Below are 1153433 nucleotides of genomic sequence, written 5' to 3' on the forward strand. Positions count from 1 at the left end.
TCTGTGCCAAGCTGTTTCCATAATTCATTCATTTTTTGCACATACAGTAAGTTATCTGAATTTTCGGCACGAAATTGAACAATTTATAGAATAACATTATAAGGAAACATTTTTGGATCCAAGCCTGGATTTTGGCTAGAAAACATAAAAATTTGCATTGTGTCTGCTCTGCATGGAACGGTCTCATACAGTTCCCCATTACTATGAATGGTAGCTTCAAGATAGAATCTTCCTTGGCAATTGTCCCCCATTTTCTTGTGAGGAGGGGTTTAACATAGCTGTACCCAAAGGCAGTGTCGTAACTTGAAGCTCGTGAACCCCTGTGCAAAATCTCCAATGGGGCCTCCATCTATCACAGGTCATTAACATTAATAGTCTTTTCATATGGTCAAAGGAACCTTTTGGGCCCCCCTAGGCTCCAGGGTCAGGGTGCAATTTTAACCACTACACCTAGTACAGTTGTGCCCCCGCTCAAAGGGTTTGGTCTTAAATGTCATGAATTTTGCTGTCTAAATGTTGATAAGTATGAAACATTAGACAATAAAGTTTAATCCTTCCAATGCTTAGTGCAATTAAAAAGGGTTACACTGTATTTTCATTTTTCATGGAAATGTATTACTGCTGTATAAGGCACTATATTCAGCCATGATGTGCAACAAGGGTGAGATATCTAGTGTATTGGAGTTAGATATAGTATTAGATTCTTATTGTTTTCCATTAACTGATCTAATCTAAGCTGGTGCTAGTTATTCTAAAGGATCTATCTAAACGATTAACATATATTTACAGAAATAGCAGCTGTGGAAAATCTGGGAGGTAAGAATTCATTATTGTAGCACAGTGGATAGGGTAAGAATATGCACAGTATTATTGTGTCCTGATATTCAATTTCTAAGCTATAACAGGGGTCCCCTACCTGTGGCTTGGGAGCCACATGTGGATCGTGGGCCCATGATGTCTAGATAGTTTACGAGTTTGGTGCAGTAGCACCAAGTCTAGCAAGCAGCTATGAAGAGAAGGTCTCCAGATGGTGACTTCTGTAAGTAGCCCTGCACAGAAGAAAAGATCTGGATGTGCTTAAGCTGGCCCTGAAGGGCAGATGAATATGGTGAGCGGGAGATAGGATGATACTGCCAGTTAAAGGGTGGATGAAGCTGGATACTATAGCGTGGTGGGAGTGCTTGATGCAAAAATAAAGCGGGAACACTTGAATACAAGTATACTGTTTATAACAGTGTGTGGCACAAGGTCTCGGTGTGGCTTCTGTGGGGGAAATTTTACTGTTATACCAGTAATCTGGGACTTGGGGCATCACCAATGGGGTGAAGAAGGGAGATGGCACTGGATGTGGCTCACGTCCATTTCTCAGAGATTAATGTGGCTCTCAATGTAAGAAAGGTTGGGGACCACCGAGTTTAATATTGTTTGAGGGCTAGGGGAAATCAATCACCTTGTTATTGACTTATCTACCAAAACATGTTATTTTCCTAATCTGTTTTTATTTTCTCATTGTATATGCTTGTATTTTTCATTTTTCTTTTCATGATTATGGACATTGATGTCTTGCCTAAACTGCTGCAAGTTGCGAAAGTCCTAGAGATTATATTTTACAGTATGAACCTAATAGTATCAAGGATAAGAAAGAAAATGACTTGTAGACCCATGAGTGTTGTGAGCATGCTGGACTTCGAAGAGATTTGTGGGCATGCTCTGTGATATATGCTGAGGTCACTGTGCAGGGAAGGAACGGAGAAGTATCACCTATTGTCATTTGGTTTGTCTGCCTCCAGCTTTACAATTGAGGTATAAAGTATGCCCTCATCTGATGAAATGACTAATTTTACACCAACTGTACAAAGCAAAAAATTATGTAAAACAAGAAGCGTTTACACCATGAATGAAATTATTTGCTTAAAATATTACTAGAACGGCTTCACTGGAAAACCACATCAGTGTTTCGCTGAAAAATGTAATCAAAGTTCAAACTTGTTTTTTATGGCATGAACTTTCCTTAAATTTAGACTACAAATGAGAAAAACCACATCAAGCCTGTAAGGATTAGGGAGTATTGCTGCTATAGTGTGTGAAGAGGAGTCGTTAAAATCTTACTCGCTATTATGTAACTTCTCATCATTACACAAAAATATTCCAACAGGCAAAAGTAGTAAAATACTATTAATAATTCAAAGTTAAATTGGGCTTACATATTGATGATCCTAAAAAGACTGTTCATATATTTTAATATATGAATGACATTTTCCCAGTTACTTTTAACACAATACAATAATTAATGGGATGAATCAAGAACATTATGTTTTAATAATTAAAGGGAACCTGTCACCCCGTTTTTTCAATATGAGGTAAAAATAGTGTTCAATAGGGCCTGAGCTGTGCTGTACAATAGTGTCTTTATTATCCCCTGATTCCCCACCTTTGCTGCCAAAATACCTTGGTAAAGTCGCCGTTTTCGGCTGTCAATCACGCATGTCCGGTCAAATGGGCGTGGTGAAATAGCTGTTTCTCCCCCACCTCTTGCTTTTCTTCCCGGCGTTGGCGTAGTGGTTCGCGCATGGGCAACAGCCGAATGCACTGCGCAGCGGCAGAAAAAGAGCTCGATCTGCACTATTTAATGGTTTATCAGTGGCGGCGGCCATCTTCCTGAGGCCGCACATGCGCAGATGGAGTGCTCTGCTTCCCGGAGCTTCAGGAAAATAGCCGCGGGATGCCGCGCGTGCGCAGATGGAGATCGCGGCGGCCATTTTCCTGAAGCCGAGTTTGCATCTCTGCTTCAGGAAAATGGCCGCCGCGATCTCCATCTGCGCACGCACGGCAACCCGCGGCCATTTTCCTGAAGCCCCAGAAAGCAGAGCACTCCATCTGCGCACACGCAGCCTCAGGAAGATGGCCGCCGCCAAGGAAAAGCCGGTGAATAGCGCAGATTGCGCTCTTTGTCTGCCGCTGCGCAGTGCATTCGGCAGTTGCGCATGCATGAACCACTATGCCAACGCCGGGAAGAAAAGCAAGAGGTGGGGGAGAAACAGCGATTTCACCACGCCCATTTGACCAGACCTGCGTGATTGACAGCCGAAAACGGCGACTTTACTAAGGTATTTTGTCAGCAAAGGTGGGGAATCAGGGGATAATAAAGACACTATTGTACAGCACAGCTCAGGCCCTATTGAACACTATTTTTACCTCATATTGAAAAAACGAGGCGACAGGTTCCCTTTAAACCCAGATGTGATTGCAATATGAGGATTTCAGTGCAAGAGCCAGGGGTGTGACGAGGACTGGGGCCGGACAGGTGAGTAATGAGGTGAGTATTAGAAATTTCTTTATTTTTACATATTATGTTCATTATGCTTTGGGATGTTGAAGATGCGATAGGGAACAGACGGGTGACAGTGAGGAGTGGAGCGGCCAGAGAGGTGAGCAGTAAGGTGAGTACAAGGATTTTTTAAAATTTTTGATGGCCTTCACTGTTCATTGGCTGCCATTTTGCTGACTCTGTGCTAAAAGGAATTACAGATTTGGAAAAAAAACATTTAAGTAAAATTCAATCCAACTCGAACTTGTATTCTCATCTCAAGTAGATATCTTAGATGAATATCCTAGAACCATCTAAGCCGTCAGTAGAGCAGTGAATATACATTTGTTCTCTAAACTATAAGTGTTGAAATAAATGTGCTACAGACTACAGTATATGGATATTGGGCCGGCTGCTGTGTGTCACATAGATTATTCCCCACTGCTGCTATGAGGCCTCTGACACCACTGAATTTGTGCTTTATATCAGTTCTCTAATCGGTGACCTTTACAACAGCTACAGCATTGTGTCTGCGGGACTCTTATTCATATGACACATACACAGAGTGAAATCTATGGTGCTGCGAATATGTCACTCTATTAATCCTCATCCTGTATTTCCTTTTACTGTCTAGTTTTAAGAATAAATCCATGAAAATCCTAAAATATGCCGAGTTTTTGTTTTTTTATGGTAAGGTGACAAGAGCACATCCCGAAGATCACTTAAGCCCTGCATTTACAAACAATTATAGATTTGGGGCCTTGGTCTACGCTACCATGTTGAGCTTTTGGTGAGTTTTTGGTGCACCATTTCTGCATCTATTATTAAAATTAGGTTACTTGTGTTTTTCCATTGTATTTGTTTTCTTAAACTTGCGTTTTTATCACGTTTTTGATGCTGCCTTATTTGTCTCTGTTGGGTGTGTCATGCTGTAAATAAAGTTTATTTGCAGTAACTTCTATAATGTTACCGCTCGACACTGATGCTGCGCTCAGATGCTCGGATCAGTGTCTCCTGGATGCTAGGCTGAACGGACACAACATGCCACCATTCAGCAAGGAATCCAGATGAAGCAGAGATGGATTACGGTGTGGGACAAATGGATTATCGTTGGACAGGTGACAAATATTTATTTTATTATTTTTAGTTTTACAGTAATAAATGGGAAAATGAGGGTGGGGTGTGTTTATTTCAATTAAAGGACTTTATTATTGCAGTGGTTCTTTTTACGATAGGATTATGGGGTTAGTAATGGTGGCGTCCTACAGATGCCTCTCCATTACTAATCCCTGGGTTTAAAGTCAGCTGACAATGCAAAGTTCAGATCAATCCCAAACTTATTACCCCACTTGCCACTGCACCATGGCAAGTGGGAAGGGCAAGGCTGAGCACCAGATTTGGCGCATCTTATGGATGCGCCATTTCTGGGGCTGCAGAGGGCTGGTATTAGTAACCTGGGAGGGGGCCAATATCCATGGCCCCTTCCCTGGCTATTAATATCAGCCCACAGTAGTCTGTTTAGCCTTTGCTGGTTAGAATTTATAGGGGGACTCTACGTCATTTTTTTCTGGGGTTCCCATAAACTAACCAGTAAAGACTAAGCAAACAGCTGTGATCAGTTATTAATAGCCTGGGAACCTTTCGGAAAATTGTCCCCTTTCCCAGATTAGTAACATCAGCCCCCAGTCATGGGCTTTCCTTCTGCTGGTTATAAAAATTACGTGAGATCACACACCAATTTTTTTATTTGATCCTTAATTTTACACACGATGTACACAGTGGGTGCTGAATACAACTCCCACTATTGTCATCTGGTCACGCTTAGCTCAAGGAGACAAAGCGACAATGGTCAGAGCTGTCTTCATTACCTGGCTCCTGGGAACTGCGCAAATTATACCAGTTTTTTGCAGGTGTGTCACGCTGATGACACATGGATGTCATCAATGTGCACATGTGCAGTACATTTTGAGGCTCAAGATCCTGATAAAAAATTGATATGCCTGCAGGTTTTTCACACGGACACAGTCCATGTGAAAACTTGACATGTGAGCACAACCATTGACTACAATGTGTGTGCGTGTGTCCGTATTTGTGGTCCTTATAAAACGGACTACATACGAACATGAAAAACTGAAGCTTGAAGAATAAAGCATGCATGCTTTTCTAATCCTGGAGAACCATAAAGTGACTTGGATTGAAAAGTAAGAACAATGTAAATTATTTCTGCAAAAGATTAGTTAAGATTTTTATGGCATTAATTTTCAATTATCCAAATTTTATTTATTTTTTTCATAAAATTAGCCAACCATTACTACATTACTACTACTAAAGTATTGATTGATGTAATGTAATACGATAATACAACATGTAATCAATTTATTTTTAATTGAATGTTTCATGAATATATAATTTTATTACCATTTTTGATACATACGATTATATATTATATTATGCACCATTACATTTTTGTATTATCACATTACATTTACGCTATTATTATTAGGACTATTAGTTACAATACCATGCACATAGTATAATATTTTATTTATTTTCTGGATTTTTCCTTTAATTATAGCAGATTTATTACAATTAGAGTACAATCATCAGAATTTAAAACAGCCTTGATTGTGTTTTAATGGGGTGCAGCGATAGCCCTGGTGCTAACATGCCCCTCTGCCATATAGAAATGACACTTAGTAGGTGCAGCCCCTTACAGATATTGCTATCTAGAACCACCCATTTTCTACTTCTTTTCATACTACAGTATGCTATATGCCACTTATTTTGGTAGGTATTTTTTTTAATTGTGTCTAATGGTGAAAAGAGCTGATGTTAATATATGCATAAAAATTGTGATTGTTTTCCATAGAAGCATTTCTAGCATATTTTACCCAATTAAAAAGAAAGAAACAATTTCAGCAAAATTACTACATGGAAAAGACAGTGAGGAGCGTTTTTCTGAGCGGTGTAAATCAGTAATAGTGTAAAGTTAGAAGGAAAGCTTCTCACTTGCTAGGTGACTGGCATTTCTAAAAATAAATAATTGGATAAATCACAGGGATTGATAGGAAAAAGTATTACAAACAAAACACGTTTCAGCTGTACCAAGCCTTCCTCAGGTGGCTCTCTTTTTTGACTCAGACACCTGAGGAAGGCTGCATACAGTCGAAACGTGTTGTGTTTTTCATAATTTATTTTTTTCATCAATCTCGGTGATCTATCCAGTTATTTCTTTTTGGGAGCGCTTGTTACCTGGATCATCTTATAGCAAAATGATAATAAAATGTTGTTTGCCGCATATGTTATATGTTTGGTCTTGTAGAGGCATTGTGCTGCACCAACTATAAAATGTTAGCTTTGCCTAAAATGGGTTGGATTTGTGTCTCTCCATGATCAATGTACATGCATTCCTTATGTCCTATTTGTGTGGAGGTTTACTGATGTGATTTTTTATGTTGACATCACAATCCAGGTTTCAGCACTGCATATGACTTGCAAATTGGTATTGAAGAATTAGTAACCGAAATTTGCAGCAGCGTACAGTACAGTGCATATGAAAAGGATCTTACAAAACCTCATTTAAATGCAGTTGACAAATTTACAATAGAAATAGTGAAGGTTATGGCGACACTCAAAGTAATGTCCATAGTTTTAGTTTTTGCTATGTGTTTTAATAGTAACGCATAACTGACTCATAATTTGTGCAAATAAGGGAAAAATTAGGCTGGGACAAAGGGTAGGCAAAATAGGCAATTGCCTAGGGAGCTATGGTAGAGAGCAAAATGACTAAATTATTTAAAAACTCCTCTACTATTTTTTTTTTCTTTTTTTACTCATAAATGTACTCTTTTATGCTGTGAAGTCAAAATATGTTTGATATGTGGCTTCTTGTATTAGATGACAATGTAGGTTTTGGGGTTCACATATATATTTTTCAGGTGCAGCAATCCAGGACAAGGCTGTAGGAATAATTCTAAACTGAATGTGGTACCAATTTATATAAGATCTATAAACAAAAGTAGAAAATTTGTGAAATCAGTCATTTACATTTACAATACCGGTATTGGGCAAAATATAGTCTTTAAAATAATGGTTCTACAAATTGAGCGATATTTATCGATGCAGAAACCTAACTTATGATACCAGGTCTGTTAAAACTGTAAAATCTTCAGTACAAGTACTGATGGCTTATACATTAGGTACATTTGTTCCTACTGTATAGCAAACACATTTATAATTTAAATGTGTCAATGACCCTGCAAAATATCGGCACCATGTACATATTAAAAAAATAACAAATAACTGTAACCCTAATGTCAGCTCAAATTTGCCTTTATGTCTTATTGATAAAAACAAATATATAAAAACGAATTTTCTCTTGACTATATTACATTTTTACATTATATATGTATGTGAAATGTGGCACTACTGATAAAATAAAGTCTACACACCTTTAGTAAAATTACAGGTTCTCCTGTAACAGCCAGAAAACAAAAACATATCTGCTCTAACCTTTTATCGATGTTGAAGTGACTTGACAAACAATAAAACCTATGAGTAAAACAAATGTATGGTGAGTTTTTTATTAGGGAAAATGTTAGATAAAATTAAAATTATCCCTCTATGGGTGCATACAGTATTTGTGCACAAGGCTCACTAAATTTCTTGGGGAAATACTTTGGCTGTAATTTTTTAATAACTCTTTGTGAACTTTTCATCCATGGACTTCAAAAAATAAATGACTCTAGAGGTCATTTTACGACATATCCATTGAGGTCGTCCATTATGTATTCCATGTCAGAGAGGTCTGGAATTTGAGTACAAACAAAAACCCAAACGATATAACAGGTTTGGTATAAATGTGTGAAAACCAAAACAACACAGACCTAAAAATTAGGATTTAGTTATGCATTAATCTAAAAAAGCTCAAATATTTAAAAATAAATTGGTGAGTGGATCAAACATAGGTGCAAAATAGTCATGGGTCAGGTCAAATATTACATTAAACAAGGAAAAGATAACTAGGGAATAGATAGCTGATACTCAGTTTCCCTACCTGGCAACGGAGGTTGGCATCCTAAGGGGAATCAAAGGGTGCCAACCTCCGCTGCCAGGTAGGGAAACGGAGTATCAGATTTCTATTCCCTAGTTATCTTTTCCTTGTTTAATGTAATATTTGACCTGACCTCTGACTATTTTGCACCTATGTTTGATCCACTCACCGATTTGTTTTTATATATTTTTTAGCTTTTTTAGATTAATACATAAAGCTAATTTTTAGTTCCATTTTGGTTTTAACTAGTACAACACAAGACTTTGGCTACACTTCTCTTAGCTACTTTTCTGTTCTGATTGGGACTTGCTTCTGGTTCATGTAAATTCTAAAGGTGACATTTATCTTCATTTTTGAGTTTCTAAGATTGACAAAAATTTGGCTATAATAAAAATCTTCAATCTACTTGAAGAATCCTATGTTTCCCCTGTGCTGCCTGATCTCTGGTTCCCTGCCGGTCTCCATTTATTTAATCGCATCAATCAAATGCCTTCTACCCATGTCATGTACCCATTCAACCCATGGGCCTCAGTGATCTCATGCCAGCCACCTCTAGACCAGGTTGGAGAACCCATACGAAGCATTGGTAGACAGGGAATTTACTAGGTCTGTAATGTTTTTCTTATTTCCTTTCATTTACCTTGTGTAGGCCTCATTCAGAAATCCGAGTTTCATCTGTATATTGGATCTGAGTTTCATCAGTGATTGGTCAGTGTGTAAGATTTTACCATCAGTGTGTCATCAGTGATTTTCTGGTATGAAAAAAAAATACGTTGCAAAGCTCGTCCTATACATTACAATGTTAATCAAGGACAGCACACGAACTGCAAACTGATGCCATTCATTTGCTTTCCGTGATCTTTTAAGGAAACGTCTGCGTGTTTTTTGCAGATACAAGGAATAGCACCATAGACATTACCGGATACATGTACTATCCATGAATAACATGAATAGAACACGTACATGAAAAAAGCACATCTGAATGAGGCCTTAGACAACCTTTTATCAACCCATAAAAATCCATCTAATAAAGGATAAAAATGTGAGTTATCACACAAATAGTGTCAAATCCACCAACAACTCAACAGAAAAAACAGCACTGTGAAAAATACAAGTTGGAGCAAGCCACTGGCATCTTGATCTTGACCAACCAGTCTCACCAACAATCCTTAAAGAAGAGAGGCAGCCATCCAAAATTTAAGTTTTTTTACATTCACCTGTTGTTGCAACATTTCAACTTCTGTTGAAATCTTTTTCAAGCCTGATATACTTGGCAAGAAAGTGAATAAACAGAGCTGCCTGACTTCTGTTTGGATATCCTGCACCCATTTCTAAAATGAAGAACATATTTTGTACGGACAACCGACAATAATACAATTACTGGATTGTGGCAATGAATAATCGGTTGTTGTGAAAACGTGTGTATACAAACATATATATATACTGTATATATATATATATATTTTTTTATATATAATACCCAAAATTGGAACAGCACAACTCCTATACTTAGCTTCAGGTGCAATGCCCATAGACCACCCGTCCACCGGTCGTCTCCAGTCAATATTCAAACAAAAGCAGGCAGCACTCTGTTTCCAAGTAAATATGCAGGACTTTAATGGACCCACATGTCTCAGCGACGTTTCGGCTTGACTGAGCCTTTCTCAAGCCTTGAGAAAGGCTCAGTCGAGCCGAAACGTCGCTGAGACATGTGGGTCCATTAAAGTCCTGCATATTTACTTGGAAACAGAGTGCTGCCTGCTTTTGTTTGAATATTTATATATATATATATATATATATATATATATATATATATTTAATCTGCATGGGAGAACATCAGTTACCAGAGTTTTTTCTTGCTTTATAGTGGGCTATTGTGGTAAGGAATGTAAATCTTCAGGAATTAATCCAGCCGTGGCTCCTATCAACTATTTTCTCCTTTCTTCACCTGACCACAACAAGCTTGGAAAATTTTGCTTTTTCCCATGGCTTGTCATTTTCATTTAAGGCTGTCAGAATGCACAATTAAAGCTCCACCACGGTTATGCTACAACACTGTAAGTACACCAATATATTGGATATATTTACGGGACAGACTCAAAAATGCATATTTTCCTTGGGTGCCAAAACTATTGATCCCACAACTCATTATTAACTCTGTTACTTGTTTTATCATTTTGAGTGCTCTTTGGGCTCTTTTGTAGTGTTCTGCGATGGCATTTCAGTCATTTAAACTGACTCTGTCAATCAAAGAGTTTAAAGGGGTTTTGGCAGTGAACATTCATTTTTTAGCATAGAATATATTCCCTTCTACGTTAGATAGTGATGAACCCATCTAAGATAAGTTTATACCCTTCGTATGCTTACCTGGTATATTGTATTGACCGTGACAATGATATGTCTTTGCATTTGATGTCTAGTTAGTGTTACCAAAAGTGTTGAAAAGTAGCTGTAAACCTCAACTTGACTTTAATGGCATTTTCTGTATTCGTAAAAAACAATGACTTGATGTGTAAAAAAGGCTTTTCAGATAAATCTATTGAAAGTATAAAATGTGTGCAGACTAGTGTCCTAATCTTTTCACTGCAACGTGTTGCTGAGATTTTCCTTTTTGCAGTCAAGAGGTTAGGACTGAAAGACAATGTTTAATATATGTATAAAGCTTTTTCTCACCATAATGTATTGGAGTCATTTCTGTCTTCCAGTTCAGAAGACAACAAATTATTTTCAGTAAAAGCTAAGATCTTGCTTTCTAAAGAACCTACCGGTTGAAAATTAAATGTAGTGTGCAAACACTAAAATCATTTTAATGGCTGAATATCTTACCTTGAATTTGCAGCACTATTGCTAATGCAGTCCCTTCAGGATCAGAAAAATAGAACTAATGTCTTCAAAAGGGTGATCTAACTGCATAAGTTAGTGTACATAATAGAGCCAATACACAACATTAAAGAAAGTAAATGCAACAGGGAATATCATTCTCGACCATCTGTCTATACCATTGACATCAGTCAAATCAGGAATTTTAATTTTCATTTGGGAGGCGCTTCTCCTTAAGCGCCCTTTTTTGTGAACTATGTGCCTATCCAGAGTGCTTCTGCTGTACATATCTCTATTGGCGATTGGCTTGCGATACTGGATGCTTGCACTGTCGTAGGAGAACATGGTGGCTCGTGGATCAATGGTACTAGTTAAGACTTCTGACCCGCTGACTTCATTTCGGATCTCAAGAGTTGTGAGCAGAATGTTTCCATGTGAATCAACCTGTGAACAAATAAACAATCAATATAGTAATCAATATAGAAAAGCATTTTATATATTAATGCATGCTATTCTATTCTTACTTTTACAAACATTTAGCTAACAATTCTTCATAAAGCTAATTACAAATTACATAGAAAAACATTCTTGTAATTTAAGTACACTAATTAACCTTATCTGTTCATAATATTCAACTGTACATGTAGAACAAAAAAAAATAATAAAATGAGTAATGCTCACCTTCACTGATCCTCCGTTGCTCGTATATTGACACTTAACATGACCCAAATGGACTCAATGTCCAAGACCTATTTCAGTATACCGGAAGTGATCTGAAATACTCACTGAGCCAGGCACTAGCTGAGCCGGATCCCCTCTCTGAACAGTGACTAGTTGAATGTAACAGTTCCTGTGTAGCAACATGAGACCAGCAGCAAGCAGCTAAATATTGAAATGGCAGCTTTAGGAGATCAGTAAGGGTGAATATTAGTGCTATTTTTAACAGCCTAAGCCCTGTTAAAAAAAAATAAATGTAATCTGCTGGACATTAGAGTTTGTTATCTTCCTGAAATACTGTATAAATTCCAAAATAATTGATACTTTTGCTTATCAAGGCACTGTTGAATTAAGGATAGGGAAATGAGCGGCTTATCCATCCACAATGAATAAAAATTAGTTCATATCTTATGACTAAAGGCAATTGGACGCCAGAAACACATCAAGTTTTTATAAATACTCAATCTTTAATAAAGCATGAACTAATTTTTATACATTGTGGACAGATGTGCAGCTCATTTCCCTATCCTTAAATCTTGGGCTGAACTTCACCAGCAGGACGGACAGCCGACACACAGATTCTAACCTCAAATATTCCCCCCTCTCTCCACTGTTGAATTACTGTATTTTTGTAATATAAGGTGCACTCTTTAGCAAGAAAAAATCTTGCTGAAAAGTGTGTATTCTTATAGACCGTAGGCAAATTCCAATGACTACACAGAAAACTGTCAGTGTCCTTCCCAAGCACTGAATGAAGTGTCATCTCACTCTACTTTGTCAAGACTGATCTATTTGATCAGTACAAGGCAAGGGAGAAAACTGAAATGGATCTGCACTTCACAGATGCTGCAGGTCCTGATTGGTTAAAGGACCTTTTAGGTCATGTAATCACTCACATGCTTAGAAGGAATTTGAAGATGTGTGTGTACATCCAGCAGAGCTGTGTGTGTATATAGATGCAGCAGAACTGTGTGTGTAATTAAATGCAGTAAAGCTATGAGTGTGGGTTTGCATCAGTGCAGATGAGGTGGGAGACTTACATATCCTGCTTTATGAAAGATCAAGTACCATACACTAAATTAGAATAGCTACAAAAGTTGAGGAACACCAAACATCTGCAAAGGCTTGAAGACTCAAAAAGAAGGATTATTTAACACATATTCAGTATGATGTACAGAAGACTTTATTAAAATAAATTACTAGTGGCTTTAGTTCCTTGGGAACAGAAACATTTTTTTTTTTGAGATTTCATGATGTACAATAACAAATTGTATTGTGGTACCGTGTTAGCCAAAAAAATCGATGTGAATACTCTTCTGCCCAATGATGACAGAAGTATTCTAAGAGTGAAACCTTTATTGGCTAACCAGAAAATGTTTGCAAGCTTTCAGAGCACAGTGGTTCCTTCTTCAGGCAGGATTACAAATAGATTAATAAGAAACAAGCACAACATTTAAAGAATACTACAGGAGGACATTTGATAGGGGGTGGGAAGTGTGATGAGTCCATAGATAAGCCAAGGTAATCAAATTAGGCATTTTCTTACAAATGGAGAGGCAGTGGGAATAATGTTCTTAGGGTACCGTCTCACTATACGATTTACCAACGATCACGACCTGCGATACGACCTGGCCGTGATCGTTGGTAAGTCGTTGTGTGGTCGCTGGGGAGCTGTCACACAGACCGCTCTCCAGCGACCAACGATGCCGAGGTTCGCTGGTAACTCTGACTGAGTGCAGCCGTACAGTGAGAGCAGAGCGCAGCAGTGACGTCACCGCTGTGATCTGCTCTCACTTTCCGGCCAGCAGACAGACAGAGCAGGAAGCAGACGGCAAGGGACCTGACGGACATCAGATGGTGAGTATGTACGGTTTTTTTTTTTTTACTTTTACGCTGGTAACCAGGGTAAACATCGGGTTACTAAGCGCGGCCCTGCGCTTAGTAACCCGATGTTTACCCTGGTTACCAGCGAACGCATCGCTGGATCGCTGTCACACACAACGATCCAGCGATGACAGCGGGAGATCCAGCGACGAAAGAAAGTTTCAAACGATGTGCTACGACGTACGATTCTCAGCAGGGTGTCTGATCGCAGTAGCGTGTCAGACACTGCGAGATCGTAACGATATCGCTAGAACGTCACGAATCGTGCCGTCGTAGCGATAAAAATGCCACTGTGTGACGGTACCCTTAGTTATCTGGAGTCCGTCTGGTGGAGGTGTGAATTGTATCCATGTAGTGACTCATAAATCCAGGTGTTAAATTGTTTACTTCGTTGACACTAGGACTCATTCATTAGTTTGTATTTCCAAATTTTTCTTTCCCTGTGGTCCTTAAAATTACCTTTAGTATTAAGACTTTTAAGTCTGGCATACTGTGTCCAGGTCCAGAGAAATGTTTTCCCACAGGTGTGTCCATTTCATTCCTGATTGTGTGCCTGTGTAAATTCATCCTAGTTTGTAGTCTTTGCATAGTTTCCCCAATATGGATACTTTCAGGGCACCTCGTACATTGTATCATGTACACCTCGTTGGAGGATGTACAAGAAAAGGAACCCATGACCTTATAGTCCTGATTTGTGTTTGGTACACGGACTATATCTGTTGGTAATATGTTAGGACACGTTTTGTACCCCACTTCTGCTTGTCAGAAGTGTCCTCTCATCACCATCAGTGACTGGCACATTCCCCTGTAACAATAAAAAATGCCAACAGAAGGTTTGTCACTTGCTGCATTTTTATTTTTATTTCATAGAATCTTGGTGCCTCAGACGCACGTTCAGTTAAAAATCTGTTGCTGTGCAGGAGATTCTTCCCACACGGCAACAGTTAACAGCCACCAGCCAATCACAGGCCGGCAGCTCACGTCAGCGTGCACGTCACCGGTGTATGATGTCACTATCATACGCCGGTCTGTGCCTCAGCTGAATCGAACAGAGGGCACTGCTGGATCTTGGCCAGTTAAGGAGAAACTTTTTTTGTAAAGCCACAGTATGGGGAGCATTATAATACTACGGCGCATTATACTGCTATGGGGGTGCATTATACTGCTATGGGGGTGCATTATACTACTATGGGGGTGCATTATACTGCTATGGGGGTGCATTATTCTGCTATGGGGGTGCATTATAATGCTATCTGAGTGCATTATACTGCTATGTGAGTGTATTATACTGCTATGGGGGAGCATTATACTGCTATGAGGCTGCATTATACCGCTATGGGGGTGAATTATACAGCTATGGGGGTGAATTATACAGCTATGGGTTTGCATTATACTACTATGGAGGTGCATTATACTGCTATGGGGTGCATTATACTGCTATGTGAGTGCATTATACTACTATGGGGAGTATTATACTGCTATGAGGCTGCATTATACGGCTATGGGGGTGAAATATATATAGCTATGGGGTTGCATTATACTGCTATGGGGTTGCATTATACTACTATGGGGGTGCATTATACTGCTATGGGGGTGCATTATACTGCTATGGGGCTGCATTACACTATATACTACTATGGGGGTGCATTATACTACTTTGGGGTGCATTATACTACTATGGGGGTGCATTATACTATATATGACTATTGGGTGCATTATACTACTATGGGGCTGCATTATACTGCTATATACTGTATGACTATGAGGTGCATGATACTATTATATATGACTATGGGGGTGCATTATACTTTATGTATGACTATGGGGGTGCATTATACTACTATATATGACTATGGATGCATTATACTATTATGGATAACTATGGGGCCAATGTGGATAGACATGAGGCAGAGTTGGAGGACACATGGGGACCAGAATGGGAGGACACTTGTGGTCCAGATTGTGGGACATTATTACTGTAAGGGCTAATTAACCCCTTTCTGCCAGCTTAAGGAATAGTACGTCAGCTGGCAGATCCCCTGCTTTGAGGTGGACATGTCAGCTGTTTTGTACAGCTGACATGTGCGCGCAATGAGCGCGAGCAGAATCACGATCCGCCCGTGCCCATTAACTAGTTAAATGCCGCCGTCAAGCGCTGACAGCGGCATTTAACTAGCGCTCCCGGCCGCGCGGCCGAAAACTGCTCGCACCGCTGACCCCCGTCACATGATCGGGGGTCATTGGTGCATTGCCATAACAACCAGAGGTCTCCTTGAGACCTCTATGGTTGTTGATGGCCGATTGCTTTGAGCGACACCCTGTGGTCGGTGTTCAAAGTACACCTGCATTTCTGCTACATAGAGGTGATCTGTACTTCACCTCTATGTAGCAGAGGCGATCGAGTTGTGCATGCTTCTAGCCTCCTATGGAGGCTATTAAATCATGCCAAAATTTTTTTAAAAAAGTGTTTAAAAATATAAAAAAATTAAAAAATATATAAAAGTTCAAATCACCCCCCTTTCGCCCCAATCAAAATAAAACAATTAAAAAAAATCAAACCTACACATATTTGGTATCGCCGCGTTCAGAATCGCCCGATCTATCAATAAAAACAAAGCATTAACCTGACCGCTAAATGGCGTAGCGAGAAAAAAAATCAAAACGCCAAAATTACATTTTTTTGGTCGCCGCAACATTGCATTAAGATGCAATAACGGGCGATCAAAATAACATATCTACACCAAAATGGTATCATTAAAAATGCCAGCTTGGTGTGCAAAAAATAAGCCCTCACCTGACCCCAGGTCACGAATATTGGAGACGCTACGGGTATCGGAAAATCACGCAATTTTTTTTTTTTTTAGCAAACTTTGGAATTTTTTTTCACCACTTAGATAAAAAATAACCTAGACATATTAGGTGTCTATGAACTCATAATGACCTGGAGAATCATAATGGCAGGTTAGTTTTAGCATTTGGTGAACTTAGCAAAAAAGCCAAACAAAAAACAATTGTGAGATTGCACTTTTTTGCAATTTCATAACACTTGGAATTTTTCTCCCGTTTTCTGTTACATAGCATGGTAAAACCATTGATATCGTTCAAAAGTACATCTCGTCACGCAAAAAATAAGCCCTCACATGGCCATATTGACGGAAAAATAAAAAAGTTATGGCTCTGGGAAGGAGGGGAGCGAAACACGAAAACGAAAAAACGGAAAAAGCTCCGGGGGTGAAGGGGTTAAAGAATATTATTTTTGAGGATACTCTTTTCATTGTGGTGGATGAAGAGGTTCTGTTATTGTGCAGGGCGACATGGTCGCTTTTTTCTTCATCTGGTATAGTGTAGAGGTTGGGGAAAAATTGGAGAATATGTGCAGCGCCCCAGAGTCCTGGCCGTTGCAGTAATGTCGTTCTTCCACCAGGGGCAGTGATATTACGTCTGAAGGCAATAAAGGAGATCTCTTTGCCAGGTATCACAAACCATACAACACACTTTACACTCCAGTCCACCAGTGGGAGCTATGCTCCTATCTATTAGGGCACTCCTCACAATTAGGTAAAACTGGTGGTCTGGATAGAAAGCTAGTCAGAACCAGCCAGGGTTTGGCAGAAGCTGGCTGGAGCGAGTTCCAGTCAGATCCAGACTGTAGTCTGAGGAGGACGAGGGTCCACGGAGCTGTGCCTGCCCCACGTGCAGCAGCATCCTAAGAAAGAGACATTAGAAGAGAAGTGTATTGCAGAGGGTGAGAAACGAAGTCATAGCAACAAGGAGAGGAAACCAGAAGGAGTTCTGCCCTGTGAAAGGCTGCCTCCTTCTGAGGCGCAAGAATCCGGTGGCCAGTATACCGAGGGAGTAAGGATCTCTACGCTTTACTTCAGAGACTGGCAGGACAGTTAATTCCACGTTAGCTGCCCGACCTTATACCCAGGAGGCACGGTGGCAACTTGTGGGGGCCGGGGCATGATAGAGTCCCTGTAAAAAGCCTCAGGCCATCAGTTATACGGGTTTGTCCTATCCTATCCATCAGGGGGACAGAGAGAAAGAGACTTAACATCCACAATAGTTGTGAGGACCTTACCGAGAAGCTCAGCAGGGAGGTACTACAACACCCAGGCGCTAGAGGAAGGCTATTGATTTCCACCTGGATAAGGGGACTCTGGATTTGCCTCCAGACTGGCCGGACTCTACCTACCCTGAGGTCCGTACCTTGGACTGTGGGTAAAGGTAAAGAGACTGCAACCTTGTGTCCTCGTTATTCACTGCGCCTCACACCATTCACCATCTACACTCTGGGAAGCCCTGGGGACATACTTCACTTGTGGGAAGGTATACCATCAAGCTGCCATAACATCACCCCAGTGGACCCCTAAGCAGCGTCGGTCACCCTGACCGAATACCACAGGTGACGTCACGAACATTATCCCTTTAAAGACCTTCCCCTCCACTTTTACAACGGACGTCCCTAGGGCCACGGACCGGGTCAGCCACCGTGACATCCCCACAGAATACCGAAGGACCTGGTACCGAGTACTCCACTGCCCTGCGGGGAGCGCTCCATATGCTCTAGATAACTGTGTTATTTTCTGTAGAGATGAGTCCTGGCTGGAAGAAGTGATGGTGGTGTGCACTGGATGAAAAGCGAAGATGAAAGACTTCAACTAGAGATGTCACCAGTGAGTCAGTGTGTTATCTGTACACTGACACTATACGTTGTATACTTTATACAGAACTAATGTGTTTAATGACACTGGCGATCATTGTATTATCCATACACTGACACTATATACAGAGCTCCTATGTATAATATCACTGGTTATCACTGTATTATCTGTACAGTATACACTATATACAGAGCTCCTGTGTATAATGTCACTGGTGATCACTGTATTACCTGGAAATTGACACTATATACAGAGCTCTTATGTATAATGTCACTGGTTATCACTGTATTACCTGTACAGTATACACTATATACAGAGCTCCTGTGTATAATGTCACTGGTGATCACTGTCTTACCTGTAAAGTGACACTATATACAGAGCTCCTATGTATAATGTCACTGGTGATCAGTGTATTGCCTGTACACTATAGACTATATACAGAGATCCTGTGTACAATGTCACTGCTGATCACTATATTACGTGTACACTGACACTATATGCTGTGTAATATATACAATTATATATTTATTAATGATTGGTATTGTAGTATTCGGTTGCTATGTGGTTGTAATATTTGGTCCGGCCATGGAGTGGCCGTATTTGTCCCTTGTATGTGGTATTATTCGGTAACTATGTTGTAATATGTGGTCCGGATATGGTGTGGTGGTATTTGTCCCTTGTATATAGTATTATAGGTCACCATGTGGTGGTAATATGTGGACCGGCCATGGTGTGGCCGTATATGTCCCTTGTATGTGGTATTATTCGGTCTCTATGTGGTGGTAATATGTGGTCTGGTCACGGTGTGACAGTATTTGTCCATTGTATGTGGTATTATTGTTCATTTTAAAAAATGTATGTGACACATTCCCATAAAGAAATATAAATAAAAATATACCAAAAAAGAGTATTGGATATTTTAACAAATACTGTATTTAGTAGGTTAGAGTAGAGTAGGGTCTGGCCAAAATAGTCAAACCTAGTCGTGGTGGCGGCTTAAAAAAATCTTTTAGCCAAAACAAAAGCTGCTGGCTATGTATGTGATCTGATGTTAGATGGGAACTGATAATGTGTGATTGGTGAGGATGTGGTGCAGGTGTGGAGTTTTCCTATGAGTGGGCGGTGGGACTGTGGAAGGTCGAGGGTTGAGGTGGAGCTGGCGTGAAGCATGGGCAAAGTCTCAAGGGGGGCCAAAAATTTTGCCAGTATGGGGCCCTGAAATTCCTGGTGGCGGCCCTGCATATATCAATAGGATTCTTTATATATTTTTAATTTCCAATTAAAGAATGTTACACAACTCTCCCGAATCTGGGCTTTGCTTCCCTCACCCCTTTCTGCTGAACTCTGTTGTACTCCATGTTGGGCTTTGTAGATGGCCCAGTATGTTACCATGTTATACCACATCTACCTGGGCCTATATAAGGCCTACTAAGACACACGAATAACTTTTAGTGTTCTTGAGTCCTGTCTACCTGCAGCCTCCAGTACCTTTGCTACCCTCTTCCCAGTCTCCTGTCTGCCTATGGCCTCCAATGCTTCTACTACATGTTTCCTAGGTGCCTGCTGCACTGAAGCTTGTGACTCATGTGCCCTCCTGGACATTGGGCTTGGAGGATCCACCTCACCAGGTAAGCCAAAGCACATTATTAGACAAAATAGGATTGAAGGGAGAAATGGAAGAGATTTTTTCAAGTTTAGATTTCCTTTAATTCATAACAGTCTGAGGTCAGTTTTTACTTTATAATTTCATTTAAAAATGTTCTTTTCGCACTTATGTTTTTATTGATTTGTTCACCATGGACATTTAGATTATAAGTCAGAGAAGTGAGCTATTACAAACCAGAGAAAAGTAGTGTGATATTTCGAGGTAAACCTGTTATTTTCTTGGAAGGAAGAATATCTCGAGAAGGTGAAGATGATATTTTGTCTAATAAATACTACATTGATTTATAAAGAGTCAGCAGAAACATAATAGAGATAAATAGACAATGAGTTGAAGACTGAATTTATAGTAGAGGGTCAGGTGTAGCACCCCTAAAGACTGAGAAATAACTTTGGCTACAAAAAGTACTGCATTGCAAGGATAATTGAGGAAGCCTACTACTGGTGGACCAAGAGCATGAGTTTAATTAACTTTATATTTTGATGTGTCATATTTTATATCATGTTAAGGCCTCGATCACACCTGCGTTTAAAAAATTACTTCGGTTTTCAACCAGAAAAGTTGGATGAGTGAAATCCATTTTGTATTCTACATGTCATGCGAGTGCTATGGGAGTGTACGATTTTTTTCTCACTTAGCATCCATATGACATCCGTATGACATGTATTCATTACATTTTTTTCTCTGCAACTATTATTCTACAATCATTTAAAGACCATTTACAGTATTCTATGCTACAGAATGTGAATATACAGTATGTGTAAAAATTGTCCGTCATACAGAAGGTCCATGTGCCATCCATTTTTTTTCTCACACCGATTGACTTGCATTGGCCAGTCTTGTCCGATATACGCGGCCACTCGTAGCATGCTGTGATTTTTTCTCATCCAGATTCCAGCTGACAAAAAGAAATGCAGAACAGCACTGACTCATTGAATAACATTGGTACAAGTGCAATCCGATTTTATCGGATTGCACTTGTCCGATTTATACACAGATGAGAGCGAGCTCTAAAGGTGTTTTCCATCCCTTTCTGCTATTTAACATGTAGCCCCTGTCAGATATAAAAGTAATAACATAATCATCCATCAATCCTCCATCACTCTCAACCACTGGCTAGGTCACTGTTGTCTTCCCTCCTTCTCTTCATGCATAGTCAGCATTTGACTGCTGCAGCCAATCAGTAGCTCGATTGGTGACCAACTCTCTGGTTGGGGTACTCTGACAGTCATGTGGAGAAGCACAAATTAGCAAGGAGAATATATGTTATTTATTATTTTTATAGCACACTTGGGTGGAAAATCCATTTAAGGTTGCATATTTCTATAGAAGTAAGAGCAAAACATTAGATTACACAAAGGATAATTTTAATTTTCAGGGTAATAATAATAATAATAATAATAATAATTTTATTTATATAGCGCCAACATATTCCGCAGCGCTTTACAACTTATAGAGGGGACTTATACAGACAACAGACATTACAGCATAACAGAAATCACAGTTCAAAACAGATACCAGGAGGAATGAGGGCCCTGCTCGCAAGCTTACAAACTATGAGGAAAAGGGGAGACACGAGAGGTGGATGGTAACAATTGCTTTAGTTATTTGGACCAGCCATAGTGTAAGGCTCGGGTGTTCATGTAAAGCTGCATGAACCAGTTAACTGCCTAAGTATGTAACAGTACAGACACAGAGGCTATTAACTGCATAAAGTGTATGAGAACATGATGGAGGAACGTGATTATGTTGTTGTTTTTTATTAATAGGCCACACAGGGATAATTAGGTTAATGCGTTGAGGCGGTAGGCCAATCTGAACAAATGAGTTTTTAGTGCACGCTTAAAACTGTGGGGATTGGGGATTAATTGTATTAACCTAGGTAGTGCATTCCAAAGAATCGGCGCCGCACGTGTAAAGTCTTGGAGACGGGAGTGGGAGGTTCTGATTATTGAGGATGCTAACCTGAGGTCATTAGCAGAGCGGAGGGCACGGGTAGGTTGGTAGACTGAGACCAGAGAGGAGATGTAGGGTGGTGCTGAGCCATGGAGTGCTTTGTGGATGAGGGTAGTAGTTTTGTACTGGATTCTGGATTGGATGGGTAGCCAGTGTAATGACTGGCACAAGGTTACAAGGGTTACAAGGGTAAGCTAAAGGACAATGTGCTATATCAAAATTCTAATTTCATAGCCAATATCATCTGTCTGTTTCTAAAAATGTCTCTGGACGGATCATTCAATGTGACTGATACTAAGACAAAGGGGCTGGCTTGACTTGTGAAGTGGCTGAGGCCAATAGCCGGGCTCCTTATTATGTGCCAACACACAAAGTGGTTGGGAGCTCTGTGAATATAGAAGTGGAACTACTGGGAGACAGATAGGAGATTCAAAATTGGGAAAATGGGACAAATTAATGTATATTAATTCAATTATTTTCAATTTGCAAAACATAACATTCTAGGTCCCCAAACAACCACTTTAATACAGCCAGAATTAGTTATGATGTACGGCAAATTTTTCTCAATTGCTTAGATGGGTATGCTCAAATTATCTAATTGCTTTAATTAGTTAGACAGCATGAAAATAAGCAAATTTGCAATTTACTTGTTTTTTTCTATCTGCTGTCATTCTCCTGCAATGAGAGCTTTCATCTCTTGTACTGTACAGCTTGTTTCCATGGAGATTGGATTCCAGACCCTTGCAAGAGTGCACAAAAGTTACATTCCTGATTTCTATATAGCAATTAGCAGCTCCCCCCTTCTTCTCAGCTCCTGACAAGTGCTACTATAAATCTTGCAAAACCACCAGCCCAGCAGCTTTCAAAAAGGTTTCCCAATCACTGCTTTCAGCTCTTGCTGTCTGAAGCTGAAAGCTTGTTCAAATGCCTTGTTATCTCTATGTGTAAGTAAAGTGATAGCAGTATAAACTTAGAACAAACCACTAATAGCTGACTGTGTTATGGCAGAACGTGTGCTGGGTTTTATAATTCTACTAATACTACAGTTCTTCTGTTCACCAGAGCTGCAATTAACAGAAGACTGCCCATTCTGCTAGAAACCAGTAAGTAAGGGGACTGTAAGGATTTGAACCCAGGACCTTAGTGTTACAAGGCTGCAGTGCTAACCACAGGGCCACTGTGCTGCCCTGCTTCTAATCCCAATAATATGAGCACCATGTTGCAGATAGTGCAGCAAGTATGCGTTCATGTTTCGGGTGCTTCCATGAGGTTCAAGGCCATGATGTGTTGGTAGCGAGGTAACACTCAAGCTTGCTTCCTCCGTTCCCTTCCACCAACCATGACAACAGATAGGCGATCATTATCCTCTGCATCTCCTGACTGTTGCACGCCCATCATCTCTTCCTCCTCATCCTCCTCCATATGTTCCTCAGTTCCTGCATGTTCACTAACAGTTTGTCTGGTACCATGAGCCCCCATCGCTCACTGTAATCCACCCTCCCATGGCATCCGCCTGTACGATGACAGTCCAAAACTTAGAGATACTGTTATCCTCCTCTGCTTCCTCCTCTTCCTCTGGGACCACTGCCTCCTCCAGCAGACTATTCAAAGTTTGCTCCACCATGTAGATGACCGGAATAGTGATGGTAATGAAGGCATTGTCAGCACTAACCATCTTAGTAGCCATGTTGAAACTGTGCAGAAGGGCGCAGAGGTCAGCAAGCATGATTTGCACCATATTTGTACTGTGTTGGCCCAGGCTATGCAAAATGACATACTGCATCAGGGCTCATTGCTGCTGCCACGGTTGCTGCAACATGTGCAGAGTGGAATTCCACTGTGTCGGCACATCATATATCAACTTGTTAACAAATAGGCCGAAAGACCTCTGTAGTGATGCAAGTTGATTATCTGCTAGGTGTTAATGGTGGAAGTGAGCACATAGTGACCATGTTTTCTGCAGCAGCACATCCAGGCTGGGACAGTGGCAGAGAAATTGCTGTATCACCAGGTTGAGGATGTGAGCCATGCAAGGCACGTGTGCGAGGTTGCCCCGGTGTAGGGCCACCACCAGGTTTGCACATTTATCACCCTTCCTTGGCTCCAGGTGGAAACAGCCATTGCTCTACTTTCACCTGGATATCTGTCCACAACTCTTGAGCTGTTTAACTGCAATCTCCAAGGCATATTAATTTAAACACTGCATGATTGTGGTGAGCCCTGTTTGCACAGTATGTAGGTGATGGGGATTTCCTCTGCATTTTTGGAATCAAAGAATCATAGAATGTTACAGTTTGATGGGTCCTCAAGAGTCATCGTGTCCAACCCCCTGCTTAATGCAGGATTCACTAAACCATCTCAGACAGATGTCTGTCCAGCCTCTGCTTGAAGACTTCCCTTGAAGGAGAACTCACAACCTCTCATGGCAGCCTGTTCCACTCATTGATCACCCTCAATGTTAAAAAGTTTTTTCTAATATCTAATCTGTATCTTCTCCCTTCCAGTTTGAATCCATTGCTTCTCATGTTTCCATGTTCAAATGAGAATAATGATGATCCTTCTACACTCTGACATCCCTTCAGATATTTGTAGACAGCTATTAAGTCTCCTCTTAGCCTTCTTTTGTTGCAAGCTAAACATTCCCAGATCCTTTAACCGTTCCTCATAGGACATACTTTGCAGTCCGCTTATCATCATGGTAGCTCTTCTCTGAGCTTGCTCCAGTTTTTCATTTTAAAATGTGGTGCCCAGAACTGGACACAGTATTCCTGATGAGTTGTGGTCAAGGAGGAGTAGAGGAGGATAATTAATTCACGTGATCTAGACACCATGCTTCTCTTAATACATCCTGGTTTTTTTTGCTGCTGCATCACACTGTTGACTCATGTGCAGTTTGTGATCTATTAGTATATCCAAGTCTTTTTCACATGTGCTGTTGCTTATGTCTATTCCTACAATTCTATAGATGTAAATTTCGTTTTTCTTGCCTAGATGTAGAATCTTGCATTTCTCCCTCTTAACCCCTTAATGACCAGAGGTCTTTTTGTTTTTGCATTTTCGTTTCTTGCTCCTCTTCTTCTCAGAGCCATAACTTTTTACTTTTTGGTCAAAATGGCCATGTGAGGGCTTATTCTTTGAGGAACAATTTGTACTTTTGAACAGCCATGTTCATTTTAACAAATCATGTACTGGAAAATGGGAAAAAAAATTCTAAGTGCGGTCAAATTGCAATCCCACAGTTGTTTTTTTTTTTACCATGTTCACTAAATGCTAAAACTGTCCAGTCATTATGATTCTCCATGACATTACGAATTCATAGACACTAAACATGTATAGGTTCTTTTTTATTTAAGTAAACGCCAACATTTTGAAATAACAAGAATTACATAACACATAAAATCAGTACATGTAAATGGGAATACAGATACAAAAAGCTGCAAACACAATTCATATATCAAATGCCAATAGAATGGAAGAAGCTACCGCGAAACGCGCATCGGGGCCCGGTCTGCTCTCACAGGTCATGTATCATGCTACTTCTCAGCCTTTTCCTTGTTCCCATTACATGTGTTAGTATGTCATGCAGCTAAACCTGCCCATTTGTGTAATTAAGCACTTGACACTTTAATCTTGCATCACTGTATACATTCATCTTTATTTACTGCAGTCCCAGGCTTGGATATTTTACCTAAATATAGCATTTATTTGCATTAGCTGGAGACTTTAAATTGATATATTGGTACAAAGTAAGCACACTAGTGCATGAGTATTACTATGGTTTGCAAACTGTGTATATATTGATTTTGAATAATACTACATGCACTTTGTTGAAATGTATTTCTAATGGGGCTACTATATATTGAACTAGGGATCTCAATTAACTTAGGATGGTGTATTAATTGAATATTGGGTCTTTTTAAAGTGATCTATTTATGGGTACACATAAATCCAGTGGAAATTGTTAATTTATTGACTTTATTAACTTTATAGGAGTATAGTTCCCATATTGACTAAAATTCTACCTCTGTCTTATTGACCCATTATATTGGCGTTTGATATATGAATTGTGTTTGCAGCTTTTTGTGTCTATATTCCCTTTTACATGTACTGATTTTATGTGTTATGTAATTTTTGTTAAATAAAACATATATCGTTATTTCAAAATGTTGGCGTTTACTTCCATGTGAAATAGTAGGATGCATTGATATTGGAAGTGCCAGCTATCTAGGCCTAGTATTTTTGACATTTGGTCTTTTTTATTTAAGTGGTGAAAAAAATCTCAAAGTTTGTAAAAAGCAAAATTGTGCCATTTTCTGATACCCATAGTGTCTCCATTTTTCGTGATCTGGGGTTGGGTGAGGGCTTATTTTTTTGCATGCTGAGCTGACTTTTTTAATGATACCATTTTGGTGCAGATACAATATTTTGATCTCTTGTTATTGCATTTTAATGCAATGTTGTGGTGACTAAAAAAACTTAATTCTGGTGTTTTGACTTTTTTCTCGTTACGCCATTTAACAATCGGGTTAATTTTTTTATCTTGATAGATCAGGCGATTTTGAATGCGGTGATACCAAATATGTGTATATTTGATTTTTTTATTGTTTTATTATGAATGGGGCGAAAGGGGGGTGATTTGAACTTTTATATATACAGGGTGGGCCATTTATATGGATACACCTAAGTAAGATGGGAATAGTTGGTGATATCAACTTCCTGTTTGTGGCACATTAGTATATGGGAGGGGGAAGCTTTTCATGATGGGAGGTGACCATGGTGGCCATTTTGAAGTTGGCCATTTTGGATCCAACTTTATTGTTTTCAATGGGAAGAGGGTCATGTGACACATCAAACGTATTGAGAATTTCACAAGAAAAACAATGGTGTGCTTGGATTTAATGTATTTTTATTCTTTCATGAGTTATTTACAAGTTTGTGACCACTTATAAAATGTGTTAAAAGTGCTGCCCATTGTGTTGGATTGTCAATGCAACCCTCTTCTCCCACTCTTGACACACTGTTAACAACACCGCAGCTGAAATGCTAGCACAGGCTTCAAGTATCCACTGTTTCAGATGCTGCAATCTCGTATCTTCACAGCCTAGACAATTGCCTTCAGATGACCCCAAAGATAAAAGTCTAAGGGGGTCAGATCGGGAGACCTTGGTGATCATTCAACTGGCCCACGATGACAAATCCACTTTCCAGGATACTGTTCATGTAGCAATGATCGGACCTGACACCCATAATGTTCCAGACCTCTGATTGTCATGCCGACCCATCGGTGAATCGCGATCAGGTGACGGCGTCACCAATGGGCAGGTTTAGTGATGCGCTTCCGGTAAGGGTGAGTTAATAGCCGCTGTCAGATCACGATTCCACCCACGGCTGTTGCAGGCACATGTCAGCTGTATATATGACATGTTATGTGACTGGATAGGTGTGGGCTTAGCACTGGAGCCCACACCAAAGAGGGGTAGTTCAACATCGGTGTACTATTACGCCCGATGTCGGAAAGGGGTTATATACCATTCAATTAGTTGCTGCCCATTGTTCAAGCTTATCTAGATCCTTCTGAATCCATTCTTTGTCTTCTCTAGTGTTAAGGTACCGTCACACTCAGCGATGCTGCAGCGATATAGACAACGAGCCGATCGCTGGAGCGTTGCTGTTTTGGTCGCTGTAGAGACGTCAAACACAGCAGCTCCAGAACAATGCAGGAGCGATCCAGTGACGTAACGGAGACTCACTTATCGTTCTCGCTGGTTGTTAGCTCCATGTAAAACATTGCTGACATCATTGCTTTTGATGTCAAACATGACGATACACGCCGACCTGACGACGAAATAAAGTTCTGTACTTCTAGCTCCGACCAGCGATATCACAGCGGGATCCAGATCACTGCTGCGTGTCAAACACAACGAGATCGCTATCCAGGACGCTGCAACATAATGGATCGTTGTCATTCTCATGCAAAGTTGCTGAGTGTGACGGTACCTTTAGCTATCCCTCCTAGCTTTTTGTTGCCTGTAAATGTGATTAGTTTACCTTCAATTCCCTTATCTAGATCATTCACAAAAATGTTGAATGACACTGGGGCCAGGACAGAGCCTTGTGGTACCTCACTTTAAACACTCTTCCAATTGGATGTGCAACTATTTATTACCACTCTTAGTACAATCACTGAGCCAATTATGAATCCACCTAATCGTAACCTTGTCAATTTCATACTTAGAATGCGTGTCTCATTAAGAGAGAGTTTGAAGGCGCACGTGGAGGCACTAGAGGAGGTGGAAGAGGCAGAAGCAGTGGATAAAGTGTAAGATACAGAAGTTTGTCCCACAAGCCTTGGGAATTTCAAGACTTCTGAATCAGCCCCTACGCTGCCTGCCTTTGCAGCCACCAGACACCCAGTGACCAGTCGGCGAGATGTAACTCCCCTTGCCATGCTTGCTCATCCACGTGTCAATGGTGTAATGCACCCTGTCAGACATAGATTTTTTCAAGGAACAGGTGATGTTGTCTGCAACATGCTGGTGTAGCGCAGGTGCAGGTTTCTTAGAGATGTAATGGTGACTGGCCAACTGGTACTGATAGACTACAATGGTCATCAGCTTTCTGAAACAGTCTGTATCCACCAGACAGAAAGGCAGCATTTCTATAGCCAACAGATTGGAGATGGTAAAGCTCAAGCTCTTAGTTCTGGCATGTGTAGGAGGAAAAAATCTTTTACGTGACCACAACTGTGGGACAGAGGGCTGGAGGGGTGGAGTACTGTGTACATGACAAACAGCTGGTGTCACTAATTCTTAAGGGATTTATGGCAACTCGGGGTCTGCTGAAATTTAAATGTTTTTTTTTCGGTCCAGCAAGAGTTAATGTCAGTCTCTTGCTGGCAGTCTCTTTTAGGTTTGTCAGCTGATGTTTGTTGGTAACCACTCCCACCTCCATTTAAATTGTGACATGACCCATCAGCTGATGGCTAGTTATAGAGTTTTCTTCTTTGCAGATCAGCTAGGTGTGTGGAGCCCACCAGTGACTGTAGTATTGTTGCTGCTGTAGTTCTGTTATCCTGTTGATGTTTAATCTGCTGTTGTGGAGCTTATCATCAGATTCTGAGCTGAGTAGAATCCTTTTTGTCTGTCCCTTGTTTGTCTCTTTACCTGTGTAATATCATCTGCAGCAGTGAAGCTAGCATCCTTGCCGACCAGTGCACTAGCCATGGTTAGTAGAGGTGACAGTCAGGGACTTGGCACGTGATGGCAGAGGGGAGGAAGGACCCACATTGGGCATTAGGAAAGCTTAGGGACAAGCACATGTTTGTGTCAGGAGGTGTCCCATCCCCCACTCCTGACCGTTAGGGTCTTCCTCTCCATTTTCCATCCCGTTGTACTCAAATGCTGTGTCGTTCGCCGTACATACTCCTGTCCCAGCCTGACAGCTAGACTGTGAGTGAGGTGCAGGCGGAGATGTTATGGTGAATTGAGAAAGATGTGTATTTGGTGTCTGCGTGCCTGTGGGTTCACACCAAGTGGGATGATGAGTGGGAACCTCATCATCATCCTCTCTGCTCTTTCCACTCCTCACCCTGTGGTCTCACTCTGAGTCTCATCAGAATCACCTCTGCCTCCGAGGGTTAAATTCTGGTGACGAGGATCTAGATTCTGCTGGGACTCGGATCTGCTTAAAATATTTTGGACATCGGTGCAGATACTTTTTTCCTCTTGAGTCTGTGAATCTTTGGAGCAGACCTCTGATGCCCATGTAAAAATCTCTGCAGATTTACCCATCTGTGGTTCCCCACAGTCAGTTAGGTGGTTGGAGAATTGTGATGACGGGGAAATCAAGAGTAATTGGGATGCCACCTCTGAGGACTGTTCTGTGTGTGAAGCAGTGCTTGCCATCTACTGGAGCACATGCTCTTTCTGCCCCTCATCTACAAGGTGTGCCATTGTGCAGCTTCCAAAGGAAAGGAGTTTAGTAGCCTATCCAGTAACTGAAGTTGTCAGTTGCCTTTGGATAGGAGAAACCAGTGTTTGTTCAGTAGAGCTTTAAGTAACATTACCACCTGCCCCACGTACACCTTGAATACCATGCCTATTCCCCCTCCACCACTTTTTACCACTCATGTTGGATTTACCCTTCCTTTCATTTAACCAGCTGTTTCAGAACCCTAGGCCCAGACCTGTCAGTCATCTGTCACTAAATTAACAATCAGTATTTATTTGCTGAGATAGTATGGCTGGACCATAGAGTTAGCACAAAGTATTTATATGCTGAAATGTGGACTGGTGGCTGGACCACACAATTAGCACAAAGTATTTAGATGCTAAAATCTGGACTGGTGGCTGAACCAGACAATTAGCACAAAAGATTGATATGCTGAAATGTGGACTGGTGGCTGGATCACATAATTAGCACAAAGGATTTATATGCAGGAGTGGTGATAGGTTGCTGTACCACAGAATCAGCACTCCAGATTTATATGCTGGAAGGTCGATATGACGTAGAATCCTATCTATCTGAACCAGCTGAGAATAAACTGCTTAGCTAACTATCTGACTACTTGCAGCAGTCTCACTATGCTGTTACACTCTCAAAATGGCACCAAAGTCACATGTCCACTTTTTATATGGAGAGGGACACGTGACTTCGACAGCCAATGACACAAGCCCTTGTGTTTGCACACTGTGGATGGTTTCTGCTCCCAGATTGGCTGCCAAAATCTCAACACATTAAGTTGATTAAAAAAAAAAAGAATAACAGTCTAAAGCTATTCTGTCCTCTTCCCACACACTCCCCTCATTAAACATGTCCTCCCCCGATCATCATACAGCGCCACTATCCTAGCAAAAGTCCTAACAAAAGTATTAGTGGAAACTTGATCATTTACTGAACTTGGCCTGAATTTTGCCTAATTTGAGGAAAATGTTCGGGAACACGAACATGAATCCGAATGTGCAATGTTCATGCCGTAGTTGAGATTGGCCAACATTTTCAGAACAACTTCGCTCATCTCTAATTGTGAGCTACAATAGGGACAGTGATGATGATATTTGTAAAGCGCTGAGGAAGCAATAGCGCTATATAAGTGAGTAAAATAATAACTAAACTTTACTGAAATTTTATGTGACTAGAACTAAAGCCTAACCTGTTAAAAGATTGTCTTATCAGATCAACACCTCATTCAAATCAAACTTTCCCAGGGATCAATGAACTACATGTGTCCGATGGATAAGAGCTATATGCTAGCCATTTAAATGACAGCTCAACTATTTAATTGATAACTAAAGGTGCATTTATATGGGCCAATTTCAGCCAATTATGAGTACCAATCAACTACATAAAAATTAATTGATGCTCATTTATTGGCCTGTTTACACAGGCCGACGAATATTGATGATGACAGACTAATCTTTAAGACTGCCAAAAGTGTAGATATTTATGTGGACAGAAAATATGGACCCCCTCTACTATGTCCCTTTGGTCTAAATTAGAATATGGGAAGGTGTTCTCTCATGTAGAAAACACCTATAATTATACTACAATGTACTCACAGGTTCCATTTTTTTGTTTATTATAGTTCACCAGGCTAATAAAATGTACTCATGGAAAAAGCTTATTGTCATAAGGACACACATGTTTTTATCTCAAAAGACCCTGCATCCAGTCTAAGAGCAGAAAAGAATAATGTAAGCCATAGATGCACCTGCAGAAAACACTCAGCAAAAATGAGTGCTCGAATGGAACAAATGTATGCATAAGCATCACTGATTACATCCTGAGCTAGGCATGAAGAGGTAAGATCAAAGGCAAACAATCATTAAAATATATAAAAACAATTAATTTGAGAATATATGCTCAAAAGAGGTGTTAGTGGGTTATGTTTCACCACAGCTAAAGCTAAACCCTATTATTTTCTGAGGCCATTCACCAGGAATGTAATATAAGATGGCTATGACTTTTTATTTATGACTCAATATACTGAATTTAGAGTATCACCGCAGTTCTTGACTAGGAAATACTATCTAATAATATTTCCACAGTTCTCTAGCTGACTTAGTTTTATGGTTTAGTAAATTAATTTTCAAATATATTAGGGCATACAAGAAGTAGAGGAGAGTCCCTCATTTAGCACCTCCAACATTTAGACAAAGTGTTGAGTACAGTACCAGCAGAGCTATTGTTAATATACAGACTAAGCCCAACATTAGGTTTCTTACTTGTACCTTTGTTTGTCTTTTTGTCTGCTTTTGCCCCTCTGTGCTTCCAGCTGCTCAGAGCAGATTGAACAAACATGCTGTTATATGCTATATATAGATAGAGCAAGTGAAATAAGTGTTGAACACGTCACCAATTTTCTAAGTAATATATTTCTGAAAGTGCTATTGACATGAAATTCTCACCAGATGTCGCTTACAACCCATCCAATCCACACAGTCAAAGCAATCAAACCATAGATGTCCATAAATTAAGCCATGTGTAATAATGAGAAATGATACAGGGAAGAAGTATTGAACACAAAAAGAAAGAGAGGTGCAAAAAGCCATGGAAAGTCAAGACACCAACTGAAATCTATCAGTAATTACAGTAATTATAACACAGTCCTGCCACTTAGTGAAAAATAAAATCAGCTGGTTTAACTGACGGCCTATACAAAGGTGTCTAATTACTAAGGTGCCACACAAGAAACATCTCCTGATGGGTAAAACAAGTGAGCTGCCTCAAGAAATTTGCAACCTTATTGTTGCAAAACATACTGATGACATTGTTTACAGAAGAATTTCTAAACTACTGTAGGTTCCAGTGAGCACTGTTGGGGTCATAATCCGAAAGTGGAAAGCTCATCAAGAGAATTCCAAGAGTGTGCAAAGCAGTCATCAAAGCAAAAGGTGGCTACTTTGAAGAACCTAGAATATAAGACATATTTTTCGTTGTTTCACAATTATTTTTTAAGTTTATAATTCCACATGTGTTAATTCATAGTTTTGATGCTTTCAGTGTGAATTTACAATTTTCATAGTCATGAAATTACAGAAAAATCTTTAAATGAGAATGCGTGTCCAAACTTTTGGCCTGGACTGTATATATATATATATATATATATATATATATATATATATATATATATATATATATATATATATATACAGTATATATACACTTCTCAAAAAAATAAAGGGAACACTAAAATCCCACATCCTTGATATCACTGAATCAAATATTCCAGTTGCAAATCTTTACTCATTACATAGAGGAATTTGTTGAGAACAATAAAACCTAAAAATGATCAACGTAAATCACAACTAATATCCCTCGGAGGTCTGGAGTTGTAATGATGCTCAAAATCAAAGTGGAAAATGAAGTTACAGGCTGATCCAACTTCAGTGGAAATGCTTCAAGACAAGGAAATGATGCTCAGTGGTGTGTGTGGCCTCCACGTGCCTGTATGATCTCCCTACAGTGTCTGGGCATGCTCCTGATGAGGCAGCGGATGTTCTCCTGAGGGATCTCCTCCCAGACCTGGACTAAAGCATCCACCAACTCCTGGACAGTCTGCGGTGCAACGTGACGTTGGTGGATGGTGCAATGTTATGACCCCAATGGCGAGGGTCTCAGAGATATCAGCAAGTCTGCGAAGTACAAAAATCCAGCTCATAGGGCAGTGGTAACTGGGTTGACCATATATCTACTCCTAACGCCAACACTAGAAGTAGCCGGGGAACATGCCTACGTTGGTCGCTAGATGTCTCGCGCCAGCCGGAGGACTAACTACCCCTAGAAGAGGAAAACAAAGACCTCTCTTGCCTCCAGAGAATAGACCCCAAAAGTTGGATACAAGCCCCCCACAAATAATAACGGTGAGGTAAGAGGAAATGACAAACACAGAGATGAACTAGGTTTAGCAAAGAGAGGCCCACTCACTAATAGCAGAATGTAGTAAGATAACTTATATGGTCAACAAAAACCCTACAAAAATCCACACTGGAGATTCAAGAACCCCCGAACCGTCTAACGGCCCGGGGGGAGAACTCCAGCCTCCCTAGAGCTTCCAGCAAGGATAGGATACAGATTATGTACAAGCTGGACAAAAATGCAAACAAAAACAATAGCAAAAAGCAAGAAAGCAGACTTAGCTTAATCAAGCAGGAACCAGGATCAGTAGACAAGAGCACTACAGATTAGCTCTGATATCAACGTTGCCAGGCATTGAACTGAAGGTCCAGGGAGCTAATATAGCAACACCCCTGACCTAACGACCCAGGTGAGCATACAAGGGATGATAGACATACCCAGAGTAAAAACACTAGTAGCCACTAGAGGGAGCCAAAAGGTAAATTCACAACAGTACCCCCCCCTTAGTGAGGGGTCACCGAACCCTCACCAAGACCACCAGGGCGATCAGGATGAGCGGCGTGAAAGGCGCGAACTAAATCGGCCGCATGCACATCAGAGGCGACCACCCAGGAATTATCCTCCTGACCATAGCCCTTCCACTTGACCAGGTACTGAAGCCTCCGCCTGGAGAGACGAGAATCTAAGATCTTCTCCACCACGTACTCCAACTCGCCCTCAACCAACACCGGAGCAGGAGGCTCAGCAGAAGGAACCACAGGCACAACGTACCGCCGCAACAAGGACCTATGAAATACGTTGTGAATGGCAAACGACACCGGAAGATCCAGGCGAAAGGATACAGGATTAAGGATCTCCAATATCTTGTAAGGACCAATGAATCGAGGCTTAAATTTGGGAGAGGAGACCTTCATAGGAACAAATCGAGAAGACAGCCACACCAAATCCCCAACACGAAGTCGGGGACCCACACCGCGGCGGCGATTGGCAAAACGCTGAGCCTTCTCCTGTGACAACTTCAAGTTGTCCACCACATGATTCCAGATCCGCTGCAACCTATCCACCACAGAATCCACTCCAGGACAGTCAGAAGGCTCCACATGTCCCGAGGAAAAACGAGGATGGAAACCGGAGTTGCAGAAAAATGGCGAAACCAAGGTGGCAGAACTAGCCCGATTATTAAGGGCAAATTCAGCCAACGGCAAGAAGGTCACCCAATCATCCTGATCAGAAGAGACAAAACACCTCAAATACGCCTCCAGAGTCTGATTAGTTCGTTCCGTTTGTCCGTTAGTCTGTGGATGAAAAGCGGACGAAAACGACAAATCAATGCCCATCCTACTACAAAAGGATCGCCAGAACCTGGAAACAAACTGGGATCCTCTGTCCGACACAATATTCTCAGGAATGCCGTGCAAACGAACCACGTTCTGGAAGAACACAGGAACCAGATCAGCAGAGGAAGGCAGCTTAGGCAAAGGAACCAGATGGACCATCTTGGAGAAACGATCACATATCACCCAGATGACAGACATGCCTTTAGACACCGGGAGATCCGAAATGAAATCCATAGAGATGTGTGTCCAAGGTCTCTTCGGGACAGGCAAGGGCAAGAGCAACCCGCTGGCACGAGAACAGCAAGGCTTAGCTCGAGCACAAGTACCGCAGGACTGCACAAATGACCGCACATCCCTTGACAAGGAAGGCCACCAAAAGGACCTGGCCACCAGATCTCTGGTGCCAAAAATTCCCGGGTGCCCTGCCAACACTGAGGAATGAACCTCGGAAATGACTCTGCTGGTCCATTTAGCAGGCACAAACAATCTGTCAGGTGGACAAGAGTCAGGCCTACCAGCCTGAAATCTCTGCAACACACGTCGCAGATCTGGAGAAATCGCTGACAAGATAACTCCTTCCTTAAGAATACCCTCAGGTTCAGCGACTCCAGGAGCATCAGGCACAAAGCTCCTAGACAGAGCATCGGCCTTCACATTCTTAGAACCTGGTAAATACGAGACCACAAAGTCAAAACGGGAGAAAAACAATGACCAGCGGGCCTGTCTAGGATTCAGGCGTTTAGCAGACTCGAGATACATCAAATTTTTGTGATCAGTCAAGACCACCACCCGATGCTTAGCACCCTCGAGCCAATGACGCCACTCCTCAAATGCCCACTTCATGGCCAATAACTCCCGATTGCCCACATCATAATTTCGCTCTGCCGGCGAAAACTTCCTAGAGAAAAAGGCACAAGGTCTCATAGTAGAGCAACCAGGGCCTCTCTGCGACAAAACGGCCCCTGCCCCAATCTCCGAAGCATCCACCTCAACCTGAAAGGGAAGTGAGACATCAGGCTGGCACAAAACAGGCGCCGAAGTAAACCGGCGTTTCAACTCCTGGAAAGCCTCCACGGCAGCAGGAGCCCAGTTAGCTACATCAGAGCCTTTCTTGGTCATATCCGTCAGCGGTTTAACAACGCTAGAGAAATTTGCGATAAAACGACGGTAGAAGTTAGCAAAACCCAAGAACTTCTGTAGACTCTTAACTGACGAGGGTTGAGTCCAATCATGAATAGCTCGGACCTTGACTGGATCCATCTCCACAGCAGAAGGGGAAAAAATGAACCCCAAAACGGGAACCTTCTGTACACCAAAGAGACACTTTGAGCCTTTTACAAACAAAGAATTTTCACGCAAAATCTCAAAAACCATCCTGACCTGCTCCACATGCGAGTCCCAATCATCAGAAAAAACCAGAATATCATCCAGATAAACAATCAAAAATTTATCCAGATACTTCCGGAAAATGTCATGCATGAAGGACTGAAAAACTGAAGGTGCATTAGAGAGCCCAAATGGCATCACCAAGTACTCAAAATGACCTTCGGGCGTATTGAATGCGGTTTTCCATTCATCGCCCTGCCTAATGCGCACAAGGTTGTACGCACCACGAAGGTCTATCTTGGTGAACCACTTGGCACCTTTAATCCGGGCAAACAAATCTGACAACAACGGCAAAGGATACTGAAATTTGACAGTGATCTTATTTAAAAGCCGATAGTCAATACAAGGCCTCAAAGATCCGTCCTTTTTGGCCACAAAAAAGAATCCCGCACCAAGAGGGGAAGAAGAAGGACGGATATGCCCCTTCTCAAGAGACTCCTTGATATATGAACGCATCGCGGTATGTTCAGGTACCGACAGATTAAACAGTCTCCCCTTAGGAAACTTACTGCCAGGGATCAAATCTATTGCACAGTCACATTCCCTATGAGGAGGCAGTGCACTGGACTTAGACTCGCTGAAGACATCCTGATAATCAGACAAATACGCCGGAACTTCCGAAGGCGTAGAAGAAGCAATAGACAAGGGCAGGGAATCTCCATGAATTCCATGGCAGCCCCAACTTGACACTGACATAGCCTTCCAGTCCAAGACTGGATTATGGGTCTGTAACCATGGCAAACCCAAAACAACCAAATCATGCATTTTATGCAGAACAAGAAAACGTATTACCTCCCGATGTTCGGGAGTCATGCACATGGTAACCTGTGTCCAAAACTGCGGTTTATTTTTTGCCAATGGCGTAGAATCAATACCCCTAAGAGGGATAGGATTTTCCAATGGCTCAAGAACAAATCCGCAGCACTTGGCAAATGACAGATCCATAAGGCTCAGGGCCGCACCTGAGTCCACAAACGCCATGACAGGATACGATGACAGTGAGCAAATCAAAGTTACAGATAGAATAAATTTAGGTTGCAAATTACCAATGACGACCAGACTAACAACCTTAGTAAGACGTTTAGAGCATGCTGAGATAACATGTGTAGAATCACCACAGTAGTAACACAAGCCATTCTGGCGTCTATGAATTTTCCGCTCATTTCTAGTCAGGATTCTATCACATTGCATTAATTCAGGTGCCTGTTCAGACAACACCATGAGGGAATTTGCGGTTTTGCGCTCCCGCAACCGCCGGTCTATTTGAATAGCCAGGGCCATAGAATCATTCAGACCTGTGGGAATGGGAAAACCCACCATCACATTCTTAATGGCTTCAGAAAGACCATTTCTAAAATTTGCAGCCAATGCACACTCGTTCCACTGGGTCAGCACGGACCATTTCCGAAATTTCTGGCAATACACTTCAGCCTCGTCCTGGCCCTGAGACATAGCCAGCAAGGCTTTTTCTGCCTGAATCTCAAGATTGGGTTCCTCATAAAGCAAACCGAGCGCCAGAAAAAACGCATCAATATCAGCCAATGCCGGATCTCCTGGCGTCAGCGAGAAAGCCCAATCCTGAGGGTCGCCCCGTAAAAAAGAAATAACAATTTTCACTTGCTGAGCGGAGTCTCCAGAGGAACAGGGTCTCAGGGACAAAAACAATTTACAATTATTCCTGAAATTTCTAAACTTAAATCGGTCTCCGGAAAACAGTTCAGGAATCGGTATCTTAGGTTCTGACATAGGATTTCTGGTAACATAATCTTGTATGCCCTGCACACGAGCAGCAAGCTGGTCCACACTTGTAATCAAGGTCTGGACATTCATGTCTGCAGCAATCACAAGCCACTCAGAGGTAAAGGGGAAAAGAAAAAAAAAATGAGAGAGAGAAAAAAAAAACTCAGAACTTTCTTTCTTATAATCCCGCTTCTGCAATGCATTTAACATTTAATACTGGCCTGGCAAACTGTTATGACCCCAATGGCGAGGGTCTCAGAGATATCAGCAAGTCTGCGAAGTACAAAAATCCAGCTCATAGGGCAGTGGTAACTGGGTTGACCATATATCTACTCCTAACGCCAACACTAGAAGTAGCCGGGGAACATGCCTACGTTGGTCGCTAGATGTCTCGCGCCAGCCGGAGGACTAACTACCCCTAGAAGAGGAAAACAAAGACCTCTCTTGCCTCCAGAGAATAGACCCCAAAAGTTGGATACAAGCCCCCCACAAATAATAACGGTGAGGTAAGAGGAAATGACAAACACAGAGATGAACTAGGTTTAGCAAAGAGAGGCCCACTCACTAATAGCAGAATGTAGTAAGATAACTTATATGGTCAACAAAAACCCTACAAAAATCCACACTGGAGATTCAAGAACCCCCGAACCGTCTAACGGCCCGGGGGGAGAACTCCAGCCTCCCTAGAGCTTCCAGCAAGGATAGGATACAGATTATGTACAAGCTGGACAAAAATGCAAACAAAAACAATAGCAAAAAGCAAGAAAGCAGACTTAGCTTAATCAAGCAGGAACCAGGATCAGTAGACAAGAGCACTACAGATTAGCTCTGATATCAACGTTGCCAGGCATTGAACTGAAGGTCCAGGGAGCTAATATAGCAACACCCCTGACCTAACGACCCAGGTGAGCATACAAGGGATGATAGACATACCCAGAGTAAAAACACTAGTAGCCACTAGAGGGAGCCAAAAGGTAAATTCACAACAGTGCAAGACATGATGTCCCAGATGTGTTCAATCGGATTCAGGTCTGGGGATCAGGCAGGCCAGTCCATAGCTTCAATGCCGTCATCTTTCAGGAACTGCTGACACACTCCAACCACATGAGATCTGGCATTGTCCTGCATTAGGAGGAATCCAGAGCCAACCGCACCAGCATATGGTCTCACAAGGGGTCTGAGGATCTCATCTCAGTACCTAATGGCAGTCAGGCTACCTCTGGCAAGCATATGGAGGGCTGTGCGGCCCTCCATGCTACCCCACACCATTACTGACCCACTGTCAAACCGGTCATGCTGAAGGATGTTGCAGGCAGCAGATCGCTCTCTACAGCATCTCCAAACTCTGTCACGTCTGTCACATGTGCTCAGTGTGAACCTGCTTTCATCTGTGAAGAGCACAGGGCGCCAGTGGCGAATTTGCCAATCCTGGTGTTCTGTGCATATGCCAAGCATTCTGCACAGTGTTGGGCTGTGAGCACAACCCGCATCTGTGGACGCCAGACACTCAGACCATCCTCATGGAGTTGGTTTCTAACCGTTTGTGCAGACACATGCACGTTTGTGGCCTGCTGGAGGTCATTTTGCAGGGCTCTGGCAGTGCTCCTCCTGTTCCTCCTTGCACAAAGGCTGCGGTAACAGTCCTGCTGCTGGGTTGTTGCCCTCCTATGGCCCTTTGCATGTCTCCTGGTGTACTGGCCTGTCTCCTGGTAGCATCTCCAGCCTCTGGACACTACGCTGACAGACACAGCAAACCTTCTTGCCACAGCTCGCAATGATGTGCCATCCTGGATGTGCTGTACTACCTGACCCACTTGTGTGGGTTGTAGAGTCTGTCTCATGCTACCATGAGTGTGAAAGCACAACCAACATTCAAAAGTGACCGAAACATCAGCCAGAAAGCTTTGGTATTGAGATGTGGTCTGTGGTCCCCACCTGCAGAACCACTCCTTTATTGAGTGTGTCTTGATAATTGCCTATAATTTCCATCTGCTGTCTATTCCATTTGCACAACAGCATGTGAAATTGATTGTCAATTAGTGTTGCTTCCTAAGTGGACAGTTTGATTTACTTGGAGTTATATTCTGTTAAGTGTTCCCTTTATTTTTTTGAGCGGTGTATATATCTATATCTATATATCTATCTCTCTCTCTCTCTCTCTCTATATATATATATATATATATATATATATAGATACCTGTATATATATATATATACTGCTAAAAAATAAAGGGAACAGTAAAATCCTACATCCTAGATATCACTGAATGAAATATTTCAGTTGCAAATCTTTATTCATTACATAGTGGAAAGCATTGAGAGCAATAAAACATAAGAATGATCAATGTAAATTAAAATTAATATCCCATAGAGGACTGAATTTGGAATGATACTCAAAATCAAAGTAGAAAATAAAATTGCAGGCTGATCCAACCTCAGTGGAAATTCTGCAAGACAAGGAAATGATGCTCAATAGTGTGTGTGTCCTACATGCCTGTATGACCCCCCTATAACTCTACAACCCTATAACTGGGCATACTCCTAATGAGGTGGCGGATGTTCTCTTGAGGGATCTCCTCCCAGACCTGGATTAAAGCATCAGTCAACTCCTGGACAGTCTGTGGTGCAACGAGACATGATGTCCCAGATGTGCTCTATTGGATTCAAGTCTGGGAAATGGGCAGGACAGTCCATAGCATCAATGCCTTGATCATGCAGGAACTGCTGACACACTTCAAACACATGAGGCCTATCATGTCATGCATCAGAAGGAACTCAGGGCAAACTGCACCTGCAAATGGTCTCACAATGGGTCTGAGGATCTCATCCCGGTACCTATTGGCAATCAGGGTACCTCTGTCTAGTACATGGAGGGCTGTGCGGCCCTCCAATTAAATGCCTCCCCACACCATTACTGCCCCACCGTCAAACCATTCATGGTTGGGGATGGATGTTGCAGGCAGAACATGTCCAGACTCTCACGTCTGTCACATGTGCTCAGTGTGAACCTGCTCTCATCCATGAAGAGCACATGATACCAATGTCGAATCTGCCAGTCTTGGTGTTCTCTGGCAAATGCTAATCACCCTGCACAGTATTGTGCTGTAAGCACAACCTCCACTTGTGGACGTTTGTCCCATATACCATCTTCATGGAGTCTGTTTCTGACAGTTTGAGCACACATATGGAGTTAATGGCATCCTGGAGGTCATTTTGCATGGCTCTGGCACTGCTTCTCATGTTCCTCCTTGTACAAAGGAGGAGATGGCGGTCCTGCTGCTAGGTTATGGCCCTCCTATGACCCCCTCCATGTCCCCTGGTGTATTGACCTGTTTCCTGGTATCTGCTCCATGCTCTGGATACTGTGCTGACAGGCACAGCTACCCATCTTTCCACAGCTCGCATTGATGTGCCATCGTAGATGAGCTGCACTACCTGAACAACTTCTGTGGGTTGTAGACACAAATATATAGTGTATGTAAACTTCTGGTTTCAACTGTACCTACTGTATATAGTCATATGTTTTAGATTTCTGGGAGCATAGTCACTACCATAAGCACTGCTGTCGAGTGTGAGCACAACACAGTTGATGTCAGCCCTACACGTGCAACATAGTCGCAACAGCATGCATGATTTTCTCTGTCAAGTGCAGGCGGCTCACCACAGCACAGTTAAACTGAGGTTTTAGCCGACTCAAAAATCACTTCAATCAACCTTGCATGCATAGTTCCATGAATCACTGAAAGAGAACACAGCTGTTAGCGCGCATGAGAATGAGAGCGTGCTCAGCTAAGGAAGACAGGATACCTGCACTGTCCAAGATAGACCTACCGAAGGATGGCTCCAATGGCAACAGATGGTAAATACAGCTTGGGGGGATTCATCTCTAGGCATTCAGTATACATTGCAGTTATACATGTTCATATTTTTAAATATCTATGTATGTACACATATGCTTTCGTCACCATTCATTGAGAACCATGAACTGTAAAAATTCAATTTAAAGTTTCTTATCACCTGAACTTTGTTCATTTCCAGTTTGTTTTTTTCATTAGTCGCTTTTTCCGCCTTTTCTGCTGCTTTCTTCTGAAGTTGTGGACCTTTTCCAAAGAAGATGTAGTTCACAAAAGCGTATTCCAGCAATGCCAAAAATACAAATACAAAACAACCCATCAAATAGATGTCAATAGCTTTGACGTAAGGGATCTTTGGTAGGGTCTCTCTGAGATGGGTGCTGATGGTTGTCATTGTGAGCACAGTGGTTATTCCTGGAAGACAAGTTTTACAATGTGTAATAAATTCATATATTTCTCTAGGTGAAGTTCTAGTTTAAAGCCAATTATCCCCCTATGTCCTCCTGATTGTGTTTTCTTAAATATGCAAAACCTGTAATATGTTTTCCATCATAGCTATGAGGCCATGTGCACACGTTGCGGATTAGGCTTAGGAATTTTTTGTGCGGATTGCATCTCTTGGCAGAAAACGCAGGTGCGGATTTGACGCATTTTTTGTGCAGAGTTTGTTTTAGATTTGCTGCAGATTTTTTGCGGATTTACTGCGTTTTTTACCCCTGCGGATTTCTGTAATGGAATGGGTACAAAAACGTTGCAGATCCTCAAAAAAGTGACATGCTACTTCTTTTAATCCGCAGTGTTTTTGCACTGAATTTTCCGCACCATTAGCACAGCATTTTTTTTTCTACCATTGATTTACATTGTACTGTAAATCACTTGCAGATCTGCAGCGTTTCTGCACCGCAAAAAACGCTGCGGATCCGCAGGAAATCCGCATCGTGAGCACATACCCTTAGTTAGTTAACAAGCATATGTAAATTCATACACATATAAGTGCTAAATTGGTACTTTGTGAAATGTTTCAAGTGAACATGTTAACTCGCCTAACATAGTTGTTTTATTAAACATTTTAATAAAATTTTCCTCAAACTATTTCTTTCTAATAACTCTGTTTTGTGAGTTTTCTCTGCTGTTCCTCCACCATACATGTATGAATATAATGACTAAAAGGCATTAATTAGGTGTGTCCTTGCACACCCCAGTCAGTAATGACATTATAGGAGAGGGCCATAGATTATTTATACATATTCAGAAAAGATAACAGAGGAATTGCACAATCCAGAGGTTTAAGAATATAAGCGTGAGTCCATTGCTATTTCAAGACAGAGTCATACTATAGCTCTATGCATGAATGGAGGCTACAAACAGCAGATATTTCTTGCCGAAAGCAGATCCCACTCAGGCTGGAGTCACACTTAACGTATAAAAATAAGGTCCGTTTAACACGGACGAGAATCGTAGAAATGTTCCCTGAACAGTGATCCGTATGTCATCCATGTGCAATGCGAGGATGTGATTTTCTCACATCTAAGCATCCATGTGACATCTGTATGGTATCCGTATGGTGAGATTTTCTCGCCGGCTTGCAAAATGGACATATAATGGATCCATGGCCTCAAATATTCGTGAAAACATGTACAGTAAATATATATATATATATATATATATATATATATATACTGTATATATATATATATATATATATATATAGTACAGACCAAAGGTTTGGACACACCTTCTCATTTAAAGATTTTTCAGTATTTTCATGACTATGAAAATTGTACATTCACACTGAAGGCATCAAAACTATGAATGAACACGTGGAATTATATACGTAACAAAAAAGTGTGAAACAACTGAAAATATTTCTTATATTCTAGATTCTTCAAAGTAGCCACCTTTTGCTTTCATGACTGCTTTGCACACTCTTGGCATTCTCTTGATGAGCTTCAAGAGGTAGTCACCGGGAATGGTTTTCACTTCACAGGTATGCCCTGTAAGTGGGATTTCTTGCCTTATAAATGGTGTTGGGATCATCAGTTGTGTTGTGCAGAAGTCTGGTGGATACACAGCTGATACTCCTACTGAATAGACTGTTAGAATTTGTATTATGGCAAGAAAATAGCACATAAGTGTCCCAAGTGCAGTTGCAAAAACCATGAAGCGCTACAAAGAAACTGGCTCACATGAGGACCGCCCCAGGAAAGGAAGACCAAGAGTCACCTCTGCTTCTGAGGATAAGTTTATCCGAGTCACCAGCCTCAGAAATTGCAGGTTAACAGCAGCTCAGATTAGAGACCAGGTCAATGCCACACAGAGTTTTAGCAGCAGACACATCTCTACAACAACTGTTAAGAGGAGACTTTGTGCAGCAGGCCTTCATGGTAAAATAGCTGCTAGGAAACCACTGCTAAGGACAGGCAACAAGCAGAAGAGACTTGTTTGGGCTAAAGAACACAAGGAATGAACATTACAACAGTGGAAATCTGTGCTTTGGTCTGATGAGTCCAAATTTGAGATCTTTGGTTCCAACCACCGTGTCTTTGTGCGATGCAGAAAAGGTGAACGGATGAACTCTACATGCCTGGTTCCCACCGTGAAGCATGGAAGAGGAGGTGTGATGGTGTGGGGGTGATTTGCTGGTGACACTGTTGGGGATTTATTGAAAATTGAAGGCATACTGAACTAGCATGGCTACCACAGCATCTTGCAGTGGCATGCTATTCCAGATGGTTTGCGTTTAGTTGGACCATCATTTATTTTTCAACAGGACAATGACCCCAAACACACCTCCAGGCTCCGTAAGGGTTATTTGACCAAGAAGGAGAGTAATGGGGTGCTACGCCAGATGGCCTGGCCTCCACAGTCACCAGACCTGAACCCAATCGAGATGGTTTGAGGTGAGCTGGACCACAGAGTGAAGGCAAAAGGGCCAACAAGTGCTAAGCATCTCTGGGAACTCCTTTAAGATTGATGGAAGACCATTCCCAGTGACTACCTCTTGAAGCTCATCAAGAGAATGCCAAGAGTATGCAAAGCAGTCATCAAAGCAAAAGGTGGCTACTTTGAAGACCTAGAATATAAGACATATTTTCAGTTGTTTCACACTTTTTTGTTAAGTATATAATTCCACATATGTTAATTTATAGTTTTGATGCCTTCAGTGTGAATGTACAATTTTCATAGTCATGAAAATACAGAAAAATCTTTAAAGGAGAAGGTGTGCAAAACTCTTGGTCTGTACTGTATATATATTTATATTTCATAGGGAGTTAGGTAGCAGGATAGCTGATAATTCAATTGCTGGGTTCTGTTAAATCATTACAGAACCCGACAGGATATGAGGCATGGTTTACATACAGTAAACCATTGCATATCCGTTAGATTTTTATATGTCCCTCACTAATAATGTTAGTAGTGTGTGTGTGTAAAATTTTGGAGCTGTAGGTGTTAAATTAAAGGATTAATTCACGGAAAAAACTGTTGTGGGCGCCCAAATGTCGTGGGCTGTTTTCTTCACTAGAGAGGGAAAGCCAGTGAGTGAGGGCCGATATTAATAGCCTAGAGAGGGACCATGGTTATTGCCTCCCCCTGTTAAAAACATCTGCCCCCAGCCACCCCAGAAAAGGTGCATCTGTAATATTCACCTATTCCAGCACTTAGCCTCTCTCTTCTCATTGCCCTGTATCCCTGGCATATGAGTAATAATGGGTTAATGTCACCTTGCTATTGTAAGGTGACATTAACCCTGGTTAATAATGCAGAGGTGTCAATAAGACACCTATCCATTATTAATCCAATAGTATGAAAGAGTTAAAAAAATACACACACATTAAGAATAAAGTCATTTAATGAAATAATTAAACACACAGGTTTTTCATCGCTATTACACTCTCAATCCAAGCGAAGACCTCATTCTCCTGTAAAAAATACAAAATAAAAAGCCGTACATATAGATAAGAAGAACCCGGCACTCAACTTAAGTATATGATGCACTTAAGTTATTCGTAGTACCAATAAAACGTTTCGGTCAAAAGGGACCTTCATCAGTTACGTACTGACGTAGTCGATAGAAATATGTGAGGGTGAGTAATAAATCAAGCCAACTTTTCCTGTTACCACCGCATCATTCTCTACTACCACAACTCAGCTCTACAACAGCTACTAGTGACACGCAGGGCTGATTACCTGTCCCACCCATGTCACTTCTGGTACATGGAATGCACCATACGGATCCTATGGAATGCATGACCAACTTCCGGTGACGTCACTTCCAGTCCGGACGCCGGGCGGCATTGCCAGCCACATAGCTCTATATAACACTGTCCTGAGATACGGACACACACACGCTATCCATTCTGACAAGCGGTTGGCTCCATGTTTTATGCTGGACACTCTCACCCTAAAGGTAGTACTTAGCGCACTACAATGCTCACTACTAGATCTGCTGCCAGTATTCACTCCTCTCTATGAGGTCTCTACCGCAACATGACTGTAATGCACTCCATTTGGCTTCCACAGTACGGATCTCCCTCTATCCGACTAGATGGAAATTTAACTCTGAGCATTCAGGTAAACTATGCCCCACTCTGTGCACACTATACACCGCTTCTAATTAGCTATGCAATGGCATATACGTTCATTGTATTTACAGATTACGCAGTTACAGATTTACTACTCACCCTCACATATTTCTATCGACTACGTCAGTACGGTATGAACCTTTTTCCAGTATTCCATCTTTCATTTTCCTCTAAACTAGTTACTCGGTGGCTCTGTCTAAATGTATGAATACTGTTATTTTGTTTCCATTATGACCATTTTCTACCTTTTTGTATAAACTTTGTTTATTAAATGTTATATCATTGTCTGTATGTTGTATTGTTGTGTTAATTTTCAATTATTTTAGTAACTGATGAAGGTCCCTTTGACCGAAAAGTTCTGACAAGCGGTGGACTCCGTGTCTTATACTGGACACTCTTAAGGCCCCGTCTCACATAGCGAGATCGCTAGCGAGATCGCTGCTGAGTCACTAGTTTTGTGACGCAACAGCGACCTCAGTAGCGATCTCGCTATGTGTGACACGTACCAGCGACCAGGCCCCTGCTGTGAGATCGCTGGTCGTGTCGGAATGGCCTGGACCTTTTTTTGGTCGTTGAGGTCCCGCTGACATCGCTGAATCGGTGTGTGTGACACCGATCCAGCGATGTCTTCACTGGTAACCAGGGTAAACATCGGGTTACTAAGCGCAGGGCCGCGCTTAGTAACCCGATGTTTACCCTGGTCACCAGCGTAAATGTAAAAAAAAAACAAACAGTACATACTCACCATCTGATGTCCGTCAGGTCCCTTGCCGTCTGCTTCCTGCTCTGACTGAGCGCCGCAAAGTGAAAGTGAAAGCAGATCACAGCGGTGACGTCACCGCTGCTCTCTGCTCTCACTGTACGGCGGCTCAGTCAGAGCAGGAAGCAGACGGCAAGGGACCTGACGGACATCAGATGGTGAGTATGTACTGTTTGTTTTTTTTGGTAACCAGGGTAAACATCGGGTTACTAAGCGCGGCCCTGCGCTTAGTAACCCGATGTTTACCCTGGTTACCCGGGTGCTGCAGAGGGACTTCGGCATCGTTGAAGACAGTTTCAACGATGCCGAAGTCGTTCCCCTGATCGTTGGTCGCTGGAGAGAGCTGTCTGTGTGACAGCTCCCCAGCGACCACACAGCGACTTACCAACGATCACGGCCAGGTCGTATCGCTGGTCGTGATCGTTGGTAAATCGCTATGTGAGACGGGGCCTTTACTCTAAAGTACAGATCTCCTTCTATCTGACTAGATGGACATTTAACTCTGAAAATTCAGATAACGCGGTTACAGATTTATTACTCACCCTCACCCTCTATCGACTACGTCAGTACGTAACTGATGAAGGTCCCTTTTGACCGAAAGGTTTTATTGGTACTACGAATAAATTAAGTGCATCATATACTTAAGTTGAGTGCCGGGTTCTTTTTATCTATATCCCTGCCTGACAGGACATGAACTCTGTAGCATGGGAAAGTTTCTGAATATTTTCCCATACTGTCAAGTTCACCGGGGGTGAAGCAGGGAGTCTGCGCAGCCTCAGTGACATCAGTGGAAGCCTGACCCGCGGTGAACTTGACAGCATGGGAAAATGTTCAGAAACTTTCCCATGCTAATGAGTTCATGTCCGGTCAGGCAGAGAGGCTGCACTGGCAGCTTTTCATTCATTACACAGTGGTTTACAGTCAGGGCAGTAGCATTAGCACTGCTCCTGGTTGTAAACTATTTAACCCCTTAAGATGGATTGCAGCGTGGGACTTGACTGTAAAGCGGTTAGGTATGGGATATTGTTGCTTTTTTTACTTTGGATTTTTTACAGGAGAACGAGGGCTGCGCTTCGATTCAGAGTGTAATAAAGATGGAAAACCTGTGTGTTTAATTATTTCATTAAAATACTTTATTCTTAATGTGTGTGTATTTTTTAACTCTTTTATACTATTGGGTTATTGACAACTCTCCATTACTAACCAGACTTAATGTCACCTTAGAATAGCAAGGTGACATTAACCCCTTATTACTCCATATTCCACCTCTACACGGCAATGGGAAGAGAGAGGCTAAGTACCGGAATATGCGCATCTTACAGATGCGCCTCTTCTGGGGTGGCTGGGGGCAGATGTTTTTAGCCAGGGGGGCCAATAACCATGGTCCCTCTCTAGGCTATTAATATCTGCCCTCAGTCACTGGCTTTACCACTCTGGCGGAGAAAATTGCGCGGGAGCCCATCCCAGTTTTTCCGTGAATTAATCCTTTAATTTAACACCTACAGCTCCAAAATTTTACACACACACTACTAATATTATTAGTGAGGGACATATAAAAATCTAACGGATATGCAATGGTTTACTGTATGTAAACCATGTCTCAAATCCTGTCAGGTTCGGTAATGATTTTACAGAACCCAACAATTGAATTATTGGCTATTCTGCTATCTCTCTATGAAATATAAATATATATACTGTATATGTGTGTCAATGACATATATATATATATATATATATATATATATATATATATATATATATATATATATACCTTTACTATGTGTATATATCTATTCTGTCTATTACATTTTAACCTGTCAGTGTTATTTTACATTACACCGCACTGAAATGCTGGGTTTTCTAAAGGACACCGGTGCGTATTTCTTGCAAGTCACACTGATGATCTATGTGGTGTGCGAGTTTTTCTCGCACCCACAGACTTTCATTGGCGAGTCTCGGCTGATATATGGTGCAAATCGCAGTATGCTGCGATTTCACTCACAGGAATAGTACGGCCGAGAAAAAATACAATGATGGGAGCTGCCCCAAAAATTAACATTGGTCCGAGTGCTATGCAATGTTTTATAGCATAGCACTCGTCCGTATTATACGATAGTGTGGCTCCGGCCTTAGACTCTTACTCATGGATATGAGTATGAGTAAGACCACGTTCACACGTTCAGTATTTGTAAGCTAAAATCAGGTGTACAACAATCAGAGTAAAAGTATAATAGAAACACGTCACCACTTCTGCATTTTTCAATCACTCCTGGTTTTGGCTTACAAATACTGTTGTTAAATACTGAACAAATGTTTGAATGTGGCCTAAGGCTGGGTTCACATTGCATTAACAGCCGCCCGCTTAACACATGCGTTAACGGGCTGCTGTTAACGCAAGTGCCGATATGTCAGCGATCTAGTGCAGATACAGCTAGCAGATGCTCTCTCTGCACTAGCAGTGACGGACCCGGAAATGCTGCAGCCCGCATCCCAGGGTCCGTCACTCAATGACGGCACATTGCTAGCGCACGCCCATTGTGGGCATGCGCTAGCGATGCATCCGACATAGGACTTAATGGCGGCGTTAACGGACTGCGTTACACCGCATTATGCCGCGGTATAACGTAGTCCGTCTAACGGACGCCAAAGACGCAATGTGAACCCAACCTAAGGGTTGAAGGGACTAAAAATGCATAAGATGAATATGCATGTAACACTTTTTTAATGGATTCACACTAAAAATATTAAAATAATAGATTTTTTAATTTGTGGTGGCGGTCCTGCAGGATTCCACTTTTGTCAACTAAAAAATTGCTTTGTTTGCTTGGAACCCTACAAGCCTAAGGCACTGGATTAATAAATGCCCACAAGCTGTGTCTGAGCACTGATGATGCATAACAGAGTGGAGAGGGCTTATCCAGAATTTTTTTTATCGTAGTAAATACAATGAACCAAGGATGTGATGAGAATTTTTCCGGTTAGATCAGGAATCCCTTTTTCAAACTAAACTTTGACAAAAGCTTCGCTGATTTTACAAGATGAGATTTTAGCCTGTTATTGGCAAATGATATATGGCGCTCTTTCTAGCCAAAAGCTATTCCTTCCAATTTCCCATACACGTGCATGCTTGTCAGTCACTTCTAACATGAGGATGTGGCATGTTCGAACCCAACAGCTCAATCCTTCCTTTTCTCAACAACTTAGGGCAAAGTTGGAACATCACTGTAAACATTAGTCATCTCGTCTTGCCACAATCACAGTTTTGGCTGACATTAATCTAATGTGTATGGCGCCCTTGTTCAGTCAGAAACTAAACATTTTCTTTGTAAGATAATGTTCAAGACTGTAAGCGAATATACCACATTAAATGACAATTTCACTTCGCACCTGTTGTCTTTACCACATTAGAGTCGTATTGTGCCTAAAGAAATGAGACTCCTCTGTATGGTGTATACCTATGCTAAATTATGGTGTTCTCAATATGTGCGCATACATATTAGTTTTTATATATCACAATCTGTGCTTCATTTTTAATGCATAGAAAATTACCTAAAGCGACTCTTGCAGCTGATGCATCATAGTTGATCCAGAAAGATACCCAGGATAGAATAGTAATCAGTGTAGAAGGCATGTATGTCTGCAGAATGAAGTAGCCAATGTTTCTTTTAAGACGAAAACTCAATGACAATCTAGGATAAGAACCTGAAAATAATAACAAGACATCAAGGGTGCATCCAAAATTATTAAATTCCCCCCAAAACAGCACAGTATTGCCATATTGCAGGTCTTCTGCGAGACGAAGGACCCACATTGTAGGTACTATGGTAGGTACTGTAAAGTCTTCCTCTACAGAAATAAACACATCTAATGTTGGTTTCCTCAACCTCCGGCTGCTGCCACTATGGTTACACCCATGTAACATATAGATGAGACTTGGTCTACCCCAGTATTACTTCCAATGTGGGGAAATCTTACCAGTGGAGAACACAACTTTCTTCGACACCATCTTGTAATCAACAATTGAAAATTGAGGCAGCTCAATCTTTTCCACCCCTGTGATTGCTTTATCTCCTCCATTCCAGTAGAACTCTATGTCGTCTGTTGTATAACCATCTGAAAAAAAAAGAAATATAAAATTATAAGTATTCATAAAATAATAATATTACTAATATATACAATCCTCAGCTTTATATATTCATTGTTAAAATTAGAGGTACATAGAAAACAAATAGATGCAGCTCAGAAATGTTTGCATTGTGCTCGAGTGGTTTCTGTCATGTGTGGTGATGTATGATGACATTTTGCACTACCAGGTTGAGGGAGACAGAAGTGCCCTGCAAGCTGTGGATGGCAATCTGTAACACTGGAGGCACAGATGGTCATCTTGCATTTCTCTGTCCTCTCTGCCTCATACCTTCCTTTGGGTCTAGCAGAACATACCATTTGTGCACTTGGAGCCACATGATAAATAAATGCCTTCTGTTGCTTGACTGTTTATTTGTTGATACAGGCAGTCATTTCGTTCTGCTTAAACTAGGGTTTGCTGCATTGCGCGGAACAATTAGATTTGCGGACAGCCTGGTCTAACTGCTGATAATATCCAGCTCAATGGTAGCAGAAGGTCCGTTTCGTCATCTTTTCCTTTATTGAAATTGCTCCATATTGTATGGGACTCTCCTTAAGATAGATTGTTGTTGGCCTAAATTTACTTGAACTATGACTTCTTGATGAAAAGTTTTATAATTTCAGTTGGTTCATTATAAAGAAAGGAAGTTGTATCCTTGCCCAGGTTCATTTATACTTGCTGCTGATCAGCCTTAATTTGTGGAAAGCGCTCGTTTTTTAGCTGATTGGATTATGTTAGTATCAATGCAATCGAAAATAGCAGCGCTACTACCCTCTCACTGTTTAGGACACTCTATGGCAGGAACCCTACCATCTTCTTGGTGCCTTATTATTTATTATTATTATTCATTTTTTATAGCGCCATTTATTCCATGGCACTTTACATGTGAAATAGGGGGCAAATATAGACAAATACATTAGACATGAGCAAAAAAAACAAGGCACACGGGTACATAAGGAGGGAGGACCCTGCCCGCGAGGGCTCACAATCTGCAGGGGATGGGTGATGATACACTAGGAGAGGGCAGAGCTGGTTGTGCGGCGGTTCAGTAGGTTCAGGATCACTGCAGGCTGTAGGCTTGTCGGAAGAGGTGAGTCTTCAGGTTCTTTTTGAAAGTTTCTATGGTAGGCGAGAGTCTGATGTGCTGGGGTAGAGAGTTCCAGAGTATGGGGGAAGCACGGGAGAAGTCTTAGATGCGGTTGTGGGAAGAAGAGATGAGAGGGGAGTAGAGAAGGAGGTCTTGAGAGGATCGGAGGTTGCGTGTTGGTAGGTACCGGTTGATCATGTCACAGATGTATGGAGGAGATAGGTTGTGGATGGCTTTGTAGGTCATTGTGAGGGTTTTGAACTGGAGTCTCTGGGCAACAGGAAGCCAGTGAAGGGCTTGGCATAGGGAGGGTGATGCCATGCCTGAAAGCGAGAAGGAATCCTCTTAGCAGGCAACACGAGCATGCAACACTTTCCTGACTCCAGGCCAGAAGGGGAGCTCTAAACTCGGTTTCAGGGTAGCTCCCTATAAGTTCTGGCCTGGAGGAGGAGTTAAGTCAGTCTGTGTGAGACAGTAAAGGGAAAGGAAGCACGAAAGGAGAGGAGCCTGGGAGTGGAGCTGCGATTGAGCTCAACCCCAGGACTGAGCGCAGGAAATCGGACACCGGAGGTTGTGTGGGAACTGTATGCCCCACAGCAGAAACCAGAGGACATGAGATTGCAGGTCTCCTGGCCCATCTAACACCCGAAGGCACAGCAGCAGATTAGAGCCCGAAGTCACCATGAGAAAGGGACACCTGTAAAAAGGCTCAAGCTGCCTGCCATGCGGGTAGTGTTCCACCTGAGGGACAGATTGAGAGAGGGACTTGAGGAGAACTACAAGCATCAAGAACCAAGAAATCAGCATTAAAAGGAAGGCTTCTAACCCCACCTGGCTAGGGGGATTCCAAACCGCTTCCAGGATGCCCGGATTTCAAAGATCACCTGTAACCTATGCCCTGGACTGCAATTTCACCAGTAAAAGGTAAAGAAACTGCAAATCCTGTGTCCTCCAATTATTTCCTGCACCCAACATCTACAACCCCTCATAGACTGTCCTGGTAGCCCTGGGGCCTCCGCTCCACCTGTGGGAAGCAACACCATCTAAGCTGCATTACCATCAGCCCCAGCAGATCCCTTTAAGCAGCGTCGGCCTTCCCTGGCCGAGAACCACTGGTGACATCACGAACATTACTACATTAGAATTTATTTCCACTTCCATACATCCCATTTAACTGGACTCCCAGGGCCACAGACGGGACCACTGCCACTGTGATCACCCCTTTAAGTACCGCCGGCCCCGACCAGGGTATCCCACGGCCCTAGCGGGTGCTCCATATATCTTATATATACTTAACATGAATCCTTATAAAAAGTACAGTGACTAATAGAACAGCTTTGGTGACCAAAATATTAACAAACATTTCATCGTCCAGAGATATCCTTCATTACTTACCAACCTTCATCCAATACAAATTGCACCATTCTTGTATAAAATACACTATTGAAACAAATTGTCCCATCCAACATATTTATTATGGTAGTCAACATATTTATTGTGCTAGGATATGCTATACATATATGATAGATGCAGGTCTCACTAGAGGGACTAAGATTTACTGTATCTCAAAATATGAAATGAATATGCGAGATGGCACTATCCCTTTAAATGGGTTCTTCCTCTTCCATAGAGAAATACTGGCAAAATCCAGCTAATTTACACATTAAGAAAAATGTGGATTTCTCTGGAATAAGACATTGGATTGCAGATGTAAAGATATAATTTTTTTTCTATTTTCTGTGAACCACATGCCCAACAAGGTCAATAAACGATGCGAGTCCCATGTACACTATGCGTTCACCAATGCCCGCGGTTTACCTGTGGTGACGGACATGGTCTTTCCATACTGCTGCATGTCAATTTATCTTGCGGAGACGCAAGTCTACGGAGGATAAATCTCACCCATAGAATGGATTGGACGTGGTGATTCCGCTCGATTCAAGGAACACATGCGGAATCACCTGTGTTCAAAAACAGGGCTACAAAACCATAAGTAAGATGATGGGTAAGAAGGAGACAACTGTTGGTGGAATAGTAAGAAAATGAAAGAAATACAAAATGACTGTCAATCGACATTGTTCTGGGACACCATGCAAAATATCAAGGCGTGGTGTACCCTTGATCATGAGGAAGGTGATAGATCAGCCTAAAACTACACGGGTGGAAGGTTTTAATGATCTCAAAGCAACTGGGACCACAATCACCAAGAAAACCATTGGTAGCACATTACGCCGTAAAGGTTTAAAATCCTGCAGTGCCCGCAAGGTCCCCCTGCTCTAGAAGGCACATGTGCAGGCCCATCTGAAGTTAGCCAATGGACACCTGGATGATTCTCTGAGTGACTGGGAGAAGGTGCCGTGGTCAGATGAGACAAAAATTGAGGGTTTTGGCATTAACTCAACTCGCTGTGTTTGGAGGAAGAGAAATGCTGCTTAAGACCCAAAGAACACCGTCCCCACTGTCAAGCATGGAGGTGGAAATATTATGTTTTGGGGTGTTTCTCTGCTAAGGGCACAGGACTACTTTACCGCATCAATGGGAGAATGGATGGAGCCATGTACCGTAAAATCCTGATTGACAACCTCCTTCCCTCCACCAGAACATTAAAAATGTGTTGTGGCTTGGTCTTCTAGCATGATAATGACCCAAAACATAAAGCCAAAGCAACAAAGGAGTGGCTCAAAAAGAAGCACATTAAGGTCACGGAGTGGCCTAGCCAGTCTCCAGACCTTAATCCCACAGAAAATGTATGGAGGGAGTTGATGATGAAGTCTTAATGATTTAGAGATCATCTGCAAAGAGGAGTGGACCAAAATTCCTCCTGACATGTGTGCAAACCTCATCATCAACTACAAGAAACGTCTAAATGCTGTCAGCTGTGCTTGCCAACAAGGGTTTTGCACCAAGCATTAAGTCTTGTTTGCCAGTGGAATCAAATGCTTATTTCTCACAGCAAAATGCAAATACATTTATATAATTTATTCAATGTGATTTTCAGCATTTTATTTTTGATGTTCTATCTCTCAATGTTAAAATTAACCTACCGTTAAAATTATAGACTGTTCATGTCTTTGTCATTGGGAAAACTTACAAAATCAGCAAAGGATCAAATACTTATTTCCCCCACTTTATGTGTGCATGTAGTAGAGCATCGTATAATGGGGTCCGGGTGGTCCGGTGGATGTTTCTGTGCGCACGAACCTATTTACCATCTGTATTTACGCCGTACCAGCAGCGCGCCACATCGTAACCTTGTGTGGGCTCAGAAGCTGTTTGAACAGCGATGGGTCTTGTTATACCTTAGCGCATGCGCCTACTGCATTCCTTTAGACTGAGCACTGTGTTCATTTAGGCTTTGTATGGGCCCTCCTTTCTTAACATCATGTCTGTTGGCACTTAAAACCCAAAAGAACCGTATATATTTGACTTATCCGTTGTTGGTTCTGAGAGTGGTGAACTGAGCAACAGGGACTTGCACAATCTGTGTATGTTTTTTGCGATCGTATAATGGGGTCCGGGTGGTCCACTGGATGTTCCTGTGCGCATGAACCTATTTACCATCTGTATTTACGCCGTACCGCCAGCGCGCCGCATCGTAACCTTGTGTGGGCTCAGAAGCTGTTTGAACAGCGATGGGTCTTGTTATACCTTAGTGCATGCGCCTACTGCGTTACTTTAGACTGAGCACTGTGTCCATTTAGGCTTTCTATGGGCTCAGAAGCTGTCTGAACAGCGATGGGTCCTGTCATACCCTAGCGCATGCGCATATTGCGATCTTCCAGACTTAGTACTTTGATCATTCAGGAGCTTGCGCAGTGGGATCCGGCTGATGCTGGATACCTCTGTGCGCAGGCACACATCTAACCTTTTCGCCTAACCGGATATTCAACCAGCCGAACACATGGGGAGATGATCTCACACGCCGCAGCACCCTCGCAGGTGACTATTATTGTATTCATTAGCTTTGTATATAAAGGGGCTTCGTTAGGACTGTTTCTTCACACTTCCCCTGATGAAGACGCTCTAGCAGCGTTGATACGCATGGGGCCCTGATCCCCTGAGGATTTTTGGTAACCCTTTATGGATTTAGCACTTCCAGTGCAGCACTAAGCAACTACCGGCTAAGGGATGATCTAGGGATTTGGTGATACCCTTTTATTTATCTGACCTAATACATTATAACCTTTTCTAGGCCCAGACTATTTGGTCGACCACTTTGTATTATATGTTTATTGGCTGTGGCAGGGCCTGGGTTAATGTGCACTATTATCCATGCATGTTACTAAGGGGTGACCTATTAGTGTATGGGCTGGTGGCATGGGATTGAGGTCAGCTGGCAGCACATGACATTAGTATGTATAATGCAACCTATTTATTTTGATGTGTGTTAGCCTGCTTATTGTATTCACTGCCAGATTTGCTTGTACTTAAATCTGTATATACCAATTTTTTCCTGGGGGATCCTAGTTGGTTCATTCGGCCGTTTTTTGGCCGTTTTAAATGGTTTTAAATTGTGTGTTCTTTTCTTAGCTCCTGTTTTTGTATTGTCATTCAAAATAAAGAATATTATGGTTGGTTGATCCCACTAGTGTGCATATCTTTCTTCTCTCTTGTATTTCATGTAGAAGAGCCCTCAATATTTATGCACTGCCCCCTATCTGACACTAAATGAGAGTTTTCTCCCTGTGCACAGTACTGCTGTTTTTTTTTTTCATCATTGTAATGTGTCATGTATGGACTCATTGTCAGACTGGGTTGCCAAAGGCCCACGAGTAACCAACTCCAGGGTCCTACTTTTCAACTACATGCAAATGTGATATTATCCTCATCTACAAATTATTTCTCACAGAAAATTATTGCAATTAGACATATTTTGTTATACACATGTTTATTTCCTTTATGTGCATTGGAACTACACAAAAAATTGAGAAAAAAAAGGCAAATTGGCCATAATTTCACACAAAACTCCAGGACAAAATTCTTGACACCTTTTCAAAATTGTAGTTAAATAGCTTTGTTACAAGCATGTGATGCTTGCTTAAACTCACCTGTTGCGAGTTGAGTAACAAATGTGGGAAATATGAAAATCTCACCTGAAAAAGGTGAGAAATTGACTCAGTCTTTGCATTGTGTGTCTGTGTGTGCGGAACTAAGCATGGAGAACAGAGAAGACACGACAAGAAGAAAATTGTTGAAAGTATCAAAATCTCAAGGTTATAAGTCCATCTCCAGAGATCTTGATGTTCCTTTTTACACAGCGTGCAACATAATCAGGAAGTTTACAACCCATGGCACTGTAGCTAATCTCCCTGGACAACATAGAAACATTAATAAAAGGTTGCAATATAGACTGGATGGTGGATAAACAGCCTCAGTCAAGTTCCATAGAAATTCAAGCTGTCTTGCAAGCTTAGGGTGCATCAGTGTCATGTCTTTGTCAGTGGGTAAACTTACAAAATCAGCAAGGGATCAAATAATTATTTCTTTCATGGTAATTCTATCATTTTCTGGGAGAAATACTTCATTTTCTGCAACGATTTTAAGGGTGCCAACACTTTCGGTCATGACTGTATAATGATGAACTGGCTAGATTGTTAAATTAATAAGATGCCGCCTTTGTGTGTATAGTACATAGTGATTTAAGTATATAGTGTCAAATACTGCTCATATAAGAAGATAGTGGCCCACTCTTGCACAGGGGCCCACCGGAGGATTCTTGAGTTCTCCTGAGGGCCAGTCCAAGCCGGTATGGTACTATACAATATTACTTATTTCCTGCATTACATTCCCATTGTAAATATCTCCTCTTAGACTGCAAAGGTATTACATATTCAGATGTATGGTGAACAACTCCACCTATTTTTTTATGTGAATTTGGAAATGGAAGATTTGAGAATTTTGTTCTTTGCCCCCTACTCTTTCTGTAAACTGTGTAAGAACCAATACAAGCCAAACAAAAGTATTTCACTACCCATTATATAATGGGATGCAGATGTAATTGTATAATCAGCTTTCATTTCATTTTAGCGGACGCCTATATTATTAATGACTGTAGGACAGGAATCTCGCCTTTCATGTGTCAGAAGTGAATTCTCCGGGCTCACAGCAGATTCTGCACCTATAATGTGTTTTCCAGTCTGCTGCCAAAGCAGAGAGGAACGCTCAGGGTGTCATTAAATGTGACGTCCTGCCGGACGTTTTGTTAGTAAACCAGAAAAGCAATACCCAATCCATTGACTCAGTGTGAATCTTTGACAGGACGGAATATAGATTGTTTCATTGAGGATCTGACACCATTTTGTCACATTGGGTATAAAACATACCAGGGAAATATGTTCATAGAGAATAGAACAAAAAAAGGAAAACATTATCATAAAAAATATATCTACATGAGGGGTAAATAAGAAAATATATAAGATCCATTATTATTAAAAGTGCCCTACAGTTGTGGCAAATCAATGTAATTACTTGTACATTGAAATATTATACTGTTCACCATTGTTATGCATCGATCCCTCACTGTTCTCAAGATCTGTCATTTAGTGGGAACCTTTATTGTTCAATCAAGGGGACAAAAATCAGTGAAGGTCATGGGATAGTTACATACTTGTAGGATTCGGTATGTGCAGTGATTAGAGGCAGGGGCACAACTTTAATAGGTACAGGGGTTTGTAACTGCACCCAGCCCTGGAGCCTAAGGGGGCCCAAAAGGCTGCTTTGTAAAGGTTTGCAGTAATTGGGGGCCCCGTTGGATATTTTCCATTGGGGCCCATGAGCTTCACGTTACGCAACTGAAGAGATGTCTGTCCTGCAACAAAGAGGTCTGTACTGCCACTCTGTTATCATCAAATAACCAGGACAGATACATCGCTTCTGGAAGTAAATAATGCAGTTTTATATAAACTGCAAGCAGAGATTTTGGTAATGAATTGATATGAAAAGTATAACTTTGTACACCCTAAATAAGTTTCAACTGCTCAAACTGTAATTTCTCATTGCTTCTTGCTAGCTGCGCTGAAGGGAACCTGACTTTGGGTATGACTGCATTCTGCAGATCAAAGGGCAGTGCGCCTCTCTTCTCTGGGCATGTGCCAGGTTCCCCGTGGGGTCATCTCCAGTAAGTTATAGGATCTTTTACGTCTGATTGTTTTGACATAGGCATGCTAAGAAAGCTAATCTTCGGTTGCATAATGATACACTAGTGGTTAATGTCACCCCAAATCTAGTGACAGGTTTCCATAAGAGCAGCATAAAACAGCACCCTGGACATAACAGCTCGTGCCACAACATTTTGGATAAGACCTTATGAATACTTTATCAGTGCAATAAACTATCAGGCTACTCAAAGTCTATCAAACTGAAATTTAAGAAAGCAGGTGGCACTCAGAAATAGGAAACTATCAAAAGTCCGGTGAAACTTTTAATAAGCCATATGTGCAACAGCCAGGCAACATTTTGGCTCCACAGAGCCTTTGTCAAGCCTTTCTGTGGAGCCGAAATGTTGCCTGTTGCACATGTGACTTATTAAAAGTGGACTTGTGATAGTTTCCCATTTTTGATTGCCACCTACTTTCTTTATTTTTATATTATCTGTTTTTTGGGTAGGCAGGCACCTATCCCTAAGGCCTCCTTCACATATCCGTGATTGAAGCATGTGACATCCATTTTTTTCACGGATACCACACGAACCCACTATAACCAATGCTGCAGTGCACATCCGTTTTTTTCTGGCAGCATGGATGACAAGAGACAATGAAAGTCTATAGGTGACAAACTGATGGAAAACACTGAGGGCAGTAGTAGGACAGTATCGGTTTTTCACAAATTTGTGAAGGAGGCCTAACTCTGTAGCTGGTGCTGCATTCTACCTGTCTATCTATCTATCTATCTATAGATATATCTATCTATCTATCTATGTCTACCAATCTATACCCCATCAAAATGGGACAATTAGAAGAGGAAAAAGAGGTAAGATGATCTCGTATCAGAGGTTTCTTCTGAAAATGGTCCTAGAGACTGTGGCCTCGTATACAACCCTTTCTTCTATCTCTAATGATTAATTCATGGGCATGCGTACATGTGCAACCTGTGCAGCCACACAAGAGCCCAGGGGTAAGCAGCCCACTTCCACCTTCAAAGCAGCAAACCGCTTCTGTCAAAAACACATTACTGACCGGCAAAGAGTCCATCTACTGAACTTGCACAGGAGCCCTCCTCTGTCCGTGTCCACTCCTGGACTGATTATATATTTATTGGATATAGGACTAGCCCACCAGCATACCAGGGAATCCTCCAGGGTCTTGGATATTTATTTTGTAACAGCCCAACATAACACAACCCAGTTTGAACCTGAGTTTGGAGCAAATGACCATCACTAGATTCTACTACTCAAATAGCCTATTAGATCCTACTGATCGGCATGTTCAGGGATAACGATGAAGATAACAGTGCAGATATAAGTGGATGTGCACATGCTATGTACAGATGGGCCCAATGATATTTAGTGATATTGGATTTTCTTGGTCCTGATTTGATTTACTTAAATTTATTTAGTTGTATAACGTGTTCTTTGTATTTTCTATATTTTTTTAGACTTAAATAGAGAAAAAAACCTCACATGGTAATCAACTCCCCAGGATGTCGAATCCCGGGAAATGTAGCAAAACTTGCTAAATACCAGACGATGCCAATCTGGGTAATCTCTAATTATACGTCCAGTGGACTTGTGAATGATAAAACCTATATTCTGTGTTGACTCAGAGGAAGCATTGCAGAGGGCTACGGTAAATGATTCCGCTCTTCCATGTCCTTAATATGCTAATGTTTAATTTCCTCTGACAGATTAATACAAGCCTCCGTATGCTTCACCGAGACTAATTGATGGGAATATTCCAGTTACCAAGAGAAGTGTTTTAAGTCTAGATCATTGATTTTAGAGATTAATTATTTAATAAAAAGCTAAATACATGTAGAAATTTGCTGTCCTGCATTATAGTTTTGTACAAAATGTAATAATTTTATTTTATTTTGCAGTTTAAAAACTAAAGGAAATTTTGTTTCCCCAAGGGGCAATTGGGATGGTTCCGGATATGAAATGTCTGTAATAGGGCCTTGATAAGTAGAATAGTTTGCTACCTGTTACATTACTTTTATTAAGGTAGATAGACTTTTGTTAATGTGATAATACTAATTATAGATACTTATATTTTGGGGTATTGTTTTAGTGCGCAGTGTTAATTTTTTGCATTGCAGATCAATTGCTGTACTGTTCATCTTCAGGAAAAAACAAGAATATGCCTAAAGGGTAATCTGTTTAACAATAATGTGTGTTATTGTAATTAATATCTTCATATAATACATATTTCTCTACTTTTAAAATATTCTTGTCATTTCAAATATATCTTCAGAATAAGCAGCCACATAAGGTATGATATTATTGTAAGCATTATGTCTTGTTTTTACCGACTGCAGGCTTTATATCTACCTTTATGTTCTCCCTGAACTAGTGGGAGAAGACTGGATGCTGTGATGTTTCCCATGTACAGTACCAAGAAACAGAGGGATTCCTGCTTTTCTTACCTGGGTTTAGGACTTTTTCAGAACTAACAGCAGCATAGAAGATAATATACATCTATCTGGAGGAATTCATACAGCAGTACTGAGCTGTGTGACTGTAATTCCAGCTCCTGGATTAGCTAATTAATTCACTAACTGCAGCATGGTTTACCTGTTTCTGTCTCTGCTTGTTTTGCCACCCTGCTCCTCACTCCTCCACCCTCTCCTCTCCTTAGGCTTTAATACTTAGTAGTAATATGACACTTCACTATGCTGGTTGTCTGTCTTTCTTTGACCAAGAAGGATTTTAGTAAATTTTTTTGGGTGAATGGTGAGTTCAGAACACATGGGGAGGGGAAGACATGTCTCATAAGAGGAGAAACAAGAACATTTCTCCGATAGGATATATGCAGAATATTTTTCAAAATTGCTTGAACTATTGATTTATGCAAATTGTGTTGAAATGACAGTGACCATTTAAATTAATATTGATGGCACATTATAAAGGTTGCTTTATCATGACAATTCCATTTCGAAAATTAAGCAGGCAATTAAGCAACTAGCTGAGCAACGCAGAACTTATGTAACCCCTGGTGATCAGCTGTTTTTGCAGAGGGAAACTGCAGCTCCGAGCACAAAGAAAATGTAAAAATAGAAAAAAAAAATCTAAATCAGTCTTTCCATTAAAATTTATTAAACTATCTCATTCTTTTTTAACATATCTAAGATATTACAGCCCAATTAACGTCAAGGACCCAGATATTTTTGTCTTTGAGCACCAAAAAAATACATTGTAATTTGCAGGTGAAATCGGTCTTAGCAGTGAAATTTGGTCACTCATTCTCTTATATGCAACCTAATAAACATTTAGAAAATTCAGGCTTCTTATATATGAAGAAATTAGCATTCTTACCTATTGGATCCCTGTGCAGGTGCATAAGCAAAACATATGATATTTTGCCTCGATGAATTAATTTTTGAAATAATTGAAATTACCCCAAATATATATCATAATTAAAATTAAAAAAATAAAATATATAATGGGTGTTGATCATAAAAACAATGATTGAATAATAATAATAAACTAGGTCTATTGACCACCGATACCTATAAAAAGATGCATGTATCGCCCACTTCCGAATAATAGTTTAGGCTTTTACTATTTAACATTATTAGTACGTGCCTCACCACTCTGCGTTTGCTAGAAGTTCATGTACCTGTTTATATTTAATAGACAGCAAGCATTTAACATGTAACCAGGACGATGTGTGCGCAGTGTACTGATATAAAGTCCAAAAATCAGCAAGCATGAAGAATAAATTAGACCTCTTCCCGGGAGAGGGTGTTCCCTTCCACTGAATTGGCTTTCAGATATGGTTAGAGAGCTCTGATTTTCAGCTGCCATGCTGTTTCTGACTTAAAGATAACTCAACCATTTCACGTAATGCAGCTGGCTGACAATTTTGGCTCTTACATTCAGTTACAACAACAGAAAAATGAATGACCTACTAAAATCAACCATTGTCAATCCCATATAGAACCGACTAAGAGAAATCAATAAAAGTATCTGTGCTGTAAAATGCTTTTGCAGAAGCTGCTCTCTTCTCCTTTTTTGCTCTATTTGTCACGTTAACTCATTTATTTAGAGCAGTGCTGTCTTGACATCTTGTAATATATTGTACTGGTTTATTTAATGTGACAGGCCTGGGTTTCACTTACTGGTCATAAGAGAGGTGTAGTTGTAATCTTTATCAAGGCAAGATAAAAGTTATTAGTCTTGTGCCTGCATATTTTATACGCGTGAATTACAATTATAGGGTGAGAGATAGTTGAACAATAATGAAAACAAGCTATTTTGCTGCAAACATTTGTAACGAGACTCAAGAAAGAGTTCCAGAGTTTTGTGTATACATGATGAAATTACAAAATGTGAATGTAAATAACGTGATAGAACTAGGAAACTTACACCCAAGTGTTCCCAAAGAGATTAGGCCGGGTTAACATTAGTGTATGTGTGCGCAGCGTATATGTAACACCCCAGGGTCCTGGTTGTTACAGTGGCGTTGCTTTCCTCACGGGGAGAGTGATGTCACGCTTGGAAGTGAAGGAAGATCTCTTTTATCAGGTAATTACAATGCACACAACATGTTCACACTCCAGGCCAGAAGGGGGAGCTCAGAACCTGGATTAAGTCTGGTCTGGAGGGAAAGTGAGTTAGTTAGTGCCTGACAGTAGACTAGAGCAGTCTGAGGCAGAGAGACGTGTTTGGGGCCGTGCAGTCAGAGTTGCTGCAGCTCCAGGATTAAGAGAAACCAAAGGAAGAACAGTGTTAGTGAGCGTGCAGGAGAGTGGAGCACAGGAGAGTGACACCAGGGGAGAGTAGCAGAATTTGGGCTACCTCCCTGGCTGAGCGCAGATTCCGGTAGCCGGAAGACCGAGGTTGTGTCGGACTCTAAGAGGCACAGCAGAAACTGGCAGGACAGCTGGATTATTATAAGTAACCTGTCCGCCCTAATACCCAGGAGGCACAGTGGCACATAGAGCCTGGGTCATGATAGAGACCCTGTAAAAAGGCTCGAGCCACCTGTTATACGGGTTTGTGTCTCAACCTTCATGGAGGAGAGAGAGAATTGTGAGGACCTTGCCAGAAGCCAAAGGCAGTAAGGGTCTACAAGATCACTGGGCTAATATGAAGGCTTCTATCTCCACCTAGTAAAGGGGACTCTGAATTCGCTTCTGAGCCGGACAGAATCTGCCTGTACCTGTGATCTGGTGCCCTGGACTGCAGTTGCCTGAAGCCTTCAGTAAACCAGGTAAAGAGACTGCAAACCTGTGCCCACCATTCTTTACTGCACCACTCACCATCCTCATCTACACACCGGGAGTCCTGGGGACCTACTTCATCTGTGGGAAGTTATACCATCTAGCTGCCATAACATCACCCCAGAGGACCCCTTTTAACAGCGTCGGTCCCCACTGACCAAACACCACAGGTGGCATCACGAACACAAACTTTATTCCAAATTCACTTTTAAAGACCTTCCCTTTTATTTGGGCGCCCAGGGCCATGGACCGGGTCGCAGCCACCATGACATCCCCTTAAAGTACCGGACCCGGTACCAAGTACCCCACAGCCCTGGTGGGCGACTCATATACCTGCATATGTCTTGCATACATATATTTTACATTGTGTATGCAGGGACATGCGCTTGCATATGCTCGCATGTGGATGCATACGCATGTGTTGTTTCGCGGTGGGCAGCGAACGTAACATGTTGCATTTTTTGAGGCGTCAATTTAGTGCAGACATACGCATGAGGATTAGTGCATCAAAACAACGCATTACTGTCTATGGGAACTTAGTGGTACGCAAGGACATGCGTTCTTCACAATAATCATGTCCAGGAAATAATGTCACCACCTGCAAAATCCCTGCTGCATTAAAGGGGGTTTGGAGACAGGAAGTCCATTACTCTCAAGACTCAGGATGCGAGCACAAGACTCTGGATGTAAGTATAGAAGCTTTGAAATGTCTATCTGTCTCTCACTGCATTCTTTACTCTGTACTTATGTTTTGTTTTCTGTTCCTTCTAGACTGTGCGGATTTCCTGTCCTGGACTCTTTGCCTAGATTTCTCATTCCTGTCCATGATTACCTGTCGTGGATTGCTCCTGTGGCCCTGAGTAAGTATGAGTGTGTGTACTTTTACTGCTCTGCCCAGTCTCACACTTCGCCCAGTTTCACACCCTTCATCACTTTGTGTCTTATGTTTTCCTATTTTTTCCTTGTAGACTGTGCGGTGCTGCTGTCCCCGTGCTGTGCTGCTGTTCTGGTGCTGTGCTGCTGTCATGGTGCTGTGTTGCTATCACGCTTCTGTGCTGCCTGCTGCGCTGTTGGACTTCTGCCTGGCCTTCTAATTTTTTTAGTTTTCGCCTTGGCTACATTGAGTTTGGCTCTTATAAACAAGTTAAATTTTTCTCATCTGTTTTTTTCTGTAGTGTTTCACTGACTGCTGCCTGCTCTTCAAACATGTCCTCCAGTGAAGAACTGACCGCTTCCCAGGGTGGACATGACAATGATTATGTAATCACATTTGATATACTGATTGGTATGTATTGGCTACATTGAGTTTGGCTCTTATAAACAAGTTCAATTTTTCTCATCTGTTTTTTTCTGTAGTGTTTCACTGACTGCTGCCTGCTCTTCAAACATGTCCTCCAGTGAAGAACTGACCGCTTCCCAGGGTGGACATGACAATGATTATGTAATCACATTTGATACACTGATTGGTATGTATTGGCTGGCAATACTACACATGTGGTAAATCATGTATTTTCTTTACAGCAATCTTCCAGTGTAGAAGAGCAGGAGCAGTCAAGTGGAAATGAATCTTCCCAGGGTCGTTGGGTTCAAATTCCTGAGGAGGAAAGACGGGGTGTAAGTATTCTTTTCATTGTCAGACCTGTAATTGTATTTTTTTTTCAGTTTTGTATCTTTAAAACTGTATACTTATTAATTTTTTTTTCTTATTTTATTTGATCTATAAGTTCGACAACGTGAGGAAGGTCAACATGTCATTGACAGTAACCTACTCAATTACACTGGTTTAAGAGTATGTATCATTGTGAGACCCCCGTGATCGTAATCATTCCGACTCAGTATTGATTCAACGACTCTGGGAAGGAGTTGCCAGATCACTGTTGGATGATTGAAACCATGCAAGGCCACAAGTCAGAAAGGATTTTCGTAAGTATTGCAATGTGGTCTTATGCATCTATTTAGCTGTAAATGTTGGTGTCTTTTTTTTACAATTTTTTTTTCCTTCCCCCTTCACAGTGAAGAGAGTAAAAGTTTGTTGGCGTTCAATGAAGGATCGCTTCAATAAGGATATCAGACAGGAGATTCTGGTTAAAAGTGGTGCTGCTCCAAAGCTCTCGAAATAAAAATACGACCATATGCTTTCTTTTCTGAGGTCTCAGTATCTTTTCTGTTGTCTTACTAAAAAATTTTTATAATTTATATAGTAATGTTTTTCTTTCATTTTTCACACAGAACCTGGAGCAGCACTATACAGCCCGGATCTTCCTCTGTTGGAGCGTTCCCTCATCGACTAGCCAACGAACTGTCCCAATCATCCACCAGAGATGGAGCAACCAGGCAGGCTTCACAGGCTGGGGAACAGGCAGCCGGTCCATCAGGTTTTCCCCTCTCTCAGCCCTCTGCCACTACTTTTGTTGGGATTTCTCATCAGCGGCAGAGGGCCTGGGAGAAGTCAGTCATGACCAAGTTTATTCACTTAAGCTCGATCTTTCAGGATGGGATGAAGGTGATTGGAGACAGACTGGACAGTGGGTTCACTCAGATGAACACACTTTTCTAGGATGTCCACAGACACCTTGACCACCTGGAAGCCGGCCTTAAGAGACCGGCAAGACATTTTTTTTCAGCAATAGAGGAAAATTGGAAAATCTTACGCCTGAACTCCAGCTGAATGTCATGCAGGCTTGCAAGGCTGCTTACAGGCAGGCATTACAGCAGCAGTTCAGAAGCTATCAGCCGCAGGCCAGATTTTACCAGCATCAACAAGCACAGCATCACTGGCCTGTTCCCCCAGTTCACAGTTACACCATGCTCCAGAGTGCAGCAGCCCTGCAGCAAGCAGCATCCACCATGCTCCAGAGTGCAGCACCCCTGCAGCAAGCAGCATCCACCATGCTCCAGAGTTCAGAACCCCAGCAGCAAGCAGCATCCACCATGCTCCAGAATGCAGCAACCCAGCAGCAACCAGCATCCACCACGATCCAGAGTGCAGCACCCCTGTAGCAAGAAGAAACCACCATGCTCCAGAGTGCAGCACCACGCCAGCACACTGATACAGAGGCCAAAACTCTCACTCATCCAACAAAGAAACACAGAAAGACTCCCACTATTGACTCAGCGCCGCACTGAAAAATGAAGACCCAGAGCAATACATCTTGCCTAAATATGGTCCTACCACTTCCACCCTCACCTCCCAATATGCCTCTGTCTAATATGTCACTACCTTCTCTTGGTTCTGTCCATTTCAATTTGTCTATCCCTTCCCACAGTTCAACTGCTAATGTGTTGTCTACTCCCAATGTGTCCAGTCCCATACAGGAGCCAATCCTTCAATTTATTGCCCCTTCCCCTGTAACCCCCTTCATCATTGAATGCTACCCATTCATCACAGCTCCACACCCCCAGGGTCCACAATATTTCACCGTCATACAGACATCTAACATAAAACTAATTGTTGTTTAATGCAAAGTAATCAGATGGTTATGGTTGTTGTTAAATAAAATTTTTATTTTGCTTGCACAATCCATGTGTTTTCTTTGTCTCTTTATGTGAAAACAAACATGTGTGAATTGTATTGTTGAGTCAAGTTGTAACGGGTGTTTAACTCGAGGTGTCTTATTAGTAGTAAAGTCAACAAACATATAACATTAACTTAAAGTGTATTAAACCATATCATCTTGCCATGCAAGATGTCCAATATCTGAAACAAAGTAAGCAGCAAACTTAACCCTCATCTGGGCAACTTCCACTGTAGTCCTCAGAGGGTGATCACAGTAATCCTGCAAAGTGCTGGAAACTGGTTTGTCAAGTTCTAATCATTGTAGCTCTTTTGCTAGGATGTAATTGTGCATAACAACAAACGCTTTGACTACATCATCAATTGTATGAGTTTTTAGATTAATTGCTGTTCCCAAAATGCACCATTTAGATGCCAGCAAACCAAAGGCACACTTCACAGTTCTTCGTGCCCTTGTCAGTCGGTAGTTGAAAATCCTTTTGGTGTGATTCAAGTCCCGACTCGAGTATGGTTTTATGAGGTTGGCACACATTTGAAATGTCTCATCCTCAACCACAACAAACGGCATTGGTGGTCATTCAGTGTTTGGAAGAGGATGTGGTGGTGGAAAATTAAAATTATTACCATACAAATATTGGCCCATGTCAGAGTTTTTGAAAGTCTGTGAGTCATTTCCTCATCCAAATGAGCCAACGTCAATGGCGACAAATCGACACTCATCATCTGCAGTCGCCATGAGAACAATCGAAATGTATTTTTTGTAATTGAAATACTCGGATCCACTTCCAGCAGGTTTCAGAATCTGAATGTGTTTGCCGTCCACAGCCCCCACACCGTTTGGAAAATTACAAATTTCCTTGAATTTTGCAGCATTTTCCAGCCAGAGTTCAGTTGTGGGTTGGGGGAGGAATTCTGCACGCAGAATGTCACATAAAGCACGGCAGGTGTCTCTAACAATCCCAGAAAGGGTGGACAGTCCAGAAAGGGAGGACAGTCCAATCCGGAATTGAAAATGTAGAGATCTTAAGGTCTCTCCGGTAGCCAGGAATCTGCTGAACAGAAAATGGAAAAAAAATCGGTACATGGCTGTTATAACAATAATACAAACGACATGTGTTTATTCTTCAAAATTACGCACCTCTGGGTCACCAACAGACGTTCCTCAGCAGAAATTGCTGGACGTAGTTGTGTGTCCTGCCTGGTGATGGATCCTCGTTGCAGCAATTCATTGAATTCTGCTCCGACATCCTTGTGAATTAGAAAAACTTCTCTGGGTTTTCACGCAGCTCCATGTACAACGTGTGTTAGAGTGGTAGGCTTCATGGCTCTCTTGGACTTCAACAATGGGGTGTTGCCAGTAGCGACGATGACGTCTTCTCTGTCTTGCTCTTCTTCTTTCCTCTTCACAAGCCACAGCAAAGGCAAAAGCCAATTTTAATTCCAAATCCAGATTACGATAGCTCTCCATGCCAAGATCCATCTTGCAGCTGGATAAAGCAGCAAAAGATGAGGATTTCATCTCTGTACGGTCTATATATACAGATTCCCAATGAGACACACCCATTGGGTGTTGCTTTTGTCAAGGAAATTTTCCTGGAACAGCATTTGCCGCATTACAAAATTCTTTGAAAATTCAAACGCATGCCCTGAAAAAATGCAAACGCATGCAAAAACGTATACAAACGCAAGCACACGCAGCTTTTTTTGGCATCATGCGCAAGCTGATGCGGATAAAAAACTGAGCATAACCATGTGTTTGAATGCGTTTTGGCATGCATTTGCGCATGCAGATGAGACGCTAATGTGAACTTAGACTTGATTTGGTTATATCTGCCTTCAGTGTAAAATAAATATACACACTATGATCACACTCTATAAGTGTTGCTAATATTAAAAAAGTTCCACTGTAGATTTTCTCCTAAAAATATTGCCCTCTTTGATCAGTTGTAACTTTGGGTTCAGAAGTGTATATTGAAAAATGGAACAATCGGGCCCACAAATTGCAGAGATGACTGGCTCAGTGTGCAGCTCTTTGTGCTCTTCCGCATTGCGGACGTGTGCTGGAGTTGACTTTGCATTGCATATATTAGTCTGGTCTGTAAACTGGATCAGAATAGTGCTTGCTGTGATTTTTTTTATCCTTGAAAACCATCTGTTCATGTGGAAAATCAACCATGCGCACTGGCAAATTGGCTTTAATGTGTCTTTGTGCTCTCTGTGTGTGGTCCGTTATATGCTCGTCTGAACAAGCCCTAAAGCAGGATAATAAAAGGAGCACTCCAAGAAAAAAAGTATTGCATTAACTGCCTGCAATGCAGAAAAAGTAGTTATGGATTATTCTAAAGTTATTACCCATCCACAAAACAGGTATTTACACATTAAAACTCAAATGGATGAGACCCCCACTAATTGAACAAGGTCCTGATATGCCCTGCATGAATGAGACTGCTCCAATTATTATCAATTATACTGGTGGAAAAAGCAGAGCGCTTGCACAGGCCCACCGAGAAAATTACTTATAGAGATGAGCGGATCAGGCAAAAATTAGAATTTACCTGCTCTTGTATTTTTTTGTTCCTGGGAAAGTTGATTTGTGGAGAAGTTTTTGTGTGTGAATTTAATATCCCTTATTACGATCTCAGACTCTTCAGTTCCCATAGCATCTTAAATATCATATGTTAAAAAAAATAAAAAAAATTGTTATACTTACTACTGGCCTCTTCAGCCCCTCTGCTACTTGCTGCCAGCCATCCATTCCTCATCACATCTTCAGATCGACATTGGCAGAGGTGAAATTCTTGTCCTCGGTGGCTAGGCTGAGGCTTACGGGTTTGCTAGGCCCAGGAGGGTCATGTGCCCACAAACACAGCAGCATCATATGTCTCGGCATGGGCCGCAACCTTTGTGGACGCGTGCGCAGAGGCCTAAGTATTTCACCACTGCCGACATCGATTCAAAGATGCGATGAGGAACCAATAAGTGGTGGTGAAGAGAGGAGGAGCTGAAGAGGTGAGTCTAAGAATTATTTTTTGGTTCAGAATTTTATGCTTCAGAAAAATGTTGGCTGTCCTTTTGCTGAATCCATGCAAATAAGAATTTTTGCAAAATTCAAGTACAATTTATTTTTTTACAATGGATGTATATGCATTATTTCTTTCTTTTCGCTCTCAATATTTTGTTTATGCAGAACCATATTCAGCTGACTTGACCAATTGTTTCTATTGGTGAACATTACCCACAATCAGACTTACTGAATTATTAGGTAACTTATGTGATTCGTTCTTATGAGAGCACTGATTTGAAGAATATATAGAGACTGTGACTTTTGACTCCACTTTGGCAAATCCTTACCTAGATCTCTCACTAGTCTCTATACATCATGCCTGGGAGCACAGGGAATGGTGGAAGACATAAACGTGTTGCCAATGAAAAACAATGGGTTGAGATAATGGTTTTCTTTATATACGAGACACTTGGATGCACAAAAAAATCTTTAACAAAAACTATACTACCGTATTTTTCGGACTATAAGACACACCGGACCATAAGACGCACCCTAAATTTTATGGTGAAAATAGAAAAAAAATGTTTTATAAGATGGGGGTCCATCTTATTGTCTGAATTTAAGGTATCTTACCTGAGGGCTGGCGGTGGTACAGCAGGGTCACAGGAGGCATGGTCCCTTCCTCAGGATGAGTCCAGTCCAGTGTCGGCGGTGCTGATGTTCAGTGTGGGCTGTGAGGAGTGCACCTTATCAGGGTCCCTTCCTGCTAAGGTGGGCGATGCCGCGACCTGGTGTCCAAAGGAGGTTGCGGCAGTGGTGTGGTGGTGGCAGAGGTGCGGTGATGCTGAGGAGTGGTGGGCAGTACGGCGTGCCCCTGAGCAGGGTCCCTTCCTCAGGTGTGGTGAAGCCGCAGCCCGGTATCCAAGGAGAGCAGCAGAGCCAGGTTTATCAAGGGTTTCTCGGTGGCGACAGTCATCTTCCTGAGGCCGTGAGTGCGCAGATTGAGCACTTTGCTTCCATTTTCCTGAAGCCGAGATCTCAATTTGCGAACTCGGCTTCAGAAAAATGGCCGCCGCGATCTCAATCTGCGCACACGCGTCCTCCCGTGGCCATTTTCCTGAAGCCCCGGTAAGCAGAGAACTCAATCTGCACATGCATGCCCTCAGGAAGATGGCCACCGCCATGGATAAACCCATGATTCTCCCGGCTCTGCTCACCGTGGACACCATGCTGCAGCGTCACCACACCTGAGGAAGGGACCCTGCTCAGGTGCACGCGCCGTACCGCCCACTGTGCCTCAGCATCACCGCACCTCTGCCACCGCACCACACCACTGCCGCAAGCAACCGGAAAGCCTGTGTTCGAACTATAAGACGCACACCCATTTTCCTCACAATTTTTCTGGGGAAAAAGTGAGTCTTATAGTACAAAAAATACGGTAACTGGATCAACTTTGTTATGGGAATGACTGTACATTGTGACTTTTTCCAGAATTTGCCCCAGCAAGTAAAATATGTGTGGAAGTATTATAAAGTACTGTTATTCAACAATAAGGTAACAGGATGAACTGGAGCTTATACAGCTTTTATTAATATAGGAACTTCTTGTCAATTGAGAAAAACACCTGCAATGACAAGCAGAAAAATGATTTCTCACCAGGCAATACAACATAGTAGGTAACTAAATGTTCTTACTTGATGAGCATATTCTAAATTTAAATTAAACTGGCAAATTCCAATATTTCATCTAATTTATTTCCTAAAATTAAGTCTTTTGCGCAAACTGTTTTTTTCCAGAAAAAAATCAATGAATTTCTGTGATCTCATTTCTCTAGTCTCCCCTGGACATGGCTGCCTGCTGACAACATGCCAAGAGAGAGCTGTTACTCACTGAGGAAACATGTTATCCGACAATTCTGCCTTTCTTTTTTCTCAATTGCTAAGCAAGGCACGATTATATAGACTAAAGTCTATTTATCCATTTAAAGTGAACCTGTCACCAGGTTTTTCCCATATGAGCTAAGGCCAGTACTTGTAAGCCCTCACATACATCATTCAGTATTCGGTCAGGTCCAATAGGCGTCGCTAGTTTTGATCCGGTTCCTCCTCTCTTTTTGCAGTCGCCAGCCTCCTTCTTGCTTTAAGTGGAAGACGCCTCCTACGTCACTCACACAGTGTCCAGCAACGTTCCCCTTTGCAGGCGCATTTCTTTCTGCCCTTTTTAGGGCAGAGCACAGCAGTGCTGTGCGCACAAGAAGGCCAAAGAGCACTCTCAACATGGCAGAGAGAAGTACGCCTGTGCAGGAGCGCGATGCTGGACACTGTATGGATGACATAAGATGCATCATCCACATGAAGCAGGGAAGGAAAACGGCGATCGCAAGAAGAGAGAAGGTGCCTGACCAATACCAGCAACGCCCATCGGACCCAACTTCCCAGTAGGTGAGTATAATCAAAGGTCTTTTTCTTTTCTTGCAGGCCAGGTAGGGGGCAGATATACAGCATATTAGAATGCTACACATGGGGGCTTACAGGTACTGACCTTTCCTCATATGGAAAAAACTGGTGACAGGTTCACTTTAAAGGGAACCTGTCACCTGAATTTGGCGGGACCAGTTTTGGGTCATATGGGCGGGGTTTTCGGGTGTTTGATTCACCCATTCCTTACCCACTGGCTGCATGCTGGCCGCAATATTGGATTGAAGTTCATTCTCTGTCCTCCGGAGTACACGCCTGCGCAAGACAATATTGCCTTGCGCAGGCGTGTACTCCGGAGGACAGAGAATGAACTTCAATCCAATATTGCTGCCAGCATGCAGCCAGCAGGTAAGGAAAGGGTGAATCAAACAGCCGAAAACCCCGCCCATATGACCCAAAACTGGTCCCCCCAAATTCAGGTGACAGGTTCCCTTTAAGGGCTTGCTTCCAGGTTTTATTATAGAACACATTTAAACCAGATTTAGCTTATGAACCATTTTTTTTAGAAAATATTATTAATGTCCTGTTTTGTCATTTTGTTTGTCCCAATTGATAAACATCAAAAATACACATAAAAGAAAAACAAGCCCTAGCCCATATCACATATGAGTCCAAGGCTACATTGTAGGAAAAATAGGGCTATCGGTCAATAAGTAAAAATATGATTGTAAAAGTGCTTGCACTGAAGTCATACTATAATCATGAGAAAGATGAAATACATATATGATGACCTAATGACCTAAATGTAATATAGTTTACATTTTTTATTATAATTTTGTTCATTATTTTTTTTATCATTATTTCTGTTTCCTTAACTTATTTAAGATTTACCGTATTAATTTTTCTAACATTTAAAAGAACATTTTAGGACAAATGTTATAAAACTTTTAGTAATAACAATTATTTAATTTGGTAAAAGGATTCCAGTATTGTTTCCGATGCCAAGGATGGGCCATCAGCATGTTATGGTATGGTGGGGAGCTCCTATATGGACCACCAAAGATCAGAATTCATTCATTTTCAGCTTTTTTATTATCCAAGTACTGTGTATGTGTTTGTTCCTGGTACTGTAGCTCCTGCACCCTTTCTTCCTTAGATCACCAAGATTACACATTAATGGTTTTTCCTATGTAGAAGTCATCAATGTTTTCTTCACGAGAAGATTTCAGCAAATTCATAACATTAAGAGACTATTATTCTTTTGATAAAAACTTCAATATCTTAGAATTTTTTTTTTTTACAATAGGTAAAGTTTTACTGGGCAAAGTAGCTTAGGCTCTGTTCTCATCTCATTCTAAGTCTATGGGGACATCTAGCACTGTTGGTGACTGTCGCGTGACAGATCCGACACTTCAATATTATAATTTTTCTACTTCTAAGATACAAAATAAAATCTGTAATTAACAACACAGATGTGAATTCATCCTTAGAGGTTAGTGCTGCTACTGTACAATATAAGAGCTTCATCAATTAAACCCAAGCATTTGTGTGCTCTTTGTGTTTGCATTGGCTTCCTTCCACACTACGAGAACATTATTATCATAACCTTAGAGATTTAATTAACCACGTCTTAAATATAAGATGGCTTTATTTCTACCGATATATTTGGTTTGTTTAAATTTTCAGGTGTTATGTAAAAAAAAATCTTCACGGGGTTGATCGCTTTGGTAAGCCCATTGTCAGTTTACCTATCAGGCAGTTCTGAATTAATAGAGGGAGCTATCTCTCTTTGGAGGCCCTAGTTCTTATGTAACTTAATTTCCCCAAAGGTGGCACTGCAGAGAAAGGGAAAACTTCCTATTAGGAATCTAGACATATTATGGCTTATTGCTTAGGTTCTTAACAATAGGACACCTGCGATTAGCCAATTCTTGAAGAACTGTTCTTACAAAGAATGAAGTTTGAGTACTTAATCTTTATAAATCCAGCATTAAAACAACATGGAGCATAATGTTCTCTGTATGTATTCCCATCACTCACTGCATCGGATTTTCTATATGTGTATGCTGCTCCACTCCTTAACTAATATATTTGTGTGTTTTTACTAAAGAATATTATATTAGAACTTCTCTCTGTATTCCTTATTATGATTATTTCCCTGGCCAAATTTCAGAACATGCACCCTGCTGAAATAATTATTATTTTACAACACATTTTAAATGAATGTCACCGCTGGATACACGTGCTTGCTGGCCAAACACTTGAAAAGATTTCATTCAAAGACTTCCGATGGTAAGCCTTCACATTGCTATAGGAATGTTATTCAACCTACACACTTACTCTGGATACTGCTGGGAAAATGTTTGAATTGGGACTAATTAATGGAATGATTCTATCTGAAACATACCAGTAATATTTTCTTGGCCATGGATACTGCCATTTATTTTTTGCATATCTTTGTCTACTTCTCTGAGAATTCTGTATACGGGGGTGGACTATTACTTTAAATGATGCCTCCTGCAAATGATCACATTTCTAGGTCTGTACTACTTCCAGTACCCATAGCATACTTTCCAACAATTTAAAGTAAAAATTTGGAACATTTAAGCCCTGCCTCAAGCACTATCCTCAAAACAAACCCCAAATGACCAGGAATGGTTTAGATTTACTAATCATTTCTCTTTTGCAGACTGGTTTTTGGCACTATCCCAGTACCATCCTTAAAATGCATTAGGAAAATAAGGGCCCCTACCATACTTCTTTATACCTCTGATATCAATGCGTTTTTTTTCTAGAATCTGCTTGGAAGAAAAAAAGCAAATTGTGCATTACATGTGGTATTACACAGGGATCCTGACTTGCTTTAAATGACAAATATATCTATCATAAGGCACTAAGGGCTCACTATGTTGCTGTATGTATCCAGGATTCTGACATGGTCTCCCTTGCTGCAATTTCCCATGGTGGCTTACAATTCTCCCATTCCACGAGACCCACAAACAGACCTGGTGGCTGAGTCGGCATACTCCTGTCCCTGCAATGCACTTTCCAGGTCATCCCCCCAGTTCCATCACTCTCATTTCCTTCTTTTGAGGTCCACAACATCAGGCTCTTCCGTCCCCTCTCCCTCAGAGTAGCGTTCATATATCGGCCCCCAGCTCACCCACTCAGTTCCTTGACCACTTCTCAGCCTAGCTGCTGCACTTCATGTCCTCAGAACTCCCAATCCTTATCCTGGGAGACTTCAACATCCCCATAAATAGTCCCACTTCCACATCTGCATCCCAGCTCCTATCACTAATCACTTCTCTCGGCCTCTCACAGCTCTCAACCTCTGAAACACACAAGGATGGAACACCCTTGACATGGTCTTTGTCCGCCTCTGTTCAATCTACTACCTAGATAACTCACCACTTCCCCTCTCTGACCACAACATTCTTTCCTTCACGCTCACAATTCCTCCCCCACCCCAGCACACTCCTACCTACCACACATTCAGAAATCTACAAGCCATTAACTCTCATACACTTTCAGACTCCCTACATTCATCACTGTCCCCAATCTCCTCTTTTTCTTGTCCTGATCTGGCTGTACACCACTACAATGACACTCTCAGAAGCACCCTGGACCAAGTAGCTCCCCTCAAACTCAGAACCTCCAAGCACAGAGTAAAAGAGCCCTGGCTCACATCGCCAACTCGACTTCTCCAGTGATGCTCTAGAAGTGCAGAACGCTTATGGAGGAAAACACGCACACCAGAAGACTTCATACACTTCAAATTTATGTTAAGGACCTATAACTCTGCCCTTCACCTCGCCAAACAGACCTACTTCACCACCCTGATCTCATCACTATCCAACAACCCCAAGAAACTTTTTGACACCTTTCACTCACTCCTCAGGCCAAAAGCACTAGCCCCTATCACAGACATTTGTGCTGCTCCACGAGCTTGCTTCATTCGATTACTCTGATAGTGGTGCAATCCTCTACTTTTATTCACATAGCTATAAAGTTAACTCTCTGGATATGCTTTATTGAGTACATAATTTGAACTTCCTCCAAGGTACAGTAGGTTTCACTACTATTCAAAGCAACAAACTATTTTGGCTATATATAATAATGAGGCATATGCTATTATTAAAGGGGTGGTTCAAAACCTAACAGTGAACTTAACATCTAACTATTTAATTTTGAAACCTAACTATTTTCGTAATGTTCACCAACTAACAATTCCCTATTGTGCCCACAGTGTTTTAATTTACTGTGGTTTTTTTCACTTACAATGTAGTTTCATTTGAGTCTTCCAGCATGCACTGGAGATTCTGAAACAGAATGTCATCAGTGGGGCAGGGCTACTGTCACTCACAACTGCTTTTGCCCTGAAACGGGTCATCATCAGGGGAATAGCGGTGCAGTCACTACTCACAGCTGCTATCATCGCCCTGAAAACGGACATCATCATTTATTGGGCTTAGTCAGCCTATTTTTCTACTGAGCATGCACTGGTTGTCAATTATGACACATGCTCAGTATGCTCTCCCAGCTTACAATGTTCTTTCCCTTTCAATGCACATATGCAATGTGTCGCAAAAATGCCTCTCTTTGGCTTTAAAAGTTGGTAGATATGCCTTTATGTGACTATCTCATGCACCATGACCTGACCTATTCCACCACATATTTTTTTCTTTTGAAGAGAGCGCTCAATTTATACTTCTGCCATGGGACCCAATTATTTCTGTGTGCAATGCTGATGTTGATTACATTTCACAAAATACACCAGCTTAGCAAAGGTGGACTAGCCTCATTAAATTGAACTGACTCTGCTCCACATCTTATCTAAGTGCAGCGAGTGAGGGATCACTAACGAAGAACTGCTGTGCACTCACACACACAGTCTCCCTTGCCTTCTGCTTGTGATAGGTTCCTCTTTGTTAGCTCTCAGTAGGAGCAGGCAGGGTAGAGTGATGTGAAACAACATTTTATAAGATACACTAGACTAGAGATACATACTGCAGTCAGCACTCACAGTGTATCAACTGGTGAGTTAGCACAATAAGTAAAAAAAAATTATTGTAGTGCAACTTGAAGTTTACCTAAATATAGTTGCTATTTCATTATATATGAATACTTTTTCTGTGTTCTGTTTAGCAATGATTCAGTTATATATATGCATTACTCTATTCAGCAATGTAAGAATCTTATATAAAAATCTTGTATAAAAACAATGGATTGAACTGCATTGGTTGGAATGATTCATACAATGTCCTAGAGTTTAATAAATGTAGACTTGAAGCTGAAACCCTTATAATTTTATTTCTGTTTATATAAAAGTCATGGTGCCCCTTGGTGATCTGTTTCAAGAAATTTCAAAGATATCTTTCAGGAACTTTACATTTAAAAGAGATGAATTTTTCTATAAAGAGCACCTGTAGAATCAGATAGCTGAGCAAAAGCTGAATAGCAGAGTTTTACTTGTTTGAAATGTTTCATATTTGATGATCGCTTTTGTCTAGTAGATGTGCCTTCATTTTCCTACATAGTTAACACAATATATTCAAAATTGATTCAGCCATTGGGTCAGAGCTGAGAGTTCTGGCTGTTAATTATTTCATTATTAAAGGGCTGTGTTGTGAAGACAATTTTTTCTAACTTCTGATGATCAGCGATTATTGCTTAAATAATCCATAGCCAGCCACTAAAGATGAGTGAGTGTGCTTGTTACTTGAGTTTTCCTGAGCATGCTCGGGTGTTCTCTGAGTATTTGGGTGTGCTCGTAAATTTAGTTTGTGTCGCCGCAGCTGCATGATTTGCGGCTGCTAGACAGCCTGAATACATGTGGGGATTTCCTAACAAACAAGCAATCCCTGCATGTGTTCAGGCTGTCTAGCAGCCACAAATCATGCAGCTGCAGCGACACAAACATAATCTACGAGCACGCCCAAATACTCGGAGAACACTCGAGCATGCTTGGGAAAACTCGAGTAACGAGCATACTTGCTCATCACTACCAACCACATATTTCACCTCCAGTGAACTTGCTCCAAAAAGGTAGCATTACATGCTGGTTAGTTAATGAATGGTCTACAACTAAGCATAAATATCCATGAGCGATAACTGTAGAAAAAAAGACATATCCAAAAATTTACCAAACTGAGGTTCTTAGGTTAACATTCTGATCAGACTGTATGAAGTGGGTCTCTAACCTAAAAGGTGTGGCGTCATATGCCGACCACTGTGAAAAGTGACAGCGCCAACCACTGTGAAAAGTGACAGCTCACCAGGAGGGGGAATGACCTGGTGGTCCACAGCACCTACAGTATGTTGCTATCCAAAGACCCAATGGCTCAATGCCACACCACACAACAGACACACCACCATAGCAGCATCAATATATGGTTTTAGGGTATGTGTTCCATGTATTTTTTCCTACAGGTATGACATATTGCTTGGATTAACACTCCACCCATTTGACCCATGTGTTTTTAAATTAGCAGGAGGCTGCCAGAATGGTTCAGCCTATTTTTGCTCTCAGCTCACAGTCTGAGAACATGTGGCAGGTGAGTTTTGTTTAGATTTATTCACTATTCACTTGTATTGTTGCTGCGTGGAGGCCATTGCTGCTTTGATAATGTGTCTGTGGTATGGTGTGGCTGGGAGCCAGGGCCACCATCATGGGACTACCACCCTTACTGGTGTATAGGACGTGGTGAGCAGAATCAAAGAGGGGAGTCCGGACTGTGTGAGACACGCTGGCACCCCTCTTTTGCTTCTGCTCACTGGACCCCGGATTATGAGTGCAGTGCCCCAAATCTCAGTTTAGATTTTTTTTTTTTAAACCTTTACTTGTGAGCAGGGGTGGGATTGTTGTTAAAATCATAGCCGGTTCTCAGAACTGGCAAGAACAAGTGCCCTGATCCAGTTCTAAAGTCAGCATCTGCGCTCTGAGCAGGGCCGGACTGGCCAGCCTCCGAGGTAACTCTCTGGATGGCACACTCCTCCTGCAGCAGGAGCACTGTAACAACCCTGGGAGATAGCACTCAGCGCTGCAGTGCAGGCTGGTCAGGAGCAGTCCTGGCATAGGGTATAATCACTTACCCCACTCTGCATTCAGTAGCGGAGCCTGGAGCTGAGCAGCTGATCCCTCCCTTCCAGCAGCATCACAGCTTTCATACTGAGGAGCGACATGGAGGGACAAGGCTAAATGGGGGAGGTTGAGCTACAGATAACCAGGGAGAAGGAAATACAAGGAAAGAAAGAAAAGAGCAGGAGATAGAAAAGATGGAAAAAGTGCCAAGAGACAGAGAGGCAGGGGTCACCAGAGTTAGAGACAGAAGACAAGAGAAAGGCAGGAAACACAAGAGAGACAGGTGAGGGGGATGTATAGAAGACACTTGCTGACTCTTACTTGACTTACCCCCTTTTTTGCTGCACTGTACGCCCTCTTGTCTGGCTGCAGTATATTGGCAATGCATGCCAGTACTGCTTGTCATTTATGATAAATTGAATGTATTATTGTGTGTCCTCTTCTTCAGCTTATGATGTTACAGGCTGTCATAATAGGACGTAACCAGGATATAGCCCCCTGAGGAAGCCCACGCAAATCGCGTGTTGGGGCTGTTGACTGCCTCATCCTAGTAGGACAACATAAGTAAAGATATGGATTAAGTGATATGTAATCTCCATATATGCACAGGTATGCTGCCTAGGATTTTGGTTTTCCCAGTATACTTTAACTCAGTTGTCTGATTGACTACGATGAATTACCTTTTAACCTGTAACACCTTTTTGTACATTTGGTGTTTTTGAAATGCTGAGGCACTGGCACTTTATGAATAGAATTGATTGCACTATTTTGAAAAACATTTTTCCATGATCCAGCCCCCATGTCTACTATACACTTTTTTGGATGAGCTGGTTATCCTGTTCCCACTGAGCCTTTCATTTTTTTCCTTGCCTTTATTTATATAATGTCCCTTTTTTTGTCAATATAAGTATTTTTTTTAATAAACTTTGTAATAGTTTTTGAAAGGATTGTTGCTCCTTGTTTTTGGTATTTAAATTGTTATGATGGAGTGTTCATAATACAGTTGGCCTATTTGAGACAGCAGGCCTCAACATTGATAATTTTATGCAACTGTTATATCTGCTCTAGTATTATTGCTTTTATAGGATGGGATTTGGCTGGTTCTATCCGGTTCAGGGGAACCGATTGTTCAAATTGCAGCCGGTTCCACGGTTCGGTTCTGTGTGCAACCTACTTTACACACATTCAGTTGAAATATATTGTGGTACAAAAAAAGCCACCAGCTTCAAGCACTGCAATAGTTAACATCCACCAGCCAATCAGAGGCCAGCAGCTGACGTTCTGACCCTCCATTGATTTACATTGTAAAAGTCACTTACCGGTCACAAAGCACAGCACAATGCAGAGAGTCTGAAGAGTGGTGAAGTCAGTGAGAAGAGGAGTGGAATGGTGCGGGACATTGGAGAAGATGATGGTAGATGTTTTTCATACAGAGGCACCACATGCACATACACACAGTTTAACCCCTTGTCACTAATTCCACCCATCGGCGCCCTTGTCACATGACTGCGGGTCGCCAATGGGTTGGCATGACAACCCGGGGTCTGCAGCAGACCCCTGTGGTTGTCATTGTCGGTTTGTTATGAGTGCCGCCCAGCAGACTTCGCTCATAGCAAGTGAGCATCTCTGCTACATAGAACAGGGCTGAAGCCCCACAATAGGTAGCACAGGCAATCAGATGATCGCAGCTTCTAGTCTCCCATAAAGACTATTGAAGCAAATGAAAAGTAAAAAAAAAAGTTTTTAAAAATAATAAAAAAGTAAAAAACATAAAAGTTTAAACCACCCTCCATTCGCCCGATTCAAAATAAAACAATTAAAAAAAAAATAAAATACACATACCTGGCATCGCCATGTTCAGAATCGCCTGATCTATCAATATACAAAAATAATTAATCCGATCGGTAAACGGCGTAGTGAGAAAAAAAGTCAAATTGTCAGAATTACGTTTTTTTGGTCCCTGCAAAATTGCAACAAAAAGGGGCGATAAAAAGATCGTATCTACACCAAAATGGTATCAATAAAAACGTCAGCTCGGAGCGCAAAAAATAAGCCCTCACCCAACCCCAGATTAGGAAAAATGGAGACACTATGAGTCTCAGAAAATCACGCATTTTTTTTTAACAAACTTTGGATTTTTTTGTCATCAATTAAATAAAAAAGAACATTCAGCTCTGGCAAAAATTAAGAGACCACTGCAAAATTTTGTCTGATTTTTCTCTTTACAGGTATATTTCTGAGTAAAAGGTAAATTGTTGTTTTATTCTATAAACTTCTGACAACATGTCTCCCAATTTCCAAGCAATACATTTTCGTTTTTTTTTCTGAAAAGGAGAAATGGTCCAAATAATAAAAAAAATAACAGTGCTTTTAGACCTCAAATAATGCAAAGAAAACAAGTTCACAATCATTTACAAACAACACTAATGTTTTACCTCAGGAAGAGTTCAGAAATCAATATTTTGGGTAATAACCATGATTTTTAATCACAGCTTTCATATGTCTTGGCATGCTTTCCACCAGTCTTTCACACTGCTTCTGGTGCAAAAATGTAAACTGTTCTTTGTTTGATGGCTTGTGACTATCCATCATCCTCTTGATTACATTCCAGAGGTTTTCAATGGGGTTCAGGTCTGGAGATTGGGCTGCCTGTGACAGGGTTTTGATGTGGTGGTCTCTTAAGTTTTTCCAGAGCTGTATACATGTTTCGTATCTCCAAACTTGTAATAACTTGAATAATAATAACAGCAGGTCAGTTTTAGCATTTGGTGAACATGGTAAAAAAAAAAAAAACAGTTGTGGAGATACACTTTTTTTTTGCAATTTCACCACATTTGGAATTTTTTCCCAATTTTCAGTACATGACATGGTAAAAACCAATGGTGTCTTTCAAAAGTAGAACTTGTCCCACAATAAAACAAGCCCTTATATGGCCACATTGATGGAAAAAGAAAAAAGATATGGCTGTGAGAAGCAGGGGAGCAAAAAACACTGTGAAATTTGGTGGAGGATCTGTGTTGATCTGGGAATGCTTCAGCAAGGCTGGAATTGGGCAGGTCGTTCTTTGCAAAGGATGTATGAATCAAGCTGCATATATGGTTATCCTGGAAAAACAGTTGATTCCTTCTGCTCAGGCAATGTTCCCCAACCTTGAGGACTGGTTTTTCCATCAGGAGAATGCACCATGCCACACAGCTAGGTCATTCAAGGTGTGGATAAAGGACCACCACATCAAATCCCAGTCTTGGCCAGCCCAATCTCCAGACCTGAACCCCAATGAAAACCTTTGGAATGTAATCAAGAGAAAGATGGATAGTCACAAGCCATCAAACAAAGAACTGCTTACATTTTTGTACCAGGAGTGGCATAAGGTCACCCAAAAGCAGTGTGAATGACGGGTGAAAAGCATGCCAAGACGCATGATGAAAGCTGTGATTAAAATAACGATTATTCCACAATATATTGATTTCTAAACTATTCCTAAGATAAAACATTAGTATTGTTGTTTCTAAATGATTAGGAACTTGTTTTTTTGCATTATTTGAGGTCTGCAAGCAATGCATTTTTTTGTTTTTTTGACCATTTCTCATTTTCAAAAAATAAATACAAAATTTATTGCTTGAAACTTTGGAAACATGTTGTCAGACGTTTATACAAGAAAAGACCAATTTACATTTTACTCAAAAATATACCTATAAAGAGAAAAATCAGACAAACTGAACATTTTGCAGTAGTCTCTTAATTTTTGCCAGAGCTCTATATATGGTAAACTTTATTATTGCATCTTATATATATGATAAACTTTATTATTGCACCTTATTTGGCATCGTTATATTTATTCCTTGATTCATAGTGTTAATTGCCACATCATTTGTGTTGATTACCATATTATTGCACTGCTTTATTTTTTCGTGCCTATTACAGACTCCATATGTTGTATTTCCGCATGTACACCCATATAACTATTTAGGGCTATACTTATATACCCCTTTTGTATTGTGGTGGGTGTTATACTAATAGCAGTACTCATTGTGTATGTCAGCTTTGTTTTTTCCTGTTTTTAATTGTTTTTAATAGTGCATGTTTTTGGTCTCAATAGCATATTATGTTTATATATAGGCATACTTATCCCTTTTTATGCTCTTTACCATATTGTATATCAGTTTTTGCTTATGGATTTAGCACCTGTTTTTCATACGTGCTGGGAGTCTTTGTGTTATACAATATTTTTCACTGATACATTGTAAAACCATAATAAAGCATTCTGATTATAAGTGATACATGTCTGCAGTCCATAATTCTGATATGAAGACATCAGCTGCATTCACAGTTAACTGTAACATGATGATAATTACAGTCAAAATAATCTGCTCAAGTTTCTTCAGTTTCAAACAAATTATGGCCGCCTTAAATTTTTTGTTACGTTCAGGTAAAAAAAGTGCCCTATTTTTATGGACTGTTTTGAAATTTCAGGACAGTTGTCAACCCTGCTTCTGTCCTTCCTGTCCATACCAGTTCATTCAGTAAATGGTGCTTGTGTAGTGACCCGGTCCAGACTGGGTATGCCCTTTTAAGTTAACCCTGGACCATGAGTAGCTTCTGTATACTGCAACTCATTCCTAAGTTATCCTCTTACTGTTCCTCAGGTATGTGTTTCAGTGTTCTATTAAGTGTACTTTTCATTTGTTGTGTTGCTTTATATATTAATCTCACAATGTGAAGTCTGACACAAGAATTGAGAGCTATCCTATTGGTCAATGACCCTGTTACCAAGGTTCAATAGGAGGAGCTACCTCCACTCTCTGTGGAGACAAGACAGAGATCTGGAAAGATGTGACCCAGAGCAGACCTTCGGTGAGGGTTCTCCTGACCCCTCCAGACTTGGAGTCTGGAGGGGTCAGGAGAACCCTCACCGAAGGTCTGCTGTTCATCCTCTTCATCTCAAGACTTATAGCCAGGCCTAATGCCTTGGATCGTCCCCTGACTTCTACAGCCAAGACGGCTAAAGGCTTTTAACCCTGTTAACCCTGAATCCCCGTTGTCCAGTTTAAGGCGTGTTTCTCCAGCACTAGGTCGCACTGAATGAGTACAGAAGAACCTATTGCTCTGCTTGTTGAGGAAATGAAGGGTCCTCTGCCTCACCACAAATTATCCGTTATTTACAGTACAGACCAAAAGTTTGGATACATCTTCTCATTTAAAGATTTTTCTATATTTTTATGACTATGAAAATTGTAAATCCACACTGAAGGCATCAAAACTATGAATTAACACATGTGGAATTATATACTTAACAAAAAAGTGTGAAACAACTGAAAATATGTCTTATATTCTAGGTTCTTCAAAGTAGCCACCTTTTGCTTTGATGACTGCTTTGCACACTCTTGGCATTCTCTTGATGAGCTTCAAGAGGTAGTCACCGGAAATTGTTTTCACTTCACAGGTGTGCCCTGTCAGGTTTAATAAGTCGGATTTCTTGCCTTATAAATGGGGTTGGGACCATCAGTTGTGTTGTGCAGAAGTCTGGTGGATACACAGCTGATAGTCCTACTGAATAGACTGTTAGAATTTGTATTATGGCAAGAAAAAAGCAGCTAAGTAAAGAAAAACGAGTGGCCATCATTACTTTAATAAATGAAGGTCAGTCAGTCTGAAAAATTGGGAAAACTTTGAAAGTGTCCCCAAGTGCAGTTGCAAAAACCATCAAGCGCTACAAAGAAACTGGCTCACATGAGGACCGCCCCAGGAAAGGAAGACCACCTCAGCTTCTGAGGAAAAGTTTATCCGAGTCACCAGCCTCAGAAATCGCAGGTTAACAGCAGCTCAGATTAGAGACCAGGTCAATGCCACACAGAGTTCTAGCAGCAGACACATCTCTACAACAACTGTTAAGAGGAGAGTTTGTGCAGAAGGCCTTCATGGTAAAATAGCTGCTAGGAAACCACTGCTAAGGACAGGCAACAAGCAGAACAGACTCGTTTGGGCTAAAGAACACAAGGAATGGACATTAGACCAGTGGAAATCTGTGCTTTGGTCTGATGAGTCCAAATTAGGTTCCAACCACCGTGTCTTTGTGCGATGCAGAAAAGGTGAATGGATGGACTCTACATGCCTGGTTCCCACCGTGAAGCATGGAGGAGGAGGTGTGATAGTGTGGGGGTGCTTTGCTGGTGACACTGTTGGGGATTTATTCAAAATTGAAGGCATACTGAACCATCATGGCTACCACAGCATCTTGCAGCGACATGCTATTCCATCCGGTTTGGTTTAGTTGGACCATCATTTATTTTTCAACAGGACAATGACCCCAAACACACCTCCAGGCTGTGTAAGGGCTATTTGACCAAGAAGGAGAGTGATGGGGTGCTACGCCAGATGACCTGGCCTCCACAGTCACCAGATCTGAACCCAATCGAGATGGTTTGGGGTGAGCTGGACCGCAGAGTGAAGGCAAAAGGGCCAACAAGTGCTAAGTATCTCTGGGAACTCCTTCAAGATTGTTGGAATACCATTTCCGGTGACCACCTCTTGATGCTCATCAAGAGAATGCCAAGAGTGTGCAAAGCAGTCATCAAAGCAAAAGGTGGCTACTTTGAAGAACCTAGAATATAAGACATATTTTCAGTTGTTTCACACTTTTTTGTTAAGTATATAATTCTACATGTGTTAATTTATAGTTTTGATGCCTTCAGTGTGAATTTACAATTTTCATAGACAGAAAAATCTTTAAATGAGATGGTGTGTCCAAACTTTTGGTCTGTACTGTACTTCAAGTATATTTCTGCACGTACTGTGACCAGCTGAGAAAATGAATACGGGATTTCAGGTCTGTACATCGCGCATCACCGCTACTCTGGAACTCTCTACCACAACACATCAGACTCTCGCCTACCATCGAAATCTTCAAAAAGAACCTGAAGACCCACCTCTTCCAACAAGCCTACAACCTGCAGTAACCACCGATCGACCAAACCTCTGCACGACCAGCTCTATCCTCACCTACTGTATCCTCACCCATCCCTTGTAGATTGTGAGCCATCGCGGGCAGGGTCCTCTCTCCTCCTGTACCAGTTGTGACTTATATTGTTCAAGATCATTTTACTTATTTTTATTATGTATACCCCTCCCCACATGTAAAGTGCCATGGAATAAATGGCGCTGTAATAATAAATAATAATAATATATTACCTCTTCTGCCTTTATGCTACCAAGAGACTTTGAACACTCTTATAATTACCTGCAAGTACTGCTTCTAACTAAAACAGGTTCTTAAAGCTCCAGAACTTCAATTCTGTGTCAGAATCCAACCCTGAACTGTATTGGCCATGGAATCCCCACGTGAACTGTAAACTACTATTTCCCTGTTATATCTCCCCATTCTGCTGAAGTAAAGCAGCTGTTATCCCCGAGACCTGTTGTCTGTGGTTATTCAATCGGCTGTGGACACTGCGTGGGGGTGGATAACAGGGAACGGAATAGCTCAATACCAGGCTATTGCACTTTTATGGGTAAGTCTCTTCTAGACCCCAAAGAAGCTGCTGAAGGCTCATACTATGAGGCCGGCCTCACACTAGCGAGTGTTACGGACGTATGAGCGCATAAACTATGTCCGTAAAATTCGCATTACACACGGCCCAATGAATCTCTATGGCCCAGCTCATATCTGCCGTATATTACGCATCTGTAATATACGGTCTTGTACGGCCGTAGAAAATCGCAGCATGCTGCGTTTGTCACCGTATTGCGCAAAAAAATCGCCAATGAAAGTCTATGGGGGCGAGAAAAATACGGATTCCACACGGACCAGCAGTGTGACTTGCGAGAAATACGCAGCGGTGTTAGTGAAAAGCCGGTAATTCAATTGCAGGCTTTTCATTTCTCCTTCCCAAACCCGACAGGATATGAGACATGGTTTACATACAGTAAACCATCTCATACCCCCTTTTTTTTGCATATTCCACACTACTAATGTTAGTAGTGTGTATGTGCAAAATTTGGGTTCTGTAGCTGCTAAAATAAAGGGTTAAATGGCGGAAAAAATTGGCGTGGGCTCCCGCACAATTTTCTCTGCCAGAGTGGATAAGCCAGTGACTGAGGGCAGATATTAATAGCCTAGAGAGGGTCCATGGTTATTGGCCCCCCCTGGCTACAAACATCTGCCCCCAGCCACCCCAGAAAAGGCACATCTGGAAGATGTGCCTATTCTGGCACTTGGCCACTCTCTTCCCACTCCCGTGTAGCGGTGGGATATGGGGTAATGAAGGGTTAATGTCACCTTGCTATTGTAAGGTGACATTAAGCCAGATTAATAATGGAGAGGTGTCAATTATGTCACCTATCCATTATTAATCCAATTGTATGAAAGGGTTAAAAAAACACACATACATTATTAAAAAGTATTTTAATGAATTAAACACACAGGTTGTTTTAATATTTTATTGCTCTCTCAATCCACCTGAAGACCCTCGCTCTGCAAAATAATAAACCAACAATATACATACCTTCTGTTGATCTGTCACGTCCCACGAAGTAAATCCATCTGAAGGGGTTAAATCATTTTACAGCCAGGAGCTGTGCTAAAGCACTCGCTCGTGCCTGTAAATCCCCGGGTACTGAAAGGAAAGCTGGGTGATCTGTACTTACATTGAGTCGCGGTGATGCACCCTCTGCTGGATGTCCTCATGAACTGGAGCCTTGGAAAAGTTCCCACGAGTTCATATGAGTTCATCCAGCAGAGAGCGCATCACCGCAACTCAATGTAAGTACAGATCACCCAGCTTTCCTTTCAGCACCCGGGGATTTACAGGCACGAGCGAGTGCATTAGCACAGCTCCTGCCTGTAAAATGATTTAACCCCTTCAGATGGATTTACCTCGTGGGACGTGACATATCAACAGAAGGTATGTATATTGTTGGTTTATTATTTTGCAGAGTGACGGTCTTCAGGTGGATTGAGAGAGCAATAAAATATTAAAACAACCTGTGTTTATTTCATTAAAATACTTTTTAATAATGTGTGTGTGTTTTTTTAACCCTTTCATACAATTGGATTAATAATGGATAGGTGACATAATTGACGCCTCTCCATTATTAATCTGGCTTAATGTCACCTTACAATAGCAAGGTGACATTAACCCTTCATTACCCCATATCCCACCGCTACACAGGAGTGGGAAGAGAGTGGCCAAGTGCCAGAATAGGCGCATCTACCAGATGTGCCTTTTCTGGGGTGGCTGGGGGCAGATGTTTGCAGCCAGGGGGGCCAATAACCATGGACCCTCTCTAGGCTATTAATATCTGCCCTCAGTCACTGGCTTTACCACTCTGCCGGAGAAAATTGCGCGGGAGCCCACGCCAATTTTTTCCGCCATTTAACCCTTTATTTTAGCAGCTACAGCGGCCAAATTTTGCACATACACACTACTAACATTAGTAGTGTGGAATATGCAAAAAAAAAGGGGATATGAGATGGTTTACTGTATGTAAACCATGTCTCATATCCTGTCGGGTTTGGGAAGGAGAAATGAGAAGCCGGCAATTGAATTACCGGCTTTTCACATATATCGCGCTAAATATAAATACAGAATATATATATATATGTGTCTCAATGACATATATATATATATATATATATATATATATATATACTGTATATATGTTTTAACAAACATTTGAGCACATAAATCCATTAGATGTCGGTTTTGCAAGCCTGCGAGAAAATATCGCAGTACGGATGCCATAAGGATTACATACGGAGGATGCCATGCGCAAAATACGCTGACACACCCTGCCTACGGATGACATACGGACCACTATTTTGGGGACTTTTCTGCGTATTACGGCCGTAAAAAACGGACCGTATTTACATACGCTGAGTGTGAGGCCGGCCTGAGCTGGTGTATTCTCAGTCCACACTGACACAATAATTGCTCCTATAGTCCCACAAAATCTCTTCCAGCTAAACAGCTTTGCTTCAGTGGAAACACTTAAGCTGAATTGTGAAGAAATGCTTGATCATTCTGCATCTCCTGGCCTTTGACTTTGGCTATACTCTTAAGACCGTTACCTTGCTCACTGACACACCTCACATTGTTTATATATGACCCTACTTGCAATGAGCAGGTCCTTATGACAGTATATGTGGTCCTTCTACCCTCCCCAAACTCTCTACGGCCAACCTCTCTATTTTAACCACCTGTCCTGTCCTGACCTCTCGTCCTACTATTGTACTGGTGCAATACTGCCACAATTCTTACCAGCAAGTTAGCATTGGGTTCCGTGTGGATGTGCACTGACCAACGGCAGTTCCTCCCTCTCAAAGCTGACAACCAAGAATTGGTGGGACTGACCTATTTGGTGTTTGCATCCACCTGAACTGGAGATATTAGTTGGATGCTCTGAGAAGCATAAAAATAATGCTGGGGTGTCAGAACTAGAGTAAAGCAGAGATATTCAGACAAAGGAGCTACAAATGTATTATATAGTTCAATTGAAAAATTACAACAATTTGCCTGTTTGGAATCGATTATGGCATTTGAGTAGTTGAGAAGCAGGGATTGTAGACATCTATGCTTCCTCAGAAGCACACTCCGAGATGTTCTTTCCCCATGCAGTCTTCCTGACGTTACTCTAGTCTACACCATAAAACCTTTAAACAAGACAATCTGTGAGGAATAGTTACCTTGCAATGCACTATAGGGTTAATGTATAGAAAATACTGCTTGCTTCATTGATTTAACACGGATAAGCTCAAAATTGTGCAAATTCAGCCAAAGCAAAAAATGCTGGGCTTTCTTGGACTAATTGTTTGAGCCCTTCACACAATTTACGAGTCATGATTTATGTGATTGAGCTATGTTTTTTGGACCAACTAGCAACTATATTCATCATAGGATTTTGATATTTTTGATATTTTTTCAGGAATATTTCATGGACAAATAATATTTGGTATGTGGCACTAGTCAGCAAATTCATTAAAATTCAAACTCTGCATACGCCATTGTTAAAGCATTATTCTGAATTCATTAACCTTCTCGGTGTCCTGATTTGTGATGTGGCGATGCATTATATCTTAGACATGAATGTTTATTTAGTCATTTACAGTACTCACTGTATAAGTTGCTGCTTTGTAATGCGGTGCTAAGGGCATGGTGCTGCTGGCCATGCGCTTTCTTGAAGGACATATCTAATGCACTGTGGTGCACATTATTTAGTGCTGAACAGGCTTCGCCTCTGTTGTTGTGTACAAGCTGGTGTGACCTGCAGCTAAATAAAGGAAGCACAAGATATTCGGTACCATTAGTTATTGTTTGTGGCATGCCTTTGTCACTGATAAAGGATGCAGGAGATGTTCAGAACCATTAGCTATTCTTCCTAGCATGCGTTTGTCACCAGGATAGAAAATGTGCCAACTGTGGAGTGTGAGTTCAATAACAATTTTCTTGCTTTTTATTTTTTATTTTTGACGGAGCAAACATTATATTAATCCTATTCTGCAATTATACAAAGCATATATATATATATTTTTTTTTTTTTTTCCTGATAGAGAAAAAATACAATTCTAGGTCTGACAGGGTTTTTGTGGATAAATGTATTGATTTGAAAACTTACGGTAATATTTCATATCATGCCATGATAAATGAAGCTCTTGGGCACATTCTATTGTGCTCTGATGCCATTGAAAACCAGAGGGCATTATATAATGAGAAACTATTGATGTGTCCTGTTGAGAGACCCTGACAAAGTGTCTAAAAAAATGTTTCTGCACCACAACGCATGGATTTGCCTATTATAATTTTTATATATTAAATAATAAGAAAAAGGGAGGGAATCGGCTCACCGAACCAGCAACGAATGTTAGGCGCAACAGGATTCCATCTTCTGTGTAGTGCATGGTATCTCGCCAACCAAACAGAGTATGAAAGACAATCCAGTACATAAATGGTAAAATCCAGCACCATGAGAGTTAAAAGTAAATGTCAGCACATTTCTGTATGGGTGTGTAGGCAATTGACCCTCAATACCAATGATATCTTTTCTTGTATAAATTAGAGAACTCTAGTGTAGAAGCCACATGCAGATTAGACTGGAGTGCATTGTGGGTGTGACAGTGCAATTCAGAGAGCCAGTCCAGGGAGTTGACACCCCCCCATTGCTCATCCAGCTAATTTGCATATGACTTCTAGAATAGATATCTTAGCGCTGGCACATCAGATTTCTAAAAAAAAAAAAAGGTATGATTTACTTTTGGTGACAAGCTATTATACATTCATACCAATAATTCCATATCTAAACATGTGCTCAAGGGTTCCCTGTAAATCTCACAAATTTGTATTAGTCCATATAAAAAAACATATGGAAATGTGCTGGAAGTTAGAAAAAAATGTTAGGTTTCATGTGTAACCAGTAACCAGGGTCGGACTGGCCCACCGGGAGATCGGAGAATCCTCCGGTGGGCCCGCCTCCCAGTGGGCCCTCCCCCTCACCAGCAACAGACTCTGAGTCCTGCCTCATTCATTAGTGCCTGCTCTGCCCTGTATTAGGATTGCCTGCACCCAGTGGTGAGTTCTTTATTCATACCAGGTGCCAGCCGTCTGCACTGCTCAGCAACAAGTGATGTGAGCGCTTTCTCATCATTTGCTGCGGCTTCTACTGATCTCGTGGCGCTCACCGCTCTATCAGCTGTGGCGTGCTGAATGAGATCAATAGAAGTGGCAGCAGCAGCAGGTGATGAGAAAGCGCTCACCTCACATCACTTGTTGCTGAGCAGTGCAGACGGCCGGCACTGGGTGTGGAATAGCACACCACGCACTTAGTTACATAGTTATTGAGGTTGAAGGAAGACTTTAAGTCCATCTAGTTCAACCCATAGCCTAACCTAACATGCCCTAACATGTTGATCCAGAGGAAGGCAAAAAAAACCCATGTGGCAAAGAGTAACTCCACCATGGGGAAAAAAATTCCTTCCCGACTCCACATACGGCAATCAGACTAGTTCCCTGGATCAACGCCTTATCAAGGAATCTAGTGTATATACCCTGTAATATTATACTTTTCCAGAAAGGTATGCAGTCCCCTCTTAAATTTAATTAATGAATCACTCATTACAACATCATACGGCAGAGAGTTCCATAGTCTCACTGCTCTTACAGTAAAGAATCCGCGTCTGTTATTATGCTTAAACCTTCTTTCCTCCAGACGTAGAGGATGCCCCCTTGTCCCTGTCTCAGGTCTATGATTAAAAAGATCATCAGAAAGGTCTTTGTACTGTCCCCTCATATATTTATACATTAAAATAAGATCACCCCTTAGTCTTCGTTTTTCCAAACTAAATAGCCCCAAGTGTAATAACCTATCTTGGTATTGCAGACCCCCCAGTCCTCTAATAACCTTGGTCGCTCTTCTCTGCACCCGCTCTAGTTCAGCTATGTCTTTCTTATACACTGGAGACCAGAACTGTACACAGTATTCTAAGTGTGGTCGAACTAGTGACTTGTATAGAGGTAAAATTATGTTCTCCTCATGAGCATCTATGCCTCTTTTAATACATCCCATTATTTTATTTGCCTTTGTAGCAGCTGCCTGACACTGGCCACTGAATATGAGTCTGTCATCCACCCATACACCCAGGTCTTTTTCATTGATGGTTTTGCCCAGAGTTTTAGAATTAAGCACATAGTTATACATCTTATTACTTCTACCCAAGTGCATGACCTTACATTTATCCCCATTAAAGCTCATTTGCCATTTATCAGCCCAAGCTTCTAGTTTACATAAATCATCCTGTAATATAAAATTGTCCTCCCCTGTATTGATTACCCTACAGAGTTTAGTGTCATCTGCAAATATTGAAATTCTACTCTGAATGCCCCCTACAAGGTCATTAATAAATATGTTAAAAAGAAGAGGGCCCAATACTGACCCCTGTGGTACCCCACTGCTAACTGCGACCCAGTCCGAGTGTGCTCCATTAATAACCACCCTTTGTTTCCTATCCCTGAGCCAGCTCTCAACCCACTTACACATATTTTCCCCTATCCCCATTACTCTCATTTTATGTAACAACCTTTTGTGTGGCACCATATCAAAAGCTTTGGAAAAGTCCATATACACTACGTCCACTGGGTTCCCTTGGTCCAGTCCGGAACTTACCTCTTCATAGAAGCTGATCAAATTAGTCTGACATGAGCGGTCCCTAGTAAACCCGTGCTGATACTGGGTCATGAGGTTATTCCTCTTCAGATACTCCAGTATAGCATCCCTTAGAATGCCCTCCAGGATTTTACCCACAGTAGAGGTTAAACTTACTGGCCTATAATTACCGAGTTCAGTTTTTGCCCCTTTTTTGAATATTGGCACCACATTTGCTATACGCCAGTCCTTCACAGAGCCTCTAGAGTGGAGTTGATTTTTTGAGCCTGAGGGCAATGGCATGATGTCACCAGAAGGGGCAGAGCCTCCATTAGACCAGTGACCAGGAAGAAGCGTTGTTCTGAGGCTGCTGGTGAGGATTGAAATGAGTGACTGCACCATGGAGCCCCGTGAGGAGAGGACCGAGGGGCTGCACAATGGAAGTGTGTGAGGAGAGGACTGAGGGGCTGCACAATGGACCCTTGAACAAATAGAAATGAAGACCCAGGATTCAGTGAAAGTGGTGAGAGGATGTATTTTGGAAAGGGTTGATGTAACTAGAGTGGGGCTTGTATAGGGAAGATGATGAGGGGCTGTGTGGAGAAGGGGAGATGATAATGACGGGCTGCATGGAAAAAGGGTCATGATGGGGGCTGTGTGAAAAGGGGGATGATGAGGGGGCTGTATGGAGAAGGAAGGATGATGAGGGGCTTTGTGGAAAGGGGGGGTGAGGAGGGGACTGTGTGGAGAAGGAGGGATGATGAGGAGCTGTGTGGAAAGGGGGGGGGTGATGAGGGGACTGTGTGGAGAAGGAGGGATGATGAGGAGCTGTGTGGAAAGGGGGGGGTGATGAGGGGACTGTGTGGAGAAGGAGGGATGATGAGGAGCTGTGCGGAGAAGGGGGGATGATGAGGGGTGGTGTGGAAAAGGGGGGGTGATGAGGGGACTGTGTGAAGAAGGGGGTGATGAGGGAACTGTGTGAAGAAGGGGGGATGATGAGGCTGTGTGGAGAAGGAGGGATGATGAGGCTGTGTGGAGAAGGAGGGATGATGAGGAGCTGTGTGAAGAAGGGGGTATGAAGAGGCTGTGTGGAGAAGGGGGGATGATGAGACTGTGTGGAGAAGGAGGGATGATGAGGAGCTGTGTGGAGAAGGGGGGATGATGAGGCTGTGTGGAGAAGGGGGGATGATGAGGCTGTGTGGAGAAGGAGGGATGATGAGGAGCTGTGTGGAGAAGGGGGGATGATGAGGCTGTGTAGAGAAGGGGAGTTGATGAGGCTGTGTGGAGAAGGAGGGATGATGAGGCTGTGTGGAGAAGGAGGGATGATGAGGAGCTGTGTGGAGAAGGGGGGATGATGAGGCAGTGTGGAGAAGGAGTGTAATAATTATAGGGGATAACTCAGGAGACTCTTTGCATGGAACAAGACAACTACAGGACACAGTTGTATAAGTGGTAAAGTCTATATTATCACACGGTGATTCAAACAGGTGCAGAGAGAAACTCAAGTCCACAACACTTGGTGCAAATATCAAATGCAGCTCAGCAGTCTATAGGAAACTTCAGAGGAAAATGCAATCACGCAGAAAGTCTATGAAGCACAATTATTCTTGAGGATACTTGACACGAATAAATCCTTGTCTTAGTCCAAACACAGATAGATAAGCTTATAAGGCAGTTCAAATAATATCTTAGTTCAACCAGGGAGGCCTGGTTAATAGTCTCAGGTTTTTGCAGAGCAGTAAACAGCTTACATGTCCAGCAAATGCAGATGGAAGTAAATATGAGCAGCAGATGAAGGAGGATTACTGGAACTGGTGTATGCAGCAGGAACTCAGAGCAGAGTAGCAGGATCACCACACAGGTTCACAGGAGCAGGTATATAGCCAGGGAGTAATCAGAGGTCAGGAGCTGGATGCAAGGCAGAATACTCTAGCACAGACTGAAGGCTGGGGTGGAGTTTTATAGCAGGAAGACACAGTGCACATGAGACCAAAGACGCCATCTTGGAAAAGGGCAGTAATGCACAAAAGGTAAAAAATGTTCAGAGTCCAGACAAGGAGGGATGATAAGGCTGTGTGGAGAAGGAGGGATGATGAGGGGCTGTGTGGAGAAGGGGGGATGATGAGGGTCACCGCAGTTCAGGGGCCCAGCTGGGAACACAGCCTCAGTGACCTGCCGTAACCTCGATGAGGTTAGCCGATGCCAGTGACTGGAGGTAAACTTTATAACTCCGATAACAGCTGCGGGCTCACATCATTTGACAGCGTGTGGACCTCAGCTGTCTGACTGACGGGGATGATTTTACCGCCGATCAGAAGCAGTGTTTGACACGCTGTCTTGCACCTCACAGAGTGGTAAACATTGGATGTTCGGGCCCCCCATTCACGTGAATGGGGTCCGGGTACTGTTCTGTACCCGAACCTGGACTTTTTTTTAACTGTTCGGCCGGACCCGAACATCCAAGGGTTTGCTCATCTCTAATCCTGTGTCTAGTGTGTGACTGGTGTTTGTATGCTGTGTGAGTGTCTCATGTGTCTAGCGTGTGACTGGTGTGTGTCATGTGTATGTATCCTGTGTCTAGTGTGTGACTGGTGTGTGTCACGTGTATGCATCCTGTGTCTAGTGTGTGACTGGTGTGTGTCATGTGTATGTACCCTGTGTTTAGTGCGTGACTGGTGTGTATCATGTGTATGTATCCTGTGTCTAGTGTGTGACTGGTGCGTATCACGTGTATGTATCCTGTGTCTAGTGTGTGACTGGTGTGTATCACTTGTATGTATCCTGTGTCTAGCGTGTGACTGGTGTGTGTCACGTGTATGTATCCTGTGTCTAGCGTGTGACTGGTACGTATGTGTCATGTCTAGTGTGTGTATGTGGCACATGTCTAATTAATAAAATCTTTGTTCTTATAGAATATCATTGTTCTCGGCAGCACTTGTCTTGTTTACCCATAATTATCTGCTGCAGATAAGGGTGCTTGACTAGATGGAAGCCAAGGGAAGACTCTGCAGCTAGTACCCCATAAGCATGGTGGGCCCTTGGAATGATGTTCTCTGGTGGGCCCAAGCTACTCCAGTCCGACGCTGCCAGTAACCACTTTTAGCTTTGGCCACAAGTGGCTACATCTGAAACGCATACTTTTTTAAAGACTTTGAACACATTTCTAAATGTGTTTTTTATTTAGAAAAAAATAAAATTTGAGAGTTTTAACTCTTTTAACCCTAGAAATTACCATTTATGTTTTTGATGGTCTGATATGATTTTGACTTTGATTGCTAAAATATTTGAACCAAAAGGTTCATCAAGGATGTCCACTACCACGATAAAATAATAAAGCCTATACTCACCTCCCGTATCGGCTGTTGGCACTCGCTCTCCCTGGGGCTCTCGTGCGGTGTTGTGACTTCCTCTTTGTGTTCATGTTAACGTACAGTGCTGATAATGAAAGCCTATTGCTTGGGTCATTTAAAGTGGAATTAGAGGATTCTCCAGTGGGGCCAAGTTATGCCACAATAATGGATATTACTATCATTATAAATTTCTACATATTCTCTAGGCTATAGTATGCTGCAATGGTTCTATGGGTAAATACCTTCATAATATGGAGACTGATGCTGCTTGCTATTATTATTGTAATTACCATGGTGAAAATCTGAGAGTAAACCTCTGTGTGCACACTAAAGTACAGTACACATCCATAACAGGCTATGGAGTCTGAGCTATATAATAGGCATATTAACCTCCTTACACCTCAAGCCAGTGTTCACCTTCTTGACCATGCCAAATTTTACAATTCTGACCAGTGTCAATTTATGTGATAATAACTCTGGAACGCTTCAACGGATCCCACTGAGTCTGACATATTGAACATCATGAAAGTGGTAAAATTTGTTCAATAAATGCAAAGACATTTGATATTGTACCACATAACAGCTTTAAGCCTACAACCTGCAGTGATCCTCAGTCTACTGAACCGCCGCAAGACCAGCTCTACCCTCTCCTAGTGTTTCCTCACCCATCCCCTGTAGACTGTGAGCCCTCGCGGGCAGGGTCCTCTCTCCTTCTGTACTTGTGTATGCCTTGTATTGCTCATGTTTATTGTACTTGTCTATTTTTTCCCCCTTTTTCACATGTAAAGCACCATGGAAGAATATGGCGCTATAAAAATGAATAATAATAATAATTATAATTATACTGAAGGTACAGAAGCAAGGACTGGGAGAAACTATATGCAGATGGGTAAGGAATTGGCTAAAAGGCAGAAAACAAAGAGTCGTCATAAATAGTACCTTATCTAAATGGGATATAGTCAGCAGTGGGGATCGCAGTTATCTGTACTAGGACCGATTCTTTTGTAACCTCTATTAATAACCTAGTGGATGACATTTAGGGTAACGTGTCAGTCTTTGCAGATGACACCAAACTTTGTAGGATACTAAAATCTGACCTTGACATTACAATGTAACAATATGATCTGGATAAGATGTCGGAATTGGAAAACACTTGGCAAATGAGGTTTAATTGTAGATAAATGTGGAGTAATGCACCTAGGATGGAGTAATCCTATTGCTGCATATACATTAAATGGGAATATACTCGAGACTACAGAACAGGAGAAGGACTTGGGTATTCTGGTTACAAGTAAGCTGAACAGAAGTACTCAATGTCAAGCAGCAGCTGCAAAAGCAAACAAGATTTTAGGATGTATAAAAAGAGAGATAAAATCCCGCAATCCTAACGTATTATTACTCCTCTATAAATCACTGGCGAGGCCACATCTAGAATATGGGATCCAGTTTTGGGCTCCACATTTTAAAAAGGATATTCAGAAGTTAGAGTCAGTTCAAAGGCGGGCAACTAGATTATTACAATGGATAGAAGGCCTCTCATATGATGAGAGAGTGGAAAGGTTGTGCTTGTTTAGCTTAGAAAAAAGACACCTCAGAGAAGATCTCATTTACATGTATAAATGTATGTGTGTGGTCAGTACAAAGGACTGGCACATGACTTAGGGTACTGTCACACTCTGCAACTTTCCAACGATCACGACCAGCTATACGACCTGGCCGTGATCGTTGGAAAGTCGTTGTGTGGTCGCTGGAGAGCTGTCACACAGACCGCTCTCCAGCGACCAACGATGCCGAGGGCCCCGGGTAACCAGGGTAAACATCGGGTTACTAAGCGCAGGGCCGCGCTTAGTAACCCGATGTTTACCCTGGTTACCAGCGTAAAAGTAAAAAAAACAAAAACGTACATACTCACATTCCGGTGTCCTTCAGGTCCCTTGCAGTCTGCTTCCGCTCTGACTGAGTGCCGCCGTAAAGTGAAAGCAGATCACAGCGGTGACGTCACCGCTGTGCTCTGCTCCGGCCGGCAGTCAGTCAGAGCGGGAAGCAGACGGCAAGGGACCTGAAGGACACCGGAATGTGAGTATGTACGGGTTTTTTTTTTACTTTTACGCTGGTAACCAGGGTAAACATCGGGTTACTAAGCGCGGCCCTGCGCTTAGTAACCCGATGTTTACCCTGGTTACAAGCGAACGCATCGCTGGATCGCTGTCACACACAACGATCCAGCGATGACAGCGGGAGATCCAGCGACGAAAGAAAGTTCCAAACGATCTGCTACGACGTACGATTCTCAGCAGGGTCCCTGATCGCTGCTGCGTGTCAGACACAGCGATATCGTATGGATCAGTGCAGTTTATTCTATATGATTACTGTATATCTGCTGCTGCAATACAAAAGAAAAAAATATATTGCATACTCACCACTCGTTGCTGCCCGCTGCTCCTCAGCGTAGCTGGGTCTCTGCATTGACTGTTCAGGCAGAGGGCGCACACTAACCACATCATCGCGCCCTCTGACCTGAACGTCACAGCCAGACCCGGAAGACACAGCGCAGCGGTGGAACGGGGTCATATGAATATTGCAAGTGCCGGTGTCCTGAGCAAGCGGAGGCAGAGGCACCTGGCCCCCATAGCGCGCTGGTGTCCCCGCTTGCTCAGGACATCGGCACTTGCCCTGGTGCCACCGCCAACAGCCGGCCCTGTCAGCAGCCACCGGAACACTTACCAAGGCTGCAGGGATGCGCGGACATGTTCTGGAGATGCCGGGGACCTAAGCACTGGGACCGTCATTCATGTATAAGCTGAGGGGGGTCTTTTTCAGCCAAAAAAGGGTCTGAAAAACTCAGCTCATGCACAAGTATATGGAAGGGGATGAGAGAACCACCACTTTAAGAATTGGTTATGTTACATGTGTTGACAAATTTATTATGCCACTGCTACATTATTATGTGTATTACCATTCCTCAGATGCGTGTTTATTGGTACTGCTACACTACTTTGTGTATTACCATGTCATACATATTGCTAATGTTCTTTTTCCCTTCTCTGTGTCTGTTGAATAGGGAAACCATAGTGATGGAGTTTGGCCACTAGATGAGGGCATCATGTAGTTAGTTACTAGTTAATGTAGGAGGAGTTGGCAGCAGGATAGAGAGGGGGAACTTCCTCATTTAATTCGTAGGGGGCCTGGGTGCCCAGCAGTCCTTACAGGCTTAATTGCCTTGGGACACTAGCTTCCACCATGCAATGTTGTGCAAGGAAGAGCCCAGCTATTGACGGCATCGTTAGAAAACCGCGAGGCAAGTAATACAGTGGGAAAGCACAAACGCAGAGCCAGAGACAGTACGGGAGGCACAGTTGGCTTCATCATGTGGCAGCTTATAGCCTGGGTGGATGTCCTCAGCATTGGGTAGAAATGGTTGCAAAGTAAATCACTCGATATAGCGGACACAGAGCTGAAGTGTGCTGAGTCTCCACAAAGTGTAGTACTGGAGGACAGATCACTCACTAAATGTCAGCTAGCTGCGGAGACAGTAACTCCTTTGTCTGGTGCAAAACAGTTCAAGGAGGGACTGACCGCTGTGGAGCTGGTTTGGGAGGACTTAGATGAGACCTGTGGTATGGTCCGTCCCGAGCACGTACAGAGTGAGAGGAAGGAGATGAAAGGGAAATAAGCTAATCGATCTAATGGCGTTCCCACTGATGATGCTGTAAGAATTTTAAATGTGCTGAAGAAAAGTAAAGTCATTTGTTTGAAAATTCAATCAGACTGTGTCTCCATTGTTATAAGACCCACTGATACAGGCTCACAAGAAGAAAGGAGTGATCCTGATGGTGAGGAAGAGAGAGATGCAGGTAAATGTGAAGAAGGACAGAGTGTGCATGTTTTGAGAGGCCAGGGCACCGAGTGTTTAGCCATGACTACAGCCCTGGCCCAACTCTCTACGTATATATGGTAAATAATATAATTTACCACATGTGTACTTTACATCTGCAGAATTTTTGAAACATTATTTTTTTCATTAGGGAGATAGGGGGATATTTTTTTAGGGACCAAATCACATTTGAAGTGACTTGGAGGGCCTATGTGACAGAAAATACCCAAAGTGACACCATTCTAAAAACTGCACCCCTCAAAGTCCTCAAAAGTACATTCAAGAAGTGTGTTAACCCTTCATGTGATTCACAAGAATTAATGCAATGTGGAAGGAAAAAATAAACATTTTACTTGTTTTCATAAAAAAGTATGATGAGTAGTGTTGAGCGATAACTTCCGATATGCAAAGGTATCGGTATCGGATTGGATCGGCCGATACCGGCAAAATATCGGATCTCGCCGATACCGATACCCGATACCAATGCATATCAATGGGACACAAAATATCGGAGTGGTTCCCAGGGTCTGAAGGAGAGGAAACTCTCCTTCAGGCCCTGGGATCCATATTCATGTATAAAATAAAGAATAAAAATAAAAAATATTGATATGCTCACCCCTCCGACGGCCCCGGCTCTCACCGGTCCAAGCGTCTGCCTCCGTTCCTAAGAATGCAGAGTGAAGGACCTTCGATGACGTCGCGGCTTGTGATTGGTCACATGACCGCTCATGTGACCGCTCACGCGACCAATCACAAGCCGCGACGTCATCGAAGGTCCTTCACTCCCTGCATTCTTAGGAACGGAGGCACCGCTAAGAGCCAGGGTCCGCCGGAGGGGTGAGTATATCAATATTTTTTATTTTTATTATTTATTTTTTACATGAATATGTATCCCAGGGCCTGAAGGAGAGTCTCCTCTCCTCCAGACCCTGGGAACCATACGCACCGCACACTTCCGATTCCGATTTCCGATATCGCAAAAATATCGGAACTCGGTATCGGAATTCCGATACAGCAAATATCGGCCGATACCCGATATTTGCAGTATCGGAATGCTCAACACTAATGATGAGACTTAACAGAGAAATCCCCCACAAGTGACCCCGTTTTGGAAACTAGACCCCTCAAGGAATGTATCTAGATGTAAGTTGAGCACCTTCTACCCTTGGGTGCTTCACAGAAGTTTATAACATAAAGCCATGAACATAAAAAAGTCATAATTTTCCCACAAAAATGTTCTTTTAGCCCTATTTTTTTTTATTTTCACAAGGGTAACAGGAGAAATTGCACCATAAAATTTGTTGTGCATTTTCTCCTGAGTACGCCGATACCCATATGTGGGAGAAATCTACTGTTTGGGCGCACGGCAGGGCTCGAAACAGAAGTAGGACTATTTGATTTTTTTTAACGCAAAATTGGCTAGAATAGTTAGCAGACGCTATGTTGGGTTTTGCAGAGCCCTGTTGTGCCTAAACAGTAGAAACACCCCACAAATGATGACATTTTTGAAATTAGACCCCTCAAGGAATTTATCTAGACATGTGGTGAGTACTTTGAACCTGCAGGTGCTTCACACAAGTTTATGATGTGGAACTGTGAATATGAAAAAATATGTTTTTCCCGGAAAAATGTTGGTTTTGCACCAAATTTTAAATTTTTCACAAGGGTAACAGGAACAAAATGTACAATTTGTTCAGCAATTTCTCCCGAGCACACCGATACCACATACTGTATGTGGTTGAAAACTACTTTTGAGGCACAGTGCAAAGCTCAGGAAGTAAAAAATATCATATTGGAGTTCAGATTTTGTTGGAATGGTTTGAGGGTGCCATGTTACATTGGCAGAGCCCCTGAGGTGCCAGAACAGTGGAAACCCCCCCATATGTGATGTAATTTTACAAGCTACATCTCTCAATGAATTCATCTAGGGGTGCAGTGAGCATGTTGACACCACATGTGTCTCACAGAAATTTTTACCAATGGGCAGTGAAGAAAGAATAATTACAGTTTTGCCACTAAAGTGTTGTTTAGCCCCAATTTTTTTATTTTATAAAGGCTAATAGAATAAAATTGAAGACTAAGTTTGTTGTGCAATTTCTCCTGAGTACACCAATAACATTCATGTAATCGGGAACTACTTTCAAGTCACAGTACAAAACTCAGAAGGGAAGGAGCACCATAATTTGGTGCAGATTTTACTGCTATGGTTTTCAGGTGCCATGCCCCAATCGGAGAGCCCCTGAGGTGCCAGAACAGCATAAACAACCCCCCATAAGTGACCACATTTTACAAACTACACCTCTAAATGAATTCATATAAGGGTTCAGTGATTATATAGACACCACGGTTGTGTCACAGAGTTTTATACCATTGGGTACTGAAGAAAAAATAATTACATTTTTGCCACAAACATTTTGTTGTAGCCTCAGATTTTACATTTGCACATGGGGAAATTGCAGCCAAATTTGTCACACAATTTCTGCTGAACATGGAAATATCCCATATATGGCTGTACCATACTGCTTAGCCACACGGTGAGACTCGGGAGGGACGGAACGCCATTTGCTTCCTGGAGCGCATATTTTCCCACAACAGACTTCATATGCAGAGGCCCTAAGTGCTAGAAGAACAGTATATCCCCTCAATGACCCCATTTTGGAAATAATACCCCTTTGGGAACTTATCTACATGTGTAGTGATGATTTGACTCCATGGGTCTTTTGCAGAAATAAGCAGCAGTAGTGCCTGTACATTGTAGTGTGCAGTACTTTGTAGTGCCCAGTACGCTATGCTATAGAAATGCCAAACATGTTGATGCTACACGTGGTTTAGTCACACTGTGGGCGGCTCAGAAGTAAGGGGGGAATTTGGATTTGGGAGTGCAGAATTCTCTGGATTTCTTTTGGGGTGGTGAAGAGCCATAGCACTTTTCCAGAGCCTTTGTACTACCAGTAACATGGAAACCCCCTTAATTTCCATTAACAAATGACAGACCTGAGTGAGGACTTCCTTTTTGGTGAGACTGAGTTGAACCTTCTTTTGGGAACATTTTACATAACATTTGGGTTCATATTTATCTGGCCCTCTACGCTGAGCAATTACTTCAGGGTTTCCATTTAAATCCCCGAATGACATGATTCAGGAGAAACTACTGAGGGAGCCATTCACTATAATGAGGCAGCAGAGTTTCTTTGTGTCTGTCTGGCCTCTGTTCAGCGGTGTCCTTCTTTTCAGAGGTGCACAAAACTGTGTCTGACAGCACTTTTATGAAAGCCTAAAAAGACGGACACCGCTGGATTATAGACCAGACAACATCCAAAGTACAGTAAGTCCATCTGCCTCATTATAGGGAATCTTCCATCGGTTTTTCTGTTTCAATAACTTAGTCAGAGATTCTCACAGAAACCCCGGTGTAAGAGCTCAGTGCGGAGTGCAGGATAAATGTGAGCTGAGCCTCACTGTGATCTTTGGGAAGTGGAACAAACCAATAGCAGGTCAAAACATGGTTTTATTTATCTTTATGCCATTCTTTGTATGGTATAAGTGGTTAGGTGACTTTATTCTTTGGGTCAGTGCGATTACAGGGATACCAGATTTATAGCTTTTTTATGTTTGTCTGCTGTGACACAATAAAAAACGTTTTTTTTTGCAAAAACTAGTTTTTGAATGGCCATGTTTTGAGAGCTACAATTTTTCGATATTTCTGTGAAGAAAGTCATGTGAGGGCTTGTTTTTTGTTGGACGAGATGAGGTTTGTATTGATACTATTTTTGGGGACATGACTTTTTGTTTTGTATTCTGATTTTTGGGAGTCAGAATGACAAAAAACAGCAATTTAGGAATTGCTTTTTCATTTTTTTATGCTGCTCTGCTTGTAGTAAAATTGATAAGGCAGCTCAATTCTTCGGGTCAGTACGATTACAGCAATACCACATTTATATAATTACTAGCTGTACTACCCGGCTTCGCCCGGGTTAATGACTGCTGTTAGCAAAATAGAATGTGTTAACAAAAATTTATTCTGCACACAAAAACCACAAAACAAATAGATAGAAATGTAATTATTAAAAGGCAAAAACTAAGCAAATAGAAGCATTTCACAACATATATTAGCTTTGTTATACTGAGAATGTCTTTGTTGCCTATATTAACCAATCAGAGCTCAGGTTAATTAACTGTAGCAAAATAGAAGCTGAGCTGTGATTGGTTGCTATTGGCAGCCTGATAAATCCCCAGCCAACAGGAAGCCCTCCCCCCTGGCAGTATATATTAGCTCACACATACACATAATAGACAGGTCATGTGACTGACAGCTGCCGTATTTCCTATATGGTACATTTGTTGCTCTTGTAGTTTGCTTATTAATCAGATTTTTATTTTTGAAGGACAATACCAGACTTGTGTGTGTTTTAGGGCGAGTTTTATGTGTCAAGTTGTGTGTGTTGAGTTGCGTGTGGCGACATGCATGTAGCGACTTTTGTGAGATGAGTTTTGTGTGGCGACATGCGTGTAGCAACATTTTGTGTGTTGAGTTGCATGTGACAGGTTAGTGTAGCAAGTTGTGTGCAGCAAGATTTGTGCATGGCGAGTTTTGCGCGTGGCGAGTTTTATGTGTGGTGCATTTTGAGTATGTGCAAGTTTTGTGTGAGGCAACTTTTGCATGTGGTGCAACTTTTGTACATGTGGCAATTTTTCTGTGTGTGCAAGTTTTGCATGAGGTGAGTTTTCCATGAGGTGAGTTTTGCACGTGTGGCGAGTTTTGCGTGAGCCTAGTTTTGCATATGGCGAGTTTTGCATGTAGCGAGTTTTGAGTGGTGACTTTTGTGTTTCGACTTTTATGTGGCGAGGTTGGTGTGTGTGTGTGGTGAAATGTGTGCTGAGGGTGGTATATGTGTTCAAGCACGTGGTAGTGTGTGGCGCATTTTGTGTTTGTGTTCATATCCCCGTGTGTGGTGAGTATCCCATGTCGGGGCCCCACCTTAGCAACTGTACGGTATATACTCTTTGTCGCCATCGCTCTCATTCTTTAAGTCCTCATTGTTCACATCTGGCAGCTGTCAATTTTCCTCCAACACTTTTCCCTTCACTTTTTCCCCATTATGTAGATAGGAGCAAAATTGTTTGGTGAATTGGAACGCGCGGGGTTAAAATTTCACCTCACAACATAGCCTATGACGCTCTCGGGGTCCAGACGTGTGACTGTGCAAAATTTTGTGGCTGTAGCTGCGACGGTACAGATGCCAATCCCGGACATACACACATACATACATACACACATTCAGCTTTATATATTAGATATACCTGTATGTAATCTCCTGTATATAGTATATACCTGTGTGTCATCTCACCTATATATAGTATATATCTGTGTGTCATCTCCTGTATATAGTATATACCTGTATGTCATCTCCTCCTATACATAGCATATACCTGTGTCATCTCCTCCTGTATATACTATATACCTGTAGGTAATCTGCTCCTGTATATAGTATATACCTGTGTGTCATCTCCTCCTGTATATAGTATATACCTGTATGTCATCTCCTCCTGTATGTAGTATGTACCTGTATGTCATCTCCTCCTCTATATAGTATATACCTGTGTGTCATCTCTCCTGTATATAGTATATATCTGTGTGTCATCTCCTCCTGTATATAGTATATACCTGTGTGTCATCTCCCCTGTAAATAGTATATACCTGTGTGTCATCTCCTGTATATAGTATATAGCTGTATGCCATCTCCTCCTGTATTAGCCCTCGTTCACACGTTATTTGGTCAGTATTTTTACCTCAGTATTTGTAAGCTAAAATGGCAGCCTGATAAATCCCCAGCCAACAGTAAGCCCACCCCCTGGCAGTATATATTAGCTCACACATACACATAATAGACTGGTCATGTGACTGACAGCTGCCGGATTCCTATATGGTACATTTGTTGCTCTTGTAGTTTGTCTGCTTATTAATCAGATTTTTATTTTTGAAGGATACCAGACTTGTGTGTGTTTTAGGGCGAGTTTCGTGTGTCAAGTTGTGTGTGTTGAGTTGCGTGTGGCGACATGCATGTAGGGACTTTTGTGAGATGAGTTTTGTGTGGCGACATGCGTGTAGCAACTTTTTGTGTGTCGAGTTGCATGTGACAGGTTAGTGTAGCAAGTTGTGTGCAGCAAGTTTTGCGCATGGCGAGTTTTGCGCGTGGCGAGTTTTATGTGTGGTGCCTTTTGAGTATGTGCAAGTTTTGTGTGAGGCAACTTTTGCATGTGTTGCAACTTTTGTGCATGTGGCAATTTTTCTGCGTGTGGCAATTTTTCTGCGTGTGCAAGTTTTGCGTGTGGCGAGTTTTGCACGTGTGGCGAGTTTTGCATGTGGAGAGTTTTGCGCGTGGCGAGTTTTGAGCGGCGACTTTTGTGTTTCTACTTTTATGTGGCGAGGTTGGTGTATGTGTGGTGAAATGTGCACTGAGGGTGGTATATGTGTTCGAGCACGTGGTAGTGTGTGGCGCATTTTGTGTGTGTGTTCATATCCCCGTGGTGGTGTGATTATCCCATGTTGGGGCCCCACCTTAGCAACTGTACAGTATATACTCTTTGGTGCCATCGCTGTCATTCTTTAAGTCCCCCTTGTTCACATCTGGCAGCTGTTAATTTGCCTCCAACACTTTTCCTTTCATTTTTTCCCCATTATGTAGATAGGGGCAAAATTGTTTGGTGACTTGGAAAGCGCGGGGTTAAAATTTCACCTCACAATATAGCTTTGACGCTCTCAGGGTCCAGACGTGTGACTGTGCAAAATTTTGTGCCTGTAGCTGCGACGCCTCCAACACTTTTCCTTTCACTTTTTCCCCATTATGTAGATAGGGGCAAAATTGTTTGGTGAATTGGAAAGCGCGGGGTTAAAATTTCACCTCACAACATAGCCTATGACGCTCTCGGGGTCCAGACGTGTGACTGTGCAAAATTTTGTGGCTGTAGCTGCTACGGTTCAGATGCCAATCCCGGACATACATACATACATACATACATACACACACACACACATTCAGCTTTATATATTAGATTTATGTTTTAGTGTTTTTACACAATAAAAACTTTTATAGAAAAAATTATTATTTTTGCATCACTTTAATCTACCTTTTTTTATTTTTCTGCTGATGGAGTTGTATGGTGGCTTGTTTTTTTTTTGCGGGACAAGATTTCATTTTTAGTTATACTATTTTTATTTAGACTCGTCTTTTTGATTGCGATTCATTCCACTTTTTGTTCGGTGGTATGATGACAAAGCATTTTTTTTGCCTTATTTTTATTTTTTTGTTTACTGTGCTCACAGAAGAGGTTAACTAGTGTGACAGTTTTATAGGTCAGATCGTTCTAGCTGTGGCAATACCAAATATATGTACTTTTTTTTCTTTCATTAAAATACTTATTTATAGTTATAATTTTTATTTAATTATTATTAGCATTTTGTAATTTGTTTTTTATTATTTTTACAATTTTTTTAAAAAAATTTCCTTAGTCACTCCTATGAGACTTTCACTTTTGCAGTCAGATCACAGTTGTAAAGCATCGCAATGCACGAGTATTACAATGCTTTATAAACTGTCAGTGCTGCGCTGACAAGCTCGTTAGACCAAGCTCTATGCATGGTATAACAAGCTTTTAAGTAAGAGGAACTGAGGGCACAACAAATGGATAATGGGATCACCAACTGCACATTTAAGGGCTCATACTCACTTGTGCGAAACTCGGATGAGTCTCGCATGTTAATACCCGGCGCTGCTGTCGGCACTCAGATTGGAGCGTGCTGCCGCATAGGAATACATGCGGCCCCACGCTCCGCTCCTGAGTGCCAGGTGCAGTGCCGGGTATTAACATGCGAGACTCATCCGAGTTTCGCGCAAGTGAGTATGAGCCCTAAGATAAATATGCAACTAAGAAATGTGTGGAAAACCATACAGATGGCACGACATAAGTCATATTTGGATCAAGAAGTGTTGTACAGAAACAGTATATATAAAAATCAACTCTTTATTATAACAATGTAAAACCAGACATTACATTAAAAAAGGTGCCTGAAGCCAAACAGAGGGAAAGCAGCTGCAGTGAACACATATTGCATCATTAATATTGCAATTCAATGATCATTACTCAAAGAGTAAAGCAACCAAAAAAATAAATACTAAATCAGTGATGTATAAGAGGAATCAGCAAAGCATGGGAACAGCTCCAATACAGTATTATGATATCCACATAAGAAACCATTTAATATGATATTCACAATCCCCTTTGAAATTGAAGACACAGTATCGAGGTGAATGTTAATTTATTCACATAGACCCTATTGTGTCACTGATAGCCTGTGAAACCATTGGCATTCAATATAAAAAATTGCCCACGACCTGCTGATTACTGGTGTTGCCCAGGATATAAATACAAAAGACAGATAAAGTGCATGTGCCAGCAGATGGTTATTGGAGGAAAATTCTTGTTCATACACTGTTTCTATCTGAGGAGTATTCTGATGCAACATCAAATAGAGGATTGCACACTCAGTGGAAACAATTTCATAATTTTTCAGCATTACGCAAGGTAGAAAAAATACGGTACATATTACCTGTGGATAGAAATCACAGCTGATATGTGGATGGTAGCTACACATTGTCTGCCCCAGGAAGAAGAATCAGCAAAACATGCGTCGGGGTGAGTGTGCAATCCAGGCACAACCCTGTGGTAAATGTGTGAATCAATAGGGCTGCTTCAACACCCACTGGAATCCCCAGAACATGTTGAAGGTCTTTTGTTGAGGTGATTTTACAGCGCCGCCCACGAACGTCCAGTACAGACCGAGAAAAGTAGGTTTTAAAAACTTTATTTGCTATGCGTTTCAGAGCAGGTCCTGTTCCTTCTTCAGGCAAGTACATATCATGTGTGATTATTACAACCATTACATACAATGCAGTGATTGTTGACTAGCAAATCAAATGCTAGACACAACAGGTGGAAATCCAATTATGCAAATGAACCTCATCTCCAATCTTGGTCACCAGCAAATACCATAAAGCTGTATAAATATTACCGAACCTCTGACGAGGTGTACAAATTTCAAAGATTTGTAAGCAAGAACCGCAAAAATTCCAATCACAACACTTAATGGATTCTTTCTAAAAAGTTGGCAACTAAAGCTTTCTTAAAGGGAGTATGTCAACCCAAGCTGTCAACCCAATCTAAACATGTAGACTCGTAGGGGATGTAGCCCCTATAATAATTGCACCTTTAGCATTCTAATCACCACTTCCATTCTACAGAAACTAAAGACTTACCAAGTATGGTGATTACGGTGCTTTGGTGCTTAGAGAATCAGTTTACTATTCCGTCTACTACTTTTGCGTGTCACGCCTACCTGGTTGGTGATTGACTTGCTGGAGAGAACACTTTCTGCAAAAACCGCTCCATTGCTTTAATACAGATACGGACTGGGACTAAAATTCAGCCCTGGCATTTGAAATCACACAGGCCCATGCCTTCACTGGCCCCAAGCACCAGGTGGGATATATTACTAATATTACCCTGAATGGAGGAAAGCAAGATTTACTGCAAGGTGTAAGTGATGGTGTCAGCGACTTTGTGCTTCATCACAACTTTTAACATTATGGGTGTCTTGAGAACACAGATTCTGTTAACAAGGTAGCAGACAAGGCAGCTCACGACCAGACAGGCCTTTCTGGCATTTGCCAGAATTGCCAGTTTGCCAGTCCGGCCTTGGCTCTTAATATGACCTTGGTTCTTCCAATCTCATTTATATTTTCACTACTAACAATATAAATGGCTGCGCTAAATATATACGTAAAGGCAAGATTATTTTTTTTCTCACAATCATTGGGTGACCTTGGTGAACTACAGAAAATCAGCCATTGTTGTGAGATGAAGGAATTTTAGTGCAATCACTCAGCTCATCTGTGCTACCAATTTCTCACTTGTCATTCACAGTTTATTTTGATGGAGCATTACATGTAATCTAGTTCCACTGTAGAACTGTAAATGGTGGCGGTAAAATAATAACATCTTTTTATTTATTGTGCCGGATTATGTTTCCTGTAAAATCACAATGCAGGGAATGTTCTTATCAATCTGATGCCGGCTACTTTTCAACAGAAATATATTACAGTTACACTTTACAAGCTTTTTTTTTTCGGCTCACAGATTTTTTGGCTCTTGATTTTCTTTTAGATTGTACATTATAACAAATTTGAAAAGTTTTCTGTTCATGCTTGTTTCAAGATTTATTTTTACATGCTTACATTTATTTCTGAAAGTTCAAGAGACCACATTAATATAATGACAAACTTCAAACAAGTACTTTTGAAGTACGGTATTAACATTAACAGGTCTCTATATGACAATCAAAGACTTCTCTCTATCATCCCAACGCCTTCCCTGAACAATAGGGCAAAAATAGGAAGTAGGTAATAGACAGCCATCAAAGGCATCAAAAGGAAAGATCCATCACCAGATTTTACAACACCAACTGTATACATCATTAATTAGAACTCAGACCTGATCAGGGCCGGACTGGCCATCGGGCACTTCTGGCAAATGCCAGAAGGGCCGGTGCCAGTAGTGGGCCGCTGCACTGTTTCTCCCCCTCCCCCCCGCCAGTGCCGCCGCCGCCGCATTTAACTATACCGACGTCACCTGACGCCCCCTCTCCCATCATTCCCCGCTCTGCCTCTGACACTGCGGTGATATGACGTCATCGCGCACCTGCTGTGTCCCGGGCAGACTGCAGCCGCCGAGACAGGAGACAGGAGCCAGGAGCAGCGCGCAGCGCGGGCAAAAGGAAAGGTGAGGAGAGTGTTTTTTTTTTTTTAACTGGACTGTGGGGCCATTATCGGGAAGGGGGTTGACGAGATGTGGACTCTGCTGTATATACCCCTGTGTGGGCTCTGCTATATACACCCCTGTGTGGGCTCTGCTGTATACACTCCTGTGTGGGCTCTGCTATATACACCCCTGTGTGGGCTCTGCTGTATACACCCCTGTGTGGGCTCTGCTGTATACTGTGTGGGCTCTGCTGTATACTGTGTGGGCTCTGCTGTATATACCCCTGTGTGGGCTCTGCTGTATACTGTGTGGGCTCTGCTGTATATACCCCTGTGTGGGCTCTGCTGTATACTGTGTGGGCTGTGCTGTATATACCCCTGTGTGGGTTCTGCTGTATACTGTGTGGGCTCTGCTGTATATACCCGTGTGTGGGCTCTGCTGTATACTGTGTGGGCTCTGCTGTATATACCCCTGTGTGGGCTCTGCTGTATATACCCCTGTGTGGGCTCTGCTGTATACTGTGTGGGCTCTGCTGTATACTGTGTGGGCTCTGCTGTATATACCCCTGTGTGGGCTCTGCTGTATACTGTGTGGGATCTGCTGTATATACCCCTGCGTGGGCTCTGCTGTATACTGTGTGGGTTCTGCTGTATATACCCCTGCGTGGGCTCTGCTGTATACTGTGTGGGCTCTGCTGTATATACCCCTGTGTAGGCTCTGCTGTATACTGTGTGGGCTCTGCTGTATATACCCCTGTGTGGGCTCTGCTGTATACTGTGTGGGCTCTGCTGTATATACCCCTGTGTGGGCTCTGCTGTATATACCCCTGTGTGGGCTCTGCTGTATACTGTGTGGGCTCTGCTGTATATACCCCTGTGTGGGCTCTGCTGTATACTGTGTGGGCTCTGCTGTATACTGTGTGGGCTCTGCTGTATATACCCCTGTGTGGGCTCTGCTGTATACTGTGTGGGCTCTGCTGTATATACCCCTGTGTGGGCTCTGCTGTATACTGTGTGGGCTCTGCTGTATATACCCCTGTGTGGGCTCTGCTGTATACTGTGTGGGCTCTGCTGTATATACTCCTGTGTGGGCTCTGCTGTATACTGTGTGGGCTCTGCTGTATATACCCCTGTGTGGGCTCTGCTGTATACTGTGTGGGCTCTGCTGTATATACCCCTGTGTGGGCTCTGCTGTATACTGTGTGGGCTCTGCTGTATATACCCCTGTGTGGGCTCTGCTGTATATACCCCTGTGTGGGCTCTGCTGTATATACCCCTGTGTGGTCTCTGCTGTATATACCCCTGTGTGGGCTCTGCTGTATATACCCCTGTGTGGGCTGGGCTGTATATACCCCTGTGCTGTGCTGTATATACCCCTGTGTGGGCTTGGCTGTATATACCCCTGTGTGGGCTGGGCTATATATACCCCTGTGTGGGCTGGGCTGTATATACCCCTGCGTGGGCTGGGCTGTATATACCCCTGTGCGGGCTGTGCTCTATATATCCCTGTGCGGGCTGTGCTCTATATACCCCTGTGCGGGCTGTGCTCTATATACCCCTGTGTGGGCTGTGCTCTATATACCCCTGTGCGGGCTGTGCTCTATATACCCCTGTGCGGGCTGTGCTCTATATACCCCTGTGCGGGCTGTGCTCTATATACCCCTGTGCGGGCTGTGCTCTATATACCCCTGTGCGGGCTGTGCTCTATATACCCCTGTGCGGGCTGTGCTCTATATACCCCTGTGCGGGCTGTGCTCTATATACCCCTGTGCGGGCTGTGCTCTATATACCCCTGTGCGGGCTGTGCTGTATACTACGCGGGCTGTGCTATATTATGCAGGCTGTGCTATATACTATGCAAGTTGTGCTATATACTATGCGGGCTTTGCTATATACTATAGGGGGTATATTATATTCTATGGGGGAGGCCATGTTATTTACTATGTGGCTGTGTTATATACTATTGCGGGGGTGTATTATATTCTGTAGGGGAGGCTGTGTTATACTATGGGGGTATATTATATTCTATGGGGGAGGCTGTCTTATACTATGGGGGGCTGCATTATATATTATGGGGAGGTGGGCTGTATTATATTCTATGGGGGGCTGTATTAGATTTTATGAGGGATGATTGCATCATACTCTGATGGGGCTGCATTATATTCTATGGGGAGGTGGGCTGTATTCTATTCTATTTGGGGCTACATTAAATTCTATGGGGGGGGCTGTATTATATATATATATTCTATGAGGGGTGATTTCATCATACTCTATTGGGGGGCTGCATTATATTCTATGGGGGGTTACATTATACTCTGTAGGGTGGTGGCTGCATTATACTGTATGTGGGCTGCATTATACTGTATCGAGGACTATGGGGAATACGTTATACTATATGAAGAACTATGGGGGGCATTATACTATGGGAAGTGAATTGTACTACATGGATGACTATGGCGGTGCATTATACTATATGGAGCACTATGAGGAGTGTATTATGCTCTGTGGAGGACTGAGCAGTGTATTTTAATATATGGAGGACTATGGTGCACATTATAATATATGGAGGACTATGGGGTATATTTTACTAAACAAGTAAAATGCTGCATATTCAGATTGTTTTTGCCGGAACAAAAATCATTGTTCTCAGCAGCACATCGCCAGCGTAAACTGTAGATGTGCTGCTGATAACATGATACTGTATGGTGATCTGTTAGTGATCTTTCTGTCCCATCATTCTGTCTCAGACGGTGGAAAGAGGCCGGGAAACAAGCGTTGAACAACTTCAGTATGGTCGATCAAACTCATTTAGCGGCCTGAGATCAGCGCATGTAAGTAAATACAACCGAAATGCTTTTGTGTGATGTGCAATATGTTAGCATTTGGGGCCCCATTTTAAACTTTGCCTAGGGCCCCACTTTGCCTAAAACCGGCCCTGCCTACAAGTGTACAAAGGTATTATACAGTCACCATGTGACAAGTGGGCCTGTGTAACTTCAAATGCCAGGGCTGAATTTTAGTCCCAGTCTGGCCCTGGACCTGATGATACTGTTGTGCTTACTTTGAAAATCAGAAAGTGTGTATAACTATATTTGAAGATTTCTTGCTAGATATTAAAATTAACATTTTGTAAGTATAAATTCAGGTCAAAGATTTATATATAAATGTATGCAGTTTATATTGTGAAATCTGTTGACAAATTTACTTTAACCCCTTAGTGACAGAGCCAATTTTGTACTTAATGACCAAGCCAATTTTTACAATTCTGACCACTGTCAATTTATTAGGTTATACCTCTAGAATGCTTCAACGTATCCCACTGATTCTGGGAATGTTTTTTCATGAGATATTGTACTTCATGTTAGTGGTAAAATTTCTTTGATATGACTTGCATTTATCTATGAAAAAAAATGGAAATTTGGCAAAACATTTTAAAATTTAGCAATTTTAAAATTTTAGTTTTTGTACACTTAAATCTTAAAGAGTGGTGTTACACAAAATAGTTAATAAATAACATTCCCCACATGTCTACTTTACATCAGCACAATTTGTGAAGCATATTTTTTTTTTGTTAAGACGTTATAAGGGTTAAAAGTTGACCAGCGATTTCTCACTTTTCCAACAAAATTTACAAAACCATTTTTTAGGGACCACCTCATATTTGAAGTGAGTTTGGGGAGTCAATATAAAAGAAAATACTCAAAAGAGACACCATTCTAAAAACTGTACCCCTCAAGGTGCGCAAAACCGCTTTCAAGAAGTTTATTAACCCTTCAGGTGCTTCACGAGGATGAAAGAAATGTGGAAGGAAAAAAATTAACATTTTAATTTTTTCACAAAAAAGTTTACTTTGGAACCATGCTTTTTTTATTTTCACAAGGGTATCAGGAAAAAATGAAAAACAAAATTTGTTGTGAAATTTCTCCAGAGTATGCCGATACCCAATATGTGGTGGAAATCCACTGTTTGGGCACATAGCAGGGCTCAGAAGGGAGGGAGCACCGCTTGACGTTTTGAACATAAAATTGGCTGGAATCAATGGCGTGCTCCATGTCGCGTTTGGAGAACCCTGATGTACCTAAACAGTGTAAACTCCCCAATTCTAACTTAAGCCCTAACACAGCCCTAATCCCAACCCTAACCCGAACACACCCCTAACCCTAACCATAACCCTAACCACAACCCTAACCCTAACCCCAACACAACTGTCAACCAAGACACAACCTTAACCTTAGCCCAACCCTAACCCTTGCTCTAACCCTAGCCCCAACCCTAACTGTAGCCCAATCCTAACCCTAGCTCTAACCCTAAACCAAGCACCAATCCTAACCCTAGCCCAACACTAATCCTAGCTCTAACCCTAGTCCAACCTTAACCCTAGCTCTAACCCTAGCCCAATACTAACCCTAGCCCAACCCTAACCCTAGCCCCAACTCTAACCCTAAATGAAAAATGGAAATATTTTTAAATTTTATTTTTACTTAACTAAGGGGGTAATAAAGGGGTTTGAGTTACTTTTTTTATTTTCATCACTGTGATAGGGTCTATCACAGTGATCAAAATAATCCAATAGGAGGAATCTCCTATTGCTGCCAGGTGCCAGCTGGCAGATCTCGGTGGGCGCACTGCGCATACAGCTGCCAATTTCTTCCCAGAAGATGCCGAGGGCTGGGGGACATCACCGAGAGATGCATAGGTGCCAGCGGGGCTTGGGGAACCCCATTTCTCTCTCCTCTGATGTGCTAGATCATATCAGAGGAGAGAGAAATAAATAGGAAATAATACTTTTTTTGCGGTCGCCGTTATTCCGTGAATAACGGTGATCGCAACATTGGGGACATAAAAACTGACCCCAATCATGTTCTCTGGGGTCTCAGATACCCCCGGTAGCCAAGATCCCGGAGAATTTCAAGCTGGGGGCGCTATAACCTTATATCTTAACACCATTTAAAAGCAGCGCTGAGGAATAAGGACCCTTAACTGCCGCCATTAAAAGACATATCGGCGGTCGTTAAGGGGTTAATTACATTTGAGCTGCCAATAGAAGAGAGAAGTCTAGGTGGTCCGCACTTTACTCTGCACTGATGCTCTAAAATGTCAATGCAGAGTAAAGAGCTTGCACAAGATTGTGCAGCTTTGGAGGTGGGGAGATGGCTGTGAGACACAGCCAGACTCCCCAGAGAGATGATAAATATGGTTTATTACCATCTTTATCTTTTTGATGGCTGAACTAGCACTTGTTTATACAGATTAGGAAGTACAGACAGTGCTTCCTCCTGCAGACCCAATGATCACATGATCACTGGGTGTGAAAAGGGAATAGGAGCTGTTGGTTTCTAGGAAAACCAGTCAGGTCTGCTATGCAGGTAGGAGGCTGATTTTCATCTGTAAATGGGTCTTATATACTAGCCCTAGTTATAGGTGAAATCAGCAATAACATTTTTTATTAATATGTTTCAACACCCCCGAAAGTTCTATTGAGACCTTATGAAGAACACAAGGCGTGAAATCAATGAAATATAAAAAATAAATAAAAGATAAAATAAAATAGAAAAAAAAGAATAAGTAAATATTAAAAAATGTTAAAAAAGATATACTGTCTGAATTGCTGTTTCTACGTCTGTCTCCATAGAAAAACATATGTCCAACAAAGAAAAATAGCTTTTACTGAAAGCAGAATGCAATATACAAAATGTTTTAGTGGTCCTTTGTTGTCATAAATATAATAAGCAATGAAAAAGTGCCAAAGAGAGACATATTTTCTATTTTTCTTTCCATTTTCATCTGATATCAGACAAAAAAGGAACATAGAAATCAAGTCCCTTGTATTACAAAAAAAAGAGGCAAAAATTATTTTAATATCTGAATGACAATATTTATTAACCCCTTTCTGACCTTGGACGGGATAGTACGTCTGAGGTCAGATCCCCTGCTTTGATGCGGGCTCCGGCGGTGAGCCCGCATCAAAGCCGGGACATGTCAGCTGTTCAAAACATGTGCCAGCAATAGCGGCAGATGAAATCGTGAAACTGCTCAGTTATGGAGCTGCACAGCACTGCTCCGTCTACTAAATAATATTCATGGCCATGTACTGGAGATCTTCCCAATATTGATTTGAATAGAGGGCGGATGTGGAGTACCCAGCGTTGGCCACTGTAGAGTTAACGGAGAAGTGCTGTGGAGCTCCGTAACTGAGCAGTTAGCCAACCGCCAACATTGGGAACAGATGATTAACCGGGGTGCCAGGTGTCGCATCCCCACATATCAGACATTGATGACTTATCATAAGGATGAGCCATCAGTGTAAAATCCCTGGTAACCCCTTTATACAATTTATTCTTTTATTCAGCTGAAATCATAGAATCATAATGTTGGAAGTGACCTCCAGGGTTATCGTGTCCAACCCCCTGCTCAATGCAGGATTCACTAACCCATCTCAGACAGATGTCTATCCAGCCTTTGTTTGAAGACTTCCATTGAAGGAGAAGTCACCACCTCTCATGGTAGCCTGTTCCACTTATTGATCACCCTCACTGTCAAAATGTTTTTTCTAATATCTAATCTGCATCTTCTCCCTTTCAGTTTCATTCCATTGTTTCTCGTGTTTCCATGTACAAATGAGAATAAGGCAGGTGTCACACTTGCAACTGCAATGCGAGAAACTCGCACGAGTCTCTCGCCTCAATACCCGGCACTGCCGCTGGCACTCGGACCGGAGTGTGGGGCTGCATGTATTTCTATGCAGCTGAACGCTCCGGTCCAGAGTGCATTGAAGCGAGAGACTTGCGTGAGTTTCTTGCACTGCAGTTGCAAGTGTGACACCGGCCTAAGGATGAACCCTCTACACCGTGACATCCCTTTAGATATTTGTAGACAGCTATTAAGTCTCCTCTAAGCCTTCTTTTTTGCAAGCTAAACATTCCCAGTTCTTTTTCAAATGGAGAACCCTTTTAACTAGTAACTTCAATATTAGACATAACTAGATATATGGTACTTGATATTTATGGTTTAATATATCAGAGCAACCCATTATCGACCATCTAAAATATTACCATGCCACAATGGGAGAAACCTAACAATAGAAAGCAATTCTAACCCTTCACATTAGGGTGAGCAAAGTGCTGAGTCGATTGTAATTTATGGTTCATAAAATAAGATTATTACCAGTTCTTCCCTTTCCTTTCGTCTCAGCAAACATAGATTTGTTAATGTCACCCCAAGGATAATGGTGGCTTAACGGTTATATCTGCAAACTTTAAAAGTCCAAAAATACTTTGGAAAAATTCAGGTAATGTGAAACTAATCATCTGAGTAGATTAGAGGATTTACTGGTACTTTAAACTTCCTATGAGGCTTTCTCTCCATATCCAGGTTTTATACAGTATCTTTACTGCTAAGCAGCATGGTATTGTAGAAACGGAATAAGGACTTAAATAAGATTCAGTACAGCTGTGTATCGGGGGAAATTCACATGTATTCACTATATTCACTGCAATAATATTGAGTTGTAATAGATATACTTGTCTCTTATTATATGTCACATGCCAAAATAAATTTTTCCAAAATTATGTCTCTTTTAAAACATTTATAGGTCTAAATAATTTACATAACATGCTAAGGATAGGTTGAAGCCAATGGATTTTTGTCTTTATTTTTGAAAAGCAGAGAAGAAATCCAGCTGCTGCGATCCAATAAAGGTAGAAAAGACGTTATTAAGTAATCCACAGATATGTGACAAAACACAAATACAAAATGCAACACCATGAACCATATGAATACACTTATCCAGGAGGTCACCAAAAGCCTTGACCAAGTGAAAGCCGACCTCCAGAGGCCAGCACATAATTTTTTCAATCAAATAGAGAAGGGTATGTCGGAACACCTTACTCCTGATCTCCAGCTTAGTGTCATGCAGGCCTGAAATGCTGCTTACGTGCTATGCAGCAGAATTGGTATTTTCAGCAGACAGTGGCGGCATATCCACCTGTGCCAACACTGTCACGCTTGACCTCAATGCCAAGCTCTGCTGCATACCACTGCACGGCCATCTCCATTCCAAGCACTGCCGGACACCACTACAGCACCACCACCATGCTGAGTGCTGTTGGACAGCCCACCGCCACCACCATGACAACTGCTGCTCCTGCTTGGACCTCCTCCACTGCCACCACCATGCAGCAGCAGGACCCTGGCAGCAGGAGCCTTCCGCTCCACCACCACCACGATGCAGCAGGACCCAGGCATGGCCTTCCCCACCACCATGCAGCAGCAGGACCCTGGCATGGCCTTCCGCTTCACCACCACCACCACGATGCAGCAGGACCCTGGCATGGCCTTCCGCTCCACCACCACCACCACGATGCAGCAGGACCCTGGCATGGCCTTCCGCTCTACAAGCACAATGGACCCTGGCATGGCTGTCCTCTCTATGAGCACAATGGACTCTGGCATGGCTGTCCGCTCTACGAGCACAATGCAGCAGCCATACCCTGACAGGTCACCCACCAAGACCAGGCAGCAACAAATGAACCCACCGAGGCTCCCAAGATGACGCAGATCCCAAAAAGGGCAAAAAAATAAAGAGCAGCATACTATCTGTATTCCTCCCCCATCACCTCCCAATGTGTCTGTAATGTCAGGTTTGTCTCACCCTTGCAGTGTGTCTCAGGCCTCTCATGTGTCAAGCCCCATCACCAAACCCCACTACTTTAATTGCCCCTTGTCCTGCCACCCCTGTGTCATCCACACTTAGCCAGGCCTCACAGCTACACACCCCCCAGTTCCGTCACTCTACCCCAAGCAGGCGCAGTTAAATTTTTTTTTGTTAAAAAATAAATAATAATGTTTTTTGCCCCCAGTAATGTCTGGTTATTTGTGTATTTCGCCACAGGCAACACACACCATACGCCTAATAAAACACTGCGCCGCACACTATATGTGTTTGCCAACTCATAGCTCCAGTAGTTATTAAGTACAACATTGCAGCTTTGTGTGTTTGGTATAGAGCTATGAGGTGGCAAAAAAATATATAACTCCATAATCTCTTCAGTCTGATTAATCTGTGTCACAGACTGAAGAGAAAATGGCGGTAATACAAAGCAGAACTATACTCAACAGGTCATGTGTCATAAATAGTGAGTTCATGATGCACAAAACTCTGCATCTTGAACTCATTATTAATGATACCTGACCTGGTGAGTAGAGAACTGCCTTGTATAACCTCCATTTTTTCTTCAGTGTACGTAATCTATTTCACACAAACTGAAGAGATGATGGAGGTCATACAAGGCATATCTATACTCACCTGGACATGTGTCAGAAATAGTGAATTCATGAGGCTGGTATTTGTGCATCATGAATTCATTATTTATGACACCTGACTTGATGAGTGTAGATCTGCTTTGTATTATACCGCCATCGTCTCTTCAGTCTGCGTCCAATAGATTCTGCAGAACAGAATCAGGACGTAATGACGTCAACTACCTTATCACTAGCAACCTAAGTGGTTTTTAGAGGAAATGCATAGGAGACTCGGTCAAGATATCAAAACATGAAGTTTATTAACAAAAAATATTAGTAACATTTAAAACATAACTGGTACAGACCCAAACCCAACAAGATTTTACACAATATTGTCTTGCCATGCCACACGTCCAATATCAGAATCAAAATAGGCAGCAAATTGGTCCCGCATGTGGCCAACTTCAACAGTTAACCGCAGCGGGTGATGCTGGTAATCTGGCAATGGATTTGCAACTGGTTCTTCCAGTTCAATGTTGGGTTGCTCCTTAGCCATTATGTAATTGTGGAGAACCATACAGGCTTTGACCACCTCATCGACTGTCTCCATTTTTAGATTAATGGCAGTCCCAAGAGTGCGCCGTTTTGAGACAAGAATCCCAAAGGTATACTCTACTGTTCTTTGGGCCCTGGTCAGTCAGTAGTTATAAATCCTTTTAGTGTGGTTCAAGTCCGGACTGTAATATGGCTTCAATAGGTTTTCACACATCTGAAAGGCCACATCCCCAACCATAACAAATGGCATTCGTGGGTCTTGAGTGTTGGGGAGAGGTCGAGGCAGTGGAAAATTAAAATTTTTGCCATACACATGTGAGCCCATATCAGACTTCTTGAAAGTCTGTGAGTCATTGCCACTGCCAAAAGCTCCATTCTCCACAGTCCGCAACTGCTATTGCCATGAGCACAACAGAAATTTCCATCCACATGTCCTCCGTGGGAAGGGGTATAAATTCATCCCAGAGAACGTTCCACAAAGCCCGGCAGGTGTCCGCAACTATTCCAGACAGAGTGGAAATTCCAAGCCGGTACTAAAAGTGGAGGGATGATAAGCTCTCTCCGGTTGCCAGAAATCTGAAATAAAATAAAAAAATAAAATTACAATCAATTCTATTTATGGTGGTGTTTAGCTAAAGACATAAAGGAAAATACAAATAATACATGGCAGACCAACAGTAATTATGACTGGCATTTGTTTAGAATTATTACGCACCTAATGTAACCAGGAGACGTTCCTCTGCTGGAATCGCTCTACAGAGCTGGGTGTCCTGTCTCCCGATGGCTCCTTGGACACGACCAAGCAAATCCCGAAAAGTCTTGAGACATCCTGGTATATTCCGGGAATTTGTCCAGGTTGGCATTAAGCTCGTCATATAGCGTGTGATAGGCTCCACGGCTCTCCCGGAGTTCAATAATGGGGTGTCTCCAAAACGACTATGCCATGTCCTTCTCTGTCGTTCTCTATTTCTTTGTTGCTCCCAAGCAAACGCACAGGCAAGAAACAGCTTGATACTTAAATCCAGGTAGAAATAAAAGCTCTCCATGTAAAGATCCATCATGACACAGGATACAGTAGCAAACTGTTAAGATTTCAGCAGTCCAAGGGTCTATATATAGATATCCCATAATACACGCCCTCTGTAGTCACATTGGTGATGTCTGTTTATCTAGATTTCTCTCCTGTTAAATTTTCCACCATGCGCACAGAAAACGCAAACGCATGCAAAACGCATAAAAAAGCGTGAAAACGCAGCGGTTTTTTTAACCGCATGCGTTACCTTATGCGTCTAAAAAACGCTGCGTTTGTACACGTTTGCATGCTTTTTTTTGTGCGTTTGAGGTTGCGGATTAAATTCTGCAGATTGTAACGCAAATTTGAAACTAGCCTAATTCAGCTCAATCTATTCAATGTGCTGAACTTGGCTTAGATTCCATGCTAAACCAGTCACACTTATATGAAGCACTGCTGGGTCCCCTTCAGTTTAGTGATCAGTGAGGGTACTTGTGGTGGACAAGGATCCATCATCACCTACCCTATTGATAGGCCTTCAAATGAAAGTCTTGGTATTCCCTTTTAAGGTGGCTCACATTTGCCAAATTCTAGGAGAGGTTCTGAGGGAGATTCTGACATTATTTTGAATGACCACTCCTTTTTTATCAAAGTCAGGCCTTTTCAAGCAAATTTCTCACCCATAAACGTGTATCTCAATGCTTGGACTTTATAATGGGACTTTCCAGCATTTCAAAGAGGAAACCTTCCCGGAGTCCATTCTTTCTGGGAGGTCTCAGGTGATTTTACAACTTCCCTGGGAGTCAATAATGAAGTAAGGTAATATTTGAGGGACCTTTTCATGCGTGAAATTACACACTATTGTAGTTATAGAACTGTTGTGGTGACTACTAGGGTTGAGCGAAACGGGTCGATCATTTTCAAAAGTCGCCGACTTTTGGCTAAGTCGGCGTCTCATGAAACCCGATCCGACCCCTGTGCTTGTCGGCCATGCGGTACGCGACTTTCGCGCCAAAGTCGCGTTTCAATGACGCGAAAAGCGCCATTTCTCAGCCAATGAAGGTGAACGCAGAGTGTGGGCAGCGTGATGACATAGATCCTGGTCCCCACCATCTTAGAGAAGGGCATTGCAGTGATTGGCTTGCTGTCTGCGGCGTCACAGGGGCTATAAAGGGGCGTTCCCGCCGACCGCCATCTTACTGCTGCTGATCTGAGCTTAGGGACAGGTTGCTGCCGCTTCGTCAGAAGCAGGGAGAGCGTTAGGCAGGGTCCACTAACCACCAAACCGCTTGTGCTGCAGCGATTTCCACTGTCCAACACCACCTTCGGTGTGCAGGGACTGTGGAAGCTATTTTTTTTTTTTTTCCCCTCAGCGCTGTAGCTCATTGGGCTGCCCTAGAAGGCTCCGTGATAGCTGTATTGCTGTGTGTACGCCACTGTGGAAACCAACTGCTTTTTTCAAAGCACATATCCTCTTGTTCCTTCCTTTCTGCACAGCTATCTTTTTTGTTTGTCCACACTTTTTATTTAATTTGTGCATCAGTCCACTCCTATTGCTGCCTGCCATACCTGGCTTACATTACTGCAGGGAGATAGTAATTGTAGGACAGTCCCTGTTTTTTTTTTGTTTTTTTTGTGGGAGATTAAGATTGGCATTTCTGCTACAGTGCCATCCCTGTGTGTGCCATCTCTCACTGAGTGGGCCATAGAAAGCCTATTTATTTTTTCCGTGATTTGTGTTCTAAATTCTACCTCAACACAAAAACACTACATCAATCAGTGGGAGAAAAATATTGGCCTCAGTCAGGGCTTGTGTGCCACTGCTGTGTGTGCTATCTCTCATTCAGTGGGCTATAGCAAGCCTATTTTTTTTTTTTTTTTTTTTTTTTTTATATTATTTGGTTTCTAAAGTCTCCCTGAAAAAAAAAAATACCTAAAAAAACAGTGGGAGAGTAATATTGCCCTTTCAGCTTGTGTGCCAGTCTTGACTCCTGGGTGTGCCACCTCTCTCCCTCTCATTCAGTGGGCCATAGAAAGCCTATTTATTTTTTTTTTAAAATATTATTGGGTTTCTAAAGTCTCCCTTAAAAAACAAAAAATACATAAAAAAACAGTGGGAGAGTAATATTGCCCTTTCAGCTTGTGTGCCAGGCTTGACTCCTGGGTGTGCCACCTCTCTCCCTCTCATTCAGTGGGCCATAGAAAGCCTATTTATTTTTTTTTTTAAATATTATTGGGTTTCTAAAGTCTCCCTGAAAAAAAAAAAAAACATAAAAAAACAGTGGGAGAGTAATATTGCCCTTTCAGCTTGTGTGCCAGTCTTGACTCCTGGGTGTGCCACCTCTCTCCCTCTCATTCAGTGGGCCATAGAAAGCCTATTTATTTTTTTTTTTAAATATTATTGGGTTTCTAAAGTCTCCCTTAAAAAACAAAAAATACATAAAAAAACAGTGGGAGAGTAATATTGCCCTCTCAGCTTGTGTGCCAGTCTTGACTCCTGGGTGTGCCACCTCTCTCCCTCTCATTCAGTGGGCCATAGAAAGCCTATTTATTTTTTTTTTTAAATATTATTGGGTTTCTAAAGTCTCCCTTAAAAAACAAAAAATACATAAAAAAACAGTGGGAGAGTAATATTGCCCTTTCAGCTTGTGTGCCAGTCTTGACTCCTGGGTGTGCCACCTCTCTCCCTCTCATTCAGTGGGCCATAGAAAGCCTATTTATTTTTTTTTTTAAATATTATTGGGTTTCTAAAGTCTCCCTTAAAAAACAAAAAATACATAAAAAAACAGTGGGAGAGTAATATTGCCCTTTCAGCTTGTGTGCCAGTCTTGACTCCTGGGTGTGCCACCTCTCTCCCTCTCATTCAGTGGGCCATAGAAAGCCTATTTATTTTTTTTTTTAAATATTATTGGGTTTCTAAAGTCTCCCTTAAAAAACAAAAAATACATAAAAAAACAGTGGGAGAGTAATATTGCCCTTTCAGCTTGTGTGCCAGTCTTGACTCCTGGGTGTGCCACCTCTCTCCCTCTCATTCAGTGGGCCATAGAAAGCCTATTTATTTTTTTTTTTAAATATTATTGGGTTTCTAAAGTCTCCCTTAAAAAACAAAAAATACATAAAAAAACAGTGGGAGAGTAATATTGCCCTTTCAGCTTGTGTGCCAGGCTTGACTCCTGGGTGTGCCACCTCTCTCCCTCTCATTCAGTGGGCCATAGAAAGCCTATTAATTTTTTTTTTTAAATATTATTGGGTTTCTAAAGTCTCCCTTAAAAAACAAAAAATACATAAAAAAACAGTGGGAGAGTAATATTGCCCTTTCAGCTTGTGTGCCAGTCTTGACTCCTGGGTGTGCCACCTCTCTCTCATTCAGTGGGCCATAGAAAGCATTTTTTTTTTTTTCCTTGATTTGTGTTCTAAAATCTACCTCAACACAAAAACACTACATCAATCAGTGGGAGAAAAATATTGGCCTCAGTCAGGGCTTGTGTGCCACTGCTGTGTGTGCTATCTCTCATTCAGTGGGCTATAGAAAGCCTATTTATTTATTTATTTTTTTTCTTATTATTTGGTTTCTAAAGTCTCCCTGAAAAAAAAAAAAAAAAACATAAAAAAACAGTGGGAGAGTAATATTGCCCTTTCAGCTTGTGTGCCAGTCTTGACTCCTGGGTGTGCCACCTCTCTCCCTCTCATTCAGTGGGCCATAGAAAGCCTATTTATTTTTTTTTTTAAATATTATTGGGTTTCTAAAGTCTCCCTGAAAAAAAAAAATACATAAAAAAACAGTGGGAGAGTAATATTGCCCTTTCAGCTTGTGTGCCAGTCTTGACTCCTGGGTGTGCCACCTCTCTCCCTCTCATTCAGTGGGCCATAGAAAGCCTATTTATTTTTTTAAAAAAATATTATTGGGTTTCTAAAGTCTCCCTGAAAAAAAAAAAAAACATAAAAAAACAGTGGGAGAGTAATATTGCCCTTTCAGCTTGTGTGCCAGTCTTGACTCCTGGGTGTGCCACCTCTCTCCCTCTCATTCAGTGGGCCATAGAAAGCCTATTTATTTTTTTTTTTAAATATTATTGGGTTTCTAAAGTCTCCCTTAAAAAACAAAAAATACATAAAAAAACAGTGGGAGAGTAATATTGCCCTTTCAGCTTGTGTGCCAGTCTTGACTCCTGGGTGTGCCACCTCTCTCTCATTCAGTGGGCCATAGAAAGCATTTTTTTTTTTTCCTTGATTTGTGTTCTAAAATCTACCTCAACACAAAAACACTACATCAATCAGTGGGAGAAAAATATTGGCCTCAGTCAGGGCTTGTGTGCCACTGCTGTGTGTGCTATCTCTCATTCAGTGGGCTATAGAAAGCCTATTTATTTATTTTTTTTTTTCTTATTATTTGGTTTCTAAAGTCTCCCTGAAAAAAAAAAAAAAAAACATAAAAAAACAGTGGGAGAGTAATATTGCCCTTTCAGCTTGTGTGCCAGTCTTGACTCCTGGGTGTGCCACCTCTCTCCCTCTCATTCAGTGGGCCATAGAAAGCCTATTTATTTATTTTTTTAAATATTATTGGGTTTCTAAAGTCTCCCTGAAAAAAAAAATACATAAAAAAACAGTGGGAGAGTAATATTGCCCTTTCAGCTTGTGTGCCAGTCTTGACTCCTGGGTGTGCCACCTCTCTCCCTCTCATTCAGTGGGCCATAGAAAGCCTATTTATTTTTTTTTTTAAATATTATTGGGTTTCTAAAGTCTCCCTGAAAAAAAAAAAATACATAAAAAAACAGTGGGAGAGTAATATTGCCCTTTCAGCTTGTGTGCCAGTCTTGACTCCTGGGTGTGCCACCTCTCTCCCTCTCATTCAGTGGGCCATAGAAAGCCTATTTATTTTTTTTAAAAAATATTATTGGGTTTCTAAAGTCTCCCTTAAAAAACAAAAAATACATAAAAAAACAGTGGGAGAGTAATATTGCCCTTTCAGCTTGTGTGCCAGTCTTGACTCCTGGGTGTGCCACCTCTCTCTCATTCAGTGGGCCATAGAAAGCATTTTTTTTTTTTCCTTGATTTGTGTTCTAAAATCTACCTCAACACAAAAACACTACATCAATCAGTGGGAGAAAAATATTGGCCTCAGTCAGGGCTTGTGTGCCACTGCTGTGTGTGCTATCTCTCATTCAGTGGGCTATAGAAAGCCTATTTATTTATTTATTTTTTTTCTTATTATTTGGTTTCTAAAGTCTCCCTGAAAAAAAAAAAAAAAAACATAAAAAAACAGTGGGAGAGTAATATTGCCCTTTCAGCTTGTGTGCCAGTCTTGACTCCTGGGTGTGCCACCTCTCTCCCTCTCATTCAGTGGGCCATAGAAAGCCTATTTATTTTTTTTTTAAATATTATTGGGTTTCTAAAGTCTCCCTTAAAAAACAAAAAATACATAAAAAACAGTGGGAGAGTAATATTGCCCTTTCAGCTTGTGTGCCAGGCTTGACTCCTGGGTGTGCCACCTCTCTCCCTCTCATTCAGTGGGCCATAGAAAGCCTATTTATTTTTTTTTTTAAATATTATTGGGTTTCTAAAGTCTCCCTGAAAAAAAAAAATACATAAAAAAACAGTGGGAGAGTAATATTGCCCTTTCAGCTTGTGTGCCAGTCTTGACTCCTGGGTGTGCCACCTCTCTCCCTCTCATTCAGTGGGCCATAGAAAGCCTATTTATTTATTTTTTTAAATATTATTGGGTTTCTAAAGTCTCCCTTAAAAAACAAAAAATACATAAAAAAACAGTGGGAGAGTAATATTGCCCTTTCAGCTTGTGTGCCAGTCTTGACTCCTGGGTGTGCCACCTCTCTCTCATTCAGTGGGCCATAGAAAGCATTTTTTTTTTTTCCTTGATTTGTGTTCTAAAATCTACCTCAACACAAAAACACTACATCAATCAGTGGGAGAAAAATATTGGCCTCAGTCAGGGCTTGTGTGCCACTGCTGTGTGTGCTATCTCTCATTCAGTGGGCTATAGAAAGCCTATTCATTTATTTATTTTTTTTTCTTATTATTTGGTTTCTAAAGTCTCCCTGAAAAAAAAAAAAAAAACATAAAAAAACAGTGGGAGAGTAATATTGCCCTTTCAGCTTGTGTGCCAGTCTTGACTCCTGGGTGTGCCACCTCTCTCTCTCATTCAGTGGGCTATAGAAAGCCTATTTTTTTTTTTTTTTTTTTTTTTTTTATATTATTTGGTTTCTAAAGTCTCCCTGAAATAAAAAAAAAACTTAAAAAAACAGTGGGAGAGCAATATTGCCCTTTCAGCTTGTGCGCCAGTCTTGACTCCTGGGTGTGCCACCTCTCTCTCTCTAATTGTGGGCCATAGAAAGCCTTTTTTTTTTTTTTTTTTTTAATATTATTTGGTTTCTAAAGTCTCCCTGAGAAAAAAAAAAAAATAAATTAGGTGGGAGATTAATATTGACATTAGTGCTTGAGTGACAGTCCTGCGTGTGTGTCATCTCTGTGATTTTGTGCCACAGAAAACAGAGTGTGTAACATTGTGCCTGATTTTCCTTGTGGTCTCACCAACCTGTTAAGGGATATTGAAATCATACCGAAGTTATAGCTCACCGTGTAAGTTGTTTGACAGCAACAAATAAAGTTACTTTGGTTAAGATTTTAAAACAATGAGGAAGTCTGGTGCAAGAGGTCGTCGTGGGCGTTCATTGTCAGCTGGTAATGATGGTAGTGGTAGTGGAGCATCAGGTGGTCGTGGGGATAAAAATATTCCACCTAAGTCTGGAGCTGTGGAGCCAGTTTCGTCGTCAGGCTACACAAGGCCTCGAACGCTCTCTTTTCTGGGAGTAGGAAAACCGCTTTTAAAGGTGGAGCAGCAACAGCAAGTTTTGGCTTACATTGCAGACTCAGCCTCTAGCTCTTTTGCCTCCTCTTCCGAAACTGGTAAATGTAAAAGCAGCGCGTCGCTTGTGGATGTTCACGGTCAGGGACAAGTCGCTTCCTTGTCCTCCTCAGCAAAAACTACAACAAGAGAGAAGGATGCAGCAGGCGACACAACGGGTCACTCCATGGAGCTCTTTACACATACCGTCCCTGGCTTAGAAAGTGAAACATTTAACAGGCCATGCCCATTACAAGTATATTCTGACATGGAGTACACTGATGCACAGCCACAGCCAGAGTACTATGCTGCTCCTTTGACTCAGACCACCACATTGCCCTCTCAGGGTACAGATCCACAATCAGACCCTGATGAGACTATGTTGCCCCGCCACGAACGCTATACCACCGACCGACACAGTGACACAGACGAAGTTGCACACGAGCTCGAAGAGGAGGTAATAGATGACCCAGTTATTGACCCCGATTGGCAGCCATTGGGGGAACAGGGTGCAGGCGGCAGTAGTTCAGAAGCGGAGGTGGAGGAGGGGCCGCAGCAGGCATCAACATCGCAACAGGTTCCATCTGCCGGGCCCGTATCTGGCCCAAAACGCGTGTCAAAGCCAAAACCTGTTGGAGCACAGCGTTGCCATCCGGTTAAAGCTCAGTCTGCAATCCCTGAAAAGGGATCCGAGTCTAGGAAGAGTGCAGTCTGGCATTTTTTTAAACAACATCCAACTGATCAGCGCAAAGTCATCTGTCAAAAATGTTCAACTAGCTTAAGCAGAGGTCAGAATCTGAAAAGTCTAAATACTAGTTGCATGCATAGACACTTAACCACCATGCATTTTCAAGCCTGGACTAACTACCAAACGTCCCTCAAGGTTGTAGCACCCTCGGCCAATGAAGCTAGTCAGCAACGCAACATCCCTTCCGTCACTGTAAGGCCACCATTTTCCGCACCACCGGCAGTATCTGTGCAGGTTTCTTTGCCAGCCAAAAGCAGTCAGGGTCAGGGAATCACCAGTTTTGTAGGAGGAAATATTGCATCTAGGGCACCGGCGGAAACAATACCGTCTCCAACCGTCTCTCAGTCTGCCATGTACACCGGCACACCCGAAAGTTCCACGATCTCCAGCTCTCCAGTCCAGCTCACCCTACATGAGACTCTGGTTAGAAAAAGGAAGTACTTATCCTCGCATCCGCGTACACAGTGTTTTAACGCCCACATAGCTAGACTAATCTCGTTAGAGATGATGCCCTACCGGTTAGTTGAAAGCGAAGCTTTCAAAGCCCTGATGGAGTACGCTGAACCACGATACGAGCTACCCAGTCGACACTTTTTTTCCAGAAAAGCCATCCCAGCCCTGCACCAGCATGTTAAACAGCGCATCGTCCATGCACTCAGGCAATCTGTGAGTACAAAGGTGCACCTGACTACAGATGCATGGACCAGTAGGCATGGCCAGGGACGTTATGTGTCCATCACGGCACACTGGGTGAATGTGGTGGATGCAGGGTCCACAGGCGACATCAATTTAGGGACAGTTGTGCCTAGCCCACGGTCTAGGAAACAGTTGGCTGTAGGCGTTCGCACCCCCTCCTCCTCATCCTCCTCGTCCTCCTGCAGAAGCTACAGCTCTTCCACAGAACGCAGTCTGCCAACCACTCCATCGGCAGATGACACTGTTGCACACCAGTTGTCCCATTATGGGCCAGCTACTGCCAAGCGTCAGCAGGCTGTATTGGCTATGAAGTGCTTGGGCGACAACAGACACACCGCGGAAGTTCTGTCCGAGTTCTTGCAACAAGAAACACAGTCGTGGCTGGGCACAGTAGATCTTGAGGCAGGCAAGGTAGTGAGTGATAACGGAAGGAATTTCATGGCTGCCATCTCCCTTTCCCAACTGAAACACATTCCTTGCCTAGCTCACACCTTAAACCTGGTGGTGCAGTGCTTATTGAAAACTTATCCTGGGTTCTCCGACCTGCTCCTCAAAGTGCGTGCACTTTGCTCACATATCCGACGTTCGCCTGTACACGCCAGCCGTATGCAGACCTATCAGCGGTCTTTGAACCTTCCCCAGCATCGCCTAATCATAGACGTTGCAACAAGGTGGAACTCAACACTGCACATGCTTCAGAGACTGTGCGAACAGAGGCGTGCTGTTATTTATTTGTGGGAGGATACACGGGCAGGCAGTAGGATGGCAGACATGGAGTTGTCAGGTGTGCAGTGGTCTAAGATACAAGACATGTGTCAAGTCCTTCAGTGTTTTGAGGAATGCACACGGCTGGTTAGTGCAGACAACGCCGTAATAAGCATGAGCATCCCCCTAATGCGTCTGCTGATGCAAAGTTTGACGCACATAAAGGAGCAGGCGTCTGCACCAGAGGAAGAGGAAAGCCTTGATGACAGTCAGCCATTGTCTGGTCAGGGCAGTGTACAGGACGAGGTAGCGGGCGAAGAGGAGGTGGAGGACGAGGAGGATGATGGGGATGAGTATATTTTTAATGCCGAACCTTTCCCGGGGGCACAGGAAATTGGTTGCGTGTCACGGCCGGGTTCTGGTTTTTTGAGGGACACAAGTGACGTAGATTTGCCTGCAACTGCCCCTCAACCAATCACAACCGGAGATTTGACAACTGGAACTTTGGCCCACATGGCGGATTATGCCTTACGTATCCTAAAAAGGGACACACGCATTACGAAAATGATGAACGATGACGATTACTGGTTGGCCTGCCTCCTTGATCCACGCTATAAAGGCAAATTGCAAAATATTATGCCACATGAGAACTTGGAACTAATATTAGCAACCAAACAATCAACTCTTGTTGACCGTTTGCTTCAGGCATTCCCAGCACACAGCGCACGTGATCGTTCTCACACGAGCTCCAGGGGGCAGCAGACTAGGAGTGTTAGGGGTGCACACATCAGAAGTGGCGTTGGACAGAGGGGTTTTCTGACCAGGTTGTGGAGTGATTTTGCTATGACCGCAGACAGGACAGGTACTGCTGCATCAATTGAAAGTGACAGGAGACAACATTTGTCCAGTATGGTTACTAACTATTTTTCATCCCTTATCGATGTTCTCCCTCAACCGTCATTCCCATTTGATTACTGGGCCTCCAAATTAGACACCTGGCCAGAATTGGCAGAATATGCATTGCAGGAGCTTGCTTGCCCGGCAGCAAGTGTCCTATCAGAAAGAGTATTCAGTGCTGCAGGTTCAATATTAACCGAAAAAAGGACTCGTCTGGCTACCCAAAATGTTGACGATCTAACATTCATTAAAATGAACCACAACTGGATTTAGAAATCTTTTGCCCCACCTTGCCCGGCCGACACCTAGCTTTCCTATGAAAGGCTCTTGCCTGTGAATTACTTTTCTAATGTCTAATTTGCTGCAGCTGATTGTACAGCATACGACATGTTTACACCTCCCTAAATGGCCAAACTCCCCACACGGGGCCGTGGTATCGCGACTTGGCGCAAGCACCCGTGAGACTGCTGTTTGTCTGAAGAGGTGGGTGTGCTCGCTTTTGGTTGACGGCATTGCTACTGGGTCCCTCATAGTACAATGTAGTGTCTCTGGCGGTGGTGGTGCACACCCAACGTCAGACACACCGTTGTAACATGAGGGGCCCTGGGGCGGTCCCGCCGGCCTCTAGAGAGTTCCCCCCTACCCCAGCTCAAAATGTGCTCTACCACATGCAAAATTATGTCGCACAGCTCCACCAATCTTTAGTCTATTCGCTGACATCATTCAATGTCTGGCACTGACAATACAAATTTGTAGACATCTACGATGCAACTTAAAGTAGTCTGTGTCTGTGTCCTATATTGGCACCATTAAATAGTTACTGCCAAATTACTATGTCAGAAACTCAGCAGATGAGCCCACCCCTGTACCTAAGTATGCCACCTTTTTTTTTGTTTTGGTTGTTTTGCGAGACATTAACATCTATTTATATTTTGGGAGTACTGGGACAGACACTCCTTGCACTACTCCTCCACTCACCACCAAGCTGCCCGTGTATCCATGTAACCGCTGTAAAACTGCCATGAGCCTATTGTTTGTTATTTTAGGCCTTTGAAGCCTGTCTGCGGTCCCTCCTTCCACTAGTCCTCCACTGACCAGACCACTGCTGCCCGTGTACCCCTGGAACCAATTATAAAGTGCCTACAGCCAGCCCATTTTTTTATGTTAGGCCTTTGAAGCCTGTCTGCGGTCCCTCCTTCCACTAGTCCTCCACTGGCCAGACCACTGCTGCCCGTGTACCCCTGGAACCAATTATAAAGTGCCTACAGCCAGCCCATTTTTTTATGTTAGGCCTTTGAAGCCTGTCTGCGGTCCCTCCTTCCACTAGTCCTCCACTGACCAGACCACTGCTGCCCGTGTACCCCTGGAACCAATTATAAAGTGCCTACAGCCAGCCCATTTTTTTATGTTAGGCCTTTGAAGCCTGTCTGCGGTCCCTCCTTCCACTAGTCCTCCACTGGCCAGACCACTGCTGCCCGTGTACCCCTGGAACCAATTATAAAGTGCCTACAGCCAGCCCATTTTCTTATGTTAGGCCTTTGAAGCCTGTCTGCGGTCCCTACTTTAAATACTCCTCCACTGACCACCAAGCTGCCTGCCCGTGTATCCATGTAACCGCTGTAAAACTGCCATGAGCCTATTGTTTGTTATGTTAGGCCTTTGAAGCCTGTCTGCGGTCCCTACTTTAAATACTCCTCCACTGACCACCAAGCTGCCTGCCCGTGTATCCATGTAACCGCTGTAAAACTGCCATGAGCCTATTGTTTGTTATTTTAGGCCTTTGAAGCCTGTCTGCGGTCCCTCCTTCCACTAGTCCTCCACTGACCAGACCACTGCTGCCCGTGTACCCCTGGAACCAATTATAAAGTGCCTACAGCCAGCCCATTTTTTTATGTTAGGCCTTTGAAGCCTGTCTGCGGTCCCTCCTTCCACTAGTCCTCCACTGGCCAGACCACTGCTGCCCGTGTACCCCTGGAACCAATTATAAAGTGCCTACAGCCAGCCCATTTTCTTATGTTAGGCCTTTGAAGCCTGTCTGCGGTCCCTACTTTAAATACTCCTCCACTGACCACCAAGCTGCCTGCCCGTGTATCCATGTAACCGCTGTAAAACTGCCATGAGCCTATTGTTTGTTATTTTAGGCCTTTGAAGCCTGTCTGCGGTCCCTCCTTCCACTAGTCCTCCACTGACCAGACCACTGCTGCCCGTGTACCCCTGGAACCAATTATAAAGTGCCTACAGCCAGCCCATTTTTTTATGTTAGGCCTTTGAAGCCTGTCTGCGGTCCCTCCTTCCACTAGTCCTCCACTGACCAGACCACTGCTGCCCGTGTACCCCTGGAACCAATTATAAAGTGCCTACAGCCAGCCCATTTTTTTATGTTAGGCCTTTGAAGCCTGTCTGCGGTCCCTCCTTCCACTAGTCCTCCACTGACCAGACCACTGCTGCCCGTGTACCCCTGGAACCAATTATAAAGTGCCTACAGCCAGCCCATTTTCTTATGTTAGGCCTTTGAAGCCTGTCTGCGGTCCCTACTTTAAATACTCCTCCACTGACCACCAAGCTGCCTGCCCGTGTATCCATGTAACCGCTGTAAAACTGCCATGAGCCTATTGTTTGTTATTTTAGGCCTTTGAAGCCTGTCTGCGGTCCCTCCTTCCACTAGTCCTCCACTGGCCAGACCACTGCTGCCCGTGTACCCCTGGAACCAATTATAAAGTGCCTACAGCCAGCCCATTTTTTTATGTTAGGCCTTTGAAGCCTGTCTGCGGTCCCTCCTTCCACTAGTCCTCCACTGACCAGACCACTGCTGCCCGTGTACCCCTGGAACCAATTATAAAGTGCCTACAGCCAGCCCATTTTCTTATGTTAGGCCTTTGAAGCCTGTCTGCGGTCCCTCCTTCCACTAGTCCTCCACTGGCCAGACCACTGCTGCCCGTGTACCCCTGGAACCAATTATAAAGTGCCTACAGCCAGCCCATTTTCTTATGTTAGGCCTTTGAAGCCTGTCTGCGGTCCCTACTTTAAATACTCCTCCACTGACCACCAAGCTGCCTGCCCGTGTATCCATGTAACCGCTGTAAAACTGCCATGAGCCTATTGTTTGTTATGTTAGGCCTTTGATAGCCTGTCTGCGGTCCCTACTTTAAATACTCCTCCACTCACCACCAAGCTGCCTGCCCGTCTATCCATGTAACCGCTGTAAAACTGCAATGAGCCTATTGTTTGTTATTTTAGGCCTTTGATAGCCTGTCTGCGGCCCCTACTTGCAATACTCCTCCACTGACCACAATGCTGCCTGGAGTGCCTGCCTGTGTATCCATGTAACCGATGTAAAACTGCCATGACTGCCTACTGTTTGTTATTTTAGGCCTTTGATAGCCTGTCTGCAGCCCCTACTTGCAATACTCCTCCACTGACCACACCAATGCTGCCCGTGTACCCCTGGAACCTATTTAAAAGTTCATAGAGCCTAGTTATATATTTTATTTACTATTAATAAGGCCATGATGGACTACGCTGTACCACGCTACAAGCTAACCAGTCGACACTTCTTTTGCGAGAAAAGCCATCCCAACCCTCCACCAGCATGTAGAAGACCGCATTGTCCATGCACTCTGGCAATCTGTGAGTACAAAGGTGCACCTGACAACAGACGCATGGACCTGTAGGCATGGCCACGGAAGATTACGTGTCCAGTACGGCGCAATGGGTTAATGTGGTGGATGCATGGTCCACAGGGGACAGCCTACTAAGTCTGTCTGCAGTCCCTAATTCAAATTGTCCTCCACTGTCTAAATCGGAGCTTCCACCTTCTGGCTTTCGGCCTATAGTATCAGAAATTAAACTGCATTTGGCCTTCAACTTTGGTTAAGGCCTACTAACGGCTTCTGCCCCTCCCTGGTGTTGCCCTCAACTAAATAAAGCTGAGCTTCAACCTTCCGGCTCTCATTAAGTGGTTTTAAAAAAAAAAAAATGGTGGTTAGGGCCTACTAACGGCTTCTGCCCCTCCCTGGTGTTGCCCTCAACTAAATAAAGCTGAGCTTCAACCTTCTGCTCTAAATTACCATTTTAAAAAATGCAATAGGCTTTTCCGGCCTACTAAAGGTGTCTGTCTGTGTGCCCCTGCCTGGTGTTGTCCTCAACTAAATAAAGCTGAGCTTCAACCTTCCGGCTCTCATTAAGTGGTTTTAAAAAAATAAAAGGGTGGTTAGGGCCTACTAACGGCTTCTGCCCCTCCCTGGTGTTGACCTCAACTAAATAAAGCTGAGCTTCAACCTTCTGCTCCAAATTACCATTTTAAAAAATGCAATAGGCTTTTCCGGCCTACTAAAGGTGTCTGTCTGTGTGCCCCTGCCTGGTGTTGTCCTCAACTAAATAAAGCTGAGCTTCAACCTTCTGCTCCAAATTACCATTTTAAAAAATGCAATAGGCTTTTCCGGCCTACTAAAGGTGTCTGTCTGTGTGCCCCTGCCTGGTGTTGTCCTCAACTAAATAAAGCTGAGCTTCAACCTTCCGGCTCTCATTAAGTGGTTTTAAAAAAAAAAAAGGGTGGTTAGGGCCTACTAATGGCTTCTGCCCCTCCCTGGTGTTGCCCTCAACTAAATAAAGCTGAGCTTCAACCTTCTGCTCCAAATTACCATTTTAAAAAATGCAATAGGCTTTTCCGGCCTACTAAAGGTGTCTGTCTGTGTGCCCCTGCCTGGTGTTGTCCTCAACTAAATAAAGCTGAGCTTCAACCTTCTGCTCCAAATTACCATTTTAAAAAATGCAATAGGCTTTTCCGGCCTACTAAAGGTGTCTGTCTGTGTGCCCCTGCCTGGTGTTGTCCTCAACTAAATAAAGCTGAGCTTCAACCTTCTGCTCCAAATTACCATTTTAAAAAATGCAATAGGCTTTTCCGGCCTACTAAAGGTGTCTGTCTGTGTGCCCCTGCCTGGTGTTGTCCTCAACTAAATAAAGCTGAGCTTCAACCTTCTGCTCCAAATTACCATTTTAAAAAATGCAATAGGCTTTTCCGGCCTACTAAAGGTGTCTGTCTGTGTGCCCCTGCCTGGTGTTGTCCTCAACTAAATAAAGCTGAGCTTCAACCTTCTGCTCCAAATTACCATTTTAAAAAATGCAATAGGCTTTTCCGGCCTACTAAAGGTGTCTGTCTGTGTGCCCCTGCCTGGTGTTGTCCTCAACTAAATAAAGCTGAGCTTCAACCTTCTGCTCCAAATTACCATTTTAAAAAATGCAATAGGCTTTTCCGGCCTACTAAAGGTGTCTGTCTGTGTGCCCCTGCCTGGTGTTGTCCTCAACTAAATAAAGCTGAGCTTCAACCTTCCGGCTCTCATTAAGTGGTTTTAAAAAAAAAAAAGGGTGGTTAGGGCCTACTAACGGCTTCTGCCCCTCCCTGGTGTTGCCCTCAACTAAATAAAGCTGAGCTTCAACCTTCTGCTCCAAATTACCATTTTAAAAAATGCAATAGGCTTTTCCGGCCTACTAAAGGTGTCTGTCTGTGTGCCCCTGCCTGGTGTTGTCCTCAACTAAATAAAGCTGAGCTTCAACCTTCTGCTCCAAATTACCATTTTAAAAAATGCAATAGGCTTTTCCGGCCTACTAAAGGTGTCTGTCTGTGTGCCCCTGCCTGGTGTTGTCCTCAACTAAATAAAGCTGAGCTTCAACCTTCTGCTCCAAATTACCATTTTAAAAAATGCAATAGGCTTTTCCGGCCTACTAAAGGTGTCTGTCTGTGTGCCCCTGCCTGGTGTTGTCCTCAACTAAATAAAGCTGAGCTTCAACCTTCTGCTCCAAATTACCATTTTAAAAAATGCAATAGGCTTTTCCGGCCTACTAAAGGTGTCTGTCTGTGTGCCCCTGCCTGGTGTTGTCCTCAACTAAATAAAGCTGAGCTTCAACCTTCTGCTCCAAATTACCATTTTAAAAAATGCAATAGGCTTTTCCGGCCTACTAAAGGTGTCTGTCTGTATGCCCCTGCCTGGTGTTGTCCTCAACTAAATAAAGCTGAGCTTCAACCTTCTGCTCCAAATTACCATTTTAAAAAATGCAATAGGCTTTTCCGGCCTACTAAAGGTGTCTGTCTGTGTGCCCCTGCCTGGTGTTGTCCTCAACTAAATAAAGCTGAGCTTCAACCTTCTGCTCCAAATTACCATTTTAAAAAATGCAATAGGCTTTTCCGGCCTACTAAAGGTGTCTGTCTGTGTGCCCCTGCCTGGTGTTGTCCTCAACTAAATAAAGCTGAGCTTCAACCTTCCGGCTCTCATTAAGTGGTTTTAAAAAAAAAAAAGGGTGGTTAGGGCCTACTAACGGCTTCTGCCCCTCCCTGGTGTTGCCCTCAACTAAATAAAGCTGAGCTTCAACCTTCTGCTCCAAATTACCATTTTAAAAAATGCAATAGGCTTTTCCGGCCTACTAAAGGTGTCTGTCTGTGTGCCCCTGCCTGGTGTTGTCCTCAACTAAATAAAGCTGAGCTTCAACCTTCTGCTCCAAATTACCATTTTAAAAAATGCAATAGGCTTTTCCGGCCTACTAAAGGTGTCTGTCTGTGTGCCCCTGCCTGGTGTTGTCCTCAACTAAATAAAGCTGAGCTTCAACCTTCTGCTCCAAATTACCATTTTAAAAAATGCAATAGGCTTTTCCGGCCTACTAAAGGTGTCTGTCTGTGTGCCCCTGCCTGGTGTTGTCCTCAACTAAATAAAGCTGAGCTTCAACCTTCTGCTCCAAATTACCATTTTAAAAAATGCAATAGGCTTTTCCGGCCTACTAAAGGTGTCTGTCTGTGTGCCCCTGCCTGGTGTTGTCCTCAACTAAATAAAGCTGAGCTTCAACCTTCTGCTCCAAATTACCATTTTAAAAAATGCAATAGGCTTTTCCGGCCTACTAAAGGTGTCTGTCTGTGTGCCCCTGCCTGGTGTTGTCCTCAACTAAATGAAGCTGAGCTTCAACCTTCTGCTCCAAATTACCATTTTAAAAAATGCAATAGGCTTTTCCGGCCTACTAAAGGTGTCTGTCTGTGTGCCCCTGCCTGGTGTTGTCCTCAACTAAATAAAGCTGAGCTTCAACCTTCTGCTCCAAATTACCATTTTAAAAAATGCAATAGGCTTTTCCGGCCTACTAAAGGTGTCTGTCTGTGTGCCCCTGCCTGGTGTTGTCCTCAACTAAATAAAGCTGAGCTTCAACCTTCCGGCTCTCATTAAGTGGTTTAAAAAAAAAAAAATGGTGGTTAGGGCCTACTAACGGCTTCTGCCCCTCCCTGGTGTTGCCCTCAACTAAATAAAGCTGAGCTTCAACCTTCTGCTCCAAATTACCATTTTAAAAAATGCAATAGGCTTTTCCGGCCTACTAAAGGTGTCTGTCTGTGTGCCCCTGCCTGGTGTTGTCCTCAACTAAATAAAGCTGAGCTTCAACCTTCCGGCTCTCATTAAGTGGTTTTAAAAAAAAAAAAGGGTGGTTAGGGCCTACTAACGGCTTCTGCCCCTCCCTGGTGTTGCCCTCAACTAAATAAAGCTGAGCTTCAACCTTCTGCTCCAAATTACCATTTTAAAAAATGCAATAGGCTTTTCCGGCCTACTAAAGGTGTCTGTCTGTGTGCCCCTGCCTGGTGTTGTCCTCAACTAAATAAAGCTGAGCTTCAACCTTCTGCTCCAAATTACCATTTTAAAAAATGCAATAGGCTTTTCCGGCCTACTAAAGGTGTCTGTCTGTGTGCCCCTGCCTGGTGTTGCCCTCAACTAAATAAAGCTGAGCTTCAACCTTCTGCTCCAAATTACCATTTTAAAAAATGCAATAGGCTTTTCCGGCTGTTGTGAATTTGGATTCTGGGCTCCCCCGGTGGCCGCTTGTGGAATTGGACTTGTCATCCTCTTTCCTGTTTCACCTGGTTCCATCAGTAGTGGGTGTCGCTATTTAAGCTCATTTCTCTGGTGGTTTCTTGCCGGTCAACAATGTTATCTGATGCCTCTCAGTGCTTGTTCCTGCTTCTAGACAACTACTAGATAAGTTGGACTTTTGTCCATGTTTTGTTTTGCCTATTTGTTCCAGTTCACAGCTGAAGTTTTGTTACTGTGTCTGGAAAGCTCTCGTTGATCAGGGATTGCTACTCTGGCGTTATGAGTTAATGCCAGAGTTTAAGGTAATCTCTGGATGGTGTTTTGTTAGTGTTTTTCTGCTGACCATGAAAGTATACTATCTGTCTTCTGCTATCTAGTAAGCGGACCTCAAATTTGCTAAGACTATTTTCCTGCGGCGTTTGTTGTTTCATCTGGACTCACCGTCATTATATGTGGGGGGCTACTGTCTTCTTTGGAATATTTCTCTAGAGGTGAGCCAGGTCTTATATTTCCCTCTGCTAGCTATTTAGGTCTTAGGCCAGAGCTGGGCATCTAGCGATAAATAGGAAATGCTACCTGGCTATTTCTAGTTGCGCGGCAGGCTTAGTTCATGGTCAGTATAGTTCCATCTTCCGAGAGCTTGTCCCTCTATAGGCTTGCTATGATCTCTGCCTGCAGAGATCATGACAGTTTGACCGGCCCCTAAAGTGTTAAAGACCCAGGTTGAGAAAGGAGAGTTATAAGAAGTCTGCTGGAATTTTTTTTTTTTTTTTTTTTTTTTCCTCCAGTCTGCCTTGCTGCAGTCTTTTTTCTCTCTCTCCTCCTAATCTCTGTATGCTCTGTGTGCACCTGACAATAATGGATCTCCAGAGTGTAACTGCGGGTTTGAATAATCTCATCACGAAAGTACAAAATTTACAAGATTTTGTGGTACATGCTCCGGTATCTGAGCCGAGAATTCCTTTGCCGGAGTTCTTCACAGGGAGTAGAGCTAGCTTCCAGAATTTCCGAAATAATTGTAAGCTTTATTTGTCCCTGAAGTCTCGTTCAGCTGGAGACCCTGCTCAGCAGGTTAGGATTGTGATTTCCTTGCTCAGGGGTGACCCTCAAGATTGGGCCTTCTCATTGCCAGCAGGGGATCCTGCGTTACGCGATGTGGATGCGTTTTTTCTGGCCTTGGGCTTGCTTTATGAGGAACCTCATTTGGAACTTCAGGCAGAAAAAACTTTGATGGCACTATCTCAGGGGCAAGACGAAGCTGAAGTTTTCTGCCAAAAATTCCGTAAATGGTCTGTGCTTACTCAGTGGAATGAGTGCGCCTTGGCGGCAACTTTCAGAGAAGGTCTCTCTGATGCCGTTAAGGATGTTATGGTGGGGTTCCCTTTGCCTGCAGGTCTGAATGAGTCCATGACAATGGCTATTCAGATTGATAGGCGTCTGCGGGAGCGCAAACCGGTGCACCATCTGGCGGTGTCTATGGAAAAGACGCCAGAAAGTATGCAGTGTGATAGAATTCTGTCCAGGAGCGAGCGACAGAATTTTAGACGGAAGAATGGATTGTGTTTCTATTGTGGGGATTCTACTCATGTTATATCAGCATGCTCTAGGCGTACAAAGAAGCTTGATAAGTCTGTTTCCATTGGCACCATTCAGTCTAAGTTTATTTTGTCTGTAACCCTGATTTGCTCTTTGTCATCCATTGCCACGGACGCCTATGTTGACTCTGGCGCCGCTCTGAGTCTTATGGATTGGTCCTTTGCCAATCGTTGTGGTTTTGATTTAGAGCCTTTGGAGACTCTTATTCCTCTGAAGGGGATTGACTCCACCCCATTGGCTAATAATAAACCACAATACTGGACACAAGTAACCATGCGTATCAATCCGGATCACCAGGAGATTATTCGTTTCCTGGTGCTGTATAATTTACATGACGATTTGGTACTGGGATTGCCATGGTTGCAGTCTCACAACCCAGTCTTGGACTGGAGAGCAATGTCTGTGTTGAGCTGGGGATGTAAGGGTATTCATGGGGACGTACCTTTGGTTTCTATTTCGTCGTCCATTCCCTCTGAAGTCCCTGAGTTCCTCTCTGATTATCAAGACGTCTTTGACGAACCCAAGCTTGGGTCGTTACCTCCGCACCGTGAGTGCGATTGTGCCATAGATTTGATACCGGGTTGTAAATATCCAAAGGGTCGTTTGTTTAATTTGTCTGTGCCGGAACATGCTGCTATGCGGGAATATATAAAGGAGTCTTTGGAAAAGGGACATATTCGTCCATCTTCTTCTCCCTTGGGAGCTGGGTTTTTCTTTGTCTCAAAAAAAGACGGCTCTTTGAGACCATGTATTGATTATCGGCTTCTGAATAAGATCACTGTTAAGTATCAATACCCATTGCCATTGCTTACTGATTTGTTTGCTCGTATAGAGGGTGCTAAGTGGTTCTCTAAAATTGATCTTCGTGGGGCGTATAATTTGGTGCGGATCAGGCAGGGGGATGAGTGGAAGACCGCATTTAATACGCCCGAGGGCCACTTTGAGTATTTGGTCATGCCTTTTGGTCTTTCTAATGCCCCTTCAGTTTTCCAGTCTTTTATGCATGATATTTTCCGCGATTTTCTGGATAAATTTATGATAATATATCTGGATGATATTCTGATTTTTTCTGATGACTGGGACTCTCATGTCCAGCAGGTCAGGAGAGTTTTTCAGGTTCTGCGGTCTAATTCTTTATGTGTGAAGGGGTCTAAGTGCGTTTTTGGGGTCCAGAAAATTTCCTTTTTGGGGTATATTTTTTCTCCCTCTTCCATTGAGATGGATCCCGTCAAGGTGCAAGCTATTTGTGACTGGACTCAGCCCTCCTCTCTTAAGGGTCTACAGAGATTTTTGGGCTTTGCCAACTTTTACCGCCGATTTATTGCTGGTTTTTCGGATGTCGTTAAACCACTGACTGATTTGACCAGACAAGGCGCTGATGTTGCTAATTGGTCCCCTCATGCTGTAGAGGCCTTTCAGGAGCTTAAGCGCCGTTTTGCCTCTGCCCCTGTGTTGCGTCAGCCTGATGTGAATCTGCCTTTTCAGGTTGAGGTTGACGCTTCGGAGATCGGAGCTGGGGCAGTGTTGTCGCAGAAAGGTTCCGACTGCTCCGTCATTAGGCCTTGTGCCTTCTTTTCTCGCAAATTTTCGCCCGCAGAGCGGAATTATGATGTTGGGAATCGGGAGCTTTTGGCCATGAAGTGGGCGTTTGAGGAGTGGCGCCATTGGCTCGAGGGGGCTAGGCATCAGGTGGTGGTATTGACTGACCACAAAAATTTGATTTATCTTGAGACTGCCAGACGCCTGAATCCTAGACAGGCGCGCTGGTCTTTATTTTTTTCTCGCTTTAATTTTGTGGTGTCATACCTACCGGGTTCTAAGAATGTTAAGGCAGATGCCCTTTCTAGGAGTTTTGACCCGGACTCTCCTGGTAATTCTGAACCCACAGGTATCCTTAGGGAGGGAGTAATTTTGTCGGCCGTTTCTCCTGATCTGCGGCGGTCCTTGCAAGAGTTTCAGGCGGATAGACCGGATCGTTGTCCGCCTGATAGACTGTTTGTTCCGGATGATTGGACCAGCAGAGTCATCTCTGAGGTACATTCTTCTGCATTGGCAGGTCATCCCGGAATTTTTGGTACCAGGGATTTGGTGGCAAGATCCTTCTGGTGGCCTTTCCTGTCACGAGATGTGCGAGTCTTTGTGCAGTCATGTGACGTTTGTGCTCGGGCCAAGTCTTGTAGTTCTCGGGCTAGCGGACTGCTGTTGCCCTTGCCTATTCCTAAGAGGCCTTGGACACACATCTCGATGGATTTTATTTCAGATCTGCCTGTTTCCCAGAAGATGTCTGTCATCTGGGTGGTCTGTGACCGTTTCTCTAAAATGGTCCATTTGGTTCCTCTGCCCAAGTTGCCTTCTTCTTCTGAGTTGGTTCCTCTGTTTTTTCAGAATGTTGTCCGATTGCACGGTATTCCTGAGAATATTGTTTCTGACAGAGGTACCCAATTTGTGTCTAGATTTTGGCGGGCATTCTGTGCTAGGATGGGCATAGATTTGTCTTTTTCATCTGCTTTTCACCCTCAGACTAATGGCCAGACCGAGCGGACTAATCAGACCCTTGAGACATATCTGAGGTGTTTTGTCTCTGCTGACCAGGATGATTGGGTTGCTTTTTTGCCATTGGCAGAGTTCGCCCTCAATAATCGGGCCAGTTCTTCCACCTTGGTGTCCCCGTTTTTCTGTAATTCGGGGTTTCACCCTCGATTTTCCTCCGGTCAGGTGGAATCCTCGGATTGTCCTGGAGTGGATGCGGTGGTGGAGAGATTGCATCACATCTGGGGGCAGGTTATGGACAATTTGAAGTTGTCCCAGGAGAAGACTCAGCGTTTTGCCAACCGTCATCGTCGTGTTGGTTCTCGGCTTTGTGTTGGAGATTTAGTGTGGTTGTCTTCTCGTTTTGTCCCTATGAGGGTCTCTTCTCCTAAGTTTAAACCTCGGTTCATCGGCCCTTATAGAATATTGGAGATTCTTAATCCTGTTTCTTTCCGTTTGGACCTCCCTGCGTCCTTTTCCATTCATAACGTTTTTCATCGGTCGTTATTGCGCAGGTATGAGGTACCTGTTGTACCTTCAGTTGAGCCTCCTGCTCCGGTGTTGGTTGAGGGTGAGTTGGAGTACGTTGTGGAGAAAATTTTGGACTCTCGTGTTTCCAGACGGAAACTCCAGTATCTGGTCAACTGGAAGGGTTACGGCCAGGAGGATAATTCTTGGGTCAATGCATCTGATGTTCATGCTTCTGATCTTGTTCGTGCCTTCCATAGGGCTCATCCTGGTCGCCCTGGTGGATCTGGTGAGGGTTCGGTGCCCCCTCCTTGAGGGGGGGGTACTGTTGTGAATTTGGATTCTGGGCTCCCCCGGTGGCCGCTTGTGGAATTGGACTTGTCATCCTCTTTCCTGTTTCACCTGGTTCCATCAGTAGTGGGTGTCGCTATTTAAGCTCATTTCTCTGGTGGTTTCTTGCCGGTCAACAATGTTATCTGATGCCTCTCAGTGCTTGTTCCTGCTTCTAGACAACTACTAGATAAGTTGGACTTTTGTCCATGTTTTGTTTTGCCTATTTGTTCCAGTTCACAGCTGAAGTTTTGTTACTGTGTCTGGAAAGCTCTCGTTGATCAGGGATTGCTACTCTGGCGTTATGAGTTAATGCCAGAGTTTAAGGTAATCTCTGGATGGTGTTTTGTTAGTGTTTTTCTGCTGACCATGAAAGTATACTATCTGTCTTCTGCTATCTAGTAAGCGGACCTCAAATTTGCTAAGACTATTTTCCTGCTGCGTTTGTTGTTTCATCTGGACTCACCGTCATTATATGTGGGGGGCTACTGTCTTCTTTGGAATATTTCTCTAGAGGTGAGCCAGGTCTTATATTTCCCTCTGCTAGCTATTTAGGTCTTAGGCCAGAGCTGGGCATCTAGCGATAAATAGGAAATGCTACCTGGCTATTTCTAGTTGCGCGGCAGGCTTAGTTCATGGTCAGTATAGTTCCATCTTCCGAGAGCTTGTCCCTCTATAGGCTTGCTATGATCTCTGCCTGCAGAGATCATGACATCCGGCCTACTAAAGGTGTCTGTCTGTGTGCCCCTGCCTGGTGTTGTCCTCAACTAAATAAAGCTGAGCTTCAACCTTCCGGCTCTCACTAAGTGGTTTTAAGAAAAAAAAAAGGGTGGTTAGGGCCTACTAACGGCTTCTGCCCCTCCCTGGTGTTGCCCTCAACTAAATAAAGCTGAGCTTCAACCTTCTGCTCCAAATTACCATTTTAAAAAATGCAATAGGCTTTTCCGGCCTACTAAAGGTGTCTGTCTGTGTGCCCCTGCCTGGTGTTGTCCTCAACTAAATAAAGCTGAGCTTCAACCTTCCGGCTCTCATTAAGTGGTTTAAAAAAAAAAAAATGGTGGTTAGGGCCTACTAACGGCTTCTGCCCCTCCCTGGTGTTGCCCTCAACTAAATAAAGCTGAGCTTCAACCTTCTGCTCCAAATTACCATTTTAAAAAATGCAATAGGCTTTTCCGGCCTACTAAAGGTGTCTGTCTGTGTGCCCCTGCCTGGTGTTGTCCTCAACTAAATAAAGCTGAGCTTCAACCTTCCGGCTCTCATTAAGTGGTTTTAAAAAAAAAAAATGGTGGTTAGGGCCTACTAACGGCTTCTGCCCCTCCCTGGTGTTGCCCTCAACTAAATAAAGCTGAGCTTCAACCTTCTGCTCCAAATTACCATTTTAAAAAATGCAATAGGCTTTTCCGGCCTACTAAAGGTGTCTGTCTGTGTGCCCCTGCCTGGTGTTGTCCTCAACTAAATAAAGCTGAGCTTCAACCTTCCGGCTCTCATTAAGTGGTTTTAAAAAAAAAAAATGGTGGTTAGGGCCTACTAACGGCTTCTGCCCCTCCCTGGTGTTGCCCTCAACTAAATAAAGCTGAGCTTCAACCTTCTGCTCCAAATTACCATTTTAAAAAATGCAATAGGCTTTTCCGGCCTACTAAAGGTGTCTGTCTGTGTGCCCCTGCCTGGTGTTGTCCTCAACTAAATAAAGCTGAGCTTCAACCTTCCGGCTCTCATTAAGTGGTTTTAAAAAAAAAAAATGGTGGTTAGGGCCTACTAACGGCTTCTGCCCCTCCCTGATGTTGCCCTCAACTAAATAAAGCTGAGCTTCAACCTTCTGCTCCAAATTACCATTTTAAAAAATGCAATAGGCTTTTCCGGCCTACTAAAGGTGTCTGCCCCTCCCTGGTGTTGTCCTCAACTGAACAAAGCTGAGCTTCCACATTCTGGCTTTCGCCCTATACTATCAGATATTAAACTGCATTTGGCCTACTAGTGTGGTTAGGCCCTTGAAACAGTGTCTGCTGCTCTTGGGTTTGCTACTCCACTGAACAAAGCAATGCCGCCTGTTTAGTCCTGTTACCAATTTTGAACTGCATGTAGCCTACTTTATTCTTTGGCCCTATATCTGTTTCCTCCTCATCCTGCCCATTGCCCAGCCACTGCTAAATGAGTCTGCTGGTACATTGACCTAGACCACTACATTCCCCTTGTACTCTACACAGCCAGAATCTGACCCTGCTGAAAGTAAGGTTCCCCTTCCCGCATGTTATACCACCTTACACAGGGACAAAGAGGAAGGTGCAGATGAAAGTGCAGGTTCCTTCATCAGGTTGGGGGGCATACTCGTTGGCGACGTCACTGGCACAGGGCCCCTCAGAGTACGCAAAAGTGTCGCTGCTGGTGGGAGGCGCCCCCGCCATGCAAACACACCGCCGTACTTTGAGGGGCCCTGTGCCAGTGGCAATGTGAACGAGTGGGCCCCCCCCTGCTTGCTCAGGATCACAGCACTTGCAACTTTTAAATACTTACCTTTCCCTGCAACACCGCCGTGACGTAGTCCGCATTTCCTGGGCCCACGAAAAACTTGAGCCAGCCCTACTCCCCCCACAACTTTCCCCCAATTCCCTATGCCCAACTATTATTATACAGTTAATTAAGATTGGCAAGCTTCAGAAACAAGAATGGATGTTTTTGGCATTAAAATGGGCACTGTAGGTGTTTTCCTGGCCTCCACTCACTGCCGACTATGCTTCCCCATTGACTTGCATTGGGTTTCGTGTTTCGGTCGATCCCCGACTTTTAGCGATAATCGGCCGACTGCACTCGACTCGACTCTGGACAAAATCGGGTTTCCCAAAACACTACTCGATCTTAAAAAAATGAAAGTCGCTCAACCCTAGTGACTACTTATGTAAATAGCTCAAAATTAGCCTTATTTTAAGAAATTTGGATTTTCCTGAGCAATATGAGCCAATAAGAATATTATTATCCAGGAAAACAGTATTTAGAAAAAGTATGAACCAGGTCCTAAATAAACCTGTTTTACCCAACAAGAAAACATCAGAAAACATAAATTATTCCTAACGTCACTGTCAAATGATTCATTTATTCTTTTTCTCCGAAAAAGCCTTTTTGGAAAGCTACATAATAATCAAAGGTGTATATTTTATGTGCTCCCAGTTAAATTGTTGAATGCCTCATATATTCTACCTGCAGTGCCTCCTGTTTATATTGGCACAATCTGTCATGAATGTTGAGTTGGAAAAGAAAGATAGTTATCTTAAAGGTTACATTACGTGTCTGGAAAACTAAATGATGCACAGGCTGAGATCATTACTAGATATTCTCCTCCAAAGACTAAAATGTAGCGAGCAACGTCATGAAAAGATAATGTTTGAAAAGTCTGCATAGGTTCATCCACAATGCGCTGCCTGGCATTAGATCCCTCTCTGTGCCTGTGGACGTGCTAGGAATAATGCCAACATTATGCCAACGTAAACCACACGGCCTAATGTAAGAACAGGGAAGATGCATTGTCTTACTTGATAAAGCATTTCCAAAGAATCATGTAATATGCTAGATTTAGATGCCTTGAAAGAATCAAAGTGTAACTGTAACAGTGGATCTGTAAATGGGAGCAATGGAAGATTTTAACACACACTTACCGGTCACAATCTATATGCTTTTAATAAAGTCCATACCAAATGCCTCCACAGTAATGGAAGGTTGACAGACCTCTTAAAAGGGTTGTTCCGGACTTGTCTATTGATAACCTGTACTTAGACTAACTCATCAATATCGGATTGCTGAGAGTCTGACACCTGTGACCCTAACTGATTAGCCATCAGCAGGCCCTGCAGCCGGCGGCGGTGCAGTGCATGGGCACATCTATGTACACCGCACAGAGGTGTTAATGAAACACTTCCATCAAAGTTTTTATCCCCATAATATATTGCAAACATCACATTATATAGCACTGTGTACTTACAATTGCTCACTTTGCTCTTCTACCAAGCTAATTATTCTCTCTTCTATTATATCTATGACATCACAAGATTAAAAACAGACTAGCTAAATCCTTTTAAACTCTATGTAGAAACAGGAAGTCAATTTTCCCTGCATGGCTCATGAGTCATCACCGCCAAAGTCCCTGGCAGGAAGGGGGACCAGCTAGGTCAGGGGTTGAAGAGGGGAATGATTAGTGCAAGGACAAGAGACTTCCTGTTTCTACATAGAGCAGAGAAAATAGAAGAATTTCCTGTGTACAAAGGCAAAATGAACAATCGTAAGTACACAGTGCTATATAATATGATTATTGCAATTTAGTAAGAAGATAACCACACTCAATGGACGTTTGTGTCACTAGACGAAGAGCGGCCTCGCTCCATACAAGTGTATGGAGCAAGGCCATGCCCATTAGTTGGGTTCTGGCCAGGAGTATATATAAAGCATATATACCTGAAGATCCTGGCTTAGAAATCGGCAAATCTCACACAGAGTGACTGCAGACTTATCAATTTAGATCTGACAACCCCTTGAAGTGTATACTGGACAATACTAAATCACTTACTGAACAGTAGCAAATTCGTGTCTAGATAGTGCCGTAAATTGCTAACACTCAGTGAATTGAATATACATAAGCTGAATCTCAGCCAATAGGATATACACAATTAGTCATGTAGGTTTTTGGAAGATAATATATTAGCAAAAATCTTTTTCTTGAAATATCTGATATACAGAAATATATTACTTTCTGACCCAATGTTTTAATATGTAAGGAAGTGGAGGAGTTGCCCACATTCCCCCTTGAAGATGGGTGATGTATGATGATTGTATGTTTAGAATCTGCATTGTTAGTGATAGAAATGAGATCTACCCAGCTACAGGTATTTAGTAGGGAGAGACAGAGTTAATGGTTGCGACTAGTCCAGAAAAAGGGTTATGTGGGAAGACAGTGGGGGTCCTCCTGATAGAATGTGAGATATGGATGAGCTTACAGTAGTGGCAGACCTTAGGCCATGTGCACACGTTCAGTATTTTTCGCGTTTTTTTCGCGTTTTTTCGCTATAAAAACGTGATAAAAACGCGAAAAAACCGCTAACATATGCCTCCCATTATTTTCAGTGTATTCCGCATTTTTTGTGCAAATGTAGCCTTTTTTTCCGCGAAAAAATCGCATCGCGGAAAAAAAAGCAACATGTTCATTAAAATGCGGAATTGCAGGGGATTCCGCACACCTAGGGGTCCATTGATCTGCTTACTTCCCGCACGGGGCTGTGCACACCATGCGGGAAGTAAGCAGATTATGTGCGGTTGGTACCCAGGGTGGAGGAGAGGAGACTCTCCTCCACGCACTGGGCACCATATAATTGGTAAAAAAATAAGAATTAAAATAAAAAATAGTCCTATACTCACCCTCTGATGGCCCCGGAGTGTTCCCGCCTCTGTGCTGCACGCTGGCTTCGGTTCCTGTAGCTGGTGTGCGGTGAAGGACCTTGCCGAATGACGTCACTGTCCTGTGATTGGCCGAGACCGCTCACGTGACCGTGACGTCATGGAAGGCCCTGCGCGCACACATCAGCTATAGGAACGGACGCCGGTGAGGAGATCTAATGTCTGCGGGTGAGTATAAGCATTTTTTTTATTATTTTTAAACGTTCTATCTTTTACTATAGATGCTGCAAAAGCAGCATCTATAGTAACAAGTTGGTCACACTTGTCAAACGCTATGTTTGACAAGTGTGACCAACCTGTCAGTCAGTTTTCCAAGCGATGCTACAGATCGCTTGGAAAACTTTAGCATTCTGCAAGCTAATTACGCTTGCAGAATGCTAAAAAAACGCAAAAAAAACGGAAAAAAAACGCAAAAAAAAAAAATGTGGATTTCTTGCAGAAAATTTCCGGTTTTCTTCAGGAAATTTCTGCAAGAAATCCGCAACGTGTGCACATACCCTTAGGTCTGACTGGGAAGCAGAACTGCATGCAGTGGGTGTCCTGTGGAAGGAGAAAGATGACTGAGTGGATAGTAAGTTCCTGCAGAGAAGTGAGTCACAGTCCAGACTCGCGATAGAGATAGCAAGAGAGAGAAGGAAGAAGTATCAGGGCCTGGGGCAAAAAGCCTAGCCAGCAAAGAGTTGTCAGTCAGTCACATAAGAGAATGGAGAAGGAAGGATAAATTAGACAAAGAGTAAACGCCTCGTGTGATGGTCCAGATGGGTCAATAAAGCGGAAAGCTAAGAAGTGGGCATATTGACATAGAAAATTCCCTTAAGGGGAGAAAGACATGGAAGTATAAGACTCTTGCTGGACTGCGCTAAGGCAGAAGAAAGCAAAGTGAAATGGAAAGCAAGAGTGACTCCAGTGAAGAAAGGAAGAAGTGTGTGATAATGTACCTCCATGTCATATCAGAGACGTCCATGAAAATGAAAGTCTACTCTCTGCTGTATATAGTCCCACAGAAGTTATTGTTCAGTTTCTCATCTCTCTCAACACATGTCCCCCTAAAAATACAATGAAATGTAGTCAAAATGAAATAAAGGCTGCAAAATTGTATTAGCAGCATGTAAATAAAATTCCGATCACTCTCCCACTGTTTTGATCTCCGCTAATTACTAAAACTGGGGCTGGGGTCCTAAGCTCCCCATTTTTCTTCACTGAAGACCTTGGTGAATAGGAGTTTTAATAAAATGGCAATTCAGGGTGTCAGTTACTGACTAACAGAAATAGTTAACTACTTAGGGGCTGACTTTGGCCTTGAAATCAGGGCACAAGCAAAATTAAGCAAGTAAACTACTTTATACACATCCCATGTAGTGGCAGCTTTGGCCTTAGTGAAGCAATTATTTATCATTTACATTTGCGAAGAGCACATTTGCTTTCGCTGTAGTAAAGGAACATTTATTTTTTGGGGTTAGATAGTTTCTTAAATATTCATGGGATTGAACAGTGAAAGAAGTGAAACGTACGTTGTAAAGTACGTCAAAAAAATGTGTGGCAACATAAAAGTGTGCAGATTCCTGGCATTTTTCCTAGAACTAAAATCACACAGGAGTAACAAGATGTCAGCCACTTTATCAGCATTCTGAGATCTTTTTTTTTTTTTTTTACACAAAAAGAGATTGAAACTCCTCATAATTGTTTATCTTAATTAAATCAAAACAGTCTCTGAGCAGCAATAGCCTTACAAGAAGCAAATAACTGTTTTAAATTGTTTTGGCTTTATAAGACGGGATGTTTAGCTGCTGATGAGCATAATTTGTCCAGAAGCCAATTAGTATGTGATTTATTGTATTGTATTCCAAATTTGACATTTTACATTTTTCCGAGTTTTTACATTTGACGGCTTCAATAGACCTGATTTGTGTAGTATTTAAGAATGTAAACACATATTGCTGTCCTGTGCTATCTGCGCTTTTCCGCAGCCACAGTTGGCCACATGAAAACCATCAGTGGGATGACTCATATGCAGCTTGTCATTAATTTCCACTGTGAACAAACTTACTGCAGTCATTATCACGCAGGATATGAGAATTGGTTTTCACTCCCAGGTAGCGAGGAGACAGAACACTTTCAGCCATCTGCAATTTACTTGCATTTAAGTAGAGGAAACAAGGTATAAAAGAAATACAGTTTGAGAAATTGGCTAAAAATACAATTTAGCTTTGCCGCTACATTTATATAAAAAAAATTGTTGATTTCAGTGAATAGGCCGCTCATAATATAATTGGAATTTGTAATATTATTCCAGATGGACCATTTTCTCATGTTTTTAGGATCTTTGCTTGTATTCATTAATATGAACCTTAAAGAGAACCTGGTGCAGTCAATTGCACTGCCGGTGCCGGGAATGGTGGTCATGTGACATTAAGTATGTGATAAGCATACTCCCGGCCACATTCTGAGTAGATGTGCTCAATGCAAGTATGCTGAGCGAGAAGGGTCATAGTCTAGGCGTGATGTGGCCGGGAGTATGCATATTACATACATATGGTAACAGGGGAATTCTTCTCACCGCATGCAGTGCGCGCAAGGTGAAGATTGACAAGTGTGTAGTGACATAGAGTGACTGCAGATTTGTAGTTTAAGACCTGAGACAACCCCTTAAAGAATCTGGTCAGAACTAGTGACAAAACTAGTCCAGTTCCGCCACCGGCCAGTTCTTTACAGTGTTGCTGCAGGTGATTGACAGTTCTGTCTTTTTAGTAAACAGCAGTGCTGGGAAGTGACGGCCAGAGGTGGAGCCAGACTAGAATAATTTCTGGCTATGATCCCTGGCCGGATCTTTAAAGTGTACAAGGTACAATTGCAAGCCGTGGACAGCATAAATCAGATGACAGGTTGCTATTAAAGGTTTTTCTGGTACCCCTCCCTTCCACATTGGTGTTATGACCCCAGTGGACAGGGTCTCAGAGGAACGTGTAAGTCTGCGAGATTCAAAAATCCAGCTCATAGGGCTGTGGTAACTGGGTTGACCAAATAGCTACCCCTAACGCCAACACTAGAAGTAGCCGGGGATCATGCCTACGGTGATCGCTAGATGACTCGCGCCAGCCGGAGAATCTAACTACCCCTAGGAGAAGAAAACAAAGACCTCTCTTGCCTCCAGAGAAAGGGACCCCAAAGCAAGATACAAGCCCCCCACAAATAATAACGGTGAGGTAAGAGGAAATGACAAACACAGTAATGAACCAGGTTCAGCAAAGAGAGGCCAGCTTACTAATAGCAGAATATAGCAAGATAACTTATCTGGTCAACAAAAACCCTATAAAAATCCACGCTGGAGATTCAAGAACCCCCGAACCGTCTAACGGTCCGGGGGGAGAACACCAGCCCCCTAGAGCTTCCAGCAAAGGTCAGGATACAGATTGGAACAAGCTGGACAAAAATACCAAACTAAACAAAAGCAAGGAAGCAGACTTAGCTTGAAATACAGGAACCAGGATCATAGGACAAGAGCACAACAGATTAGCTCTGATTTCCACGATGCCAGGCATAGAACTGAAGGTCCAGGGAGCTTATATAGCAACGCCCCTGAACTAACGGCCCAGGTGAGGATATAGGAAAAGACAGAAGCTCCAGAGTCAAATCACTAATGACCACTAGAGGGAGCAAAAAGCAAAATCACAACAGTACCCCCCCCCCCTTAGTGAGGGGTCACCGAACCCTCACCACGACCACCAGGGCGATCAGGACGAGCGGCGTGAAAGGCACGAACTAAATCGGCCGCATGAACATCAGAGGCGACCACCCAGGAATTATCTTCCTGACCATAGCCCTTCCACTTGACCAGGTACTGAAGCCTCCGCCTGGAGAGACGAGAATCCAAGATCTTCTCCACCACATACTCCAACTCGCCCTCAACCAACACCGGAGCAGGAGGCTCAGCAGAAGGAACCACAGGCACAACGTACCGCCGCAACAAGGACCTATGAAACACGTTGTGGATAGCAAACGACACAGGAAGATCCAGGCGAAAGGATACAGGATTAAGGATTTCCAATATCTTGTAAGGACCAATAAAACGAGGTTTAAATTTGGGAGAGGAAACCTTCATAGGAACAAAGCGGGAAGAAAGCCACACCAAATCCCCAACACGTAGTCGGGGACCCACACCGCGGCGGCGGTTGGCAAAGCGCTGAGCCCTCTCCTGTGACAACTTCAAGTTGTCCACCACAAGATTCCAGATCCGCTGCAACCTATCCACCACAGAATCCACAACAGGGCAGTCAGAAGGTTCCACATGACCCGAAGAAAAACGAGGGTGGAAACCAGAGTTGCAGAAAAACGGCGAAACCAAGGTGGCGGAACTAGCCCGATTATTAAGGGCAAACTCAGCCAACGGCAAGAAGGTCACCCAATCGTCCTGATCAGCAGAGACAAAACACCTCAAATAAGCCTCCAAAGTCTGATTAGTTCGCTCCGTCTGTCCATTAGTCTGAGGATGGAAAGCAGACGAAAACGACAAGTCAATGCCCATCCTACTACAAAAGGATCGCCAGAATCTGGAAACGAACTGGGATCCTCTGTCTGACACAATATTCTCAGGGATGCCGTGCAAACGAACCACGTTCTGGAATAACACAGGAACCAGATCGGAAGAGGAAGGCAGCTTAGGCAAAGGAACCAAATGGACCATCTTGGAGAAGCGATCACATATCACCCAGATAACAGACATGCCTTGAGACACCGGAAGATCAGAAATGAAATCCATGGAGATATGTGTCCAAGGTCTCTTAGGGACAGGCAAGGGCAAGAGCAACCCGCTGGCACGAGAACAGCAAGGCTTAGCTCGAGCACAAGTCCCACAGGACTGTACAAATGACCGCACATCCCTAGACAAGGAAGGCCACCAAAAGGATCTGGCCACCAGATCTCTGGTGCCAAAAATTCCTGGGTGACCTGCCAACACCGAGGAATGAACCTCGGAAATGACTCTGTTGGTCCACTTATCAGGCACAAACAGTCTGTCAGGAGGACAAGAATCAGGCCTATCAGCCTGAAATCTCTGTAACACACGTCGCAGATCTGGAGAAATAGCTGACAAGATAATACCATCCTTAAGAATACCAACAGGTTCAGCGACTCCAGGAGCATCAGGCACAAAGCTCCTGGAAAGAGCATCGGCCTTCACATTTTTTGAACCTGGTAAATACGAGACCACAAAGTCAAAACGGGAGAAAAACAATGACCAGCGGGCCTGTCTAGGATTCAGGCGTTTAGCAGACTCGAGATACATCAGATTTTTGTGATCAGTCAAGACCACCACACGATGCTTAGCACCCTCGAGCCAATGACGCCACTCCTCAAATGCCCATTTCATGGCCAACAACTCCCGATTGCCCACATCATAATTTCGCTCCGCAGGTGAAAACTTCCTAGAGAAAAAGGCGCAAGGTCTCATAACAGAGCAACCAGGGCCTCTCTGCGACAAAACGGCCCCTGCTCCAATCTCTGAAGCATCCACCTCAACCTGAAAGGGAAGCGAGACATCAGGCTGGCACAAAACAGGCGCCGAAGTAAACCGACGTTTCAACTCCTGGAAAGCCTCCACGGCAGCAGGAGCCCAATTAACCACATCGGAGCCCTTCTTGGTCATATCCGTCAAAGGTTTCACAATGCTAGAAAAGTTAGCAATAAAACGACGGTAGAAGTTAGCGAAACCCAAGAACTTCTGAAGACTCTTAACTGACGAGGGCTGAGTCCAATCAAGAATAGCTCGGACCTTGACTGGGTCCATCTCCACAGCAGAAGGGGAAAAAATGAACCCCAAAAAGGGAACCTTCTGTACACCAAAAAGACACTTTGAGCCCTTGACAAACAAAGAATTTTCACGCAAAATTTTAAAGACCATCCTGACCTGCTCCACATGCGAGTCCCAATTATCAGAAAAAACCAGAATATCATCCAGATAAACGATCAAAAATTTATCCAGATAGTTCCGGAAAATGTCATGCATAAAGGACTGAAAAACTGAAGGGGCATTAGAGAGCCCAAAAGGCATCACCAAGTACTCAAAATGACCTTCGGGCGTATTGAATGCGGTTTTCCATTCATCCCCTTGCTTAATGCGCACAAGGTTGTACGCACCACGAAGGTCTATCTTGGTAAACCACTTGGCACCCTTAATCCGGGCAAACAAGTCAGACAACAGCGGCAAAGGATACTGAAATTTGACAGTGATATTATTTAAAAGCCGATAGTCAATACAAGGCCTCAAAGATCCGTCCTTTTTAGCCACAAAAAAGAATCCCGCACCAAGAGGGGAAGAAGACGGACGGATGTGTCCTTTCTCCAGAGACTCCTTGATATATGAACGCATTGCGGTATGTTCAGGTACCGACAGATTAAACAGTCTTCCCTTAGGAAATTTACTGCCTGGAATCAAATCTATTGCACAGTCACATTCCCTATGAGGAGGCAATGCACTGGACCTGGACTCGCTAAAGACATCCTGATAATCAGACAAATATTCCGGAACTTCCGAAGGCGTAGAAGAAGCAATAGACACAGGCAGGGAATCCTCATGAATACCACGACAGCCCCAACTAGACACTGACATAGCCTTCCAGTCAAGGACTGGATTATGGGTCTGTAACCATGGCAGCCCCAAAACAACCAAATCATGCATTTTATGTAGAACGAGAAAACGTATCACCTCGCGGTGTTCAGGAGTCATGCACATGGTAACCTGTGTCCAATACTGCGGTTTATTTTCTGCTAATGGCGTAGCATCAATACCCCTAAGAGGGATAGGATTTTCTAATGGTTCAAGAATAAAACCACAGCGCTTAGCAAATGAGAGATCCATAAGACTCAGGGCAGCACCTGAATCTACAAACGCCATGACAGGATAAGATGACAGTGAGCAAATCAAAGTTACAGACAGAATAAACTTAGGATGCAAATTACCAACGGTGACAGGACTAACAACCTTAGATATACGTTTAGAGCATGCTGAGATAACATGTGTAGAATCACCACAGTAGTAGCACAAGCCATTCCGGCGTCTATGAATTTTCCTCTCATTTCTAGTCAGGATTCTATCACATTGCATCAAATCAGGTGTCCGTTCAGACAACACCATGAGGGAATTTGCGGTTTTTCTATCACATTGCATCACATCAGGTGTCTGTTCAGACAACAACATGAGGGAATTTGCGGTTTTGCGCTCCCGCAACCGCCGGTCAATTTGAATAGCCAGGGACATGGTATCATTCAGACCTGTGGGAATGGGAAAACCCACCATAACATTCTTAATGGCCTCAGAAAGGCCATTTCTAAAATTAGCGGCCAGTGCACACTCGTTCCAATGTGTCAGCACGGACCATTTCCGAAATTTTTGGCAATACACCTCAGCCTCGTCCTGGCCCTGAGACATAGCCAGCAAGGCTTTCTCTGCCTGAATCTCAAGATTGGGTTCCTCATAAAGTAAACCGAGCGCCAGAAAAAACGCATCAATATCAGCCAATGCCGGATCTCCTGGCGCCAACGAAAAAGCCCAATCTTGAGGGTCACCCCGTAAGAATGAAATAACAATTTTTACTTGTTGAGCAGAGTCTCCAGACGAACAAGGTTTCAGGGACAAAAACAATTTACAATTATTCCTGAAATTCCTAAACTTAAATCGGTCTCCTGAAAACAGTTCAGGAATCGGAATCTTGGGTTCAGACCTAGGATTTCTGGTAACATAATCTTGTATACCCTGCACACGAGCGGCAAGCTGGTCCACACTTGTAATCAAGGTCTGGACATTCATGTCTGCAGCAAGCTTAAGCCACTCTGAGGTAAAGGGGAAAAGAAAAAAAAAAATGAGAGAGGGAAAAAAAAACCTCAAAATTTTCTTTCTTATAATCCCACTTCTGCAATGCATTAAACATTTAACACTGGCCTGGCATACTGTTATGACCCCAGTGGACAGGGTCTCAGAGGAACGTGTAAGTCTGCGAGATTCAAAAATCCAGCTCATAGGGCTGTGGTAACTGGGTTGACCAAATAGCTACCCCTAACGCCAACACTAGAAGTAGCCGGGGATCATGCCTACGGTGATCGCTAGATGACTCGCGCCAGCCAGAGAATCTAACTACCCCTAGGAGAAGAAAACAAAGACCTCTCTTGCCTCCAGAGAAAGGGACCCCAAAGCAAGATACAAGCCCCCCACAAATAATAACGGTGAGGTAAGAGGAAATGACAAACACAGAAATGAACCAGGTTCAGCAAAGAGAGGCCAGCTTACTAATAGCAGAATATAGCAAGATAACTTATCTGGTCAACAAAAACCCTATAAAAATCCACGCTGGAGATTCAAGAACCCCCGAACCGTCTAACGGTCCGGGGGGAGAACACCAGCCCCCTAGAGCTTCCAGCAAAGGTCAGGATACAGATTGGAACAAGCTGGACAAAAATACCAAACTAAACAAAAGCAAAAAGCAAGGAAGCAGACTTAGCTTGAAATACAGGAACCAGGATCATAGGACAAGAGCACAACAGATTAGCTCTGATTTACACGATGCCAGGCATAGAACTGAAGGTCCAGGGAGCTTATATAGCAACGCCCCTGAACTAACGGCCCAGGTGAGGATATAGGAAAAGACAGAAGCTCCAGAGTCAAATCACTAATGACCACTAGAGGGAGCAAAAAGCAAAATCACAACACATTGGCTCCCCTTATCATCTGGCATGATGTCATCATTTCAGCGTGACACACATGTGACATCACGCCAGGCTACCTAATCGAAAGAAGAACAACACATGCGGAATGGTAGGAGGTGGTCCTCAGGGCTCCTACTCAGTAAACACAGATTAGTGATGTCACTGCCGGAAAAGGTCCTGCACCTGGATTTGTACTCTCTCTAGGCCTTAAATGTATATATCCGTACCAAAACCACAAATAAATGGTTACAATAAAATGGCTTTCTTAAAAAACATGTCAGCCAGTAATTGTTAGCAAAATAAAGGTTGTTCTGTACAAGATGTCCACGACTGTCTTCAAAAAAGAGGGAACCCCAGCTAAGGGTATAAAATAACAATATTTTTTGCAATAATAAAAAAAAAATGAACTGAATGGAAAAAAAGATACAGTATAACTGGCAAGAGTGTTGCAGTCACCGAAGTTCAGTTTGAAGACTTTATCACTAAATGTCAAATGTATTGAGGTATTGAACTCTACGAAGACAAGCTTTTCGGGAAAGAGAAAAAAAATCCTGCTCACTAGTCCGCCTTTTGAAAAGCCCTGCACAGGTTTTATTTCACATTATCTCAGAAGTTAGATTAACAAATGCAAATGGAGAATTCATTGATGAAAGTAAAGAGTAATACAGAATACTTTCTAGGCATAAAAATATGTTATGACATTTTTAATTAACTAACATGTGACTGGAGAAGTTCCTATTGGCATGGTTCCCAATATGCCCAAGTAATAATTTGGACTATGAAAAATGTAATAACAAATTAAGTTGCTCATCAATCCACATTGAAGATATGTGGAAAAGAATTATGTGCCATCACTTAAAGAATCAGTCTTATTAAAATGTTTATCCTCTTTAATATATTGCAATCATCTTATTCTATGGCACTGTGTACTTATAATTGCTCATTTCGTCTTTCTACCAAGAAAATTCTTCTTTTCCATTAGGTTTATGACATCACGTGACTAATAACTGACTAACTGAAATCTTCTAAGCACTATGTAGACAGAGGAAACCTCTTTTCCCTTCACGAGTCATCACTGCAAAAGTTGCTAGCAGGGGTAGGAGCAGTGCAGCTCGGTCAGGAGATAAAAAGGGGAATGATTAATGCAGGGAAAAGATAGTTCCTATTTCTACATAGAGCAGTGGAAAAAGAAAAATTAAATGGGTAGAAGGGTAAAACGAGTAGCTGTAAGTACACGGTGCCATATAATTGCAAGATATGAAAAGGATACAAACTTTGATGTGAATTAGTGATTCTTTAGCAGAAGTTGATCGGCAATATATTATGCAATGTATTCAATACAATGTATGCAATGTATTAAGAGGTGTAGTGCAGTGCTCACTGTATGTGTTGGGGGATACTCGCTTGGCAACGGGATTAAGGTACAAAGGAACGGTTTCTCATTTAAACAGACCATCCAGTTTATTTAGTCACATCATAAACCTGAAAAGAGTACAGTCCTTTTCGTTACACCCACGAACAGTAAGGTAAGGCACCAGTCTGTTCATGTAGCAGATACACCTCTCTGCCTCTCTTACAACCCCCCTTGTCTGAGGTTACCTTCCAGGAGCTCCGCTCCTCACATTGACTTCTTGTCAGTCCTGGCTTCCAGGCAAGCTGCCTTACTAGGATCACTGTCCCGTACAATGACTTGCTCAGCAAAGTCCCACCCGACAGTTTCAGACCCTCAGAAGGACGGTAGCTTCCCCAACACAGTTAGCCGTCACAGGCTCCGCAGTTACATGGCCTCACCATGTGCTATTCAGGAATCCAGTACTCTTGCAGGACCTTGCAACACAGAGACCATGTGATCACACCACAGTCTCACCATATCATCTGAGTCACACCCCTTGACGGGAGGTAGGTGGTTGGCCAGACCAAACCAGCTCTCCGGCCAACCCTGTAAGCCCAGCCCCTTATAAGCTAAACAAAGCTCGTGGAACTACAGGTCCCAGAGCAACATTTCAGGTTTACAGCACAGAGGACCTCCTCTGCGACACATACCGGCCATTCACAACAACGCCGGTCACTGTCTCATAGAGGATAAAAACTTTTATGGGAGTGCTTCTTTGATGAGACTAAAGGGACTGCTGCTAGTACTGATTTAACACTATATCCGCTTCACTTTACTTATAAATGTCACAGTTCCACCCCTCAGTGTGGGATGCAGTTACTGACAGCTCAGCTGCCCAATCTGGTACAGGGTCGTTGTAAAGCTGTTAGTACTTTGATTGACAATTCAGCCATCCAGTCTGGTGCAGAGGGGTGCTGAGCTGTCAATGTGTTGATTGACAGTTTGGTCACTCAATCTGAGACTGGGAGGTACTGACTGTCTTCAGGTGTTCATTGTCCCAGGTGATTGTAAGGCTACTTAACTGGGCTGTTAGGGTACTGTCACACAGTACCATTTTGATCGCTATGACAGTACGATTCGTGACGTTCTAGCGATATCGTTACGATATCGCAGTGTCTGACACGCAGCAGCGATCAGGGATCCTGCTGAGAATCGTACGTCGTAGCAGATCGTATGGAACTTTCTTTCGTCGCTTGATCACCTGCTGACATCGCTGGATCGTTGTGTGTGACAGCGATCCAGCGATGTGTTCGCTTGTAACCAGGGTAAACATCGGGTAACTAAGCGCAGGGCCGCGCTTAGTAACCCGATGTTTACCGTGGTTACCAGCGTAAACGTAAAAAAACCAAACAGTACATACTTACATTCCGGTCTGTCCCCGGCGTCTCAGCTTCTCTGCACTGTGTGAGCGCCTGCCAGCCGGAAAGCGAGCACAGCGGTGACGTCTGACGTCACCGCTGTGCTTTCCGGCTATGGCGCTTACACAGTGGAGAGAAGCAGAACGCCGGGGACAGACACCGGAATGTAAGTATGTACTGTTTGTTTTTTTTACGTTTACGCTGGTAACCAGGGTAAACATCGGGTTACTAAGCGCAGCCCTGCGCTTAGTTACCCGATGTTTAGCCTGGTTACCGGGGACTTCGGCATCGCTCCAGCGCCGTGATTGCAACGTGTGACCGCAGTCTACGACGCTGGAGCGATAATCATACGATCGCTGCGACGTCACGGATCGTGCCGTCGTAGCGATTAAAATGGTACTGTGTGACGGTACCCTTACTCCCAGACCTCTGCCAGATGTACATTAAGATACTGTGTGGTTTGTCTCTCTGTGCCTTGCATTCTGCTTGTAGATTTTTAGTTGACTGACCATGGACCTCGTTCTGACTATCTGTTTAACCCTTTCTGCTCTGATCCACTATCTTCCTGGTATTTTGAATTTGGAAGGTTATCTGACTACGCCTTTCTGATTATGCTGTGCTTTCCTGGCTTTTGACCTCGGACTCCTAACTATCCCGTCTCATGGCTTGGCCATGACACGTGACTCAGCGTAACTCTAAATAAGAGAAAAAGAGAAAATAGATTGGCCACACAAACTACATGGATGGAACCTTGGTTGGTCACATTAACTTGAATAAGACTTGCTGCTGGACCCTCCACAGCTGTGTATCTGGCAGTGCCACAATGCAAAGGAAACTTAGAAAAGGGTGCAGCACTATATCTCCACTGTAATCCCTTAAATCTCAAAATTGACTTTGGATTTCACACAAATACTTTTACATAACTTAAAGCAAACCTGACAGGTCCCCCATGCCCTCAAACTAATCAGCATTAGACTGTTGCTTTCTTCCTCACTTCTGGACATGCGCAGTGCGCCTCTGAAGCTGGGTAGCATACGCTGACACGTCAAAGGCCTAATTAGCAACGAAAACGCAAAGTTTATAAAGCCTTTTTTTTTACATGGGTCTAGGTGTTAAACACTATAGAGGCAATAAAAGCAAGAAAACATGCACTCACCATCTGTGCAAAAATCTTCCCCGTAGAAGCTCAGAGGAGTGAAACGATCGTCGTCATTAGGAACCACAGTTCTCCCTGCTATATCCTGCTTTTTTATATGAAGCCGCAATAAAGGAAGATTTTTGCACAGATGGTGAGTGCACATTTTCTTGCTTTTATTGCCATACAGACATTGTTTCCTATTTTCACGAGCACCCGATTCTGTTGTGGCAGCAACAACGCCTGGTTATTTGTAAGTGAAGCACAGGTGGGTCGATGCTGATAGTGCGTCAAACTTTTTTTCCTTTTTGTTTTCTTTGGCAAACACTTTAGAGGGCTGGTTAGGCAGGGTTTTTAGCAAGAAATAGTCTAATGCTGGTGGGCTGGAAGCAGAGGTGTATCTAGGCTTTCTGGCACCCGGGGAAAGAATTCAGTTTGGCGCCCCCCTTCAATGAAATATGCGATTTGCACAATTAGTCAAGTATCGATGAGCTGCTCTCCCTAATGCTCTCAATGATCAGTGAAAAACTGAGAGAAGCAGGAAGAGAAGCTCAATGTCAAAGGACCATAAGTATGAAAGTCGCATATGAGTGAAGTGTCCATGTGATGACTAATGAACCTGCAGAGCTGAATCCTGACATCGCAGGCTTCTGAATTCTCACAACTAATGCACTGCACAGTTTTAGGATTCTCCCTTGCTGGTGGACAATCATGTCAGCACAAGCATGCGATTTGTATACTTCTGACCACATTTTGATTAGAAGTGCCCGGCCTCACTCAGTTCATTGTCATTGACTGAGGCCACACATGTCTAGTCAGCACATGACCGCAGGTATGTAAAATCGCCAGCACGAGAGAATCCTGACAGCATGCAGTGCACACTGTGAGAAGTCAGAAGTCGGCAGTCACAAAGAATGACTGCAGACTCATTACAAACCTGGACATTCCCTTTAATGCTCCTAACATAAATAAAAACATGAGAGTTAGTTAGTATCACAAATAACATTTACATCCAAGTACTTTATGGATGACATAGTCTCTGGAGTCGTTCTCCTTCTTTTCTTCATCATGTCCAGACCCCATGACGAGTTTTCTCATCCACAACTCGTCTCTGAAGACTTCCATCTTCTCCGCTCTTTTGCAGAAAATCTCCACATGATGCCCTTAAAGATACAAGTGTCATTATAATGCTCCTGAATAAAAAACTGCCCCTCACTAGTTTGTCTGCACAAAATATGACCCCCACACTGTCACTCTTATGGTACATGCTCTTCACACTGACCTCTCCTTTCTATACCGGCCCCCTCTTCACACTGTCCTCTCACACTGTGTCCCCCTATAGGGCCCAGTATTTATACTGTACTCTCATCACACTCCCCCTCCTTGGTATACTGTCCCCTCCTGGATGTGCCCTTACACTGTCCCCCAATGCTACACATGCACACATCACATCATCCTCACTCCCCGTACTCTGTCCACATATATTTTTCATATCGCTATTCATACTGTGTCCGCATACATTTTCCCATTCGCTCCCCATACTGTCTGTACTCCTCACCCATACTGTTTCCTCATATATGCCCCCCATTCCCCCATACTGTTTCCTCATACATGTACCCATTCTCCAGTACTGTTTCCTCATACATGCCCCCCATTCCCCCATACTGTTTCCTCATACATGTACCCATTCTCCAGTACTGTTTCCTCATACATGCCCCCCATTCTCCTGTACTGTTTCCTCGTACATGCCCCCCAATCCCCATACTGTTTCCTCAAGCATGTTCCCATTCTCCAGTACTGTTTCCTCATACATGCCTCCCATTCCCCAACACTGTTTCCTCATACATACCCCCATTCCCCTGTACTGTTTCCTCATATATGCCCCCATTCCCCTGTATTGTTTCCTCAAACATTCCCCCATTCTCCTGTACAGTTTCCTCATACATGCCCCCTATTCCCCCGTACTGTTTCCGCATATATGCCCCCATTCTGTTTCCTCATATATGCCCCCCATTCCCCCATACTGTTTCCTCGTACATGCCTCCCATTCCCCCATACTGTTTCCTCATACATGCCTCCCATTCCCCCATACTGTTTCCTCATACATGCCTCCCATTCCCCCATACTGTTTCCTCGTACATGCCTCCCATTCCCCCATACTGTTTCCTCATACATGCCCCCCATTCCCCTGTAATGTTTCCTCATACATGCCCCCATTCCCCTGTACTGTTTCCTAATACATGCCCCCCATTCCCCCATACTGTTTCCTCATATATGCCCCCCATTCTGTTTCCTCATACATGCCCCCATTCCCCTGTAATGTTTCCTCATACATGCCCCCATTCCCCTGTACTGTTTCCTAATACATGCCCCCCATTCCCCTGTACTGTTTCCTCATATATGCCCCCATTCTGTTTCCTCATATATGTCCCCATTCCCCCATACTGTTTCCTCGTACATGCCCCCCATTCCCCAGTCCTGTTTCCTCATACCTGCCCCCCATTCCCCAGTCCTGTTTCCTCATACATGCCCCCATCTCCCCCTTTGCTATTCATTGTGTGTCCTCAAACCTTCCCCACACATTGAATCCCCCCATCCCCACTACAAATCTCCCCACACACACTAAATAACCCCATCTCCACTCCAAATCTCCCCCACACATTAAATCCCCCACCCTCACTCCAAATCTCCCCCCACACATTAAATCCACCATCCCCACTCCAAATCTCCCCCCACACATTAAACACCCCCATCCCCCTGACAAATCTCTCCCCACACACATTAAATCCCTCATCCCCACTCCAAATCTCCCCACACACAATAAATACCCCATCCCCACTCAAATTCTCCCCACACACATTGAACACACCCATCCCCACTCACATTCTCCCCCCAGACAATAAATCCCCCTATCCCCACTCACATTAAATCCCCCCTTGCACCTTCAGTGTCTTCAGCTCCACCCGAGCACTTAACACCAATCTGTGTCTCTGGCTCTGCAGTGCCGGCAAGTGACGTCAGCAGCCTGATCATATGACATGATCAAGCTGCTGGCGTCGTTTTGACCCGGTGGTCAGAGCCTCAATTGTACTTGCTTCTGTAAATGCGAGTACAATTGATCCCTGGGAGCCGGCGCGCTGCAGCTTCTCTGCGCTGGCTGTCAGCTTGACAGTCAGCACAGAGAAAAGCTGACTTCCAGTCCGGGGGGCAGCAGACTGTAGCCGCTGTGGAGACACTGCGGACCGCCGCATTAGGCAGTCCGACTGCACCCCCCTGCCAGCTCTGCCTGGGGCACATGCCCCGGGTGCCCCCCCTAGTTATGCCTCTGGCTGGAGGGCATGGGGGACCTATCAGGCTCCCTTTAAGGTAGTATTAATTTCTGATAAAGTTATGGCATACACTAGCAATATGCCATCACTGAAAGATATAAATATCTCTTTAAGGGGAATCTATCACCAAGTTTTTACCACATAAGGTAGGTATTAAAACCCTGATGACAGCAAAGTGTAACTTACTAGGCTACTTGCTTCCAGTAACTGATACATCACTGGAATAAGGGACTCTGCCTCTACATGATGCTGCTCTCTGATGGGGTAGTAAAACCTGTTGGTGACAGATATTCTCTTTAAGTCAACTGAGTGTTTTAACATTTTAAGAAAGTCATTGGTGAAATAGATCTGTTCTAGAACTATTGCTACAATAACATGTTCTGTTTTATGGTACTTGAATTGTATGTGCACTTAAAATTCCCTATTCTCATTATTACTTGGTCATTCACCACTAAGCAGCGCACCTCTGACAGCCGGCTCTGCAATTCATCAGTAAAGAGTCAGCTGTCAGTCAGGGCTGGTGGTGTGGTTCCAGCCGCCGCTCCCTATACTGATCAGTCAGTGAAGCCTCTATGACTGAAAGCTAGGGGCTACCAGGAGGAATAAAGTTTATTTCCTCCCTGCAACCAAGCTTTTAGTGTGGCAGCTGCATGGCTTTAGAATGCTATTAATCTACAGATTAAACCAATATTTACAGGTTAATATAATTTTTGACATGACAGGTTCAGTTTAAAGGTCCATATGCAGAATTCTATATTCTATCCAAAAATACATTTTTTGGAGTGTAGACATGAGCTTTTACCTTACAGTGTACAGACGGTGGGAGCTGCTATTTTTGTGCTTAGGTGACACTCTTAAAACTTGCTCACTTTAACTGTGCTGGAAGTTGAAGCCTTTGCCACCGTACAGGGCTGGTGCTGTGCAGTAACTACACAGAGTCTTTTTTTCTGGAAGGCCCCCAGGGTAGATATGAAGGTTGAAAGACTCGAGGACAAGTTCATATATCAAAGATCACTGAATTGAACAAAGAGAAATGTCACCTGGGGAAAGGAGACGCTGAGACACATTGAAAGATGCTTTACTTTTCTGATATTGATATTTATAGTGAAGTTTTATAGTACTACAAAGAATTATTAGATTTGTAAGGTTGACATGATATGAATAAACAAAGCTTGCAGGAATTATAAGTACTTGTTATAAGCCTTGATTTCAGAAAGTTGAAAAGAAATTGTGAATAATACTACATTTTAGAAAAAATGACCTAATTATATTCTTCACTTGGCACTCAAAAGTTCTTTTGCAAGATGAAAGTGAATAATTTGTTTATTTGTGCATCCAGTTCAAAAGTTTTTTTTAAACGTTTTCGGTCACAAGACCTTCATCAGAAACATCTCTTATGAAACTGGAAGCAAGACAGCGCGGACATATCAGCGCCAGTTCCTTTAGCGAGTTTTCGCCTTCTCTGTGCGCCTTACCTCTAGAATACCCTCCAGGACCCCCGAGGTGTATTTGCCCGGTTACATTTGTGCGCAGGCCCCCTGGGCCAATGCACCGCGCTGTCTTGCTTCCAGTTTCATAAGAGATGTTTCTGATGAAGGTCTAAGTTGTGACCGAAAACGTTTAAAAAAACTTTTGAACTGGATGCACAAATAAACGAATTATTCACTTTCATCTTGCAAAAGAACTTTTGAGTGCCAAGTGATTTATTATTTACTGACGGGCTGGAAACCTTACTTGTGCACCACCAAGGAACCTTGAGTGCCGTGGGCATCTCTTATATCTAATTATATTCTTCACTTAGCAATATATATATATATATATATATATATATATATATATATATATATATATATATACAGTGGGGGAAATAAGTATTTGATCCCTTGCTGATTTTGTAAGTTTGCCCACTGACAAAGACATAAACAGTCTATAATTTTAAGAGCAGGTTACATTTAACATTAAGAAGTGGAATATCAAAAATAAAATCCAGAAAATCACACTGTATAAATTATATAAATTTATTTGCATTTTGCAGTAACATAAGAATTTGATCCCCTACAAACCATTAAGAGTTCTGGTTCCTACAGACCAGTTAGATGCTCCTAATCAACCCATTACCTGCATTAAAGACAGCTGTCTTACATAGTCACCTTTATGAAAGACTCCTGTCCACAGACTCAATTATTCAGTCAGACTCTAACCTCTACAACATGGGCAATACCAAAGAGCTTTATGAGGATGTCAGGGACAAGATCATAGACCTACACAAAGCTGGAATGAGCTAAGTAAGACGCTGGGTGAGAAGTAGACAACTGTTGGTGCAATAGTAAGAAAATGGAAGAAATACAAAATGACTGTCAATCGACATCAATCTGGAGCACCATACAAAAGCTCACCGCGTGGGGTACCCTTGATTATGAGGAAGGTGATAGATCAGCCTAAAACTACACGGGGGAACTTGTTAATGATCTCAAGGCAGCTGGGACCACAGTCACCAAGAAAACCATTTGTAACACATTACACCGTAAAGGTTTAAAATCCTGCAGTGCCCACAAGGTCCCCCTGCTCAAGAAGGCACATGTGCAGGCCTGTCTGAAGTTTGCCAATGAACACCTGGATGATTCCATGAGTGATTGGGAGAAGGTGCTGTGGTCAGATGAGACAAAAATTGAGGTATTTGGCATTAACTCAATTCACTGTGTTTAGAGGAAGAGAAATGCTGCCTATGACCCAAATAACACCGTCCCCACTGTCAAGCATGGAGGTGGAAACCTTATGTTTTGGGGTGTTTCTCTGCTAAGGGCACAGGACTACTTCACTGCATCAATGGTAGAATGGATGGAGCCATGTACCTTAAAATCCTGAGAGACAACCTCCTTCCCACTGCCAGGACATTAAAAATGGATTGTGGCTGGATCTTCCAGTAAGACAATGACCCAAAACACACAGCCAAGGCAACAAAGGAGTGGCTCAAAAAGAAGCACATTAGGATCATGGAGTGACCTAGCCAGTCTCCAGTCCTTAATCCCATAGAAAACTTATGGAGGGCGTTGAAGCTCCAAGTTGCCAAGCGACAGCCTCAAAATCTTAATGATTTAGAGATGATCTGCAAAGGGAAGTGGACCAAAATTCCTCCTGACTGCTGTGCACGCCAACAAGGATTTTGCCACCAAGTATTAAGTCTTGCTTGCCAGAGGGATCAAATACTTATTTCTCACTGCGAAATGCAAATAAGTGTATATAATTTATACAATGTGATTTTCTGGATTTTATTTTTTATATTCTATCTCTCAATGTTAAAATTAATCTACTCTTAAAATTATAGACTGTTCATGTCTTTGCCAGTGGGCAAACATACAAAATCAGCAAGGGATCAAATACTTATTTCCCCCACTGTATATATATATATTTTTTTTTTACAGTGATGTACATTAAAGAATAGAGAGTTATTCATAAAGAACTCAGCCCAGGGCCAATTCTTCCAGGTGTATTTCCAGTGCCCATTTTAATCCAATCTTAGCTTCGAAATGGTATAGCATAGGTACATCGAATACTGAAGGTCATTAGAAAGCATTGATCGGAAGCCACAATGTTTCCTTGTAGATACATCCTTTACAGTAAAGTTGGATAGGCATATAGGATGAAGAGGTACATAGAGACTGTTCCACCTTTTCTTTAATCTGGGAAAGCCTGACTGGAAGACATTCTGTAGCTGTGCACTAAAGAAGGTAATAAAAGAAGATGGGAGAAGTATTTAGGCAAGGGGTTGATGGGTCAATTTGGGGAGTATTTGTGAAAAAGGATAAAAATGCAAGTGTGATATCAGTTGGGAATGAATTTAAAGCTAAATACAACACAATAGTCCTCTTTATATAAAATCTAAAAAGAAACCGTGAAAGAGAGCAATAGTAGTATGGTGGGAGGGATAGAAAATTCAATCTGCAGCATTAATTACATTTTTTTTGCTAGTTCAGTTTTGGAAGCCGCACAAGAGATAATTCTAATAGTCAAGGCAAAATCAATATGCAAAAGCCATCCATGTGATAGGTCCTAGTGCTGGCTGTTTTTTTCTCAAACAGCACACTGACCTATAGAGTTTCATTCATCAGTTTTAAAACCAGGTCTGTCTCACCGATCCTTTTCTTATCTGTTTTTGGGGTTCAGATTCGGCCATTAAAGTCTATTGGCATGTGAGAAGTATAAGAAATGAGGCGCATTTTGCTCAATGGAGGTGCAGGCTGTACTTGGGTGTCAGTATTGGCATGGGAGAGACACAAATGAAACTGAGAAGACTTACTTTGTACTCCAGAGACCCATCCAAGTTTTAATGGATGTTACCTGATACATTTTTAAGAGTCAATGAATGAAATAAGTTCAAAGAATCTACCTGCTTCAGTGGGAAAAAAAATTTGATGGGAAAAATTCTGAAGCAATGTGGATGCAACTAGGATGACACCGGAGAAAAAAATCGGTCTGCCGTTTGGATGGTAAGTTGGTAACACTAACATGGTATGTGTGAATTTAGCCTAAGAAAGAGACATAGGCACCAGAGAATCATATCCCAAACCTCCATTGATCCTAACCCAACCCTACCTCAGTACTATTGCAACTAGATAATCAAAAGTAGTATGTTTTACTTCATACCAGGAAAACCGCTAAGGACTAGTGACCATTATTCCTTTTTAGCCAATTCATACCTTACCAGCAGCCATTCTCCAACATAAAAATTGTCAACCTAGCCCAACTATGCCCAAATGATTAAGTAGAACATTTGTAGGATGACCGGCTGAATACTTCCAGCTAAACACATATTTTTTTGTTGCTGTTGTCATTTTGATGTTAAACTTGTTACTGTTTTCTAAAAACCGCATGAAAAACGCATCCCTTGATTGAAACATCACTTGATCACTTGGACAACCTAAAAGCTAAAGTTTGTAGCCAATAGACCAGCCCATGGTATCTGCTGTTAGACTGTTACTAGTGATGAGCGAATATACTCGTTACTCGAGATTTCCCGAGCATGCTTGGGTGACCTCCGAGTATTTATGACTGCTCGGAGATTTAGTTTTCATCGTGGCAGCTGAATGATTTACAGCTATTAGCCAGGCTGAATACATGTGGGGGTTGCCTGGTTGCTAGGGAATCCCCACATGTAATCAAGCTGGCTAGTAGCTGTAAATCATTCAGCTGCGGCGATGAAAATGAAATCTCCGAGCACTAACAAATACTCGGAGGTCACCCGAGCGTGCTCAGGGAAATCTCAAGTAATGAGTATATTCGCTCATCACTAACTGTTACGTCAACAAGACTGAAAAACCTGAGTCGTGAGGGGGTTAAACAACAAAAAAAATTATAACAACTTAGTTCACATGATCCATACAATGACTTTCATAAAAGGACGCCAGGTTACCTGGGGAATAAAATGTACTTGCGGCCAAAGGTAAATGTCTTTTTATACTCTAATATGACTCAGTGCAATTCAGTGCACAAGTTATATAACTGTTCTTGAGAAAAAAGCCTAAAGCAAAGTTAAAAGAGAATGGATTTTCAAAAACTTTTAATAACAGAGCCTTGAAACACATCCTGAATAAAAGAAAGGTTACAAAACAATCATTATTTTTAAAACGAGCTGGCGCTGCAATATGATCTCGGTGCGGCAGAGAAGCGCGACACGCTTTTTTGTATTTCTTTCTGTTAGTCTATCTGTTGTAAAATACATAAATAGAGAGGATTTGTCACAGCTTTGGCTGAACTTTATTATTCTAGAAAGCTTAAATTGTATGTGTACTGCACTATTTGTACGAAATCAATAAAAATAAGCCAAAAATAGTCCTAAAAAGACATCCAGAGAGTCGCAAACATTTACAAGTCAACAATCTTCGAGCTTGTGATGGCGGTAAATGCTATGTTCTTCCATAATAAGAAAAGAAAAATGCTTGGTTTGTTACCACTAGATGGCTTCATAGACCACAGGATAGTTAAAGATCTTGGGCAGTTTGTCAGAACCTCATATTGTGTGCCTTGGTGAGCAAGTTAAAGGCTCTCAAATCAGACCATGCTGGACTTGACTTACTATTGGGAAGCATGCCCTTGGCGGTTACAGATAATCTGTCAAGAAGTAATGGCTTTAACTCCTTCACGCCGCAGCACTTTTTTCGGTTTTGCGTTTCTGTTTTTCGCTCCCCTTCTTCCCAGAGCCATAACTCTTTATTTTTCTATCAATATGGCCATGTGAGGGCTTGTTTTTTGTGGGACGAGTTGTACTTTTGAATGACACCATTGGTTTTACCATATTTTGTACTGGAAAATAGGAAAAATTTCCAAGTGCGGTGAAATTGCAAAAAAAGTGCAATGATCCCTCAGTGATCTGCCCTCTACTTTACATAATGAATATATATGTACATACGGAAAAAAAAACCCTTCTGCAGGCAGTCACCGGCCGTGTCGCCTGCGCTGCAGCATAATCGCATGTTTACTGTGTTAATAATAAATGTTACGTAGTTACATAGTTATTAAGGTTGAAGGAAGACTTTAAGTCCATCTAGTTCAACCCATAGCCTAACCTAACATGCCCTAACATGTTGATCCAGGGGAAGGCAAAAAAAAACCATGTGGCAAAGAGTAAGCTCCACACTGGGGAAAAAATTCCTTCCCGACTCCACATACGGCAATCAGACTAGTTCCCAGCATCAACGCCCTATGAAGGAATCTAGTGTATATACCCTGTAACATTATACTTTTCCAGAAAGTCATCCAGTCCCCTCTTAAATTTAAGTAATGAATCACTCATTACAACATCATACGGCAGAGAGTTCCATAGTCTCACTGCTCTTACAGTAAAGAATCCGCATCTGTTATTATGCTTAAACCTTCTTTCCTCCAGACGTAGAGGATGCCCCCTTGTCCCTGTCTCAGGTCTATGATTAAAAAGATCATCCGAAAGGTCTTTGTACTGTCCCCTCATATATTTATACATTAACATAAGATCACCCCTTAGTCTTCGTTTTTCCAAACTAAACAGCCCCAAGTGTAATAACCTATCTTGGTATTGCAGACCCCCCAGTCCTCTAATAACCTTGGTCGCTCTTCTCTGCACCCGCTCCAGTTCAGCTATGTCTTTCTTATACACCGGAGACCAGAACTGTGCACAGTATTCTAAGTGTGGTCGAACTAGTGACTTGTATAGAGGTAAAATTATGTTCTCCTCATGAGCATCTATGCCTCTTTTAATGCATCCCATTATTTTATTTGCCTTTGTAGCAGCTGCCTGACACTGGACACTGAGTTTGTCATCCACCCATACACCCAGGTGTGCTTCACTGACGGTTTTGCCCAGAGTTTTAGAATTAAGCATATAGTTATACTGTACATCTTATTACTTCTTGAGCTTATCCTGATAGCATGAAAAAAATTCATTTGAAAATGGCGCCCGCCGTGCCTGCGCAGTAGCAGCTATCGGTGTATATAGAGGTGATACTAATACACAGATGCTGGCGGCGCCATCTTGCTAGAGAAGTAGCATCTATCCGATAACCTCTATATACTATCATAAATATATATACAGTATACACAGTATATACAGTTGAATGTGAGCCCGCAAGGACAGGGTCCTCTCCTCTCTGTACCAGTCTGTCATTGTAAATTTGTTTACTGTAAACCAGAGGTGTCAAACTGCATTCCTCAAGGGCTGCAAACAGGTCATGTTTTCAGGATTTCCTTGTATTGCACAGGTGATAATTTAATCACCTGCACAGAATGATTCCAGCACCTTGTGCAATGAGAAGGAAATCTTGAAAACACGCATGGTTTGAGGCCCTCGAGGAATGCAGTTTGACACCCCTGCTGTAAACGATATCTATAACTCTGTACGTAACCCCTTTTCTCATGTATAGCACCATGGAATTTATGGTGCTATATAAATATATACTAATAATATATATATATATATATATTTATACTATCAGGATAACCTCGAGCACATTTGTTATTAACACAGTAAACATGCGATTATGGTCCAGGCAGGTGCCACGGATGACACCTGCTTGCAGAAGGTCTTCTTTTTTTCAGTATGTAAATATTCATTATGTAAACTAAGGGGCAGGTCAGTGAGGGATCAGTAGTCTGAATTATGAATACCTAATCAGACAGAGCACCACATGAAGACCCCCACAGGCTGCCCTGGGGCACGAGCATATCATTAACTCAAAACTGAAAATAAAGATTAAACAACAACCACAAGACTGATTTCATCAACCCAGGTATCATATTAATCAGTATAACGGCGCCAACATGACACTATCTGTAGGTTACTGTGCACAATCCTGCTGACAGGTTCCCTTTAAAGTTTGTAAAAACATAATTATACTTTTAACACACTTTGCATGAATGCATTAATCAATACTACAGGCAATTTTAAGAAACTTTGCAATGTATCTTTTCAGAGTTCTCCGCTTATCAGACACTTCTTTCCTTCCCTCTGTCACCAAGGCTCATTATTCACTGTTAAAAAGCAGCTTAAGTTTGTCTTGCTCAGAGTAGACTGCAGGTGTCATGTGACAAAGTTCATTATCCTCTATGGAGAGTGTTGGGTGAGGAAGAGTGAAAATCAAGGAACATAACAGACAGAGGCAGACAGAAAAAAATTGTGCAGAGCTCTGTAACAAGTGTTTTACCTCACATCAGAGGTTGATTCAGATCAAACCAGCTCAGCTCAGCTGTATAATGTCCATGTTGCCGATGCTCATCTCTGTGAGCTAAATTGAGAATGAAGAGCAGGCATTCCCCTTTCTGTGCTGTATATGGGAGAAATCACTGCAGCTTGTATCTTCCTCAAACAAACAATAGATTCCAAGCTAAGATAGAGCACGTAGACAGGAAAGTGGTGAGAATGCAGGATAGGAGTCACATGATGGCCAGAAATGGTGTTATTACTCATGTACACACACAGGATACCTTATTCTATAAAGCTAGCTCTACAAAAATATGTATGAAAAAATTGCATGGAAATGTAAAAGACGAAAGCAGGTGAAATAAGTATTGAACTCGTCACCAATTTTCTAAGTAAACATATTTCTAAAGGTGTTATTGACATTAAATTCTCACCAGATGTCGGTAACAACCCATCCAAACAGCACAGACAAAGAAATCAAACCATTGATGTCCATAAATTAACTTATGTGTATTAATGAGAAATGGCACAGGGAAAAGTATTGAACACATGAAGAAAAAGAGGTGCAAAAAGCCATGGAAAATCAAGACACCAGCTGACATCTATCAGTAATTAGAAAGCAGTCCTGCCACTATAAGCTGGCTGAACTGATCGCCTATAAAAAGGAGCCACATTACCAAGGATCCACACAAGAAACAGCTCATGATAGGTAAAACCGGTGAGCTCCTGAAGCGATGGCCGGGGGACCACCACAGTGCAGGAAGACTACTGTACACAAGATGAGGTGCAAGCAACAAAGGGTAGATTTATTGGAAGGCAAGGAACGAAGTAAATGAGGAAGATGCAAACAGGGGTAAACAATGGCAAAAGACAATTTGCAAGAATTATAAACTTTATCTTTTCCATAAAATAGCACGGTGCTCCAACTATTACAGACTCAAAATATGTCTAACAACCCAAATGTAAACAATAAACAAGTGATGATGCTACTCTATGTATAACCTCCCTGGCCTCTCTAAGTAGGCCACACAGCTCCCGTGTACTGACTATTGAAGCCTACACTAGGCCCTAACAGGTGCACCAAACAGGAACAAACTCACGGTGATGTCTAATATGGTCTAATATGGTGGTACGCACGGCTTTCTGTCAGCTCTGTGAAACGTGGTCTTCTCCTTGCTTCTGGATCCTAGGGATGCTCCTGGAAACTGTAAATCCCTTCCTCTGTATCTTTGTGGCTCTCTTGCAGCTATATCAGGACAAAAAGTCCTTTCTGCAGCAGCCTCAGCTCACACACGCTGCTCCAGCTCCACACCTGCACTCTGCACCGACTAGTTCATCACACCGACTCTTGCAGGGGAGAAGCAGAACATTCCATCATGCTAGACAAGGGGGTGCAGTGTTGTGAATTTGGATTCTGGGCTCCCCCGGTGGCTACTGGTGGAATTGAACTGGTGTTTTCATCTTCTCTGTTCACCTGTTCCCATCAAGATGTGGGAGTCGCTATATAACCTTGCTGCTCTGTTAGTTGCTTGCCGGTCAACAATGTTATCAGAAGCCTCTCTGTGCTTGTTCCTGCTCCTAGACAACTACTAGATAAGTTGGACTCTTGTCCATGTTTGTTTTTGCATTTTTGTTCCAGTTCACAGCTGTAGTTTCGTTACTGTGTCTGGAAAGCTCTTGTGAACAGGAATTGCCACTCTGGTGTTATGAGTTAATGCCAGAGTTTTAAAGTAATTTCTGGATGGTGTTTTGATAGGGTTTTCAGCTGACCATGAAAGTGCCCTTTCTGTCTTCTGCTATGTAGTAAGTGGACCTCAAATTTGCTAAACCTATTTTCATACTACGTTTGTTATTTCATCTTGATTCACCGCCAATACATGTGGGGGGCCTCTGTCTCCTTTCGGGGTATTTCTCTAGAGGTGAGCTAGGACTAATATTTCCCTCTGCTAGCATTATTTAGTCCTCCGGCTGGTGCTGGGCATCTAGAATCAACGTAGGCATGCTACCCGGCCACTGCTAGTTGTGTGTTAGGTTTGTTCATGGTCAGCTCAGTTCCCATCTTCCAAGAGCTAGTTCCTATATATGCTGATGCTATGTTCTCTTGCCATTGAGAACATGATAGTTTGACCGGCCCACTAAAGGGTTAAAATCCTTGGCTGAGAAAGGAGAGAAATAAGAAGTCTGCTGAGAATTTTTTTTTTTTTTTTTTTCTCTCCTTCTAATCTTTGAATGGCTCTGTGTCCACCTGTTTGTAATGGATCTTCAGAGTGTAACTGCAGGTTTGAATAATCTCGCCACGAAGGTACAAAATTTGCAAGACTTGGTTTGTCATGCACCTATATCTGAGCCGAGAATTCCTTTGCCGGAATTTTTCTCGGGGAATAGATCTGGGTTTCAGAATTTTCGAAATAATTGCAAATTATTTTTGTCCCTGAAATTTCGCTCTGCCGGAGACCCTGCACAGCAGGTCAGGATTGTGATTTCCTTGCTCCGGGGCGACCCTCAAGACTGGGCTTTTTCATTGACACCAGGGGATCCTGCGTTGCTCAATGTGGATGCGTTTTTTCTGGCCTTGGGGTTGCTTTATGACGAACCTCATTTGGAGCTTCAGGCAGAAAAAACTTTGATGTCCCTATCTCAGGGGCAAGATGAAGCGGAAATTTACTGTCAAAGATTCCGTAAATGGTCTGTGCTTACTCAGTGGAATGAGTGCGCCCTGGCGGCGACTTTCAGAGAGGGTCTCTCTGATGCCATTAAGGATGTTATGGTGGGGTTCCCTGTGCCTGCGGGTCTGAATGAGTCCATGACAATGGCTATTCAGATCGATAGGCGTTTGCGGGAGAGCAAACCAGTGCACCATCTGGCGGTGTCCACTGAGAAGTCGCCAGAGAGTATGCAGTGTGATAGAATTCTGTCCCGAAGCGAGCGGCAGAATTTTAGACGGAAAAATGGGTTGTGTTTCTATTGTGGTGATTCTACTCATGTTATATCAGCATGCTCTAAGCGCACTAAAAAGCTTGATAAATCTGTTTCCATTTGCACCTTACCGTCTAAGTTTATTCTATCTGTGACCCTGATTTGCTCTTTGTCATCTATTACCACGGACGCATATGTCGACTCTGGCGCCGCTTTGAGTCTTATGGATTGGTCCTTTGCCAAACGTTGTGGGTATGATTTAGAGCCTTTGGAGACTCTTATTCCTCTGAAGGGGATTGACTCCACCCCATTGGCTAATAATAAACCACAATACTGGACACAAGTAACTATGCGTATTAATCCGGATCACCAGGAGATTATTCGCTTTCTGGTGCTGTATAATCTACATGATGATTTGGTGCTAGGATTGCCTTGGCTGCAATCTCACAACCCAGTCCTCGACTGGAGAGCTATGTCTGTGTTGAGCTGGGGATGTAAGGGGGCTCATGGGGATGTACCTGTGGTTTCCATTTCATCATCTATTCCCTCTGAAATTCCTGAGTTCCTGTCTGACTATCGTGACGTCTTTGAAGAATCCAAGCTTGGTTCATTACCTCCGCACCGAGAGTGCGATTGTGCCATAGATTTAATCCCGGGTAGTAAATACCCAAAGGGTCGTTTATTTAATCTGTCTGTGCCTGAACATGCTGCTATGCGAGAATATATAAAGGAGTCCTTGGAAAAGGGACATATTCGTCCATCGTCATCTCCCTTAGGAGCCGGTTTTTTCTTTGTGTCAAAAAAAGACGGCTCTTTGAGACCATGTATCGATTATCGACTTTTGAATAAAATCACTGTAAAATATCAATACCCATTGCCGTTGCTGACTGATTTGTTTGCTCGCATAAAGGGGGCCAAGTGGTTCTCTAAGATTGACCTTCGTGGGGCGTATAATTTGGTGCGAATCAGGCAGGGGGATGAGTGGAAAACCGCATTTAATACGCCCGAGGGCCACTTTGAGTATTTAGTGATGCCTTTTGGTCTTTCAAATGCTCCGTCAGTTTTCCAGTCCTTTATGCATGATATTTTTCGCGATTATTTGGATAAATTTATGATTGTGTATCTGGATGATATTCTGATTTTTTCGGATGACTGGGACTCTCATGTCCAGCAAGTCAGGAGGGTTTTCCAGGTTTTGCGGTCTAATTCTTTGTGTGTGAAGGGTTCTAAGTGTGTTTTTGGGGTACAGAGGATTTCCTTTTTGGGATATATTTTTTCTCCCTCTTCCATTGAAATGGATCCTGTCAAGGTTCAAGCTATTTGTGATTGGACGCAGCCCTCTTCTCTTAAGAGTCTTCAGAAATTTTTGGGCTTTGCTAACTTTTATCGTCGATTTATTGCTGGTTTTTCGGATATTGCTAAGCCATTGACCGATTTGACTAAGAAGGGTGCTGATGTTGCTGATTGGTCCCCTGACGCTGTGGAGGCCTTTCGGGAGCTTAAGCGCCGTTTTTCCTCTGCCCCTGTGTTGCGTCAGCCTGATGTTGCTCTACCTTTTCAGGTTGAGGTCGACGCTTCTGAGATCGGAGCTGGGGCAGTGTTGTCACAGAAAAGTTCTGACTGCTCCGTGATGAGGCCTTGTGCCTTCTTTTCCCGTAAATTTTCGCCCGCTGAGCGGAATTATGATGTTGGGAATCGGGAGCTTTTGGCCATGAAGTGGGCTTTTGAGGAGTGGCGCCATTGGCTTGAGGGGGCCAGACATCAGGTGGTGGTATTGACTGACCACAAAAACTTGATTTATCTTGAGACCGCCAGGCGCCTGAATCCTAGACAGGCGCGCTGGTCATTATTTTTCTCTCGGTTTAATTTTGTGGTGTCATACCTACCGGGTTCTAAGAATGTTAAGGCGGATGCCCTTTCTAGGAGTTTTGAGCCTGACTCGCCTGGTAACTCTGAGCCCACAGGTATCCTTAAGGATGGAGTGGTATTGTCAGCCGTTTCTCCAGACCTGCGGCGGGCCTTGCAGGAGTTTCAGGCGGATAGACCGGATCGTTGCCCACCTGATAAACTGTTTGTTCCTGATGATTGGACCAGTAGAGTCATCTCTGAGGTTCATTCTTCTGCGTTGGCAGGTCATCCTGGCATTTTTGGTACCAGGGATTTGGTGGCAAGGTCCTTCTGGTGGCCTTCCCTGTCACGAGATGTGCGAGGCTTTGTGCAGTCTTGTGACGTTTGTGCTCGGGCCAAGCCTTGTTGCTCTCGGGCTAGTGGATTATTGTTGCCCTTGCCTATTCCTAAGAGGCCTTGGACGCACATCTCGATGGATTTTATTTCAGATCTGCCTGTTTCTCAGAAGATGTCTGTCATCTGGGTGGTGTGTGACCGTTTCTCTAAGATGGTCCATTTGGTTCCTCTGCCCAAGTTGCCTTCTTCTTCCGAGTTGGTTCCTCTGTTTTTTCAAAATGTTGTTCGTTTGCATGGTATTCCTGAGAATATCATTTCTGACAGAGGGACCCAATTCGTGTCTAGATTTTGGCGGGCATTCTGTGCTAGGATGGGCATAGATTTGTCTTTTTCGTCCGCTTTCCATCCTCAGACGAATGGCCAGACCGAGCGGACTAATCAGACCCTGGAGACATATCTGAGGTGTTTTGTGTCTGCTGACCAGGATGATTGGGTTGCTTTTTTGCCATTGGCAGAGTTCGCTCTCAATAATCGGGCCAGCTCTGCCACTTTGGTGTCCCCATTTTTCTGTAATTCGGGGTTTCATCCTCGATTTTCCTCTGGTCAGGTGGAATCTTCGGATTGTCCTGGAGTGGATGCTGTGGTGGAGAGATTGCATCAGATCTGGGGGCAGGTGGTGGACAATTTGAGGTTGTCCCAGGAGAAGACTCAGCTTTTTGCCAACCGCCACCGTCGTGTTGGTCCTCGGCTTTGTGTTGGGGATTTGGTGTGGTTGTCTTCTCGTTTTGTCCCTATGAGGGTCTCTTCTCCTAAGTTTAAGCCTCGGTTCATCGGCCCGTATAAGATATTGGAGATTCTTAACCCTGTTTCCTTCCGTTTGGACCTCCCTGCATCCTTTTCTATTCATAACGTTTTTCATCGGTCATTATTGCGCAGGTATGAGGTACCGGTTGTGCCTTCCGTTGAGCCTCCTGCTCCGGTGTTGGTTGAGGGTGAGTTGGAGTACGTTGTGGAGAAAATCTTAGACTCTCGTGTTTCCAGACGGAGACTCCAGTATCTGGTCAAGTGGAAGGGATACGGCCAGGAGGATAATTCTTGGGTGAATGCATCTGATGTTCATGCCTCTGATCTGGTTCGTGCCTTTCATAGGGCCCATCCTGATCGCCCTGGTGGTTCTGGTGAGGGTTCGGTGCCCCCTCCTTGAGGGGGGGGTACTGTTGTGAATTTGGATTCTGGGCTCCCCCGGTGGCTACTGGTGGAATTGAACTGGTGTTTTCATCTTCTCTGTTCACCTGTTCCCATCAAGATGTGGGAGTCGCTATATAACCTTGCTGCTCTGTTAGTTGCTTGCCGGTCAACAATGTTATCAGAAGCCTCTCTGTGCTTGTTCCTGCTCCTAGACAACTACTAGATAAGTTGGACTCTTGTCCATGTTTGTTTTTGCATTTTTGTTCCAGTTCACAGCTGTAGTTTCGTTACTGTGTCTGGAAAGCTCTTGTGAACAGGAATTGCCACTCTGGTGTTATGAGTTAATGCCAGAGTTTTAAAGTAATTTCTGGATGGTGTTTTGATAGGGTTTTCAGCTGACCATGAAAGTGCCCTTTCTGTCTTCTGCTATGTAGTAAGTGGACCTCAAATTTGCTAAACCTATTTTCATACTACGTTTGTTATTTCATCTTGATTCACCGCCAATACATGTGGGGGGCCTCTGTCTCCTTTCGGGGTATTTCTCTAGAGGTGAGCTAGGACTAATATTTCCCTCTGCTAGCATTATTTAGTCCTCCGGCTGGTGCTGGGCATCTAGAATCAACGTAGGCATGCTACCCGGCCACTGCTAGTTGTGTGTTAGGTTTGTTCATGGTCAGCTCAGTTCCCATCTTCCAAGAGCTAGTTCCTATATATGCTGATGCTATGTTCTCTTGCCATTGAGAACATGATAGTGCAGCCTCTTAAAGTGACAGCATGTTCCTTACTGTCCATAACAGCACCACCCTCTTACATGCCTCCCTTCTTAATGATGGTCGTCCTCGGCCATCACAGCATCAGGGTCAAAGTGTGATGGAGTAACGTGCAATGCGGAAAAAGCACCTACAGAGGAGGCAACAAAGTTGTAAAAACAGACAGAGCACACTGTTCTACATATCGGACTGCTGGTGGAACCCCTGCATTAGACCTCTGGGATCTCCGAAGCTCTTGGCTGTCAGGCAAGGCTTGACTATCTTCCAGAGGAACACTTGTTGCAGGAGACATTGTGAGCTCTTGTCTGGTCTCGTCCTCGCATGGCGGTACTGGTACATCCATGGGATTACCGTCTCTGTGCGGCTGAGGACCCCCTGTGTCAGGGACGGTCCACCACTCATCATCAATTTCACCATCAGGCATGAGAGATTCAGGAAGTGGAGTAGCACCTTCAGTCGACAAGGGCATAGAACAGTCCTCAGACCGGCAAGGCCGTAGCATATTTCTGTGAAGTACTCTAGGGGCGTATGCCCCAGTCTCAATCTGTACCTTGTAGACAGGGCCGTTAGCATACACTCGCTCGATAACTTTGTACGGCTGTACTTCCCATCTCTCACTTAGCTTTCCCTTGGGCCATTTCTCTCTGGCTAATACTCGGTCTCCAGGTTGGAGCGGTAACTCTTGAGTCGGTTTGCGGCCCGTATGTTCTTTTTCTTGCAGCTGCTGACCCGCCAACCGCCGTATCATTTGCAATCGTTGCCGATGCTCTTTCACCCATGAGGTGACAGTTCGCTCCATCAGCCTCTCTGGCTGTTCCAAATTCAGCTCAATGATCTCTCGTCCAGCTCTTCCAAACAACAGTAGATAGGGGGTATAACCCGAGGTGGAGTTGACCCGATTGTTGTAGGTCCAGACCAATTCCGGCAGATAGTCAGGCCAACATGCCTTCTTATCCTCCTCCAACATTCTCAGTATTTGAAGTAAGGTTCGGTTGAACCGTTCACAAGCTCCGTTACTTTGGTATGCCATACATACGATACAATTCTTCCATCACCTTGCCTTGGAAACATGCGCCTTGGTCGGAGTGGATGCGCTTTGGGCACCCATACACCCGGATGAAGTCTTGACAGATGGCTCGCGCCACCGATTCCGCAGTCTGATCTCTAGTCGGAGTGACTACTGCGAACTTAGAGAAATGATCGGTCATCACCAAACAGTATTGCAGCCCCCGGGCCGAGTGTCCCACGAGGAGATAGTCGATCATCAAGACTTCTAGCGGTTCCTTAGTTTGTATGGTCTGGATGGGTGCCCTCTGTTCAGTACTCTTAATGAGGTCACATACTCGACATTGTCGGCAAGCGTCTTCCACCACAAACTCCTACCGGGGGCAATACACATACCGCTGTAACCATTGGTAGGTCTTTGTGGGGCCGAAGTGCGCTCCAAATTCGTGGGCTTCTTTAGCTACTTCTTGAGCCATTCTTCCTGGGATGACCACTTGCCACCTTACTTCCATATCTTTTGGCTGTTGCCTCTTACGATATAGCACTGACTCTCGCACTCCCAGTCTATCCCACTGGTGTAACACACTCCTCATTTCAGAGTCCAGATCATCTCTCTTTTGTTTGCCAGGCTTCCGCTTTTGAGTTACCCACCATTTCATCTGTCTCAGCCCTTCGTCTTCATCCTGAACGTGTCCCCATTCCTCACTGGTTCTCCCCAGGGCCCGGGGTAATGCGCAGGCCTCCCTTTTTGACTGGGCCGCAACCATTGAGGGCTTAAACTTACAAAAGTCTGGGGTTTCCTCCTCTTCGAGTTGCTCATCAAGATCCCCCACTGGAGTCTCCACAGTCACTCTTGACAGCCCATCAGCATTTGCGTTTTCGGTAGCAGAGCGATAACGGATGGTAAAGTCATACTTGGCTAGGCGAGCCACCCACGGTTGTTCTAAGGCCACCAATTTAGCATTCTCAAGGTGGGCCAGGGGATTATTGTCTGTTCAAACTTGAATCTTGGTACCTGTCAGGAAGCCTGCAAACTTTTCTGTCATGGCCCACACCAGGGCCAGGAGCTCTAACCGGAAGGAGCTGTAATTGTGAGGGTTTCTTTCGCTGTCTCGCAGGGACCTGCTGGCATATCCGATGACTCTCTCATGTCCATCCTGTATCTGAGAAAGAACTGCACCGAGTCCATGAAGGCTACCATCTGTGTACAACAGGAACGGTTGATCAAAGTCTGCGTAGGCCAAAATCGGGGCTGAGGTAAGTGCATTCTTTATAGCCTGGAATGCCTCGTTTTGTCCCTGTGCCCAGGGGATGCGCTGGGTCTTCGGCACTCCAGCGGTCCCCCTCAGCAACTCATTGAGAGGACCCGCCACATTTGCTAAGTCTTTAACAAACCAGCGGTAGTACCCAGCGAGTCCCAGGAAGGCCTGGAGTTCTCTCACTGTTCGAGGGACTGGACACTTCTGGATAGCAGCCACTTTTTCTGGCGAGGGTAGAACTCCATCTTGTGACACTATGTGGCCCAGGTACTCGATCTCTCTCTTGAAGAGGTGGCACTTCTTTGGCTTCACCTTCAGGTTATGGGCCCGCAGTCTTCCGAGTACCTGTCCAAGCCGGGCAAGGTGTTCTTCGAATGAGGCCGAAAACACAATGATGTCATCCAGATAGATCAGGGTAGCCTCAAAATTTAAGTCTCCCAAACACTTTTCCATCAGCCGTTGAAAGGAGCCTGGAGCATTGGAGAGCCCGAAGGGCATCCGGTTAAACTCAAACAGCCCCATAGGGAGGATGAAGGTGGTTTTCTCTCTGTCTTTCTCTGCCACGGCTACTTGCCAGTATCCGCTTGCTAGGTCCAGGGTGGAGAAGTACTTGGCTTTCCCCAGTGCTGTCAAGGATTCCTCGATGCGGGGCAATGGATATGAGTCTCGAACAGTGCAGGCATTGAGTTTCCTGTAATCTACACAGAACCGGATGGTCCCATCCTTTTTCTTGACGAGCACCACCGGGGCTGCCCAAGGGCTCTGACTACTCTGCACCACTCCTGAATCCAGCATCTGCCTCAGTAATGTTTTCACCTCTTGATACATCGTGGGCGGGATCTGCCGGTATCGTTCTTGAATTGGACGAGCTTCCCCAGTCAGTATCTCATGCGTGATGGCTTCAGTACAGCCGAAATCTTCGGCGTGACGGGCGAATGCGGCCTGATTTTCCCACAGCATAGTTTCTATTGCTTGCACACACTCAGGGCCCAGAGCCTTCACATCCACTTCCATTTGATCAAGGATGACCCGTCCACTCCACTCCGGAGATGGTGTCTCTTCGTCCCCCGCAGCAACTGCTAGGGTCCACCCCACACCTTCTTTCGGTGATAAAGACATCTCCTTCTGACTTGCCACTTCACCCTTATGTAGGTACACCAGGGTCAGATCTGTCCCTCGTGGCAAGGTGACCTCCCCGGGGCCCACATTCAAAGCTCTTATGGGGACATGTCCTCGCTGGACCACAGCTATCGTATGAGCTATCATGACTTCTTGGTCCACTCCTCCTCCTACCACAGGCTGAACAACCACTTCCAACCCATCAAGGTTGTGGTGAGTCCCCACTGGAAGGTATACTATAGTTTCTCGCTCGGGAGGTAGGATTACAGGTTCTTTACCAGGAGCCCTGATGACCCTTACCGTCTGATAAGATGGCACACTCTTTTGCGTCCCACAGACGTGGATCAGTCGTTGAAGGGCTTCTTGAGTAGGCTTATGTGTAGTAGCCTTCTTCCAATATCCAGGTCCCCGTTTGGTAAACATAATCTGATCGAGTTCATGTAGGATATTCATTCCCAGTACTACAGGCACATCTTCCTTGATAGGCTCAGGGACTAGCAGGATCCCTTTTCTCCCAACTTCTTGCCCACAGATTCGAATATTCATCCACACGACCCCTGTGACTGGGATCGGTTGTTGGTTGGCAGCAAACAACCGGATCAATGTCTCTTTTTCTGGTTTGGCCAGGTCCTGGAAATACCAATACCGAACCACCATGGAACAAGAAATCACCAGATAGTCTATGAGCACGGGAATAGTTAAAAATAGGCCTTTATTTGTAAAACTGGCAACAATTACATGAAAATATTTAAAAAAATAAATTCCGCAAGGACAGGATTACATAAGATAATACTTATACTCAGCAAAAAATAGCCCCCGATATTAAACAAATATTATATTTTCTTTTTTTTTTTCAAAAATTATAGAAAATAAAGCAATATATGTGTAAAAAATACATACAAAAAGCTCAGCAGCACTGTGCAAAAGGTGCCAGAAAGTGTATAATACAGAATAAAAAAACTCAAACACAATTGTTTAAAGTGCCCAAGTGCACAGACCTATATAGAGGCCAAACAACATGTAACCATGCACCAGAGGTGAGAGAGCACAACGCTATATCTTGTATATACCTGGGGGGTAGGCTGAGTCCTGAACCTGCGAGCGCCTGCTTGTGACATGTTCAATACTTATTTTACCTGCTGAATGTACTAAAGTTAACACGGTTAGTTTTAGTTTGGTTAAAACGTTTGATCAGGAGTTGATGCTTTGTGGTTGTTTTATGAAAAATATTGAAGGCACTACCTCTGCTTATCTTATGATGCCTTCATTGCTTGCTGTTATTTGCCATAGGATTTAAAGTATTCTATGATTTTTAGATGCTCAAATTACAAACCCAATAATGTAGAGAGGGGGTAGTGATTTAGCTAGATTATATTTAACCCTTTACCGACATATGATGTACAGGTACATCATGGTGATTATGGGGGTACAGCAACTACAGCATTTAGAAGGTTGCAGGCGCAAATGCAGGGCACTATTTTGGAGTGCTGAGAGCTACAGTGGCCTGTTAGGCCCTGCTATAAGCAGGATCAAGGTAGACTCTTGTCAATGTAGAACTGAGAGGTCTAAAGAATTTCTACATTTCAAGCTACGTGCCCACGTTGCAGAATGTCTGCAGAATTTTCCTTAGCAAAACCGGACTCCCTGCGCAGGAAATCCGCTTGTTTTTTTACGCTGTTTTTTTTGCATTTTTTCCGTGTTTTTTTCCGCAGCTTCCCAATGCAATAATATAGCGGCAAAACCACAAAAAATCCACAAAAACAATGAACATGCTGTGTTTTTTTCATGATGCAGAATGCATTAAAATGATGGGATGCTTAATGTACAGTGCCTACAAGTAGTATTCAACCCCCTGCAGATTTAGCAGGTTTACACATTTGGAATTAACTTGGCATTGTGACATTTGGACTGTAGATCAGCCTGGAAGTGTGAAATGCACTGCAGCAAAAAAGAATGTTATTTCTTTGTTTATTTTTTTTTTAAATTGTGAAAAGTCTTTTCAGAGGGTCATTTAGTAGTCAACCCCTCAACCCACCAGAATTCTGTTTGGTTCCCCTAAAGTATTAAGAAGTAGTTCAGGCACAAAGAACAATGAGCTTCACATGTTTGGATTAATTATCTCTTTTTCCAGCCTTTTCTGACTATTTAAGACCCTCCCCAAACTTGTGAACAGCACTCAAACATGGTCAACATGGGAAAGACAAAGGAGCATTCCAAGGCCATCAGAGACAAGATCGTGGAGGGTCACAAGGCTGGCAAGGGGTACAAAACCCTTTCAAAGGAGTTGGGCCTACCTGTCTCCACTGTTGGGAGCATCATCCGGAAGTGGAAGGCTTATGGAACTACTGTTAGCCTTCCACGGCCTGGACAGCCTTTGAAAGTTTCCTCCCGTGCCGAGGCCAGGCTTGTCCGAAGAGTCAAGGCTAACCCAAGGGCAACAAGGAAGGAGCTCCGGGAAGATCTCATGGCAGTGGGGACATTGGTTTCAGTCAATACCATAAGTAACGTACTCCACCGCAATGGTCTCCGTTCCAGACGAGCCCGTAAGGTACCTTTACTTTCAAAGCGTCATGTCAAGGCTCGTCTACAGTTTGCTCATGATCACTTGGAGGACTCTGAGACTGACAGGTTCAAGGTTCTCTGGTCTGATGAGACCAAGATTGAGATCTTTGGTGCCAACCACACACGTGACGTTTGGAGACTGGATGGCACTGCATACGACCCCAAGAATACCATCCCTACAGTCAAGCATGGTGGTGGCAGCATCATGCTGTGGGGCTGTTTCTCAGCCAAGGGGCCTGGCCATCTGCTCCGCATCCATGGGAAGATGGATAGCACGGCCTACCTGGAGATTTTGGCCAAGAACCTCCGTTCCTCCATCAAGGATCTTAAGATGGGTCGTCATTTCATCTTCCAACAAGACAACGACTCAAAGCACACAGCCAAGAAAACCAAGGCCTGGTTCAAGAGGCAAAAAAATCAAGGTGTTGCAGTGGCCTAGTCAGTCTCCTGACCTTAACCCAATTGAAAACTTGTGGAAGGAGCTCAAGATTAAAGTCCACATGAGACACCCAAAGAACCTAGATAACTTGGAGAAGATCTGCATGGAGGAGTGGGCCAAGATAACTCCAGAGACCTGTGCCGGCCTGATCAGGTCTTATAAAAGACGATTATTAGCTCTAATTGCAAACAAAGGTTATTCCACAAAATATTAAACCTAGGGGTTGAATAATAATTGACCCACACTTTTATGTTTAAAATTTATAAAAATTTAACTGAGCAACAAAACTTTTTGGTTTGTAAGATTTATGCATCTGTTAATAAATCCTGCTCTTGTTTGAAGTTTGAAGGCTATAACTTATTTGCATCTTATTAAACCTGCTAAATCTGCAGGGGGTTGAATACTACTTGTAGGCACTGTAAGCGTTTTTTAAGAGTTTTTCCAGCGGAAAAACCGCCACAAAAACGCGAAAAAGATGCTAAAAATTCTTAAGGTGGGCACATAAAATGAGTATTACAATGCATTACAATAAACCAGCGGCCAGACTACCGAGTTATCCCTTTAACCCTGGAGGTATTTGCGTTTTCGTTTTTTGCTCCTCTTCTTCTCAGAGCCATAACTTTTTTATTTTTCTGACAATATGGCCATGGGAGGGCTTGTTTTTTTGTGGGATGAGTGGTACTTTTGAACGACACTAATGGTTTTAACATATCATGTACTGGAAAAAGGGAAAAAAATCTAAATGAGGTGAAATTGCAAAAAAGCGCAATCACGCAGATGTTTTTTGTTTTGCTTTTTTTACCATGTTCACTAAATGCTAATAGTGACCTGCCATTATGATTCTCCAGGTCATTACAAGTTCTTGGACACCAAACATGTCTAGGTTCTTTTTTATCTAAGTGGTGAAAAATAATTCCAAAGTTTGTTAAAAAAAAAAAAAAAAAATTGCGACATTTTCCAATACCCATAGTGTCTCCATTTTTCGTGATCTCAGATTGAGTGACGGCTTATTTTTTGCACACCAAGCTGATGTTTTTAATGATACCATTTTGGTGCAGATACAATCTTTTGATTGATAGTGATGAGCGAGTGTACTCGTTGCTCAGGTTTTCCCGAGCACGCTCGGGTGACCTCTGAGTATTTATGACTGCTCGGAGATTTAGTTTTCTTCACGGCAGCTGAATGATTTACAGCTATTAGCCAGGTTGAGTACATGTGGGGGTTGCCTGGTTGCTAGGGAATCCCCACATGTAATCAAGCAGGCTAGTAGCTGTAAATCATTCGGCTGCCACGATGAAAACTAAATCTCCGAGCAGTCATAAATACTTGGAGGTCACCCGAGCGTGCTCAGGAAAACCCAAGCAACGAGTACACTCGCTCATCACTAATTGCTTGTTATTGCATTTTAATGCAAAATTGCGGTAAAAAAACCCAGCAATTCTGGCGTTTTGACTTATTTTCTCGTTACGCCGTTTAGCGATCAGGTTAATTTTTTTTACATTGATAGATCGGATGATTCAGAACGCAGCGATACAAAATATGTGTATGTTTAATTTTTTTATTGCTTTATTTTGAATGGAGCAAAAGGGGGATGATTTGAACTTTTATATTTTTTTTATTTTTTTTATGTTTTTTAAAACTTTATTTTACTTTTGGCATGCTTCAATAGTCTCCATGGGAGACAATAAGCTGCCATAACCTGATCGGCTCTGCTACATACAGGCGATGATCAGATCACCTGTATGCAGCAGAATTGCTCACTTGCTATGAGCGCTGATCACCGGGTGGTGCTCCTAACAATCTGGCACTGACAACCATAGAGGTCTGCTGGAGACCTCTGGTTGTCATGCCAACCCATCGAGGACCCGCGTCCATGTGACATGGGTGCCGATGGCTGGGACTTCCAGCGCGCTTGCCGAAAGTGCATGTTAAATGCCGCTGTCAAGAATTTCACAGCGGCATTAACTAGTTAACAGCCGCGGGTGGATTGCGATTCTACCTGCGGCTGTTAGAGGCACATGCCGGAAAAGATGTGGGCTCAGTGCCGGAGCGTACATCAAAGGGAGAAAGTCTGACATTGGCATACTATTACGCCCGATGTCGGAAAGGGGTTGAATCTCATATTGGGACCAAGTGACAAAAAATTGCAAAAAAAAATTGAAAATAGTGTAAAAATTATAGAAGTGTAAAAATAAAAAAATAGGTGCAAAAAAAAATGAAAAAATGTTTCATCTGTAAGTACATATTTTTTATGTGAAAAAAAATTACAAAACTACACATTTTCGGTATCGCCGCACCTAGAACAACCCAAACTATAAGAATGTCACCTTGTTCAACCCATATCGTGCAAAACACAGAAAATAAATAATTGATGGAAAAACTGTTGTTTTTTCCTTATACTGCTGTAGAAAAGTGGAATAAAACTCATTAAAAAAGTTCTATGGAAAGAACAATAGCATTACTAAAAACAATATCTCGACCCCAAAAAAACATTCCCTGTCTCAGCTCTGTTGACAGAAAAGTGTAAAACTTACAGCTCTCAAAATATACTGATGCAAATGGAAATAATTTTATATCAAAATTCTATTGAGTGTGCTAATGTACCAAGTCATAAAAAACTGTATAAATCTGGTAATGCTGTAATTGTACTGACCTGAAGAATAACCTTGTCTTATCTCATACAGTGGGGAAAAAAAGTATTTAGTCAGACACCAATTGTGCAAGTTCTCCCACTTAAAAATATGAAAGAGGCCTGTAATTGACATCGTAGGTAGACCACAACTATGAGAGTCAATATGAGAAAACAATCCAGAAAATCACCTTGTCTGATTTGGCAAGATTTATTTTGGAAATTATGGTTTAAAATAAGTATTTGGTCACCTAAAAACATCCAAGATTTCTGGCTCTCACAGACCTTTAACTTCTTCTTTAAGAGGCTCCTCTGTCCTCCACTCATTACCTGTGGTAATGGCACCTGTTTGAACTTGTTATCAGTATAAAAGCTGATAATCTCCCTCGATCTGGGGCTCCACTCATGATCTCACCCTGTGGGGTCAAAATGATCACAAGTACAGTGAGAAAAAATCCCAGAACAACACAGGGGGACCTAGTAAATGACCTGCATCGAGCTGGGACCACTGTAACAAAGGCTACCATCAGTAACACACTATGACGCCAGGGACTCAGATTCTGCAGTGCCAGACATGTCCCCCTGTTTAAGCCAGTACATGTACGGGCCCATCTGAAGTTGGCTAGAGAGCATTTGGATTATCCAGAAGAGTATTGGGAGAATGTCACATGATCTGATGAAACCAAAGTAGAACTGTTTTGTAGAAACAACACTCATCGAGGAGACAGAATGCTGAGTTGCATCCAAAGAAAACCATACCTACTGTGAAGCATGGGAGTGGCAATATCATGCTTTGGGGCTGTTTCTCTGCTAAGGGACCAGGACGACTGATCCGTGTACATGAAAGAATGAATGGGGACATGTATCATGAGATTTTGAGTGCAACCCTCCTTCAATCAGCAAGGGCATTGAAGATGAAACGTGGATGGGTCGTTCAGCACGATTATGATCCCAAGCACACCACCAGGGCAACAAAGGAGTGGCTGTTTAAGAAGCATGTGAAGGTCCTGGAGTGGCCTAGTCAGTGTCCAGATCTCAACCCCATAGAAAACCTTTGGAGAGAGTTGAAAGTCCATGTTGCCTAGCGACAGGCCCAAAACATCACTGCTCTAGAGGAGATCTGCATGGAGAAATGGGCCAACATACCACCAACAGTGTGTGCCAACCTTATGAAGACTTACAGAAAACGTTTGACCTCTGTCATTACCAAAAAAGGATATATAACAAAATATTGAGATGAACTTTTGTTAATGACCAAATACTTATTTTCCACCATAATTTGCAAAATAAATCTTGTCAAATCAGACAAGATGATTTTCTGGATTTGTTTTCTCATTTTGACTCTCATATGACTCTACCTATAATGTCAATTACAGGCGTCTCTCATCTTTTTAAGTGGGAGAACTTGCACAATTGGTGGCTGACTAAATACTTTTTTTCCCCACTGTATATCACATTGTGAATTAGTGAATAAAAATAATTCTTAAACTGACTTTTATTTTTTAATTTTCCCTCCCAAAAATTAGATTACGGCTAGTTTTACATTTATCTGATGTTCTACCCTGAGGTTCAGACTAACCCCCTGATGGAACCATTTACTATAGTGAGATAGACAGTCACTTTGGAATCTGTATGGCCTTTACTGATTCTGTGTGCCTCTGTTCTGGCAGTGTCCCATATTTTTAGGCATACACAATAGGAAAGTTAACTACAAGTTCAAAGTAACTCTGCCTGTCTCATTGCAATGAATGGTTCTGTTAGGGGTCCTTTTTCAATCCTGTAGACTAAAGCACTCAGACTAGAGAACAGAATAAATGTAAGCCTAACCATAAAGGCAATAAAAAGATTGTAATTTCTCTAAAATGGTACTAATAATAATTTTACTACATTCCACAAAAAGATATACCCCATTCAGGTCCACCATCGGTCAGTGAAAAATAGAGGGTTTTCACATTATTAGTATCTCAATGGCTCTGGAAAAGCGTTCCTTTATCCAACCCTCCCCCCCCAAAAAAAAAAAAATCTAACAAAATCTGCTCTCCCAAATAAAAGTAGCATCCCTCCCTTCTGAGCTTTTCAGTTTGCCAAAACCACAGTTATCATATTCTTACATGGCACTGCTAAACTGGTAAGAACCCACTTACTAATTTACAGGGTATATGTGTGTCCAGAAGCACATGCTTGGCACAGTGTATTGGTCATTAGGCAGTCATATTTGCAATTTTCACTCTGTAACATCAACTACGATCTTATTTATAGAAAACGCTAGTGGGATCAAAATAGTTGTTGCAGCCATTGACACTCGCAAACTATAAGACAAGAGAAAATACCAGCACCAGATCCCTTATTTCTTGCCACCACAATATATATATATAACCCTGTACGTAACCCCTTTTCTCATGTACAGCACTATGGAATTAATGGTGCTATATAAATAAATAATAATAATAATATTTCATCAGCCTGCACAAAAACACCGGTCAACAGCAGTAGTTTGGGTGCATATCAGAAAAAGTTTTTAAGCAATTGTCCATAAAGAGGAAAAAGGTGGCACTCACCCTCCAAATAAAACATTCCTTTATTTCATAGCATAGGACCCGTTGAAATGCAGACAGCACGAAACGGCCGTTGTCCCAAGAAGTGTTCCACTACTCTCCCGCTGCAACTTTTTTCAAGATGAAATAAAGGAATGTTTTATTTGGTGGGTGAGTGCCACTTTTTTCTCTTTCTCGACAATGGCACTCACAAACTATTCCAGGAAAATCTGTACTACAAAAGTGAAATAACACTGTTTCCCATCTAAGACTTTCATCTCTTCTGAACCATTTTTTCCTACTACATTTGTGGAATTGCCACATTCAGATGAAATTGCTTAACATATAGAGAGGTCCATTTATGTATATTAAACCTTTTTAAAATTAAGACTTTTGGACTAAAACAATATTTTCATGGAAAACATGCAATTTGTTTTTGGTCCAATGGTATAACTTTCCATGAAATACATATGGTGCCAACATGCTCACTTCACCCCTAGATGAATTTTTGGAGACATGTAGTTTGTATTAGGTACAATTGGAAGTGCTTTTCTGTTTTGGATTTTCCAACAACATATGAGGTATTGCCACGTTCATTAGAAATTGTGTAAAAAACTGTGCCGTCCATTTTCTCTTACCCCTTAGGAAAATGAAAAATGTAGGGATAAATCAACATTTTGGTGGATAAACATAATTTTTTGAATTCAAAGCCCAATGTTATAAAATTTTGAAAAGCACTGTGAGGCAGTGAGGGGGATCACATGCAATGGTCGATATGTGTCCCCCAGGATGTGAACGGAGTCTTATTAAAATCGCTGGAGTGCCTTGAAGTCACAGCACGACGCCTGTAACTCAGAAGGCAAAATAAAAGGAAGTGTGGATTAGGTCCAAGTAGTGACCCAGTCAGATTCTTAGGAAAACCTGTTACGGTCTTTTATTTCTGGAGTAAACTACAAGATGGTAGTGTGGCGGTTCACTCTCCCCAGCTGAGTTTTGGCCACGATTCCATTTAAATCTATCAGTTTTTGCCTTGGGTGTGTCAGATTGCAGTTTGCAAGCTGCAGAGCAGGTGTCTCTGTGCAACCCAAGACTGTGTGAAGCTAACACAGAGCCAGGAATTTCAATGCGACTGATGCACCCAAAAGACACAGTGATGCCAACATCCATGGCAACGGGTTTTGAGTTCTGGACTGTATATATATATATGGAAACCCGGCTGCGATCCACAGGATATCACTCTTGCATGTGAGTCTGCAAATAAAGACATTGTTTATGTTGACCATTTCTGTGGTCACTGCCTATCTGTCACAATCCACCAACCCCGCTGCACTACAGCACCCATGTGATCAAAATGCTTACAACAAATTTTTAGAGGCATGTAGTTACCAAAATGGGGTCATTTGTGAGTAATTTATGTTTTAGCACTTAAGGGTCTTTGAAAATGGAATATAACGCCTACATTCTATTCCACCCAAAAAGACAAATAGAATTCTTTCCCTTCCAAGGCCAGCCACATTAGCAAACAGTAGTTTCAGACCATTTAAGGGACATGGCTGCGTTTTGTCTAACAAACTGTGGGGTCCATAATTTCCTATTACCCTTTCCAAAAAAGGAAAAAGATTGAGTCTACAACATTTTACTAGAAAAAAAATTTAATTTTTCATATTTTATTCCATTTTGTATTAATTACTGTGAAGCACTGACAGGGTTAACAAACTCCCTGAAAGCAGTTGTTAATTCTTTGGGGGTGCTTTTTTTTTTTTTTTTTTTTAAATAAAAATTGTGTATTGTTTTCTGACATATAGGCATCACAAAGTCACTTCAAAAGTGAATTGATCCTTAAAAAATAGACAAAATAAAAGTTAATCCAGCTCCAACGAACAAGCAAACTTCGTTATTCTTATAGCGCTGCCATTTAGCTATGGTAGCGTTATCCTAACATGAAGCTTTACTCGTATATGTCCTTTGTATTCCATCCATGAGAATAAAAAAGATTGCATATTTGTTAGAGCCAGATTATCTCCCATATTTTCAACATTCACGTGCCAAGGCAGAGCCGTCAACTGAGCATCAAACAGAACAGAAATAGTAATGGCGAGCTGGAACACCCCTCATTCCTAAAAATAAATTTGCAAAAAAAAATGTAAAAAAATAAAAATGATGCTAGCATTAAGTAGACATTTGGTAAATATGCAATTTATTATCCTTTTGTATGCTGCAGTATGTCTGCTTTAGTCATATAAAAATCCAAATTTTAAACAGTTAATTTTTTTAAATGTTTATTAAAAATCATATATTTTTTTAAAGCTATTTGTAGAGCATATTGACTTAAATTTACCAATAACATAATACTTTGCAATATACAAAAACGTGGACACTCCAGCTCCAATAAAATGGTGAAATCTTTATTAGTCCAACTTCATAAAACGGTCATAGTGTTGAGCGATACCGTCCGATACTTGAAAGTATCGGTATCGGAAAGTATCGGCCGATACCGGCAAAGTATCGGATCCAATCCGATACCGATACCCGATACCAATACAAGTCAATGGGACTCAAGTATCGGACGGTATTCCTGATGGTTCCCAGGGTCTGAAGGAGAGGAAACTCTCCTTCAGGCCCTGGGAACCATATTAATGTGTAAAATAAAGAATTAAAATAAAAAATATCGCTATACTCACCTGTCCGACGCAGCCGGGACCTCAGCGAGGGAACCGGCAGCGTTGTTTGTTTAAAATTCGCGCTTTTACTTGGTTACGTGAAGTCCCGGCTTGTGATTGGTCAGGGCGGCCATGTTGCCGGGACGCGGACCAATCACAGCAAGCCGTGACGAAATTACGTCACGGCTTGCTGTGATTGGTCCGCGTCCCGGCAACATGGCCGCCATTAACCAATCACAAGCCGTGACGTCACGGGAGGCTGGACATGCGCGTATTTTGAAAAGCGCGCATGTCCAGCCTCCAGTGACGTCCCGGCTTATGATTGGTCACGGCGCCATGTTGCCGGGACGCGGACCAATCACAGCAAGCCGTGACGAAATTACGTCACGGCTTGCTGTGATTGGTCCGCGTCCCGGCAACATGGCCGCCATTAACCAATCACAAGCCGTGACGTCACGGGAGGCTGGACACGCGCGTATTTTAAAAAGCGCGCGTGTCCAGCCTCCAGTGACGTCCCGGCTTGTGATTGGTTAATGGCGGCCATGTTGCCGGGACGTCACTGGAGGCTGGACACGCGCGCTTTTCAAAATACGCGCATGTCCAGCCTCCCGTGACGTCCCGGCTTGTGATTGGTTATTGGCGGCCATGTTGCCGGGACGTCACTGGAGGCTGGACACGCGCGCTTTTCAAAATACGCGCATGTCCAGCCTCCCGTGACGTCCCGGCTTGTGATTGGTTAATGGCGGCCATGTTGCCGGGACGTCACTGGAGGCTGGACACGCGCGCTTTTCAAAATACGTGCATGTCCAGCCTCCCGTGACGTCCCGGCTTGTGATTGGTTAATGGCGGCCATGTTGCCGGGACGTCACTGGAGGCTGGACACGCGCGCTTTTCAAAATACGCGCATGTCCAGCCTCCCGTGACGTCACGGCTTGTGATTGGTTAATGGCGGCCATGTTGCCGGGACGCGGACCAATCACAGCAAGCCGTGACGTAATTTCGTCACGGCTTGCTGTGATTGGTCCGCGTCCCGGCAACATGGCCGCCCTGACCAATCACAAGCCGGGACTTCACGTAACCAAGTAAAAGCGCGAAATTTAAACAAACAACGCTGCCGGTTCCCTCGCTGAGGTCCCGGCTGCGTCGGACAGGTGAGTATAGCGATATTTTTTATTTTAATTCTCTTTTTTACACATTATTACATTAATGTTGTTGCGATACCCGATACCCGATACCACAAAAGTATCGGATCTCGGTATCGGAAATTCCGATACAGCAAGTATCGGCCGATACCCGATACTTGCAGTATCGGAATGCTCAACACTAAAAACGGACAATCCTTACATTAGTGGAATAACACAGGTGGTTATATGGATGTTGGCAACGCATTTCGATCACACAGGATCTTACTCATGCCCATATGATTCCTTCATTCAGTCTAATACATATATAGAGACCCTAGACCTATCACAAACATTCTCAAAGTCACATGACAAATTGAAAGGTCCTACAGGTCTCAAATGCATACATTTTAACAAAAGACTGAAAGAAAACATCACAATATAAAAACATACTTAAAATATCAACAATAATGATATAAAATCTCATTCCTTTTGTTCAAACCCGCAGGAAAACGAGTATTTAAATTATACATCCAAAAGGCTTCTCTGGTGAGTAAACGCCTCTTTATATCTCCCCCGCGGCTATGGGAGTAAACCCTCTCAATACCCTGAACTTTTAGGGCTGTGGTATCACCATTATGTACCGTACTAAAATGTTTGGAAACCATGGAAACATTCCTAGTTGTGAAATTATAGTTACTGGCATCTCTAATGTGTTCCGTAATTCGCGTTTTTAGTTTACGTGTTGTACAGCCTACATATGATAATTGGCAGGCTGTACATTCTACTTTGTATACTACGTTCTTTGTATGACAATTAATAAAATTATTAATGTTATAATTTTTATTCTTTTCTGAGTTTGTAAACGTATTCCCCAGATGAGAGTGTGCACACGTACTGCACGCTGTGGTGCCACATTTAAAGAAGCCTTTATATTGTAACCATGTATTTGTTTTGGGTTTAGTCATGATTGTATTTGGGGCAATAATGTCCCCAATGGTTTGTGCTCTCCTGGCTACCACATTAACCCCATCTTTCAGAATATCCATGAGAATATGATCTTCATATAAAATGGGTAATCTTTTTTTAATAATATTTTTAATCTGACCAAATTGAGAGCTAAATTGAAGACACACATGAGGCTTAATATTATAATTATTTCTTGCAGACTCCGTTCACATCCTGGGGGACACATATCGACCATTGCATGTGATCCCCCTCACTGCCTCACAGTGCTTTTCAGAATTTTATAACATTGGGCTTTGAATTCAAAAGATTATGTTTATCCACCAAAATGTTGATTTATCCCTACATTTTTCATTTTCCTAAGGGGTAAGAGAAAATGGACGGCACACTTTTTTTTACACAATTTCTCATGAACGTGGCAAATTGCAATACCTCATATGTTGTTGTGTTGAAAAATCCTAAGGTGCCAAAACAGAAAAGCACTTCAAAATGTACCTAATTTTACAAACTACATGTCTCCAAAAATTCATCTAGGGGTGAAGTGAGCATGTTGGCACCATATGTATTTCATGGAAAGTTATACCATTGGACCAAAAAAATTGCATGTTTTCCATGAAAATATTGTTTTAGTCCAAAAGTCTTAATTTTAAAAAGGTTTAATATACATAAGTGGACCTCTCTATATGTTACGCAATTTCACCTGAAAGTGGCAATTCCACAAATGTAGTAGGAAAAAATGGTTCAGAAGAGATGAAGGTCTCAGATGGGAAGTAGTGTTATTTCAGTTTTGTAGTACAGATTTCTCTGGAATAGTTTGCGAGTGCCATTGTCGAGAAAGAGAAAAAAGTGGCACTCACCCTCCAAAACAAACATTCCTTTATTTCATCTTGAAAAAAGTTGCAGCAGGAGAGTAGTGGAACACTTCTTGGGACGACGACCGTTTCATGCTGTCTGCATTTCAACGGGTCCTATGCTATGAAATAAAGGAATGTTTTATTTGGAGGGTGAGTGCCACCTTTTTCCTCTTTCCGGCACCGATCTATCTCCAGCACTGACGTTCAGCAGAGGGCGCGCACTGACCACGTCACCGTGCCCTCTGACCTCGGCGTCACTCCTAGAGACAGATCGGCGCCCGGAACGAAGAGCAGGTTACTATCGCGCAGCGCTGCGCTCCCCTCCCCGTATACTCACCTGGTCCTGCCGCTGTGTAGATCCTGCTTCCCCGACGCCACAGCGCTTCATCCTGTACTCAGCGGTCACATGGTCCCGCTGATTACAGTAATGAATATGCGGCTCCACCCCTATGGGAGGTGGAGCCGAATATTCATTTACTGTAATGAGCGGGACCATGTGACCGCTGAGTACAGGAAGAAGCTGAAGCTGCTGCTGCCGGCGCCGGGGAAGCAGGGACCGCGCCTGGACTAGGTGAGTATTTTTAGACAGCCTCCGCTCCCCCTCCCCTGCCGACCCCCAGTATGACTCGAGTATAAGCCGAGAGGTGCAATTTCAGCCCAAAAAAGTGGGCTGAAAATCTCGGCTTATACTCGAGTATATACGGTACATACGTTTGGGACCCATACAGTATCTCTTTTCTGGATCTTGATTTATTTGGTGTAGTTAATGAATTTATCGCCAGCAAAACGCATATTAAACCGGTCAGTGGGAATACCATCTTACATGCAACCAGTAATCATCCAGCCCACACAATAAAATCAATACCGGTTGGCGAATTCATTAGATCCAAACGTAACTGCAGCAAGGATGAGGACAAAATTAAGGAATTTAGGGAACTCAGGAAAAAATTTAGTGCCCGTCAATATCCAAATTGATCTCTAAATAGAGCCACAGAAATAGTGGATAGAAAATGCAGAGATGATCTACTAGTATCGAATAGCAATAATTATGCTGCAAGAAATAATTATAATATTAAGCCTCATGTGTGTCTTCAATTTAGCTCTCAATTTGGTCAGATTAAAAATATTATTAAAAAAACATTACCCATTTTATATGAAGATCATATTCTCATGGATAGTGTTGAGCATTCCGATACCGCAAGTATCGGGTATCGGCCGATACTTGCGGGTATCGGAATTCCGATACCGAGATCCGATACTTTTGTGGTATCGGGTATCGGTATCGAAACAACATTAATGTGTAAAAGAAAGTATTAAAATAAAAAATATTGCTATACTCACCTCTCCGACGCAGCCTTGACCTCACCGAGGGAACCGGCAGCGTTCTGTGCTTAAAATGCGCGCGTTTACTTCCTTCCGTTCTGCATTCAGGACCTGAAATTACGTCACGGCTTGCTGTGATTGGTCGCGTCGCGGTCACATGGGCGGCACGCAACCAATCACAAGCCGTGACGTAATTTTAAAATGCGCGCGTCTCCTGCCTCCCGTGACGTCACGGCTTGTGATTGGTCGCGTCGCCCATGTGACCACGACGCGACCAATCACAAGCCGGAACGTAATTTTAAAATCCTGAATGCCTAGAATTAGGCATCCAGGACCTGAAAATTACGTCACGGCTTGCTGTGATTGGTCGCGTCGCGGCCACATGGGCGGCACGCGACCAATCACAAGCCGTGACGTCACGGAAGGAAGTAAACGCGCGCATTTTAAGCACAGAACGCTGCTGGTTCCCTCGGTGAGGTCCAGGCTGCGTCGGAGAGGTGAGTATAGCAATATTTTTTATTTTAATTCTTTCTTTTACACATTAATATGGATCCCAGGGCCTGAAGGAGAGTTTCCTCTCCTTCAGACCCTGGGAACCATCAGGAATACCGTCCGATACTTGAGTCCCATTGACTTGTATTGGTATCGGGTATCGGTATCGGATTAGATCCGATACTTTGCCGGTATCGGCCGATACTTTCCGATACCGATACTTTCAAGTATCGGACGGTATCGCTCAACACTACTCATGGATATTCTGAAAGATGGGGTTAATGTGGTAGCCAGGAGAGCACAAACCATTGGGGACATTATTGCCCCAAATACAATCATGACTAAACCCAAAACAAATACATGGTTACAATATAAAAGCTTCTTTAAATGTGGCACCACAGCGTGCAGTACGTGTGCACACTCTCATCTGGGGAATACGTTTACAAACTCAGAAAAGAATAAAAATTATAACATTAATAATTTTATTAATTGTCATACAAAGAACGTAGTATACAAAGTAGAATGTACAGCCTGCCAATTATCATATGTAGGCTGTACAACACGTAAACTAAAAACGCGAATTACGGAACACATTAGAGATGCCAGTAACTATAATTTCACAACTAGGAATGTTTCCATGGTTTCCAAACATTTTAGTACGGTACATAATGGTGATACCACAGCCCTAAAAGTTCAGGGTATTGAGAGGGTTTACTCCCATAGCCGCGGGGGAGATATAAAGAGGCGTTTACTCACCAGAGAAGCCTTTTGGATGTATAATTTAAATACTCGTTTTCCTGCGGGTTTGAACAAAAGGAATGAGATTTTATATCATTATTGTTGATATTTTAAGTATGTTTTTATATTGTGATGTTTTCTTTCAGTCTTTTGTTAAAATTTATGCATTTGAGACCTGTAGGACCTTTCAATTTGTCATGTGACTTTGAGAATGTTTGTGATAGGTCTAGGGTCTCTATATATGTATTAGACTGAATGAAGGAATCATATGGGCATGAGTAAGATCCTGTGTGATCGAAACGCGTTGCCAACATCCATATAACCACCTGTGTTATTCCACTAATGTAAGGATTGTCCATTTTATGAAGTTGGACTAATAAAGATTTCACCATTTTATTGGAGCTGGAGTGTCCACATTTTCGTATATTGCAACTGCTTGGCATCCAGGTCAGGACGAATCTCCGTGCTCAATTCCTGATGGTCTGTTGGTGAGCTGGCTACGGCTTTCAGTCGACTTTTTTTCTGTTGAACATAATACTTTATTCAGTTAAAGTGCTACAGTCAAGGCAGAAAGTGTTGGCACCCTTGAAATTGTTCCAGCAGATGAGGTTTTTCTCCCAGAAAATGTTTGCAACTACACATCTTTTGTTGTATACATGTTTATTTTATTGTGTGTACTGGAACAACACAAAATAAACTGAGATAAAAAGGCAAATTGGACATAATTTCACAGGAAGCCCCAAAAATGGTCCGGACAAAATTGCTGGCACCCTCCACTTATTATTTGGTTGCACACCCTGGGGAATAAATAACTGCAATCAATCACTTGCACCATGAAAATACAATTGCAGAATCAGGAGGACATAAAGAAGCATTTCAGAGTCATTACTCATTAGCACATAAAGTGACACATGTCTGATTTTAACAGATTTGAAAAACATGACCTGGTCAAGCAGGTGAAAACTGGCTAAGTGGTAAGGGAATACATAGTCTCAGTCATGTCAATAACCTTAAGAGCCATACAGTCAAAAGCAATGTGTACTGAAAAAGGTCAACACCTTGTCTTTTGACATTCACTTATTAAAGTACAACCCCAGGTTTCTAAAAGTTGGGATGATGTATGAAATGTAGAGAAAACAAGAATGCAATGATTTGAAAATCTCTTATCGTCATATTTTATTCACCACAGAACATAGATCAGAAAGTGAAAGTTAGAAATTTTTCCATTTAGTTTGGAAACATTAACTCATTTAGAAATTGATGCGTCATCTTGATGAAATATGCAAGGCCTCCCCACAAACAGATGTTGTCTGGATTGATCTAAAACCTCTACACACATGGTCAAAATTGTTGATTGTAACGGGGTGTACGGCAGAGCAAGAAGGGACAACAGGCCAAGGGATGATTCCACAGATTTATTATCCAGAACGCTGGAATAACACATGCAGGTAGATCTACAGAGTCCACAATTAGTCCACCGGAACCGGTTCGGGGGCACTTCCCGATAATCCTTGTGCCAGCTAACAAAACAATAGTCCACACGAGTCCAAGGGATCCCAAAACAATCCCACGAACGACGAGATATGTCCTCAGCTCAAGTCTCGCCCCGTTCGCTTCCGCAGTCACAGATGGACATGAGGTCTTGCCTCCGCTAAGAATCCCCACTCCTCCTTCAAGGATCAACTCACATCTGATCTCAAAAATAAGAATGGATTGTCTGAGCTCCTGGGATCCGCTCATGAAGGGGGGTAGGGGTCACACCTTCTATTCAATGGTTGGGTTCACCAGAAGATTCTATTCTGGTCGGCTCCGCTTAGTCTACGTAGTATGTACATTTGACTAGCCACTTGCTGTGAGGAAGAATGGCTATTCCTTCACTAGTTGACAAAGCTTAATTACATTAAAGCTTAGGGCTGCAAGTATTGGGGGAAGGAGACATTGTTACAGGTGACTAACAGCACAAGAAAATACATAAATTACTGCTAATAGAAACCAGAGAACAGTTACATACATCAAATGGCATATTATTCAAATACAGGACAGGGCAAAAGTACATATCATGACAATCCCTTCCCCTCCCAATTTGTGTACGTACTAGGGACCTCTACAGGTCACTGGTTAAGTACACACAGGCAGAGCGTAACTTACATGTGGCTTCATGCAGCCACGAATTGGCATTGTAGCTCTCCCACATCATTGCCCAGGAGAACATCTGCAGGCAGACCACCCATCACCCCAACCACACATCGCCTGACCCCAAAACCAAAGTTCAGATCCACAGTGGCTGTGGGAATAGTCCTCCATTGCCCACCAGCCAGTTTAATGACAATCCCAGGTCCTCTATGAATTGCCTCAGGCCGAACCACTCGGGGATCAGCCACTGTGAGGAAAGCCCCTGAGTCACAAAATCCAATAAGTCTCTGTCCATCCAGCACGACCTCCTGCAAGTGCTTACCTCGATGAGCAGAAGTCGTCATATGTTATGGTTCTCAATGGCAAGAGAACATAGCCCAGCAAACATAAGTACTAGCTCTTGGAAGGATGGAAACTAAACTGACCATGAACTAAACCTGCCGCACAACTAACAGTAGCCGGGTAGCGTTGCCTACGTTTTTTATCCCTAGACGCCCAGCGCCGGCCGGAGGACTAACTAATCCTGGCAGAGGAAAATATAGTCCTGGCTCACCTCTAGAGAAATTTCCCCGATAGGCAGACAGAGGCCCCCACATATATTGGCGGTGATTTTAGATGAAATGACAAACGTAGTATGAAAATAGGTTTAGCAAAATTGAGGTCCGCTTACTAGATAGCAGGAAGACAGAAAGGGCACTTTCATGGTCAGCTGAAAACCCTATCAAAATACCATCCTGAAATTACTTTAAGACTCTAGTATTAACTCATAACATCAGAGTGGCAATTTCAGATCACAAGAGCTTTCCAGACACAGAAACGAAACTACAGCTGTGAACTGGAACAAAATGCAAAAACAAACGAGGACTAAAGTCCAACTTAGCTGGGAGTTGTCTAGCAGCAGGAACATGCACAGAAAGGCTTCTGATTACAATGTTGACCGGCATGGAAGTGACAGAGGAGCAAGGTTAAATAGCGACTCCCACATCCTGATGGAAACAGGTGAACTGAGGGGATGATGCACACCAGTTCAATTCCACCAGTGGCCACCGGGGGAGCCCAAAATCCAATTTCACAACAGTACCCCCCCCCTCAAGGAGGGGGCACCGAACCCTCACCAGAACCACCAGGGCGATCAGGATGAGCCCTATGAAAGGCACGGACCAGATCGGAGGCATGAACATCAGAGGCAGTCACCCAAGAATTATCCTCCTGACCGTATCCCTTCCATTTGACCAGATACTGGAGTTTCCGTCTGGAAACACGGGAGTCCAAGATTTTTTCCACAACGTACTCCAACTCGCCCTCAACCAACACCGGAGCAGGAGGCTCAACGGAAGGCACAACCGGTACCTCATACCTGCGCAACAATGACCGATGAAAAACATTATGAATAGAAAAAGATGCAGGGAGGTCCAAACGGAAGGACACAGGGTTAAGAATCTCCAATATCTTGTACGGGCCGATGAACCGAGGCTTAAACTTAGGAGAAGAAACCCTTATAGGGACAAAACGAGAAGACAACCACACCAAGTCCCCAACACAAAGCCGAGGACCAACCCGACGCCGGCGGTTGGCAAAAAGCTGAGTCTTCTCCTGGGACAACTTCAAATTGTCCACTACCTGCCCCCAAATCTGATGCAACCTCTCCACCACAGCATCCACTCCAGGACAATCCGAAGATTCCACCTGACCAGAAGAAAATCGAGGATGAAACCCCGAATTACAGAAAAAAGGAGACACCAAGGTGGCAGAGCTGGCCCGATTATTGAGGGCAAACTCCGCTAAAGGCAAAAAAGCAACCCAATCATCCTGATCTGCAGACACAAAACACCTCAAATATGTCTCCAAGGTCTGATTCGTCCGCTCGGTCTGGCCATTAGTCTGAGGATGGAAAGCAGACGAGAAAGACAAATCTATGCCCATCCTAGCACAGAATGCTCGCCAAAATCTAGACACGAATTGGGTTCCTCTGTCAGAAACGATATTCTCCGGAATACCATGCAAACGGACCACATTTTGAAAAAACAGAGGAACCAACTCGGAAGAAGAAGGCAACTTAGGCAGGGGAACCAAATGGACCATCTTAGAGAAACGGTCACACACCACCCAGATGACAGACATCTTCTGAGAAACAGGAAGATCCAAAATAAAATCCATCGAGATGTGCGTCCAGGGCCTCTTCGGGATAGGCAAGGGCAACAACAATCCACTAGCCCGAGAACAACAAGGCTTGGCCCGAGCACAAACGTCACAAGACTGCACAAAGCCTCGCACATCTCGAGACAGGGAAGGCCACCAGAAGGATCTTGCCACCAAATCCCTGGTACCAAAGATTCCAGGATGACCTGTCAACGCAGAAGAATGAACCTCAGAAATGACTTTACTGGTCCAATCATCAGGAACAAACAGTCTACCAGGTGGGCAACGATCAGGTCTATCCGCCTGAAACTCCTGCAAGGCCCGCCGCAGGTCTGGAGAAACGGCAGACAATATCACTCCATCCTTAAGGATACCTGTAGGTTCAGAGTTACCAGGGGAGTCAGGCTCAAAACTCCTAGAAAGGGCATCCGCCTTAACATTCTTAGAACCCGGCAGGTAGGACACCACAAAATTAAACCGAGAGAAAAACAACGACCAGCGCGCCTGTCTAGGATTCAGGCGTCTGGCGGACTCAAGATAAATTAGATTTTTGTGGTCAGTCAATACCACCACCTGATGTCTAGCCCCCTCAAGCCAATGACGCCACTCCTCAAAAGCCCACTTCATGGCCAAAAGCTCCCGATTCCCAACATCATAATTCCGCTCGGCGGGCGAAAATTTACGCGAGAAAAAGGCACAAGGTCTCATCACGGAACAATCGGAACTTCTCTGCGACAAAACTGCCCCAGCTCCGATTTCAGAAGCGTCGACCTCAACCTGAAAAGGAAGAGCAACATCAGGCTGACGCAACACAGGGGCGGAAGAAAAGCGGCGCTTAAGCTCCCGAAAGGCCTCCACAGCAGCAGGGGACCAATCAGCAACATCAGCACCCTTCTTAGTCAAGTCAGTCAATGGTTTAACAACATCAGAAAAACCAGCAATAAATCGACGATAAAAGTTAGCAAAGCCCAAAAATTTCTGAAGACTCTTAAGAGAAGAGGGTTGCGTCCAATCACAAATAGCCTGAACCTTGACAGGATCCATCTCGATGGAAGAGGGGGAAAAAATATATCCCAAAAAGGAAATCTTCTGAACCCCAAAAACGCACTTAGAACCCTTCACACACAAGGAATTAGACCGCAAAACCTGAAAAACCCTCCTGACCTGCTGGACATGAGAGTCCCAGTCATCCGAAAAAATCAAAATATCATCCAGATACACAATCATAAATTTATCCAAATAATCACGGAAAATGTCATGCATAAAGGACTGAAAGACTGAAGGGGCATTTGAAAGACCAAAAGGCATCACCAAATACTCAAAGTGGCCCTCGGGCGTATTAAATGCGGTCTTCCACTCATCCCCCTGCTTAATTCGCACCAAATTATACGCCCCACGGAGATCTATCTTAGAGAACCACTTGGCCCCCTTTATGCGAGCAAACAAATCAGTCAGCAGTGGCAACGGATATTGATATTTAACCGTGATTTTATTCAAAAGCCGATAATCAATACACGGTCTCAAAGAGCCATCTTTCTTAGCCACAAAGAAAAAACCGGCTCCTAAGGGAGATGACGAAGGACGAATATGTCCCTTTTCCAAGGACTCCTTTATATATTCTCGCATAGCAGCATGTTCAGGCACAGACAGATTAAATAAACGACCCTTAGGGTATTTACTACCCGGAATCAAATCTATGGCACAATCGCACTCCCGGTGCGGAGGTAATGAACCAAGCTTAGGTTCTTCAAAAACGTCACGATATTCAGTCAAGAATTCAGGAATCTCAGAGGGAATAGATGATGAAATGGAAACCACAGGTACGTCCCCATGCGTCCCCTTACATCCCCAGCTTAACACAGACATAGCTTTCCAGTCAAGGACTGGGTTATGAGATTGCAGCCATGGCAATCCAAGCACCAACACATCATGTAGGTTATACAGCACAAGAAAGCGAATAATCTCCTGATGATCCGGATTAATCCGCATAGTTACTTGTGTCCAGTATTGTGGTTTATTACTAGCCAATGGGGTGGAGTCAATCCCCTTCAGGGGTATAGGAGTTTCAAGAGGCTCCAAATCATACCCACAGCGTTTGGCAAAGGACCAATCCATAAGACTCAAAGCGGCGCCAGAGTCGACATAGGCATCCGCGGTAATAGATGATAAAGAACAAATCAGGGTCACAGATAGAATAAACTTAGACTGTAAAGTGCCAATTGAAACAGACTTATCAAGCTTCTTAGTACGCTTAGAGCATGCTGATATAACATGAGTTGAATCACCGCAATAGAAGCACAACCCATTTTTTCGTCTTAAATTCTGCCGTTCACTTCTGGACAGAATTCTATCACATTGCATATTCTCTGGCGTCTTCTCAGTAGACACCGCCAAATGGTGCACAGGTTTGCGCTCCCGCAGACGCCTATCGATCTGGATAGCCATTGTCATGGACTCATTCAGACCCGCAGGCACAGGGAACCCCACCATAACATCCTTAATGGCATCAGAGAGACCCTCTCTGAAATTCGCCGCCAGGGCGCACTCATTCCACTGAGTAAGCACAGCCCATTTACGGAATTTCTGGCAGTATATTTCAGCTTCGTCTTGCCCCTGAGATAGGGACATCAAGGCCTTTTCCGCCTGAAGCTCTAACTGAGGTTCCTCATAAAGCAACCCCAAGGCCAGAAAAAACGCATCCACATTGAGCAACGCAGGATCCCCTGGAGCCAATGCAAAAGCCCAATCCTGAGGGTCGCCCCGGAGCAAGGAAATCACAATCCTGACCTGCTGAGCAGGATCTCCAGCAGAGCGAGATTTCAGGGACAAAAACAACTTGCAATTATTTTTGAAATTTTGAAAGCAAGATCTATTCCCCGAGAAAAATTCAGGCAAAGGAATTCTAGGTTCAGATATAGGAACATGAACAACAAAATCTTGTAAATTTTGAACTTTCGTGGTGAGATTATTCAAACCTGCAGCTAAACTCTGAATATCCATTTTAAACAGGTGAACACAGAGCCATTCCAGGATTAGAAGGAGAGAGAGAGAGAGAAAGGCTGCAATATAGGCAGACTTGCAAGAGATTCAATTACAAGCACACTCAGAACTGAAGGGAAGGGAAAAAAAAAAAAAAAAAAAAATCTTCAGCAGACTTCTCTTTTCTCTCCTTTCTCTGTCAATTAATTTAACCCTTTTTGGGCCGGTCAAACTGTTATGGTTCTCAATGGCAAGAGAACATAGCCCAGCAAACATAAGTACTAGCTCTTGGAAGGATGGAAACTAAACTGACCATGAACTAAACCTGCCGCACAACTAACAGTAGCCGGGTAGCGTTGCCTACGTTTTTTATCCCTAGACGCCCAGCGCCGGCCGGAGGACTAACTAATCCTGGCAGAGGAAAATATAGTCCTGGCTCACCTCTAGAGAAATTTCCCCGATAGGCAGACAGAGGCCCCCACATATATTGGCGGTGATTTTAGATGAAATGACAAACGTAGTATGAAAATAGGTTTAGCAAAATTGAGGTCCGCTTACTAGATAGCAGGAAGACAGAAAGGGCACTTTCATGGTCAGCTGAAAACCCTATCAAAATACCATCCTGAAATTACTTTAAGACTCTAGTATTAACTCATAACATCAGAGTGGCAATTTCAGATCACAAGAGCTTTCCAGACACAGAAACGAAACTACAGCTGTGAACTGGAACAAAATGCAAAAACAAACGAGGACTAAAGTCCAACTTAGCTGGGAGTTGTCTAGCAGCAGGAACATGCACAGAAAGGCTTCTGATTACAATGTTGACCGGCATGGAAGTGACAGAGGAGCAAGGTTAAATAGCGACTCCCACATCCTGATGGAAACAGGTGAACTGAGGGGATGATGCACACCAGTTCAATTCCACCAGTGGCCACCGGGGGAGCCCAAAATCCAATTTCACAACAGTACCCCCCCCCTCAAGGAGGGGGCACCGAACCCTCACCAGAACCACCAGGGCGATCAGGATGAGCCCTATGAAAGGCACGGACCAGATCGGAGGCATGAACATCAGAGGCAGTCACCCAAGAATTATCCTCCTGACCGTATCCCTTCCATTTGACCAGATACTGGAGTTTCCGTCTGGAAACACGGGAGTCCAAGATTTTTTCCACAACGTACTCCAACTCGCCCTCAACCAACACCGGAGCAGGAGGCTCAACGGAAGGCACAACCGGTACCTCATACCTGCGCAACAATGACCGATGAAAAACATTATGAATAGAAAAAGATGCAGGGAGGTCCAAACGGAAGGACACAGGGTTAAGAATCTCCAATATCTTGTACGGGCCGATGAACCGAGGCTTAAACTTAGGAGAAGAAACCCTTATAGGGACAAAACGAGAAGACAACCACACCAAGTCCCCAACACAAAGCCGAGGACCAACCCGACGCCGGCGGTTGGCAAAAAGCTGAGTCTTCTCCTGGGACAACTTCAAATTGTCCACTACCTGCCCCCAAATCTGATGCAACCTCTCCACCACAGCATCCACTCCAGGACAATCCGAAGATTCCACCTGACCAGAAGAAAATCGAGGATGAAACCCCGAATTACAGAAAAAAGGAGACACCAAGGTGGCAGAGCTGGCCCGATTATTGAGGGCAAACTCCGCTAAAGGCAAAAAAGCAACCCAATCATCCTGATCTGCAGACACAAAACACCTCAAATATGTCTCCAAGGTCTGATTCGTCCGCTCGGTCTGGCCATTAGTCTGAGGATGGAAAGCAGACGAGAAAGACAAATCTATGCCCATCCTAGCACAGAATGCTCGCCAAAATCTAGACACGAATTGGGTTCCTCTGTCAGAAACGATATTCTCCGGAATACCATGCAAACGGACCACATTTTGAAAAAACAGAGGAACCAACTCGGAAGAAGAAGGCAACTTAGGCAGGGGAACCAAATGGACCATCTTAGAGAAACGGTCACACACCACCCAGATGACAGACATCTTCTGAGAAACAGGAAGATCCAAAATAAAATCCATCGAGATGTGCGTCCAGGGCCTCTTCGGGATAGGCAAGGGCAACAACAATCCACTAGCCCGAGAACAACAAGGCTTGGCCCGAGCACAAACGTCACAAGACTGCACAAAGCCTCGCACATCTCGAGACAGGGAAGGCCACCAGAAGGATCTTGCCACCAAATCCCTGGTACCAAAGATTCCAGGATGACCTGTCAACGCAGAAGAATGAACCTCAGAAATGACTTTACTGGTCCAATCATCAGGAACAAACAGTCTACCAGGTGGGCAACGATCAGGTCTATCCGCCTGAAACTCCTGCAAGGCCCGCCGCAGGTCTGGAGAAACGGCAGACAATATCACTCCATCCTTAAGGATACCTGTAGGTTCAGAGTTACCAGGGGAGTCAGGCTCAAAACTCCTAGAAAGGGCATCCGCCTTAACATTCTTAGAACCTGGCAGGTAGGACACCACAAAATTAAACCGAGAGAAAAACAACGACCAGCGCGCCTGTCTAGGATTCAGGCGTCTGGCGGACTCAAGATAAATTAGATTTTTGTGGTCAGTCAATACCACCACCTGATGTCTAGCCCCCTCAAGCCAATGACGCCACTCCTCAAAAGCCCACTTCATGGCCAAAAGCTCCCGATTCCCAACATCATAATTCCGCTCGGCGGGCGAAAATTTACGCGAGAAAAAGGCACAAGGTCTCATCACGGAACAATCGGAACTTCTCTGCGACAAAACTGCCCCAGCTCCGATTTCAGAAGCGTCGACCTCAACCTGAAAAGGAAGAGCAACATCAGGCTGACGCAACACAGGGGCGGAAGAAAAGCGGCGCTTAAGCTCCCGAAAGGCCTCCACAGCAGCAGGGGACCAATCAGCAACATCAGCACCCTTCTTAGTCAAATCAGTCAATGGTTTAACAACATCAGAAAAACCAGCAATAAATCGACGATAAAAGTTAGCAAAGCCCAAAAATTTCTGAAGACTCTTAAGAGAAGAGGGTTGCGTCCAATCACAAATAGCCTGAACCTTGACAGGATCCATCTCGATGGAAGAGGGGGAAAAAATATATCCCAAAAAGGAAATCTTCTGAACCCCAAAAACGCACTTAGAACCCTTCACACACAAGGAATTAGACCGCAAAACCTGAAAAACCCTCCTGACCTGCTGGACATGAGAGTCCCAGTCATCCGAAAAAATCAAAATATCATCCAGATACACAATCATAAATTTATCCAAATAATCACGGAAAATGTCATGCATAAAGGACTGAAAGACTGAAGGGGCATTTGAAAGACCAAAAGGCATCACCAAATACTCAAAGTGGCCCTCGGGCGTATTAAATGCGGTCTTCCACTCATCCCCCTGCTTAATTCGCACCAAATTATACGCCCCACGGAGATCTATCTTAGAGAACCACTTGGCCCCCTTTATGCGAGCAAACAAATCAGTCAGCAGTGGCAACGGATATTGATATTTAACCGTGATTTTATTCAAAAGCCGATAATCAATACACGGTCTCAAAGAGCCATCTTTCTTAGCCACAAAGAAAAAACCGGCTCCTAAGGGAGATGACGAAGGACGAATATGTCCCTTTTCCAAGGACTCCTTTATATATTCTCGCATAGCAGCATGTTCAGGCACAGACAGATTAAATAAACGACCCTTAGGGTATTTACTACCCGGAATCAAATCTATGGCACAATCGCACTCCCGGTGCGGAGGTAATGAACCAAGCTTAGGTTCTTCAAAAACGTCACGATATTCAGTCAAGAATTCAGGAATCTCAGAGGGAATAGATGATGAAATGGAAACCACAGGTACGTCCCCATGCGTCCCCTTACATCCCCAGCTTAACACAGACATAGCTTTCCAGTCAAGGACTGGGTTATGAGATTGCAGCCATGGCAATCCAAGCACCAACACATCATGTAGGTTATACAGCACAAGAAAGCGAATAATCTCCTGATGATCCGGATTAATCCGCATAGTTACTTGTGTCCAGTATTGTGGTTTATTACTAGCCAATGGGGTGGAGTCAATCCCCTTCAGGGGTATAGGAGTTTCAAGAGGCTCCAAATCATACCCACAGCGTTTGGCAAAGGACCAATCCATAAGACTCAAAGCGGCGCCAGAGTCGACATAGGCATCCGCGGTAATAGATGATAAAGAACAAATCAGGGTCACAGATAGAATAAACTTAGACTGTAAAGTGCCAATTGAAACAGACTTATCAAGCTTCTTAGTACGCTTAGAGCATGCTGATATAACATGAGTTGAATCACCGCAATAGAAGCACAACCCATTTTTTCGTCTTAAATTCTGCCGTTCACTTCTGGACAGAATTCTATCACATTGCATATTCTCTGGCGTCTTCTCAGTAGACACCGCCAAATGGTGCACAGGTTTGCGCTCCCGCAGACGCCTATCGATCTGGATAGCCATTGTCATGGACTCATTCAGACCCGCAGGCACAGGGAACCCCACCATAACATCCTTAATGGCATCAGAGAGACCCTCTCTGAAATTCGCCGCCAGGGCGCACTCATTCCACTGAGTAAGCACAGCCCATTTACGGAATTTCTGGCAGTATATTTCAGCTTCGTCTTGCCCCTGAGATAGGGACATCAAGGCCTTTTCCGCCTGAAGCTCTAACTGAGGTTCCTCATAAAGCAACCCCAAGGCCAGAAAAAACGCATCCACATTGAGCAACGCAGGATCCCCTGGAGCCAATGCAAAAGCCCAATCCTGAGGGTCGCCCCGGAGCAAGGAAATCACAATCCTGACCTGCTGAGCAGGATCTCCAGCAGAGCGAGATTTCAGGGACAAAAACAACTTGCAATTATTTTTGAAATTTTGAAAGCAAGATCTATTCCCCGAGAAAAATTCAGGCAAAGGAATTCTAGGTTCAGATATAGGAACATGAACAACAAAATCTTGTAAATTTTGAACTTTCGTGGTGAGATTATTCAAACCTGCAGCTAAACTCTGAATATCCATTTTAAACAGGTGAACACAGAGCCATTCCAGGATTAGAAGGAGAGAGAGAGAGAGAAAGGCTGCAATATAGGCAGACTTGCAAGAGATTCAATTACAAGCACACTCAGAACTGAAGGGAAGGGAAAAAAAAAAAAAAAAAAAAATCTTCAGCAGACTTCTCTTTTCTCTCCTTTCTCTGTCAATTAATTTAACCCTTTTTGGGCCGGTCAAACTGTTATGGTTCTCAATGGCAAGAGAACATAGCCCAGCAAACATAAGTACTAGCTCTTGGAAGGATGGAAACTAAACTGACCATGAACTAAACCTGCCGCACAACTAACAGTAGCCGGGTAGCGTTGCCTACGTTTTTTATCCCTAGACGCCCAGCGCCGGCCGGAGGACTAACTAATCCTGGCAGAGGAAAATATAGTCCTGGCTCACCTCTAGAGAAATTTCCCCGATAGGCAGACAGAGGCCCCCACATATATTGGCAGTGATTTTAGATGAAATGACAAACGTAGTATGAAAATAGGTTTAGCAAAATTGAGGTCCGCTTACTAGATAGCAGGAAGACAGAAAGGGCACTTTCATGGTCAGCTGAAAACCCTATCAAAATACCATCCTGAAATTACTTTAAGACTCTAGTATTAACTCATAACATCAGAGTGGCAATTTCAGATCACAAGAGCTTTCCAGACACAGAAACGAAACTACAGCTGTGAACTGGAACAAAATGCAAAAACAAACGAGGACTAAAGTCCAACTTAGCTGGGAGTTGTCTAGCAGCAGGAACATGCACAGAAAGGCTTCTGATTACAATGTTGACCGGCATGGAAGTGACAGAGGAGCAAGGTTAAATAGCGACTCCCACATCCTGATGGAAACAGGTGAACTGAGGGGATGATGCACACCAGTTCAATTCCACCAGTGGCCACCGGGGGAGCCCAAAATCCAATTTCACAACAGTCATAGCTGCAGGTCGCACACCATAAACTCCTAGTGGTGCAACATGGGTGGGTGAGGCACTAGGCCAGTCCTCACGTAGTGGTGACACGTCTTCCTCCATGGCACTTGGCTGTACGTAATTAATAATACGACTGGGTACAGGATCAATCCTCATTTGAACAGCTGGGCAGGAGGCTTGCAGATGCCCCAGCTGCCCACATCGATAGCATCTGTGCTGGGTCTCACTCCATCCAAGGCGTCCTCTTGGGCGAGGGGTAAGGGAACCTGGAGGCCGGCTCCCACCTGAAGGTGCTGTAGGGGTTTGAGGATGACTCCTCCATGGGCTGGCTGGGCATGAGGCCTGCAGATGCCCCGGATGCCCACAACCATAACACCTGCGCTCTGCTACTTCCTCTCCTCGTCGTATTCCAGAAAACGCAGTAGAAGCAACTGGAGGCACATTTACATGGGTATCAGCATGAGGTGGTGGCTTAGAGGAATGGGGAACAATGGGGACAGAAGAACTGGGGGCCACCGGTGTTGTGGAGCTGGTAGGCCTCTCTCCATCCTCCAACAGAACCCTCCACTGAGGCTTGATGGTGAGAGCCTCATCAGCGACTGATGCAGCTTCTTCCACTGTCGCTGGTCTCCTCTCACACACCCATTCCCGGATCTCAGCAGGGCACTTGAAGTAAAACTGCTCTTTTAGGATAACCTGGAGGAAGGTCTCCCAGGTTAAGGCCTCCTCTGCCTCCAGCCAGCGATGACATATTTGTTTGAGTCTATAAGCATATATCTTAAAAGACACTTCCCCATCACAGGCTAAAGTACGGAACTGAGTCCTGTAAGTGTCTGGCGTCACAGCATAATGTTCTAGAATAGTCTGTTTAATCTCCGCATACTCACAGTTCTCCCGAGGGCCCATAGCTCTATAGGCTTCGGCAGCTCCACCCTCTAAGAGCCCCACCAGATGTCGGACTCGCTCCCTTTCCGTGACTTCCATTAATCGACACTGATGCTCAAAGTCCTGGAAGAAGCCCTCAATGTTGCCTGCAGCCTCATTAAAGGGCTTGAAGTCTTTGCGGGACACTCTGGGGAGTTTGTTGTGAATTAGACTTTTTTGGCTCCCTCTAGTGGTTACTAGTGATATGACTCTGGGATTTCCTTCCCTCTGTTTGCACCCAGCTGGGTCGTTACTTCAGGGGTGTTGCTATATAAACCTCTTTTAACCTTAGTCCAGTGCCTGGCATCGGTGTTATCAGACACATTCTGTTTGCTCCTGTTTGCTGGTCCTGGTTCGTGCTAAATTAAGCTAAGTCTTGCTTCTTTGTTTTTTTGGGTTATTTGTTTGCTATCATTTTTGTCCAGCTTGTACTAAATGTGATTCCTGACCTTGCTGGAAGCTCTAGGGGGCTGGTGTTCTCCCCCCGGGCCGTTAGACGGTTCGGGGGTTCTTGAATTTCCAGTGTGGATATTTTTGATAGGATTTTTCTGTTTTCTGTTTTTGGGCTCCCTCTGGTGGTTACTGGTGGTACTGGTTGGCTGGTGTCTTGTTTTTTCCAGTGCACCTGTTTCCATTAGGAAATTGGGAGTCTCCTATTTAGTCTGGCTTCCCAGTCATTGCAGTGCCGGCAATCAATGTTATCAGAGCACCTTGTTGCTTGCTTCCTGCTCCAAGTCTGCAAGTCAGCTAAGTTGAATCTTTGGCTTTTGTGTTTGTTTTGTCCAGCATGCATTTTCATATCTCGTGCGGCTGGAAGCTCTAGTGATCTGGAATTGCTACTCCGGAGTCATGAGTTGACAACGGAGTTAAGGTAATTCCAGGATGGCTGTTCAGGGTTTTGAGGTGACCGCGAAGTCCTCTTTGGTATATTCCGCTATCTAGTCAGAGGGCCTCGCTTTGCTGAATCTATATTCATACTGCGTTTGTGTTTTCCTCTTACCTAACCGTTATTATTTGTGGGGGGCTACTATAACCTTTGGGGTTTCCCTGGAGGCAAGTCAGGTCTGTGTATTCCTCTATTAGGGGTAGTTAGTTCTCCGGCTGGCGCGAGGTGTCTAGAGACAACGTAGGCACACCCCCTGGCTATTTTTAGTTGCGTGTTAGGTTCAGTATCGCGGTTACCTAAGATACCATCCTTCCTAGAGCTTGTCCGTTTTTTGCCTAAGTCCCTGCCATTGGGAATCATGACAGTATTGCCGGCCATCAATGTTATCAGAGCACCTTGTTGCTTGCTTCCTGCTCCAAGTCTGCAAGTCAGCTAAGTTGAATCTTTGGCTTTTGTGTTTGTTTTGTCAAGCATGCATTTTCATATCCTCTGCGGCTGTGGGCAAACCTGTGCACCATTTGGCGGTGTCTTCTGAGCAGGTACCAGAGATTTGGTGGCCAGTTCCTTCTGTTGAGCCTCCTGCTCCTGTGCTGGTGGAGGGTGAATTGGAGTATGTTGTGGAGAAGATTTTGGACTCTCGCATTTCCAGACGGAGACTTCAGTATTTGGTTAAATGGAAGGGATACGGTCAGGAGGATAATTCTTGGGTGACTGCCTCTGATGTTCATGCTTCGGATTTGGTTCGCGCCTTTCATAGGGCGCATCCAGATCGCCCTGGTGGTTCTCATGAGGGTTCGGTGCCCCCTCCTTAAGGGGGGGGGTACTGTTGTGAATTCTGTTTTTGGGCTCCCTCTGGTGGTTACTGGTTGACTGGTGTCTTGTTTTTTCCAGTGCACCTGTTTCCATTAGGAAATTGGGAGTCTCCTATTTAGTCTGGCTTCCCAGTCATTGCAGTGCCGGCAATCAATGTTATCAGAGCACCTTGTTGCTTGCTTCCTGCTCCAAGTCTGCAAGTCAGCTAAGTTGAATCTTTGGCTTTTGTGTTTGTTTTGTCCAGCATGCATTTTCATATCTCGTGCGGCTGGAAGCTCTAGTGATCTGGAATTGCTACTCCGGTGTCATGAGTTGACAACGGAGTTAAGGTAATTCCAGGATGGCTGTTCAGGGTTTTGAGGTGACCGCGAAGTCCTCTTTGGTATATTCCGCTATCTAGTCAGAGGGCCTCGCTTTGCTGAATCTATATTCATACTGTGTTTGTGTTTTCCTCTTACCTAACCGTTATTATTTGTGGGGGGCTACTATAACCTTTGGGGTTTCCCTGGAGGCAAGTCAGGTCTGTGTATTCCTCTATTAGGGGTAGTTAGTTCTCCGGCTGGCGCGAGGTGTCTAGAGACAACGTAGGCACACCCCCTGGCTATTTTTAGTTGCGTGTTAGGTTCAGTATCGCGGTTACCTAAGATACCATCCTTCCTAGAGCTTGTCCGTTTTTTGCCTAAGTCCCTGCCATTGGGAATCATGACAGATTCCTGACCTTGCTGGAAGCTCTAGGGGGCTGGTGTTCTCCCCCCGGGCCGTTAGATGGTTTGGGGGTTCTTGAATTTCCAGTGTGGATATTTTTGATAGGATTTTTTGCTGACCATATAAGTTATCTTTCTATATTCTGCTATTAGCTAGTGGGCCTCTCTTTGCTAAATTCCTAGCTCATTCTTATGTTTGTCTTTTCCTCTTACCTCACCATTATTATTTGTGGGGGGGCTTCTATCCAACTTTTTGGGGTATTTCCTCTGGAGGCAAGAAAGGTCTTTCTTTTCCCTTCTAGGGGTAGTTAGCTCTCCGGCTGGCGCGAGACGTCTAGGATCAACGTAGGAACGTTCCCCGGCTGCTGGTATTTGTGGTGCTAGGATTAGTTATATGGTCAGCCCAGTTACCACTGTCCTATGAGCTGGTTTTCTGTATTTACTGACTTAGCATTATTCCTGAGACCCTCTGCCATTGGGGTCATAACAGTATGCCAGGCCCATATTGAATGTTTAAAGCATTGCAGAAGTGGGATAATAAGAAAGGAAATTCTGAGTTTTTTTTTTTCCTTCCTTCTCTTCCTCCCCTTTACCTTTGAGTGGCGTGTGCTTGCTGCAGACATGAATGTGCAGACCTTGATTACAAGTGTTGACCAGCTGGCTGCTCGTGTGCAGGGGATACAAGATTTTGTTACCAGTAGTCCTATGTCTGAACCTAAAATACCTATTCCGGAATTGTTTTCTGGAGATCGATTTAGGTTTAGGAATTTCAAGAATAATTGTAAATTGTTTCTTTCTCTGAGACCCCGTTCATCTGGAGATTCTGCTCAGCAAGTTAAAATTGTTATTTCTTTTTTGCGGGGCGACCCTCAGGATTGGGCTTTCTCGCTAGCGCCAGGAGATCCGGCATTGGCGAATATTGATGCGTTTTTTCTGGCGCTCGGATTGCTTTACGAGGAACCCAATCTTGAAATTCAGGCAGAAAAAGCCTTGCTGGCTATTTCTCAGGGTCAGGATGAAGCTGAAGTGTATTGCCAAAAATTTCGGAAATGGTCCGTGCTTACTCAGTGGAATGAGTGTGCTCTGGCCGCAAATTTCAGAAATGGCCTTTCTGAAGCCATCAAGAATGTGATGGTGGGTTTCCCCATTCCTACAAGTCTGAATGATTCTATGGCGCTTGCTATTCAAATTGACCGGCGTTTGCGGGAGCGCAAAACCGCTAATCCTCTGGTGGTGTTGTCTGAACACACACCTGATTTAATGCAATGTGATAGAATTCAGACTAGAAATGAACGGAAAAATCATAGACGTCAGAATGGGTTGTGTTTTTACTGTGGTGATTCTACACATGTTATATCAGCATGCTCTAAACGCCTAACAAGGGTTGTTAGTCCTGTCACCATTGGTAATTTGCAACCTAAATTTATTTTGTCTGTGACTTTAATTTGCTCTTTGTCTTCTTACCCTGTTATGGCGTTTGTGGATTCAGGTGCCGCCCTGAGTCTTATGGATCTGTCATTTGCCAAGCGCTGTGGTTTTGTTCTTGAACCGTTAATAAATCCTATTCCTCTTAGAGGTATTGATGCTACACCATTGGTGGAAAATAAACCTCAGTTTTGGACGCAGGTGACCATGTGCATGACTCCTGAACATCGGGAGGTGATTCGTTTTCTTGTTCTGCATAAAATGCATGATTTGGTCGTTTTGGGTCTGCCATGGTTACAGACCCACAATCCAGTCCTGGATTGGAAGGCAATGTCTGTGTCAAGTTGGGGCTGTCAGGGAATTCATGCTAATTCCCCGCCGGTGTCTATTGCTTTCTCTACTCCTTCGGAAGTTCCTGAGTATTTGTCTGATTATCAGGATGTATTCAGTGAGTCCAGATCCAGTGCTCTGCCTCCTCATAGGGACTGTGACTGCGCCATAGATTTGATTCCAGGTAGTAAATTTCCTAAGGGAAGATTATTTAATCTGTCAGTACCTGAGCATGCCGCAATGCGTTCATATATCAAGGAGTCTCTGGAGAAGGGGCATATCTGTCCATCCTCTTCCCCTCTTGGTGCGGGATTCTTTTTTGTGGCTAAGAAGGACGGATCTTTGAGACCTTGTATTGACTATCGGCTACTGAATAAAATCACTGTAAAATTTCAGTATCCTTTGCCTCTCTTGTCGGACTTGTTTGCCCGGATTAAGGGTGCCAAGTGGTTCACCAAGATAGATCTTCGTGGTGCATACAACCTTGTGCGCATTAAGCAAGGTGATGAATGGAAGACTGCATTTAATACGCCCGAAGGTCATTTTGAGTACTTGGTGATGCCTTTTGGGCTTTCGAATGCTCCCTCAGTATTTCAGTCCTTTATGCATGATATTTTCCAGAAGTATCTGGATAAATTTATGATTGTTTATCTGGACGATATTCTGGTTTTCTCTGATGATTGGGACTCGCATGTGGAGCAGGTCAGGATGGTTTTTGAGATTTTGCGTGAAAATTCTTTGTTTGTAAAAGGCTCAAAGTGTCTCTTTGGAGTACAGAAAGTTCCCTTTTTGGGGTTTATTTTTTCCCCTTCTGCTGTGGAGATGGACCCAGTCAAGGTCCGAGCTATTCATGAGTGGATTCAACCCACGTCAGTTAAGAGTCTTCAGAAGTTCTTGGGTTTTGCTAACTTCTACCGTCGTTTTATCGCTAATTTTTCTAGCGTTGTTAAACCTTTGACGGATATGACCAAGAAAGGTTCTGATGTTGCTAACTGGGCTCCTGCAGCCGTGGAGGCGTTCCAGGAGTTGAAGCGCCGGTTTACTTCGGCGCCTGTTTTGTGCCAGCCTGATGTCTCACTTCCCTTTCAGGTCGAGGTGGATGCTTCTGAGATTGGGGCAGGGGCCGTTTTGTCACAGAGAGGCCCTGGTTGCTCGGTAATGAGACCATGTGCTTTCTTCTCTAGGAAGTTTTCGCCTGCTGAGCGGAATTATGATGTGGGCAATCGGGAATTACTGGCCATGAAGTGGGCATTTGAGGAGTGGCGTCATTGGCTCGAGGGTGCTAAGCATCGTGTGGTGGTCTTGACTGATCACAAAAATTTGATGTATCTCGAGTCTGCTAAACGCTTGAATCCTAGACAGGCCCGCTGGTCATTGTTTTTCTCCCGTTTTGACTTTGTGGTCTCAAATTTACCAGGTTCAAAGAATGTGAAAGCTGATGCTCTTTCAAGGAGCTTTGTGCCTGACTCTCCTGGAGTCACAGAACCTGTTGGTATTCTTAAAGAAGGAGTTATTTTGTCAGCCATTTCTCCTGATTTGCGACGTGTGTTGCAGAGATTTCAAGCTGGTAGACCTGACTCTTGTCAACCTGACAGACTGTTTGTTCCTGATAAGTGGACCAGCAGAGTCATTTCCGAGGTTCATTCCTCGGTGTTGGCAGGTCATCCGGGAATTTTTGGCACCAGAGATCTGGTGGCTAGGTCATTTTGGTGGCCTTCCTTGTCACGGGATGTACGGTCATTTGTGCAGTCCTGTGGGACTTGTGCTCGAGCTAAGCCTTGCTGTTCCCGTGCCAGCGGGTTGCTCTTGCCCTTGCCTGTCCCGAAGAGGCCTTGGACACATATTTCCATGGATTTCATTTCTGATCTCCCGGTGTCTCGGGGTATGTCTGTCATCTGGGTGGTATGTGATCGCTTTTCAAAAATGGTCCATTTGGTGCCTTTGCCTAAGCTGCCTTCCTCTTCCGATCTGGTTCCTGTGTTCCTTCAGAATGTGGTTCGTTTACACGGCATTCCTGAGAATATTGTGTCTGACAGAGGATCCCAGTTTGTTTCCAGGTTCTGGCGATCCTTTTGTGCTAGGATGGGCATTGATTTATCGTTCTCGTCTGCCTTTCATCCTCAGACTAATGGACAAACTGAGCGAACTAATCAGACTCTGGAAGCTTACTTGAGGTGTTTTGTTTCGGCAGATCAGGATGATTGGGTGACCTTCTTGCCGTTGGCTGAGTTTGCCCTAAATAATCGGGCTAGTTCCGCTACTTTGGTTTCGCCATTTTTCTGCAACTCTGGTTTCCATCCTCGTTTTTCCTTGGGACATGTGGAGCCTTCTGACTGTCCTGGAGTAGATTCTGTGGTGGATAGGTTGCAGCAGATCTGGAATCATGTGGTGGACAACTTGAAGTTGTCACAGGAGAAGGCTCAGCGTTTTGCCAACCGCCGCCGCGGTGTGGGTCCCCGACTTCGTGTTGGGGATTTGGTATGGCTGTCTTCTCGATTTGTTCCTATGAAGGTCTCCTCTCCTAAATTTAAGCCTCGCTTCATCGGTCCTTAGAAGATATTGGAAATCCTTAATCCTGTGTCCTTTCGCTTGGATCTTCCGGTTTCGTTTGCCATTCACAACGTGTTCCATAGGTCTTTGTTACGACGCTACGTTGTGCCTGTGGTTCCTTCTGCTGAGCCTCCTGCTCCGGTGTTGGTTGAGGGCGAGTTGGAGTACGTGGTGGAGAAGATCTTGGATTCTCGTCTCTAAAGGCGGAGGCTTCAGTATTTGGTCAAGTGGAAGGGTTATGGTCAGGAGGATAATTCCTGGGTGGTTGCCTCTGATGTGCATGCGGCCGATTTGGTTCGTGCCTTTCACGCTGCTCATCCTGATCGCCCTGGTGGTCTTGGTGAGGGTTCGGTGACCCCTCCTTAAGGGGGGGGGGGTACTGTTGTGAATTAGACTTTTTTGGCTCCCTCTAGTGGTTAGTAGTGATATGACTCTGGGATTTCCTTCCCTCTGTTTGCACCCAGCTGGGTCGTTACTTCAGGGGTGTTGCTATATAAACCTCTTTTAACCTTAGTCCAGTGCCTGGCATCGGTGTTATCAGACACATTCTGTTTGCTCCTGTTTGCTGGTCCTGGTTCGTGCTAAATTAAGCTAAGTCTTGCTTCTTTGTTTTTTTGGGTTATTTGTTTGCTATCATTTTTGTCCAGCTTGTACTAAATGTGATTCCTGACCTTGCTGGAAGCTCTAGGGGGCTGGTGTTCTCCCCCCGGGCCGTTAGACGGTTCGGGGGTTCTTGAATTTCCAGTGTGGATATTTTTGATAGGATTTTTTGCTGACCATATAAGCTATCTTTTTATATTCTGCTATTAGCTAGTGGGCCTCTCTTTGCTAAATTCCTAGCTCATTCTTATGTTTGTCTTTTCCTCTTACCTCACCGTTATTATTTGTGGGGGGCTTCTATCCAACTTTTTGGGGTATTTCCTCTGGAGGCAAGAAAGGTCTTTCTTTTCCCTTCTAGGGGTAGTTAGCTCTCCGGCTGGCGCGAGACGTCTAGGATCAACGTAGGAACGTTCCCCGGCTGCTGGTATTTGTGGTGCTAGGATTAGTTATATGGTCAGCCCAGTTACCACTGCCCTATGAGCTGGTTTTCTGTATTTACTGACTTAGCATTATTCCTGAGACCCTCTGCCATTGGGGTCATAACAGGAGTTCCCTCATGGTGGGTGCTGGGGTTACAGTCTGTCTGGAGCTTCTAGCTGTTTCCAAAGCGATCTTCCTCTCCAGCAATGCCATCTCCTGAGCTCTGTGAATGGCCTCCCTCTCCTCGGCTCTGTGAATGGCCTCCCTCTCCTTAGCTCTGTGAATGGCCTCCCTCTTATCGTCTATGGTGGCCTCTTCTCCCAGCAATGCCAACTCCTCCTCGTACCACACAACCCACTGACTTTTTTGGGTATTTACCTCCGGCTGCAGTCTTTCCTCCATTTGCTGTGAGGATCCTTCCTCAGCGTCATCTTGCAGGCGAACTCCTTCCAAAGCCTCAATTAGCTGCTCCTTGAAGAGTCCTTTAAAACGGACTCCTACTTCACGGGCCTTTGATTGTAGGCTCCCCAAATTCCAGTTCTTGTACTCTGCAGTGCTGGTTCCCGATGTTGGGCCATTGTCCTCCATTCCTTCTGCTCTGATCCCGCTGCTTGCCACCAGTTTGTGACGGGGTGTACGTCAGAGCAAGAAGGGACAACAGGCCAAGGGATGATTCCACAGATTTATTATCCAGAATGCTGGAACAACACATGCAGGTAGATCTACAGAGTCCACAATTAGTCCACCGGAACCGGTTCGGGGGCACTTCCCGATAATCCTTGTGCCAGCTAACAAAACAATAGTCCACACGAGTCCAAGGGATCCCAAAACAATCCCATGAACAACGAGATATGTCCTCAGCTCAAGTCTCACCCCGTTCGCTTCCGCAGTCACAGATGGACATGGGGTCTTGCCTCCGCTAAGAATCCCCACTCCTCCTTCAAGGATCAACTCACATCTGATCTCAAAAATAAGAATGGATTGTCTGAGCTCCTGGGATCCGCCCATGAAGGGGGGTAGGGGTCACACCTTCTATTCAATGGTTGGGTTCACCAGAAGATTCTATTCTGGTTGGCTCCGCTTAGTCTACGTAGTATGTACATTTGACTAGCCACTTGCTGTGAGGAAGAATGGCTATTCCTTCACTAGTTGACAAAGCTTAATTACATTAAAGCTTAGGGCTGCAAGTATTGGTAGAAGGAGACATTGTTACAGGTGACTCCCAGCACAAGAAAATACATAAATTACTGCTAATAGAAACCAGAGAACAGTTACATACATCAAATGGCATATTATTCAAATACAGGACAGGGCAAAAGTACATATCATGACAATCGATAACCCTCGTTTAATGACAGAAACACCACAATGTTCGCAGAAATAACTTGAATCTGACAAAAGTAATAATAAATATAACATCTATGAAAATGAACAAATGAAAGTCAGACATTGATAAGCAATCACTAGATGGTGGCCTGATTCTAACGCATCGGATATTCTAGAATATGTATGTAGTTTATTTATGAAGTTTTCAGAATAAAGCAATTTATACACAGGATTCGGCTGGTCAGGAGCGACCAATTAACGAAGCGTGGTTCAAATTCTGCGCCAATTTGTGGGTGGACTGCAACTGTCGCTGATTGTTCACGGCCGGGCGTGACCAATCAGTGAAGCCAGGGCCGGCTCCAGGTTTTTGAGGGCCCCGGGTGAAAGAGTCTCAGTGGGCCCCTCTATTTAACACATACCATGATTCATGATGCACAGATACAGCAGAAAAATATAGCACAGCCAAGTAGCATATAACACAGCCCACGAAGTATATAACACAGCCCATGTAGTATATAACACAGCCACATAGTATATTGCCCAGCCACATAGTATATAGAACAGCCCACTTAGTAAATATCACAGAAACATAGTATATTGCCCAGCCACATAGTATATTGCCCAGCCACATAGTATATTGCCCAGCCACATAGTATTTTGCTCAGCCACGTAGTATATTGCCCAGCCACGTAGTACATTGCCCAGCCACGTAGTATATTGCTCAGACACGTAGTATATTGTCCAGCCACTTAGTATATAGCACAGACACGTAGTATATAGCACAGACACGTAGTATATAACACAGACACATAGTATATAGCACAGACACATAGTATATTGCCCAGCCACATAGTATATAGCACAGACACATAGTATATAGCACAGACACGTAGTATATAGCACAAGAGCTAGATAAACATGAGGCATATATATCCAGAAGATAAATTTTAATGACCAATCATACAGAACAAAAAACAGCGAAGTTTCGGCCGTATGGCCTTTGTCAAGGTAATTATCTATAAGCAAAGAAAATATATACAGAATCAGCAAAAATTATATTGACATCAAATATTATATGATTGATCATAACAGGAGAATGTATGACACTAAAAAAATAACAGACAGAATTGTGTCATATGATTATATATGCGAAGTCGAGTCTTCCTTGTATGCTGTGGATCTAAGAAAAGCGCATGGCCCATAGGCTACAAAACAAAGGAAGGTAGCACATATGAATAGAAGACCGCAAATATATGAGCATAAACATGCATATATGAGCCAAATCATGGAGGAAAAGGAAAGGAGCGTGCTAGTAAATCCCCACCAGGTGGCAGTGTAATTACCTGTATATTGGGCAGACTAAATGTGCTGCAAAAATAGAGGAAACAATAGCAATCAGAATTAATAAAGCACATGCCTAGTGAGTGTCAAGGGTGAGGAATCATACCTGTCGGTGTATAGAATCAGGGACGAACCGCTGGAGGAGTGGTGTGCCATGTGGATGGCCAGAACGGCATTAAATACAGGACAACAGGAAGTGTGGCATGAAGGTCCGAAACCGGAAGTGGGGTTGAATTTTTACATAAAGAGATTCCCATCATTGAGTCTGAGATTGAGAGCATTGAACAACAATTTCGTAATACTATGTCTCAAGAAGACTTTAGTAAGATTAAGACTCAGATGGATAAATCTATTAATGACTTTGAATCCCAGTTACAGGATCGCAAGAGGAACAAGTTCCTCAGTGACACGGAAGACTATCTACGGGATGAAGTATATAGGTGGAAAACTAAGGATTCCTTTTCCGGTGATCGATGGACTCAGAGACGTTGGAATTATTCCAACTCAAGCAATTCTGACAGCGATGTCTCCAGGTCTTCAAATCGTTCTTTCAACCAAAAGCGAGGTAGAGGCCAGAGGAACAGACGTAATAGACGTAATCCAAGTGGAGCAGATGGCTCGACAATGCGGATTCAGACACGCTCACAGGTACCTAAAAATGAACTGGTCTACAACATCTCATCTCATATTTTATCACCTATTGAACTGCAGGTATTACAAAAGGGTCTGTCATTCTGCCCAACTCCTCCTTTTAATGACTTTCTACTTGATCAGGAACTTAATCATTTCTTCCGATCTTTACGTCTTAAAGCACATTTTGCATCTAATATAACATCGACTCCAGTAGACAATGCCCAACAAGGATCCGGGGATGTTACACCTAGTGGTATACTTACCCTTAATAAATTAAATTTATTCATACGTAGTAATTTTTCTCCACCAAAAATATACCATCCGGTTGAGACATATATTTCATTAGTACGTAAGGACATTCAGTCACAACTTCATGATATCCAACATGGTAAACTCCACATCTCTAGAAACTTCTCTCAAGAAGAGCACAGGGCCATCCAGAACCTCCGTTCCAACAAACAGTTAGTGATTAAACCCGCTGATAAAGGCGGAGCAGTGGTGGTCATGGACAAGAAATATTATGTCGACGAGATCTATTCCCAACTGAATGACGTGGACACTTATCTTCCGATTGCCCACGATCCAACTCATTTGATTTCTAAAGAAATCCGTACAATGGTTCATCATTTTAGCACCCTGGGCATTATTGATCAAAAACTTGGTGAATTTTTGATTAACCCCTACCCCATTTGTCTGGTGTTTTATACACTACCCAAGGTGCACAAAAAGTTGACTAAACCACCAGGGCGATCTATCGTCGCATCAACTAACTCACTTCTTTCTCCTCTTGCTATGGTGTTGGAGAAAATCTTATCCCCCTTATTGTGTCAGATTCCATCATTTCTCCATGACACATCACAATTTTTGACACACATCCGGGACCTGGCATCGGTTCCCGAGGGTTGCTTATTAGTAACCCTCAATGTAAATAGTCTTTACACTAACATTGATCATGATAAGGGCATCAAAGCAGTTCAAGGGTTTTTGGACACCACAACCCAGTTTAGTACTGAAATCAAATCGTTTTGCATTGCTCTGTTGACTATGATACTAACTAAAAACATTTTGATGTTCGGTGATCAGTATTTTATGCAGTTAACCGGGACCGCAATGGGGAGCAACGTCGCGCCCCCATATGCGAATATCTTCATGGCGGACTTTGAAACCCGATTTTTCTACACTCACTCTCTTTTCCAGCAACATTTGTTGCTTTGGAAAAGATATATAGATGATGTCTTCATGATTTGGGAAGGGGATAGCGAGTCTCTTCTGTCTTTTTGTCAGGATATTAATCATTGTGTGGATAAGCTGACAATTTCCATGCAATATAACTTGTCATCTAATCCTTTTCTTGATACTAGGGTGATCATTGGTCATAATGGATCACTACAGACTGACCTCTATGTGAAGGAAACGGATAAAAACAGCCTACTACATTTTACTAGTTGACACACCAAATTATCTCTCCCAAAATCGCAATACTATAGGATTAATCGGATAGTATCCAATCCTTTACATCGGACCACATGTTTAAAGGAGATGGCTTCCAAATTTCATGATCCTGGCTATCCAGAATCGTCTCTCTCAATTTCACCCACCGTGCCCTCTATAGCCTGATCTCGTTCAAACACCAATAGAATTGTTTTTGTGAACACGTACCATCCATTTATGAAGGTGTTTCATAATATTTTGAACAAACATTGGTCCATCCTGGATAACTCGTACCCAGATGTTCCTGAATTTCAGACTCCTCCTCTGATCTGTCATAAGAGATCACCTAATTTAAGGAACTTTTTGGTGAAAGCCGATATTGGTAGCTCTATCATCAAAGGTACCCAAACTTTTTTATCCACACCACGTAGAGGTACTTTTCCGTGTTTACATTGTTTGCAATGCTCCAACATCACTAAGGGTGACTCCTTTTCCCATCCCAGATCAGGTAAACTCTTCCCGATTCATGGTTTCTATAGCTGTGAGTCATCATTTGTCATATACCTCATTAAGTGTCCCTGCGGTCTCGGATATGTGGGGGAGACCACCCAACATATCCGAGACCGCATATCCTAACACAAATCTTCAATTCGCTGTAAGAGAACAATGCTTCCGCTTCCTGCAAATTTTATTGCGCATAATCACAATGTTTCACAACCACGATACCAGGTTTTTGACAATATACCACTTATGAGAAGAGGGGGCAATAGAATCCAGAAACTAAAGGAAAGAGAAGCATACTGGATATACTCCTACAGACACTAGAACCTTATGGCCTCAACAGGGAATATGAAGTGTTTTACTAAACCATGATTTGATCTAATGTATCGAATGTGACCCCAGGTTATACACTGTGATAACCCTTGATTAGATAATAGCAGTTTTTGTATTAAATTTATGCATTATTTTTTTCCTTTTTTATACACGTTTTGATGTTTTATAACTTGTGTCTTTTTCTTACAGACCTAGACAGAGGGGACTTCACCCACTTCTATGGTGCAGGTTTGTCACTTTCTACTTGTCCGACACCGTTGTGGCTTTTCTATTTTCATTCTCACCTTCACTTCGTTTTCTCTGCCCCACTTTCGGTTTCGGACGTTTCTTCTTTGCCCCACTTCCGGTTTCAGACTTTTTTTCTCTGTCCCACTTCCGGTTTCGGACGTTTCTTCTTTGCCCTACTTCCGGTTTCAGACATTTTTTTCCTCTGCCCCACTTCCGGTTTCGAACCTTCATGCCACACTTCCTGTTTTCCTGTATTTAATGCCGTTCTGGCCATCCACATGGCACACCACTCCTCCAGCGGTTCGTCCCTGATTCTATACACCAACAGGTATGATTCCTCACCCTTGACACTCACTAGGCATGTGCTTTATTAATTCTGATTGCTATTGTTTCCTCTATTTTTGCAGCACATTTAGTCTGCCCAATATACAGGTAATTACACTGCCACCTGGTGGGGATTTACTAGCACGCTCCTTTCCTTTTTCTTCACTTATCACAGCTTTACTGGATATTCCCCTTTTTCTAGTATCTGTTAATACTTTATTTTTCCATGATTTGGCTCATATATGCATGTTTATGCTCATATATTTGCGGTCTTCTATTCATATGTGCTACCTTCCTTTATTTTGTAGCCTATGGGCCATGTGCCTTTCTTAGATACACAGCATACAAGGAAGACTCGACTTCGCATATATAATCATATGACACAATTATGTCTGTTATTATTTTAGTGTCATACATTCTCCTGTTATGATCAATCATATAATATTTGATGTCAATATAATTTTTGCTGATTCTGTATATATTTTCTTTGCTTATAGATAATTACCTTGACAAAGGCCATACGGCCGAAACGTCGCTGTTTTTTGATCTGTATGATTGGTCATTAAAATTTATCTTCTGGATATATATGCCTCAGGTTTATCTAGCTCTTGATGTAAATTATTTTTCCTGAAGGCACCTTTGACGGCCACTCCCTTGATTTATTCAGTATATAGCACAGACACATAGTATATTGCCCAGCCACGTAATATATAGCACAGCCACGTAGTATATAGCACAGAGACGTAGTATATAACACAGAGACGTAGTATATAACATAGGCCACGTAGTATATAGCACAGGCCACGTAGTATAGAGCACAGCAATGTAGTATATTGCCCAGCCACATAATACTGTATATACCACAGCCACATAGTATATAGCACAGCCCACATAGTATATAGCACAGCCTACATAGTATATAGCACAGAGATGTAGTATATAACACAGCCCATGCAGTATATACACAGCTCACATAGTATATAACACAGCCCACGTAGTATATAGCAATGTGGGCACCATATCCCTGTTAAAAAAAGAATTAAAATAAAAAATAGTTATATACTCACCCTCGGTCGGCCCCTTGGATCCAGCCGAGGCGTTTACCGATGCTCCTTGCGACGCTCCGGTCCCAAGAGTGCATTGCGGTCTCGCGAGATGATGACGTAGCAGTCTCGCGAGACCGCTACATCATCATCTCGCGAGACCGCAATGCATGGACTGGTCACCGGAGCGTCGCATGGAGCGGGAAAGGCCTCGGCTGGATCCGGGGGGGCCGACGGAGGGTGAGTATATAATGATTTTTTATTTTTTTTATTATTTTTAACATTAGATCTTTTTAGTATTGATGCTGCATAGGCAGCATCAATAGTAAAAAGTTGGTCACACAGGGTTAATAGCAGCCTTAACGAAGTGCGTTACACCACGGCATAACGCAGTCCGTTAACGCTGCCATTAACCCTGTGTGAGCACTGACTGGAGTATGGAGCAGGCACTGACTGCGAGGAGTAAGGAGCGGCCATTTTGCCACCGGACTGTGCCCATCACTGATTGGTCGTGGCTGTTTTGCTGACAGACAGAAAGAAAGACAGACAGACAGAAGGACAGACAGAAAGACGGAAGTGACCTTTAGACAATTATATAGTAGATGCTTCCACAGAATTAAAAAAAACATAAAACTCATTAAATAGGCATGGACAGAAATGATGGTACCCTTAACTTAATATTTTGTTGCACAACCTTTTGAGGCAATCACTGCAATCAAATGATTCCTGTAACTGTCAATGAGACTTCTGCACCTCTTGACAGGTATTTTGGCGCACTTCTCAAGAGCAAGACCGTGTGTGTATATTATGCTCAGCACTCATAATACCTTCCAAGATGTGTAAACTGCCTGTTCCAAATGCACAAATGCAGCAGCATACCATCAGAGATACAGGATATTGAATTATATGCTGATAACAAGCTGAATGTTACAACACAGCTGTCAGGTGACCTGGGACCAGGGGCTCCTTCTCTGTCCCTAACTCTAGGGGCACACCCTAGCTCTCCCTATTCCCCGAGATACTTCTGAAGGTGAAGATGTAATGGCCTCCACCCTTGCCTTATCTCCTGAATTAGCCCTCTGTCTGTTCTTTTTCCCCACCCAGGGAAGAGGGGCGCTGCCGTGCACCACAGTACACCAACCCGACGAACAAGGCAACATGAACATGTAACTGAAAATACCAGGCATACAAATATTCACTCACATATAATAGAGGAATGCAGCAGGGAGTGGAGGATGGGGAAAAGCAAAGTAGGAGGAGGGAAGGGAATTATCACTCTTACAAATCCACACAACAGTCACAGATAACTCCTCCAAACTCCTTCTCATATAACCACCAAAACACCTCTCCTCCAAGCCATGCAGCATAAGCTAACTCTGACGATGTGTCTCAATCAGGACCCAGATTATAAAGTGGATAGGAGTGGCTAACAGTGCACAGTTGATAGCTCAGACTCCCAGTGCTTCCAACATGGCTGATTAAGCCCTATTCTGCCAAAAGAAATTAACACAATTTAAAAACAAGGTGGATTGCTTCTTTTCAGTGTAGGAGTAGGAGCAATCAGACAATTCTGACTCCTCTCTGTTGTGATAACCCCATGAGACTGGATGGTCCCTCTCCTCTTGGGTCTGTAGGACACAGCATGCATGGTTTCCATAAAGAATCTAAAACTTTAATTAATATGACCACAAAACAGTTTTACATTTTTCCTCAGTCTATTATACATGATCTTTGGGTCAGAGAAGATGGCAGCATTTCTGGATTTGGATGACTCCTGAAATCTTCTTTTGTATGATACAGCTGTAACTTGCATTTGTTGATGCGTGGCAAACTGTGTTCACAGACAATACTTTCTGACACTATTCCTTAGCCCATACAATGATTTGCTTGCCAGAATCATGCCTGTTTTTAATGCATTGCCACCTGAAGGCCCATAGATCATGCACATGGATTCCTTCAGAATCTCGGATCTTTTGATGATATTATGTACTATACATTATGAAATATTTAAAGTCTTTGCAAGTTTTCATTGCAAAACATTTTGCTAAAATTGTTCCACAATTTTTAAATTGCAGTATTTCACAAATGAGTGAAACTCTTACTAGCTAAGCTTCTGAGCCTTTACCTCTCTAACGTGCTCTTTTTATGCACAGTCATGTAATTTCTTTGAAAATTTACCTTTTAGCTGTTTTTCATTAGTACCACTTACTAATTCAGGCTTTAGTTAACGATGTCCCAACATTTATGAGATATACTCTCTGTGTGTTTCTGCCTTCTCATTGTGGGCAAGTCGATTGAGTTCTGCCCTACCTTTAAAGATATATTAATGGGTACCCTGCCTTTGTTACTAGTATATAGTATGTGTATATATCTGTGTAAATATATATACATGTACCCTGCATGTGCTTAACCATACATAAACTGAATATATGTTTCTGTGTATTAATAATGTATACTTTATATACAGTACAGACCAATAGTTTGGACACACCTCATTTAAAGATTTTTCTGTATTTTCATGACTAGCATTGACCTGGTCTCTAATCTGAGCTGCTGTTAACCTGCGATTTCTGAGGCTGGTGACTCGCATAAACTTATCCTCAGAAGCAGAGGTGACTCTTGGTCTTCCTTTCCTGGGGTGGTCCTCATGTAAGCCAGTTTCTTTGTAGCGCTTGATGGTTTTTGCCACTGTACTTGGGGACACTTTCAAAGTTTTCTCAATTTTTCAGACTGACTGACCTTCATTTTTTAAAGTAATGATGGCCACTCGTTTTTCTTTACTTAGCTGCTTTTTTCTTGCCATAATACAAATTCTAACAGTCTATTCAGTAGGACTATCAGCTGTGCATCCACCAGACTTCTGCACAACACAACTGATGGTCCCAACCCCATTTATAAGGCAAGAAATCTCACTTATTAAACCTGACAGTGCACACCTGTGAAGTGAAAACTATTTCCGGTGACTACCTCTTGAATCTCATCAAGAGAATGCCAAGAGTGTGCAAAGCAGTCATCAAAGCAAAAGGTGGCTACTTTGGAGAACCTAGAATATAAGACATATTTTCAGTTGTTTCGCACTTTTTTGTTAAGTATATAATTCCACATGTGTTAATTCATAGATTTGATGCCTTCAGTGTGAATGTACAATTTTCATAGTCATGAAAATACAGAAAAATCTTTAAATGAGAAGGTGTGTCCAAACTTTTGGTCTGTACTGTATATATATATATATATATATATATATATATATATATATATATATATATATATATAAACTGTATATTTATACACAGGTGTTTCTCACAAAATTAGAATATCATCTAATTTAAAAATGTCCCTTAGTCTGTTTCAGTAGGCTCCATAATCATGGGGAAGACTGCTGACTTGACAGATGACACCCATACCGTAAAGATACGGCCTTCCCAATCCCTGTCTGAAGACGAATGCGCTAGCAGGATGCAGCAGGCCTCCACTAATAAAGGCAAGAGGCAGCACAGGTGCAAGCTACTGATAAAAAGACAACCCCACACCTACCAGATTATGGAGGGGTTGGCTGCCTAGTAGAAAAAAAGTTTCATAGGACGCCAGTTATGCAGATAAGTGTGATGCAAAGTGTCTGGCTTGCAGCCTATTAATGACGCCCATAGTATTATCAGGCGGGCTATCTAACACCATAATATGCACCACACAGGAACAGTCGCCCTAATGAACCAAGCCAACAAAAAGAGGCCTGGCTGCATCCTGCAAAAAATGATATGATAAAAAGTGCAAAAAATTAATGCATATGAAAAATACAATAAATTAGGTAGGTGAGGGGTTGTCTGTTTTTATCAGTAGCTTGCACCTGTGCTGCCCCTTGCCTTTATTAGTGGAGGTCTGCTGCATCCTGCTAGTGCATTTGTTATCAGACAGGGTTTGGTAAGGCCATACCTGTATAGTATGTGTTTCTTTCTATGTTAGCTGTTTTTGATATTAGTGTTAGGACTCGCAAGCATGAGGACCCTTGACGATGGGTTGCGAGCTTATCTATTTTGGCCGAAATATTAACCAATACCTCATTTAATGTATTTATCATATTAATTTTTTGGAGTGTGGAAGGAAACTGGAGAACCTAGTGGAAACCCACCCAAACACAGGGAGAACATATAAACTCCTTGCAATAGTACTGTCACCATTAGTCTAATTGGAAGCAAAGTTTATGACTAATGTGTGCATTTTAAATTAGGGCCTGTTCACACTGTGCTTCTGCCTGTGGGTTCTGCCTGAATCCCCTATGGAGCTATAGACTGCAATGACAGGAATGGAGTTTAAATGTGCTCCATGTGTGCTTTTATTTTTTATTTATAAAATTGTCCGTTTTATGGATACATTGCGATTTTGTAAGATAGGAAACTATAAAAGGTTCTGTAAGCGATTAATAGCTGCTGCTCAAAGACAAGTTCTTAGCTGCTAAACTTGAAATATGTGTATTAGAATTCTGTATATGAGGGATTACAGATGCTGGCCCTACTTCATATGGGAAAAACTTGGTGACCGGTTTAATGCTAAAGACAAAGCCTGGTCACACCAAATACTAATTGGATTTCAATTTCTCTTTTGATCATTCGCTTTGCATTTAATTGATTAGTAAAAAATTAAATAAATTAACACTTCTATCTTTGAAATTATTTTTACTTCGCAGTATTTTTTCCACGCCTGCCTAAAACTTTTGCAAAGTACTGTAGTTAGCAAGCTTATTTCCATTTACACAGTGCTGCACTTTAGATCACTCACTTTTTTACACTGCTGCTCTGCTTGTTCAAAATGGCCAAGAAAACATCCAATAGGAATTTTCCATCACAGAAAAAAGTAACACAAAAGCAACAGACACACCAAAATATCCAGGAAATCCCGACTGAACTGTGAAAAGAAAACAGAAATGTACTTACAGCTTTCAATTTCAAGTGTGCAGTTTTGTTCATCTAAGGGGTACCGGCGCAGATCCATCATGCATGCTGCTGTGGTTGTAATCCTAGAACAAAAATATAGAACATGTGAATGTGAATAGTTTTAATATTCATTACAAGTGTATGTGCTATAATTTGTCTAACATAGCATTGTCAAATGTCAAAATGTATCAGCATGCAATATGCATCAGGCAATAGATTGGGATTATTATTACCAATTCCTGAAAGGAAGGAGATCTGGAATTCAGCAACATAACTGAACTGTATAACAATGTAGTAAGAATTGTTTGGAAATTGAACATTTTTTTTGAGCATCAAAAATTGTACAGAAGATTGCAAATATTAGATTCAAACATTAAGTCTTGGTTGTCCCAGATTAAGGCCGGGGTCACAATTGCGCCGGCACTCGGGACCGGAGCGTTCAGCTGCATGTATTTCTATTAAGCTAAACGTTCCGGTCCAGAGTGCCGGCGGCAGTGCCGGATATTGATGCGAGTTTCTCGCATTGCACTCGCAAATGTGACCCCCGCTTAACAGTAAGAAAGGTTCATCGGGGTACCAAAGACAAGTAGCAAGTAGTTCACAAATCTCTACCATTCTCCACAGCATGCTCTAGATAAATATTATAAATACAGATGATACTTTATTTTGTAATTGCTTGAATAGATGTTTTTTATATGTTTTTGTCTATATTGTAGAATTTCCCTTGGGAATTCACAATCCCTGTCAGATTGGTTTATAATTTACTCATTGTCTAAAGACAACTGTGTAATCCAGTATACGAGTAGTAGTAAATTTACAGTGCAAAGGAGGATTTTGAAAAAAATAGTTAGAACACCCCTATAACTAAATTACAGAATCTGATAATAACACAATTGCCACATTGGGGAAAATAAGTATTTGATACACTGCTGATATTGAAAGTTTTCCCACCTACAAAAAATGGAAAGATCTGAAATTTTTATCATAGGTACACTTTAGATGTGAGTGACAGAATCTTTAAAAAAAAAAAAAAAAATCGAGAAAATCACAATGTATGATTTTTACATAATTAATATACATTTTATTGTATGAAATAAGTATTTGATAGAATAGAAAAACAGAACTTAATATTTGGCACAGAAACCTTTGTTTGCAGTTCCAGAGGTCAGATGTTTCCTGTAGTTCTTGACCAAGTTTGCACAGACTGCAGTAGAGAATTTGGCCCACTCCTCCATACAGATCTTCTCCAGATCTTACAGGTTTCGGAGCTGTTGCTGTTCAACATTTAGTTTCAGCTCCCTCCAAAGTATGATGTTTCCCATATATGCTTTAGGTGTAAGTGCAGAACTAACTATACATGGACATGCTTAGGTCAGTCCACAGCAAGTGTGTTCATGTGAAGGTGTTCATGCACTTATGGCCGATAGTTAACTCCAATTGCACATACGTCAATGATTTGCATGTGCTTTATGGATCAGTAGAACATATGCTATTATAGCTTGTCTCTATTTGCATTCAAACCAAAGGCTTATTTTGGAATGGAATTGTAACGTGTTTTATGTGAGTTTGGAGAAGGAGTGAGGTTCTCTAGGGACAGATCCCCTCACTTTCTAAGGTATTTGCCACATTAAACCTCGAAATGGTGAAGTTTGTAAGGGATAGATTGAATGTCAAATAGGATAAAAGGGTGTTCCTTCCGGAAGTCAACTTAGATATTGTGACATCACTCTCTCCTCAAGAAATTCTGACATGCCTAGTAAAGATCTGCGTATCTGGAAGAACTCCATCAACGATATTCAATCAAGATTGCAGGAGATTTGTGGAATGGAATTCATGCCTCTATTGAAAGAAAGTCATTCCACTATCCATTGATCATATCCCGAAAAGAAGGAGATTCTCAAAGAAAATCATGTGGAATGGCCCAACTATAGTTTGGGACACTGGTCAGTCCCATCACGCCAGATTTAATCTAAACTCTGTAGAAGTAAGCTGCGGTAGAGAAACGGAGAGACTGACAAGAGGAGGGGTGTACACAGGATAGTGACATGGGCCCATCTATGGACTGTCGGGGGGAAGCCATTCCAGAGTCTGAACAGTAAGATGACTTTGGGATAGATGGATAACTTAAAATGTGCAATGGAATGAAAAGAGAATCCTGGGCCAAGAAAGAACCAAGAAAGATCAAGAAAAAAACAAGAAAGATCCATAAAGAAGAAGATGGTGATTTCTGTGGATGGAGACGTTGGGTTGGGGTGAACAGCAGGGAAGAGATGATGGCTATGATTGGAGATGTCTAGATACCTAAGTGCAGAATTAGACTTCATTCCTTCCTGAACTGTTACCAGTTATGTTGGTGTTGAGTAGGCATATAAATCTCAGCATAACACTTCCCTCAAAGTTCATTGTCGTGTTCTCGACAACAAGGGGATTGTAGAAGGGAATATCACACCGGGTGAGGAAGGAGAAAAAGCACAACAAAGGGGAGAGTGTTATGATCCAGTGACTTTTGAGCCGCATGAACTTTCTCTGGAGTAGGTGGAAACTGTACTGAACGCAAAACCTGAACTAACACCGCAACTAGAAGTAGCCGTGGGGTGTGCCTAACAAACCCTAGACACCTCGACACAGCCGGAGGACTAAATACCCCTATAGATGGAAATAGGAATACTATCTTGCCTCAGAGCAGAACCCCAAAGGATAGGCAGCCCCCCATGAATATTGACTGTGAGTAGGAGAGGAAAGACACACGCAGGCAGAAAACAGGATTCAGCAAAAGAGGCCACTCTAGCTAAATAGGGAAAGATAGGACAGAATACTAAGCGATCAGTATTAAAACCCTTCCAAAAATATCCACAGCAGATAATACAAAAAGTTCCACAATCTAACTAAAGACATGGAATGTATATCTGCCACTCCAGAGAATCCAACAAGACTGAGAAAATACTGACACAATCTAAGCTGGACAAAAAAACACTGAATAGCACAGAATTATTAAGCACACAGCATGTGTGCCACAGAAACAAAACCAGACACTTATCTTTGCTGATTTGGCAGAAGGCAGAAGGAACCAAACCAGGACCAAAACCTCCCAACAACCATGGACAACTGGCAAGGACTAATGAATCCTGCACGCCTAAATACCCCAGTCAGAACTGCAATCAGCAGATACACCTGACCAGGACTGCAACTCAGGGACAACTGCATTACCACCTACAACCACCGGAGGGAGCCCAAAAGCAGAATTCACAACAGGAGAGAGAGGCGGGAGCCTATACACTAGGGAAGTGAGGAGTGGAGACCCCTAGGCAGATCTAAAATCACCCCATCTGCCCTAAAAGTTAGGTTCTGCACCTATCACCGAGCAGGAACCTCATCCCTGCCTGAACCTAGCGATAGGCCCTTGTTAAGGAGAGGATGTGTGAAAAAAGAGTCAGTGCCAACTACAACTAAAGACAGAAAGGGTAGATGAACAAGGGAACACTTAGGTTGAAGACCACCAATATGTCACACCAGCAATCCTCCAAGTCTTCTGAGAAGGTACAAACCGACTATTAGTGCTTCCAACTACACAGAGATAAGTAAGAGTTAACACCAGCAACACGCTGCAGAAACAGAATGAATATAAACCCTCAGCAAAGGTGTTTAATTAGTAGCAGAAGGTGTAGGTAACTGTTGGGTCCTAAAGACAAAGGGATAACCACTTCACATAAGAGATACAAAAATGAAGAAGGTGCTTGAGCTAATCGCAAAGACCTTCTACAGCTGGATCCAGGATGAGTGTCAGTCACCCATGACACACTTGTGACAGTACCCCCTCTTCTACGAGTGGCCTCCTGACATGCAAGACCCAGTTTCTCAGTATGAGAGGCATGGAATGAATGAACCCATCTAAGGGCATTCACCTCTGATGCTGAAACCCACATCCTGTCCTCTGGACCATAACCCTTCCAGTGCACAAAGTACTGCTAAAGACGAGAATCAACAATCCTCGAAATCTGGAACTCTAAATTGTCATCATCAATGATTGGGGAAGGCAGCAGGGGAGAGGATTCAAGAGATTCAACATACTTCTTGAGCAGAGACCTGTGGAACACATTGTGGATTTTATGAGCTGGGGTAACTCAACATGGAAAGCTGCAATGACGGCGGTTATTTTATAGGAGCCAATATACCTAGTTCCCTGTTTCCAGGAAGGGATTTTCAATTTCATATTCTTGGTAGATAACCACACAGTCATTCACACTTAGGTCTGGACCTGGCGAGCATTTTCTGTCAGCCATTCCTTTGTACCTGTCTCTCATGACCTTCAAATTACTCTTAACCCCCGCCACACTGAAGAGAGCGATGAAGCAAAATGTTCCTCTTCCGGAACTCCTGAAGCCCCTACCCCTCTAAAAGTACCAAATTGTGGATGGTAACTGTATGCGCCAAAGAACATTGACCTGCTTGTGGATCCTTTATGGTGATTATTAATAGCAAATTCTGCCAGCGGTTAGCTGCCCAATCAATCTGGTTTTCAGAGAAAAAACACCTGAGGTAAGTCTCCAAATTCTGATTAGTGTGCTCACTCTGTCCATTCGACTGAGGATGGAAAGCAAAGGAAAAGGACAGCTGCATCCCCAGTTGGGTACAGAATGCCTTCTAAAACTTGGAAAGTTCCCGTGAAACCCATGAAACTTCATGATCTCATTGACAAAAATCTGACCAAGAGTCCTGGCATTCGGAAGTACCGGTAAAACGATGAAATGCACCATTTTACTGAACCTATCCACAACCACCAAAACCACAGTCTTGCCTGCTGATACCAGTAGGTCAGTAATAAAATCCATGGACAAGTGTGACCATCGTCTGCTAGGAATGGGTAGTGAAAGAAGAGGACCAGACAGATGGGTATGTGATACTTTAAAATACATGCAAACACTGCAAGCCATCATCTGTTAAACCACATCCTGATGCAACCCCGGCCACCAAAAACAACGAGGTCAGGGTATAAAGCCGAGATGACTACCCCTTCTGCAAAATTGGGGCAGGGTCACTAGGACAGTCATATGCCCAATGGGGGGCAAATCCTGACACCCCTTCTCGGAAAATACAGCCTTAAAGCCAGACAAAAATGCTGGTGAGGTCCCCATAGATACTACAGAAAGTTAAATGTTTAGGCAGTTATCATGACAGTAATCTCCCCACTCCACAATTTCTCTGTATTGCCAATCCACAGATTTATTATGCTTCACCAACCAGGGTAAACCCAGAACAATTGGAGTGGCGAGACCCTCCAGGACAAAACAAGGAATTACCTCATAATGAAGAGACCTCACTATCAGTTTTATGTTATGTATAATCTGCATCAGTGCTCTTTGCGCAAGTGGTGATGAGCCGATGGCAAAAATAGGAATACGCTTAGCTAAACTAAAGCAAGCAAGCCCATGATTTCTAGCAAACTCAGCATCAACCATACTCCAGCTCTACTGTGTACAAACACAGAAATTTTCTCAGTCCTGCTCTCTATCACCACCTCTGCTGTCAGGACAAACTGAGAATTACAGGTTGAAGATGAACATATTCCACAATTATCAAACTCCTGTATCCCAATGATTAATCAAGTCTCTTTTTGTTTAGGAATCAATGGACAGGCTCCAATAAAATGTCCCTTCCTCCCACAAAAAAACACATGGCCATTTTCTTGCAAATGTCAGGAGAGACATATGACACCTAACTGCATGGGTTCCTCTAACTCCACAAGTATATTTCACCTTGGACCATCCCCACGACACAGGGGTATTGACCCTGAAAGAGGGCTCAAGAGAGGGTGGTCTTACCCATCTATCCTGCAAGCATAGCCAAGGACATGGCAGCTTCCAATGACTCAGGAGTTTCATACACTGCCAAAGCATCTTTTAACCTTTCAGTAAGAGCTTGAAAAAGTTGACTTCTAAGAGCCGGGTCATTCCATTTGGTATCGGTTGCCCACCTACGGAATTCAGAACTACTATATAAGTCTCCACTGAATGATTCCCTTGCTGAAGGTGACGGAGCCTGGATTCAGCCAAGAAAAACGGTCAGGATGCTCATAGATAAGGGCTAAAGCCCTGAAAAACCATTATAAGGACTGGAGACAAATAGAATCCTGTGGCAAAGAAAAACCCAGGATTGAGGATTCCCTTGCAACAGTGAAATCACAATTCCCACTCGATGCTCATCATCCCCAGAGGAGTAAGGATGAAGTTTGAAATACATTTTATATGTTTCTTTATATACAAAAACCTGTCCGTACCTCCTGAAAACCTGTCTGATAGGACAATTTTGGGCTCAAGATGGACCGGCCTACTCGCAGAGTCCCCCATATTAGGAGTCTGCAGTCGCTGCTATTGCTGCTGAACCTCAGAGCGAAGGTTGGTCACCTCCAGTGAAACTTCTGCAGCTGCTCTGCCAGCACAGAAATGGGATCCATGAAGGGGGTGTTCTCCATCAATGACATTCATTAGCCCTATTAGTAGTGTTGATCGATACCTTCCGATATTTGAAAGTATCGGATTGGATCGGCCGATATCGAAAAAATATCGGATATTGCCGGTACCGATACCCGATACCAATATAAGTCAAAGGGACACAAATATCGGAAGTGATCCTGGATGGTTCCCAGGGTCTGAAGGAGAGGAAACTCTCCTTCAGGCCCTGGGATCCATATTCATGTAAAAAATAAAGAATAAAAATAAAAGATATGGATATACTCACCCTCGGACGAGCCCTGGCTGTCACCGCTGCAAGCGTCTGCCTCCATTCCTAAGAATGCAGAGAGTGAAGGACCTTCGATGACATCGCGGTCACGTGAGCGGTCACATGAGCGGTCACGCGACCAATCACAAGACTGCGATGTCATCGCAGGTCCTACACTCACTGCATTCTTAGGAACGGAGGCTGCCGCTTGCACCGCTGCGAGCCAGGGGCCGTCGGTGGGTGAGTATATCCATATTTTTTTTTTTTTATTCTTTATTTTTTACATGATTATGGATCCCGATCCCGATTCCTCGGTATCGGAATTCCGATACAGCGAATAGCGGCCGATACCCGATATTTGCAGTATCGGAATGCTCAACACTACCTATTAGATAATATTTAGAGGGCTTATACCATTAGGAAAAACTCTTTAAAGACATAAAGGAATTAAAATAATAAAAAGGTATGGTGTAAGAAAAATAGCAAGAAAGCTCGGAGCATTTATATCCCAGACACAATACGCTATGCTTTTTGTTTAGCAGTAAGTAGTCATTTTCTGTTAACACAAGAATATCCAGTGTATGATGCACACATAGATTCAATACTTTCAAAGTTTGTAAAGTTTATCATGTGTCTGATGTTGGCCCTAAGGATGCAGTTCTATTATGAACGAGTAGAAGTGACTAGAACAAAAAGCTGTAGGCTATAAAGAAAGGCAACGCTTTCAAGTGCAGACTGCAAGAAAACAAAGCTGAAAAGGTTAGCAGGGGTTTGTGCAATGCAGATGCTGGAAAAAAAAACTTTTATCTTATGTAACATTCACGCTCTTATCTCAGGCTGAATAATCTTGTCTTTTTAACTAATTAGTTCTGAAACAAATATGTACAAAATATCTGGATTTTAGGTTGTGATAATGGAGAACGCAGAATATTTTCCTATGAAAGGCATGCTTTTATAAAATATAATGTTACAGACAAGGATATATTATAACAAGGGCATTTGGGTTACCGCCAAGGACCCAGAGCTCCTATAGGTCCATAGCCAGATTGCACCCGTTATGAAAATGTTTTCCCCCAGCTTCCATGCCTGACATTGAAAATGACAGGGGAGCATGGCACAAATGGAATTCTTTTCATTCTATAATTCATATTATTTGTATAATTTACATCAAGGTGATATTTTACGCTAAGCCTTGCCCAATTTTAAGGGTGACAACAAAGGTAAAAAACTATTTTTTTGCACAAGCGATACCTACATTGAAGTACACAACTTTTTTTAATTCCACAATAATGACGAAGAGCAACATGGACGATACATTATTAAAGATTGATGCTGAACATTTGTTCCATGATAAATTTAGGCTCATGTTAGGTGCATACTAAAAGGAAACTGAAAATTGGTAGCTAATAAAGACGACATATTCATAAAAAATGGTTTCCTCCTTAGACATCTTGACATGTTTCAATAATGCTGTAATCACGGTGGATTTACTTAGATATTGAAAACATCAATGACAAAATAAAAGCTGATCCCAAAGGTTCACATTTTTGTACTGTAGTCGTTAAGGTTGAAACAAGATACAAGTTCTTTGGGTTCCACCTCCATAAAAGTATGTACAGTATGCGCATCACAATTATTGACTTGCAAAGGTAGCTGTAAAGCAAGATTTATTTTATTACTCTTTATAAAACATGGGAAAACATAAAACATTTTATTTTTAGATTTTTTTTTCAATGGTCTAATTTTTTGTGCGTTTGCTTTGTTTCACATATATGAGAGATATGAGGGAAATACAAGATTGATTTAAAAAAACAAAAACAAAAAACAAATCTACCTCCTTTGTAGCACATGGAGGGAAGTCTTGGAAAGGACATATTTCAGGGGTTTTACTAGTAAGACAACCCCTTTGAAGGGAAACTATATTTTCAAAAACTTTTCAGAATAAGATGTCATGTCCATATACATGAGTAATAACCATATTTTAGACCATTTCATGACTTACATCCCGCATTTTCCACCCACTTTCCCCACTGTGGGCCCTCTCTAATTTACAGTTGACTTGGAGCTGGTGGGTGGAGATGAGCTGCTATTATCTCTTCCTTACTCAAGCCAGTGTTTCCCAAACTCCAGTCCTCACGGACCCCACGGGTCATGTTTTCAGGATTTCCTTAGTATTGCGCAAGTAGTGGAAGTATCATCAAGGCATCAGGAATTGTCTCACCTGGGCAACACTATGGAAATCCTGAAAACACGACCCGTGGGGTCCGTGAGGACTGGAGTTTGGGAAACACTGTTTTAGACAAACACAAAGAGTGATTCCTGATCTTTTTTTCTTTGGTAGCACACAGTCAGAAGCAGAAGAGGCATGGAGAAAATTATATAGAAGGACTGAGCAGTGTAGTGTGGATCCAGCACTCGGATAAGCCAGCTAGAATCTGTATGATCTGTTTCTCTGCTTCTCACTGTTTTTTATTCCACTCTTTTGTAACTTGACACCTCACTTTTCTGGCAGTTTACCTTCTTTTGAGTAAGGGATTGAGTTGAAATTTTTCAGACTGACTGTTGAGATAAAAAAACAGCTAACATAGAAAAACTCAAAAAACACATACCATAAGATAAGGCCTTCCCAAAACCAAAACCCTGTCTTGATGACAAATGTATATCTAGCAGGATGCAGCAGGCCTCCACTGATAAAGGCAAGGGGCAGCTAGATGTACATTTGTCATCAGACAGCGTTTTGGGAAGGCCGTATCTTGTAACTGTTGAGATCAACAGGTAGAGGGACACCGAAAAGCTGCTCATAAGTGGAGAAAGAAGCAGACCTCTCTGATAATGATATATTACAAAGTTTCTTATATTTGTCTGTACTACTGATTTATCTGATAGATACAGTAATATTAACAGAGGCAAAAAAGAAGGCAAAGGAGCATAAATTAACAATAAGGTAGCAATATATATATATATATATATATATCACAATATCATCGCTCAATGTGGATCATGTAGAAACATGTGTAAATATGGAGTTAAACAGCATATCCACATCAAATTATCGGACTCAGGGCTAAACAAGTAAAGAAAAAGTGGCTTAGGACCGTTCCCATTATGATTTTACTTAGATAAAACATGTATAGGAGAGACACTCATTCAATCCTTTTGGGGAGAGGGATTGTAATCTAAATATCCACACCGCCTCCTGTTTCAGGATTGTTTTATCCAGGTCTCCTCCCCTTATTTTTGGTCTAACCAATTCAATCATGGTGAAAGTGATGTCACCAGTGTGGTGGTCGACCACCGGATTGGTGACATCACTTTCACCATGACTGAATTGCCACTTTTTCTTTACTTGTTTGGTCCTGACTTCAATAATTTGATGTGAATAAGCTGTTTAACTCCATATTTACACATGTTTCTAAATGATCCACATTGATATTGTGATATATCTGTATTTTTGTATATATATATATTTTTTTGCTACCGTATTGTTAATTTATGCTCCGTTGTCTTCTTTTTTTGCCTCTATTAATATTACTGTATCTATGAGAGAGTAATAGAGTTTGAAATCTAGAATTACACTGATTTATGCAATGTTTGTTGATATTACAGTTCCAATATATATTGTGAAAGTACACAAAAAGTGCACATTATTCTGCAATAAACCTTCAAACCAACTTATTATGTATAGAAGTATCATAGTAATCCAGGATTATATTCTGGTCTCCCATGCAGCTGCCTAATATTTTTTTGGCCAATACCTTGTTTTTAAATTACAAAAAAAGAAAAAGTTGGAGAGATTTTCACTTGAGCCAAAGCAAAGGCCTATGATAGACCAATGATGGCTGACCGAGCAACAAGAGTGTATGGGAAGGAACAACTGTACAAAGTTGTTTGCACACAAATGCTGCTTATGAAATCAAATGATCACCGACCAACTTGAACTATCATTGATCATCTTTCATTACAGGCAGATTATTGTCATCTGTAAATGAGCCTTAAGGCATCAACAAATCTTTAAGCTTGGGATTTTCCATTTTTCCGGGTTCGTTTTTCGCTCCTCTCCTTCCCAGAGCCATAACTTTTTTATTTTTCCGTTAATATGGCCATGTGAGGGCTTATTTTTTGCAAGATGAGTTGTACTTTTGAACAACATCATTGGTTTTACCATGACGTGTACTAGAAAATGGGAAAAAATTCCAAGTGCGGTGAAATTGCAAAAAAAGTGCAATCCCACACTTGTTTTTTGTTTGTTTTTTTTGCTAGGTTTTGCTAAAACTTACCTACCATCATGATTCTTCAGGTCGGTACAAGTTCATTGACACCAAACATGTCTAGGTTATTTTTTATCTAAGTGGTGAAAAAAAATCCAAACTTTGCTAAAAAAAAAAAAAAAAATTGTGCCATTTTCCGATACCTGTAGCATCTCCATTTTTTGTGATCTGGGGTCAGGTGAGGGCTTATTTTTTGCGTGCCGAGATGACGCTTTTAGTGATACCATTTTGGTGCAGATACATTCTTTTGATCGCCCGTTATTGCATTTTAATGCAATGTTGCAGTGACCAAAAAAAACATAATTTTGGCGTTTTTAATTTTTTTCTCACTACGCCGTTTAGCAATCAGGTTAATCCTTTTTTTTTTTTAATTGATAGATCAGGCGATTCTGAACGCGGCGATACCAAATATGTGTATATTTTATTTTATTTTTATTGTTTTATTTTGAATGGGGCGAAAGGGGGGTGATTTAAACTTTTATTTTTTTTAATTTATTTCATATTTTTTAAAACTTTTTTTTTTTTACTTTTGCCATGCTTCAATAGCCTCCATGGGAGGCTAGAAGCTGGCATAGCCTGATCGGCTCAGCTACATAGCAGCGATCATCAGATCGCTCCTATGTAGCTTAAATACAGGCTTGCTATGAGCGCTGACCACAGGGTGGCACTCACAGCAAACCGACATCAGTAACCATAGAGGTCTCAATGACCTCTATGGTTACTATCCTGATGCATCGCTGACCCCCGATCATGTGACGGGGGTCGGCGATGCGCGCATTTTCGGCCACATGGCTGGAAGCGGAAGTTAAATGCCGCTGTCAGCATTTGACAGCAGCATTTAACTAGTTAATAGCAGGGGGTGGATCGAGATTCCACTCGCCGCTATTGCGCACACATGTCAGCTGTTCAAAACAGCTGACATGTCGCAGCTTTGATGTGGGCTCACCGCCGGAGCCCACAACAAAGCAGGGATCTGACCTCAGACGTACTATCCCGTCTGAGGTCAGAAAGGGGTTAAGCCTTGTCTATTGAGCCCGATATCCTGCATCTTGAATTCGGAAACTCAATTTTAATAATTTAACAATTAATTTAAAAAACCTACTCTCCTATGCTAAATTTTATCCACTTTGCTGTATATTTCAAATCTGATCGTAGTAAAATGTCTCTCCAAATGTGTATATTTCTAGAACGAAAACAATTTTTATTGTTTAGTTCTTTTTATTTCATTTGAAATCTTGTCATATAAATTATTATACTTTTATTACTAGACAGTAGACACTAAACATTATCAAAGTGGTTATGCTCAAAGGTTAATAAAATATAAATACCACCGCATCTTCCAGGATGGGATTAGGGTGCTTGGTGATAGACTGAAGAGTGGGTTCACCCATGTGAACACACTTTTACAGGATGTCAACAAACGCCTTGACTGTCTGGAAGCCGACCTTGAGAGACTGGCGAGACATTTCTTTTCATCAATAGAGCAGAGCGTGTCGGAAAACCTTTCGCCTCAACTCCATTTGAACGTCATGCAGGCCTGCCAGGCTGCTTACAGCCATGCATTGCAGCAGCAGCAGTCCCAAACCTACAATCCCCAGGCCGGAGGATATTACCAGCAGCCAAACATCTACTTGCAAACTCTCACAGCACCAAACTATCCTCTACCACCACCGCCTCCAGTTCAGAGATCCACCATGCTGCCCATCCCAGCACCCCTGCAGCCATCAGTATCCACGACGTTGCCCATTCCAGCAACCCTGCAGCCATCAGTATCCATGACACTGCCCATTCCAGCACCCTGCAGCCAGCAGTATCCATCACGCTGCCCATTCCATCACCCCTGCAGCCAGCAGTATCCACGACGCTGCCCATCCCAGCACCATGCCAGAACACTAGTACAGAGGCCACCACTCCCAGTCGGCCAAGAAAACAAAGAACAAAGAGTGAACCTCTTCCCGCCAGGGCAAAGACCTGGAGTCACAAAAAACTTCCAAGATTGGACCCACCACCTCCACCCTCACCTTCTGTGTCGGTGTCCGTCCATTCCAGTTCGTATATCTATTCCCATGATTCCACTGTGTCATCTATCACCGATGTGTCCACTCCCATCCATGATCCAATCCTTCAATTTGTTGCCCCTTCCACTGTAGCCCCTGCCTCATCAACTGCCACCCAATCCTCACATCTCCACACCCCAAAGGTCCACCCCATCTCACCCTCAGATAGACCCCGATCCTAAGCCCAATCACCACCGCAAACACACACAGGTGTGTATTGTATTTTTGAAGGAACTTGTAAGTTTAACTGGAGGTATTTTATTATTTGAGTAAGCAAAAATTACAGGTACATAGTAAAATTAAAGGTAGATTTCAACATTAAAGGTACATTGTAAAATTACAGGTAAATTTTAAAATTACATGTACATTTGAGCAGGTACATTTTAACATTACATGTACATTTTAACATTACATGGAAATTTTAACATTACAGAGATATTTTAACATTAACCCCTTCATGACCCAGCTTATTTTGGCCTTAATGACCTTGCCGTTTTTTGCAATTCTGACCAGTGTCCCTTTATGAGGTAATAACTCAGGAACGCTTCAACAGATCCTAGCGATTCTGAGATTGTTTTTTCGTGACATATTGGGCTTCATGTTGGTGGTAAATTTAGGTCGATAATTTCTGAGTTTATTTGTGAAAAAAATGGAAATTTGGCAAAAATTTTGAAAATTTCGCAATTTTCACATTTTGAATTTTTATTCTGCTAAACCAGAGTTATGTGACACAAAATAGTTAATAAATAACATTTCCCACATGTCTACTTTACATCAGCACAATTTTGGAAACAATTTTTTTTTTGCTAGGAAGTTATAAGGGTTAAAATTTGACCAGTGATTTCTCATTTTTACAACAAAATTTACAAAACCATTTTTTTGAGGGACCACCTCACATTTGAAGTCAGTTTGAGGGTTCTATATGGCTGAACATACCCAAAAGTGACACCATTCTAAAAACTGCACCCCTCAAGGTGCTCAAAACCACATTCAAGAAGTTTATTAACCCTTCAGGTGTTTCACAGCAGCAGAAGCAACATGGAAGTAAAAAATGAACATTTAACTTTTTAGTCACAAAAATGATTTTTAGCGAAAATTTTTTTATTTTCCCAAGGGTAAAAGGAGAAACTGGACCACGAACTTTGTTGTCCAATTTGTCCTGAGTACGCTGATACCTCATATGTGGGGGTAAACCACTGTTTGGGCGCACGGCAGGGCTCGGAAGGGAAGGAGCGCCATTTGACTTTTTCAATGAAAAATTGGCTCCAATCTTTAGCGGACACCATGTCGCGTTTGGAGAGCCCCCGTGTGCCTAAACATTGGAGCTCCCCCACAAGTGACCCCATTTTGGAAACTAGACCCCCCAAGGAACTTATCTAGAAGCATAGTGAGCACTTTAAACCCCCAGGTGCTTCACAAATTGATTCGTAAAAATGAAACAGTACTTTTTTTTCACAAAAAAATTATTTTAGCCTCAGTTTTTTCATTTTCACATGGGCAACAGGATAAAATGGATCCTAAAATTTGTTGGACAATTTCTCCTGAGTACACCGATACATCACATGTGGGGGTAAACCACTGTTTGGGCACATGGTAAGGCTCGGAAGGGAAGGAGCGCCATTTGACTTTTTGAATGAAAAATTATCTCCATCGCTAGCAGACACCATGTCACGTTTGGAGAGCCCCTGTGTGCCTAAACATTGGAGCTCCCACACAAGTGACCCCATTTTGGAAACTAGACCCCCCAAGGAACTTATCTAGATGCATAGTGAGCACTTATAACCCCCAGGTGCTTCACAGAAGTTTATAACGCAGAGCCGTCAAAATAAAAAATAATTTTTCTTTCCTCAAAAATGATTTTTAGCCCAGAATTTTTTATTTTCCCAAGGGTAATATCAGAAATTGGACCCCAAATGTTGTTGTCCAGATTGTCCTGAGTACGATGATACCCCATATGTGGGGGTAAACCACTGTTTGGGCGCACCACAGGGCTCAGAAGGGAAGGCACGCCATTTGACTTTTTGAATGGAAAATTAGCTGCAATCATTAGCGGACACCATGTCGCGTTTGGAGAGCCCCTGTGTGCCTAAACATTGGAGCTCCTGCACAAGTGACCCCATTTTGGAAACTAGACCTCCCAAGGAACTAATCTAGATGTGTGGTGAGCACTTTGAACCCCCAAGTGCTTCACAGAAGTTTATAACGCAGAGCCATGAAAATAAAAAATAATTTTTCTTTCTAAAAAAATGATTTTTTAGCCCACAATTTTTTATTTTCCCAAGGGTAACAGGAGAAATTGGACCCCAAAAGTTGTTGTCAAGTTTCTCCTGAGTACGCTGATACCCCATATGTGGGGGTAAACCACTGTTTTGGCACACGTCGGGGTTTGGAAGGGAAGTAGTGACGTTTTGAAATGCAGACTTTGATGGAATGCTCTGCGGGCGTCAGGTTGCGTTTGCAGAGCCCCTGATGTGCCTAAACAGTAGAAACACCCCACAAGTGACCCCATTTTGGAAACTAGACCCCCCAAGGAACTTATCTAGATGTGTGATGAGCACGTTCAACCCCCAAGTGCTTCACAGAAGTTTACAACGCAGAGCCGTGAAAATAAAAAAATCATTTTTCTTTCCTCAAAAAAGATGTTTTAGCAAGCAATTTTTTATTTTCACAAGGGTAACAGGAGAAATTGGGCCCTAATATTTGTTGCCCAGTTTGTTGTGAGTGTGCTGGTACCCCATATGTGGGGGTAAACCACTGTTTGGGCACACGTCAGGGCTCAGAAGGGAAGTAGTGACATTTGAAATGCAGACTTTGATGGAATGGTCTGCGGGCATCACGTTGCATTTGCAGAGCCCCTGATGTGCCTAAATAGTAGAAACACCCCCCAAGTGACCCCATTTTGGAAACTATACCCCCCAAGGAACTTATCTAGATGTGTGGTGAGCACTTTCAACCCCCAAGTGCTTCACAGAAGTTAATAACGCAGAGCCGTGAAAATAAAAAATAATTGTTCTTTCCTCAAAAATTATGTTTTAGCAAGTAATTTTTTATTTTTGCAAGGGTAACAGGAGAAATTGGACCCCAACAGTTGTTGCCCAGTTTGTCCTGAGTACGCTGGTACCCCAAATGTGGGGGTACACCACTGTTTGGGTGCATGTTGGGGCTTGGAAGGGAGGGAGCACCATTTGACTTTTTGAACGCAAGATTGGCTGGAATCAATGGTGGCGCCATGTTGCGTTTGGAGACCCCTGATGTGCCTAAACAGTGGAAACCCCTCAATTCTAACTTCAACACTAACCCCAACACACCCCTAATCCTAATCCCAACTGTAGCCATAACCCTAATCACAACCCTAACCCCAACACACCCCTAACCACAACCCTAACCCCAACACACCCGTAACCCTAAATCCAACCCTAACCCTAATCCTAACCCTAACCCTAATCCCAACCCTAACCACAACTGTAACCCCAACACACCCCTAACCCTATCCGTAACCCTAACCACAAGCCTAATCTTAACCCTATTTCCAACCCTAGCCCTAATTCCAACCCTAACTCTAATTCCAACCCTAACCCTAAGGCTATGTGCCCACGTTGCGGATTCGTGTGAGATTTTTCCGCACGATTTTTGAAAAATCTGCAGGTAAAAGGCACTGCGTTTTACCTGCGGATTTACAGCAGATTTCCAGTGTTTTTTTGTGCGGATTTCACCTGCGGATTCCTATTGAGGAACAGGTGTAAAACGCTGGGGAACCCTCACAAAGAATTGACATGCTGCGGATAATACAACGCAGCGTTTCTGCACGGAATTCTCCGCACCATGGGCACAGCGGATTTGGTTTTCCATAGGTGTACATGGTACTGTAAACCTGATGGAAAACTGCTACGAATTCGCAGCGGCCAATCCGCTGCGGATCCGCGGCCAATCCGCTGCGGATCTGCGGCCAATCCGCTGCGGATCCGCAGCCAATCCGCTGCGGATCCGCGGCCAAATTCGCACTGTGTGCACATGCACTAACCCTAACCCTACCCCTAACCCTAACCCTAGTTCTAACCCTAATTCTAACCCTAACCCTAGTGGAAAAAGAAAAAAAAAAATTTTCTTTATTTTATTATTGTCCCTACCTATGGGGGTGATAAAGGGGGGGGGGGTATTTATTATTTTTTTATTTTTATCGCTGTGATAGAACCTACCACAGCGATCAAAATGTACTTTGTAATGAATCTGCCGGCCGGCAGATTCGGCGGGCGCACTGCGCATGCGCCCGCCATTTTGGAAGATGGCGGCGCCCAGGGAGAAGACGGACCGACTTCGGGAGGTAAGTATGAGGGGGTGGTGGGGGGGTGGATCAGAGCACAGGGGGGGGGATCGGAGGACGGGGGGAGCGGACAGGAGCACGGGGGAGCGGACAGGGGGACGGAGGGGGTACCGGACAGAACGGAGGACTGGGGAGGAGATCGGGGGCGGTGGGGGGGTGCAGAACATGATTTCCAGCCATGGCAGATGCTATTGCAGCATCGGCCATGGCTGGATTGCAATATTTCATCATTTTCATAGGTGAAATATTGCAAATTGCTCTGATTGGCTGTTGCACTTTCAACAGCCAATCAGAGCGATCGTAGCCACGTGGGGGCAAAGCCACCCCCCCTGGGCTGAAGTACAACTCCCCCTCTCCCTGCAGATTGGGTGAAATAGGAGTTAACCCTTTCACCCGATCTGCAGGGACGCGATCATTCCATGACGCCACATAGGCGTCATGGGTCGGATTGGCACCGACTTTCATGACGCCTACGTGGCGTCAAAGGTCGGGAAGGGGTTAAAGGAAAATTTTACTTGAAGGCTTAAACCATTTGGTCTTGCCAACTAAGCAGCAAACTTATCCCTCATCTGAGTAACTTCCACTGTAGTCCTTAGCAGGTGATCTTGGTAAACATGCAATGAAACAGGTTCCTCAGGTTCTAAGTTTGGTCGCTTTTTTTACCAGGATGTAGTTGTGCAGAAGAACACAAGCTTTCACAACTTCATCAACAGCCTCAATTTTTAGTTTAATGGATTTTCACAAAATGCGTCATTTAGAAACCAGCAATCCAAAGGCACACTCAACAGTTCTTCTTGACTTTGTCAGCCCGTAGTTGTAAATCTTTTTTGTGTGATTTAAGTCCCGACTTGAGTATGGTTTGATGAGGTTGGCACACATTTGGAGCACTTCATCCCCAGCCACAACAAACGGCATTGGCGGTCCTTCAGTGTTGCGAAGAGGTTGTGGCTGTGGAAAATTAAAATCATTCACATATAAACGTTGGCCCATATCAGAGTTTTTGAAAGTCTGTGAGTCATTTCCTTGTCCATAACAGCCAATGTCCATGGCGACAAATGTACACTCAGCATCTGCAATCGCCATTAGAACAATGTTTTTGCATGCGTTTGTGCATGCGGATGATACGCTGCAGACTCAATCGCTAATGTGAACCCTAGCATAAGTGACTCTAGTTTGGCTCCATTGCTCACTATAGTATTTTGGAATCAGAAATATAGCTGTTGTCTAATTTTCTTCCATGTAGGAAACTCATTTGAAGATCTGCTTGTTCATATTCACATTTCTGTATTAGGACACATTCATTAAAATCTAACAAGCTCATCAGGGAGTGCATTAATCACTGATTTCCATTACATTAGAGATTAAATGACTGTGAACAGCAACAAAAAAGCAAAGTTTGTCAGTTAATTTAGATGAGCTTTAGGCTATATTCACACATTCGTGTGTCAAGGACTGTTATTTATGGACTGTCTGGGGTCTCCTGACCCGAACCCCAACTTGACAGCCTCATAGGCATATATGAGGATGTCAAGTTCGGGTCAGGAGATTTATTCTTGAACCGTGACACATTTTTGTGTGAATATAGCCTTAAAGGCATTGTCCAGACGTTTGCTGAAAGTCTGCAAGTCGACAGACACTCTATGTGTCTGCAGAAATCTGAATCATCACAGTGCATGCAATGCACACTGTCATGATTCTCCGTAATCACGTGACTGTAAGTATGTGATTTGTAATTGCTCAATATAAGTGAATTGAGTTAGGCCAAGCATATCTATTTGGAATATGGCAGGAAGTATGCAAATTGCATACTTGCGATCATGTCACTGCCCGGTCTTGCCGCAGATACAGGAGAATCCTGACAATGGGCATTGTGCACACAATGATGATTCAGAATTCTGCAGTCTCAAGGAGTGACTTCATATTTTTAGCAAAAGACTGGGCAAGCCCTTTAACTTGAATGACTAAAAGGTCTGTGCACAAGTGTTCATAGCCCGAATGAATAACTCCATGAACTTATATTCACTGTTATACGATCACATTGCAAAGTCTTGTTTTTCATTTGACCACATCTTTTAAGCAGATATCAAACTATAATAATAATTATCACTCTAATTATCATTGGTCAGAAGCACACCCCATCATGTAAACTGGGTATAATTGTAGACGTAAAGAGGAATGAACAATTTTACGAACCATCTCACAATCATTGTTAAAATTGTTAAAGTGTAACAACTTTTTTTAATTTAAAGAGAATCTGTAATGCCACTGTAATACCGATTTCAATGATACATTTGCTAAAAAAGTCGCTTTGTGGTTCTTCTTTAATTAGCATTTGACATTTTCTGCTAATTAGATTTCGGTGCACAGGGGCCGGACTGTACACGGGGGTCTTCTTCTCCCAGTCTGTGACTCCTTGGCCTCCTGCACCTGCCTCCAGTCTGTGAATAATTTGCCTCCTCTGTTTTAAATCTCAGCAGTGTTCTGTCATTCAAAGGCCGGTGGCAGACGAAGGGCGACGGGGAATCACAGACAGGGATAAAAAGACCCAGTGCACAGTCCGGCCCCTGTGCCCTGACATGTATTAAGCTGATAACTTCAAATGGTGATTAAAGAAGAACCACAAAGAAGATTTTTTAACCAATGGTATCAATCTGTATTACAGCCATGTCTTTACTTTACATTATAAAATCGTGCTGACAGGTTCTCTTCAATAATTGATCATCCATTGAAATGTTATGAATGTTTATTCTTTAATCCATCAACTTATTTTGTTTCCTCCTCGTTCTTCTATGCTCCTTATGCACAGACATGGAAAGTATAAATATCGTCTGAGCATGGCACTGGGGAGCAGAGATTGTCTTAAAGTTATAAGGAAGTGGAATATATTACAACGATTCATAACTTTATACAGGCTGATCAAAAAGATGAGTTACTCTTTAAATGTAACAGTGTAAGCATTGAAAACTGATTGACTTCCTATTGGCAGTTTATCTGTCCATGTTAATAGAACCTTAATGGTTCTCATTTATCTAGAAATCCTTTATTATCATTTTATCACTGACTGTATTCATTTGTAAGCAAAATAATATACAGTATTACAGTGATGAAAATAAGTATTTGATATACTGTCGATTTTGCAAGTTTTCCCACCTACAAAGAATGGAGAGATCTATATTTTTATCGTAGGTACACTTCAACTGTGAGAGACAGAATCTAAAAATAAAAAACAGAAAATCATATTATATGAATTCTAAATAATTAAATTGCATCATATTGCATGAAATATGTTTTTGATCACCTACAAACCAGCAAGAATTCTGGCTCACAGATCTGTTAGTTTTTCTTTAACCCCTTTCTGACCTCGGACGGGATAGTACGTCCGAGGTCAGAAGCCCCTCTTTGATGTGGGCTCCGGCGGTGAGCCCGCATCAAAGCTGGGACATGTCAGCTGTTTTGAACAGCTGACATGTGCCCACAATAGGCGCGGGCAGAATCGCAATCTGCCCACGCCTATTAAAAAGTTAAATGCCGCTGTCAAACGCAGACAGTGGCATTTAACTGCCGCATCCAGCCGGGCGGCCAGAAATGACGGCATCGCCGACCCCCGTCACATGATCGGAGGTCAGCGATGCTTCTCCTTTGTAACCATAGAGGTCCTTGAGACCTCTATGGTTACTGATGCACGGTAGCTGTGAGCGCCACAATGAGGTCGGCGCTCACAGCACATCTGATTTTCTACTACATAGCAGCGAACAGCAGATTGCTGCTATGTAGCAGAGCCGATCGTGCTATGCCTGCTTCTAGCCTCCCATGGAGGCTATTGAAGCATGGCAAAAGTAAAATAAAAAAGTTAAAAAAAATGTGAAAAAAATAAAAAAAATATAAAAGTTTAAATCATCCCCCTTTCGCCCCAATCAAAATAAATCAATAAAAAAAATCAAACGTACACATATTTGGTATCGCCGAGTTCAGAATCGCCCGATCTATCAATAAAAAAAAAGCATTAACCTGATCGCTAAACGGTGTAGCGGAAAAAAAATTCGAAACGCCAGAATTACTTTTTTTGGTCGCCGAGACATTGCATTAAAATGCAATAACGGGCGATCAAAAGTGCGTATCTGCACCAAAATACTATAATTAAAAACGTCAGCTTGGCACACAAAAAATAAGCCCTCAACTGACCCCAGATCAAGAAAAATGGAGACGCTACGAGTATCGGAAAATGGTGCAATTTTTTTTTTTTTTACCAAATTTGGAATTTTTTTTCACCACTTAAGTAAAAAATAACCTAGTCATGTTAGGTGTCTATGAACTCGTACTTACCTGGAGAATCATAATTGCAGGTCAGTTTTAGCATTTAGTGAACCTAGCAAAAAAAGCCAGCCACAAAACAAGTGTGGGACTGCACTTCTTTTGCAATTTCATTGCACTTGGAATTTTTTTCCCGTTTTCTAGTACATGACATGCTAAAACCAATGATGTCGTTCAAAAGTACAACTTGTCCCGCAAAAAATAAGCCCTCATATGGCCAAATTGACAGAAAAATAAAAACGTTATGGCTCTGGGAAGGAGGGGAGTGAAAAACGAACACGGAAAAACGAAAAATCCCAAGGTCATGAAGGGGTTAAGAAGCCCTCCTACTCTGCACTCATTACCTGTATTAATTGCACCTGTATAAATGACACCTGTCCACACAATCAAAATTGTAGACTTGCACAAGGCTGGGATGGGCTGCAGGACAATAGGAAAGCAGCTTGGAGAGAAGGCAACAACTGTTGGCTCAATTATTAGAAAATGGAAGAAACACAAGATGATTGTCAATCTTCCGCAGTCTGGGGCTCCTTTTAAGATCTTGCTTCATGGATTAAGGATGATTCTGAAAAAAAGTCAGAAACCAGCCCAGAACTACACAGGAGGACCTGGTTATTGACCTGAAGAAAGCTGGGACCACAGTATCAGACATTATCATTAGTAACACACTATCATGCAGGGCATGCAAGGTCCCCATGCTCATGTCAGCACATGTCCAGGCCCTTTTGAAGTTCACCAATTACCAATTGGATGATCCAGAGGAAGCATGGAAGAAGGTCATGTGATCAGATGAGACCAAAATAGAGTTTTTTGGCATCAACTCTACTCGCTGTGCTTGGAGGAGGAAGAAGGATGCGTATAACCCCAAGAACTCCATCTCAACCATGAAGCAACCACAATTCTTTGGGGGTGCTTTCTGCAAAGGGGACAGGACAACTGCACCATATTGAAGGGAGGAAAGATGGAGTCCTGTATCGCAAGATTTTGGCCAACAACTTCCTTCCATCAGTAAAAGTAATGAAAATGGGTCATGGCTGGGTTTTCCAACACGACAATGAACCAAAAACACACAGCCAAGGCAACTAAGGAGTGGCCCCGTAAGAAGCATTTCAAGGTCCTGGAGTGACGTAGCCCGTCTCCAGACCTGAACCCAATAAAAAATCCTTGGAGGGAGTTGAAACTCAATATTGCCCAGCAACAGCCCCAAAACCTGAAAAATCAGGAGAAGATCGGTATGGAGGAGCGGGCCAAAATTCCTGCTGCAGTGTGTGCAAACTTGGTCAAGAACTACAGGAAACATCTTACCTCGTTAATTGCAAACAAAGGTTTCTGTATAAAATATTAAGTTCTGTTTTTCTAAATGCTAATTTTATGCAATAAAAAGCAAATTAATTATGTAAAAATCATACAATATGATTTTTTTTAGATTCTGTCTCTCACAGTTGAAGTGTACCTATGATAAAAAATTACAGACCTCTCCATTCTTTTTAGGTGGGAAGACTTGCAAAATCAGCAGTGTATTAAATACTTATTTTCCTCATTGTATGAAGATGTGCATATACACAGATATAGATATATATTTATATATGCCGTATTTTTCGGACTATAAGATGCACTTTTTTCCCTAAATTTTTTTTGAGGAAATGGGGGTGAGTCTTATAGTTGGAACATGCTTACAAAATACTGTAGCGATGGTCCCGGTCCAACGCTGCAGGGCGATGCAGCCTACCTTCCCAGGCTGGTGCTGAGTTCGTGCTCTGTGGTGCGGCGGTGGTGCTCTGTCGCGTGTGGAGCTCCGCCGGCAATTTCTGAAAGCCCGGGGGTCCCTCCAGATCTATTGCTGCGATGCGATGGCCTCTGGGAAAATGGCCACCGCATCACAGCAGATTGAGATCTCGGCAACGAGATCTCGTTCCGAGATCTTGGGACGAGATCTCATTGCCGAGATCTCAAACTGAGCATGCACCACCACCTGTGGCCATTTTCCCAGAGGCCACCAAATTGCAGCAATCGATCTTTGGTGGCACCTGGGCTTTCACATAATGCCAGCGGAGCCCTGCTGCACCACAGAGCATCACCACCGCACCTGTCGCAAAATGCCAGCAGAGCTCCACTGCACCACTGCCGAACCTGTTGCAAAATACCGGAGGAACAACCAGGAACCCCAGAACACCACCGCCACAACAGCCTGGGATGGGATTTACCAGAGGCCACTGCACCAGCCTGGACCCCAGAAGAACCCTTGTGACCACGCTCCCTATTGACCACTCCTCCACCTTTGCCGATCCCCCCGGGTAAGCTGAATTCAGACTGTATGACGTACCCCCATTTGACACATTATTTTTTTTTCACCCATTTTCCTTCTGAAAATTTGGGGTGCATCTTATGGTCCGGTGCATCTTACAGTCTGAAAAATACGGTATATCTATATCTGTGTATATATCACATATTACATATATTATTTATTTTATGTTTTGTACCCCAGCCCCTGAAATGAGCCCCATTGATAATGCTTCATTGGAAGGGGGGAGGCAGAGGCTTCGACAGTGACTGCTGCCTCTGCCCCATGATGACGCTTTGATTGAGCATGCCAGCATACACTATGGTTCTCAAACAAAGCGTCAATAAAAAGGGAGTGAAAAATAAAAAAAAGATGATAGTGTAGTTGTGGAAGGATAGGAAATTTTTAATGCAAGTATATTCAAAATAGTTTACATTATGGCACTAAATAGATACAGATTTAAGAGGAAAATTACTTTCAACTTCGGACCACCCCTTTAAGCATACAGTCTTCCATTCCTCTATATTATCATATGTCCATTTAAATTGCTTGGAAACTGCACCACATTATTGCTTTTTCAAAAATGTATTCACAATCCTTGTATCCACAATCAGCAATTTAGAAAAACAGTGATTTGCAGACCATGGTAACATACAACATAGTGATCCAGTCATTTACATATTCACCTAGAGGATTTTGAATATAAGCATTTTATCAAAAAAGCAATAATGTGTTGTAGTTTCCTTGGGTATTGAATGAATAGTCAGCTATAACACGTAAGCAATGATAACAATGAGCATGGTGGGCTGAGAAGGTTAGCATGTTTCTGTATGCATTGAAAAATGATAACATCCACATGGAAAGTTTCAAAACTTGAAATGTAGTAAAATGAACCGTAATTGATTTACCCTGAATATGCCCTGAGGTTGGGGTCAACTAGTAATTGGAATGGGTAGATTGGGTGTGAACTAGAAGTGCCAGAGTCTCCAAACTAGACCAGTGCTGAAGATGTAAAAAGAAGACTTTGATAGATGCCAGGTCATAATAATATACAATAACCATAATATCCTCGTTCAACATACAATCCACAGTAAGTAAACATTGGACGATCCTTCGGGGGCAACACTCACAAGCGTTAATTCTGCAACAGGGAACGGATGTATTGTAGTTGTGTTATTTAAGGTTTAATTATTTTTTTACATCCTCAATTTATGCAAATCTTAGTTATGTCGCGGGGAGGTAGCCAAAAGACTGCGTGACAGCAACAAGCATCTGTTCTCACCTTCTTGAATAAAATAGTCTGTTATAACAATACTGGTAAAAATGTTTCCTATTCCTATGAGTTTAGTGTGGGAAGCAATATTTAACACAGCATGAATTGTTAATGCATGGCCTACACTGAATGATAGAAACCTTGTCATGAAATGTCCAATCCCTTGTGGCGAAAAAGGAAATTAAACTTTAATCTGTCTTCGCCTTTTCTTAACTGACATGATAGAATATAAATTCTAACCATGTACTAGGTTAGGAATTGGGAATAAGCCAACCTTTAAGAAATCTTAAATACACAGAAAGCGTAATGCTACCAAAGTGAGTTTTCGAAATGCCAAGGAAAGATTGCTTACTTAACTTTTTATAGACTTGCACGGATAATCCTATTTTTGTTATTTACGTCTGACGGGGCTCAGATGCACCCGTTTATGTCTGATATGTTCTTCAAGATTCCTATCTTTGTGAAAGGATTTAAAATGTGTCATGGAAAAGTATTCCTGTGCCAACGGGTTCTAAAAATTGTCATTGCAGACCTCACAGGAGTTAACTCCAGGAAATTTTCATGAAAGATGTTCACTACTAGAAGAATTATTTCTTGATTTTATATCTATAAGTAAAAGCAATAGTTTACTAAGTACCCTATATTTTTTTATATGAACTATTGCTTTTACTTATTTACTTACAACAGGGTATCTGCTCATTTTGTTTCTGTTAGGTGTCGAGCTCCTGCCTCAGCACAGGGGGAATCTCGAACCATCTCTGCTGCAGTCTCCCATTCTTCTCCAGCCACAGTGGAGTCTGCTCAGCAGAAACATCGGTCCCAGGATCTTGCTCAGTCGCTCTCTGTGCATAGGGTTACAGCTGCTTTTCCAGCTTCTGCCAGTGAAGCCGGTGCTGGGCAGCGGCGAGCAGACGCTTTCGTGACTAAGTCCTGCTTTTCCCCTTCTGAGCATGCCCAGGGTAAGATCTCCCATTGGAGATCGAGGGTCACATGCTCAGATACTGCAGCAGATTCCATTGGTCCTCCAGGAAGGTCCTGAAGGTGCTCAACTTCTGTGGCAGCTTCCCATTGGTCCTTCTGGGAAGGTCCTGTACATGCTGCAGCTATAAAGGGTTCGCATGACCGCACGGCCATGCGCTAGTGTACATTTGTATATGAGTGTGTGTTGATGAGTGTAAGTCGTCCTTAAATATCCCATCCCTATGGTATGACTGTTCACGTAAGGTGGATGTTTGCGTTCTAGCGCCCGACTTAGCCATCAGCACGTAACACACAAAACAGCGTCTATTGCTGTGACCGCCAGTGCGGCGCCGTGCGCTTTCACAGCGCTTTCCTGACCCAAGCCTGGGTGGTTAGTGGCGTCTGCCAGTGCGGCCCCGCATGCACTCTCATGCATCTTTATTAACTTTGTTTCCTTCACTCTGACACCTCAGTTGTGGTGTCGAGCGCCAGAGGTCTATATGAACTCAAATCCTGTGTCTTGGGATTGAGTTCGGAGACTCCTTGCTTGCGCTCAAGGTGCGGTACCGCAGCCCTGTGATGTAACAGGGATCGCTTCCTTCACACAGGGTGAGGTTAACCCGTGTGTGCATCCACATTGTACCGCCATATAGTCCATCATTACTTAGCAGCAGGTTCCATCTCTGCACGGTGGACCCCGGGCTGCGAACGCACCTTACTCTATCTATTCTAATTATTTGGTGCGTTCCGCTAGCCCTAACAGCTTGGGGATTTGTCAGTTTATTGGTCAGTGTGAACATGCTTCTATTTTGGATGCATACCAACTTATACTCCAGTTCATTTTTTTCGGTTATGTTTCAGGTTTCTGTAGTTAGTACAGGTAAGGTTTGGGCCCTGTTTCTTTGAGCTGGAAATAATGTTTATACGGCTTCCCATTTGCTAGAAATCCATCCTTCTCTGCCCTTATTCACACTGACGTCACTTTGATACATGGTAAGGTTTTAATTCTAAAGGTTAGGACTATCCTGATTGTGGTACACCTTTACGCTGGTGGGATGGCTTTTATGCTTTTTTTGACCAAAAACGGTGTTTACTAAGTATCCGACATTATTTATATGCAATATTGCTTCCATTTATTTACTTACAGCGGGGTATATGTTCATTTTGTTTCTGTTTGGGGATTCGTCAGTTTAATGGTCAGTGTGAACATGCTTCTATTTTGTATGCATACCAACTTATACTTCAGTTCGTTTTTTCGGTTATGTTTCAGGTTTCAGCATTTAGTACAGTTAAGGTTTGGGCCTCCCTTTCTTTGAGCTGGACATTATGTTTATATGGCTCCCCATTTGCTAGGTATCCATTCGGGACCCCGTCCTGCTCTGCCCTTATTCACCTTGACGTCACTTTGACACATGGTAAGGTTTTAATTCTAAAGGTTAGGACCATCCTGATTGTGGTACACCTTGACGCTGGTGGGATGGTTTTTACGTTTTTTTTTTACCAAAAACGGTGTATACTAAGTACCCTACATTATTTATATGCATATATATATATATATTGCTTCCACTTATTTACTTACAGCAGGGTATATGTTCATTTTGTTTTAGGTTTTGCCTGTTTAATGGCCACTGTGAACATGCTCCTATTTTGCATGCATACCAACTTATACTCCAGTTCATTTTTGTCTGTTGAGTTCCAGATCAGTGTGAAATAAAAAATGGTGATGTGCTCCATTTGAAGCTTTTATCCGCTAATATAATTTAGCAATACATCAGTATCACGGGACTACATTGTGCGATTATACAGAGGTGTCTATGCCCCAGGACCGAACTCTGATGTGTTTATAAAGGCATTAAAAAATGTTAGCCTTAAAAAAAGGTTCTGTTTTTTTGTTCTGTGATCTGTAACATTTTTGAATGAGGTTGTTACATGTAATTGATCTATAGTACAAAATATTTTGATTACCTTTACTCATAACATATTAATCTACTCACATTTCTTACCATATAATATAAAAAAATGAAAGCTTTTTACTTTTCCAGGTGAATTTTTTCCTCCCTCTTTAGTACAAAGAAATGAAACGCAAAATTACTGTAATTCACCTACAGTCACAAGAATGCTAACCAGAACTCTGTGCTAATTCAGCCCCTGTAAAAGTAGTCATGCACACAGCGCTTTAACTAATAAAAGAAAGTTCGTTCATTTCAAGCTCACAGCAAGCTATTCATGAACAGGAGCTGAACTCGCGGGACTGGACGACCATAAAAAGACCAAAGCAATACTACGATTATCTGCAATTTAGTAAAATGTAGAGCACTGGAATTTTACATTAATAGAGGTACCGAAAAGCTTACCAAATTCTATCAGGTTATCATCCATCCTGTAGTGTTTCAACTGTTTAGGCAACTGTACTATTACTGTACTATTAACCCCTTTGTGACCGAGCCAATTTTGACCTCAATGACCTGGTCAAATTTTTGAACTCTTGACCATTGTAACTTATGCAGTAATAACTCTGAATGCTTCAACGTATCCCAATGCTTCTTAGACTGTTTTTTTTTCGTGACACATTGTACTATATGTTAGAAATAAATTCAGGTTGATATGTTTTGTGTTTATTTGTGAAAATATTGGTGAAAATGTTGAAAAATTAGCAATTTTCAAACTTTCCATTTTTATATCCTTAAACCAGTTAGCCACACTGTATAAAATAAGTAATAAATAACATTTCCCACATGTCTACTTTTCATCTGCATCTTTTCTCAAACAGCATTTTATTTTGTTAAGATGTTAAATGGATTAAAACTTGAGAAGCAATTTCTCATTTTTTTAACACTTTTACAAAACCTGTATGCCATGTTAAATACCCCACCATTTTTGTGCAATTTCTCCCGAATATCTTCATGTCCTATATGTCATGAGAAATGCCTATTTAGCAACACATCAGCGCTGAGAAGGCAAGAGCGCTATTTGGCTTTTGGAACACAGATTTTGCTTGAATAGTTTGCGGGTGACATTTGCAGAGCCCCTAAGGTGCCAGAACAGCACAAAAAAAACAACAAAAGTGACCCCATTGTAGAAATTGCACCTCTCAATGAATTCATATACAGCTGCAGTGACTATTTTGTAACTTTCGCACTACGCTTTACTTTGCAAATCTGCCAGTTTAGTGCCCATACATTGCAGCCCCACACAGTGTAGCGTGTAGTGCCCCCATAGATTGTGCCTAACTTGTGCTTTTGGAGACATGCATCCTGTAAATTGGTTGTCCCCCACTCTAATGCCAAACATGTCGACGCTTACTGCATTTTAGGCACAGTGGGGCTCATAAAGAGGTAGGCATTTGGATTTGGGAGCACAGATTTCACTGGATTTTATCTGAGGGGGTGCCATGCCACTTTTCCTTTGTTCTACCAGTAACATGGGATATTTAAAATGATAGATGACTAGTGATGAGTGAATAGCGTTGTTGCTCGGGTCTCTCAGAGCATGCTCGGGTGATCTCCGAGTATTTGTTAGTGCTCCGAGATTTCGCTTTCATGGCCTCAGCTGCATGATTTATGGCTGCTAGCCAGGCTGAATACATGTGAGGATTGCCTGTTTGCTGGGGAATTCCCACATGTATTCAGGCTGTCCAGCAGCCATAAATCATGCAGCTGAGGCCTCGAAAACGAAATCTCCGAGCACTAACAAATACTCGGTGTGCTCGGGGAGACTCGAGCAACAATGCTATTCGCTCATCACTACAGATGATGGATCTGAGTGGAGGCTGGTTTCATGCAATTCAGATAAAACCCATGGCGGAACTTCTCACTGTCTTTTAAACAGGCAAGTAATATGCTCTCATCATCATATGCTCCTTTATCTACACTATACATTTTGCTAGTATAAGATATATATTGAGGTGTTTGTATTAGTGACTTGATATAAATTGAAGAAGAAGCTTTTATGCAGAACTATAAAGCACACAATTAAGAATACATTGGGATATTTCTGTTTCCAGTGGAACATTGTACGTGGAGTGCAGATGGTGCCGAGTTCATCTGCAGTGTTCAGTTTTGCATTTTCAAAGCTGTCAAGTTTTTTACACCTCTTGTCTACAAAAGTTCTCTTATCCAATAAAGGTCAAACACAGAGTATAGCAGTACCCAGTGGCGCTCGCTTTATTTACAAGCTTTTCAAAGGAACTAGTTTTATTTAACCTAAATAAAAATAAAACTTTCTTTGCTGGAGCACATAGAATCCACAGTTTTCTGATTAGGTGTGCAGCTAATTTAGTATAGTACCTCTTAACTCTATCTACGGTATAGGTTAGTATTGAAAAAAAAAAAGAACACAAAAACAAACCAATGAAAAAAATAGTATGACTATAACATTTTACAGATGCAATATAGCTGAGATTGTTATTTTGCATATATCATGGGTGTGAAAAATATTGAAATCGAATTTTGAGGTGGGACAGGTTTCTATTTAGCTGGAATTCCTGCACAGGTCTAAGAAAAAGCATCAATTATGAAAAAAATCCCTGAATGTAGCACCTTTGGGTTTCTGCAGCATTTTTTCTGCAACCAAAACCTTCACTCTTGGTAGTTAAAACACTGAATATAAAATGCAGCTATTTGCTACTTTTCTTGCTGCATTTTTTTTCAGGCAGATTACATATAGGAATTGTCTAAAGTACTTGTTAAAACACGATAAAGGGAAATGGCAAGCCTGTCTAAAATCATGATACACTTTTATTAACTACATACAGACAAATCTAAAATCACAGGTAATGAATGGGGTACACCTACCAAGGAAGTTATTTTATCTCATGGAGTAATAATAAATATGGGTAACTCAAATGGGAGATTAAGCAGAAATGTAATATATATATAATATGTGGTATGTCTAAGTAGACCCCCCCTTGCAGAAATCATCATAGATAAGTACAAAAAAGCTACATATTCAATGGTAATGTACCATTACCATTTGTCTGGACGAAGCATTCTCTGCGAAACGCGCATCGGGTGTGGTTGTGCTCTACCAATGCCTTGTAAAGTCCATTGGATTGTACTGGGTAACCTATGGCAGATATGGCTTTATATAGTCTTGCAGTGTTTTATTAACCTCTTCATGACATGAGCTGTACATGTATTGTGCATGTCGTGTCTCCTCCTTTAATGTGGGCTCCGGTGGTGAATCATGATCCACCCGTGGCTGTTAACCCATTAACCCCTTTCTGCCAGCTGACGGAATAGTACGTCAGCTGGCAGATCCCCTGCTTTAAGGTGGGCTCCGGCGGTGAGCCCACCTTAAAGCCGCGACATGTCAGCTGTTTTGTACAGCTGACATGTGCGCGCAATGAGCGCGAGCGGAATCGCGATCTGCCCGCGTCCATTAACTAGTTAAATGCTGCCGTCAAGCGCTGACAGCGGCATTCAACTAGCGCTCCCGGCCGCGCGGCCGGAGGTGCTCGCGCCGCAGACCCCCGTCACATGATCGGGGGTCAGCGGTGCATTGCCATAACAACCAGAGGTCTCCTTGAGACCTCTATGGTTGTTGATGGCCGTTTGCTTTGAGCGCCACCCAGTGGTCGGTGCTCAAAGTACACCTGGATTTCTGCTACATAGAGGTGATCTGTACTTCACCTCTATGTAGCAGAGCCGATCGAGTTGTGCATGCTTCTAGCCTCCTATGGAGGCTATTGAAGCATGCCAAAATAAAAAAAAAAGTGGTTAAAAATATAAAAAAAAAAAAAAATATATATAAAAGTTCAAATCACCCCCCTTTCGCCCCAATCAAAATAAAACAATTAAAAAAAAATTAAACATACACATATTTGGTATCGCCACATTCAGAATCGCCCGATCTATCAAAAAAACAAAGGATTAACCTGACCGCTAAATGGCGTAGTGAGAAAAAAATCAAACCGCCAAAATTACGTTTTTTTGGTCACCGCGACATTGCATTAAAATGCAATAACGGGCAATCAAAAGAATGTATCTATACCAAAATGGTATTGTTAAAAATGCCAGCTCGGCACGCAAAAAATAAGCCCTCATCTGACCCCAGATCATGAAAATTGGAGACGCTAACGGGTATCGGAAAATCGCACAATTTTTTTTTTCTTTTTTTTTAGCAAATTTTGGAATTTTTTTTCACCACTTAGATAAAAAATAACCTAGACATGTTAGGTGTCTAAGAACTCGTAATGACCTGGAGAATCATAGTGGCAGGCCAGTTTTAGCATTTAGTGAACCTAGCTAAAAAGCCAAACAAAAAACAAGTGTGAGATTGCACTTTTTTTGCAATTTCATCACACTTGGAATTTTTTTCCCGTTTTCTGTTACACGTCATGGTAAAACCAATGGAATCGTTCAAAAGTACATCTCGTCCCGCAAAAAATAAGCCCTCACATGGCCATATTGATGAAAAAATAAAAAAGTTATGGCTCTGGGAATGAGGGGAGCGAAAAACGAAAACGAAAAAACGGAAAAAGCTCCGGGGGTGATGGGGTTTTAAATGCCGCTGTCAAAATCTGAGAGTGGCATTTAACACTCGCTTCCAGCAATCGTGCTGGAAATCCCACCCATCGGTGACCCCATCACGTGATGGCGGGTCACCGATGGGTCAGCATGACAAAGGTCTGCAGCAGACCTCTATGGTTGTCAATGCCAGATTGCTATGAGCACCACCCAGTGGTCGGCACTCATAGCAAGTCAGCTATGATCATCGCCTGTAAGTAGCAAAGCCGATAGGGATTTGGCAGCTTCTAGTCTCCCATGTAAACTATTCAAGCATGCCAAAAGTGAAAAAAAATGTTTTTAAATATATATATATTTAATTTGCCATCAAAAACCATTCATCCTGGTGCCGTCATACTTTTTTCTTTCATATATATATATATATATATATATATATATATATATATATATATAAGTTCATATCACCCCCCTTTCGCCACATTCAAAATAAAACAATAAAAAAAATCAAACATGCACTTATTTGGTATCGCCGCGTTCAGAATCACTCGATCTATCAATTTAAAAAAAATAATTAAACTGATCGCTAAACGGCGTAATGAGAAAAAAATTAAAAACGCCAGAATTACGTTTTTTTGGCTGCCACAACATAGCATAATTATGCAATAATGAGAGATCAAAAGAACGTATCTGCACCAAAATGATATAATTAAAAACGTCAGCTCAGCACGCAAAAAATAAGCCCTCAACCAACCCGAGATCATGAATAAGGCCGGGGTCACACTAGACCGTAATACAGACGAGTGCTATGCGATAAAAAATCGCATAGCACTCGGCCCAATGTTAATCTATGGTGCAGCTCCCATCATCCGATATTTTCTCCACCGTATTTCGGATCCGAGGGAACTCGCAGCAGGCTGCGATTGTCAGCGTATCTCGGCCGAGACTCGCCAATGCAAGTCTATGGGTGCGAGAAAAAATCGGATTACACACGGACCATGCGTGTGCATTGCGAGAAATACGCAGCGGTGTTCTATAGAAAAGCCGGTAATTCAATTGCCGGCTTTGCATTTCTCCTTCACAAACCCGACAGGATATGAGACATGGTTTACATACAGTAAACCATCTCATATCCCCTTTTTTTTGCATATTCCACACTACTAATGTTAGTAGTGTGTATGTGCAAAATTTGGCAATGACCTACATTTCATTCAGTCGCGGTGATGCGCCCCCTGGTGGATGTCCTCATATGACCTGGAGCGTGGGAAAAAGTTCCCAGGCTGCAGTTCATGAGAACATCCAGCAGGGGCGCATCACCGCGACTGAATGTAAGTATAGATCACTGCTTTCCTTTCAGCACCCGGGGATTACAGGTACGAGCGAGTGGTTTATCGCAGCTCGTGCCTGTAGTATTAGTTAACCCCTCCAGATGAATTACCTCGTGGGACGTGATAGGACATCAGAGAGGGTATGTATATTGTGTGTTTATTGTTTTGCCAAGCGAGGGTCTGAAAATGGATTGAGAGAGCAATAAATTATTAAAACAACCGCTGTGTTTATTGCATTAAAATACTTTTAAATCATGTGTGTGTGTTTTTTTTAACCCTTTCATACAATTGGATTAATAATGGATAGGTGTCATAATTGACACCTCTCCATTATTAATCTGGCTTAATGTCACCTTCCAATAGCAAGGTGGCATTAACCCTTCATTACCCCATATCCCACCGCTACAGGGAGTGGGAAGAGAGTGGCCAAGTGCCAGAATAGGCGCATCTTCCAGATGTGCCTTTTCTGGGGTGGCTGGGGGCAGATGTTTGTAGCCACGGGGGGGCCAATAACCATGGACCCTCTCTAGGCTATTAATATCTGCCCTCAGTCACTGGCTTTACCATTCTGGCGGAGAAAATTGCGCGGGAGCCCACGCCAATTTTTTCCGCCATTTAACCCTTTATTTTAGCAGCTACAGCGGCCAAATTTTGCACATACACACTACTAACATTAGTAGTGTGGAATATGCAAAAAAAAGGGGGATATGAGATGGTTTACTGTATGTAAACCATGTCTCATATCATGTCGGGTTTGTGAAAGAGAAATGCAAAGCCGGCAATTGAATTACCGGCTTTTCAAAGATATCGCGCTGAATGAAATATAAATACAGAATATATATATATGTGTCTCAATGACATATATATATATATATACTGTATATATGTTTTCCCGAACATTTGAGCACATAAATCCATTAGATGTCGGTTTTGCAAGCTTGCGAGAAAATCTCGGCATACGGATGCCATACGGATGACACACGGATGTCACACGGATCATTTGATGCGAGGAAATCGCATCCTCGCACTGCACACGGATCACTGTTTTTGAAATATTTGTGCGATTCTCGGCCGTGAAAAACGGACCGTATTTTTATACGTTAAGTGTGTCCCCGGCCTAAAGGAGACGCTACGTGTCTTGGAAAATGACACCATTTTTTATTTTTCAACAAACTTTGGATTTTTTTTCACCATAATGGCAGGTCAGTTTTAGCATTTGGTGAGCTTGGTAAAAAAAAATTCCAAAAACAGTTGTGGAATTGCACTTTGTTTGCAATTTCACCGCACTTGGAATTTTTTTCCTGTTTTTGAGTACATAATATGGTAAAACCAATGGTGTTGTTCAAAAGTACAACTTGTCCTGCAAAAAACAAGCCCCCTCTTGGCCATATTGACAGAAAAAAAAAAAGTTATGACTCAGGGAAAAAGGGGAGCGACAAACAGAAACGTCAAAACAAAAATGGGCTCTGTCATGAAGGGGTTAATGTACATTACCATTGAATATTTTGCTTGAGAGTGAGACAGAGATTTTACTGCCCCCTCGCCCTTACTACGACCACTTTACAGCCACTTAACAGCATCAAAGTTCGGGTCACCATTGACTTATACTGGGTTTTAATTCAAGTTTGGGTAGAGTTTTGGTACCCTGAACCTAACTTTGGATTAACGTTCCATGGGTCAGCTCATCTCTACCCACAACACAAGCAGTTTTGCAGCTGTTCTGGCCAAGTATATTGTCTACATATCATGATTTGGCCATTGTTAAAATTGCTTGTACATTTTTGCTGCTTCCAACATATCAGACTCAAGAACTGATTAGTCATTGGCTGCCTAATATATCTCAAATATTGTAAATGCTTGTCCCTTTAAAGATAATTTACAGAAATAAAGACAACATAACTGGAAAAGGAAATAATTCTGAAAAGACCAAGGGACAAGGACTTGCGGTACAGTGAGAATCAGAATTCTGATTGTAGTTCATAACAACATTCACCACTTTTCTGTTCTCGTGCCCTTGAAAATTTCAAAAGAAAGAACAGAATGTTTCTGGCTGTGAAGCAGGTTCCAAGCGAGAAGCTGGTAGAGGATTAAATAGTAGATTATGGATAATGTTTTCTTGCAGCTAAAGTCCATTTTCATTTTATTTCTACATCAGTGAGCTTACCTTGGGTTAAATCGGTTACCAAACCCAGAAAAAAAACTAAAAAAATCCAGCAAAAATTTTATCATCCGATTCACAGTGCAGAAGCTCTTGTGGTGTTCCAGATGTTTGATTACAAGCAGCACCACTATATCCAATCAGTGTCCATAGTGTTTACGTTCCTAACTACTAGTGTCATGGCCCCCAATTACTGAGGGGTGATGCCAGTAGTGCGCACTTAGCTGCTGAGGTCACTTGCTGCTGTGGCCATGTGTAGGACCCAAGATGAGAACAAAGACCAGGAAGACCAATGAGGCTTCAGCACACTGATCGCTAATGTTAATCATTTAGATTCCACTGTCAATCACGGACAGTGGCATTAAATCTCTTCACAGCCAGGCGACTTTTCAATTTTTAGTTTTTTTCCTCCCCTTCCTCAATGAGCCATACCTTTTTTATTTTTCTATCCAGATAGCCATTCGAGGGCTTGTTTTTTACGGGATGAGCTGAATTTTTGAATGACATCATTCATTTAATCATGTGATACATTAGAAAGTGGGAAAAAAATCCCAAGTGCGTTGAAAGGGCAAAATAGAGCAATTTCACAATTGTATTCTTGTTTTTTTTATTTACCATGTTCATTATATGATAAAACTGACCTGACAATATGATTCTCCAGGTGATTATGAGTTCACAGACACTAAATATGTATAGCTTTTTTTATTTAAGTAATGAACAAAAATGTGGACATTTGTGAAAAAATTAAATCTGATTGTGTTACCGTTATTTGAGACCCGTAACGCTTTCAATTTTCAGACTATGGGGCGGGGAGAGGGCTTGTTTTTTGCGCCCTGAGCTGACACTTTTACTGATACCATTTTGAGGTAGATATGATGTTTTGAATGCCTCTTATTGAATTTTATTGCAATGTTATGGCGACCAATTGTGGAGTTTCGATTTTTTTATTCTTACGTTGTTTACTAATTGTTTTAATTAACTTTATATTTTGAAACATTGGAATTTTACAAAACGAATGCAGCGATACCAACTATGTGTATTTTTTTATTTGTTTAATTTTTAATGGGGGAAATAGAGAGGTGATTGGAACTTTCGTGTTTTCTATTTTTTTTTAAACTTTTTACTGTATTTAGTAGTTTCCTTAGGGGACTTGAAGCTGCATTGATCTGATCACTTGTGCTAAACAGAGCAGGGCATCAGCACTGCTACGTGTTGTGAAAATCATGATCTCCTGTGAATGTCTGATAGATGTTGGCTTTCACAAGAGTATCAAAATGACAGGCATGGGGGTCTTCAACAGACTCCTAGCTATCACAGCAACCCATTGGTGTCTTGCAGTCACATCAAGGGTGCACCGATGAGTGGTAGGAATGACGCGCAACCTGACGATGAATGTTAAATGCTGCTGTCAAAGATTGTAAGCAACATTTAGAAGGTTAAAGGCACATGATGGCTGATTAAATCAGCCATCATTTGCTGGGAAGGATGCAGGCTTGGTGCACGTGCCTGAATCAAAGGTAGGGACACGACCTTGATGTAACTACGTCAAATGTCTTGAAGGAGTTAAATGGATGGGTTGCTCTGCCATGATGCAACTACGGAGTGATAATTGGTTACTGTTCTAGTTTGTGGAGTAGCTAAAGACCCTGTTACATCCATCTTGGTCTTCATTCAGCCTTGGGCTGGGCTTAACAGGAGAACATAATTTTCTTTATATACGGCATTATTATGGTATTGTAAACTGTTGTGTTTTGCAATGTGGTGTTGCAAATTATAGAACATGGGATAAAGATGTTACATGTTCATGTCTTGTAACAAGACTAACAAATAAAGTAAAAATAAAAAAAGTTTAAAAAAATCACTCCGATTTTTAGAAATAAAAATTAGATATATTTGGTAATACCACATCCGTAACAGTCAGATCTATTAAAATATAAAATTAATTAACATTTATGATAAATATTGAAAAGAGAGTAAAAATGTCAGAATTGTCATTTTTTTCCGTCACTACACCTCTCTATACACCTGCAATAAATAGTAATCAAACTGTCATATGTACTTCAAAATGGTATCAATAAAAACATCAGCTCACCCTTAACAACAGCACTCATACGGCTCCATGGAAAGAAAAATAAACATGTTATGGATCCCAGAAGATAGCAACAAAAAGCAAATGTTATTTTCCAGATTTCTGATTTTTTTTCACCACTTAAAGGGAACATATCAGCAGGATTGTGCTGAGTAACCTACAGAAAGTGTGAGATTGGCAACATTATACTGATTAAAATGATATCTTAGTTGATCTGTCTTGTGGTTGTTGCTTAATCTTTGTTGTGACCGTCCCTTATTTTACATAATGAATATTATATATTGAAAAAAGTCCCCTTTTGAAGGCAGGTGCTGGCGGTGTCACCAGCACTGCATCGTGATCGAATCTATAATGTGTATTTAATTATTTTCTTTGATGGTATCCCTAAATTCATAAAAAATTAAATCAGTTTGAAAATGGTGCCGGCTGCTCCTGTGCAGTAGCAACTATTGGTGGCGCCATTTTGTTAGAGAAAAAAATTGCCTCCTCCAATTTTAAAAATTACAAAACGGAAAATGGTCTGATGCAAAGTTTGGACACTCTTGAGGATTTGTGTGCTCCACAAACAGCAGTCATGGGTTTTTCATAGCAGCTGCCTAGCACTCTGAAAATGAAAATGGTGGAGGCCCACAAAGCAGGAGAAAGAAGAAGATAGCAAAGCTTTTTGATGTTGCCCTTTCCTCAGTTTGAAATGTAATTAAGAAATTACAGTTAACAGGAAGAGTGGAGATTAAGAAAAGGGCTGGAAGACCAAGCAAAATTTCAGTAAGAGCTGCTTGTAGGATTGCTATAAAGGCAAATCAGAACCCTCTGCATGATTGCAAAAGACCTTCATAAAGATTTAGCAGACTCTGGAGTTATGATACATTGTTCTACTGCTCAGAGACATTTGACAAATATGGCCTTCATAGAAGAGTCATCAGAAGAAAACCTCTCCTGCGTCCTCATCATAAAAATCAGCTTCAGATGTATGAAAAAGAACATCTAAACAAGACTGATGCATTTTGGAAACAAGTCCTGTGGACCGATGAGGTTAAAATAGAACTGTTTGGCCACAATGATCAAAGCATGTGTGGAGATAAAAGGATACAGTATTTCAGGAAAAGAACATCTCACCAACCATTAAGCATGGGGGTGGACCAATCATACTTTGGGGTTGTGTTGCAGCCAGTGGCACAGAGGAACATTTCACGAGTCGATACAAAAATAGGTTCAATGAAATTTCAACAAATTCTTGATGCAAGCATAACATCACCTGTAAAATAGCTGAAATTAAAAAGAGGATGGCTTTCACAAATGTATAATGATCCTAAACACATGTCAAAATCCACAAAAGGCTACCTCAAAAAGCGCAACTAAAGGTTTTACAATGGACCTCACAGTCCCCTGATCTGAACATCTCTGGCTACACCTCAAAATAGCAATACCTTCAAGACGACCCAGAAATCTCACAGAACTGGAAGAATTTTCCAAGGAAGAATGGGAGATACCTTTTGCTATGATTCAAAATAAGTATTAACATCTCTGTATGTAATTATCTTCATTTACCGTATGAATGTCTTTTATGTGTTTTTCATGGTTTACAATATCTTCAGATTTTAGTCTATTTCTTATCATATTACAATCAATCTAACAAGATAATACATCGGATCAGATCACCATTAATTTATAAATGTAGTGGTATTACACATACACATAGCCCTATTCCTCTGAACTAAGCAGTAATGCAATTCCCACAGATGCTAAAGTCAGCAGTGAAATGTTACCGTCCTTAAATAATGCTGTAGTGAGGTTTCAGCAAAGCAGCGCTCATCATGAGACCCCTGACATAAGCTCTCCAGGGCAAACAAAAACTGCTGTACTAAAGCTGTGATAACATAAAACCAGCCATCAAAAACTAAATGAACTGATGAGTAGTTAAAGGGACAAATAGACCACTGATCTAAAAGTGTAAAAAGAAATAGCATAAGAGCAGGAATATATAATGTCTACCTATAATGTCTACACTGTAAGGTTCAGGTTAATTTCTTGATGGAATTTTCTTTAAATATTTGCTAATAAAATAATGCTTGCAGGGTAGAGTTCTAGAATTTAGATATTAAAGTTAAAAATACAAGTAAAAAATAAAATGTACACAAAAATAATTAATCAGAAAATCACCGCCAGTTGAAAAAATCTTTTACATGTTTTAATAATGTATATAGCCCACTATTGCTCAAGAGCTTTGCAGGCAAGATATTTAACACACAACATCAGGGTAGTTTTTTTCACTGCCGCGCTGGAGTGGTGCAACTAATCTAAGTTCCCTGCCCCTAGTCTCAGAGATGTATCTAGATTTTCTGGCACCTGGGGCAAGAATTCATTTTGGCGCCTCCCAAGCACATGCGTGATTTGCACACTTAAGCCGGGGTCAGACTAACGTATGGCATCCGATGTGAGAGCTTCGGATGCGATATGCTAATGACCCTTGTCTCCTGCTCTGCTGCGAGTGGGAGCCGAGTATCATGTGTCTGTACTCCGAGCCTCTTGCACAGAGAGGATCGGAGCACAGCTGCGGAGGAGGTGGAGAAACTAATTTCTCTATCTCCTCCATTGCCGGGGTCAGCGTATAACGCTCATCACTCGGATGATATCCGAGTGATGTGCGATGTCTCACTCACACCCATAGGCTTATATGGGTGCGAGTGAGCCAAGACTCGGTTGAGTTTCGATGACAATCACACCATGCTGCGATTTCACTCGCACGTTGAAAACGGCAGAGAAAAAAACGCCGATGTGAGCTACTCCATAGAAGAATACTGGTCTGAGTGCTATGCGATGTTTTATCGCATAGCACTCGCCCGTATTCATCGCTAGTGTGACCCTGGCCTTAGTCACTTGCCGACGAGCTGCTCTCCCTAATTCAAAGTTCAGTGAAAAACTGAGAGAAGCAGGAAGAAAAGCTAGTTGTCATGTGACCATGAGCATGAAAATTGCAGATGTGTTAAGTGGACATGTGATGACTGCTGGAACCTGCAAGCAGACCTGACTCTTTGCAGTGGTTATATTACATGCTGTTAGGATTGGAATGCTAAAGGGTTTCATTTAATAATTAAATGGCTTATCCAGGTTTGAGATGAAAGACTGTGGTCACTGCAAGTGACTGCAAGCTTCTGAATTCTCACAGCACATGCATTGCACACTTTTAGGATTCTCCATTGCCTAGTCAGCATGTGACCACATGTATGTAAATCACCGGCATCAGAGAATCCTGACAGTTTGCAGTGCGCACTGTGAGAATACAGAAGTATGCAGTCACATAGAATAACTTCAGCCTCATCACAAACTTGGACAACCACTTTAATGTTCCTAATATAAATAAAAAATATTAGAATTAGTCATTATCACAAAAAAAATTACATCTAGGTACCTGATAGATGACTTTGTCTCTTGAGTCATTATCTATCTTTTCTTCGTCTTGTCCAGACTCCATGATGACTTTTCTCATCCATAGTTCATCTCTGCATACTTCCAACTATCTAACACCACTCTTCACACTGTGTCATCCCTATAGGGTAGGGCCCAGTCTCTATACTGTGCCTTCTCATCACACTCCCCCTCCATGGCATACTATTTCCTCCTGGCTGTACCCTTACACTGTCCCACATGCTCCCCCCACACAACTCAGTCTGTATTCTGTGCCCACCCACACTTTTTCCCCCCATAGTGTCTCTTCACACTATGACTCTAAATAGTCTCCTCGCACATTTCTCCATCCCTCCTTATACTGCCTTCTCTCACATTCCCCTGCTAACCATACTACTCATATATTTACCCCCTCACTCTGCATAATTCCTCCTCACACATCTCCTTACTTCCCATACTGTCTGCACAAATCCCATCACCCTCGCTCCCCATACTGTGTCTGCAGACATCCCAGACATCCCATCACCCTTGTTCACATACCCCCACTCATCGCACTGTGTTGGCACCATACCCAACTCGTTCTCCATACTGTGTCCACATATATTCCCTGTTCCCTCCCCATACTGTGTTTGCACCAATCTGTGGAGATATGGGGGGTCAGTGAGCACCTCAGTCCGCTAGCCTAAACTGTATGAACCAGGGATCCTCCCACTGAACGCCCGCTCTCCCTTAAATGTGGGCATATCGCTACTCAGACAACACAGGGTGAGGGTAAACAGTGTGGTAATGCTTTATTGAACCACAAAACAGGCAGATAACTGTTGTGAACTCTATTTTTGGGCTCCCTCTAGTGGTCACAAGCGGTACTGTGTAGTGTTGTCTTTCTGCAGGTTGGCAGCATCAGCTGGTTCGTTATCCTTGGTTGGTTTCCTATTTAGCTCACCTGGAGACAGTTCCTTGCCTGCTATCAATGTATTCAGTGCTCTTCAGATTCCTTGTGACTACCTTGCTCCCAGTCTCTCCAAGACAAGCTAAGTTTTTGTTTGTTCATTTTTTGATTATCAGCATTCATTATGTTTCTTGTCCAGCTTGCTAAAATGTGATTTCCTCGCTTGCTGGTTGCTCTAGGGGACTGAGTTTCTCCCCCCACACCGTTAGTTGGTGTGGGGGTTCTTGAAATCTCAGAGTGGATATTTTGTAAGGGTTTTTTACTGACCGCATAGATTCCCTTTTCTATTTTCTGCTATCTAGTATTAGTGGGCCTCATTTGCTGAATCTGCTTTCACCCCTGTGTATGTGCCTTCCTCTTACCTCACCATTATTATTTGTTGGGGGCTTCTATATCTTTGGGGATTATTTCTCTGGAGGCAAGAGAGGTCTTTCTTTCTCTCTAGGGGTAGTTAGTTCCTCAGGCTGGCTCGAGACGTCTAGGATTTTTAGGCACGTTCACCGGCTACTTCTAGTGTGTTTGGATAGGTTCAGATTTGTGGTCAGTCCAGTTTGCCACCTCCCTAGAGCTTGTCCTATGTTTGTTACTTAGCTGGAGTAATTTGTGATCCGCAACCACTAAGGATCATAACAGTATAGCAGGCCAAAAAGTGTTTAATGCATCGCAGAAGTGGGATAAAAAGAAGACCTGAGTACATTTTTTTTTCCCTTCCGCTTTTCCTTTGCTGCAGTCTGTTTAGCTTCTTTCATCCCCTTGAACTCTGGGTGGTTTTGAGCTCAGCTGCAGACATGAATATTCAGACTCTGACTTCTAGTGTGGATCATCTTACTGCACGGGTGCAAAGTATTCAGAATTTTGTTATTCATAGCCCTATGTCAGAACCAAAGATACCCATTCCTGAGTTGTTTTCTGGAGATAGATCTAGGTTTCTAAATTTAAAAAATAATTGTAAGTTATTTCTATCTTTGAGACCTCGTTCCTCTGGTGATTCCGCTCAGCAAGTTAAAATTGTTATCTCCTTGTTGCGTGGCGACCCTCAAGATTGGGCCTTCTCTCTGGCGCCAGGAGATCCTGCATTGCTTAATGTAGATGCATTTTTTCTGGCTCTTGGACTGCTTTATGAGGAGCCTAATCTTGAGAATCAGGCAGAAAAAGCATTGCTGGCTATCTCTCAAGGTCAGGATGAAGCAGAGGTGTATTGTCAAAAATTTCGGAAATGGTCGGTGCTTACTCAATGGAATGAGTGTGCCCTGGCTGCAAATTTCAGAGAAGGTCTTTCTGAGGCCGTTAAGAATGTTTTGGTGGGGTTTCCCACCCCTACAAGTCTGAGTGATTCTATGGCTTTAGCCATTCAGGTTGATCGGCGTTTGCGGGAGCGCAAATCTGCTCATCCTTTGGCGGTGTTTTCTGAACAGAGACCTGAGTCTATGCAATGTGACCGAACTCTGATCAGAATTGAGCGACAAAGTCATAGACGTCAAAATGGGTTGTGCTTTTACTGTGGTGACTCTACTCATGTTATCTCAGCATGCTCTAAACGCTTAAAAAAATTTGCTAAACCTGTCACCATTGGTACTATACAGCCTAAATTTATTTTGTCTGTTACTTTGATTTGTTCTTTGACGTCCTACCCGGTTATGGCTTTTGTGGATTCGGGTGCTGCCCTGAATCTGATGGATTTGTCGTTTGCCAGGCGCTGTGGTTTTGTCCTGGAGCCTTTGGAATTTCCTATTCCTCTGAGGGGAATTGATGCTACGCCATTGGCTGAGAATAAGCCTCAGTATTGGACGCAAATGACCATGTGCATGACTCCCGTACATCAGGAGGTGATTCGCTTTCTTGTTCTGCATAATTTGCATGATGTTGTCGTTTTGGGTCTGCCATGGCTGCAGGCTCATAATCCAGTTTTAGATTGGAAAGCTATGTCTGTGTCAAGTTGGGGTTGTCAGGGAATTCATGGCGATACCCCGTTGGTGTCTATTGCTTCTTCCACTCCTTCTGAGGTCCCTGAGTTTTTGTCTGACTACCAGGATGTATTTGATGAGCCCAGGTCCAGTGCCCTGCCCCCTCATAGGGATTGTGACTGTGCTATAAATCTAATTCCTGGTAGTAAATTTCCTAAGGGACGACTTTTTAATTTGTCTATACCAAAGCATGCCGCGATGCGGAGTTATATAAAGGAGTCTTTGGAGAAGGGACATATTCGCCCATCCTCTTCCCCTCTTGGTGCAGGATTTTTTTTTGTGGCCAAGAAGGACGGTTCTTTGAGACCTTGTATAGATTATCGTCTTCTGAATAAAATCACAGTCAAATTTCAGTATCCTTTGCCACTATTGTCTGATTTGTTTGCTCGGATTAAGGGTGCCAGTTGGTTCACCAAGATAGATCTCCGTGGGGCGTATAACCTTGTGCGCATTAAGCAGGGAGATGAATGGAAAACAGCATTTAATACGCCCGAAGGCCATTTTGAGTACTTGGTGATGCCTTTTGGACTCTCTAATGCCCCTTCTGTGTTTCAGTCCTTCATGCATGACATCTTCCGAGAATATCTGGATAATTTTATGATTGTTTATCTGGATGACATTTTGGTCTTTTCTGATGATTGGGAGTCCCATGTGGAGCAGGTCAGGATGGTGTTTCAGGTCCTGCGTGCTAATGCTTTATTTGTGAAGGGCTCAAAATGTCTCTTCGGAGTACAGAAGGTCTCCTTTTTGGGTTTTATTTTTTCTCCTTCTACTGTGGAGATGGACCCAGTCAAGGTCCAGGCTATTCATGACTGGACTCAGCCCACATCTGTTAAGAGTCTTCAGAAGTTCTTGGGTTTTGCTAATTTTTACCGTCGTTTCATCGCTAATTTTTCTAGCGTGGTTAAACCTTTGACGGATTTGACCAAAAAGGGTTCTGATGTGACTAATTGGTCTCCTGCGGCCGTGGAGGCCTTTCGGGAGCTGAAGCACCGGTTTTCTTCAGCTCCAGTCTTATGTCAGCCAGATGTCTCTCTCCCCTTCCAGGTCGAGGTTGATGCTTCTGAGATTGGAGCAGGGGCTGTTTTGTCGCAGAGAAGCTCTGATGGCTCTGTGATGAAGCCATGTGCTTTCTTTTCAAGAAAGTTTTCGCCTGCCGAGCGGAATTATGATGTCGGTAATCGGGAGCTGTTGGCTATGAAGTGGGCATTTGAGGAGTGGCGACATTGGCTCGAAGGAGCTAAGCATCGTGTGGTGGTCTTGACTGATCACAAAAATCTGATTTATCTTGAATCTGCCAAGTGCCTGAATCCTAGACAGGCTCGTTGGTCGTTGTTTTTCTCCCGTTTCAACTTCGTGGTCTTATACCTGCCTGGTTCGAAGAACGTGAAAGCTGATGCACTTTCTAGGAGCTTTGTGCCTGACTCTCCAGGAGTTTCTGAGCCGGCTGGTATTCTCAGAGAGGGAGTGATTTTGTCTGCCATTTCCCCAGATTTGCGACGAGTGCTGCAGAAATTTCAGGCGGATTTACTTTACAGCCTAAGTTCATTTTGTCTGTTACCCTGATTTGTTCCCTGTCATCTTACCCGGTTAATGCTTTTGTAGATTCAGGTGCCGCCCTGAGTCTGATGGATTGGTCATTTGCCAGGCGCTGTGGTTTTGATTTGGAGCCTTTCAAATTCCCTATTCCACTAAGGGGAATTGATTCTACACCATTGGCTACGAATAGACCTCAGTACTGGACACAAGTGACCATGTGCATGAGTCCTGTTCATCAGGAGGTGATTCGCTTTCTTGCACTGCATAATTTGCATGATGTCGTCGTGTTGGGTCTACCATGGTTGCAGACTCATAATCCAGTCCTGGATTGGAAAGCTATGTCGGTGTCAAGTTGGGGTTGTCAGGGAATTCATGGTGACGCTCCTGTGGTGTCAATTGCTTCGTCCACTCCTTCTGAAGTCCCTAAGTTTTTGTCAGACTACCAGGATGTATTTGAGGAGCCCAAACTCAATTCTTTACCTCCTCATAGGGACTGTGATTGTGCTATAAATTTGATTCCTGGTAGTAAGTTTCCTAAGGGACAACTTTTCAATTTATCTGTGCCAGAGCATGCTGCCATGCGGAGTTATATAAAGGAGTCTTTAGAGAAGGGACATATTCGCCCGTCCTCATCCCCTCTTGGTGCAGGATTCTTTTTTGTGGCTAAAAAGGATGGTTCCCTGAGACCCTGTATTGATTATCGCCTTTTGAATAAAATCACGGTCAAATTTCAGTATACTTTGCCATTGTTAACTGATTTGTTTGCTCGCATTAGGGGGTCTAGTTGGTTTACCAAGATAGATCTTCGTGGTGCGTATAACCTTGTGCGTATAAAACAGGGTGATGAATGGAAAACTGCATTTAATACGCCTGAAGGCCATTTTGAGTACTTAGTGATGCCTTTTGGACTTTCTAATGCTCCTTCAGTCTTTCAGTCCTTTATGCATGACATCTTCCGTGAATATCTGGATAAGTTTATGATTGTGTATCTGGATGATATTCTGTTTTTTTCGGATGATTGGGAGTCTCATGTTAAGCAGGTCAGGATGGTCTTTCAGGTCCTGCGTGACAATGCTTTATTTGTGAAGGGCTCAAAATGTCTTTTTGGAGTCCAGAAGATTTCTTTTTTGGGTTTCATTTTTTCTCCTTCTACTATTGAGATGGACCCAGTCAAGATTCTGGCTATTCATGACTGGACGCAGCCTACATCTGTTAAGAGTCTTCAGAAGTTCTTGGGTTTTGCTAATTTTTACCGTCGCTTCATAGCTAATTTTTCTGGCGTTGTTAAGCCTTTGACGGATTTTACCAAGAAGGGTTCTGATGTGACTAATTGGTCTTCTGCGGCTGTGGAGGCTTTTCGGGAGCTGAAGCATCGGTTTTCTTCGGCTCTGGTCTTATGTCAGCCAGATGTCTCACTTCCCTTCCAGGTGGAGGTTGATGCTTCCGAGATTGGAGCAGGGGCTGTTTTGTCACAGAGAAGCCCCGATGGCTCTGTGATGAAGCCATGTGCTTTCTTTTCAAGAAAGTTTTCGCCTGCCGAGCGGAATTATGATGTCGGTAATCAGGAGCTGTTGGCTATGAAGTGGGCATTTGAGGAGTGGCGACATTGGCTCGAGGGAGCTAAACATCGTGTGGTGGTCTTGACTGATCACAAGAATTTGATTTATCTCGAGTCGGCCAAGCGGCTGAATCCCAGACAGGCTCGTTGGTCGTTGTTTTTCTCTCGTTTTGATTTCATGGTCTCGTACCTGCCGGGTTCGAAGAATGTGAAGGCTGATGCTCTTTCTAGGAGTTTTGTGCCTGACTCTTCTGGAGATTCAGAGCCGGCTGGTATCCTTAGAGAAGGGGTGATTTTGTCTGCCATCTCCCCAGATTTGCGACGTGTGCTGCAAGAGTTTCAGGCGGATAGACCTGACCGCTGTCCACAGGAGAGACTGTTTGTCCTGGATAGATGGACCAACAGAGTCATCTCCGAGGTTCATTCTTCGGTGTTGGCGGGCCATCCTGGAATATTTGGTACCAGAGACTTGGTGGCCAGGTCTTTTTGGTGGCCTTCCTTGTCGCGGGATGTGCGTTCCTTTGTGCAGTCTTGTGGAATTTGTGCTCGGGCGAAGCCTTGCTGTTCTCGTGCCAGTGGGTTGCTGTTACCTTTGCCTGTCCCGAAGAGGCCTTGGATGCACATTTCCATGGATTTTATTTCAGATCTCTCTGTCTCCCAGAGAATGTCTGTCATCTGGGTGGTGTGTGATCGTTTTTCTAAGATGGTCCATTTGGTGCCTTTGCCTAAGTTGCCTTCCTCCTCCGAGTTGGTTCCACTGTTTTTTCAGAATGTGGTTCGCTTGCACGGCATTTCTGAGAACATTGTTTCTGACAGAGGATCCCAGTTTGTGTCTAGATTTTGGCGGACCTTTTGTGCTAAGTTGGGCATTGAATTGTCTTTTTCGTCGGCCTTCCATCCTCAAACGAATGGCCAAACCGAGCGAACTAATCAGACCTTGGAGACTTATTTAAGATGTTTTGTTTCTGCTGACCAGGACGACTGGGTTACTTTTTTGCCATTGGCCGAGTTTGCCCTTAATAATCGGGCTAGTTCTGCTACTTTGGTTTCTCCTTTTTTTTGTAATTCGGGGTTTCATCCTCGTTTTTCCGCGGGTCAGGTTGAGCCTTCTGACTGTCCTGGGGTGGATTCTGTGGTGGATAGGTTGCATCAGATTTGGAATCATGTGGTGGACAATTTGAAGTTGTCACAAGAGAAGGCTCAGCTCTTTGCCAAGCGCCGTCGCTGTGTGGGTCCCCGACTTCGCGTTGGGGACTTGGTGTGGTTGTCTCCTCGCTTCGTTCCTATGAAGGTCTCCTCTCCTAAGTTCAAGCCTCGGTTTATCGGTCCTTATAAGATTCTGGAAGTCCTTGGCCCTGTGTCATTCCATCTGGACCTCCCGGCATCATTTGCTATTCTGTCATGGTTCCCAATGGCAAGGGAACGTCAGAGAACATAAATAACAGAACAGCTCTTGGGTGATGGAATCTCGAGCTGACCGTGAGCTAAACCTACCACACAACTAACAGTGGCCGGGTGGCGTACCTACGTTTTATCCCTAGACGCCTAGCGCCAGCCGGAGGACTAACTAACCCTAATAGAGGAAAAGACAGACCTGGCTTACCTCTAGGGAAATTCCCCCAAAAAGGAGACAGAAGCCCCCCACATATATTGACGGTGAGTTCAGAGGAAAAGACATACGCAGTATGAAGGTAGGTTCAGCAAAGCGAGGTCCGCTTACTAGATAGCAAGAAGATACAATAGGGAACTTCACGGTCAGCTGAAAACCCTATTAAAATACCATCCCGAAATTACTTTAAGACTCATGTGTCAACTCATGACACCGGAGTGGCAATTTCGGCCCACAAGAGCTTCCAGCTACAGAAAAATAACATAACTGTGAACTGGAACAAAAATGCAAAACAAACTTAGGACTAAGAGTCCAACTTAGCTGATAGTAGTCTAGAAGCAGGAACATGCAACAGAAAGGCTCTGGTTACATTGATGGCCGGCACTAGAATAACTGAGCAGCAAGGCTAAATAGGATACTCCCATATCCTGATGGAAACAGGTGAACAGAGAAAGTGAAGCACACAAGTCCAGCACCACCAGTGACCACCGGGGAAGCCCAAAAACCAAATTCACAACAGTACCCCCCCCTCAAGGAGGGGGCACCGAACCCTCACAAGAACCACCAGGGCGATCAGGATGAGCCCTATGAAAGGCACGGACCAAATCAGAGGCATGAACATCAGAGGCTGTCACCCAAGAATTATCCTCCTGACCGTAGCCCTTCCACTTGACCAGATACTGAAGTTTCCGTCTGGAAACACGGGAGTCCAAGATCTTCTCCACAACGTACTCCAATTCACCCTCAACCAACACCGGAGCGGGAGGCTCAACGGAAGGCACAACCGGTACCTCATACCTGCGCAATAATGACCGATGGAAGACATTATGGATAGAAAAAGATGCTGGGAGGTCCAATCGAAAGGACACGGGGTTAAGAATCTCCAAAATCTTATACGGGCCGATGAACCGAGGCTTAAACTTAGGAGAAGAAACCCTCATAGGGACAAAACGAGAAGACAACCACACCAAGTCCCCAACACGAAGACGAGGACCAACACGACGACGGCGGTTAGCAAAATGCCGAGTCTTTTCCTGGGACAACTCCAAATTGTCCACCACCTGTCCCCAAATCCGATGCAACCTATCCACCACAGTATCCACTCCAGGACAATCCGAAGACTCCACCTGACCGGAAGAAAAACGAGGATGAAACCCCGAATTGCAAAAGAAAGGAGAAACCAAAGTGGCAGAACTAGCCCGATTATTGAGGGCAAACTCCGCCAACGGCAAAAAGGCAACCCAGTCATCCTGATCCGCAGACACAAAACACCTCAAATAAGTCTCCAAGGTCTGATTAGTTCGCTCAGTCTGGCCATTAGTCTGAGGATGGAACGCAGACGAAAAAGACAAATCAATGCCCATCCTAGCACAGAACGCCCGCCAAAATCTAGACACGAACTGGGTCCCCCTGTCAGAAACGATATTCTCCGGAATACCATGCAAGCGAACCACATTTTGAAAAAACAGAGGAACCAACTCGGATGAGGAAGGCAACTTAGGCAAGGGCACCAAATGAACCATCTTTGAAAAACGGTCACACACCACCCAGATGACAGACATTTTCTGAGAAACAGGGAGATCAGAAATAAAATCCATAGAGATGTGAGTCCAAGGCCTCTTCGGAATAGGCAAAGATAACAACAATCCGCTAGCCCGAGAAGAACAAGGTTTGGCCCGAGCACAAACATCACAAGACTGCACAAAAACTCGTACATCTCGAGACAGGGAAGGCCACCAGAAGGACCTAGCCACCAAATCCCTGGTACCAAAGATCCCGGGATGACCTGCCAACACAGAAGAATGAACCTCCGAGATGACTCTACTGGTCCAATCATCAGGAACAAACAGTCTACCAGGCGGGCAACGATCAGGTCTATCCACCTGAAACTCCTGCAAAGCCCGTCGCAGGTCTGGGGAAACAGCAGATAATATCACCCCATCCTTAAGGATACCTGTAGGTTCAGAATCACCAGGGGAATCAGGCTCAAAACTCCTAGAAAGGGCATCCGCCTTCACATTTTTAGAACCTGGTAAGTATGAGACCACAAAATTAAACCGAGAGAAAAACAACGACCAGCGCGCCTGTCTAGGATTCAGGCGCCTGGCAGACTCAAGATAAATCAAATTCTTGTGATCGGTCAATACCACCACCTGATGTCTAGCCCCCTCAAGCCAATAACGCCACTCCTCAAAAGCCCACTTCATAGCCAAAAGCTCCCGATTACCAATATCATAATTTCGCTCGGCGGGCGAAAATTTTCGAGAAAAGAACGCACAAGGTCTCATCACGGAGCAGTCGGAACTTTTCTGCGACAAGACCGCCCCAGCTCCGATCTCGGAAGCATCGACCTCAACCTGAAAAGGAAGAGTAACATCAGGCTGACGCAACACAGGGGCGGAAGAAAAGCGGCGCTTAAGCTCCCGAAAGGCCTCCACAGCAGCAGGGGACCAATCAGCAACGTCAGCACCCTTTTTGGTCAAATCAGTCAAAGGTTTAGCAACATCAGAAAAACCAGTTATAAATCGACGATAAAAATTAGCAAAGCCCAAAAATTTCTGAAGGCTCTTAAGAGAAGAAGGTTGCGTCCAATCACAAATAGCCCGAACCTTGACAGGATCCATCTCAATGGAAGAGGGGGAAAAAATGTACCCCAAAAAATAAATCTTTTGAACCCCAAAAATACACTTAGAACCCTTCACACACAAGGAATTAGCCCGCAAAACCTGAAAAACCCTCCTGACCTGTTGGACATGAGAATCCCAGTCATCCGAAAAAATCAAAATATCATCCAGATACACGATCATAAATTTATCCAAATATTCACGGAAAATGTCATGCATAAAGGACTGAAAGACTGAAGGGCATTTGAAAGACCAAAAGGCATTACCAAATACTCAAAATGGCCCTCGGGCGTATTAAATGCGGTTTTCCACTCATCCCCCTGCTTAATTCGCACCAAATTATACACCCCACAGAGATCAATCTTAGAGAACCACTTAGCCCCTTTTATTCGAGCAAACAAATCAGTAAGCAGTGGCAGAGGATACTGATATTTGACTGTAATTTTATTCAAGAGTCGATAATCAATACACGGCCTCAAAGAGCCATCTTTTTTAGATACAAAGAAAAAACCGGCTCCTAAGGGAGATGAAGAAGGCCGAATATGTCCCTTTTCCAGGGACTCCTTAATATATTCTCGCATAGCAGCATGTTCAGGTACAGATAGATTAAATAAACGACCCTTTGGAAATGTACTGCCCGGAATCAGATCTATGGCACAATCGCAATCTCTGTGAGGAGGTAGTGAACCAAGCTTAGACTCCTCAAAAACATCACGATAATCAGATAAAAATTCCGGAATCTCAGAGGGAATAGATGACGAAATGGAAACCAAAGGTACGTCCCCATGAGCCCCCTGACATCCCCAGCTTAACACAGACACTGCTTTCCAGTCAAGGACTGGGTTATGAGATTGTAACCATGGTAATCCGAGCACCAAAACGTCATGTAGATTGTACAACACAAGGAAGCGAATCATCTCCTGATGGTCTGGATTCATACGCATAGTCACTTGTGTCCAGTATTGTGGTTTATTACTAGCCAATGGTGTAGAGTCAATACCCTTCAGAGGTATAGGAACTTCCAGAGGCTCTAGATCAAACCCACAGCGCCTGGCAAAGGACCAATCCATTAGACTCAAAGCGGCGCCAGAGTCGACATAGGCATCCGCGGTAATTGACTATAATGAACAAATCAAGGTCACAGACAGAATAAACTTAGACTGTAAAGTGCCAATTGAAATAGACTTATCAACCTTTTTTGTACGTTTAGAGCATGCTGATATAACATGAGTTGAATCACCACAATAGAAGCACAACCCATTTTTTCGCCTAAAATTCTGCCGTTCGCTTCTGGACAGAATTCTATCACATTGCATATTTTCTGGAGCCTTCTCAGAAGACACCGCCAAATGGTGCACAGGTTTGCGCTCCCGCAAACGCCGATCAATCTGAATAGCCATTGTCATGGACTCATTCAGACCTGTAGGTGCAGGGAACCCCACCATAACATCTTTAATGGCATCAGAGAGACCCTCTCTGAAATTCGCCGCCAGGGCGCACTCATTCCACTGAGTAAGCACAGACCATTTACGAAATTTTTGGCAGTATATTTCAGCTTCATCTTGCCCTTGAGATAGGGCCATCAAGGCTTTTTCAGCCTGAATCTCTAAGTTAGGTTCCTCATAAAGCAACCCCAAAGCCAGAAAAAACGCATCCACATTGAGCAACGCAGGATCCCCGGGTGCCAATGCAAATGCCCAGTCTTGAGGGTCACCCCGCAGCAAGGAAATTACTATCCTAACCTGCTGTGCGGGATCTCCAGCGGAGCGAGATCTCAGGGAAATAAATAATTTACAATTATTTTTGAAATTCAGGAAACGAGATCTATCCCCGGAGAAAAATTCTGGTATAGGAATTCTAGGTTCAGATATAGGAGCATGAATAACAAAATCCTGTAAATTTTGAACCTTCGTAGCAAGATTATTCAAACCTGTAGCCAAACTCTGAGGATCCATTTTAATCAGGTGAGATCAGAGCCATTCAAGGATTAGAAGGAGAGAGAGAGACAAAGGCTGCAATTAGAGCAGAAATGCAACTAAGTCAACTATAGAGCAAGCTCAGAGGAAAAAAAAAAAAAAAAATCTGCAGACTTCTTTTTCTCTCCTTTCTTCTGCCAACGGTTTTAACACTGGGCCGGCCATACTGTCATGGTTCCCAATGGCAAGGGAACGTCAGAGAACATAAATAACAGAACAGCTCTTGGGTGATGGAATCTCGAGCTGACCGTGAGCTAAACCTACCACACAACTAACAGTGGCCGGGTGGCGTACCTACGTTTTATCCCTAGACGCCTAGCGCCAGCCGGAGGACTAACTAACCCTAATAGAGGAAAAGACAGACCTGGCTTACCTCTAGGGAAATTCCCCCAAAAAGGAGACAGAAGCCCCCCACATATATTGACGGTGAGTTCAGAGGAAAAGACATACGCAGTATGAAGGTAGGTTCAGCAAAGCGAGGTCCGCTTACTAGATAGCAAGAAGATACAATAGGGAACTTCACGGTCAGCTGAAAACCCTATTAAAATACCATCCCGAAATTACTTTAAGACTCATGTGTCAACTCATGACACCGGAGTGGCAATTTCGGCCCACAAGAGCTTCCAGCTACAGAAAAATAACATAACTGTGAACTGGAACAAAAATGCAAAACAAACTTAGGACTAAGAGTCCAACTTAGCTGATAGTAGTCTAGAAGCAGGAACATGCAACAGAAAGGCTCTGGTTACATTGATGGCCGGCACTAGAATAACTGAGCAGCAAGGCTAAATAGGATACTCCCATATCCTGATGGAAACAGGTGAACAGAGAAAGTGAAGCACACAAGTCCAGCACCACCAGTGACCACCGGGGGAGCCCAAAAACCAAATTCACAACACTATTCATAATGTGTTCCATCGCTCGTTGTTGCGGAGGTATGTGGTACCTATGGTTCCTCCGGTTGAGCCTCCTGCCCCGGTGCTGGTTGAGGGAGAATTGGAATACGTGGTGGAGAAGATCTTGGATTCTCGTGTTTCTAGACGGAGGCTCCAGTATTTGGTCAAGTGGAAGGGCTATGGTCAGGAGGATAATTCTTGGGTTGTCGCCTCTGATGTTCATGCGGGCGATTTGATCGTGCCTTCCATATGGCTCATCCTGATCGCCCTGGGGGTTTTCATGAGGGTTCGGTGACCCCTCCTTAAGGGGGGGTACTGTTGTGAACTCTGTTTTCAGGCTCCCTCTTGTGGTCACTGGTGGTGTGGTGTGACTTTTGCTTTGGGCTCCCCCTGGTGGCTTTGTTTGTTGTCCTGCTGGTCTCTGGCTATCAGCTGGTTCATTATCCTCTGGGAGGTTCCTATATAGCTCTGTTTCACTTACACTTGTTGCCGGCTGTCGATGTAATCAGTGCTACTCAGATTCCTTCTGACTACCTGGCTCCCAGTCCATCCAGGACAAGCTAAGTTTTGTTTGTTCATTTTTTGATCAGCAGTGTTTATCATGTTGTCTTGTCCAGCTTGCTAAAATGTGATTCCCTCGCTTGCTGGATGCTCTAGTGGACTGAGTTTCTCCCCACACACCATTAGTTGGTGCGTGGGTCCTTGAATTCTCAGGATGGATATTTTGTAAGGGTTTTTTATTGATCGCATAGACCCCTGCTCTATTTTCTGCTTTCTAGTACTAGTGGGCCTCTTTTGCTGAATCTGATTTCATCCCTACGTATGTGCCTTCTTCTTACTTCACCGTTAATATTTGTTGGGGGCTTCTATATCTTTGGGGATTATTTCTCTGGAGGCAAGCGAGGTCTCTCTTTCTCTTTAGGGGTAGCTAGTTCCTCAGGCTGGCTCGAGACGTCTAGGAAATTTTTTAGGCACGTTCACCGGCTACCTCTAGTTGTGTTACATAGGTTCAGATTTGCGATCAGTCCAGTTACCATCTCCCTAGAGCTTGTCCTTAGTTTAATCACTTGCTGGTCTATTCGTGATCCTCAGCCACTAAGGATCATAACAGTAATCTCTCTGCACAGATTTTCCTCCTCTGCTTTAAAAGTCAACAAACTATCTGGTCTAGACAATGCATAATTAGCATATCAGTAAACATCAGTAGTCATTATAATAGCTGCATCCTCAAATCTTCCCCATCACACTAAAGGTACCTTCACATTAAGCGACGCTGCAGCGATAGCGACAACGATGCCGATCGCTGCAGCGTCGCTGTTTGATCGCTGGAGAGCTGTCACACAGACCGCTCTCCAGCGACCAACGATGCCGAGGCCCCCGGGTAACCAGGGTAAACATCGGGTTGCTAAGCGCAGGGCCGCGCTTAGTAACCCGATGTTTACCCGGGTTACCAGCGTAAAATGTAAAAAAAACAAACAGTACATACTTACATTCGCGTCCCCCGGCATCCGCTTCCTACACTGACTGAGCGCCGGCCCTAACAGCAGAGCGGTGACATCACCGCTGTGCTGTACTTTCACTTTCACTTTACGGCGCTCAGTCAGTGTGGGAAGCGGACGCCGGGGGATGCGAAGGTGAGTATGTACTGTTTGGTTTTTTTACATTTTACACTGGTAACCAGGGTAAACATCAGGTTACTAAGCGCGGCCCTGCGCTTAGTAACCCGATGTTTACCCTGGTTACCAGTGTAAAACATCGCTGGTATTGTTGCTTTTGGTGTCAAACACGACGATACACGGCGATCTGACGACCAAATAAAGTTCTGAACTTTGTTCAACGACCAGCGATATCACAGCAGGATCCTGATCGCTGCTGCGTGTCAAACTAAACGATATCGCTAGCCAGGATGCTGCAACGTCACGGATCGCTAGCGATATCGTTTAGTGTGAAGGTACCTTAAGTCTCCACCAGCCGTTACCCACAGACTAAATCACCCTCCACACACACTAAATCTCCCCCTACACACACTAAATCTCCCCCACACAATAAATTCACTCACCCTAATCTCCCCCACACACTAAATACCCCCACGTTACACTGAATCGTTGGTGTCTTCAGCTCTGGAGCAGTTACAATCCAATGTGCGCCTGTGCAGCAACATAGAGTGATGTCAGGAGCATGATCACATGCCCTGATCACAGTGCTGACATTGCATTGACCCAGCAATCAGAGCTTCAATTATACTTGCTTATGAAAGCCAGCTGGGAGTTCACTGGAAGCCGCCATGCTGCATCTTCTGTGAACCAGCTGTCAGCTTGACAGATGGCTCAGATAAAGGCTGACTCCCAGTCCGGGGGAGGCAGAATGCAGCTGCCGGAGGACACACTTTGGACCACCGCATTAGGCGGCTTGATGGCGCCCCCTGCTGGCTGTGCCCTGGTCAGATGCCCCCACTGTCCCACCCTGATATGACTCTGCCTAGTCTTATACTCACCAGCCGCCGCCTTCATCTGTTATCGGCACTGCTCAGGTCATGCTTGAGCAGGTGGTGACCTACCATGTTTGCTGAAGCAATATAGAAGTCACAATTCAATGTAAGTTTATGAAAGCAAAAACAAGGTCAGAACAAGACTCTTATAGACTTACACTGATAGCTTGTGACTGTTACCTCTGACTTCCTGTCAGTCAGAAGTTGTGGACGCAAGATGGCAGAATGGGACAAGAGCGATGACAGGGAACAGCAGAAGGTGATGGCTGGTAAGTATATTACTAGGGTCAGGGAACTTAAATTAGTAGCACCTATTCTAGTGCTGAAAAAAAAAACACTAGAGTGGTGCTTTAAAACTTTAAATATTTTCCAATATGATAGGCAATCCTCTTTTACACTGATACAATAAAACAAGGCACATAAAGTCAGTCTACAGGTTTATTCTGCATTGCAATACTCTTAGAGATACTGAGAATCAGAACACCACTGATCTATTATTGTAATCCTCAAAAATATGTAAAGAAAAATCCAAATCCATGGTCCCACAGTGGGATTTGAAGATAATTAGTCATAAAGAGTTTAACTCTTTCAGAATCTAGTTATTTTTCATTTTGTTCTTTTGTTTTTTTCCCTTTCCTTATCATAAGTGCAGTAGCTTTTTGTTTTTCCATTGTCATAGCCAATTGAGGATTTGTTCTTTGCAAAATGGATTGTAGTTGGTAAAAATAAAAACAATCCTCACATTATGATGTGTATTGTGAGGTAAAAATGAGCTGACAGAATGATTCCAGGTCAGTATGATTACAGCGATACCAAACTTTGCTTATATATACAGGGTGGGCCATGTATATGGATACACCTAAATAAAATGGGAATGGTTGGTGATATCAACTTCCTGTTTGTGGCACGTTAGTATATGGGAGGGGGAAAACTTTTCAAGATGGGTGGTGACCATGGCGGCCATTTTGAAGTTGGCCATTTTGGATCCCACTTTATTTTTTCCAATGGGAAGAGGGTCATGTGACACATCAAACTTATGGAGAATTTCACAAGAAAAACAATGGTGTGCTTGGTTTTAACGTAACTATATTCTTTCATGAGTTATTTACAAGTTTCTCTTTGTTTACAGCCATTGATATGTCGCAGAGTTTAACGTGAGGAGCGGATAGAAATTGTGTTGATGTCTGGTGAACGCAGCACTCGGGTCATTGCAGCAGATTTCAACGCAAGACACCCTACTCAAGAAAACTGTCACCATTCCCATTTTATTTAGGTGTATCCATTGTAAAGCTGCAGTAGCTTCATACGCAGTGAAGAAGCAGTGACCCACAAATTCAAACACAAAAGTCTCTTTTAATGTGTTTCTTCACAGCATTAAAGTCCAATTCATATAAATGCATATAGCTTCAGTGGATATTATCAGTGACCAGTTTACAGTGGTTCAAAGCAATACATATCACATGGCTTTAGATTTGCGGTCCCTAAACAGGCCAGACTTCCCTTGTCCAGTTTCCCTGGGTGACCGCACGCCATCTCACAGTCTCTATACGTCTCCAAACACACAGCCTCATATGTTGCAGACACTACACCCGCCAGTCCTCCTCTGACTAGTTCTCGTGGGTGTCCTGCATCACTGTATCACTGTCTCTTTACAGACTCTTTACTCACACAGTCGTACACAGTTCAGGATATCCTCTGGATAGCAGCCGGGCACCATATCCACCTGTTTGCAATCGTTGCACATGCTAGTCCTCTTTCGGGCACAGGACATCCACCTCCGGGCACAGTACTGTCCACATCCGACTCCTTCGGGCACAGGACATCCACCTCCAGGCAAAGGATTGTCCACATCCGAGACCAGTACCATGGATGACTTGCATCTCTGTGTACGCTGCGGGTGCCAGGCTATTCAGCTGCCATGGGTGCTGGCTCTACTGGCCAGTGCCTCCATGCACTCTGCAGACCAGTACACCCCAGACTGACACTGTAGTGCACCTCGTACACCTGACCTGACACCTGACACCTGACACACCCATACCTGTTGTGAATTCTGCTCTTGGGCTCCCTCCGGTGGTTGTCAATGGTAGTGCAGTTGTCTTGGGGTTGTAATCCAGGGCAGGTGTTTCTGCTGATTGCAGCTCTACCAGGTATTTAGGTGTGCAGGATCCATTACTCCTGGCCAGTTGTCCATTGTTCTTGGAGGGATTGCATATCTCTCTGGTTCCTCATGCTCTGCTGCCAATTCAGCTAAGATAAGTGTCTGGTTTTTTGTCTCTGTGCACACATGCAGTGTGCTTTGCAATTCAGTGCAATTCATTGTGTTTTTTGTCCAGCTTAGACTTTGTTTGGATTTTTCAGTCATGCTGGATTCTCAGGAGTTGCAGATATACTTGCTATGTCTTTAGTTAGATGTAGAATATTTGTATTTTCTGCTGTGGATATTTTTAGGATTTTAATACTGACCGCTTAGAATTCTGTCCTATCCTTTTCTATTTAGCTAGAAGTGCCTCTTTTGCTAAATTCTGTTTTTCTGCCTGCGTGTGTCTTTCCTCTTATACTCACAGTCAATATTTGTGGGGGGCTGCCTATCCTTTGGGGTTCTGCTCTGAGGCAAGATAGAATTCCCATTTCCATCTATAGGGGTATTTAGTCCTCCGGCTGTGTCGAGGTGTCTAGGAAGTGTTAGGCACACCCCACGGCTACTTCTAGTTGCGGTGTCAGTTTAGGGATTGCGGTCAGTACAGATACCACGTACTCCTGAGAAAGTCTCTCATGCTGCTCCAAGGTCACCGGATCATAACACATACCCCTTACTGCAGGGTTTTTAAACACACACAAACCTGTGGCCTTCAGCCACCTGGAAAACCCGGACCGGAAATCCGTGACTCTCATGCACACCTTTGGACTTCATCCGTCTGCATGCACATTCTGGGGAGAACAAACAGCACCCCCTAGCTGTATCAGAGGCCACAGCCTCACACCATATAAATGACCCAGCCAAAAATGTTTACCTCATCACTGAACATAATGTTCTGTGTAAACTGAGGGTCCTGTTCCAATTTTTGTTTTGCCCATTCTGCAAATTCAGTGCCATTACTACAGGTAATGAGTGGAGGACAGATGAGCCTCTTAAAGAAGATGTTACAGGTCTGTGAGAGCCAGAAATATTGCATGTTTTTAGGTGACCAAATACTTATTTTCCACCACAATTTGCAAAATAAATCTTGCCAAATCAGACAAGGTGATTTTCTGGATTTGTTTCTCATTTTGATTCTCATAGTTGTAAGGTCTACCTATGATGTCAATTACAGGCCTCTCTCATCTTTTTAAGTGGGAGAACATGCACAATTGGTGGCTGACTAAATACTTTTTTTCCCCACTGTATATTTATATATTCTAACAAGACTATGTACATCACATAAGGGACACTGAGACTGATGTACACTTTACACTGCAAATGCTGTAGGCATCACATAGCATACACTACGACTCCTGCTTATATCATTTAAAATATCGTGCACAAGCCTTTGTTTTTGATGACAGCTTAAAGGGAACCTGTCACCCCATTTTTTAAAGATGAGATAAAAATAGCGTTAAATAGGGGCAGAGCTGTGCTTTACATTAGTGTCTATTTTGTGCCTTTATTCCCCACCTATGCTGCCGAAATACCTTTGTAAAGTCGCCGTTTTGGGCTGTCACTCACGCTGGTCTGGTCAAATGGGCGTGGTGACATCGCTGTTTCTTCCCCCAGATCTTGCTTATCTTTCCATTGGTGGCGTAGTGGTTTGCGCATGTCCAACTGCCGAATCCACTGCGCAGGTAAAGAAAAAGAGCGTGATCTGCGCTATTCCCCTAGTCATCGGTGGGGGCGGCCATCTTCCTGAGGCCGCGCGTGCGCAGATGGAGTGCTCTGCTGCACGGGGCTTCAGGAAAATGGCCGCGGGATGCCGCGCGTGCGCAGATGGAGATCGCGGCGGCCATTTTCCTGAAGCCGAGATGCGAACTCGGCTTCAGGAAAATGGCTGCCGTGATCTCCATCTCCACAATCATGGGGAAGACTGCTGACTTGACAGATGTCCAGAAGGCAGTCATTAACACACAACAAGGAGGGAAAGCCACAAAATGTCATTGCTAAAAAAGCTGGCTGTTCACAGAGTGCTGTATTCAAGCATATTAATGGAGGGTTGAGTGGAAGGCAAAAGTGTGTTAGAAAAAGGTGCACAAGCAACCGGGATAACCACAGCCTTGAAAAGATTAAGAAAATGCTTTTCAAAAATTCAGAAGGAGTCTTTGCTTCAAGAGCCACCACACACAGACTTATCCAGGACATGGGCTACAAGTGTCACATTCCTTGTGTCAAGCCACTCATGACCAATAGACAATGCCAGAAGTGTCTTACCTGGGCCAAGGAGAAAAAGAAGTGCACTGTTGCTCAGTGGTCCAAGCCAAGGTGTTGTTTTCAGATGAAAGTAAATTTTGCATTTCATTTGGAAATCAAGGTCCCAGAGTCTGTAGGAAGAGTGGTGAGGCCACAATCCAAGCTGCTTGAGGTCTAGTGTGAAGTTTCCGCAATCAGTGATGGTTTGGAGAGCCATGTCATCTGCTGGTGTAGGTCCACTGTGCTTTATCAAGACAAAAGCCAGCGCAGCCGTCTGCCAGGAAACTTTAGAGCACTTCATGTTTCCATCTGCAGATAAGCTTTTTGGAGATAGAAATTTCATTCTCCAGCAGGATTTGGCACCTGTCCACACTGCCAAAAGTACCAATACCTGGTTTAAAAACAACAGTATCACTGTGCTTGATTGGCCAGCAAACTCGCCAGACCTTAACTCTATATAATATATGAGTTTCACTTTTTGTATTGAATAACTGAAATAAATTAACTTTTTGATGATATTCTAATTTTGTGTTACCAGTCTCTTAGAACCATAATTAATAATTATATCATGGATCCAAGCCAGAGAGTAGTTGTAGTAACAAGGACAAGTATGGCAGCAGGTTCAGCATTGGTGTATTAGCAGAATGGGGAATTTGTGTTGGCTGGAAATAGTTGGATACTGTGCTGGAAATGTGTGAAGTTAAATGTAATATTGGTCTTGCATTTTGTTCATTCATTTTATCTTTCAGTAACAGCATTGTCATCTGCTGAGTTTCTTCCCAACCCACAATGATTCTGGTGTACCACCGTACTTGTAAACATTGTTACTTATGTTGAGTACTGAAACCCTAGCATCAGCTCTGGCATCCAGCCCTTAAAAGCTACAATCTGCACAGATAATGCCTTTCCAGCATTATAAGTGCAGTTTACAAGGTTAGAAGTGCAGAAGAACTTTTCCTGACATGGTCATGTGATCAAAAGTTTTACACCCTGCAGGAGCATCAAGGATCTGACAGAGAATGAGAAACCCTAGTAAGTCCTCTACAAAGTGTTTGTCTTATATAATGACGTGTATTTGTATTGTATATTTTGATGCGTGTGTGTTATATACTGATGTGTATGAGTGTTATATACTGATGTGTATGAGTGTTACATACTGACGTGTGTGTCACTGAAGAAGAGGGCCCTTGTCCAAGAACAATATATTGGGCCCTTTGCAGCCCAATAGCTCATTATAACACATCTTGCTTTGGAGGTGGAAATGGGTCTCCTTACCTCTTGGGCATCTGTGCGGCCACACAGGTTACACCAATGATATATCCGCCCTGGTGTGTGTTATATACTAATGTGAGTGTTATATACTGATGTTTTTGTAGTATACTGATATGTGTGTTATATACTGATGTGTGTTATGTACTGACATTGTATGTGTGTGCTGTATACTGATATGTGTGTGTTATATACTATTACTAATGTGTGTTATATGTGTGTTATATACTGATGTGTGTGTTATATACTGATGTATGTGTTATATACTGATATGTGTGTGTTATATACTAATGTGTGTGTTATATACTGATATGGGCGTGTTATATACTGGTGTGTGTCGAAAAATTTCTTAAAGAGACAGATACATGCACATAGCAGGGATCACTTCACATCAAATCAGGATTTCAAAACAAGCTTTATTGCAGAACCAGAACACACATAAAAACATTTAAAAATCCTAAACGGATGCTAGACACAGATACAGATCCATAAATAAAGGGTAGAATACCCATGAGGGGGTTATCCCTAGGCTGGAGAGAATGTACAAAAGTTGCACAATAAACATATATATACATACAAGAAAATATTAAATAGCGAAAAAATGTGCATTAGAAGTAGGACCTTCACCTGAAGACCAAATCACAATAAGCTAAAGCCAGTAAATAAAAAGAGTGTAGCACCTACGATTATCAACCCATCAAAGGGTCCTAAGCCAGACCTGATTTGGTCCGAAATAAAAGGTACCAGCAAGTGACCTGGCCATGAATTCCCAACTGTGGGATTGGAGTAGGATAATACTTAGCCCTGGCCCTAATTCAGTCAGAAGGTCGCCCCAGCATACAGTCCAGCCTCCAGGAACCCCGGACCCACGCGTTCCGACACTCATGGTGTCTTTCTCAAGGTGGATATGATCTGGTCCCTCAAACAGCGCTTTAAATACTGATCAAATCAAAATTAAGAAATGTACAAGCTGTGTACTGGCGAATCATGGAGCGGCCGTGCATAGCGGTGTGCGAGGTGCGCAGTGAGCGGTGACCCGGCAGTGAATAAAAGTTCAATTGAGGACTGCGCATGTGTTAGTCCCCAGCAAAATGGAGGTAACACATGTGACCATAAGAGGGAACGAAAGAAGGCTCTGGCGCCTGCGTGTATTTTCAGGCACTAAGACCCTCAACTGCGCATGCGGCTGCAGATATATGTAGAAACTGACAGCCACATTCCGGCTAGATAGACAGAGCTTAAAATAAGCTCTTGCAATACAATGATACAGGACATTAGTTCATGTACCAAGTAAACAAGTCAAAAATTAAGAAATATGAAAAAATACCAAAGTAAACAGCAAAACAATAAAATAAATAAATGAACAACAAATAATATTAATGGAAAAATAATAAAAATGAAAAAATCAGAAAATAAATTAAATAAATAAATGAAAAAATATAAAGAAATGTAATATGTAAAAATTATTTATCGACCCAAATCAGCATTGAAAAAAATAAACAAAACAGCATTGAAGCAAAGGAATATGAAACAAAAATAGGAAAAAATAATAAAAAAATAATAATAATAATAAAAACAAAATAAAAAATAAATAAAAATAAAATAAGTAAAATAAAAAAGAATAAAAAAACAAAATATGAATAAGTAGGTGTGCGAGAGTGTATGCGCAACAAGCACTCTCAGTCCACATATTAAAGTGGCAGGTACAAGTAACAGCATAAATCTTCATTCGGCTTCTTGAGTAGTCCATCCGTTCCATTCGGCTTGAGCACCTAAAATGAGGTAGAAAATGTCAAGGGAACCAGACACAAACAAGGGCAGGAAACAAAGGCAAAGGATAAATAAATATTGTCAGGGGCAAGCCACTGAAAATGGACAAAAGGACAAAGATGGCCACACCTAGGGTGTCATTCACCCAAAATGGAGATGGGGGAAGAGGACGAAAATTCACCTCTTCCCATAAAACCCTGTGTAGAGAAGCTCCTCATTAAGGCCTCCAGGCGAAAGAGTACCCAGGTCAAAAATCCACCTGGCCTCTCGCCTGAGGAGTTCATCTGTAATCCTCCCACCCCTGATATTGGTGCGAACCCCCTCCAGGCCCATAACACGCAGAGTTCTTGAAGAACCCTGATGAGCATCAAGAATATGGGCTGCCACAGAAGTGATGGGTTTACCTTTAGATCTGTCTTTCTTGGCATTAGCTATGTTAGAAATGTGTTGTTGGGTCCTCCGACGCAACTCTTGGGTGGTCTGGCCCACATATAGTTTATCGCAACCACAGATCAGAGCGTAGACAAGATTGCGTGAACGGCAGTTGAAATACGCTTTCGACTGGACCTGTGTGGATAAATGGTTAAGTGAGATGCCAGACCTAGAGATCATTAGGGGGCAGATAGAGCAGTCTCCACATGGATAGGTACCCCTGTTCGGGTTCCCAACCATAAGTTTGGTCGTTGGCTGTTTAAAATGACTATTAGTTAGGTAGTCCTTAAGATTTCTAGCACGTCTGGCTACTAGTTGTGGACGTTCCCCAATATAGGGTTTGAGTCTGGTTTCACTCAAAAGGATGCCCCAATTTTTGTTTAAAATTTTATATACGTCCCCCCATTGATTATTGAACTTAGTTACCATGCGGATGATGTTAGATGTTTCTCTTGCTCTAGGTTGTAAAACCTCCTCTCTTGAGCTTTTGCGGGAATGTTCAAAAGCTCTAGATATGATCTTCCGTGGATAACCCCGTTCCAAGAATCTGTCAGTAAGGGCCCGTGATTCCATGCTGAAGTCTTCCGCACGGCTGCAATTCCTTCTGAGTCGCAGAAATTGCCCCTTGAGTATACCTCTGCGCAGATGGGACGGATGGAAGCTCTCATAGTGAAGTAAATTGTTGGTTGCAGTCTTCTTACGATACAGGGTGGTAGTAATCTGGTTCCCATGGAGCAGTAGTTTTAGATCCAGGAAATCAACTGAGCTGGTGGAAGAGGAAAAGGTGAGCTTAATATTCCAAAGATTCACATTCAGTTCTTTAATGAAATCATCAAATTGTTCAGCAGTTCCAGTCCATATAATAAAAATGTCGTCAATGAAGCGATGCCTTCGCAACACTTGGGAACGGAAAGCTGGATGACACTGTACCCACGTTTCCTCCCACCACCCCAAAAAAAGGTTAGCGTAAGATGGGGTACACCTGGCCCCCATCGCAGTTCCTGATACCTGTTTGAAAAAAGTCCTATCGAACACAAAGTAACTTTTTTCGAGAACCATCCTTAATAATTCCAAAATGAAGGAATCATGCTTCCTATCACCTGTAGACTGTTTATCCAAAAAATATGAAATAGCGGCAATACCTAGATCATGTTGGATATTGGTATATAATGCTTTCACATCTAGGGTAGCGAGTAGAGCATTGGTAGGAACGTCCAGGCCTTCAAGTTGTTGTATCAGATGCGATGAATCCCGTGTGTAGGAATCCAATGTAAGAACGATGGGCTGCAAAAAATAATCAAGGTAAATACATGGTCTTTCGTATAATCCCCCAATACCGGACATGATGGGTCTTCCCGGAGGTCTAGTTAAGGACTTATGGACTTTCGGCAACATGTAAAATGTTGGAACCACAGGATGTGGGGTAGATAGAAAGTTTAGACAATACCAGCCGGTCTTGTTCAATCAACATGTCAATTATTATGAGAGAGCATTTCTGTAAACCATTCTCCCAAGTAATACGAAAATCCTTGTCCACCTCCCAAGCTGGGAAAATCTGAATCCTCAAGCCCCGGGGAGTCATATTTAATCTCTTGTATTCCTCTAAGCTTTTTGTATTCCACCACGTTTTTGTCAAATTCTTATGTAAATTAATAATCTCATTTGTTAGAGACTGAAATCCGTACATAAGAATTTGACAAAAACGTGGTGGAAGATTGAGCAAGACCGGCTGGTATTGTCTAAACTGAGGGAGGATATCAGAGAGAGAGAAACGAGACTTGAGACCTTTGATAAAAAGGAACGGGTAGACCCATTTAAGGAACAATTAAAACAAATTATAGATCGTTTTGAAAGAGACATTATCAAGGGAAAGAAAACCAAGTTCCAACGAGGTAAAGCTGACTATGATAACCAGAAGGTGTATAAATGGACACATTCTGGTAATAGAAGGATCAATAGGCAGAACATGGATCATAAGAGGGATGTTGTTACTACAATTATGGACCCTGTTTCTAGTGATTTTTTATCCACCGATACCAGCGACTGGGAAAGCGGCACAGAAGGGGTCAAAGAAAATCTAAATCCAAGAAGCTATGGGAAGAAAAACAAAAACAACAGGACGTGGTCACCGAATGCGAGACGGTTCACAAGCTCCCGGAAGCGATACTAGCAATCTCGAATGAAATCACTGACCCCCCACCAAATCATGGTGAGTTACGTATTATCAATCTTTCTTCATATACTTTGTCGACTATTGAGATCAATCTGCTTTCCAAGGGTTTATCTTTCTCTCCAATGAATAGGGTAGATAAATTTGAATTAACAAAAGACCTTTATATGTTTTGTAGACAACTTACATTTAAACTGTTGTATCAACACCCATCCCTGATTGATAGTTTCCCAGAAAACGACAGAGGAGTTCTTCGTGACTTGATGGAGCTTTTGGAAGAAAATGAAATTCAGCCAGGTAGGAAAAAGTTCACTGGTAGACTATTATCAAAAGCTACCCCTCTATTCTCAATGTTCCCTGCTATACAGATCTTTTTTGAAACTACGAGTCGGGATATCCTTAGGTTGAAACTTGACAACAATTGTCAGAACAATCTATCAAGGGATGAGATACGAGCATTGGATAATTTGAAAAATTATGATTTATTTGAAATAAAAGAAGCTGATAAGGGTGGGAACATTATCCTTTGGCCTAAAGATATGTACTGTATGGAGGCCAGACGACAACTTAATAACACACAGTACTATCAGATCTTACCATCAGATCCCACCCTTACCTTTAAAACCCAACTGGATAGACTACTTTCTAGGGCTTGGACACTGGGCATCATCAATAAAAAGGACTTTGACTTTCTATCTACCCCACATCCTGTGGTTCCAACATTTTACATGTTGCCGAAAGTCCATAAGTCCTTAACTAGACCTCCGGGAAGACCCATCGTGTCCGGTATTGGGGGATTATACGAAAGACCATGTATTTACCTTGATTATTTTTTGCAGCCCATCGTTCTTACATTGGATTCCTACACACGGGATTCATCGCATCTGATACAACAACTTGAAGGCCTGGATGTTCCTACCAATGCTCTACTCGCTACCCTAGATGTGGAAGCATTATATACCAATATCCAACATGATCTAGGTATTGCCGCTATTTCATATTTTTTGGATAAACAGTCTACAGGTGATAGGAAGCATGATTCCTTCATTTTGGAATTATTAAGGATGGTTCTCGAAAAAAGTTACTTTGTGTTCGATAGGACTTTTTTCAAACAGGTATCAGGAACTGCGATGGGGGCCAGGTGTGCCCCATCTTACGCTAACCTTTTTTTGGGGTGGTGTGAGGAAACGTGGGTACAGTGTCATCCAGCTTTCCGTTCCCAAGTGTTGCGATGGCATAGCTTCATTGACGACATTTTTATTATATGGACTGGAACTGCTGAACAATTTGATGATTTCATTAAAGAACTGAATGTGAATCTTTGGAATATTAAGCTCACCTTTTCCTCTTCCACCAGCTCAGTTGATTTCCTGGATCTAAAACTACTGCTCCATGGGAACCAGATTACTACCACCCTGTATCGTAAGAAGACTGCAACCAACAATTTACTTCACTATGAGAGCTTCCATCCGTCCCATCTGCGCAGAGGTATACCCAAGGGGCAATTTCTGCGACTCAGGAGGAATTGCAGCCATGCGGAAGACTTCAGCATGGAATCACGGGCCCTTACTGACAGATTCTTGGAACGGGGTTATCCACGGAAGATCATATCTAGAGCTTTTGAACATTCCCGCAAAAGCTCAAGAGAGGAGGTTTTACAACCTAGAGCAAGAGAAACATCTAACATCATCCGCATGGTAACTAAGTTCAATAATCAATGGGGGGACGTATATAAAATTTTAAACAAAAATTGGGGCATCCTTTTGAGTGAAACCAGACTCAAACCCTATATTGGGGAACATCCACAAATAGTAGCCAGACGTGCTAGAAATCTTAAGGACTACCTAACTAATAGTCATTTTAAACAGCCAACGACCAAACTTAGGGTTGGGAACCCGAACAGGGGTACCTATCCATGTGGAGACTGCTCTATCTGCCCCCTAATGATCTCTAGGTCTGGCATCTCACTTAATCATTTATCCACACAGGTCCAGTCGAAAGCGTATTTCAACTGCCGTTCACGCAATCTTGTCTACGCTCTGATCTGTGGTTGCGATAAACTATATGTGGGCCAGACCACCCAAGAGTTGCGTCGGAGGACCCAACAACACATTTCCAACATAGCTAATGCCAAGAAAGACAGATCTAAAGGTAAACCCATCACTTCTGTGGCAGCCCATTTTCTTGATGCTCATCAGGGTTCTTCAAGAACTCTGCGTGTTATGGGCCTGGAGGGGGTTCGCACCAATATCAGGGGTGGGAGGATTACAGATGAACTCCTCAGGCGAGAGGCCAGGTGGATTTTTGACCTGGGTACTCTTTCGCCTGGAGGCCTTAATGAGGAGCTTATCTACACAGGGTTTTATGAGAAGAGGTGAATTTTCGTCCTCTTCCCCCATCTCCATTTTGGGTGAATGACACCCTAGGTGTGGCCATCTTTGTCCTTTTGTCCATTTTCAGTGGCTTGCCTCTGACTTTATTTATTTATCCTTTGCCTTTGTTTCCTGCCCTTGTTTGTGTCTGGTTCCCTTGACATTTTCTACCTCATTTTAGGTGCTCAATCCGAATGGAACGGATGGACTACTCAAGAAGCCGAATGAAGATTTATGCTGTTACTTGTACCTGCCACTTTAATATGTGGACTGAGAGTGCTTGTTGCGCGTACACTCTCGCACACCTACTTATTCATATTTAGTTTTTTTATTATTTTTTATTTTACTTATTTTATTTTAATTTTTTTTATTTATTTATTTATTTATTTATTTATTTTTATTATTATTATTTTTTTTAAATTATTTTTTCCTATTTTTGTTTCATATTCCTTTGCTTCAATGCTGTTTTGTTTATTTTTTTCAATGCTGATTTGGGTCGATGAATAATTTTTACATATTACATTTCTTTATATTTTTTCATTTATTTATTTAATTTATTTTCTGATTTTTTTCATTTTTATTATTTTTCCATTAATATTATTTGTTGTTTATTTATTTATTTTATTGTTTTGCTGTTTACTTTGGTATTTTTTCATACTGCTAAATTTTTGACTTGTTTACTTGGTACATGAACTAATGTCCTGTATAGTGTTGAGCATTCCGATACCGCAAGTATCGGGTATCGGCCGATACTTGCTGGTATCGGAATTCCGATACCGAGATCCGATACTTTTGTGGTATCGGGTATCGGTATCGAAACAACATTAATGTAAAAATGTGTAAAAGAGAGAATTAAAATAAAAAATATTGCTATACTCACCTCTCCGACGCAGCCTGGACCTCACCGAGGGAACCGGCAGCGTTGTTTGCTTAAAATTCGCGCGTTTACTTCCTTACGTGAAGTCCCGGCTTGTGATTGGTCGCGTGCCGCCCATGTGGCCGCGACGCGACCAATCACAGCAAGCCGTGACGTAATTTCAGGTCCTTCAGGATTTTAAAATTACGTTCTGGCTTATGATTGGTCGCGTCGCGGTCACATGGGCGACGCGACCAATCACAAGCCGTGACGTCACGGGAGTCTGGACACGCGCGCATTTTTGCGCACAGCAAATTACTTCACGTAAGGAAGTAAACGCGCGAATTTTAAGCAAACAACGCTGCCGGTTCCCTCGGTGAGGTCCAGGCTGCGTCGGAGAGGTGAGTATAGCAATATTTTTTATTCTAATTCTTTCTTTTACACATTAATATGGATCCCAGGGCCTGAAGGAGAGTTTCCTCTCCTTCAGACCCTGGGAACCATCAGGGATACCGTCCGATACTTGAGTCCCATTGACTTGTATTGGTATCGGGTATCGGTATCGGATTGGATCCGATACTTTGCCGGTATCGGCCGATACTTTCCGATACCGATACTTTCAAGTATCGGACGGTATCGCTCAACACTAGTCCTGTATCATTGTATTGCAAGAGCTTATTTTAAGCTCTGTCTATCTAGCCGGAATGTGGCTGTCAGTTTCTACATATATCTGCAGCCGCATGCGCAGTTGAGGGTCTTAGTGCCTGAAAATACACGCAGGCGCCAGAGCCTTCTTTCGTTCCCTCTTATGGTCACATGTGTTACCTCCATTTTGCTGGGGACTAACGCATGCGCAGTCCTCAATTGAACTTTTATTCACTGCCGGGTCACCGCTCACTGCGCACCTCGCACACCGCTATGCACGGCCGCTCCATGATTCGCCAGTACACAGCTGGTACGTTTCTTAATTTTGATTTGATCAGTATTTAAAGCGCTGTTTGAGGGACCAGATCATATCCACCTTGAGAAAGACACCACGAGTGTCGGAACGCGTGGGTCCGGGGTTCCTGGAGGCTGGACTGTATGCTGGGGCGACCTTCTGACTGAATTAGGGCCAGGGCTAAGTATTATTCTACTCCAATTCCACAGTTGGGAATTCATGGCCAGGTCACTTGCTGGTACCTTTTATTTCGGACCAAATCAGGTCTGGCTTAGGACCCTTTGATGGGTTGATAATCGTAGGTGCTACACTCTTTTTATTTACTGGCTTTAGCTTATTGTGATTTGGTCTTCAGGTGAAGGTCCTACTTCTAATGCACATTTTTTCGCTATTTAATATTTTCTTGTATGTATATATATGTTTATTGTGCAACTTTTGTACATTCTCTCCAGCCTAGGGATAACCCCCCATGGGTATTCTACCCTTTATTTATGGATCTGTATCTGTGTCTAGCATCCGTTTAGGATTTTTAAATGTTTTTATGTGTGTTCTGGTTCTGCAATAAAGCTTGTTCTGAAATCCTGATTTGATCTGAAGTGATCCCTGCTATGTGCATGTATCTGTCTCTTTAAGAAATTTTTCGTGTCTATATTTTGACATGCACTAGGAGATCCACACTACATAATAACTGTGGTTATATTAGGCATTGACAATAGTTGGTGCCCGCTCATTTGTTTGTTTATATACTGGTGTGTGTATTATATACTGATGTGTGTTATATACTGATGTGTGTTTTATATACTGATATGGGCGTGTTATATACTGGTGTGTGTATTATATAGTGATGTGTGTTATATACTGATATGTGTGTTATAGGTCTTCCACTACACCCAATCCAGCAGATGGACACCCAACCAGGAGTCCGTGTGAGACTCAGATATCTGAGTCTCATCAGGATCACCTCTCCCCGGGGGTTAATGTCTGATGACGAGGGTCAGATGCTGTTTGCACAATACTTGTCCTGCCCCAGATCCAAGGTAAAATTTGGGGCATCTGTGCAAATTTCATCCTCTTGACTCTGTGAAGCTTTGGAGTACACTTCTGATGACCATGGCATAGAATGTGTGAACAGCTCTTGAGAATCACCCATCTATGGTTCCATACAGTCAGTTGTATGGTTGCAGAAAGGGGGAAGCAAGGGGAATTTGGGTGCTACCTCTGCGGACAGTACTGGGTGTGATATTGAGGTGGAGGAAGAAGAGGCGAGGCCACTTGCAGCTGCGCTTGCCATCCACTTGAGCACATGCTCTTTCTGGGCCTCATCAACAAGGTGCACTGCTGTGCATCTGCCAAAGAAAGGTAGTGGAGTAGCCCGTCCAGTAACAGAAGTTGTCAGATGTAGGTGACATTGTTGGTTCACTAGTGCTTTCACTAACCTTACCACCTACCCCACGTACACCTTGAACACCGATTCACAGGTTTGGCTAATTACCCCCTTTAATAGTCAATGGAATGACTTCACTTGACATTATTAACCCCTTCATGACCTTGGGATTTTCCATTTTTCCGTGTTAGTTTTTTGCTCCCCTTCTCCCAGAGCCATAACTTTTTTATTTTTCCAACAATATGGCCATATGAGGGCTTATTTTTTGCGAAACAAGTTGTACTTTTGAATGACATCATTGGTTTTAGCATGTCGTGTAGTAGAAAACGGGAAAAAAATTCCAAGTGCGGTGAAATTGCAAAAAAAATGCAATCCCACACTTGTTTTTTGATTGGCTTTTTTACTAGGTTCACTAAATGCTAAAACTGATCTGATATTATGATTCTCCAGGTCATTACGAGTTCATAGACACCAAACATGTCTAGGTTCTCTTTTATGTAAGTGGTGAAAAAAAATTCCAAACTTTGCTAAAAAAAAAAAAAACAAATGCGCCATTTTCCGATACCCGTAGCGTCTCCATTTTTCATGATCTGGGGATGGGGGAGGGCTTATTTTTTGCGTGCTGAGCTGGCATTTTTAATGACAGCATTTTGGTGCAGATACGTTCCTTTGATCGCCCGTTATTGCATTTTAATGCAATGTCGCAGCGACCAAAAAAAGTAATTCTGGCGTTTTGAATTTTTTTCTCGCTACGCCATTTAGCGATCAGATTAATCCTTTCTTTTATTGATAGATCGGGCGATTCTGAACTCGGCGATACCAAATATGTGTAGGTTTGATTTTTTTTAATTGATTTATTTTGAATGGGGCGAAAGGGGGTTGATTTAAACTTTTCTTTTTTCTTTTTTTTTTCACTTTTTTTTACTTTTTTTTTACTTTCGCCATGCTTCAATAGCCTCCATGGGAGGCTGGAAGCTGGCACCACTCGATCAGCTCAGCTACATAGCAGCGATCATCAGATCGCTGCTATGCAGCAGAAATGCAGGTGTGCTATGAACGCTGACCACAGGGGGACGCTCACAGCAGGCCGACATCAGTAAGGTCTCAAGGACCTCTATGGTTACCATTCTGATGCATCGCTGACCCCCGATCATGTGACGGGGGTCGGCGATGCGCTCCTTTCCGGCTGCCCGGCCGGAAGCGCCGGTTAAATGCTGCTGTCAGCGTTTGACAGCGGCATTTAACTAGTTAATAGTGGCGGGTGAATTGCGATTTCACCCGCCGCTCTTGCGGGCACATGTCAGCTGTTCAAAACAACTGACATGTCCCGGCTTTGATGCAGGGTCACCGCCGGAGCCTGCATCAAAGCGCGGTATCTGACCTCGGACGTACTATCCCATCCAAGGTCAGAAAGAAGTTAACAAGCATTGGGGGATACTTTTGACTGGTACAGTACTAAAACATATTTTATCTACGAAGCCTCTGATTACTGCGAAACAATCTGAAAATCTTTGTGATCTACTTGTTAGAAGACACTACTCTCCTGAATCAAGGAATAGTCAATCGAGAAGTGAATCCTTACAAGGTTTTTTCCCTGTACATTTTGCAAAGCCTGTAAGAACCTTATCAAAAGTAAGGAATTTTACAGTTCGGATGGAAATCATACATATAAATTCTGCCACTTACTAACCTGTGCCTCCAGAGGTGTGATTTATTATGCACAATGCCCTTGCTCAAAAATTTATATCGGAATGACCACATGGGAATTGAAGATCAGAACAAGGTAGCATATTCGGGATATAGAGAAGGCCAAAACCATACAAGATCTGGACTCCTTAAAGACTCTAGCCAAACACTTCCGTTTAGTTCACAACTGTGAGGCAAGTAAGCTCAGAATAAAGGCTAATGATTAGGTCTCTCTTGGCCCAAGAGGTGGGGATTTGTCCACATCATTGGCCCATGTTGAGAGCCGCTGGATATATCATTTAAACACGATCGCTCCAGCGGGTCTCAATGAGAATTTTGCATTTAGTTCATTTCTTTAGGGTATCCCACACGTCTTTTAGGGGAGGGTTTTTCTTTAGTTTTCTCTTTTCTTTTCCTTTGGGTTGTGTTTTATTTTAAGCTATTGGGTGTTATACTCAAATTTTTTGTATTTTATATATTGATTACTGTACTGTTTCTTATTCCTAGATGTTATTCTTATGACTCATCCTGGATCTATGTTGATGCTGTCCTGCTGAATTCCTGATACTACCTTTGAAAATTATAAAGATCGGAAGTCAGCGTTTCCTGTCCTTTATTCCATTCCATATCATCTTGCAGCTAAATATATGCTTAAAGATCTTCAATTAAGTCTATTCCTTTAGCTGAGTGAACTGATATTTTTGCGTCCATAAATCTGTTTCTATTTTAAGAATGGACATATGCGGTCACTGCAGGTATCTCTTCGATCTATTCTGCTGACTAAAATGGAAATATTAATATTCTGTATTTATATTTATTGTATTCTTTTCTTCTTGAATCTTTCTTTTTTTCTTTCTGCTCTCACCTTTATGTCATTCCCATTTTATTTACTTTTACTTTCACATTTATATATTTCTTTAAAATAATACCTTTTTTTTATACTTTATCACAGTTATGTCCACATCATGTATTGGTCCTTTAAGTATTTTTTACTAAATCTGCATTTTCCTTTTCCCAATCCACTTACCGTTATAGATTGCCTTCATTTATCTTTAATTCTTTTCCCACACTTTCAACATCACTTGTTTTCACTTTATGCTTTGTTTTTCCTTATATTCATTTCATTATGGCTAATAGTGAATTTTTTGGCAGCTTCCTTGTGTCTCCGGTGCGCATGCGCCGCTTACCCAGTCTCGGATCTTTCGGCTTGAGGACCAGGGGGTGCATTGTGCATGTGCCTTCTCCATGACGGCAGCCGTGTGCTTTTGTTCCACAGAAGGTCCTCTCTGAGCGCCAGGACAGCTGTGCATGTGCCATACAAGTGGGGCACTTCCAGGCTAATAGCGGTCACATGACCCATATGATTACACGCCCATCTTCACTTTTTCTTCTCATTGGACGAGTCACATATAAATAACTTGGTTACTCCGTCCCAACACACGCCTCCTGAAGAACAAAACGTGCGTTGGGGTGATGGGGATGCCAGGGTTGCCTGCTCATTTTGCAGTAAGTGTACTGTCTGCTTACTTTAGCATTTTTTAAGCGGTTAGATTTTTCATATTACCGCTTCGGCTTGTATTTATTTTTATACAATCCTGTTCACATATTGATATGAAGTATACCACTTTGTTCACCAAACCTTGCTAGCGATACAAATGGATTATTTTTTCTCTCACTAATTCATATTTATGAATTTTTGCATTTTTTTTTGCCTTAATTTATCAGGCTTTATTTATTACAAAAAGGATCCGTCACATGTTTTTTATATGAGCATTCCTATATTTGCATTATTTGTTTTGGCACAGTGAACTTTAATCATATTTCAATGTCTTACTTTTTGCTCTTATAGATTGCTGTTTTACTTGGAATTTGGTTGAAATTATTAACTGCATGTTCAGGTTATCTTGGCCCCTGCTATTTGGTTTTGAGTAGACTTTTAATATTTTATGTATGTCTAATAAAATTTAGCATTATTTTTGGATTCTACTCATTTCATGGTGGTTCAATCTCTCCCGCAATTCTTGTGTTATACCTTGAACACCAAGCCTAAATTCCCTTCCACCACGGCCTCGCTTTTTCCCAGGCATGTTGTTCAGATACTGCGGTTGGAGTACAGCATTTGCAATAAAAGATTAGATTTTAAACTTTGCACCACCTCTGCAAACAGCGACAGTAATTTCAGCTACAGTAAATTCCAAGGTGAAATTTGCCAAGCTGTATCGCATTAGTCACAGAAGAAAGAATTGTTTGAGTGCGGATGAGGCCTGTATGACAAAGAATAAACGCTACAAACAATTTGAAAGTCAGATGCCTCCAACTGTATGACATTAGGAACAGAATAATTTTTTGTGGCCTCTGGATCAGGCCTCTATAACACACTAGATGCTACATATTATTTTACAGTCAGGTCCCCTTCTGTATGACACTAGGGACAGAAGAATTTTTGGTGGCCTCTGGATTAGGCCTCTATAACACACTAAATGCTGCAAACTATTTTAAAGTCTGATCCCCTACTGTATGACGTTTAGCAACATAAAAAAAGTTTTGGTTATGTGCGTGAAATCTGCAGACAGCTTAATTTCAACCCAACAAAATGACAAAGTGTGATATGGCGGGCTGTCTAACTTTTTGCAACTGAAAAATTATATATGTATTTTTAATGTGCCTTAGATCTGCAGACAGTTTCATATCACCACAGCACTAAATGACACGGTGGGATACAGCAGGCTGTTTCACATTTAGTTAGTGAAAAATATTATTTAGAATGCTATACTCATGCATGGATCACAATAGAAGCAGTGCACAATACACTTGTAGGACATGTGCCCTGCTGGGATTTTCTGTGGGCATCAGTAATGGCAAAAAAAATGCTTGAAGGTAAGTTTAATAGCCACACTGGACACTAGCTAGCTACACTATCTGACTGGTATACAAACACCTAGCTAACTAGCTAAAACTTTGTGGATTTTTCCTGTGCCCTGATTGGCTAGCCACAATGTGCACACATATTGTTAGGAAAATAAAAAAGTTTACAAGAACGCCGCACCTCTAAGCTTTGCAACCCCCCTCCCCTCATCAAACACATGCAAAACGCTCATGATACACCACCATTATCGTTGCAAAAGTGCTGAAAATACTTTTGTGGCAATGGAAATATTTTCTCGCACTTTTTACCGAATGTCACCGATTTTTACCAATTTTATAAAATTTTGCTGGTGTTTCCGATCACAAATCCGAATGTGCCATATTCGTGCCGAATTTATGTTTGCCGATCGTTTTCTGAACAAATTCACTCATCACTAGTTAATAGTTTTCTTCTTTGATCTCCCCCAAAATATGCATGATCGTCTGACCAACTATTGTGCCATTGCCAGACACCCCTGGACTATGGCTAGATACCAATTGGTGGGTGCAACCAGACTGGCACAATTAGTTCTTGACTAATGAAGTAGCTTAGCACAGCTTGGTTTGGTGTTTGCAATAGTGCAAAGTCTGGCAGGATATCTCTAAAAAATAACATACAGTATCTCTATAGAATATAACAAATTATATTAGCACTACATCACTCATTCATCAACAAGGTTGGAGTGCAACTCGTTCTGGTGCCAACCTGGCAGGGTAACTCTTTTGTGCTAATTAGATTTAATTAAAAAGCGAGTCTTGAATGCTATATTTGTAACCGTTACTCATTCAGCGTAATTATTGGCATACAGTACATACCAGTGTGGGCATAATGTCAGTTTCAAAGTATGCCACTCAAAGCTTTTTTACACTGTATATTGCTGGAATTTCTTTGTTGACACCAAGTTATTGCTTGGTAAATTCAGGAATAAAATGTACTACTTTATATCTATACAACATCTTACACTGTAACACTATCCCATAATATAGTACAATGTAGTACATTCAATTGATTTTACGAAATAAAATTCCATTGAATTTCTTCAAAATTCCAATCCAAATTTCATGAAATTTCAATCCATGTATTAGTTTCTTAAAAGTGTTTTCCCAAAATTTAAATTCTCCTCTATTAATAGGTTAGTGGGTAACTGGATGACCATTGGGGATTTGATCACTGGGATCCCAGTGACCCTGGCAAATAGGACTCTTAACACTGTGGGACTGTCAAAAATAGCCACAATCCCATAGACAATGAATTGAGCAGAGGTTGAGAATGTGCACCTCAGCTTCACTAAAGACAAGACTCAACAGAGACATGTTCATGGAATCAGTGGCTGTCGAATCCCCAGCGGCCAGCAAAACATCCTATTATTTAGTTGGGTGATTGGTTGATTTAAGGAAAACCCCTTTAAACCCTCTATAATAAAAAACTATTCATAACTACCAGGGTAACAGGCATACAGTAGCAGCTGGTATGACTACACCTAATAAGGGAGGCCATCTCTGACATGTAGTGAATGAAGAAAGATGAGAGTGGGAAAAATATTTCTAGACCACTACTAAACTAAGGAAAAGAAGAAATAATGCAAGAAACAAAGTGGAGAACAAAATACATTTTTTGCTATGGGGATCTATGATTACTTGCTATACCTCTACATGTATTACCTTAAATTTATGCTTTATGTAAGCTAGATCATTTCTTGTCTTAATTAGTTTCTGTATGACTTATTCTAAGCTTTAGTATACTTTTGGCTTTAATGGTCGTGCCTCAAGGGATTAGTCACATTCATCTCAGTACATTGTGATGCAAAACGTGAATGGAGAAAAATGGCTATGCAAAAAGCAAGCAAAAGAAAATGCTTTGCCTTTGGGCAACAAATAGCACAAAAATGTTTTATTTAAAAGTGCCTAGTCAAATCAAGACATCCGGAGGAAGTGACAGAGCAGCAGCAGCTGTCACTTCCTCCAAAAGTCATATACGAAAGTGGTGTTCATTAAAGATTTCCCTCGACCCATTTATCACAGGACGCTGAAACTGCACATGTGTAATGATACGAGTCTCTATAACTTACCTGCCAATTTTAAACTCAGAACTGATAACGGCCTTGATTTTACAGGTGCTGAAGTGATGTGAGTTTTGATAAGGGACCCAGTAGAATTCAGAGCAGAAATCAAGTTCCTTGAAAGGCCGCACACCAAAGGAGACGTTCGATGAGGTTTATGGTGATGATTCCTTATCATATGATAAAGTCAAGAACTGGCATCGTCAATTCAAATGTGGTCAGACTTTGGTGCAAACCGCTTCAATTCCAGGGCAACCCCTCTCTGCTATTGATGAAGACACCATCCAGCAAGTGGAGGTCGCCATTTTGGAAACAGCTGCGTAACCATTCGCCGCCTAACCCAAAATATCAAGATTAGTGTGTGGTCCGAGGAAAAAAGATCTAAGACTATCTTCACATGCATAAGGTATCCGCTCGCTGGGTTCCCCTCTGCTCACACCTTTCCAGAAGCAGGAATGAGTTGAATGCTCTCTGGCTCTATTCACAATGTGCCATGGAAACCAGGAGGACTTTTTCAACAGACTGATCACTCACGATGAAAGCTGGGGCCATCACTATGATCCTGAAACTAAAGTCCTGTCAATGCAATGGAAGCATCATGACTCACCGCCTCCAAAGAAGGCAAGTTCGACCACATTCAGACATACATTTTTTCTTGGATGTCTTTGGTCAGTGTGTCCATTTTTAACATAAGTGATTTTCTTGCATGGAATAAAAAAAAGAAAGAAAAATTGAAAAGTTTCTGTTTCCAATTACAACGCTAAAAACAGACCGCTCTCTACATCTGTGTCTTGTTCATGATTTTTACGTACCAATTCACTTGTATAGGGAAATCATGATCCATGACTTAGATCAAAAGTGAAATGTCTACAAGATTTTTTGACAAACACAATGTCTGCAAAAACAAGTGGACATATAAAGAGCGGCATAGTCTATAATGGTTACATGTTCTATCTTTTAAAAACACAGATAGAACATATACATGAAAAATGGATGTCTGAATGAAGCTTACCTGACATGGACAAATATCCCCTTATTGCGAATATGCTTGGTACAAAAATACAGCTTGTCTATCAATCAGACCTGAATCTTTTGAATCATAAAGACAATTTATCATTTTGGTTTCTTTTGTGGATGAGTCCTGAAATAAGTAACTTCTGAAGAAGAGTAGCATAATCTGACTTTTTAATATCAATACGCCAGTGTATTTTACATCAATTTAGACATATCAACCAATGGCTCAATACAGTTACATCGTAAAATATAATGTATATATGATATTTTGGTGAAAATAAAGTAAAGGTAACTTCATGGGATTATGTTCAGATTACAGCATAGTAAACAATTTATAGTAAAAATAAAATAAATTAAACTGCAAGATTATGACTCATCCACCAAATAGCACGGGGTGCACCTGAAAGTACTCCCATGGGAATTATTAAAATAGCATATAATTTAAATATAGCTAACCATCTGGTTCTCAATAACACACTATCCTTTCAGTTCAAAAGGGAAATAATTATTCTATCACTGACATAGCGTGAGTTGTCAGTGCCCAAAGCAACAAAATAATTTGCACCTCCTAACCTGTGGACCACTAGTACTCTGAGTCACTCCCTCCAGACCAATATTTGAGCCCCTTATTCGTCAAGTACATGTATTATATTTTAGAAAACACTGTAAGTCTAAGTTAACATGTTCATGTGCAAAAGTATCCATTTGCATTAGTGTCACCAATGTAAGTAGAGAGGACCCATGGATTATTTTGAGGCCCATTTACATTCTCTTTTGCCCCAGTATTTAGAATTGAAGAAAAAGTTTTGTATGTTTGATTTTTTTTGTGTGTTTTAAAAAATAACACAAAACTGAACTCATATGGGAACTGTTTTACTTGACCGCTTTATCACCTAGAGAGCAGCATCTGATGACAAAGTAATCTCTCTTGTTAGGTATTGAAGTTTGCAGTGAGCAGACTCAATTACTGTCAGGGGATGCACAGCAGAGATTACACAGATCCCACCGCTGGCACCTATTTGTCAGGAGAGCAATTCCTATTGTATAATTGACTGATGAATGATGGATGTGGTGCCGGCGGTTTTCACTTGTAGGCCAATTATTGGGAAACTCACAGTGAGCATATAGTATATACACTTTCGATTCCACTTTCGGTGTAGGTCTACTGTGTTTTATCAAGACTAAAGTCAGCACAACCGTCTACCAGGAAATTTTAGAGCACTTCATGCTTCCCTCTGCCATCAAGCTTTTTGGAGATGGAAATGTCATTCTCCAGCAGGACTAGGCACCTGTCCACACTATGAAAAGTACCAATACCTGGTTTAAAAACAACAGTATCACTGTGCTTGATTGGCCAGCAAACTCGCCTGACCGTGACCCCATAGAGAATCTATGGAGTATTGTCAAGAGGAAGATGAGAGACACCAGGCCCAACAATGCAGACGAGCTGAAGGCTGCTATCGAAGCAACCTGGGCTTCCATAACACCTCAGCAGTGCCACAGGCTGATCACCTCCATGCCACGCCACATTGATGCGGTAATTGATGCAAAAGGAGACCTGACCAAGTATTCAGTGCATTTACTGAACATACATTTCAGTAGGCCAACGTTTTGGATTTTAAAATCATTTTTCAAGCTAGTGCTATAAAGTATTCTAATTTACTGAGATAATGACTTTTGGGTTTTCATTGGCTGTAAGCCATAATCATCAACATTAACAGAAATAAACACTTGAAATAGATCACTCTGTTTGTAATGACTCTATCTAATGTACGAGTTTCACTTTTTTTTTATTGAAGAGCTGAAATAAATTAACTTTTTTATGATATTCTAATTTTGTGAGAAGCACCTGTAAATGCACCATTTTTTGGTCTCATGCACTTGACTCCGAATAAAACCAACAAGGATATGCTACATGAATGGTACAACTGCCTCTACTAATAAAAATTTCCTTTCGTAGCAAAATAATGTCATGGTGCTTTAATTTATGTATTAAAAACACTGAAAAATACCAAAATGGTATACGAAAAAGACATACTGTACAGTGGTTCAATGCATCCATTATTTCCAAGAAAAGCTGAGTACTATTAATTTTTGCAAGTTATTCAAAGGATACGGTTGTTATGCACATGCAAATGTAACAAATGAAAGATATATGAATGCAAGAGTATAACTTATATATTTCCTGTATAACTTGTACAACTATTGTAAGGGCATTCCACAAAATGGGATTTGGACGATGCACCAATGTGGTCATAGACTATAATGGTGCCGGCAGAATGAATATGCTCCGTCATGCATGATTTTTGGGCATATAGTAGATTGCGTCTAGGTGTCTGCCTCCAGTTGGACGTATATGCCAAAAAATAATCCGAACTATATACAATACTGTATATATGGGAGCTGTGGGGCCATCATACTTTATATAGTGAGATGTGGGGGCAATCCCACTGTGTATAAGTAAATTTCGGACATCATAATGTATAGAGGAAGCTGTAGCGGCATCATACTTTATCTATGATAGCTGCGGGGGTCATCATATTGCATATAGTGAGATGGGGCAATCAAATTGTATGTAAGGAGATTTTGGGAGCTGTGGGGGCCATCTTACTTTATATAGTGAGATGTGAGGTTAATCACACTGTGTATAAGGAAATTTAGGGGCATCATAATGTAGATAGAGAGCTGTAGAGGCCATCATACTGAAAATATGGGAGTGGTGGAGACCATCATATTGTATACTAGATGGTGGCCCGATTCTAACGCATTGGGTATTCTAGAATATGTATGTCCACGTAGTATATTGCCCAGCCACGTAGTATATTGCCCAGCCACGTAGTATATTGACCAGCTACGTAGTATATAGCACAGAGCCACGTAGTATATTGCCCAGCTACGTAGTATATTGCCCAGCCATGTAGTATATTGCCCAGCTACGTAGTATATTGCCCAGCCCACGTAGTATATAGCACAAAGCCACATAGTATATTGCCCAGTGACATAGTATATTGCCCAGTGACGTAGTATATTGCCCAGTGACGTAGTATATTGCCCAGTGACGTAGTATACAGCACAGAGGCATGTAGTATATTGCCCAGTGACATAGTATATTGCCCAGTGACGTAGTATATTGCCCAGTGACGTAGTATATTGCCCAGTGACGTAGTATACAGCACAGAGCCACATAGTATATTGCCCAGTGACTTAGTATATTGCCCAGTGATGTAGCATATTGCCCAGTGACGTAGTATATTGCCCAGTGACGTAGTATATTGCCCAGTTCCATTGTATATTGCCCAGTGACGTAGTATACAGCACAGAGCCACATAGTATATTGGACAACCCATGTACTATATTGCCCAGCTATGTAGTATATTGCCCAGCCACGTATGACAGGTTAAAAAAATAAAAAATAAACATACTCACCTTCCGCTGGCGCGTTGTAGCTGTGTCGCTTGTGTCGGGTGCAGCCGGCCGCTTCCGGTCCCAGGCTGTGATGACGTCGCGGTCACGTGACCGTGTCGCAGTCACATGACCGTAACGTCACTGCAGGTCCTTTCAGCGCAGGCACGCAGGACTTGTGATGACGTCGCGGTCACATGACCGTGACGTCATGGCAGGTCCTTTTGCCAGACCATCCGTGCACCGGAATGTGCCGGTTGCATCGCGAGGAGCAGGAAAGGCGGCGTAGGTGAGTATATAATCATTTTTTATTTTTTTTATTATTTTTAATATTAGATGTTTTTACTATTGGCGCTGCATAGGCAGCGTCAATAGTAAAAAACTTGGTCACACAGGGTTAATAGCGGCGGTAACGGAGTGCGTTACCCGCGGCATAACGCGGTCCATTACCGCCGGCATTAACCCTGTGTGAGCGTGTGAGCGGTGAGCGGAGGGGTGTATGCAGGCGCCGGGCAGTGAGTGCGGGGAGTAAGGAGCGGCCATTTTCTTCCGGACTGTGCGCGTCGCTGATTGGTCGCGGCAGCCATGACAGGTAGCTGCCGAGACCAATCAGCGAACGAATAACCATTACAGACAGACAGACAGACAGAAGGACAGACAGACGGAAATGACCCTTAGACAATTATATAGTAGATAGGAATGCTATATGCCAAGCCACAACATATACTCCTCTTCTCTGGGTGTTTATTTCTGTTATCCTTGCTTCAGGCTTTTTAGGGTACCAGCTATTTTCATTAACTAATTTGACTGCCTTATCATTTTTCGGGTGTGTGTTTATATACTTTCCACATGCTGGTGATAGTTTCAGTTGGATGTCCAGTCATACTGCTGTACTTTAAGCCAGTCAGTGAAAGACCAGCTAGGATTTATCTCTCAGCTGTTTCTGTTCTTTACCCTGCACCTATCTTCTGTTTCTTTATAGGAAGTAGACAACATATTCTCTAATAGTATGTACACTACCACGTAAAAGTTTAGGGTCACCTACAAATTTCCTTATTTTTTAAAGAAAAGCAGTTTTTTTCCAATTAAGCTAGCATTAAATGATTCAGATATACACTCTATACATTGTTAATGTGGTAAATGACTATTCCAGCTGCAAACATCTAGTTTATAATGCGATATCTTCGTAGGTGTATAGACGCCCATTTCCAACAACCATCACTCCAGTGTTCTTATGGTACTTTGTGTTTGCTAACTGTGTTAGAAGGATAATGGATGGTTAGAATACCCTTGTGAACACTTGTGCAAGTATGTTAGCACAGCTGAAAACAGTTTGGCTGATTAGAGAAACTATAAACCTGACCTTCCTTTGAGCTAGTTGAGAATCTGGAGCATTACATTTGTTGGTTCCATTAACCTTTCAAAATGGCCAGAAAAAAAGAACTTTCATGTGAAACTCGGCAGTCTATTCTTGTTCTTAGAAATTAAGGCTATTCCATGAGAGAAATTGCCAAGAAACCGAAGATTTCCTACAACGGTGTGTACTACTCCCTTCAGAGGAGAGCACAAACAGGCTCTATCCAGTGTAGAAAGAGAAGTGGGAGGCCCGGCTGTACAACTGAGCAACAAGACAGGTACATTAGAGTCTTTAGTTTGAGAAATCGACACCTCACAGGTCCTCAACTGGCAGCTTCATTAAATAGTACACACAAAACGCCAGTGTCAACGTCTACAGTGAAGAGGCGACTCCGGGATGCTGGCCTTCAGGGAAGAGTGTCAAAGAAAAAGCCATATCTGAGACTGGCTAATAAAAGGAAAATATTAATATGGGCAAAAGAACACAGACATTGGACAGAGGAAGATTGGAAAAAAGTGTTATGGACAGACTAATCCAAATTTGAGGTATTTGGATCACACAGAAGAACATTTGTGAGATGCAGAACAACTGAAAAGATGCTGGAAGAGTGTCTGATGCCATCTGTCAAGCATGGTGGAGGTAATGTGATAGTCTGGGGTTGCTTTGGTGCTAGTAAAGTGGAAGATTTGTACAAGGTAAAAGGGATATTGGATTAGGAAGGCTATCACTCCATTTTGCAATGCCATGTCATACCCTGTGGACAGCGCTTGGTTGGAGCCAATTTCATCCTACAACAGGACAATGACCCAAAGCACACCTCCAAATTATGCAAGAACTATTTAGGGAAGAAGCGGGCAGCTGGTATTCTATCTGTAATGGAGTGGCCAGCGCAGTCACCAGATCTCAAACCCATTGAGCTGTTGTGGGAGCAGCTTGACCGTATGGTACGCAAAAAGTGCCCATCAAGCCAAACCAACTTGTAGGAGGGGCTTCTGGAAGCATGGGGTGACATTTCTCCAGATTACCTCAGCAAAATAACTGCTAAAATGCCAAAGGTCTGCAATGCTGTAATTGCTGCCAAGGGAGCATTCTCTGATGAAAGCAAAGTTTGAAGGAGAAAATTATTATTTCAAATAAAAATCTTTTTTTCGAACCTTGTCAATGTCTGGACTAAATTTTAAATTCATTTGGCAACTCATTTGATTAATAAGAGTATGAGTTTTCATGGAAAACACAAAATTGTCTGGGTGACCCCAAAATTTGGAACGGTAGCGAACGTAATCCTTAATTTTGAATTTTATGGTTGGTTTTACTCACGCTGAGATTTCTTTCTATTTCAGCACACAACTCTGCCCTCTAGTTCTTTAGGAGGAACATGAAGTGCTCGACACAGCCTTTCAGGCAGCAAAGGTCCAAGTTGCCATTGTCTTGTCTGTGGTTAGTGCTTTTTTCTGCTCACACAGGAGCCACTAGTGACTATGAGGTCAAGATCTCCAGCCTGTACAGGAACTGGCAGGGTCAGTTGCAGTTTTTAGTGTGTAACTTTTTTTCCCAAGTAAGTTGCCACATAACACATACTGTTAATATGAGAGCCGTGGAAGCCGTCTTTATGTATATCAGAAGCTGTGAGACATCATACCGTATATAGGGAAGCTGTGGGTGCCATCACACTATATATAGGGGAGTTGTGGAACCATCATGCTATATAAAAGGAGCCGTGGGGCCTCATACTGTGTATAGGGAGCTGTGGGAGCCAACATACTATACATACATATGTATATATGTATTTATATATATTTATATATTGCAAAACAATATTTGATGCCAATCGTATTCAGAACCGAATCCGAACAAATTCTCTCAACTCTGTTCTTAAGATGCCCAGCAAAGTCATGTGGCGTCATTACTTTAGGACTTTTAAGGTCAACTCAGACAGTAGTATGTCTCTGAATATTAAGTAAGCTTTGTGTTCAGTTACCATGTGCTTTGGAGTTTGCCTCCCCATTCAGTTCTCTCACCAGACTCATCATCTCTTCAGAAAACTCATATTTGTTTCTCTACTGCCTACATGTTTTTCCTGCCTCAGACCTGCTGGTTAACTATTCATCTGCTGCAACTATAAAAAAAACTCTTCCTTAGTGTATCTTCTCTACAAGCAAGTATTCAGTTTGCCTCATCATCACAAGGACCATTTTTCTGCTGATAACGTACAACTCTATCTTTAACCATTTGTTTGCTGAAAGTCATGGACAGTGAATATTTAGAAAAAAATGCAAATTTTGAATGCTTACTTATGCATAAATCAGACAGCTATGGCAACATTTTGTGGCACATAACATTTTTTGATCACTTTCAGTATAAGACTAGGAACACATGTATCTTTTGCTGAGCACTTACATCAGTGTTTCCTTTTAAAACCCAACAAAATGTGATTGAGATGAAACCTCGGATGGAACTACTCACTATAATGAAGCTGGTGGAGTCACTTTGAACTCCGTTTGGTCTCAGTTCCAGTGGTGTCAATCTTTTTTAGGCATCCACACAACTGGCATCGACGATACTTTTGTGAGCTACAAAAAAAGTTGCACGCCATATACAACCGTCACCACTTAAATTTTCTCCGCTTGGGGGACATTATTCACTTATTCAAAGAAAATAAAGCTCTTTGATGACCTCTTTAACACCCAATTGCATATGGAAGTAGTGATTAAACTCTATAGTCATAAAAATGACACCTTTTTTGTAGAGATCCAATATGCAAGTCATGAGACTTCTCGCCTTGAAGCAATATTCAAACCAGACAGGAAGTGTGGTGAAGGCGTGTCTTGGACAGGTTTTCAGCACACATCCAGCCTACAGATGATATACTAGAATTTTCAACACTGCCACATCGGATGTCTAGAAAAAAATGTATAATATTTATTGGGTTCAAATGTCTATACATATATATATACCCATATACCATTACTTTCTTCTGTAATAACATTCTAACAGGTCCGTTTAAGATGTATTAAATCAGTAATTCAAATAGGGTGTGTAGACTTTAAAGTAGTTAGTTGTGTATTTGCTAGTTCTGCTTAAAGACAATCTGTCGCCTAATTTTGGCCCTATAAGCTTCGGCCACCGCCATCAGGAGCGTATCTATAGCATTCTGTAATGCTGTAGATAAGCCCTCGATGTAACCTGAAAGATAAGAAAAACAAGTTAGATTATACTCACCTGGGGGGGCGGTCCGGTCCGATGGGCTCGCAGGTCTGGGTCCGGCACCTCCCATTTTCATGTGAAGATGTCCTCTTCCTTGCTGCTGTCTCAGCTCCTACGCAGGCATAATTTTCTGCCCTGCAGAGCAAAGTACTGCAGTGTGCAGGCGCCGAGAAAGGTCAGAGAGGCCCAGCACCTGCACACTGCAGTACTTTGCTCTGCCCTCAATAGGGCCAAAATTTGGTGACAGATTCCCTTTAAGCTAAGAACAGAAGTTTATCCTGTCTTTAGTTTTAGCAACAACATTTTATTTTTACTGTTTGTCAAATATCACGGAATTCTTTATCATAGACACTTCAGATTTCCAAGTAATGTTCCCTTGCAGAGAAAGCTGTCTGACCTAGTGATCCATTGACAGTAAAATATAATTTATATGGCCACTTGCAAGGTCAAAAAATTTCACGTCCAGCTAATCCTTTGACATATGCCCCTAGTGCCAATGAGCAGCTCAAGGAAAGCAATTTTTGCTTTTTGCTTGTGGTTTGTGACACACAGAGAAATCATCTAGTTTTTTTGTAACACAAAATCAATTAGCTGTACATATGCACGTCTCTCATTTTTACCACCTTGAACACAAAACCATTTTGGCCATTAGAACCAATTTATTGAATCTAAGTAGTTTTATTTTTTGGTCAACATAGTAGTATGAGGCCTTTTTTTATATTAAAAGTTGTACTTTCTTCAGAGACATTCACTTAGGCTGGTTTCAATTTTTTCGTCTTTGTGCGCAGCGTTTGATCCGCATAGGTCTGCATAAGTCATGCATACATATATTTAACATGGTGTATGCATGGACATGCATTTGCGTATGCATGCATCATTTTGCGGTGTGCGGCGGGGCGGGGTGAACGCCACATGTTGCATTTTTGGAGGCATGAAATATTGCGCAATTGTCCACATGTGGACGATTGTGGATGATTGCGTCAAAAACCGCATGTCTATGGGAACGCATTGGTACGCAAGGACATATGCACACATGCGTTCAATACGCACACGTATTTCACACTAATTATGTCCAGGAAATGATGTTACCACCCCCAAAAACCAAAGCTGATAAAAGGAATTGTGGAAATTGCAAGGCCATTACTTTCAAAACTCTGGATCTGACAACAACACTGGCTATGTAAGTATAAAACCTTTGAAAATGTCTGTCTCTCACTGCTCTCTGTACTTTGTACTATTTTTTTTCTGTTCCTTTTAGACTGGTTGTCTCCTGGTGCTGCATTCTCTCCTGGTGCTGGTATCTCTCCTAGTGCTGCTGTTTCTGCTGGTGCTGGCGTCTGTCCTGGTGCTGGCATCTGTCCTGGTGCTGCCGTCCTGGTGAGGACAACACTGGCTATGTAAATATAGAACATTTGAAAATGTCTGTCTCTCAATTTTTTTTTTCTGTTCTGTCCTGGTGCTGCCATCTGTCCTGGAGCTGCCATCTGTTCCTGTCCTGTGCTGACTGCTGTGCCGTTGGACTACTGCCTGTAATGTAAGCATCGGGGTCCATTTTTTTTTGGGGGGGGGGCTACATTGTTTTTGGCTCTTAAAAAGTTAAAATTTTGTTTTCTTTTTTTTTCTGTAGTGTTTCACTTGACTGCTGCCTGCTCTTCAACCATGTCCTAAGGTGAAGAACTGACTGCCCAGGGTGGACATGACACCGATTATGTAATCACCTTTGCTATACTGATTGGTATGTATTGACTGGCAATGCTATTCCTGTGTTAAATCAAGTAATTTCTTTACATGTACCTTCCAGTGATGAAGAGCAGGAGCAGTCGAGTGGAAATTATTCTTCCCAGGGTCGTAGGGCTCATGTGTCTCAGGAGGAAAGACGTGGTGCAAGTATTCTTTTCATCAGAGTCGCAATTGTTTTTTTATCATTTTTACTTAAAATTATTTTGTTTTATTGTATCTATAGGTTCCACAACAGGAAGAAGCCAAACAGGACATTGACAACGAGCAACTAATTAACTTTGTACAAGAGTGAGTACCGTTGTTGGACACCCGTGATCGTCAGCACTCCGACATTGTTGTGATTCAATGACTCTCGGAAGAAGTGGCCAGATCACTGTTGCATGATTTGGACCGTGCCACGCCATTTTTGTAAGTATTGCAATATGGTGTGATGCGCCAGTGAAACTGTAAATGTAGGTGCATTGTTTTACAATTAATTTTTTTCCTTTTTTTTCCCTTCACAGTGAAGAGAATAAGAGTGCGTTGGCACTCGAAGAAGGATCGCTTCAACAATAACATGAGACAGGAGAACTAGGTTAAAAGTGGTGCTGCTCAAAGCATAATAATAAGAAAATAAAATACCACCGTAACCTTGCTTTTCTGAGACCTGCACTTGCTACGCGAATGTGAGTATCTTTTGTGTTGTTTTACTATTATTTAACCTTTTTTTGTTTTTTACTAATGTTTTTCTTTTATTTTCACCACAGAATCTGGTGCAGCACAAAACAACCTGGATCATCCTCTGTTGAAGTGGCCCATCATCGACCAGCCAATGAACAAACGCAGTCCCAATCATCCACCAGCGATGTAGCAACCTGTCAGGCCTCACAAGCTGAGGAAAAGGCAGCTGCCGATCCATCAGGTTTTCCCCTCTCCCAGTCCTCTGCCGCTGCTTTGGTTGGGTCTTCTCGTCACAGGCAGAGGGCCTGGGAGAGATCACTCATGCCCGCATTTACACTGTGTTCCAAATTATTATGCAAATTGGATTTAAGTGTCATAAAGATTTAATTGTTTTGTTTTTCAAATAAACTCGTGGATGGTATTGTGTCTCAGGGCTCAATGTATCACTGAAGTCTATCTTAAACACATGTGATAATTGGTTTTCCAGGTGATTCTAATTAAAGGAAAACTACTTAAAAATGATGTTCCACATTATTAAGCAGGTCACAGTTTTCAAGTAACATGGGAAAGAAAAAGGATCTCTCTGCTGCTGTAAAGCATCAAATAGTGCAATGCCTTGGTGAAGGGATGAAAACATTAGAAATTTTCCAAAAACATAAGCGTGATCATCGTACTGTTAAGAGATTTGTGGCTGTATCTGAGCACAAATGTGTTTGTGCTGATAAAGGCATAATGAGGAAGATTTCTGCCAGGCAAGTTCATTGGATTAAGAGAGCAGCTGCTAAAAAGCCATTACAAAGCAGCAAACAGATATTTGAAGCTGCTGGTGCCTCTGGAGTCCCTCGAAGCTCAAGGTGTAGGCTCCTTCAAAGGCTTGCTGTGGTGCATAAACCTACTATTCGGCCACCCTTAAACAGTGTTCACAAGCAGAAATGGTTGTATTGGGCCCACACATACATGAAGACTAATTTCCAAACAGTCTTGTTTACTGATAAGTGTTGAGTAACCCTGGATGGTCCAGATGGATGGAGTAGTGGATGGTTGGTGGATGGCCACCGTGTCCCAACAAGGCTGCAACATCAGTGAGGAGGTGGATGAGTCATGTTTTGGGCCAGAATCATGGGAAACAGCTGGTAAGGCCCTTTAAGGTTCCTGAAGGTGTGAAAATGACCTCTGCAAAGTATATAGAGTTTCTGACTGACAACTTTCTTCTAGTCTAAAAAGCAGAAATGTGCCTTCAGGAGCAAAATCATCTTCATGCTGACAATGCCCCATCTCATGCTGCAAAGAATACCTCTGAGTCATTGGCTGCTATGGGCATAAAAGGAGATGAAACTCATGGTGTGGCCACCATCTTCCCCTGACCTCAACCCTATAGAGAACCTTTAGAGGATCATCAAGCAAAAGATCTATGAGGGTGGGAGGCAGTTCACATCCAAACAGCAGCTCTGGGAGGCTATTCCAACTTCATGCAAAGAAATGCAAGCAGAAATTCTCCAAAAACTCACAAGTTCAATGGATGCAAGAATTGTGAAGGGGACATCAAAGAAGGGGTCCTACGTTAACATGTAACTTGGCCTGTTGGGATGTTTTGGCATTAAATATCTTTTTTGTTCAGTGAATGTGACCTCCTAATGCTGCAAATTCCACAAATGAGCATTTTCAGTTCTTTAAAACATATCAAATTTTTAGAAATTCTACTGTGCATAATAATTTGGAACAGTGCATTTTGAGTTTTTATTCATTTTGGAGATTATACTGTTATCATTGGGAGGTTTCTTCAATAAAATTCCATCTATAATCTAACGGGTGATGACTTTTATTAGACTGACTGTCATTTGCACCGACCATTTAGGAAAATCTGATAAAAATGTAATTGGCATAATAATTTGGAACATAGTGTATGCACTTCAACTCGGTCTTCCAGTATGGGATTAAGGTGCTTGGTGATTGACTGAACAGTGGGTTCACCCATGTGAACACACTTCTACAGGATGTCAACAAACGCCTTGACCACCAGGAAGCTGACCTTGAGAGACTGGAGTTACATTTTTTTTCTTCAATAGAGCGGGAAGTGTCAGAAAATCTTACGCCTCAATTCCAGCTCAGCATCATGCAGGCCTGCCAGGCTGCTTACAGCCATGCATTGCAGCAGCAGCAGAAGTCACAAACCTACAATCCACAGGTCGGGGGATATTACCAGAAGCTGAACATTTACTTTCAAACTCCCATAGTACCAAACTATCCTCCAGCACCACCACCTCCAGTTCACAGATCCACCACGATGCCGACTTCACCATCCCTGCAGCCAGCAGCATCCACCACGCTCCCAAGTTCAGCACCCCTGCGGCAAGCAGCATACACCACTCTGCCCAGTCCAGCACCACGCCAAAAGAATGCTACAGAGGCCACCACTCCCCCTTGGCCAAGAAAACACAGTTCCAAAACTAAACACATTAACACCAGGACGAAGACCCAGAGGCAAAAAACCCTGCCAAAATTTAACCCACCACCTCCACCCTCACCTACCAATGTGTCTCTGTTGTCAAATGTATCACTACCTTCCCTTGTTTCTGTCCCTCCCAGTTTATCTATCCATTCCCGTGATTCCATCCATGATCCAATCCTTCAATTTGTTGCCCCTTCCCCTGTAACCTTTTCCTCATCAACTACCACCCAATCCTCAGAGCTCCACACTCCCCAAGGTCCACACCATCTCACCCTCGGATAGACCCCGATCCTAAACCCAATTATTTTTTTGTTAAATAGATATTTATTTTCTTTGCACAATATCTGTGTTTTCTTTGTCTCCTTAAGCGCCGCCTCCGCTAACACACACATGTGTGTATTGTATTGTTGTGGGAACTTGTAACGGGTGTTTTACTACAGGTATTTTATTATTTAATTCAGCAAACATTACAGGTATATTTACACATTACAGGTACATAAATCATTCAGCTGCCGGGATGAAAACTAAATCTCCAAGCAGTTACAAATACTCGGAGGAGCGTGCTTCGGAAAACCCGAGCAACGAGTACACTCACTCATCACTAGTGCTAATGTATCACACACAAATTAGATTACAAAAATACTTAAACACAGATTGTAATGTTAAAAAATAGGTAACAATCCAAGAGGGCTGAATACTTTTGCAAGCCACATTAGTGGCACCACTCCAGCAGTGAAATAAAAAACATTGGAGTGGTGATTTAAAATGACGGTCATGCTTTGAATAAAGCTTATCATAGAGTTGATTTATAAATAACCTGTTAATAATGTGACCTGTGTGTCCAATGATAACAGTATTGCTTAGAGTACAGTTACAATGGAGTTTTTGCATTGATGATTATGAGCTCTCAATATAATTTTCTCTTGTGGGCCAAATGTTCCCCCAATACTAGTGTATACATGTGTCTTTATTACAATGCATTCTAAAATTTCACTCTTTAACCTCTTAAGGATTGGGATTGGGTAATATTTTCTGTCGACATAGTTGTATGTTGGCTTGTTTTTTTGAGGAACAAATTGTAGTTTTGAATGACACTATTCGCTTTACCATACATTGTACTTAAAAATAGGAAAAACATTCCAAGTGCTGTGAAATATAGGAAAAAAAGCAATTGTGCAATTTTTTGTGGGTATTTAATTGGTGAAAAATTATTTGTAAATGAAAAAAAACATAAAATTGCTTATTGTCACCAATTTCTGAGACTCTAGAGGGCTAGAATATTGCAAGTCATTTTTCCATTTACTTATTTTACTCACTTGTATAGTGTCATTAACCCCTTTCTGCCAGCTGACGGAATAGTACGTCAGCTGGCAGATCCCCTGCTTTAAGGTGGGCTCCGGCGGTGAGCCCACCTTAAAGCCGCGACATGTCAGCTGTTTTGTACAGCTGACATGTGCACGCAATGAGCGCAAGTGGAATCGCGATCCGCCCGCGCCCATTAACTAGTTAAATGCCGCCGTGAAACGCTGACAGCGGCATTTAACTAGCGCTCCCGGCCACGTGGCCGGAAGTGCTCGCACCGCTGACCCCCGTCACATGATCGGGGGTCAGCGGTGCATTGCGATAAAAACCAGAGGTCTCCTTGAGACCTCTATGGTTGTTGATGGCCGATTGCTTTGAGCGCCACCCTGTGGTCGGCGCTCAAAATACACCTGCCTTTCTGCTACATAGAGGTGATCTGTACTTCACCTCTATGTAGCAGAGCCGATTGTGTAGTGCATGCTTCTAGCCTCCTATGGAGGCTATTGAAGCATGCCAAAATTAAGAAAAAAAAGTGTTTAAAAATATAAAAAAATAAAAAATATATAAAAGTTCAAATCACCCCCCTTTCGCCCCAATCAAAATAAAACAATAAAAAAAATTAAACATACACATGTTTGGTATCGCCGTGTTCAGAATCGCCCGATCTATCAATGAAAACAAAGGATTAACCTGACCGCTAAATCGCGTAGCGAGAAAAAAAATCAAAACGCCAAAATTATGGTTTTTTTGGTAGCCACGACATTGCATTAAAAAGCAATAACGGGCGATCAAAAGAATGTATCTACACCAAAATAGTATCATTAAAAATGACAGCTTGGCACGCAAAAAAGAAGCCCTCAACCGACCCCAGATCATGAAAATTGGAGACGCTACGGGTATCGGAAAATCGCGAATTTTTTTTTATTACTTAGATAAAAAATAACCTAGACATGTTAGGTGTCTATGAACTCGTAATGACCTGGAGAATCATAATGGCAGGTTAGTTTTAGCATTTGGTGAACCTAGCAAAAAAGCCAAACAAAAAACAAGTGTGAGATTGCACTTTTTTTGCAATTTCATCACACTTGGAATTTTTTTTCACGCTTTCTGTTACATGGCATGGTAAAACCAATGGTATCATTCAAAAGTACATCTCGTCCTGCAAAAAATAAGCCCTCACATGGCCATATTGACAGAAAAATAAAAAAGTTATGGCTCTGGGAAGGAGGGGAGCGAAAAACGAAAAGGAAAAAACGGAAAAAGCTCCGGGGGTGAAGGGGTTAAATCCATAGTGCCTATACAAACATCATCACTGTCCCCATTGAGACTCACAATCTAAATTCCCTATCAGTCTTTGGAGTGTGGGAGGAAACCAGAGAACCCAGAGGAAACCCTCACAAACATGGAGAGAACATACAAACTTCTTCCAGATGTTGTACTTGGTGGTACAGTTGTAGAATTTCAATTGTTTTTTTAATGTGTCAACATCCACCATTTGGGTACATATCTTTATATTTTATTAGTTCAATCAATTATGAAAGCAGTAATACAAAATGTTATTTTTTATTTTTTACATTTTGCTATTTAAGTTTTTGAAAAAAGGTTCTGATTTAAACGTTTCTATATATTTTTATAAATATATCAAATTTTTATTTTATTTTATTTAGTTTGTCCCCTAGGGGATTGGAACCTGTAATCTTTTGATCGCCTGCTATATACTGCATTGTCATAGTATTGCACTCTATTATGAAATAGATTATCTCATATGAAGACCAACCAGTAACTGAGAGATTGGAGATGGAAGATTTTGGAAATTCCTTTGGAAATCAATCGGCAACCCATGATAACACCCTATGGGAGGTGGAGCCGCATATTCATCACTGTAATGAGCGGCACCACGTGACCGCTCATACAGGACAAGCTGCGACGCTGAGAGGAAGCATGGAGGCAGCTGGGTGAGTATTTTATTTCCATCGGGCGGGCACACAGGGGGTGGGAGGGGGTTGGTTACCGGGAACTTTATTTCAACCGAAAAAAAACCAATAAATTTTCATTCCTTCTCTCCAGAGAACGCTGCTGGAGAGAAGAAATGAATGGCGGCTTCAGCACCCAACGCAGGGAACAGCGCTTACTGTAGCGCTGTCTCCTGCACGGTCCGTGTGGTACCCAGTCGGCACACGGGCGGCACACAGCTGCCGCACGTGTGCCACACTGATGTGCCACGTGAGGACACGGACACGGATAACTCCGGTACCGATTTTTCCAGTACCGGAATTATCTGGACGTGTGAGACTGGCCTGAGGTGTTGGTGGCCCATGGAAGTGGTGGCTGCCATCTTGAAAACTTTTAAATGCAACATTTATGATTGACAGCAACATTTAAGAGGTTAAACTGCTGCAATCGGAGCAACTAAGCTCCCATCGCATCAGTTTTTGTGAAAAGTCGACTATGTAACACAGCCAGTACTAGTGCTGCCTGGAGCAGATACAACTCTTGAGCCCGCTCCATACAGTGATAGTGTGCTCTGTACAGGTAAACTGGTCATTCCTAAGAGTTTTAAAGAAAGTTACCCTTCTTTGGACAGCATGGTGGTTCAGTGGTTAGCAAAGATATCTTGCAGCAGGCATGCTTAGTTTTAATTTAAGCATTTTCGTTTTTTATTCTTCTTCCAAAAGCCATAACTCTTTTGTTTTTTTCATTGACATAAGTGTATGAGAGTTTGTTTGCTTTTTCTTACCCTTTTGGAGAGATATGGTGACAAAAAGGGCCAATTGTGTTGATTTGATTCCTTTTGCTTCACAGCTTTTACTGTTCGAGCTAAATCATTTCAAATTTAGATAGATCAGACTCTCACAGACTTTGCAAAAATATGTTTTTTTTATTTTATTTCTTCCCCTGATCGTTACTAGCGTATTGCCGAATATTGACAAAATGACAATTTCCTATTATGGTCTTATGTGAAGCCAGTGGCGGACACTGACAGCTTTGGGCCCCTGTGCAAGAAATGTGTCTGGGCCCCCCTCCCTGCCCAGCATCATACCTTCCAACTTTTGAAGATGGGAAAGAGGGACAAAGCTTGCGGCGCGCAACTCGCGCCGCGGCAAATTTTAAGCCATGCCTCTGGCCACACCCATTCATAACTAGTCACACCCATATCCACGTCCCAACCACACCCATTTAGCACTGCTGATCACACTTTCATAAAGAATAATTATAAACAAAAAAATATGGCCACACAGTGCTCCATTCTGTATAATGGCCCCATATGATGGTCAATACTGTATAATGGCCACACATGATGCTCCATACTGTATAATGACCGCAGATAATGCTCCATACTGTATAATGACCGCACATGATGCTCCATACTGTATAATGACCACACATGATGCTCCATGCTGTATACTGACCACACATGATGCTCCATACTGTATAATGACCGCACATGATGCTCCATGCTGTATAATGACCGCACATGATGCTCCATACTGTATAATGACCGCACATGATGCTCCATACTGTATATTGACCGCACATGATGCTCCATACTGTATAATGACTGCACATGATGCTCCATACTGTATAATGACTGCACATGATGCTCCATGCTGTATACTGACCGCACATGATGCTCCATACTGTATAATGACCGCACATGATGCTCCATGCTGTATACTGACCACACATGATGCTCCATACTGTATAATGACCGCACATGATGCTCCATACTGTATAATGACCGCACATGATGCTCCATACTGTATAATGACCGCACATGATGCTCCATACTGTATATTTCCCGCACACAATGCTCCATACTGTATAATGACCACACATGATGCTCCATACTGTATATACTGTGCACTGTACTATGTGCACATATATAGTGTTATATACACTGAGCACTGACCAGGCTGCAGGAACTCACATGATAATATATTATATTATGTGCACATAGTACAAATATATATCTGATATATAATGTGGGATGTCCTGGAGCCGGGCTCAGGGTCACACAGTGCAGGGTGAGGATCACTGTGACTTATTGCTGCAGCTTCAGCTTACATGCAGATCGGGTGACGCTGGAGCCGGGACCTTATCTGTATGTAAACTTAAGGTGGTGCAATAAATCTCACAGTACAGAGAGATCCTCTACAGAAAGCAGATAAGAAAGCAGGAGTGAGATGAAGCCCGTCACATACCTCCTGCCCGGGACCCCATGGCTTTCTACTAACTTCATCTCTCCTCTCCAGGCCTCCGGCAGAGTGAAACAGGCGCGCAGGTGACGTCAGATCAGCAGACACACAGCCTCCTGCTGTGTCTGCAATAGGGGGATGCCGGCCGGCACTTGTACACTGCTAATACAGTGCGGGGCCTGCACCGATCTACTGCAGCAGCAGAAAGCCAGGCCCCTGTATGTCCCTGCCTGCAAGGGCCCCCCTCCACCTCCGGGCCCCGGTGCGGCTGCACCGGTTGAACCGGCGGTAGGTCCGCCCCTGTGTGAAGCCCAGCTGCAGGTTGGGTGTTATAGGACAGCAAGGATGGCAGCCATAGCAATTGCAGCCCAGTGACACTCTGCGATCGCGTTGCACAGGATGTCTGGTGTATATCAAAAAGAGCTGAAAGGGGGTAGTCTCATGTTATTAAATTGCTTTAGTTAGTTACAAAACATAAAAATAAGCAAGTTTGTAGATGTTACCAACCATTTAATTTTTTTTATTTTTTTAGTATTTACTCTAAGGTAAAAAAAATAAATCAACAATATATAATTATAAATGGCAGTGTATAATCTTTGTTTCATAAGACCTTGTGTTGACTTGCTTTCTTATCTGCAATCATTTTCATGTTGTGAGTTCTTTTATCTTTAATAGTGTACAGCTGGCTTCCAGGGAGCACAGCCGCCAGACTCTGGCCGACTGTGCACGGTAGTTACATTCATGGAAAGAAGGTAAAGGGTTGGTCCGATTCCTAAAATGTATTTTCTAAATATCTATCTTTACACCCTAACCACTTTTGTAATTAGTTTTATTATAAAATACTGTACACTTTTCTCTATCTTATTTCAAAATGTGTTTTTCTTTTACTTTACTCTGTGATATTTTATTTTGGGAGGACGTCACAGTAGGCTTGACCTGCACTCACTTCTCTACAATGTCTATTGTCCCAGCTGGAACAGGACATCATCATGGGGCACAGCAGTAGTTACATACTACAGTTTCTTGCATTGCTGCCCTCTGGAGCTGTCCTGGATCCATGGTCATGGTGATAAAATCCATTTGATATGTAACACACGGCCAGCCCTCTGCTTCTGTCTCCAACTCTGCTGCTTCTAGAAGAAGACATATTTGGGGGGTGGAGATAGAAGCACTAAGTAACCCCAACACCACCCCACAGATTCAAGCACCACATTTAGATTCTAGCACCGCATTTAGCACTTCATTAATTTGTAGTAGCAGGATGAAGCTACGCAATAAAAGTGAACTCAAGGAAGAGCTCCCACCCGCCAAACAACCAGGAAGTAAAGAGACTGCATAACTCTGAGCTGCTCAAGAGAAAACTTGATAATACCCCCTTAAATCAGGTCAAGCTGTTGACACACAAAGCACTGACTCAGTGGTTATATATTTAGCCTCATTATATTTTTGTATATATTTTAAAAAAATAGCTTCAAATGAAGTTGACAGGATGTCTTATTGTGGACCCAACATATTTATGAACTCCCAATGTACTGTACTGCATGTAATATATTCTAAGTGAATACCAGGCAGACATTCCTTGAGGCATGCAATTACATAAGGAAATCTAATTTTAGATAAAAGAGGGTGTGCAGTGGAGTATTACACTGGATATAGGGGCTTTAGGGCAATTGTTCTGAGTGCTTCTTTTTGCTTGGATAACTTCTTACACAGCAACGAGAAGAAATTGTTAAGGAAAGCCTAAAATTGCTACAAAGAGTTCCATTAAAAATATTTCTACTGTGTGAGTCTCTTCTTCTTGTCTGTGTGCCATTTTGGGATGTCATCTTATAGAATGATAATAACCCTAGACATAAACTAGTAGGACAAGCTGCAGATGAGTGGTGGAAACAATAATCTGACATTCTGAATACTTCCAAGTATTCGTAAAAGAGGTAAGATTGACTCTGTGAGTTAACATGAGGGCTGCATGAAAACTACAATGGAAACTGCCCACAGAGAACGCGAAGAAATATAATTGCACTTGAGACTTATAATTTAAAAGCTTCAAATGAATCCAAAAATGTTCTGATCTTCTTTATGGTATACATTTTTCAGATCACTGTTTATAATAATACTAATTTGTCGTGTTTGAGATAACGTTCCTGGATAACACCCTCCTTTTCTACCTTAGGAAAGTTTCTATGTTCTGGAGTTCACAGAAAGTTCAACTACGAGTAATTCAGCAAAACTGACTTTTTTTTCAGCATTTCTGGGTGAATTTCATTTTCACAGTAAAATAATTTAAGTCTTTGCATATGAAATTTATATTTATCTGGACAAAGTGTAAAAGTCAAGGCTTAAAAGTAAGAGCAGAGCTGGGATTTTTTTTACTAGCTTCATTTTTTAAAACCTATGGTACAACTTTGTTACTAACCATTTAATTTTTTTTAGTATTTAATCTATCTTTAGGTAAAAAATAAATCAATATTAAAAATGGCAGTTTATAATCTTTGTTTCATAAGACTTTATGGTCACCATGGACAGTGACACTCTGAAGTTCCCAACATTGGAAAATTCCTCAACACTCATGGCCAATGTACTTATCCAAGACTTGGAAAATCCATTTATCCAAAGGTATAGAGTCAGACCCCGGGGAGGACACCTAGGCTGATTGGGGGGCTGTGCTAAGCGTCATCCCTTCAACCTCCTTAAAAAAACTACTTTTCAATGCATGTTTTAAAAAAGACAGCTAAAATAGTTTCTATTTTACCCATAACTTTAAACTGATTTAACCCCTCACCAACATCTGCTGTACATGTAAGGCACAAGTTGGTAACGCATGTATGGAGTGGGTTCGCAGGTGAACCCGACCCATATCCAGCAGATAATGACTGTGATACAGCCACGGGTGGAGAAGAGCTCTGCCCGTGACTGTTAACTTGTAAAATACCACTCTAAAACTCTGACAGTGGCAGTATCAGTGTTCTGGCATGTGGGCACGTCATTCTATTCGCCCATGATATGAACATGGGCATCGATGGGTTGCTATGACAGGCATGGTTCTGTCGAAGACCTCCGTGCCTGTCATTATGGAGCTTCTTTAGAAATCCAGCCTGTGGTTGGGCTTCAAAGGAGACCGTGATGTTTTACTATATTCAGCAATATTGTGCCATTGCTGTATGCAGCACTAGCGGTCAGATGATCGCAAGTTCAAGTCAATTAAGGGGACTAATAAATACAGCAAAAAAAAGGTTTAGGAAATAAGAAAAAAAACACTAATAGTTAAAATCCCCCCTTTAACCGCATTAAAAATAAAGATAACAAAAAATAAAAACCTGTTCATATGTGGTATCGCCGTATACATAAAAGTCTAATCTATTAACCCCTTCATGACCCAAGGTATTTTCGTTATTTTTTTCGTTTGCATTTTTCGCTCCCCTCCTTCCCAGAGCCATAACTTTTTTATTTAAATGTCAATATGGCCATGTGAGGGCTTATTTTTTGCGGGACAAGTTCTCCTTTTGAACAACATTGTTAGGTTTAGCATGTCATGTACTAGAAAATGGGAAAACAATTCCAAGTGTGGTGAAATTGCAAAAAAAGTGAAATCCCACACTGTTTTTTTGTTTGTTTTTTTTGCTAGGTTCACTAAATGCTAAAACTGACCTGCCATTATGATTCTCCAGGTCATTACGAGTTCATAGGTTCATAGGTTCTTTTTTATCTAAGTGGTAAAAAATAATTCCAAACTTTGCTTAAAAAAAAAAAAAATTGTGCAATTTTCCGATACCTGTAGTGTTTCCATTTTTCGTGATCTCGGGTTGGGTGAAGGCTTATTTTTTGCGTGCCAAGCTGGCGTTTTTAATGATACCACTTTGGTGCAGATACGTTCTTTTGATCGCCCGTTATTGCATTTTAATGCAATGTCGCGGCAACCAAAAAAACTTAATTCTTGTATGTCAAATTTTTTTCTCACTACGCCGTTTAGCGATCAGGTTAATCCTTCTTTTTATTGATAGATTGGGCGATTCTGAATGCGGCAATACCAAATATGGGTATATTTTTTTTTTAGTGTTTTATTTTGAATGGGGCGAAAGGAGGGTGATTTAAACTTTTATTTTTTTTTATTTTTTTCATACTTTTCAAAACATTTTTTTTTACTTTTGCCTTGCTTCAATAGCCTCCATGGGAGGCTAGAAGCTGGCGCAACTCGATTGCCTCTACTACATAGAGGCGATGCTCAGATCGCCTCTATGTAGGAGAATTACAGCATTGCTATGAGCGCCGTCCACAGGGTGGCGCTCACAGAAATTTGGCATCAACAACCATAGAGGTCTCAAGGAGACCTCTGGTTGTCATGCCGACGCATCGCTGACCCCCGATCACGTGACGGGGGTCAGCGATGCATGCATTTCTGGCCAGATAGCCAGAAGCGCTAGTTAAATGCTGCTGTCAGCGTTTGACAGCGGCATTTAACTAGTTAATAGCAGCGGGTGAATCACGATTCCACCTGCCGCTATTGCGGGCACATGTCAGCTGTTTAAAACAGCTGACATGTCCCGGCTTTGATGTGGGCTCACCGCCGGAGCCCACATCAAAGCAGGGGATCTGACCTCAGACGTACTATCCCATCCGAGGTCAGAAAGGGGTTAAAATATAAAAAGTTAGCCTGATCAGTAGTGTTGAGCATTCCGATACCGCAAGTATCGGGTATCGGCCGATATTTGCTGTATCGGAATTCCGATACCGAGATCCGATACTTTTGTGGTATCGGGTATCGGTATCGAAACAACATTAATGTAAAAATGTGTAAAAGAAAGAATTAAAATAAAAAATATTGCTATACTCACCTCTCCGACGCAGCCTGCACCTTACCGAGGGAAGCGGCAGCGTTCTTTGTTTAAAATTCGCGCTTTTCTTTCCTTACGTGAAGTCCCGGCTTTGTGATTGGTTGCGTCGCAGTCACATGGGCGACGCAACCAATCACAGCAAGCCGTGACGTAATTTCAGGTCCTTAAGGATTTTAAAATTACGTCCCGGCTTTGTGATTGGTTGCGTCGCAGTCACATGGGCGACGCAACCAATCACAAGCCGTGACGTCACGGGAGGCTGGACACGCGCGCATTTTAAAATGCGCACTTGTCCAGCCTCCCGTGACGTCCCGGCTTGTGATTGGTTGCGTCGCGATCAACCAATCACAAGCCGGGAGGCTGGACAAGCGCGCATTTTAAAATGCGCGCATGTCCAGCCTCCCGGCTTGTGATTGGTTGACCGCGAAGCAAAAAAAACACCATTGGAGGAAAACCTCCACTAAACTCAAAAAAAAACACCAGAACACAGGCATGCTTACCTGTTCAAGGCCTCCAACAATTGCACTACCCAGGGTGCACCAGGCCCAAGTAAAGATAGCAAACAACACAGGTGCAAATAATACCGATGCAGCCAACCTACAATCAGGAATTGGCTGCTTGGAGCACCCATGCAAAAAAATAGTCTGTATGTGGCATGTTCACACAGGACTGCAAAGTATATGGTGAAAAGCCTATTAATGACGCCATATATATAGCGGGCTAACCATGATGCATCCTGTGTGAACAGAGGCCACCAGTGTACCTGGTGCGCCTGGGCCCTAGATGGCTCTGTACACTGTGGCCTCTGTTCACACAGGATGCATCATGGTTAGCCCGCTATATATATGGCGTCATTAATAGGCTTTTCACCATATACTTTGCAGTCCTGTGTGAACATGCCACATACAGACTATTTTTTTGCATGGGTGCTCCAAGCAGCCAATTCCTGATTGTAGGTTGGCTGCATCGGTATTATTTGCACCTGTGTTGTTTGCTATCTTTACTTGGGCCTGGTGCACCCTGGGTAGTGCAATTGTTGGAGGCCTTGAACAGGTAAGCATGCCTGTGTTCTGGTGTTTTTTTTTTGAGTTTAGTGGAGGTTTTCCTCCAATGGTGTTTTTTTAGATTAGGACTGCCAAGATACGAGGACCCTTGACGTGGGTTGGCAGCTTCAATATTGTGGCCATAATATCAACCAATACCTTGCATACATTGTTATGTTTTTGGTGCACTGTACATTTTTCCAGGGTGCGCCTGGGCCCTAGATGGCTCTGTACACTGTGGCCTCTGTTCACACAGGATGCATCATGGTTAGCCCGCTATATATATGGCGTCATTAATAGGCTTTTCACCATATACTTTGCAGTCCTGTGTGAACATGCCACATACAGACTATTTTTTTGCATGGGTGCTCCAAGCAGCCAATTCCTGATTGTAGGTTGGCTGCATCGGTATTATTTGCACCTGTGTTGTTTGCTATCTTTACTTGGGCCTGGTGCACCCTGGGTAGTGCAATTGTTGGAGGCCTTGAACAGGTAAGCATGCCTGTGTTCTGGTGTTTTTTTTTGAGTTTAGTGGAGGTTTTCCTCCAATGGTGTTTTTTTAGATTAGGACTGCCAAGATACGAGGACCCTTGACGTGGGTTGGCAGCTTCAATATTGTGGCCATAATATCAACCAATACCTTGCATACATTGTTATGTTTTTGGTGCACTGTACATTTTTCCAGGGTGCGCCTGGGCCCTAGATGGCTCTGTACACTGTGGCCTCTGTTCACACAGGATGCATCATGGTTAGCCCGCTATATATATGGCGTCATTAATAGGCTTTTCACCATATACTTTGCAGTCCTGTGTGAACATGCCACATACAGACTATTTTTTTGCATGGGTGCTCCAAGCAGCCAATTCCTGATTGTAGGTTGGCTGCATCGGTATTATTTGCACCTGTGTTGTTTGCTATCTTTACTTGGGCCTGGTGCACCCTGGGTAGTGCAATTGTTGGAGGCCTTGAACAGGTAAGCATGCCTGTGTTCTGGTGTTTTTTTTTGAGTTTAGTGGAGGTTTTCCTCCAATGGTGTTTTTTTAGATTAGGACTGCCAAGATACGAGGACCCTTGACGTGGGTTGGCAGCTTCAATATTGTGGCCATAATATCAACCAATACCTTGCATACATTGTTATGTTTTTGGTGCACTGTACATTTTTCCAGGGTGCGCCTGGGCCCTAGATGGCTCTGTACACTGTGGCCTCTGTTCACACAGGATGCATCATGGTTAGCCCGCTATATATATGGCGTCATTAATAGGCTTTTCACCATATACTTTGCAGTCCTGTGTGAACATGCCACATACAGACTATTTTTTTGCATGGGTGCTCCAAGCAGCCAATTCCTGATTGTAGGTTGGCTGCATCGGTATTATTTGCACCTGTGTTGTTTGCTATCTTTACTTGGGCCTGGTGCACCCTGGGTAGTGCAATTGTTGGAGGCCTTGAACAGGTAAGCATGCCTGTGTTCTGGTGTTTTTTTTTGAGTTTAGTGGAGGTTTTCCTCCAATGGTGTTTTTTTAGATTAGGACTGCCAAGATACGAGGACCCTTGACGTGGGTTGGCAGCTTCAATATTGTGGCCATAATATCAACCAATACCTTGCATACATTGTTATGTTTTTGGTGCACTGTACATTTTTCCAGGGTGCGCCTGGGCCCTAGATGGCTCTGTACACTGTGGCCTCTGTTCACACAGGATGCATCATGGTTAGCCCGCTATATATATGGCGTCATTAATAGGCTTTTCACCATATACTTTGCAGTCCTGTGTGAACATGCCACATACAGACTATTTTTTTGCATGGGTGCTCCAAGCAGCCAATTCCTGATTGTAGGTTGGCTGCATCGGTATTATTTGCACCTGTGTTGTTTGCTATCTTTACTTGGGCCTGGTGCACCCTGGGTAGTGCAATTGTTGGAGGCCTTGAACAGGTAAGCATGCCTGTGTTCTGGTGTTTTTTTTGAGTTTAGTGGAGGTTTTCCTCCAATGGTGTTTTTTTAGATTAGGACTGCCAAGATACGAGGACCCTTGACGTGGGTTGGCAGCTTCAATATTGTGGCCATAATATCAACCAATACCTTGCATACATTGTTATGTTTTTGGTGCACTGTACATTTTTCCAGGGTGCGCCTGGGCCCTAGATGGCTCTGTACACTGTGGCCTCTGTTCACACAGGATGCATCATGGTTAGCCCGCTATATATATGGCGTCATTAATAGGCTTTTCACCATATACTTTGCAGTCCTGTGTGAACATGCCACATACAGACTATTTTTTTGCATGGGTGCTCCAAGCAGCCAATTCCTGATTGTAGGTTGGCTGCATCGGTATTATTTGCACCTGTGTTGTTTGCTATCTTTACTTGGGCCTGGTGCACCCTGGGTAGTGCAATTGTTGGAGGCCTTGAACAGGTAAGCATGCCTGTGTTCTGGTGTTTTTTTTTGAGTTTAGTGGAGGTTTTCCTCCAATGGTGTTTTTTTAGATTAGGACTGCCAAGATACGAGGACCCTTGACGTGGGTTGGCAGCTTCAATATTGTGGCCATAATATCAACCAATACCTTGCATACATTGTTATGTTTTTGGTGCACTGTACATTTTTCCAGGGTGCGCCTGGGCCCTAGATGGCTCTGTACACTGTGGCCTCTGTTCACACAGGATGCATCATGGTTAGCCCGCTATATATATGGCGTCATTAATAGGCTTTTCACCATATACTTTGCAGTCCTGTGTGAACATGCCACATACAGACTATTTTTTTGCATGGGTGCTCCAAGCAGCCAATTCCTGATTGTAGGTTGGCTGCATCGGTATTATTTGCACCTGTGTTGTTTGCTATCTTTACTTGGGCCTGGTGCACCCTGGGTAGTGCAATTGTTGGAGGCCTTGAACAGGTAAGCATGCCTGTGTTCTGGTGTTTTTTTTTTTTGAGTTTAGTGGAGGTTTTCCTCCAATGGTGTTTTTTTAGATTAGGACTGCCAAGATACGAGGACCCTTGACGTGGGTTGGCAGCTTCAATATTGTGGCCATAATATCAACCAATACCTTGCATACATTGTTATGTTTTTGGTGCACTGTACATTTTTCCAGGGTGCGCCTGGGCCCTAGATGGCTCTGTACACTGTGGCCTCTGTTCACACAGGATGCATCATGGTTAGCCCGCTATATATATGGCGTCATTAATAGGCTTTTCACCATATACTTTGCAGTCCTGTGTGAACATGCCACATACAGACTATTTTTTTGCATGGGTGCTCCAAGCAGCCAATTCCTGATTGTAGGTTGGCTGCATCGGTATTATTTGCACCTGTGTTGTTTGCTATCTTTACTTGGGCCTGGTGCACCCTGGGTAGTGCAATTGTTGGAGGCCTTGAACAGGTAAGCATGCCTGTGTTCTGGTGTTTTTTTTTTTGAGTTTAGTGGAGGTTTTCCTCCAATGGTGTTTTTTTAGATTAGGACTGCCAAGATACGAGGACCCTTGACGTGGGTTGGCAGCTTCAATATTGTGGCCATAATATCAACCAATACCTTGCATACATTGTTATGTTTTTGGTGCACTGTACATTTTTCCAGGGTGCGCCTGGGCCCTAGATGGCTCTGTACACTGTGGCCTCTGTTCACACAGGATGCATCATGGTTAGCCCGCTATATATATGGCGTCATTAATAGGCTTTTCACCATATACTTTGCAGTCCTGTGTGAACATGCCACATACAGACTATTTTTTTGCATGGGTGCTCCAAGCAGCCAATTCCTGATTGTAGGTTGGCTGCATCGGTATTATTTGCACCTGTGTTGTTTGCTATCTTTACTTGGGCCTGGTGCACCCTGGGTAGTGCAATTGTTGGAGGCCTTGAACAGGTAAGCATGCCTGTGTTCTGGTGTTTTTTTTTGAGTTTAGTGGAGGTTTTCCTCCAATGGTGTTTTTTTAGATTAGGACTGCCAAGATACGAGGACCCTTGACGTGGGTTGGCAGCTTCAATATTGTGGCCATAATATCAACCAATACCTTGCATACATTGTTATGTTTTTGGTGCACTGTACATTTTTCCAGGGTGCGCCTGGGCCCTAGATGGCTCTGTACACTGTGGCCTCTGTTCACACAGGATGCATCATGGTTAGCCCGCTATATATATGGCGTCATTAATAGGCTTTTCACCATATACTTTGCAGTCCTGTGTGAACATGCCACATACAGACTATTTTTTTGCATGGGTGCTCCAAGCAGCCAATTCCTGATTGTAGGTTGGCTGCATCGGTATTATTTGCACCTGTGTTGTTTGCTATCTTTACTTGGGCCTGGTGCACCCTGGGTAGTGCAATTGTTGGAGGCCTTGAACAGGTAAGCATGCCTGTGTTCTGGTGTTTTTTTTTTGAGTTTAGTGGAGGTTTTCCTCCAATGGTGTTTTTTTAGATTAGGACTGCCAAGATACGAGGACCCTTGACGTGGGTTGGCAGCTTCAATATTGTGGCCATAATATCAACCAATACCTTGCATACATTGTTATGTTTTTGGTGCACTGTACATTTTTCCAGGGTGCGCCTGGGCCCTAGATTGACCGCGAAGCAACCAATCACAAGCCGGGACGTCACGGGAGGTTGGACAAGCGCGCATTTTAAAATGCGCGCGTGTCCAGCCTCCCGGCTTGTGATTAGTTGACCGCGAAGCAACCAATCACAAGCCGGGACGTCACGGGAGGTTGGACAAGCGCGCATTTTAAAATGCGCGCGTGTCCAGCCTCCCGGCTTGTGATTGGTTGACCGCGAAGCAACCAATCACAAGCCGGGACGTAATTTTAAAATCCTGAAGGACCTGAAATTAAGTCACGGCTTGCTGTGATTGGTTGCGTCCCGGCCACATGGGCGGCACGCGACCAATCACAAGCCGGGACTTCACGTAAAGGAAAGAAAAGCGCAAATTTTAAACAAAGAACGCTGCCGCTTCCCTCGGTAAAATGCAGGCTGCGTCGGAGAGGTGAGTATATCAATATTTTTTATTTTAATTCTTTCTTTTACACATTAATATGGTTCCCAGGGCCTGAAGGAGAGTTTCCTCTCCTTCAGACCCTGGGAACCATCAGGGATACCGTCCGATACATGAGTCCCATTGACTTGTATTGGTATCGGGTATCGGTATCGGATTGGATCCGATACTTTGCCGGTATCGGCCGATACTTTCCGATACCGATACTTTCAAGTATCGGACGGTATCGCTCAACACTACTGATCAGTAAACAGGAAAAAATCGAAACATCAACTTTGAATTTTTTGATGGCTGCAATGCCACATAAAATGCTGTGAGAAGCAAAATGTCATATCTGTCCCCAAATGGCGTCAAGAAAAATTTAATCTCACCCCACAAAAAATAAGCCAGCACACGGTTCCATCACTGAAAAATAAAAATGCTATAGGTCTTAAAAAATGGCAATAGAATTTAAAAAAAATATGTTTTCCAAATTTCCAATAATTTTGCCACTTAAAAAAAAAAAATAAAATTGCTATGGCTGTAATCTCACTGATGAGGTGCATCATACTGCCAGGTCTGTTTTACCAATCAATGTACACTGGAAAAACAATTACCGGAAAACTATGTCAGGATTGCAGTATTTTTGCAATTTCTCCGTGCTTGGAATTTTCCACTATTAGGCCGGCGTCACACTAGCAAGTTTTACGGACGTATGAGAGGTGCAGAAAATACGGATTGCATACGGTACAATGATTCTCTATGTCCCAGCTCCTATCTGCCGTATTTTACTGATCCGTATTATACGGTCTTGTACGGCCGTAGAAAATCGCAGCATGCTGCGTTTGTCACCGTATTGCGCAAAAAAATCGCCAATGAAAGTCTATGGGGGCGAGAAAAATATGGATTACACACGGACCAGCAGTGTGACTTGCGAGAAATACGCACCGGTGTTATAGAGAAAAGCCGGTAATTCAATTGCCGGCTTTTTCTTTCTCCTTCACAAACCCGACAGGATATGAGACATGGTTTACATACAGTAAACCATCTCATATCCCTTTTTTTTTGCATATTCCACACTACTGTTAGTAGTGTGTATGTGCAAAATTTGGGCGCTGTAGCTTGTAAAATAAAGGGTTAAATCGTGGAAAAAATTGGCGTGGGCTCCCGCGAAATTTTCTCCGCCAGAGTGGTAAAGCCAGTGAAATCCATTTTTTTTACCATCATATGAAAAATTCCCACGCTCGAGTTCATATGAGGATATCCAGCAGGGGGCGCATCACCGCGACTCAAGGTAACTACAGGACATTCCCCTGCATTACATTCATTCATAACATTTTACAGACAGGAGCGACTTCATTAGCACAGCTCCTGGCTGTAAAATGATTTAACCCCTTCAGATGGATTTACATCGTGGGACTGACAGAATGACGGAAAGTATGGGATATTGTTGATTTTTTATTTTACCTTTTTTACAGGACGAGGGTCTTCAGGTGGATTACCAGTATAATAAAATATTACAACACCCTGTGTCTTTATTTCATTAAAGTACTTTTAAATAATGTGTGTGTGTTTTATTAACCATTTCGTACTATTGGATTAATAATGGATAGGTGTCATAATTGACGCCTCTCCATTATTAATCTGGCTTAATGTCACCTTACAATAGCAAGGTGACATTAACCCTTCATTACCCCATATCCCACCTCTACATGGGAGTGGGAAGAGAGTGGCCAAGTGCCAGAATGTGCCTTTTCTGGGGTGGCTGGGGGCAGATGTTTTTAGCCAGGGGGGGGGGGGGCAATAACCATGGACCCTCTCTAGGCTATTAATATCTGCCCTCAGTCACTGGCTTTATCACTCTGGCGGAGTGGAGCCCACGACAATTTTTTCCGGGATTTAACCCTTTAATTTAATAGATAGAGACCCAAATTTTACACAGAGACACTTGTTACATTAGTAAAGAGGAATATGTAATAAGAGAAGGCATATGAGATGGTTTACTGTATGTAAACCATGTCTCACATCTAGTCGGGTTTGTGAAGGAGAAAGAAAAAGCCGGCAATTGAATTACCGGCTTTTCACATATCTCGCGCTGAATTAAATATAAATACAGTATATAGTTGCGGAGCGCCCCCACACCGCCGCAGGGCCGAGGGGTACCCGGAGCCGGGCCTCTGGGATCTCAGTCCTGGGGTTGTCACGGTGGCTAGACCCGGTCCGTGGCCCTGTCTGTCAGTGGGGGACGTCCGTTGCTTATAGGTGTTGTAACGGTGCAGGTCGCGGTAAATAATGAGGACACCAGGTTGCAGTCTCTTTACCTCTTTACTGAAGATGTTGGAGACCTCAGTCCAGAGCGCTGTTAACTGGGTTTTCAGAGACCGGCTGGTCCAACTACACATCAGGAGTTCTCCTTACAGGTGGGAATCAGTATCTACCTTCTAGCGCTGTGTGTTGTAGTTCTTCCCTGCTGAGCTCCCGGGATAGTCCTCACAACTGTTTCTTTCTGTCTCTACTGTTCTTTCTCCGTCCTCCAGGTGATATGGTAGGACGCACCCGTATGGCGGGGTAGGCCTGGAGTTCTTCCGGGACCCTAGAGTCGCCCCTCTCCCACAGCTGCCTCCGTTGTCTGCTTAGGTGTTAAGTGAGACAGCCAACCTGTAACTGGCTGTCCTGCCGTGGTTTGCAATGTACTTAAAGTCTCTTACTTGCTCGGCGTTCCGGCCACCGACTGTTTGCGCCTCAGAAGGATGTTGCCTCGGTCTAACAGCAGGACCCCTTCTGGTATTTCTCCTTTTCTGTATTCCCGTTGTTTACTGGTTAGTTCTGCTCTGAGGAGTCTGCCAGGATCCCATCCCTGACAGGTCCTCTCACTAGCTCTTCCCAGCTACTTCTCCCTGTCTTCCTGTCCAACCCCCAGTTTTACCAGAGTTGTGAGGAGTGGCCTACTAGATAGGACCACCCCCCCTGGTGGCCGGAGTGTGAAGTGTGGTGTGAGTGTACCTGATCAGAGAAACTCCCTAGTGCAATCAGACGCACCATAGCTCCCCATAGTGGCGGAGCCACAGCACTGCAACAACCAGGACTCTGGGGTGCTGCACTCCCCCCCGGTTAAATCCAGTACTCCGGGACTGGGAAAACAAGAACAATAATACATGTTAAACAGGAAACACACAAATTTTTGAAATAACATAACAATTGAACATAACAATGCTTCCCTTTACGGGAGGTGAGGATTCTTGAACGTTGCGAAAGTTAGGTCATGCACAGTTTATGACTCTCAGTTCAGTGGTTGAAACAGCGGGGACCCCGGGTAAACAAAGGGGTCCCCCTGTGGAAGTTTTTGAGCAATTCACCGTCCATTACTCTAGTGTCCATTTAAAAACCTGTAACAAAAGGATATGCATACAAACATTTTCAATTGCGTAGCAGCCCTATCAATACCTCCAAGTTTTGTAGCGGAGGGGAGTTTGATTTTGAGTGCTGCGTGTGGACCTTCGCAGCGCAGGGGTTGCTATTGGTCTAACAGGGCCCGCTATGCTTGCTACCGCTGGTGTAGTGTGCTGTTTTCTAACTACACTTCTAGTGAGTCTGGGTAGCACTGGCAGGTTGGGGCTCTCAGAGCTGCTGCTATCAACAGTGGGTACGGCAGGCTCACTGATAACAGAGGGAGGATTTGCCGGTTCAACGGTTGGCATGGCTTCTTCAGGCAAGGCTTGTTGAGGTTGCGGGACCGGAGGATCTGGTACCACCATTGTTTCTGGTGGGTCCGGCTGTGGAAACGTTAGAACAGGTACCGCGATGGCCTGATTTATCTGAGTCCAGGACTGGGGAAAGTCACCAAGGACAGTATGGAACATCTTCTCCTTTTCCACCGGCGGGGAGATTTCTGGGGCCGGGCCCCTCTCTTTCAACTTATCGGGGCAGACCTTAGTGTTGTCGAAGTCGGATGGCAAGATGGTATACGGTTCCGCTTCCCATTGGTCATCAAGCTTGTGTAACCTCCTCTTTCGTTTAAGCACTTGCTCACCAGGTGACAGGGGAGTCGCAGGAGCGTGTTGATTGTAGTCCCTTTCTTGTTTCTGCCTAGCCTGGGCGAGACTTCTCTCCACACACTCCTGTACTTCGCGGTATCTTCGCTGCCTTTCTGTATCCCAATCTGCCTCCGGCGAGGTATCTTCGGGTACTAGGACCCCCATGTCCAGATCAACGGGTAACCGACTAGACCTTCCTCGCATCAGGTACGCTGGAGTACAGTTGGTGGAACTTACTGGGATGTGGTTGTACATATCCACCAAGTCAGGCAACTTTGTCGGCCACAGGTTCCGTTCCTCCACAGGCAAGGTCTTCAATAAATCGATTACTACCTGGTTCATCTTCTCGCACATCCCGTTGGTTTGGGGGTGGTACGGTGTAGTTCTGATCTTCTTACACCCGTACAACTGGCAGAATTCTTGGAACACTTCCGCTTCGAATGCAGGCCCCTGATCGGTCAGTACTTTCTCTGGGTAGCCATGGGGTCTACAAAAGTGCTGCTGGAAGGCCCTGGCGGCAGTCCTAGCTGTTAGATCCTTGACAGGCACAACCACCAAAAACCTGGAGTAGTGGTCCACGATGGTAAGGGCGTAGATATAGCCCGACCGGCTAGGCGTCAGCTTCACATGATCCAGCGCGACCAGTTCGAGCGGCCGTTTGGTGATGATAGGCCGCAGGGGAGCCCGTTGACTGTCACGGTCCTTCCTTCGCAGACTACACGGACCACACTCTCGACACCACTTCTCAATGGTTCTCTTCATGCCAATCCAATAGAACCTCCCTCGGAGCAGCTTCTCCAGCTTCCTCCATCCGAAGTGTCCGGCTCCATCATGGTAGGCTCCCAGAACCATGGGCGCATCTCGCCTTGGCACCACTATCTGCCACACCAATTCATGAGTACGTGGGTCGATGCTCCTCCTGCACAACTTGCCATCATGGATAAACAGTTTGCTTCTCCCCTTCCACAGCTGTTGAGTTTCTTGTGGATCATCTGGGCCAGGGTGCAACCCAGCCTGCGTCAAGAGTTCCTTCACCTGACGGACCGCGGGGTCACTATCCTGGGTTTCTGCCCATCCGTGGTGGGGCAGGGGATTCAGCGTGGCATCCGGTTGGTTCTTGTGCCTGTTCTTCACATGGTGAGAGTTCTGAGTGGCTTTGGGGCGATGGAAGGCAGGCAGCTCCACCTCTTCAAGTGCCTCCGGGTCTTCTCCCACTTCTGGTAGATTGGGCATTCGGGACAGAGCATCGGCATTGGCATTCTGGTGTCCTGCCCGATATTTGATGGTGAAATCATAGTTGGACAGCCGGGCCATCCACCGCTGTTCCAAAGCCCCGAGTTTGGCAGTACCCAGATGCGTTAGCGGATTGTTGTCCGTGAAGACGGTGAATTTCGCGGAGGCCAGGTAGTGCTTAAACCTCTCTGTCACTGCCCACATGCAGTTCCCGACACCAGTCTTTCGAGTGCTCTGCAGAACCTTTGTTCTCCGCCACGTTTGACGGGACCAAGGGTTCAGGTGTCTGTATTACACTATTATTGACAGTGAACAATTTGGCGAGCGTGGTATACTTGGTTAGGTGGACCTCTTCCTCCCCACAATTGAGGACACGTACGGGCACTCTCCCCTGTCGGACGTCAACCACCCCCCGGGCTGTCAGAACAGTAGGCCTATTGTCTGAATATACAGGTTCCACCAAGGCCTGGTAGTCCTTACCCCTGAGGCCTATGGCTGCTCGACACCATATTAACATTTCACTCTTGGGAGGTATCGCGATGGGGTTTGAATCACTTACAGTGACACGACCAATCTCACCACCAGTCAGCTCTACCTGCTGTCTCTGCATCAGAGCTCTGATTTCCTTCTGCAGGGCACGTTGCTCACTGTGGCCAGCGTTTTCTGCCACCTGTTGCAACAAAACAATCACTTCTGCAAGACAATTTTCTATAACATTAGTACCAAGAGTCATCATGGGATTACATTCTCGACGATCAATATCTACAATCACAATCCCTTGGGCTTTCAATTCCACCCGCCCCACTTTGATGGTGACCTCCTTATACCCCACTTGTGGCAACGGCTGACCATTACTGGCTATTATGGTGAAATCATCGTCAGGGCCACGAGTAATATCAGCGTCCTCCCAATACCGTTTGTAGAGCACGTAAGGTATAGTCGTCACCTGAGAACCGGTGTCCAGCAAAGCATTCAAGGGGATTCCATCAATCACTACAGGGAGAACTGGTCGTCCTCCAATATACTTGGTTCTCCAATGCTGCGGGCCTGACCGTCCTACTCCTGGGGGTTGGCCCTTTGCCCCAGGGGTTACTCGTTTAAAGGACAGTACCTTGCAAGATGGCCCACCTGATGACAGCGGCGGCAGATGGGTCGTCCATCCTGGTGGAAGCGATCGTCGGGCCGGCTCCTGGTCGGCGGAGTCCTCCTCCGTCGCATCCAAGGGACATCCTCCGGGCTGGAAGCCAACTGGATCTTCTCTTTGGGGGCCTCCTGTAGGGACTGCACCGTCCGGGCCAGGGCAGCAACGCTCTTGGTTAGCTCTTGCATCTGGAGACGGAGTCCTGCAGGGGAGTCGTCCTCGAAGCTCTGGGCGTCGGCCTCCGCGGCAACTGGGGTATCCGATGCCACCTCCTGGTGGTAGGTGAGAGCGGGGCGCCTGGGTGGCACTGCGCGGCTGGGCTGCCGCTCCTGCAATGCCTGGATAGCTTTATCTTTAAACTGCGCAAAAGTCAAGTCTGGATTTTGCATGGCCAGGAAGTGCAATTGGCCCCGCTGGTGACTGCACAGGAGCCCCTCGATGAACCGCTCCTTCAGGATTTTATCCTCATCCTGCATGCTGCCGGGGTCACTCTGCTTAATGGCCCGCATCGCTTCCTGGAGATTAAGGGCATAGTCCCGTAAGCTATCCTGCGACCTCTGTTTGCATCCATAGAAAGTCAGTTTAATCTCTGTGGCAGTGCGAGTATCAAAGGTGGCTTTAAGCTTGGCAAAAATCTGTTGTGCAGTTCCTTTATCCTCAGCGGGCCAGGATTTCACTTCTCTCAGAGCCGCCCCAAAGAGTTGACCGGTTATCATATGGACCTTCTGAGGCTCGGTTAGGGGATAGAACTCGAGTAGGCTGCAGAGCCCTTCTTTAAAGTCAGTGAATGTATGCGCCTCCCCAGAGTATCGTGGGAGCCAGGTCGCTCCGGGCAGGTAGGGCATGGAGAAGGGCATTATGGCTTTTGCGTTAGCGGCGGTGTCCGACTGGCTGATGGGTGCAGCGGGCTCTGCGGCAGCCAGTGGCGGTATTAGGGCCGCGGCTTCGCCCGCTGCGGGGACCGGAGCTGCCCCTGCATCCGTGGCTGCGACCGCCACCTCCTCTCCTCCCGACTCGGACATGGCCGTCCCTTCCTCCCACTAACCTGCTGGAGGTCGGAGTTCCTCTTCCGGGATTGGCGTCTCACCGCGCTTTCCGTTCCGCGCTTCTTTTGGCCGATCCCGCCCACGTAGCTAAGGCTCCTCCCTCCGCGCGCGGCAATGGCGAATTTTGGCGGTAACTTTCCGCGGCAAGCAGTAGCACACAGTTCTATCAATAAAGTACAGTTCAAGCACGACAAATCACAGTCTCTAGGCACACATGACCTGATTCTTCAGGCTTAAGTAGATCCTGTTCGTGACGCCAAGTTGCGGAGCGCCCCCACACCGCCGCAGGGCCGAGGGGTACCCGGAGCCGGGCCTCTGGGATCTCAGTCCTGGGGTTGTCACGGTGGCTAGACCCGGTCTGTGGCCCTGTCTGTCAGTGGGGGACGTCCGTTGCTTATAGGTGTTGTAACGGTGCAGGTCGCGGTAAATAATGAGGACACCAGGTTGCAGTCTCTTTACCTCTTTACTGAAGATGTTGGAGACCTCAGTCCAGAGCGCTGTTAACTGGGTTTTCAGAGACCGGCTGGTCCAACTACACATCAGGAGTTCTCCTTACAGGTGGGAATCAGTATCTACCTTCTAGCGCTGTGTGTTGTAGTTCTTCCCTGCTGAGCTCCCGGGATAGTCCTCACAACTGTTTCTTTCTGTCTCTACTGTTCTTTCTCCGTCCTCCAGGTGATATGGTAGGACGCACCCGTATGGCGGGGTAGGCCTGGAGTTCTTCCGGGACCCTAGAGTCGCCCCTCTCCCACAGCTGCCTCCGTTGTCTGCTTAGGTGTTAAGTGAGACAGCCAACCTGTAACTGGCTGTCCTGCCGTGGTTTGCAATGTACTTAAAGTCTCTTACTTGCTCGGCGTTCCGGCCACCGACTGTTTGCGCCTCAGAAGGATGTTGCCTCGGTCTAACAGCAGGACCCCTTCTGGTATTTCTCCTTTTCTGTATTCCCGTTGTTTACTGGTTAGTTCTGCTCTGAGGAGTCTGCCAGGATCCCATCCCTGACAGGTCCTCTCACTAGCTCTTCCCAGCTACTTCTCCCTGTCTTCCTGTCCAACCCCCAGTTTTACCAGAGTTGTGAGGAGTGGCCTACTAGATAGGACCACCCCCCCTGGTGGCCGGAGTGTGAAGTGTGGTGTGAGTGTACCTGATCAGAGAAACTCCCTAGTGCAATCAGACGCACCATAGCTCCCCGTAGTGGCGGAGCCACAGCACTGCAACAACCAGGACTCTGGGGTGCTGCATATATATATATATATATATATATATATATATATATATATATATATATATATATATGTATATATATATATATATGTATATATATATATATATGTATATATATATATATATGTATATATATATATATATATGTGTGTGTCTCAATGACATATATATGTATATATATATATATACTGTATATATGTTTTAACGAACATTTGAGCACATAAATCCATTAGATGTCGGTTTTGCAAGCCTGCAAGAAAATCTTGCAGTCCGGATGCCATACGGATTACATACGGAGGAAGCCATGCGCAAAATACGCTGACACACCCTGCCTACGGATGACATACGGATCACTAATTTGGGAACATTTCTGCGTATTACGGCCGTAAAAAATGGACCGTATTTTCATACGCTGAGTGTGACGCCGGCCTTATATGTGGTAAAATGAATGGTGTCATTCAGAAGTAGATATCGTCCTGCAATAAACAAGTCCTTACATGTCTATGTGAAAATAAAAAAAGTTATGGCTCTTGGATGGAGGGGAGGAAAAAACAAAAAAGCAAAAAAACAGAAATTAGCCATGTCTGGAAGAGGTTATATAAAGGCAGCTATAAATAGTTTCTGTTTTACCCATAACTTTACACTTATTTCATTAATTGCATATGATCGTGATTGCATTTTATTATTATACTTGACATAGTTGTATTTTGCAGTTGTGTGTTGTCAACATTCATGAAGGGTAGCTATGAAATCTTTCCCTCTGGTTGTATTTTATGAGTATAAAAAAGTGACTCAAAACACCCCATGACAAAAGCAAAAAAAGAATATAGAACACAAAACCATGGGAGACAGGAACATTTTATGCCTAATAAAAGTAACAACATTTACAGCTTCTGTAATCCAACTTCTGGAGCATGAGGCTCAAGGAGAACATTATTAACAAGGACAGACCTCAAGGGTAAAATAAAACTTCATAATGTGACTTAATAGCCTTATACTAGATCACAGTAACTTCTCTACTCTTGTTTTTAAGGCTTATACTGTAGTGAGGTTACTGAAATTTCTTTATAACTATTAATTCATGTCATATACAGTATCTGTATGAATGTTGCAGAATAAGTTCTTATGCGTGTGCCTGAGAAATAACACTGTTTATGGGATTCCTGCTCTCATGTCTTGCTCTCGCACTTGTCTACAATCATGAGTACCTTTGAGGCCATTATACAACACTACTGAGCACTGTAGCTGCGAATCCAGCGCTACAGTAAAATAAAACTCTTACTAAAGAGGCAACTTTGCTGTCTGTGTGTGTTTGGGCCTTCCTTTTGCTCTGTGCTCCTTCCTCCTCCTCCCATCTCCATAGATTAATAAGAAGTTGAATACTAATCTATCAGTAAGCTGCCAGTTTGATCTGCATTTGCATTATTCGAGAAGGTCAATGAGAAGCAATCATTAAAAGAGGTGTCAGAAAGTCAAAGGCTTAAGTCAGTAAGTTTATCTGGTGGTTAGTCAGGAGAATGGTCAGGAATCCAGTTAAGACATCCAAAACAGTATACATTGGCTGGCAGAAGTGACAGGACAATAGGAATTTAAATAGAACCTTGGGTAGAAATTGGCCACTAAATCCATTTACTTATTCGTTTACAGATCGGCTCTTGTAATTGGCTGGTTGACTAGACCCCCTAATTGGCATATAGCTCTTACAAAACAGCTGAGAGTGAAGCTGCTGAGTTTGAGACAAAAGCTTTGTTTGTGCTTCTGTTTCAGTGGCTCTCGTTGCCTCATCTCTGGGGGTGTGGTCTCAACAGAGCGTTACCTCACTGGACAGTAAGCCCATGATTAAATATGTTCTTGCTACTAGTCTTGTTGAGATGGGAGTGCTGGAGTCAAAGACGTCTGATTCATTGAGAGATGGGGACCTAAGTAACATTTGGGGCATAAGGTACATCACAGCTCATCCTGACTTTCATGAGTCCGCCACTGCAAATCCTGTATCAGCTTCACCAATTTTGGCAGAGCCGACTAAAAATGTCAATGAAATTCCAAAAGTCACATCTTTGAGGAAATACATTTTTGTACAGTACAGAGCTATGCAAAGTTTTGTCCTGATCACTTTCACAGCTGTATGGCTCATTTAAAAACAAAAAAAATAGCGCTAAGTGTTAGACGTACAATCAGCAGACAGGTACAGATGAAATGGCATTTTACATCAGGTACTTCAGGATCTATGGTATGGATCTGAATTCCTGACCTTTATGCTGGTGACAATTTTAACCACTTCATGAGCAGGCCTTTTTCCCCCCATTCCTGACCAGCCATGTTTCAAGGTTTTATCATACATGCGCTTTTTATAACTAAAACATTTTCTTGTTCAGATATTAAAATAATGTCTGCCTTTTTTTCATGATACATGGGGCTTAATGTTTACTTTATTTTTATATCTCCTTTTTTCTAATAATGGAGAAAAATATAAAGAAAAAACTGAATATATAAACCACTTCACGACATATGATGTGCAGATACGTCATATGCCATGTATCACCCTTTGATGCGGGCTCAGCCCATAGTCCACATCTTTCCCGACACATGACAGCTGATCTGATCAACTGACATGTGCCCCTAACAGAAACTGATGGAATCACGAAACATCCATGGATATTAATATGTTAAATGCTGCTGTCAATCTCTGACAGCAGCATTTAACATGTTCGCACCGGAAACAAGCCACTAACCATGCTCATTGGCACCCATGTCATATGAATGAGGGGCGCGGAGATGGCATGACAATTGGGGTCTGCAGAAGATCCCTGTGCTTGTCATTGCTGATCTGTTATGAGCGCTGTCCAGTGGCTGACGTTCATAGCAGATGAGCATTTCTACTACACATAGCAGGGTTGAATATTCCTGTGCGCAGATAATCTTATAAAGGTGCCCCTGCTGTGTACTGTGTAATGGCCGTGTCTGACCGTACAGGAACATGGTCTGATCATACCACAGCTCGTGGGCAAGGGAGGACGCAAAATAGAGTATTCTATTAAACCCATAAAAAATGTAAAAAACTGTAAAGCCAAGGTCGTGTTCACATGTAACGTACATGCTGCGTTCTTTCTGCTACTTTTTTCCTCTACATTTTCTGCAGGTTTCCGCGCCACACAACGCAGTAATAATCTTCTCTGATCATTGAGTGTTTGCTGTGTTTCTTTTCTGCATTTTCCCCTTATTTGATACAAATTTGGGGCAGATGAAGCACAGTTTTTAACGTTTTCTAATAGTACAGAAAGGCTTTGTGTCATGATCTGTACTTTTGCCCTGTCCTGTATTTGAGTAATATGCCATTAATGTATGTATTTTCTTGTGCTAGGAGTTTACCTGTAACAATGTCTCCTTCCCCCAATACTTGCAGCCCTAAGCTATAATGTAATTAAGCTTTGTAAACACCACTAGTGCAGAATAGCCATTCTTCCTCACAGCAGGTGGCTAGTCAAATGTACATACAACATAGACTAAGTGGAGCCGACCAGAATAGAATCTTCTGGTGGACTCAGCCATTGAATAGAAGGTGTGACCCCTACCCCCCTTCATGGGCGGATGCCAGGAGCACAGACAAGAGACCCATGTGTGATCTACCCAGTTGTGTGTTGGATGCTGGAAGGAGAAGGAGTGGGGATTCTTAGCTGAGGCAAGACCCCATGTCCATCTGTGACTGCGGAAGCGAACGGGGCGAGACTTGAGCTGAGGACATATCTCGTCGTTTGTGGGATTATTTTGGAATCCCTTGGACTCGTGTGGACTATTATTTTGTTAGCTGGCACAAGGATTATCGGGAGGTGCCCCCGAACCTGTTCCGTTGGACTAATTGTGGACTCTGTAGATCTACCTGCCTGTGTTGTTCCAGTGTTCTTGATAATAAATCTGTGGAATCATCCCTTGGCCTGTTGTCCCTTCTTGCTCTGCCATACACCCCGTCACACTTTGATTCTGCTCTTAGAAATGCAATAGTTTTTTTTTCATGCGTTTTTTTTGTCAGAAGAAGCCCATGGAGAAAAAACGCACCAAAACTGCAGAGTTCGGCTACTTTCACACTAGCGTCGGTACGGGGCTGTCGCCATGCGTCGGCCCAACGTACCGACACATGTTGTGAAATAAAAGCACAACGGGGGCAGCGGATGCAGTTTTTCAACGCATCTGCTGCCCCATTGTAATGTCCGGGGAGGAGGGGGCGGACACGACGCACAAAAAAACGTTACATGTAACTTTTTTTGTGCCAACGGTCCACCACAACACGACGCATCCGTCGCACGTGTGGCCATACGTCGCAATGCGTCGCTAATGCAAGTCTATGGAGAAAAAAACGCATCCTGCGGGCAACTTTGCAGGATGTGTTTTTTCTCCAAAACGACACATTGCGACATACAGCAAGCGACGCTAGTGTGAAAGTAGCCTTCAGTAGAGCAGCATCTTTAGACCACAGAGGGCGGAGATTTCTTGATATCACATTCAGTTTTCTTGGACATTCAGACCTTGTTTACATCTAGCATAAATGCTGTATATTTTTTGCTGCTTTTTTTGCACAAAAATTGCTGTGTTTAACTGGCCAAGCAAAGTGGAAGTGATTTCATGAAAACTGCGCCCCCCTGTGCACCCAAGGACACTGCTGAACTGTGCGGTTTCGGTGCTTTTTTTCTCTCTTGTCTTCTATGTGGAGTGTAAAAAAACGCATGTAAAAAACTGCATTTACTTTATGTGCAGAATCAAAAGTTTTCTGTACTAAAAAAAAACATTAAAAACGCGACTTCACATCTGCACCAAAAACTCATCAAATAAGAGGGTAAGTTTTTGAGTAGTTTAGTGAGAACATCTGCAGAAAACAAAATACACAGTATTCCTGCGACGTGTGAACACGGCCTAATAGACACAAAAAAGCCTGATGTCGTAAAGTGACACTACATAAAGATGAGAAAGTTCCGGAGATTCTGACTGTGAATGAAGAAACAAAAAAAAATCAATAGGTCCCAACTAGAGATGAGAAGAATGAACAGATGAGATCCCGCAAGCCTTGGCTAATAAAAAGCCACCCCAGAGACTCTGAAAGGTTAGAGATTTGCGACCACCTGTCAAGCTGCCAGATACCACTGACCTGGTTAATGGACCAGAGACCTGTGAATTGATCCGCTCATCTCATGCTGTACATATACACACACACAAATACACAGAAACATAAAAGTAAAAGTATATATCTCCATTACATGAACTGAGCCACTAAATCCCGTTAATGCAGACTCCTCCCATTTCCTTGTTTTAGTTTTGAAGCTGGTAGTGCTGAGCGATACAGTCCAAAGTGCTCCAGCTTCCTCAAATCAGCTCTCAGTAGTTATCTATCTTTCTCAGTGATAGAAAAGTGGTAACTCTGCTTTACTGACACGATGGAAATGTTTTTTTTTTGTTAGCAGCATATAGTCATTTCCTTTGTAATAATGATGTAATATATATTTCTTGTCTGCAGTGTGATTCCTAGAAGTGTGTCCTAAAAGTGTGTAGAAAACAGTAGAATTAAAACCTGAAAGATGTATACAGACTGTGCCCTGCTACCTGCCACCATCGCACTCTAACAAGCATCTCTATTCTTCCGACAGGTATGTTCATCCACCCAGCTCTCCTGCTGTCTGTCTATGAAGTGCACATAGTACATCACCCAGCTTTGCACACAGACTTTCCTCTGCTCCTAGCATTCTCATGGTATGTTCATCCACCCAGCTCTCCTGCTGTCTGTCTATGAAGTGCACATAGTACATCACCCAGCTTTGCACACAGACTTTCCTCTGCTCCTAGCATTCTCATGGTATGTTCATCCACCCAGCTCTCCTGCTGTCTGTCTATGAAGTGCACATAGTACATCACCCAGCTTTGCACACAGACTTTCCTCTGCTCCTAGCATTCTCATGGTATGTTCATCCACCCAGCTCTCCTGCTGTCTGTCTATGAAGTGCACATAGTACATCACCCAGCTTTGCACACAGACTTTCCTCTGCTCCTAGCATTCTCATGGTATGCCTTTCAGCTAACCCCAGCTTACTATGTTATTTATGACCTTGTTTACTCAGGCTTGATTGTATGCATCTGGTCCACCCTTAATTCTCTGACCAAGATGAGCAGAGACCACTCCTCTCTGCTTCACACCTGAACGCACTTAGTTTTACATATATTGCATAGCTAAAGTCTGCATGACTTTAGTCTGCAGTGTGATTCCTAGAAGTGTGTCCTAAAAGTGTGTAGATAACAGTAGAATTAAAACCTGAATTGAACCTGAAGGGAACTGAAGGTAACTGGCCAGTCAATGTAAACAATGTTTCTGTTTGTTTTCACTTTCATCCCTATAATCCTTCACTTTCTGCTAACTCCCCTAATCCCCACACCAAGTAAGGAATGGTTTATCTCTGCTTCAATCCTCCCCATCCATCTCACCTCCTCCTCAGAACTGTTCCTTAACATACAATCCTCTGCCTCCAAACACAGACAGCCACCTCATGCCCTCTCCTGCTCCCACCTGCTAACACTTTCTCTGCTCCTTCTCACTGCTGGTGATATCTCTCCAAATCCTGGTCCTCCTCACCACATTCCCACAGTCATTTCTACCTCCCATCCACGCTCTATCACAAACTTCCGTAACCTCTCTAACCTTATACCCATTCGCCCAGCCCCCGCTTCCCCAGTCCCACTAACAGGAGCTCTATGGAACGCTCGCTGTGTCTGCAACAAGCTTTCCTACATCCATGATCTTTTTGTTACTACCAAACTTTCATTCCTCGCCATCAACGAAACCTGGCTCACCCCTTCTGACACAGCCTCCCCTGCTGCACTCTCTTACGGTGGCTTCCACCTTTCTCACACACCCCGCCCCAGCAGCAAACATGGCGGAGGAGTTTGTTTTCTCCTGTCAGATAACTGCTCCTTCACCCCAATCCCACTGCCTCCCTCTGTTACCCTCCCTTCCTTTAAGGTGCACTCTATGAGCATCTACTCCCCCTCCAACCTCCAACTGGCTGTCATTTACCGCCCCCCAGAGCCAGCCACCACCTTCTTTGACCACTTCACCACCTGGCTACTTCATTTCCTTTCCACGGACATCCCCACTATCATCATGGGCGACTTCAACATCCCCATTGACACTTCCCTCTCAGCTGCCACTAAACTTCTATCTCTCACTTCCTCCTTCGGCCTCACTCAATGGTCTTCTGCAGCCACTCACAAATCTGGCTTCAGGTCACACCATTCCACTAAAACTGCCCTAATTAAGGTCACCAATGACCTCTTAACCGCCAAGAGCAAGCGACACTACTCTGTCCTCCTCCTCCTCGACCTGTCGGCTGCCTTTGACACAGTGGACCATTCCCTATTATTACAGACCCTCTCGTCCCTTGGCATCACAGACTTGGCCCTATCCTGGATCTCATCATACCTAACAGACCAGACATTCAGCGTCTCCCAGTCACACACCACCTCCTCACCTCGCCCCCTATCTGTCGGAGTCCCACAAGGTTCAGTCCTTGGGCCCCTGCTCTTCTCCATTTACACCTTTGGCCTGGGACAGCTCATAGAATCTCATGGCTTTCAGTATCACCTCTATGCTGATGACACACAGATCTACATCTCTGGACCAGATATCACCTCCCTACTAACCAGAATCCCTCAATGTCTGTCCGCTATTTCATCCTTCTCCGCTAGATTTCTGAAACTTAACATGGACAAAACAGAATTCATCATCTTTCCCCATCTCACGCGACCCCCCCAATGAACCTATCCATTACAGTAAACGGCTGCCCACTCTCCCCAGTCCCACAAGCTCGCTGCCTCAGGGTAATCCTTGATGCTGTTCTCTCCTTCAAACCACATATCCAAGCCCTTTCCACTTCCTGCCAACTTCAACTCAAAAATATTTCACGAATCCGTACATTCCTCAACCAAGAATCTGCAAAAACCCTAGTCTATGCCCTCATCATCTCTCGCCTTGACTACTGCAACCTCTTGCTCTGTGGCCTCCCCTCTAACACTCTCGCACCCCTCCAATCTATTCTAAACTCTGCTGCCCGACTAATCCACCTGTCCCCCCGCTATTTCCCGGCCTCTCCCCTTTGTCAATCCCTTCACTGGCTCCCCATTGCCCAGCGACTCCACTACAAAACCCTAACCATGACGTACAAAGCCATCCACAACCTGTCTCCTCCATACATCTGTGACCTCGTCTCCCGGTACTTACCTACACGCAACTTCCGATCCTCACAAGATCTCCTTCTCTACTCCCCTCTTATCTCCTCTTCCCACAATCGTATACAAGATTTCTCTCGCGTATCACCCCTACTCTGGAACCCTCTACCACAACACATCAGACTCTCGCCTACCATTTACCTTCAAAAAGAGCTTGAAGACCCACCTCTTCCGACAAGCCTACAACCTGCAGTAACCACCGATCAACCAAACCACTGCATGACCAGCTCTATCCTCACCTACTGTATTCTCACCCATCCCTTGTAGATTGTGAGCCTTCGCGGGCAGGGTCCTCTCTCCTCCTGTGCCAGTTATGACTTGTATTGTTTAAGATTATTGTACTTGTTTTTATTATCTATACCCCTCCTCCCATGTAAAGCGCCATGGAATAAATGGCGCTATAACAATAAATAATAATAATAATAATAATATGCATGCTGCCTCTGAATACATACAGCCATGTAATGAACATCAGGTTAGGTGTCAGCAGAATTTATTGCATCAGATAACACTATACTAATTATATCACTATATTTATAGTATAAGCTACATGCAAGCCTCCGGATGGTATTTAATTGAGTTATTGTACTTTTCTTGCAATTAGCCTGATGTCCTGAGAAAAAGCCAGCACCCCGGGCAAATGATCACACACAGGCATTCAATGCACAGTGGTATGTTAGCACCACAATCTGTCACAGCATCTCAGAATGTGCCCTAACCTAAGCGACATGAAACAGCAATGACTGCCCGCCTGGCATGTGATCATACTGCAGCTCAGTGTTAGTGGCAGCGCCAGAAGCGCTATCATGACTGATACTGTTAGCATTGTGTTTTTTCCTGCATTTATCTCTGTTGCTTCTTTTTTTTAAGCTTGCTGTTGTATTCATGCTTTTTGGTGAATTTTTTATTAAATACTCTAGTATTCCCCACTCTATCTACTGATTCTCCATTTGTGTTCTTTTAACGCCCTCTTTTTTTTGCAATTTTGTTTTCTCTTCCCTTTCTTCTAAGAGCTATAACTTTTTTTCACTTGTCTGTCAATATAACATAACAAAAGTTTTTTGTACGCAGGGCGAGTTGTAACTTTGAACAAATTCACCATGTTATGTACTGAAAAATGAGAAAAAATAATACTCCAAGTGGGTTGAAATAGTGAATAAAACGAAAAAACGCTACAGTTTTTTAATTTTGTTTTTATAGTGTTCATTGTGTGATAAAAATGACCTGGTAACATGGCTCTCCATAACGGTGATACAATAACTGATTAGTTTTAATTTTATTTGTATTGAACAAGGTATAAAAAAATTGAAAATTTGTAATAACAAAATTTGGTTTTGGTTTATGTTGCCATATTCTGAACCCCTTGACGACAATATATATGTCAAGGGGTTCAGAATATGGCAACAGAAACGAAATTTTGTTATTACAAATTTTCCGAACATATTCACTCATCTGTATTCCCATTGATTCCAAGGGCGTTCGGCTATGTTCAGTGAATATTGCAAATACTGCAATCGTAATCTGACCCGAATATTGAAATATTCGCTCATCTCTAAAGAATGTATTACTGGCCATCCAACCTTACAGAGGTGAAAAAAGAATACAATTAAATTAATTGGTGGTGCTCAGGGAAGTTAATAGAAAAAATAGCTTATGGTCAATGTAGAAATGTAACAGGCATTGAAATATACTTACCTGGAGATTACAGTGGTATCTAAAACTAAAAAAAGTTAAAAAAATTTTCTTGATTCAATTAGTCATCGATACAGCTTAACATGCTTTGTGAAAAATTACAGTTGGTTTAAAAAAAAAAAAAAACGCTTGGCCTGGTACAGTTTCCTATGTACTCTAGAACCAGCTTTGTGAGAAATTTTGTTGGTTTGAAATAAAAGCTAAAATTGATCTGCTACAGGTGTATAAATTTGGTTGTTCAGAAATTGACTATTGTAATATATACTATAGAACATGGTTTGTTCGAAATTTCATTAGTTTGTAATACAAAAAACAAAATTTGAATGCAACAGGTGTACAAATTTGGTTGTTCAAAATGTGACTATTGTCATATGTACTATAGATCCATCTTTGTGTGTAATTTTGTTGGTTTGAAATAAAAACCAAAATTGACCTGTTACTAGTGTTGAGCGATACCGTCCGATACTTGAAAGTATCGGTATCGGAAAGTATCGGCCGATACCGGCAAAGTATCGGATCCAATCCGATACCGATACCCGATACCAATACAAGTCAATGGGACTCATGTATCGGACGGTATCCCTGATGGTTCCCAGGGTCTGAAGGAGAGGAAACTCTCCTTCAGGCCCTGGGAACCATATTAATGTGTAAAATAAAGAATTAAAATAAAAAATATTGCTATACTCACCTCTCCGACGCAGCCTGCACCTTACCGAGGGAACCGGCAGCGTTGTTTGCTTAAAATTCGCGCTTTAACTTCCTTACGCGAAGTCCCGGCTTGTGATTGGTCGCGCGCCGCCCATGTGGCCGGGACGCAACCAATCACAGCAAGCCGTGACGTGATTTCAGGTCCTTCAGGATTTTAAAATTACGTTCCGGCGTTGTGATTGGTTGCGTCGCGGTCACATGGGCGACGCAACCAATCACAAGCCGTGACGTCACGGGAGGCAGGAGACGCGCGCATTTTAAAATGCGCGCGTGTCCAGCGCATAACCGGACATAACCGCATAACCGGACATAACCGCAAGAGAAGTATGCTGCCTTCCAGGTGCGATGATCAAGGATGTGACTGATAGGATACCAAAGCTCTTCAGCTCCAAGGACGTCCACCCATTTCTTCTGATACATGTTGGCACCAATGACACTGCAAGGAAGGACCTACCGACAATCTGCAAGGACTTTGAAGAGTTGGGGAAGAAAGTAAAGGAACTGGATGCACAGGTAGTTTTTTCTTCTATCCTTCCAGTAGACGGGCATGGCACCAGGAGATGGAACAGGATCCTTGATGCGAACAACTGGCTAAGACGAGGGTGCAGACAACAAGGATTCGGATTCCTGGACCACGGTGTGAATTACTTGTACGATGGACTCCTCGCCAGAGACGGACTACACCTCAACAAACCTGGGAAACACACATTCGCCAGAAGACTCGCTACACTCATCAGGAGGGCGCTAAACTAGAAGAAGAGGGGACGGGAAGAAAAACATTAGACTCGAACAAAGAAGACCCAGGAAAACATACTCAGAAGGGAGGTAAGAACATTTCTAAAACAATCCACAGCGAGGAGATTGGAACAAAACAAAATCCTCTAAACTGCATGCTCGCAAACGCCAGAAGCCTGACAAACAAGATGGAAGAACTAGAAGCAGAAATATCTACAGGTAACTTTGACATAGTGGGAATAACCGAGACATGGTTAGATGAAAGCTATGACTGGGCAGTTAACTTACAGGGTTACAGTCTGTTTAGAAAGGATCGTAAAAATCGGAGAGGAGGAGGGGTTTGTCTCTATGTAAAGTCTTGTCTAAAGTCCACTTTAAGGGAAGATATTAGCGAAGGGAATGAGGATGTCGAGTCCATATGGGTCGAAATTCATGGAGGGAAAAATGGTAACAAAATTCTCATTGGGGTCTGTTACAAACCCCCAAATATAACAGAAATCATGGAAAGTCTACTTCTAAAGCAGATAGATGAAGCTGCAACCCATAATGAGGTCCTGGTTATGGGGGACTTTAACTACCCGGATATTAACTGGGAAACAGAAACCTGTGAAACCCATAAAGGCAACAGGTTTCTGCTAATAACCAAGAAAAATTATCTTTCACAATTGGTGCAGAATCCAACCAGAGGAGCAGCACTTTTAGACCTAATACTATCTAATAGACCTGACAGAATAACAAATCTGCAGGTGGTCGGGCATCTAGGAAATAGCGACCACAATATTGTACAGTTTCACCTGTCTTTCACTAGGGGGACTTGTCAGGGAGTCACAAAAACACTGAACTTTAGGAAGGCAAAGTTTGACCAGCTTAGAGATGCCCTTAATCGGGTAGACTGGGACAATATCCTCAGAAATAAGAATACAGATAATAAATGGAAAATGTTTAAGAACATCCTAAATAGGCACTGTAAGCGGTTTATACCTTGTGGGAATAAAAGGACCAGAAATAGGAAAAACCCAATGTGGCTAAACAAAGAAGTAAGACAGGCAATTAACAGTAAAAAGAAAGCATTTGCACTACTAAAGCAGGATGGCACCATTGAAGCTCTAAAAAACTATAGGGAGAAAAATACTTTATCTAAAAAACTAATTAAAGCTGCCAAAAAGGAAACAGAGAAGCACATTGCTAAGGAGAGTAAAACTAATCCCAAACTGTTCTTCAACTATATCAATAGTAAAAGAATAAAAACTGAAAATGTAGGCCCCTTAAAAAATAGTGAGGAAAGAATGGTTGTAGATGACGAGGAAAAAGCTAACATATTAAACACCTTCTTCTCCACGGTATTCACGGTGGAAAATGAAATGCTAGGTGAAATCCCAAGAAACAATGAAAACCCTATATTAAGGGTCACCAATCTAACCCAAGAAGAGGTGCGAAACCGGCTAAATAAGATTAAAATAGATAAATCTCCGGGTCCGGATGGCATACACCCACGAGTACTAAGAGAACTAAGTAATGTAATAGATAAACCATTATTTCTTATTTTTAGGGACTCTATAGCGACGGGGTCTGTTCCGCAGGACTGGCGCATAGCAAATGTGGTGCCAATATTCAAAAAGGGCTCTAAAAGTGAACCTGGAAATTATAGGCCAGTAAGTCTAACCTCTATTGTTGGTAAAATATTTGAAGGGTTTCTGAAGGATGTTATTCTGGATTATCTCAATGAGAATAACTGTTTAACTCCATATCAGCATGGGTTTATGAGAAATCGCTCATGTCAAACCAATCTAATCAGTTTTTATGAAGAGGTAAGCTATAGGCTAGACCACGGTGAGTCATTGGACGTGGTATATCTCGATTTTTCCAAAGCGTTTGATACCGTGCCGCACAAGAGGTTGGTACACAAAATGAGAATGCTTGGTCTGGGGGAAAATGTGTGTAAATGGGTTAGTAACTGGCTTAGTGATAGAAAGCAGAGGGTGGTTATAAATGGTATAGTCTCTAACTGGGTCGCTGTGACCAGTGGGGTACCGCAGGGGTCGGTATTGGGACCTGTTCTCTTCAACATATTCATTAATGATCTGGTAGAAGGTTTACACAGTAAAATATTGATATTTGCAGATGATACAAAACTATGTAAAGCAGTTAATACAAGAGAAGATAGTATTCTGCTACAGATGGATCTGGATAAGTTGGAAACTTGGGCTGAAAGGTGGCAGATGAGGTTTAACAATGATAAATGTAAGGTTATACACATGGGAAGAAAAAATCAATATCACCATTACACACTGAACGGGAAACCACTGGGTAAATCTGACAGGGAGAAGGACTTGGGGATCCTAGTTAATGATAAACTTACCTGGAGCAGCCAGTGCCAGGCAGCAGCTGCCAAGGCAAACAGGATCATGGGGTGCATTAAAAGAGGTCTGGATACACATGATGAGAGCATTATACTGCCTCTGTACAAATCCCTAGTTAGACCGCACATGGAGTACTGTGTCCAGTTTTGGGCACCGGTGCTCAGGAAGGATATAATGGAACTAGAGAGAGTACAAAGGAGGGCAACAAAGTTAATAAAGGGGATGGGAGAACTACAATACCCAGATAGATTAGCGAAATTAGGATTATTTAGTTTAGAAAAAAGACGACTGAGGGGCGATCTAATAACCATGTATAAGTATGTAAGGGGACAATACAAATATCTCGCTGAGGATCTGTTTATACCAAGGAAGGTGACGGGCACAAGGGGGCATTCTTTGCGTCTGGAGGAGAGAAGGTTTTTCCACCAACATAGAAGAGGATTCTTTACTGTTAGGGCAGTGAGAATCTGGAATTGCTTGCCTGAGGAGGTGGTGATGGCGAACTCAGTCGAGGGGTTCAAGAGAGGCCTGGATGTCTTCCTGGAGCAGAACAATATTGTATCATACAATTATTAGGTTCTGTAGAAGGATGTAGATCTGGGGATTTATTATGATGGAATATAGGAATATAGGCTGAACTGGATGGACAAATGTCTTTTTTCGGCCTTACTAACTATGTTACTATGTTACTATGACCTGAAATTATATCACGGCTTGCTGTGATTGGTTGCGTCCCGGCCACATGGGCGGCGCGCGACCAATCACAAGCCGGGACTTCGCGTAAGGAAGTTAAAGCGCAAATTTTAAGCAAACAACGCTGCCGGTTCCCTCGGTAAGGTGCAGGCTGCGTCGGAGAGGTGAGTATAGCAATATTTTTTATTTTAATTCTTTATTTTACACATTAATGTTGTTTCGATACCGATACCCGATACCACAAAAGTATCGGAATACCGGTATCGGAATTCCGATACAGCAAATATCGGCCGATACCCGATACTTGCGGTATCGGAATGCTCAACACTACCTGTTACAGGTGTAAAAATTTGGTAGTTCAAAAATTGACTATTGTCATATATTCTGTAGAAGTTAGTTTGTGTGAAATTTCGTTGGTTTGAAAAAAAGCAAAACAAATTTGGCTTGCTGCAGCCAATTTGGTCCCTCAGTACTTGGTCCCCAACCATCACTATTTCTCCTGGTGTGGCGTTACCGCCTTGTACAAGCACATGTCCATTAACATCACCCATGTCCTTACCAATGTGATTATTGGGATTGTCTACTTAACGACCGACATGTGGACAAGCGCTTGTGTCCAGGGACGCTACATTTCTCTCATGGCATACTGGAGAACATTTCATCTATCCTTCCTGAGGTGGACGGGTCTACTAAAATGGTGCTATAGCAGAAGGTCATTGTGGAAAATATGTTGGAAAAATTTCCATCAGACAACGCTAGTGGCAGAGGGCAAGCTTCCTCCTTGCCTAATCAAGGAGGAGAGGTGAGGGAGACATGCACCAGGTACAGCTGAGTCTGGAGTACACTGTCAAAGGCCTGGGTTAATTTCATGACCACCCAAAGATTCAGGTGCCGCCCTGAATTTGATGGATTTGTCATTTGCCAGGCGCTGTGGTTTTATCTTGGAGCCTTTACAATTCCCTATTCCACTAAGGGGAATTGATGCTACGCCATTGGCCAAGAATAGACCTCAGTATTGGACTCAAGTGACCATGTGCATGGCTCCTGCACATCAGGAGGTGATTCGCTTTCTTGTGCTACATAATTTGCATGATGTTGTCGTGTTGGGTCTGCCATGGCTGCAGGCTCATAATCCAGTCCTGGATTGGAAAGAAATGTCTGTGTCAAGTTGGGGTTGCCAGGGAATTCATGGCGATGCCCCTTTGGTGTCAATTGCTTCTACTACTCCGTCTGGGGTCCCTGAATTTTTGTCGGACTACCAGGATGTATTTAATGAGCCCAAATCCAGTGCCCTACCTCCTCATAGGGATTGTGATTGTGCTATAAATTTGATTCCTGGTAGTAAGTTCCCTAAGGGACGACTTTTTAATTTATCTGTGCCAGAACATGCCGCTATGTGGAGTTATATAAAGGAGTCATTGGAGAAGGGGCATATTCGCCCGTCCTCGTCCCCTTTGGGTGCGGGGTTCTTTTTTGTGGCCAACAAGGATGGTTCTCTGAGACCCTGTTGTTGTGAATTTGGATTTTGGGCTCCCCCGGTGGCCACTGGTGGAATTGAACTTGTGTCATCATCTTTCCTGTTCACCTGTTCTCATCAGATCTGGGTGTCGCTATATAATCTGGCTTCTCTGTTAGTTGCTTGCCGGTCAACAATGTTATCAGAAGCCTCTCTGTGCTTGTTCCTGCTCCCAGACATCTACTAGATAAGTTGGACTTTCGTCCATGTTTGTTTTTGCTTTTTGGTTCCAGTTCACAGCTGCAGTTTCGTTACTGTGTCTGGAAAGCTCTTGTTGATCAGGAATTGCCACTCTGGTGTTATGAGTTAATGCCAGAGTCCTAAAGTAATTTCTGGATGGTGTTTTGTTAGGGTTTTCTGCTGACCATGAAAGTGTTCTTTCTGTCTTTTGCTATCTAGAAAGCGGACCTCAAATTTGCTAAAACTATTTTCCTGCTGTGTTTGTTATTTCATCTAAAATCACCGCCAATATATGTGGGGGGCCTCTGTCTCCTTTTTGGGCATTTCTCTAGAGGTGAGCCAGGTCTTATATTTCCCTCTGCTAGCATTATTTAGTTCTCCGGCCGGCGCTGGGCATATAGGGATAAAAAGTAGGACATGCTACCTGGCTACTTCTAGTTGTGCGGTAGGTTTAGTTCATGGTCAGTACAGTTCCCATCTTCCAAGAGCTTGTTCCAATATAGGCTTATGCTATGTTCTCTAGCCATGGAGATCATGACAGTTTGACCGGACCACTAAAGGGTTAATTCCTTGGCTTGAAAGGAGTGAAATAAGAAGTCTGCTGAGAGTTTTTTTTTTTTTTTTGTGCTCTTAATTGGATCATTTGCCAGTCTGTCTATGCTGCAGTCTTTCTTTTTTTTCTCTCTCCTTCTAATCTTTGAATGGCTCTGTGTTCACCTGTTTATTATGGATCTTCAGAGTGTAACTGCAGGTTTGAATAATCTCACCACGAAAGTACAAAATTTGCAAGATTTTGTTGTTCATGCTCCGGTATCTGAACCGAGAATTCCTTTGCCGGAATTTTTCTCGGGGAATAGATCTGGTTTTCAGAATTTTAGAAATAATTGCAAGTTATTTTTGTCCCTGAAATCTCGTTCTGCCGGGGACCCTGCACAGCAGGTTCGGATTGTGATTTCTCTGCTCCGTGGCGACCCTCAAGACTGGGCTTTTTCATTGGCACCAGGGGATCCTGCGTTGCGCAGTGTAGATGCGTTTTTTCTGGCCTTGGGGTTGCTTTATGACGAACCTCATTTGGAACTTCAGGCAGAAAAAACTTTGATGTCCCTATCTCAGGGGCAAGATGAAGCTGAAATTTACTGCCAGAGATTCCGTAAATGGTCTGTGCTTACTCAGTGGAATGAGTGTGCCTTGGCGGCTACTTTCAGAGAGGGTCTCTCTGATGCCATTAAGGATGTTATGGTGGGGTTCCCTGTGCCTGCGGGTCTGAATGAGTCCATGACAATAGCTATTCAGATCGATAGGCGTCTGCGGGAGCGCAAACCAGTGCACCATCTGGCGGTGTCCACTGAGAAGACGCCAGAAAGTATGCAGTGTGATAGAATTCTGTCCAGAAGCGAGCGGCAGAATTTTAGACGGAAAAATGGGTTGTGTTTCTATTGTGGGGATTCTACTCATGTTATATCAGCATGCTCTAAGCGTACTAAAAAGCTTGATAAGTCTGTTTCCATTGGCACTTTACAGTCTAAGTTTATTTTGTCTGTGACCCTGATTTGCTCTTTGTCATCTATTACCACGGACGCCTATATCGACTCTGGCGCCGCTTTGAGTCTTATGGATTGGTCCTTTGCCAATCGTTGTGGGTATGATTTAGAGCCTTTGGAGACTCTTATTCCTCTGAAGGGGATTGACTCCACCCCATTGGCTAATAATAAACCACAATACTGGACACAAGTAACTATGCGTATTAATCCGGATCACCAGGAGATTATTCGTTTTCTGGTGCTGTATAATCTACATGATGATTTGGTGCTAGGATTGCCATGGCTGCAGTCTCACAACCCAGTCCTTGACTGGAGAGCTATGTCTGTGTTGAGCTGGGGATGTAAGGGGACTCATGGGGACGTACCTTTGGTTTCCATTTCATCATCTATCCCCTCTGAAATCCCTGAGTTCCTGTCTGATTATCGTGACGTCTTTGAAGAACCCAAGCTGGGTTCACTACCTCCGCACCGTGAGTGCGATTGTGCTATAGATTTAATTCCGGGTAGTAAATACCCAAAGGGTCGTTTATTTAATCTGTCTGTGCCTGAACATGCTGCTATGCGAGAATATATAAAGGAGTCCTTGGAAAAGGGACATATTCGTCCATCGTCATCTCCCTTAGGAGCCGGCTTTTTCTTTGTGTCAAAAAAAGACGGCTCTTTGAGACCATGTATTGATTATCGGCTTTTGAATAAAATCACGGTTAAATATCAATACCCATTGCCGTTGCTGACTGATTTGTTTGCTCGCATAAAGGGGGCCAAGTGGTTCTCTAAGATTGATCTCCGTGGGGCGTATAATTTGGTGCGGATCAGGCAGGGGGATGAGTGGAAAACCGCATTTAATACGCCCGAGGGCCACTTTGAGTATTTGGTGATGCCTTTTGGTCTTTCTAATGCCCCTTCAGTCTTCCAGTCCTTTATGCATGATATTTTCCGCGATTTTTTGGATAAATTTATGATAGTGTATCTGGATGATATTCTGATTTTTTCGGATGACTGGGACTCTCATGTCCAGCAAGTCAAGAGGGTTTTTCAGGTTTTGCGGTCTAATTCTCTGTGTGTCAAGGGTTCTAAGTGCGTTTTTGGGGTTCAGAGAATTTCCTTTTTGGGATATATTTTTTCTCCCTCTTCCATTGAGATGGATCCTGTCAAGGTTCAAGCTATTTGTGATTGGACGCAGCCCTCTTCTCTTAAAAGTCTTCAGAAATTTTTGGGCTTTGCCAACTTTTATCGTCGATTTATTGCTGGTTTTTCGGATGTCGTTAAGCCATTGACCGATTTGACTAAGAAGGGTGCTGATGTTGCTAATTGGTCCCCTGATGCTGTGGAGGCTTTTCAGGAGCTTAAGCGCCGTTTTTCTTCTGCCCCTGTGTTGCGTCAGCCTGATGTGGCTCTTCCTTTTCAGGTTGAGGTCGACGCTTCTGAGATCGGAGCTGGGGCAGTGTTGTCGCAGAAAAGTTCTGACTGCTCCGTGATGAGGCCTTGTGCCTTCTTTTCCCGTAAATTTTCGCCCGCTGAGCGGAATTATGATGTTGGGAATCGGGAGCTTTTGGCCATGAAGTGGGCGTTTGAGGAGTGGCGCCATTGGCTTGAGGGGTCCAGACATCAGGTGGTGGTATTGACTGACCACAAAAATTTGATTTATCTTGAGACCGCCAGGCGCCTGAATCCTAGACAGGCGCGCTGGTCATTATTTTTTTCTCGGTTTAATTTTGTGGTGTCATACCTACCGGGTTCTAAGAATGTTAAGGCGGATGCCCTTTCTAGGAGTTTTGAGCCTGATTCACCCGGCAACTCTGAGCCCACAGGTATCCTTAAGGATGGAGTTATTTTGTCAGCCGTTTCTCCAGACCTGCGGCGGGCCTTGCAGGAGTTTCAGGCGGATAGACCGGATCGTTGTCCGCCTGATAGGCTGTTTGTTCCTGATGATTGGACCAGTAGAGTCATCTCTGAGGTGCATTCTTCTGCATTGGCAGGTCATCCTGGAATTTTTGGTACCAGGGATTTGGTGGCAAGATCCTTCTGGTGGCCTTCCCTGTCACGAGATGTGCGAGGCTTTGTGCAGTCTTGTGACGTTTGTGCTCGGGCCAAGCCTTGTTGTTCTCGGGCTAGTGGATTATTGTTGCCCTTGCCTATTCCTAAGAGGCCTTGGACGCACATCTCGATGGATTTTATTTCAGATCTGCCTGTTTCCCAGAAAATGTCTGTCATCTGGGTGGTGTGTGACCGTTTTTCTAAGATGGTCCATTTGGTTCCCCTGCCCAAATTGCCTTCTTCTTCCGAGTTGGTTCCCCTGTTTTTTCAAAATGTTGTTCGTTTGCATGGTATTCCTGAGAATATCGTTTCTGACAGAGGAACCCAATTTGTGTCTAGATTTTGGCGGGCATTCTGTGCTAGGATGGGCATAGATTTGTCTTTTTCGTCTCCTTTTCACCCTCAGACTAATGGCCAGACCGAGCGGACTAATCAGACCCTGGAGACATATCTGAGGTGTTTTGTGTCTGCTGACCAGGATGATTGGGTTGCTTTTTTGCCATTGGCGGAGTTCGCCCTCAATAATCGGGCCAGCTCTGCCACCTTGGTGTCCCCGTTTTTCTGTAATTCGGGGTTCCATCCTCGATTTTCCTCCGGTCAGGTGGAGTCCTCGGATTGTCCTGGAGTGGATGCGGTGGTGGAGAGATTGCATCATATTTGGGGGCAGGTGATGGACAATTTGAAGTTGTCCCAGGAGAAGACTCAGCTTTTTGCCAACCGCCACCGTCGTGTTGGTCCTCGGCTTTCTGTTGGAGATTTGGTGTGGTTGTCTTCTCGTTTTGTCCCTATGAGGGTCTCTTCTCCTAAGTTTAAGCCTCGGTTCATCGGTCCGTATAAAATATTGGAGATTCTTAACCCTGTTTCCTTCCGTTTAGACCTCCCTGCATCCTTTTCCATTCATAACGTTTTTCATCGGTCGTTATTGCGCAGGTATGAGGTACCTGTTGTGCCTTCCGTTGAGCCTCCTGCTCCGGTGTTGGTTGAGGGTGAGTTGGAGTACGTTGTGGAGAAAATCCTAGACTCTCGTGTTTCCAGACGGAGACTCCAGTATCTGGTCAAGTGGAAGGGATACGGCCAGGAGGATAATTCTTGGGTCACTGCATCTGATGTTCATGCCTCCGATCTGGTTCGTGCCTTTCATAGGGCCCATCCTGATCGCCCTGGTGGTTCTGGTGAGGGTTCGGTGCCCCCTCCTTGAGGGGGGGGTACTGTTGTGAATTTGGATTTTGGGCTCCCCCGGTGGCCACTGGTGGAATTGAACTTGTGTCATCATCTTTCCTGTTCACCTGTTCTCATCAGATCTGGGTGTCGCTATATAATCTGGCTTCTCTGTTAGTTGCTTGCCGGTCAACAATGTTATCAGAAGCCTCTCTGTGCTTGTTCCTGCTCCCAGACATCTACTAGATAAGTTGGACTTTCGTCCATGTTTGTTTTTGCTTTTTGGTTCCAGTTCACAGCTGCAGTTTCGTTACTGTGTCTGGAAAGCTCTTGTTGATCAGGAATTGCCACTCTGGTGTTATGAGTTAATGCCAGAGTCCTAAAGTAATTTCTGGATGGTGTTTTGTTAGGGTTTTCTGCTGACCATGAAAGTGTTCTTTCTGTCTTCTGCTATCTAGAAAGCGGACCTCAAATTTGCTAAAACTATTTTCCTGCTGTGTTTGTTATTTCATCTAAAATCACCGCCAATATATGTGGGGGGCCTCTGTCTCCTTTTTGGGCATTTCTCTAGAGGTGAGCCAGGTCTTATATTTCCCTCTGCTAGCATTATTTAGTTCTCCGGCCGGCGCTGGGCATATAGGGATAAAAAGTAGGACATGCTACCTGGCTACTTCTAGTTGTGCGGTAGGTTTAGTTCATGGTCAGTACAGTTCCCATCTTCCAAGAGCTTGTTCCAATATAGGCTTATGCTATGTTCTCTAGCCATGGAGATCATGACACCCTGTATAGATTATCGCCTTCTGAATAACATCACGGTCAAATTTCAGTATCCCTTGCCACTGTTGTCCGATCTGTTTGCCCGGATTAGGGGGGCCAGTTGGTTCACCAAGATAGATCTTCGAGGAGCGTATAATCTTGTGCGCATAAAGCAGGGCGATGAATGGAAAACAGCATTTAATATGCCCGAAGGCCATTTTGAGTACTTGGTGATGCCTTTTGGGCTTTCTAATGCCCCCTCTGTGTTTCAGTCCTTCATGCACGACATCTTCCGAGAGTATCTGGATAGATTTATGATTGTGTACCTGGATGATATTTTGGTCTTTTCTGATGATTGGGAGTCTCATGTGAAGCAGGTCAGGATGGTATTTCAGGTCCTGCGTGCTAATGCCTTGTTCCGGCAACGCTGGAAGGCGGGGGACCTGGGGAGCGTCTGACAAGCGCAGTGCGCATGCCCAGGAATCCCAGCCCCGCACTGTGCATAATGCATAACACAGTGCGGGCGGGGATTCAGTAACAGGGTGGCCGCACTGCCCGCACAGGCGCAGAACGGAACCCGGCACCAGCGCTAGGATGGCAAATGCTCTATGCGCCTGCGCAAGGCAGAAGAGCAGAGCGCAGGCGCAGGATTTCAGACAATAACAGCGCTGAGGAGGCGGCGAAAATCAACACAGAAGAGATGACTGACGGCGGTTGGGCGCTTCAAAGAGGAGGCTTCAGACCCGCCTCCAGGTACAAAGAGAGGTATTTGAGCTACTTTATAAATACCTTTATTGTGGGAATAACACCAACAAAAACTAAAAGAGTCACCTTGTTAGACTGCAGCATTACTGCTGCACAAGGTAGCTCTTTTAGTTTATAACGGCTGGAGGGGGTGACAGTGTCCCTTTAATCCTAACCCTAGTCCCAACAGTAAATTAAACCAAACCCTAACCCTAACTTTAGCCCCAACCTAACCCTTATTTTAGCCCCAACCCTAACTCTAACTTTAGCCCCAACCCTAACCCTAACTTTAGCCCCAACCCTAATACTAACTTTAGCCCCAACCCTAACTTTAGCCCCAACCCTAACTGTAGCCCTAACCCTAACTGTAGCCCCAACCCTAACCTTAACCCTAATGGGAAAATGGAAATAAATAATTTTTTTTATTTTAGTATTTTTCCCTAACTAAGGGGGTGATGAATAGGGGTTTGATTTACTATTTATAGCATTTTTTTGCGGATTTTTATGATTGGAAGCTGTCACACACTAAAAGACGCTTTTTATTGCAAAAAATAATTTTTGCGTCTCCATATTTTGAGAGCTACAATTTTTCCATATTTTGTTCCACAGAGTCATGTGAGGTCTTGTTTTGTTTTTTGCGGGACGAGTTGACGTTTTTATTGGTACCATTTTCGGACACGTGATATTTTTTGATCGCTTTTTATTCTGATTTTTGTGAGGCAGAATGACCAAAAACCATGAATTTATTTGGGGGGCGTTTATACCGTTCCACGTTTGGTAAAATTGACAAAGCAGTTTTATTCTTCAGGTCAGTACGATTACAGCGATACCTCATTTATATCATTTTTTTATGTTTTGGCGCTTTTATATTTTAAAAACTATTTTTGATAAAAAATAATTATTTTTGCAAGCTTTATTCTGAGGACTATAACTTTTTAATTTTTTTGTTGATGATGCTGTATGGCAGCTCGTTTTTTGTAGGACAAGATGACGTTTTCAGCGGTACCATGATTATTTATATCTGTCTTTTTGATCGCGTGTTATTCCACTTATTGTTCGGCGGTATGATAATAAAGCGTTGTTTTTTGCCTCGTTTTTTTTTTTTTTCAGTGTTCACTGAAGGGGTTAAATAGTGGGAAGTTTTATATAGGTCTGGTCTTTACGGACGCGGCGATACTAAATATGTGTACTTTTATTGCTTTTTTTATTTAGATAAAGAACTGTATTTATTGGAACAATATATATATATTTTTTTTTTCTTTATTTAGGAATTTTTTTTTACACGTGTAAATATTTTGTTTTTTACTTTTTTTACTTTGTCTCAGGGTGGAACATGGTTGTATAGTGTCAGATGGCTGATCTGACACTTTGCAAAGCACTGTGTCTGATCAGCGATCTGACAGGCAGTGCTGCAGGCTTGCAAGCCACCTCCCTAAAGGACCCGGCAGGGAGGAGACACTCAGAAGCAATGCTTCCCTATGCTGCCGGAACGCTGCAATCATGATTGATCACAGCGTTCCGGGGGTTAATGTGCCGGGAGCTGTCCGTGACCACTCCTGGCACATAGTGCCGGATGTCAGCTGCAATAATCAGCTGACACCAGGCGCCGATCGGCCGCTCTCCCCCCGTGAGCGCAGCTGATTGTTTGCATTTATTTTTACATCTTAGGCTGCTTTCACACATCAGTTTTTTGCCATCCGTCACAATCTGGCGAATTTTCAAAAAATGCATCCGGCGAATGTTGCCGCCGGATCCGTTTTTTCTCATAGACTTGTATTAGTGACAGATTGTGACGGATGGCCGCACGTTTCATCAGTCGTTCGCTGGATCTATAGAGAATTGTTTATCCCGCGGCCGGAGAAAACGGACATAGTAATGTTTTTTTGTGTTAGTTGAAAAAACAGACAGCGACGGCTCCGTCACCATCCGTCGTTTGCTAGAATGGAAGCCTCTGGCGCTGGATCATCAAATGATGGAATCCGGCGACGGATTCTGTTTTTTTAAATTGAGCATGCTCCGATTTTTTTAGGATCCAATTAGCTGGATCAGCAGGTCGGAAACGGTGAAAAAACGGATCCGTTGCATCAGTTTTTCATAATCTGCGACGGATCCGTTTTTTTTCAACATTCGACAGATTGTGACTAATGGCAAAAAACTGATGTGTGAAAGCAGTCTTAGTCTTGACCCTTGCTTTGCTCATCCTCTGTGCAGGATCTATTTCCAGATTTACAGCCAGAGTCTTCTTTGTAATGCTATGCTCACTCTGTATTTGTCTGCCAAGAGGATTGACATCTAAAAAATATGCATAGACTTCTGTAAATCCACTGATTGCAATGATTTCCTTGATGTAGGTGGAGTTAAGGATTTAAGGTAAAAGTGGAAAATAAGCATTATACAATTAGTACTTTTTATGCAGAGGCGTATCTAGGTTTTCTGGCACCCGGGGCAAGACTTCAGTTTGATGACCCAAGGACATATGCGATTTGCACACTTAGTCATGTACCCACGAGCTCCTCTACCTAATGCTCTCAATGATCAGTGAAAACTGAGAGAAGCAGGAAGAGAAGCTCGTTGTCACAGGACCATAAGTATGAAAGTCGCATATGAGTGAAGTGTCCATGTGACGGCTACTGGAACCTGCAGAGCTGCATCCTGACATTGCAGACTTCTGAATTCTCACAACTAATGCACTGCACACTTTAGGATTCTCCCTTGCCGGTGGACAGTCATGTCAGCACAAGCATGTGATTTGTATACCTCTGACCACATTCTGACTAGACGTGCCCGGCCTCACTCAGTTCATTTTCATTGAGTGAGGCCACACATGTCTAGTTAGCATGTGATCGCACGTATATAAAATCGCCAGAATCCTGACAGCGTGCAGTGCGCACTGTGAAAATTCAGAAGTATGCAGTCATATAGAATGACTGCAGACTCATTACAAACCTGGACATTCCCTTTAATGCTCCTAACATAAATAAAAACATGAGAATTAGTTGGTATCACAAATAACATTTACATCCAGTTACCTTATAGATCACGTCGTCCCTGGAGTCAATCTCCTTTTCTTCATCTTGTCCAGACCCCATGATGAGTTTTCTCATCCATAGCTCGTCTCTGCAGACTTCCATCTTCTCCGCTCATTTGCAAAAAATCTCCACATGATGCCCTTAAAGATAGAAGTGTCATTATAATGCTCCTGAATAAAAAAATTGCCCCTTACTATATTGTCTGCACAAAATATGACCCCCACACTGTCCCTCTTATGGTACATGCTCTTCATACTGACCTCTCCTTTTCATATCGGCCCCCTCTTCACATTGTCCTCTCACACTGTGTCCCCCTATAGGGCCCAGTATTTATACTGTACTCTCATCACACTCCCCCTCCTTGGTATACTGTCCACTCCTGGCTGTGCCCTTACACTGTCCCCCCATGCTACGCATGCACACATCCCATCACCCTTACACCCCGTACTCTGTCCACATACATTTTTCACATCGCTGCTCATAATGTGTCCCCATTAGTGTTGAGCGATACCGTCCGATACTTGAAAGTATCGGCCGATACCGGCAAAGTATCGGATCCAATCCGATACCGATACCCGATACCAATACAAGTCAATGGGGCTCAAGTATCGGACGGTATTCCTGATGGTTCCCAGGGTCTGAAGGAGAGGAAACTCTCCTTCAGACCCTGGGATCCATATAAATGTGTAAAATAAAGAATTAAAATAAAAAATATTGCTATACTCACCTCTCCGACGCAGCCTGGACCTCAGCGAGGGAACCGGCAGCGTTATTTGTTTAAAATTCGCGCTTTTACTTGGTTACGTGAAGTCCCGGCTTGTGATTGGTCAGGGCGGCCATGTTGCCGGGACGCGGACCAATCACAGCAAGCCGTGACGAAATTACGTCACGGCTTGCTGTGATTGGTCCGCGTCCCGGCAACATGGCCGCCATTAACCAATCACAAGCCGTGACGTCACGGGAGGCTGGACACGCGCGCTTTTTAAAATACGCGCATGTCCAGCCTCCAGGCTGCGTCGGAGAGGTGAGTATAGCAATATTTTTTATTTTAATTCTCTCTTTTACACATTATTACATTAATGTTGTTGCGATACCCGATACCCGATACCACATACCACAAAAGTATCGGATCTCGGTATCGGAAATTCCGATACAGCAAATATCGGCCGATACCCGATACTTGCAGTATCGGAATGCTCAACACTAGTCCCCATACATTCCCCTGTTCACTCCCCATATTTATATAATATGAAAATGGAGTCAAAGAGCTGCCAGTATGGTATAAAAAAGTAACATTTATTAGATAACAAGGTTTTAAAAATTCCAATAAACGGCTAATACAATACAACCAATAATTAAAGGGTTGCTAAGGAAACAGGTAACAAAACCCCACACATAAAACCTACATTAAACGACTTGAAGTCACAGATGCCAAACAGTAAGTATGCCAATGGTACAGCATAAATTACTCTGCATGGAGCTCCAAATAGTGCAAAGGTAATAGAGAAAATTAACTATACAATCTATGCCTGGACCTCACCCATGTTAGCCGTGGTAAATTTGTGGGGACAAGCCTACGCGAAATGCGCGTAGGGGCTGGTGTCCCCACAAATTTACCACGGCTGACATAGGTGAGGTCCAGGCATAGATTGTATAGTTAATTTTCTCTATTACCTTTGCACTATTTGGAGCTCCATGCAGAGTAATTTATGCTGTACCATTGGCATACTTACTGTTTGGCATCTGTGACCTCAAGTCGTTTAATGTAGGTTTTATGTGTGGGGTTTTGTTACCTGTTTCCTTAGCAACCCTTTAATTATTGGTTGTATTGTATTAGCCGTTAATTGGAATTTTTAAAACCTTGTTATCTAATAAATGTTACTTTTTTATACCATACTGGCAGCTCTTTGACTCCATTTTCATATTATATATATATTGCTGGGGAGTTTTTCCTGTCTTTTATTAAGACCCATATGCGGCTCTGTGCTAATTTATTATATCACTCCCCATATTGTCTGCAGCCATCCCCCATACTGTTTCCTCATATATGACCCCCATTTCCCAGTACTGTTTCCTTATACATGCCCCCATTCCCCTGTACTGTTTCCTCATACATGCCCCCATTCCCTCGTACTGTTTCCTCATGTATGCTCCCCATTCCCCCATACTGTTTCCTCATACATGCCCCTCATTCTCCTGTACTGTTTCCTTGTACATGCCCCCATTCCCCATACTATTTTCTCATATATGCCCCCCATTCCCCCATACTGTTTCCTCATATATGCCCCCATTCCCTCATACTGTTTCCCCGTACATGCCCCCCATTCCCCCATACTGTTTCCTCATACATGCCCCCATTCCCCAGTACTGTTTCCTCCTACATGCCCCCATTCCCCCTTACTGTTTCCTCATACATGCCTCCGATTCCCCTGTACTGTTTCCTTATACATGCCCCATCTCCCCCATTGCTATTCATTTTGTGTCCAAATCTTCCCCACACATTAAATCCCCCATCCCCACTACAAATCTCCCCCCACACAATAAATAACCCCATCTCTACGCCAAATCTTCCACACACAATAAATCCCCATCCTCACTCCAAAACTCCCCCCACACATTAAATCCACCATCCCAACTTCAAGTCTCCCCCCCACACATTAAATCCACCATCCCAACTTCAAGTCTCCCCCCCACACATTAAATCCACCATCCCCACTCCAAATCTCCCCCTCTCACATTAAACACCCCCATCCCCATGACAAATCTCCCTCCACACACATTAAATCCCCCCAGACATTAAATCCCTCATCCCAACTCCAATTCTCCCACATACAATAAATCCCCCCATCCCCAGTCAACTTCTCCCCACACACATTAAACACACCCATCCACACTCCAATTCTCCCCCACACACAATAAATCCCCTATCCCCACTCAAATTCTCCCCCACACAATAAATCCCCATCCCCACTCAAATTGTCCCCACACAATAAATTCCCCATCCCCACTACATATCTCCCCCCACATTAAAGATCAAGACCCGTGGAAGCGCTGCAGCACGAAACGGCCATCGTCTTGTGGAATCATGTTTGTTCCCTGATTCGTCCTGCCTTTTGACTACATGTCATAATAAAGATATGGATTTTAGCGGATGGTGAGTGCTCGCATTTTCTAATAGACTGTTATAAATCCCCATCCCCACTCAAATTCTCCCCCACACAATAAATTCCCCATCCCCACTACATATCTCACCCCACATTAAATCCACCAACCCCACTCCAAATCTCCCCCCACACATTAAAAACCCCAACCCCATGACAAATCTCCCCCCACACACATTATATTCCCCCACACAATAAATACCCCCATCCCCACTCAAATTCTCCCCCCACACAATAAATCCCCCCATCCCGACTCGAATTCTACCCCCACACAATAAATCCCCCTATCCCCTCTCACATTAAATCCCCCCTTGCACCTTCGGTGTCTTCAGCTCCACTGGAGCACTTACCACTGAACTACATCTCTGGCTCTGCAGCGCCGGCGAGTGACGCCAGCAGCCTGATCACATGACATGATCACGCTGCTGGCGTCGCTCTGACCCGGTGGTCAGAGCCTCAATTGTACTTGCTTCTGTAAGATATGAGTACAATTGATCCCTGGGAGCCGGCGCGCTGCAGCTTCTCTGTGCTGGCTGTCAGCTTGACAGTTGGCACAGAGAACAGCTGACTCCCAGTCCAGGGAGCGGTAGAATGCAGCCACCAGGGAGACACTGCGGACCGCCGCATTAGGCGGCCCGACAGCACCCCCCTGCCAGATGCTCCTGGGGCACATGCCCCAGCTGCCCCCCCCTGGATACGCCTCCGCTTTTATGAAGAATTTTATATTTTTTCAGCTGACTTATCCAACTGAGACACCATACAACAATATACAGTAAGGTCCAAGGTGGACATTGTACTGTACATACCCAAACTGATTCAGCAACAGATTGGTTAATACTAAAAGTAAAACCAGTTCTGTATGAATTCTTAATGCTAGTCATCTGTAAATAATTCTTCAGCTTACCAACTGTGAATAATTTCCAAACTCACCATGAAGTAGCAAAAAAATGAGAGAAAAGGAGATTAAATGAACAAAAGAGAAATTCACACGTGAGTTATGTTCCTCTTGCTCATGAAATGCGTACATAATTTTAATCAATTTAACCTTTTCTGTAGTAACTATATTTGGATGACATGTTTATTGATGTGATAACTCATTTAAATACCATGAATAATCTTTACATTTTTGCTAGAGAAGCAATAAGCTGGACCTGTTTGACATATCTGAAATGTTACCTTTCCATTTTGATGCAAATATTTTCATGGTCTATTTATACAGTGTGTTCCAAATTATTATGCAAATTGGATATAAGTGTCTGAAAGATTTAATTGTTTTGCTTTTCAAATAAACTCGTGGATGGCATTGTGTCTTAGGGCTCAATGGATCACTGAAATCAATCTTAAACACATGTGATAATTAGTTTTCTAGGTGATTCTAATTAAAGGAAAACTACTTAAAAATGATGTTCCACATTATTAAGCAGGCCACAGGTTTCAAGCAATATGGCAAATAAAAAGTATCTCTCTGCTGCTGAAAAGCATTAAATAGTTCAATGCCTTGGACAAGGTATGAAAACAGACATTTCACGAAAGCTTAAGGGTGATCATCATACTGTGAAGAGATTTGTGACTGAAACTGAGCACAGACAGAGTTCATGCAGATAAAGGCATAATGAGGAAGGTTTCTGCCAGACAAATCTATTGGATTAAGAGAACAGCTGCAAAAATTCCATTACAAAGCAGCAAACAGTTATTTGAAGCTGCTGGTGCGTCTGGAGTCCCTCGAACCTCAAGGTGTAGGATCCTTCAAAGGCTTGCTGTGGTGCATAAACCTACTATTTGGCCACCCCTAAACAGTGTTCACAAGCAGAAACGGTTGCAGTGGGCCCGTACATACATGAAGACTATATTTCAAACAGTATTGTTTACTGATGAATGTCGAGCAACCCTGGATGGTCCAGATGGATGGAGTAGTGGATGGTTGGTGGATGGCCACCATGTCCCAACAAGGCTGCAACGTCAGCAAGGAGGTGGAGGAGTCATGTTTTGGGCTGGAATCATGGGGAAACAGCTGGTAGGGCCCTTTAAGGTTCCTGAAGGTGTGAAAATGACCTCTGCAAAGCATATAGAGTTTCTGACTGACAACTTTTTTCCATGATATAAAAAGCAGAAACGTGCCTTCATGGGCAATATCATCTTCATGCATGACTGCACCATCTTATGCTGCAAAGAATACCTCTGAGTCATTGACTGCTATGGGCATAAAAGGAGATAAACTCATGGTGTGGCCACCATCTTCTCCTGACCTCAACCCTATAGAGAACCTTTGGAGTATCATCAAGCAAAATATTTATGAGGGTGGGAGGCAGTTTACATCAAAACAGCTGCTCTGGGAGGCTGACTTCATGCAAAGAAATACAAGCAGAAACTCTCCAAAACTCACAAGTTCAATGGATGCAAGGATTATGAAGGTGATATCAAAGAAGGGTTCCTATGTTAACATGTAACTTGGACGGTTAGGATGTTTTGGAGTTAAATAGCTTTTTTGTTCAGTGAATGTGACCTCCCAATGCTGCAAATTCCACAAATGAGCTATTTTAAGTTCTTTAAAACATATCACGTTTAGAAATTCTACTGTGCATAATAACTTGGAACAGTGTATTTTGAGTTTTTATTCTTTTTGGAGATTATACTGTTATCATTGGGAGGTTTTTTCAACAAAATTTGATGTATAGTCTAACGGGTGATGATGACTTTTATTAGACTGACTGTCATTTGCACCGACCATTTACGAAAATCAGAGAAAAATGTCATTTGCATAATTATTTGGAACATGGTGTAGGTCTAGTTATTATGCTGCTAATGAACCATGCTTCTATTAAAGTCGGGTTTAAAATAGTGAAACGCATTGCACCATTATCATTGTACCAAAACACCTGTTGTCTAATGCTATAGAGGATGTTTTTTGAGGCAAAATAGTATAGATACAAATCAACTTCTTTCCATACTATAATACACTTTGACGACCCATTAGGGTGTCCACAATGATGCCCTAATAGGTCCTAATTTGTGTCGAAAGGTCACAAACTGCTGGTGGAACTTAGCTGCAGCAAAACCAGATGAAAACGCCAGAAGGTAAATATCTGATAGGGGGCAGGGGACTTGGATTTTAAGCACCACTTCAGTGGAGTGGTGCTTAAAGCAGTGGTACAAGAAATTTCTGTATTTAAAAAAAAACAAAAACATGATTTTTTATCATGAAAATGCTTCATTGCATGCATCTAAGACTCCACTGTTTGGCTAGCCAGTAAAAGCATTAAAGATGATAAAAATATGACATGGCCCTTTCCTCATCTAACCTAAACCCTACTGAAAACTTGGGGGCCCTTCTTAAATCGGAGAATTATGATGACAGAAAGCAGTCACCTCTCGGAACAGTGTCTTGAAGGCTGTGGTTGATGATAACCAAAAAGTTGATTGTCAAAAAATTAAGAAACTATCACAAACATCATGGATGGAAGGGATATGTTGATGGGATTGACAAGGCTATGGTTAGGTGGATTCATAACTGGCTCAGTGATCATAGTCAAAGAGTGGTGATAAATGGTTGCACTTTCAGTTGGAAGAGTGTTTCAATTGGAGTACCACAAGGCTCTATACTGGCCTCATAATCGTTCATCATTTTTATAAATGATCTAGATAAGGGAACTGAAGGTAAACTAATCAAAATTTGCAGACGATGAAAGCTAGAAGGAATAGCTAACACTAGAGAAGACAGAGAAAGGATTCAGAAGGATCTAGATAAGCTTGACCAATGAGCAACAACTAACAGAATGGTATTTAACAGGTAGAAATGCAAGATTCTTCATCTGGGCAAGTAACATTACATCTACAGAATGGGAGGAATAGAACTAAGCAACATTACATGTGAAAAAAACCTGGCTATATTAATAGATCACAGACTGCACATGAGTCAACAGTGTGATGCAGCAGAAAGGCAAACAGAGTTCTAGGATGTATTAAGAGAAGCATAAAGTATGAATCACATGAATTAATTATTCCCCTCTACTCCTGCTTAGTCAGGCCTCATCTGGAATACTGTGTCCATTTGTAGGCACAAATAGTGTACCTTCTGTTCTCTCTTTGTATTCTTACCCAAATAGTTTCTGCAGAGCTACCATTCTATGAAGCTTGGATCTCCGAGGAGATACATGTTTTCTTAACATACAATGCAACACTTCCTCCTCCTCATGTTAATTCTGTTTCTAATAAATAAGTTGTAGCCTACAAGGTTTGTATTACAATCATGTGTATCATCCTGCCAAGTTTTAGTGATGCCTATGACATCATATCTCTCTTGCTGTGTTAGCAGCTTCAATTCTCATTGCTTGTTTCCCATGTTCTGTGCATTTGTATAGACACATTTTAGTTTGTAGTTGTTTTTTCTTGCTACTCTACCTTGAGTGAGAATTTGTTGTTTTTGTTCTCTATTTCCAATTCTAATAACAGGGATTTCAAAAGAATTCATTAGCTCATATTTTTTCCAAGCCGTATATATTTCCCATCCAAATTGCTTTAGTTTAAAGCTATGCTGATAAGTGTAGCAAGGCGTTGTCATGCCGGCTTCGGACTCTGTTCACACTGGGGAGTCTGTTGCTTAGCCTGAGTTTGGGTGTCGATGGTGGTTTGTTCTCTGATGTTTAGCTTTGCAGGAGTTAACTTTTGATTAGTGTCAATTGTAGGCTGAGGCTGCTGGGAACGCTTTCTCCCTTTAAGTATGGCTCAGAACATTCCTGGATGCCGACTATGGCATTTGCGTGCCTCTTGCTTACCGGTCCTGTGTTGGAGTAGCTGTTCATAGTTAAATCTTAGTTTGGAGAATGGTGAAGTATACTTTGTTGATTGTTCATTTTCCTATTTGTACTGTATTGTGTTCTCTCCACATAATTATTGTGTTGTCCTGATAGTTTGCATTGTAGTGTAGTTCACTTTATCCCTGCTGGTCTTTATCAGTGTTTTCCTTTACGGTTCACCTCCTGGGGTGGGGGTTGGGGGCTTAGCTCAGGGCTGAACAGGAGATAGGGATAGGTCGATGACTCAGGACTCCGTATCAAGGGTACTCCTGAGTTATGGAAAGGCAGTTCAGGGGCCCAGGTTCCTTATTTCCTGTTTTCCCATTGCTCCCCGTGACAGGCATCTACCAAAAATGTGTTTCCCTATTTTCATAAGATGCAACCTACCTATAGCAAGGAGTCCATCAAACAGGTAATCACTCCATGGTCAAGAAGCCCAAAAGGTTGCTCACAGCACCATTGATGTAGCCAGTTGTCCGCCTGCAGAATACTGTTTAATCTCCTTGGTCCATGTCCATCCACTGGGGGGATGAATGAGAAGATGACCTGAGCTCTTAGTTCCTTCACTCTCCGGCCTAGGTCTTCAAAGACTCTGCATATTGTTCCTATGTGTAGTAGTGGGCATGGTTAGCACTGAAAAGTCTTGATACCCTATAAGACACTGTTATTCCCGTTGCACAGGGAGAATCTCGAACCATGTCCACTGCGGTCCCCCATTCTCCTCCAACCGCAGTGGAACCTGCTCAGCAGAGATGCCGATCCCAGCGTCTGGCTCAAGCGGATACTGTGCGCTTTGGTACTGCTGCCTTTCCAGGCTCTGTCTTTGTAGCCAGCACTGTTCAGCAGCGAGCAGGCATTTCAGGGACTAAGTCCTGCTTTTCCCACACTGAGCATGCCCACGGGACAACCTCCCATTGGAGGTCGGGGGTCACATGCTCAGGTCCTGTTGCGGCTCCTATTGGACCATCAGGAAGGTTCCGGAGCACTACTGCTATAAAAGGTTTGCATGGCCGCTCGGCCATGCGCTAGTGTAAACTTATTAACTTGTGTGTGTGGATGAATGCCTGTCGATGGATATAAGCTCCGAATCATTCCCATCCCTAGTGTTGTTGCCTGCTCGTGAATGGTTTAGCAACCTAGTGCCCGACAGTGCTATCCTGCACAATTGCACAAGTTGCTGAATCCAGTTAGCAGCGACTGCCAGAGCGGCGCCGTGTGCAGATAGTGCGCTTTCCTATCCCTAGTTAAGGTGGTTAGTGGCGTCCTCCAGAGTGGCGTTGCACGCACTCCTGTGTGGAAAATATTTACTTTAGATTCCCTGGCACCGCAATAGCGGTGTCGAGCGCAAGAGATCTAGAGGGACTCTTACCTTGAGTCTTGGGGCAGAGTTCTGTGTCGCCTTGCTTGCGATCTCTGTGCGGTATCGCGGCCCTGTTATGCAACAGGGTTCGCTTCCTTCATACCGGGTGAAGCTAACCCATCTGTGTACTCATATTATACTGCCATATCATTACCAAGCAGCAGGTGTCTGAGCTAAATGGTGGACCCCGGACTGCGAACGCACCTTATATCATCTCCAATTATTGTTTGGTGCATTCCACCAGTCCTAACATTACACTAGCGCCAGGGTTTGGCTTGTAATGATGGACGAACAGCCTCTACAATGGTACATCCAGCAGCTGGAGGGTAGGTTGGCGCCTCTTGAGCGTACAACCTCAGCGGTGGATGTTACCACGGTTGCTGTTCAGGCTGCTAGCATAGCTGAAGCCAGTTTGTCCACTGCTACCCCTGCTCTGACTTTATCCCGTCTCCTGCTACCTGATAAGTTTACTGGTGACAGTAAGCTGTATCAGGGATTCGTGAGTCAGTGTGCCATACACCTTGAGCTCCTGGCTGCACGTTTTCCCACAGAGCGGGCGAAGGTGGGATTTCTTGTATCCCTGTTGTTGAGCAGGGCGTTGGAGTGGGCAACGCCACTGTGGGAGCGTGATGATCATGTGGTGCAGAGTGCTCCAAGGTTTCTGGACTCTCTGAGACAGGTCTTTTTGGGACCTCACCTCACCCATGATTCAGCGCACCAACTGCTGGCTTTGACACAGAGTTCATCCATGGTCAGTCATTTTTCTGTTCACTTCCGGACTTTGGCATCTGAGCTGGAGTGGCCTAATAAAGTCCTTATCCCTGTGCTCTGGACTGGCTGACCATGTGAAGGATGCCTTTGCCACTAGGGAGATTCCGGCCACACTGGAAGAGCTGATAGTCATATCCACTTGCATTGACCTCCGTTTTCACGAGCGGGGGTTGGAGCGAGCCCAGTGTAGGCACAGGTTTCGGCTGGCACCTACCTTTGCCAAGCCTCTGGAGTCCCCTGTTCAGGCATCCAAGCCCTATGAAGCCATGGAGGTTTCTTAAGTTGGTCCTAAGTCTCGGGCAGCTCGAATACCCATGGTCTGTAATGTCTGCCAGCAGTCAGGATATTTTACCAAGAAATGTCCACAGCGGCAGGAAAACGATCGCGTCTAGTAATTGTAGGAGGTTCACTAGACACAGCGGCGTTTTCCTCCAAATTGTCCTTCAAGGGGACAATTACCTTTGGACTTTCCAGATTTACGGTCGAGCTTTGTGTGGATTCCGGGGTGGAGGGAAATTTCAAGTCCTCAGCCTTCGCCAACGATATGCAATACCCCTGTTTATGCTAGCCAAACCAGTGACCGTAAGAGTGGTGAATGGGTCAACACTGCCCTCATAAATTACACACCAGACTATCCCGTTTACATTATCCATGTCTCCATCCCATCAGGAGATCATTTCCCTTCTTGTCATTCCTGAGGGAATAGACGAGATTCTGCTAGGGATACCTTGGTTGCATTATCACTCTCCATATATATAGTGGTTCTCTGGGATGGAGTAAATCTTCTGAGGGCAGATATCTGAGGGAGTGCATTCAGGTTGCCAGAACAGAGGTACCCGCAGATCTTACCTCTCTCCCCTAACACTATTGGTCTTATGCGGACATATTCTCCAAGAGAGCTGTAGAGACTCTTCCGCCTCACCACCCGTATGACTGTCCTATTGATCTCTTGCTTGTGTCAGAGCCTCCCCGGGATGAGTCTATCCCCTGTCTCTCCCGGAGACGGAGGCAATGTCACTATACAACCAGGAAAATATGGCAAGAGGATTTATTAGGAAGTCAGTGTCACCTGCGGGGGTGGGGTTCTTAGTGCAAAAGAAGAATGGAGAATTGCGTCCATGTATTGATTACCGGGGTCTTAACGCCATCACTGTTAAGAATTAGTACCCTCTGCCTTTGATATCTGAGCTCTTTGATAAACTACGAGGGGCAAAGGTATTTACTAAGTTTGATCTGTGGGGTGCTTACAACCTGAGTCGCATCCATGAAGGAGACGAATGGAAGATGGCTTTTAATACCAGGGATGGGCACTATGAGTATCTGGTGATGCCCTTTGGGCTCTGTAATGCCCCAGCCGTCTTCCAAGACTTTGTGAATGACATCATTCAGGATATGCTCTCCACCTCGGTGGTAGTCTATCTGGATGATATTCTCATCTATTCTCCAGATATAGATTCCCACCGGAGAGATGTTTGCAGAGTCTTCGACCTCCTACGTGCAAACTCCCTCTATGCCAAGTTGGAGAAGTGTCCGTTTGAGCAGGAGTCCTTGCATTTCCTGGGCTATATCATCTCAGCCCGGGGATTAGCTATGGATCCTGCCAAGCTACATGCAGTGATGGACTCACAGGAACCTCATTCTCTCAAAGCGGTGCAGCGCTTTTTGGGGTTCATTAATTATTATCGTCAGTTCATTCCCCACTTCTCCACTTTGGTAGCTCCCTTGGTAGCCCTCACCAAGAGGGGTGCAAATCCCAAATTGTGGTCGGAGGAGGTCTCCAAGGCCTTATCTGTTAAGTCCCATTTTGCTAGCGCTCCCATTCTGCATCGTCCCGATGTAGATAAGCCCTTCATTATTGAGGTGGATGCCTCATCCTTCGGTGCTGGAGCGGACCCCTTCCAAAAGGACACTCAAGGTCGGAAGCATCCTTGCTTCTTCTACTCCAAGACCTTTATTCCAGCGGAGTGGAATTATTCCATCAGGGACAGGGAGTTGTTAGTAATGAAGTTGGCCTTTTCAGAGTGGAGAGACCTCCTGGAGGGAGCTTACTTTCCCTTCCAAGTTTACACTGACCACAAGAATTTGGTGTATTTGCAAACAGCCCAGCGGCTAAATTCTCGCCAGGCTAGATGGTCCCTGTTCTTCTCCCAGTTCCACTTCCCCCTTCACTTCCTATCCGGGGAGAAGAACATTCACGCCGACGCTCTCTCCCGCTCCATTGTGTCATCATCATCATCATCAGAGGAGCCTCGGCTAATTGTCCCCTCCGAGAGTCTGAGAACTGTGGCTCCGGTGTCGCTAAAGTCTGTGCCCCCGGGCAAGACTTTCATGCCATCTAATTTGTGACTGGAGGTTCTCTCTTGGGCTCACTCGTCCAGGGTGGGTGGACATTTTGGGATGAAGAGGACATCAGAGCTTCTGGGGAGGACGTACTGGAGGCCACATATGGCCCGTGACGTCGAAGACTATATTTGGGCATGCGTCTGCTGCGCCAAGAATAGGTCTTCTCGACAACGGTCTGCTGGGCTACTTTACACGCTACTGGTGGCTGATAGGCCCTGGGAGATGGTCGGGATGGACTTTGTGGTTGGCTTACTCAAGTCCCGTAGCTGCTCCATTATTTGGTTAGTTACCGATCATTTCTCTAAAATGGAGCATTTGGTGCCTCTTCCACGGTTACCTAATGCACGGGCCTTGGCGGTGTTGTTTGTCAAACATGTCTTCCACTTACACGGTATGCCTGATAAGATTGTCAGTGACCGGGGTCCCCAGTTTGCATCTCAGTTCTGGAGAGAGCTTTGTTGCCTACTTATTATTGAGCTGAATCTATCTTCAGCGTACCATCCCGAGATGAATGGGTTGGTAGAGAGGGCCAACCTACGACATTTTGTCTCGGCCAGGCAGGATGACTGGGCATCCCTGCTACCATGGGCGTAGTTTGCCTTGAACAATGTTTATTAGCCGAACATTCTGGCTGCATGAAACATGCTTTATTTAAATGAAAGTACAATAATTATTTTATCTCTTTAATGATGCGGCCTACTTTGAATTAAAGGACTGACATGTGTCACTGTATGCAATAATTTTTTTCAGACAATTACACAAACTTTCAGTTTTTGAAATTTGAAAATTTTCCGCATCTAAAAAGGACCATAAAAGAGCCACATTCACACATTCAATATTTGTCAGTATTTTACATCAGTATTTATGTGCCAAAATGAGGAGTGGGTGAAAAATGCAGAAGTGGTGATGTGTTTCTAATACACTTTTCCTCTGATTAGGCCGGCGTCACACTAGCGAGTTTTACGGACGTAAGAGCGCAGAAAATATGTCCGTAAAACTCGCCAAACAAACGGCACAATTATTCTCAATGGGTCCGGTCCCATCAGCCGTATATTACGGATCCGTATTATACGGCTTTCTACGGCCGTACAAAATCGCAGCATGCTGCGTTTGTCAGTGTATTGCGCAAAAAATACGCCAATGAAAGTCTATGGGGGCGAGAAAAATACGGATTCCACACGGACCAGCAGTGTGACTTGCGAGAAATACGCAGCGGTGTTATTGAAAAGCCGGTAATTCAATTGCCGGCTTTTCATTTCTCCTTCCCAAACCCGACACTGGCTTTACCATTCTGGCGGAGAAAATTGCGCGGGAGCCCACGCCAATTTTTTCCGCCATATATCCCTTTATTTTAGCAGCTACAGCAACGAAATTTTGCACATACACACTACTAACATTAGTAGTGTGGAATATGCAAAAAAAAAGGGGATATGAGATGGTTTACTGTATGTAAACCATGTCTCATATCATGTCGGGTTTGGGAAGGAGAAATGAAAAGCCGGCAATTGAATTACCGGCTTTTCACATATATCGCGCTGAATTAAATATAAATACAGAATATATATATGTGTCTCAATGGCATATATATATATACTGTATATATGTTTTAACGGACATTTGAGCACATAAATCCATTAGATGTCGGTTTTGCAAGCCTGCGAGAAAATATCGCAGTACGGATGCCATACGGATTACATACAGAGGATGCCATGCGCAAAATGCGCTGACACACCTTGCCTACGGAGGACATACGGATCACTATTTTGGGAACATTTCTCCGTATTACGGCCGTATTACGGCCGTAAAAAACGGACCGTATTGTCTTACGCTGAGTGTGACGCCGGCCTTAGTCCACTCCTGACTTAGGCTTACAAATACTGATGTTAAATATTGACCAAATACTGATCGCGTGAATGTGACCTTACAGAGAAATATTATAATTGAAAGATTGACACCTCTTCTTTGTTTTGGAGACACTAATGGTTTTGTTATACAAATGCTGATTAAATACTGATCAAAAATACTGATGTGTGAATAAAGCCTAACACAGAGTTAATTAATAATTTAGATAAATCAATATTTAAAATGTCTTCTTTTTCAAGGCATTTATTTTAAAATAGTGTGTCCTACATTTTAGGACATTACTAGAGTAATACTACATTTTTAATTCTTACAAATTTCAAGAACATTTTAGGGGACCAATTTAGTTTGGAAATTATTTTTAAAAGAACTATGCTAGAAATCGTACAAAATATTACCCAGTTTTTAAAAACAACAATCTTTAAAGTGTTCAAAAAGGCATCTGGAAGGTTTCTGTTAATCTTTTAAGATGAAGTATTTTTTTCTGTAATAAAGCAGTTGTTAAGAAATACAACATAATATGCAGGTGCTTCTCACAAAATGAGAATATCACCAAAAAGTTCATTTATTTCAGTTCTTTAATACAAAAAAGTGAAACTCATATATTATATAGAGTCATTACTAGTGTTGAGCATTCCAATACCGCAAGTATCAGGTTTCGACTGGTATTTGCGGTATCGGAATTCCGATACAGAGTTCCGATACTTTCAGTATATCGGATACCGGAATCGGAAGTTCCCATAATTCAAAGAGCCAGAATTCAGCTATTGAGGAAGTGTGGGCACATCCTGTTCTGCATGGTAGGCATGTAACTACTGGCGTGGCTGTGATTGGCTGCTGAAATGATGTCATGATGCACTATAAAAGTCGCTGCCGCCATTTTGGGTTCACTCTGCTGTGAATTCAGTTAGGGACAGGACGCTGCTGTCCTGACTGAGGGATAATTTGAGATAGCGATATGCTTCATTGTGCTTTACCCAGGCTAATTTAGCAACCGCTGTGTGAGAACCTTGTTTTTGCCTTGCAGCGTTGTTCACGGCTGTCTGCAAGGTGTCTGTGTGAGTGCAGCTCACTCTGTAGTCTAGTCTGCAGCCACCGCTGGTTGTAGTCAGCTCAGGGTGCGTCACTGCCTTATACCGTTCTATTGTCCGTTTTTCTATTAGTGCAGCCTGCTGCACATTTTTTCAAATTTATCCTATTAGTGGCTTTCCATCCATATCCAGCTAGATTGTGGAAAAACACTATATAGGATACATATAGGAGCTTTTTTTGGCCTTGCAGCGCCGTTTATGGCTGTCTGCACGGTCTCTGTGTCTCTGTATGCCTTTAATGTCCCCTCCACCTCCCCCAATACATCCTACATTATTCTTAGTTGTTTTCCTTCATGTAAAATTAACCTACAAGGAAAGAAAGGGTTTATTTTAATTCTGATATTTTTGTCCCATTGACTCGCATTGGTATCGGGTATTGGTATCGGCGATATCCGATATTTTTTGAATATCGGCCGATCCAATCTGATACCGATACTTCTGGATATCGGAAGGTATCGCTCAACATTAGTCATTTCAAACAGAGTGATCTGTTTCAAGTGCTTATTTCTTTAAATGTTGATTATGGTTTACAGCCAATGAAAATTCAAAAGTCATTATCTCAGTAAATTAGAATTAACAAAAACAAAAAGTATATTAATGGAAAGTTGAGTGGAAGGAAAAAGTGTGGTAGAAAAAAGTGCACAAGCAATGGTGATAACCGCAGCCTTGAAAGGATTGTTAAGAAAAGGCCATTCAAAAATTTGGGGGAGATTCACAAGGAGTGGACTGCTGCTGGAGTCATTGCTTCAAGAGCCACCACACACGGATGAATCCAGGACATGGGCTACAAGTGTCGCATTCCTTGTGTCAAGCCACTCATGACCAGTAGACAATGCCAGAAGTGTTTTACTTGGACCAAGGAGAAACAGAACTGGACTGTTGCTCAGTGGTCCAAGTTGTTGTTTTCAGATGAAAGTACATTTTACATTTCATTTGGAAATTAAGGTCTCAGAGTTTGGAGGAAGAGTGAAGATGCACACAATCTAAGCTGCTTGAGGGCCAGTGTGAAGATTACACAGTGATGGTTTGGGGAGCCACGTCATCTGCTGGTGTAGGTCCACTGTGTTTTATCAAGACCAAAGTCAGCATAGCTGTCTACCAGCATATTTTAGAGCACTTAATGCTTCAATCTGCCGACAAGCTTTTTGGAAATGGAAATGTCATACTACAATAGGACTTGGCAACTGTCCACAATGCCAAAAGTACCAATACCTGGTTTAAAAACAAGAGTATCACTGTGCTTGATTGGCCAGCAAACTCGCCAGACCTTCGCCCCATAGAGAATCTATGGGGTATTATCAAGAAGAAGATGAGACACCAGAACCAACAATGCAGATGAGCTGAGGCTGCTATCAAAGCAACCTGGGCTTCCATAACATCTCAACAGTGCCACAGGTTCATCGCCTCCATGCTATGCCGTATTGATGCGGTAACTGATGCAAAAGGAGCCCTGACCAAGTATTAGGTACATTTACTGAACATACATTTTAGTAGGCCAACATTTAAGATTTTAAAATCATTTTTTAAGCTGTAAAGTATTCTATTTTACTGAGATAATGACTTTTGGGTTTTCATTGGCTGTAAGCCATAATCATCAACATTAACATAAATAAACACTTGAAATAGATCACCCTGTAATGACTATATACAGGTCCTTCTCAAAAAATTAGCATATAGTGTTAAATTTCATTATTTACCATAATGTAATGATTACAATTAAACTTTCATATATTATAGATTCATTATCCACCAACTGAAATTTGTCAGGTCTTTTATTGTTTTAATACTGATGATTTTGGCCTACAACTCCTGATAACCCAAAAAACCTGTCTCAATAAATTAGCATATTTCACCCGTCCAATCAAATAAAAGTGTTTTTTAATAACAAACAAAAAAACCATCAAATAATAATGTTCAGTTATGCACTCAATACTTGGTCGGGAATCCTTTGGCAGAAATGACTGCTTCAATGCGGCGTGGCATGGAGGCAATCAGCCTGTGACACTGCTGAGATGTTATGGAGGCCCAGGATGCTTCAATAGCGGCCTTAAGCTCATCCAGAGTGTTGGGTCTTGCGTCTCTCAACTTTCTCTTCACAATATCCCACAGATTCTCTATGGGGTTCAGGTCAGGAGAGTTGGCAGGCCAATTGAGCACAGTAATACCATGGTCAGTAAACCATTTACCAGTGGTTTTGGCACTGTGAGCAGGTGCCAGGAAGCATGAAGTGCTCCAAAATCTCCTGATAGCTAGCTGCATTGACCCTGCCCTTGATGAAACACAGTGGACCAACACCAGCAGCTGACATGGCACCCCACACCATCACTGACTGGGTACTTGACACTGGACTTCAGGCATTTTGGCATTTCCTTCTCCCCAGTCTTCCTCCAGACTCTGGCACCTTGATTTCCGAATGACATGCAAAATTTGCTTTCATCAGAAAAAAGTACTTGGGACCACTTAGCAACAGTCCAGTGCTGCTTCTCTGTAGCCCAGGTCAGGCGCTTCTGCCGCTGTTTATGGTTCAAAAGTGGCTTTACCTGGGGAATGCGGCACCTGTAGCCCATTTCCTGCACACGCCTGTGCACGGTGGCTCTGGATGTTTCCACACCAGACTCAGTCCACTGCTTCCTCAGGTTCCCCAAGGTCTGGAATCGGTCCTTCTCCACAATCTTCCTCAGGGTCCGGTCACCTCTTCTCGTTGTACAGCGTTTTCTGCCACATTGTTTCCTTCCAACAGACTTACCATTGAGGTGCCTTGATACAGCACTCTGGGAACAGCCTATTTGTTGAGAAATTTCTTTCTGGGTCTTACCCTCTTGCTTGAGGGTGTCAATGATGGCCTTCTTGACATCTGTCAGGTCGCTAGTCTTACCCATGATGGGGGTTTTGAGTAATGAACCAGGCAGGGAGTTTTTAAAAGCCTCAGGTATCTTTTGCATGTGTTTAGAGTTAATTAGTTGATTCAGAAGATTAGGGTAATAGGTCGTTTAGAGAACCTTTTCTTGATATGCTAATTTATTGAGACAGGTTTTTTGGGTTATCAGGAGTTGTATGCCAAAATCATCAGTATTAAAACAATAAAAGACCTGACAAATTTCAGTTGGTGGATAATGAATCTATAATATATGAAAGTTTAATTGTAATCATTACATTATGGTAAATAATGAAATTTAACACTATATGCTAATTTTTTGAGAAGGACCTGTATAATATATGAGTTTCACTATTTGTATTGAAGAACTGAGATAAATTAACTTTTTGATGATATTATAATTTTGTGAGAAGCACCTGTATATTACAACTGTTCTGTCATTTTTAGAAAAACTCCAAACATGGCCATTGGATCCATCTTAAAGCAGCATCCCCACTAACATTTTTATTGTTTAAATGTATGTGTACATGCATGTAATGTAGTGTGCTTGTATTAATATATTCACCTACCGCTGCTCTCTCCGGTGTCCAGCGCCGGTCTTCTCCTCATCTGAATGACATTACTGCTCTGCAGACTTCTCCAGTTCGACCCGGAAATGACTTCTACAATGTAAGCCTATGGAGCATCAGAACAAGGTTCCATAGGCTTTCATGGATGGATGTCCTCATATGAACTCGAGCGTGGGAACTTTTCGATTGATTTTTTTCTTCCCATTCTACACCCTCCTGCTGAAGATATTTTAAATCGTCACAATAAAGATTGGATTTTAGAAACAGTGAGTGCCATCCATTTTTCCCTTCAGTATATGGATACTGTATATGCTATTTCTTTGTGCAGTAGATTCTGCCCAGCTTTTGATACATAAATCCTATGAATGATTAAATGTGTTCCCCATGTTTGGACATGCCATATACCATAGATCAATATAAAATGCAGTCTGGGCTATCAGCTTTGGCTTGGAAAAAATTTTGTTGGGGGGTTTGCTGGCAGTCTAATATATTTTGTTGGGGTATATTAAAGCTATGTGTAGTTCATAAGGACATAATATTTTGTAAATCAATGAAAAATAATTCATAGATAGGCTGTACAAGGTAAAATAATTCGTTATGCATAAGCCAAGTTTTCTAGGGCAACTATGTAACTATGTTAGGCGTCGTGATTCTCCCGCTGTGCGGGATAGATCCCAAGCATTGTTTGGTGCTGAGGTCTCCCATTTGGGTCCGGCTGCTGCGGTTGCTGCTCAGCACAGACGTCAGTCCCAGCATCTTGTTCAGGCTCGTGGTATATGTTTGGTTACTGCTGGCTCTCCAGCCAAGTCTATGGTCTAGTGTCATTTATGTTTTGGTGTGTGGGTGGATACTCTACCACTCTGTCTGAACGTTTGTGTGTCTGCCTTTGCTTTTAGCCTGTACACTTTGGCAGCCAGGTTGCACACTTATGCAGTTTCGTACCCATCCACCTGAGTCTCTAATATGCCGCATGCTTTGGGTGCCGGTCAGGCACGGGTTCAGTAGTGTTAGGACTGGGGTAACTAGCCGCTTGGCTTAGCATCTGTTTCATTATTGTGTGCGTTTAGCACAGCCCAGTTACAGAGCAAGCTCAACCCTTACGCTATACTACTTAGTGATGGTGACAGGGTATTTATTGGACCTAGTGTCAAAAGAGTTCTTTCTAAACCACTGGGTAAATCTGACAGGGAGAAGGACTTGGGGATCCTAGTTAATGATAAACTTACCTGGAGCAGCCAGTGCCAGGCAGCAGCTGCCAAGGCAAACAGGATCATGGGGTGCATTAAAAGAGGTCTGGATACACATGATGAGAGCATTATACTGCCTCTGTACAAATCCCTAGTTAGACCGCACATGGAGTACTGTGTTCAGTTTTGGGCACCGGTGCTCAGGAAGGATATAATGGAACTAGAGAGAGTACAAAGGAGGGCAACAAAGTTAATAAGGGGGATGAGAGAACTACAATACCCAGATAGATTAGCGAAATTAGGATTATTTAGTCTAGAAAAAAGACGACTGAGGGGCGATCTAATAACCATGTATAAGTATATAAGGGGACAATACAAATATCTCGCTGAGGATCTGTTTATACTAAGGAAGGTGACGGGCACAAGGGGGCATTCTTTGCGTCTGGAGGAGAGAAGGTTTTTCCACCAACATAGAAGAGGATTCTTTACTGTTAGGGCAGTGAGAATCTGGAATTGCTTGCCTGAGGAGGTGGTGATGGCGAACTCAGTCGAGGGGTTCAAGAGAGGCCTGGATGTCTTCCTGGAGCAGAACAATATTGTATCATACAATTATTAGGTTCTGTAGAAGAATGTAGATCTGGGGATTTATTATGATGGAATATAGGAATATAGGCTGAACTGGATGGACAAATGTCTTTTTTCGGCCTTACTAACTATGTTACTATGTTACTATTGGCTCAGTATCAGCTTAATTCGTGTGTGCGGTTAGCACAGTTTAGTTGCAGAGCAAGCCTAATCTACGTGCTATCGTCCCTGTGATGTGAACTAGGTTTATCACTTAGCACACTAAGTGCAGTACCTCTCGGTGAAGTAACTGAGCTTGGTACTCGGTGTTCCGATCACACTGTGTGGCGTTAATACAGTGTGTTTAAGGTAACGCTCGCTGTTTTGTTCTATAATTATTCACACTAGCAGCAGGGTTCTACTCTGCATGGTGGACCCCGGGTTGCGATTGCACTTTATTTTTATATTTTATTTAGTGCAATCTGCCAACCCTAACAAAGTATCATAGTTTGTTTTCTTATCCTCAAGTTCTACAATTTTGAGGGTTTTGGTTGTATATTTTCTTGTACGGAATTCCCCGCACAGTATAAATGATATCTTAAATTAGTTTTCTGGCCCATGGCTGGTTATTGCTGTCTTTTTAGCAGGCTGAATACTAATAGCATTTAACACTCGCACTGTTAGGATTTTGCTTTGCTTGCCTGTTTGAGTGGCTGTCACATGATTGTTAATATGCGACTTGCGGCTACACTTAGACTAGCTTCTCTTCCTGCTTCTTGGAATGTATGTTGAATATTGAGAAGCAGAAAATTAAGCTAGTCGGCACTACAGCACACGTAAGCAAATCACATATGTGAGGTCAAGTGATGATCACTGGAACTTCCAGGCAGAGCGGATTACTAGCAGTATATTACTGTTAGAACTAGCTGGCTACAGTGCCTGATGAATATTTGCCATGGTCAGGAAAACCTGTTTAACTTTATTTCTGTGGTTTTTATTTTCATTGCAATTCAAACTTTCTGCACAATATAACCCTCTTAAGTAAAAAATAAAATATATATATTACGCCTAATACTGCAAACAAAAAAAATGGAGTATATATAATGTCCCGCAAAACATGGTAAAAAAATAGACAACTTTTATTTAGAAAAAAATCACATACAAATGTAAAATCCAAAGAACATTGTAATACAGACACAAAGAGGGAATATGGAGGACTGAAGGTAAGCTAGGGAAAGCGAGGGAGACAATATACACCCAAAAGGGGCAGAATCAGAGTAACATTCATTATATGCAGTGCCCAATAACATAGGGAAGTTGTAAGTAACAGGAAAATGCACCAGGACAATGCCCAATAGCAACTACCAACACTGCTGTAAATCACTTCTGCTTACCCATTATCAGAGGATGGCTCCCCCTGCTTGCCCAGCGGCCAATGATCTTTGGATTTTACATTTGTATGTGATATTTTCTAAATAAAAGTTGTCTATTTTTTACCATGTTTTGAGGGACATTATACACTGCTCAAAAAATAAAGGGAACACTTAAACAACAGAATATAATTCCAAGTAAATCAAACTTCTGTGAAATCAAACTGTCCACTTTGGAAGCACCACTGTTTGACAATCAATTTCACATGCTGTTGTGCAAATGGAATAGACAACAGATGGAAATTATTGGCAATTATCAAGACACACTCAATAAAGGAGTGGTTCTGCAGGTGGGGACCACAGACCACATCTCAGTACCAATGCTTTCTGGCTGATGTTTTGGTCACTTTTGAATGTTGGTTGTGCTTTCACACTCATGATAGCATGAGACGGACTCTACAACCCACACAAGTAACATAGCAACAAAGTAACATAGCAACATAGTTATTAAGGTTGAAGTCTTTAAGTCCACCTAGTTCAACCCATAGCCTAACCTAACATGCCCTAACATGTTGATCCAGAGGAAAGCAAAAAAAAACCCATGTGGCAAAGAGTAAGCTCCACATTGGGGAAAAAAATTCCTTCCCGACTCCACATACGGCAATCAGACTAGTTCCCTAGATCTACGCCCTTTCAAGGAGTCTAGTATATATAACCTGTAACATTATACTTTTCAAGAACGGCATCCAGTCCCCTCTTAAATTTTAGTAGCGAATCACTCATTACCACATCATACGGCAGAGAGTTCCATAGTCTCACTGCTCTTACAGTAAAGAATCCGCTTCTGTTATTATGCTTAAACCTTCTTTCCTCCAGACGTACAGGATGCCCCCTTGTCCCTGTCTCAGGTCTATGATTAAAAAGATCATTAGAAAATGTCTTTGTACTGTCCCCTCATATATTTATATATTAAAATAAGATCACCCCATAGCCGTTGTTTTTCCAAACTAAATAGCCCCAAGTGTAATAACCTATCTTGGTATGGCAGACCCCCCAGTCCTCTAATAACCTTGGTCGCTCTTCTCTGCACCCGCTCTAGTTCAGCTATGTCTTTCTTATACACCGGAGACCAGAACTGTACACAGTATTCTAAGTGTGGTCGCACTAGTGACTTGTATAGAGGTAAAATTATGTTCTCCTCATGAATCTATGCCTCTTTTAATGCATCCCATTATTTTATTTGCTTTTGTAGCAGCTGCCTGACACTGGCCATTAAATGTGAGATTGTCATCCACCCATACACCACGGTCTTTTTCATTGACGGTTTTGCCCAGTGTTTTACAATTAAGCACATAGTTATACATCTTATTCCTTCTGCCCAAGTGCATGACCTTACATTTATCCCCATTAAAGCTCATTTGCCATTTATCCGCCCAAGCTTCTAGTTTATATAAATTCTCCTGTAATATAAAATTGTCCTCCTCTGTATTGATTACTCTGCAGAGTTTAGTGCCATCTGCAAATATTGAAATTCTACTCTGTATGCCCCCTACAAGGTCATTAATAAATAGGTTAAAAAGAAGAGGGCCCAATACTGACTCCTGTGGTACCCCACTGCTAACCGCGACCCAGTCCGAGTGTGCTCCATTAATAACCACCCTTTGTTTCGTATCCCTGAGCCAGCTCTTAACCCCCTCACACATATTTTCCCCTATCCCCATTGTTCTCATTTTATGTATAAACCTTTTGTGTGGCACCGTATCAAAAGCTTTTGAAAAGTCCATATACACTACGTCCACTGCATTTCCTTGGTCCAGTCCGAAACTTACCTCTTCATAGAAACTGATCAGATTAGTCTGACAGGAACGGTCCCTAGTAAACCCATGTTGATATTGGGTCATGAGGTTATTCCTCTTCAGATACTCCAGTATAGCATCCCTTAGAATACCCTCCAGGATTTTACCCACAGTAGAGGTTAAGCTTACTGGCCTATAATTTCCGAGTTCAGTTTTTGTCCCCTTTTTGAATACAAGGACCACATTTGCTATACGCCAGTCCTGTGGTACAGACCCTGTTATTATGGAGTCTTTAAAGATTAAAAATAATGGTCTTTCAATGACTGTACTTAATTCCTGCAGTACTCGGGGGTGTATCCCATCCGGGCCCGGAGATTTGTCAATTTTTGAGATTTTTAGACGCTGCCGTACTTCCTGCTGGGTTAAGCAGGTGACACTTAATGGGGAATTTTTGTTATCACTGATTATATTGTCTGCCATGGGATTTTCTTGTGTAAATACTGATGAAAAAAGTCATTTAGCATATTGGCTTTTTCCTCATCCTCATCTACCACTTCAGCCAGACTATTTTTAAGGGGGCCAACACAATCATTTTTTAGTTTATTACTATTTATGTAGTTAAAGAATATTTTGGGATTAATTTTACTCTCTCTGGCAATGAGTCTCTCTGTCTCAATTTTTGCTGCCTTGATTTGCTTTTTACAGAATTTATTTAATGCCTCATCACTACCTACTTGCTTTAATTCTCTAAATGCTTTCTTTTTGTCCCTTATTGCGCCCCTTACAGCTCTATTTTGCCATATTGGTTTCCTCCTATTTATAGTATGTTTATTCCCGTACGGTATATACCGTGCACAGGTCCTATTCAGGATGCTAATAAACGTCTCCCATTTTCTTTTTGTATGTTTATGTCTCAGGATATCGTCCCAATTGCACTACGATCATCTCTCATCCGTTGGAAATTTGCCTTGTAACCCCTCTACTACACATCTTATTAAAGGATACATGAAAACTTATTTTTTTGTGATCACTATTCCCCAAGTGACCCCCAACCCTTATATTTGATATGCAGTCTGGCCTGTTGGTTAATATTAGGTCTAGCAGTGCCCCCCTTCTTGTTGGGTCCTGAACCAGTTGTGAAAGGTAGTTGTCTCTCATAGTTGTCAAAAACCTATTACCTTTGCTGGAAGTGCAGGTTTCTCCGTTGCTTCCATTATTTTTGGAGACTTATAACAAACCCCTATCAGTGATTTATTATTTTTTCCCCCTCCCCTTATCTCCACCCACAGGGACTCTGCATTTTCATTAGACTCACCTATATTATCATGCAGGATGGGTTTTAAGGATGATTTTACATATAGACACACACCTCCCCCTCGCTTATCTGTACGGTAATTTTTGAACAGACTATAGCCCTGTAAGTTAACAGCCCAGTCATGGCTCTCATCCAGCCATGTATCAGATATCCCCACCATGTCATAATTATGCTCCAACAAAATTAATTCTAATTTGTCCATTTTGTTGGCGAGGCTTCTGACATTAGTATACATGCACTTTATGTAACTTTCTGTTCCTCTATTCTTTCTTAATTATTACCTGTTCTAACCCCACCCCCATGCCACCCCCACCCCCAATTTCATTATTTGTGCCCAGGTATCTATCTTCACTATCTTCCCCTCATATAAAATGAATACCCTCCCCCCCAATCCCTAGTTTAAACACTCCTCCAACCTTCTAGCCATTTTCTCCCCCAGCACAGCTGCACCTTCCCCATTGAGGTGAGCCCATCCCTAGCGTAGAACCTGTAGCCAACTGAGAAGTCAGCCCAGTTCTCCAGGAACCCAAACCCCTCCTTCCTACACCAATTCTTGAGCCACTTATTAATCTCCTGTTGCCTCTCTGGTGTGGCACGTGGTACTGGCAGTATTTTGGAAAATACCACCTTGGAGGTCCTTGCTTTATGCTTGCAGCCTAATTCACTGAAATCATCTTTAAGGACCTTCCACCTACCTCTAACTTTGTCATTTGTGCCAATGTGCACCATGACCACTGGATCCTCACCAGCCCCTCCCAGTAATCGGTTAACACGATCAGCGATGTAACGGACTCGAGCGCCAGGTAGGCAGCACACCGTTCGACGATCCCTGTCTTTAATTGTCTAATAATTGAGTTCACCACTACCAGCACCTCTCTGGCCTGCCCTGCTCTCCTATTTCCCTCCTTACTGGAGCAGACACTCCTCTGGCTTTCAGAGGACATGCCTTGCTGCAGCAGTGCTACTCCTGTACTGGCACCCCCTCATCTGCCAACTTAGCAAACTTATTGGGGTGTGCCAGATCAGGACTAGCCTTTCTAGCACTCTTCCCTCTACCCTGCTTTCTAACTGTCACCCAGCTTGCTGCTTCACTGTCCTACAGCTCCATCCTACCATCCCCCCATCTATCCCATTGAGCGTCTGCTCAGTGAGCAGAAGACTCTATTTCCATATTGTCAATGGATCTCAGTGTTGTCAGTTGCACATTTAGATCCAGTATCTGGGCTTCCAAATGCACAATGTGCTCACATCTCGCACAGCAGTATGCACTCTCGACCGGCTGTTCAAGGATTGCATACATGTGGCAAGATGTACACTGGATGGCATTAACAATAGTGGAGCACATTTCTTAATGGGGATTGCACCAGACAGAAAAGTTAAATAAAAATAAATACAAAGTATTAATAAAATACAGATAGCAATTCAGTAATTCCTGCCTTGGAAACGCCCTGAATCCAAAGTCACTGAATCACAAGTCACACACTTACCGCTGTTCGCACTTACGCTCCTGTCACACTCAACTCGTTCACACTCGCTAAGCAGAAGATTTAAAGAGATTTTTTTTCTCCCCTCAGCAGCAATCCACCCTGCTGTTCAATGCACTTCCAGGTTCAGATTCAGGCTCAGGTAGTGTAGCTCATCCAGGATGGCACATCAATGCAAGCTGTGGCAAGAAGGTTTGCTGTGTTTGTCAGCATAGTGTCCAGAGGCTGGAGGTGCTACAAAGAAACAGGCCAGTACACCAGGAGATGCAGAGGGGGCCATAGGAGGGCAACAACCCAGTAGCAGGACCGCTACCTCAGCCTTTGTGCAAGGAGGAACAGGAGGAGCACTGCCAGAGCCCTGCAAAATGACCTCCAGCAGGCCACAAATGTGTATGTGTCTGCACAAACAGTTAGAAACCAACTCCATGAGGATGGTCTGAGTGCCTGACGTCCACAGATGGGGGTTGCCCTGACAAAGCCCTATTGGGAGGGTGATACGCATGGGGTCGCGTTTCTTGTTCTAGCCTGCCTGCACACGGGGTCTCTGTCCCCTGTCATCTCCATTTTCAGTAATGTTCCTACTATGCCCTCTGGCTCTATTATGGGCGTTCTAAATATTTCACAAAGACACATTGTTGTCAGTTTCTTTTCTGCTCATGTTGTGGGCATTGCAGTTAGGGTGCGTTCTGCCTCTTTTTGGTACATCCATTGCCTGTAGGATAAGGGCGGTTTATATGTAGATCCGTTTTAGTATTTTTTGCTTTAAGGTACCGTTACACTAAACGACTTACCAACGATCACGACCAGCGATGCGATCGTTGGTAAGTCATTGTGTGGTCGCTGGGGAGCTGTCACACAGACAGCTCTCTCCAGCGACCAATGATCAGGGGAACGACTTCAGCATCGTTGAAACTGTCTTCAACGATGCCAAAGTCCCCCTGCAGCACCCGGGTAACCAGGGTAAACATCGGGTTACTAAGCGAAGGGCCGCGCTTAGTAACCTGATATTTACCCTGGTTACCATTGTAAAAGTAAAAAAAAAAACACTACATACTCACCTTCTGATGTCTGTCACGTCCCCCGCCGGCGGCTTCCCTGCACTGAATGCGTCAGCGCCGGCCGGCCGTAAAGCAGAGCACAGCGGTGACGTCACCGCTGTGCTCTGCTTTACGGCCGGCCGGCACTGACACATTCAGTGCAGGTTAGCCGCCGGCGAGGGACATGACAGACATCACAAGGTGAGTATGTAGTGTCTTTTTTTACTTTTACAATGGTAACCAGGGTAAATATCGGGTTACTAAGCGCGGCCCTGCGCTTAGTAACCCGATATTTACCCTGGTTACAAGTGAACACATCGCTGGATCGGTGTCACACACACCGATCCAACAATGACAGCGGGTGATCAGCGATGAAATAAAGTTCTGGACTTCTAGCTCCGACCAACGATATCACAGCGGGATCCAGATCGCTGCTGCGTGTCAAACACAACGAGATCGCTATCCAGGACGCTGCAACGTCACGGATCATCGTCGTTCTCGCTGTAAAGTCGCTTAGTGTGAAGGTACCTTTAGCCCCATGAGCCGGGAGATAAGCTTATATGCATGTTTTTGTGCAGGCATGCGAGTGTAGTTTAAAATATTACATGTTATTGTATATGTATAGACCAGGTTTTCACATTGTACTGTTTTAATTATGTTTTAGATTTTTCTGTGTGGTGTGCCAATAAAATTCTTGTTTTTTATATGTGATTCATTTGTGTTTTATGCTCCTGTGGTGTGCATCTTCATGGTGGCTTCCTTTTCCCTTTGTTTTTTCTACAGATGGGGGCTGTGCTCACAGTCCAACACCATGCATGACGCTTGACATTTGCCACAGAACACCAGGATTGGCAAATTCGCCACTGTCGCCCTGTGCTCTTCACAGATGAAAGCAGGTTCACACTCAGTACATGTGATAGATGTGAGAGTCTAGAGACACTGTGGAGAGCGATCTGCTGCCTGCAACATCCTTCAACATGACCAGTTTGGCAGTGGGTCAGTAATATTGTGGGGTGGCATTTCTTAGCTCGCCAGAGGTAGCCTGACTGCCATTAGGTACCAAGATGAGATCTTCAGACCCCTTGTGAGACTATATGCTGGTGCGGTTGGCCCTGGGTTCCTCCTAATACAGGACAATGCTAGACCTCATATGGCTGGAGTGTGTCAGCAGTTTCTGCAAGATGAAGGCATTGAAGCTATGGACTGGCCCGCCCATTCCCCAGACCTGAATCCGATTGAACACATCTGGGACATCATGTCTCGCACCATACACCAACGTCACATTGCACCACAGACTGTCCAGGAGTTGGCGGATGCTTTAGTCCAGGTGTGGGAGTTGATCCCACAGGAGACCATCTGCTGCCTCATCAGGAGCACGGCCAGGTGTTGTAGGGAGGTCATGCAGGCACATGAGGGCCACACACACTACTGAGCATCATTTCCTTGTCTTGAGGCATTTCCACTGAAGTTTATCAGCCTGTAACTTCATTTTCCACTTTGATTTTGAGCATCATTCCAACTCCAGACCTTGATGGGATATTAGTTGTGATTTACGTTAATAATTTTTAGGATTTATTGTTCTCAACACATTCCACTATGTAATGAATAAAGATTTACAACTGGAATATTTCATTAAGTGATAACTAGGATGTGGGATTTTTGTGTTCCCTTTATTTTTTTTAGCAGTGTATATACTTCATTTGTTTGTTTGCATTATATTTGGGAGTTGTCCATTTAATCCACCATTATTGGATGTTTACTCTGGGAGAGTGATATTTTTCCACTCTTGACCACAGCGTCACAAAGTGCTTGAAGATTGTATTGGTAACGCCTAATACTGCCTAGACCTCCTTCACACCAACTAAACAACTCTGCCCTAAACATCTGAAGATGTTCTGTGCTATTTGAAAGCAGACCACCTAATTCCTATAACGGGATTACCCATCTTTGGGAAATATTTTACTTTACATACATGCATGAATTTTTGGCTAAAAACAGTTTATGCAATTTGGGTTTATTAAAAATATGTGCACTGTTTGCAATCTATAGCTTGTGTGTTGCATCTTTTGCTGGCTGCAGAATGACTTAAATGAGAATCTGTCAGCCAGCCGACAGACCACATCAAAGTTGAATGGGCAGGGAAACAAAGAGCCTCAAAAAAACAAATGGTGCAAAATTTTTATTGCAGCCCAACTGATAAAATGATTTTTAACCTTCAAATCATGCATTTAAAAATGTTGCCAAAAAGTAGACAAGCCCTTTATGCTGTGAAATGGGATGTCCACTGGTTAGGCATGACTGAAAGTCTTGTGTGCCCATGACCTGGAGAAAAGTCCACCAATTGCCCTACATTGGACCAATTTTGTTAGTTAACAACTGTGGTATATTGGGATACCCTAAATGTTCTGCTATTTTTGAAATGCTCAGTTGTCAAGCTTTCAGAGTTTAGCCTTTGTGAAAGTCACTCAGATCCTTACACTTTGTAATGAGGCTCTGCCAGTGGTTGCCTAGCAGCTCTAAAATGGTTACCACAGACAGGTTTAATGGAAGCCAATCCATTTACCAGATCCCAGGGGTTGCCCTGGCTTTCACTCTAACTCCTGTATGGGGATCAAGATTTACACAGGGACCACAGCTGTTAGCTGCTGTTTGATGGTGGCGACTGGCAGTATTGGTCAGATAGCTGGGTAAGAACCAAGTGAGCAGAGTAGGTACAATATGAGAAGATGCAAGGATAGTCAGTAAAATAAGCTGAGGTCAAAACAGGAAGCAAATAATCTAGACAGGAGCTGAACAAACAGGATTAAACCAGAGGAGCACAAGGCTACAACTGTCAACTTCCAGCAGTAAGCTGGAAGCTTTAGGGTGTGGTGCTTTCCATTTGGCTGGAACAGTGTGTTATAAATCCAGCTGAACAGCATACACACAGTAGCATAGCTATCGGGGGGGCAGAGGGTGCGGGCGCCCCGGGCCCGGTGCTCAGAGGGGGCCCACCCGGAGCTACACTACTGTAACTGTTACCTTTTGCGGCAGAGCAGGGAGAATCGATCTCCCTGCTCTGCTGCTATGGGGCCCCTGAGCAGGCGGGGGGCCTGGTGCCAGCAGTGGGCTCCTTTGTCTGTCATCGTAAGGTCAGCTGTACCGACCGCAATTATGAGGGAAGGAGCGCTGTGCTGCGCTCCATCCCCATCATCCCCCGTGTCAGGACTCTGAACATTTTTTATTACCTTTTTGTGCATTACTGCCCTTTTCCAAGATGGCATCTTTGGTCTCATGTGCACTGTGTCTTCCTGCTATAAAACTCCACCCCAGCCTTCAGTCTGTGCTAGAGTATTCTGCCTTGCATCCAGCTCCTGACCTCTGGTGACTACCTGGCTATATACCTGCTCCTGTGAACCTGTGTTGTGATCCTACTACTCTGCTCTGAGTTCCTGCTGCATACACCAGTTCCAGTAATCCTCCTTCATCTGCTGCTCGTGTTTACTTCCTTCTGCATTTGCTGGACATGTAAGCTGTTTCTGCTCTGCAAGAACCTGAGACTATTACCCAGACCTCCCTGGTTGAGCTAAGATATTATTTGAACTGCCTTATAAGCATATCTATCTGTGTGAAGTTTCCTATAGACTGCTGAGTTGCATTTGATATTTGCACCAAGTGTTGTGGACTTGAGTTTCTCTCTGCACCTGTTTGAATCACCGTGTGATAATATAGACTTTACCACTTATAAAAACTGTGTCCTGTAGTTGTCTTGTTCCACGTAAAGAGTCTCCTGAGTTATCCCCTATAATTATTACACCCTGTCAGCATCTGACATCAGCGTCTGACGTTGGCGATGCTGACAGCGGGCGTGATGAATCACTGCCCGGCACCCGCTGTCAGGAGACGAGCGGGAGCTCAAAGCAGCGCAGGAACCAGGAAGAAGAGAAGTGAGTATTTTTTTTAAGGGGGGCTGCCTTATACTACAGAATCTGCTTATGGGGGGGTGCTGTCTTATGCTACAGGATCTGCCTATGGGGGTCTGCCTAATACTACAGGGTCTGCCTATGTAGGGTCTGCCTAATACTACAGGGTCTGCCTATGGGGGTGTGTCTAGTACTACATGGTCTGCCTATGGGGGGTCTGCCTAATACTGCAGAGTCTGTGTCAGGACTCTGAACATGTTTTACCTTTTGTGCATTACTGCCCTCTTCCAAGATGGTGTCTTCGGTCTCATGTGCACTGTGTCTTCCTGCTATAAAACTCCACCCCAGCCTTCAGTCTGTGCTAGAGTGTTCTGCCTTGCATCCAGCTCCTGACCTCTGATTACTCCCTGGCTATACACCTGCTCCTGTGAACCTGTGTGGTGATCCTGCTACTCTGCTCTGAGTTCCTGCTGCATACACAAGTTTCCAGCAATCCTCCTTCATCTGCTGCTTGTGTTTACTTCATCTGCATTTGCTGGACATGTAAGCTGCTGCTGCTGCTTTGCTATAACCTGAGACTATTAACCAGGCCTCCCTGGTTGAGCTAAGATATGATTTGAACTGCCTAGAAGCATATCTATCTGTGTCTGGACTAAGACAAGGATTTATTCGTGTCAAGTATCCTCAAGAATAACTGTGCTTCATAGACTTTCTGCTTGATTTGCATTTTTCTCTGAAGACTGCTAAGCTGCGTTTATTATTTGCACCAAGTGTTGTGGACTTGAGTTTCTCTCTGCACCTGTTTGAATCATCATGCGATAATATAGACTTTACCACTTATAAAACTGTGTCCTGTAGTTGTCTTGTTCCACGCAAAGAGTCTCCTGAGTTATCCCCTATAATTATTACAGTCTGCCTGTGGGGGTCTGCCTTATACTACAGGGTCTGCCTATGGTGGGTCTGCCTAAAACTACAGGGTCTGCCTATGGGGGGTCAGAGCAGCGCAGGAACCAGGAAGAAGAGAGGTATTTTTTTTTAAGGGGGGCTGCCTTATACTACAGAATCTGCTTATGGGGGCTGCTGTCTTATACTACAGGGTCTGCCTATGGGGGTCTGCCTAATACTACATGGTCTGCCTAATACTACAGGGTCTGTCTATGGGGGTATGCCTAATACTACAGGGTCTGCCTGTGGGGGGTCTGCCTTATACTACAGGGTCTGCCTAATACTACAGGGTCTGCCTATTGGGGGGTCTGCCTAATACTACAGCATCTGCTTATGGGGGTCTGCCTAATACTACAGGGTCTGCCTATTGGGGGATCTGCCTAATATTACAGCATCTGCCCATGGAGGGGTCTGCCTTATACTACAGGGTCTGCCTATGGGGGGTCTACCTAATGCCACAGGGTCTGCCTATGGGGGGTCTGCCTAATACCACAGGGTCTGCCTATGGGTGTCTGCTAATGCTACAGTGTCTGCCTATGGGGGGAGTCTGCCTAATACTACAGGGTCTGCCTGTGGGAGTCTGCCTTATACTACAGGGTCTGCTTATGGTGGGTCTGCCTAATACTACAGGGTCTGCCTATGGGGGGTCAGAGCAGCGCAGGAACCAGGAAGAAGAGATGTGAGCTTTTTTTAAGGGGGGCTGCCTTATACTACAGAATCTGCTTATGGGGGTGCTGTCTTATACTACAGGGTCTGCCTATGGGGGGTCTGCCTAATACTACAGGGTCTGCCTATGGGGGGGGTCTGCCTAATACTACAGGGTCTGCCTATTGGGGGATCTGCCTAATATTACAGCGTCTGCCCATGGAGGGGTCTGCCTAATACTACAGCGTCTGCCTATGGGAGGTCTGCCTAATACTACAGGGTCTGACTGTGGGGGGTCTGCCTTATACTACAGGGTCTGCCTATGGGGGGTCTGCCTAATACTACAGGGTCTGCCTATTGGGGTCTGCCTAATACTACAGTGTGTGCCTATGGGGGGTTTGCCTAATACTACAGGGTCTGCCTATGGGGGTGCTGCCTTATAGTACAGGGTCTGCCTATGGGGTGCTGCCTTGTGCTATAGAGTCTGCCTATGGGGAGTGCATTATACTATATTGAGGACTATCTGGTTCATTATTCTATATTGAGGACTATCTGGTGCATTATACTATATGGGGGCCATCTAGAGGGGCATCATACAGTGTGGGGATTACAGTGTTGGAGCCATCAAACAGTTTGGAGGCTACTAAGGGGTCAGTATACTGTGTATAAGAGAGCATCATGCTGTATATAGGGGAGCTGTACAGGGGGCAGACTCGGGACATTATTAAATGTAAAGTGGACACTTATTGTTATAGGGGAACTCAGGTTACTGTGACTATCAAAGGGGCACACATGGCAATATTACTTTCTAGGGGGCAAAATATGGGCACTGTTTTCTAGTGCACTTGCACCTGGCATTGCTATATTAGAGAGGGGTGCCTTAGAATTTAGAGGGCACAGAGAATCACATAGCAGGTGCAGTAAAAGGGACACATATGGCAGCAGCGGCTCACTATTGGGGTATCAGGTGTAGTAATAGGGACACATACGGCTGCAGCGGCTCAGTATTAGGGTATCAGGTGCAGTAATAGGGACACATATGGCTGCAGTGGCTCAGTATTGGGGTATCAGGGGCAGTAATAGGGACACATACGGCAGCAGTGGCTCAGTATTAAGGGTATCAGGTGCAGTAATAGGGACACATACGGCGGCAGGGGCTCAGTATTGGGGTATCAGGGGCAGTAATAGGGACACATATGGCAGCAGCGGCTCAGTATTGGGGTATCAGGTGCAGTAATAGGGACACATACGGCAGCAGAGGCTCAGTATTGGGGTATCAGGTGAGGTAATAGGGACACATACGACAGCAGCAGCTCAGTATTGGGGTATCAGGGGCAGTAATAGGGACACATATGGCAGCGGTGGCTCAGTATTGGGGTATCAGCAGGATGAGGAGTTTGTGCAGGTTGGGAATAGATGGTGATGGGGCTGGAATGTGAGAAGTGAAATGTGACTTTGTTGTATTCTCTGCAGCCGAGTCATGCAGCCGTTGTCATGTCGGTCTGGGCCAGATGGAAAAGACGGGAAAAGTGACGACTCCATCAAAAAGAACGTCAGTGGTAAGTCATTATCTGTAACTGTACTGTGATCTATGTTCTGTAGGGCTGGTATCTACCACTGACCATATGGCAGTAATATCTATGTTGGTCTTTGTATGGAGATTATCTTCAGTAATAGCCCGGTCATCTGCTGAGGTCCTCCGCCACTATTAGAGCGCGTCACCGAATTTTAATGAAGGTTACCTGGTTAGGGGACCACTCAGAAGCTTCGCCCCCCCACCCCCCGAACCAAAACCCTAGCTACGCCTCTGCATACACGCATATTGTCAGACTGGATATCACTAGATGTACAAGCCACCGTAATCATAGTGGTTGGACAGTCCTTGCTTTATCCAGAGATTCTGGTTACGACTTCTCTGCCATCACCAGTGCTGCCCGCAGAATGAATATGGATATTCTTTCAGTAGCCAATTTCAAGAACTGAATTTTCACTTGTTGCTTAATATACATATCTCCCCATTGATATTTGTTCTTGCAATAACAATATCAGTTTTAGTGGTTTTAATGTTTTGGGTGATCAATGCCTCTATTTATCTATTGATCTATATCTTACTTACATATCTATACATTATTGAATATATCTTCATTTTTATTTTATATCACTGCCTTTCACTTCCTTTTGTTTTTCAAGTCTTTCCCAGTGCATATATACTTTTTGCTTTGAAATAACCGACATTAATTGCTTCACTGCTGCTTGCCATGGGGGCAGCTTATTATATACACATATAAAAATTAGTATTAGAGTGTTAGAAAAATACACCACTCCAGTATCTCACTGTAAATTGTCATACAGTAAAGGAATGGAAATGCGTCACATCTGTGTCCCTGCTTGTATTATGGCTTGTACCTTAAGGCAGGTTCCCAGCAGGGGGCTCCCAGAATACATGGAGAGATTTTACATTCATTGATAAATATTTAACAGCAACTTCATTATCTTCTCCCATTTGGGGATATATTTAAAACTTCATTGCATTTGCAGCATTGTACACTTGGCAGATCTTGAAAAATTAATTTTAGTTATATCTACTGGGAAGCGACTCATTCCATTTCAGAACATTTTGCAATGATTCGCTTTTCTCTTTAAAATGTCATTTTCTCATTCAGCCCTAACTCCATCAAGCGTTCTCCATTTTAACACTGGCCATCTATTTTATGCCTGCAGTACCCGGTAGTGTATCTTTTTGTACATGTACAGCATGTACCAAAGCTGAAAACACTTGACTAAATTTGAAGGCTATATTCACACCTGCTATCTTATTATATGTTTACTACATTTTTTCCAAAATCACACTTGCAAAAATAAAACGCTAAAACAGCTCAATATTATTACCTAAGTGGGATTTTTTTTGTAAAACATTATATTTTAAGAAAGCCTTTGATATACAGTATATGGACATTGCATAACATAAAGGTCCCTGCGTAACACATGTATCACAATTAGTAAAAAAAACAGTTGGAGTCCAGAACATCTGATTAAAATGTAAACATGTGATACCAGTTTTCTGCATTTAACGCCTTCCGTTTTTTTGTTTTTATTGTTTTCCTTACCTTCTTCCAAAAGCCATACATTTTTTATTTTTCCGTCAATATGGCTGTGTAAGGCTTGCTTTTTGTGGGAAGAGTTGTATTTTGGTAGAGCATTGAACAGCAAGGTGGATTGCTGCTGAGAGGAAGAAAAAAAAACATCTTTAAATCTTCAGCTTAGTGAGTATGAACGAGCTGAGTGTGACCTGAGCGTAAGTGTGAACGGCGGTAAGTGTGACTTGTGATTCAGTGACTTTGGATTCAGGGAGTTTCCAAGGGAGGAATTGCTGTCTGTATTTTATTAATACTTTGTATTTATTTTTATTTAACGCTTTGGTCTGGTGCAATCCCGATTAGGAAATGTGCTCCACTATTGTTAATTCCATCCAGTGTACATCTTGCCACATGTATGCAGTCCTTGATCAGCCGGTCGAGGGTGCATACTGCTGTGTGAGATGTGAGCACGTTGTGCATTTGGAAGCCCAGATTCTGGATCTAAATGTGCAGCTGGCAACACTGAGATCCATTGACAATATGGAAAGGAGTCTTCTGCTCACTGAGCAGACGCTCAATGGGATAGATGAGGGGGGGGGGTGGTAGGATGGAGCTGCAGGACAGTGAAGTAGCTAGCTGGGTGACAGTTAGAAGGTCGGGTAGAGGGAAGAGTTCCATGGAGGCTAGTACTGATCTGGCACACCCCAATAAGTTTGCTAAGTTGGCAGATGAGGGGGGTGCCAGTACAGGGGTAGCACTGCTGCAGCCAGGCATGCCCTCTGAAAGTTGGAGGAGTGACTGCTCCAGTAAGGAGGGAAATAGGAGAGCAGGGCAGACCAGACAGGTGCTGGTAGTGGGGGACTCAATTATTAGGGGAACAGATAGGGCAATCTGTCACAAAGACAGGGATCGTCGAACGGTGTGCTGCCTACCTAGCGCTCGAGTCCGACACATCGCTGATCAGGTGGACAGATTATTGGGAGGGGCTGGTGAGGACCCAGCGGTCATGGTGCATATTGGCACAAATGACAAAGTTAGAGGTAGGTGGAAGGTCCTTAAAGATGATTTCAGGGAATTAGGCTGCAAGCTGAAAGCAAGGGTGGTATTTTCCGAAATACTGCCTGTACCACGTGCCATGCCAGAGAGCCAATGGGAGATTAGGGAGGTTAATAAGTGGCTCAAGAATTGGTGTAGGAAGGAGGGGTTTGGGTTCCTGCAGAACTGGGATGACTTCTCAGTTGGCTACAGGGTCTATGCTAGGGACAGGCTGCACCTCAATGGGGAAGGTGCAGCTGTGCTGGGGGAGAAAATGGGGATTGGGGGGAAGGTATTCAATTTATAGGAGGGGAAGATAGTGCAGATAGAGACCTGGGCACAAATAAGGAAGTTGGTGGTGGCGGTGGTATGGGGGGTGGGGTTAGAACAGTTAATAATTTAAGAAAGAATAGAGGTACAGACAGATACATAAAATGTATGTATACTAATGACAGAAGCCTCTCCAACAAAATGGACAAATTAGAATTAATTTTGTTGGAGCATAATTATGACATAGTGGGGATATCTGAGACATGGCTGGATGAGAGCAATGACTGGGCTGTTAACTTGCAGGGCTATAGCCTGTTCAGAAATGACCGTACAGATAAGCGAGGGGGAGGGGTGTGTCTGTATGTAAAATCGTCCTTGAAACCCATCCTGCATGATAATATAGGTGAATTTAATGAAAATGTAGAGTCCCTGTGGGTGGAGATAAAGGGAGGGGGAAAAATAATAAATTACTGATAGGGGTTTGTTATAAGTCTCCAAAAATAATGGAAGCAATGAAGAATATCCTCTTAAAGCAAATAGATGAAGCTGCGACTCAAGGAGAAGTCATTATTATGGGGGACTTCAACTACCCTGAAATAGATTGGGGAACAGAAACCTGCAGTTCCAGCAAAGGTAATCGGTTTTTGACAACTATGAGAGACAATTACCTTTCACAATTGGTTCAGGACCCAACAAGAAGGGGAGCACTGCTAGACCTAATATTAACCAACAGGCCAGACCGCATATCAAATATAAGTTTTGGGGGTCACTTGGGGAATAGTGACCACAAAATAATACGTTTTCATGTATCCTTTAATAAGATGTGTAATAGAGGGGTTACAAGGACACTAAACTTCAGGAAGGCAAATTTCCAACGGATGAGAGAGGATCTTGGTGCAATTAACTGGGATGATATCCATTCCTGAGACACAAAAATGCACAAAGAAAATGGGAGACGTTTATTAGCATCCTGGATAGGACCTGTGCACAGTATATACCGTATGGGAATAAACATACTAGAAATAGGAGGAAACCAATATGGCTAAATAGAGCTGTAAGGGGCGCAATAAGGGACAAAAAGAAAGCATATAGAGAATTAAAGGAAGTAGGTAGTGATGAGGCAATAAATAAATACAGAAAATTAAATAAATTCTGTAAAAAGCAAATCAAGGCAGCAAAGATTGAGAGAGAGACTCATTGCCAGAGAGAGTAAAAATAATCCCAAAATATTCTTTAACTACATAAATAGTAAGAAACTAAAAAATGATAGTGTTGGCCCCCTTAAAAATAGTCTGGGTGAAATGGTGGATGAGGATGAGGAAAAAGCCAATATGTTAAATGACTTTTTTTCATCAGTATTTACACAAGAAAATCCCATGGCAGACAAAATGACTAGTGATAAAAATTCCCAATTAAAAGTCATCTGCTTAACCCAGCAGGAAGTACGGCGGCGTCTAAAAATCACTAAAATTGACAAATCTCCGGGCCCGGATGGGATACACCCTCGAGTACTGCAGGAATTAAGTACAGTCATTGATAGACCATTATTTTTAATCTGTAAAGACTCCATAATAACAGGGTCTGTACCACAGGACTGGCGTATAGCAAATGTGGTGCCAATATTCAAAAAGGGGACAAAAACTGAACTCGGTAATTATAGGCCAGTAAGCTTAACCTCTACTGTGGGTAAAATCCTGGAGGGTTTTCTAAGAGATGCTATACTGGAGTATCTGAAGAGGAATAACCTCATGACCCAGTATCAGCACTGGTTTACTAGGGACCGTTCATGTCAGACTAATTTGATCAGCTTCTATGAAGAGGTAAGTTCCGGACTAGACCAAGGGAACCCAGTGGACGTAGTGTATATGGACTTTTCAAAAGCTTTAGATATGGTGCCACACAAAAGGTTGATACATAAAATGAGAATAATGGGGATAGGGAAAAATATGTGTAAGTGGGTTGAGAGCTGGCTCAGGGATAGGAAACAAAGGGTGGTTATTAATGGAGCACACTCAGACTGGGTTGCGGTTAGCAGTGGGGTACCACAGGGGTCAGTATTGGGCCCTCTTCTTTTTAACATATTTATTAATGACCTTGTAGGGGGCATTCAGAGTAGAATTTCAATATTTGCAGATGACACTAAACTCTGCAGGGTAATCAATACGGGGAGGACAATTTTATATTACAGGAAGATTTTTGTAAACTAGAAGCTTGGGCTGATAAATGGCAAATGAGCTTTAATGGGGATAAATGTAAGGTCATGCACTTGGGTAGAAGTAATAAGATGTATAACTATGTGCTAATTCTGAAACTCTGGGCAAAACCGTCAATGAAAAAGACCTGGGTGTATGGGTGGATGACAAACTCATATTCAGTGGCCAGTGTCAGGCAGCTGCTACAAAGGCAAATAAAATAATGGGATGCATTAAAAGAGGCATAGATGCTCATGAGGAGAACATAATTTTACCTCTATACAAGTCACTAGTTCGACCACACTTAGAATACTGTGTACAGTTCTGGTCTCCGGTGTATTAGAAAGACATAGCTGAACTAGAGCGGGTGCAGAGAAGAGCGACCAAGATTATTAGAGGACTGGGGGGTCTGCAATACCAAGATAGGTTATTACACTTGGGGCTGTTTAGTTTGGAAAAACGAAGACTAAGGGGTGATCTTATTTTAATGTATAAATATATGAGGGGACAGTACAAAGACCTTTCTGATGATCTTTTTAATCATAGACCTGAGACAGGGACAAGGGGGCATCCTCTATGTCTGGAGGAAAAAAGGTTTAAGCATAATAACAGGCGCGGATTCTTTACTGTAAGAGCAGTGAGACTATGGAACTCTCTGCCGTATGATGTTGTAATGAGTGATTCATTACTTAAATTTAAGAGGGGACTGGATGCCTTTCTGGAAAAGTATAATGTTACAGGGTATATACACTAGATTCCTTAATAGGGTGTTGATCCAGGGAACTAGTCTGATTGCCGTATGTGGAGTCGGGAAGGAATTTTTTTCCCCAATATGGAGCTTACTCTTTGCCACATGGTTTTTTTTTGCCTTCCTCTGGATCAACATGTTAGGGAATGTTAGGTTAGGCTATGGGTTGAACTAGATGAACTTAAAGTCTTCCTTCAACCTTAATAACTATGTAACTATGTAACTATGTATTTTTGAATGACACCATTGATTTTACAATATAACAACATTTTTTTATTTTTATAGCGTCAACATATTCCGCAGCACTTTACATTTTAGAGGGGACGTGTACATAGAATAAAGACTTTACAGAACAACGCATAAAATCAACAGATATCAAAAGGAGTGAGGACCCTGCTCTCAAGCTTACAATCTATGGTGCTCATGATGATCTCATTAATGTCACCGCAGTTCATCATCACGGCTCACAGTGAAGTGTGTGGGATCGCAACCTTAGTGACCTGCGATAAGCTCGTTAACATCGCCGCTAGTTACTGAAGCTCATTCTTTTGTGCTTTTCAGTGTGGATGGTCTCATCATGGCACCGTCCAGGTTGTAAAACATATTGCAAACACATATTGCAGGCATTGATTACGACATGGGACATCTTCACTTCGAACAGGTGATGATATGGTTGTATATTATTTTCTTTTTTTACAGGAGACAAGGGTTTCTATGGAATTGGTGTAAGGGGAGTATTTTTGTTGTTTATTATTTTCTGTTTTTAACAGAGGACAAGGCCTTCAGTCTTATGGGTGTAAGGTGAGTATAAATGTGTTTGTTATTTTTAAATAAATTTGTAAAACAGGGTGAATATTTATTTCAAATAAAGAACTTTGTTCTGGGTATTTTTTATTTACAATATGACTTTGGGGTTAGTAATGGATAGGTGTCTTATAGACGCTTCTCCATTACTAACCTGTGGGCTTGATATCACCTGACAATACCAAGGTGACATCAACCCCATAAATATTACCCCACTTGCCACCACCAGAAGAGCCAGGCTAAGCACCAGAATTAGCACATCTAATAGATGTGCCTTTTCTGGGTCAGTTTCAGGCTGCTATTTTTAGGCTGGGGGCCAACATCCATTGCCCATTACCAGTCTAAGAATACCAGCCCCAACTGTCTGCTTTAGTTTGTTATTAATTTAAATAATTAAAATAACAGCATGGGGACCCCTCTATTCTCGATTACCAGCCATGATAAATCTGACAGCTGAGGGATTCAGCCTGTAGCTGTCAGTTTTGCCATACTGGTTATTAAAAATAAAACAGACCCTACATCATTCTTTTTATTTATTTATAGCGCAGGCGCTGGTTCATGAATACTCCCATCAGCAGAGCTTGTTCTCTGTTTTCAGTGACAGCAGGAATAGGCTGATGGGAGTAGTACTCTCTCATCAGCCTATGCCTGTGACCAGAGGTAAACTTTTTACCACTGGTCAAAGCTGTTGGTCACACTGTCATTAGCAAGGTAATCACAGATCTCTGACTGGCCGATCACAGGCAGTGTTTGCTGCTCTGTCATGCAGCTGACATTATGGCAACAACCGATGTTCAGGCCCCCATTCATTGGAATGGAGTCCATATTTGGAAGAACTCGACAAACCCAAACATCCATGGGTTCGTATATCACTAGTGGTGAAAAAAAATCAAACATTTGTATGAAGTAAAGTTTTTGCATTTGTCACCATTTTCCGAGACCCGTAACATTCTCATTTTTTACAGCAATTGACTGCGGGATTTAACATGTTAACAGTCACGGGTGGATTGCTCAGTGCTAGAGCCCACATCAAAGGGGGAGACCCGACATGAGTCATACTGTACGTGTATGGTGCATGTCATGAAGGGGTTAAAATCCACCAGTGGGAGCTGATGAGAGATGCTCGTCACCTACAAAGGCACTTCAAAAAGGCTACAACATTTTTCCATAGTCATCTCCTTCATATTTATCTTGGAAAGTACACTCACAAGGATGCAATAGGAAATGTTGGAAGAACAGAAATCTGTACGACATTCATCGCCAACATGGGACCATTGAGGCACCTCAATTTCAATGTTACATGCAGAAAGATATACACAAGGGGGATAATCAGCAGCAGGTGGATGTGGAGTAGGTCATTATCCCAGGTATAGGCAAGAAATGAGGCTGATAGAGTGAAATTCAAGTTGACAATGTTTATGCCCCTCCCAAAAAAAATAAACAAGCACTAATAGTGTTTGTAAAGGAAACCAAAAGGACATTCAATCACGGTGGAGAACATGGCATGCTTGCTTGATTGCTTATGAGTTGACAGATGTATTGTTAGCATCAAGTAAAGAGATGATTATTTATAATCATTCTTTCAGACCTTCTTTGTAAAAGGAAACTAGAGAAATGTTTTCTTACTCATAAAAGGAAGTCAACATTGACACATTACATTATTCTGCATTCCTTTCTCAATGAAGCCTTCACCAAGAAGATGTCTGCAAAATACACAACTGACCAAGAGACACCTCTTTTCACTCTTCCTTGGAGTCAACACTATGCCAGTGCTAGAGCTAGGACAATTATCCAAGGCTATTGCAGTGATTACAATATATATGACATGACAGACCAGATGTTTTTTCTTCCACTATGCTAACCTTACACAATTAGGCAAATAGATGCACTGCCTGAATAGCCAGGTTCAGTCCTACCTCTTCTGAGTCCTTCCTTTAGAAGATACCCTGCTCCCTGACCCCATAGATTGGGCAAGTGCAAGAACTGGTCAAGTTTGCTATGGGCATACTGTCATGTACAGCTTCCAGTACACTGTCAGAAAGGGTATTCTGCACAGCAGTTGGCAGCGGACCGGATTGTTCTCAGCAAGTGTGGAAAGCTGTCATGTGTCTGGGTTAAAACCCTGGAGACTGTACTCTGTGGTCCGGGTGCTTAGTTTCTGTTATCCTTGCTTCAGTATTTTTATGATAACAGGTGTTTTCATTTACTCCTTTGTCTTCCCTATTGTCATGCGTCTGGGTTCGAACCCTTGAGACTGTGCTTTGTTGTCAGCTTATTTTTCTGTCAAGCCACAGCAGATACACCTTTCCTCTGCATGTGTAGTTTAGTTTAGGGGTGTGGCTTTAAAATCTTTCCCTCTGCAGGTATTTCTTGTTCACTTGGATGTCCAGCCAAACTATTGTAGTTTAAGCCAGGCAGTAAAAAACCATCTAGAATTTATCTTTCTGCTGTTTATGTTCTTTACGTTGCACCTATCTTATGGCTGTTTTTTACAAAGTAAGCAGTATATTCTCTAACAGTACATACTTAATCCTTTATTTTGTATTTCATGGTTTGCTTTTGCTCACTCTGGGATCTCTTTCTATTTCAGCAAACTTTCCCTTCTGTAGGTAATTTGCACTCTGCTCTGCCCTCCGATTCTTTAGGGTAAACATGAAACACTCAACAGCCTTTCAGGCAGCAAAGGTCCAAGTTGCCATAGTCTGGCGTGTAGTAAGGGCTCTCAGCACATTAACTCTGAGGAGAGCGAGTGCCGACACCGCAGGAATGGCACCAACAAAGGAAGATGAGTATAAGCTTTTTAATCTTATTGGGGCCAAGCGTGCGTTATGAGAAGTGGTTGACTTAGTTATGGCTTGTTCATTATCATGATTAGGAAAGGCCAGGTGATGCAAATTTCCCTTCTTTATAAAAACCCAGCCCCCTCTAACCTTGTCAAAACAGCAGTCATGGGCTCTTCTAAGTAGCTGCCTAGAAATCTGAAACTGAAAGTGGTGGAGACTGTTGTGATTTTGCTTTTTGCTCCCTCTAGTGGTCATTAGTGATTTGACTCTGGAGCGTCTGTCTTTTCCTATATCCTCACCTGGGCCGTTAGTTCAGGGGCGTTGCTATATAAGCTCCCTGGACCTTCAGTTCAATGCCTGGCATCGTTGAAATCAGAGCTAATCTGTTGTGCTCTTGTCCTCTGATCCTGGTTCCTGTTTTTCAAGCTAAGTCTGCTTCTTTGCTTTTTGCTTTTGTTTTGTTTGGTATTTTTGTCCAGCTTGTTCCTATCTGTATCCTGACCTTTGCTGGAAGCTCTAGGGGGCTGGTGTTCTCCCCCCGGACCGTTAGACGGTTCGGGGGTTCTTGAATCTCCAGCGTGGATTTTTATAGGGTTTTTGTTGACCAGATAAGTTATCTTGCTATATTCTGCTATTAGTAAGCTGGCCTCTCTTTGCTGAACCTGGTTCATTTCTGTGTTTGTCATTTCCTCTTACCTCACCGTTATTATTTGTGGGGGGCTTGTATCTTGCTTTGGGGTCCCTTTCTCTGGAGGCAAGAGAGGTCTTTGTTTTCTTCTCCTAGGGGTAGTTAGATTCTCCGGCTGGCGCGAGTCATCTAGCGATCACCGTAGGCATGATCCCCGGCTACTTCTAGTGTTGGCGTTAGGAGTAGCTATTTGGTCAACCCAGTTACCACAGCCCTATGAGCTGGATTTTTGTATCTTGCAGACTTACACGTTCCTCTGAGACCCTGTCCACTGGGGTCATAACAGTATGCCAGGCCAGTAAAATGTTTAATGCATTGCAGAAGTGGGATTATAAGAAAGAAAATTTTGAGGTTTTTTTTTCCCTCTCTCATTTTTTTTTTTTCTTTTCCCCTTTACCTCAGAGTGGCTTAAGCTTGCTGCAGACATGAATGTCCAGACCCTGATTACAAGTGTGGACCAGCTTGCCGCTCGTGTGCAGGGTATACAAGATTATGTTACCAGAAATCCTAGGTCTGAACCCAAGATTCCGATTCCTGAACTGTTTTCAGGAGACCGATTTAAGTTTAGGAATTTCAGGAATAATTGTAAATTATTTTTGTCCCTGAAACCTTGTTCGTCTGGAGACTCTGCTCAACAAGTTAAAATTGTTATTTCATTCTTACGGGGTGACCCTCAGGATTGGGCTTTTTCGTTGGCGCCAGGAGATCCGGCATTGGCTGATATTGATGCGTTTTTTCTGGCGCTCGGTTTACTTTATGAGGAACCCAATCTTGAGATTCAGGCAGAGAAAGCCTTGCTGGCTATGTCTCAGGGCCAGGACGAGGCTGAGGTGTATTGCCAAAAATTTCGGAAATGGTCCGTGCTGACACATTGGAACGAGTGTGCACTGGCCGCTAATTTTAGAAATGGCCTTTCTGAGGCCATTAAGAATGTTATGGTGGGTTTTCCCATTCCCACAGGTCTGAATGATACCATGTCCCTGGCTATTCAAATTGACCGGCGGTTGCGGGAGCGCAAAACCGCAAATTCCCTCATGTTGTTGTCTGAACAGACACCTGATTTGATGCAATGTGATAGAATCCTGACTAGAAATGAGAGGAAAATTCATAGACGCCGGAATGGCTTGTGCTACTACTGTGGTGATTCTACACGTTATCTCAGCATGCTCTAAACGTATATCTAAGGTTGTTAGTCCTGTCACCGTTGGTAATTTGCATCCTAAGTTTATTCTGTCTGTAACTTTGATTTGCTCACTGTCATCTTATCCTGTCATGGCGTTTGTAGATTCAGGTGCTGCCCTGAGTCTTATGGATCTCTCATTTGCTAAGCGCTGTGGTTTTATTCTTGAACCATTAGAAAATCCTATCCCTCTTAGGGGTATTGATGCTACGCCATTGGCAGAAAATAAGCCGCAGTATTGGACACAGGTTACCATGTGCATGACTCCTGAACACCGCGAGGTGATACGTTTTCTCGTTCTACATAAAATGCATGATTTGGTTGTTTTGGGGCTGCCATGGTTACAGACCCATAATCCAGTCCTTGACTGGAAGGCTATGTCAGTGTCTAGTTGGGGCTGTCGTGGTATTCATGAGGATTCCCTGCCTGTGTCTATTGCTTCTTCTACGCCTTCGGAAGTTCCGGAGTACTTGTCTGATTATCAGGATGTCTTTAGCGAGTCCAGGTCCAGTGCATTGCCTCCTCATAGGGAATGTGACTGTGCAATAGATTTGATTCCAGGCAGTAAATTTCCTAAGGGAAGACTGTTTAACCTGTCGATACCTGAACATACCGCTATGCGTTCATATATCAAGGAGTCTCTGGAGAAAGGACACATCCGTCCGTCTTCTTCCCCTCTTGGTGCGGGATTCTTTTTTGTGGCTAAAAAGGACGGATCTTTGAGGCCTTGTATTGACTATCGGCTTTTAAATAAGATCACTGTCAAATTTCAGTATCCTTTGCCGCTGTTGTCTGACTTGTTTGCCCGGATTAAAGGTGCCAAGTGGTTTACCAAGATAGACCTTCGTGGTGCGTACAACCTTGTGCGCATTAAGCAAGGGGATGAATGGAAAACCGCATTCAATACGCCCGAAGGTCATTTTGAGTACTTGGTGATGCCTTTTGGGCTCTCTAATGCCCCTTCAGTTTTTCAGTCCTTTATGCATGACATTTTCCGGAACTATCTGGATAAATTTCTGATCGTTTATCTGGATGATATTCTGTTTTTTTCTGATAATTGGGACTCGCATGTGGAGCAGGTCAGGATGGTCTTTAAAATTTTGCGTGAAAATTCTTTGTTTGTCAAGGGCTCAAAGTGTCTTTTTGGTGTACAGAAGGTTCCCTTTTTGGGGTTCATTTTTTCCCCTTCTGCTGTGGAGATGGACCCAGTCAAGGTCCGAGCTATTCTTGATTGGACTCAGCCCTCGTCAGTTAAGAGTCTTCAGAAGTTCTTGGGTTTCGCTAACTTCTACCGTCGTTTTATCGCTAACTTTTCTAGCATTGTGAAACCTTTGACGGATATGACCAAGAAGGGCTCCGATGTGGTTAATTGGGCTCCTGCTGCCGTGGAGGCTTTCCAGGAGTTGAAACGTCAGTTTACTTCGGCGCCTGTTTTGTGCCAGCCTGATGTCTCGCTTCCCTTTCAAGTTGAGGTGGATGCTTCAGAGATTGGAGCAGGGGCCGTTTTGTCGCAGAGAGGCCCTGGTTGCTCTGTTATGAGACCTTGCGCCTTTTTTTCTAGGAAGTTTTCGCCTGCGGAGTGAAATTATGATGTGGGCAATCGGGAGTTGTTGGCCATGAAATGGGCATTTGAGGAGTGGCGTCATTGGCTCGAGGGTGCTAAGCATCGTGTGGTGGTCTTGACTGATCACAAAAATCTGATGTATCTCGAGTCTGCTAAACGCCTGAATCCTAGACAGGCCCGCTGGTCATTGTTTTTCTCCCGTTTTGACTTTGTTGTCTCGTATTTACCAGGTTCAAAGAATGTGAAGGCCGATGCTCTTTCCAGGAGCTTTGTGCCTGATGCTCCTGGAGTCGCTGAACCTGTTGGTATTCTTAAGGATGGTATTATCTTGTCAGCTATTTCTCCTGATCTGCGACGTGTGTTGCAGAGATTTCAGGCTGATAGGCCTGATTCTTGTCCACCTGACAGACTGTTTGTGCCTGATAAGTGGACCAGCAGAGTCATTTCCGAGGTTCATTCCTCGGTGTTGGCAGGTCACCCAGGAATTTTTGGCACCAGAGATCTGGTGGCCAGATCCTTTTGGTGGCCTTCCTTGTCTAGGGATGTGCGGTCATTTGTACAGTCCTGTGGGACTTGTGCTCGAGCTAAGCCTTGCTGTTCTCGTGCCAGCGGGTTGCTCTTGCCCTTGCCTGTCCCTAAGAGACCTTGGACACATATCTCCATGGATTTCATTTCTGATCTTCCGGTGTCTCAGGGCATGTCTGTTATCTGGGTGATATGTGATCGCTTCTCCAAGATGGTCCATTTGGTTCCTTTGCCTAAACTGCCTTCCTCTTCCGATCTGGTTCCTGTGTTTTTCCAGAACGTGGTTCGTTTGCACGGCATCCCTGAGAATATTGTGTCAGACAGAGGATCCCAGTTCGTTTCCAGATTCTGGCGATCCTTTTGTAGTAGGATGGGCATTGACTTGTCGTTTTCGTCTGCTTTCCATCCTCAGACTAATGGACAGACGGAGCGAACTAATCAGACTTTGGAGGCTTATTTGAGGTGTTTTGTCTCTGCTGATCAGGACGATTGGGTGACCTTCTTGCCGTTAGCTGAGTTTGCCCTTAATAATCGGGCTAGTTCCGCCACCTTGGTTTCGCCGTTTTTCTGCAACTCTGGTTTCCACCCTCGTTTTTCTTCGGGTCATGTGGAACCTTCTGACTGCCCTGGGGTGGATTCTGTGGTGGATAGGTTGCAGCGGATCTGGAATCTTGTGGTGGACAACTTGAAGTTGTCACAGGAGAGGGCTCAGCGCTTTGCCAACCGCCGCCGCGGTGTGGGTCCCCGACTACGTGTTGGGGATTTGGTGTGGCTTTCTTCCCGCTTTGTTCCTATGAAGGTTTCCTCTCCCAAATTTAAACCTCGTTTTATTGGTCCTTACAAGATATTGGAAATTCTTAATCCTGTATCCTTTCGCCTGGATCTACCTGTGTCGTTTGCTATCCACAACGTGTTTCATAGGTCCTTGTTGCGGCGGTACGTTGTGCCTGTGGTTCCTTCTGCTGAGCCTCCTGCTCCGGTGTTGGTTGAGGGCGAGTTGGAGTACGTGGTGGAGAAGATCTTGGATTCTCATCTCTCCAGGCGGAGGCTTCAGTACCTGGTCAAGTGGAAGGGCTATGGTCAGGAAGATAATTCCTGGGTGGTCGCCTCTGATGTTCATGCGGCCGATTTAGTTTGTGCCTTCCACGCCGCTCATCCTGATCGCCCTGGTGGTCGTGGTGAGGGTTCGGTGACCCCTCACTAAGGGGGGGTACTGTTGTGATTTTGCTTTTTGCTCCCTCTAGTGGTCATTAGTGATTTGACTCTGGAGCGTCTGTCTTTTCCTATATCCTCACCTGGGCCGTTAGTTCAGGGGCGTTGCTATATAAGCTCCCTGGACCTTCAGTTCAATGCCTGGCATCGTTGAAATCAGAGCTAATCTGTTGTGCTCTTGTCCTCTGATCCTGGTTCCTGTTTTTCAAGCTAAGTCTGCTTCTTTGCTTTTTGCTTTTGTTTTGTTTGGTATTTTTGTCCAGCTTGTTCCTATCTGTATCCTGACCTTTGCTGGAAGCTCTAGGGGGCTGGTGTTCTCCCCCCGGACCGTTAGACGGTTCGGGGGTTCTTGAATCTCCAGCGTGGATTTTTATAGGGTTTTTGTTGACCAGATAAGTTATCTTGCTATATTCTGCTATTAGTAAGCTGGCCTCTCTTTGCTGAACCTGGTTCATTTCTGTGTTTGTCATTTCCTCTTACCTCACCGTTATTATTTGTGGGGGGCTTGTATCTTGCTTTGGGGTCCCTTTCTCTGGAGGCAAGAGAGGTCTTTGTTTTCTTCTCCTAGGGGTAGTTAGATTCTCCGGCTGGCGCGAGTCATCTAGCGATCACCGTAGGCATGATCCCCGGCTACTTCTAGTGTTGGCGTTAGGAGTAGCTATTTGGTCAACCCAGTTACCACAGCCCTATGAGCTGGATTTGTGTATCTTGCAGACTTACACGTTCCTCTGAGACCCTGTCCACTGGGGTCATAACAGGAGACCCATAATAGCAGGTCCTGCGGACCATTGAGATTAAGATAGAAGTCTTTGGCCACAATGATCAAAGGTATGTGTGGAGAAAAAAGGGCACAGAACTTCAGGAAAAGAACATCTTGGCAACCATTAGGCATGGGGGTGGATCAATCATGCTTTGGGGTTGTGTTGCAGCCAATGGCACAGGGAATATTTCGCAGGGTAGAGTGAAGAATGTATTCAATGAAATTTCAACAAATTCTTGATGCATACATAACACCATCTGTAAAAAATCTGAAGCTGAAAAGAGGATGGTTTCTACAAATGGATAATGATCCTAAACACACTTCAAAATCCACAATAGACTACCTCAAAAAGAAAGTGCAAGCTAAAGGTGATGGCCCTCACAGTCCCTTGTTCTGAAAGTCTGTGGCTAGACCTCAAAATAGCAGCCCATGCAAAATGACCCAGGAATCTCACAGAACTGGAAGAATTTTCCAAGGAAGAATAGATGTCCTGGATACGTCTGTGTGTGGTGGCTCTTGAAGCAATGACTCCAGCTGTTGTCAACTCCTTGTGAATCTCCCCAAAAATGTTTAATTACCTTGTCTTAACAATCCTTTCAAGGCTACGGTTATCCAGGTTGCTTGTGCAACTTTTTCTACCACACTTTTTCCATCCACTCAACTTTCCATTAATATGCTTGGATATAGCACTCTGTGAACAGCCAGCTTCTTTAGCAATGACCTTTTGTGGCTTACCCACCTTGTGGAGTGTGTCATTGACTGCCTCCTGGACATCTGTCAAGACAGCAGTCTTCCTCATGATTGTGGAGCCTACTGAAACAAACTCAGTGACCTTTTTAAATGCTTAGGAAGCCTTTGCAGGTATTTTTGTTAATTATTCTAATTTACTGAGATAATGACTTTTGGATTTTCATTGGCTGTAAGCCATAATCATCAACATTAACAGAAATAAACACTTGAAATAGATCACTCTATTTGGGTACACCTTGTCATAGTGGGATGGCTTTAATGCGTTTTTGATCAAAATAATGTCAAATAAGTACCTTATGTTTTTTTAAATGTATTACTATTGTTTATTTACTGCAGGGTATCTACTCATTGTTTTTATTTTAGGTTATATTTGTCTGTTAATGGTCACAGTGTGAATGTGCACCTACACATTATACTTATACCAACAGCTATGCTGGCCCATGTTTTCAGTTTTGCTTTACCTCTCTGTTCTTTTCACATTTTGGGGGGTGTCCCCCACATCATTGGGCTGTGCACCAAGTCTACTTACTGTAGCTTTCCGCAAGAAGGTATAAAATACAGTCATTCTTCTATTTTGAGGCCTACTGGCACATAGCGAAGTGAGATACTAGAGTTAGGGACCATCCTGATTGGTTACACCGTGTTGCAGTGGGGTGGCTTCTACCCTTTTCTGATTAGCAATGTTTTTTACATGTATTGCTGCTATTTATTTACTTGTTGCAGGGTCTTTGGTTACACTAATATGTGCAGGTTCATAAAATAGTTTGCATTTTTAACAATTTTTATTTTTTATTTAGTTTGCTGTAAAAAAAATTAATTCCAAACACTAGTATTTGATATGTTTTGTTTCATTTTCAGTTAATTATAGACAAATTGTATTGAAAATAAAGCTGTAAAAGTTTCAGCTAACATGTGAAAACATAATACAATGAATGTCAGGTATGCAATTGTCCATGAAAGGAAATTAAAAGAATAATTGTTTCTACGTCTGTACACAGTCAGAGATGAAAGGTATTGCAATTTATCATATTATCTTTATTTTAAAGCAGATTAAAACACAACACCCCAATGTAAACTGCCAAGCATTCGACAGGTCATATTTAATTTATTTTCAGGGATGTAACTATAAAGTTTCCAAAAAGTTGCAGTCAAACCTGGTCCTGGTCATAGAGGTAGCCAAATGGCAATACTGATGTTCGATCTGCATTCATACAACTGTATATACAGTTAGGTCCATATATATTTGGACAGAGACAACATTTTTCTAATTTTGGTTATAGACATTACCACAATGAATTTTAAACAAAACAATTCAGATGCAGTTGAAGTTCAGACTTTCAGCTTTCATTTGAGGGTAGCCACAATAAAATTGGATGAAGGGTTTAGGCGTTTCAGCTCCTTAACATGTGCGACCCTGTTTTTAAAGGGACCAAAAGTAATTGGACAATTGACTCCAAGGCTATTTCATGGACAGGTGTGGGCAATCCCTTCGTTATGTCATTCTGAATTAAGCAGATAAAAGGCCTGGAGTTGATTTGAGGTGCGGTGCTGCATTTGGAAGGTTTTGCTGTGAAGTAAACATGCGGTCAAAGGAGCTCTCCATGCAGGTGAAGCAAACCATCCTTAAGCTGCGAAAACAGAAAAAAACAAGCCGAGAAATTGCTACAATATTAGGAGTGGCAAAATCTACAGTTTGGTACATCCTGAGAAAGAAAGAAAGCACTGGTGATCTCATCAATGCAAAAAGACCTGGGCGCCCACGGAAGACAACAGTGGTGGATGATCGCAGAATAATCTCCATGGTGAAGAGAAACCCCTTCACAACAGCCAACCAAGTGAACAACACTCTCCAGGAGGTCGGCGTATCAATATCCAAATCTACCATAAAGAGAAGACTGCATGAAAGTAAATACAGAGGGTTCACTGCACGGTGCAGCCACTCATAAGCATCAAGAAGAAAAGGCTAAAAACATCTAAAAAAGCCAGCACAGGTCTGGAAGAACATTCTTTGGACAGATGAAACCATGATCAACCTCTACCAGAATGATGGAAAGAGAAAAGTATGGTGAAGGCGTGGTACAGCTCATGATCCAAAGCATACCACATCATCTGTAACCACGGCGGAGGCAGTGTGATGGCTTGGGCATGCATGGCTGCCAGTGGTACTGGGTCACTAGTATTTATGGATGATGTGACACAGGAATGAATTCTGAGGTATTCAGAGCCGCCATACTGTGTGCTCAGATCCAGCCAAATGCAGCCAAACTGATTGGTCGTCGTTTCATCCTACAGATAGACAATGACCCAAAACATGAAGCCAAAGCAACCCAGGAGTTAATTAAATCAAAGAAGTGGAATATTCTTGAATGGCCAAGTCAGTCACCTGATCTCAACCCAATTGAGCATGCATTTCACTTGTTAAAGACTAAACTTCAGACAGAAAGGCCCACAAACAAACAGCAACTGAAAACCACCGCAGTGAAGGCCTGGGGAGCATCAAAAAGGAGGAAACACAGCGTCTGGTGATGTCCATGAGTTCAAGACTTCAGGCAGTCATTGCCAACAAAGGGTTTTCAACCAAGTACTAAAAATGAACATTTTATTTAAAATTATTGAATCTGTCCAATTACTTTTGGTCCTTTTAAAAACAGGGTGGCACATGTTAAGGAGCTGAAACTCTTAAACCCTTCATCCGATTTTAATGTGGATACCCTCAAATGAAAGCTGAAAGTCTGAACTTCAACTGCATCTGAATTGTTTTGTTTAAAATTCATTGTGGTATTGTCTATAACCAAAACTAGAAAAATGTTGTCTCTGTCCAAATATATATGGACCTAACTGTATGTACTGCAATGTCGGGGCTGATCTCAGGTCTGCTGAACCAAACTATCATATTATTTATCAAATTAAAATCTCATCAGATTGGCTCATCTTTTGTATAAAGTAAATGGTAAATAACTCTTTTCTGCGCTTTTCTTGGATAATATAAATAGATATGAATTGCCTTGCAACTTAGAACAGAATCTGTAAAATGATTCAATCTTATAAAATTACATTAATGGCAGGAGGCTTTGAACATAATACAGAGATCTAAATATCTAATTTCATAATCACACATTTTATTTTACACATATATGAATCTGTTCATTTCACAATAGAGCATTTCATCAAAGGTACCCAGAAGGCTGAGGCAGTACTTTGTAACTTACAGTATTACTCCAATGGAAGACTCTAATGTATGCCACTTTTTGGACATATAGTGGCACACGTCCTCCATAGGCTGCCATTGGAAGAAATACATTTTTTCCTTGCATGACTTTGTATGTAAAGTAATAGTGTACTCTTTTATACCACAACATACAATGACACAAAAGTATGCTGAGGTGTACTTCCCCAATAAATGCCGAAAAGTATTTCGCTGTGTTCCGGGACATAGTGCGCCGGCGCATGCGCACTAATGCTTTTCGGCTTAGCCCGCAGTTGGGCAAAGCATACTGTGCGTGCGCAAGGCAAGATTGCCTTGCGCAGGCGTGTACTACTTAGGACAGAGAATGAACTTCAATCCAATATTGCGGCCAGCATGCAGCCAGCGGGTAAGGAAAGGGTGAATCAAACACCCGAAAACCCCGCCCATATGACCCAAAACTGGTCCCGCCAAATTCCGGTGACAGGTTCCCTTTAATGAAATGTATGTAAACTTTTGACTTTGCAGTAAGTAGTAAAAATGCCTTAAAACATTCTATCTCTCTGATTATTCTGGCATGTGCAAATTATTAATAATTACGGTAATCCTAATTGACCTAAAACGGGAAAGGTTTATTCCGATTTTATTTCAGATATTAAGAATAATATGCATATGTGTCTTTTTATATAGTGTATGTAAACTTCTGGTTTCAACTGTATATACACACACACATACAGCAGGGAAAAAAAGTATTTAGACTGTCCTCTACTCATTACCTGTAGTAATGGCACCTGTTTGAACTTGTTATCTTCTATTTTTAAATGGGAGAACTTGCACAATTGATGGCTGCCTAAATACTTTTTTCCCCACTGTATGTGTGTGTATATACAGTTGAACCAGAAGTTTACATGCACTATATAAAAAGACTCCTATTCATGTTTTTCTCAATATCTAACATATTTGTATAAATATGTTACAATTCCTCCACTTAGTGTGATGAGTAGCATCTCAGCCATCCAATCTGGCATAGGGGCCTGCTGAGGTGTCAGAATTGTATATATTGTATAGATAGCTCAGCTGTCCTATCTGAGGCTAGGGCGGTTGTACTGAGTGGTCAGTGTTGTGAGTGACAGTCCAGTCACCTAATATGCCAATGGAAGCCATAGCTCAGTGGTGCATGTTTGCCTTGTTCAGTGTATTTGTTATTCAGTGTTCTGTCTCTGATCTATTGATTACTTACTTTCATGCTTGCCTCTTACCATTCATTTGCCTTGTCCCTTTGTCTTGATCCACTATCGTCCTGGAATTTTGTCTATGCCTTTGCCTTACCCTTTTGTTTATGATGAGCCCTCTTAGTATTTGGCCTCTGACCTCTTGACTACTGAGCTTCATGGTTTCAGCTAGGGTTGAGCGACTTTCATTTTTTTAAGATCGAGTAGGGTTTTGGGAAACCCGATTTTGTCCAGAGTCGAGTCGAGTGCAGTCGGCCGATTATCGCTAAAAGTCGGGGATCGACCGAAACACGAAACCCAATGCAAGTCAATGGGGAAGCATAGTCGGCAGTGAGTGGAGGCCAGGAAAACACCTACAGTGCCCATTTTAATGCCAAAAACATCCATTCTTGTTTCTGAAGCTTGTCAATCTTAATTAACTTTATAATAATAGTTGGGCATAGGGAATTGGGGGTCATTTGGCAAAAGTTGTGGGGGGAGTAGGGCCGGCTCAAGTTTTTCGTGGGCCCAGGAAATGCGGACTACGTCACGGCGGTGTTGCAGGGAAAGGTAATTATTTAAAAGTTGCAAGTGCTGTGATCCTGAGCAAGCAGGGGGGGGGCCCACTCGTTCGCATTGCCACTGGCACAGGGCCCCTCAAAGTACGGCGGTGTGTTTGCATGGCGGGGGCGCCTCCCACCAGCAGCGACACTTTTGTGTACTCTGAGGGGCCCTGTGCCAGTGACGTCGCCAACGAGTATGCCCCCCCACCTGATGAAGGAACCTGCACTTTCATCTGCACCTTCCTCTTTGTCCCTGTGTAAGGTGGTATAACATGCGGGAAGGGGAACCTTACTTTCAGCAGGGACAGATTCTGGCTGTGTAGAGTACAAGGGGAATGTAGTGGTCTCGGTCAATGTACCAGCAGACTCATTTAGCAGTGGCTGGGCAATGGGCAGGATGAGGAGGAAACAGATATAGGGCCAAAGAATAAAGTAGGCTACATGCAGTTCAAAATTGGTAACAGGACTAAACAGGCGGCATTGCTTTGTTCAGTGGAGTAGCAAACCCAAGAGCAGCAGACACTGTTTCAAGGGCCTAACCACACTAGTAGGCCAAATGCAGTTTAATATCTGATAGTATAGGGCGAAAGCCAGAATGTGGAAGCTCAGCTTTGTTCAGTTGAGGACAACACCAGGGAGGGGCAGACACCTTTAGTAGGCCGGAAAAGCCTATTGCATTTTTTAAAATGGTAATTTGGAGCAGAAGGTTGAAGCTCAGCTTTATTTAGTTGAGGGCAACACCAGGGAGGGGCAGAAGCCGTTAGTAGGCCCTAACCACCATTTTTTTTTTAAAACCACTTAATGAGAGCCGGAAGGTTGAAGCTCAGCTTTATTTAGTTGAGGACAACACCAGGGAGGGGCAGAAGCCGTTAGTAGGCCCTAACCACCATTTTTTTTTTTTAAAACCACATAATGAGAGCCGGAAGGTTGAAGCTCAGCTTTATTTAGTTGAGGACAACACCAGGGAGGGGCAGAAGCCGTTAGTAGGCCCTAACCACCTTTTTTTTTTTAAAACCACATAATGAGAGCCGGAAGGTTGAAGCTCAGCTTTATTTAGTTGAGGACAACACCAGGGAGGGGCAGAAGCCGTTAGTAGGCCCTAACCACCTTTTTTTTTTTTAAAACCACATAATGAGAGCCGGAAGGTTGAAGCTCAGCTTTATTTAGTTGAGGACAACACCAGGGAGGGGCAGAAGCCGTTAGTAGGCCCTAACCACCATTTTTTTTTTTAAAACCACATAATGAGAGCCGGAAGGTTGAAGCTCAGCTTTATTTAGTTGAGGACAACACCAGGGAGGGGCAGAAGCCGTTAGTAGGCCCTAACCACCTTTTTTTTTTTTAAAACCACATAATGAGAGCCGGAAGGTTGAAGCTCAGCTTTATTTAGTTGAGGACAACACCAGGGAGGGGCAGAAGCCGTTAGTAGGCCCTAACCACCTTTTTTTTTTTTAAAACCACATAATGAGAGCCGGAAGGTTGAAGCTCAGCTTTATTTAGTTGAGGACAACACCAGGGAGGGGCAGAAGCCGTTAGTAGGCCCTAACCACCATTTTTTTTTTTAAAACCACATAATGAGAGCCGGAAGGTTGAAGCTCAGCTTTATTTAGTTGAGGACAACACCAGGGAGGGGCAGAAGCCGTTAGTAGGCCCTAACCACCATTTTTTTTTTTAAAACCACATAATGAGAGCCGGAAGGTTGAAGCTCAGCTTTATTTAGTTGAGGACAACACCAGGGAGGGGCACACAGACAGACTCCTTTAGTAGGCCTGAAAAGCCTATTGCATTTTTCAAAATGGTAATTTGGAGCAGAAGGTTGAAGCTCAGCTTTATTTAGTTGAGGGCAACACCAGGGAGGGGCAGAAGCCGTTAGTAGGCCCTAACCAAAGTTGAAGGCCAAATGCAGTTTAATTTCTGATACTATAGGCCGAAAGCCAGAAGGTGGAAGTTCCGATTTAGACAGTGGAGCACAATTTGAATTAGGGACTGCAGACAGACTTAGTAGGCTGTCCCCTGTGGACCATGCATCCACCACATTAACCCATTGCGCCGTAATGGACACGTAATCTTCCGTGGCCATGCCTACAGGTCCATGCGTCTGTTGTCAGGTGCACCTTTGTACTCACAGATTGCCAGAGTGCATGGACAATGCGGTCTTCTACATGCTGGTGGAGGGTTGGGATGGCTTTTCTCGCAAAAGAAGTGTCGACTGGTTAGCTTGTAGCGTGGTACAGCGTAGTCCATCATGGCCTTATTAATAGTAAATAAAATATATAACTAGGCTCTATGAACTTTTAAATAGGTTCCAGGGGTACACGGGCAGCATTGGTGTGGTCAGTGGAGGAGTATTGCAAGTAGGGGCTGCAGACAGGCTATCAAAGGCCTAAAATAACAAACAGTAGGCAGTCATGGCAGTTTTACATCGGTTACATGGATACACAGGCAGGCACTCCAGGCAGCATTGTGGTCAGTGGAGGAGTATTGCAAGTAGGGGCCGCAGACAGGCTATCAAAGGCCTAAAATAACAAACAATAGGCTCATTGCAGTTTTACAGCGGTTACATGGATAGACGGGCAGGCAGCTTGGTGGTGGTGAGTGGAGGAGTATTTAAAGTAGGGACCGCAGACAGGCTTCAAAGGCCTAACATAAGAAAATGGGCTGGCTGTAGGCACTTTATAATTGGTTCCAGGGGTACACGGGCAGCAGTGGTCTGGTCAGTGGAGGAGTATTTAAAGTAGGGACCGCAGACAGGCTATCAAAGGCCTAACATAACAAACAATAGGCTCATGATGGCAGTTTCACAGCGGTTACATGGATACACGGGCAGGCAGCTTGGTGGTGAGTGGAGGAGTATTTAAAGTAGGGACCGCAGACAGGCTATCAAAGGCCTAACATAAGAAAATGGGCTGGCTGTAGGCACTTTATAATTGGTTCCAGGGGTACACGGGCAGCAGTGGTCTGGTCAGTGGAGGAGTATTTAAAGTAGGGACCGCAGACAGGCTATCAAAGGCCTAACATAACAAACAATAGGCTCATGATGGCAGTTTCACAGCGGTTACATGGATACACGGGCAGGCAGCTTGGTGGTGAGTGGAGGAGTATTTAAAGTAGGGACCGCAGACAGGCTATCAAAGGCCTAAAATAACAAACAATAGGCTCATGGCAGTTTCACAGCGGTTACATGGATACACGGGCAGGCAGCTTGGTGGTGGTGAGTGGAGGAGTATTTAAAGTAGGGACCGCAGACAGGCTTCAAAGGCCTAACATAAGAAAATGGGCTGGCTGTAGGCACTTTATAATTGGTTCCAGGGGTACACGGGCAGCAGTGGTCTGGTCAGTGGAGGAGTATTTAAAGTAGGGACCGCAGACAGGCTTCAAAGGCCTAACATAAGAAAATGGGCTGGCTGTAGGCACTTTATAATTGGTTCCAGGGGTACACGGGCAGCAGTGGTCTGGTCAGTGGAGGAGTATTTAAAGTAGGGACCGCAGACAGGCTATCAAAGGCCTAACATAACAAACAATAGGCTCATGGCAGTTTCACAGCGGTTACATGGATACACGGGCAGGCAGCTTGGTGGTGAGTGGAGGAGTATTTAAAGTAGGGACCGCACACAGGCTATCAAAGGCCTAAAATAACAAACAATAGGCTCATGGCAGTTTCACAGCGGTTACATGGATACACGGGCAGGCAGCTTGGTGGTGAGTGGAGGAGTATTTAAAGTAGGGACCGCACACAGGCTATCAAAGGCCTAAAATAACAAACAATAGGCTCATGGCAGTTTCACAGCGGTTACATGGATACACGGGCAGGCAGCTTGGTGGTGGTGAGTGGAGGAGTATTTAAAGTAGGGACCGCAGACAGGCTTCAAAGGCCTAACATAAGAAAATGGGCTGGCTGTAGGCACTTTATAATTGGTTCCAGGGGTACACGGGCAGCAGTGGTCTGGTCAGTGGAGGAGTATTTAAAGTAGGGACCGCAGACAGGCTATCAAAGGCCTAACATAACAAACAATAGGCTCATGATGGCAGTTTCACAGCGGTTACATGGATACACGGGCAGGCAGCTTGGTGGTGAGTGGAGGAGTATTTAAAGTAGGGACCGCAGACAGGCTATCAAAGGCCTAACATAAGAAAATGGGCTGGCTGTAGGCACTTTATAATTGGTTCCAGGGGTACACGGGCAGCAGTGGTCTGGTCAGTGGAGGAGTATTTAAAGTAGGGACCGCAGACAGGCTATCAAAGGCCTAACATAACAAACAATAGGCTCATGATGGCAGTTTCACAGCGGTTACATGGATACACGGGCAGGCAGCTTGGTGGTGAGTGGAGGAGTATTTAAAGTAGGGACCGCAGACAGGCTATCAAAGGCCTAAAATAACAAACAATAGGCTCATGGCAGTTTCACAGCGGTTACATGGATACACGGGCAGGCAGCTTGGTGGTGGTGAGTGGAGGAGTATTTAAAGTAGGGACCGCAGACAGGCTTCAAAGGCCTAACATAAGAAAATGGGCTGGCTGTAGGCACTTTATAATTGGTTCCAGGGGTACACGGGCAGCAGTGGTCTGGTCAGTGGAGGAGTATTTAAAGTAGGGACCGCAGACAGGCTTCAAAGGCCTAACATAAGAAAATGGGCTGGCTGTAGGCACTTTATAATTGGTTCCAGGGGTACACGGGCAGCAGTGGTCTGGTCAGTGGAGGAGTATTTAAAGTAGGGACCGCAGACAGGCTATCAAAGGCCTAACATAACAAACAATAGGCTCATGGCAGTTTCACAGCGGTTACATGGATACACGGGCAGGCAGCTTGGTGGTGAGTGGAGGAGTATTTAAAGTAGGGACCGCACACAGGCTATCAAAGGCCTAAAATAACAAACAATAGGCTCATGGCAGTTTCACAGCGGTTACATGGATACACGGGCAGGCAGCTTGGTGGTGAGTGGAGGAGTATTTAAAGTAGGGACCGCACACAGGCTATCAAAGGCCTAAAATAACAAACAATAGGCTCATGGCAGTTTCACAGCGGTTACATGGATACACGGGCAGGCAGCTTGGTGGTGGTGAGTGGAGGAGTATTTAAAGTAGGGACCGCAGACAGGCTTCAAAGGCCTAACATAAGAAAATGGGCTGGCTGTAGGCACTTTATAATTGGTTCCAGGGGTACACGGGCAGCAGTGGTCTGGTCAGTGGAGGAGTATTTAAAGTAGGGACCGCAGACAGGCTATCAAAGGCCTAACATAACAAACAATAGGCTCATGATGGCAGTTTCACAGCGGTTACATGGATACACGGGCAGGCAGCTTGGTGGTGAGTGGAGGAGTATTTAAAGTAGGGACCGCAGACAGGCTATCAAAGGCCTAACATAAGAAAATGGGCTGGCTGTAGGCACTTTATAATTGGTTCCAGGGGTACACGGGCAGCAGTGGTCTGGTCAGTGGAGGAGTATTTAAAGTAGGGACCGCAGACAGGCTATCAAAGGCCTAACATAACAAACAATAGGCTCATGATGGCAGTTTCACAGCGGTTACATGGATACACGGGCAGGCAGCTTGGTGGTGAGTGGAGGAGTATTTAAAGTAGGGACCGCAGACAGGCTATCAAAGGCCTAAAATAACAAACAATAGGCTCATGGCAGTTTCACAGCGGTTACATGGATACACGGGCAGGCAGCTTGGTGGTGGTGAGTGGAGGAGTATTTAAAGTAGGGACCGCAGACAGGCTTCAAAGGCCTAACATAAGAAAATGGGCTGGCTGTAGGCACTTTATAATTGGTTCCAGGGGTACACGGGCAGCAGTGGTCTGGTCAGTGGAGGAGCATTTAAAGTAGGGACCGCAGACAGGCTTCAAAGGCCTAACATAAGAAAATGGGCTGGCTGTAGGCACTTTATAATTGGTTCCAGGGGTACACGGGCAGCAGTGGTCTGGTCAGTGGAGGAGTATTTAAAGTAGGGACCGCAGACAGGCTATCAAAGGCCTAACATAACAAACAATAGGCTCATGGCAGTTTCACAGCGGTTACATGGATACACGGGCAGGCAGCTTGGTGGTGAGTGGAGGAGTATTTAAAGTAGGGACCGCACACAGGCTATCAAAGGCCTAAAATAACAAACAATAGGCTCATGGCAGTTTCACAGCGGTTACATGGATACACGGGCAGGCAGCTTGGTGGTGAGTGGAGGAGTATTTAAAGTAGGGACCGCACACAGGCTATCAAAGGCCTAAAATAACAAACAATAGGCTCATGGCAGTTTCACAGCGGTTACATGGATACACGGGCAGGCAGCTTGGTGGTGGTGAGTGGAGGAGTATTTAAAGTAGGGACCGCAGACAGGCTTCAAAGGCCTAACATAAGAAAATGGGCTGGCTGTAGGCACTTTATAATTGGTTCCAGGGGTACACGGGCAGCAGTGGTCTGGTCAGTGGAGGAGTATTTAAAGTAGGGACCGCAGACAGGCTATCAAAGGCCTAACATAACAAACAATAGGCTCATGGCAGTTTCACAGCGGTTACATGGATACACGGGCAGGCAGCTTGGTGGTCAGTGGAGGAGTATTTAAAGTAGGGACCGCAGACAGGCTATCAAAGGCCTAAAATAACAAACAATAGGCTCATGGCAGTTTTACAGCGGTTACATGGATACACAGGCAGCTTGGTGGTGAGTGGAGGAGTAGTGCAAGGAGTGTCTGTCCCAGTACTCCCAAAATATAAATAGATGTTAATGTCTCGCAAAACAACCAAAACAAAAAAAAAAGGTGGCATACTTAGGTACAGGGGTGGGCTCATCTACTGAGTTTCTGACATTGTAATTTGGCAGTAACTATTTAATGGTGCCAATATAGGACACAGACACAGACTACTTTAAGTTGCATCATAGATGTCTACAAATTTGTATTGTCAGTGCCAGACATTGAATGATGTCAGCGAATAGACTAAAGATTGGTGGAGCTGTGCGACATAATTTTGCACGTGGTAGAGCACATTTTGAGCTGGGGTAGGGGGGAACTCTCTTGAGGCCGGCGGGACCGCCCCAGGGCCCCTCATGTTACAACGGTGTGTCTGACGTTGGGTGCGCACCACCACCGCCAGAGACACTACATTGTACTATGAGGGACCCAGTAGCAATGCCGTCAACCAAAAGCGAGCACACCCACCTCTTCAGACAAACAGCAGTCTCACGGGTGCTTGCGCCAAGTCGCGATACCACGGCCCCGTGTGGGGAGTTTTGCCATTTAGGGAGGTGTAAACATGTCGTATGCTGTACAATCAGCTGCAGCAAATTAGACATTAGAAAAGTAATTCACAGGCAAGAGCTTTTCATAGGAAAGCTAGGTGTCGGCCGGGCAAGGTGGGGCAAAAGATTTCGAAATCCAGTTGTGGTTCATTTTAATGAATGTTAGATCGTCAACATTTTGGGTAGCCAGACGAGTCCTTTTTTCGGTTAATATTGAACCTGCAGCACTGAATACTCTTTCTGATAGGACACTTGCTGCCGGGCAAGCAAGCTCCTGCAATGCATATTCTGCCAATTCTGGCCAGGTGTCTAATTTGGAGGCCCAGTAATCAAATGGGAATGACGGTTGAGGGAGAACATCGATAAGGGATGAAAAATAGTTAGTAACCATACTGGACAAATGTTGTCTCCTGTCACTTTCAATTGATGCAGCAGTACCTGTCCTGTCTGCGGTCATAGCAAAATCACTCCACAACCTGGTCAGAAAACCCCTCTGTCCAACGCCACTTCTGATGTGTGCACCCCTAACACTCCTAGTCTGCTGCCCCCTGGAGCTTGTGTGAGAACGATCACGTGCGCTGTGTGCTGGGAATGCCTGAAGCAAACGGTCAACAAGAGTTGATTGTTTGGTTGCTAATATTAGTTCCAAGTTCTCATGTGGCATAATATTTTGCAATTTGCCTTTATAGCGTGGATCAAGGAGGCAGGCCAACCAGTAATCGTCATCGTTCATCATTTTCGTAATGCGTGTGTCCCTTTTTAGGATACGTAAGGCATAATCCGCCATGTGGGCCAAAGTTCCAGTTGTCAAATCTCCGGTTGTGATTGGTTGAGGGGCAGTTGCAGGCAAATCTACGTCACTTGTGTCCCTCAAAAAACCAGAACCCGGCCGTGACACGCAACCAATTTCCTGTGCCCCCGTGAAAGTTTCCGCATTAAAAATATACTCATCCCCATCATCCTCCTCGTCCTCCACCTCCTCTTCGCCCGCTACCTCGTCCTGTACACTGCCCTGACCAGACAATGGCTGACTGTCATCAAGGCTTCCCTCTTCCTCTGGTGCAGACGCCTGCTCCTTTATGTGCGTCAAACTTTGCATCAGCAGACGCATTAGGGGGATGCTCATGCTTATTACGGCGTTGTCTGCACTAACCAGCCGTGTGCATTCCTCAAAACACTGAAGGACTTGACACATGTCTTGTATCTTCGACCACTGCACACCTGACAACTCCATGTCTGCCATCCTACTGCCTGCCCGTGTATCCTCCCACAAATAAATAACAGCACGCCTCTGTTCGCACAGTCTCTGAAGCATGTGCAGTGTTGAGTTCCACCTTGTTGCAACGTCTATGATTAGGCGATGCTGGGGAAGGTTCAAAGACCGCTGATAGGTCTGCATACGGCTGGCGTGTACAGGCGAACGTCGGATATGTGAGCAAAGTGCACGCACTTTGAGGAGCAGGTCGGAGAACCCAGGATAAGTTTTCAATAAGCACTGCACCACCAGGTTTAAGGTGTGAGCCAGGCAAGGAATGTGTTTCAGTTGGGAAAGGGAGATGGCAGCCATGAAATTCCTTCCGTTATCACTCACTACCTTGCCTGCCTCAAGATCTACTGTGCCCAGCCACGACTGCGTTTCTTGTTGCAAGAACTCGGACAGAACTTCCGCGGTGTGTCTGTTGTCGCCCAAACACTTCATAGCCAATACAGCCTGCTGACGCTTGGCAGTAGCTGGCCCATAATGGGACAACTGGTGTGCAACAGTGTCATCTGCCGATGGAGTGGTTGGCCGACTGCGTTCTGTGGAAGAGCTGTAGCTTCTGCAGGAGGACGAGGAGGAGGAGGAGGGGGTGCGAACGCCTACAGCCAACTGTTTCCTAGACCGTGGGCTAGGCACAACTGTCCCTAAATTGATGTCGCCTGTGGACCCTGCATCCACCACATTCACCCAGTGTGCCGTGATGGACACATAACGTCCCTGGCCATGCCTACTGGTCCATGCATCTGTAGTCAGGTGCACCTTTGTACTCACAGATTGCCTAAGTGCATGGACGATGCGCTGTTTAACATGCTGGTGCAGGGCTGGGATGGCTTTTCTGGAAAAAAAGTGTCGACTAGGTAGCTCGTATCGTGGTTCAGCGTACTCCATCAGGGCTTTAAAAGCTTCGCTTTCAACTAAACGGTAGGGCATCATCTCTAACGAGATTAGTCTAGCTATGTGGGCGTTAAAACCCTGTGTACGCGGATGCGAGGATAAGTACTTCCTTTTTCTAACCAGAGTCTCATGTAGGGTGAGCTGGACTGGAGAGCAGGAGATCGTGGAACTTTCGGGTGTGCCGGTGTACATGGCAGACTGAGAGACGGTTGGAGACGGTATTGTTTCCGCCGGTGCCCTAGATGCAATATTTCCTCCTACTAAACTGGTGATTCCCTGACCCTGACTGCTTTTGGCTGGCAAAGAAACCTGCACAGATACTGCCGGTGGTGCGGAAAATGGTGGCCTTACAGTGACGGAAGGGATGTTGCGTTGCTGACTAGCTTCATTGGCCGAGGGTGCTACAACCTTAAGGGACGTTTGGTAGTTAGTCCAGGCTTGAAAATGCATGGTGGTTAAGTGTCTATGCATGCAACTAGTATTTAGACTTTTCAGATTCTGACCTCTGCTTAAGCTAGTTGAACATTTTTGACAGATGACTTTGCGCTGATCAGTTGGATGTTGTTTAAAAAAATGCCAGACTGCACTCTTCCTAGACTCGGATCCCTTTTCAGGGATTGCAGACTGAGCTTTAACCGGATGGCCACGCTGTCCTCCAACAGGTTTTGGCTTTGACACGCGTTTTGGGCCAGATACGGGCCCGGCAGATGGAACCTGTTGCGATGTTGATGCCTGCTGCGGCCCCTCCTCCACCTCCGCTTCTGAACTACTGCCGCCTGCACCCTGTTCCCCCAATGGCTGCCAATCGGGGTCAATAACTGGGTCATCTATTACCTCCTCTTCGAGCTCGTGTGCAACTTCGTCTGTGTCACTGTGTCGGTCGGTGGTATAGCGTTCGTGGCGGGGCAACATAGTCTCATCAGGGTCTGATTGTGGATCTGTACCCTGAGAGGGCAATGTGGTGGTCTGAGTCAAAGGAGCAGCATAGTACTCTGGCTGTGGCTGTGCATCAGTGCACTCCATGTCAGAATCTACTTGTAATGGGCATGGCCTGTTAAATGTTTCACTTTCTAAGCCAGGGACGGTATGTGTAAAGAGCTCCATGGAGTGACCCGTTGTGTCGCCTGCTGCATCCTTCTCTCTTGTTGTAGTTTTTGCTGAGGAGGACAAGGAAGCGACTTGTCCCTGACCGTGAACATCCACAAGCGACGCGCTGCTTTTACATTTACCAGTTTCGGAAGAGGAGGCAAAAGAGCTAGAGGCTGAGTCTGCAATGTAAGCCAAAACTTGCTGTTGCTGCTCAGCCTTTAAAAGCGGTTTTCCTACTCCCAGAAAAGAGAGCGTTCGAGGCCTTGTGTAGCCTGACGACGAAACTGGCTCCACAGCTCCAGACTTAGGTGGAATATTTTTATCCCCACGACCACCTGATGCTCCACTACCACTACCATCATTACCAGCTGACAATGAACGCCCACGACGACCTCTTGCACCAGACTTCCTCATTGTTTAAAAATCGTAACCAAACTAACTTTATTTGTTGCTGTCAAACAACTTACACGGTGAGCTATAACTTCAGTATGATTTCAATATCCCTTAACAGGTTGGTGAGACCACAAGGAAAATCAGGCACAATGTTACACACTCTGTTTTCTGTGACACCAAATCACAGAGATGACACACACGCAGGACTGTCACTCAAGCACTAATGTCAATATTAATCTCCCACCTAATTTATTTTTTTTTTTTTCTCTGTGAGACTTTAGAAACCAAATAATATTTAAAAAAAAAACAAAAAAACAAGGCTTTCTATGGCCCACTGAATGAGAGATGGCACGCACAGGAGTGGCACACAAGCCCTGACTGAGGCCAATATTTTTCTCCCACTGATTGATGTAGTGTTTTTGTGTTGAGGTTGATTTTAAAACACAAATGAAGGAAAAAAATAAAAAGGCTTTCTATGGCCCACAATTAGAGAGAGAGGTGGCACACCCAGGAGTCAAGACTGGCACACAAGCTGAAATGGCAATATTACTCTCCCACTGTTTTTTTATGTATTTTTTTTTTATTTTCAGGGAGACTTTAGAAACCAAATAATATTTAAAAAAAAAAAAAAAAACAAGGCTTTCTATGGCCCACTGAATGAGAGGGACAGAGGTGGCACACCCAGGAGTCAAGACTGGCACACAAGCTGAAATGGCAATATTACTCTCCCACTGTTTTTTTATGTATTTTTTTTTTTTATTTTCAGGGAGACTTTAGAAACCAAATAATATTAAAAAAACCAAAAAATAAATAGGCTTTCTATGGCCCACTGAATGAAAGGGAGAGAGGTGGCACACCCAGGAGTCAAGACTGGCACACAAGCTGAAAGGGCAATATTACTCTCCCACTGTTTTTTTATGTATTTTTTTTTTTTATTTTCAGGGAGACTTTAGAAACCAAATAATATTAAAAAAACCAAAAAATAAATAGGCTTTCTATGGCCCACAATTAGAGAGAGAGGTGGCACACCCAGGAGTCAAGACTGGCACACAAGCTGAAATGGCAATATTACTCTCCCACTGTTTTTTTATGTTTTTTTTTTTTATTTTCAGGGAGACTTTAGAAACCAAATAATATTAAAAAAAAAACAAAAAAACAAGGCTTTCTATGGCCCACTGAATGAGAGGGAGAGAGGTGGCACACCCAGGAGTCAAGACTGGCACACAAGCTGAAATGGCAATATTACTCTCCCACTGTTTTTTTATGTATTTTTTTTTTTTATTTTCAGGGAGACTTTAGAAACCAAATAATATTAAAAAAACCAAAAAATAAATAGGCTTTCTATGGCCCACTGAATGAAAGGGAGAGAGGTGGCACACCCAGGAGTCAAGACTGGCACACAAGCTGAAAGGGCAATATTACTCTCCCACTGTTTTTTTATGTATTTTTTTTTTTTATTTTCAGGGAGACTTTAGAAACCAAATAATATTAAAAAAACCAAAAAATAAATAGGCTTTCTATGGCCCACAATTAGAGAGAGAGGTGGCACACCCAGGAGTCAAGACTGGCACACAAGCTGAAATGGCAATATTACTCTCCCACTGTTTTTTTATGTTTTTTTTTTTTATTTTCAGGGAGACTTTAGAAACCAAATAATATTAAAAAAAAAACAAAAAAACAAGGCTTTCTATGGCCCACTGAATGAGAGGGAGAGAGGTGGCACACCCAGGAGTCAAGACTGGCACACAAGCTGAAATGGCAATATTACTCTCCCACTGTTTTTTTATGTATTTTTTTTTTTTATTTTCAGGGAGACTTTAGAAACCAAATAATATTAAAAAAACCAAAAAATAAATAGGCTTTCTATGGCCCACTGAATGAAAGGGAGAGAGGTGGCACACCCAGGAGTCAAGACTGGCACACAAGCTGAAAGGGCAATATTACTCTCCCACTGTTTTTTTATGTTTTTTTTTTTTTTTCAGGGAGACTTTAGAAACCAAATAATATTAAAAAAAAAAAAAAAAAAAAAAATAGGCTTGCTATAGCCCACTGAATGAGAGATAGCACACACAGCAGTGGCACACAAGCCCTGACTGAGGCCAATATTTTTCTCCCACTGATTGATGTAGTGTTTTTGTGTTGAGGTAGATTTTAGAACACAAATCACGGAAAAAATAAATAGGCTTTCTATGGCCCACTGAATGAAAGGGAGAGAGGTGGCACACCCAGGAGTCAAGACTGGCACACAAGCTGAAAGGGCAATATTACTCTCCCACTGTTTTTTTATGTATTTTTTGTTTTTTCAGGGAGACTTTAGAAACCCAATAATATTTAAAAAAAAAAATAAATAGGCTTTCTATGGCCCACTGAATGAGAGGGAGAGAGGTGGCACACCCAGGAGTCAAGACTGGCACACAAGCTGAAAGGGCAATATTATTCTCCCACTGTTTTTTTAGGTTTTTTTTTTTTTTTTCAGGGAGAATTAGAAACCAAATAATATTAAAAAAAAAAAAAAAAAATAGGCTTGCTATAGCCCACTGAATGAGAGATAGCACACACAGCAGTGGCACACAAGCCCTGACTGAGGCCAATATTTTTCTCCCACTGATTGATGTACTGTTTTTGTGTTGAGGTAGATTTTAGAACACAAATCACGGAAAAAATAAATAGGCTTTCTATGGCCCACTCAGTGAGAGATGGCACACACAGGGATGGCACTGTAGCAGAAATGCCAATCTTAATCTCCCACAAAAAAAAAAAAAAAAAAAAAAAAAAAAACTGTCCTACAATTACTATCTCCCTGCAGTAATGTAAGCCAGGTATGGCAGGCAGCAATAGGAGTGGACTGATGCACAAATTAAATAAAAAGTGTGGAAAAACAGAAAAGATAGCTGTGCAGAAAGGAAGGAACAAGAGGATATGTGCTTTGAAAAAAGCAGTTGGTTTCCACAGTGGCGTACACACAGCAATACAGCTATCACGGAGCCTTCTAGGGCAGCCCAATGAGCTACAGCGCTGAGGGGAAAAAAAAAAAAAAATAGCTTCCACAGTCCCTGCACACCGAAGGTGGTGTTGGACAGTGGAAATCGCTGCAGCACAAGCGGTTTGGTGGTTAGTGGACCCTGCCTAACGCTCTCCCTGCTTCTGATGAAGCGGCAGCAACCTGTCCCTAAGCTCAGATCAGCAGCAGTAAGATGGCGGTCGGCGGGAACGCCCCTTTATAGCCCCTGTGACGCCGCAGACAGCAAGCCAATCACTGCAATGCCCTTCTCTAAGATGGTGGGGACCAGGATCTATGTCATCACGCTGCCCACACTCTGCGTTCACCTTCATTGGCTGAGAAATGGCGCTTTTCGCGTCATTGAAACGCGACTTTGGCGCGAAAGTCGCGTACCGCATGGCCGACAAGCACAGGGGTCGGATCGGGTTTCATGAGACGCCGACTTAGCCAAAAGTCGGCGACTTTTGAAAATGATCGACCCGTTTCGCTCAACCCTAGTTTCAGCATCAAAGTATATATTCATATCTATCTATCTATTGATGTACAAAAATAAACAGTGGGGGAAATAAATAATTGATCCATTGCTGAGGCTGAAGGAGGTTGTCACTCAGGATTTTACTGTACATGGCTCCATCCATTCTACCATTGATGTGGTGAAGTAGTCCTGTGCCTTTAGCAGAGAAACACCCCCAAAATATATTGTTTCCACCTCCATGCTTGACAGTGGGGATGATGTTCTTTGGGTCATAGGCATTTCTCTTCCTCCAAACATGGCGAGTTGAGTTACTGCCAAAGACCTCAATTTTTGGTGTTTATTGGCAATCTCCAGATGGTCCTGCACATGTGCCTTCTTGAGCAGGAGGACTCTGCGGGCACTGCAGGATTTTAAACCTTTACGGCGTAATGTGTTACCAATGGTTTTCTTGGTGACTGTGGTCCCAGCTGCCTTAAGATCATTAACAAGTTCCCCCTGTGTAGTTATAGGTTAATCTCTCACCTTCCTCATGATCAAGGATACCCCACGAGGTGAGATTTTGCATGGTGCCCCAGATCGATGTCGATTGACAGTCATTTTGTATTTCTTTCATTTTCTTACTATTGCACCAACAGTTGCCTCCTTCTCACCCAGCATCTTACTTATGGTTTTGTAGCTCATTCCAGCTTTGTGCAGGTCTATGATCTTGTCCCTGACATCCTTAGTAAGCTCTTTGGTCTTGCCCATGTTGCAGAGGTTAGTCTGACTGATTGAGTCTGTGGACAGGAATCTTTTAAAAAAGTGACTATGTAAGACAGCTGTCTTTAATGCAGGTAACGAGTTGATTAGGAGCATCTAACTAGTCTGTAGGAGCCAGAACTCTTAATGGTTGGTGGGGGATCAAATACTTATTTCTCACTGCAAAATGCAAATAAATTTATATAATTTAATAAATGTGATTTTCTGGATTTTTTTATATTCTATCTCTCAATGTTAACCCCTTCACCCCCAAGGGTGGTTTGCACGTTAATGACCGGGCCAATTTTTACAATTCTGACCACTGTCCCTTTATGAGGCTATAACTCTGGAACGCTTTGACGGATCTTGGCGATTCTGACACTGTTTTCTCGTGACATATTGTACTTCATGTTAGTGGTAAAATGTATTCGATATAACTTGCGTTTATTTGTGAAAAAAATGGAAATTTAGCGAAAATTATGAAAATTTTGCAATTTTCCAACTTTGAATTTTTATGCCCTTAAATCACAGACATATGTCACGCAAAATACTTAATAAGTAACATTTCCCACATGTCTACTTTACATCAGTACAATTTTGGAACCAAAATTTTTTTTTGTGACGGAGTTATAAGGGTTAAAAGTTGACCAGCAATTTCTCATTTTTACAACACCATTTTTTTTTAGGGACCACATCTCATTTGAAGTCATTTTGAGGGGTCTATATGATAGAAAATACTCAAGTGTGACACCATTCTAAAAACTGCACCCCTCAAGGTGCTCAAAACCACATTCAAGAAGTTTATTAACCCTTCAGGTGTTTCACAGGAATTTTTTGGAATGTTTAAATAAAAATGAACATTTAACTTTTTTTCACACACAATTTATTTCAGCTCCAATTTGTTTTATTTTACCAAGGGTAACAGGAGAAAATGGACCCCCAAAGTTGTTGTACAATTTGTCCTGAGTACGCTGATACCCCATATGTGAGGGTAAACCACTGTTTGGGCGTATGGCAGAGCTCGGAAGGAAAGGAGCGCCATTTGACTTTTCAATGCAAAATTTACTGGAATTGAGATGGGACGCCATGTTGCGTTTGGAGAGCCCCTGATGTGCCTAAACACTGAAACCCCCTACAAGTGACACCATTTTGGAAAGTAGACCCCCTAAGGAACTTATCTTGATGTGTGGTGAGCACTTTGACCCACCAAGTGCTTCACAGAAGTTTATAATGCAGAGCCGTAAAAATAAAAAATCATATTTTTTCACAAAAATGATCTTTTCGCCCCCAATTTTTTATTTTCCCAAGGGTAAGAGAAGAAATTGGACCCCAAAAAATGTTGTGCAATTTGTCCTGAGTACGCTGATACCCCATATGTGGGTGTAAACCATTGTTTGGGCGCATGGCAGAGCTTGGAAGGGAAGGAGCGCCATTTGACTTTTCAATGCAAAATTGACTGGAATTGAGATGGGACGCCATGTTGCGTTTGGAGAGCCCCTGATGTGCCTAAACATTGAAACTCCCTACAAGTGACACCATTTTGGAAAGTAGACCCCCTAAGGAACTTATCTAGATGTGTGGTGAGCACTTTGACCCACCAAGTGCTTCACAGAAGTTTATAATGCAGAGCCGTAAAAATAAAAAATCATATTTTTTCACAAAAATGATCTTTTTGCCCCCAATTTTTTATTTTCCCAAGGGTAAGAGAAGAAATTGGACCCCAAAAAATGTTGTGCAATTTGTCCTGAGTACGATGATACCCCATATGTGGGTGTAAACCATTGTTTGGGCGCATGGCAGAGCTTGGAAGGGAAGGAGCGCCATTTGACTTTTCAATGCAAAATTGACTGGAATTGAGATGGGACGCCATGTTGCGTTTGGAGAGCCCCTGATGTGCCTAAACATTGAAACTCCCTACAAGTGACACCATTTTGGAAAGTAGACCCCCTAAGGAACTTATCTAGATGTGTGGTGAGCACTTTGACCCACCAAGTGCTTCACAGAAGTTTATAATGCAGAGCCGTAAAAATAAAAAATCATATTTTTTCACAAAAATGATCTTTTTGCCCCCAATTTTTTATTTTCCCAAGGGTAAGAGAAGAAATTGGACCCCAAAAAATGTTGTGCAATTTGTCCTGAGTACGATGATACCCCATATGTGGGTGTAAACCATTGTTTGGGCGCATGGCAGAGCTTGGAAGGGAAGGAGCGCCATTTGACTTTTCAATGCAAAATTGACTGGAATTGAGATGGGACGCCATGTTGCGTTTGGAGAGCCCCTGATGTGCCTAAACATTGAAACTCCCTACAAGTGACACCATTTTGGAAAGTAGACCCCCTAAGGAACTTATCTAGATGTGTTTTGAGAGCTTTGAACCCCCAAGTGTTTCACTACAGATTATAATGCAGAGCCGTGAAAATAATTTTTATTTTTTTTCTCAAAAATGATTTTTTAGCACCCAGCTTTGTATTTTTACAAGGGTAACAGAATAAATTGGACCCCAAAATTTGTTTTCCAATTTGTCCTGAGTATGCTGATACCCCATATGTGGGGGGGAACCACTGTTTGGGCGCATGACAGAGCTCGGAAGGGAAGGAGCGCCATTTGGAATGCAGACTTAAATGGATTGGTCAGCAGCCATCACGTTGCATTTGCAGAGCCCCTGATGTACCCAAACAGTACAAACCCCCCACAAGTGACCCCATATTGGAAACTAGACCTCCCAAGGAACTTATCTAGATGTGTTTTGAAAACTTTGAACCCCCAAGTGTTTCACTAAAGTTTATAGCGCAAAGCCGTGAAAATAAAAATTCTTTTTTTTTTCACAAAAATGATTTTTTAGCCCCCAGTTTTGTATTTTCACAAGGGTAACAGGATAAATTAGACCCCAAAAGTTGTTGTCCAATTTGTCCTGAGTACGCTGATACCTCATATGTGGGGGGGAACCACTGTTTGGGTGCATGACAGAGCTCGGAAGGGAAGGAGCGCCATTTGGAATGCAGCCTTAAATGGATTGGTCTGCAGGCGTCACGTTGCATTTGCAGAGCCCCTGATGTACCCAAACAGTACAAACCCCCCACAAGTGACCCCATATTGGAAACTAGACCTCCCAAGGAACTTATCTAGATGTGTTGTGAGAACTTTGAACCCCCAAGTGCTTCACTACAGTTTATAACGCAGAGCCGTGAAAATAAAACATCTTTTTTTTCCCACAAAAATGATTTTTAGCCCCCCAAATTTTTATTTTCCTAAGGATAACAAGAGAACTTGGACCCCAGAAGTTGTTGTTCAATTTGTCCCGAGTACGCTGATAACACATATGTTGGGGTAAACCCCTTTTTGGGCGCACGGGAGAGCTCGGAAGGGAAGGAGCACTGTTTTACTTTTTCAACGCAGAATTGGCTGGAATTGAGATTGGACGCCATGTCGCGCTTGGAGAGCCCCTGATGTGCCTGGACAGTGGAAACTCCCCAATTCTACCTGAAACCCTAACCCAAACACACCCCTAACCCTAATCCCAACGGTAACCCTAACCACACCCCTAGCCCTGACACACCCATAATTCTAATCCCAACCCTAATCCAAACGTAAATGTAATCCAAACCCTAACTTTAGCCCCAACCCTAACTTTAGCCCCAACCCTAACTTTACCTCCAACCCTAGCCCTAACCCTAACCCTACCCCTAACCCTAACCCTAAACGTGAGTGAAATACGTGGCACTGAAATACGTGGCACTGAAATACGTGGCACTGAAATACGTGGCACTGAAATACGTGGCACTGAAATACGTGATATGTGGCACTTAAATACGTGGCACTGAAACACGTGGCACTGAAATACGTGATACGTGGCACTGAAATACGTGGCACTGAAATACGTGGCACTGAAATACGTGGCACTTAAATACGTGGCACTGAAATATGTGATACGTGGCACTTAAATACGTGGCACTGAAATACGTGGCACTTAAATACGTGGCACTGAAATACGTGGCACTGAAATACGTGATACGTGGCACTGAAATACGTGGCACTGAAATACGTGGTACTGAAATACGTGGCACTGAAATACGTGGCACTGAAATACGTGGCACTGAAATACGTGGCACTGAAATATGTGATACGTGGCACTTAAATACATGGCACTGAAACACGTGGCACTGAAATACGTGATACGTGGCACTGAAATACGTGGCACTGAAATACGTGGCACTGAAATACGTGGCACTGAAATACGTGGTACTAAAATATGTGGCACTGAAATACGTGATATGTGGCACTGAAATACGTGATACGTGGCACTGAAATACGTGATACGTGGCACTGAAATACGTGGCACTGAAACACATGGCACTGAAACACGTGGCACTGAAATACGTGGCACTGAAATACGTGGCACTGAAATACGTGGCACTATGACTGTCAGAAAATGTTCATTAAACGGTTAGGGGTGAGGTTAGGGTTAGGGTTTGGATCCCTTTATCACCTTGATGGTGGTGGGTGGCTTTTCAGTGTGTTTTCTGTTTTTTTTCGATAAAAATGCATGCGTTTTTAATGCAAACAAACGCATGTGCTTAAAAACGCAAGAAAATACTGCAGGTTGTATTTCTGAAAATGAACGCATGCAGAAAAAAACCGCATGCATTTGAAAACGCGACCAAACGCGTACAAAAAAAACGCATGCGTTTCCAATGTTAAATATAGGGAAAAAACGCATGCGTTTTTTTGTGCAAAAAACGCTGCAGACAAAAACGCAAGTGTGAAACCAGCGACGCTTTTTATAGCAAAAAAGTTTTTGCGTCTCCACATTTTGAGACCTATAATTTTTCCACATTTTGCTCCACAGAGTCATGTGAGGTCTTGTTTTTTGCGGGACGAGTTGACGTTTTTATTGGTAACATTTTCGGACACGTGACCATTTTTGATCGCTTTTTATTCCGATTTTTGTGAGGCAGAATGACCAAAAACCAGCTATTCATGAATTTCTTTTGGGAGAGGCGTTTATACCGTTCCGCGTTTGGTAAAATTGATAAAGCATTTTTATTCGTCGGGTCAGTACGATTACAGCGATATCTCATTTATATCATTTTTTTATGTTTTGGCGCTTTTATACGATAAAAACTAAAATATAGAAAAAATAATTATTTTGGTATCGCTTTATTCTCAGGACTATAACTTTTTTATTTTTTTGCTGATGATGCTGTATGGCGGCTTGTTTTTTGCGGGACAAGATGACGTTTTCAGCGGTACCATGGATATTTATATCAGTCTTTTTGATCGCGTGTTATTCCACTTTTTGTTCAGCGGTATGGTAATAAAGCGTTGTTTTTTGCCTCGTTTTTTTTTTTTTTCTTACGGTGTTTACTGAAGGGGTTAACTAGTGGGGCAGTTTTATAGGTTGGGTCGTTACGGACGCGGCGATACTAAATATGTGTACTTTTATTGTTTTGGTTTTTTTATTTAGATAAAGAAATGTATTTATGGGAATAATATATATTTTTTTTTTATTATTTATTTAGGATTTTTTTTTTTTTTGCACATGTGGAAAAAATTTTTTTTAACTTTTTTACTTTGTCCCAGGGGGGGACATCACAGATCATTGATCTGGCAGTGTGCACAGCACTCTGCCAGATCGACGATCTGCTGTGCAGGGCTGCAGGCTTACCAAGTGTCTGCTCTGAGCAGACACTCGGTAAGCCACCTCCTTCCCTGCAGGACCCGGATGCTGCGGCCATCTTGGATCCGGGACCTGCAGCCAGGAAGGAGGTAGGAGACCCTCGCAGCAACGCGAGCCCCCTCCCTGCGCGATGCTTCCCTATACCGCCGGTACACTGCGATCATGTTTGATCGCGGTGTGCCGGGGGTTAATGTGCCGGGGGCGGTCCATGACCGCTCCTGGCACATAGTGCCGGATGTCAGCTGCGATATGCAGCTGACACCCGGCCGCGATCGGCTGCGCTCCCCCCGTGAGCGCCGCTGATCGGTGATGACGTACTATCCCGTCGGCGGTCATACGGGCCCACCCCACCTCGACGGGATAGTACGTCTGATGTCAGGAAGGGGTTAAAATTAACCTACCCTTAAAATTATAACTGTTCATGTCTTTGTCAGTGGGCAAACTTACAAAATCAGCAAGGGATCAAATAAATATTTCCTTCACTGTATCTATATGACTCTATATAGTTACAATTTATGTTATTTTTGGGCAGCTACTGTGGACTTACTTTAGCAAGATGAAGCAACATTTCAGCTCTAAACCTCTATTATTCTGACCTATAAGCCTTCCTACCATGTAGGACATCCAGTCGCTTTGACAAGTAAATCATCTTGTTTCCAATATTGTTTTTATTCTCTGTGTTACATTAGGTGTCAGACTGATGGTGCCATTAACAAGTTGTGCTTTGAAGAAGGAGGCTGATGGTGTCTGCAGTGAACTTGCATGAACTGAAATTCCTTGGCTCTTTGCAATGAATATATCAATGTTATGTCTGATGCTGTGCTCCATTACATCTACAGCATGTCTGATATGAATTATAGCATTTTATAGTCCTTAATATTATTTTGTCATAAGTATGCATATGGATAAACGTATTTATTTATTTGGACGGTGATCAATACATAGACTTCTAGAAGATTAGCATCATAATTTTCTCTGGATTACACTTTCCTTGCACGAGCTGTAACCTCCTGCTGCTTTTAATCATATTTGGAACCTAACACATAGGAACAGAATACAAACTGTATTGGGATCAGTGATACCCATGTTGCAACATCATATCTGTTCATATACTATTTTCCAATGTCTTCTGTGCGCAGAAACTTTTTGGTGTACTAGTGTGTCAATGAAAATTGAGCTCTATGTTGAGATTAATAATTTTTTTAGTTTTATGGAGTGCGATAGAAAATTTGCAGTTTAAGGTGACACATTATTATCACACTAGGACTAGTGATGAGCGAGTGTACTCGTTGCTCGGGTTTTCCCGAGCACGCTCGGTTGACCTCCGAGTATTTGTTAGTGTTCAGAGATTTAGTTTTCATCATGGCAGCTGAATGATTTAAAGCTATTAGCCACCCTGAGTACATGTGGGGATTGCCTGGTTGCTAGGGAATCCCCACATGTAATCAAGCTGGCTAATAGCTGTAAATCATGCTGCTGAGGCGATGAAAACTAAATCTCCGAGCAGTCATAAATACTTGGAGACCACCCAAGCGTGCTCGGGAAAACCCGAGCAACGAATACACTCGCTCATCACTAACTAGGACTGTAGCCATAATGCCGTCACATATTCATAGGCCTCTCTGGTGCTGCTGGACAGAACTACATGTGATTAACAAAAATGAGCAAGTCTTTTGAAATTCAAATTTGCATGCCGAACTTTAAAAAAAATTTTTTAATTGCAAATACTTTAATCTCCCTTAAAAGATACTGTATGTATAACAGTCTAAGGTTTCCCATAAAAGTATCCAATTAATTTAAAGATATGTAACACAATTACAGCCTTAGTAATATCAAAATAACTTCACTGTTGTGCTGTCGTATTTTTCTACCTATCTATATGGCTAAGCTGTGACATTCTCTTACTATCAGGATTCACCATGAAATGGTTGCTGCCTTCCCTGCCTCGGCTTTTATACAGGCTAAAGTAGTTCATTCTGATTGGCTGTGCTATACCATGTGAGCTTTACTTCACAACAGAATTAGTAGTGATAAAAATCTGGAAATGTTCACAATTTGTATTTCCTTTAAGTAAATGACCAAACCATAATTAATTTTAGTTAAGTGCTGTATTTTAGGATGATATGTGTTTACACCCCTTTTGACCCTTTTTCTAGATATAGTTCTTAAAGACGATGACAAGATTCGAAAAATGGTCTCCATTCATTGTTTGCCCCTTTGAATGTGCCACTCTTATATTTGCTGTACATTCTCAATAAGTTAATTCTGGTAGTAGTCTTTGAAAATGTAGGAACATTGTGGCCTTTATGTTTGTAACTGTAGTTTTTTACCAATGTTTTATTTGTACTTATCTTTTTCAGAAGTATGCTTAATAAGAGCCTTTTAATAACACGCCAACCTCTACTCCTCTATTATGTCATGATCTGTGGACCACGATCACTTCTATTATAGGCTGAATATTTATGCCTTGTGCATGTTATATGCCATTGCTTTGATCATCTACCTGCTTAATTTGTTCAAAGTCAATAAAATGAAGAAAAACTGTTTGCGAGTTGCGACATGTCAGATAGCCTAAATAAAATGCATTTTGAGCAACATTATGTTTTGTTAGAAAATAAACAGGATAACATTAAATGTTTTGAAAGTCAATTGAATAGTTGTACATTTAGAACTGCATAATTTGTAAATTTAGAAATATAGAACTGCAGCTCTGTCCATGATTTAATCCTAGTGAATTCTGTGTAAGTCACAGAACATACAACTCGTGAGTACTTAATAGCCACAAGGACAGGACATCATATTGGTTGTACTCAATACGATATTCATGGACAGAACTACTGTATATGTCAAATGTTACAGAAACCAATTGACCTAACTGCATAAAACACAATAACTGCAGAGTGGTACCTTAAAAACCTCTAGAAAATAGGACTGTACGAAGCAAAAATTCAATCCCTTCTGTAGGTCATCAATAGAAAGTACATAAAGAATTTATGACCAAAATAGAAATTGCATGTTTCAGCCAGTGTAAGTGATATATTTATTGTGCAATGCATGAAAGTACAGGACAAAACAATATCCACAATTTTTGAATTGAAAATAAAATCTGATTTTTATAGATATAGATATATGGTGGAGCAATTCACTGTAGACTAGAATAGAAGTTATCAAATGACACTTTTATTAAATGCTCTACCTGTAAAAGAAATCCATTTTTGATTCAATAAGAGTAAGAATAATATTGTACAGGTGCCCTGTTTTAATCAGTACTGAGTAATGGGGTGGGGGACATGAACACTATTTGGGATCCCACACAAGTTCTTCAATGCACATAGATTGTTAGCTCAATGGCAAGCCATCCTACACTATCATGTTGGCTAAACGCACAAACTATTATGTTGGGCTGCAAAGTCAATAAAGAGTTATGGCAGCTGTATAAGAAGTTAGGAAACATATTGGTTCAGCTTAGTACAGGTCCCAGTAGCGGAATTTTTGAGGTTATGGTTCAATCTGTAACTTAACTTCTAAGCTTTCAATTTTGTCTTTCTATATCTTGCTTTCTGAGACATTAAACGGAATTTGTCAGCAGGCTTTTGCTATTTAATCTGAGGACAACATGATGTAGTGCTTAAAATACTGAGGATAAAACACTGACTTCTGCAATGTGTCACTTATTAGGCTGTGTGCTGTTGCTTATTTACAATGAATGTTTTATCACCTGCAGATTATCAGTGCCCGGACTAGGTCTCACATGCCTGTTATAACGACCATGCCCTCTTCTCTGATAAGCACCTCACTCTCAATAGACAATGTTCATACAGAGCTTGGTGTCATAACTGTTGCACCCAGTAAACTAAGTGATACATCATTGGATTTAGGGTCTCTTTGCCTTCATTACGCTGCTTTCAGATGAAGTAGCAAAAACCTGCTGACGGATTCCTTTTAACTCACTGAGTTAGTCTTACCTTGTGGGTAGGCGAGCAATGCATGAACATGGGAGAACTTGGGTGGTGATATCCTCAGAAAAACTATGAGGGCATGATCACATTTTCTAGACTTGGTGCTGAAAGTTTTGCATGTATTTTATTGCTGATTTTACTGCTAATTTTCTTGTGGTGTATGTAACATATGAAAGAACTATCCGTCCCTCATACTTTTGTGACTTCTTTGTTTGATACCCTGTTGGTCTCTGTACACCAGGCCCTTTAGTGATGGAGACAAGGCACCGTAGGAGTCATGCAAGACAGATGTAATCAATTCAGGCGTACATGTATAAGGTCCAGTGGGGACCAGGAAAAGAAGCAGCAGGAGCCCCCAGTGAAGGTGGTTATTCTGTTTTTTTTATTCTGCCTAGAGGATTTTTTTTTACGGATTTCTGTTTTTCTCAACAGGTACATATTCAGGAGCAAAATATCCCTCAAAATAGTTACTTACGACTCCCTTACCAAACTCAATGGAGAAAATTCACCACGAGTCCACATCCATTCCAAGACTTGAAATGTCATGCAGAGAATTTACAATAATTTCAAATGTCCTGTGTGTGGATAGATGTTTTCAAATCTCATCCACTTTGCTGCTACTCTATTCCTCTGTGGATTTTCCATTTTAAAATCTAGCTATAAAATCTCTCGTAGTTCCATCCCATGTGAATACACTTCGAGTCACATGTGTGTCACAAATTTAAGCCATTGCCAATTAATCACGTTCAAAGGGTTTTTTTTTTACTTTTTTGGAAAAATGCTTTGATGTTCAGTTCCAATGTCTTTTGTGAAGGAGAGATGAACACAGTCCAGTAAACCAAAGGCTAAGTGTCTTTTTATTTCCTCCTTGCAATTAGTTTCTGCAAAATTGGGAATTTAGATTGAAGCTCTTAAAGGTCAATAAAGGAACTTCATAACCAAAATGAATAAAATAGTAGTTCATGCATCTCAATTTACTTTGAACAGCTTAAGAGTTATCAAGAAGTAAGTTTCATTTGTTGATGTTTTTACATTGGGTTTCTGTTATGACCTCATTTTTCATTGTTCTGGTCTATACACAGTATGTAAACAATATATCGAACATCCCTTTTTATAAAAATCGTTTTTTACATCCAAAAATTAAAAAAATAGTAGACAACTGGGTATTCCTGCATTCATTGCTACTTAAAATTATATGAGTTGGAAAATATGTTTTATAATATGCTGTGTGCACAATTAGTAGGGAAGTGAATATTTTGCTGATATCATCATTTTTATGCAGATTTTTCAATTCCAAGCTGTATAAACTTGAATGCTTATTGGATGAAGAAGATCAGGTGATGTTTATTGGTGTAATGTGGGAGGGTACGAACTAAAAATACAACACCCCTTATCAAGGTCTGCAGAATTGTTAGGCAGATTGTTTTCCTTGGGCAAAATGGGCCAAAAATAGGTTCAACTGATTGCTAAAATTATTAAAAGTCTCACAGAGAAGGTGACTCTCTTGACATTGTTAAAATATTAGGCCGTAATCACAGAACCATCAAAAAATGTCTTACAACTAGATAAATGTATTGAGAAAAAAGCACATTAAGTACCAAAGTTTTGAGAAGAATGAAACGTGAAGAAACCAGGAAGCCATTATCCTCAAGTGCTGTCATATTCCAGAATTGTAACCTCCTTTGAGTGCCCGAAGTACAAGATGTTCAATGCTCAGAAACATGGCTGAGGTAATGAAGGCTGAAACTCGATCACAACCGAACAAGACACCAAACTTGAAACGTTAAGACAGGGACAAGAGGTATCTGAAGAGAGGTTTTTAAAAGTTTTTAGGAACTGTTGAGATGAGAGCGTCACTTGAATGACCAGATGGATGGACCAGTGGCTGGATCAGTAACACCACACACCTCAACTTTAACTCAAACACCAACACTGTGGAGATGAAGGTACTGGTATGGGCTGGTATTATTAAAGATAAGCTAGTTGGATCATTTTTGTGTTGAATATGGACTCAAATCAACTCCCAAACCTACTGTCAGTTTTTATAAAACATTTATTCAAGCTGTGGTACATAAAAATGTCTGCACCTTTTTAGAAAACCATGACTTTTATGCACGACAATGCCTCATCACCGCATCAAAGTCTCCACTGTTTGGCTGACCAGTAAATGTCTTTAAGAGCATCTGTCAGTAAGATCATCCCTTATAATCTGACTATATGGGCATGTAGATTATAGGCAGTTGAATGAAATGATACCTTGGTATCTGTGCTCCGATGTCTTATTCCACAGAAATACACATGTTTCTTAAATATAAATGATCAGTTAAGATCTGTGGGCCGGATACTGATCTGCATGAGAATCTGCCTCTAGAGTTTATTTTAATGAAAGAGGTTCCTCTCAATGCTTCACCTTCCATCTCACTGGCAGCCATTTTTACAATAAAGCAGAGCTGTGAGAGCTGCAGCTGCTAATGTGTTTGCACAGAGACAAAGTTCAGTTCTACTGTTCTGTGTTAGTTACTTGTCTTACGCTGGTAATTCACCCTTTTATTTATTTATAAGCTCTGGAGGCAAATTCTCAGGGAGATCTGTGCCCAGTCCATAATTCTTAACAACTCATTTACATTTTAACAAAATGATGACTCTTTTGGAATAAGACATTGGCCATTCCTGCTCTGAGACCAGAGTCTGGAATTGGACGGCGAACTGGCTGACCATGGACAAACCCTGCATTATTGCCAACAATTGGAGCGTGGTATTGTGGGTGACACGAGATCCCAAAAAGACCTGTTTCAGAGCATCCAGGAAAAGAGGAGCACTCTGTACCACACGATCATTACGCTCCCATAGCGGCGTTGCCCACTCCAACGCCCTGCCCGACAAAAGGGAAAAAATAAATCCCACTTTTGCCCGTTCCGTAGGAAAACGTGAAGCCAGGAGCTCAAGATGTATGGAGCACTGACTCACAAATCCCCGACATAGCTTACTGTCACCAGCAAACTTGACTGGAAGCGGGAGACGGGATAAAGTCGGAGCAGGGGTGGCAGAGGACAAACTGGCTGCAGCTACACTGGCAGCCTGAGCAGCGACTGCGGTAACATCCACAGCTGAAGTTGTGCACTCAAGAGCCACCTACCTACCCTCCAGCTGCTGGATGTACCGCTGTAAACACTGATCGTCCGCCATTTACCAGCCAGACCCTGGCGCTAGTATACTGTTAGGGCTGGTGGAACGCACCAAGTAAATATAGAGATGTTATTTGGTGCGTTCACAGCCCGGGGTCCACCGTGCAGGAAAAGAACCTGCTGCTGGCAAATGGTGGCACTATATGGTGGTAGAAGCGAACTCTGTTGCTTCACAGAGTAGCTATAAAGAAAGGACTGTGTCCTGTTAAACTCCATAGGAATGCACAGTAACTGCTGAGCAGATAGCAGCTTGTGGTCACACAGTCAAAGAGGCAAACATACAATCTCCTCACTGGAGGAGCCGGTATTCTAAGTGGCTTATTTCAGCTGGGGCCCTGAAACCATACACACAATCTCCTCACCGGAGGTGCCGGTATTCTAAGTGGCTTATTTCAGCCGGGTCCCTGAATATACAGAAGCATGACCACATTGGCGCAAAACTCGTGACTTGCATTGATACTAGCACATGGCCGTGCGGCCATGCAAAGCTTTTATAGCTGCAGCAAGTACAAGACCTTCCTAAAAGGACCAATGAGAGGCTGCCACAGAGCTGAATGGGCTTTGCTGCAGTATCCAAGCATGTGACCCTCGATCTCCAATGAGAGATCTTACCCTTGGCATGCTCAGAAGCAGAAAAGCAGGACTTAGTCCCAAAAGCGTCTGCTTGCCACTGCCCAGCACTGGCTTCAATGGCAGAAGCTGGAAAAGCAGCAGTAACCCTTTGCACAGAGTCAGACTGAGCGAGACGCTGGGACCGACGTCTCCACTGGGCAGGCTCCACTGTGGCAGGAGAAGAATGGGAGACCGCAGCGGAGATGGCCTGAGATTCCCCCTGTGCAGAGGCGGGAACTCGACCCCTAACACAGTGCAAGTAAAAAGGAAGACGGCCGTTTCGTGTTAACCATGCTTCCACGGGTCCAGAAGCGTGGTTAACGCTAAACGGCTGCCGTCCTTTTTACTTGCACTGCCCTGTTTACCTTGTCCATGAATTTATATTGGAAATAAAGGACAAAGGATTCTTCGTCACAAAACGGAAGTGTTGCTGCTTTCCTCTTCATTTGGATTTATCTACATGTTTCTTCCTGGCAAGCACCCTCCACCAAGTGACTTTACTCCCATAATGTGCCAATGATTCAGAGTGTATCCCTCTATACCAGTAAATAACTCATTACATTTATCTCAGTGCCATTCATTTTTTTCTTCTATTTGCTTTATTATTTTTTTATTCATGCCTACCGTGCACTTCTCTGTCACTTCAATCTTTAAATTATTATTCACAAATTGAGACTACGACACCAATTTTTGAACTGCTTCAGCACTGCAGTAGTACACCACAATAAGATTCAGGCTTTTTTCTATCTCTATGTGGATTGAACTAAGCAAGACATGATAGAGAAGACAATTTGGCCATTTTTTATGTCATTAATCCATTAGCTGAGTCTTTAGTAGTGTATAAAATGTTGCCTTACATTCATTTTGTGATCCTTGTGAATTGAATGGCAAACTGTTCAAATTCATGGGAACCTGCGAATCTGACTAAATTTTACTAGTTGATCCTCAGTGACTCCATCCACTTATCTATAATACCTTCCCACAATGAGTTGAAAAAACAAGCCCACATATAACCATATCACCAAAAACATTTTAAATAAAGCAACGGGTCTTTGAAAATGACAATAAAAAAAACAAATACAATTGGTGTGTCATAAAGTCCAAAAAGCTGGCTGTGACACCAAGGGGTTAAAGTTTGAAATGTCCTTATACTGTCATTCATTTTATCATTTTTTCACAAACATATTAAATGCAACTGGAAACGATAACTCAGAAAAGACATCTGGACTTTTTACAGATGCCAAAAAACATGACATTCGGCTCTTGGCAGCTGAACACTGACTTGAAATGCCGCCACAACCAAATTAGCACTGGAGCTGTATTGAGCAGGAGTTTAAAAAAATAAACACATAGCGAGAAAAAGAGTAAAAGCATTTAATCAAAGATTTTAATTAAAATATATTCTAAAAATTGAGAGTTATACTGACATTTAATAGATGTACAGTGGGGAAAATAAGTATTTGATAGTTGTCGCTCGGCAACATTGAGTTTCAGCTCAATCCAAAGATTTTCCATTGGTTTCAGCTCTGGAGACTGGCAAGGCCACTCCAGGACCTTGAAATGCTGGCAAAAATCTCACAATATATGACCCCATCAATCCTTCCTTCAATACGGTGCAGTCATCTTGTCCTCTTTGCAGAAAAGAAACCCCAAAATTTTATGTCTCCCTAACCATGTTTCATGGTTGGGACGGTGTTCTTGGAGTTGTACTCATCCTACTTATTCCACCAAACATGGTGAGTGGAGTTGATATAAAAAAAATCTAATTTGGTCTTATCTGACCACATGACCTTCTCCCATGCCTCCTCTGGATCATCCAGGTGGTCATTGGTGAACTAAAAATGGCGACGTAGTGTTTCTACCAATTGTGCTAACAGTTGTTGCCTTCTCACAAAGCTGCTTGCCTATTGTCCTGTAGACCATCCGAGCCTTGTGCTAGTCTACAATTTTGTCCCTGGTGTCCTTAGACAGCTTTTTGGTCTTGGCCATGGTGCAGAGGTTGGAGTGTGATTGATTGTGTGGACGTGCCTTTTATACAGGTAATGAGTTCAAACAGGTGCCATTAATTCATGTGATGAGTGCAGAGTAGGAGGGCTTCTTAAAGTGAACCTGACAGTAGAATTTTGCTAAGTAAGCTACAGACACTGTCAGATTTGCAGTATTGTATTGATTAAAATAATACCTCAGGTGAAGAAATCTATCTTGTGGTTCTTGTGTAATCAGTTAGAAGTTTTCAGCTAATGAGATGCTTATGCTCCAGGGCGGGACTGTAGGCAGAGTCGTATATTCCTGCTCTAAGCCGGAGAAACCAAGGAAAGACCTGCCCATAGGCCTCCCCGAAGCAAAAACATGCTGTCTCTATGATGAGGAATATGCAAAAATGGGATTTATATTAATAAAATGAGTCTGTTGACTCCCATACAGCACTCACAAATCAGTGATTTTCAAGAGTAACACCTGAGCTTGAACACAAGTAATATGCATATATTCTGGTTTATATCTTCCTGGACATGGAACAGGTTTGTAGGACATTTAAGAAGTTTTAGGGTTCTCTTTATATAAATACTTTTACGCCCAAAAAGGTAAAAGGATTCTAGAAGTGATACCTTTATTGGCTAGCGAGAAAATTTTTTTTGCAGCTTTCAGAGCGCAGAGATCCTTCATAAGGCAGGTTTACATATGAGTTACTAAAACAAGAGCACAATATTTAAGACATTTGTGCATGATGTGGATGGGATGATGTCTCATAAATAGTGTTGAGCGATACCGTCCGATACTTGAAAGTATCGGTATTGGAAAGTATCGGCCGATACCGGCAAAGTATCGGATCCAATCCGATACCGATACCCGATACCAATACAAGTCAATGGGACTCAAGTATCGGACGGTATTCCTGATGGTTCCCAGGGTCTGAAGGAGAGGAAACTCTCCTTCAGGCCCTGGGAACCATATTAATGTGTAAAAGAAAGAATTAAAATAAAAAATATTGCTATACTCACCTCTCCGAGGGAACCGGCACCTTACCGAGGGAACCGGCAGCGTTCTTTGTTTAAAATTCGCGCGTTTACTTGGTTATGTGAAGTCCCGGCTTGTGATTGGTCGCGGCGGCCATGTTGCCGGGACGCGGACCAATCACAGCAAGCCGTGACGTAATTTCAGGTCCTGCAGGATTTTAAAATTACGTCCCGGCGTTGTGATTGGTTGCGCCGCAGTCACATGGGCGATGCAACCAATCACAAGCCGTGACGTCACGGGAGGCTGGACACGCGCGTATTTTAAAATGCGCGCTTGTCCAGCCTCCCGTGACGTCCCGGCTTGTGATTGGTTGCATCGCGGTCAACAATCACAAGCCGGGAGGCTGGACGCGCGCATTTTAAAATGTGCGCGTGTCCAGCCTCCCGTGACGTCACGGCTTGTGATTGGTCGCGGCGGCCATGTTGCCGGGACGCGGACCAATCACAGCAAGCCGTGACGTAATTTCAGGTCCTGCAGGATTTTAAAATTACGTTCCGGCGTTGTGATTGGTTCGCGTCCCGGCAACATGGCCGCCGCGACCAATCACAAGCCGGGACGTCACGGGAGGCTGGACACGCGCGCATTTTAAAATGTGCGCGTGTCCAGCCTCCCGTGACGTCCCGGCTTGTGATTGGTTACGTCGCCCATGTGACCACGACGCGCCCAATCACAACGCCGGAACGTAATTTTAAAATCCTGCAAGGACCTGAAATTACGTCACGGCTTGCTGTGATTGGTCCGCGTCCCGGCAACATGGCCGCCGCGACCAATCACAAGCCGGGACTTCACGTAACCAAGTAAACGCGCGAATTTTAAACAAACAACGCTGCCGGTTCCCTCGCTGAGGTCCGGGCTGCGTCGGAGAGGTGAATATAGCAATATTTTTTATTTTAATTCTCTCTTTTACACATTATTACATTAATGTTGTTTCGATACCCGATACCCGATACCACAAAAGTATCGGATCTCGGTATCGGAATTCCGATACAGCAAGTATCGGCCGATACCCGATACTTGCAGTATCGGAATGCTCAACACTACTCATAAAGATAAGTCAAGGTAATCAAATGAAGGATTTTGTTACAAATGCAGAGGTGATGGGGGTGATGGCTCAGTGATCTGAAGTCAGTCTAGTGGATGTGTGAAGTGTGTCTACAGGTGCTTTTCACAAAATTAGAATATCATCAAAAAGTTAATTTATTTCAGTTCTACAATACAAAAAGTGAAACTCATATATTATATAGAGTCATTACAAACAGTGATCTTTTTCAAGTGTTTATTTCTGTTAATGTTGATGATTATGGCTTACAGCCAATGAAAACCCTAAAGTCATTATCTCAGTTAATTCACAAGGATATCGGAAGGAGATATAAAAGGGGAGACAAGGGGCGCAGAGTCTAAGTGTAGGTGTATATTCACAGCAAGAAATATATATTGTTGCACTCACCCTTTGGATGTCTTGTATGTACATTCAATTGATCCGTATGATGGATCCACGCCTTATAATATTCCGGTATGCAGCACTATTGCAGGAACTATGCCAGCCTTGATCCAAGGATTGCATGTGAATACAATGGTTAGAAAAAAAAATTCCTTTCTTGGCGCTTCCGGAAGACAAGGATAGTTTGGAGTTTGAGATAATTTGTTCAGTACCAAATTTATTAGGACACTTTAATAAGAACAAAACAACGCGTTTCAGCCCACAACTGCCTTCATTAGGTATTATATGTGCTTTTAAAAATGTTTTAAAAGAAAGTTGTCTTTATAGACTGGTGACTCCCAACACATAGCAGGGGTGTACACAGTAAATCCTTTCGAAAAGTATTTAAAAAACAAATAAATTACAGATCGTCTTAGCAAAATTTAAAATTTAAAAGTTCGGAAAGGAGAAAAAAAAATGGATAAAAATAAAAAATTAAAAGAAAAAGAAAAAAAGAAAAAAAAATGAAAAATAAAAAAAGAAAAATAAAATAAACGAATAAATAAATGAATGAATATGCAAAACATATTATAAGCTGCAAAATTATACAGTGGATCCTGTAATCCTTTCCAGAAATATTTATAAAACAATTAAATTACATAACATTTTAGCAAAATTCAAAAGGGAGAAAAAAAAAATATATATATATATATATATATATATATATATATATATATATATATATATATGTATTGTGGCGCCCCTAGGGGTATTTGCCACAAAAATAGTTATCGACACCAAATACAAATATTAAAACAGCAAGACTGCACTACCATCTCCGGCCAGAAGGGGGAGCTCCAGAGACTCCCCTTGATCTATTCTGGTCTGAGAAAAGGACTGGCAGTTGGGTTGAGGAGCTGAAAGTGAGAGGTCGTATAACTGAACTCCTAACAGCCCTATGACGGATTATAGGCCCGTAATACCCATAGTAGGAAAAGAGGAATAGAGAAAAAGGACATTGTGAGAACCGGGTAGCAATAATTTCTACCCAAAATAGGCGCAGAGACGGATACCGGATCCGTGGCTATATTCGTTATATATAATACAGCAACCGGAAGAATGTGAGGTGATATCAGCTTCACCAGGGTAAGACGCAGCAACAGACACAGAGTTCAGCGGTACTCCCAAAGGGGGTAAGCCAACAAAAAGGACTCGGGTTGTCCGTCGAACCAGAGCACAGAAGAGACAGATTGGTTCGGCAGCCAGTTCACATACAGCAGCAGGGCCATACAGAAACTGCGCATAATAAGAGGTGGAAATCCTGACAGGGTCAAAGTAATTCAGAGTTCTTATACAGACTCCGGTGACAGTATTGGTTGCAAATCCCTTTTTGTTGAAGTAAACTGGTTAAACGTTTACAATAGCCATCGATCCAGGATCGGGGTCATCACAGCTGAGAGGACCTGCTGCTGATCAAGTGTCTGTTCCTTCATGATATCCCTTGCACTGTGCATCGCCTGAGGCCACAGCACCGGGTCAAGCCACTAGTGACATCCCCCTCAAGAGACGGACCTCTTTGATCTGGTGCTGGGTACCTCGGTCTCCCGGGCGTCACAACTGGCGTCACGAACAGGATTGGGCCAGCCCGTACACCGGGTATTGTGTGCCGTAATTGGAGTCTGATACTGTGAAAATTTGGATGAAAAATCTTTGAAATTGACTTTGTTAAAGAAAATCCCGTTCCCTATTGAAAACTATTGAAAGTGACTTTTCTCCATTGGTTATAATGGGGTAAAAATGTCTGCCATCCCCTCATGTGATCATCTCATAACCGTTAGGCACAAAACTGTTAATCGAGCTACGTCATTACCCAAGCCCCAGTCTAACTGAAAAACTTCAAAATCCATCATCACAGAGCGTGCGGCAGTTAGAGGCAGCAGGGGGCATGTCATTGTCATCCTGCTGCACAGAGGAACGAATCTACATTATCTAGACGGAAGCTGGGACCGGAGGGGTCTGGATTAACTAAGGGGGTACAGTATGTCGCAGCACGAAGACGCCGCAGCACCCGGCGACGCTAATGCAGCTGAAAGACAGAGTGTCGATAGAGAGCCTGGCAGCGCAGCAGTGCAAGGAGTGGCGCCCATCATGCCGGTATTGATGCCATATACCCCGGGTGGCCCGTGGCTTCCAATGTATGAAGGTGAACCTAATACCCTTGACGGTTTCAGGGAAAAGATGCTGGCTCATTTTGATATGTTCCCCGTGGGTGAAGCTCAGCGTGTTAGTCTCCTGATGATGCAGTTAAGTGGCCATGCTAAGCGAGAAGTCACGGCATGGGCAACTGATCTAAAAGGTACTGTTGAATGCATATTTGCTGGATTAAAAGCTACATTTGAAACCACTGCCAGCAGCAAAGCTAAAGTACGATTCTTTAATTGCAAACAAAAAGCTAATGAGGGCGTGAGAGATTTTGCCTTAAACCTGCAGGAAGCCCTTAAATCACTTACACTGGCTGAACCCATTTTTAACACAGGAGCCGATAAACTGCTAAGAGATCAATTTATTGAGGGACTCTACACCCCTTCTCACCGGGGGCATATGAGCATGCTTGTTTTTAAGAACCCTGAATTGACATTTGCCCAATTAAAGGAGAGCGCTATACGACTCCAGCTGGCAGAGGCACCTCGGGATCAGGATCTCACACAACCCATGGCAGATGCACTTCAGCAACGGGGAATGCCAGTGACATCAGCTACGTCCGGTGCCAGTGCTAAGTCCCTGGGGCCCATTACTAATGAGACTCTTCAGCAAAAGCTTGACTCTTTAACTGATGTTCTTGCTTCAATGGCTAAAACCATGCAAGAGATGAGAGAACCCAAGATGGAGTTGGTAAACCGTAGAGACGATGTTCCATGGATGAGGTCCCGGAGATACCCGACATGGAGAGGACGGCCCCATGACCACTACTAACCGGATGGACAGCCCATTTGCCGCCGTTGCCAGCAGCCAGGCCACTTTGCACGAAATTGTGATTTAAACGGGAATCCCCTGGGAATGCGGGCCGCTTCGCAGGAATGAATTTTTAAGGCCCAATACCCTGGCACGAGAGATACATCGGAGGACGACCCATCATCCCTATCATGCTGGACGGAATTCCCCTCAACGCTTTGCTGGATACAGGTTCCCAGATTTCATCTATACCATATATCCTTTATAAGAGGTACTGGGCTGAGGTAGATATTGATAAAGGACCCTCTGATGTTGAACTAGATATATGGGCCAGTAATGGTAAGTTGGTACCGAAACTAGGATTCAGGGAGATGACCATAAAGATTGGTAAAGCAGAATTGAAGAAACAGGGTATAATTGTCGTTGATGTTGATCGGCAGAACTGTGAAGCAACTGTATTGATAGGGATGAATGTGTTAGATAATTGCTTTTCCGAAGTTATTTCTGTCTTACAACAAATTGCTGAAACTGCCCGATCCTGCCAGCAGAGAGTTCTCTGGAGGGAAATAAAAGTATTAATGTTAAGGCAACAGATAGAAGTTGCAGGTGGAGAAATCGGCAGTGTGAGGGTGTGTGATCCAACGTCTATTGTAATCCCACCAAAAACAGAAATGCTGGTATGGTGTAGAGCGGCCATTGGTACTAAAGGACGAGACTATCAAGCCTTAATAGAACCAGCGTACACCGACAGCAGGCCCACTATACTCACGGCACGAGGGGTGGTCGAGGTACACCGGGGACGGGTGCCGGTACGACTTTTGAACTGTGGAGAGGAAGAGGTCACTTTGCCAAGGTATGCTACAGTGGCAAAGTTATATACTGTTGACAACAATGCCATCACAACCGTTGAGCCTTTAGAATCGACCTGTCAGGTGGAAAATAACGGCTCAGATGGAGAATCGGAGGATTGGTGCCAACAGCTAGACGTGGGTGTAGATTCAACACCTATCCATCAAAGACAAGGGGTGTATAGATTAGTGACGGAATATGAACAGGTCTTCAGTAAACACCCATTGGACTTCGGACGGATAGAAGGGGTGGAACATACAATCCCCACCAGTGACCATCCCCCAATAAAAGAAAGATATAGACCCATAAAGCCCGCTCACTATCAATGCGCGAAAGACATGCTGAGAGAGATGAAACAGTCTGGGGTAACAAGAGATAGTTGTAGCCCTTGGGCGGTCCCTCTGGTGATTGTCAAAAAGAAGGACGGAACCATGAGAATGTGCGTAGACTACCGGCGGATTAATAATATCACCCATAAAGACGCCTATCCCTTGCCTAGGATAGAAGAGTCCTTGACTGCTTTGAAATCTGCTAATTATTTTTCCACCTTAGACTTAACAAGCGGGTATTGGCAAGTCCCTCTGGCTGAGAGAGATAAAGAAAAAACGGCATTCACCACACCAATGGGTCTAAGCGAATTTAATCGCATGCCGTTCGGACTCTGCAACGCATCTGGTACATTCCAGCGACTGATGGAATGTTGCCTCGGACACAAGAACTTCGAGACCGTCCTCCTGTACCTAGATGATGTGATCGTCTACTCAAAGACTTACGAACAGCACTTAACAGACCTGGCAGAGGTGTTCGAAGCCTTATCCAAGTATGGTATGAAAATCAAACCATCCAAATGTCACCTTCTCAAGCCAAAGGTACAATACTTAGGGCACATCGTGAGTTCGGAGGGAGTAGCACCGGATCCCGAGAAAATAACTGCCATAAGGGATTGGCCAAGACCTACCAACGCAAAAGAAGTGAGGCAATTCTTGGGATTAGTGGGTTACTATCGTAGATTTATAAAAGGATTTACCAAATTGGCAGCACCCTTGCAAGATGCTTTGATAGGTCAGACGAAGAAACCTTCAAACCGAAACCCTCCTTTTCAGTGGAACGACGAAAGAGAAGACTCCTTTGAACAACTAAAGAAAGCACTAACCGGAGAAGAAGTTCTGGTGTACCCGGATTACCATCAACCTTTCATCCTCTACACCGATGCCAGCAATGTGGGATTGGGAGCGGTGCTGTCACAAAAGCAAGAAGGTCGGGAGAAAGTCATCGCCTTTGCAAGTAGAAAACTCCGGCCTACTGAAAGAAATTCAGAAAATTATAGTTCCTTCAAATTGGAGCTACTGGCAGTAGTTTGGGCTGTTACTGAACGTTTCAAACACTATTTGACTGGTGCAGAATTTATTGTCTATTACTGACAACAATCCATTGACCCACCTAGACACAGCTAAATTAGGTGTGTTAGAACAGCGATGGATAGCCCGGTTATCTAATTACAACTTCGTGATCAAGTATCGAGCAGGTCGCAAGAATGGAAATGTCAATGCCCTATCCCGGATGCCACACTTGAGAGATGTAGAAGAAGAAACGGGGGAGCTTGAAGAAATTGAACTACCAGCCTTTCATCAGCCCAAGGCAAAACATCGTCAGTCAAATACCTATCAGAGACAACAAGAAGTGAATTTTAATCCGTTAGCACACCATAGATGGGCTGACACCCAAGATAGCAATCCGGCTGTGAAGCTAGTGAAGGAACTATTGACTGAGCAAAGTGCATATCCCGATGAGGATGCCCCAGAAGAGACGCATCAACTCTGGAAAGAGAGAGGCAAAATGTTCCTGTATCAAGGGAAACTCTGTAGAAGATACACCAATCCGAAAACACATGAATTGGTTTGGCAGATTATCGTGCCTAAACAAGATGTGAAGATGGTCCTCGAGGCTTACCACAATGGTGCTGGTCACTTTGGTTGGAAAAATCTAGAAGTACTTCTGAGAGAAAGATTTTATTGGGTCGGGATGAGAAAATCAATCGAACAGTGGTGTAGAAACTGTGGCCCGTGCAACCTCAGAAGGAACGATCAAAAGAGCCAAAGAGCACCACTGCAGCCCATGATCACCAAATAACCACTTGAACTGGTAGCCATGGACCACGTGAAGTTGACACCGAGCCGGTCCGGTTACGTCTATGCCTTGACCATCATGGACCATTATTCACGCTTCTTGGTAGTAGTACCTGTAAAAGATCTAACTGCAAAAACAGCAGCCAAAGCGTTCCAAACGTACTTTTGTAGACCCCATGGATATCCGGAACAAGTTCTCACTGACCAGGGTACAGCCTTTGAATCAGAGATCTTCAGAGAATTCTGTAATATGTATGGTTGCAAAAAGATCCGGACGACGGCCTATCATCCGCAAACAAACGGCTTATGTGAGAAGATGAACCATATTGTGATAGACCTACTAAAGACTTTACCTGAAACGGAAAGGAATCAATGGCCAGAGAAATTGCCTGACTTGGTGGATCTGTATAATCATGTCCCGGTGAGCTCTACCAACTGCACCCCAGCTTATCTTATGCGTGCAAGACCCGGCCAATTGCCAATCGATCTAGAAATGGGAATTCTGAAACCAGACGCAGAAGTTCAAGACTCCAATTGGGATGTCGTACGGCAAAAGCAGTATCACCAAGTGCAAGAGAGTGTGGAAAAAAGCCTCCAGCAAACCAGAGAAAGACAAGAGCGAACTTTCAACCAGAATGCTCTAGCAACTCCATTAAGACCGGGTGACCAAGTACTCAAGAGGAATCGTCGAACCAATAAACTGGATAATCACGGTACGGGAAGCCGTACCCTACACAGTTTTACCAACAAGAATGGATAATCCTAAAATGTGTCTCATTAGCAAAAACGGAGGTTTAACATCTGTACTAGTGTCAAGAGACAATCTTAAATTATGTCCGGAAACGTTGAAAGAGCCAGAAGTTGTCCAGCCAGAATCAGAAGTTATTCAACCTATACAGATTCAACTAGTAAAGGAAAAAGAGGAGGAAATGTATCACACCTGTATAGGAGACTTTCCCAAAACCCTACTAACATACCATGGTGCAGTAGTGGTTCCCATGGTGGCCTTTTATCCAACACCGAACCCAATATTAGAAGTCCCAAGACAGGGAGAGGCTGACCCCGTACTACAAGAGGTTCCAGGTCAGGAAGAACAGATTCCTGATCAGAGTGATCCCATTCACGGTGGACTTGCCAACCCCATAGTGGTGGAATTATCTATAGCAGAGAGGGCAGATACTATATCCGCAGTAGACAGTAGTACACCACATAAAGAGACAACCGCTATTACGTAGATCCCAGCGTAGTACCCAGGGTCAATTACCGGCCAGGTATGCGGATTACAAACTATAAGACTATAGTCATTGTTATCGTTCTGTAACGTTTAAGCCCAGTACCTACAGAGACTTACCTGTATGAACTTCTTGCATATTCTTGAACTTTTATAAGCCCGGAAACACTAAATCAAAGCTCCGGAAAGACTGCTTTGTGAACTTTGCTTCCTAGTACCTTCAAGGATAAAACTGTATTAATGGATGCTATTTGAAGTGACTTTTTACAGAATTCCATTTTTTTTTGTTTCTTTGAGTGGTTTTTGTAACTTTTCATTTTTAAGACTCTGTACATATCAATTGTTATTTCAAAATGTTATCGTCCCACAGTCCCGGAGTACTGTTCTTAACTAAGGGGGAATGTGGTGCCCCTAGGGGTATTTGCCACAAAAATAGTTATTGACACCAAATACAAATATTAAAATAGCAAGACTGCACTACCATCTCCGGCCAGAAGGGGGAGCTCCAGAGACTCCCCTTGATCTATTCTGGTCTGAGAAAAGGACTGGCAGTTGGGTTGAGGAGCTGAAAGTGAGAGGTCGTATAACTGAACTCCTAACAGCCCTATGACGGATTATAGGCCCGTAATACCCATAGTAGGAAAAGAGGAATAGAGAAAAAGGACATTGTGAGAACCGGGTAGCAATAATTTCTACCCAAAATAGGCGCAGAGACGGATACCGGATCCGTGGCTATATTCGTTATATAGAATACAGCAACCGGAAGAAAGTGAGGTGATATCAGCTTCACCAGGGTAAGACGCAGCAACAGACACAGAGTTCAGCGGTACTCCCAAAGGGGGTAAGCCGACAAAAAGGACTCGGGTTGTCCGTCGAACCAGAGCACAGAAGAGACAGATTGGTTCGGCAGCCAGTTCACATACAGCAGCAGGGCCATACAGAAACTGCGCATAATAAGAGGTGGAAATCCTGACAGGGTCAAAGTAATTCAGAGTTCTTATACAGACTCCGGTGACAGTATTGGTTGCAAATCCCTTTTTGTTGAAGTAAACTGGTTAAACGTTTCAGCGCCTCAGTCTTTCATTTGGACAATAGCCATCGATCCAGGATCGGGGTCATCACAGCTGAGAGGACCTGCTGCTGATCAAGTAAGTGTCTGTTCCTTCATGATATCCCTTGCACTGTGCATCGCCTGAGGCCACAGCACCGGGTCAAGCCACTAGTGATATCCCCCTCAAGAGACGGACCTCTTTGATCTGGTGCTGGGTACCTCGGTCTCCCGGGCGTCACAATATATATATATATATATCTACTATATAATTGTCTAAGGGTCACTTCCATCTGTCCTTCTGTCTGTCTGTCTGTCATGGATATTCATTGGTCACGGCCTCTGTCTGTCATGTAATCCAAGTCGCTGATTGGTCGTGGCATAACAGCCACGACCAATCAGCGACGGGCACAGTCCGGCGGAAAATGGCCGCTTGTTCCTCCCCGCAGTCAGTGCCCGTAATTTTACAATGTATAATATGTCTTGTATATTTATTTACATATATATAATTTTTTTTATATACCATTATAACATTTTGATACACCAGGATTGGGTTAAGATCACACTGACTCACTTGGGGTGGAGTGTTAATCCCAATTAATTCAGGCACACCCCTGCTATGTGTTAGGAGTCACCAGTCTATAAAGACAACTTTCTTTTAAAGCATTTTTAAAAGCACATATAAACCTGTTGAAGGCCGTTGTGGGCTGAAACGCGTTGTTTTGTTCTTATGAAAGTGTCCTAAAAAATTTGGTACTGAGCAAATTATCTCAACCTCCAAGCTATCCTTGTCTTCCGGAAGCGCCAAGAAAGGTTTTGTTTTCTAACCATTGTATCTCAGTTAATTAGAATACTTTATAACACCAGCTTGAAAAATTATTTTAAAATCTGAAATGTTTGCCTACTGAAATGTATGTTCAGTAAATGCACCCAATACTTGGTCGGGGCTCCTTTTGAATTAATTACTGCATGAATGCGGCTTGGCACGGAGGCGATCAGCCTGTGGCACTGCTGAGGTGTTATGGAAGCCCAGGTTGCTTTGATAGCAGCCTTCAGCTCGTCTGCATTGCTGGGTCTGGCGTCTCTCATCTCCCTCTTGACAATACTCTATAGATTCTCTAAGGGGTTAAGGTCAGGCGAGTTTCAATCAAGCACAGTGATACTGTTGCTTTTAAACCAGGTATTGGTACTTTTGGCAGTGTGGACAGGTGCCAAGTCATGGGCACCAACAGAGAAACATGAAGAGACTGGATTACATATTAAAAGCAAATATATTTATTGTAAACAACATTATAAAACCAACATTAAACACACAATATTGCGGTGAGATATAGTGCAAGTACGAAATCTAAGCAGAGCCGAAGACTAGAGAGTCCCCCCACTGACTGATACTGCGTAGGACACAAATGTGTAACTACATGCTCCTATTATAACCATAGACCATGCCACAGAGTAAGGCTCTTATACGAAATATGGTGCAAATATCTAATGGAGAGACAGACGTGCCATATAAACAAGGCAATCTAGTTAATATTTAGCATTAGGCCGGCACGGGCATCATAACCAGTAATAGTACACAATACTTATTTATTTACCTGCGGTCATATTGTCAGAATCAGGAAAGAGGGGGGATCACTCAGCCAGAGCGCACCTCCAGGTGCCAAGTCATGCTGGGGAATCAAATTTCCATCTCCAAAAAGCTTGTTGGCAGAGGGAAGCATGAAGTGCTCTAAAATTTCTTAGTAGATGGCTGTGCTGACTTTGGTGTTGATAAAACACAGTGGACCTACACCAGCTCTAATGGCTCTATATAATATTTGAGTTTCACTTTTTGTATTGAAGAACTGAAATAGATTAACTGTTTGCTGATATTCTAATTTTGTGAGAAGCACCTGTATATAGCGAGTCATAAATCCAGGTATTAGATTTAAGTCTTTTTGAATTTTGTGAATTCCCAGCTTGTTCTTTTTTGTTCTTAAAATTAACTTTAATTATTAAGACTTATAAATCTGTTATACTGTGTCTAGGTCCAGAGAAATGTTTCCCACAGGTGTGTCATGCTCATTCCTTATATATAGTGTGTCTGTGTAAACTCATCTTTGTTTGCAGTTTTTGCTTAGTTTCCTCATTATAGGTTTCTTCAGGGCACCTCGTACACTGCATCATGTACACATCATTGGAGGATGTATATGTGAAGAAACCCGTGATTTTCTAACCCTGTTATGTTGGGTATGCAGAGACTGTTTGTTGGTAAAATGTGGGTAGAAATCCTGCATTTTTTACAGTTACAGGGGATTGTGCCAGACTCAATGGTGATACTGTGCATGTGGTCAGGGGCAAATTTATGTAGGAGGTTTATAGCTAATATCTATCACCATTCTATTGTTTTTTTCAATGTTTACAGCTTTAAATATATAACTGGGACTCTCCATATGATGCTGCTTTAATAGCTTTAAAATAGATTGTCCACTTTATAGACAAAAATGTTCCGATGCCTAAACTGAAGTTGGGATAGACACAGAACCAATCACATAGCATAGTGATGGTCTACCACAATCTTTATAATATAGGAGCAGAGATCTTACTGGCGCAAATATGGACAGCCTTTAGTTACATGGCAGGATTGCAGTATGACACTAAGGTTTTTTTCAGCAAAACAATTAATGCGCTTTTCAATATTTGTTCATTAAGTGCACAAACTCTTTTGTATCTTTGTTCTGTATAATCAATAATTTGGCATGAGAATTCCTAAACCATAACTAGAGATAAGCAAATTTCTGAGTGCAATAGAATTTCACTTAAATATAAAAAAAAATAAGCTGACCACCAGACAGTTTGCGCCATTTTGCTGAATCATAGTTGGCCGGCAAAAGTTTAAATTAGATTATTAGGCTAAGACGTTGCATGACTTGATTATTCCGCCCATCACTTATGAATTCAAATTCATCAGTCTGTAAAGCCTACAGATTCAAACTGTGTGGGAAAGTAATCAATTAGTGATGAGCGAATATGCTCGTTACTCGAGATTTCCCGAGCACGCTCGGGTGTCCTCCAAGTATTTTTAGTGCTCGGAGATTTAGTTTTCATCACCGCAGCTGAATGATTTACAGCTACTAGCCAGCTTGATTACATGTGGGGATTCCCTAGCAACCAGGCAACCACCACATGTACTTATGCTGCCCAGCGGTTGTGCCACATTTAGTGATTATTTTAAACAAGCACCCCAATTAAAGTTTTTATCCTTTTTATTTTATTGCAGTCATATTATATAGCACTGTGTAATTACAATTGCTCATTTTGTTTGTCTACCTAGTTATTTCTACTTTATTCCATTAGGTCTATGAAATCACATGTTTGAAAATAAACTACCGTATTTTTCGCTTTGTAAGACGCACCCCAAATTTTGAGGAGAAAAATAGGAAAAAACTTTTTTTAATAAATTGAGGGGGCTTCTTATAATCCATGCGTCTTATTGCTTACCAGGGGTTGTGGCTGCGGTGGATCAGGGTCCCAGGGTCGTTGCTGGAGGCAGGAGTGGAGCACTGCTGCAGGCTGGGATGATGGGGTCTGCAGGGGGGCTTCGGTGCTGCATGGGGTCTGCTGTGCTGCAGGCTGGGATGAGGGGTGCTGCAGGGGGCTCTGGTGCTGCAGGGGGCTCTGGTGCTGCAGGGGGCTCTGGTGCTGCAGGGGGCTCTGGTGCTGCAGGGGGCTCTGGTACTACAGGGGGCTGTGGTGCTGCAGGGCTGTCTCCAGGGCTGTCTCCGGTGCTGCGGGGGGCTCTGGCAACATTTTGTGAAAGACCAGAGCCCCCAGCAGTTCGTCCATGCGTTCCTGTATGACTGACTCCGGGAAAATGGCCACCGGAATCTTGAGAGATGAGATCTCAGTGCTGAAATCTCATCTCCCGAGATTCCGGCGGCCATTTTCCAGGAGTTAGTCATACTAGAACGCATGGACGAACTGCCGGGGGGCTCTGGTCTTTCACAAAATGTCGCCAGAGCCCCCCGCAGCACCGGAGCCTCCAGCATCACCCGGGGCAGCAGCGGACAACCCCGGCAGTGGCGGCGGGTGACAGCGGCGGCGGGCGACAGCGGCGGCGGGCGGTAGCAGCGGCGGACACCCCCTCATCCCAGCCTGTAATGGTAAGCGGTATATCCGCTTTGTTAGACGCACCCACATTTCCCCCCAAAATTTGGGGGAAATAAAGTGCGTCTTACAAAGCGTAAAATACGGTAGCTTATTCCTTCTAAGCTCTATGTAGAAATAGGAAGTCTCTTTTACCTGCATAAGTCATCCACCTCTTCAATTCCAGACTCAGCTCCTTCCCTCCTTCCTGCTGCCAGGGACTTTGCGTTGAGGTAGAATTGAAGTTCTAATTATGACTCATGCAGGGAGAAGAGATTTGACATGCAGAGAAAAGAACTAACAGGGTAGAAAGGCAAAATGAGCAATTGTAAGTACACAGTGCTATATAATATGATGACTGCAATATATTAAAAGGATACAAATTTTGATGAGAGTGGGTGCTTCTTTAACTCCAGAAAACAGATGGAGATGAAATGATAGATGTTTCCTATTTTCTTTAATGTAGTCAATCCTTTTATGTACCAATCTGGGTGAACCACCATCCTATGTCTTCAGATTTCAACAAATACATCTTTCAATTTTTTTTTAGATTAACAAAGTGGTGCTATGTACCCACTGTAATCCATAACATCTATTTTCTTAGAAGGGCATCTCTTTTCTTCCTAGGAATCATTTTCAGCTTCTAATGTTCAAGATTCAATCTTCTCTATGAAGGAGATCTAATCATATCACAATAACCAATCATGATATTTCCTAAGTGAACAAGACTTTCGTTAGGTTGCAAAAATGGCTCAACATGATGCACAATTTTTGCCTGATGGCAAAAAAAAGACAGACTTATTTGTGTCCATCGTTTGACATTTCTGTGTCCATTATATAAATTCTATATACGTATTCCAGTAAAGTTCTACATATCTGAACCTTGCCTTATTGTACAATGCAGTTTATTTTATTTTATTGGTAAATTTGATTGTTATGTATGACTTACTATTTCATGATGCATTAATGGGGTTATCCAAGACTATATAATTTTTTTTCCTGTGGTCTTAAGAACTAACAGGCAGTAGTTGCTAATTAATAAATCTCTGCCAGCACCGAGTGGTCACTTACTGCTCCTGCTGGTGATGCAGCTGCCTTCACTAATGTCACTATAGAAGAACAACGCTCCTTTTGTTTCTAGGTGCACAGATAGGGTCTCAGCCAGTTACATATAAAAAGTCCAAGAATCCATCAGTCTATTTTGTACGTTTATTTATAGTCTGAAGTAAGTGTACAAAATGTTTTGGTCGTCAGACCTTCATCAGCCTAGTGGGCTAATTTCCTCAGCGATGGAAGTCGCCACCCTACAGACTGCCACAGGCTCAGCTTTTCCAGGCACAAGCTAATGCTTGAAATAAAAAGAGCTGGACATGCGTATGCTTTATGTTTGAATCTCTCTGAACCTGTTGAATCACTTAGTGCATAACTGATGAAGGTCTGACTACTGAAACGTTTTGTACACTTGCTTCGTACTATAAAAAAACTTACCAAATAGAGTGCTGGATTCTTGGACTTTCACTGATGTCACGTCAGAGCAACGGCTTCTCTTCCACTCTGCTCTGTCAACGGTGCATGACTGCTGATGTCATGCTGATGCCGGCTAAACGGTTCCTAATTGCAGAAAACCGGCTGTCAATCAACATGACATCAGAAATCATGCCTTGTCAACAGAGCAGAGTGGAAGAAGAAGACATGCATTTACATGCAGAACCAAATCCCTGCCCTAGACCTACGTTTTTTTCTTCGTGCCAATTATCAATATGCTGCATTTTAATTTCTCCAGTAAGATAAATATTTACTGTAGTTAATGAGCTGAAACAGAACCCTTGAGTGCAAAAGTTGTCTGAATACTGGCTTTTGCCATAAGGTATTATTTCACTCTGCTGCCTTCCTTGGGTCTAACCAGCTTTGTTATTTAATAGATGTACATTAAGCTTTTGTTCCCGAGATGAAGAAAAATTGAGAAGAGTCCCAAAAAAGACTGGAGTAATTGCCTGACATATCTTGGTTCACTAGATAAATATGTGAAAACATATGGCATTGAGTAAAATCATTTACTGGGCTATTGATATACTTTATTTGCAGACCTTTTACACTTTTGGCTTGAAATGTATTATTCGTGTAACATTTCCTGTTGTTTCCATATCGAAGAGTATGGGTCCAGAGATGTCTTAGCTAATTTAATATTAAAGAAGTGACTCAATCATATATAAAGTGGTAAATTAATTTAAAAAAAATAAACATTTTTATATACAGTTATGCTGGCACTCTTGAAATTGTTCAAGAAAATAAAGTATTTCTATCATGAAATTACAGCAATTGCACATGGTTGGTTAAACACATGTCTATGTCTTTTGTGAGTATTGGAACAACACAAAAAACAACAAAGAAAAAGGCAAATTGGACATAATTTCACAGAAACGCCCCAAATTTGTCTGGACAAAATTGTTGGCAATTTTCCAAATATGTCGGTAAAGAACTTTGTTTCAAGAATTCAATGCTCAAACAAACTCACCCCTGGCAAGTAACAGGTGTGGGCAATATGAAAATCACACCTGAAACCAGATAACTCAATCTTTGCATTGTTAAATACAAAGAGGAGATTATAACTGTCTAAGGACTTGAGAACGAAAATTATTGAAAAATAACAATAATCTCAAGTTTATTAGTCCATTTCCAGAGACCTTGATGTTCCTTTGCCCACATTGCACAACATAATCAAGAGGTTTACTACCCTTGGCACTCTATCTACTCTGCCTGGACGTGGACAGCAGAGAAAAATTGATAAAAGGTTGCAACGCGGGATTGGTTTTGTGTAAAATATTGTCCAACTTTCCTTTTTTCTCCATTTTTTTCTGTTGCTCCAGTACATGCCAAGGAAATGAATGTGTAATTGCAATAATTTTAGGGTAGAAATTCTTCATTTTACGGAACAATTTCAAGGGTGTCAATACTTTTGATCATTACTGTATATATTATGCAAAATGTTAAAAAATTACCAGCTCATCCTAACAAAATAAAGTAAGTGTGAACAGTTCCAAGCTACTATGACTGCATAATATACAAGCAAAAGAAAAAACAGCACCCTTTATATGCTAAGATATATGCAAACACTAAATAAAGTGGCAGAAAATGTGAATAAAACATATTTTGTATGTTTCCTCTTTGTTTTGGAGACATTAGCTAGTGAAGTGTACATGATAATTACCATTTTAACATGGATTCATCTCTGGGAGTGTTTACTTTTTCCTTTGCATGATGTAGCCCAAGCATAATCAGGTAGTTTCATGCAGAGAAAAAAATATGTGCAGCTCTCATCTCACAGCAATTACAGTATGGAGGAGAAGGAAAAGAGCATCTCTACATCTGTCCCAGACACACAGCTCTGCTCTCCTCCCAGCCTTTGTAATTACAGATTTTCCTAGAATAGTTTGAGTAGACTCCATATACAGAGCCCCTAAGTGCTAGAAGAAAAAAATTCCCCCTCAAGTGACCCCATTTTGGAAATGAATGATACCTCTTGGGGATTTATCTACAGGAGTAGTGGCGATTTTACTTTATGGGTGTTTTCAAAAAACAAGCAGCAGTGGATGTTGTCTTTTAAAAATTGCAAATCTTCCATTGTAGTGCCCGTATATTGTAGTGCCAGTACATTATGCCTAGCTCATGATTCTAGAGTCATGAACCTGTAAATTAAGAGTGCTCTCATTGCGATGGCAATGCCAAACATGTGAACACTAAATGTGGTGCACATTTAAGCTCAGAAGGCGGATCAATTTGGATTTGGAAATGCAGAATTCACAGAATTTTTTTTTGGGGGGCCATTCACTTTTCCAGAGCCTGTGTGTTACCAGTAACGTGGAAGCCTCCCATATTTCCATTAATAGATGACGGACCTGAGTGGGGACTTGCTTTTTTGGTTGACTGAGTTAAAGGTTTTGTTGAGAATATTTTACTTAAAATTTTGGATCATGTTTTTCCTGTGCTTTATGCTCAGCACTTACATCGGGGTTTCCATCTAAATCTACAAATGATGTGATTTAGATGAAACCCCTGACAGATCGGATCCATTCACTATAATGATGCAGTCAGTGTTACTCTGGATTCTGTTTGGCCTTTGTTCAGCGGTGTCCTTGTTTTCAGAAGTGCACAAAGCTGTGGCCCAACCGCGCTTTTATGCATGCCTAAAAAGATGGACACCTCCGGATCATAGGCTAGACAGCATCCACACTGCCTCCATCTGCCTCAATATAGGAAATCTTCTGCCATGGGTTTCATCTGAATCGCATATTTCAGCGATTTGCACAGAGACCCAGGTGTAAGCGCTCAGCGTAGTGCACAGGATAGATGTGAACCGAGCCTTACTGAGATCTTTGGGAGGCAGAATGAGAAAATTAATTTGTTGTATTTATCTTTTACGCCATATCTTGTGCGGCGTAATGGATTATACAACTTCATTCTTTGGGTCAGTGTGTTAGGGTCAGCGGATTGCACTGAATAAATTTAATTGAGAAGTGCAATCGCAACCCGGGGTCCACCGTGCAGAGATGTGAAACTGCAGCTAATCTGAACAATGGCGGAGCGCACAGTGAGCGATTCCTGGCATGCACTGAGTTAAATGTCACTCAGTGAACTACACACAAAGCTGTGTCATTCACACACAGAAACAGAGTAGATGCTCTGCAATACAGCTGTATCACTCGCACACAGTACCGGAATAGATGCTCAGCTATAGAGATGTGTCACTGGCACACAGTAATGGAATAGAAATTATGCTAGATACGATCCCTGTTAAGCTCACAGGGGATCAAAACCCGCACATGGGGTAAATAGCAAACAGTGGTCACATAGTCAGCAAAAACACAGACAGGACCTTGCTTGCGGACCAATCTGGTGCTGCCACATCACCAGAGCAGCTGACGACTGACCACCAATGAGACATCACCACATCATGAGCATGCTCAGTAGAGTGATTTCTGGACTTAGCCTCCAGAGCGTTCGCTTGTCGCTGCCTACCACTGGTTACCATATGCTTGGCTGAAGAGACAGCAGTAACCAGACAAACAGTATGAGCCTGAGCAAGACGCTGAGACCGACGTCTATGCTCAGCAGCAGTGACCAAAGATGAATAGGAGACCACAGATGCAGGCGAGGCTTGGGATCCACCCTGGGCAGCGGGCGAATCCTGGTGCCTGACACGGTGCCATTACGATGATACCAGATTCATATCTTTTTTATGTTTGTCAACTATCACACATTAAAAGTCACTTTCTTTTTAAAGCAAGGTTTTGCATCACCATAATTATTCTATATTTCTGCTGACAGATTCATGTGAGGACTTGCTTTTTGTGGGACAAGTTTAACGTTTTTATTGGTACCATTTGTGAGCAAATTATATTTTTTATTTATTTCTATTCCAATTATATAATTGTTTCATGCTTTGCTGCTTTTACACAATGAAAACTATTTTATGGAAAATAAAATTGTTTTGGCATCACCGTATTCTTTGAAGTATAGTAGCTTTTATAATTTTCCACTGATGGAACTGTATTGTAGCTTGTTCTCAGCGGGACAAGATTATGTTTTCAGTAATCCCATTTTTATTTACATTAATGTTTTTGAAAGCGTTTAATTTCTTTTTTTTCGATGGTGACAAAGTATCGTTTTTGGCCAAGCTATTTATTACATCTTTTTAACGATGTTCACTAACATAGTTAACTTGTGTGACAATTTCACAGATTAAGTTGTTATGGATGCGGTGATACCAAATATTTGTACTTTTTTCATTTCATTTTACATATTTTGTATTGATGAGTATGATGTTTTTCTTTTTTTTATTATTTGGGGATTTTAAAAAAAATATTTTTACAAATTGTTTTTACTTTTTTACTTTGCCCCTCTGTGAGACTTTAACGTTTATCACTCTGATCGCTGGACTACTGCATTGCATTGCAAGTGTTTCACTGACAGAAGCCTCTATGCCATGCTTTCAGCAGGCCTGCCATAGCTGGCAGAACCTGGGGTCATCATGATGACCGCAGGTTGCCATGACCATGATCTGGCCTGTGCAATGATCATGCCTGAGAGGAAGATCCCTCCACCTCTCAGCCTCCTAAATGTTGTGATCGATATCCACTGCGGCATTTTGAGGGTTCAACAGCTCGTGGCAGTGCAGGCACCATTCCTGGCTGTCAACTATCACATAAGCTGAGCTCCCGGCGGCCATCACACATGCATATAAGTTATCGGTCGGAAACCCCTATTAAGCAAAAATTACACTTAAATGAGAAATATAGACATGTTTCTACGTGATCTCCATTTTTATATCGTATTATAAGTAGGGCAGCTATAAGAAAAACATCTTGAGTTTGCATGCAGAAATATGTTATTCTTGCCATACTCCTTAGGTTCATTCTTACATTAGTTGGTGTGCTGTGCAGTAGCTTTGGTGGCATCACTCCCTCAACCTATATGGGGAGCTATCTTAGAGTAGACAAATAAATATACCCAAAAGTGACTAAGCTATAGTACGTTACAGTATAAAATACTTTAAAGCAGTTCACTACAGAAATACCGTAAAACTGTTCAAGTATTACAACTGCTATACAATATGGTTGTGAGTATTCATTCTAGAATTTCTCATGGAGCTACGTTTATAATTTTTTACTTTCCTACCATAGCTGAATGCAGTTTGGTACATGATACATTTCAAACAATATTTAAGTCAAAGAAAGAGGTCTGCAAATGACATTAGAGTCTCATGAATGATATACACAGGTAAAATTCTAGAGAAATATAGAGAAATATTCTGATGAACATCATTAGTGGTGGAGGGCACACATAACCTCAACAAAGTGGGCATGTACCTAAAGTTCAAATAGTACTGACCAACCACCACCAGGCGCCCCTTGAGGAAGGTACCACACTGAAACGCGCGTCGGGGTGTACGGGTATCCCTGTGGCCATTGCTATCATCTGAGGTAATGTGCAGCTATGTATTGCTTGTGTAATTTGAGTTGCTGGTATGATAGTCCTTTTTGATGTAGGTGCTGTAGGCTTTATATGTTGGTACTAACCACGAATTCTTGATGCATTTTGCACCTTGCCACTTGTGGACTTGTGTGATAGGCCATTACCTCTGCCCAGGGTTACACCTGTCTTTGGGCTTATCGTTATGCTGATGGCATCCAGTGTCATCTTTTTAGCCCTACTGTGTCTGTCTGTCTGTTAGTATTTCACTATTGTATTTAAATAAAGCATTTGTAATTTTTGGATTCTGTGACTGCAGTGTGGTTCTTTAAGGTTTTACGGGTAAAATTCTGCTGCAAGCAAAGAATTGACTGAATATTCATTATTAAAGCAGATCTGTCAACAGACATTACCCCTGAAGAAGCCACATCTAGTGGTGATACATTTGGGGTCTATGCTCCCTGTGCCACGGCTGCTATATACAGGTCCCTGTTTGTATTATTGTGTGCTAGTAATTTTTTTTTTTGCTTTTTCCCCTGGATTCTTATAGTGCACTTGGATTTATTGATGCTACATACTGTATGTACTACTAATAAGGTTTCATTAAGGTCATGTTTTGATTTAAAAAAAATGTGTTATTTATTTATACTTGGAAACATCACATGGTATCTCTTTTATTGCATTAGTTCATTGTCATCTCTTTCCAGACTTCTCACATTAATAAATCATTTTTTGGGTTACCTAAAATGTGTACATTGGAGGGTGTTTTTTTTCTCCTTACATGGATACACTCATGGTTGTATTCAAGTCTTTTTGGCTTTTTAAATGTTTTTATCATGTATGTATTTATCTATTTTGTGAATAAAACAGACTTCTGTGAATAAAACAGACTTCTATTGGTGTGCATGATCCGATTTGTGGCGCCATTCGTGGCATGCGCTGCTTGTATTCTCATTCCGAGTCGGCATAAGAAAAAAATCGCTGATCTGCACTGCCCCATAGAATACAGTCATATGAAAAAGTTTGGGCACCCCTATTAATCTTAAGCTTAATGTTTTATAAAAATTGTTTTTTTTGCAACAGCTATTTCAGTTTCATATATCTAATAACTGTTGGACACAGTAATGTTTCTGCCTTGAAATGAGGTTTATTGTACTAACAGAAAATGTGCAATCTGCATTCAAACAAAATTTGACAGGTGCATAAGTATGGGCACCCTTATCATTTTCTTGTTTTAAATACTCCTAAATACTTTTTACTGACTTACTAAAGCACTTTTTTTGGTTTTGTAACCTCATTGAGTTTTGAACTTCATAGCCAGGTGTATGCAATCATGAGAAAAGCTACTTCAAGTGGCCACTTGCAAGTTGTTCTCCTGTTTGAATCTCCTCTGAAGAGTGGCATCATGGGCTCCTCAAAACAAATGTCAAATGATCTGAAAACAAAGATTATTCAACATAGTTGTTCAGGGGAAGGATACAAAAAGCTGTCTCAGAGGTTTAACCTGTCAATTTCCACTGTGAGGAACATAGTAAGGAAATGGAAGAACACAGGTACAGTTCTTGTTAAGGCCAGAAGTGGCAGGCCAAGAAAAACATCAGAAAGGCAGAGAAGAAGAATGGTGAGATCAGTCAAGGACAATCCTCAGACCATCTCCAGAGAGCTGCAGCATCAACTTGCTGCAGATGGTGTCACTGTGCATCGGTCAACTATACAACGCACTGTGTTTTTTTGCCGCCATGCATAACGCCTTTTTGTATTACCAAACAACTCAATATTGGTTTCATGAGTCCACAGGACCTTCTTCCAAAAATAAATTGGCTTCTCCAAATGTGCTTTTGCATACCTCAGCTGACTCTGTTTGTGGCGTGCTTGCAGAAACGGCTTCTTTCGCATCACTCTCCCATACAGCTTCTCCTTGTGCAAAGTGCATTGTATAGTTGACCGATGCACAGTGACACCATCTGCAGCAAGTTGATGCTGCAGCTCTCTGGAGGTGGCCTGAGGATTGTACTTGACTGATCTCACCATTCTTCTTCTCTGCCTTTCTGATGTTTTTCTTGGCCTGCCACTTCTGACCTTAACAAGAACTGTACCTGTGTTCTTCTATTTCCTTACTATGTTCCTCACAGTGGAAATTGACAGGTTAAACCTCTGAGACAGCTTTTTGTATCCTTCCCCTGAACAACTATGTTGAATAATCTTTGTTTTCAGATCATTTGACAGTTGTTTTGAGGAGCCCATGATGCCACTCTTCGGAGGAGATTCAAACAGGAGAACACCTGGCTATAAAGTTCAAAGCTCAATGAGGTTACAAAACCCAAAAAGTGCTTTAGTAAGTCAGTAAAAAGTAGGTAGGAGTATTTAAAGCAAGAAAATGATAAGGGTGCCCATACTTATGCACCTGTCAAATTTTGTTTGAATGCAGATTGCACATTTTCTGTTAGTACAATAAACCTCATTTCAAGGCAGAAACATTACTATGTCCAACAGTTATTAGATATATGAAACTGAAATAGCTGTTGCAAAAAAAACAATTTTTATAAAACATTAAGCTTAAGATTAATAGGGGTGCCCAAACTTTTTCATATGACTGTAATATTGGATCACGTGCTCTGCGATAAAACATCTCATAGCACTCGTCCGAGTTATAAGCTAATGTGAGTGAGCCCTATTAGTGACTTTTTTTAATTTGCATCTTATTATTTAATTCGAGCCATTTTAAAGTAACATTTTTTCACAATTGTACTCCAGTACCTATTGGAGTACAACATCCTAATCCTACTTTTATTTTTGTGCAGTCAAAGACTAAAGTGTGATACTTTAATAATAAATACAAGAAAAAGAGCAACTTTAATTTTGCACAAACCATTAAAAATTACTTTGAAAAACCGCAAATGATCAATCCAGGCTTTAGTATTTAAGACAGTACTGTTTATTATATAACTACCTACAAAATAAAAAAAAAAGACTTGAGGAAATGGCAATAGCAAATTATGCTTCATGCAACCAAACTTCACTTCCATTCTATTTATATTTCCAGTGATTAATAAAAGGATCAGCCAACAGCAGTGGTATAGTGCCCATTATGCAATTATTTCTAAGTTTTTCCTTTGTTTATTAGGATAATGTGCTGTAGGCTTTTTCTATTTATATTCTCACAGGGAACCTTAGAATTTAAATATTAATTCTGCTATTTTTTTTAAAAAAAAGCTTGTTTAGTGGCCCAGTTCCTATCTACCATTCTAGTTCAATGTCAATAAGACATTAGAGGAGATTTATTAGGCTAAACGTGCCAACATTTTGTTGCAATTTGTGCCCAAAAACTGATATTACTTGAACCACAATGATTATGTGATCTCGGCATTTTTTGCACTTAGTCCAACGAACTGGTGTCCCTTGAGACTAAGGACAACCAAGACATTTTATTCAAATTTGCGGCACAAAGTAAACCAACTAATAGGTGGTATAAATTTAGATTAGACAGTCTGAAGATACACCAGATTTATGAAACAACATAAACCTCTTAGGTAAATTTGATGCATTTTAAGAATGTCTAATCTAAGTTTACACAGTCTAAAAATTAGACAATATTGATAAATATGCCCAAATGTGTTAACCTAAGTATGCAGGCCATCATTCGTAACTGTAATAGAATAAAATAAAAATTACATTTATAATATTACATATGTCTCCACACTCTGGCAGCAAACCACCCTGCTATATGGCTGCTACTGGCAAAGTTACTGGGTGGCTCATGCATAATGTGCCTGGCTGCTGTTACGAGAAGTTCAAGGGGCTTACTAGGTGAGGTGGATCCTATAAGCCCAAGGTTCAGGTAGGCACATGGGCCACGGCATCAGTGCAGCAGGTTGGACAGCTGGAACATAGAAACCACAGACAAATGGAGGTTGTCAGGAAACCACAGGCAATTAGGTGAAGTGGAGAAAACTGCAGGCAGGCAGATGATGTCAGGAAACCACAGGCAACCAAGTGGAGAGGAGGAAACTGCAGTCAGGTGGAGGATATCAGGAAACCACAGGTAAGCAGGGGGAGTGAAGGAAACCGCAAGCAGGTAGCAGGTAACACTCTCTAATAAATGGAGAGATGTCAACCAAGGAAGCCACACACATCCAGTAAGAAGTCCTGAAAACCACAGGTGGTCACAGAAAAGACAAAGATATCCAGGGACAGGTAGCCAACAGAATTCTGGATTCACTATAAGTCACAGACAGGTAGGAAGAAGCACTAGAAGCCACTGGTCTACTTGCACACCCTACTGCAAGTCTAGTCTCAGATTCAATACCAAAACCGAGGTGTGTGTCTTTAAGCCCTTAAATATGCCCAGGTAATTCATTACAAGGAAGCACATCTGCAAAGCCCAACATGGAGCGCCAGAAAGATAAACAGACATGGGCAGATGAAGAAGAGCCCAAACCAGGGATGTGTGTAACAGCTGCCCAGCTAGGATTACTGGTGGAGCTGTGGGTCAGTCAGGATATTTGTCTGACCAGCAAGGTATGGCCATTCTCCTGGTTCCTTCACTGGTTTGACCCATGGACTGGCTGATCATTTTGTGGTTTTCATTTCTGTCTGACTACTTGGATTCTGACCTTGCTTATTCTGATTATATTTTTCATTTTTATGCCGTCACAGTTATAAATTCTTCATGATTCAGACCATGATTTTTTCAGCTCACTCCACTGATCATTATTTTCTCTGTAGAGATAAACTGGGAGCTTCTGCAGTGAGCACCAGATCCTTGTTTCGGGATACTAGTGTCCAGTGGCAAGTTTGTCCATGGAAAATCTGAGCTGAAGGACTGTTAAACATAGTTTTTTACTATATTTGATACAGTTACTATCTTATTATATCTGCATGTGCTTTTTTTTTCTCTGAGAAGTATATTTAGTACACAAGAGGTCTAAGAAAAGATTTTCAATACTGAAAACGGTTTCCTTGGTAACATGTCAAAGAAAAGTAGCAATGACATTGCGCAAAAAAGTGAAACAAATGGAAGCAATAATAAAAGTGAAGCTGATTTTTTAATAGTACTGGAGATGTTTGATACATTTTAATTTATAGTAATCTTTATAAATGTTTAACATCGATGTTAATATTTTTTCTCATATTCGTCCTGCTTGTATGAATTGTGTAAGTAAAAGCTGTTTAAGAAATGGAAAATACCAAATGTAGATACCTGTTATACTTTTATATTTGATTTATTATTCTTTCATTACAGCATCTAAATATTTCACAATGCTCTTCAGCTCTACAAAAAACTTTTTTTTGCCATTACTACCTGTAGTCACAACATGATAATAGTATCATAACCTTAGAAAAATCTTGCAATTTGCAATACATTTTTTTAGATTTTAAACAAGAAAAAACAAAAATCATTAACAATCATATGAGTAGAAAGGTAAAAATTCAAGCGCACATCATCTGGGCATTAAACAATACAAAATATACCAATTCTAAACAATGTGGAAGGGTGGAAGTAGAGGGGTCCCTTTAACAAGCCATCTGAGGGGTTGGGGCTAAAGGTCCCCTTATATATAGCGGAAAACGAATGGATATCTTTCTACAGAGCAGTACATCAAACAATCATTCCAACTGTTTGATTAATAATGAGAGGTGCGAGGCGGCCAATCGAATCACCACCAGCTGCCCATATGGGCATTAGTGACTAAGGTAATGAACCTAATGGGAACAAATCTGTGAATCATTATAATTACATTTTATAATGTTAATTTAAAACATAGAGAAAACACTTCATTTGGGATTACATAGTAATAGACAAAAACAGTGGAAACAGTGGTTATTATTTAGAATAGGTATACAGTAGTGACTGTAAGTGTTGGCACCCTTAAAATTGTGCAATAAAATGAAGTACTTTTCCAAGAAAATGATTGCAATTACAAGTTTTGTTATACACATGTTTATTTCCTTCCTGTGCATTTTAACAACACAAAAAAACCTGAGAAACAAAGGCAAATTGATTATAATTTTACACATAACCCCCAAAATTTGGTCAACTTAATATTTGGTTGCAAACCCTTTCAAGTAAATAACTGCAATCAATTTTTTTTATAACCATCAACAAGTTTCTTACACCTCTCAACTGGAATTTTGGACCACTCTCCTTTTGCTGCCTGTCCATCCAGTCTTCTTCTATATACAGTGCAGAGCAAAAGTTTGGACAGACCATCTCATTTAAAGATTTTTCTGTATTTTCATGACTATGAAAATTGTACATTCACACTGAAGGCATCAAAACTATGAATTAACACGTGGAATTATATACTTAACAAAAAAGTGTGAAACAACTGAAATTATGTCTTATATTCTAGGTTCTTCAAAACAGCCACCTTTTGCTTTGATGACTGCTTTGCCCACTCTTGGCATTCTCTTGATGAGCTTCAAGAGGTAGTCACCGGGAATGGTCTTCCAACAATCTTGAAGGAGTTCCCAGAGATGTTTAGCACCTGTTGGCCCTTTTGCCTTCACTCTGTGGTCCAGCTCACCCCAAACCATCTCGATTGTGTTCAAGTCTGTTGACAGTGGAGGCCAGGTCATCTGGCGTAGCACCCCATCTCTCTCCTTCTTGGTCAAATAGCCCTTACACAACCTGGAGGCTATCTATTGCACACCCCAATATACCGGAGTTCAAGGAACCCTTCTTATCTTGCTTCAAAAGACCATCTAATTTGAGGGATAATCTAGGTAAAGCTGACTGACTCTATAGGCTCACGTAAACAACTCTTTCTGTCCAGAACAAAAACTGGCACATTTCCATGGTTACATTACACTCAGTGTCACAAAGTCCATAAAGGTAGCACCTTCCAACTTTCAAGATCAGGCAAAAGCTTCCACATCAAAGATTTTTTCACCTGTGAATCATCCTTTGTTGTATATCTGTTTAAATGTCCCTGTGTTTTATATTATATTGCCGAAACGACTCAGTCAGTACGAGATAGGATTTCTAAACATACACTCACTGGCCACTTTATTAGGTACACCTGTCCAACTTCTTGTTAACACTTAATTTCTAATCAGCCAATCACATGGCGGCAACTCAGTGCATTTAGGCATGTAGACATGGTCAAGACAATCTCCTGCAGTTCAAACCGAGCATCAGTATGGGGAAGAAAGGTGATTTGAGTGCCTTTGAACGTGGCATGGTTGTTGGTGCCAGAAGGGCTGGTCTGAGTATTTCAGAAACTGCTGATCTACTGGGATTTTCACGCACAACCATCTCTAGGGTTTACAGAGAATGGTCCGAAAAAGAAAAAAAATCCAGTGAGCGGCAGTTCTGTGGGCGGAAATGCCTTGTTGATGCCAGAGGTCAGAGGAGAATGGGCAGACTGGTTCGAGCTGATAGAAAGGCAACAGTGACTCAAATCGCCACCCGTTACAACCAAGGTAGGCCTAAGAGCATCTCTGAACGCACAGTGCGTCGAACTTTGAGGCAGATGGGCTACAGCAGCAGAAGACCACACCGGGTACCACTCCTTTCAGCTAAGAACAGGAAACTGAGGCTACAATTTGTACAAGCTCATCGAAATTGGACAGTAGAAGATTGGAAAAACGTTGCTTGGTCTGATGAGTCTCGATTTCTGCTGCGACATTCGGATGGTAGGGTCAGAATTTGGCGTAAACAACATGAAAGCATGGATCCATCCTGCCTTGTATGGAGAATCTTTGGGATGTGCAGCCGACAAATCTGCGGCAACTGTGTGATGCCATCATGTCAATATGGACCAAAATCTCTGAGGAATGCTTCCAGCACCTTGTTGAATCTATGCCATGAAGAATTGAGGCAGTTCTGAAGGCAAAAGGGGTCCAACCCGTTACTAGCATGGTGTACCTAATAAAGTGGCCGGTGAGTGTAAGTCCACTATTCGCTGTAAAAATCTACTCTTGCCAATCCCTAACCACTTTCATTCCCAGGGTCACTCCGTGTCACAACTTAAATATCAGATGATTGACTTTGTACCACCACCCAGATGAGGTGGTAATAGGATCTCTTTATTAAAAAAAAAAAGATGTATTGGATCCATACGTTGGAGACACTCGCTCCCAAAGGACTGAACAGAGATTATGAACATGGCATTTTTATGAATATATGCAAATGTTGGTATTCATTGTCACTAATACTATTGTTTATACTGTATTTTCCTGGAGTTGCCTGTATTGACCACAGGACACAGTCGGTCACGAGCACCTATATATCCTAACGAATAGTACATCACCACCCTGCTCTGGATAGTTCTATGTTCCTGTCTTAACTATTTTTGCACTACAATTATCATTTTCACCTTTTCCTGCAACTTCTCCTATATGACAATGTGTCCTCATAATTAAATTGCCCTTATCTTATGAGTACGTATACACATAATCGAGTCCGCACACAGTATATCCTGTCACCGCTATTTAATGTGTGGAACGCATAGAATACATTGGTGGAGCGCACGGCCATATTGATTATGTCACTTCCGCTTCCTGCCTATAGCGGTGGAACGCTAGTATTTTGCCTGACACTCAGCGCATATCCAACTTTTCAGCCAGCCTCATTATGCTGCTCTCACAACACCCGCCCTCCTAGCCTTATAAACGGGCACTCCCGACACTGCTCCAGACCAGCGGTGGACACCATATCTGCAGCAACAATCAATGTAAAAGTTAACCCCCATTCTCCTACACATTGCGGATGTTGTTTCTCTCATATTAGGCCCATATCTATATTAATATTTTTTTATCCAGGCTGCATCCACCCTGCGTGGATGGTATTTACCAGACTGCAATATAGCCTATTGGTAGGTTCTCACCTTCTCCACCCAGTCCACCTCTTATGACAGCTCACTAACTTTAAGAACTCGATTTTTGTTATAGGTATTTTTCGCTACTACACCGCTTGACTTCGGTATAACTGTTTATTATACCATATCCCTTAGTACAGTATGTCATCTTTATCCATATACTTTGATTGTGCCTCAATATATTTTCTTCTATACTAGCACCATCTTTGTTCACTGATTTGCTACAATGAAAATATAAATATATGTATGTTTTCTTATATATACTTTGCTTGCCTTATGTTCTGTTTTATTTTTATTTTTTCCCTTTTGTACTATTGATATGTTATATATCCATGTATATTTCTACAGTAACTGACGAAGGTCTCCTGTTGGGACCGAAACGTTTAGGCCATGTGCACACGTTCAGTATTTTTCGCATTTTTTTCGCGTTTTTTTGCTATAAAAACGTGATAAAAACGCAAAAAAACCGCTTACATATGCCTCCTATTATTTACAGTGTATTCCACATTTCGTGTGCAAATGTTGCATTTTTTTCCGCGAAAAAATCGCATCGCGGAAAAAAAAGCAACATGTTCATTAAAAATGCGGAATTGCGGGGATTCCGCACACCTAGGAGTGCATTGATCTGCTTACTTCCCGCACGGGGCTGTGCACACCATGCGGGAAGTAAGCAGATTATGTGCGGTTGGTACCCAGGGTGGAGGAGAGGAGACTCTCCTCCACGGACTGGGCACCATATAATTGGTAAAAAAAAAAAGAATTAAAATACAAAATAGTGATATACTCACCCTCTGATGGCCCCCGAAGTGTTCCCGCCTCTCAGCGCTGCATGCTCTCTCTTCCGTTCCTATAGATGCTCTGTGTGAAGGACCTGCGATGACGTCGCGGTCTTGTGATTGGTCGCGAGACTGCTCATGTGACCGCTCATGTGACCGTGACGTCACCGAAGGTCCTGCACGCACCATCTATAGGAACGGATGCCGCTGAGGAGATAGGCTGTCTGCAGGTGAGTATAACCATTTTTTTAATTTTTTTTATTATTTTTAAACATTCTATCTTTTACTATAGATGCTGCATAGGCAGCATCTATAGTAAAAAGTTGGTCACACTTGTCAAACACTATGTTTGACAAGTGTGACCAACCTGTCAGTTTTCCAAGCGATGCTACAGATCGCTTGGAAAACTTTAGCATTCTGCAAGCTAATTTCGCTTGCAAAATGCTAAAAAAATGCGAAAAAATCGGGAAAAAAAACGCAAAAAAAAAATGCGGATTTCTTGCAGAAAATTTCCGGTTTTCTTAAGGAAATTTCTGCAAGAAATCCAGACGTGTGAACATACCCTTAATGCTACTATTTGGGATTGAATAAAATCACCTAAACCTCACTGCAAAGTTGAGTGCCGGGTTCTGTTTAATATTTGTTTTAGAGTGAAGACACCGACATACAACTGTGGAAATGAGAGGCCCCATAGGCCAGATTGCACTAGAGGCAGTGGGATTGCCAGAACAAGATAGCAGTGAGGTGAGTGTTGTGTTTTTATTTATTTAACCTTTTGTTATCTGTCTACTGTTTAACAAATTGGTGGCTGCAGCTGGCCGCCATTTTGCTGAATTCACACAGAGCAGAATATGTATTTTTTTAGATGCAAATAAAATTCAATTCCACTTGAACACTTTCATCCATCTCTACTAATTAGCATACATTGTAAAATAAAACTTTTATTACACTTTGTGAAAGATTTGTGTTATACTAATGAAAAAAATCATTGCATTTATGCAAGATGTATGTACTAAATATCAGAAGACAGTTGGTTTCTGGAGTATATCACTTGAAAAAAGAATTCAGAAAAAGTTTCTTAGTGAATAACATAAGCCATCCTTCGGAAGAGCTCCTGTGTAACCCAACGTAGATAGTCTTTGTTTGGAAAACCGTTTACGATCTCATTAACCTTCACAGTATAATTGGATGGCATTTAAAAAGAAGCACCTTGCAGTATTTTGTACCATATTTGTAAAGACGCGACACCTGCTTTCCTATCTTTGTAGTGTAGTTGCTAAATACCCATAATACCTCCCAACGGAGTCACATCACATCTTGATTCTGGAAACTTTCCAGTAGCTATAGGATTGTTTATTACTGCTTACGTGGATTGAGCCTAATGAATTTTTCATTCCCACACTATTGAAGATGACTTTTATTGAATGTGTGCATTTTTCCATGGAAAATATAGGAGGTTGAATTAACTATCTAGGTAAACATACAATTTTGAAAGTTTTTGTTGAGTCATATACAATGCAGAATAAGTAAGGAGATTTAAGAGTCCAAACACAAAGAGGTTAGAAATGATAAAAAAGGTAGAAACATATAATTATCTTTTTGTAGAAGAGAACCACTAATTATATAACACGTATTTCACCGAGTTTCTTCTCAGTGACCAAAGAACGTGTATATTCTCACTTCTGGATTATACATTATCGATGCCAGATTTTCTTGTCGGAGACTATACTTTGGCAAATAAAGTATTGCACAATAGAGTCATATTGGTCATAGTCTTCCCTATATTCAGCCACTGCAAGGAAACCGTATGGCCTGCAACAAAAACAGTTCAGTGCCGGAAGCTGTCATTAGGGAATGAGTTGTCCCCATATTCTTGACACTTATTGTGGGCCATAGATGTACAGATGTAGAAAACTAGTAATACATAGAAAATAGAAACTTTCATATTTGCATCATTTAGTTAACTTTAAATGTCTGGGCAGTCTGACTCCTCTGCAATGATGTTTTAAAACATGATCGTGTAGGCATGGGAACAGGTATCCCCATAGAGAATCCCAGAAGGTTTATTACCATTTGTGCCTGCTCTATCGCTGAACACAATGTCTGCAGTAATAGGAACCACTGACAGCAATTCCTCTTCCATACACATTGGACATGTGAGTACTGTGTAAAGGGAGGGAGCAGGTGCTAATAGGTCATAGTAATCCCAGACAGGTCTGCTACATTGCCAGGATGCTGCAGTTCCACTGTAACTTGAGCTAATATAGCAGCCCCAGTTACAAGGGATGTAAGAAAAAAATGCATATATTGAAATGCTCCCTTCCCCCTGATCCAATGGGTGTCTTTTTTTTTCTCTGCATCTCCTCAATCCCTGCAACTGACCGTCCTCCTGGCTTCAGGGATGTGGATGACGGGTCCTACGTCATCCACAAATCACTGTGAATCTTGTACATTTGCAGTTGAAGTGCTCTATTCAGGGCAGAGCAAAGTCCTATAATGCACCAGCACCTAATAACCCAGAAGTGAAGTCAGTTCTGGCACATTTTCAATATGGGACTTTGCTCTGCTCTTAGTTGGATAGATTACCTGCGCATGCTTGAGCTAGTACAAGATTCACATTGATCTGTAGATGACCACATGGATTGAGGAGGTGCCTAGAAGAGAAAAAAGATGCATATCAGACTTAAGGTATGTTGGAAAGTATTTTTTGACATGTGCAGGCAGAGTTAGGGACTTAGATAAAGGTCAATGGACTGCGGTAATACAACAGCTAAGAGTGGTGGCTTTAGTTTAACTTGGGAAATCCTGATGACAGATCCACTGTAATAAGTGAAAGGATTGTCATTTAAGAGATTATTATTTTAAGTATTTGGATGGGGATCCTTTTCAGTCTTCATTCCTCAGTAGCTGCGCTTAAACTGACTTTAGTACCTTCTGTAGGATCACAAGGATAGACTGTGCCATGTTTTGTCCTGATTCTGTGTAACAAAATCATGTTACACTGGATGCAAATCGGTCTTGACCAAAATGTGTTATGTTGGAAAGAAAAAGAATCATGATTTGGTTATTTTCACTAGAAGCAGACTTTCCATTTCCAGGAGAGAAATCTCCAAGAATCTTAGAAGCATATGACTGCTTGTACAGAAATGATACTGCTTCAATTCTGCAATGGCTTGCAAAAATATTCACCCTCTTGGCTTTTTACCTATTTTGTTACATTACAATCTGTGTTTAAATATTTTTGCAAACCAATTTGTGTGTGATTCATCAGCACTAATCTAAATGAGTCACATACTTAAAGAAAGGAAGTCCACCTGTGTGCAATCTAAGTGTCACATGGTCCGTGTAACACTATTGCCGGTGGCCCTGAATGGTTCTCCTTCAACCTCCATGCAGGGACACCTGGTAGCTGCTTAGCTATGCCCTTCTTAGATAAGCCCAGGGCAGTGGAACAGTGAGTCCACAAATCACATGCACCACCTGCGTGTGTATCAGTCTGTCAGTATATACACACCTTTTCTGAAAGGTGTGCAACACCATTAAGCATGAGGCACCACTAACCAAACAATATCATGAAGATCAAGGAGATCTTCAAACAAGTCAGGGACATAATTGTTGAGAAGTACAAGTCAGGATTGGGTTATTAAAAAAATATCCCAACCTCTGATGATCCCCTGGAGTGACCAAAATTGAATGTTTTGGCCACCAAGGTAAATGCTATGTCTGGCGCCAAACCAACAAAGATCATTGCCCTAAGATCAACATTCCCACAGTGAAACATGGTGGTAGCAGTATCATGATTTGAAGTTTTTTAGCAATAGGGACAGGGACATTGGTCTTCTTCGAGGGGATGATGGATGGTGTGAAATACAGAGATATTCTTGAGCAAAACCTGTTTTAGTCTGTCAGTGATTTGAGACTGGGATGGAGGTTCACCTTCCAACAAGAAAATGACCCAAAGTATACTGCTAAAGCAACACTCGTGTAGTTTAAGTGGAAATGTGTAAATGTTTTGGAGTGGCCTAGACAAAGTTCAGACCTTAATGCAATTGAGAATCTGTGATCAGACTTGAAGTTTGCTGTTCACCAGCGGAAACCACCTAACTTGAAGGAAATGGGGCAGTTTTGCCCTGAGGAATAGGCAAAAATCCCAGTGGCAAGATGTGGAAAGCTCATTGAGACTTATCCAAAGCAGTTTTTATTACCTCAAAGGCAGCCTCTACAAATTTAGGGGGTTGATTAATTATGGAATTAATTAGGAAACCAAATGTTCATAGTTGTAGGCATGTTCTTTACATGTAAAATTTCAGGTTTTGTGGTAGCAAAACACAAAAAATGCCAAGGCTGTAAATACATTTGCAAGCCACTGTAAGTGCAAATGTCAAAAATAAAGCACATTTTAAAGTGTAACCCCTCCTTCTAGAAAAGTTTTTATATTTTATAGTCTCTGCACAGTGTTGCTAATTGGTGGATGTCTGCGTCCTAAGACCCTCACATATCGATCAAAACACGACTTTGAAGTGCACAGCTCCTTTATAAGCTTCATTCACAGAGTGTGTACAGGCTCAATCATAAGTCTGTGGATTTGTTCATTCCCTCTCTTAACTCACAGAGATATGTACAGACGTGTAGACTTACTATTGAGTCCTTACACTGGACAAAAACTGCACACCTCAGATCAGTGCTTTGATTGTTCTATAGCACATACCAAGGGCAGTCTGAGCACAGACACCAAGAAACATAAAAGAAGCCTTGAAAATTGAAGAAACCATAACTAAATATAAGGGGAGGAACTTATTATTAAACTGTTTGTTCCCAGACATGTCCTCTAAGTTCCTGTCTATCTGATTTAAAAGTAATCTGCCAGCAGATCTTTCCTATGTAATCAGAGGATACCATGAGGTAGGAGTTAAAACACATGTCAGACTGTGTGCTGTCGTTTACTTATACTGAAGGTTTTATCACCTGGTGATTATCATTGTCCGGACTATAGCAGCCATGCATGTTAGTCCGACTCTGCCCCTCCTGTGATAGGCAGCTCACTGTCAATAGACAATGTACATACAAAGCCTGGTGTGGGCCAGGTTTGCTTTCTCAGCTTTGCTGCATTGCTAAGTGTGCCACAAATAAAATATTAAATTACAAATTGAGCATAAAAATGCTTTAAAATAAATCTTGTAGTTTGTTTTAGAAAAGGCAAAAAAAGTTCCTCAATGTTTAAATGTTGATTCGGTTGAAAATGAGATAATGTCATGCATGGAAGAGAAACACATACAATGTGCATCTACCTCCATGTCCCACTAGACTGGAATAATGAGATATAAATTCCATCTCTTAAATCCATTCCCTTGATTAGAAAAGCAAAGATGAGCTGAAGGAGAGGATATGAGGACACGTTGCCTAGGATAAAAAGGACAAGCTTCGCCCCCCGCTCAGCACCATTACCCATAAGGGAAACCTAAAGAATGTTAAACTCCACTTCCAGCTGCCACAAGGGGAACGCAACACTCTTGCTCATTATGGCTTAGTGAATGCACTAGTTCTGTTCCGTGTCAATTTAATAAAAACTGAGTACAGTAAAGTTAAGGGAAATCTTACATAATCCCATTCCCTTCCAACATTTATGTGTCTCAAATTATTCTCAGTGCCCTGCTGGCAACTGTCTCTGTTTATAACATGCTGCACAGAAAAACAGAGCTTTTGTCTTCCCGTAATTAACTAATTTATTTATAGACCGGCAATTAATTTATGCATTCATGTTTGATTAATGCTTACTGAATAGTTTTAATAAAAGTTCAATTTCATCAGTAGGACAAGCAATCTAAATGGCAAATGTTTTGTTATTTTGCTGCTGTATAAACTTAACATGTTTATGTGGAACTGGGGAGAAAAAAGGAGCATAAGAAGAGCAAAAAAGTATTTATATAATCAGATGAAAAAAGACTTAAAGGGGTTTCCGATAATAGAAAAATTAAAGAAAGAAAGAAAAGGTCATTGTGAATAAATTCCTAAATATCTTTAATTTTATTTTACTCACTTATTTAGCACAATTAATTCCACAGCGCTTTACATACTGTACATCATCATCATTGTCCCCATTATTGCTCACAACCTAAATTCCCTTTCAGTATGTCTTTTGGAGTGTGGGAGAAAACAGGAGTATCCCAAAGAAGAAACACAAGGAGAACATACAAACTCCTTTTAGATGTTGTCCTTGGTAGGATTTGAACCAGGACCCCCAAAGCAACAATTCTAACCACTGAGCCACTGTGCTGCCCTTCGTCTCTGGCAGAAACCTATCCTAGAATGTTAGGACAGCTCAGGTACTTGTGATTAACTGCAGTAGAAAGCTCTTCTGCGGTGACCTGGAGGTAAGCGATAAGACAGGCCATCAAGCTGTCTCCAGGTCACAGCAGTGGAGCTTCTAACTGCACATGCTCAAAGACACGTGACCTGTCCTACCATTCTAGGATCGGTTTTTTTCAGTGTAATAAGATGGCATCCAATTTACTGTATAATGATTACCTCCATAGTCAAAATGAATGTGATCGCCAATTAAATGTATTCAGGAATTTATTTACAATGACATTTTCTTTCTTTAGATTTTTTTTATTCCCAGGGAAGCCCTTTAAAGGGAATCTGTAAATAAAATGAACTCTTCTGATCTGTCTATATGGGCAAGTAGGTCGTAGAAAGTTTAAAAAAAATGATACCTTGATATCTTCAATCCGATGACTTATTCCAGAGAAATCCAAGTTTTTCTTCATATGTAAATAAGCTGTTAAGATCTATGGGCAGGACAGAGACCTTCCCCAGAGTGTGCCTCTAGATCATGTTCTAAATGAAAAGGGGAGTTACCAGTGTGAGATATATAGTTTAGGAGAGCAAACTGTCATTCATGATGTGTCTCACAATGTAACCATTCTGGAGACAGATTCTCAGGAAAATATGATGTTTTCGGGGGCCCTGAGGACAGGGTTTGGGAAACACTGGTCTTAATATTCGGAGTGGAGACCTTGTTTTCCCTTCCCCTAGAAATCCCAGCTTGTCTATGTATGTATGGTCAGCAATTTATCTGACATGATGACATTTAATACTAAATTGAATATCCAGCAGTATTTTTCCTGAAGACAAGAGCTGAGCACACAGGGTTCAGGAATATAGACACATTGTTCAAAAATTGGTTTGCGTCATCATTTTCTGAAGCCAGTAACTGTTTTATGTTTCCATCAATCTTCCTGTGTAGGTGATTGCTTTTTTTGTGTGCTGAGCTGGTGTTTTATTGACATTATTTTTGGGGAATATAAGCAGTTTTGAGCACTTTTTATTCGCTTATTGGGGGTAAATGTGTGACCAAAAAAAAATGAAAGTCTATTTTTTTCTTTTTGACGTATAATTTAAAAATCATTATGTTTGAATTATACAGATCAGAGTTTCATTGAGATGATGATACCAAATATGTTCAAAACATTTTTCATTTCTTTATTTTTGAAGTGGGAAAAGGGGTTGATATTTGAACTTTTTTAATATTTGTAAAGCACTTTTTTTTTTAAATTCGTCCTTTTTTCATAGTCCCCCTATGGGATTTGTACCTGCGATCATTTGATTGCTTATTTCAAATACAGTAATACTACAATACTGTAATATAAAGAAGTGTTATTGACCTGTGAAGTCACAGACTCTGTGTTAGGGGTCGAGTTCCCGCCTCTGCACAGGGGAAATCTCGGGCCATCTCCGCTGCGGTCTCCCATTCTCCTCCTGCCGCAGTGGAGCCTGCTCAGCGGAGATGTCGGTCCCAGCGTCTCGCTCAGTCTGACTCTGTACAAAGTGTTACTGCTGCTTTTCCTGCTTCTGCCATTGAAGTCAGTGCTGGGCAGCGGCGAGCAGACGCTTCTGGGTCTAAGTCTTGCTTTTCTCGTTCTGAGCATACCCTGAGTAAGATCTCTCAGTGGAGAATGAGGGTCACATGATCAGATACTGCAGCTAAGGCCATTGGTCCTTCAGGAAGGTCCTGTAGGTGCTCACGCTCTGTGGCAGCCTCTCATTGGTCCTTCTAGGAAGGTCCTGTACGTGCTGCAACTATTTAAGGCTCGCATGGCCGCACGGCCATGCGCTAGTATTGTTCTATGTTATGTGCTTTGCGCCAGTGTGGTCATGTGAGTTTGTGTTCAGGGACCCGGCTGAAATAAGCCCCTAGAATGCTGGCACCTCCGGCGAGGAGATTTTGTGTGAATGTATTCAGGGACCTGGCTGAAATAAGCCCCTAGAATGCTGGCACCTCCGGTGAGCAGTTTGTGTGCATGCATGACCACTGACTGCTCTCAGTTGGGTAGTTAGCCTGTGCCACTGTGAAGTCAAACAGGGTGCAGTGCTTTGAGTTTCGGCTACTCTGTGAAGTAACAGGGTTAGCTCATACCGCCTTATAGTTCCGCCGTTTGCTAGCAGCAGGTTCTCCTGCATGGTGGACCCCGGGCTGCAAACGCATCAATTATAATAAAACCTCTATATTTACTCGGTGCGTTCCGCTAGCCCTAACACTCTGCTTCATAAGAGCACCAATATGGTATCTATACACACATCTGGAGGATTTCCCAACATATGTCACTATATAGTCTATTCAGAATAACAACAAAAAAATGCCAGAGTATCAGCCTTAAGGTGCACTTACACTGCAGGATTATCATGAACGATCATTCTTAGGAATACTCGTTTCATGATAATCGTGTAGTCTAAAAATGCTGTTGATCACCCAACAAACGGTTTGCACAAAAGATCATCTTTTTTGGCAGCGCATTGTCCTATACATTGTAAACCTATCACAGATCATTCAGTTCGCATCTGAAGAGTGTTCTTCCTGTTTAAGCTGACTAACAAATAACTAGTAATCAGAAAACAAGTCATGGATCGGCGGTTGTTTAGTGCCTCCAGATGGCTAGTGTAGACATACTATAACAGAGAAAGAAAACGAGTGGAAATGAGGCAGTGTGCTCATAGTAAATTAGAAAGGTTGCCCAGGAATTACTCAGTATCAAACATAATCTGTGGTAAGCCATGACACACATCATTGAATTTATACAAAGGATAAAGCCATGGGTGAAACTAGATGATGACTACAAGTGTTTTATCATTACCATCTGTCATGCCCGCAGGTGGCGCACATGTTTCGTGGCTCCAATGTGCCATGGGGCCAGACTTGCTTAGGAGTTGAATAGCTAATCAGCTTCCTGGTGTTCACTGGAGCTGCTGATGGTGGAGTCAGACTTGAGCTGCAGATAGCTGTCAGGTGCAAATCTTAGGCAGTACCCAGTAACACAGTCGCCGATCCCAAGGGTCAGGTTCGCTGGACAGGCATACGGTACTAGAGTCATTGAGAGGCAGTATTCGGAGACTGATAGATCATCTGGACAACATGTACTTCTTGGATATGTTCTCATTCAGACACACAGGTCTCGCTAAACGGTTTAGGTACGGCCAATGGGGCTTCAGGGTTACGTACATACTAAACTAGACTGCAGGGATGATACTGTATAAGGGAAACACTATAATAGACTAAGGACTATTAGACTAGGGCACTAATAGACTAAGGGACCTACCAACATACAGTTGCACACACAAACAACCACTAAATAACTATAAGGGCTGCTCAGCCACCTCCCTATTGGGGAGGGTGTGTTTTATGCAAGATGCCTCCCAGCTATTCGCTGGGGCATATTTGCAGGTGCACGCGTCGCTCCTTTAAGAGCAGAGGAGAGAGTACACGTACTAGGCGTGCTGCCTGAAGTCAATGCAGCATGCACAGGAGAAGGAGGGAGAGGAGCGTGAGGATGCTACCGCGGCACTATGTCAGCTTCCCCACTTGGAGAGAGCAGGGAAATTATGCGGAAGTGCTGCTAATGGATGTTACACCATCAAAACATTCAGAAACTCTATTGTCATCTTACATTTTATTAGCTTAGAAGTGAATTCACTCTTTTCCTTTTGAAATTATCCAGTGACATAAATGGGTTACTCTGTTCTTTAACCCCTTCCCAACCTGTGACGCCACGTAGGCGTCATGAAAGTCGGTGCCAATACGACCTGTGACGCCAATGTGGCGTCATGGAATTATCGCGTCCCTGCAGATCGGGTGAAAGGGTTAACTCCAATTTCACCCGATCTGCAGGGACAGGGGGAGTGGTGCTTCAGCCCAGGGGGGGTGGCTTCACCCTCTCATGGCTATGATCCCTCTGATTGGCTGTTGAAAGTGCAACAGCCAATCAGAGCAATTCGTAATATTTCACCTATAAAAAGTGGTGAAATATTACAATCCATGCTGCAATATCATCGGCCATGGCTGGAAACCCTGATGTCCCCCCCACATCCACCGATCGCCTCCCCAGCCCTCCGATCTGTCCCGTAGTCCCCTCCGTCCACCTGTCCGCTCCCCCCATGCTCTGATCCCCCCCCCCGTGCTCCAATCCCCCCCCCATGCTCCGATCCCCCCCTCATACTTACCGAGCCTCCCGGAGTCCGTCCGTCTTCTCCATGGGTGCCACCATCTTCCAAAATGGTGGGCGCATGCGCAGTGCGCCCACCGAATCTGCCGACTGGCAGATTCGTTCCAGGTATATTTTGATCACTGTGATAAACTTATCACAGTGATCAAAATAAAAAAAATAGTAAATGAACCCCACCTTTATCACCCCCATAGGTAGGGACAATAATAAAATAAAGAAAATATTTTTTATTTCTGCACTAGGGTTAGGGTTAGGGCTAGGTGTTGTGAATTCTGTTTGTGGGCTCCCCCGGTGGTGTTTTATGGTAGTGCCACTTATTTGCCTTCTTCTATCCTTGATCACCTGTTGACACCCATTAGGGGAGTTTCCTATTTAAGGCTGCTTGGCTGCTGGTCTGATGCCGGCCAACAAGGTATCAGTAGCATTCTGTTGCATTCTCCTGCCTCAAGATCCTGTTCAGCTAAGTTGAATTTTGTTTCTAGTTAATGCTATTTTTGTCCAGCTATTTGCAATGTGACTCTCTGTAGCTGGAAGCTCTCGTGGACTGGAATTGCCACTCCAGTGGCATGAGTTGTCACTGGAGTTTTAAAGTAATTTCAGGATGGTGTTTTTGAGTAGTGTTTTGAAGTTGACCGTGAAGTGACTCTTTCCTGTACTTCTGCTATCTAGTAAGCGGACCTCACTGTGCTAAATCTGCTGTTCATCCTACGTATGTCTTTTCCTCTTGACTCACCGTCAATATCTGTGGGGGGCTGCTATCTCCTTTTGGGGTTCATCTCTGGAGGTAAGGCAGGCCTGTATATTCCTCTGATAGGGGTAGTTAGATCTCCGGCTGGCGCGTGGTGTCTAGGGCATCGTAGGAAACACTCCCCGGCTACTTCCAGTGTCGTGTCAGGTTCAGGTCACGGTCACTTTAGTTCCCATCACCCGAGAGCTAGTCCGTTGTTATTTTGATTTCCCTGCCATTGGGAAAATCATAACAGTTTGGCCGGCCCACATGTGTTAAAACTATGCACTAAAGCAGGAAAGGATATGAAAAGGTTTTTTTTTTCCTTCTGTGTTTGGAAAGTGCACCTTAGTGCTTATTTGTACTCCTTGCTTAAACTGCAGTCTTCAGCCTTTTTTTTTTTCCTCTCCTCTTAATCTCTGAATTGCTTTGGTTACACCTGTTTGAATCATGGATCCGCAGAGTTTGGTTGCAGGTCTGAATAACCTGGCTACAAAGGTCCAGAACTTACAAGATTTTGTTATACGTGCTCCAATGTCTGAACCTAAGATCCCTATGCCTGAATTTTTTACCGGAGACAGATCCCGTTTTTTGAATTTCAGAGAGAATTGTAAATTGTTTTTGTCTCTGAAATCTCACTCTGCTGGTGATCCTGCGCAACAGGTTAAAATTGTTATTTCTCTATTGCGGGGTGACCCACAAAGTTGGGCATTTGCATTGTCGCCAGGGGATCCTGCGTTATTAAATGTAGATGCGTTTTTTCTGGCTTTGGGGTTGCTTTATGAAGAACCTAATTTAGAGATTTTGGCTGAGAAAGCCTTGATAGCTCTTTCTCAAGGGCAAGATGAAGCTGAGATATACTGCCAAAAATTTCGTAAATGGTCGGTGCTTACTAAATGGAATGAGTGCGCTCTAGCAGCTAATTTCAGAGAAGGTCTCTCTGATGCCGTGAAGGATGTCATGGTGGGGTTCCCTGTGCCTACAGGTCTGAATGATGCCATGAAATTGGCTATCCAGATTGATCGGCGTTTACGGGAGCGCAAATCTGTGCACCATATGGCGGTATCTTCTGAGCAAAAATCTGTGCACCATATGGCGGTATCTTTTGAGCAAAAACCTGTGCACCATATGGCGGTATCTTCTGAGCAAAAACCTGTGCACCATATGGCGGTATCTTCTGAGCAAAAACCTGTGCATCATTTGGCGGTGACCTCTGAAAAGGCACCAGAGCATATGCAATGCGATAGTGTATTGTCTAGAGGCGAACGACAGAATTACAGGCGCAAAAATGGGTTGTGCTTCTATTGTGGAGATCCAGCTCATGTTATATCAGCATGCTCTAAACGCATAAAGAAGGTTGATAAAAAGGTTGATAAATCTTTTTCTATGGGTACCTTGCAGTCTAAATTTCTTTTGTCCGTGACATTGATTTGTACTTTATCATCTGTTACTGTGGATGCTTATGTGGATTCTGGCGCCGCTCTGAGTCTCATGGATTGGTCCTTTGCCAAGCGTTGTGGGTTTGATTTAGAGCCTCTGGAGGTTTCTATTCCCTTAAAGGGTATTGATTCTACACCTTTGGCTAGCAATAAACCACAATATTGGACACAAGTGACTATGCATCTGTCCCCAGACCATCAGGAGATTATTCGTTTCCTTGTGTTATATAATCTACATGACGTATTAGTACTTGGATTACCATGGTTACAAATTCATAATCCAGTCTTGGACTGGAGATCAATGTCTGTGCTGAGCTGGGGATGTCAGGGGATTCATGGGGATGCACCTTTGGTTCCCATTTCTTCATCTACTCCCTCTGAGATCCCAGCATTTCTGTCAGATTTTTATGATGTCTTTCAGGAGCCTAAAACTGATTCTCTCCCTCCTCACAGAGAGTGTGACTGCGCTATTGAGTTGATTCCCGGTAGTAAATTTCCTAAGGGTCGCTTGTTTAATTTGTCTGTACCTGAACATACTGCTATGCGGGAGTATATCAGAGAATCTTTGGAAAAGGGTCATATTCGCCCCTCTTTGTCTCCACTGGGGGCAGGGTTTTTCTTTGTGGGTAAAAAGGATGGTTCATTGAGACCTTGTATCGACTATCGACTTCTGAATAAGATTACAGTTAAATACCAGTATCCGTTACCTTTACTGACTGATCTTTTTGCTCGCATAAAGGGGGCGAAGTGGTTCACTAAGATCGATCTACGTGGTGCGTATAATTTGGTGCGGATTAAGCAGGGGGATGAGTGGAAGACCGCATTTAATACGCCTGAAGGCCATTTTGAGTATTTGGTAATGCCTTTCGGTCTCGCGAATGCCCCTTCCGTTTTTCAGTCCTTTATGCACGATATTTTCCGTGAATATCTGGATAAATTTATGATTGTGTATTTGGATGATATTTTGATTTTTTCGGAGGACTGGGAATCTCATGTTCAACAGGTCAGGAGAGTTTTTCAGGTTTTACGAGCTAATTCTCTATTTGTGAAGGGCTCAAAGTGTATTTTTGGGGTTCAGAGAATTTCATTTTTGGGATATATTTTCTCCCCTTCATCTATGGAGATGGACCCTGTTAAGGTTCAGGCTATTTGTGATTGGGTACAACCTACTTCTCTAAAGAGTCTTCAGAAATTCTTGGGATTTGCTAATTTCTATCGCCGATTCATAGCGGGTTTTTCTGCCATTGCTAAACCTTTGACTGATTTGACCAAGAAGGGTGCTGATGTTGCTAATTGGTCCTCTGCGGCTGTGGAGGCCTTTCGGGAGCTTAAGCGCCGCTTTTCTTCTGCTCCTGTGTTGCGCCAGCCTGATGTTTCGCTCCCGTTCCAGGTTGAAGTAGATGCTTCCGAGATCGGAGCAGGTGCAGTTTTGTCGCAGAAAGGTCCTGACTGCTCAGTGATGAGACCATGTGCGTTTTTCTCTCGAAAGTTTTCGCCCGCTGAGCGAAATTATGATGTTGGAAATCGGGAGCTCTTGGCCATGAAGTGGGCATTTGAGGAGTGGCGTCATTGGCTTGAGGGTGCTAGACACCAGGTGGTGGTCTTGACTGACCACAAAAATCTAATTTATCTTGAGTCAGCCAGGCGTCTGAATCCTAGACAGGCGCGCTGGTCGTTGTTTTTCTCTCGATTTAACTTTGTGGTTTCATATCTGCCTGGGTCTAAGAATGTGAGGGCGGATGCCCTCTCTAGGAGTTTTGAGCCTGACTCGCCTGGTGATTCCGAACCTACTGGCATCCTGAAGGATGGGGTGATATTGTCAGCTGTCTCCCCAGACCTGCGGCGCTCTTTGCAGGAGTTTCAGGTGGATAGGCCTGATCGCTGTCCGCCTGGTAGATTGTTTGTCCCTGATGACTGGACCAGTAGAGTTATTTCGGAGGTTCACTCTTCCGCGTTGGCAGGTCATCCTGGAATTTTTGGCACCAGGGATCTGGTGTCTAGGTCCTTCTGGTGGCCTTCCTTGTCTCGAGATGTACGTATTTTTGTGCAGTCTTGTGATGTTTGTGCTCGGGCTAAGCCCTGCTGTTCCCGGGCCAGCGGGTTGTTGTTGCCCTTGCCTATTCCTAAGAGGCCTTGGACGCACATCTCTATGGACTTTATTTCTGACCTTCCTGTTTCTCGTAGGATGTCCGTCATCTGGGTGGTGTGTGACCGTTTTTCCAAGATGGTTCACTTGGTACCTTTGCCCAAATTGCCCTCCTCCTCTGAGCTGGTCCCTCTATTTTTTCAGAATGTTGTGTGTTTGCATGGTATTCCTGAGAATATAGTGTCTGACAGGGGTACTCAGTTTGTGTCTAGATTTTGGCGGGCGTTCTGTGCCAGGATGGGCATCGACTTGTCTTTTTCGTCTGCATTCCATCCTCAGACTAATGGCCAGACTGAGCGTACTAATCAGACCTTGGAGACTTACTTGAGGTGTTTTGTGTCCGCTGATCAGGACGATTGGCTTGATTTTTTGCCATTGGCAGAGTTTGCCCTTAACAATCGGGCCAGTTCTGCCACTTTGGTTTCTCCATTTTTTTGTAATTCAGGGTTTCACCCTCGCTTTTCGTCCGGTCAATTGGAGTCTTCGGATTGTCCTGGAGTAGATGCTGTGGTTGATAGAATGCATCAGATTTGGGGACAGGTTGTGGACAATCTGAAGTTGTCCCAGGAGAAGACTCAACAGTTCACTAATCGTCATCGGCGTGTCGGTCCTCGTCTTTGTGTTGGGGACCTGGTTTGGTTGTCTTCTCGATTTGTTCCTATGAAGGTCTCGTCTCCTAAGTTTAAGCCTCGGTTTATCGGCCCTTATAGGATTCTGGAGGTTCTCAATCCTGTGTCCTTTCGTTTGGACCTCCCAGCATCTTTTACTATTCATAATGTTTTTCATCGGTCATTGTTGCGGAGGTATGAGGTGCCGGTTGTTCCGTCTGCTGATCCTCCTGCTCCTGTGCTGGTTGAGGGTGAGTTGGAGTATGTGGTGGAAAAGATCTTGGACTCCCGTGTTTCCAGACGGAAACTTCAGTATCTGGTTAAGTGGAAAGGCTATGGTCAGGAGGATAATTCTTGGGTGACAGCATCTGATGTTCATGCTCCTGATTTGGTTCGTGCATTTCATAGTGCTCATCCAGATCGCCCTGGTGGTTCTGGTGAGGGTTCGGTGCCCCCTCCTTAAGGGGGGGGTACTGTTGTGAATTCTGTTTGTGGGCTCCCCCGGTGGTGTTTTATGGTAGTGCCACTTATTTGCCTTCTTCTATCCTTGATCACCTGTTGACACCCATTAGGGGAGTTTCCTATTTAAGGCTGCTTGGCTGCTGGTCTGATGCCGGCCAACAATGTATCAGTAGCATTCTGTTGCATTCTCCTGCCTCAAGATCCTGTTCAGCTAAGTTGAATTTTGTTTCTAGTTTATTCTATTTTTGTCCAGCTATTTGCAATGTGACTCTCTGTAGCTGGAAGCTCTCGTGGACTGGAATTGCCACTCCAGTGGCATGAGTTGTCACTGGAGTTTTAAAGTAATTTCAGGATGGTGTTTTTGAGTAGTGTTTTGAAGTTGACCGTGAAGTGACTCTTTCCTGTACTTCTGCTATCTAGTAAGCGGACCTCACTGTGCTAAATCTGCTGTTCATCCTACGTATGTCTTTTCCTCTTGACTCACCGTCAATATCTGTGGGGGGCTGCTATCTCCTTTTGGGGTTCATCTCTGGAGGTAAGGCAGGCCTGTATATTCCTCTGATAGGGGTAGTTAGATCTCCGGCTGGCGCGTGGTGTCTAGGGCATCGTAGGAAACACTCCCCGGCTACTTCCAGTGTCGTGTCAGGTTCAGGTCACGGTCACTTTAGTTCCCATCACCCGAGAGCTAGTCCGTTGTTATTTTGATTTCCCTGCCATTGGGAAAATCATAACAGCTAGGGTTAGCATTAGGGTTAGGGCTAGGGTTAGGGCTAGGGTTAGGGCTAGGGTTAGGGCTAGGGTTAGGGCTAGGGTTAGGGTTAGAACTAGGGTTAGGGTTAGAAATAGGCTATGTGCACACGGTGCGAAGTTGGCTGTGGATCCGCAGCGGATTGGCCGCTGCGGATTCGTAGGAGTTTTCCATCAGGTTTACAGTACCATGTAAACCTATGGATAACCAAATCCGCTGTGCCCATGGTGCGGAAAATACTGCGCGGAAACTCTGTGTTGTATTTTCCGCAGCATGTCAATTCTTTGTGCGGCTTCCGCAGCGTTTTACACCTGTTCTTCAATAGGAATCCGCAGCTGAAATCCGCACAAAAAACACTGGAAATCCGCGGTAAATCCGCAGGTAAAATTTCAAAAATAATGCAGAAAAATCTCACACGAATCCGCAACGTGGGCACATAGACTTAGGGTTAGGGTTGGAATTAGAGTTAGGGTTGGAATTAGGGCTAGGATTGGAAATAGGGTTAAGATTAGGCCTGTGGTTAGGGTTATGGTTAGGGTTAGGGGTGTGTTGGGGTTAGGGTTGTGGTTAGGGTTGGGATTAGGGTTAGGGTTGGGATTAGGGTTAGGATTAGGGTTAGGGTTGGGATTAGGGTTATGGGTGTGTCGGGGTTAGGGTTGTGATTAGGGTCATGGCTAGATTTGGGATTAGGGTTAGGGGTGTGATGGGGTGAGTGTTGGAGTTAGAATTGAGGGGCTTCCACTTTTTAGGCACATCAGGGGTCTCCAAACGTAACATGGCGCCACCATTGATTCCACCCAATCTTGCGTTCAAAAAGTCAAATGTGCTCCCTCCCTTCCGAGCCCCGACATGCGCCCAATCAGTGGTTTACCCCCACATATGGGGTAACAGCATACTCAGGACAAACTGGACAACAACTTTTGGGGTCCAATTTTTCCTGTCACCCTTGTGAAAATAAAAAATTGCGGGCTAAAAAAATCATTTTTGAGGAAAGAAAAATTATTTTTTATTTTCACGGCTCTGCGTCATAAACTTCTGTGAATCACTTGGGGGTTCAAAGTGCTCACCACACATCTAGATAAGTTCCTTGGGCGGTCTAGTTTCCAAAATGGGGTCACTTGTGGGGAGTTTCTACTGTTTAGGCACATCAGGGGCTCTGCAAATGCAATGTGACGCCCACAGACCATTCCATCAAAGTCTGCATTTCAAAAGTCACTACTTCCCTTCTGAGCCCCAACATGTGCCCAAACAGTAGTTTACTCCCACATATGAGGTATCAGCGTACTCAGGACAAGCTGGGCAACAACTATTGGGGTCAAATTTCTCCTGTAACCCTTGTGAAAATAAAAAATTGCTTGCTAAAACATCATTTTTGAGGAAAGAAAAATATTTTTTTATTTTCACGGCTCTGCGTTGTAAACTTCAGTGAAACACTTGGGGGTTCAAAGTGCTCACCACATATCTAGATAAGTTCCGTGGAGGGTCTAGTTTCCAAAATGGGGTCCCTTGTGGGGAGTTTCTACTGTTTAGGCACATCAGGGGCTCTGCAAACACAACGTGACGCCCGCAGACCATTCCATCAAAGTCTGCATTTCAAAAGTCACTACTTCCCTTCCGAGCCCCAACGTGTGCCCAAACAGTGGTTTACCCCCCCCTTTGGGGTATCAGTGTACTCAGGACAAACTGGGCAACAACTTTTGGGGTCCAATTTCTCCTGCTACCCTTGTGAAAATATAAAATTGCTTGCTAAACATCATTTTTGAGGAAAGAAAAATGATTTTTTATTTTCACGGCTCTGCGTTGTAAACTTCTGTGAAGCACTTGGGGGTTCAAAGTGCTCACCACATATCTAGATAAGTTCCTTGGGGGGTCTAGTTTCCAAAAGAGGGTCAATTGTGGGGGGTTTCTACTGTTTAGGCACATCAGGGGCTCTGCAAACGCAACGTGACGCCCGCAGACCAATCCATCAAAGTCTGCATTCCAAAACGTCACTACTTCCCTTCTGAGCCCTGACGTGTGCTCAAACAGTGGTTCCCCCCCACATATGGGGTATCAGTGTACTCACGACAAACTGGAAAACAACTTTTGGGGTCCAATTTCTCCTGCTACCCTTGTGAAACTAAAAAATTGCTTGCTAAAACATAATTTTAGAGGAAAGAAAAATGATTTTTTATTTTCACGGCTCTGCGTTGTAAACTTTTGCGAAGCACTTTGGGGGTCAAAGTGCTCACCACATATTTAGATAAGTTCCTTGGGGGATCTAGTTTCCAAAATGGGGTCACTTGTGGGGGGTTTCTACTGTTTAGGCTCATCAGGGGCTCTGCAAACGCAACGTGACGCCCGCGGACCATTCCATCAAAGTCTGCATTTCAAAAGTCACTACTTCCCTTCCGAGCCTCGACGTGTGCCCAAGCAGTGGTTTACCCCCACATATGAGGTATCAGCGTACTCAGGACAAGCTGGGCAACAACTATTGGGGTCAAATTTCTCCTGTAACCCTTGTGAAAATAAAAAATTGCTTGCTAAAACATCATTTTTGAGGAAAGAAAAATATTTTTTTATTTTCACGGCTCTGCGTTGTAAACTTCAGTGAAACACTTGGGGGTTCAAAGTGCTCACCACATATCTAGATAAGTTCCGTGGAGGGTCTAGTTTCCAAAATGGGGTCCCTTGTGGGGAGTTTCCACTGTTTAGGCACATCAGGAGCTCTGCAAACACAACGTGACGCCCGCAGACCATTCCATCAAAGTCTGCATTTCAAAAGTCACTACTTCCCTTCCGAGCCCCAACGTGTGCCCAAACAGTGGTTTACCCCCCCTTTGCGGTATCAGTGTACTCAGAACAAACTGGGCAACAACTTTTGGGGTCCAATTTCTCCTGCTACCCTTGTGAAAATATAAAATTGCTTGCTAAACATCATTTTTGAGGAAAGAAAAATGATTTTTTATTTTCACGGCTCTGCGTTGTAAACTTCTGTGAAGCACTTGGGGGTTCAAAGTGCTCACCACATATCTAGATAAGTTCCTTGGGGGGTCTAGTTTCCAAAAGAGGGTCAATTGTGGGGGGTTTCTACTGTTTAGGCACATCAGGGGCTCTGCAAACGCAACGTGACGCCCGCAGACCAATCCATCAAAGTCTGCATTCCAAAACGTCACTACTTCCCTTCTGAGCCCTGACGTGTGCTCAAACAGTGGTTCCCCCCCACATATGGGGTATCAGTGTACTCACGACAAACTGGAAAACAACTTTTGGGGTCCAATTTCTCCTGCTACCCTTGTGAAACTAAAAAATTGCTTGCTAAAACATAATTTTAGAGGAAAGAAAAATGATTTTTTATTTTCACGGCTCTGCGTTGTAAACTTTTGCGAAGCACTTTGGGGGTCAAAGTGCTCACCACATATTTAGATAAGTTCCTTGGGGGATCTAGTTTCCAAAATGGGGTCACTTGTGGGGGGTTTCTACTGTTTAGGCTCATCAGGGGCTCTGCAAACGCAACGTGACGCCCGCGGACCATTCCATCAAAGTCTGCATTTCAAAAGTCACTACTTCCCTTCCGAGCCTCGACGTGTGCCCAAGCAGTGGTTTACCCCCACATATGGGGTATTAGTGTACTCAGGACAAACTGGACAACAACTTTTGGGGTCCAATTTCTCCTGTTACTCTTGTGAAAATAAAAAATTGAGGGCTAAAAAATAATTTTTGAGGAAAGAAAAATGATTTTTTATTTTCACAGCTCTGCGTTATAAACTTCTGTGAAGCACTTGGGGGATTAAAGTGGTCACTGCACATCTAGATTAGTTCCATGGGAGGTCTAGTTTCAAAAATGGGGTCACATGTGGGGGAGCTCCAATGTTTAGGCACACAGGGGCTCTCCAAACGCGACATGGTGTCCGATAACGATTGGAGCTAATTTTACATTCAAAAAGTCAAATGGCGCTCCTTCCCTTCTGAGCCCTGCCGTGTGCCCAAACAGTGGTTTACCCCCACAGGTGAGGTATCAGTGTAGTCAGGAGAAATTGCCCAATAAATTTTAGGATCCATTTTATCCTGTTGCCCATGTGGAAATGAACAAATTGAGGCTAAAAGAAATTTTTTGTGAAAAAAAAGTACTTTTTAATTTTTACGGATCAATTTGTGAAGCCCCTGGGGGTTCAAAGTGCTCACTATGCATCTAGATAAGTTCCTTGGGGGGTCTAGTTTCCAAAATAGGGTAACATGTGGAGGAGCTCCAATGTTTAGGCACACAGGGGCTCTCCAAACGCGACATTGTGTCCGCTAGCGATTGGAGCTAATTTTTCAATCAAAAGTAAAATGGCGCTTCTTCCCTTCCGAGCCTTGCCGTGTGCACAAACAGTGGTTTGTGACCACATATAAGGTATCAGCGTACTCAGGAGCAATTGCCCAACACATTTTAGGATCCATTTTATCCTGTTGCCCATGTGAAAATGAAAAAATTGAGGATAAAATAAATTTTTAGTGAAAAAAAAGTACTTTTTCAATTTTACAGATCAATTTGTGAAGCACCTGGGGGTTCAAAGTGCTCACTATGCATCTAGATGTGCTCCTTGGGGGGTCTAGTTTCCAAAATGGGGTCAGTTGTGGGGGAGTTCCAATGTTTAGGCACACAGGGGCTCTCCAAACGCGACATGGTGTCCGCTAAAGATTGGAGCCAATTTTTCATTCAAAAAGTCAAATGGCGCTCCTTCCCTTCCGAGCCCTGTCGTGCGCCCAAACAGTGGTTCCCTCCCACATATCGGGTATCGGCGTACTCAGGTCAAATTGTGCAATAACTTTTGGCGTCCAGTTTCTCTTTTTACCCTTGGGAAAATAAAAGAATTGTTGCTAAAAGATCTTTTTTGTGACTAAAAAGTTAAATGTTCATTTTTTCGTTCCATGTTGCTTCTGCTGATGTGAAGCCCCTGAAGGGTTAATAAACTTCTTGAATGTGGTTTTGAGTACCTTGAGGGGTGCAGTTTTTAGAATGGTGTCACTTTTGGGTATTTTCAGCCATATAGATCCCTCAAACTGACTTCAAATGTGAGGTGGTCCCTAAAAAATGGTTTTGTAAATTTCGTTGTAAAAATGAGAAATTGCTGGTCAAATTTTAACCCTTATAACTTCCTAGCAAAAAAAAATTTTGTTTCCAAAATTGTGCTGATGTAAAGTAGACATGTGGGTAATGTTATTTATTAACTATTTTGTGTCACATAAGTCTCTTGTTTAACAGAATAAAAATTCAAAATTTGAAAATTTGAAAATTTTCAAAATTTTAGCCAAATTTGCATTTTTTTCATAAATAAACGCAAAAATTATCGACCTAAATATACCACTAACATGAAGCCCAATATGTCACGAAAAAACATTCTCAGAACCGCTAGGATCCGTTGAAGTGTACCTGAGTTATTACCTCATAAAGGGACACTGGTCAGAATTGCAAAAAACGGCCAGGTCATTAAGGTCAAAATAGGTTGGGTCATGAAGGGGTTAAAACTGACAGTCTATCTCTAGAATAGTATAAGCAAAGGAGATGGGGCACTATTAAAAATGGCACCATCTCTTTGAACAGCAGTAGGGTAGTGCCGAGCGTTAGACCCCATTCCTAATGACCTAAGACTAACATCCTTAATAATTCGAACCTACCACTCCAAGACTTCACTCGTGCTGCACAAGTTCTTTTGCATTACACCAGACAATTCGATTACTTCCCATTAGTCACAGTTTTAGGAGTGCCCTAAAAATGCATTTCTTTAGCCTGGCCCAACACCTCACTTCAAAAATCCCTTTTTGCCCTTTCCAAATCTTCCTCAAAATATGGTCCCTTGTAATATCTAATAATGTAACTTTTGACTTGACTGTAGTTTATAACCTCATAGCTATACATAAAATGCAAACAAAAAAAGTTTCTGGATGTTTGGATTCCTGCCACATAAAATTTCTTCAGCGGTCATCAAAAGATCCTGATACTGAGGAAGATCAGTGTTCATTCACTTTAACAAATCATATTTCTCTTAAGACACCGCAAAGATGAAACAATTTTTCTAAAGTACCACATGCAATCTTCCCAGTAAATGGAATTCTACCTTCTGTAAATTTGAGAGACTGCAAAGAATAGCCATTAGTGACTGTTATGTTATATGCATTCCCTGAAATGTAAGAGATGATAACCTCACACGAGATAATTCTAAGTTGCAGCTTCCCTTTGAAGAGATGATTGCTTCTTTTTTCATATCGGCTATGACATCGCTGATATTTTTCCTATTATTCATTCTTATCTCTTTAACCCATATAGAACCATTTGTGGCTTTAGGACTGCAATTTTTTTTTTCCATATATTATGGATCAGACTTTTTTTTCAATTCTTGCTCTAAATTATTAGTTGTATTTTCAATTTATCATATTAAATGTACAACTAAAAAAAAAACAAAACAAAACAATTCCTTCAAGTTCTATTTTTACACTCTTCATGACCTTTACAAGGGATTCCCTCAATTTTATGATGCTGAGATTAGGCTTCATCATAGCATTGAAGAGGCTAACTGCCGACATCAGTTTTCTCCAATTCTGACAGTTGCATCTTGACTACCGTCTGCTGCATTACCACCCAACTCCAGCAACTGATACTGATATCTTCAATAATGAGAGAAGAGTCAATCAATGATTATGGGGATGATAATGGAACTGAGAAAAAATATGTTGGTGATGTTTGTCTCAAGCTAATATTTGATGAATATAGTAATGTAGACAGTGATGAAATATTGACAACACGTGACTGATAATTGTGAACAAATATTAGCTATATAATGCTACACTGACTACATTCTATTGAGACTACTCAAAAACATGGAGGTAAAGGTAGAAAGAAATGTTGGTGAAATAATTCAGCGCTTAGACATTTTTTGGAAAAATAACTGTTTTGCTTGGGACATGCAACCACCATTAATGTCATAATAACATGGAGGATTATATGAAAGAACGGACATAACGAATCCAAAGAGGTCACATAGTACAGTATTGTCAAACTAATAATAAACAAAGAGACCTCTATTGTTTGCTCAACACAGTCCCTCTTCAGCATAAGCCTGCAGCTGTTGCATATTCCAACACATATGATTTCTTATCAAAATATAAAATGGCATGCTGATCAAATAACCAATCATACAAAACTACACATCATTATCAATTCAGTCTTTTAAGGACAAATTTTTCTTTGTGTTTGCTTCCAAATGTGCCGTAACTAGGTTTTCACATTTCCAGCTTCTAAAAAAAATGCCAGAATAGGTCATCTTCTAAATAGCGCTTTCCAGATTTATTGCTCTGTGCAACTACACATATACAAACATACAAAATTAGTTTACATATCTACAAAATAGGTGATAAATGTTGGGTCAATGGGGGAACCTGTGCGAGTTTGAATAGAGATGCATTCGATAATGTTCCATTCTGATCCATTCAGGGTCTATTCGACTGACAAAATGCAGATCTTATCTGGTTTCTGCCAGCCCTAGAAATTTGGAATAGGCTGTCACACCATCCAAACAACCCATCACTGCAAGGCATCAGTTTTTACTACTGAGCCACTTCATCATCTTTCATCTTCCAATGTACAGTATAGAACTTTCCATGTACAGTATGTGGTACATGAACATCACCAAGTTGCACATACTAGATTGGAAAATGTTCATAAAACTTAGTCCCTTCCTTTTTGAATGAACATTGTTTAAAGTATAAGAAACTTGAAGTTGATAAGTTACTAAAGAACTTGTGTTTAAACTTTGGGTCTGAGTTACAATGACATTACACTTTACATATTTGCTCTCTTTCATGCCAATTTTCATTATTTTGGTAAATATCAAGTGCTCGACTTTGTGATAATTAAACTTGGATACTTATCCCCTCTTAAGCTCAGCACATCCATCTTAAAAAAATAAGAAAATAATGATAAATCACTTATACGATGCACCATGCTGACAATTTTGACGCTAGAAGAATCTGACTGATTAAGAGGACAAATTCATTGGTCTCACAGCAGACAGAAATATTTTCTTTTTTTAGCTGAAGCACCTCTTGAAATTGCCAGTGAAAATTATGCTTAATGCCTTTTACATTTGATTTCCTCTTTACTTTCCTATGCAAATTATAATGATTTGCATTGCATTTATCTCCTGCAACCTTAGCTGGCATATAACTGAAATTATCATTTACATTTTGTAGTGATGTCACATGATTGCTCCCAGCTAGAACATTGTTATTTTGCTTTATTTTTCTTTCAGTTACTTTTCTATAACATTACATGCACAATTTTACCAGTTCTACTACTGATGAGAAAAGTTTCAAGCCTGATAGTAAAGGGGGTAGCCACAACTTTTTTACTAATGGCCTATCCAAGTAAAGGCCATCAATATAGGATTGTTCAACTTGTGACACCCGGCATGTTGACCAATCAGCTGTTACTGGTGGCAGCCGGAAATTCTGGGATGCTGCCAGCAACTTTGTCATTTCTATAGTGGCCAAGGTTTGGTACTGCAGATCCACCCCCTATTTGAAAGAACTGGGGATGAATCTGTAATACCCGATCGTAGCCACTATAGTATTGACAAAGCTGCTGTGTTGGCTAAATCCAGCAACTTCCGATTTCCGCCAGTAACAGCTGATCAACATGAAAAACCGTACTGCACTTTTGGATATGAAGAAGCACAAGTAAAATCCTGAACCACTAGTGGTATGAAAAATATACTTGCCACTCAATAAATACATTCAACAGGAGTGTCTTATTAAATGTGGAATATCCAGAAAAGAATAAGATGTTTTGGTCAACAAGAGCTTCATCAGTCCTCTGGATCATAAGAAACTGCAAATGGCAGCGCTCAAGGAAAGTCTGCGGCATCCACCTCTTAGACATGAAGCACTTCATATCTAAGCGGTGGATGCTGTAGACGTTCCTTCAGCTCTGCATTTGCAGTTTCTTATGATTCAGAGGACTGATGAAGGTCTTGTTGACCGAAGAGTCTTAATCTTTTCTGGATATTGTACATTTAATAAAAAACTCCAATCAGATAAAAATATCCAATCAGATATTGTTGGACTATCCTAAAGTAGGCCATCTATAAAAAAGAAGATATTAATCTCTGTAACATACAATTTTATTTTTACAATTTTTAACATTAATACAGAACACGAATTTGACCTCCCCTCAACCAAATATAAAAAATATACAGTATTAAGTATTCACTTTCTCATAACCCTTCAATACACCTAGCACTCAAAAGTCTGTACTGTAGATATAGTCCAACCAAGGTCCAGTGGCCTCTATATGTTCATCATATATATCAGACCAAAAACGTGATGATTTATGACGAGAAATGTATCCTACCTTAGTCCATAAAGAACAGTTCCATCTGGATGAAGACGTATCATTCTATTCTTCACAGTAACTCCATGGACAAATGATCTTTTATCATTGAGAAAGTATGTATCGGGAACCCAGAGCTGATCAGCGACCCTGTTATCCAATGTAAGGTTAAGTGGAATTCCTGAATAAGAAAGTCTTTTGTCTCTCCACGACTGCTGAAAATACATAGTGAGCGTATAGTCCTAAAAAAAGGAAAAAAGAAAACACATTCAAATTTTAATGTTTATCACAATGCAATTAACACTGTATGTTAAAGGAGTCTGTCACCCACAAAACACTAACTAAACCACTTACATAGGTATGCAGGATATTGAAACTCTATAAAAAAATCATACATGTAGTATAGATTTCAGTAGTTTAATTGGCATAAATAAACTATTTATTTAGAATGCAAATGATGGGGCTACGATGTACTCTTGGTATGGCCAAGGAACTCCCTATCAATTTACATACTGAACATTACCATGTCTCTATTGACATCACACTTTACAGCCATGTTGACTTAGTATTATTGTGGGCTCTCATCATTCGATCCTGTCTGCAGTGGTGGACAGGGGCTAACAATAAGAGCTGGCAATGGTATTTTGTGAGTCCACCTGCAGTAGGCACTGCATTAATGAAAATACGACAGTCTTCAGTATGCAAATTCAAGGGCTGTGACGGTGCACTGGAGCCCTTTTATTTGCATATGAAATAAATCTTTTTTTTTACCAACGAAACCACTAAAATCTATGTTACAGGTATGATTCTTATATGGATTGACTCCCCTAGATACCTGTATAACTTATTTAAAGGGAATCTGCAAGTAGGATTGTTATGGAAATTTGGTTTGGATAAATCTATCCCTGTGTGTGCTGTGGCCATTCTCAAATTAGTCTGAGTATTTGAGCGCTCAAGAATGACACTGTACACCCACGGTGACAAAATAGCATTCCATCAATACTGATGCTTTATTGTACATACCTGTTTTTATAATTGCTTATAGAAAGGGTGGTTAATTAATTACCATATGGTCAAGCTCCTCTTTTATTGGCTATCTAAATATATGAAATATTGTGATTAATGCATGGCAACAGGCTGATTAAGCATTTAAAGTATAACTGTATTTTTTTCTGAAACTAAGCTAAAAATTGAGACATTGAATGACTCAGCATTTGGCACATCTGGTATTGTTCCTCTTTTTTGCCTTGAAAGTACCAAACAGTCTGTCTGGTTTATGTCAGCCATTTTAAGCAATTGATTATAGTGTATATATTAGCTGTGAGTATATATGATTATATATCCAAGTAAGATCTATATGAAATATACTGTATATACTGTATATATTTCCATCACAGGATGGGAATGTAGGAAGCTGAATAAAATGATATGTAGATACATCTTATGTCTTATTCCAGGGAAATCCATGTTTTTATATGCAAATTAGCTGTTAAGATCTATGGGCTGGAAACTGATCTGCATGAAAATCTGCTTACAAAGATTATTATAAATAGCAGGTGATGTTACCAATATGAGACATCTAACTAACACAATACAGCAGAACTGAACTTTGTCTTCTTACAAGCACATTTGCTGCAGCTCTCACAGCTCTGCTGTATTGAAAAAATATTGCAAGCCTGTCTGCATGTGAGATGGAAGCTAAAGTAGAGAGGAACCTGCAGATGTGTCAGTTATAATCACACACAGCTCTGCAGTGAGATCAGGAGAGCAGAGAGTGACAATTACATATCACACTGGTAACTCCCCTTTTATTTAAAATAATCCCTGGAGGCAGATTCTAATGCAGATGATTGTCTGCCCCATAGTTCTGAACAGATCATTTTCATATTAGAAAAGCATGGATCTCTTGAGAATATGACATCAGGCCGCAGATTGTCATGAATCCCAATGGCTAGGGATAGCAAGGGACAAGCAAAGTAATACAAAATATCGGACGAGCTCTAGGGTGATGGAACCTGGGCTGACCACTGCCCTACGCCTGACAAACGCAACTAGAGATAGCCAGGGAGCGTGCCTACGTTGGTTCTAGACGCCACGCACCAGCCTAAGAGCTAACTAGTACTGCAGAGAAAATAAGACCTCACTTGCCTCCAGAGGAATGAACCCCAAAAGGTATAGTTGCCCCCCACATGTATTGACGGTGAAATGAGAGGAAGGCACACACATAGAGATGATATATATAGGTTCAGCAAATTGAGGCCCGCTGTAAACTAGAAAGCAGAACGATACAAAAGGGGTCTGAGCGGTCAGCAAAAAACCCTAATCAAAAAACCATCCTGAGATTACAAGAACCCATGTGCCAACTCATGGCACATGGGGAGAACCTCAGTCCACTAGAGCTACCAGCTAGCATAGAGACATAATAAGCAAGCTGGACAAAAAACCAAACAACTGAAAATCAGCACTTAGCTTATCCTGAAAGATCTGGGAGCAGGTAGGCAGGAACCAAACAGAGCACATCTGAATACATTGATAGCCGGCAAGGGAATGACAGAAAGGCCAGGTAAAATAGGAAACACCCAGCCTCTGATGGACAGGTGGAAACCAAAGGCCGCAACCCACCAAAGTCACCCAGTACCAGCAGTAACCACCAGAGGGAGCCCACAAACAGAATCCACAACAGTACCCCCCCCCTTGAGGAGGGGTCACCGAACCCTCACGAGAACCCCCAGGGCGATCAGGGTGAGCTCTATGGAAGGCGCGGACCAAATCAGTCGCATGAACATCGGAGGCGACCACCCAGGAATTATCCTCCTGACCATAACCCTTCCACTTAACCAAATACTGGAGTTTGCGTCTGGAAACACGAGAATCCAAGATCTTCTCAACAACATACTCCAATTCTCCCTCCACCAGAACCGGAGCAAGAGGCTCAACCGAAGGAACAACGGGCACCTCATACCTCCGCAACAACGACCGATGGAACACATTATGAATAGCAAACGATGCTGGGAGATCCAAACGAAAAGATACAGGGTTAAGAATCTCCGAGATCCTATAAGGACCGATGAACCGAGGCTTGAACTTAGGAGAAGAGACCTTCATAGGGACAAAACGAGAAGACAACCACACCAAATCCCCAACAAGAAGTCGGGGACCCACGCGGCGACGGCGATTAGCAAACTGCTGAGTCTTCTCCTGAGATAACTTCAAATTGTCCACCACCTGATTCCAAATCTGATGTAGCCTGTCCACCACCACGTCCACTCCAGGACAATCCGAAGACTCCACCTGACCAGAGGAAAAACGAGGATGAAACCCCGAATTACAAAAAAAAGGAGAGACCAACGTGGCAGAACTAGCCCGATTATTAAGAGCAAATTCGGCCAGCGGCAAAAAAGCAACCCAGTCATCTTGATCAGCAGAAACAAAACACCTCAAATAAGTTTCCAAGGTCTGATTAGTTCGCTCCGTCTGGCCATTCATCTGAGGATGGAATGCAGACGAGAAAGACAAATCAATGCCCATCTTGGCACAAAACGTCCGCCAAAATCTAGACACAAACTGGGATCCCCTGTCAGAAACGATATTCTCCGGAATCCCATGCAAACGAACCACGTTCTGAAAAAATAAAGGGACCAACTCAGAGGAGGAAGGCAACTTAGGCAAGGGCACCAAATGAACCATCTTAGAAAAGCGGTCACACACCACCCAGATAACGGACATTTTCTGTGAAACCGGGAGATCAGAAATAAAATCCATGGAAATGTGCGTCCAAGGCCTCTTCGGGATGGGCAAGGATAACAACAACCCACTGGCCCGAGAACAGCAAGGCTTAGCTCGAGCACACACTTCACAAGACTGCACAAAGGTACGCACATCCCTAGACAAGGAAGGCCACCAAAAAGACCTGGCCACCAAGTCTCTAGTACCAAATATTCCAGGATGACCAGCCAACACAGAAGAATGGACCTCGGAGATGACTCTACTGGTCCAATCATCCGGAACAAACAGTCTTTCTGGTGGACAACGATCCGGTTTATCCACCTGAAACTCCTGCAATGCACGTCGCAAGTCTGGGGATACGGCGGACAATATTACCCCATCCCTAAGGATACCAGTAGGCCCAGAGTCTCCAGGAGAGTCAGGCACAAAACTCCTGGAAAGAGCATCTGCCTTCACATTCTTTGAACCTGGCAGGTATGAAACCACGAAATTGAAACGAGAAAAAAACAACGACCAACGAGCCTGTCTAGGATTCAAACGCCTGGCAGACTCAAGGTAAATGAGATTCTTGTGATCAGTCAAGACCACCACACGATGTTTAGCACCCTCAAGCCAATGACGCCACTCCTCAAATGCCCACTTCATGGCCAAAAGCTCCCGATTACCCACATCATAATTGCGCTCGGCGGGTGAGAATTTTCTAGAGAAGAATGCACATGGCTTCATCACCGAGCCATTAGAACTTCTCTGTGACAAAACCGCCCCCGCTCCAATCTCGGAAGCATCAACCTCAACCTGAAAAGGAAGTGAAACATCTGGTTGACACAACACAGGAGCAGAAGAAAATCGGCGCTTAAGTTCCTGAAAGGCCTCCACGGCCGCAGGAGACCAATCAGCAACATCAGCACCCTTTTTAGTCAAATCAGTCAAAGGTTTAACAATACTGGAAAAATTAGCAATGAACCGACGATAAAAATTAGCAAACCCCAAGAACTTCTGAAGGCTCTTAACAGATGTAGGTTGTGTCCAGTCACAAATCGCCTGAACCTTGACGGGATCCATCTCAATAGTAGAAGGAGAAAAAATGTACCCCAAAAAAGAAATCTTCTGGACTCCGAAGAGACACTTTGAGCCCTTCACAAACAGAGAATTGGCCCGCAGAACCTGAAACACCTTCCTGACCTGTAAAACATGAGACTCCCAGTCATCAGAAAACACCAAAATATCATCCAAATACACAATCATAAACTTATCCAGATATTCACGGAAAATATTGTGCATAAAGGACTGAAAGACTGACGGAGCATTGGAGAGTCCAAAAGGCATTACCAAATACTCAAAATGGCCCTCAGGCGTATTAAATGCGGTTTTCCACTCGTCACCCTGTTTTATCCGCACCAGATTATACGCACCGCGAAGATCTATCTTAGTGAACCACCTAGCCCCCTTAATGCGAGCAAACAAATCAGTCAATAATGGCAGTGGATACTGATATTTGACTGTAATCTTATTCAGAAGGCGATAATCTATACAAGGCCTCAGGGAACCATCTTTTTTTGCCACGAAAAAAAAACCTGCTCCCAGAGGGGACGAAGATGGACGAATATGTCCCTTTTCCAAGGACTCCTTAATATAATTCCGCATAGCAGTATGCTCTGGCAGTGACAGATTAAATAAACGACCCTTAGGGAACTTACTGCCAGGAATCAATTCTATAGCACAGTCACAATCTCTATGAGGAGGGAGCGAATTGAGCTTAGGCTCCTCAAAAACATCCCTATAGTCAGACAAAAACGCAGGGATCTCAGAAGGAGTAGATGAAGCGATTGAAATCGGGGGTGCATAATCATGAACCCCCTGACATCCCCAGCTTAACACAGACATTGTTTTCCAGTCCAGGACAGGATTATGAGTTTGTAACCATGGCAGACCAAGCACTAGTACATCATGTAAATTATACAGTACAAGGAAGCAAATCACCTCCTGATGAACGGGAGTCATGCGCATGGTCACTTGTGTCCAATACTGCGGCTTATTCATAGCCAATGGTGTAGAGTCAATTCCCTTCAGAGGGATAGGAACTTCCAGAGGCTCCAGACTAAAACCGCAGCGTTTAGCAAATGACCAATCCATAAGACTCAGGGCAGCGCCTGAATCCACATAGGCATCGACGGAAATGGAAGACAGTGAAAAAATCAGAGTCACAGACAAAATGAACTTAGGCTGCAGAGTACCAATGGCAAAAGATTTATCAACCCTTTTAGTGCGTTTAGAGCATGCTGATATAACATGAGCTGAATCACCACAATAAAAACACAATCCATTTTTCCGCCTATAATTTTGCCGTTCACTTCTGGACTGAATTCTATCACATTGCATAGTCTCAGGTGCCTGTTCAGAAGACACCGCCAACTGGTGCACGGGTTTGCGCTCCCGTAAACGCCGATCAATCTGAATGGCCATAGCCATCGACTCATTCAGACCTGTAGGCGTAGGGAACCCCACCATAATATCCTTAATGGCCTCGGAAAGACCATTTCTGAAGTTAGCAGCCAGGGCGCACTCATTCCACTGAGTAAGCACCGACCATTTCCGAAATTTTTGACAATATATTTCCGCTTCATCATGCCCCTGAGAGAGGGCTAATAAAGCCTTTTCAGCCTGAATCTCCAGGTTGGGTTCCTCATAGAGCAATCCCAATGCCAGAAAAAACGCATCCACATTGAGCAATGCAGGATCCCCTGGTGCCAATGCAAATGCCCAATTCTGAGGGTCGCCCCGCAGGAAAGATATTACAATCTTGACCTGTTGAGCAGGGTCTCCAGAGGAGCGAGATTTTAAAGAAAGAAACAATTTACAATTGTTCCTGAAATTCAGGAAGGTAGATCTATCTCCAGAAAAGAACTCTGGAATAGGAATTCTAGGTTCAGACATGGGAGTGTGAACAACAAAATCCTGTATGTTTTTAACTTTTGCCGCGAGATTACTCAGGCTGGAAGCCAAACTCTGGACATCCATGTTAAACAGCTAATATCAGAGCCATTCAAGGGTTAAGAGGAGGTAAGAAGCAGCTAGACAGCAATTAAGGGCTAGGCAGCAAAACTCTGAAGGAAAAAAAAAAAAATTTCCCTTAAACACTTCTTTTTCTCCTGCTTCAGCCCAAACAATTAACACTTTGTGGGCCGGCTATACTGTCATGAATCCCAATGGCTAGGGATAGCAAGGGACAAGCAAAGTAATACAAAATATCGGACGAGCTCTAGGGTGATGGAACCTGGGCTGACCGCTGCCCTACGCCTGACAAACGCAACTAGAGATAGCCAGGGAGCGTGCCTACGTTGGTTCTAGATGCCATGCACCAGCCTAAGAGCTAACTAGTACTGCAGAGAAAATAAGACCTCACTTGCCTCCAGAGGAATGAACCCCAAAAGGTATAGTTGCCCCCCACATGTATTGACGGTGAAATGAGAGGAAGGCACACACATAGAGATGATATATATAGGTTCAGCAAATTGAGGCCCGCTGTAAACTAGAAAGCAGAACGATACAAAAGGGGTCTGAGCGGTCAGCAAAAAACCCTAATCAAAAAACCATCCTGAGATTACAAGAACCCATGTGCCAACTCATGGCACATGGGGAGAACCTCAGTCCACTAGAGCTACCAGCTAGCATAGAGACATAATAAGCAAGCTGGACAAAAAACCAAACAACTGAAAATCAGCACTTAGCTTATCCTGAAAGATCTGGGAGCAGGTAGGCAGGAACCAAACAGAGCACATCTGAATACATTGATAGCCGGCAAGGGAATGACAGAAAGGCCAGGTAAAATAGGAAACACCCAGCCTCTGATGGACAGGTGGAAACCAAAGGCCGCAACCCACCAAAGTCACCCAGTACCAGCAGTAACCACCAGAGGGAGCCCACAAACAGAATCCACAACAGCAGATATCAAGGTATCATTTTATTCAGCTTTCTATAACCTGCATGTCCATGTAGACTGCTTAGAAGGGTTGATCCTACTGATAGATTCCGTTTAATTTATATTTGGGAAGGAAACAGATGCCATTGGAAGTATATACTGTATACTGGTAAGTTTACAGTTAACAAAAATTTAATTTGCTCACAATTTTTCAGGAGACCGGATGTCTTTCTTGAAAAATATACCGGTAATATTAGAGGTTACAGATAGTAAATTCTATGATGGAACGTTGGTTCAGGATTTTTGTCCGATTGCCATATGTGGACCTGCGAAGAAATATTCACCCCTCATATGGGATAATTGGCATCCACCGTATAAGGTTTTTGCCTTCATTGGGGTCAACAAAATAACATCACATCTAGGTTCAAGATCAACACAGAAATATATCACCAAGTGTCAAAACTAACTTTACCTAGAGTATTGTTAGCTGAACAATGATCAGTTGCTATGCGTTTGATTAGTCAGTTGCACTGAAATAATATGGAGCCCACCTGAATAATATACTTGAACTTTTCCTAAAGGAGGCCAAAAGACAGAAGATATGTGTTAGGTGTCGTGTTCCTGCAGCTGCAAAGGAGGAATCTCGACTCATTCTCCTCCAGCCACAGTGGAGCCTGCTCAGCGGAGACGTCGGTCCTAGCGCCTGGCTCGGACAGATGCTGAGCATTTGGTTACTGCAGCCCTTCCAGGCTCAGCCATTATAACCAATACTGTTCAGCGGCGAGCAGGCATCTCTGGGACTAAGTCCTGCTTTTCTCCTTCTGAGCATGCCCAAGGGAAGATCTCTCATTGGAGGTCGGAGGTCACACACTCAGGTCATGTAGCAGTTCCTATTGGTCCACCAGGACAGTCCTGAAGAGCTGCAGCCATGAAAGGTTCGCATGGCCGCTCGGCCATGCGCTAGTATAAATTAGTATTTTGTGTGTGTGTGTGGATGTATGCCTGTTCTGGTGAAAGCTCCAAATCATTCCCATTCCTAAAGTTGTTGAATGTTCGCGAGTGTTGTAGCTGTCTAGTGCCAGATAGTGCCATCCAGCACCAGGCACAAAATATACTGCGTCTATCCTGCAGTGACCGCCGCTGCGGTACTGTAAGCACTCTGTGTGGCTATCTTTAGCATCTCCTGACAATCCGTCAGTGTAGGGTGGGAACTCCCATTTGATCCCAACATCTGACTCAGGGCGTCCTCAGGCGCGGGCTCAAAAGCCACCGAGGGTCAGTGCGGGATCAACCACCAGTATAGTGAGGGTGAGTTGTAGGGAACCCACTAGTATCCATTTGCTACGCCCTGTGAATGCTAACAGGGCACAGTGTTATCTTTAATCTTGGCGACACTGTGAAGCAATAGAGTTCGCTCCTATACAGTATCCGCTGGACACGCATGCAAGGATAGGGGGAAGCGGGCATGACACTGGAAGAGAGTGAGTGGTTAGAAAAGAAAAGCAGGGAGGTGAAAGGGGGGGGATTGGGAGAAGGGACAGCAGGGAGGAAATGACATAGGACAAAGGGAGGTGGGGTCCCAAGGAAGGGTTAAAAAAGGACTGGGCGGGACGTAAGGGCTCTCTTTGACCACAGACGGATGGGACGGGCCCACGTCAGAGAAGGAAGGGCAGGCCCCAGGGGGAGAGGGAACTGAGCCCACAGGAAAGGGCTTTTCCATGTCGGGAGGAGAGTCCCGACAATGAAGATGGAAGTTCGGTCCTCCACGCCATGGGAACCAGGGAGAGGATATCGCTAGCTCAGCCCCACGTCGACATGACCCTGGCCCAGTCCGGAGAAGAAGACGTCTCTGAGAACTATGAAACGACCAGAGGGACTTCGGCTCCCTGGGAGCATGGTAATTATCAATCTATGTTGGGTTTGTCTCCCATCGCTGGCCCGTATACAGGAAACAGTGATAGTCGGGGGTCTAAGGTTTATAACGTAATGGTTGACAAGTCACCCCCTGATCCAGTCATCAGCGAGCTGATAGCATTAGTAGCCAGGTTAGAGAAGAGGTTAGATCGGCTAGAGGAACCGGGGCCAACTCACCTATCAGCCTGGACCACCCCTTACACCCATCATAGAGGGGGCACGAGTGTGAGTAACAGCACTGTCGAAGTGTCCGATGCGAGTTCAGCAGGGGATGGGGAAAATTTTCCCTTAGATGATAGGGCACGGGGGGAGGTGTACATTTGTTTCTCAGGCCCCCTAGGTGCCCATCTTAAAAAAGAGGTGAGGGAAAAAATTTGGAGGAATGAGTACGTTGACATATTTTCGTTGCTGCCCATTGATAAAGTGAGTGCTGAGAAGATTGTGAAGGAGGGGAATAAAAAGGAGGAAGACGAAAGGCGACGGAGTCAGATGGTACCGCAGACGTTCTCGAATTGGTGGCAGGCCTTTGCAATTCTAGCCAGCATTATAGGGGAGAGAGCGCCAGAGAACTGTTCACAATTGTTCTGCTACATGGATTCCATAGGGGAAGCTTACAGAACTTATGGAGGGCATGCATGGTTGTGGTATGATGAATAGTTCCGCCAGCGGAAGGCCATTCGCCCCTCCATCAGATGGGACCAAAAAGATATTGGGCTTTGGTTAAAGATTATGGCCCCTAGTAACAGATTTGGGAACTCCTTTCAGGGGTGGGCCGGGAGAACCGGCCAAGCGGGTTATGGATCAGGGGCTCAAGCTTCAGGAGGTTTTCAAGCCCGGGGTGGGGTACAGAAGCACGGTATATGTTGGCAGTTTAACAAGAGCCAATGTAAGTTCGGGCCCAGCTGTAGATTCAGACATCAATGCTCAGTGTGCAATGGGTTGTCACACGGAGCCAGTAAATGTGTCAGGAAGAACAACGCTAGCGCCAGAGGAAACAACCATGGTCAAGGGCCAAACCCCAATCAAACTGCACGCAATGCTCCCCTTTCTAGATAGGTATCCCGATAGACTCAAGGCGGACCTGTTAATCAGAGGCTTTAGGGATGGTTTCATAATTCCTGTCTCGAATCTCAGTTTACAAACAAAATAAAAAAAATCTAAAATCTACCTATCCGCACTCTGAAGTTGTGAAGGAAAAATTAAGAAAAGAGGTGCTACTAGGCCGAATGGCAGGTCCATTCAAGTCTCCGCCTTTTTCGGGCCTGGTGGTTTCCCCTTTGGGCATTGTGCCTAAGAAGGAACCAAATAAGTTCCGAATGATTCACCATTTGTCATATCCCCGTGGCAAGTCCATTAATGACGGCATTGATCCTGAGTTATGCTCGGTTGTATACGCCTCGTTTGATGAGGCTGTGCAGTGGGTGAGGAAGTGTGGTAAAGGGGCTTTAATGGCGAAGACTGACGTGGAATCTGCCTTTCGGTTACTGCCCGTACATCCGGTTAGTCAACGCCTTCTTGGGTGCTATTGGGAGGGAGAGTACTTTGTGGACAGGTGCCTAACCATGGGATGCTCGCTGTCATGTTCCTTGTTCGAGGCCTTTAACAGTTTTCTGGAATGGGTAGTCAGGGACATTTCTGGTTTTAAATCTGTGATACATTACTTGGATGATTTTTGGTGCGTTGGCCCCCCGGATTCGGATGTGTGCGAGGTGATTTTGAGGAGTTTAGAATGGGTGGCAAAGGAATTCGGTGTACCATTGGCTCCTGAAAAACGGTTCGTCCAATGACATGTATTTCCTTCCTGGGTATTGTGATTGATGCAGTCAAATGGGAATGTCGGCTCCCGGAGGATAAGGTGTCATCCCTCAAAGGAGAAATACGCAGGGCTTTGAAACTAAAAAAATTGGGGTAACGGGAAGTGCAGTCCTTACTGGGCAGTTTAAACTTCGCATGTCGGGTGTTGCCTATGGGGAGAGTTTTTTCAAGGAGGTTGGCGGGAGCTACGGCAGGTGTGAAGCTGCCTCATCATTATGTTCGATGATCGGCTGACAACAGAGCTGATCTGGGTGTTTGGAACACATTTTTGGAAGATTACAACGGTCGATCATTGATGATGGAAGGGGTGTGTTGAAATTCCGACATTGATCTATACATGGATGCAGCAGGGAGTTGCGGTTTTGGAGCTTATTTTCAGCGGCAATGGTGTGCGGCCAAGTGGCCTGATGAATGGGTCCATTTGGGTCTTGTCAAGAATGTAGCGTTACTAGAGATTTTTCATATTTTGGTAGCTGTTAATTTGTGGAAAGGGCGGCTGGCAAACAGGAGGATTCGTTTCAAATGTGACAACATGGGTGTGGTGTTGGCTATAAATAACATAACCGCTTCTTCCCCTCCAGTTATCAGGGTTTTGCGGCAGCTAGTATTGGACTGCCTATCTATTAATGCTCAGTTTACCACATCACGTGTACCGGGGGAATTTAACTCAATAGCTGACGCACTTTCTCATTTCCAGTCGGAGCTGTTCCAGGCTCTGGCACCGGAGGCGGAAGAAGAGGGCATACCCTGCCCTCCCGGACTCTGGAATGTGGTATCAGGGCGGTCGGACCATTAATTAGGTCATCATTGGCAAGCAGCACATGGGCAGCCTATCATCGGTCATGGAAAACATGGGAACACTGGCTAGGAACACCTAACAGATGAGGAGAAAGTGGGGGTGTTATTGATGGGAATCAGGCAGGCAGCCGATGATAAGTGGTCTGCAGCGAGGGTTAATCAGTTAATTTCCGGGTTGGCTTTTGGTTTTAAACTTAGGAATAGGACGGATTTAACAAAAAAGTTTATAGTCAGACAGGCGCTTAGAGGTTTTCATAGGAAAAGAAGCCAAAAGGATAATAGGCGGCCAATTTCATTTGAATTACTAGAGAAGTTGGGCCTGCGAATAAAGGCAGTTTGCAGATCCCCTTTGAGGTACGATTATTCAGGCTTGCATTTTCTTTGGCCTTTTTTTCGGTGCAATGAGATTGGGAGAATTAGTTGCGCCAAGTAAGAATAAGGTTGGGGGCATTTTAGTCGAGGACGTAATGATTACCAAAAGGGAGTGGAATTCTGGATTAGGAAATCAAAGATAGACCAGTGTTATGATCCTAATGGCAGAGGATCTACGAGATTACAGCAAAGTCTGCAAACATAAATACCAGTTCATAGGGAAGTGGTAACTAGGCTGACCATATACCTGATCCTAGCACAACCAACTAACAGTAGCCGGGGAACGTACCTACGTTGATCCTAGACATCTCGCGCCAGCCGGAGAACTAACTAACCCTATCAGGGAAAATAAGACCTCTCTTGCCTCAAGAAGAAAGACCCCAAAGTTATAGTACAAGCCCCCAACATATAATAACGGTGAGGTAAGAAGAAAAGACAAACGTAAGAATGAACTAGATTTTAGCAAAGAGAGGCCCACTTACTAATAGCAGAAGATAGTAAGATGACTTATATGGTCAGCAAAAAACCCTGCAAAATATCCACGCTGAATATCCAAGAACCCCCGAACCGACTAACGGTGAGGGGGGAGAATATCAGCCCCCTAGAGCTTCCAGCGATATCAGGAATAACATTTTGTACAAGCTGGACAAAAATATGAACAATGCAAATAAACAAAAATAAGAAAGCAGGACTTAGCTTATCTTGCAAAGAACCAGGACCTGAAGACAGGAGCAAACAGAAATGAACTGATTACAACGATGCCAGGCACTGGACTGAGAATCCAGGAAGTTTAAATAGCAACACCCCAGGCCTAACGAACCAGGTGAGAACCAACCTGGGAAAAGACAATCCAAGTGCCAAACCACTAGTGACCACAAGAGGGAGCCAAGAAGTATAGTTCACAACAGACCAGTTAGGAAAAGGACAGAGAGTTCTGTTGGGCAGGGTGAAGGATTCCTTTATGTGTCCGTCCCGATGCTTAGAGCAATTTATGTCCGTTAGGCCACCTCAGGGAGGATCGTTGTTATGTCACGAAGAGGGGACATTCCTATCCAAATATCAGTTTGTTAAAATATTTCACAGGTGTTTGAGGGAATCGGGAATAGAGCCACGCAGTTATGGGGGGCATTCATTTTGCATTGGAGCTGCAACTGCAATGGAGGTGGCTGTGGAGGCTTGAGCACCGAAGTTTTAAAGAGAATTGGATGCTGGGAATCAAAGCGTTACCGGTCCTACGTGCGACCTTATGGAAATGGAGGATCCAAGCTGGCTGGTATTTAACATGTCACTAACATATGTTTGCTTTGTTGCAGGGCATGTTCCACTGTTAATTTGGATCTTAGGCCACTCTTACTTTCACTGGGGAGCGCTGCAAGCGGACAGACAGACTGACGGCAGACAGTTGGGTTACACAAAAAAGGTGGCGTTCATTAGGTGGTTGGGCTTTAGGGGGTTGGTCTGGAAGCGGGTTCTTCATGAGTTTCACCCAGCAGTTTACTGCCACAGAGCCCCAGATATTCTAGTTCTACATGTAGGGGGAAATGATGTGGCAGCTCGCTCTGGGAAAGGATTAGTTGATGACATTAAAAAAGATCTGAGGCAGCTATGGTCATCCTTCCAGAGGGATAAGAGTAGTGTGGTCCGACATTGTAGCTAGGAAATTCTGGCGAGGAGCACGGTCGGTGCTGAGGGTTAACAAAGCATGCATGAAGGTTTATAAAGCAATATCCAAATTCGTAGTGCAGAGAGGGGGAGTGGCGGTGCGCCATGTGGGCCTGGAGGATGTACATGGGGCATTTTGGCGAGCTGACGGGGTACACTTGAATGCAACAGGGATGGATATGTGGATCGCTGGGCTGCAAGGAGGGATAGGGAGGGCCACAGCATTGCTAGTTGGTGGGGTCTCGAGCTCCTGAGGCGAGGTGCTCTCGGTGTGGCGTTGGTGGGTCCTCGAAGTCAGTAAAAAATTTGAAGTGGGGATTATTGAAAAGGCCACAAACCCCCTTCATTGGTAGGTTACCTGGTGGTGGTCTGGTGGTAAGGGGGTGATACCCAGCGGTGGTAATGTCGGGGTCACACTAACAACACAAAAATGGGTGGCACCCGGCGATGGTATGTCGGGGTCACATGGTCGTTAGTTTTGGGGTGATACCTGGCGATGGAACGTCGTGGTGCTCTTGAGCTAAAATTAAAATGCGGCTAGGAGTAAAAGCGAGGGGGGAAGGGGCAATGCCATGGAAAAAATAGACCACCAGACTTTAGAGTTTTTTGCGACTTCGAGGACCCTACCAAGAGTCTTTTTAATTATTAATAAATTGGCTGCTGTGGCCGTTTAATATCCAAAAGAAATGTGTCTATCATTTGTTTATAGGAGTGAGGTCAAAAAGGGGGGGTTGGAACCACGGATAATCGATCTGTCCAGGGTCAAGTATCCGCTGGACACGCACGCAAGGATAGGGGGAAGCAGGCATGACACTGGAAGAGAGTGAGTGGTTAGAAAAGAAAAGCAGGGAGGTGAAAGGGGAGGTTGGGAGAAGGGAAAGCAGGGAGGAAATGACATAGGACAAAGGGAGGTGGGGTCCCAAGGAAGGGTTAAATAAGGACTGGGCAGGACGTAAGGGCTCTCTTTGACCACAGAAGGATGACTGGACAACAAGTCCCACCCACCTGCCCGAGAAGAAGAAAGTATTCCGGGTCACAGCGGCGATGGTCGGCAGTGACAACTTGGAAATAATATGATACTGTTATGTTAATTTGGCATGTTTCCTTCTAGGCCCAAGGGAAGGGCAATCCATCGGCCATGGTTCCCCGGAGGTTTTCCCCCACAGGGGGTTTGTTTTCCTCTCCTGAGTGCTGGCGGATGACTCCTTGTGAGTCGAAGGGTCTTGCTATAAAGAATTCGGCAATATCTTGAAGCGTTGGTGGGTCCACGAAGTCGGTAAAAATTTGAAGTGGGGATTATTGAAAAGGCCACGAACCACCTTCATTGGTTGGTTACCTGGTGGTGGTCTGGTGGTAAGGGGGTGATACTCGGCGGTGGTAATGTCGGGGTCACACTAACAACACAAAAATGGGTGGCACCCGGCGATGGTATGTCGGGGTCACATGGTCATTAGTTTTGGGGTGATACCTGGCGATGGAACATCGGGTTCACGTTAACAGAATGGAGGTAACCTCTTCCCCTGGACTCGCGGTGCTCTTGAGCTAAAATTAAAATGCGGCTAGGCGTAAAAGCGGGAGGGGGGAAGGGGCAATGCCATGGAAAAAATAGACCACCAGACTTTAGATCTTTTTGCGACTTCGAGGACCCTACCAAGAGTCTTTTTAATTATTAATAAATTGGCTGCTGTGGCCGTTTAATATCCAAAAGAAATGTGTCTGTCATTTGTTTATAGGAGTGAGGTCAAAAAGGGGTGGGTGGGTGGGTGGAACCACGGATAATCGATCTGTCCAGGGTCAAGACCGGGTGACAGTACCCGTGTCTATTCAGGCGTAGTACCACCATATAGTGCCGCCATTTACTAGCAGCAGGTTCTACTCCTGCACGGTGGACCCCGGGCTGTGAACGCACCTATACTATCTCTATATTTACTCGGTGCGTTCTGCCAGCCCTAACAATATGTGTGTTGCATATATTGGTATTTGTGTGTCTTGGGGTAATGCAGAGTGGTGTAAGTCTTCCCAAACTAATATGTTGGGACTTATTCTAGAACTAGTCATGTCATGCAACATTTGGGTAAATAATGAATCATAGAGGAAAATGTTATATAACTGTGGGAATCATCATCAATTTTTTTTCTACATGTGCCATATTAACAAAATATATTTCACTGATATAAAAGCAAATAAAATAAATGCAAATTTTGTCAGTATGATAAAAGATAAAATCTAGAATTTCAATTACATTCTATCAGGGCCAGACTGGCCATCTGGCAATTCTGGCAAATGCCAGAAGGGCCTGTCTGGTCGTGGGCTGCCTTGCCTGCTACGTTGTTAACAGAATTGGTGTTCTCAAGACACCCATACTGTTAAGAGTTGTGATGGAGCACAAAGTCGCTGACTCCGTCACTTACCCCAGCATGCCACCGGTAACATTACAAATATTGGTCTTGTAGTAAATCGTCCCTTCCTCAATCCAGGGTAATATTAGTAATATATCCCATCTGGTGCTTGGGGGCGTGGACAGCATGGGCCTGTGTGATTTCAAATGCCAGTTTTGACTATCAGCCCCAGTCCGTACCTGCATTCGATTTGTGTTTTGATCTATTTGCTTTTAAATACAGTATATGGGTTTACATAGTACAAATGCAACTTCATGAATTTTATTCCACAAATTTTCTCCACAGAATTTATTAATGGCTGAAGCTGATGGACTGTATTTTTTTCAAACACATTATTTTATTACTTTTCTGAATTATTGTATTTCAGTTTTATCACTTCAGTTTTCCAATACTCTGATGTTTGGATGTTCATGTTTTATTTTTTGCTGCCGCATTAATTCTGTAATTCAAACTATACTCATGAAATAAAAGTGTAAATCTTTGAACCTCTGTTAAGATAAGGAAGGGTTGTTTGAAGGGCACCAAATATATAAAAGGCAGCAAATGCGCTGTGAACTTTTAATAATGAGCGCTTGATTTAGATTAGCATAATAAATGCCATTGACGAAACATCATAAATATTTGCTACATGCACAAATCTGAATGACAGAACACACTTCAAATATCTGAATTTCACATAATTACTGAGTTAAAAGTCGCTCATACATACTTTTATACACTGTCAAAATCTAGGGCAATGACAAAAGTCATTAAGAAAACATAGATTCCAAATTTTATGTATGAAGAATAAAAGATCTGAAATATTATTCAATATCAATCTCAAGGTCCAACATTTCAGTTTAAAGCAAAAATTTATATTTTTCACATTTTATAGCACTGTCTTATCTGAGTTCTTATTGATTCTCACTTCATTTCTCAAGGATTAAATAACTTTACTTTCAAGATAGAAGCCTCCCCATTAAACATCTACCGTATATACTCGAGTATAAGCCGACCCGAGTATAAGCCGACCCCCCTAATTTTGCCACGAAAAACTGGGAAAACTTATTGACTCGAGTATAAGCCTAGGGTGGAAAATGCAGCAGCTACCGGTGAATTTCAAAAATAAAAATAGATGCTCCATACCGTTCATTATGGCCCCATAGATGCTCCATATAAAGCTGTGCCACATATAATGCTCTGCACCATTCATTATGGCCCCATAGATGCTCCACATAAAGCTGTGCCATATATAATGCTCTGCACCGTTCATTATGGCCCCATAGATGCTCCATAGAAAGCTGTGCCATATATAATGCTCTGCAGTCTGCACCGTTCATTATGGCCCGATAGATGCTCCACATAAAGCTGTGCTATATATAATGCTCTGCACCTTTCATTATGGCCCCATAGATGCTCCACAGAAAGCTGTGCCCCATATAGAATGCTCTGCACCGTTCATTATGGTCCCATAGATGATCCATATATAGCTGTGCCATATATAATGCTCTGCACTGTTCATTATGGTCCCATAGATGCTCCACATAAAGCTGTGCCATATAGAATGCTCTGCACCGTTCATTATGGCCCCATAGATGCTCCATATAAAGCTGTGCCATATAGAATGCTCTGCACCGTTCATTATGGTCCCATAGATGCTCCACATAAAGCTGTGCCACATATAATGCTCTGCACCGTTCATTATGGTCCCATAGATGCTCCACATAAAGCTGTGCCATATAGAATGCTCTGCACCGTTCAGTATGGCCCCATAGATGCTCCATAGAAATCTGTGCAATATATAATGCTGCTGCTGCAGCAATAAAAGAAAAAATGACATACTCACCTCTCTTGCTGCCCGCAGCTCCTCAGCGTCCTGTCTCGGCGTCTCTCCGCACTGACTGTTCAGGCAGAGGGTGGCACGCAGATTAGTACGTCATCGCGCCCTCTGACCTGAACAGTCAGAGCAAGAGGACGGGAAGACGGAGCAGCGCCCGGCGGGTGGAACATGGACAGGTAACTATGACATACTTACCTGCTCCCGGCATCCCTGGCTCCTTATCCCGGACAGCTGGTCTCCGGGTGCCGCAGCCTCTTCCTCTGTCAGTGGTCGCCGTTACCGCTGATTAGAGAAATGAATATGCGGCTCCACCCGTATGGCAGTGGAGTCCATATTCATAACTTTAATGAGCGGTCCCATGTTACCGCTGAACAGGGGAAGAGCTGCGGCACCGAAGACCGTGGGATGGGCAGGGGGAGCGCTGTTATGACCCCAATGGCGAGGGTCTCAGAGAAACAAGTAAGTCTGCGACGTACAAAAATCCAGCTCATAGGGCAGTGGTAACTGGGTTGACCATATATCTACTCCTAACGCCAACACTAGCAGTAGCCGGGGAACATGCCTACGTTGGTCGCTAGATGTCTCGCGCCAGCCGGAGGACTAACTACCCCTAGAAGAGGAAAACAAAGACCTCTCTTGCCTCCAGAGAATAGACCCCAAAAGTAGGATAGTAGCCCCCCACAAATAATAACGGTGAGGTAAGAGGAAATGACAAACACAGAGATGAACTAGATTTTAGCAAAGAGAGGCCCACTCACTAATAGCAGAATGTAGTAAGATAACTTATATGGTCAACAAAAACCCTATCAAAATCCACACTGGAGATTCAAGAACCCCCGAACCGTCTAACGGCCCGGGGGGAGAACACCAGCCACCCTAGAGCTTCCAGCAAGGTCAGGAAACAGATTATATACAAGCTGGACAAAAATGCAAACAAAAACAAATAGCAAAAAGCAAGAAAGCAGACTTAGCTTAATCAAACAGGAACCAGGATCAGTAGACAAGAGCACTACAGATTAGCTCTGATATCAACGTTGCCAGGCATTGAACTGAAGGTCCAGGGAGCTAATATAGCAACACCCCTGACCTAACGACCCAGGTGAGCATACAAGGGATGAATGACATACCCAGAGTCAAATCACTAGTAGCCACTAGAGGGAGCCAAAAGGTAAATTCACAACAGAGCGCCAGGAGCGCCGGGACTAGGTGAGTATGCGACAGTCCTCTCTCCCCCTCACCCGCCGACCCCACCAAAAATTTGGGCTGAAAATCTTGGCTTATACTCGAGTATATACGGTAAGTGACTGAAATGATATCTCATGAACATTCATCCCCGAACCTAATTTACTGGAGACATTTGGACCATACCATTTCTAAACTGAGGAACCAAGGTGGTGAAGAGTTAAAAAATATTGTAAATACATCCTCATTAAAGCAGTTTGCCATTGACCCCACTGGAACCATTCTTGATAGCTAAGGGTCACTTGTTTACAATCAGAAAAGTGTACAGTAGCTCCTTTTTCTAAACGTACCGTACAAATGAGAACTCTAGAATTTAGGCAAATTTGAGGAATATCATTCTCGCTATAGAAGTAGAACATTGGTTCTACCCAGTCTATAAGAAACCAATTTGCTTAATCTGAGTTTGAAAAATGTCACAAAAAGAAGCAGCCATGATCTTGGGCTATCCTACCTGTTTACTCTTTTGTTTCCTCCCCTGCCTAGGAGCTGTGGTATGATCAGACCATGTTCCTGTACGGTCAGCTATACATCAATCTACTCAGCTCCTCTTGCTCTATAATATGACGCCTGCAGACTGTACTGCATTTTCATGCTGACTGATTTCCTATAAGACTGGTGCTTCATATGGCAGTGTTAATAAGGGACCTGCAGCATTAAAATGCACCAAATTAATTAAGAAGCGCATGCCACCTAATGAATTTTGGTGGATCTTACCAATGGCGTGTGCATGCATGTACCAGAAATGTTACTCTAGTCAGGGACTTGAAAAACATCTCTGGCATAAGAAATGCTGCCACTATTGATTAACACCTTGTCCTGTCTCAGCTCCTTCACAGCTCCTCCCATTTTGGCAGAAATACACTAAACTTACTTAAAAAAATAAAATTTAAAAAATATTTGTTGCACATTAATTTAGCGACTTTTTAAAGTATTTTACACCATTTTTCTAGTTTAGAGAGGATAAAATGGAGGATGGATCTTTTTCTCCTCTGTCGAAGGCACCAATATTGGTTTCCGAAATTGATGAAGAATGAAATCCAGGAGTTGACCTGTAGAGAATTTTGTTTTTTAATTGTCAACGCTGTTCACAGACTTTGGTTTTGGTTTACAAAATTGATGAAGAAAGGAATTCAAAAGGCGATGTGTAGAGAATTGCGTTTTTTTAATTGTCACCACATTTCAAAGTTCACAGACTTCTGCATCAGGACAAACCGCATATACATGTGGTTTGTCCTGATGAAGAAGTCTGTGAACTCTGAAACCTGGTGTCAATTAAAAAATGCAATTTTCAACACATCGCCTCTTGGATTCCTTTCATCGTGAATTTTGGAAACCAATATCCAATATCAATCCTGCATTTTATCTTTCCCTCCGAATGGTTCCTTGGATCTGCACCAGATGGCTTTCTGAGCTTTTTATGGTATTGTGGTCCCATAAACTTAAAAGATGAGCACATCCCTGCATCTACTGCTGTCCCATCCTATATTCGGGTAAGAACCTATTTTGCACTATTGTATTTCAGTTTTCCCATTGAATATTTCTAGTTTAAAGACTTTTATGAATAGGGACGTCAGTGTGTTGGTGAGGTACAAGGACCAGCACCCTATGGAGTGAGTCTTTTTTTATCTCCTTCCATCTCCAAAACCACCACATGTTTTCAAAATGTACAAATCTATTAACAAAGCCATGTTGCAATTAATTTTCCATTTTGATGTCAGGTCATATCAATGCAACAGTCGGAATCATTGAACTAGTGAATGGTCATCCGTTTACTACATTGATGATTGGTGTCTGCAGAGCTGTGTGTCACTGTTTGTGTCACTCTAGATTCTAGACTCTAGATTTGTGTCCCCAACCTGTAGCTCGGGAACCACATGTGGCTCACGATCCCATGAATTGTGGCTCGCGGCTGTCTGCCAGCTTGATGCATTAGCTCCAGATTTAGTAAACTGGTATGAAGAGCAAATCTCAAATTGTGAACTTTGTGAGTAGCCCTGCAGAGAAGAGAAGATTTGGGTACACTTGTACTGGTCTTGGGGGTTTAGAGATAATTTAAGTATGGTATGCTGGAGACATGATACTACCGGTCAGAGGAGGTGCTTGAAGATGGATGTAACGGTGTTAAGCGTGCATGATGGGAGAATGCTGAATGTGGTGGGTTGTGGTGGGAACCCCTGGATCTTGGTATACTGCTTCGGGGTGATTTGTGTGGAAAAGCTTTGGTTATCATTATACCCGCAGTGGGGGCTTTGGTTGCCACTACTGTGAGGGAGGCAGTAGCTGGATGTGGCTCGCGACCCTCTTGCAGAGCTGAATGTGGCTCTCAAGGTCAGAAAGGTTGGGGAACACTGCTCTAGAACATTATTAGTGATTTATTTAAAGGAGTTTTCCTGGATTTTACAGAATTGACCATGAATAAAGGATTATAGAATTAAAAAATAATTACCTACTGACTTTAGCGGTGACATTTGCATGCATGAATTGTGAGGTTGTTTATTAGCTGCAGTAATCAACTGAACAATGAACAGGATACCATCATTGATGGACCGCTAGAGCAGCGACATTAGAGTAATTAAAGAAGCACTCCTATCAAAATTTTTATCCTAGAAATATATTGTACTCATGTTATGTAGCACTGTGTACTTCCACTTGCTCATTTTACCTTTTAACCCAGCTAATTCTTCTGTTTTCTATTACCGTACATACTCGTCTATAAGTCGAGTTTTTCAGTACTTTCTTTGTGCTGAAAACGCCCCCACCCCCCGGCTTATATTCGAGTCATTTTCCCAGAAGATGGCGGGGGAGCAGCGGGTCACCTGAGGCAGGAGGCAGCTGCTGTGGCTAAAGGCTGTGCCCACTGCTAAAGAGAAAAAGAATATTCCCTGCACTGGCAGTGAATATTCATTTCTCTTATATCGCGCACAGTGTAAGCCGCAGCCACAGGCTTCCAGAAGCTGCCGGGTTATCACCGGTGTGCGCTACTTAAGAGTTATGAATATTCACCTCTCTCCACTACTGTAGGCATAGAGTGGAGTCAATATTCATTACCTTAATGAGCAGGGACATGTGATCGCTTGGCCAGAAGAGCTGCTAGCACCAGAACAAGATGCAGCGATAGCGCGCAGGGAAGGAAAGTAGGATGTTTTTTTTTCTTTTTGTACGCTTTTATCATGGGGGCCATGCATACAAGGATAGGGAAGAGGAACCATGCATACCAGGATAGGAATGAGCAGCCATACATACCAGGATAGGGATAAGGAGCCATGCAGACAAGGATGGGGATAAGGAGCCATGCAGACAAGGATGGGGATGAGGAGCCATGCAGACAAGGATGGGGATGAGGAACCATGCATACCAGGATGGGGATGAGGAACCATGCATACCAGGATGGGGATGAGGAACCATGCATACCAGGATGGGGATGAGGAACCATGCATACCAGGATGGGGATGAGGAACCATGCATACCAGGAAGGGGATGAGGAGCCATGCATACCAGGATAGGGATAAGGAGCCATGCAGACAAGGATGGGGATAAGGAGCCATGCAGACAAGGATGGAGACAATTTTGTGATATCCTGGACATGTTCTTCAATGCTTAAACATCTGGATGGCTGTGAATATTTCAGTATTGTAAATGAAATTCCTTCTCAGAGCAGGCATAAACTTCTACAACTGTAAAGAAGACAAGAAATCCATAATATCATCCTTGGTATAAAATGTTAAACAAGCACATAAGGATATAATGTTTGGTGTCTGTTTGCTCCTGGCCATGAATTATCAGTGCTAGAGGCCATGCAGTATGACCAGATATTGAAGGATTAAATGAGGTGCTTTCATTTAAAATTTCATCAATAAAATGCAAGACTTTAACCTACAGGTCCAATGTCCTGATTTATTCAAGAGAACAATGACTTGAAAAGAAACTAGGACATCTTGTACTTTGTAAATACAGTTCATTGTACAAGTAACTTGCACTGTAATGCATGAATTAATGGAAAAAAAATCTATACCAAAGTTAGATATTTATGTGGTACCCTTTTATATTTATGTGCATTAATCTGCATCGGAAATTGGAATTTCATTGGAATGTTCACATTGTAGATATAAACAAAATGCAGCAACAACACAAAACACATATAGAAAAGGAGTAAATAAAAATATAAAACAGAGAAGAATCTGCATTAAACTTTAGATTCTGCAAGATTTTTACTATACTGACTGCATTACACTCCCTAGTCATTTTCTCAAGCAGCTTTATCAGGTAGTCATGTAGAGTGGCATTCCTATAGTCTTGAAGGAGTTATGTAGTTGCCTGCTTTGCCTTGACTCTGGTCTAACTCATCCCAAACCATGTCAATTGAGTTGAGGTCAAGTGATTATGAAGGTCATGCCACCATTTGATGAAACAATACATCCCTCTCTTTCTTGGTTAGATAGCCCTAATATAGCTTGGAGATGTATTTTAAGTCATTTTTCTTTTGCAACTAAAATGGTGATTACACTAAGCGCAAACCAAATGGTATACCATGTGGTTGCAGAATGCTGTGGTAGCCATGCTGGGTATGAGTGTCTGGAACGTGGAATACATTCCGAAAAGTATCATAAGCAAATCACCCTGACACTATCACACCTCCTCTTTAGTGCGGCATACCGTGCACTATTCCCCTTAAGACCAACAGCTCATCTTTTCGGTGTCGAGCAATAACATGGTTGTTGGTACCAAAGAACTTCAAATTTTGACTTATTTGACTACGGTACAGAGATCCACTGACCTAAGGTCCATTACTTGTGCAGCTTGGTCCAAATAAATCTATTTCTTGTTTGCAGTCCAACTGGCTTCTCTGCAGAAATTCAACCATAAAGACTCCTCACAGTCTTCCGCTGATAGTTGAGGTTGAAATGTGTTTGCTACTTGATGTCTCTGCATTGTTTATGAGGGCTGTTATTTCAAAGGGATGTCATTTTGCAGTTTCTAAGGTTGGTAACTTTGATGAGCTTATCCTCTGCGGCAGATGTAATTCTTGGTCTTTATTTCCTGTGGCTGTCCTTATGACAGCCAGTCTCATCATGGCAATTAATGGCTTTCATTATTGTACTTGAAGAAAAGCACATCCAGCCCATGAATGGCAGCGCTTCCCAGGACTCACATTCAAAGATGATATTTCATATTTTTTTATTTCATAACTTAAAATAGAAGAGATACAACGCGTTTCGGATACAGTATATATCCTTCTTCAGGTATCATAAAAACACAGTACAAATCCTACTAGTATAAAATTCAATTACACTTATATATAGTATCAAACCTTTTATCCCAGCCTCAGAAACTTGATTTGGGGTGTGGACCAAGTTCAGGAAAACACCCACTAATTGATACAGCCTTGTTAACATTGATGCAAGAAAGAGAGGAAGGAAAAAAAAAAAAAAAAAAACTAAGAAAAAAAAAACCAAAGGGGGGGGAAAAAAAAAAACCAAAAAAAAAAAAAAAAAAAGCAACCTTTACACACTCTCTATAATATCATTCAATCCATTTGGAAATAATGTTCCCAAACGATATATCCAAAACGTTTCTTTCCTGTTTAAAAGAGAATTCCTGTTTGCAACCCCAGAGGGTATCTGCTCCACTGGAGTTACTTTTATGTTAAAAATTTTATTATGTTTAAGTAGCAGATGTCTTGAGAGACTATGTTTTAAAAAGCCGTTTTTTGCTCTATTTCTGTGGCCATTAATGCGGGAGCGCAGTGTCTGTACAGTGCGTCCCACATATTGCAAACCACAGCTGCATGTGATGACATATACAACATGATCACTACTACAGGTGAGTCTTTGTGGGATTTCAAAGACATCACCAGTATTATTGCATTTGATATTTTTAGCTCCATGATCTAGGATCCCACAGGTACAACATTTTTTGGAGTTACATTTGAAAACTCCGGTGCCTTGAAGAACTCCACATAAAGTTTGATCCTTATTTTTATAAATGTTTTTTCTTTTTGAATCCAACTGTTTTTTTAATTTACTGGGGGCCACCAAATTTTTCAAAGTTTTCCCCCTTCTATATGTAATCCCTGGTTTATCAGGGAGATGTTTTCCCAAGACAGGGTCACGCTTCAAGATATACCAATATTTAGAAAGCACAGTTCTTATGACTTTATTTCCCCTATTGAATGTTGTCACAAAATTCAATTTCCAGCGATCATCACTTTTTTCCTTACCAGTAGTCAAAGTATCCCCCTTCCTGGTTTTTCCTTTTAAACATTCCTCCTGTGTTTTTATTTTGTTGTCCCTATATGCACCATTTATCAAATTTTTCGGGTATCTTTTTTCCTTAAATTTTCTTTTTAAAATTTTAGACTGAGCTACATAATCAGATTCTCTCGTACAATTCTTTCTGATGCGATAAAATTGGCTGTGGGGTATATTAACCTTCCACTTCTTGTAATGTGCACTATTGAAATCTAAAAAGCCATTTGAATCCACTTTTTTGAAGTGGGATTTCGTGATGATTTTTTTCCCACTATGGCTGATCTCTAAATCAAGAAATACCATTTTTTCTTTATTAATTTGTGATGTAAACGTAATCCCCCAGGTGTTATTATTGAGCTCCTTTATTAATTGTGCCGCTTCCTCCTCTGTCCCCTTCCATATGATAATCAGATCATCTATGAAGCGCTTATAAAGCTTTATTTTGTCATAGAAAACAGGCTTAGAAAGTGGCGATGAGGACTCGAATCGCCCCATGAATAAGTTTGCGAAACTTGGCGCGACCCGAGTCCCCATCGCGGTGCCGAGCAACTGTAAGTACAGTACGCCTTCAAAAATGAACACATTGTGTTCAAGAATGAATTTCAGACCCTTTAGCAGAAAATCTCTTTGTTCGGGGAGCATATCTGTCTTTGCTAAATAAAAACTCACCGCATTTACCCCTATTTCGTGATCTATGTTGGAATATAATGAATTTACATCCAATGAGATAAAGGAATAGTTATCTTCCCATTCAATATCCCTCAGTTCCTCGATTAATTGTGTGGAATCTCTCAAATATGAAGGAAGAGACTTTACTAGATCTTGTAGAAACAAGTCAATATAATGAGAGAGATGACAAGTTAAAGACCCTATTCCTGATATTATTGGTCTGCCAGGTGGTTTTTCACAGTTCTTATGCACTTTTGGTAAATGATAAAATAACGCCATGGTTGGCGCAGGATTTGATAAAAACCTTTTTTCTGTTTTATTGAGAATGTTCCTCTCATAGGCTTCCTTAATCATATGGTGATAGTCCCGAACAAAGGATTGTGTAGGATCTTCTTTTAGAATTTTGTAATATCTCATGTCAGACAATATGTTCAAAGCTTCCTCAATATAGTCAGATCTGTTTTGCACAACTACTCCCCCCCCTTTATCAGCCTGCCTTATTACTATGTCTGTATTTTGTCTCAAATCCTCCAATGCTATTTTTTCTCTTTTAGAGATATTGTTCTCCTTTTTTATCTTATTTTTTCCAATTCCATGCTTTTGGATTGTATGTTTATTATTATTATTTTCCCATTTCCTAAATTCTTCAGATACTAATGAAAAAAAAGTGTCTATATTTGGTCCTCTGTGTTGATGAGGATTAAATAGAGATTTTGGGTGTACCTCCTTGTGGATATATTCCCTTTCTTTGTTTGTCTCTATTGGGATCAATATTTCTTTTGCATCCCCAATGTCCCCATTTTTTTCGTTCAACAAGAAATGCCTTTTAAGAGTGAGTTTGCGAGTGTACGCATTTAAATCGAGAAAAAGATCAAATGCATTCATATCTTGAGCAGGGCAGAAGTTTAGTCCCCTACTTAAAATTTCCATTTCTGAGGAGGATAAAATATGGGATGATAAATTAAATATTTTAACCAGAGGCGGATTTAGTTGTTTATTAGTTTCAGGGTTGCTTGTTTTTTTACATATTCTCAGATTTCTATTAGATCCCTTTCCTCTTTTTCCTCTTCCTCTACTTTTCTTTTTTTGGATCTTGATATTACCGTTGGTGCGAAGTAATTTGTAATAGGATTCTTTTGTATTGGACTTAAAATTTGAGCTGTTTGTGAAGAACTGATTAGTGGTGGTAAAATTATTTCTGAAGCGCTTGGACGTGTGGGACCTATCTCTAAAAAAGAGATGTTGGATATTACTGAGGATGGTGATGGAGTGGGCGCTTGTAATACTGTGGTAAATGTAGATGAGGATTCCGTGTGATCATGGATAGTTAGTTCATTTATATCAAATTCAACATTGGAAATTTCCAACCTGTGGGAAGCAGTAGGAATTTCCAATGGGGGAAGTCCAGGATTAGGGAGAGGTAATGTTGGAGCATTTTTCATTATAATGATCCTGGGCTCTAATGGAATGTTTTTTTCAATGGGTGGAGGTTTTTTCTTCTTTGCATTTTTATTAAATATGGTGTGAATGTTCTCGGGGGTAGACGTATTTAGAGGTAATTTAATTTGAGATATAGTTGTTTCAATATCATGTATATTTTTTATATTTGAATTAATTATAGTCCTTGTTTGTTTTAAACCTAATTCCTGTGGGACCCGGACTTCTGTTCTTAAATTACCAGGATTGTTCTTTGTTGGTTCATTGATACCTATCAGGTTTTTATTCCTGATTGGTTCCTTTGACATTGGTTTGGTTTTAACAGTATCCCTACGAAATTTTTTTATTTTTACATCTACCAGATCATTTTCAAATACTTTGAGTTTCCTAGTAATGTCATCGTTCACCAAATTAAAAAAATGTAAACTTTTAAAATTTTCAAGTTCAAGTAATTTCCTTTCACAAATCATTGCAGCTTTACTGGCTAGCTCAGAACGTTTTTCCACTAACAAACTCATAAGACTATAAGAACAATCATTTAAAATATTATTCCAATTATTGGTAAAATTACTGTCATCTGGAAAAGTACTATTAAAATGTATCTTCAAACCATTTGGAACAATTTTTTGATGAATACAAATACCTAGAAATTCTGCATCAATCTGATGTCTTATTTCCATCTTCATATGTTTTTCAAAGTCCAAAAAAAGACCAGTGATGGTCCTTTTTGTCTCAATATCAATCACAGGTTCAGTACAAGAATTATCCAACCTTGTATTAGTCATGTTCTTAATGGATGATAACAGCTCCTTTCTCCTCTCAATTCTGTTATTATAATACTCCAATTTCACTCCAGGCTGCTCGCTCCCCTCTGTTGTCTGAGGTGTCGATCTTCAACCGATTAGGAAGAACTCCTTTCGATAACAATATACAAAAAAACCCTGTTTGGGAAAGAAGAACAGACAAATCGCGGCGCCCTAAGTGCGTAAACACAATATTATAGTCTTTAAAGGGTGCACAATTTTATGCACTCACCTGATAAAAGACTGAAATGGCTTTAAATTATGTATCCTCAGAATTCCCTCTGAGATACTTTTCAATATACAGGGCTTGCAGCTTGCCTCGGGTGGATCCAAGTGAAAGAGCCAGAGTAAGGCTCACACAGGATGAGTAATTCAAGAAAAGCACATCCAGCCCATGAATGGCAGCGCTTCCCAGGACTCACATTCAAAGATGATATTTCATATTTTTTTATTTCATAACTTAAAATAGAAGAGATACAACGCGTTTCGGATACAGTATATATCCTTCTTCAGGTATCATAAAAACACAGTACAAATCCTACTAGTATAAAATTCAATTACACTTATATATAGTATCAAACCTTTTATCCCAGCCTCAGAAACTTGATTTGGGGTGTGGACCAAGTTCAGGAAAACACCCACTAATTGATACAGCCTTGTTAACATTGATGCAAGAAAGAGAGGAAGGAAAAAAAAAAAAAAAAACTAAGAAAAAAAAAACCAAAGGGGGGGGGAAAAAAAAAAAAAAAAAAAAAAAAAAGCAACCTTTACACACTCTCTATAATATCATTCAATCCATTTGGAAATAATGTTCCCAAACGATATATCCAAAACGTTTCTTTCCTGTTTAAAAGAGAATTCCTGTTTGCAACCCCAGAGGGTATCTGCTCCACTGGAGTTACTTTTATGTTAAAAATTTTATTATGTTTAAGTAGCAGATGTCTTGAGAGACTATGTTTTAAAAAGCCGTTTTTTGCTCTATTTCTGTGGCCATTAATGCGGGAGCGCAGTGTCTGTACAGTGCGTCCCACATATTGCAAACCACAGCTGCATGTGATGACATATACAACATGATCACTACTACAGGTGAGTCTTTGTGGGATTTCAAAGACATCACCAGTATTATTGCATTTGATATTTTTAGCTCCATGATCTAGGATCCCACAGGTACAACATTTTTTGGAGTTACATTTGAAAACTCCGGTGCCTTGAAGAACTCCACATAAAGTTTGATCCTTATTTTTATAAATGTTTTTTCTTTTTGAATCCAACTGTTTTTTTAATTTACTGGGGGCCACCAAATTTTTCAAAGTTTTCCCCCTTCTATATGTAATCCCTGGTTTATCAGGGAGATGTTTTCCCAAGACAGGGTCACGCTTCAAGATATACCAATATTTAGAAAGCACAGTTCTTATGACTTTATTTCCCCTATTGAATGTTGTCACAAAATTCAATTTCCAGCGATCATCACTTTTTTCCTTACCAGTAGTCAAAGTATCCCCCTTCCTGGTTTTTCCTTTTAAACATTCCTCCTGTGTTTTTATTTTGTTGTCCCTATATGCACCATTTATCAAATTTTTCGGGTATCTTTTTTCCTTAAATTTTCTTTTTAAAATTTTAGACTGAGCTACATAATCAGATTCTCTCGTACAATTCTTTCTGATGCGATAAAATTGGCTGTGGGGTATATTAACCTTCCACTTCTTGTAATGTGCACTATTGAAATCTAAAAAGCCATTTGAATCCACTTTTTTGAAGTGGGATTTCGTGATGATTTTTTTCCCACTATGGCTGATCTCTAAATCAAGAAATACCATTTTTTCTTTATTAATTTGTGATGTAAACGTAATCCCCCAGGTGTTATTATTGAGCTCCTTTATTAATTGTGCCGCTTCCTCCTCTGTCCCCTTCCATATGATAATCAGATCATCTATGAAGCGCTTATAAAGCTTTATTTTGTCATAGAAAACAGGCTTAGAAAGTGGCGATGAGGACTCGAATCGCCCCATGAATAAGTTTGCGAAACTTGGCGCGACCCGAGTCCCCATCGCGGTGCCGAGCAACTGTAAGTACAGTACGCCTTCAAAAATGAACACATTGTGTTCAAGAATGAATTTCAGACCCTTTAGCAGAAAATCTCTTTGTTCGGGGAGCATATCTGTCTTTGCTAAATAAAAACTCACCGCATTTACCCCTATTTCGTGATCTATGTTGGAATATAATGAATTTACATCCAATGAGATAAAGGAATAGTTATCTTCCCATTCAATATCCCTCAGTTCCTCGATTAATTGTGTGGAATCTCTCAAATATGAAGGAAGAGACTTTACTAGATCTTGTAGAAACAAGTCAATATAATGAGAGAGATGACAAGTTAAAGACCCTATTCCTGATATTATTGGTCTGCCAGGTGGTTTTTCACAGTTCTTATGCACTTTTGGTAAATGATAAAATAAAAAAAGAAAAGTAGAGGAAGAGGAAAAAGAGGAAAGGGATCTAATAGAAATCTGAGAATATGTAAAAAAACAAGCAACCCTGAAACTAATAAACAACTAAATCCGCCTCTGGTTAAAATATTTAATTTATCATCCCATATTTTATCCTCCTCAGAAATGGAAATTTTAAGTAGGGGACTAAACTTCTGCCCTGCTCAAGATATGAATGCATTTGATCTTTTTCTCGATTTAAATGCGTACACTCGCAAACTCACTCTTAAAAGGCATTTCTTGTTGAACGAAAAAAATGGGGACATTGGGGATGCAAAAGAAATATTGATCCCAATAGAGACAAACAAAGAAAGGGAATATATCCACAAGGAGGTACACCCAAAATCTCTATTTAATCCTCATCAACACAGAGGACCAAATATAGACACTTTTTTTTCATTAGTATCTGAAGAATTTAGGAAATGGGAAAATAATAATAATAAACATACAATCCAAAAGCATGGAATTGGAAAAAATAAGATAAAAAAGGAGAACAATATCTCTAAAAGAGAAAAAATAGCATTGGAGGATTTGAGACAAAATACAGACATAGTAATAAGGCAGGCTGATAAAGGGGGGGGAGTAGTTGTGCAAAACAGATCTGACTATATTGAGGAAGCTTTGAACATATTGTCTGACATGAGATATTACAAAATTCTAAAAGAAGATCCTACACAATCCTTTGTTCGGGACTATCACCATATGATTAAGGAAGCCTATGAGAGGAACATTCTCAATAAAACAGAAAAAAGGTTTTTATCAAATCCTGCGCCAACCATGGCGTTATTTTATCATTTACCAAAAGTGCATAAGAACTGTGAAAAACCACCTGGCAGACCAATAATATCAGGAATAGGGTCTTTAACTTGTCATCTCTCTCATTATATTGACTTGTTTCTACAAGATCTAGTAAAGTCTCTTCCTTCATATTTGAGAGATTCCACACAATTAATCGAGGAACTGAGGGATATTGAATGGGAAGATAACTATTCCTTTATCTCATTGGATGTAAATTCATTATATTCCAACATAGATCACGAAATAGGGGTAAATGCGGTGAGTTTTTATTTAGCAAAGACAGATATGCTCCCCGAACAAAGAGATTTTCTGCTAAAGGGTCTGAAATTCATTCTTGAACACAATGTGTTCATTTTTGAAGGCGTACTGTACTTACAGTTGCTCGGCACCGCGATGGGGACTCGGGTCGCGCCAAGTTTCGCAAACTTATTCATGGGGCGATTCGAGTCCTCATCGCCACTTTCTAAGCCTGTTTTCTATGACAAAATAAAGCTTTATAAGCGCTTCATAGATGATCTGATTATCATATGGAAGGGGACAGAGGAGGAAGCGGCACAATTAATAAAGGAGCTCAATAATAACACCTGGGGGATTACGTTTACATCACAAATTAATAAAGAAAAAATGGTATTTCTTGATTTAGAGATCAGCCATAGTGGGAAAAAAATCATCACGAAATCCCACTTCAAAAAAGTGGATTCAAATGGCTTTTTAGATTTCAATAGTGCACATTACAAGAAGTGGAAGGTTAATATACCCCACAGCCAATTTTATCGCATCAGAAAGAATTGTACGAGAGAATCTGATTATGTAGCTCAGTCTAAAATTTTAAAAAGAAAATTTAAGGAAAAAAGATACCCGAAAAATTTGATAAATGGTGCATATAGGGACAACAAAATAAAAACACAGGAGGAATGTTTAAAAGGAAAAACCAGGAAGGGGGATACTTTGACTACTGGTAAGGAAAAAAGTGATGATCGCTGGAAATTGAATTTTGTGACAACATTCAATAGGGGAAATAAAGTCATAAGAACTGTGCTTTCTAAATATTGGTATATCTTGAAGCGTGACCCTGTCTTGGGAAAACATCTCCCTGATAAACCAGGGATTACATATAGAAGGGGGAAAACTTTGAAAAATTTGGTGGCCCCCAGTAAATTAAAAAAACAGTTGGATTCAAAAAGAAAAAACATTTATAAAAATAAGGATCAAACTTTATGTGGAGTTCTTCAAGGCACCGGAGTTTTCAAATGTAACTCCAAAAAATGTTGTACCTGTGGGATCCTAGATCATGGAGCTAAAAATATCAAATGCAATAATACTGGTGATGTCTTTGAAATCCCACAAAGACTCACCTGTAGTAGTGATCATGTTGTATATGTCATCACATGCAGCTGTGGTTTGCAATATGTGGGACGCACTGTACAGACACTGCGCTCCCGCATTAATGGCCACAGAAATAGAGCAAAAAACGGCTTTTTAAAACATAGTCTCTCAAGACATCTGCTACTTAAACATAATAAAATTTTTAACATAAAAGTAACTCCAGTGGAGCAGATACCCTCTGGGGTTGCAAACAGGAATTCTCTTTTAAACAGGAAAGAAACGTTTTGGATATATCGTTTGGGAACATTATTTCCAAATGGATTGAATGATATTATAGAGAGTATGTAAAGGTTGCTTTTTTTTTTTTTTTTTTTTTTTTTCCCCTTTGGTTTTTTTTTTGGTTTTTTTTTTTTTCCCCCCCCTTTGGTTTTTTTTTTCTTAGTTTTTTTTTTTTTTTTTTCCTTCCTCTCTTTCTTGCAACAATGTTAACAAGGCTGTATCAATTAGTGGGTGTTTTCCTGAACTTGGTCCACACCCCAAATCAAGTTTCTGAGGCTGGGATAAAAGGTTTGATACTATATATAAGTGTAATTGAATTTTATACTAGTAGGATTTGTACTGTGTTTTTATGATACCTGAAGAAGGATATATACTGTATCCGAAACGCGTTGTATCTCTTCTATTTTAAGTTATGAAATAAAAAAATATGAAATATCATCTTTGAATGTGAGTCCTGGGAAGCGCTGCCATTCATGGGCTGGATGTGCTTTTCTTGAATTACTCATCCTGTGTGAGCCTTACTCTGGCTCTTTCACTTGGATCCACCCGAGGCAAGCTGCAAGCCCTGTATATTGAAAAGTATCTCAGAGGGAATTCTGAGGATACATAATTTAAAGCCATTTCAGTCTTTTATCAGGTGAGTGCATAAAATTGTGCACCCTTTAAAGACTATAATATTGTGTTTACGCACTTAGGGCGCCGCGATTTGTCTGTTCTTCTTTCCCAAACAGGGTTTTTTTGTATATTGTTACCGAAAGGAGTTCTTCCTAATCGGTTGAAGATCGACACCTCAGACAACAGAGGGGAGCGAGCAGCCTGGAGTGAAAATGGAGTATTATAATAACAGAATTGAGAGGAGAAAGGAGCTGTTGTCATCCATTAAGAACATGACTAATACAAGGTTGGATAATTCTTGTACTGAACCTGTGATTGATATTGAGACAAAAAGGACCATCACTGGTCTTTTTTTGGACTTTGAAAAACATATGAAGATGGAAATAAGACATCAGATTGATGCAGAATTTCTAGGTATTTGTATTCATCAAAAAATTGTTCCAAATGGTTTGAAGATACATTTTAATAGTACTTTTCCAGATGACAGTAATTTTACCAATAATTGGAATAATATTTTAAATGATTGTTCTTATAGTCTTATGAGTTTGTTAGTGGAAAAACGTTCTGAGCTAGCCAGTAAAGCTGCAATGATTTGTGAAAGGAAATTACTTGAACTTGAAAATTTTAAAAGTTTACATTTTTTTAATTTGGTGAACGATGACATTACTAGGAAACTCAAAGTATTTGAAAATGATCTGGTAGATGTAAAAATAAAAAAATTTCGTAGGGATACTGTTAAAACCAAACCAATGTCAAAGGAACCAATCAGGAATAAAAACCTGATAGGTATCAATGAACCAACAAAGAACAATCCTGGTAATTTAAGAACAGAAGTCCGGGTCCCACAGGAATTAGGTTTAAAACAAACAAGGACTATAATTAATTCAAATATAAAAAATATACATGATATTGAAACAACTATATCTCAAATTAAATTACCTCTAAATACGTCTACCCCCGAGAACATTCACACCATATTTAATAAAAATGCAAAGAAGAAAAAACCTCCACCCATTGAAAAAAACATTCCATTAGAGCCCAGGATCATTATAATGAAAAATGCTCCAACATTACCTCTCCCTAATCCTGGACTTCCCCCATTGGAAATTCCTACTGCTTCCCACAGGTTGGAAATTTCCAATGTTGAATTTGATATAAATGAACTAACTATCCATGATCACACGGAATCCTCATCTACATTTACCACAGTATTACAAGCGCCCACTCCATCACCATCCTCAGTAATATCCAACATCTCTTTTTTAGAGATAGGTCCCACACGTCCAAGCGCTTCAGAAATAATTTTACCACCACTAATCAGTTCTTCACAAACAGCTCAAATTTTAAGTCCAATACAAAAGAATCCTATTACAAATTACTTCGCACCAACGGTAATATCAAGATCCAAAAAAAGAAAAGTAGAGGAAGAGGAAAAAGAGGAAAGGGATCTAATAGAAATCTGAGAATATGTAAAAAAACAAGCAACCCTGAAACTAATAAACAACTAAATCCGCCTCTGGTTAAAATATTTAATTTATCATCCCATATTTTATCCTCCTCAGAAATGGAAATTTTAAGTAGGGGACTAAACTTCTGCCCTGCTCAAGATATGAATGCATTTGATCTTTTTCTCGATTTAAATGCGTACACTCGCAAACTCACTCTTAAAAGGCATTTCTTGTTGAACGAAAAAAATGGGGACATTGGGGATGCAAAAGAAATATTGATCCCAATAGAGACAAACAAAGAAAGGGAATATATCCACAAGGAGGTACACCCAAAATCTCTATTTAATCCTCATCAACACAGAGGACCAAATATAGACACTTTTTTTTCATTAGTATCTGAAGAATTTAGGAAATGGGAAAATAATAATAATAAACATACAATCCAAAAGCATGGAATTGGAAAAAATAAAATAAAAAAGGAGAACAATATCTCTAAAAGAGAAAAAATAGCATTGGAGGATTTGAGACAAAATACAGACATAGTAATAAGGCAGGCTGATAAAGGGGGGGGAGTAGTTGTGCAAAACAGATCTGACTATATTGAGGAAGCTTTGAACATATTGTCTGACATGAGATATTACAAAATTCTAAAAGAAGATCCTACACAATCCTTTGTTCGGGACTATCACCATATGATTAAGGAAGCCTATGAGAGGAACATTCTCAATAAAACAGAAAAAAGGTTTTTATCAAATCCTGCGCCAACCATGGCGTTATTTTATCATTTACCAAAAGTGCATAAGAACTGTGAAAAACCACCTGGCAGACCAATAATATCAGGAATAGGGTCTTTAACTTGTCATCTCTCTCATTATATTGACTTGTTTCTACAAGATCTAGTAAAGTCTCTTCCTTCATATTTGAGAGATTCCACACAATTAATCGAGGAACTGAGGGATATTGAATGGGAAGATAACTATTCCTTTATCTCATTGGATGTAAATTCATTATATTCCAACATAGATCACGAAATAGGGGTAAATGCGGTGAGTTTTTATTTAGCAAAGACAGATATGCTCCCCGAACAAAGAGATTTTCTGCTAAAGGGTCTGAAATTCATTCTTGAACACAATGTGTTCATTTTTGAAGGCGTACTGTACTTACAGTTGCTCGGCACCGCGATGGGGACTCGGGTCGCGCCAAGTTTCGCAAACTTATTCATGGGGCGATTCGAGTCCTCATCGCCACTTTCTAAGCCTGTTTTCTATGACAAAATAAAGCTTTATAAGCGCTTCATAGATGATCTGATTATCATATGGAAGGGGACAGAGGAGGAAGCGGCACAATTAATAAAGGAGCTCAATAATAACACCTGGGGGATTATGTTTACATCACAAATTAATAAAGAAAAAATGGTATTTCTTGATTTAGAGATCAGCCATAGTGGGAAAAAAATCATCACGAAATCCCACTTCAAAAAAGTGGATTCAAATGGCTTTTTAGATTTCAATAGTGCACATTACAAGAAGTGGAAGGTTAATATACCCCACAGCCAATTTTATCGCATCAGAAAGAATTGTACGAGAGAATCTGATTATGTAGCTCAGTCTAAAATTTTAAAAAGAAAATTTAAGGAAAAAAGATACCCGAAAAATTTGATAAATGGTGCATATAGGGACAACAAAATAAAAACACAGGAGGAATGTTTAAAAGGAAAAACCAGGAAGGGGGATACTTTGACTACTGGTAAGGAAAAAAGTGATGATCGCTGGAAATTGAATTTTGTGACAACATTCAATAGGGGAAATAAAGTCATAAGAACTGTGCTTTCTAAATATTGGTATATCTTGAAGCGTGACCCTGTCTTGGGAAAACATCTCCCTGATAAACCAGGGATTACATATAGAAGGGGGAAAACTTTGAAAAATTTGGTGGCCCCCAGTAAATTAAAAAAACAGTTGGATTCAAAAAGAAAAAACATTTATAAAAATAAGGATCAAACTTTATGTGGAGTTCTTCAAGGCACCGGAGTTTTCAAATGTAACTCCAAAAAATGTTGTACCTGTGGGATCCTAGATCATGGAGCTAAAAATATCAAATGCAATAATACTGGTGATGTCTTTGAAATCCCACAAAGACTCACCTGTAGTAGTGATCATGTTGTATATGTCATCACATGCAGCTGTGGTTTGCAATATGTGGGACGCACTGTACAGACACTGCGCTCCCGCATTAATGGCCACAGAAATAGAGCAAAAAACGGCTTTTTAAAACATAGTCTCTCAAGACATCTGCTACTTAAACATAATAAAATTTTTAACATAAAAGTAACTCCAGTGGAGCAGATACCCTCTGGGGTTGCAAACAGGAATTCTCTTTTAAACAGGAAAGAAACGTTTTGGATATATCGTTTGGGAACATTATTTCCAAATGGATTGAATGATATTATAGAGAGTGTGTAAAGGTTGCTTTTTTTTTTTTTTTTTTTTTTTTTCCCCTTTGGTTTTTTTTTTTGGTTTTTTTTTTTTTCCCCCCCTTTGGTTTTTTTTTTCTTAGTTTTTTTTTTTTTTTTTTTCCTTCCTCTCTTTCTTGCATCAATGTTAACAAGGCTGTATCAATTAGTGGGTGTTTTCCTGAACTTGGTCCACACCCCAAATCAAGTTTCTGAGGCTGGGATAAAAGGTTTGATACTATATATAAGTGTAATTGAATTTTATACTAGTAGGATTTGTACTGTGTTTTTATGATACCTGAAGAAGGATATATACTGTATCCGAAACGCGTTGTATCTCTTCTATTTTAAGTTATGAAATAAAAAAATATGAAATATCATCTTTGAATGTGAGTCCTGGGAAGCGCTGCCATTCATGGGCTGGATGTGCTTTTCTTGAATTACTCATCCTGTGTGAGCCTTACTCTGGCTCTTTCACTTGGATCCACCCGAGGCAAGCTGCAAGCCCTGTATATTGAAAAGTATCTCAGAGGGAATTCTGAGGATACATAATTTAAAGCCATTTCAGTCTTTTATCAGGTGAGTGCATAAAATTGTGCACCCTTTAAAGACTATAATATTGTGTTTACGCACTTAGGGCGCCGCGATTTGTCTGTTCTTCTTTCCCAAACAGGGTTTTTTTGTATATTGTTACCGAAAGGAGTTCTTCCTAATCGGTTGAAGATCGACACCTCAGACAACAGAGGGGAGCGAGCAGCCTGGAGTGAAAATGGAGTATTATAATAACAGAATTGAGAGGAGAAAGGAGCTGTTATCATCCATTAAGAACATGACTAATACAAGGTTGGATAATTCTTGTACTGAACCTGTGATTGATATTGAGACAAAAAGGACCATCACTGGTCTTTTTTTGGACTTTGAAAAACATATGAAGATGGAAATAAGACATCAGATTGATGCAGAATTTCTAGGTATTTGTATTCATCAAAAAATTGTTCCAAATGGTTTGAAGATACATTTTAATAGTACTTTTCCAGATGACAGTAATTTTACCAATAATTGGAATAATATTTTAAATGATTGTTCTTATAGTCTTATGAGTTTGTTAGTGGAAAAACGTTCTGAGCTAGCCAGTAAAGCTGCAATGATTTGTGAAAGGAAATTACTTGAACTTGAAAATTTTAAAAGTTTACATTTTTTTAATTTGGTGAACGATGACATTACTAGGAAACTCAAAGTATTTGAAAATGATCTGGTAGATGTAAAAATAAAAAAATTTCGTAGGGATACTGTTAAAACCAAACCAATGTCAAAGGAACCAATCAGGAATAAAAACCTGATAGGTATCAATGAACCAACAAAGAACAATCCTGGTAATTTAAGAACAGAAGTCCGGGTCCCACAGGAATTAGGTTTAAAACAAACAAGGACTATAATTAATTCAAATATAAAAAATATACATGATATTGAAACAACTATATCTCAAATTAAATTACCTCTAAATACGTCTACCCCCGAGAACATTCACACCATATTTAATAAAAATGCAAAGAAGAAAAAACCTCCACCCATTGAAAAAAACATTCCATTAGAGCCCAGGATCATTATAATGAAAAATGCTCCAACATTACCTCTCCCTAATCCTGGACTTCCCCCATTGGAAATTCCTACTGCTTCCCACAGGTTGGAAATTTCCAATGTTGAATTTGATATAAATGAACTAACTATCCATGATCACACGGAATCCTCATCTACATTTACCACAGTATTACAAGCGCCCACTCCATCACCATCCTCAGTAATATCCAACATCTCTTTTTTAGAGATAGGTCCCACACGTCCAAGCGCTTCAGAAATAATTTTACCACCACTAATCAGTTCTTCACAAACAGCTCAAATTTTAAGTCCAATACAAAAGAATCCTATTACAAATTACTTCGCACCAACGGTAATATCAAGATCCAAAAAAAGAAAAGTAGAGGAAGAGGAAAAAGAGGAAAGGGATCTAATAGAAATCTGAGAATATGTAAAAAAACAAGCAACCCTGAAACTAATAAACAACTAAATCCGCCTCTGGTTAAAATATTTAATTTATCATCCCATATTTTATCCTCCTCAGAAATGGAAATTTTAAGTAGGGGACTAAACTTCTGCCCTGCTCAAGATATGAATGCATTTGATCTTTTTCTCGATTTAAATGCGTACACTCGCAAACTCACTCTTAAAAGGCATTTCTTGTTGAACGAAAAAAATGGGGACATTGGGGATGCAAAAGAAATATTGATCCCAATAGAGACAAACAAAGAAAGGGAATATATCCACAAGGAGGTACACCCAAAATCTCTATTTAATCCTCATCAACACAGAGGACCAAATATAGACACTTTTTTTTCATTAGTATCTGAAGAATTTAGGAAATGGGAAAATAATAATAATAAACATACAATCCAAAAGCATGGAATTGGAAAAAATAAGATAAAAAAGGAGAACAATATCTCTAAAAGAGAAAAAATAGCATTGGAGGATTTGAGACAAAATACAGACATAGTAATAAGGCAGGCTGATAAAGGGGGGGGAGTAGTTGTGCAAAACAGATCTGACTATATTGAGGAAGCTTTGAACATATTGTCTGACATGAGATATTACAAAATTCTAAAAGAAGATCCTACACAATCCTTTGTTCGGGACTATCACCATATGATTAAGGAAGCCTATGAGAGGAACATTCTCAATAAAACAGAAAAAAGGTTTTTATCAAATCCTGCGCCAACCATGGCGTTATTTTATCATTTACCAAAAGTGCATAAGAACTGTGAAAAAACACCTGGCAGACCAATAATATCAGGAATAGGGTCTTTAACTTGTCATCTCTCTCATTATATTGACTTGTTTCTACAAGATCTAGTAAAGTCTCTTCCTTCATATTTGAGAGATTCCACACAATTAATCGAGGAACTGAGGGATATTGAATGGGAAGATAACTATTCCTTTATCTCATTGGATGTAAATTCATTATATTCCAACATAGATCACGAAATAGGGGTAAATGCGGTGAGTTTTTATTTAGCAAAGACAGATATGCTCCCCGAACAAAGAGATTTTCTGCTAAAGGGTCTGAAATTCATTCTTGAACACAATGTGTTCATTTTTGAAGGCGTACTGTACTTACAGTTGCTCAGCACCGCGATGGGGACTCGGGTCGCGCCAAGTTTCGCAAACTTATTCATGGGGCGATTCGAGTCCTCATCGCCACTTTCTAAGCCTGTTTTCTATGACAAAATAAAGCTTTATAAGCGCTTCATAGATGATCTGATTATCATATGGAAGGGGACAGAGGAGGAAGCGGCACAATTAATAAAGGAGCTCAATAATAACACCTGGGGGATTACGTTTACATCACAAATTAATAAAGAAAAAATGGTATTTCTTGATTTAGAGATCAGCCATAGTGGGAAAAAAATCATCACGAAATCCCACTTCAAAAAAGTGGATTCAAATGGCTTTTTAGATTTCAATAGTGCACATTACAAGAAGTGGAAGGTTAATATACCCCACAGCCAATTTTATCGCATCAGAAAGAATTGTACGAGAGAATCTGATTATGTAGCTCAGTCTAAAATTTTAAAAAGAAAATTTAAGGAAAAAAGATACCCGAAAAATTTGATAAATGGTGCATATAGGGACAACAAAATAAAAACACAGGAGGAATGTTTAAAAGGAAAAACCAGGAAGGGGGATACTTTGACTACTGGTAAGGAAAAAAGTGATGATCGCTGGAAATTGAATTTTGTGACAACATTCAATAGGGGAAATAAAGTCATAAGAACTGTGCTTTCTAAATATTGGTATATCTTGAAGCGTGACCCTGTCTTGGGAAAACATCTCCCTGATAAACCAGGGATTACATATAGAAGGGGGAAAACTTTGAAAAATTTGGTGGCCCCCAGTAAATTAAAAAAACAGTTGGATTCAAAAAGAAAAAACATTTATAAAAATAAGGATCAAACTTTATGTGGAGTTCTTCAAGGCACCGGAGTTTTCAAATGTAACTCCAAAAAATGTTGTACCTGTGGGATCCTAGATCATGGAGCTAAAAATATCAAATGCAATAATACTGGTGATGTCTTTGAAATCCCACAAAGACTCACCTGTAGTAGTGATCATGTTGTATATGTCATCACATGCAGCTGTGGTTTGCAATATGTGGGACGCACTGTACAGACACTGCGCTCCCGCATTAATGGCCACAGAAATAGAGCAAAAAACGGCTTTTTAAAACATAGTCTCTCAAGACATCTGCTACTTAAACATAATAAAATTTTTAACATAAAAGTAACTCCAGTGGAGCAGATACCCTCTGGGGTTGCAAACAGGAATTCTCTTTTAAACAGGAAAGAAACGTTTTGGATATATCGTTTGGGAACATTATTTCCAAATGGATTGAATGATATTATAGAGAGTGTGTAAAGGTTGCTTTTTTTTTTTTTTTTTTTTCCCCTTTGGTTTTTTTTTGGTTTTTTTTTTTTCCCCCCCCCTTTGGTTTTTTTTTTCTTAGTTTTTTTTTTTTTTTTTTCCTTCCTCTCTTTCTTGCATCAATGTTAACAAGGCTGTATCAATTAGTGGGTGTTTTCCTGAACTTGGTCCACACCCCAAATCAAGTTTCTGAGGCTGGGATAAAAGGTTTGATACTATATATAAGTGTAATTGAATTTTATACTAGTAGGATTTGTACTGTGTTTTTATGATACCTGAAGAAGGATATATACTGTATCCGAAACGCGTTGTATCTCTTCTATTTTAAGTTATGAAATAAAAAAATATGAAATATCATCTTTGAATGTGAGTCCTGGGAAGCGCTGCCATTCATGGGCTGGATGTGCTTTTCTTGAATTACTCATCCTGTGTGAGCCTTACTCTGGCTCTTTCACTTGGATCCACCCGAGGCAAGCTGCAAGCCCTGTATATTGAAAAGTATCTCAGAGGGAATCCTGAGGATACATAATTTAAAGCCATTTCAGTCTTTTATCAGGTGAGTGCATAAAATTGTGCACCCTTTAAAGACTATAATATTGTGTTTACGCACTTAGGGCGCCGCGATTTGTCTGTTCTTCTTTCCCAAACAGGGTTTTTTTGTATTATTGTACTTGAGGATGCCTTCAAGGTTCAAGCAATTTTCTGGATTAACTCACTTACATGTCTCAAAGGAATGATCACCTGTCATTTCTCTTTACCGAGTTAGGTTGCTTCTGCCATATTCTGGCTTTGAAAATTTATTATGACATAGGGGTCAGCATTGTGTGGAACAATGAACCAACACTGCCTCTATAAAAGACACTTAATGGACGCCAGCTTTCTGAAAAGGCTAGTAGTTCCACAATGAACTTTTACGAAGACATGCTTGATCATTGAAAGCCTTTCCAGGTGACTATTTGATGAAGTTGCTTGAACGTATATAAAGCTGTAATTAGTAAACGGAGGGTACTTTGAGGAATCTAAAGTTGAACTTATTTACTCCTTCGTGCTCCTTCGTGGTTTTTCTTCCTGCAGTCTGAATCTACAATATTCACACTTCAATAAGTACAGGACAAACCATTGAATGAACACATATGTGCAAACTTTTGATAGGTACTGTATATGCCTGACTGGACTGGCCCACTAGCGCTCAATGGGATCCTCTAGTTTTCCCATGTTTTGATGATGTCATTTGGAATAGTCTTTTAAGTCATTGCTTATCATTGCTGAGGTAAAATGAAAGCTGTGCTCTGATTGGTTGTTATGGACACCCCCGCACACTTTGGAAGCTGGGTTAAGAAAATCTTTTCTGCACACAGCAGTCAATAGCAGCACAGAGTCCATTAATGTCTAACCAATCTAATAGCACCAAAATCATCCACCAAAGGTCACACAAAGGGGTCAAAGTATGGTGAAAGAAAAAGTCTGTGGTGTCACTGTTTGTGAAAAAACTGTACGTGATAGATTTTTTTTCAATATTTTTGTTCAGTGATCGAATGTATATAAAAATCACCTTTTACTTTTCTACCATTTTTACCCTTGCCGACCTGTGTAATACAATAACAGTAAAAACTAAATATTAGGAGGCTGATAAAACAACCCTAACACATCATAGGGATAAAGCCTGCTGTCAGGATCCCTTTAAATAAATGGTACAGTGCTTGCACAGACCTCAGTAGCTAATTTTTCCAAGTAATTATATATCAAGTCAATATAAAATCAAAGTGTATGCCCCCTGTAAGTTTGCTAATAGGAAAATGCTTTCTATAATGGGCTCATTAAACTGTATGTCACCAGGAGGAACTGTACCCTTTAAAAGTAATTATAGGTACTATTAACATTTCAATTTATATTTGGAAGTATATCTGAAACTCTTTAACACACCATAATATGGATCCAGTAACGTATTTTAGTATAAAGCTGTTTTGTCACATAATACACTCACCGGCCACTTTATTAGGTACACCATGCTAGTAACGGGTTGGACCCCCTTTTGCCTTCAGAACTGCCTCAATTCTTCGTGGCATAGATTCAACAAGGTGCTGGAAGCATTCCTCAGAGATTTTGGTCCATATTGACATGATGGCATCACACAGTTGCCGCAGATTTGTCGGCTGCACATCCCAAAGATGCTCCATACAAGGCAGGATGGATCCATGCTTTCATGTTGTTTACGCCAAATTCTGACCCTACCATCCGAATGTCGCAGCAGAAATCGAGACTCATCAGACCAAGCAACGTTTTTCCAATCTTCTACTGTCCAATTTCGATGAGCTTGTACAAATTGTAGCCTCAGTTTCCTGTTCTTAGCTGAAAGGAGTGGTACCCGGTGTGGTCTTCTGCTGCTGTAGCCCATCTGCCTCAAAGTTCGACGCACTGTGCGTTCAGAGATGCTCTTAGGCCTACCTTGGTTGTAACGGGTGGCGATTTGAGTCACTGTTGCCTTTCTATCAGCTCGAACCAGTCTGCCCATTCTCCTCTGACCTCTGGCATCAACAAGGCATTTCCGCCCACAGAACTGCCGCTCACTGGATTTTTTTTCTTTTTCGGACCATTCTCTGTAAACCCTAGAGATGGTTGTGCGTGAAAATCCCAGTAGATCAGCAGTTTCTGAAATACTCAGACCAGCTCTTCTGGCACCAACAACCATGCCACGTTCAAAGGCACTCAAATCACCTTTCTTCCCCATACTGATGCTCGGTTTGAACTGCAGGAGATTGTCTTGACCATGTCTACGTGCCTAAATGCACTGAGTTGCCGCCATGTGATTGGCTGATTAGAAATTAAGTGTTAACAAGAAGTTGGACAGGTGTACCTAATAAAGTGGCCAGTGAGTGTATATTCATAATTCCAAAATGCTTTAAAACTTTATAGTCCAGATTCTTTAAGACCAGCAACACCAGTCTTGATGGAGAGACATGTTGGCATAAGATACTCCTGATTCGTTAAGAATGACATATGTACCTTCAAGCACCTTGCCACAAGTGTTACTCTAGTAATTGACTGGAGTAATATTTCTGTCGTAAACTGCACCACAGCTTGCCATGAATTAGATAAGCTGTTGTGTCACGCCCCGGTGGAGCCGGGTAAAAATTGGCATGAAAACTCAGTGTTCAGAATTATGGTGTAATTGCTTTGATTAATCAAGACTTATGTCTTTACTTCAATAAGAAAAATAGGTTCAATAGGTTTTTGTATATTGTTTAATTTTTTAATTTGGCTTTTTAATAACATGTCACATCAGTGATCACAACTCTACAGTACTACTTACTCTACATACAGTATCTACCTTAAGATCCTATTTTCCAGGCCCTATGCAGTTTTACAGTACTTAAAGGGGTTATCCACTACCTTTTTTTAGTCTCCTAGTTCTCTCAGCCCATAGTGGCTGCTGCCAATTAGTGGATGTTGATTGACATCAGTGGTTACAGGATGTTCTCTCCCACAGCCAGAAAAAAGCAAGGAGCCTCACTGTAACATTGGCAGCTGTACTGAACAAGACTGAAGAGCAATGGAGGTCCAGTTGGGGGAAATACGCTTTTTAATTTTAAGATAATCATAATTGTAGTTCAAAGTAAACAATGTTTGGCAGAATTTGAAAATAAATCTTTAAAAATGTTATTAAAAGGCATGACTCTTCAGATTAAAATTGAAAATAATAAAATTCTGTGAAGCATTTAGGACCTCATCTATAAAACATTTACAAAGAGATATGACAGATATAGAAAATCCTACTTTGTGAAACGAACGCTGAATTACTACTATACAAAGAAGCCTACAATCATCTAGGAAATAAAAGCTTATTCCTCATGTTGAATATCTCTGAATGGCATCATCTTGACTTTTTCAGTTTTTATGAAAATTACTAAACCTTAAGGGTATGTGCACACGTTGCGGATTTCTTGCAGAAATTTCCTGAAGAAAACCGGAAATTTTCTGCAAGAAATCCGCATTTTTTTTTTTTGCGTTTTTTTTCCGTTTTTTTCGCGTTTTTTTAGCATTCTGCAAGCGTAATTAGCTTGCAGAATGCTAAAGTTTTCCAAGCGATCTGTAGCATCGCTTGGAAAACTGACTGACAAGTTGGTCACACTTGTCAAACATACTGTTTGACAAGTGTGACCAACTTTTTACTATAGATGCAGCTTATGCAGCATCTATAGTAAAAGATAGAATGTTTAAAAATAATAAAAAAAATAAAAAAATGGTTATACTCACCCAGACATCTCCTCAGCGGCGTCCGTTCGTCTTCCTATAGCTGGTCTGTGCGCACAGGACCTAGCGTGACGTCACGGTCACGTGAGCGGTCACATGACCGCTCACGACCAATCACAGGACAGTGACGTCATCGGCAAGGTCCTTCGCCGCACATCAGCTACAGGAACCGAAGCGGCAGCATGCAGTGGAGGCGGGAAGACATCGAGGGTGAGTATATCGCTATTTTTTATTTTAATTCTTATTTTTTGACCACTTATATGGTGCCCAGTCCGTGGAGGAGAGTCTCCTCTCCTCCACCCTGGGTACCAACCGCACATAATCTGCTTACTTCCCGCATGGTGTGCACAGCCCCGTGCGGGAAGTAAGCAGATCAATGGACCCCTAGGTGTGCGGAATCCCCTGCAATTCCGCATTTTAATGAACATGTTGCTTTTTTTTCCGCGATGCGATTTTTTTGCGGAAAAAAAGGCTACATTTGCACAAAAAATGCGGAATACACTTAAAATAATGGGAGGCATATGTAAGCGTTTTTTTCGCGTTTTTATCACGTTTTTATAGCGAAAAAACGCGAAAAAAACGCGAAAAATACTTAACGTGTGCACATGGCCTAACACAAAGGGAAAAAGTAATAATCTATCAACTTGGTCCTTTCAAGCCTTTTTGCTGATCCTGGAAATTGTCACCTAATGCAATGCAAATATGACTTGTTCTTCTTTGTGTCTACAAAGTAGATTGTATTTACAGTAGCTATCTGAAATCAAGAAGATTTAGAAGCTATGGGATAAGTAGTGACCTGGGATGCCAACTTGATGTCACGCACAGTGTAGGAAAGCCTAAGTGCAACACAAAGTGAAAAAAGGAAAGGGAACCAAACACTAGGGAAGGGGGGAATGGAGACCCCTAAACAGATCTAACATCACCCTGTCTGCCCTATCGCCACTATACTGGTTCCGTACCTATTGCTGAGCAGGATACCTAATCCCTGCCTGAACCTGGCAATAAGCCCTGCACCGGTAAGGACAGGATGGTTGCTAGTCAAGCCCCACTACCACTAAAGACAGCTAGGATACACAAAAACAGTGAACACTTAGCTTGAGTAGACTCAGAGAGAAACACCAAAGTCTTCCAAACTCCAAAGAAAATGCTAGCCGAGTGCTGCAGCTCCAAATCTCAACAGGGAAGTGCAAATAGAAAATATCACCCGTGCTTGCCAGCAGCAAGCAGGAAGTACATCAACAATAAGGTCCAGGTGTGGCCATTAGCATCGGGGGAGGTGGACACTCATCTGCAACACATCCATCTCTGACACATCCATGACACTCGACTTTTTATTTTATGTTTTTTTGGACAGCTTTTGAAAAAAATGAATATCAATATATCAAAAACTAAACAAAAAAATAATTTAATCTCAGGACACATTGGAAAACCATAAGAAATCATTAAGAATATAAAAAAGATATGCCATAAAGGTATAGTATAGTATAGTATAGTATATGCAAGTCCCAGTAATGTGATCCACATCTCTCTCGAGAACTGGGCCCATTTGTGTGCCACTTTCAACCAAGAGGTGCTTAGAATTTCTGTAAAAATGTAATGGAACTCAAACTAATTTCAAAGACGGCTGGCCCCTTCAGGGACCTGTTGTCAAGACAGATGCAGGTCCCATTGATGGGATTTGCATCTAATATGCAATTAAGGACATAAATATATGGTATGGTAAGACCACTTTAAATTTTAATATATTATTTGAGATAGCAAAATAAAATAAAAGTGCTGGCTCATAAGCTGATATACGTGCAATTCGTAAGAGCATGTTCACAATGTGACCAATTCATAAACAAAGCCCAAGAAAAATAAAAACAAAATGAGCATATACCATACAGTAAGTAAATAAATAGTAATAGTACATGTAAATAACTTATGGTACTTACTTAAAACTATTTTGATAAAAAAATGTAAAAGCCACCCCACCGCGACAAGGTGACTCAATCATGATGGTCCTAACCTGTCTCTGGTATTAAAGCCAACCTCAATGTGAATAAAGGCAGAGCAGGACAGGGGCCTATTCAGCCACCCGTCCATGGGAAGCTGTATATATATCATATATTATATATATATATATATATATATATACACACACATTATTATTTAATATAAAAACTTCACTTAAACGTTCCCAATGTTTTTACTTTTCCAAATGAACCATGACTATGAAAACAATTTACAACCTTATACATTGTGCTCCATTATTCAGTAATGCTCTACATGTTGCTTCTGTAGAAACAAGGACAACATACATATAACCTCTGCAAAGAGACAGAACGAACAAATGTTAACCTTGTTGCAAAATGTTTTCCTCTCAGCATGTATCTGAAAATGATTAAACGTGAAGATAACCAGTCTTAACTTTTAAAAAATATTACAGAAAATACAGTAAAAGTGGCTGTGACAATTTCTGTGTGTGTCATTTCATTTATAAAGATTTGTCAAGAACACAGCCACCTTCCTGCTGGTGCAGCCAAGATGTTTTTCATTTGCCTGAGGAGTATTTTACACTTGATCTGGGATGGCATGCCTGGGTTAACTACATCTTTTTATGCCGCTTGCTTGATATACTGTAATTTACGCGAGAAGACAGAAAAACAGGCTGGCTTTTTCTTATTTTGTTGGTATGAAAGAAAAAACATTAGCAAAAACAAGGCCGAAAACTAGAAAGAATAATGATTTGTGTAAGCAAGTGAAAAGTGGGCTCACCAAATGATACTGTCTTTCTTCTCTTACTAAAACCGTTATACTTTATTAGACTTTCTTATTGCCTTCAGACTACAATGTGCTCATATGCATAAAAGAAAGAATAAAACAAATAGCTTTCCAGTTATTTCCTCCATTCGATTAGCAACCTGGATGTATACAGAGGAGACAAGAGGCCCCTCTTCTTGACTCGAGAAGGTCCCAGGTCTCTGATCTCCATCGAACTAAGATTGCTAATGGCTGTAATATTTAAGTTGTGAGAATCTACTCTACATTAACCCCTTCCCGACCTTTGACGCATACGCTGCGTCATGAAAGTCTGTGCCAATCCGACCTATGACGCAGCGTATGCGTCATGGAATGATCGCGTCCCTGCAGATCGGGTGAAAGGGTTAACTCCAATCTCACCCGATCTGCAGAGACAGGGGGAGTGGTACTTTAGCCCAGGGGGGGTGGCTTCACCCCCCCGTGGCTACGATCGCTCTGATTGGCTGTTGAAAGTGAAACTGCCAATCAGAGCGATTTGTAATATTTCACCTAAAAAACTGGTGAAATATTACAATCCAGCCATGGCCGATGCTGCAATATCATCGGCCAAGGCTGGAAATACTGAAGTGACCCCCCCCCACACCCACCGATCGCCCCCCCCAGTCCTCCGTTATGGGGTCCGGTCCCCTCCGTCCACCTGCCGGCTCCCCCGTCCTCCTGTCCGCTCCCTCCTTGTTTGGATTCACCCCCCCTGTGGTCCGATTACCCCCCCTGTGCTCCGATCCACCCCCCCACCACCCCTTCATACTTACCGATCCTCCCGGTGTCCGTACGTCTCCTTGCTGGGCGCCGCCATCTTCCAAAATGGCGGGCGCATGCTCAGTGCGCCCGCTGAATCTGCCAGCCGGCAGATTCCTTACAAGTACATTTTGATCGCTGTGGTAGGTTCTATCACAGCGATCAAAATAAAAAAAATAATAAATAAACCCCCCCCTTTATCACCCCCATAGGTAGGGACAATAATAAAATAAAGAAAATATATATATATTTTTTTTTTTTCGTTTTCAACTAGGGTTAGGGTTAGAACTAGGGGTAGGGTTAGGGTTAGGGGTAGGGTTAGGGTTAGGGGTAGGGTTAGGGTTATGGCATGTGCACACAGTGCGGATTTGGCTGCGGATCCGCAGCGGATTGCCGCGGATCCGCAGCGGATTGGCCGCGGATCCGCAGCGGATTGGCCGCGGATCCGCAGCGGATTGGCAGCTGCGAATTCGTAGCAGTTTTCCATCAGGTTTACAGTACCATGTACACCTATGGAAAACCAAATCCACTGTGCCCATGGTGCGGAAAATTCCGTGCAGAAACGCTGCGTTGTATTTTCCGCAGCATGTCAATTCTTTGTGCGGATTCCGCAGCGTTTTACACCTGTTCCTCAATAGGAATCCGCAGGTGAAATCCGCACAAAAAAACACTGGAAATCTGCTGTAAATCTGCAGGTAAAACGCAGTGCCTTTTACCTGCAGATTTTTCAAAAATCGTGCGGAAAAATCTCACACGAATCCGCAACGTGGGCACATAGCCTTAGGGTTAGGGTTGGAATTAGAGTTAGGGTTGGAAATAGGGCTAGGGTTGGAAATAGGGTTAAGATTAGGCTTGTGGTTAGGGTTACGGATAGGGTTAGGGGTGTGTTGGGGTTCCAGTTGTGGTTAGGGTTGGGATTAGGGTTAGGGTTGGGATTAGGGTTAGGATTAGGGTTAGGGTTGGAATTAGGGTTACAAGTGTGTTGCGGTTAGGGTTGTGGTTAGGGGTGTGCTGGGGTTAGGGTTGTGATTAGGGTTATGGCTACAGTTGGGATTAGGATTAGGGGTGTGTTGGGGTTAGTGTTGAAGTTAGAATTGAGGGGTTTCCACTGTTTAGGCACATCAGGGTCTCCAAACGCAACATGGCGCCATCATTGATTCCAGCCAATCTTGCGTTCAAAAAGTCAAATGGTGCTCCCTCCCTTCCAAGCCCCAACGTGCGCCCAAACGGTGGTTTACCCCCACATTTGGGGTACCAGCGTACTCAGGACAAACTGGGCAACAACTGTTGGGGTCCAATTTCTCCTGTTACCCTTGCAAAAATAAAAAATTACTTGCTAAAACATAATTTTTGAGGAAAGAACAATTATTTTTTATTTTCACGGCTCTGCGTTATAAACTTCTGTGAAGCACTTGGGGGTTGAAAGTGCTCACCACACATCTAGATAAGTTCCTTGGGGGGTCTAGTTTCCAAAATGGGGTCACTTGTGGGGTGTTTCTACTGTTTAGGCACATCAGGGGCTCTGCAAATGCAATGTGACGCCCGCAGACCATTCCATCAAAGTCTGCATTTCAAATGCCACTACTTCCCTTCCGAGCCCCGGCATATGCCCAAACAGTGGTCTACCCCCACATATGGGGTATCAGCGTACTCACAACAAACTGGGCAACAAATATTGGGGTCCAATTTCTCCTGTTACCCTTGTGAAAATAAAAAATTGCTTGCTAAAACATCTTTTTTGAGGAAAGAAAAATGATTTTTTATTTTCACGGCTCTGCGTTGTAAACTTCTGTGAAGCACTTGGGGGTTGAACGTGCTCATCACACATCTAGATAAGTTCCTTGGGGGGTCTAGTTTCCAAAATGGGGTCACTTGTGGGGTGTTTCTACTGTTTAGGCACATCAGGGGCTCTGCAAATGCAATGTGACGCCCGCAGACCATTCCATCAAAGTCTGCATTTCAAATGCCACTACTTCCCTTCCGAGCCCCGGCATATGCCCAAACAGTGGTCTACCCCCACATATGGGGTATCAGCGTACTCAAAACAAACTGGGCAACAAATATTGGGGTCCAATTTCTCCTGTTACCCTTGTGAAAATAAAAAATTGCTTGCTAAAACATCTTTTTTGAGGAAAGAAAAATGATTTTTTATTTTCACGGCTCTGCGTTGTAAACTTCTGTGAAGCACTTGGGGGTTGAACGTGCTCATCACACATCTAGATAAGTTCCTTGGGGGGTCTAGTTTCCAAAATGGGGTCACTTGTGGGGTGTTTCTACTGTTTAGGCACATCAGGGGCTCTGCAAATGCAATGTGACGCCCGCAGACCATTCCATCAAAGTCTGCATTTCAAATGCCACTACTTCCCTTCCGAGCCCTGGCATATGCCCAAACAGTGGTCTACCCCCACATATGGGGTATCAGCATACTCACAACAAACTTGGCAACAAATATTGGGGTCCAATTTCTCCTGTTACCCTTGTGAAAATAAAAAATTGCTTGCTAAAACATCTTTTTTGAGGAAAGAAAAATGATTTTTTATTTTCACGGCTCTGCGTTGTAAACTTCTGTGAAGCACTTGGGGGTTGAACGTGCTCACCACACATCTAGATAAGTTCCTTGGGGGGTCTAGTTTCCAAAATGGGGTCAATTGTGGGGGGTTTCTACTGTTTAGGCATATCAGGGGCTCTGCAAACGTAACATGATGCCCGCAGACCATTCCATCAAAGTCTGCATTCCAAAACGTCACTACTTCCCTTCCGAGCCCCGGCATATGCCCAAACAGTGGTTTACCCCCACATATGGGGTATCAGCGTACTCAGGAGAAACTGGACAACAACTTTTGGGGTCCAATTTCTTCTGTTACTCTTGCAAAAATAAAAAATTCTGGGCTAAAAAATATTTTTGAGGAAAGGAAACACATTTATTATTTTCATGGCTCTGCGTTATAAACTTCTGTGAAGCACTTGGGGGTTCAAAGTGCTCACCACACATCTAGATTAGTTCCTTGGGAGGTCTAGTTTCCAAAATGGGGTCACTTGTGTGGGAGCTCCAATGTTTAGGCACACAGGGGCTCTCCAAACGCAACATGGTGTCCGCTAATGATTGGAGCTAATTTTCCATTCAAAAAGCCAAATGGCGTGCCTTCCCTTCCGAGCCCTGCCGTGCGCCCAAACAGTGGTTTACCCCCACATATGGGGTATCATCGTACTCAGGACAAACTGGACAACAACATTTGGGGTCCAATTTCTGCTATTACCCTTGGGAAAATAAAAAATTCTGGGCTAAAAATCATTTTTGAGGAAAGAAAAATTATTTTTTATTTTCACGGCTCTGCGTTATAAACTTCTGTGAAGCACCTGGGGGTTATAAGTGCTCACTATGCATCTAGATAAGTTCCTTGGGGGGTCTAGTTTCCAAAATGGGGTCACTTGTAGGGGAGCTCCAATGTTTAGGCACACAGGGGCTCTCCAAACGCGACATGGTGTCCGCTAACGATTGGAGCTAATTTTCCATTCAAAAAGTCAAATGGCACGCATCCCCTTCCGAGCCTTGCCGTGCACCCAAACAGTGGTTTACCCCTACATGTGAGGTATTGGTGTACTCAGGAGAAATTGTCCAACAAATTTTAGGATCCATTTTATCCTGTTGCCCATGTGAAAATGAAAAAATTGAGGCTAAAATAATTTTTTTGTGAAAAAAAAGTACTTTTTCATTTTTACGGAACAATTTGTGAAGCACCTGGGGGTTTAAAGTGCTCACTATGCTTCTAGATAAGTTCCTTTGGGGGTCTAGTTTCCAAAATGGGGTCACTTGTGGGGGAGCTCCAATGTTTAGGCACACGGGGGCTCTCCAAACGCGACATGGTGTCCGCTAAAGATTGGAGCCAATTTTTCATTCAAAAAGTCAAATGGCGCTCCTTCCCTTCCAAGCCCTGCCATGCGCCCAAACAGTGGTTTACCCCCACATATGAGGTATCAGCGTACTCAGGACAAAAACAGTTTTGAGCACCTTGAGGGGTGCAGTTTTTAGAATGGTGTCACTTTTGGGTATTTTCAGCCATATAGAACCCTCAAACTGACTTCAAATGTGAGGTGGTCCCTAAAAAAAATGTTTTTGTAAATTTTGTTGTAAAAATGAGAAATCACTGGTCAAATTTTAACCCTTATAACTTCCTAGCAAAAAAAAAATTTGTTTCCAAAATTGTGCTGATGTAAAGTAGACATGTGGGAAATTTTATTTATTAACTATTTTGTGTCACATAACTCTCTGGTTTAACAGAATAAAAATTCAAAATGTGAAAATTGCGAAATTTTCAAAATTTTCGCCAAATTTCAGTTTTTTTCACAAATAAACTCAGAAATTATCGACCTAAATTTACCACTAACATGAAGCCCAATATGTCATGAAAAAACAATCTCAGAAACGCTAGGATCCGTTGAAGCGTTCCGGAGTTATTACCTCATAAAGGGACACTGGTCAGAATTGCAAAAAACGGCAAGGTCATTAAGGCCAAAATAGGCTGGGTCATGAAGGGGTTAAAAATTAACATCAAGTATAATGGTAGTAAGAATTAATACCATCCGTGAGTCAGGATGTGAAGCTCTTCACTTCTTTCTTATATATCTAATTTAAAGAGTGGCATGGCAGCAAAAAGACTTAAAGAACCACTCCAGCAGGTTTTCTTTTATTGCAGCACTAAAGTGGTGGCATTCACCTAAGTTCAGCGCCCTTAGTATTATACTCACCAGCCGTTGTCTTCAGCTGAGCTCGGTGCTGCTCTGCTCGTCTTCTGCAACTTGTGACCTGAATGATCAGTGTTCGATGGACAAGCCGGTGGTCACTACTCAATGTAAGTGTATGAAAGCCAGAATGAGGCAAGAACAAGGTTCTCACAGACTTACAGTGAGAGCTTGTGACCGCTACCTCTAGCTTCTGGTCAGTAAGAAGCTGCAGTCACATGGGGACTGGAGCGGTGCCAAGAAGAGCAGAAGACAGTGGCTGGTAAGTATATTACTACAGTTAAGGAACTTATATTAGTGGCAGCTGTTATGACCCCAGTGGACAGGGTCTCAGAGGAACGTGTAAGTCTGCAAGATACAAAAATCCAGCTCATAGGGCTGTGGTAACTGGGTTGACCAAATAGCTACTCCTAACGCCAACACTAGAAGTAGCCGGGGATCATGCCTACGGTGATCGCTAGATGACTCGCGCCAGCCGGAGAATCTAACTACCCCTAGGAGAAGAAAACAAAGACCTCTCTTGCCTCCAGAGAAAGGGACCCCAATGCAAGATACAAGCCCCCCACAAATAATAACGGTGAGGTAAGAGGAAATGACAAACACAGAAATGAACTAGGTTCAGCAAAGAGAGGCCAGCTTACTAATAGCAGAATATAGCAAGATAACTTATCTGGTCAACAAAAACCCTATAAAAATCCACGCTGGAGATTCAAGAACCCCCGAACCGTCTAACGGTCCGGGGGGAGAACACCAGCCCCCTAGAGCTTCCAGCAAAGGTCAGGATACAGATAGGAACAAGCTGGACAAAAATACCAAACAAAACAAAAGCAAAAAGCAAAGAAGCAGACTTAGCTTGAAAAACAGGAACCAGGATCAGAGGACAAGAGCACAACAGATTAGCTCTGATTTCAATGATGCCAGGCATTGAACTGAAGGTCCAGGGAGCTTATATAGCAACGCCCCTGAACTAACGGCCCAGGTGAGGATATAGAAAAAGACAGACGCTCCAGAGTCAAATCACTAATGACCACTAGAGGGAGCAAAAAGCAAAATCACAACAGTACCCCCCCCTTAGTGAGGGGTCACCGAACCCTCACCACGACCACCAGGGCGATCAGGATGAGCGGCGTGAAAGGCACGAACTAAATCGGCCGCATGAACATCAGAGGCGACCACCCAGGAATTATCTTCCTGACCATAGCCCTTCCACTTGACTAGGTACTGAAGCCTCCGCCTGGAGAGACGAGAATCCAAGATCTTCTCCACCACGTACTCCAACTCGCCCTCAACCAACACCGGAGCAGGAGGCTCAGCAGAAGGAACCACAGGCACAACGTACCGCCGCAACAAGGACCTATGAAACACGTTGTGGATAGCAAACGACACAGGAAGATCCAGGCGAAAGGATACAGGATTAAGAATTTCCAATATCTTGTAAGGACCAATAAAACGAGGTTTAAATTTGGGAGAGGAAACCTTCATAGGAACAAAGCGGGAAGAAAGCCACACCAAATCCCCAACACGTAGTCGGGGACCCACACCGCGGCGGCGGTTGGCAAAGCGCTGAGCCCTCTCCTGTGACAACTTCAAGTTGTCCACCACAAGATTCCAGATCCGCTGCAACCTATCCACCACAGAATCCACCCCAGGGCAGTCAGAAGGTTCCACATGACCCGAAGAAAAATGAGGGTGGAAACCAGAGTTGCAGAAAAACGGCGAAACCAAGGTGGCGGAACTAGCCCGATTATTAAGGGCAAACTCAGCTAACGGCAAGAAGGTCACCCAATCGTCCTGATCAGCAGAGACAAAACACCTCAAATAAGCCTCCAAAGTCTGATTAGTTCGCTCCGTCTGTCCATTAGTCTGAGGATGGAAAGCAGACGAAAACGACAAGTCAATGCCCATCCTACTACAAAAGGATCGCCAGAATCTGGAAACGAACTGGGATCCTCTGTCTGACACAATATTCTCAGGGATGCCGTGCAAACGAACCACGTTCTGGAAAAACACAGGAACCAGATCGGAAGAGGAAGGCAGCTTAGGCAAAGGAACCAAATGGACCATCTTGGAGAAGCGATCACATATCACCCAGATAACAGACATGCCCTGAGACACCGGAAGATCAGAAATGAAATCCATGGAGATATGTGTCCAAGGTCTCTTAGGGACAGGCAAGGGCAAGAGCAACCCGCTGGCACGAGAACAGCAAGGCTTAGCTCGAGCACAAGTCCCACAGGACTGTACAAATGACCGCACATCCCTAGACAAGGAAGGCCACCAAAAGGATCTGGCCACCAGATCTCTGGTGCCAAAATTCCTGGGTGACCTGCCAACACCGAGGAATGAACCTCGGAAATGACTCTGCTGGTCCACTTATCAGGCACAAACAGTCTGTCAGGTGGACAAGAATCAGGCCTATCAGCCTGAAATCTCTGCAACACACGTCGCAGATCTGGAGAAATAGCTGACAAGATAATACCATCCTTAAGAATACCAACAGGTTCAGCGACTCCAGGAGCATCAGGCACAAAGCTCCTGGAAAGAGCATCGGCCTTCACATTCTTTGAACCTGGTAAATACGAGACAACAAAGTCAAAACGGGAGAAAAACAATGACCAGCGGGCCTGTCTAGGATTCAGGCGTTTAGCAGACTCGAGATACATCAGATTTTTGTGATCAGTCAAGACCACCACACGATGCTTAGCACCCTCGAGCCAATGACGCCACTCCTCAAATGCCCATTTCATGGCCAACAACTCCCGATTGCCCACATCATAATTTCGCTCCGCAGGCGAAAACTTCCTAGAGAAAAAGGCGCAAGGTCTCATAACAGAGCAACCAGGGCCTCTCTGCGACAAAACGGCCCCTGCTCCAATCTCTGAAGCATCCACCTCAACTTGAAAGGGAAGCGAGACATCAGGCTGGCACAAAACAGGCGCCGAAGTAAACCGACGTTTCAACTCCTGGAAAGCCTCCACGGCAGCAGGAGCCCAATTAACCACATCGGAGCCCTTCTTGGTCATATCCGTCAAAGGTTTCACAATGCTAGAAAAGTTAGCGATAAAACGACGGTAGAAGTTAGCGAAACCCAAGAACTTCTGAAGACTCTTAACTGACGAGGGCTGAGTCCAATCAAGAATAGCTCGGACCTTGACTGGGTCCATCTCCACAGCAGAAGGGGAAAAAATGAACCCCAAAAAGGGAACCTTCTGTACACCAAAAAGACACTTTGAGCCCTTGACAAACAAAGAATTTTCACGCAAAATTTTAAAGACCATCCTGACCTGCTCCACATGCGAGTCCCAATTATCAGAAAAAACCAGAATATCATCCAGATAAACGATCAGAAATTTATCCAGATAGTTCCGGAAAATGTCATGCATAAAGGACTGAAAAACTGAAGGTGCATTAGAGAGCCCAAAAGGCATCACCAAGTACTCAAAATGACCTTCGGGCGTATTGAATGCGGTTTTCCATTCATCCCCTTGCTTAATGCGCACAAGGTTGTACGCACCACGAAGGTCTATCTTGGTAAACCACTTGGCACCTTTAATCCGGGCAAACAAGTCAGACAACAGCGGCAAAGGATACTGAAATTTGACAGTGATCTTATTTAAAAGCCGATAGTCAATACAAGGCCTCAAAGATCCGTCCTTTTTAGCCACAAAAAAGAATCCCGCACCAAGAGGGGAAGAAGACGGACGGATGTGTCCTTTCTCCAGAGACTCCTTGATATATGAACGCATAGCGGTATGTTCAGGTATCGACAGATTAAACAGTCTTCCATTAGGAAACTTACTGCCTGGAATCAAATCTATTGCACAGTCACAGTCCCTATGAGGAGGCAATGCACTGGACCTGGACTCGCTAAAGACATCCTGATAATCAGACAAGTACTCCGGAACTTCCGAAGGCGTAGAAGAAGCAATAGACACAGGCAGGGAATCCTCATGAATACCACGACAGCCCCAACTAGACACTGACATAGCCTTCCAGTCAAGGACTGGATTATGGGTCTGTAACCATGGCAGCCCCAAAACAACCAAATCATGCATTTTATGTAGAACGAGAAAACGTATCACCTCGCGGTGTTCAGGAGTCATGCACATGGTAACCTGTGTCCAATACTGCGGCTTATTTTCTGCCAATGGCGTAGCATCAATACCCCTAAGAGGGATAGGATTTTCTAATGGTTCAAGAATAAAACCACAGCGCTTAGCAAATGAGAGATCCATAAGACTCAGGGCAGCACCTGAATCTACAAACGCCATGACAGGATAAGATGACAGTGAGCAAATCAAAGTTACAGACAGAATAAACTTAGGATGCAAATTACCAACGGTGACAGGACTAACAACCTTAGATATACGTTTAGAGCATGCTGAGATAACATGTGTAGAATCACCACAGTAGTAGCACAAGCCATTCCGGCGTCTATGAATTTTCCTCTCATTTCTAGTCAGGATTCTATCACATTGCATCAAATCAGGTGTCCGTTCAGACAACACCATGAGGGAATTTGCGGTTTTTCTATCACATTGCATCACATCAGGTGTCTGTTCAGACAACAACATGAGGAAATTTGCGGTTTTGCGCTCCCGCAACCGCCGGTCAATTTGAATAGCCAGGGACATGGTATCATTCAGACCTGTGGGAATGGGAAAACCCACCATAACATTCTTAATGGCCTCAGAAAGGCCATTTCTAAAATTAGCGGCCAGTGCACACTCGTTCCAATATGTCAGCACGGACCATTTCCGAAATTTTTGGCAATACACCTCAGCCTCGTCCTGGCCCTGAGACATAGCCAGCAAGGCTTTCTCTGCCTGAATTTCAAGATTGGGTTCCTCATAAAGTAAACCGAGCGCCAGAAAAAACGCATCAATATCAGCCAATGCCGGATCTCCTGGCGCCAACGAAAAAGCCCAATCCTGAGGGTCACCCCGTAAGAATGAAATAACAATTTTTACTTGTTGAGCAGAGTCTCCAGACGAACAAGGTTTCAGGGACAAAAATAATTTACAATTATTCCTGAAATTCCTAAACTTAAATCGGTCTCCTGAAAACAGTTCAGGAATCGGAATCTTGGGTTCAGACCTAGGATTTCTGGTAACATAATCTTGTATACCCTGCACACGAGCGGCAAGCTGGTCCACACTTGTAATCAAGGTCTGGACATTCATGTCTGCAGCAAGCTTAAGCCACTCTGAGGTAAAGGGGAAAAGAAAAAAAAAATGAGAGAGGGAAAAAAAAAAAAAAAAAAAACCTCAAAATTTTCTTTCTTATAATCCCACTTCTGCAATGCATTAAACATTTAATACTGGCCTGGCATACTGTTATGACCCCAGTGGACAGGGTCTCAGAGGAACGTGTAAGTCTGCAAGATACAAAAATCCAGCTCATAGGGCTGTGGTAACTGGGTTGACCAAATAGCTACTCCTAACGCCAACACTAGAAGTAGCCGGGGATCATGCCTACGGTGATCGCTAGATGACTCGCGCCAGCCGGAGAATCTAACTACCCCTAGGAGAAGAAAACAAAGACCTCTCTTGCCTCCAGAGAAAGGGACCCCAATGCAAGATACAAGCCCCCCACAAATAATAACGGTGAGGTAAGAGGAAATGACAAACACAGAAATGAACTAGGTTCAGCAAAGAGAGGCCAGCTTACTAATAGCAGAATATAGCAAGATAACTTATCTGGTCAACAAAAACCCTATAAAAATCCACGCTGGAGATTCAAGAACCCCCGAACCGTCTAACGGTCCGGGGGGAGAACACCAGCCCCCTAGAGCTTCCAGCAAAGGTCAGGATACAGATAGGAACAAGCTGGACAAAAATACCAAACAAAACAAAAGCAAAAAGCAAAGAAGCAGACTTAGCTTGAAAAACAGGAACCAGGATCAGAGGACAAGAGCACAACAGATTAGCTCTGATTTCAACGATGCCAGGCATTGAACTGAAGGTCCAGGGAGCTTATATAGCAACGCCCCTGAACTAACGGCCCAGGTGAGGATATAGAAAAAGACAGACGCTCCAGAGTCAAATCACTAATGACCACTAGAGGGAGCAAAAAGCAAAATCACAACAGGCAGCACTCCAACACTGAAATAAAAAAAATGCTGGAGTGGTGCTTTAAAAATGAATGATGACATTTATATGAGAAGTGCCAAGTGCTACCTTGTAAGAAATATGATGGCTAGTGAAGGTTATTGTGATAATTAAATATTAGATTTAAGATGTGGCAAAAAAAACCAACACAGCCTGTGTACAATAAATACAGCTCTGGTAAAAATTAAGAGACCACCACATCAAATCCCTGTCATGGGCAGCCCAATCTCCAGACCTGAACCCCATTGAAAACCTCTGGAATGTAATCAAGAGGAAGATGGTAGTCACAAGCCATCAAACAAAGAAGAACTGCTTACATTTTTGCGCCAGAAGCAGTGTGAAAGACTGGTGGAAAGCATGCCAAGACGCATGAAAGCTGTGATGAAAAATCATGGTTATTCCACAAAATATTGATTTCTGAACTCTTCCTGAGTTAAAACATTAGTATTGTTGTTTCTAAATGATTATGAACTTGTTTGCTTTGCATTATTTGAGGTCTGAAAGCACTGGTTTTTTTTTCATTTTGACCATTTCTCCTTTTCAGAAAATAAATACAAAATGTATTGCTTGGAAATTCGGAGACATGTTGTCAGAAATTTATAGACTAAAAGAACAATTTACCTTTTACTCAAAAATATACCTATAAAGAGAAAAATCAGATAAACTGAACATTTTGCAGTGGTCTCTTAATTTTTGCCAGAGATGTATATCACCAAGTTGTCAATTCACATTCTTCTAGGAAGAATAACTGAGGCACTGCATGATGCAAGCTACTAACAAGTGTTTGTATTAGAACAGACAGGTTAAGTGAAATTATAGATCCTTCTAATTAAACAGGTTTCACACATACTGACACATGACCACAAAGAAGTGCCTAGCATGGTGATGTGTCATTGTAAAGACTCATTCACACAACCTTATTTTCGTTCCAAGTGCTGACAATAAACGGACAGCACTGTGACCAACATTCAATGGTGCAATGCAGATGAGCGATTTTTTCCACAGACCGAATCTGCATGTGAAAAAATTCACAGCATGCACTATTTTCTTCTATAAATCAGATGAGACTTACCCATTAAAGTCTGTGGGTGTGAAAAAAAAAATTAATGCCACAGTACAGCATTAGACATTGAACAGGTTACATTACAATTCTGTGAGATAGTAAACTGTAAATGGTCCTGTAAATGATTAATAGCTATTGCGGCAAAAGAACAACAGATTGATTACGAACTGCACAAGGATGAAAAGTGAGAAAAATATCATCTGAGTTTTCTGGATGAAACTCTGAATGATTTTTTTTGCACGTTCATATGAAGCTTGCCTTTGTATCATGAGGTAGACCTGTTCCCTTTTTAATTGTAATAATTCCCGTATTCAATATCTTACTCAAGCTATGGAGAAGATTGTGATGGTTAAACATGTGATCAAGTTAATGACACCTAAGGATGTCCTATATCCACATATATATTGTATGTATTGTAGGAAAGGCAGGTAGGCTAGGGTTATATCCAAGCAGTACAGGTCCTGATTAGGTGCACCTGGAAAGCTATGGCTAGAACCAGGCCATGTGTTCACTGGTCAGTCAGCTGGGGGAAGCTGAGCAGAGTGGGTTGTGTTGGAGCTGGAGAAAGACAAGCCAGAATCTCTCTGAAAATAGACTGCACAGGCCGTGTGCCCCATCTGCAAGTATCACTGGCTGCTATGGACGAGAGCTATTGTGTGTGACTGAACTGAGACTAGCTCAGCTGTGTATGAGTAGCCATGGTTTTGTTTTTGGTATTGTACAAGAAGAGGAAATAAACATTATTCTGTTTTCAATACAAAAAACAGTGGCTTCATGTTCCAAACAGCTACCTGAGAGTGTGAATCCTTACAATACGTATATACATAATAGCATAGTACTGAGCAACAGCATTAACCTGGTGTGGGGTTGTCATCCATTGCGTTCAGCATAACATCAATTCTTCTAAGTAAATTTGTACACAGTTTTTGAAGGAATTTGGTAGGGGAGGTTCTTCCAGGCATCTAGGAGAACTAACCACAGATCTTCTGTGGCTAGTTATGAAAATCACGCTGTTTCTTCTCGTAATCCCACATATATTTTATATATAGAGTTGCGTGAAAAAATGTTTGCCCCCTTCTTAAATTCCTATTCTTTTGCATGTACTAGACATGCAATATTAGAAAAACATAATACAAGTAAACACAAAATGCAGTTTTTAAATGAAGGTCTTTATTATTAAGGGAAAAAGAAATCCAAACCTACAGGGCTCTGAGTGAAAAAGTGATTGCCCCTAAATCTAATAACTGGTTGGGCCACCCTTAGCAGCAACATCTGCAATCAAGTATTTGCAATAACTGGCAATGAGTCTTTTACAATGCTCTGGAGGAATTTTGGCCACTCATCTATACAGAATTGTTGTAATTCAGCCACATTGGAGGGTTTCAGAGCATGGATCATCTTTTTAAGGTCATGTCACAGCATCTTAATTGGATTAAGGTCAGGAGTTTGACTAGGCAACCCCAAAGTCTTAATTTTGTTTTTCTCAAGCCATTCAGAGGTAGAATTGCTGGCGTGTTTTGGATCATTGTCCTGCTGCATAACCCAAGTGCGCTTCAGTTTGAGGTCACGAACAGATGGCCGGACATTACCCTTCAAGATTTTTTGGTAGATAGCAGAATTCATGGTTCAATTTACTACAGCAAATGTTCTAGGTCCTGAAGCTGCAACACAGCCCCAGACCATCACACTATCACCACCATATTTTACTGTTGGAATGATGTTTCTTTTCTGAAATGCTGTGTTACTTCTACGCCAGATGTAATGGGACAAACACCTTCCAAAAATTTCAACGTTTTTCTTATCAGTCCACAGAGTACTCTTCCAAAAGTCTTGAGGATCATCAAGATGTTTTTTGGCAAACTGATCGTTTATGTTTTATTGCTCAGCAGTCGTTTTCATCTTGGAACTCTGCCATGCAGTCCATTTTTGCCCAGTCTCTTTCTTATGGTGGAGTTACAAACACTGACCTTAACCGAGGCAATTGAGGCCTGCAGTTCTTTGGATTTTTTGGGGGGTCTTTTGTGACCTCTTGGATGAGTCACCCTTCCCTCAGTTCGAAAGCTAGTTAAGAAATAGCAGTTAACAGGAACAGTGGAGTTCAAAAGAAGGTCTGGAAGACAAAGCAAAATTTCAGTGAGAGCTGCTCGTAGGATTGCTAGAGAGGCAAAACAGAACTCCTGCTTGACTGCAAAAGACCTTCAGAAAGATTTAACAGACTCTGGAGTTGTGGTACATTGCTCTCCTTTTCAGAGACACCTGCACAAATATGGCCTTCATTGAAAAGTCATCCAAAGAAATCCTCTCCTGCGTCCTCACCATAAAATTCAGAGCCAGAAGGATGAAAAAGAACATCTAAACAAGCCTGATGCATTTTGGAAACAAGTCCTGTGGACAGATGAGTGTAAAATAGTACTCTTTGGCCCCACGGATCAAAGGTATATATGGAGAATACAAGGGCACAGAATTTCAGGAAAAGAACAATTCACCAACCATTAAGCATGGGGGTGGATCAATCATGCTTTGGGGTTATGTTACTGCCAATGTCACGGGGAACATTTCACGGGTAAGGAGAAGAATGGATTCAATTAACCCCTTCATGACCCAGCCTATTTTGGCCTTAATGACCTTGCCGTTTTTTGCAATTCTGACCAGTGTCCCTTTATGAGGTAATAACTCAGGAACGCTTCAACGGATCCTAGCGATTCTGAGATTGTTTTTTCGTGACATATTGGGCTTCATGTTAGTGGTAAATTTAGGTCGATAATTTCTGAGTTTATTTGTGAAAAAAACGGAAATTTGGCAAAAATTTTGAAAATTTTGCAATTTTCACATTTTGAATTTTTATTCTGTTAAACCAGAGAGTTATGTGACACAAAATAGTTAATAAATAACATTTCCCACATGTCTACTTTACATCAGCTCAATTTTGGAAACAATTATTTTTTTTGCTAGGAAGTTATAAGGGTTAAAATTTGACCAGTGATTTCTCATTTTTACAACAAAATTTACAAAACCATTTTTTTTAGGGACCACCTCACATTTGAAGTCAGTTTGAGGGTTCTATATGGCTGAAAATACCCAAAAGTGACACCATTCTAAAAACTGCACCCCTCAAGGTGCTCAAAACCACATTCAAGAAGTTTATTAACCCTTCGGGTGTTTCACAGCAGCAGAAGCAACATGGAAGGAAAAAATGAACATTTAACTTTTTAGTCACAAAAATGATCTTTTAGCGAATTTTTTTTTATTTTCCCAAGGGTAAAAGGAGAAACTGGACCACGGACGTTGTTGTCCAATTTGTCCTGAGTACGCTGATACCTCATATGTGGGGGTAAACCACTGTTTGGGCGCACGGCAGGGCTCGGAAGGGAAGGAGCGCCATTTGACTTTTTCAATGAAAAATTGGCTCCAATCTTTAGCGGACACCATGTCGCGTTTGGAGAGCCCCCGTGTGCCTAAACATTGGAGCTCCCCCACAAGTGACCCCATTTTGGAAACTAGACCCCCCAAGGAACTTATCTAGAAGCATAGTGAGCACTTTAAACCCCCAGGTGCTTCACAAATTAATCCGTAAAAATGAAACAGTACTTTTTTTTCACAAAAAAATTATTTTAGCCTCAATTTTTTCATTTTCACATAGGCAACAGGATAAAATGGATCCTAAAATTTGTTGGACAATTTCTCCTGAGTACACCGATACCTCACATGTGGGGGTAAACCACTGTTTGGGCACATGGTAAGGCTCGGAAGGGAAGGAGCGCCATTTGACTTTTTGAATGAAAAATTATCTCCATCGCTAGCAGACACCATGTCACGTTTGGAGAGCCCCTGTGTGCCTAAACATTGGAGCGCTCCCACAAGTGACCCCATTTTGGAAACTAGACCCCCCAAGGAACTTATCTAGAAGCATAGTGAGCACTTTAAACTCTCAGGTGCTTCACAAATTGATCCGTAAAAATGGAAAAGTACTTTTTTTTCACACAAAATTTCTTTTAGCCTTAATTTTTTCATTTTCACATGGGCAACAGGATAAAATGGATCCTAAAATTTGTTGGGCAATTTCTCCTGAGTACGTTGATACCTCATATGTGGGGGTAAACCACTGTTTGGGTGCACGGCAAGGCTCGGAAGGGGAGGCGTGCTATTTGACTTTTTGAATGGAAAATTAGCTCCAATCGTTAGCGGACACCATGTCGCGTTTGGAGAGCCCCTGTGTGCCTAAACATTGGAGCTCCCCTACAAGTTACCCCATTTTGGAAACTAGACCCCCAAAGGAACTTATCTAGATGCATAGTGAGCACTTATAACCCCCAGGTGCTTCACAGAAGTTTATAACGCAGAGCCGTGAAAATAAAAAATAATTTTTCTTTCCTCAAAAATGATTTTTAGCCCAGAATTTTTTATTTTCCCAAGGGTAATAGGAGAAATTGGACCCCAAATGTTGTTGTCCAGTTTGTCCTGAGTACGATGATACCCCATATGTGGGGGTAAACCACTGTTTGGGCGCACGGCAGGGCTCGGAAGGGAAGGCACGCCATTTGGCTTTTTGAATGGAAAATTAGCTCCAATCATTAGCGGACACCATGTCGCGTTTGGAGAGCCCCTGTGTGCCTAAACATTGGAGCTCCCGCACAAGTGACCCCATTTTGGAAACTAGACCTCCCAAGGAACTAATCTAGATGTGTGGTGAGCACTTTGAACCCCCAAGTGCTTCACAGAAGTTTATAACGCAGAGCCGTGAAAATAAAAAATAATTTTTCTTTTCTCAAAAATGATTTTTTAGCCCACAATTTTTTATTTTCCCAAAGGTAACAGGAGAAATTGGACCCCAAAAGTTGTTGTCCAGTTTCTCCTGAGTACTCTGATACCCCATATGTGGGGGTAAACCACTGTTTTGGCACACGTCGGGGTTCGGAAGGGAAGTAGTGACGTTTTGAAATGCAGACTTTGATGGAATGCTCTGCGGGCGTCAGGTTGCGTTTGCAGAGCCCCTGATGTGCCTAAACAGTAGGAACTCCCCACAAGTGACTCCATTTTGGAAACTAGACCCCCAAGGGAACTTATCTAGATGTGTGGTGAGCACTTTGAACCCCCAAGTGCTTCACAGAAGTTTATAATGCAGAGCCGTGAAAATAATAAATGTGTTTCCTTTCCTCAAAAATATTTTTTTAGCCCAGAATTTTTTATTTTTGCAAGGGTAACAGGAGAAATTGGACCCCAAAAGTTGTTGTCCAGTTTCTCCTGAGTACGCTGATACCCCATATGTGGGGGTAAACCACTGTTTGGGCACATGCCGGGGCTCGGAAGGGAAGTAGTGACGTTTTGGAATGCAGACTTTGATGGAATGGTCTGCAGGCATCATGTTACGTTTGCAGAGCCCCTGATATGCCTAAACAGTAGAAACCCCCCACAAGTGACCCCATTTTGGAAACTAGACCCCCAAGGAACTTATCTAAATGTGTGGTGAGCACGTTCAGCCCCCAAGTGCTTCACAGAAGTTTACAACGCAGAGCCGTGAAAATAAAAAATCATTTTTCTTTCCTCAAAAAAGATGTTTTAGCAAGCAATTATTTATTTTCTCAAGGGTAACAGGAGAAATTGGACCCCAATATTTGTTGCCCAGTTTGTTGTGAGTACGCTGATACCCCATATGTGGGGGTAAACCACTGTTTGGGCACACGTCAGGGCTCGGAAGGGAAGTAGTGACATTTGAAATGCAGACTTTGATGGAATGGTCTGCGTGCGTCACATTGCATTTGCAGAGCCCCTGATGTGCCTAAACAGTAGAAACACCCCACAAGTGACCCCATTTTGGAAACTAGACCCCCCAAGGAACTTATCTAGATGTGTGATGAGCACGTTCAACCCCAAAGTGCTTCACAGAAGTTTACAACGCAGAGCCGTGAAAATAAAAAATCATTTTTCTTTCCTCAAAAAAGATGTTTTAGCAAGCAATTTTTTATTTTCACAAGGGTAACAGGAGAAATTGGGCCCCAATGTTTGTTGCCCAGTTTGTTGTGAGTACAGTGATACCCCATATGTGGGGGTAAACCACTGTTTGGGCGCACGTCAGGGCTCGGAAGGGAAGTAGTGACATTTGAAATGCAGACTTTGATGGAATGGTCTGCGGGCATCACGTTGCATTTGCAGAGCCCCTGATGTGCCTAAACAGTAGAAACTCCCCACAAGTGACCCCATTTTGGAAACTAGACCCCCGAAGGAACTTATCTAGATGTGTGGTGAGCACTTTCAACCCCCAAGTGCTTCACAGAAGTTTATAACGCAGAGCCATGAAAATAAAAAATAATTGTTCTTTCCTCAAAAATTATGTCTTAGCAAGTAATTTTTTATTTTTGCAAGGGTAACAGGAGAAATTGGACCCCAACAGTTGTTGCCCAGTTTGTCCTGAGTACGCTGGTACCCCAAATGTGGGGGTAAACCACTGTTTGGGCGCATGTCGGGGCTTGGAAGGGAGGGAGCACCATTTGACTTTTTGAATGCAAGATTGGCTGGAATCAATGGTGGCGCCATGTTGCGTTTGCAGAGCCCCTGATGTGCCTAAACAGTGGAAACCCCTCAATTCTAACTTCAACACTAACCCCAACACACCCCTAATCCTAATCCCAACTGTAGCCATAACCCTAATCCCAACCCTAACCCCAACACACCCGTAACCCTAATTCCAACCCTAATCCTAACCCTAATCCCAACCCTAACCACAACTGTAACCCCAACACACCCCTAACCCTATCCGTAACCCTAACCACAAGCCTATTCTTAACCCTATTTCCAACCCTAGCCCTAATTCCAACCCTAACCCTAAGGGTATGTGCCCACGTTGCGGATTCGTGTAAGATTTTTCCGCACAATTTTTGAAAAATCTGCAGGTAAAAGGCACTGCGTTTTACCTGCGGATTTACAGCAGATTTCCAGTGTTTTTTTGTGCGGATTTCACCTGCGGATTCCTATTGAGGAACAGGTGTAAAACGCTGCGGAATCCGCACAAAGAATTGACATGCTGCGGAAAATACAACGCAGCGTTTCTGCACGGAATTTTCCGCACCATGGGCACAGCGGATTTGGTTTTCCATAGGTGTACATGGTACTGTAAACCTGATGGAAAACTGGATAATGGTCAGAAGGAGCAAAAAGATCATGTCCATATATGTGGGAGCACCACAATTAAATATCAAGAGAGATATACATACATATGTATCAAAAAAACTTCATTTTTTATTAAATAGCACAGAAAACACATTTCTTACAGAAACCAGGATTAAAAACATCTAAAAGTGCAAAAACACAGCACAACGTTGCAAGAATGGTCATTTCCTAGTATAGGGAAAAATGACAAACCACAACCCCACCCCTATCAAGGAGGGAAACTAGATGCTTGTTAAGTGCAGTAGCCTGTAATAGAATAATATGGCTAAAGACACCTAATAGTGAGTATACCAAAGTTAATAAGCAATGAGTATATGCCCCTCAAAAAGTAACTTACAAGATGCTAAATGCAAGTAAATACCAAGAGTGCCTAAATATCATAGTACCACATGGCCTAGAAAAATACATGTACAAAGAAAAAATGCAAGCGGACATGTGATAAATAAATACTATATGGCCACGGGTATATGCCAGAGCCCACCAAAAAATGCACTGCAATCAAAACCTAAATAGGTGTATACATACGCCCTGTGAGTCCCAAGGGGAGCAAATGAAATACCAGGCAAATGCAGGCTGCTGGGAAAGTAGGCAAACGGAAGGGGGGAAAAAAGGGGGATGTGGGATGCAAACCCACGCGTATCGCCGCTACTATGGCGGCTTCCTCAGGGAAAAGTGGCATCCTGAAAGAAATGTTAGACGGTGCTATATACAAGTTCATGATGAGACAAACAACGATCACCTGTCTGGAGCAGCAGCAGGGGAGCACGAGGAGTGAACTGGCCACGGCCATGTTGTTCAATGTTGATCCCACCAAGTTACTAATAAAGTTGCATTGATCGCCGGGACTACGCATGCGCAATAGGCACCGGCAAGCTGCAGAAATACTACTGCAGAGCGAACGAGTGAAGCCGTGATTATTCCTAGATGCGCCTGCGCACCTCAGTCACCCAGCATACTATAGTGCTCTTGTTAGACGCCAATGTCAGCAAAGGGATGCATTGATAGCTGAAGTTGCGCAAACGCGGTGGGCACAGAAGGATTATTGCCGAATGGTCAAATAAGACCAAAAACATATCCAAATACACCGGCGCGCCCCAGTCACACAGCAAAAAGCCGTCAATACATTATACAGACAGAGCCGGTATATTTACTGCACGTGTCGCCCACGATACAAGCTTGACATGCGCAACAGAATAACAAAATGTATATATACACAAGGCAGTTTGAAATTGTCTCTGTGTATATTGAAGAACAAGAGTACAAAGTATACACACAATACCAATGTGCATATATGGCCACAAGGGGAAACCATATCAAAAATGAATAAAGTGTGATCTTTGATAGACTAGAGATGTGCGATGTGCAGACGCCACCGAATTGGATCTAATATGCTTGCCAGACGACATTAAAGTACAATCCCCAAGCATGAATAGATGTGCGAGGGAAACATAGACACATGTGAAAAATGTAGACACATATGAAAAATGAAAGAAGAGAGCACTGAGAAGCATAATTAATAAAGGAGACAATATGTGCAAGCCACATGCGCTTTTTAATGAACCGGTAGATGGTAAGGCGGTAATGAGAAACCCAAACCGGGGTCCCCATGAAGGTGTTTTTCAAATGGAATACATAAAATGAAAAAATGATGATAAGTATTGCAGACTAAGGAAGGATGAAGTTTGAGCTGTGTGGCCAACAGCCAAAACATGCAGGGTCCTTGCCAGTTATACAGGTTTGAATAATAGGCTAATACGCCATATAAAAAATCTCTACCATGTGGTACTATGATGAACTCAGTAAAAAATGTATTGTAACATTGTGTGGACCACATGGATACATATATTGACATATCAAGGACTACCCGATGACAAAATCAAGAACCCCCACACAAAATCACATTCCACCTCGGTAAAACCAGAAGTGACTGGTCAGGCATAAAAGCCAGTGAATAAGAGCTCTTCATTGAGTCCATTTGGAGACATACTTTTCAGGTCAAAAATCCAGCGTGACTCTCGTCGTAAAAGTTCTTTGGTTAAGTCACCACCACGAATATTACTCAGAACCTGGTCGATAACCATGATCCGCATATGCTGGTGCCTACTATTGTGGTATGCCAGAAAATGGGATGCGACAGACGAGATGGATTTCCCTTTTTCCATGTCCGTCTTGGCATTAGCAATGTTCGACATGTGTTGTTGAGCCCTCCGCCTAACTTCTTGGGATGTTTGTCCGACGTATAACTTGGGACACGTGCAGACCAATACATAGATTACATTCCTTGACCTGCAGTTAAAATACCTCCTTGTTTTCAGTTCTCCTGGAAAAATCGTCAAAGATAAAGAGTCAGTGGCAGTCATATACGGGCAAACATTACAATTTCCACATGGAAAAGTACCCTTCAGTCTATGTCCTGTCCCCAGACTCCTAGTGGGCCTTTTAAAATGACTGTTGGTAAGAACATCTTTCAGGTTCTTGGCCCTCCTGGCGGTAATTCTGGGTCTATCTGATAGGAAAGGCCGCAGTCTGGGCTCATTCAGCAATATCCCCCAGTGTCTACCCAAGATGCTATGCACATCCCCCCATTGGTTATTATATGCCGTAATCAGATTGATAGTTGGCATATTCCTTTGGGCTTGGGGTTCCAACAGACTAAGTCTATCACTGTGTCGAGAGTGCTCAAAAGCACGTGCTATGATCTTTTTGGGATAGCCACGCTTTGACAAGCGGGTAGTAAGATCACGTGCCCCCTCTCGAAAATCTGAGTCTGAGCTGCAATTGCGCCTTACCCTCAAAAATTGGCCTTTTGGAAGATTATTCCGTAGATGTTGAGGATGGAAGCTAGAAAAATGAAGCAGATTGTTTGTAGCTGTCATCTTGCGGAAGATCTTGGTTTGAATTTGATTGCCAACCTTCATAACTTTTAGATCCAGAAAGTCCACCGATGTTGTAGATAAAGAGGCTGTGAGAGAAATGTTGAGCACATTGTTATTCAGTGTAGAGATGAAATTCCTACAATCAATCTCAGAGCCCATCCACAAACACAACAAATCATCGATGTAGCGAAACCATCGAAATACGTTGGCCTCAAACTCCCGCAAAGGGCGCACCTGTGTCTCCTCCCACCAACCCAAGAATAGGTTGGCATAGGAGGGTGCACAGCGAGCGCCCATTGCTGTGCCGGCAATTTGCTTGTAAAAAACTTTGTCAAAAACAAAATAGCTGTTGGACAGAACAAAGTACAAAAGATCCAAAATAAAGGACTGATGTCTGCGGTCACCTGTAATCTGTTGATTCAGAAAAAATGCGACCGCCTCAAGGCCCAATGCATGTCCAATACAGGTGTACAAAGATGTAACATCCATCGTAACAAGGATGGTATTCTCCGGAACTATCAAATCTTGTAGCTGTCGAATCAGATGAGAGGTGTCTTGGATGTAGGACTCTAAATGGATAACAAACGGTTGCAGGAAGTGATCTAAATAAATACACGGTCTCTCATACAAACCGCCAATACCAGCCACAATCGGCCTACCAGGTGGCTCTTGAATCGATTTATGAATCTTCGGGAGAAGATATAAGGTAGGTACGATCGGGGATGCTGTTGTCAAAAACTTGAATTCTCTGTTGTCCAGGATGTTATTGTGCTTGGCGGAGATTAAAAGGTGATCCAGCTTCTTTTTAAAGGTACCTGTGGGGTCAGAGGGTAAGACTTGATAACATAGAGTATCACTAAGCTGACGCCGGGCTTCCCTTAGGTACATGTCAATGGGCCAAAGAACAATGTTCCCGCCCTTGTCCGCCTCTTTTATGATAAAGGACGGATTTTCTTTAAGTTTGGTCAGAATTTTTCTCTCTCTAAACCCCAAATTTTCACCTTGATGCTTGTTAAGCTGGAGTTTAGCCACATCCTGACTAACCATATCAAAAAATATTTGAATGGTTGGAGATATTGTAAATGATGGAGTCGCTTGTGAGGGCAAATGCCAAGATCTCTGACCATACCTGGGGCACTCGTTTTCTTCCAGAAGTTGTACAAGGTCACTGAAGACCTCTCTTTCGTCCTGTGGTAGCGAGTCCATGATAGAGGGCTGATGATGTATGAGTTTGAAGACCAATTTCCTGCAAAATAAATACACGTCCTTTATAAGGGTAAATTTATCCAACCTGTTCATGGGGGAGAAAGAAAGCCCCAAAGCCAAGACACGCCTTTCTTCATCTGTAAGGACATAATCTGATAAGTTGACAATTTGCAGGTTACCTGTGTCGTTGGTGTCTATCCTGGAGATTACTTCCTCCTGTTCTGCCTCTGTGGTCTCTTGTATGATGGAGACCAAGCTGGGTACCTCCGTCCCTTTTTCCTCATGTTGGGTTGGTTTTCGGCGACCTCTTCTATTGCGCTTCCTTGATCGCTTGCGCTTGAGGATAAAAAATCATCGCTGGTGGAGGAATTACCAACACCCCCAGGGATGGAGGCCTTATTTTGATGATGGTCTGAGGTAGTAAATTTCCTGAATCAGCCATTGCCTTGATGTGTCCACCTAAAAATCTGCTGATTGTCAAAGTCACTTTTATCCCGAAGGAACTTTCTCTTTTTCTTTGAAATAATATCCTTTTCCAAAGTCTCAATTGTCTCTTTTTTTTGAGCTGAAACGGTAATACCACACTTTGTGTGTCTAAGGTACTCAACTGTGCCTCTTTCTCTTTAATAGTTTCCTTTAGTTTGCCCATGAGCTTACGGTCATGATCGATCAACAAGTTGATCAGAATAAAAGAACATTTTAGAAGGCCAGCTTCCCAGGTGCTCTTAAAATCCTTATCTGCCTCCTGATGGAAAACTGCTACGAATTCACAGCGGCCAATCCGCTGCGGATCCGCGGCCAATCCGCTGCGGATCCGCGGCCAATCCGCTGCGGATCCGCGGCCAATCCGCGGCCAATCCGCTGCGGATCCGCGGCCAATCCGCTGCGGATCCGCAGCCAAATCCGCACATGCCATAACCCTAACCCTACCCCTAACCCTAACCCTACCTGTAACCCTAACCCTACCCCTACCCCTAACCCTACCCGTAACCCTAACCCTAGTTCTAACCCTAACCCTAGTGGAAAAAGAAAAAAAAAAAAATATTTTCTTTATTTTATAATTGTCCCTACCTATGGGGTGATAAAGAGGGGGGGGTTTATTTATTATTTTTTTTATTTTGATCGCTGTGATAGAACCTGTCACAGCGATCAAAATGTACTTTTAACGAATCTGCCGACTGGCAGATTCGGCGGGCGCACTGAGCATGCGCCCGCCATTTTGGAAGATGGCGGCGCCCAGCGTGGAGGCGGACGGACACCGGGAGCCTCGGTGAGTATAAGGGGGAGAGATCGGGGCACGGGGGGGGCGTCGGAGCACAGGGGGGGGGGCACAGCAGCATGGGGGGAGCGGGCAGGAGCACGGGGCAGCGGAGCACAGCACCGAGGGGACCGGACCCCATAACAGAGCGGTGGGGGGGCGATCGGTGGGGTGGGGGGGCGATCGGTGGGGTGGGGGGGGTAACATTAGTGTTTCCAGCCATGGCCGATGATATTGCAGCATCGGCCATGGCTGGATTGTAATATTTCACCAGTTTTTCAGGTGAAATATTACAAATCGCTCTGATTGGCAGTTTCACTTTCAACAGCCAATCAGAGCGATCGTAGCCACGGGGGGGGTGAAGCCACCCCCCCTGGGCTGAAGCACCACTCCCCCTGTCTCTGCAGATCGGGTGAAATCGGAGTTAACCCTTTCACCCGATCTGCAGGGACGCGATCATTCCATGACGCCACATAGGCGTCATGGGTCGGATTGGCACGGGTTTTCATGACGCCTATGTGGCGTCATGGGTCGGGAAGGGGTTAAATTTCTACAAATTCCTGGAGCAAACATCACACCATCTGTAAAAAAGCTGAAGTTAAAATGAGCAGGGCTTCTACAAATGGATAATGATCCTAAACACACTTCAAAATCCACAATAGACCACCTCAAAAGGCGCAAGCTGAAGGTTTTACAATGACCCTCACAGTCCCCTGATCTGAACATCATTGAAAATCTGTGGCTAGACCTCAAAATAGCAGCACTTAACTGTTCAAAATAACAGAAATTTTGACCAGGGGTGCCCAAACTTTTACATGCCACTGTACGTAGATTTATACATATATTTATACAGTGTATCAGGAACACTTGCACACAATTTTTTTAAGAAATTTGACACGGAAGTTATTTCAAACATTTTGGAAAAATTAATCACAGGTCTGTGGAGGCTTGCACACAGATCTGTGGAGGTTTCATGTTATCTCAGATAGACTTGATGATCAGGGCTCTGTGGGGGTCAAATAATCACTTCCAGGACTTCTTGTTATTCTTTATGCTGAAGATAGTTCTTACTGACATTGGCTGAATATTTAAAGTCATTGTCCTGCTGAAGAATAAACTTGGAGCCAATCAGAAACCTCTTTGAAGATATTGCATTATGGATAAGTATTCCTCAGCTTTGAGGACAATATCAATCCTGGCCAACTCAACAACAACTCCATTTACTGTAATGCATACCCAACATGCAAAGAAGCTCCAGCATGTTTCACTGTTGCCTGCAGACAGTCATTATTAGGCCGGGATCACACTACCGTAGAATACGGACAAATGCTATGCAAGAAAACATCGCATAGCATTCAGACCAGAGTTAATCTATGGGGCAGCTCATGACGCACCGCCTTGTGAGATGCAGGGCCTAGTATCTTGGAGGATGGTTCAGTCACGGTGACTCTGATGACTCTAGAAATCTCTAGGTTCGGTGGCAATTATAAAGGGGAAGACGACGGATATATGAGACTGTAAGTTATGTTGATGCTCGCAAGGGATGAGGCTGTGAACGAAAGAAGCATACACCGGGGTCTAGTGCAAACTTGAAAGATGAACTTTACTAAAGACTTGTAGCAAACCTTATATTTTTCAATATAACAGTCATGGGTAGCCGATAAATTTTTTTTACAATTGCGACGGTCAAAGCCTTTAAGCCTTTTCTGGGTCCCGGTCTTGGGAGGATGGTGGTAACTTTTCATTTGACTAACTGTGCTGCATGAAAGGGGAGGATCAAACTGACCTTAATCAGATTGGAGTATCCAGGGAATCTGCTGCGCAGTTCTGCAGTTCCTTCTCTTGTCTCAGCACTCTGTTGCTGTAAGACGTGGGGCACTCCGAATAGGGTGCTATTTGTACACCCCTCTTGTCCCAATCCAGGAGCCCCAATTTTCTACATCCTCTCCCCACCAAAACCGTCCATAAAGTGCTTTTCCTCCTGCACGCACCACCTCCACTGCCACTTATCTTCAAATCAGAAAAACATGTTGCAATGCCAAACTATGGCAGAAGAGGGCAGCATAGTGCTACAAGTTGTAATACCAAAACAAGGCTGGAGAGGGCAGCAGAGAATTAAATAGTTTACCTCCTCCCAAGGCAAGACAAGGAGCCGATGTAGCAAGTGTAATCATGTAAGGAATAGAGAACACACCATATGATATATAACATACATTAGTAATGGCTTTCCTGGTCATTACACTCACATCACCATATTTTTTCTCAGGCGTATTCGATGTGAGTGTAAAATCGCAGCATGCTGTGATTTTAAGCATATATCGTCCGAGACTCGCCAATGCAAGCCTATGGGTGCGAGAAAAACTCGGACACCACACGGACCATTCTTCTAGCTTGCAACACATTTTCCTTATTTTAGCCCACCATTCAATGGTGAAAAGCAGTGAGAAATGTAAAGCCATATGGATGTCATACAGATGCATAGGTGGGAGAAAATTGCATCATCGCATTGCAACGCATTACACACGGATGACCATTTGGAGAACACTCATGCGACTCTCAGCAGGGAGGCGCGGACCGATTTTTCATACGTTAAGTGTGACCCCAGCCTTATACTGTGTTCCAGCTCTTCTGCAATCAAACTGCATTGTTTCAGACAAATATTTTAAATTTTGCCCCATCAGTCCAGATTATGTGTTGCTGTTTGTATGCACCCCAGTTCCTATGCTTTCATACACTGATGAGTAGCTTGGCCTTGTTTCCAAGCTGAAGATATGACCGAACAGTAGATGAGTGCAGCTGGATCCCACTGGCTGCTGTCAGTTTTGAGCTGATAGCATTTCTGGACATTTTCCCATTTTGAAGTGTATTAAGCATTATGTGTCATTCATCAACTGCACAAAGTTTCCTTGGCTGAGCACTTTATTTATAGTTCTCAATGTTCCAATTTCTTGGTGTCTTCAATGCTTGGAAATGCACACAGATACTTATCCATCATGTAATACCCTCAGGAAAGCATCTGATTGGCTCCAAATTTATTCTGCAGTAGGACAATGGCCCCCATACATACAGCCAATGTTATTAAAAACCATGTTCAGTGTTAAAAAAGTCATGGAAGTGATGGTATCGCCCCCAAAGAGCCATGATCTCCACATACTTGAGCATGCCTAGGGTTACATGAAGAGACATTACCTGATACCTGAAGAAGGATTTAACACAAGCCTACAAAGATGTTTGGAACATGGTCACACAGAGTATTACATTTATGAATTTTATTTACATTTCTCTTTTGTTTATTTATTTTGCATTTTGTTAATTGATAATTGGTGAAAAATAAACTTTTAACTCTTCCCTATACACATATATTTATGCAGCTTACCATGTACACTTGCCTGCAGTGTTTGAAGCAAATCAGCATGGAAGTTGTGACAAACATTTTAGAAAATGAACCACAGATCTGTGGAGGCTTGTGCAAATTCTTCTTGTAATCTCAGATACCTGATGTTGTTGAGATCCGGGCTCTGTCAGGGTCTTATAATCACTTCCAGGACTCCTTGTTCTTCTTTACACTGAAGATAGTTTTTTTTTTGTTTTGTTTTGTTTTTCAAGAAACTTTATTGAATTTTGTTTTTAACCGGGAAGGGTAAACGAGGGAGGGAAGGAAGGGAGGGAAGGGATACGAGAATAGGGAAAGACCCCTATACAATAGGGGAGACAAGCAGTCACATAGTTTAGTAGAATTTAACAGAGTAGAAGTAGCATAAAAGAAATGCTTGAACGTGAGTTAAGTAACGTAAGCAAAGACAATGATAGTGATATATGTAGCTTTCCTATACTATATAATATCAGACGAATTTGTTAACTTTGAAGATGCAGTAGGCTATAAATTAATTAAATTAGTTTAGGCCAGCAGCTGAGGTTATATATAATACTGCATATTAAAAATAGGTAGCATCACGTAATAAACCCTGTAAAAATTTAGCAACCAAAATTTTACGTATCTGAAAGGAATATATGACAGCCTGTCAAGGCAGGACCATCATTAGTGATGGTCCACAAACATATTGGGCAAAAAGTTCGGTTCAGTCACATGTTGTGACGTGGACTATACAAAGAGGAGAAGAGAAATATTCAAGAGTTTAGTTTGGGTTTGGAAGTGTGGCCAGAAGAAGATCCGGGAGGACCTATACCCGCGCGGTTTAGAAAGTCCACCGCCTCTGCTGGAGAAGTAAAAGTGCGCCATTTTGCCGCGAAGAAGAATCTCAGACTGGAGAACTGGTGCCAGTTGTATTGTATTTCAGCCTGTTGTAGTCTATTGGTGGCGAACTGAAACATTTTCCGTTTTTGCATGGTATCCTTACACAGATCCCTGTATAGGGTCAAGTGACCGTATGGAGACGAGAGGAACTTTGGTTCTCTTGCGGTGACAAGCAATGAGTCTCTTAGCCAGTTAGGGTAGAGTGAGACGATGACGTCCGCGGCAGTATTAGGCGGGAGAAAAGGTGGTCTCCGTATCCTAAATGCTTTCACAATTAGGTTTTTCCCCTTAGCTTCGGGGAGCATGTAAGATATCATAGAAGAGATGTAGTTTCCCAGCTGAGATTTCCCCACCGATTCCGGGATACCACGGACTTTAAGGTTATTTTTTCTTTTATGATTTTCGAAGTCTGTTAATTTATTCTTGAGAGCATCTATGTCGTTCTTTAGATTGATCAGAGGATCTGAACGCACACACTCTGTATTATTAAAAGACGCCAACTCGTGATGTTTGCTTGGAGGGTTGGACATTTTCGGAGTGTTGGGAGGTTTGTCCGAGGTCATGTTAAGGACATGGAATGGGACAGCATTTATTTGTGAGAGGGTGTCCTGAAATAATTTTTTGAGGGTTTTCTCAGATGTTACAGTTCCTTTTTGGTCTATAGATGTTAGGAGAGCCATACATAAGTTAACCATGAATTTTGCTGAGGGGTATTCATCAGAGGCTGAGACTCTATCCAATAGGGAATAATCAGGGACCTCAGGGCATGACTGCTGCTGATCCATGTCGCTAGTGTTTGATGATTTAGACATATCATCTGAGCCGCTTAGATCCTCACTGTCACTGAACCCCTCTGAGTGTTCATCAGGACCCTCATAATCAAAGTCATTGTCAGATGAATCATTGTAGTCACAGTCAGAAGAGACTGAAGAGTCCTTATTATTACCTGAGTCTGCACATTTCTCCTCCGAGGGTGACATAGGAGGGTCAAGGGTCAAATAAAAATTGTCAGCGTTGGACTGATCTTTAATTGTCCCTTTAGTAATGGTCTCAAATTTCTCCTCAAACCGCGAGGTGAGCGACTTAATAAATGACTGGGGCGTCAGTGCAGCATATTCTGTTGTTTCCTTAAAGGGGATTTTTTCCCATGCAGGTTTGGCATGCTTTTAGAGGGTGAACAGTCATTGGTGGTATTATTGAGCTGTATCCCCAACTCCAGAGAAATCATCTCTTCCTCATTATAATCCTGCGACAGTGGAGATAGGGAGTTGTACCTAAGGCAGTGCCCCTGTTGTTGGTTCGAGTCTCCCTCTTTCTGAAAGAGACTGATCCCATCTGGTGATTTATGTTTATATTTAATTGCTTTTAATAGTTCCCCCCTCCTGTTCTGGGGAGATGTATGGCTCACAAAATGTTTCTCCTCTGTGTGGAGTGCGGCAGGCAAGCCTCGCCGCTGCTCCCTGGCTTCACTGTCTCTCACCGCCGCTCCCGGCATCTGATATTTACTACCTCCTCCACTTCCGGGTATGAACTCCCTTGCGTCATACCTTAATGTGCTTCGGCACGTCGGGGAGATCATACCGCATCTGGACTGCTGTGCTGCCAGTGAAACCTTCATTGGCTCTCTCAGCGTCGCTGTATCTTGCGGTGCCTGGGTGATCCTCCGGCGCTCCTCAGCTTCTTCCCCGCCTGGCTTCCATGACTTGATGGGGGCCGGGATTCTCATTGCGGGGGCCGGGATTCTCGTTGCTGGAGCCGCTGGGTTGTTTGCAGTATCCCTCCGCCGCGTCTTTGCAGAGTAGATGTCCGCGGTCACTCTGCATCTTGCCGGATCTCCCGCAGTCTTCACCAGGGATGAGGCGGGGGCAGGTGTCCTCCATGCAGCAGCCCGGGCAGTGGTCAGTTTTCTTAGGGGCTGCAGGTCCGCAAGTTCTCGGCCGACAGTTCCACTGCTTACACTCACGGAACTACTTCCCTCAGCAGAGGGAAGCCTGCCGCCATTGGATCTCTCCCGGAAAGTTCTCTGCCAAAATGCGGACGTTTTTGTCGGTGTGCCCGCTTCTTTCCAATCTCCTCTTGTTCCAGGCATATTCTTGAGTGTTGTGGAGTTAAATAATCCACGATTAAGTAGGCTTAATTAGTAGCAAGTAAGGGGTTAGCAGGAGCCCTGCAGATGCACGTCCACTCCTGTCCCCTGGCAAACCACGCCCCCACACTGAAGATAGTTTTTAATGACAATGACACACCTAAGAAACCGCTGTAAAATCTTTCTTCAGAGAAAAAGTACAGTGTAGATCACATAAATAAAAGCTGTAAATATTTTATAGATATAGATTACAAAACCAATATTGGCAGCATTTCCTTGGTGTTCTGAGAGCGATTGTCTTTTGAACTTTTAACTAAATCACGATAGCTCCTCAGCTCTTAGGTGATAAATGCTAATAAAGATATTGTTCAGTGGGGTTTTGTTTTGCAGAACAGATAAGGGGTTTATGAAAAAATCCACTATGTATTGTTGACACATATTTTATCATTTACAATGAGTAATTTGAAAAAAATGTGATAAGATGCCAATTTTGAAAAATATAATGGCAGTAACAATATGGAACTAACAGACTATACTAGCTATACTGACAATGTATTTCAGCATGATAATATTCTTAGTTAATTCTTCTTAGTCTATCATGTCCTATATTAATGTACGAAGGATTCCCATACAGAATCACTCAAAATACCAGGTTACTGGGTTGTCCATTACTCCGACAACCCCTTCTGAATCTGTATGTTTCCCCAAGTAAAATAATAACAACTATACCACCTGCAGTGCTGACATCGTTCTAGCTGTGTCGGCACTGACTCCCAGGGGCTCCCCTGACATAACAATTTCACGGGAGTCCGTGGGGGTCAGTGCCGACACAGCCAATCAGCGCTGGCTTCATTTTCCCTTACTTTAGACAAATCAGATATCTGGATGAAGTCAGAGCTGCGACTGATATCTCACTTCCCTTGAATGTCAATTACTACCATAGGAGAGAAGTGTGAAGCCAGCGCTGATAGGCCACAGGGATCCTTTGACATTACAATGTCCCATGAGCCCCAGAAGACCAGTGCCGACATCTATGGAACAGCTATAACACTGAAGGTGAGCATAGCGAATGAGAACGGGATGTCTAAGTAGTGGACATCCCCTTTAATAACAGCACCACATTAAGGGAAATTCAAATTGTTTTAAACCTGTTTACTTGCATTGAAAAGTTCAAAGTTAGTACAACCCACAGATGCACACAAAATTACATATTTTTGCAGTTTGCACTGGCGTTGACACTGTCAAAAAGTGGTCTAAGCAAGAGGGTTATGGCCTTGACTGATTTACTAGATTTTATGACAGAAATTGTTCTATACTATAGTAGAATCCTGAACTATAAACAAGTCTACAAGCTGTAGTAGCTCACAGACACACAAAGAGGACTTAAAAATCCTCCAGAAAATTGACAAAAAAAATCACAGAGAAAAAAGCAGAGATGGTTACCTGCTGAAGCCTCCAAACAAATGCACTAGCAGGGCGCATCAGACCCGATTAATGATGGCAACAACACAGGTGCAAAAAATACCGATGAAACAACCACTTTCAATCCAGTATTGGTTGTTTGCCATTAGTGCACAAAAAGATAAGCGCCGATGCGCCCTGCTAGTGCATTTGTTTGGAGGCTTCAGCAGGTAACCATCTCTGCTTTTCTCTCTGTGATTTTTTTTGTCAATCTTCTGGAGGATTTTTAAGTCCTCTTTGTGCGTCTGTGAGCTTTTACTCAATGTTTAGCGTTAGGACCGGCAAAAATGTAAGAACCCTTGATGCGGGTTGCCGGCTTACGTATTGAGGCCCCAATATAAACTAATACCTTACATACATTGATATGTGTTTTTTTTGCACTTTATCTTGCAGGACGCAGTCGGACAAAGATGGCTCTGTAAACTATAGGCCTCTATTCACACAGCATGCATTTTGTAGCACTGGGCAGCCCGCCTGTATGTGCATTAGTAATAGGCTGTAGACCAGATGCTCTGCATTGCCTGTGTGAACAATGCCACATACAGACTATTATCGTTTATCTTTTTCTGCACTAATGCCAAACAACCAATACTGGATTGAAAGTGGTTGTTTCATCAGTATTTTTTGCACCTGTGTTGTTGCCATCATTAATCGGGTCCGATGCGCCCTGCTAGTGCATTTGTTTGGAGGCTTCAGCAGGTAATCATCTCTGCTTTTTTCTCTGTGATTTTTTTTTTCTACAAGCTGTAGTGCGGCGATGTTCACACCGTGTGGTAATGAGGCAGTGACCCAGCAACGTTTAAAGCAAAAATGTCTTTTAATGTCCAAAAAGCAACAAATGAAAAGCAAATGGTGTACTCCGGATCGGAACCGATGTGTCAAAAACAGTCCGTATCCAAGACTGGTTGCTGTGGGCGACTGCACCACCATGTCACGCTGAGGGGGCATCAGGCGTTTGCTTCCCTTGGCTCTGTGTTGACTGCACACATAAGACGAATGTTGCAGAGCCACCCGTTCTGCACCTTGCAAACCAATACTGACACACCCAAACCTTTGCTGCAGCATTTTTAAATGGAATCTATGGCCATGAGCCACTTGCAAGACCTGGCTGGAGAGTGAACTGCCCCACTACCATCCTGAAGTTCACTTAAAAAATGACAACTTCATGTACTTACAATTCATTACCAAGAAAATGGCATAACAACCAGACAGACGTAATCACAATTTTAAAAAAGATACAAAACTTTTGGTCGCCACTGCAGCTACAGTAAAGCATTGAACAAATACACCAGACAGTAATGTGTGGACCAACTACAGCAGTAAAAAAGATATTTGTACTGTAATAGTCTGCGAATAATACGAAGATTCAATTGATAAGGGGAGAGAAATAGAAGATCTAGCAACAACAGTGCCAGACTCAGTGTGATTGATCAGTGATATGATATAGCTGCTATCTGTCATGTTGGTTTTGAATTTCAATTACCCATATTTTCTGCATTCTTAGTACACTATAAAGCAGAAGCATGCCAGCACAATATCTTATACAGAGAATAATCTGAAATCAATGTTAGTCAGAGACGATGTTTAAGAACAGGCAAGGAAATGTTTTACATCACAGAAAGAATCAGCTGTGATACCATGCTGTGCTGTCTATATACTCTTTTGCTTCCTCTTCTAACCATAAGCTGTGCTATGTGCCGACCTTGTTCTTACATTGTCAGATATGCCCATTACACAGTACACGGCAGGGGCACATTTATAAGATTATTTCAGCACAGAAACATTTTTTTTACACATCCATTTGTTATTTTAAGATCTATTAAATGAAATGTACCCCTTTAATTGTGCAATTCTGTGTTTGAAAACCTGCTTTACTAATGCAATTTGTCAACTGTATATAGTATGTCACACATCTACTGTGGTCTGCTGCTGAATTTTGTACATACCTATGTAGCATTTCTTATTACAAGCTTTTTTGGAGAGTTTAATTGGGGTTGAAAAGATTGTCAAAACTTAATTATAGTTGTGAAGAGCATTGGAGATATAATTTCATGTCAATCATTTGTATCCTATTTGGCATGGGATTATAAAACCCCCTTGCTTTGTGCAACTGTAACAGGACTTCTGGCTCAGCAGTGGGGCCCAGTCATCTCAGCTTCAAAAAAGAAATTCCCACTCCCCACCTACTAGCAAGTATCAAATTCCTATAGGAAGACACCCTGTAGATATCATGCAGTCTAACTGCTTTGTTGCGTCAACTATGACGAGGAGAATATGAACTTATCGTATACTCTGGTCAAATACCGGTCACATTTTCAAGATCTCTGGAATGGACTGAAAGCATTCCAGGGTCTCTATCCAGTCAAGCACCACAGGGTGGGGAGATGCATAAAATGGCTAGTAGGAGCCAGGTAGAAAAGCTATGATTGGTCTCAATGCATAGCAGGCTAGATCCGATGGCACCAAAACTGCCTCCCTAGGACTCTCCATTAAGGAGTTGTGGACCATCTTAGGTTTTTGGACTTTTTAGCTGCTAGAGACGAGGGGAGGAGATTTAGGTCAAGCCCAGAGGGCAGGAGGGGAGTGATCCAAAGGGGATAAAGGCTAGTGTAAGGCCTCTCGCTCTCTGTCATGCTTGCGGTTCACTTCAGAAGAGGGGGCAATGTCAAGTAACCTGCTGTGAAGGAACTAGAAACCGGTTTTATATTAAAGTGGTAAAAAAATCCAAAAGTTTGTTTAAAAAAAATCCCCATTTTCCACGTCCCATAGCGTCTTCATTTTTCCTGATCTGGGGCTGGATGGGTGGTTATTTTTGGTGTGCCGAGCTGACGTTTTTATTGCTACCAATTTATGTAGAAACGATCCTTTTATCTCCCGTTATTGTATTTTAATGCAATGTTGCGGCAACAAATAAAACATAATTCAGGCATTTTGAGTTTTTTTCTCCCTATGTCGTTTACTGACCAGATTAATTCTTTTTATATATTGATAGATCAGGTGATTGTGAACACGGTGATACCACATATGTGTATTTTTTTTATGTAAAATTAAATATTTTATTATTTTAACCCCTTCATGACCCAACCTATTTTGGCCTTAATGACCTTGCCGTTTTTTGCAATTCTGACCAGTGTCCCTTTATGAGGTAATAACTCAGGAACACTTCAACGGATCCTAGCGATTCTGAGACATTTTTTTCGTGACATATTGGGCTTCATGTTAGTGGTAAATTTAGGTCGATAATTTCTGAGTTTATTTGTGAAAAAAACGGAAATTTGCCAAAAATTTTGAAAATTTCGCAATTTTCACATTTTGAATTTTTATTCTGTTAAACCAGAGAGTTATGTGACACAAAATAGTTAATAAATAACATTTCCCACATGTCTACTTTACATCAGCACAATTTTGGAATCAAATTTTTTTTTTGCTAGGAAGTTATAAGGGTTAAAATTTGACCAGTGATTTCTCATTTTTACAACAAAATTTACAAAACCATTTTTTTTAGGGACCACCTCACATTTGAAGTCAGTTTGAGGGTTCTATATGGCTGAAAATACCCAAAAGTGACACCATTCTAAAAACTGCACCCCTCAAGGTGCTCAAAACCACATTCAAGAAGTTTATTAACCTTTCAGGTGTTTCACAGCAGCAGAAGCAACATGGAAGTAAAAAATGAACATTTAACTTTTTAGTCACAAAAATGATCTTTTAGCGAAAATTTTTTTATTTTCCCAAGGGTAAAAGGAGAAACTGGACCACGAACGTTGTTGTCCAATTTGTCCTGAGTACGCTGATACCTCACATGTGGGGGTAAACCACTGTTTGGGCGCACGGCAGGGCTCGGAAGGGAAGGAGCGCCATTTGACTTTTTCAATGAAAAATTGGCTCCAATCTTTAGCGGACACCATGTCGCGTTTGGAGAGCCCCCATGTGCCTAAACATTGGAGCTCGCCCACAAGTGACCCCATTTTGGAAACTAGACCCCCCATGGAACTTATCTAGAAGCATAGTGAGCACTTTAAACCCCCAGGTGCTTCACAAATTGATCCGTAAAAATGAAACAGTACTTTTTTTTCACAAAAAAATAATTTTAGCCTCAGTTTTTTCATTTTCACATGGGCAACAGGATAAAATGGATCCTGAAATTTGTTGGACAATTTCTCCTGAGTACACCGATACCTCACATGTGGGGGTAAAACACTGTTTGGGCACATGGTAAGGCTCGGAAGGGAAGGAGCGCCATTTGACTTTTTGAATGAAAAATTATCTCCATCGCTAGCAGACACCATGTCACGTTTGGAGAGCCCCCGTGTGCCTAAACATTGGAGCTCCCCCACAAGTGACCCCATTTTGGAAACTAGACCCCCCAAGGAACTTACCTAGAATCATAGTGAGCACTTTAAACTCTCAGGTGCTTCACAAATTGATCCGTAAAAATGAAAAAGTACTTTTTTTTCACACAAAATTTATTTTAGCCTCGATTTTTTCATTTTCACATGGGCAACAGGATAAAATGGATCCTAAAATTTGTTGGGCAATTTCTCCTGAGTACGCCAATACCTCATATGTGGGGGTAAACCACTGTTTGGGTGCACGGCAAGGCTCGGAAGGGGAGGCGTGCCATTTGACTTTTTGAATGGAAAATTAGCTCCAATCGTTAGCGGACACCATGTCGCGTTTGGAGAGCCCCTGTGTGCCTAAACATTGGAGCTCCCCTACAAGTGACCCCATTTTGGAAACTAGACCCCCCAGGGAACTTATCTAGATGCATAGTGAGCACTTATAACCCCCAGGTGCTTCACAGAAGTTTATAACGCAGAGCCATCAAAATAAAAAATAATTTTTCTTTCCTCAAAAATGATTTTTAGCCCAGAATTTTTTATTTTCCCAAGGGTAATAGGAGAAATTGGACCCCAAATGTTGTTGTCCAGTTTTTCCTGAGTACGATGATACCCCATATGTGGGGGTAAACCACTGTTTGGGCGCACCGCAGGGCTCGGAAGGGAAGGCACGCCATTTGGCTTTTTGAATGGAAAATTAGCTCCAATCGTTAGCGGACACCATGTCGCGTTTGGAGAGCCCCTGTGTGCCTAAACATTGGAGCTCCCGCACAAGTGACCCCATTTTGGAAGCTAGACCTCCCAAGGAACTAATCCAGATGTGTGGTGAGCACTTTGAACCCCCATGTGCTTCACAGAAGTTTATAATGCAGAGCCATGAAAATAAAAAATAATTTTTCTTTTCTCAAAAATGATTTTTTAGCCCACAATTTTTTATTTTCCCAAGGGTAACAGGAGAAATTGGACCACAAAAGTTGTTGTCCAGTTTATCCTGAGTACGCTGATACCCCATATGTGGGGGTAAACCACTGTTTTGGCACACGTCGGGGTTTGGAAGGGAAGTAGTGATGTTTTGAAATGCAGACTTTGATGGAATGCTCTGCGGGCGTCAGGTTGCGTTTGCAGAGCCCCTGATGTGCCTAAACAGTAGGAACTCCCCAAAAGTGACTCCATTTTGGAAACTAGACCCCCAAGGGAACTTATCTAGATGTGTGGTGAGCACTTTGAACCCCCAAGTGCTTCACAGAAGTTTATAACGCAGAGCCGTGAAAATAATAAATGTGTTTCCTTTCCTCAAAAATATTTTTTTAGCCCAGAATTTTTTATGTTTGCAAGGGTAACAGGAGAAATTTGACCCCAAAAGTTGTTGTCCAGTTTCTCCTGAGTACGCTGATACCCCACATGTGGGGATAAACCACTGTTTGGGCACATGCCGTGGCTCGGAAGGGAAGTAGTGTTGTTTTGGAATGCAGACTTTGATGGAATGGTCTGCGGGCATCATGTTACGTTTGCAGAGCCCCTGATATGCCTAAACAGTAGAAACCCCCCACAAGTGACCCCATTTTGGAAACTAGACCCCCCAAGAAACTTATCTAGATGTGTGGTGAGCACGTTCAACCCCCAAGAGCTTCACATAAGTTTACAACGCAGAGCCGTGAAAATAAAAAATCATTTTTCTTTCCTCAAAAAAGATGTTTTAGCAAGCAATTTTTTATTTTCACAAGGGTAACAGGAGAAATTGGACACCAATATTTGTTGCCCAGTTTGTTGTGAGTACGCTGATACCCCATATGTAGGGGTAAACCACTGTTTGGGCACACGTCAGGGCTCGGAAGGGAAGTAGTGACATTTGAAATGAAGACTTTGATGGAATGGTCTGCGGGCATCACGTTGCATTTGCAGAGCCCCTGATGTGCCTAAACAGTAGAAACACCCCACAAGTGACCCCATTTTGGAAACTAGACCCTCCAAGGAACTTATCTAGATGTGTGATGAGCACGTTCAACCCCCAAGTGCTTCACAGAAGTTTACAACGCAGAGCCGTGAAAATAAAAAATCATTTTTCTTTCCTCAAAAAATATATTTTAGCAAGCAATTTTTTATTTTCACAAGGGTAACAGGAGAAATTGGACCCCAATATTTGTTGCCCAGTTTGTTTTGAGTACGCTGATACCCCATATGTGGGGGTAAACCACTGTTTGGGCACACGTCAGGGCTCGGAAGGGAAGTAGTGACATTTGAAATGCAGACTTTGATGGAATGGTCTGCGGGCATCACGTTGCATTTGCAGAGCCCCTGATGTGCCTAAATAGTAGAAACACCCCACAAGTGACCCCATTTTGGAAACTAGACCCCCGAAGGAACTTATCTAGATGTGTGGTGAGCACTTTCAACCCCCAAGTGCTTCACAGAAGTTAATAACGCAGAGCCGTGAAAATAAAAAATAATTGTTCTTTCCTCAAAAATTATGTTTTAGCAAGTAATTTTTTATTTTTGCAACGGTAACAGGAGAAACTGGACCCCAACAGTTGTTGCCCAGTTTGTCCTGAGTACGCTGGTACCCCAAATGTGGGGGTAAACCACTGTTTGGGCGCACGTCGGGGCTTGGAAGGGAGGGAGCACCATTTGACTTTTTGAACGCAAGATTGGCTGGAATCAATGGTGGCGCCATGTTGCGTTTGGAGACCCCTGATGTGCCTAAACAGTGGAAACCCCTCAATTCTAACTTCAACACTAACCCCAACACACCCCTAATCCTAATCCCAACTGTAGCCATAACCCTAATCAAAACCCTAACCCCAACACACCCCTAACCACAACCCTAACCCCAACACACCCGTAACCCTAATTCCAACCCTAACCCTAATCCTAACCCTAATCCCAACCCTAACCCTAATCCCAACCCTAACCACAACTGTAACCCCAACACATCCCTAACCCTATCCGTAACCCTAACCACAAGCCTAATCTTAACCCTATTTCCAACCCTAGCCCTAATTCCAACCCTAACCCTAAGGCTATGTGCCCACGTTGCGGATTCGTGTGAGATTTTTCCGCATGATTTTTGAAAAATCTGCAGGTAAAAGGCACTGCGTTTTACCTGCGGATTTACAGCGGATTTCCAGTGTTTTTTTGTGCGGATTTCACCTGCGGATTCCTATTGAGGAACAGTTGTAAAACGCTGCGGAATCCTCACAAAGAATTGACATGCTGCGGAAAATACAACGCAGCGTTTCTGCACGGAATTTTCCGCACCATGGGCACAGCGGATTTGGTTTTCTATAGGTGTACATGGTACTGTAAACCTGATGGAAAACTGCTACGAATTCGCAGCGGCCAATCCGGTGCGGATCCGCGGCCAATCCGCTGCAGATCCGCGGCCAATCCGCTGCGGATCCGCGGCCAATCCGCTGCGGATCCGCGGCCAATCCGCACTGTGTGCACATGCCATAACCCTAACCCTACCCCTAACCCTACCCCTAACCCTACCCCTAACCCTACCCCTAGTTCTAACCCTAGTTCTAACCCTAACCCTAGTGGAAAAAGAAAAAAAATATATTTTCTTTATTTTATTATTGTCCCTACCTATAGGGGTGATAAAGGGGGGGGGTTATTTATTATTTTTTTATTTTGATCGCTGTGATAGAACCTACCACAGCGATCAAAATGTACTTGTAACTCATCTGCCGGCCGGCAGATGCGGCGGGCGCACTGCGCATGCGCCCGCCATTTTGGAAGATGGCGGCGCCCAGGGAGAAGACGGACCGACTTCGGGAGGCTCGGTAAGTATGAGGGGGTGGTGGGGGGGTGGATCGGAGCACAGGGGGGGGATCGGAGGACGGGGGGAGCGGACAGGAGCACGGGGGAGCGGACAGGGGGACGGAGGGGGGTACCGGACAGAACAGAGGACTGGGGAGGAGATCGGGGGCGGTGGGGGGGGGCAGAACATGATTTCCAGCCATGGCAGATGCTATTGCAGCATCGGCCATGGCTGGATTGCAATATTTCACCATTTTCATAGGTGAAATATTGCAAATTGCTCTGATTGGCTGTTGCACTTTCAACAGCCAATCAGAGCGATCGTAGCCACGTGGGGGCAAAGCCACCCCCCCTGGGCTGAAGTACAACTCCCCCTCTCCCTGCAGATCGGGTGAAATAGGAGTTAACCCTTTCACCCGATCTGCAGGGACGCGATCATTCCATGACGCCACATAGGCGTCATGGGTCGGATTGGCACCGACTTTCATGACGCCTACGTGGCGTCAAAGGTCGGGAAGGGGTTAATATTTTTAAAAACATTTTTTTCTTACTTTTCACCTGCTTCAATTGTCTCCATAGGAGACTAGAAGCTGCAATCATCCGATCGCTTGTGCAACACAGAGCAGGGCTGAGGCCCTGCTCTATGAAGCTAAAATGCTCGCTTGCTATGAGCGCCGACTGCTGGGCAGCGCTCATCGCAATCCGCTAATGACAACCACAGGGGTCTGCTGCATTCCCTGCATTGTCATGCCAACCCATCGGTGACCCGCGGTCATGTGAACCGGGTGCTGATAGGCAGGATTGGTGACGCACTTCCGGTGCAATCACATTAAATGCCGTCGTGAGAGATTGACAGCGACATTTAACAGGTTAACAGCCACGGGTGGATCATAATTCCACCCACGGCTGTTAGGGGCACATGTCAGCTGATGAAATCAACTGACATGTGTCAGTAATGATGTGGGCTCAGTGCCAGAGCCCACATCGAAGGCAGAGACCCGACATGCATTGTACAGGTATGGCGCATATCGTGAATGGGTTAAGGAGTTAGATACAGTCCTAGGAGACCTAATAGTGTTATCCTACTCTTTATAGGGCATTTAGAGGCTTTGCAGTATTACTATTTGTGCTATTTCTATTAAATTTTGACTCAATTAGAATTTATAAAGAATGGTTAATTTGTAATTCAGTGCTCTCATATACATAAACCTATGAATACATCTAAGAAAGCATTTTACAGCAAAACAATTCTACAATTAGAAAGGATAAAGTACTGCTAGAATCATAGGTATAACAAATACAGTATATTAATTTGTAAAAAATTGGACCTGCTTTTAAGCCAATATTATTACTATTTATTAGAGTTCAGCTGAATTAATTTGGAGTAGAATTTCCTAAATTTAGATCCCGCTAATTTGAGCAATTTGAGATTCAATTTGTGTGGATCACAAAAAAAATGCCTGGCTCCTTTTCATACACTGCTGAACATTACAGCAACCAGAGATAATTGTTTTATCAACTGCTGTACTCTGCATAGGCAGGAAAAAAGATAAAAAAGATCCTAGCATGATGAAGTGAACTTTGTTATATCAGTCCCTGCCTAATCAGGGTACAGTAGCTGATGACAAGCTACTAACAAAACGACTAAATTGTGACACAAGCAATATTGTATTTGTTTTTAAAAAATTTCTACATTTTTTTATATTACGTAAATAAAAAAAATAAATTATGCAAGCTAGGGATCTCCATAATCACAGTGTAATGGAGAATCATGCTGCCAGTGTCATTCAAAACTACATCTTGTTCAACAAAAAATAAGATAACAAATTTTGGCTCTTAGAAGAAGGAGAGGAAAAAAAGTGCAAAAAATTGCCAGTTTGTTAAGGTGCTAAAGACCCTTAAAATATAGTCATTATGAAAAGTGACTACATTATTAAATATCTCTCAGTGAAGAGAACTTTGCACCTCTAAGCACTATCTGGGCATTTCTAAAGATTTTTAGTGTTAAAAATAATTTCCTATAAATTGGAAAAAAATCCAATTAATTAGAAATGTTAGGTTTCTATTGCTCATTGAATTCTAGCTAAATATCACATACAGCGTATTATAAGTGTCCAACCTTGTATTACAATTGCCTGCTGTACAGAGTATATTGCCTCAGCAGCTTGAAGTCTTAGACTTAGAGAAAACACACTGTGAAAAACAAATCCAGAAGGAATTTGAAAAGTCTAACACTATGACCTTCACCAGTAAAAACTAGACATTTCAAAATGACCCAAGGCATCTACTGTGGCATTCTTCTGTAAAGCAGCAGAGAAATTGGTAAGACACAGTAATTGAAAATAGTATAAGTCAATCCGCTATTGATTTCTCATAACAGCGCTTATTTGATAAGTTTTGTACAGCAGCATTTCCTTACTGAACAAGAATTAAAATTAGTAATTAAGTGAAAAGATTTAAACTGTTGCTAAAGTTTCAGTGTGATCTTTTAGAATTAAAGGGAAACCCTGCCAAAATATATAAATTCTTCACTTAGTTTTTATATTACCCTTGTAACCAATTAAAGGATATCACATTTGATGGTAATGGCAGGGATTGACAGGCTCCATAACACAGTGGGAATTGCAGCATTAACTCCAAAGTCAAAGCATCACATGAGACTTCATGCATTTAGATAGAAGTTACTGCACCAACAGGTTCCTTAGAGTGAACAAGTACTTAAAGAGAACCTGTCAGGTCCCCTATGCCCCCCAACCCAGAAGCATTCACCTACAGTTGTGCTCAAAACTTTACATACCCCGGCAAAATTTTTACTTTCTTAGCCTTTTTTCAGAGTATATGAATGATAGCACCAAAACATATTCTCCACTCATGGTTAGTGGTTGGTTGAAGCCATTTATTGTCAAACTACTGTGTTTTCTCATTTTAAAATCATAATGACAACCCAAAACATTCAAATCACCCTGATCAAAAGTTAACATACCTCATTTCTTAATACCGTGCATTGCTCCCTCTAACATCAATGACAGCTTGTAGTCTTTTGTGGTAGATGTGGATGAGGTTCTTTATTTTCTCAGATGCTAAAGCTGCCCACTCTTCTTGGCAAAAAAAACTCCAGTTCCTGTAAATTCCTGGGCTGTCTAGCATGAACTGCGTGCTTGAGATCTCCCCAGAGTGGCTTAATGATATTGAGGTCAGGAGACTGAGATGGCCACTAATGAACCTACACTTTGTTCTGATGTAGCCAATGACAGGTCGACTTGGCCTTGTGTTTTGGATTGTTGTCATGTTGGAATGTCCAAGTACGTCCCATGCGCAGCTTCCGGGCTGATGAATCCAAATTTGCCTCCAGTATTTGCTGATAACGTGCTGCATTCATCTTTCCTTCAACTTTAACTAAGTTTCCTGTGCTTTTGTAGCTCACACATCCCGAAAACATCAGCGATCCACCTCTGTGCTTAACAGTAGGAATGGTGTTCCTTTCATCATAGGCCTTGTTGACCTCTCTCCAAATGTAAAGTTTATGGTTGTGACCAAAAAGTTCAATTTTTGTTTCATCACTCCAAATTACTTAGTTCAAGAAATTCTAGTAGTATAATGAACCCCCATAGTCATATATAGTATAATGCAGCACAATAGTGGTATAATGCAGCCTCATGGTGGTATATTGGACTCCAATACCAGTGTAATGCACCCCCTATACCAGTATAATGCACCCCCATAATGCGGCTCAACAAAAAATAAAAATAAGTTTCTCCTTACCTGGCTGAGGTCCAGCGGTGTCCTCCACTACGATTCATAATAGGAGTGCAGCATCGTTCCGGCGTATGACAATGACGTCATACGTCGGGGACATGCGTGTTGATGTCAGCTGCCGATCTGTGATTAGCTGGCGGCTATAAACTGTTGCCGTATGGGAAGAATCTACTGCATGGCAACATATTTTAACTGATCGTGCGTCTAAGGGCAGTTTTGGGACTTCAGGGACTCTGACAATGTGACATGGAACCTTCAAACCATTCCAGTAAAATCTGAACTCCAATATGGCACTTCTTCCCTTCTGATCTTTGTGCCATGTCTCAAAAGTAGTTTTTTGACCACATATGGGGTATCAGCATCAGGGCCGCCATCAGGGTATTACTGCCCTTACTGGTGTATGGGGCACGATAAGCACAGGGGGTCCACTGTGGGAAAATATGTGTAGAACACTGTGAATTCCCCTTGGAGTCAAATCAACTCGTTTTGAGATTTGGAATGCAAATACAGCCTTTTGTAATATTTAAAATGACTTATTTTGGTAAAATAAAATGCAAGCATGAAAGTCAAGAATTTAGTTTTAATAATTTTAAATAATTTAACCCTTTCTGTCCTATCATGTATATGGGTCACACACAGGGTAGTGTTAATTCAGCTGGAAATGGATACTAGTCACTTGGTCATATATGTGGTTAGCAATCATTCACTTTGCAAAAGCATCAATGATTGGTAAACACAGATTCTTCCTGGTAATATGCCAATTCCCCAATTTGAAAAAAAGTATTAACAATTCTGTAGAAAATTGATAGTTTTTGTAAAAGAAAATTTTGGATTGATGATCATAAAAAGTGATGATTGAGCACAAAAATGCTCTGGTCCTCGTTACTGGAATTGAGCAAATCTTTATGCTCTGGTGCTCATTTCGAGTAATGAGCACAATGGAAGTCAATGTCAGAATATCACTGAAATGGAATGGGAAGAGCATAGGGATGACCCCTGGGCACAACTCTGACTCCTAGGTTGCTGCTGGGAACAATGTTGTGAGAGTATTGTGCCATTTTTACAGACTGATATATATATATATATATATATATATATATATATATATATATATATATATATATATATATATATATATATACATTTGAAGAGAAAATGGATTTTGCAGGAAGAAAGGTTAGAAGCATTCTTTCCTGTATAATGACTTGTATATAAGGCAACATTAAAGAGAGAAGGAAAAAACCTGCCATCTCTCACCATATTTCCCTGTCGATTTTAGCAATAAATAAATTAACAATTGAAAAAAATGACGTTGAGTTCCCTCTAGTTTTAATAACCAGCTAAGGCAAAGCAGACAGCTGTGGGCTGATATTACCAGGCTGGTAAGGTATATGTTTATTGGACCTTCAGCCTAAAAATACCAGCCTGCAACCACCACAGAACTTGCATATCACATTATATGTGCCAATTCTGGCAACTTTTCTCAGCTCTTCCCGATTGCCTTGATGCCATGGCATTTGGGATAATGGGATTTGGGTTTGATGACATCTGGAATTTGTCAAAAATTACAACTCACCTCAACTCTGACATCAACTTCTGAGGTTAATATTGGAGAGGTGTCTGTCAGAGACCCCCCATTACTAACCCAGTAAGAAAAATGAAAAAAACAGACACAACAATTCTTTATTCACAAAAGCATACATTCATCCAGGGATTTTTGTCCTCGTTCTCCCATATATTACAAAAAAAAAATCCCAAGCAGTTCTGATCTAGTCCAATGACCCCACGATTTCCCATGTCATTTGAAGAGCATAAAGCGCCATAATGATGCTCCATAGGCTTTCACAGCCAAAACTGCCATGCACGCTACTCGGCGAGATCGACCAGCTATGAATTGATATAATCTCAGTGATGTCAGTGAGGTTACATTAGTTCAATGCTGCCTGGGTCTCATGGAGCACCGTGACTGGCAGTTTGGCTATCCGCATGTTCTGACGGAATTGCTGTAGTACGTCGGATTGCCACACTGTCTGGAAACCTTAAGGCTATGTGCCCACGTTCAAGAATCGAAGCAAAATTCTCCTCATCAAAATTGGACACCCTTGCCGGGAAATCCGCTGGCGTTTTTTTTTTGCTTTTTTTCGCGGTTTTGTAATGGTTTTCTCTTGTATTTGTTGCGTTTTTCTTATGTTTTTCGTGTTTTTTTTTTTCATGCGTCCCAATACAATTCTATAGCGGCGAAAGGTTACTAGAGTTTCTAGCTGCTGGGAATCTTGGAGGCTATGTAACCTTACTTCACATTCTCCAGGTGTCCCAGCAGCTGTGAACTCCAGTAACCTTAAAGTCTCCCTTAAGGTTTCTGGGTCTCATAGCTGCTATTAGACCCAGTGACTGTGAACTCTGATAACTTTAAGGTTAACAGAGTTCACAGCCTCTATCTCCTATTCTTACAAAGTCCAGGTATAAAGTGGCGACCCATGGCCGGCCAGTATGTTTCTTACTGCCTGTGAAAGCCCCCTTGATTGACTGTGCAACAATATATGATAAGATTGTTGTAAGGCATTAAGAGAAAACCTGCGCTATCATGTATGACACCATGACTGTAAGTGTGCAGTATATGTAAAATGGCAATGGGGATTCTTTTGTTGTTGCTGCTGATCCTCACAAATCAAATCTCAGATTGTTTGAATTCAGGTTTAACCATAAATCATGCTGTCGTTTGTAGGTTTCTGAATTATTGTTCAGTGCATTTTGCTTTTGTCATTTTATTTCCTCTAGATTAGTTAATTTTTCTGGCTGATTATGTAAAACGATAGCCAACCACTCTGCCCTGCTCCTCCATACAATGGACTACAGTGCACAATGGTAAAGATGCAAATGCAGTGCAGTCTTCAGCGCTGACGGTATCCCCCATTGGTAATCTTATTCTTGAAGCTCGACTATCTCCTACTCCAGTTGCTCATTGATAGTTTTCTTTCTAAAAAGTAGCAAAACACTGTAAATCAACAGCAGGAGTTATTTTAGCTGGATCTCAAAGATATTGAGGACTACATATCAGCAGCTCACTACTGAGAGGACTAGCAGCACTGCAGCAGATAAAACAATCAAAACTACTGCAGGAAGCCCAGTAAGTAATGCAGCATTAGAATCAGAGTCTGTGGCTCTATTTTATGCTGCTCTCAGATGCGGCAGTTAAAGCCTGGTGACAAACTGCAGCCTTGAAAGGATTGTTAAAAAAGGCTATTCAAAAATTTGGGGGAGATTCAGAAGGAGTGGACTGCTGCTGGAGTCATTGCTTCAAGAGCCACCACACACAGATGTATCCATGACATGGGCTACAAGTTTCACATTCCTTGTGTCAAGCCACTCATGACCAATAGACAACGCCAGAACCTGGGCCAAGGAGTAAAAGAACTGGACTGTTGCCCAGTGGTTCAAGGTATTGTTTTCAGATGAAAGTCATTTTTGCATTTCATTTGGAAATCAAGGTCCCAGAGTCTGGAGGAAGAGTGGACAGGCCACAATCCAAGCTGCTTGAGGTCTACTGTGCTTGATTGGCAGCAAACTCGCCTGACCTTAACCACATAGAGAATCTATGGAGTATTGTCAAGAGGAAGTTGAGAGACACCAGACCCAACAATGCAGACGAGCTAAAGGCTGCTATCAAGGCAACCTGGGCTTCCATAACGCCTCAGCAGTGCCACAGTCTGATCGCCTTCATGCCACGCCGCATTGATGCAGTAATTGATGCAAAAGGAGCCCCGACCAAGTACCGAGTGCATTTACTGAACATACATTTCAGTAGGCCAACATTTCAGATTTTAAAATCATTTTAAGTATAAAGTATTCTAATTTACTGAGATAATGACTTTTGGGTTTTCATTGGCTGTAAGCCATAATCATCAACATTAACAGAAATAAACATTTGAACTAGATCACTCTGTTTGTAATGACTCTATATAATATATGAGTTTCACATTTTGTATTGAAGAGCTGAAAAAAAATGAACTTTTTGATGATATTCTAATTTAGTGAGAAGCACCTGTATGCTAAATGTCATTGTATGCAAAAAGATACAAAATGTTGCGGTTGCTCTCGAGATTGAATGACTGTTCAAAGAAGTGCATCGTCTAAAGCCGAGGACTGATAATCCGCTAACATTTCATCTTTATCTGGAACTAATAGCTATATAACTACAAGAATGCGCAGCATTTGGTCATGAAATGTTCATTCTCTTCAGGTATAAGTATAGGATAATATAGTTCTAATCCAAAATGGCAAGTCGGATTGGACAGGAGTTTATCTGGCATCTGGTTATAACACTAGATCAGAATCAATGCAGTAGTTTCGGAGTCCCATAATCCACGTACACAGCTATTGATAGCGCTGGACCACAGCCAAGAACAAATGTAAGGGATGAATGGAATTGTTATGGCACAAGTTTCATAACTAAAACTCCTATACTGAATACAGAAATCCCTTAGGTTCGTATTTAACATCTCTGCTAGATATTATGGATGCGGCCTGAGCCACTGTTGCAAAGCTGTTTTGGTTCATAGACAGAGATTGCAGCGAGAGGACCCCTCTAAGAGGTCCATATGCTTCACCAGAGCTCATGAACAATGGTTGCTCACCTTATATTAATATGATCACTTTTTTAACCATCAGCAGATTTTATGGAAGCAGACTTCTACCTGACTACCATAAGCAGGACGTCAAATGCATTTCAGCACAGTAATGCGGCAGCCACATTTATATATTGATCTAAAAACCAATGATGTTATTTCATGTTGCATAATGCAATTTACATGGAGAAATTTACTGTCATCTCTGAACATCCTTTGTATCACTGCTATTCACTTGTTATTGGTTGCTATGGTTACCAGCATAACGTTATTTCGGTGACGTGAGAGATTGGCTGTCATGGTTACATTAATAATAACTTAGCGCTGATGTTTGTTAATTCAATCCGGAAATGATGTTGATTTTGTAGGGTTTTATGTATTAAATCGTTTTTTCTATTTAACCATTCACAGTTCATTTCTGTATGAAGACTGAAAAACCCCTAATCCTGGCAAACATTATTACATCTATCTATCTATCTATCTATCTATCTATCTATCTATCTATCTATCTATCTATCTATCTATCTATCTATCCACCCAACCATCCATTCATTTAGAAATCTTTCTGTCTATTTATCTATCTGAATAATTTACTATCTATATCGTCTAAAGAAATGGGAGCACAAGATAAATGTTATATATGATTATTGATATGAGGCGCTCTGGGGTAAGCTACTCAGTATAGGCCATGGGTATTTGCAACCTTTTAACCTAGGAGCATACACTCTATGGACAAAAATATTGTGACATCTCCACATTACAACTACACTAGTGTTCAAAATATTAGCAGTCCAATATGACTAACCAGATTAATCACTGTTTTTGGTATAAATTATATCACCACATGTCAAACAATTTAACAGTTGGTGCAGTAGATTCTAAGAAAACCAACAGACTCCGCATTCATGATCTGCATGTTTTTGAGTCTGTGTATTAGAATAATTAATTGAAAGGGGGGGTGTTTAAAATAATAGCAGTGTGGCGTTCAATAAGTGAGGTCAATCATTCTGTGAAGAAACAGGTGTGAATTAGGTGGCCCTAATTTAAGGGTGAACCCAGGACATGTTGTACATGCATTTCTCCTTGAAAGCCTGAGAAATATGGGTCATTCAAGACATTGTTCAGAAGAACAAAATACTTTGATTAAAAAGTTGATTGGAGAGGGTAAAACTTATAAAGAAGTGCAGACAATGATCGGCTGTTCAGCTAAAATGATCTCCAATGCTTTAAAATGGAAAGCCAAACCAGAGAGATGTGGAAGAAAATAGAAGACTACTATTGGAATGGATGGAAGAATAGCCAGAATGGCAAAGGCTCAGCCAATGATCAGCTCCAGGATGATCAAAGACAGTGTCAAGATACCTGTGAGTAATGTGACAGAAGACACCTGTGTGAAGTGTTGTGAATTTGGATTCTGGGCTCCCCCGGTGGCCGCTTGTGGAATTGGACTTGTCATCCTCTTTCCTGTTTCACCTGGTTCCATCAGTAGTGGGTGTCGCTATTTAAGCTCATTTCTCTGGTGGTTTCTTGCCGGTCAACAATGTTATCTGATGCCTCTCAGTGCTTGTTCCTGCTTCTGACAACTACTAGATAAGTTGGACTTTTGTCCATGTTTCGTTTGCCTATTTGTTCCAGTTCACAGCTGAAGTTTTGTTACTGTGTCTGGAAAGCTCTCGTTGATCAGGGATTGCTACTCTGGTGTTATGAGTTAATGCCAGAGTTTAAGGTAATCTCTGGATGGTGTTTTGTTAGTGTTTTTCTGCTGACCATGAAAGTATACTATCTGTCTTCTGCTATCTAGTAAGCGGACCTCAAATTTGCTAAGACTATTTTCCTGCTGCGTTTGTTGTTTCATCTGAACTCACCGTCATTATATGTGGGGGGCTACTGTCTTCTTTGGAATATTTCTCTAGAGGTGAGCCAGGTCTTATATTTCCCTCTGCTAGCTATTTAGGTCTTAGGCCAGAGCTGGGCATCTAGCAATAAATAGGAAATGCTACCTGGCTATTTCTAGTTGCGCGGCAGGCTTAGTTCATGGTCAGTATAGTTCCATCTTCCGAGAGCTTGTCCCTCTATAGGCTTGCTATGATCTCTGCTTGCAGAGATCATGACAGTTTGACCGGCCAATAAAGTGTTAAAGACCCAGGTTGAGAAAGGAGAGTTATAAGAAGTCTGCTGGAATTTTTTTTTTTTTTTTTCTTTTTTTTTTTCCCTCCAGTTTGCCTTGCTGCAGTCTTTTTTCTCTCTCTCCTCCTCATCTCTGTATGGCTCTGTGTGCACCTGACAATAATGGATCTTCAGAGTGTAACTGCGGGTTTGAATAATCTCATCACGAAAGTACAAAATTTACAAGATTTTGTGGTACATGCTCCAGTATCTGAGCCGAGAATTCCTTTGCCGGAGTTCTTCACAGGGAATAGAGCTAGCTTCCAGAATTTCCGAAATAATTGTAAGCTTTATTTGTCCCTGAAGTCTCGTTCAGCTGGAGATCCTGCTCAGCAGGTTAGGATTGTGATTTCCTTGCTCAGGGGTGACCCTCAAGATTGGGCCTTCTCATTGCCAGCAGGGGATCCTGCGTTGCGCGATGTGGATGCGTTTTTTCTGGCCTTGGGCTTGCTTTATGAGGAACCTCATTTGGAACTTCAGGCAGAAAAAACTTTGATGGCACTATCTCAGGGGCAAGACGAAGCTGAGGTTTACTGCCAAAAATTCCGTAAATGGTCTGTGCTTACTCAGTGGGATGAGTGGAAGACCGCATTTAATACGCCCGAGGGCCACTTTGAGTATTTGGTCATGCCTTTTGGTCTTTCTAATGCCCCTTCAGTTTTCCAGTCTTTTATGCATGATATTTTCCGCGATTTTCTGGATAAATTTATGATAATATATCTGGATGATATTCTGATTTTTTCTGATGACTGGGACTCTCATGTCCAGCAGGTCAGGAGAGTTTTTCAGGTTCTGCGGTCTAATTCTTTATGTGTGAAGGGGTCTAAGTGCGTTTTTGGGGTCCAGAAAATTTCCTTTTTGGGGTATATTTTTTCTCCCTCTTCCATTGAGATGGATCCCGTCAAGGTGCAAGCTATTTGTGACTGGACTCAGCCCTCCTCTCTTAAGGGTCTTCAGAGATTTTTGGGCTTTGCCAACTTTTACCGCCGATTTATTGCTGGTTTTTCGGATGTCGTTAAACCACTGACTGATTTGACCAGACATGGCGCTGATGTTGCTAATTGGTCCCCTCATGCTGTAGAGGCCTTTCAGGAGCTTAAGCACCGTTTTGCCTCTGCCCCTGTGTTACGTCAGCCTGATGTGAATCTGCCTTTTCAGGTTGAGGTTGACGCTTCGGAGATCGGAGCTGGGGCAGTGTTGTCGCAGAAAGGTTCCGACTGCTCCGTCATTAGACCTTGTGCCTTCTTTTCTCGCAAATTTTCGCCCGCAGAGCGGAATTATGATGTTGGGAATAGGGAGCTTTTGGCCATGAAGTGGGCGTTTGAGGAGTGGCGCCATTGGCTAGAGGGGGCTAAGCATCAGGTGGTGGTATTGACTGACCACAAAAATTTGATTTATCTTGAGACTGCCAGGCGCCTGAATCCTAGACAGGCGCGCTGGTCTTTATTTTTTTCTCGCTTTAATTTTGTGGTGTCATACCTACCGGGTTCTAAGAATGTTAAGGCAGATGCCCTTTCTAGGAGTTTTGACCCGGACTCTCCTGGTAATACTGAACCCACAGGTATCCTTAGGGAGGGAGTAATTTTGTCGGCCGTTTCTCCTGATCTTCGGCGGTCCTTGCAAGAGTTTCAGGCGGATAGACCGGATCGTTGTCCGCCTGATAGACTGTTTGTTCCGGATGATTGGACCAGTAGAGTCATCTCTGAGGTACATTCTTCTGCGTTGGCAGGTCATCCCGGAATTTTTGGTACCAGGGATTTGGTGGCAAGATCCTTCTGGTGGCCTTCTCTGTCACGAGATGTGCGAGTCTTTGTGCAGTCATGTGACATTTGTGCTCGGGCCAAGTCTTGTAGTTCTCGGGCTAGCGGACTGCTGTTGCCCTTGCCTATTCCTAAGAGGCCTTGGACACACATCTCGATGGATTTTATTTCAGATCTGCCTGTTTCCCAGAAGATGTCTGTCATCTGGGTGGTCTGTGACCGTTTCTCTAAAATGGTCCATTTGGTTCCTCTGCCCAAGTTGCCTTCTTCTTCTGAGTTGGTTCCTCTGTTTTTTCAGAATGTTGTCCGATTGCACGGTATTCCTGAGAATATTGTTTCTGACAGAGGTACCCAATTTGTGTCTAGATTTTGGCGGGCATTCTGTGCTAGGATGGGCATAGATTTGTCTTTTTCATCTGCTTTTCACCCTCAGACTAATGGCCAGACCGAGCGGACTAATCAGACCCTGGAGACATATCTGAGGTGTTTTGTCTCTGCTGACCAGGATGATTGGGTTGCTTTTTTGCCATTGGCAGAGTTCGCCCTCAATAATCGGGCCAGCTCTTCCACCTTGGTGTCCCCGTTTTTCTGTAATTCGGGGTTTCACCCTCGATTTTCCTCCGGTCAGGTGGAATCCTCGGATTGTCCTGGAGTGGATGCGGTGGTGGAGAGATTGCATCACATCTGGGGGCAGGTTATGGACAATTTGAAGTTGTCCCAGGAGAAGACTCAGCGTTTTGCCAACCGTCATCGTCGTGTTGGTTCTCGGCTTTGTGTTGGAGATTTGGTCTGGTTGTCTTCTCGTTTTGTCCCTATGAGGGTCTCTTCTCCTAAGTTTAAACCCCGGTTCATCGGCCCTTATAGAATATTGGAGATTCTTAATCCTGTTTCTTTCCGTTTGGACCTCCCTGCGTCCTTTTCCATTCATAACGTTTTTCATCGGTCGTTATTGCGCAGGTATGAGGTGCCTGTTGTACCTTCAGTTGAGCCTCCTGCTCCGGTGTTGGTTGAGGGTGAGTTGGAGTACGTTGTGGAGAAAATTTTGGACTCTCGTGTTTCCAGACGGAGACTCCAGTATCTGGTCAACTGGAAGGGTTACGGCCAGGAGGATAATTCTTGGGTCAATGCATCTGATGTTCATGCTTCTGATCTTGTTCGTGCCTTCCATAGGGCTCATCCTGGTCGCCCTGGTGGATCTGGTGAGGGTTCGGTGCCCCCTCCTTGAGGGGGGGGTACTGTTGTGAATTTGGATTCTGGGCTCCCCCGGTGGCCGCTTGTGGAATTGGACTTGTCATCCTCTTTCCTGTTTCACCTGGTTCCATCAGTAGTGGGTGTCGCTATTTAAGCTCATTTCTCTGGTGGTTTCTTGCCGGTCAACAATGTTATCTGATGCCTCTCAGTGCTTGTTCCTGCTTCTGACAACTACTAGATAAGTTGGACTTTTGTCCATGTTTCGTTTGCCTATTTGTTCCAGTTCACAGCTGAAGTTTTGTTACTGTGTCTGGAAAGCTCTCGTTGATCAGGGATTGCTACTCTGGTGTTATGAGTTAATGCCAGAGTTTAAGGTAATCTCTGGATGGTGTTTTGTTAGTGTTTTTCTGCTGACCATGAAAGTATACTATCTGTCTTCTGCTATCTAGTAAGCGGACCTCAAATTTGCTAAGACTATTTTCCTGCTGCGTTTGTTGTTTCATCTGAACTCACCGTCATTATATGTGGGGGGCTACTGTCTTCTTTGGAATATTTCTCTAGAGGTGAGCCAGGTCTTATATTTCCCTCTGCTAGCTATTTAGGTCTTAGGCCAGAGCTGGGCATCTAGCAATAAATAGGAAATGCTACCTGGCTATTTCTAGTTGCGCGGCAGGCTTAGTTCATGGTCAGTATAGTTCCATCTTCCGAGAGCTTGTCCCTCTATAGGCTTGCTATGATCTCTGCTTGCAGAGATCATGACAGTGAAGCTAATGTCTTAGTAAGAAGTCCACGCAAAGTCCCACTGCTAAAAAAGAGACATGTACTGTAGCAGATACAATTTGCCAACGAACACATCAACTGGCCTAAAGAAAAATGGAGAAACATTTTGTGGACTAATGGTAGTAAAATTGTTCTTTTTGGGTCCAAGGGAAGGAGACAGTTTGTCAGATGACCCCCAAACTCTGCATTCAAGCCACAGTACACTCTGAAGACAGTGAAGCATGGTGGTGCAAGCATCATGATATGGACATGTTTCCCTTACTATGGTGCCGGACCTATGTACCGCATACCAGGGATCATGGACCAGTTTGCATATATTAAAATACTGGACATGGTCATGTTGCCTTACGCTGAAGATAATATGCCCTTGAAATGGGTGTTTCAAGAAGACAATGACCCTAAACACACCAGTAAACAAGCAAAATCTTGGTTCCAGTCCAACCAAATTGAGGTTATGGAGCAGCCAGCCCAATCCTTGGTCCTTAATCCGTCAAAACACTTGTGGGGTGACATTAAAAATGCCAATTCTGAGGCAAAGCCAACAAAATGCCCCAAAATTGTGGGTTGTAGTCCAAGCATCCTGGACTGGAAGAACAGTTGACAGGTGAAAGAAGTAGGTTGACTATATGCAACATAGATGTGAAGCAGTTCTAAAAAAAGGTGGGTATACAACTAAATATTAGGTTAGTGATTCACAGGAATGCTAAATCGTCATGAAAAAATAGTACATATTGTGAGTTTGTAAAGACAAATGCAGACACTGCTATTTTGTAGAACAGCCTAATGTTCATTTTTTTTTATTTTCCATAAAGTAGTTAAAAATGATATACATTCCTCTTCATGTTTTGAATTAGAAAACAGTGTGCAATGTCCCCAATGTATGGAAATAAAAACTACTACAAAGATTTTGTGAATAACTCTAGTTTTTTTTAACACACTGCTATTATTTTGAATACTACTGAATATTAACTTTTATGATATCCTTTTCTAAATTTAAAATCATTAATTTGGAGTCGGTCTTCACCTTGCAACTAGAAAAGTTTCCAATCTTCTGGGAAAACTTTCTACAAGGTTTTGGAGGTGTCTGGCGGAATTTATAAGCATTCATTCAGAACATTTATAAAATCAGGTGCTGTGGGCCAGAACCTCTATTAATATTCATCTCAAGGTAGTTTTATAGGGATTGATGTCAGTGCTTAGAGATGTTCTGCAATGCCAAACACACCAAACCATGCCTTTATGGACCTTGCTTTGTGCACTGGGGAGAGTCATGTAGTAACAGAAAAGGGCCTTCCCGAAACTGTCCCCAAAATCTGGAGCTACGATTGTCCCAAATGTTTCCTTTCACTGGAGCTAAGGGGCCTTAGCCGACCACAGATCAACCAGTCCCTCCTTCACAATAGTTTACATTTGGCACATTGCAATCAGGTAGGTAACTTTGGTCTGTGATTGCCATACCCATACCCAGTCCAGTAGACTGCCAAATAGTTTGATCTATCAAAGTATAAAGTATATTAATCCAATTGGTAAATGTAAACATTATGCCCTCCCCCTTTTTTTTCCATTGCGTCATTGGCGATACATATCCCCTGTTTTGTAACAACACGTCTATACATATGACAAACAGGATAAAATTACATAAACACTACGTTAAAATAATGTGATGTGTGCTGAGTTATTTTGGGCTTAAGGACACAAGTATTATCTGATACGTGAAAGATTCGTTTGATCATATCTCTGTGATGCCAACCTATAGAAACACCGACATGTCTATGCGTTCATTAAGGCCCATTGGACCTGTAGCGCCAGTGCGCATTATCCACCGAGCTTCGCATCTTAGGAGGAGCTGATTTAAATTACCCCCCTGTTTTGGTGAATACACCCTTGCTATGCCAGCGAAGCGGAGCGTCTGAACGTTGCCGGCATGCATTTGCCTCACGTGGTTTATCAAACGGGGGACACCTTTTCCTGTCCGGACTGAGTTGAAATGTTCTCTTATTTGGATATACATGGGACGGATGGTTTTTCCAATGTAATAAAAGCCGCATGGGCAATAGATGACATACACCACATAAGTGGTTTTACAGGAGATGAAGTCCCTAATTGTATGGTTGATTGGCCCTATTTTAACAGTATTAGCCGTTATATGGTGTGGGCACAAATTACATTGCCCACACTTAAAATTCCCCTTCGGGATATCCCTATTGAGCCAATTTGTGCGATCAGTAGTTATACGGTTCCGCACCAACATATCTCCTATATTTTTACTGCGTCGGCTTGCAAACAAAGGTCCCTTTTGGAATCTCTCGGTTAGCTCTATGTCTTTACCCAAGATGTGCCAGTTTTTTCTAATTATGGATCCCTTCTATACTAAACAGGCTCTTTCATATAGCCAATTCTTAAGAGTCAAAAGAATTAATAGTAGTCCAAGGGGTTTTGCAAAACAATCGCATGAGTTGTACAAGCGTTTTCAAAGTCGGGGGTACCCACGTCCCCTCCTCAATGCAGCCTTAGTTAAGGCAGAAAAAGAGGATCTCTCTTCCAAAAATTCTAATAATCACAAAAAAACAAGTGATGAGAAACAGTTTGTATTCAGTTTCAAATATGGTCCAATGGACACGTATATCAGATCCATAATTAGAAAAACCTGGCACATCTTGGGTAAAGACATAGAGCTAACCGAGAGATTCCAAAAGGGACCTTTGTTTGCAAGCCGACGCAGTAAAAATATAGGAGATATGTTGGTGCGAAACCGTATCACTACTGATCGCACAAATTGGCTCAATAGGGATATCCCGAAGGGGAATTTTAAGTGTGGGCAATGTAATTTGTGCCCACACCATATAACGGGCAATACTGTTAAAATAGGGCCAATCAACCATACAATTAGGGACTTCATCTCCTGTAAAACCACTTATGTGGTGTATGTCATCTATTGCCCATGCGGCTTTTATTACATTGGAAAAACCATCCGTCCCATGTATATCCGAATAAGAGAACATTTCAACTCAGTCCGGACAGGAAAAGGTGTCCCCCGTTTGATAAACCACGTGAGGCAAATGCATGCCGGCAACGTTCAGACGCTCCGCTTCGCTGGCATAGCAAGGGTGTATTCACCAAAACAGGGGGGTAATTTAAATCAGCTCCTCCTAAGATGCGAAGCTCGGTGGATAATGCGCACTGGCGCTACAGGTCCAATGGGCCTTAATGAACACATAGACATGTCGGTGTTTCTATAGGTTGGCATCACAGAGATATGATCAAACGAATCTTTCACGTATCAGATAATACTTGTGTCCTTAAGCCCAAAATAACTCAGCACACATCACATTATTTTAACGTAGTGTTTATGTAATTTTATCCTGTTTGTCATATGTATAGACGTGTTGTTACAAAACAGGGGATATGTATCGCCAATGACGCAACGGAAAAAAAAGGGGGAGGGCATAATGTTTGGGTTTAACTATATATCCCACCTCCCCATTTCCGTTCACCACTGGGACCTGTAGAAGCGCGGTCTGCGCGAAACAGCTGTAGTCCTTTTTTCCTTGAACGTTTTCTCCCGCCCGCCTGTCATTGTATAGATGTCCCAATAAAGAAAAGTTTTTTACCAGACCCAGGAGTGCGCATCACCTTCTTCTCTTGGTCTGACACAACAAAAACTCATACTCACCTGGAGAATCATTTTGCCAAATCAGCTTTTCCATGTAGTGAACAAAAAACAACTGTGGAATTGCACTTCTTTTCAATTTCAACATACTTGGAATTTTTTTCCCATTTTCCAGTACATTGTGTGGTAGTATATATGGTGTCATTCAAAAGTACAACTCGTCGTCACTCAAAAAACAAGCCCAAATATGGACAGAAAAATAAAAAACGTTATGGCTCTTGGAAAAAGGGAGGTAAAAACACAAAACTGAAAATTGCCATGTCATGAAGGGGTTAAGCTTCTGAACTATTTATTTACCATTTTATGGATCCAAATCAAAGTCAGGCTCTTTAAACCCTTAAGCCCCGAGGGTGGTTTGCATATTAATGACCGGGCCAATTTTTACAATTCTGACCAATGTCCTTTTATGAGGTTATAACTCTGGAACGCTTCAACGGATCCTGGTGATTCTGACATTGTTATTGATTGTAAACATAAGGGTGAATGACCTTGGGGAGATCAAAACATCCAACGCCGCAGAAACATCATCACGTGTTTCTCAACGCAGTGATCCAGAACACTGCCCCCAGTAGGAAACTGTCTGAGGATGGATACCATGTTTTGGCATAGGTGGTTTTCCTTTATTGGATGCTGCCCTTCCCATGGTTGTTCCTTCCCGGTGAAAGACCTGGCTATTCATTGCTTGTGTTGAGAAACACGTGATGGTGTCTCCGCAGCTTTTCTACATGCATTTGCATATTTCCCTTTAGGGATGGGGGCAGTGTTCTGGATCACTGCATTGAGAAACACGTGATGGTGTCTCTGCGGCGTTGGATGTTTTGATCTCCCCGAGGTCATTCACCCTTATGTTTATAGTCTTTTCACTAGGCACTGCTCCAAATAGCCAGTTTCCTACTTCACACTGATGAGGGGCAAATACCCTGAAACAGCTGTCTGTGAATGGATACCATGTTTTGGCATAGGTGGTTTTCCTTTATTGGATGCTGCCCTTCCCGTGGTTGTTCCTTCCTGGTGAAAGACCTGGCTATTCATTGCTTGCGTTGAGAAACACGTGATGGTGTCTCCGCAGCTTTTCTACATGCATTTGCATATTTCCCTTTAGGGATGGGGGCAGTGTTCTGGATCCCCTCGTTGAGAAATACGTGATGGTGTCTCCGCGGTGTTGGATGTTTTGATCTCCCCGAGGTCATTCACCCTTATGTTTATAGTCTTTTCACTAGGCACTGCTCCTAATATCCAGTTTCCTACTCCACACTGATGAGGGGCAAATACCCCGAAACATCTGTCTGTGGATGGATATCATGTTTTGGCATAGGTGGTTTTCCTTTATTGGATGCTGCCCTTCCCGTGGTTGTTCCTTCCCAGTGAAAGACCTAGCTATTCATTGCTTGCGTTGAGAAACACGTGATGGTGTCTCCGCAGCTTTTCTACATGCAATTGTTATTGATTGTGACATATTGGGCTTCATGATAGTGGTAAAATTTCTTTGATAAGACATGCGTTTATTTATGAAAAAAATGGAAATTTGGCAAAAATTTCTCAATTTTCCAACTTTGAATTATTATGCCCTTAAATCACAGAGATATGTCACACAAAATACTTAATAAGTAACATTTCCCACATGTCTACTTTACATCAGCACAATTTTGGAACAAAATTTTTTTTTGTTAGGGAGTTATAAGGGTTAAAAGTTGACCAGCAATTTCTCATTTTTACAACACCATTTTTTTTAGGGACCACGTCACATTAGAAGTCATTTTGAGGAGTCTATATGATAGAAAATACCCAAGTGTGACACCATTCTAAACACTGCACCCCTCAAGGTGCTCAAAACCACATTCAAGAAGTTTATTAACCCTTCAGGTGTTTCACATGAATTTTTAGATTGTTTTAAAAAAAAGAACATTTAATTTTTTTTCACAAAAAATTTATTTCAGCTCCAATTTGTTTTATTTTACCAAGGGTGACAGGAGAAAATGGACCATAAAAGTTGTACAATTTGTCCTGAGTACTTGGATACCCCATATGTGGGGGTAAACCACAGTTTGGGTGCATGGCAGAGCTCGGAAGGGAAGGAGCGCCGTTTTACTTTTCAATGCAAAATTGGCTGGATTTGAGATGGGACACCATGTTGCGTTGGGGAGCCCCTGATGTGCCTAAACATTGAAAACCCCCACAAGTGACATCATTTTGGAAAGTAGACCCCCTAAGGAACTTGTCTAGATGTGTGGTGAGCACTTTGACCCACCAAGTGCTTCACAGAAGTTTATAATGTACAGCCGTAAAAATAAAAAATAATGTTTTTTCACAAAAATGAATATTTCTCTCCCAATTTTTAATTTTCCCAAGGGTACCAGAAGAAATTGTACCCCAAATGTTGTTGGGCAATTTGTCTTGAGTACGCTGATACCCCATATGTGGGGATAAACCATTGTTTGGGTGCATGGCAGAGCTCGGAAGGGAAGGAGCGCCATTTGGAATGCAGACTTAGATGGATTGGTCTGCAGGTGTCACGTTGCCTTTGCAGAGTCCCTGATGTACCTAAACAGTAGAAACCCCCCACAGGTGACCCCATATTGGAAACTAGAACTAGACCCCCCCAAGGACCTTATCTAGATGTTTTGTGAGAACTTTGAACTCCCAAGTGTTTCACTACAGTTAATAATGCAGAGCCGTGAAAATAAAAAAATATTTTTTTTTCCACAAAAATTATCTTTAACATCCAGTTTTGTATTTTTCCAAGGGTAATAGGAGAAATTGGTCCCCAAAACTTGTTGTCCAACTTGTCCTGAGTACGCTGATATCACATATATGGGGGAGAACCACCGCTTGGGCGGATGGCAGAGCTCGGAAGGGAAGGAGCGCCATTTGGAATGCAGACATAGATGGATTGGTCTGCAGATGTCACGTTGCATTTGCAGAGCCCCTGATGAACCTAAACACTAGAAACCTCCCACAAGTGACCCCATATTGGAACATAGACCCCCCAAGGAACTTATCTAGATGTGTTGTGAGAACTTTGAACCCCAAGTATTTCACTACAGTTTATAACGCAGAGCCGTGAAAATAAAAAATCATTTTTTTTAGCCCCCCAAATTTATATTTTCCCAAGGGTAACAAGATAAATTGGACCCCAGAAGTTGTTGTCCAATTTGTCCTGAGTACGCTGATACCCCATATGTTGGGGTAAACCCCTGTTTGGGCACACGGGAGAGCTCGGAAGGGAAGGAGCACTGTTTTACTTTTTCAACGCAAAATTGGCTGGAATTGAGATCGGACACCATGTCACGTTTGGAGAGCCCTGATGTGCCTAAACAATGGAAACCCCATTTCTAACTGAAACCCTAACCCAAACACACCCCTAATCCCAACAACACCCCTAACCCCAACCCTAACCACACCCCTAACTCCAACACACCCCTAACCCTAATCCCAACCATAACCCTAACCAAACCCCTAACCCTGACACACCCCTAATCCTAATCCCAACTGTAAATGTAATCCAAACCCTAACCCTAGCCCCCACCCTAACCCTAGCCCTAACCCTAACCCCAACCCTAACCCTAGCCCTAACCCTAGCCCCAACCCTAGCCCCAACCCTAGCCCCAACCCTAACCCTAATCCTAACCCTAACCCTAGCCCTAACCCTAATGGGAAAATGGAAATAAATACATTTTTTAAATTTCTTTCTTGTTCCCTAACCAAGGGGGTGATGAAGGGGGGTTTGATTTACTTTTATAGTGAGTATTTTAGCGGATTTTTATGATTGGCAGCTGTCACACACTAAAAGACACTTTTTATTGCAAAAAATATTTTTTTTGCGTTACTACATTTTGAGAGCTATAATTTTTCCATATTTTGGTCCACAGAGTCATGTGAGGTCTTGTTTTTTGCGGGACGAATTGACATTTTTATTGGTAACATTTTCGGGCACGTGACATTTTTTGATCACTTTTTATTCCGATTTTTGTGAGGCAGTATGACCAAAAACCAGCTATTCATGAATTTCTTTTGGGGGGGGGGCGTTTATACTGTTCCACCTTTGGTAAAATGGATAAAGCAGTTTTATTCTTCGGGTCAGTGCGATTACAGCGATACCTCATTTCAATTTCTTTATGTTTTGGCGCTTTCATACGATAAAAACTATTTTATATAAAAAAGAATTATTTTTGCATCGCTTTATTCTGAGAACTATAACTTGTTTATTTTTTCACTGATGATGCTGTGTGGTGGCTTGTTTTTTGCGGGAGAAGATCATGTTTTCAGTGGTACCATGGTTATTTGTATCTGTCTTTTTGATCACGTGCTATTCCACTTTTTGTTTGGTGGTATGATAATAAAGGGTTGTTTTTTGCCTCGTTTTTTTATTTTGTTTACGGTGTTCACTGAAGGGTTTAACTAGTGGGACAGTTTTATAGGTCGGGTTGTTACGGACGCGGCGATACTAAATATGTGTACTTTTATTGTTTTTTTAATTTAGATAAAGGAATGTATTTATTGGAACAATATATGTATTTTTTATTTATTTAGGAATTATTTTATTTTTTTGGTTTTACACATGTAAATAATTTTTTTTTAACTTTTTTACTTTGCCCCAGGGGGACATCACAGTAAAGTGACAGATCGCTGAGGTCACTTCAGAGGTCAAGCATACAGACTGCAAAAACCCTATAGCTGACAAGAATAACAGGTTAGGAGCGAGTATAAATAACCCTCCCATCTTGAAAGAGAGGCTAACAACATTAACCCTGAGAGCACAGGACATTAACCTTGTCCTAACCATGGCACTATATAGCCAGATGAGATTACTATGCACTTCCACTGTTAATTGCATTTCTTTTCCATGGAAGAGAGACCATACTCAGTCACTTCCTTTTTGCAAATAAATGATCACTAGCTACATTAAGAAATTCATACACACATTATTTCTCTTCTAGATAACTACAGCTTGTTAATCGTGCTACAGTTATAGACACAAAAAAAACCTTTTGTTTCTATAAAAATCTTGCATATAAAACACCACTCCAATGTTTTTTTTATTTCACCGCTGGAGTGATGCCACTAATCTAAGCTCCCTGACCCTAGTATTATACCTACTAGCCACTGTCTTCAGCTCTTCTCGACGCTGCTCCGGTCCTGAGGAGCCATCTTGTGATCACAACTTCTGATTGATTGGAAGTCAGAGTTGATGGTCACAATCTCTCAGTATAAGTCTATAAGGGTCTCATTCTGGCTCTCAGAGACTTACATTCAGTTGTGACTTCTGGATCACCCAGAAAAACATTGAGCGATCTGGCAGGACACAAATTGCTGTAGATCATACGGAGTGGTGTCGAAAGCAGCTGAAGAAGGCAGCTGATAAGTATGAGAATAAGAGCAGGTAGTGTAAATTAGAAGCACCACTGCAATGCTGCAATGAAAAAATATGCTGAAGTGGTACTTTAATGAAGCACACCCATGAAAGTTTTTATTCTATTAATATATTGCTGATTAAGCCTTTCTACTCAGTTAATTCTTCTGTTGTCAATTAGCTATATGCTATCACATGATTAAAAATTGACTAGCTGAACACTTCTAAGTTCTATGTAGAAATAGTAACACAGTAACATAGTTATTAAGATTGAAGGAAGACTTTAAGTCCATCTAGTTCAATCCATAGCCTAACCTAACATGCCCTAACATGTTGATCCAGAGGAAGGCAAAAAAAACCCATGTGGCAAAGAGTAAGCTCCACATTGGGGAAAAAAATTCCTTCCCGACTCCACATACGGCAATCAGACTAGTTCACTGGATCAATGCCCTATCAAGGAATCTAAGATATATATCATGTAACATTATACTTTTCAAGAAAGGCATCCAGTTCCCTCTTAAATTTAAGTAATGAATCACTCATTACAACATCATACGGCAGAGAGTTCCATAGTCTCACTGCTCTTACAGTAAAGAACCCGCGTCTATTGTTATGCTTAAACCTTTTTTCCTCCAGACATAGAGGATGTCCCCTTGTCCCTGTCTCAGGTCTATGATTAAAAAGATCATCAGAAAGGTCTTTGTACTGTCCCCTCATATACTTATACATTAAAATAAGATCACTCCTTAGCCTTTGTTTTTCCAAACTAAATAGCCCCAAGTGTAATAACCTATCTTGGTATTGCAGACCCCCCAATCCTCTAATAACCTTGGTCGCTCCTCTCTGCACCCGCTCTAGTTCAGCTATGTCTTTCTTATACACCGGAGACCAGAACTGTACACAGTATTCTAAGTGTGGTCGAACTAGTGACTTGTATAGAGGTAAAATTATGTTCTCCTCATGAGCATCTATGCCTCTTTTAATGCATCCCATTATTTTATTTGCCTTCGTAGCAGCCGCCTGACACTGGCCACTAAATATGATTTTGTCATCCACCCATAAAACCAGGTCAGGTTTTCATTGACAGTTTTGCCCAGAGTTTTAGAATTAAGCACATAGTTATACATCTTATTACTTCTACCCAAGTGCATGACCTTACATTTCTCCCCATTAAAGCTCATTTGTCAGCTCAAGCTTCTAGTTTACATAAATCATCCTGTAATATAAAATTATCCTCCTCTGTATTGATTACCCTGCAGAGTTTAGTGTCATCTTCAAATATTGAAATTCTGCTCTGTATGCCCCCTACAAGGTCATTAATAAATATGTTAAAAAGAAGAGGGCCCAATACTGACCCCTGTGGTACCCCACTGCTAACCGTGACCCAGTCCGAGTGTGCTCCATTAATAACCACCCTTTGTTTCCTATCCCTGAGCCAGCTCTTAACCCACTTACACATATTTTCCCCTATCCCCATTATTCTCATTTTATGTATCAAACTTTTGTGTGGCACCGTATCAAAAGCTTTTGAAAAGTCCATATACACTACATCTACTGGGTTCCCTTTGTCCAGTCCGAAACTTACCTCTTCATAGAAATTGATCAGATTTGTCTGACAGGAACGGTCCCTAGTAAACCCATGTTGATATTAGGTCATGAGGTTATTCCTCTTCAGATACTCCAGTATAGCATCTCTTAGAATGCCCTCCAGGATTTTACCCACAGTAGAGGTTTTACTTACTGGCCTATAATTACCGAGTTCAGCTATTGTCCCCTTTTTGAATATTGGCACCACATTTGCTATACGCAGGTCCTGTGGTACAGACCCTGTTACTATGGAGTCTTTAAAGATTAAAAATAATGGTCTATCAATGACTGTACTTAATTCCTGCAGTACTCGGGAATTCAATTTTCCTTGCATGACTCATGAGTCCCTCCAAATGTCCTGCCAGAAGGATGGGGGAATAGCTGGGCCAGGAGTTGAAGAGGGGAATGTTAACTGCAGGGAAAAGAGACTTTCTGTTTCTACATAGAACAAAGAAAAGAGAAGAATAAGCTGGGTAAAAGGGCAAAATGAGCAATTGTAAGTACACATTGCTATATAATATGATGATTCCAATATATTAAGAGGATAAAAACTGATGGAAGTGCGTCTTTAATAAATTAAAACCTTTACATTTTACAATATTACATTTATTCTTTAAAGTGAACAAACCAATGTCCAACACATTTTGGAAAAACTGTGCAAATGTGAGCTAGTTTCATTATAGAAGCAGAAACGTAGTGAAGCTTAATATGTTACATTGCCAGAAGCAAAAGGTATGACTCAGTCTCTTTTAGAGCATAAAAGTGGATAGGTCAACCAAAAATGTGCAATGTGGATCACCTTTTTCTTTTATTAAACACTACATTGTGCATTATGCAGAAGAAGCAAAGCTAAGAATATCAAAGTACAGCTAGCAAATCTTACTACATTATCTTAACTCAAGGTGGTGGTATATACACTGTTCAAAAAATAAAGGGAACACTTAAACAACACAACATAACTCCAAGCCAATCACACTTTTGTGAAATCAACCTGTCCAGTTATGACACAGCACCGATTGTGAATCAATTTCTCCTGCAATTGTGCAAATGGAACAAACAACAGGTAGAAATTATAGGCAATTAGCAATGCACTAAAGGATTGGCTCTGCAGGTGGAGACCACACACTATTTCTCTGTCATCATCCTTATTGGCTGCTGTTTTGGTCACTTTTACATTTTGTCATTGCTCTCACCCATAGATGTACCGTAGAAACTGACAGAAGTTGCTTAGGTAGTGCAGCTCACCCAAGATGGCACATCAACGCAATCTGTGGCAAGAAGGGTAGCTGTGTCTGTCAGCACAGTGTCCAGAGCATGGACCAGATACCAGGAGACAGGCTAGTACACCAGGAGCCATAGAAGTGCAACAACCCAGCAGCAGGACCAATACCGCCTCCATTGTGCAAGGAGAAACAGTGCTAGAGACCTGCAAAATGACTTCCAGCAAGCCACTAACATCCATGTGTCTGCTAAAACTGATGAAAACAGACTCCCTGACTTCCAATAGGTACTGGGATGAGATATTCAGACCCACTGCGAGACCATATGCAGGTGCACTGGGCCCGGGGTTCTTTCTGATTCATGACAATGCTAGATCCTGTCTCATCATTGATACTATAAACTCCTCTGCTCATTCCCCAAACTTGAATCCAATCAAGCATATCTGGGGCATCATGTCTCGTTCCATCCACCAGCCATGTTGCACCACAGACTGTCCAGGAGTTGACTGATGCTTTAATCCAGGTCTGGGAGATCGCTCATGCCACAACTCTGTTGTTGGGTATCCTGGGCCAGGGACTCCTTCCCTGTCTGTAACGCTAGGGGCCTCTGGATTACTTCTGATGGTGAAGATGCTGGGGCCACGTACCTTGCCTTAGCTCCTGAATCCACTCTCAGTCTGTACCCTTCCCCCACCCAGTGTACCATAATACACCAACTAGGTAATATGAACAGGGATAAAGGAAAATACCAATCATACAAATATACTCACACATACAACAGAGGTATACACTGGGGAGTGGAGGATGGGGTAAAATCAAAGAAGGAGTAAAAGGTGAAATAGCACACACCCAAAACCTAGAAACAGTGACAGATAAATCCACTAAAAGCCTACTCAAATAACAATCATTAACCAACAACCTCCAGTAATGCAGCAAAAGAATGCTCTAACAATGAGTGCTTGCCAGGGTCCAGATTATATAGGAGATGGAAGTGGGTAACAGTGAACAGCTGAGCCTTAATGCAGGAAAGCTTCCAGGATCTCTCAACTGAGCAGATGAATCTCTGTATCGCTAAAAGAAACCTACACCATTTAATACAAAGGTGAAGTGCTTCTAATCTGTGCAGGAATAGGAGAAATCAGACACCGCGGTCTTCTGGTTCCTCTTTGTCTCTTGACAGCTCAGGAGCACATATGCAACCTTATCTGGACCATGCCCAGGCATTGTAAGGAGGCCATATGGCACATAGAGGCGACTTACACTACTGAGAAGTTTGATCAGCCTGTAGTTTGATTTTCCACTTTGAGTATCATTCAAAATCCAGACCTCCATGGGATATTAGTTTTGATTTACATTGATCATTTTGTGTTTTATTTTTCTCAACACATTCTACTATGTAATGAATAAAGATTTGCAACTGGAACATTTAATTGAGTGATATCTAGGATGTGGCATTTTAGTGCTTCCTTTATTTTTTGAGCAGTGTATGTCCAGTGGGGAAAATATGTTTTGATACACTGCTGATTTTACAAGTTTTCCCACCTACAAAGAATGAAGAGGTCTGTAGTTGTTATAGTAGGTACACTTCAACTGTGAGAGACAGAATTTAACACTAGAACTACCAATGGAGTCATTTTGATTCTTTGCAATTTTTATTTCTCTTCTGTGACTACATTTTTCCAAATTCCAGCTTGAGACTCGGCGAGTTTTACTCATTTAGGATGTGAAAAAAGATTTTGTGACAATAAATAATTATTGAAAAAAAATAGTACCTTTTTTCAAAATGTACCTTTAATTACCAAAGAGAGTCATTTTGACTCCCTACTGTCTTGCTAGTATTAGTCGCTAAATGTTATTATTTCTTTTAGTTTCATTTTCTTCTATGTTTAGAATAAATGTTGGCTTAGACTTACAATAATTAGCATTTTTGCAAATATACTAGACATACACAGGACATATACAGGACATCCGTCAGTGAACCAGTGAGCTCTCGAGTGGACTACATAATTTCTGTAGGATATGGCCTGCAGTTTTGCTAACTGCTAATATGGCTAAAAGAAGTGCGCTAAAGCCTGACGATATTCTTGCTATTTTGCATTCTATACATTATATATACATTCTATACATTCTATAAATTAAAGTTACAACAATACCAAGAGCAAGAAACTCTCAAAATAAACGAAAACAAGCCAGGAGTCAAAATGACTCCATTCGGTAGTTCTAGGGGGGGTGACCAGTCCGGTAGTCCTAGTGTTAAAAAATACATCCAGAAAATCACATTGTATGATTTTTACATAATTTGCATTTTATTGCATGACATAAGTATTTGATACAATAGAAAAACAGAACTTAATATTTGGTACAGAAACCTTTGTTTGCAAGTACAGAGGTCAAACGTTTCCTGTAGTTCTTGACCAAGTTTGCACACAATTTTGCCCCAATCATCCATACAGATCTTCTCCAGATCTTTCAGGTGTTGGAGCTGTCACCGCACATTGAGTTTCTGCTCCCTCCAAAGATTATCACTCCAGGACCTTGAAATGCTTCTTATGGAGTCATTCCTTAGTTGCACTGACTGTGTGTTTTGGGTCATTGTGATGCTGGAAGATCCAGTCACAACTCATCTTCAATGCTATTACTAAGGGAAGGAAGTTGTTGGCCAAAATCTTGTGATACATGACTTCATCTATTCTCCATTAAATACAGTGCAGTTATCTTGTCCCCTTAACAGAAATGCACCCCCAAAGTATGATGTTTCCACCACAATACTTCATGGTTGGGATGGTGTTCTTGGGGTTGGAATCATCCTTCTTCTTCCTACAAACATGATGAGTGGAGTTGATACAAAAAAGTTCTATTTTGGTTTCATCTGACCATATGAGTTCTCCCATGCCTTCTCTGGATCATCCAGATGGGCACTGGCAAACCCTTAAATAAGCCTGGACATGTGCTGGTGTGAACATGGTGACCTTGCATGCCCTAGAGGATTTTAATCCATGAAGGTGTAGTGTGTTACTAACTGTAATGTTTGAGACTGTGGTTCCAGCTCTCTTCAGTTCATTGATCAGGTCTTCCCTTGTAGTTCTGGGCTGATTCCTAACTTTTCTCAGAATGATCCTTAAACCATGAGGCGAGATCTTGCATGGAGCCCGAGACCGAGGAAGATTGACAGTCTTCTTGCGTTTCTTCAATTTTCTAATAATTGCACCAACAGTTGTTGCCTTCTGCCTATTGTCCTATAGACCATCCCAGCCTTGTGCAGGTCTACAATTTTGTCCCTGGTGTCCATAGATAGCTCTTTGATCTTGGCCATGGTGGAAGGGTTGGAGTACGATTGATTGAGTGTGTGGACAAGTGTCTTTTGTACAGGTAACAAGTTCAAACAGGTACAATTAATACAGGTAATGACTAATGAGTGCAGAGTAGGAGGGCTTCTTAAAGACAGACTGAACAGGTCTCTGAGAGCCAGAATTCTTACTGGTTGGTGGGCGATCAAATACTTATTTCATGCAATAAAATGCTAATTAATAATTTAAAAATCATACAATGTGATTTTCTGGTTTTTATTTTTAGATTCTGTCTCTCACAGTTGAAGTGTACCTATGATAAAAATTACAGACCTCTCCATTCTTTGTAGGTGGAAAAACATGCAAAATTACTTATTTTCCCTATTGTAGACCTCAAATGGAAATGACAGATTCAGCTCCACTAAATCTGTATGCATAAATATGTAAAGGCCAAGAAAATGTTTGCTCTTTCTAGTTATACCTTCATTCATCCATTAGCACAATTTATAGCTTCAATAAAAGGGAGATGTTTGAAATCATAAATTAAAAATGAAACAGCCCTAACACCCACTGAACTCACAGAGTTAAATGGGTTGTGTGATTTGGACAATTTTTTTTTGTTAGTAAAATCCAGCAATAACCTGATCAAAGGGTATCTGGCTACTTACAACACCACTGTGGTCAGCTGTAATCTGTGGGAGAATTGACATTGAGTGATTAATTCCCCCTACAGTGCCACGGCCCAAGAAATGAAGCATTATATTAAATTCAATTCAAATTAATGGATTGTTTTGCGCAAAGAAAATCTGTTCATAATGAGCGGCGATCGATGATATAGCAAATTCGATAATTTCTCGTAAATTTTCATTTATACGGAGCTATCATCGGCACTACATGCAAATAAACGATCATGTATAAGAATCCACTAACAGTGGAAAGGAAGATTTATGTTCACATGCATTTTAATAATAGTGGGTAGCACATCTTCTGTTTACCTGAGTGTACATGCTGCCTAATATAATGATTTTTATGTCCACCTAAAAGATGTGATTAAGATTCTAATAAGCTAATTTCTCATGTTTACAGGGGACAAACTTTTGTATGCATGTTCTTTCTGTTTATATGGACCTTAATTCACCTTGTATGTAGCCTCCATTTTGACTAATAAATTAAGGTCCTTAAAGGTGTTGTCCAGGACTTTCTGCACTGATGGCCTATCCTTAGTATACTGTAGGTCATCAATATCTGATCGGTGGGGGTGTGACAGTTTCAAAGCTGCTCCGCACATCTCTGTCAATAGTGGCCGCACAACTGTCCCCTATTGATTTAAGCACGATCCAGAAAGCCGGGTTCCCTCTGCAGTTTATTCGGCAAGCTGTATAGCTTGCTGAATAAGAAGGAACCCGGACAAATTCGCTCATCCCTATTAGTGACCAGATGGACTCTCCTACTGGGTCATTATATCTCACTGGATCACAGTCACCTTCCTTTGCATAACCAAGAATTCACTTAAAGGGAAACAGTCAGCAAGATTTCAACCCCCTTCTAAAAAACAATTCAGCTACTTATATGTGCATGCATCTCTTTCAAAAACAAGACCAGCAATACCTTTACATGACCAATCCAGTCCTCCGTTACTGAGAAATCTGTGTTTGAATTGATATGAGGCTGAAAGGCAATGGTAGTTCACTCCAGCTCTACTCATTCTCCTCCTACTTGACTGATAGCCTATATGTTGTGTGAATTGCGGCAAAGTAGCTGTCACTCAAGCAGAGTCTGTGCTGGGCAGGGAATGGAATTGTAGGGACAGAAGGTTTAGATCTACAATTGCTTTTCAGCCTCATTTGCATATTGATTCAAGCACTGACTTCTCAGTGACGGAGGAACAGACTGCCATGTAAAACTATTGCTGGACTTGTCTCTGAAAGAGCTACATACACATATAAACAGTTCAATCCTGCTAATAGATTCCCTTTAACCCCTTTCCGACATGGGGCGTAATAGTATGTCTATGACGGACTCCCCCTGTTTGGTGCGGGCTCCGGCACTGAGCCCACACCTTTCCCGGCACATGGCAGCTGATTTAAACAGTTGACACATGACCGTAACATCTGTGAGTGGAATCGAGATCCACTCGTGGCTGTTAACTAGTTAAATGCTGCTGTCAATCTAATTTGGCATTTAACTCGGGCATTCCAGAAGCGTGCCGGAAATCCCGCCCATCGTTGACCCTGTCACGTGATCGCGGGTCACCGATAGGTTGGAATGACAACCAGAGGTCTCCAGCAGACCTCTATGGTTGTCATAGCCAGATTGCTATGAGCACTGCTCGGTGGTCATCGCTCAAAGCAAGTGATCATTTCTGCTACATACAGGCGATCTGATCATCCCCTGTATGTAGCAGAACTGATCTAAGTACTGCAGCTTCTAGTCTACCATGGAGACTATTGAAGCATACCAAAAGTTAAAAAAAGTTTTTAAAAATATAAAAAAATTAAAAAAAAGTTCAAATCACCCCTCTTTCACCACATTCAAAATAAAACAATAAAAAAATCAAATATGCACATATTTGATGTAACCGCAGTCAGAATCGGCTAATCTATCAATATAAAAAAAATTAAGCCAATTGTTAAACGGTATAATGAGAAAAAAAAGTCAAAATGCCAGAATTACTTTTTTTGGCTGCTGCAACATTGCATTAAAATGCAATAACGGGCAATCAAAAGAACGTATCTGCATCAAAATGGTATAATTAAAAACGTCAGCTCGGCACGCAAAGAATAAGCTCTCACTTAACCTTAGATTATGAAAAATGGAAACACTAGGGGTATTGGAAAATGGCACATTTTTTTTAACAAACTTTTGAATTTTCACTACTTAAATAAAAAAGTACCTAGACATGTTTGGTGTCTATGAACTCGTAAAGACTGGGAGAATCATACTTGCAGGTCAGATTTAGCATTTAGTGAACATGGTAAAAAAAGACAAAAAACAACTGTGGGATTGCACTTTTTTGCATTTTCACCGCACTTGGAATTTTTTTCACGTTTTTGAGTACATGACATGGTAAAACCGTAAAACCAATAATGTCATTCAAAAGTACATCTCAGCTCGCAAAAAACAAGCCCTCACATGGCCATATTGACAACAAAATAAAAAAGTTATGACTCTGGGAAGAATGGGAGCAAAAAATGAAAATGCAAAAACAAAAATACTTCTGGACGTTAAGGGGTTAAACACCGTGAAAATATCTGTGGCCTTTTAAAAATAAAGCCTACAATGTTATTGGCTGCAAAAAGATGTCTCTATAGCACATTAGACTATAAAGTGGGCTGCATGCAGGTCGGTGGCAGAGACCATTGAAAGGTAGAAATTCCACGCATTGAGGAGAACTAAGAACTAGGCCACAAATATGATGAGGTTCTCCAAAAAAGAGTGCAACTAAGGGAAACTTTCAAGAAGGTCTGCAATAAAAGATGCAGCTGCAGAGATCATGATAAGAAGGGAGTAATTGCAGTGAACCTTATCAATCTTCTGTGAACCGCACCAGACATTCACCTGCTCGACCAGGAAGAGATATCAGGGATACAAGCAAAATACCCAGTCTTCAACCAAAGGCTGGGGTAAAGGGACTCTGCCAGCACAGAATGACTGTTCAAACTCACTAAAAGTGCTCGGTGCATCAGGGCGAAGCTAATCATTTATATACTCCTTCCCACCTGCCTGTTTTCCCTAAATCTCCACCCTTATGTCTTCTTTGATTGACAGTTCCAGCTTCATAGAGCCAGAGAAAGGTGGAGATGGATGGAAAACAAGTAGGTGGGAAGGTGTATTCAAATAATTGGCTGTGCCATGATGCACTTGGCTTAAAAAATCATTCAAAGTTTCTTTAAAGGGATTCTGTCACCAAGTTTTCTGCTCGATCTGAGAGCAGCATAATGTGGGGGCAGAGACCATGATTCCAATGATGAGTCATTTACTTTACTGAGCACTGAAGATTTGTTTAAAAATTATAATATATGCTGCAGACCTAGAAGTTCTCTGATTGTTGATCGCTGTATAATTCCACCTACACCACTGATTGGCAGCTGAGCATAAGTAGAACGTTGCCAATCAGCGGTGCGGGCGTAATAGGACTAATCCTCTAGTGATAATCTCCAGCTGATGAAACAATGACGAGATTATGAACTAGCTAATTTCATAAACAAACACACTTAGAGTTTCAGATTTTTGTCAGATCTCCGATTTTTACTTGGGATCTGGAAAGTGGTATAATGGGATGTACTGCAGTGATATCTTAATTTTTAGGATTTGAGTAAATCTAAAAATGAAGAAATTACAAATAGTGTTGAGCGATACCGTCCGATACTTGAAAGTATCGGTATCGGAAAGTATCGGCCGATACCGGCAAAGTATCGGATCTAATCCGATACCCGATACCAATACAAGTCAATGGGACTCAAGTATCGGACGGTATCCTGTATGGTTCCCAGGGTCTGAAGGAGAGGAAACTCTCCTTCAGGCCCTGGGATCCATATTAATGTGTAAAATAAAGAATTAAAATAAAAAATATTGATATACTCACCTCTCCGACGCAGCCTGCACCTTACCGAGGGAACCGGCAGCCTTCTTTGCTTAAAATGCGCGCGTTTACTGCCTTCCGTGACGTCACGGCTTGTGATTGGTCGCGTGCCGCCCATGTGACCGCGACGCGACCAATCACAACAAGCCGTGACGTAATTTTCAGGTCCTGAATGCCTAGAATTAGGCATTCAGGACCTGAAAATTACTTCACGGCTTGTGATTGGTCGCGTCGCGGTCACATGGGCGGCACGCGACCAATCACAAGCCGTGATGTAATTTTCAAATCCTGAATGCCTAGAATTAGGCATTCAGGACATGAAAATTACGTCACGGCTTGTTGTGATTGGTCGCGTCGCGGTCACATGGGCGGCACGCGACCAATCACAAGCCGTGACGTAATTTTCAAATCCTGAATGCCTAGAATTAGGCATTCAGGACCTGAAAATTACGTCACGGCTTGTTGTGATTGGTCGCGTCGCGGTCACATGGGCGGCACGCAACCAATCAGAAGCCGTGACGTCACGGAAGGCAGTAAATGCGCGCATTTTAAGAAAAGAAGGCTGCCGGTTCCCTCGGTAAGGTGCAGGCTGCGTCGGAGAGGTGAGTATATCCCTATTTTTTATTTTAATTCTTTCTTTTACACATTGATATTAATCCTGATACCGATTCCCGATATCACAAAAGTATCGGATCTCGGTATCGGAATTCCGATACTCGCAAGTATCGGCCGATACCCGATACTTGCGGTATCGGAATGCTCAACACTAATTACAAATAAAAATTCTTGGCAAAATAATTTCTTTTTAAGATGTTTTAGGATCCAAGAGCTTAAATCAAAACTCTCAAATATATGCAACTCGTTGTTCACACGGCAAAATGGCTTGGACAACATATCTTTTCTGCTTCATTGGTTCCATTAAAAGGGAAACACAATAGCAATAATATGGGAGCATATAAACGTATTGTGAAACACAAGAAGTATCACTGATTCAATTATGACTCTGAATATCTGCATTCTCTTGAAACCTACTTCTTTTAAATGCTGCAATCAGTTAAATTGTATTGTTTTGTCCCCGCATAAATGAGGATGCAGTAATGAATTTTTCCTACAAATTAAACTTGATCAATTTTCTTAGCTAATCAAATGACACAGAGTCTAGTTTTCATTTAAATGCTAATGAATGAATATTCAGCTTCGTTAAGAAGGTCTAACTAATACTTTATGTCTTGTTGTCTCATTTGGATTCCATCATTTACCTATTATATTTTATCTAAGGTGACAAAACAAACTCGAACAACATAGGACATGTGCTATACTAATCCTCCACCCCCCCAAAACAAAATTCAGGCCATCAAAAGTGCCCCCAAACACTGTATGATACACCCACAGTGAATTCCTTCCCAGTAACCTCCACATGCCAGTTTGATGACCCTACTGTACCCCACCTTAATTCCCCCAGCAAAATAAGGTGACTGCAATATAGTATGATCCCCACACAGCACTCCATGCAGTACTGTTTATTGGGCCTACATACAGTAAAATGGCCTCACACCTCACCACACTGTATAATGGCCCCCACTAGCCCTCCATACAGTATGATGGATGCCACACTTCACACTGTGCTTGCATACAGTTTAATGGCCCCCACATAGCCCTCCATAAACTATAAAGGCTCCCACATAGCCCTCAAAATATTATAATGGCCTTCCACGTAGTCATGTAAATATTATAATGCCCTCACATAGCCCTCCAAATATTACAAAAGTTCCCACATAGCTCTCCATGTAGTATAATGCTCTCCATAGTACTCCATATAGTATACTGCACCCTATAGTCCTCCATACAATACAATGCACTCCCCATATTCCTCCATACAGTATAACACATTCCCCATAGTCCTCAATACAGTATAATGCACTCCTCATAGTACTCCATAGACCATACAGTATAATGCACCTCCCATAGTCTTCCATACAGTATATTGCACTTTTCATAGTTCATCATATAGTATACTGCACTCCCCATAGTCCTCCATATAGTATAATGCACTTCCAATGGTCCTCCATATAGCATAATGCACCCCATAGAACTCCATACAGTATAATGCACTCCACATAGTCCTCAATACAGTATGCTTCACTCCCCATAGTCCTCCATGCAGTATAATGCACTCCTCATGGTTCTCCATATAGCATAATGCACCCCATAGTACTCCATACAGTATAATGCACTCCCCATAGCCTTGCATATAGTATAATGTGCTCCTCATATGTCTCCATACAGTATAATGCACTCCCCAAAGTCCCACATACAGTATAATGTGCTCTCCATAGTCCTCCATACAATATACTACGATACGATACGATACGATACGATACGATACACTTTATTGATCCCGTGGGAAATTATGGTATCACAGCAGCACAACTTAAATCATAAAAATCATAAATGAATTACTTAATTGACATGACAGTGGAGTTGACAGAAGAACATTATACATTATACATTAGAATAGGACATACACAACGAGTGAACTGAAATGTAGAGAAATAAAGTAGACATTCACCTTGATAATTTAACCCTAATGTTATTGTTGTACATTCCCATAGCAGTTGGCACAAACGATTTCCTATATTTTTCCTTCTTACACCTCAGAAGTATTAGCCGGTTACTGAAGGTGCTCAGTTACTACAGTCTCTATAGTCTTCCATACAGTTTACTGCAGCTTCAAATTCCTCCAGAGTACACTTTAGCCCCCATAGTCTTCCATACAATATAATGCACTACCATAGTCCATAGAGTATAATGCACTCCCCACAGTCCTTTACACAGTATACTGCACTCCCCATAAACCATATTGAATACTGCACTCCTCATAGTCCTGCATATAGTGTAATGCACTCCACATAGTCCTTTATACAGTATAATGCACTCCTCGTAGTCCTCCATAGTCCATGACTAGAAGACCTTACGCTCTACAGAAGACAAAAGCTTTGAACTATGGACTATTTATTTCAGCACACAGAAGGTGCATAAAGCATTAGACTGTTATACTAAACAAAATGAAAATCCTTGAGCTGAAATTTGACAATAGGTGTTCGGTTATGTTTATGGTGCATTTTTCTACCCTACCATTAAGATAAATATATTTCTTTCAATATATTCTGCACTATTAATAGGCTTACTACTGTAATAATGCTTTAATCTGCATTTAACCTCCTACACATTTAACCATGTTTAGACATTCAAATTACATAGTAAGCAAAAACAAACAAAAGGCAAAAGCCTACTCCAATTTAGATACTCTAAAACAGAGCAGAGTAGAAAAAACAGCTGTCACATCAGGTCAAACGATAACTGAGCCAATTAATATTGCTTAGAATATATTAAGATTTAGTATTGTCCAAAGTTTTCTAACTCACATGCTACATGTTCACCCTCAAACATTATGATTATAATTAGCAATGAGCGAATACATTCGGCACTATTTGTTACTTGCACGAATTGTACGGTATTCGGGCTATTTGTTACTCGGTGAGTAATTAGGTATTCGCTCGGTATATTCGATTGACCTGCCCAGCATGTTTGGCACTTTATTTGCTGCCAATGAACATGCTAGGCTGGTTTGTCAATCACCATAATGTCGGCGCCATCTTTGGTCTGGCATTACTGTGATTGGCAGGCCTTCCAGCATCATTGGGACTATTTAAAGGCTGCCGGCACCCATCTTGTGCACATTGCAGCCGAAAACAGAGTAGAGAGAGCGTAGTTTCAGCATAGGGAGAGTGAAAGTAGTGTAGGGAGAGTGATAGGAGGTTGTAGTGAGCATTATTTATTCCAAAAGCTCTTTTAAGAGCTGAAGATTGTGAAGCAATTACTTGATTGTTAGGTGGGGATTTAAGTAGGGAGAAATTTAATAGGAGGGATGGTGAAAGGCAGGCACCTGGGTATTTTCATCATTGCAAGTACATGCTGAAGCTCTCTGCTATTTTCCACTTTAAATGCCTAATATTTGTCTAGCAGTTGTGTGACTGGCGCAATCTGGGTACAGATAATCATGCGTGATAATTTAGCAGGTGCAATAATCTTCATTACTCCACATTTGGAGTGTGTCAGCAAGGTGAATGAAAAAAAAATCATAATTTTTTATTGGTTTAAAAAATAGCATATCTTTATCTAGCAGTTGTGCGACTGGTGCAATCCGGGTACAGATAATCCTACGTGACAATTTAGCATGGGCAATAATCTTCATTACTCCACATTTGGAGTATGTCAGCAAGGCGAATGAAAAAAAAAATCATAATTTTTTATTGGTTTAAAAAATAGCATATGTTTATCTAGCAGTTGTGCGACTGGGCAATCGGGGTAGAGATAATCTTACGTGACAATTTAGCATGGGCAATAATCTTTATTACCCCGCATTTGGAGTGTGTCAGCAAGGGAATTGAAAGGAAGTACAAGTTTCACCATTGTACAATGTGCCAAGATTTCACAAAGTACAAAACATTAGCCACGTGGGGTATACAGTTAGGTCCATATATATTTGGACAGAGACAACATTTTTCTAATTTTGGTTATAGACACTACCACAATGAATTTTATACAAAACAATTCAGATGCAGTTGAAGTTCAGACTTTCACCTTTCATTTGAGGGTATCCACATTAAGATTGGATAAAGGGTTTAGGAGTTTCAGCTCCTTAACATGTGCCACCCTGTTTTTAAAGGGACCAAAAGTAATTGGACAGATTCAATAATTTTAAATAAAATATTCATCTTTAGTACTTGGCTGAAAACCCTTAGTTGGCAATGACTGCCTGAAGTCTTGAACTCATGGACATCACCAGACGCGGTGTTTCCTCCTTTTTGATGCTCTGCCAGGCCTTCACTGCGGTGGTTTTCAGTTGCTGTTTGTTTTGGGCCTTTCTGTCTGAAGTTTAGTCTTTAACAAGTGAAATGCTGCCCAATTGGGTTGAGATCAGGTGACTGACTTGGCCATTCAAGAATATTCCACTTCTTTTCTTTAATAAACTCCTGGGTTGCTTTGGCTTTATGTTTTGGGTCATTGTCCATCTGTAGTATGAAACGACGACCAATCAGTTTGGCTGCATTTGGCTGGATCTGAGCACACAGTATGGCGGCTCTGAAGACCTCAGAATTCATTCCTGTGTCACATCATCCATAAACACTAGTGACCCAGTGCCACTGGCAGCCATGCATGCCCAAGCCATCACACTGCCTCCGCCGTGTTTTACAGATGATGTGGTATGCTTTGGATCATGAGCTGTACCACGCCTTCGCCATACTTTTCTCTTTCCATCATTCTGGTAGAGGTTGATCTTGGTTTCATCTGTCCAAAGAATGTTCTTCCAGAACTGTGCCGGCTTTTTTTGATGTTTTTTATCAAAGTCCAATCTAGCCTTTTTATTCTTGATGCTTATGAGTGGCTGCACCATGCAGTGAACCCTCTGTATTTACTTTCATGCAGTCTTCTCTTTATGGTAGGTTTGGATATTGATACGCCGACCTCCTGGAGAGTGTTGTTCACTTGGTTGGCTGTTGTGAAGGGGTTTCTCTTCACCATGGAGATTATTCTGCGATCATCCACCACTGTTGTCTTCCATGGGCGCCCAGGTCTTTTTGCATTGATGAGTTCACCAGTGCTTTCTTTCTTTCTTTCTCAGGATGTACCAAACTGTAGATTTTGCCACTCCTAATATTGTAGCAATTTCGCAGATGGTTTTTTTCTTTTTTTGCAGCTTAAGGATGGCTTGTTTCACCTGCATGGAGAGCTCATTTTACCGCATGTTTATTTCACAGCAAAACCCTCCAAATGCAAGCACCACACCTCAAATCAACTCCAGGCCTTTTATCTGCTTAATTGAGAATGACATAACAAAGGGATTGCCCACACCTGTCCATGAAATAGCCTTGGAGTCAATTGTCGAATTACTTTTGGTCCCTTGAAAAACAGGGTGGCACATGTTAAGGAGCTGAAACTCCTAAACCCTTCATCCAATTTTAATGTGGATACCCTCAAATGAAAGCTGAAAGTCTGAACTTCAACTGCATCTGAATTGTTTTGTTTAAAATTCATTGTGGTAATGTCTATAACCAAAATTAGAAAAATGTTGTCTCTGTCCAAATATATATGGACCTAACTGTACATATATGACCACTAAGTAATTGTTGCAGGAGGAGGAGGAGGTGATTTCATAAACAAAATGGGTTTGGAAGGTAAGGGATGGATGTGAAAACAACTTCCCAAACAAACCATTTGTGCTGCTTTTACATTGCATTGCTGTCATCAGTAGGGCTTACAAAGTCGCAGTAAATCCAGCCCTTGTTCAATCTTAGAATAGTCAGCCTGTCTGCATTTTCCGTTGACAGGCGTGGGCGCCTATCCATTATGATTGCATAAGCCAAACTAAAAACCCACTCAGAAAATACACTTGCAGCAGGGCATGGCAACACCTCCAAGGTGTAGGAGAGGTCGGGCCAAATGTGGAGCTTGGACAACTAATAGTTAAAATGCAGTGAAGAATAAGGAAGGACACTAATATGGTCACTTAAGTAGTCCTTCACCATCTTGGCCAACGTCTCTCTCCTCACCATAGTAACACCACAGATAGCCCTTGCTGATGTGACAGTCTCATGTAAATGTGTCAATTGGTGGACATTTCCTTCCCCAAGTCGCACCTGGTGTGCTTAGCCCTCCCCTGTAATCCTTGTAGGTGAAAAGAGCCGGTACCTCTGCCAGCAGCATTGTCTGGGGGTAATATTATTAGCAAGTCTTTCTCAATGGCCCTCTGGCATACATGCACTGAAAATGACATCTGCCTCCGACATGAGAGAAGCAAATTTCTCCTTGTACCGTGGGACAAGAAAAGTGCACAATCAGTATTTTGTGTTGGACAAAATGTGTTTCACTCAAGGGTCTTGGAAAAGGCATCTGGACATGAACTCTGCTAAGTGTGGCAGACTACAAAGAGTCAAACGTTCCGTGTCCTCACTAGAAAGAATAACCATCCTCACCTCCTCAAGACGCATAGCCTCCTCCTTCTCCTCTTCAGGCCATCCATGCTGGACAGGCATGAAGCTGGGATTGGGAGTCCGCTCTGTAGCGCAGACCAAAAACTCATGTTCCACCTCCTCCTCCTGTTCCTCGTTATCACCCAATGTGGCTTGAGAATATTGTGTGAGGCTGGGCTGTGTGGAATCAGCCATTGTAAAATCTTGCTCCATAGACACCAGCTTGACATTCAAAGCTTCCTCTTTGATATTCTGCAGTGGACATTTTAATAGACAGAGCAGCAGGATTGTTACACTGACAAAACATCGTCAGCGTTCACCATCATGGTGCAGTACATCAAATGTCATCGATCCACACCCACCTAGCAGTTTTTATGTGTGGGAGCTGAGTATTACTGTGACAGAAATTGAGAAGCTGGTATTCAGACACTGCTCTCTGCTGCTCACTAAGCCTTGCCAACATATGAACCACCTACCATCTCAACACATTTATCTAACTATCCCTGTGTTGCCCATTCCAAATTTTCTTCACATCCTTGTATATTGTTCTCACATGCTTTATGCATTTAATAGCCCTCTGTGTCTGTACTTTTACACATACTGGTTGGTAACCGGTTCATGCAGCATTACATGAACACCCAATTTCTTACATTATGGCTAGTAAGAACAATGAAAGCAATTGTTACCATCCATCTTTCGTGTCTCCCCTATTTCCTCACAGATTGTAAGCTTGCGAGCAGGGCCCTCATTCCTCTTGGTATCTGTTGTTTATGTGATTACTGTTATTCTGTAATGTCTTTTATGGTCTGTACACGACCCCTCTAAAATGTAAAGTGCAGTGAAATATATTGGCACTATTGAAATAAAATGATTATTATTATTATTAAAGGTCGAATTATAGCGTGTGGGCAGGTCACAAATCAGTCGGTGACAAGGCAAATTAAAGCGCTGGTGCAGCAAAGCTAGTCTGCGGAAAGCCTGAGATGACTTTTGGAAATGGGCGCTGACACGCCGTACCTTGGCAAGTAGGTCCAGCAAGTCATGGTATGTTTTTAAGAAATGCTGTACAACCAAGCACAGCACGCGGGCCACGCATGGAATGTATTTACCAGCTTGATGAGCTTTAAAGCTGCCACCAAGTTACACCCATTATCACACACAATCAGACCTGGTTGGAGGTTCAGCAGGGAGAGCCGCTGATTGGTCTGTTCTTTTATCACCTTCAACAGCTAATCTGCATTGTAAATTTTATCACCTAAACAGATGAGCTTCAGCAGAGCATGCTGCTGCTCTGCCAAGGCAGAGCTGCAGACCTCCCAGCTGGGGAGTGATGGGAAGGATACTTCCGGTGAGAATATAGGAACTGTAATACAAGGAGACTGAAACTTGATGGAAGTTGTGACCGCTATTCTTGATGTGGGTAATTAGTGTGATGTCCCAGCCTCCACCAGGGTCAGGGAGTGTGCCATAAGGGAAATGTAGCATCCCTGTCCACATGAACTTGATCATGTGTCTGTGGTAAAGTAGACCTTCCCTGTGACTGCGTTGGCCAGAGCACAGTTGATATTGTGTAACACGTGCTTATTAGTGACGAGCGAGTGTGCTTGACACTCGAGATTTCCGAGCATGTTCTGGTGTTCTCCGAGTACTTTGGGCGTGCTCGGAGATTATGTTTGAGTCACCACAGATGCATGACTTGCGGCTGCTGGACAGCCTGAATACATGTGGGGGTTGCCTGTTTGTTAGGGAAACAGGAAAAAATATTCGGCTTTCCTATCGACTTGTATTGGATTCGTTATTCGGTACGATTACATGGATATTACAAATTATTAGTGCCGATTTTCCAGAATCCAAATATTTCACTATTCGATCATCACTAATTATAATATTCAAGTTTTAAGTTCACTTCCTATGAGCTTAGAGAATTAATGTTCATTCCATGTACTGCAATACAGGAGTATCCTTTTTTACTTCACCTATTTGATCAACGTTTCCTTAGAGGAGTGTCATTGACCAGAATAGACAACTTGTTTCACCATACTCTGTCAAGAGATGTTTATGCCATATGTGTGGTCACCAAATTGTGAAAAGACTTTCAGCCTGTCAAAGTTTTGCATACATGGTGAGAAATGAAATGAAATTAATGAAATAAATTAATGAAATTTGCAGAAAGATAAGGGTGGACATATCAACAGATTCCACAGTACAGACAGCATAAATTATTCTGCAGATATCTTGGACCTGATGATTCTATTGTTTTTACTATGAAAGTTCATGTCAGAAAGACAGAATAAATGTGGCTTTAAGATGTGAATTATATGAGTTCAGCTATAAAATAAAAAAAAACTGATGAGTCTTCCGACCATCCGGCCTGAGTGACAATGGAAGCTTGTACTGAACAGTGGGAGATCTCAGCAGCAGGAGGAAGGGGAACACTGAGGAACTCTAATTTAGATTAGTGGGTGAAGTTTACAGTTTCTAAAGGATTATACAGCCATTCTGATATAGATTTTCAAAGGTCACACCTTTATCAGGTCTTGGAGGTTTATTAAGTAATGTGTTGGAAAATCTCGAGAAACATCCACTTGAAATATTATTTAAACCTAAAATTCTGTGCTTAAATTTTAAATCTTCAATTCCCCTGTTTTCAGCAATGGAATATAATATTAAAATGTGATCTGCTTTTAATAACCACTAGATTGTGATTTGATTGTGCGGCTGTGTGAAGGGAAACATAAGAAGAGAGTTGAGATTCAGATTATTCTATTTAGCAGCAAAAAAAACAATAATGAATGACTTTCAAAAAATTGTGATCAGTTGCAATAGCAAATTTGGATAGCTAACATAGAACATATTTACACCCTTAACTTTATTTATTAATATATTCACCAAAAATATCTATTTTTTACTGTATATTTTCAACAAGGGTTTTATGGTCAAATGGTAATGGCTGAATAGCATACATAAATATGAATCTATCCTTAACGTTCCACAAAGTTCCCCCAAATTCTCACAAAACATAATTATAAATTTATCTGTACATTCACGCATTTATTTTTTGAGGCATGGAGTCAAAACCTTCAACAGGCTGCAACTCAAATCCCAACCACAAGGTAGCCGTATCTGGCCACGTATAGCATAAACAACTCCCATTAGAGAAGCCATTTTCTTTGAAAGCTGGTCTTCTCATGCCATTCATCTTAATATATGTCAACACAAGAGAAAAGGTAAGAAAATACACATTTGTAGTAGGGATTTCTGGAAAATAACGTAGCAATAGGTAGACTATCTAATATATAATTGCCTAGAATACTACTTCCTGCAATTTGTGCCAACTTCCGTGGCTTTGTCCGGAGCTAATGTCCGGAGCTAATGTCCGGAGCTAATGTCCGGAGCTAATGTCCGGAGATAAGTGACGTCACCAGTGTCCTACACCCAGGCAGAGCACAGGGGCCCAAGGCAGCATATGGGGCCCCAGGCAGAGCACAGTGGTCCCAGGCAGAGCACAGGGGCCCCAGGCAGCCTATGGGGCCCCAGGCAGAGCACAGTGGCCCCAGGCAGAGCACAGGGGCCCCAGGCAGCATATGGGGCCCCAGGCAGAGCACAGTGGCCCCAGGCAGAGCACAGGAGCCCCAGGCAGCATATGGGGCCCAGGCAGAGCACAGGGGCCCCAGGCAGCCTATGGGGCCCCAGGCAGAGCACAGTGGCCCCAGGCAGAGCACAGGGGCCCCAGGCAGCATATGGGGCCCCAGGCAGAGCACAGTGGTCCCAGGCAGAGCACAGGGGCCCCAGGCAGCCTATGGGGCCCCAGGCAGAGCACAGTGGCCCCAGGCAGAGCACAGCAGCCCCAGGCAGCATATGGGGCCCAGGCAGAGCACAGGGGCCCCAGGCAGCATATGGGGCCCCAGGCAGAGCACAGGGGCCCCAGGCAGAGCACAGTGGCCCCAGGCAGAGCACAGGGGCCCCAGGCAGAACATGGGGCCCCAGGCAGAGCACAGGGGCCCCAGGCAGAGCACAGGGGCCCCAGGCAGCATATGGGGCCCCAGGCAGAGCACAGGGGCCCCAGGCAGAGCACAGGGGCCCCAGGCAGCATATGGGGCCCCAGGCAGAGCACAGGGGCCCCAGGCAGCATATGGGGCCCCAGGCAGAGCACAGTGGCCCCAAGCAGAGCACAGGGGCCCCAGGCAGCATATGGGGCCCCAGGCAGAGCACAGGGGCCCCAGGCAGAGCACAGGGGCCCCAGGCAGCATATGGGGCCCCAGGCAGAGCACAGGGGCCCCAGGCAGCATATGAGGCCCCAGGCAGAGCACAGTGGCCCCAGGCAGAGCACAGGGGCCCCAGGCAGAACATGGGGCCCCAGGCAGAGCACAGGGGCCCCAGGCAGAGCACAGGGGCCCCAGGCAGCATATGGGGCCCCAGGCAGAGCACAGGGGCCCCAGGCAGCATATGGGGCCCCAGGCAGAGCACAGTGGCCCCAGGCAGAGCACACACCAAATCGGAGGCCGAGGGGTCCCGCCAACAAAATCGGAGGCCGAGGGGCCCCGCCAACCAAATCGGAGGCCGAGGAGCCCCGCCCACCAAATCGAAGGCCGAGCGGCCCCGCCCACCAAAGCGGAGGCCGAGGGGCCCGGCCCCACCCACCAAAGCGGAGGCCGAGGGGCCCCGACCACCACATCGGAGGCCGAGGGGCCCCGCCCACCAAATCGGAGGCCGAGGGTCCCCGCCCACCAAATCGGAGGCCGAGGATCCCCGCCCACCAAATCGGAGGCCGAGGGTCCCCGCCCACCAAATCGGAGGCCGAGGGGCCCCGCCTACCAAATCGGAGGCCGAGGGTCCCCGCCCACCAAATCGGAGGCCGAGGGGCCCCTCCAACCAAATCGGAGGCCGAGGGGCTTCGCCAACCAAATCGGAGGTCGAGGGGCCCCGCCCACGAAAGCGGAGGCCGAGGGTCCCCGCACACCAAATCGGAGGCCGAGGGGCCCCACCCACCAAAGCGGAGGCCGAGGGTCCCGACCACCAAATCGGAGGCCGAGGGTCCCGACCACCAAATCGGAGGCCGAGGGTCCCTGCCCACCAAATCGGAGGCCGAGGGTCCCCGCCCACCAAATCGGAGGCCGAGGGTCCCCGCCCACCAAATCAGAGGCCGAGAGTCCCCGCCCACCAAATCGGAGGCCGAGGGGCCCCTCCAACCAAATCGGAGGCCGAGGGGCTTCGCCAACCAAATCGGAGGCCGAGGAGCCCCGCCCACCAAATCGAAGGCCGAGCGGCCCCGCCCACCAAAGCGGAGGCCGAGGGGCCTGGCCCCGCCCACCAAAGCGGAGGCCGAGGGGCCTGGCCCCGCCCACCAAAGCGGAGGCCGAAGGGCCCCGCCCACCACATCGGAGGCCGAGGGGCCCCGCCCACCAAATCGGAGGCCGAGGGTCCCCGCCCACTAAATCGGAGGCCGAGGGTCCCCGCCCACCAAATCGGAGGCCGAGGGGCCCCGCCCACCAAATCGGAGGCCGAGGGTCCCCGCCCACCAAATTGGAGGCCGAGGGTCCCCGCCCACCAAATCGGAGGCCGAGGGTCCCCGCCCACCAAATCGGAGGCCGAGGGGCCCCACCAACCAAATCGGAGGCCGAGGGGCCCCGCCCACCAAATCAGAGGCCGAGGGTCCCCGCCCACCAAATCGGAGGCCGAGGGGCCCCGCCAACCAAATCGGAGGCCGAGGGGCCCCGCCCACCAAATCGGAGGCCGAGGGTCCCCGCCCACCAAATCGGAGGCCGAGAGTCCCCGCCCACCAAATCGGAGGATAAGGGGCCCCGCCAACCAAATCGGAGGCCGAGGGGCCCCGCCAACCAAATCGGAGGCCGAGGAGCCCCGCCCAACAAATCGAAGGCCGAGCGGCCCCGCCCACCAAAGCGGAGGCCGAGGGGCCCGGCCCCGCCCACCAAAGCAGAGGCCGAGGGGCCCCGACCACCACATCGGAGGCCGAGGGGCCCCGCCCACCAAATCGGAGGCCGAGGGTCCACACCAACAAAATCGGAGGCCGAGGGGCCCCGCCCACCAAATCGAAGGCCGAGGGGCCCCACCCACCAAAGCGGAGGCCGAGGGTCCACACCAACAAAATCGGAGGCCGAGGGGCCCCGCCCACCAAATCGAAGGCCGAGGGGCCCCACCCACCAAAGCGGAGGCCGAGGGTCCCTGCACACCAAATTGGAGGCAGAGGGACCCCGCCCACCAAATTGGAGGCCGAGGGGCCCCGCCCACCAAAGCGGAGGCCGAGGGTCCCCGACCACCAAATCGGAGGCCGAGGGTCCCTGCCCACCAAATCAGAGGCCGAGGGTCCCCGCCCACCAAATCGGAGGCCGAGGGTCCCCGCCCACCAAATCGGAGGCCGAGAGTCCCCGCCCACCAAATCGGAGGCCGAGGGGCCCCGCCAACCAAATCGGAGGCCGAGGGGCCCCGCCCACCAAATCGGAGGCCGAGGGTCCACACCATCCAAATCGGAGGCCGAGGGGCCCCGCCCAACAAATCGGAGGCCGACGGGCCCCACCCACCAAAGCGGAGGCCGAGGGTCCCCGCCCACCAAATCGGAGGCCGAGGGTCCCCGCCCACCAAATCGGAGGCCGAGGGTCCCCGCCCACCAAATTGGAGGCCGAGGGGCCCCGCCAACCAAATCGGAGGCCGAGGAGCCCCGCCCACCAAATCGAAGGAAGAGGGGCCCCGCCCACGAAAGCGGAGGCCGAGGGGCCCCGCACACCAAATCGGAGGCAGAGGGACCCCGCCCACCAAAATGGGAGGCCGAGGGTCCCCGCCCACCAAATCGGAGGCCGAGGGTCCCCGCCCACCAAATCAGAGGCCGAGGGTCCCCGCCCACCAAATCGGAGGCCGAGGGTCCCCGCCTACCAAATCGGAGGCCGAGGGTCCCCGCCCACCAAATCGGAGGCCGAGGGTCCCCGCCCACCAAATCGGAGGCCGAGGGTCCCCGCCCACCAAATCAGAGGCCGAGGGGCCCCGCCCACCAAATCAGAGGCCGGGGGGCCCCGCCCTCCAAATCGGAGGCCAAGGGGCCCCGCCCACCACATCGGAGGCCGATGGGCCCCGCCCACCAAATCGGAGGCCGAGGGTCCCCGCCCACCAAATCGGAGGCCGAGGCTCCCCGCCCACCAAATCGGAGGCCGAGGGTCCCCGCCCACCAAATCGGAGGCCGAGGGTCCCCGCCCACCAAATCGGAGGCCGAGGGTCCCCGCCCACCAAATCGGAGGCCGAGGGTCCACACCAACCAAATCGGAGGCCGAGGGGCCCCTCCCACCAAATCGAAGGCCGAGGGGCCCCGCCCACCAAAGCGGAGGCCGAGGGTCCCTGCACACCAAATCGGAGGCAGAGGGACCCCGCCCACCAAATCAGAGGCCGAGGGGCACCACCCACCAAATCGGAGGCCGAGGGTCCCCGCCCACCAAATCGGAGGCCGAGAGTCCCCGCCCACCAAATCGGAGGCCGAGGGGCCCCTCCAACCAAATCGGAGGCCGAGGGGCTTCGCCAACCAAATCGGAGGCCGAGGAGCCCCGCCCACCAAATCGAAGGCCGAGCGGCCCCGCCCACCAAAGCGGAGGCCGAGGGGCCTGGCCCCGCCCACCAAAGCGGAGGCCGTGGGGCCCCGCCCACCACATCGGAGGCCGAGGGGCCCCGCCCACCAAATCGGAGGCCGAGGGTCCCCGCCCACCAAATCGGAGGCCGAGGGTCCCCGCCCACCAAATCGGAGGCCGAGGGTCCCCGCCCACCAAATCGTAGGCCGAGGGTCCCCGCCCACCAAATCGTAGGCCGAGGGTCCCCGCCCACCTAATCGGAGGCCGAGGGTCCCCGCCCACCAAATCGGAGGCCGAGGGGCCCCACCAACCAAATCGGAGGCCGAGGGGCCCCGCCCAACAAATCGGAGGCCGACGGGCCCCACCCACCAAAGCGGAGGCCGAGGGTCCCCGCCCACCAAATCGGAGGCCGAGGGTCCCCGCCCACCAAATCGGAGGCCGAGGGTCCCCGCCCACCAAATTGGAGGCCGAGGGGCCCCGCCAACCAAATCGGAGGCCGAGGAGCCCCGCCCACCAAATCGAAGGAAGAGGGGCCCCGCCCACGAAAGCGGAGGCCGAGGGGCCCCGCACACCAAATCGGAGGCAGAGGGACCCCGCCCACCAAAATGGGAGGTCGAGGGTCCCCACCCACCAAATCGGAGGCCGAGGGTCCCCGCCCACCAAATCGGAGGCAGAGGGTCCCCGCCCACCAAATCGGAGGCCGAGGGGCCCCGCCTACCAAATCGGAGGCCGAGGGTCCCCGCCCACCAAATCGGAGGCCGAGGGTCCCCGCCCACCAAATCGGAGGCCGAGGGTCCCCGCCCACCAAATCGGAGGCCGAGGGTCCCCGCCCACCAAATCGGAGGCCGAGGGTCCCCGCCCACCAAATCGGAGGCCGAGGGACCACACCAACCAAATCGGAGGCCGAGGGGCCCCGCCCACCACATCGGAGGCCGACGGGCCCCACCCACCAAAGCGGAGGCCGAGGGTCCCCACCCTCCAAATCGGAGGCCGAGGGGCCCCGCCCACCACATCGGAGGCCGAGGGACCACACCAACCAAATCGGAGGCCGAGGGGCCCCGCCCACCACATCGGAGGCCGACGGGCCCCGCCCACCAAATCGGAGGCCGGGGGTCCCCACCCTCCAAATCGGAGGCCGAGGGGCCCCGCCCACCACATCGGAGGCCGAGGGGCCTCGCCCACCAAATCGGAGGCCGAGGGGCCCCGCCCACCAAATCGGAGGCCGAGGGTCCTCGCCCACCAAATCGGAGGCCGAGGGTCCACACCATCCAAATCGGAGGCCGAGGGGCCCCGCCCACCAAATCGGAGGCCGACGGGCCCCACCCACCAAAGCGGAGGCCGAGGGTCCCCGCCCACCAAATCGGAGGCCGAGGGTCCCCGCCCACCAAATCGGAGGCCGAGGGTCCCCGCCCACCAAATAGGAGGCCGAGGGGCCCCGCCAACCAAATCAGAGGCCGGGGGGCCCCGCCCACCAAATCGGAGGCCGAGGGGCCCCGCCCACCACATCGGAGGCCGATGGGCCCCGCCCACCAAATCGGAGGCCGAGGGTCCCCGCCCACCAAATCGGAGGCCGAGGGTCCCCGCCCACCAAATCGGAGGCCGAGGGTCCCCGCCCACCAAATCGGAGGCCGGGGGTCCCCACCCTCCAAATCGGAGGCCGAGGGGCCCTGCCCACCACATCGGAGGCCGAGGGGCCCCGCCCACCAAATCGGAGGCCGAGGGGCCCCGCCCACCAAATCGGAGGCCGAGGGGCCCCGCCTACCAAATCGGAGGCCGAGGGTCCCAGCCCACCAAATCGGAGGCCGAGGGGCCCCGCCCACCAAATCGGAGGCCGGGGGTCCCCGCCCACCACATCGGAGGCCGAGGGGCCCCGCCCACCAAATCGGAGGCCGAGGGGCCCCGCCCACCAAATCGGAGGCCGAGGGTCCCCGCCCACCAAATCGGAGGCCGAGGGTCCACACCATCCAAATCGGAGGCCGAGGGGCCCCGCCCACCAAATCGGAGGCCGACGGGCCCCACCCACCAAAGCGGAGGCCGAGGGTCCCCGCCCACCAAATCGGAGGCCGAGGGTCCCCGCCCACCAAATCGGAGGCCGAGGGTCCCCGCCCACCAAATCGGAGGCCGAGGGTCCCCGCCCACCAAATTGGAGGCCGAGGGGCCCCGCCAACCAAATCGGAGGCCGAGGAGCCCCGCCCACCAAATCGAAGGTCGAGGGGCCCCGCCCACGAAAGCGGAGGCCGAGGGTCCCCGCACACCAAATCGGAGGCCGAGGGGCCCCACCCACCAAAGCGGAGGCCGAGGGTCCCCGACCACCAAATCGGAGGCCGAGGGTCCCCGCCCACCAAATCGGAGGCCGAGGGTCCCCGCCCACCAAATCGGAGGCCGAGGGTCCCCGCCCACCAAATCGGAGGCCGAGAGTCCCCGCCCACCAAATCGGAGGCCGAGGGGCCCCTCCAACCAAATCGGAGGCCGAGGGGCTTCGCCAACCAAATCGGAGGCCGAGGAGCCCCGCCCACCAAATCGAAGGCCGAGCGGCCCCGCCCACCAAAGCGGAGGCCGAGGGGCCTGGCCCCGCCCACCAAAGCGGAGGCCGAAGGGCCCCGCCCACCAAAGCGGAGGCCGATGGGCCCCGCCCACCACATCAGAGGCCGAGGGGCCCCGCCCACCAAATCGGAGGCTGAGGGTCCCCGCCCACCATATCGGAGGCCGAGGGTCCCCGCCCACCAACTCGGAGGCCGAGGGTCCCCGCCCACCAAATCGGAGGCCGAGGGTCCCCGCCCACCAAATCGGAGGCCGAGGGTCCCCGCCCACCAAATCGGAGGCCGAGGGGCCCCACCAACCAAATCGGAGGCCGAGGGGCCACGCCCACCAAATCAGAGGCCGAGGGTCCCCGCCCACCAAATCGGAGGCCGAGGGGCCCCGCCAACCAAATCGGAGGCCGAGGGGCCCCGCCCACCAAATCGGAGGCCGAGGGGCCCCGCCCACCAAATCGGAGGCCGAGGAGCCCCGCCCAACAAATCGGAGGATAAGGGGCCCCGCCAACCAAATCGGAGGCCGAGGGGCCCCGCCAACCAAATCGGAGGCCGAGGAGCCCCGCCCAACAAATCGAAGGCCGAGCGGCCCCGCCCACCAAAGCGGAGGCCGAGGGGCCCGGCCCCGCCCACCAAAGCGGAGGCCGAGGGGCCCCGACCACCACATCGGAGGCCGAGGGGCCCTGCCCACCAAATCGGAGGCCGAGGGTCCACACCAACCAAATCGGAGGCCGAGGGGCCCCGCCCACCAAATCGAAGGCCGAGGGGCCCCGCCCACCAAAGCGGAGGCCGAGGGTCCCTGCACACCAAATCGGAGGCAGAGGGACCCCGCCCACCAAATCAGAGGCCGAGGGGCCCCACCCACCAAATCGGAGGCCGAGGGTCCCCGCCCACCAAATCGGAGGCCGAGGGTCCCCGCCCACCAAATCGGAGGCCGAGGGGCCCCGCCAACCAAAGCGGAGGCCGAGGGTCCCCGCCCACCAAATCGGAGGCCGAGGGGCCCCGCCCACCAAAGCGGAGGCTGAGGGTCCCCGCCCACCAAATCGGAGGTCGAGGGTCCCCGCCCACCAAATCGGAGGCCGGTCCCCGCCCACCAAATCGGAGGCCGAGGGTCCCCACCCACCAAATCGGAGGACGAGGGGCCCCACCAACCAAATCGGAGGCCGAGGAGCCCCGCCCACCAAAAGTAAGTGCGGCCCCAAAAGTAAGTGCGCCCCCGGGTGCAAAAGTAAGTGCGCCCCCGGGTGCAAAAGTAAGTGCGCCCCCGGGTGCAAAAGTAAGTGCGCCCCCGGGTGCAAAAGTAAGTGCGCCCCCGGGTGCAAAAGTAAGTGCGCCCCCGGGTGCAAAAGTAAGTGCGCCCCTGGGTGCAAAAGTAAGTGCGCCTCCGGGTGCAAAAGTAAGTGCGCCCCCGGGTGCAAAAGTAAGCGCGCCCCCGGCCCCGGGTGCAAAAGTAAGCGCGCCCCCCAGTCCCGTGTGTGAAAAGTGCTGCTGTAAAGCTGGTAGCGCTGTTCAAGCACCATGTATTTCCTTCAGGAAATGCCCATCTAATATATAATTGCCTAGAATACTACTTCCTGCAATTTGTGCCAAGAAAGAACATACCAATATACATAGTTATTGATACATATTATTTACATTATTGTTCTTAAGCAAAGAACCGTTGTTGTGGCATTTGCCACAACACGCAAAGTTGTCGTCTGATGTCTTTCATCCCTCTCCTCATAAGCATGTTCATGGATCCTGTGTAACTGTACCTTAAATAACAAGAATTGTCAAGAGCTGGTGAGTGCAGCCATTTTTTGTTCTTTCTTACTATTATTTATTAATTGTATTATTCTTACATTTGAATAAATAAAGTATATATGGATTCTAGACTCCCGATTCTTTAGAATCGGGCTGCCATCTAGTCAGATTATAAAGAGCAACTTTAGATGGCAACACTTCCAAGCAAGACGGTAGAAAAAAGAAGGCACTTTGGACTACGGAGATTATTTAATTAGGAATACTGAGGACATGATGGAAAGACCAATATAGGAAAACCCAGTTGAAGTAGGTTTTAAAAAAATTAACACAAAAAAAAAGAAATTACCAGAGTCATAAAGACAAACAAAATGTATGCATTCAACTCCGCCATGCATCCTGATGCAAATGTACATCACAGTCAGGGTGAGTGTGCATGGAGCAAGATCAAGAGCTAAGTCTGCTCCATACTGGGAAGGTATGATGGATTTCATGTTCGTATGTTGGCTTTCATACATATACAAAGAATTTCGATTAATAAAATGAAAGTTTAACTAAAACTTTTCCCACAAAAGCGTCAACATCACAGGTTCCCTTTACAGTATGTGTTGTTCTCATTTTAAAACATAGATTTTTTATTAGATATGTTGATTAGGAAATATACAGCTCTGGCAAAAATTAAGAGACCACCACATCAAAACCTTGCCATGGCCAGCCCAATCTCCAGACCTGAACTCCATTGACAACCTCTGGAATGTAATCAAGAGGATGATGGATAATCACAAGCCATCAAACAAAGAAGAACGGCTTACATTTTTGCGCCAGAAGCATTGTGAAAGACTGGTGGAAAGCATGCCAAGACGCATGAAAGCTGTGATTAAAAATCATGGTTATTCCACAAAATATTGATTTCTGAACTCTTCCTGAGTTAACACATTAGTATTGTTGTTTCTAAATGATTGTGAACTTGTTTTCTTTGCATTATTTGAGGTCTGAAAGCACTGTTTGTTTGTTTTTTTTAATTTTGACCATTTTTCTTTGTCAGAAAAAAAATACAAAATTTATTGCTTGGACATGTTGTCAGTAGTGTTGAGCATTCCGATACCGCAAGTATCGGGTATCGGCCGATACTTGCGGTATCGGAATTCCGATACCGGGATTCCGATACTTGGCGCGTATCGGATACCGGAATCGGAAGTTCCATGATTCAAAATTCAGAAATTCAGCCAATGAGAAAGATTCCAAGTGTGGGCACATCCTGTTTAGCATGGAGGGCATGAAACTACTGGCAAGGCTGTGATTGGCTGCTTAAATGATGTCATGATGCAGTTTAAAAGTCGCTGGCGCCATTTTGCGATCACTCTGCTGTGAATTCAGTTAGTGACAGGACGCTGTTTGCTGACTGAGGGACAGTTTAGAGATAGCGATTTGCTTCTTTGTGCTTTCCAAAGGCTAATTTAGCAACCGCTGTGTTCACCTACTAATCACCTTCCTTTTGCCTTGTAGCGCTGTTTTCACAGCGATCTGCAAGGTCTCTCTGTGTGTGTGTGTGAGTGCAGCCCACTCTCTAGTCTGAGTGCAGCCACATAGGCCATCCATAGCTGGTTGTATTCAGTTCAGGGAGGGTGGTTCATTGCCTCATACTGTCCTTTTTTTTTTTTTTTTTGAAGTAGTGCAGGCTGCTGCACATTTTTTCCAAAAATTCCTATTAGTGTCTTTCCACCCGTCTCCAGCTAATTTGTGGAAAAACACTACATAGGATAAAGTAGAGGAGGGTTTTTGGGCCTTGCAGCGCCGTTTACGGCTGTCTGCACGGTCTCCGTGTGACTGCAGCTCGCCCTGTAGTCTGTGAGCAGCCGTAGCTTGGTTGTCTCCAGCTCAGGGTTGTTCACTGCGTCATACCGCCAAATCAATTTTCATTTTGTTTTCAAGTAGTGTAGTCTGCTGCTAATTAATTTAAAAAAATCCTATTAGTGTCTTTCCACCCGTCTCCAGCTAATTTGTGGAAAAACACTACATAGGATAAAGTAGAGGAGGGTTTTTGGGCCTTGCAGCGCCGTTTACGGCTGTCTGCACGGTCTCCGTGTGACTGCAGCTCGCCCTGTAGTCTGTGAGCAGCCGTAGCTTGGTTGTCTCCAGCTCAGGGTTGTTCACTGCGTCATACCGCCAAATCAATTTTCATTTTGTTTTCAAGTAGTGTAGTCTGCTGCTAATTAATTTAAAAAAATCCTATTAGTGTCTTTCCACCCGTCTCCAGCTAATTTGTGGAAAAACACTACATAGGATAAAGTAGAGGAGGGTTTTTGGGCCTTGCAGCGCCGTTTACGGCTGTCTGCACGGTCTCCGTGTGACTGCAGCTCGCCCTGTAGCCTGTGAGCAGCCGTAGCTTGGTTGTCTCCAGCTCAGGGTTGTTCACTGCGTCATACCGCCAAATCAATTTTCATTTTGTTTTCAAGTAGTGTAGTCTGCTGCTAATTAATTTAAAAAAATCCTATTAGTGTCTTTCCACCCGTCTCCAGCTAATTTGTGGAAAAACACTACATAGGATAAAGTAGAGGAGGGTTTTTGGGCCTTGCAGCGCCGTTTACGTCTGTCTGCACGGTCTCCGTGTGACTGCAGCTCTATCCGTTGTCAGTTCAGCCCCAAAAAAATAAATAAATAATAAAGTTCACCAAACACACCAGTTACACCACTTTACATTTGTGTAGGCCACATTAGCTCATATTCAAGTCTAGTCCACACTTTAGAAAATTAGTGTGTCTTATACCTGTTAGGAGGAGTTGCTCAGGAATAAGCACACAAAGCCGTTAGTACTTTTCTGCTTATCTTTATCAGTCAACCAAGATGAAGAAGGCAGTGAGTAAGGCACGTGGGCGTGGGCGTGGGCGCGGAGCAGGGAGGGGACGTGGGGATTCTGTGCCTGCTGCGGGCACCGGTGAGTCATCAGCACCCACTTTCACAAGGGAACAGTCGTTCATGCGCAGCTTTGTCGCCGAGCGCCGTACACCGCTGCTGCGTCAAGACCAAATTGAAGCCGTTGTGGGATGGATGGCAGCTAATGCATCAACTTCCATTAGTGCCACATCCTCTCAGACACAGAGCACTGGAGAGCAGCCATCTGTCTCTTCACCACCTGCAAAATTGCCCAGGCAGACAGAGATCCCAGGACAGGAGCAGTCTCTACTTCTGTTCTCTGAATCATCTCTTGGCTTGGAAACAGGGGGCCAGCCAAGCAGCATTGGAGAAATGGAAGAAGAGGCAGGGTGCAGTGATGCCCAACCGCTTTTTCTGTCTTCCTCTGAAGAGGCGGGTGGGCCAGTGGCTCCGGTCACCACCTCGCAGGCCGCATCAGCTGATGATGACACTCAGGTGCCACTTACTGGTGCGTGCTCTGCTGCTGAGACTACCCAGGAGGAGCAGTTGGGGGCAGAGGGTAGTGTAGATGATGAGGTCCTTGACCCATCTTGGCGTCAGGGACAGGAAGGTGGTGGGAGCAGCTCTGAGGAAGAGATTCCCCGTACGGCCCAAAGAGGGAGAGGGAGGGGGAAGACTGCGGATCCTGCAGCCTCCGCTTTGGCACCCGTAAGGAGCATGTCTCTTCCAAAAGTCAAAAGGGGGGCTCCCAAGACTTGCAGTGCCTGGTCCTTTTTTGACACAGTTGCAGATGACATTTGCTATGTCAGATGCAAGGTGTGTCATCAAAAAATCAAAAGAGGTCAAAAAGTCGCCAACCTCAATACCTCCAACATGTGGAAACATGTGCGCAACAGGCACCCGGCGGAGTTAGACAAACACACTGAAGAGCTAGGCCAACCAACAGCGGCAGCTACCACCTCTTCAGCTCGTGTTGCCTCTTCCTCTAGCTCACACGCAGCTGGTTCGGCTTCCTCCCAGGATCGCCGTGGAAGAACCTCTGGCCCTGTTGTCCAGAGACCCGCTGTCATTCCACCCGCAGCACCACTTTCCCAGTCAACCACACACTCCCAGCCCAGTCTACAGCCATCGGTAGTACAGGCATGGGAGAAAAGGCGGCCTTTCTCGTCAAACCACCCACGAGCACAGGCTCTGACTGCAGGCATTGCCAAACTTCTGTCACTGGAAATGCTGTCATTCAGGCTGGTGGAGACTGACAGCTTCCGTGACTTGATGTCATTGGCAGTCCCACAGTACAGTGTGCCCAGCCGCTTTTACTTCAGCAGGCAAGCCGTCCCTGCCCTGCACAAGCATGTTGAGGGACACATAAAACACGCGCTACTGAATGCCGTCAGTAGCAAGGTCCACCTCACCACCGATGCGTGGACCAGTCAACATGGACAGGGGCGATACCTTTCCCTCACTGCCCATTGGGTTAATGTAGTTGAGCCGGGTACAGACCGTGCGAGTGGCGCAGGACGTGTCCTGCCCACTCCAAGGATTGCAGGAATCCATTCTGTACGCATTGACTCCTCCTCTTACACCAGTTCCTCAGAATCATCGCTGCAGGAGCCGTCACAGTCCACCTCCACATGGACCCGTGATGAACGTGTACCTGTTACGACCGACATGAGCACAGCCGTGGCCAAACGTCAACAGGCCGTCTTGAAATTAATTTTTTGGGGGAATCGTAGCCACACAGCGCAGGAGCTCTGGAATGCCATCAAGCAGGAGAGCGATGTGTGGTTTGAGCCAGCGAATCTCCAGCCAGGCATGGTAGTGTGTGATAATGGCCGAAATCTGGTGGCAGCCCTGGGCCTTGGCAACCTCACTCACATCCCATGTCTGGCACATGTGCTCAATTTGGTCGTGCAGAGTTTTTTGAGGGACTATCCGGATCTTGATGCACTGCTGCACAAGGTCCGCCTAGAGTGTGCTCACTTGCGGCGTTCCAGCACGGCAAAAGCGCGCATTGCGGCTCTGCAGCGCCGACACCGCCTGCCGGAACATCGCATCATATGTGACCTACCTACCAGGTGGAATTCCACGTTACATATGTTGGAGCGGTTGTGTGAGCAGCAGCAAGCTGTAATGGAGTACCAGCTGTATCAGGCGCAAAAAAGTCGCAGTCAGCGCCGTACAGACTTCACAACCACAGAGTGGGCCACTATGAAGGATGTCTGCCAGGTTTTGCGTCCCTTTGATTATTCCACGCGGATGGCGAGTGCAGATGATGCACTAGTCAGCATGACTGTCCCCCTTATCTGCCTGCTTGAAAAATCACTGCAAGCGCTAAGGGATGATGTTGTGGAAGAGGTGGAGGATGAGGATTCACCACTTCCATCATCTTCTGGACAGTCAGCACCACGTGGTTCCTCACAAACGCGTAGGCAGGGGACAGTTTGTGAGGAGGATGAGGAGGAGTCAATGGAGGAGGAAGACATCCGTCCAGAGGAGGGAGTTCCCGAATTGTCCAGTACTCAGTGTGTACAGCGAGGGTGGGGTGATGACGAGCGGGCAGAGATCACGCCTCCAGCTGGGGACAGCGTTTCTTGGGCAGTTGGCAGTCTGCAGCACATGGTGGATTACATGCTGCAGTGCCTGAGAAACGACCGCCGCATCGACCACATTCTCAACATGTCTGATTATTGGGTGTTCACCCTCCTCGATCCTCGCTACCGGGACAACGTAGAAAGCCTCATCACACCGTTGAACCGGGAGCGAAAAATGCGGGAGTACCAAGACACACTGGTCAGTTCCATCATCTTCTCCATTCCAACTGAGAGAAGTGCTGCTACTGCATTCCAAAGCAGCTCAGTGCGTCCAGGCAGTGGTGGAGGCTCTGCACAAAGAGGGAGCAGAAGCAGTGCCTCTGCCCAAGGCAAGACCAGTATGGCCCAACTGTGGCACAGTTTTGTGTGCCCCCCACAAAAGTCTACACCATCACAGACGGCTCCAGTCAGCAGGAGGCAACGGTTCCGTCAGATGGTGACAGACTACATGTCTTGCCCTCTTGCTGTACTCCCAGACGGCTCTTCCCCTTTCAAGTTTTGGGTCTCAAAGCTGGATACATGGCCAGAGCTAAGCCAGTATGCATTGGAGGTGCTGTCTTGCCCTGCGGCCAGTGTATTATCGGAACGTGTCTTTAGTGCTGCAGGTGGTGTACTAACTGACCGTCGCATGCGACTATCCTCCGATAACGTTGACCGGCTTACTTTCCTGAAAATGAACAAGGCCTGGATCTCGCAGGAATTTGCCACTCCTCCTCCTGATTAAATAATTAGGTCACTGTATACGTTATCCAGGTCTCCTGTTGTGTTCATCTTTCTACCACCTGAACTTAAATTCCTGGGCTCCAACACCGCCAGTTGAGGCTCAGACGTGCCGTCTGCACAGTCAAAACATACGACCCAGTGTTATTGGGTTTCAGTAACGTCAGCTGATCCCCAGCTGTGTAGCCGGCAATGTGTCATGCGACCGCCACGCTGACACAACAACTGAAATGTAAGGGAATCTGTCCCCCCCCCCCCAAGGCGTTTGTTACTGAAAGAGCCACCTTGTGCAGCAGTAATGCTGCACAAGGAAAAAGGTAGCTATTTTGGTTTTGCTCCTTGCACACGCAAAACTTAACACTTATAAAATGTGTCCACTGATACCGTAAAACCGTCCCGGAGGTGGGACTTTCCTTCGTAATATGACGCAGCACAGCCGTCATTCCTACCCCCCCGGCGCCGCGCCCCGGCTCCTCAGCGTTGTTTGATTCCGTCCCGGAGCCTGCGCTGTTATGTTATCCCGTGGCCAGGCACACTTAGCGCTGCCCGTCTTCTGGCAACATTTGGTGTCAGGCTGGCTGCGCCTGTGCGGCCACGCTGGCCGAGAGCCCGCCTCGCAGTGTCTTCTGATTTAATCCCACTGGGGGCCTGGGATCTATGGACATGCGCAGTGCATATCTGAACCTCCACCTCTCACTCATCTCCCTATGGCTTCTTCAGACTGTTCGGTGTCAGCTGGTCCCTAATAGCATGCCACGGCCGTGACACCGCACAGTCTGGAAAAGAAGCCGTAGGGAGGGGAGTGAGAGGCGAGGATATGCACTGCGCATGGCCATGGATCCCAGGCCCCCAGTGGGATTACATCAGAAGACACTGCGAGGCGGGCTCTCGGCCAGCGCGGCCGCACAGGCGCAGCCAGCCTGACACCAAATGATGTCAGAAGATGGGCAGCGCTAAGTGTGCCTGGCCACGGGATAACATAACAGCGCAGGCTCCGGGACAGAATCAAACAACGCTGAGGAGCCGGGGCACGGCGGCGGGGGGGTAGTAATGATGGCTGTGCTGCGTCATATTACGAAGGAAAGTCCCACCTCCGGGACGGTTTCACGGCTTCAGGGGACACATTTTATAAGTGTTTAGTTCTGTGTTTGCAAGGAGCATGATGAAAAGAGCCACCTTTTCCTTTTGCATCTTTTGTGCTGCACAAGCTGGCTCTTTCAGCTACAAACGCCTTGGGGGGGGGGTTAAAGGTTCCCTTTCGACTTTCTCAGGCTTCGGCCTACATTGTGTTCCTCTGCTTTTCCACCTGCCCCTGGGCTCCAACACCGCTAGTTGCCGTCCAGAAGTGCTGTATGCACAGTCAACAGTCGCTCCTCTGTTATTGGGGTTCAGTAACGTCAGCTGTTCCCCTGCTGTGTGTGTGGCAATCCCTCCTACCTCCTCCAACCTCCTCCTCCTCCACCTGTCCCTGGGCTCCAACACCGCCAGTTGCCGTCCAGAAGTGCTGTACGCACAGTCAACAGTCCCTCCTCTGTTATTGGGGTTCAGTAACGTCAGCTGTTCCCCTGCTGTGTGTGTGGCAATCCCTCCTATCTCCTCCACCTCCTCCTCCACCTGTCCCTGGGCTCCAACACCGCTAGTTGTTGCCTGGTAGTGCTGTACGCACAGTCCCAACAGTCCCTCCTCTGTTATTGGGGTTCAGTAACGTCAGCTGTTCCCCTGCTGTGTGTGTGGCAATCCCTCCTACCTCCTCCAACCTCCTCCAACCTCCTCCTCCTCCACCTGTCCCTGGGCTCCAACACCGCCAGTTGCCGTCCAGAAGTGCTGTACGCACAGTCAACAGTCCCTCCTCTGTTATTGGGGTTCAGTAACGTCAGCTGTTCCCCTGCTGTGTGTGTGGCAATCCCTCCTACCTCCTCCAACCTCCTCCAACCTCCTCCTCCTCCACCTGTCCCTGGGCTCCAACACCGCCAGTTGCCGTCCAGAAGTGCTGTACGCACAGTCAACAGTCCCTCCTCTGTTATTGGGGTTCAGTAACGTCAGCTGTTCCCCTGCTGTGTGTGTGGCAATCCCTCCTACCTCCTCCAACCTCCTCCAACCTCCTCCTCCTCCACCTGTCCCTGGGCTCCAACACCGCCAGTTGCCGTCCAGAAGTGCTGTACGCACAGTCAACAGTCCCTCCTCTGTTATTGGGGTTCAGTAACGTCAGCTGTTCCCCTGCTGTGTGTGTGGCAATCCCTCCTACCTCCTCCAACCTCCTCCAACCTCCTCCTCCTCCACCTGTCCCTGGGCTCCAACACCGCCAGTTGCCGTCCAGAAGTGCTGTACGCACAGTCAACAGTCCCTCCTCTGTTATTGGGGTTCAGTAACGTCAGCTGTTCCCCTGCTGTGTGTGTGGCAATCCCTCCTACCTCCTCCAACCTCCTCCAACCTCCTCCTCCTCCACCTGTCCCTGGGCTCCAACACCGCCAGTTGCCGTCCAGAAGTGCTGTACGCACAGTCAACAGTCCCTCCTCTGTTATTGGGGTTCAGTAACGTCAGCTGTTCCCCTGCTGTGTGTGTGGCAATCCCTCCTACCTCCTCCAACCTCCTCCAACCTCCTCCTCCTCCACCTGTCCCTGGGCTCCAACACCGCCAGTTGCCGTCCAGAAGTGCTGTACGCACAGTCAACAGTCCCTCCTCTGTTATTGGGGTTCAGTAACGTCAGCTGTTCCCCTGCTGTGTGTGTGGCAATCCCTCCTACCTCCTCCAACCTCCTCCAACCTCCTCCTCCTCCACCTGTCCCTGGGCTCCAACACCGCCAGTTGCCGTCCAGAAGTGCTGTACGCACAGTCAACAGTCCCTCCTCTGTTATTGGGGTTCAGTAACGTCAGCTGTTCCCCTGCTGTGTGTGTGGCAATCCCTCCTACCTCCTCCAACCTCCTCCAACCTCCTCCTCCTCCACCTGTCCCTGGGCTCCAACACCGCCAGTTGCCGTCCAGAAGTGCTGTACGCACAGTCAACAGTCCCTCCTCTGTTATTGGGGTTCAGTAACGTCAGCTGTTCCCCTGCTGTGTGTGTGGCAATCCCTCCTACCTCCTCCAACCTCCTCCAACCTCCTCCTCCTCCACCTGTCCCTGGGCTCCAACACCGCCAGTTGCCGTCCAGAAGTGCTGTACGCACAGTCAACAGTCCCTCCTCTGTTATTGGGGTTCAGTAACGTCAGCTGTTCCCCTGCTGTGTGTGTGGCAATCCCTCCTACCTCCTCCAACCTCCTCCAACCTCCTCCTCCTCCACCTGTCCCTGGGCTCCAACACCGCCAGTTGCCGTCCAGAAGTGCTGTACGCACAGTCAACAGTCCCTCCTCTGTTATTGGGGTTCAGTAACGTCAGCTGTTCCCCTGCTGTGTGTGTGGCAATCCCTCCTACCTCCTCCAACCTCCTCCAACCTCCTCCTCCTCCACCTGTCCCTGGGCTCCAACACCGCTAGTTGCCGTCCAGAAGTGCTGTATGCACAGAGCCAAACACCTCGCCAATGTGTTAGTGGGGTTCAGCACCGCCAGCTGTTCCCCTGCTGTGTATACGGCAACGTGTACTGCGACCGCCACGCAGACACAACAAGTTAAATGTAAGGGAACCTGACCCCCCCCCCCCAGGCGTTTGTTACTGAAGGAGCCACCTTGTGCAGCAGTAATGATGCAAAGGGAAAAAGTGCCTCTTTTCGTGATGCTCCTTGCACATGCTGAACCTAACACTTATGAAATGTGTCCCCACACAGCGTTAAACCGTCCGGTAGGTGGAACTTTCCTTTGTCGTGTGACGCAGCACAGCCATCATTTTTACCCCCTTGGCGCCGTGCGCCCCCTCCTCAGCGTTGTTTGAATCTGTCCCGGAGCCTGCGCTGTTAGGTTAGCCCTTGGCCATGCACACATGTTGCGCTGCCCGTCTTCTGACCTCATTTGGTGTCAGGCTGGCTGCGCCTGTGCGGGTGCGCTGGCCGAGATCCCGCCTCGCAGTGTCGTCTAATGTAATCCCACCGCGGGCCTGTGATCCGTGCCCGTGCGCAGTGCATATCCTCTCCTCTCACTCCCCTCCCTACGGCTTCTTCAGACTGTGCGATGTCAGCTGGTCCCTAATAGCATGCCACGGCCGTGACACCGCACAGTCTGAAAAAGCCGTAGGGAGGGGAGTGAGAGGAGAGGATATGCACTGCGCACGGGCACGGATCACAGGCCCGCGGTGGGATTACATTAGACGACACTGCGAGGCGGGATCTCGGCCAGCGCACCCGCACAGGCGCAGCCAGCCTGACACCAAATGAGGTCAGAAGACGGGCAGCGCAACATGTGTGCATGGCCAAGGGCTAACCTAACAGCGCAGGCTCCGGGACAGATTCAAACAACGCTGAGGAGGCGGCGCACGGCGCCAAGGGGGTAAAAATGATGGCTGTGCTGCGTCACACGACAAAGGAAAGTTCCACCTACCGGACGGTTTAACGCTGTGAGGAGACACATTTCATAAATGTTAGGTTCCGCATGTACAAGGACCATAATTAAAAGAGCTAAGTTTACCTTTTCCAGCATTAGTGCTGTACACAATGGCTCTTTCAGCTACAAACGCCTGGGGGGGGGGGGGGGGGTTAAAGGTTTCCTTTCAACTTGCTCGAGTGCAGGCTTCGGCCTACACTCCGCTCCCCCTGCTCCTCCTGCTGACCCTGGGCTCTAACACCGCCAGTTTTTGCCCAGATGTGCTAGCTGCACAGAGAAAAACACCAGCCAATGTGTCAGTGGGGTTCAGCACCGCCAGCTGTTCCCCTGCTGTGTAGCCGGCAACGTGTCCTGCAAAAGCCACGCAGACACAACAGACCCAAAGCTGCCGCCAGTGCAGGCTTCGGCCTACACTCCCCTCCCCCTGCTCCTCCTCCTCCTGCTCCTCCTCCTGCTGTCCCTGGGCTCTAACACACCGCCAGTTGGGGCCCAGATGTGCTAGCTGCACAGAGAAAAACACCAGCCAATGTGTCAGTGGGGTCCAGCACCGCCAGCTGTTCCCCTGCTGTGCAGCCGGCAACGTGTCCTGCAAAAGCCACGCAGACACAAGAACTGAAATTGAAGGGAACCTGTCCCCCCTCCCCCAGGCGTTTTTACGTTATCCAGCCACCTTGTACAGCGGTAATGCTGCATGTGTGCAAGGTGGCTCAGAAACGTATTCTCCTCGCACATGTGGAACTGAAAACACGTCTGAAATGTGTCCTCTGTGTGACCATTTAACCGTCCCGGTGGTGTGACTTTCCTTTGTAATGACACGCTGCAACCCCCTTGGTAGCGCTGCCCGTCTTCTGGCATCATTGTTTGGCTGCCTGCGCCTCTGCGGCCGCCCTGACCCACACAACGCCCCTCGGTGTCTTATTTATTGGGACTGCGAGGGTGTGATTCATGGGCAGGATCAGTGCATCAGTTCGCCTGTCCCTCCTCTCCTTCCGCCTTCTTCGGACTGTGCGGCTTCATGGCCGTGGCATGCGATAAGGGATCAGATGACGCCGCACAGTCTGAAGCGGGTGTAAGGACCCGAGTGTGAGAGGCCAACATATGTGCTGCGCCAGGCCCTGAATCCCAGCCCCGCAGTGTTTTAACAATGTTAAGACACTGCGGGGCTGGGATTCATGGGCATCGCGAACCGCACCGGCCGACATTACATGATGCCAGAAGATGGGCAGCGCTAACGGCGCTAGGCCAGGGGATAACACGACAGCGCAGACTCCTGTACAGCAAATAACAACGCTCGGGAGGCTGCACCCAGCACCAAGGTGGGATTCTTGACATCTGTGCTGCGTCTCATTACAAAGGGAACTCGCGCCTCCAACACAGTTTGACTGTATAAAGGGCTAAATGTTATACGTGTTTCATTCAGCGTGTGCAAGGAGAAAAATTAAAAGAGCAACCTTTGACTTGTGCAGCACTACTGCTGCATAAGCTGTGGCTCTTCTACTTTGTAACCCCTGAGGGGGGGTTAAAGGTGACTTTTGAAATCGGTTCAATTAGGCTTCGGCCTACACTCTGCTCCCCCTGCAGAGCCCGGGCTCCAACAACGCTAGTTGCTGTCCGGAAGTGCTGGCTGCACAGAGCCAAACACCTCGCCAATGTGTCAGTGGGGTCCAGCACCGCCAGCTGTTCCCCTGCTGTGTAGCCGGCAACGTGTCCTGCAAAAGCCACGCAGACACAACAGACCCAAAGCTGCCGCCAGTGCAGGCTTCGGCCTACACTCCCCTCCCCCTGCTCCTCCTCCTCCTGCTCCTCCTCCTGCTGTCCCTGGGCTCTAACACACCGCCAGTTGGGGCCCAGATGTGCTAGCTGCACAGAGAAAAACACCAGCCAATGTGTCAGTGGGGTCCAGCACCGCCAGCTGTTCCCCTGCTGTGCAGCCGGCAACGTGTCCTGCAAAAGCCACGCAGACACAAGAACTGAAATTGAAGGGAACCTGTCCCCCCTCCCCCAGGCGTTTTTACGTTATCCAGCCACCTTGTACAGCGGTAATGCTGCATGTGTGCAAGGTGGCTCAGAAACGTATTCTCCTCGCACATGTGGAACTGAAAACACGTCTGAAATGTGTCCTCTGTGTGACCATTTAACCGTCCCGGTGGTGTGACTTTCCTTTGTAATGACACGCTGCAACCCCCTTGGTAGCGCTGCCCGTCTTCTGGCATCATTGTTTGGCTGCCTGCGCCTCTGCGGCCGCCCTGACCCACACAACGCCCCTCGGTGTCTTATTTATTGGGACTGCGAGGGTGTGATTCATGGGCAGGATCAGTGCATCAGTTCGCCTGTCCCTCCTCTCCTTCCGCCTTCTTCGGACTGTGCGGCTTCATGGCCATGGCATGCAATAAGGGATCAGATGACGCCGCACAGTCTGAAGCGGGTGTAAGGACCCGAGTGTGAGAGGCCAACATATGTGCTGCGCCAGGCCCTGAATCCCAGCCCCGCAGTGTTTTAACAATGTTAAGACACTGCGGGGCTGGGATTCATGGGCATCGCGAACCGCACCGGCCGACATTACATGATGCCAGAAGATGGGCAGCGCTAACGGCGCTAGGCCAGGGGATAACACGACAGCGCAGACTCCTGTACAGCAAATAACAACGCTCGGGAGGCTGCACCCAGCACCAAGGTGGGATTCTTGACATCTGTGCTGCGTCTCATTACAAAGGGAACTCGCGCCTCCAACACAGTTTGACTGTATAAAGGGCTAAATGTTATACGTGTTTCATTCAGCGTGTGCAAGGAGAAAAATTAAAAGAGCAACCTTTGACTTGTGCAGCACTACTGCTGCATAAGCTGTGGCTCTTCTACTTTGTAACCCCTGAGGGGGGGTTAAAGGTGACTTTTGAAATCGGTTCAATTAGGCTTCGGCCTACACTCTGCTCCACCTGCAGAGCCCGGGCTCCAACAACGCTAGTTGCTGTCCGGAAGTGCTGGCTGCACAGAGCCAAACACCTCGCCAATGTGTCAGTGGGGTCCAGCACCGCCAGCTGTTCCCCTGCTGTGTAGCCGGCAACGTGTCCTGCAAAAGCCACGCAGACACAACAGACCCAAAGCTGCCGCCAGTGCAGGCTTCGGCCTACACTCCCCTCCCCCTGCTCCTCCTCCTCCTGCTCCTCCTCCTGCTGTCCCTGGGCTCTAACACACCGCCAGTTGGGGCCCAGATGTGCTAGCTGCACAGAGAAAAACACCAGCCAATGTGTCAGTGGGGTCCAGCACCGCCAGCTGTTCCCCTGCTGTGCAGCCGGCAACGTGTCCTGCAAAAGCCACGCAGACACAAGAACTGAAATTGAAGGGAACCTGTCCCCCCTCCCCCAGGCGTTTTTACGTTATCCAGCCACCTTGTACAGCGGTAATGCTGCATGTGTGCAAGGTGGCTCAGAAACGTATTCTCCTCGCACATGTGGAACTGAAAACACGTCTGAAATGTGTCCTCTGTGTGACCATTTAACCGTCCCGGTGGTGTGACTTTCCTTTGTAATGACACGCTGCAACCCCCTTGGTAGCGCTGCCCGTCTTCTGGCATCATTGTTTGGCTGCCTGCGCCTCTGCGGCCGCCCTGACCCACACAACGCCCCTCGGTGTCTTATTTATTGGGACTGCGAGGGTGTGATTCATGGGCAGGATCAGTGCATCAGTTCGCCTGTCCCTCCTCTCCTTCCGCCTTCTTCGGACTGTGCGGCTTCATGGCCGTGGCATGCGATAAGGGATCAGATGACGCCGCACAGTCTGAAGCGGGTGTAAGGACCCGAGTGTGAGAGGCCAACATATGTGCTGCGCCAGGCCCTGAATCCCAGCCCCGCAGTGTTTTAACAATGTTAAGACACTGCGGGGCTGGGATTCATGGGCATCGCGAACCGCACCGGCCGACATTACATGATGCCAGAAGATGGGCAGCGCTAACGGCGCTAGGCCAGGGGATAACACGACAGCGCAGACTCCTGTACAGCAAATAACAACGCTCGGGAGGCTGCACCCAGCACCAAGGTGGGATTCTTGACATCTGTGCTGCGTCTCATTACAAAGGGAACTCGCGCCTCCAACACAGTTTGACTGTATAAAGGGCTAAATGTTATACGTGTTTCATTCAGCGTGTGCAAGGAGAAAAATTAAAAGAGCAACCTTTGACTTGTGCAGCACTACTGCTGCATAAGCTGTGGCTCTTCTACTTTCTAACCCCTGAGGGGGGGTTAAAGGTGACCTTTGAAATCGGTTCAAGTAGGCTTCGGCCTACACTCTGCTCCCCCTGCAGAGCCCGGGCTCCAACACCGATCGTTGCTGTCCGGAAGTGCTGGCTGCACAGAGCCAAACACCTCGCCAATGTGTCAGTGGGGTCCAGCACCGCCAGCTGTTCCCCTGCTGTGTAGCCGGCAACGTGTCCTGCAAAAGCCACGCAGACACAACAGACCCAAAGCTGCCGCCAGTGCAGGCTTCGGCCTACACTCCCCTCCCCCTGCTCCTCCTCCTCCTGCTCCTCCTCCTGCTGTCCCTGGGCTCTAACACACCGCCAGTTGGGGCCCAGATGTGCTAGCTGCACAGAGAAAAACACCAGCCAATGTGTCAGTGGGGTCCAGCACCGCCAGCTGTTCCCCTGCTGTGCAGCCGGCAACGTGTCCTGCAAAAGCCACGCAGACACAAGAACTGAAATTGAAGGGAACCTGTCCCCCCTCCCCCAGGCGTTTTTACGTTATCCAGCCACCTTGTACAGCGGTAATGCTGCATGTGTGCAAGGTGGCTCAGAAACGTATTCTCCTCGCACATGTGGAACTGAAAACACGTCTGAAATGTGTCCTCTGTGTGACCATTTAACCGTCCCGGTGGTGTGACTTTCCTTTGTAATGACACGCTGCAACCCCCTTGGTAGCGCTGCCCGTCTTCTGGCATCATTGTTTGGCTGCCTGCGCCTCTGCGGCCGCCCTGACCCACACAACGCCCCTCGGTGTCTTATTTATTGGGACTGCGAGGGTGTGATTCATGGGCAGGATCAGTGCATCAGTTCGCCTGTCCCTCCTCTCCTTCCGCCTTCTTCGGACTGTGCGGCTTCATGGCCGTGGCATGCGATAAGGGATCAGATGACGCCGCACAGTCTGAAGCGGGTGTAAGGACCCGAGTGTGAGAGGCCAACATATGTGCTGCGCCAGGCCCTGAATCCCAGCCCCGCAGTGTTTTAACAATGTTAAGACACTGCGGGGCTGGGATTCATGGGCATCGCGAACCGCACCGGCCGACATTACATGATGCCAGAAGATGGGCAGCGCTAACGGCGCTAGGCCAGGGGATAACACGACAGCGCAGACTCCTGTACAGCAAATAACAACGCTCGGGAGGCTGCACCCAGCACCAAGGTGGGATTCTTGACATCTGTGCTGCGTCTCATTACAAAGGGAACTCGCGCCTCCAACACAGTTTGACTGTATAAAGGGCTAAATGTTATACGTGTTTCATTCAGCGTGTGCAAGGAGAAAAATTAAAAGAGCAACCTTTGACTTGTGCAGCACTACTGCTGCATAAGCTGTGGCTCTTCTACTTTGTAACCCCTGAGGGGGGGTTAAAGGTGACTTTTGAAATCGGTTCAATTAGGCTTCGGCCTACACTCTGCTCCACCTGCAGAGCCCGGGCTCCAACAACGCTAGTTGCTGTCCGGAAGTGCTGGCTGCACAGAGCCAAACACCTCGCCAATGTGTCAGTGGGGTCCAGCACCGCCAGCTGTTCCCCTGCTGTGTAGCCGGCAACGTGTCCTGCAAAAGCCACGCAGACACAACAGACCCAAAGCTGCCGCCAGTGCAGGCTTCGGCCTACACTCCCCTCCCCCTGCTCCTCCTCCTCCTGCTCCTCCTCCTGCTGTCCCTGGGCTCTAACACACCGCCAGTTGGGGCCCAGATGTGCTAGCTGCACAGAGAAAAACACCAGCCAATGTGTCAGTGGGGTCCAGCACCGCCAGCTGTTCCCCTGCTGTGCAGCCGGCAACGTGTCCTGCAAAAGCCACGCAGACACAAGAACTGAAATTGAAGGGAACCTGTCCCCCCTCCCCCAGGCGTTTTTACGTTATCCAGCCACCTTGTACAGCGGTAATGCTGCATGTGTGCAAGGTGGCTCAGAAACGTATTCTCCTCGCACATGTGGAACTGAAAACACGTCTGAAATGTGTCCTCTGTGTGACCATTTAACCGTCCCGGTGGTGTGACTTTCCTTTGTAATGACACGCTGCAACCCCCTTGGTAGCGCTGCCCGTCTTCTGGCATCATTGTTTGGCTGCCTGCGCCTCTGCGGCCGCCCTGACCCACACAACGCCCCTCGGTGTCTTATTTATTGGGACTGCGAGGGTGTGATTCATGGGCAGGATCAGTGCATCAGTTCGCCTGTCCCTCCTCTCCTTCCGCCTTCTTCGGACTGTGCGGCTTCATGGCCGTGGCATGCGATAAGGGATCAGATGACGCCGCACAGTCTGAAGCGGGTGTAAGGACCCGAGTGTGAGAGGCCAACATATGTGCTGCGCCAGGCCCTGAATCCCAGCCCCGCAGTGTTTTAACAATGTTAAGACACTGCGGGGCTGGGATTCATGGGCATCGCGAACCGCACCGGCCGACATTACATGATGCCAGAAGATGGGCAGCGCTAACGGCGCTAGGCCAGGGGATAACACGACAGCGCAGACTCCTGTACAGCAAATAACAACGCTCGGGAGGCTGCACCCAGCACCAAGGTGGGATTCTTGACATCTGTGCTGCGTCTCATTACAAAGGGAACTCGCGCCTCCAACACAGTTTGACTGTATAAAGGGCTAAATGTTATACGTGTTTCATTCAGCGTGTGCAAGGAGAAAAATTAAAAGAGCAACCTTTGACTTGTGCAGCACTACTGCTGCATAAGCTGTGGCTCTTCTACTTTCTAACCCCTGAGGGGGGGTTAAAGGTGACCTTTGAAATCGGTTCAAGTAGGCTTCGGCCTACACTCTGCTCCCCCTGCAGAGCCCGGGCTCCAACACCGATCGTTGCTGTCCGGAAGTGCTGGCTGCACAGAGCCAAACACCTCGCCAATGTGTCAGTGGGGTCCAGCACCGCCAGCTGTTCCCCTGCTGTGTAGCCGGCAACGTGTCCTGCAAAAGCCACGCAGACACAACAGACCCAAAGCTGCCGCCAGTGCAGGCTTCGGCCTACACTCCCCTCCCCCTGCTCCTCCTCCTCCTGCTCCTCCTCCTGCTGTCCCTGGGCTCTAACACACCGCCAGTTGGGGCCCAGATGTGCTAGCTGCACAGAGAAAAACACCAGCCAATGTGTCAGTGGGGTCCAGCACCGCCAGCTGTTCCCCTGCTGTGCAGCCGGCAACGTGTCCTGCAAAAGCCACGCAGACACAATAACTGAAATTGAAGGGAACCTGTCCCCCCTCCCCCAGGCGTTTTTACGTTATCCAGCCACCTTGTACAGCGGTAATGCTGCATGTGTGCAAGGTGGCTCAGAAACGTATTCTCCTCGCACATGTGGAACTGAAAACACGTCTGAAATGTGTCCTCTGTGTGACCATTTAACCGTCCCGGTGGTGTGACTTTCCTTTGTAATGACACGCTGCAACCCCCTTGGTAGCGCTGCCCGTCTTCTGGCATCATTGTTTGGCTGCCTGCGCCTCTGCGGCCGCCCTGACCCACACAACGCCCCTCGGTGTCTTATTTATTGGGACTGCGAGGGTGTGATTCATGGGCAGGATCAGTGCATCAGTTCGCCTGTCCCTCCTCTCCTTCCGCCTTCTTCGGACTGTGCGGCTTCATGGCCGTGGCATGCGATAAGGGATCAGATGACGCCGCACAGTCTGAAGCGGGTGTAAGGACCCGAGTGTGAGAGGCCAACATATGTGCTGCGCCAGGCCCTGAATCCCAGCCCCGCAGTGTTTTAACAATGTTAAGACACTGCGGGGCTGGGATTCATGGGCATCGCGAACCGCACCGGCCGACATTACATGATGCCAGAAGATGGGCAGCGCTAACGGCGCTAGGCCAGGGGATAACACGACAGCGCAGACTCCTGTACAGCAAATAACAACGCTCGGGAGGCTGCACCCAGCACCAAGGTGGGATTCTTGACATCTGTGCTGCGTCTCATTACAAAGGGAACTCGCGCCTCCAACACAGTTTGACTGTATAAAGGGCTAAATGTTATACGTGTTTCATTCAGCGTGTGCAAGGAGAAAAATTAAAAGAGCAACCTTTGACTTGTGCAGCACTACTGCTGCATAAGCTGTGGCTCTTCTACTTTCTAACCCCTGAGGGGGGGTTAAAGGTGACCTTTGAAATCGGTTCAAGTAGGCTTCGGCCTACACTCTGCTCCCCCTGCAGAGCCCGGGCTCCAACACCGATCGTTGCTGTCCGGAAGTGCTGGCTGCACAGAGCCAAACACCTCGCCAATGTGTCAGTGGGGTCCAGCACCGCCAGCTGTTCCCCTGCTGTGTAGCCGGCAACGTGTCCTGCAAAAGCCACGCAGACACAACAGACCCAAAGCTGCCGCCAGTGCAGGCTTCGGCCTACACTCCCCTCCCCCTGCTCCTCCTCCTCCTGCTCCTCCTCCTGCTGACCCTGGGCTCTAACAAACCGCCAGTTGGGGCCCAGATGTGCTAGCTGCACAGAGAAAAACACCTCGCCAATGTGTCAGTGGGGTCCAGCACCGCCAGCTGTTCCCCTGCTGTGCAGCCGGCATCGTGTCCTGCAAAAGCCACGCAGACACTTGCTCTTGTACCTTCTGCTCCCCATCCTGGTTCCAGTACTGTCAGCTGGTTCCGGGCAGAGCCTTTGGCTTAGGTGCCTCCCTTTGGTATCCGAGTTCCACCAACGTCAGGTGGTCCTTGGTAGTGCTTTCAGGCACGGGTACCTCCTGCTTAGTAACCGGGTTCCAGTAACGTCAGCTGGTCCTCGGTAGTTCCATTGGCTCTTGGACCTTCGGCTACCCATCCGGGTTCCAGCACCGTCAGCTGGTTCTCGGCAGTGTCTTTTGCTCTTGTACCTTCTGCTCCCCATCCTGGTTCCAGTACCATCAGCTGGTTCCGGGCAGAGCCTTTGGCTTAGGTGCCTCCCTCTGGGTATCCGAGTTCCACCAACGTCAGGTGGTCCTTGGTAGTGCTTTCAGCACAGGTACCTCCTGCTTAGTAACCGGGTTCCAGTAACGTCAGCTGGTCCTCGGTAGTTCCATTGGCTCTTGGACCTTCGGGTAGCCATCCGAGTTCCAGTTCCATCAGCTGGTTCTCGGCATTTTCTCAGCCTTCTTGTACCTTCTGCTACATTTCCAAGTTCAAGAGACTAAACACAATGACCCAGAAGACCACCCCTAAGATGACGACGACACCAGAGACGACAACCACCGTGATGACGACGACCCTGGAGACGATGACCCCGAAGACCACCCCGATGACGACGACCCCGGAGACGACGACCCTGAAGACCACCCCGATGACGACGACCCCGGAGACGACGACCCTGGAGACGACGACGACCTGGAAGACCGAGAAGCAGAAGAACAAGAGGCTGCAGAACAAAGAGCAGAAGGACATTAAGCATAACACAAAATATCAGAGCAAAAAATATTATGTAAATTATAAGCAGAAGAAGACTAAGCAGTGTATGGGGGTGAGTCCGTTCCTCCTCGTGGTGCCCCTGGATAAAGCCTGATGCTGCAGGCCAAACTGAACGCGGACAAATGTAACTGTTTTGTGACAGGCAGAACGGAAGGTGTAATCTTCAAACTTTTATAGATAACAACTACGGGAATGCCTGTCACAAATAAGAATATGATGAAGAAGTTGAATATGATGAAGATAATAGTAAAATAAAAAGAATATGAACAATGTAACCCAAAAAATAATAGGTAGAAGATGAAGAAGAAGATGAATAAGGTGAAGAAGTTGATGTCAAAGAAGCTGATGATGAGGATAATTAAGAAGAAAGCGTGGGAGAAGTAAAAAAGAAGGTGAAGGGCGTGGAAGTAGTGAAACATCAATATCTGACATAAAAAAAAAAAAAAAAACATAGTCAAATTCTTTCTAACGCCGAACTTCATAAAAAAAAATAAAAAATCCTGCTATTCTATTACATTGGGCTAAACCTCTGTCCCTTTAATATCTCCGCCACGTCCCCCAATACATCCTACAATATTCTTAGTTGTTTTCCTTCATGTAGAATGAACCTACAAGTGTATAAAGGGTTTATTTTAATTCCGATATTTTCGTCCCATTGACTTGCATTGGGATCGGGTATCGGTATCGGATTGGATTCCGATACTGTGACGGTATCGGCCGATACTTTCCGATACCGATACTTTCCGATATCGGAAAGTATCGCTCAACACTAGTTGTCAGAAGTTTATAGAATTAACGAATAATTTATATTTTACTCCAAAATATACCTATAAAGAGAAAAATCAGACAAACTGAACATTTTGCAGTGGTCTCTTAATTTTTGCCAGAGCTGTATACTTGTTATTTTTACCCATGAAATTATAATGTTAAATAGGTTGCATGGGACTAAAATGCAAGGATTGACTGCTAGGGACAACGCTACCTCTTGTGGATTGTCTTTGTTTTATACAGTATATATGGCAACTCAGCCACATTTACTGAATGAGACAGAGCTGCAATACCAACCACGGCATGTGGACAAGAGTGGCGCTGTTCTGGGATAAAGCAACCATGTTTTTCCAATTATAAATAACCCCTAATAATTTTCATTTTATTTACACAGAGAATCCGATAACAATCAATGGTGTATATTTCCTTTAATACAAACTGTTTTAAGGATTAAAGACTAATCTCCCTTTGTAATATCCCCACGGACCCGATATATGGTATCTATAAGCCAAATAAACAGATGGAAAATCTTACTAATCAATTATTTTGAAACCATACATTGTTATTACTTTAATTTACATGCGAAAAATACAGCAGGTTAGTTTTCCTCCTTTCTGAAATTAGCTGGCAGAAATCATAAAATAGCAAAACGAAAAAATGTTCCGAAGGCATTAATGCAGGTGAATACTGATATCCACTCTCAATGTGTTATCTGCTGAACAATTCAATGAACCCTTCAACCCTTATGGAATTAGTTTTTGAGTGTTTGTGGAATTTCATCTGTAGAGAAGCTGATATGCAAGGCAGCAGTGTAAAGACATAAAAGATTGATCGCACTCTTTGAATATACAATTAGGCATCTTAGGCATGTTGGAAAGGAAGTCATTTGAACTGAAGGAAGGATAGTGATCTTGTATTAGACGAAGTAAAATAATTAGTTTCCAGGTCAAAGAATGCAGTCAAAGGATTAATTAATCTGTGACGCATCAAATTTCAGACACTGTCGTGCGTTTACCAATACAACCCCCCTATCCTCGGTGCACTGACCCCTCCCCCCCAATTAAAACGGCATGTCATTTCCATTTTTTATTTTTAAATTAAACTCCTAAATTGTCTCGGCTGCTTGGGATGCCATCGGAATGAAAAGAAAGCTGAAATGAATTGATATAGATTCTAATGTTCTGATCTTTTATCTAGTCGCTTTGTTGGTTCTCTTATGTATTTCCACCTTTGAAGTTCTTCTTGAAGAGTCCATGACTTGACTTGCAAAGTAGTCATAAAATCGGATGACAAAATTATACTAGAAGTTACTGTTTGAATGTAGTAAAAATGAAACCAGTATTATCTCTGTCGCTCTCAGAGCACCATTAGGAATACATTTATTGTCTGTTAGAGAAGTAATGCCCCTATGACATCAATACAATTACTTTGATGTATGTTTCTTCTAAAATGTTATTTGTATTTGAACTGAGTAGCACATAATGAGGGTATTTTCTTCCTTGCCTGGAAAATTACTTTAAGGGGTTGTCCAATTTATATTTATTTTAAGAAATGTATCGGGGACATGATTTTGTAGGACTTTGTAGGATTTTATACAGGTTTTACATCTTTGTGAAGAGCTGCCCACTTATTAACGCAGTCTTCCCCATAGACTGCACAGAACTTCTGTTCTCAGAAAATCAGTCGATAGAGGGACATATTTCCAGACGTGTCTATCAACTGTTTCTCATTGAAAAACAACTTTCTTATGACAGAGTCTGATGGACAGATCTTTTCACATGATCTTACATTAATAGCCATTTAAAATACCTCCACCGACCAATCAACATCCAGCGAAATGCACAGGTCAGCAGACAGGAGAGCACAGCTCAGCAGACACTGGAGTACAGCTCAGCAGACAGGAGAGGAGAGCTCAGCAGACAGGAGAGTACAGCTCAGCAGACAGGAGAGCAGAGCTCAGCAGACAGGAGAGTACAGCTCAGCAGATGGGAGAGCACAGCTCAGCAGACGGGAGAGCAGAGCTCAGCAGACAGGAGAGTACAACTCAGCAGACAGGAGAGCACAGCTCAGCAGACAGGAGAGCACAGCTCAGCAGACAGGAGAGCACAGCACAGCAGACAGGAGAGCACAGCTCAGCAGACAGGAGAGCACAGCTCAGCAGACAGAAGAGCACAGCTCAGCAGACAGGAGAGCACAGCTCAGCAGACAGGAGAGCACAGCTCAGCTGACAGGAGAGCACAGCTCAGCAGACAGGAGAGCACAGCTCAGCAGACAGGAGAGCACAGCACAGCAGACAGGAGAGCACAGCTCAGCAGACAGGAGAGCACAGCTCAGCAGACAGAAGAGCACAGCTCAGCAGACAGGAGAGCAGAGCTCAGCAGACAGGAGAGCACAGCTCAGCAGACAGTAGAGCAGAGCTCAGCAGAGAGTAGAGTATAGCTCAGCAGACAGGAGAGTACAGCTCAGCAGACAGGAGAGCAGAGCTCAGCAGACAGGAGAGTACAGCTCAGCAGATAGGAGAGTACAGCTCAGCAGACAGGAGAGCACAGCTCAGCAGACAGGAGAGGAGAGCTCAGCAGACAGGAGAGCACAGCTCAGCAGACAGGAGAGCACAGTTCAGCAGACAGGAGAGTACAGCTCAGCAGACAGGAGAGCACAGCTCAACAGACAGGAGAGCACAGCTCAGCAGACAGGAGAGCAGAGCTCAGCAGACAGAAGACTACATCTCCTGTCTGAGCATGCACACAGTCTTGAGTAGGGATTCAATAGAAAGCATAGGCTTCTTAGCCCATGCTTTCTATCCATACCCCGTGTTGTGCGTGCACTCAGACAAGAGTTGGGCGCTCTTTTCTGCTGATCACTGATGGTGGAGGTGTCTGTACCTGGACCAATCTGCAGACAATTCATCTGCATACTAAGTATGAAAAATCAGATATAAAGTTCAGTCACTCAACATTTTTTGGGAATACTGATCTATGGCAAAACTGGGTGTGAGAATAACGGTAAACTTTTATTTAATAATACATACATTCTTGACTGCAATATTTGAAACATTGTATAACCAAATTTTGAACAATTATTAAAAGTCCCAATTTGTGTTACATTACGAGAGTAATGTATTTTCAGCAACTTACTATTACACGGATTATGGTCACACAGGGAAATATATTTCAATATGAAGATTTTGATTAATGAACAAAAATTAATGTCACATGTAATGAAGGAATTTGGTTTAAGAAAGATTCAATTAGAATATATTCTCTAAGGCAATCTAATATATTTTCCATTATTTTGTAAAGCCATCTCTATCCAAAGACAATAGTCTACAGAGTTCTAAATGACCATTAAACTTTTGGAAATTACTTTAAATTATCTAGTCTCTTTAAGGACAGCCTGATATACAGAAATTAGTGCACATGAATGACATAGACCAATGGCCACACACTAACTAAGCAGTTAGCAACATTTTTAACACTGAGCCAACATGGTAACAAACTGGAGGCGACAAATTTAAAGTATGTCAAAATGTATGGATCTTTGTAACTGGTGGTTAGTATTGAAAGTAATGAGAAAAATAGACATGGTTTCTAGGAAGATCACATTAAAAGAGAAATAGATTTGATTTTACCTGTTTAAAATGTTTAAAAATGTAAAATATTTATCAGAAGGAGTGCAAATATTTTCTACTTTTACATTATCTCTTTAGTTTAAAAAATAATGCAAGATGTAATGATGTCCGGTGACTGTAAAATCAGAATTATAATTTTCTGGATTTTTAGGGGGAGAATTTGAAACTGTGTATATGTAGAACTGTCTTTGCTGGCTGCAGCAACCAATCACATTTTTCTCTTAATATTCTGCCTTGAATAAAGCATGGTCAGCTGTATTTAGAGCTTTCATAGCAGTAGTCGGCTATCCTACTGTCTCTATGGCTAGGCCACCAATCGGAATGGGCTATCAGGCACCCTCATTTTGGAGGAAGGGACCTGCATCTATTAGATATTAATGTCATATTTTGAGGATTACATACTTAAAAAAAGTTCATAATTTCAAAAAAGTCTAAAAAACAAATACTTTTTTTGATAAATTCAGCTCAATTCACTTTTTTATTAAAAATTCTGCTTTGCTCAACAGATGGCTGTTAGCTGAATAATCCAGCCATCATCCACTGAAAAAATATGGGTTTGGCGTGCAAGCCCACATCAAGGGTAGGGAGACGGCTTATGGCGAACATAGTATGTCATAAGTTGTTAAGGGGTTAAAGTATAGGTGGGCCATTTATATGGATACACCTAAATAAAATGGGAATGGTTGGTGACATCAACTTCCTGTTTGTAGCACGTTAGTATATGGGAGGGGGGAACTTTTGAAGATGGGGGGTGACCATGGCGGCCATTTTAAAGTCGGCCATTTTGGATCCAACTTTATTTTTTTCAAAGGGAAGAGGGTCATGTGACACATCAATCTAATTGAGAATTGCACAACACAATTGGTGTTCTTGGTTTTAACATTACTTTATTCTTTCATTAGTTATTTACAAGTTTATGATCACTTATAAAATGTGTTCATAGTGCTGCCTACTGTGTTGGATTGTCAATGCAACCCTCTTCTCCCACTCTTGAAACACTGATAGCAACACCACAGAAGAAATGTTAGTCTAAGGGGGTCAGATTCCTTGTAGGAATGCTCGGACCTGACACCCATAATGTGGTGGTACACCATCTTGCTGGAAAAACTCAGGGAATGTGCCATCTTCAGTGCATAAAGAGGGCAACACATCATCATGTAGCAATTTCAGATATCCAGTGGCATTTATGTTTCCACTGATGAAGAATGGCCCCACTATCTTTGTACCCCATATACCACACCATGCCATCAATTATGGGTGTCAGGACCGAGCATTCCTACATGAACAGTTTCCTGGAAAGAGGATTGGTCGTCGTGTGCCAGTTGAATGGCCACCAAGGTCTCCTGATCTGACCCCCTTAGACTTTTATCTTTGTGGTCATCTGAAGGCAATTGTCTATGCTGTAAAGATACGAGATGTGCAGCATCTGAAACAATGATACTGGAAGCCTGTGCTAGCATTACTTCTGCAGTGTTGCTATCAGTGTGTCAAGAGTGGGAGAAGAGGGTTGCATTGACAATCCAACACAATGGGCAGCACTTTGAACACATTTTATAAGTGGTCATAAACTTGTAATTAACTCATGAAAGAATAAAGTTACATTAAAACCATTATTCTTCTTGGGAAATTCTCAATAAGTTTGACGTGTTACATGACCCTCTTCCCATTGAAAAAAATAAAGTTAGATCCAAAATGGCCGCCATGGTCACCATCCATCTTGAAAAGTTTCCCCCTTCCCATATACTAATGTGCCACAAACAGGAAGTTGATATAACCAATCATTCCCATTTTATATAGTTGTATCCATATAAATGGCCCACCCTGTACATATAGGTAAAGAAGGGAGAGTAATATCACATGAATGTTCACATAATGATAGCAATGCAACAAATGCGCATTTCACATCAAGCTTCATCAGGGGTTATAAATGTATATATATATATATATATATATATATATATATATATATATATATATAAAGAACCTGAAAACCTACCTCTTCCGACAAGCCTACAACCTGCAGTAACTCCCGATCCACCAAACCACTGCATGTCCAGCTCTGACCTTGCCTAATGTATCCTCACCCATCCCTTGTAGATTGTGAACCCTCATGGGCAGGGTCCTCGCTCCTCCTGTACCAGTTGTGACTTGTATTGTTTAAGATTACTGCACTTGTTTTTATTATGTATATGTAGGATGCCAGCCGGTGCGTAGGATGCAGTGACACACAGGAGGCAGAGCAAGGGTTAACAGGGATTTTATGTAACACAATAATAAATCAAGCAGGGGGTATTATTATAAAGATAGCAACAGTTCAACTTATCAGTCTCTGGGCCTTGGTAAGAGGTGGTGGGAAGATCCCTCGGTAGCACTGCAGGCGGCGCAAGAAGTCTCCAATCTGGTCCCGTAGAAAGGCGATGCACTGGCTCCTTGTGGTGGTAAATCCTCCGGGTCCTTCAGCACGTGGTCTCCTGGTCCAGGCACGAGATGTTGTAGAGGTGTTGGTCCACAGTATGGCGGATGTTGCAAACAGTTCAGCAGACAAGGCAGCAGAAGTAGTATGCAGTCCAGCGGTCAAAGCCACAGGAACAATCCGGCACTCGGTAGGCACCACAGGGATAGGACTGAGCGGTGCCTTTGCGGTGGTCAGCGAAATGATGCTCTGCAGTCCATACTGGTCACTGTACGGTGCAGGTATCTCTCTGGGCCTTGGGTTGTCAAGTCGGGATGGCACTGCCAACCGGGTGAGAAGGCACGGATAGCTGGCATGGGTAAGTCGAGAGGGAGTCAACCATTACTGCGCTCTCATGCTGGTTCTCCGCCAAAAGTCTCGTCTTTCCATGCACACCGCTATTTAAGTTGGACCCGCCTCCATCAGTCAGGTGTCCTGAACTGCTCTGGTCAGAAATCTCTTCCTCCCGAAATAATGGTGACAGCCCCAACAGTTCCGGCCCAGACACACAAGAAGGATGGTTAGCCTGGCTCTCCTCACTACATATACCCCTCCTCACATGTAAAGCACCATGAAATAAATGGTTCTATAATAATAAATAATAATAATATATATTGTATGTAGACTAGTGCCCCCACCGTAAAAAACGTTTTCTAGAAGTTACATTTCAATTTTAGGTACTGAATTTAAAAGAGTTGTTCAAAACTACAATATTAATGATATATTCATTAGGTCATCAAAATTAGATCAGTGATGGTTTGATAATCGGTACCCATGCTCATCTGCTGTTAGCAAGTAACGCGGCCTCAAAAAGTGCACAATGTATGGAGCCAGAGCACCATAGCTCACACTTTGTAATGGCCTCTCTTGGATACCGACACTCAGCTGCCTTTTACATTCATGTGGACAAACAAATCCGCGTTGGCTTTACATGCTGTAATATTATATGATAAAAACATGGAATAATGTGTTTATATTCAATTCTGGATTCCACTTTCAGACCTGATGGGAATTTAATCGGGATTCATTATAAATTGCTAGGTGGAATAAATTCATACCACAACAGAAAGTGATGAAAAATAGCCTTTTTTTCTAGACATCATTATTATAATACGTCTAAAACCCATTACTGTGAAAGATTTCACCTGCCATTCTGGTCAATGGTGCTGATCTCCACCATGTAGCAAAACAGATACCTCTAATTACAACACTCTCATTAAAAGTAATTTCCAATCCTGAAACAAGTCTATTGCTTAATTTACTAACACTAGAAACTTAATCAAATACATGTTACCTGTCAGAAAGCTGGAGAATTTATGAGGCGAATCTGAGACATTAGCGCATAGTCACTGCTTCTTCTTTACTTTATGAATCCATAGAGCAAATAAAATACTTCTGTATGTGGGCGCTTTTCCTTGGAGAGCTAAATATACTGTGCATCTAATGTGATTTATATGGTAGATGTAAGCCATGTATATGGCAGGTGTATATGAGTATAAAGTAGTTCATTAAATGGCATTTTCAATAAGTACTTAAAAACTTAACATTTATCCAAAAGTGTCTTCCTGACAGCTGTTAATAATGGTGAAAATTCCCTATCAGGCTTTCACCAATACTGGAATAAAAAACAGCAATTTTCTGTAAGTTGATGTTCCACTGGTAGATTTTGAGTTTTATCTATAATATTTTTACAGTAGTTTTTTGTATTAAATTATGAATTAACTTTAATTTAAGGTGTATACAAAAATAGCTGCAGTTGGACTTGGCATTAAAGAGGTTGTCCACCACCATTGATGACCTATCCGTAGCCAACTTACAGCAACTGCTTGTTTCTACCATTAGAGATGACCGAACCTGAACTTAAAAGTTCAGTTTTGTACTGGACATTTAGTGTCCAGTGCTAAGCGCCGAACACGGACTTCTCCAGGTAATCCGTTGCAATGTTCAGAGTTCCGGGGAAAGTTCGCTGCAGAGACAGAGAGATTTTCCAGCTCAAAAGTTTGGGTCCTCTTTACTTTCAATGGGGTTCAGGTTTTAGTTCGGGTACAGTGTAGCCCCCCACCTTTGGAATAAAGTTTGGGTCAGCTACCAGAACATGAACTTCCACGAGTCCACTCATCCCTAGCAAACATTACTGCCAGAGATGATAACCATCAACAAATCGTCAGGAGCTCCAGCTCAACATAGGAAAAAAATATTTCTAATCCTTTGAGCTGAATATTTAAAGCTGACTATTTAAAGGGAATCTGTTAGCAGATTGTTGTTATGTAATCTGAGGACAGCATGGATTAGGGGTTAAAACACTGAATTCAACAATGTGTCACTTATCAGGCTGTGTGCTGTGTTTACTAACAGTGAATGTTTTATCACTAGGAGATTATCGTTCTCAGGTCTGATGTGCACATGACTGCTAGGTTGACTCCACCCCCTCCTGTGATAAGCAGCTCACTGTCAATAGACTATGAATATACAGAGCTATGCACTCTTATGCATTTCACTCAAAGCGACATATGCTGCGGCTCAATTTTTTTAGGTTTTTATGTACATATAGAGCCTGGTATGGGCGGGAGAAGCTTTCTCAGTTCTGCTGCCTTCTACATCTAAATTTTTTGTGTCACAACTGCTGCACCCAGTAAACTAAGTGATCTGTCTTTGGATTTGGGGTCTCTTTCCCTATATTATGCTGCATGTAGATGAGGAAGTAAAAACATGGGGACAGATTCCCTTTCACTAAAAGATGTCCTGCCACATAAGATGAAATGAGTATTTAAATGATACATGGTAGGTGGGTATGATTTTGCATTGGAGCCATAAAGTATAAAATCTCCGCTGACTCATACACTTTATGCAGTTAATAGCCCTCTGTGTCTGTACTGCTACATACTTAGGCAGTTAACTGGTTCATGCAGCTTTACATGAACACCCGAGCCTTACACTATGGCTGGTCCAAATAACTAAAGCAATTGTTACCATCCACCTCTCGTGTCTCCCCTTTTTCCTCATAGATTGTAAGCTTGCGAGCAGGGCCCTCATTCCTCCTGGTATCTGTTTTGAACTGTGATTTCTGTTATGCTGTAATGTCTATTGTCTGTACAAGTCCCCTCTATAAGTTGTAAAGCGCTGCGGAATATGTTGGCGCTATATAAATAAAATTATTATCATTATTATTATTATTATTGTTCAAACAACCATCAAAATGGGTACTTATCTACACAGTAGAGTATTAAGAATATGGAAAGCCTTGAGCTTTCATATTTGGGATTTTGGCTGTAAATTTGAACAATGGAGTTAGCACAGTGCCTTGTATTGTCTCCAAACACCAAGATGGTCACAGAGCTCCAGGAAAATGTACAATAAGCTTCTCAGCTGATTTGTACCTCTGTAACTTACTAACCGGTTATTGAAATGTGAAGGATGTACAGGAGTGACATCAGACTATGCACTGTTCACAGTATAATGAAAATGTACGCTACCATATGCCATGTTAAGCAGCACTGATGTATGTATCTAATAAAACCCGGCAAGGGTACATATTAATTGAACCAATATATAAAGAAAATGTGCATATTAAAACTAAAACGAGCTACTTGATTAATTACCCCTTCACTGAACCAGTCACAGTTATTAATTAATAATAATGATTTTTGACGAACCCATAGCCTGTGTGATGGAGCGCAATATTATAACAGGTAAATTATCTACTGTTGTTACGTGCCTATGCATTTGGCTTTGCACATGGGTTTCTATTATTATCATGAAATTTGTAGAATAAATTGCTACAAATTATATCTGCAGATATCTCTGGTATTGTTTTTTCTGGTACTGGAAATATCAGGACGTGTAAAACCGGCCTTATATAGAATGCTGCTGTGATTTCTTTTTGCATATAATGCAGTTATTGCAGATTGCACCTGTCCACACTTAGGAGGTGCTAGTCAGGATTTCTCTCTATATAGATGTCACTCTCCGCAAGGAGAAACAATACTACTTGGATCCCGGTCAGACGCCTCTCAATCAGCCAAACCAGATCTCCACTTTGCCCTGACGAGGGTCAGTACCCCGAAACACAGTGTCTGCAAATTGAGATTCTGGTTTGACTATTATCCTAAGTCATGTGACAAGGCTCGTTAAAGGGTCGACATTGACTGTTAGGATCGCTACTTCCAATAGGTGGCAATAGAGTTCTAGTCCTCTTTCTCTCTGAAGAGACAATTTGCATTTCTCTATATAGATACATAGATAGATAGATATAAATATGTCAGTGTGCTATATAATCAGTGCTTTGTGTGTGTTTTTTCTGTACTTGTTTTTTATTTACATTTTTTTTTTAAATAATGGCGTTGGCTCCCGTGTAATTTTAGTAACCAACAGAGGTAAAGTTGCCCTCTGGTGTCAGATGTTTACCACGACAGAAAGGAGCCAGTAGACCACAGTGTCTGATTTCTCCTACTCCTGCACTGATTAGAAGCACTTCACCTTCATATTAAAGGGTGCAAGTTTCTTTTAGCAGTGCAGGGGTTAATCTGCTCAGTTGAGAGCTCCTAGAAGCTTTTCTGCATTAAGGCTCTCATCTGTGCACTGTTAGCCACTCCCATCTCTTATATAATCTGGGCCCTGGCTAGCACAAATTGTCAGAGTAGCTTTTGCTGCATGGCTGAAGGTTACTGGTGGTTATTATTGGAGAAGGCGATTGGTGGATTTATCTGGGCCTTTTGCTAGGTTTTGAGTGTGTGATAATTCCCTTTCTTCTCCTACTTTGATTTAACCTTATTTTCCTCTTCCTGGCGCATTTCTCTGTTGTATGTGTGAGTATATTTATATGTTTGGTATTTTTCGTGGCCCATCGTCTTCACCATCAGAAGTAATCTGGGCAACAAGGCGAGCGATGGGGACAGGCACAGCCTGGGACTGATATAAATAATCTGGGAAAGGGGCCGTTAGCCCTAAATGTTCTGAGACTATTAATACCAGCTTACAGCTCTTTGCTTAGCTTTTACTGGTTAGTTTACAGGGGGATCTAAAAAAAATTACGTAGTAGGACCTCAGAAAAAAATTACGTAGGGTCTTCCTATAAATTCTAATCAGCAAAAGCTAAACAGACAGCTGTGGGCTGATATTAATAGCCAGGAAAGGGGCCATAGATATTTCCCTCCTCCCAGGCTAATAACATCAGATGCACCAACACTGGTGCTTAGCCTCACTCTTCCCTCTTGCCCTGGTGCGGAGGTAAGTGGGGTATTAGGGTTGGGGTTGGCGTCAGCTGTTTTATGGCAGCTTTAATCAAGCCCACTGGTTAGTAATGGAGAGGCGTCTAAAAGACACCCCCATTACTAAACCCATAGTCATATTTTTAAAAATACACAACCAAAATAAAGTCCTTTAATTGAAAGACATATACCTTTATTTTAAATTATTTGAAACACTCCCCATCCTCTTTAACCTATTTGTTAGTGTAAAATTAAAAATAAAAAACCCATATTCCTCACCTGTCAATAATCAATTTGCCCCACGTCATAATCCTTTTCTGCTTTATCTGGATGCCTTGCTGAACAGTGGCCTGGCATCCAAGGCAGGTCACTGAAGCTGTGGTTCCCACAGGCAGCTCATTGTGAGTGGCCAGGTAAACTGCGATTACCTAAATGAGTCCATCGCTAGCACCATGAGAAAATTCTCACAGTGCTAGCGCTGACGTCATGAAGGTTACCATAGTTCATTGGCCAGCTCACACTGAACTGAGCGTGGGTGGGAGCAGCTGAAAGTGACCGGTGGTAACCTCTATGACATTACCACTTGACACTAAAGCTGCGCCCCTAGTTCAGCTCAGTATATCCTAGATTCATGGCTGAGAAGTCCCATCATACCACTGCTCAGCCATGTAATTCAGATTTAGCAGAGCTGGACTTCTTCGTAGTACAAATGGATTGTCGTCGGACAGGTGAGGAATATGTTTTTGATTATTTTCATTTTTACAGTAATAAATTGTAAATGAGGGTGGGGTGTGTTTATTTCACTTAAAGCATTTTATTCTGGCTGTGTATTTTTTACAATATGACCATGGGGTTAGTAATGGGGGTGTCTTAAAAACATCACCCCGGTACTAACCCCTGGGCTTGATGTCAGCTGACAATACAAAACTGTAATTCAGATTTAGCAGAGCTGGACTTCTTCGTGGTACAAATGAATTGTCGTCGGACAGTTGAGGAATATGTTTTTGATTATTTTCATTTTTACAGTAATGAATTGTAAATGAGGGTGGGGTGTGTTTATTTCACATTAAAGGATTTTATTCTGGCTGTGTATTTTTTACAAAATGACCATGGGGTTAGTAAATGGGTGTCTTAAAAACATCACCCCGGTACTAACCCCTGGGCTTGATGTCAGCTGACAATACAAAACTGACATCAACCCCAACCCTGTTACCCCACTTGCCACCACACCTGGGCAAGTAGGAAGAGCAAGGCTAAGCACCAGATTAGGCTAATCTTATTGATGCACCATTTGGGGGCTGCTGAGGGCTGATGTTGGTAGCCTAGGAGGGGGTCAATATCCCTGGCCCCTTCCCAGGCTATTAATATCAACTCACAGCTGTCTGTTTAGACTTTGCTGATTTGAAGTTATAAGGGTACCTACATCATGCTTTTCTGGGGTTATCTGTAAACTAACCAGTAAAGGCTAAGCAACAGCTGTGAGCTGTTGTTAGTAGACTGGGAACCTTTTGGGATATTGTCCCTTTTCCAGATTAGTGACACCAGCCCCAGCAGTGGGCTTTCCCTCTGCTGTTTATCAACATTATGATGAAGCCCACACCATTTTTTTTTATTTTCACACGATGTACACAGCAGGTGCTAAATGCAAGTCTCATCATTGTTGCCTGGTTGTGATGAGCTCAGGGAGACCAGGTAACAATAATCAGAGCTGTCTTTAGCACCCAGTGACTAGGAAGAGCGCCAACTGTTTTGCTTTTCCATGGAACCGGTATGTGTAACACTGATGATAAATGGATGTCATCCATGTGTCATCTGTGTGGAAGTGTACGGCATGCATTTTGTCCATGGTCCTGGTAAAAAATGGACATGTCTGTGGGTTTTTCACATGAACACATGGTCCATGTGGAAAACCTAACGTGCAGACCACCACTGAATACAAAGGGTGTGCGTGTGTCTATATTTGCGGTCCTTAAAAAAATGGACAATATACGTACATGAAAAATGGACATGTGAAGGGGGCCTTACTGTTGGCATATCTGCATTGGACTCTGTGGCAAACTTAGCTCTAGTCTATTGCTGAATCATGCTGTTGTGCTGCTCTCCTCACTCATAAGTCTGTTATGCTTCATTGGATCCTGTGTTTCCTGTTTGAGTCTCCTGTTATGGCACTGAGCCAACTTTCATTGTTATATCCAAATCTACCTTGCTTCACCACCATCTGACCATGCTGTATAGAAGCTGAGCAACCAAACCAAGAGCTTTGAGGATCCACCCATCAGGTTTGACCTAGCAGATAATACCAGGTACTGAAGGTATAAACTCAAAGGGCCAATTTATCAAAGCTTTCAAGCCAGAATTCTGGAGTAAAAGCTTTGAAAAGTTGCAAATTTATGTGCAGCTTGCAACTGTGCATCCTATGTTTACTGTGGTCATTAATCACGGCTTGGTGTTATCCATGTTCTGACTATCTTTGCACAATATCTCTGACCATTGTCAGACTACTTGTGTCAGGATCAATCCCATTAATTTCTGTTTAGCACTATCCAATTTTGGACTGTGAACAAGACAGATTCTTTTTAATAACCTTGGAGTTTTATAAGATTAAATTCGGACTCCCTGGACCAGTCCACATCACACCCACCTAAAGGTACCGTCACACTCAGCAACTTTGCAAAGAGAACGACAACAATCCGTGACGTTGCAGCGTCCTGGATAGCGATCTCGTTCTGTTTGACACGCAGCAGCGATCTGGATCCCGCTGTGCCATCGCTGTTCGGAGCTAGAAGTTCAGAACTTTATTTCGTCGCCAGGTCGGCGTGTATCGTCATGTTTGACATCAAAAGCAACGACACTAACAATGGATGTAATGGAGCCAACAACCAGCGAGAACGAGAAGTGAGTCGCCGTTACGTCACTGGATCGCTCCTGCATCGGTCTGGAGTTGCTGTGTTTGACGTCTCTACAGCGACCTAAACAGCGACACTCCAGCTATCTAGTTTAGGTCGGCTCGTTGTCTATATCGCCGCAGCATCGCTGAGTGTGACGGTACCTTAATTGTGAATCAAATTTCTGATCCCACTGACTTGTTTAACTGTCCATCAGGAAGCGGGTCCCACTGACTATGTCAGTCTTTTAACCCCATACAAAGTTGGAGTTCCTACTTTTTTAAATAGCATTGACACATTGTGTTGTTTTTAATGGACTTAGAAAAAAAGTTATGTTTTAATGTTACCTCTCATTTTTTGATGTCATATACATTTATAGTGGGTTGTACTATTTAGGTGGTTCCATCCCACTTCAATGTTTTTTTTTCAAAACTTTTAAAACTTTGATGGGAGTTCTTTTTTAAGGTGAGGAATGAGTGGTCTTTTACACATGGTGGACCCTGTGCCATGAGTTCATCCTCCACACCTTTGGACATTTTGAACCATGTAAAAAATGGCAGAAGTTTGAAAGCATTTTTTCTTGTAAAAAATAATGACTAAAATATCAGTAAATTATTTCTCTTTTTGTCACACAGCCCAAAAAAAGGGCAACACACACAAATCACTGTGTTAGGGGTCAAGTTCCCGCTTCTGCACAGGGGGAATCTCGGGCCATCTCCCCTGCGGTCTCCCAGTCTTCTCCTGCCGCAGTAGAGTCTGCTCAGCGGAGACGTCGGTCCCAGCGTCTCGCTCAGTCTGACTCTGTGCAAAGGGTTACTGCTGCCTTTCCAGCTTATGCCATTGTAGCCAGTACTGGGCAGCAGCGAGCAGACATTTTTGGGACTAATGCCTACTCTTCCTCTTCTGAGCATGCCCTGGGTAAGGTCTCTCATTGGAGATCAAGGGTCACATGCTCAGATACTGCAGCAAATCCCTTTGGTCCTCTAGGAAGGTCCTGGAGGTGCTCAACTTCTGTGGCAGCCTCTCATTGGTCCTTCTGGGAAGGTCCTGTACTTGCTGCAGCTATAAAAGGTTTGCATGACTGCACAGCCATGCGTTAGTGTACATTTGAAAATGTGTGTGTGTTGATGAGTGCAAGTCATTCTTTAAACATCCCCTCCATTGTGTATGACTGCTCACAAAAGGTGAATGTCTGCTGTCTAGCGCCCGACTAAGCTATCAACATAAAGACACACAATACAGCGTCTATTGCTGTGACCGCCAGTGCGGCGCCGTGCACTAATAGAGCGCTTCTCTAACCCAAGTCTGGGTGGTTGGTGGCGTCCGCCAGTGCGGCACTGCTCGCACTCTTGTGCTTTAATTTACTATTATTTGTTATAGTCTGACACCTGATAGCGGTGTCAAGCGCAAGTGGTCTAGACGAACTCTATTCCCGAGTCTTGGGATTGAGTTCTGTGACTCCTTGCTTGCGCTCTTTGTGCAGTACCGGGACCCTGTGACATAACAGAGTTCGCTTCCACCTCCATATAGTGCCTCCATTTGCCAGCAGCAGGTTCTTTCCTGCACGGTGGACCCCGGGCTGCGAACGCACCAAATATCATCTCACTATTTACTCGGTGCATTCTGCCAGTCCTAACACACTGTCATCAGCCATTCTCTCTGCAATGTTACATGAGTTAATGAGTCTTGCAAGTTGAACATCCGTTAATGGGAACCTGTCACCAGTTTTTCATGTCTGAAGTAAACTAGAGTGATCACACTGAGGTCAACATTGACACATGGCAGGGTTTTTAATATCAGACAGTGTAGGACTGTCCTGATCAGAGTTACCTTGTCGTGGTCGTATGGCTTTTATGCTATTTTTGATCAAAAGCAGTATTACTAAAAACTATGTGTTATTTAGATGCACTTTTTGCTTTTTACTTAGTTACAACAGGGTATTTGCTCATTTTTTCTCTTGTATGTTATATATGAAGCTAGCTAGTATCTTAATCAGTGCCTCTGCTTCATTCCATAAACGGGTATATAAACCTCTGACTCCCCCTGTGTACCCCAAAAACCATTTTAAATTCTCCCATGCTATATCTAAATCCTGCCGGTCCGTTCTGATAGGCGTCCTTGCTGAGGCGTCTATCCCTCCTGGCTGCTGAACTCTGTCCTCCCTCTCTGATTGACGTGGATGATGCATTCTACATCATTCACATAGTTGGACAAAATGTCACACCTGCACAGAGACATCGCCAGTTCATATCTGTACACTTTTTCCTCTGCCTTGGGGCAGAATAAAGTGCCCAGGCACGAACCTGTGATGTCTCTGTGCCGGCGCAAGACATCTCCTGAATATGTGGATGACGCAGGAGAACTCATCCACGTAAATCAGACCAGGAGGACAATGGTCATAAGCCAGGATAACTATTGTACCAGATCATCAATATTTAGATAGAGCACGGGAGAATTAGAAAAGGTTTTGGGGGGTGCTATACATGGGGATTCCGGGGGTTATATACCCCTTTTTGGAACGGAGCACAGGCATTATTCTTAGTTCAGACATGAAAAAACTTGTGACAGGTTCCCTTTAATCACTTATATATCTCTGCTGGTGACTATAAGGCTACCTTGCCACAATGGGTTTTTGAAGCTGCATGGTTTTGCTGCGTCAAAAACACAATGTTTTACAGTCGTAGCAAAGAGGATTGGATTTATAGAAATCTCATGGCCACTGTGCTTCTTTTTAATGCAACGTAAACTCATCTGTGATTCATTTTTTAAAATCTGCAACACGTCAATTTCTCTTGCGGATATGCTGAGTTATCTGTGCATAATTTCCCAATAGACTTACATGAGATGCAGAAATTTCACAAGTAAAACAAACACATGTGGCTGTGGTACATTTTCAAAGAGCAATTGCATCAAAAACACAAGCACTTGGCACCTACCGTATTTTTCCGACTAAAAGACGCAATTTTTCCCCCAAAAAATTGTGAGGAAAATGGGGGTGCGTCTTATAGTTGGAATGCAGGCTTACCGGCAATGTGGCGGCGGCAGATGTGCGGGGATGATGAGGCGCGGTGAGCGGTATGGCGTGAGCAGGGTCCCTTCCACAGCTGAGGTGACGCCGCGGCCCGGTATCGAAGGAGAGCAGCAGAGCTGGGTGAGTCACGGCTTTCCCGGAGGCGGCGGCCATCTTCCTGAGGCCGCACGTGCGCACATTGAGTTTTCTGCTTCCTGGGACTTCAGGAAAAATGGCCACGGGAGGCAGTGAGTGCACAGATTGAGATCGCAGCGGCCATTTTCCTGAAGCCGAGTTCGCAGATTGAGATCTCGGCTTCAAGAAAATGGGTGCCGCGATCTCCATCTGCACACGCGCGGCCTCCTGCGACCATTTTCCTGAAGCCCTGGGAAGCAGAAAACTCAATCTGCGCATGCGCGGCCTCAGAAAGATGGCCGCCACCACTGAGAAACTGATGATTAACACAGCTCTGCTGCTCTCCTTGGATACCGGGCCGCAGCGTCACCTCATTGAGGAAGTGACCGCACATCTGCCACCCCCACAGCACTGCCGCAACCTCCCCATGGACACCATGCCATGGCGTCGCCCACCTAAGCAGGAAGGGACCCTGCTCAGGTGCACGCCATACCGCCCACCATGCTTCAGCATCACCGCACCTCTGTTGACACCATGCCTCCTTTGACCCTGCTCTGCCACTGCCTGCCCTCAGGTAAGAGATCTTAAATTCGGGCAATATGGTGGACCCCCATCTTATAAAAAATATTTTTTTCTGCAATTTTCACCCCAAATTTGGGGTGCGTCTTATGGTACGGTGCGTCTTATAGTCCAAAAAATACAGTAAGTATAGCAATAAAGTTTTGTCATAGGAAAAAAACAGAAAGTATGAAAACAAAGCAGCATTATTTAAAACATGACACAACAAACATATACAAAAAATACAGCATCAAAGATGCGATAAAAACGCATGTTATAGTAAGGCTGCCTTCACACCATCAGTATTTGGTCAGTATTTTACATCAGTATTTGTAAGCCAAAACCAGGAGTGGAACAAATAGAGGAAAAGTATAACAGAAACATCTGCACCACTTCTGCATTTATCACCCACTCCTGGTTTTGGCTTACAAATACTGATGTAAACTACTGACCAAATACTGCTAGTGTGACGGCAGCCTAACAGTTAGCAAGGCCGAAAAAAGACATTTGTCCATCTAGTTCAGCCTATATTCCGTCAGAATAAATCCCCAGATCTACGTCCTTCTAAAGAACCTAATAACTGTAAGATACAATACTGTTACGCTCCAGGAAGACATCCAGGCCTCTCTTGAACCCCTCAACTGAGTCCGCCATCACCACCTCCTCAGACAAGGAATTCCAGATTCTCACTGCCCTAACAGTAAAGAATCCTCTTCTATGCTGCTGGAAAAACCTTCTCTCCTCCAGACACAGAGAATGCCCCCTTGTGACCGTCACCTTCCTTGGTATAAACAGATCCTCGGAGAGATATTTGTATTGTCCCCTTATATACTTATGCATGGTTATAGTAGTTAAAAAATGCTAGTAGTTAAAATGCTAGTAGTTAAAAAAATGTAAAAAAAATGCACACAAAAATGCAATGAAAAAATGCAAATAAGCTAATTTAAATAGAAAATGCACCAAAAGCTCTCCATGGAAATGTAGCATAAGTAACAGTAATGCCGAACCCATAGAAAAACAATTAACTCTGTGCTATGTCTCTGAAATGCACAGTGAGATACAGATTCCACACAGTGTCAACAGCATAACAAGAAGGCTAGACTTCTAGGCAGTCTTCTTCATTAGTTTAAGGGTTGTCTCATTTTTTATTCTCATTTTATTTGACGTGCTTAATATAAGCTTGTATCTTTACTTTAAAATTGGAACTACCGTACTTTATAAGAGAATTCGGGGAACCCTCTTTAGTTGTCCCATTTTGCATTGTTCTAACGCTTCTATGGGACCTTTCCCGTAGAAGCGTTAGAACAACGCAAAATGGCCGTCGTCCACATCTTCCTCCTTGCACCCCCCTAAACTCCCTGCATACCCTGCCTATGTCCTGAAATATGAAATAAAAGGACTTAATTTTCATCAAAATAATGGGTGCTGCTTTCTTTATTCTTCTGCCCTCCGTGTCATGTGATTGTTTATAGCTGGGCACTATACACCTATCGATAAGCTTTCTGTAGGTTTCAGTTTTGAGATCTGGCTGTTTTACTAACAGAAAGCACTGCGAGTTCTAGTGTCGTGTTATCTTTTTTCATTTCATAGATCAGATGTGACGATTTTCGATGGACAGCACACTGACCCATGTTATTCAATAGAGCTGTTCAGATGAATGATTACTACCTTTTTCTGACAGTCCAGGAGAAACAAATTCGCAGCATGCACTAGTTTCTTATCTGTATCAAATGAGACTCAACCATCAAGTCTATGGGTACGCAAAAAATAAATTGGATCCCATACAGAACATCCAAGTGCCATCCAATTTTTGAGGATATATTTCTATTCTAAACACTGGAAATTGTATTCGATTATGTACATTTTTTAATGTAGATATATGAAAACAGATCATGAATGGATATCACACAAATGTCACAGCGATGTAAAAAACAAACACACAAGTGAAAACTGGATAAAAATTTGATAAAATCGTCCATTTTTCTGGATGAAATTTGAACAATTTTTCATATGCATGTCTACAGATGATGAATGCCAATTTATGGTCATTGACAATTTGACTTTAAATTTTTTTTCTTACATTTATAAGAGCAAATATTAATATAATTGATGCTTACAGATTACTACAAATGAAACAGTTGATGGAATAGTATTGAAGCACATAGTACAAGTCAATAAGGGTGAGCGAACGTGCTCGGTGATACTCGGATATCACTGAAGTATATGGGTGCTCAGATGTGTTCGGCACTCAGTGAGCAATAGCAGGCTTTCAATTTCTTACTTGAATCTCTGCCCCGTATGTTTGGAGCCTCTTACACAGCCAATCAGCATGCGGGGATTGTCTGCAAGTCACTGTAATGCTATAGCCATCTTGTGAGTGGCATTACCGTGATCGACTGGCTGTATTACATCATCAGGGGTTATAAAAGGACAAAAAAGGCAAAAAAGCATTTAAACATTTTTTTTGTATTCAGTTACTCATCCATATAAAGTTACGTGCTCTGTTGTACATTTTAGTACTATATAAGAGACCAAAAATGTGTTGAAAATTTTTTTGGTGTTCAGTTACTCATCCATAAAGTATTACATGCTCTGGGGTACATTTCTATGGTATACAAATCACCAAAAAAGCTTAAAAATTTTTTCAGTATTATATTACTCATCCATAGAGTATTATGTGATTTTGTTACATTTTAACATAGTAACATAGTTTTTAAGGTTGTAGACAACCAAGAAATTAGAGTACCAAGATCCAAAGAGTAAAATCATTTTTATTTTACTTCTAAATGTAAGGCACGGAAACAACATAAAATATGGTTGTATCATAAACAGAGTTTTTAGCAAGACAAAGACTCAGGTGCAGCAATTCACATGCAGGCAAACAACACAACAAAGCATGATAAAGTAAAAAGATATTCCATTGCCAATAAAGTGACAGTGCTTCAATATACCCAGAATTAAATGGTGATAACAGGGATAGCCATGTCAAGTATAATATAGTCCATGTAGCATATAATAAGGCATACTGCTGATCGTATTAACACATGGCATCCACTGAGATTCACATAAAGTTAATAATTCTTACCCATAGTTGTGATGCCCGTCGCATGTGTAACCCCTACATGCGTTTCGCGTGGGCTTCGTCGGGGGGCTGAGATTGATCCCATGTGGCAAACAGCTCAACATTGGGGAAAAAAATTCCTTCCTGACTCCACATACGGCAATCAGACTAGTTCCCTGGATCAACACCCTAACAAGGAATCTAGTGTATATACCCTGTAACATTATACTTTTCCAGAAAGGTATCCAGTCCCCTCTTAAATTTAAGTAATGAATCAGTCATTACAACATCATATGGCAGAGAGTTCCATAGTCTCACTGCAGTTACAGTAAAGAATCCGCGTCTGTTATTATGATTAATCCTTCTTTCCTCCAGACGTAGAGGATGCCCCCTTGTCCACGTCTCAAGTCTATGAGTAAAAAGATCATTAGAAAGGTCTTTGTACTGTCCCCTCATGTATTTATACATTGTAATAAGATCACCCCTTAACCTTTGTTTTTCCACTAAGTGTAATAACCTATCTTGGTATTGCAGACCCCCCAATCCTCTAATAACCTTGGATGCTCTTCTCTGCACCCGCTCTAGTTCAGTTATCTCTTTCTTATACACCGGAGACCAGAACTGTGCACAGTATTCTAAGTGTAGTCGAACTAGTGACTAGTGTTGAGCGATACCGTCCGATACTTGAAAGTATCGGTATTGGAAAGTATCGGCCGATACCGGCAAAGTATCGGATCTCGCCGATACAGATACCCGATACCAATACAAGTCAATGGGACTCAAGTATTGGAAGGTATCCCTGATGGTCCCAGGGTCTGAAGGAGAGGAAACTCTCCTTCAGGCCCTGGGATCCATATGAATGTGTAAAATAAAGAATTAAAATAAAAAATATTGATATACTCACCTCTCCGACGCAGCCTGGACCTTACCGCTGTGAACCGCCAGCGTTCTTTGCTTAAAATGAGCGCGTTCAGTACCTTCCATGACGTCACGGCTTCTGATTGGTCGCGTGCCGCTCATGTGACCGCCACGCGACCAATCAGAAGCCGTGACGTCATCCCTCAGGTCCTAAATTCCTAGAAGGGAATTTAGGACCTGAGGGATGACGTCGCGGCTTGTGATTGGTCGCGTGGTGGTCACATGAGCGGCATGTGACCAATCAGAAGCCGTGACGTCATGGAAGGTGCTGAACGCGCTCATTTTAAGCAAAGCAGGCTGCCGGTTACTACCAGGGCGCGTCAGAGGGTGAGTATATCCCTATTTTTTATTTTAATTCTTTATTTTTTACATGGATATGGATCCCAGAGCCTGAAGGAGAGTTTCCTCTCCTTCAGACCCTGGGAACCATATACTGGGAACTTCCGATTCCGATTCCCGATACCAGAAAAGTATCGGATCTCGGTATCGGAATTCCGATACCGCAAGTATCGGCCGATACCCGATACTTGCGGTATCGGAATGCTCAACACTACTAGTGACTTGTATAGAGGTAAAATTATGTTCTCCTCATGAGCATCTATGCCTCTTTTAATGCATCCCATTATTTTATTTGCCTTTGCAGCAGTTGCCTGACACTGGCCATTAAATGTGAGTTTGTCATCCACCCATACACCCAGGTCTTTTTCAGTGAGTTTTGACTAGTGATTTACAATTAAGCACATACAGTAATTATACATCGTATTTCTTCTGCCCAAGTGTATGACATAACATGTATACCTATTAAAGCTCATTTGCCATTTATCAGCCCAAGCTTCTAGTTTACATAAATCCTCCTGTAATATAAAATTGTCTTCCTCTGTATTGATTACCCTGCAGAGTTTAGTGTCATCTGCAAAAATTGAAATTCTACTCTGAGTGCCCCCTACAAGGTCATTAATAAATATGTTAAAAAGAAACGGGCCTAACACTGACCCCTGTGGTACCCCACTGATAACTGTGACCCAGTCTGAGTGTGCTCCATTAATAACCACCCTTCATTTCCTAACCCTGAGCCAGTTTTAACCCACTTACACATATTTTCCACTATTCCCATTGTTCTCATTTTATGTATCAACCTTTTGTGTGGTGCCATATCAAAAGCTTTTGAAAAGTCCATATACACTACGTCCACTGCGTGTCCTTGGTCCAGTCTGGAACTTACATCTTCATAGAAGCTGATCAGATTAGTTTGACAGGAATGGTCCCTAGTAAACCCGTGTTGATATTGTGTCATGAGGTTATTTCTCTTCAGATACTCCAGTATAGCATCCCTTAGAATGCCTGCCAGGATTTTACCCACAGTAGAGGTTAAGCTTACTGGCCTACAATTTCCTAGTTCAGTTTTTGTCCCCTTTTTGAATATTAGCACCACGTTTGCTATACGCCAGTCCTGTGGTACAGACCCCGTTATGGTGGTCTATAATACTCCTAAAAAGCATTTATAATTTTTTCTGTATTTAATTAGTAATTCAGTGTTACATGCTTAGTGGGCAACAAGATAACAAGGTTGGCAGCATCTCGTGGGACTCCTGAGGGAGTGACCAGAGGAATATTGGAACCAGACCAAGCTGCTGTAACAGCGAAGTTGGCAGTAGCCTGTGGTTCAGAAAGAGCGTACTCCCTAATTCCTCTGGGACCTTCAGCTATTTTGTTGCAAAATGGACACCTGGCATGAGCTGTTCCTCTATGCCTCGGAGGTGCTGTGCTGCTCTGCCACTAGAGACTTGCCTGAGCAGGTTTTAAGTGCCACCAAGGGGGTCATAATGTACAGGCTCTTTCGCCTTTGCTGAATTTTGGACAGGATTTACACTTTATGAGCCTTTATGAGTCTAGAAGTACCACTACATTACAATTTGAGCAAAATGTGTGTGAGACCCTCTTTTATATCTAATACAGGGTAAATCTGAGTCCCTATTTTTTGGGACTTCTTGCTTCCTTCATAAAGTATACTGAAATGTCAATTTTTTTTTTAAAAAATCAATTTTGGTTTAAAGTATATTTTTTAAAAAATTTTTTTTAAATGTTGCCTTATACACAAGTCATTACAGAGGAAAAAATGTGTCCTAACATTTTTTTCCTGTAAACTCCAATTTCTCAACAATGTTTTATTGTCAGTCCTTAAACTAGAGTAAAAAGTTTGACACCATTGTCCTCAGCAGCAATCTGGGAGTCAGAGATGCTTCCTGGGGTATTCCCCATGCTGTCCTCCTTCCATTCAGCACTTTTTCCATATATTTGAACATTGTCACTGCCCCTCAGACCTCCTTGTAGGGCCTGCCGGAAAAATGCTCTGCTTTCCCATTGACTCCCATTCTACTCGTTGCTCGAAAGGAGCTTCTGACGATTAGAATATGCTTGGTTCAAGTAACGAGCATCCGAGCATTTAAGTGCTTGCTCATCTCTAGAATTTAAACAATTGAAGGTTCAATTAACTAAAGGTGACAAAAAATGAAAGCAAAAGTACTAAAAAATGTTTTTTAAAAAATATGAACAAAATAGAAATACAGTATATACACGTTTACATGTTCTATCTTTTCACAATAATAAAAAAAAAGATAAAATGTAAAAATAAAATTATTTAACTTGCCCCCCCAAAAAACAAAAATATAGCATTACAAATACAGTTTCAATAAATTTATCTTTCTAATAAAACTATTATTTAGTATGGCGATATAAACCAATTTTTTGTTACAAAGTTCTAAACATCTATATTGGTTAGAATGATTCCAGTATCGTAATATTTTAATCCTTCTAACCTGAAGAATCATGTGGCCGCCAGGTAATTTTTACTGCTCATTAAACACCATAAAATTTCACAATAAATCTAAAAAACACCCTTTTTTGTTTAATGGCAAACTTAATGGTGTAATTTAAAACTATTCCTCGTCTCACAAGAAACAAACCCTACAGCTGTATCATTAGAAAAAAAAATATTATGGGCCTTGTAAAAGTGGACAAATGAAAGTGCAAAAAATTGCAGTCCTGAAAGAGTATCTCCTGTGTGTGTCTATGCACATTATTTTAGAGAACTGTAAGCAACTACTCATTAAAGTTTTCGATCCTAAGTAGTGTTGAGCATTCCGATACTGCAAGTATCGGGTATCGGCCGATATTTGCTGTATCGGAATTCCGATACCGAGTTCCGATATTTTTGCGATATCGGAAATCGGAATCGTAAGTGTGCGGTGCGTATGGTTCCCAGGGTCTGGAGGAGAGGAGACTCTCCTTCAGGGCCTGGGATCCATATTCATGTAAAAAATAAATAATAAAAATAAAAAATATTGATATACTCACCCCGCCGGCGGACCCTGGCGCTTAGCGGTGCCTCCGTTCCTAAGAATGCAGGGAGTGAATAACCTTCGATGACGTCGCGGCTTGTGATTGGTCGCGTGAGCGGTCACATGAGCGGTCATGCGAACAATCACAAGCCGCGACGTCATCGAAGGTCCTTCACTCTGCATTCTTAGGAACGGAGGCTGACACTTGGACCGGTGAGAGCCGGGGCCGTCAGAGGGGTGAGTATATCAATATTTTTTATTTTTATTCTTTATTTTATACATGAATATGGATCCCAGGGCCTGAAGGAGAGTTTCCTCTCCTTCAGACCCTGGGAACCATTCCAATATTTTGTGTCCCATTGATATGCATTGGTATCGGGTATCGGTATCGGCGATATCCGATACTTTTTGGATATCGGCCGATCCAATCCGATACCGATACCTTTGCATATCGGAAGGTATCACTCAACACTATTCCTAAGCAACTTCTAAAAAGAAAGGAGTTGTGTTCAGATTTCCGAGTTGTGGCATCCTGGGATGTTGAGCAAGTAAAGTTCAGGGTCTGTACAGTACACCAAGTATTCGTGCAAGGACCCTGAACACGGACTTCTCCAGGAAGCCCATGTTACTAATCGGGTTTGTCACCCTGAACATTCGGTGTTTATCACGCTGTCATCCGCATGACAGCACAAGAAACACCGGTGCCTCTATCATTACCGCTGGTCATAGAGCTGTGGTTCCCATGCTGTCAGATGACAGTGTGAGCCAGCAGCTATAACTGGTGGTAAAAATGTTACTGCCGGGCACAGGCATCGGCTAATGAGAGAGTACTACACTGATCAGCCTATACCTGCTGCCACTAATAACAGCGAGAGGAGGCACCGCTGATGAGAGTATTCATCACCCAGTGCCTGTGCTATAAATAATTTAAAAAAAATAATGTGGGTCTTTTCCAGTTTTGACAATAAGCGCAGGCAAAACTCACAGCTACGGGCTGCAACCCTCAGCTGTAAGGTTTATCATGACTGGTTATCAAGAATAGAGGGGTCCTGCTTTTTTAATTATTAACCCCTTTCTGCCAGCTGACGGAATAGTACGTCAGCTGGCAGATCCCCTGCTTTAAGGTGGGCTCCGGCGCTGAGCCCAGCTTAAAGCCGCGACATGTCAGCTGTTTTGTACCCTGTGGTCGGCGCTCAAAGTACACGACCATTTCTGCTACATAGAGGTGATCTGTATTTCACCTCGATGTAGCAGAGCCGATCGAGTTGTGCATGCTTCTAGCCTCCTATGGAGGCTATTGAAGCATGCCAAAATTAAGAAAAAAAAGTGTTTAAAAATATTAAAAAAATAAAAAAAATATAAAAGTTCAAATCACCCCCCTTTCGCCCCAATCAAAATAAAATAATTAAAAAAAAATCAAACCTACACATATTTGGTATCGCTGCGTTCAGAATCGCCCGATCTATCAATAAAAACAAAGGATTAACCTGACTGCTAAATGGCGTAGCGAGAAAAAAAATCAAAACGCCAAAATTACGTTTTTTGGTCGCCGCGACATTGCATTAAAATGTAATAACGGGCGATCAAAAGAACGTATCTACACCAAAATGCTATCATTAAAAACGCCAGCTCAGCACGCAAAAAATAAGCCCTCACCTGACCCCAGATCATGAAAATTGGAGACGCTACGGGTATCGGAAAATCGCACATTTTTTTTTTTTTTTTTTTTAGCAAACTTTGGAATTTTTTTTCACCACTTAGATAAAAAATAACCTAGACATGTTAGGTGTCTATGAACTCATAATGAGCTGGAGAATCATAATGGCAGGTCAGTTTTAGCATTTCGTGAACCTAGCAAAATAGGCAATCAAAAAACAAGTGTGAGATTGCACTTTTTTTGCAATTTCATCACACTTGGAATTTTTTTCCCGTTTTCTGTTACATGGCATGGAAAAACCAATGGTATCGTTCAAAAGTACATCTTGTGCCGCAAAAAATAAGCCCTCACATGGCCATATTGACGAAAAAATAAAAAAGTTATGGCTCTGGGAAGGAGGGGAGCGAAAAACGAAAACGAAAAAACAGAAAAAGCTCCGGGGGTGAAGGGGTTAAATAAAGAAGTTGAAAAAGTGACCTTGGGTCTCCCCCATATTTGACAACCAGCGAAACTAAAGCAAACAGTTGAGGTCTAGTATTCAGATTGGTAGAGGGCCATGGATATTGCCCTCATAGCCTAAAAATAGCAACCCACAGCAGCCCCAGAAAAGGAGCATCTATTATATTCATCAACTCTGGCTCTTTGCCCGGCTCTTCCCACTTTACCTGGTGCTGTGGCAAGTGGGGTGGGGTTGGGTTCATGTCAACTTTGTAATGTCAGCTAACATCAAGCCCAAAGGTTAGTATTGGATAGGCGTCTGTAAGACACCCCCACTACTAACTCCATAGTTAGATTGTAAAAAAGACACAACCAGAATAAAATCCTTTAATTTAAATAATGACAGACTCCTTTATTTGAAATAAAAAATCACAGTTATTCTCACCTTTATGCCTAATCTATTGAAGCCCATGTCACCTGTAAAAGACAGAAAATAGCAAACAACAATAATACTCATGTTTAAACCTACTCCACTGATGCCCATATCTCCTGGAAAAGAAGAAAAATAATAAACAACTATATCCCTCACCTGTTTGACGTGAAGATAATCCATATTGTCCCATGTGGATCCGTGTTCTCACTCAGCGAGCGGTGCCATATGTTAGGTCATCTGAGTTCCTCCACTTTGAACTCCAGGTAACTTTCTCACAGCAGCTCAGCACTACACACCGCAAGAGTGATTATGCTTCTCTGTCAGTGTGAGCGGTCGCATCACTGATGTGACCGCTATCCAAATCATCTGGATCCTCATGGAAAAGTATGGATTATCTTCACATTGGACAGGTGAGGGTTATGGTTGTTTATTATTTTCTTTTTTTCCAGGGGACATGGGCTACAATGCATTAGGCATAAAAGTGAGTATAACTGTGCTTTTTATTTTTATTTCAAATAAAGTAGTGTGTGTTATTATTTCAATTAAAGGATTTTATTCTGGCTGTGGTTTTTTTTACAATCTAACTATGGGGTTAGTGATGGGATCATATTTTAGATTCTTCTCCATTACTAACCCCTAGGCTATAAAACAGCTGATATCAACCCCACAACTATTACCCCACTTGCCAATGCACCAGGGCAAATGGAAAGAGCGAGGGTAAGCACCAGATTTGGTGCATGTTTTTGTCTGAGGGGGCAATGTTCATGATCCTTTACTAGGCTATTAAAATCGACCTACAGCTGTCTGCATAAATTTTGGATTTATTTATTTATAGCAAATGCGCTGGCTGATGAATACTCCCATCAGTGGTGTCTGCTCTCGCTGTTATCAGTGACAACAGGCGCAGGTTGATGAGCGTAATGCTCTCTCATTAACCAACGCCTGTGGTCGGCAGTAACTTTTTTACCACCAGTCACAGCTGGTGGCTAATGATTTTACTGCCAATCAGAGCCCATGTTTGCCACTTTGTCATACAGATGACAGCGTGGCAAACAGATGATCTGGCCCCCCATTTCTATGAATGGGGTCCAAGTACCCTTCTGGTACCCAAACTGAATTTTTGTTTAGATGCTCGGCTGAACCCGCAGGACCAAAACATCCTCAGGTTCACCCATCACTACTCTTGAGCCTCAACCTAAATTGCTGTTATTTGCCATGACATGCAAATATGCTCAATGGCATAAGGTCCTCAGTTGCAGGACTCGTGCAGTCTTGCAGACAACCGTAACTTCAGTCTGAGTACAATCCGATAAAACATTGGATCGCACTCGGACCGCTGTTATTCTTTGAGGCTGTGCACATGTCCAATTTTTTCCGCGGAGCGAGACTGTCCAAAGAAAAAATACAGCATGCATACAACTGAATGACATACATCCTAAAATATGATGCAGGGTTTTCTATTTTAACCTCATGCACAACGGCAGCCATATTGTTCATCGCTCAACTCCTGATCCATCTGAATAATAAAGAAATGCAAAAGCAATATCCAGCAACTACCTGTACTAGCAACTCATGCATGACAAATACCCATTAAAGTGACTGGTAAGTACTGAGGTCCTTTTCAATATAAGCAAAGTATTCTGCCTCTATTTTCTCCGAACCAGTAATAACATGTGATTCTTTATCTTTCAGACAGAGACAACCTAATAGGAAGAAACACTTGGCTACGTAAGCCTGTCTGATGAACACGTTCGGTGGACCTCGTAAGACTTCTGGGAAAAAAAAAATGTCACCGTAATTGAATACCAATTAATGACTTAACCACAGCAAGACACTTTATTGGCACCGACACTATAAATAAAGCTCGATCTATGCTGCTAAATATTACAGCTTGAAATACTCCCGTGTATCTCACATATACAGAGTGTGAATGTAATCCTGCGGCATGCGATGTGTGCCCACACTGATTATGCGTGGCTTTATGCAGGGCAAAAGGACAACTGCCAATCTGAATGACTGTGACCTTCAGACCTGAGATGCTGAATATTTATGCAAATGAAGCTCCATAGTCTATTAATCCTGAAAGTAGAGTCTGGAATCAAAGTCAAATATTATGACTTTAGTTTCAATGGAATGACGGAGAATTATTGAACAGTGTATGAATGTAATGATTTACAGCCAGACATTTCTCCAACAGGAATACATTCTAAATAGTGGAGGTAAAAATATTACACACCACGATGTATAAAAACAAACATAAATGTATAATGTACATATACAGTACATAATAAATCACATTTCTAAACTTGGTTATAAAGTCCCCAATGTCAGAGGTGTATGGAAAGTTGTGACTAAAGGGCCCAATTCATTTGCATTTTTTTTTAAAGTTGCTTTTCTTTTTAATGTTTTGCGGTAGACTTAACTGCTTTTTGCTCCAAATTCTTCAAATTTGAGCACGTGCGTTCAATAATTTTGCACAAAATAAAACAAATGCTGTTTTTTTCCGTCATTAAGTTGTTTATGCTTTTTTTAGTGCATGATCCTTTTAAAATGTTGCATGAAACTGTAACATTTGCGTAAAAATTTCAAAGAAAAAATACATTAGCTCAAAACTTTTTAAAAAGTCGCAAATAATCACCCCAAAACATCTGAATTATAAACACCACACACACCCAATGGTGAACATAAAAAATAGACAAATAAGTAGAACATAGACTACAAAATAGAATCAACTTAAAATAACAATTTGGCATAAAAGAAAAAACAGACTTAAAACAGAAAAAAATAGACAAAAAGTAGGTGGAAATGTGATATTGAACTGGGCTGATAGTGTATTCATTGAGACATTATGTTAAAAGCCCATTTATTTAAAAGGGAGCAACTGATATTAAAGTCACACAAGACAAAAGCAAAGGATCCTCTCTGATGGCACCACTTTTTACTCCACTTCCGTATTTGCATTCTCAGGTTAGAGCCAGGAGTCAACTGACCTTCTTTCTTGTTGGCTATCTCTATACTAACTGGATTGTCATGTTAAAGGGAATCTGTCGCCAGGTGTTTGATGCCCCATCTAAGAGCAGCGTAATGTAGGTGCGAAGACCCTGATTCCTATGATTTGTGACTTACTGGGCTGTTTGCAGTCATTTTGATAAAACCAGTGTTTTTCTTCTGCCCCACCCATAAGTTTCTGCCCATTCAGAGGGTACAAAAAAGCTGCCAAAGCTGCCAATCAGTGCTGGGTGTGGGGTTTTACAGAGCTCATAAACATGCTTAAGTACCTGGCAGCAGGTTTACTAGTCCTATAATAATAAACTATAAAAACTACACTAAACTGCCCAGTAAGTGACACATCACTGGAATGGGGATTTCTGACTCTATACATTATGCTGCTCTCAATTTAGGTGATAAAAACGTGGTGACATTCCCTTTAAGGGGTCATTATCTATCATGATCCATTATTATATAATATTGTATTATAACATATAATGTACTATTTAAGCCACTGTGTGGCACTATTATTTTTGCAGGAACTATAGTTATAAACTAATATTTCTGTTGCTGGATTTTTTTTATTTAGCACCAATATTCCGACGTATAATATTTGGGGGCATGATGATGCAGCAAGAACTATAACAGGAGCAAGTGGGGTAGCATTTAAGGAGGGTTACATATTAGTGACTGCCTATTAGTAATGAGCTAATGTGTTATCCGAGCATGCTCATGTGCTAACAGAGTGTCTTCGGTGTGCTCAGAAAATATGTTAACGTCCCCGCGGCTGCATGTCTATTTGTTAGACAATCCCTGCATGTGTAGCAGCTGTTGAACAGCCATGAGACATGCAGCCGCGAGGACTTGAATATATTATTATGGTCGGATACCACCTTATCCAAGCACGTTAGCTCATCACTACTGCCTACGTCTCCGATTGTTGAATGAAACAAAAACTTGGAAGGTTTTTAGTGTCAAGATATTGAACCAGAACTCACAAATCATGATGGAGAATCCTGTGGAATAATGTTGTGAGAATTTGCCATTTGTTGTCTAATCGGACCATTGAGCAGAAAGCAGTCCAGTTCTGTGCTACATGGCACCTGGTGAGGGGTGATTTAGCATTTTACCAGTAGTGTTCTGGGTCTGACAGAGTTATACCATTTAGTAGGTGGGCTGGCAAGTGCTCTGTGAGGGTTGCCCCCTCACAGATGATGGCTGAAGTGTCAGCCAAGAAACCAGTGTTAGGTAAGGGTGGTAGACCAGAGAGAGGCTATATTCAGTTCCAGTAGAGTGGTTGGGGGATTCCTTGTGGGCTAGTAGAGAATGCAGTGGGATCTGGCCTGGATAATCCCTTGGAGGTGTTGTCTTGTATTATTGTGGACAAGTAGACGGTACACATATTGGGACTGTATGTGAAGCAGGAAAGAAGTGGGCTTGTGTTGTAGAGTCTGTCTGCAATGTAACAATGGCGTTGGTGACGGAGACTTCGCTGGAGTACAAGATGGGTGCAAGCTATGACAAGGGAGAGTACAGGCGGTGGTCAATGTCAAAGACTACATTTCATTAGGGAAGAGCTCGATTTATCTACTAGCGAAGGAGTGTCCCATTTTTGGGACATCCACATTGGAGGACATTGTAAACACCTTTGAACTGTTTAAAGAGAATGTGTGGGCAGGGTATTGCTAATTAATCTGAGAACAGCTTGATGTAGGTGCAGAGACCCTTACTTTATTTATGTGTCACTTGCTGGTGCTGGACTGTTTGTTCTTGTGTCAATCAAATCAATGTTTTATCAGAGGGAGATGATCACTAGAGGACCATCTGTCTCATGTCATGTAGTCCTCCTGCTCTGTATAACCATGCCCTCCAACACTGATTGGCAGCTGTTTTGCCAATGTAAAGTGTACACGGAAGGCTGCCAATCAGTGGTGTGGGCGGGATTATACAGGGCTCAGCATTCAGAGAACTGCTAGATCTGCAGCACATAAAACAGAGAATTCATCAAAACTGCAGCAAGCAGACCAGTAAATGTCACGTCAAGTGTCTTGTTTGGAAGCCAGAAGCCCTCCGGCCACTAAGGGGTGCTAGACCTGTGGGACAGCCACTAAGTCATACATCACCACCACACATGTACTGACTCTGGTGTCTATTAGCTGGCAAAATAATCCCAATTGAAATAAATTGTCCGGGTTGAATTTTACTGCACTTTCTAACATTTTAATCCCACTACCCATATATTTTAAATGATCTCTTTGTTTTAAACAAGAACACTCCAAAAACTGCAAATAACACCCCTGTTGGAAGTTATACTCTATTTATTCACACCCCAAACATACGACATCCAAGTCCTAATGTACTGGCTTCACTAACGAACATCATTTTAAAGGAGAAAATATAATACATGTGTAATACAGAGTTATATACTTGAGTTTATGGATTTTTTTTGGAAAACGAATCAACACGCATGTTATAAATGTGCTAAGCGTGAAATTGACAGTCTCACACAAGCCACATGTTCCAATTTGAATGTAAGACAAGCTTAGTAGAAAATGCAGCACTTTTAATTCATGTCACATTGTTTTGGAGAACTGTGCTGTTTGTATTCATTGCACTCTGCTCCTCTGACTTCAAGGCATGTGGGAAAATCAATTGAAGTCACTGACAAATAGAGACTTTTGCATGTGTTTCCAATAGTCATCTGGCTAGAGAAATGTAAGAAAAACGACTTTGTCTTCACCTCCGCTTGAAAATGGATAAAATGAAATTTACATTTTGCGCTTATTATGAATCATTTTTCAAATTGCCAATTAAAGTGGTTCACTAGATTAGATATTGTGTTATGACAATAGATGGGAATTCTTTTAAACGCATTGGTCCAGATTCATCATTTGTATTGGAGGGATAGTTAATACTAGAGAAGACAGAGAGGATTCAAAAAGATATAACTAAACTGGAGCAGTGGGCAGCAACTTACAGAATGTTTTTTAACAGTGAAAATGCAAAGTACTACATCTGGGCAATAAAAATGAAAAAACATATATAGAATGGGAGGAATAGAACTAAGCAACAGCACATGTGAAAAAGACTTGGGTATACTAATAGATCACAGACTGAACACGAATCAACAGTGTGATGAAGCAACAAAAAAGGGCAAATACAATCCTGGGATGTATTAGCAGAAGCATACAGTCTAGATCACGTGAAGTCGTTATTGCCCTCTACTCCTCTTTGGTCAGACCTCATCTGGAATACTGTGTCTAGTTTTGGGCACCACATTTTAAAAAAGACATCAACAAACTGGAGCAAGTTCAGAGAAGAGTGACCAGAATGGTGACCGGCTGGGTTAAGCAGGTGACATTTAATGGGGAATTTTTGTGATGTGGCGCCCCTAGGGGTATTTGCCACAAAAATAGTTATTGACACCAAATACAAATACTAGAATAGCAAGACTGCACTACCATCTCCGGCCAGAAGAGGGAGCTCCAGAGACTCCCCTTGATCTATTCTGGTTTGAGAAAAGGACTGGCAGTTGGGCTGAGGAGCTGAAAGTGAGAGGTCGTATAACTGAACTCCTAACAGCCCTATGACGGATTATAGGCCCGTAATACCCATAGTAGGAAAAGAGGAGTAGAGAAAAAGGACATTGTGAGAACCGGGTAGTAATAATCACTACCCATAATAGGCGCAGAGACGGATACCGGATACGTGGCTATATTAATTATATATAATACAGCAACCGGAAGGACGTGAGGTGATATCAGCTTCACCAGGGTAAGACGCAGCAACAGACACAGAGTTCAGCGGTACTCCCAGAGGGGGTAAGCCGACAAAAAAAAGGACTCGGGTTGTCCGTCGAACCAGAGCATAGAAGAGACAGATTGGGCCGGCAGCCAGTTCACATACAGCAGCAGGGCCATACAGAAGCTGCGCATAATAAGAGGTGGAAATCCTGACAGGGTCAAAGTAATTTCAGAGTTCTTATACAGACTCCGGTGACAGTGTTGGTCACAAATCCCTTTATGTTGAAGTAAACTGGTTAAACGTTTCAGCGCCTCAGTCTTTCATTTGGACAATAGCCATCAATCCAGGATCGGGGTCATCACAGCTGAGAGGACCTGCTGCTGATCAAGTAAGTGTCTGTTCCTTCATGATATCCCTTACATTGTGCATCGCCTGAGGCCACAGCACCGGGTCAAGCCACTAGTGACATCCCCCTCAAGAGACGGACCTCATTGATCTGGTGCTGGGTACCTCGGTCTCCCGGGCGTCACAACTGGCATCACGAACAGGATTGGGCCAGCCCGTACACCGGGTATTGTGTGCCGTAATTGGAGTCTGAAACTGTGAAAATTTGGATGAAAAATCTTGGAAATTGACTTTGTTAAAGAAAATCCCGTTCCCCATTGAAAACTATTGAAAGTGACTTTTCTCCATTGGTTATAATGGGGTAAAAATGGCCGCCATCCCCTGATGTAATCATCTCATAACCGTTAAGCACAAAACTGTTAATCGAGCTACGTCATTACCCAAGCCCCAGTCTAACTGAAAAACTTCAAAATCCATCATCACAGAGCGTGCGGCAGTTAGAGGCAGCAGGGGGCGTGTCATTGTCATCCTGCTGCACAGAGGAACGAATCTACATTATCTAGACGGAAGCTGGGACCGGAGGGGTCTGGATTAGGGGGTACAGTATGTCGCAGCACGGAGACGCCGCAGCACCCGGCGACGCTAATGCAGCTGAGAGACAGAGTGTCGATAGAGAGCCTGGCAGCGCAGCAGTGCAAGGAGTGGCGCCCATCATGCCGGTGTTGATGCCATATACCCCGGGTGGCCCGTGGCTTCCAATGTATGAAGGTGAACCTAATACCCTTGACGGTTTCAGGGAAAAGATGCTGGCTCATTTTGATATGTTCCCCATGGGTGAAGCTCAGCGTGTTAGTCTCCTGATGATGCAGTTAAGTGGCCATGCTAAGCGAGAAGTCAAGGCATGGGCAACTGATCTAAAAGGTACTGTTGAACGCATATTTGCTGGATTAAAAGCTACATTTGAAACCACTACCAGCAGCAAAGCTAAAGTACGATTCTTTAATTGCAAACAAAAAGCTAATGAGGGCGTGAGAGATTTTGCCTTAAACCTGCAGGAAGCCCTTAAATCACTTACACTGGCTGAACCCATTTTTAACACAGGTGCCGATAAACTGCTAAGAGATCAATTTATTGAGGGACTCTACACCCCTTCTCACCGGGGGCATGTGAGCATGCTTGTTTTTAAGAACCCTGAATTGACATTTGCCCAATTAAAGGAGAGCGCTATACGTCTCCAGCTGGCAGAGGCACCTCGGGATCAGGATCTCACACAACCCATGGCAGATGCACTTCAGCAACAGGGAATGCCAGTGACATCAGCTACGTCCGGTGCCAGTGCTAAGTCCCTGGGGCCCATTACTAATGAGGCTCTTCAGCAAAAGCTTGACTCTTTAACTGATGTTGTTGCTTCAATGGCTAAAACCATGCAGGAGATGAGTGAACCCAAGATGGAGTTGGCAAACCGTAGAGAGGATGTTCCATGGATGAGGTCCCGGAGATACCCGACATGGAAAGGACGACCCCGTGACCGCTACCAACCAGATGGACAGCCCATTTGCCGCCGTTGCCAGCAGCCAGTGTTATGGTTCTCAATGGCAAGAGAACATAGCCCAGCAAACATACGAACTAGCTCTTGGAAGGATGGAAACTAAACTGACCATGAACTAAACCTGCCGCACAACTAACAGTAGCCGGGTAGCGTAGCCTGCGTTTTATCCCTAGACGCCCAGCGCCGGCCGGAGGACTAACTAATCCTGGCAGAGGAAAATATAGTCCTGGCTCACCTCTAGAGAAATTTCCCCGAAAGGCAGACAGAGGCCCCCACAAATATTGGCGGTGATTTTAGATGAAATGACAAACGTAGTATGAAAATAGGTTTAGCAAAATTGAGGTCCGCTTACTAGATAGCAGGAAGACAGAAAGGGCACTTTCATGGTCAGCTGAAAACCCTATCAAAATACCATCCTGAAATTACTTTAAGACTCTAGTATTAACTCATAACATCAGAGTGGCAATTTCAGATCACAAGAGCTTTCCAGACACAGAAACGAAACTACAGCTGTGAACTGGAACAAAATGCAAAAACAAACAAGGACTAAGTCCAACTTAGCTGGGAGTTGTCTAGCAGCAGGAACATGCACAGAAAGGCTTCTGATTACAATGTTGACCGGCATGGAAGTGACAGAGGAGCAAGGCTAAATAGCGACTCCCACATCCTGATGGAAACAGGTGAACAGAGAGGATGATGCACACCAGTTCAATTCCACCAGTGGCCACCGGGGGAGCCCAAAATCCAATTTCACAACAGTACCCCCCCCTCAAGGAGGGGGCACCGAACCCTCACCAGAACCACCAGGGCGATCAGGATGAGCCCTATGAAAGGCACGGACCAAATCGGAGGCATGAACATCAGAGGCAGTCACCCAAGAATTATCCTCCTGACCGTATCCCTTCCATTTGACCAGATACTGGAGTCTCCGTCTGGAAACACGGGAGTCCAAGATTTTTTCCACAACATACTCCAACTCGCCCTCAACCAACACCGGAGCAGGAGGCTCAACGGAAGGCACAACCGGTACCTCATACCTGCGCAATAATGACCGATGAAAAACATTATGAATAGAAAAAGATGCAGGGAGGTCCAAACGGAAGGACACAGGGTTAAGAATCTCCAATATCTTGTACGGGCCAATGAACCGAGGCTTAAACTTGGGAGAAGAAACCCTCATAGGGACAAAACGAGAAGACAACCACACCAAGTCCCCAACACAAAGCCGAGGACCAACCCGACGCCGGCGGTTGGCAAAAAGCTGAGTCTTCTCCTGGGACAACTTCAAATTGTCCACTACCTGCCCCCAAATCTGATGCAACCTCTCCACCACAGCATCCACTCCAGGACAATCCGAAGATTCCACCTGACCAGAAGAAAATCGAGGATGAAACCCCGAATTACAGAAAAAGGGAGACACCAAGGTGGCAGAGCTGGCCCGATTATTGAGGGCAAACTCCGCTAAAGGCAAAAAAGCAACCCAATCATCCTGATCTGCAGACACAAAACACCTCAAATATGTCTCCAAGGTCTGATTCGTCCGCTCGGTCTGGCCATTAGTCTGAGGATGGAAAGCAGATGAGAAAGACAAATCTATGCCCATCCTAGCACAGAATGCTCGCCAAAATCTAGACACGAATTGGGTACCTCTGTCAGAAACGATATTCTCCGGAATACCATGCAAACGGACCACATTTTGAAAAAACAGAGGAACCAACTCGGAAGAAGAAGGCAACTTAGGCAGGGGAACCAAATGGACCATCTTAGAGAAACGATCACACACCACCCAGATGACAGACATCTTCTGAGAAACAGGAAGATCCGAAATAAAATCCATCGAGATGTGCGTCCAGGGCCTCTTCGGGATAGGCAAGGGCAACAACAATCCACTAGCCCGAGAACAACAAGGCTTGGCCCGAGCACAAACGTCACAAGACTGCACGAAGCCTCGCACATCTCGAGACAGGGAAGGCCACCAGAAGGACCTTGCCACCAAATCCCTGGTACCAAAGATTCCAGGATGACCTGCCAACGCAGAAGAATGAACCTCAGAAATGACTTTACTGGTCCAATCATCAGGAACAAACTGTCTACCAGGTGGGCAACGATCAGGTCTATCCGCCTGAAACTCCTGCAAGGCCCACCGCAGGTCTGGAGAAACGGCAGACAATATCACTCCATCCTTAAGGATACCTGTAGGTTCAGAATTACCAGGGGAGTCAGGCTCAAAACTCCTAGAAAGGGCATCCGCCTTAACATTCTTAGAACCCGGCAGGTAGGACACCACAAAATTAAACCGAGAGAAAAACAACGACCAGCGCGCCTGTCTAGGATTCAGGCGTCTGGCGGACTCAAGATAAATTAGATTTTTGTGGTCAGTCAATACCACCACCTGATGTCTAGCCCCCTCAAGCCAATGACGCCACTCCTCAAAAGCCCACTTCATGGCCAAAAGCTCCCGATTCCCAACATCATAATTCCGCTCGGCGGGCGAAAATTTACGCGAGAAAAAAGCACAAGGTCTCATCACGGAGCAATCGGAACTTCTCTGCGACAAAACCGCCCCAGCACCGATTTCAGAAGCGTCGACCTCAACCTGAAAAGGAAGAGCAACATCAGGTTGACGCAACACAGGGGCGGAAGAAAAGCGGCGCTTAAGCTCCCGAAAGGCCTCCACAGCAGCAGGGGACCAATCAGCAACATCAGCACCCTTCTTAGTCAAATCAGTCAATGGTTTAACAACATCAGAAAAACCAGCAATAAATCGACGATAAAAGTTAGCAAAGCCCAAAAATTTCTGAAGACTCTTAAGAGAAGAGGGTTGCGTCCAATCACAAATAGCCTGAACCTTGACAGGATCCATCTCGATGGAAGAGGGGGAAAAAATATATCCCAAAAAGGAAATCTTTTGAACCCCAAAAACGCACTTAGAACCCTTCACACACAAGGAATTAGACCGCAAAACCTGAAAAACCCTCCTGACCTGCTGGACATGAGAGTCCCAGTCATCCGAAAAAATCAAATTATCATCCAGATACACAATCATAAATTTATCCAAATAATCACGGAAAATGTCATGCATAAAGGACTGAAAGACTGAAGGGGCATTTGAAAGACCAAAAGGCATCACCAAATACTCAAAGTGGCCCTCGGGCGTATTAAATGCGGTTTTCCACTCATCCCCCTGCTTAATTCGCACCAAATTATACGCCCCACGGAGATCTATCTTAGAGAACCACTTGGCCCCCTTTATGCGAGCAAACAAATCAGTCAGCAGTGGCAACGGATATTGATATTTAACCGTGATTTTATTCAAAAGCCGATAATCAATGCACGGCCTCAAAGAGCCATCTTTCTTAGCCACAAAGAAAAAACCGGCTCCTAAGGGAGATGACGAAGGACGAATATGTCCCTTTTCCAAGGACTCCTTTATATATTCTCGCATAGCCGCATGTTCAGGCACAGACAGATTAAATAAACGACCCTTAGGGTATTTACTACCCGGAATCAAATCTATGGCACAATCACACTCCCGGTGCGGAGGTAATGAACCAAGCTTAGGTTCTTCAAAAACGTCACGATATTCAGTCAAGAATTCAGGAATCTCAGAGGGAATAGATGATGAAATGGAAACCACAGGTACGTCCCCATGCGTCCCCTTACATCCCCAGCTTAACACAGACATAGCTTTCCAGTCAAGGACTGGGTTATGAGATTGCAGCCATGGCAATCCAAGCACCAACACATCATGTAGGTTATACAGCACAAGAAAGCGAATAATCTCCTGGTGATCCGGATTAATCCGCATAGTTACTTGTGTCCAGTATTGTGGTTTATTGCTAGCCAATGGGGTGGAGTCAATCCCCTTCAGGGGTATAGGAGTTTCAAGAGGCTCCAAATCATACCCACAGCGTTTGGCAAAGGACCAATCCATAAGACTCAAAGCGGCGCCAGAGTCGACATAGGCATCCGCGGTAATAGATGATAAAGAACAAATCAGGGTCACAGATAGAATAAACTTAGACTGTAAAGTGCCAATTGAAACAGACTTATCAAGCTTCTTAGTACGCTTAGAGCATGCTGATATAACATGAGTTGAATCACCACAATAGAAGCACAACCCATTTTTTCGTCTAAAATTCTGCCGTTCACTTCTGGACAGAATTCTATCACATTGCATATTCTCTGGCGTCTTCTCAGTAGACACCGCCAAATGGTGCACAGGTTTGCGCTCCCGCAGACGCCTATCGATCTGGATAGCCATTGTCATGGACTCATTCAGACCCGCAGGCACAGGGAACCCCACCATAACATCCTTAATGGCATCAGAGAGACCCTCTCTGAAATTCGCCGCCAGGGCGCACTCATTCCACTGAGTAAGCACAGCCCATTTACGGAATTTCTGGCAGTATATTTCAGCTTCGTCTTGCCCCTGAGATAGGGACATCAAGGCCTTTTCCGCCTGAAGTTCTAACTGAGGTTCCTCATAAAGCAACCCCAAGGCCAGAAAAAACGCATCCACATTGAGCAACGCAGGATCCCCTGGAGCCAATGCAAAAGCCCAATCCTGAGGGTCGCCCCGGAGCAAGGAAATCACAATCCTGACCTGCTGAGCAGGATCTCCAGCAGAGCGAGATTTCAGGGACAAAAACAACTTGCAATTATTTTTGAAATTTTGAAAGCAAGATCTATTCCCCGAGAAAAATTCAGGCAAAGGAATTCTAGGTTCACATATAGGAACATGAACAACAAAATCTTGTAAATTTTGAACTTTCGTGGTGAGATTATTCAAACCTGCAGCTAAACTCTGAATATCCATTTTAAACAGGTGAACACAGAGCCATTCCAGGATTAGAAGGAGAGAGAGAGAGAAAGGCTGCAATATAGGCAGACTTGCAAGAGATTCAATTACAAGCACACTCAGAACTGAAGGAAAAAAAAAAAAAAAAAATCTTCAGCAGACTTCTCTTTTCTCTCCTTTCTCTGTCAATTAATTTAACCCTTTGGGCCGGTCAAACTGTTATGGTTCTCAATGGCAAGAGAACATAGCCCAGCAAACATACGAACTAGCTCTTGGAAGGATGGAAACTAAACTGACCATGAACTAAACCTGCCGCACAACTAACAGTAGCCGGGTAGCGTAGCCTGCGTTTTATCCCTAGATGCCCAGCGCCGGCCGGAGGACTAACTAATCCTGGCAGAGGAAAATATAGTCCTGGCTCACCTCTAGAGAAATTTCCCCGAAAGGCAGACAGAGGCCCCCACAAATATTGGCGGTGATTTTAGATGAAATGACAAACGTAGTATGAAAATAGGTTTAGCAAAATTGAGGTCCGCTTACTAGATAGCAGGAAGACAGAAAGGGCACTTTCATGGTCAGCTGAAAACCCTATCAAAATACCATCCTGAAATTACTTTAAGACTCTAGTATTAACTCATAACATCAGAGTGGCAATTTCAGATCACAAGAGCTTTCCAGACACAGAAACGAAACTACAGCTGTGAACTGGAACAAAATGCAAAAACAAACAAGGACTAAGTCCAACTTAGCTGGGAGTTGTCTAGCAGCAGGAACATGCACAGAAAGGCTTCTGATTACAATGTTGACCGGCATGGAAGTGACAGAGGAGCAAGGCTAAATAGCGACTCCCACATCCTGATGGAAACAGGTGAACAGAGAGGATGATGCACACCAGTTCAATTCCACCAGTGGCCACCGGGGGAGCCCAAAATCCAATTTCACAACAAGCCAGGCCACTTTGCACGAAATTGTTATTTAAATGGGAATCCCCTGGGAATGCGGGCCGCTTCGCAGGAATGAATTTTCAAGGCCCAACACCCTGGCACGACAGGTACATCGGAGGACGACCCATCATCCCTATCGTGCTGGACGGAATTCCCCTCAACGCTTTGCTGGATACAGGTTCCCAGATTTCATCTATACCATATATCCTTTATAAGAGGTACTGGGCTGAGGTAGATATTGATAAAGGACCCTCTGATGTTGAACTAGATATATGGGCCAGTAATGGTAAGTTGGTACCGAAACTAGGATTCAGGGAGATGACCATAAAGATTGGTAAAGCAGAATTGAAGAAACAGGGTATAATTGTCGTTGATGTCGACCGACAGAACTGTGAACCAACTGTATTGATAGGAATGAATATGTTAGAGAACTGCTTTTCCGAAGTTATTTCTGTCTTACAACAAATTGCTGAAACTGCCCGATCCTGCCAGCAGAGAGTTCTCCGGAGGGAAATAAAAGTATTAATGTTAAGGCAACAGATAGAAGTTGCAGGTGGAGAAATCGGCAGTGTGAGGGTGAGTGATCCAACGTCTATTGTAATCCCACCAAAAACAGAAATGCTGGTATGGTGTAGAGCGGCCATTGGTACTAAAGGACGAGACTATCAAGCCTTAATAGAACCAGCGTACACCGACAGCAGGCCCACTATACTCACGGCACGAGGGGTGGTCGAGGTACACCGGGGACGGGTGCCGGTACGACTTTTGAACTGTGGAGAGGAAGAGGTCATTTTGCCAAGGTATGCTACAGTGGCAAAGTTATATACTGTTGACAACAATGCCATCACAACCGTTGAGCCCTTAGAATCGACCTGTCAGGTGGAAAATAACGGCTCAGATGGAGAATCGGAGGATTGGTGCCAACAGCTAGATGTGGGTGTAGATTCAACACCTACCCATCAAAGACAAGGGGTGTATAGATTAGTGATGGAATATGAACAGGTCTTCAGTAAACACCCATTAGACTTCGGACGGATAGAAGGGGTGGAACATACAATCCCCACCGGTGACCATCCCCCGATAAAAGAAAGATATAGACCCATACCGCCCGCTCACTATCAATGCGCGAAGGACATGCTGAGAGAGATGAAACAGGCTGGGGTAATAAGAGATAGTTGTAGCCCTTGGGCGGCCCCTCTGGTGATTGTCAAAAAAAAGGACGGAACCATGAGAATGTGCGTAGACTACTGGCGGATTAATAACATCACCCATAAAGACGCCTACCCCTTGCCTAGGAAAGAAGAGTCCTTGACTGCTTTGAAATCTGCTAATTATTTTTCCACCTTAGACTTAACAAGCGGGTATTGGCAAGTCCCTGTGGCTGAGAGAGATAAAGAAAAAACGGCATTCACTACACCAATGGGTTTAAGCGAATTTAATCGCATGCCGTTCGGACTCTGTAACGCATCCAGTACTTTCCAGCGACTGATGGAATGTTGCCTCGGACACAAGAACTTCGAGGCCGTCCTCCTGTGCATAGATGATGTGATCGTCTACTCAAAGACTTACGAACAGCACTTAACAGACCTGGCAGAGGTGTTCGAAGCCTTATCCAAGTATGGTATGAAAATCAAACCATCCAAATATCACCTTCTCAAGCCAAAGGTACAATACTTAGGGCACATCGTGAGTTCGGAGGGAGTAGCACCGGATCCCGAGAAAATAACTGCCATAAGGGATTGGCCAAGACCTACCAACGTAAAAGAAGTGAGGCAATTCTTGGGATTAGTGGGTTACTATCGTAGATTTATAAAAGGATTTACCAAATTGGCAGCGCCCTTGCAAGATGCTTTGATAGGGCAGACGAAGAAACCTTCAAACCGAAACCCTCCTTTTCAGTGGAATGATGAAAGAGAAGACTCCTTTGAACAACTAAAGAAGGCACTAACCGGAGAAGAAGTTCTGGCGTACCCGGATTACCATCAACCTTTCATCCTCTACACCGATGCCAGTAATGTGGGATTGGGAGCAGTGCTGTCACAAAAGCAAGAAGGTCGGGAGAAAGTCATCGCCTTTGCAAGTAGAAAACTCCGGCCTACTGAAAGAAATTCTGAAAATTATAGCTCTTTCAAATTGGAGTTACTGGCAGTAGTTTGGGCTGTGACTGAACGTTTCAAACACTATTTGACCGGTGCAGAATTTATCGTCTATACTGACAACAATCCATTGACCCACTTAGACACGGCTAAATTAGGTGCGTTAGAACAGCGATGGATAGCCCGGTTATCTAATTACAACTTCGTGATCAAGTATCGAGCAGGTCGCAAAAATGGAAATGCCGATGCCCTATCCCGGATGCCACACTTGAGAGATGTAGAAGAAGAAACGGGGGAGCTTGAAGAAATTGAACTACCAGCCTTTCATCAGCCCAAGGTAAAACATCGTCAGTCAAATACCTATCAGAAACAACAAGAAGTGAATTTTAATCCGTTAGCACACCATAGATGGGCTGACACCCAAGATAGCAATCCGGCTGTGAAGCTAGTGAAGGAACTATTGACTGAGCAAAGTGCATATCCCGATGAGGATGCCCCAGAAGAGACACATCAAGTCTGGAAAGAGAGAGGCAAAATGTTCCTGTATCAAGGGAAACTCTGTAGAAGATACACCAATCCGAAAACACATGAATTGGTTTGGCAGATTATCGTGCCTAAACAAGATGTGAGGATGGTCCTCGAGGCTTACCACAATGGTGCTGGTCACTTTGGTTGGAAAAAGCTGGAAGTACTTCTGAGAGAAAGATTTTATTGGGTCGGGATGAGAAAATCAATCGAACAGTGGTGTAGAAACTGTGGCCCGTGCAACCTCAGAAGGAACGATCAAAAGAGCCAAAGAGCACCACTGCAGCCCATAATCACCAAACAACCACTTGAACTGGTAGCCATGGACCACGTGAAGTTGACACCGAGCCGGTCCGGTTACGTCTATGCCTTGACCATCGTGGATCATTATTCGCGCTTCTTGGTAGTAGTACCTGTAAAAGATCTGACTGCAAAAACAGCAGCCAAAGCGTTCCAAACGTACTTTTGTAGACCCCATGGATATCCGGAACAGGTTCTCACTGACCAGGGTACAGCCTTTGAATCAGAGATCTTCAGAGAATTCTGTAATATGTATGGTTGCAAAAAGATCCAGACGACGGCCTATCATCCGCAAACAAACGGCTTATGTGAGAAGATGAACCATATTGTGATAGACCTACTAAAGACTTTACCTGAAACAGAAAGGAATCAATGGCCAGAGAAATTGCCTGACTTGGTGGATCTGTATAATCATGTCCCGGTAAGCTCTACCAACTGCACCCCAGCTTATCTTATGCGTGCAAGACCCGGCCAATTGCCAATCGATCTAGAAATGGGAATTCTGAAACCAGACGCAGAAGTTCAAGACTCCAATTGGGATGTCGTACGGCAAAAGCAGTATCGCCAAGTACAAGAGAGTAAGGAAAGAAGCCTCCAGCAAACCAGAGAAAGACAAGAGCGAACTTTCAACCAGAATGCTCTAGCAACTCCATTAAGACCGGGTGACCAAGTATTCAAGAGGAATCGTCGGACCAATAAACTGGATAATCAGTGGGAAGCCGTACCCTACACAGTTTTACCAACAAGAATGGATAATCCTAAAATGTGTCTCATTAGCAAAAATGGAGGTTTAACATTTGTACTAGTGTCAAGAGACAATCTTAAATTATGTCCAGAAACGTTGAAAGAGCCAGAGGTTGTCCAGCCAGAATCAGAAGTTATTCAACCTATACAGGTTCAACCAGTAAAGGAAAAAGAGGAGGAAATGTATCACACCTGTATAGGAGACTTTCCCCAAACCCTACTAACATACCATGATGCAGTAGTGGTTCCCATGGTGGCCTTTTATCCAACACCGAATCCAATATTAGAAGTCCCAAGACAGGAAGAGGCTGACCCGTACTACAAGAGGTTCCAGGTCAGGAAGAACAGATTCCTGATCAGAGTGATCCCATTCACGGTGGACTTGCCAACCCCATAGTGGTGGAATTATCTTTAGCAGAGAGGGCAGATACTATATCCGCAGTAGACAGTAGTACACCACATAAAGAGACACCGCTATTACGTAGATCCCAGCGTAGTACCCAGGGTCAATTACCGGCCAGGTATGCGGATTACCAACTATAAGACTATAGTCATTGTTATCGTTCTGTAACGTTTAAGCCCAGTACCTACAGAGACTTACCTGTATGAACTTCTTGCATATTCTTGAACTTTTTATCAGCCCGGAAACGCTAAATCAAAACTCCGGAAAGACTGCTTTGTGAACTTTACTTCCTAGTACCTTCAAGGATAGAACTGTATTAATGGACGCTATTTGAAGTGACTTTTTACAGAATTCCATTTTTTTTTTGTTTCTTTGAGTGGTTTTTGTAACTTTTCATTTTTAAGACTCTGTACATATCAATTGTTATTTCAAAATGTTATCATCCCACAGTCCCGGAGTACTGTTCTTAACTAAGGGGGGATGTGGCGCCCCTAGGGGTATTTGCCACAAAAATAGTTATTGACACCAAATACAAATACTAGAATAGCAAGACTGCACTACCATCTCCTGCCAGAAGGGGGAGCTCCAGAGACTCCCCTTGATCTATTCTGGTTTGAGAAAAGGACTGGCAGTTGGGCTGAGGAGCTGAAAGTGAGAGGTCGTATAACTGAACTCCTAACAGCCCTATGATGGATTATAGGCCCGTAATACCCATAGTAGGAAAAGAGGAGTAGAGAAAAAGGACATTGTGAGAACCGGGTAGTAATAATCACTACCCATAATAGGCACAGAGACGGATACCGGATACGTGGCTATATTAATTATATATAATACAGTGTCATGGTTCTCAATGGCAAGAGAACGTAATTAAGCATACAAAAGGACTAGCTCTTGGAAGATGGGAACTCGAGCTGACCATGAGCTAAACCTACCGCACAACTAACAGTGGCCGGGTAGCGTGCCTACGTTTTATCCCTAGACGCCCAGCGCCAGCCGGAGAACTGACTGACCCTAGCAGAGGAAAATACAGACCTGGCTTACCTCTAGAGAAATTTTCCCCAAAAGGCAGACAGTAGCCCCCACATATATTGGCGGTGATTTTAGAGGAAATTGACATACAAAGTATGAAGATAGGTTTAGCAAATTGAGGTCCACTTACTAGATAGTAGGAAGACAGAAAAGGAAACTTCACGGTCAGCTGAAAACCCTTTCAAAATACCATCCTGAAATTACTTTAAGACTCTAATATCAACTCATGACACCAGAGTGGCAATTTCAGCTCACAAGAGCTTCCAGCCTCAGAAATAATCAATCACAGAGAACTGGAACAAAAATGCAAAACAAACTAGGACAACAAGTCCAACTTAGCTGATAGTTGTCTAGGAGCAGGAACATGCAACAGAAAGGCTTCTGGTAACATTGTTGGCCGGCATAGAAATGACTGAGGAGCAAGGCTAAATAGAAAACTCCCACATCCAGATGGAAAACAGGTGAACAGAGGAGATGAAGCACACAAGTGCAGTACCACCAGAAACCACCGGGGGAGCCCAGAAACCAAAATCACAACAATACAGCAACCGGAAGGACGTGAGGTGATATCAGCTTCACCAGGGTAAGACGCAGCAACAGACACAGAGTTCAGCGGTACTCCCAGAGGGGGTAAGCCGACAAAAAAAAGGACTCGGGTTGTCCGTCGAACCAGTGCATAGAAGAGACAGATTAAGCCGGCAGCCAGTTCACATACAGCAGCAGGGCCATACAGAAGCTGCGCATAATAAGAGGTGGAAATCCTGACAGGGTCAAAGTAATTTCAGAGTTCTTATACAGACTCCGGTGACAGTGTTGGTCACAAATCCCTTTATGTTGAAGTAAACTGGTTAAACGTTTCAGCGCCTCAGTCTTTCATTTGGACAATAGCCATCAATCCAGGATCGGGGTCATCACAGCTGAGAGGACCTGCTGCTGATCAAGTAAGTGTCTGTTCCTTCATGATATCCCTTACACTGTGCATCGCCTGAGGCCACAGCACCGGGTCAAGCCACTAGTGACATCCCCCTCAAGAGACGGACCTCATTGATCTGGTGCTGGGTACCTCGGTCTCCCGGGCGTCACAGTTATCATTGATCATATTGTCTGTCATGGGATTTTCTTGTGTAAATACTGATGAAAAAAGTCATTTAGCATATTGGCTTTTTCCTCATCCTCATCTATCATTTCACCCAGACTATTTTAAGGGGGCCAACACTATCATTTTTCTTACTATTTATGTAGTTAAAGAATATTTTGGGATTATGTTTACTCTCTCTGGCAATGAGTCTCTCTGTCTCAATCTTTGCTGCCTTGATTTACTTTTTACAGAATTTATTTAATTTTATGTATTTATTTAATGCCTCATCACTACCTACTTCCTTTAATTCTCTGAATGCTTTCTTTTTGTCCCTTATTGCGCCCCTTACAGCTCTATTTAGCCATAATGGTTTCCTCCTATTTCTAGTATGTTTATTCCCATTCGGTATATACTGTGCACAGGTCCTATCCAGGATGCCAAGAAACGTCTCCCATTTTCTTTGTGTATTTTTATGTCTCAGGATATCTTCCCAGTTAATTGCACCAAGATCAACTCTCATCCGTTGGAAATTTGCCCTCCTGAAGTTTAGTGTCCTTGTAACCCCTCTACTACTATCTTATTAAAGGATACATGAAAACTTATTATTTTGTGATCACTATTCCCCAAGTGACCCCCAACCCTTATATTTGATTTGTAAATTTGTAAATTTGCTTGAAAAAAAATGAAAAATTGCTAATACATTTTAACCATTCTAACATCGTAACAAAATAAAACAACATTTGAAAAAGGGTGCTGAGTGCTGGCATAAAGTAGACATGTGGGAAATGTTTATTAACAGGAATTTGCAACGAGGATATTGCCACCCCATCTGACAGCAGCATAATAGAGGGTCAGAGACCCAGATTCAAGTGATGTATCACTTAGGCTTCTTTCACATTTCCGTCTTGAGACGGCTGTCATAATGCGTCGGCGCATTGCCAAATGGATGGAACGCATCCAGAAACCTGACGGATCCATCGAATGGTAGTACGTGAATTTTAATGCATAAAATTCTGGAGAGAGAGAGAATCCTTCCAGGCATGCCCAGAATGAAAAAACGGGATACGTCGCTGGATTCCTGTGTTTGACGGTCAGCGACGGATCCGGTGTCCATAGGCTTCCATCATAGCCAACGACGGACAGAGCAGGACCCGTCGCTGACCAATTTTCCGATGTGCAGGAAAAACGTTCCCCTGAACGTTTTCGCCACCCGACGGACCGCAGTTTTCCGACGGATCCAGTGCACAGAGGATGAAACGGATGGCCATCCGTCACAATCTATCGCTAATACAAGTCTATGGGAAGAAACAGGATCCTGCAGAAAAATTTGCAGGATCCTGTTTTTTCAAAACTCGACGGATTATGACGGGAGATAAAAGACAGAAGTGTGAAAGAGGCCTTACTGGGCTACATGCTGTTATTTTGATGAAGTCACTGTTTTGTCTACTGCAGATCTTTGAATGTTAAGCTCTGTGTACCCCCACCGACACCACTGATTTTCGCTATCATATTGGTGCTTTAAATCTCCTGCTTACTCCACATATGCATAGATATGTATATTTTTCAGATGTTATGAGAGCTATCTTTGAACCTGGAGTGCCATGTAGCCTTGATTCCTCCCATGATAGATGGCAGCAACGCCCCATGGATCTCGCTGACTACATTGGATTTTTTCAGTTCTCTGTCTATCATTTGATTTATACTTTTTTGTCCAGTAACTTTGTAACTGCAAATGAGGATTTAAATGTAAATATGGGCATTGCAGGTTAAGACAGAACTATATAAGACTATGGTTGAATATAATAAATGCATTCACACACTGACAGACTCTCTTCTACCTCTGTCCATAATATCATCAATCTGCGACACAAACACACCGACTGTTCACTAAAGCATCACACACTCTCATCATCTTTCCACTTTATCTCCTCTCTCGTGCTTAACAGAATGAGAATTAATAGACAACCCTAGAACACCATCTTCACAAAAAGTGGCGGCAAGTGTCCAGGGTTGCAGACCCGTGCTGGAAGAAGCTGTGCTCACCGGAAGACTTAGCACAGTCAAGTAAGCAGTTTTCAAATTCAAGTTGGCCCTCACCTCTGCTAAACAGAACAACACATTAGTCATATATTCACTATTGTACATCACCAAACAGGTATTAAAGGGAATCAGTCACTCCCTGGGACACTTTAAAGCTATTACTATGGGCATACAGGCAATGGAATTTTTTAAACTAGTCTTACCTGTATGGCTCATAGCTGAGGTCTAGGTGTTGAGGAATGCACTTTTAATATTTTATGTTAATGATTTCTTTCAGGCTTCGGGGTGTTTGGTGCCTGGAAAAAATCTCTGCCTCCTCTCTTCATTACAATACCACTCCCCTCCCATGCATGTCACACTACCCTGTGATCTTCTGCGCAGGCGCTGGCGAGTCACTGCTACTGTACAATGACTCACTAGCACCTGCACAGAAGCAGAATGAAGGCACTGCTCATAAAAGGGTGGATAAGGTACCCTTAACCACGCAAGTGCACGTGCGGGATTACGGCGCCACAACTGCACGTTGGAAGATGAGATCTCATTCTGCGCATGCGTCGCCTCCGGTGGCCATTTTCATGAAGATCAACTCATCATTACAGCAATGGAAGTGCCAGGGCTCCGGCCTTCCACAAAACGCCGGCGGAGCCCCCGTACCACCGACTAGGGTTGAGCGAAACGGGTCGATCATTTTCAAAAGTCGCCGACTTTTGGCTAAGTCGGCGTCTCATGAAACCCGATCCGACCCCTGTGCTTGTCGGCCATGCGGTACGCGACTTTCGCGCCAAAGTCGCGTTTCAATGACGCGAAAAGCGCCATTTCTCAGCCAATGAAGGTGAACGCAGAGTGTGGGCAGCGTGATGACATAGATCCTGGTCCCCACCATCTTAGAGAAGGGCATTGCAGTGATTGGCTTGCTGTCTGCGGCGTCACAGGGGCTATAAAGGGGCGTTCCCGCCGACCGCCATCTTACTGCTGCTGATCTGAGCTTAGGGAGAGGTTGCTGCCGCTTCGTCAGAAGCAGGGAGAGCGTTAGGCAGGGTCCACTAACCACCAAACCGCTTGTGCTGCAGCGATTTCCACTGTCCAACACCACCTTCGGTGTGCAGGGACTGTGGAAGCTATTTTTTTTTTTTTTTCCCCTCAGCGCTGTAGCTCATTGGGCTGCCCTAGAAGGCTCCGTGATAGCTGTATTGCTGTGTGTACGCCACTGTGGAAACCAACTGCTTTTTTCAAAGCACATATCCTCTTGTTCCTTCCTTTCTGCACAGCTATCTTTTTTGTTTGTCCACACTTTTTATTTAATTTGTGCATCAGTCCACTCCTATTGCTGCCTGCCATACCTGGCTTACATTACTGCAGGGAGATAGTAATTGTAGGACAGTTTTTTTTTTTTTTTTTTTTTTTTTTTGTGGGAGATTAAGATTGGCATTTCTGCTACAGTGCCATCCCTGTGTGTGCCATCTCTCACTGAGTGGGCCATAGAAAGCCTATTTATTTTTTCCGTGATTTGTGTTCTAAAATCTACCTCAACACAAAAACACTACATCAATCAGTGGGAGAAAAATATTGGCCTCAGTCAGGGCTTGTGTGCCACTGCTGTGTGTGCTATCTCTCATTCAGTGGGCTATAGCAAGCCTATTTTTTTTTTTTTTTTTTAATATTATTTGGTTTCTAAAGTCTCCCTGAAAAAAAAAAAAAACCTAAAAAAACAGTGGGAGAGTAATATTGCCCTTTCAGCTTGTGTGCCAGTCTTGACTCCTGGGTGTGCCACCTCTCTCCCTCTCATTCAGTGGGCCATAGAAAGCCTATTTATTTTTTTTAAAAAATATTATTGGGTTTCTAAAGTCTCCCTGAAAAAACAAAAAATACATAAAAAAACAGTGGGAGAGTAATATTGCCCTTTCAGCTTGTGTGCCAGTCTTGACTCCTGGGTGTGCCACCTCTCTCCCTTTCATTCAGTGGGCCATAGAAAGCCTATTTATTTTTTCCGTGATTTGTGTTCTAAATTCTACCTCAACACAAAAACACTACATCAATCAGTGGGAGAAAAATATTGGCCTCAGTCAGGGCTTGTGTGCCACTGCTGTGTGTGCTATCTCTCATTCAGTGGGCTATAGCAAGCCTATTTTTTTTTTTTTTTTTTTTTTTTTAATATTATTTGGTTTCTAAAGTCTCCCTGAAAAAAAAAAAAAAACCTAAAAAAACAGTGGGAGAGTAATATTGCCCTTTCAGCTTGTGTGCCAGTCTTGACTCCTGGGTGTGCCACCTCTCTCCCTCTCATTCAGTGGGCCATAGAAAGCCTATTTATTTTTTTTTTTTAATATTATTTGGTTTCTAATTCTCCCTGAAAAAAAAAAAAAAACCTAAAAAAACAGTGGGAGAATAATATTGCCCTTTCAGCTTGTGTGCCAGTCTTGACTCCTGGGTGTGCCACCTCTCTCCCTCTCATTCAGCGGGCCATAGAAAGCCTATTTATTTTTTTTTAAAAATATTATTGGGTTTCTAAAGTCTCCCTGAAAAAACAAAAAATACATAAAAAAACAGTGGGAGAGTAATATTGCCCTTTCAGCTTGTGTGCCAGTCTTGACTCCTGGGTGTGCCACCTCTCTCCCTCTCATTCAGTGGGCCATAGAAAGCCTATTTATTTTTTTTTTAAAATATTATTGGGTTTCTAAAGTCTCCCTGAAAAAACAAAAAATACATAAAAAAACAGTGGGAGAGTAATATTGCCCTCTCAGCTTGTGTGCCAGTCTTGACTCCTGGGTGTGCCACCTCTCTCTCTCTAATTGTGGGCCATAGAAAGCCTTTTTTTTTTTTTTTTTTAATATTATTTGGTTTCTAAAGTCTCCCTGAGAAAAAAAAATAAATAAATTAGGTGGGAGATTAATATTGACATTAGTGCTTGAGTGACAGTCCTGCGTGTGTGTCATCTCTGTGATTTTGTGCCACAGAAAACAGAGTGTGTAACATTGTGCCTGATTTTCCTTGTGGTCTCACCAACCTGTTAAGGGATATTGAAATCATACTGAAGTTATAGCTCACCGTGTAAGTTGTTTGACAGCAACAAATAAAGTTACTTTGGTTAAGATTTTAAAACAATGAGGAAGTCTGGTGCAAGAGGTCGTCGTGGGCGTTCATTGTCAGCTGGTAATGATGGTAGTGGTAGAGGAGCATCAGGTGGTCGTGGGGATAAAAATATTCCACCTAAGTCTGGAGCTGTGGAGCCAGTTTCGTCGTCAGGCTACACAAGGCCTCGAACGCTCTCTTTTCTGGGAGTAGGAAAACCGCTTTTAAAGGCGGAGCAGCAACAGCAAGTTTTGGCTTACATTGCAGACTCAGCCTCTAGCTCTTTTGCCTCCTCTTCCGAAACTGGTAAATGTAAAAGCAGCGCGTCGCTTGTGGATGTTCACGGTCAGGGACAAGTCGCTTCCTTGTCCTCCTCAGCAAAAACTACAACAAGAGAGAAGGATGCAGCAGGCGACACAACGGGTCACTCCATGGAGCTCTTTACACATACCGTCCCTGGCTTAGAAAGTGAAACATTTAACAGGCCATGCCCATTACAAGTATATTCTGACATGGAGTGCACTGATGCACAGCCACAGCCAGAGTACTATGCTGCTCCTTTGACTCAGACCACCACATTGCCCTCTCAGGGTACAGATCCACAATCAGACCCTGATGAGACTATGTTGCCCCGCCACGAACGCTATACCACCGACCGACACAGTGACACAGACGAAGTTGCACACGAGCTCGAAGAGGAGGTAATAGATGACCCAGTTATTGACCCCGATTGGCAGCCATTGGGGGAACAGGGTGCAGGCGGCAGTAGTTCAGAAGCGGAGGTGGAGGAGGGGCCGCAGCAGGCATCAACATCGCAACAGGTTACATCTGCCGGGCCCGTATCTGGCCCAAAACGCGTGTCAAAGCCAAAACCTGTTGGAGCACAGCGTTGCCATCCGGTTAAAGCTCAGTCTGCAATCCCTGAAAAGGGATCCGAGTCTAGGAAGAGTGCAGTCTGGCATTTTTTTAAACAACATCCAACTGATCAGCGCAAAGTCATCTGTCAAAAATGTTCAACTAGCTTAAGCAGAGGTCAGAATCTGAAAAGTCTAAATACTAGTTGCATGCATAGACACTTAACCACCATGCATTTTCAAGCCTGGACTAACTACCAAACGTCCCTCAAGGTTGTAGCACCCTCGGCCAATGAAGCTAGTCAGCAACGCAACATCCCTTCCGTCACTGTAAGGCCACCATTTTCCGCACCACAGGCAGTATCTGTGCAGGTTTCTTTGCCAGCCAAAAGCAGTCAGGGTCAGGGAATCACCAGTTTTGTAGGAGGAAATATTGCATCTAGGGCACCGGCGGAAACAATACCGTCTCCAACCGTCTCTCAGTCTGCCATGTACACCGGCACACCCGAAAGTTCCACGATCTCCAGCTCTCCAGTCCAGCTCACCCTACATGAGACTCTGGTTAGAAAAAGGAAGTACTTATCCTCGCATCCGCGTACACAGGGTTTTAACGCCCACATAGCTAGACTAATCTCGTTAGAGATGATGCCCTACCGGTTAGTTGAAAGCGAAGCTTTCAAAGCCCTGATGGAGTACGCTGAACCACGATACGAGCTACCCAGTCGACACTTTTTTTCCAGAAAAGCCATCCCAGCCCTGCACCAGCATGTTAAACAGCGCATCGTCCATGCACTCAGGCAATCTGTGAGTACAAAGGTGCACCTGACTACAGATGCATGGACCAGTAGGCATGGCCAGGGACGTTATGTGTCCATCACGGCACACTGGGTGAATGTGGTGGATGCAGGGTCCACAGGCGACATCAATTTAGGGACAGTTGTGCCTAGCCCACGGTCTAGGAAACAGTTGGCTGTAGGCGTTCGCACCCCCTCCTCCTCCTCCTCCTCGTCCTCCTGCAGAAGCTACAGCTCTTCCACAGAACGCAGTCTGCCAACCACTCCATCGGCAGATGACACTGTTGCACACCAGTTGTCCCATTATGGGCCAGCTACTGCCAAGCGTCAGCAGGCTGTATTGGCTATGAAGTGCTTGGGCGACAATAGACACACCGCGGAAGTTCTGTCCGAGTTCTTGCAACAAGAAACGCAGTCGTGGCTGGGCACAGTAGATCTTGAGGCAGGCAAGGTAGTGAGTGATAACGGAAGGAATTTCATGGCTGCCATCTCCCTTTCCCAACTGAAACACATTCCTTGCCTGGCTCACACCTTAAACCTGGTGGTGCAGTGCTTATTGAAAACTTATCCTGGGTTCTCCGACCTGCTCCTCAAAGTGCGTGCACTTTGCTCACATATCCGACGTTCGCCTGTACACGCCAGCCGTATGCAGACCTATCAGCGGTCTTTGAACCTTCCCCAGCATCGCCTAATCATAGACGTTGCAACAAGGTGGAACTCAACACTGCACATGCTTCAGAGACTGTGCGAACAGAGGCGTGCTGTTATTTATTTGTGGGAGGATACACGGGCAGGCAGTAGGATGGCAGACATGGAGTTGTCAGGTGTGCAGTGGTCTAAGATACAAGACATGTGTCAAGTCCTTCAGTGCTTTGAGGAATGCACACGGCTGGTTAGTGCAGACAACGCCGTAATAAGCATGAGCATCCCCCTAATGCGTCTGCTGATGCAAAGTTTGACGCACATAAAGGAGCAGGCGTCTGCACCAGAGGAAGAGGAAAGCCTTGATGACAGTCAGCCATTGTCTGGTCAGGGCAGTGTACAGGACGAGGTAGCGGGCGAAGAGGAGGTGGAGGACGAGGAGGATGATGGGGATGAGTATATTTTTAATGCCGAACCTTTCCCGGGGGCACAGGAATTTGGTTGCGTGTCACGGCCGGGTTCTGGTTTTTTGAGGGACACAAGTGACGTAGATTTGCCTGCAACTGCCCCTCAACCAATCACAACCGGAGATTTGACAACTGGAACTTTGGCCCACATGGCGGATTATGCCTTACGTATCCTAAAAAGGGACACACGCATTACGAAAATGATGAACGATGACGATTACTGGTTGGCCTGCCTCCTTGATCCACGCTATAAAGGCAAATTGCAAAATATTATGCCACATGAGAACTTGGAACTAATATTAGCAACCAAACAATCAACTCTTGTTGACCGTTTGCTTCAGGCATTCCCAGCACACAGCGCACGTGATCGTTCTCACACGAGCTCCAGGGGGCAGCAGACTAGGAGTGTTAGGGGTGCACACATCAGAAGTGGCATTGGACAGAGGGGTTTTCTGACCAGGTTGTGGAGTGATTTTGCTATGACCGCAGACAGGACAGGTACTGCTGCATCAATTGAAAGTGACAGGAGACAACATTTGTCCAGTATGGTTACTAACTATTTTTCATCCCTTATCGATGTTCTCCCTCAACCGTCATTCCCATTTGATTACTGGGCCTCCAAATTAGACACCTGGCCAGAATTGGCAGAATATGCATTGCAGGAGCTTGCTTGCCCGGCAGCAAGTGTCCTATCAGAAAGAGTATTCAGTGCTGCAGGTTCAATATTAACCGAAAAAAGGACTCGTCTGGCTACCCAAAATGTTGACGATCTAACATTCATTAAAATGAACCACAACTGGATTTCGAAATCTTTTGCCCCACCTTGCCCGGCCGACACCTAGCTTTCCTATGAAAAGCTCTTGCCTGTGAATTACTTTTCTAATGTCTAATTTGCTGCAGCTGATTGTACAGCATACGACATGTTTACACCTCCCTAAATGGCAAAACTCCCCACACGGGGCCGTGGTATCGCGACTTGGCGCAAGCACCCGTGAGACTGCTGTTTGTCTGAAGAGGTGGGTGTGCTCGCTTTTGGTTGACGGCATTGCTACTGGGTCCCTCATAGTACAATGTAGTGTCTCTGGCGGTGGTGGTGCGCACCCAACGTCAGACACACCGTTGTAACATGAGGGGCCCTGGGGCGGTCCCGCCGGCCTCAAGAGAGTTCCCCCCTACCCCAGCTCAAAATGTGCTCTACCACGTGCAAAATTATGTCGCACAGCTCCACCAATCTTTAGTCTATTCGCTGACATCATTCAATGTCTGGCACTGACAATACAAATTTGTAGACATCTATGATGCAACTTAAAGTAGTCTGTGTCTGTGTCCTATATTGGCACCATTAAATAGTTACTGCCAAATTACTATGTCAGAAACTCAGTAGATGAGCCCACCCCTGTACCTAAGTATGCCACCTTTTTTTTTTGTTTTGGTTGTTTTGCGAGACATTAACATCTATTTATATTTTGGGAGTACTGGGACAGACACTCCTTGCACTACTCCTCCACTCACCACCAAGCTGCCTGTGTATCCATGTAACCGCTGTAAAACTGCCATGAGCCTATTGTTTGTTATTTTAGGCCTTTGATAGCCTGTCTGCGGCCCCTACTTGCAATACTCCTCCACTGACCACCAAGCTGCCTGCCCGTGTATCCATGTAACCGCTGTGAAACTGCCATGAGCCTATTGTTTGTTATGTTAGGCCTTTGATAGCCTGTCTGCGGTCCCTACTTTAAATACTCCTCCACTGACCAGACCACTGCTGCCCGTGTACCCCTGGAACCAATTATAAAGTGCCTACAGCCAGCCCATTTTCTTATGTTAGGCCTTTGAAGCCTGTCTGCGGTCCCTACTTTAAATACTCCTCCACTGACCACCAAGCTGCCTGCCCGTGTATCCATGTAACCGCTGTAAAACTGCCATGAGCCTATTGTTTGTTATTTTAGGCCTTTGATAGCCTGTCTGCGGCCCCTACTTGCAATACTCCTCCACTGACCACAATGCTGCCTGGAGTGCCTGCCTGTGTATCCATGTAACCGATGTAAAACTGCCATGACTGCCTACTGTTTGTTATTTTAGGCCTTTGATAGCCTGTCTGCAGCCCCTACTTGCAATACTCCTCCACTGACCACCAAGCTGCCTGCCCGTGTATCCATGTAACCGCTGTGAAACTGCCATGAGCCTATTGTTTGTTATGTTAGGCCTTTGATAGCCTGTCTGCGGTCCCTACTTTAAATACTCCTCCACTGACCAGACCACTGCTGCCCGTGTACCCCTGGAACCAATTATAAAGTGCCTACAGCCAGCCCATTTTCTTATGTTAGGCCTTTGAAGCCTGTCTGCGGTCCCTACTTTAAATACTCCTCCACTGACCACCAAGCTGCCTGCCCGTGTATCCATGTAACCGCTGTAAAACTGCCATGAGCCTATTGTTTGTTATTTTAGGCCTTTGATAGCCTGTCTGCGGCCCCTACTTGCAATACTCCTCCACTGACCACAATGCTGCCTGGAGTGCCTGCCTGTGTATCCATGTAACCGATGTAAAACTGCCATGACTGCCTACTGTTTGTTATTTTAGGCCTTTGATAGCCTGTCTGCAGCCCCTACTTGCAATACTCCTCCACTGACCACACCAATGCTGCCCGTGTACCCCTGGAACCTATTTAAAAGTTCATAGAGCCTAGTTATATATTTTATTTACTATTAATAAGGCCATGATGGACTACGCTGTACCACGCTACAAGCTAACCAGTCGACACTTCTTTTGCGAGAAAAGCCATCCCAACCCTCCACCAGCATGTAGAAGACCGCATTGTCCATGCACTCTGGCAATCTGTGAGTACAAAGGTGCACCTGACAACAGACGCATGGACCTGTAGGCATGGCCACGGAAGATTACGTGTCCATTACGGCGCAATGGGTTAATGTGGTGGATGCATGGTCCACAGGGGACAGCCTACTAAGTCTGTCTGCAGTCCCTAATTCAAATTGTCCTCCACTGTCTAAATCGGAACTTCCACCTTCTGGCTTTCGGCCTATAGTATCAGAAATTAAACTGCATTTGGCCTTCAACTTTGGTTAGGGCCTACTAACGGCTTCTGCCCCTCCCTGGTGTTGCCCTCAACTAAATAAAGCTGAGCTTCAACCTTCCGGCTCTCATTATGTGGTTTAAAAAAAAAAAATGGTGGTTAGGGCCTACTAACGGCTTCTGCCCCTCCCTGGTGTTGCCCTCAACTAAATAAAGCTGAGCTTCAACCTTCTGCTCCAAATTACCATTTTAAAAAATGCAATAGGCTTTTCAGGCCTACTAAAGGTGTCTGTCTGTGTGCCCCTCCCTGGTGTTGTCCTCAACTAAATAAAGCTGAGCTTCAACCTTCCGGCTCTCATTATGTGGTTTAAAAAAAAAAAATGGTGGTTAGGGCCTACTAACGGCTTCTGCCCCTCCCTGGTGTTGCCCTCAAGTAAATAAAGCTGAGCTTCAACCTTCTGCTCCAAATTACCATTTTAAAAAATGCAATAGGCTTTTCCGGCCTACTAAAGGTGTCTGCCCCTCCCTGGTGTTGTCCTCAACTGAACAAAGCTGAGCTTCCACATTCTGGCTTTCGCCCTATACTATCAGATATTAAACTGCATTTGGCCTACTAGTGTGGTTAGGCCCTTGAAACAGTGTCTGCTGCTCTTGGGTTTGCTACTCCACTGAACAAAGCAATGCCGCCTGTTTAGTCCTGTTACCAATTTTGAACTGCATGTAGCCTACTTTATTCTTTGGCCCTATATCTGTTTCCTCCTCATCCTGCCCATTGCCCAGCCACTGCTAAATGAGTCTGCTGGTACATTGACCTAGACCACTACATTCCCCTTGTACTCTACACAGCCAGAATCTGTCCCTGCTGAAAGTAAGGTTCCCCTTCCCGCATGTTATACCACCTTACACAGGGACAAAGAGGAAGGTGCAGATGAAAGTGCAGGTTCCTTCATCAGGTGGGGGGGCATACTCGTTGGCGACGTCACTGGCACAGGGCCCCTCAGAGTACGCAAAAGTGTCGCTGCTGGTGGGAGGCGCCCCCGCCATGCAAACACACCGCCGTACTTTGAGGGGCCCTGTGCCAGTGGCAATGCGAACGAGTGGGCCCCCCCTGCTTGCTCAGGATCACAGCACTTGCAACTTTTAAATACTTACCTTTCCCTGCAACACCGCCGTGACGTAGTCCGCATTTCCTGGGCCCACGAAAAACTTGAGCCAGCCCTACTCCCCCCACAACTTTCCCCCAATTCCCTATGCCCAACTATTATTATACAGTTAATTAAGATTGGCAAGCTTCAGAAACAAGAATGGATGTTTTTGGCATTAAAATGGGCACTGTAGGTGTTTTCCTGGCCTCCACTCACTGCCGACTATGCTTCCCCATTGACTTGCATTGGGTTTCGTGTTTCGGTCGATCCCCGACTTTTAGCGATAATCGGCCGACTGCACTCGACTCGACTCTGGACAAAATCGGGTTTCCCAAAACCCTACTCGATCTTAAAAAAATGAAAGTCGCTCAACCCTACCACCGACCATCTGCAAAAGTGCCACGCACCAGCCAGGGATGGATGTGCTGGGGCTCTGGGATTTCCAAAAATGCCGGCGAGCCCCTCACCACTGATCATCTGCCAAACTGCCATGCATCAGCATGGGATGGGTGTGTGGGGGCTTTCACAAAATGGCGGAGCCCCTGCACCACCGAGCCTGCTGCACCAGCCTGGGATGAGCCAGAACACCAAACACCTCCTAAGATCCCGCTCCACCAGCGCTCCCTATCACACCCTACCCCCCGATAAGCTGATTAATTCAGACTGTAATATGGACCCTCATTTGACGCATTAATTTTTTTCCATATTTTTCTTCTGAAAATTTGGAGTGCGTCTTATGGTCCAGAGCATCTTATAGTCTGAAAAATAAGGGGAAATAATTATTTTGTGCTTTTTAAAATAAATCAAACTAATACTAAAACATACATATAGAAATGCTTACACATTGGTTTTCAATACACTGAGCTTCCAAAGAATGCAGTTTGCATTGGCGCACTACATTACTTTCATAGGAAGGTATATGGTTAGCGATTGATAGACCTGCAGTTCCATAAAGTGCATTATGTGCTAGATATATAGCTATATTTCTCTCCACATATGCAGGTACAGTGTCCTAACTAAAGATTTCAAGCTCATATGCTGGAAAACAAGATTTCAGTCCTGTGCATTTCAGCTTTTTTATAGCACCGTACTCTACTTCACTACATGTTAAAGCTTTTGCACTGTTTGTGTGCATTCCGCTCTGTGCCATTTTAAAATGTCATCATTTTCTCCCTTGGGCTATATAAAATAACAGAATGTCATCTAAATGTTCCCCACTATGAAGACTAGCTCTAGCACATACAAAATTGAAATCAAACGGAAGTCTGTTCTCTTACAGACCACCAGAAGATGTCTTGTACATTTACCATTCACATAGCTCTGCTCTTTTATTATTCACAAATGAAGCTTTAAAAATAGAATATTCTCTACATAGCAAGACAGACAGTGTAGCAGGTTCACCTTCTCAAGGCCAATATTTCCAGACTAAATCGAGAACACTGTGTAATAACATCAAATAATATTGAAATGCATCAAACACACCTGTCATACTTGATGAAATTTTGTATTTCATGCAGCGTAAGTTACTCCTGCCCCATATTTCAAGCTTCTATGTCAAATACCTTAAGGAGGTTGTCCACTACTTGACAACCTCGTCTCATTCCCAATATTCTTCCCTGTTAAATTAAAAACATCTATACTCACCTCTAGTGCCAGGGGCATTCCAGCGGTGTTGGCCCTCGCATTCCCGGAGCTCAAATGAGGTTGTTACGCCTTGCTAGCCCTGTGCCCAATCAGTGCTGGTGCCACTGTGCCCACCTTAGGATGCATTGAACATCAACAGGAGGTCAGGAAGCTGCAGCTGCACTCTCACTTCTTCTTGATGTTCAATCTATCTGAAGACGGCGACAGTGATGCAACCACTGATTGGGCACAGAGCTTGTGTGACATAACCACCGAGAATGCGACTGCTGACACCACTGGTGCATTGCCAGCACAGGAGGGGCGCATAGGAGTTTTTATTATAATGGGGCCAAACATGAGCAATGATAAGACGTTGTCTATGTAGTGGACCATGTATTTAACCCCTTAGTGACAGAGCCAATTTGCAGCTTAATGACCAGGCCAATTTTTACAATTCTGACCACTGTCACTCTATGAGGTTATAACTCTGGAACGCTTTAGCGGATCCCACTGATTCTGAGAATGTTTTTTTAGTAACATATTATACTTCATAGTAGTGGTAAAATTTCTTCGATATTACTTGCGTTTATTTATGAAAAAAATAAAAATATGGCAAAAATATTTAAAATTTTACAATTTTCAAACTTTGAATTTTTATGCCCTTAACCCCTTCATGACCTTGGGATTTTCCGTTTTTCTGTGTTGTTTTATTGCTCCCCTTCTTCCCAGAGCCATAACTTTTTTATTTTTCCGTTAAATGGCCATGTGAGGGCTTATTTTTTGCGATACAAGTTGTACTTTTTGAACAACATCATTGGTTTTAGCATGTCGTGTACTAGAAAACGGGAAAAAAATTCCAAGTGCGGTGAAATTGCAAAAAAAGTGCAATCCCACACTTGTTTTTTGATTGGATTTTTTATTAGGTTCACTAAATGCTAAAACTGACCTGCCATTATGATTCTCCAGGTCATTACGAGTTCATAGACACCAAACATGTCTAGGTTCTCCTTTATCTAAGTGGTGAAAAAAAAATTCCAAACTTTGCTAAAAAAAAAAAAATTGCGCCATTTTCCGATACCCGTAGCGTCTCCATTTTTCGTGATCTGGGGTCAGGTGAGGGCTTATTTTTTACGTGCTGGGCTGGCATTTTTAATGATAGCATTTTGGTGCAGATACGTTCTTTTGATCGCCCGTTATTGCATTTTAATGCAATGTCGCGGCGACCAAAAAAAAGTAATTCTGGCGATTCAATTATTTTTCTCGCTACGCCATTTAGCGATCAGGATAATCCTTTCTTTTATTGATAGATTGGGCAATTCTGAACTCGGCAACACCAAATATGTGTAGGTTTGATTTTTTTATTATTGATTTATTTTGAATGGGGCAAAAGGGGGGTGATTTAAACTTTAATTTTTTTTTTTTTTTTTTATTTTTTTTTAAACTTTTTTTTTTTAACTTTTGCCATGCTTCAATAGCCTCAAGCTGGCACAACGCGATCGGCTCTGCTCACAGGGGGGCGCTCACAGCAGGCCTGCATCAGTAACCATAGAGGTCTCAAGGACCTCTATGGTTACCGTTCTGATGCATCGCTGACCCCCGATCATGTGACAGAGGTCAGCGATGCACTCATTTCCGGCTGCCCGGCCGGAAGCGCCAGTTAAATGCCGCTGTCAACGTTTGATAGCGGCATTTAACTAGTTAATAGCAGCGGGTGAATTGCGATTTCACCCGCTGCTATTGCGGGCACATGTCAGCTGTTCAAAACAGCTGACATGTCCCGGCTTTGATGCGGGCTCACCGCCGGAGCTCTGCATCAAAGCGTGGTATCTGACCTCGGACGTACTATCCCGTCTGAGGTAAGAAAGTGGTTAAATCAGAGAGATATGTCACACAATATAGTTAATAAATAACATTTCCCGCATGTCTACTTTACATCAGCACAATTTTGGAAACTAATTTTTTTTTTGTTGTTGTTAGGAAGTTATAAGGGTTAAAAGTTGACCAGCGGTTTCTTATTTTTACAACTAAATTTACAAAACCATTTTTTTAAGGACACCTCACATTTAAAGTCACTTTGAGTACATGACGGAAAATACCCAAAAGTGACAACATTCTAAAAACTGCACCCCTCAAGGTGCTCAAAACCACATTCAAGAAATGTATTAATCCTTTACGTGCTTCACAAGAACTGAAGCAATGTGGAAGGAAAAAATTAACATTTAACTTTTTTTTATAAACATTTTACTTCAGAACCATTTTTTTTATTTTTACAATGTAAAAAGAGAAAATGAACAACAATTTTGTGCAATTTCTCCTGAATATATCGATACCCCATATTTGGGGGTAAACCACTGTTTGGGAGCATGGCAGAGCTTGGAAGAGAAGGAGTGCCGTATGACTTTTTCAATGCAGAATTGGCTGGAATTGAGATCAGATGCCATGTAGCATTTGGAGAGCCCCTGGTTTGCTTAAACCATGGAAATCCCTCATAAATGAAACCATTTTGGAAACTAGACCCCTGCATAAAGTTATCTAGATGTGTGGCGAGCACTTTTAACCCCCAAGTGCTTCACAGAAGGTTATAACGTAGAGCCGTGAAAATACAAAATCGTATTTTTTCCACAAAAATATTTTTGCTCCCAAATTTTTATTTTCACAAGGGTAACAAGACAAATTAAAGTTGTTTTGCAATTTGTCCTGAGTATGCCGATACCCTATGTGTGAGGGTAAACCACTGTTTGGGCGCACGACAGAGCTTGGAAGAGAAGGAGCGCCGTTTGACTTTTTCAATGCAGAATTGGCTGGAATTGAGATCGGTCGCCATGTCGCGTTTAGAGAGCCCCTGATGTGCCTAAACAGTGGAAAACTTCCACAAGTGACACCATTTTGGAAACTAGACACCTTAAGGAACTTATCTAGATGTGTGGTGAGCATTTTGAACCCCCAAGTGCTTCACAGAAGTTTATAACGCAGAGCCATGAACATAAAAAATCTTTTTTTCCCTCAAAAATGAATTTTTAGCCCGCAATTTTTTATTTTCACAAGGGTAGTGCAGCGCCCCAGAGTCCTGGTCGTTGCAGTACTGTGGCTCCGCCACTATGGGGAGCTATGGTGCGTCCGATGGCACTGAAGGAGTTCATCTGATCAGGTATCACAGACACCAATACATTTCACAGCCGGGCCTCCGGGGGGAGCTAAGGGTGCTATTCATTAGGCCACTCCCCACCATAGTGGGTAAACTGGGGGTCAGGCAGGAAGTTAGATCAGAAAGCTGACTGGGTTGGAACCAGGCAACACCTTGTGGCAGAGGGTGTTGTAGGGGAAGATACAGTAGGGTCTCTGTCAGGGGTGGGATCCTGACAGAGGCTTGGCAACGAGAACGAACGTAACGGGACCGTGCCTGCTCCGGGTAGCGGCGGTGCCCAAGAAAGGATTAGAAGAGAGATAGATTGTGCTGAGTGAGAAATGGGATCACGCAAAGGAGAAATACCAGTAGGAGTCGTGCTGTAAGACCGAAGCAACTTCCTACTGAGGCGCATTACCGGTGGCCGGAACGCCGAGGGAGTAGAATAACATTCAGCTTCAAGCAATACTCCAAACAGCGGCAGGACAGTCAGTCTCAGGTGGGCTGTCTAACTCAAATCACCTATGAAGTCTTGGGAGGCAATTGTGGGAGAGGGGCGTCTCTAGGGTCCCGGAAGAACTCCAGGCCTACCCGTCAAACGGGTGCCGTTCCTACCCGAACCTCAGGGAGGGACGGAGGATTAGCAGAACATCATCTAGTCGAGTTGTGAGGGAACATCAGAAACAGACACAACAGTTGTGGGGTACTTTCCGTAAGCACAGCAGGGAAGGACTACAACACATAGCGCTAGGGGAAGGCACAGATTTCCTCCTGTGAAGAGAACTCTGGAAGTGTCATTGGACCGGCCGGACTTGCGCTGCCTGGTGAGCCGTATTCTGGATTGAGGACCCAGAGATCTTCAGTAAAGAGGTAAAGAGACTGCAACCTGGTGTCCTCATTATTTACCGCGACCTGCACCCCACAACTGCACCGTTACAACACCCCTTATTGCACCGGACGTCCCCCACTGACAGACAGGGCCACGGACCGGGTCTAGCCACCGTGACAACCCCAGAACTGAGACTCAGAGGCCCGGCTCCGGGTACCCCTCGGCCCTGCGGCGGTGTGGGGGCGCTCCAACTTGGCGTCATGAACAGGATCTACTTAAGCCTGAAGAATCAGGTCATATGTGCCTTGGAACTGTGATTTATCGTGCTTGGACTGTGCTTTATTACAAGGATTGTGTGTTGCCACTTGCCGCCAGAAGTTCCCGCCAAAACCGCCGCCATTACAGCGCTAAGGAGAGCGCAGGAGAAGAAGAAGGGCGTGGAAGTGGGCGTAAACAAGCTGAAGAGCGCGAAAGACAATGGCCGCCCAGTCTAAATATCTCGGCCCCTTGAGGACGTGTCCGTCAGCAGCCGAGCTCCGCCTCCTGATCCTTAATGGTGGGCAGAGACAACGAAAACGAAACCGCCCACGAAGAAGAGAGCGGGAAAAGGACCAGGAAGAAGGAGCGAGCAACATGGAGGCCGCCATGGCCAGCCGCCCGGAGCCGGAGCGTGGGGTCGGAGCTGAGGACTCCCCCAGCTACCCGGAGAGGCACCGCAGCCAGACCTCCACAGTTGACGCTGACCTCCTGCAGACCGGAGCGGACGGGCTGATCCATCAACCCCGGCGGATGCAGCTGAGCACTGAGGCCGGGTGGAAGAAGACCATCATTGGGAGCCTCGCCAGACGTCTGTCGGCAGCCTCGTCTGGTCCGGAGCAAGAAAGAAGTTCCAGCGCTCCGAAGCCAGAAAGCAAGGCCCTGCCGGAAAGCGAGGTGCTGCAAGCAGAGATGACAGCGTCGCAGCACAAGGCCCCGCAGCCAGCGTTCCAGACCCCAGCGGAGACGGAGCAGACCGGCACCGGAAGAACCGCATCTGAAGCAGGTAGGAAGAGCCACCCTGCCCTGACGACCGACACCACTCCAGTGACTGCTAGTGCCACAGCTGCTGACTCCGTTCCAGTGACTGATCTTGCAGCAGCCGCTACCTTTGCTGCCGCAAATGCCCATACTCAAGCTGCGCAGACCTCCATCGCTGCGCATGATTTAACCATACATGAAAGACGGATTAACGGCGTGTGTCCAGCACTGGGTGTAGCCCTGGACCTCACTTTTCCCAGGCCAGGAAGGGTTAAGTGCCAGGTGCAGCCCTGGAAGCCGTCCAACTAAGCCTCGGAAACCTGAAACTGTAAATAGTTAACTGTTTATTTCCTTGCTATTTTGCTGCTAAAACCCGTCCTGGGTTAACTCTTAAAGGGATCCCTTTGTTTACCCGGGATCCCTATTGCTTTTTTTATTTTTGCTTTCACTTTCATTTTTGCTTTTTTGTTCCACAATGTTATAAGAACTGCCGTAATCATGAACAGTGCATGATACAAACTTCCTGTATATAGTTTGCACCTTCTTAAAGGCGCTTCCTACTGGTCTTACTTGGAAAGAGACTCTTTGCGAAGATACCATACCGGAGCCTTTGCTGAGTAAGGACTGGTAGCCTGAGGAGATACGCTATCTCATAAAGACTCGATCCTCTCTTAAAGGGGATGCTCAACTGTGTACTTATGAGTGATACTGTTTTAGAACAGTAATGTGATGATAATGCTTATATGTTGAAGTTACTTGTATTGAACTAGTTGGCTGTAAGACAAAGAAATGTTGATAATGTCCTTTAGAAGAAAGAATGAGAGCTAGAAGAAAGATGCAGTAGGCCCGTAGGGGTAGACATAGTGTCCTGCATAGTCGGTAGTAAGAAGAGTAAAGATGGAAGTTCGATATTTAATAATGTTGATAGAAAAGGGGGGATAGAAGGTAAACCCTGAGTCCTCCATAGTAAGTTAGTTATTGTAAAGAAAGAGTTAATAATGTGTTACAGAGGACAGAAAGTGAACCCGTAGGGGTTAGGTAGTGAGTCCTCCTAGGAGCCATACGTAGATGGCTCAGTGCTTCTAAAACTGAAAGTAATGTTATGATCTATACTGTGTATAGAAGTTGAAAAGGCAGTAGGCCCTGGCTGCACGGGGCGGTCCTGTAACAGAAAGGAGAGGCAGTAGGTCTGGTGCCGATAGGACAGGCGGTCCTGCAGATTCAAAGAAGGAGAATGAAAAAAGTTAATTTACCTTATAATGTGATTATAGGAAGGTCTTTGGTGGATACAGAGTGTATGTCCTTAAAGGCAATGTTAAAGTATTGTTCAGCAATTTTTGCACTTAGTAGAATACCCGGTTGGGTAACAGGAGTTATTTATAGCCTGTAATTTATAATGTTTAATGTTTAACCATGTTTTGTAACGTTCAAGTATTCTCACCTCCCATAAAGGGAAGCTTGTTCAAGTATATGTATTGTTATTTGCACTCAACAAAAATTGTATGTCTTTTTGCTAAACTTGTATTGTTGTTTTCTTCTCAGTCCCGGAGTACTGTGTTTAACCAGGGGGGAGTGCAGCGCCCCAGAGTCCTGGTCGTTGCAGTACTGTGGCTCCGCCACTATGGGGAGCTATGGTGCGTCCGATGGCACTGAAGGAGTTCATCTGATCAGGTATCACAGACACCAATACATTTCACAGCCGGGCCTCCGGGGGGAGCTAAGGGTGCTATTCATTAGGCCACTCCCCACCATAGTGGGTAAACTGGGGGTCAGGCAGGAAGTTAGATCAGAAAGCTGACTGGGTTGGAACCAGGCAACACCTTGTGGCAGAGGGTGTTGTAGGGGAAGATACAGTAGGGTCTCTGTCAGGGGTGGGATCCTGACAGAGGCTTGGCAACGAGAACGAACGTAACGGGACCGTGCCTGCTCCGGGTAGCGGCGGTGCCCAAGAAAGGATTAGAAGAGAGATAGATTGTGCTGAGTGAGAAACGGGATCACGCAAAGGAGAAATACCAGTAGGAGTCGTGCTGTAAGACCGAAGCAACATCCTACTGAGGCGCATTACCGGTGGCCGGAACGCCGAGGGAGTAGAATAACATTCAGCTTCAAGCAATACTCCAAACAGCGGCAGGACAGTCAGTCTCAGGCGGGCTGTCTAACTCAAATCACCTATGAAGTCTTGGGAGGCAATTGTGGGAGAGGGGCGTCTCTAGGGTCCCGGAAGAACTCCAGGCCTACCCGTCAAACGGGTGCCGTTCCTACCCGAACCTCAGGGAGGGACGGAGGATTAGCAGAACATCATCTAGTCGAGTTGTGAGGGAACATCAGAAACAGACACAACAGTTGTGGGGTACTTTCCGTAAGCACAGCAGGGAAGGACTACAACACATAGCGCTAGGGGAAGGCACAGATTTCCTCCTGTGAAGAGAACTCTGGAAGTGTCATTGGACCGGCCGGACTTGCGCAGCCTGGTGAGCCGTATTCTGGATTGAGGACCCAGAGATCTTCAGTAAAGAGGTAAAGAGACTGCAACCTGGTGTCCTCATTATTTACCGCGACCTGCACCCCACAACTGCACCGTTACAACACCCCTTATTGCACCGGACGTCCCCCACTGACAGACAGGGCCACGGACCGGGTCTAGCCACCGTGACAACCCTAGAACTGAGACTCAGAGGCCCGGCTCCGGGTACCCCTCGGCCCTGCGGCGGTGTGGGGGCGCTCCAGTAGCAGGAGGAATTGGACCCCCAAAGTTGAGCAATTTGTCCTGAGGACGCCGATACCCTATATGTGGGAGTAAACCACTGTTTGGCCACACGGCAGAGCTCGGAAGGGAAGGAGCGCCGTTTGACTTTTTCAATGCAGAATTGGCTGGAATTGAGATCTGACGCCATGTCGCATTTGGAGAGCCCCTGATGTGCCTAAACAGTGGAAACCCCCACTATTGACAACACTTTGGAAACTAGACACCTTAAAGAACTTATGTAGATGTGTGGTGAGCACTTTGAACCCCCAAGTGCTTCACAGAAGTTTATAACGCAGAGCTGTGAAAATAAAAAAATCCTTTTTTTCCCTTAAAAATGAATTTTTAGCTCGCAATTTTTTATTTTCACAAGGGTAACAGGAGAAATTGGACCCAAAAAGTTGTTGTACAGTTTGTCCTGAGAACGCCGATACCCCATATGTGGGGGGACCACTGTTTGGGCACACATCGGGGCACGGAAGGGAAGTAGTGATGTTTTAAAATGCAGACTTTGATGGAATAGTCTGCGGGAGTCATGTTGCATTTGCAGAGCCCCTGATGTGCCTAAACAGTAGAAAACTCCCACAAGTGACCCCATTTTGGAAACTAGACCCCACAAGGAGCTTATCTAGATGTGTGGTGAACACTATGAACCTCCAAGTGCTTCACAGAAGTTTATAACGTAGAGCCGTGAAAATAAAAAAAAAATATTTTTTTCCACAAAAATGATTTTTCACCTACAAATTATTACTTTCACAGGGGAAACAGGAGACATTGGACCACCAAACTTGTTGAGCAAATTGTCCTGAGTACTCTGATACCCCTATATGGGGGGGACCACTGTTTGGGTGCATGGCAGAGCTCGGAAGGGAAGGAGTGCCATTTTGGAATGCAGACTTTCATAAAATGGTCTGCGGGCGTCATGTTGCATTTGCAGAGTCCCCGATGTGCCTAAACAGTAGAAACCCCCCACAAGTGACCCCATTTTGGACACTAGACCCCCCAAGGAGCTTATCTAGATGTGTAGTGAGCAATTTGAATGCCCAAGTGCTTCACAGAAGTTTATAACACAGAGCTGTGAAAATAAAAAATCATTTTTTTCCACAAAAATAATTTTTAAGCCCCCAATATTTTCCCAAGGGTAACAGGAGAAACTGCACACCAAATTTTGTTATACAATTTGTCCTGAGTACGCTGATCCCCCACATGTGGGGCTAAACCACTGTTTGGGCGCAGGGTAGAGCTCAGAAGGGAGGGAGCACATTTTGATTTTTTGAATGCAAAATTAGCTGGAATCAATGGTGGCGTCATGTTGCGTTTGGAGACCCCTGATGTACCTAAACAGTGGAAACCCCCCAATTCTATCTCCAACCCTAACCCCAACACACCCTTAACCCTAATCCCAACCCTAACCATAACCCTAATCACAACCCTAACCCCAACACACCCCAACCCTCATCCCAACCCTTACCATACCCTAGTCACAACCCTAACCATAACCCTAATCACAACACTAACCCCAACACATCCCTTACCCTAATCCTAATCCCAGCCCTAACCATAATCCCAACCCTAACCCTAATCTCAACACACTCCTAACCCTAATTTTGTGAAGGGACAAATTAAGAAAGATTCTCCATTTTGTGCTTTTCGACTCCATTTTCTTGTTGTTAAAGATAAATTCTGTTATTTAATTAGGTAAAAGGTTATAGCTGCCATGAAGTAACGTTATCTTGTTGTTCACAAGCCTGTTATTCAACTAGGCTATGGTTCATAATTGGTATAAAGACCTTGAGTCTTCTGACTCGAGCCAGATAATAGATTCGGGGGTGTATTGCTATACAAGACTGAAACACCTGTTAGTATGTGTTTTTCTATGCCAAGAAGATATGACCATATATGTAGTTTCCGGTTTTTCTGTATTCTTATGGGTTAATTTTTTCCTGCATTCTTATAGGTTAAGAACTGTGAGCGTGTTCTTATGCTGATTGGTTGAAGTATAATTTCTATGATTATGAAAAGCGATACACAATAAAACGGGGGCCAGAGATCTGCTCGATCCCCCATACAGAGGCACACGTCTCCGTCTGGTCATTTTCAGTTTCCGGCAACGCCCTGTAGATTAATTTGGAAATCACTGAGTCAACCGTGAAGGATCAATTTAGATCCTCCCTCAACGGTTGGCGCCCGAAAACGTGGGGCCCCAAACAGGAACGCCTCTGCCCCCCGGAGGACAACAAGACAAAGGACCCTCGGACCGGACACAGGCACTGGAAAATTGGGACTGATCATCCCACACAACAACCACGGTAAGTTGGCAGTTATACTGTCCAGACTGACCGTTTGGTGTGGTTTTCCAGTGTTTGTTGCTGCAAAGAGGATCTGAGGTTTGTCCCCGATGGTGGGGTGATTTTTGGGTGGAATCATATAGAGGTGTAGTTCCGTTAGCAGCCCAGTGCTCGAACCGTATCTCATAAGGGACGGACACCCCGGATTGACCAGTGATGTAATTCTCTTTATAGTCAAAATATCCTGAATTCGTGATCACTGTTAGAATCAGGCGCGGTGAGGTGATCGAAGATTGGGTAGGATGCGTAACTCAGGAATTATCTATATATATAATTGTCTAAGGGTTTTTCTGTCTGTCTGTCTGTCCTGGAAATCCCGCATCTCTGATTGGTCGAGGCCGCCAGGCGACGGGCACAGTATCGACGTAGATGTCATAATGGTTGCCATGGCGACGATGATGTCATAAAGGTTGCCTCGACCAATCAGCGACGGGCACAGTCTGCGGCGAATTCTGGAATCATCACTGTCCATATACTACGGGGACATGCATATTCTAGAATACCCGATGCGTTAGAATCGGGCCACAATCTAGTATATTTATATATGTCCAGAGGTGTCCGGAGGGAAAGTCTAAGACGCCCTCCTCCTTTCACTGAGTACTGCATTTTTGGGTTGTCCCAGCGGGGGACAGAGAGACCCAGTGGAACAAAACCGTAAGGCCGTCGGTATTGTGCATGACAAAGTAAGGATATTTAGCTCTAAAGGAGAATCAGTTTCTGTGGAAGGAAAAGAAGACTTTCAATTTGTGTGATTAATCTGATATTGTAAGCCCAAAGACGGGGAAATAAATCTGTCAGGAACGTAGATAAAATATTCTCAATCATGGGTTTTTCTAAGGTGTTCTGGTATGTGAATTGTGTGATGAAGGTTTCGTAGAAATTAAGTCTGAGAACTGCTGTATTCCGTTTCTGTGCTTTATCTCTAAGATACCCGATGGGAGGGGGGAGTCAAACAGCTGCTTTGCTCTGTGTTGAGGAATGCTGTGATTTTCTTATCTCTGCTGTGCCTCTAGTATGGAGGGGGCACGTAGCTGCGTTCTAAGTTTCTCTATATTTTCTGTCGCGCTGGGAGATTTGTGTTTAAACAATAGTTGAAATATGGTACCTAGTTTTAGAAGGAAACTTGTAAGTGATTGTTTGATTATCAGTGTAATTGAAAGATTGGTAAAAGATTCACCTGCTTCAAGTTGAGTGGTTGATATATAGCAAATTGAGGATCAACAGAGGAAGTGAATTATGTTGAAAAAGGAAAGTTGTCTATTACTATGACAAAAAAAACTGTATGTTTTGTGGTGCAAGAAGGAACTGAGGAAGTGACTGAGATTAATGTGTCGGGAAAGCAAACAATCAAAAATTTGGGACAGGGGGTCTCCTTGCTAGATAATATGGTTCCTCCCCAGGAAATTAAGCCTCTACTCCCGACTGTAAGCCCTATGCCCCTTAACCCCAAGGCACCAATATATCCTGGACTGCCGAGAAGTTCTATGGGCGTCTTATGGTAGTATTTAAAGATCTGGGATTTTCATTGTAAAATAAAGCCCATTCACACATTTTTGTGGCAGCTTTAATGTTTGACCTTAAATCTGAATTGAAAGAGGCAATAATGTCAGTTAGACCTGATATCGAGACTTCCACTCCGGATGATGCATTAAAAGTAGTAAAAAAGCTTTTAAGAACTTAGCCCATTCTGCATCACCAGGGAAATTAAAGGTTAAATCAGTGGCCGCAGTGATTCCTGCTCCAATCTCAGCCCCCCCCCCACAGCTGCAAGGACGCAGCTCCATTCCTTATCAGTTCCTTATCAGTGGCCCATGTAACAGACTTCAGCTCCTGCCCTCCCCACCTTACACAAATCCAATATCCCTTTTAACCCTATGTCTGGGAATCTCCCTCCCAAGCCCTGTTATGTCAATTCTCAGATCAAGAGCTTGTTTTAATTAGAGTAGATGGCAGACCCAATAAATATACTCTTACAAAACCCATCCCATTGGGACCCTTCCCTGAAGTCACGGCTCAGTTCGTAATCTCTCCTATATGTCCGGTAAATTTACTGGGGGCAGATTTATTATCACAGTTCCACTCCAGAATACAATTCCAAGATGATGGTCAGATGGTCCTTACGTTATATAACCCCTATGCAGATAAACACAATGAGATCTGTATCCTACATGCCCTTCCCACAGTGATGATGGCCCTGATAGGCCCAGATCCACCCCCAATAATGCCTGTAGAACCAGTAAAAGTGTTTCTCAAACCTGGTGCCCCTTTTCCCAAAGTCCATCAATACCCTTTGAAACATGATCAGGAGCGGGGCCTCAAGGGGCAAATACAAACGTTACTCGATAATGGTGCCCTAGTACCCTGTGTTCCCCATGTAACACGCCCTTGTTTCCCGTTAAGAAAAAGACCCCACCTGGCCAACCCCGTGTACCGGCTGGTACAAGATCTATGGGCAGTTAATGCAGCTACTGTTCTGGAAACTCCAGTGCCTAATCCACATACTCTTTTGTCCCAGATATCTAAGGATGCTGCTTGGTTCACAGTCATCGACCTTGCCAATGCCTTCTTCAGCATTCCATTACACCCAAATTGCCAGTTTCTGTTTGCATTTATTTATCAGGGACGACAACAGAGCAGGAAGCCATTGCTGCCACTGTTAGCCTCCTCAAGTATCTGGCAGATCTGAACTGTCGGGTTTCGGCCTCGAAACTTCAGTTCTGCCTTGGTCAAGTGATATTTTTGGGTCACTGTCTCCTTCAGGGTGTCAGACACCTCACAAAAGAAAGAAAGAAAAATAGCCATCAGCTCCCTTCCTTTACCAAAAGATGAGACTGAACTCCAGCGTTTTCTTGGACTATGTACTTATTGTCGTCAGTGGATACCGGACGCATCCCGCATAATGCAACCTCTCTACAATGCCCTGGAAGATGGTTTAAGATATGCTGATGATTTTGGCAGATTCCACACCGGATACGCTGTTACTACGGAAGATACTGTAGTGCACGGTGCTGCACTCCCTCCATCACTGTTAGCACAAGAAGTAGAACTTCAGACTCTGTCTACTGCATGTGTTCTGGCCAAAGACAGGCGGGCTAATATACACACGGACTCACAGTATGCATTTGGTATTGCTCATGATTTTGGAACCCTATGGGCCAATCGAGGGTTTATTACCACTGCCGGGACTCCAGTGGAGACTGCTGAAGCTGTTAAAACCCTCACGGACTCAATCAAATTACCTACCCAGGTGGCCATTATCAAAATTAAGGCGCACGGTCCTAGGAAAAGTCTACACACTGTTGGTAATACCTTTGTGGATATGCAAACAAAAGCTGCTGCTCTCCTACCCGTTGAACCGACCATATCAACTATGGTGACCACACGCTCTCAGCGTAAACAGTTACAAGAAACACTGACTCTACAGGAACCTGATGATCGATGACAGACTGGGGTTTTCTGTCGGACCCCGTGAGACCACTTAATGACGATGCAGAGAATGTCCCAAAAAGGAAGAAGTGAAGCGGTGGAAGGCTGATGGAGCACGTATGGACATGGTCTCTGGAAAAAGGACCAACTTGTGTGTCTCCCTAAGCGGATGTACCCTGCTATTGCCACGTGGGCACATGGCCCACACATCGAGGAAAAAAATGTACAAAAATTCTACTGGGCTCCAGGTATTTCTACAGTCCTGACAGCACTCAACCGTCCATGTAATATCTGTCAGACCTGCTATCCCGGTCAACTTCATTGTGTACCCCCGAAGCATCTTGCTAAGCCCGACTATCCTTTCCAAAGGCTCCAAGTGGTCCATATCACGTTGCCTAAGTCTGGAAGGTATGAATATTGTCTGGTGGTTGTCGACATGTTTTCCAGTTGGCCTGAAGCATTCACCGTTACCAACATGACTGCAAAGACTACAGCGAAGAAACTGGTGATGGAAGTTACTGTATATGCAGATATGGTGTTCCAGAAGTCGTCAAAAGTGACCAAGGTCCGACCTTTTCTTCTCATGTGTATCAGGAGGTTCTGACTGCTTGGATCCACTGTAGCCCTCCATACTCTGTACTATCCACAATCCAGTGGGAAAGTTGAGAGGCTGAACGGCACACTGAAGGGACAATTGACCAAAATGATGCAGGAGACTACGGCTCCATGGCCAGAGCTCCTACCCATTGTACTGTACCACATTCGTACTACCCCTAAGGCAAAACATGGCCTGTCTCCATATGAGATATTATTTGGTGCTAGGCCCTCAGTTGCAAATTTCCAGCCTCAGTAGTTATCAGAGGAAACTGACCGTGCTCTTCAATATGTTATTCAGCTTACTAAAAATCTTGCTAACATCCATGTTTTAGTTTTTTCCTTCCCTTCCAGATTCAGCAGAAACCGACACTTGTCACAACTTTGAAGTCTGGTGGTTTCGTGGTCGTGAAAAGCCATGTCAGAAAACACGGACTAGAACCCTTGTATGACGGTCCCTACCAAGTCCTCCTTATCATTCCTATGTCAGTAAAGCTGGAAGGAAGGTCGACGTGGATCCACGTATCGCACTGCAAGCTGGTCAAACAGACTAGTAGCAAATAAGGGGACATAATGTTTTGGTTTGTCGTATTACCATATAATAATATTGGTAACTGCATGGGACAGCCTAAATTCCCCAATATCCTTGAATAATAAGTTTGTACAATATCATGAAAGATTAGTAGCACAGATGGGTATAGCCAATAAAATTGTCAGTTCTATTTTCATTTACCCTATGATTACACAAATGTGGGATAAATTGGTTAGGGCCACAGACCATCTAGATGATCAAATTTGGAATATATTGGATATACTTAATACTACTGTTGTTGTCCAAAACCAACTTATCATAGCCACTAATCAATATACTGTATTACTTAACAGCAGCACAGGATGGTATGTGTCAGGTTATTGGACCCGCATGCTGTCATTATATAGATCCCAATAGCACAATGAAGTTAAAGTTAGAGGATATTCAAAGACTAAGAGATTAATATGATAAAGACAATGACCGTAATAAGGACAGTTGGTGGGCAGACACCTTCTCCTTTCTTAATCCAGCCAATAGGTTTCAGGGACCTGGGGGCTGGATAGCTGAAATCTTTCAAAGTTTGTTATATATTGTTGCCTTTATCCTTGTTATATATGTAATACTAAAACTTGTTCTTTGGTGTATTTCTATATGTATTAGGAAATTCTGCACTAAGATAACTAATGATGATACCAAAAGCGTTGCCACCCCTGCTCTTCTCTACACCGATTTCACAAAGTTACCTGATGAAGATGTTGAAGCCAAGCGCATGGTTATCTTCAAATGATCCCCACTACTGTTATCAATAATTGTTATTCGTAAATTCTAGTATACAGGGGGGACGGGTACGCCGCAACAGCCATGGCTGGTAACATGGCACCAGTCATGTGAAGACCAGTGCCCCTCGAGCTTAGAGCTTGGGATAGTACCTCTGATGCTGGACATTAATTAACAAAATTTATCTAGGGGGGAATGTGAAGGGACAAATTAAGAAAGATTCTCCATTTTGTGCTTTTCGACTCCATTTTCTTGTTGTTAAAGATAAATTCTGTTATTTAATTAGGTAAAAGGTTATAGCTGCCATGAAGTAACATTATCTTGTTGTTCACAAGCCTGTTATTCAACTAGGCTATGGTTCATAATTGGTATAAAGACCTTGAGTCTTCTGACTCGAGCCAGATAATAGATTCGGGGGTGTATTGCTATACAAGACTGAAACACCTGTTAGTATGTGTTTTTCTATGCCAAGAAGATATGACCATATATGTAGTTTCCGGTTTTTCTGTATTCTTATGGGTTAAGTTTTTCCTGCATTCTTATAGGTTAAGAACTGTGAGCGTGTTCTTATGCTGATTGGTTGAAGTATAATTTCTATGATTATGAAAAGCGATACACAATAAAACGTGGGCCAGAGATCTGCTCGATCCCCCATACAGAGGCACACGTCTCCATCTGGTCATTTTCAGTTGCCGGCAATGCCCTGTAGATTAATTTGGAAATCATTGAGTCAACCGTGAAGGATCAATTTAGATCCTCCCTCAACAATTCCAACCCTAACCATAACCCTAACTCTAATCTCAACCCTAAAACTAATCCCAACCCTAACCCTGATCCCAACCCTAACCCTAATCTCAACTCTAACCCTATTCAAAACCCTAATCCCAACACTAACCTTAATACCAACCCTACCCCTAACACTAACCCTAATACTAACCATAATCCTAACCCTAATCCCAACTCTAACTCTGACTCTAATTTTAGCCCCAACCCTAACATTAAAACTAACTTTACCTCAACTCTAACCCTAATGGGAAAATAGAAATAAATACACTTTCTTTATTTTATTATTTTTCCCTAAGTGGATGATAAAGGGGAGTTTATTTACTTTTATTTTATTTTGATCACTGTGATAAGATCACAGTGACCAAAATGAACCAATAGGAAAAATCTTCCTATTGTTGTCAGGTGCCTCCTGGCAGATCTCTGCACTGAGCCCGCCATTTTATTACCAGAAGAAGATACCAGTGGCCGTGCGGGGAAGCAAGAGGACCCAGGGACATGGTAGAAACTAGTATCAAGGGGCAATCGGAGTCCCTATTTCAAAGTCCTCTGATGTGCGATCACATCAGAGGACAGAGAAATTAAATGGCAAATTGCGCTTTTTTTTGCAGTCGCCATTATACGGTTAATAACGGCGATCGCAACTCAGGGGTTGGTAAAAACCAACCTGATTCATGTTCTCTGAGGTCTCAGCTACCCCTGACAGCCAAGACCCCGACGAAAATCCGACTCTGGGGGGGCGCTATGCACTTTTTCCATAGCGACATTAATTAACAGCGCTGTGAGGGGTTAATTATTCATTTTTATAGGGTAATCCTGTTCTTTCTTACTAATGAGAAAATAATGACATCATTGTAACTTTCAAGACAATTCAAGACAATGTAAAATGTGTATAAGGTCATGCAAGACTAGATCGTGCACCAAATCTTGGCACTAAACTGGTAAAACAAAAACAGTGATGCCATCATGTTTGGATAAATAAGTAGAATGAATCTTTTTAAGTTTGAATTCACAAGCTTTGGTAGTTTTTTCCCCAAAACTAAATTTGATCACAGTGAACCACAAGTACCCCAATTGCCTTCAAATAAAATGTGTAACACTCTGAGGTCTCCGTGGACAATATCAAATCCCTTTCAAGCTTTTTAATGCAAACAAAATTTTAGTAATGTCAAAGTGACCTCAGCATGCAGTATATGGTTATGGTTAAGCACATTGTAAGACCGGTGTCACACTTGCGAGTGCAATGTGAAAAACTCGTGCGAGTCTCTACCATCAATACCCGGCACTGCCCCCGGCACTCGGGACCAGAGTGTGCGATTTCATGTATTTTTATGCAGCCGCACGCTCCGGTCCTGAGTGCCAGAGGCAGTGCCGGGTATTGATGTGAGTTTCTCGCATTGCACTCGCAAGTGTGACCCCGGCCTAACTGTTCATCACTTCTGTGCTGCCATATACTAACTGCAAAATTTGTCACCGTTTTATGGCTTTTTCTCTCAATCTCTGTTGCAAAGCTGAGAGCTGTCGCATCCTCTAACTATCCAGATTCATCATAAAATGGCTGCTGCATTTCTCGTTTCTGTTTTTATACATGCTATAATATTCATTCCTCATTTTCTGTGCTATACCTTGTAATGTGATAAACTGCAAAGCATTAAGGGAAGACTGCCTGGCGGAGCCCAAGGTCATGTAATCCTTTACTGGCTGGTGCAATCTTCTGTAATGAATCAAATGGAGGTGGCATTTTAAGTGATTCTCGCAAATCAAATAGCAAACTGTTCAAATTCTCTTGGCTTGCCTAATTCTTAAAAATTCAAAAATAATTTGAATTATGTTGAATAGATTTGTTCATCTTCAATAATGAACATTGTGAACTCATACGAATAAAGATATTGCACAATAGCATAGAATTGCAATAATGTTATGGGACAAGGGTTGCTAAAGTAGTGATGTCACCACATATATAGTAAATGTGTCATTTAATTACAAGGATTATGAATACAGTTAGTCCTCGGGTTACAACGGTCTCGAGTTACATCGTTTCGTGGTTACAACGCTTTATACAACGCCTCATTCCGACTTACACGGTTTTGCGTCTTAAGTCGAACTACTGCAACTACGTGCAGCGGCGGAAGAATAGAGTCCAGTACTGTACACTGTACCCGGTTACAAGAAGAAAACAAGTCTCCTGCACGCCATAACACCCTAATTATGTAGGGTACTGTGTTAGGATAGGTGTTTGGATAGGCTAAGTGTTTGCAGTACTGTACTGTTATTATGGTACAGTACTGTATGAACGTATGATCCGACTTACATCGAAATTCGGTTTACGACGCCGTGTAAGAACAGATCAACGTCGTAAGTTGAGGACTACCTGTATAGGGAAGTCACAGTACTACAATAATAAATATGGTAATATCACAGAGAATTACTAAAGACTAGTATTGATTTGAAATTTAAGGGAATCTGTCACAAGGTTTTTGCTACATCATCTGAAAGCCTTATTATGTAAGAAAAGATACCCTGATTCCAGCAATGTATCACTAAATTTACTTGGTGGCACAGTTGTGACTCAATCAGAGTTTTTAGATGCAGCATGTAGCAGACCTCAGAAAGCTAACCTTTCCTACACCTCAGCTCTCTGGGTATATTGTAAATTGACAGTAAGCTGCTTATCAGAGGACGGGGCGTGGTCAGACCAGGAGTCACATTGGCTGTAGTCCAGACAGTGATAATCTCCTGCTGATAAAATATTCATTATATGGAAACAAGAGCACACAGCCTAATAAGTGAGACATCCCGGTATATGTGTCTTAGATCCTACCTCATGCTGTCCTCAGATTAAATAGCAAAATCCTTCTGATGGATTCTGATGGATTCCCTTTAATTGAATTTGATTGAAATGTAAAAACAATTTTGGTTTTACCATAATTCGAATGTTCGGCTATTTGATTTGCTTGAATTCAGCAAACTAGCAGCTGCAGTTATTCAACATCATGATAAGACTTAAAGATGCACACAGTGATGTCTCATCGTGGGGTTAATAAAGAGTGTTCTTGCAGCATGTGGCAGAGTGGCTTTCGGCTCCCCTCAGGGTCTAGAGCCCAGATGTGACTGAGACCTCCACATTCCCTATAGTTACGCCCCTGGCCAAACCAGTTATATAAATTTTCCTCAAGTGTTCCATGAAATATATTCATATACTAAATAGAAAACACAAAGGTAATGTGTATTAATTTATGATGGATGCAACGTTCCCTTTTTAGATGGTCGTTTACCGCATGACATTTCAGGTGTCAGGAAGAATTAATTTTCTTGGCTGCTCAGTTTCTTGATGCTTCCTCTGCTGGGAGTTAAAGTTTATCTACTTGTTTATTTATGTGCTTTACAATGTCTGCGCCTAGGGCAAAAAAATATGTTTGTCAAGTCCTATGAAATGTGTCACATCCATTCAGGTATCAATGGTATTTCAGTGGAACATTAAAGTCACCAAAACCCAGGCCAATGAGTAGTATTACTTCCAAGCTCCTATAATGGGAACATGTATAGCTTTATTTTACAAATGTAGATCTCTTATTGAAGCTTCAATCGGACTGAAAGAGGGTTGGAAAAACTGCTCCTGTTAACGCTCTTAAAAGAGAGACTGCCCCTTTAACGTGTGTGTTTTTATCCCTCATCTGAACTTATGCTTAGTGTATTTGTCCATGTTCTATGATCTGTTCATTTTTTTCAAAGCATTCTGTATATGCTGTGTGTCTGTATAAAATGCTGATACATGACCACACTGAAGCAGTCAAGTTAGTTAGGGGTTAAGTATGGTGAGTACTTAATGCTTATGGTAAACTCGCCTAAGTTATTTAGGTGCTGTTTTCTCACAACTCGGGTCAGTTTCAGGGAGAATGTAGACTAGCTAGGTGATATGCTACCTGTTTTGGCTGACTTGTAAATAGATAGAGGTAACAATTGAATGTAATTGTTAGACCAGGTTTCAGAGGGGAGATTCATTTATGGAAGGTCATGGGGAAAAGAAACTGTGCCCACTTGTAAGGAAAGAAGAGGCCACCTGAGCTGAGAGTAGTCCCATATTGAGACAAGAACCAAGCAAGAGTAGAGATCTGGCATAGTGTCTTGGTGGAGAGATGAAGCCATGAGGTTGGGCAAGGAGGAACTAACACCAGAGAATACAGCGAGATGTAACCACCAGGAGAGTGGAAACATCTGATGGTACATCTGGGGGAGCTGACAGGTGAAAGGCCACAGATGAGCAGCATTGCAGCCGGTAGTGATCACACTATAAGTCAAGTGTAAGCAACTGCAGGAACAGGGTCCGAAATACAAGTATGTGAGAAAGTGAGAGAGAACCTGGCTATAATTAATAGATCCCCAATACCATCACAAAAACAACTCTGGCACCTAGTTCTTGTATGTGCATAAAAAAGTGGTAATTGAAAAGATCCACTGATATGCGATTGCCTAAATACTTAACCCTCCATCAGGGGCACCTCTGGAACTCCCGAGATCAGGAGCAGTGGGCCTGACAGGCACAGGTTGTAAAACCACCTTTAATTACCTAATTACCTCAATTTCTTGACTCTAAAAATAATAAGTGACCCTCAAAAGGGTGTATTAAATTGATTACACAAAATCAAATGTAAAAAAAAACACTTAATAAACATATTAAAACAAAAAGTACCACATTTCTCAACTACTACCAAATAGCCTTCGGTTTTGATGACATGGCTATTACTATCAAGACTATTACTAAACATAAAAATTTGGGAAAAAAACGTTATGGTAATGCACTTACATGCTACTTGGTTATTATTCACTCAGATGCAGAAGTGACATGTTCAGCAGAAGAAGCACAATTACACTTAGAGAAGCCAGACTTGCAGATCGTATTTGCATGGGACATTTTTTGCATTCATAATTTGACATCCTTCTGCCTCCAATTTCAGTGGTGCACTTGGTGCGTCTATGTCTTTTGGGAGGTGGGAGATGTGGTGATTTTTCTTGATCATCTTTGGGATGAAATATTTTCAGCCGGACTTGCAGGTTAGAGGGGATTCCTCTCGTCTTCAGACTTCTTCAGCATAAGCTCTCCACTCACCAGCTTATCAGCCAATGTTTTCAGGTAAATTCTGCAGTCGTTTCAAGGTAAATCACTTGTGAATTGACACCACCCACATTCAACATTGTGAACAAGATGACCGTTGGCCAGCGCTTTTAACGCTGAAAGTGGATTCTTGCTTCACTTGGTCTTTTTATTCTTGCCAGAATAATAGGTGTTATCTGTATGTTGTTCATCTGTACCAGTCTCATCACCATCCTGCTCTGTTTCTGAACCACTTTTACACTATTCTATCTCATCTGGAGATGAAATGTCACTCTCTTCCCTTCACTCATTGAGGGGTCACCTTGATCATCATTTAATGGCAGATTCTAAATTTCTTCAACATGAAGGGAGTTAGATAAAACATATATTTTACTGCCCATTTAAGCAGAGAATCTGAAGCAAGCGAGAGTACGCATTAGGGCGCAATGTGCTGTAGAGGCTCCACACCTGACTCTCCACTGCTTCCTTGTGCTTTTTGCTGAGAGGGTTGAGGCCAATCACTCAATCCAGTGGTCTTCTGACATCTACTTTGACATTAGTGCTAAACCCAGTGATTGGCTTCAGCAGTTAAGAGTTGTAGACAAGAAATCTTCACTGCAGCCCATTTAACAAAACGTCACTATACTGGTGGAGCCCAGCTGGAATCCAATGGCAGGAGGAGCACAGAGTGGTGCTAAAGTCCTTGGAAGTAGTAATGGGCATTGTAGGAACAATCCAGAGGAAGTGAAAACAGTCTGTGAAAGACAGTTCTCAGGAGCTGAAGACAGTAACTAGACTAAACACTATACTCAAGCAACGAATGTTCCATGTGGCTTTAAAGGGACTTTGTCAGCACAGAATGACTGTTCAAACTAAGTCCCGTTGCTTGGTGCTTCGTATCAGGGCCAATCATTTAAATACAACTTCCCACCTGCTTATTTTGCATCTATCTCCTCCCTTTTCTTACTTTATGAATTCAGAGCTGCCAATCATACAAGGTGGGAGGGTAGAGATAGAGGGATAACAAGTAAGTTTGATGGTGTGTTAAAATAATTGGCCCTTCCACGAAGCATCGAGCCGAGAGACTTAGTTTGAACAGTCTGTGCTGACAGAATCCCTTTAAGCCAGCCTAAACAGGAAGCAAGATGGCTCCTCCAGATACAACAGTGTCCATGTTACTAAAGAGCAATTGCAAAAACATAATGGCAACCTCTATTGGTAAGGAGTGGAAATGTATCACAATTTGTCAACATGAATAATGGCAGCCCCTAGTTGTCAATCGACAGAAACAACAGAATCCTTACACAAAGACTTGCAGGAAGCATTTGAAAGGTGGCTCTAAAATGGCTGGGGTGAGATTACCTTTAATGCTGTCTGTAGTTCAGGCAACATGAAATGGCTGATTGGTTCCAATTAATTGGTCTTGGCTGCAATACTGTACAGTGCATGGGTAAAAGTGAGTTTTTTTCTTGTGGAATTCAGACCTTTTAACCTTATAAATCTCTCTTTGCTTTAAAATCCCCACATTGTACTATGTATCATACATCATATGAAATGTGCAAAGCAAGGCCATAACTCTCTCTTCTAAATAGGCCATGGAGAGGAGACAGCAGCTATCTTCCTCATGGCCAGTGAATCTGCACAGGACTACCCCTTCTCTTAGAAACTTCAATAGGAAGTAATAGACTGGAAAGCATTACCATTTTTCCTTTTAATGACTGCATTAGGACATTGGTATAACTACTATTATTGTATGTCTGTATATTATGATGTGAAATCGTTCAGGAAGGAACAAAACTACAAAATTATAGAAACAGAAGCATAGTCACTTCCAAACTCACAGTTTGGAAAAAATTCAACGCAATGTTATACTGTATCGTAGGTTAAAGGAAAATATGATTTTAGGTTGCTGATTAATCATAGCCTCAAATATATTTATATATAGAACGGGATGACATTTGCTCATCTTGAACACAGAAACCTAGTTAAGATATACGCAATGGCACCGAATTTTGAGATAAATTCTTTTGACATGTTTACAGCTATGGCGGGTATTCTCTTATGAAATACTAGCTCTAAACAGTACTTTATCTGTCAAGCAATGAGCATTTCCAGAAGTTACAAACAGAAAAATCTACACCAAATATATCCCTCTGGCCACCAGAGCTAATCTTTCCTGACATTTTACAGTGGTTTTACAACTCATGGAAGAGCTACAAAGTGCGAGGTAACTCTAAATCTCAATTTTGTAGTTCCTATAACATCTAACAGTAACAAGGTTCTCCCAAGCAGTCATACGTTGACGTCACCTACACTACAAAGGTCATTGTACAGTTGGAACAATTTGGTAAATATATTGTATTATTTGCTTTTCACTGATCCTGATTAATAATAACCTTTTACATGGTACGGTGATGAAGAAAACGAACAATCATACATTTATTTTCTGATCGCTGGCTGATACATATCTGAGATCAATCAACAAGAGAGTGCATCACTTATGTGAGCAGCAGCACCGTTAACACTGTAAGTTCTTCCAAAAATGGTGCAGAGTATCATATTAGGAGTAGGTGAACAATAGCACCACAAATCTGTACAGTGTGGATTGGGACCAGACAAAAAGTCAAGAGAAACACCCATATGAGGCTTTACTTGCAGAACTAGCATAGTCTGAAGTCTATTATCATCTGGGGATGGTAGGATGGAGCTGCAGGACAGTGTGGCAGTTAGCTGGGTGACAGATAGAAGGCGGGGTAGAGGGAAGAGTGCCAGTGAGGCTAGTCCTGATCTGGCACACCCCAATAAGTTTGCTAAGTTGGCAGATGAGGGGGGTGCCAGTACAGGGGTAGCACTGCTGCAGCCAGGCATGTCCTCTGAAAGCCGGAGGAGTGACTGCTCCAGTAAGGAGGGAAAAAGGAGAGCAGGGCAGGCCAGACAGGTGCTGGTAGTGGGGGACTCAATTATTAGGGGAACAGATAGGGCAATCTGTCACAAAGACAGGGATCATCGGACGGTGTGCTGCCTACCTGGCGCTCGAGTCCGACACATCGCTGATCGGGTGGACAGATTACTGGGAGGGGCTGGTGAGGACCCAGCGGTCATGGTGCACATTGGCACAAATGACAAAGTTAGAGGTAGGTGGAAGGTCCTTAAAGATGATTTCAGGGAATTAGGCTGCAAGCTGAAAGCAAGGACCTCCAACGTGGTATTTTCCGAAATACTGCCTGTACCACGTGCCACGCCAGAGAGGCAACGGGAGATTAGGGAGGTTAATAAGTGGCTCAAGAATTGGTGTAGGAAGGAGGGATTTGGGTTCCTGCAGAACTGGGCCGACTTCTCAGTTGGCTACAGGCTCTACGCTAGGGACGGGCTGCACCTCAATGGGGAAGGTGCAGCTGTGCTGGGGGAGAAAATGGTTAGAAGGTTGGAGGGGTGTTTAAACTAGTGATTGGGGGGGAGGGTATTCATTTTATAGGAGGGGAAGATAGTGCAGATAGAGACCTGGGCACAAATAAGGAAGTTGGGGGTGGCGGTGGCATGGGGGGTGGGGTTAGAACAGTTAGTAATTTAAGAAAGAATAGAGGTGCAGAGAGCAACATCAAGTGCATGTATACTAATGCCAGAAGCCTCGCCAACAAAATGGACGAATTAGAACTAATGTTGTTGGAGCATAATTATGACATGGTGGGGATATCTGAGACGTGGCTGGATGAGAGCCATGACTGGGCTGTTAACTTGCAGGGCTATAGCCTGTTCAGAAATGACCGTACAGATAAGCGAGGGGGAGGGGTGTGTCTATATGTAAAATTTTCCTTAAAACCCATCCTGCATGATAATATAGGTGAATTTAATGAAAATGTAGAGTCCCTGTGGGTGGAGATAAGGGGAGGGGGAAAAAATAGTAAATTACTGATAGGGGTTTGTTATAAATCTCCAAAAATAATGGAAGCAATGGAGAATATCCTCGTAAAGCAAATAGATGAAGCTGCGACTCAAGGAGAAGTCATTATTATGGGGGACTTCAACTACCCTGAAATAGATTGGGGAACAGAAACCTGCAGTTCCAGCAAAGGTAATCGGTTTTTGACAACTATGAGAGACAATTACCTTTCACAACTGGTTCAGGACCCAACAAGGAGGGGGGCACTGCTAGACCTAATATTAACCAACAGTCCAGACCGCATATCAAATATAAGGGTTGGGGGTCACTTGGGGAATAGTGATCACAAAATAATAAGTTTTCATGTAACCTTTAATAAGATGGGTAGTAGGGGGGTGACAAGGACACTAAACTTCAGGAGGGCAAATTTCCAACGGATGAGAGAGGATCTTGGTGCAATTAACTGGGACGATATCCTGAGACACAAAAATACACAAAGAAAATGGGAGACATTTATTAGCATCCTGGATAGGACCTGTGCACAGTATATACCGTATGGGAATAAACATACTAGAAATAGGAGGAAACCAATATGGCTAAATAGAGCTGTAAGGGGCGCAATAAGTGACAAAAAGAAAGCATTTAGAGAATGAAAGGAAGTAGGTAGTGAGGAGGCATTAAATAAATACAGAAAATTAAATAAATTCTGTAAAAAGCAAATCAAGGCAGCAAAGATTGAGACAGAGAGACTCATTGCCAGAGAGAGTAAAAATAACCCCAAAATATTCTTTAACTATATAAATAGTAAGAAACTAAAAAATGACAGTGTTGGCCCCCTTAAAAATAGTCTGGGTGAAATGGTGGATGAGGATGAGGAAAAAGCCAATATGCTAAATGACTTTTTTTCATCAGTATTTACAAAAGAAAATCCCATGGCAGACAAAATGACTAGTGATAAAAATTCCCCATTAAATGTCACCTGCTTAACCCAGCAGGAAGTACAGCGGCGTCTAAAAATAACTAAAATTGACAAATCTCCGGGCCCGGATGGGATACACCCCCGAGTACTGCAGGAACTAAGTACAGTCATTGATAGACCATTATTTTTAATCTTTAAAGAATTCATAATAACAGGGTCTGTACTGTCATGTTCCCAATGGCAGGGAATTTAACAACAGAACACGGGCAAAAAACAGGATGAGCTCTAGGGTGATGGAACCTGAGCTGACCGCGATCCTGAACCTCAACACTCAACTAGCAGTAGCCGGGGAGCGTTCCTGGGGGGACTCTAGACGCCTCGCGCCAGCCGGAGATCTAGCTTCCCCTATCAGAAGAATCACAGACCTCGCTTGCCTCTAGAGAAATATTCCCACAGAAATAGCAGCCCCCCACATATAATGACGGTGAAATGAGAGGAAGGCACAAACGTAGTTATGAAAATAGATTCAGCAAAAATGAGGCCCGCTAAAAGCTAGATAGCAGAGGATACAAAAGGTGAACTGCGCGGTCAGCTTAAAACCCTTCAAAATACCATCCTGAAATTACTTGAACTCATGTGCCAACTCATGGTACATGAGTGGTAATTTCAGCCCACTAGAGCAACCAGCAGCAGAGGATTACATATCTGCAAGCTGGACTAAAAACATGAAAGCAAACAAGAAACAGGGAATTCCAGACTTAGCTTGTCTTGAAGACTTTAGGAGCAGGTAGCAAAGGTAACAGAGACACACTGATACATTGATAGCCGGCGAGGGAATGACAGGAAAGCCAGGTTAAATAGGAAACACCCAGCCACTGATGGACAGGTGGAAACCAGAAACCGCAACCCACCAAAGTCACCCAGTACCAGTTGTAACCACCAGAGGGAGCCCAAAAACAGAATCCACAACACTGTACCACAGGACTGGCGTATAGCAAATGTGGTGCCAATATTCAAAAAAGGGGCAAAAACTGAACTCAGTAATTATAGGCCAGTAAGCTTAACCTCTACTGTGGGTAAAATCCTGGAGGGCATTCTAAGGGATGCTATGCTGGAGTATCTGAAGAGGAATAACCTCATGACCCAGTATCAGCACGGGTTTACTAGGGACCGTTCATGTCAGACTAATTTGATCAGCTTCTATGAAGAGGTAAGTTCCAGACTGGACCAAGGGAACCCAGTGGACGTAGTATATATGGACTTTTCCAAAGCTTTTGATACGGTGCCACACAAAAGGTTGTTACATAAAATGAGAGTAATGGGGATAGGGGAAAATATGTGTAAGTGGGTTGAGAGCTGGCTCAGGGATAGGAAACAAAGGGTGGTTATTAATGGAGCACACTCGGACTGGGTCACGGTTAGCAGTGGGGTACCACAGGGGTCAGTATTGGGCCCTCTTCTTTTTAACATATTTATTAATGACCTTGTAGGGGGCATTCAGAGTAGAATTTCAATATTTGCAGATGACACTAAACTCTGCAGGGTAATCAATACAGGGGAGGACAATTTTATATTACAGGATGATTTATGTAAACTAGAAGCTTGGGCTGATAAATGGCAAATGAGCTTTAATGGGGATAAATGTAAGGTCATGCACTTGGGTAGAAGTAATAAGATGTATAACTATGTGCTTAATTCTAAAACTTTGGGCAAAACCGTCAATGAAAAAGACCTGGGTGTATGGGTGGATGACAAACTCATATTCAGTGGCCAGTGTCAGGCAGCTGCTACAAAGGCAAATAAAATAATGGGATGTATTAAAAGAGGCATAGATGCTCATGAGGAGAACATAATTTTACCTCTATACAAGTCACTAGTTCGACCACACTTAGAATACTGTGCACAGTTCTGGTCTCCGGTGTATAAGAAAGACATAGCTGAACTGGAGCAGGTGCAGAGAAGAGCGACCAAGGTTATTAGAGGACTGGGGGGTCTGCAATACCAAGATAGGTTATTACACTTGGGGCTATTTAGTTTGGAAAAACGAAGACTAAGGGGTGATCTTATTTTAATGTATAAATATATGAGGGGACAGTACAAAGACCTTTCTAATGATCTTTTTAATCATAGACCTGAGACAGGGACAAGGGGGCATCCTCTATGTCTCGAGGAAAGAAGGTTTAAGCATAATAACAGATGCAGATTCTTTACTGTAAGAGCAGTGAGACTATGGAACTCTCTGCCGTATGATGTTGTAATGAGTGATTCATTAATTAAATTTAAGAGGGGACTGGATACCTTTCTGGAAAAGTATAATGTTACAGGGTATATACACTAGATTCCTTGATAAGGCGTTGATCCAGGGAACTAGTCTGATTGCCGTATGTGGAGTCGGGAAGGAATTTTTTTCCCCATGGTGGAGTTACTCTTTACCACATGGGGTTTTTTTGCCTTCCCCTGGATCAACATGTTAAGGCATGTTAGGTTAGGCTATGGGTTGAACTAGATGGACTTACAGTCTTCCTTCAACCTTAATAACTATGTAACTATATTATCACTGAGGCTAATTTGGCCCAGTGTGGTCTCAATGTAGGGCAGTAGGGCTCGGTGTTTAGAACAGTTGCTTTGCACCACTTAAGTCCTGGGTTCTCATCTTCAAGGATTTTATATGTTCTCCCCATGTTTAGGAGGCTTTTCTCCACGTTTTGCCCCAATGGGGACAGTGATGATGATTTTTGTAAAGTGCTGTAGAAGTAATGGCGCTATATAAGTGAGTAAAATAAATAATTGATTTTAAGTTTTCTTTTTGAGACTGGTGATTTATCTGCTAATAGTTTACCATGATTGATATTAGTCTTACTGTAAAGAAAATCGGCTCTCTACACTGACTTCTTGCTGGAGAAGGGCTTGCGATTACAGAAAAAAACATTTACACCTGTCAGACCTACAGTAAAAAAAACACCAGAGCAGTACACTGTGCGAATGATGAGGCAGGAAGTGAATTTTAGAATTTCAGATGACGGCTTAACCCATACGTCTAAACGCCTGTTCTTTTCAAAGACTTCCATGTTAAAACACATACACATATATTTTTTTTTTACTTGACCGTGTGGGATAAAATAGCATTGTTCTATTCTATTGACAATATACAGTTACAGCACTATTACAAAACAGTAGCAAATTAAATCATGGCTTTGCCATCTTTTGGGTAAATTGGTTTGCCACAGAAGAACTTTCACAGTAACAGTTGATTAGGCTCAAAACCAGTTTTACTATCTTCATAATATTTTAGTCATTCCCATGGTGACTCTGTATATGGCGAAACATGTTGGCTGGACAATAATCGAGGAGCAATTTTAAGTGTCATAAGACCATGCTTACATTGCCACATATAGTGTCAGGTAATATACAGCTCTGGCAGAGACCACTGCAAAATGTTCAGTTTTTCTGATTTTTCTCTTTACAGGTATATTTTTGACTAAAATGTAAATTAATCTTTTAGTCTATAAACTTCTGACATGTCTCCGAATTTCCAAGCAATAAATGTTGTATTTTTTTTCTGAAAAAGAGAAATGGTCAAAATTACAAAAAAAACAGTGCTTTCAGACTTCAAATAATGCAAAGAAAACAAGCTAATAATCATTTAGAAACAATAATACTAATGTTTTAACTCAGGAAGAGTTCAGAAATCAATATTTTGTGGAATAACCATGATTTTTAATCACAGCTTTCATGCGTCTTGGCATGCTTTCCACCAGTCTTTCACACAGCTTTTGGGTGACCTTATGCCACTCCTGGTACAAACATTTAAGAATTTCTTCTTTGTTTGATGGCTTGTGACTATCCATCATCCTCTTGATTACATTCCATAGGTTTTCAATGGGGTTCAGGTCTGGAGAATGGGCTGCCCATGACAGGGTTTTGATGTGGTGGCCTCTTAATTTTTGCCAGAGATGTAGATACTTTTTAAGCTGCCAAAAAAGCAACCAAGCGGCAATTACTGGGAAAATTATTTGAATTTAACTACATGTAACTCTTACAGGACATTTTTAATTTTGTTTTAGCATCAATTTGAAATGTAAAAATTTTAAGAAAACCTTTTAATATATGCAATATTTCAGTACACTACTCTTCTGACACTGCCATCATTCCAAGTTTTACTAAAGTATGCTTTTTCAATTATGTTTACTGATGGAGAAGCTAGCAAGCGAAAACATGGCTGCTGGGCTAAGAAACTGAAAAATGAATATTTTAGAAAGTAGGTAGATTTTGAAATAAATGAGAAATGAATATTGAACAGAATCATGTAACTGTTCACTGGTGGAATTATGGCAGAGATTGGATATTTTTCTGTAACTAGAATCTGGTATACAGTATATTGCCATTCTTTACTAGACTGTATGGATTTGAATAACTGCTTCTCTACAGGTAAGAGGGTCAGATATACTGTTTATGATATGATTACACTCCATATTTTCCTAATTTGCAATTAGTGATTGTGACAACACCGCATTTATTCTTAATTATGCCAGATGTATTTTTCAGTAGGTCAAGAGTAGTGTTGAGTAGGGTTGAGCGACTTTCATTTTTTTAAGATCGAGTAGGGTTTTGGGAAACCCGATTTTGTCCAGAGTCGAGTCGAGTGCAGTCGGCCGATTATCGCTAAAAGTCGGGGATCGACCGAAACACGAAACCCAATGCAAGTCAATGGGGAAGCATAGTTGGCAGTGAGTGGAGGCCAGGAAAACACCTACAGTGCCCATTTTAATGCCAAAAACATCCATTCTTGTTTCTGAAGCTTGCCAATCTTAATTAACTGTATAATAATAGTTGGGCATAGGGAATTGGGGGAAAGTTGTGGGGGGAGTAGGGCTGGCTCAAGTTTTTCGTGGGCCCAGGAAATGCGGACTACGTCACGGCGGTGTTGCAGGGAAAGGTAAGTATTTAAACGTTGCAAGTGCTGTGATCCTGAGCAAGCAGGGGGGGGCCCACTCGTTCGCATTGGCACTGGCACAGGGCCCCTCAAAGTACGGCGGTGTGTTTGCATGGCGGGGGCGCCTCCCACCAGCAGCGACACTTTTGCGTACTCTGAGGGGCCCTGTGCCAGTGACGTCGCCAACGAGTATGCCCCCCCACCTGATGAAGGAACCTGCACTTTCATCTGCACCTTCCTCTTTGTCCCTGTGTAAGGTGGTATAACATGCGGGAAGGGGAACCTTACTTTCAGCAGGGTCAGATTCTGGCTGTGTAGAGTACAAGGGGAATGTAGTGGTCTAGGTCAATGTACCAGCAGACTCATCTAGCAGTGGCTGGGCAATGGGCAGGATGAGGAGGAAACAGATATAGGGCCAAAGAATAAAGTAGGCTAAATGCAGTTCAAAATTGGTAACAGGACTAAACAGGCGGCATTGCTTTGTTCAGTGGAGTAGCAAACCCAAGAGCAGCAGACACTGTTTCAAGGGCCTAACCACACTAGTAGGCCAAATGCAGTTTAATATCTGATAGTATAGGGCGAAAGCCAGAAGGTTGAAGCTCAGCTTTATTTAGTTGAGGACAACACCAGGCAGGGGCACACAGACAGACACCTTTAGTAGGCCGGAAAAGCCTATTGCATTTTTTAAAATGGTAATTTGGAGCAGAAGGTTGAAGCTCAGCTTTATTTAGTTGAGGGCAACACCAGGGAGGGGCAGAAGCCGTTAGTAGGCCCTAACCACCATTTTTTTTTTTAAAAAACCACTTAATGAGAGCCGGAAGGTTGAAGCTCAGCTTTATTTAGTTGAGGACAACACCAGGCAGGGGCACACAGACAGACACCTTTAGTAGGCCGGAAAAGCCTATTGCATTTTTTAAAATGGTAATTTGGAGCAGAAGGTTGAAGCTCAGCTTTATTTAGTTGAGGACAACACCAGGCAGGGGCACACAGACAGACACCTTTAGTAGGCCGGAAAAGCCTATTGCATTTTTTAAAATGGTAATTTGGAGCAGAAGGTTGAAGCTCAGCTTTATTTAGTTGAGGACAACACCAGGCAGGGGCACACAGACAGACACCTTTAGTAGGCCGGAAAAGCCTATTGCATTTTTTAAAATGGTAATTTGGAGCAGAAGGTTGAAGCTCAGCTTTATTTAGTTGAGGACAACACCAGGCAGGGGAACACAGACAGACACCTTTAGTAGGCCGGAAAAGCCTATTGCATTTTTTAAAATGGTAATTTGGAGCAGAAGGTTGAAGCTCAGCTTTATTTAGTTGAGGACAACACCAGGCAGGGGAACACAGACAGACACCTTTAGTAGGCCGGAAAAGCCTATTGCATTTTTTAAAATGGTAATTTGGAGCAGAAGGTTGAAGCTCAGCTTTATTTAGTTGAGGGCAACACCAGGGAGGGGCAGAAGCCGTTAGTAGGCCCTAACCACCATTTTTTTTTTTTAAAACCACTTAATGAGAGCCGGAAGGTTGAAGCTCAGCTTTATTTAGTTGAGGGCAACACCAGGGAGGGGCAGAAGCCGTTAGTAGGCCCTAACCAAAGTTGAAGGCCAAATGCAGTTTAATTTCTGATACTATAGGCCGAAAGCCAGAAGGTGGAAGCTCCAATTTAGACAGTGGAGGACAATTTGAATTAGGGACTGCAGACAGACTTAGTAGGCTGTCCCCTGTGGACCATGCATCCACCACATTAACCCATTGCGCCGTAATGGACACGTAATCTTCCGTGGCCATGCCTACAGGTCCATGCGTCTGTTGTCAGGTGCACCTTTGTACTCACAGATTGCCAGAGTGCATGGACAATGCGGTCTTCTACATGCTGGTGGAGGGTTGGGATGGCTTTTCTCGCAAAAGAAGTGTCGACTGGTTAGCTTGTAGCGTGGTACAGCGTAGTCCATCATGGCCTTATTAATAGTAAATAAAATATATAACTAGGCTCTATGAACTTTTAAATAGGTTCCAGGGGTACACGGGCAGCATTGGTGTGGTCAGTGGAGGAGTATTGCAAGTAGGGGCTGCAGACAGGCTATCAAAGGCCTAAAATACCAAACAGTAGGCACTCATGGCAGTTTTACATCGGTTACATGGATACACAGGCAGGCACTCCAGGCAGCATTGTGGTCAGTGGAGGAGTATTGCAAGTAGGGGCCGCAGACAGGCTATCAAAGGCCTAAAATAACAAACAGTAGGCAGTCATGGCAGTTTTACATCGGTTACATGGATACACAGGCAGGCACTCCAGGCAGCATTGTGGTCAGTGGAGGAGTATTGCAAGTAGGGGCCGCAGACAGGCTATCAAAGGCCTAAAATAACAAACAGTAGGCAGTCATGGCAGTTTTACATCGGTTACATGGATTCACAGGCAGCTAGGTGGTGAGTGGAGGAGTATTTAAAGTAAGGACCGCAGACAGGCTATCAAAGGCCTAACATAACAAACAATAGGCTCATGGCAGTTTTACAGCGGTTACATGGATAGACGGGCAGGCAGCTTGGTGGTGAGTGGAGGAGTATTTAAAGTAGGGACCGCAGACAGGCTATCAAAGGCCTAACATAACAAACAATAGGCTCATGGCAGTTTTACAGCGGTTACATGGATAGACGGGCAGGCAGCTTGGTGGTGAGTGGAGGAGTATTTAAAGTAGGGACCGCAGACAGGCTTCAAAGGCCTAACATAAGAAAATGGGCTGGCTGTAGGCACTTTATAATTGGTTCCAGGGGTACACGGGCAGCAGTGGTCTGGCCAGTGGAGGACTAGTGGAAGGAGGGACCGCAGACAGGCTTCAAAGGCCTAAAATAAAAAAATGGGCTGGCTGTAGGCACTTTATAATTGGTTCCAGGGGTACACGGGCAGCAGTGGTCTGGCCAGTGGAGGACTAGTGGAAGGAGGGACCGCAGACAGGCTTCAAAGGCCTAACATAAAAAAATGGGCTGGCTGTAGGCACTTTATAATTGGTTCCAGGGGTACACGGGCAGCAGTGGTCTGGCCAGTGGAGGACTAGTGGAAGGAGGGACCGCAGACAGGCTTCAAAGGCCTAACATAAAAAAATGGGCTGGCTGTAGGCACTTTATAATTGGTTCCAGGGGTACACGGGCAGCAGTGGTCTGGTCAGTGGAGGACTAGTGGAAGGAGGGACCGCAGACAGGCTTCAAAGGCCTAACATAAAAAAATGGGCTGGCTGTAGGCACTTTATAATTGGTTCCAGGGGTACACGGGCAGCAGTGGTCTGGCCAGTGGAGGACTAGTGGAAGGAGGGACCGCAGACAGGCTTCAAAGGCCTAACATAAAAAAATGGGCTGGCTGTAGGCACTTTATAATTGGTTCCAGGGGTACACGGGCAGCAGTGGTCTGGCCAGTGGAGGACTAGTGGAAGGAGGGACCGCAGACAGGCTTCAAAGGCCTAACATAAAAAAATGGGCTGGCTGTAGGCACTTTATAATTGGTTCCAGGGGTACACGGGCAGCAGTGGTCTGGCCAGTGGAGGACTAGTGGAAGGAGGGACCGCAGACAGGCTTCAAAGGCCTAAAATAACAAACAATAGGCTCATGGCAGTTTTACAGCGGTTACATGGATACACGGGCAGCTTGGTGGTGAGTGGAGGAGTAGTGCAAGGAGTGTCTGTCCCAGTACTCCCAAAATATAAATAGATGTTAATGTCTCGCAAAACAACCAAAACAAAAAAAAAGGTGGCATACTTAGGTACAGGGGTGGGCTCATCTGCTGAGTTTCTGACATAGTAATTTGGCAGTAACTATTTAATGGTGCCAATATAGGACACAGACACAGACTACTTTAAGTTGCATCATAGATGTCTACAAATTTGTATTGTCAGTGCCAGACATTGAATGATGTCAGCGAATAGACTAAAGATTGGTGGAGCTGTGCGACATAATTTTGCACGTGGTAGAGCACATTTTGAGCTGGGGTAGGGGGGAACTCTCTTGAGGCCGGCGGGACCGCCCCAGGGCCCCTCATGTTACAACGGTGTGTCTGACGTTGGGTGCGCACCACCACCGCCAGAGACACTACATTGTACTATGAGGGACCCAGTAGCAATGCCGTCAACCAAAAGCGAGCACACCCACCTCTTCAGACAAACAGCAGTCTCACGGGTGCTTGCGCCAAGTCGCGATACCACGGCCCCGTGTGGGGAGTTTTGCCATTTAGGGAGGTGTAAACATGTCGTATGCTGTACAATCAGCTGCAGCAAATTAGACATTAGAAAAGTAATTCACAGGCAAGAGCTTTTCATAGGAAAGCTAGGTGTCGGCCGGGCAAGGTGGGGCAAAAGATTTCGAAATCCAGTTGTGGTTCATTTTAATGAATGTTAGATCGTCAACATTTTGGGTAGCCAGACGAGTCCTTTTTTCGGTTAATATTGAACCTGCAGCACTGAATACTCTTTCTGATAGGACACTTGCTGCCGGGCAAGCAAGCTCCTGCAATGCATATTCTGCCAATTCTGGCCAGGTGTCTAATTTGGAGGCCCAGTAATCAAATGGGAATGACGGTTGAGGGAGAACATCGATAAGGGATGAAAAATAGTTAGTAACCATACTGGACAAATGTTGTCTCCTGTCACTTTCAATTGATGCAGCAGTACCTGTCCTGTCTGCGGTCATAGCAAAATCACTCCACAACCTGGTCAGAAAACCCCTCTGTCCAACGCCACTTCTGATGTGTGCACCCCTAACACTCCTAGTCTGCTGCCCCCTGGAGCTCGTGTGAGAACGATCACGTGCGCTGTGTGCTGGGAATGCCTGAAGCAAACGGTCAACAAGAGTTGATTGTTTGGTTGCTAATATTAGTTCCAAGTTCTCATGTGGCATAATATTTTGCAATTTGCCTTTATAGCGTGGATCAAGGAGGCAGGCCAACCAGTAATCGTCATCGTTCATCATTTTCGTAATGCGTGTGTCCCTTTTTAGGATACGTAAGGCATAATCCGCCATGTGGGCCAAAGTTCCAGTTGTCAAATCTCCGGTTGTGATTGGTTGAGGGGCAGTTGCAGGCAAATCTACGTCACTTGTGTCCCTCAAAAAAACAGAACCCGGCCGTGACACGCAACCAATTTCCTGTGCCCCCGGGAAAGGTTCGGCATTAAAAATATACTCATCCCCATCATCCTCCTCGTCCTCCACCTCCTCTTCGCCCGCTACCTCGTCCTGTACACTGCCCTGACCAGACAATGGCTGACTGTCATCAAGGCTTTCCTCTTCCTCTGGTGCAGACGCCTGCTCCTTTATGTGCGTCAAACTTTGCATCAGCAGACGCATTAGGGGGATGCTCATGCTTATTACGGCGTTGTCTGCACTAACCAGCCGTGTGCATTCCTCAAAACACTGAAGGACTTGACACATGTCTTGTATCTTAGACCACTGCACACCTGACAACTCCATGTCTGCCATCCTACTGCCTGCCCGTGTATCCTCCCACAAATAAATAACAGCACGCCTCTGTTCGCACAGTCTCTGAAGCATGTGCAGTGTTGAGTTCCACCTTGTTGCAACGTCTATGATTAGGCGATGCTGGGGAAGGTTCAAAGACCGCTGATAGGTCTGCATACGGCTGGCGTGTACAGGCGAACGTCGGATATGTGAGCAAAGTGCACGCACTTTGAGGAGCAGGTCGGAGAACCCAGGATAAGTTTTCAATAAGCACTGCACCACCAGGTTTAAGGTGTGAGCCAGGCAAGGAATGTGTTTCAGTTGGGAAAGGGAGATGGCAGCCATGAAATTCCTTCCGTTATCACTCACTACCTTGCCTGCCTCAAGATCTACTGTGCCCAGCCACGACTGCGTTTCTTGTTGCAAGAACTCGGACAGAACTTCCGCGGTGTGTCTGTTGTCGCCCAAGCACTTCATAGCCAATACAGCCTGCTGACGCTTGGCAGTAGCTGGCCCATAATGGGACAACTGGTGTGCAACAGTGTCATCTGCCGATGGAGTGGTTGGCAGACTGCGTTCTGTGGAAGAGCTGTAGCTTCTGCAGGAGGACGAGGAGGAGGAGGAGGAGGGGGTGCGAACGCCTACAGCCAACTGTTTCCTAGACCGTGGGCTGGGCACAACTGTCCCTAAATTGATGTCGCCTGTGGACCCTGCATCCACCACATTCACCCAGTGTGCCGTGATGGACACATAACGTCCCTGGCCATGCCTACTGGTCCATGCATCTGTAGTCAGGTGCACCTTTGTACTCACAGATTGCCTGAGTGCATGGACGATGCGCTGTTTAACATGCTGGTGCAGGGCTGGGATGGCTTTTCTGGAAAAAAAGTGTCGACTGGGTAGCTCGTATCGTGGTTCAGCGTACTCCATCAGGGCTTTGAAAGCTTCGCTTTCAACTAACCGGTAGGGCATCATCTCTAACGAGATTAGTCTAGCTATGTGGGCGTTAAAACACTGTGTACGCGGATGCGAGGATAAGTACTTCCTTTTTCTAACCAGAGTCTCATGTAGGGTGAGCTGGACTGGAGAGCTGGAGATCGTGGAACTTTCGGGTGTGCCGGTGTACATGGCAGACTGAGAGACGGTTGGAGACGGTATTGTTTCCACCGGTGCCCTAGATGCAATATTTCCTCCTACAAAACTGGTGATTCCCTGACCCTGACTGCTTTTGGCTGGCAAAGAAACCTGCACAGATACTGCCGGTGGTGCGGAAAATGGTGGCCTTACAGTGACGGAAGGGATGTTGCGTTGCTGACTAGCTTCATTGGCCGAGGGTGCTACAACCTTGAGGGACGTTTGGTAGTTAGTCCAGGCTTGAAAATGCATGGTGGTTAAGTGTCTATGCATGCAACTAGTATTTAGACTTTTCAGATTCTGACCTCTGCTTAAGCTAGTTGAACATTTTTGACAGATGACTTTGCGCTGATCAGTTGGATGTTGTTTAAAAAAATGCCAGACTGCACTCTTCCTAGACTCGGATCCCTTTTCAGGGATTGCAGACTGAGCTTTAACCGGATGGCAACGCTGTGCTCCAACAGGTTTTGGCTTTGACACGCGTTTTGGGCCAGATACGGGCCCGGCAGATGGAACCTGTTGCGATGTTGATGCCTGCTGCGGCCCCTCCTCCACCTCCGCTTCTGAACTACTGCCGCCTGCACCCTGTTCCCCCAATGGCTGCCAATCGGGGTCAATAACTGGGTCATCTATTACCTCCTCTTCGAGCTCGTGTGCAACTTCGTCTGTGTCACTGTGTCGGTCGGTGGTATAGCGTTCGTGGCGGGGCAACATAGTCTCATCAGGGTCTGATTGTGGATCTGTACCCTGAGAGGGCAATGTGGTGGTCTGAGTCAAAGGAGCAGCATAGTACTCTGGCTGTGGCTGTGCATCAGTGCACTCCATGTCAGAATATACTTGTAATGGGCATGGCCTGTTAAATGTTTCACTTTCTAAGCCAGGGACGGTATGTGTAAAGAGCTCCATGGAGTGACCCGTTGTGTCGCCTGCTGCATCCTTCTCTCTTGTTGTAGTTTTTGCTGAGGAGGACAAGGAAGCGACTTGTCCCTGACCGTGAACATCCACAAGCGACGCGCTGCTTTTACATTTACCAGTTTCGGAAGAGGAGGCAAAAGAGCTAGAGGCTGAGTCTGCAATGTAAGCCAAAACTTGCTGTTGCTGCTCCGCCTTTAAAAGCGGTTTTCCTACTCCCAGAAAAGAGAGCGTTCGAGGCCTTGTGTAGCCTGACGACGAAACTGGCTCCACAGCTCCAGACTTAGGTGGAATATTTTTATCCCCACGACCACCTGATGCTCCACTACCACTACCATCATTACCAGCTGACAATGAACGCCCACGACGACCTCTTGCACCAGACTTCCTCATTGTTTTAAAATCTTAACCAAAGTAACTTTATTTGTTGCTGTCAAACAACTTACACGGTGAACTATAACTTCAGTATGATTTCAATATCCCTTAACAGGTTGGTGAGACCACAAGGAAAATCAGGCACAATGTTACACACTCTGTTTTCTGTGGCACAAAATCACAGAGATGACACACACGCAGGACTGTCACTCAAGCGCTAATGTCAATATTAATCTCCCACCTAATTTATTTTTTTTTTTTTCTCAGGGAGACTTTAGAAACCAAATAATATTAAAAAAAAAAAAAAAAAAAAGGCTTTCTATGGCCCACAATTAGAGAGAGAGAGGTGGCACACCCAGGAGTCAAGACTGGCGCACAAGCTGAAAGGGCAATATTACTCTCCCACTGTTTTTTTAAGTTTTTTTTTTATTTCAGGGAGACTTTAGAAACCAAATAATATTAAAAAAACCAAAAAAAAAAATAGCCTTTCTATGGCCCACTGAATGAGAGAGAGAGGTGGCACACCCAGGAGTCAAGACTGGCACACAAGCTGAAAGGGCAATATTACTCTCCCACTGTTTTTTTATGTATTTTTTGTTTTTTAAGGGAGACTTTAGAAACCCAATAATATTTTTTTAAAAAAATAAATAGGCTTTCTATGGCCCACTGAATGAGAGGGAGAGAGGTGGCACACCCAGGAGTCAAGACTGGCACACAAGCTGAAAGGGCAATATTACTCTCCCACTGTTTTTTTATGTTTTTTTTTTTTTTTTCAGGGAGACTTTAGAAACCAAATAATATTAAAAAAACCAAAAAAAAAAATAGCCTTTCTATGGCCCACTGAATGAGAGAGAGAGGTGGCACACCCAGGAGTCAAGACTGGCACACAAGCTGAAAGGGCAATATTACTCTCCCACGGTTTTTTTATGTTTTTTTTTTTTTTTTCAGGGAGACTTTAGAAACCAAATAATAAGAAAAAAAATAAATAAATAAATAGGCTTTCTATAGCCCACTGAATGAGAGATAGCACACACAGCAGTGGCACACAAGCCCTGACTGAGGCCAATATTTTTCTCCCACTGATTGATGTAGTGTTTTTGTGTTGAGGTAGATTTTAGAACACAAATCAAGGAAAAAAAAAAAAAAATGCTTTCTATGGCCCACTGAATGAGAGAGAGGTGGCACACCCAGGAGTCAAGACTGGCACACAAGCTGAAAGGGCAATATTACTCTCCCACTGTTTTTTTATGTATTTTTTGTTTTTTAAGGGAGACTTTAGAAACCCAATAATATTTTTTTAAAAAAATAAATAGGCTTTCTATGGCCCACTGAATGAGAGGGAGAGAGGTGGCACACCCAGGAGTCAAGACTGGCACACAAGCTGAAAGGGCAATATTACTCTCCCACTGTTTTTTTATGTATTTTTTGTTTTTTAAGGGAGACTTTAGAAACCCAATAATATTTAAAAAAATAAATAAATAGGCTTTCTATGGCCCACTGAATGAGAGGGAGAGAGGTGGCACACCCAGGAGTCAAGACTGGCACACAAGCTGAAAGGGCAATATTACTCTCCCACTGTTTTTTTATGTTTGTTTTTTTTTTTCAGGGAGACTTTAGAAACCAAATACCGTATATACTCGAGTATAAGCCGAGATTTTCAGCCCAAATTTTTGGGCTGAAAGTGCCCCCTCGGCTTATACTCGAGTCACGGTCGGCGGTGGGGTCGGCGGGTGAGGGGGAGAGGGCGCTGAGGCATACTTACCTAGTCCCGGCGATCCTGTCACTCCCCCTGCCCGTCCCACGGTCTCCGGGTGCAGCAGCCTCTTCCCCTGAGCGGTCACGTGGGACCGCTCATTAGAGAAATGAATAGGCTGCTCCACCTCCCATAGGGGCGGAGCCGCCTATTCATTTCTCTAATGAAGCGGTGCCGGTGACCGCTGATAGAGGAAGAGGCTGCGGCACCGAAGACAGGCAGGGGGAAGGAGCGGGATGCCGGGAGCAGGTAAGTATGACATATTCACCTGTCCTCGTTCCTGTTCCACACGCCGGGCGCTGTCTCCATCTTCCCGGCGTCTCTCCGCACTGACTGCAGGCAGAGGGCGCGATGACGCATATAGTGTGCGCGCCGCCCTCTGCCTGATCAGTCAGTGCAGGGAGACGCCGGGAAGATGGCGCCGAGGAGCTGCAAGAGAGGTGAGTATGTGTTTTATTATTTTTATTGCAGCAGCAGCAGCACAGCTATGGGGCAATAATGGACGGTGCAGAGCACTATATGGCACAGCTATGGGGCAGTAATGGTGCAGAGCACTATATGGCACAGCTATGGGGCAGTAATGGTGCAGAGCACTATATGGCACAGCTATGGGGCAGTAATGGTGCAGAGCACTATATGGCACAGCTATGGGGCAATAATGGTGCAGAGCACTATATGGCAGAGCTATGGGGCAATAATGGTGCAGAGCACTATATGGCACAGCTATGGGGCAGTAATGGTGCAGAGCACTGTATGGCACAGCTATGGGGCAATAATGGTGCAGAGCACTATATGGCAGAGCTATGGGGCAATAATGGTGCAGAGCACTGTATGGCACAGCTATGGGGCAATAATGGTGCAGAGCACTATATGGCACAGCTATGGGGCAATAATGGTGCAGAGCACTATATGGCACAGCTATGGGGCAATAATGAACAGTGCAGAGCACTATATGGCACAGCTATGGGGCAATAATGGACGGTGCAGAGCACTGTATGGCACAGCTATGGGGCAATAATGGACGGTGCAGAGCACTGTATGGCACAGCTATGGGGCAATAATGGTGCAGAGCACTATGGCACAGCTATGGGGGAATAATGGTGCAGAGCACTATATGGCACAGCTATGGGGCAGTAATGGTGCAGAGCACTGTATGGCACAGCTATGGGGCAATAATGGTGCAGAGCACTATATGACACAGCTATGGGGCAATAATGGTGCAGAGCACTGTATGGCACAGCTATGGGGCAATAATGGACGGTGCAGAGCACTATATGGCACAGCTATGGGGCAATAATGGTGCAGAGCACTGTATGGCACAGCTATGGGGCAATAATGGTGCAGAGCACTATATGGCACAGCTATGGGGCAATAATGAACGGTGCAGAGCACTATATGGCACAGCTATGGGGCAATAATGGTGCAGAGCACTATATGGCACAGCTATGGGGCCATAATGAACAGTATGGAGCATCTATTTTTATTTTTGAAATTCACCGGTAGCTGCTGCATTTTCCACCCTAGGCTTATACTCGAGTCAATAAGTTTTCCCAGTTTTTTGTGGCAAAATTAGGGGGGTCGGCTTATACTCGGGTCGGCTTATACTCGAGTATATACGGTAATAAGAAAAAAAATAAATAAATAAATAGGCTTTCTATAGCCCACTGAATGAGAGATAGCACACACAGCAGTGGCACACAAGCCCTGACTGAGGCCAATATTTTTCTCCCACTGATTGATGTAGTGTTTTTGTGTTGAGGTAGATTTTAGAAAACAAATCAAGGAAAAAAAAAAATGCTTTCTATGGCCCACTGAATGAGAGAGAGGTGGCACACCCAGGAGTCAAGACTGGCACACAAGCTGAAAGGGCAATATTACTCTCCCACTGTTTTTTTATGTATTTTTTGTTTTTTAAGGGAGACTTTAGAAACCCAATAATATTTAAAAAAAAAAATAAATAGGCTTTCTATGGCCCACTGAATGAGAGGGAGAGAGGTGGCACACCCAGGAGTCAAGACTGGCACACAAGCTGAAAGGGCAATATTACTCTCCCACTGTTTTTTTATGTTTTTTTTTTTTTTTTAAGGGAGACTTTAGAAACCCAATAATATTTAAAAAAAATAATAAATAGGCTTTCTATGGCCCACTGAATGAGAGGGAGAGAGGTGGCACACCCAGGAGTCAAGACTGGCACACAAGCTGAAAGGGCAATATTACTCTCCCACTGTTTTTTTATGTTTTTTTTTTTTTTTTCAGGGAGACTTTAGAAACCAAATAATAAGAAAAAAAATAAATAAATAAATAGGCTTTCTATAGCCCACTGAATGAGAGATAGCACACACAGCAGTGGCACACAAGCCCTGACTGAGGCCAATATTTTTCTCCCACTGATTGATGTAGTGTTTTTGTGTTGAGGTAGATTTTAGAACACAAATCAAGGAAAAAAAAAAAAATGCTTTCTATGGCCCACTGAATGAGAGAGAGAGGTGGCACACCCAGGAGTCAAGACTGGCACACAAGCTGAAAGGGCAATATTACTCTCCCACTGTTTTTTTATGTATTTTTTGTTTTTTAAGGGAGACTTTAGAAACCCAATAATATTTAAAAAAATAAATAAATAGGCTTTCTATGGCCCACTGAATGAGAGGGAGAGAGGTGGCACACCCAGGAGTCAAGACTGGCACACAAGCTGAAAGGGCAATATTACTCTCCCACTGTTTTTTTAGGTATTTTTTTTTTTTTTCAGGGAGACTTTAGAAACCAAATAATATTAAAAAAAAATAAAAAATAAATAGGCTTTCTATAGCCCACTGAATGAGAGATAGCACACACAGCAGTGGCACACAAGCCCTGACTGAGGCCAATATTTTTCTCCCACTGATTGATGTAGTGTTTTTGTGTTGAGGTAGAATTTAGAACACAAATCACGGAAAAAATAAATAGGCTTTCTATGGCCCACAATTAGAGAGAGGTGGCACACCCAGGAGTCAAGACTGGCACACAAGCTGAAAGGGCAATATTACTCTCCCACTGTTTTTTTAGGTTTTTTTTTTTTTTTCAGGGAGACTTTAGAAACCAAATAATATTAAAAAAAAATAATAAATAAATAGGCTTTCTATAGCCCACTCAGTGAGAGATGGCACACACAGGGATGGCACTGTAGCAGAAATGCCAATCTTAATCTCCCACAAAAAAAACAAAAAAAAAACAGGGACTGTCCTACAATTACTATCTCCCTGCAGTAATCTAAGCCAGGTATGGCAGGCAGCAATAGGAGTGGACTGATGCACAAATTAAATAAAAAGTGTGGACAAACAAAAAAGATAGCTGTGCAGAAAGGAAGGAACAAGAGGATATGTGCTTTGAAAAAAGCAGTTGGTTTCCACAGTGGCGTACACACAGCAATACAGCTATCACGGAGCCTTCTAGGGCAGCCCAATGAGCTACAGCGCTGAGGGGAAAAAAAAAAAAAATAGCTTCCACAGTCCCTGCACACCGAAGGTGGTGTTGGACAGTGGAAATCGCTGCAGCACAAGCGGTTTGGTGGTTAGTGGACCCTGCCTAACTCTCTCCCTGCTTCTGACGAAGCGGCAGCAACCTGTCCCTAAGCTCAGATCAGCAGCAGTAAGATGGCGGTCGGCGGGAACGCCCCTTTATAGCCCCTGTGACGCCGCAGACAGCAAGCCAATCACTGCAATGCCCTTCTCTAAGATGGTGGGGACCAGGATCTATGTCATCACGCTGCCCACACTCTGCGTTCACCTTCATTGGCTGAGAAATGGCGCTTTTCGCGTCATTGAAACGCGACTTTGGCGCGAAAGTCGCGTACCGCATGGCCGACAAGCACAGGGGTCGGATCGGGTTTCATGAGACGCCGACTTAGCCAAAAGTCGGCGACTTTTGAAAATGATCGACCCGTTTCGCTCAACCCTAGTGTTGAGCGATACCGTCCGATACTTGAAAGTATCGGTATCGGAAAGTATCGGCCGATACCGGCAAAGTATCGGATCTAATCCGATACCGATACCCGATACCAATACAAGTCAATGGGACTCATGTATCGGACGATATTCCTGATGGTTCCCAGGGTCTGAAGGAGAGGAAACTCTCCTTCAGGCCCTGGGAACCATATTAATGTGTAAAAGAAAGAATTAAAATAAAAAATATTGCTATACTCACCTCTCCGACGCAGCCTGGACTTCAGCGAGGGAACCGGCAGCGTTGTTTGCTTAAAATTCGCGCTTTAACTTCCTTACTTGAAGTCCTGGCTTGTGATTGGTTGCGCGCCGCCCATGTGACCGCGACGCGACCAATCACAGCAAGCCGTGACGTAATTTTAGGTCCTTCAGGATTTTAAAATTACGTTCCGGCGTTGTGATTGGTTGCGTCGCGGTCACATGGGCGACGCGACCAATCACAAGCCGTGACGTCACGGGAGGCAGGAGACGCGCGCATTTTAAAATGCGCGCGTGTCCTGCTTCCCGTGACGTCACGGCTTGTGATTGGTCGCGTCGCCCATGTGACCGCGACGCAACCAATCACAACGCCGGAACGTAATTTTAAAATCCTGAAGGACCTAAAATTACGTCACGGCTTGCTGTGATTGGTCGCGTCGCGGTCACATGGGCGGCGCGCGACCAATCACAAGCCGGGACTTCAAGTAAGGAAGTTAAAGCGCGAATTTTAAGCAAACAACGCTGCCGGTTCCCTCGCTGAAGTCCAGGCTGCGTCGGAGAGGTGAGTATAGCAATATTTTTTATTTTAATTCTTTCTTTTACACATTAATGTTGTTTCGATACCGATACCCGATACCACAAAAGTATCGGATCTCGGTATCGGAATTCCGATACAGCAAATATCGGCCGATACCCGATACTTGCGGTATCAGAATGCTCAACACTAGTCAAGAGACATAAGCCATTGTTCATATAAGCCTGAACTTTGAATCTTGAACAGATATTTCTTGCAACTTATTGTGCTGATATCCTTGGAGGACAGGGACACAGGGTCATTGAATAATTGATGTTTGCTAATATGTTGATTGGCCATTGTATCAGTCCATGCAGCTTGTTGACCTGTAAATATTGAAGGATAAACTATGCAAATTAATTGAATAGTCGAACAATCAGAAATTACCTCATCCAAACTTCCCCCTGACCTGTGAATGATAGCCTGAAGGACAGTGGTGAGCTATAAAAGGGGATTAGCCTCTGTTTCCAGAGAGATTTTACAGGATGCCAGCTTAAGGGACCTGGACCCTAGTTGGAAGAATATACACCTGCTGCATTGACCATCACTGAACACTGAAATATGTTTAGAGAATCCAGATTGGGACAATCAGGTCTCCTGGCCATGTACCTCAATGGACTGTCAGCTTCCTAAGCTTGTTGTCACCTCTTCTCTGTGGATGCCCACCAAAAGCAGGGTGCTACTAGTGGGATAGTTGGCTCTGAAAGCCCCGAAGTTCCAACTGCTCTAATTCCAGAGATTCAGCGGAAGGGTGAGCGTAATTTGCACCATCTTGTGTTTTGCTGGGACTGTTCCAAATGTTATTGTCTGTTGGTGGTTCAATGAAGTATTGCTACACTGTTTTATCTGCTCCTTGTCTTGTCTGAGCAGTATTCTTCTCACGGTAAAGGAGAGCGAGTTTTCAGTGGGATGAGCACTGGTTCATGCAGTCTTTCTAAAGACAACCAGGCCAGCGGACGACAGCACCCAGTGACCCTTGTGTCTCCACAGTGAACATTTTAGTTCTATTGTTAGTGTTTTATGTTCAATAAAAGACAAATAATTAAAACTAAAACAAACTTGTCCAATGACAAATCATAAAGTATTTTTAACTACTTGTAACACTTTCACTGCAATTTGAGCATTAAGAATAAAAATAAAAGATCACCAATCCACTATATAGATCACTATGCAGTAGTACAGTAAAGGGGAAACAAAACATTTAGGCCGGCTTCACACATCAGTGTCTCAGGTACGTGTGGTGACAGTTTTCACACGTACCGGAGACTCTGACACACGTAGACCCATTCAAATGAATGGGTCTGTGCACATATCTGTGTTTTCTCACAGACCATGTGTCCGTGTGCTCCACATATCGACATGTCTGTTTTTGTGCAGCTGCACGGATCACACGGACCCATACAAGTCAATGGGTTCGTGTAAACACATACTGCACACAGATGCCGTCCGTGTGCGGCCATGTGCTGTCCGTGTACGTTTTTAAAGTTATAGGGTTAACATTGAAACAAATTGTTTCTTTACTAGCCAGGTGTCTAGAACTTGACAGATTTGTAACGCCAAAGGACTAGTAACACACAAGCCAAAGCTCAGATGTCATTGAGACAAATGTTTTTGACGTGCTTTAAATACATAATCACTAATAGATCACACCTTTGACACCTCTAGCCATTTAATTACCGCATTAACCCTTCATTTTCAAATACAAACCTTTGGCTCTGGTACGTATCCAAATGGACAGCACGTGGACCACACACGGATAGCACATGGATGTGACACACAGACACTGATATCTCCGGTACCGTTTTTTCTGGTACTGGAAATATCAGGACTTGTGAAACCGGCCTTAAAGGGAGGGTGCCGTGATTTTAGTTTTTGTATTAATAATTATTGATTATACAATCAATTATTTTTAATACAAAAGTAAATGTACCTCTTTCATACTTTTTTATTTATTCACTTTTACATTCACCACTGGAGGCCGCCATTTTCATTAGTGTGGGTGTAAGTGTCTGGGCACGACACTTGCACACCTCACTTACGGCAGCCATGTACATAGGAGACTGCAGTCGGGCCCCGACCGCATCTCCTGCCTCTCAGCTGTGACTTGGCCACGCCCACTGAGCTGCCACGTCACAGCTGTGAGAGGAGATCGCGGCCATTTTGTTTATTTCCCTCTGCCATCGCACACACAGCTCAGTGCGTGCGATGGCAGAAGCTGCTGCTGGGAGAAGCTGCTGCCGAGGGTCCAGGGTAAATATCTGCAGCGAGGAGCTGTGATTGCAGCCTGTACTTAGTATTACATTACAGGCTGCAATCACTGCCGACCTGTTCAGAGCAGAGCAGGGAGATCGTCCCACTGCTCTGCCCTGAACATGACTCGGCACTTCCTGGTAGAGGAAAGAAGGTAAGTACAGCGTTTTTATTTTCTTATCCATCTACCACTGCTACCAGCCCCTATATAGCACCTAGCACTGCTGCCTGCCTCTGTATACCACTGCCTGCCTCTGTATACCACTGCCTGCCTCTGTATACCACTGCCTGCCTCTGTATACCACTGCCTGCCTGCCTCTGTATACCACTGCCTGCCTCTGTATACCACTGCCTGCCTCTGTATACCACTGCCTGCCTCTGTATACCACTGCCTGCCTGCCTCTGTATACCACTGCCTGCCTCTGTATACCACTGCCTGCCTGCCTCTGTATACCACTACCTGCCTCTGTATACCACTGCCTGCCTCTGTATACCACTGCCTGCCTCTGTATACCACTGCCTGCCTCTGTATACCACTGCCTGCCTGCCTCTGTATACCAATACCTGCCTCTGTATACCACTGCCTGCCTCTGTATACCACTGCCTGCCTCTGTATACCACTGCCTGCCTCTGTATACCACTGCCTGCCTGCCTCTGTATACCACTACCTGCCTCTGTATACCACTGCCTGCCTCTGTATACCACTGCCTGCCTCTGTATACCACTGCCTGCCTCTGTATACTACTGCCTGCCTCTGTATACCACTGCCTGCCTGCCTCTGTATACCACTACCTGCCTCTGTATACCACTGCCTGCCTCTGTATACCACTGCCTGCCTGCCTCTGTATACCACTGCCTGCCTCTGTATACCACTGCCTGCCTCTGTATACCACTGCCTGCCTCTGTATACCACTGCCTGCCTCTGTATACTACTGCCTGCCTCTGTATACCACTGCCTGCCTGCCTCTGTATACCACTACCTGCCTCTGTATACCACTGCCTGCCTCTGTATACCACTGCCTGCCTGCCTCTGTATACCACTGCCTGCCTGCCTCTGTATACCACTGCCTGCCTCTGTATACCACTGCCTGCCTCTGTATACCACTGCCTGCCTCTTTATACCACTGCCTGCCTCTGTATACCACTGCCTGCCTGCCTCTGTATACCACTGCCTGCCTGCCTCTGTATACCACTGCCTGCCTGCCTCTGTATACCACTGCCTGCCTGCCTCTGTATACCACTGCCTGCCTCTGTATACCACTGCCTGCCTCTGTATACCACTGCCTGCCTCTGTATACCACTGTCTGCCTGCCTCTGTATACCACTGTCTGCCTGCCTCTGTATACCACTGTCTGCCTGCCTCTGTATACCACTGTCTGCCTGCCTCTGTATACCACTGTCTGCCTGCCTCTGTATACCACTGTCTGCCTGCCTCTGTATACCACTGTCTGCCTCTATATACACCTACCACTGCTACCTCTGTCCTGGGTAGCTAATCCTGTCCCGTGTACTGTGTCCTCAGCAGTCAGTATCACACAGGACAGGATTAGATACACGGCTCAGCAGTCGGTATCACACAGGACAGGATTAGATACACGGCTCAGCCGTCGGTATCACACAGGACAGGATTAGATACACGGCTCAGCAGTCAGTATCTAATCCTCTCCTATGCACTCCTCTCCCCCCCGCGTGTCTTTCCTCAATGTGGTTTATTATTTTTGTTGAGGGAGATGAGGGAGTCGAGGATTATGCATTCGGTATGGTTTAAAAAAGATTAATAAAGGACTTTATTCTGGCCGAGTCTTTATTTACAATACAACTATAGGATTAGTAATGAATGGGTGCCTTATAGACGCCTCTCCATTACTAAGCCGTGGGCTTGATGTCACCGGACAATATGAAGGTGACATTAACCCCACAAATATGAACCCCACTTGCTACCGCTACAGGGCAAGTGGAAATTGCCAGGCAAAGCGCCAGAAAAGGAGCATGTAAAAGGCAGCTGAGAGCTGATGTTTTTAGCCTGGGGGGGGACAGTATCCATGGCTCCTTCCTAGGCTATTAATGTCAGCCCGCAGCTGTCTGCATAATATTTGATGGTTATTAATTATAGGGGGCCCCACGTCTTTTTTTGGGGGGTGTCCCCCATTTTAATAGCCAGTAAAGGCTGCAAGTACAGTTGGGAGCGTGTGAGTGTGAGCACACCCTCCCACCCACAGACCAGTACACTGCTCTCCTGAAATACTGTGCTCCTGTCACCCTGCTCCTTCCACCATACGTCTCTCACCTCCCTAGAGCAGCACAATACCATATGGATCACGTATAATGCCGCTATATATATATATATATATATATATATATATATATATATATATATATATATATATATATATATATATATATATCACATAATACTCCCATAAAGACCACACATTATGCCAGGATATTATAATATATATATATAATATCACACATTATGCCGCCAAGTATTGTGTGATCTATGTGACGGTATTATATGAGATCTATATGGCAATATTATGTTTGATGAGTGTTGTGGAATGATGTAAAAACTATATCACGGTGGTATATGAGAACTATATTGTGGGATTATGTGTGATCTATGTGGAAGTACTAGGTGAGAATTATATGGCGGTATTTGTGATCTATATGGTGGTATGTGAGAACTGTATGACAGTATTGTGTGATCTATTTGATAGTATTGTGCGTGATGTATATGGCGGTATTATGTGTGATCTATATGGTGGCATTATGTGAGAACACTATGGCAGTATTATCTTCAGAAAGCGGACCCATTCTATGGTGGTTCTGGCTGAGCACCTGCACGTGGGTCTGGGGTAATAGAGGGGGCAGCATGACCTCCAGTTAGGTGCAGTCAGGGGAAGGCTGGTGAGGCAGCTGAAGAGAGGGGTCTCATTTTTATCATTACTTTATGGCTACATTTCCCCCAGCGTCACCCCGGACTGCGCCTGTCACCTCGCTTTCACACATCGCCAGGACAGGATGGAGAAGCCAGGATCTGAGGAGGGGAATGGGGTCTTTGCATGCAAAGTCTGGATCAGAACAGGCCATCAATCTGCAGAAATGTTTCCTGGATTTCTGTGGAGCAGACGGTCCATCCATGTGTATAAAAGACAGCGCTCTATGTGCATACAATCCCTGGCTGCTCCGCGCACTGAACATGGTGCCCCTCCATAGACCAACACACTGCTCTCCTGAAATACTCTGTGCTGCTGTCACCCTGCTCCCTCCACCACATGTCTCCCAGAATCCTTGCTGTCTGCCTTCCTCGGTGACTGTCTACTTGTCAGTATAAGGCTGCCGTCACACGATCAGTATTTGGTCAGTATTTTACCTCAGTATTTGTAAGCCAAAACCAGGATTGGGTGATAAATGCAGAAGTGGTGCATATGTTTCTATTATACTTTTCCTCTATTTGTTCCACTCCTGGTTTTGGCTACAAATACTGAGGTAAAATAGTGACCAAATACTGCTAGTGTGACGGCAGCCTTACTCTGCAGTCACCAACAAAATGGCTGCTCACTGGGTTCCTGAATATCATCCTCTCTTATCCCTTAGCAGACACCCTGAAGGGAAGGAGAGGAGACATCACACACGTCAGCAGACTCCGCCCATAATTACTGCAGTGCAGTAATGTGAGCTAGTTGTACACTAGGTTTTTCTGAAATTTCAGCAGCTGCTCCCCCTAGTGTTTAAAAGTGGAAATTCCAAAACTTTTCAAATTATTTTTCATATTTTACTAAATTATAAACAAATGAAAATATTTTTTAAGAAAATTTAAACATTAATTCTTTACATTTTTACAATTGCTGTAAAAAATTTTTTTTTTATGGCACCTTCCCTTTAATGTGTATTTGTCCTCAGTTTTCAGAGTAACAGATGCAATAGACATGTAATATTCCATCATTCTTCATTTAATTCACCCCCGAGTACTGCAGGAATTAAGTACAGTCATTGATAGACAATTATTTTTAATCTTTAAAGAGTCCATAATAACAGGGTCTGTACCACAGGACTGGCGTATAGCAAATGTGGTGCCAATATTCAAAAAGGGGACAAAAACTGAACTCGGAAATTATAGGCCAGTAAGTTTAACCTCTACTGTGGGTAAAATCCTGGAGGGCATTCTAAGGGATGCTATACTGGAGTATCTGAAGAGGAATAACCTCATGACCCAGTATCAGCACGGGTTTACTAGGGACCGATCATGTCAGACTAATTTGGTCAGCTTCTATGAAGAGGTAAGTTCCGGTCTGGACCAAGGGAACCCAGTAGATGTAGTGTATATGGACTTTTCAAAAGCTTTTGATACGGTGCCACACAAAAGGTTGTTACATAAAATGAGAATAATGGGGATAGGGGAAAATATGTGCAAGTGGGTTGAGAGTTGGCTCAGGGATAGGAAACAAAGGGTGGTTATTAATGGAGCACACTCGGACTGGGTCACGGTTAGCAGTGGGGTACCACAGGGGTCAGTATTGGGCCCTCTTCTTTTTAACATATTTATTAATGACCTTGTAGGGGGCATTCAGAGTACAATTTCAATATTTGCAGATGACACTAAACTCTGCAGGGTAATCAATACAGGGGAGGACAATTTTATATTACAGGCTGATTTATGTAAACTAGAAGCTTGGGCTGATAAATGGCAAATGAGCTTTAATGGGGATAAATGTAAGGTCATGCACTTGGGTAGAAGTAATAAGATGTATAACTATGTGCTTAATTCTAAAACTCTGGGCAAAACCGTCAATGAAAAAGACCTGGGTGTATGGGTGGATGACAAACTCATATTCAGTGGCCAGTGTCAGGCAGCTGCTACAAAAGCAAATAAAATAATGGGATGCATTAAAAGAGGCATAGATGCTCATGAGGAGAACATAATTTTACCTCTATACAAGTCACTAGTGCGACCACACTTAGAATACTGTGCACAGTTCTGGTCTCCGGTGTATAAGAAAGACATAGCTGAACTGCAGCGGGTGCAGAGAAGAGTGACCAAGGTTATTAGAGGACTGGGGGGTCTGCAATACCAAGATAGGTTATTACACTTGGGGCTATTTAGTTTGGAAAAACGAAGACTAAGGGGTGATCTTATTTTAATGTATAAATATATGAGGGGACAGTACAAAGACCTTTCTGCTGATCTTTTTAATCATAGACCGGTGACAGGGACAAGGGGGCATCCTCTACGTCTGGAGGAAAAAAGGTTTAAGCATAATAACAGACGCGGATTCTTTACTGTAAGAGCAGTGAGACTATGGAACTCTCTGCCGTATGATGTTGTAATGAGTGAGTCATTACTAAAATTTAAGAGGGGACTGGATACCTTTCTGGAAAAGTATAATATTACAGGGTATATATATTAGATTTCTTGATAAGGCGTTGATCCAGGGAACTAGTCTGATTGCCGTATGTGGGGTCGGGAAGGAATTTTTTTCCCCATGATGGAGCTTACTCTTACCACATGGGATTTTTTTGCCTTCCCCTGGATCAACATGTTAGGGCATGTTAGGCTATGGGTTGAACTAGATGGACTTAAAGTCTTCCTTCAACCTTAATAACTATGTAACTATGTAATAAGTTACAAAGTCTAATATTTAACTTATCTTATTTGGTTCTCTTTAACTACTTTTAGGACTTGTGTGAATATCTAATGTAGTTTTAGATTAAAATTATGCAGAAATATGGAAAATTTGGAAGGGTTCACAAACTTTCAAAAATTACCGTACATTATTAAATACATATTTTAGATCTAATGAGACTGGTGTATTTACTTTAAAAATCCATGTCAGGAAGTCTACACTGTATCACTCTAATATTAAAAATGAACATTTTATGGGATCCTCCCACACTGCAGGTGCAGCAGTGTGAGATATAAGCAGCAGGTGGGAGCAGGGGCACTGAGGAGATCTCTATCACAAGAGGTGGGCGTTCATTTATCCACAGGAAGGACACTAAGGAGCTGTGGGTGGAGATTGAGGTTAGTCAAAAAGAACTATACAGCTATTCTGACAAGGATTTTTAATGTAAGTACATATACACATCTCATATAGCATAAGTGGTTCATTTAATCCTTTTTGCAGCCTGTACTATGTAATCTGGTGACGGATTGGCTTTAATGAGGTTTTCCAGCATAACTACATTTGTGGAAATAATTTTAGAAAACCATAGTCACTGTAGGAGTAATACATAAAAGGATGCTTTTAAAAGTGCTTCTCTGCCACACCATTCCATTTCATGTGTTTTCTATAAAAAGCTGTTAAGGTAAATATTTTATATTTTGCTTTTATCATTTTATATTTAATATCTGTGTTTTTGTGTCCTCAGCATAGTTCTGCTTTCACTGTAGCAATAAACTGAAAAGTAGATTAAAATCATTTATAACCAGTTTAGACTAGATTTGAAGTTGTATATATTGGAACTTTTGCCTTTCTGCTGATACGCTGACCTTTTTTTGGTAATGTACCATCATTTCCACTTTTTTACTGTTTGTAATAAATGAGCAAACTTGTCTAGGGGTCAGGTAGACAGCCTTTGAACAAAGACACATGTGCACATTGTGGCTCTGTCTCCTTGGTCAATTGACACCCTGAAAAAGTGCTGAAAAAAACATGCCAAACTTTGCTTTAAAAAAAATTGCGCCATTTTCTGATACCTGCAGCGTCTCCATTTTTCATGATCTCGGGTCAGGTTAGAGCTGACATTTTTAACCCCTTAATAACAGCCAATACGTCTTTTAACTGACCTGAGATATAAGAGAATAGCCTCCCCATACAGGTGACAATCCAGCAGCTGTCTGCTGTCCACTATAGCTGACAACTTGCTGTATCAGCTACGATCAGGGTTTGCACCGTCCAAATCTGTTTAACCCCTTAGATGCTGCTGTCAATAGTGACTGCATCATTATTAATGGTTAACAGAGTGTGAGGGCTTCCTCTTTATCCAAATTGGTGCCCTCAGATCATCATTTTGTGGTCCTGATGTTTGCCATGGCAATTCACGACCAAATAGCTGCCTTAGAGTCTGACAGCTGTAGTAATGTGTTCAGGAGTTAGAGACATTTAGGTGGTAAAAATACACATTTTCATTTCTGTCATGCCACTTTGCATTAATTCCTGTAAAGCACCTGAAGATTTAATAACCTACCTGAATGCAGTTTCAATACGTCAGGGGGTGCTGTTTTTAAAATGGTATCACGTTTGGGGGTTTCCCAATATATGTGACCCCTTAAGTCACTTCAAACATGGATCTGTCCCTAAAAAAATAAATTTTGTAAATTTCCTTGAAAAAATGAAAAATTGCTGCTATATTTTTAACCCTCTTAAAATGCTAACAAAATAAAATAACATTTTACAAATGGGGCTGATGTAAAGCAGACATGTGGGAAATGTTATTTATTAATGGTTTGCTGTGGTATGACTATCTGGATTAAAGGGATAATCATTCAAATTTTGAAAATTGCTAATTTTTTAACATTTTTCTCAAATTTTTGATATTTTTTATAAATAAACACAAAACATATTGACCTAAGTTTACCATTATCATAAAGTATAATGTGTCATGAAAAAACATTCTCAAAATAACTGGGATATGTTGAAGAGTTGCAGAGTTATTACCACAGAAAGTGACACTGGTCAGATTTCAAAAATTTGGCTCCGTCACTAAGGGGTTAATGATACCATTTTGGTGCAGATACGTTCTTTTGATCACCCGTTATTGCATTTTAATGCAATGTTGCGACCACCAAAAAAAAAAGTAATTCTGGGGTTTTGACTTTTTTTTCTTGCTACGCCATTTAGCGATCAGGTTAGTCCTTTTCTTATTGATAGATCAAGTGATTTTGAATACGGCAATACCAAATATGTGTAGGCTTGATTTTTTTGTATTGTTTTTTTTCAATGAGACAAAAGGGGGGTGATTTGAACTTTTGAATTTTTTTTATTTTTTAAAAAAACTTTTATTTTTTTTACTTTTGCCATGCTTCAATAGGCTCCATGGGAGACTAGAAGCTGCCATAACCTGATCGGCTCTGCTACATACAGGCGATGATCAGATCACCTATATGTAGCTGAATTACTCACTTGCTATGAGCGCTGACCACTGGGCGGCACTCACAGCAAGCCAGCAGTGACAACCATAGAGGTCTCCAGGAGACCCCTGGTTGTCATGCCAATGCAGCGGTGACCCACGATCACGTGACAGGGTCACCGGTGGGCAGATTTCCGGCACGATTGCCGGAAGTGCATGTCAAATGCCGCTGTTAGAGTTTGACATCGGCATTTAATGGGTTAACAGCAGCGGGTGGATCGCAATTCCACCTATGGTGTTCCGGGCACATGTCAGCTGTTCAAAACAGTTGTTCAAAACACAGTTATGGATATTAGTTTGGAAGCAAGTTTCTTCAGATTACATTATAAATGAGATGGCTATATAAATGATCATAACATTCTTGGTAAAGAATGACAAAGCAAGAATGACCATTCAGGGGTCATGGCAGTGTCCAATGGCCCATAACTAAAGGGTATACAGAACTGATACAGGGCCTGCAAAATGTACAAGAGAAGCAAATGTGCCCACCCTTACCTTTTCTGCTAGCTTTACATTTAAAAAAATTAAAGCAGGCTTCATTTTGTGCTTTTTCTACTCCATCTTGCTGTTTTGAGATAAATTCTGTTACTGGGTAAAAGGTCATAGTTGTTATGAGACCTTGATTGTTTCAACCTGAACAAGGCATGAGATTGAGGGCGTATTATTCTACGAAGACCTTGACGTACAGGCTGTTCCTGCATTCTTATAGGTTAAGAACTGTGAGCGTGTTCTTATGTTGATTGGTTCAAGTATAACTTCTAAGATTATGAAAAGTGTGACACAATAAACGGGGCTTAGAGATCTGCTCGATCCCCCCAAAACAGAGACACACATCTCCGTCTGGTCATTTTCAGTTGCCGGCAACGGTCTGTGGATCAATTTGAAAATCACTGAGTTAACTGTGAAGGGTCACTTCAGATCCTCCCTCAACAGCTTGGTGCCCAAACGTGGGGCCCCCAAACAGGAATGCCTCTGCCCCCCGGAGGACAACAAGACAAAGGACCCTCGGACTGGACACAGGCACTGGAAAATTGGGACTGATCATCCCCCACAACAACCACGGTAAGTTGGCAGTTATACTGTTCAAACTGACCGTTTGGTGTGGTTTTCCTGTGTTGCTGCAAAGAGGATCTGAGGTTGTCCCCGATGGTGGGGTGAAGAAGCCGACACGAAACGCGCGTTGGGGCGTCCAGTGCGGTCCGGTCCTGGTGCCATTTGTGTGGGTAAGAATACAGGGTGGGGATTTATGCATCATTTTTTCGGCGTGACATGAGCCAGTGTACAGGGCTCTTGATACTTCTCCACATGGAGTTACTTATACCCCCCAGTTGAATACCTGCACTTTACTATGCTTAACGCAGATGATATATACATTTATTTATATTTTTTTGTATATGGCATCAGCCTGAGTGCTGTACTGTGTTTTATCTGTGCTACTTACCACTTTTCTATAACTTTGATACATATTGTAGTGTATTTTTACATGTTGTTGCTATGTATTAGTATGTTTTGTAATTTAATAAAATATTTTGTATTTTCTCTGGACATGAACTCCGTTTTCTGGTTTTTTGTGACCATCCACAATCCAGTGGGAAAGTTGAGAGGCTGAACGGCACACTGAAGGGACAATTGACCAAAATGATGCAGGAGACTACGGCTCCATGGCCAGAGCTCCTATTCATTGTACTGTACCACATTCGTACTACCCCTATTGCAAACCATGGCCTGCCCCATATGAGATATTGTTTGGTACCAGGCCCCCAGTTGCAAATTTCCAGCCTCTGCAGTTGTCAGGGGAAACTGAACGTGCTGTTCAATATGTTATTCAGCTTAGTAAAAATCTTGCTAACACCCATGCTCTAGTTTCTTCTTCCCTTCCAGATTCAGCAGAAACTGACACTTGTCACAACTTGAAGCCTGGTGATTTTGTGGTTGTGAAAAGCCATGTCAGAAAACACGGACTAGAACCCTTGTCACGGTCCCTACCAAGTCCTTCTCATTACTCCTATGTCAGTGAAACTGGAAGGAAGGCTGAAATGAATCCACGCATTGCACTGCAAGCTGGTCAAACAGACTAGTAGCAAATAAGGGGACATAATGTTTTGGTTTTTCCCTTCGGGGAGACCACATGTTGTACAGATGGGTATAGCCAATAAAATGGAAATTCTGCACTAGGACAGCTAATGATGATACCAAAAGCATTGCCACCCCTGCTTTTCTCTACACTGATTTCACAAAGTTACCTGATGAAGATGCTGAAGCCAAGCACATGGCTACCTTCAAAAGACCTCCTCCATCGTCATCAAAAATTGTTATCCATAAATTGTAGCATACAGGGCGGACGGGTGCACTGCAACAGCCATGGCTGGTAACATGGCACCAGTCATGTGAAGACCATATCCTTCGAGCTTATAGCTCGGGATAGTACCTCTGATGCTGTAAATTAGTTAACAAAATTTATCTAGGGGGGAATGTGAAGGGTTAAACTAAGAAAAATGAAAGCAGGCTGCATTTTGTGCTTTTCGACTCCATCTTGCTGTTTTGAGATAAATTCTGCTACTGGGTAAAAGTTCATAGTTGTTATGAGACCTTGTTTCAACCTGAACAAGGCATGAGACTGAGGGTGTATTGTTCTATGAAGACCCTGACTTACAGGCTGTTCCTGCATTCTTATAGGTTAAGAACTGTGTGTTCTTATGTTTATTGGTTGAAGTATATCTTCTAAGATTATGAAAAGTGTGACACAATAAACGGGGCTTAGAGATCTGCTTGATCCCCCCCAAACAGAGACACACGTCTTCGTCTGGTCATTTTCAGTTGCCGGCAATGCTCTGTGGATCAATTTGAAAATCACTGAGTCAACCATTAAGGGTCACTTCAGATCCTCCCTCAACATTACCTGTACACTTACACTATATATAGAGCTCCTGTGTATAATGTCACTGGTGATCACTGTAGTACCTGTACACTGGCACTATATACAGAAGTCTTGTGTATAATGTTACTGGTGATCACTGTATTACCTGTGCACTGACAATAAATACAGAGCTGCTGTATATTATGTAACTGGTGATCACTGTATTACCTGTACACTGACACTATATACAGAGATACTGTGTATAATGTTACTGGAGGTAATAACAGTGTTAGTATTGTGGTTTGTATTCATGATCAGTATTGTAGTATTCGGTCACTATGTGGTGAAAGTTTGTGGTCTAGCCACGGTGTGGCAGTATTTATCCTTGTATGTGGTATTATTTGGTCCCTATATGCTGGTAATATGTCATATTATTCAATCACTATGTGGTGGTAATATGTGGTCTGGTTATGGCGTGGCGGTATTTGTCCCTTATATGTAGTATTATTCGGTCACTATGTGGTCTGGTCATGTTGTGGTAGTATTTCTTCCCTGTATGTGGTAGTATTGGTCTTGGTGTAGGGGATTGTGGTGCGTATGATGGTCATTTGTTCTCTCTGATATTAATTAGGAGAAAATTCTTTATTTCCATTAGGGATTAGATACTTGGTACACAGCGGCAGAGATGCACTTAGAGGGGTTTCCTGTGGAAAAAAGTAATCACCTATCCACAGGATAAGCGATAACATATTGATTGATGGGGGTCCGACTACTTAGACCCATTAAGCAAAATATGGATCTTTTTATCCCCATTAGACTGGAGTGGAATGTCTGACTTGGCCACTAATCCATTCATTCCCTCAGTGGCTCCACTTGTTTTTTTCTAGAAGCCCCAAAGAGAATGAATGGAGCAGATATCCCACCTGCCGCTCCATTTTAAAATGAGGATAAGTGTCCTATCAACGATAAAACTTCTTCATTGTTCCGATTGGTGCAGTTTCTAATGATCAGACCTAAGTGATCACCTATCCTGTGGAGCCCATGGATTGGTGATTACTTGTTTTAACCAAAGAACCCCATTAATGTAAACTATCGTAATTATACATCCCAGCTATGGGGGCGCACAGTAGATGTGCAGGAGCCACCTGCGTTTTACAGTCGATGCTCCACTACAATGGGGATAATGACTGAGAGTTATTTGCATATACTGTAGCTGTAGGGTGAGCCCCTAGAGTCCGTTCCCCTGGTGGGCCCCAGACATCCCGTCCAACCCTGCCTGCAGCCACTCTGCAGCTACTTTACTTTTACTTCTGCCAGACAAAATTCTAATCTGGAAAAAGTGAGAACTGCTGTTCTCTGACTTCCTCCGGATGTCAGTTTTGTCAGAAGATCAAGAGCGAAGTGAACGCTGATTAGCTGAAGAGCTCGATGACATAAGGCCACATGAGCCCCGGGAGAGTAGGTGCTGTCATAATCGGAATGGTGTTGGCCCAAGAGGTGATGTTACGCTATTATTATTTTCCAAAGGGAAAATATAATAATTGAGAAACGGTTGTACATGTTGTGGACAGCCTCTATAAGCAATGACTCAACTGAATGACTGTCCATGTATGAATGGAGTCTGTCAGAGCAATAGTAACTGGGGTGGAATGGCGCTTGAAGAAATCCATTTGCTTACCAACAAAAAAAAACCTAAATCAGATGCATAGAACTGATTTTTAGCTGCAGATATTTCTGCAACAAATATGACACGTGTGGATTTTCCCTAAATAGTTCTGACAAGTAACTATCCACATGAAGCTGTGAAAATCTTGCAAACGTTAATTTTACACAATCACGAACTGTATAGGAAACATCTGGGACAAGATATAAATTCCTAAGACATTTAGTGCTTCTTATTGTACAGAATCCAGTATTAGATAATAGAAATGATGAAAAAAAAATCCTCCTGTGAGTACATGGATAGCTTTTTCTGCTTCGTTGTTTTTACAAGATGTCTACTTACGTAAATCCCTCCGGACTTAAACTTCTTTTTAAAATCAACATCTGAAGTACAATTACGTTGCGGCCCTTGTTGCTGAATTGAACATTTCTATTCAAGTCTATTTTTACTTTGACTATCCTAAAAGGAATAACACGCAAGAAGGTTATACTGAGGTTAGATGTGATGGACAATAATATCTATATAAGCACTGTGCTTATAGGGCAGCATGCTGCACACTAATTTACAGTTTATTCAGGGAAATATTACTGAATTTGTTTTTACATGAGTAACTAAAGTACTATTTGTATACGCACCGCACTTACAGTCTATGAGAATAGGTAAACGGTGTAGAAAACAAAAGAAGCACGTATCAGGAGTAATGAGGCTGAGAAATAGTGTGACCTAGTTTAACTCTTGATTTTTAGTATTAGAGATTCTAAATTCAAATTAGCCGACATCACCAAATTTCTTCCAAAAATTTGATTCACGTCAAACAATTTTGCGGAAATCACATACATAAAAGTCCCAAACGCCCAGGAAAATATGTGCAGAACACTGTGAGATACAATGGATTCACTTGAACATGGTTTGAGCTCTGAACTGCAAACACAGCCTTTTTAACCCCTTCACACCATGGCCAATTTCCATTTTTTCGCTTTTGTATTTTCCTTCCTTCCCAGAGCCATAACTTTTTCACAGGACGAGTTGAATGACACCATTCATTTTGCCACATAGTGTACTGAAAAGCAGGAAAAAAAAATCCAAGTATGTTGAAATTGAAAAAAAAGTGCAATTTCACAATTGTTTTGAAATTTTTTTTTACCATGTTCAGTATATGATAAAACTAACTTAGCAATATGATTCTCCAGGTCAGTGTGAGTACACAGATATCAAACATGTATACTTTTTTTTTATTTTAGAGGTGAAAAAAAAATGTTGTTTTTGATGCCATTATCAGACACCCGTTACATTTTTGTTTTTCGATATATGGGGCTGTGTGAGGGCTTATTTTTTGTGCCATGAGCTGACATTTTTAGTGACACCATTTTGGGGTAGATACCATTTTTTAATTGCCCCTTAACACATCTTACTGCAATGTTGCGGCAGCCAAAAATAAGCACTATTCTGGTGTTTTCATTTTTTTCATTTAGCCATTTATCGTTCTGATAAATTTATTTGATATTTTGATAGATTAGGCTTTTACAAACACAGTGATACAAAAAATGTGTATTTTGATTTTCATTTTTTTTCAATTGGACAAAAGGGGAGTGAATGATTTGAACTTTTGTGTTTCTTTTATTATTTTCCGATTTTCATATTTTTTGTAAAAAATGTTTTTACTTTTTGCTGTTCTTAATAGTCCCTTTAGGGGACTTGAAGTTGCCATCATCTGATCACTTGTGCTATACATAGCAGTGCATCAACATAAATTGTAACAAAAAGCCGGGAAATTGTGCTGACTGAAAAAAGGATCAGAAGATAAGAGGATAAAGTGGCTTATTGTCAACACGCTTCAAAGTAAAAACTGACTCCTTCCTCACCACGTTTTCACATCCTTTCCATCCATGTGGATTCATTTTGGAATCAGCAGCGGACATGATATCCACAATTTTCCAGATTCATGTACATGGCTGTGAAAACAGAGAGGTAACACCGCTTTCCTCGAGAAATAATGGAGGCTTGGTGTCTTCCAGCAAGCCTGAAAGTACGCCATTATTTCTCAAAAGGAAGAATAATTCACAAGCTGGTAAGGTAGTGACTGCACCACCATCAACTTTACAAGATGCAAGTTTTGTTGGCCAATCAGTAAATGATTGGATGTGTACGGGCTTCTCCTTGCCACACAATTGGTGATTGGCATTTTGATGGAGAAAGAGAAGGAGTTGTACTTGGAGTACCATACACATTAGAGAAGAATGACAGTGATAATGGTGGAGAGGATGAAAATGAACAGGTGCTACCTAAAAATGAGGCTTGGCTGACAGAAAGATTAGCATGGCAAGAAGTGGGAGAAGAACAACTTGAGGCTTGCTCTGATTGAGGGTTTTATCCAACACAGAATTTTCATAATTATCTTCATCATCATCAATGGTTCGGAGTGTGAAAAGGACAGGGCTCCTTGCCCCTTCCCTAATTCCCCCCCACCGAGGTTTGCCCTTTCTCTGAGGGCTACTGTCACAGTATCCCTACCACCTTGGCTCACAGAGCCTGCAGCAACAGATATTGGCATTTGAATCAAGTTAGTCCATGTCCTTAACCACCAAGACTGACTGTTCATGTCTTCCAAACTAGTTTTCCTGGTATAGTATGTTCTTTAGCCCATAGGGTGGTGTAGGTTAGGGCACTTTGGGTGGAATAGAAATAGATGTCATTGACAGACTGGAAATTTTGCTCTACACATTAACCATTATAACTGCGAAGGAGGTGGACTGATCAGAATACTGGCTTCAGATGATGATTTAATATTAAAGGCTACATCATACTGCTGTGATAGAGATGAGCGATGGAACATATACTCCATTACAACCTTTGCTTCCATCTTGCTAATGTGCTTGCCAGAGGTTAGAAAAAACAAAAACAAATATGACTTGCATTGGGTATGACGACTGTCGGAAAGGTTGCTGCCAGCACCACTAGTGGTATTAGAGCTGTTGCTAGCGGCAATCACATTCTTATCTATAATATTTTCTCATGTCTGTAGCACATACTGTGTTTGGGTTTAGCATACATATTGGACAAAAATATAACATTAAATTTATTTCTAAACTTTGTTCATAAACTTAACTGATTGTTGGTTTAAAATGCTCCCACACGTGAGAAAAAAGCTTAACCCTAAATAGATCGATATGTAATTACTGTATATACTCAAGTATAAGCCGAGATTTTCAACCCATTTTTTTAGGCTGAAAGTGCCCCTCTCGGCTTATACTCGAGTCTTTGTCCCAGGGGGTCGGCAGCTGTCAAATCATACTCACCTGCTTCTGGCATGTCTCTGCATGTCCCTGCTCCTCCGGCTCCCGCAGCTCTTCCTGAGTTCAGCGGTCATGTGGTACCACTCAATAAAGTAATGAATATGGACACGACTCCACTCCCATAGGGGTGGAGCGCATATTCATTACTTTAATGAGCGGTACCAGTGACCGCTGAACGCAGGAACAAGCTCCTGATGTCAGAGACCATCGCATCCGAGAAGCAGGGACCGAGCCGGGAGGGTGAGTATAACGGGGGAGGGTGAGCACTGCGATATTCACCTGTCTCCGTTCCACCGCCGCACGCCGCTGTCTTCTGCATCCTCTGTCTGTGACGTTCAGGTCAGAGGGCACGATGACGTGGTTAGTGTGCGTGCTGCCCTTTGCCTGAACTGTCATTGCAGAGAGACAGAAGACAGAGTGGTGTGCGGCAGTGGAACGGGGACAGGTGAATATAGCAAGTGCTGGTGTCCCACCTGCTCAGGACAAGTGGTGAGTATGTCATTTTTTTTTAATCGCAGCAGCAGCATATGGGGCAAATGTTTCTATGGAGCATCTTATGGGGCCATAATCAACCTTTATGCAGCATTATATGGGGAACATTTTCTATGGAGCATCTTATGGGGCCATAATCAACCTTTATGCAGCATTATATGGGGCATAATATTATATGGAGCATCTTATGGGGCCATAATCAACCTTTATGCAGGATTGTATGGGGCAAATATTTCCATGGAGCATTTTATGGGGCCATAATCAACCTTTGTGCAGAATTATATGGGGCATATTTTTGTATGAAGCAAATTTAACATTTCAGAAAGTCAAATGGCGCCCATCCCTTCCGAGCCTTGCAGTGCACCCAAACAGTAGATTCCCCCCACATATAAGGTATTGGCGTATTCAGGAGAAATTGCACAGCACGTTTTCTCCTGTTATCCTTGTAAAAATAAGAATGTTTGGGTCTAAATTAAAATTTTTGTGAAAAAAATTAAGTGTTCATTTTTTCCTTTCACATTGCTTCAGTTCCTGTTCCTGAAGGTTAGGGCACTTTGGGTGGAATAGAAATAGATGTCATTGACAGACTGGAAATTTTGCTCTACACATTAACCATTATAACTGCGAAGGAGGTGGACTGATCAGAATACTGGCTTCAGATGATGATTTAATATTAAAGGCTACATCATACTGCTGTGATAGAGATGAGCGATGGAACATATACTCCATTACAACCTTTGCTTCCATCTTGCTAATGTGCTTGCCAGAGGTTAGAAAAAACAAAAACAAATATGACTTGCATTGGGTATGACGACTGTCGGAAAGGTTGCTGCCAGCACCACTAGTGGCATTAGAGCTGTTGCTAGCGGCAATCACATTCTTATCTATAATATTTTCTCATGTCTGTAGCACATACTGTGTTTGGGTTTAGCATACATATTGGACAAAAATATAACATTAAATTTATTTCTAAACTTTGTTCATAAACTTAACTGATTGTTGGTTTAAAATGCTCCCACACGTGAGAAAAAAGCTTAACCCTAAATAGATCGATATGTAATTACTGTATATACTCAAGTATAAGCCGAGATTTTCAACCCATTTTTTTAGGCTGAAAGTGCCCCTCTCGGCTTATACTCGAGTCTTTGTCCCAGGGGGTCGGCAGCTGTCAAATCATACTCACCTGCTTCTGGCATGTCTCTGCATGTCCCTGCTCCTCCGGCTCCCGCAGCTCTTCCTGAGTTCAGCGGTCATGTGGTACCACTCAATAAAGTAATGAATATGGACACGACTCCACTCCCATAGGGGTGGAGCGCATATTCATTACTTTAATGAGCGGTACCAGTGACCGCTGAACGCAGGAACAAGCTCCTGATGTCAGAGACCATCGCATCCGAGAAGCAGGGACCGAGCCGGGAGGGTGAGTATAACGGGGGAGGGTGAGCACTGCGATATTCACCTGTCTCCGTTCCACCGCCGCACGCCGCTGTCTTCTGCATCCTCTGTCTGTGACGTTCAGGTCAGAGGGCACGATGACGTGGTTAGTGTGCGTGCTGCCCTTTGCCTGAACTGTCATTGCAGAGAGACAGAAGACAGAGTGGTGTGCGGCAGTGGAACGGGGACAGGTGAATATAGCAAGTGCTGGTGTCCCACCTGCTCAGGACAAGTGGTGAGTATGTCATTTTTTTTTAATCGCAGCAGCAGCATATGGGGCAAATGTTTCTATGGAGCATCTTATGGGGCCATAATCAACCTTTATGCAGCATTATATGGGGAACATTTTCTATGGAGCATCTTATGGGGCCATAATCAACCTTTATGCAGCATTATATGGGGCATAATATTATATGGAGCATCTTATGGGGCCATAATCAACCTTTATGCAGGATTGTATGGGGCAAATATTTCCATGGAGCATTTTATGGGGCCATAATCAACCTTTGTGCAGAATTATATGGGGCATATTTTTGTATGAAGCAAATTTAACATTTCAGAAAGTCAAATGGCGCCCATCCCTTCCGAGCCTTGCAGTGCACCCAAACAGTAGATTCCCCCCACATATAAGGTATTGGCGTATTCAGGAGAAATTGCACAGCACGTTTTCTCCTGTTATCCTTGTAAAAATAAGAATGTTTGGGTCTAAATTAAAATTTTTGTGAAAAAAATTAAGTGTTCATTTTTTCCTTTCACATTGCTTCAGTTCCTGTTCCTGAAGGTTAGGGCACTTTGGGTGGAATAGAAATAGATGTCATTGACAGACTGGAAATTTTGCTCTACACATTAACCATTATAACTGCGAAGGAGGTGGACTGATCAGAATACTGGCTTCAGATGATGATTTAATATTAAAGGCTACATCATACTGCTGTGATAGAGATGAGCGATGGAACATATACTCCATTACAACCTTTGCTTCCATCTTGCTAATGTGCTTGCCAGAGGTTAGAAAAAACAAAAACAAATATGACTTGCATTGGGTATGACGACTGTCGGAAAGGTTGCTGCCAGCACCACTAGTGGCATTAGAGCTGTTGCTAGCGGCAATCACATTCTTATCTATAATATTTTCTCATGTCTGTAGCACATACTGTGTTTGGGTTTAGCATACATATTGGACAAAAATATAACATTAAATTTATTTCTAAACTGTGTTCATAAACTTAACTGATTGTTGGTTTAAAATGCTCCCACACGTGAGAAAAAAGCTTAACCCTAAATAGATCGATATGTAATTACTGTATATACTCAAGTATAAGCCGAGATTTTCAACCCATTTTTTTAGGCTGAAAGTGCCCCTCTCGGCTTATACTCGAGTCTTTGTCCCAGGGGGTCGGCAGCTGTCAAATCATACTCACCTGCTTCTGGCATGTCTCTGCATGTCCCTGCTCCTCCGGCTCCCGCAGCTCTTCCTGAGTTCAGCGGTCATGTGGTACCACTCAATAAAGTAATGAATATGGACACGACTCCACTCCCTTAGGGGTGGAGCGCATATTCATTACTTTAATGAGCGGTACCAGTGACCGCTGAACGCAGGAACAAGCTCCTGATGTCAGAGACCATCGCATCCGAGAAGCAGGGACCGAGCCGGGAGGGTGAGTATAACGGGGGAGGGTGAGCACTGCGATATTCACCTGTCTCCGTTCCACCGCCGCACGCCGCTGTCTTCTGCATCCTCTGTCTGTGACGTTCAGGTCAGAGGGCACGATGACGTGGTTAGTGTGCGTGCTGCCCTTTGCCTGAACTGTCATTGCAGAGAGACAGAAGACAGAGTGGTGTGCGGCAGTGGAACGGGGACAGGTGAATATAGCAAGTGCTGGTGTCCCACCTGCTCAGGACAAGTGGTGAGTATGTCATTTTTTTTTAATCGCAGCAGCAGCATATGGGGCAAATGTTTCTATGGAGCATCTTATGGGGCCATAATCAACCTTTATGCAGCATTATATGGGGAACATTTTCTATGGAGCATCTTATGGGGCCATAATCAACCTTTATGCAGCATTATATGGGGCATAATATTATATGGAGCATCTTATGGGGCCTTAATCAACCTTTATGCAGGATTGTATGGGGCAAATATTTCCATGGAGGATTTTATGGGGCCATAATCAACCTTTGTGCAGAATTATATGGGGCATATTTTTGTATGAAGCAAATTTAACATTTCAGAAAGTCAAATGGCGCCCATCCCTTCCGAGCCTTGCAGTGCACCCAAACAGTAGATTCCCCCCACATATAAGGTATTGGCGTATTCAGGAGAAATTGCACAGCACGTTTTCTCCTGTTATCCTTGTAAAAATAAAAATGTTTGGGTCTAAATTAAAATTTTTGTGAAAAAAATTAAGTGTTCATTTTTTCCTTTCACATTGCTTCAGTTCCTGTTCCTGAAGGGTTAATAAACTTCTTGAATGTGATTTTGAGCACCCTGAGGGGTGCAGTTTTTAGAATGGTTTCACTTTTGGATATTTGCTGTCATATAGACTTTTCAAAGTCACTTCAAATGTGATGTGGTCCCTAAAAAAATGGTCTTGGATTTTTTTTTGTTGGAAAAATTAGAAATCACTGGACAACGTTTAACCCTTATAACTTTCTAACAAAAAAATATGTTACCTAAATTGTGCTGATGTAAAGTAGACATATGAGAAATATTATTTATTAAATATTTTGTGAGACATGTTTCTCTGATTTAAGGTCATAAGTTTGAAAATTGTGGAAATTTAAAAAATTTCACCAAATTTCCATTATTTTCACAAATAAATGCAAGTCATATCGAAGAAATTTTAGCAGTATCATGAAGTACAATATATCACAATCTTAGAATCAGTGGGATCCATTGAAGTGTTCCAGAGTTATAACCTCATACAGTAACAGTGGTCAGAATTGTAAAATTTGGCTTGGTCTTTATGTCAAAATTGGCTTGATCATTAAGGTGTTAAAGTGTAGTTGATGCAGTGTATCACAGATGTATTAATTCACAGTCACACACTGAGAGGTCATGATAAGACACTATAACAATTCACTGTATATCATTTGAATCTTGGATTTCTATTCACAGACTGAGGCTACCACTCCTTAATACTGTACATCTTCATTGAAGGAGTACACCACAATCGCATTAAGCCTCTTTCCAGCCCTATCCTCTGTGCTCTGAGGTCCTATCCCTGTACTGCCTGTGATAGCCCTCCTGACTGGCTGTGCTACACCATGTGGTTGGATTGCTGCGGGGCATTAAGGGGAAGACCCTGCTGTCATGCCAGCTGCCAGTAGCCTGCTCGCTGAGTGTGCAGCAAGTGAGAGATAGTGATAGCCATTTTTTCATAACTGCAAACAGCAAATCTCATCTCAGATTGTTCAAATTTGCATGATACTGTGGATTTCAGGAAATTCGACTCTGATCAGTCTACTCATTTCCAATTATTAGTACTCAATTTTACTATTTTTTTTTAAAGAAGTATATTAAATTACCTCTATTTGTACTGTACATTGTCATACATACTAGTGGAGAGTTTTAAGGAGAAACAAACTAAATTTCACAATACAAATGGCATACATTAGATCTCATAGACCTGTTGAGGCTTTTATATTTACTTTGAGAATCTATGTTAAAATGGCTGTATAATCCTTTCTAAAAGTTTAACTCAAACTCCTCCCACTTCCTCAGTGTTTCTCCTCCCAGGGGTTGCTGAGATCTCACACTGCTCAGTACAAGCTGCCACTGTCAGGCAGGCTTGGTAGGTGTGGATTAAATACATTTGTACTCATTGGCTCTCTCTATAGCAAGATCATAAAATGGTAATCCCAAAATCAGGATGATAAAGCTATTCTGGCATGGATTTTCAAATTAAATACACTAGAAATGAGTAAAACCATGGCCATTGGATTAGAACCCTGAGAACCTCCTCTGACCTGCGGGTATCACTGGTACCTTTTCTGATTAGTAGGTCCAGCGAAACATCATCATTATGGAGAGCATGTGTGACAAAAAGATGTGACTACTAATCAGGACAGGCACTGGGATGCCAAATTGTAAGATGAGGTTCGCAGGGCTCTGGTCAGTACTTACAGAGTAATAACATGACAACTAGATTTGGGTCCCATATTTTTGCTGAATTCTAAAATCTACCAGTCTCTTCAGATCTATTTAATAATGGTCAGTTTGTAGTGATGAGCGAATATACTCGTTACTCGAGATTTCTAGAGCACGCTCGGGGGTCCTCTGAGTATTTTTTAGTGCTCAGAGATTTCGTTTTTATTGCCGCAGCTGAATGATTTACATTTGTTAGCCAGCATAAGTACATGTGGGGGTTGCCTGGTTGCTAGGGAATCCCCACATGTACTTATGCTGGCTAACAGATGTAAATCATTCAGCTGCAGCAAGAAAAAATCTCTGAGCACTAAAAAATACTTGGAGGACCCCCGAGCATGCTCTAGAAATCTCGAGTAACAATAATACAATAATAATAATTTCACTCATCACTATCAGTTTGTACTTTGAAAGCTGGTGACAAATTCTCTTTAAATCGAGCTTCCTTCCTCCATATGAAGAATACTATAGTGTATGTATTGCAAGACACTTTTATGTGTTTTTACTATATTTAAGTTCCAAGTTTTTTTTTTATGGATGCTCTGAATTTGTCCAAAAAGTCAAACTTGTACAGAAATCACCCTCAAAACCTATCATCTATTAATGTCAAGTTTTTAGAATTCTGGGGTTTGGACACAATGATGGAAACCCTACAGTCCCAGTGAAAATAACGAGATTGATGCAGCACAGTTGTATCAGCTGATTATCTTTTCCTAAGACATGGTAGGTCAGAAAATTTACCTCTAGTAAATATTTCAATAAGATGTAGAATATCAATGATGAAGAAAGGGTTAAATTAATCAGATGAGCAACTAAATAAAATATGATTAATTTTTGTTAGCCTTAAGCCTTTATTTAGGTTTAGCTTAGAATACAAGGGAATTACAGTGCTTAGTATAAATGAGTACACCCCAACAGACTTATCAGAAAACCTTTAGTTTTGTTTAGAATCAATATTTCCTGTGTGATACCATACTGCAAAATACTCCCAAAAATATAGACCACTGATTGCAAAACAAAGATTTTTTATTTATCACACCCAAAAAAGTAATTTTCCTAACAAATTCATTCAAGACCATATTGCAAGAATGAGTGCTCCCCAAAGTGTTTGGAACAGAGCTAAAGTTTGCACTACAAAATTATAAGCAACAAGAATTCAACCAAAGAAAAAAATACCGGGAGGAAATGAACTTTATCCCCTCAGCAATGTTTGGCATTGAGTTTCAGTTACGGCTCAGTGTATAGAGAGCATCGGCTGTTACCGTGCCCCTGGCAGTGACTGACAGCAGGCTCATCATGAGGGCAGGCTGTCAGTTAGTGATCATGGAGCAGATACAGTTGCCCCACTCGATACACAGAGCAGTGATTAGAACATGATAAATGTTTTTGCAACTGATGGCTTCAAATCTGTATGGTGTCGCAAAGGTGAGGAGTACAAAGAAAAATGCCTGGTGCCGACAGTGGAGCATGGTGGTGTAAATGTCCGCATGTGGAGCTTCATGATCTCTACTGGTGTCCAGGAGCTTCATTTTATTAAGTGTATCATGAATTCAGAGATGTACTATTTCATAGGTAAAGAGAAGATAATACCCATCCCTCTGTGCTATTGGTAGTTGTGCCCTTTTCTGACATGCAATTATTTCTGAAGAAGAACAAGGGAAAGTGATTCAGTTGTCAAGTATGCGTCCAGATCTGGACTTAAATGAACATCTATGTGTAATTCTGAAGAGACAATTTGACCATTACTCTCCATCCAGTATCCAGGCTCTAATAGAGGTAGTTCTTGAAGAATGGAAAAAGACAGACGTTACAATGTGTCGACAACTTGCTAATTCCATGCCTAGAAGATTTGGTGCTGTCCTTAAAAATCATTGAGGTCATACAAAACATTAGATGTATTAGTTTTTATGTGAGGTGTACTAATTTTTGCATCAATTAATTTGAGTAAATCTGAAGATTTTGTAACGAAAGTTATATTACTAACCTTACTTTCATGTTATGGGTTAAAAAAATGTTCTATGAAACTCAGTCTTCTAAAATGTTGGAAATAGTTCATGTATTCAGTGACATATTGATTAAAATCTTACTTTTCAAAGGTGGATGCACTCATTTTTGCTGAGCACTGTATATAGGTCTTAATACAAAAATATTGGGATATAGATTCATTGTGCTTTGCCAGGTTTTACTTTGATTGCATTTGCCTTTTCAAATTCATTTTATTCATGTTTAAAGTTTATTTTCTTTATCTGTCATATATTTCATAAGGAACAGTTATTTCTATTGCAAAAGATGCTATGTTTCCTTCAGATTTATGATAACTTTCATGTAATTAGCCAGTGAACCTCGACTCAATCGTAAGACTTGTGAAACTTCCCTCTGGTTCTAAATATAGAAAGTGGGTTGATATCTCATCATTATTTCATAAAGGTAGCTCTTCAAACAAGTCCTTGTATATTTGGATCTTTGCAAAAAAAAAGGAGTTGGCATATTTCAGTTTATTATAAAGCAACAATAATAATACAGAGTTCTAGAAAATGATACAATAATACATTTATGTTTTACGAGTCTTTCCAATGAATAGAATATTGGGCAATTGGGGAAAAGATAGATAGATACATAGATAGATAGATACACAGATAGATAGATAGATAGACCAATATCGCTCCAATATTTACCAAAACAAGTGGTCTTTATTTAGTCCACATGAGCCTTTTTTTAAGAAAACAATGGAGTGCTGCCTGGTTTTTGTTTGAATCTATGGACTTTGGATAGCCGGTGGACGGGCTGCCTGGAGGCTCTGCACCCAGAAGATAAGTTTAAAAGTGTTGTGCTGTTCCATTTTTAACTATTATATATATATATGTATATATATATATATATATATATATATATATATATATATATATATATATATATATATATATATAAAGTATTTGATACACAGCCGATCTTGCAAGTTTTCTCACCTAGAGAGAGTGGAAAGGTCTGTAATTCTTATAGTAGGTACTCTTCAACTGTGAGAGACAGAATCTTAAAAAAAATCCAGAAAGTCACAATGTATGATTTTTATGTACTTAATTTGCATTTTATTGCATGAAATATGTATTTCTTACAATAGAAAAACAACATAATATTTGGTACAGAAACTTTTGTTTGCAATTACAGAGGTTAGACATTTCCTGTAGTTCTTGACCAAGTTTGCACACACTGCAGCAGGGATTTTGGCCCACTCCTCCATACAGATCTTCTCTAGATCTTTCAGATTTTGGGGTGGTCGCTGAGCAACACTGAGTTTCATCTCCCTCCAAAGATTTTCTATTGACTAGGCCACTCCAGGACCTTGAAATGCTTCTTACGGAGCCACTTTTTAGTTGCCCTGCCTGTGTGTTTTGGGTCATTGTCATGCTGGAAGACCCAGCCACGACCCATCTATCAATCATCTTTAATGCTCTTACTGAGGGAAGGAGGTTGATCGCCAAAATTTTCGATACATGACCCCATCCAATCTCCCTTCAATCCCAGGTAGTTCTGGGCTGATTCCTGACTTCTCTCATAATCATCCTTACCCTACGAGGGGAGATCTTGCTTGGAGCCTCAAACCGAGGAAAATTGACAGTCATCTTGTGTTTCTTCTATTTTCTAACAATTGAGCAAGCAGTTGTTGCCTTCTTACCAAGCTGCTTGCCTATTGTCCTTTAGCCCATCCCAGCCTTGTGCAGGTCTTCAATTTTGTCAATGGTGTCCGTAGACAGCTCTTTGGTATTGGCCATGGTAGAGAGATAAAAGTGTGATTGATTGAGTGTATGGGCAAGTGTATTTTATACTGATAATGAGTTCAAACAGGTTCAATTAATGCAGGTAATGAGTGCAGAGTAGGAGGGTTGCTTAAAGAAAAACTAACAGATTTGTGAGAGAATTCTTACTGGTTGGTAGGTGATCAAATACTTATTTCATGCAATAACATATAGTTTAATGATTTTAAAATCATACATCACATGGTGATTTTCTGTTTATTTTTAGATTCTGTCTCGCACAGTTGAAGTGTACCTCTAGGAGGGTGGTGCTGTTATGAACAGTAAGGAACATGCTGTTACTTTAAGAGACTGCACCTCCTTGTCTGGTGTGATGGAATGTTCTCCTCCTCCCCTGCAATAGATTGTATAATGGACTGGACTGTGCATATGGCAGGGGTGGAGCCTGAACTGTGTGTGTGAGCTGAGGCTGCTGGAGAGAGAACTTTGTGCTTATAGCTGCAAGAGAGAAGAACTGTGTCCTGATTTAGCTACAAGAGAGGACCCACAGCCTGTAACAGAGTGGATTTGTGAGATTGGACAGACTTTTCTGGGTGCAGGGTGGCTGTCCTGTGTTAGTTCGAGGAGCCACGAAGATACCGCGAAAGGGATTTACAGCGTCCAGGAGCACTTCCAGGACCCAGAAGCAAGGAGAAGACCACATTTCACGGAGCTGGCAGAAAGCCGTGCGCACCGTGCTAGATTGCTGGGGGCCCCCCGGGAGTGGATCTGAGTCCCCAACATCACCGTGAGTTTGTTCCTTTTTTGTGCACATGTCAGGGCCTAGTGTAGGCTTCAGTAGTCAGTACACGGCAGCCATGAGGCCTGCTTAGTAAAGGCCAGGGAGGTTAAACGTAGAGTAGCATCATTCTTTGTTTATTGTTTGCATTTACTTGTGTGACGTATGTTGATTCTGTAACAGTTGGAGCAGCGTGCTATTTTACGGACAAGCTAAAGAATATAACTCTTGCAAATTATCTTTTGCCATTGCATACCCCTGTTTGCATCTTCCTCACCCTCTTCATTCCTTGCCTTCCAATAAATCTACCCTTTGTTGTTTGCACCTCATCTTGTGTACGGCAGTCTTCCTGCACCGTCGTGGTCCCTGGCCATCGCTTCATACCTTTGATAAAAATTACAGACCTCTCCATTCTTTGTAGGTGGAAAAACATGGAAAATTGGAAATGTATCAAATACTTAATTTGCCAACTGTATATATATATCATATTAATGTAGGTACATTTTTACAAGTTGTGAATGTTTAACTTGCAAAAAGGAGCTTCAATCAGTGCGGTAGTTGTATGAATACACTAAAACAAGGTAAGAATAGACATATTAAAAGGGCACAACAGCTTCCAAGTTTGAAAAATAAAAAAGGGGAGATCCAAAATAGGGTCAATAAACTATTAGGTATATATATATCTAAAATATGCTGGCTATGTGGTCACATGCTGAAGTGCAAACTAAATGGCTAAATTACCAAAATACTGCAAATGCATATCACAATATGTGATTCAATTTCATTGGCTAAATAGGCTCAAGGAAGTAATATGAGAATTTATCTGAATAGGATTGAGTGAAAGTGTGGCACCCACCCCGACGCACGTTTCAGTAGATCCTTTGTACTGATGCACAATGCTGATTGACACCGGTACTATTTTTTACATATGTGTTTAAACATGGAAGTGTAAATGAGGCCTAAGTGTATCATTTCTATAAAACTATTTATGCAATTTTTCAAGAAAAGGAAGAAACGTTTTTCTCATAAAGGGCTTATCTTTACCTCATTTAATTTTCGCAACATTACAATAGCAAAATATAGTCTAAATTAAATGCAAAACTGCAGCCAACATGGTCACAAACTCTGCACAGCGCATACAGTATATACTATCAATCATGCAGCAAAAACAAAAGCAGTCCCATCCACTTCAATGGGACAATTGTGAAATACTTAACGCCACTGTTATTACCCTTCAATTAGTTACACCAAAATACTTCCACATTAGTCACAGCACCTCGCTGTGGCACATGTAGTCGACACAACTTCTCATGATACACTGAGGCGGTATGGGCTCCCAAGCTAGGAAACTTGCGGAAATATGATAAAAATAAATTAGCTTGGGGTCCAATGGATTTCACGTGACTAAATAAAGGTTAAAAGAATGAACCAGCCCAAAATATGACGGACAAAAAATGCGCCTCTGATATTGATGGCCATTCCTATGGTAAGGCCATCAATTTTTTATATGCTGGATTACACATCTTCCTATGTATTCCTGACATAACGTAAGAGCTGCTGATAACGCCATACTGTGCATAGACATACCATACTAGGCGAGTGTGGATTGCCAAGTTTTAAATTAACTCATATATTTCAGGGAGGTCTAATATTAAAAATGGCACAGCACATAAAAGATGCTACCCCGCTTTTATTTCATGGGAATTTAAAGTATTGACTAAAACTGATATGTGAGGAAGTCTTCTTTAATGCCAAAGTGAAACGAAAGGAGGGAACTCTATTGGACAGCATTATTTTCAAACATGTAAATGAAAAAACATATCAATAATCAATATTTTAATATAACAAACTGCAAAAAAAACAAAAAAGTGTACAACCAAAATTATAATAGTCATGTAAGGCCTGATTTGCCCACCCGTGCTTTATACTAGAACCTTTTTCCTGACGTACAAAGCTTGACTGCATCTAAATGACCTGTGTACTTCTGGCAAGCTAAATAATATATGCGGCCTGCCAAATACTGGAACTACAGGAATTACCTGGTGCATAGAAAGTTCTTTATGCTTGATTCAGCACTTCTGTAAATGTCCTAAAAAAACCTAAGATACTTTTTAATGGTGTAGGAAAAAAAAAATCCTGTTTGCACCAAGCTTTGTCTATATTCCTGCATTGACGTATTTTATTGAATTACCTATAAAAAGAATAAATGAAATAAAAAAGATACAAACGTATGAAACAATTATTTTTTTACTGAGAACACAACATTTGATATTTCAGAAGAAACGTTCAAAACTGTTCAGTAAGTGTGCAGTGTAAGATTAATATGGACAATTATCTTATACATTACAAAAAGTGAGCAAATATTTCTTCATAAACATTTGGAGATAAAAGCAGTATTAAAAAGTTGGGGTTTTTTTTTTACTTCCTTTCTCATTTTGCCCAAGGGGTGAAATATGATCAAATAAACAGCATATACTGTACATTTCCCAATCTTCCAGTCATACCAGTAGTATCTCTGGCGCTCCTCGTCAGACACTCTACATGTTGATGGGCACAAATCAATTGATTCTTTCAGCTGTTAGTCCAAGGATCACTTTGGTGGTAGGGAATGTTTTGTGACATCAGGTCAAAGGGGTTGTCCAGGACTATTTTATTTTACTATGGATCTAAAAATTAACATGCAAGTTGATGCGAATAGAGGCAACTACATGTCTGTTCTACTCGACGACCGCACTGAGCGGTCACCGACTGCTTGAGATTTAACTGCTTAATGTCAACAAAGCACCTGTTCCTCTTCTGGGCTGCTCTGTTGATGGGGTATGAATGTCGACGTCATGCTGATTGACAGTCTTCTCCCCACAGGTAGGCAGTTGGGAGCCTGCTGTCAACCAGCATGACAACAACAGTGACGCCCAGTCAACAGAGATGAGGGGAAGTGAAGCTATAGCTCTGTCAACATGAGGGCAGTAGAAGCTGCTAAATTTCCAGCAGGAGCAGTCAGTGACCTCTCTGTGCTGGCAGAAATCAGTGTCGGGTACAACAGGCATGTAGGTAACACCTTCCTGCCTGTTAGTTCTTAAAAAAATGTATAGTCTTGGATAATCCTTTTAAACTGAACATCATAACATTTCCACAGCTGACCTATTAGAATTTATTTTCAGCATAAAATTTTTATGTCATATATGTCAACCCTCCCAGCCAATGGTAGACATCTAGGAGGAGTTGGCAAAACTTCTGGGTGCCAACAAATCCTTCCAAGAATCCAGGTATAGGGAATATCAAAACAGACAGGGCATGGTGAGAGGTAAGGACAAGGCAAAGAGCAGGTAGTGACTGAGAATAGAAAGTATGGCTACACAGGAAAACATTTCATCCATGTGTTGGATGTGCGGTGATGTTTTTACTCCTGAAAACCTGACCCAAATGGTTGGCATGCATGTCTACTGCCCACGGTCTATTCATTTATTCAGAATTATTATCGAGCATATTCCAGTTTACAACAAATGACTATTTTGATTTATATTATGATGGGAAGCTTTCAGCCTGCTGAAAGGACAAAGTGGGATTATTACACAACCTCTATTTTACACAACTATTACAGATAGTTGATAGAAACATAGATAGATAGATTGAGGCCCACTATATGTAGGTATTACTTGCATGCAGTAATTCATTTGAAATGCTGATCCTTTAACATACTGTACAAGCTATTAAAACTCAATATAAAAATTAAAATGTATAGAAAAAATAGATCATCCATAACTATTCTTGACAGATGTAAAACAGCATGCTCAGTAAATATGCAAAATAAACTATCCAAATTGTTTATGAGGCAGTAAAACACTGGTGGAAGAATTCGCCGTCCGAGTATTGAAGTGTGCCCACAGATTGATTTATGTGCTTAGTTTACTTAATGAAAATGGAAAGTAAGATTGAATATTGTACGGCGTTTAAGGAGTGGGAGTCCAGCAGTATTAAATCAGCTGGGCTGGGAATTTAAATAGAAATGTATGTGAAATAGTAGAAGGATGAACAAAATAATCATGTTTTTGTCCCCGGCACTCATACATCTTCATTAGAACAGCTTGTCCCCAGAGCAAGTTCTCTTATAGGAAAAACTAGAACCCCATGTCCTGGGAATAAAATAATTTAGTAATTTTGCTTCAATTGCAAATGTCTTTATGGCTTATTGCAGGTCCATTTCCTGAACTTAGTACAACATCAAATTTATGGGCTGAACTCGAACGTGGAAATTGAATCTACTATGTTGCAGAGGAGGCACAAAAAGAGATGTTGTCCTCTCTGTGGTGTTATTCAAACTTAAAGGGGTTCTCTCAGAATAGAAAAAAAAAGAAACTATAAATAAATTCCTAATTTTAATTATCAAATCAACGTGCTTGCTGTGGATACTTGCTGATCTAAAATTAGTGTAACCAGGGGAACTGAGGAAAGAAGAGGCTGCTCACACTGATATCCACCATGTTTATGTGATCTAATACTAGAGCTACCAGGAATGCTGAGGGAAAAAGTGGCTGCTCACACTGCTATGCACCCTGTCTTTGTGAACTGGAGCTAAACTGAACTGAGTGAACTGAAGTGGAGCTAGCAAGGATGATTAGATAATAAAAGGCTGATCACAATGCTGTCCAACATGACTATCTTATCTAATTCAGGAGATATTGGGGTGCTGAGGTAAGAAGAGGCAGCTCACACTGCTGTCCACCCTTTTTTTCTAATCTAATACTGAAAATATCAAGGGCGTTAAGGTAAGAAGAGGCTCCTCGAAAAGCTGTCCACCCTGACTTTCTAATCAAATACTAGAGATACCAGGGATGGTGAGTTGAAAGAGGCCAATCACACTGCTGTCCATGTCTTCCTGCTGTAATATAGGAGATACCAGGGGTGCCCAGGAAAGGAAAGGCTGATCATACTGCTGCAAACCATGTCTTTATGATCTAATACAGGAGACACCAGGGATGCTAAGGTAAGAAGAGGTTGCTCACACTGCTGTCCACCCTGTGTTTCTGATCTAATACTGGAGATAGCAGGGGTCTTGAGTTAAGAATAAACTGCTCACACTGCTGTCTACCCTGTATTTCTGATCTAATATGGAAGAGTTCTGAGTGCTGCTAATACCGCTGTCCACCAAGTCTTTCTGATCTAATACTGGGAATACTAGGAGTGCTGAGGTAAGAAGAGGCTGCTCACACTGCTGTACACCTTGCCTTTCTGACTATAAATGGTACAGCTATCGCTAGGTTACTGGAGTTGAGCATGACACTTCACATATTCACAGGTCCATACTTTCAAAGTCTACGTTCACATTAGCGTTCGGCGCCGCAGCGTCGGGCGCCGCAGCGTCGCCGCATGCGTCATGCGCCCCTATATTTAACATGGGGGTGCATGGACATGCGTTGTGCTGCGTTTTGCGACGCATGGCCGCAAGCGTTGGGCGCAGAGAACGCAACAAGTTGCATTTTTTTTGCGTCCAACTTTCGGCAAAAAAGGACGCATGCGTCGCAAAACGCAGCGTTTTAGCGTGCGTTTTGTTGTGGTTTTGTTTGCGTTGTGCGTTGCGTCGCCGACGCAGCGGCGCACAACGCAAATGTGAACGTAGCCTTAGACAGGTTTGTGTCATTGTAACACACAGGTTTGTGTCATTGTAACATCAGTGTAACAGGATAGTTGCCATTTTGATTGTAATTTATATATTTTTATTAGTTATTTTTCTATTCCCATAGAACCCGTTTAAATGGTTCTAAACCCCAACATTACTATTTATATTAATGACATGGAACTAGTGTTCAAGTACCCGAATGTTGGTATGTTCAGCCCCCCATCCCCACCTGTTCCTTACTGTAACAAGGAGCTTGTCTTTCTGTTACATAATCTTGGGTTTGTACTATATTAGAAAAAAGATGCAAACTTGGCAAAGTAGGCTAGTTTGTTAAAATCTGATTCAGACCATGGCTAATGAAGCTGAAAGGTTCTTCAATTCTTCTCTCTCCAGGAGCACACTGCTCCTTAACTTCCCAACTTCTTTATTGCTGGAGGTGGGTGCACCCATTTGAGTGTCATTTCAGGCCTGGAGCATTACATGAGCCACTGGGCTGAAGTATAAAAGCCCTCATAAGAACTCAATGGGGAGTAAGAAGCTGTGAGGACAACTGCTCTACCTTGAAAGCGGCTTGGTGAGTTGGAATATGGGTGAGTTTCATCTAGATCTCGAACTGACAAAATGGGGTTTGGTTGAGATGAGCTGAACTCTAGAATTTCTCATAGTCTGTTGTACATGCCCACGAGCTGTTCTACAGAAATAAATGGAGCTCAATAGAGGTGGCCAGTTAGCCTAGATCAGGAGCTACCTTGCACTCTAGAGAACCGGCATGGCCTCATTGTAAACAGTACATGTTCAGCAACTTCTCCAAGATAGTGTTGGTGGTCTGTCCCCTTGGCAACGAAAAGTAAATAATGAGACAAGCAAAAAGACATCATTGAAGCACGGAGACAGATAGATAAAGCAGGTAAATTGTAAACTTGCTTATTTTCATACTACCTTAAAGGGAATCTGTTGCTATAATTGACCTATATAAACCTTTTTTTTTTATGGGAATACAGGTTATAGACTGATGAAAAAAGACCTACCTCTACGTCTCATAGCAGATGCCTTGTTGATAAATCATCTGTTATCACTTTATGTAAATGACATACAGGTAGGACTTTTTTCATCAGTCTAAAACCTGTATGCCATATTCATAATTTAGATAGGTCAAATGTGGTGACAGATTCCCAACAACATGGGAATGACCCTTTAAAGCATTTTGGTTGCCAACCCTGCACCAGAATTTATCTACAAACTACAGAACGATACAGAACTATGAATATGGGTTTTAATAAAAACTCTACACATAAAGGGTAGAATATAGTATGCAGGCGAGTTTGACAATTGATTTCATTTATTGCAATGCGATGCGTGATGCCCTTGGATATAACCACCAATATCCAGTCATAAAATTTGATAAAGGGCTCATTCATACATGTCAGTTTTTTTCAAGCATAAGAAATAATCACAGTTTACATTGTTGATTTCGGTCAGTTTCATCAGTTTTACCAGCGTTTGTTGCGAGTTTGATCAGTTTTTCTCTTATGTTTATTAAAACTTTCTCCCACTTCTATCAAAAAGTTCATGAAGATCGGACTACACTCAGATGGTATACAAGTGCTGTCCGATTGTTTCACAAACCCATAGACTTACATTGCCAAGTTTGATCCTACACATGGACCAATAATGAATGTCTCCGCGATTGTGCATGGACTGCTCGCTCCGCGAAAAATCGGGGACGTGAATAGCCCCATTCACTATTATATACGCGTGCTTTCTGTAAAGAACATGGATAGCGCTCGTATGCAAAATACTGACGTGAGTGAGCCCTTATGGTTTTGTTGAAGGGCATAACAACATAATGTTTGAACAAATATACTGGAAAGCAGCATATTGCAGATCTAGGTAAGGCATTGTAATAAATAACAATTTTATTTATAATACCATAATTGTATTTATATAGCACCAACATATTCCACAGCACTTTACAGTAAAGTGGGGACATGTACAGACAATAAAGATATCACAAAATAACACATAGTTCAACAGTGACAGGAGGAGGGAGGGCCCTGCTACTCGCAAGCTTACAATCTATAAGGAAATAGGGGGAACACAATAGGTGGAAAGTACTTGTCATGTATGGTCTATGGCCATCATTATAATAAACTAGACTGTGGCCCGATTCTAATGCATCGGGTATTCTAGAATATGCATGTCCCCGTAGTATATGGACAATAATGATTCCAGAATTTGCGGCAGACTGTGCCCGTCACTGATTGGTCGAGGCAACCTTTATGACATCATCGTCGCCATGGCAACCATTATGATATCTACGTCGATACTGTGCCCGTCGCTGATTGGTCGAGGCCTGGTGGCCTGGACCAATCAGAGACGCGGGATTTCCAGGACAGACAGACAGACAGACAGAAAAACCCTTAGACAATTATATATATAGATGGGGTATTTCAAATAATGCTGCATGATCCACACATCGGACAGTATATACCTAGGTACAGTTTCCAAGTGCTATTGGGTGCAGGGAGGATGTGAACACATATGAATAGGAAGGACCAGATTCTGAGTAAAATTTGGAAGGAGGGAATAGGGGAGAGTTAGAGAGTTAGGTTAATGAATTGAGTTGATAGACCTGTCTAGAGTCATGTGTTTTTAAAGAACACATAAAAACGTGGGGGCTATGTATTAATCGGATCATCCATGATAGTGCATTCCAGAAAAATGGTGCAGCATGAGACAAGTCATGGAAATGGAATTGGGAATTTCAGATTATGGAAGATGTTAGTCTTTAATCATTTTTAGAAAAGGGAGCCTGGGTGAGGTGATGGATAGAGATGAGGGAGGAGATATAAGATAGTGCAGAACTGTGGAGATTTTTTTGGGTGAGAGAGATACTGTATATTTGTACTGTATTCTGCATCAAATGGGTAACCAGTGCAATGAATGGCACAAAATGGAAGCATCGATGAAGTGCCTGGACTAGTGTTGAGCGATACCTTCCGATACTTGAAAGTATCGGTATCGGATAGTATCGGCCGATACCCGAAAAATATCAGATATCGCCGATACCGATACCCGATACCAATACAAGTCAATGGGACTCAAGTATCGGAAGGTATCCTGGATGGTTCCCAGGGTCTGAAGGAGAGGAAACTCTCCTTCAGGCCCTGGGATCCATATTCATGTAAAAAATAAAGAATTAAAACAAAAAATATGGATATACTCACCCGTCCGGCGGCCCCTGGACCTTACCGCTGTTAACCGGCAGCCTCCGTTCCTAAGAATGAGGAGTTTAGGACCTTAGATGACGTCGCGGCTGACGTCGCGGCTTGTGATTGGTCACGTGACCGCTCATGTGACCGCTCACGCGACCAATCACAAGCCGCGACGTCATCGCAGGTCCTAAACTCCTCATTCTTAGGAACGGAGGCTGCCGGTTAACAGCGGTAAGGTCCAGGGGCCGCCGGACGGGTGAGTATATCCATATTTTTTATTTTAATTCTTTATTTTTTACATGAATATGGATCCCAGGGCCTGAAGGAGAGTCTCCTCTCCTCCAGACCCTGGGAACCATACACTGGGAACTTCTGATTCCGATTTCCGATATCACAAAAATATCGGAACTCGGTATCGGAATTCCGATACCGCAAGTATCGGCCGATACCCGATACTTGCGGTATCGGAATGCTCAACACTAGCCTGGACAGAAATACAACTCTGGCTGCTGAATTCAAGATGGATTGGAGAGGAGAAAGTTTGGTTAGAGGGAGAATGATTAGTAGAAAATTGCAGTAATCTAGAAGAAAATGAATAAGATTGACAGTAAGAGTTTTTGTAGTTTCAAAGGTTAAAAAGGTCAACTTTTTTAAAAGGTAGGTAACATGAGCTAGTGAGTGATTGGATATAAGGAATAAAGGAAAGTTCTGCTTTAAAGTTATGGTTGAACAACCCAAAGCAATTGTAATTCCTGGTATAAGTAAGGTACTAGAGGGAGGAAACACAAGAAGTTCAGTTTTGGAGAGATTCTGTTTCAGATGGGAGGGCATGATGTTAGACACAGTGGATAGATAATCACTGCTAATTTGTATTAAGGTGTGGGTTAATGTCAAGAGAAGTGGTGTATAATTGGGTGTCATCAGCATAGAGATGACACTGGAAACCAAATCAGGTGATTGTTTGTCCAATAGGGGTTGTGCATAGAGATAAGAGGAGGGGGCCTACGACTAAAGGTACCGTCACACTTAGCGATGCTGCAGCGATACAGACAACGATCCCGATCGCTGCAGCGTCGCTGTTTGGTCGCTGGAGAGCTGTCACACAGACAGCTCTCCAGCGACCAACGATGCCGAGGTCCCCGGGTAACCAGGGTAAACATCGGGTTACTAAGCGCAGGGCCGCGCTTAGTAACCCGATGTTTACCCTGGTTACCAGCGTAAAAGTTAAAAAAACAAACACTACATACTTACCTTCCGCTGTCTGTCCCCCGGCGTTCTGCTTCTCTGCACTGTGTAAGCACAGCGGCCGGAAAGCAGAGCGGTGACGTCACCGCTGTGCCCTGCTTTCCGGCTGGCACTTACACAGTGCAGAGAAGCAGAACGCCGGGGGACAGACAGCGGAATATAAGTATGTAGTGTTTGTGTTTTTTTTACTTTTACGCTGGTAACCAGGGTAAATATCGGGTTACTAAGCGCGGCCCTGCGCTTAGTAACCCGATGTTTACCCTGGTTACCAGTGAAGACATCGATGGATCGGTGTCACACACACCGATCCAGCGATGTCTGCGGGAGATCCAGCGACGAAATAAGGTGCTGGCCTCCTAGCTCCGACCAACGACATCACAGCAGGATCCAGATCGCTTCTGCGTGTCAAACACAACGATATCGCTATCCAGGACGCTGCAACGTCACGGATTGCTAGCGATATCATTGTTAAGTTGTTCAGTGTGAAGGTACCTTAAGCCTTGAGGAACCCTGATAGTAAATGGAAGATTAGAGGAGTAATAGCTGGCATAAGATGCAGAGAAAGTCATTGTCTGATAGGTAGGAGGAGAACCAAGAGACAGCAATATCCTTGAGGCTGATAGAGAATAGTGAGGAGGAGCTGGTGATTCACATTGTCTAATTGTCAAATGAAGCAGAGAGATCCACGAGAATTAGCAGGAAGTAGTTACCATTAGATTTCGCTGTTAGCAGATCGTTAGAGCCTTTAGAGAAGGCAGCTACAGTAGAATGTAAAGAGCGGAAACCAGATTGTAAAGGGTCAAGAAGATCTGAGAGATAGCAGATTAGACGAGAGTGGACCAAGCAATCCAGGAGTTTAGAAAGGAATGAATGATTGAAGACATGACTGCAATTAGCAGTACATTTCTGGTCAATGGATTTTTTGTAATTAAAGGTGTTATGATCGCATGTGTGAATGAAGAGTTAAAGATCCCTGAAGAAAGAGAGATGTTAAATATTTTTATTAGATATGCCGTGACAACTTGTTAGGGTTGGCGGAACGCACCAAATATATTTATTAGAAGGGATAGGTGCGTTCGCAACCCGGGATCCACCGTGCAGGAAAGAACCTGCTGCTAAGTAAGGCGTTGAAGCAAATTAGAATAAACGAACTCTGCTACTTCACAGAGCCCGTAGTAAAGAGAACGCTGTGCCCTGTTTAGCTCACAGGGGACACAGCTATTGTGTAGAGCCGACAGTGGTCATGCAGTCCAACCAACACGCAGCTCCTCTCCGGTGGAGCCGGAATTCTATTGGCTATTAGCCAGCCCTGAATTCACACATAAACTCCTCGCCGGAGGTGCCAGCATTCTAGAGGCTTATTTCAGCCGGGTCCCTGACTGCATACACAAAACTCCTCGCCGGAGGTGCCAGCATTCTAGGGGCTTATTTCAGCCGGGTCCCTGACCACACACACGACCACACTGGTGCTGAGCTCGTACATATTTGACACTAGCGCATGGCCGTGCGGTCATGAGAACCTTATATAGCTGCAGCACCTACAGGACCTTCCAAGAAGGACCAATGGAAGGCTGCCACAGAACTTGATCAGGTACAGGACCTTCCTGGAGGACCAATGGAAGTTGCTGCAGTACCTGAGCATGTGACCCTTGATCTCCAATGAGAGATCTTACCCTGGGCATGCTCAGTGTGTGCAAAGCAGGACTTAGTCCCAGAAAAGCCTGCTCGCCGCAGATCAGTGCAGGGTACAATAGCAGAGCCTGGAGAGACAGCAGTAACCCTTTGCACAGTATCAGACTCAGAGAGACACTGGGACCGACGTCTCCGCTGAGCAGGCTCCACTGCGGCTGATGTAGAATGGGAGACTGCAGCAGACACGGCTTGAGTTTCCCCCTGTGCAGCAGCAGGAACTCGACTCCTAACATTACCCCCCCCCTCCTAGGGCCCCCCCTTGAGCCTCCCTACGCTCAAAAGCTGCAATGAGCAGCGGAGCCCGAATGTGCTCCACAGGTTCCCAGGTTCTTCTGGACCGTGACCCTTCCAGTCCACCAGATAAAATTTCTTGCCACGTACCACCTTGCACCCCACGATAGCATTCACCTCAAACTCATCCAAGGATGAACCCGATGTCCCGGCAGATGACTCAGAAAACCGGGACAAATGAACGGGCTTTAAGAGGGAAACGTGAAAAGTGTCGGTGATACCAAGGCGTGGAGGCACAGCCAAATGGTAGACCACAGGGTTGACCTGTTCCAGAACCTTGAACGGGCCAATGTAGGGAGGCGCAAACTTAGTGGACTCAACTCGCAGCCTGATGTTATGGGCGGAGAGCCACACTAAGTCGCCAGGAGCAAAAGTTGGAGCGGGGCGCCGATGTGTATCAGCAGAAACCCTCATTCTCTCCTTGGAGGCCCGGATGGCATCCTGTGTGCGGTCCCAGATGTCACGTGCCTCCACCACCCAGTCTGTCACCCTAGAATCGGTGGATGACACGGGCATGGGCACAGGGACACGCGGATGCTGGCCGTAATTAAGGAGAAAAGGAGTCTGCCCAGTGGAATCGGCTATGGCGTTGTTCAAGGCAAATTCCGCCCAAGGTAGCAAAGATGCCCAATCATCCTGCCCAGCAGAGACAAAATGTCGCAAGTATGTCACCAGAGTCTGGTTGGTCCTCTCTACCAACCCATTCGTCTCGGGATGGTATGCAGAGGAGAGATTCAACTCTATGCTGAGTAAACGGCAGAGCTCTCTCCAAAACCGAGACGCGAACTGGGGACCCCGGTCGCTGACAATTTTATCAGGCATTCCATGTAAATGGAAAATGTGCTTTATGAATAACGCCGCCAAGGCCCGTGCAGAAGGTAACCGTGGAAGCGGCACCAAGTGCACCATCTTAGAGAAATGATCGGTGACAACCCAGATAACGGTGCAGCTACGCGACTTGGGTAAGCCCACCATGAAGTCCATCCCGACCATTTCCCAAGGCCTGTCTGCCACCAGTAGGGGGTAAAGCAACCCAGCAGGCTTTTGCCGAGGAGACCGATTCTGGGCGCAGGAAACGCACGCCCGAATATAGTCCCCGACATCACGGGCCAAATGAGGCCACCAGTACGTTCTCGCCAAAAGCTCGGATGTCCTTTTGGTCCCAAAATGCCCACCCACTCTTGACGAGTGAGCCCAAGAGAGAACCTCTGGATGTAAATTCGCTGGCACGAAAGTCTTGCCCGGGGGCACAGACTTTAGCAAAACCGGAGCTACAGTTCTCAGGCTCTAAGAAGGGACAATAAGCCGAGGCTCCTCCTCCTCCTCAGATTACATTACGGAGCGGGAGAGAGCGTCGGCGCGAACGTTCTTCTCCCCGGAGAGAAAATAAAGAGTAAAATGAAACCGGGAGAAGAACAGGGACCTTCTAGCCTGGCGAGAATTCAGCCGCTGGGCCGTCTGTAGATATACCAAGTTTTTGTGGTCAGTGAAAACCTGGAAGGGAAAGCGAGCTCCCTCCAAGAGATGTCTCCACTCTGAGAAAGCCAACTTCATGGCTAGCAACTCCTGTCCCCGATGGAATAATTCCTCTCCGCCGGTGTGAAGGTCTTGGAGAAGAAGAAGCATGGATGCTTCCGACCTTGAGCATCCTTTTGGAAAAGGACTGCTCCAGCACCAACGGATGAGGCATGCACCTCCATGATAAATGGCGTATCTACATCGGGGCGATGTAGAATGGGAGCGCTAGTGAAGTGTGACTTAACCGAGAGGAAGGCCTTGGAGACATCCTCTGAACACAACTTGGGATTTGCTCCCTTCTTGGAGAGGGCAACCAAGGGAGCTACCAAAGTTGAGAAGTGTGGGATGAACTGACGATAGTAATTAATGGACCCCATAAAGCGCTGCACCGCTTTAAGTGAATGGGGTTTCTGCCAGTCCATCACAGCCTGTAGCCAAACCCTGGGCATAGATGATATAACCAAGGAAAGGCAAGGACTCCTGCTCAAACACACACTTCTCCAACTTGGCGTAGAGGGAGTTTGCCCGTAAGAGGTCGAAGACTTTGCGAACATCTCTCCGATGGGAGTCAATATCTGGAGAGTAGAGGAGAATATCATCCAGATAGACTACGACCGAGGTGGTGAGCATATCCCGGAAGATGTCGTTCACAAAGTCTTGGAAAACGGCTGGGGCATTACAGAGCCCGAAGGGCATCACCAGATATTCATAGTGCCCATCCCTGGTGTTAAAAGCCATCTTCCATTCGTCCCCCTCACGGATGCGAATCAGGTTGTAAGCACCCCGCAGATCTAATTTTATAAATACCCTTGCTCCCCATAGCCTATCAAAAAGCTCAGATATCAGTGGTAATGGGTACTTGTTCTTAACGGTGATGGCGTTAAGACCCCTGTAGTCTATGCATGGACGTAAGTCTCCAGTCTTCTTCTGTACGAAGAAGAACCCAGCCCCTGCAGGTGATACTGACTTCCTAATGAATCCTCTTGCCAGATTCTCTTGGATGTACTGAGACATTGCCTCCGTCTCCGGGAGAGATAACGCATAGACTCGACCCCGGGGAGGCTCAGCACCAGGCAAGAGGTCAATAGGACAGTCATAGGGGCGGTGAGTCGGAAGGGTCTCCGAAGCCCTTTTGGAGAACACGTCCGCATAGGGCCAATAGTTCTTGGGGAGAGAGATAAGATCTACGGGTACCTCTGTAGTAGCAACCTGAACGCACTCTGTTGTGAATTCTGCTCTTGGGGTCCCCCCGGTGGTTGCTGGTGGTAATGCAGTTGTCCCTGGGTTGCAATCCTGGGCAGGTGTTCCTGCTGATTGCAGCTCTGACTGGGGTATTTAGGTTTGCAGGATTCATTAGCCATTGCCAGTCGTCCATTGTTCTTGGAGGTTATGCATCTCTGTCTGGTTCCTCCTGCCCTGCTGCCAAATCAGCCAAGATAAGTGTCTGGTTTTGTTTCTGCTGCACACATGCGGTGTGCTTTACAATTCAGTACTATTCATTGTTTTTTCTTGTCCAGCTTAGACTGTGTTTGGATATTTTCAGTCAAGTTGGATACTCAGGAGATGCAGAGATACATTCTATGTCTTTAGTTAGATGTGGAATTTTTGTATTATCTGCTGTGGATATTTTTAGGGTTTTAATACTGACCGCTTAGTATTCTGTCCTATCCTTTCCTATTTAGCTAGCATGGCCTCTTTTGCTAAATCCTGATTTCTGCCTGCGTTTGTCTTTCCTCTTATACTCACAGTCAATATTTGTGGGGGGCTGCCTATCCTTTGGGGTTCTGCTCTGAGGCAAGATAGAATTCCCATTTCCATCTATAGGGGTATTTAGTCCTCCGGCTGTGTCGAGGTGTCTAGGATGGTTAGGTACACCCCACGGCTACTTCTAGTTGCGGTGTCAGTTTAGGGTTTGCGGTCAGTACAGGTTCCACCTTCTCCTGAGAAAGTCTCATGCGGCTCCAAGGTCACCGGATCATAACAGCACTCCCTCTGACATCTACCCTCACAGGATTTACTCCATCCCAAAATTCTCCCTGAGGACCACTCTATATGAGAAGAATGATAGCGTAGCCATGGTATCCCCAACAGGACCTCATCAATTCCCTCAGGAATGACTAATAGGGAGATAATCTCCTGATGTGATGGAGACACAGAAAGAGTGAAAGGAATGGTTTGGTGGGTAATCTGTGAGGGTAGTGTCGACCCATTTACCACTCGAACTGTTACTGGTTTGGCGAGCATCACCAGGGGTATTGCGTGACGCTGGGTGAAAGCGGATGACATAAAATTACCCTCCGCCCCAGAGTCCACGCATAGCTCTACCATAAGAGTGGATGGGCCTATGGTAATTGTCCCCTTGAAGGACAACTTAGAGGCAAACGTCGCTGTGTCTAGTGTACCTCCTCCAACTGCTACTAGAGGCTGACATTTCCCCGACCGCTGAGACCACTTGGAGGCAAGATGTCCTGACTGCTGGCAAACATGACAGACCTTAAGTGCACGAGCGGACTGGGACTTGGATCCCGCTCATGTCACCTCTACGGCCTCATGTGACTCGGACGCTTGGACTGGAGATTCCAAAGGTCTGGCGAAGGTGGGAGCCAGCCGAAACCTCTGCCTACACTGGGCTCGCTCCAACCTTCGCTCATGAAAAAGAAAGGCCTATGCGAGTTGATACAGCTATGAGCTCCTCCAGTGTGGCGGGAATCTCCCTAGTGGCCAAAGCGTCCTTCACATGGTGAGCCAGCCCCCTTCAAAATACGGGAATGAGGGTTTTATCTGGCCATTCCAACTCAGACGCTAATGTCCGGAAGTGAACGGCAAAATGGCTGATCATGGTTGAACCCTGAGTCAAAGCCAACAGTTGGAGCGCTGTATCATTTGTGACTTGAGGTCCTACAAAGAACTGTTTCAGAGTGTCCAGAAACCGAGGAACACTCTGCACCACATGATCGTTGTGCTCCCACAGCGGCGTAGCCCACTCCAACGCTCTGTCTGACAGGAGAGAGATTATGAATCCCACCTTTGCCCGCTCTGTGGGAAAACGTGCAGCCAGGAGCTCGAGGTGTATACCACACTGGCTCACAAAACCCCTACAGGACTTACTGTCCCCAGAGTATCTCTCAGGCAATGGGAGGTGAGATAAAGTTGGAACAGAGGTGGTAGTGGGTAAAGCTGCTGCAGCCACGCTAGCAGCCTGAACAGCTATTGTGGTAACATCCACCGCCAAGGTTGCACGCTCAAGAGACGCCAACCGGCCCTCCAGCAGCTGGATGTACCCCTGCAATCGCTGTTCATCCGCCATTACTTAGCCAGATCCTGGTGCTAGTGTACTGTTAGGGTTGGCGGAACGCACCGAATATATTTATTAGAAGGGATGGGTGCGTTCGCAACACAGGATCCACCGTGCAGGAAAGAACCTGCTGCTAAGTAAGGTGGCGAAGCAAATTAGAATAAACGAACTCTGTTACTTCACAGAGCCCGTAGTAAAGAGAACGCTGTGCCCTGTTTAACTCACAGGGGACACAGCTATTTTGTAGAGCCGACAGTGGTCATGCAGTCCAACCAACACGCAGCTCCTCTCCGGTGGAGCTGGAATTCTATCGGCTATTAGCCAGCCCTGAATTCACACATAAACACCTCGCCGGAGGTGCCAGCATTCTAGGGGCTTATTTCAGCCGGGTCCCTGACTGCATACACAAAACTCCTCGCCGGAGGTGCCAGCATTCTAGGGGCTTATTTCAGCCGGGTCCCTGACCACACACATGACCACACTGGCGCTGAGCTCATACATATTTGACACTAGCGCATGGCCGTGCGGTCATGAGAACCTTATATAGCTGCAGCACCTACAGGACCTTCCAAGAAGGACCAATGGAAGGCTGCCACAGAACTTGATCAGGTACAGGACCTTCCTGGAGGACCAATGGAAGTTGCTGCAGTACCTGAGCATGTGACCCTTGATCTCCACTGAGAGATCTTACCCTGGGCATGCTCAGTGTGTGCAAAGCAGGACTTAGTCCCAGAAAAGCCTGCTCGCCTCAGATCAGTGCAGGGTACAATAGCAGAGCCTGGAGAGACAGCAGTAACCCTTTGCACAGTATCAGACTCAGTGAGACGCTGGGACCGACGTCTCTGCTGAGCAGGCTCCACTGCGGCCGATGCAGAATGGGAGACCGCAGCAGACATGGCTCGAGATTCCCCCTGTGCAGCAGTGAGAACTCGACTCCTAACACAACTGTGAAGAAAGACTGAAGGAGATGTGAGGGAATAGGGTCACAGGTGCATTGTGATGCCTTTGCAGACGGATGCCCGGTGTGCGATGCAAAGGGATGGGATGAAGGAACTTTTAATGGAAAGTCCTGATGATAGGAAGAGGGGGAAGATGGTGACCCCTTAACTCTCATGTTACGCAGAATCCTGCACTTTCTATCACCCTAGATAGGTCCTTCCCACTTGCGCAGTTGCATGCCTAAGCCCTAACTGACCTTGCACCTTCCCCTGGCTAGTATGTGGGACAGCAAGATATTAGGATGTAATCCTCCACACACCCTGGGGTCAGAAGTTTTCTGTAGATTTTTTAGTTTAAGTGCAGAGGGACAAACCCCAATGAAGTGACCCCCTCTGACCACAAAAGAAACAAACCCCCATTCTAATGCGGACTGCAGAAGGCTTGGACTGAACAGAGGCCATCCCCAACTGCAGGTTCATCAGGACACACGAGAGGGCTTTCACCCCTAAAGAGTACTATAGGTGGATGAGTTATCACAGGTATATCTTTAAAGACATACTGTATGCAGGGTTGTGCTGAGTAACTTACAGTCAGTGTCAGGTTGCCGGCATTATACTGATTAAAATGATACCTTGGTTGATGACACGGCGCCAACCTGCAACTGCCTGAAGGTTACTCAGCATAATACTGCTGACAGGTTCCCATTAATGCATCTGTCAATCCGATTGGCTAAGGACATAGCAGTCTCTAATGATTTAGAAGTTTCATACAAGACTAGAGTGTTTTTTAGCCTTTCTCCCTGACAAAAATGGCTTCTAAAGGTCAGATCAGTCCACCTAGTGTCAGTGGCCCAGCTACAAACTCCGAACAGAACTCCCCCTGTTGAAGCTTACGTAATTTTAAATCAGCGAGGAAGACATGGTCAGGGTCATCATAGATGAGGCCAGGGCCACAAAAAAATCATCTTCCGACCGGAGAGACTGTGGGTCAGCAAAGAAAAGACCCGGGATTGGGAAGTAGGAAAACAACAATCTCCACCTGCTGTTCATCACTCCAACAGGAAGGAGAAAACAACCTGAAATAAAGTTACAGGCTTCCTTGGACATTACAAATTTATCCTATCCCCAAGAAAACTGGTCTGGCAGGGACACTTTGAGTTCAGGCTGAGTCTGCCTAACAGTCTAGACCACCAGACCTGCAGTCTGCTGATGCTGCTGCATCACCCACTAAAGACCGCAAAGCTATCATCATCAGAGACAGAGTCTCTACAATATGGTGGGGCACCAGCTATAATGTCACGCCAGGGCAGGGAGATGCCCGCTGTGCGACAGAAAGTGAGTGGCTGAGGGATCTGGTAACGGAAAGCTCTGATGATAGAGAGAGGGGGTAGATGGTGACCACTCACCACTCACCTTATGCTGAAACCTGCACTCCTTATCCCCTGGCTATTGTGCAGGACAGTAAGACACTAGTCTTACTTCTACAGTAAAGACAACACAGGGAATGAGACAGACAGGGGAAAACATACAAACAAGCTTCAAAAAAGCACAATATTTTCTCCAAGAACACCTTCTCCACAGTAGTCAGGCATAGGATAATAATACTATACTTGACATGGGAGAAAGCCAGAAGCAGGTGTAAGTAGGTGGCAGTGACCTTCGTGTGCTTCCTCTATCCTGAACACTGAGCACATGTGTCACGTGCGGCACCCTGACAGTTATTCATGTTCACTAATGCTAATGTAATGTGCGGTTCCCTAATGTTCATTAATGTGTGTCATGTATTGTAATGTGATGCATTTGTTATATACTGTGTGTAAGCTTAGGGAAAGTATAGGACCATAGGGGGATTAGAATAGAGGGGGCACATTAGAGATAGAGATAGAGAACAGAATAGATAAGAGTATTAGTTTAGGAACAGGCAGCAGGGAGTTAAGTAGATGGGAGGGGCACAGAGCAAAGCAGCAAAGAGCAGGGAGATATAGGACAGACACTTCCTTGTTCTGTCAAATACCCGGGCAGTCTGCCCAAGGGGCAGAACACATACAGTGAGACAGTTACAGGCTGTGGGGGTAAGTTTGCAGATGGCAGTAAGGAGCCCTCGGCTGAAGAATAGTGCAATTGGGCACCAGCTCAACATCCCCAAGAGGGACCCGGGGTCTATGGCCGGGACAGGAGCAGCCGAGATGGCGTTCCCGACACCTTTCCCTATTGGAACTGGACAAGGGGATGACAGGAAGCTGGTGATGCTGAAGATACAGATGGAACACAAACTGTCCAAAGATGCTGCCCGGATGGCAGAGGAAAGAAAAGTGCAGACAGGACAGAGTCTGGCTAGAGGTATGGCCATGAACGCCAAGAGAAAAGAGAGAGAAATGACAGAGATACTAGAGTCTGCCCGTATGGCAGAGGTAGGGAAAGTACAGGAAACAATGCCCTGTGTGAACTGTGCTGCTGATGTGAAGATAAGAAGATATCTCTGTGTTTGAACTGTGCTGTCTGTGAGATTAAGGGTATGTGCACAAGTCCGGATTTCTTGCAGAAATTTCCTGAAGAAAACCGGAAATTTTCTGCAAGAAATCCGCATTTTTTTTTTGCGGTTTTTTTGCGTTTTTTTCGCGTTTTTTTAGCATTCTGCAAGCGTAATTAGCTTGCAGAATGCTAAAGTTTTCCAAGCAATCTGTAGCATCGCTTGGAAAACTGACTGACAGGTTGGTCACACTTGTCAAACATACTGTTTGACAAGTGTGACCAACTTTTTACTATAGATGCAGCTTATGCAGCATCTATAGTAAAAGATAGAATGTTTAAAAATAATTAAAAAAATAAAAAAAATGGTTATACTCACCCAGACGATCTCCTCAGCGGCGTCCGTTCCTCTTCCTATAGCTGGTGTGTGCGCGCAGGACCTTCCATGACGTCGCGGTCATGTGAGCGGTCACGTGAGCGGTCACATGACCGCTCACGACCAATCACAAGACAGTGACGTCATCACAGGTCCTTCACCGCACACCAGCCATAGGAACCGAAGCGGCAGCATGCAGCGGTGAGGCGGGAACACTGCGGGGTACATCAAAGGTGAGTATAGGACTATTTTTTATTTTAATTCTTTTATTTTTCACCAATTATATGGTGCCCAGTGCGTGGAGGAGAGTCTCCTCTCCTCCACCCTGGGTACCAACCGCACATAATCTGCTTACTTCCCGCATGGTGTGCACAGCCCCGTGCGGGAAGTAAGCAGATCAATGGACTCCTAGGTGTGCGGAATCCCCGCAATTCCGCATTTTTAATGAACATGTTGCTTTTTTTTCCGCGATGCGATTTTTTTCGCGGAAAAAATCGCAACATTTGCACAAAAAATGCGGAATACACTGTAAATAATAGGAGGCATATGTTAGCGTTTTTTTTCGCATTTTTATCACGTTTTTATAGCGGAAAAAACACGAAAAAACCGCAAAAAATCCTGACGTGTGCACATACCCTAATACGCTGCTGTCTAGTAAAGTTAAGCTGTTGGAAAAATATCTTCTCTGAAGTGATTTGCGGAGCTCATGAATGCAGAGCCGCATGGCAGCAGCTAAGGGGAATCTGACAGAGCCTGTGAGTGTGCTGTTGTGCATGCTGCACATGCAGCACAAGGGACTTTATCTTCATGTGCAAGGTGCCAGGGTGCTCACTGTCTGTTGCTTAGTGAACTCTCCCATGACTACCACCCTGTGCAACCTTGTTACACAGGTTTAAATAATGAAAGGGGCATAGTTCCAACAAGAAGCAGCTGACAGGAGAGCCAATAGAAAAACTCAGCGGAGGTAGAACAAGGAATTCTTAACCCCTTCCATACCACAAAAAAATATAACCCTGTTTAACTGATGAATGGCTGTGTAGCTTTCAATGAGGACCTGTTCTCAGCTAATCGCTGAGATCTTCTAATCCCAGATGTACTACAGGGCCCAGCAGAGTGCAGCATATTCATGACATACAGGTTGTAGGGCAAAAAGAAGCAAGGAGCCTAGTAACTACTTCTTCTGTGATAGGTTCAAAGGTGGTAGTGAAGAACTTGAGGTGTGGGAGGGATGGAGATCCAGGCTCTGAGGGGATTGTGCAAAAATGTCCTGACGGATATGCTTGATTTTGTCTAGAAAATAAGTGGTCAGATTGTCAGTGGTGAGGTTGGTGATGGGGGCCTGTTCTTTAGGTTTCAGGAGGGAGTGGAATGTTTTGAAGACTCATTTTGGATTGTCAGCTGGTGATATGATAAGGGTGGTGAAGTAGACTTGCTTGGGTAGATAGAAGGCAGAGTTATAAGTTTTGAGCATGAACTAGTGGATGAAGTATTGTGCAAACAGCGATTTTCACCACTGACACTTGGCATTGCTGGAGAAAACATACTTGTAGTGTGTGCCAGTGTTTGCCATCATCTGTGAAGAATATTTCTGTGTTTAGAAGGTGTTATGTAATCCAGAGCACTCTGCACCTGTGTGTTATATCAGGATAGAACATCTACCCATTATAGTCTATGAGGCTGTTCACGTGTCCGTGAATTTTTGCGGACTGTGTTTCTGCTTTTTACTGACATCAGGCATGAAAAGTGCCAATTCAAGCCTATGGGTCTGTGAAAATAATGGTTGGCATCAGTGCTCTGTCTATGTGTGTACATTATAATTTATAGGGGTCGACATTGACTGTTAGGATTTCTACTTCCAATAGGTGGCACTAGAGTTCTAGTCCTCTTCCTCTCTGAAGAGACAATTTGCATATTTCCCAGAGGAGCATTGCGGCTTTAAGTCTCCTCATCTCGACATGCTTAACATGTCACTCTTCGCAAGGAGAAATGATACTTCTTCGATCCTGGATAGGGGAAACCTTGTAATTTATCCGTACACTAAAAACACTAATAAAACATTGATGGTAAAATCAAATAGATTGATCAAACACTGATGAAACACAAATCTAAAACACTGCCATTTTTTGCATATGTGAAAAAATCTGGAAGTCTGAATGTGCCCTGTGAAGTAAGAGAGGTAAAGTTCTAATTTGCTACAAGTGAAATCACTCATCAGCTCTGCTATTCACTTTAGGTTTTTAACAGATGAATGAATTGCATAAAATAAATCATCTGAAATAACAGGTATGCCATGTACAAAACCTTTTTTATGGAAACAGTTATGATAGCACAGGTGAAGACACAATGCGGTATGCTCGTTTTCTTTTTTTCTACCCCCTACCCACTGTCTTATTGATACGGTAAAACATACATGTGTTCTCACTGAGCATCTCTCCATCAGTCATGTCTCTGTGACTCATCTGTCAAACGATGGAAGAGGGGGTAGCTAGACAGCCATGTATTCGCGAGTGTTGCATTTATGACTTACCGTATTTAAAAAAAGGTGCAGATGAAGAGTGGTCTTACAAAGTAAAGTATTTTGATAAAACACCACCAGATCTTAGAAAATGATTCTCCTGAAATTTTTCACTTTATAAAAATATATTAGAACATTTTGGAAGTACATACTGTAAGTAGGGAGGCAGAGAAAAAGGTCTATCTGTAGGTGTTACAAAACATACCAGGAGCACATGGTGCCCCATACTATGGCCCCAAAAAGGGTGTTAACAACCAAATCTTTGATCCTCTCACAAGATACAGATGTGTTTAATTGAAATACCCTTACTAAGTCAAGCATTATGACTAAGGTTAGAAAAGACTTGTAACAATGGGGGAATAAACCTAAACCACAAGGTAGAAATATGGAAGCTCACTCTAATTGTACTTTAAGAGGCTCCACTTCCCTCAGATCACTTAGTTCTAAATCTTTTCGGCACTTTCAATATCATTTTGATGTAGATGACATAGATGTGGACTCTTCTAATAGGAACATGATAACAACAAAAGGAAAAAGGAAAGGATTGGGAAATGACACGAACTTAATTGTTAATAAATAGGACTGTGACTACGATCCAGATGAGGAATCAGATGATTTCTCACCAAACGTAACCAGAATAAAAAATAATTCCAGACTAGATAACGGCTTCTCTTACCTCCTATGACACAAATTGCAATAATAACTCATGTACTATTTTGGTCACATCAACCGCTAACGTGACAGTACATGAGAACTTTATTAGAGCATTATTTATGGCCTCTGCTAACCAAATGGAACTTAATCAAAGCAAGAAAATGGACACTCTGCAAAAATCCAAAGATAACATTAACATTAAGATGGGAGAAACTGTTGATGAGGTTTCATTTAAACAGGACGCCCTAGAAAAAGAAAATGCCGCTTTGAAAGAAGAGATTAACCCCTTAACCCTCGAAGCTTTTTTTAATTTTTTCATTTTGTTTTTCGCTCCCCGTCTCTCCAGAGCTATGACTTATTTTTCCACCAATATGGTCAAGTGAAGGCTTATTTTTTGTGGGACGAGTTGTGCTTTTGATTGACACCATTGGTTTTACCCTGTCGTGTAACAGAAAACAGGAAAAAAATTCCAAGTGTGATCAAATTGCAAAAAAAGTGCAATCCCACACTTGTTTTTTGTTTGTCTTTTTTGCTAGGTTCACTAAATACTAAAACTGACCTTCCACTATGATTCTCCAGGTCATTACGAGTTCAAAGACAACAAACGTGTCTAGGTTTTCTTTTATCTAAGTAGTAAAAAAAAAATTCCAAAATTTGCTAAAAAAAAAAAAAATTGAGCAATTTTTGATAGCCGTAGTGTTTCCATTTTTCATTGTCTCGGGTTGGCTGAGGGCTTATTTTTTGCATGCCGAGTAGTGTTGAGCATTCCGATACCGCAAGTATCGGGTATCGGCCGATACTTGCGGGTATCGGAATTCCGATACCGAGATCCGATACTTTTGTGATATCGGGAATCGGTATCGGGATTAATATCAATGTGTAAAATAAAGAATTAAAATAAAAAATATTGCTATACTCACCTCTCCGACGCAGCCTGCACCTTACCGAGGGAACCGGCAGCCTTCCGTGACGTCACGGCTTCTGATTGGTCACGTGCCGCCCATGTGACGGTGACGCGACCAATCACAACAAGCCGTGACGTAATTTCAGGTCCTGAATGCCTAATTCTAGGCATTCAGGATTTGAAAATTACGTCACGGCTTGTGATTAGTCGCGTGCCGCCCATGTGACGGCGACGCGACCAATCACAACAAGCCGTGACGTAATTTCAGGTCCTGAATGCCTAATTCTAGGCATTCAGGATTTGAAAATTACGTCACGGCTTGTGATTGGTCGCGTGCCGCCCATGTGACCGCAACGCGACCAATCACAAGCCGTGATGTAATTTTCAAATCCTGAATGCCTAGAATTAGGCATTCAGGACCTGAAATTACGTCACGGCTTGTTGTGATTGGTCGCGTCGCGGTCACATGGGCGGCACGCGACCAATCACAAGCCGTGACGTAATTTTCAAATCCTGAATGCCTAGAATTAGGCATTCAGGACCTGAAATTACGTCACGGCTTGTTGTGATTGGTCGCGTCGCCGTCACATGGGCGGCACGCGACCAATCAGAAGCCGTGATGTCACGGAAGGCAGTAAACGCGCGCATTTTAAGCAAAGAAGGCTGCCGGTTCCCTCGGTAAGGTGTAGGCTGCGTCGGAGAGGTGTGTATAGCAATATTTTTTATTTGAATTCTTTATTTTACACAGTAATATGGATCCCAGGGCCTGAAGGAGAGTTTCCTCTCCTTCAGACCCTGGGAACCATCAGGGATACCGTCCGATACTTGAGTCCCATTGACTTGTATTGGTATCGGGTATCGGTATCGGATTAGATCCGATACTTTGCCGGTATCGGCCGATACTTTCCGATACCGATAGTTTCAAGTATCGGACGGTATCGCTCAACACTAATGCCGAGCTGATGTTTAATTATACCTCTTTTGTGTAGATACGTTCTTATGATCGCCCATTATTGCATTTTAATGCAATGTCATGGCGACCAAAAAAACGTAATTTTGGCATTTTGATTTTTTTCTCTCTTCGCCGTTTAGCAAGCAGGTTACTCCTTTTTTTATTGATAGATGGGGTGATTCTGAAAGCGGCGATACCGAATATGTGTAGGTTTGATTTTTTTTAATTGTTTTATTTTGATTGGAGCGAAAGAGGAGTGATTTGAACTTTTATATTTTTTTAAATATTTTTAACACAAATTTTTTTTTTTAGAATTTGGCATGCTTCAATAGCCTCCATGGGAGGCTAGAAGCATCCACTACTCGAACGCCTCTGCTACACAGAGGTGATACACAGATCACCTCTATGCGGCAGAATTACAAGCTTGCTATGAGCACCGACCACAATATGGCGCTCATAGCAATCTGCCATCAGCAACCATAGAGGTCTCGAGGAGACCTCTGGTTGTGATGGCAACGCATCGATGACCCCCGATCACGTGATGGGGTCAGCGGTGCGCGTACTTGCGGCCGGCAGTGCTTGTTAAATGCCGCTGTCAGAGTTTGACAGCTGCATTTAACTAGTTAATGGGCATGGGCGGATCGCGATTCCACATGTCATGGCTTTGAGGTGGACTCACCGCCGGAGCCCACCTCAAAGTGGGGGATACTGCCAGCTGACATACCATTCCGTCGGCTGGCAGAAAAAGGGTTAAGTAACCAAAATTAAAAACACCAGACATAGAGGACAGAAACAGAAGAAATAAATTTAAAATTCAGGGCACTTTCTGAAAATGTCTCATCCTTCATCAAGGATGTAATACAAAAGAGCTAGCACCAACAACACCAGATAGTGACCACAGACTCCCGAAATCTACATTTCTTTCCAAAGAAACCCCTAGAGAAGTTATCTCAAAGGTTCACTTCTGTTACATTAAAGAACAACTATTGGACTATATGAGGAAGAATTCCAACCTATTGGCACCATTTGAAAACATCAGAATTTATACAGATCCTTATAAACAAACTCTGAAACTAAGGTAATCATTTGTGAACATAACAAACATCTTGAGAACTCGGAACATCTTATACCAATGGGGATTTCCCACTAAGCTTATCATATTCTAAAAACGGTCAACTCATACATTCTAAGACATGAGAGCAGGGGGGGATTCCTTGCACAACACAATCTGCAATCTCAGAGAATAGATCAAGAAAAGAGAGATGGTGACACTTGAACTTAATTTACCTTTTCACTTTTCGGTCTATGTTTTGTCAACCTTTCTTTAAGGGAAACTGTTAAAGGTATCTGGTCTAAATGTTTAGTTTACATTCTTTTTATAAATCAAGGTTAAAGTTATGGCTTTGAAAACCAAGGAACTCAACAGCCCTATGAAATGATATCTCGTTTGGAAGAACGTAAATTCATGCAGTTCTGATAGCACTCCAGGAAACAAAATTTTCATCTATCAAGCCCCCTAAATTTTCACATAAAAATTACCTTAGTAATTATTTGTAGTTCATACATAGAGAAAAAAGAACAGGAGTACTCATGGTTATTAAGGATACGGTTATGTTTGAATTTATTTCGGAAACCAAAGATAACAATGGTCACTTTCACATCCTTATTTGCAAAATAAACAATAATGAAAGCACAATAGTAATTTTAAATGCCCTCAATATGAGTCAGATTTTGTTTAAAAAAAATCATGAAAAAAGTTAATAAACACCAGACAGGAGAATTCATTGTGATAGGGACTAAACCAACTTGTAGACACTATAGCTACTGTCAGATACAAGATTTCTATGATTATTTCAGATGTTTGAATGCGTCCTCTAGAGAATATACATTTTATTCAGATAGACATCACACTGTCACCAGAATAGATTTAGTTTTAACAAATATTCATTCACTACTAGAAATGAAAGAGGTCGTCATAGGAATCATCACATGGTCAGACCATGTCCCAGTATTCTTTTCATTTTTAACTTCTAACAATTGTGAGGGAACCGGAATACAAAAATGCAATTCATTTCTATTAAAACATACACTTTATAAAAATAAAACCGAAAACTCTTTAAATAAATACTTCAACAAACATACTTCAGCAGAAATTAATGGCAGAAAAAATCAAACAACAAATTTTAAAAACAAATGTCACACATACCCAAAAATCTAAGAATCCTCTATCACACCCAAAATACATCTCTGAAGCCTTTGCTCTGTATTATTATGCATTATTTAATCTTAAACATAATATGGATGTACATCAACCCAAAGAAATAGAAATAAACAACTTTGTGTCTGGTATTCAACTCCCAGTACTGAAAGAATTACAATTAGCTTGTTTAAACGTCCCTTTTCAGACCCAGAAGTCGAGACTGCATTACATAAATTAAAAGAAAATTAGGCCCCAGGTCCTAATGGCTTCTCAAATGACTATTACTCAAATTTCAAAAATATCCTATCTATTCCCTTGACAATTTTTTTTAATTAAAGATGAAAAAAAATGCTATATGAGAACCCACAAACTAATACTATATTGATTTCAAAGCAACAAACAGATCTCACATAAATCTCGAATTACAGGCCTATATCCCTTCTTAATTCAGATATCAGAGTGTTAGCAAAAATTATATCAAATAGATTATCGGAATTTATACCTAGCCTGATAAATATCAATCAAGTTGAGTTTGTAAAGGACAGACAAACATCAGACGGTACCAGGAGTGCCTTAGACTTTATTGTACACATAGAAAAAGTAAAAATTCCTTTAACACTGAAAAAGCATTTGATAGCATTAACTGGAGCTATATGGTATTGTCAAATTTTTTATGCCATCTCAACCTTATACGCATGTCCATCAACTAATGATTTGATAAATAATCTCCCTTTTAAACTTTTTAACATGGCACAAAGCAAGCCTATTCACTACCCCCGATCCTCTTTACTCCGATCATGAAACATTTTGTGGAAGCTATCAGGATAAATAATTTAATCACAGGAATTCTGATAAAAGAAAATACAAGATAACCCTTTTTGCTGATGATATTTTAATGTTAACTTACCCACTGTACTCTATTCGGGAACTAACCAATTTAATTGGAGCATTCTCTAAAATTTCATATCATAAAATTAACCCAAGTAAATAAAAAATCTTACGTTTTAACCTAGATCCACAGACAAAAATATAATCAAGAATAAATTCCCTTACACATGGGAAAAAGCCAAGGGATCATTTTTACCAAACAAGATTGTATAAAGAACTCCATACAATATCAATAAGGAAATACAAGAAAGCATTTCTAAGATGGAAAAGATAGAAAGGTCTTGGTTCGGAAAAATAATTATATATAAAATGTGTCTGCTTCTAAACGGATTATTTATAAATCCAAATTAAATGAAGGCCTGAGTGTCCCCAATATAAACGCATACCACCTTACTAATTTAGTCTTGCAGAGAAACTCTTCTGGGTTGAATTAGAGAAAAATCAATAAGTACTTACCCTTTTTACCAATGGTTTTGTCATTTCTTTTTGACAAATTGTTAGATTTACCTTTACGTCCGGCCATCAAATCACATTAATTAGCATGGAAATTGCTATTTAATACAACAAATTCTTACATCTTACTAGTCAATCTAGAAAATACCACTATTTAGACTCTCAAAATGTCTCAAATTTTGACTATATATTATGGGAGAAAAAAGGGATCGAGGATCTTTCTGGCATACTGAAGGAAAATAAAGCAGATTCCTTTTATACTTTTCAGAAACTCAAAGAGAAATATAGGCTTCCAGATATAGAATTTTATACATATCTTGAGATAGGGAAATATATCAGGAAAAAATACAAATTCCCTTTTGGTTATGTCTAGAGAAATAACACTTTGTGAAACAAAAAACATGTATGCAAAGTTCAAGGAAGATCATTTATTTACAACATAAAGGTAAATGAATAACTGGGAAAAAGATGTAGGTACCCAATTCTCCACAAAAAGATGGCGAAAAACTTTGAAAATAATATAGTCAAACTTTAACGAGGTGGCATTTTACCCCGATAAGGATGCACAAGGCATTCTGAATCTTGCTGGAAAGATTGTGGACTCAAAGGAAGCCTATATCATATACTCTGGGAATGTTCATTAATAGTAAATTTATGGAAACAAGTATTTGAATTACTGAACAAAGTCATGTAGACATTTCTTAATCTCCTCATTTAGCAATTCTTTAATTGAAAGCCGAAGGCCTATTTCCCAAACATAGCTACCCATCTTTTTTAGGCTAAAAAGTTACTTAGAACAAATACCGTATATACTCGAGTATAAGCCGACCCGAGTATAAGCCGAGACCCCTAATTTTGCCACAAAAAACTGGGAAAATTATTGACTCGAGTATAAGCCTAGGGTGGAAAATGCAGCAGCTACCGGTGAATTTCAAAATTAAAAATAGATGCTCCATACCGTTCATTATGGCCCCATAGATGCTCGACATAAAGCTGTGCCACATATAATGCTCTGCACTGTTCATTATGGCCCCATAGATGCTCAACATAAAGCTGTGCCATATAGAATGCTCTGCACCGTTCATTATGGCCCCATAGATGCTCAACATAAAGCTGTGCCACATATAATGCTCTGCACCGTTCATTATGGCCCCATAGATGCTCCACATAAAGCTGTGCCATATATAATGCTCTGCACAGTTCATTATGGCCCCATAGATGCTCCATAGAAAGCTGTGCCATATACAATGCTCTGCACCTTTGAGTATGGCCCCATAGATAGCTGTGCTATATATTACCTCTGCACCTTTGACCTTTGATTATGGCCCCATAGATGCTCCACATAAAGCTGTGCCTTATATATAGTGCTCTGCACCGTTGTCCCATAGATGCTCCACATAAAGCTGTGCCTTATATATAGTGCTCTGCACCGTTGCCCCATAGATGCTCCACATAAAGCTGTGCCTTATATATTGTGCTCTGCACCGTTGCCCCATAGATGCTCCACATAAAGCTGTGCCATATATAGTGCTCTGCACCGTTGCCCCATAGATGCTCCACATAAAGCTGTGCCTTATATATAGTGCTCTGCACCGTTGCCCCATAGATGCTCCACATAAAGCTGTGCCTTATATATAGTGCTCTGCACCGTTGCCCCATAGATGCTCCACATAAAGCTGTGCCTTATATATAGTGCTCTGCACCGTTGCCCCATAGATACTCCACATAAAGCTGTGCCATTGCTGCTGCTGCAATAAAAAAAACAAAACACATACTCGCCTCTCTTGCTTGCAGCTCCTCAGCGTCCCGTCCCGGCGTCTCTCTGCACTGACTGATCAGGCAGAGGGCGGCGCGCACACTATATGCGTCATCGCGCCCTCTGACTTGCACAGTCAGAACAAGAGGACGCGAAGACAGCAGCGCCCGGCGTGTGGAACGAGGGAAGGTGAATATGAGATACTTACCTGCTCCCGGCGTCCCGCTCCTTCCCCCGGACAGCTGGTCTTCGGTGCCGCAGCCTCTTCCTCTGTCAGCGGTCACCGGCACCGCTGATTAGAGAAATGAATTATGCGGCTCCGCCCCTATGGGAGGCGGAGCCGCCTATTCATTTCTCTAATGAGCGGTCCCATGTGACCGCTGAACAGGGGAAGAGCTGCGGCACCGAAGACCATGGGACGGGCAGGGGGAGCGCCAGGAGCCCCGGAAGCAGGTAAGTATGCCTCAGTGCCCTCTCCCCCTCACCCGCCGACCGTGACTCGAGTATAAGCCGAGGGGGCACTTTCAGCCCAAAAATTTGGGCTGAAAATCTCGGCTTATACTCGAGTATATACGGTAAGTATCCATTTGCTGCACCCTGTGACTGCTAACAGGGCACAGCGTTACCTTTATTCCCTGCGACTCTGTGAAGCAACAGAGTTCACTCCTATACAGACCGGGTGACGGAACCTGTGTCTATTCTGGTGTAGTACTGTCATATAGTGCCGCCATTAACTAGCAGCAGGTTCCACTCCTGCACGGTGGACTCCGGGCTGCGAACACACCTATACTATCATTATAGTTACTCAGTGCGTTCCGCCAGACCTAACATAGTTAATGGTCAGAAGTAAAAAATGGTAGTAGATCGGGACAAAGGGACTAGGCAAATGAATAGAATCAAAAGGCACTCTCTGAGGTTAAGCAGCAAAAGATCAGAACATCAGAACACAAAAGCTCAAGCACGCACACCACCAAGCAAAGCTATGACTGATAATGGTCTGACTATTGACAGCCAGCTAAATATCCAATCACCCAGAAAGAGTGATATTTTGAGGAAGTCCAGCAGACCTGGCCAGATTGAGCTGCTGGTAATTCCTAAATTAGCATGGGGAGTCCTAAGTAAGCGGCTGGGCTATCCCATACACAATACTGACAGCCCAGCACACCCCTGCAATCTACTTGGCAGCAGAGCTGTCACTCACGGAGTCCCTAGAACACAGTAAAAGGTGGATTTGTGACACTTCTGGAAATAATTAAATGAAGCTAGCCAATTTGAGTTTCAAAGCATTCACTTATCTCTAGTGGGCACTTTAAGGGAATACTTACATGTGGAGGATTTGCTAAAGAAAGTTCCATAACTAAAAATCTGTTTTATTTATCGGAATAGTATTGTTTTGATGACCAGGCATATTGAATTCTGCAAGTCCAGTTCTGATGTATGGGAAAGTCAAGGACATTTTCTACAAAAATCTTCCCTGTAGAAATATGTGTCAAGGCATGATGAAGTTTTTTTGCATGGATTCAATTGAAGAAATATAGATAATTATGTAATATGTGTGCGCTCTGGTCAATAAACACATTATTATCACATCCCAGATAATGTATTGTACTTCTTACACTACATAACTCATAAAATTATAAAAACATTTCACTTTCAACCTAAATTTTATTCACTGGCTTGCAAATCGCACCCCAAATATTACATCCATATAATTATACATTTTCCACTTCACAGCTTTCAGAATAGCTTAAACTATCTCCTTACTTCTAATTGTGTTAATCTCTCTGCTAATTATGCTGATCTGATTCAGTAGAAAGCTACATTAAAGAAAATACGACTGCAGCCTGGAACACTGAGAGCACGGAGCTGAGTCTATTGTGACTAGTCCTGACAGAGAGTCTGACATGATTGTATGGGCAACATGAAAGAATTATCATATTTTCCTAAAACTCAAGATGGTAACATTACAGCAGAAGGCCATGTTAATTCAGTCTTGCCGTAGAAATACCCATATCAAAACACATGTGGAAAAATTAGCACAAAATATTTTTGTTACAATTTACAAGGTAAAATCAGATTGCTAAAAATGATGGGGCTGATTTTTTAACACTGGGGTCGTGCATGCAAGTTTTAGGCCAGTGTCCGACTTGCAACTGCAATGTGAGAAACTTGTGCAAGTCTCTTGCCTCAATACCCAGCACTGCCGCAGGAAATCGGGACCGGAGCGTGCGGCTGCATGTATTTCTATGCAGCTGAATGCTTCAGTCCAAGCCGCCGGTGGCAGTGCCGGGTGTTGAGGCGAGAGACTCGCACAAGTTTCTCACATTGCAGTTGCAAGTGGGACACCGGCCTTAATGAGCGGCTTGCGGGAGTACAATGCGCCAAATTCATTAAGCCACTCAATGAATTTGATGCATCATCTCAGTGCGGTGTGCCGCTCGCACCAGATATGCTACTGGAGTAAAAAAAAAAGCAGCATTTTTGCGGAATTGCTCTGCCAATTTTGACGGAGCTACAATAAACTCCATCTTGCACAAAAAATTGGTGACTTTTCACAGTGCTTCACCCCAGGTACACCTGAGGGAGGTGGATGCAGCCATAACACATAGTATTTTTTTAATCAAAAGTATTTTTTTATATAACACTTTTGTTTTATCCGCATTTATTGGATTGATTTGCTTTTTTTCATCTCAATGGAAGCGCCCTTTATATGGCTTGTTTCACTTTGATCGGCTTTATAGGAACACCCCATGGAGGAAATTTCCACAGTATACCAGATTAGCTGCACCCACTGGAGTCCGCTATAGTGAAAATCCACAATTGGTTCAGTATTTGGTCAGTATTTTAAATCAGAATTTGTAAGCCAAAACCAGGAGAGGAACAATCAGAGGAAAAGTATAAGGCTTGTTTCACAAGTCAGTGCGTCTGGTACGTGTGGTGGCAGTTTTCTCACGTACCGGAGACACTGACTCACGTAGACACATTAAAATCAATGTGTCTCTGCACATGTCAGCGTGTTTTCACGGACCGTGTGTCCGTGTAAAAAACACGGAGACATGTCAGTGTTCGTGGGAGCGCATGGATCACATGGACCCATTAATGTCAATGGGTCCATGTAAACACGTACCGCACACGGATGCTGTCCGTGTGCCGTCCGTGTGCCGTGCAGGAGACAGCGCTACAGTAAGCGCTGTCCCCCCAGCGTGTGGTGCTGAAGCCGCCATTCATTTCTTCTCCCCAGCAGCGTTCGCTGGAGAGAAGGAATGAAAAATCAATGTTTTTTTATTATTTTTGTGTTTAATATAAAGATCCTTGTCACCTGCCGCCTCCCACCCCCTGTGCGCCCGCCCGCTGGCATTAAAATACTCACCCAGCTCCATCGATGCTTCCTCTCAGCGTCGCAGCTTGTCCTGTATGAGCGGTCACGTGGTGCCGCTCATTACAGGGATGAATATGCGGCTCCACCTCCCATAGGGGCGGAGCCGCATATTCATCACTGTAATGAGCGGCACCACGTGACCGCTCATACAGGACAAGCTGCGATGCTGGGAGGAAGCATCGAGGGAGCTGGGTGAGTATTTTATTTCCAGCGGGCGGGCGCACAGGGGGTGGGAGGGGGGAGGTTACCGGGAACTTTATTTTAGCCACAAAAAAACAATGATTTTTCATTCCTTCTCTCCAGCGAACGCTGCTGGGAAGAAGGAATGAATAAAGGCTTCAGCACCACACGCTGGGGACAGCGCTTACTGTAGGGCTGTCTCCTGTACGGTCCGTCCGTGTGGTACTCAGTCGGCACACGGGCGGCACATGGCTGCCGCTCGTGTGCCACACTGATGTGCCACGTGAGCACACGGACACGGACAACTCCGGTACCGATTTTTCCGGTACCGGAATTATCTGGACATGTGAGACTGGCCTAATAGAAACACATCACCACTTCTGTATTTATCACCCACTTCTGGTTTTGGCTTTCAAATACTGACAAAATACTGACCAAATATTGAACATGGTCTAAACATGAAAAACAGGAAAGATTACTGATGCAACAGGTCCTGTTATCCTGAGGAGTTCCATTAAAGAAAGCTAAATTTATTTATTTGTTACTCAGCACCTTTGTCTCACTAAAGGTCCTCTCGACTGGATTTTTGGTCTGACAGTATATTGACCAATGTTATTCAATGGGACAGTGCAGATGAGTGATTTTAGTCACTGATCAAATTTGTGTGTAAAATTAAATTGCAGCATGCACTAGTTTTTCTGGTGTCATGAGACTCAGCCACTGAAGTCTATGGATGCACCAAAAAAAATTGGATGCCAAACAGAGCCACAGTATAGTATCTGTTTTTTAACAGATAAATTGAAATGCTATAACATAGAAAACAGTAAATGGTCTTGTAAATTATTGACTGCTACTGCAAAAAAAAAAAAACAGATTGCATATGGATTGTATATAGATTACATTTGGATGACACACGAGAAAAATATAGATGAAGCTATTCACTTTTTATTTGATCATGCAAACTTAGCCTAAGGCCTAAGGCTGCCGTCACACTAGCAGTATTTGGTCAGTATTTTACATCAGTATTTGTAAGCCAAAAGCAGGAGTGGAACAATTAGAGGAAAAGTATAATAGAAACATATGCACAACTTCTGCATTTATCACCCACTCCTAGTTTTGGCTTACAAATACTGATGTAAAATACTGACCAAATACTGCTAGTGTGATGGCAGCCGAACTGGGTAAAAGTTTCTGTAGGAGATTGCCTGCCCTTAGACTGATTTCCCACAATGAGCTTTTGGTGAATTTTTGATGTTGCAGATTTTCTACAGAATTTCTATATCTATTATCTAAATAAATTAGGTTACTTGTGTTTTTTCATTGCGCTTTTGAGTGACATTTTTTATGTGAGTTTTTATCGCATTTTTGATGATGCATTTTCTTTTCTCTTTTTGGTGCATCATGTTTTAAATAAAGCTGCATTGTTGTTGATACTTAATGGTCTTTGGGTTTGACAAAACATTATTGATACAGTCTTCTCCCTATAGCCACCCCCACTGCCTCTTACTGCGTGTAGCGGTGCAGCATATCCCTCCCTCTCTGCACTGATGTCCTCACTCTACATTGCACCTTCCCAGATTGGGTCAGTGATATCATCGTCCATCACCTCGTCTTCCACTTCTGGTCCTCCTGACTTGCTGACTTAATGTCGCTTGTTGGCTACTGTGTCTCATCATCATCTACCTCTTGAGACACTAAGGCTATGTGCACACGATCTGGATTTAGTGCGGATCCGCAGTGTTTTTTTCCACGCAGAAACGTTGCAGATCCGCAAAGTGATTTAAAGTACAATGTAAATAAATAGGAAAAAAAATGCTGTGCTAATGGTGTGGAAAATTCCGCATGAAAAACGCTGCAGATCAAAAGAAGTAGCATGTCACTTCTTTTGTGCGGATCTGCAGCGTTTCTGCACCCTTCCATTATAGAAATCCGCAATGGTAAAAAATGCATGAAATCCGCATCAAAAACGCACAAAATCTGCATAAAAAAACACGTCAAATCTGCACCTGAGGTTTTCTGCCAGGAGATGCGAATTTTGTGCAGAAAATTCTGCACCCCAATCCGCAATGTGTGCACATAGCCTAATTGCCATTCCCCATTGTCGTCTTCTTCTGACTGTGGCTGCTCAAATATTTGGGCATGACTATACACAATCTCCTCATGTCCCTCTTGAAATGAGGCCAGAATCAATAAATGGAAATGTAAAGAACTCATCTGAGTGTCTGCGTGTGGGATCACTTTTCTCCTGGGACTCAACATGGTGGGAGGAAGGAGGATCAGGGTGAGGATTATGTGGCCCAGACTCTTGGCTGGTGAGACTGGATCATGGGGAGGACAGAGTGGTGCTGGGATACAAACTGTAACCATTATCTGCCATGCAACTGACCACCTGTTTACACTGTCCTGGCTTCAAAAGGGGTGTCCCGCACCCCCCTGCAAAGAGTGGTACAGGAAGCTAGGTCTTGTGGATGACCAAGTTTGTTGTGCTCCCGCAGCAGGTGCAGTTTCATCTGACCCACGGCCTCAACCTCTGCGTGCACCTTCAGAATCACGTCCACTTGCTCGTGGACTTGCTACTTCCCATTGACCAGCTGTGACATCATCAAGGCTTCCAGCTGGGCTGAACTGCCATGACCTCAGTAGTGTGGGAAAATGCCAGTGATGAGTCACCGCTGGTTAATGATGCTGCACTCGCAGCAGCTCATTCACCAAAGATTCTCAGCCTGGACGGTCACATCTTGACACCGTCCAGGTAGAAAACTATTCATCTCTCAGATATGGATTACGGCGTGGGACAGAACGACATACATGTATGGTAGCGCTGGTACCACTGTATGGTAGCTCTGTAGCGCTTCTTCCCTGCCGGCTATCCATGTGGTACTGATGTGGCACGACACATGGACACACGGACATGGAAGTCTTCGGTACCGTTTTTTCAGGTACCGGAGATAAACGGACCTGTGAAACCGGCTTACTGTGTATGGCAGGCAATCCCCACATGTATATTGGCTGTCCAACAGCCGCAAAATATGCAAGTCAGAGACTCAAGCATGGCGCTCGAGCACCCACTTTACTCTCTCAAGCAGTGGAAAGCAAGCTCGCTTGTTGCCTAATGTATTTCATCCCTGGACTGTGATTTCAATATTATGGCATCTTAGACAAAATCTCCTTGCCCATTATACCGATGTCATCCACCAAGAATATCTTGGAATTTTCATTGGTATGTGATTAGCGTTGGACAGTCATCAAAATAAAGCATGCCTTGCTACTATGTTAATGTAGAGTAATCTAATCCAAAAGTTCTCAATTTACGATTTTTTTAACACATTATTCTAAAATAATTGACAGATTCCATTCTGGCTTCACAATTTCTAAAATAAATCAAACATACAAAAAACCTGCAAAAAAATATTGCATCTTAAAGAATAGTGTAGATGCAATGAGTAACATCACGACTATCGCCACCATGCAGAACAGTCTTAGAAAAACCCCTTTAGGAAACAATCTCTGGGACTCCCATGAAACTGTATCTGTTGCTAAGTGATCCTCGCCTGGTGGGTGCCCCAGAGCATTATATGAATGCCACATGTTACAGCACATTGCTGTCATAGAAAAGAGCATCGGAGTGTATTCAGCTGCAGAAAATAGCACTATCATTAGCATATAGAAGCTGTATTGATTTATCTCCACTGCTGTGCTGGTAAAATTTCCTGACCATTAATGTTCTTATTTATCGCAATCCTATATCCACTCCAATGCTGGCCAGATACATAATCATTTTAATAGATTTTTTTAGACCATGCAGAAAAAGCAAATTCTGATCTTCAGCAAACTGTTGGCATTTAGAATTTACAATGATCCATATAATGTTTATCCCTGATGATAATAATGGACGGCGTTGAACAATAGCACAGATGTAGAAGCCTCCAACATGACAGAGGGTGTATTTCTTTAATAGCATTGCAGCGCTCCATGCTATTTAGCATAAAGTTCTGCATCCATTTGATTGGCTGCTGCCAAATCAGTATATACAACTTAAATGAGGGGCCTTCTACATGGACAGCCCCTGTTTAATAAATCAGAAAATATCCACAATGTTTACAGTACTCAGCTCTTACAGCCCCATCATCATAACGATGTTCCCAGTTGAAGATGTGCCCTTGTTGTGTAACACTACTCGCTGCAGTCAATCAGCTGTTGGTGATCGGTTGCTACTCACCAATGTTCTATTTAAAGATAAGCAACATTTTCATTTCATCCCAATCTCAAAAATGTGTGTAATCAAGGATCTCTCAATCTTCTGTCATCAGTTTTGAATAAACGCGCTCTACAATAATTTCTTCATTGCATTGGAAAAAAATAATTAAGCTTTGTCTCCATTGCAATAATCTACATATAATATATAATACATCTTTTACCATAGTCACATTTTGTGCTCGAAGCTCGAGGAAGGGAGAACTTCACCGAAAGGTCACACAGCTGTGCTCATGCTTATTTCTCCTCAGTGTATTGAAGATATGAAGGTCTGCCATTTTACAAGCCCATTGAAAGCAATGTACTGATTTCAAAGTTTGTGCCTCACTCTATGGTCTGTTTGTGTTGTGAACGTAACACACACTCTCGATTAATGGAAAAAGGGAAGTCTTACTACAGGGAGACGTTGAACCCATAAACAACTGGTCCCTGTATAGACTAGAAAGACCGAAGACACACAACTCAAAAAACACCACCTTGGACCTTGCTCCCTAGAAGCCCACTGAGTAGTTTCTTGCACCACTTGAGAAAACAGGGGAGGCCACAACATGCTGCCAACAAGAGGAGAGGAAAATGTGCAGGAAGGTATGAAAACCCAGAACGCTCTGCAAGAACTCAACTGGTGTTTACCACGCAAGGTAAACCCTTAGCTGAAAGGCTAGATCTTCTATACTCAAGTCCACCTAGATGTATAGCCAGCAAGGAAGCACAGTGAAGGGTGAACATATAAAACCAAAACCAGAGTATAATAATGCAGACCAAAATGGGAAAATGGAAAACACCTGGAGAGGAATGAACGAAGAAGGGGGAACAAAGACAATTGGAACTATCAACATTTGGATAGGGAAAAAAAGCAATTACTCAGTAAACAGAGGAACTGACCATGGAGCCACAGGTCAGTGGATTGAATCCCCAATCTGAGCCATGACAGTGTGAGCCCAAAGTCTCTCTTACGATGAAAACCTAAGGTGCCTTGTTCTGACACTTCGTAGACTTTCATTGTAAAAGCCACTTCCAGGTCATGCAGAGTGTAATGTGACACCTAGAGTCTGCAGAGAAGTGACATCACTGAGGACAGAAGAACGGCGCTGGACACCAGAGAGATCAGCGGTAAGTGAATATATTAAAACACTCACACTACATTACATGCACATACTGTATACACAGATTTCATAAACCAAAATATAGATGAGAGTGACTCTTTCATGAAGGTTTTGAGAGCCCTGCATTGAAACCAAGGAAATTAGCTCTCAACTTATGATTGAATGCATGCAGAGCGATGTTCTGTATGTACATATAGAGTATTTAGTTCATACACCTCTCTGCATATGATTGAGCATAAGTTATATCTTGGTTTTATTGAAAGTTGGGGGGGTCTTAGGACCCAAACTCCCACTTATCAACAGTACTTAAGCTACGACACACCAAAAATATCTTGTTGTTTAGTTTAGTAATCTATTAAATAATGTGCAAAATTGAGATAAGAATAGAAGGATTAAGAACAGGATTGGTTGGAGGCTCCACCCATAAAGCCAGAAGAGTGGTCATCATTCTGCTCTGCATGGCTTTGCATTGCAATCCTTTTGGGATGGACCATTTTTGATACATTTCAAAGAAGAATAATTTCAAGAAAAATGACATTTACTCTGGTATATATACTGTTTCTGTTTTATGCCATGTCTTAAGAATTGCTCAAATTCGTAGCTTCTGCAGGCAGATTGTATTTTGTGGATCCCATCACTGCAATGGAAGAACTTTGATACACACATAGCAATTCTGGACAAACTTTCAGAAACAATAACATAAGAGAAAACCAGGTGAAATTGAAATGGATGCCGCAATCAGAGTATGTCCATTCCAAGCGAGCCACAGAATAAACAGTATCTGACTTATGACGGCCGAAGGGAAAAATACACTGAAGTTTATTTTTCAAATAGAGCTCACTTAAGCAAAGTCAAAGACGGCTTATAGGCTCCTCTTCAGTTGAAGTCAACAAGTTATTTCTAGACAAGAAATATTTAGTCTCTCAAGGTAACTTCGAGCAATGACTGGTAGACATTAACTGGCACAGAAATGTCACATATCACCAGCCTGGGATTGATGATGATGTATTCCAAATTCTACTGCATCCTTGTGGAAATGAGGTCTAGTTAGTGTATGTCGTTTCACATATATCCAAACAAAATGTAAATTATTGATGTAAAGCAAATACCAAGTGGGCTAAATAGTAGTGGCTCTTAGAGTAAAGTTTATCAAACTTTCGATATAATCCAGAGCCCTTAAAAATTTTCTTGACAGCTTAAAGGGGTTGTTTGTAGGCACAAAAACAGAATGAATTCGATGATCTCTCGAAGCCAGTATTCTCTTTCCTTTAGGCAGCCTTGAATATCATCCAGCCCCTTTCAACCACATGACTGCTTATGCTCAAAAATGCTAGCCTCTTTCCTCAAGTTGACCAGTAATCTGCCAATACATATGGGAAGACGCTCCATGTGTGGCTGTGATGACGCTTCACAGCTTTCTGGAAAATATAAAAATTTTGGAAACAGGTAACCACTCCCCACTCATTTTTCTACTTTTAGACACTCTTTTATCAATATTTTATCATTATTATATCTTGTGGCATAGTTGTCTTTTAGGTCCATGTTATAAGCAGATCAGTAGACAGACCTGTGTGTCTACTTTTTTTCTACTTACACAGCTAATCCCTTAAAGAAGCACTCCCATCAAAGTTGCTATCATCTTAATATATTGCAATCATCATGTTATACAGCACTGTGTACTTACAATTGCTCATTTTGCCTTTCTACTGAGCTAATTCTTTTCTTTTATCTGCTCTATATAGAAACAGGAAGTTTCTCGTCCCGGCACTTATCATTCCCCTCTTCAACTCCTGACCCAGCTGCTCCCTCCTCACTTCTGCCAGGTACTTTTACAGTGGCTCATGATTCATAAAGGGAAGTTTGACATTCTGTTTCTAGATAGAGCTTATAATGATTCAGCTAGTCAGTTTTAAATCATGTGATGTCATAAACCTAATAGAAAACAGAAGAATTAACTTGGTAGAAAGGCAAAATGAGCAATTGTAAATACACAGTGTTATGTAAAATGATGACTGCAATATATTAAGAGTATACAACTTTTGACTACTTCTTAAACCCCTTACTGACCTCTGCAGTACTATTATTGCGGAGGTCGGTACCCCCGCTTTGATGCGGGCTGCGGCGGTGAGCCAGCATCAAAGCCGGGACATGTCAGCTGTTTTGAACAGCTGACATGTGCCCGCAATAGCGATGGGTGGAATCGTGATCCACCCGCTGCTATTAACTAGTTAAATGCCGCTGTCAAACGCTGATAGAGGCATTTAATTGGCACTTCCGGCCATCGGGCCGAAAATGAGCGCATCGCCGACCCACGTCACATGATCGGGGGTCAGCGATGCATTGTCATAGCAACCAGAGGTCTCCTTGAGACCTCTATGGTTGCTGATGCCGGCTTGCTGTGAGTGGCACCTTGAGGTCGGCGCTCATAGCAAGCCTGTAATTCAGCTACATAGGAGCGATCTGATGATCTCTGCTATGTAGCAGAGCCGATCAGGCTATGCCAGCTTCTAGCCTTCCATGGAGGCTATTGAAATATGACAAAAGTAAAAAAAAAAGTTTAAAAAAATATGAAAAAAATAAAAAATATATAAAAGTTTAAATCACCCCCTTTCGTCCCATTCAAAATAAAACAATAAAAAAAATCAAACCTACACATATTTGGTATCGCCACGTTCAGAATCATCTGATTTATCAATTAAAAAAAAGCATTAACCTGATTGCTAAACAGCGTAGCGAGAAAAAAATTTGAAACTCCAGAATTACGTTTTTTTTGGTCGCCGTGACATTGCATTAAAATGCAATAACGGGTGATCAAAAGAACTTATCTGCACCAATATGGTATCATTAAAAACGCCAGCTCGGCACGCAAAAAATAAGCCCTCACCAGACCCCAGATCACGAAAAATGGAGATGCTACGGGTATTGCAAAATTGCGCAATTTTTTTATTTATTTATTTTTTTTTAGCAAGGTTTGGAATTTTTTTTTACCACTTAGAGAAAGCACAACCTAGACATGTTTGGTGTTTGATGTCAATTTTAGCATTTAGTGAACCTAGCAAAAAAGCCAAACAAAAGTGTGGGATTGCTCTTTTTTTTGCAATTTCACCGCACTTGGAATTTTTTTCCCATTTTCTAGTACACGACATGCTAAAATCAATGATGTCTTTCAAAAGTGCAACTTGTCCCGCTAAAAACAAGCCCTCACATGGCCATATTGACGGAAAAATAAAAAAGTTATGACTCTGGTAAGGAGGGGAACGAAAAACGAGAACGCAAAAACCGAAAAGGGCAAGGTCTTGAAGGGGTTAAAGCTAAACCACTAATGTAAAAGCCCTAAGTTTTATAATCTATCAGGGAACTGCCATTCATCCATTTTATTGTAAGTTTGTGCCCAATGCTGTTACGTCTTCTTCAAATACTGGTGTCTATTATTTCTTGTATATTCATTGGGGTGTTCCCAGAATCAAAAGTTATCCCTTAGTTTACTAATCATTGGGTATCTGACCACTGGTACTCTTTTGATCCTGAGGACTTTAAGAACTGGCTCCGCATAACCATTTCTTGAATGGAGTGGAACTGAGCATTTTGAATTTCTGCTCAACTTTTAGCCTATGTGAATGTCAGTGAAACCCATGTACAGAAGCTCGACTATTTCCAATGGTCGCAAAAACAATAAATGGGGCTTGGTTTTCAGGTTCACTGGGGTCCCACTCTTTATCCCAGCAATGAGTAGTTGAAATAAAATAAACTAAGATGTGTCTTTTGGTAAACCGGGTTCACAATTAGACAAAAACCGATGCAGAAAACAGAACCCTTCACACAACAGTACAATAAAAGTAGAAAACCTTAATTAAAGAATACCATATTTTTCGGACTAGAAGAAGCTTAGGTTTTAGAGGATGAAATTAGAATAAAAAATTGAAGCAAAAAATGTGGTCAATTCTGTGCTTAATATCCCTTATCCTGGTGTATATGGTCCACTCATCACCATCCTTGTATGCATGGCCCCCTCATCCCTACCCTGGTATGCACGGCCCCTCTCATTCCCATCCTGGTGTGCTTGGCCCCCTCATCCCTATCCTGGTATGCATGGCCCCAATCATTCCATCCTGGAGTGCATGGCCCTTTCAATCCCTATCATGGCATGCATCCTGGTATTCATGGCCCCATTATCCCCATCCTGGTGTGCATGGGCCCCCACATCTTATTCTTTTATGCATGGCCCCTCATTCCTATCCTGGTATGCATGGCCCTTCCCATCCCCATCCTGGTATACATGGTCCCATCCTTATCCTGGTATGCATGGCCCTATCAGTAAAAACATTTTACAAATCAAACCATTATATTTACCTTCCTGCGTTCCCTCTCAGCGTCCTGTTCCAGTGCCAGCAGCCGCTTTATGCTTGTACGCAGCACATGGCAGTGACATCATGTGCTGCCTACAAGCCAAAGCTGCCACTAACAGTGTACCACTACTAAAGGGAATGAATATGGGAGTTGAAAGCAGTAAATATTCATTCCCTTTGGTAGCAGGGACACGTGAAAGCATGGCAGCGGCACGAAGCCAGCATCTGCAGCTAACACTGTTCGCTCTAATTAACAGCAATGAATACTCACTGCCCTCCATGCACATAGTCCCGGCATAGAGATCAGTGAGTATTCTGACAGCTGTCCTCGGCTGGTAAGCAGCACGTGACATCACTGCCATGCGCTGCTTACAAGCATAAAGCAGATGTAGGCATCAGAACAAGATGCCGAGAGGGAGCGCAGGAAGGTAAGTGTATTTTTTTTTACGTTTTTCTGATGGAGCCCTGCATACCATGATGGGGATGGGGGCCAATCATACCAGAATAAGGATGGGGCCATGCATACGAGGATGGGGATGGGGGCCAATCATCCAGGATAATGATGGGGCCATGCATACTAGGATGGGGATGGGGCCAATCATACCAGGAAAAGGATGGTACCATGTATACCAGAAAAATTCACAATGAACAAATATTGGAGTGCAATTAATCAGCTAGCTCACAGAAAAAAAAAAACTGTTGCTCAATAAAATTATGTTAACTTTATTAATATAAAATACTGGTGCACACACAACTCAATACCATCACCAAGAAATAAAAAAATATTACAATAGAAAAGGCCGAGGATGGTGCCTGGCCCTACTCTAAGCCTCAACAAACCCTACCTGACTGCGGATGTTGGCACCCTTAAACCTGCACAATGCCCCCGCTCACCGTGGACTGGGACAGTTCTATCCCTTATTGCCCCTGTAGGGATAGGGTAAGAAAAATCCTTATTTATAATTATCAACTATGGGACCTCAGAGGAGGGAACAGGAATGGTCCAAATCAAGATAAGGGGCCAATTATTATACTGACCCTACTCTGACCCTACTCTGTCGCTACCTCACAGCATCGGTTGGCACCCTAATTTGGAAAATGACAAGAATGGCGCCCCCGCTCCTCGACGGCTGTTCCAAACAAAAAACCTAACATGATAACTAGTGGCAGGGATGTTGATGAACCTAAAGTGCTATACTGCTCTGATGTAGCCTGTTAGATAATATAAATTATGGGACAGCATATAAATAATGAAGGGAGATTAGGGGAATTTAATAATAAATAGCATCAAGGTCATGCTAGTGCATAAACATAGATATTCATGACAGAACCAACAATGTAAACCAGAGTAAAGCCCCCCTACAGGCTCCTCTTGATATCGCTCCCCCAAATAAATCCTCTACAGTTAGAGTTCAAATATACATTTCAAATCACCTCCATAGTTCCCACGATAACATTGACCCATAGAACATGCATATAACAAATTAACTCGACGCGTTTCCCCTCTCAACATGAGGTTCATCAGGAGTATACATATTAAAGAAAGCAACTTAGCTTAGCCATCATAATACATCCATAACGTTATAGTCATCAGGTCACAAGGTGAGTGCCCTCTCGATAAAGTGTCATGTATACCAGGATAAGGATGGGGCCAATCATACCAGGATAAGGATGGGGCCATGCGTACCAGGATGCTATTATAGAGAAATGAATATTCACTGCCCTCCACGCTTATGGGCATGGAACGCAGTGAATATTCATTTCTCTTTAGCAGGCACAGGAGTTAGCCGTAGCAGCCAGCTCCTGCCTCCTGTGACCCGCTACTCCGCTGCTGCCACTCCCCACCTCCCCACCACAGCAAGAGCAGGTACATCCAGACTATAAGGTGCACCCCCCATTTTCCTCCACATTTTTTGAGTAAAAAAGTGTGTCTTACAGTCCGAAAAATACAGTACATTAAATATAAACAATATAGGGAATTGAAGTCATGAAAGAATAAATAGACAATCTATTGCCAACTAATTAGAAAACCGGTTACAGCTCATTACCAAAAATAATGAAAAAATATGTACAGTTGTGTGAAGAAGTGTTTGCCCCCTTCCTGATTTCCTACTCTTTTGCATGTTTGTCACAGTCAAATGTTTCAGATCACCAAACAAATTTAATATTAGACAAAGATAACCCATGTTAAACACAAATTGCAGTTTTTAAAAGAAGGTCTTTATTATTAAGGAAAAAAGAAATCCAAATCTAGAAGGACCGTTGTGAAAATGTGAATGCCCGCCCCCCCCCCCCTTAAAACATACATTAACTGTGGTTTATCACATTTTTGGGAAGATGAGTTTAAATTACCTAGTCACAGCCTGATTACTGTCACACCTGTTCTCAATCAAGAATTCACTTAAATAGTACCTAACTGACAAGGAGAAGCATACCAAAAGCTCCTCAAAAACTAGACATCATGCCGCTATCCAAAGAAATTCTGGAACAAATAAGAAACAAAGTAATTGAGATCTATCAGTCTGGAAAAGGTTGTAAAGCCATTTCTAAAGCTTTGGGACAAAAGCAAACCACAATGAGAGTCATTATTCACAAATGGAGAAAACATGGAACAGTAGTGAACCTTCCCAGGAGCGTCCGGCCAACCAAAATTACCCCAAGAGCGCAGCGATGACTCATCCAAGAGGTCAGAAAAAACCTTACAACAACATCCAAAGAACTGCAGGCATCACTTGCTTCAGATAAAGTCAGTGTTCATGATTCCACCATAAGAAAGAAATTGGCAAAATGGCCTGCATGGCAGAGTTCCAAGACAAAAACCACTGTTGAGCAACAGGAACATAAAGGCTCATCTCCATTATGCCAGAAAACATGTTGATGATCCCAAGGCTTTAGGTAGAAAACTCTGTGGACTGACAAGACAAAAGTTGAACTTTTTGGAAGGTGTATGTCCCATTACATCTATTGTAGAAATAACACAGCATTTCAGAAAAGGAACATCATATTAACAGTAAAATATGGTGGTGGTAGTGTGATGGTCCGGGGCTGTTTTGCTGCTTCATGACCTGGAAGACTTGCTGTGGTAAATGGAATCATGAATTCTGCTGTCTACCAAAAAATCTTAAAACGCACTTGGGTTATGCAGCAGGACAAAGATCTAATACACACCAGCAAGTCCACCTCTGAATGGCTTAAGAAAAATAAAATTAAGACTTTGGAGTGGCCTAGTCTAAGTCCTGACCATAATCCAATTGAGTTGATGTGGCATGACCTTAAAAAGGCGGTTCAATGTGGCTGAATTACAGTTATTCAAAGAAGAATGGGCCAAACTTCCTCCAGAGTTTTGTAAAAGACTCATTGCCAGTTATCGCAAATGCTTGATTGCAGTTGTTAATGCTAAGGGTGGCCCAACCTGTTATTAGGTTTAGGGGGTAATCATTTTTTCACACAGGGCCCTGTAGGTTTGGAGGTCTTTTTCGCTTAATAATAAATACCTTCATTTTAAAACTGAATTTTGTGTTTACTTGTGTTATCTTTGTCTAACATTTAAATTAGTTTGGTGATGTGAAAATTTAAGTGGACAAATATGCAAAAGAATAGGAAATCAGGAAGGGTGCAAAACTTCCTCACGCAACTGTATGTACAGCTCATCAATATATATATATATATATATATATATATATATATATATATATATATATATATATATTATAACGCAATATAAGATTAAATCAGGTTGCATGGGATGGCATTAGATCTGGGGTGGGGAACTTCAGGTCTACAGGCCATTTACGGTACGCGATGACGTTTGCTCCGGCCCCAGGGGCAGATTCCTGATGACCACAGTCCTGGGGCCTTGCAGCTGTGTTTTGATGGCCAGCAGCCTTTAAATTTCTTCTTGTGCCGTGAATACGTGTATGCAGTGTTCACTACCTAATGCTGAGGAGCGTGCAATGAAGCATTATGTCCTGACTCCAACATACATTGTGCGTTGAGTTAGTACTAGTGTTGAGCAATACCTTCTGATACTTGAAAGTATCGGTATCGGATAGTATCGGCCGATATCTGAAAAATATCGGATATCGCCGATACCGATACCCGATACCAATACAAGTCAATGGGACACAAGTATCGGAAGGTATCCTGGATGGTTCCCAGGGTCTGAAGGAGAGGAAACTCTCCTTCAGGCCCTGGGATCCATATTCATGTGTAAAATAAAGAATAAAAATAAAAAATAGGGATATACTCACCCTCTGACGCGCCCTGGTAGTAACCGCTGTAACCGGCAGCCTCCGTTCCTAAGAATGAGCGCCTGAAGGACCTTCGATGACGTCGCGGCTTGTGATTGGTCGCGTGAGCGCTCATGTGACCGCTCACGCGCCCAATCATAAGCTGCGACGTCATCGAAGGTCTTTCACCCCTGCATTCTTAGGAACGGAGGCACCGCTAAGAGCAGGGGCTGCCAGATGGGTGAGTATATCAATATTTTTTATTTTTATTATTTATTTTATACATGAATATGGATCCCAGGGCCTGAAGGAGAGTCTCCTCTCCTCCAGACCCTGGGAACCATACGCACCGCACACTTCCGATTCCGATTTCCGATATCACAAAAGTATCGGAACTCGGTATCGGAATTCCGATACCGCAAGTATCGGCCGATACCCGATACTTGCGGTATCGGAATGCTCATCACTAGTTAGTACACAATTTGCACAGTCCCCGAAGGATGATATAAGTATCCATATGGCTTGACAAAAAAAGTTCCCCACACCTGCATTAGATAAACACATACTATGTAAATCACTGTATCTCAATAAGTAAAACCAACACTGAACCCATCATATAAATGTGTAGAAAAACAGCAAAAAATTGCAACATAGCAGTAAATCACTTCCATGTAAAGTACATAATGCTCGAATGAGAGTTCTCTCACACAGGTGAATGACCAATGGTCACAATAGAGAGAAGTTCAACTGTGGAATATGTAGATAATAGCTCCTAGTAGAGCCTATGATGGTGGAGGGGAATGGTAGAGGCTAAAAATATTACAAAGCGCACAGTGCTGAAAATAAATCTGCCATAAAAATATCACCCCACCATACATGGGCAAATTAAAGAGTATATGAGCTAAATGAATGGTATTGCCAGATACCTTGATGACTTCCGAAGACCTATGAATCATTAAGTATATGTATATATATATATATATATATATATATATATATATATATATATATATATATACCGTATATATATATATATAATTTTTTATTTTTTTATTTTTTTACTTATTTATTATTCAAGTGTTTTTTTTACAAATTTTTATGATGGGTTCAGTGATGGTTTTATTATTGAGACATAGTGATTTACATACTATGTGTTTATCTAATGCCATCGTTTGCAACCTGATTTAATCTAATATTGCACCATAATCATTTGATGCGCTGTATATACATATTTTTTCATTATTTTTGTTAATGAGGTGTAACCGGTTCACAGATTAGTTGGTGACAGATTTTTATTTTTTACTCTTTCAAGACTTCTCTTCCCTATATTGTTTATTTTATGTATTCTGTAGTACAGCTTTTCTGCTATCATTATACTATGGTGTGAAGGGTTCTGTTTTCTGCGTCGGTTTAAGTTATCTAAAAGTTTCCCTTCTTAGAAAACCTCTTTAAATATTCACGTTAAGAAATTTAGACTGAAAGTGTTTAGATTTTATGGATTAAGGATTTGAAACATTAACTTTGGTTGTGTAGCTATCAGGTTAACCACCGGCAATAGTAAATAACCATGAAAATGTAAAAGGAAGGCCCTTGAAAGGATTTGAGGTTTAACGGACATCCTATATTTCATTGACTGAAGGTTGATAATTATAAAAGAGCAAGGACAACATATGCAGGGAGAACATTCAAACTCCTTGCAGAAGTTGTCCTTGGTGGGATTTGAATCCTGGACTCCAGCAATGCAAAGAATCAGTGCTAACCACTCAGCCACCGTGCTGTTCAATATAAAATAGGTTCCAACTTCTGAAGAAAAGAGAATGGCTTCCACAACTTCCTATTATAACAAAGAAGAAAATAACAACAGATGCTTCTGATAAGAATGGAAACAATCCTCCCTGACTTGTTCTAATACAACTTGACTTTATAATACCTTAATATAAAGCTTTATTATCTGAGAGATTTTTTAAAATTTGAATGTTCCTCCTACTATCATATTCATCCTATCCTGACATAATTTTTATAATTAGGTCCAATTTTTTGTGTTGTGTTTGTAAAATGAATGTTTACAAAATAGGAAATCATGTCATTGTCATTTTTAATTGAATATTGGGAAGGAATATTGGTGACGTCACCGCGGTGCTCTGCTTTTACTTTCCGGCCGGCAGTCAGTCAGTGCGGGAAGCGGATGGCGAGGGACCTGACGGACACCGGAATGTGAGTATGTACTGTTTTTTTTTTTTTACATTTACAATGGTAACCAGGGTAAACATCGGGTTACTAAGCGCGGCCCTGCGCTTAGTAACCCAATGTTTACCCTGGTTACAAGCGAACGCATCGCTGGATCAGTGTCACACACACCGATCCAACGATGACAGCGGGAGATCCAGCGACAAAATAAAGTTCCAAACGATCTGCTACGACGTACGATTCTCAGCGGGGTCCCTGATCGCTGCTGCGTGTCAGACACAGCGATATCGTATGGATATCGCTGGAACGTCACGGATCGTGCCGCCGTAGCGACAAAAGTGCCACTGTGAGACGGTACCCTAACACTCTACTAGCCTGGTAATATTCACAATTAGGAATACATCTCTATGTTCCCCTCTGTGTTGGAAGTCCTCACTTTCTCTGTAATAGTGGCTCACTTATCCATATGGACTTATCTCTTCAATTTGATACAGACTATGGCCGGGGTCACACATGCGTGTTTTACGGACGTAAGAGCGCAAAAACTACGTACGTAAAACTCGCATTACATACGGCACAATGCTTCTCAATGGGGCTGCTCCTATTAGCCGTATATTACGGTTCAGTATTATACGGCTTTCTACGGCCGTACAAAATCGCAGCATGCTGCGTTTGTCAGCGTATTGCGCAAATAATACGCCAATGAAAGTCTATGGTGGCGAGAAAAATACGGATTCCACACGGACCTGCAGTGTGACTTGCGAGAAATACGCAGCGCTGTTAGTGAAAAGTCGGTAATTCAATTGCCGGCTTTTCATTTCTCCTGCACAAACCCGACAGGATATGAGACATGGTTTACATACAGTAAACCATCTCATATCCCCTTTTTTTTTGCATATTCCACACTACTAATGTTAGTAGTGTGTATGTGCAAAATTTCAGCGCTGTAGCTGCTGAAATAAAGGGTTAAATGGCGGAAAAAATTGGCGTGGGCTCCCGCGCAATTTTCTCCGCCAGAATGGTAAAGCCAGTGACTGAGGGCAGATATTAATAGCCAGGAGAGGGTCCATGGTTATTGGCCCCCCCTGGCTACAAACATCTGCCCCCAGCCACCCCAGAATAGGCACATCTGGAAGATGCGCCTATTCTGGCACTTGGCCACTCTCTTCCCACTCCCTGTAGCGGTGGGATATGGGGTAATGAAGGGTTAATGTCACCTTGCTATTGTAAGGTGACATTAAGCCAGATTAATAATGGAGAGGCGTCAATTATGACACCTATCCATTATTAATCCAATTGTTGGAAAGGGTTAAAAAACACACACACACATGATTTAAAAGTAGTTTAATGAAATAAACACAGCGGTTGTTGTAATAATTTATTGTTCTCTCAATCCATCAGGAACACCCTCGCTTGGAAAAATAATAAACGCACAAGATACATACCTTCTGGTGAACCGTCTCGTCCCACGAAGTAATCCATCTGAAGGGGTTAACTAATATTACAGGCACGAGCTGCGATAAACCACTCGCTCGTACCTGTAATCCCCGGGTGCTGAAAGGAAAGCAGGATCTGTACTTACATTGAGTCGCGGTGATGCGCCCCTGCTGGATGTTCTCATGAACTGCAGCCTGGGAACTTTTTCCCACGCTCCAGGTCATATGAGGACATCCACCAGGGGGCGCATCACCGCGACTGAAGGAAATGTAGGTCAATGACCGACATTTCATTCATTCGCCGGGGAATTACAAGCACGAGCACCGCTGCATTTAGCAGGGCTCCTGCCTGTAATATTAGTTAACCCCTTCAGATGGATTACTTCGTGGGACGAGACGGTTCACCAGAAGGTATGTATCTTGTGCGTTTATTATTTTTCCAAGCGAGGGTGTTCCTGATGGATTGAGAGAACAATAAATTATTACAACAACCGCTGTGTTTATTTCATTAAAATCCTTTTAAATCATGTGTGTGTGTGTTTTTTAACCCTTTCCAACAATTGGATTAATAATGGATAGGTGTCATAATTGACGCCTCTCCATTATTAATCTGGCTTAATGTCACCTTACAATAGCAAGGTGGCATTAACCCTTCATTACCCCATATCCCACCGCTACAGGGAGTGGGAAGAGAGTGGCCAAGTGCCAGAATAGGCGCATCTTCCAGATGTGCCTTTTCTGGGGTGGCTGGGGGCAGATGTTTTTAGCCACGTGGGGGCCAATAACCGTGGACCCTCTCTAGGCTATTAATATCTGCCCTCAGTCACTGGCTTTACCACTCTGGCGGAGAAAATTGCGCGGGAGCCCACGCCAATTTTTTCGCCATTTAACCCTTTATTTCAGCAGCTACAGCGCTGAAATTTTGCACATACACACACTACTAACATTAGTAGTGTGGAATATGCAAAAAAAAAGGGGATATGAGATGGTTTACTGTATGAAAACCATGTCTCATATCCTGTCGGGTTTGTGCAGGAGAAATGAAATGCCGGCAATTGAATTACCGGCTGTTCACAGATATCGCGCTGAATGAAATCTAAATACAGAATATATATATATGTGTCTCAATGACATATATATATATATATATATATATATATATATACTGTATATATGTTTTCCCTAACATTTGAGCACATAAATCCATTAGATGTCGGTTTTGCAAGCCTGCGCGAAAATCTCGCAGTACGGATGCCATACGGATTACATACGGAGGATGCCATGCGCAAAATACGCTGACACACCCTGACTACGGATCAATATTTTGGGAACATTTCTCCGTATTACGGCCGTAGTACGGACGTATAATACGTGGCGTATTGTCTTACGCCATGTGTGACTCCAGCCTAAGTCAAATGCAGTTCAAGTTAATATATGCTCCTCTGTGGCTCTAACTGTGTGGGGGAGAGCTGTATTAACCCCGTACAGACATGCGCCGTACATGTACTGTGCATGTCGTGTTTCTCCCTTTGATGTGAGCTCCGGTGCTGAGCCCACATCTTTCCCAGTACATGTCAGCTGTATTAAATAGCTTACATGTGCCTTAACAGCTGCAGGTGGAATCAAGATCCACCCACGACTGTTAACTTGTTAAATGCCGCTGTCAAACTCTGTAAGCGGCATTTAATGTGTTCGCGCTGAAAGCGTGTCATTAATCCCGTCCATCAGCGCCTGTGTCACATGACCGCGGTTCGCCGATGGGTTAGCATGACAACCTGGGGTCTGCAGCAGACCACAGTGGTTGTCATTGCTGGATTGCTATGAGCGCTGCACAGTGCTCACAGCAAGTGAGCATTACTGCTGCACACGGGCGATCTGATCATCGCCTGTGTGTAGGAAAGACGATCGGATTATCACAGCTTCTAGTCTCCCATGGAAAGTAAAAAAAATGTAAAAAAGTAAAAAATGTTTTTAAAAATATTTAAAAAATTGTAAGTTTAAATCACCCCCCATTTGCCCCATTCAAAATAAAACAATGTAAAAAAAAATACACATACTTGGTATCACCGCATTCAGAATCACCTGATCGATGGATATAAAAAAAGAATTAACCTGATTGGTAAATGGCGTAGCCAAAAAAATCAAAACGCCAGAATTACGTTTTTTGGGTCGCCGCAACATTGCATTAAAATGCAATAATTTGTAATCAAAAGATTATATCCTCACCCAAATGGTTTCATTAAAAATATTAGCTCGGCACGCAAAAAATAAGCCCTCACCCAACCCGAAATCACGAAAAATGGAGACGCTACAGGTGTTGGAAAATTACACAACTTGTTATTTTTATTTAACAAACTTTGTATTTTTTTTCACCATTACAAGGCCAGGACAGTTTTAGAATTTGGTGAACATGGAAAAAAAAATGTAGAAAAAATTGTGGAAATGCTTTTTTTTTTTTTTTTTTTTACAATTTCACCACACTTGGAATTTTTTTCCAGTTTTTCAGTACACGATACGGTAGAGCCTGTGGAGTCTTTCAAAAGCACAACTAGTTCCGTAAAAAAAAAGTCCTCGCATGGTCATTTTGGTGGAAAAAGAAAAAAAGTTATGGCTTTGGGAAGAAGGGGAGTGAAACGTAGAAACGCAAAAACGAAAAAGGGCTATGGCGTGAAGGGGTTAATCACTTTTACTAGTATTGTCACCAATATTGCAGCATGTCTGTTATCTCCCTCACTGCTTCTGCCTTGCAGGTTGTGTGTTCCCTCTCAAGGAAATATCATAGGGGAACTCTGTACCCACCTAAGGGGTATGGACAAGCAAGTTAATGGTAACTCCATACTCCCCATGACTTATCATTTCACACAGGAATGTCAGCGTGTTAGTTCACATGCCACCATCCTCACAGACAAGCGGTGGACATCGCGTCTATACTCGGATACTGTCTCCCACCAAGAAGCGGATTCCCACCTATCCGACTTGATGGCCATATATCTTTGATTAAACAGTGACTGATGAAGGTCTTTATCACCGAAACGTTTGTTGGTACTATGAATAAATTTGAGTGCATCATATATACTTAAGTTGAGTGCCGGGTTCTTTTTATCTATCTAGCGTGTTAATTCAAACTTTAATACTTCTACTAAATCCCATACTCTCTTAGAATTGTAGAGCCAGCTAGTTTCACCCACAAAATGTCTTGGTTCACACATCAATAATCCCTCATGTCATACAGAAACACTGGGACTTTACGATATCTGTCTCACTTTGCATTACATATAATAGGAAATATTAGCACAGTGAAATAGCAGCTCAGGTAACTAGGTGGTAGATCCTTTGCAACAGGATAATGGTAAACCATAATAACTAGTCATGGTTAGCACAGTAATGGACAATTCGCATATGGAAGTGAAGGTTCACATGGCAAGAGTCTGCAATACTTGTAAAAAAAAAAAAATGGAAAATCCATCTATAACCCTCTTGGATACTCATATTTTTTTCTGGCTCCTGGGATCCAAAATGTTTCCACCACTCTAGATGGGGGACACATAGAACGCTTGTATTCTAGCAAATTCGTGGAAACAAAGTTTATGAAACAGTAGATTTGAGAAATGTTCTTGAGGTTGTAGTGGCAGGAGGTTATAATGGCTTAGATGTGCAATTTTAAGGACATTCTGGAATCAAAGGTTATACCAAGTTAGTCAACTTGTGAAACTTTGGAATGTGTGGAGTCGTTAACTGTGGTCAATAGTTTTGATGGGGGTTGGTGAGATGAAAGAAAAATTATGATTTTCATGTTGAATTTTCAAAATAGGGATGAGAAAAAGTAGGATTTATCGGATAGTCACTTTGGCATTATGAATAGGTATCGAATTGGGGACATTTTTCTGTTTTATGCCTTTTATGATAATAGTTTTGATATTATCAGAGACAGGATTACAATGACAGGTAAAACCTCTATACATGGCTGATAACACAGGATCCACCAATCACAACAGGTGATGTCACAGCTAACCTGATGATTTCTGCCTTCACAATCACATTTGCACAAGCTCATAAGACACTTCAATACAGAGGTGTGATCTGATCATTGTGGCTATGTACATGTGTTGTTTCCTGACACAGCAGGAAGTTAGAACCTAAAACAATCAGTTGCCAATATGAAAATTGCAGGATTTCTAGTTTTTATTTTTAACACAGATTGTGATATGTAAAAAAGTGACAAAAAGATACATTTAACACAAAAACCTACTGTAAACAATTAGTTATATTTTTAAGATAGCTTCCCTTTAATAATAACCATATACCCTTATAAAGACCACATTCCCTAAGATGTCCAGAAAAAGAGCAGATACTGAAAATGACCCCCAGTATACATGACAGGAGAAGTGGTGCAGTGCAGTGTATATACTGTATACAGAATAATACAGATACTGAGAATTACAGCCAGCATACAGGACAGGAGAAGTGGTACTGTGCAGTGTGTATATACAGAATAATACAGATACTGAGAATTACACCCAGTAAACAGGACAGGAGAAGTAGTACTGTGCAGTGTGTATATACAGAATAATACAGATACTGAGAATTACACCCAGTAAACAGGACAGGAGAAGTAGTACTGTGCAGTGTGTATATACAGAATAATACAGATACTGAGAATTACACCCAGTAAACAGGAGAAGTGGTACTGTGCAGTGAATATATACAGAATAATACAGATACTGAGAATTACACCCAGTAAACAGGAGAAGTGGTACTGTGCAGTGAATATATACAGAATAATACAGAAACTGAGGATTAAACCCAGTAAACAGGAGAAGTGGTACTGTGCAGTGAATATATACAGAATAATACAGGTACTGAGGATTACACCCAGTAAACAGGACAGGAGAAGTGGTACTGTGCAGTGAATATACAGTATACTGAATAATACAGATACTGAGGATTACACCCAGTCAGCGCTGGACTGGCCAACTGGCAATTCTGGCAAATGCCAGAAGGGCCTGTCTGTTCATGGGCTGCCTTGTCTGCTACGCTGTTGACAGAATCAGTGTTCTCAAGACACCCATACTGTTAAGAGTTGTGATGGAGCATAAAGTGACTGACTCCATCATTTACCCCAGTAGGCCACGGGTATCATTAGAAATATTGGTCTTGTAGTAAATCTTTCTTTCCTCCATCCAGGGTAATATTAGTAATATATCCCATATGGTTCTTGGGGATGGGGACAACATGGGCCTGAGTGACTTCAAAGCCTGAGCTGAATTTCAGCCCCAGTCCGTACCTGCACCCAGTATACAGGACACGAGAAGTGGTACTGTGCAATTAATATATACAGAATCAGGGTCGGACTGGCCTGGTGGGGTAGCGGGTAAATGCCCGGTGGGCCCCGGGGTCCCTTTAAAAATGTGGGCCCTTTAAAAGCGTGTCCGAAGTTTTCTGCAGTGTCGCACGCACATACCATGATACCTCAGGCTCTGACCGTGGCAACGCTGGCTCCCTCACTGTCGCCACAGGACACGCACCGCGCTCTGCTTTCCTGCTCTGTTGGTGATGCTGCGGCTGCGCTCTGCTTTCCCGGCTCCTGCTGTGTATGTACTGCTGTGCTGGCTGCTGTGTGGTGAGTAGAAGTAGTCGGTCGGTGACTAACTTCACTCTGCTCTCCCGGCCCCGACTCCCGCTGTCCTGCCGCCCTGTGAGGGAGTCATGACTCTGTGAATGAGCCTGTGGCATAACGTTTTAAGAATGGGATTATAGCTTCTTTAAATTTGTTGACCTGGGGCGGAGCTTAGCAGCGTTGGGGCGGAGCTTACCATTTAGGGCCCACTACTCGAAGTGCAGGATGCATCTTGCTGGAATGGAGACAGGATCTGATGAGGTAAGTAATACTGTGACTTTACTGCCATGTTTAGAATGCGTGCTGTGCATATTCTGTACTGTATATTTGTGTACACTGCACTTGTTTCATGTGAGCTGCTGTACAAGCGTGCATGGTGCTTGTGTGACGAGCATGCATGGTGCTTGTGTGGCGAGCGTGCATGATGCTTGTGTGGCGAGCGTGCATGGTGCTTGTGTGGCGAGCGTGCATGGTGCTTGTGTGACGAGCATGCATGGTGCTTGTGTGGCGAGTGTGCATGGTGCTTGTGTGGCGAGCGTGCATGGTGCTTGTGTGACGAGCATGCATGGTGCTTGTGTGGCGAGTGTGCATGGTGCTTGTGTGGCGAGCGTGCATGGTGCTTGTGTGGCGAGCGTGCATGGTGCTTGTGTGGTGAGCGTGCATGGTGCTTGTGTGGCGAGCGTGCATGGTGCTTGTGTGGCGAGCGTGCATGGTGCTTGTGTGGCGAGCGTGCATGGTGCTTGTGTGGCGAGTGTGCATGGTGCTTGTGTGGCGAGCGTGCATGGTGCTTGTGTGGCGAGCGTGCATGGTGCTTGTGTGGCGAGCGTGCATGGTGCTTGTGTGGCGAGTGTGCATAGTGCTTGTGTGGTGAGTGTGCATGGTGCTTGTGTGACGAGCATGCATGGTGCTTGTGTGGCGAGCGTGCATGGTGCTTGTGTGGTGAGCGTGCATGGTGCTTGTGTGGCGAACGTGCATGGTGCTTGTGTGGTGAGTGTGCATGGTGCTTGTGTGGCGAGCGTGCATAGTGCTTGTGTGGTGAGTGTGCATGGTGCTTGTGTGATGAGCGTGCATGGTGCTTATGTGACGAGCGTGCATGGTGCTTGGGTGACGAGCGTGCATGGTGCTTGTGTGATGAGTGTGAGTGCTGCTTGTGTGACGTGTAAATCATGTGTGTATGGTGCTTATGTGTATACACCACCTTCTTATGGCATGACGTGTTATTTAGAGGTGGGGACCCGTACACAATTCTTGCACAAGGGCTTTTTGCTCTCAGTTTCTGTTCCTGACCTCTGTATAATATACATATTTAGAATTACTAATATTAATCCTCTGTCATATACTATAACCTCTAAGGGTACGTGCACACGGTCAGTAAATGCTGCGGGTTGGATGCTGTGTACTTGCACAGCGTCCAACCTGAAGCGTCCAGATGTTACAGCATAGTGGATGGGATTTCAAGAAATCCCATGTCCACTATGCGTACACTGATGCCCGCGGCTAACCCGCGGACATGAACATGCGGACCCCCCCCAGACAGCAGCATGTACAGTACATTTCTCTTTCTGATTTCTCCAGCCGTGTGAGCGAGGCCTTAGTAAGATGCTGTACATGAATTGCATTGCAGCGCTTATACTGCACTGAGGTAATATTTTGCTGGGGCTACTCAGCAAGTTTGGCCATAATTCAGCGTGCAGCCAATAATCTCATTATTCTGCAGCTAAAATGCACTATAATGTAAGGGACTGTGGCTGCATTGCATCCGGCAAGTTTTCTGGATCGCGGCACACAAGTGGAAAAAAATCATTTTGACCACCATGATCCTGAGAATCAGCGCTCTGTAGAGCACCAAGTAAGCAGCTGTGGTCAAACATACGCACTGCGCCACCATTCACATGTGACTCTTCAAACACCTCCTTTAAGAGAGTGGTGAGGGCAGAACCGTGTAAAGCAAAATCCACTATCGGGGGTGGGGAGTGTTGTGGTATGTGCGCTGGTGGGGTTTGTGTGGCAGGGTGGCTTTTTTGTCCCAGTCTGGCCCTGTATGTGGGCCTGCTGGGCATCCGGTGCCATTGACAGTGTGACCCTGGCCCCAGCCTCCTGACATGTACTTTCTCTGCTCCCTGCTTCTCGATCATGAAGCAGACAGTGAGGACCCTCGCAGCCCACCTCCAGTCTGCAGAGCGCCACGGCAGGCTTTCACTGTGTGTCATCCTGGCTGAGGAAAGAGGTACGTGCAGTTGTGTCTGCATATATAAATTCCCTGCCTAACAGTCCCTTTATTACATTACACACATAAGCAGACTTTAGAAAAGTATTTCTAAAGTCTGCTTATGATATGTAAATGATTGCTTTGACAAGTCAATGGGGCGTTAGTGTCCCCAAACTAATCAGCCCACTTGGATGTTATCACGCCCTGTGGATGTGATAACATGACTTACAAGCATCGGGGTCATCGCCAGCTCTATACCTACCTCGCTCATGCGCGGCTTCTTCCCCTCACTGTATTGATCCTCTCAAGTTGGGTGTATGTGTTCCCGCTTCAGAGAGACTCACCGAGCATGATTGGGAGTGCAGAAGACTGGTCAAAGCCCTCATTTACATATCATAAACTGACTTTACAAATACTTTTTCTAAAGCTCTGTTTATGTAAATAAAGTAATAAAGGGACTGTTAGGCCGGGGTCACACTTGCGAGTGCAATGTGAGAAACTTGCGTATCAATACCCGGCACTGCCGCCAGCAGTCTGGACCAGAGCGTGCGGTTGCACGTATTTCTATGCAGCCGCAGACTCCGGTCCCAAGTGCCGGCGGCAGTGCTGGGTATTGATGAGAGAGCCTCTCGCATTGCACTCGCAAGTGTGACCCCGGCCTTAGGCAGAGGATTTATATATGCAGACACAATTGTGGTGGTTCTGAGGGGACCTGTAAATTGGCTGAGGGACTGTGTAGGTTACCTAGGACAAGGAATGTCCATGTGTGCAAAAACTACTGATTGTAAATAACAGATTCCATTATCAAATACAATAAATAAGTTGCTTAACAAGAAACACTTTGATATAGTGCAGTGCACAATACAGTTCTCTTTTGCACACTATAGTTTGCTAAAAGGCTCGCGTTTTAGTGAGAGAGGTCAAAAAATGAACAAGTAGTAAAACCGTTTATGGTAGCCATAGGGTGGGTCCCTAGAGTCAATTCCACTGGTGGGCCCTAGGCACCCCAGTCCAACCCTGTACAGAATAATACAGGTACTGAGGATTACACCCAGTATACAGAACAGGAGAAGTGGTACTATGCAGGGTATATACAGTATATAGAATACAGATACTGATAATTACACCCAGTACAAATAACAGGACAAGTGGTACTGTGCGCAGTGTATATACAGTCGTGCTCAAAAGTTTACATACCCCTGCATAATGTTTGCTTTCTTGGCCTTTTTTCAGAGAATATGAATGATAACAGCATTCACTCATGGTTAGTGGTTGGGTAAAGTAATTTATTGTCAATCTATTGTGTTTTCTCTTTTTAAATCATAATGAGAACCCAAAACATCCAAATGACCCTGATCAAAAGTTCACAAACTCCATTTCTTAATACCGTGTATTGCCCCCTCTAACATCAATGACAGGTGGAAGTCTTTTGTGATAGTTATGGATGAGGTTTTTTATTTCAGATGGTAAAGCTGCCCACTCTTCTTGGCAAAAAGCCTCCAGTTCCTGTAAATTCCTGGGCTGTCTAGCATGAACTGCGTGCTTGAGGTCTCCCCTGAGTGGCTCAGTGATATTGAGGTCAGGAGACTGAGATGGCCACTTCTGAACCTACACTTTGTTCAGCTGTAGCCGATGACAGGTCGACTTGGCCTTGTGTTTTGGATAGTTGTCAAGTTGGAATGGCCCAAGTACGTCCCATGCGCAGCTTCCAGGCTGATGAGTGCACATTTGCCTCCAGTGTTTGCTAATAACATGCTACATTCATCTTTCCTTCAACTTTGACCAAGTTTTCCATGCCTTTGTAGCTCACACTTCCCCAAAACATCAGCAATTCACCTCCGTGCTTTACAGTAGGAATGGTGATCATTTCCTGATAGGCCTTGTTAACCTCTCTCCAAATGTAATGTTTATGGTTGTGGCCAAAAAGTTCAATTTTGGTCTCATCACTCCAAATGACCTTGTTCCAGAAGTTTTAGGCTTGTCTCTGTGCTGTTTTGCGTATTGTAGACGAGATACTTTCTGGCATTTGTGCAGTAATGGCTTTCTTCTGGCGACTCGACCATGCAGCCCATTTTTCTTCAAGTGCCTCCTTATTGTGCATCTTGAAACAACCACACCGCTAGTTTTCAGAGATTCCAGTATTTCAGCTGATGTTATTTGTGGGTATTTGTTTGCATCTTGAACACTTTTCCTGGTAGTTGGTGACAAAATTTTTGTTGGTCTACCTTTTACACAGCCCCTGATTTTTCATTTGTTAATCACAGTTTGAACACTGCTGACTCATTATCAATTCCTTGGATATCTTTTTGTATCTCTTTCCTGTTTTATACAGCTCAACTACCTTTTCCCGTAGTTCCATTGACAATTCTATTTGCTTTCCCCATGACTCCCAATCCAGAAACGTCAGTGGCTGGATGAAAGATGCAAGAGTCTTTCTGGATCCCAGAAACTCACTCAGCTTTTATGCACACACTGATTACAAGCAAATAGGTCACAGTTGAGGATGTTACCTTTAGTAGCCAAACCCATCTGTGTCAATTTCTGTGTATGTTATCAGGCCAGAATCACCAGGGTATGTGAACTTTTGATCAGGGTCATTTGGATGTTTTGGGTTGTCATTATGATTTATAAAGAGAAAACAGTAGTTTGACAATAAATGGCTTCACCCAACCAATAACCATGAGTGGAGAAAAAGTTTTGGTGTTATCATTCACATTTTCTGAAAAAAAGAAAGCAAACATTCTGCCAGGGTATGTAAACCTTTGAGCACAAATGTATTATACATAGTGATATATACTATATTCTTGTATATCCACAGCCCCAAGCTACATACTATTATATACACAGCTCCATGCTATGTACTTGAATATACACAATTCCACATTATATATTATGTATACACAGTTCACTTCCCATTAAATATTATATACACAGCTATACTCTACTATAAAAACAGTATAGAGCATGCCGTATGGAGTTGTGTATACAGCTGACAATGTGCAATTGTGCCTATGCATACAATATATATTGTGGAGCCCACACTATATATTGCATACACAGCACCACACTATATATTTTATAATTAGTGCTTTATCAGAGAGGGTCATGTAGTCTCTCTGAAAGATAAATCAGTGTTCAAATCAGATTCTTCAATACCGCCACAGGGAGCAGCGGGTGGTGGACTTGCATACACGTCGTCATATAGTGGCTAGATCTGCACGGCTTCGCTCATTGCACTTATATTGAGCGAGGCCGGAGAAATCTAGTCGGAATACGTTCAGAAGTAAGAACACCACATACTTGCGCTCACATGACCGTTTGTTCCCAATGCCAGGACCAGAGAATCCCCACAGTGCGCTGCAGACTTTTAAACCAAGACCGGACACCCCCTTTAAATTAACGGATGGCTGGCACCCCAGTTTGTACAGTAGGCGACAGGTTACTCTTAAAACACCTTTTCCTTTTCTTCTTCCCACATAAGATAAATAATTGCCTTGCCACAAAAATAAACTTTCAAAAATGATTAAAAAAAGTTACTCAACTAGTTATCTATAACCCCCCTAAAAAAAATACTATATAATCCAATCAGTTTAAAATAAAATGCATAGAATTCAGTCCAGTTTGGTCTCTTTCGGTAAAATTCTTGTTGCTCTATCACTGTGTATAGAGACATTTATCAGGTTATGGTCAATATTTTTAACAGACCGTTTGAGTGCCCCATAAATTCCAACCATTAAGTCATCAAGTGCCGCAATCATTTTTTAATGCTACCAATACATTTAATCCAGGACATCTGTCTCTTAGGAACATTATCTCTCCAAGAAAAGAGAACAAATCAATATTCAAAATATAGGTCTGTAAAACAAATGAAATGAGATGTTTACTTAACCTGACTTACATTTCCATTGCACTACATCAATCCAATCCAATAGCCCCCATGGTTAAGAAGCCGCATACGGCTGTGGGGTGTTTGTCTGTTTCCCTAGCTGTGAGCAGAAATGAATACCTTTGTGAGGGAAATACTGGGGTTATCATAGTATTATTCACACTATAAATGTGTAACTACACCATTAGCAGAAATCCGATAACATCTATGTGTGCCATTATTTCCTTGGTCATTTTCCACAAATTTTTGTCACACCATGAAATGCTGATCCCAGTGACGGGTAACGATAAGCATTTTGGTGGCCCGGGGTGTACAATTTCATTCATTCATACACTTTTGTCCAGTTCTTGACTGTCTAGTGCTGGAATTCTCCACTATGGGAATGAATTCTAAACTGATGCAACTTTTCTTGCTGTCTCTTGTAGTAATTGTAGGAATATATCACTGCTGCATCTTGGTTATAGTTGGCAATCAGCAGCAGTCAGACGTAGGATACCGAAAAGAATTTGCAAAAAAAATGAAAGAATGCATGATCATTGCATCTTCTGATAATATTTTAAACATTAAAGTGTGTTCATAAAATATGATGACATGTCAGAAGCATATAACATAAATAGGACCCCAACGGATCCCCCCAACAAAGCTCTTAGCCTCAAATACTTCTTTCACTCTACCGCTGAGTCTTTGCCGCTGCCCCCGGTGACTGGCTAGCTGCAGCACTGACATCATGTCCTCAGCATAGCAGCCAATCAGTGCTCAACACTTTATGCTAAACTGCTCTCCGGGATGAACATTAACCAAAAGTGGACAAACCCTTTGAAGAAGTTGTCCACTACTTGGACAACTTCTTGGCATACCCTTCGCTGGGCCCTGATAAAATAATAAATCTTATCCTAAAACTTTTTGTCCTATGAAAAAAATAAATCTCGTGGGGTTACACCAAATTTAAAAAATTATGGAAGTCTATTCATACTGAACTCCAAAATCTCTTTGGGATTATATTTCCACTCACGCATATTTTAGACACTACTCAATATAAATTCCGAAAGCAAATTAAGGCTATGTTGGTAATCTGGGCCTCAGCTACCAGAAAAAGTATCCTGCAACATTGGCTCAAGCCACTACCACCACCAAAATCACTCATACAATCCAAAATAATGTTTCTTTTTCGGATGGACTGGCTTGATACCCTAACCAGCAAGGAAAAATTAACTGGGAAATTTTTACGTACATGGTCACTGTTCATACCATCGCTCGGGGACCTCAAGACACCAGAGACAAACTCAGGACACAATTTGGTAACACTCAGTGGTACCTTCTTCAGACAGTCAGCGGATCCACTCCTATACCTTGAAACCTTGACTTAATAAATTAATGTGGAGAAGTTAGGGAAGAGGGTAAGGTTGGGGGAGGTTGGGAGGATAGTGGGGGTGTGTGTTTATGCTGCTCCTTCAAAGATATGTTCAACCTTTCCTATTATTATGCTCTTAAAGGGAACCTGTCACCCCCCCCCCCAGGATTTGAAACTAAAAGGGACACCTTGTGCAGCAGTAATGCTGCATTCTGACAAGGTGGCTCTTTTAGTTATTGGTGCTGTAACTGCAGAAATAATCTGTTTTGTAATTTGTCCTAAATACCTTTCTTCAGTCCTGGAGGCAGGCCTTTCCCCCCTGCTGCAGACGCCACACAGCCGTCACTCAAGTCTTCTTGGTGCTGGGTGCTGCCTCCTCAGCGCTGTTTTGAAATCAGCTGGCGCCTGCGCTCTTTTCTCCTGCCTTGGGCAGGCGCAGTGAGCGCTGCCCATCCTCATATGCAGTCTAGCTGCGGCCGCCCTGCCTGTGAATCCCAGCCCCGCAGTGTCTTCTTATTTATTCTCACTACGGGGCTGGGATTTACAGGCAGGGCGGCCGCACAGGCGCAGTCAGCTAGACTGCATATGAGGATGGGCAGCGCTCACTGCGCCTGCCCAAGGCAGGAGAAAAGAGCGCAGGCGCCGGCTGATTTCAAAACAGCGCTGAGGCGGCGCCCGGCACCAAGAAGACTTGAGTGACGGCTGTGTGGCGTCTGCAGCAGGGGGGAAAGGCCTGCCTCCAGGACTGAAGAAAGGTATTTAGGACAAATTACCAAATGGATTATTTCTGCAGTTACAGCACCCAGAACTAAAAGAGCCACCTTGTCAGAATGCAGCATTACTGCTACACAAGGTGGCTCTTTTAGTTTCAAATGCCTGGGGGGGGGGGGGTGACAGGTTCCCTTTAAACTCTGTTTCTTTAAGAATATGTACAACTTTCCTTTTTGATATGCTTTTAAACTCAATTAAAAGAAGTTGAAAAAAAAACAACTTAGCTTCTCTTACACATTATACAGTAAATTATGGACGGCACAATGATGATATCCATTTTTTTCACGGGGAAACTGAATTGCATTGGCGAGTTTGATAAGCTTCATGGATCAAAGTCGTACATGTCTCCATTGTTTTCCAGACAATCATTCTGCAGAAATAGGGACACTTGAAAAGATGCATGGATTGTAATTGGTCCGTGATCTACATCGAGCAATAACAGATAGCAAAATATGTACCAAATATGTACCAAAATATTGATATTATTATTATTATTATATTTGAATTAGAACTATTTAAGATAATAAATATACATGAAAAAAGAGATCTTTCACATGACAAACCATAAGCTTCAAGCTTTGAACATCAGAAGGTTATTATTTAGAAGATGGCGTGGGCATCAAAAAGTAGAAGTGTTTTTTTGAGTAATGGAGCTTTGCAGATAAGCACATCCTTAGCCTAAGCCATTTACAGCAAATATATCATGTATAACCAATTTCTTGAAAACAAACAAACATACAAAAGTAACATTTCTATAAAGAAGCAGCGTGATTATGACCCGCTAGCTGCATAGGAGGCCTCTTACTTTATTTTTTATGATGACCGATTGTGCTATCCAAAGAACCTAGCAAGTTCCACTCAATTTTATACCAGAGTGGAAAACTTGATATAGCTGTACGACATTGTAATCTGAATGGTTGCTTGGGTATCACCACCCATGTTCGTTGATATCATGTTGATTTTAAATTTGAGGCCCAAAATGGATGTGATCAAGGAGGGGAGAATGTATCTGTGACCATACTATATACTGTATACATGTAACAGACTATATATCTTATCACAGATGATGGCATCTGTCTCGGACTGAGGTGTCAGGGGCCCTCCAGTAACACTGACCCAAGGGGCCAGGTCCAGCTACTTAAAAATATTACATTACCCACATTTACAATTTACCTCTGCTTCTATATAATAATAAAATGGATAGTTTGTTACATGATTGATGAATGATGAGATGCTTTCTGTACAGTTATAGCCGAAAAGTGTTGGTATCCTTAAAATTGTTCCAGAAAGTTAAGTATTTCTCCCAGAAAATTTTTGCAATTATACACATGTTTCTTTCCTTTGTGTGTATTGTAATAACACAAAAAAAAATGAAAAAAAGGCAAAGTGGACATAATTTTACACAAAACTCCAAAAATGGACTGGACAAAATTGTTGTATCCAATCCGGGTGAAAAAACAAAAAATACCTCTTTATTTTGCGATAATGCAACGTTTCGACCAATTGTAGGTCTTTTTTAAGTATGGTATACATTTTTCCTATTGGGTCCTATGGATTCTGAATGTGCATTCTGATATCTGAAGTGCTGTCGGCTGTTGCTATTTTATTTTGTGGACAAAATTGTTGGTCTCTTTCCAAAATTGTGGGTAAACAACTTTGTTTAAGCACGTGATGCTTGTTCAAACTAACCTGTGGCAAGTAACAGGTGTGTGTAATATAAAAATCACACCTGAAACCAGATAAAAAGGGGAGAAGCTGACTGAAGTGACTAAAGTGGAAAAGTGTATTGTGCCAACTACTGCTCATTTAGGGCATGAGGGCTCACTCCTGCACAGGGGCCCACTGCAAGAGACACCTGTTCCTTTATGGGCCAGTCTGAGCCTGAATAGCAGTTAAATGTTTTTCATGAAAATTTCAAAGTGGTGACATTGGTGGCCTGGTAGAAGAAAGCATGAAAGGCTGAGCTCCTGACCACAGATCAAATACTGAATTTCTATCCATTTGCCTTAAGTTAGATATTATCTAAATCTTCAGAAGCAACTATAGACCCCCGTTCCTGAATAAAGTGCACAAACCTAGTTTTCTTAAAAGACAACTGTCATCTTTGACATTTGTCAGCTAATGGGGATCTTTAGGCGGTTGTGATGGTGTGATATGCTATGTGGGTATCATTTTTGTGTATATTTTCATTTCACTTATTTTCTTGGTGTTCTCTTGTAGAAGGAGTTATTTGCTAATTGATGAATTGCTGCTGCTGCCATCTGATATCAGCCCCCACAGCACTGTATTGTTTGCTAATATGCTAATGACATGTTGACCTAACTTGTTGAAACAATGAGCCCCTGCAACCTTCCCCCTCCTGACCTGTGAATGAGGAGGGAGACTTAAAATATCAAGGAGGTGAAACACAGATCAGTCCTGTGTGGAATGATGATGCGTTCACAGCATCTCAGAGAGAAAGAAGAGTATATGGACTATGCTATCCTCTGTCTGCTGGATTGTTGGACTTTTATCCTGTTACTGAACTGCATTCGTGTTCTGGACTATTTTATCCTTTGTGTGGTGGATCATATATGGACCTTTGGTATTTTTGCCTAAATAAAGGACTTGGAGTTGCTCACTATTCTCTTGCTCTGTTGATTGTGTGGTATCGGAGAAGGACCCCTGACACTATGTGCACACGTTGTGGGGTTTTTTGCGTTTTTTCTGCACTTTTTTCACTGTGAAAACGCTTAAAAAATGCTTACTGAAGGCATCCCATTATTTTTAATGGAATTCCGCATTGTTGTGCCTATGCTTCATTTTTTTCTACAAATATAATTGTATTGGGATGCTCCGGAAAAAACACGAAAAAAACGCGAAAGGATTTCCTGCGAAAGGAGTTTGGATTTGATCAGGAAAATTCTGCAAACATTCTGCAATGTGGGCACATAGCCTTAGGGTTCAAAATAATTCCCCTGATGTACAATTTCCCACAATATTAGAATACCACTCTTAAAAAAGTTAATTTTTATATAAAGTGTCTGATGGCAACACCAATTCTTGAAAAACTGACAAGAAATGTAGCCATGTTGTTTGTTAATTTTCCTCTGAGCAACTGGTGATAAACCGTTACTAATGTTAGTTCTAAAACCTGCTCATACTTATCGTCACTTTTGACAAGTTTGTCATTGCCATTACAACTGATTTGCTCATATATAGCCGTATACTGTATATACAGGGTGGGTCATGTATGTGGATACACCTAAATAAAATGGGAATGGTTGATGATATCAACTTCCTACTTGTGGCAGATTAGTATATGGGAGGGGGGACATTTTTCAAGATGGGTGGCGACCATGGCGGCCATTTTGAAGTCAGCCGTTTTGGATCCAACTTTATATTTTCCAATGGGAAGAGGGTCATGTGACACATCAAACTTATTGAGAATTTCACAAGAAAAACAATGGTGTGCTTGGTTTTAATGTAACTTTATTCTTTCATGAGTTATTTACAAGTTTCTCTTTGTTTACAGCCATTGACATATCGCAGAGATTAACACGTGAGGAGCGGATAGAAATTGTGTTGATCTCTGGTGAACGCAGTACCCGGGTCATTGCAGCAGATTTCAATGCAAGACACCCTGTGCAAGAAAGCTGTCACCATTCCCATGTTATTTAGGTGTATCCATATAAATGGGCCACCCATTTGCCTCATCACTGAACATAATGTTCTGTGTAAACTAAAGGTCCTGTTCCAATTTTTGTTTTGACAATTCTGCACATTCAGCGCGCCGATCTGGGTCATCCTCGTTGAGATGCTTAGACAAGAAATTTTGTTAGCACTTAGTGAATAAAAAATTCTATATATCATTCCATATATACGTACATGTGAAAAAACAATTTCCCAAAAGTGAACCCCAGTGCAAACAAATAAATTGAGTGGAGACCACTCACACAACTAGCAAATACCAACCACCAGAGCTCTAGACCAAATACCAAGAAAATAGTGGCACGGATATAGATTTTAAAATTACTTTATTTGAGCTGGTAATAGCATATTTCATGTGCACATGTTGGAAAGCATAAAAACAATATAATGGGTGACATATATATAAGTTGATCACCAATATATAAAAACCAAAATTGGCATAGGGTGCACCACATAAGGAAGGGTTAATCTCAGGGTAATCCTGAAGAAGGATTCTAAATCCGAAACGTGCGTTGGGGTGCGCATTGTTTGGATCCTGGTGACGCCATTAAAGGTACAGGTGTTCCCATATATTTTTGGACTTTTGGATTCTTGCACTCAGCACTTTACTTTGTTTAGCTTTTTGCTATTTGCTATTTTAATATTTTTTATCCCTACACTATTTATTTTAAATTTGCCTATCACTTGTGATACACAATTATTCATAGTCCTATATGAGAACCCTGAGATTAACCCTTCCTTATGTGGTGCACCCTATGCCAATTTTGCTTTTTATATATTGGTGATCAACTTTTATATATATGTCACCCATTATATTGTTTTTATGCTTTCCAACATGTGCACATGAAATATGCTATTACCAGCTCAAATAAAGTCATTTTAAAATCTATATCCGTGCCACTATTTTCTTGGTATTTGGTCTAGAGCTCTGGTGGTTGGTATTTGCTCGTTGAGATGCTGCAGCAGCTGGATTCTGTAAGGGTGCCATTTGTGAGCTAATATCCACCGAAGAGATGTTCGACTGATGCCAGATCAGTGCGCTGAATTTGCAGAATGGGCAAAACAAAAATTGGAACAGGACCCTGAGTTTACCAGAACATTATATTCAGTGATGAGGCAAACTTTTCTGGGTGGGCCATTTATATGGATACACCTAAATAACATGGTGACAGTTTTCTTGCACAGGGTGTCTTGCATTGAAATCTGCTGCAATGACCCGGGTGCTGCGTTCACCAGACATCAACACAATTTCTATCCGCTCCTCACATGTTAACCTCTGCAACATGTCAATGGTTGTAAACAAAGAGAAACTTGTACATAACTCATGAAAGAATAAAGTTACGTTAAAACCAAGCACACCATTGTTTTTCTTGTGACATTCTCAATAAGTTTGATGTTTCACATGACCCTCTTCCCATTGGAAAAAATAAAGTTGAATCCAAAATGGCCAACCTCAAAATGGCCGCCATGGTCACCACCCATCTTGAAAAGTTTTCCCTCTCCCATATACTAATGTGCCACAAACAGGAAGTTGATATCACCAAACATTCCCATTTTATTTAGGTGTATCCATAAATATGGCCCACCCTGTATATTAGATTACTGTATAACATTATATAGTATTGTATAACATACAGAACTTTTTTCAGAAAACATACCGTTTAACTATTAAAATGTTGTAGTATCAGGGACATATTGTAATATTATGCAAAACTCCTGTTGGAAGTGGAAAAATGTCAATGAGCTTCCTACTGAGGAATATGATACATTTTGAAGACTCAACCCGAGCCCATTTTCGACTCACATGGTATTGCTAAAGATAAATCAGCAGGGCCCAATAAATAATGCCATTCGTGCTCTTTTTACTTTACAACTAGATTATATTTTTTAAGTCATAATGCAGAGGATATAGAACTGATTCCCAAATCATCCGATACCCTATGCATTAGGTTGGGGTTACACAGTGACTTTGGCCGCAATACAGCAAAATAAGACATAGCACATACACACCTACCAACCCCTTGTCACTCTGCCCTGCTGGCTGGTTTCCCTGCAGGATGGGTCACCTGTCGGTCTCAACTCCTTTTCTTTCAGCACTGTCAGAGACAACCAATGTATAGTAGCTACAGGAGCTGATTATCTGAGCGGTTGTGTGCCAACGATGCCAGAAGAGTAGGAGAAGATAATGGTGGAGGACTCGGCCAATGGGACCGAGAAGCAATGGGCAATTGATTGGTGTCTCGGGCCACATGCAAAATAAAAGAATGGAATTGAAAGCTCATTTAACAATAAATGGAACTTATCCAACTAGTGCCCTGTAAAAGAAAAGATTCTAAGATCTGACATAAATCTCTAAGGAACATATTAATATCCATTTGGAATTTGTATCATGGTGTTCTCATAGTACACACAGGACATGGCACTATTAAATTCTAAAAAAAAAGTTTTTGCGAATCAAGTCAGTAGAAATGTCCCTGGTAACAATAAACAGGCCATAAAACAGTTTGTCTTTTTGGTGGGCCTATTATTGTGTCAAAACCTGATCCCACCACAGGATTCCATAGTGGTCTCCATGGGTCAGTGTAACCCTGTAAATCGTCATCAGAATCTCCCCTGCTCTCTGTATAAGTATACCCGTGAGTGCGAAATCAGTCAGTAGAGGAAATATATATTGTTATATAGAATAGGTTATAATGACACTACATTATATATATATATATATATATATATATATATATATATATATATACATGGACATCTAATGTCCTGATGATGGTGATAGAAGTAAATGCATCATCATTTTTGTACTCTCAACCACTGGTGGGTGGTTTCATGAAAGCAAAACTTCCTCCATACTGGACAAAACTCGGACAAGAAGAGTAAATAAGTCGTCTAAGAATGAGGTTCTGTTTCAACAGGTGCTAAAGAAAACATTGCAGGTAACAATAAAATGTAACAATATTGCTGTTCTCATTGCACACACAGGACATACCATTACTGAGTTCTAAAAAAATTTTTGCGAATCGAGTCCATTTAAATACTTTTATGGCCAAAAATGACAAAAGTACTCTCGTTGTGATACCTTTTGTAATTTTTGGCCATGAAAGTATTTACAGCGATTTTTCTGGCACAATACAATTTTTTATTGTGCATCATGTGAATCCGAGTCAGAAGAAATGTACTTAAAAGCAAATTATTAGTCACCAGATTGGACAAAGAATGAAAGATCTGTTTCAACAGGTGCTAAAGAAAACATCCTACAAGATAACAATAAAATGTAACACCATTGTATAACATTGTACTTTGTGCAAACAAAATGTGGACACCTATATTCAGGGGTTTTTGTACCTCTAGTTACATAATGAATGTAATAATAATGATGACCCAATTAAATAGCATTTTTTTTTAAGAAAACTGATATTTCGCATGGATCTAGTAAAATATTGACATCACAGAGCTTTACTCATATGACAGAGTTCCCTATACAGTAAGGCCCATTACATACTACAGGGCCGTAGAGATGTGACCCCAAATCACACTGCCAGTCAATGCATCACTCCAACATTGTTTTTTTTCTTTCAGCACTGGTGTGGTGCCAATAATCTAAGGTCCCTGACCTTAGTCTTAAACTGACCATCCGCCATCTTCACCTTCTATCGGTGCTGTTCTAGTCCCGGGCCGCCATCTTGTGACTGTCCGGAAGTCACAAGCTCCCAATGACAGTATATGAGAGCCAAAACAAGGCAATCATAGACTTCCATTGAAAAGTGACCCCCGCCTCGCTCCACCAAAGGCTGAAGCGATCCGGCAGGTCACAAACTGCTGGAGACCAACTGGAGCCGCGGCAATAGAAGGGAGATGACGGCAGCTGAAAAGGGGGCAGGAGATCTGGATTAGAAGCACCACTCCGACACTGCATTAAAAGTAACACTGGAGTGACACTTTAACTCTAGGATTATAGGTTTGTGACTTGGTCATATATTTATTAAACCTTTTTGCCTTTGGCTCAGTGCATTTTGAAGGCTTGTAGGGACTTAGTGAAACTTTTCCAAGCTCTGGACAAGAAATCTCAACATCTGGGATATAGATACAACGCAAAAACAAAATGAAGTAGTCCAATATATAGTAAAATGAGTGCTAATGCTAGCATATACAGTAATAATAATCTAAGGCATATTGCCTCCAAACTCGATGGTAATCTCTGAGCACTGTGAACACTCAACAAGTGTCAAACAACTTGCATCACGCTCACAATTCGACTATCTCACTAGGTAACTACCATAGGTGCTCGCTCTCACGAGTGGATACATCGGATGAGTGCTAGCTGATGATTTATCGGCCCAATGTTATAATATGGGACAGTGCAGATCTGCGTTTTTTTCTCTCAAGCTGATTCAGCATGCTGCGCAAATTGAATGGCAAGCACCCATTCAAGTTTATGGGTGCGCGGAAAACATCGGACTGCACTCGGACGACATCTTTCTTCAGAATCACACAATGGAGAAGATAGAGAAATTATGTTCTACATCTTCTCGGCACCTGTGCTGCAATTCTCTCATCTGAGCGAAACAAACCAAGCGCTAAGCTGACACTCCGATAACACGCGGATCAGAGTTTGAGCCGAGCCTCATTTACATAATCGGCCCAATTCTCTGGCGTGAGAGAATCATCGCTCGTGTGACCCCGGCCTAAGACCACGTTCACACGTTCAGTATTTGGTCAATATTTTAGATCAATATGTGTAAGCCAAAACCACAATCAGAGGAAAAGAGGAAAAGTATAAGACCGGGGTCACACGGCCCTATATTGTCTCATGCAAGAGAATCGGGCCGACTCTGCTAATGACATGAGTTTGAGCCGAGTGTCAGTTTACGGTGATCCAATTCTCTCGCATGAAAGAATCACAGCACAGGTGTGGAGAAGATGGAGAACTTAATTTCTCCACCTTCTCCATTGTTTGAGTCCGTAGATGTTTCACACGCACCCATAGAGTTCTATGGTTACGTGTTATCCAAATTCCCGAGCATGCTAGTTGGTCTGTAGATAAAATGCCCCATAGAACATTGGTCTGAGTGCGATCTGATAAAACATCAGATAGCACTCGGCCATATCATACGCCTATGTGAGCGTATAGAAACACATGCATCACTTTTTTGGCTTACAAGTTAAAATACTGAACGTGTGAATGTGGCCTTAATACTATAGACAATCACATTGTCTTCTGCACATGCTGTATGTCAGGCAAGCTGAGAAATCCTAGTGCTGTCCACGGTGCTGAAGTAGTAGACTACCCCCCAACTCTCCACACGTAGATGGAGACATTTCCATCCATCAGAATTAATGTCCAGAGATGTAATTAGCAATCACCATCTCCAGTGCAATTAGTCACAACACAGGCAGCTAAGTGAAGTCATCAAATCCTCTGGAGAGAGGAACCAAGTTGACACAAAGTTGCAGGCGAAGCAGCAGAGCTTCCTTCTCCAATCCTCTGTGTCATCCCAGGGATGTACTCACCATGTTGACTTCGGAGACCATATCTATGCTGGCTATAGTTATCCTCATCCCCACATCAACAGGAGGGCCTGGGGAGAAGAAGAGGCAGACGTGTCATCAGAGCAGCAATATGCAGAGTAATTCAGGATCCATCTTTTTTTCTTTTCTATGACATTTTGCCTTGTGGCTGTGATTATTGTGGGTGCATGAGATGGTCATACATTTATCACTAGTGGATTACAATGGGATGATGCTCTGGTGTCATTACCTCCAAAGTCTGGCCTCAGTCGGATGTCATATCCCTTCAGCAATCTATCCACCGTCTCCTTCACATATGACATGTTGCTTGGCTCATTAACACTAAGGAGAAGAAGAAGAAGTATGGACACTGGAGTCAGCCCCGACATGACAGGCATCAGACACAACTCCCCTCCATCATCCCCAACATTCTACATGGACAGGATAGCAATTAAGGATATGCAGATCTGCCTGCAGCACATCTCACCTCTGAGCACAGCACACCATGGCAATCAGCAGAGGGAACGACACAATCCGGAAATATCCTCCTCGGTTCTGCAGAGTCCACATTACTTAAGTTGATAGCAAAAATAAAAAAATAAAAAAAATGTTCCTTAATGAGAGAAGATTCAACGAATGCAACTAAAGTCTGAAGCCAGGCGATAATTCCTAATAGAGAGGAGCATGCGCAGTGCGGGCAGCATCCACACGGACTGGGGAAGATTGAAAGGAGGGGGCAGTGGGGAGGAGGGGGGGCACAGAAAAAAAAAAGATGGAAAAAAAATGTCCAAGTCTCCAAAGGGTTAAAAGTTGTGTCTTGCTCTCAGTCCATGCAGGCCGGTCAGAGGGTGGTCGCAGGGCTCCGGTGCCGGGTGCAGGCTCAGGGATGGGGGAGATGGGGGAGCATGGCTGGGACCGAGAGCTGCTGTGCTGGAGGACGTGCCGGGCGGCCGCTGCTGGGGACGAGCCGTCAGCGCCTCTCCTTCCCTGAGCACGGTGCAGCCATTCCCTGGGAAGCTGCAGTGGCGGCGGCGGCAGAGGAGACGGGCTCTACCTGATCACGATTTCTCCGATTCTGGGAGGGGGCTGGAGAGAAACCACACAAACCAATTACTTCTGCTCTGCTATGTGGATACAGGAAAGCTGGCCTAGAGACTGGGGCTCCTCACACGGAGAAGCAGAGGAAGGCATCTCCTCCTCATCCTCCTCAGCGTCGGTGTAGGCTGCTGTGCGGGACGCGGACACCTCTGCCCGTCCTACCGTCCACCTCTGCCCGTCCTACCGTCCACCTCTGCCCGTCCTACCGTCCACCTCTGCCCGTCCTACCGTCCACCTCTGCCTGTCCTACCGTCCACCTCTGCCTGTCCTACCGTCCACCTCTGCCTGTTCTACCGTCCACCTGCAGGATTAGGTCACCGGGAGCACCAGTGTCTGCACCCAGCAAGCAGGAGATAGGCAGGAGTTAGGCAGGAGATAGACAGACCCCTACAGGTACCGCAGAGAGTGGAGGCAGATTAGGGAGAGACACTCACTAGGAAGTGTTCAGCTAGGTATCTGGTGCACCAGGGGCTAATTTGGGGGAGATAGTAACATAATACCTACCCAGCCACCTCTGCCTGTCCTACCGTCCACCTGCAGGATTAGGTCACCGGGAGCACAAGTGTCTGCACCCAGCATACAGTGCATGTGATAGATTATAGATAGATATGGGGTAGATAGATAGATACATGGAGGGATAGATAGATACATGGAGGGATAGATAGATAGATAGATAAATAGATACATGGATGGATAGATGGATAGATAGATAGATAGATAGATAGATAGATAGATAGATAGATAGATAGATATGGAATAGATGGTAGATAAATGATAGACATGGGATATATAGATAGATATATAGATAGATAGATAGATAGATAGATAGATAGATAGATAGATAGATAGATAGATAGATAGATAAAGTATTAGAGCAGCACAAAAAACACAAAAGTGAAAATAGAAAAATAGAGTCGGGTGCAGAGCACCCCAGGCATAAACCAAACCTCAAATGCAGGAATCCAAAAAACGGAGGCAGCACACCATTAGTAGTGGAAAAAGCAGGAGCTACTTTTATTAGCCCATCTCAGCAACGTTCGGTTCTGGTAGATGTAAACCTTTTTCAAGCTTGATAAGGCTATGTGCACACGTTGCGGATTCGGCTTAGGAATTTCTGGTGCGGATTCTGTCTCTCCTGGCAGAAAACGCACCTGCGTTTTTTTGTGCGGTTCCGCAGCGTTTTTTGTGTGCGTTTTTGCTGCGTTTTTTACCCCTGTGGTTTTCTATAATGGAGTGGGTACAAAAACGCTGCAGATTCACAAAAAAGAATTGACATGCTAGTTCTTTTAAACCGCCGCGTTTCCGCAGCGGATTTTCCGCAACGTGTGCACAGCATTTTTTTTTTCTCATTGATTTACATTGTACTGTAAATCAATTGCGGATCTGCAGGGTTTCTGCACCGCAAAAACCGCTGCGGATCCGCAGAGAATCCGCAACGTGTGCACATACCCTTAAGGTTCACATCTACCAGAACCGAAACGTTGCTGAGATGGGCTTATAAAAGTAGCTCCTGCTTTTTCCACTACTAATGGTGTGCTGCCTCCGTTTTTTGGATTTATAGATAGATAGATAGATAGATAGATAGATAGATAGATAGATAGATAGATAGATATGGGATAGATAGATAGATAGATAGATATGGGATAGATAGATAGATAGATAGATAGATAGATAGATAGATAGATATGGAATAGATGGATAGATAAATAGATAGATATGGGATAGATAGATAGATAGATAGATAGATAGATAGATAGATAGATAGATAGATAGATAGATAGATGTGTAGATATGGAATAGATGGATGATAGATAGATTTGGAATAGATAGATTTGTTTAGATAGATAAATATGGGGTAGATAGATAGATAAATGATAGATAATACAAGTAGATAGATAGATATGAGATAGATACATCCATACATATATTGTGAATAAATGGAACAGCATAATACCAACTGGCGGATGCTCCGGCCTACTCAGCAATGTATCCAATACTTGCCCAAATCCAGACAAAGGTGAAAAAAAGGAGGCCAGCACTCCATAGGCTTGAGAAAAGCACAGTGTGAGCCAAAACGTCATCATGCTATGTGGCTCTGAATAAAATCCACCTTTTTGCACCTTGAAATCTATGGAGTGCTGCCTTCCTTTTTTACCTTTGTCTACAGTAGATAGATACATAGATAGAAGATAGATACTGTTGTGCTCAAAAGTTTGCATACCCTGGAAGAATTTTTGCTTTCTTGGCCTTTTTTCAGAGAATATGAATGATAACACAAAAACTTTTTCTCCACTCATGGCTAGTGGTTGGGTGAAGCCATTTATTGTCCAACTACTGTATTTTTTTTTTCATTTTAAATTGTAATGACAACCCAAAACATCCAAATGACCCTGATCAAAAGTTCACATATTCTGGTGATTTTGCCTGATAACATGCACAGAAGTTGACATAAATGGGTTTGAATGGCTACTAAAGGTAACATCCTCACATGACCTGTTTGCTTATAATCAGTGTGTGTGCATAAAAGCTGAGTGAGTTTCTGGGATCCAGACAGACTCTTGCATCTTTCATCCAGTCACTGACGTTTCTGGATTGTGAATCATGGGGAAAGCAAAAAAATTGTTAACGGATCTGCGGGAAAAGGTAGTTGAACTGTATAAAACAGGAAAGGGATACAAAAAGATATCCAAGGAATTGATAATGCCAGTCAGTAGAGTTCAAACTGTAATTAACAAAAGGAAAATCAGGGGCTCTGTAAAAAAATAAACATGGTCAGATAGACCAACAAAAATGTCATCCACAACTGCCAGCAAAATTGTTCGGGATGCAAAGAAAAACCCACAAATAACATCAGCTGAAATACAGGACTCTCTGAAAACTAGCGGTGTTGCTGTTTCAAGATGCACAGCAAGGAGGCACTTGAAGAAAAATGGGATGCATGGTCGAGTCGCCAGAAGAAAGCCATTACAGCACAAATGCAACAAAGTATCTCACCTACAATACATAAAGCAGCACAGAGACAAGTCTCAAAAATTCTGGAACAAGGTAATTTGGAGTGATGAGACCAAAATTGAACTTTTTAGCTACAACCATAAACATTACATTTGGAGAGAGGTCAACAGGCCTATGATGAAAGGAACACCATTCCTACTGTAAAGCACGGAGGTGGATCGCTGATGTTTTGGGGATGTGTGAGCTACAAAGGCATGGGAAACTTGGTCAAAGTTGAAGGAAAGATGATTGCCACACGTTATCAGCAAATACTGGAGACAAATTTGCACTCATCAGCCCGGAAGCTGCGCATGTGACATACTTGGATGTTTCAACATGACAACGATCCAAAACACAAGGCCAAGTTGACCTATCATTGGCTACAGCTGAACAAAGTGAAAGTTCTGGACTCTGGAGTGGCCATCTCAGTCTCCTGACTTCAATATCATTGAGCCAATCTGGGGAGATCTCAAGCGTGCAGTTCATAGTAGACAGCCCAGGAATTTACAGGAAATGGAGGTTTTTTGCCAAGAAGAGTAGCAAAAAGAATCTGAGAAAATAAAGAACCTAATCCTCAACTACCACAAAAGACTTCAAGCTGTCATTGATGTTAGAGGGGGCAATACACAGTAATAAGAAATGGGGTATGTGAACTTTTGATCAGGGTCATTTTGATGTTTTGGGTTGTCATTATGATTTAAAAAGAGAAAACACTGTAGTTGGACAATAAATGGCTTCACCCAACCACTAACCATGAGTGGAGAAAAAGTTTTGGTGTTATCATTCATATTCTCTAAAAAAAGGCCAAGAAAGCAAAAATTCTTCCAGGGTACGTAAACTTTTGAGCACAACTATAGGTAGATATGGAATAAGGACAGGCATCTGGGTGGGTGTTCTGATCATTGCAATTACATGCTGCAGATCTCTGCTATTTTCCACTGTGTTGTATAGTAGTTATTACTAGGAACAGACTGTGGGATTAAAATATACAAATCAGCTATTTGTAGAGGGAAATAAATATTAGGTAGTAAGTAACAACGTATACAGGATAATTTCATTTGGGAGCTACATAATATTCCTGTCTAGCAGCCTATTTTGTTTTACACAAAATAATAATTGTCAGTCTCAGCATATAGTAACAACTATTCTTTAATCTAATTGCTAAATAATATTCCTTGTCTATTGCTAAAATACTTAATATTTGTCTAGTAGTTGTGTGACTGGCACAAAACCTCTTGAGCTATGGAAACGTCACTATTACCCATAAATTTGCCTGAATCTGCTGTTGGCATGCCTCATAAAGGCGATTTAAAAAAAATCCCCCCCCCCAAAAAAAATATTTGTTTAAAAAAATAGCGTTTCTTTATTTAGCAGTTGTGCGACTGGCGCAATCCGGGTACAGATAATCTTATGTGACAACTTAGCAGGGACAATGATCTTCATTACTCAGCACTTAGAGTGTATTGGCAAGACGATTGAAAAAAAAATTCATAATTTCTATTGTTTTAAAAATCTGCTTTTATTTATCTAGCAGTTGTGCGACTAGCGTAATCCGGGTACAGATAATCTTACATGACAATTTAGCAGTAGTAATTATCTTCATTACTCCGCTGTCGGAGGGAATGGATAGAGAGTACAAATTTCATCATTGCACAATGTGCCAAGTTTTCACAAAGTACAAAACATTAGCCACATGGGGTATACATACATAACCACTAAGTACTTGCTGCAGAAGCAGGAGGAGGAGAAGGAGGAGGTGATTTCATGAACAAAATGGGTATGAATGGTATGGGATCAAAGATAAGACAACTTACCCCAAAAAAATATTTGGGCTGCTTTTGACATTAGATTGCTGCCATCCATAGGGCTTACAAAGTCGCAGTAAATCCAGCCCTTGTTCAGTTTTAGAATAGTCAGCCTATCTGCATTTTCCGTTGACAGGCGTGTGTGCCTATCGGTTATGATTGCGCCAGCCAAACTAAAAACCCACTCAGGCAACACACTTGCAGCAGGGCATAGCAGCACCTCCAAGGTGTAGAAGGAGAAGTCGGGCCAAATGTGGAGCTTGGACAACCAATAGATAAAGGGCACAGAAGAATAAGGAAGGACGCTGGTATGGCAACTTAAGTAGTCCTTCACCATCTTGGTCAACTTCTCCCTCCTCATCATAGTTACACCCACAAATAGCCCTTGCTGATGAGACAGTCTCCGGAAAATGGCCCAGTTGGTGGACATTTCCTCCCCCTGAATTGCACCTGCTGTGCGTTGCCCTCCCCTGTAATCCTTGTGGGTGAAAAGAGCCAGCACCTCTGTCAGCAGCGTTATCTGATTGTAATCTTTTTAGCAACTCTTCCACAATGACCCTCTGGCATACATGCACTGAAAATGTCCTGTCTGCCTCCGACATGAGAGAAGCAAATTTCTCCTTGTACCATGGGTCAAGAAAGGTGCACAGCCAATATTTCATGGTGGACAAAATGTCTTTCAAGCAAGGGTCTTGGGAAAGGCATCTGGACATCAACTCTGCCATGTGTGACAGACTGAAAAGAGTCAACTGTTCAGTGTCCTCCCTAGGAAGAACAATAAGCATCTCCTCATCACGACGCATAGCCTCCTCCTCCTCCTCTTCAGGCCATCCATGCTGGACAGGCATGAAGCTGGGTTTGAGAGTCCCCTCTGCAGTGCAGAGCCAAAACTCCCGTTCCTCCTAATCATCTAATGTGGCTTGAGAATATTGTGTAAGGCTGGGCTGTGTGGTATCAGCCACTGTAAAATCTTGCTCCATAGCCACCTGCTCGGCACTCAAAGTTTCCTCTTTGAGATTCTGCAATGAACATTTTAATAGACAGAGGAGTGGAATGGTTACGCTGACAATAGCGTCATCAGCGTTCACCATCTTGGTGCAGAACTCAAAGTTTTGAACAACCTTACAAATGTCATCGATCCGCACTCATCAGTTGTTATGTGTGGAGGCTGAGAGTAACTCTGGCATTGTGAAGCTGGAATTCAGACACTGCTCTCTGCTGCTCACAAAGCCTTGCCAACATATGAACTGCCTACCACATCAACGCATTTATCTAACTATCTCTCTGTTGCACATTCAAAATTTTCTTCATAACCAGGATCCATGTATCTTGTTCTCATATGCTTTATGCATTTAATAGCCCCCTGTGTCTGTACTTTTACACATACTGGTTGGTAAACAGTTCATGCAGCATTACAAGAACACCCACATTTTTACATTATGACTGGTCAGAACAATGAAAGCAATTGTTACCATCCACCTTTTGTGTCTCCCCTATTTCCTCATAGATTGTAAGCTTGCGAGCAGGGCCCTCATTACTCTTGGTATCTGTTGTTTTTGTGATTATTGTTATTCTGTAATGTATTTTATTGTTTGTTGGCACTATAGAAATACATTATTATGATTTATTATTAATATTATTGTTATGAGTAAAGGTCGAATTATAGCGTGTGGGCAGGTCACAAATCAGTCAGTGACGAAACAAATTAAAGCACTGCTGCAGCAAAGTTAATCCGGCAAAGGCCTGAGATGACTTTTGCAGATGTGCGCTGACACGCCGTACCTTAGCAAGTAGGCATGGCAAGTCAGGGAATGTTTTAAAAAAATGCTGTGCAACCAAGTTCAGCATGTGGGCCATTAATGGAATGTGTTTATCAGCTTGCCAAGCTTTAAAACTGCCACCAAGTTACACCCATTATTGCACACAACCAGACCTGGTTGGAGGTTCAGTGGGGAGAGCCGCTGATCTGTTCTGCTATCACCTTCAACAGCTTGGCGCATTAAAAACTTTATTACCTAAACAGATGAGCTTCAGCAGAGCGTGCTGCCGCTTTGCTAAGACAGTGCTGCAGACCTCCCAGCTGGAGAGTGGTGGGGAGGCTACATTAGGTGAGGAGAAAGAAGAGGGGAGACAGGAGCTGTAATACGAGGAGACTGAAACACTGATGGAAGTTGGGACTAGAGATAAGCGAATTTGCTTGGGTTCCCTTTTATTCGGCAAGCTATAGCGCTTGCCGAATAAGCTGCAGAGGAAACCTGGTTTCCTGGTTCGCAATGGCTGATCAGCTGATCGGCGCAGCATCTGCATATGTCTCGGCTGTGTGACAGTCACAACACATACATGGAGAGCCGAACAAACAGGCTCTCCTTGCATGTGTTGTGACTGTGACAGCCACGATGGCGATGGACATGGTGGTGGTGGTCGTGGTGGCGGGAAAAGCCCAAAATTCAAATGGGCATGTTTTAGCTGGCATTGGAAAGTGATGGGGAATATGTATTCCACTATCTTGCTAACTATTTTTCATGAAGGTCCTCCTAAATGGAGGAGTGAGCGCCCTCACAAATGCTAAAGTAAAAAATAAAGCCAAAACGCTTCATGTGAACATTTGCTAAAGGGGAGGTATATACACACACACACACACACACACACACACACACACACACACACACACACACACACACACACACACACACACACAAATATTTTTTTTTATTTTGCATTATGTACATGTAATTATGAAGGAAATAATGTTTCTTAGCATTTTTCCCTTTAAAAAACCATTTTTGGTTTGGTGGGTCTTTTAAAAAATACGTAAAACCGGCGCAATAGTCTGACATTATTCCCAGAAACCATATGTGAGTCATAAAGGCATGCAGGAATCTTCTCCATGCTGTTCCAATTTAGTTTTAGCTGTTTCCTATCCATTTCAGATTTTTCCCATGACCCCAGACCTGTTTGTTGGGTCCAGCAGAAAAAAATTTGGCATACCTATTGACTTGCATTCGATTCGTTATTCGGTATGAATACACGGATATTAGAAATTATTCGTGCCGATTTTCCCAAATCTGAATATTTCACTAATTGATTATCAGTAATAGATAGAAAGAAACTAGATAGATAGATATTAGACTGATATAGTGTAGATACATTATGTATATACACTCACTTTGTTGTGTTGAACTAGGTATCTTGTGCAGCAGGTGGCAAATTGGGCAAAGGTGGTGACATAGTACACAGCCACCTCTGATTGTCCTATATCTACTTGCAGGATTAGATCAGAGCAGGTAGCACATGTGTCTGCATGCAAAAACTGTGTGTGCATGTGATAGGTCTGAGATAGATAGCTAGACACATATGATATAGATGGATTATGCATATCCATTCTATGATGCATTGAACATAGTATCTTGTGAACCTGGTGAAGTTGAGGCACACTAACTTCAGGGATGGTAGTGACATAGGACATTGTCCTACCATCAACCTCAGAGGCAATAAGTAGAAGATGTGGCTGCATGCAACATATATGTGCATTAGATATACACTGTAGATAGATGATAGATTGATGATAGATAGATTATAGATTAGCTATGCATATACTCACACTCTCAGTTATTCAACTAGTTATTGTGTGCCCTAGCTGAGGACAAGGTGTGCTTACTTGGGTGTAGGTTACACCTTGATCAACTATAGAAAAGTAATATGGAAGAAGAGTCCAGATACATTTTTCAGTAGTTTACTATAAAACATATCTGCGCATAAAAGCAACTTTTTGGCACTCAGGCTTGTGTCAACCTGCATATGGTAAACTTACACCACTTAACAAACCCAAAAAACCTAGTGTTTTGATGCCAGCAACCTCCAATGCCCTGGAGACATCATAAGACACTATATATGAACAAGGTATGATGGATGTAGATTCAGGCAAGATGCAGAGCTTACATAGAAAACATAAGCGTGGTGCAACACAGTCATAAATGTATTTGAATTAAATGAATTGCAAATGTATATATGGGATCGGTCAGCAAAATGGATATCCCTGTAAAGAGAGTAAAACATAGGTAGATGACAGACAGATAGATAAAAGGACAGACACACAGTAGAAGGCATCTGTGCAAGAACCGTATATGGACCCATTATACAGACTAATTGTTCATCATAATTCACCTGTTTATGTGTCCGTGAAATAAGCCCCTTGGAGGTGGAATAGGGCCCTTTTAACAGCAGCTGCACCAATGGTTTGTCTGCCTGGATAAATAGACTTTACTAAGCCAAATTTGCAATAGGTAGACAGGCTGTGGGCCAACTAGAGGACATCAGCTTACATTGGCATGCCCTCCGCATGTGGCGCATAACTTAATCGCAATGCGTTGCCCATCACCCAATGCCGGCTATATTGGAGGAAGAGGACATTGCCCTTTTTGTAAGTCAGCAATATGGGGGACAATATTACAGGATGAAGAACATTATTACAGGATGAGGGCCAGGATGGGGGACATTATTACGGGATTAGGGCCAAAATGGGAGAAGTTATTACAGGCTAGGAGCCAGAATTGGGAACATTTTACAGGGAGGAGGCCATGATGGAGGACATTATTACAGGATGGATGCCAGGATGGGATTGGGTCCAGAATTAAGACAAACGTTATTATTTTTGGGGTCATATAGAAGCCATAATTACCGTTAGAGGATAATTAGGAGGACAATATTATTATAAAGGAGGACAAGAAAATTGTAGCAACTAAAAAGCATTCAAAATAAAATATGAAAAAAATAGGTGAAAGATATTTACTACGAAAAATGCTGTTCTGTGAAAAGTAAAGTACATAGAAAAATGACACATTTGACAAATCCTGATGTACTGGCCAAATACTCATCGTGTGAAAGTGGCCTAAGATAGGAACCAAGAGAGCATGTAAACGAACGCTTTTCCCGGGTCCTGTTACAATGTGTATGTGTACTCACGCATGCATGTGCAAGTGTGTGTATACTGGTGTATATGTGTGTACTTGTGTATTTGTGTCTACTCATGCATGCAATCGTGTGTGTGGATGTGTACTTGAATATATCTGTGTGTATATGTATGAGTGTGGAAAGCTATAAACCCCCCACACCTCAATTAGGATTTTCTAATTTCTTTTTTACTTTTACAAGAATGAGTCTGAGAAAAGTGACTCCATTTACAATCATTATTAAACACAAAGTAAATTAATGAAATCAATATTTAGCCCTCCTGTCAATATTTAGTAATTGAACCAGAAAGCCTCAGAGTATAGTCCCCTCTCTGTCTGTCCTACACTGATTTACCTGTAAGATACTGAAACACATTAACTTTGTTAGTTATTCTTCCCCTCTAGTGCTTTACATTGAATATCATTGTCATACATTTTTTTAATAGTGTTCTTCTTAATAAAGATTTTCTTTCCATAAAAATAACTAATGTATAATCACCCTGCCTGGTGCCCTCTCTTTGCCTCCTGTCGCCCCCAATGCTCTCATATAATCACCCTGCCCGGTGCCCTCTCTAGTCTTTACCTCCTATCGCCTCCAATATTCTCATGTATAATCACCCTGCCCAGTGCCTTCTCTAGTCTTTACCTCCTATCGCCTCCAATATTCTCATGTATAATCACCCTGCCCAGTGCCCTCTCTAGTCTTTACCTCCTATCACCTCCAATATTCTCATGTATAATTCCCCTGCCCGGTGCCCTCACTTTGCCTCCTGTTGCCTCTAATGCTCTCTTATATAATCACCCTGCCCGGTGCCCTCTCTAGTCTTTACCTCCTATCGCCTCCAATATTCTCATGTATAATCACCCTGCCCGGTGCCCTCTCTAGTCTTTACCTCCTATCGCCTCCAATATTCTCTTATATAATCACCCTGATCAGTGCCCTCTCTAGTCTTTACCTCCTATCGCCTCCAATATTCTCACGTATAATCACCCTGCCCGGTGCCCTCTCTAGTCTTTACCTCCTATCGCCTCCAATATTCTCTTATATAATCACCCTGATCGGTGCCCTCTCTAGTCTTTACCTCCTATCGCCTCCAATATTCTCTTATATAATCACCCTGCCCGGTGCCCTCTCTAGTCTTTACCTCCTCGCCTCCAATATTCTCACGTATAATCACCCTGCCCGGTGCCCTCTCTAGTCTTTACCTCCTATCGCCTCCAATATTCTCATGTATAATCACCCTGCCCGGTGCCCTCTCTTTGTGTCCCATTGCCTCTTCTGCTCAGATCACTTTCAGTTTCAGAGCCACTTTGATCTAAATCGGGCAATTTTTTGAGTTCTGAAAAAAATCTTTTTTTTTATTCCACTGATGTTTTACATGTCATAAAAAGGTTAAAAGCTTGTATTCGGTTATACAGTGAGTTATGATTGCTATAAATAGATTTTTTGAAGTGAGATGTTCTTACTTCCACATTGCGGAGTCACACTGGCTGTCATCTTGGCGGTAGATTTTAAAATAAAATGTTGCTTTACTTTACAATAAACAGAATCACACAAATGTGAATAATGAATATTGACAAAGTGGCATAATATAGTAAAGTAAAGCTCAAAACATGTTAATCAAAACTGGATCAATTTATTAGAATCCAGAGAATAGCAAAAACCCCATGAGGCTGATGCCAATAGCTCCATATTAGGGGAACTCTTTATTCCCCTTATTTCCTTGTAGATGCAAGCAGAACCCTCATGCCTAATGTAACTGTTTAATCTGTCCTACCTTGTATTGAATTTATTGTCTATATATGTCCTCACTTAAGTGTAAAGTGCTGCGGAATATGTTGGCGCTATATAAAATAAAATTAATATTATTAACTCTTTCCCGACTCCACATACAGAAATCAGACTAGTTACCTGGATCAATGTCCCATCAAAATCTAACACCCATAAACTGTAATATTACATTTTTCAACAGACCTCTTTGTGCTTGTGTAGTGCATCAACCATAATTATACACAGTATTCTGAGTGTGGTCGCACTAGTGACTTGTATAAAGGCAAACTATCTTCTCGTGCGAGCATCTCAGCCTCTTTTTGGTGGCACTGAGGGCACATGAAGAATGAATAGCTTTGAGTATATGTGTGTAGTTAAAGACGATGTCCACTACTCAGACAACCACTTCTGAACCCCTATGTTTTTTCCCGGTAAAATAATAACACCTGTACTCTCCTCCTGCGTCGGCACTGTTCCAGCGGTGTTGGCACTGACTCTCCCAGGTCTCGTGCGACATAACAATGCGTGATGAAAAAACAAGAAATGGAGTAATATACAAAATATAAAATATATCAAAAACTTTATTGAACAATTATAAATACATGTAGAAAAGCACTGTTCACAAAAAATAACACAAAAGGAACATATGAGCCTAGTAGAAAGCATGGGTCCAAGGCATATATAATGGTATATATGTAGTCATAATCAAAACATCATGGTAAAAATTATAAAGATAATTGGTCCCCAGATACATGCACACCAAGACAGTAATATGAAAAGCATGGCTCACTTGACCCAGGTGTCATGGCTGACAACTCTTAGAATTCTTCCAGAAGACCGCCTATGGTTCTGAGTTCCTGGAATACGAGTAGGTGGAGATTATGTCCTTTGTGTAGAGACAGATGTGGATGTATATTTTCCCTTACAGTACCCTATCCCCATTCAGATTTGCCCTTCTGTGTGGGACTACTCACAAAAGTCACAGTCTGAAGCTCTTCATAGCTGTTTGCTGAACTTGGTGCTAATGCATCAAGCTAACAAGCAGCAGTGAGCCACACATTACGAGTCCACGAGGCATATGTGGCTCCTCAGCCACAGGTTGGGGACCCCTACTCTAATACATGGTGCGTCAGATTGGACTGTAATCTCATGGTGAAAGGTTCCCTTTAAGTAATTTTATATCCTACAGTAGGAACTATTCCGCTCTTCTGAAGAGAGGAGTCTCAGAGCTGCTCCATGGGGAAATTGGGAAATCTTTGAAATGTAAATCTGAGCATATGTTGAATATGAACGAATAAATATAATAAAAACAAAATTCTATTGTTAAAATCTTTTATTAGCAGACCCTATGTAGGACAACATCCGTGCATACACTGCCACTTGCTTCACAGATTGTAAACATTTTATTCAATAATGATTCTCCAAACTTCATAAAAGCATCTAATTGGTTGTCAGCCTTGTACATGCAAATTAATTTTATAAACCATAATTGCAACCTGAAAATGAACTTTGAGGATTTAGCTCTAATGAACGTAAGAACAAAACCATAAAAAATATTCTTTATGTATCTAGTATATGCTAGGAAACTTTTGTAAGGTTGAAGTATTATATGGCCCTTTGGAAAATATAGTTGCAGCATTTTTTAAATACAGTCTTGCCAAGGGTCTTGGATACTGTGAAAATACCAAACCGTGCCATGCTTACCTGCTGTTACCAGCACAGGCAGCTCCATTTCCAGAAGTAATGTCATCTCCATTCTTTTCACAGTACTGCTGGGGTCTATGATTGGCTGCAGTGGTAAGGCGACTACAACAGCGTGTCATTGTATGTTTCTCTGGTGACTCGCTGTTCTACTTACCTAGACATCAAAACAAGACACTGTCCCTCATTGAGTCCTTTATTAGAAAAAAAGTTCCCACGCAGATCCACCGTGGTCCAGCAATTCACATGAAGTTCCCCATCCATAGGGATAAAATCACTGTGTTATCTGATACCGATCTAGCAGTTCTCTGAATGTTGAGCTCTGTAGAACCCCGCCTCCATCACTGATTGCCAGCTTCCTGTGTACACTGTGCATAGGCAGGAAGCTACCAATCAGTGGTGGGGTTGAAATTATACAGAGGTCATAAATATGGAGGACTAGATGGCAGCAGGATTTTACTAATCATTGTTTTATTGGCAGAAGATTATATCAAACAACACATCGCTGTAATAAGGGTCTCTATCTCTTCGTTATTCTTCTCTGAGATTAGGAGGCAAAAAACGGATGACAGATTCCCTTTTCTTAGTTATTTTGTGTGACATAACTCTTTGATTTAAGAGCATAAACGTTTAAAAATTGCAACATTTTCCTAATTTTCGACAAATTTCTGATATTTTCACAAATAAATGCAAGTCATATCGAACAAATTTTACCATTATCATGAAATACAATCTGTCACAATAAAACCGCAGGATCAGTGGGATCCGTTGAAGCGTTCCTGAGTTATTACCTCATAAAGTGAGAATGGTCAGAATTGTAAAAATTGGCCTGGTCAGGAAGGTGAAAACTGGCTTGGGGGTGAAGGGGTTAAAAGGACCTGTCAACAGATCTAAAGCATCCAGTTGTTTTATTCCCACTGGTTCCCTGAGTATTCTCTCTTTTTTGTTTTTCTTAAATCTGCCATATGGTTCCAGAATTGGCTTTTTACGTTTAGTGTTATTTTGTTTTTGTGTTATTTTGCAACAGGACGTGGTTCACAGGATTCCCTGAGGGCATGGTCTTTAGGCTGCTCGGCATTATTACCCAGGGAGCCATGCACCATTGGGAAGGGCCTCAAAAATTAGCACCAAATAAAAATGCCCATATCTGTGGTACCGTATGACAGATTTGTGAAAAACAAGAAACTGAACACTCAGTGGAACAACGGGAATGAAATAAGAGTAAAAACTGGACACGTGATCCCTGACAGCTCCTTAAGTGGCATATTCCTCTTGCCTTTTCCTCTTTGTTCCAAGAGCTATACCCTTTTTTATTTTTCCTTCAACATACGCATATGAGGGCTTGATTTTTGCTTGACAAATTGGAGTTGTGAATGACACCATTCAATTTACCATACAATATATTGGAAAGCAGGAAAAAAATTACAAGAATAGCGACGTTGCGCAGGGATTTCATATTGAGAGCTGGTGATAAGAATGCAGCACCCCAGGGTCCTGGTCTTTGCAGTAATATTGTTCTCCTCTAGGGGGGAGTGATGTTACGTTTGGAGGCAAAGAAGAACAACTGCATCCAGGTATCACAAACATGCAACAAATATCACAATTCCAGGCCACCAGGGGGAGCTCCTATTTATTAGGTCACTCCCCACACTTAGGTAAAACTGGTGACCTGTAGGGAAAGTGAGTTAGTTGCTGGCTGAGTTTCGCTCAGGTAGTTGGTCCCTGGCAGGGGTGGGATCCTGTCAGAGATCGAGAAGAAGGACACGGAGCTGTGCATGCCCTGAGAGCTGCAGCTTCCAGACAGAGACATTGACGAGAACTGTAGTGCAGAGAGGGTGAAAGAAGTCGTAGCAAAGGAGTGGATACCAGAAGGGGATCAGCCCTACACAGGCTGCCTCCTTCTGAGGCGCAGGATCCCGGTAGCCAGAACACTGGGGGAGCAAACATCCTTTATGCCTTGCTCCAGAGACTGGCAGGACAGCTAATTTCATGTTAACTGCACACCCTATTCCCAGGAGGCAAGGTGGCACCCCTTAGAAGCTGGGGCATGATAGAGTCCCTATAAACTGCCTCAAGCCACCGGTCATACGGGTTTGTCCTATCCTATCAGGGGGGCAGAGAGAGAGACATAACATCTGTAACATCTGTGAGGACCTTATGGGAAGCTTAGCAGTAAGGGACTACAACACCGCAGCACTAGAGGAAGTCTACTGATTTCTACCTGGACAAGGGAACTCTGGACTTGCCTCCAAACTGGCCGAACTCTGTCTGCCCTGTGATCTGCTGCTCTGGACTGTGGATTCTGGAATCTTCAGTAAAGGTAAATAGACTTTACCTGAGAGACTGCAACCTTGTGTTCTCGTTCTTCACTGCGCCTGTCGCCATCCACCATCTACACACTGGGAAGCCCTGGGGATACACTTCACCTGTGGGAAGGTATACCATCTAGCTGCCATAACATCACCCCAGTGGACCCCTTAAAGCAGCATCGGTCACCCTGACCGAATACCACAGGTGGCGTCACAAACATTTCCCCTTTAAAGACCTTTCCCTTTTAAATGGACATCCTAGGGCCGCGGACCGGGTCAGCTACCGTGACATCCCCTCGTGAACCGAAGGACCCGGTACCGAGTACCCCGCTGCCCTTGGGGGCGCTCCAAGAAGATGTGATAATGACTGGATGGGTGACAGTGAGGAGCGTAAGGGCTGGAGAGGTATCAGGTGTTTTTTATTTGTTATCCTTCTGATGACCCTTTCAGGTTTAGAAAAATGCTGGCCAGCAGCCGCCATCTTGCTGAATATGCGCCAAAGGTAGAGTTATGAACAATTTGCATCTTTGTGAAGACAGATTTTTGAAAAATTCTAATGCAATTCAATTCTTCTTGAATTTGTTTGCTCAAATCCTTGGTTCAAATCCTACCTGGGACAACATCTGCCTGGAGTTTGTATTTTCCTCTTTGCTTTCATATTGATAGTCATATAGACATTGTAGTGCAGCGGTATCCACGCTGTGCAGTGATGAGGCAGTTACCCAGGAAAGTTCCAAAACAAAAGTCTCTTTAATGCTCAACTCACAAAAAATACACAGCACACGATATCCTTCGTATTGCAGCCGGGAAATACATCCTCCAGATTACAGCCAAAAAACATACCAGTCCACCTCCTAGACTGGTTGCCGTGGGTGACTGCATGCCGTATATACTGTGGGTGCCAGTCCTTTCAGCTCTCTTGGCTGTTTGGCTCCGCTTGCCTGTGTTGCCTCACACAGGTGGAGCTCTGCAGAGCCTTCTGCAAAAACCAAACTGACACTGACACACCCAACCCTCTTCTTCAGGGTTTTTTACAAGCAACCTGTGGCCTTAATACTCCTCTGTGCGCATCCTGGGGGAACACACAGTGACCCTCACATGTGACACCAGTCACTGCCTCACATACCCCCCACGGTTCAAGCCTGAACACTTGTTGTCACCCCTCATGGGCGCGTGACTGGGCATCTGCAGGACCCTGTGACACCCTCGCCTGACACTGTACTGAGAAACCAAAGTAGGGACTGGAACCTTTGGTTGATGCAAGCATCTCTCCCCTTTGCATTTCTCCTCCATACTTTATTACCTGACCAACCACCTCCCCTTTCCTGATTGACAGTATACTTGGGCCAGTTTCGGGTGGCCTCGACCCAGTTTATTTAGGGTTCACTAAAACCACAGCTCATCCTATAACCTAAGTACCTGCCTTCGGCACTTGGTACCGTTTCCTCCGTACCCTTGCCTCGGTGACTATGTCCCGCCAAAATGCCGAGGTCCACCCTGGCTACTCCGAGCATACATCCATACCACGTCACACCTGAACTCGAGCCTCCTGACGCTGCTGTTTAGCAAGAGCTCTATCCATTTTACTCTGACCCCTGGCCACATCCTTGGCCGATGCCAGAACGTTCCTCTTTCATATGTCCCTAGTGGCCTCTGTGACCACTGTTGGAGCTATAATAATAATCAAATTTTGCAGAAGAAACTAACCTCCCAAAGCAGTATTGCTCATTTATTTATCTCACTAATATTGCACCATTAATTCCACAGCGCTTCACAAAAATCATCAGCGCTGTCCCCATTGGGGCTAACAATCTAAATTTCCTATCATTATGTCTTTGGAGTGCGGGAGGAAACCAGAGAACCCATTAGAAATCCATGCAAATGTAGGGAGAACATACAGACTCTTTGAAGATGTCCTTGGTGGGATTTGTACACAGCACCCTAGCGCTCTAAAGCTAACAACTGAGCTACCATGCTGTCCTGTACCAAAAGCTTTAGATGCTTTAGGTACATTTTGCAAAATGATAAGTTCAGAATTTTGCCTTTCTGTGTTTTTCCTAATACTGCTGGCTTGTGACATACAGTATGTATGGTTTTTATGAGTCATTATTACAGTAGTTTTATATATTTGCAATTTTCTATTTGAGTGCTTTAGCTCTTTTTCTGCCTGGGGTTTCAATAAAATGTTCATTTTTGTCAAACAGAAATAAAATCAAATATAGCGTAAAAAAAATTGAAAAATTATGATTTATCCCGATACAAAACTTTCTAAAAATAAACAGTTACTTTTAAAAATGCCACCTAGCACTTAAACCCCATTCTTGGCATACATGTATGTGACATATTGGATGCAAGTGTATGGATTAGGCTCTGCTTGTAACTTCCACAATCACAGATGACTCCAATCGGGGGATATAACTGCTTAACCCTGCGGTCAGTTGTAAACATGTAATCTAAACTGTTTAACAATGGGGGCCACCTTCTGTCACCCCTTCATCCCCTTGAACAATAGTGGGGTGTTAATTGGTTAAAATGGCAGCAATTGGCCAGCTGAAGATAAAAAGCAATGTTCCAGCTTCTTTGGTAAAATTATAAATCTTTTATTGGACAAAGATCAGTGAGGTGATCGAAACGCGCCACTTGTTACCTCCTGTCTTCTCATCCTTCCCGGAGCATCCACTTGTTTTTTAAAGGTTTCCAATAAAGGATTTAAAATTTAACCAAAGGAGCATTGCTTTATTTCTCCATTGATTGTCCACGTCTGACCAGGTCCAAGTTCCTCACACCTGTTTTTAATTTTCTGTGAGCTGGCTTTTTATTTTTCATTTCATCCAAATGAAGATAGGTAGAAAACAAGAAAGTGGAAAGTTGCACTTAACTGTCATGCCTAGTGTGCCCCGAGCACCTGCATTTGGTTTGAACAGTCATTTTGGGTTGAGAGACTCCCTTTAAAAGCCTTTGTTGGCAAGTGCTCGTGTTTTTATTTTATTTTGCAAAAGCTGCTGATATGCCCAATGGAACTGTGTAGATTACATATTAAGGTCAGCCTGTCTATGGAATTTAGTAGATGGACCTGTTATGTAGAGTATGCTTGTTATACTACCCCAGAAACATTTCCTATGGTATGTAGAAGGCAGTTCCTAGTTCTATCAATTCCTTTTCTAGTAATGTACAAAGCTGGAAGCAGTATATAAATAAAAGATTGATTACATTTAAAGAAATGGAAAAAAATTAACATGCAGCAGTCAGTCGGTAACTACATCAATACAATAAGACTAGCATAATTGAGTTTGAAAAGATCTGTTAATGACTGACTCTTGCTGCGCATTTATACATTTTAATACTGTTCCTAACTTTATTGTGACTTTATGAGTCCTTCAGGGATTTGTGTGGTTTGCATTATGTTTTCTCTTCATGGTTTTAATGCTCATCTTTCTGTTAATTGTCATACCTTGCATAACCAAGTTATGATTAATTCTGAAAGTAATTAACGATTTTATGCCCGGGAAGGACTCTTTCTACAATCTGACATTGCCTCCTGTGAATATTTCTTTCTCAGGAAGATTATGAATAAAAAGAAAGAAATGTATTATTTATTATTACAGTTTCTTCTTTGGCTATATGTTAAATATAAAATATGAAAAAGCTATATTTATTTTAGAGATTATGGGATATTTTGCAATTCAAATTCACGAGGTTCAGCAAATAATTTCCAAAAATTTGATTTGCAGAAAGTTACCATGAATCACCATTACTGTTATCCTTTTAATTGATCAGAAAAATGTGTAAGACTCTAAGGTCTCATAGGGCGGTTTTGAAGTTCTTTAGAGCTCTTAAAGAAGGCCTCCTATCCAAATGTTTATCCTCCTAATATATTGCAGCCATTATATTATATGACACTATGGACTTACAATTGCTCATTTTGTCTTTCTACTCAGCTAATTCTTCTGTTTTCCATTGGATCTATGACATCACATGATTAAAACCCGCCTAGTTGAATCCTTCTAAGCTCTATTAGAAACAGGAGGTCAATTTTCTATGCACAAGTCATTGCAGAAGCCTATGGCAGGGTCAGGGGCGGAACAGCTGTGTCAGGATATGAAGAAGGGAGTGATAAATGCAGGAACAAGATACTTCCTGTTTCCACATAGAGCAGAGAAAACAGAAGAATTAGCGGGGTAGAAAGACAAAATGAGCAATTGTAAGTACATAGTGATATATTATATGTTGACTGCAATATATTAAGAGGATACAAACCACGGGAAGGGCAGCATCCAATTTCTCAACGCAGTGATCCGGTGAGGGGCAAATACCCCGAAACAGCTGTCTGTGGATGGATACCATGTTTTGGTATAGGTGGTTTTCCTTTATTGGATGCTGCCCTTCCCGTGGTTGTTCCTTCCCGGTTAAAGACCTGGCTATTCATTGCTTGCATTGAGAAACACGTGATGGTGTCTCCACGGCTTTTCTACATGCATTTGCATATTTCCCTTAAGGGATAGGGGCAGTGTTCTGGATCACTGCGTTGAGAAACACGTGATGGTGTCTCCGTGGTGTTGGATGTTTTGATCTCCTCGAGGTCATTCATTCCTTATGTTTATAGTCCTTTCACTAGGCAGTAGGCACTACTCCTAATAGCCAGTTTCCTACTCCACACTGATGAGGGGCAAATACCACGAAACAGCTGTCTGTGGATGGATACCATGTTTTGGTATAGGTGGTTTTCCTTTATTGGATGCTGCCCTTCCCGTGGTTGTTCCTTCCTGGTGAAAGACCTGGCTATTCATTGCTTGCATTGAGAAACACGTGATGGTGTTTCTGCGGCTTTTCTACATGCACAGAAGAATGTATGGCTTTTTCAAAGTTATGGTTGAAAAATGTAACCCTGTTTGTATAATAGAAAAAGGTTTGTTCTTTGCTAAAGGAAGGTTCAATAGCTTTTTAACAACCCGTCTACAAATTATCTTTGCTTTGGGATGAGAAGACAGCAACCATAGCAAATAGATGAATGGCTGCACTCAATTGTACTAAAGCAAGGGAATGTGTGATACATGAAATGTGAATAGCATAATGGCTCGTGAAATCTATGAAAAACACATGAGATGCTTAGCACAAAATTTGCAAACATTCATTCATTAGAGTGCAAACATTCATCTATTTGCTATGTAAGTTGTTTTTTGGTTATGCACCAGTTCAGACTAGTTCGCTGTTCAGTCAGTTTACCATTACTTGTTATGTACTATTTTTTCTGACTTGAACACCCCGCCCTTCACCATGCTGTGATTTTAATTACATCCAAACACAGTTGGTTCCGACCTTCCTATAAATGCAGGCTTTACCATGATATTAGCCAGAGGTAAGTGTTCACACTAGGCAGTCAGGTCAGGGACCCATCCGATTCATGAGATTACCTTGTCGTTTGGTGGATGGGCTCACATTTTTTGGCCAAATTTTGCACAAATTTTGTGCTAAGCATCTCATGTGTTTTTTCATAGATTTCATGAGCCATTATGCTATTCACATTTCATGTATCACACATTCCCTTGCTTTAGTACAATTGAGTGCAGCCATTCATCTATTTGCTATGTAAGTTGTTTTTTGGTTATGCACCAGTTCAGACAAGTTCGCTGTTCAGACAGTTTACCATTACTTGCTACAGATAGCACCATGCCAGCAGCCCCCAACCCACAGAGGAAGCTCATACAAAATGGGTGTTGGTGCTGCTGGTATAGCTGGTCCACACAGGATAAAGATGGGTATGGTGGTCCCCTTCCAAAACAGTATTACTAAGAACTCTGTGTTGTTTAAATGCATTTTTGCTTGTTTAGTTACAATAGTGTTTGTATTGCTTCTTGTAGGTTTTGGATGCTTTATTGCCAAAGTGAAAATGAGTTTATGTGCTGCATGTGTACCAACTTAAATCAAGCTCAATTTTTGTGTTTTTTCTTTGTATTTTTGCATTCTGTGCAAGCAGGAAATAACATTTAAAGGCTTCCCTAGACTGGTGTCCACAGGTCATGACCAGGTCCTTTTGTCTGCCCTTATTCACACATTGAGGTCAACTCTGACACATGGTAAGGTTTTTAAAGGGAACCTGTCACCACGTTTTTGGAAGATGGGATAAAAATAGCGTTAAATAGGGGCAGAGGTGGGCGTTACATTAGTGTGTTTGTTATGCGTTTATTACCCACCTAAGTTGCCGAAATACCTTTGCAAAGTCTCCGTTTTCGCCTGTCAATCAGGCTGGTCTGGTCAAAAGGGCGTGTTGTCTTCCCCCAGATTTTGCGTAGTTTTCCGTTGGTGGCGTAGTGGTGTGCGCATGCCCAAGGTCCCGAATCCTCTGCCAGGGGATTTAAAAGAGTGCGCTGTTCGTTATTTCATTGGTGATCGGTGGGCGCGGCCATCTTCCTTTGGCCACGCGTGCGCAGAAGCGGCGCTCTGCTGGCCGCGGCTTCAGGAAAATGGCCGCCGCGATATCCATCTGCGCACGCGCGGCATCCCGCGGCCATTTTCCTGAAGCCGCGGCCAGCAGAGCGCCGCTTCTGCGCACGCGCGGCCAAAGGAAGATGGCCGCGCCCACCGATCACCAATGAAATAACGAACAGCGCGCTCTTTTAAATCCCCTGGCAGAGGATTCGGGACCTTGGGCATGCGCACACCACTACGCCACCAACGGAAAACTACGCAAAATCTGGGGGAAGACAACACGCCCTTTTGACCAGACCAGCCTGATTGACAGGCGAAAACGGAGACTTTGCAAAGGTATTTCGGCAACTTAGGTGGGTAATAAACGCATAACAAACACACTAATGTAACGCCCACCTCTGCCCCTATTTAACGCTATTTTTATCCCATCTTCCAAAAACGTGGTGACAGGTTCCCTTTAATATTAGCCAGCTTAGAACCGTCCCTATCAGGGTCACCTTGTCGACATGGGATGGCATTTATGCTATTTTTGATCAAAAACAGTACCGTATTTTCTGGCGTATAAGACGACTCCCAACTTTTCCATATAAAATATGGAATTTGGGATATACCCGCTGTATAAGACGGGGGTCATCTTATACGCCCAGTCATCTTATACGGCGTGTGGTTCCCAGGGTCTGGAGGAGAGGAGACTCTCCTTCAGGCCCTGGGATCCATATTCATGTAAAAAATAAAGAATAAAAATAAAAAATATGGATATACTCACCCCTCCGACGGACCCTGGACCTCAGCGGTGCAAGCGTCTGCCTCCGTTCCTAAGAATGCAGTGAGTGAAGGACCTTCGATGACGTCGCGGTCACATGAGCGCTCATGTGACCGCTCATGTGACCGCGACGTCATCGAAGGTCCTTCACTCACTGCATTCTTAGGAACGGAGGCAGACGCTTGCACCGCTGAGGTCCAGGGTCCGTCGGAGGGGTGAGTATATCCATATTTTTTATTTTTATTCTTTATTTTTTACATGAATATGGATCCCAGGGCCTGAAGGAGAGTCTCCTCTCCTTCAGACCCTGGGAACCATCCAGGATCGCTCTGTGCACCCGTACCCGGCGTATAAGATGACCCCCGACTTTTGGGACAATTTTTAGGGGTTAAAAAGTCATCTTATACCCCAGAAAATACGGTAATACTTCAGAACCCTGTGTTATTTAAATGTTTTTTTCTTTTTCTTTGTTTAGTTACAGTAGGGTTTATGTTTATATTTAGTGATGAGCGAAGATACTCGTTACTCGAGATTTCTCGAGCATGCTCGGGGGTCCTCCCAGTATTTTATAGTGCTCGGAGATTTAGTTTTTTCTTGCCGCAGCTGAATGATTTACATCTGATAGCCACCATAAGTACATGTGGGAGTTGCCTGGTTGCTAGTAAACATGCGTTTATTTGCTGCATGTATACCAACTTAAATCAAGCTCAATTTTTGTGTTTTTTTCTTTGTATTTTTGCATTATGTGCAAGCTGTGGTGTGGCCTCCCTCTCTCCTGATCTGGAAATAACATTTAAAGGCTTCCCTAGACTGGTGTCCACAGGTCAGGACCCGGTCCTTTTGTCTGCCCTTATTCACACACTGAGGTCATCTCTCACACATGGTAAGGTTTTTAATATTAGACAGCTTAGGACCATCCCGATCAATTTTTGTGTTTATTTTTGTTTTTTCAATATTAAAACAGGTCAAGTAGCAAAAAATACAGGTGTGTCTGGCTGCAAATACATACTTACGCTTGGACCGGTGTTGGTATTTGATCCCGCCCACATATCGCCTCATTCTACCTAAGAAGTTTGAAATGCAGCCGTGATCTAACCATTTGCCAATAATGTTACAGCAATATTGCTTGATGTGTATTAGACTGAGTGTTGTTGATATACGCTAGTCCATATAAATTGAAATGTTTTATGGAGAATATATAACAATATATAACAATAGGCACTGTGCATGTAATGTACTATATATATGAAATTGTTAATCTATTGTTAAAAGATGAGTATGTCAGCTACTATATGTTTAAGGGTTGTTGTCATTTATGGGCTAATAGTATTCCTGTAAGTTTAGCACAGGTATGGATAGGTTTATCTAGGCTTAGTATTTCCATTCATTCTTGTTTCATTTATTATTTTTTATTTTTTATTCTCTGTTAAGATTTGGCAGTATTCCTCACTTCTTCCCCAGAGTTTGGTTAGTAGCATTTAGTGCGATAATGGTAGGTGAAGGTAACGGTGATGCAACCTTGTACACGCTCGCACCTGGCCCCGACATGCTGTGCGGCCTTCAGCGTCTCTTGCGGGGTGATTGTCATGGTTTCCGTGGCGGCACCTCCGCTTGACGCCGACGCCGCTTGGCGTCTCGGGTAGTCATGGTAGCAGGCGCGTCAGTTCCGGTACGTGTCGCCGCTACTTCTGGTCTAGCGCCCTCTTTAACCTGGCACTTTGTATCACATACACACACACCCTGATGAAGGAGCAAGTCTCCGAAACGCGCGTCGGGGCTGACGTGCGGCTTTGGACCCCCACTTTCTCGGCAATTAAGGTAATTTCCCTGGAGATAATCTTCCCCCTTTTTATATGATGGTATGAGTGAAGGTTTCAACTATTAGGGACGCATAGTTAATGATAGGCTAATGGAGTTAGCTGCCTCATTACTGGCATGAACATAACTGTGACTTGATTAAGCTTTGGGCAGGTGTAATCTGAACGTTGATGCACTGCAATATATAACTAAATATCATACTGTTTCAATACATATTTTTTGCTGTGGGATATCCCACATTTCCTTCAATGCCTTTATGCCGAATAATAAATATGGGATATTGTTGTGTATCCGCTTTTTGGGCTCCCCTGGTGGTTGCTGGTGGTACTGGTGACTTGTTTGCACTTTGCTGCTTCTGTTCACCTGCTTCCATCAGTGTTTGGGAGTTTCCTATTTAGCCTTGCTCTCCAGTCTTTTCCTTGCCGGTCATCATTGTAACCAGAGCCTTCGGTTGCATGTTCCTGCTACTAGTCTGCTGATCAGCTAAGTGGACTTTGTCCTTTTGTTTTGTACCTTTTGTCCAGTTTGCAGTTTTGTTATTCTCTGTAGCTGGAAGCTCTTGCGGGCTGAAATTGCCACTCCTGTGTCATGAGTTGACACAGGAGTCTTAAAGTAATTTCAGGATGGTTTTTGAAAGGGTTTTCAGTTGACCGTGAAGTCCTCTTTTGTATCCTTCTGCTATCTAGTAAGTGGACCTCTCTTTGCTAAATCTACTTTCATACTGTGTATGTCTTTTCCTCTTAATTCACCGTTATTACATGTGGGGGGCTGCTATCATCTTTTGGGGTATTTCCCTAGAGGTAAGCCAGGTCTGTTTCTTCCTCTACCAGGCGTAGTTAGTCCTCCGGCTGGCGCGTGGCATATAGGAAGCCGTAGGTATGCTCCCTGGCTACTGTTAGTTGTGTGGTAGATTTAGCTCACGGTCAACTCGAGTTTCCATCACCCGAGAGCTCGTTCGTTACTTATATGTTTCTTACGTTCCCTTGCCATTGGGAACCATGACAGTATGACCGGCCAGTGTTAAACTTATTGGCAGAAGAAAGGAGAGAAAAAAGAAGTCTGTAGATTTTTTTTTTTTTTTTCCTATGTTTGCTCCAGTTGGATCAGTTATATTTCAGCTCTAATTACAGCCTTTGCCTTTCTCTCCTTCTAATCCTTGAATGGCTCTGAGCTCACCTGTTTAAAGATGGATCCTCAGAGTTTGGCTGCAGGTTTAAATAATCTTGCTACGAAGGTTCAAAATTTACAAGATTTTGTTATGCATACTCCTATTTCTGAACCTAAAATTCCTACACCAGAGGTGTTTTCCGGAGATAGATCTCGGTTTTTGAATTTCAAATATAATTGTAAATTATTCCTTTCTCTCAGACCTCACTCCTCAGGAGATCCTGTCCAGCAGGTTAAGATTGTAATCTCTTTGCTGCGAGGTGACTCTCAAAATTGGGCATTTTCATTGGCACCAGGGGATCCTGCGTTGCTCAATGTGGATGCGTTTTTCCTGGCTTTAGGGTATGTGCACACGTTGTGGATTTCTTGCAGAAAATTCCTGAAGAAAACCGGAAATTTTCTGCAAGAAATCCGGATTTTTTTTTTGCGTTTTTTTTCCGTTTTTTTCGCGTTTTTTTAGCATTCTGCAAGCGTAATTAGCTTGCAGAATGCTAAAGTTTTCCCTGCGATCTGTAGCATCGCTTGGAAAACTGACTGACAGGTTGGTCACACTTGTCAAACATAGCGTTTGACAAGTGTGACCAACTTTTTACTATAGATGCTGCCTATGCAGCATCTATAGTAAAAGATAGAATGTTTAAAAATAATAAAAAAAATAAAAAAATGCTTATACTCACCCAGACATCTCACCGGCGTCCGTTCCGCATAGCTGGTCTGTGCGCACAGGACCTCCCGTGACGTCACGGTCACGTGAGCGGTCACATGACCGCTCACGACCAATCACAGGACAGTGACGTCATTCGGCGAGGTCCTTCAGCGCACACCAGGTACAGAAACCGAACGGCAGCGTGCGAGGAGGCGGCAAGACATCGAGGGTGAGTATAGGACTGTTTATTATTTTATTTCTTATTTTTTGACCACTTATATGGTGCCCAGTGCGTGGAGGAGAGTCTCCTCTCCTCCACCCTGGGTACCAACCGCATATAATCTGCTTACTTCCCGCATGGTGTGCACAGCCCCGTGCGGGAAGTAAGCAGATCAATGGACCCCTAGGTGTGCGGAATCCCTGCAATTCCGCATTTTTAATGAACATGTTGCTTTTTTTTCCGCTATGCGATTTTTTCGCGGAAAAAATCGCAACATTTGCACCAAAAATGCGGAATACCCTGTAAATAATAGGAGGCTTATGTAAGCGTTTTTTTTCGCGTTTTTATCACGTTTTTATAGCGAAAAAACGCGAAAAAAACGCTAACAATCCTGAACGTGTGCACATGGCCTTAGGGTTGCTTTATGAGGAACCTAATTTGGAGATTCAAGCTGAAAAAGCTTTGATAGCCCTATCTCAAGGGCAAGATGAAGCGGAGATATACTGCCAAAAATTTCGTAGGTGGTCTGTGCTTACTCAGTGGAATGAGTGTGCCTTAGCGGCAAATTTCAGAGAGGGCCTTTCTGATGCCGTTAAAGATGTTATGGTCGGGTTCCCTGCGCCTACAGGTCTGAATGAGTCCATGACAATGGCAATTCAGATTGATCGGCGTTTGCGGGAGCGCAAACCCGTGCACCATTTGGCGGTATCTTCTGAAGAGACGCCAGAGAAAATGCAATGTGACAGAGTTATGTCCAGAAGCGAGCGGCAGAATTATAGGCGTAAAAATGGGTTATGCTTCTATTGTGGTGATTCTGCTCATGTTATATCAGCATGCTCTAAGCGTACTAGGAAGGTTGACAAGTCCATTTCAATTGGCACTTTACAGTCCAAATTTATTTTGTCTGTAACCTTGATTTGTTCATTATCAGTTATTACCGTGGATGCCTATGTGGACTCTGGCGCCGCTCTGAGTCTTATGGACTGGTCCTTTGCCAGGCGCTGTGGGTTTGATTTAGAGCCTCTGGAAGTCCCTATACCTCTGAAGGGTATTGATTCTACACCTTTGGCTTGTAATAAACCACAGTTCTGGACGCAAGTGACTATGCGTATGACTCCAGACCATCAGGAGGTGATTCGCTTCCTTGTGTTGTACAATTTACATGATGTTTTGGTGCTTGGATTACCATGGTTACAGTCTCATAACCCAGTCCTTGACTGGAAGACTATGTCTGTGTTAAGCTGGGGATGTCGGGGGGCTCATGGGGACACTCCTATGGTGTCCATTTCGTCATCTATTCCATCTGAGATTCCGGCATTTTTGTCTGATTATCGTGATATTTTTGAAGAGCCTAAGATTGGTTCACTCCCTCCTCACAGGGATTGTGATTGCGCCATAGATCTGATTCCTGGCAGTAAATTTCCAAAGGGTCGTTTGTTTAACCTATCTGTACCTGAACATGCTGCTATGCGCGAGTATATTAAGGAGTCCCTGGAAAAGGGACACATTCGTCCTTCTTCATCTCCTTTAGGAGCTGGTTTTTTCTTTGTCTCTAAAAAGGATGGCTCTCTGAGGCCTTGTATTGATTATCGTCTCCTGAATAAAATTACAGTCAAATATCAGTATCCGTTGCCTTTGCTGACTGATTTGTTTGCTCGCATAAGGGGGGCTAAGTGGTTCTCTAAGATTGATCTTCGTGGGGCGTATAATTTGGTGCAAATTAAGAAGGGGGATGAGTGGAAGACCGCATTTAATACGCCTGAGGGCCATTTTGAGTATTTGGTAATGCCTTTCGGCCTTTCTAATGCACCTTCTGTTTTTCAGTCCTTAATGCATGATATTTTCCGTGAATATTTGGATAAATTTATGATTGTGTACTTGGATGATATTTTGATTTTTTCTGATGACTGGGAGTCTCATGTTCAGCAGGTCAGGAGGGTTTTTCAGGTTTTGTGGGAGAATTCTTTGTGTGTAAAGTGTTCAAAGTCTGTTTTTGGGGTTCAAAAAATTTCATTTTTGGGGTATATTTTTTCCCCTTCTTCTATTGAGATGGACCCTGTCAAGGTTCGGGTAATTTACGACTGGACGCAGCCTACTTCTCTGAAGAATCTCCAGAAATTCTTGGGCTTTGCTAATTTTTATCGTCGATTTATAGCTGGTTTTTCTGGCGTTGCTAAACCTCTGACGGATTTGACTAAAAAGGGTGCTGATGTTGCCAATTGGTCCCCTGCTGCCGTGGAGGCCTTTCGGGAGCTTAAGCGCCCCTTTTTGTCTGCCCCTGTGTTGCGCCAGCCTGATGTTTCTCTTCCCTTTCAGGTTGAGGTCGATGCTTCCGAGATCGGAGCGGGGGCGGTTTTGTCGCAGAAAAGTTCCGACTGCTCAGTGATGAGACCTTGTGCGTTCTTTTCGTGAAAATTTTCGGCCGCCGAGCGAAACTATGATGTTGGTAATTGGGAGCTTTTGGCCATGAAGTGGGCATTTGAGGAGTGGCGTCATTGGCTTGAGGGTGCCAGACATCAGGTGGTAGTTTTGACTGATCACAAGAATTTAATTTATTTGGAGTCTGCCAGGCGCCTGAATCCTAGACAGGCACGTTGGTCGTTGTTCTTTTCCCGGTTTAATTTTGTGGTCTCGTACTTACCGGGTTCTAGGAATGTGAAAGCAGATGCTCTTTCTAGGAGTTTTGAGCCTGACTCTCCTGGGAATTCTGAACCTGCTGGTGCCCTTAAGGATGGAGTGGTTTTGTCTGCTGTCTCTCCAGATTTGCGACGTGCTTTGCAAGAATTTCAGGCGGATAGACCTGATTGTTGTCCGTCTGGTAGACTGTTTGTTCCTGACGAGTGGACCACTAGAGTCATCTCGGAAGTTCATTCTTTTTCTCTGGCAGGTCATCCGGGAATTTTTGGCACCAGAGATTTGGTGGCTAGATCCTTCTGGTGGCCTTCCCTGTCTCGAGATGTGCGTGCTTTTGTGCAGTCTTGCAATGTGTGTGCTCGGGCCAAGCCTTGTTGTTCTAGGGCTAGTGGGTTGTTGTTGCCCTTGCCTATTCCGAAGAGGCCTTGGACGCACATCTCTATGGACTTTATCTCGGATCTCCCTGTTTCTCAGAAGATGTCTGTCATCTGGGTGGTGTGTGACCGTTTTTCTAAAATGGTTCATTTGGTGCCATTGCCTAAGTTGCCTTCCTCATCTGAGTTGGTCCCTCTGTTTTTTCAAAATGTGGTTCGCTTGCATGGTATTCCGGAAAACATCGTTTCTGACAGGGGTACCCAGTTCGTGTCTAGATTTTGGCGGGCAGTCTGTGCCAGGTTGGGCATTGATTTGTCCTTTTCGTCTGCATTACATCCTCAGACCAATGGCCAGACGGAGCGAACTAATCAAACTTTGGAGACTTATTTGAGGTGTTTTGTGTATGCGGATCAGGATGATTGGGTTGCCTTTCTGCCGTTGGCGGAGTTTGCTCTTAATAATCGGGCTAGTTCTGCCACTTTGGTTTCTCCTTTCTTTTGCAATTCAGGGTTTCATCCGCGTTTTTCATCTGGTCAGGTTGAATCTTCGGATTGTCCTGGAGTGGATGCGGTGGTGGATCGGTTGCATCGGATTTGGGGACAAGTGGTGGATAATTTGGAATTGTCCCAGGAGAGGACTCAGCAGTTTGCTAACCGTCGTCGTCGTGTTGGTCCCCACCTTCGCGTTGGGGACTTGGTGTGGTTGTCTTCCCGTTTTGTCCCTATGAGAGTTTCTTCTCCCAAATTTAAGCCTCGGTTCATCGGTCCTTATAGGATTTTGGAGATTCTTGACCCTGTTTCCTTTCGTTTGGACCTCCCGGCATCTTTCGCTATCCATAATGTGTTCCATCGGTCGTTGTTGCGGAGATATGAGGTACCGGTGGTTCCTTCTACTGAACCTCCTGCTCCTGTGCTGGTGGAGGGTGAATTGGAGTACGTCGTAGAGAAGATCTTGGACTCCCGTATTTCCAGACGGAGACTTCAATATCTGGTTAAATGGAAAGGCTATGGTCAGGAAGATAATTCCTGGGTAACTGCCTCTGATGTTCATGCCTCGGATTTGGTTCGTGCCTTTCATAGGGCTCATCCAGATCGCCCTGGCGGTTCTTGTGAGGGTTCGGTGCCCCCTCCTTAAGGGGAGGGTACTGTTGTGTATCCGCTTTTTGGGCTCCCCTGGTGGTTGCTGGTGGTACTGGTGACTTGTTTGCACTTTGCTGCTTCTGTTCACCTGCTTCCATCAGTGTTTGGGAGTTTCCTATTTAGCCTTGCTCTCCAGTCTTTTCCTTGCCGGTCATCATTGTAACCAGAGCCTTCGGTTGCATGTTCCTGCTACTAGTCTGCTGATCAGCTAAGTGGACTTTGTCCTTTTGTTTTGTACCTTTTGTCCAGTTTGCAGTTTTGTTATTCTCTGTAGCTGGAAGCTCTTGCGGGCTGAAATTGCCACTCCTGTGTCATGAGTTGACACAGGAGTCTTAAAGTACTTTCAGGATGGTTTTTGAAAGGGTTTTCAGTTGACCGTGAAGTCCTCTTTTGTATCCTTCTGCTATCTAGTAAGTGGACCTCTCTTTGCTAAATCTACTTTCATACTGTGTATGTCTTTTCCTCTTAATTCACCGTTATTACATGTGGGGGGCTGCTATCATCTTTTGGGGTATTTCCCTAGAGGTAAGCCAGGTCTGTTTCTTCCTCTACCAGGCGTAGTTAGTCCTCCGGCTGGCGCGTGGCATATAGGAAGCCGTAGGTATGCTCCCTGGCTACTGTTAGTTGTGTGGTAGATTTAGCTCACGGTCAACTCGAGTTTCCATCACCCGAGAGCTCGTTCGTTACTTATATGTTTCTTACGTTCCCTTGCCATTGGGAACCATGACAGGATATATGTTGAAAAGCAATATTGAATGTGGTGGGTTCTGATCCAAACGTCGTTTTTTTGCACGATTGCACTTTCTGCTTGTACTTTGCACATGTCCCCCAGTAGTCCCAATTTATGTCCTATGTAATAAAGATTTTTGCATTTACCCATTTGATCGTTGTGTCACATTTTTGTGGTCGCCACAATCCTCTCCCTTCTAACAAGTTACATGCTATGGTAAACTAAAATCCTCAAAAAATCAGCAAAGAAGTCATATATGATGTCACTGTCCCCCACTCAAATAGTCCTTATTATTTAAACCATCAATAAATCATGGCATACATAAAGTGCCAGTGGATATTTTCAATATATGTTCCCACTATAAGGATAATCCCTGATATGACAATCAATAAATATACGGCAACATGCCCACTAAGTCTATTATAGATAAGGATATACAGACTATGAGTGAAATGGACTCTTAAAGATCATATTGAAAATGTTTGAAGAGAATCATCTTACCCATATTTGACCTATGTCGATCAGCTATGCCAGCAGCCCCAATGCGCGTTTTGCATGAGCTTCCTCGGGGGGCTGTAATTTTCTCTGTGTACTGTCCCCTATAAATATATCTTGTCACAGCTGTTTGGTGTTTAGTATCTAAACTTGCAAAATGTATCCCTGTTTGTGTAATAGAAATTGTGTAACATCCCCTGAGGAAGCCCACGCAAAATGGGCGTTAGGATTGCTGACATAGCTGGTCCACACAGGTTGAAGATGGGTAAGGTGATCCCCTTTATTTACCAAAGAGTAAATAAGAATTTCTGTTGCGCTAACAACACTCACCATAAATTGCACTTAATAAAGATTGAAACATCATATATAACATCTGATGATTATCAATATATGAAGTATTGGGTACAATGAATAGATGTTTTTTCGTGTTGTTTGTTATCCAACATATGCTAATAATGATAACAATGTAACAGTTATATAATGAAAGAAAAGCCTTGGAGCAAATATGATCAGTCTTTCCATTTTTAGTTACAGTTTAAAATTGTTTTGACAAGAAAAAGTTTACAGATATCAATCAAATACTTTTAATATAAATGAGGACTTTCCCCTTGATTGGTGATGCAGCATGTTGGTAGCAGTATCTCAGTAAGTTCGGTGTCACACTTGCGAGTGCAATGTGGGAAACTCGCATGAGTCTCTCACATAAATACCTGCTACTGCCGCCAGCACTCAGGACCGGAGCATTCAGCTGCATAGAAATACATGCAGTCACTCACTCTGGTCCCGAATGCCGGCGGCAGTGCCAGGTATTGATGTGGGAGACTCGCGCGAGTTTCCCACATTGCACTCGCAAGTGTGACACCGGCCTTAATGCGAGCATACCTTTAGAAGAGTCTTGCCTGTAGATCTTATGTTAACAGATGCTATGGAGTGAATGGGTGTGTCCGTGAGTACGCAGAACCGAAGACCCTGGAGGAGGATGCTGTTGCAGCCTGGCAATGGAACAGTGAGAACCAGAAGGATGAGAAAGGCTGCGCATGTTGAGTCAAGAGTGCTCCGTCAGGTAGCATCCCTGAGACCCGTAGAAGCGCTGTGCTTAGCGCGAAACGGTTGCCGTCGTCGTTCCCTGCTCACCTCTTCCTTTATGCACATACCCCCGTTGCCGTAAAGATGTTGTCTTCAAGTTTTGACTGCTGAATAAAGGATCGTCTCTTCACCGCAGTGGTGAGTGCTGCCGCATTTTTTTCTTTTTTAAACAGAAGGATGAGAAAGGCTGCGCATGTTGAGTCAAGAGTGCTCCGTCAGGTAGCATCCCTGGATACCAGAATCCAAGATGGATGGCGGCACTGAGATGGTGTGGCGTGACGTCACAAGGTACAGATGCCTGGAAATGCCAAAATTGAAACCAAAGCGTTTCGGGGAAGCTTGGTTCCCCTTCTTCAGGGTATGTGTTCCTGTGTATGCAGGAGGGCATTTTTATGTTCAGGAAAAAACGCACTCCTGAAAGGAACTCTGATCCCTCGGAAATATGCCAGTTGCAGAGAATCCTATAGTAATCATTTGATCCATATTTAGCATTAAGTCAATATACAGCTCTGGCAAAAATTAACAGACCACTGCAAAATTTTCAGTTTGTCTGATTTTTCTCTGTATATGTATAATTTTGAGTAAAATGTAAATTGTTCTTTTATTCTCTAAACTACTGACAACAGGTCTCAAGTTCCAAACAATAAATTTTGTATTTATTTTCTGAAAATGAGAAATGGTCAAATTAGCCAAAAAAATGCATTGCTTGTAGACCTCAAAAAATGCAAAAAAAACAAGTTCATAATCATTTAGAAACAACAATACTAATGTTTTAACTCAGGAAGAGTTCAGAAATCAATATTTTGTGGATTTTTAATCACAGCTTTCACGTGTCTTGACATGCTTTTCACCAGTCTTTCACAATGTTTTTGGGTGCCCTTATGCCACTCCTGGTGCAAAAATGTAAGCAGTACTTCTTTGTTTGATGGCTTTTGAACTATCCATCATCCTCTTGATTACATTCAAGAGGTTTTCAATGAGGTTCAGGTCTGGAGATTGGGCTGACCATGACAGGGATTTGATGTGGTCCTTTATCCACACCTTGATTGACCTAGCTGTGTGGCATAGTGCATTGTCCTGCTGGAAAAAATAGTCCTCAGAGTTGGGGAACATTGACTGAGCAGAAGGAATCAACTGTTTTTCCAGTATAACCTTGTGTGCGGCTTGATTCATTCGCAAAGAACAACCTGCCCAATTCCAGCCTTGCTGAAGCATCCCCAGATCATCACTGATTCTCCACTAAATCTCACAATGGGTGCAAGACACTGTGGCTTGTACGCCTCTCCAGGTCTCCTTCTAACCATTAGATGACCAGGTGTTGGGCAAAGCTGAAAATTAGACTCATCAGAGACCTTATGGTCTTGTCACGATGGGTACTGGGTAGACTACAGCTGATTACCTGGGCCCCTGCGATATCCCTCAGACTAGGGAATACCCTGTCTGTCCCTCTCCCAGAATTAAAACTGATGGTGTGCTTGTCTGGGCCACCAGGCCTGACCCTGACTCCTGTTTCAGTCCTATGCTGAAACCTCCACCCAGTGATAAGACCACACACCAACAGAAAGCACAGACAGGGTAAACTAAAAATGCACCACGCCGCAGACACACAGGAAAACACTATAATGTGCACAGGGCAAAACAAATACAAATATAGGAAGGAGAAATATGACAAAGGATAATACACCACCAGCTTCTCCTAGACCACCATTCCAGACCGAGATCACCAGGCACAAGACAAAAGCTATAATCGGTGACGCCCAAAGTCCAGAATGACTATTTAAAGGCCATGGGCGTGACCCAGCCTCCAACCCGATTACCAGCTAGATTAACCCCGGACAACCTGGATAAAGTCTAGCCGGCGCCACTGAGCGAATAATGGATGAATGTGGAATTACTGCTGTCTGTCGGACGCCCTAGTGTGAATAGCGTCCGACATGACACGTCTTTGGCAAACTTCAACCTGGCCCTCCTTTGCTTCTCATTGATGAAAGGCTTTTTTCCTGCTTTATATGACGTAAATCTTGCCTATGAACTGTTCTTGCTGTGCATTTTACCCCAGCTGCCATTTGCCATTCCTTTTGTAGGTCAATTGATGTCATCCTGCAGTTGCCGAGTGACATTCGAAAAAGATGACTGTCATCCCTGTCAGTGGAGAGTCATTTTTGCCCTCTGGCGGTCTGTAGCTTTGTTGTCCCCAATGTCTGCTGCTTGACCTGGTTGTAATGGACCGCCCTCTTAGAAATTTTAAGGCAATATGATGCTCACTGTGTCCCTCTGCTAGTAAAGCCAAAATTGAGCCCTTCTTTTCCTCACTCAAGACGTTTCTTCCTTTGGCATGGTTAAAAATATTTTTTTTCATTCCTATTACTTTATGGATATTACTAGCACTTGTTTTGCCACCCAGCTTGTCCTATTGCAAGAGGATTGTGAACACCACAGCAGTGTTTTTTATATTTTCCTTCTTTAAATAAGATTTGGTTCAGGTGATCACCTAATCAGAAGCACATTAAGTAGAATGAGGTGTACTCTGGTTGGAATTCAACTGACACTGGAATGGAATGGCTGTCAGACATGTAGAGAAGCTGATTTTTATAAAATTATGCAGTGGTCTCTTAATTTTTGCCAGAGCTGTAAGTCAAAGTGTGAATATGTAGAGGGTCTATAAAAGCAAAGAGTTCAATATCAAAGCTGAGACCTTTTGGTGCTAAACTTTCCAAGAAGAAAATCCATTTTGATTCCGCTCTAGACATGCAGCTAATGTAATTGCCCCTCTTCAATGACTATGAATTATCTGGATACCAAAAAACTCAAGACCCCTTGTGGACTGATTGTGTAACTCCTTGAAATGTCTAGACAGAGGATGCCCTTCAAAACCCTTTTTGATGTTATTTAGATTTTCTTTAATCCTCTGGGTTAATTTTCATTTGGTTTGTCCCACATACATTTTATTACATGGGAATTTTATGATATATATTACTCCCATGGTGGAGCATGTGATTTTTTCTTTAATGGAATATGTCTCCTTGCCTTCAGAATTTTGGAAGCTATCCCTACTAAGGTTTCCTACACGGCATTGTCTACATGTGCAAAAGCCGCATGGAAATAAGCCACCTAAGGTTCATGATTCAACCGTTGTTTCTTCTGCAATCATATTAGAGCCTTTGTTGTTGGGAGCAATTTTTAAGCCCAATGTTGATGCTCTTCTATATACGAATCCTGGATGTGTTAGTAATAGATTCCAAATAGTTTTGTCTCCCTTGAGGATATACCAGTATTTTTTAATATTTTTCTTAAAGATTCCACCATTAGTGTGATATTTGGTGATAATGTGAACCTTTTCTACTTGTTCCTTTATATTTAAGGTTTTCTGTATCATCTTATTATTATGGATTGGTTTAGATCTTGACATCTCTTGTACCTCTTTAATCGTGACCTCCAGGGCTTCTGTTGAATATCCTTTTTCCATAAATTGTTTCTTCAAAAATTGGGCCACTTCCATATAGTTTGTTACACGACTACAGTTTTGCCGAATTTGGGTGAATTGGCTTTTTGGTATATTACGTAAGTAGCCATGATAGAAGGTGACAGCTTGCAGTTGGTATATATCTGTTAGAGTCAACCTCTTTTCGGAAGCTCTTAGAGAAGCCTTAGATAATTTTTTAAACAAACTAAACCATGACTATGGGTTGGTGTTTACTACTACTACCAGCTCAACATGCATACATTTTCTCGATCTCACAATATTTGTGGATCAGAATAGATTAATCACTAAGAGCTTCCGAAAAGAAGTTGACTCTAACAGCTATATAGCAACTACAAGCTGTCACCTTCCATCATGGCTACTTAATTTGGCTACTGGTTTTTAAAATGCTTGTCACCTGATGACTAGTGTTTTCCTCCTGCATTGCGGAGACAAATGGATCTACTAGTGCTGTGGATGCAATTCTACACAGAACTCAATATTTGGGGTACGAATGTGTTTGTCTGTCTAAATAGTGACTACATTGTTTTTATGCAAATTTGAGTAAAGGTTAAGTATCAGAGTGCTCATACATGTTTTTTTTAGCTTCATGCTGAGAACACAGTTTATCCTAGTAATACACCAATTTAGAGTCCGTTTCGTAAATCATAGAATTTCCACCATTTTCCTTTTATAGTATGGCTTTCCAATTGCTCAATGGTAAAATATGCTTGTCATCCAAAAGCATTCCAACATACAAATTGACATGCTTGCTAGCATAACTAAGGCCCAGTTGGTTCATTTTCCTCACACAAGTTGCAGTGCTTGATCACTCTGAACTTGTACATGTTGCTGCTCTTCCACTGTTGCATCCTGGTGAGTGTTTTTTCCAAGATCAATATGAAGGGGAAGGTCCCATTCATACAAATGTTGTCTCCCGTTAAAACTTTAGTTTATCATGAGTCATCCAGTGGGAGATTTGCTTCTTGATACACAGCAGCAACTCATTCTCTGTATGGTGGCTTTGTCCTTTATGTGTTCAAGCTGTAAAACCGCTTGGTAATGCTTTAAATCACATGAATGTTAAAATGAGGGGTGTGTGTGGAATCAATGCTGTCTCATGTGGCGGTTGGGATGGTGCCATGTCTGATAAATAAGATGCAGAGGAAGTGTCACGGAGTCTTCACTACATTTCAAGGTAGTCATGTTGCATGACTGTCACTCAAATCATTCACCAAGTGGGCTTTCATACTAATGTGTTATCCATAGTTGATGATCCCCGTGTGTACAGTGCAGTGTAATTTTGAGCTAAAAAACAAGTTGAAATACTGGCCAATGTACCCCTGTATGGAAGGTCACAGAGTGGAATTCTCTTTCTGGTGAGAACTAATGAAGGTTGAGTATCTTCCAAAAGGCCTGAGTTCTTGCCCTAATTTTTTGAAAGGCACCAATTACTTGACCAGCAACAGAGGAGGATGAGTGCTATAGGGACTACATGTAGATGACAATGACATTGATGATAATACCAACCAGATACTATTGAGGATGTATAGCTCACGCTAGGACCGTGGGGTACTCAGAACGGGGACGGTTCTTAAAGGGTCACAGTGACAGTGACCCGGTTCATGGCCCAATAAAAAGGGGGTTAAAGTGTAATGGGAATAAAGTCTAATGTAGTAGTGTTTGTGACTTGTGACTGCTCCTGGCACCTAGGTGCCAGGTGCCAGCTGTCAGAATCAGCTGACACGCGGTGGCGATCGGCCGTGATCTCCCCATGATCGCTGAGACATACTATTTCGTCCATGGTCAGATTGGCCCAGGTCACATGGATGGAATAGTATGCCTGATGTCAGAGAGGGGTTAAACTTTAACAAATTGTTTAATCACACTTTTTCAAACCAGGTAAAATATGAATAGCATTTATAGAAATGCTATGTAGAGTGCACAGGATGGCCCACAAGCCTAATGCAATAACAGCATGCCAGTAGTATCGGTGTGGTTTGTACGTGTCTCCAGTTGAAAAATTTAATTAGGGATGCCAAAACAAACATTTACAGTAAAATGTTTCAGTTTAAAATAATTGATTTCTAAATATTTTATTATGCAAACTAAATCCCACTGGCCAAAAAGATGGAGTAACAGCAACTGCTAGGTAGGTTCAAAATGTGGCAACAGCCCTCATTATAGTTGTGGGGTGTATGGTTGCAAAGCTGGACTAATAAAGCAAGTATGTAAATTTAAAAGTTTTATTTCTTTTTTTTGTTTTGTTTTCAATCTTTACACTGTTCTCCTCTTCGCTATAACCAATAATGCTATGTTGGTAGCTAGGTACATACATTGAAAGGAAGATTATTTTCAACAGACCCCAGACATTTTTAATTTATTTATTTTTTACTTTTTTTTTCTATTCCCTCCATCGTGACAAAAATCTGTAACAACAAAAAGCACACACCCAGAAAAGAATAGGCATCAACAGCATACATTATTTTATACAGTTGCTAAATTGGCTTGATAAAAAGTGTCTAGACGCTAGCTGCCTGCCTGAGTGTACAGCCCCAAAGCTAAACAGACTCACACCACATATATACTGAGAGGTAGAGTATCCACTGGCAACAGCCAAACACAAATGATACTAGCGCATGGCCATGTGGCCATGCGAACCTTTTATAGTTATAATAACAATGCAAGAACACATATTGAATCAAATGGGGACTTAAGCCCCCGTCTCACTAAGCGAGATCGCTAGCGAGATCGCTGCTGAGTCACAAGTTTTGTGACGCAACAGCGACCTCAGTAGCGATCTGGCTATGTGTGACATGTAGCAGCGACCAGGCCCCTGCTGTGAGATCGCTGGTCGTGTCGGAATGGCCTGGACCTTTTTTTGATCGTTGAGGTCCCGCTGGGTAGCACACATCGCTGTGTTTGACACCTTACCAACGACCTCGTTGACGACTCAGACACTGAATCGTCATAATAGCTCCCATGTGACATCGTTGTACAGGTCGCTACAGGTCGCTAGTGAGATGTCAAACAGTGAGATCGCAGCAGCGATCGTTGGGAAGATCTCACTGTTTGACATCTCACCAGCGACCACATAGCGACGCAGCAACGATCCCTGACAGGTCGTATCGTTGTCGGGATCGCTTTAGCGTCGCTATGTGAGACGGGGCCTTTAAACACTAAGTAGTGCACAAGAACCCAAAGCCAAAAGCAAGACAATCAACCCACTCCATATCTGAGCCACAGAAAGGAGGACAAGGGAGTATATTGGTTTAGAAATAGTAATATTTTATTAGGTATACAAAATAGTCAATAGATAGTGCATTAAATATATTTATTATATTAATATAACAGCAGCGCTTACCAATCTGAAGGGCAACTGGACACCGGATTGGACCCAGGAAAAGAGACCCCCTCTTTTCCTGGGTCCAATCCAGTGTCCAGTTGCCCTTCAGATTGGTAAGTGCTGCTGTTATATTAATACAACACTGGGGTTGTTAGACTATTGACCACCAGCGGTTCACTGCCATTACTTATACTAATGTACTGGGCTATGTACACCGGGGGTTGCCTGCTTTTTCTGATCACCCTTATGCACCTTATATCTTTTGTATATATTTAATGCACTATCTATTGACTATTTTGTATACCTAATAAAATATTACTATTTTTAAACCCATATACTCCCTTGTCCTCCTTTCTGTGAACCTTTTATTGTTGTAGCTCTCCAGGACCTTCCTAGTGGACCAATAGGAGCTACTACAGGACCTGAGCGTGTGACCCCCGACCTCCAATGAGAGGTCTTCCCTTGCGCATGCTCAGAAGGAAGAAAGCAGGACTTAGTCCCAGGAGCACCTGCTCGCCGCTGAACAGTACTGGTTATAATGGCTGAACCTGGAAGGGCAGCAGTAACCAAACGTGCAGTATCTGTCTGAGCCAGGTGCTGGGACCGACATCTCCGCTGAGCAGGTTCAACTGCGGCTGGAGAAGAAAGGGAGACAGCAGCGGACATGGTTCGAGATTCCCCCTGTGCAGCGGCAGGAACTCGACACTTAACATTACCCCCCTCCTAGGGCCCCACTCCTTGGGCCTCGCTATGTTCAAAGGCTGCAATGAGCAGCAGAGCCTGAGTGTGCTCCACAGGTTCTGTCCTCTGGGCCGTGGCCCTTCCAGTCCACCAGATAGTATTTTTTGCCACGTACCACCTTGCACCCCAAGATAGAGTTCACCTCATACTTATCCATGGACGAACCCGATGTCCTGGCAGATGACTCGGAAAACCAGGACATATAGACGGGCTTTAAGAGGGATACATGAAAAGTGTCGGTGATCCCTAGGCGCGGAAGAATAGCCAAATGGTAGACCACAGGGTTAACCTGTTCCAGAACCTTGAAAGGGCCTATGTAGCAAAACGCAAACTTAGTGGACTCAACTTGCAGCCTGATGTTACGGGCGGAGAGCCACACTAAGTCACCAAGAGCAAGGGTCGGAGCGGAGCGCCGGTGTGCATCGGCAGAAACCCTCATTCTCTCCTTGGAGGCCCGAATGGCATCCTGTGTGCGGTCCCAAATGTGACGTGCCTTCACCACCCAGTCTGCCACCCTAGAATCGGTGGATGACACGGGCATGGGCACAGGGACACGCAGATGCTGCCCTTAATTAAGGAGAAATGGAGTCTGCCCGGTGGAGTCGGCTACGGCGTTGTTCAAAGCAAATTCTGCCCAAGGTAACAAAGATGCCCAGTCATCCTGCCTGACGGAGACAAAATGTCGCAGGTATGTGACCAGAGTCTGGTTGGCCCTCTCTACCAACCTATTCGTCTCGGGATGGTACGCAGAAGAGAGATTTAGCTCAATGCTGAGTAAACGACAGAGCTCTCTCCAAAACCAAGATGCAAACTAGGGACCCTGGTCACTGACAATTTTGTCAGGCATGCCATGTAGACGGAAAACATGTTTAATGGTCAACGCCGCCAAGGCCCGTGCAGAAGGTAACCGTGGAAGCGGCACCAAGTGCATCATTTTAGAAAAATGGTCGATGACTACCCATTTAAAGGTGCAGCTATGAAACTTGGGTAAGCCCACCACGAAATACATCCCGACCATCTCCCAGGGCCTGTCTGCCAAAGGCAGGGGGTAAAGTAGCCAAGCAGGCCGTTGCCGAGGAAATCAATTCTTGGTGCAGGAGACACACGCCTGAGTATAAACCCCGACATCACGGGCAATATGCAGCCACCAGTACGTCCTCTCCAGAAGCTCAGATGTCCTCTTGGTCCCAAAATGTCCACCCACCGTGGATGAGTGAGCCCAAGAGAGAACCTTCGGTTGTAAATTAGATATCACAAAAGTCTTGCCCGAGGGCACAGACTAGCGAAATCGGAGCTACGGTCCTCAAGCTTTCAGAAGGGACAATTAGCCGAGGCTCCTCCTCCTCCTCTACTGAAGACACCACGGAGCAAGAGAGAGCATCGGCACGGATGTTCTTCTCTCCGGAAAGATAATGGTGAGTAAAGTGGAACCGGGAGAAGAACAGGGACCATCTAGCCTGGTGAGAGTTTAGCCGCTGGGCAGTCTGCATATAAACCAAATTTTTGTGGTCGGTAAACACTTGGAAGGGAAAACGAGCCCCCTCCAGGAGGTATCTCCATTCCGAGAAGGCCAATTTCATAGCAACTCCCTGTCCCCGATGGAGTAATTCCTCTCCACGGGTGTAAAGGTCTTGGAGAAAAAGAAGCAAGGATGCTTCCGACCTTGAGCATCCTTTTGGAAGAGGACTGCTCCTGCACCGACAGATGAGGCATCCACCTCCATTATAAAAGGCTTATCTACATCGGGGCAATGTAGAATGGGAACGCTAGCAAAATGGGACTTACTAGAGAGGAAGGCCTTGGAGACCCCCTCCGACCACAATTTGGGATTTGCTCCCTTCTTGGTGAGGGCAACCAGGGGAGCTACCAAAGTTGAGAAGTGAGGAATGAACTAGCAATAATAGTTGATGAACCCCATAAAGCGTTGCGCCGCTTCAAGGCTATGTGCACACAACAGGATTTCTGGCAGAAATTTTCCTGACAAAAAAAAGACATTTCTGCCAGAAATCCGCATGCGTTTGTACCGCGATTTTACCACGTTTTTGCCGCGATTTTACCGCGTTTGACCCTTTTTTTGTGCGTTTTTTGTGCGTTTATTTCCAAATGCATAGAATTGCGGGAAAAACGCAGAAAATCGGCAAAATTAATGAACATGCTGCTTTTTTTACCGCGATGCGTTTTTTTCTCGGAAAAAAACGCACCATGTGAACAAAACATACAGAATGCATTCTAAATGATAGGATGCATAATGTATGCATTTTTAATGAGTTTTTATAGCGATAAAACGCGGAAAAAACACGAAAAAACCTGAACGTGTGCACATACCCTCAGAGAATGGGTTCCTGCCAGTCCATAACAGCCTGTAGCTTGGTGGGATCCAGAGCCAATCCTTGGGCCGAGATGATATAGCCCAGGAAAGGCAAAGACTCCTGCTCAAACCCACACTTCTCCAACTTGGCATATAGGGAGTTTGCCCATATCAGGTCGAAGACTTTGCAAACATCTCTCCGGTGGGAGTCTATATCTGGAGAATAGATGAGAATATCATCCAGATAGACGACAACCGAGGTGGAGAGCATATCCCGGAAGATATCGTTCATAAAGTCTTGGAAAACGGCTGGGGCATTACAGAGCCCGAAGAGCATCACCAGGTATTCATAGTGCCCATCCCTGGTGTTAAAAGCCATCTTCCATTCGTCCCCCTCACGGATGCGAATCAGGTTGTAAGCACCCCGCAGATCTAGTTTAGTAAATACCTTTGCTCCCAGAAGCCTATCAAAGAGCTCAGATATCAGGGACAGAGGGTACTTGTTCATAACGGTGATGGCGTTAAGACCCCTGTAATCTATGCATGGACGTAATTCTCCGTTCTTCTTCTGCACGAAGAAGAATCCAGCCCCTGCAGATGACACTGACTTCCTAATGAATCCTCTTGCTAGATTCTCCAGGATGTTCTGAGACATTGCCTCCATCTCCAGGAGAGATAACGGGTAGACTCGACCCCTGGGAGGCTCAGCACCAGGCAAGAGGTCAATAGGACAGTGATAGGGGCGGTGAGGCGGTAGGGTCTCCGCAGCCCTTTTGGAGAACACGTCTGCATACGGCCAATATTGCTTGGGGAGAAAGGAAAGATCTGCGGTTACCTCAGTAGTAGCAACCTGAAAGCACTCCCTCTGACATCTACCCTCACAAGATTCACTCCATCCCAAAATTCTGCCTGTGGACTACTCTATATGAGAGGAGTGGTACCGTAGCCAAGGTATCCCTCAGGGTATGTGCACATGTTGCGGATTTCTTGCAGAAATTTCCTGAAGAAAACCGGAAATTCTCTGCAAGAAATCCGCATTTTTTTTTTTGCGTTTTTTTCCCGTTTTTTTCGCGTTTTTTTAGCATTCTGCAAGCGTAATTAGCTTGCATAATGCTAAAGTTTTCCAAGCGATCTGTAGCATCGCTTGGAAAACTGACTGACAGGTTGGTCACACTTGTCAAACATAGCGTTTGACAAGTGTGACCAACTTTTTACTATAGATGCAGCTTATGCAGCATCTATAGTAAAAGATAGAATGTTTAAAAATAATAAAAAAAATAAAAAAATGCTTATACTCACCCAGACATCTCCTCACCGGCGTCCGTTCCTCTTCCTATAGCTGGTCTGTGCGCACAGGACCTTCCGTGACGTCACGGTCACGTGAGCGGTCACATGACCGCTCACGACCAATCACAGGACAGTGACGTCATCGGCAAGGTCCTCCACCGCACATCAGCTACAGGAACCGAAGCGACAGCATGCAGTGGAGGCGGGAAGACATCGAGGGTGAGTATAGGACTATTTTTTATTTTAATTCTTATTTTTTTACCAATTATATGGTGCCCAGTGCGTGGAGGAGAGTCTCCTCTCCTCCACCCTGGGTACCAACCGCACATAATCTGCTTACTTCCCGCATCGTGGGCACAGCCCCGTGCGGGAAGTAAGCAGATCAATGGACCCCTAGGTGTGCGGAATCCCCTGCAATTCCGCATTTTAATGAACATGTTGCTTTTTTTTCCGCGATGCGATTTTTTCGCGGAAAAAAAGGCTACATTTGCACAAAAAATGCGGAATACACTGAAAATAATGGGAGGCATATGTAAGCGTTTTTTTCGCGTTTTTATAGCGAAAAAACGCGAAAAAAATTCGAAAAATACTTAACGTGTGCACATGGCCTAACAGGACCTCATCAGTTCCCTCAGGAATGACTAGTAAAGAAATTATCTCCTGATGAGATGGCGACATAGATAGAGTAAATGGGATGGTCTGGTGTGTTATCTGTGAGGGCATTGTCGACCCATTCACCACTCGTACGGTCACTGGTTTGATGAGCATCACCAGGGGTATTGTGTGTCGTTGAGCGAAGGCATATGACATAAAATTGCCCTGCGCCCTGGAATCCATGCAAAGCTCTACCGAATAAGTGGATGAGCCTATGGTAATTGTCCCCTTAAAGGACAGTTTGGAGGAAAACGTCGCCGTGTCTAGTGTATCTCCTCCTACAACCACTAGATGCTGATGTTTTCCCGACCACTGGGAACATCTGGAGGCAAGATGTCCTGACTGCCGGCAGACATGACAGACCTTGAGTGCACGAGCGGTAAGGGACTTAAATCTCACTCGTGACACCTCCATGGCCTCATGTGACTCGGGCACCTGGACCGGAGATTCTAAAGGTTTGGCAAAGGTGGGAGCCAACCGAAATCTCTGCCTACACTGGGCTCGATCCAACCTTCGTTCGTTAAATCAAAGATCTATGTGAGTAGATATAGCTATTAGCTCCTCCAGTGTGGCGGGAATCTCCCTAGTGGCCAAAGTGTCCTTCACATGGTCAGCCAGCCCCCCCCCAAAATACAGGGATGAGAGCTTTATCCGACCACTCCAGCTCAGATGCTAAAGTGCGGAAGTTGATGGCAAAATGGCTGACCATGGGCGAGCCCTGAGTCAATGCCTACAGTTGGAGCGCCGTATCATGGGTGACTCGAGGTCCTAAAAAGACCTGTTTCAGAGTGCTCAAGAACAGTGGAGCACTCTGCACCACATGATCGCCATGCTCCCACAGCGGCGTAGCCCACTCCAACGCCCTGTCTGACAGGAAAGATATAATGAATCCCACCTTTGCCCGCTCTGTGGGAAAACGTGCAGCCAGGAGCACGAGGTGTATTGTGCACTTGCTCATGAAACCCCTGCAAGATTTACTATCACCAGAGTATTTTTCTGGCAGCGGGATGCGAGATAAGGTCGGAACAGGGGTGGCAGTGCACAAACTTGCTGCAGCCATGCTATCAGCCTGAACAGCTATGGCGGTAACATCCACAGCTGAGGTTGTGTGCTCGAGAGCCGCCAACCTGCCCTCCAGCTGCTGGATGTATTACAGCAGTTGCTGTTCATCTGCCATTACTAGCCAGACCCTGGAGCTAGTATACTGTTAGGGCTAGCGGAATGCACCAAGTAATAGAGAGATTGATACTCGGTGCATTCGCAGCCCGGGGTCCACCGTGCAGAGATACCTGCTGCAAAGTAATGGCGGATGGACACTGAGCTCACATGTGGGTTAAACTTCACCCCGTGTGAAATGAAAGCGAGCTCTTTTGCCTCACAGAGTCACGCTGTACACAGAGAATAATACCCTAACTAGGGTTGTGCTTGCTCTGGAACTCTTCTGTGCTAACCGCACAGATGAAGGAACCAGATGCTAAGCCAAGGCTAATTGCCCCCATTGACGCTAGCTGCCTGCCTGAGTGTACATCCCCAAAGATAAACAGACTCACACCACATATATACTGAGAGGTAGAGTATCCACTGGCAACAGCCAAACACAAATTATACTAGCACATGGCCGTGCGGCCATGCGAACCTTTTATAGTTGTAGCTCTCCAGGACCTTCCTAGTGGACCAATAGGAGCTGTTACAGGACCTGAGCGTGTGACCCCCCGACCTCCAATGAGAGGTCTTCCCTTGGGCATGCTCAGAAGGAGAAAAGCAGGACTTAGTCCCAGTTGCGCCTACTCGCAGTTGAACAGTACTGGTTATAATGGCTGAAACTGGAAGGGCAGCAGTAACCAAACTTGCGGTATTTGTCCAAGCCAGGTGCTGGGACTGACGTCTCCGCTGAGCAGGTTCTGCTGTGGCTGGTGAAGAATGGGAGACCGCAGCGGACATGGTTCGAGATTCCACCTGTGCAGTGGCAGGAACTTGACACCTAACAGTACATATCCCAGAAGTCAGCATCTGCAACAGGTCACTTTATCCAAGCGGATAAAGTATAAATATCATATTGCTTTATTGTAAGAAGTATTTAAAACAATTTAAAACTTTTTTTGAATATGCACATTTTGTGAAGTAGACAGTTGCATTTGCATATCTGCAATGTTAGGAATTTGCCTTTGTCTTTAAAAATTGACAAAAAGAATTGCAAATTAAAATTCGTAAATCTGTGACAGAAATATAATAGACAGAGAAGAGATCTTAGACTATAAAATTCAAATTTTTATTTAGATTACATGTTACAGAATACAGTAAAATCATGTAAAAGGCAAGGATACACCAAATAAATTACAGACATGTGGTTGTAACTTTATCAGACTTACAATATACAGAAATATGTGTGAGATAGGAATAAATAATAAATAGTAAGTGCTAGTACAATAAATTATTACCCTCTTCTTTTTACAACAGTCTGTAAACTTCTGAGAAGTGAGGAGTAGTGTTGAGCGATACCTTCTGATATGCAAAGGTATCGGTATCGGATTGGATCGGCCAATATCCAAAAAATATCGGATACCGATACCCGATACCAATGCATATCAATGGGACACAAAATATCGGAATGGTTCCCAGGGTCTGAAGGAGAGGAAACTCTCCTTCAGGCCCTGGGATCCATATTCATGTATAAAATAAAGAATAAAAATAAAAAATATTGATATACTCACCCCTCCGATGGCCCCGGTTCTCACCGGTCCAAGCGTCTGCCTCCGTTCCTAAGAATGCAGAGTGAAGGACCTTCGATGATGTCGCGGCTTGTTATTGGTCGCGTGACCGCTCATGTGACGCTCACGCGACCAATCACAAGCCACGACGTCATCGAAGGTCCTTCACTCCCTGCATTCTTAGAAATGGAGGCACCGCTAAGAGCCAGGGTCCGCCGGAGGAGTGAGTATATCAATATTTTTTATTTTTATTATTTATTTTTTACATGAATATGGATCCCAGGACCTGAAGGAGAGTCTCCTCTCCTCCAGACCCTGGGAACCATACGCACCGCACACTTCCGATTTCCGATATTGCAAAAATATCGGAACTCGGTATCGGAATTCCGATACAGCAAATATCGGCCGATACCCGATATTTGCAGTGTCGGAATGCTCAACACTAGTGAATCCCGCGGCCATTTTCCTGAAGCCCCTGGCAGCAGAGCGCTCCATCTGCGCAGGCGCGGCCACAGGAAAGATGGCCGCGCCCACCGGTAAACGGCTGAATAGCGAAGACCGCGCCGCTATTCATCTCCTGGGCAGTGGATTCATCTGCTGGACATGCGCACACCACTACGCCACCAACGTAATGATGAGCAGGATCCTGGGGGACAAACAGCGCTGTGACCACGCCCATCCGACCTGACCAGCTTGAGTGACAGGTCAAAACGGACACTTCGCTAAGGTATTTCGGCAGCCTAACGGGGGTGTAAAGGCACCAAAGAGGCACTAATGTAAAGCCCAGCTCTGCCCCTATTTCACACTATTTTTATCTAATCTTTAAAAAACGGGGTGATAGGTTCCCTTTAAGCAGCACAGCTGATCAGCTTCTAGTCATACCCCATCTAGGAGGCTTCATAGACCCCTCACTGCTCTCTACATCCACATAGCCCTGTTTGTCATAGGGAAGTACAGGGACCACACAAAAGCATCTAAATGTAGCAGAATAAAATCACTCCTCTTTTTTGGCCAATACCACTAATGGTGAGCGAGAATGGGTGAAAATAAGTTTTTGAGTGACATGGACTGTTCTTATAATAAGAGTGTATTCTTTGCCTTTCTCTAGCAGAATGTTACTGGATCACCAGTGATCTACTGATAGCTAAGCTGGTCATTGGCGTATCCAGGGGGGGCAGCCAGGGCATGTGCCCAGGGCGCAGCTGACAGGGGGGCGCCAGCGGGGGCCGCTTGATGATACGGCGGTCCAAGGAGGCTACTCGTCCTGTACTGAGCGGTCACATGGTACCGCTTATTACAGTAATGAATATGCGGCTCCACCTCCCATAGGGGTGGAGCCGCATATTCATTACAGTAATGAGCGGTAACGGTGACCGCTCAGTACAGGAAGAAGGTGCCGGGGAAGCAGGGACTGCATCGCGCCAGGAGCAGGTGAGTATAACGGGGAGGGGAGTGCAGTGTGATATTCACCTGCTACTCGTTCCGGCGCCACTCCGTCTTCAGCAGTGATGCTGAGGTCAGAGGGTGTGGTGACATAGTTAGTGCGCGCCCTCTGCCTGAACGTCAGTGCTGAAGATGGAGCAGTGGCTGGAACGAGGAGCAGGTGAATATTGAAAGTGCGGGGGGCCTGAGCGACATAGAGGTGAGTATGTGATTTTTTTATCACAGCAACAGCAAATGGGGCAAGTGTCTGTATGGGGCATCTTATGGGGCCATAACGTTTGTGCAGCACTATATGAGGCAAGTGTCTGTATAGAGCATCTTATGGGGCCATAACGTTGTGCAGCACTATAACGGGGCAAGTGTCTGTATGGAGCATCTTATGGGGCCATAACATTTGTACAGCACTATATGGGGCAAGTGTCTGTATGGGGCCATAATCAACATTTGTGCAGCACTATATGGGTCAAGTGTCTGTATAGAGCATCTTATGGGGTCATAACGTTTGTGCAGCACTATATGGGGCAAGTGTCTGTATGGGGCCATAATCAACGTTTGTGCAGCACTATATGGGGCAAGTGTCTGTATGGAGCATCTTATGGGGCCATAATTAACGTTTGTGCAGCACTATATGGGGCAAGTGTCTATATGGAGCATCTTATGGGGCCATAATTAACGTTTGTACAGCACTATATGGGGCAAATATCTTTATGGAGCATCTTATGGGGCCATAATCAATGTTTCTGCAGCACTATACGGGGCAAATGTCTCTATGGAGCATCTTATGGGGCCATAATCAACATTTCTGCTGCACTATATGGCGCAAATATCTTTATGGAGCATCTTATGGGGCCATATTCAACGTTTCTGCAGCACTATATTGGGCGGATGTGTCTATGGAGCATCTTATGGGGCCATTATTAACCTTTATGCAGAATTATATGGGGCTCCTGATTTAATATGGATATTCAAAAACACTTAACCTACTGATGTCTCAATTAATTTTACTTTTATTGGTATCTATTTTAACATTATGCGGATTCAGGAATGTACCTTGGCTTGGCCATACAGTTTCAATATAGTTAAGGTTCAAATGGGGGAGGTTTGGGGGGGGGGGGGGGGCGCCAAACTGATCCTTTGCTTTGGGTGCAGGAAAGGCTAGATACACCTCTGAAGCTGGTTTATCGTGCCATCTCTGTGGGCTCAGACTGTTTCACAGAATTTTCTAATTTATCTAATCAGCAATCTGGCCATACCTACAGTAGTATTCAAAATAATAGCAGTCCAGTATGACTAAACAGTTTAATCACTATTTATTGGTGCAGTATAAAACCAACAGACTCGGCATTCATAATCTGCATGTTTTTGAGCCTGTGTATTAGAATAATTAATTGAAAGGGGGGTGTTCAAAATAATAGCAGTGTGGAGTTCAATTAGTGAGGTTAATCATTCTGAGAAGTTACAGGTGTGAATTAGGTGGCCCTTATTTAAAGCTGAAGCCAGGACATGTAGTACATGCATTTCTCCTTGAAAGTCTGAGAAATATGGGTCGTTCGAGACATTGTTCAGAATAACAGCGTGCTTTGATTAAAAAGTTGATTGGAGAGGGTAAAACTTATAAAGAAGTGCAGACAGTGATCGGCTGTTCAGCTAAAATGATCTCCAATGCTTTAAAATGGAAAGCCAAACCAGAGATGTGGAAGAAAATAGAAGACTACCATTATAATGGATGGACGAATAGTTAGAATGGCAAAGGCGCTGCCAATGATCAGCTCCAGGATGATCAAAGACAGTGTCAAGACACTTGTGAGTATTGTGATATTTAGAAGACGTCTGTGTGAAGCTAAACTCTTATCAAGAAGTCCCCGCAAAGTCCCACTGTTAAAAAAAGACATGTACTGAAGAAAACATCAACTGGCCTATAGAGAAATAGAGACACATTTTGTGGACTGATGAAAGTAAAATTGTTCTTTTTGGGGTCCAAGAGCTGCAGACAGTGTGTCAGACGACCCCCAAACATTGCATTCAAACCACAGTACACTCTGAAGACAGTGAAGCATGGTGATGCAAGCATCATGATATGGGCATGTTTCTCTTACTATGGTGCTGGGCCTATTTACCACATACCAGGGATCATGGATCAGTTTGCTTATATTAACCCCTGGAGGTATTTTCATTTTTGCATTTTTGTTTTTCACTCCCCTCCTTCCCAGAGCCATAACTTTTTTATTTTTCCATCAATATGGCCATGTGAGAGCTTGTTTTTGCGGGGTGAGTTGTACTTTTGAACGACACCATTGGTTTTACCAGGTCATGTACTAGAAAACGGGAAAAAAATTCCAAGTGCTGTGAAATTGCAAAAAAGTGCAATCCCACACTTGTTTTTTGTTTGGCTTTTTTACTAGGTTAACTAAATGCTAAAACACCCTTCCAGGAGGTCATTACGAGTTCATAGACACCAAACATGTCTAGGTTCTTTTATATCTAAGTGGTGAAATTTTTTTTCCAAACTTTGTAAAAAAAAAAAAAGTGCCATTTTCTGATACCCGTAGCGTCTCCATTTTTCATGTTCTCGGATTGGGTGAGGGCTTATTTTTTGCGTGCCAAGCTGATGTTTTTAATAATATCATTTTGGTGCAGATACAATCTTTTGATCGCCCGTTATTGCATTTTAAGGCTGGTTTCACACGTCAGTGGCTCCGGTACATGTAGTGACAGTTTTCTCACGTACCGGAGACACTAACACCCGTAGACCCATTCAAATGAATGGGTCTATGCACATGCCTGCGTGTTTTCAAGGACCGTGTGTCCGTGTGCAAAACACGGAGACATGTCCACTTTTCTCCGGCAGCACGGTCCACAAAGAGTCCCACACACGTGCACACAGAGAACAGTGTGCACTCTCCTCCATGTACACGTCCCACCGCAGGAGAAACAGCGCTACAGTTAAGCCGGCATTCATCCCTTCTGTCCTGCTCGGCTGAAAGCAGCACTTTCAGGATAGAAGGGATGAAAGATAAAGTTTTTTTCTGTTAAAAATAAAGTTTGGGGTCACCACCCATGTCCCACCCCTCCCCACCCCCCGCGCCCCCGGCCGCTTGCAGAGAAATACTCACCCAGCTCCCGCGATGCCTCCTGTCAGCGCCGGCAGCCTGTCCTGTGTGAGCGGTCACATGGTACCGCTCATTACAGTGATGAATATGCGGCTCCACCTTTTATTCTGGTACCGGAATTATCTGGACGTGTGAGACTGGCCTAATGCAGTGTCACAGCGACCAAAAAACTTAATTCTGGTGATATGACTTTTTTCTTGCTACATCGCTTAAGGAATAGGTTAACCCTAGAATGCGTGACCATAGAAATCTACACTATTACGTACCTGGGGCCTTTGAGGCCTGTTTTCAAATAACATGGAATAACTCAAAAAAATTTTTTTTTCAAAGTTATTTGAAAGTAAGCATGCATTCCCACTAGCTCTGGGGTCCTCCTGGATGGGATTTCGTAATGGATCTGACCTCCTGGTGACCCCGGCTAAGGCTGGTAGAACGCGTACCTGGAGCCTCGCAGGCCTGTCAGGTTACTTTTTTATTATTTTCTGTAAAACTACTTTAGTTACAATTTTGAAACTCTAGGTATTCCTCAGCTATATAGTTGTTAGTAATTTCCAGTTGTTCGTATATTTTTATGTTATAGGCATTTCGTATAGCAACGCTTTTTTTGTGACTACCCCATATTCACGTACCTGGGGCCTTTTAGGCCTGTGTGCAAATAACATGGAATAACTCAAATAAAAATACTTTTCAAAGTTTATTTTAAATTTGCAAAGTAAGGATGCATTCCCACTAGCGCTGGGGTCCACCAGGAGGGGATCCGTAATGGATCTGACCTCCTGGTGACCTCAGCTAAGGCTGGTGGAATCCCGGCATTCCATCAGCCTTAGCTGGAGTTACCAGGAGGTCAGATCCATTATGGATCCCATTCTGGTGAACCCCAGCGCTACTTGGAACATAGCCTAAGATGTGTATAATTCCCCAAAAAAATTATGTACATAAAACAACAAAAATGTAACTAAACGGGCACGCCCAATATATTCACTCAGTACAATTTTTTATGATGGATACATTTTTTGTTATAAAAAGTTTTTACATAAAGTCTGTAGCAAACTTGGTGCAGGAATATTTATTTTCCACTTTACATATTCCCCCGACAATTCTTGCATATTATTTTTTCTTCAGAATGTTCCCTGCATACATTTTGTCCGCAAGTAGAACAGAAACGCTCCGATTTTCTTTCTTTCTTTGCTGGACAAATATAGCAGTGCTTTCTTTTTTTTTCTCTTTGCTCTGGCTGTTTCTGAAAGCATATTCCACATCGGATCATTGCCTCTGTAATTTGCCTTGATAAGCATTTTGTGCTGCTTCTCTCTAGCATTTGTAGTCAACAAAAGTTCATAACAAAGTTCTGTCAAAAATATACGTCTATTGTCCTTCCTGTTGGCATGGAATTCTGGATTAGTTTGACAATAAACAATATAGCTATTGAGGGATGACACATCAAGGATATTGGAAAAAAGGGCAACAGGCCAACGTTTAGTCTGCCTTTTACACGAATATTCAGTAATCATTTCGTCCATCTTGTCGACACCTCCTTTTGTCTTATTATAATGAAGTATAATTTCAGGTTTTTGTTTCCTGTCATTGGTGTCAATACTTTCATCGTGATGCATTGTGCTCAGTAATATCACAGATTTTTCTTTCTTGGCTTTATAGGACACCATTGTTGCCTCATTGCAGAAACCGAATACACTCTCGTAGATTGGTCGCTGTGCATTGTGCTTCATTATTGGTGGAATTTCGCGGCGGTTTGGTCTCATTGTACCAACAAGTGTTAGTTGTTTCTGAAGCAAAAAATTGGCCAGTTCTAAATTAGCAAAATAATTATCCATAGTGATATTTTTTCCAGAATGGAAAATTGGTAAAGCTAGTGTTTTCACTATGTTGGAACATAGATCTTTCTGGACTGGAGCGTCAGCTTCTTTTCCACAGTAAATCATGCCATTAATCCCATAATAAGTTGCTGAATCGCACATCCAGAAAATTTTTATGCCGTATTTAGCTGGCTTACTGGGCATATATTGGATAAATTTGCATCGTCCCCTAAAGGCAAGAAGTTGTTCGTCCACTGTCACATATTCGCTAGAATTGTAAAGTTTGTAACAGTTCTTGATAAAAAGATTCCATATATAGCTAATAGGCGCTAATTTATCGGTTGCCAACCTCACAGGCCGAGTTCTCTTTTCATCAAAACGAATGCATCTCCGAATAGCCTCAAATCTATCTACGGACATAGTGGCTTTGTAATGTGGATCTGCAAATGGGTTCAGAAATAACTCTCTGATTGGCACATCATATGATTTAGTCGACCCTGCCAGAAGAGTAAGGCCAATATAGGCATATAGTTCCTCTTTAGTTAAATTTTTCCAAGTTTTTTTTTTTCCAAAGCAATACGTTTACCTTCCACATTCGTACACAAAACTACCTCATCTGCAATATCATCTGAAACAAATTTACTGAAAACATCTTTTTTGGACATGAATTGGGAAATTCCGACAACTCCTTGAGGAACTCTAATAATGTTATGTGATGGGGTGCGTGCATGAGCCACAGCAGTACTGTTCCAAAAAACATTTGTTTTAGATGTTCTACTTGCACATTCTGCTGGATCCATTACTTCTTCATCATCTGAGGAATCGCTGGACGATGAAGTTGATACATTAGCTGGTGGAATATACTCTTCATCCGACAAAGAAATGTCACTGTCTTCATCACTATTGAAAATAATCGCCTCAATTTCTTGGACAGTCAATCCCCTTGATGTAGACTGTGCCATTGTAATCTTAGATGTGAGTAAACTAAAATGAAAAGTAAAAAATAAAGATTACAATCAGGCTTGTGCACTATACACTGTGTGTGCTAAGACTTTGTTAGTGTTTGTGTGCTTAGGGTAAAGTACAGCCCCCCTACTCTTACCTTCAACAGATCACTTTCTTGTAAGTGCAGTAGAAGCCTCTGGTTTTGGAGCTCAGAAAGGTTCTTTGTTACAGACCAAAGAAAGCTGACTTCTTCCTCCAAAGTCTCTCCAGCAACTAGGATTTAGGACTAAAGTACCTGTACTGACATCATAATCACGTTACTTTGTGAGGGGAAACTCCCTTCCAGGATCACATTACCATGTCAGGCAGAATCCACACTCTTCCCAGCAACAGCCATCGACCAATAGTCATAAAGACTGAGTCATAAGTTCTTCCCCAACAACAGTACAGACAAAAAGACTGAGGAGTACATGTAAACCAAAGCAGGCCTCAAAGGCCCCAGGTACGTGAATCTGGGGTAGTCACAAAAAAAGCATTGCTATACGAGATGCCTACAACATAAAAATATATGAACAACTGGATATTACTAACAACTATATACCTGAGGATTACCTTGAGTTTCAAAATTCTAACTAATGTAGTTTTACAGATAATAGAAAACAAGTAACCTAGCAGGCCTGCGAGGCCCCAGGTGCGCGTTCTAGGGTTAATCCTTTTTTTATTTATTTTTTTATTGATAGATCAGGCTATTCTGAATGCAGCGATACCACATATGTGTATGTTTGATTTTTTTTATTTTATTTTGAATGGGGCGAAAGGGGAGTGATTGGAACTTTTATTTTTTTTTATATTTTTAAAAACTTTTTTTTTTACTTTTGGCATGCTTCAATAGTCTCCAGGGGAGACTAGAAGGTGCCATAACTTGATCGGCTCAGAGCTACATACAGGCAATAATCAGTTCGCTCATATGTAGCTGAATTACTCATTTGTTATGAGCGCCGACCACTGGGTGGCGCTCACAGCAAGCCGGAAGTGACAACCATAGAGGTCTCCAGTAGACCTCTGGTTGTCATGCCAACCCACTGGTGACCCGTGATCACAAGATGGGGGTCACCAATGGGCGGTGGCCGGGAAAGTTGTGGGCTCAACGCCGGAGTCGGTGTCATAGAGAGTCCGACATTGGCGTACTATTACGCCACATGTCGGAAAGGGGTTAAAATACTTGAAGAGGTCATTTTGCCTTACGCTGAAGAGGATATGTCCTTGAAATGGGTGTTTCAACAAGACAACGACCCTAAACTCACCAGTAAACAAGCAAAATCTTAGTTCTTGTCAAACAAAATTGAGATTATGCAGTGGCCAACCCAATCCCTGGTCCCCAATCTGATAGAATACTTGTGGGGTGACATTAAAAATGCAATTTCTGTGGCAAAGCCAACAAATGCCAAAAAAAATTGTGGGATGTAGTCCAAGCATCCTGTGCTGGAATAACAGTTGACAGGTGCCAGAAGTTGGTTGACTCTATGCAACATATATGGGAAGCAGCTCTAAACAGTGTGCAATGTTCCCAATGCATGGAAATAAAAACTAGTATAAAGATTTTTTAATTTTCAGGGGTTTTTTTAGCAATAGAATCTCTCAGCATGGCTGCAGTCTGGCATGCTGGAAGCATTTCTCTCTCTCCTTAGCTAGGATCACACGCAGTGAAAGCCTGCCGCCATGTCACTGTCTGCTTCGTGCCATGTGCATGAGAAGCAGGGAGAAGAGAAAGAACATGTCAGGAGGCTGGGCCCAGAGTCACACTGTCAATGGTGAGGGATGCCCAGCAGGCCCACGTACAGGGCCAGACTGGGACAAGAAAGCAGCCCTGCCACACAATTCCCAGCAGCCCCTATGCGATAACACTCCCCACCCCTGATCAGTGAATTTTGCCTTACTCGGTCATGCCCCTCATCAGAGTTTTTGAAGAGCCTCATGTAAATGGTGCTAAGGTACACATGATCGACCACAGCTCTATTTACATGGTGCTCTTCAAAGCACTGATTCCCAGGATCATGGGGGTCCCAGCGGTCGGATCCTCAGCGATTTGAAAGGTATCCCCTATCCCAAGGAGAGAGGTACACTTGGAATAACCCATTTAAACAAGTTTTCCAAGATTTATTTTTAACTGACTTCAATTCCATCCACTATGCTGTAACAGCTGGACTTTGCGGGTTAAATGCTGCACATGTACGCAGCCGCAAAAGCGCAGAGTTTACTGATGGTGGGCACATACCCTTAGAGGTTGTAGTATATGACAGAAGGTTAATGTAAGGAATTTTGAATATGTCTACTGAACTGAGGTCGGGAACAAGGTAAAAACAAGGGTAAAGGGGTCTTGTGCTAGAATTGTGTATAGGACCCCACCTAAAAATAATATGCAGCGCCCCAGAGTCCTGGTCGTTGCAGTGCTGTGGCTTCGCCGCTAAGGGGAGCCATGGTACGTTCGATGGCACCGAAGGAGTTCCTCCAATCAGGTATCACAGACACCAATATGTTTCACAGCTGGGCCTCCGGGGGGAGCTAAGGGTGCTATTCATTAGGCCACTCCCCACCATAGTGGGTAAACTGGGGGTCAGGCAGGAAGTTAGAGAGAGAACGCTGACGGGATTGAACGGAGCAACACCCTGTGGCAGGGGGTGTTGTGAAGGGAGAGACTGTAGGGTCTCTGCCAGGGGTGGGATCCTGGCAGAGGCTTGGCATTGAAAGAACGTAACGGGTCCGCGCAGGCTCCTGGAAGCGGCGGGACTCAAGAAAGGACTAGAAGCGAGATAGATTGTGCTGAGTGAGAAACGAGATCAAGCAGAAGGAGAATACCAGCAGGGGTTTTGTTGAAAGAGGCAGCACCCTGCTGAGGCGCAATACCGGTGGCCGGAACGCCGAGGGAGTGGATTAGAATACAGCTTCAAGCCATACTCCAAACAGCGGCAGGACAGTCGGTCTCAGGCGGGCTGTCTACCACATATCACCTATGAAGTCTTGGGGGGCAATTGCGGGAGAGGGGCGACTCTAGGGTCCCGGAAGAACTTCAGGCCTACCTGACAAACGGGTGCCATTCCAACCTGAATACAGGGAAGGGGTGGATTACAGAGGAACATCAAATCGAGTTGTGAGGGAACTTAAGAAACAGACACAACCGTTGTGGGGTTACTTTCCGTGAGCACAGCAGGGAAGGACTACAACACATAGCGCTAGAAGGAAGGCACAGATCTCCACCTGAGAGGAGAACTCTGGAGGTGCCATTGGACCGGCCGGACTTGCGTAGCCTGGTGAACCGTGTTCTGGACTGAGGACTCAGAGATCTCCAGTAAAGAGGTAAAGAGACTGCAACCTGCTGTCCTCGTTATTTACCGCGACTTACACCCCACAACCGCACCGCTACATCGCTACCATTACTACCACCTATTACACCGGACGTCCCCCACTGACGGACAGGGCCACGGACCGGGTCTAGCCACCGTGACAACCCCGAGACTGAGAACTAGAGGCCCGGCTCCGGGTACCCCTCGGCCCTGCGGCGGTGTGGGGGCGCGCCGCAGACTTGGCGTCACGAACAGGATCTACTTAAGCCTGAAGAATCAGGTCATGTGTGCCTAGAGACTGTGATTTGTTGTGCTTGGACTGTACTTTATTGTAAGACTGTGCTGCGCCATTAGCCGCCAAAAGTTCCCGCCAAAAGGCGCCGCCATTGCTACACCCAGGGGGAAGGAGGGCGTGTTATGGGCGGAGACTCCCAGTGTGGCGCGAGAAATGGCTACCGCCCCCTGCACTTCTGGCTGCAGAGGAATGACCTGCCCCAAAGCAGAAGAGAAACACCCCTTGATATGCAACGGCGAGAGGCTGGTGACGGAGAAGCCCGACCTCAGAGAAATGGCGGAGTTAGGTGCATGCACTGCCAGCGACTATCAGGTGGCGATGATGAACGGCGAGTGCCTGAGCGAGGAAGAAGCGGTTCAGGCCTGCCTTTCTTCACCGGAGATGGACCGGAAGCCTGCGGATCCGACAGCGAAGCTACGTCCACCAATCCCGACCTCGGAGTTAGAGGAGGAGGAACCACAGCAAGCGGAGCGGAGTTCGAGTATCCCATTGGAGGAGCCCCGGTCCGGGCTGCAGCCGACTCCAGCGTCCTCGTTAACGGACCAGAGCGACACCGATGGAACCACATTAGGCGCAGGTATGGCCGACGTCCCTGCTCCCCTTCACGAGCCCGCTTCTATGACCCACCTCCATCTCAGTAGGGAGCGACTTATCTCGGCAGGGCTAATGGTGCTATCCCCCGATGATCTGGGGAGGATGGTGCCACCGCTGTCGACCGGAGTGGGGGAGCCCGTGGATGTGAGCTTAGATGGAGTAGTTTTTCGGTGGGACACCCCCTGGTTTAGAGCAGATGGATCCCGGGAGAACGGGTCCACCCTTGCGGTGCTTACATGGGAGCAATATAGACAGTGCTTGATTCTGCAGTGGAAAGGACGGAAAGGAGCTGAGTCGATGGGCCCATCGAAAGTACAACAACCCCCCCCGGCATGGGATGACAGAGACGCGGTAAGGCGGGGCACTGTGTTGGCCTACCATGTAAAAAGGGGGTGGGGCCTCATACACGAGCCGGGACTGGATACTGATGTTTTCGTTGCGCATTGTAACGTGAGGGCTCCCTGTTGTGGCCGAAGCGGAGAACCGTTACAGAAGGGGGATCCTGTGACCTACAGCCGCCACTTGAACCCACTTGGGTGGTATGCACGGAATGTTCGGCGGTGTATGTCCGGACCTGCGGCACCTGCAGCCCCAGACCTGGTCCCGGGGGCACCCGAACTTGTCACCATCGCAACGGTACGCCTAGTAGCAGCCCCGGAATTGGCCAGTCGGGTTCATCTGCATGTTCGAACCGCGGACGGGGGCGCTGCAGTGACCGGGGCCCCAGAACCCAAGCCACCAGAAGAAGAATAAACCTCGATACCATGAAAATGTAAATAGTTACTGTTTGTTCTTTTAAGTTGCTGCTAAACCTGTCCAGGGTTAATGGATCCCTTTGTTGACCCGGGATCCCCTTTGTTTGTTTGTTTTTCTTTTTCTTGAAGTTTTTGCACCAAGTTACACAAACTGCAGAAATCATGGACTGTGCATGATTCGAACTTTCTTTTGTAAATAGTTTGCACCTTCTTAAAGGTGCTCCCTACTGGTTTGAGCCAAAGACACTTTGTGAAGATACCTTTCCTACCGGTTCTAGTTAAAGACACTTTGCGAAGATACCATACCGGAACCTTTGCGTGGGCTGGTAGGCTGAGAAGACGAGCTACCTCAGAAAGACTTGGTCCCCTCTTAAAGGGGATGTGTGAAATTGAACTTGAGAAAGATACTGTTGCAGAACAGTAATGTGATAATGAAGCTTGAAAAAGAAATGTAACTGTTTTACATGCTAAGTTATATGTGTTGAATTTGTTGAAATGTGAAATCTAAATAATGTTTTGCAGAAAGAAAAGATGCAGAGAGCCCGTAGGGGTAGAGATAGAGATCTGCATAGCTGAAAGTAAGGAAGTAATGATGAAGGTGAGGATAGAAGGTCAACCCTGCGTCCCCATAGAAAGTTACTTTGTTACTAAGGACAGAAGGCGAACCCGTAGGGGTTAGAGAGTGAGTCCTTAAAGGAGCCGAGTAGAGCGGGCTCAGAGTTCTTGAAACGAAAGGAATGTTATGTCTATACTATGTATAGTAGCGAAAGGCAGTAGGCCCTGGCTGAACGGGGCGGTCCTGTAAAAGAAAGGAGAGGCAGTAGGTCTGGTGCCATAGGGACAGGCGGTCCTGCAGGTTCAAAGTAGGAGAATGTGAAGTTACCTTACCCTGTAATGTGATTATAGGAAGGCCTTTGCTAAACTAAGAGTGTATGTTTCTTAAAGGCAATGTTAATTTATTGTTCCAGAATTTGCACTAAGTAGAATACCCGGTTGGGTAACAGGAGTTATGCATAGCCTGTAATTTATAATGTTGACCATGTTTGTAACGTTAAAAGTGTCCTCACCTCCCATAAAGGGAAGCCTGTTCAAGTATACTTATCGTTTTGCACTCAACAAAATTGTATGTCTTTTTGCTAATCTGTATTGTTGTTTTTCTTCCCAGTCCCGGAGTACTGTGTTTAACCAGGGGGGAGTGCAGCGCCCCAGAGTCCTGGTCGTTGCAGTGCTGTGGCTTCGCCGCTAAGGAATTTTGAATATGTCTACTGAACTGAGGTCGGGAACAAGGTAAAAACAAGGGTAAAGGGGTCTTGTGCTAGAATTGTGTATAGGACCCCACCTAAAAATAATATGCAGCGCCCCAGAGTCCTGGTCGTTGCAGTGCTGTGGCTTCGCCGCTAAGGGGAGCCATGGTACGTTCGATGGCACCGAAGGAGTTCCTCCAATCAGGTATCACAGACACCAATATGTTTCACAGCTGGGCCTCCGGGGGGAGCTAAGGGTGCTATTCATTAGGCCACTCCCCACCATAGTGGGTAAACTGGGGGTCAGGCAGGAAGTTAGAGAGAGAACGCTGACGGGATTGAACGGAGCAACACCCTGTGGCAGGGGGTGTTGTGAAGGGAGAGACTGTAGGGTCTCTGCCAGGGGTGGGATCCTGGCAGAGGCTTGGCATTGAAAGAACGTAACGGGTCCGCGCAGGCTCCTGGAAGCGGCGGGACTCAAGAAAGGACTAGAAGCGAGATAGATTGTGCTGAGTGAGAAACGAGATCAAGCAGAAGGAGAATACCAGCAGGGGTTTTGTTGAAAGAGGCAGCACCCTGCTGAGGCGCAATACCGGTGGCCGGAACGCCGAGGGAGTGGATTAGAATACAGCTTCAAGCCATACTCCAAACAGCGGCAGGACAGTCGGTCTCAGGCGGGCTGTCTACCACATATCACCTATGAAGTCTTGGGGGGCAATTGCGGGAGAGGGGCGACTCTAGGGTCCCGGAAGAACTCCAGGCCTACCTGACAAACGGGTGCCATTCCAACCTGAATACAGGGAAGGGGTGGATTACAGAGGAACATCAAATCGAGTTGTGAGGGAACTTAAGAAACAGACACAACCGTTGTGGGGTTACTTTCCGTGAGCACAGCAGGGAAGGACTACAACACATAGCGCTAGAAGGAAGGCACAGATCTCCACCTGAGAGGAGAACTCTGGAGGTGCCATTGGACCGGCCGGACTTGCGTAGCCTGGTGAACCGTGTTCTGGACTGAGGACTCAGAGATCTCCAGTAAAGAGGTAAAGAGACTGCAACCTGGTGTCCTCGTTATTTACCGCGACTTACACCCCACAACCGCACCGCTACATCGCTACCATTACTACCACCTATTACACCGAACGTCCCCCACTGACGGACAGGGCCACGGACCGGGTCTAGCCACCGTGACAACCCCGAGACTGAGAACTAGAGGCCCGGCTCCGGGTACCCCTCGGCCCTGCGGCGGTGTGGGGGCGCGCCGCAAATACATTGTAACATAAAAACAAGTTGTATACACATAAGCACCATACACACATGACTGACACATCACACAAGCACCATGTCTACACATCACACAAGCACCATGCACACACGTCACAAAAGAACCATGCACACACGTCACACAAGCACCATGCACACAGATCACACAAGCACCACACACACATCACTCAAGCACTATGCACACACATCACACAAGCACCATGTACACACGTCATACAAGCACAAACACCATGTACACACATCGCACAATCACAAGCACCATGCACAAACTTCACACAAGCACCATGAACACTTGTCACATAAGCACCATGCATACTCGTCACACAAGCACACATGAAACAAGTGCAGCGTACACAAATAATACAGTACAGATTATACACAGCACAAACACATTCTAAACAGTAAAGTCACATTGTTGCTTACTTACCTCATCTGATCCTGTTTCCATTCCACCAAGATGCATCCTGCACATAGAGTAGTGGGCCCTAAATAGTAAGCTACGCCCCAGTTCAACAAATTTCAAGAAGTTAAACCACCCTTCTTAAAACGTTATGCCACACGCAGGTCACTGTGTAGTTGCTCTGAGCCTGGGGACTCCTTACTGCTCACATACACAGAGCAGTCTGCGAAGTCTCCCATATTAAACATGCCGCACATATCATGAGAAGAGGAGCAGGAGAGTAAAGCAGCCGTGGCTCCGCCCATACAGGACTTCCTGCTGCCAGCACCACACACCGGCGAAGGACGCTGTGCTGGCTACAGGAGCTGTCAGGGACTGATGATGCCTCTTTCAGTAAGTGCCCATCGGGGTTTTCACCGATACCCGCCTGGCCAGTCCAACCCTGCTTGTGGGAGAGCAGGCTTATTGATAACATGAAGCAAAGTGATGACTATTGAGTAGCCAGACTACTAGTCCCTTGCTATGAAGGCAAAATGGGGGAATTTTTTCCAGCTTCTGAAAGGAAGGCTAAATTGACTTTCCTCTAGGATAAGCGCTGTTACTTGCTCTCCAAAGCTTTCCCAATGCAAATGCCTGCCGCCCGCAAGAGTGACAAGCATTCCCCTCTGCTATCAATGAAAAAACAATATTCACCAACCTGTGCTAGCGTTAGGGCAACAACGCGTGGTCAAGGTGGAAGTAGCAAAAGCAACAGCATATTTGACATGATGGACCAAATGTTTTTTCTGTCATTGTGACAACCGGAGATACTTCAGCAAAACACAGACACACTGTCTGCACAGCAAGGTTGAGTTGTACCTAGACTCTCAGGCAGATACCCTAAACCCCAATTCCGTGGATTCCTGGGTCAATAAATTGGACCAGTGGCAAATACTGGCCCAGTTTACAATGAGAGTCCCGTTGTTTCCAGCCTTCAGTGAAATGTTAGAAGGGAGATACAATGTGGATGGAGTACTTGACGCACAAAAGTGGACCAGGTTAACTGAAACAAGCATGGGAAACCTAACATTTGTTCAGTAAAAATCATTCATGGATCAGTGCAGACTATCATGCATCAACAGCTGATGTCAATGATTAAATTGGCCATGCCTGTCTAACCTGCCTGACTGCCCATCAACTGCTCCTCAACAGCATTCTGCTGCCACCAAAGGTGATGGACCTCACTCACAGAAACTACAAGGATGACTTTTATGCTTTTTTGATCAAAATAGTGTTCTTTCACATTGCACGTATTCCAACTTATGCTAATTTGTTTGCTGTAGTTTCTTGTACTTTGTACATGGTCCCCCTATTTGAGCTAGGCATGTCATCTGTATAGCTTCCAATGGGCAGGTTTCTGAACAGTTGGCCACTGTCCTGCTCTGCCCTTATTCACATTGAGGTCGGCTGACACAAAATAAGGTTTTAATACTAGAGACAGTATAAGACAGTTCCAGTCATGTTTTACTGTTTAATTGGTAGAAATTAAGATTTTCTTTCCATACGAGACAAACAAAAAAGAGGGTAAAAACTAATACAAAATGGGTCCAGCAGACATAAAAAAATTTTTTTTCATGTGTAGGAAAATAGTAATTATGTGTGAAACTGGTCTAAGATTGTGTAGGATTAGGATAGGTAATGTGAAGAGAAAATGCACTGTAAGAGATTAAGAGAAAATGTTTAAAGTCTTTGTAAGCACATTGAAAATTCGTACTGGTGGATTTTATTGTTATTCCTCTCTAGACGTTTGATTATGTATGATTCATACGTTTCAAAAAGAAAATTTGAAAGTCCAAACTCCATAAAATCAAAATAGGCAAAATAACACACAATTACTAAACAAAAAGATCATACTTTATATTAGACACATGCAGTCGATGCGATCCAGGAAGTCGGGATCCCTCTGCAGCTAATTCGGTAAGCACTATAGCTTGCTGAATAAGCAGGGAGCCAAGCAAATTCGCTCAACTCTAGTCACCACTCCATTTATTTAGGCGGGTTTTGCTTTGAAATCAGCTCTATGTAATATATGAAGTTAAAAAGAAATCCCGGCATCAAATCCACAGTAAAATGATGTCCAAAATACATCTGAAAAAACAATTTGGGGAAAACACCACTGGCGTCCTGGGCCCCATCATTGTATATATGTCATTTATCCTGGGCCCCATCCTGGTATATGTATACCCCATCCTGGTATATGTGTCCCTTATCCTGGGCCCCTTCCTGGTTTATATGTTCTCCATTCTGGTACAGTATATATGTCCCTTTTCCTTTGCACCATCCTGGTACATACAGTCATTGTCAAAAGTTTTGGCAACCCTGAAATTGTTCCAGAAAATGAAGTATTTTTCCCAGAAAATTATTGCAATGGTTATGTTCTTGGTGTGTATTGGAATATAAAAAAAAAAAAAGAAAAAAGGCAAATTGGACATATTTTCACAGAGTACCACAAAAATGAGCAGGATAAAAGTTTGCACCCCAGCTTTATATTTGGTTGCACGCCCTTTGGAATAAATAACTGCAATAAATCTGTTCCTAAATCCATCATTGGGCTTCTTACACCTCTCAACTGGAATTTTGGACCAGTCTTATTTTGTAAATTGGTCCAGGTCTCTCATATTTGAAGAGTGCCTTCTTCCAACAGAAATTTTTAGATCTCTCCACAGGTGTACACTCGCTCATCACTAATTGTGACCCAAAATCATTTGGTAATCTTCAGATTTCATGATGCCTTGCATGCAGTCAAGGAACCCAGTGCCAGAGGCAGCAAAACAATCCCAAAACATCTTTCAACCAGCACCATATTTAACTGTAGGTTTTATGTTCTTTTCTTTTCCTTAAACAGTAGAATAATGTGCTTTAAAAAAAATTATCTATCTTGGTCCAATCTGTCCATAAGACGCTTTCCCAGTAGGATTTTGGCTTACTCATATACAATTTGACAAACTACAGTCTACTTTTTTTATGTCTCTGTGTCAGCAGTAGAGATGAGCGGTGCTCGAGTCGAACTGTTCGCCAATTTCAAATTCGAGCTGTTTTGGGCGGTGTTCCAGTCATTCGACGAACCCGAACAATTTGCTTAAAATTCGACTGTTCGAGTTTCTGTTCGATAACTGTTCGTTCACCAAAAGCCTAGCTTGATTTGCACATTAAAACTGTTTATCATTGTTAATGGACTGTTTCAGTGTATAGTGGGGGGGGGGGGCGGTAGATAGATCTGTGCTGAAATAACGCCGACCTCCATTTTTTTTTTTTCTATTACCCGCAATTACAGAGGGGTGGTGCAGTCTCTCAACAGTGCACACACACAGCAATGTGCATGTGATGCACACAAGCAAGGGCATGTGTCATTGGCTGTGTATGTCACATGTCCTTGCCCTATAAGAACCATCCATTTGCCCCATCGCCACCATTTCCTCACTGCTGCAGCTTAGTGTTAGACGGCACCGCTGCTGCTGTGGGCGCTATACAGACTAAGAGTGTTTTTTTGGAGCAAATTGTCAGAGAGATAGGTTTAGGGAGTCGGGAGGAGTTGGGACTAGTTGTAATGTCAGCCTTTTTCAGGTAGGTTACAGCAGTTCATAGCACTGTTTGCCAGGCAGGTCTGAGCCAGTGCTGTGCAAGTGTTTGTCATAGCATTTGGTGTAATCTAGCTCAGCCAATCCTTTTGGACTAGTAGCATTGTCTGATAGTCATCTGAGTAGCCCGCCTGTGAAGCTAGCTACACCGCCTGTGTATCTCAATTTTTACTGCATCTAACCCAGTTAATCGTTTTGGGGTTTTTGGGCTTAGTAGCAGTGTCTGCTCGTCAGCAGAGTAGCCCACCTGTGAATCTAGCTACACCACCTGTGTATCTCTATTTTCACTGCATCTAATCCAGTTAATAGTTTAGGGCCCAGGAGCAGTGTCTGCACGTCAGCAGAGTAGCCAGCCTGTGAAACAAACTATACCGCCTGTGTATCTCAATTTTTACTGCATCTAATCCAGTTAATAGTTTTGGGCCTAGGAGCAGTGTCTGCATGTCAGCAGAGTAGCCAGCCTGTGAAACAAACTATACCGCCTGTGTATCTCAATTTTTACTGCATCTAATCCAGTTAATAGTTTTGGGCCTAGGAGCAGTGTCTGCACGTCAGCAGAGTAGCCCGCCTGTGAAACTAACTATACCGCCTGTGTATCTCAATTTTTACTGAATCTAAACCAGTCAATAGTTTTGGGCCTAGGAGCAGTTTCTGCACGTCAGCAGAGTAGCCCGCCTGTGAAACAAACTATTCCGCCTGTGTATCTCAATTTTTACTGCATCTAATCCAGTTAATAGTTTTGGGCCTAGGAGCAGTGTCTGCACGTCAGCAGAGTAGCCCACCTGTGAAACTAATTATACCACCTGTGTATCTCTATTTTTACTGCATCTAATCCAATTAATAGTTTTGGGCCTAGGAGCAGTGTCTGCATGTCAGCAGAGTAGCCAGCCTGTGAAACAAACTATTCTGCCTGTGTATCTCAATTTTTACTGCATCTAATCCAGTTAATAGTTTTGGGCCTAGGAGCAGTGTCTGCACATCAGCACAGTAGCCCGCCTGTGAAACTAACTATACCGCCTGTGTATCTCAATTTTTACTGCATCTAATCCAGTTAATAGTTTTGGGCCTAGGAGCAGTGTCTGCACTGTTCGATGAGCCCTGGTGCAATACATTATGATGGGGGGTATAGCCTGGGCCAACGAGCTCAAGAGGTGGGGCAAATCACGCTGCAGGAGTGGTCTCAGATCAGGGACCTATGTACCCTTCTGCACAGTTTTGAAATAGCAACGAAGATGTTTAGTGCTGTCGATGCCATTATCAGCATGACCATTCCGGTGATTTACATGCTGGAGCACACCTTACACAGTGTTCGGAGTCAGGTGGTGGAACAAGAGGAGGAGGAGGAACAAGAGGAGTCGTATGCAGAAGGGATCATATCTCCAAGGTCAAGAAGGTTGGCAGCACCAAGGCGGCTGGCATGGGAGGCTGGGGGAGAGGGATTACCGAGGGCTCATGGTAGCAGCCAAACTGTTGAGGAAGGTGCAGGAGGCGAGGACGAAGTGGAGGACGAACTGGCGCTGGGCATGGAAGACTCATCAGATGAGGGAGACCTTGATCAAAGTTCTGTTGTGCGAGGTTGGGGGGAGAGGGCAGACGAAGGAAGCATGATTCTCACCTCGCCCCAACCAAGACAACAAGGCCTCAGTCCTCCTGGATGCGCAAGACACATGAGTGCCTTCTTTCTGCACTACCTGCAACATGACCCTCGGATTGTCAGAATCCGAAGTAATGCCGACTACTGGGTTGCCACACTCTTAGATCCCCGGTACAAAAGCAAATTTGGCGAAATAATTCCTGCCATAGAAAGGGATTTATGCATGCAGGAGTATCAGCAGAGACTGTTACAGAATCTAACATCTGCTTTTCCACAAAACACGAGTGGTTCACGTAGTCAATCTCTGAGTTCTAACTTGCCAACCGTGGGACTATCGAGTCATCACTCTAACCGTAACAGTAACATCGTATCTGGTGGTAACAGCCATTTTTTCCAATCGTTTCAAGATTTTTTTAGACCATCCTTTGCAAGGCCACAGGAGACAAGAAGTCTGACGCACACCCAACGCCTAGAGAGGATGGTACAAGAGTACCAAGTTAACATCGATGCCATGACTGTGGAACTGGACCCTTGCTCATTTTGGGCTTCCAATCTTGAAAAATGGACTGAGCTCGCCACTCACGCCTTCGAGATCTCGTCGTGCCCCGCAGCCAGCGTTCTCTCTGAACGTGTGTTCAGCGCTGCTGGTGGTGTGCTGACAGATAAGCGCACGCGGCTGTCCAGTGACAATGTAGACAGACTAACCTTCATCAAGATGAACAAATCCTGGATCCGCAAGGACTTTTCTACCCCTGTGTCATCTTGGGGAGACTAAAAGCTTGATGATTTTTGAAAATCACCTCACCAACCATTTTAAAAAACTCTGGTGAAATTGATGCCACTTAAGTGGTGTCTGTGGCTGAATTTTTTGAAAAAATGGACACTCTTTTATTTAGTCCCCTTGCTGAGTTTTACATGACGTTGCCAACGTCAATTCCAGGTGGGTGGGGTCGTCTGCAGAGTTGTTTACTCATACTATGGCCTGGGATTCAGAGGTCTGCTCCAAAGCTTCAGTGTCTGCTAGTCAGCAGAGTAGCCCACCCACCCACCGCCTGTTTACCTAAGTACTATTTTTAACGGCATCTGGCCCAGGAAATCCCTATGGGCCTAGTAGAATTTGGTGCTACTCAGCAGCATACTTCACCCATGAAGCCAGCTACACCACCTGTTTACCTAACTGCTATTTTGTAACGGCATCTAGCCCAGGAAATCCTTTTGGGCCTAGTAGAATTTAGTGCTACTCAGCAGCGTACCCCACCCATGAAGCAAGCTACACTGCCTGTTTACCTAACTACTATTTTGTAACGGCATCTAGCCCGGGAAATCCTTTTGGGCCTAGTAGAATTTAGTGCTACTCATCAGCGTACCCCACCCATGAAGCAAGCTACACCGCCTGTTTACCTAAGTACTATTTTTAACGGCATCTGGCCCAGTAAATCCTTTTGGGCCTAGTAGAATTTGGTGCTACTCAGCAGCGTACCCCACCCATGAAGCAAGCTACACCGCCTGTTTACCTAACTACTATTTTGTAATGGCATCTAGCCCAGGAAATCCTTCTGGGCCTAGTAGAATTTAGTGCTACTCAGCAGCATACCCCACCCATGAAGCAAGCTACACTGCCTGTTTACCTAACTACTATTTTGTAACGGCATCTAGCCCGGGAAATTCTTCTGGGCCTAGTAGAATTTAGTGCTACTCAGCAGCGTACCCCACACATGAAGCAAGCTACACCGCCTGTTTACCTAAGTACTATTTTTAACGGCATCTGGCCCAGAAAATCTTTTTGGGCCTAGTAGAATTTGGTGCTACTCAGCAGCGTACCCCACCCATGAAGCAAGCTACACCGCCTGTTTACCTATCTACTATTTCGTAATGGCATTTGGCCCAGGAAATCCTTTTGGGCCTAGTAGCAATTTCTGCTACTCAGCAGAGTACCCCACCCATGAAGCAAGCTACACCGCCTTCTTTCTCAATCTAACCCCTCAGCTCTGGGGTGTCCACTCTCCCTCCAGCTCTCGCCTTCTCACAGGTGGACTACCGCGTGTTTTCACACTGTGACGAATCTTTTGGGCCCAGGCATAAGAAGTCGTCGAGGTAATGGATAATATGTGCCGCCTTACAAACATCCATGACGACCCATTCGAGGAAGCAACTAAACGCCTCAAATAGTGAGCAGGATATGGAGCACCCCATGGGCAAACAGCGATCTATGTAGTATGCTCCTTCACAGAAGCAGCCCAATGGGAGGACACTATTCGGAGGCACAGGTAGTAACCAGAACGCCCCCTCAATGTCTGTTTTGGCCATTAGGGTGCCCCTTACCAACTTCTTGACCCGCCTGATTGCCTCGTCAAAGGAGGTACAGTACATAGTACTGTACTTGGTTCCGCGTCGATGTTGTCGTTTACTGACCTGCCCCTTGGATATGACAAATGGTGGATTAGTCTGAATGTATCGGGTTCATTTTTTGGCACAACTCCCAACGGGGTACCACTACATCTTCTAAGGAAAGTGTTCTGAATGGACCCGCCGCCATTCTACCTAAAGATATTTATTTTTTTATTTTTTTTGTCAAGACATCTGGGTGTTGGTAGAGTGAGTTTAGATTTTTACTCCAACCTTTCTTGATTTTAGAAGGGCATGACATGCCTATATCTGTGTCTCCTCCTCCTTTTACTCCTCCACCTCTTTTCTTTTCGCATGACTATATGTAGTTGTGACTTTTCCATGTGTTTGTTGTGTCTTCTGAGCAGTTTGTCAGCTTTTGGACACCTTTTAAGGTGTTTTCTATGTGTTTTCCATTTGTTTGTATGGGTTTGTGTTTGCCTGTCATTGGTTTCAATCGGGTTCGACAGTGTTCGTCGAACGTTCGAAGAACAGTTCGTCAAACACGTCCCTGTTCGACGAACCAAACCCAAACACTAGGGAGGTGGCTCTTCTCTAGTCAGCAGTGGGGCTTCTGCCATTGCGTTTAATTTAATTCAAATGTCAACAGATAGCACTGACAATGATGCACCCTGAGCCTGCAGGATCTTGATTTTCTTTGGAACTTGATTTGGGCTGCTTATCCACCATCCAACAATCCTGCGTTGCAACTTTTTATTAATTTTTTTCTGCCGTCCACGACCAGGGAGATTAGATCCAGTGGCAAGGTTTGTAAATATCTTGAGTATATTGCTCACCATGTACAAAAGAACATTAAGATCTCTGAAGATGGACTTATAACATTGAGATTGTTGATATTTTTCAACAATTTTAGTTCTCAAGTACTCGGTTATCTTCCTCTCTTTATGTTCTGCATGCTTAGTGTGGCACACACAGACACACAATGCAAAGATTGAATCAACTTCTCCCCTTTTTATCTGGTTTCAGGTGTAATTTTCTTATTGCACAAACCTGCTGCTTGCTACAGGTGAGTTTGTACCGCTGTTCTTTAATGCATAGAATTTAAATAAATTGTTATACTGTACTTACCTTCCCTCCATTACGGCGTCCCCTTCAAGAGCTGGCAGATGACTTCAATGTGCATGAGATGAGAGCGAATGTCATCACTGCCATGTGCCCTCAGTCGCGTGCATGCCGACATCAGTTGCTGTCCTCTGCTTGGCCGTCAGCATGTATTGCAGCACATGGACCCAGTGGATGTCTGCGCCGCAATACACTTCGGCTAAAGGTACTTCCAAGGACACACATATCCAGTGGAAATTTGTCTGAAGCGGCCGGTTGTGACCTTTGCAACCATGATTGTTACGCCACTGAATGCAGACCTGCTCCTGTATCAAGAACTGCTTCCTGTCTTAGACTGCCCTCACACTAGCAGGATTTGGTCAGTATTTTACATCTGTATTTGTAAGCCAAAACCAGGAGTGGAACAAATAGAGGAAAAGTATAACAGAAACATATGCACCACTTCCGCATTTATCACCCACTCCTGGTTTTGGCTTACAAATACTGATGTAAAATACTGACCAAATACTGCTAGTGTGACGGCAGCCTTACACTGAAGCAAATATAACGGAAACTGTGCATGAGCAGCTCTCTATATTTAATTTTATTTCATCTGCATGTCATACATTCATGCCATAAAATGTCTAAGCTGAGAATATCCCTTATATCCTCTCCATACGGATACCATGTAGACAGACTACTTCTAGGCCATTTACTTTGCCATATAGAGCTATTTGAAAAAAAATGTGTCTCAATTGGCAGAAATATCACATGTGAAGTCAGTGAAATATTAAAATGTATATTGTGTGAAAGATGTCTACAAGCGCTGTTGGTTTCATCACATCACTTTATGTATACTATACATGTTGGCTCAGTGTTTGCTGTTGTAAGATGAATTCCCTGCAAACATATACTGCTGTGTCTTCAGAAATCTCATGCATATTTTAGTATAGCAACTCAATATTACAACTATTCATGAAGAGTATAGAAAAAGTTGATTGAAAATAGAGAAATGCTAATATTTATGCAGATTTGTTCCTATTTTTAGATATAGAAATTCCTTTACTTTTTACTAATTTTAATGATAGGCTTTTAGTGGCACTGACATTTTTATGAGTACATTCTTCAATATTGTAATTGTAACACCAAGAAGGAAAAGTCATGCAATTATAGATATCAATGGATCGATAGACATGTTAGTGATATGCAAATGATGAAAAAATAGAAACAATATTTTAAAAATCTCTTGATTTATTAACCCCTTAGTGACCATGCCAATTTTGACCTTAACCAGTTCCCGACATGCGCCGTACTAGTACTGCTCTGCCAGAACTGAGTTCCCGCAAACCGCAGTACTAGTACAGCGGCACGATCGCGCGGTCTCACAGTAACAGCTGTATGTGACAGCTGACACCCCGCAGCAATGCCCACGATCGGCGCTAGCGACGATCGTGGGCATTTAACCCCTCTGATGCCGCTGTCAGTAGTGACAGCGACATAGAGGGGTATCGCGCTAGCGCCGATCGTGGGCATTTAACCCCTCTGATGCTGCTGTCAGTAGTGACAGCGACATAGAGGGGCATCGCGCAGGGATGGGGGCTCCCTGCGCTCTCCCACCAGAACGACGCAATGTGATCGCGTTGTTCCGGTGTTCTGGAAGGAGTTCCCAGATCCAAAATGGCCACAGAGCTCCTACCAGGTCCTTCGCTGAGGTGGCTTGCAGGCACCTGCTGAGAGCAGGCGCCGGCTGAAAAAAAAGTGCAATAAAATGTGATAACAAAGACGGATATAAATAAGCATTGTACAGCTGAAAACGTAATCTTGTCCCGCAAAAAAAAGCTGCCATACAGCATCATCAGCAGAATAATAAAGTTATAGCTCTCAGAATAAAGCGATGCAAAAACAATTATTTTTTATATAAAATAGTTTTTATTGTGTAAAAGCGCCAAAACATAAAAAAATATAAATGAGGTATCACTATAATCATACTAACCCGAAGAAAAAAGCTGCTTTATCAATTTTACCAAACGTGGAACGGTATAAATGCTCCCCCCTAAAAGATATTCAGGAATTGCTGGTTTTTGTTCATTTTGCCTCCCAAAAATCGGAATAAAAAGTGATAAAAAAAGTCATGTGTCCAAAAATGGTACCAATAAAAACGTCAACTCGTCCCGCAAAAAACAAGACCTCACATGACTTTGTGTGCCAAAATATGGATAAATTATACCTCTCAAAATGTGGTGATGCAAAAAACAATTTTTTGCAATAAAAAAGCGTCTCTTAGCGTGTGACACCTGCCAAATAAAAACCTGCTATAAAAACCCCCTATAAATAATAAATCAAACCCCCCTTTATCACCCCCTTAGTTAGGGAAAAATTATAAAATTAAAAAAATGTATTTAATTCCATTTTTCCATTAGGGTTAGGGTTAAAGTTGGGGCTAACGTTAGGGTTAGGATTGGGGCTAAAGTTAGGGTTAGGGTTGGGGCTAAAGTTAGGGTTAGGGCTGGGGCTAAAGTTACGGTTGGGGCTAAAGTTAGGGTTAGGGTTGGGGCTAAAGTTAGGGTTTGGATTATGTTTACGGTTGGGGTTAGGGTTGGGATTAGGGTTAGAGGTGTGTCAGGGTTAAGGGTCTGGTTAGAGTTATGGTTAGGGTTGAGATTAGGGCAGGTATTAGGGTTAGGGGTGTGGTCAGGGTTATGGTTAGGGTTGGGATTAGGGTTAGGGGTGTGTTCGGGTTAGGGGTGTGGTTAGGGTTATGGTTTGGATTAGGCTTAGGGGTGCATTGGGTTAGGGTTGGAGTTAGAATTGGGGGATTTCCACTGTTTAGTCACATCAGGGGCTCTCCAAATGTGACATGGTGTCCGATCTCAATTCCAGCCAATTCTGCGTTGAAAAAGTAAAATGGTGCTCCTTCCCTTCCGAGCTCTGCCGTGCGCCCAAACAGTGGTTCCCCACCACATATGAGGTATCAGCGTACTCAGGACAAATTGGACAACAACTTTTGGAGTCCAATTTCTCCTGTTACCCTTGTGACAATAAAAATTTGTAGGCTAAAATATCATTTTCATGGAAAAAAATATATTTTTTATTTTCACGGCTCTGCATTATAAACTTTAGCGAAACACTTTGGGGTTCAAAGTTCTGACAACATATCTAGATAAGGTCTTTCTGGGGTCGAGTTTCCAATATGGGGTCACTTTTGGGGGTTTCTACTGTTTAGGTACATCAGGGGCTTTGCAAAGTGAATCCCGCAGTCCATTCCATCAAAGTCTGCATTCCAAAACAGCGCTCCTTCCCTTCCAAGCTCTGCCATGTGCCCATACGGTGGTTCCCCCCCACATATGGGGTATCAGCGTACTCAGGACAAATTGGACAACAACTTTTGTGGTCCAATTTCTCCTGTTACCCTTGGGAAAATAAAAAATTGCAGGCTAAAAGATCATTTTGTGGAAAAAATAATGATTTTTTAATTTTCAAGGCTCTACATTCTTAACTTTAGTGAAACAATTGGGGATCCAAAGTGCTCACCACACATCTAGATAAGTTCCTTAGGGGGTCTTTTTTCCAAAATGGGGTCACTTGTGGGGATTTTCACTGTTTAGGCACATCAGGGGCTCTCCAAATGCAACATGGTGTCCGATCTCAATTCCAGACAATTTTGCATTAATAAGTCAAATGGCACGACTTCCCTTCTGAGCTTTGCCATGCGCCCAAACAGTGGTTTACCCCCACATACGGGGTATCATCGTACTGAGGACAAATTGCACAACAACTTTTGGGGTCCAATTTGTCCTGTTACCCTTGGGAAAATAAAAAATTTGGGGCGAAAAGATCATTTTTGTGAAAAAAATATGATTTTTTTTACGGCTCTACATTATAAACTTCTGTGAAACACTTGGAGGTTCAAATTGCTCACCACACATCTAGATTAGTTCCTTAGGGGTCTGCTTTCCAAAATGGTGCCAAATGTGGGGGGTTTAACTGTTTAGGTATATCAGAGACTCTCCAAACGCGACATAGTTTCCGATCTCAAGTCCAGCAAATTTTGCATTGAAAATTCAAATGGCGCTCCTTCTTTTCCGAGCTCTGCCATGTGCCCAAACAGTGGTTTACCCCCACATATGGGGTATCGGCATACTCAGGACAAATTGTACAACGATTTTTGTCATCCAATTTCTCCTGCTACCCTTGGTAAAATAAAACAAATTGGATCTGAAGTAAAAATTTTGTGAAAAAAAGTTAAATGTTCAATTTTTTTTAAACATTCCAAAAATTCCTGTGAAGCACCTAAAGGGTTAATAAACTTCTTGAATGTGGTTTTGAGTACCTTGAGGGGTGCAGTTTTTAGATTGGTATCACTTTTGGGCATTTTCTGTCATATAGGCCCCTCAAAGTCACTTCAAGAGGTGGTCCCTAAAAAAAATGGTTTTGCAAATTTTGTTGTAAAAATGAGAAATCACTGGTGAACTTTTAACCCTTATAACTTCCTAACAAAAAAATTATGTTTCCAGAATTGTGCTGATGTAAAGCAGACATGTGGGTAATGTTATTTATTAACTATTTTGTATGTTATGTCTCTCTAATTTAAGGGCATAAAAACTAAAAGTTTAAAAATTGCAAAATTTTTGCCAAATTTCTGTTTTTTTTCACAAATAAACGCAAGTCATATCGAAGAAATGTTACCACTATCATAAAGTACAATATGTCTGGAGAAAACAATCTCAGAATCACCAGGATCCGTTGAAGCATTTCACAGTTATGACCTCATAAATTGACAGTGGTCAGAATTGATAAAAAGTGACCTGGTCTGGAAGTTGAAAAAAGGCTTCGGGGTGAAAAAATAGAAAAAATATTAAAAAAAACTCTTAATTTATTAACCCCTTAGTGACCATGCCAATTTTGACCTTAATGATCAAGCCAAATTTTACAATTCTGACTAGTGTCATTTTATGTGGTAATAACTCTGGAACGCATGGGCGGACATAACGCATGTGCAGCCAGTGCGACTGCACCGGGGCCCGGAGGTCAAGTTGGGCCCCTTCAGGGTAGCTAATAATGAGGGCAATCTGGCCTCTTTGTCCATCCCCAAGGCCCCCCAGCCCATGGCCAGATTGCTTTCATATGCGGTGGGCAGGGAGAGATCCCTGCTGCCTTCATGAGAAAAAAGCAGCGGAGTGGAGCTACAGGGATCCGTCCTGCCTACGCTTCCTCTCATATGGACAGCAGAGCTGCTGGATGACGTAATCATTCAGTGGCCGCTGTGTCAGAGAGAGGAAGTTACCAACAGTGATGCTTCAGCTGCGGGAACGCATGTGGACAGGTGAGAGGTGCTGTGTGTGTGTTTTGTTGTATGCATGTGTGTTGTGTGTGTGACTCTATAGATGAGTGGTGTCGCGCTTATGTGTGTAGAGATGAGTGGTGGTGGTGTGTGTGTGCGTGCATGCGTAACTCTGCAGGGGAATGTGCAGAGAGGTGAATGGTGCTATGTGTGTCTATGTGTGTAGGTGGAGGAGAGGGCAATGATTGGGTAATGGGGGGAAGGCAATGATGGGGTGATGGAGAGGGCAATGATGGGGATGGTGGGGAGGAGGAAATGATGGACTTGGTGGAATGGGCAATGATGGTGGTGGGGAGAAGGCAATGATGGTGGTGGTGGGAAGGGCAATGATGTGAATGATGGAGAGGGCAATGATGGGGTGGCAAGGGAGAAAGCAATGATGGGGTGGTGGAAAGGGCAATGATGGAGTGGTGGCAGAAGAAGCAATGATGGAGGTGGTGGAAAGAACAATGATGGGGTGGTGGGGGAGAATGCAATGATGGTGGTAGTGGAAAGGACAATGATGGTGGTGGAAAGGGCAATAATGGTGGTGGTGGGGGAGGAGGAAATGATGGAGATGGTGGAAAGGGCAGTGATGGGGGTGCGGGAGAAGGTAATGATGGAGGTGGGGGAGAAGACAATGATGGTGGTAGTGGAAAAGACAATGATGGGAGTGGTGGGGAAGAATGTAATGATGGAGGTGGTGGAGGAGAAGGCAATGATGGAGGTGGTGGAAAGGGCAATGATGGGAGTGATGGAGAGGGTAATGATGAGGTGGTAGGGGAGAAAGCAATGATGGAGGTGGTGGAAAGAGAAATGATGGTGGTGGTGGAATGGGCAATGATGGGGATGGTGGGGGAGGAGGAAATGATGGAGATGGTGGAATGGGCAATGATGGGGGTGCAGGAGAAGGCAATGAAGGAGGTGGGGGAGCAGGCAATGATGGTGGTAGTAGAAAAGACAATGATGGGAGTGGTGGGGAAGAAGGCAATGATGGAGGTGGTGGAGGAGAAGGCAATGATGGAGGTGGTGGAAAGGGCAATGATAGGTGTGATGGAGAGGGCAATGCTGGGGTGGTAGGGGAGAAAACAATGATGGAGGTGGTGGAAAGAGCAATGATGGTGGTGGTGGAATGGGCAATGATGGGGTGGGGGAGAGGACAATAATGGGATGTGGGGGGAGGAAGACAATGAGGGGTGTGAGGGATTGGAATGGGAGGAAGGGGGACTCATAATGGACTTAGGAACAGGGAGAGGTGGAGGAAGACATTATTATCGTTATGTCTAACACAGTCCCTTAGTAAATACTGTACTCACTTATTATGTATAACACAGTCCCTTAGTATATAGTGTACTCACTAATTCTGTATAACACCATCCTTAGTTACATTGTTTCCTCTTTTATTATGTATAACACTGTCCCTTATTACGTACCATCCTCTCTAGTTGTATATGGTGCCTTCCATTATTATATAGCTTCCTCTGCTGTTATGCATAATTCTGTCTCTTACATAGTGTATTCTTGTTAATTTTATCATTCACAGCTCCCTCTTATTACATAGTCCCTTCTCTTTTTAGATATAAAATGACTGCTGATGGAGGAGCCGGTGACCAGACGACCAGTTAATCAGCTCCTCCATTAGAAAAGAAGCTTTCCCATGCTCCATTAGCCATCATTGCATTATACATCTAACAAGACAGGACAGTATGTAATAAAAAAACAAGGCTCTATATAATCCAATATGTAAGGGACCGTGCTGTACATAGCAAGAGAGGGCACTGTATAATCACTGTATAATAAGGAACAGCAATATACATAATAAAGAAGACTATGTAATATATATATTATACATGTATATGTGTGTGGCTATATATACTGTATATATATAGCTTTGTCACCATAAAAGGAAGGGGGCCTGTTATGGTTCTCAATGGCAAGAGAACATAGCCCAGCAAACATAAGTACTAGCTCTTGGAAGGATGGAAACTAAACTGACCATGAACTAAACCTGCCGCACAACTAACAGTAGCCGGGTAGCGTTGCCTACGTTTTTTATCCCTAGACGCCCAGCGCCGGCCGGAGGACTAACTAATCCTGGCAGAGGAAAATATAGTCCTGGCTCACCTCTAGAGAAATTTCCCCGATAGGCAGACAGAGGCCCCCACATATATTGGCGGTGATTTTAGATGAAATGACAAACGTAGTATGAAAATAGGTTTAGCAAAATTGAGGTCCGCTTACTAGATAGCAGGAAGACAGAAAGGGCACTTTCATGGACAGCTGAAAACCCTATCAAAATACCATCCTGAAATTACTTTAAGACTCTAGTATTAACTCATAACATCAGAGTGGCAATTTCAGATCACAAGAGCTTTCCAGACACAGAAACGAAACTACAGCTGTGAACTGGAACAAAATGCAAAAACAAACGAGGACAAAAGTCCAACTTAGCTGGGAGTTGTCTAGCAGCAGGAACATGCACAGAAAGACTTCTGATTACAATGTTGACCGGCATGGAAGTGACAGAGGAGCAAGGTTAAATAGCGACTCCCACATCCTGATGGAAACAGGTGAACAGAGGGGATGATGCACACCAGTTCAATTCCACCAGTGGCCACCGGGGGAGCCCAAAATCCAACTTCACAACAGTACCCCCCCCTCAAGGAGGGGGCACCGAACCCTCACCAGAACCACCAGGGCGATCAGGATGAGCCCTATGAAAGGCACGGACCAGATCGGAGGCATGAACATCAGAGGCAGTCACCCAAGAATTATCCTCCTGACCGTATCCCTTCCATTTGACCAGATACTGGAGTTTCCGTCTGGAAACACGGGAGTCCAAGATTTTTTCCACAACGTACTCCAACTCGCCCTCAACCAACACCGGAGCAGGAGGCTCAACGGAAGGCACAACCGGTACCTCATACCTGCGCAACAATGACCGATGAAAAACATTATGAATAGAAAAAGATGCAGGGAGGTCCAAACGGAAGGACACAGGGTTAAGAATCTCCAATATCTTGTACGGGCCGATGAACCGAGGCTTAAACTTAGGAGAAGAAACCCTCATAGGGACAAAACGAGAAGACAACCACACCAAGTCCCCAACACAAAGCCGAGGACCAACCCGACGCCGGCGGTTGGCAAAAAGCTGAGTCTTCTCCTGGGACAACTTCAAATTGTCCACTACCTGCCCCCAAATCTGATGCAACCTCTCCACCACAGCATCCACTCCAGGACAATCCGAAGATTCCACCTGACCAGAAGAAAATCGAGGATGAAACCCCGAATTACAGAAAAAAGGAGACACCAAGGTGGCAGAGCTGGCCCGATTATTGAGGGCAAACTCCGCTAAAGGCAAAAAAGCAACCCAATCATCCTGATCTGCAGACACAAAACACCTCAAATATGTCTCCAAGGTCTGATTCGTCCGCTCGGTCTGGCCATTAGTCTGAGGATGGAAAGCAGACGAGAAAGACAAATCTATGCCCATCCTAGCACAGAATGCTCGCCAAAATCTAGACACGAATTGGGTTCCTCTGTCAGAAACGATATTCTCCGGAATACCATGCAAACGGACCACATTTTGAAAAAACAGAGGAACCAACTCAGAAGAAGAAGGCAACTTAGGCAGGGGAACCAAATGGACCATCTTAGAGAAACGGTCACACACCACCCAGATGACAGACATCTTCTGAGAAACAGGAAGATCCGAAATAAAATCCATAGAGATGTGCGTCCAGGGCCTCTTCGGAATAGGCAAGGGCAACAACAATCCACTAGCCCGAGAACAACAAGGCTTGGCCCGAGCACAAACGTCACAAGACTGCACAAAGCCTCGCACATCTCGAGACAGGGAAGGCCACCAGAAGGACCTTGCCACCAAATCCCTGGTACCAAAGATTCCAGGATGACCTGTCAACGCAGAAGAATGAACCTCAGAAATGACTTTACTGGTCCAATCATCAGGAACAAACAGTCTACCAGGTGGGCAACGATCAGGTCTATCCGCCTGAAACACCTGCAAGGCCCGCTGCAGGTCTGGAGAAACGGCAGACAATATGACTCCATCCTTAAGGATACCTGTAGGTTCAGAGTTACCAGGGGAGTCAGGCTCAAAACTCCTAGAAAGGGCATCCGCCTTAACATTCTTAGAACCCGGCAGGTAGGACACCACAAAATTAAACCGAGAGAAAAACAACGACCAGCGCGCCTGTCTAGGATTCAGGCGTCTGGCGGACTCAAGATAAATTAGATTTTTGTGGTCAGTCAATACCACCACCTGATGTCTAGCCCCCTCAAGCCAATGACGCCACTCCTCAAAAGCCCACTTCATGGCCAAGAGCTCCCGATTCCCAACATCATAATTCCGCTCGGCGGGCGAAAATTTACGCGAGAAAAAGGCACAAGGTCTCATCACGGAACAATCGGAACTTCTCTGCGACAAAACTGCCCCAGCTCCGATTTCAGAAGCGTCGACCTCAACCTGAAAAGGAAGAGCAACATCAGGCTGACGCAACACAGGGGCGGAAGAAAAGCGGCGCTTAAGCTCCCGAAAGGCCTCCACAGCAGCAGGGGACCAATCAGCAACATCAGCACCCTTCTTAGTCAAATCAGTCAATGGTTTAACAACATCAGAAAAACCAGCAATAAATCGACGATAAAAGTTAGCAAAGCCCAAAAATTTCTGAAGACTCTTAAGAGAAGAGGGTTGCATCCAATCACAAATAGCCTGAACCTTGACAGGATCCATCTCGATGGAAGAGGGGGAAAAAATATATCCCAAAAAGGAAATCTTTTGTACCCCAAAAACGCACTTAGAACCCTTCACACACAAGGAATTAGACCGCAAAACCTGAAAAACCCTCCTGACCTGCTGGACATGAGAGTCCCAGTCATCCGAAAAAATCAAAATATCATCCAGATACACAATCATAAATTTATCCAAATAATCACGGAAAATGTCATGCATAAAGGACTGAAAGACTGAAGGGGCATTTGAAAGACCAAAAGGCATCACCAAATACTCAAAGTGGCCCTCGGGCGTATTAAATGCGGTCTTCCACTCATCCCCCTGCTTAATTCGCACCAAATTATACGCCCCACGGAGATCTATCTTAGAGAACCACTTGGCCCCCTTTATGCGAGCAAACAAATCAGTCAGCAGTGGCAACGGATATTGATATTTAACCGTGATTTTATTCAAAAGCCGATAATCAATACACGGTCTTAAAGAGCCATCTTTCTTAGCCACAAAGAAAAAACCGGCTCCTAAGGGAGATGACGAAGGACGAATATGTCCCTTTTCCAAGGACTCCTTTATATATTCTCGCATAGCAGCATGTTCAGGCACAGACAGATTAAATAAATGACCCTTAGGGTATTTACTACCCGGAATCAAATCTATGGCACAATCGCACTCCCGGTGCGGAGGTAATGAACCAAGCTTAGGTTCTTCAAAAACGTCACGATATTCAGTCAAGAATTCAGGAATCTCAGAGGGAATAGATGATGAAATGGAAACCACAGGTACGTCCCCATGCGTCCCCTTACATCCCCAGCTTAACACAGACATAGCTTTCCAGTCAAGGACTGGGTTATGAGATTGCAGCCATGGCAATCCAAGCACCAACACATCATGTAGGTTATACAGCACAAGAAAGCGAATAATCTCCTGATGATCCGGATTAATCCGCATAGTTACTTGTGTCCAGTATTGTGGTTTATTACTAGCCAATGGGGTGGAGTCAATCCCCTTCAGGGGTATAGGAGTTTCAAGAGGCTCCAAATCATACCCACAGCGTTTGGCAAAGGACCAATCCATAAGACTCAAAGCGGCGCCAGAGTCGACATAGGCATCCGCGGTAATAGATGATAAAGAACAAATCAGGGTCACAGATAGAATAAACTTAGACTGTAAAGTGCCAATTGAAACAGACTTATCAAGCTTCTTAGTACGCTTAGAGCATGCTGATATAACATGAGTTGAATCACCGCAATAGAAGCACAACCCATTTTTTCGTCTTAAATTCTGCCGTTCACTTCTGGACAGAATTCTATCACATTGCATATTCTCTGGCGTCTTCTCAGTAGACACCGCCAAATGGTGCACAGGTTTGCGCTCCCGCAGACGCCTATCGATCTGGATAGCCATTGTCATGGACTCATTCAGACCCGCAGGCACAGGGAACCCCACCATAACATCCTTAATGGCATCAGAGAGACCCTCTCTGAAATTCGCCGCCAGGGCGCACTCATTCCACTGAGTAAGCACAGCCCATTTACGGAATTTCTGGCAGTATATTTCAGCTTCGTCTTGCCCCTGAGATAGGGACATCAAGGCCTTTTCCGCCTGAAGCTCTAACTGAGGTTCCTCATAAAGCAACCCCAAGGCCAGAAAAAACGCATCCACATTGAGCAACGCAGGATCCCCTGGAGCCAATGAAAAAGCCCAGTCTTGAGGGTCGCCCCGGAGCAAGGAAATCACAATCCTGACCTGCTGAGCAGGATCTCCAGCAGAGCGAGATTTCAGGGACAAAAACAACTTGCAATTATTTTTGAAATTTTGAAAGCAAGATCTATTCCCCGAGAAAAATTCAGGCAAAGGAATTCTAGGTTCAGATATAGGAACCTGAACAACAAAATCTTGTAAATTTTGAACTTTCGTGGTGAGATTATTCAAACCTGCAGCTAAACTCTGAATATCCATTTTAAACAGGTGAACACAGAGCCATTCCAGGATTAGAAGGAGAGAGAGAGAGAGAAAGGCTGCAATATAGGCAGACTTGCAAGAGATTCAATTACAAGCAAACTCAGAACTGAAGGGAAGGGAAAAAAAAAAAAAAAAATCTTCAGCAGACTTCTCTTTTCTCTCCTTTCTCTGTCAATTAATTTAACCCTTTTTGGGCCGGTCAAACTGTTATGGTTCTCAATGGCAAGAGAACATAGCCCAGCAAACATAAGTACTAGCTCTTGGAAGGATGGAAACTAAACTGACCATGAACTAAACCTGCCGCACAACTAACAGTAGCCGGGTAGCGTTGCCTACGTTTTTTATCCCTAGACGCCCAGCGTCGGCCGGAGGACTAACTAATCCTGGCAGAGGAAAATATAGTCCTGGCTCACCTCTAGAGAAATTTCCCCGATAGGCAGACAGAGGCCCCCACATATATTGGCGGTGATTTTAGATGAAATGACAAACGTAGTATGAAAATAGGTTTAGCAAAATTGAGGTCCGCTTACTAGATAGCAGGAAGACAGAAAGGGCACTTTCATGGACAGCTGAAAACCCTATCAAAATACCATCCTGAAATTACTTTAAGACTCTAGTATTAACTCATAACATCAGAGTGGCAATTTCAGATCACAAGAGCTTTCCAGACACAGAAACGAAACTACAGCTGTGAACTGGAACAAAATGCAAAAACAAACGAGGACAAAAGTCCAACTTAGCTGGGAGTTGTCTAGCAGCAGGAACATGCACAGAAAGACTTCTGATTACAATGTTGACCGGCATGGAAGTGACAGAGGAGCAAGGTTAAATAGCGACTCCCACATCCTGATGGAAACAGGTGAACAGAGGGGATGATGCACACCAGTTCAATTCCACCAGTGGCCACCGGGGGAGCCCAAAATCCAACTTCACAACAGGGGCCCAAACAAAATTCTTGCACAGGGGCCCCAAGCTGTCAGTGTTTGCCCCTGCTGGAACAGATCAACGGCTCCCACTGATTCTGAGAGTGTTTTTTCAAGACATATTGTACTTCATGATAGTGGTACAATTTGTACAATATAACTTGAGTTTATTTGTGAAAAAATGGAAATTTGGCAAAATTATGCAACTTTCAAACTTTTAATTTTTATGCCCCTAAACCAGAGAGTTATGTCACACAAAATAGTTAAAAAATAACATTTTCCACATATCTACTTTACATCAGCAAAATGTTTTAAACAATTTTTTTTGGTTAGAAGGGTTAGAGGTTGACCAGCAAGTTAACATAGAGAAACTAAAAAAAACATCATAATAAGCAGACTCACCAAAACCTTGTCAAATGACAAACGCACTAGCAGGGTACAGCAGGCCCCCCACTGATAAAGGCTGGAGCAGCACAGGTGCAAGCTACTGATGAGAACAATCACCCACTCACCTAAATAATGAAGGGGTGGCTGCCTAGTAGCAAAAATGCACACAGATAAGGCTTGCATAAGACCCTGTTCATCCATTTTGGCCAAAATTGTAGCCAATACCTCATTTAACCCCTTCACCCCCAAGGGTGGTTTGCACGTTAATGACCGGGCCAATTTTTACAATTCTGACCACTGTCCCTTTATGAGGTTATAACTCTGGAACGCTTCAACGGATCTTGGCGATTCTGACATTGTTTTCTCGCGACATATTGTACTTCATGACAGTGGTAAAATTTCTTCGATATCACTTGCGTTTATTTGTGAAAAAAATGAATATTTGGCGAAAATTTTGAAAATTTCGCAATTTTCCAACTTTGAATTTTTATGCTTTTAAATCACAGACATATGTCACACAAAATACTTAATAAGTAACATTTTCCACATGTCTACTTTACATCAGCACAATTTTGGAACAAAAATTTTTTTTTGTGACGGAGTTATAAGGGTTAAAAGTTGACCAGCAATTTCTCATTTTTACAACACCATTTTTTTTAGGGACCACATCTCATTTGAAGTCATTTTGAGGGGTCTATATGATAAAAAATACCCAAGTGTGACACCATTCTAAAAACGGCACCCCTCAAGGTACTGAAAACCACTTTCAAGAAGTTTATTAACCCTTTAGGTGTTTCACAGGAATTTTTGGAATGTTTAAATAAAAATGAACATTTAACTTTTTTTCACACAAAATTTATTTCAGCTCCAATTTGTTTTATTTTACCAAGGGTAACAGGAGAAAATAGACCCCAAAATGTGTTGTACAATTTGTCCTGAGTACGCTGATACCCCATATGTTGGGGTAAACCACTGTTTGGGCGCATGGCAGAGCTCGGAAGGAAAGGAGCGCCATTTGACTTTTCAATGCAAAACTGACTGGAATTGAGATGGGACGCCATGTTGCATTTGGAGAGCCCCTGATGTGCCTAAACATTGAAATCCCCCACAAGTGACACCATTTTGGAAAGTAGACCCCCTAAGGATCTTATCTAGATGTGTGGTGAGCACTTTGACCCAACAAGTGCTTCACAGAAGTTTATAATGCAGAGCCGTAAAAATAAAAAAATCATATTTTTTCACAAAAATGATATTTTCGCCCCCAATATTTTATTTTCCCAAGGGTAAGAGAAGAAATTGGACCCCAAAAATTGTTGTGCAATTTGTCCTGAGTACGCTGATACCCCATATGTGGGTGTAAACCATTGTTTGGGTGCAGGGCAGAGCTCGGAAGGGAAGGAGCGCCATTTGACTTTTCAATGCAAAATTGACTGGAATTGAGATGGGACGCCATTTTGAATTTGGAGAGCCCCTGATGTGCCTAAACATTGAAACCCCCCACAAGTGACACCATTTTGGAAAGTAGACCCCTTAAGGAACTTATCTAGATGTGTGTTGAGCACTTTGACCCAACAAGTGCTTCACAGAAGTTTATAATGCAGAGCCGTAGAAGTAAAAAATCATATTTTTTCACAAAAATGATCTTTTCGCCCCCAATTTTTTATTTTCCCAAGGGTAAGAGAAGAAATTGGACCCCAAAAATTGTTGTGCAATTTGTCCTGAGTATGCTGATACCTGATATGTGGGTGTAAACCATTGTTTGGGCGCAGGGCAGAGCTCGGAAGGGAAGGAGCGCCATTTGACTTTTCAATGCAAAATTGACTGGAATTGAGATGGGACGCCATGTTGCGTTTGGAGAGCCCCTGATGTGCCTAAACATTGAAACCCCCCACAAGTGACACCATTTTGGAAAGTAGACCGCTTAAGGAACTTATCTAGATGTGTGTTGAGCACTTTGACCCAACAAGTGCTTCACAGAAGTTTATAATGCAGAGCCGTAAAAATAAAAAATCATATTTTTTCACAAAAATGATCTTTTCGCCCCCATTGTTTTATTTCCCCAAGGGTAAGAGAAGAAATTAGACCACAAAGGTTGTTGTGCAATTTGTCCTGAGTAGGAGGATACCCCATATGTGGGGGTAAACCACTGTTTGGGCGCATAGCAGAGCTCGGAAGGGAAGGAGCGCTATTTTACTTTTCAATGCAAAATTGACTGGAATTAAGATGGGATGCCATGTTGCGTTTGGAGAGCCCCTGATGTGCCTAAACATTAAAAACCCCCACAAGTGACAACATTTTGGAAAGTAGACCCCCTACGGAACTTACCTAGATGTGTTTTGAGAGCTTTGAACCCCCAAGTGTTTCACTACAGTTTATAACGCAGAGCCGTGAAAATAAAAATTCTTTTTTTTTTCACAAAAATGATTTTTTAGCCCCCAGTTTTGTATTTTCACAATGGTATCAGGATAAATTGGACCCCAATAGTTGTTGTCCAATTTGTCCTGAGTACGCTGATACCCCATATGTGGGGGGGAACCACTGTTTGGGCGCATGACAGAGCTCGGAAGGGAAGGAGCGCCATTTGGAATGCAGACTTAAATGGATTGGTCTGCAGGCGTCACGTTGCATTTGCAGAGCCCCTGATGTACCCAAACAGTACAAACCCAACACAAGTGACCCCATATTGGAAACTAGACCCCCAAAGGAACTTATCTAGATGTGTTGTGAGAGCTTTGAACCCCCAAGTGTTTCACTACAGTTTATAACGCAGAGCCGTGAAAATAAAAATTCTTTTTTTTTTCACAAAAATGATTTTTTAGCCCCCAGTTTTGTATTTTCACAAGGGTATCAGGATAAATTGGACCCCAAAAGTTGTTGTCCAATTTGTCCTGAGTACGCTGATACTCCATATGTGGGGGGGAACCACTGTTTGGGCGCATGACAGAGCTCGGAAGGGAAGGAGCGCCATTTGGAATGCAGACTTAAATGGATTGGTCTGCAGGCGTCACGTTGCATTTGCAGAGCCCCTGATGTACCCAAACAGTACAATCCCCCACAAGTGACCCCATATTGGAAACTAGACCCCCCAAGGAACTTATCTAGATGTGTTGTGAGAACATTGAACCCCCAAGTGTTTCACTACAGTTTATAACGCAGAGCCGTGAAAATAAAAATTCTCTTTTTTTTTCACAAAAATGATTTTTTAGCCCCCAGTTTTGTATTTTCACAAGGGTATCAGGATAAATTAGACCCCAAAAGTTGTTGTCCAATTTGTCCTGAGTACGCTGATACCCCATATGTGAGGGGGAACCACTGTTTGGGCGCATGACAGAGCTCGGAAGGGAAGGAGCGCCATTTGGAATGCAGACTTAAATGGATTGGTCTGCAGGCGTCACGTTGCATTTGCAGAGCCCCTGATGTACCCAAACAGTACAAACCCCCCACAAGTGACCCCATATCGGAAACTAGAACCCCCAAGGAACTTATCTAGATGTGTTGTGAGAACTTTGAACCCCCAAGTGTTTCACTACAGTTTACAACGCAGAGCCGTGAAAATAAAAAATCTTTTTTTTCCCACAAAACTTATTTTTTGGCCCCCAGTTTTGTATTTTCCCAAGGGTAGCAGGAGAAATTGGACCCCAAAAGATGATGTCCAATTTGTCCTGAGTACGCTGATACCCCATATGTTGGGGTAAACCCCTGTTTGGGCACACGGGAGAGCTCTGAAGGGAAGGAGCACTGTTTTCCTTTTTCAACGCAGAATTGGCTGGAATTCAGATCGGATGCCATGTCCCATTTGGAGAGCCCCTGATGTGCCTAAACAGTGGAAACCCCCCAATTATAACTGAAACCCTAATCCAAACACACCCCTTACCCTAATCCCAACAGTAACCCTAACCACTCCTCTAACCCAGACACACCCAACCCTATTCCCAACCATAAATGTAATCCAAACCCTAACCCTATCTTTAGCCCCAACCCTAACTGTAGCCCCAACCCTAGCCCCAACCCTAACCCTAGCCCTAACCCTAGCCCTATCACTAGCCCCAACTCTAGCCCTAACCCTAGCCCTAACACTAGCCGTAACACTAGCCCTAACCCTAACCCTAGCCCTAACCCTAGCCCCAACTCTAGCCCTAACCCTAGCCCTAACCCTAGCCCCAACCCTAGCCCTAACCCTAGCCCTAACCCTAACCCTAGTCCTAACCCTTGCCCTAACCCTAACCCTAGCCCTAATGGGAAAATGGAAATAAATACATTTTTTAATTTTTTTTATTTTTCCCAAACTAAGGGGGTGATGAAGGGGGGTTTGATTTACTTTTATAGCGGGTTTTTTAGCGGATTTTTATGATTGGCAGCCATCACACACTGAAAGACGCTTTTCATTGCAAAAAATATTTTTTGCGTTACCACATTTTGAGAGCTATAATTTTTCCATATTTGAGTCCACAGAGTCATGTGAGATCTTGTTTTTTGCGGGACGAGTTGACGTTTTTATTGGTAACATTTTTGGACATGTGGCATTTTTTGATCGCTTTTTATTCCGATTTTTGTGAGGCAGAGTGATCAAAAACCAGCTATTCATTAATTTATTTTGGGGGAGGCGTTTATACCGTTCCGCATTTGGTAAAATTGATAAAGCAGTTTTATTCGTCAAGTCAGTACGATTACAGCGATATCTCTTTTATATAATTTTTTTTATGTTTTGGCGCTTTTATACGATAAAAACTATTTTATAGAAAAAATAATTATTTTGGTATCGCTTTATTCTCAGGACTATAACTTTTTTATTTTTTTGCTGATGATGCTGTATTGTAGCTCGTTTTTTGCGGGACAAGATGACGTTTTCAGCGGTACCATGGTTATTTATATGCGTCTTTTTGATCGCGTGTTATTCCACTTTTTGTTCGGCAGTATGATAATAAAGCGTTGTTTTTTGCCTCGTTTTTTTTTTTTTTTTTTTCTTACGGTGTTTACTGAAGGGGTTAACTAGTGGGGCAGTATTATAGGTTGGGTCGTTACGGACGCGGCGATACTAAATATGTGTACTTTTATTATTTTTTTTATTTTATTTAGCTAAAGAAATGTATTTATGGGAATAATATTATTTTTTTTTTCTTTATTTAGGATATATATTTTTTTTTTTTACACACATGTGGGGAATTTTTTTTAACTTTTTTACTTTGTCCCAGGGGGGGACATTACAGATCATTGATCTGACAGTGTGCACAGCACTCTGTCAGATCGACGATCTGCTGTGCAGGGCTGCAGGCTTACCAAGTGTCTGCTCTGAGCAGGCACTCGGTAAGCCACCTCCCTCCCTGCAGGACCCGGATGCCACGGCCATCTTGGATCCGGGACCTGCGGTGAGGAGGGAGGTAGGAGACCCTCGGAGCAACGCGATCACATCGCGTTACTCCGGGGGTCTCAGGGAAGCCCACAGGGAGCCCCCTCCCTGCGCGATGCTTCCCTATACCGCCGGTACACCGCGATCATGTTTGATCGCGGTGTGCCGGGGGCGCTCCTGGCACATAGTGCCGGATGTCAGCTGCGATATGCAGCTGACACCCGGCCGCAATCGGCCGCGCTCCCCCCGTGAGTGCGGCCGATCGCGTATGACGTACTATCCCGTCGGTGGTCATACGGGCCCACCCCACCTCAACGGGATAGTACGTCTGATGTCAGGAAGGGGTTAATGTATTATATGCATTAATTTTTTCATCTTGTATTGCACTTTTTATCATTTTTGGCAGGGTGCGGCAGGGCCCCTTTATGTTCGCTTGGTTTTTGTGTGGTGTATTTATATATAGTGCTGGACGGCCCACCTGCTAATACTATGGGCGTGATCAATAGGCTGTCCAGACACTGTGCATCACACCTACCTGTGTGAACAGGGTCTTATGCAAGCCTTATCTGTGTGCATTTTTGCTACTAGGCAGCCGCGAAACCGCACAGAAAGCGCAAGCAAGGCGACACAGAACTCTGCCCCAAGACTCAGGGTAAGAGTCCCTCTAGATCTCTTGCGCTCGACACCGCTACTGAGGTGCCTGGGAATCAACTAAACTAAACATTTACCACACCGGAGTGCGTGCCGCACCGCACTGGCGGACGCTATTAACCACCCTAACTAGGGCCAGGAAAGCGCACTATCTGCACACGGCACCACTCTGGTGGTCACTGCTAACTAAATTCAGTATCTTGTGCTAATGTGCAGGATAGCACTGTCGGGCGCTAGGTAGCTCTACCATTTGCGAGCAGGCAACAACACTAGGGATGAGAATGATTCAGAGTTTTCATCCATCGACAGGCATTCATCCACACACACAAGTTTACACTAGCGCATGACCGAGCGGCCATGCAAACCTTTTATAGTAGTAGTGCTCCGGGACCTTCCTAATGGTCCAATAGGAGCCGCAACAGGACCTGAGCATGTGACCACCGACCTTCAAAGGGAGGTTGTCCCGTGGGCATGCTCAGTGTGAGAAAAGCAGGACTTAGTCCCTGAAACGCCTGCTCGCTGCTGATCAGTGCTCCAGGCAGAGCCTGGAAAGGCAGCAGTAACCAAACGCACAGTATCAGTTTGAGCCAGACGCTGGGATCGACGTCTGTGCTGAGCAGGTTCCACTGTGGCTGGAAGAGAATGTGAGACCGCAGTGGATATGGTTTGAGATTCCCCCTGTGCAGCGGCGGGAACTCAACACCTAACATATTAACCCTTCAGTTGCTTCACAGAAACTGACACTATGTTGATGGAAAAAATGAACATTAACTTTTTTCACAAAAAACTTTACTTTAGACCCAAGCTTTTAGTCCAAAATTTGTTGCAAAATTTTTCCTGAGTATGCCAATATCCCATATGTGGGGGAAATCTACTGGTTGGGTGCATGGCAGGGCTCAGAAGGGAAGGAGCACTGTTTGACTTTTTGAATGCAAAATTGGCTGAAATCGAGAGCAGATGCCATTTCGTATTTGGAGAGCCTAAACAGTCAAAACCCCCACAAGTGACCCCATTTTGGAAATCAAACTCATCCAGGATTTTATCCATGGATATAGGGAGCATTTTGAAACCACAGGTATGACACAGAATTTGATAACATTGGGTTGTCATATTGAATACGTCGTCATTAGTGTTGAGCGCAAGTGCTCGCTACTCCAGTTTGCATTGGGTGCTCGGGTATGCACTGAATGGCGTGGGTGCTCAGGAGACATTCTCAAGTCCCTGCCCCACCTGTTTTGTGGCTTTTAGACACCATCCATGATACTCTGTGCCTACCCAAGCACTCTAAGCAAACTCAAGACATCATATTGTTATTTTTTTTACTTTTGAAAAAACCCAATTCTAACTTCAATCTTAACACAACCCTAGCCCCAACCATAACCCAACCATAACTTTAACCCCAACCCTAACACAACCATAATCCCAGTGTCAGGCTGCTGCAGTGCAGTACAGCACAACCTCCACAAGGGGGAGCTTGAGAGGAAAGTGAGACTGCACACACAGGAAAGCAGAACAGATGCCACCAAGTGGCGAGAGAGTGGTCAGACAAGCCGAGTCAAAAGCACGAGATAGCACGACAGTATAATAGGATTAGACAGATGGATAGTCAGGACATAGCCAGAGATCAGTAAACCAGAACGGGCAATATACGGTACAATAGGGACAAACAGCAACGAAGTAAATAACCAAGCCAGGAGATCAGAGCCAGAGAATCAAGCAGACAAGCAGACAGAGAAATACTGGGAAAAGGGCAGACAGAGGGAGTTAACAGACACAGGACAAGTCAGGGTTCACAGCAGGGCAAATCAAGAGCTACCAGCAGGGTCAGGTTAACACGCCGAAGGCAGAACTATAGCTGACACTGCCAACAAGATTCATGGGAGCTAAATAGCAATCCTGAACCCAGAATGAGGCAGAGCAAAGTTAACCCTTGACATGATCCGTCCAGAAAAAAGGGCAGACACTAATAAACCCTGGAACGGATCATGACACCCAGTACTAACACTAACCCCAACCCTTACCAAAACTGCAAAGAATGGAAAAAATTAAACTTTTTTATTTTTACATTTTTACCTAACCAACAGTATTACAAAGGGCGATTTCATTTACTTTTTTTTTATTTTCATCACTGTGATAGGGTCTTTCCCCAGTGATCAAAAGGAACAGGTAGGAAAATTTTACTATTGTTGCTGGAGGGACCAGGGAATGGCTTAGGTATCGGGGGGCTTGGGGAACCACATTTCTCTCTTCTCTAATATATTGCATCATATCAGAACAGAGAGAAATTAATTTTAAATCTGACTTTTTTTTATTTGATTGCAAAGGTGTAGGGTCAGAGATTAAGGTAACAGGTCCCATAAAGCACCTCCCCACTCCGCCACCAATGGGTTAGGTAATGAGCAATGATGAGTGCTGTACTTTAGGGATGTGACTTAACAGGAAGCAATTTCAAAGATAAATATAAAACTAATAATTTTTTGGCGGACCATTTACATTACTCAGTGGAAAAATAGCGATATTCATCCCTGACATCTTATATTTTTAATGTCAAATCTAAGGACAGCCATGGAAACTAACAAGGCTTAACTATAATTGGGCCGTTTTTTTTAATTAAGGTGCCCAACATTTGGCAGATGCTCTAATAGAAAATAAACAGACATCCATCATAGATAAAGGGATATGTTTGATAGGTTTTGTGTCAGTCATGGGAAAAAAACAGCTTGTAAAAAACTGATGATGGTTCTGGTGGTGTATTCATGTACTGTCACCAGAACCACCTATAGTACATGAGTACATCACTAGAACTGCCATCAGTACATGAATACATCAATAGACCCACCATGAGTACATGACTGCATCACCAGAACCAACATCAGTAAATTAATACGTCACTAGTGTTGAGCATTCCGATACCGCAAGTATCGGGTATCGGCCGTTACTTGCCGGTATCGGAATTCCGATACCGAGATCCGATACTTTTGTTGTATCGGGAATCGGTATCGGGATTAATATCAATGTGTAAAAGAAAGAATTAAAATAAAAAATAGGGATATACTCACCTCTCCGACGCAGCCTGGACTTTACTGCCGTAACCGGGAGCCGTTGTACCTAAGAATGCGCGCTTGAAGGGCCTTAGATGAGGTCACTGCGCTCTGATTGGTCCGTAGCGGTCGCGTGACCGCTACGCGACCAATCACAAAGCCGTGACATCAGCTAAGGTATTTCAAGCGCTTGAAAGACCTTAGGTGACGTCACAGTTTTGTGATTGGTCGCGTAGCGGTCACGCGACCGCTACGCGACCAATCAGAAGCTGCGGACGTCTTCTAAGGTATTTCAAGCGCTTGAAAGACCTTAGGTGACGTCACTGCTTTGTGATTGGTCGCGTAGCGGTCACGCGACCGCTACGGACCAATCAGAGTGCAGTGACCTCATCTAAGGCCCTTCAAGCGCGCATTCTTAGGTACAACAGCTCCCGGTTACGGCGGTAAAGTCCAGGCTGCGCCGGAGGGTGAGTATATCCCTATTTTTTATTTTAATTCTTTCTTTTACACATTGATATGGATCCCAGGGCCTGAAGGAGAGTTTCCTCTCCTTCAGACCCTGGGAACCATACAGGATACCGTCCGATACTTGGTGTCCCATTGACTTGTATTGGTATCGGGTATCGGTATCGGATTAGATCCGATACTTTGCCGGTATCGGCCGATACTTTCCGATACCGATACTTTCAAGTATGGGACGGTATCGCTCAACACTATACGTCACCATAACCTACATCAGAACATGAATACATCATCAGAAACACAAGTACATGCTTAAATCGCAAGAACCACAGAAGTGCTTGAAAACAAGAACCAAGTTTAGTGCAATGATCAACGGTAATGACAAGTCAGCCCATAACCTATTGTATTGCATGAACATACAATCCCAAAACTCTCAGTGTATCCTTAACAATGGTATGGAGATACTGGGAGTTGTTGTTACCAGCCATCATCAGATTGAGGACAATACAGGAACCACAGTACTGATGAGTAGAAATGAACAAACCTTTCAAGGTTCTTTTCGGTAAGGCGAACATCCTGATGTTTGCTGAACATGTTCGCCAAACGGTTCGTCGAACATACCCGTACCCCATTGAATTCAATGAGAGGCAAAACCATAGACAAAAACTTAAGGGGGCCTAATAGCTTTCCACACAGCTTAAATTAGGGGCAGACACCAGGAAAAGTAGCACCAATTGACCTAGAGTACAAATTGTATAATTGCGCAACATGGATACATGGGACAGGGCCTGGGACAATGAATGAGTGACAGGTGCAGGTCTTGTGTTCTGGGAGGTCTACCAAATTCAAGCAACACACGTGAAGGAGATGCAACTTTGAGTCCAAACATTTCCAAAAATTAGGGGCAGACCTGAGGAAAAGTGGCATCAAATGACCCACAGTAGAAATTTGATAATGGCTCAGCATCTGTCAGCTATGGCCATTGAGGAGGTATCATGCTCTTGGGCCAGCATTAATATTTTTTTTCTTTAAGTTTAAATTAAGACGAGGTGGGTGAGGGACTGTTGGAAGCCAGCTTTGCTGGGATCCCTAATACCACAATAGCTCAAATTGCTTTTTTGCTCAGCCACATTCAGGTGGCACAAATATCAGTTTAGTTTTTTCAATTACTATTGTTAGAAACCTTTAAGAATAGTAACACAGGTATTGGACTGAAAGTAAGTGCAGGTCTGATGGTCTGTCTGGGAGCCCTACTGCTGCAGGCAATACATATGATGGAGATCCAACTTGGATTACAAACATTTCCAAAAATTATTGCCACGCACCACTAAAGTGTAATCAATTTTCGCAGAGTAGAAATAGTATAATTGCGCAGCTTTTTGACAGCTTTTGTTACTGGACGGGCTACTCAACTCCCTTTCTTTGACAGCAGCACAGCGGTATTATTATTATTATTATTATTATTTATTGTTATAGCGCCATTTATTCCATGTCGCTTTACATGTGAAAAGGGGGTATACATAAAAACAAGTATAATAATCTTAATACAAGACATCGACTGGTACTGGAAGAGAGGACCCTGCCCATGAGGGCTCACAGTCTACAAAGGATGGGTGAGGATGCAATAGGTGAGGATAGAGCTGTTTGTGCAGCTGTATGGTGACACAATGGTCATTGTAGGTTGTAGGCTTGCTGGAAGAGATGGTTCTTCAGGTTTCTTTGAAGGTTCCCATTGAAGGCGAGAGTATGATATGTTGGGGTAGAGAGTTCCAGAGTAGAGGGGTTGTACAGAAGAAATCTATTATGCAATTGTGGGAAGAGGAGATAAGAGGGGATCTTGTGAGGATTGGAAGTTGTGTGCAAGTAGGTACCAGGAGACTAGGTCACAGATGTATTGACGAGACAGGCTGTGGCTGGCTTTGCATGCAATGGTTAGGGTTTTGAACTGGAATCAATGAGTAATGGTGAGCCAGTAAAGAGACTGACAGACAGTAGAGGCTGGGGAATAGCAGGGGATAGGTGGATTAGTTGGGAAGCAGAATTTAAGATAGATTGGAGCAGTGCAAGACTGTTAGAAGGGAGAGCACAAAGTAGGAGCTTGCAGTAGTCAAGGAGAAAGATAATGGGTAGTGTTGAGCATTCCGATACCGCAAGTATCGGGTATCGTCGGATATTTGCTGTATCGGAATTCCGATACCGAGATCCGATATTTTTGTGATATCAGAAATCGGAATCGGAAGTTCCCAGTGTATGGTTCCCAGGGTCTGGAGGAGAGGAGACTCTCGTTCAGGCCCTGGGATCCATATTCATGTAAAAAATAAAGAATAAAAATAAAAAATATGGATATACTCACCCCTCTGGAGGACCCTGGACCTTAGCGGCGTAACCGGCAGCCTCCGTTCCTAAGAATGCAGTGAGTGTAGGACCTGCCATCGCGGCTTGTGATTGGTCGCATGAGCGGTCACATGAGCGGTCACGCGACCAATCACAAGCCGCGACGTCATCGATGGTTCTTCACTCTGCATTCTTAGGAACGGAGGCTGCCGGTTACATCGCTAAGGTCCAGGGTCCGCCGAAGGGGTGAGTATATCCATATTTTTTATTTTTATTCTTTATTTTTTACATGAATATGGATCCCAGGGCCTGAAGGAGAGTTTCCTCTCCTTCAGACCCTGGGAACCATCCAGGATACCTTCCGATATTTGTGTCCCATTGACTTGTATTGGTATCGGGTATCGGTCGCGGTCACATGGGTGGCACAAGCCGTGACGTAATTTTAAAATGCGCGCATTTCCTGCCTCCCGTGACGTCACGGCTTGTGATTGGTCGCGTCGCCCATGTGACCGCGACGCGACCAATCACAAGCCGGAATGTAATTTTAAAATCCTGAATGCCTAGAATTAGGCATTGAGGACCTGAAAATTGCGTCACGGCTTGCTGTGATTGGTTGCGTCGCGTTTAAGCATTTTAAGCAAAGAACGCTGCCGGTTCCCTCGGTGAGGTCCAGGCTGCGTCGGAGAGGTGAGTATAGCAATATTTTTTATTTTAATTCTTTATTTTACACATTGATATGGATCCCAGGGCCTGAAGGAGAGTTTCCTCTTCTTCAGACCCTGGGAACCATCAGGGATACCATCCGATACTTGAGTCCCATTGACTTGTATTGGTATCGGGTATCGGTATCGGATTAGATCCGATACTTTGCCGGTATCGGCCGATACTTTCCGATACCGATACTTTCAAGTATCGGACGGTATCGCTCAACACTACTGTTCACTGATTCTATTCCATGAACATCAGAGGTCTTCTCTAAAGATTCACAGACTTAAGAGGAGGAAAGCATCTGCACAGATGCAACACATTTTTTTCAGTGAAATCCTGGGCCTGATGAAGCAGGGTCTGAGCAGAATCCAGACTCTTGTCATTAGATGTTATCCTGAGGAGGATGTAATACTGATGAGAGTCAGATACCTGAGGCGCACGTGGACTATACTATGCTGTCAGGGCAAGAAGAGGAGAAGGGTGACTCTCAAGGTGAGGAGTGGGAGAACAGAGAGAATGACAATGAGGTTGTAGATCCCACTTGTTGTGAACCAAGAGGCACACAGCTGAGTAGCACAGCAGAGGAGATGCAGGAGTAGGAAAACAAGGATGCTACATTGCGGCTTGTCGAACAGACAAGGAGTGATGCAATCACAAGAAGCACTGCATCCTCAGCCACAACCAGGTCTGCAGTTTGCATGGGCAGCAAGAGTTGTCTTGCCTGAGCTATTTTTTAGACTGAAAAGGATGACCAAACTCCTAATATCTTCCAATGTTGTAAAAAAAATATTAAGTAGAGGCAAAAATTGCAATAATTTGACTGCTTGTCACGCTGAGTGATAAGTAAGTGCACTACAAAGGGGAAAGGGAGGAGGGAGGCCAGATATAAAATCACTCTAACTGCCCCTATATAGGTTCTGCACCTATTGCCGAGCAGGAACCTAATGCCTGCCTGACCCTAGCGATAGGTCCTGGTTAGGGAGGGGATGGGATCCACTAGTCAGTCCCCACTACAACTAAAGATAAAGAGGGATGGCAGGCAAGGGGTCACTTAGCTTGATAAGACAACTGAGATGTCATGCAAGCAATCTGAGAGGGAACTAATAGACTGTTAGTATATCTAACTAGACAGAGACATGTAAGAGCAGCATGATGCAGACAGGGAATGAATATAAACCTTCAGTACAGGTGTCTAATTAGTAGCAGAAAATTGAGATAACCATTGGGTCCTAAAGTGAGAGGGATATCGCTCCACAACAGAGATGCAAAAAATCAAGAAGGTGCTTGAGCTAATCGCAAAGATCTTCTACAGCTGGATCCAGGATGACTGTCACACCTGACATACCCGTGACACTACTACATGCATGAACCGGCACATGCATGACCAACATGCATTAGTCTGTAAATTTCACTGCACTAAAATGTGGCCTAGAGGGCCTTGGTAACCTCCGGCCGCCCCATTAACCGCATATGCTGCTTCCTCCTTTGTCACCGTGGCAAGTGTTCTCACAAAGGTCTCCGGTCTCAGAACCTCCACTTATTTAGCCACTACAATTGGGGTGAGAACCCACCAGCTGTTATGGAAGTGTACATGCCTGCTGTTTTTGATAGATCTCAGACACCAAGCACATCTCATCTTTCCACAATAACATTCTCGCCTGCACCTCATTTACAGTCCAGCAGTTTGTCATGTTCACCCTACTCCACCCTCTCTCAGCACAGCAGACAGCTCTCGGTCCTGCAGTTGTGGTCACATAAAAGATTGTTTCCTCCTATACATTGAAAAGCCTATAGCTTGAAGTTCACCATTTCCACTCTGTTGGCCACGGAAATGCTGCTTTTCCACCTGGTATATACAGAAGCTTTCTGAATGGTGATGCCTGTCTCAGTCCCCCCAGTACTAGTTTCTCAGTCACCATTACTTATCTAAGAAAGACGTGCCTGCGCTACACCAGAATGTCACAGATGACATCACTTGTTCCTTGAAAAAAACTATGTCTGAAGGGTGCATTTCAACACTGACACCTGGACGAGCAAGCAAGGGTAGGAGCGGGGGGCGTGGCCTAGCGGGAGATGTAAGAAGACGTGGGTCGGATCTCTCCCTGTTGCCCGAACGGTGATCCGGACATATCAGAGGCGCCGCCAAACGCCAAATACCGGAGAGAGAGCTCCTGAGCATCTGGGGAGCGGAAGGCACCGGCCGCATTGCATGGAAGGCAAGGAATGACATGTAGGAGGCAGAAAGAGGTCGGGATGGCAGGCAGCACACACTCCCAAGATGGCGCCGGCAGCACTGTGGAAGAGGCGGCAAGGGCTGATGCTGCATACCAGAGGCGGCTTGAAGTGATCGCCAGGCTGGAGCAGTTCGCCAGAACAGAGGACTCAGAGCGTCTGATGATGGGAGCCGGTGGAGAGGTAACAGGAGGAGCGGCAGACTTAGGGGAGCAGGTGGATGTGAGGTCTGGGGCACAGGCAGAAGGGATGGTGAGTGGAGCCCTCATAACACCTATTGCAACTCCAACTATGAGGACTGCTCCACTGAATGTGGTAGCTGAACTGACCCAGGAATATGCTGCACAAATGGGGTCTGTGAGAGATGAGGGGGCTGGGGAGCCAACCCTGAAAGACATATTTTCTGCAGTATTATTCTGTAAGACTGCATTGACAACCCTAACTGTCCAGGTGGATGATCTTAAGGGGGAAGTTGCCTCTTTCCGCTCGGCTATGCACAAGATGGAGGGGAGAGTTGAAATGCTGGAGGAACGTGTGGGAGGTGCAGAAGATCAAATTGCCGAACTGGCAAAAAGAGAGAAAAAATATGTCCAGCGCATTGCGGAGTTGGAACTTAAAACTGATGATTTGGAGAATCGTTCGCGCAGGAACAATTTGAGAATTGTTAGTGTGCCCGAAAAGACCGAAGGAAACAACCCCACTGACTTTATCAAGACATGGCTCAAAACTAAGGTTGGAGGGGACAGGCTCACTAAATTATTTGCGCTGGAAAGAGCTCACCGGGTGCCGACCAGACCTCTGCCCCCTGGCTCCGCCCCACGGACCTTTCTAGCCAAAATCCTAAATTACAGAGACATTTTACATTTACAGAGACAGATATTTTGCTACGGAAAGCCAGAAATATGGAGGAATTAACTATTGATGGCAACCGAATATCTCTATACCCTGATTATTCCACAGTTGTACAGAAGCTCAGGATGAAGTTCGGAGAGGCAAAAAGACGCTTACGTGAACTGGGTCTGGTTTATTCTATGCTGTATCCGGGTAAACTACGTGTGGTGGCCATGGAAAAGGTCCACTTTTTTCAAAATCCTGAGGAGGTGTCTCATTGGCTGGATTTGAATGCTAAACGTATTGGAGCAGAAAATATTCGCTGAGGAAGATCAGACGAGAACTTCAGGCTGTTGTGATGGTTGTGGGAGGGGAAGAAAATTGAGTTGTTGATTTATTCTGGTTTATTACTAGAGGAATCTGATATGTGGTTCCTGTGCGTTAGAGTTGTGTTCGGCGGCGCAACTGTTTATATATTCTGTTTCTAAAGGGCGGAGGGAGGAACGACTGAAGGAGAGTGTTAAACCCATTGGGAGTTGGTGTTGGCTTTTGAGCCACTGTTGGGACTGCGACAGCGCGTTCCCCTTTCTCATACAGAGAGGGAGTAGGAGACCTTTTCTTGATTGGTAAAAAGTTTTGGGGGGTTTTGGGGGAGGAAGTTATTGAGGGAAGGGAAGGGGAAGGTTAGAGTTTTGTTTTGTATAATGAGGGTTTGGGAGGGAGTTTTGGGTAGGTTGGCCCAGGTTGGGGGGATAAGGGAGACCAACGGAAGGAAGTTGAGCAGTTTTACCATTATGCAAAATGATGGGAGATAAAGTTAAAATTTTGAGCTGGAACATTAGGGGTCTATCCAATGATACCAAACGTAATGCTATCTTGCAATATAGTTTGAAGCAGAGACCCTCGCTGATATGCCTTCAAGAGACTCATTTAGTAAAAGAAAAGACGGGTTTATTGCAGAAAAGATGGGTGAGAAAGGCATATCATGCGACATTCTCGGCCTATGCTAGAGGAGTGTCAATACTCGTACATACAAGCGTACCATTCGAGGAGGTAGAGGTGGTAATAGATAGTGATGGACAATATGTATTCCTTGTGTGTAAGATATATGCTAAGCTGTTGTGTGTTGTGTCGGTGTTTATTCCTCCACCGTACTCAGGGAAAAAACTACAGGACATCCTAAATCTATCTGGCAGGTGGGGAGGAGTTCCATTACTGGGGGGATATGAACAATATTATTGATGATCACTGGGATAGGGGGCAGCATGCTATGTTGAGGAAGGAGGGGAATTTAACAGCATTTGGTAGCTATTTGCAAGAGGTGGCATGGAGGGACTTGTGGAGAGTTTGTAATAATGACATATACTGTTTCTCCTGTTATTCGGCGACATATGGATCTCTATATCCCGTATTGATTTGGCTCTAGGTAATGAAGGAATGGATAGATTGGTACAGCAGGTAGACTACATGCCTAGAGTACTGTTGGATCATAGTCCATTGGTAGTAACACTGCAAATTGAAGGCCCTGGGGAGGTGGTTAAATTGGGGTGGAAAATTAACCCCTTCTGGTTACAAATTCTTGATATGGGAAAGATCGGGGAAGAGATAGGGGAATTTTTTAAATTTAATGATGGTAGTGCAGCGAAGCATGTGGTTTGGGATACCATGAAAGCCTTTCTGAGGGGAATATTATCTAAAGAGATTACTAGTAGTGTTGAGCATTCCGATACCGCAAGTATCGGGTATCGGCCGATACTTGCGGTATCGGAATTCCGATACCGGGATTCCGATACTTGCCGCGTATCGGATACCGGAATCGGAAGTTCTAAGATTCAAAAAGCAGAAATTCAGCCAATGAGATTGATTCCAAGTGTGGGCACATCCTGTTTAGCATGGAGGGCATGAAACTACTGGCAAGGCTGTGATTGGCTGGTGTAATGATGTCATGATGCAGTTTAAAAGTCGCTGGCGCCATTTTGCGATCACTCTGCTGTGAATTCAGTTAGTGACAGGACGCTGTTTGCTGACTGAGGGACAGTTTAGAGATAGCGATTTGCTTCTTTGTGCTTTCCAAAGGCTAATTTAGCAACCGCTGTGTTCACCTACTATTCACCTTGCTTTTGCCTTGTAGCGCTGTTTTCACAGCGATCTGCAGGGTCTGTGTGTGTGTGTGTGTGAGTGCAGCCCAGTCTCCAGTCTGAGTGCAGCCACATAGGCCATCCATAGTTGGTTGTATTCAGTTCAGGGAGGGTGGTTCATTGCCTCATACTGTTCCTTTTTTTTTTTTTTTTCCCAAGTAGTGTAGTCTGCTGCTAATTTATTCAAAAAAATCCTATTAGTGTCTTTCCACCCGTCTCCAGCTAATTTGTGGAAAAACACTACATAGGATAAAGTAGAGGAGGGTTTTTGGGCCTTGCAGCGCCGTTTACGGCTGTCTGCACGGTCTCCGTGTGACTGCAGCTCGCCCTGTAATCTGTGAGCAGCTGTAGCCTGGTTGTCTCCAGCTCAGGGTTTTTCACTGCGTCATACCGCCAAATCAATTTTCTTTTTTTTCAAAGTAGTGTAGTCTGCTGCTAATTAATTTAAAAAAATCCTATTAGTGTCTTTCCACCCGTCTCCAGCTAATTTGTGGAAAAACACTACATAGGATAAAGTAGAGGAGGGTTTTTGGGCCTTGCAGCGCCGTTTACGGCTGTCTGCACGGTCTCCGTGTGACTGCAGCTCGCCCTGTAATCTGTGAGCAGCTATAGCCTGGTTGTCTCCAGCTCAGGGTTTTTCACTGCGTCATACCGCCAAATCAATTTTCTTTTTTTTCAAAGTAGTGTAGTCTGCTGCTAATTAATTTAAAAAAATCCTATTAGTGTCTTTCCACCCGTCTCCAGCTAATTTGTGGAAAAACACTACATAGGATAAAGTAGAGGAGGGTTTTTGGGCCTTGCAGCGCCGTTTACGGCTGTCTGCACGGTCTCCGTGTGACTGCAGCTCGCCCTGTAATCTGTGAGCAGCTATAGCCTGGTTGTCTCCAGCTCAGGGTTTTTCACTGCGTCATACCGCCAAATCAATTTTCTTTTTTTTCAAAATAGTGTAGTCTGCTGCTAATTTATTCAAAAAAATCCTATTAGTGTCTTTCCACCCGTCTCCAGCTAATTTGTGGAAAAACACTACATAGGATAAAGTAGAGGAGGGTTTTTGGGCCTTGTAGCGCCGTTTACGTCTGTCTGCACGGTCTCCGTGTGACTGCAGCTCTATCTGTTGTCAGTTCAGCCCCCAAAAAATAAATAAATAATAAAGTTCACCAAACACACCAGTTACACCACTTTACATTTCTGTAGGCCACATTAGCTCATATTTGTGTCTAGTCCACACTTTAGATAATTAGTGCTTCTTATACCTGTTAGGAGGAGTTGCTCAGGAATAAGCACACAAATCCGTTAGTACTTTTCTGCTTATCTTTATCAGTCAACCAAGATGAAGAAGGCAGTGAGTAAGGCACGGGGGCGTGGGAGCCGTCGCGGAGCAGGGAGGGGACGTGGGGATTCTGTGCCTGCTGCGGGCACCGGTGACTCATCAGCACCCACTTTCACCAGGCAACAGTCGTTCATGCGAAGCTTTGTGTCCGAGCGCCGTACACCGCTGCTGCGTGAAGAACAAATTGAAGCTGTTGTCGGATGGATGGCAGCTAATGCATCAACTTCCATTAGTGCCACATCCTCTCAGACACAGAGCACTGGAGAGCAGCCATCTGTCTCTTCACCACCTGCCAAATTGCCCAGGCAGACAGAGAGCCCAGGACAGGAGCCGTCTCTACTTCTGTTCTCTGAATCTCTTGGCTTGGAAACAGGGGGCCAGCCAAGCAGCATTGGAGAAATGGAAGAAGAGGCAGGGTGCAGTGATGCCCAACAGCTTTTTCTGTCTTCCTCTGAAGAGGCGGGTGGGCCAGTGGCTCCGGTCACCACATCGCAGGCCGCATCAGCTGATGATGACACTCAGGTGCCACTTACTGGTGCGTGCTCTGCTGCTGAGACTACCCAGGAGGAGCAGTTGGGGGCAGAGGGTAGTGTAGATGATGAGGTCCTCGACCCATCTTGGCGTGAGGGACAGGAAGGTGGTGGGAGCAGCTCTGAGGAAGAGATTCCCCGTACGGCCCAAAGAGGGAGAGGGAGGGGGAAGACTGCGGATCCTGCAGCCTCCGCTTTGGCACCCGTTAGGAGCATGTCTCTTCCAAAAGCCAAAAAGGGCGCTCCCAAGACTTGCAGTGCCTGGTCCTTTTTTGACACAGTTGCAGATGACATTTGCTATGTCAGATGCAACGTGTGTCATCAAAAAGTCAAAAGAGGTCGAAATGTCAGCAACCTCAATACCTCCAACATGTGGAAACATGTGCGTAACAGGCACCCGGCGGAGTTAGAAAAACACACTGAAGAGGTAGGCCAACCAACAGCGGCAGCTACCACCTCTTCAGCTCGTGTTGCCTCTTCCTCTACCTCACACGCAGCTGGTTCGGCGTCCTCCCAGGATCGCCGTGGAAGAACCTCTGCCCCTGTTGTCCAGAGACCCGCTGTAATTCCACCCGCAGCGCCACTTTCCCAGTCATCCACACACTCCCAGCCCAGTCTACAGCCATCGGTAGTACAGGCATGGGAGAAAAGGCGGCCTTTCTCGTCAAACCACCCACGAGCACAGGCTCTGACTGCAGGCATTGCCAAACTTCTGTCACTGGAAATGCTGTCATTCAGGCTGGTGGAGACTGACAGCTTCCGTGACTTCATGTCATTGGCAGTCCCACAGTACAAAGTGCCCAGCCGCTTTTACTTCAGCAGGCAAGCCGTCCCTGCCCTGCAGAAGCATGTGGAGGGACACATAAAACACGCGCTACTGAACGCCGTCAGTAGCAAGGTCCACCTCACCACCGATGCGTGGACCAGTCAACATGGACAGGGGCGATACCTTTCCCTCACTGCCCATTGGGTTAATGTCGTTGAGCCGGGTACAGACCGTGCGAGTGGCGCAGGACGTGTCCTGCCCACTCCAAGGATTGCAGGAATCCATTCTGTACGCATTGACTCCTCCTCTTACACCAGTTCCTCAGAATCATCGCTGCAGGAGCCGTCACAGTCCACCTCCACATGGACCCGTGATGAACGTGTACCTGTTACGACCGACATGAGCACAGCCGTGGCCAAACGTCAACAGGCCGTCTTGAAATTAATTTTCTTGGGGAATCGTAGCCACACAGCGCAGGAGCTCTGGAATGCCATCAAGCAGGAGAGCGATGTGTGGTTTGTGCCAGCGAATCTCCAGCCAGGCATGGTAGTGTGTGATAATGGCCGAAATCTGGTGGCAGCTCTGGGCCTCGGCAACCTCACTCACATCCCATGTCTGGCACATGTGCTCAATTTGGTCGTGCAGAGCTTTTTGAGGGACTATCCGGATCTTGATGCACTGCTGCACAAGGTCCGCCTAGAGTGTGCTCACTTGCGGCGTTCCAGCACGGCAAAAGCGCGCATTGCGGCTCTGCAGCGCCGACACCGCCTGCCGGAACATCGCATCATATGTGACCTACCTACCAGGTGGAATTCCACGTTACATATGTTGGAGCGGTTGTGTGAGCAGCAGCAAGCTGTAATGGAGTACCAGCTGCTTCAGGCGCAAAAAAGTCGCAGTCAGCGCCGTACAGACTTCACAACCACAGAGTGGGCCACTATGAATGACGTCTGCCAGGTTTTGCGTCCCTTTGATTATTCCACGCGGATGGCGAGTGCAGATGATGCACTAGTCAGCATGACTGTCCCCCTTATCTGCCTGCTTGAAAAATCACTGCAAGCGCTAAGGGATGATGTTGTGGAAGAGGTGGAGGATGAGGATTCACCATTTCCATCATCTTCTGGACAGTCAGCGCCACGTGGTTCCTCACAAACGCGTAGGCAGGGGACCGTTTGTGAGGAGGATGAGGAGGAGTCAATGGAGGAGGAAGACATCCGTCCAGAGGAGGGAGTTACACAATTGTCCAGTACTCAGTGTGTACAGCGAGGGTGGGGTGATGACGAGCGGGCAGAGATCACGCCTCCAGCAGGGGACAGCGTTTCTTGGGCAGTTGGCAGTCTGCAGCACATGGTGGATTACATGCTGCAGTGCCTGAGAAACGACCGCCGCATCGCCCACATTCTCAACATGTCTGATTATTGGGTGTTCACCCTCCTCGATCCTCGCTACCGGGACAACGTAGAAAGCCTCATCACACCGTTGAACCGGGAGCGAAAAATGCGGGAGTACCAAGACACACTGGTCAATTCCATCATCTTCTCCATTCCAACTGAGAGAAGTGCTGCTAGTGCATTCCAAAGCAGCTCAGTGCGTCCAGGCCGTGGTGGAGGCTCTGCACAAAGAGGGAGCAGAAGCAGTGCCTCTGCCCAAGGCAAGACCAGTATGGCCGAACTGTGGCACAGTTTTCTGTGCCCGCCACAAAAGTCTACACCATCACAGACGGCTCCAGTCAGCAGGAGGCAACGGTTCCGTCAGATGGTGACAGACTACATGTCTTGCCCTCTTGCTGTACTCCCAGACGGCTCTTCCCCTTTCAAGTTTTGGGTCTCAAAGCTGGATACATGGCCAGAGCTAAGCCAGTATGCATTGGAGGTGCTGTCTTGCCCTGCGGCCAGTGTATTATCGGAACGTGTCTTTAGTGCTGCAGGTGGTGTACTAACTGACCGTCGCATGCGACTATCCTCCGATAACGTTGACCGGCTTACTTTCCTGAAAATGAACAAGGCCTGGATCTCGCCGGAATTTGCCACTCCTCCTCCTGATTGAATAATTAGGTCACTGTATACGTTATCCAGGTCTCCTGTTGTGTTCATCTTTCTACCACCTGAACTTAAATTCCTGGGCTCCAACACCGCCAGTTGAGGCTCAGACGTGCCGTCTGCACAGTCAAAACATACGACCCAGTGTTATTGGGTTTCAGTAATGTCAGCTGATCCCCAGCTGTGTAGCCGGCAATGTGTCATGCGACCGCCACGCTGACACAACAACTGAAATGTAAGGGAATCTGTCCCCCCCCCCCCAAGGCGTTTGTTACTGAAAGAGCCACCTTGTGCAGCAGTAATGCTGCCCAAGGAAAAGGTAGCTATTTTTGTTTAGCTCCTTGCACACGCAGAACTTAACACTTATAAAATGTGTCCACTGATACCGTAAAACCGTCCCGGAGGTGGGACTTTACTTCGTAATGTGACGCAGCCCAGCCGTCATTCCTACCCCCCCGGCGCCGCGCACCGGCTCCTCAGCGTTGTTTTATTCCGTCCTGGAGCCTGCGCTGTTATGTTATCCCGTGGCCAGGCACACTTAGCGCTGCCCGTCTTCTGGCATCATTTGGTGTCTGGATGGCTGCGCCTGTGCGGCCGCGCTGGCAGAGAGCCCGCCTCGCAGTGTCTTCTGATTTAATCCCACTGGGGGCCTGGGATCCATGGACATGCGCAGTGCATATCTGAACCTCCACCTCTCACTCATTTCCCTATGGCTTCTTCAGACTGTTCGGTGTCAGCTGGTCCCTAACAGCATGCCACGGCCGTGACACCGCACAGTCTGAAGAAGCCATAGGGAGATGAGTGAGAGGTGGAGGTTCAGATATGCACTGCGCATGTCCATGGATCCCAGGCCCCCAGTGGGATTAAATCAGAAGACACTGCGAGGCGGGCTCTCTGCCAGCGCGGCCGCACAGGCGCAGCCATCCAGACACCAAATGATGCCAGAAGACGGGCAGCGCTAAGTGTGCCTGGCCACGGGATAACATAACAGCGCAGGCTCCTTGACGGAATAAAACAACGCTGAGGAGCCGGTGCGCGGCGCCGGGGGGGTAGGAATGACGGCTGGGCTGCGTCACATTACGAAGGAAAGTCCCACCTCCGGGACAGTTTTACGGTTGCAGGGGACACATTTTATAAGTGTTTAGTTCTGTGTTTGCAAGGAGCATGATGAAAAGAGCCACCTTTTCCTTTTGCATCTTTTGTGCTGCACAAGCTGGCTCTTTCAGCTACAAACGCCTTGGGGGGGGGTTAAAGGTTCCCTTTCGACTTTCTCAGGCTTCGGCCTACATTGTGTTCCTCTGCTTTTCCACCTGTCCCTGGGCTCCAACACCGCCAGTTGCCGTCCAGAAGTGCTGTACGCACAGTCAACAGTCCCTCCTCTGTTATTGGGGTTCAGTAACGTCAGCTGTTCCCCTGCTGTGTGTGTGGCAATCCCTCCTACCTCCTCCAACCTCCTCCTCCTCCACCCGTCCCTGGGCTCCAACACCGCCAGTTGCCGTCCAGAAGTGCTGTACGCACAGTCAACAGTCCCTCCTCTGTTATTGGGGTTCAGTAACGTCAGCTGTTCCCCTGCTGTGTGTGTGGCAATCCCTCCTACCTCCTCCTACCTCCTCCAACCTCCTCCTCCTCCACCTGCCCCTGGGCTCCAACACCGCCAGTTGCCGTCCAGAAGTGCTGTACGCACAGTCAACAGTCCCTCCTCTGTTATTGGGGTTCAGTAACGTCAGCTGTTCCCCTGCTGTGTGTGTGGCAATCCCTCCTACCTCCTCCAACCTCCTCCTCCTCCACCCGTCCCTGGGCTCCAACACCGCCAGTTGCCGTCCAGAAGTGCTGTACGCACAGTCAACAGTCCCTCCTCTGTTATTGGGGTTCAGTAACGTCAGCTGTTCCCCTGCTGTGTGTGTGGCAATCCCTCCTACCTCCTCCAACCTCCTCCTCCTCCACCCGTCCCTGGGCTCCAACACCGCCAGTTGCCGTCCAGAAGTGCTGTACGCACAGTCAACAGTCCCTCCTCTGTTATTGGGGTTCAGTAACGTCAGCTGTTCCCCTGCTGTGTGTGTGGCAATCCCTCCTACCTCCTCCAACCTCCTCCTCCTCCACCCGTCCCTGGGCTCAAACACCGCCAGTTGCCGTCCAGAAGTGCTGTACGCACAGTCAACAGTCCCTCCTCTGTTATTGGGGTTCAGTAACGTCAGCTGTTCCCCTGCTGTGTGTGTGGCAATCCCTCCTACCTCCTCCAACCTCCTCCTCCTCCACCCGTCCCTGGGCTCCAACACCGCCAGTTGCCGTCCAGAAGTGCTGTACGCACAGTCAACAGTCCCTCCTCTGTTATTGGGGTTCAGTAACGTCAGCTGTTCCCCTGCTGTGTGTGTGGCAATCCCTCCTACCTCCTCCTACCTCCTCCAACCTCCTCCTCCTCCACCTGCCCCTGGGCTCCAACACCGCCAGTTGCCGTCCAGAAGTGCTGTACGCACAGTCAACAGTCCCTCCTCTGTTATTGGGGTTCAGTAACGTCAGCTGTTCCCCTGCTGTGTGTGTGGCAATCCCTCCTACCTCCTCCAACCTCCTCCTCCTCCACCCGTCCCTGGGCTCCAACACCGCCAGTTGCCGTCCAGAAGTGCTGTACGCACAGTCAACAGTCCCTCCTCTGTTATTGGGGTTCAGTAACGTCAGCTGTTCCCCTGCTGTGTGTGTGGCAATCCCTCCTACCTCCTCCAACCTCCTCCTCCTCCACCCGTCCCTGGGCTCCAACACCGCCAGTTGCCGTCCAGAAGTGCTGTACGCACAGTCAACAGTCCCTCCTCTGTTATTGGGGTTCAGTAACGTCAGCTGTTCCCCTGCTGTGTGTGTGGCAATCCCTCCTACCTCCTCCTACCTCCTCCAACCTCCTCCTCCTCCACCTGCCCCTGGGCTCCAACACCGCCAGTTGCCGTCCAGAAGTGCTGTACGCACAGTCAACAGTCCCTCCTCTGTTATTGGGGTTCAGTAACGTCAGCTGTTCCCCTGCTGTGTGTGTGGCAATCCCTCCTACCTCCTCCTACCTCCTCCAACCTCCTCCTCCTCCACCTGCCCCTGGGCTCCAACACCGCCAGTTGCCGTCCAGAAGTGCTGTACGCACAGTCAACAGTCCCTCCTCTGTTATTGGGGTTCAGTAACGTCAGCTGTTCCCCTGCTGTGTGTGTGGCAATCCCTCCTACCTCCTCCTACCTCCTCCAACCTCCTCCTCCTCCACCCGTCCCTGGGCTCCAACACCGCCAGTTGCCGTCCAGAAGTGCTGTACGCACAGTCAACAGTCCCTCCTCTGTTATTGGGGTTCAGTAACGTCAGCTGTTCCCCTGCTGTGTGTGTGGCAATCCCTCCTACCTCCTCCTACCTCCTCCAACCTCCTCCTCCTCCACCTGCCCCTGGGCTCCAACACCGCCAGTTGCCGTCCAGAAGTGCTGTACGCACAGTCAACAGTCCCTCCTCTGTTATTGGGGTTCAGTAACGTCAGCTGTTCCCCTGCTGTGTGTGTGGCAATCCCTCCTACCTCCTCCAACCTCCTCCTCCTCCACCCGTCCCTGGGCTCCAACACCGCCAGTTGCCGTCCAGAAGTGCTGTACGCACAGAGCCAAACACCTCGCCAATGTGTTAGTGGGGTTCAGCACCGCCAGCTGTTCCCCTGCTGTGTATACGGCAACGTGTACTGCGACCGCCACGCAGGCACAACAAGTTAAATGTAAGGGAACCTGACCCCCCCCCCCCCCCAGGCGTTTGTTACTGAAGGAGCCACCTTGTGCAGCAGTAATGATGCAAAGGGAAAAAGTGCCTCTTTTCGTGATCCTCCTTGCACATGCTGAACCAAACACTTATGAAATGTGTCCCCACACAGCGTTAAACCGTCCGGTAGGTGGAACTTTCCTTTGTCGTGTGACGCAGCACAGCCATCATTTTTACCCCCTTGGCGCCGTGCGCCGCCTCCTCAGCGTTGTTTTAATCTGTCCCGGAGCCTGCGCTGTTAGGTTAGCCCTTGGCCATGCACACATGTTGCGCTGCCCGTCTTCTGACCTCATTTGGTGTCAGGCTGGCTGCGCCTGTGCGGGTGCGCTGGCCGAGATCCCGCCTCGCAGTGTCGTCTAATGTAATCCCACCGCGGGCCTGTGATCCGTGCCCGTGCGCAGTGCATATCCTCTCCTCTCACTCCCCTCCCTACGGCTTCTTCAGACTGTGCGATGTCAGCTGGTCCCTAATAGCATGCCACGGCCGTGACACCGCACAGTCTGAAAAAGCCGTAGGGAGGGGAGTGAGAGGAGAGGATATGCACTGCGCACGGGCACGGATCACAGGCCCGCGGTGGGATTACATTAGACGACACTGCGAGGCGGGATCTCGGCCAGCGCACCCGCACAGGCGCAGCCAGCCTGACACCAAATGATGTCAGAAGACGGGCAGCGCAAAATGTGTGCATGGCCAAGGGCTAACCTAACAGCGCAGGCTCCGGGACAGATTAAAACAACGCTGAGGAGGCGGCGCACGGCGCCAAGGGGGTAAAAATGATGGCTGTGCTGCGTCACACGACAAAGGAAAGTTCCACCTACCGGACGGTTTAACGCTGTGAGGGGACACATTTCATAACTGTTAGGTTCCGCATGTGCAAGGACCATAATTAAAAGAGCTAAGTTTACCTTTTCCAGCATTAGTGCTGTACACAATGGCTCTTTCAGCTACAAACGCCTGGGGGGGGGGGGGTTAAAGGTTTCCTTTCAACTTGCTCGAGTGCAGGCTTCGGCCTACACTCCGCTCCCCCTGCTCCTCCTGCTGACCCTGGGCTCCAACACCGCCAGTTGGGGCCCGGTACTGCTAGCTGCACAGAGAAAAACACCTCGCCAATGTGTCAGTGGGGTCCAGCACCGCCAGCTGTTCCCCTGCTGTGTAGCCGGCAACGTGTCCTGCAAAAGTCACGCAGACACAACACACCCAAAGCTGCCGCCTGTGCAGGCTTCGGCCTACACTCCCCTCCCCCTGCTCCTCCTCCTCCTGCTCCTCCTCCTGCTGTCCCTGGGCTCTAACACACCGCCAGTTTTTGCCCAGATGTGCTAGCTGCACAGAGAAAAACACCAGCCAATGTGTCAGTGGGGTCCAGCACCGCCAGCTGTTCCCCTGCTGTGCAGCCGGCAACGTGTCCTGCAAAAGCCACGCAGACACAAGAACTGAAATTGAAGGGAACCTGTCCCCCCTCCCCCAGGCGTTTTTACGTTATCCAGCCACCTTGTACAGCGGTAATGCTGCATGTGTGCAAGGTGGCTCAGAAACGTATTCTCCTCGCACATGTGGAACTGAAAACACGTCTGCAATGTGTCCTCTGTGTGACCATTTAACCGTCCCGGTGGTGTGACTTTCCTTTGTAATGACACGCTGCAACCCCCTTGGTAGCGCTGCCCGTCTTCTGGCATCATGGTTTGGCTGCCTGCGCCTCTGCGGCCGCCCTGACCCACACAACGCCCCTCGGTGTCTTATTTATTGGGACTGCGAGGGTGTGATTGATGGGCAGGATCAGTGCATCAGTTCGCCTGTCCCTCCTCTCCTTCCGCCTTCTTCGGACTGTGCGGCTTCATGGCCGTGGCATGCGATAAGGGATCAGATGACGCCGCACAGTCTGAAGCGGGTGTAAGGACCCGAGTGTGAGAGGCGAACATATGTGCTGCGCCAGGCCCTGAATCCCAGCCCCGCAGTGTTTTAACAATGTTAAGACACTGCGGGGCTGGGATTCATGGGCATCGCGAACCGCACCGGCCGACATTACATGATGCCAGAAGATGGGCAGCGCTAACGGCGCTAGGCCAGGGGATAACACGACAGCGCAGACTCCTGTACAGCAAATAACAACGCTCGGGAGGCTGCACCCAGCACCAAGGTGGGATTCTTGACACCTGTGCTGCGTCTCATTACAAAGGGAACTCTCGCCTCCATTACACAGTTTGACTGTCTAAAGGGCTGAATGTTATACGTGTTCCATTCAGCGTGTGCAAGGAGAAAAATTACAAGAGCAACCTTTGACTTGCGCAGCACTGCTGCTGCATAAGCTGTGGCTCTTCTACTTTGTAACCCCTGAGGGGGGGTTAAAGGTGACTTTTGAAATCGGTTCAATTAGGCTTCGGCCTACACTCTGCTCCACCTGCAGAGCCCGGGCTCCAACAACGCTAGTTGCTGTCCGGAAGTGCTGGCTGTACAGAGCCAAACACCTCGCCAATGTGTCAGTGGGGTCCAGCACCGCCAGCTGTTCCCCTGCTGTGTAGCCGGCAACGTGTCCTGCAAAAGTCACGCAGACACAACACACCCAAAGCTGCCGCCTGTGCAGGCTTCGGCCTACACTCCCCTCCCCCTGCTCCTCCTCCTCCTGCTCCTCCTCCTGCTGTCCCTGGGCTCTAACACACCGCCAGTTTTTGCCCAGATGTGCTAGCTGCACAGAGAAAAACACCAGCCAATGTGTCAGTGGGGTCCAGCACCGCCAGCTGTTCCCCTGCTGTGCAGCCGGCAACGTGTCCTGCAAAAGCCACGCAGACACAAGAACTGAAATTGAAGGGAACCTGTCCCCCCTCCCCCAGGCGTTTTTACGTTATCCAGCCACCTTGTACAGCGGTAATGCTGCATGTGTGCAAGGTGGCTCAGAAACGTATTCTCCTCGCACATGTGGAACTGAAAACACGTCTGCAATGTGTCCTCTGTGTGACCATTTAACCGTCCCGGTGGTGTGACTTTCCTTTGTAATGACACGCTGCAACCCCCTTGGTAGCGCTGCCCGTCTTCTGGCATCATGGTTTGGCTGCCTGCGCCTCTGCGGCCGCCCTGACCCACACAACGCCCCTCGGTGTCTTATTTATTGGGACTGCGAGGGTGTGATTGATGGGCAGGATCAGTGCATCAGTTCGCCTGTCCCTCCTCTCCTTCCGCCTTCTTCGGACTGTGCGGCTTCATGGCCGTGGCATGCGATAAGGGATCAGATGACGCCGCACAGTCTGAAGCGGGTGTAAGGACCCGAGTGTGAGAGGCGAACATATGTGCTGCGCCAGGCCCTGAATCCCAGCCCCGCAGTGTTTTAACAATGTTAAGACACTGCGGGGCTGGGATTCATGGGCATCGCGAACCGCACCGGCCGACATTACATGATGCCAGAAGATGGGCAGCGCTAACGGCGCTAGGCCAGGGGATAACACGACAGCGCAGACTCCTGTACAGCAAATAACAACGCTCGGGAGGCTGCACCCAGCACCAAGGTGGGATTCTTGACACCTGTGCTGCGTCTCATTACAAAGGGAACTCTCGCCTCCATTACACAGTTTGACTGTCTAAAGGGCTGAATGTTATACGTGTTCCATTCAGCGTGTGCAAGGAGAAAAATTACAAGAGCAACCTTTGACTTGCGCAGCACTGCTGCTGCATAAGCTGTGGCTCTTCTACTTTGTAACCCCTGAGGGGGGGTTAAAGGTGACTTTTGAAATCGGTTCAATTAGGCTTCGGCCTACACTCTGCTCCACCTGCAGAGCCCGGGCTCCAACAACGCTAGTTGCTGTCCGGAAGTGCTGGCTGCACAGAGCCAAACACCTCGCCAATGTGTCAGTGGGGTCCAGCACCGCCAGCTGTTCCCCTGCTGTGTAGCCGGCAACGTGTCCTGCAAAAGTCACGCAGACACAACACACCCAAAGCTGCCGCCTGTGCAGGCTTCGGCCTACACTCCCCTCCCCCTGCTCCTCCTCCTCCTGCTGTCCCTGGGCTCTAACACACCGCCAGTTTTTGCCCAGATGTGCTAGCTGCACAGAGAAAAACACCAGCCAATGTGTCAGTGGGGTCCAGCACCGCCAGCTGTTCCCCTGCTGTGCAGCCGGCAACGTGTCCTGCAAAAGCCACGCAGACACAAGAACTGAAATTGAAGGGAACCTGTCCCCCCTCCCCCAGGCGTTTTTACGTTATCCAGCCACCTTGTACAGCGGTAATGCTGCATGTGTGCAAGGTGGCTCAGAAACGTATTCTCCTCGCACATGTGGAACTGAAAACACGTCTGCAATGTGTCCTCTGTGTGACCATTTAACCGTCCCGGTGGTGTGACTTTCCTTTGTAATGACACGCTGCAACCCCCTTGGTAGCGCTGCCCGTCTTCTGGCATCATGGTTTGGCTGCCTGCGCCTCTGCGGCCGCCCTGACCCACACAACGCCCCTCGGTGTCTTATTTATTGGGACTGCGAGGGTGTGATTGATGGGCAGGATCAGTGCATCAGTTCGCCTGTCCCTCCTCTCCTTCCGCCTTCTTCGGACTGTGCGGCTTCATGGCCGTGGCATGCGATAAGGGATCAGATGACGCCGCACAGTCTGAAGCGGGTGTAAGGACCCGAGTGTGAGAGGCGAACATATGTGCTGCGCCAGGCCCTGAATCCCAGCCCCGCAGTGTTTTAACAATGTTAAGACACTGCGGGGCTGGGATTCATGGGCATCGCGAACCGCACCGGCCGACATTACATGATGCCAGAAGATGGGCAGCGCTAACGGCGCTAGGCCAGGGGATAACACGACAGCGCAGACTCCTGTACAGCAAATAACAACGCTCGGGAGGCTGCACCCAGCACCAAGGTGGGATTCTTGACACCTGTGCTGCGTCTCATTACAAAGGGAACTCTCGCCTCCATTACACAGTTTGACTGTCTAAAGGGCTGAATGTTATACGTGTTCCATTCAGCGTGTGCAAGGAGAAAAATTACAAGAGCAACCTTTGACTTGCGCAGCACTGCTGCTGCATAAGCTGTGGCTCTTCTACTTTGTAACCCCTGAGGGGGGGTTAAAGGTGACTTTTGAAATCGGTTCAATTAGGCTTCGGCCTACACTCTGCTCCACCTGCAGAGCCCGGGCTCCAACAACGCTAGTTGCTGTCCGGAAGTGCTGGCTGCACAGAGCCAAACACCTCGCCAATGTGTCAGTGGGGTCCAGCACCGCCAGCTGTTCCCCTGCTGTGTAGCCGGCAACGTGTCCTGCAAAAGTCACGCAGACACAACACACCCAAAGCTGCCGCCTGTGCAGGCTTCGGCCTACACTCCCCTCCCCCTGCTCCTCCTCCTCCTGCTCCTCCTCCTGCTGTCCCTGGGCTCTAACACACCGCCAGTTTTTGCCCAGATGTGCTAGCTGCACAGAGAAAAACACCAGCCAATGTGTCAGTGGGGTCCAGCACCGCCAGCTGTTCCCCTGCTGTGCAGCCGGCAACGTGTCCTGCAAAAGCCACGCAGACACAAGAACTGAAATTGAAGGGAACCTGTCCCCCCTCCCCCAGGCGTTTTTACGTTATCCAGCCACCTTGTACAGCGGTAATGCTGCATGTGTGCAAGGTGGCTCAGAAACGTATTCTCCTCGCACATGTGGAACTGAAAACACGTCTGCAATGTGTCCTCTGTGTGACCATTTAACCGTCCCGGTGGTGTGACTTTCCTTTGTAATGACACGCTGCAACCCCCTTGGTAGCGCTGCCCGTCTTCTGGCATCATGGTTTGGCTGCCTGCGCCTCTGCGGCCGCCCTGACCCACACAACGCCCCTCGGTGTCTTATTTATTGGGACTGCGAGGGTGTGATTGATGGGCAGGATCAGTGCATCAGTTCGCCTGTCCCTCCTCTCCTTCCGCCTTCTTCGGACTGTGCGGCTTCATGGCCGTGGCATGCGATAAGGGATCAGATGACGCCGCACAGTCTGAAGCGGGTGTAAGGACCCGAGTGTGAGAGGCGAACATATGTGCTGCGCCAGGCCCTGAATCCCAGCCCCGCAGTGTTTTAACAATGTTAAGACACTGCGGGGCTGGGATTCATGGGCATCGCGAACCGCACCGGCCGACATTACATGATGCCAGAAGATGGGCAGCGCTAACGGCGCTAGGCCAGGGGATAACACGACAGCGCAGACTCCTGTACAGCAAATAACAACGCTCGGGAGGCTGCACCCAGCACCAAGGTGGGATTCTTGACACCTGTGCTGCGTCTCATTACAAAGGGAACTCTCGCCTCCATTACACAGTTTGACTGTCTAAAGGGCTGAATGTTATACGTGTTCCATTCAGCGTGTGCAAGGAGAAAAATTACAAGAGCAACCTTTGACTTGCGCAGCACTGCTGCTGCATAAGCTGTGGCTCTTCTACTTTGTAACCCCTGAGGGGGGGTTAAAGGTGACTTTTGAAATCGGTTCAATTAGGCTTCGGCCTACACTCTGCTCCACCTGCAGAGCCCGGGCTCCAACAACGCTAGTTGCTGTCCGGAAGTGCTGGCTGCACAGAGCCAAACACCTCGCCAATGTGTCAGTGGGGTCCAGCACCGCCAGCTGTTCCCCTGCTGTGTAGCCGGCAACGTGTCCTGCAAAAGTCACGCAGACACAACACACCCAAAGCTGCCGCCTGTGCAGGCTTCGGCCTACACTCCCCTCCCCCTGCTCCTCCTCCTCCTGCTCCTCCTCCTGCTGTCCCTGGGCTCTAACACACCGCCAGTTTTTGCCCAGATGTGCTAGCTGCACAGAGAAAAACACCAGCCAATGTGTCAGTGGGGTCCAGCACCGCCAGCTGTTCCCCTGCTGTGCAGCCGGCAACGTGTCCTGCAAAAGCCACGCAGACACAAGAACTGAAATTGAAGGGAACCTGTCCCCCCTCCCCCAGGCGTTTTTACGTTATCCAGCCACCTTGTACAGCGGTAATGCTGCATGTGTGCAAGGTGGCTCAGAAACGTATTCTCCTCGCACATGTGGAACTGAAAACACGTCTGCAATGTGTCCTCTGTGTGACCATTTAACCGTCCCGGTGGTGTGACTTTCCTTTGTAATGACACGCTGCAACCCCCTTGGTAGCGCTGCCCGTCTTCTGGCATCATGGTTTGGCTGCCTGCGCCTCTGCGGCCGCCCTGACCCACACAACGCCCCTCGGTGTCTTATTTATTGGGACTGCGAGGGTGTGATTGATGGGCAGGATCAGTGCATCAGTTCGCCTGTCCCTCCTCTCCTTCCGCCTTCTTCGGACTGTGCGGCTTCATGGCCGTGGCATGCGATAAGGGATCAGATGACGCCGCACAGTCTGAAGCGGGTGTAAGGACCCGAGTGTGAGAGGCGAACATATGTGCTGCGCCAGGCCCTGAATCCCAGCCCCGCAGTGTTTTAACAATGTTAAGACACTGCGGGGCTGGGATTCATGGGCATCGCGAACCGCACCGGCCGACATTACATGATGCCAGAAGATGGGCAGCGCTAACGGCGCTAGGCCAGGGGATAACACGACAGCGCAGACTCCTGTACAGCAAATAACAACGCTCGGGAGGCTGCACCCAGCACCAAGGTGGGATTCTTGACACCTGTGCTGCGTCTCATTACAAAGGGAACTCTCGCCTCCATTACACAGTTTGACTGTCTAAAGGGCTGAATGTTATACGTGTTCCATTCAGCGTGTGCAAGGAGAAAAATTACAAGAGCAACCTTTGACTTGCGCAGCACTGCTGCTGCATAAGCTGTGGCTCTTCTACTTTGTAACCCCTGAGGGGGGGTTAAAGGTGACTTTTGAAATCGGTTCAATTAGGCTTCGGCCTACACTCTGCTCCACCTGCAGAGCCCGGGCTCCAACAACGCTAGTTGCTGTCCGGAAGTGCTGGCTGCACAGAGCCAAACACCTCGCCAATGTGTCAGTGGGGTCCAGCACCGCCAGCTGTTCCCCTGCTGTGTAGCCGGCAACGTGTCCTGCAAAAGTCACGCAGACACAACACACCCAAAGCTGCCGCCTGTGCAGGCTTCGGCCTACACTCCCCTCCCCCTGCTCCTCCTCCTCCTGCTCCTCCTCCTGCTGTCCCTGGGCTCTAACACACCGCCAGTTTTTGCCCAGATGTGCTAGCTGCACAGAGAAAAACACCAGCCAATGTGTCAGTGGGGTCCAGCACCGCCAGCTGTTCCCCTGCTGTGCAGCCGGCAACGTGTCCTGCAAAAGCCACGCAGACACAAGAACTGAAATTGAAGGGAACCTGTCCCCCCTCCCCCAGGCGTTTTTACGTTATCCAGCCACCTTGTACAGCGGTAATGCTGCATGTGTGCAAGGTGGCTCAGAAACGTATTCTCCTCGCACATGTGGAACTGAAAACACGTCTGCAATGTGTCCTCTGTGTGACCATTTAACCGTCCCGGTGGTGTGACTTTCCTTTGTAATGACACGCTGCAACCCCCTTGGTAGCGCTGCCCGTCTTCTGGCATCATGGTTTGGCTGCCTGCGCCTCTGCAGCCGCCCTGACCCACACAACGCCCCTCGGTGTCTTATTTATTGGGACTGCGAGGGTGTGATTGATGGGCAGGATCAGTGCATCAGTTCGCCTGTCCCTCCTCTCCTTCCGCCTTCTTCGGACTGTGCGGCTTCATGGCCGTGGCATGCGATAAGGGATCAGATGACGCCGCATAGTCTGAAGCGGGTGTAAGAACCCAAGCGAGAGGCGAACATATGTACTGCGCCAGGCCATGAATCCCAGCCCCGCAGTGTTTAAACTATGTCAATACACTGCGGGGCTGTGATTCATGGGCATCGCGAACCGCACCGGCCAACATTAAATGAGGTCAGAAGATGGGCAGCGCTAACGGCGCTAGGCCAGGGGATAACACGACAGCGCAGACTCCTGTACAGCAAATAACAACGCTCAGGAGGCTGCACCCAGCACCAAGGTGGGATTCTTGACATCTGTGCTGCGTCTCATTACAAAGGGAACTCGCGCCTCCAACACAGTTTGACTGTATAAAGGGCTAAATGTTATACGTGTTTCATTCAGCGTGTGCAAGGAGCGAAATTAAAAGAGCAACCTTTGACTTGTGCAGCACTACTGCTGCATAAGCTGTGGCTCTTCTACTTTCTAACCCCTGAGGGGGGGTTAAAGGTTACCTTTGAAATTGGTTCAAGTAGGCTTCGGCCTACACTCTGCTCCCCCTGCAGAGCCCGGGCTACAACACCGCTCGTTGCTGTCCGGAAGTGCTGGCTGCACAGAGCCAAACACCTCGCCAATGTGTCAGTGGGGTCCAGCACCGCCAGCTGTTCCCCTGCTGTGCAGCCGGCAACGTGTCCTGCAAAAGCCACGCAGACACTTGCTCTTGTACCTTCTGCTCCACATCCTGGTTCCAGTACCGTCAGCTGGTTCCGGGCAGAGCCTTTGGCTTAGGTGCCTCCCTCTGGGTATCCGAGTTCCACCAACGTCAGGTGGTCCTTGGTAGTGCTTTCAGGCACGGGTACCTCCTGCTTAGTAACCGGGTTCCAGTAACGTCAGCTGGTCCTCGGTAGTTCCATTGGCTCTTGGACCTTCGGCTACCCATCCGGGTTCCAGCACCGTCAGCTGGTTCTCGGCAGTGTCTTTTGCTCTTGTACCTTCTGCTCCCCATCCTGGTTCCAGTACCGTCAGCTGGTTCCGGGCAGAGCCTTTGGCTTAGGTGCCTCCCTCTGGGTATCCGAGTTCCACCAACGTCAGGTGGTCCTTGGTAGTGCTTTCAGGCACGGGTACCTCCTGCTTAGTAACCGGGTTCCAGTAACGTCAGCTGGTCCTCGGTAGTTCCATTGGCTCTTGGACCTTCGGGTAGCCATCCGAGTTCCAGTTCCATCAGCTGGTTCTCGGCATTTTCTCAGCCTTCTTGTACCTTCTGCTACATTTCCAAGTTCAAGAGACTAAACACGATGACCCGGAAGAACACCCCTAAGATGACGACGACACCAGAGACGACAACCACCGTGATGACGACGACCCTGGAGACGATGACCCTGAAGACCACCCCGATGACGACGACCCCGGAGACCACCCCGATGACGACGACCCCGGAGACGACGACCCTGGAGACGACGACGACCTGGAAGACCGAGAAGCAGAAGAACAAGAGGCTGCAGAACAAAGAGCAGAAGGACATTAAGCATGACACAAAATATCAGAGCAAAAAAATATTATGTAAATTATAAGCAGAAGAAGACTAAGCAGTGTATGGGGGTGAGTCCGTTCCTCCTCGTGGTGCCCCTGGATAAAGCCTGATGCTGCAGGCCAAACTGAACGCGGACAAATGTAACTGGTTTGTGACAGGCAGAACGGAAGGTGTAATCTTCAAACTTTTATAGATAACAACTACGGGAATGCCTGTCACAAATAAGAATATGATGAAGAAGTTGAATATGATGAAGATAATAGTAAAATAAAAAGAATATGAACAATGTAACCCAAAAAATAATAGGTAGAAGATGAAGAAGAAGATGAATAAGGTGAAGAAGTTGATGTCAAAGAAGCTGATGATGAGGATAATTAAGAAGAAAGCGTGGGAGAAGTAAAAAAGAAGGTGAAGGGCGTGGAAGTAGTGAAACATCAATATCTGACATAAAAAAAAAAAAAAATAACATAGTCAAATTCTTTCTAACGCCGAACTTCATAAAAAAAAAATAAAAATCCTGCTATTCTATTACATTGGGCTAAACCTCTGTCCCTTTAATATCTCCGCCACGTCCCCCAATACATCCTACATTATTCTTAGTTGTTTTCCTTCATGTAGAATGAACCTACAAGTTTATAAAGGGTTTATTTTAATTCCGATATTTTCGTCCCATTGACTTGCATTGGGATCGGGTATCGGTATCGGATTGGATCCGATATTTTGACGGTATCGGCCGATACTTTCCGATACCGATACTTTCCGATATCGGAAAGTATCGCTCAACACTAATTACTAGGCATAAAACAAAAACAAGGGAGTCTGACAAAATCATATTGGAAGAATTGAAGGCAGCGGAGGCTGCATTGAGCAATGTACGTACTCAGGACACCATGAATCCGTATGAAGATGGCTCAGGAGGAGGTTAACAAACTACACTTACGCAAAGCAGAGAGGGCGAGAGCTTTCCAAAGAGAGGCCTTTTATGCGGAAGGGGAGAAAGTAGGTCACCTGCTGTCGGTGATAACATCTGCTCAGAGGGACTCGACACATGTACACGCTCTGGAATTAGAAAATGGGAATATTGTAACACAGGGGGCCCAAATTTTGGAAGGGTTTAAGAGATTTTACAGTAAATTATATGCATCGCACACGGGGCAGAGGGAAGATGAAATTGATAGATTTCTAGAGGAGGCAAATTGACCTAGGTTGGAAGCTGAGGATAGAGATTCGTTAGATAGGCCGCTTACGGTAGAGGAGCTGGAGGGTGCCTTGAGGTCAATGGCAGGGGGGAAGGCTCCGGGGGCTGATGGCGTCCCTGTTGAGATCTATGATGTCCTTTCTGAAGAGTTGTTGACCAGATTGTTGGGGGTGTTTGAGGAGTCACTGGAGAGGGGAATATTGCCTGCTTCCATGAGGGAGGTGTCATGATTCCCCAATGGCATGGGAACATCAGAAACACAAAATAACAAACTAGCCCTCGGGTGATGGAAACTCAAGCTGACCGTGACCTAAATCTACCACACAACTAACAGTAGCCAGGAAGCATTCCTACGGCTGCCTAGATGCCATGCGCCAGCCGGAGAACTAACTACGCCTGGAAGAGGAAGGAACAGACCTGGCTTACCTCTAGTGAAATTCCCCAAAGATGATAGTAGCCCCCACATATATTAACGGTGAGTTCAGAGGAAAAGACATACACAGCATGAAGGTAGATTTAGCAAAGCGAGGTCCACTTACTAGATAGAGGAAGGATACAAAAGAGGACTTCACGGTCAGCTGAAAAACCCTTTCAAAAACCCATCCTGAAATTACTTTAAGACTCCTGTGTCAACTCATGACACAGGAGTGGCAATTTCAGTCCACAAGGGCTTACAGTAACAGGAAATGACAAACTGTAAACTGGACAAAAAATACCAAAACAAAAAGGACAAGAGTCCACTTAGCTGATCAGCAGACTGGTAGCAGGAACATGCAACTGAAAGACTCAGGTTACAATGATGACCGGCAAGGAAGTGACTGGAGAGCAAGGCTAAATAGGGAACTCCCAAAACTGATGGAAGCAGGTGAGCTGAGGCAGAAAAGAACACACAAGTCTCCAGTACCACCAGCCACCACTAGGGGAGCCCAAAAAGCGGATCACAACAGTACCCCCCCCTTAAGGAGGGGGCACCGAACCCTCACAAGAACCGCCAGGGCGACCTGGATGAGCCCTATGAAAGGCACGAACCAAATCCGAGGCATGAACATCAGAGGCAGTTACCCAAGAATTATCTTCCTGACCATAGCCCTTCCATTTAACCAGATACTGGAGTCTCCGCCTGGAAATACGGGAGTCCAAGATCTTCTCTATAACGTACTCCAATTCACCCTCAACCAGCACAGGAGCAGGAGGCTCAGCAGAAGGAACCACCGGCACCTCGTATCTCCGCAACAACGACCGATGGAACACATTATGGATAGCGAAAGATGCCGGGTGGTCCAAACGAAAGGAAACAGGGTTAATAATCTCCAAAATCCTATAGGGACCGATGAACCGAGGCTTAAATTTAGGAGAAGAAACCCTCATTGGGACAAAACGGGAAGACAACCACACCAAGTCCCCAACACGAAGGCGAGGACCAACCCGACGCTGGCGGTTAGCAAACCGCTGAGTCCTCTCCTGGGACAAATTCAAATTGTCCACCACTTGTTCCCAAATCCGATACAACCGATCCACCACAGCATCTACTCCAGGACAATCCGAAGACTCCGCCTGACCAGAAGAAAAACGGGGATGAAACCCCGAATTGCAAAAGAAAGGGGAAACCAAAGTGGCCGAACTAGCCCGATTATTAAGAGCAAACTCCGCCAACGGCAAAAAGGCAACCCAATCATCCTGATCCGCAGACACAAAACACCTCAAATACGTCTCCAAAGTCTGATTAGTTTGCTCCGTCTGGCCATTAGTCTGAGGATGGAAGGCAGACGAAAAAGACAAATCAATGCCCAACCTGGCACAGAATGCCCGCCAAAATCTAGAAACGAACTGGGTACCCCTATCAGAAACGATATTTTCAGGAATACCATGCAAGCGAACCACATTTTGAAAAAACAAAGGAACCAACTCAGACGAGGAAGGCAACTTCGGCAATGGCACCAAATGAACCATCTTAGAAAAACGGTCACACACCACCCAGATAACAGACATCCTCTGAGAGACAGGAAGATCAGAAATAAAGTCCATCGAGATGTGCGTCCAAGGCCTCTTCGGAATAGGCAAGGGCAACAACAACCCGCTAGCCCTAGAACAACAAGGCTTGGCCCGAGCACACACATCACAAGACTGCACAAAAACACGCACATCTCGAGACAGAGATGGCCACCAGAAGGATCTAGCCACCAAATCCCTGGTACCAAAAATTCCAGGATGACCCGCCAGCGTAGAAGAATGAACCTCCGAGATGACTCTACTGGTCCAATCATCAGGAACAAACAGTCTACCAGGTGGACAGCGATCAGGTCTATCCGCCTGAAACTCTTGCAAAGCACGTCGCAGATCTGGGGAAATAGCGGATAATATCACCCCATCCTTAAGGATACCTGTAGGTTCCGAATCACCAGGGGAATCAGGCTCAAAACTCCTAGAAAGGGCATCTGCCTTCACATTCTTAGAACCTGGTAGATATGAGACCACAAAATTAAACCGAGAGAAAAACAACGACCAGCGTGCCTGTCTAGGATTCAGGCGCCTGGCAGACTCAAGATAAATCAGATTCTTGTGATCAGTCAAAACCACCACCTGATGTCTAGCACCCTCAAGCCAATGACGCCACTCCTCAAATGCCCACTTCATGGCCAAAAGCTCCCGATTACCGACATCATAATTTCTTTCGGCGGCAGAAAATTTTCGAGAAAAGAACGCACAAGGTCTCATCACTGAGCAATCGGAACTTTTCTGCGACAAAACCGCCCCCGCTCCGATCTCGGAAGCATCGACCTCAACCTGAAAGGGGAGAGAGACATCAGGCTGGCGCAACACAGGGGCAGACGAAAAGCGGCGCTTAAGTTCCCGAAAGGCCTCCACAGCGGCAGAGGACCAATTGGCAACATCAGCACCCTTCTTAGTCAAATCCGTAAGAGGCTTAGCAACACCAGAAAAACCAGTTATAAATCGACGATAAAAATTAGCAAAGCCCAAGAACTTCTGAAGACCCTTTAGAGAAGTAGGCTGCGTCCAGTCACAAATAGCCCGAACCTTGACAGGGTCCATCTCAACAGAAGAAGGGGAAAAAATGTACCCCAAAAAGGAAATCTTTTGAACCCCAAAAACACACTTAGAACCCTTTACACACAGAGAATTCTCCCGCAAGACCTGAAAAACCCTCCTGACCTGTAGAACATGAGACTCCCAGTCCTCAGAAAAAATCAAAATATCGTCCAAATACACAATCATAAATTTATCCAGATATTCACGGAAAATATCATGCATAAAGGACTGAAAAACTGAAGGTGCATTAGAAAGGCCGAAAGGCATTACTAAATACTCAAAGTGGCCCTCAGGCGTATTAAATGCGGTTTTCCACTCATCCCCTTGCTTAATTCGCACCAAATTATACGCCCCACGGAGATCAATCTTGGAGAACCACTTAGCCCCCCTTATGCGAGCAAACAAATCAGTAAGCAGCGGCAACGGATACTGATATTTGACAGTAATTTTATTCAGGAGTCGATAATCAATACAAGGCCTCAGCGAGCCATCCTTTTTAGAGACAAAGAAAAACCCAGCTCCTAAAGGTGATGAAGAAGGACGAATATGTCCCGTTTCCAGGGACTCCTTAACATACTCTCGCATGGCAGCATGCTCAGGTACAGATAGGTTAAACAAACGACCCTTTGGAAATTTACTGCCTGGAATCAGATCTATGGCGCAATCACACTCTCTGTGGGGAGGGAGAGAACCAATTTTAGGCTCTTCAAAAATATCCCCAAAATCCGACAAAAATGCCGGAACCTCAGAGGGAATAGATGACGAGATAGAAACCAAAGGTATGTCCCCATGAGCCCCCCGACATCCCCAGCTTAACACAGACATAGTTTTCCAGTCCAGTACTGGGTTATGAGATTGCAACCATGGTAATCCAAGCACTAACACATCATGTAAATTATGCAACACGAGGAAGCGAATCATCTCCTGATGGTCTGGAGTCATACGCATAGTCACTTGCGTCCAGAACTGTGGTCTATTACAAGCCAGAGGTGTAGAATCAATACCCTTCAGAGGTATAGGAACTTCCAGAGGCTCCAAATCAAACCCACAGCGCCTGGCGAAGGACCAATCCATGAGACTCAGAGCGGCGCCAGAGTCCACATAGGCATCCACGGTAATAACTGATAATGAACAAATCAGAGTTACAGACAGAAGAAATTTAGACTGTAAAGTGCCAATAGAAACAGACTTGTCAACCTTCCTAGTACGTTTAGAGCATGCTTATATAACATGCGCGGAATCACCACAGTAGAAGCACAAGCCATTTTTGCGCCTATAATTCTGCCGCTCGCTTCTTGACAGAATTCTGTCACATTGCATTTTCTCTGGTGTCCCTTCAGAAGATACCGCCAAACGGTGCACGGGTTTGCGCTCCCGCAAACGCCGATCAATCTGAATCGCCATTGTGATGGACTCATTCAGACCTGTGGGCGTAGGAAACCCCACCATGACATCCTTAACGGCATCAGAAAGGCCTTCTCTGAAAATTGCCGCTAGGGCACACTCATTCCACTGAGTAAGCACAGACCATTTACGAAATTTTTGGCAGTATATCTCAGCTTCATCTTGCCCTTGAGACAGGGCTATTAAAGCTTTTTCAGCTTGAATCTCCAAATTAGGTTCCTCATACAGCAACCCTAAAGCCAGAAAAAACGCATCCACATTGAGCAACGCAGGATCCCCTGGTGTCAATGAAAATGCCCAATTTTGAAGGTCACCTCGCAGCAAAGAAATCACAATCTTAACCTGCTGAACAGGATCTCCAGAGGAGTGAGGTCTGAGAGAAAGGAATAATTTACAATTACATTTGAAATTCAGAAACCGAGATCTATCTCCGGAAAATACCTCTGGTGTAGGAATCTTAGGTTCAGAAATAGGAGTACGTATAACATAATCTTGTAAATTCTGAACCTTCGTAGCAAGATTATTTAAACCTGCAGTCAAACTCTGAGAGTCCATCCTTAAACCGGAGAGATCAGAGCCATTCAAGGATTAGAAGGAGAGAAAGGCAAGGCTGTAAATAGAGCAGAAATACAACTGAGCCAACTAAGTAGCAAACATGTGAGGGAAAAAAAAAAAAAAAAAAATCTACAGACTTCTTTTACTCTCCTTTCTTCTGCCAATTACTTTAACAGTGGCCGGTCATACTGTCATGATTCCCCAATGGCATGGGAACATCAGAAACACAAAATAACAAACTAGCCCTCGGGTGATGGAAACTCAAGCTGACCGTGACCTAAATCTACCACACAACTAACAGTAGCCAGGAAGCATTCCTACGGCTGCCTAGATGCCATGCACCAGCCGGAGAACTAACTACGCCTGGAAGAGGAAGGAACAGACCTGGCTTACCTCTAGTGAAATTCCCCAAAGATGATAGTAGCCCCCACATATATTAACGGTGAGTTCAGAGGAAAAGACATACACAGCATGAAGGTAGATTTAGCAAAGCGAGGTCCACTTACTAGATAGAGGAAGGATACAAAAGAGGACTTCACGGTCAGCTGAAAAACCCTTTCAAAAACCCATCCTGAAATTACTTTAAGACTCCTGTGTCAACTCATGACACAGGAGTGGCAATTTCAGTCCACAAGGGCTTACAGTATCAGGAAATGACAAACTGTAAACTGGACAAAAAATACCAAAACAAAAAGGACAAGAGTCCACTTAGCTGATCAGCAGACTGGTAGCAGGAACATGCAACTGAAAGACTCAGGTTACAATGATGACCGGCAAGGAAGTGACTGGAGAGCAAGGCTAAATAGGGAACTCCCAAAACTGATGGAAGCAGGTGAGCTGAGGCAGAAAAGAACACACAAGTCTCCAGTACCACCAGCCACCACTAGGGGAGCCCAAAAAGCGGATCACAACAGGGAGGCCACTATTGTGGTCATTCCTAAACCTGATAAAAACCCACGGTTGCCGGAGTCATACAGACCGATATCACTTCTGACAACAGATGTTAAGATTTTGGCTAAGGCCTTGGCGAACAGACTGACTCGGGTGATAGAAAAAGTGGTTCATTCGGACCAATCCGGCTTTATGCCTAATAAATCCACCGCCATCAACCTGAGAAGGCTATTCCTCAATATGCAGATACCGGCGGGGAATGCTGGTAGGAGGGTGGTAGTTTCCCTCGACGCACATAAAGCCTTCGATAGTATAGAATGGCAATACCTGTGGTCGGTTCTGGGTCGCTTTGGGTTTGGGACAGTTTTTGTGTCATGGGTGAGACTCCTATACTCCTCTCCAGTGGCTAAACTTAGGGTGAACAACGCACTGTCGGAGAGCTTTCAGCTCTTTCGAGGTACGCGGCAGGGGTGCCCGTTGTCCCCGTTGCTATTTGCTCTGGCGGTGGAACCACTGGCAGCGGCTATCAGAAGGTCTCAATTAGTAAAGGGGTTTGTGTATGGGAAAATGGAGGAGAAAATTGCTCTATATGCCGATGATATTTAGCTTTTTCTTGAGGATCCTGGGGAGACTTTAAGAAATGTGATTTCATTAATTGAAGGATTTGGGCAAATTTCTGGATTGATTATCAACTGGGATAAATCAAGCGTTATGCAGGTGGATAGGGAAGTGGATTGTACGGGGGAGGTGGAGCAGAATACGAAATTAAGGGTGGTGACGCAATTTAAATACCTGGGGATTCAGGTTTCTCTTCCCTTAACTAGATTTGAGGAACTTAATCTTGAGCCATTAATAAACAAACTACGCGCCAAAATCTCAGCTTGGAATAAGCTACATTTGTCGGTGGTGGGTAGAGTAAATTTACTTAAGATGGTGGTGATGCCACAGGTTTTGTATATTTTGCATAACTCTCCGGTATGAATCCCTCTGACCAGATTTCGTAAACTAAAATCATTATTTGGGGAATTGGTGTGGGGTGGGAAGAACCCTAGAATTAGGCAGGAGATACTGCAGCGACCTAAAGATGAAGGGGGACTTGCCCTGCCTAATCCCTGGTTATACTTTTTATCTGCGCAAAGCCAACATCTTAGGGGATGGGGGGAAGGACTTGAGAAAGGTCAGGGACATAGTAGCCTGGTACATATTGTTGGCAGGTGGCCCTTGGGTCAGGGTTTAGAAGCAGGTATATTTAAGAAGTTGGGAACTTGTTTTCACAAACTCAAAAAAAACTTAATTAAACAAATAAGGTCAAAATATTCAAAAACTAACAAGAACCTTATGGCACTAGAATAATATTAGATAAAATCTTAAATTTTTATTAAGCATATATTAAAACCTTTAACCATACAGCAAATAATACACACAACCGTGCACACTGCAACTGACCCTCACGCTATGATCACTGACTTGCCCTGCCTATACAGCGGAGGTTGGCACCCTAATCAGATAACGAGAGAGGCGCCCCCGCTCCTCGACGACTGGTCCTGGGGCTCCTATTTAGGCCACTAGCATAGGTGATACAATTGAACCCCAGTCTCACGCGGTAGGAAAGTACTAAATACGCATGGTAATTTGCTTGTCAGAGCGTGTTAAGACCATGTGAAGAAAAGTGATGCCGTGCCTAAAGTGCTGACAAACAGTGCAAACAAACTAGACTAATACTGACACCTGTTCTGTGACCACCTACCTAACTGTGGGGGTTGGCACCCTACTGTGCAGCGGAAGTGGCGCCCCCACTCAACGATGGCTCTCCCTAGCAATAGCCCTAGAACCTCTAGATGTGGCTAGTGGTGGTGGAGCCTAATCATATGATAAAATACAGATAAATATAATTCCAGATAATAACTTAGATATAATAAATGGAGCAATACCACATCACCACAATCTAGCCACAAGGCTTAATTGATGTATGCAAAGGAAGGAGGCCACATCAGTTATAATAAATGCAATACCGCATCACCACAATCTAGCCACAAGGCTTAATTGATATATGCAAAGGAGGGAGGCCACATCAGTTATAATAAATAAAGGTAGGATGGTGTTAAAGGTTATAATGCAGTATGGATAAACCTGCACACCCAGGATGTGATACCAAAGAACAGTGTCAGTTAAAGTCAGATGATACTCATCATAAATGGATGATGTTCTTGAGGACCCATGCCTCACGCCTCAACGCGTTTCACCAACTGGATCATCAGGAGGCCCGGATAAATGATGCTGCATGGTGAACACCCAAATCACTAGTATATATAGATAATCTTGGCCCTGCCAGTCAGGCAGCCCTACCTTAATAACTGCAGGTCTATTGCCGCCCATTCTTATCTCCCATTCACTTAGACCTTCTTCTCAAAGGTATATGGTAGCTCGCCAGGCTTGTACTACCGGTAATATGAAAAGTATATACACCGCTCTGTTAGTAATCGATCCCGGCGTCCATTAACCACATGGAACGCCGGGTCGTGTGCGGATGACACTGCGCATGTCCGGGCCAGCTGTTTAGAACTATTTCCCGAGATCTGCCTCATCCGGATCACCGCGCAAGACCGGAAACACCCTGGCGGCCATTTTCTTGAAGTCTCAGACAATACGGGTACTTCATGCACGCTGGGTCTATTACCTCAATGGGCATTTTAACTGAGAATATCCCCAGCCTAATAGGGACACCATCTAGCGGACGATTAATTTTGCACACCCTAGAGTACCAGCCGCATATGACCGCAGATGTCCCCGGTCAATGGTTCTGTTACTTAGCTGTACATATTTACTGCGCATGCCCCAAACCATAAAACACGCCAGAAGTGGATTTTATACATCCTATGATGCTAAATGCATGTTGCCCCAGTCTTTTTTGCCCATATAATATAATATATACATCTGTAAGTACCACATCAGATATATATTAGCATTCTGGACCCTGCAGATATGTAAAGAGAAAGGGGAGAGAGAGGGAAATGTAATATTTTAATCATGTACAATCGATGAATGGCAGTTTTACCAAAAAACAAAAAAAAAATGAGTGTTCCAGACACAAGAAAGGCCTTGATAGATAATCAGATCTGCTCGATATAACACAATAATTTGTGGATCCCATATTAAATGGGATGAAGGACAAGGCACAGCAATCTGATCGTATAAATATAAGGAACAGTACCCCAACAATTATTGGGGAGGTAACCAAAACAGGCCTCAGGCACTCAGTCATTATATACAGAGGCATATAAATATACCCATATACATACACCAAAGAGGGGGAGAGGAGGTCTGTTGGATGTTTTGTCTAAAGAAAACAGGCATAAGATGCATTTTCGTTCAAACCCCTTGGGGTGATACAATTGAAGCGGTAAATCCAGGCACACTCCTTCTGTAATAGTAACCTGTCAAAGTCCCCGCCCCTAATGTTAGGGGTGAACGTATCCAAAATACTGAATGAGATATCACTTAGATTACCTCCGTGTATCTCATTTACATGTCTAGCAACAGGGGTATCACGTTTGTGTTTGATATCACCAATATGTTCCCCAACCCTCCTCCTCATCTCTCTTCTAGTTTTCCCCACGTAATTTTTGGGGCAGCTACATGTGGCCACATAGACCACACCACTGGTTTTGCAGTTGGAAAAATCACGCAAAAAGAATTCTCTACCATTGAATGCGCTCTTAATTGATCTACATGGCTGCATGTATTTACAGTTTACACAACCTCCGCATCTAAAAAAACCACACGTCTTACGGTCCAACCAGGTACCAGCAGGGGATGACCTTTTAAAATGACTATGTACCAGATTGTCCCTAAGTGAGCGACCTCTTCTATATGTTATCTGTGGTCGAGGGCCCACTATGTCAGCCAAATCTGGATCCGCTGTTAGTACATCCCAATATCTGGAAAGAATTTTTATTACCCTGCTGTTTTGACAGTCATAGGTCCCAATAAATCTGGTCCTGGTTAGAGTAGAGCTTTTGCCATGGTTCCGAGTTTGCGTCTGCAAGAGAGAATTCCTTTCTTGTGTCAAGGCATGATTATAAGCTTTTTCAATAATACCCCTAGGGTAGCCCCTTTCAGTGAACCTATTTTTCATGTCCACTGCTTGTTTGTGAAAGGCATCCATGTCGGAGCAGTTCCTCCTTAGCCTCAGGAACTGGCCTTTTGGGATACCACTTTTTAGAGCCTTCGGGTGGTGACTTTCCCATCTTAATAGACTATTCGTGCTTGTTGGTTTACGAAAAATTTTTGATTTTAATGATCCATTGGCCAGTTTAGTAATTTGAACATCCAGGAAAGCTAAAGTGGTCTCATTCAGCTCATAGGTGAACTTCATCCCTACTTCATTTATATTGAGCTCTCTCATGAAAGCCATAAATTCCTGTTGTGTCCCATGCCAAATTACGAACACGTCGTCGATATATCTATACCAGACATTGACGTGTTCATGCCACCATTTTGTATCATCGGTAAAGACTACGGTTTCCTCCCACCAGCCCAGGAACAGATTGGCGTAAGATGGGGCACAAGGGCTGCCCATCGCGGTGCCCCTGAGCTGGTGGAAGTACTTCCTGTCAAAAGTAAAAAAATTCCTTGTCAGAATAAATTGTAAAAGACCCAACACGAATAGGCTATGTTGTCTACATTGAACAGCTCTTGATTTTAGATAATGTTCTACCGCACCTATACCCAAATTATGTGGTATATTGCTATAAAGGCTCTCTACATCGATGGAGGCCAAGAAGGAACCCTCCATGACATGGATGCCCTCCAACTTGAGGAGAAGATCAGAGGTGTCCCTAATATATGAGGGAAGGGATAACACAAAAGGACGGAGTATCTCATCGATGTAAACGCCACAATTTTGGGTTAGCGAATCAGACCCCGAGACTATTGGGCGCCCTTTTAGAGGATCTAAACCCTTATGCACCTTTGGCAAGGTGTAAAAGGTAGCCAGCATTGGATGTGATGGTAATAGAAAATCAAATTCACTTTTACAGATAAGTTTCTCTACCAGTGCTGTCTCAAGAAGACATTTCAGCTCCTCTTTATAATTGGCCGAAGGGTCATTAGAGAAGATCTCATAAGTGTCCCGATCTTTCAAAATTGTATGACACATATCAATATACTTAGCTTCAGTCATAATTACCAGATTCCCCCCCTTATCGGAGGGCTTGATAACCAGACCCTTCTTTTTGATAAGTTGGCCCAACGACTCCTGTTCTGCTGTTGTCAAATTAGAGTCAGTGGGCCCTGACGGGATTTTTCTTAGATCTCTCTCGACAAGACTGAGGAAAATGTCCACACTTGTGATATCACCTTGAGGGGGCATTTTTGTACTCTTATTTCTCAGACTGGTATATGGAGCCCCTGCACTTGATGACTCATTCTCCTCTAGGAGACCCACGAGTGCTCTAAATCCCTCAACCTCGTCCTCATTTATGCCCAATCTTTCACACTCCATTTTGTCATTATGTGTGAAGAATTTTCTCCATCGTAATTTTCTACAAAATAAATGGATGTCCTTAGTCCAGCCAAAGCTGTCAAATTTATTTGTAGGGACAAAATTCAGACCCTTCCCCAGGACACAGTACTCTTCCCGTGTGAGAGGGATATCTGCCAGATTGACAATTCGGCCATGATTCAGAACACTTTGGGCCTCAGATGGTACCCTGTTCTGATGTCCCTCTCTAAAAAAGAGGATGAAGATGAGGAGGAGGGGGATGGTTGTGGATATGAAGCATTTCTTCCACTCGTAGATACCCCTGCTCCCTGTTGGTTCTGACCTCCTCTGAAAAAACCCCTGGTGTGCTGCCTTCCTCTGTTTCGCCATCCTGATCTGTAACGTTTCCCTTCTCTTGAGGGAAAATTTAAGGATGGCTGAGATCTTTCCGTATCAGATGTTTCAATATCTGAGGAAGATATATCAGAGCTATTATTTTGATGGAAGGAATAAGCCTGATTCTCCTCAAAGGCCTTCAGATCCCTCTGAAATTGTGACTGCTTCCTTTCTTTAAGATAAGATTGATATTTTTCCACTGATGTTTGCAACAGGCCCTCCCGTCTATTAAAGTCCGGGTCTGCCTTTAATTTTAGAATTTGTTCTATAGACTTATTCAGCTGTTTTGATGAAGCTTCAAATAATTTCTTCTCCTCCTCGAGGAGCAGCTGCATGAACCTTATAGAGGAATCTATGGATTCTTTCACCCACTTAGTCAATAAGTCTGTGGAAGCAGCCCTAGGTGAGGGATTTAAATTGATTCTGAGGCCTCTGGGGATCACCCTGTTTTTAATGTAATTCTCTAAGGCCTTAATTTCCCACCAAGATTTAATGTGTGCTTTGTAGTCACCATATAGGTCACCGAACTGTGCTTTTAGAGACTGATTTGCACCACTAGCGCCTGACTGACCACTAGTGCAAAAAGCCTGATTAGCGTCCTCCAACCAAATATCCGTGTTGAGAGGGCCCGACAGAAAACTTGCCATGCCCGCCAAGGGAAATAAACTCAAACTCAAAAAAAACTTAATTAAACAAATAAGGTCAAAATATTCAAAAACTAACAAGAACCTTATGGCACTAGAATAATATTAGATAAAATCTTAAATTTTTATTAAGCATATATTAAAACCTTTAACCATACAGCAAATAATACACACAACCGTGCACACTGCAACTGACCCTCACGCTATGATCACTGACTTGCCCTGCCTATACAGCGGAGGTTGGCACCCTAATCAGATAACGAGAGAGGCGCCCCCGCTCCTCGACGACTGGTCCTGGGGCTCCTATTTAGGCCACTAGCATAGGTGATACAATTGAACCCCAGTCTCACGCGGTAGGAAAGTACTAAATACGCATGGTAATTTGCTTGTCAGAGCGTGTTAAGACCATGTGAAGAAAAGTGATGCCGTGCCTAAAGTGCTGACAAACAGTGCAAACAAACTAGACTAATACTGACACCTGTTCTGTGACCACCTACCTAACTGTGGGGGTTGGCACCCTACTGTGCAGCGGAAGTGGCGCCCCCACTCAACGATGGCTCTCCCTAGCAATAGCCCTAGAACCTCTAGATGTGGCTAGTGGTGGTGGAGCCTAATCATATGATAAAATACAGATAAATATAATTCCAGATAATAACTTAGATATAATAAATGGAGCAATACCACATCACCACAATCTAGCCACAAGGCTTAATTGATGTATGCAAAGGAAGGAGGCCACATCAGTTATAATAAATGCAATACCGCATCACCACAATCTAGCCACAAGGCTTAATTGATATATGCAAAGGAGGGAGGCCACATCAGTTATAATAAATAAAGGTAGGATGGTGTTAAAGGTTATAATGCAGTATGGATAAACCTGCACACCCAGGATGTGATACCAAAGAACAGTGTCAGTTAAAGTCAGATGATACTCATCATAAATGGATGATGTTCTTGAGGACCCATGCCTCACGCCTCAACGCGTTTCACCAACTGGATCATCAGGAGGCCCGGATAAATGATGCTGCATGGTGAACACCCAAATCACTAGTATATATAGATAATCTTGGCCCTGCCAGTCAGGCAGCCCTACCTTAATAACTGCAGGTCTATTGCCGCCCATTCTTATCTCCCATTCACTTAGACCTTCTTCTCAAAGGTATATGGTAGCTCGCCAGGCTTGTACTACCGGTAATATGAAAAGTATATACACCGCTCTGTTAGTAATCGATCCCGGCGTCCATTAACCACATGGAACGCCGGGTCGTGTGCGGATGACACTGCGCATGTCCGGGCCAGCTGTTTAGAACTATTTCCCGAGATCTGCCTCATCCGGATCACCGCGCAAGACCGGAAACACCCTGGCGGCCATTTTCTTGAAGTCTCAGACAATACGGGTACTTCATGCACGCTGGGTCTATTACCTCAATGGGCATTTTAACTGAGAATATCCCCAGCCTAATAGGGACACCATCTAGCGGACGATTAATTTTGCACACCCTAGAGTACCAGCCGCATATGACCGCAGATGTCCCCGGTCAATGGTTCTGTTACTTAGCTGTACATATTTACTGCGCATGCCCCAAACCATAAAACACGCCAGAAGTGGATTTTATACATCCTATGATGCTAAATGCATGTTGCCCCAGTCTTTTTTGCCCATATAATATAATATATACATCTGTAAGTACCACATCAGATATATATTAGCATTCTGGACCCTGCAGATATGTAAAGAGAAAGGGGAGAGAGAGGGAAATGTAATATTTTAATCATGTACAATCGATGAATGGCAGTTTTACCAAAAAACAAAAAAAAAAATGAGTGTTCCAGACACAAGAAAGGCCTTGATAGATAATCAGATCTGCTCGATATAACACAATAATTTGTGGATCCCATATTAAATGGGATGAAGGACAAGGCACAGCAATCTGATCGTATAAATATAAGGAACAGTACCCCAACAATTATTGGGGAGGTAACCAAAACAGGCCTCAGGCACTCAGTCATTATATACAGAGGCATATAAATATACCCATATACATACACCAAAGAGGGGGAGAGGAGGTCTGTTGGATGTTTTGTCTAAAGAAAACAGGCATAAGATGCATTTTCGTTCAAACCCCTTGGGGTGATACAATTGAAGCGGTAAATCCAGGCACACTCCTTCTGTAATAGTAACCTGTCAAAGTCCCCGCCCCTAATGTTAGGGGTGAACGTATCCAAAATACTGAATGAGATATCACTTAGATTACCTCCGTGTATCTCATTTACATGTCTAGCAACAGGGGTATCACGTTTGTGTTTGATATCACCAATATGTTCCCCAACCCTCCTCCTCATCTCTCTTCTAGTTTTCCCCACGTAATTTTTGGGGCAGCTACATGTGGCCACATAGACCACACCACTGGTTTTGCAGTTGGAAAAATCACGCAAAAAGAATTCTCTACCATTGAATGCGCTCTTAATTGATCTACATGGCTGCATGTATTTACAGTTTACACAACCTCCGCATCTAAAAAAACCACACGTCTTACGGTCCAACCAGGTACCAGCAGGGGATGACCTTTTAAAATGACTATGTACCAGATTGTCCCTAAGTGAGCGACCTCTTCTATATGTTATCTGTGGTCGAGGGCCCACTATGTCAGCCAAATCTGGATCCGCTGTTAGTACATCCCAATATCTGGAAAGAATTTTTATTACCTTGCTGTTTTGACAGTCATAGGTCCCAATAATTCTGGTCCTGGTTGGAGTAGAGCTTTTGCCATGGTTCCGAGTTTGCGTCTGCAAGAGAGAATTCCTTTCTTGTGTCAAGGCATGATTATAAGCTTTTTCAATAATACCCCTAGGGTAGCCCCTTTCAGTGAACCTATTTTTCATGTCCACTGCTTGTTTGTGAAAGGCATCCATGTCGGAGCAGTTCCTCCTTAGCCTCAGGAACTGGCCTTTTGGGATACCACTTTTTAGAGCCTTCGGGTGGTGACTTTCCCATCTTAATAGACTATTCGTGCTTGTTGGTTTACGAAAAATTTTTGATTTTAATGATCCATTGGCCAGTTTAGTAATTTGAACATCCAGGAAAGCTAAAGTGGTCTCATTCAGCTCATAGGTGAACTTCATCCCTACTTCATTTATATTGAGCTCTCTCATGAAAGCCATAAATTCCTGTTGTGTCCCATGCCAAATTACGAACACGTCGTCGATATATCTATACCAGACATTGACGTGTTCATGCCACCATTTTGTATCATCGGTAAAGACTACGGTTTCCTCCCACCAGCCCAGGAACAGATTGGCGTAAGATGGGGCACAAGGGCTGCCCATCGCGGTGCCCCTGAGCTGGTGGAAGTACTTCCTGTCAAAAGTAAAAAAATTCCTTGTCAGAATAAATTGTAAAAGACCCAACACGAATAGGCTATGTTGTCTACATTGAACAGCTCTTGATTTTAGATAATGTTCTACCGCACCTATACCCAAATTATGTGGTATATTGCTATAAAGGCTCTCTACATCGATGGAGGCCAAGAAGGAACCCTCCATGACATGGATGCCCTCCAACTTGAGGAGAAGATCAGAGGTGTCCCTAATATATGAGGGAAGGGATAACACAAAAGGACGGAGTATCTCATCGATGTAAACGCCACAATTTTGGGTTAGCGAATCAGACCCCGAGACTATTGGGCGCCCTTTTAGAGGATCTAAACCCTTATGCACCTTTGGCAAGGTGTAAAAGGTAGCCAGCATTGGATGTGATGGTAATAGAAAATCAAATTCACTTTTACAGATAAGTTTCTCTACCAGTGCTGTCTCAAGAAGACATTTCAGCTCCTCTTTATAATTGGCCGAAGGGTCATTAGAGAAGATCTCATAAGTGTCCCGATCTTTCAAAATTGTATGACACATATCAATATACTTAGCTTCAGTCATAATTACCAGATTCCCCCCCTTATCGGAGGGCTTGATAACCAGACCCTTCTTTTTGATAAGTTGGCCCAACGACTCCTGTTCTGCTGTTGTCAAATTAGAGTCAGTGGGCCCTGACGGGATTTTTCTTAGATCTCTCTCGACAAGACTGAGGAAAATGTCCACACTTGTGATATCACCTTGAGGGGGCATTTTTGTACTCTTATTTCTCAGACTGGTATATGGAGCCCCTGCACTTGATGACTCATTCTCCTCTAGGAGACCCACGAGTGCTCTAAATCCCTCAACCTCGTCCTCATTTATGCCCAATCTTTCACACTCCATTTTGTCATTATGTGTGAAGAATTTTCTCCATCGTAATTTTCTACAAAATAAATGGATGTCCTTAGTCCAGCCAAAGCTGTCAAATTTATTTGTAGGGACAAAATTCAGACCCTTCCCCAGGACACAGTACTCTTCCCGTGTGAGAGGGATATCTGCCAGATTGACAATTCGGCCATGATTCAGAACACTTTGGGCCTCAGATGGTACCCTGTTCTGATGTCCCTCTCTAAAAAAGAGGATGAAGATGAGGAGGAGGGGGATGGTTGTGGATATGAAGCATTTCTTCCACTCGTAGATACCCCTGCTCCCTGTTGGTTCTGACCTCCTCTGAAAAAACCCCTGGTGTGCTGCCTTCCTCTGTTTCGCCATCCTGATCTGTAACGTTTCCCTTCTCTTGAGGGAAAATTTAAGGATGGCTGAGATCTTTCCGTATCAGATGTTTCAATATCTGAGGAAGATATATCAGAGGTATTATTTTGATGGAAGGAATAAGCCTGATTCTCCTCAAAGGCCTTCAGATCCCTCTGAAATTGTGACTGCTTCCTTTCTTTAAGATAAGATTGATATTTTTCCACTGATGTTTGCAACAGGCCCTCCCGTCTATTAAAGTCCGGGTCTGCCTTTAATTTTAGAATTTGTTCTATAGACTTATTCAGCTGTTTTGATGAAGCTTCAAATAATTTCTTCTCCTCCTCGAGGAGCAGCTGCATGAACCTTATAGAGGAATCTATGGATTCTTTCACCCACTTAGTCAATAAGTCTGTGGAAGCAGCCCTAGGTGAGGGATTTAAATTGATTCTGAGGCCTCTGGGGATCACCCTGTTTTTAATGTAATTCTCTAAGGCCTTAATTTCCCACCAAGATTTAATGTGTGCTTTGTAGTCACCATATAGGTCACCGAACTGTGCTTTTAGAGACTGATTTGCACCACTAGCGCCTGACTGACCACTAGTGCAAAAAGCCTGATTAGCGTCCTCCAACCAAATATCCGTGTTGAGAGGGCCCGACAGAAAACTTGCCATGCCCGCCAAGGGAAATAAACTCAAACTCAAAAAAAACTTAATTAAACAAATAAGGTCAAAATATTCAAAAACTAACAAGAACCTTATGGCACTAGAATAATATTAGATAAAATCTTAAATTTTTATTAAGCATATATTAAAACCTTTAACCATACAGCAAATAATACACACAACCGTGCACACTGCAACTGACCCTCACGCTATGATCACTGACTTGCCCTGCCTATACAGCGGAGGTTGGCACCCTAATCAGATAACGAGAGAGGCGCCCCCGCTCCTCGACGACTGGTCCTGGGGCTCCTATTTAGGCCACTAGCATAGGTGATACAATTGAACCCCAGTCTCACGCGGTAGGAAAGTACTAAATACGCATGGTAATTTGCTTGTCAGAGCGTGTTAAGACCATGTGAAGAAAAGTGATGCCGTGCCTAAAGTGCTGACAAACAGTGCAAACAAACTAGACTAATACTGACACCTGTTCTGTGACCACCTACCTAACTGTGGGGGTTGGCACCCTACTGTGCAGCGGAAGTGGCGCCCCCACTCAACGATGGCTCTCCCTAGCAATAGCCCTAGAACCTCTAGATGTGGCTAGTGGTGGTGGAGCCTAATCATATGATAAAATACAGATAAATATAATTCCAGATAATAACTTAGATATAATAAATGGAGCAATACCACATCACCACAATCTAGCCACAAGGCTTAATTGATGTATGCAAAGGAAGGAGGCCACATCAGTTATAATAAATGCAATACCGCATCACCACAATCTAGCCACAAGGCTTAATTGATATATGCAAAGGAGGGAGGCCACATCAGTTATAATAAATAAAGGTAGGATGGTGTTAAAGGTTATAATGCAGTATGGATAAACCTGCACACCCAGGATGTGATACCAAAGAACAGTGTCAGTTAAAGTCAGATGATACTCATCATAAATGGATGATGTTCTTGAGGACCCATGCCTCACGCCTCAACGCGTTTCACCAACTGGATCATCAGGAGGCCCGGATAAATGATGCTGCATGGTGAACACCCAAATCACTAGTATATATAGATAATCTTGGCCCTGCCAGTCAGGCAGCCCTACCTTAATAACTGCAGGTCTATTGCCGCCCATTCTTATCTCCCATTCACTTAGACCTTCTTCTCAAAGGTATATGGTAGCTCGCCAGGCTTGTACTACCGGTAATATGAAAAGTATATACACCGCTCTGTTAGTAATCGATCCCGGCGTCCATTAACCACATGGAACGCCGGGTCGTGTGCGGATGACACTGCGCATGTCCGGGCCAGCTGTTTAGAACTATTTCCCGAGATCTGCCTCATCCGGATCACCGCGCAAGACCGGAAACACCCTGGCGGCCATTTTCTTGAAGTCTCAGACAATACGGGTACTTCATGCACGCTGGGTCTATTACCTCAATGGGCATTTTAACTGAGAATATCCCCAGCCTAATAGGGACACCATCTAGCGGACGATTAATTTTGCACACCCTAGAGTACCAGCCGCATATGACCGCAGATGTCCCCGGTCAATGGTTCTGTTACTTAGCTGTACATATTTACTGCGCATGCCCCAAACCATAAAACACGCCAGAAGTGGATTTTATACATCCTATGATGCTAAATGCATGTTGCCCCAGTCTTTTTTGCCCATATAATATAATATATACATCTGTAAGTACCACATCAGATATATATTAGCATTCTGGACCCTGCAGATATGTAAAGAGAAAGGGGAGAGAGAGGGAAATGTAATATTTTAATCATGTACAATCGATGAATGGCAGTTTTACCAAAAAACAAAAAAAAAAATGAGTGTTCCAGACACAAGAAAGGCCTTGATAGATAATCAGATCTGCTCGATATAACACAATAATTTGTGGATCCCATATTAAATGGGATGAAGGACAAGGCACAGCAATCTGATCGTATAAATATAAGGAACAGTACCCCAACAATTATTGGGGAGGTAACCAAAACAGGCCTCAGGCACTCAGTCATTATATACAGAGGCATATAAATATACCCATATACATACACCAAAGAGGGGGAGAGGAGGTCTGTTGGATGTTTTGTCTAAAGAAAACAGGCATAAGATGCATTTTCGTTCAAACCCCTTGGGGTGATACAATTGAAGCGGTAAATCCAGGCACACTCCTTCTGTAATAGTAACCTGTCAAAGTCCCCGCCCCTAATGTTAGGGGTGAACGTATCCAAAATACTGAATGAGATATCACTTAGATTACCTCCGTGTATCTCATTTACATGTCTAGCAACAGGGGTATCACGTTTGTGTTTGATATCACCAATATGTTCCCCAACCCTCCTCCTCATCTCTCTTCTAGTTTTCCCCACGTAATTTTTGGGGCAGCTACATGTGGCCACATAGACCACACCACTGGTTTTGCAGTTGGAAAAATCACGCAAAAAGAATTCTCTACCATTGAATGCGCTCTTAATTGATCTACATGGCTGCATGTATTTACAGTTTACACAACCTCCGCATCTAAAAAAACCACACGTCTTACGGTCCAACCAGGTACCAGCAGGGGATGACCTTTTAAAATGACTATGTACCAGATTGTCCCTAAGTGAGCGACCTCTTCTATATGTTATCTGTGGTCGAGGGCCCACTATGTCAGCCAAATCTGGATCCGCTGTTAGTACATCCCAATATCTGGAAAGAATTTTTATTACCTTGCTGTTTTGACAGTCATAGGTCCCAATAATTCTGGTCCTGGTTGGAGTAGAGCTTTTGCCATGGTTCCGAGTTTGCGTCTGCAAGAGAGAATTCCTTTCTTGTGTCAAGGCATGATTATAAGCTTTTTCAATAATACCCCTAGGGTAGCCCCTTTCAGTGAACCTATTTTTCATGTCCACTGCTTGTTTGTGAAAGGCATCCATGTCGGAGCAGTTCCTCCTTAGCCTCAGGAACTGGCCTTTTGGGATACCACTTTTTAGAGCCTTCGGGTGGTGACTTTCCCATCTTAATAGACTATTCGTGCTTGTTGGTTTACGAAAAATTTTTGATTTTAATGATCCATTGGCCAGTTTAGTAATTTGAACATCCAGGAAAGCTAAAGTGGTCTCATTCAGCTCATAGGTGAACTTCATCCCTACTTCATTTATATTGAGCTCTCTCATGAAAGCCATAAATTCCTGTTGTGTCCCATGCCAAATTACGAACACGTCGTCGATATATCTATACCAGACATTGACGTGTTCATGCCACCATTTTGTATCATCGGTAAAGACTACGGTTTCCTCCCACCAGCCCAGGAACAGATTGGCGTAAGATGGGGCACAAGGGCTGCCCATCGCGGTGCCCCTGAGCTGGTGGAAGTACTTCCTGTCAAAAGTAAAAAAATTCCTTGTCAGAATAAATTGTAAAAGACCCAACACGAATAGGCTATGTTGTCTACATTGAACAGCTCTTGATTTTAGATAATGTTCTACCGCACCTATACCCAAATTATGTGGTATATTGCTATAAAGGCTCTCTACATCGATGGAGGCCAAGAAGGAACCCTCCATGACATGGATGCCCTCCAACTTGAGGAGAAGATCAGAGGTGTCCCTAATATATGAGGGAAGGGATAACACAAAAGGACGGAGTATCTCATCGATGTAAACGCCACAATTTTGGGTTAGCGAATCAGACCCCGAGACTATTGGGCGCCCTTTTAGAGGATCTAAACCCTTATGCACCTTTGGCAAGGTGTAAAAGGTAGCCAGCATTGGATGTGATGGTAATAGAAAATCAAATTCACTTTTACAGATAAGTTTCTCTACCAGTGCTGTCTCAAGAAGACATTTCAGCTCCTCTTTATAATTGGCCGAAGGGTCATTAGAGAAGATCTCATAAGTGTCCCGATCTTTCAAAATTGTATGACACATATCAATATACTTAGCTTCAGTCATAATTACCAGATTCCCCCCCTTATCGGAGGGCTTGATAACCAGACCCTTCTTTTTGATAAGTTGGCCCAACGACTCCTGTTCTGCTGTTGTCAAATTAGAGTCAGTGGGCCCTGACGGGATTTTTCTTAGATCTCTCTCGACAAGACTGAGGAAAATGTCCACACTTGTGATATCACCTTGAGGGGGCATTTTTGTACTCTTATTTCTCAGACTGGTATATGGAGCCCCTGCACTTGATGACTCATTCTCCTCTAGGAGACCCACGAGTGCTCTAAATCCCTCAACCTCGTCCTCATTTATGCCCAATCTTTCACACTCCATTTTGTCATTATGTGTGAAGAATTTTCTCCATCGTAATTTTCTACAAAATAAATGGATGTCCTTAGTCCAGCCAAAGCTGTCAAATTTATTTGTAGGGACAAAATTCAGACCCTTCCCCAGGACACAGTACTCTTCCCGTGTGAGAGGGATATCTGCCAGATTGACAATTCGGCCATGATTCAGAACACTTTGGGCCTCAGATGGTACCCTGTTCTGATGTCCCTCTCTAAAAAAGAGGATGAAGATGAGGAGGAGGGGGATGGTTGTGGATATGAAGCATTTCTTCCACTCGTAGATACCCCTGCTCCCTGTTGGTTCTGACCTCCTCTGAAAAAACCCCTGGTGTGCTGCCTTCCTCTGTTTCGCCATCCTGATCTGTAACGTTTCCCTTCTCTTGAGGGAAAATTTAAGGATGGCTGAGATCTTTCCGTATCAGATGTTTCAATATCTGAGGAAGATATATCAGAGGTATTATTTTGATGGAAGGAATAAGCCTGATTCTCCTCAAAGGCCTTCAGATCCCTCTGAAATTGTGACTGCTTCCTTTCTTTAAGATAAGATTGATATTTTTCCACTGATGTTTGCAACAGGCCCTCCCGTCTATTAAAGTCCGGGTCTGCCTTTAATTTTAGAATTTGTTCTATAGACTTATTCAGCTGTTTTGATGAAGCTTCAAATAATTTCTTCTCCTCCTCGAGGAGCAGCTGCATGAACCTTATAGAGGAATCTATGGATTCTTTCACCCACTTAGTCAATAAAGGTACCTTCACACGAAACGACATTATAACGATATCGCTAGCAATCCGTGACGTTGCAGCGTCCTCGCTAGCGATATCGTTTCGTTTGACACGCAGCAGCGATCAGGATCCTGCTGTGATGTCGCTGGTCGCTGAATAAAGTCCAGAACTTTATTTGGTCGTCCGATCGCTGTGTATCGTTGTGTTTGAAAGCAAAAGCAACGATACCAGCGATATTTTACACTGGTAACCAGGGTAAACATCGGGTTACTAAGCGCAGGGCCGCGCTTAGTTACCCGATGTTTACCCTGGTTACTAGCGTAAAATGTAAAAAAAACAAACAGCACATACTCACATTGCGTCCCCTGCAGTCTGCTTCCTCCTCTGACTCAGCGCCGCAAAGTGAAAGTGAAAGCAGCACAGCGGTGACGTCACCGCTCTGCTCTCACTGTACGGCGCTCAGTCAGTCAGGAAGTGGACGCAGGGGGACGTGAATGTAAGTATGTGCTGTTTGTTTTTTTTAGATTTTACGCTGGTAACCAGGGTAAACATCGGGTTACTAAGCGCGGCCCTGCGCTTAGTTACCCGATGTTTACCCTGGTTACCAGGGGACCTCGGCATAGTTGATCGCTGGAGAGCGGTCTGTGTGACAGCTCTCCAGCGACCAAACAGCGACGCTGCAGCGATCGACATCGTTGTCGCTATCGCTGCAGCGTCGCTTCGTGTGAAGGTACCTTAAGTCTGTGGAAGCAGCCCTAGGTGAGGGATTTAAATTGATTCTGAGGCCTCTGGGGATCACCCTGTTTTTAATGTAATTCTCTAAGGCCTTAATTTCCCACCAAGATTTAATGTGTGCTTTGTAGTCACCATATAGGTCACCGAACTGTGCTTTTAGAGACTGATTTGCACCACTAGCGCCTGACTGACCACTAGTGCAAAAAGCCTGATTAGCGTCCTCCAACCAAATATCCGTGTTGAGAGGGCCCGACAGAAAACTTGCCATGCCCGCCAAGGGAAATAAACTCAAACTCAAAAAAAACTTAATTAAACAAATAAGGTCAAAATATTCAAAAACTAACAAGAACCTTATGGCACTAGAATAATATTAGATAAAATCTTAAATTTTTATTAAGCATATATTAAAACCTTTAACCATACAGCAAATAATACACACAACCGTGCACACTGCAACTGACCCTCACGCTATGATCACTGACTTGCCCTGCCTATACAGCGGAGGTTGGCACCCTAATCAGATAACGAGAGAGGCGCCCCCGCTCCTCGACGACTGGTCCTGGGGCTCCTATTTAGGCCACTAGCATAGGTGATACAATTGAACCCCAGTCTCACGCGGTAGGAAAGTACTAAATACGCATGGTAATTTGCTTGTCAGAGCGTGTTAAGACCATGTGAAGAAAAGTGATGCCGTGCCTAAAGTGCTGACAAACAGTGCAAACAAACTAGACTAATACTGACACCTGTTCTGTGACCACCTACCTAACTGTGGGGGTTGGCTAGTTTGTTTGCACTGTTTGTCAGCACTTTAGGCACGGCATCACTTTTCTTCACATGGTCTTAACACGCTCTGACAAGCAAATTACCATGCGTATTTAGTACTTTCCTACCGCGTGAGACTGGGGTTCAATTGTATCACCTATGCTAGTGGCCTAAATAGGAGCCCCAGGACCAGTCGTCGAGGAGCGGGGGCACCTCTCTCGTTATCTGATTAGGGTGCCAACCTCCGCTGTATAGGCAGGGCAAGTCAGTGATCATAGCGTGAGGGTCAGTTGCAGTGTGCACGGTTGTGTGTATTATTTGCTGTATGGTTAAAGGTTTTAATATATGCTTAATAAAAATTTAAGATTTTATCTAATATTATTCTAGTGCCATAAGGTTCTTGTTAGTTTTTGAATATTTTGACCTTATTTGTTTAATTAAGTTTTTTTTGAGTTTGAGTTTATTTCCCTTGGCGGGCATGGCAAGTTTTCTGTCGGGCCCTCTCAACACGGATATTTGGTTGGAGGACGCTAATCAGGCTTTTTGCACTAGTGGTCAGTCAGGCGCTAGTGGTGCAAATCAGTCTCTAAAAGCACAGTTCGGTGACCTATATGGTGACTACAAAGCACACATTAAATCTTGGTGGGAAATTAAGGCCTTAGAGAATTACATTAAAAACAGGGTGATCCCCAGAGGCCTCAGAATCAATTTAAATCCCTCACCTAGGGCTGCTTCCACAGACTTATTGACTAAGTGGGTGAAAGAATCCATAGATTCCTCTATAAGGTTCATGCAGCTGCTCCTCGAGGAGGAGAAGAAATTATTTGAAGCTTCATCAAAACAGCTGAATAAGTCTATAGAACAAATTCTAAAATTAAAGGCAGACCCGGACTTTAATAGACGGGAGGGCCTGTTGCAAACATCAGTGGAAAAATATCAATCTTATCTTAAAGAAAGGAAGCAGTCACAATTTCAGAGGGATCTGAAGGCCTTTGAGGAGAATCAGGCTTATTCCTTCCATCAAAATAATACCTCTGATATATCTTCCTCAGATATTGAAACATCTGATACGGAAAGATCTCAGCCATCCTTAAATTTTCCCTCAAGAGAAGGGAAACGTTACAGATCAGGATGGCGAAACAGAGGAAGGCAGCACACCAGGGGTTTTTTCAGAGGAGGTCAGAACCAACAGGGAGCAGGGGTATCTACGAGTGGAAGAAATGCTTCATATCCACAACCATCCCCCTCCTCCTCATCTTCATCCTCTTTTTTAGAGAGGGACATCAGAACAGGGTACCATCTGAGGCCCAAAGTGTTCTGAATCATGGCCGAATTGTCAATCTGGCAGATATCCCTCTCACACGGGAAGAGTACTGTGTCCTGGGGAAGGGTCTGAATTTTGTCCCTACAAATAAATTTGACAGCTTTGGCTGGACTAAGGACATCCATTTATTTTGTAGAAAATTACGATGGAGAAAATTCTTCACACATAATGACAAAATGGAGTGTGAAAGATTGGGCATAAATGAGGACGAGGTTGAGGGATTTAGAGCACTCGTGGGTCTCCTAGAGGAGAATGAGTCATCAAGTGCAGGGGCTCCATATACCAGTCTGAGAAATAAGAGTACAAAAATGCCCCCTCAAGGTGATATCACAAGTGTGGACATTTTCCTCAGTCTTGTCGAGAGAGATCTAAGAAAAATCCCGTCAGGGCCCACTGACTCTAATTTGACAACAGCAGAACAGGAGTCGTTGGGCCAACTTATCAAAAAGAAGGGTCTGGTTATCAAGCCCTCCGATAAGGGGGGGAATCTGGTAATTATGACTGAAGCTAAGTATATTGATATGTGTCATACAATTTTGAAAGATCGGGACACTTATGAGATCTTCTCTAATGACCCTTCGGCCAATTATAAAGAGGAGCTGAAATGTCTTCTTGAGACAGCACTGGTAGAGAAACTTATCTGTAAAAGTGAATTTGATTTTCTATTACCATCACATCCAATGCTGGCTACCTTTTACACCTTGCCAAAGGTGCATAAGGGTTTAGATCCTCTAAAAGGGCGCCCAATAGTCTCGGGGTCTGATTCGCTAACCCAAAATTGTGGCGTTTACATCGATGAGATACTCCGTCCTTTTGTGTTATCCCTTCCCTCATATATTAGGGACACCTCTGATCTTCTCCTCAAGTTGGAGGGCATCCATGTCATGGAGGGTTCCTTCTTGGCCTCCATCGATGTAGAGAGCCTTTATAGCAATATACCACATAATTTGGGTATAGGTGCGGTAGAACATTATCTAAAATCAAGAGCTGTTCAATGTAGACAACATAGCCTATTCGTGTTGGGTCTTTTACAATTTATTCTGACAAGGAATTTTTTTTTACTTTTGACAGGAAGTACTTCCACCAGCTCAGGGGCACCGCGATGGGCAGCCCTTGTGCCCCATCTTACGCCAATCTGTTCCTGGGCTGGTGGGAGGAAACCGTAGTCTTTACCGATGATACAAAATGGTGGCATGAACACGTCAATGTCTGGTATAGATATATCGACGACGTGTTCGTAATTTGGCATGGGACACAACAGGAATTTATGGCTTTCATGAGAGAGCTCAATATAAATGAAGTAGGGATGAAGTTCACCTATGAGCTGAATGAGACCACTTTAGCTTTCCTGGATGTTCAAATTACTAAACTGGCCAATGGATCATTAAAATCAAAAATTTTTCGTAAACCAACAAGCACGAATAGTCTATTAAGATGGGAAAGTCACCACCCGAAGGCTCTAAAAAGTGGTATCCCAAAAGGCCAGTTCCTGAGGCTAAGGAGGAACTGCTCCGACATGGATGCCTTTCACAAACAAGCAGTGGACATGAAAAATAGGTTCACTGAAAGGGGCTACCCTAGGGGTATTATTGAAAAAGCTTATAATCATGCCTTGACACAAGAAAGGAATTCTCTCTTGCAGACGCAAACTCGGAACCATGGCAAAAGCTCTACTCCAACCAGGACCAGAATTATTGGGACCTATGACTGTCAAAACAGCAGGGTAATAAAAATTCTTTCCAGATATTGGGATGTACTAACAGCGGATCCAGATTTGGCTGACATAGTGGGCCCTCGACCACAGATAACATATAGAAGAGGTCGCTCACTTAGGGACAATCTGGTACATAGTCATTTTAAAAGGTCATCCCCTGCTGGTACCTGGTTGGACCGTAAGACGTGTGGTTTTTTTAGATGCGGAGGTTGTGTAAACTGTAAATACATGCAGCCATGTAGATCAATTAAGAGCGCATTCAATGGTAGAGAATTCTTTTTGCGTGATTTTTCCAACTGCAAAACCAGTGGTGTGGTCTATGTGGCCACATGTAGCTGCCCCAAAAATTACGTGGGGAAAACTAGAAGAGAGATGAGGAGGAGGGTTGGGGAACATATTGGTGATATCAAACACAAACGTGATACCCCTGTTGCTAGACATGTAAATGAGATACACGGAGGTAATCTAAGTGATATCTCATTCAGTATTTTGGATACGTTCACCCCTAACATTAGGGGCGGGGACTTTGACAGGTTACTATTACAGAAGGAGTGTGCCTGGATTTACCGCTTCAATTGTATCACCCCAAGGGGTTTGAACGAAAATGCATCTTATGCCTGTTTTCTTTAGACAAAACATCCAACAGACCTCCTCTCCCCCTCTTTGGTGTATGTATATGGGTATATTTATATGCCTCTGTATATAATGACTGAGTGCCTGAGGCCTGTTTTGGTTACCTCCCCAATAATTGTTGGGGTACTGTTCCTTATATTTATACGATCAGATTGCTGTGCCTTGTCCTTCATCCCATTTAATATGGGATCCACAAATTATTGTGTTATATCGAGCAGATCTGATTATCTATCAAGGCCTTTCTTGTGTCTGGAACACTCATTTTTTTTTTTGTTTTTTTTTTTTTTTGTTTTTTGGTAAAACTGCCATTCATCGATTGTACATGATTAAAATATTACATTTCCCTCTCTCTCCCCTTTCTCTTTACATATCTGCAGGGTCCAGAATGCTAATATATATCTGATGTGGTACTTACAGATGTATATATTATATTATATGGGCAAAAAAGACTGGGGCAACATGCATTTAGCATCATAGGATGTATAAAATCCACTTCTGGCGTGTTTTATGGTTTGGGGCATGCGCAGTAAATATGTACAGCTAAGTAACAGAACCATTGACCGGGGACATCTGCGGTCATATGCGGCTGGTACTCTAGGGTGTGCAAAATTAATCGTCCGCTAGATGGTGTCCCTATTAGGCTGGGGATATTCTCAGTTAAAATGCCCATTGAGGTAATAGACCCAGCGTGCATGAAGTACCCGTATTGTCTGAGACTTCAAGAAAATGGCCGCCAGGGTGTTTCCGGTCTTGCGCGGTGATCCGGATGAGGCAGATCTCGGGAAATAGTTCTAAACAGCTGGCCCGGACATGCGCAGTGTCATCCGCACACGACCCGGCGTTCCATGTGGTTAATGGACGCCGGGATCGATTACTAACAGAGCGGTGTATATACTTTTCATATTACCGGTAGTACAAGCCTGGCGAGCTACCATATACCTTTGAGAAGAAGGTCTAAGTGAATGGGAGATAAGAATGGGCGGCAATAGACCTGCAGTTATTAAGGTAGGGCTGCCTGACTGGCAGGGCCAAGATTATCTATATATACTAGTGATTTGGGTGTTCACCATGCAGCATCATTTATCCGGGCCTCCTGATGATCCAGTTGGTGAAACGCGTTGAGGCGTGAGGCATGGGTCCTCAAGAACATCATCCATTTATGATGAGTATCATCTGACTTTAACTGACACTGTTCTTTGGTATCACATCCTGGGTGTGCAGGTTTATCCATACTGCATTATAACCTTTAACACCATCCTACCTTTATTTATTATAACTGATGTGGCCTCCCTCCTTTGCATATATCAATTAAGCCTTGTGGCTAGATTGTGGTGATGCGGTATTGCATTTATTATAACTGATGTGGCCTCCTTCCTTTGCATACATCAATTAAGCCTTGTGGCTAGATTGTGGTGATGTGGTATTGCTCCATTTATTATATCTAAGTTATTATCTGGAATTATATTTATCTGTATTTTATCATATGATTAGGCTCCACCACCACTAGCCACATCTAGAGGTTCTAGGGCTATTGCTAGGGAGAGCCATCGTTGAGTGGGGGCGCCACTTCCGCTGCACAGTAGGGTGCCAACCCCCACAGTTAGGTAGGTGGTCACAGAACAGGTGTCAGTATTAGTCTAGTTTGTTTGCACTGTTTGTCAGCACTTTAGGCACGGCATCACTTTTCTTCACATGGTCTTAACACGCTCTGACAAGCAAATTACCATGCGTATTTAGTACTTTCCTACCGCGTGAGACTGGGGTTCAATTGTATCACCTATGCTAGTGGCCTAAATAGGAGCCCCAGGACCAGTCGTCGAGGAGCGGGGGCGCCTCTCTCGTTATCTGATTAGGGTGCCAACCTCCGCTGTATAGGCAGGGCAAGTCAGTGATCATAGCGTGAGGGTCAGTTGCAGTGTGCACGGTTGTGTGTATTATTTGCTGTATGGTTAAAGGTTTTAATATATGCTTAATAAAAATTTAAGATTTTATCTAATATTATTCTAGTGCCATAAGGAACTTGTTTTCACACCATAAACTTAATTCATAAGGTATGGCAGACGATTAAATATATAAGGGGGGTTGTGAAATTCACTGAGTTTTCGCCTATCTGGGATAACCTCTCTTTTCAAGAATTTAATCATATGGAAGGAATGGGAGAGTGGAGGGAAAAAGGCATTGGGTTGATAGGTCAGTTGATTCACAACGGGAATCTTATATCTTTTGATATGCTGCAGCAGGAATTTCATTTCTCGGGTTTAAAGTTGTATCAATATAGACGGGTGCAGCACGCATTTCAGGCACAAAAAAAGAGAGAGCCTATAGTGATTCAGAAGGATCTAATGTTGGACTTTATACTAAATAACAACGGAACCAAAGGGGCAATATCCGAAGTATATGGCGATTTATTACATACCTTTCTAATGGATTACCCTATTAAGGCCAGAGGGAAATGGGAGGATGAACTGGGGCAAATAGACGATGATAGGTGGGAGTCTATACTGGAATACATACTTAAGCTGTAGTGTTGAGCGATACCGTCCGATACTTGAAAGTATCGGTATCAGAAAGTATCGGCCGATACCTGCAAAGTATCGGATCTAATCCGATACCGATACCCGATACCAATACAAGTCAATGGGACTCAAGTATCGGACGGTATTCCTGATGGTTCCCAGGGTCTGAAGGAGAGGAAACTCTCCTTCAGGCCCTGGGAACCATATTAATGTGTAAAATAAAGAATTAAAATAAAAAATATTGCTATACTCACCTCTCCGATGCAGCCTGGACCTCACCGAGGGAACCGGCAGCGTTCTTTGCTTAAAATGCGCGCTTTTACTTCCTTCCGTGACGTCACGGCTTGTGACTGGTCGCGTGCCGCCCATGTGGCTGCGACGCGACCAATCACAGCAAGCCGTGACGTAATTTTCAGGTCCTCAATGCCTAATTCTAGGCATTCAGGAATTTAAAACTACGTTCCGGCTTGTGATTGGTCGCGTCGCTGTCACATGGGCGACGCGACCAATCACAAGCCGTGACGTCACGGGAGGCAGGAGACGCGCGCATTTTTAAAATTACGTCACGGCTTGTGATTGGTTGCGTGCCGCCCATGTGACCGCGACGCAACCAATCACAGCAAGCCGTGACGTAATTTCAGGTCCTGATGCATATTTCTGCATTGAGGACCTGAAATTACGTCACGGCTTGCTGTGATTGGTCGCGTCGCGGTCACATGGGCGGCACGCAACCAATCACAAGCCGTGACGTAATTTTAAAAATGCGCGCGTCTCCTGCCTCCCGTGACGTCACGGCTTGTGATTGGTCGCGTCGCCCATGTGACCGCGACGCGACCAATCACAAGCCGGATTGTAATTTTAAATTCCTGAATGCCTAGAATTAGGCATTGAGGACCTGAAAATTACGTCACGGCTTGCTGTGATTGGTCGCGTCACGGCCACATGGGTGGCACGCGACCAATCACAAGCCGTGACGTCACGGAAGGAAGTAAAAGCGTGCATTTTAAGCAAAGAACGCTGCCGGTTCCCTCGGTGAGGTCCAGGCTGCGTCGGAGAGGTGAGTATAGCAATATTTTTTATTTTAATTCTTTATTTTACACATTAATGTTGTTTCGATACCGATACCCGATACCACAAAAGTATCGGATCTCGGTATCGGAATTCCGATACCCGCAAGTATCGGCCGATACCCGATACTTGCGGTATCGGAATGCTCAACACTACTAAGCTGTCGATGAGTGAACCTGGGAGACTGTCACAACTGTATGTGATAAATAGGGCCTACAGGACACCTGACATGTTGTTTAAAGCTGGGCTCAGAGACGACTCTGGGTGCCCTAGGTGCTCCCAGTCTCAGGCGGGTATATTGCACATGTTGTGGCTGTGTCCCAGATTGTTTGCATACTGGGTTGTCGTGCTGAACCAGATAGGGGTGATTTATGGGTGTTCGATTCCTAGGGATCCGGTGGTGTGTGTACTTGGGTACGTGGAGGAAATCCTGACCGACGAAACTGCCAAAATGGCAATTGCTAGATTATTGTTCATTGCGAGAAAGGTGATCGCAAGGTACTGGATCAGGGAGGAACCTCCTACTAGACGAGAGTTTATCGCACAAGCGAATCATATTGTCCAGCTCGAAAAAACCATATATAATAAGAGGAATAGGATGGGGTTTTTTCAAAAGCTGTGGCAGCCATGGCTGGATGGGAATAACTGAAGGGCGGTGGTAAAATGATGTTACTAGTAAATATGTATGTAATGTTTAACCTTTTCTTTCCAAGAGTATTGTATGGTTGGAGTTGGTAGTTAAGGGGGGAGGGGGGTGGGTGGGTTTGTTTCTTTAAAATCAAAAACACTGATGTACCTTGTTATTTGAATGGATATTGTTGTATTTCTTTTGCACAATAAAAAATATTTGGTTCAAAAAAAAAAGCATGGGTAGGAGCATTAGATGTCATTGACTGGGCACTGGGTGACTCTGGTGGCTGTGGGGGCAGGTGGGGAATGGGCTGCTCCACAAGTCTTGGAATCCCCAAGACTTGCAGGTTGCTTGGAGATTGAGAACTAAACCACTACATAGCAAAGGATGGAGAACTAAACTACTAGACAACAGGGGTTGGATAATTACTTACTAAACACCTAGGGTTTGATAACTAAACCACTACACACCAGAAGATGGAGAACTTAACGACTTACTGAAGTTTCTGAAGCTGAGGGAAAAAATGGAGGAGGATGAGGAAGAAGAGGTGATGGGAGCGGAAGAGTCAGGCGATGAAGAGGATAATGATCCTCACTCTGTTGACCATGGTTGGAGCCACTAACACACAATGGACTTGTACCTCATGGAAGCACCCAACATATGAGAACCTTCTTGCTGCACTATCTTCAATATGATGGCCATATTTTTAGGATTGGAAATAGTACTAACTACTGTGTTGCCACTCTGTTAGATCCATGGTACAACAGTAAATTTTGCCTAGATGCTTCTCCCCCCGGAAAGGGATGCGTGCATGCTGGAGTATCAAAACAGGCTTGTACACAATCTTAAAAGTGGTCTCTACCAAGACAGCAGTCAAGCACACAGTGTGCATCGCAGCCCTGAGAACGTTGAGTTGTCAACACAAAAACATTGGCAGCAGCAGCATTGTAAGTGGCAGAAGCAATTTCAGTGAGTCGTTTCACACATTTTTTAGACTATCCCTTGCAACAGCAGAACAGAGTACAAGTCTGACACCTAGTGAACTACTATAGAGGATGGTGCCAGAGTATCTCAACCTCAATATCAATGACATCAGTGTCGGTTCGGACCCTTTTGCATTTTGGTCTTCAAAAATAGAAGAGTGGCTTGAGCTCGCCTGTCACGCCTTGGAGATTTTGTCATGCTTGGTAGTCAGCGTTCTCTCAGAACGTGTCTTCAGCACTGCTGGTGGTGTCCTGATGGATAAGCACATCCGATTGTCCCCTGAAAGTGTAGATTGACTAACTTTCATCAAGCTGAACAAGTCATAAATCTCCAAACACTTTTGCCCCTAAGTCGCAGACTGGGCAGACTAGGCGATGGTGTAGTTTTTAATGTGCTGCATTGATTTTGTGTCTTTGCAGTCTGTGACACCTTTGTCTAGTCTTCTGTGCTTGCTGTTGCTACTGCTACTGATATTACTAACAATTTTTTGAAATGTGGAGATTCCAGGTTGTATTTCCATCAGGTGGCTTGCCTGTAGATGAAGGGGTATCAGAGCCCCATTATACTATTTCTACTCTGGGGAAATTGAAGACACTTTTGCGGTGTCTGCCCCTAATGTTTTGAAATATTTGTACTCCAAGTTGGGTCTCCATCATGTGTGTTGCCTGAATTTGGCAGGGCTCTCAGAGCACCAGGCCTACACCTGTCACTCATCCACCTTTTACTGATCAATGTTTAAGCTAGAAATGCTGGTCCAAAGCCCTGTCCCAGGCCCTGCCCCATGCATCCATGCTGCGCAATTATATGATTTGTACTCTGGGTCAGTTGGGAGGTTGGAGAGTTGTGATGCGGGAGAAACAAAGGTAATTGTGGTGCCACCACTGAGGACTGTAATGTGTGTGATGTTAAGGTGGAGCAAGAGTAGCTATAAATGCCTCACTGTCAGCTCTTATGAACCACGGCCTATACCAAGGCCTAGCCCCTTGTCTCATGGCTGTGACCAGAGGTAAAAGGTTTACCTCTTGTCACAGGTGTCAGCTGATGGGACTACTACTCCCATCAGCCTATGCCTGCTACTGCTAATAACAGCGACAGCAGGTCAATAATCCCATGAGCCTCATGGTGCAAAAGTCACATGGTACAGCGCTGAGCTGAGTAAGTTCATGCAGTTCACCATGAGAAATTTCTCAGGGTGCTAATGGTGATGTCCCTTAGGGATATGGTTGTTTTTTATTCTTTTTTTTTTTACAGGAGACTAGGGCTTCAATGGAATGGGCATTATGTGACTTAATTTTAAAAAAGGCGTGGGGATCCCTCTGTCCTTGATAACCAGCCATGCTAAAGCTGACTGCTGAGGGGTGCAGCTCGCAGCTGTCAGTTTTGCTGGTTATCAAAAATACAGGGGAACCCACATAATTTTTTTATTTATTCATTTATTTATAGCGTAGTTATCGGCTGATGAAAACTCCCTCACTGCTATTAGTGGCAGCTATTAGTAGTACTCCCATCAGCTGACACCTCTGTAACCAGAGGTAGACTTTTTACTTCTGGTCACAGCTGCAGGCTCACTCTGTCTTCTGACAGATGGGAGCTTCAGTACTCTGACCGGTGGTAATAATCCTACTGTTGATCAAAGCCATCTGTGTTTCTCGCGCTGTCATGCAGATGACAGCGTGGTAAACACCCGATATTCAGGGTGCCGAACCTGAACAGTAACATGGAATTCCTGAAGAAGTCCGTGTTCGGGGTCCGTGCCTGAAAAGTAGGTGTTTGGTATGGACCCCGAACTTTACTGTTTTTATGCGCCCATCTCTACCACCCATATATAGCATGATGTCCACCACAACCCCATATATAGGAGCAAAACAGCCCCCTATGTATAGTGTGATGTCTTCCACGACACTAATCTAAACTAATGAAGAATTAATTTTCTTTGTTTTTTTTAAATGTCAATTTATTATGTCATGTCTCTGCTCTTTTTACGTATATATTTGTGTTTCTTCAGATACTTTGTTATACCTTGCCTGATAAAGACACCTAAGAAGTCTTGAAAGCTTGCTTCATAACATCACTTATTTTATTTTTGTTAGCAATTAAAAGGCATAACTACAAAATTATTATTTTGTTTCTCCCACTGAGAAAAATTAATCTAGATATGTATATGCACAGAAAAAAAGATACGGCAAAAGCCAGCAGTATTTTTGGAGCGTGTATGGTTCCTAAACTGAATTAGTAAAACAGTATGCAAAAATCAAAATGCATCCTTTTTTTAATTTTTTTTTAAAAAATAAACACTTCTGGGTCTTTAGCACAAAGGACATGACAAGCTATGTAGCTTAACGTTCCAAAATAAAGTACCTGTATCATGCCTATGTATTCGGGGATCATGTAAAGGGGAAATATTGCCTTCTTCTCTTCTTGCTCTACTTGTGATTAGGCCCCACACAGTTACGTGGAATACCACATCACAATAGTTTATTGTTTTTAATCCCTTCCTGGTATATTAATTTTGTACCAATTGTATTTGCTGTGAATGTAATCTCTATTCCCCACCTTGCACCCCATGATTTAGCGTATCTGTCCAAGATACGCTCAACTCTACTCAACAGCCATTCTGTTGTAAGCATGTTGTAACAGTAAGCATGAGAGCTGCTCTCGGTTTGCATTATACATATGTAAGTACATGCAAAAGTAAAGTAGTACAGTCCTACAGCTAGTGTATAATTGATTGTCCTTCATGCCTTATGTATTAATGACATTTGCGTTAATAAAGTTTCATATGTATTTGCTTTTCTCCTGAATACAACGTTTAGAAAGGTTAGTTGGTATGTTGGTAGTATAAAGGCAGGATCTCAATTAAATATACATGAACAGACATATAACAATCGATTAGTATAGTGAAAATATATTTATACATTGTGAAATGAAAGATTAAAAAAAGTCAATGTAAATCATATCTAACCATCAATAATGAACTATAAACTGCATAAACTATGTGTAATCACATTCTTACTTCTGTAGACCGGTTCTTGAAATCAATGTAGTTTAAACTGAGATTTTTTTTTATTGTATTGATATTCCTAAAAATGAGCCAATATGAAAATAAAAACGTGCAGAATATAGACTGAAAATGCAGAATATGATATTTTTAGTTTTTTATTATGCAGATTGTTTTTACATGTATCTGAAATTTTAATGACATAACTGATCTTTTATATAATATTATATACTGGAATAACCTCAGGGCATTCCAGTATGGGGCTAGCAACCTTTGGCTTGTGTCATGCAGCCAAAACATTTGTCTACAGTAGTTTTCTAGGCTCATTTCTATCTATTCTGCTACCTGAGGTAAAAATTTAAATGCTTCCACCCTTACCCCTTCCAGATTACAACACTAGGTTTACACTGAAAATTTGCCCACCTCAGATGAACTTGTTACATTGCAGTAGCAATATAGCGATTCTATTGCAACCAAGAAAGTCTGGCTGTATGATTTTGATGCACAACTGGCACAGTATAAATGGCATATAATATTTCCCTGCTGAAAAAACTTTGCTGGATTAGTATCGCAGGAAAATTTGCCCACCTCAGATGGACGAGGTGGGACACAATTTTCCCTCACCGTGACTGGTTATGGGACATACTTTCCCACCCTCCCGGACAGGCTGGTGATAAGACCTTCCCTGCCCCCCTGGTTACATTAGGAGCTGTGCTGATTATGGGGCAGCTAACACTGGCCATGTCATGGTCCATTGTGACAGTGGTCAGCTGCATGCGACCAACTTCCTTATGATACCTGTGCTTCTCCCCATCCTCCCCTGATATGCTAATCTTGGACCAGTTACCACCAACCAGGTCACCATCTATCATGACAGTGGTCAACTGCATCAGACCACCTGCTTTGTGATCCCCATGCCATGCTCCATCGCCCTTATCACTTATGCTGGTTCCTTATAGGGGATCCTCAGCAATGTCATCCAGCAGTGTGACGTGGCTAAGTTCCCCCTTAACACAAAACACATTTTCATTATGTATGACATTGGCAGTATTGACCGTTGCATCACATGATGTATCAGATTTTGGAGGGGGAATGTATTGGGCAACCAACCATCCCAGATCAGTTCCCAATAACACATTTGTGGGAAGATTCCCCCACTTCCCTTAACCCCATCCCTGCACTCCTATCAAGGAAAACCCGGGCCATTGGTAAGGGATGGCGACCACCCCCAAACCCGGTGACAGTCAGTGTCTTCCCATGGATGAGTTCTTCCGGGAGAACAAACTCAGGGTTGATGAGGATTTGTTCTGCGCTGGTGTCATTAAGCCCAAAAGTGAAGGTGTTGCCCACAGTAATCTGTTGCAAATTCTCACAGGCCCTCCCAACTGCCCCATCCACAAAAAGAATAGCTGCACTAGGCCTCTGGGCCTTAAATGTGGATTTCATCTTCTGCCTCTCTGGGCAGGTGAGGCTGATGTGGCCAGTTCAGTCTTTGGTATAGTACTGCCGGGAGTCAGATGCAGGCCGGATGCTGGAAGATGGGGCAAGACCTCCTGAGGGCAGGCTGGCAGGGGCACTGAGGGTGGTTGTCAGCTTACCCCCTTTCCTGCTGATGATTTCTAACTTTTACACCTCTGGTGTATGATTGGGCTCATAGGGGCTCATAGGCGTCTTCAATCTGTGCTGCTTTAGTGGCCTGCTTTCGCACCTCTACAGGGCAAAGATAAAGGAACTGGTCTTTTACCTTAAGATCCTCCAGTCCCTCAAAGCTGGCAACTGATAGTCCTTGGATCCACTGCTTGAAGTTTGTTCTGAGCCCATTGACCACATAACTGTAACTGTCGTGTGGTCCATGCTGGAGGTTCTGGAACTTTTTGGGAACACCTCAGGAGTCAGCTGGTACTTTTTTTGATCAGGGCCTGTATGATGGCCTCATAGTCTCTAGCTTGGTTATGAGGGAGAGAAGCAAACACCTCCATAGCTTTACCTTGGAGACCTGGGGTTAATTATCGGGCCCACTGGTCCTCAGGAAGCTGGGACTCCTGACTCCTAGTTCACAGCTTTAATCATATTTTTCCGAGATTCATTCCATTTTTCCCGGAGCCACGAAAAACACATGAAAACGAAACCAAACCGGGTTTTGCTTGGAAATATGTCAAGGTACATCCTTTGCAGGTTAATGACTTGCCTGTAAGGCCAAATATTTAACCACAGACCGAAAAATTTCCTCTCCCACTTAGGCTTAGTTCAGATGCAGCGTTTTTGAAGCGTTTTTCAACTTTAACATTGCTTTCAACCACTACAAATGCATTCACTGGGAAATGTCATTGTAACATTTAACAACTCTAGCTGGCCATGTGGTGTGTGACACATAAGCAGACCTATCTTGTTTCATCCACAAACAAAATACCAGAAATATACCGTACACCCATATACAAGGCCACTCGCTACTTTATCAACAATCACAGAGAAAATCGAGTCTGTATAGCCAATAAAATCAACTCAAAATTTATTAACAAAAATATAGATAGCACCAATACATAATAAATAAATAAACCAAATATATAAAGTAGTATAATATATGGGTTTATAGAATCAACAGGCGATTGAATCCACAGGTGTGAAAAACTGAGGCCGAGAAAGGATCAGGATTTATCCATATGTGGGGTATAATCAGCGGAAAAAATATATCAACATGGACTGCAGCATATCGTGTCCATACAACTACATGTGCTCATACTACTTGCCATGACCTATAGTGCAATCATCCATTATGCTGTCCCCTACATCAATGTAAAACAAAAAGGTAAAACACAAATAATTACCCATAGTGTTGGAGTCCTGCCTTTACCTTGGCCACGTACCCCGATGCACGTTTCGCGTTCAAAATACCGCTTCCTCAGGGGGCCCCCGGACATTCCCCCGGACGAAGCTAGACGCGAAATGCGCGTTGGGGCTCAGGACCGCACAATCAGGTTATGTAGCACAGTCACTTTATATTTATTTGTGTTTACATTTGTCTAAATCTTTGCATATGCACGTATAATATATGGGGCCTAAGGACTGCTGACTAGGTGGATGCTCCATCAACTGCAGTTGCACCTTTAATAACTTGGATGCTATATGGTGGCAAATAGCTTGATGTATTGCACTATGCACTTTATTTCTTTATACTCAACCTTTATGCCTCCTAAGTAGTGGTGCATTACTACTAAAAATGCTGGGTTAGCTTTATTAAATTGATACTATACACCTCGAACAGTTATAGAGAAGCTAATCAGTGTTATAGGCACCCTGTGCACATATAGACAAACCTATGTATATTTAACTAGCTGCATGACTGGTTTTGTGCGGTCTTTTTTGCATATGGTCTCCATTTTTTATGTATTTTTCTATATATATGGTTTTTAAATATTCATAATTGATTCTGCTTTGTCTTTTATTATATTCAATAAAGTTTGATATTAGATGACAGTTGCTTCCGCCCCTTCCCTCTCTATTTTGAAATATGTTAATTTAATGGAAGTGTCATATACACAGGCCATTAGCTCTATTTTGTGACTATGGGTAATTATTTGTGATTTACCTTTTTGTTTTACATGAGTTGATTTTATTGGCTATGCAGACTTGATTTTCTCCGTGATTGTTGTCCATCTTGTTTCATGTAGGAAGGAGGGACTCTTAAAGTCACAGAGTCTATTTTTACTGTTGCATCAGGTGGCATTAATCTTCTTAAAGGGCCATTATGAAACAATGGGTCTCCTCAGCTGTTGTAGCCTATGCTGTGAGTGGATAGACTGCCAAGAATTACGATGCACCACAATACCCCTTTCATAAGATGTCCAGGAGGGCCTCCTGAAACAATGTTGCATTGAATGCAAGGCCTGCCCTGCTACCAATTCATATGCCCCCTTACGCCTTGGAACCCACATACTGTATGGGCCCAGAAAAATCAACTTCACAATATGCATTTTGTGCTCCATACTCCTTTGTTTTATACATTGGCAGGAAGGCGAGCCCTGCTGCATAGTCAGTCATATGCACCCCATTAGGCCTTGGAACCCACATACTGGATGGGCCCAGGAAAATTCACTTCTATTTTTTAATGGTATGATGGTTCTGTCTTAACACAATTATTTAAAGGAGAATTTGGCAATTTTATGTGACATGTTTTTAACACTAAGGTTCAGATATGGCTTTAAAAAAGGCTAATACTTGCAATACAAGGCAATTTTATTGCAAACTACAAAATTCAAGGAATAGTATGATTGAATTATGCAGGTATCAGCACACTGTACAGGTACAGGTCCCCAGTTTTGGCATCTGTCTTAGTCATGTTTCTCTGGTCTTATATCGTGATATACACTATGTAGTAACTCTAGTTTCACCCAGACCTTCAAGTGGCCTCTTTTCAAGGTTGGATGAAACTGAGATATCATGGAGTCATCAGACGAGGGGCCATAAACCCCTAGAAAATAAAAGCCACAAGGATCTAGATCAAACCACCACCAGCATAGTTTCAGTAAACCTTAAGGCTTTACAATGACAAACAGCAAATATATAGAGGCTTAGAACTGTTTGTGAAGTGAATAAACAAACATTTATCAAGATTGTGTCACTATGAGCATTCTCTGTCACATCTCTAAATGTTTTACAAGAAATGCAGCTATGTGATTGTCTGAATGCATTCGGAATGCAGTATTTCAATCTTGTTTACAAATCGCCATTTGTATATTCTCCATTTGTACATTTGAGGCAGACAAAGTTAAGGCTCGCAAGGAGAGAAACTAATATAGTGGACAAAGCTATATTTTTAATGAACTACTGAGGCAAAGTAACAGCATTGCTTTATAAAATTTATATGAAGTGTATTGTGTCCAATGTTAGCAACCAGGCAACACAAAAAGGAGCTTTTCAAGTGAGCTCTTTAAGGTACACAAATGTTGTGAAGTGTTTGCTAACAAGGATGTGGTTTCACCAATGTGGGGTACCTTTTTGTAAAAATAGACTAGTGCCATCACAGCTCCCCTTGACTAAACTTCACTGGCCTATAACAGTGCAAAGCACGTTCACCCTGGTGATCTAGTGGCAGTTAAACAAGAGACATTGCAGGAGACAGAGTTAAGAAGTAGGCCCAATAGAATGCCGTGCCAAATTCCCCAATGTGTTGTCCTTTTTGGACTTAAAAATATTGTGCCATCACAGCCCACTTGCCCAAAATTCACTGGCCTATAACAGTACAGACCACTTTCACCCTGGTGATCTAGTGGCAGGTACAGGACAGATTGCAGGAGACCGAGTTAAGAAGTAGGCCCAAAGTAATGTCATGCCCAATTCCCCAATGTGTTGTCCTTTTTGGACTTAAAAATATAGTGCCATCACAGCCCACTTGCCCAAAATTCACTAGCCTATTACAGTACAGACCTTGTTCACCCTGGTGATCTAGTGGCAGTTAAACAAGAGACATTGCAGGAAACAGAGTTAAGAAGTAGGCCCAATGAAATGCCATGCCCAATTACCCAATGTCAGGTCTTTTTTGGACTGATTAAAATAGCGCCATCACAGCCCCCTAGCCCTAAATGCACAGTACAGACCACGTTCACCCTGGTGATCTACTGGCAGGAACAGGACAGACTGCAAGAGACCGAGTTAAGAAGTAGGCCCAAAGTAATGCCATGCCCAATTCCCCAATGTAAAATCCTTTTTTTGAAAAAAATAAAAGAGTGACATGACAGCCCCCTTGGCCAAAATGCACCAAACAGAGCACGTTGACCCTGGTGATCTAGTGGCAGGTACAGGACAGATTGCAGGAGACCAAGTTAAGAAGTAGACCCAAAGAAATGTCATGCCCAATTCCCCAATGTGTTTTCCTTTTTGGACTTAAAAATATAGTGCCATCACAGCCCCCTTGCCCAAAATTCACCGTCCTATAACAGTACTGAGCACATGCACCCTGGTCATCTAGTGGCAGTTAAAGGACACATTGCAGGAGACAGACTTAGGGTACTGTCACACTATACGATTTACCAACGATCACGACCAGCGATATGACCTGGCCGTGATCGTTGGTAAGTGGTTGTGTGGTCGCTGGGGAGCTGTCACACAGTCAGCTCTCCAGCGACCAACGATGCCGAAGGCCCCGGGTAACCAGGGTAAACATCGGGTTACTAAGTGCAGGGCCGCGCTTAGTAACCCGATGTTTACCGTGGTTACCAGCGTAAAAGTAAAAAAAAACAAAGAGTACATACTCACATTCCGATGTCTGTCCCCCGGCATTCTGCTTCTCTCCACTGTGTCTGCGCCAGCCGGAAAGCACAGCGGTGACGTCACCGCTGTGCTCGCTTTCCGGCCGGCGCTCACAGTGCAGAGAAGCAGAACGCCGGGGGACAGACACTGGAATGTAAGTATGTACTGTTTTTTTTTTTTTACTTTTACGCTGGTAACCACGGTAAACATCGGGTTACTAAGCGCGGCCCTGCGCTTAGTAACCCGATGTTTACCCTGGTTACAAGCGAACGCATCGCTGGATCGCTGTCACACACAACGATCCAGTGATGACAGCGGGAGATCCAGCGACGAAATAAAGTTCCAAACGATCTGATACGACGTACGATTCTCAGCAGGGTCCCTGATCGCTGCTGCGTGTCAGACACAGCGATATCGTATGGATATCGCTGGAACGTCACGAATCGTACCGTCGTAGCGACAAAAGTGCCACTGTGTGACAGTACCCTTAGGAAGTAGATAACGATGAGAAGAAAGAGGAGAGCACTCACAGGACGTCCAATGCAGGTGACTTTATTGATACAAGATAAACATCTTCATGGCCGGGGGTGCTGTACAAGGAGTGCGGCAAAGCTGGACAACAGCTGTTTCGCGCCTGGCTGGCGCTTCAACAGGTCAGTCAGACTTAGGAAGTAGGCCCAATGCAATGTAATGCCCAATTCCCCAATGTGGGGTCCTGTTTTTACAAAATAAAATAGTGCCTTCACAGCCGCCATGCCTAAAAATCACCTACCTATAACAGTACTGAGCACATTCTCCCTGGTCATCTAGTGGTTCTGGATTATGAGGATGAGGATAAGGAGCAGGAGAACAACAAACAGACCAAATGTGGAAGCGCATACCCATGTGTGGTTGTGAAGAGGTGCATGAGAATACACCTCCCCAGAAGAGAGAATGTATTTGAGGTTATGTTTCGCTGGTTTCCCTTGGTGGTGTGTTGTGAATTCTGCTCTTGCGCTCCCTCCGGTGGTTGTAAGTGGTAGCGCTGCTGTCTCTGAATCGCAGCATTTATCAGGTGTGTTCACTTTTTGCAATTTTGACTGGGCTATTTAGTCTTGCTTCACCCTTTAGTCAGTGCCAGTTGTCCATTGTTCCTGGAGGATTCACATCCCTTCCTGGTCTCTTCTGCTTTGCAGTTTATTTCAACAACGATAAGTTCTGGCTTTGATTTTTCTGTCTACATGCTGTGGCCTTATGGTTCAGTTCTTTTCCATGTTTTTGTCTTGTCCAGCTTGGTCTGTATAAGGATTTTTTTAGCCAAGCTGGTATCTCTGGAGATGCAGATATACCCTCCATATATTTAGTTAGCTGTGGAGATTTGTATTTTCTGTGGTGGATATTTTCTAGTGTTTTAATACTGACTGCATAATACTCTGTCCTATCCTTTCTATTTAGCTAGAAGTGGCCTCCTTTGCTAAATTCTCATTTCAGTCTGTGTATGTTTTTTCCCTCTCCTCTCACAGTCAATATTTGTGGGGGGCTGCCTGTCTTTTGGGGATTTTCTCTGAGGCAAGATAGTTTTCCCTTTTCTATCTCTAGGGGTAATTAGTCCTCCGGCTGTGTCGAGATGTCTAGGGAGCGCTAGGTACATTCCACGGCTACTTCTAGTTGCGGTGTTAAGTTCAGGGTCTGCGGTCAGTACAGGTACCACCTTCTCCAGAGTACGTCTCATGCTGCTCTTAGGCCACCAGATCATAACAGTACAACTGGCAAACAGTGAGTTAACCGCATCTCAGAAGAAGGGAAGGAAAGTGCTGAGCCTTTTTTTTCTGTAGTCTGTTGTGTTTTTTTTTCTTCCCTCTTTACCTCTGGGTGGCTCAGGAGTTCAGAGCTGGTATGGATGTTCAGGGATTGGCTTCTCATGTGGATCAACTAGCTGCTAGAATACAGGGTATTTCCGATTATATCGTTCAGACTCCGGTTTTAGAGCCTAGAATTCCAACTCCTGATTTGTTTTTTGGGGATAGGTCCAAATTTCTGAGCTTTAAAAATAACTGTAAACTGTTTTTTGCTCTGAAACCCCGTTCCTCTGGTGATCCCATCCAGCAGGTTAAAATTGTTATATCTCTGCTGGGTGGTGACCCCCAGGGTTGGGCATTTGCCCTGGAACCTGGGAATCCGGCGTTGCTTAATGTAGACACCTTTTTTCAGGTGCTTGGGTTATTGTATGACGAACCTAATTCAGTGGATCATGCTGAGAAGACCTTGTTGGCCCTGTCTCAGGGTCAAGAAGTGGCAGAATCATATTGCCAGAAGTTTAGAAAATGGTCTGTACTGACTAAATGGAATGAGGATGCCTTGGCGTCAATCTTCAGAAAGGGTCTTTCTGAATCCGTTAAAGATGTTATGGTGGGGTTTCCCACGCCTGCTGGTCTGAGTGATTCTATGTCTCTGGCCATTCAGATTGATCGGCGCTTGCGCGAGCGCAGAGTTGTGCGCACTATGGCATTGTCTTCCGAGCGGAGTCCTGAGCCTATGCAGTGTGATAGGATTGTGTCTAGAGCTGAACGACAAGGATTCAGACGTCAGAATAGGTTGTGTTTTTACTGCGGCGATTCTGCTCATGTTATTTCTGATTGCCCTAAGCGTACCAAGAGAATCGCTAGTTCTGTTACCATTAGTACTGTACAACCTAAATTTCTGTTATCTGTGACCCTGATCTGCTCATTATCGTCATTTTCTGTCATGGCATTTGTGGATTCAGGCGCCGCTCTAAACTTAATGGACTTAGAATTTGCCAGACGTTTCCCCTTGCAGCCTTTGCAGAGTCCTATTCCTTTGAGGGGCATTGATGCTACACCGTTGGCTAAAAATAAACCTCAGTTTTGGACACAGCTGACCATGTGCATGGCGCCAGCCCATCAGGAAGATTGTCGTTTTCTGGTGTTGCATAATTTGCATGATGCTATTGTGCTGGGTTTCCCATGGTTACAGCTGCATAATCCGGTATTAGATTGGAAATCTCTGTCTGTGACTAGTTGGGGTTGTCAGGGGGTTCATGGTGACGTTCCTTTGATGTCAATTGCCTCCTCCCCCTCTTCTGAAATTCCTGAGTTTTTGTCAGATTTCCAGGATGCATTCAATGAGCCCAAGTCCAGTTCCGTTCCACCGCATGGGGACTGTGATTGTGCTATTGACTTGATTCCAGGCTGTAAGTTCCCTAAGGGCCGACTTTTCAACCTGTCTGTGCCAGAACATACCGCCATGCGGAGCTATGTGAAGGAGTCCTTGGAGAAGGGGCATATTCGGCCATCTTCTTCACCATTGGGAGCAGGTTTTTTTTTTGTTGCCAAAAAAGATGGCTCCTTGAGGCCCTGTATTGATTATCGCCTCCTGAATAAGATCACGGTCAAATTCCAATACCCTTTGCCTTTGCTTTCTGATCTGTTTGCTAGGATTAAGGGGGCTAGTTGGTTTACTAAGATTGACCTTCAAGGGGCATATAATCTTGTTCGTATTAAGCAGGGTGACGAATGGAAAACTGCGTTTAATACGCCCAAAGGCCATTTTGAATACCTTGTAATGCCATTCGGACTCTCTAATGCTCCATCTGTGTTTCAGTCCTTCATGCATGATATATTTCGGAATTATCTTGATAAATTCATGATTGTATATTTGGATGATATTTTGATTTTTTCAGATGATTGGGAGTCTCATGTGAAACAAGTCAGGATGGTATTTCAGATCCTTCGTGATAATGCCTTGTTTGTGAAGGGGTCTAAGTGCCTCTTTGGAGTACAGAAGATTTCTTTTTTGGGCTTAATTTTTTCTCCCTCATCTATAGAAATGGATCCGGTTAAGGTTCAGGCCATTCATGATTGGATGCAGCCCACATCCGTAAAGAGCCTTCAGAAATGTTTGGGCTTTGCTAATTTTTATCGCCGTTTCATTGCCAATTTCTCCAGTGTGGTTAAACCCCTGACCGATTTGACGAAGAAAGGCGCTGATGTGACGAATTGGTCCTCTGCGGCTGTTTCTGACTTTCAGGAGCTTAAACGCCGATTTACTTCTGCCCCTGTGTTGCGTCAGCTGGATATTTCTCTTCCTTTTCAGGTTGAGGTTGACGCTTCCGAGATTGGGGCAGGGGCTGTTTTGTCTCAGAGGAATTCTGATGGTTCCTTGATGAAACCGTGTGCCTTCTTTTCTCGAAAGTTTTCGCCTACGGAACGCAATTATGATGTCGGCAATCGTGAGTTGTTGGCTATGAAGTGGGCATTTGAGGAGTGGCGACATTGGCTTGAGGGGGCCAAGCACCGTATTGTGGTCTTGACCGATCATAAGAATCTGATTTATCTCGAGTCTGCCAAACGGCTGAATCCTAGACAGGCCCGATGGTCCCTGTTTTTCTCCCGTTTTGATTTTGTGGTCTCGTACCTTCCGGGTTCTAAGAATGTTAAGGCGGATGCCCTCTCTAGGAGTTTTTTGCCTGATTCTCCTGGGGTCCTTGAGCCGGTCGTCATTCTGAAGGAAGGGGTGATTCTTTCTTCCATCTCCCCTGATTTACGTCAGGCTCTTCAGGAGTTTCAGGCTGATAAGCCTGATCGCTGTCCAGTGGGGAAATAGTTTGTTCCTGTTAGATGGACTAGTAAAGTGATTTCTGAGATTCATTGTTCTGTGTTGGCTGGCCATCCTGGGATTTTTGGTACCAGAGATTTGTTTGGTAGGTCCTTTTGGTGGCCTTCTTTGTCACGGGATGTGCATTCATTTGTGCAGTCCTGTGGGACTTGTGCACGGGCCAAGCCTTGTTGTTCCCGCGCTAGTGGGTTGCTTTTGCCTTTGCCGGTCCCTGAGAGGCCTTGGACGCATATTTCTATGGATTTTATTTCGGATCTTCCAGTTTCCCAGAGGATGTCAGTTATCTGGGTGGTTTGTGACCGGTTTTCTAAGATGGTTCATTTGGTACCTTTGCCTGAATTGCCTTCCTCTTCTGATTTGGTTCCGTTGTTTTTTCAGCATGTGGTTCGTTTGCATGGTATTCCGGAGAATATTGTGTCCGACAGAGGGTCTCAGTTTGTTTCTAGGTTTTGGCGAGCCTTTTGTGCTAGACTGGGCATTGATTTGTCTTTTTCTTCCGCGTTTCATCCTCAGACAAATGGCCAAACCGAGCGAACTAATCAGACCTAGGAAACTTATTTGAGATGCTTTGTGTCTGCTGATCAGGACGATTGGGTGGCCTTCTTGCCATTGGCCGAGTTTGCACTTAATAATCGGGCTAGTTCTGCTACCTTGGTTTCACCCTTCTTTTGTAATTCTGTTTTTCATCCTCGTTTTTCTTCAGGGCAGGTAGAGCCTTCTAATTGTCCTGGGGTGGACTCTGTGGTTGACAGGTTGCAGCAGATTTGGGCTCATGTTGTGGACAATTTTGTGTTGTCTCAGGAGGAGGCTCAGCGTTTTGCTAACCGTCGTCGGTGTGTTGGTTCCCGGCTTCGGGTTGGGGATTTGGTTTGGTTGTCTTCCCGTCATGTTCCTATGAAGGTTTCTTCCCCTAAGTTTAAGCCTCAGTTTATTGGTCCTTATAGGATTTCTGAGATTGTCAATCCGGTGTCTTTTCGTTTGGCCCTTCCGGCCTCTTTTTCCATCCATAATGTTTTTCATAGATCTTTGTTGCGGAAATATGTGGTGCCTGTTGTTCCCTCTGTTGATCCTCCTGCACCGGTGTTGGTTGATGGGGAGTTGGAGTATGTGGTTGAGAAGATTTTGGATTCTCATTTTTCGAGACGGAAACTTCAGTATCTTGTCAAATGGAAGGGTTACGGCCAGGAGGATAATTCTTGGGTTTTTGCCTCGGATGTCCATGCTACTGATTTGGTTCAGGCCTTTCATCTGGCTCATCCTGATCGGCCTGGGGGCTCTGGTGAGGGTTCGGTGACCCCTCTTCAAGGGGGGGTACTGTTGTGAATTCTGCTCTTGGGCTCCCTCCGTTGGTTATAAGTGGTAGTGCTGCTGTCTTTGGATCGCAGCAGTCATCAGGTGTGTCCACTTTTTGCAATTCTGACTGGGCTATTTAGTCTTGCTTGACCCTTTGGTTAGTGCCAGTTGTCCATTGTTTCCTGGAGGATTCATTTCCCTGCCTGGTCTCTCTTGCTTGCTGATCATTTCAACAAAGATAAGTGCTGGTTTTGTTTTCTGCAGTCAACATGCTGTGGACCTGATCGTTCTAGTTACCTTCCATGTTTTGTCTTGTCCAGCTTGGTCTGTATAAGGATTTGTTTAGCCAAGCTGGTATCTCTGGAGATGCAGATATACCCTCCATGCCTTTAGTTAGATGTGGAGTTTTTGTATTTTCTGTGGTGGATATTTTCTAGTGTTTTAATACTGACCGCATAGTACTCTATCCTATCCTTTCTATTTAGCTAGAATTGGCCTCCTTTGCTAAATCCTGATTTCAGTCTGCGTATGTTATTTCCCTCTCTTCTCACAGTCAATATTTGTGGGGGGTTGTCTATCCTTTGGGGAATTTTCTCTGAGGCAAGATAGTTTTCCCCTTTCTATCTCTAGGGGTAATTAGTCCTCCGGCTGTGTCGAGATGTCTAGGGAGTGACAGGTACATTCCACGGCTACTTCTAGTTGCAGTGTTAAGTTCAGGGTCTGCGGTCAGTACAGGTACCACCTACTCCAGAGTACGTCTCATGCTGCTCCTAGGCCACCAGTTCATAACAGGGAGGGAGTGGACATTTTTCAGGTCACTACTCAGCAGACAACCAAGCAGAGCAGACAGACCACAGCACCTTGGAGCAAACAAGCCTCTGAACAATGTGTATATCCTAGCCAATGCCTTTATTTTCTATTTTCTGTCTCTACATGTCCTAATTTCTGCCATTTCTTTCTTTCTGCATGCATCAGAATGTCTTTTTCTTCTGATGAGGAGCAACATCCTGGGCCTTCTGAAGTAGAACATGTCAGTGAAGTGAGTACTCACCTCCACAGATTGGTAAGTATTCACAGTCACATCTACACGTATGACAATTTTTTTTTTTCTTTTTTTAGAGCACTTCTTCTACTGCGGCAGAGACTGGGCAGGAGCAGCGGAGTCACGGTCGCGTGGCAAGGCGGCAGCGTGTACGTATACAAGGCTAACAGTTTACTGTATCCTCACTTTAGTATTCTTGAATCTTCCTTTCTTTACATTCATATTTATTTACATTTTTCTTCTGGAATCCTTTTGTATCTTGACTTTCCTTATTCATGCCATTTCTCAGTCTCTGTTTTCTTTCTTTTCCTTATGTTAATGGATACAACATTAATGTCTTTGTTTAATTTTTAGGTTCCAGAACGGGATGAAGACCTCATAGAAAATGACCTCCACATCTCCCTGGTCCAGGAGCGAGTCCCGTTGTTGGACACCCGGGTTCCACTGCACTCGGACAACGTGACGATCCAGTGCCTATGGAATGAGGTGGCCAAAGAGATGTGGGATGGCTGGGACAACGCCCCGACTCGGGTCCAAAATGCTTTTGGTAAGTATTGCAATGCAATGTGAAGCAGCAGAGACCTTGGCCATGCTCACACAACTGTGTGTGATGAGATAAACTCTCAGGAGTTTCTCTCATCATACACAGTTGTGTGAGCACGGCCAAAAGTCCATTGTCTGACCATTATGTTTTGTTTTTTCAACAGTGGCCAGAGTCAAAACACATTGGCGTTCGATGAAGGACCGCTTCAGCAAAAGAACCTGCGTGAAGAGAGCCGTGTTCCCAGTGGTTCAGGAGCAAGGATCAGAAAATACAAATACCATCGCGTTCTGGCATTTTTAAGACCGGTCCTTGCCCAGAGAACGTAAGTATCTCTCCTGTGCATTAGGTTGTGTTGTATTGCCATAATCTGTATGTTTCTATTCCACAGGATTTTGCGTCTGGTTAATTTTTGGAATTCATTTTCTTTTTCCTTTTTTCACAGCACATGGAGCAGCACTGTTGGCCCAGGTTCTAGAGCGGTCCTTCATCAGACAGCCACGGACCCATCCCAGCCATCCAGCAGCGCTGCAGCAAGTGGGCCTGCCACACTAACTGGAGACCAGGAAGCTGGTCCATCAGGTGTTCCCCTTTCCCAGTCCTCTGCCACTGCCCCTTTTTTGGGGGGGCTCCTCCCAGAAGCAGCAGAGGGCATCAGACAGGTCCCTCATGCCCGAGTTTTTGCCCTTGAGCTCGGTTTTTCACGATGGACTCAAGGCTTTGGGTGACCGAATGGATATTTCACTTAGCCACATTAATACACGTATCCAGGAGGTCACCAAAAGCCTTGACCAAGTAAAAGCCGACCTCCAGAGGCCAGCACATCATTTTTTTAACCAAATTGAGCAGGGCATGTTGGAACACCTTACTCCTGATCTCCAGCTGAGTGTCATGCAGGCTTGCAATGCTGCTTACATGCAGGCTATGCAGCAGAGTCAGTATTTTCAGCAGACAGTGGCGGCATATCCACCTGTGCCTACACTGTCACGATTAACCTCAATGCCGACCTCTGCTGCATACCACTGCATGGCCACCTCTATTCCTTGCACTGCCGGACACCAGTACAGCAACACCACCATGCCGAGTGCTGTTGGACAGCCCCCCACCACCACCATGACAACCGCTGCTCCTGCTTGGACCTCCTCCACTGACATGATGCAGCAGGACCCTGGCATGGCCTTCCGTACCGCCACCACCATGATGCAGCAGGACCCTGGCATGGCCTTCCGTACCGCCACCACCACGATGCAGCAGGACCCTGGCATGGCCTTCTGCTCTACAAGCGCTATGGACTATGGCATGGCTGCACGCTCTATGAGCACTGTGGACTCTGGCATGGCTGCACGCTCTATGAGCACTATGGACTCTGGCATGGCTGCACGCTCTACGAGCACTATGGACTCTGGCATGGCTGCACGCTCTACGAGCACTATGGACCCTGGCATGGCTGCACGCTCTATGAGCACTATGCACTCTGGCATGGCTGCACGCTCTATGAGCACTATGGACTCTGGCATGGCTGCACGCTCTATGAGCACTATGGACTCTGGCATGGCTGCATGCTCTATGAGCACTATAGACTCTCACACAGTGCAGCCGAACCCTGACAAGTCACCGACCATGACCATGCCATGACATATGAGCCCACCGAGGCTTCCCAGAACCCGGCAAACCCAGAAAGGAAAAAAAAACAGCGGACTCTTAGTATTCCTCCCCCTTCACCTCCCAGTGTGTCTGTAATGTCAGGTTTGTCACACCCTTCCAGTGCGTCTCAAGCCTCTCATGTGTCAAGCCCTATCCCCAAACTACCAGACCCCACAAGTTTCATTGCCCCTTCTCCTGCCACCTCTGCGTCGTCAACAGTTAGCCAGACCTCACAGCTTCACACCCCCCGTTAACATCACTCTACCTCAAGCAGGCGCAGTTAAATAAACGTTTTGGTTGTTAAAAAATAAATACAAGCTTTTTTGCCCCAATTATGTTTGGTTTATTGTGTCTTTCGCCGCCGGCAACACACACCATGCGCCAAATAAAATACTTCGCCACACACTTTATTTTTTGGCCACATCATAGCTCCAGTAGTTAGCAAGTACAAGACTTTGTGTGTCTTTAGTATAGAGCTATGAGGTGGACCAAAAAATTTATACTTTTATTTTCTCCTTAATATCTTCATTCTGATTAGTCTGTGACTAGTGTTTCAGACTGAAGAGAAAATGGTGGCAATACCATGCAAAACTATACTCTACAGGTCAGGTGTCCTAAAAATTAATACGTTGGGATGCCTGACCTGGTGAGTAGAGAAGTGCATTGTATAGCCTCCTTTTTCTCTTCTGTGTACATAATCTTTCACACAAACTCAAGGGACGATGGCGGTCATACACGGCATATCTATGCTCACCTGCACATGTGTCAGAAATAGTGAATTCATGAGGCTGTTATATGTGCATCATGAATTCGTTATTTCTGACACCTGACTTGATGAGTATAGATCTGTTTTGTATGACAGCCATTGTCTCTTCAGTCTGTGTCCAATGGATACTGCATAGCAGAACAGAATCAGGACGCAATGACGTCAACAACCTTATCACTAAAACCACATGGCTGCCGTCACACTAGCAGTATGTGGTCACTATTTTATATTGGTGTTTGTAAGCCAAAACAAGGAGTGGAACTATTAGAGGAAAAGTATAATATTAGCATATCTAGCACTTCAGCCTTCATCACCCACTCCTGGTTTTGGATTACAAATACTGATAATAAATACAGACCAAATACTGCTAGTGTGAGGACAACCTTGGTTTATAGAGGAAATACATATGAGACACGGTCAAGACAACCAAAAAAAGTTTATTAATGAGAAACATTAGTAACATGTAAGAAAATAACTGGTACAGATAAAATAACAACAGGACATTTACACAACATTGTCCTGCCATGACACATGTCCAATATCCGAATCAAAAAAGGCAGCAAATTGGTTCCGCATGTGGTCAACTTCAGCTGTTGACCGCAGCGGGTGATGCTGGTAATCAGGCAGTGGGTGTGCCACTGGTTCATCCAGTTCAATGTTGGGCCGCTCCTTAGCCATAATGTAATTGTGCAGAACCACACAGGCTTTGACCACCTCGTCAACTGTCTCCATTTTTAGATTTATGGCTGATGCAATAATGCGCCATTTTGAGACTAGAATCCCAAAGGTACACTCTACAGTTCTTCGTGCCCTGGTCAGTCTGTAGTTAAAGATCCTTTTAGTGTGGTTCAAGTCACGACTGGAATATGGCTTCAGTAGGTTTTCGCACATCTGAAAGGCCTCATCCCCAACCATAACAAATGGCATCGGTGGACCTTGAGTGTTGGGGAGAGGTTGTGGCCATGGAAAATTAAAATGTTTGCCATACACACGGAGGCCCATATCCGAGTTCTAGAAAGTCTGGGAATCATTGCCACGGCCAAAAGCTCCAATGTCCAAGGCGATGAAGCGACAGTCCACATCGGCTATTGCCATGAGCACAACAGAAAAATATTTTTTATAGTTGAAGTACTCCGATCCTGTTCTGGCTGGTTTGATAATGCGGATGTGCTTTCCATCCACCGCTCCCAAACAGTTGGGGAAATCACACACACACACTCCAGAATTTTTCCGCAATTCCAATCCACATGTCCAAGGTGGGTAGGGGTATAAACTCATCCCGGAGTACATTCCACAAAGCCCGGCAGGTGTCCGCATCTATTCCTGACGGTGGATATTCCAAGCCGGTATTGGAAAAGGAGGGATGATAAACTCTCTCCGGTTGCCAGAAATCAGGAAGAAAATAATTAATTAAGAAAAATTATAATCAGTTCTATTTAAGATGTGGTTATGCTAAAGACAGAAAGGAAAATACCCCCCCAAAAAAGAACATGTTAGTACACCCAAAATTAGCACTGGCATTGGTTTACATTTCTTACATACCTTTTTGTAAACAGCAGACGTTCCTCGGGTGGAATCGCTCTACGGAGCTGGGTGTCCTGTCTCCGTATGGCTCCTTGAACACTAGCAAGCAAATCCCGGAACGAGTCTTGCGACATCCTTGTGTATTCCGGGAATTTGTCCCGGTTGGCATTAAGCTCGCCATACAGCGTGTGATAGGCCCCACGTCTCTCACGTAATTCAATAATCGGGTGTCTCCAAAAACGCCTACACCGTCTCCTTCTCCATCTTTCACGATTTCTGTCTTGCTCCCAAGCAAATGCACAGGCAAGAAACAGCTTGATGCTTAAATCCAGGTTGAAATGAAAGCTCTCCATGCGAAGATCCATCATAACACAGGAAACAGTAGCACACTGTTAAGATTTCAGCAGTCCTATGGTCTATATATAGAGATCCCATAATACACACCCTCTGTAGTCACATTGGTGGTGTCTGTTTATCTAGATTTTTCTCCTGTAAAACTTGTCACCATGCGCACCGAAAACGCAAATGCAGAAAAAAATGCATGGAAAAGTGTGCAAACGCGGCGCTTTTTTAACCGCATGTGTTCCCGCATGCGTCTAAAAAATGCCGCATTTGTACGCATTTATATGCGTTTTTTCCAGCACTTGCAGATGCGGATTAAACGCTGCGGATTCTAACGCAAATGTGAAACTAGCCTTAGTCTTCAACTGAACAAAAATAAAATTAAATAGGTTCTGAACTCCAGTAGGGTATGGAAGTTCAATCACACAAAAAGACATTTCAAAAAGTCACAAATGATCAATTAGTCTAAAAAAAAATAAGAAAAATCTCAACCGCATCAAATCCCAATAAAGTTAAATTTATTAAATTTATTAATAAAGTTAAAAAGGTGCAAAATAAAACAAAAAAGAATAAGGCACAAATAAAAAAAGGCACATTTAAAAAAAAGGCTCAAAGAAGATGATGAATCATGGCATCTTTTGTGTATTTTGTTACTTTACTAGTTAAGATAACTTTGCAATTTACTATAGGGCCAACTTACTACATTTCTATATGTAATACTAGATCTTCAAATGCCTATAAATAAGTGCACATTCATGAATTTTGTTTAGTTTAGCTTTTTATAGAGTTTGTGCAAAGAGGTTGAAAAGAACTAAAGCTTTAGAAATGAATTGAATATTTTGTAAAGCTACTGATTTGTTTACTAAAATTCCTGCAGTATTGTGAGAAAAATACAAATCTGACAGCATGAAAAAAAAAACACATCACTTTACCAAATGGGAAATACTGTACAGCAAATTAATTAGACTTGCGAAACTAGAAAAAGTGTGTGCCAGAAGATGGCAGTATGTCTAATGGACTTATCTATAGAAATAGTTGTACTGAGTCACATTAAACCATAGTATATTCTGCCAATGAAATACAGTTTTCAGCAAAATAAAGCCTTCTTAAATGATTTTCATCCATTATAATAAGAAACCTGTTTTATTTTAGTGAAAAAGTCAAAAAAGTTAATTTTTTAAATGAAATATTTGTAAAAATATCAAATAACAGAAATCATGTGCATGTCATCGAGTAGGTTGACACATTACCACTGCTTACATTACTACTGATATTATTCTCTATATACAATAAGATTTAAAATATTTATTATAGTTCACAGTAAGTGCTACTAATGTATGCAAATTCATATCTAATCTATAGACATATACCAAAATAAAACCTATTGTTTTATACAGTACTGTGCAAAAGTTTTAGGCAGGTGTGAAAAAAAATGTTGCAGAGTCATATAATGCTTTAAAAAAATAGAAGTGTTAATAGATTAAGTTTTATCATTTAAGAAATTTCAAAGAGATTGAGCAAAAGAAGAATCTAAATTAAATCAATGCTTGATGTTACCGCCCTTTGCCTTCAAAACAACATCAAACCATTAATTCCAGGTATACTTGCACACCGGATTTTGTTGAAACTCGGCAGGGAGGTTGTTCCAAGCATCTTGGAGAGCTCACCACTGATCTGTGGCTGCAGGCTTGTTCAAATCCTTCTGTTTATAATGTAACCCCACACAGACTCAATGATGCTGTGTGAAATTACATGACCAGGGATTCAGTTTGAGCCACATCATCACATCCAGGACTCCTTGTTCTTTACATTGAAGATAGTTCCTCATGATATTGGCTGCATGTTTTAGCTCATTGTCCTGCTGCAGAATAAATTTGAAGCCATTGATACATCTTCCTGATAGTCCTGCATGATGGATAAGTATCTGTCTGTATTTCTCAGTATTGATGATGCCAAGAAATGGCTAACATTAAGGACTGTACACGCAGACTTGCTAATCCATGCTAATCCTCTCCTTGTTCCTTCAAGACATCAGCTTCTGTTTTCTCTTTGTTAGCACTTCCTGCGCCAAATATGCCTCAATGCATGTTAAGATGTCATATTCTTGAAGTGAAGAAGATAAACAATTGCTGATTAATTATTAATTGATTAATAAAAGGTATTTTTTAATATTTGGGATTTCTCTGTGAACAGAGAGTAACACAGGTAGTTGAGTGAAAGTAAGTATAGGCCTGTCTGTCTGTGAGCCCTATTTATACAGGCAACACACATGAAGGAGACCTAACTTGGAATCTCCAAATTGTAAAAAATTATTGTCACACACCACTGAAGTGGCATCAATTTTCACAGAGTAAAAACACTGTAATAGGCTTGTGACAACCCTTCCACTACAGTCAGCCCACCAGATGGAGATACAACTTTGAGTCTCCACTAGTGTTGAGCGATACTTTCCGATATCGGAAAGTATCGGTATCGGAAAGTATCGGCCGATACCGTCAAAATATCGGATCCAATCCGATACCGATACCCGATCCCAATGCAAGTCAATGGGACGAAAATATCGGAATTAAAATAAACCCTTTATACACTTGTAGGTTCATTCTACATGAAGGAAAACAACTAAGAATAATGTAGGATGTATTGGGGGACGTGGCGGAGACATTAAAGGCACAGAGGTTTAGCCCAATGTAATAGAATAGCAGGATTTTTTTTTTTTTGGATGACGTTCGGCGTTAGAAAGAATTTGACTATGTTAATTTTTTTTTTTTTTTATGCCACATATTGATGTTTCACTACTTCAACGCCCTTCACCTTCTTTTTTTCTTCTCCCACGCTTTCTTCTTCATTATCCTCATCATCAGCTTCTTTGACATCAACTTCCTCACCTTATTCATCTTCTTCTTCATCTTCTACCTATTATTTTTTGGGTTACATTGTTCATATTCTTTTTATTTTACTATTATCTTCATCATATTCTACTTCTTCATCATATTCTTATTTGTGACAGGCATTCCTGTAGTTGTTATCTATAAAAGTTTGAAGATTACACCTTCCGTTCTGCCTGTCACAAAACAGTTACATTTGTCCGCGTTCAGTTAGGCCTGCAGCATCAGGCTTTATCCAGGGGCACCACGAGGAGGAACGGACTCACCCCCATACACTGCTTAGTCTTCTTCTGCTTATAATTTAGATAATATTTTTTGCTCTGATATTTAGTGTTATGCTTAATGTTCTTCTGCTCTTTGTTCTGCAGCCTCTTGTTCTTCTGCTTCTCGGTCTTCCAGGTCGTCGTCGTCTCCAGGGTCGTCGTCTCCAGGGTCGTCGTCTCCCGGGTCATCGTCATCGGGGTGGTCTTCAGGGTCGTCGTCTCCGGGGTCGTCGTCATCACGGTGGTCTTCAGGGTCATCGTCTCCAGGGTCGTCGTCATCACGGTGGTTGTCGTCTCTGGTGTCGTCGTCATCTTAGGGGTGTTCTTCCGGGTCATCGTGTTTAGTCTCTTGAACTTGGAAATGTAGCAGAAGGTACAAGAAGGCTGAGAAAATGCCGAGAACCAGCTGACGGTGCTGGAACCCGGATGGGTAGCCGAAGGTCCAAGAGCCAATGGAACTACCGAGGACCAGCTGACGTTACTGGAACCCGGTTACTAAGCAGGAGGTACCCGTGCCTGAAAGCACTACCAAGGACCACCTGACGTTGGTGGAACTCGGATACCCAGAGGGAGGCACCTAAGCCAAAGGCTCTGCCCGGAACCAGCTGACGGTACTGGAACCAGGATGGGGAGCAGAAGGTACAAGAGCAAAAGACAGTGCCGAGAACCAGCTGACGGTGCTGGAACCCGGATGGGTAGCCGAAGGTCCAAGAGCCAATGGAACTACCGAGGACCAGCTGACGTTACTGGAACCCGGTTACTAAGCAGGAGGTACCCGTGCCTGAAAGCACTACCAAGGACCACCTGACGTTGGTGGAACTCGGATACCCAGAGGGAGGCACCTAAGCCAAAGGCTCTGCCCGGAACCAGCTGACGGTACTGGAACCAGGATGGGGAGCAGAAGGTACAAGAGCAAGTGTCTGCGTGGCTTTTGCAGGACATGATGCCGGCTGCACAGCAGGGGAACAGCTGGCGGTGCTGAACCCCACTGACACATTGGCGAGGTGTTTTTCTCTGTGCAGCTAGCAGTACCGGGCCCCAACTGGTGGTGTTGGAGCCCGGGGTCAGCAGGAGGAGGAGAGGGAGCAGAGTGTAGGCCGAAGCCTGCACTGGCGGCAGCTTTGGGTCTGTTGTGCCTGCGTGGCTGTTGCAGGACACGTTGCCGGCTGCACAGCAGGGGAACAGCTGGCGGTGCTGAACCCCACTGACACATTGGCGAGGTGTTTTTCTCTGTGCAGCTAGCAGTACCGGGCCCCAACTGGCGGTGTTGGAGCCCGGGATCTGCAGGGGGAGCAGAGTGTAGGCCGAAGCCTAATCGAACCAATTTCAAAGGTAACCTTTAACCCCCCCTCAGGGGTTACAAAGTAGAAGAGCCACAGCTTATGCAGCAGTAGTGGTGCACAAGTCAAAGGTTGCTCTTTTAATTTGGCTCCTTGCACACGCTGAATGGAACACGTATAACATTTAGCCCTTTATACAGTCAAACTGTGTTGGAGGCGCGAGTTCCCTTTGTAATGAGACGCAGCACAGATGTCAAGAATCCCACCTTGGTGCTGGGTGCAGCCTCCTGAGCGTTGTTATTTGCTGTACAGGAGTCTGCGCTGTCGTGTTATCCCCTGGCCTAGCGCTGTTAGCGCTGCCCATCTTCTGACCTCATTTAATGTTGGCTGGTGCGGTTCGCGATGCCCATGAATCACAGCCCCGCAGTGTATTGACATAGTTAAAACACTGCGGGGCTGGGATTCATGGCCTGGCGCAGTACATATGTTCGCCTCTCGCTTGGGTTCTTACACCTGCTTCAGACTATGTGGCGTCAGCTGATCCCTTATCGCATGCCACGGCCATGAAGCCGCACAGTCTGAAGAAGGCGGAAGGAGATGAGGGACAGGCGAACTGATGCACTGCTCATGCCCATCAAACACACCCTCGCACTCCCAAGAAATAAGACACCGAGGGGCGTTGTGTGGGTCAGGGCGGCCGCAGAGGCGCAGGCAGCCAAACAATGATGCCAGAAGACGGGCAGCGCTACCAAGGGGGTTGCAGCGTGTCATTACAAAGGAAAGTCACACCACCGGGACGGTTAAATGGTCACACAGAGGACACATTTTAGACGTGTTTTCCGTTCCACATGTGCGAGGAGAATACGTTTATGAGCCACCTTGCACACATGCAGCATTACCGCTGTACAAGGTGGCCTTAAAAACGTAAAAAAACGCCTGGGGAGGGGGGACAGGTTCCCTTCAATTTCAGTTCTGGTGTCTGCGTGGCTTTTGCAGGACACGATGCCGGCTGCACAGCAGGGGAACAGCTGGCGGTGCTGAACCCCACTGACACATTGGCGAGGTGTTTTTCTCTGTGCAGCTAGCAGTACCGGGCCCCAACTGGCGGTGTTGGAGCCCGGGGTCAGCAGGAGGAGGAGAGGGAGCAGAGTGTAGGCCGAAGCCTGCACTGGCGGCAGCTTTGGGTCTGTTGTGCCTGCGTGGCTGTTGCAGGACACGTTGCCGGCTGCACAGCAGGGGAACAGCTGGCGGTGCTGAACCCCACTGACACATTGGCGAGGTGTTTTTCTCTGTGCAGCTAGCAGTACCGGGCCCCAACTGGCGGTGTTGGAGCCCGGGCTCTGCAGGGGGAGCAGAGTGTAGGCCGAAGCCTAATCGAACCAATTTCAAAGGTAACCTTTAACCCCCCCTCAGGGGTTACAAAGTAGAAGAGCCACAGCTTATGCAGCAGTAGTGGTGCACAAGTCAAAGGTTGCTCTTTTAATTTGGCTCCTTGCACACGCTGAATGGAACACGTATAACATTTAGCCCTTTATACAGTCAAACTGTGTTGGAGGCGTGAGTTCCCTTTGTAATGAGACGCAGCACAGATGTCAAGAATCCCACCTTGGTGCTGGGTGCAGCCTCCTGAGCGTTGTTATTTGCTGTACAGGAGTCTGCGCTGTCGTGTTATCCCCTGGCCTAGCGCTGTTAGCGCTGCCCATCTTCTGACCTCATTTAATGTTGGCTGGTGCGGTTCGCGATGCCCATGAATCACAGCCCCGCAGTGTATTGACATAGTTAAAACACTGCGGGGCTGGGATTCATGGCCTGGCGCAGTACATATGTTCGCCTCTCGCTTGGGTTCTTACACCTGCTTCAGACTATGTGGCGTCAGCTGATCCCTTATCGCATGCCACGGCCATGAAGCCGCACAGTCTGAAGAAGGCGGAAGGAGATGAGGGACAGGCGAACTGATGCACTGCTCATGCCCATCAAACACACCCTCGCACTCCCAAGAAATAAGACACCGAGGGGCGTTGTGTGGGTCAGGGCGGCCGCAGAGGCGCAGGCAGCCAAACAATGATGCCAGAAGACGGGCAGCGCTACCAAGGGGGTTGCAGCGTGTCATTACAAAGGAAAGTCACACCACCGGGACGGTTAAATGGTCACACAGAGGACACATTTTAGACGTGTTTTCCGTTCCACATGTGCGAGGAGAATACGTTTATGAGCCACCTTGTACACATGCAGCATTACCACTGTACAAGGTGGCCTTAAAAACGTAAAAAAACGCCTGGGGGAGGGGGGACAGGTTCCCTTCAATTTCAGTTCTGGTGTCTGCGTGGCTTTTGCAGGACACGATGCCGGCTGCACAGCAGGGGAACAGCTGGCGGTGCTGAACCCCACTGACACATTGGCGAGGTGTTTTTCTCTGTGCAGCTAGCAGTACCGGGCCCCAACTGGCGGTGTTGGAGCCCGGGGTCAGCAGGAGGAGGAGAGGGAGCAGAGTGTAGGCCGAAGCCTGCACTGGCGGCAGCATTGGGTCTGTTGTGCCTGCGTGGCTGTTGCAGGACACGTTGCCGGCTGCACAGCAGGGGAACAGCTGGCGGTGCTGAACCCCACTGACACATTGGCGAGGTGTTTTTCTCTGTGCAGCTAGCAGTACCGGGCCCCAACTGGCGGTGTTGGAGCCCGGGCTCTGCAGGGGGAGCAGAGTGTAGGCCGAAGCCTAATCGAACCAATTTCAAAGGTAACCTTTAACCCCCCCTCAGGGGTTACAAAGTAGAAGAGCCACAGCTTATGCAGCAGTAGTGGTGCACAAGTCAAAGGTTGCTCTTTTAATTTGGCTCCTTGCACACGCTGAATGGAACACGTATAACATTTAGCCCTTTATACAGTCAAACTGTGTTGGAGGCGCGAGTTCCCTTTGTAATGAGACGCAGCACAGATGTCAAGAATCCCACCTTGGTGCTGGGTGCAGCCTCCTGAGCGTTGTTATTTGCTGTACAGGAGTCTGCGCTGTCGTGTTATCCCCTGGCCTAGCGCTGTTAGCGCTGCCCATCTTCTGACCTCATTTAATGTTGGCTGGTGCGGTTCGCGATGCCCATGAATCACAGCCCCGCAGTGTATTGACATAGTTAAAACACTGCGGGGCTGGGATTCATGGCCTGGCGCAGTACATATGTTCGCCTCTCGCTTGGGTTCTTACACCTGCTTCAGACTATGTGGCGTCAGCTGATCCCTTATCGCATGCCACGGCCATGAAGCCGCACAGTCTGAAGAAGGCGGAAGGAGATGAGGGACAGGCGAACTGATGCACTGCTCATGCCCATCAAACACACCCTCGCACTCCCAAGAAATAAGACACCGAGGGGCGTTGTGTGGGTCAGGGCGGCCGCAGAGGCGCAGGCAGCCAAACAATGATGCCAGAAGACGGGCAGCGCTACCAAGGGGGTTGCAGCGTGTCATTACAAAGGAAAGTCACACCACCGGGACGGTTAAATGGTCACACAGAGGACACATTTTAGACGTGTTTTCCGTTCCACATGTGCGAGGAGAATACGTTTATGAGCCACCTTGCACACATGCAGCATTACCGCTGTACAAGGTGGCCTTAAAAACGTAAAAAAACGCCTGGGGAGGGGGGACAGGTTCCCTTCAATTTCAGTTCTGGTGTCTGCGTGGCTTTTGCAGGACACGATGCCGGCTGCACAGCAGGGGAACAGCTGGCGGTGCTGAACCCCACTGACACATTGGCGAGGTGTTTTTCTCTGTGCAGCTAGCAGTACCGGGCCCCAACTGGCGGTGTTGGAGCCCGGGGTCAGCAGGAGGAGGAGAGGGAGCAGAGTGTAGGCCGAAGCCTGCACTGGCGGCAGCTTTGGGTCTGTTGTGCCTGCGTGGCTGTTGCAGGACACGTTGCCGGCTGCACAGCAGGGGAACAGCTGGCGGTGCTGAACCCCACTGACACATTGGCGAGGTGTTTTTCTCTGTGCAGCTAGCAGTACCGGGCCCCAACTGGCGGTGTTGGAGCCCGGGCTCTGCAGGGGGAGCAGAGTGTAGGCCGAAGCCTAATCGAACCAATTTCAAAGGTAACCTTTAACCCCCCCTCAGGGGTTACAAAGTAGAAGAGCCACAGCTTATGCAGCAGTAGTGGTGCACAAGTCAAAGGTTGCTCTTTTAATTTGGCTCCTTGCACACGCTGAATGGAACACGTATAACATTTAGCCCTTTATACAGTCAAACTGTGTTGGAGGCGTGAGTTCCCTTTGTAATGAGACGCAGCACAGATGTCAAGAATCCCACCTTGGTGCTGGGTGCAGCCTCCTGAGCGTTGTTATTTGCTGTACAGGAGTCTGCGCTGTCGTGTTATCCCCTGGCCTAGCGCTGTTAGCGCTGCCCATCTTCTGACCTCATTTAATGTTGGCTGGTGCGGTTCGCGATGCCCATGAATCACAGCCCCGCAGTGTATTGACATAGTTAAAACACTGCGGGGCTGGGATTCATGGCCTGGCGCAGTACATATGTTCGCCTCTCGCTTGGGTTCTTACACCTGCTTCAGACTATGTGGCGTCAGCTGATCCCTTATCGCATGCCACGGCCATGAAGCCGCACAGTCTGAAGAAGGCGGAAGGAGATGAGGGACAGGCGAACTGATGCACTGCTCATGCCCATCAAACACACCCTCGCACTCCCAAGAAATAAGACACCGAGGGGCGTTGTGTGGGTCAGGGCGGCCGCAGAGGCGCAGGCAGCCAAACAATGATGCCAGAAGACGGGCAGCGCTACCAAGGGGGTTGCAGCGTGTCATTACAAAGGAAAGTCACACCACCGGGACGGTTAAATGGTCACACAGAGGACACATTTTAGACGTGTTTTCCGTTCCACATGTGCGAGGAGAATACGTTTATGAGCCACCTTGCACACATGCAGCATTACCACTGTACAAGGTGGCCTTAAAAACGTAAAAAAACGCCTGGGGGAGGGGGGACAGGTTCCCTTCAATTTCAGTTCTGGTGTCTGCGTGGCTTTTGCAGGACACGATGCCGGCTGCACAGCAGGGGAACAGCTGGCGGTGCTGAACCCCACTGACACATTGGCGAGGTGTTTTTCTCTGTGCAGCTAGCAGTACCGGGCCCCAACTGGCGGTGTTGGAGCCCGGGGTCAGCAGGAGGAGGAGAGGGAGCAGAGTGTAGGCCGAAGCCTGCACTGGCGGCAGCTTTGGGTCTGTTGTGCCTGCGTGGCTGTTGCAGGACACGTTGCCGGCTGCACAGCAGGGGAACAGCTGGCGGTGCTGAACCCCACTGACACATTGGCGAGGTGTTTTTCTCTGTGCAGCTAGCAGTACCGGGCCCCAACTGGCGGTGTTGGAGCCCGGGCTCTGCAGGGGGAGCAGAGTGTAGGCCGAAGCCTAATCGAACCAATTTCAAAGGTAACCTTTAACCCCCCCTCAGGGGTTACAAAGTAGAAGAGCCACAGCTTATGCAGCAGTAGTGGTGCACAAGTCAAAGGTTGCTCTTTTAATTTGGCTCCTTGCACACGCTGAATGGAACACGTATAACATTTAGCCCTTTATACAGTCAAACTGTGTTGGAGGCGCGAGTTCCCTTTGTAATGAGACGCAGCACAGATGTCAAGAATCCCACCTTGGTGCTGGGTGCAGCCTCCTGAGCGTTGTTATTTGCTGTACAGGAGTCTGCGCTGTCGTGTTATCCCCTGGCCTAGCGCTGTTAGCGCTGCCCATCTTCTGACCTCATTTAATGTTGGCTGGTGCGGTTCGCGATGCCCATGAATCACAGCCCCGCAGTGTATTGACATAGTTAAAACACTGCGGGGCTGGGATTCATGGCCTGGCGCAGTACATATGTTCGCCTCTCGCTTGGGTTCTTACACCTGCTTCAGACTATGTGGCGTCAGCTGATCCCTTATCGCATGCCACGGCCATGAAGCCGCACAGTCTGAAGAAGGCGGAAGGAGATGAGGGACAGGCGAACTGATGCACTGCTCATGCCCATCAAACACACCCTCGCACTCCCAAGAAATAAGACACCGAGGGGCGTTGTGTGGGTCAGGGCGGCCGCAGAGGCGCAGGCAGCCAAACAATGATGCCAGAAGACGGGCAGCGCTACCAAGGGGGTTGCAGCGTGTCATTACAAAGGAAAGTCACACCACCGGGACGGTTAAATGGTCACACAGAGGACACATTTTAGACGTGTTTTCCGTTCCACATGTGCGAGGAGAATACGTTTATGAGCCACCTTGCACACATGCAGCATTACCGCTGTACAAGGTGGCCTTAAAAACGTAAAAAAACGCCTGGGGAGGGGGGACAGGTTCCCTTCAATTTCAGTTCTGGTGTCTGCGTGGCTTTTGCAGGACACGATGCCGGCTGCACAGCAGGGGAACAGCTGGCGGTGCTGAACCCCACTGACACATTGGCGAGGTGTTTTTCTCTGTGCAGCTAGCAGTACCGGGCCCCAACTGGCGGTGTTGGAGCCCGGGGTCAGCAGGAGGAGGAGAGGGAGCAGAGTGTAGGCCGAAGCCTGCACTGGCGGCAGCTTTGGGTCTGTTGTGCCTGCGTGGCTGTTGCAGGACACGTTGCCGGCTGCACAGCAGGGGAACAGCTGGCGGTGCTGAACCCCACTGACACATTGGCGAGGTGTTTTTCTCTGTGCAGCTAGCAGTACCGGGCCCCAACTGGCGGTGTTGGAGCCCGGGCTCTGCAGGGGGAGCAGAGTGTAGGCCGAAGCCTAATCGAACCAATTTCAAAGGTAACCTTTAACCCCCCCTCAGGGGTTACAAAGTAGAAGAGCCACAGCTTATGCAGCAGTAGTGGTGCACAAGTCAAAGGTTGCTCTTTTAATTTGGCTCCTTGCACACGCTGAATGGAACACGTATAACATTTAGCCCTTTATACAGTCAAACTGTGTTGGAGGCGTGAGTTCCCTTTGTAATGAGACGCAGCACAGATGTCAAGAATCCCACCTTGGTGCTGGGTGCAGCCTCCTGAGCGTTGTTATTTGCTGTACAGGAGTCTGCGCTGTCGTGTTATCCCCTGGCCTAGCGCTGTTAGCGCTGCCCATCTTCTGACCTCATTTAATGTTGGCTGGTGCGGTTCGCGATGCCCATGAATCACAGCCCCGCAGTGTATTGACATAGTTAAAACACTGCGGGGCTGGGATTCATGGCCTGGCGCAGTACATATGTTCGCCTCTCGCTTGGGTTCTTACACCTGCTTCAGACTATGTGGCGTCAGCTGATCCCTTATCGCATGCCACGGCCATGAAGCCGCACAGTCTGAAGAAGGCGGAAGGAGATGAGGGACAGGCGAACTGATGCACTGCTCATGCCCATCAAACACACCCTCGCACTCCCAAGAAATAAGACACCGAGGGGCGTTGTGTGGGTCAGGGCGGCCGCAGAGGCGCAGGCAGCCAAACAATGATGCCAGAAGACGGGCAGCGCTACCAAGGGGGTTGCAGCGTGTCATTACAAAGGAAAGTCACACCACCGGGACGGTTAAATGGTCACACAGAGGACACATTTTAGACGTGTTTTCCGTTCCACATGTGCGAGGAGAATACGTTTATGAGCCACCTTGCACACATGCAGCATTACCGCTGTACAAGGTGGCCTTAAAAACGTAAAAAAACGCCTGGGGGAGGGGGGACAGGTTCCCTTCAATTTCAGTTCTGGTGTCTGCGTGGCTTTTGCAGGACACGATGCCGGCTGCACAGCAGGGGAACAGCTGGCGGTGCTGAACCCCACTGACACATTGGCGAGGTGTTTTTCTCTGTGCAGCTAGCAGTACCGGGCCCCAACTGGCGGTGTTGGAGCCCGGGGTCAGCAGGAGGAGGAGAGGGAGCAGAGTGTAGGCCGAAGCCTGCACTGGCGGCAGCTTTGGGTCTGTTGTGCCTGCGTGGCTGTTGCAGGACACGTTGCCGGCTGCACAGCAGGGGAACAGCTGGCGGTGCTGAACCCCACTGACACATTGGCGAGGTGTTTTTCTCTGTGCAGCTAGCAGTACCGGGCCCCAACTGGCGGTGTTGGAGCCCGGGCTCTGCAGGGGGAGCAGAGTGTAGGCCGAAGCCTAATCGAACCAATTTCAAAGGTAACCTTTAACCCCCCCTCAGGGGTTACAAAGTAGAAGAGCCACAGCTTATGCAGCAGTAGTGGTGCACAAGTCAAAGGTTGCTCTTTTAATTTGGCTCCTTGCACACGCTGAATGGAACACGTATAACATTTAGCCCTTTATACAGTCAAACTGTGTTGGAGGCGCGAGTTCCCTTTGTAATGAGACGCAGCACAGATGTCAAGAATCCCACCTTGGTGCTGGGTGCAGCCTCCTGAGCGTTGTTATTTGCTGTACAGGAGTCTGCGCTGTCGTGTTATCCCCTGGCCTAGCGCTGTTAGCGCTGCCCATCTTCTGACCTCATTTAATGTTGGCTGGTGCGGTTCGCGATGCCCATGAATCACAGCCCCGCAGTGTATTGACATAGTTAAAACACTGCGGGGCTGGGATTCATGGCCTGGCGCAGTACATATGTTCGCCTCTCGCTTGGGTTCTTACACCTGCTTCAGACTATGTGGCGTCAGCTGATCCCTTATCGCATGCCACGGCCATGAAGCCGCACAGTCTGAAGAAGGCGGAAGGAGATGAGGGACAGGCGAACTGATGCACTGCTCATGCCCATCAAACACACCCTCGCACTCCCAAGAAATAAGACACCGAGGGGCGTTGTGTGGGTCAGGGCGGCCGCAGAGGCGCAGGCAGCCAAACAATGATGCCAGAAGACGGGCAGCGCTACCAAGGGGGTTGCAGCGTGTCATTACAAAGGAAAGTCACACCACCGGGACGGTTAAATGGTCACACAGAGGACACATTTTAGACGTGTTTTCCGTTCCACATGTGCGAGGAGAATACGTTTATGAGCCACCTTGCACACATGCAGCATTACCGCTGTACAAGGTGGCCTTAAAAACGTAAAAAAACGCCTGGGGGAGGGGGGACAGGTTCCCTTCAATTTCAGTTCTGGTGTCTGCGTGGCTTTTGCAGGACACGATGCCGGCTGCACAGCAGGGGAACAGCTGGCGGTGCTGAACCCCACTGACACATTGGCGAGGTGTTTTTCTCTGTGCAGCTAGCAGTACCGGGCCCCAACTGGCGGTGTTGGAGCCCGGGGTCAGCAGGAGGAGGAGAGGGAGCAGAGTGTAGGCCGAAGCCTGCACTGGCGGCAGCTTTGGGTCTGTTGTGCCTGCGTGGCTGTTGCAGGACACGTTGCCGGCTGCACAGCAGGGGAACAGCTGGCGGTGCTGAACCCCACTGACACATTGGCGAGGTGTTTTTCTCTGTGCAGCTAGCAGTACCGGGCCCCAACTGGCGGTGTTGGAGCCCGGGCTCTGCAGGGGGAGCAGAGTGTAGGCCGAAGCCTAATCGAACCAATTTCAAAGGTAACCTTTAACCCCCCCTCAGGGGTTACAAAGTAGAAGAGCCACAGCTTATGCAGCAGTAGTGGTGCACAAGTCAAAGGTTGCTCTTTTAATTTGGCTCCTTGCACACGCTGAATGGAACACGTATAACATTTAGCCCTTTATACAGTCAAACTGTGTTGGAGGCGCGAGTTCCCTTTGTAATGAGACGCAGCACAGATGTCAAGAATCCCACCTTGGTGCTGGGTGCAGCCTCCTGAGCGTTGTTATTTGCTGTACAGGAGTCTGCGCTGTCGTGTTATCCCCTGGCCTAGCGCTGTTAGCGCTGCCCATCTTCTGACCTCATTTAATGTTGGCTGGTGCGGTTCACGATGCCCATGAATCACAGCCCCGCAGTGTATTGACATAGTTAAAACACTGCGGGGCTGGGATTCATGGCCTGGCGCAGTACATATGTTCACCTCTCGCTTGGGTTCTTACACCTGCTTCAGACTATGTGGCGTCAGCTGATCCCTTATCGCATGCCACGGCCATGAAGCCGCACAGTCTGAAGAAGGCGGAAGGAGATGAGGGACAGGCGAACTGATGCACTGCTCATGCCCATCAAACACACCCTCGCACTCCCAAGAAATAAGACACCGAGGGGCGTTGTGTGGGTCAGGGCGGCGCAGAGGCGCAGGCAGCCAAACAATGATGCCAGAAGACGGGCAGCGCTACCAAGGGGGTTGCAGCGTGTCATTACAAAGGAAAGTCACACCACCGGGACGGTTAAATGGTCACACAGAGGACACATTTTAGACGTGTTTTCCGTTCCACATGTGCGAGGAGAATACGTTTATGAGCCACCTTGCACACATGCAGCATTACCGCTGTACAAGGTGGCCTTAAAAACGTAAAAAAACGCCTGGGGGAGGGGGGACAGGTTCCCTTCAATTTCAGTTCTGGTGTCTGTGTGGCTTTTGCAGGACACGATGCCGGCTGCACAGCAGGGGAACAGCTGGCGGTGCTGAACCCCACTGACACATTGGCGAGGTGTTTTTCTCTGTGCAGCTAGCAGTACCGGGCCCCAACTGGCGGTGTTGGAGCCCGGGGTCAGCAGGAGGAGGAGAGGGAGCAGAGTGTAGGCCGAAGCCTGCACTGGCGGCAGCTTTGGGTCTGTTGTGCCTGCGTGGCTGTTGCAGGACACGTTGCCGGCTGCACAGCAGGTGAACAGCTGGCGGTGCTGAACCCCACTGACACATTGGCGAGGTGTTTTTCTCTGTGCAGCTAGCACATCTGGGCCCCAACTGGCGGTGTTAGAGCCCAGGGTCAGCAGGAGGAGCAGGGGGAGCGGAGTGTAGGCCGAAGCCTGCACTGGAGCAAGTTGAAAGGAAACCTTTAACCCCCCCCCCAGGCGTTTGTAGCTGGAAGAGCCATCGTGTACAGCACTAATGCTGGAAAAGGTAAACTTAGCTCTTTTAATTATGGTCCTTGCAGATGCTGAACCTAACACTTATGAAATGTGTCCCCTCACAGCGTTCAACCGTCTGGTAGGTGGAACTTTCCTTTGTCATGTGACGCAGCACAGCCGTCATTTTTACCCCCTTGTCGCCGTGCGCCGCCTCCTCAGCGTTGTTTGAATCTGTCCCGGAGCCTGCGCTGTTAGGTTACCCCTTGGCCATGCACACATTTTGCGCTGCCCGTCTTCTGACATCATTTGCTGTCAGGCTGGCTGCGCCTGTGCGGGTGCGCTGTCCGAGATTCAGCCTCGCGGTGTCGTCTAATGTAATCCCACCGCGGGCCTGGGATCCGTGTCCATGCGCAGTGCATATCCTCGCCTCTCACTCCCCTCCCTACGGCTTCTTAAGACTGTGCGGTGTCACGGCCGTGGCATGCTATTAGGGATCAGCTGACACCGAACAGTCTTTAGAAGCCGTAGGGAGGGGAGTGAGAGGCGAGGATATGCACTGCGCATGGACACGGATCCCAGGCCCGCGGTGGGATTACATTAGACGACACCGCGAGGCTGAATCTTGGACAGCGCACCCGCACAGGCGCAGCCAGCCTGACAGCAAATGATGTCAGAAGACGGGCAGCGCAAAATGTGTGCATGGCCAAGGGGTAACCTAACAGCGCAGGCTCCGGGACAGATTCAAACAACGCTGAGGAGGCGGCGCACGGCGACAAGGGGGTAAAAATGACGGCTGTGCTGCGTCACATGACAAAGGAAAGTTCCACCTACCGGACGGTTGAACGCTGTGAGGGGACACATTTCATAAGTGTTAGGTTCAGCATCTGCAAGGAGCACCACGAAAAGAGGCACTTTTTCCCTTTGCATCATTACTGCTGCACAAGGTGGCTCCTTCAGTAACAAACGCCTGGGGGGGGGGGACAGGTTCCCTTAAATTTAACTTGTTGTGCCTGCGTGGCGGTCGCAGTACACGTTGCCGTATACACAGCAGGGGAACAGCTGGCGGTGCTGAACCCCACTAACACATTGGCGAGGTGTTTGGCTCTGTGCGTACAGCACTTCTGGACGGCAACTGGCGGTGTTGGAGCCCAGGGACAGGTGGAGGAGGAGGAGGTTGGAGGAGGTAGGACGGATTGCCACACACACAGCAGGGGAACAGCTGACGTTACTGAACCCCAATAACAGAGGAGGGACTGTTGACTGTGCGTACAGCACTTCTGGACGGCAACTGGCGGTGTTGGAGCCCAGGGGCAGGTGTAGGAGGAGGAGGTTGGAGGAGGTAGGAGGGATTGCCACACACACAGCAGGGGAACAGCTGACGTTACTGAACCCCAATAACAGAGGAGGGACTGTTGACTGTGCGTACAGCACTTCTGGACGGCAACTGGCGGTGTTGGAGCCCAGGGACAGGTGGAGGAGGAGGAGGTTGGAGGAGGTAGGAGGGATTGCCACACACACAGCAGGGGAACAGCTGACGTTACTGAACCCCAATAACAGAGGAGGGACTGTTGACTGTGCGTACAGCACTTCTGGACGGCAACTGGCGGTGTTGGAGCCCAGGGGCAGGTGGAGGAGGAGGAGGTTGGAGGAGGTAGGAGGGATTGCCACACACACAGCAGGGGAACAGCTGACGTTACTGAACCCCAATAACAGAGGAGGGACTGTTGACTGTGCGTACAGCACTTCTGGACGGCAACTGGCGGTGTTGGAGCCCAGGGACAGGTGGAGGAGGAGGAGGTTGGAGGAGGTAGGAGGGATTGCCACACACACAGCAGGGGAACAGCTGACGTTACTGAACCCCAATAACAGAGGAGGGACTGTTGACTGTGCGTACAGCACTTCTGGACGGCAACTGGCGGTGTTGGAGCCCAGGGACAGGTGGAGGAGGAGGAGGTTGGAGGAGGTAGGAGGGATTGCCACACACACAGCAGGGGAACAGCTGACGTTACTGAACCCCAATAACAGAGGAGGGACTGTTGACTGTGCGTACAGCACTTCTGGACGGCAACTGGCGGTGTTGGAGCCCAGGGGCAGGTGGAGGAGGAGGAGGTTGGAGGAGGTAGGAGGGATTGCCACACACACAGCAGGGGAACAGCTGACGTTACTGAACCCCAATAACAGAGGAGGGACTGTTGACTGTGCGTACAGCACTTCTGGACGGCAACTGGCGGTGTTGGAGCCCAGGGGCAGGTGGAGGAGGAGGAGGTTGGAGGAGGTAGGACGGATTGCCACACACACAGCAGGGGAACAGCTGACGTTACTGAACCCCAATAACAGAGGAGGGACTGTTGACTGTGCGTACAGCACTTCTGGACGGCAACTGGCGGTGTTGGAGCCCAGGGGCAGGTGTAGGAGGAGGAGGTTGGAGGAGGTAGGAGGGATTGCCACACACACAGCAGGGGAACAGCTGACGTTACTGAACCCCAATAACAGAGGAGGGACTGTTGACTGTGCGTACAGCACTTCTGGACGGCAACTGGCGGTGTTGGAGCCCAGGGACAGGTGGAGGAGGAGGAGGTTGGAGGAGGTAGGAGGGATTGCCACACACACAGCAGGGGAACAGCTGACGTTACTGAACCCCAATAACAGAGGAGGGACTGTTGACTGTGCGTACAGCACTTCTGGACGGCAACTGGCGGTGTTGGAGCCCAGGGGCAGGTGGAGGAGGAGGAGGTTGGAGGAGGTAGGAGGGATTGCCACACACACAGCAGGGGAACAGCTGACGTTACTGAACCCCAATAACAGAGGAGGGACTGTTGACTGTGCGTACAGCACTTCTGGACGGCAACTGGCGGTGTTGGAGCCCAGGGACAGGTGGAGGAGGAGGAGGTTGGAGGAGGTAGGAGGGATTGCCACACACACAGCAGGGGAACAGCTGACGTTACTGAACCCCAATAACAGAGGAGGGACTGTTGACTGTGCGTACAGCACTTCTGGACGGCAACTGGCGGTGTTGGAGCCCAGGGGCAGGTGGAGGAGGAGGAGGTTGGAGGAGGTAGGACGGATTGCCACACACACAGCAGGGGAACAGCTGACGTTACTGAACCCCAATAACAGAGGAGGGACTGTTGACTGTGCGTACAGCACTTCTGGACGGCAACTGGCGGTGTTGGAGCCCAGGGGCAGGTGTAGGAGGAGGAGGTTGGAGGAGGTAGGAGGGATTGCCACACACACAGCAGGGGAACAGCTGACGTTACTGAACCCCAATAACAGAGGAGGGACTGTTGACTGTGCGTACAGCACTTCTGGACGGCAACTGGCGGTGTTGGAGCCCAGGGACAGGTGGAGGAGGAGGAGGTTGGAGGAGGTAGGAGGGATTGCCACACACACAGCAGGGGAACAGCTGACGTTACTGAACCCCAATAACAGAGGAGGGACTGTTGACTGTGCGTACAGCACTTCTGGACGGCAACTGGCGGTGTTGGAGCCCAGGGGCAGGTGGAGGAGGAGGAGGTTGGAGGAGGTAGGAGGGATTGCCACACACACAGCAGGGGAACAGCTGACGTTACTGAACCCCAATAACAGAGGAGGGACTGTTGACTGTGCGTACAGCACTTCTGGACGGCAACTGGCGGTGTTGGAGCCCAGGGACAGGTGGAGGAGGAGGAGGTTGGAGGAGGTAGGAGGGATTGCCACACACACAGCAGGGGAACAGCTGACGTTACTGAACCCCAATAACAGAGGAGGGACTGTTGACTGTGCGTACAGCACTTCTGGACGGCAACTGGCGGTGTTGGAGCCCAGGGACAGGTGGAGGAGGAGGAGGTTGGAGGAGGTAGGAGGGATTGCCACACACACAGCAGGGGAACAGCTGACGTTACTGAACCCCAATAACAGAGGAGGGACTGTTGACTGTGCGTACAGCACTTCTGGACGGCAACTGGCGGTGTTGGAGCCCAGGGGCAGGTGGAGGAGGAGGAGGTTGGAGGAGGTAGGAGGGATTGCCACACACACAGCAGGGGAACAGCTGACGTTACTGAACCCCAATAACAGAGGAGGGACTGTTGACTGTGCGTACAGCACTTCTGGACGGCAACTGGCGGTGTTGGAGCCCAGGGGCAGGTGGAGGAGGAGGAGGTTGGAGGAGGTAGGAGGGATTGCCACACACACAGCAGGGGAACAGCTGACGTTACTGAACCCCAATAACAGAGGAGGGACTGTTGACTGTGCGTACAGCACTTCTGGACGGCAACTGGCGGTGTTGGAGCCCAGGGGCAGGTGGAGGAGGAGGAGGTTGGAGGAGGTAGGAGGGATTGCCACACACACAGCAGGGGAACAGCTGACGTTACTGAACCCCAATAACAGAGGAGGGACTGTTGACTGTGCGTACAGCACTTCTGGACGGCAACTGGCGGTGTTGGAGCCCAGGGACAGGTGGAGGAGGAGGAGGTTGGAGGAGGTAGGAGGGATTGCCACACACACAGCAGGGGAACAGCTGACGTTACTGAACCCCAATAACAGAGGAGGGACTGTTGACTGTGCGTACAGCACTTCTGGACGGCAACTGGCGGTGTTGGAGCCCAGGGACAGGTGGAGGAGGAGGAGGTTGGAGGAGGTAGGAGGGATTGCCACACACACAGCAGGGGAACAGCTGACGTTACTGAACCCCAATAACAGAGGAGGGACTGTTGACTGTGCGTACAGCACTTCTGGACGGCAACTGGCGGTGTTGGAGCCCAGGGACAGGTGGAGGAGGAGGAGGTTGGAGGAGGTAGGAGGGATTGCCACACACACAGCAGGGGAACAGCTGACGTTACTGAACCCCAATAACAGAGGAGGGACTGTTGACTGTGCGTACAGCACTTCTGGACGGCAACTGGCGGTGTTGGAGCCCAGGGGCAGGTGGAGGAGGAGGAGGTTGGAGGAGGTAGGAGGGATTGCCACACACACAGCAGGGGAACAGCTGACGTTACTGAACCCCAATAACAGAGGAGGGACTGTTGACTGTGCGTACAGCACTTCTGGACGGCAACTGGCGGTGTTGGAGCCCAGGGACAGGTGGAGGAGGAGGAGGTTGGAGGAGGTAGGAGGGATTGCCACACACACAGCAGGGGAACAGCTGACGTTACTGAACCCCAATAACAGAGGAGGGACTGTTGACTGTGCGTACAGCACTTCTGGACGGCAACTGGCGGTGTTGGAGCCCAGGGACAGGTGGAGGAGGAGGAGGTTGGAGGAGGTAGGAGGGATTGCCACACACACAGCAGGGGAACAGCTGATGTTACTGAACCCCAATAACAGAGGAGGGACTGTTGACTGTGCGTACAGCACTTCTGGACGGCAACTGGCGGTGTTGGAGCCCAGGGACAGGTGGAGGAGGAGGAGGTTGGAGGAGGTAGGAGGGATTGCCACACACACAGCAGGGGAACAGCTGACGTTACTGAACCCCAATAACAGAGGAGGGACTGTTGACTGTGCGTACAGCACTTCTGGACGGCAACTGGCGGTGTTGGAGCCCAGGGGCAGGTGGAGGAGGAGGAGGTTGGAGGAGGTAGGAGGGATTGCCACACACACAGCAGGGGAACAGCTGACGTTACTGAACCCCAATAACAGAGGAGGGACTGTTGACTGTGCGTACAGCACTTCTGGACGGCAACTGGCGGTGTTGGAGCCCAGGGACAGGTGGAAAAGCAGAGGAACACAATGTAGGCCGAAGCCTGAGAAAGTCGAAAGGGAACCTTTAACCCCCCCCAAGGCGTTTGTAGCTGAAAGAGCCAGCTTGTGCAGCACAAAAGATGCAAAAGGAAAAGGTGGCTCTTTTCATCATGCTCCTTGCAAACACAGAACTAAACACTTATAAAATGTGTCCCCTGCAACCGTAAAACCGTCCCGGAGGTGGGACTTTCCTTCGTAATGTGACGCAGCACAGCCGTCATTCCTACCCCCCCGGCGCCGCGCACCGGCTCCTCAGCGTTGTTTTATTCCGTCCCGGAGCCTGCGCTGTTATGTTATCCCGTGGCCAGGCACACTTAGCGCTGCCCGTCTTCTGGCATCATTTGGTGTCAGGATGGCTGCGCCTGTGCGGCCGCGCTGGCAGAGAGCCCGCCTCGCAGTGTCTTCTGATTTAATCCCACTGGGGGCCTGGGATCCATGGACATGCGCAGTGCATATCCTCGCCTCTCACTCCCCTCCCTACGGCTTCTTAAGACTGTGCGGTGTCACGGCCGTGGCATGCTATTAGGGACCAGCTGACACCGAACAGTCTGAAGAAGCCATAGGGAAATGAGTGAGAGGTGGAGGTTCAGATATGCACTGCGCATGTCCATGGATCCCAGGCCCCCAGTGGGATTAAATCAGAAGACACTGCGAGGCGGGCTCTCTGCCAGCACGGCCGCACAGGCGCAGCCATCCTGACACCAAATGATGCCAGAAGACGGGCAGCCCTAAGTGTGCCTGGCCACGGGATAACATAACAGCGCAGGCTCCGGGACGGAATAAAACAACGCTGAGGAGCCGGTGCGCGGCGCCGGGGGGGTAGGAATGACGGCTGTGCTGCGTCACATTACGAAGGAAAGTCCCACCTCCGGGACGGTTTTACGGTATCAGTGGACACATTTTATAAGTGTTAAGTTCTGCGTGTGCAAGGAGCTAAACAAAAATAGCTACCTTTTCCTTGTGCAGCATTACTGCTGCACAAGGTGGCTCTTTCAGTAACAAACGCCTTGGGGGGGGGGGACAGATTCCCTTACATTTCAGTTGTTGTGTCAGCGTGGCGGTCGCATGACACATTGCCGGCTACACAGCTGGGGATCAGCTGACGTTACTGAAACCCAATAACACTGGGTCGTATGTTTTGACTGTGCAGACGGCACTTCTGAGCCTCAACTGGCGGTGTTGGAGCACAGGAATTTAAGTTCAGGTGGTAGAAAGATGAACACAACAGGAGACCTGGATAACGTATACAGTGACCTAATTATTTAATCAGGAGGAGGAGTGGCAAATTCCTGCGAGATCCAGGCCTTGTTCATTTTCAGGAAAGTAAGCCGGTCAACGTTATCGGAGGATAGTCGCATGCGACGGTCAGTTAGTACACCACCTGCAGCACTAAAGACACGTTCCGATAATACACTGGCCGCAGGGCAAGACAGCACCTCCAATGCATACTGGCTTAGCTCTGGCCATGTATCCAGCTTTGAGACCCAAAACTTGAAAGGGGAAGAGCCGTCTGGGAGTACAGCAAGAGGGCAAGACATGTAGTCTGTCACCATCTGACGGAACCGTTGCCTCCTGCTGACTGGAGCCGTCTGTGATGGTGTAGACTTTTGTGGGGGGCACAGAAAACTGTGCCACAGTTGGGCCATACTGGTCTTGCCTTGGGCAGAGGCACTGCTTCTGCTCCCTCTTTGTGCAGAGCCTCCTCCACTGCCTGGACGCACTGAGCTGCTTTGTAATGCACTAGCAGCACTTCTCTCAGTTGGAATGGAGAAGATGATGGAATTGACCAGTGTGTCTTGGTACTCCCGCATTTTTCGCTCCCGGTTCAACGGTGTGATGAGGCTTTCTACGTTGTCCCGGTAGCGAGGATCGAGGAGGGTGAACACCCAATAATCAGACATGTTGAGAATGTGGGCGATGCGGCGGTCGTTTCCCAGGCACTGCAGCATGTAATCCACCATGTGCTGCAGACTGCCAACTGCCCAAGAAACGCTGTCCCCTGCTGGAGGCGTGATCTCTGCCTGCTCGTCATCACCCCACCCTCGCTGTACACACTGAGTACTGGACAATTCGGTAACTCCCTCCTCTGGACGGACGTCTTCCTCCTCCATTGACTCCTCCTCATCCTCCTCACAAACTGTCCCCTGCCTACGCGTTTGTGAGGAACCACGTGGCGCTGACTGTCCAGAAGATGATGGAAATGGTGAATCCTCATCCTCCACCTCTTCCACAACATCATCCCTTAGCGCTTGCAGTGATTTTTCAAGCAGGCAGATAAGGGGGACAGTCATGCTGACTAGTGCATCATCTGCACTCGCCATCCGCGTGGAATAATCAAAGGGACGCAAAACCTGGCAGACGTCATTCATAGTGGCCCACTCTGTGGTTGTGAAGTCTGTACGGCGCTGACTGCGACTTTTTTGCGCCTGAAGCAGCTGGTACTCCATTACAGCTTGCTGCTGCTCACACAACCGCTCCAACATATGTAACGTGGAATTCCACCTGGTAGGTAGGTCACATATGATGCGATGTTCCGGCAGGCGGTGTCGGCGCTGCAGAGCCGCAATGCGCGCTTTTGCCGTGCTGGAACGCCGCAAGTGAGCACACTCTAGGCGGACCTTGTGCAGCAGTGCATCAAGATCCGGATAGTCCCTCAAAAAGCTCTGCACGACCAAATTGAGCACATGTGCCAGACATGGGATGTGAGTGAGGTTGCCGAGGCCCAGAGCTGCCACCAGATTTCGGCCATTATCACACACTACCATGCCTGGCTGGAGATTCGCTGGCACAAACCACACATCGCTCTCCTGCTTGATGGCATTCCAGAGCTCCTGCGCTGTGTGGCTACGATTCCCCAAAAAATTAATTTCAAGACGGCCTGTTGACGTTTGGCCACGGCTGTGCTCATGTCGGTCGTAACAGGTACACGTTCATCACGGGTCCATGTGGAGGTGGACTGTGACGGCTCCTGCAGCGATGATTCTGAGGAACTGGTGTAAGAGGAGGAGTCAATGCGTACAGAATGGATTCCTGCAATCCTTGGAGTGGGCAGGACACGTCCTGCGCCACTCGCACGGTCTGTACCTGGCTCAACAACATTAACCCAATGGGCAGTGAGAGAAAGGTTGACATGTTGACTGGTCCACGCATCGGTGGTGAGGTGGACCTTGCTACTGACGGCGTTCAGTAGCGCGTGTTTTATGTGTCCCTCCACATGCTTGTGCAGGGCAGGGACGGCTTGCCTGCTGAAGTAAAAGCGGCTGGGCACATTGTACTGTGGGACTGCCAATGACATCAAGTCACGGAAGCTGTCAGTCTCCACCAGCCTGAATGACAGCATTTCCAGTGACAGAAGTTTGGCAATGCCTGCAGTCAGAGCCTGTGCTCGTGGGTGGTTTGACGAGAAAGGCCGCCTTTTCTCCCATGCCTGTACTACCGATGGCTGTAGACTGGGCTGGGAGTGTGTGGATGACTGGGAAAGTGGCGCTGCGGGTGGAATTACAGCGGGTCTCTGGACAACAGGGCCAGAGGTTCTTCCACGGCGATCCTGGGAGGAAGCCGAACCAGCTGCGTGTGAACTAGAGGAAGAGGCAACACGAGCTGAAGAGGTGGTAGCTGCCGCTGTTGGTTGGCCTACCTCTTCAGTGTGTTTTTCTAACTCCGCCGGGTGCCTGTTGCGCACATGTTTCCACATGTTGGAGGTATTGAGGTTGCTGACATTTTTCCCTCTTTTGACTTTTTGATGACACACGTTGCATCTGACATAGCAAATGTCATCTGCAACTGTGTCAAAAAAGGACCAGGCACTGCAAGTCTTGGGAGCGCCCTTTTTGGCTTTTGGAAGAGACATGCTCCTAACGGGTGCCAAAGCGGAGGCTGCAGGATCCGCAGTCTTCCCCCTCCCTCTCCCTCTTTGGACCGTACGGGGAATCTCTTCCTCAGAGCTGCTCCCACCACCTTCCTGTCCCTCACGCCAAGATGGGTCGAGGACCTCATCATCTACACTACCCTCTGCCCCCAACTGCTCCTCCTGGGTAGTCTCAGCAGCAGAGCACGCACCAGTAAGTGGCACCTGAGTGTCATCATCAGCTGATGCGGCCTGCGATGTGGTGACCGGAGCCACTGGCCCACCCGCCTCTTCAGAGGAAGACAGAAAAAGCTGTTGGGCATCACTGCACCCTGCCTCTTCTTCCATTTCTCCAATGCTGCTTGGCTGGCCCCCTGTTTCCAAGCCAAGAGATTCAGAGAACAGAAGTAGAGACGGCTCCTGTCCTGGGCTCTCTGTCTGCCTGGGCAATTTGGCAGGTGGTGAAGAGACAGATGGCTGCTCTCCAGTGCTCTGTGTCTGTGAGGATGTGGCACTAATGGAAGTTGATGCATTAGCTGCCATCCATCCGACAACAGCTTCAATTTGGTCTTGACGCAGCAGCGGTGTACGGCGCTCTGACACAAAGCTGCGCATGAACGACTGTTGCCTGGTGAAAGTGGGTGCTGATGAGTCACCGGTGCCCGCAGCAGGCACAGAATCCCCACGTCCCCTCCCTGCTCCGCGCCCACGCCCACGCCCACGTGCCTTACTCACTGCCTTCTTCATCTTGGTTGACTGATAAAGATAAGCAGAAAAGTACTAACGGATTTGTGTGCTTATTCCTGAGCAACTCCTCCTAACAGGTATAAGAAACACTAATTTTCTAAAGTGTGGACTAGACTTTAATATGAGCTAATGTGGCCTACAGAAATGTAAAGTGGTGTAACTGGTGTGTTTGGTGAACTTTATTATTTATTTCTTTTTTGGGGGCTGAACTGACAACAGATAGAGCTGCAGTCACACGGAGACCGTGCAGACAGACGTAAACGGCGCTGCAAGGCCCAAAAACCCTCCTCTACGTTATCCTATGTAGTGTTTTTCCACAAATTAGCTGGAGACGGGTGGAAAGACACTAATAGGATTTTTTTAAATTAATTAGCAGCAGACTACACTACTTGAAAAAAAATTAAAATTGATTTGGCGGTATGACGCAGTGAACAACCCTGAGCTGGAGACAACCAGGCTACGGCTGCTCACAGACTACAGGGCGAGCTGCAGTCACACGGAGACCGTGCAGACAGCCGTAAACGGCGCTGCAAGGCCCAAAAACCCTCCTCTACTTTATCCTATGTAGTGTTTTTCCACAAATTAGCTGGAGACGGGTGGAAAGACACTAATAGGATTTTTTTAAATTAATTAGCAGCAGACTACACTACTTGAAAAAAAATTAAAATTGATTTGGCGGTATGACGCAGTGAACAACCCTGAGCTGGAGACAACCAGGCTACGGCTGCTCACAGACTACAGGGCGAGCTGCAGTCACACGGAGACCGTGCAGACAGCCGTAAACGGCGCTGCAAGGCCCAAAAACCCTCCTCTACTTTATCCTATGTAGTGTTTTTCCACAAATTAGCTGGAGACGGGTGGAAAGACACTAATAGGATTTTTTTAAATTAATTAGCAGCAGACTACACTACTTGAAAAAAAATTAAAATTGATTTGGCGGTATGACGCAGTGAACAACCCTGAGCTGGAGACAACCAGGCTACGGCTGCTCACAGACTACAGGGCGAGCTGCAGTCACACGGAGACCGTGCAGACAGCCGTAAACGGCGCTGCAAGGCCCAAAAACCTTCCTCTACTTTATCCTATGTAGTGTTTTTCCACAAATTAGCTGGAGACGGGTGGAAAGACACTAATAGGATTTTTTTAAATTAATTAGCAGCAGACTACACTACTTGAAAAAAAATTAAAATTGATTTGGCGGTATGACGCAGTGAACAACCCTGAGCTGGAGACAACCAGGCTACGGCTGCTCACAGACTACAGGGCGAGCTGCAGTCACACGGAGACCGTGCAGACAGCCGTAAACGGCGCTGCAAGGCCCAAAAACCCTCCTCTACTTTATCCTATGTAGTGTTTTTCCACAAATTAGCTGGAGACGGGTGGAAAGACACTAATAGGATTTTTTTAAATTAATTAGCAGCAGACTACACTACTTGAAAAAAAATTAAAATTGATTTGGCGGTATGACGCAGTGAACAACCCTGAGCTGGAGACAACCAGGCTACGGCTGCTCACAGACTACAGGGCGAGCTGCAGTCACACGGAGACCGTGCAGACAGCCGTAAACGGCGCTGCAAGGCCCAAAAACCCTCCTCTACTTTATCCTATGTAGTGTTTTTCCACAAATTAGCTGGAGACGGGTGGAAAGACACTAATAGGATTTTTTTGAATAAATTAGCAGCAGACTACTCTACTTGAAAAAAAAAAAAAAAAAAAAAAGAACAGTATGAGGCAATGAACCACCCTCCCTGAACTGAATACAACCAGCTATGGATGGCCTATGTGGCTGCACTCAGACTAGAGAGTGGGCTGCACTCACACACACACACACACACACACACAGACCTTGCAGATCGCTGTGAAAACAGCGCTACAAGGCAAAAGCAAGGTGAATAGTAGGTGAACACAGCGGTTGCTAAATTAGCCTTTGGAAAGCACAAAGAAGCAAATCGCTATCTCTAAACTGTCCCTCAGTCAGCAAACAGCGTCCTGTCACTAACTGAATTCACAGCAGAGTGATCGCAAAATGGCGCCAGCGACTTTTAAACTGCATCATGACATCATTTCAGCAGCCAATCACAGCCTTGCCAGTAGTTTCATGCCCTCCATGCTAAACAGGATGTGCCCACACTTGAAATCATTCTCATTGGCTGAATTTCGGAATTTTGAATCTGGGAACTTCCGATTCCGGTATCCGATACGCGGCAAGTATCGGAATCCCGGTATCGGAATTCCGATACCGCAAGTATCGGCCGATACCCGATACTTGCGGTATCGGAATGCTCAACACTAGTCTCCACATTTAAAAAATATATTTGGAAAATCAGCAGCAGTAGCAACAACAGGCACTTATGCCATGACAATGGTGGCTCAAACTGCAGTAATGCAAGATCAATGCATGACACTAAAACTTCACCTGCACAGTCTGCTACTGGGATGCGAATGTCATTCGAGATCCATGACTTGTTCATTTTGATGAAAATTAGGCAGTCTACACTTTCATGGGACAGCTGGATGCATTCATTTATCAGGACACCACCAGCAGCTCTGAAGACACTCTCTCAGAGAACGCTAGCTGCCGGGCATGACAAAACCATCAAGGCCTCACAGGCGAGCTCAGGCTACTCTTCCATTTTTGAAAACAAAAATGCAAAAGGGTGCAAATTTCCCCTTATGGAATTTAAATTGAGCTCAAGATACCTCTGTACTATCCTCTCCAGTCGTTCACGTGTCAACTTGTACTCTGTTATTGCTTATGCCACTTACACTGCTGCTGCTAATGTTTTTTGTGATGATGCCTTGACATTCCCCTGGTTAGAAGTCTAGAACTGTGATGCACATTGTGTGACTCACTGCTGTCTTGGGGAAAATCACTCTTAGGATTGTATAAAAGTGTGTTTTGATACTCCAGCATGCGCATGACCCTTTTTGAGGCAAAAGCATCTGGCAAAATTTACTTTTGTAACATAGTTGTAGCAGAGTGGCAACCCAGTAGACAGCACTATTTCTAACCCTAAGATTAAGGGCATCATGTTGAAGATAGTGCAGCAAGAAGGCACTCATGTGTCGGGCGCTTCCATGAGGTCCAAGACCATGGTGTGTTGGTGGTGGGGTAACACTCAAGGTTGCTTCTTTTGTCCCCTCCAGCCAACCACAGATGACAGAGAGGGGGTCATTATCTTCTTCATCACTTAACTGTGACCCGCTCATCACCTCTTCTTCCTCCTTTTCCTCCTCAATTTGTTCCTTGGCTACTGCACCATCACTATCAGTTCGTCTGGCACCATGAACCTCCGCTCTATTGCAGTAATCCACCCTCCCATGGCAGCCAACTGTGTGATGACAGTTCAGAACTTAGAGATATTGTTATCCCTTCTGCATCCTTCTCTGCTTCCACTACTTACTTAGGGACCATCACCTCCTCACACAAACTATTCAAAGTGCACTCCAGCATGTAGATAACCGGAATAGTGTTGCTGATGACAGCGTCATCAGTGCTAACTATCTTAGTAGCCATTTCAAAATTGTGCAAAAGGATGCAGAGGTCCTTCATCTGTGCCCACTCTGCAAGCTTGAGTTGCACGACGTTCGTACTGCAGTGGCCCAGGCTATGCAAAAGGACATACTGCATTAGTTCTCTTTGCTGCTGCCACAGTCACTGTAACATATGCAGAGTGGAATTCCACTGTGTCGGAACATCACAAATCAAACTGTTAACTGGTAGGCCGATAGACCTCTGTAGCGATGCAAGTCAATGACCTGTTGCACACAGCGACTGTATAGTGGAGGAGAAATTGCTGCACCTTCAGGCTGAGGACGTAAGCAATGCAAGGCACGTTTGGAGGTTGCCCCAGTGTAGGTCCGCAACAACATTTGCACCGTTATCGCCCATGGCTTTCCATGGCTCCAGGTTCAGTGGAGACAACCATTGCTCTAATTCAACCTGGATAGCTGTCCACAACTCTTTAGCTGTGTAACTGTGATTTCCAAGGCATATTATTTTTAACATTGCCTTTTTGCCGAGAGCCCTGACTGCACAGTACAGAGGTGAGGGAGGTTCTCTTCACTGTTGAATGCGTGTGTCATTAAGTGAGGGGTTAAGGGCACAGGTGGTGGGCCTAGTGGAGGTAGAAGAGCCAGAAATAGTGGAGGCAGTTTTAGATACAGAGGTTTATCCTGCAAGCCTTGGGGATTCCAAGACTTGTACAGGAGCCCATTGATGTCCTGTTCCCAGGACCACAAGAGTCAACCAGTGCTTAGGCAGCAAAATGTAATGCCCCTGCCCATGTTTGCTTGTCCAGGTGTCAGTGGTGAAATGCACCCTGGCAAACATAGATTTTTTCAGGGAACGGGTGATGTTGTCTGCAACATGCTGGTGTAGTGCAAGCACAGCTTTCTTAGATAAGTAATGGTGACTGGGTAATTGGTACTGGGGGACTGCGACAGCCATCAGCTTTCAGAAACCATCTGTATCTATCAGGTGGAAAAGCAGCATTTCCATGGCCAACAGATTGGAGATGGTGGAGTTCAATCTCTTAGCTTTAGCATGTGTAGGAGGAAACATTATTTTATGTGACTACAACTGCGGGACCGTGGGCTGGCTGCAGTGCTGAGTGAGGATGGAGTAGGGTAAACAGGACAACTGCTAGACTGTGAGTGAGGCGCAGGTGGAGAAGTTTTGGTGGATTGAGAAAGATGTGTTGTGCTCAGTGAAACAAAAACAGCAGCCATCTTCTCTTCCATAACAGCTGATGGGCTTTCACTCTCCTTGAATGTAGAGTGTAAACAAGTTGAATTTCTGCATCCAGACTATCAAGTAGCTGAACCTGTCATGGTCTGTTCTGAATCTGTGGGCCGGTGCTCCAGTGGTAAATACTCTCCTTGGCTCTGGGAGGGGTTTATATAACTGCTGTCCGGCTCCATTTCTTGTCAGCTATACTTCTGCCCTCAGCTGATTTAATTGACCCCCTGAGTGTCTGTCCCTGCTTTATTGTCTGATTCCCTGCTTTTGCCCCCGTCCGTTTACTGTTGTGCTCTTGTCTTCTGATTTGGTACTGTGTATGTGTGTTCCTGGCTTCTGACTTCAGCGACATCCCTGACTAATCTCCCGTCTGCCTGCACGGTTTTGACTCTTGGCCTGACTTTGATGTCCCTCCTGGTTAGTGCTATCGGCTCCCCTTTCCACCTTGCCTTCCAGCAGGTCCCCGCCATTCTCAGCGACTCCCTCTGGGAGTGTTGTGGCTGGCCCCGCCCCGGGTCCACCTCCGGCAGTCACGTGCTGGAGGTCCTGCTGGCCGGCGGTCATGTCTACCCTACAGCTCCCTCCTGTCATGGTAAGCTGCAGCCGTTGATGCGGCCCAGCCCATAGATGCCCCCACGCCGACCAAGGGTGTGGGGTGCGCATCCCCGGGGATGCAATATGGACCTTTTATACCGCAGAGAGGGTCCAGGGCCTACCCGATCTAGGGGAGGGCAGAGACTGCGGTACTGTGGCAGCTGAGCATGTGGACAAGGAAAGAGACACGTAGGACTTGATTACACTGCACAACTTCAGGTATAGAGAAAGTAAAGTTTACTAAAGTAAAGTAACACAGTACATAAACAAAACATAATGATGTCAGGCTCCCTATTCCACACCTGCAAAAGGGTACTACCCAGTGGACCCCAAGGCACCAACAGATCACTGAGACACACATAGGCGAGACATCTGGACACAGGCAGGACATCAGGGTACACGAGGTCATCAGGACGCAGGCAAGACATCAGGGTACTGACAGGACATCAGGACATCTGCGCACAGGCAGGGCATCAGGACATCAGGAATACCGGATAGACATCTGGGACACTGACGTGGCAGGCCAGGTCGACGGCTGGGACACTGGCGTGGCAGCCCAGGGCATCAGTTACATCAGGACATCAGACACAGGAAGGACATCAGGACATCACGACATCAGGGAACACAAGGTCATCAGGACGCAGGCAGGACATCAGGGTACAGACAGGACATCAGGACATCTGGACCCAGGGTCACCGGCAGACATCAGACAGGAGTCTTTTGGTTCCGGACATCCGGCACGACCTACGGACACCACCACAGTCATTAGGCTTCAAGCTCCAGACAGCGGTCATCAGGTTCCAGACTGCAGTCATCAGGCTCCGGGCATCGGACCTAGGAAGGAGCTAAAGCAGGATGGTGCTAGATCAGCAGGATTGCTGGGCCTGCCAGGAGCTAGCACTGCATCGTAGCCAGAGCAAAGAGTAGTAGATGCTCAGCAGAAACACCGGTTACAAGAGACTCAAAGTCACTGGGTGCGAGACTCCAGACGCAGAGGGATTCCAGGAACATAACACAGCCAGCAGACATTTCAGACAGGGTCAGGTACAGGACAGGTACAGGATCAAGGATTCGGGCCTGGATATACTGCCTCCAGGACAGGCACCAAAACAGGACAAAGCAGGAATCAAGGCAAGGACTTTGATACCAAAACATAGACAGGAGAGGTACAGGAACACAAACACACATAGCAAAGTTCAGGAGCTTTGTGAGTAGCTCAGGCCCCACCCATAGGGCAGGGGAACTTTATATAGGAGCTGCCCTTCAACAATTGGCTGGGGACAGCATTTCAAGTACAAACATTAACCCTGAAAAAAGCAGGGGAGGTGTGGCTGCGCACGCCCTTAGCACAAACAGAAACCATTACAGCACAATCAGTGCAGGAACTGAGGCTCAGGGCACCTGGCTGTGATTGCATGCCCTGACACACATGGAAAATCATGCACAGCTGCACATAACCTCACAACCCGTGGACAGCTTCCACAGCGGCAACAAGGGACCGCACATGCGGATGATCATGCAACAGAGCAAAGAACTAACCACCCATGTACGGCTATGCTGCAGAGCAGGGAACGGAGAAGGCTCCATACAGGTAACAGCCAACAATATCCCAGCTCAATTAGGGGGAAAGGAGCAAAGGGTTAAGCAAAGACATGCATTGTCACGCTGAAAACCAGATACAGACAGAACGGCGTGACACCTTCGGGCTCTGCGCAGTCTCATCGTGCCCGACCTGAATCAGGACCCGTGCACTGACTGGTATATCATGTAAGTTTCGTGGAATGATGCTGCCCTCTGGGTTTTTTTCCATAGAGGTCTGTCCGAGCATTTGAAAGATGCCTTGGCACTTCACCCCCCACCCAATTCTCTGGAGGATGCCGTGATCCAGGCTGTCCATATGGACCTTAGGTTGCGGCTAGAGGAATGATGCAACTGGAGACACTGTTGTTCCCCAGTGGAACTCAAGCTATTCCCACTGCTGAAGCCATGGAGATTGGTGCTCTCACCCTCAAGGAAAATGAGAGGAGACACCATTGCGAGGAGCAGTTATGCTTTTATTGTGGGAAGTCTAGACATTGGAAGGATGACTGTCCCTCTTGTCCTTCATCAACCAAGTCAGTGGGAAATGACTAGGTCTGGGTAGTTGTCGAGGAGGCTACTCAGACCCTCAGGTACATTCTTACTCATTTTCTAAAGTGTTGTTGCAAGTGGAACTGTTGGTGGATGGCTATCCTTTCTTCTCTACAGCTTTTGTGGACTGCGGGTCATCCATCAACCTGGTCAATTCTCAGTTAATATCACAATGCAAGATAGGGACAGTTTGGCTTAAGACTCCGATTAAAGTGGTGGCCATTGACTCTTCACCCCTCACCAAAGAAGGGATTCTCTATGTTACAGAGATATTTTCGCTTAAGGTGGGCTCAGGTCATGTGGAAAAAATAAGTTGCTTTGTTCTGGACAATCTGCCTGCTGGTTTGGTGTTGGGAATGCCCTGGTTGCAACGCCACAATCCAGTCATCAATTGGGAGGCGGGGGAGATTGTTCAATGGGGCCCTAACTGTGTCAATCTATGTTGTAAATCGGCTTTATTGTCTAAACCCGTTAAATCTGTATCTGTGTCATCTGTCGGTCAGGAGCGTATTCCAGAGTACCTGAAGGACTTCAAAGACATGTTCAACGATAGCGAGGCTGAGGTCTTACCGCCACATAGACTCTTTGATTGTGCTATTGAGTTAATTCCTGGTGCTAAGTTGCCTAAAGCCCATCTGTTTAACTTGTCCGGCCCTGAACGTTTGGCCATGAAGGAGTATATTGTGGAAAGTCTCCGTGAAGGGCATATATGTCCTTCTGTCTCTCCCATGATGGCTGGGTTCTTTTTTCTAAAGAAAAAAGATGGCGGTTTATGGCCTTGCCTCGACTTTTGGGAACTCAAAAAGATAACTGTATGGAACACGTACCCTATTCCCCTTATTCCTGATTTGAGTAACCAGTTGTCGGGGGGCCAAGTGGTTTTCCAAACTTGATCTGCGGGGAGCCTATAATTTGATAAGGGTCCGGGAGGAGGATGAGTGGAAAATGACGTTCCTCACATCGGAGGGACTCTGAAAATCTAGTCACGTCGTTTGGTACTGGGCCTGATTGTGTCTTTTGAAGGGTTTTGCATGGACACCAAGAAGGTGCAGGCTATTGCTGATTAGGTCCAATCCCGAGATCTCAACGAACTCCAGCGCTTTTTGGTGTTCGCCAATTATTATCGCAAGTTTATTAAGGGGTTTTCACAGGTGGTTAAGCCACTTACAGATCTTACACGCAAGGGTGCGGATGCAAAAAATTGGTCTGAGGCTGCCAAGGAGGCCTTTTTGAAATTGAAAAAATGTTTTATGTCTGCTCCGATTCTGGTACAGCCAGATCCGTCGAAACCATTCATTGTGGAGGTGGACGACTCTGAGGTGGGGGTGGGGGCAGTGTCGTCCCAGGGACCTGCCACTTTGACCAACCTCAAACCCTTCTTCTCTAGGAAGTTCTCTTCAGCTGAGAGAAATTATGACATGGGCAATAGAGAACTTCTGGCAGTTAAGTTGGCTTTTGAAGAATGGAGGCATTTTTTGGAGGGGGTGGCTCATCCTATCACTGTGATTACAGATCATAAGAATCTGGCATACATTGAGTCTGCTAAAAGACTGACTCCCAGGCAGGTCCGCTGGTCGCTTTTTTTCCCTGTTTCAGTTTTCAATTACGTTTTGTCCTGGGTTCAAAAATGTTAAAGCGGATGCGTTGTCCCGAAGTTTTGATCCTGTGTCTCCCCCCAAGACACTATCCTCCATTCTTCATCCCAGGTAGTGGTAGCAGGGATATCATTGGAGTAGGAGTGAGAGATTGTGGGTGCTCAGTCTCTTGCCCCTGCTTCCAAACCGGGGGGGTAAATTGTTTGTCCCAGAACAATTTTGGCGGAGGCTCCTTCAGGAGTTTCATGAATCCAAGTTGAGTGCTCATCCAGGTATTTCTGCTTCACTTAAAGCGGTGGCTAGAGTGTTTTGGTGGCCTTCATGGTGTTTGGATATTAGAAAATTTGCTTGTTCCAAGGGCTCTCATGGCTGGCCGGGGAACTGGTGCCTTTGCTGGTTCCTGATAGGCCATTGACTCACCTGTCTATGGACTTAATCACCAATCTACCTCCATCCAAGGGTGACACTGTGGTGTGGGTTGTGGTGGACAGGTTCTCTAAACACACTCATTTTATACCCTTGGCTGCATTACCTTTGGCAGAAACCAGGTCCAGGTTGTTTGTACAACATGTGGTCCGTTTGGATGGGGTACCCATGAATGTGGTGTCTGACAGAGGTGTGCAGTTTGTGGCTAAGTTTTGGAGGGAATTCTGTATGAAATTGGGTATTTCTTTGTCCTTCTCCTCTGCATACCACCCCAAGAGTAATGGGCAGACCGAACGCACCAATCAGTCCTTTGAACAGATTCTTAGATGTTTGTCCTCGGCTAGGCAGGAGGACTGGTATGATGTGTTGCCCTTGGCTGAATTCGCCTTTAACAATTGGATGAGTCAGTCCACCAGTATGTCTCCATTTCTGGTCAACTACGGGTTTAGTCCACATTTTGGGGTGTTCTCCCAATTGGATTCTGGTTGTCCTAGGGCGGAAGGGTCTGTACCTCATATGAAAGAACTATGGGTTGAAGTCCGTCGCAATATCTCCAAAGCTCAGGGGAGGTATCTTTTTTTGCGGACAAGAAGGGAGTCTTGGGTCATGCATTTCAAGTGGGGGAGAAGGTTTGGCTTTCCACATGGAATATCAACCTCAAGGTTCCCTAGGCTAAATTGGGTCCAAAGTTTAATGGTCCTTATGAGGTTGTGGAAAGAGTCAATCCAGTAGCATACAGGTTGCACCTCCAACCCACGCTGAAGCTGGCCAATGTGTTCCATAAATTGCTGTTGAAAACCTTGGGGTCAGTGGACGAGGGATCAGTGGCAGCTTCTCCCCTGGTGTTGTTTGAGTGTCACAGGGAGTATGAGGTTGGACACATTGTGGACTCCCGTCTGATACACTGCTCTTTATAGTATCTGATTCACTGGAAGGGGTATGGGCCAGAAGATTGGTCGTGGGTTCCTGCCCACTCAGTACATGCTGACCATCTAGTTTAGGCCTTTCATGTCAGACATCCTGAGAAGCCTGGGGATCCGGTGGCCCCCCATTGAGTGGGGGGTACTGTCATGAATCTGCGGGCCGGTGCTCCAGGGGTTAATACTTGGAGCCTCTCTTTGGCTCTGGGAGGGGTTTATATGACTGCTGTCTGGCTCCATTCCTTGTCAGTTATACTTCTGCCCTCGGCTGAGTTAGCTGACCCCCTGAGTGTCTGTGCCTGCTTTGATGTCTGATTCTCTGCTTTTGACCCTGTCCGTTTACTGTTGTGCTCTTGTCTTCTGATTTGGTACTGTGTATGTGTGTTCCTGGTTTCCGACTTCAGCTACGTCCCTCACTAATCTCCCGTCTATACCCCTGGTACTTTGACTGCCGCATGGTTTTGACTCTTGGCCTGACTTTGACGTCCCTCCTGTTTAGCGCTCATAGGGAACCCCTATCCACCTTGCCTTCCAGCAGGTCCCCACCGCGCTCTGACTCCCTCTGGGAGTGTTGTGGCTGGCCCCACCTCCGGCAGTCACGTGCTGCTGGCCAGTGGTCGCATCTACCCTACAGCTCCCTCCGAGCTCTGTGCAGTCTCATCATGGCCAACCTGAATCAGTACCCGTGCACTGACCGATATATCAGTCACAGAGTCCTGACAGAACCTTTCCAGCAAGTTACTTAAAACTGCTCCATTGTTGCTAACGCTCTCCTGATAAGTTTTATCTCCCCTTAACCAGTGTATGCGGCCAATATACTGTACATACACTGTATACAATTGTTTGTTGACCAGATAACGTATTTTTTCACCTGTACATATAACTGTTTATCGCTCGTCTCTTTTTTTACATCTGAGGGAGCCATTACTTCATTTCCAGCCTAACTGGCTGGAACTCTTTTGAGAAATTAGAGAGCATCCATTGGTTGCAGAAATTAATAAATATTTGTCCAGCTCTTGGATGTATTCGCCAGATTCTTTTGTATGCATTGACATCTGCTGGCACTCACGTGCCCTTGCCTTGCTGTTGTAATGCTCATCTGGTCCTGGGACCACCATATTAGTGTCCCACCATTTGGCATGTTGCATGTGCCAAGCACCTCTTCTTATGAACCCTGGTCTTGTGCAGTAGTTTCTCTAACCTTTACTTCCTCCACCTATAAACGCGCCTGCGCATTGGTGCTCTCTGATTGCAGTGTCGCTGACTTACCTCATTTCCGGCCAACCCGGCGTCTCGCACAGCTGATCTGAATCCTCTGGTCTCGGTACGTGTACTTAATCTCAGCGGTGCTCTAGACCTGACACTTCTGCCTCTGACAAAGCCACCATGTGTGGTGACACACATTGGGCTTTGCAGCCCTGTGGACCCCACTTGTATCTTTGGAAATAGTTTTGTTCTGGTGCCTTTCACCATTTTGTACCTTAATTACGGTGTCTCCTCTGCTGTTATGGAAATCCCTCTTTCATCTATCTTTACCATGGCTGGTTGTGTTTAATAGGTAGTATCTGTTACATTCTTTGCAAGAATAGGACAAATTTGTATTGTTTTCCACCTTGCCATATGGGTACATATTACACTTTATTATGATATGCATGACTGGTACTATGATGATTATAATATTGGAGGTCATTTAACTGAAATGTATCTATCCTTCGCACCTGAGCATTGTTTGTGCATGTATACTGAATTGCAGCAGCCTGGCAACTTGAATATTGGATTTAGGTATGTGGTTACTAATAAACCCATAATAACATTTTTTTTGTATTATAAGCCTTACCAACTGTTTTATTTGTGAATAACTCTCCTTACCAGGTGCCAAAACAAACAATTGTATCACCAGACTATTTGCCTTTGTATATAAATCTATCAGACCCTCTATTATATATAAATATTTTGTGGTTCCATGGGGCTGTAGCCATCTAATGGGGACCTTTTTTGCTTTTTAATTGTTTTTAAGGTATTTTGGTCTTTTTGCACAGTTGAATAAAGTATTTAATTGTTTACATTATTTGGTGATCTCCATGGTAGTGTGTTCTTTTCTCTTTGTTTAACTGTTAGTCTTTTTACACACTTTAGGATTGATCCCTACCATATTTCTGACTTTGTCCATGGTGCCCTCCGTCTTACGGAAATCTAGGTGGCTTTCACGTCAATGGTAGTACAAAGGCTCTGGAAACACGAAATGGTCCTTGTCTCCCAAAAGAAATTTAGCTACTTCTGCACTCCCAAATCCAAATGCCATTCTCTCTTTTGAGCCACACAATGTGCCTAAACCACAGAGATCATCCACCTTTAGCATTTCTGTAGCGATGACAGCCTGCCTAATTTACTCGTGCATGTCTCCAGAAGCATGAGCTGTGCACCACAATGTACTGGCCACTACAATGTACTGGTGACTATAACATACTGAGCATTGCAATTGCAGTTTGCAACTTTCACTCAGCAACATCCACTGCTGCTTGTTTCAGGAATACACCCATGAAGTTAAAATCATTAGTACACCTGTAGATTAACTCCCAAAGGGGTATAATTTCCAAAATGGGGTCAGTTAAGAGGGGATTCTTCTTTTCTAGCACCTAGGGACTTAGGGTGTCATGCTGGGTTAAGGATAAGTAAGTGCACAACAGCGAGAGAGGGAGGGGGAAGAAAAACACTAGGGAAGTGGGAAGCTGAGACCCCTAGCCAGATCTAAAATCACCCGGTCTGCCCTAACTGTCCCTATATAGGTTCTGCACCTATTGCCTAGCAGGAACCTATTCTCTGCCTGACCCTAGCAATAGGCCCTGGTTAAGGAAGGGATGAGGCATACACTAGTCAGTACCCACTACAACTAATGACAAAGATGGTAGATGAATAAGGGGAACACTTAGCTTGAGAAGTCAACCGAGATGTCATGCCAGCAATCCTCCAAGAGTCCTCTGAGAGCGAACTAACCAACTGTTAGTACTTGCAACTAGACAGAGACAAGAAAGAGCTAATACTGCACATACTGACAAGGTTTTATGAGCAGCAGTGGCCAATTGTTGAACACCAGCTCCAACACGCCCGTCAGTATGCTGGTATATACATAACAACTGCATGTGAACCAGGTGCAAATGGTGAAATACATGAGACAGATAAATGCTGCCCAGCCTAATGTCATCTGCACAGCATGGATTGGTAAACAATGTGGAGGTGGAGGCTGAGGAGGAGAAACATGAGCTGGCGCAAAAGAGGCTATTACCCACACAAGCTTCGTCCCATCTCTCCTATGTGAATGGGCTGAAGAGAGTAATGAGGAGTAAGAGATGGAGAAGGAGGACTTGAGTCCTCCTCAAGGTGAAGGCAGCAATGTGTTGGCTGTAGGGTGCTTGACACATATGACAGACTTTATGCACAGCTGCATTTCCCATGACCCTAGCTTTACATTCCTCTTGGCCAAAAAAGAGTACTGGTTGTTCACCCTGCTAGACTCACGCTACAAGGAGAACTTTGCAACTCTTCTTCCTAAGACACATAGATCTTCTAAAATGGTGCTAAACCAAAAGGCCATTGTAGAAAATATGCTGACAAAATTCCCATCAGACAATGCTAATGGCAGGGGGCAAGCTTCCTTGCCCAACTAAGGAGGAAAGGGGGAAAGGGGAGGGAGACACGCAGTGGGTACAGACCTGGGCAAATTTCATGACAACCTCCCGGTGTCCATGCCCTCATGACAAGGTATTTTTGACAAGGAAGGAAAAGATTTAAAAGATGGTCAAGCAATACCTGGCTGACCAAACCAGCACATTCCCTAATTCCTCTGCGACTTTCACAAATTCGGTCTAAAAATGGACAATTGGCATGAGCTGTACCTCAATGTCTTGGAGGGGTTGTGCTGCCCTGACATTGGTGTCTTGTCTGAGTGGATTTTTAGTGCCACGGCCAGGACATAACAGACAGGTGCCTTTGCTTGTTAACAGAAAGTGGTGAAATGCTCACTCTGATAACAATGAAAAAAGCAAGGCTTAGACCCAACTTTTCCACACAACCAGATGACAGCAGCACATAGTATTTTTAATGTTATATTTGAATGAGACCCACCAGTTGATGCTATCTATGGTCTATGGATGACCCTATTTTTTTCCGACAACACTAGCAGAACTTCACTTTGTTCACAATATTTGAATTAGGCAATACAGTTGGTGAATTTTAGGGTGTATGGATGACACTGCTTGTAATGTTTGGCAGGATTTGCACTTAGTGCATAGCCTTTATAAGTGTAGGAGTACCAATACATGACAATTTGAACGGAATGTGTTTGATGCCCTCCTTTATGTCTAATACAGGGTATATCTGAGTCCCTAATTTTTGGCAGTTCTTGTTTCCTTCAAAAATTGAACTGAAATTTCCTATTTTTTTTATTTAAAAATATCAATTTTGGTTTGCTTAAATTATGCTTTTTTACATCCTTTTTCAATTTTGTCTTACATATTCATTTTACAGGAAAACATTTTCTTAACATTTTTTTCCTATAAAATACAATTGTGAATGTTTTATTGTCTGCCTTTAAAGCAAATTAAAAGTGTGACATCATTGTTCTCAGCAGCAATCTTGGAGTCAAAGATGATTCCAGGGGTCTTCCCCATGCTTTTCTCCTTGTATTTAACACTTTTCTTATCCATTTCAACATTGTTACTGCCCCTAGATCCCTTTGTATTGTCTTCCATAAAAAAGCTTGGATTTCCCATTGACTCCCATTATATTAGTTACTTGAAACGAGCATTCGAGTACTAGAAATTGCTTAGTTCGATCAATGAGCATCTGAGCGTTTTACTGCTCATTCATCTCTAAATGACAGTAATTTTGACCAGGGGTGCCCAAACTTTTAAAGACAGTGTAGTCTCTTTTGCGGTGGTGACCTGTGACAACAGGATATTTTGCCACATTGAATTCTCAGAAATTGATGAGAGTATTTTTCAGTGTATTCAGTCTGCAACAAAAGTGATACTTATGTATCTCTGTTATGATACAACTGATACAATATAATGTACAGTATGTTTGGTTTTGAAAAATGAATATGACATTTTGTCATGCTGTAGTTGCCATAGTAAAACTTTTATAAATGTTACAGTCGTTAATGATGTCTAGGAAAACTATGGTTTAAAAAAAATCAGACGAAAGAAAAAGCAATGAATAAAATAAAATATTCCCGAAGGTAAAACTGTCATGAAGTTCAATATATTTCAACTATGCGCTGGGTCTGCCTACATGTCTTTTGTTATTACATTGCAGTCTCTCAACCTCAAGAATTTCTTCATAAGATTTCTGACATTTTATGTATTTGTTGTCACATCTCTCAGTCTTTGCTGGTAGGTAAGTTATAGAGTGATCTATGTTAGTGACAGAAAATGTGATTAAACTCAACAGGATCTTGCCACTAAAATTTCCATTTTAATTCCGTCTTTGACAGTTTTCTACACTTTTAAGATCTATGTCAGAGGAATGCACATAGGTCAGTTTTGTATTTAATAAGTAACATAAAGAGTAACATAGGCCAATTTTGACATGAGGGCAGATATTCACAAATAATGAATATAAATACATGTGTGCATGCAAACATATTGTATATACACACACACACACACACGGGAAAATTAGCGTTTGATACACTACCGATTTTCCAAGTTTTCTTGCCTACAAAGCATGGAGAGGTCTGTAATTTTTATTGTAGGTTCGCTTCAACTATTAGAGACAAAATGTTAAAATAAAGCCAGAATCCAAACTGAGATGGGCTACAGGACAATAGACAAGCAGCTTGGTGAGATGGCAACAACTATTGGCACAATTATTAGAATATGGAAGAAACACAAGATGACTGTCAGTCTTCATTGGTTTGGTATTACATGCAAGGTCATCCCTCATGGATAATGATGATTCTGAGAAAGTTCAGGAATCAGACCAGAACTACAGGGAAGAAACTGGACAATGACCTAGAGAGAGCTGGTACGACAGCCTCAAACATTATCATTAGGACTCATACTCATCACTGTAATAAAAAATGGTCTGATATCGGTCCAGAAAAGTGGGACAAGTGTCATGCGATTTTCTTGAGAGTACACTGTGATTTTTTTCATATCCTAGCATCTGAATAACAACCAATTTGCATGTGAAGGCGATCCTATTCCAATGCGATTTTAACATGAGCTTTTACATAGAGTAATTTTCCATGTCATTGACACATAGTTTTAAAAGGAAATATTCTTCTACATATATACAGTATATGTGTATACATATTTACACTGAAGGAAATAATTATTTGATCCCTTGCTGATTTTGTAAGTTTGCCCCTGACAAAGATGTGAACAGTCTATAATTTTAAGGGTAGGTGAAATTTTTCTTATTGAGCCACTCCTTAGTTGCTCTGGCTGTTTGTTTTGAGTCATTGTCATGCTGGAAAACCCAGCCACGACCCTTTTTCAATACTCTTATTGTGGGAAGGAGGTTGTTAGCCAAAATCTCAAGATACATGACTCCATCCATCCTCTCTTCAATATGGTACAATCGTCCTTTCCCCTTTGCAGAAATGCACCCCCAAAGAATTGAGGTTTCTCCATGGCTGGAGAAGTGTTCTTGGGATTGTACTCATCCTTCTTCTACCTCCAAACACGGAGAGTGGAATTGATGCCAAAAAGTTATATTTTGGTCTCATGTGTCCATAATACCTTCTACCTTGTCTCCTCTGGATCATCTAGATCAGAGGTCCCCAACCTTTTTTGCACCAGGGACCGGCTTTAAGCAAGACCAGTTTTCCATGGCCCGGTGGGGGTGGGGCAGGGGCGGGGCTTTGGTCATATGGGGGTGGGGTTATGGAGGGATGGAGCTTAGTGCATACTTATCATATAATTATGACATTTATAATGTGAATGTGATTCAACTTACCATAGGTTCAGAATGAGTGGGAGCACCATGCTTGTTTCCCTGGTGCTCTGCACCATTATTGCCCCATAGCTGTGCCATATAGTGCTCTGCACCATTATTGCCCCATAGCTGTGCCATACAGTGCTCTGCACCGTTTATTATTGCCCCATAGCTGTGCCATACAGTACTCTGCACCGTTTATTATTGCCCCATAGCTGTGCCATACAGTGCTCTGCACCGTTCATAATTGCCCCATAGCTGTGCCATATAGTGCTCTGCACCGTTCATAGTTGCCCCATAGCTGTGCCATATAGTGCTCTGCACCATTATTGCCCCATAGCTGTGCTATACAGTGCAGAGAGACGCCGGGAAGATGGCGCGGCGCCCGGCGTGTGGAGCGCGGACAGGTGACTATGTAATACTTACCTGCTCCCGGCGTCCCGCTCCTTCCCCCGGACAGCTGGTCTTCGGTGCTGCAGCCTCTTCCTCTGTCAGCGGTCACCGTTACCCCTGATTAGAGAAATGAATAGGCGGCTCCGCCCCTATGGGAGGTGGAGCAGCCTATTCATTTCTCTAATGAGCGGTCCCACGTGACCGCTGAACAGGGGAAGAGCTGCGGCACCGAAGACCGTGGGATGGGCAGGGGGAGCGCCAGGAGCGCCGGAAGCAGGTAAGTATGCCTCAGCGCCCTCTCCCCCTCACCCGCCGACCGTGACTCGAGTATAAGCCGAGGGGGCACTTTCAGCCCAAAAATTTGGTCTGAAAATCTCGGCTTATACTCGAATATATACGGTAGCTGTCAGCGGCGCCGCGGACTGGCTGAAAAACCCCAACGGCCCGGTCCTGGTCCGCGGACCGGCGGTTGGGGACCTCTGATCTAGATGGTCATTGGCAAACTTCAAACAGGTCTGGACATGTCCCAGCCTTGTTCAGGTCTACAATTGTGTCCCTGGTGTTCTTAGACAGCTCTTTGGTTTTGGCCACGGTGGACATGTTGGAGTGTGATCGGTTGAGTGTGTGGACAGGTGTATTTATACAGGTAATGAGCTCAAACAGGTGCATTTAATACAGGTAGCGAGTGCAGATTAGGAGAGCCTCTTAAAGTAAAACTAACAGGTTTGTGAGAGCTTAAATTCTTGCTGGTTGGTAAGTGATAAAATACTTATTTCATGCAATTTAATTATTTAAAAATCTTACAATGTGATTTTCTGGTATTTAATTTTACATTCTGTCTCCCACAGTTGAAGTGTACCTACAGTAAAGATTACAGACCTCTCCATTCTATGTAAGTGGAAAACTTGCAAAATCATCAGCGTATCAACAAAATAACACCCAGAATAAAGTACTTTATTTGAACAAATGACACAGGCTTCTTTATTGACTCTAAATTAATCAAAAACACTTAAACTCACCTTGCGCCCATCCAGTGAAGACAAAGTCCCCGTAAAAGAATAAATATAACAAACAACCATATTCCTCACCTGTCTACCGAGAAGATAATAATCCAATTAGCCCTCGACACGTCTAGCTTGCCTTCATCTAGATGGCAGGCTGCATTCTTTCATGATGCGACTATGCAGCCTGCCATCCAGCTGAGACACTGAGTTGTGCATGTTTGCTCAGCTCAGTGCCTTATGGTGACATGCTAAAGTTGAAAAGAGTTCAAATCTAGTGATGAGCGAACGTGGTCGCCACTACTCAGTACTCGCCCGAGTATCACTATGCATGGTGTACTCGGCGAGTACCGAGTATTTCTGGGATTATTCAGAGGGAGCTCGGGTCTCTGCCCTGCAATTGTGGAGCTCTGTAGAGTGCAAATGACAGTGCAGGGATTGTCTGCCATGCACTGTAATGCAGCAGCCATCTTTGTTGTGGTATTACAGTGATTGGCTATAGCGAGTGTAGGGAGGGCTGCTGCTGAGATAGGGTCAGAATCGTAAATGTAATAGTTAGTGTAGGTCTGCATCTGTTCAGTCCACAACTCCTGAGAAACCAACAGTCCTATTTAGGGCTAATTCGGGGATCCCGAGATTTCAGCGCTAGGTAGGCAGGGCAGAGCATATATACATCAGTGCAAGGCCTGCAGGCACTGTATATGAGTACATAGCTCTCACTGTATACCTCCCAAAGCTCCATAATTGTCTGCTGCTTATTTACTATATACAGTACCTAGCTGCAAATTTCATTGTTTTATTTTTTTTTCAAAAATTCAACAAAAAACAAAAAAAATGTATACAGTCTGTTATGTCAGACTGAGGCCTGGTGTTTTAAATATCATAGTTTCGTAGGAATAGGTAGCATAGTTCTGTGTGCTAGCCTTGTTCTACTCTTTTTTTTTTTTTTAATTCATCAAAAAGCAAAAAAAAAATTAATACAGTTTGTTATGTCAGACTGAAGCCTGGTGTATCTGTGTTTGAAAAATTGAATTTCCGCAGGCATACAGTACAGACCAAAAGTTTGGACACACCTTCTCATTTAAAGATTTTTCTGTATTTTCATGACTATGAAAATTGTAAATTCACACTGAAGGCATCAAAACTATGAATTAACACATGTGGAATTATATACTTCACAAAAAAGTGTGAAACAACTGAAAATATGTCTTATATTCTAGGTTCTTCAAAGTAGCCATCTTTTGCTTTGATGACTGCTTTGCACACTCTTGGCATTCTCTTGATGAGCTTCAAGAGGTAGTCACCAGAAATGGTTTTCACTTCTCAGGTGTGCCCTGTCAGGTTTAATAAGTGGGATTTCTTGCCTTATAAATGGGGTTGGGACCATCAGTTGTATTGAGCAGAAGTCTGGTGGATACAGAGCTGATAGTCCTACGGAATAGACTGTTAGAATTTGTATTGTGGGAAGAAAAAAGCAGCTAAGTAAAGAAAAACGAGTGGCCATCATTACTTTAAGAAATGAAGGTCAGTCAGTCCCCAAAATTGGGAAAACTTTGAAAGTGTGCCCAAGTGCATTTGCAAAAACCATCAAGCGCTACAAAGAAACTGGCTCACATGAGGACCGCCCAGGAAAGGAAGACCAAGAGTCACCTCTACTTCTGAGGATAAGTTTATCCAAGTCACCAGCCTCAGAAATCTCAGGTTAACAGCAGCTCAGATTAGAGACCAGGTCAATGCCACACAGAGTTCTAGCAGCATACACATCTCTACAACAACTGTTAAGAGGAGACTTTGTGCAGCAAGCCTCCATGGTAAAATAGCTGCTAGGAAACGACTGCTAAGGACAGGCAACAAACAGAAGAGACTTGTTTGGGCTAAAGAACACAAGGAATGGACATTAGACCAGTGGAAATCTGTGCTATGGTCTGATGAGTCCTAATTTGAGATCTTTGGTTCCAACCACCGTGTCTTTGTGCGACTCAGAAAAGATGAACGATTGACCATACATGCCTGGTTCCCACAGTGAAGTATGGAGGAGGATGTGTGATGGTGTGGGGGTGTTTTGCTTTTGACACTGTTGGGGATTTATTCAAAATTGAAGGCATACTGAACCAGCATGGCTACCACAACATCTTCAAGCGGCATTCTATTCCATCTGGTTTGCGTTTAGTTGGACCATCATTTATTTTTCAACAGGACAATGACCCCAAACACACCTTCAGGCTGTGTAAGGGCTATTTGACCAAGAAAGAGAGTCATGGGGTGCTACGCCAGATGACTTGGCCTCCACAGTCACCTGACCTGAACCCAATCGAGATGGTTTTGGGTGAGCTGGACCGCAGAGTGAAGGCAAAAGGGCCAACAAGTGCTAAGCATCTCTGGGAACTCCTTCAAAATTGTTGGAAGACCATTCCCGGTGACTACCTCTTGAAGCTCATAAAGAGAATGCCAGGAGTGTGCAAAGCAGTTGTGGTGCCCCTAGGGGTATTTGCCACAAAAATAGTTATTGACATTAAATACAAATATTAAAATAGCAAGACTGCACTACCATCTCCGGCCAGAAGGGGGAGCTCCAGAGACTCCCCTTGATCTATTCTAGTCTGAGAAAAGGACTGGCAGTTGGGCTGAGGAGCTGAAAGTGAGAGGTCGTATAACTGAACTCCTAACAGCCCTATGACGGATTATAGGTCCGTAATACCCATAGTAGGAAAAGAGGAATAGAGAAAAAGGACATTGTGAGAACCGGGTAGCAATAACCTCTACCCAGAATACGTGCAGAGACGGATACCGGATCCGTGGCTATATTTATTATATATAATACAGCAACCGGAAGGAAGTGAGGTGATATCAGCTTCACCAGGGTAAGACGCAGCAACAGACACAGAGTTCAGCAGTACTCCCAGAGGGGGTAAGCCGACAAAAAGGACTTGGGTTGTCCGTCAAACCAGAGCACAGAAGAGACAGATTGGGTCGGCAGCCAGTTCACAAACAGCAGCAGGGCCATACAGAAACTGCGCATAATAAGAGGTGGAAATCCTGACAGGGTCAGAGTAATTCAGAATTCTCATACAGACTCCGGTGACAGTACTGATTGCAATTCCCTTTGTGTTGAAGTAAACTGGTTAAACGTTTCAGCGCCTCAGTCTTTCATTTGGACAATAGCCATCGATCCAGGATCGGGGTCATCACAGCTGGGAGGACCTGCTGCTGATCAAGTAAGTGTCTGTTCCTTCATGATACCCCTTACACTGTGCATCGCCTGAGGCCACAGCACCGGGTCAAGCCACTAGTGACATCCCCCTCAATAGACGGACCTCATTGATCTGGTGCTGGGTACCTCGGTCTCCCGGGCGTTACAACTGGCGTCACGAACAGGATCAAGCCAGCCCGTACACCGGGTATTGTGTGCCGTGAGTATTGTGAGTCTGAAACTGTGAAAATTTGGATGAAAAATCTTGGAAATTGACTTTGTTAAAAAAAATCCCATTCCCCATTGAAAACTATTGAAAGTGACTTTTCTCCATTGGTTATAATGGGGTAAAAATGGCCGCCATCCCCTGATGTAATCATCTCATAACCGTTAGGCAGAAAACTGTTAATCTAGCTACGTCATTACCCAAGCCCCAGTCTAACTGAAAAACTTCAAAATCCACCATCACAGAGCGTGCGGCAGTTAGAGGCAGCAGGGGGCGTGTCATTGTCATCCTGCTGCACAGGATAGAATCTACATTATCTAGACGGAAGCTGGGACCAGAGGGGTCTGGATTAACTAAGGGGGTACAGTATGTCACAGCACGGAGACGCCGCAGCACCCGGCGACGCTAATGCAGCTGAAAGACAGAGTGTCGATAGAGAGCCTGGCAGCGCAGCAGTGCAAGGAGTGGCACCCATCATGCCGGTGTTGATGCCATATACCCCGGGTGGCCCGTGGCTTCCAATGTATGAAGGTGAACCTAATACCCTTGACGGTTTCAGGGAAAAGATGCTGGCTCATTTTGATATGTTCCCCGTGGGTGAAGCTCAGCGTGTTAGTCTCCTGATGATGCAGTTAAGTGGCCATGCTAAGCGAGAAGTCACGGCATGGGCAACTGATCTAAAAGGTACTGTTGAACGCATATTTGCTGGATTAAAAGCTACATTTGAAACCACTACCAGCAGCAAAGCTAAAGTACGATTCTTTAATTGCAAACAAAAGGCTAATGAGGGCGTGAGAGATTTTGCCTTAAACCTGCAGGAAGCCCTTAAATCACTTACACTGGCTGAACCCATTTTTAACACAGGAGCCGATAAACTGCTAAGAGATCAATTTATTGAGGGACTCTACACCCCTTCTCACCGGGGGCATGTGAGCATGCTTGTTTTTAAGCACCCTGAATTGACATTTGCCCAATTAAAGGAGAGCGCTATACGTCTCCAGCTGGCAGAGGCACCTCGGGATCAGGATCTCACATAACCCATGGCAGATGCACTTCAGCAACGGGGAATGCCAGTGACATCAGCTACGTCCGGTGCCGGTGCTAAGTCCCTGGGGCCCGTTACTAATGAGGCTCTTCAGCAAAAGCTTGACTCTTTAACTGATGTTGTTGCTTAACCCCTTCACCCCAAAGCCTGTTTTCACCTAAGTGACACGGCCAATTTTTACAATTCTGACCACTGTCACTTTATGAGGTCATAACTCTGAAACGCTTCAACGGATCCTGGTGATTCTGAGATTGTTTTCTCGTGACATATTGTACTTTATGATAGTGGTAAAACTTCTTCGATATGACTTGCATTTATTTGTGAAAAAAACAGAAATTTGTCGAAAATTATGAAAATTTAGCAATTTTCAAATTTTTCGTTTTTATGCCCTTAAATTAGAGAGTTATATCACATAATATAGTTAATAAACAACATTTCCCACATGTCTGATTTACATCAGCACAATTTTGGAAACATAATTTTTTTTTGTTAGGGAGTTATAAGGGTTAAAAGTTGACCAGCGATTTCTCATTTTTGCAACAAAATTTGCAAAACCATTCTTTTTACGGACCACCTCACACTTGAAGTGACTTTGAGGGGTCTATATGACAGAAAATGTCCAAAAGTGACACCATTCTAAAAACTGCACCCCTCAAGGTACTCTAAACCACATTCAAAAAGTTTATTAACCCTTCAGGTGCTTCACAGGAATTATTGGAATGTTTAAAAAAAATTGAACATTTAACTTTTTTTTCACAAAATTTTTACTTCAGATCCAATTTGTTTTATTTTACCAAGGGTAACAGGAGAAATTGGACCAAAAAAGTCGTTGTACAATTTGTCCTGAGTACGCCGATACCCCACATGTTGGGGTAAACCATTGATTGGGCACATGGCAGAGCTCGGAAGGGAAGGAGCGCCATTTGACTTTTCAATGCAAGATTTGCTGGAATTGAGATCGGAGCCCATGTCGCGATTGGAGAGCCCCTGACGTGCCTAAACAGTGGAAACCCCCACAAGTGACACCATTTTGGAAAGTAGACCCTCTAAGGAACTAATCTAGATGTGTGGTGAGCACTTTGAACCTCCAAGTGCTTCACAGAAGTTTATAATGTAGAGCCGTAAAAAAAAATTAATATTAATTTTCACAAAAATGATCTTTTTGCCCCAAATTTTTTATTTTCCCAAGGGTAGCAGGATAAATTGGATGCCAAATGTTGTTGTGCAATTTGTCCTGAGTACGCTGATACTTCATATATGGGGATAAACCACTGTTTGGGCGCATGGCAGAGCTCGGAAGGGAAGGAGCGCCATTTGACTTTTCAATGCAAAATTGGCTGGAATTGAGATCGGAACCCATGTCGTGTTTGGAGAGCCCCTGACGTGCCAAAACAGTGGAAACCCCCACAAGTGACACCATTTTGGAAAGAAGACCCCCTAAGGAACTTATTTAGATGTGTGGTGAGCACTTTTAACCCCCAGTTGTTTCACTAAAGTTTAGAATGTAGCGCTGTGAAAATCAAAAAATCATTTTTTCTTTCCACAAAATGATGTTTTAGCCCGCAATTTTTTTCCCCCAAGGGTAACAGGAGAAATTGGACCACAAAAGTTATTGTCCAATTTGTCCTGAGTACGCTGATACCCCATGCATTGGGGGGAACCACTGTTTGGGCGCACGGCAGAGCTTGGAAGGGAAGGAGCGCCGTTTGAAATGCAGACTTAGATGGATTGGTCTGCAGGTGTCATGTTGCATTTGCAGAGCCCCTGATGTACCTAAACAGTAGAAACCCCCCACAAGTGACCCCATATTGGAAACTAGACCCCCCACGGAACTTATCTAGATGTGTTGTGAGAACTTTGAACCAACAAGTGTTTCACTACAGTTTATCACGCAGAGCCATGAAAATAAAAAAAATTTTTTTTTCCACGAAAATTATATTTTAGCCCCCACATTTTTATTTTCCCAAGGGTAACAGGAGAAATTGGACAACAAAAGTTGTTGTCCAATTTGTCCTGAGTACGCTGATACTTCATATATGGGGATAAACCACTGTTTGGGCGCACGGCAGAGCTCGGAAGGGAGGAGCGCCGTTTGAAATGCAGACTTAGATGGATTGGTCTGCAGGTGTCATGTTGCATTTGCAGAGCCCCTGATGTACCTAAACAGTAGAAACCCCCCACAAGTGACCCCATATTGGAAACTAGACCCCCCACGGAACTTATCTAGATGTGTTGTGAGAACTTTGAACCCCCAAGTGCTTCACTACAGTTTATAACGCAGAGCCGCGAAAATAAAAAATATATTTTTTTCCACGAAAATTATATTTTAGCCCCCATGTTTTTATTTTCCCAAGGATAAGGCTGGTTTCACACTTGCGTTTTTTTTTAAAAACGCATGTGTGAAAAAACGCATGTAATCGCGGTAAAACGCATGCGTTTTTTTAGACGCATGCGTTTTTATAGAAAAACACAAGAAAACAAGAAAAAACCAAAAAACCCTAACCCTACCCCTAACCCTACCCCTACCCCTAACCTGAAATACGTGGCACTGAAATACGTGGCACTGAAATACGTTTATATACGTATATACGTATATACGTATATAAGTGCCACGATATTTCAGTGGCCACGTATATAAGTGCCACGTATATAAGTGCCACGTATATAAGTGCCACGTATATAAGTGCCACGTATATAAGTGCCACGTATTTCATGTACATGCCACGATATTTAAGTGCCACGTATATAAGTGCCACGTATATAAGTGCCACGTATTTAAGTGCCACGTATTTAAGTGCCACGTATTTAAGTGCCACGTATTTAAGTGCCACGTATTTAAGTGCCACGTATTTAAGTGCCACGTATTTCACGTAAATGCCACGATATTTCAGTGCCACGTATTTCACTGAAATACCGTGGCACTTAAATACGTGGCACTGAAATATCGTGGCACTGAAATATCGTGGCACTGAAATATCGTGGCACTGATATACGTGGCACTGAAATACGTGGCACTGAAATACGTGGCACTGAAATACGTGGCACTGAAATACGTGGCACTATGACTGTCAGAAAATGTTCATTAAACGGTTAGGGATGAGTTTAGGGGTAGGGTTAGGGTTTGGATCCCTTTATCACCTTGATGGTGGTGGGTGACTTTTCAGTGTGTTCTGTTTTTTTTCTATAAAAACGCATGCGTTTTTAACGCAAACAAACGCGTTGAGATCGGACGCCATGTCGCGTTTGGAGAGCCCCTGATGTGCCTAAACAGTGAAAACTCCCCAATTCTAACTGAAACCCTAACCCCAACCCTAACCCTAGTCCTAACCCTAGCGCTACTTTCACACTAGCGTTTTTTTGCAAACGTCGCAATGCGTCGTTTTGGCGAAAAAACGCATCCTGCAAAGTCATCTGCAGGATGCGTTTTTTCCCCATAGACTAACATTAGCGACGTATTGACACACGTCGCAAGCGTCGTGCGACGGTTGCGTCGTGTTGTGGCGGACAGCCGGCAGCAACAAACGTTACATGTAACTTTTTTTGTGCCGACGGTCCACCATTTCCGACCGCGCATGCGCGGCTGGAACTCCGCCCCCACCTCCCCGCACCTCACAATGGGGCAGCGGATGCGTGGAAAAACAGCATCCGCTGCCCCCGTTGTGCGGCGCTTGCACAGTATGCGTCGGTATGTCGGGCCGACGCAGCGCGACGGCCCCGTACCGACGCTAGTGTGAAAGTAGCCTAACGGGAAAATGGAAATAAATATATTTTTTAAAATTTTATTATTTTTCCTAACTAAGGGGGTGATGAAGGGGGATTTGATTTACTTATATAGCGTTTTTTGGGCGGATTTTTATGGTTGGCAGCCGTCACACACTAAAAGACGCTTTTTATTGCAAACAATAGTTTTTGCATCACCACATTTTGAGAGCTATAATTTTTCCATATTTTGGTCCACAGAGTCATGTGAGATCTTGTTTTTTGCGGGACGAGTTGACGTTTTTGCTGGTACCATTTTCGGGTACATGACATTTTTTGATCGCTTTTTATTCCGATTTTTGGGAGGCGGAATGAACAAAAACCAGCAATTCCTGAAATTCTTTTAGGGGGGGCGTTTATACCATTCCACGTGTGGTAAAATTGATAAAGCAGTTTTATTCTTCAGGTCAGTACGATTACAGCGATAACTCATTTATATAATTTTTTTATGTTTTGGCGCTTTTACACAATAAAAACTATTTTATATAAAAAATAATTGTTTTTGCATCGCTTTATTCTGAGAGCTATAACTTTTTTATTTTTCTGCTGATGATGCTGTATGGCGGCTTTTTTTTTGCGGGACAAGATGACGTTTTCAGCGGTACCATGGTTATTTATATCCGTCTTTTTGATCGCGTGTTATTCCACTTTTTGTTTGGCGGTATGAGAATAAAGCGTTGTTTTTTGCCTCGTTTTTTTTTTTTTTTTTTTACGGTGTTCACTGAAGGGGTTAACTAGTGATATAGTTTTATAGGTGGGGTTGTTACGGACGCGGCGATACTAAATATGTGTACTTTTATTGTGTGGTGTTTTTTTTATTTAGATAAAGAAATGTATTTATGGGAATATATTTATTTTTTTTTTCTTTATTTAGGAATTTTTTTTTTTTTTTTTTTTTTTACACATTTGGAAAAATTTTTTTTTTACTTTTTTACTTTGTCCCAGGAGGGGACATCACAGATCGGTGATCAGACCGTGTGCATAGCACTCGGTCTGATCACCGATGTGACAGGCACGTAACAGAGGCTTGCCGGCGCCTGCTATGAGGATTCTCAGCAGACGCCGGCAAGCAGGGTCATCTTATGACCCGGAAGGAGTCCCGCGGCCATCTTGGATCCGGGGACTCCTTCCAGGTCACCGGAGCAGCGCGATCTCATCGCGTTGCTCCGGTGGGAGAGCACAGGGAGCCCCCGTCCCTGCGCGATCCCCCTCTATGCCGCTGTCACTATTGACAGCGGCATCAGAGGGGTTAAATGCCCGCGATCGGCGACAGCGCCGATCGTGGGCATTGCTGCGGGGTGTCAGCTGTCATATACAGCTGACACCCGCACCCGATCACCGCGGCGCTCAGCGTGAGATCGCGGTGATCGGGGCGCCGTACTAGTACTGCGGCTGGCACTAATGCAGTGCCGGCAGCGCCGTACTAGTACGGCGCATGTCACGAAGGGGTTAAATGGCTAAAACCATGCAGGAGATGAGAGAACCCAAGATGGAGTTGGTAAACCGTAGAGAGGATGTTCCATGGATGAGGTCCCGGAGATACCCAACATGGAGAGGACGACCCTGTGACCACTACCAACCGAATGGACAGCCCATTTGCCGTCGTTGCCAGCAGCCAGGCCACTTTGCACGAAATTGTGATTTAAACGGGAATCCCCTGGGAATGCGGGCCGCTTCGCAGGAATGAATTTTCAAGGCCCAACACCCTGGCACGACAGGTACATCGGAGGACGACCCATCATCCCTTTCGTGCTGGACGGAATTCCCCTCAACGCTTTGCTGGATACAGGTTCCCAGATTTCATCTATACCATATATCCTTTATAAGAGGTACTGGGCTGAGGTAGATATTGATAAAGGACCCTCTGATGTTGAACTAGATATATGGGCCAGTAATGGTAAGTTGGTACCGAAACTAGGATTCAGGGAGATGACTATAAAGATTGGTAAAGCAGAATTGAAGAAACAGGGTATAATTGTCGTTGATGTTGACCGACAGAACTGTGAACCAACTGTTTTGATAGGAATGAATGTGTTAGAGAACTGCTTTTCCGAAATTATTTCTGTCTTACAACAAATTGCTGAAACTGCCCGATCCTGCCAGCAGAGAGTTCTCCGGAGGGAAATAAAAGTGTTGATGTTAAGGCAACAGATAGAAGTTGCAGGTGGAGAAATTGGCAGTGTGAGGGTGAGTGATCCAACGTCTATTGTAATCCCACCAAAAACAGAAATGCTGGTATGGTGTAGAGCGGCCATTGGTACTAAAGGATGAGACTATCAAGCCTTAATAGAACCAGCGTACACCGACAGCTGGCCCACTATACTCACGGCACGAGGGGTGGTCGAGGTACACCGGGGAAGGGTGCCAGTACGACTTTTGAACTGTGGAGAGGAAGAGGTCACTTTGCCAAGGTACGCTACAGTGGCAAAGTTATATACTGTTGACAACAATGCCATCACAACCGTTGAGCCCTTAGAATCAACCTGTCAGGTGGAAGATAACGGCTCAGATGGAGAATCGGAGGATTGGTGCCAACAGCTAGACGTGGGTGTAGATTCAACACCTACCTATCAAAGTCACGGGGTGTATAGATTAGTGACGGAATATGAACAGGTCTTCAGTAAACACCCATTGGACTTCGGACGGATAGAAGGGGTGGAACATACAATCCTCACCGGTGACCATCCCCCGATAAAAGAAAGATATAGACCCATACCGCCCGCTCACTATCAATGCGCGAAGGACATGCTGAGAGAGATGAAACAGGCCAGGGTAATAAGAGATAGTTGTAGCCCTTGGGCGGCCCCTCTGGTGATTGTCAAAAAAAAGGACGGAACCATGAGAATGTGCGTAGACTACCGGCGGATTAATAACATCACCCATAAAGACACCTATCCCTTGCCTAGGATAGAAGAGTCCTTGACTGCTTTAAAATCTGCTAATTATTTTTCCACCTTAGACTTAACAGGCGGGTATTGGCAAGTTCCTGTGGCTGAGAGAGATAAAGAAAAAACGGCATTCACCACACCAATGGGTCTAAGCGAATTTAATCGCATGCCGCTCGGACTCTGCAACGCATCCGGTACTTTCCAGCGACTGATGGAATGTTGCCTCGGACAAAAGAACTTCGAGACCGTCCTCCTGTACCTAGATGATGTGATCGTCTATTCAAAGACTTACGAACAGCACTTAACAGACCTGGCAGAGGTGTTCGAAGCCTTATCCAAGTATGGTATGAAAATCCAACCATCCAAATGTCACCTTCTCAAGCCAAAGGTACAATACTTAGGGCACATCATGAGTTCGGAGAGAGTAGCACCGGATCCTGAGAAAATAACTGCCATAAGGGATTGGCCAAGACCTACCAACGCAAAAGAAGTGAGGCAATTCTTGGGATTAGTGGGTTACTATCGTAGATTTATAAAAGGATTTACCAAATTGGCAGCGCCCTTGCAAGATGCTTTGATAGGGCAGACGAAGAAACCTTCAAACCGAAACCCTCCTTTTCAGTGGAACGACGAAAGAGAAGACTCCTTTGAACAACTAAAGAAGGCACTAACCGGAGAAGAAGTCCTGGCATACCCGGATTACCATCAACCTTTCATCCTCTACACCGATGCCAGTAATGTGGGATTGGGAGCGGTGCTGTCACAAAAGCAAGAAGGTCGGGAGAAAGTCATCGCCTTTGCAAGTAGAAAACTCCGGCCTACTGAAAGAAATTCTGAAAATTATAGTTCCTTCAAATTGGAGTTACTGGCAGTAGTTTGGGCTGTGACTGAATGTTTCAAACACTATTTGACCGGTGCAGAATTTATTGTCTATACTGACAACAATCCATTGACCCACCTAGACACGGCTAAATTAGGTGCGTTAGAACAGCGATGGATAGCCCGGTTATCTAATTACAACTTCGTGATCAAGTATCGAGCAGGTCGCAAGAATGGAAATGCCGATGCCCTATCCCGGATGCCACACGTGAGAGATGTAGAAGAAGAAACGGGGGAGCTTGAAGAAATTGAACTACCAGCCTTTCATCAGCCCAAGGTAAAACATCGTCAGTCAAATACCTATCAGAAACAACAAGAAGTGAATTTTAATCCGTTAGCACACCATAGATGGGCTGACACCCAAGATAGTAATCCGGCTGTGAAGCTAGTGAAGGAACTATTGACTGAGCAAAGTGCATATCCCGATGAGGATGCACCAGAAGAGACGCATCAACTCTGGAAAGAGAGAGGCAAAATGTTCCTGTATCAAGGGAAACTCTGTAGAAGATACACCAATCCGAAAACACATGAATTGGTTTGGCAGATTATCGTGCCTAAACAAGATGTGAGGATGGTCCTCGAGGCTTACCACAATGGTGCTGGTCACTTTGGTTGGAAAAAGCTAGAAGTACTTCTGAGAGAAAGATTTTATTGGGTCGGGATGAGAAAATCAATCGAACAGTGGTGTAGAAACTGTGGCCCGTGCAACCTCAGAAGGAACGATCAAAAGAGCCAAAGAGCACCACTGCAGCCCATAATCACCAAACAACCACTTGAACTGGTAGCCATGGACCACATGAAGTTGACACCGAGCCGGTCCGGTTACGTCTATGCCTTGACCATCGTGGACCATTATTCGCGTTTCTTGGTAGTAGTACCTGTAAAAGATCTGACTGCAAAAACAGCAGCCAAAGCGTTCCAAACGTACTTTTGTAGACCCCATGGATATCCGGAACAGGTTCTCACTGACTAGGGTACAGCCTTTGAATCAGAGATCTTCAGAGAATTCTGTAATATGTATGGTTGCAAAAAGATCCGGACGACGGCCTATCATCCGCAAACAAACGGCTTATGTGAGAAGATGAACCATATTGTGATAGACCTACTAAAGACTTTACCCGAAACGGAAAGGAATCAATGGCCAGAGAAATTGCCTGACTTGGCGGATCTGTATAATCATGTCCCGGTGAGCTCTACCAACTGCACCCCAGCTTATCTTATGCGTGCAAGACCCGGCCAATTGCCAATCGATCTAGAAATGGGAATTCTGAAACCAGACGCAGAAGTTCAAGACTCCAATTGGGATGTCGTACGGCAAAAGCAGTATCGCCAAGTACAAGAGAGTGTGGAAAGAAGCCTCCAGCAAACCAGAGAAAGACAAGAGCGAACTTTCAACCAGAATGCTCTAGCAACTCCATTAGGACCGGGTGACCAAGTACTCAAGAGGAATTGTCGAACCAATAAACTGGATAATCAATGGGAAGCCGTACCCTACACAGTTTTACCAACAAGAATGGATAATCCTAAAATGTGTCTCATTAGCAAAAACGGAGGTTTAACATCTGTACTAGTGTCAAGAGACAATCTTAAATTATGTCCGGAATCGTTGAAAGAGCCAGAAGTTGTCCAGCCAGAATCAGAAGTTATTCAACCTATACAGGTTCAACCAGTAAAGGAAAAAGAGGAGGAAATGTATCACACCTGTATAGGAGACTTTCCCAAAACCCTACTAACATACCATGGTGCAGTAGTGGTTCCCATGGTGGCCTTTTATCCAACACCGAATCCAATATTAGAAGTCCCAAGACAGGAAGAGGCTGACCCCGTACTACAAGAGGTTCCAGGTCAGGAAGAACAGATTCCTGATCAGAGTGATCCCATTCACGGTGGACTTGCCAACCCCATAGTGGTGGAATTATCTTTAGTAGAGAGGGCAGATACTATATCCGCAGTAGACAGTAGTACACCACATAAAGAGACACCGCTATTACGTAGATCCCAGCGTAGTACCCAGGGTCAATTACCGGCCAGGTATGCGGATTACCAACTATAAGACTATAGTCATTGTTATCGTTCTGTAACGTTTAAGCCCAGTACCTACAGAGACTTATCTGTATGAACTTCTTGCATATTCTTGAACTTTTTATCAGCCCGGAAACACTAAATCAAAGCTCCGGAAAGACTGCTTTGCGAACTTTGCTTCCTAGTACCTTCAAGGATAGAACTGTATTAATGGACGCTATTTGAAGTGACTTTTTACAGAATTCCATTTTTTTTTTGTTTCTTTGAGTGGTTTTTGTAACTTTTCATTTTTAAGACTCTGTACATATCAATTGTTATTTCAAAATGTTATCATCCCACAGTCCCGGAGTACTGTTCTTAACTAAGGGGGAATGTGGCGCCCCTAGGGGTATTTGCCACAAAAATAGTTATTGACATTAAATACAAATATTAAAATAGCAAGACTGCACTTCCATCTCCGGCCAGAAGGGGGAGCTTCAGAGACTCCCCTTGATCTATTCTAGTCTGAGAAAAGGACTGGCAGTTGGGCTGAGGAGCTGAAAGTGAGAGGTCGTATAACTGAACTCCTAACAGCCCTATGACGGATTATAGGTCCGTAATACCCATAGTAGGAAAAGAGGAATAGAGAAAAATGACATTGTGAGAACCGGGTAGCAATAACCTATACCCAGAATAGGCGCAGAGACGGATACCGGATCCATGGCTATATTTATTATATATAATACAGCAACCGGAAGGAAGTGAGGTGATATCAGCTTCACCAGGGTAAGACGCAGCAACAGACACAGAGTTCAGCAGTAGGGTTGAGCGAAACGGATCGTTCATTTTCATAAGTCGCCGACTTTTGGCAAAGTCGGCGTCTCATGAAACCGAGCCGATCCCTGTGTGGGGTCTGCCATGCGGTACGCTACTTTCGCGCCAAAGTCGCGTTTCAATGACGCTAAAAGCGCCATTTCTCAGCCAATGAAGGTGGACGCAGAGTGTGGGCAGCGTGATGACATAGATCTCAGTCCCCACCATCTTAGAGAAGGGCATTGCAGTGATTGGCTTGCTTTCTGCGGCATCACAGGGGCTATAAAGGGGCGTTCCCGCCGACCGCCATCTTACTGCTGCTGATCTGAGCGTAGGGAGAGGTTGCTGCAGCTCCTTCGGAAGCAGGGATAGTAGTGATAGGCAGGGTACATAAAGCTACAAACCGCTTGTGCTGTAGCGATTTCCACTGTCCAACACCACCTTTTGATTGCAGGGACAGTAGAAGCTACATTTTTTTTTCCTCAGCGCTGTAGCTCATTGGGCTGCACTAGAAGGCTCCCTGACCCTGATAGCTGCGTTGCTGTGCCTGTGTGTACGCCGCTGTGCAAACCAACTGCTTTTTTCAAAGCACAAATCCTGTTTTTCCTTCCTTTCTGCACAGCTATCTTGTGTGTTTGTCCACACTTTTGTGTGCAGCAGTCCTTTTTATAGCTGCCTGCCATACTTTTCTGAGATAACTGCAGGGAGATAAATATTGGCAAGTCTGCCTCCGTGCCATTGCTGTGTGTGGTATCTGTCTCTCATTGTGTGCCACCGAAATCACTGTGTAATACTTGGCCATTTTTTTTTTTTAGGGTAAATTCTCCCAAAAAAAAAAAAAATAGTGGGAGATTAAGATTGGCATTTCTGCTTGAGTGCTGGTCCTGTGTGTGCCATCTGTCTCAAATTATTGGGGCACAGAAAACCTAGTGTGTAACATTGGGCCTGATTTTCCTTTCAGTGTCAGGCACCTATAAAGGTATGTAGAACCAGAACACTGGTGCTTTTTTGTGTTTTCAAGTCTCTTGGTGGTGTGAACATGTCTTTACTGGCTTGTTCACTGTGCGCACAGCTCATGTGTTCTGGTTCTACATAATTGTTTTCTTGTTTCTACAAGACTGGGGAGGCCTCCACCCCTCTTTTTTTGAGCTGTGTGCACAGGAGCCGTTCTGTCCAACGAGTCCACATGGACATTCCTTTTCTGAATCCTGCTCATACAGGTATTGTACATATGACCAGGTTTTAAATACATCAGATAGGGATTACATACATTAGTTAGGACTGCTGTGATATGGGTATACCTTGGCGATTGGTACAGCGGCTTAATATACATTTTTTGCAAAAAACGTATCAACCAAATACCCTGTTTTTTCCATCTTTTTACTAGCACTTGCTGTCCACTGTGATTTTTTTGCAACAGAGTGGTTTTGGTTTTACTGTGCTTTTTTGTGTTTTCAAGTCTCTTGGTGGTGTGAACATGTCTTTACTGGCTTGTTCACTGTGCGCACAGCTCATGTGTTCTGGTTCTACATAATTGTTTTCTTGTTTCTACAAGACTGGGGAGGCCTCCACCCCTCTTTTTTTGAGCTGTGCGCACAGGAGCCGTTCTGTCCAACGAGTCCACATGGACATTCCTTTTCTGAATCCTGCTCATACAGGTATTGTACATATGACCAGGTTTTAAATACATCAGATAGGGATTACATACATTAGTTAGGACTGCTGTGATATGGGTATACCTTGGCGATTGGTACAGCGGCTTAATATACATTTTTTGCAAAAAACGTATCAACCAAATACCCTGTTTTTTCCATCTTTTTACTAGCACTTGCTGTCCACTGTGATTTTTTTGCAACAGAGTGGTTTTGGTTTTACTGTGCTTTTTTGTGTTTTCAAGTCTCTTGGTGGTGTGAACATGTCTTTACTGGCTTGTTCACTGTGCGCACAGCTCATGTGTTCTGGTTCTACATAATTGTTTTCTTGTTTCTACAAGACTGGGGAGGCCTCCACCCCTCTTTTTTTGAGCTGTGCGCACAGGAGCCGTTCTGTCCAACGAGTCCACATGGACATTCCTTTTCTGAATCCTGCTCATACAGGTATTGTACATATGACCAGGTTTTAAATACATCAGATAGGGATTACATACATTAGTTAGGACTGCTGTGATATGGGTATACCTTGGCGATTGGTACAGCGGCTTAATATACATTTTTTGCAAAAAACGTATCAACCAAATACCCTGTTTTTTCCATCTTTTTACTAGCACTTGCTGTCCACTGTGATTTTTTTGCAACAGAGTGGTTTTGGTTTTACTGTGCTTTTTTGTGTTTTCAAGTCTCTTGGTGGTGTGAACATGTCTTTACTGGCTTGTTCACTGTGCGCACAGCTCATGTGTTCTGGTTCTACATAATTGTTTTCTTGTTTCTACAAGACTGGGGAGGCCTCCACCCCTCTTTTTTTGAGCTGTGCGCACAGGAGCCGTTCTGTCCAACGAGTCCACATGGACATTCCTTTTCTGAATCCTGCTCATACAGGTATTGTACATATGACCAGGTTTTAAATACATCAGATAGGGATTACATACATTAGTTAGGACTGCTGTGATATGGGTATACCTTGGCGATTGGTACAGCGGCTTAATATACATTTTTTGCAAAAAACGTATCAACCAAATACCCTGTTTTTTCCATCTTTTTACTAGCACTTGCTGTCCACTGTGATTTTTTTGCAACAGAGTGGTTTTGGTTTTACTGTGCTTTTTTGTGTTTTCAAGTCTCTTGGTGGTGTGAACATGTCTTTACTGGCTTGTTCACTGTGCGCACAGCTCATGTGTTCTGGTTCTACATAATTGTTTTCTTGTTTCTACAAGACTGGGGAGGCCTCCACCCCTCTTTTTTTGAGCTGTGCGCACAGGAGCCGTTCTGTCCAACGAGTCCACATGGACATTCCTTTTCTGAATCCTGCTCATACAGGTATTGTACATATGACCAGGTTTTAAATACATCAGATAGGGATTACATACATTAGTTAGGACTGCTGTGATATGGGTATACCTTGGCGATTGGTACAGCGGCTTAATATACATTTTTTGCAAAAAACGTATCAACCAAATACCCTGTTTTTTCCATCTTTTTACTAGCACTTGCTGTCCACTGTGATTTTTTTGCAACAGAGTGGTTTTGGTTTTACTGTGCTTTTTTGTGTTTTCAAGTCTCTTGGTGGTGTGAACATGTCTTTACTGGCTTGTTCACTGTGCGCACAGCTCATGTGTTCTGGTTCTACATAATTGTTTTCTTGTTTCTACAGGACTGGGGAGGCCTCCACCCCTCTTTTTTTGAGCTGTGCGCACAGGAGCCGTTCTGTCCAACGAGTCCACATGGACATTCCTTTTCTGAATCCTGCTCATACAGGTATTGTACATATGACCAGGTTTTAAATACATCAGATAGGGATTACATACATTAGTTAGGACTGCTGTGATATGGGTATACCTTGGCGATTGGTACAGCGGCTTAATATACATTTTTTGCAAAAAACGTATCAACCAAATACCCTGTTTTTTCCATCTTTTTACTAGCACTTGCTGTCCACTGTGATTTTTTTGCAACAGAGTGGTTTTGGTTTTACTGTGCTTTTTTGTGTTTTCAAGTCTCTTGGTGGTGTGAACATGTCTTTACTGGCTTGTTCACTGTGCGCACAGCTCATGTGTTCTGGTTCTACATAATTGTTTTCTTGTTTCTACAAGACTGGGGAGGCCTCCACCCCTCTTTTTTTGAGCTGTGCGCACAGGAGCCGTTCTGTCCAACGAGTCCACATGGACATTCCTTTTCTGAATCCTGCTCATACAGGTATTGTACATATGACCAGGTTTTAAATACATCAGATAGGGATTACATACATTAGTTAGGACTGCTGTGATATGGGTATACCTTGGCGATTGGTACAGCGGCTTAATATACATTTTTTGCAAAAAACGTATCAACCAAATACCCTGTTTTTTCCATCTTTTTACTAGCACTTGCTGTCCACTGTGATTTTTTTGCAACAGAGTGGTTTTGGTTTTACTGTGCTTTTTTGTGTTTTCAAGTCTCTTGGTGGTGTGAACATGTCTTTACTGGCTTGTTCACTGTGCGCACAGCTCATGTGTTCTGGTTCTACATAATTGTTTTCTTGTTTCTACAGGACTGGGGAGGCCTCCACCCCTCTTTTTTTGAGCTGTGCGCACAGGAGCCGTTCTGTCCAACGAGTCCACATGGACATTCCTTTTCTGAATCCTGCTCATACAGGTATTGTACATATGACCAGGTTTTAAATACATCAGATAGGGATTACATACATTAGTTAGGACTGCTGTGATATGGGTATACCTTGGCGATTGGTACAGCGGCTTAATATACATTTTTTGCAAAAAACGTATCAACCAAATACCCTGTTTTTTCCATCTTTTTACTAGCACTTGCTGTCCACTGTGATTTTTTTGCAACAGAGTGGTTTTGGTTTTACTGTGCTTTTTTGTGTTTTCAAGTCTCTTGGTGGTGTGAACATGTCTTTACTGGCTTGTTCACTGTGCGCACAGCTCATGTGTTCTGGTTCTACATAATTGTTTTCTTGTTTCTACAAGACTGGGGAGGCCTCCACCCCTCTTTTTTTGAGCTGTGCGCACAGGAGCCGTTCTGTCCAACGAGTCCACATGGACATTCCTTTTCTGAATCCTGCTCATACAGGTATTGTACATATGACCAGGTTTTAAATACATCAGATAGGGATTACATACATTAGTTAGGACTGCTGTGATATGGGTATACCTTGGCGATTGGTACAGCGGCTTAATATACATTTTTTGCAAAAAACGTATCAACCAAATACCCTGTTTTTTCCATCTTTTTACTAGCACTTGCTGTCCACTGTGATTTTTTTGCAACAGAGTGGTTTTGGTTTTACTGTGCTTTTTTGTGTTTTCACCTATAAAGGTATATATAAATCCTACAGAAGTTTGAGTTCTACTAAAAGGCACCAGAGATTATCATAGACCCATGTAGGTACAAAAACTCATATATACATATCAATTAATCAGGAGAAAAAATGAGTATATATTACCACAGTTCAAATCCAAAAATTGCTTTTATTAAATAACAAATTTTTAACATGCTCGTTAAATACATAGGTCACAATTACAATTTATGTGAATCACACCAAAGTGTTAAAAAGTAACACCAGGGGGAGCATATCAGACCCAGATAATTCAGTAGTTTTTTAGGGGGGATCAGTCTGATATTTATAGCTACATAGCAGTGTGTCGAAATAGACTAAATACACCTCAGACTGCAGCTACTAAAATTTTATCCCTACTTACTTATTACCTATTGGACGGCATTCATACCATCTGTTTGACGGATAGCCCAAGTATTCCCCAAAATACATAAAGGATCAGCAATATTTACCCATAGTAAGGTCCCAGGTCCGGCTCCTGACCTGTGTTATCAAGGGGTTGATAACACAGGTCAGGAGCCGGACCTGGGACCTTACTATGGGTAAATATTGCTGATCCTTTATGTATTTTGGGGAATACTTGGGCTATCCGTCAAACAGATGGTATGAATGCCGTCCAATAGGTAATAAGTAAGTAGGGATAAAATTTTAGTAGCTGCAGTCTGAGGTGTATTTAGTCTATTTCGACACACTGCTATGTAGCTATAAATATCAGACTGATCCCCCCTAAAAAACTACTGAATTATCTGGGTCTGATATGCTCCCCCTGGTGTTACTTTTTAACACTTTGGTGTGATTCACATAAATTGTAATTGTGACCTATGTATTTAACGAGCATGTTAAAAATTTGTTATTTAATAAAAGCAATTTTTGGATTTGAACTGTGGTAATATATACTCATTTTTTCTCCTGATTAATTGAGAAGTTTGAGTTCACCTGATAAGTTGTTTTACAGTAACAAATAGCGTTACTTTGGTTACGTTTTGCAAACAATGAGGAAGTCTAGTGGAAGAGGTCGTGGCCGTGGGCTGTCATTGTCAGCTGGTAATGGTGGTAGTGGTGGTGGAGCATCAGGTGGTCATGGTAAAAGCAGTACAGCACCTAAGTCTCGAGTTGTTGAGCCAGGTTCGTTGTCTGGCTACACAAGGCCTCAAACGCTCTCTTTTCTGGGAGTAGGAAAACCACTTTTGAAGCCGGAGCAGGAGGAACAAGTATTGGCTTTCATTGCTGACTCTGCCTCTAACTCTTTCGCCTCCTCCCCGGAAAGTGCCAAATGTCAGAGCAGTGCATCGTCAGTGGATGCTCCCGGTCAGGAACAAGTCGCTTCCTTGTGTCCTTCACTAAAAACAACAGTGAAGGATGCGTCAGTCGACACAACAGGTTACTCCATGGAGCTCTTTACACATACCGTTCCTGGGTTACACAGTGAAACAGTTAACAGGCTATGCCCATTAGAAGTTGAATCGGACATGGAGTGCACAGATGCACAGCCACAGCCAGATTACTATGCTGTTCCTTTGACTCAGACCAGAATATTGCCCTCGCAGTGTACTGAGGCAGAATCAAAACCAGCGGAGACTATGGTGCTCCGTCACGAACGCAATACCACCGGCTTACACGGTGACACAGACGAAGTTGCACACAACATAGAAGAGGAGGTCATAGATGACCCAGTTGTGGACCCCAATTGGCAGCCATTGGGGGAACAGGGTGCAGGCAGCAGTAGTTCTGAAGCGGAGGAGGAGGAGCCGCAGCAGGCATCAACATCACAACAGGTTCCATCTACCGGGCCCGTCTCTGGCCAAAAATGCGTGGCAAAACCTAAACCAGTTGGAGGACAGCGTGGCCATCCGGTTAAAGAAGCTCAGTCTGCAATGCCTGAAAAGGTATCCGATAGTAGAAAGAGTGCAGTCTGGCATTTTTTTAAACAACATCCAAATGATCAGCGCAAAGTCATCTGTCAAAAATGTTCAACTACCTTAAGCAGAGGTCAGAATCTTAAAAGTCTAAATACAAGTTGCATGCATAGACATTTATCCACCATGCATTTGCAAGCCTGGACTAACTACCAAACGTCCCTAAAGGTTGCAACACCCTCGGCCAATGAAGCTAGTCAGCAACGCTACATCCCTTCCCTCCCTGTAAGCCGACCATTTCCCACACCACCTGCAGTATCTGTGCAGCTTTCGTCGCCAGGCCAAAGCAGTCAGGGAATCACCAGGTTAGTAGTAGGAAACACTGCATGTAGGGCACTGGCAAGAATACCATCTCCAACCCTCTCTCACTCACCCATGTCCACCGGCACCACCGCTAGTTCCACGATCTCCAGCTCTCCAGTCCAGCTCACCCCACATGAGACTCTTGTTAGAAAAAGGAAGTACTCATCCTCGCATCCGCGTACACAGGGTTTGAACACCCACATTGCTAGACTAATCTCATTAGAGATGATGCCCTACTGGTTAGTTGAAAGCGAAGCTTTCAAAGCGCTGATGGACTACGCTGTACCATGCTACGAGCTACCCAGTCGGCACTTCTTTTCTAGAAAAGCCATCCCAGCCCTCCAACAGCATGTTAAAGACCGCATCGTTCATGCACTCAGGCAGTCTGTGACTACAAAGGTGCACCTGACAACAGATGCATGGACCAGTAGGCATGGCCAGGGACGTTACGTGTCCATCACGGCACACTGGGTGAATGTGGTGGATGCAGGCTCCACAGGGGACAGCAATATTGGGACAGTTCTGCCTAGCCCACGGTCAAGGAAAGAGTTGGCTGTAGGCGTTCGCCCCCCCTCCTCCTCTTCCTCCTCCTCCTGCAGAAGCGAGAGCTCGTCCACAGACCGCAGTCGCACATCCACTCCATCCGCAGCTGCCACTGTTGCACACCAGGTGTGCCATTATGGGACAGCTAGTGGCAAGCGTCAGCAGGCTGTATTGGCAATGAAGTGTTTGGGTGAAAACAGACACACCGCGGAAGTTCTATCCGAGTTCTTGCAGAAAGAAACTCAGTCATGGCTGGGCACTGTACATCTTGAGGCAGGCAAGGTAGTGAGTGATAACGGAAGGAATTTCATGGCTGCCATAGCCCTTTCCCAATTGAAACACATTCCTTGCCTGGCTCACACCTTAAACCTGGTGGTGCAGTGCTTCCTGAAAAGTTATCCGGGGTTACTCGACCTGCTCCTCAAAGTGCGCAGACTTTGCTCGCATATCCGCCGTTCGCCTGTACACTCCAGCCGTATGCAGAACTATCAGCGTTCTTTGAACCTTCCTCAGCATCGCCTAATCATCGACGTTGCAACAAGGTGGAACTCTGCACTGCACATGCTTCAGAGAGTGTGCGAACAGAGGCGTGCTGTTATGTATTTGTGGGAGGATACATGGGCAGGCAGTTGGATGGCAGACATGGAGTTGTCAGGTGTGCAGTGGTCTAAGCTACAAGACCTGTGTCAAGTCCTTCAGTGTTTTGAGGAATGCACACGGCTGGTTAGTGCAGACAACGCAATAATAAGCATGAGCATCCCCCTAATGCGTCTGCTGATGCAAAGTTTGACGCACATAAAAGAGCAGGCGTCTGCAGCCGAGGAAGAGGAAAGCCTTGATGACAGTCAGCCATTGTCTGGTCAGGGCCGTGTAGAGGACGCGGTAGCGGGCGAAGAGGAGGAGGAGGACGAGGAGGATGATGGGGATGAGTACTTTGTTAATGAGGAAGCTTCTCCTGGGCCAACAGAAATTAGTGGCGTTGCAAGGCCGGGTTCTGTTTTTGTAAGGGAGACAAGTGACGTAGATTTGCCTGTAACTGCCCCTCAAACCAGCACAACCGCAGATTTGCCAACTGGAACTTTGGCCCACATGGCGGATTATGCCTTACGTATCCTCAAAAAGGACCCACGCATTAATAAAATGATGAGCGATGAGGATTACTGGTTGGCCTGCATCCTTGACACTCGCTATAAAGGCAAATTGCAAAATATTATGCCACATGAGAACCTCGAACAAATATTAGCAACCAAACAAGATACTCTTGTAGACCGTTTGATTCAGGCATTCCCAGCACACAGCGCCGGTGATGGTTCTCACACGAGCTGCAGGGGGCTACAGGGCAGAGGTGTTAGAGGTGCACAGATCAGAAGTGGCGTTGGACAGAGGGGTTTTCTGACCAGGTTGTGGAGTGATTTTGCAATGACCGCAGACAGGACAGGTACTGCAGCATCTATTCAAAGTGACAGGAGACAACATTTGTCCAGTATGGTTACTAACTATTTTTCAGCCCTTATTGATGTTCTCCCTCAACCGTCATTCCCATTTGATTACTGGGCATCCAAATTAGACACCTGGCCTGAATTGGCAGAATATGCTTTGCAGGAGCTTGCTTGCCCAGCAGCTAGTGTGCTATCAGAAAGAGTATTCAGTGCTGCTGGTTCAATATTAACCGAAAAAAGGACTCGTCTGGCTACCCAAAATGTGGATGATCTCACCTTCATTAAAATGAACCACTCCTGGATTTCAAATTATTTTGCCCCACCTTTCCCGGCTGACACCTAGCTTTCCTATAAAAAGGTCTTGCTTGTGGACTGGTCTTACTGAGTGTTAAAATCTCTTAATTTGCAGCAGCTGTTTGACCAGCATACGACATGTTTACACATCCCCCAATGGGAAAATTCCCTCCACGGGGCCGTTGTCTCACTCTCGACACTTGGCGCAAGCACCTGTTAGTTACAGTGCTGTTTGTCAGAAGAGGTGGGTGTGCTCGCTTTTGGTCGACGGCACTGCCACTGGGTCCCTCATAGTACAATGTAGTGTCTCTGGCGGTGGTGGTGCACACCCAACGTCAGACACACCGTTGTAACATGAGGGGCCCTGGGGCGGTACCGCTGGCCACAAGAGAGTTCCCCCCAGCTCAAACTGTGCTCTACCACGTGCCAAATTATCTCGCACAGCTCCACCAATGTTTAGTCTATGTGCTGACATCATTCAATGCCTGGCACTGACAATCAATACCAATTTGTTGACATCTATGATGATAGTTACAGTAGTCTGGGTCAGTGTCCTATATTGACACCAGTAAATACTAATTTACTGCCAAATTACTTTGTCATAAACTCTGCAGATGAGCCCACCCCTGTACCTAAGCATACCACCCTTTTTTTTATTTATAGTTGTTTTGCGAGACATTAACATCTATTTATTTTTTGGGAGTACTAACTGTGTCAGACACTTCTTGCAATACTCCTCCACTGACCACAATGCTGCCTGGAGTGCCTGCCTGTGTATCCATGTAACCGATTTTAAACTGCCATGCCTGCCTATTGTTTGTTATTTTAGGCCTTTGATAGCCTGTCTGCGGCCCCTACCTGCAATACTCCTCCACTGACCACAATGCTGCCTGCCTGTGTATCCATGTAACCGATTTAAAACTGCCATGCCTGCCTATTGTTTGTTATTTTAGGCCTTTGATAGCCTGTCTGCGGCCCCTACTTGCAATACTCCTCCACTGACCACAATGCTGCCTGGAGTGCCTGCCTGTGTATCCATGTAACCGATTTTAAACTGCCATGCCTGCCTATTGTTTGTTATTTTAGGCCTTTGACAGCCTGTCTGCGGCCCCTACTTGCAATACTCCTCCACTGACCACAATGCTGCCTGCCTGTGTATCCATGTAACCGATTTAAAACTGCCATGCCTGCCTATTGTTTGTTATTTTAGGCCTTTGATAGCCTGTCTGCGGCCCTACTTGCAATACTCCTCCACTGACCACAATGCTGCCTGGAGTGCCTGCCTGTGTATCCATGTAACCGATTTTAAACTGCCATGCCTGCCTATTGTTTGATATTTTAGGCCTTTGACAGCCTGTCTGCCGCCCCTACTTGCAATACTCCTCCACTGACCACAATGCTGCCTGCCTGTGTATCCATGTAGGTTGTGGAGTGATTTTGCAATGACCGCAGACAGGACAGGTACTGCAGCATCTATTCAAAGTGACAGGAGACAACATTTGTCCAGTATGGTTACTAACTATTTTTCAGCCCTTATTGATGTTCTCCCTCAACCGTCATTCCCATTTGATTACTGGGCATCCAAATTAGACACCTGGCCTGAATTGGCAGAATATGCTTTGCAGGAGCTTGCTTGCCCAGCAGCTAGTGTGCTATCAGAAAGAGTATTCAGTGCTGCTGGTTCAATATTAACCGAAAAAAGGACTCGTCTGGCTACCCAAAATGTGGATGATCTCACCTTCATTAAAATGAACCACTCCTGGATTTCAAATTATTTTGCCCCACCTTTCCCGGCTGACACCTAGCTTTCCTATAAAAAGGTCTTGCTTGTGGACTGGTCTTACTGAGTGTTAAAATCTCTTAATTTGCAGCAGCTGTTTGACCAGCATACGACATGTTTACACATCCCCCAATGGGAAAATTCCCTCCACGGGGCCGTTGTCTCACTCTCGACACTTGGCGCAAGCACCTGTTAGTTACAGTGCTGTTTGTCAGAAGAGGTGGGTGTGCTCGCTTTTGGTCGACGGCACTGCCACTGGGTCCCTCATAGTACAATGTAGTGTCTCTGGCGGTGGTGGTGCACACCCAACGTCAGACACACCGTTGTAACATGAGGGGCCCTGGGGCGGTACCGCTGGCCACAAGAGAGTTCCCCCCAGCTCAAACTGTGCTCTACCACGTGCCAAATTATCTCGCACAGCTCCACCAATGTTTAGTCTATGTGCTGACATCATTCAATGCCTGGCACTGACAATCAATACCAATTTGTTGACATCTATGATGATAGTTACAGTAGTCTGGGTCAGTGTCCTATATTGACACCAGTAAATACTAATTTACTGCCAAATTACTTTGTCATAAACTCTGCAGATGAGCCCACCCCTGTACCTAAGCATACCACCCTTTTTTTTATTTATAGTTGTTTTGCGAGACATTAACATCTATTTATTTTTTGGGAGTACTAACTGTGTCAGACACTTCTTGCAATACTCCTCCACTGACCACAATGCTGCCTGGAGTGCCTGCCTGTGTATCCATGTAACCGATTTTAAACTGCCATGCCTGCCTATTGTTTGTTATTTTAGGCCTTTGATAGCCTGTCTGCGGCCCCTACCTGCAATACTCCTCCACTGACCACAATGCTGCCTGCCTGTGTATCCATGTAACCGATTTAAAACTGCCATGCCTGCCTATTGTTTGTTATTTTAGGCCTTTGATAGCCTGTCTGCGGCCCCTACTTGCAATACTCCTCCACTGACCACAATGCTGCCTGGAGTGCCTGCCTGTGTATCCATGTAACCGATTTTAAACTGCCATGCCTGCCTATTGTTTGTTATTTTAGGCCTTTGACAGCCTGTCTGCGGCCCCTACTTGCAATACTCCTCCACTGACCACAATGCTGCCTGCCTGTGTATCCATGTAACCGATTTAAAACTGCCATGCCTGCCTATTGTTTGTTATTTTAGGCCTTTGATAGCCTGTCTGCGGCCCTACTTGCAATACTCCTCCACTGACCACAATGCTGCCTGGAGTGCCTGCCTGTGTATCCATGTAACCGATTTTAAACTGCCATGCCTGCCTATTGTTTGATATTTTAGGCCTTTGACAGCCTGTCTGCCGCCCCTACTTGCAATACTCCTCCACTGACCACAATGCTGCCTGCCTGTGTATCCATGTAGGTTGTGGAGTGATTTTGCAATGACCGCAGACAGGACAGGTACTGCAGCATCTATTCAAAGTGACAGGAGACAACATTTGTCCAGTATGGTTACTAACTATTTTTCAGCCCTTATTGATGTTCTCCCTCAACCGTCATTCCCATTTGATTACTGGGCATCCAAATTAGACACCTGGCCTGAATTGGCAGAATATGCTTTGCAGGAGCTTGCTTGCCCAGCAGCTAGTGTGCTATCAGAAAGAGTATTCAGTGCTGCTGGTTCAATATTAACCGAAAAAAGGACTCGTCTGGCTACCCAAAATGTGGATGATCTCACCTTCATTAAAATGAACCACTCCTGGATTTCAAATTATTTTGCCCCACCTTTCCCGGCTGACACCTAGCTTTCCTATAAAAAGGTCTTGCTTGTGGACTGGTCTTACTGAGTGTTAAAATCTCTTAATTTGCAGCAGCTGTTTGACCAGCATACGACATGTTTACACATCCCCCAATGGGAAAATTCCCTCCACGGGGCCGTTGTCTCACTCTCGACACTTGGCGCAAGCACCTGTTAGTTACAGTGCTGTTTGTCAGAAGAGGTGGGTGTGCTCGCTTTTGGTCGACGGCACTGCCACTGGGTCCCTCATAGTACAATGTAGTGTCTCTGGCGGTGGTGGTGCACACCCAACGTCAGACACACCGTTGTAACATGAGGGGCCCTGGGGCGGTACCGCTGGCCACAAGAGAGTTCCCCCCAGCTCAAACTGTGCTCTACCACGTGCCAAATTATCTCGCACAGCTCCACCAATGTTTAGTCTATGTGCTGACATCATTCAATGCCTGGCACTGACAATCAATACCAATTTGTTGACATCTATGATGATAGTTACAGTAGTCTGGGTCAGTGTCCTATATTGACACCAGTAAATACTAATTTACTGCCAAATTACTTTGTCATAAACTCTGCAGATGAGCCCACCCCTGTACCTAAGCATACCACCCTTTTTTTTATTTATAGTTGTTTTGCGAGACATTAACATCTATTTATTTTTTGGGAGTACTAACTGTGTCAGACACTTCTTGCAATACTCCTCCACTGACCACAATGCTGCCTGGAGTGCCTGCCTGTGTATCCATGTAACCGATTTTAAACTGCCATGCCTGCCTATTGTTTGTTATTTTAGGCCTTTGATAGCCTGTCTGCGGCCCCTACCTGCAATACTCCTCCACTGACCACAATGCTGCCTGCCTGTGTATCCATGTAACCGATTTAAAACTGCCATGCCTGCCTATTGTTTGTTATTTTAGGCCTTTGATAGCCTGTCTGCGGCCCCTACTTGCAATACTCCTCCACTGACCACAATGCTGCCTGGAGTGCCTGCCTGTGTATCCATGTAACCGATTTTAAACTGCCATGCCTGCCTATTGTTTGTTATTTTAGGCCTTTGACAGCCTGTCTGCGGCCCCTACTTGCAATACTCCTCCACTGACCACAATGCTGCCTGCCTGTGTATCCATGTAACCGATTTAAAACTGCCATGCCTGCCTATTGTTTGTTATTTTAGGCCTTTGATAGCCTGTCTGCGGCCCTACTTGCAATACTCCTCCACTGACCACAATGCTGCCTGGAGTGCCTGCCTGTGTATCCATGTAACCGATTTTAAACTGCCATGCCTGCCTATTGTTTGATATTTTAGGCCTTTGACAGCCTGTCTGCCGCCCCTACTTGCAATACTCCTCCACTGACCACAATGCTGCCTGCCTGTGTATCCATGTAACCGATTTAAAACTGCCATGCCTGCCTATTGTTTGTTATTTTAGGCCTTTGATAGCCTGTCTGCGGCCCCTACTTGCAATACTCCTCCACTGACCACAATGCTGCCTGCCTGTGTATCCATGTAACCGATTTAAAACTGCCATGCCTGCCTATTGTTTGTTATTTTAGGCCTTTGTTAGCCTGTCTGCGGCCCCTACTTGCAATACTCCTCCACTGACCACACCAATGCTGCCCGTGTACCCCTGGAACTTATTTAAAAGTTCATAGAGCCTAGTTATATATTTTATTTACTATTAATAAGGCCATGATGGACTACGCTGTACCACGCTACAAGCTAACCAGTCGACACTTCTTTTGCGAGAAAAGCCATCCCAACCCTCCACCAGCATGTAAAAGACCGCATTGTCCATGCACTCTGGCAATCTGTGAGTACAAAGGTGCACCTGACAACAGAGGCATGGACCTGTAGGCATGGCCACGGAAGATTACGTGTCCATTAAGGCGCAATGGGTTAATGTGGTGGATGCATGGTCCACAGGGGACAGCCTACTAAGTCTGTCTGCAGTCCCTAATTCAAATTGTCCTCCACTGTCTAAATCGGAGCTTCCACCGTCTGGCTTTTGGCCTATAGTATCAGAAATTAAACTGCATTTGGCCTTCAACTTTGGTTACGGCCTACTAACGGTGTCTGCCCCTGCCTGGTGTTTGTCCTCAACTGAATAAAGCTGAGCTTCAACCTTCTGGCTCTCATTAAGTGCTGTGTTTTTAAAAATTGGTGGTTAGGGCCTACTAACGGTGTCTGCCCCTCCCTGGTGTTTGCCCTCAACTGAATAAAGCTGAGCTTCAGTCTTAGGCTTTTGGCCTAAAGTATCAGATATTAAACTGCATTTGGCCTATTAGTGTGTTTGGGCCCTTAAAACAGTGTCTGCTGCTCCTGGGTTTGCTACTCCACTGAACAAAGCAATGCCGCCTGTTTAGTCCTGTTACCAATTTTGAACTGCATTTAGCCTACTTTATTCTTTGGCCCTATATCTGTTTCCTCCTCATCCTGCCCATTGCCCAGCCACTGCTAGATGAGTCTGCTGGTACATTGACCTAGACCACTACATTCCCCTTGCACTCTACACAGCCAGAATCTGACCCTGCTGAAAGTAAGGTTCCCCTTCCCGCATGTTATACCACCTTACACAGGGACAAAGAGGAAGGTGCAGATGAAAGTGCAGGTTCCTTCATCAGGTGGGGGGGCATACTCATTGGCGACGTCACTGGCACAGGGCCCCTCAGAGTACGCAAAAGTGTCGCTGCTGGTGGGAGGCGCCCCCGCCGTGCAAACACACCGCTGTACTTTGAGGGGCCCTGTGCCAGTGCCAATGCGAACAGGTGTGCCCCCCTGCTTGCTCAGGATCACAGCACTTGCAACGTTGAAATACTTACCTCTCCCTGCTCCACCGCCGTGACGTAGTCCACGATTCCTGGGCCCACTAAAACCTTGAACCAGCCCTACCCCCCACAACTTTTGCCAAATGACCCCCAAGTTCCATTGAACAACTATTATTATAAAGTTAATTAAGATTGACAAGCTTCAGAAACAAGAATGGATGTTTTTGGCATTAAAATGGGCACTGTAGGTGTCTTCCTGGTCTCCACTCACTGCCGACTATGCTTCCCCATTGACTTGCATTGGGTTTCGTGTTTCGGTCGATCCCCGACTTTTAGCGATAATCGGCCGACTGCACTCGACTCGACTCTGGACAAAGTCGGGTTTCACAAAACCCAACTCGATCTTTAAAAAATGAAAGTCGCTCAACCCTATTCAGCAGTACTCCCAGAGGGGGTAAGCTGACAAAAAGGACTTTGGTTGCCCGTCAAACCAGAGCACAGAAGAGACAGATTGGGTCGGCAGCCAGTTCACAAACAGCAGCAGGGCCATACAGAAACTG

At 43.8% G+C, this 1153433-nt stretch overlaps 2 protein-coding genes across 4 annotated transcripts; one reads left to right on the plus strand and one right to left on the minus strand.

The window, feature by feature from the left end:
* Window positions 1–10196: 10196 nt before the first annotated feature.
* Window positions 10197–902097, minus strand: GABRB1 (gamma-aminobutyric acid type A receptor subunit beta1). The gene is made up of 9 exons (XM_077279819.1): window positions 901059–902097; window positions 900822–900913; window positions 900575–900642; window positions 524718–524938; window positions 237559–237641; window positions 51556–51693; window positions 51130–51282; window positions 42401–42651; window positions 10197–11624 (listed from the first exon to the last, which is right to left on the minus strand). The coding sequence occupies exons 1-9, from the start codon at window positions 901139–901141 to the stop codon at window positions 11277–11279; spliced, it is 1437 nt and encodes a 478-aa protein (XP_077135934.1). The 5' UTR covers window positions 901142–902097; the 3' UTR covers window positions 10197–11276.
* On the plus strand, window positions 861341–880592 carry LOC143793142 (uncharacterized). 3 transcript variants are annotated; one of them, XR_013220059.1, is made up of 4 exons: window positions 861341–865345; window positions 866611–866784; window positions 867081–867161; window positions 880287–880592. XR_013220059.1 is itself a non-coding variant. In XM_077279821.1 (4 exons), exons 1-4 carry the CDS (start codon window positions 866739–866741, stop codon window positions 880514–880516), a joined length of 342 nt encoding a protein of 113 aa, XP_077135936.1. In that variant the 5' UTR covers window positions 866647–866738; the 3' UTR covers window positions 880517–880592. The 3 variants fall into 3 exon arrangements, 2 of the variants coding, with proteins under 2 accessions (XP_077135936.1, XP_077135935.1); XM_077279821.1 differs by lacking the exon at window positions 861341–865345 and adding an exon at window positions 876028–876127 and having other exon boundaries at window positions 866647–866784; window positions 880402–880592; XM_077279820.1 differs by lacking the exon at window positions 861341–865345 and adding an exon at window positions 876028–876127 and having other exon boundaries at window positions 866647–866784; window positions 880287–880588.
* Window positions 902098–1153433: the final 251336 nt, after the last annotated feature.

Source organism: Ranitomeya variabilis, chromosome 1, assembly GCF_051348905.1.
Source record: "Ranitomeya variabilis isolate aRanVar5 chromosome 1, aRanVar5.hap1, whole genome shotgun sequence".
Classification (NCBI taxonomy): domain Eukaryota; kingdom Metazoa; phylum Chordata; class Amphibia; order Anura; family Dendrobatidae; genus Ranitomeya; species Ranitomeya variabilis.

What these genes read in the sequence shown, in the direction of transcription:
- LOC143793142 (XM_077279820.1), top strand. Translation starts at nt 866,739, where the DNA reads ATGACGCTTCACAGCTTTCTGGAAAATATAAAAATTTTGGAAACAG. An exon ending in TATAAAAATTTTGGAAACAG is followed by an intron (nt 866,785 to 867,080) that starts GTAACCACTCCC and finishes TGCTCTATATAG; the next exon opens with AAACAGGAAGTTTCTCGTCC. An exon ending in GACCTGACGGACACCGGAAT is followed by an intron (nt 876,128 to 880,286) that starts GTGAGTATGTAC and finishes TCTGCCTTGCAG; the next exon opens with GTTGTGTGTTCCCTCTCAAG.
- GABRB1 (XM_077279819.1), bottom strand. Translation starts at nt 901,141, where the DNA reads ATGTGGACTCTGCAGAACCGAGGAGGATATTTCCGGATTGTGTCGTTC. An exon ending in ACTGAGGCCAGACTTTGGAG is followed by an intron (nt 900,643 to 900,821) that starts GTAATGACACCA and finishes TCTTCTCCCCAG; the next exon opens with GCCCTCCTGTTGATGTGGGG. An exon ending in TGGAAATGAACAAAGTTCAG is followed by an intron (nt 11,625 to 42,400) that starts GTGATAAGAAAC and finishes ATTTGTTCACAG; the next exon opens with GTTGATTCACATGGAAACAT.